We start from the raw sequence: 1,153,433 nt of genomic DNA, 5'->3' as shown, positions 1-1,153,433 counted from the left end.
CATACCTCAGATTAGGAAATAGCAGAAATGTGCAGCTGATTGTCTTTCTGTGTTCCAGGAAAACGCCTCTTTGCCTTTCTCCACAATCATTAGAGTGGCTTTTAGCGTATTGCTTACAGGACTTTGCATCTGTTCCTTAGGAGGGGAATTCACAGTAGTGTTCAGAATGTATTTTTGGAACTCCTAAGGTGCACCTACACTAGCAAGTACATTCAAAATCCAGATCGCAAGAGCGAGTTCTTTCAAAAGAATCTGCAGAGTATCTACATACACACTGCGCTCTTTCGAAATCAACTTTGAAAGAACTCCCCTGTTCTTTTGAAGTTGGTCCTCCCATGCCAGGATGGGAAGAGCGCCCTCCTTTGAAATATTATTTTGAAAGAGTGCAAGTGTAGATGCTCTGCGGCCCACTCTTTCAAAAGAGCGGGTCCTGCATGGCTGCAATCAGCTGGCAAAGATGGAGCTCTATGGCTCCAGCATCCGGCCATGTTTCAGGACACAGGGTCCCAGAAGCCCACGCTGGTGTACAGCCTGCTCCCTGGCACGATGCTCCAGCCAGCCCTGAGCCCTCCTCGGCACCATGGCCAGCAACCCCAACCCCCGCCTACCCCAGGGCCCACCCAAAGAAACCGGGAAGCCCTCCCAGGAGGGGAGCCAGCCACCCAAGCTCCAGGCCCCCTCCTGGACTGACACCGAGGTGCAGGACCTCCTTGCCCTCTGGGCAGACAAAGACTTCCTGCACCCGATGGGGGTCCACGGGCCTCACCAGCCAGGGTCACCCCACGTAGACCCCGGACCAGGTGAGGTCTAAGGTGAAGGAGCTGCACCAGGGATACTGCAGGGCCCAGGACACAGCTGGGCAGTCAGGGGCAGCACCCCCTAGCTGCCCCTACTATAAAGACCTGAACCTCCTCCTTGGGCCCAAGGAGGCAGGACTCCCAGCTGTGCTGCTGGACATGATGGTCCTGGCATTGGAGCAGGACCCCGAGATGGGGACAAAGGGGGAGGACCGTCCTGGACCCGCGCCCAGCACCAGGCACCCACGGAGGCTGGAAACCACCAGTGATGACGAGGGCTCAAGCGAGGGGACCCTCATCAATGACATCCCATCCAGGCCATCCAGCCAGGCTCCCATCCATCCGTACCTCACCCAACTTCCTGGAGAGACCCACAGGTAGGTAGCCCGCATGCCCGGGACTGAGGAGGGGGCATCCGCTCATGCCCAGGGTTGCTGCAGCCCCACCACATTTCTTCCACCCTGGGGTCTGTGCACTGCAGACAGCGGCGTTCCCTGCGCCTGGACAGGGAACCAACACATAGTGCTCAGCACCACATGGGTGGGACAGCACCACAGACAGGTGGCTGTCGAGGGACCAGGGGAGGGCAGCGTGGGGCAGCCCATGGACTTGGCACCCACGGAGGGAACCCCGGGAAATGGGCATCACAGGGCACCCAGTGGGGGAGGGGCACAAGGGTCAGTGCTTGGGACTCTTGACCGCCTGCCCCTCCCCCACTCTCCCCTTTTGTCTCCACAGCTCCTGTAGGCAGCAGCTGGACCAGCCCCACCACAGAGGGTGAGGGGGAGCTACCCAGACCCCACACTGTCCCTGGGCAGGCTCTCCACCGAGCCTTCCGCCAGTGCCACCTGGGTGGGGAGGAAGGCGCAAGGGAGGCTGCCCACACCGCAGCACTGTGGGACCTATCCAGTGTGCCGCGGGAGTGGCTGGAGATGGAGTGGTGGGCCTGGGACTGGGGGGTGGCCAACCTCGACACCCTGACCCAGGCCGTGGCCGGCTGCCCAGATGCAACCGCCGCCCCATCACCACCCACTCCCACAGCTGCCCCTCCCACCCCCCCAACCCACCGTCCCCCATCTGCCCATCACCCACGAGCCCCCCACCTTCCCCCCTCCTACCTCCCCTGTTCCCCACTCAGCCTCCCCCCTTCCATCCTCCCCCCGACTCCCCAGTCTGCCCTCTGACCCCACCACCCTCAGTGAACCCCCCCAAATGCTTGACCTCTCTGACCTGATCCCTACCCACCTGCCCCCGGCCGACCTTATCCAGCTGGCCCACTTGCTGCTGGCGAGGGCCAGCCAGGGAGAGGCCGCAGCTCCCACTCCCCCCACTCCAACCCCACACAGCCCACAGAGGCCTCTCCCCGGGTGCGCCCCTACCTACCCACGCTCAAAACACTGGCATCAACTAGACACGGTCATCGCTAGACGTGATAACCTCAGAAACATCCTTCTGACACGCAGCTATCATAGTGCTGACTGCGACACAGATCACTCGCTAGTTTGCTCCAAACTCAAGGTGATTCCCAAGAAGCTCTGCCGCTCTAAACCAACTGGAAGGCCCCTCATCGATGCCAGGAAGACGGCAAACTCAGAGAGAGCTGAAAAGTTCAGAGCGACCCTGGAGGAGAATCTGCGCAGCAACGCTGGGGGTGCCGATGTGACATCCAGATGGCAGCATCTGAGGGATACAATCTACAACACGGCCTTGTCGGTGTTTGGAAGACGAGCTAGAAACACAAATGACTGGTTCGAAGATAACTCTGATGAGATGACTCCAGCCATCGAAAAGAAGCGCGCTGCACTCCTGGAGTACAAACGCTCACCGAGCCAGAGTACCCTGCAAGTACTCAGAGCAGCCAGAAAAACAGTACAGCAGACAGCCAGGTGCTGTGCCAACAACTACTGGCTTGAGCTATGCAGCAGCATCCAGACCAGTGCTGACTCTGGTAATCTCGGGGGACTGTACGAGGGCATCAAGAAGGCATTAGGACCCTCCCAGAACAAGATGGCACCTCTGAAATCCAAATCTGGTGAAGTCATCACTGACAAAGCCAAACAGATGGAGCACTGGGTCGAGTACTACTGCGAGCTGTATTCATGTGAAAACATTGTGGTCGACTCAGCCCTTGATGCTGTTGAACTCTTACCAGTAATGGACGAACTGGACCAGGAACCAACTGTGGATGAACTGAAGGAAGCCATCGAAACATTGCAGTTGGAAAGACCCCGGGCCAGGATGGCATACCACCAGAGGTAACCAAGTGTGCCATGGACACTCTCCTGGAACCCCTACATGAGCTACTGTGCCTGTGCTGGAGAGAGGGAGAGGGTCCACAGGACATGCACGACACTAACATCACAATCTTGTATAAGAACAAAGGAGACAGAAGCAACTGCAACAATTACCGTGGAATCTCCCTCCTAAGCATCACTGGTAAACTGTTCGCTCGCGTCATCCTCGACAGACTCCAGAAGATTGCTGAGAGGGTGTATCCTGAATCATAATGCGGATTCCGTGCAGAGAGCTCTACCGTCGACATGGTCTTCTCTCTGAGGCAGCTGCAGGAGAAATGCAGGGAGCAGAGGAAGTCACTCTATATAGCCTTCATCAACCTAACCAAGGCCTTCGACTTGGTCAGCAGGGATGGACTGTTCAAACTGCTCCACAAGATAGAATGTCCACCATGGTTACTCAAGATGATCCAGTCTTTCCACGAAGACATGAGAGGAACCGTCCAATATGAAGGCACATTATCGGATGCTTTCAGCATCAGGAGCAGCGTCAAACAAGGATTCGTCCTTGCTCTGGCACTGTTCGGGATCTTCTTCGCGCTCCTCCTTAAACACGCCTTTGGATCTTCAACAGAGGGCATCTTTTTGCACACAAGACCTGATGGGAAACTGTTTAATCTTGCAAGGCCGAAAGCTAAATCTAAGGTGCGGGAAGTCTTCATCAGAGATATGCTGTTCGCAGATGATGCTGCTGTCATGTCACACACAGAAGACCAGCTTCAGAAGCTGCCGGATTGGTTCTCCAAAGCACGCAAAGACTTTGGCATCTCTATCAGCCTAAAGAAGACAAATGTACTTTGTCAGGACGTTGCTGTTTCTCCATCAATCAGCATTGACAACAATACGTTAGAGGTTGTCCATGAGTTCGTTTACCTTGGGTCCACCATCACTGACACCCTGTTCTTGGAGACTGAGCTAAATAGAAGGATCGGTAAAGCAGCCACAACTCTGTCCAGACTCAGCGAGAGAGTGTGGAATAACAACAAGCTGTACACTCACAGCAAAATGCAAGTCTACAGAGCCTGCATCCTCAGCACCCTCCTTTACGGCAGTGAGACTTGGACCCTGTACGCCTGCCAGGAAAAGAGACTGAACGTCTTCCACTTGCACTGCATCAGGTGCATCCTTGGAATATCGTGGAAGGACAGAGTGTCCAACACTACCGTCCTTGAGCAAGCTGGAATCCCAACTATGCACACCCTCCTCAGGCAGCAGTGGCTCCGCTGGCTTGGCCACGTCCACAGGATGAATGATGGAAGGATCCCGAAAGACACCTGTATGGTGAGCTAGCCTCTGGCAAAAGACCTCCCAGATGCCCCCAGCTGCACTTCAAAGATGTTTGCAAGAGAGACCTCAGGGAAGCAGACATCAAGCCAGACAGCTGGGAGGAGCTGGCAGATGATCGCAGAAGATGGAGGCAGGAACTATACAAGGGCCTTCAGAAGGGTGAGTTGAGGATCAGACAGCTAGCAGAGGAGAAGCGAGCCCACAGAAAGCACAGCAAGGACCTGCCAGACACCCATTACATATGCAACAGATGCAGCAAGGTCTGTCACTCTCGTGTGGGTCTTCACAGTCACAGCCGACGCTGCAAATGAGGATGCCAAACTGAACTACGAAGGGCGCGATCCATAGTCTACGTAGACTGAAGGATGCTACTACTACTACACTTACAAAAAGGTCTATCCTGAAAAGTGCAGCACGCACAGGAAGTTTATACTAATAACTCTTTGCTGTAGCAATTGTGCTCATCACGTTCAGCTTTGGTAGGTTTGAGACCTCACGCTGAAGTTGTTTGACATCTAGAAAATGATACTCTGCTCATCTAAGCAGAAAGGGCATTCTCCCTGAAAACAAAGGGTTGTGTTCTTTTCTGAAAGGGTGCTCCAGGGACTGTCCTTGCTCAGTGAAAGCAAGCAACGTGGAAGAGAAATTATCATCAGATAATTCTCCTGCAGACCTTCCTGGGAAATATCTCAGGACTGAGAGGGTGAGAAATGTAATCTCCATCAGTTACAACTGACTATACAAGGAATTAAGCTTGCAGTAATAACAGTAACAAATATGTTTTCAGCAGCGAGAAGTTCACTGTATGGAAGCACTAAAATTTATTTCAAGAATTGCTTTGGACCATGAAGGAGTCTGTTAATGTTTCCTTATGGAGTTGGGTTTGTTTGGATTTCCTGCCAGGGCACCACAGAGCTTTCTGCTTTCTACTCTCAGGAACAATGTGATCACGTGGCTAGAGAACTGGACTGCAGCTCTGAAAACTTAGGCTCTGTTCCAAGTTCCATTGTTGACCTGCTGTGTAGTTCAGTGCAAGTCATTTCTCTCTGGTGTTTCCCCTTCCATCGTCTGTCTTAGAGAGGGACAGAGGGACTGTCTCACATGAGGTATATGTATGGTGCCTTGTGTCATTGGCCCCAATTCTGTTATGTGTGTTATGGTAGCATTTAGGAGCTCCAGTCATGGACCAGGACCCAGTGCTGAACAAACCCAGAACAAAAAGACAGTTCTTGCCCTGCAAGGAGCTTCCTGCTGCAGGGGCCTTTAGGTGCTCCTGTAATACAGATAATAATGTGTAGCCATAGAGATGACCCATTAGATTGTATTGTTCTTATGAAGGCCTTTGGGCAAGGTGGGAGGGGGCCCAGCTTTGTGCTCCCAGAAAGGGTGGGGCCTTGGACGGAAGGATCAGGGCTGGGACAGCCAGCCAGCCATGCCACCCGGAGGATGGTACCCTTGGCTCCAGCCCTCAGAGCCAGGCAGAGCACATGGCACAAGGCTGCAGCAGTAATTTAAAGGGCCCAGGGCTCTGTCCACTGCCACTGTCACAGTAGTAGTGAGGGAAGCTGGGAGCTTTGTGCCCCTTTGAATCACTGGGCCCCAGGGCAACTTTCCCTTTTTTCCCTGCTGCCATCAGTGGGCCTGACTGGGGTCTTCGACTGTGAACTCTCTAAGCAGGGATTTTAATGTTGTTTGCACACTGTCCAGTGTAATAAGGCCTGATCCTGACTGTGTGTGGTGTCAGAGATGCATGGGGGGTGGGGGGGTTGTGGGGGGACAGTAAAGAAGGAGGATAAAGACAGGAGGAGGAACCTCAAGGATTCAAAGCAGAGGGTGTAGATTAGGTGGAAGGGAATGTCCTCAGGGCTACAGGAGGATGAGAAGGGGACAGCTGGGCTCACTGCCTCAGCATTCATAGGGTGGGCAGAAGAGGGAAATCTGGGATAGAATAGGAGTAAGGGGGATCCTCCCTATGCGCTTGAAGAGGTGGATAAGGTGAGGAAGCCCAAGGATGCAAAGAGGCCCAGGACATGGATAACCTCAGGGATCAGAGAATGGACAAGGAGCAGCAGGACTTGGCAAGTTTCTGGAACAGCACCGCTGGGGCTCTGTGTTGCTGAGGTGCTGGGTTTTGGAGCAGAGGCTTCATAGAGGGATGGAAGTTTCCTTTGTGCTGCTTTCAGCAGTGTCTGTGAGCATGGCTTAAGGATGCTCCATGGCAGATCCTCACTAATAACTGGGACAGCTGTTCATAAATTAGGATAATGAGGGAGTAGATTGTCTTATGCCATCCTTGCTGCCTCTGAGCAGCAAGTACTGAGGCAGAAAACATGACATGGCTCCTATCAGCACTTTGCAATTATCCACTGTCTAGGCACAGAGTCAGAAATCCTTGTTCATTCCTGCTTCCCATTTCCATCAGGGGGCTACCTCTCTGAGTTAGCAAGACTCATGGTGAGTTAGAACTGCAGGATCTGGCCCATAGCGAGGAGCAAGGTCCCTGCCCCCAGCTACAGTAAGTGAATAAACACAGCTCTGGACAGATCAAATAATGCATGAGCCTAGAGAGGGCAGATGAAAATGTTTTCTATGAGGATGGCATTTCCCATGAGCCTGTGCAGCGATGTTTGTTTTCTTCATCACTGCTATGTGGGCTACATACAGACTCCTTGCTCCTGAACTGTCAGGGTGTTTTTTATCTGCCAGTCACACTGTCTCAGGTCTACCTGCTCTGCACCTCCCTGCCTTGCTTTTGCTCCTGACTGTTAACCCTTTGAGTACACAAGATATGGCACAAGCTGCCTTTTTTTCTCCAAATCATGTTGACACTTTAAGGAATAAAAGGATCCTGGTGTAAACTACACACAGCTCAGAGCAAAAAGCAGAATGAAGTGCATCTCTTCCCTGCCACCCTCAGAACCATCCCAAGGTCCTTTGTGTGCAGGGAAGGACCCCACCACTGCAAACCCCTTCAGTGGGTACAATATGCCTCCCACTGTGCATTGCCCCTGCTGCAGAGGCCAGTGAAAGGAGGAGTGGTACAGCAGCACTCCACAACTCCTGGGGCGGCGGGTAGATGGCATCCCAGGGGCATAAACAGGAAGCTGTTCCTTTTACCCAGCATGCACCCTCCTTAAAATCATAGAGTAGAATCCTAGGATTGGAAGAGACCTCAGGAGGTCATCAAGTCCAGCTGCCAAGTCCTCCTTCTCTTCCCTTGTTGTGAAACTGCTCTTTTACTGCTAGAAACTTCGAACAGGGACTCTCTCTTAGTGCCTGTCTAAACAAGTACTTGGTTCACAGCTGGCTGGGGTGTAAATCTACTCTGCACTATCCTGGCACTCACTAACTGTCCGTGTGTGCACAGCTGCTCCACATTACGTGTTCCCTCGTTCAATTTCATACACATCCATTTTGGCCAGCGTAGAGTAAAGTGCACAAGGGAACTTTTAGTGCATGTCAACAAATCCACATGGGGAGTAGATTTACACCCCAGGTAACTGCCCTTACCTAGTATATGCACATGCAGCACCTAGCACAAATGGACCGTAATCCTGACTAGGGCCTCCAAATATGTCACAATAGAAATAATAATAATCTATCCCTCATTGCTTAAAGCCTTTTAGCCTGCGTGGTGGAGGTGGAGGATGTTTGATTTGTGCTTTAGCTACAGCAATGAATTAGGCTTTTACTTACTCAGACGTATTTAAATTACTCCCCCGTCAATTGCTCTAAACCCACTTATTTTCCATCACACAGAAACGCAGAGCAGACGTATGTGCAGAATAATTAGCCAGGGGGTTCAAGTGCCTTCCTCTTCCTACCTTTCAGCTAAGGTCAGCTAGGCTACAGCTACATAGCAAAGTTATCTCACAGTAACAGCTGTTGTTTCTAAATAACTTTGCAAGCACCTACACTATGCAAGTGTGATTTTGAAATAAATTCTGAATAGTGGACATGTTATTTTGAATTTTGTAAACCTCTTAAGCAAAGTAAGCTGTCATGGTATAAGAAAAAAGGTACTCTCATGTACCAATAACTGGTTAAAAATATGAAACGGAAGTAGTAGTAAGCCTCTTCCACTCCAGCATCTTGGAGCACAGGCCATTGATGACCATTCACCAGTGTTTCCTGTCTTGAGCAACTGTTTCCAGTTCTGATCAGGTATACTCCATCTTTTTACTATCTGCCTTCAGGTCTCTATGCCAGGTGCTTCTTGGACACCACAGAAACACAGGATAGAAATAAATGGTCAGTCACACAATATGAATGATGTTATAAATGGTCAGATTTCAGAATGGAGTGTTATGAACAGCAGGCTTTACTGAAACTAGTCCTACTCAGCATATTCACAAATGATTGGATGACACTAAACTACTCAAGATAATTAAGTTCAAAGCAGATTATGAAGAGCTACAAAAGGATCTCACAAAACTAGATGATTGGGCAACAAAAGAGCAGATGAAATTCAATGTTGATAAGTGCAAATAATGCACAGTGGAAAACATAACCCCAATAATACATATAAATTGAGAGGGGTAGAAATTAGCTCTTGTCATTCAAGAAAGAGACTTTGGTGTCATTGTGGATTGTTCTCTGAAAATAGCTACACAATGTGCAGTGGCAGTCAGAAAAGCAAACAGACTGTTGGGAATTATTAAGAAAGGGATAGATAACAAGGGGCAGGAAATATATTGTCTCCATATTGTCTCCATATAAATCCATGGTACATCCACAACCCAAATACTGCATGTGGATGTGGTCACCCCACCTAAAAAAAAGGATATAATGGAACTGGAAAAGGTTCAGAAAAGAGCAACAAAAATGGTTAAGGGTATGGAACAACTTTCATCTGAGGAGAGATTAATGACTAAGATTTTTTAGCTTGGAAAAAATTGACCAAGAGAGGATGTGACAGAGGTCTATAAAACCATGACTGATGAAGAGAAACTAAATAAGGAAGTGTTATTTACTCCTTTTCATAAAACAAAAACTCGGTGTCACTGAAAGAAATTAATAGGCAGCAGGTTTAAACAAAGAAAAGGAAGCGTTTCTTCACATGACAGTCAATGTGTGGAATTCCTTGTCAGAGGATGTTGTGAAGGCCAAGATTTTAGCAGGTTCAAAAAGAGCTTGATAAATTCATGGTGGACAGGTCCATCAATGGCTGTTAGTCATGAGGCCAGGAAGGGTGTCCAAAATCTCAGTCTGCTGGAAGCTGGGAATTACAGACAGGGGTTGGATCACTTGATGAATATCTGTTAAGTTCATTTCCCCTGCATTGGCCACTGTTGGAAGACAGGATATTGGGTTAGAAGGACCTACATTCTGACCCAGTATGCCCAGAATGTTCTTATGTTGAGGCCAAGGTTCATTACTTGTCCTGCCCCTCACCAAATAGGGGCAAAGGAACAGAACAAAAATAAGTGCACAATAAAGCATCCTTTCAGATATCAAAAATAGTCCGTATCCCCAGCCCCAGACAGTACTCTTTTGCTACTCTGAGCAGATGTCTCTTCTCCTTCCTGTCTTGTCAACTTGCTGCAGATGTAAAATCAGTCCCTAATAGCCTCTGATAACTGATACCTCCTTCCCAGGTGCATACAATCCATCCTGACCATCCAGCTCTGTGAATGAAAACAAAGGCCCACCCAGTCTCTTAAAGCCCCTTCTTCTGGCCTGCAGTAGGGCTCTACACTGGCATCCTTTACTCATTGTCAGACTCTCCCCTTCACCCCTTCCTATTTACCCAGCCAGGGCACCTGTTCAGTGAACACAGAGGGACAGAAACAGAGTTCCCTGTAAGGGAGTGCTGGGGCAGCTGCCCAGGAGAGATACAGGTGCTACCCAGCTGATTAGTAGAGTACCCACAGCAGCCCACAGAATCTGTTTCTACTGATGGTGCACATTCCCATATGCCTTGGTGTGCATAACAAAATTTATTCTGCCAAGGGTGTTAAAAATTAGAGGGAACCCTGAAAAATGGCTTCTGAAGAGGCATCCAGTTGCCATAAAGTTTGCCCTGAACTGTAATTTTGCAGTGCTGTTTTGTTAAGCTTTTTGAGTAACATAGTTTAGAGGGAACACTGCTTCCCACACAGACAAAAAAACCTAAGTGCTTGGGCAGTCACCCTGGAGAGATTCAAATGCTGCCCAGCTAATTAGCAGAGCGTCCACAGCCAACCACAGTCAGCAGCATGTGTTTCTATTGGTGGAGCACATCTGCACAGACCTCATTGCCCACAACAATATTTGTTACGCTGATGGATGAAAAAAGCTAGCATAACACTGGTGGGCAGGGTGCTTAGACGTGACTATTTAGCATTTTTCCCTACAACCCATTTTTATTTGAGGAAAAGAGGAAAAATGAGTATTTTGGCTCCGATATGTGATGTAATTCTTTAAATTACTAACATCCACGAGATAGGGCTGCTGTTGGGATGATAGTGCAGCTTTAGCATGCATTTGTGTTTCCCTTTATTCTCCAACAACACAAGAGTTTTTGCTTATGCCACATGCAGATTGTTTTCTGAAGAAAAAGGACTTGGAGATGAATGAAGAAAACAATGGGCAGGCAACAAAGAGAAGCACTGGCTCCCTTTGGTTTAGGATCACTAAATGGCTTTTGTGTTGTTTTGGGGGGGCAGGTTTAGTAAATGTTCCGAGATCAGTAGCACCACTTGCGTTTTGGGTGCATGGGGACAGCTCCTGCTGGGCTGAGTCCTCTGGGATGGGATGGGGATGAGGGGTTTGATGTATGGGAGAGGGCTCAGGGCTGGGACAGAGGGTTGGGCTGCAGTGCGGGGTGAGGGCTCAGGCTGGGTGTGGGTTCTGGGAAGAGCTGGGGATGAGGAGTTTGGTGTGCAGGAGGGGGCTCAGGGATGAGGCAGAAGGTTGGAGTTCAGGGGATGTCGGGTCTGGGATGAGGCTGAGTTTAAGGGGTTTCGGGTGCAGGAGAATGTTCCATGGGTGTAGTGGGAAGAGAAGATTCCCTGCCCTCCAGCCCTCTCTAAGTGCAGCAGCTTGGGGCCAAGTATGAGTGTCCTCTCCATAGCTGGGGCAGCTCTGTCCTGGGCTGGTCTAAGGCAGGCAAAGGAGGGACATCTGTCCCCTTTCTCAGCTTACCCAGCCCTGCTGTGTCTGGGCTGGGGCTGAGTCAGGGCTGGGGTGAGTCAAAGCTGGGCCACCTCTCCCCTCCCCCAGTCATGGCAAGTCCAGGCTGGGGCTGGGTGAGGGCTCTGGGAGAGGTTTAGCAGCAGGTCTAGGGCTCTGAAAGAGACTTCTCTCCCTGCCACAACCCTGAGTGAGCGCACAGGGCTTAATAGGCAGCTGCACAACTGTGTGGCTGTGCATCACAGAAGGAGCTTAGACACAGTGGTCTTCCAGGAGGTACATCTGCTCCTTTCGATATTTGAATAGTATTACAACAGGCTATGTAATAAAGGACCAGTGAAGTCAGTGCAGGTTGAACCTCTCTAATCTTGAACTCTCTTATCTGACAACATCTGTAATCTGGCATGATTTTAGTTAGCTGGACAACCACTTATTATGGGTGTTGCCAATTTTCCCATGGTCCCATAAAGATTTTTTACAGCCACCAGCCCTGGCTCTCAGTGTTCTGTGCTGTTATTGAGCTGTAATTTACCCCTAAATGTCTTCTCAGAGCCCAGCAAGCAGAGGACACATTGGTCATGTGCTAGACCAGAGGTCTGCAATGTGCAGCTCTGGAACGACATACATGCATCTGATGAAGTGGGTCTTCACCCACAAAAGCTTATGCGCCAATAAATCTGTTAGTCTATAAGATGCCACAGGACTTCTCAGTGTTTTTGCCAAGCCACATGCCACTCTTTAAGGACTTCTTTGTGGCTACGTCTACACGTGCAGCCAACATCGAAATAGCTTATTTCGATGTTGCGACATCGAAATAGTCAATTTCGATGAATAACGTCTACACGTCCTCCAGGGCCGGCAACGTCGATGTTCAACTTCGACGTTGCTCAGCCCAACATCGAAATAGGCGCAGCGAGGGAACGTCTACACGCCAAAGTAGCACACATCGAAATAAGGGTGCCAGGCACAGCTGCAGACAAGGTCACAGGGCGGACTCAACAGCAAGCCGCTCCCTTAAAGGGCCCCGTCCAGACACAGTTGCACTAAACAACACAAGATACACAGAGCCGACAACTGGTTGCAGACCCCGTGCCTGCAGCATGGATCCCCAGCTGCCGCAGCAGCAGCCAGAAGCCCTGGGCTAAGGGCTGCTGCCCACGGTGACCATAGAGCCCCGCAGGGGCTGGAGAGAGAGCATCTCTCAACCCCCCAGCTGATGGCCACCATGGAGGACCCAGCAATTTCGACGTTGCGGGACGCGGATCGTCTACACGGTCCCTACTTCGACATTGAACGTCGAAGTAGGGCGCTATTCCTATCTCCTCATGAGGTTAGTGACTTCGACGTCTCGCCGCCTAACGTCGAAGTTGGTGCCGCTACTTCGAAGTAGCGTGCACGTGTAGACGCAGCTTGTGGCTCCCAACGCTATGATTGCAAAGTTAAAAAAAAAAACTCCTGATTATTTCTGATATTTTGGTGAACATCTAAAAGCCCAGCAGTGAACAACTCATATCTAAAGAGCAAACAATCTGTGACCTTGAAATGCTGGATGACTCCCCCTTTAACATGGGCAGTTTATTGTGGGACATGTATGTGGGCACTGTTCTTAAAGTAGGGGTTATAAAAATACAGTTTGACGTTATTTATTGAGGACCATCTCATATTGCCATGCATTGTGGCTCTTGAGTTAGTGAGGGTTTTTTTTAACAAATTTGAAAAAAAAAGGCCTCTTCTTGCTTTTTTGGTTGCTGACTCCTGTGCTAGAAAATATTGACCTCCCATGGTCTGCCAAATTCTCTTGTCTTCCACTGGTCAGGTCCTGAAGGTGCTGGAGAAGAGAAGTTGACTAAGAGGGACAGATATTCCATTGTTAACTATCTATTTTCAGATCTTCTTACACTGTTAATAAAATTTATGCATCTCCAGCTTAATAAATATATTACAGGTTGAACTTCAGGACCTGACTGATGCTGGATGAGAGAATTTGCTGAACCACAAAAGGTCAATATGGTCTAGCAGCATTGTCAACACTTCCACTGCTTCTGGGCTCTTAGAAGACATTTAGGGAATAATTAGAGCTAAATAACAGCACAATGCACTGAGGGCCAGGACTGGTGGCTATAAACAAACTTTATGGGGCCACAGGAAGGATGACCACATCCCTGAAAAGTGGTCATCCAGCTATTCATGCTGAAAAGTGGACAAGAGAATTCTGGATTAGAGTGGTTCAACCTATATAAATATAAACACAGTAAATATAATAGACTAATGGGGGGAAGGTTGTCTGCTATTCCCAAAAGTCCATTATATGCATGGCTTTATTACCCACCTACCCCTGCCAGGCTCCCCCAGCCCCAGGCCCAGCCCCAGCCTTCCACTCTCCCTCAAAATAAACCCTGCCACTCACTGGGGCCACTGCTATAAGAGGAGCTGCAGGTGGAACCTCGCCACACGGCTGGAGCTGCCTTACTGCATGCAGCTGGATGTACCCCTTTGCGCAGCAGGAGCCACCTCACCACACACTGCCAGAGGGGCCACCGCACCACCTGGAGGATCCACCTCTGGAGCTGCCACGTAAACATGGCAGCTCCAGTGGAGGAGGTGAGTGCTGCACCAGTGGTAAGTCCCTTAATTTATTTTTGCGGGGGGAGGAGGGTTACGGACCCCAGCAAACTTCGGAAACAACAGGGGGGACGTCTGTTTTTCCTGAAGGCCACTAAATTGGGGTCTAAAATCACGGGTTTACTGTAAGCTGTTAATAAAGGTATGCAGCTCCAATTAATTACTATTCATGTGTAAATCGCACTTAGAATCCCTTCATTTTAACAGCCATGGCTGGGATTGTCAAAAATAAGGACCTCTGCAACACACCTCTTAATGTTTCTTATGCATATTTCTAAGCGCTAACGTGTACAAAGGCCCTGCCATGATGTGCTAGAGCACCAAATCAGAGTGCATGGAGAGATGCTGAGGGACTCACTGCTTCAGTATTCATGCAAGTATATGAACAAGCCATTCACACATGCCATATACCAGCTCCCCTCTGCTAGTTGTTTCAGTCAGCTCTGTTTTACTGTATTGGATATGTAATGAACAAAGAAGCCTCCCTTGAAACTGTAGCTTCTTGTTCCTGACTCCAGTATAAGGAGTTCAAAAAACGGAATGATTCTGGAAAACTTAAACAAAATGGGATGAACTTCTTTCCAATTTGTACCACTTGATGCCTCAGTTTTATGGGCCAGCATTTGCTCCTCAGTAAATAAGTCATATTACCAAACCCTGAATACTTTTTGTGGGCACGTGTGCCTAAAATGAAGGATTTTTCTTGGAATGGGAGACAATTGAGAGGCACAGATTTTGACCTACCTTATGCTGCTCTTTTTCTGGTGAGAACTATTTAAGGCTACGTCTATACTACAAATGGGTTCAGCAGAGTGAAGATCAGGGCACCGATGGTTGATTTAGTGGTCTAGTAAAGACCCACCCAAATGACCACACATCATTCTCTAGTTGACCTGTGTACTCTATCCCTGATTAGAAGAGTGACGTAAGTTAACAGGAGCGTCTTCCATTGAACCCACATGATGTAGACACCTCAGTAATTTGTCCTAAGGTATCAAAGCAAACCAGCAGTTCTGTAGGACTTTAAAGATTAACAAAATCATTTATTAGGTGATGAGCTTTCGTTGGGCAGGCCCATTTCTTCAGATCTGAAGAAGTGAGTCTTCCCCATGAAAGCTCATCACCTAATGCATAATTTTGTTAGTCTTTAAAGTGCTACAGGACTGCTGATTTGCTTTGTTAGAATACAGACTAACATGGCTACCTCTCTGTTACTGTCCTAAAGTATGGCAAATTCAGCTATATTATTCACTTTGCTGGAGTTGCCTACCTTTGGTCTACTTACTGGTGTAGTATAGAACTACCTTGAATATTGCAAAGTAAACCAGATGCTAAATGGGAAATCCTGCCATAGCATCAGGTGTATCATAGAATCATAGAATCAAGGGGCTGGCAGTGACCTCAGAAGGTCATCTAGTCCAGCCCCCTCCTTCAGACAGGATCAACTCCAACCAAGTCATCCCAGCCAGGACCTTGTCAATCTGGGACTTAAAAACCTCTAGGGATGGAGGATCCACCACCTCTCTAGGCAATGCATTCCAGTGCTTCACCACCCTCCTGGTGAAGTAGTTTTTCCTAATCTCCAACCTACACTTCTCCCTCTGTAACTTCAGACCATTGTTCCTTGTTCTGCTGTCTGACACCACTGAGAACAGTTTCTCTCCATCCTCTTTATAGCTCCCCTTCAGGAAGTTGAAGGCTGCTATCAAATTGCCCCTCAGTCTTCTCTTCTATAAATTAAATAGGCCCAAATCCCTCAGCCTCTCCTCATAGGTTATGTGTTTCAGCTCCTTAGTCATTTCTGTTGCCCTCCGCTGAACCTGCTCCAGCACATCCACATCCTTTTTATACTGGGAGGCCTAAAACTGGACACAAAATTCCAGATATGGCCTCACCAGTGCCAAATGGAGGCACTACTACTTCCCTAGATCTGCTTGTAATGCTCCTCCTAGTGTACCCTAATATGTCCTTAGCCTCCTTGGCTACAAGGGCACACTGTTTACTCATATCTAGCCTTTCATCCACCATAACCCCTAGGTCCTTTTCTGCTGTACTGCTGCTTGGCCAGTCAGTCCCCTTTAGTCTTGGGGTAGGGTGGGGACTACACTTCTCCTGGTTGAACTGCAACAGATTTCTTTTGGCCCAATCCTGCAGTTTATCCAGGTCACTCTAGATCCTATCTCTAGCCTCTAACGAATCTACCCCTCCCCGTAATTACTCACCAGTGTCCATGGCTAATTACTCAAAACACAAGGCATTTGGTGTTTAATGCATTTTATGTACTATTTCTTCCACACTTGTTGATGACAAAGTCAGAAATTGTAGGACTGAAAACTACTACATTTAGATTTCTTTTCTGTAAATGTGCCACTAAAGAAGCAAAGTGCTTTTAACGTCATTCCACTGCCAGAGGCATGTCTTAAAACCTCTCTTCCTGAGCCCGTTTTCCCAATGCATGAGCCCAGCTAGTCATTTTTAACACATTTTGATTTTTTTTCTAAGATGAAAGGGACCTGCACTGTGAATATTATTGGTGCTATAAATCCTCTTCATTCATATTAGTTCATGTAACCATAGAGATTAGAGACTGAAAATACTTACTGGATCACTTAGTTTATCCTCTTGCCATTACTGTACTGTTGTCTAGTGGGTATGCAGTGGTTTGTCTGGTTTAAAATTAGTGGAATGATACAGTTTCAAACAGTTCTCTTAAAATACCCACATGCTCTCATGTTAACCTGAATAATAGGAAAAATGTTCTAAACTACTTTGCTTAATTATTGTTATTATTTCTAGCTGTACCATTTGTACCACTGTAGGCCGTTATCAGCACTTATACTGCTTCAGAATCACACCCAGACAGACAAGTAACTGCTATGTTTTTGCTTTCTGTGTGTTTCACCTTTAAATCTTTAAAATCTCTCTTTAGGGCAGTGGTTCCCAAACTTTTCTAGGTCACACCCCTTACTCTTCTCCACCTCTTCTCTCTCCCACAAGAGCCAGGGCTAGGAACGGGGCCATGGCTCTGGGCAGGATGGGTACAGACAAGGATAAAAGGGCCAGCTGGAGTACAGCCAGAGGTAGGAGTTTGGGCCCAAGGCTGAGAGTGGAATCCTGACTGGGTCTGCAATGTTGTGGGGCTCAGAGCAGAGTCCCTCCTGAACCTCATCAGGTGGCAGGTGTGGGCCCAGGAGCCGAGGGGGGAGCCCTGGCTGGAGTCTGGGGCCATAGCTGGGGCCAGGGCCAGGAGTAGAGCTGGGGGCAGACAGCGCCTCAGATGGTCCCTTTCCTTTCCCTGTGCCTGGATTGTACTGGGCCTTGCCATGCACCCCCTGAATTTTCCTCCACACCGTTCTAGTGGGATGCACCCCACAGATTGGGGACCTCTATCCTAGGGGCAGAGTTCAGCAGTCGTTTTCTCTCGTAGCCTGCAATCCAGGGAGGAACAATGAGGGTAAACTCACAAAAGGACTTAGGTGACTAAATGCCGCCTGAGGCTCTAAAAGATCAGAATCAGACCCAGCTCATGTGCCACTGAACCCCTTAGGCGCCTAACCTCAATCACTGCCTAAATGTTTGCAGTACAAGTTCACTGTGTGCCTATGTGGCTGCTTGTGGGAATGAACATTACAACCCAGGGTGACACATGAGCCACATGAAGCCAGGTGCTCCCTCACCTAGCTGACCTGTAGGGCCCAGTCTGGTAAGTGTAATCACAGTTGCCTACTGGATCAGACTCCTATAGGAACACGTACAAAACATAGCAGGAGAGAGGCTTGAACCGGGCGGACAGTATCCTACACCACAGCAGTGTACCCTTACCACTAAGCCAAACGTCACAACATAGGCATCCTCCACTTCTTGCAAAAGTGGAATAGGTGCCGAAGACCCAGCTGAGAATCATGGACAGAGTGAGGTGCCTTCTTGCAGACTGATCTTAGGGCCCAAACTCCCTTCAGGGCCAGGACTAGGACACACTCCTCTCTTCAGCAACTCCCACTGGCTGGTTTAGGTGGTAAGTGACCTAAGAAGCTGGCTTAGTGCATCCCACTCTGAGTACCTGTCTTCCTAACTGATTGTACGGAGCTTGGGCACCTGTCTCAGTCTGTGAAATCCAGTGGTCTTTATAAGTGCCCAAAAGTTATGTATTGTGATGTTAAACATCTCCGCTCCTAATTTTCTTTGTGAATGTAGTCCAAGGTGCTCGCCCTGGAAAAATTCCCTTTTGTCTTTGTTCTCTTAGGATAAGACAGTCTAACTGAAAGCATCTGGGTTTGTTCTTGATACGTGATGGCTACTAGTCAGGGTATGTCTACACTGTGAAAAACCCCAACACAGGTAGTCTCAGCTTGGGGCAGATGACTTGGGTACATGGTAGGTGACTAACAACAGGAATGTAGACATTCAGGCTCAGGCTGAAGGTCAGACGCTGAGACCTGGGCAAGGGTGAAAAGATCTCAGAGCCTGAGCTTCAAGAGTGTGCCTACATCTACCGGGCTACTTTTACCTCCCCAGCACAAGCCTGAATGAGTTGGCCTGGACTCTGAAACTTGCTGGCATTTTTCTGTCTTGCAGTGTAGACGTGCCCTTAATGTTCATGTCCCACTCTGCTCCCCCTACAGACATTCCTTCCGCTCTCATTTGGCCGTATATTTAGATCTGTTGACTCTTTCCTCAGTTCTGTTCCTCCAAGTGTGTAGTGTATTCAGTTGTCTCTTTTGGTTCCTTTTAATTTTACTGGCATCTTTGTGCAGTCTCATCAGAGCCATATGGAAAAGGACTCTTGTTTCTCTGAAACATGATGTGGAGCCTTTGTGTGTTCAGCCCCACATCACAGTGTATTTTGTTTGTGCCATTTTGAATTACAAGCCCATAGCTGTCTGACAGCCAGACTGCTCATTTCTTCCAAATCAGTGGAGCAGTAAAGGGGTAAGTCTGAGCACAATCTGCTGCCAAATACCCCACATTAAATATGTTTTTGGAACTGGCAGAGACATTTGTTAAAAATCAGAACTGAATTTTTGACTCGGGTATGGCATTGACTTTAATGTCTTGTAAGACTGGAATACAAACAATTCACTTAGTCATCTGGTATGCAATCCTCAGGAAAATGTCTTATTTTTACTGGAAAATATTGTGCCATTCATATTTAGGTCAGCACAATCTTTACTATTTGTATATTTTCCAGCTTCTGTAAAACAGCAAATGTCCTAGGAAAGGTGCTGACTTTCCCAGTTCCCGTATAACAATTAAGGACAGTTTAGCAGGCAAAACTGTTCTCTGGTTCAGTTTCTCATTCTGCAGACTGTTGGACTACCAGAGAATTACAGACCCACCTCAATGGACTGGCACAGGGTTGGCTTGATATGGTGTGTTCCTGGCTGACCAATGGTGGGACAGTAATTGCACCCAGCTTACAGTAGATAAGGCCATTGGTTCAAAATTTCAACCAATGGATCATATCTTGTGATTGCAACAGCGGTGGGAGTGGAGGAGGGGATTTGGGAGATTTTGTCCTCAGCCACATAAATGAACAGAATTTGTTGGGGAAAGGTCAACATGGTTCCTGTAAAGGGTAATCATGCCTCAACAATCTACTAGATTTCTTTGAGGGAGTCAACAAATACATGGACAAGAGGGATCCAGTGGATACAGTGTACGATTTGCAGAAAGCCTTTGACAAGGTCCCTTACCAAAGGGTCTTATGTAAAGTTAGTTGTCATGGGATAAGAGGGAAGGTCCTCTCATAGACTGATAACTCGCTAAAAGACAGGAAACAAAAAGTAGGAATAAATGGTAAGTTTTCAGAATGGAGAGTGCTAAGCAGTGGTGTCCTCCAAGGGTCTGTACTGGGGCCAATCCTATTCAATCTATTCATAAATGATCCTGAGAAAGGACCATGAACCATCCCTTTGTACTGTATTTGCATAGCACATGGAGGCTTTTGGACCATGACTGCGGCTCCTAGGTGGTGGTTATTGTTAATTATTTGCATTACTTACCTGATTCCACTACTGATAATTTTTCTTGATATTCAGCTTACTTTCTCCCTAGTTTCATTTCATCCCATTACTCCCCTTCACTTCCTGCACTGCAGTATGTTTTGCAGTACCTATTCGGTGAATATATGTAAATCTCAACAATCTGTGAGTCTCTTCGAAGCATTCACATTGTGTGTACCATTTGCAGGGGCAAGTATACTCAGAAGTGGGCAATATAACCCAGGTTCCTCAAATGAGAGAGCCCCCAAATGGAGGCATTTCCACCTATGGCCCCGGTATTGAGGAGCAGCTACCGACTAGAAAGAGTGGGGTGGCATTTAAAAAGAAACGGGATAGTAATAATTCATCTGTTTCTTGTGAGTAACTTTTGCTGCATAAAGGGTGGTTGGTTCCTTTGTTTATAGAAGACGTGGGAAGACTTGTTCAGAACTGGAGAGATTTAATCAAAATTCTGCTCTACTGAGGTTTGAGGGGCGGTTGGTAGCTTTCATATCACAGAAGATTATGAAATGCACAGTGACAGAGACTGAGAGGAAAAGATCAAGGCAGAAGAAAGATAATTTTCTAATTTAAACTGTTGCTTCCAGTAATCATTTGAAATGAAAAGCTGTCAGACTGCCCTGTCTGGGCTTGGGGTCATAGGAAGACTGCCTAAGAAATGGATGTATGGGATGTAAATTGTTCTAGTGAGTTTTTAAAGACTTTCTGGGTCTGAGTCTTCACTCACATTGTTTTTACACCCATGTTACCACCTAACTCCATTACTTTCCATGGAGTTTCGCCTGATTTACATTAGTGCAAGGAAGATGAGGCTCAGGACCCCAGGGTATGTCTACACTGCAAGGAAGGCCAGGGTTAGCAGAACTCAAGCCAGCAGATCTTGGGTTTGTTAACCGAGGGCAGGGGTACTCAAACGTCATTGCACCACAACTCCCCTCTGACAACAACAATTATTACACAACCCCAGGAGGGGATATCTAAGCCTGAGCCCCACTGCCCCGTGTGGTGGGGACAAAGCTTCAGTCCCAAGCAGAGGCCTGTACCCTGGGCCTGCTGCCCAGGGCTGAATTTGTCTGGCTTCAGCTTTGGCCCCAGACAGTGGAGCTCAGGCTTTGGCCCCAGGCCCCAGCAAGTCAAAGCCAGTTCCCATGAGCCCATTCAAATGGGGTCATGACCCACTTTGGGGTCCCAACCCACAGTTTGAGAATTGCTGCCCTCATGCTTGAATGCTACTGATTTTGAACAGTACAAAGTGTTGACTATTATGTCCGATTGTGGGGCTCTAGTGTCTATACTATATTAGGTGGCCCTCAGTCTGACCACCAATATCCCAGAGTTCCGAGACCCCTCACAATATGTGGCCACTCTAGCCCATTGGTGCTGGTGCAGTGTGAGAAAACTTGACTTTTCACAAAATTTAACTGTCCAGAGAAGAAAGACAGGAATAGCTGGATACATTTGGCCAACTCCCAGAGCACAAATCCAGTGGAGCTGTATCTACATTTCAAAACACGACGGCTAGAACCCTAGTTGGGTCCTAGGCTCAAACTCTCCATTCCTGTGGGGTCCTGGGACGAAATGTGGAAAAAGTAACCAGAATGTTACTTGAGTAAAAGTGTAGCTGCCTTCACTTCTGGATACTTACATACAATCTAGATGTGACAGGTGTGTGTGTTTTTATGCAAGTAGATATCCAGAGGGACACTTGTAACTTTTACTTAAGTACGCCCCCACCCACACTCCAAAGCACTAACTTTTTGGTACTTTTTCCATATTTGCTGGGACTTTAGGTCCAAACCTTGAGTTAATATGACTTGTGTATAAAAGGAAGGGGGTTTAAGCTGGAGCTATGAAATTGTAGTGTAGACATTTGGTCTCAGACTTGAGCCTGGACTCAAGATTGCCACAGCAGGGAGGGTCTTAGAGCTGGGCTGAAGCTGAAGACCAAGTTTAATGTCTACTCTAGATTGCAATTTTATAGCCCAGCAGCCTGAGCCCTGTCAGCCTGAATCAGCTGACATGGGTGAGCAGCTGGCTGTTCTATGGTAGAGTCGATGCAAACTTAAGCATCTGGAAAAAACAATATTAGATTTAACTGTCCCAATTCTACCCTGTGTTCCAGTGCAGAACTCTCCTTGGCATGAATCAGAGCTATGAGAGAAAAAGAGGCTAGAATATGGGCTTTTAAGTTCAGTGTGCATTAGTAAGAAGGGCCCTACCAAATTCAGTCCAATATGACCAATTTCATGGACATAGGATTTGAAAACTGGTAAATTTCACATTTCCTGCTGTTTAAAACTGAAATTTCAGGGTGCTGTAACCCATGGGATCATGACCTAAAAGGAGAAGGTGGCAAGGAGGGAGAGAGGTGTCATACACCTCTTGGGGGGGTCATGAGTTTGCCCCCCTCACTCCTGTGCTGCTTTCAAAGCTGGACTCTGAAGGCTGCAACCAGTTTCCTGCAAGCACAGGAGGTTCCAAGACGTAGAGGTGGGTCTGATCTCTCCTGTGCTGCTGGGAGCTCCCTGGGGTAGTGGCTTCTCGCTGCTAGTCCTAACCAGCTTGGGAGGGACAATACGTGCTCTCCCTGTGCACAGCTGTAGCAAGTGCTGCACCCTTTGCCCCACACTCACTTCTTGCCCCTGTCCTTTCCATGCTCTGTCATAGCTGGGAAGCCCCCTTTGATGGGGTGCTCCCAGCAGCACAGGGAAGATATGAGCCAGCTCCACAAATGTTCTCCCACTGCTTGAACCTCAGACTGCTGCCTAGTCCCAGACAGGGTCCTGCAGCAGGGAAAGGCTCCCCGAGGTGGGTCTCAGCTAGTGCTCTTCTTCCACCACCAGAGCATTTTGCAGGGATGGGACAAGTCCTGTCCTTCCCCTGCTCAGTTGGAACCAGGAAACCCCCTTTGATGGGGTTCTCCTAGAAACAAAGAGAGAGGAAATTTCACAGGGAAGAGCTTATTTCATGGTCAGTGATGTGTTTTTCACAGCCATGAAATCAGCAGGGCCCTATTAATAAGGTACTGAGGCACAAGCTCCCTAATTTTCAATGAACTGTGTGTGAAATCTAGCTGCATAGGTTCCATCCTATTCATACGAGGAAGGCTTTTTGTTATCCATTGTAATTACCACTCCAAAATTTCAGGGCTAGCTGTGTGTTGATTTGTCCTAGGAAAGTGAATGGATAGATCTCAATAAAGTCTGCGTTAAATCAGTGTGGTTAAACATGCGGCTGTGCCAGACAAGAAGTCAATGAACCAGGCCAATCTATGCCAGATGGTTTGACCCAGTTTGATGGATCTACTCCAGTATTGTTGTGTTAGGGTTCAAACCACAAGGTTCTGAACATTCTGGCACTGAAGTATTTAAGCATCTGCTTCACTATTAGCATGTGAGTTGTCTTGTTGAGGTCTGTTACATGTGCATTATTATTTGTATTACCATACTGCCTAGATGCTCCAGTCTTCCTTTCTGTTAGGCACTGTACAAACACAGTACAAAAAGATTGGCCTCACCCTGATGAGCTCACACACAGGACCACAGCTCTGGGTAGCTTTTGAACAGGGGTATGGAGGGTTCCTGCCATCTTGTTTACATATACTAATCAGGCTCTTTGGGAACAAAAGGAAATCATTATTACTTGTGGCCGAGACAGGTTGGGCTGCAATGCAGTCTGAGCTTCAAGAGGAAAAAAAGTTAGATAAAATACAAGAACTACAATAACAAAGTATCTTAAGGACAGTTTCCCTGCTGTAGTGCTCAAAACATCACCATTCATTGGGTTTGTATAAATAAGAATGAAGCAAGAGGTCACTGAGTGGAAAATCACAAGCAAGTTCTGCAGACAAAGGGTAGGTCTGCACAGCAACGTAATTTCAAAATAACAGTCGCTATTTCAAAATAACTTTGCGAGTGTCTACACAATGCAACCGCTATTTCAAAATAATTTGGAAAGAGTGGTTTGCTTATTTCAATATTTGGTAAACCTCATTCCACAGGAATAGCGCCTATTCCAAATTAGCTATTTCAGACCAGGGGCTGTGTAGACAGGGAATAGGGGCTATTTCAAAATAAAGTATTCCGGAATAGCTTATTTTGAAAAACACTGCTGTGTAGATGTAGTATTTTGGATTAGAACCTGCTTCCAGAGGCTCTAATCTGAAATAGGCTTTATTGTGTGTGGACAGACTATTACAGAATAAATTTTCCTTATTTTTTTGGCTTCCCTGTAGTGTAGGCATGTTGTTCTGGAATAGTTTATTTTATAATAATAAGTCTGGAATAAACTATTCTGGAATAACTCTGTAGTGTAGACATACCCAAAAAGATGTAGAATAAAATATCTAAAGAACATAAAGCAGCCCCGATCTGCCCTTATTCTGTGTGCGTATAGTACCACATTTATTCTATAGTTCTTCATCATTGTCCTGCCAAGCAATAGATTGATTAGACAAAGATTGTACTGGAGTCGGGTGGGTGACTCTCAGAGGTGGCTGAGATGGTGTGTGAATTTCCCCCTTTACTGTGTGTGTGTGGGCACAGGGAGGGTTCAAGCCAGTTCTGTGTTGGATGGATGGAGAGAAACATCTAGCTATTGAATTCATCCCTGGCTGCTGCTGGGTCCATCTGGCAGCCAGAGGCAGAGGGGGGTGGGCTTTGAGGAAAATCCTGGTATGAAAAAGGCTGAGAACTGCTTTCTCCAGCTCATTGTCTCTGTCACATTAAATAAAATGGGTCTCTTTAAAGGGTACGGGTATTGACAGGCTTCCACATAGCTTGAATTCCAGTTTTGGTTCCCTTATTTATGTAGGACTGTGCTCTTCCTAGATCTGTGCAACATAAAGAGATGTCTAGTGGCTGAATAATATACTGCAAATGTTAATTTCTCATCAGCTTCCTTTCACTGTCTGCTCCTCAAACTAGAAAGCAAATTTTAAGTTGGCATTTGATCTTTCAGGTACCATGAGTCTTAGAGAAGGAAGCTTAATCTTACTTTGGACAATAGTGGTTCTAAATCTGTGCTTGTAACTGTTTGGAATAGCTCTCTAGGTGAATTCTGGATGATATCACAAACTGTATCAATAGGCCTCCATGTATATGGAATCAGACATTTGTGAATAGGGACTGTGGCACAACAGGCACAGACCCCATGTAGAAAGCTGTTACAGGAACATCAAGACTCATTAGGGACATAAATTTGATCTAGCTGAATTATGATTCACATAAGTGGAATGTTAGAATCAATGGTTATAAACTATACAGGAGTGACTGATGGATAGCATCAGTGTGGCTACGTCTACACCTGAAGCCAACATCGAAATAGCTTATTTCGATGTAGCAACATCGAAATAGGCTATTTCGATGAATGACGTCTACACGTCCTCCAGGGCTGGCAACATCGATGTTCAACTTCGACGTTGCACGGCACCACATCGAAATAGGCGCTGCGAGGGTACGTCTACACGCCAAAGTAGCACACATCGAAATAAGGGTGCCAGGCACAGCTGCAGACAGGGTCACAGGGCGGACTCAACAGCAAGCCGCTCCCTTAAAGGGCCCCTCCCAGACACACTTGCACTAAACAACACAAGATACACAGAGCCGACAACTGGTTGCAGACCCTGTGCATGCAGCATGGATCCCCAGCTGCCGCAGAAGCAGCCAGAAACCCTGGGCTAAGGGCTGCTGCCCACGGTGACCATAGAGCCCCGCAGGGGCTGGAGAGAGAGCATCTCTCAACCTCTCAGCTGATAGCCACCATGGAGGACCCGGCAATTTCGACATTGCGGGACGCGGATCGTCTACACGGTCCCTACTTCGACGTTGAACGTCGAAGTAGGGCGCTATTCCGATCCCCTCATGAGGTTAGCGACTTCGACGTCTCGCCGCCTAACGTCGAAGTTAACTTCGAAATAGTGCCCGACGCGTGTAGCCGCGACGGGCTCTATTTCGAAGTTAGTGCCGCTACTTCGAAGTAACGTGCACGTGTAGACACAGCTTGTATGTCAAAAAATTTATTTCCTATTTCCAAGTCACTGATCCTGAATGCTTATGACTTAATGTCCTAACAGATAAAGGCAGCACAATAGCTGATGCCTGATAAGACCATCACATTGTACTAGGAAACAGGATGATCATATCCATATGTAACTACCTATAATGTGTAAAGGAAAAGACTTCACGTCTTGGGGGACTTCTGTCTGAGTGATGTGCTGGAAGTCTCATGTTGTTAGTACTCAGACCTCCTTGGACCATCTACTGTAGATGATTTCCTATCTCAAAACTTGCTATAGCCAGCACAGGGGAATTCTTGGTTATAGTTTGTCTTAACAAAGAGAGAGGGACGGCTCACAGAACTAAAAATGAATGGCAGCTTGGATAAAAGTGATCATGACCTGATCACATTCATAATCAATTTAGAATGAAGTACAAATCAGTAATATATTTACTTGAAGGTCTAATATGACCAGTTCTGCATATCTGAAAACAATTGAGTCAAATCAACTTTGAGGAAGAATGTAATCAGAATACGTGAGCTGTAATTGCGAATCATTGAAGAACACCTTACTGGATGCCCAAAAAGCCAGAATCCCACAGCTGAGGGAAAAGACTGTACTAGCTTATAAAAAGAGCTGTTTGAAGTTTGAAGAGGAACCACAATATAGAGCAGAAATATTAGTTGACTAATTTGGCCTTTTCTGCATTATTACCAATAATTGGAAACGGTTCAGAGAAAAGCTACAAGAATGACTAAAGTATTAAAAACCTGTTTTATAGACATAGTCTCAGAGAGCTCAGTGTATAAAGCGTGACTTGATTACAGTCTGTAAAAACGTACTTGGGGAACAAAAATGTATTAATGATTCTTCAGTGTCACAGAGAATGGTATCACGCGATCTAATGGCTCAAAGCCATTCTAAATGGAAATCAAGTATAAATTCACATAAATTCAGACTGGAAATAACAAGTACATATTTAAAAGCAAGAGTAATTAACCAGTGGATCAATTTACTGAGGGTTGTGGAGTGGATTCTCCTTCACTGACAATTTTTTTAAATCAAGACCAGAGTTTTCTTCCAAAAGATCTGCTCAGGTACTTATTTTGAGGAAGTTCTATGGGCTATATTAGACAAGAGATCAGAATGGATGGTCACAAGGGTTCTTTGTGGGCTGTAACATGTGAATCTACTAACACTGGAATAGGTCTGCCTTAGCCACACAATGAGATGACTACTGTTTCTGTTTGGTTGTTTGTTTCCCCAGTCTGGAATTTAGGTGGGTGGTACCTAATCAGCAAATCACTTGTAGGGGAAGGACTTCATCATCTGAGATGGGTTTTGAAGCTGACCAAGTGAGTCAGGTGAGGGGAAACTGGAAAGTGATAAAAGGACCAGGTAAGCTCTGAATAATGCTGTCTTTTACAAAACAGATCAAGACAGGAATAGGGAAGGAGGAAAGAAGGTAAGTGGAGATATAGGACTTGGGAGCTTGTAAGGATTGACCAAAAGCTGATGGCTCTGAGTGCTGAGGACACTGGAGGGAGGTTTCTTGCATCCACTTATGTGTTATTTTTGCAAGGATTTTTAAGTCCCTTCTGCCTAGTAAAGTGGCATGTGTGGTTGGAAATTCCTTTGCAGAATCAGTGGCTATGTCTAAACTGCATAGACATAGAGGCTATTGTCTTAACTCCAGGCTTCTGTCAGGAGACCCAGTCTGCCGCACCGCGAGTGCTCTGACAACATCCCAATCCACAAAGAGGAAGGGATGTGTCAGCAGAGGGGGTTTTCATGACATTTGGCCCCTTTCTGGATGGGCCAAATGTCAGGAAAGCCCCTCCTGACAGAACCGTCAGCAGGAGATACGCAAATGTGTTGTACGATTTGCACATCTTTTGCCAACAGTTCTCGGCAAGCTAGACATAGCCAGTGTGTCTGGACTATAGTGCTGCAGAGTCCTTGCAGCAGCAAACAGGAAAGAGAGAGTTCACAGTTTCCATGAATCCCTAAGACAGAGGTGTGGAACCTCCTGTCAGGAGCCATTGACCCACAGAAAAAAAATCAGTTGCATGCTACTCACCCACCGGGAGGCATGAAGCCTTGGGAGGCTCCAGCACTGCAGGGGGCAGGCACAGAGGCAGTGGTGCTGGATCTATTTTTCCGGTAGGGGTGCTGAAAGCCAGTGGTCCCCCAGTGTTTCACCTGACAACTCCCCTTTACCCTGTCTGAGCCCATCTCCACAGAGCTGGTGCCAAGACGGGACCATGGCTTTGGTAAGATGGGGAGGGACAGAGGCAGAAGAGGGAAAAGGGACTGAAGCTGGGTCCAAAGCTGTGTACAGGGCCAGCAGCTGGGACCCCACATGTGGATCCAAGGGCAGAGCCCTAGGTGGGGATCCAACAGCACCACGACTCCTATCAAAACCTGGGTTCTGCAGCACCCCTGCTCCCATAATTTCCCTGCCTCTGCTCAGAGGTTCTGGACTTCTCCCCAGGGTGGGGTGAACCAGCATTAATGGCTCCAGCTGCACAGGGTGAGGGTGGGGGGCAGCACTGTGGGTGGTGTGAAATTTAGCAACAAGCCAGACTTGACCCACAGGTTCCTAAGTGTATGCAACAGCCACTGGACACCTGGGGAGAACTGACAGTAGTTTCAAGTCCTAGTCAATTACAAGAAGCACTGGGCTTAAACTGCAGCAAGAGAGGTTTAGGTTGGACATAAGGAAAAACTTACTAACTGTCAGGGTGGTTAAACACTGGAATAAATTTCCTGGGGAGGTTGTGGAATCTCCATCACTGGAGATATTCAAGAGCAAGTTAGATAGACGACTATCAGAGATAGTCTGGATGTTGCTTGGTCCTACTGTGGGTGCAGGGGACTGGACTTGATGACCTCTCGAGGTCCCTTCCAGTTCTAGTGATCTAGGATTCTATGACTGTGAGGTCCCCATGACATAGAGCAGGGGTCAGGAACCCCCAGCATACATGCCACTCTTGGCACACAAGCCAATTTAGAAAGGCATGCGTCGAGGGCTCTGGCCCCACCCCTCCGTGTCCATGCAGCATAGTAGCGGGTGGGAACATGCGGCCAGAGAGACAGCTTCAGCCGCAGAGCCCTCACTACAAAGCAGGGCGAGAGCATGGGCCAGGGCCCCAGCCACAGAGCTACCACCAGACTGTGGGGCTGGAGCCCCTGCCACAGGGAGCCTGCCTGGTTTAGTGTGTCTTTCCATTCCTGTATAGGAGGTAGTATAAAAATCACTTTCATATTCTTCAAAACCTTTCAAATACTTAGCACATTTTGAAACCTGCAGACAAGATTTCTCCCATTTTTAGGCTTTTCCTAAGGAAAAATGTCTGTTTGATTTGATTTGATGGGTGACTTTTTGTATATGCCCGTTTTAACAGTCCAGATAAAGATAAAACTCTTACTCCGCCACTGGGCGTCTGCTGGGGCTTGGAGCTGGGCCAGAACCCCAGCCATGAGGCCCCCACTGGAGTATGGAGATGGGGCTCGGGCAGCAGTGGAAGCCAGCTCTCCCCATGCACAGCCTGCAGGCAGCAGGCACGAGGACCCAGGGTCACCCTGGCTGACCCCTTCCACCTGCTGCACTTCATTTATTTATTGAAGCTCTGCATCTTCATTTATTTATTATCAAAGCTGCTGTAAGTAGAGCTTTTCGTGACTTTAAAAGTATCACTGGCACTCGGACTGTACATGGAGGTCAGAAGGTCAAATTTCGGCACTTCGCCTCGGAAAGGTTGCTGACCCGTGGCCTAGAGGGCATCAGACATGTAATCTGTACTTAGTGTCCAGTAGGCTTGGAACTCCACCCAGCCCAGCAAGCCAAGTGTACACAGAACTCAGGGTTTGGGTCCAGTATAGCAACATGGTGAATATCCAGCAGGGGAAGCTCCTCAGGGCTACGTCTACACGTGAAGCCAACATCGAAATAGCTTATTTCGATGTAGCAACATCGAAATAGGCTATTTCGATGAATGACGTCTACACGTCCTCCAGGGCTGGCAACGTCGATGTTCAACTTCGACGTTGCGCAGCACCACATCGAAATAGGGGCTGCGAGGGAACGTCTACACCCCAAAGTAGCACACATCGAAATAAGGGTGCCAGGCACAGCTGCAGACAGGGTCACAGGGCGGACTCAACAGCAAGCCGCTCCCTTAAAGGGCCCCTCCCAGACACAGTTGCACTAAACAACACAAGATACACAGAGCCGACAACTGGTTGCAGACCCTGTGCCTGCAGCATGGATCCCCAGCTGCCGCAGCAGCAGCCAGAAACCCTGGGCTAAGGGCTGCTGCACACAGTGACCATAGAGCCCCACAGGGGCTGGAGAGAGAGCATCTCTCAACCCCCCAGCTGATGGCCGCCATGGAGGACCCGGCAATTTCGACGTTGCGGGACGCGGATCGTCTACACGGTCCCTACTTCGACGTTGAACGTCGAAGTAGGGCGCTATTCCGATCCCCTCATGAGGTTAGCGACTTCGACGTCTCGCCGCCTAACGTCGAAGTTAACTTCGAAATAGCGTCCGACGCGTGTAGCCGCGACGGGCGCTATTTCGAAGTTAGTGCCGCTACTTCGAAGTAGCGTGCACGTGTAGACACAGCTCAGAAGTGCAGCAGCCATATTTAAATTAAGCCTGTGTGTTTTATTTAAAAATGTTATGTATTGATATCCTCTTACAGTGTGACTGCAGTGCCATGCCTGGCATGCAGGGAACTTGAATGCAGAAATGTAAGATTGGCCAATTAAGATATAGAGTGTTTTTGTAAAGAGTAACCAACAGTGTGCCGCCTGGAGACAAAACATAAACCATCTTATTCAGAACTCTGTTTACAGCCATCAGGCCTGGCTTTCCATGTTCTCTGCTGTTATTTAGCTTTAATTTACCCCCAAATGTCTTCTAACAGCCAGTAAGTAGCACAAGTGTTGGTAATGTGCTAGAAAATATTAACCTCCCATCATCCAGAAAATTCTCTCATTTGGCACTGGTCAGGTGCCAAGAGTGCCAGACTCAAGAGGTTCAACTTGTCATATATTACAAGACACTGGCTCTTCTTATGGCCTTACTGGGGGAGTTTAGCTTGTTCTTCTGAGTCTGGAACAGTGATGTGGTCCTCAATAGAGTCAAATGGGAGTTGCACATATTAGCCTTATGTCCTAACAATGTGTAGGAGTTAGGACAAGAAGCAGTGGGTGTAAGTTTCAGCAAGGAAGGTTTGGATTGGACATTAGGAAAAATTTCCTGTCAGGGTGGTTAATTACTGGAATAAACTGCCTGGGGTGGTTGTAGAATCTCCATTATTGCAGATATTTAGGAAGAAGTTAGATAAATATCTAACAGGGATGGTATAGATAGTGCTTGTTCCTGGCGTGAGAGCAGGGAACTGGACTTGATAACCTCTTAAGATCCCTTCCAGTTCTAGTGTTCTATGTTTCTATGCACAATGTCTATGGGAAGCCATCGCACACCACTGTGTGACAGAGACAGATACAGCCTGCCCTTCCCAGCGCAAGAGATATCAAAATTAATCAAGTAATAATAATTTGAATGGTTAGAGACCTGCTGAGAACTGTCTGCAGAGTGAGACAGAAACAGAATAGCCTTGTATTACAACAATGGTTAGGAGTTAATCATCAGGCAAATTAAGCCACTTCACTCAGTAAGACGTGAGTCAGATGACTGAAAAACACACCTTGAGTTAAAGTACTGCAAGGAAGGAAAGACACTGAATTCTAGGAGTGAACTCACTAAAAGGTGGTAGGAACAGTTGGAGTCATCACTAACAAGCCTGAAGAGAGAGCTTTGGGTGATTATAGGTGGTCACACTTAGCACCAGCTCTAATAGGGAGAATGACTGTGTGCTTAGAACCACTGTGGAGAGTCCTTTTTCCTCTCGTGGGAAGACACGATCATTGTCAATAGTAGGGAATGTGACCTGGTGTTCAGAGTTAGGAAAAGAAGATTACTCGCCTCAAGCTGGAATTCTTCCATATTGTCTCTGTATCTAAGAAAAAAGGCCCTCTATGACCGTGCCCATACTCTGTCATGGAACTGAGTCTTGAATGGGAAGCTCTCTGATAGACTGTATCCATGGCTGTCCTATCCTAAAAGGCTATTGAAAGAGGAAAGTGAGCAAGAGGTCCAGTTACAAGAGATGGCTCCCCCATCAGAAATTATTTGTGCTGATCCACACTTCTTGTGGATACAGGAGGAGCCATACCTGAGGGGAGAGCTGCGCTTTGTCATTGCATAGGACTGAAGGAATCCCCTTCCAAAATTAGCATTGGACTAGTCTCCTGAACTGAGAACATTACTAAGTAAAGACATGCATTGTATTCTCTATGGCAGTGTTTCCTGAACTATGTTCCACAGAACACTGGTGTTCCTTGAAAAACTTACAGGTGTGCAGTGAGCGTTTGGAAAAGTATACGGATGGTAAATATTTTGTTACTGAAACCAGATACAATGTTACTTCTTCATTGCTATGATACCTAATTAAATTAATTCTCTCATGCTTCGTTTTTGCCAAAGTGCTACGATTTTCTGACACCAGGAATGACGATGAAAGACACAGCAGAGACTGATCCACAATGGCAGTTTTAAAATCCATTGGCTAAAAGGTATAAGCCCAAACTTATAAAGAATGGAGCATCATCTACAAAGGACTGCGTGCCTTCAACTCCCATTGGCTTCCATGGAAGTGGAAGGCCCTCAGACCAGCTGTCAGGATTGGGTGCTCGTGAGGAGACTCTGCCCATAGCAATGAGACATGACTCTGCCTTTTGAATGCACGTGACATCCAGACTACCTCTTGGTCTCAGAGTTGTAGGCATTGAGGGATAACAATAAAATTCTTGGCTGCAAGAATTTTTCATATTGCAGCAAATGACAACTTGGTTTGACATATTCTTCTAGAACTTATTTGTGTTACAGTCGCTCCCCAAAGTCCATACTGAGGCTGGGGCCCTGTTGTGCTAAGTACCGTATCGATGCAAAGTGAGAGACAATGGTCACCCAGTAGGTCAGTCCAGGTCTGTTGACTGCCCCTGGGCCCAGTGATACAAGAAGTCCCAGGGCTCCCAGCCACCGCTACTGCAGCAGCAGTGGTAGATGGAGCCCCAGGCAATCTAAATCACTGCTGGAGAGCCATGCCGCATGCTCCAGGCAGCATTGAGGGCTGGGGGGGAAGGGCAGGCAGGTGGGCAGGGAGATTGCAGCACTGAGGGTTGCCTAGCCCCAGCCTCACCTATTCTTCCCACCCTGCCTTGCCCAGGGGCCTGTGAAGCTGTCAGCCCCTCTGGGTCAGTCACAGAGCCATCAATAGAAACCAGGTGTCTTCTTCCAGTAGTGTCCCTACAGTGCCCCACTCTAGGTGCGCAGGCATCCCCTGTGCCTTTTCTTTGAGGTTTGAGATGTGAGCAGTGTTCATTTAGGGGCCAGAAAAAAACACAAAATGACTCCTCTCCTCATGTGACAGATCCATCAGGCCCCTGCCCCACCACCACCACCATACGGTGGTCTCTGAGCAATTTGCTGCCTGCATGATATCAGAACTGCAAAACTGCAGGGCACCTGAGACAAAGATGCAGGACTGCTCTCAAAAGCCCTCAGAGGAATATGTCTCTGACTCAGCAGGTAGAGAATCTACCTCTAGCCAAGATAGCCAGTGTCTTCAACCACTTCAGTACCATCTGCTCTCCATTCAGGTACTCATCAGGCTGCTGGTTCCTCAGGTACCTGGAGCCTGGCCTGACTGAAAAACAGCAAGCCTCAGGCCCAGAGAGGTCACTGGTACTGTTAGCAGTCACAGGTAGCAAGGAGAGCTCTTCTTCTATTTCCTCTGTACCAAAGAAGCCCACTTGGGTTGTAGCCATACCTCTCTCTGCGAGCCTGCTTATGATACTGTCAGCACCCTCAGCCACCATTCCCTATGTACAGACCAGAGGCTCCACAATGAAAACAATCAGGATGCAGGAGTTCTGTTTTCTTCAGGACCTGGCTGCATCTGAGACTCCCACGTCTTCAATGCTCACCTGCAACATGCTGTTGGTACCAAGAACATCTGGATTACCTGAAATGTGCCTGGTACGATGGTGTCACCTTTGAGCTCTCCAGATGGTGAGTGACTAACACAGATATGTGGGCTAAACAGACACCACTCTGAGAAATCTCCAAAGGCACAAGGCATGCTAGTGTGCCTCGAGTGGAACACCCAGAAGGGTGCACATCTTGAAGAACTACAATTACTGTGCAGAGTGAGTAACCATTTCTTTCCAAGTCCCAGTCCATTGTCTTCTCCACTAGATTACAACGCTGCCCCTGATTTAGCATGCCAAAACACTTTGCCATGGCTAGGCAGCTGGCGTGTTGTGATGATGGCTTATTATGCCATCAATTTCATCTCCCCTCTGTCTGTTGTAGCCACATAGGCTACAGTTACACTACAGTGATCACTTGATAGAAGTCACTGTAAAAAGAGATTTCCCAATAAAACTTTTGTCAACAGAGTGAGGCCTCACACAAGCCAATTGGGAGAGCATTCTGCCCTGTCAACAGAGTGGCCGGACTGCCTGGCTGCTCTCTCAACAAAACAGGCACCTGGACGCACAGCAGACAGGGCTGCCCATTGTTCTGGATGCCCTGTCTGTCAACAGAAGCCCCCCGCCCCAACCCCCAAGCATCCATGCAGCTTTTTTGTTGACAATCTGTCGACAGCAGTGTTAAGCCTCCTGGCTGATGAAAAGCGCTGCCAATGAAAGTGCTGAGTTTTATTGACAAACTGTTGACAAAATGCACTTTGTGCGTGGAAGTTCCACCAGGTTTGACAGAAACCAGATTTTCATTGGCAAATCTCATTAGTGTAATGCATTTGTAACTGCCCTCAGGTAGGCTCAAACCTGGGACCTTTGTAGCTTAGTCCTGGTACTGCTGTACCTTGAGCTAAAGGCCAGCTGGCTCTCTACCTGGCTAGGAGAAGGCATGTATTCTTTCTCTGTGATGTGGTCTAGGTACCACTGCATGGGACAGTTAACCACACTTAGGCATGTGGGTTAAACCTTGTTCTCATATATATAAGAAGTTGGAGATACACATCTCCTACAGCTGGAAGGGATGTCATCTAGTCCAGTCCCTGCCCTCTTGGTAGGACCAAGCACCATCCCTGACATCTACTTGCCCCAATCCCTAAACAGTCTCCTTAAGGATTGAGCTCACAAATGTGGGTTTAGCAGGCTAGTGCTCAAATCACTGAACTAGCCCTCCCCCAGTTCTCAACTCTTACTATCAAGGATTATTTTCTTGTTATATTTATGTAAAATATCTAGCACAATGGAGCCTGGATCCATGACTGGAACCCTGAAGCACACAATACTACAAATAATAGTAAGGGTTTCACTCTTTTAAGTAATTGTATTTCCAGTGCAGGAGGGAAGGAAGTCAGCCATTCATCATTTCTTTTATGTTCTATGCAGATTTATTTTAAAAAGCCCTGTCTGTAACATCTCATTTATTACTGTGTCATTCCTACCTCTGTTCTATCTAGAATATTTCATCTTCAGTTGCTCTCAGTTTATTTTGCTGTTTTGGCTTTGGTTTTGCACACTATTTTTCCATATCAGTTCTGTGTGTTCATTGTTTTGCCTCCATGTTGTCTTTGCTTTGTTCTTTAATTCTGGGAACTACATTGTTTGTGCTTTTTCCCTCTCCCTCCTTTCTTCCCTCCATAAGCTTACCATAAAGCCTTGCCTGTAACATTTGCATTTTTTCTCCAGGTCCAGTAATTGCTTATCTGTGTGATTCAGTCTTTATTTCACATTATCCCAACTCTCTAATTTGTATTTTTTACAATAAATGATGTGGTTCCCCTCACCACCATGTTGCAGGACATTCCAACAGTGCACACTTTACTGTTTACCTTCCCTTCATTTTTGTATTCAGTATTTTTCTATTTTTTCCTGTTTCCAGTATTTTATAACCTGCAGGCTACATCTTTTCTTATTATAATTAATTCTTTCCATATGCTTTTATTTCATTTTTTCTGTAATTTTATATTGTACTGTACTTTTGAATTTAAGCTTCTATTCCCTTCTCAGTAGTATATTTCTGACTTGTCTGTATATTCTCTTATCCACCCACCTTCAGTCTATCTGCATTTCTTCTCTGTTTATGTTAATGTGTCTCACAGCTCCTACTCCTTTCTGAAGTTGTGGGATTGTTTGTTTTCCCTTTTGCTTCCCATCCAATTTGTCTAGAGAGATTATGACAGCTCTTGAGGTAGATTCCTTTGATTACTTATTCACAGCCATACAAGCCACGCTCCACCACCGCACTCTGGAGCTCACCCTGCACCCACCAAAGTTGATGAAAAACCTACCTTTTGCTAACAAAAGGAGAAATACTGGGTTCTTAGTTCTGTGCCCATTTACTTCTTTCAGTCTGACTATCACAGAGCTGTGATGTTTGGTAACCACACAGTGTCCCTCCTCACTTAGCAAAGCCTGGGTACACACAGATTTTCTTTGCCTGCAAGCAAAGTACAGGTTGAACCTCCTTAATCCAGCACTCTCTACTCCAGCAACATCCGTAGTCTGGCATGATTTTACTTAGCTGGTTATCCACTTATAATTAGTATGGTCAAGTTTCCCATGGTCCCATAAAGTTTGTTTACGGACACCAGTTCTGACTCTCAGTGTTCTGTATTGTTATTTAGCTGTAACTTACCCCTAAATGTCTTCTAAGGGCCCAGTAAGTAGTGGAAGTGTTGGTAATGTGACAATATTGACCTCCTATGATCTGGCAAATTCTCTTTTTTGGCACTGGTCAGGTCCCAAGGGTACTGGACTAGAGAGGTTCAACCTGTAGTAAAAAGAGAGTGGGGTAGATTTTCACCTGGTGAAGTCAATGAAGCTGTGCTGATTTCCATTAGCTGTGGATCTGACCCAGGAGTTCTGAGAAGTGATTTTTCTCATCCCCACGCACCTGCTTTAGGGAACTGGTATGGCTCAGCTAAGGATTCTGTACTAAGTAGAAGTGGTGGATGTCTCTGGGCTACAGACTGTGTGGATTCCCACTGTGTGACCAATGGTTCCCACATGTCCCAGTTTGTAGTTCATCGATGTCTTCTGCACAGAAGTAATGTGCGCTTGGAGCTTCCATACCTTTTGCTACCTCCCACAGTAGAAGAAACACCTGATTTTCATTGCACTAAGCTTTTATGGGCCTGTTTAAGCATTTTCAGTATTGGGATCTAAATCATTATTTTGCTGTCAAAAGTCTCCCTTTTCTTTTCCTTCCCCAGTCTATAATTCTTTTGTGAGTGGTTACTGCATGGTTAATCATCAATTTATTATGCATCTGTCAAAAATCCAAGCCTGTGCTTTTCTTTATATATTTAATCGGTATCCTTGCCTTGTACAGTAATGTGTAATATATATTTTTTGGATTAACTATTGCTATTGATTTCTAAAATGTAGTCATTGCAAGACCTTGGAGACTTCTATGTGGTGAGTGAACAGGGAAGCAAAGTTAACTAAGCTCCTGCTACTTAGTTAAGTCCAGCCCAGATCAGTAGTGGCCAAAGGACATTACCATCTGATGCCTGTTCTGTGTTTTTTGTAAAGGGTTTGCTGGCCTTAAACCGGTTTGAAATTATGCTTTAGAAAGAGGCGACAGCAAAAGGAAACATGCAGGCTACGGTTACATTACAGCGATATGTCGATAGAAGTCACTGTCGGAAGAGATTTCCCAACAAAAATTCTGTTGACACAGTGCAGCCACACACAAAAGCCAATAAAAAGAGCACTCCACCCAGCTGCTCTCTTGACAAAACAGGCACAGTAGACAGGGCTGCCCGTTGTTCTGGATGCCCTGTCTCTCGACAGAAGGCCCCCCCAGAGCATCCACACAGCATGTTTGTCAACAGAATCTGTTGACAGCAGTGTTATGCCTCATGGCTGAGAGGCAGAATGCTGCCAGCAAAAGTGCTGAGTTTTGCAAACAAACTGTTGACAAAACATATTTTGTGTGTTGATGTTCCACCAGTTTTGTTGACAAAACCCTGGTAACCTCGCTAGTGTACCTGTAGCCGTAGGTGGGAGAATACGAATGAAGAAACAGATGCGCCAAGCAATTCTCACCTTCCCTTTAGAAAATAAGTAAGACTGGCACTGAAACTGCAATGATGGAATTTACCACAACTATTTCTTTATGCATATGGTATTCAGAGACCTCAGCCTGGCAAGTGACATTCAGCTAGATCGCACAACTCCAGTTTCCACCTTTAGATTATTTAGGCCTCTAGTGTGGGCCTAATCTAGCTGCAGTGTTAAGAATGAGTTGCATTAGGTTCCTCAGTTCCAGAAGATCTATAAATCTGGACTGTTTGTAAGTCTCTTCAGCAATTTTCTGCTTCGTTCCAGTTCAGAAAAGTGCAGTACATAGTTGAAGGCATTGGAAAGCAAGCATCAGCACACCAAAACTAAGCCCGCTTCTTTGGTGTTTGTCCAGCACCCAGCACAATAAGTTCTTGGTCCATGGCTGGAGCTCATATGCACCACCACAATGCAAATAATGAATAATGATCTTAACATATAGATCTTAGTTCTGCCGTCATTACACATGGACTACGTCTACACTAGCACACTACCTCGAAGTAGCCTAAGAACATCGAAATAGGCTACTTCGACATGTATCGTCTACACGTCTTCCAGGGCTGGTGCTGTCGATGTTCAATGTCGAAGTAGTGACGGAGAATGTCGAAAGGAGCTGCCCCAGAAGGAAATGTGGAGTGCCCACACACACAAGCACTCCCCGTTGAAGTAAGTGACCAGCAAAGCCCCAAGCCGCTCCCTTAAAGGGCCCCTCCCAGACACACTCGGCCTGCACTGCACAAGATCCACAGAGCCGACAAGCTGTTGCAGACCCTGTGCACACAGCATGGACCCCCAGCAGCAGCAGCAGCAGCAGCAGCAGCCAGAAGCCCTGGACTAAGGGCTGCTGCACGCAGCAACCATAGAGCCCCGCAGGGGCTGGACAGAGCATCTCTCAACCCCTCAGCTGATGGCTGCCATGGAGGACCCCGCTATTTTGATGTAGCAGGACGCGGATTGTCTACACATGCCCTACTTCGATGTTGAACGTCGAAGTAGGGCACTATTCTCATCTTCGGATAGGAATAGTGATTTTGACATCTCACTGCCTAACGTCAATTTCAACATCGAAATAGCTTACAGCACATGTAGACGTGACATGTACTATTTCGACGTTGTGCCAGCTACTTCGAAGTAGCCGGCTAGCATAGATGCACCCATGCTGAGGAGCACCTTGCCCTTAAAATCAATGGAACTACTCATGGGGTGATTCACTGCTCAGTATGAGAAAAGGAAGCAGAATCACACAAAGGATCTTTTCCAGATGAGAAGGCATGGATAGAAGGATCAATGGTCTCCGTTCATTCATTTGCATGGGGTGGCCAAAACTTACTGATCCCAGGTTAGATTTGCACAAGTAATTTCAACATACTGTGACGTGGGAAGGTACTACAGCAAACCAAGTAAGAGCAGCTCTGATGCAGAGGAGTTTTTCCCTTCTCTCTCCTGTGATATGAATCAGTGAAGGCACTGGGCTGTTATTAAAACAGATTAAATGGCTTAATAGTAAGGCTTCTGATGGATGAGAACTTCCAAAGCCAGGAGCCTCATTTATGATGGCACTAAAACTTTAAAAGGACAAAGTGACTGTCTGCATTACTCTTATAATGCAACATAATGTATATTTCTTTTTGGAAATTATTTGTTTCTTTTCAGCTAGTAAAAGCTCATCAGCCTATGAATTATATCTGTACCTCCAGTACCTCTAATAATAGCATATTGTATTTGAATCTGTCTGTCTGGGAATTTAGTACAGAAACTCTTGGTGAGATAATAGAAAATCCAAGCAAGTCCAGAAATGCAGGTGGCTGCCTTGCGGGACAGAGGCAGATCGAGTAGCAGTGTGTATGACATTAAGCTAACTAAAACAAAACATTGATTGACTGGGTATTATAGACACTTTTAATTTGCATATAGTTAGAGTGAAAGCTACCTGGTCATTGCAAGCTTGCCTTTGATAAATGCCTGCTCACTCCTGACTTAATCAAAGCTAGAACAATCAAGCTGAAATTTCACCTCTATGACAGATTTGAACTCTTCTGCAAAGCTTAAGACAGAGAATAAAAGGCACCAGAGACAGAGAGGTTCAACACTGGAGCTCATTGGAAAATTTTCTTAATGTCCTCCTGGCTTGTAATATTTTGCCGCTGCAAAACCCAGCTTGTTTTACAAACTCCACATGTATCTTAGTCTGTTGGTTATGAAGTGGACGAGTGCCCTTAGCTGGGTATGGAGAGTAGGCTGGGGAAGTTGTGTGGCTATTAAACATACTGGCGGTATTTCTGGTAGCATATAGTGTTAATGTCAGACTTAAGTTTGCAGCCACTGACTGGCAGCCTGTGAGAGCACAATTCTGTCCTACAACTTATGAGCACCAGCAACTCCATGTCATCTTCCTGCAGCCTCGGACACAAACATTGCTGGGGGGTTCACGCTCTGCCATTAGTCGCATGGCCTAGAGAGGAATGAGAGCAGAAATAGAGCTGTCTTAAGTTTTTTTCTTGTCTCTCTCTTGCAACCTGGTCTTTACAGTAATTTCCACGAAGAAAGTAGCACCCCTGGAAGGCAGATGAATATCACTGGCTCAGTTTTACATGGATTAAGGGCTATATTTTTTCACAAAACTTTTTGGTGCTTCCTTTTCTGGATGTCTTGGCCTCACAAACTTTTGTGGTGTTAAATTAAGAATTGAAAACATGGAGGTACTCAATACTGGACGCCACTTTGGAAAACACAATCCTAGAAGCATAGGGTTTGAAGAGACCTCAGGAGGTCATCAAGTCCAACCTGTTCTCAAAGCTGGACCAGTCCCAACTAAATCATCCCAGTCAGGGCTTTGTCAAGTCAGGACTTAAAAACCTGTAGGGATGGAGATTCCACCACCTCTTTAGGCAACTCTATTCCAGTGCCTCACCACTCTTCCAGTGAAACAGTTTTTCCTAATATCCAAGTCAAAAACTCCTCATCATCTCTTTAGCACTCCTGTTTGGTTTTACTCTGTGGCTACCTCTATTACTTCACACCTACTAGTTAGAAGACATTCTCTGAATTACCTGGGTAGCTGGTTTGCTATCAACACTGCTTGTTACATATACTGGCATCTCACTGTTACCTTGTGAACAGAACACAGAGGAAGGCACCTGTTAGCTTTCATGACTAGTTTGCAAGGGACAACTTTATGTTATGAATTGGAAAGTACCAGGTACACCAGGGTCCCAGTCCCTTACTGGGGCCTTAAGCCTCTGCCACAAAGCAAATAAGGAGGGATAGCTGAAATACTAGGGATAATGGCTTGCTTAACAACAGAGCAGGGCTGAAAAGGAATCATTCAGCAGGAAAAGACAATCCATTCTGTGAGGCCTTTCCATGGAGAAGTAATGTGTATTACAAGAAAGCAAAAGGAGCTGACCTTAGCCAAAAAGAAATGGGAGTCCAACAGAAGTCTTTGATTCTCAGCTCAGATCCCCATCTATACATAGCCAAACTCCCCGATCTTTCTCCCAAGCAGTGTGTCTTTGTTTAAACCATTCTCCAAGAATTGGGAGTTCACATCTGTATTGTAGTTGTGCAGCCCTGATGTTTTCCCATGGAGGATGCTATGGCTATGCAACTGAGTAATGGGTGAATATGAGAGATGGTCCCTCTGTGCATGTATGTGCCCTCTATGAAACAGTGTACACAGCAAATTAACTTCATTTGAGCAGACCTCCCTTCCCCTGCACAGTAGGCTGATGTGTAGGATGAATATTTAGGCAGTGGAGAATATAATATTTCTATCTTAAACAGAAATATGGCACTTGACGTGTTCCTGCTCTTGATAATAGTGCCACCTGCAGCTTTCAGTGTGCACTTGAACTAAAGACATAGACCCTGATTCTAATGCTGCTCACGCCATATTGCTTCAGAGTCGGTCTGTTGACTTTGGTGGAAGTACTCTTGACTTTCACCAGTGTGAAGCCAGACTTGGGCCCTGTGACCTAGGTGTGGAAGGGCAAGATCTAAAATACACATAAAATCTGCATTGCACTGTGACCCCCTTCTGACAACGAATTACCACATGACCCCAGGAGGTGGACCAACTCCCAAGCCTGCCCAAGCCCCACTGCAGTGGGTGGGCATGCCAGTGCCAAAGCTCAACGGCTTCATCCCCAGGCAGGGGGCCTGTAACCTGAAGCTGAAGCCTGAGCCACAGTTGCTGGGGCAAGGCTTCAGACCTCCTCAGTAGGCCTCAGGCTTTGGATTTGGCCCCTGGTCTTCCAGCCAGTCTAAAACCAGCTCTGGCAACCCATTAAAATGGGGTCATGCCCCACAGTTTGAGAACTGCTGAAACAGACATTCATAGGTGCTTCTTTATTCCTCACTTCACTTTTTTTTTTCAGTTCTCCCTCATGTCTTCATTAGGTCATCACTTCCCTGTGCATCTCCCCTATCTCTCACCCATCTACTGTTAATCCAAATAGACAGACAGTGTCTTAATGATACAACTCTGCACAGTATAGACACCAACTACCTTTAACTGCAGCCATTCCCACTATGACTGCTTCTGCAGGAGCATTTAAGGAAGTGCTACTAGTTAGAAGACATTCTCTGAATTACCTGGGCAGCTGGTTTGCTATCAACACTGCTTGTTACATATACTGGCATCTCACTGTTACCTTGTGAACAGAACACAGAGGAAGGCACCTGTTAGCTTTCATGACTAGTTTGCAAGGGACAACTTTATGTTATGAATTGGTAAGTACCAGGTACACCAGGGTCCCAGTCCCTTACTGGGGGCTTAAGCCTCTGCCACAAAGCAAATAAGGAGCGATAGCTGAAATACTAGGGATAATGGCTTGCTTAACAACAGAGCAGGGCTGAAAAGGACATTGCAGTGTGAACTAGTAGGAAGGAATTCCAACCTCAGTGAATGTGGAACGATAGAGGTTTGGGGGTGGTCTTTGCATTGAAAAAAGAGTGATCTGCTTCACAGTACCTTTCTTTCTAACTGGATACACCCTTTAGAAATGAAAGTATGTCAGCTCAAATGATGCCTCATCCAAACCTCGGTCCATAACAAATGTTCTCAGCCTAAGAAATTTTAATTCATCACCTCTTGACTTAGCTAAATGTAAAAGATTTGAAGAACATTTTTTCAGAAAGGAATTGTTTTGATTATATGCTTTATGTATATTACTTGAACAGTTTTTATCTACAAGCTGTGTTGACAGCATATTACTTCCAACAGCAGTGGTGAAAGACTGACGGATAGTCCATGCATTGCATGAATAAAAGAGGCAAGTTAAACAGCCACGTCTAGATGAATGATTATTTAATCTGTTTACCAATGGCAATATATTATCAGAAATTTTTGATAAATTCATTTTATTCACAGCTGTTTGTCCATAAGAATGAGGATATTTAGTTTGATTCAAATTTCATGGTTGGAGGGAGGCTTTAATACCAATCATGCCAATAATCCAGGACTAGAAGTAGTCTAAAGTACTGGAGAGATGTGCAGAAAATGTTATCTACCAAATGAAAGTGGGGAGGGAAGGACAAAGGTCTTTCTTCTCTCTTTGCAGTTGCAAAAGGAGCAGAAGCTTAATAAGCTTTAAGTTAATACCCTTCTCTCTCTCTCCATATGGGTCTCTTCAGCTACAATCGACCTCTGAATGGGACAGGAATTGTATGTCTCTATTCTTCTGTACAGTGCTGTGCACGCATATGAAGCTGTATAATAACATACCAGCAGCAACTGCTAATGTCCCTCTAGACTTCTGTAAGGGTTTAGCTTACCTGTAATGTTACGAAAACGGTGTGGTCTAGGCTTTGTAGCTTGATGTCCCTCGCTCCACAGCCAACATAACAGGTAAAGCATGCAGCTGATATGAAACCATCTGTAGGGGGCTTTGCAGAGTCACAGCAGAATTGCTTGGGGCAGATGGAGAGCGTACAGTCATGCCAGAGCTGTCCCTCGTGTATGGCGAACTGGGGCAAACACCCTGGGCCCTGTGCTTTGGGGAGTCCTCTCCTTTGATGTAATTCAGACTGTCCCCATATTTAGCCTTTTGTCAGTTGTTCTGACTGATGTACAGTCAGGGTGTCATTTGTCCCAATGTTCAGTTGGGGAAGTCAGGCAGGAGATGGAGAGATGGGGCAGACTAGTGGGGCAAGGAGGGGAGTAGGAGAGTGTCAGACAAGTTGGTGAGGAGGAAAGCAGAAGATGAGTCATGCAGAGGAGAGTAGCAGGTGGACAGGGTTTTGTGGAGGTAGGTGGATGTGTGGCCAGTAGGGAGAAGGGGTAGCCAGGCAGGAGGTGTAGGGAGGCAAGTGGCAGTAGGGCAGACAGGCACATTGCACAGACAGCAAAGAGAGTAGCGGGGAGGCTGTTTTGTTCTGGGCCCCACACCACCTGAGGGACCAGTCCTGATTTGTTCCATCTCTAGGGACCGTGTAACTTGCTGCCTCTGGTGCACTGGCGCTCTTCGGTGGGCCAAGGTAGGGGTAGAGATGAGGTATGTCCCCAGTTTCTCCCTGTCCCTTCCTGGTTGCTCTTGGGAGGAACAAAGGACCAGAAAGTCTCTGAGCAGATGAACTGCTGATGTTCTCTGCTGTTACACTGCCTACGTGTGCCAGAACCAATCACAGCTCCCATGTGGGGACTCCCAGCTCAGTAAGCAAGGGGAATTTTGTGTATTGTTCTTCCAGTTGGTGGCTTGCTCAAGACGGGGTTGAAGATGCAGCCACCATTTCTGCCTGCATGCTCAGCAATCTCTTTACATCAAGATTTTCATAATGAACTGGTCATTGTGTTTTAGTTCCTCTCTGTCTCAGACAGACAATTGTCCAACTAAGGAGCCATCCAAGATTACATCCAGTAGCTGGTAGAATGCCTTTCTGTGGGGCAGTTCGTAATAACCGTTTCTTTCAATCTGGTTCTGCAGGCCTCCTCTAGCTGCTCTGTTGGCTTAAGGAGAAAGTTACTTAGTCTACAAAATTCCTTTTTCAGCATAGCAAATATTTTAGCCTGAAAGCAAAATAAAACTACACATATGGCTTTAGTAAGTAATGAGAACATGACTTGTTCTGGGCATTTCTCTCCCTCCTGCTCTGTAGTCTACTTACAATTTTCTCTCCTTCCAGGTAAAGCAAAGTGCACTGCTCTCAGGAGTCGGCACACTTGTCCAGCCAATAGAGGGCCAGATGGGCTGGCGGGAATAGCAGCAAGGACAGAAGTGATGTCCTGGAATCCCCCATTCCATCTGCTTATAGAAGTTAGACACCAGCACATTATTCAAGTCCCTTCAGACTGTAACATCGGGGTGAGATGGCATTCAGATCAAAGCCCCATTTTCTATTCTTAATGCACTTAACCAAACATGTTTCACCTCACTAGGTACAGAGCAAACTTGCTAAATAAACACTGAGGAAATATATAACTTAATAGGACAGATAGAATCTTGTTTAAACATCTTATTTAAATCTTGTTAACATCTGTTGAAGCACAAGACTTCTCTGTGTTTAGGCAGCTAACATTCAGCTTTATTGAATTCAATAAGGCAATAGATGAGCCAAACTGAACGCTAGTACAGCCAAGTCCAGCAAGGCTGCTTGATGCAGCTAACTTTAGTGTTTTATACTCTTACACAAACCAAGCCCAGTGTCAGAGGCAATTTTAATCACTTCTCAAAGAGAAACTGTTATCAGCAAAGAGAAACAGGTACTAGGGAGCTGGAGCCTTGACTCCAAACAGTTCATTAACGAATTCCATAGAGCTCATCCTGCCTGCCATTCCCAAATAGGTCAAGGGAAGTACAGGCTCTTGTGTGCATGCAGAAGCAAGGGATGTGAAATGGCTTCTTATACAAGATGGTTTCCACACATCCTACAACACTCATGATAAGTTAGAGTACGTGTGCATCGCAACTCCTATAAAAAAAGGAAAATATTTTTACCACTTATGCAGAAAAGAGCAGCTCTCGGAGTTAATTTTAAGGTGATAGGTACCTATCTGTAATTTAGTTGTTTGGTGGCTGAAAATTACAAATGTATAAGCTACGAAGCATTAAAAAAAGAAGAAATCCTGGCTAGATCTAAGGTATAGAATAGACTAGTGGTCTTGATCCTGCATTTCACCCTCCCCTCTAGTCAGCCATTTGACTTCACTAGAACTTCTCATGGGTGCAGGGCTCTACCCCATGAATCCAGTTCTAGGCTTTAATGTGTGCCTGTAAAGTCAGAGTCCTGCTAGAGTAGCAGGATTCTGAGTCGTGATATTCATATACACATTTCAGACACTTAAAAAGCTATTTAGCTGTAAAGATCCATCATGGAGTCTGGGAAACATCTGAACCTATGTTGACTGGTGAGAATTTGAGACTAAATTAACAATCTAGAAACGGCTGCTCACAAGAATTGATTAATAGTAGAGTTCGCTGATCTTGACTCAATGCCTATTGGCTCTGCAGTAATTCCTGTACAGAAAGTAACTCAATCACAATTTTACAACCACATGTGGTTCTTACACCATTAAAATCAGAACATTCCTGTCTCTCCAGGATTTCTGCTGCTGCCAAAACAAATTTATTTTGCACTAATCCTGAAATCTCTGACTTAAAATCAGCCTTGTTACGACAATCTGACTTGATAAAAAAAACAATGGGTCGGCCAACGACTAGCATGTGAACAGTCACAGAGAGGTAACCGTTGTTAGTCTTCATCTTCACAAAACAAAAAAAACATTCCCATAGCACCTTAAAGAATAACGATATTATTTATTAAGTGATGAGTTTTCGTGGGAGAGACCCACTTCCTCAGATGTTTACTCTCACTTTATCCTTCCCAAAATGCAAAAGCTGAAACAAGCTGAAGGCTTCGGTCAGCATTCGTGAAAAAGATCAAACAGAAGCTTGTATCGCAAATGCAACTGGTGGCACAAAGCAAGTAATTTAACTAGACTGGAAGACAAGCCAACCACAAGGCAGGGGCTTTAGAACAATATAATATCCTCCTGTTGGCCTTCGAGGGTCTGTGCAGGTCTCTTCTGGATAGTCTCCTTGCTTCATCTTTCCACTTCGCACCTTCTGTTTGTTCAAGGTAGAGAGAATAGACTCCAACTTAATTTGTGCCATCCTCTCCTTTGAATCTCATTTGGCACGGCAGCACATTAAATTGTAATTCAGATACAGGATGAACCAAGCTAATCCTGGCACTCTGTCATCCGGCAACATCTGTAATCTGGCATGATTTTGGTTAGCCGGACAGCCACTTATCATGGGTGTGGCCAAGTTTCCCATGGTCCCATAAAGTTTGTTTTGCAGCCAACAGTCCTGGCTCTCAGTGTTCTGTGCAATTATTTAGCTCTAATTTACCCCTAAATGTCTTTTAAGAGACCAGTAAGCAATGGAAGTGTTGGTAATACCATGAGACAGTATTGACCTCCTATGGTCTGCCAAATTCTATCCTTTGGCACCACTCCAATCCCACGGGTGCCAGACAAGACAGGTGCCAGACAACCTGTAGGTTCTGAGAAACAGTTATGGAAATCTAGGAGAAGATCTTCATTAGATTGTAAGCTCTTTGGGGCAGACCCTTTTCTGTTCTGTTTTTGTACAGAGTTTGGGTTATGTGGGGTTTGGGGTGAAGGAGGCCAATAGAGGGTTTGGGGTATGTGAGGTTTGGGAACAGGAAGGAGGGCAGAAGGTTAAGATTACGTGGGGTAGGCAAAAGGCGGAAGGGCAGAGGACTCGGGGGAGGGAGGGTCTGGAGTGCCAGAGGCACAGTCTGGCCGTGAGACTTACCTGAATGGCTCCCAGCCAGCAGCCCTGAGACAGGCTCTCTGTCTGCTGCAGCTCCAGCCTGCTTAGAACAGCTCCCTGCTCTCTGCTCCAGAGGCCGAGGGGAAGGAGAGGCTTTGTGTGCGGCCTCTGCCCACACATCCCCACACTCAAAATATTTCAGTTCCCACTGGCCAGTTTAAGGTTTCCGGCCAATGGGAGCTAAGATAACTTGCACGGAGGCAGGACTAGCACACAAAGCCTCCCCCTCCCTCCCAGTGGCTGTAACAGAGAGCGACACGTAGCAGGAAGCCTCTTTAAGCAGCAGCTGAATGCTCTGTACCCGATGCAGCCCACGGGCCATATCTGGTAGCCTGGCAGGCCAGATCCAGCCCACAGGCTGTATCTTGCCCACCCCGATGTAAAAGCTTTGGCAAAATACCACGAAGCCACCAAAAGCAGGAGGAGAATGACTATGGCTGCTTTGCACCTGTGACATGAGCCTTCATTCTCACTGGAGGTGTACCACCAGAGCGTTTTAGTGCAGGTACGGGCCCGTACAGAGTACTGGCACCTCAGCACTGTGTACCACAAATCAGAAATACGGCTACATCACACCCTAGCCTTTGAACTTCACACGATTAAACATGGTTAATATAATCAAAGGTATCATCTTTACACATTGGAAGGATTCAGTTGTCATCATGTGAAGGTTTATTTCATACAAGCTACAAAACAGAATGGATACAGAAGGCAGCATAGTATCTGGGAATTCTTTATTGTGCATATTGTGATGTCCTGCAATTTCTGGGTGCCCAACATGAGGACCCATAAAGGGGCTTGATTTTGAGAGTGCAGCTTTCTGAGCATCAGATACCTTTGTGGTGCCACAAAGGTGTTGGGTACACAAAATCATTAGTCATCTTTTTAAAATCTGGGCACAAATGGTAGTTAGGCTCCCACGTCTTGCTCCAACTTAAATGGGAAATGTATACCTCTAACAAAGCCCCTGGAAGTGTCCTCCCATATCAAAAAACTGCGTAATGAAAATGACCTATCGGTTCCCAATAGTCTGTTTGTGCTTTGGTGATGTTATTTCACTGCTCAGCTAAAGGCAGTTAGATGAGCGCCTCCCTGCCCAAAAAAAGGAAAAATAAAAAAATAAAGCAGAGTCCATTTAATAGAAAAAATGAATTGCATTAGAATAAACATATTTCCTTCCCCTTGAAGGGTGATTAAACTTCTTTTATTGGTGGAAAAAGGAACTTAATAAAGTTATAGGTGTTTTAAAACTCATAAAAGAAATTTTTACATTCCCCTTCACGGGTGAGCTGTCATCAGTCATGTGTTCGCAAGCTTATTACCTTTTGCCATCCAGAGACTGGCAGCAGAGTTAGAAGCTTTGTGTGCAGTTTCTTTCTTTTCCACGCTTCGCACCATGGATTCATGAGTACTTTTGCTTCCTTTCAGGGAATTCTTGACATTTACAGTCATGTGTTTAAGGAGGATAAATAATTCAGGCGCTTTCTCTTTTTCTTTATACAACCAGCTCTATATTTGCCATGTATCTGGCCCTCTAAGCTTTGGTTGGCTTTCTTCTATCAACTGATGAAAAGTGTACGGGCACATACATGTTATAGTGTAAGCTCTCCAGGCCAGGAACTCTCTCTTCTTGTTTTATGGTTGTTTGTACCACCCCTAGCACAATAGAGGACTGGTTCATAACTGGTGATCCCCTAGCAATCTCACAATACAAATAATATATATGGTCATGTTTTGATGAGCTGTGTCAGATTCCTATGTTTCCTAATGCTAAGAAAGGGAAGTAAATACAATAGCTGTGACAGTAGAGTGTAAATAAATGCCTTTTTGTCTCAATGATGACTACTGCATCTCTATCACTCAGCAGCTACGTCTACACTAGCCGAAAACTTCGAAATGGCCATGCAAATGGCCATTTCGAAGTTTACTAATAAAGCGCTGAAATACATATTCAGCACCTCATCAGCATGCAGGCGGCCACGGCACTTCGAAAGTGACGCAGCTTGCTGCCACACGTTTCGTCCAGTTGAGGCTCCTTTTCGAAAGGACCCCGCCTCCTTCGAAGTCCCCTTATTCCCATCTGCTCATAGGAATAAGGGGACTTCGAAGTAGCCGGGGTCCTTTTGAAAAGGAGCCCCATCTGGACGAGCCACGTCAATTTTGAAGTGCCGCGGCTGCCCGCATGCTAATGAGGCGCTGAATATGCATTTCAGCGCTTCGTTAGTACACTTCGAAATGGCCATTTGCATGGCCATTTCGAAGTTTTTGGCTAGTGTAGACATAGCCATGCATCTCCTGAACAAGATTGTCAAGGTCTCAGCTCCTAGTGAACCGTCTTGGTAAGTAACCAGGTCTTCAAACCCTCTCATAACACTGAGCAAACATTCAACTTTTTTAATATCTGTCCATCCCTCATATGTGTGAAGCCTGGAAGCTTTTGCAAACTATTTATCAACACAGCAGCCCTGTGAGAGAAGCACATGGCCTGGAAAACAAACACCCTTGCAAGAGTCCAAAGGATTGTCCCAACACTTTCTGGAGTAATTTGTTTTAAGTATATTGCAGCCAACTGAAAACTTTAGCTTCTAGAGAAGAGTTGGGTCAGTTGTGCCCAGGTTTTTCTAGTCAAAGACTCTGAATCCTTCATTACATTAACTTTCTCTGCTTCTATACTTTAGTAAACACTCTGTACACAGCACGTCCCCACATGCTCAAACACATACTCCAGAGATAATTTACCTTTAAAGTGCTCAAATACCACACTGAGGAAGATTGGATATGCACATTATATTCATTATATTTTGCTACATAAAGCAAGTTTATTTCAATAAACCTAATAGAGAAGTAAAGCTGTTTTTTAAAAAAATCTTGCTACTGAAAATAACTTCAGAAGTAGTATAAATAACTCAAAGACATGTTCTTTTACAGGCTTAGCTCTGCCACAAGAATAAAACATTGTACAAATATTGCCTACATTGACATATATCCTCAGCAAACTTCAATAAACTTGAATGGCGGTAACAAATCCCAGAAGCTGGCCCTAAATAGATAAGATCATGAGTATAGATCCACCATAGGATGTTAGCCAAGATGGCCTGGGAGAGTGTCCCTAGCATCAGTTTGCTGGAAGCTGGGAAAGGTTGAAGGGGATGCTTCACTTGATTACCTGTGCTGTTCATTCCCTTTGGGGCACCTGGCGTTGGCTGCCGCTTGAAGACATGATATTGGGGTAGGGGACCTTTAGTCTGACCCAGCATGGCCATTCTTATGTTCATGTATGGTAAGATCAAAATGATAATGTGGTGATTCCTTTCACCTTCTAGACACAAGTCAACAGCCCTGAATGCTAGAATGGAGCCTAGTGCACCTGGGGGAAGCAAATTTCTGAGAAGAATTTATTTTAGTTCATACAGGCTACGTATTTCACAAATGTCTCCATCAGTCACAAGTTCAATGAGCTCTGAGCATTCTGTGTAGTAGTAGTAGCATCCTTCAGTCTATGTAGACTATGGATTGCACCCTGCGTAGTTCTGTTTGGCATCCTCATTTGCAGCATTGGCTGTGACTGTGAAGACCCACACGAGAGTGACAGTCCTTGCTGCATCTGTTGCATATGTAATGGGTGTCTGGCAGGTCCTTGCTGTGCTTTCTGTGGGCTCGCTTCTTTGCTAGCTGTCTGATCCTCAACTCACCCTTCTGAAGGCCCTTGTATAGTTCCTGCCTCCATCTGCTGCGATTGTCTGCCAGCTCCTCCCAGCTGTCTGGCTTGATGTCTACTTCCCTGAGGTCTCTCTTGCAAACATCTTTGTAGTGCAGCTGGGGGCGTCCGGGTGGTCTTTTGCCAGAGGCTAGCTCGCCATACAGCATGTCTTTTGGGATCCTTCCATCATTCATCCTGTGGACGTGGCCAAGCCAGCGGAGCCGCCGCTGCCTGAGGAGGGTGTGCATAGTTGGGATTCCAGCTTGCTCAAGGATGGTAGTGTTGGACACTCTGTCCTTTCATGATATTCCAAGGATGCACCTGAGGCAGCACAAGTGGAAGACGTTCAGCCTCTTTTCCTGGTGGGTGTACAGGGTCCAAGTCTTACTGCCGTAAAGGCGGGTGCTGAGGATGCAGGCTCTGTAGACTTTCATTTTGGTGTGAGTGTACAGCTTGTTGTTATTCCACACTCTCTCGCTGAGTCTGGACAGAGTTCTGGCTGCTTTACCGATCCTCCTATTTAGCTCAGTCTCCAAGGACAGGGTGTCAGTGATGGTGGACCCGAGGTAAACGAACTCGTGGACGACCTCCAGCATATAGTTGTCAATGCTGATTGATGGAGAAACAGCAACGTCCTGAGCAAGTACATTTGTCTTCTTTAGGCTGATGGAGAGGCCAAAGTCCTTGCATGCTTTGGAGAACCAATCCAGCAGCTTCTGAAGCTGGTCTTCTGTGTGTGACGTGACAGCAGCGTCATCTGCGAACAGCATGTCTCTGATGAGGACTTCCCGCACCTTAGATTTAGCTTTCGGCCTTGCAAGATTAAACAGTTTCCCATCAGATCTTGTGTGAAAAAAGATGCTGTCTGTTGAAGATCCAAAGGCGTGTTTAAGGAGGAGTGCAAAGAAGATCCCGAACAATGTAGGAGCAAGGACGCATCCTTGTTTGACGCCACTCCTGATGCTGAAAGCATCTGATAATGTGCCATCATATTGGACGGCTCCTCTCATGTCTTCGTGGAAAGACTGGATCATCTTGAGTAACCATGGCAGACATCCTATCTTGTGGCGCAGTTTGAACAGTCCATCCCTGCTGACCAAGTCGAAGGCCTTGGTTAGGTTGATGAAGGCAATATAGAGTGGCTTCCTCTGCTCCCTGCATTTCTCCTGCAGTTGCCTCAGAGAGAAGACCATACCGATGGTAGATCTCTCTGCATTGAATCCGCACTGTGATTCAGGATACACCCTCTCAGCAATCTTCTGGAGTCTGTCGAGGATGACGCGAGTGAACAGTTTACCAGTGATGCTTTGGAGGGAGACTCCACGGTAATTGTTGCAGTCGCTTCTATCTCCTTTGTTCATATGCAAGGTTATGATGTTAGCGTCGCGCATGTCCTGTGGAACCTCTCCCTCTCTGCAGCACAGGCACAGTAGCTCATGTAAGGGTTCCAGGAGAGTGTCTGTGGCACACTTGATTACCTCTGGTGGTATACCATCCTGGCCCGGGGCCTTTCATACTGCAATGTTGTCAATGGCTTTCTTCAGTTCATCCACAGTTGGTTCCTGGTCCAGTTCGTCCATTACTGGTAGGAGTTAGACTGCATCGAGGGCTGAGTCGACCGCAGTGTTCTCGCGTGAGTACAGCTCGGAGTAGTGCTCGACCCAGCGCTCCATCTGTTTGGCTTTGTCAGTGATGACTTCACCTGATTTGGATTTCAGAGGTGCCATCTTGTTCTGGGTGGGTCCTAATGCCTTCTTGATTCTCTCGTACATTCCCCTGAGGTTACCAAAGTCAGCACTGGTCTGGATGCTGCTGCATAGCTCGAGCCAATAGTTGTTGGCGCAGCACCTGGCCGTCTGCTGTACTGTCTTTCTGGCTGCTCTGAGCGCTTGCAGGGTATTCTGGCTTGGCAAACGTTTGTACTCCAGGAGCGCAGCGCACTTCTTTGCGATGGCTGGAATCATCTCATCGCAGTTAGCTTCGAACCAGTCATTTGTGTTTCTAGCTCTTCTTCCAAACACTGACAAGGCCATGTTGTAAATTGTATCCCTCAGATGCTGCCATCTGGATGTCACATCGGCACCCCCAGGGTTCCTGCGCAGATTCTCCTCGAGGGTCGCTCTGAACTTTTCAGCTGTCTCTGAGTTAGCCATCTTCCTGGCATCGATGCAGGGCCTTCCAGTTGGTTTAGAGTGGTGCAGCTTCTTGGGAATCACCTTGACTTTGTATCACAGTCAGCACTATAATAGCTGAGTGTCAGGAGGACATTTTTGAGGTTATCATGTCTAGCGATGATCTCGTCTAGTTGATGCCAGTGTTTTGAGTGTGGGTGTCTCCATGACACTCTGTGCTGTGGCTTGGGTTGGAAAAATGTGTTTGTGATGCACAGATTGTGGTACGTGCAAAGTTTGAGAAGATGCTGACCATTTTCATTCATTTTTCCCACACCAAAGTGGCCTAAGCAGGAAGGCCACGAGTCACGATCGGCTCCAACTCTCGCATTGAAGTCACCCAGAATGCACAGTTGTTCGCAAGCAGGTATTTGTGCTATGGCAGCACTAAGCATGTCATAAAATTTGTCTTTTACTTCCGGTATGGCGTACAGGGTTGGGGCATAAGCGCTGATCAGGTGGACAGGACCCGTGCGAGTTTGAAGTATGACCTGAAGGAGTCTTTCTGATCCACCCATGACTAATTCCACCATTTGTAGAAGGGTGTTTCTGATGACAAAGCCAACACCATGCTCCCTGGGTTCTTCTCGGGCTTTACCCTGCCAGAAAAAGGTGTAGTCCTTTTCCTTTAGAGATCCCAAATCTGCGAGACGTGTCTCTTGCAGAGCAGCAATGTTAACTTGGAGCCTCTTCAGTTCCTCATTGATGACAGCGGTCTTTCGGGTGTCGCTAATGTCCTGAAGATCCTCAGTCAGAACTGTCAGCATGGTCCGCACATTCCAGCAAGCAAGCTTAAAACTTTGATGGTTTCCTTTTCTTGTTGATTTTCTTATTGGTTTGCCTGGTGCTCAGCTTTCAGGTCACTTGTCAGGTTTGGGAACCTTAAGCCTCACGCACCCAGTGAGGCAGGTGAACAGTGGTGGGACAGTACCCTGTTGGCTGGGGGCTGCCCAGCTTGAGGTGGGCAGTGACTGTCCAGTGAGATGCGATGATCTCTTCCACCATAGAAGGCAACCCCTGGCGCTCTGAGTTCTCATTCTCTACGCCAATCGAGCAAGAGCTTATAACCGGTATCTGTTACCTCCCATGTTAGTTCAACGCTGTTAGTGATGCTGGAGTACCTCTCCAGGCGTGAGCTTGGGCAATTATTGGGACCCTGGGCTGCCCAGACGGCAGTGTTCCCCTCTCAGCTTTACTGATATAGTCCAAAGGAGAGGATAACCTCTACGTCTGGTACCAGCTCAGCTGCAGGAGTTGCTGGGTCAATGCCAGAAGTTGGCACAGAACCACCTTAGGATTCCTCTCCGGATTTTCTGTCAGGGTTTACTCCCTTAGCCTTGCTCCTTCCCAGGATAACCCACAAGTCAGTGGGGCATGGAGAACGTGGGTACGGTCCCACTAGCTCTTGCACCTGCCTGGCACCACATGTCCCCAAAGCTCCCCGTGATGACCACCTCGCCTCCCCAGGACCCTCCTCCCCACCCCTCTGCCTCTCATCGGCTACCATCACCCCCCAGATCCTCCCTCCCTGTCCCCTTTTCCCCCATCCACTCCCATTACTCCCAACTGCACCACACTGCCCCCTATCAGTTCTCGTTGCCCCCAGGTCCCCCTTCCCCTGGCCTCTCCACCCCTGGCCACACGCTGCTGCAGCCCCACGTCCTCCAGGAAGGTGCCGATCTCACAGCCCAGCTGCATCCTGGGTCCCACCCAAAGCTACCAACTCTTCATCTGGAGCATTGTGTGTGGAGCCCCAGAAATAACAAGTACTTGAATCTGCCACTTTACTGCTCTCTAATGTAACACATCCCTAGAGTGAAATATGGTTAATTGATCAGTGTGAAATACTGATCATTTTAGTGCTGCTGTAAATAAAAAAAAAATCCCATTTTGTGCTTGAGTTGCAGTGAGGGAATTATTAACTCTTACAATATGGGCAGGATCTGGGGGACCCATCTGATCAACTCTAGCTTCGAGCCCTGTATGTAAATCACAGATTCAACAGGTTGTAATTTATTAGTCCACATACCACACTGGCAAGAAAAAGTCAAGGGAAAAAAAAACTGGAGGAAAACCTTTAACTGTACCCCCTTTCTTGGTGTGGTGGTGTTAGACCCACTGATGATGGATTGGAGGCAAAGGCGGCAGTTGCCCCAGGGTCTGGTAATTCAAGCGGGGGGCAGGGCTGGCAGAAGCCACTGCCACAGGAGTGCCACACAGTGTGCTCCGGCGGCTCTGAGGGTGAGCACAGCGCTCTCCTAGCAGCACCAAGGACTGGCTGCCCCAGCCCACCCCTTCCGCCTGAGGCACTGTCCCCTACAGAAGCACAGAGACGCCCTCCTCACCTCGCCCAGAGCCCGGCAAGTCTGTTGGTCTGGGTGGTGTCTTGTTTCAGTGGAGTGCAAATACACTCAGAGCTTCAGGTATGGTGGTAGCTTAATGCTGTAGCATCTTCAGAGGATCTGTCTATTATAATATTATAACACAGGCTAACTGACTTACCAGTGGGAGAGCTCTTTAGTGTTGCTGCAGCCTAGAGGAGATGATAGTGTTCACAAGAGATTGCCCTATTGAAAGACAGTTCTGCTGATTAGCTCTGTGTTCTGAAGACACTGCACTTCTGGGAAACACCACTCTTTTTCCAGCACCTGTGTAGTGTTAGTCACAGCAGCTGCAAATCACTTGACTTCTAAGTAGAGGCAGTCTGAGAAGAAACCTGGCACAGTCTAGCGACTTGACCATCACTATGAAGCAAAGAACTCCAGGCTTTTAATCTTGGCTCTTGGCTATAACTTACTTTGAGGCCTGAGGCAAGTCCTGTAAGGCAGCATTCCCAGGAGCATAAATTTAAGTCTGTGACCTGAATATGCAGAGCTGCTATTAAAGAACCAGCATTCAGCATTATGGCCCCAGTTATTTTAACTGTTTTGTCTCAAGGTACCCGTCTAGACAGATGTATGTGAAGTGTCTCCTATTCAGCTGCAGCATTCTGTTCCGGAGCCTCTTGCAAAAATTCCTATTTAAATAATAAATTAAAAACTCATCTATGCAAGGATTTTGGTGCCCTGCATTGCAAAACAGGCTCTTGATGGTTACACATAGCGCATCCATTCAGAATCTGTAGCGGGTTTGCAGAACCCACATTAATCATGTGTCCTGCATTTGTGGCTCTTCCAAGCCAAGCTTGGCCTCAATCTGTCACTCTCACCCATTGAAAAGGTTTGCCGTGATTCACAGCTCCCATGGTGCTGACCTGAGCAAAGAGTTTGTGGCTTTGGACACAGTGCTATGATCACTCTGGCCCTTTTCTCATTTAGGAGAGGTATTACTGCTGCATTGCACAACTAGCTGCATCCAGAAACCAGCAGCTGCATCACTCACTCCCACAGCAAAACCCTTGGGAAGACACCCAGGAGAAAGAAAAACACTCCAAGTTTCTCCATACATGGTTCTGATAGGGAGCTAGAAGGCTGTACTTGGCATGCTCTTGCCATGAGACATGATTCTTGCTCTCAGCGGTGCAGAGGCTCTACGATCACTTGAATGGCTATGCACAGTGACTCTGCAAGGCTCCTGCCTACGAACACAGCTCCAGTGAACACTCTCCAAGGGGCGAGTGGAGGGCATTGTCCATGCTCATGAGCGCATGCCTTGTATTCTATTCCTTCCGTGACAAGAGGAGCAGGTGAGCCAGCTGCTGGAGCCTGGCAGTTTGATTTCCCACCCTGCCCATTAGGGAATATTAATATTGTGAGTTTTGGCAGCGGAAGTGCCCAGCTTGCAAACCTCCTGCTACAACAAATCCAAACACAAATTAAAATTGAACCAACACTGACACAGCAGTGATTTTATCCCTTCGGTGTGGGTGTGGAAGATGGAAGCTGGCCGGCTGCCACTCCTTTCCCAGCCTTGCTGGCTTCTTGTTATATTTCAGCCAAGCAAAGCAACATAAGAATTTGTTCCATACCAGCTCAGACCGTACTGGTCCACCTAGATCAGTATTTCATCACCTACATCCATTTCAAAGGAGAATGCTCATGCCTGCCTACTGCTCTGATCCTTCCCATGGCTGAGTACCTCAGAGCTCCCTGTGGGAGGCAGGGAAATGTTATGGTCCCCAGTTTACTCACTGGGAACAGAGAAGCAATGTGCCAGATTTTTGAAGTTATTAGGCACCTGTCTACATTTGGCCCAAAGCGAGTTGGCCAAGGTCACAAGGAAAATTCGTGACCTGCCAGGGAATCGGGTCTCACCTTAACTGCCAGATTATACTTTGTGGTAACATGCGTAGCAGCTTCTGTGCAGAGAATGTGTATGTCTAGTTCCAAGCCCAGGGGGGCTCCCTTTTGCCTTTGTTGCCACATGGCTCATGACACCTCCCCCTGGCTGTCCTGGGGATTAGCTGTGCCAGGTGCTGTGCTCTCTGCTGCTTATCTCTGCCCATCTTCTGCCTGCAGCCACTCTCAGAGGAGCAGCCTCTGGACTGTGCATTGGCCTCACAACCAGGTCACTAAGGTCCTCCCTCATGGAAATTGTAGCCCTTCCAGACTAGCTATCCAGCTGATCTCTCCAAAACCCTGTGCCACAGCCCAGCAGATGGTCAGGGAACCCAGACCTGCTTCCTACACTGTCCTAGCCCTTGGTGCTGTTTCCCTGGGTTTCTTCCCACATAACTGGCCCCCCTTCCTCTTTTTGAGCTTACCAGCCCACTCTCCTTCCTCCTAGCTTTGAGCACTGTATGTAAATCATAGATTCAATGGGTTGTAATTTATTAGTCCTTCCCTGCAGTCCTCCCTGTGTTACCTGCAGCTCCTGGGCTTTCTGCAAGTCCCTCTTGGTTCTGCCCTACCAAGCCTGCTTTTAATTAGTGGCCTCCCTATAACCTACTTCTCCACCATGTGCGGCTTGGTTAATTAATTAGGCCTGCCTGGTGGGGAGGGCCAATGAGGGAAATACACATCACGCCTTCTGGCAGGAAAGTTCACATTGCTTATAAGGTTGTGGCCGCACTAGCCCCTCCTTTCAGAAGGGCTGTGGTAATGTAGCACTTTGGAAGATGCTAATGAGGTGCTGTTATGACTATGCAGCACCTCATTACCATTATGGTGGCCGCGCACACTTTGAAAACTGCCGGTTTCGAAACACACGCTGCCCATGTCACCAGGGGCCTTTCAAAACAGCCCCCAATTTTGAAAGCCCCTTATTCCCATCTGGTTTTGGGAAGAAGGGGCTTTCAAAATTAGGGGGCCATTTCTAAAGGCCACCAGCTACACGGACAGTGTGCATTATGAAACCAACAGTTTCAAAGCATGTGCGGCCACCATTATGCTAATGAGGTGCTGCATATTCATGGAACTGCCTAATTAGCATATTCCGAAGTGCCACATTTCCATAGCCCCTCTGAAAGTAGGGGCTAGTGTGGCCACAGCCTAAATGTATCATCAATGCAATGCCTAATCCTTTTTGAATCCTATGAAATTCAAATTGTTGCAGTGAGTTCCACAGGCTAATATTATTCATAATACGAGCCAAACAATAACAACAAAAGGGATCCTTGCTTTGAATTGTAAATCATTTTTAATTATGGAAACTGTGTTGAAACATTTATTATGGAAATTGTTTCCCACGTCCCTTCAGATTAAACAAAAAATAGTCACACATATTTGCTCCTGGTAAATACAGTTTTGAATTGGCCACTTTGAAAACAAAAGAAAACAAAACAAAAAGCTAAGGAAACAGAAGATTTGGGAAAACAATAACAATGGTTATGTGTTTGTTTTTCTTAGAGTAACAGATATATATAGCCCCTTTTGTCTCAAGAGATGGTGGTTAGCAGCGGTGGTGAGGATCTATGGTCAGTGTTTGAGTCTGTAGCTTCTCTCATGGCTTGTTCATCCAATAATGTATTCGCACGGTCAATTGCAATAACCGCATGTCAGTCTATTTCCGAATTCTTGCATCTGAAAGTTTTCCTTCTAAGACAAAGTTCTTTTGGCTTGCACATATAAGCTACGTCTACACGTGTATGCTACATCGAAATAGCTTATTTCGATGTAGTGAAATCGAAATAAGCTATTTCGATGAATAGCGTCTACACGTCCTCCAGGGCTGGTGCCATCGATGTTCAACGTTGACATTGGGCAGCACCACATCGAAGTAGGCGCTGCAGGGGAGCGTCTACATGCCAAAGCAGCCCACATCGAAATAAGGGTGCCAGGAACAGCTGCAGACAGGGTCACAGGGCGGACTAGCACTTCCCGGGCAACAGCTAACTGCTCCCTTAAAGGGCCCCTCCCAGACACACTTGCACTAAACAGCACAAAATCCACAGAGCTGACAACTGGTTGCAGACCCTGTGCATGCAGCATGGATCCCCAGCTGCAGCAGCAGCAGCCAGAAGTCCTGGGCTAAGGGCTGCTGCACACGGTGACCATAGAGCCCCACAGGGGCTGGAGAGAGCATCTCTCAACCCCTCAGCTGATGGCCGCCATGGCGGACCCCGCTATTTCAATGTTGTGGGACGCGGATCGTCTACATATGCCCTACTTCGACATTCAACGTCGAAGTAGGGCGCTATTCCCATCTCCTGTTGGGGATAGCGACTTCGACGTCTCGCCGCCTTATGTCGATTTCAACTTCAAAATAGCGCTCGCCACATGTAGACGTGGCGGGCGCTATTTTGAAGTTGGCGCGGCTACTTCGAAGTAGCCAGCACATGTAGATGCGGCTATGCTGTCAAAGGATGATGTGCCCTGTCATAGCAATCGTCACCAGCTATTTCAATCTGATGATGTAGATTCCCAGGATTTTGGATTGATGATGAATTTTTTTCCCAGTGTTTTTGCATGTGACGATGTGCCGACCTATTCCGGGTCCCGTGGGTGCACTTGGGGTTTGATACAGCGGGGGGAGTCGGGTGGCCCGGGACCGACCACCCCACCTTTATAGCAGACTTATATAATGTAGCAGCAATATGTGATTCAGTGTATCTACTTTAAAACCTGGGTTTCCACAGTATTATGAGTACCAGGAACAATAACACTCTGATTGTGAACACCATAATGCCCTGTGGCTGTTCTAAGTCCTAATAATTCTCTATACAGCCCCAGCTAGTCCAGCTAGTGGTATTTACCAATAGTGATTGATTCATTTATTCATAACTACAATTACTTAACACTTGTCTTATACATATATATATTTATTTATTTGGCATAGGCTAAACACTAGGTTACATATAGCTGTATATAATTACATGGGACTTACCAATAACGTCCAATGCTCCCACATCTCACCAACAACTACGTTACAGCGGCCCTTCAAGTTAGAGATACATTTTGGTTGGGACCTTTCGTGGTGGTGACGTCCGGGTGATCAGGCCGCGGTCTGCTGTGTGAACTGGAAGTTGCTGGCCTCGGCCTAGTGTCCAGGAGCCCACACCCTTGTCCCTGCTAAATCACCTTTTACACTGTTTCTTACCTGGGGGTTCAATACCTGGCCAGTTAAAGCGTTTGTTACCTAATTTGGGCTTTCTATCCTCCCAGCCTGTCAGAACATGTTACAAGATTTCCTCTGTCCTTGGTCGTTTTCCGAACCTCCCCCCCAGGACCCTCTGAAGTTGCACAACTAAGATGTTCTCTCTGGGGGGCTTCCAGCTACTAGCCCCAGCTGTTCTCTTTGGGGGCTTACTATCTGCTTGTCAGGATGTTCTCTTTGGGGACTCTCCCACTACTTGTCAACTTTCTGATTTCTTTCTCCTGGCCTGGCTTCAGGCCTTCCCGCCATTGTATGATAGCGTTCCAAGATGGAGTGTATGATCATTTTGCCTTGCGAGTGAGGCTCAGCCACCAGGTACTCGTGCTCCCACAGCATGAATCCTTGAATCTTAGCTTTGTTCTTCCTCCTGTTCTCAACCCTGTGTTAAAGGGTTTTTGCTCAAAGTAAATGTAAAGAAATTGTGCAATCTTCTTATTTCATTGTTTAGAAGATGAGGCCAAAAGCTGAAGTCGCAACAGTTCAAGAAGGAGGAGTCCATTCTCCTTTCAGAACTCTAAGGATTTCATTAAAGTGTATGGATTAAGCACCCTTTGCGGGAGGTTCCTGCACCCTGCTGATCCAACAGCCATGGAACACTAGCTGAGCAGTGGAAATTGTTTTACTTCATTACTTCCCTCTTCTATAGAAGGAGTCAGTGAACAGCAATATTAATCAGGAGTGTGATCCAAGCCATTCAGTCCACCCAGCTTCGGCATGTATGGATTCAGGATGGTGGCGCAACTACAACACTGCAACTGTGTCACTGTAGTACTGTTGGGTTGACACTTCCTGAGCTGATGGGAGGAGTTTTCTGCCACTGTAGGGAACCCACCTGTCCGAGTGGTGGCAGCTAGGCCAATGGAAGAAGTCTACAGCAAGGAGCAGAACAGGGGTCTGCAAAATAGCAAGAAGAGCCATTTTTTACAAATTCAGTTGCAAAGTCAACACTTCAAGAGCTGCAATGCATGTGAACACAAGACAGTCCCTAATAAATTACATTAAACCGTACTTTTTGTAACCCCTTTTTTAAGAACAGTGCACACACAATGATTTGTACCAGTTAGAAAGTTTAAGTTACTTTCAGCCCTGAAGTGAAGAACAAATGAAGACAAGGAAAACACTGAGCCTGGGGATAGGCTCCGAAGCAATAAGGATCAATGTTTGCATAGCCTGAACTGCCAGTGCCTGTTGTACTGGTGCTTGTGCTCAGCCAGCAGGAGGCAGTACTGCTTAATCAGCTCCACACACTGCTGCTGCTCCTCTGCGGCCACTGACTCCCCCATATGTCTTCTTCCTCCTTCTCAGTGGAGCTGTGTGGCAACAGCAGGGGCAGCCTCAACCACTGCTCCCCCAAGCTCTTCTGTGGGCTTAGCTCTTCCCCCACCTGCAGAGCAGGCAGCTGCCTGCCCTGCCTCCACTGAAATAATGGAAATAAATTTAATTGGTTTAATGGCCAGATCCCTCCAGCTACCCTGCCAGCCATTAAATCAATTAAATTTAGTTCTACTGTTTCAGCAGCAGCAGGGCAGGGACCCACAGAGGAGTCAGCAGTGGCAGCATCCAGGGCCACAAATGACTCTTTAAAGAGCAACATGAGACTGCAGAGCCACTGGTTGTTGACCCATGGGCTGGAGCAAACCAATTACATTGCACAGGGCATGACTTATTTTTGCAGCACTGAGTGGTGTAGCTAGGGGCTGACCTAAGTTTTAAGTTTAGACCAGGCCTCAGTGAATCTTCTTGTGTACATTGTGAATGCTTCAGTGGGTGGGTCTGTATCTTGTCCAATACCAAGCAGTTTATGGGCAGTTAAATAACTCTATGGTGGCATCCAGTGGGGAATCAAATCTCATGATTTTACTTTAACTGATATTTTTCAAAAATTCTATGAAAAAGTAAGTTATTCCTCAATAACCTGGTCTTCTGGACAAAGACTGTCTTTTCTTTGTGTTGTACAGAATCGAGCACTGCGGTGCCTTGGTTCTTAACTGGGGCTTTAGTTGCTACCATAACACACAATAACATGACTATCAGTAGGGTGATTTCTACAGGACATCTCTCTCTGTCTATAACACAGAAGAGTGAATTCAGCATGGACAGACCTTTTAATGTTTTCGTATACCTTGTGCCCTCAGCACTCACATCTGATTCATTGAGATAGATTCTTGACTGTTCCCACAGCCATTTGTTCACACGGCATGCTGCCCACTCAGAAACTCATCATACCCTTGCCCTTGGATATATGGTAGCAGCCAATGATGATCTCAGAAAAAGTCAGCTTGTTTATTATCACAAAAGACCAATGCAGCAGGGATCCCCTTCCCTCTGCCTTATGAATGGATGTTTTAGGAGCTCCTCCTCTTCTAGCTTTTTCTCAGTCCTTGCTGGTGATGTGAGAAGGCACAGGAACTGAGTTTTCCATTTTGCTTGAGGACACTGAAGTCCCTAACTGTTCTTTTCTGAGGGGCATTATCTCAATATTAGCCCCAACGTCTAGGAAAAGCTTGTGCCTGCCTCCTTGAAATCAACAACAAAGTGTCCACAGATCACCATGGCCACAAGATGGGCCATAGTGAGCAGAGTACCAGGGTGATGTACTTGCAATGGCTGGTGGTGCGTAGGAGGCCAACTGCTGCATTTTGTGCCAACTTGTATGTTTGTTTCTTCGTGGCAGGTGCCACTGTTCAAGTGTCTTGGAGGTGCAAATTGTATCTGTGAGAAGGAGGCTGCCCTTCTACAGACCTGCCCCAAAGTGAGTAAGAAACTACTGTCACAGGGTCAGGCCAGAGAGGTAGCTTAGAAAGGAAGAGAGGCAACACTAAACAAGCAGAGATGGCCTGGCTAATGAACAGACAGGTACTTCAGGGCAGTGAGGAGCAGCTGACCTGGGGAAGCAGCTGAGAAGGGGCTGCTACAAGTCAATTAGGGCCAGCTGAGCTCACTTGGGGCTACCACAGAATGGTTTAAAAAGCTTCCACTGCTGGGAGAAGGGGAGGAGAGTGGAAGAGGAAGCTGGAGTGACAATGAGGGAAAGGAGGAGAGCGGGGAAAGAGAGGAAGAGGCTGAGACGGGTGGGAGAGAGGGGATGGAGAAGAATGCCAGAGTTGCCAGAGATGTTGGGGGGAGGTGAAGAGTTCCCACAGGGAGTGTTTGGACTCCCCTCCCCCAAGGTGACCACTGGGGTCAGCCAGAGGCTGGGGAGGACTGTTTACCCAACCCAGGTAGACCAGGGGACCCCTACCCCAGCCCTCTTCAGCCGAGGGACATATGTCCAAACCACGGCTAGGGCGTGTGGGACCCAGACCTCAGCAACCAGACTACCTGTGAGAACAGAACAAGGTGCTGGGGCACAAGAGTGCAGCAGACTTTGCCACATTACACAAGACACCCTGAAGCTTTTCTTTCATGTATTCACACAGATCATTCTTTACCATCTTGTATGTGAACAGGAGTAGTGAGCACCAGTCCTTCATTTTTAAGGAAGGTTAGAACAGAGATACCAGTGTAGACATCCTCGAAGGAAGGCAAGGTGACAGGTCCAATTCAACACAACATTAATTAGTGATTCTGGTAGTCAATGTTCAGCTTATCTCATGTGCAGAGATATCCAATTGTGGCTCAGCTCCTTGGGTAGCTTGTTGTAACTTTTTGTAAGGATTTATTTCGGAGAATCTTTATTGCAAGTTTTACTGCAACTAACAAAAGCTGGTCAAATACTCTGATAAATCTTTACCTGCTATGCTGATGCCAAGCTCACCAGTAGCAGATAGTGATTTACACTCTATTATGGACTCCTCACTTCTGTAGATAGTTCTTGGCCAGTAGCTTGAGCAGAAGGTGTTCATTCCAAGTATCCTGATGGGAATATTCAAAAGTGCTCAGCATTGCCCTAATACTGCTCCCGTTCAAGTCAGTGGCAGTCTTCGCAGTGACTTCTGTGAGAGTAGAACTACGCCAGTCTGACCTCTGCCATCTTGGGTGACACACCAAAGACTGAACATGTACCTCTGGAGCCAAAGGCGTAAAAGTCTCTCCAGCTTGAGCTAAAGAGTTTGTCAATGCTGTATACCTACACCTTTTACCACAAATGTTATGTGTTCTCACCTCAGATCAGTGAATTGTGTCCAACTGGTATTTATGATGACCATTGTTTTATACTGGCCACTGTGGGTTCTTAATAACCAGAAGCACTTTTATTGATAGTCACTACCAAATTGAACCAGAGCAGGACCCTGGTTGTTTATTTAATTATGGGTATGTGCCTGAGCATTAGGGTTATTGGAATTCCCAGTATAGTGCTGTGAAGTACTGCAAATAGTCATGTACTGAAGTCCTGCACAACTGACATGTGAGTAATCCCACTGACAGTAACAGAACCACTTGTATGTAGTATTTTACCCAAAGGGCATACACGTTTGATGGGATATTTAAGCTCTGCCTTTACTGAAGGTGATGTTAGCTGTTTTTGTTTCTCTGTCTCATATTAATATTCATTTCCAATGGAAAGTATGTTTCAAGATCACAAAATATCACTGTAAGCCTTGATTCTGCTGCATGCTGAGGCAAAGCCTTCATTGCAATGAATCTGTAAGGAGTGTCGGATCAGCCTCTTGGTATAACTTGCTTGTCTTTGGGATCTAGCTGAGCCCTGCTTAGCTGTAGGATATCTCAGCTCCACTTCGCCATTACTATTCCTGAATCTTTCCAAGAACTGTATTAAGACTGAAGCCAACAAACATAAACTAATACAAATAATAGATTCAAAGCTTATCGGAGTTTCTCCTCACTCTGGCTGAAATGTACATCACCGTCTCCAAGAAAGTTAAAATAGCTTTTACAGCAGTCACAGGCAGGCCTGCCAACAGGGTGGGGCAATTGCCCCAAGGCCCAGCAATTAAAAGAGGCCTGGCTGCTGCCTCAACAACTACTGTGGCAGCTGTCATGGTTGGAGCCCTGGATCCTTTAAATAGTCATGAGAATTCAGCACGGGGCACCCTGTGGCTGTGAGGGTTGGGGGTGGGGGAGGTCCAGCACCACACTCGAGGCAGTACTGAGGGCTGCATGCCCCCAGCTCTGCCCCTTTTGCACCAGACCCCACCCTTTCGGGGACAGCGAACCGCCTCTTTCCGCACCTTACCCTGGGGTCTGCAGAAGCTGTCGGCCTCCCCAGTCACATGTATATTTCCTAGGTGCAGTTTTTACCTCCCAGCACTACCTTGCTTCTTGTACTTGAGGAGGGGCTCTACCCCGGGAGGGCAGGGAGTTTTTATGAACTAGGAATAGCTTCAAAACGTACCATGATTTCCCCCCTGAAAACTGAGGCGAGGATAATTTGCACAGTCCCTGCTCATACCCTTTCACTCACCAAGTTTGCCTGCTTTTGGGGTGCAAACATAAACTCTTGCCTTGCCCCATCACCTCGATTAAGATCTGTGCTGGACCATGGGCTGAACTGGTAAGCTTCACTTAAATGCAGAGCCTGGTAGAGTCACATAATAATTTTTAAAGGTTGTGCAACCACTCTAATCATACAGTCCATGGTTTCTCAGTATCTTTCACAGTCTGACACCCTACTTCAATGGAAAAAGTTTGGGAGCCCCATCCCCAACCTTCCAATCTAGCTATAGAGTAAGGGGGAATGGTTCAAACTCTAGACTGAAAACACCCACTGTCTAGCCCAGGGTGGGCAACCTGTGGCTCCAGAGTCACATGTGGCTCTTCAAGGAGCCACTTGCTGTATCAGAGGCTGCCACCGCTTAGACAAAAAGAAGAAATTCATTTGGTTTAACAGCCGGATTGCTCCCCCATTAAACTGAATTTAGTTTTTTTGTTTAAGTGGCAGCAGCCTCCGGAGCCACTGAGCAATCGGCTGGGGCTGGCAGCCCTGCAGAAGTCAGAAGGCAGGCCACGGGGCCCCAGAGGACAAAGCCAGCAGGGCAGGGAGCCACTCACCATGCACCTGGGAGAAGCCTGGGGGAGGGTGGCTGAGCCTGCCGGAACTGCACAAAGGAGGAGGAGGCGGGGAAGCAGTGGCGGGGTGAGGTGGCAGCCATGAAGGAGCAGTGGCAGCACATGTAGCTTGTGCTCTGAGGCATCTTAAATCTGGAGATGGGGATGGTGGTTTAGGGCTGAAAGGGTTAAATGGGGGTGCAGTTTGTAGCTGAAGGTGTTAAACCTGGAGATGGAGGGGGTTGGTTGGGGATGAAAGGGGCAACTTCTTCCAGTGCTTAACCATCCTGACACTTGGGAATTTTTCCCTAATGTCCAACCTAAACCTCCTTTTCAACAATTTAAGCTCCTTGTCCTATCATCAGAGGTTAAGGAGAACATTTTTTCTCCATCCTCCATGTAACATCCTATTAGGTACCTGAAATCTGTTATGTCTCCTCTTTTCCAAATTAAACAAATCCAATTCTTTCACTTTTCTAAACCTCTAACCACATTTGCTTCTCTTCTTTGGATCTTCTCCAATTTGTCCACCTCTTTCCTGAAATGTAGCACCCAGAAGTGGACACAATACTGCAGCTGAGGCCTAAACAACAAAGAGTAGAGCAGAAGAATTACTTCTGTTCCAGGCTTATAATATTTCTGAAAACACATCCCAGAACGTTTTTCTTTTTTAGCAACAGTGCCACACTGTTGATTTATATTTACCTTGTGGTTCACTCTAACCCCTTAATCCCTTTCTGCTGTACTCCATCCTAGACAGCCATATCCCATTGGGTATCTATGAAACTGATTGCTTTACAGAGAAGTACATTGTCATGGTTTTTTCCATGCTATCAGTTTTGGTTCTGTTATTTCCAATGTTCCCTCTGCAGCACTTAGCCTTGGGCAATGAGAGTCAATCTCATCTACAGAGACATTAAAGCGGGGAATAAGATGTTAAGGTCTTCAGATGAAGTGGGCCAACTTTTGGCCATTTAGCAATACGCCCGTCTCTGCTAAAACAAAAAGCTGGAAAAATCATTCCTTGGCCCAAATCCAGTGCTTAAGTTGAGCTGGGGCTTGCCAGGACTAACCCTTGACACCTCTAGGCTTGGCAGTTCATAGGCCAGGAATTTCTGGTTTGCTGCATCAGTTAGGAAAGTGGAAGAAAAAATTCTTGAGCTCCAACTCCTAATCACTTGAGTCCCAGCACCTCTTTCATTACAATTTAAGCACTGGCCAAACCCCTTGGCTCTTTGGAACCACAAAGGATTGTGGAATATGATTGGCCACAGAATAGTCTGTTGGCCATTTTGTGGGTTGTGGTCCACAGTTTTAAAATACTGAATATGTTGGCTCCTACTATAGCCATCTCTTGTATCTTTCTGCATATTTAAGTATTTGTAGCAGTGCCTCATTTCCAGAACTCCCAGTCATCACCATAAGGTTTTGGGTGTACAGGGAATGGAGGACAGGGCCTTCTGTTTAGCTTAAACTAGCCAAAACTAAGGGGCACACACAGCCTTCCTTCTACAGGCAGGAGAACCAATGGCTGCAGAACCTCTGTGCCTCCTCTGCACAAGGAAGACAGTATTTAGAGTGGCTGTATGGGAGGGTTGAGTACAGAGGTTTGTATTGTAGGCTTAGTGCTTCAGAGTTGGCCAGGTGTGGGGCACAGATGAGATGGGAAGGTGACTCCAGTTGCTGTGTGGGTCTTTCAAATCTTCCCCTGAACAGTATGGAGTAGCCTCCATGATGTAGGACTATGGCCGAGGGGGAAGATTCTGCCCCTTGTATGCAACCCAGGCCTGCTTGGTGGTGCACTTTAAACTTAGTTAAGAGTATTTCAATGAACTGCTTCTGGAGTCAAGAGGTAATTCAACAGTGTCTGGGGGCTCCTGTTTCAATGCATCTCAAATTTCACTTCAACCTCCACCAACCATATTAAAGTTATGAAAAGATGTCAAAATCTTTAAAAAGAACAAATTTCACATGGATGGTAGGCTTCACATTTCCTTTAAAATCGTAAATATGGCAATAAAACATTGTGTTTCACTGATACATTGCTATATGGTGACTAGGGAAACGAACGTGAAGCATTTTTGACAAACATGGCTCTTTTGTTGTTCTGGTTTTTATTGGAGAGCTTTTGGTGTTTTCTCCAGAGCCAGCCCAGTGGATCCCAAAGCAGCACGCTGACAGCAGAGCCCAGCGGGTGGGCGGTGGAGGCTGAAACCAATTGGAGCACAAGGCCCTGACATCACAGAGCCCAAAGCAACCACCTCACTCACCTGGTCTGGTTTTATCACAGAAAAATTAGGATCCCTGGTGTTCAGGCAATTACGAGTGTAAAGGATGTGCCCAAGGAGCCCAAACTGAGGGGCCAAAATTTAGTTTAACTAAAATCTCCAGATAGTCTGTCCACGCTGCTCATACCCAAGCTTCTCTCAGGTCCTGCTATTAATCCAGACTGTGCATAAACCATCCTCACAGAAATAATTCAGCATGTACCCGCCAGCTCCAAGGCCACAGGGGATCAGCCAACTTTCCCTATAATGGCTGAATCCAGCTATTCTGGGCTGGGCACGGCAACTGAGAGCAGGGAGTCTGTCTCTCCTGTGCTGTCAGTGATCCCCCTTCTGCCGCCGTGGTACCATGGAGAAGGAAGCCTTATGATTCCAATGCTAGGGGCAAGATCCAGATGGGGGAAAGGGAGAGGAATGAGGGGTCTGAAACTGGGACACGGTGAGGGAAACAGTGTGTGGGAGGATAGAAGGGTGAGCTGGGACCACTGAGTTTGCACAAGCAGCAGTGGGTAGCTGGAGACTAGGACTGGTGGGACAAGGAGTCCTGCACAGAGCAGTAGGAGACTGTGATTATATGAGGAGCCCAGGAAGACAGAGGAGAGAGGATGAGCATTACGGAGGGGGAATTGGGACTGTGAGTAAGGAGCCAGAAGGAGGACCAAGAGAGCTGGGAGGGAACACATCAAAAGAGGTAAAACCTGGGGGGTAAATGATCAGAAGAGTCTGTGCCACTGGATCACACTCGCCTCTGGTGCCTGGAATGGAAGCCTCACCCTTCCTCCTCCTCTGTCAGCAAGTACCTGGAAACTACTGAGCCACAGAGCAATTGTCTTCCTAGCACTGCTGTCAATTACATCCTCAGCTCGGGGGCAGATGTCTGTGCCCTGGATGGAAAGGTTCCAGCCTAGCTGGAGAATCATATCAGTGTCAGTGATCCACATGACTGACATCCTATTCATTTAGTTTGATTTTTATAAATGAAGGCAATTACACACGCACACACATAGTGTTAAAACCATTAGGGTTGTAATGTGAAGTACTCAAAAGCTAGTTGAAGCAGACACCTGGCATGTTAGCCTGAATGGACAAGGATTGTAAAAGTCACAAGCAGCTGGAAAAGGTCTTATAAAGATCAGGATCAGGCAGCTTTAATAAGAGCCAGCACTGTCAGCCCCGCCTATAGAGTTTGTAATACAACATCACGGAGATTATTTTCAGTCAGTTAAAATGGCCAGGGTGATCCCTGCTGTACAGAATCAAAAGTCACCTAAAAGGCAACACATTCAACCACACCTCAGCTAGCTTGCCTCCAGCCTCGAACAAAAATAGCTTCATTGCTTAATTAAAGTCATACTAGTCAAACCAGCCAAGGCATCTGCATGTGGGTGAGTGACTCTCTCTCTCAGACGTTACCAAGCCAATTCAGGAAATAGGTTTTCCTTGCAGACAAGAGCAGTGTAATATGGTCCTCACCCAGCAAACTCTTGTTTACATGAGTAACTTCTGCTGAACTGCCAGGATTGGACTAATAAAAAAGAAAAAAATAGTGACCCACAGGAATTTCTCTAGTCTGGGCCATAATATATGCTTCATCTTTGTTCAGACTTCCCAGGGATGTTCTGTCACTTGGCACAAGCGTAGAAATAGATCTCATTGTGCCTTTTTCAAATGAAAATCGTAGGTATTTATATTTATCCAAATCATTCATCAAATTTTAAAGCCCAGTGAATGTGTAGAAGGGGTCCATTTAGGAAATCACATGTGACTTCATGAAAATGGGGCTATGCCTCACGAGCTTGTTAAAAATCTCTGTTTTACTGCCAGTGTAAAGACTACTGTAATGAAACTGAACACTACACAGTGCTAGGGATATTCATAGTGCTTTTAACATAATTCCTCAGTTTCTGATTAAAATAATATCTAAGGGGCAGAGTCATGGAGCGTGAGATATTAGTGAGATATTTTAAATTGGACTAATGCTAGAAGCGGTTGGTTTTTTTTTTTTTTTCCCATAAGATTGTCAGAAAAACACTGCAGAAGGCAGCACTGGGACATGAGCTTTGTTACTGTTTATATTAACAATGTGCATAATGACAGTGAAATCAAGGTTTTTCAGGTTTGTAAAATATGCTAAAGACCAACAAATGATAATGAGCTTTGAAATTGGCCTCCAAAGTAATATCTAAATGGCAAATGTGATTAAATATAGATAAACAGAGAACAGTCAGTCATGGAACAAAGAACCAAAAGAGGAATTGCAAAATGGAAATGTATGACTGCATACTGCCAAGAGAAAAGCTTTGGGAGTGCTGGTAAGAGAGGGTGAAAAATCAAATCCAGGATCTCCTGAGCTGAGCTCTGTGGTTTCTCTAAAAAAGGCAAATGGGATTGTGGGTTGTGTTGCTGGAGAAATATCATTATACAGTAAATCAAAGGAAGTGGCAATACAGTGTAGCTATGTAAGGTACTGGTTACAGCTCACCTAAAGTGTCTGTCAGTATATCTTTGGAAGAATATAACTCCTTTTAACGGGGCACAGCAGGGAAGAAGTGACAAAAGTTACACCTCTCAAAGCTTTGAGTGATGAGGAAAGAGAATGAAAATTAAGCTTATTCCACATGGCCTGTGATTAAAAACCACCAGGCATCAGAGATGTTAAATTTCTCAAATGAGATTGATGAAACTGCTCCAAACTAATGCTTCCCACCTCAGCTCCATCAGAATGGCAACCTAGAGGGAAATGCATCCACTCAGAGCACTAGTGCCCAAAGGGAGTCCTGCATCACACTGGGGAGTAGAGCAAGGGAAAATGGACAGATGGCGTTCAAGAGTCAACAACATTTGTAACATGCTCCCCGGAGGAAGTGGTCTTTGGTGTGTTATTGTTATTAATTACTTGTATTGCAGTAGTATCTTTGAGGCCCGCAACATGTTAGGGCCAAGGAAAGAACTGTTCCTGCACCAAGGGTTTGCAAAGTGGTGGAACAAAGTACAAGCCGATGAAGCTAGACTTACCCATGGTCGGTGGTGGAGACAGGAATAAAAATCAGACCTCTGAGTCCTCATGTGCTGTGTCAAAATCTAGAGCAGGGGTTGGCAACCCTGGCACAGGTGTGAAAAGAGGCTTGTGAGCCAATTTTCATCAGCACGCAAGGTAGGAGCTCAGCCCCTTCCTTTCTCCCCCGAAAAGCCTGGAGCTTATTCAAAGCCAGGCTGCCTGTGGGTTAACAAACATGAAGTTTATTAATGCAGCTGTTGTAAGGAGGACTATTAGTTACTTTAAAAAGTATCACCGGCACTGGGACTGCACATAGAGGTCAAAAGGTCCCATTTTGGCACTGCCTCGGAAAGGTTGCTGTCCCCTGGTTTAGTGTTCTAAACACGTGCCCACGCTTCCTTTCCAGGGCAGAGAATTTGCTGGAATTTGATCCTGGCTTTTAGTACCACCTCTTCCACAGCTTCCTGAGTTGCAATGGTCAAGTCTTTCAATGTCTGTCTTCACTTCTCCATCTGCCACATGGTGGGCCTGTATGTCCTTACCTCCCAATGGTACTGCAAAGCCTAACTCAGGGGTTTAGAATCTTCAGAGGGCAGGTGCAGTATAAATGCAGAGTATTATGCATGGATTTTGGGCCCTCATTAGATCCTTCCCATGTCACTGTTGTGCAAGGGTCTTGTACGCAAAGTGGATAAGGAGCAGAATTCAAAGGACAAGGAAATAGGAGTGGATAGAGCTATAATTCCAGGTATAGCACTGCATAATGAATGGTGACTTTCTTCTTTCTGAAACCTCTCTCTGCTTTATGTTCAAACCAAACCAATTCATTTATTACCCTGTTTCTAAGAGAAATGCCTATTCTGCCCTCCAGATCCTAATTGCTTTTCAGATTGTGTATTTCATTAGTACTGTATAACTTCATTTTCTAGCCTATGTAGTAATTGAAAGTTCAGTCATTGTTATCCTCACCATTCTGCCAACATTTATTAAAATGAAGCAATTAACTATTGTCTTAAATGGAGTTTAGAGGTAAGGCTCATTGGGTTTAGATTCATTACAATTAACTAGGATGATAAATGTAAAAGTATTTTATTGCAGCTTTGTAGAGAAAGTTGTTCAAACTGATCTAGTGTAAATATTCATTCTGCACAGTGTGCTTAAAATAATGTTTCTTGTGAACCTGTTTAATAATAAAACTATCTCTAAAATGGACACTGTAAAATACAGTAAAACTCCCAACTGCTCATGTACATTTTAGCATTGAACCCCCATGCATCTGGCCTACAGCAAACCCTGTCAGAAAATGAGGATGAGCTCTTCTGCTTTTCAAAAGTAATCAGGCTTTCACCCCCAGAGTCCATTTCATTCTTCACCCCAGATCCTTTTGCATTGCATTTTCCATCACACTAGCTGGGAAGACCATAGTTCAGAATGGTCAGTGCAATAGCACAGAAAGGTTATTATTATTCTATTCCTTTTGCAAGTGCTTTCTATGTTACTGTAAATGCTGTTCTGTCAGGGTTAATTGGCGCCAGTGTACAATGTTGGGTCAGGAGGACAATGAATTTTCAAGTTCCATAGCCTTACAAGGCATTGTGGGGAAGAGTCTTTACCCCTCCCCTGCAGCACCTCATGGTTAGGATTCTGTTAGTTTTCTTTGAGAGGGTGGTAAACAGCAGCTTGTCAAACTTATGGCTAGGATTCTGCAACCTGAATGCTTGATGTTAGGCACCTAAATCATGCAGCATGGCCTGAATTTGATGCTGAAAGCCCATCATTTTCATTTAGGTCCATGGGAGCTGTGGGTACTCTCCACCTCCGAAATGAAAGTCATCTATTAAGGTCCATATCATGGGTGCAGGCCATGTTGCTGCTTTAGAACATGCCCAGTTTCAAAGACATGAGTAGACCCATTGACATGCATTTGGGCTATAGATGCATGGAAAATTTTGGTCATAGGAGTTAAGTTTTAAAATGTCGGCCTCGGCTCTTGCAGTAGGTTCCATCCATGATAACAGAGTGGTAGCTAACATTATATCAATGCTCTAGGCCTCATTAAATCAGCACTAAAGATCTGGAGTTGGCTTCACTCTGAAAGTTTCTTGTCTCTCACATAACTTCCAGGACTTTACTTAATTATGTTCCCTCCTTTGAAGTATTCCATTCCCCATTAAAACAGGGGAGGGGAGGAACTATAGGGAGAGGAGAGAAGTGGGGATATTACTAATAGATAAGAAACCAGAGACTAGAGCAAAACAAAACAACTATCAAACTAAATAAAAGCTCCTCTAATGATCAGACCATATAATGCAGTCTCTCTGTCTCTGCCCTTTTACAGGCCTCATAAGTGCTTTGGAGGTCTGTGAGCGATCCAGACAGTATGCATTCTTGGATTCATCTTGGAAGGAGCACATTGCTGCAGCTCAGACGTTATTGGACAGGTAGGCTACCACAGCAAACTTTTTAATACTCCTGTAAGGCAGAGCACAAGACAATTGGAGTGAGGGAAGTCCCCATCCAACACACAGACTGCAAACATACTAATATGGCTGCTGGTGAAGGTTGTGGGTGACTTCTTGGAAGCTGCCTGTCTTCCCCCACCCTGCCCACCTTGAGGACCCCCTGAACAGTGTCAAAAAAATCTGCAAGTGCATTGCTCCCGCTGGCCCGTCCAAAGCTCTTTGCACCAAAATCCTCAATAGGAGCTTTGCCATTGACTTCAGTGAGGTCAGGATAAAGCCCCAAAATGAAGTAAAGCCCATCCAGTTAGAGCATGACCTTGTTCAGTATTGAAATATCATTGACAAGCCAGAAATGTTGCCTCTTCTCTCACAAATCCTGAACCTAGTGTCTGGTATGTAAAAGACTTGTGTGTCTGCCGGGAATATTTGTGATGCCCAGCACGTCTCCAGTCTTGAGGAGAGATGGTATGTGACAGTGGTGATTTTGTCATGCAAGATTCTGGGGAACTATGTTTGAAGCAGGAGAGTTGATTCTCAGCCTTAATGTCTGACAGGAGTCCGCTCTTGATCCAAAGCTGCTCACTCAGAACTGGGCAGTGGTCGACAAAAAAATTACCGTGCATCCAGCTTGGACAGCTTGGCTCCAGGAGTAGTGTAAATAAAACAGGCTATTCCGAGACTGCATTACTCATTTATTTCCAATGGGGCTAGACTTGCAAGGCCCTGGACACCTGTTGCCACTCAATAGAGGGGAAACAATACTAATATGCAGCATAATTTTTAAATGCAATTGTGTGCTCCTTAAAAGCCTGTGATACTGTTTGAGTGTAGACAGCATTTTAGGGTCCTTAGGAAGATTAAGTGACCCAAGTACCAATTCCATTTTAAGTTAGTGAATAACAATCAATCTGTCTTAGATATTAATGTGATGCCCTAGTTGAGCCCTTCACCAACTTTAACACATTCATTTTCACAACACTCCCATGAGCTAGGGCAGTGCTGTTTACCCATTTTGCAGAGGGGAACTGAGGCACAGAGAGGCAGCATGACTTGCCCAAGGTCCCAGAGGATATGTATGACAGATCAGGAAGTGAACCCAGATCTCTAGCTAGAATTCTAAGCATTACCCAATCCTCTCTCTAAAGCCGTGTCTACACGTGCACGCTACTTCGAAGTAGCGGCACTAACTTCGAAATAGCGCCTGTCACGGCTACACGCGTCGGGCGCTATTTTGAAGTTAACTTCAACGTTAGGCGGCGAGACGTCGAAGTCGCTAACCCCATGAGGGGATAGGAATAGCGCCCTACTTCGACGTTCAACGTCGAAGTAGGGACCGTGTAGTCATTGTGCATCCTGCAACTTCAAAATAGCGGGGTCCGCCATGGCGGCCATCAGCTGAGGGGTTGAGAGACACTCTCTCTCCAGCCCCTGCGGGCCTCTATGGTCACCGTGGGCAGCAGCCCTTAGCCCAGGGCTTCTGGCTGCTGCTGCGGCAGCTGGGGATCCATGCTGCAGGCATAGGGTCTGCAACCAGTTGTCGGCTTTGTGTATCTTGTGTTGTTTAGTGCAACTGTGTCTGGGAGGGGCCCTTTAAGGGAGCGGCCTGCTGTTGAGTCCGCCCTGTGACCCTGTCTGCAGCTGTGCCTGGCACCCTTATTTCGATGTGTGCTACTTTGGCGTGTAGACGTTCCCTCGCAGCGCCTATTTCGATGTGGTGCTGCGCAACGTTGAAGTTGAACATCGACGTTGCCAGCCCTGGAGGACGTGTAGATGTTATTCATCGAAATAGCCTATTTCGATGTAGGCTTCACGTGTAGACGTAGCCTAACAGTGTCACATCACAACAACAGCATCATAAGGCTCAGAATTCTGTCAATAGCCTCCAGGAGCAGTGGAACATGTCTATGTACAGTCTGAGCCAGAGGTCTGCAAACTGTGGCTCCGAAGAGATATGCCACTTTTTAAGGACTTCTTTGTGGTTCCCAATGCTATAATAGCAACGTATATTATACCAAAAAAAAACCTTTGATAAATAGTGAATGTCTAAAAGCCCAAAAATGAACAACTCATATCTAAATAACAAACTATATGTGATCTCAAAATGTTGGATAACGTCCCCTAGTGTCCTCCAGAAAGAGAGAAGCTTCAGGAGCCAAAGTCAGGAAAACAGTGGAACAAACACACACGTGAAGTGTGAGGAAATAGAATACATGAAAAGTTTGTGAACGTTCTGCAGTAAACATGTATCACATTACAAATCATTGCGTATGTGCTGTTCTTAAAACAAGGGTTACGAAAAATATGGTTTGACATTATTTATTAAGGACTGTCCCATATCCCCATGCACTGCAGCTCTTGAATTACTGAGTTTTTCACTGAAATGGAAAAAAAAATGGCTCTTCTTGCTATTTTGATTGCTCAACCCTGGTCAATGCCAGTAGAGAGATGGACAGTACGGCTTAGCAAAGCCTTCTCTAGTGACACTGAGCACTGTGGATACTGGACCGACTGCTGTATTGCATATTCATTGGGACTCGCTTAAATTCACTCATCAGCTGAATGACTTTCTTACTGAATAATAATTAATAAAAACTAAATTGCTTCAAAATTATAGGCTGAGCTTTATGTCTCAGAGCAGCAACAACAGAAAAGAGGATATTTTTCACCTGTTTAATGGACGGGAACTTGAGTTAAAGATTTCATTCTCTTCCAGCCAATTATGGCTAATGCCAGTCTTTTATTCTACTCACATTTTAATAGAATGTTTTCATATTTTAGAAACAAAGGGGCTAGTGTGCAGAATAGGCCAATGACAATAGTGTGAAGAAGGCAAAGATGAGATTTGGGGCAGAGGGGGAAGAAAAAGACAGGGTAAAATCTTGGCCCAGTTGTAATCAATAGGAATTGTGCTATTGGCTTCAGTGGGGTCAAGATTCCACCATTTGTGCATGTTCACATACACTTGCATACTGCCAGGAGGACAATTTTCAAAGGCAAAACTGGGACATAGGTCCCCAACTCCCAATGAAAGGCAACAAGAATTAGAATCATAGAACCACAGAACACTAGAACCGGAAGGGACCTCAAGAGATCATTGAGTCCAGTTCCCTGCCCTCTTGGCAGGACCAAGCACAACCTAGACCATCCCCAATAGGTGTCTGTCTAACCTGCTCTTAAATATTTCCAGTGATGGAAATTCCACAACCACCATAGGTAACTTATTTCAATGTTTAGCCATCCTGACAGTTAGGAAGTTTTCCCTAATGTCTAATCTAAACCTCCTTTGCTGCAATTTAAGCCCATTGCCTTGTGGGTTACTTGTGCCATCACTGCCTTGTGGGTTATCCTGGAAAGGAGCAAGGGTAAGGGAGTAAACCCTGACAGAAAATCTGGGGGGGAGTCCTAAGGCGGTTCTGTGCCAAATTATGGCATTGACCTGGCAACTCCTGCAGCTGAGCTGGTACCAGACGTAGAGGTTATCCTCTCCTTTGGACTATATCAGTAAAGCCAAGAGGGGGACACTCGCGTCTGGGCAGCCCAGGGTCCAAAAAAAAAATTGCCCAGGCTCGCACCTGGAGAGGTACTCCAGCATCGCTTAGCAGCGTTGAACCAACATGGGAGGTAACAGATATCGGTTATAAGCTCTTGCTCGATTGGCGTAGAGAATGAGAACTCAGAGCGCCAGGGGTTGCCTTCTATGGTGGGAGAGATCATCGCATCTCACTGGACAGTCACCGCCCACCTCAAGCTGCGCAGCCCCCAGCCAGTAGGGTACAGTCCCACCACAGTTCACCTGCCTCACTGGGTGCATGAGGCTTAAGGTTCCCAAACCTGATAAGTGACTGAAATTTGAGCACCAGGCAAACCAATAAGAAAATCAACAAGAAAAGGAAACCACCAAAGTTTTAAGCTTACTTGCTGGAATGTGCTGACCGTGCTGACCGGTTTGACTGAAGATCTTCAGGACATCAGCAACACCTGAAAGACTGCTGTCATCAATGAGGAACTGAAGAGGCTCCTAGTTGACACAGCTGCTCTGAAAGAGATGCGACTTGCAGATTCAGGATCTCTAAAGGAAAAGGACTACACCTTTTTCTGGCAGGGTAAAGCCCAAGAAGAACCCAGGAAGCATGGTGTTGGCTTTGCCATCAGAAACACCCTTCTACAAATGGTGGAATTAGTCATGGGTGGATCAGAAAGACTCCTTCAGGTCACACTTCAGACTTGTGCCAGTCCTGTCCACCTGATCAGCGCTTATGCTCCAACCCTGTACACCGCACCAGAAGTAAAAGACAAGTTCTATGACATGCTTAATGCTGCCATAGCGCAAATACCTGCTCGCGAACAACTGTACATTTTGGGTGACTTCAATGCAAGAGTTAGAGCCAATTGTGACTCATGGTCTTCCTGCTTAGGCCACTTCGGTGTGGAAAAAATGAATGAAAATGGACAGCGTCTTCTTGAACTTTGCACATGCCAAAATCTGTGCATCACAAACACATTTTTCCAACCCAAGCCACAGCACAGAGTGTCATGGAGACACCCACGCTCAAAAAACTGGCATCAACTAGACATGGTCATCACTAGATGTGACAACCTCAAAAACGTCCTTCTGACATGCAGCTATCATAGTGCCGACTGCGATACAGATCACTCACTAGTTTGCTCCAAACTCAAGGTGAGACCCAAGAAGCTGTACCACTCTAAACCAACTGGAAGGCCCCATATTGATGCCAGAAAGACGGCAAACTCAGAGAGAGCTGAATAGTTCAGAGAGACCCTCGAGGAGAATCTGCGCAGGAGCCCTGGGGGTGCCAATGTGACATCCAGACGGCAGCATCTGAGGGATACAATTTACAACACGGCCTAGTCGGTGTCTGGAAGAAGAGCTAGAAACACAAATGACTGGTTCAAAGGTAACTCTGATGAGATGATTCCAGCCATCGAAGGGAAGCGCGCTGCATTCCTGGAGCACAAATGCTCACCGAGCCAGAGTACCCTGCAAGCACGCAGAGCAGCCAGAAAAACAGTATAGCAGACAGCCAGGCGCTTGCCAACAGCTACCGGCACGAGCTATGCAGCAGCATCCAGACCAGTGCTGACTCTGGTGAAATCATCTCTGACAAAGCCAAACAGATGTAGTGCTGGGTTGAGGACTACTCCGAGCTGTACTCACGTGAGAACATTGTTATTGATACAGCCCTCGATGCCGTCAAGCTCCTACCAGTAACGGACAAACTGGATCAGGAACCAACTGTGGATGAACTGAAGAAAGCCATTGACAGCATTGCAGTAGGAAAGGCCCCAGGCCAGGATGGTATACCACCAGAGGTAATCAAGTGTACCACGGACACCCTCCTGGAACCCCAACATGAGCTACTGTGTCTGTGCTGGAGAGAGGGAGAGATTCCACAGGATATGCACAATGCTAACATCGTAACCTTGTACAAGAACAAAGGAGACAGAAGCGACTGCAACAATTACTGTGGAATCTCCCTCCTAAGCATCACTGGTAAACTGTTCGCTTGTGTCATCCTCGGCAGACTCCAGAAGATTGCTGAGAGGGTGTATCCCGAATCACAGTGCGGATTCCGCGCAGAGGGATCTACCGTTGACATGGTCTTCTCTCTGAGGCAGCTGCAGGAGAAATGCAGGGAGCAGAGGAAGCCACGCTATATTGCCTTCATCGACTTGATCAAGGCCTTCGACTTGCTCAGCAAGGATGGACTGTTCAAACTGCTCCACAAGATAGGGTGTCCACCACGGTTACTCAAGATGATCCAGTCTTTCCACGAAGACATGAGAGGAACCATCCAATATGAAGGCACATTATCGGATGTTTTCAGCATCAGGAGCAGCATCGAACAAGATTGGGTCTTTGCTCCAACATCGTTCAGGATCTTCTTTGCACTCCTCCTGAAGCACGCCTTTGGATCTTCAACAGAGGGCATCTTTTTGCACACAAGATCTGATGGGAAACTGTTTAATCTTGCAAGGCTGAAAGCTAAGTCTAAGGTCCGGGAAGTCCTCATCAGAGATATGCTGTTTGCAGATGACACTGCTGCAGTGTCACACACAGAAGACCAGCTTCAGAAACTGCTGGATCAGTTCTCCAAAGCATGCAAGGACTTCGGGCTTTCCATCAGCCTAAAGAAGACAAATGTACTTGGTCAGGATGTTGCTGAACCTCCATCAATCAGCACTGACAACTATACATTAGAGGTCATCCACGAGTTCATTTAGCTCAGGTCCACCATCACTGACACCCTGTCCTTGGAGACTGAGCTAAATAGGAGGATCGGTAAAGCAGCCACAACTCTGTCCAGAACTCAGCGAGAGTGTGGAATAACATCAAGTTGTACACCCACACCAAAATGCAAGTCTACAGAGCCTGCATCCTCAGCACCCTCCTTTATGGCAGCTAGTCTTGGACCCTGTACGCCCTCCAGGAAAAGAGGCTGAACGTCTTCCACTTGCGCCGCCTTAGGCGCATCCCTGAAATATAGTGGAAGGACAGAGTGCCCAACACCACCATCCTTGAGCAAGCTGGAATCCCAACCATGCACACCATCCTCAGGCAGCGGCGTCTCTGCTGGCTTGGCCACATCCACAGGATGAATGGTGGAAGGATCCCAAAAGACATCCTGTATGGCAAGCTAGCCTCTGGCAAAAGACCTCCTGGATGCCCCCAATTGCACTACAAAGATGTTTGCAAGAGGGACCTCAGGGAGGTAGACATCGAGCCGGACAGCTGGGAGAAGCTGGCAAACGATCGCAGCAGATGGAGGCAGGAACTACACAAGGGCCTTCAGAAGAGTGAGATGAGGCTCAGACAGCTAGCAGAGGAGAAGCGAGCCCACAGAAAGCACAGTAAGGACCTGCCAGACACCCACGACACATGCAACAGATGCAGCAAGGACTGTCACTCTCATGTGGGCCTTCACAGTCACAGTCGATACTGCAAATGATGATCCCAAATGAAACTATGAAGGGCGTGATCCATAGTCTTCATAGACTGAAGGATGCCTACTATTACTGCTACTACTAAGCCCGTTGCTTCTTGTCTTGTCCTCAGAGGCCAAGGAGAACAATTTTTCTCCCTCCTCTTTGTAACCCACTTTGGGGTACTTGAAAACCGTTTTCATGTCTCCTCTTAGTCTTCTCTTTTCTAAACTAAACAAGCCCAGATCTTTCAATGTTCCTTCATAGCTCATGTTCTGTAGAACTTTAATCATTCATGTTGTTCTTCTCTGGACCTTCTCTAATTTCTCCACATCTTTCTTGAAATGTGGTGGCCAGAACTGAACACAATACTCCAACTGAGGCCTAATAAGCGCTGAGTAGAGTGGAAGAATGACTTCTTGTGTCTTTCTCGCAACATTCCTGTTAATACATCCCAGAATCATGTTTGCTTTTTTCGCAACAGCATCACACTGTTGACTCATAATTAAGTGCTGAGTTTCCATTTATTCCTTCAGATTTTTTCCCAGATTACAGAGCCTGCTAAAAATGGAACACAAATTGACTTTGCAACTGTTTTGTAGAGCACTGAACACAGTCCAATCTTAACCAGAGCCTCTGGACTTTAATGAGTCCATACTGTGTATGGTATACGCAAGAATGAACAATACTTGAAGGAAAACTACAGCCTGCAGGTTGGAGGGGGCAGGGCGGGGGACAAAGGAAGCAGTTACACCCAGGTCTGGCATTTCAAAGGGGCACATGGCTCCAGCCGCTGACACTGTTGCTTTGGCAGCAGTGGGGGCCAGCACTCCAGGCCCCTTTGAAGAGCCATGGCAGCACTGCTCCACAGCTGCATGTGGCTATGAGGGAGGGGGGCGGGGGCAGCACCACAGTCTGGGTGGTGCTAAGGGCTGACTGTCCTAGACCCACCTCTTCTGCTTGTGGCTCCACTCCTTCCAAATGTGGAACTGGGCCCCCTGCGCACCTGGCCCTGGGTGCCTGTCAGTCCAACTGATTATGTTACTTGTAGTGCCGGGCAAAAAGTTTCCAACAGAACAACTTTCTATTGAAAAATGCTAACTCAACTGAATTGAAATGTTTTGCACGGCCTTATCAAGTTCATACAATATTTCAATGGGAAATTATCTAAACATTTCCACAAGGTTGAAATGTTTTATTTCAGTGTGTGTATTGTCACAAAGAAAATAAGTTGTTTGGAACTTATCAAAACAAAACATCAATCAGTTTTTCTTCTGATTTGGGATTAAATCAAATTTTGGACGTTTCATGTGCCAATCATCACGTATTTCTTATATGAAAGCAGCTTGCTCTCCAGGGGTGTCTGCGGTCGAACAGGGATCATCAGCACGACAGCATCCTTTCAGGTTTGACTGTTGTAAGTCGTAAGTCTCCGCTGAGCAGCCCTTGGTCTTCCCTGGACTGAGGTGTATTGAACAATGTGGAGGTTTCCATAACATGTTGTTGGTTTGTGTTTTTTTGTTTTGTTTTTGTTTACAGAGAAGCGTTGTTGGCCCACCACCCAACCCTCCAACCTGGAGGACCACATCACAAGACAAGCAGTCGAATGGAATACAAAGGGAAAGAGGAAAGAGGACATCCCAAGCAAACATGGAGATGAAGTTTCCTCAACAAAGTAAAAGCAACTGGCTTAATGTGGGATCAAATTAAGACTATAGCCAAGGATCACAAGAGATGGAGAAAGACTGTGGAAGCCCTAGGCTCCAGTAGGAGTCCAAAGGGTTAATCATCATCACATTCTGGACTCTTGCAATGTCCTGTTGGCTGGATGGAAATTCCAGGTTTTGGATGAGATCTAGTTACTAGTGTGCTGAAAGGGCAAGATGAGTTAGCAAACCAGTAGTTAGAAGAGTTACGGAGATTCACGCCTGCTCAGAAAACAGGCGTCCAGAAAACTTGCAAACCTTCTTCAATGCAACTAATATTCTGCTCAGTTTTTTACATTTTTAATCACATCCCCCTGCACTTCTGCAATGAAAAGAATTTATCCCTTCTTCACGATCATTCTCAGCACCATTTGCCTCTGTTACTCAGTACCAAAATCACTGGTGCTAGGAGATTTGTATTTTTAGCAATTAAATAAATGAAGCCAAGCCACTGGCTTCAGCAATAATCTCCCATCCAGCATGCCTCATTGCTCTTGTTTGGAAGAATTTAAATAAAATCCAAGAATCAAACTTGTCTGTCAGTCTGTGAATGCCCTGTAATTCCAGTAAATTATTCCATTTCTTCAGCCTTCACAAAAGCATATCATAGCCTGTCTGTTCTTGACATGTAGCCTTGTCTTAAAGGACTGCTCCAAGCAGGTGTGGACAGCTTCAATTGTCTTTTATAACCCTTGCATTTTGTACTTGTAAAACAGACTGGAGGATTCACTGATTCACTAGATTAAATATTTCATATCCATCTCAGAACAGAGTGACCGAAAATCATTATTAGTTGTTATCTGTGAAATATCTGAAGTGAATTGAGACTTTGTGGTCCCATCTAAATCCCTAATGGACTATAATCCCTAAACATAGAGGTTGAGATGCATTGGAATGACGTAATATCATCTGTAATTAGGTAGCTTGGAATAGCAAAGCGACTTCAGCCTGTAACGTAAATCCTGCATTCATCAGGCAATGTTTTTTACACAGAGGAAACAGAGAGCAACAAGGAAACCACACGATTTAAAAAAAGAAATGGAACCAAATTCTTCTGTGGCTCCATTTCCTCTCCCCTTTCTCCACTCCCCTGTTTGGTTCTTAGCAGACATATTCTTGGAATTGAATGATAATGTATGACATTGGCTTTTATTTCAACAAACAGTGTCTCCTTCTCATTTTAGGAGGTTTGAACATCTTAGTTCTGAGTGTAAAGACCAGAAGAGCAGAACCACATTAATTTAGATCCCCACTTCCCATACATTTAGATCATTGCTAACGTCAGCATCCTGGGAATGAGCATGTTCCCACTGGTAGCAACTAAAATGGTTGGACATTTTTCTGTTACTTCCCATTTCTTCAAGCAGGGGTCATTGTGTTCTTTATGAACTGACTAAACACGGTTTTCTGCTTTTAATCTTTCATTCTTTTTTTTTAACTGCTAGCATTGTCCTTGTGTTCTTGACTTTCATGGGCACATTGACTGAGTAAAGGGGATTTTGCATGCGTTAGGATTGCAGGCTCCAGCCCAGAGGTCTGTTCCACATTGCCTGCTGACATTTCAGTCCCTCTTCTGTATTTTCAATGTTCAGTATCCAATCCAAGATTATCTGTGCCCATCTGTTATCTATCCTGCTGCTGAGGTGACCTGTGCATCACCCTACATTTCCTTTCAGATCTAGGTCAGTGTTGTATCTATTTATTATTTGGTGTTTGTTCCTTCTGTCCAAAAACTGACAGCACACAATTTCCTCTAATGTGTTTTAAACAAGAGTAACCCAGAGAATGGTATCATAATGGAGGTATGCATATGTATATGTATTTAAGTCCTATTATGTGTTTACATCACCACCCCTGGATTTGTACTACCCATGTGCCAAAGGGGCAATGGAATCATAAGAGCCAAATGATTGCAGGATGCAATGACCTCAGGAAAACCAGATGGCTACTCTCTTAGTGTTGGCCTGTAAAATCATAATACTACACCCTGGGGTACAAATGCATTATGACACAGTACTTACTTAAATCATCACACGCTATTTTTCCACATAATTCCTGCCTTATTCGGTACACAGAAGGGCTCTGCTTTGGAGATGGAGCAGGGCTGTATGGTGAAGGAGGCTTATCTGTAGACTTGTCTCCTCTTCATTCAGCATGTGTGGCTTCTCCCTCCATGTTTTCTGGGTACAAACATAGGCTCCCTGTGCCGGTGCACAGCCAGATTGGCAATGGCAAAGAAAATACTCCTCAGCCCCTTTGCAGCTGGAATCTTCTGGGAATTTAGCCATCAGATCCTGCCAAACGCCTACTGAGTATGTGCAAACTGACTTTGCAAAAGCATGAACTTGGCTAAATTTGGGCAGATTTTCATGGGGACAATGTAAGGCACTTCCTTGACACAAAGGCCACTCATTTCCTAAATTAATTGTCCCTACTCCAAAGCATGTGTGCTTAAGAACATCTCAAAAAAGAGATTGCCAGAATTTTTTGAATATGGGCAATAAAAATGGTTTATTCCTCCCAGCCTTGTTCTCAGATGTGGCTGAACCAAAAAAATTACACTGGATCAGACATCTGTCATGGAAAGCTTCTACCTTAACACTTTAAAGTTTGGCAAATTTACAAGCAACTAAAAAAGTGGGTCAAATAACAGAAAGTGTCAGGCATCCTTAATAATAGGCAGGTAGTACCAGCCCCACAGATGTTAATGGTTGCTCTTACTAATCCATTTGAAGAGGACATCATACTTTCTTCCAGACAACAACCTTCACTCAATAGTGATACAGAATGAAGTCCATTGTTACATCCTGATAATCCTCAGGTGGTGTGGTACCGTCTGGCCCCTGAGCCCATGTTCATGCTTCCCTGTCTATACTGCTCAGGATACAAGACCCAGAATTCTAACTGATACTTGTAAAAGTCAGAAGGACATCCTGGCCCCTTTCCTTTCCCACCTCTCCCCAATTTGTGTACTTGTGCCTGAGCAAATGAATCCCTGCCCTGCATGCAAAAGTGTCTCTGCATTTTTGGAAGGAAAATTGAATTTCTGCATCATCAAATTAAAGGCAACTCCCTCCACCCCAAAGAATAATTTACAAACCTTTGCTCATCACAGCCAGAGTATTACTGCAGCTATCAGGGAGAGAAATCCATGTGGAAACATGACTCTGCTGGGAAATGTCAAATGACACAAGTGGGTCCCTCTCAAGCATGTCCAGTACTTAATATAAAACATACATCTGACTGGCAATGAGTTCAGGGCAGCAGCTCTGTTTTCAGACGCCAAATTGTATGTTTCTTGCTGGTTCTGAAACAGTGTTTATTAAGCAGTGGATGAAAAAGCTACATGACATTGCAGTTGTCAATGTGATCATGGCCGGGAAATGTTTCTTCATTCCTATGCTGATTAGCTTCAGAAAGGACCCCCGTGTTGACAAGCCGTGCGAGAGCGATATGCAGCACTTTCGAAGTGTCACGGCCAGCATCATGCTAATGAGGCACTGAATATTCATTTCAGTGTCTCGTTAGTATTCTCCAATTAGTCCGTTAGCAGGGAATTTCGAAGTTTTTCACAAAGTGGAGACATGGCCAAGGTGTGTATCACATATTGTTTGTCTCAGACTATAAATGGTGGCATCCCTCAAACCTTTGTTTCTGAACACGTCTTTTGCCGCTGCAATGCCCGAGCCTAAGAGCACACATTGGGCAGTGATTTGATTAGGGACAGCAGGAGAGTAACAATGAAATAAATAAAGCCACACATTTATTCTGTCAGTCTGACTTGCTCCCACTTCAGACGGCACTGCTCGAAAGTTCCACCACCTGAGATAAATCTTGTCACTCGAATGCATAAGAGTGGGTGAGGAATCCCAAGAAGGGACCTCAAGAGTTCATCTCCCTGCCAGGACTAAGTCTCATCTACACACTCTCAACAGCGCAGGACTTACATGAACTTTTATTGTGGTACTGTAATGTTTTAGATACCTGTTGTTTGAGAGAACTCACTCAGAGCAAACCTTTGGGGCTGTTCTTTTTAGCAGGCAGGCAGTTCTATCCCGGGCAGATCAAAGTTTACCTTGAACAGTTAAAGTATAAGGACACCTATTTGATTAAACACTGACTGTGCATTTCTGAAATGCAACACTGCAATCTCTATCCCCTTTCCTCAAAGAAGGTACAATAGACCCTTGACGTACAGGGGTAAGTCAAACTTCCCATGCAAATAAGGGGAGTCAGGAAAATGATGAGGGCACTAGCCATGGTCAGTTTCCTGGCTCCAGGGAGCGGAGTGGAATCAGGGACCAGGCAACAGCACCATTGCTGGTCAGATTCCTGGCTCTCACAGTGAGTCAAGGAGCTAGAAACAAAGCATCAACCTGGCTCCAGGCTCCCCTCTGCCAGCAGGAGCCAGAAAAACTGACCAACACATCCCTGGTCAATTTCCTGGCTCGAGCCAGCAGGGAGCCAGGTGTGGCTTCTTCCTGGCTTCTCCCAGCTGGGGGAAGCTGGGGAGAAGCCACAGCAGCATGGCTGTCTTTCTTCCCAGCTTTCCCCAGCTGGAAGAAGCCATGCCAGGCAGTCAGCTGTGGCATGGCTTCTCCCAGCTGGGGGAAACCAGGGAGAAGCTGAGGCAGTGCAGCTGTCTGTCCACCCAGCTTCCCCCAGATGCGGGGAGCCAGGTGGACAGACAGCCACGGAGCAGCTTCGAGTTGCATTTAACTCATGTTAAGGCAAGTTGAGCACAACTCAAAGTCACCCATTTCAGGGGCTTACTGTGTTAGATTAGTGCTGGGCAGTCCCTGACATGCACAGAGACAAGAATAAAGTTGAAAGCCCTTTGAAAATTTCTCAGATGAAAAAAATTCATCAAGAGTTTGGATTAATATTAACTGAAACCCTTTCTGACATGTTTTCTCTTACGATGCGTATACGGTCAGAAATGGGGTGAAATACAATAAGGCCACATTGTAGAACCTTTACCACTTGCTTGACAGTATTTTGCTTCACAAACAATTCTGTTGACTCCAGTTGGATGGCATCATGCAGTAAGATATAGAAGCAGTCCAAGAAAGGATATTGCAATCTAGCCCCTCAAAAAAAATCTGTATTTTAAAAAAAGAATTTCCCTAATCCTTAACTATGAAAGACTCTTTTGTCTATTGGGAAGCTAACAATAGCAGAAGAGCTGAATAGCATCTCTTGTCCACATTTGTATTTTTGAACTCATCTAGAACATCAAAGGCTTATTGACTGTAAGAAGTTCTCTGATTTTTTAAAGCAGTTATTAACCCCCCAAAATGTTTGCTTACTCTCTCCTCTTTGTGATTATGGAAAACAAGCTATATTCTAGCATTAGCCTAACTTTGATACTGGAAAAAATATTGGAAACATTATCATACAATTTGTAAACATGGAGGATAACGAAATTATAAGGAATAACAAGCATGGATTTGTCAAGCACAAATGAAGCTAAAAAAACTAAATTGCCTTCTTCCAGGGGTTTATTGTCCTAGTAGGTAGGGGGATAGGTGTAGCTGTGATAGAGCTTGGCTTTAGACAGGCTTAACATGGTCCCTCATGATATTCACAAAGCAAACCCATGAAATGAGGTCTACATCAGTGTTTCTCAAACTTCAGCAACCAGAGGAACCTCACTGTGATGTAAAGACTTACAGGGTCCTCCTGTTCCTTCTGAGGCCCCTTCCTCCTGGCTCTATCACCTTCCTTCTGTCTTTCACTCTCCCCCACACTCACTCACTTTCACCAGGCTGAAGCAGGCTGTGGGAGGGAGGAGAGAGCTCTGACTGGGGGTTTGGGCTCTGGGGTGAGGCTAGGGATGAGTGACTTGGGAGGGTACTCTGGGCTAGGAAAGGGGGTTGTAGTGCAGAATAGATGCGAGAGTTCTGGCTGGGGGTGTGAGCTACAGGGTGGGGCTGGGGATGAGGGGTTTGGGGAGCAGGCGGGGAGGGGGGTTCCAGACTGTGGCAGGCAGATGGGGGGATAGAGGGTACAGATTCCAGGAAGGAGTTTGGGTCTGAGAAAGGACTCTTGGCTGAGGGTTGGCATGTCTGTGAGGGAGTGAGGGTTCAGGCTGGAAGTACAGTCTGTGGAGTGAGGCCAAGGATGAGGGGGTTGGGCTGGCAGAAGGGGTCTGGGTTTCCAGCAGCATTTACTGTGGCTTCCAGAGGTAGCCACCAGATTCCTACAGCTCTAGGGGCAGAGAAAGCCTGTACCACCCCTGCAGCTCCCTGGAAGCCACTTTTGGGAGCTGCACAGAACCAGGGTCTGCCTGCCTTAGCTGCAAACCACAGGAGGCAATGGGAGGGAGCAGGAGCAATTGATCAGCAGGGCCCTTGGAACCCCTGGACTTCCTTCATGGACTACTGCAGGCTGAGAAATGTTGGTCTAGGTGAAATTTCTGGAAGGTGGAGCACAACTGGATGAAAGACCATACTCAAGAAGTAGTTATCGATGCTTTCTTGTCAAACTGGGAGCGTGTATGTAGTGGAGTCACCCGGGGTCTTGGGAGAGTGTATGTAGTGGAGTCCTGGGTCTGCAATATTTTCATTAATGGTTTGGATTATTGAGCAGAGAGTATCCTAGGAGGGGTTACAAGCAGTTTACACTAGAACTCAAAATGGCCTTCACTCTTTGGAGGATTGGTCTAAAAAGAAACCAGATGAAATTCTGTAAGAGCTAAGTGAAAAATACCTTAGTTAAGTAGAAAAAAAAATCAAATGCACAACTACAAACTGGAATAACTGGCTGGGTGGTAGTACTGTTGATGAGGCTCTGGGGATTACAGTGGATCACAAACTTACTATGAGACAATAATAAAGCAATGACAAGAAGGCTAAGATTCTGGGGTATTGTAATGGCATAGCACCTACTTCTCATAAGCACCCCTCTCAGTCAGGTGTGTTTGGGATCCTTACATAGGCCTGGTATCAGACTGCACCCCCAAGACTTCGTTCTTTCCTCAAGGCAGTGGTTTTGCCCTCTTGGTTTAAGCTGGTCCCAGCAAGGGCACTAAGTAGATCGGTTCCCCTTCTCGGAACTAATTGTTGTCTGGTTGGGTCACAGTTCCTCAGAGACTCATGGGGGTAGGGGAGACCCAGGCCCACTTAATTTTCTGGGTGCCAGTCCAGCAGCCCAAAGAAAAGCAGCCATATACTTCTATGTCTCTTTAATTATACTGCTTTCACTTCCCTGGGCCACTTCCCCACAGCCCCAGCCTTCATTAAAGCTTCATCCTTACCTCAGGACTGATCTAAATTAAGACCCAGCAGCTATCCCAGAGCTTTTCCTCACTGTTCCATTTGCTGCCAGCCTTGAGCTATCCATGGTGCTGCAGTTCCCTTAAGCCAGCCAGGAGCACAGTCTGTACTCTTTCTTATTTTAAGCAAGGAATTGACTGTCTGGCTCTGCAGCTCCTTTTCTATGGCTCTTGGGTCCCTGATTGTCTGCCCCTGCAGCTTCTGGCTGCGTCTACACTACCCCTCCTTTCAGAAGAGGTTGTAAAAGCAGATGATTTGCAAATGCAAATGAGGTGCTGATATGAACATTCAGTGCTCTATTTGCATAATGGCGGCAACTCGCCATGTTGAACGTGCTGCTTTTTAAATGTAAAATAGCCATGTAGATGGGACTCCTTCAAAAGGAAACCCCATTTTTGAAAGCACCTTTTTTCCCATGGGGGGAAGGGTGCTTTCAAAAATGGGGCTTCCTTTCAAAGGAGCTGCATCTACACAGCTATTTTACATTTAGAAGGCAGCACTTTCAACAGAGTGAGCAGCCATCATTATGCAAATCAGGCTCTGAATATTCATATCAGCACCTCATTTGCATTTTCAATCCACTACTTTTACACACCCCTTCTGAAAGGGAGGGGTAGTGTAGATGCAGCCTGTCTGGCTATGTTGTCTGCATTCACTCTAGGCTGCTTGGAGGATTCTTCAACTCCTCCTTTTCTGGATTGGTTGTGGCAGGATACTGAAGCTCACATCAAGGGGCCTCTGGGCCTAGTCCACCCTGCCACAGGTGTGTTAAAAGGAACAGTGGAGCTGAAAGCTGTTGTGAGCCCTTGGGAAAGGTAGGAGGAAGACCAGTTCTACACCCTGAAAAGGGCAGTGTCAAGAGCAGAAGGGGTGGGGCTAAAGCAGCTGCCTCTTTGTCCCTCTGTGGACGTGCTGGCACAGGAATATTTATGTAAAACACAAGAAGTAAGTTTCCCCCTTTTCTCTGCTCTTCTGAGGTCTCGGCTGGAGTACTGTGCCCAATTCAGAGTGCACCGATTGGCAAGATTCCAAAAGAGAACAATGAAGCTGAAAAAAGTTTCAGAAGAAAACTAGACCACGAGGCACTATTACAAAAATTGGGCATGTTCAGTCTTGGGAACAGAAGACTGAGGGGGGATCTAATACAGTCAAAACATGTTAAGTGCTGTTACAAAGATGCTGGTGATCCATTGCTCTTCATGTTGACTGACATTAGGACAAGAAGAGGCCCATTGGTTTCTCTGTAGCAAAGCAGGTTTAGATTAAATATTAGGAAGAAACTTTCTAACTGAAAGGGGAATTAAGCTCTGGAATAAGCTTACAAGAGAGGTTGTGGAAACCCCTCACTTCAGATTTTTAAAAACCAGTTGGATAAATACCTGTCAGGGATTGTCTAAGTTTTCTTGCATAACAACAAGCTGCCCTGTGGAACTTTAGATGAAGCCCATCTTAATTCCCACCTGTGCATCACTGACAATGTACAACCTATCCTGGAAAATGATCCGTCATTCTCACAGACCTTGGGGGCCAGGCCAGGCCAGGCCAGTCCATCCCTACAGACAAGCCCCCACTCCAACCTGAGAAAAATACTAACCAGCAGCCACACATCACACCACAGAAGCGTTAACCCAGAAGCCTGTCTCTGCAACAAACCTCATTGCCAGCTCTGTCCACATATCTATACAAGTGATACCATCAGGACCTAACCACATCAGCCACATTATCAAAGGCTCATATACCTGCACATCTACTAACATGATATATTCCAGCAGTGACTCTCTGCCATGTATATTGGCCAAACTGGATGGTCTCTGCAACAAAGGATACATGGACCCAAATCAGACATCAGGAATAACACACATAAACCTTCAGGGGAATGTCTTTATCTCCCTGGACATTCAATTATGGATTTAAAAGTAGACATTCTTCTACAAAAGAATTTTATTACCCAATTATAGAGGGAGACATCTGAACTGGAATTCATTCACAAATTTTACACCATCACCTTAGGCTTGAATAAAAACCTTAACTGGTTAACGCATTACATGGGCAATTTCCACATCTTTGATATTCATATTTCTGCATCACATGCTATGAATGAGAAGCCTAATATGTTTCATTAACTGATCCAACTAACGATAGTTAATTTATTTTGTAATGTTGCTGCAATATATACTCTGGATTCTGTAATTTACACTACATGTCATCTGAGGAAGAGGGTTTTACCAATGAAAGTCAACGACCTCATACATTTGTTAGTCTCTAAGGTGTCACAGGACTGCACGTGGCTTTTAAAGTTCAGACTAACACAGTTAACCCTGTAAGTTTTCTTGGTGCTTTCCAGCCCTACTTTTCTGTATTTGTATGATTTTATGATCAGGAAGTAATTCTGGGGAAATAATGGCTTCCATTCAGCAAAGCATATAAGCACATCCTTATGTCTCATTCGCTGCAAGGTATTCTACTGAAGTATTCTACTGAACTAGGACCTCATACACTGCTTATTACGCCAAATTAGATGCTATTAAATACAGATGGCTAGTTACCTATTTAGACAGTACACTCAAACATAGATATAAAGGCCTATAAGATGACTTTTAGTATTATTTGTCCATGCATACTCTTGAAAATGAAGCTCTATCAGCTATGAGTCATGAGAGAAATTGTTGAGATATATCTGTCTACAATCTTTCTCCTGGATCAAGGGGAAACAGGAGAATCATGGCTCTCTATGTCACAGTTGCTTCCCTGTTATGATGCACCAACTCATCGCTCTTTCCTCTAAGCTGTATCCCAGGGACATAGTCTAACCCAGAGATATTAATCATGATTCTGTGTTTGGAAAGTATTTGATATCATGACTGTTTTTCACATGGAAGTTGTGAATTTATAAAGATAAGTTTTCCATCTGTCTTTGCCCATGGAACTAAAGTATACAAGCTTAATGTCAAGAGATGAAAACTGTTGAAATTAATAGCAGCTGCGCTTTCTCCTTCTGATATAATCCTCTCTCTCTCTCTCTCTCTCTCTTTCTCTTTTTCAGTGTTATTTTACCATCCTTACTCTTGAACACTGAAACTCTATCAGCTCTCAGGCATCAATATAATCAGAGAGAAATTATTGAGGTACGTCTGTCTGCAATCTTCCACACATTGCTTGTTTTCTTCTGCTCCTTTGCCAACTAGTGGAATGTTTTGCTTTTCTCTTATTTTCGTTCAGCCTTCTGGTAATGAATGTGCTTCACGGGTGTTTGACCACTACTTGGAATTCTTTGGATGCTGCACAGAAAACAGCGAACTCTTTCTAAATCCAGGTTAACAGAATACACTATAGCAGGAACTATGCCCATGGGGCATGGGGCTGCAGAATTCAGGCCTAAATTAGTGGAGCTAATGGAATAAGGGGCTATTCAGTGTGAGTAAAGGTGAGAAATTTGGGCCTTATCTACAATTTTTAAAATATCCTACCACCTTAAAGACAAGGAAAGTGAACAGTGCTGCACGAGGGCCAAACTGACAGAATGGAGAGTAACAAGAAGTCCTGTGGCACCTTATAGACTAACAGATATTATGGAGCATGTTTTCGTGGGCAAAGACCCTCTTCATCAGATGCATAAGTTGGGGGGGGTCCAGAGGGGTATTTAAAGAGTGGTGTCCCAGTAAAAGGGAGGGCCAGAGCTGACAAGGTCTATTCAGCAAGATGGAGATGGCCCATTATCAGTAGTATGTATCAAAAGAGGAAAAATCAAGTCAGATCAGACAGACCCATTGTCAGAATCTAATGGGGAGAGTAGTATTCCAAGAATTCTTATGACTTGTACGCCAGTCATTTAAAGCTGTATTGGTCCCAGGACATCAGAGATGGTGTGGGTGAACATAAGAACATAAGAACATAAGAATGGCCATACTGGGTCAGACCAAAGGTCCATCCAGCCCAGCATCCCATCTGCCGACGGTGGCCAATGCCAGGTGCCCCAGAGAAGGAGAACAGAAGACAATGATCAAGTGATTTATCACCTGCCATCCATCTCCTGCCCTTGTTCTGAAGGCTAGGGCACCATACTTTATCCCTGGCTAATAGCCATTTATGGACCTAACCTGCAAAAATTTATCAAGCTCTTTTTTAAACCCTAATAGAATCTTGGCCTTCACAGCCTCCTCGGGCAAGGAGTTCCACAGGTTGACTGTGCGCTGTGTGAAGAAAAATTTCCTTTTATTAGTTTTGAACCTACTACCCATCAATTTCATTTGGTGTCCCCTAGTTCTTGTATTATGGGAAAAGGTAAATAATTTTTCTATATTCACTTTCTCCACACCATTCATGATTTTATATACCTCTATCATATCGCCCCTCAATCGCCTCTTTTCCAAACTGAAAAGTCCCAGTCTCTCTAGCCTCTCCCGATATGTGACCCGTTCCAAGCCCCTAATCATCTTAGTCGCCCTTTTCTGAACCTTGTCTAATGCCAATATATCTTTTTTGAGGTGAGGAGACCACATCTGCACTCAGTACTCAAGATGTGGGCGTACCATAGTTTTATATAGGGGAAGTATGATATCTTTTGTCTTATTATCTATCCCTTTTTTAATAATTCCTAACATCCTATTTGCCTTACTAACTGCCGCTGCACACTGCGTGGATGTCTTCAGAGAACTATCCACTATAAGTCCAAGATCCCTTTCCTGATCTGTCGTAGCTAAATTTGACCTCATCATGTAGTACGTGTAATTTGGGTTATTTTTTCCAACATGCATTACCTTACACTTACCCACATTAAATTTCATTTGCCATTTTGCTGCCCAATCACTCAGTTTGCTGAGTAATATGTTTTATTGGTCTGACTTCTGTTGGCGAGAGACAAGCTATGATCTGGATAATATGAGTAGAAGAAGACTAAAGCATGACATGAGCATAGCCATCCCTCATACAAAAGCACAGACTAAACCATCTTGACTGTAACAGAATTTCTAGAGTGAAATAGAAAACCTGGCTAACAATGCAATTGTAACATGGAAAAATGAACTCTAAAGCAGATTTACCATGAAAAAAATTACATACAAATCCAGTAATGAGAAACAAAGGTTGGTTTAGCTGTACATTCATATACAAATTAGATGGACAATTGTGTGCTGTTTTTGCATGCCTACATCGTTCTACAAAATAAGGGAACTATTCACTTATATAATTGATCCCCAATAAAACCACATTTTTAATAAAATGATTTTGAAATCAATACATATATGGCAGTTTACACCTGCCCTATGTAATATTACTGTTCTGCAAAAGTAACTAATGGTATTTATTTATACTTCTGTTCATTTTATTTGGCCATGAATTTTGATGTAAAATGGCATTGACAAAAATCCAGGGAATATACTCAAGAATAAAATAAGTTTAATGTACACAGCAAGCACATATGGAATCATGCATGCACATAAATATACACAGTTCCCCCACCATATCTTAATTTAATTCAGAAGATTTCAAATGCAAGGTACACATACTACCCATTTCTTTTTGCTTTAATTTTGCAGAGGAAAGCAAATTTCTAAACCACTGTCAGATTTATTCCTAGCCTTCCCTAATGGTTATCTAATTAATCAACTGTTAAGCATGAACATGAAGAAATGGCGATAGGGTTATTGCCCAATGCAGTCTACCACTCACAACAGGGATTTGTGTGCCTTCCATTCATAAGTCCCTTTAACTACTGTGTGACTATAGCACTGTATTTAGAATTTATAATATTGGGCAAGTATTTTGCAGTAAAAGAAGTGTGGAAATCAAGCTAAATCTTAATGCTAAAGAAATGTTTTGATTGATATATTTTAAAATATATTGGGTTTAGTATTACTTTGAGGCTGTCTAAGTAACGTGTTCATCTCTGGGAAAGCAAATGAAGTAGTCAAAAAGGACAATAGTGTGTGAAACCTAGAACTGTAATGCTTTCATTAGTAACACTGACACTTAATAGGCCCAGGCTGTCAGTCATCCACTTGCATAACTCCAAGAGATTTCAGTGGGAGTTGGGTTGCATAAGGATAGTGGATTTGAATTGTAGTGGACTAAGGCACAGCTCTAGAAGAGCAAAGTGCAATGGAGAAACCAATTACTATATTTCAAATAAGTCTTCATATATAGCTCTCAGATAATTGTATGGATAGCTGTTCCATGAGAGATGTATCCCTGAAGCACGCAAAGTCCACTGTACCTACACAATGAATGCCACTTAATAAGACACCATTGACAGAGTTACCCCATTGTGAGATCTGAGGTATTGCAAGTATACCCTGTGAGGGGGTGTACTAACCCCATGCTGCACAACAAGGGGGTGTAAAGTGGTCTGGGCTCAGTCAGCTCCACCCACCATACCTGAAGGAAATGCAGCAACTGTAGTAGATGTTGAAAGGCAAGGAAACAGCCTTGCTTGGAAGCAGACCAGGGAAGCTAAAAGATATATACTTTCTAGCTCCAGTAGAGAAGGGCTGAGGGAAAGGAGGACATTCCCCCCATGACAACTGCCCAAGGTCTCTGTGTGTGTGAAGGGAGGGCCTACTACAGAGACAGCCAGAGAGGGAAGCATTCCCCTCTCTCTCTCATGCAAACTCCAGACTTTGATAATTCCCTTTGTTTGGATGGGCCACATGAGCAGGGAAAAGCCCTAGGCCTGAGCAGTTCCAGGAGAGTGGGTCATACCACAGGAGACAGTGGCTGACTGAGAGCGGAAGCGACGTACCACACTACACACAGCCTCCAGAAGGTACCTTGGGGTAAGTGGTCACCCTTCATGCCTCCTTAACCCAAATGGCAATGGTGGGACTGTAGCAGGGGGAGGCAGGACATGGCCCAGAGTGGGCATCCTTACGCAGCTCCCCTGGCTGTCAGAGCACTGATAGATCTCAAAGGGCCTGGGTCAGAGCCCAATGGAGTGGTGTGGGCTGGTTCCCTTACCAAGTCCTGGGACTAAGGCCTGACCACAATGGACACTACCTTTCCAACAGACCCCTGCCTGCACAAGGACTGTTGCATATCACCGTATTCGGAGTAGGAAACGAAGCTGCAGTTCCTCAAGACAATGTGAAAATAAGCCAGTGCACTCCAGTGTGGTGCACTAGTTAGAGAGTGGCCAGCTAGGTTTGGGCTCTGGATGCTGCCAGCCACCATACATGGGCAAGGTTCCTGTGCCAGTAATGGGCATGGGCAGGTCAACCCTCACTTCCTTCCCCACTCCCAACCCCTCTCTACCCTCCTTCCCCACCCACAGGAGTGTAAACCCCTGTGGACTCTAGTCTCAGCACTGGATGTCTGGGAGGTGGGGGAGGGGAGCAGAGTTAGCACACCCAGCCCCTGATCAGTGTAGCTATAGCACACCCAGGCTCCAGCCCCACTGCTCTAACAGCTGGGCAAAGTGAACACTGTGTCCTGGCCAGCCCCAGGGGTCCAGTGGCCTGGAAACCCATGAGGATTAGCTGGTTGGGCAGCACACTGGCCTCACTCCCACCCTTGAGCTTCCTCCAATCCCCTGCCCTGAATCCCTCCACACCGCCCAACCCCTGCCCTGACTCCTGCACCTGCTATATCCTGTGCTGAGCACCCTGCCCCCCACCTCCACCCTGACTCCTGAATCCCTCACACCCTCTACCCCCTGCCCTGAGCCCCCTGCATGCTATCCCACACTTAAACTTCTTACAGGTCCTGTCCTCTGGCAATCTCCCCACCCTCCTTTCCTGAGCCCCACCCCAGGGGGTTGCCATAGCACAGTACAAGCTGAGCCTCTCTATTCCAGAACTCTCTCAACCAGCAACATCCATAATCCAGCATAATTTTAGCTAGCTAGATGACCTCTTATCATGGGTGTGGCTAAATTTCCCATGGTTCCATGAAGTTTGTTTACAGCCACCAGTCCTCACTCTCAGTGTTCTGTCTTGTTGTTTAGCTCTAATTCCCCCTAAATGTCTTCCAGTAAGAGCCCAGTAAGCAAGGAAGTGTTGGTAATGTGCTAGACAATAGTGTCTTCTTGTGGCCCAGCACATTCTCTTGCTCAGCACTGGTCAGGTCTCAAGTGTGTCAAACTAGAGAGGTTCAACCTGTACTTGTAAGAAATTTGTTGTGTTCAAGATCAAGACTCACCTTTACTTGGCTAAATGTAAGTAACGTAGAATCTCATTGATGTCAATGGGACTATTCACATATTTTGTTAGCCACGTGGTCAAGAATCATGTTACATTCGGGTGGAATTGCTAACTCTCTGTTATACACAGAAATTGCATATCACGTCAGTAGGTGTTACACATCAACGGTTACCACAATCAGCAGGTGGACATTTTTGCTTTACTGAGCATCTAGTGATGAGATCAGGAAGAAGACTTCAGGAACCAACCTGGTTTGTATAGACACATCCACGCTGCCTAGGTGCACAGCATGATGGAGATGCTTTGCCCAAATAATTGCTTTTGGCTGGGGTTGGATTGCAAGTCATTTTGTCACTGGATGTAGGGATAATAAAGCGTCGTGTTCAGAGTGGTATTGAGAGATGAAGACACCCCAGAGATTGCTGTAGAGAAGGCAGTGGCAGAGTGAGAAGCTGATAGAGTAGGAGAACAAGCAACAGCAGACTAAGTGACCAGCAGAGCAGCTGAGCAACAGCAGAGCAGCAGGGTGATGGCCAAATGAGTGGACAGCAGAGCAGCCAGACACCAGTGGAGTGCCCAGGTGACAGTTTAATGGCCGCACAATGGCCAGCTGAGAGCCAGCTGAGGCATTATTCAGTGTCTTCTCCCCCCACACACACTCTCTCGCAGGTGGGAAGTAAACTCAGGTGAATGCACCTCTGTACGCTGGGTCTTCACTGACCAACAACTACAACTGTGTGTGGGGTGTGGATCGGGGATAGGAGAGTGGCACATTGAAGGAACTTCTGGTCATAGAACTTTCTCGCCACAAGGCAAGAACCTGAGGCACTGCCCAATACACTCTGGGATGGTTGTTCTGCTCATGCTCACATGCTTCGGAATTTTGCTCGCAGTGTTTTCCCAGATTAATACTAGATTAATTTTCCTTTTTATGAAAAGTTTCTTTTCTACACATGGACTCAGTGCTTGTGAGAGGTGAAGTATTGCTTCCTAGAGGTGCCCAGGGATGGTGTGTAATTTTCCCAGATTACCGGATGGTGAACCAAGCCAATTCTAAGTTGTATCGTTAAAAAGGACTTGGCCCTTGCTGCTGCCAACTCCGCCTAGCAGAAGGATCGAGTTACACATTGTTAAGCAGTTGAACTACTGCGGATGAGTTCATCTTATGTTTTGATCAGTAATACTTGGGTATTTTGGCAATATAAATTGGTTTAATCTCTCTCTTTGTCCCTGTATGTAAAGTGGCTACAAAAGCAAAAACAAATTGAAGCTGACTGCGTCTTTTTTAGTCATCTGCTCCTTTGGAGTGTGGAGAGGTTTCTACACTTGAGGAAGATGAAATATGTTGACTTACTGCAGGCGTCAGCAACCAAAATAGCAAAAAGAGCCACTCTTTTCGCCATTTGGTAAAAACTGAATAATTCAAGAGATGCAATGTATGTAAATATGAGACAGTCCTTCATAAATAACATCAAACCATGCTCTTTGTACCCCATATTTTAAGAACAGCACACACAATGTTTTGTAATGCCGCACATGTTTACTTCAGGACGTTCACAAACTTCATATTGTCTATTTCCTCACACTGTCTTCCTGACTTTCACTCCTTAACCTCCTCCCTCTCTGATGGGCACTAGGGGGAGTTATCCAACATTTCAAGATTACATATTGTTTGCTATTTAAATATGAGTTGTTCATTCTGAGGCCTTTAAACGTTCACTGTTTATCAAAATAATCAAATCAAAAATTTTTTTTTCTGGTTTTGGGGGTTTTTTTTTGCTTTTTTGTTTTTTTGGTTTTTCATAGTTATAGCATCAGGGGCCTCAAAGAAGTCTTTAAAGAGATGCATGTGGCTCTGGAGCCACAAATTGCAAACCCCTGACTTACTGCTATTGAGCTACTTTCCATATTGTTCTCGTCTTGTAGAGAGCTGTTCTCTCTGGGGCAGGTTCCCACCTTTGCCTCCTTGAGAAGATTTTGGGGGGAAGTCATTAGGCACATAGGGCAACTTTCCCTTCACTCCCACCAATACACACTCTGTGTGTGTGTGTGTGTGTGTGTGTGTGCACATGTGCACACACACACACACACACACAGGCCAGGACTGTCCACATGATCATGCTGACCCTCCTTCAGTTTTTTGAACAGGGAGTGTTATGAAGGAGTGCAGCCCTCAGGTTACCATGTAAGAACTTTCCAAAAAGAGGACACCCCTGATAGGAAGTGTACCTGTGTCAGTATCTACCAACTTACATTGTACTACTGTATTATCATATACTATATATAGTAACGTTCTTGAGTATATTGTATATATTTACATATGCTATAGTACATTACTATAATACTTCTACCTCTTTTTTGAAAGTTCAAATATGGTAACCCTAGTGCAGCCACACTTTAAACTAGGGCCTCCTCTCAGGTATGGGGCCAAGGAGAGATAGGCACCTTACCGCTGCAGATGATTGGGCAGGCTTTGCTGAGTCACTGTTGCTTTCCTTTTCCTATATCTCCTCTAGCCTGCTTGAGCTCAGGGCTGGTTACTAGCTTTCTCAGCTTGTTGCTTCTCTGAAAGATTCCTAAAATTGCCTGCAGCCTGGCCTCTAAAGAGGCTTTCATGGTTCTCCTGCTGCAGGCCCTGACTCACCAAAGCCCTTGCACACACACATAACTGTGAGAAGTACCAGTGGACTTAAGCAGTTGCTTAAAGTTAAGTGTATTGTTGCCCTTGTCAACCAGAGTGGCTACAGAAGGTTTTGGGACCGGAGAGGTAAACACTGGTGATAGGCATGTCTTTGATGAAGTTGGTTTGTCCACAAAGTCCTCTGTCTCTAAATACAGAAGGAATCAAAGAGCAGGAAATGAGAGGATGGGACAGAATTGCTGGGCCCTCGGGCAAGGTCAGGGGGCTTGGCTCTGCCCTCCCAGAAGGGGTGGGGCCTTGGGTGGAAGGGGTGGGGCTAGGAAAACTAGCCCTTAGCACTGCGCTCTGCCCTGCCCCACTGCCAGACCTCAGGGCCACCCAGAGTGTGCTGGGCTGGGCTCCAGTGGCAGTTAAAAACCCATGGTGGTGCCAATGCCAGGCCCAAGGGCAACTGCCATCTTTGACCCTCCCCCACCTCATCAGTGGGTCTGGCAGGAAGCAATATTTTTGTCTCTTAGCACACAGAACATTCTTTTCAACTTGCACCCTAACCCAAAAATCCTTCCAGAATCATCCCTGTGCTTTCACCTGTTCCACTATGCTGCTCCCCCAGTCACCACACTGCCTGCTCAAACTCCTCCTCCTCGTTGGGCAAGTCTCTGGAGCAGATTAATAGGCTTTATTTTACAAGTGGCTTTTTAATTGTCTCTTAGGACTATCTTAAATGGGAGACACGTTCACACATTTTAACTCAATCCATATCAAGTTTCACTCAGCTCATAAAAGGGTGCTGAAGTGTTTGGCTGCATTAAGGCTATGTGGCTGAAGGAGTTGGTTCTCTCTAATGCTGCCTTACTTCCAATTAGACTTGAAAGGTTTTAGTGCAGTAATCCCTGGGAAAGACATCGAAGAGGTTTCTCCAGCACTCTCACTTTGAAAGGCTGTTTCCACTTACCACTTTGCTCATAAGTGGCTCCAGGGCCTCCTAGATCCTGGCTCTCCTGCTGAGATGCAAATCTAGTGAGATAGAGAATTCTGCCCAGCAGGGACAATAAGGGCAGGAGCCTTGTATTTATCATAATAAAGAACTGGTGAGACTGTAACTACAAATTAAAAAATCGAGCACAGATTCTGAGTGGGTGTAATTACAGAAACCCAATTATGCATGTTGGCTGACATTCCAGAACAGCAGGCTTTGCATGCAGAGGGTCAAAACACAATGCTCAACAAATAAATTAATGGGAAGCCAGGGAAGGGTTTAACTGATGGAGCTGAGACAATGGGAACAGTGAAGATCATTTCAGCCACTTTGATTACTGACTATCATTCTATCACACATTCAGTAATGTTCCTCATCACTCGGTTGCCTGAGCAGAAAATGAATATTAAGAATTTCCCCTGACAATTTCCTTGTGAGATAAGGAATTGAAGTGCACATAGGTTACGTGACCTCGTTCAGGTCACACATGAAGTCTGACAAAGTCAGGGGCTGTAGCTGTATCTCCAACCCTCAGTCATCGTCACAACCCCCCCGCCACCTTCCCCCTCTCAGTTTGCCATTTGTCTAATCACACAAACCCAGACCCTTTGCCCCCACTGCTTGCCACACCCCTTCTCTGCGTCCCTGCCTCCCCATTCATGCTGTCCGCCTCCATCCATCACTCATTGCCCTCTCCCTCACTCACTTTCACCAGCTAGGGAAGGGGGTTCAGGTATGAGAGGAGGTATGGACCGTGGCTGAGGCTGAGAGGTTGGAAGCGTGGGAGGGTGCTCTGGGCTAAGCCTGGGGCAGACGCTTAAGATTCAGGAGGGGTGCAGGCTATGGGAGGGAGTCTGGATGTGGCAGTAGGAGGCAGTGGGGTTGGGGAAGCCAGGCCTCAGCAGGAAGGGGTGAGGAGTATGGACTCTGAGAAGGGGTTTGGGTGGAGATTGGGGCACAGAGCTGGGGTAGTGGTGCAGGAGAGGGTGAAGGCTCTGGGAGCCAGCATGGGTGCAAGATGGGCACAAGGACGGGGCAGCGGACTGGGGTGCATAAGAAATTCAGGTCTGGGAGGGGGGGTGTGATGCGGTTTTGGGAGGAGGCCCAGGGCTGGGGAAGCTTGGGGTTAGAGTGTGCTCTCTAACTGGGTGATGCCTACGTGGGTTGGCTCCGAGGTCCCAGTTGCCAGCACAGTAGGCTTAAGGTCAGCATGCGCCTGCACCTCCTAGGCAGGTGGCAGCAAGGGGTCTGCACTCAGCCCCTGACTGGAGGCACCACCCCCACACATCTCATTGGCCACACTTCCTGGTGAATGAGAGCTGTGAAGCTGGCCCTAAGGGTGGGTTCAGCAGCTTGGAGACTCCCTATCCCCCCAGGGCCATCCCTTGGTATGCACCAAGTACACAGGTCCATCGGGCACCAATTCGCTCCAGAGTAAGTAATGCCCTATGCTGCACCTGTGTACGCCCAGTGCAGCCAAAGGCCAGTGCTGCCTCAAGCAGCCCCAGTCCCCTGGCCTCTGCTCTGCCTCTGGGGTGCTGCCACACAGTCCCCCAGCACCTCAGCCCTCATCCCATGCTCTGATGGCCCCCCAGTTCCATGGCCCTAATGCCCTGACCCCTGTTCCACCTCCTGGCCCACAGGTCTGGCAGGCTGCACTGCTCCCCCTTCCAGCTGTTCCCCACCAGCCTCCCTGTCCTGCTCCTGCCCCCACCCCCACAGCCCTGAGCATAGATCTCCTGCCCTGAATGTTGCTCTTCAGCTCCCCAGTGGGGAGGGAGGGTGCAGGTGCTCAGGCTGCATAGGGTACCAAAGTTGTAAGGACGAACCTGCTGTTCCCTGATGGGGGGCTGCAAGGAGGGACATGTTGGCCACTTGCAGGAGTGGCACAGGGCCTGGAGCAGCAGAGAAGTTGCCTTAGCCCTGCTGCACGGAGAGACTTTTTCCAGCCTATCTCTCAGTTTAGCTGTCTGGAATCAGTGCTGTGATACTGACTGCAAAACTGGGAGGTCTGGTAACCCTACTGCCAGCCGATACGGGAGAGCCACCAATGAGGCATTAGAATAGTCCAACTGGAAAAGAACTATTCTGCCATCTTGTTTGCAGTATTGCTGTATCTATATTGGTCCCAGGATGTTAAAGGAACAAGGTGGGTGAGGGACCAAACTCCTTGGACCAGATTCTATTGACAAAAGAGAAAAGTTTTCAAACTATCCACAACTCTGCAATATTTCCATCTTCAGTATAAAGGTTTATTTCTTCCTAACCCATTAAGATAAATTGCACAATTTGTTTGAAAGTACTGTTTTGTGGCTTCTGGCTAGCACCTATGCTTATTTTATTGCCATACTGCCAAACTAACCCTCAGTAAAGAGAGTTCTGAATAGCTTTTTCCTTTTATTTACTTTAGTCAAGAAAGCACTTGTGTGAGTCTCATTAGAAACCAGTCACTGCAGTATATTTCATGGATGTTTCCTGGTGTTACTGTTACGTGGCCTTTTTTTTTTTTCAAGCTTAACTAACTCTATTATGCCAAATAGTCTCAGAGAAGTAGCTGTGTTACTCTGTATCATCACAAAACACAAAAGCAGTCCTGTAGGCCTTCAAAGACTAACAATATAATTTATTAGATGATGAGCTTTTGTGGGACAGGCCCACTTCTTCAGGTCTGGAAAATCCAGATGAATGACCATCATTACCAAATAAAGCTCATTAACAAATAAATTATATTGTTAGTCTTTGAAGTGCTACAGAACTGTTTTTTTGTTCTGTATTATGGCAGAATGTTCAGGGGGTAAATGAAAGGATCTCAGGTACTGAACTGTGTACAATGCTCAAAGTAAGCTAATGCAGTTATTTCTTCTGATAGGGTTGAAGTCACAGTTACTAGCCACAAATCCTACTGTCATTTTACATCTATGCAGCCCCACAGGAAGAATTTAAGCCAGGATATTTCAAAGCCACGTTTGAATAACCACGTTTTTTAATTTTCCAGAACTCAACCAAACAGTTAGGTCAGATTTTCATAATCCCAGGTATAATGTCCATTCATGTTTTTCCACTGGCATGCCTACTTTTATGTTTGCAAATTTCACAATTGCATGGGCAAATTAGGATTTGCTCATACTAATGGATGTTTAGATGACTGACTTGTACATACATGGCTGTATTTGTACTTGCAGAAACCAGATGATGCAAATACACAACAAACAGTAATTCATATGGACCTCAGGCTTCTTTTTATGATGTTCCAACCTGAGGCTTATTAGCAAATATAGATAAGAAGCAAATTCAGCAAAGATCTCTTCGTGGTTGCTTTTATAATAATTGCCTGATGCCTGTCATTGAGTTCAATGGGAATTGCTGTCTCTGTGCCCCTCTCAAGATCTGGTCCATTAGCATCATTCTATCTAATATAATGTTTCTGTCTCCCAGGAAATGGGCTAAAGCATGGGTAGAATAGGTTTTACTTTACTTTCCTAATTAGAATGTATATAACATAACCTTAAATAATAAGCCTGTCTATGGCTGCTGTAGGAACTGGATACCTATTTCTTTCCAGGTTGCTCACTGGCAGGATAACTTTATTTGGTAATATCTCATAACAAGATGGACTTGTCCATGTTTCCTTGTAGAGTCAGTCTAATAGGGAGTGTACAAATAACATTGTCATGGCTTACGAGGCGATAAAACATACTGGCTACGTCTACACTAGCACACTATGTCGAAGTAGCCTATTTTGAAGTAAGGACATTGAAATAGGCTACTTCGATGTGTAACATCTACGGGCTGGTGCCACTGATGTTCCACGTCGAAGTAGTGACGGAGAACATCGAAAGGAGCTGCCCCAGAAGGAAATGTGCAGCTTCCACACACACAAGCGCTCCCCATCAAAATAAGGGGTCAGCAAAGCCCCAAGCCGCTCCCTTAAAGGGCCCCTCCCAGACATACTTGCTCTGCACAGCATGAGATCCACAGAGCCAACAACCAGTTGCAGACCCTGTGCACACAGCATAGACCCTCAGCTGCAGCAGCAGCAGCCAGAAGCCCTGGGCTAAGGGCTGCTGCACGCAGTGACCATAGAGCACCGCAGGGGCTGGACAGAGCGTCTCTCAACCCCTCAGCTGATGGTTGCCATGGAGGACCCTGCTATTTCGAAGTAGCAGGACGCAGATCATCTACACACGCCCTACTTCGACATTGAACGTTGAATTAGGACGCTATTCCCATCTTCGGATGGGAATAGCGATTTCGATATCTCACCGCCTAACATCGATTTCAACGTCGAAATAGCACACGGCGTGTGTAGACGTGACGCATGCTATTTCGATGTTGTGCCGGCTACTTCGAAGTAGCTGGCTAGTGTAGACACACCCACTATGTGCTATTTGGTAACGTAAGGACCAAGTTGATGTATACAGTATAACATAAGGCAGCAGAAGCATAATATGTTTCCTTCTTTGCTCTTAATGGTTTTAGTAGGTAGCCTAATAAGCTCTCTCTTACAATTATAATTTATTATAACTAATAGACATGAACACTATCACACCCAATCACAGATAAAGTGAAACATGAAGGAAACAAAAAAATACTCACTCCATGATCTGAACTCTTATGAGGCTGCAAATACATTTTATGAATAAATACCTCAAGGCTCAGGCTACGTAGCCTGATCTCAGAATAACCTATGCAATTTGTGCAATGCAATTGCATAAGTTATTTCAAAATAAGTGCCTCATTTGGTCTTCCCACTATCCCCCTCACAAGGAGGGATACCAGGAACAAAACACTGCACTCAAAATAGCCTTGTTATTTTGAGTGTGGTGTTTGGCGATGGGGTTTCTATTTCAGGATTTTGAAATAGAAACCTCAGTGCAGCCTTTGCCCAACTTACTCTGGTGGTTCACCAACAGAGTATTACAAGTCAGTATTTGGGAAATCAGAATCATTTCCAGTAGGGTTCTGTATATTATTATTATTATTACTATTATTAGGATTGGCAGAAGTTTATTTTTATTTTTATAATGTTGATGGTTAAGAATATTAATTACGAGCTTTCTTCAGTTTTAACCATGTATATATTCTTTTTGTGCAAAATTAGTTTTTATCTTTATCTATTTACATTTTCAGAGTTGTGAGAAATTATGGAGGAAGATGAAGGTTATTTAATGCCAATAGACACTGAGATTTAAAAATTTAAATCTTTACAATAATTAAAACACAAATTGTCAATGTCAGATGTCACAATATACAAAAGAAAATATCCTTAAAATAAAATCTAGTAAGTTTTCAAGCAGCATTTTTCTTAGATTGCCTATGCTAAATTTTGACTATTTTCAATGGAAAGATTTTTTTCATCAGTTTGTATGTATGCAGTGAAATCGATATTTACTGACAAAAATCTAAGTCTTCCAAGCTTCATTATTATTCACCATTTAATGATACCATATGTACAAATATTCCTATTCAGGAAAGCATTTAAATGTATGCTTACCTTCCATTGATTTCAGTGGGACTTATGAACATGTTTAGCACTTTGCAGAATCAGGGTATGTCTATGCTTTCCAGAAGATAGATTCAATCATAGTCAATATTTTGGGGGTTAATTTAGCACAGCTACTGGGGATGTGCTAAATCAAACCCCCAGGACTGTACCATTGACACGGGTATTCCTCAGCGTGGTGAGGCATAAGGGAGGTTGACAGGAGAGTTTCACTGTGGGGATGGTCAGAAAAATCAGTCTATGATATGTCAACTCCAGTTATGCAATTGCTATAGCTAGAGTTGCGTATCTTAAATTGACTTTTTGACATAGTGTAGACTTCAGAATCTGAACGTGAGCCCCTTGGAATCCACAGTATTTAAGTGTAATCCCCAGAGGCACTGAGACCACGTGCGAGAGTGAGTGAAGTCTCTGCTCTACAGCCTTAGCTGAGAGACAGCTGGCCTTTAGCTCATGTGGTACAGCACAGCACTGTAGCTCTTATGCTTGCTAGTTCAATCCCTGGTGCGAGCAACTGGGGTCTGTTGGTGTTACATAAGTGTAAGGGGACTGTTAGCCTTACTAAAACTCAGAAGGGAGGTTTTGGTTGGCTAGGTCTCAGTATTAAAAGGTGAAGGGTCTCTGAGACTGACAGTACCTAGGGACAATAGGAAGAGGCCAATGCCCCAGGTTGGACAGGCCAATCAGAGAATTAGGAGAGCAGCTCCCATCCTCAGTGTGAGCTGGGATTTTCTGTGTCTCTCTGAGAAAAGGGGAAAGACCTAAGAAGAGCAGCAAGGGGTCAAAGCTGTGCTGGGAGTCAGACCTGCAGTGACAGAACCAGAGGCACACACAGCCCAAGGAGTACCAATCCTCTGCTAAGAAGCGGACCTGCAGTGACCAGAGAGCCAAAGGGGTCAGAGAAGCAATGCAAGAAGCTGGAGGCTGGCAAAGCAACAAAATCTACAGCTTGGTATGGTGAGCAGCTGGGACCCGCAAATGGAGGGGAAAGGTTCTGGGCAGAGAGACACCACCAGCCAAGAGGCCTCGCAGGCAACACTTGAAGAGGTATTGTAACTCCAACTGGGAGAAGAGTTCTGCCACCTATAGCCTGAAGCCGTGTATCTCTGCCTGAGCAAGTTTGTTCAACCTGCAGCCCTGCACCACCCCCCTCCAGCACAGCCGGGGCCTGAGAGAGAGCCCTGGGACTTATGAGGAGCGGACTGTGAACTGTCCTTAGACTCAGCAGAGTGCTGTTTGTGATATCCCCATGCCACAGAGCAGGGTATGTGGTCTCTTTCGACCTCTCTCATTTTTCCTTATTCTTTTCTTTTCTTTTTAATCAGTTCTTGTTTAATAAATTGGATTTTCTTTGAACTGTATGTAGTGATCAGTGGCTCAGGAAAGCATCCAGTGTGAAGAGAGCACCCTGGAGTGGGGGCACCACAGCCCCTGCCCTAAGTGACTACAAGGTCAGGGAATCAGCCCCAGAAAACCTGGGCCAAGCCTTGTTGGGATTTCAAGGACTCTGCTGCTCAGGAGAGGGGAAGGGGGGCCCTCAGGGTCAGGGAGGCCATTGGGTAAATGAAGTGGGAGTGAGGACTCAGATCTTTTCGCTGGTGCATTTCACCAGGGTAGTGTAGAAGCCAGGAAAGGTCCCTACAATAGCAGGACCATTCCCCTGCTTACATAAGTACCACTCTGCATGAATAAGCATACCAGAATCAGATCAGAAGGATACTCCAGTGGATAGGACCCTAGTTTGGGGCTTAGGAGAGATTATTTTAATTCCGCTTGCTCCCACATACCTCCAGCATGATCTTGGGCAAGTCACTTAGAGCCAAATTTCTCAATGTCCAGTGCCTGGGATCTCCCTGACACAGTTTAGAATCATAGAATCACAGAGCTGGAAGGCACCTCAAAAGGTCATCGAGTCCAACCCCCTGCCCCAAGCAGGATCAACCCCAACTAGGTGATCCCAGCCATGACTATGTCAAGCTGGTACTTAAAAACTTCCAGGGATGGAGATCCACCACCTCCCTAGACAATGCATTCCAGTGCTTCACCATCCTCTTGGTGAAGTAGTTTTTCCTAATATCCAACCTACTCCTCTCCTTCTGTAACTTCAGATCATTATCCTTTGTTCTGACGTCTGTCACCACTGAGAACTCTTTCTCTCCATCCCTGTTAGAGTGCCCCTTCAAGAAGTTGAATGCTGCTATTAAATCACCCCTCAGTCTTCTGTTTTGCAAACTAAATAAGCCCAATCCCTCAGCCTCTCCTCATAGGTCATGTGCTCCAGCCCCTTAATGATTTTCATTTCCTTCTTCTGAACCTGCTCCAGCGCATCCACATCCTTTTTATGCCTGGGGGGGGGGCAAAACTGGATGCAATAGTCCAGATGTGACCTCACCAGTGCCAAATAGAGGGGAACAACAACCTCTCTAGATCTGCTCGAAATGCTCTTCCAAATACATCTCAATATGCCATTGGCCTTCTTGTCTACAAGGACACACTGTTTACTGTTACCCAGCCTTTCATCCACTATGATCCCTAGGTCCTTTTCATCAATACTGCTGCTTAGCCAGTCAGTTCCCAGCCTATAACAATGCTGGGGATTCTTCTGTCCCAGGTCCAGGACTCTGCACTTCTCCTTGTTGAACCGCATCAGATTTCTTTTGGCCTAATACTCCAATTTATCCAGGTCACTCTGGATCCTACCCCTACCTTCCAATGAATCTACTGCTACCCCTAGCTTGGTGTCATCTGCAAACTTGTTGAGGGTGTAATCCAGTCCCTCATACAGATCATTAATAAAGATGTTGAACAACACCGGCCCCAGAACCGAGCCTTGAGGCACTCGACTTTAAATCGACTGCTATCCAGATATTGAGCCATTGACCACTACCTGTTGGGCCTGACCTTCAAGCCAGCTTTCTATTCATCTTATAGTCCATGTATCCAATCCATACTTCCTTAACTTATGGGCAAGAATATTGTTGGCGACTGTATCAAAAGCTTTACTGAAGTGAAGCTATATCACATCCTATGACATCCCCATGTCCACAGAGCCAGTTACCTCATCATAAAAGGTAATTGGTCAGGCAGGACTTGCCCTCGGAGAATCCATGTTGACTACTTTCAATCGCTTTCCCCTCTTCCAAGTGCTCCAAAATGGATTCCTTGAGGATCCCTTCCATTATTTTTTCAGGTACTGAGGTAAGGCTGACAGGTTTATAGTTCCCTGGATTGTCCTTCTTTCCCTTTTTAAAGATGGGCACTACATTTCCCTTTTTCCAATCATCTGGAATCTCTCCCGATCTCCAAGAGTCTTCAAAGATAATGGCCAAAGTCTCAGCGATGATGTCTTCCAATTCCCTGAGTACCCTTGGATCCATCAAATCCAGACCCATGGATTTGTGTGCATCTAGTTTTTCTAAGCAGCTCTTAACTTGTTCCTTCCCCACCGAGGGACGGGCAGCAAGTCAATGAGAAACACTGACTTAGGCCATTGCAAATTGAGCCTCGTCTTGCATTTTAAGATTCTGTGGCTCCATTCTTCACATGGGGTTAATAGCTCCATCCAACTTCACAGGGTTCTTGTGAGGGTAAATAAATTGAAGACCATGAGGTGCTTAGCTGCTACAATGAGGGGACCATAAAAGTTACTTTAGACAGGTCAGATCGGAAACTGAGGAATTTCATTTGCCAGAGAAGATCCACCTGGAGGGAAAAACTTGATGAAAACAAAAAAATACAAATGGAAGGGGGGAAAAAGACCATCTCCACCCACAAAAATAAATTGATTTTTATCTTAACATTTCACTGGCCTTGTAAAAAGAATAAACAAACACAACAAACCTCCATGAATGTGGCTTTTCTGCTTTACCCCACAGTCTAGCTAAACTCTAAAACAGAATGTCAAATGAGCATTTATATAAAATATTTATATCTATTGTTTTTGGAAAATACTACAAGTCTAGAAAGAAAAATCTGTGTAATTTGAGTGTTCTGCAGATAGGCAAACAAGTGAAACACATTTCTTGCCATTTCACAAGCCTTGTTTTCTTGGTTTTATCCAGATACGATCTCAAAAGTCATGATTTATGACTACACGGTTTAACCTCAAATCAGATTGTCAGGGATGATTACTTTTCCCTTTCTGTTCCGTAATAGGCATTTAAAGTGCATAGATCTTTCAATTCAGTTGCAAGCTTCAGCCCCATTCAGTCAAGTTTATTGAGTTCACAGTGATTCCATATATTGTATTTTAGCTTTCAGAGATAACAGATAAAAATTGCTTTGGAAAAATATGTGAATAAATAATTTTTGGTACCCAATTAAAAATAAAACTATAGAAAAATGACTCCTGTTTTAAGCTGTGACATCACTGCTTTGTCTTCATTCTTGCTTCTCCTCTCTGAACTGTGATTTTTCTAAGGAAGCTTTGTAAAATAACTGAATAAGCCCAGCCTGCTTGGATGAACCAGAGAGACATTGCAAATCAGCAGGTTTAACATCACTGCTATTATCCACACCTTCCAATTCTGAAAATCTGTTGTAATGTGTATGGTTCTCCACTTTATAATTTTGAATGAAACGCAGTGTCAGAATAAAGGGTTTGACTGATGCCTAGAGGACAAAGTCAGTTGGAGTTGTCCTTTCTTGTGCATCATACTGAAGAGGTTCAATTACTGTAATAATGCAACTTACTAGAGTGGAACTAAGACCAGAGTTCTGGAAGAAGTTCCACATGGGCAGACTCCACTGAAATCAGTAGGATGCCACATAGATGCAAGATTTTGCTGCTGGTATGGGACTTGCTGCAGGATAAGAACTCATGTAAGTGCAGTGGTTTCATCCACCAGTTTTGTAACTCTGTTAAGAGCCAACCAGAAAGAGACACAAATACTAGTAAATCTGCAGCTGATTACTCAGAAGCTCTGTTCTGTGATGCCTTTGGAACCATTTGTGTGTTTATGTGAGTTGAGTTCCTTGTATGTGAATTCAAACCCTTTCTATGATCTGTACTTGCCAAGATGCCTTAAGGACACATTGCAAGGCCTATCCTTCTCCTGGGCCCAATGGTGACTGGTAGAGGGGCTGTGCCTGCAAGTGGATTCTGACTGATTTTCTTAGAGACTTACCACATTCTTTCCAAATGTCTGCATCTTTATAGAGTGCTCCCTATGGATAATTGCTGGAGTTCATTTATTTTAAAGTATGTATTTTAAAAGTTTGTTGAGGGAGCCCACAGCTTAGGAGGCACACAGTTTTCTTAACTGAAACATATATTTTAAATTATTATTCCATTAAGAAACTTTGGTGAATCTAGACTCTCAGACTACACTTACTTGCTAGAATTGATATTAACATTGTATAATAATAACAGGAGTGCAAGCTCTTCAGAGATGTGCCCTCTTCTCCTTTTGTGGTAGATGCTGTACAAATCCAATGAGTCTCAATCCTGACAAGGAGGTCTGGCACTACTACAATATAAATTATGAACAGTGGATCCTGTGATGTTGTACAAAAAGAATAACCAGAGGTACACTACTGCTACAATCACTAATGTAGCATTACTGTGGAACAGTTGCACTAGATCTGATACAAAGAATGTCATGTAAGGTATGGATGGTAAACTAATGTGCTACGTATGCAAATATACCACCTTTATGTCTGACATTATGAATATTTGCTATGTATATGTACCTCAGATATGCATTGTTTTCTTGGGTGACACCCTGCACCCAAACAAATTTATATTCAGACTAGCCATCACCGGTTGATGGGACATCTATGTGATAATGAACCTTTGACGGGAATCAGTTCGTTGGTGAGTTCTTTCCAAGACCACCTCTGACAGCATGGAGTCAATGGCTGCTCCTATGAGGCAGCAAAACAGGTAAGGACACATGATAAGAGCATGTGAGCTAAGACTCCATCTTTTGCTATGAACTTTCCATGCACACAAGCTGAACTCTAAATTTCAAGCTGTGACATTATGACATTGTCTTCATTCCGGCTTCTCCTCTCGGAACTGTGATTTTTCTAAGGAAGCTTTGGTATGTAAAGTTTCTTCAGTCCTTCCTGCACAGATTAATTCAAAATATAACATGCTGAACAAAGCACTTAAAGGGTTTTTTTATAGAATGAGAAGTATATGTGTTTTAATTGTTGAGTGCCAATATGTACTTCTAGGGTCTTGTAATTGATTGATTTTCATTTTGAATAATTAATCGCTAGAGGATCAATGTTTTCTCCTTTTTCAGATAGATTGTAATTAGCAAACACCATATTTCTTATCACAATGTACAACTTCAACTGCATAAAAACTTTTACACTTTTGGAATAAAAGAATTGGTCTGTGTTCCTTTAATGTTAGTTAGAATAAGATGGCATGTCTCTGTACTGAAAGCCCTCTTATTCCGTTAGTATGATGAATTCCTTAGAATTCATTATAACATCACAGTTCAAATTAGTCTTTGTTGATCTTCCCTGTGGTGGGGAAACAAATCTAGACGAGCTTTTGTTTCAAAGTGGCAGCTATGGGCCTGATCCATTGAATCAATGAAAGTCTTTTCATTTAGCTTTGGCTAAGGCTCATTATGATCTGTACCTTTTAGTCAGTAGAGGATGTTTGAAAGAATTCCTTTTTAATAAACAGTTTTGGAAAGATGAAAGAAGCCACATTTGTCTGTCTTGTTTTTTTTTCTTCATAACTGTTCTATGATCAGCACTCCATTTTATACTTCATTCAGCTGATAAATAATACAATGGCTGTTACTCCATTTGCTGGCCTTGGTGCAATGAAAATTTGTTTCTCAGAAAGTCCTGGTGCTTCCTTCTCACTCTCTGTGCAAATTCTAGAAATGCTGAACTTCTTTCACACACTGTGGGTTTTCTCATCCTCTTGCAATTCACTTGTAAGACCACTAAAATATCTCTGTAATGACTCACTCAAATTAGTTAGGTATTGAGAGATAATATGCCCTGCTTTTTAAAAGGATTCAGTTGAGTCATTATAAATTTTAGTACTGAACTGGGTGTTACTATGTGCATTTTAAGCATTCACACTATAATACCACATTTACATACCAATTCTTTTATGCATCCCTGATCATCAGTAACTTTTAACATTAGCAGCAGCTCTGTAAAGACAATACCACAAAAGATATTGTCAGGGGTGCCTGAAGAAGTGATTTTATTTTGTTTTAGTCTAATGAGTGCTTATGTTTAATGGCTAAAACAGGCTTACATGGTAACACACAATGCTATGGGCCTAATCCTGGAGCCAAAAGCTTTGCTGATTGAGGGGGTTCCACTCAGGGGCATGTCAATGGGGTGAAAGCAGATGGACTCCACCACCACAAAGTGCATCAGAACCATTCGATGGATGCAGCTGCCTCTTTGGGGCTGCTGAAAGCTAATGGCTACAGCCAGCATATGTTTAATCCCTATCCACCTCCCGCTGGTCTTTCTCAAAGGACACATGTACCAGCCCCCAGGTACAGTGGTCCGAGGAGGAGCAAGTCAAAGTATATCAGTTAGCCTGGACTTTATATAAGAAGATTATGCATCTAGTTTCCTCCCAGTTTCTCCCTCTGTTAGATTTTCAGCAACCACCTTCACTTATCCTCTAAAGATGGTCTCATCTTGCAACCCAACACACGGATGTTGGGGATGGCTTTGAACTTTTAGTTACAGTAGGTGATGTAAATGTCTTGTCTTTCACCATTTTTCAAGCCTTAGTGGTAAACCACAAAGTTTTTTTTAAGTTACAAAGTAGGGGAATAACTCAATAAAATCTCTTTCTATAATTATAAGGTAAATGAGGTGTAGCCCAACAAAATGTGTACAGAAAGTGCAAGGTAAAATCCTTAAGACATACAATGTCTTCCATGTAGTATTTGTGAGCAATTATTGCATATATTATGTGGTACAGGTTGCAACTGTCTAGTCGAGCACCCTCAGCACCTTACCAGTGTTGACCAAGAGAATTTGCCAGGGGAGATCAATACTGTCTAGCAGCATTACCTACATTTTCACTGCCTACTGGGCTCTTGGAAGACATTCAGGGGTAAATTACAGCTAAATAACAGCACAGAACTCTGAAAGCCAGGACTGGTGGCTGGAAACAAACCTTATGGGACCATGGGAAACTTGGCCACCACCATGATAAGTGATCATCTGGCTAACTAAAATCATGGCAGATTACAGATACTGCTTCATGAGAGAGATTCAACCTGTATTTATAAGACATATGGGTGAACGCCACAGGAATTCATGTACCTTCTCTAGAAGTCCAACATTTTGGCTGTGTCTAGACTAGCCCCCAACTTCAAAGGGGGCATGGTAATTACGGGTTTGGGAGATTACTAATGAAGTGCTGCGGTGCATATGCAGCACTTATTAAGCTAAATCTCCCCTGTGGCAACTTTGAAGTGTGAAACTACGAAGTGCTGGCTTGCATGTAGCTATGGGTCAGCTGTGGGTACTTTGAAGTGTCCGCACTACTTCAAAGTCCCTTTACTTCTCAAAATTCATGAAAACAGTGTGCCCTTGTAGCCAAGAAGGCTAATGTCATATTGGGGTGGAATAGGAGAAGCATTTCTAGCTGATGTAGAGAATTTATTATTCCCCTGTATTCGCCACTGGTGAGGCCACACTGGATTATTGCATCCAGTTCTGGGCCTCCCCAGTATAGAAAGGGTAAAGTTTGTAGTAAAGTGTTCAACCATGGGGTTAAATGGGTTGTGCAGAATATTATAGGATGGAGCATGCTTGGCCTCTTCCCTTACTTCTTGTTCAGAGAGTGGGAGACATTCCCACCCCATTATTTGTTATGGAGCTGAATAAAGCGGCAGGTTCACTGTGAGCAGAGTGTGTTTCTTGTGCCTTCATCATTCCAGAGTGCTGTGGAACAACCGATCTAGACAGAAGCTCATATAAGACAGGTTTTGGGGGACTCTTGTGTGAGACACATGGTGTGTTGCAGTGTTTCTTGCCCATTTTTGATTGCAGGGACTTACTTGCTGTGTTGCCAAACTGTCAATGAAAAACACTGGTCTAGTAGACAGGGTTGGTGATTGGAATTTGCAAGGCTAGGATTCTGTGCCCCATTCTGCCACTGACCCTCTATGGGACTATGAGCATGTCCTTTCACTTCTGTGTTTCTGAGCATGCTTTGTCTTGTCTATTTAACTTGTGTGGTGCTAGAGGGTAGAAACTGTGTTTTACAACATGTCTATAAACTACCTGGCACAGTGAGATCCCTCGGTCCTACTATTAGACAAACAACAAATCTTAATAGTATCAGTGGTCTAATGGATGCACACAAGTCTGATAATTCTAGTGGTGATCTGAATGAAAGCTACATTTGTGTACAGCATCCTATGACCAGATTGCAAATTGTCACATCAGTTACATTGCTTCAGAGTTGTTTTTTCCTCACAAAAGCTCACGTTAATTTTCATACAAAATCATTAAACTGGGCACAGTGCAGTCCCAATGCATGAAATGAGGCAGAAATAGCTGCCCAACAGGTCTTGAAATGGTGTTATTTTACCTCTTGGGTAGAATTTTAGGGCCACCTGAGCCGTCTTCAAGCACAGGATTTTTTGTTCATTTTTGCACTTACCCAAAAGTGGTTTTATCTTTTATATTCCATTGCACTGAAATTGAGAAAGTAGATAGTCTGGTGCCAGGTTAAAGGCATTTCACCTCACTGCATCACTTGCTGCTTCTCAAAAGCTGACATTACTGCTAAGATATAATGTCTACTGCTTGATGCATACCCATTGCTTTATGCAAACTTCACATGGTGGGGCTTGTAGCCCTGAAAAGGGCTTTCAGAAATGTTTTCCACTTGCTTCTCTCTTTGCTACTGTATAGTTGGCAGAAATTACTCTGTGTATCTTGACAAAGAGAAAAAGGTGTTAGCTTAAGATGCTGGCAAACACATTTGAAGCCTAGGCTTAACAAGGTTTTTCAGAGGTTTGGAGCTAATTTCATTGCAACAGTGGAAAAACACTCCTTTTTGCAGAGCCCCAGGTGAGCTGGAATTGTTTTCTTGTAATGGAATCTTTGTTGGCCCTTTTCTGTTTTTGCTGCAATCAGTGCAATAATAAAAGCTGAAGGCCAAAACACTTCTGTAACTTCCTCCACTTAAAGCCATGCAGGTCTATTGAGAAAGAGTCTGCTCTGTTCTACTACTGTAAACTTGGAATAACACCATTAATGTCACAGGATTTACACTAGCATAACTTAAGGCAGAACTTCTCCCATTAATGTCCTGTATGTACTGCATGTCATCATGCTTACCTAATTTTGCTGTTTGAACTTGGATGAAATTCTGGACCCATTCAATTCAAAATCAGCAGGGCCATGATTTTACCTCTTTTACTCTTCTTAAAACCAAATGTACAATATGGGCTAGATCCTCTAAGATGCTGAGCATTCTGCCCTGCTCCAGCAAATCATGTTAGCATGATATTGACGGTTAAGTACTGCAGTGGGACTACTTGCATGCTTAAAGTTAAGCAAGCACTTAAATGCTGTGCTAGAGCAGGGCTAATAAAGATTTGGGCCCATGGAGTTTTGTAAAGAAATATGAGCTTGAGTCTGTGACTTACTGGACACAACTGAAACACAAGCTAGCATGTATATATTAAACATTTTTGTTAGTAAATTGAGGCAGATTAGAAATATAAATGGAGAGGTGCCACAGATAACCAATTGCTAGGTGAAAAAAGCCTAAAACCGAAGGATGAAAGTCTTCAGGTGGCACTTCTTCAGCAGTGACTATAACAATAATAATATAATATAAAACTGCTACAGTATAGTTTGTCTGATTATCTGAAAGTGCTTTATAAACACTTAGGAATAGCCCAACTGACTTAAATGGAACTGTTCACATTAATAACTTTAAATATGTGTATAAATATTCACCGAAATCTGGAAGTGATGAATTTCTTCAAGCCGCTTCTGTGTGTAAAAGACAACAGGTTTTTTTTTTCCTTTTTCTCAGTACCATATCTCCATTAGGTATTGCTAGTCTATCAATGTCTATTCCTGGTCTTACTGAAGTCCCTAGAAAAACTTCCATTGTTTTAAATGGGAGCAGGACACCAGAAGAAGATTAGATTAAAAGACTCAAAAATAAACATAATGATGATGTGTCTAGTATATTACACTGATATTTTTAAAAGTCTTTGATTTCATATTGAACAAACACAATACAATTTTTGCAAGTATATGGCTCCCCCAAATCAATTACCATGTATGTGTTCCTGTGATTAGATATATTTGTATACAAATAAATATAAGAACATAACTATTATATAATTTAGGCAAAACTACTTTTAAGTGATGTTCTGAATGAGCTATGAAATAAAGAGGGGCTTAATGAAAAACATGTATTTATTTATTTTAAAAACTGGCAAGGAATAGAGAAACTTTTTAGTATTGTGCGTGAGTGAGAGCAGAAGTAGAGGGATATGGCTGTATGAGTGAGGGCTCATGAAGCCAGACTGAGGAAATCAGAGATCTGTGTCAGGTGGAGGCGGGGATGAGGTGTAGATTAGGACATGTGATCCAGAACTACTTGCTCATGGTCTCGCAAACTACTTGGTCACACAGTGCTGACTCTCCAGCTACTAAGTTGCATTAAGAGACAGCTAACAATACATTCATACCGGGATTTTAAAAAGCAACTTCATTTTTTTGGGAGGACAACTTGATGCTTTTTAAAGATATGTGATTTGCCACAAGTCCCTTATCAATACTTAGTGGTTCAATACTCCCTGAGAGCCAGGCCCATTTAAATTGTCTGAGATTGGCCACCCAGTAAATGAGGCACCCAAAATTACTGGTTAGTTTGAAAATCTTCCTTAGGTAGGCAATTGTTATAGTTGCCTCAGGGATATCACAATACACAACCCACAGAACTTGTATGAGAACTAAAGTTGGTCACAAATTATCAGTTTAAATGTTTTCTAACAGAACTTTGGGTGCTTGACACAACTACCTTGTTCGTGAGAAGTTTCTGCTTTCTGCGGAACATTCAACTTTTCTCTTCAATCAAGAAACCAAAATATGGTGATGGGACAACTGATGTTTTGATTTGGAAATGTTGCAATGGTGCTTCATAGCTGCTGTGGTTCAGTTGCCTCATCTCCCCATTCTCCTCGGTGAGTCAGGCTCCCTGGTCAGGCTACTGTGATGCATCATAGCCAAAGATTGCCAGGATGTTCTCCAAGAAGAGAAATTTGCAGTGCATCTTGGGAAATATAGCCAGATCGTGGAGCCTGACCATTAGAGATGAAAAACAGCATCTGAATTACAGCTCCTGTGAAGCACTATGGCAGCATTTCCAAGCTGAAAGTTTTTGGTTTTAACGTGCAATTTTTGTTTTCAAATCTCTGGTTTAAAAATAAAAAATTCCATGGAAATCATGAATGACAATTTTTCCCCCCCAAACTTCTTCTGGGGGTGGGGGGGAATGTTAACCAGCTCTCTACAGAGGCTCTAGCTAAGACAGTCTTTCACAGAGCAAGTTTTTCACCCTTTTGTGAATTTTCTACCTGACTTGAAAATTAGGAATAATCAGAATTTAAAATTTGCCTAAGTTATGAGGAGCACAAATCCTCTGGATATTTTTCGTGTGTCTGTATGGCACTTGTATTGCTAAATCACATAGCCACCTTAGAAAGTCTCACCCAACTTTTTGCAGTGCCAGACAACTGTACAACCCTGTGAATGGTTGGATTGATAGAATCACAGCATAAATCCTCCTCTCCTCCCCTTACAATACATGTGGTATTAGATTAGGGTTGCCAACCCTCCTGCTTTTGCTAGAAGTCTTCTGGAAACACACTCTATCTCCCAGAGGCTGCCTCAGCCAAACTGAGAGATTCGGGGTGCTAATTGTCCAGTGTGGCAGCACAGCAAAAGCAGGCTTCTTTATCTGCTTTCACTATGCACTGCTCCCAGAAGTGGCCAGCACTGTCCCTGTAGCCCCTGGGGGCAGTCAGGGGGTCTCCAGTTGGCTGGGAACTGCAGCCAATAGGAGCTATGAGGGCAATGTTTGCAAGAAGCTGTGAATGGAGACCCCCGACTTCTCTGCCTAGGAAAAGCTGGTTCCAGAGGGATGTATGTTCAGGAGCTTCACCACCTGATATATGTGACAACTTCCTGTCCCTCTCTTGCAAACCAATTCCATGTCCCAGACTTGATCCAGCATCCAAACTCCCAGCCCCAGCCTGGTGAAAGGGGAAGGACAGAGGGCAGGACAAGTATTTTTAGGTTTGCAGAAGAAGACAACTGGCAACCCTATGCTAGCTCCTCGGCCGGGATAAACCACTTCATTGACTTCTCTGCAGCTATGTACTGACTTGTACCAGCTAAGGATCTGAATTATGTTCTTAACCTGCACATTCTTGTAAGTGTGGGATCTAAGCAAAACTACTCTCATGGACCTGTTAGAGTAAAAGGCCATCAATGTACTCTTAAGCCAGTCTCAGAAATTTTCAAAGGAAATGTACAGGGCATGATTTTTCTGATGCTTATAATCTGTAGTTAATATGCAACATTTTTGTAACATGCCATACCCCTTATGTAGACATTCAGACATGAGCACAGGTTGAACCTGTCTAATACAGAATTCTCTTGTCCAGCAAACTCCATAATCCAGCATGATTTTAGTTAGCCATACGTGTGGCCAAGTTTCTTGGGTCCCATAAAGTTTGTTTGCAGACACCAGTCCTGGCCCTCAGTGTTTCGTGCTATTGTTTAGCTGTAATTTACCCCAAATGACTTCTAAAAGCCGAGTAAGCAATGGAAGTGTTGGTAATGTGCTAGAAAATATTGACTTCCCGTCATCCAGCAAATTCTCTTGTTTAGCATTGGTGTTATCCAGAAGGTGCTGGACAAGAGAGGTTCAACCTGTAATATGAAAATGAAGTCTAGGAAAGGCCATTAAATATAAACAAAATTGATGTGAGAAATCTGGATTTGTACTGAATGAATAAGAACCCTTGATAATCTTATGGTTTACAAGATGTACGTGGATGTAATGGGGTGTACTCACCCCATGCTAGACAGGGCAGGGTTAATCCTACATTGGGGACTGAGGAAACCACATCCCTTCAATGTTGCTTGGCATGCACCAAATGCACTAGTATAAAAGGGAGCAGCTCAGCTCAGTTGCTGAGGGTCCCAGGGAGGAAGAGGTATGTAGCAGGCTACATGTAGAGCCCAGACTGCAGCAGCAGGAGCTATTCTAGGAAGCTGCCCAGGGGAATTAGAGAGTGGTCTGGAAGTGAACCGGAAATTGGAATCAGTGGGTTTTGGCTGGAAGCCCTGGCTGACTCAGTGACATGTATTCCTGCCACTACCTGGACTGGGGTCTGATGGAAGGCCCCCAAACACTTGGGCTACCACCAGTGTTTTCTGTAAGCTGGGTGCTTTTGTAGCTGCTCAGGAGAGATTCAAAGGACACCCAGCTGATGAGCAGGGCACCCATAGCCAGGAATTTTGTTTCTGCTAGTGGTGCACATGTGTACTTGTGTTGGTGCATGGATGGAAAAGATTAGAGGGAATATTGGCTCTCACCCCCATTTTTGTGTGCTGTGACCAGTTGGCTATTAGGCCCTATGGGCCCTGGTAAGAGGGGTGAATCTGTGAATTATAGGTGCTTGGCCTTATTGCCCAGCTGATTGGGCACCTCTATTGACTCTAACCATTGAACAGTACAGCACAGCTATTAGGTATGAGTACCTTGATTTTTGCCATTAAGCCTTATTGCCCTGCTAATAAGGGTGAATACATTGACGTTTGCTAAGGAGCCATAGATGTAAGTTACATATGTCATATCACTAAAGTCTAAGAAAGATAGGGTGTACTTCCCCTTCACTGGCCGGGGTCTCCCCGGCCCTTCATAGTGAACTATTACTAAAAGCATGCTAAGTGCTTCTCCAACAAAGAGAGAAGATCCCTGCACCAATGGTCCCACAGTTTAAGACCCAGGTCTGCAGGTTGCTGTGTGCAAGTGGAGCCATGTACCTGCATGGAGGCCCAGTGAACTTAATGGGCCTCCAAATGGATTACAGGATCTGCTGGTGAGCAGACAAGGTCAGGTTGAAAAGGTCAAGCAGACAAGGGAGAGAATGAGGAGTGGTACCGGCAGGCAACCTAGGGGTCAATGTTTTTCTTTTCTGTGTGGTAGTTTTGAGTGTTCTGTTCTTACTTGAATCTCCTGAGGTTTATAGGCCTTGTAGAAGTAGGTTTGAGGGGGATGACAGAGTGGCTTGGCTAGAATAGGATTTGTCAGTGCAGAGGCCACGTGGAGGAAGGTTATACAGATTAAACATGGAACAATATACGAGTGCTTTTTATGCTTCATGGATTGTTAATGCTTTCAGAAAGATCAGTTGAGATGCTCTTCCCTGTATAAGTGCCTGTTCTAGCCCCAAGTTTAGGAGAGTTAGAATATTAATTACTAATGTCCCTATTAATAAAGCCGGCAAGCCAAAGCAAAAGGGCCCTTTCAGTGCTAACAACACAGGCTGTTTCTACACTGCATTTTCCCACTACTGCATTAGCACTGATTCAGCTCCACAGCTGGTAGCAACAACAAGAGCTCTAGTTTAGACCACAGTTAGAAATACACTTCTGTGTTACCTAAGTTTGCTTGGAGCATGCCTGAGGAACACTCAGACCGCCAGCATTTTAACCAGTTTACACTAGTGGTCCCCACTGTTGCACTTACAAGGGTGCAAATGTTGAACCAAAATGCTAGCACAGATGATATAAGGGGGCATATACTCATATGGGACACCCAGATTAATCTTTTTTTTTTTTCATATCTGTCCTGGCTGACACTGTGCATGATAATGATAATGTGACCCTCATTTGTGAACTAACTTTCCGTGAGCAGGTTTGATTGTTACAATTTGTCTCTTGCCAGGCTCTCTGCATTAGCTGTGTCCACTTCAGTGGATGCAAAAAGCTCAGCCTGGCTCCTGGCTATGACTAAATCATCTAATTATAGCATTCCCATGCTGTGCTTTTTGCATTTGTTCCAAATCCATCAACACATTGATTTTTGGAATAGCATTCTTAGCACTCTTGTTCCCAATGCTCCTTTCAAGTGTCCAGATTCTACTCTTGCAGACATTTCTTTTTAACCTAAGCCTTGTCTTTGTTTTACTTGCCATCGGGTATTTGCCCACAATTCTCCTCCTAAATGGAGCAATCCCACACAGTGTAAATAGTTTTCATTGATGTGGATTGATACCTTCTGATTCTCCAGGGCTCTATTTTTTGCATAGCCACTTATACTTGTGCAAAATGGGTGTGCACCATTGCCATGACAATGTGATTAACCCACTGTGCACTAGTGATTGACTACGTGTGATGCAGGACAAGGGAGTCTGAACATCGCTGAGTTTTGCTCTTGGTTTGCACTGTAGACAAATGGAAAGCTTCAAGTCAACATTATATCAAATATGCACAGTTATGCTGACAACCTACAAAATCATGAACTGAATATAAAGGTGAAGCAAACCCAATACTATCTGAGCTACCTTGGAAATCACAAACAATAGCAAATCTTTCAAGGGTCCTGGGCTAAGTCTGGCGTATATATCAAAACCAGGTGGTTGTCCCCGCATAGCCAATTATTGGAGTTATATATCAAGCCTGGGTTTGTCTTAAAGCCCTGACTCCTGTCTTTGAGGCTGTCAGATTTTTAAAATATGATTCTAGTCCCTCAAAAGTCCAGAGGAAAGTTGAGATGTGTAATCTGTAGGCTCAAACTGGAAGGCAAACAAAAACCTACTGTACTTTTAAACAAACATTATAATTTCAAATTCAATGTATTGAGCTTTCCTTTACATTGTAGATTCTTTTTATTTTCGGGGGTCTAATGCCTTTTGAGTACTTGTAGTTCGGAAAATGATTTTGCATGATTTTGAATTGGTTGTGAAAATCTTGAATAAGTCTAACTCTGCTCCCCAAATAAAATTAGTAGATGGTCTCTAAAAGTAGGACTAAGACCTCTCCTTTTTAATACTTTCTCATCTGAGCCTGGTACATATATATGTGTGTGTGTATACAAGTCTTTCTAAAGTGGAAAAAAATGGCCTAGAGTATTTCAGCAGTTCTTCTTAAATGATGGCATATGGTTGTTCTTTTGCATTTCACTGAACAGCCTACATTAATCTAAACACTTATTTTTTACACAATTTAAAATTAATATTTGAATGTATGACTTCTGGAATGTGTCTGTTTGCATAGCTTGCAAAGTAAGTCATGCAATATAATTTAGTCTGATAGGCAATATACTGTAAGTTCATGTGTATTATTGTATTAAGACCCCCAACTGAGATAAGAGCTGAATTATGCCAATAGCACTGTGGATACGTAGCAAAAGCCAATCTCTGACAGTCAATGGCTGGGAACACAGGCACTGACTTTCAGAAGTGCTGGGGAGAGCTCAGGCGACTCCTCCATCTCTGCCTCATGCCCTGTTTCTTCCTGCCCCTTCCCCAGATGCTCTGCGTCCTTGCTTCTCCCCCCTCACAGCCTCCCTGACACTGCCAAAGAGCTGGTCATGCAGAGCAGGAGCATAAGGCCCGTTGTTGGGTGGGTGGTACTAGAGAGGTAGGTTAGGGGAGCTGAGAAAAGGGGCGCTGGTGGGTGCTCAAAACCCATCAATTTTTCCCTGTGGGTGCTGCAGCCCCAGGGTCCCCATGGAGTCAGTGCCCATGGCTGGGAGAAAAGAAGGCCGCCATCTCATCCTCATTTTTTCAGACGAGGAACTGAAGCACAAAAAGACTATCACTTCCCTCAGGTTGTATAGGAAATCTGTGGTAAAGATGGCTACAGAAGAATGACCACTCTGAGTCACACCAATGGTCCATCCGGTCCAGTTTCCTGTCCTCTGTCAGTGGCTGATACCAAGTGCTTTGGAGGGAATGAACAACGAGGGCAGTTAACAGAGGATGGATCACTTGACATTCACACCTGGCTTCTGGTAGTCAGGATGCAGGGACACCCACAGCATGAGGTTGTGTTCCTGATCAATTTGAGTAATAGCCGTTGATGGACAAATCCTCTATTTGGTCTTGTTTTGGTCTTCACAACATCCCTGGCAATAAGCTCCTGTCTTGTGTGAAGAAACTCCTTTTCTTTTGTTGGTTTTGAACCTCCTGCTTATTCATTTCATTGGGTAACTGTGATTCCTTGTGTTATGTGAAGGAATAAATAACTCTTCCTTATTCACTTAAGTTGTAAGTTTATAGTTCTCTGTCTCTTTTCCAAGCTGAACAATCTTTGACTGTTTATTCTCTCCTCCTATGGAAGCTGTTCAATACCCCTAATCATTTTTGGTGTCCTCTGTACCTTTTCCATTTTGAGAGGGGGTGACTAGAGCCACACACAAAACTCACAGTATGGGTATACCATGAATTACCACTGGTGCAGAATCCAAACCTCCCAAGTTCCATCCAGGGTTTTAAGCACAGGTACCACCTTCCTCCCCAATAGTTCAATTGTTTCATAGTCTTTTGAAACAATTAGACAAAACCAAATTCTTTAAAAGCAAAATCCTCTTGTGAACACTGCACCTTAAGGTAATTGGGAGCTGCCATTTTTTATGGCAATGTGGGCCAATGCTTCCCCCCCGCCACATCCCCAGGTAAGCAGATGAATCCAGGATGAGAGACCTTCTTGGTGGGGAGGGCATGTAGCATGGGGTAGTCCTTCTCTGGGTGAGGGATAGAGTGCAGGAATACTTCTCTTCCCTGCTCAGAGGATTCTAGCCACCAAACTTGAGTAGCACTTTGTCTCTCTCCCCCTCCTCCAGCCCCTCCATATGCCGGCTAGAGAAGCTTGTTTGCTGCAGCCTTGTAGTGGTTCTCCATGCAGTGAGTCTCTTAAGCCTGGTCTAGACAAAGAAGTTAGGTTGCTTAATGACATTGCCTTGGTTGGTTGGGGCAGGGGAGTGGAGGCAGGGACAAGCAGCACACCTGAGCAATGTAGTTAAGCAGCCTAACCCCTTGCATAGGCAGTATTATACCAACCTAGCTCCCACATCTTAAGAAGGCAGATGAAGGGCTTGTCTATGTTTAAAAATATACCAGCAGTTTAAAGACACAGTCTCATACTCTTGTATCCTGCCAGTAGTCTTCAGGGGATCTGTGTAGCAACACCTTTTAAAGAAACAAGAGGAAAGACATGCTGGGTATGCAGTTTGTGTAACAATAGTGTATACAACAGACTGTGGAGGAATATTTCTTTTGACACTTTTTTTAGTGGCATTCACTTTTGTGCAAACCTAAAGGAAAGAGAGCAAAGTAACTGAACTTTTTCCTATCCCAAATAGTGGGAAACGGTGTGAGACATTCAAAATTTTATGTTCCTCTTCCATCCCACTGTTTCATAACTGAAACTGCAGATTTTTCCACTAAGGGGGTACACTGCATGTCACAAAACAGCAAACTCTGCTAAAATAATAATATGCAGCACTACCAATAAATTGTTAGTTGCATATTTCATTCCATTTGATTTATTAGGTAGAATCTTGCTCAGTAAGGTGTGAGAACTGAGCCAGAAAACTATCCAGCCAGATCTGTAAACTTCAAATCTTAATCAGTATGAAAAGGAAGAGCCATCAGAGATGTGGACAAAAAAAAGTGTGCGTGTACGAGGGGAGAGGTGTATAGAAGAGCTTGCCCATGTGATGCCTGATCAGGGGCTATAATGTTCACAGGGAACAGAAGCCTATAGGTGCTGCTTCTCAGGAGCTGAACGATATCCCTGGGAATGAAAGAGTGTTTTACTAAAGCTTGGGAAAAACTGTTGAAAATGACAAGAACAGAGTATGAGTAATAAAATGTTAAAGCACATTGAGGAACAAGGGTTGGCCCCATGAGACAGCTTCTTGCATGGGGTGTATGATACTAATGAGGCTTAGTAGGGTGGCCTGGGCTTTAAGAGGAAGGAAGAGAAGCTATTACTTTCTGGGCCAAGTGTCAGGAACCAAACTCTTCCTTGGCTCAGAAGTTAGAGGAATGGCTCTGACTGTGCCTTTATCTTCTAGCTCTTTTATGAGTTAGGTGTTTCTCGTATCCTAGTCTTTAGGGTTGGAAGCAAGATATGGCCAACTCCCAAAGTACACCACGTGATGGAGAGAAAAGCTCTTCTGGGTCCTGCACTCTTCTTTGGAATGGCTGGTAGAGAGAAGGAATATTTCTCCTGTCCTCTGAAAAGGATCCACTTTATCACCCCTCTAGAGAGTGTCGGTGGGACAGGAAGGGGAAAGCACGATAGGAACGCAGACTGCAAGGGGACCTGTGTAGGCAAAACTGCACAGGCCAAAGGATGTCATCCACTGTGGCATCATTTGCGTCAAAATGAATCTTCACGTGAACCCTTTGTCACAGGACAAACTGATGGCTGATTGGATAATTGGGCAGAGCAATTTTGGTGATTGCAGTGTTGAAGTTGGGAACGTAAACACGCAGAAGTCAGGAAGTCAAACTGAGGAGACAGACAAAGCAGCATTAATTCAGCCAGGTGGGCTACACACACAATGGAATCAGGCCTTCCTCACGATTTATCTTATGGGTCAAACTGATGCTGGGACTGCCTTTGTGAAGCCAGTGAAGCTACAGCAGAGATGACTTTGACCTTTTATTTGTATACTTTTACCATACTAAGTCTCGGAATTCCAGCAGTACTAATCCCACACATGCAAAAGTCATGAGAGAGCATCCCCAAAGTTTTAAAAGGGGTGAGCTTGAAAAGAGGAAACCCGGGGTTCTTTTTCTTTGTCCTTGGGGTTTTCAGCCTTCAGGGTGCATTCGGGTCACGTTTCCAAGCTTTTCTCTGCAAGCATGAGGGCTACATAAGCATTTCCATTTAAAACAAGGAAAGCTGATGTTTTTGTTCAACTAACAAAGCCCCATCTTAGGGAGTCAACATGAAATACCAATTGCGATGTGACTTGCAAGCGCATGGTAAGTCTTGGCAATGCTGAGGGTATGTCTAAACAGCAGGCGGAGTAGGCTTCCTCCTGCAGCCCCAGCCCCGGAGCTTGGCGTTGTTTAGTTTCAAATCTGGTTAATCCAAATAGAAAATAAGTGTAGCTGCTCTCACTGCACTGCAAACAGCTCGGCCCCGGGGCTTCCAACCCAAGAGCTGCCACTGTTTAACCCCAACTCTGGTGGCGACAGAGGAAGAAAATGTAACTCGCCCTTGCACCGCAAGCACCCTGCCCTCAGTGCAAAGGCAGGAGAAGTTGCGTGCTCACATGGGGCAGGGCTCAAGACCTGCAGCCGTCGCTGGCCCAAAGCCCGGGACCGCTTGGCTGCGGGTGCAGGGGAAGGAGCGGGGCGAGAGAGGTCTGGTGTAGCAGCCAGGCGGGAGGGGCTCCTCTCCCTGCGTCTTCGCCCGCGTGGCGCGCAGAGGAGGGGGCGGAGGGCAGGCGCCGGGCAGAGCCGCTCGTGCTGCCTGCAGACGGTCCCGGGGAGGGCTGAGCCGGACAGGAGCCAGCGCGCGGCGCGATTCTGCAGCCGGCGGGGGGCGCTGTCTCCGCCGGAGGCTGGCTCTGCCCTGGCCTGGCCGCGCAGGGGGCGGGTGTCCCGGCTGCCTGCACGCGAGTGACCCGGGGGCGGGGGCGCCTCCGAGCGGCAGCACGTGGGGAGCAGGCGAGGCGGCAGCCCTGAGCCGCTCCCCGCCGTCCTCTGGCCTGGGCAGCAGTAGCCGCCGGGCGGGCAGAGAGGCCTCTGGTCCGGGAGCCCGTGGAGCGGCCCCAGCCCGGGCGGGGCTCGCCGCGCCCTTTCCACCCCGCGCCCCCCCTTGCAGGAGCTCAGCCCGGCCGGCCGCCGCGGGGGAGAGGCGCTCTCCGGCGCGCGGAGGGAGGACCCTGCCCGCCGGCAACTTGCTCCAAAGATGAACCAGACGGCGGGAGTGTCCAACAGCGTCCGCTGCCCCAGCGGCAAGGGGCCGAAGGTAGGGGCGGGGGCAGGGCTGCTGCGGCCCCTCTCGGAAAAGTTGTCGGGGTGGGGGGTCAGTGGCTGGAGGCTGAGTGCAGGGGATCCGCAGCCACGCGGGGACGGGGCTGGAGGCTGGCAGCGTGGGCTGCCTGGGTCGCCGCGGAGATGCTTTGGTGCCAGCACCGCCGCGAAGTCCTGTGCGCAGCTTGTGCTCTGGGCTGGGAGATGCCGGAATTGCTCCCCTCACCCTCCGCTCGGCGCGTCGTTCTGCCGAGAAACAGCCGCGTCAGGCTCTCCAGTCCGGGCAGCCTGGGCGGAGGGGTAAAGCTGCGCTTTAGCGCGGCGCGCGGGTGCAAATCGGAAGGCTGCTCAGCGGGGCTCGCCTGCGTTCTCCTTGTGTCGGTAGCGAACGCCACTGTCGCTAGCGCGTGTGCATTGCGCAAGCCGGGGAGCCACACGCCGCGCAGGGGAGCCTGCTCCGGCGAGGAACTGGTGCAGCCCGGGCAAGGTGAGGTCCAGCAGCAGGAGAAAATAAATACAGGAGCACATGTGGGTATGATGTTTCGGAACAAGGGGGAGCCCCGGGACTGGCTCCTGAATTAATGTACTCTCCGTTCTTACACATTGTTCATGGGTATTCACTGCAGAGTCCTTAAACGCAAACTCCTGTTTGTCATTTAGTCGTTTTTCAGCTAATCATTTCCTGCAATACACACAGAGAGGTCAAACTTTCCTAGAGAGACATTGCTAGTCATGTGCTGTGTGCCAGATTAAATGTTTAACACGTTTTCAAAGTTTCTTTAACAAAGCCCAGCATTGCTAACCATTGGTTATATACTGTGCTATTTAATCGCAGGTGTGTGCTCTGTTCAGAATCACCTTTCTGATGTTTCTACTGCAAGTGTTCCATCTTTTGCTTTTTTAAAAAAAAAAATCCAGACTGTCTCTTGAGTTTTGTGTTGGGTGCTATGTGATAGCAAAATTGACACATTTTAAAGAAATGCAGAATCACGTTATTTCCCCCCAAAAAACATTATACACAATTATTTTTCCTTTTAATTTTCAACAGTGAAATCATGGTCTCTCTTCTGTGTTTTGTTTACTGTAGTTTGATTCTGGCATGTTCTACCATTTGCTTTTTAACCAGTGCATTCTGACCCTACAAACACTTGTTCATGTTATTCTATCTTGTGCCTTAGTGTGTGAAATAGGATAATGTTACCTCCCTCTTTATAGGTGTGAGGAAAATCTCCATTAATGATTTAATGTGTGTGTGTATTACTAGATACTCTACTGATGGAAGACCTAGAAGTATTTAGGAGGATTAATTGGCTCCTCCAGTTTGTGACTAGTCATGTGCTTACAGTTAAGCATCTGCATAAATGTATATATGCAAAGTTGGTGCCTAAATCTGCAGAAATGGGACTTGTAAATGTTTTCAATATGGGGCCTCCTTTGAAACCCCATTTTTGCTTGGATGAAGGCTATTACTTATTAAATTATTACATATTAAATAAATTAATAATAATAATTCAATAAATCATAATGAATGCAGCTCGACTATTATTTACAGGAAAAGGAAGAGAAAGGGTTCTATTTTTGTTCTGTATTTATTCAGCACATAATTTAGTGGAGTTCTGGTCCATGCCTGGGACTCCAAGATTTGATGGTAATAAAAATTAATTATTAATAATACAACAGTTTGACCCCCAGTGTACCTCCCAGGTGACTGATATACTGTAATTTGGAAATATTCTGCAGGTGTCTTTGAATTAAAACACTCTAAGCTGTAGCCATTATTTCCTTTGAAAATGTATTCCTTTTTTTCAAGACAGATGACTAATGATTTAAGCTTTTAAATTAAAACATACAAAGCTCCATGCATGATTAATTCCATTACAGGGAAGATTTCCAGAGTTCAGCTGTAGTATCAGACAGGACAGAACTGAAAACAAATGGCTGTTCTGCCTTTTGACTCTTTCATATTAGTTAACTTGCCTGGGATGCTAGGTACTAAAGAGCATAGAAGTTTTCAATAAGTTTACTGCTCCCCCGCCTCCTTCCACTCCCTCTGAAAGGTCAATTTGGTGCCCTAAAAGAGATGTGATTGCCAGCTTGTTGGTGCAAGGTCAGTCTGATTCCTGGCTTAGCTGGGTTTTTCTCTCCCAGTAAAGTAAATCACTCAGACAGTAACTTTCCTTTGCAAGATTTACAGCCTTGCACAGCTGTGACGAGCTGTGGGGCTAAGATTTTGAAGATGGAGATGCTATTAAATGAATTATAAAAGTGGATATATTGAAATTTCGACCTCTAACAATATACAAACATCCACCAAAATCATTTGCAGTCTTATTGGTAAAACAATTTGACTTCTTTAGCTGGTTTAATGAACACCTGAGTCCATATTACGCATGGTTATCACTGAAAGACTATAACTGGATGATACTGTTTTTGAGAAAATATTCTGCATACATATAAGGGGCCCACAATCTTTATACCAAGTGAGTACCATTGACTCCTCAGTTTGTATGAGCAAGAGGAGAAGGATTTGTTCCACAACTGTACTAATTGAGAAACAACCTGTATTTAAGGCGTTCTAAATTTGCAGACATTGTGGCTACATCTAACCTAGTGAGTTTTGTCGACAATACCCGTGGAGCATGTACACACACAATGCGTTTTGCTGACATTCTGTCGACGAACTTGTCACTTCCGCTGACAGTGTTCTGCCTCTCTGCGATGGGGAATAATGCCTTTTTGTTAACAATTTCTGCTGGGGAAAAAAAAAGCTGTGTAGATGCTTTGGAGGGCCCTCTGTTGACAGGTAGGTCTTCCGGTGCACCGGGCAGCCCTGTTTGCTGAGCTTCTGGTTGGCTGTTCTGTCAAGAGTGTAGCCAGCCAGTCTGGCCTCTCTCTGTCGATGGATCATTTTTGATCCACTTTTGTGCGTGGACGTGATCTGTTGACAGAAGTTTTCCCAGAAGATCTCTTCCGACAGTAACTTCTGTCAATAGAAATAATTTTGTTTGTCTTTAAAGTGCTACAAGACTGCTGTTTTTGTTTTTGTTTTGTTTTGTTAGATTGCTGTAGTGTAGACGTAGCCTGTGGGGGTGGGATCCACCATTGTTTACAGTGAAGTCATTGAAGAAATTTCCTATTGATTTCCATAGAATCAGAATCAGATCCAAGTTATTAAAGTTTATATTGAAGGCAGGATGGTCTGGTAGTTGGGGGTTTAGCTTCAAACTTGGGAGAGCCGGATTCAATTCCCTGTACTACCAGACTTTCTGTAAGCCTGAGCAGGTCATGTAACCTATGTGGGTACACCTACACAAAAAGGGTCAGCCTGTGGCACTGAACCTCAGAGCTTTGGTCTATGGACTTGTGCTATAGTGCTAGAAGTAGCCGTGTAGACGTTGTGGCTGGTGCTCTCAGGTGCACCCTTTCCCATCCTAAATTTCAGAGTTTCAGCTGCAATGTCTGCACAGTTATTTTTAGTGCTATAGTACAAGTCTGCATCTGTCATTCCATGCTCTGAGACCTCTGCCAATCACGATGTGGCTGTCCCCTCAGTACCTTAGTTCCTGTTCTGTAAAATGGGATAATGTCACTGCACTGCTTCATCAGCTGTTTCAAGGTTAAACACAATAAAGATCAAAGCGCTCAGATACCATGGTGAGGAAAGCCATGTAATCGGAGCTAAGCAGGAAATGGTTTTCTTATCCTGTGGCTATTTGATAGAATTTGAATTTTCCCCCTATCTCTGAATAGGATGGAAAGTCAAAATCTTGAAAATATTCATAAGCTGATAACCCAAATGTTTTTCATTTTTACTGAATCAGATGTTTCATTTCTATTCCAACCTTATTTAACCTTTTAGTTGTTCAGTCTAACTAGTTTAAAATTTGAAACAAAATAAATTTGAGCTAGAATTTGTCACTTACAGCATGTATGTTTTAGTTTCAATGAATTGTCATTTTTCAAAGAAAGGATGATTTATTGAAAAAATCCCAACCAGATCTACCTTAGGTATCTAGAAAATAGAAAGGGATTTTGAAAACTACCAACAGGAAAGATTGTATCTGCCATAGAAACATTTTCCTCCCTAACTTCTTTCAGAAATTGGAGGTGCTACTTGTATCTGTCATGTTTCCAATGGGCCTTTGTCAGGTGCTTGTGCATAGTCAGCTTCACTGCTTTGCTGAGGGTCAGTGTCACCTCCTGTTTCATGCAATCCCATTATCATGTCCTTCTGACTCTTGTGTTGCCTTAAGGGTTGCATCAGTGCTCTCTCTTCCATAGGTCTTGCAAGAAAGTATTTGGGTCCAAGAGGTTAATGCCTTTTCTCATGCTCTCTGCATGATGCCAAGGTAGAAGACTGTAAAGGGGAGCTTCCACCTTCACTCAGTGTCCCTGCCTCCTCCAGAGCTTCGGAGGCAACAGGAACTGAAAGGAGTGAGGGGCAAACAAACTTTGTTCCCCAGTTCCCTGCATAGGATTGGATAGCGGGGCCATGATCACCTTAACACCTTGCACCTGCACTCGGGGCTGGGGTGCAATGGAAGCTTAAGAGGGAGCAGCTGGAGACATGTTCCTTCTTTCCCTGGCACTCCCTTGCAGTTCCCAAAGAAGTTCAAAACTGGGAGTGGCGCTTACCTGAATGCAGCCGGTGAAAAGTCTGGTAGGCAGCAGGCAGGGACCCACATGTAGCAGTGGTGTGGAGAATGGGTCTGAGGAGTGGAGTGCTTTTGACTTGTCTTTTCTCACTTGGGGGGTGTGTGTGTGTGTGTGTGTGTGAGTGTGTGAGAGAGAGACAGACAGACAGACAGAGAGTGATAAATTTTGGACATACTGAAGATGTTCTCTCAGAAACTTCAACTTTTTAAAGAGATTAATCCGTTCACAAAGCTCGGCTCCAAAATGTCCCTTTGAGGTACAGATCCTAAGCCTTTGGACGTCAAAGGGACGCTTTCCAATGTTTTCCTAGCACACTGCATCAGATCTTAAAATAGTCCTAAATCAAAAGTTTGAAAAGATAATTGTGAAATCACTCACAAATACAGCAAACGTGAGTGATGGTGTTTGGTCAAATCTAATATTACATTAAAGTTGAGCAGACTCAAACTCAAGTGGTGGAAATCATCACTAAGGCTACGTCTACAGTAGAGGAAAACTTTGAAATGCCCATGCTCATGGCCAAATTGGAGAATATTAATGAGGCACTGAAATGAATATTTAGCGTCTTATTAGCATGCTGCCAACTGTGGCACTTTGAAAGTGCCACATTTTGCTTGTGTGCAGCTTATCTACACAGGAGTCCTTTTCGAAAGAACGCTGTAAATGTCAAAATCCCCTAGGGATAAAGGGATTCTCTTTTTAAATTGTTTCCTGCCCCTATATGAAGGCCTTGCTCTCTTAGGATTAATCTGAATAGGACATTTAGGTCTGGGTGCACTTTTGGTAGCTAGCTGTTGCTGTGAAAAGAATGAATTTCATATATGAGAATGACAGATTGCTAATTTCTGTGCAGTGGGGTCTGCAGAGGTGCACGGGTGCTTAATCACTGTGTTTTTTAAATACCTAAGTCCCAAGTTTTGACTCCACTATGGTCCTCAAAACTCCCCTCAAACCCTGTAGACATTTAATCTCATTTGGCACCTAAGTTTTTTCCAAACTCTGGGCAGGCATACTACGGCTCTCTTACAGGCATCTGTGCACCTGTCTCTCACATAAACCTCAGAGCAATTCATGAGCCAGGGTAAGATAGGTGTCCAGATGCCTAAGTGGTGACCAAACTCATATGTGGCTTCTAAGCGCAGCTGCCACATTGGGTCCATTCAGAAATCCAGCTGAAGTAGTGGTGGTGGGAGGAGAAACTATTTTAACTTGTATTGCATTGGCTAGAGCACGTGCTTGGAATGTGCGATACCCAGGTTCAGTTCTCTCCTCTTTGGCAGAGAATAGAGAGATGATTTGAACACAGGATTTCTCATCTTTCAGGAGACTGCTCTCACCACTGAGCTAGGGGGTATTTTAATGTCAGAAGGTTGGGAACAGGGGGACTGGACCTGGACTCTTCCGCCTCTCAGATTGGATGCCATAACCACTAGACTATAGAGTTAATATCTCTCTTTCTCTCCCTCCTACCCTGATCGCAGTTCCCTGTGGATAAATATGTTAGCTGGGGCGTTTTAAATATGTGTCTCCTGTCCTAGTTCAGCCAGTTCCTTAGCAATCACACTTCTCTCTGAACACTGTGACCTATCAATGCTGCATTACCATAACACACTGAAATGAGGGACCAGTTGTGCTCGATGCATATACACATGTAGTAAGCAGTCCCTGCCCTAAGGAGCTTACAATGTAAGCAAGACAGTTAGTGGGAGAAATTAGAATTGTTATCCTTGTTTTCCAAAAGGGTGAACTGAGGTACAGAGGTTAAGTGACTTGCCCAACGTCAACATGAGGTCTGTGACAGAATTAGGAATTGTTTGTTAAAAGTAACAACTAAGGCTAGTATAATGATACACTAGAAACATTTTCTTCACCTGTGTGTTTCATTTGACAGCACTTATGTTGAATGAATTTCACTCTTTCCTTTCTATAATCAGTCAGTTCTTCCTTTTGCTTATGTAGGTCTTTCTCATGGCAGCGGAGGAGAGAAAAAATGTGTCAAAATAGGAAAAATGTCCATAAAACTTAAATTGATGAGGATCTCTGGAGGGTCTAGTCTTTGACATTGCTTTTATCATTTTCTTTCTCTCTTTTTCAACTCACAAGATTTCAAGTTGATGCTGTCTCTTTAATGAGTAAAATTAGTAGGAAATATATTTTGCAGCTGTTGATGTAAATTTAAAGAAGTTCCTTTTGTAAGCCTCTTGTCCAGACTTTAATTAATGCTTCAATGAGAATTCTCATACTAATGACTTTTGGCCAGAGCTTCTGTCTCATTTTATTTTAGGTTATGTCTACACAAGAGGCTTTTCCCGCCAAAAATGAGGCTTTTGTGGAGAAAAACCAAGGAAAGTCTACAAGCAAAATGTGCTTTGTTGACAGCATTTTATTTTAGTTTATTTTCAATTACATGGATATATGTTCCAGTGGGAACTTATTTGGTCAGTTCAACTATGAGCCTTCCTTTAAGTTCCCATTACCATCAATGGGAATTTGACATGCAGAACAATGGCAGATTCAGCTCCATAAATTGCAAAGAAAGTCTTCCTTTTTAAAACAAATGACCCCCTCATATATTTTCGCCTCAAGAGAGGAAGGTGACACCATAAAATTTATTGACAACATAAATGTCTGTTAGACACAAATAACTTTTGAAAGTAAAACGCAATAAATAGCCTATCAATTTATCTTCTTTTACAGCTCTGTCTTGCCGAGTTTTGAACACTCCTGCAAGGAAAGGCAACATGACCTAATGGAGACAGTAGGGGACTGGGAGTCATACTTAGGCCATGGTCCTCTAGTTGGCATTTCCTTACAGGCATTTCCAGCTGCAGCAGTGCTGGGACTATTTGTATAGTGAGGGTGAACCGAACTGTAAATCCTGTATAGGATGGAAACCACTTCAGTTCAGAGGGTGCAGTGATACCCCTCTGTTCTGCTGGCTTGTGTGAATTCCATTTTTGGGTTCCCAACTCTCCCCAGGCATTGTATAGGAAGACTGGGTCCCTAATTCGCCATTTTGAATTCCACCAGGTGGCAGGGAGTTTAAACATTGTGCACAGCAACACTCAGCTTCAATGGTGCGAGCTAGTGCACTACAAATAGCAATGTGGATGCAGTGGCATGACCATCAGAATGGGATAGCCACCCAGGTAGATACCTACAGTCTGGGGCGGGATGGTGTTTGGGCATGTAGCCTGTCCCGCTGCCAGCATCACTGCAACTACGCTGCTATTTTTAGTGCACTAGCTTGTTAAAGCTAGCATGTGGATGCCTACCTGAGCAGGGAATGTCACTTCCAGCTCAAGTTACACACCCTAAGTCCATTTCATGTGTTTGTATGTGGTCTAATAGCGTAATGGGGCTCTGATCTCATTTGGGACCTCAGGACACTATTATATTACACATCATATAAGGCACTGATTGCTCAGTCCCCTCAACTCTAGCCTGATATAAGTAGGATCTGATGGTACTTATGCCTGAGCTCTTCGGCTTTTCCCCTTTCCCTATGTAATCTTCCAGGAATACTTTAGTGAGTCAATCACAGTGAATGGGAAACAAATTTAGAATGAGTTTCTGTCCTTCCTGATAATAGATCTGGGAGAGGTTGGAAGGGCAGAATGGTGCAATTGTGCCTTGATTTTTTTTTTCCCCCAGACTACTTTAGAACATCTGGGTTTTTCACCAGGTCTGTATTTAATAAAATAAATTTGGGTGGTACAACTTAAAGGGAGTGGGGCTCCTTGCACACAGTCTTTTCTTCACCAATGTGAGAGCTATCCAGGGCTTAGGGACTAGCCAGGATCTGCCATTTGGGTTGTAATGGGGCTGAAGATGTTTCTCCTCAAATCTCCAGGAGTTGGTATATTAGTGCCTTCTTCAAGCACATGCCAGATCGTGGATTGGAGTGTCACTGCACTACCCTCCAACCCCAAGGGATGAGCGAGCCCTCGGTTTATGCATCCTTGCCGTTGTATGTCAGGATTGAAGACTGCAATGCTATTCTGGTCTGCACGTGTCTGTGGGTGTTGATCTCTGCTGCTGTATTTCAACATTAATGAGAACTAAACACATAACATTTGATTGGGTGTTCATGCTAGTAAAATTAGCAACTCAGGTAGAGCATCCTTGCTAAAATATGCAGTGGCTTTTCAACTAGCGTAGAGCAGAGAGATCTGCAAATGTCTGAGAGTCTGATGTGATTTAACAGTTTCACATTAATATTTATCTTATTAGTTAAAACAGGTGAAGGGAAATTCATGACAAATCTTACCATGTATCCACAAATTAAGCAACTGTCAGCAGATTAAAAACTCCTTAAAAAAGCCCTGTCATTAAATAACTATGAGCTGTATTAAAGTAGTGATGTTAATTTGTAATATTGAGGTTAGTGCAGTATTTGAGTCAAAATAAACCAGCCTACCAACTTCAATATTCAAACACTTAATTCAAATAAAATGAAGATTTATTTTAGCGTTTAAATTATTTTTATCCTCAAACTGAAAATTATGTGACATGAATGTAGTATGGCTCATCTAGGGCCATTGTCATTGACTTCATTGGGAATCAGACTGGTCCCCTAGCCTATGGGGGAAGGGTCTTGTTTCTGGTTTAGTTTCTTGTTCACTGGAATCTGGTTGAGCCATTTTGATAATTGATTATATATAAAGAGAGGACAGAATTATCTACTGAAACTTCAATACTGGGCTCTTATTCTCAGAGAATATGCTGACTGGATAGAAATGGACTTGTAATCTCTAAATTGTGAAGAAAATGTATAGTCCTTCTTTCCCGCCTTAAGACAGCAGGTAAAGTTGGCCCACCAGTGCTGTTTTCTTTTTCTGTGGCCATAGTCTGAGTATTAGCTCAGTTTCACTGGAGAACATACAGTTGGGTATGTCTGTGGGTCTGCATACTTGTAGGGCCATCATCTTAGTAGTGCTAGAGAGGAAGGATGGTCTCTGATGAAAGCATTGGGCTGAAATATGAGTGTAAGGTCGATTTTTGGCTTTAGCAAAGACTTCCACAGGGACTGGAGAAGTCACTTAGAGAAGAGACTCTCAACCTTTCGAGACTGCTGTCCCTTTTTGTCTTGCATAGCCCAAGTTTCACCTCACTTAGAAATTACTTTCTTACAAAATTGGACATAAAAATACAAGTCACAGCACACAACTACTGAAATAGTTTACTTTCTCATTTTTACCATATAATTATGCATCAGATCAAATGGCATATACATGTTGTGCTTACATTTCAATGTGTATTATGAACAGGTCATTATAGTAGAACCCTGTGTAAGCACACTCAAGTTGTGTGAATCTCGGGTTAATGCGTGTCTGTGTGGTGGGGAACTGGTGCCTGGCTCTAGGCTGCCTGCCACTCAGGGGAGCCAGGAAACTGATCAGTGCATCAGAGTGAGCTGGGTGCCAGCTCCCGGCCACTCACAGGAGTGGGGAAATTGGCCAACACAGCATCGCTGATTAGTTTCCTGTCTCCTGTGAACACCACAGAGCTGTGAGCCTGGCTGCTGGGTTGGTCAGTTTCCTGTCTCCCCCAAGTAACACAAAATTTGACTTATGTGGGGTTGTGCAGGAATGCAACCTCCTTCATGTAAACCTGGGGTCTACTTGATATGAAACTTTAGTTTGTACTGACTTGACTGGTGCTTTTTATGCAGCCTGTTGTAAAACCAGTCAAATCTTTACATGAATTGATACATGAATTGACGTACCCCTGGAACACATCTGTGTACCCCCGGAGGTATGTGTACCCCTGGGTGAGAGACTGTAAATCAGAGGTTAATCCCCCCCCATTGAATCAGTGGAAGTCTTGCCTTTCCAGTGGGAAGTGTTGCCACTCTTGAATTGGGGCCATTATCTGTGTTCTATTTTTCCACATGTGAAAATAGGAGCGATAGAATTTTTTTTGTTTGTTTTCATTCTAATTTATTAAGGCAAGGACTGTCTCTTACAGTGTCTAGCTTAATGGAACCACTAATCCCCACATTGGTTGGGACGTGCTACTGTAATAGAAAACGAAACAAATCTGAGCACTTCTTACAACCAGATGTTATTAATTAAGGGCATATAGTCTGTCTCTCTTTTTAAGGGAAAAAACACCTGGAAGGGACAGAAGTGCATACAAATGGGCACCAAGTATGCATAGGATGTTTCCATGTGTCATGCCATAACATGTGCCTAATGAAATAAGTTGTAGCAAACCCAAGCTGTGTCCCCTGTGAAAACCCCAGAGAGCTGAAATGTACAGATGATGGGACTGTGGAAGATCTGAAGCACTGTGATCCTTAAAGTGTGCCTGTGAATTGCAAAGGAGGCAGGGGATCAGTGTTTTTGAGCCCCTTCCTTTATGAGGTCAGCAGACTTTCACACATTGGCCAAGGGCCTTTTTGTGCTTGGCATTCCAGTGACATTGCTGAGAGTGATTTACTGCTACCCAAGGCAGGAGTAACTTGAAATGTGTTTTTTCTTTTGGTGAGTCAGGCTGTGCTTGCAGGTTGCTAAAGTGTGCACGTTTTGGCTTTTCTCTGACTTCTCCCTAGACATCACAGACACGTGCTCATGTTTGCAAATTTGGGCAGCATATTTTCATGATCAGGAAATCACTTAATGTGGCGTAATCCCAAATCTCAGATTTTAAGAATCGCATGTGCTTTTGTGACGGAGCTTCTGCCCTGCTTATCTGAACCTATGGGGGCATAGGACTTTACACACAACTCCTCTCCACAGTATAAAACACATTCAGCAACTCCTGCTCCGCTCTGATATTATGATTTGAATTGAAGTAGCACTGAGGAGCCCCAGAAGTAAGTCAGGGTGCCACTGTGCAGCTGTACAAACACAGAAAAAGATGGTCCCTGTCCCAGAAAGCTTGGCACTAGCTTTGATTTGTTTGCTAATACCTTAGACATCTGTATTCAGCAGCATCAAGGTAAATACTACCAACCTGCATATGTCTGTGCACCACCTCTGCATACTACTGAAGCCTTTCCTTCCCTCACCTGTTGTTCGTCATGCCTTCTTCTCTCTTTCTTTGCTACCTCTGCTGTATTTTTCATGGCAGGGTGGATGCTGCATATGCTATTTCTAACAAAGTATTTTAACAATGAATTTAGCTCTTGTGAATTAGCAATTAGTTTTGCTTCTCCACAGAACAACTATCTGTCCCCAGCAGTCCTGGTGGTACCCCCCAGTCCTGACCCTGAGGGGCCATTGTCGTTCTGCTAGAACGTGTAGTTCAGATTGCATTTCACTTTCATCTTTGTGACCTGTATTGAGAGGTTTTTATTTGTCTGTTAAGCATGTCAGTTATTCACTGCTCACAAAAGTCTTTTCTCTGACAACATTAGAGAGAGGAATGTTCCTTTTTTCTTCATCAGAAAGAAAAAAAAAAAAACAATTGTGTCTGCTCCACGGCAGCCTGGCAATGTATCTATCCCTTGAGCTGGAAAGACCACTAATAAGTACCTGTCCACTTGGCACTGGACCAACACAAGCAAAATTCTTCTCCCTTGGGATATGGAGAAAAACAAAAAAGCAGTCAAGTAGCACTTTAAAGACTAACAAAATAATTTATTAGGTGATGAGCTTTGGTGGGACAGACCTACTTCTTCAGACCATAACCATGGGATATGGAGAGGCGTCAGAATTCCTGATCACTCCTCACTTGGGCCCTTTGAGATGCCTCCAGTTGGACATTTAGGGAAAAAAAAGGCATTTAAAATCACGAGGGTGTTAATGCTCTCTAGTCCAGCAACGTCCATGGTCTGGCATGATTTTATTTTAGTTAGGCAGATGTCCACTTATGGAGGGTGTGGTCAAGTTTCTTGTGGTCCCATGAAGTTTCTTTACAGACCCCAGTCTTGGCTCTCAATGTGCTGTGCTGTTATTTAGCTCTAATTTACCCCTAGAAGTCTTTTAAGAGCCCAGTAAGCAGTGGAAGTGTCAGTGAGGCTCCTAGACAATATTAACCTCCTGTGGTTCAGCAAATTCTCTTGTTTGGCACCATTCAGGTCCTGAGAGTGCCAGACTAGACAGGTTCAGCCTGTTGTCACTCTTAAAAATGTTGGGCCTGTTCTATCCAGGGAATTATGTGTAAGACTGTATTTCTGATAATATGTAGAGGGGATTTTTTTTCTGCAGATAAATAGAAGACTGTTACAGTATATTACTGTGAGTTTAATGCAGTGTAATAAATGTTATGTGGGATCACTTTGTTATGATAAAATACCTTATTTGAAATTATGCCTTTGACACAAGAGGAGTGTAATAACCTTTATTTATTAGACTTCTTCAGTCAAGTGTTTTTCGCGTTTTGGTTTCAGTGTATAATAGAGTTGATTGGACCCTGAAAAATCCTGATTGGTGATTGACACTGATGCATACAGATTTAAGAGATTTCTCCTTTTTAGTGCATAGGGGATTAACATATCCAACCTAAATCTGATGTTCACTGGTAGGAGAGAATAGCTACTAAAACTTTTCCAGAATATAAAGCATAATGTTTATTGAAGAACCTGGCAATGAAATCTATACTCCTTGGCATCATATTTTAGTGATTGTTCAAAAAAAGAGACATCCGGCACCTTCAATTGTAGTTCGCAGTGACATTACCACAAGTCACTTAATCTGTTTCAATACTTATCTGGTTTAAATTTTTGTAGGCATTTGTTTGGACGGTCTCCATATCGGAATCCAAAATCAATGCTTTAGCCATGAGCTGTCACTGGCAGATTGATAACTCATGCACTTTAACTTTTCTCTGACTTCTCCTTACACATCACAGACATACCCTCATGTTTGCAGCTTTGTGCAGGATATCTCAGTAAAGCAGGAAGTCAATTCAATATGGCAGTGTACCAAATCTGAGGTTTAAAGAATCACATGAGGTCTTTTGACAGAGTTGTTATAGGTTTTATCTCTTGCAAAGTAACTTAGTGTATTTTTTGAGCTTGTAAATATTCACAGTGCTTCCTGTATGCAGCTGAGAAGTAGCTACTCGCAAAAGCAAAACAAACAGATGCACCCAGATACTGAGATTTAAAAGAAGGAAGACGTGAGTATAATCAAAGCAGAGTACTGTGTGCAGACTGAAATATGTGATCCCTAACCCTGTAACCACTCCAGTTGTAGGAAGATCAATATGTATCTAATTTTCAATACTACAACAGAGTTCAAGCACCCATCAATGCATGCCAAAAAAGAGAACCCTAGCGTAATGCAACTGGTATATCTGTGAAAGTAATTGGTAGTTCATTCATGGTTTTGTGTGTGTGTGTGTGTGTGTGCGCACGCGGGTGCATGCGTGTGTAACAACGTGAGGTGAGTTGGTCATTAATTAGCTGTTACTGTATTTTAGACACACAACTGGGACAGTGTTTTCCACAGTGTGATTCTCTAGAGGACTACATGCTGGGGAGTCGGGGGGAATTTAAAACAATAAGTAGTGGGCATCCAGCCACCATTAGTGTACATACAGGAAAAAACATCAAACTATATAAAAACTGTAATCAGTGCATTGATGATTGTGACGTGCTTAAAACACGTGCTTCCTTGTGACGTGCTTAAAACATTTCAGTGGGCAGTAGTTCAGATGATAGTGATGAAACTTTACATGGCAGTATTGTTAACTATTTAATTTTTTATCAGTGCTTGTAAGAAAGGAAAAGAAGGATCATATTACGAAGTGCTTCTCCAACATTTTACAAATTGTGGGGAATGCCCCTTGAAAGAAGTAGCACAAAATACTTGCTGGTGGGGCAGCAATATATAAACTGAGGTAGTGAGGTCCTTGCCACATGACAGGGTTGCTGGAGGTAGTGAGGAATGACTATTTTCATTTTCCTGCAGTTTTCAGATGTTTGGGTAATGGTATACTAAGCAGTTACCAACTTAGATGGTTGCATGTACCTACAATCGTGATGAACACTAGAAGTGCTATGTTGTTGTTCTGATCTCATACCAAGCCTGAAAGGACACTGAGATGAACCAGGAGATATCTTTTCTGAAAGGATTGACTACCTAGTCAATCCTTCTGAAGCTCACAAGTGACTTGGGATTGCAAAGATTTTGATACCGGTGCAGAGATGATTTATGAATCTCTGTATTTCATTGAAGAAAGATTTTGATGAAGCTAGACAAGGTTAAGCCATGCTTTTCCTAAGGTTGCCAACATGACATGAACCTTAGTAGTCTTTACTGCAAGCTCCTTTTGAGAGTGCAGTGGTCAAAATATGAGCATTAGCAGGTCAGCCACCCGCCATACCATGGCTTATTTTCATAAACTATGTTCAGAATAAAGTGTATTTTATAAATGAGATTCCTCATAGAAATATACATTGATTGCTGTTGATGTTACACATTTTGGCTTAATATGCACTAGCAAGTTCTTTTGGAAAAAAGGGGGTTCTGTTGAAAGATCCCATGGAGCATCTACACACAAAAAGCATTCTTTGAAAATGAATTGAAAGAATGCATTGCTCCTTTCTAAAGCGCTCTTCCCCTGCTGTTTCAGGAAGAACACCTTCTTTCCAAACTTCTTTCAACAGAAGATGTGTGTAGATGCTCCGCAGGACCCTTCTTGCAAAAGAGCAATCCTCATGGTGCCTGACGTTTTGATCCCTGGCAGGTTCTTTCAAAAGAGCAGGGTCTGAGTGGACTTTCTCTTTTGAAAAAGCAGATCACCCTTTCGATCTGCTTTTTTCAAGTGGATGCATTCTTTTGGAAGAGATCTTCTGGAAGGGCTTCTTTCGAAAGATCTCTGTAGTGTAGACGTAGCCTTGCAGATCTTACAAGGCTGTGACAGCTGTTTGTTGGGTTACCTTTATTATGCCTCATCCAGCTGTCATAGAAGCAAATGGCTGATGTCCACTCACAATGGGAATATGCGCAGGGCTACTTTTTCCAAATGTTCACTTTTTTTCATGCAAAGAACAGACTCAAGGCAGAACTAAAAAAAGGTTTTAAGTACCTGACTCCAGTCTTGGAACTTCGTGAGCGTGTGTGTGGGGGGGTGGGTGCAGAGACCACTCTGAGTCTGTTGTCAGGGAGACTCGGTTATGGCACAGCACTCTAGCCATGGTTAAAAATCTTCAGGATTTGGGCCTTAGCATCTCTCCATTCATCCTAAATGCTGGTATTCAAGCTGAACTTTAACTCTGTGCACCGCTTTTATTTTACAAGAAAATATTTGCAGGAGGCAGTAGTCACGGTCACCTTTCTCTGGAATAGAGGAAGCAGAATAACACAAAAACAGGTCCCATAAAAGTAAGAAAAATAAAATCTGTTGTAGCCAGTGATGGAAATTGGTAGAAATATAAGAGAGATGTAGTCTGACCCTGGAAGCAAAACCTTAGATGGTGCCACTGAATGCGTAGTCAGTAGATCGATAAGAAGCAATATTTACCAGGCATTGTAAAACCATCCAGACATTTTCTATGCAATACATTGTATTTTAGAGATAAGTCATCCCACTTATTGGTTATTCTTATAATACAGATGACACACACAAAATCAGATGTGGCATATTAGAATGAAGTATATGCACCAGTTAAGATCAGATCTGAATCTGATCCACCAATTAAACTCCAGTGCTCCATGAGCTAAAGAGAACAAGGCTTCTAACATTATTCATATGCAAAACAAAAAAGCAGTCCTGTAGCACTTTAAAGACTAACAAAATAATTTATTAGGTGATGAGCTTTCATGGGACAGACTCACTACTTCAGATCTGGAAATTCTGAACATATGCATTCATATGCAGTTAGTAGAACAGGGCCAGATTCACACTTAATTTTTGCTAGTTTCAATGAGGATAAGTCTTAGCACAAGTCACGAGCAGCAGAAAGTCCACCAGTGTCAGGGGAGTTTCAATCTCCATTTTGCAGTGTCAGAGAGGCAGCTATCCTTCTAACACCCATGTGGTGGTATCCTTGTCTTAACATAGGACCAAAAGATAGCATTTAGTTCCTGGCCTGAGGCAGAAATAGGAGCTCTGAATTAGACTGGGGATCGAGAATGGCACAGCTGGTCCCTGTGTGGCACAATGTACATAGTCTCACCTAAGTTGGTGGTGCAAGCAAGTGTGCAGAAGGGCAGCTTCCCTGCTCACCCTCCTCACCTCCTTTTGAGGCATTGAGCTTGTTTGGGGATGCATGGGAGAGATGTATGGTGGAAAGAGCTACAATGAAGACCAGTCCTGATCATGCTCCCTATCCATCTGTAGGTCTCTATAAGTAACCAATGCCAATCAAAGTGCTGCCCAAAAAAGTTGGAGTGGAGGGCACTGGCTGAAAAGAATGGCCTTGGCTGGGGATTGCACTAATTCAATACTTAATTCAGTAGGTTCTGCCAGTGGAACTTCTGTAGAGCTCCAGCTGTAGATTTAAGAACGCTTACCACTCCAGTGCTGTTCAGCCTGCCTGGCCTTCCCAAATGAGTACCCTGCGGGTTGTAAAGGGGCTTGCTGGCATAAGGAGTTGTAAATTACACCTCCCTGTCTGAGCTACAGTGAATCCAGCTCCTAATGAAGTTCATGGTGTCATGTGAATGCAAAACCACTCTATGGCACGTGTTTCCAACAGACATTTAATTTATGTTTTCTCTTGGTTATTTTTTTTCATTGGCCCATATAAACCTATCTACATCTGCCTGAACCACAGGGGGGCCAGCAGCAAGATATTGGGAGATGCGCTGGCATATTTAACACATGCTCCTGCTGCAAAAAGAATCTTTTTACATTTCTGGCTGTTAATTATAAGCAACTACTTTAATAGCAGCAAAAATAAATGAACTGTTCTCTTACCTTTCAACATATTGCACTGAACTTGTCGCTGGGTACGAATGCAAATCTTCATGTGGTTTGATCACAAACTGGAATAAATAGGCTAAGAATAGACTCTTGTAAATGAGTCTATGGAACATGAAAACATTCTTTTAATATTTCAGAATTCAGTTTCTGTTGGAGTTAATGAGCATGGTGCTATAAATATCTAATTCCCACAAATCTGAGTGAATGAGAAAATGAAATATTGAGGGACGTCAGTATTCTGAGAACGGCATATTTAGTTACTATTTATTCATGTGGTTGCTGCTGACTGCAGAATATTAGCACCTAGATGGCCTACCCAAGATCAAGGTCTCAAAGTGCAATAAACTATTTTGCTAGTCTTGAAAGTGCTACTTGACTGCTTTTTGTTTTGATAGTGTATAGACTAGCACAGCTTCCTCTCTGTTACTATTAAAGTGCAATAGGTGCTTTTTAATGTAACACTTTTGCCAGAGAGAGTTAATGCAACAAGGGTCAGGTTCAGTGTTTAGGGGTTCCTTTCAGTCCATCAGCATGGTCTCCTGTCCTCACACAGTCACCTGAGACAATTACACACTGCCCCCTGGGTGTCCCTAAAAGGCAATACTTCCCCTTTTACAAGCACAGAGTCAGAGGGTAGCAAAAGCCTTTTGATAAAAGGAGGAGAGTAACGCAGCATTAATTTTGGAAATCACCGCAGCTTGGGTTCATAAACATAAAACATGAGCAAAAAGAACCACCCCAATGAAGTTGGACAGTGCCCTTTTCCTTCAAGTTCATAAATCCAGAAGCTCAGAACTCTCTTTAACATGACTGTCCCTTCTCTGCACCCCACTCACAGTTGGTGTCCTTGATCAGTGAAGCCCTAGAGTTCAGAAGTTCATCTGCAGAGTTTACCTGTCAGCCTGGGTGGAAGGGGGTGTGTGAGGAAATACCTTGTATAATCTACTTCTCAGGCCCTCACCAGCTGCCCTGATGGCTATGCCTCTCCTTGTCAACCACCCTGCTGGTCACACCTCTCCACCAGCCAACCTGTTGGTTGTGCCTTTTCAACAAGTGGAAACTAGGACGAATAACAAAGGATGAATATAAGCAAACAACAGGGGTATGCAGGAGCAAGAATAGAAAAGCAAGTACACAAAATGAGCTCAAACCCATGTATCTGGTTTTCCTGCCCATGGCCTTCTTTTGATTCTCCAGTGTCCATCCAGGCAGATATCTGAAATATGGAAAACTTCCCTGATAATCTCCAACACTTCCATGGAAGTTGTGGGAAAGTCTGCCAAGAGCTACTGGCTATGTTGGACCTTGAGGTTGTGGAGGAATCCTCTAGTCCAGCGTTTCGCACACTGGGGAGGATCAGTCTCAGAGCATTTCCCACCCTGACTCTTTGTGAAGGTCTCCCACAATGAAAGCAAGCCCCCTGACACTCAGACACTTGCACGCACTTGTGCACACACCACCATCATCAGCATCCTTAGTGGAGCGAGGGGCAGAAGAAGAGGGAAATGTGAAAGAATGAACCAGTGGCCCAAGTGACTCAACAGGACGAGGCTTTAACCTAGATTCTATGCGTAGAATTCAGCTGATACCAAGAGGATCAGACAGGACAGGTGCCAGCCCCCTTTGGAGGCTCTTACCTTTTAAACAGGTTACACAGAATCGGTGATAGGGAAGGAGAAAACACCGACGAGGCTTCTCCTCAGGCTCACATAGATTCAGTCTCAGGCCCTAAGGAGAGACCTTGAGAAGGAGCCTTGCTGCTGCAAACACACAGGTCTCTCCCACGGAAGCTCACCTAATAAACTATTTTGCTAGTCTTTAAAGTGCTACTTGACTGCTTTTTGTTTTGATAGGTCTCTTGAAGTCTCTGATGTTGCTCCTGCCTTGCACCTCCGTCATGCCCAGCTGTTGTCAGAGTCGCTTTATGAGGTCATCAGCTTCTCACTCCCGTCCTCCAACAGGCTGAGGTTGTGCAACAGGGCTTTGTGATGTCACTACCACACTTACCCCTCCCCTCCTGGCTATCCTCTTGGGATATTTGAGTGGGTTCCTCTGGGTCATTCAACCTCATGACTACTGAGTCTGGGGAGCAACTGGCTGCACAGTAAACGCCACAGGTTGCTTCCTATACTACACACTCAGGTCGTGTCTACACTAGCCCAAAACTTCGAAATGGCCATGCAAATGGCCATTTCAAAGTTTACTAATGAAGCGCTGAAATACATATTCAGCGCCTCATTAGAATGCAGGCAGCCACGGCACTTCGAAATTGACGCGGCTCATTCAGATGGGGCTCCTTTTGGAAAGGACCCTGGCAACTTCGAAATCCCCTTATTCCTAACAGCAGATAGGAATAAGGGGATTTCAAAATTGCCGGGGTCCTTTCGAAAAGGAGCCCTATCTGGACGAGCCACGTGGCAGCGAGCTGCGTCAATTTCGAAGTGTTGTGGCTGCCGGCTTCATTAGTAAACTTTGAAATGGCCAGTTACACGGCCATTTCAAAGTTTTGGGCTAGTGTAGATGTAGCCTCAGTTTGTGATTAATTAGTGGATGATAAGGCCAGACAGGACTGTTTAAAGTATCAAATCTGACCCCTGCATTCCCTAGCCCTCCTGTATGTCAGTAGCTAAGTTTTCATCCAGACACATCAGAAAGTTGTCTAGTCTTTGTTAGAAGATATCTAGCAATGGAGAACCGTAGTTTTTTCCAAGGTGAATCATCCTCCCTGTGCAATATTTGTGCCTTATTTCCAATATGAGTGTATCTGGTTCCAGCCACCGTCCAGCCACTGGGTCTTATTCTGCCTTTCTCTGCACCATTAACCAGCCCTTTCAAACCTGACTTATTCTCTCCAGGAAGGCTCTGAGACACTTGAGTGTCATCAGTGCTCAGCCTTTTTTGTAGAAGCCAAATATGTCGGGCTCCTTCCAACTGCTCACAAGAAGGTGTTTTTCTCTAGCCCTCGAATGGGGCTCTTCACTGCCCCATCTCCAATTTTTCACCATATTTTTAAAATGTGGCCCCTACAACAGTCTGCAGTGTTCAGGCTAAGTCACATGGATGCTGTGTCACCACTCAGCCCTGCTCATGCTTCTGATCCTGTGTCTAAGGGCGGCTTTAACCCTGTTCACCACATCATCAACCTGGGAGCTCCTGGTGAGAGCAGTCATGTGAGATTGACTGGACCTGTCCAAGGATGTATAAAGGGAAGGGTCCCCCTTCCCCCACTGATGACTAAGCTCTTGAAGAACAGACTGGCCAATATACGGCTCACCAAAGGGAGGGATTTTAATGCCAGTGAGAGCCAAGGATGGCGTTGGCAGCTATGGGAGCTTCCCCTGTCCCAGCTCTGCTAGCATGTCCCAGTGCAGCTCTGCAAACCTCTGGGTATTCCAGTGCCACCCTCAGGCACATCCTGCAGCCCCTGGCTATCCCAGCTGTGGAGCGCCCCTCAGTCCTTTTGTAAGCTGTTGTTAGTAGGACTATTGGTGACTTTAAAAAGTATCAGTGGCACTCGCACCACACATAGAGGTCAAAAGGTCAAATTTCAGCACTCCACCTCTGAAGGGTTGCTGATACCTAGTCTAGTCTGATCTCCTGCACTTGCTCGAGTAGTATATCCATAACCTCTGGCTGAGCTACTGAAGTCCTCAAATCATTATTTAAACACTTTTAAGTTACAGAGACTCCCCTCATTTACACTAGTTTAAAGCAGCGAGTGCCCTAGGGTCTCTCTCAATCTGACCTGGAAGAAAATTCCTTCCTGACCCCAAATATGGTGATCTTTGAGACCCTGAGCATGTTACCAAGATCCATCAGCCAGACACCTTGTGAAGAATTCACTGTACTAACATAGAGACTTCACACTTTTAGTTCTGTGGGTCCCTGCCTCACTCCTCTGTGTGTGGAGCAAGATGGCAGCTTGAAATCCCTGAATGCTTCCAACCAGAGTAGGAAAGTCTGTTGCTTTGGAATGATGGAGTTAGGAGCTGAACTGGCAGGTTGTGATGGACAGACACACACAACTAGCGTTGATGTCAAGGAGTGGTGCTGTCCACGGGCAACGTGCAGGGTCAGGACCTAAACTGGTCTTTGCAGTGTTCACTCTGGCAAGTTCAGAAATTGAGATCTAGGGGAATCTGCAGAAGGCTGTATGCCACTGCATGACCTTTGTCCTCTGTATACCCTGCTCCTTGTTTCAGAACTCCATTCCCGTTACTGCCCTCCAGTCTTCCAGGAATAATGCTCATATTATGTTGAGTGAGCCAGTTACACTTAATACTAGTGGATGTTTTAACTTACCCTTGGAATCCAGTAAGGAGTGATGTCCTGAGTGTGGTCATCCCACGCACTGTCAGTGCTCTGTCCCTGCACTGTCCTATCTCCAGAGCCTACTTCCCATAAAACACATGAAGAAGAACAGGGCAAAGGGTTACAGAAATGGAGGGTGGCAAGGAACTATGAACCTAATCCATCCATCCATCCCCCTGTACTGAAGCTGGACCAAGTAACTACAGATCATCCCTGGCAGGTGTTTGTCTCACATGTTCTTAAAAACTGCCTGTGAGAGGGATTCCCCAGCCTCCCTTGGCAGCCTATCCCAGAATTTAACTATCATTATAGTTGGAAAGATTTTCTTAATGGCTAACCTAAATCTTCCTTGCTACAGATTAAGTCCCTTGCTTTTTGTCCTACCTTCAGTGGATATAGAGAATAGTGGAATGCTATCATCTTAGTAACAGCAATTAACATATCTGTGCTATTACCAGGTTTCCTGAGTTATCTTTTCTCAAGATTAAACATGACCACTTTTTAGTCAGAGAGGTAGCTGTGTTAGTCTGTATCTTCACAAAACAAAAAAGCAGTTATGTAGCACTTTAAAGACTAACAATATAATTTATTAGGTGATGAACTTTTGTGTGACAGGCCCACTTCTTCAGATCCATATCTGGGTCTGCACTTTATACTTGTCTTTATGGACTTGTTGATTTCAGGCTAAGGTTGAGGTGGTTTTAAATTCTAATCCTATCTTATAAAGTCCTTGCAACCCCTCCCAGTTTGGTGTGATCCAGAAATGTTGTAAGCTTTATAAGCAGCGGTCCTGGTCCTCCCCTATGACCAGTGGTGCCCCCCAAAGCTTCCACAACACCCCAGATTTAGTCAGGAGTATATAATACAAATCATGGACAGGTCAAAGGGCCATGAGTTTTTGTTTATTGTCTGTGACCCATGCATGACTTTTACTAATAATACCCATGAACAAATATGCTTATTCATGCAGTATGCTTATGGGCATAGTGAGCCAGGTGCAAAATGAGAAACGATCAGTGAGTATGTGTGTGTGTGTTTGTGTGTAGGGGAGGGGGCTTGTTCTCTGTCTGAGAAGAGACAAAACAGTAGTCTGGTATATCATGGAATGCAAAGAGATGCACTGAATCCTTCATCTAGGAGGCAAACTAACATTCTTTTGCATGCTTAGCTTAATCTAATTCTTGACTCCACCCCCCCCACCGTACCCCTCTGGTCTCTGATTTGCTCACCTTGATAATTCTTTTTTTCTGATTTGTCAACCTTGATTACTATTTTTAGTTCTCTGTGCCTTAAATATTGAGTCTGTTCTGGTATTGCTATGTTCTGCAGAAGCGGGTCTGTCCCACGAAAGCTCACCTAATAAATTATTTTGTTAGTCTTAAAAGTGCTACTTGACTGCTTTTTTGTTTTGGCAAACTAACAGAATGCACGTTTCATAAGAATGGCCATAGTGGGTCAGACCAAAGTCCATCTAGTCCAGAATCCCGTTTTCTGACAGTGGCCAATGCCATGTACTCTAGAGAAAATGAAGAGAACATGTCATCATCAAATGATCCACCTCCTATTGCCCATTCCTAGATAATGACAGAGGCTCAGGATGTCATCTGTTCCCCATCCTGGCTAATAGCCGTTGATGGACTTATCCTACATAAACATATCTAATGCATTTTGAACCCAGTTACGGTATTGGTTTTCATAAAAGAAGGGTCACAAAAGAGGCTCTGTAACCCTTCGTGAAAGAGCAGTAGTTATTAATGTGAGAATGTATTGTTTAATTAAATCTAAGCTGTAGAATGCATGCTTTTATTTTATTTCATATGCAACTATTAGTTTCTAGTACCTCTTCTGCTACTCCGTGAAGCTCTGTGCTTCATTAAACTTGTGCTTGATTTCTCTATACATAAATGTAAGTGCTGTGAGTTAAGCAGATCAGTGATCCGAGATGAAATGGCTAAGCTGCAGTGTACTAGGACTTCAACAGACTATTACCAGACAGAGGGACGTGAGACGACTGCCGAGGGACATGACCGAGGATGATGAGGGACTGCGCCAGGGACTGAGTGCAACTGGACTTATGGACGAGAGACAACCCCCAAGGGACATGACAGGAGGCAATGAGGGACCATGTCAGGGGGAGCATTGGCTTCCATGTCCTGATGGACTGAGTTAAACTGGACTGAGCTTTTTTGTGTGTTTGTTTGTTTGATTGCTTGAATCTCCAGTAGAGACTTATGGTGATAGATTAAGACTCTGCTGTATGTTACAGAGGATGCCTATTGGCTTAAGTGTAATTCACAAAACATATGTATCGGGGGAAGGTGGGCTACGATGTATACTCGTTAACCAGGTTAAGTGCTTGTTACTGCTGTAACCCACCTCTGTGCCACAGATGACTATATGTACATTCTTTCTTATCCTGTGCCATTTGGCTTTGTTTGGTTGTAAATAAAATATATTCACTCAATAAAACTTCTTTGGAAGCAGCGAGTCTGTAAATACTGTGACTATCCATTGGAGAAGGGCTGGATGCTCCAGGGAGATGCTCAAAGGGGTTGGGTGTCTATGAAAAACGGGGGGGCCTAAAAAGGAGTGCTTGTGTTGCTGGTGGCCCATGGGGTAGGGCAGCTGATCCCCAGCAGGTGCAGACAAGGGTTCTTCATGCTCAGGGCTCATGGTAGCAAGCTGTCTCTAGGAAAATCTTCCTGCCCGTTGAGCTCTCATTGTGTGTTAGCCAGGACATGGCACTGCCTGGCAGCGTGGTCCGTACCGAGCAGCGGGCACGTCCTTTTATAGGCTGAGGTGCTAGCCGCGTGATGTGGTTGTGTGGGGGAAAGACCCCGACTTGGTGGGACCTGTGGGGGAAGGAGGGGAGCCCTTCACAAATGTCAAGTGCAGAAAAGAATTTTTTCAGCCTCTCATACAAGCACTGCCCGCCAGCCGGCTAGCTGCCACGTGGTGCAGCAGGGCAGGGGCTGGTGCCAGCACAGAAAAAACAAAAAACCAAACACTCAGCTTGCAGAGGTAGAGCCAGAGCCAGAGCTGAACTAATAGCAAGGAAAGAAGTTTCTCAGCCTCTCACACAAACATGACCCCACAGCCATGGGCTTCCTGGTGTCAAACTCAAATTCACAGGCTTCCTGTTACCTAATTCCTGCACACCTGGAGAACAGCGGCCATAGCAGAGCACTGAGGGGCCTTGTGGGTTACATACGGGACACCTCTGAAGGCTAATAAATTTAATTTTAAGACGTGACACTTCCACACTGGCCTTTATTGGAACTTTTAAATTCAAGCTTGATGCTACACCCAGCAGGTTCGGACGATGTTATATTGATATTAGTGCTCCGTAAATCAGGCTACTGTTATTTTCAGTGAAGACAATCATGTGGTAATATCGAGCTAACTGTCTTAAACTCGAATTCATCTCATAGTGTAGATGTAGCCAGAGACTGAAGATTAGTGCTGAGAGAAACTGATCACCACCAACTCGCTGGTGGAATAACCCGATGTTACGTCACTAAGGGCGTACTGAAATTGAAACATTTCCATTGTACAGGTTTGCTTCGTCAGTCATCGTGACCATGTTTGAATGATGCTTTGGCTGATCTTTTGTATTTCCCTCTCACGTTCGTACAACACAGTGAAACCCCTCCACTGCCCCAAGAGTAACCTCTCTGCCCATAAGGAGATTAGAGATTACCCTTTCCCCAACCTGCTTTCAGTGGGCCATATGAGACATCACAAGCCAACATTTTTTCCTGCATAGAGGAAGCATGGAGAGAGGAAAGGGGTGCTGGGTGGGACTGAGTGGCCCCGAGTAGGGGAAGGGGTGAAGTGGAGAAAGATGAGGTCAGGATCTCACAGCTTCTGTGGTTATTGTCCAAAGGCCTGAAAGGAGATTTCCTTTCAGTTCCACTGAAGGAGAAACGTTGCATTCCCCTCCTGCTCTTATACCCCCTCTTCTCCAGTTTACACTGCACCCTCCCCCTACCCCATGCCAATTTCCCTGCATTTCCTTTTCAGGCATTCTGGAGTTTATCTTGCACCCTCCCCCCCACCCCTCCACCCTTCAGACTCTTCTTGAGGCTTGACCTGCCCCTCCCCATATGTGCTAACCCTTAGGCCCCATGAGGCTTGCACTGCACTTCACCTATCCACGCCCCATATAACTTTACCTTGCTCTCTGCTCCCCAGGGCTCCCTACCTGCTGCTGCCCCAGGCAGGCGCCCCTCTCCGCCTCGGCCAATGCGGGTTTCATCGTCCTGCTCCTTAGAGTGGTCACACACCCTTCTCTGGCGGGGAGTGAGGCAAACACCAGCCCTGCTCTTCAGCCTGTCCACGTCCAGCACATGCATATTAAACCTCCCTTGGCTCCCTGGGGTTTTAATATGCATGTGCTGTACCTGGACAGGCTGAGGAGCCAGGATTGGTGTTTGTCCCACCCCGTGCTGCTGGTGGATGCCAGAGAAGGGTGTGTGAGTAGGCGGGCTGCACTTAGATGTTTTATTAACATCTAGCTGAGGGCCACAAAAAAAAAATTAAAAATCAATCAATCAGGGAATCAGTCGTGCCACGTGCAGCCCCTGGCTGCGAGTTTGATATGGCTGAAAGCTTACACTTTATTGACAAGATTCTCTGATGTCTAATAAAGTACCTCTCACCAGAGTTTTCCAGCCAGGCAGGCTGTGATGACTTTTCTGATGGGAGTCATGCTGTCTACTTGTCATGCAGTTGAAGAATGCCAGTTGGTTCTTAGCCCTTGTACATATGTTAGGTCACTCTTTGTTCATTTTCATAAACAGAAGTGCCTCTGCTGATAATTTTCGTGGCCTGTGGCCTCCCTCTCCTGTGGACTCTGCAATCTTTTGATTGGCATCTGGCTCCATATGCAAATAGGCTTCCACTGTGAGACAGACAATATAGAAAAAGAGAGAGAAACATCTGCTACCTCGTGCTTGAAGACTTGCGAGTTATTTTTGTTTACCTACCTTAATTCCAAGCTTCCCTGTATGATATCTAACATCTAAATGTTGTCCATGCAAACTTTTGAAAAGGTTTATGATGGCCAGTGGCTCCTGGCTCATGATAGAGACTTCATTTTTTTTTGGTGAGCTTAAATATGCATGTATGTATGTGCCTTAGTGGACCTCTGGAACACGTTATGTCTCCCCTCTGCACTCTGCCAGTTGTCATCAAGAGGTTCTTGGATCACAGTCACCACCCACTGTTTTTAGTTCACGATGGAGCTGTGGAAATCCTTCCCTGTGGAGCTAAACACCAGTGTACGTAAACCAGTCAGTGAAAACCAGTGCTTTTTTTCCTAGAAGAAAGGTACCAGAACTTAAGCCCCAAACTGCCCTCCTGCCCCCCAGGCTTAATCCCCCTCCACATGGTCCCAAACTCCCCACAGGCTTAACCCCACCAAGTGGTTCCAAACCACCCCCAAGCTTAATCCCCTTCCCCCCACCCACCAAAGCCCCAAACTACCTCCAGGCTTAACTCCCCCGCACAGTCCCAAACCGCTCCCAGGCTTAACACATGCACCCTGCAGCTCCAAATCACCCCCCTCCCCAAACCAGGAGTCACTTACCTTGCACAGAAACTCCACATGCTGCTGCTCCTTCGCTGGCCGCATCTTCTGTTCACCGTGGCTGTGCAGCTCCTCCCACCCCTCCAGCTTCCCCTGCTGCGCTGAAAGAATAGGACTCAATTTAATTGGTTTAACAGCTGGATTCCTCCTGCCATCCGTTAAACCAGTTAAATCGAGCTCTGTCCTTTCAGCATAGCAGGCAGGCAGGGAGCTGGAAGAGTGAGCACTGGCAGTTGCTCCCTGAAGAGCTGCATTCGGCTTGGAACCAGCCGGCTTCCAAAATGGTGGTGTAGGAAAAAAGACGGACAAACACAGTTCAGCTGCGTTCTGCCAGAAAAAAAGCCCTGCTTAAAACAATGGACCCCCAAAGATTGTTTACGCCTCCTACAAAGAGGGGTTATGTTCAGTTCAAGCCCATAACTGCTACATAATCTTAATACCAGAAAGTCTTCAGGGAGATTGCAGAAACTTGCGAGATCTGTCACACTTGCATATTAATTGCTCTGAGTTTTAAGGAATTAAAGTATCATTACAGTGCAACCTTCCAGCAAGAGTATCTGGTGTTTATCTAATTTCTCTGTTTGGTCTGTAAACATAATAATCCTGAGAGGCAGAACAGCTCAATTGCTCATATGTTGCATGCAACTGGGGAACAACTTTGCTCAAAAAACCTGTAGCTGAATGGTCTCTTGTGTTGAAATATAGTTCTTTAAAAAAGCACATAATTAAAACAGTGTCATTCCACAGCTCTCAGTATCAAACCATTTGGCAAGGGATCCCAGTCAAAAATCCCTGAAAGATAATTTTGGAGAGGAATGTAGCCTCCTAAATTAGTTTGCTGCTTGGAAATATCTGGGGACAAGAACAACTTATTCCTGCTCCACTGAAACTGCTAAAAAGAGTGGAACTTTATACTTCTGGCTTGCATTTTAATTCTGCGATTGGAACAAGTAAATTTGCCATTGACTGTACATAATTATTATGAGGATGTGAGTGATGGTTTTATCTGAAAAATTTTGATACTTGTGAAAGTGTTAATTGTGAGGTATGCACCCACAGGAAGGGAGTAACCCTTACTGATGTCATGGGTCTGGGGTCAAGCAGTAAAGATCAGACTTTTACCAGTACACCTGTATTCTTGTTACAACTGAGTTTTCCCACCTGGAAGGAACCTGTGTGATCTGATGGGCAAACGGGGGTTGCCAGCTGTCTGTTTGTACAAACCCAAACACCTTTGGCATGCCCCTGCCCTGGCCCTTCTCTGAGGCCCTGCCCCACTCGCTCACTCCTCCCTCCATCACTTGTCTCCCATCCTCGCTTTCTTTCACTGGGCTGGGGTAGAGTGTTTGGTTGCAGGTAGGATGCAGGCCCTGGGCTTGGGAGTGGGGCTGAGGGGTTCAGGGTGGTTGAGGGTTCCAGGCTGAGCCTGGGGCAGGGCATTCAGATGCGGGAGGGGATTTGGGATGCAGGCTCTGGCCGGGCAATGCTTACCTTGAATGGTTCCCAGAAGTGACCACCGTATTCTATTCCTAGGTCCAGGGGCAGACAGATGGCTCTGCATGCTGCCCTTGCCTTCAGGTACTCCTCACCAGCTCCCACCGGCTGTGGTTCTTGGCCAGTGGAAGCTGTGGAGTGGGCACACAGAGCAGGAACATCATGCAGAGACCTCCTGGTCATCCCTGTGCTTATAGCCTGAGGGATGTGCTAGTCGCTTCCACAAGTCCTGCAGAGCTGTGGCAGCTAGAGAGCCTGCTTTAGCCCTGCATTAACCATCAATTGGACTTTTAGCAGCCTCTTAAAGTCTTCCAGATTGGTTTCAGTAGCCACCAGGAGTTTGGCTTCCGGTCCAGGAGACTCCCACCCAAGCTGGGAAGGTTGACAACCCTATGGACAAAAGCACTGTACTAGGCAGCAGGACACCTGGATCCTACTCCTTACTCTGACATTGGCCTGCAGGGTAACTTTGTGCAAATCACTTCACTCCTCTCCCATCCATCTTGTTTCTGTTGCATGCCAACTCCTCAGGATTCTTAATTCCTGAATGTGTTGGTGTTGATGAGCTGTAATTCCCCAATGCCTCCTGCAGTGGCATTATATCAGGAGCATTGAAAGGGGAAAGTATTTTTCTGTAAACAGTTTGAGAAACTCTGAAGCTGGGCTCAGTGTCCTCAGTGCTTTCCAGTCACACTGTTGACGTGCACAAGAATTAAAAAGGAAAAATAACATAAGTGAAAGCCACTAATGAGGGTGAGCTGCAGTTCCCTGGCCTACACTCCACCATTGCCTTAAATATGTGGGGAATAACAGGAAGGAAATTACCCAACTGTAAACAGCTTATTAGAGTAAGTCAGCACCTGGAGAGAGCATCTGCCCTCCAATAACATCATTAAATACACAGAAGGCAACAAAATCTTGCAGATATATGCATCTTATAAGGGTGAATCGTGATGGCACTGCTGTGCTAATGAGAACTCTCTTTAGAGGGCTACTCCAGCAATCCTAACAAATCACATATAATAATGAGCAATCTGGGCCTATTGTTGTAGCACGCTATTATAAGGATGAGTAGCACGAATATACTTAGGAGCCCGATTGATGTCTCTGGACCTGCCCCAGTGAGTAAATAATAGTGAGGGATGGGGGATACAGAATAGGGCCCATCTAGGTTTTTCTTCTACTGCATTGCATTTTTGACACTTTCCAAAAAACTCTAAGCGCCTAGATATGATGTTTATAGGCACTTTCAACACTGGTAGCTTAGGCACAGCAGCTGGTGTAAAGCAGCATAGTTCCACTGAGTTCTATGGTGCTGCATTGTTCTACAGTAGCTGAGCATCTGGCCTTAAGCAGGATTACTTTTTGCATTTGCTGCTGGGGGGAAATGACTCCTCCTTGTAAATGAAGAGCCAAAAATGAATTCTGTACCATTTTGAGTTGGGAGACGATTTTTCACAGTGTCTAGGTGGGGGTTGGTGTCCTAAACAAGGGAGCCTTATCTTGCACCTGTACAGTATTTCTGCTGTTCCTGGATAAGGTGTTCACTTGGACATTCCCAGTCCTGTTCATTAGCCTTCTCCTGCACACCCTCCTCAGCCAGCGTCGGCTCCGCTGGCTTGGCCACGTCCACAGGATGAATGATGGAAGGATTCCAAAAGGCATCCTGTATGGTGAGCTAGCCTCTGGCAAAAGACCTCCCGGACGCCCCCAGTTGCACAACAAAGATGTCTGCAAGAGAGACCTCGGAGAGGTAGACATCGAGCTGGACACCTGGGAAGAACTGGCAGACGACCGCAGGAGATGGAGGCAGGGGTTACACAAGGGCCTTCAGAAGGGTGAGATGAGGATCAGACAGCTAGCAGAGGAGAAGCGAGCACACAGAAAGCACACTAAGGACTTGCCAGACACCCACCACATCTGCAAGAGATGCAGCAAGGACTGTCACTCTCGTGTGGGTCTTCATAGTCACAGTAGACGCTGTAAATGAAGTCCTTGATTGAAACTATAAAGGGCGCGATCCGTAGTCTATGCAGACTGAAGGATGCCTACTACCTACTTTGTGAAGTATTTCTTGGAATCTTTTTCAGTGCTTCCATGTTTATAGATCCCCTTCAAGGTTATGATTCTCTGAGAATCCAAAGTCTGTAGTTTAACATGTAACAGCTCATGCTGTTATCTGTTGAGTCCCCAAGCTGGAGCTGTGCTGTCTCAGCCAAAAGAGCGGCAATTTGCAATAAGTAGGCTGTCTACCCTAGCCCCGCCCCCCGCCTTCGAAAGGGGGGTGCTAACGGGATGCTTTGGGATATGCTATTGAGGCATGGCAGTGAATATGCCACACCTCATTAGCATAATGGTGGCCGCAGCACTTTGAAAGTGCCAATTTCGATCGCAAGTGGCTCGTCTGCCCGGGGTCCTTTTTGAAAGGACACTGCACACTTTGAAATCCCCTTATTCCTATAAACAAATATATTCATTGCAGCACCTCATTAGCATATCCTGAAGTGTCCATTAGCATCCCCCTTTTGAAAGGCGCGGGGCTAGTGTAGACATAGAGGTAATGTGGGTAATGACATCAGCACTTGCCATCCATGCACTTACCATTCTTTCTAACAGAAGATAACTAATTTGGTGCCTATTTCACACACCCAAAGAATAAAAGGTAGGAGTCGGCGAAATTCTTTGGCCAAAATGGAATTACAGTATTTAGCAAAAAATGCTATTTTGGCAACACCAAATTGGCTGTGAACTTGAAAAACATTCTTTTTGGGAAAAAATCATATTCCAAACCAACCAACATACTTCCTTTTCACATTTTGAACAGTTCAGATTTTCCTTTCATTGTGGCTTTTTAAATCAGAAACATTTTTTAAAAATAATGTTTGAGATCAGAATGAAACTTTTTGTTTTGGGTTGAACAAAATGTTTCAGTTGACTTGAAATGATTTTTTGTACTTTTTGATTTGCCAAGCGCTTAGAAAATTGCTAATTTTTTTTCTTTTGGTCCAAGCAACAATTAATTACATTTCAATGTCTCAAAATTACCATTGAACCATAAAGTTTTTCTCCCAGTTCCACTAAGAACCATGATCTGCCATCCTTACTCATGTTGAGGAGCATCTTACTTCCCACATCCAATGGGTGGCAAAGATGTTAAGTGATCTTGTGAAGGTCTGTCTGTGTTAGGTGCTTATATAGCCCCCTTGGTGTAGTTTATGACCACTGCTCCATCTGTAATGTCTTTTATCCTAACAACTCTGTGACGTAGGAAAAAGTTGTTGTTTCCATGTTCCAGAGGAGCAGCTGAGACACAGAGCAGGTGTGTTGACTAGCTCGAGGTCACACTGTGAGTCTGTAGTAGACTTAGGACTTGAATCAAGGACTCCAAAATTCGAGGGTAGGAACCTAAACCACGGGGTCTTTTATTTCTCTGCAACCCTCGATGTAGGGTGAGATGTAGCCCATGAATTTGTACCCTACAGATTGTGACTTGGTCTGGAGCTTTGCAGGTGTTTTCCCTATCTCTGTGGCTAGAAGGGAGAAATGCATCCTTTCCTGCTGTAAAGTTGGGATCATGGTATGGGAAAGTTTTAGACCCACTGATGTGACTCATGGGTTTCTCAAAAAGAGGCAAGAACTGAAAAGGTAAAAAACCTAAAAAGTTGGGTCTGCAATCTTTGACAGAGTTTCTTGAACAATGATATGCACTTCTTAAGCTCATGTCTGGCTTCCTTTCTCTTTTAATAGTTGTACTCATCTTGAACTGTTTTTGTAGTTGATAATTTAAATACCACAGCATTTGTATTCACCTTGTTTTCCTCTGCACTGCATTCTTTCAAAAAGCATTGGAACCTTTCTTAGCTACAATAACCAAGAGCAGGTAGAGTACACTAGTAGAGGTCTTATCAGTTTCTTACAGTATACAGTAATTATAGCAGTGCTTTTGATGTATGTTATATTCCCCTAGCAACCAAACATTCTGTTTGCCTTCTTCCTTTCAGCTACATATGGGGCTAACAGCTTTAGGGATTATTTTTCCACGATAAAACCCCTTAATCTTCCAGACAATTCCAAATCTCTTTCCTGGTCAGCATGCTAGTCTGTCAGTATTTTTTTTATTGTAGTTGCTTTTCAGGGCATGTTATTTTTTTTTCTTTACTGATAATCTTAGACTTTATTGATCCAAATGTCTGGCTGTAGTGTTTTTTTCTTTCTTTTGTTTATTTCAAGCTTGTAGTCACAAATTTGCCAGTCTTATCCAAATCTTATATGCAAATGTTGAAAATCCGGCAACCCCAACGCTCATGCTCCACTGGCAACTTTCCCCATTCCTTCTGTAGCTGTTTAGTTTCTGCTGTGAATGCCTTAGGTATGGGGTGCCAAATAGTTTCTCCCCTGCATTGCACACAGGAAGAACATAAACACAAGAAAGAGAGAACATCACTGCTGTTGTGATGTTAATTTATTATGTTTTTCTCAATGTATGTACAACAAAATGTTAATTTGAGAGCAGGCAGCTTTTATTGCGCCAGAGCCATCTGTACCAGACTGAACTCAAATTTAAATGAGGTTTTTATAAAACACAGCTATCACTCATATCCCTGGATGTGTACATCATAAAAACAGACACCAGGCTTCTAACTATATAGTTTTGACAGCACAGGGCTATATAATTTGGCAATGTTCAGATGATATAGTGAGCAAACGGGCTATACTACACTCTGTGAAAACAGCCTGAGCCTGTTCTGGCTTTTAGTGCTTTCAGTCAGAACAAAATTGATCCGGTTATGCACTATGTTTTTGTGTATGTATTATATTTATTAATTGTGTAGTGCCAGGCTCATGTTCCATGCTCCGCATTGATCAGTGAAGCCAGTTGCTGCTGGAGAAAAAAAACAATGTTTTTAACAACTTTGTGTGGACTCATGAACCAGGGAAGCTGGTCTCCCTTCTGCTCCGTCCTATCTCCAGTGCTTGTGTTCCATGCAGATGATGGTCCAACCCTGCTGACATGCATGTGCTCAACCTTTAGGCTTGGTCCATTGGCTTCAATGAGTCTGCTTGCGTGTATGAGGTTGGGTTGAGCTGGTGTCCCCCAGGCATGGACAAGTTTAGAGTTCTCTCTCATGTATCATCTCACTTGGCTCATTCAAACATTATATATGGAGATACACCTATCTCATAGAGCTGGAAGGGACCTTGAGAGGTCATCGAGTCCAGTCCCCTGCCCTCTCAACAGGACCAAGAACCCTCTCTGCCAGATTTTTTTTTATCTATTTGCCCCAGACCCCTAAAGGGCCTCCTCAAGGATTGAACTCAGAATCATGGGTTTACAAGACCAGTGCTCAAACCACTGAGGCCACATCTACCCAGGAAGTATCTGTCAACAGAAGTGACTGTTGGAAGAGATCGAAAGAGCAAGCCACTCTGTCAACAGAGAGCAGCCAGAGTGCCGGCCCTGTCTCAACAGAACGTCTGATCAGAAGCTTTGCAAACAGGGCTGCCCAGTGTACCAGAAGCCCTGTATGTCGACAGAGGGCCCCGTGGAGTGTCTACATGGCTGTATTATCTATAGAAGAGGCATTATACCTGAACAGGGAGAGGTATAATGCTGCCGTCAGATGTTACAGGTTTTGTTGACAAACTGTCAACAAAGCACATTTTGTGTGTAGACACTTGGCGGGTTTTTCTGACAAAAGCCCAGTTTTGCTAGAGAAACCCTCTCATGCATACATAGCCTGAGAGTTAGCACGATCAGACCATAATGCCCTTTCTTTCATGAGTAGTCTGTCAACCTCCTGAGGTCATTAGAGCTATTTATGAAAAAGCACCAGGGAGTGAGTTACTGTTGCAGTTCGTAGAATGGTGATTTTCATCATCAGTTGTGGCTGCACTTCATATCCCACCCTGTTCTTGTTTAAATCAATGAAAGTTGGACCCTTCAAGGCAAATTGAGAACAAGTATAACAATGATGTCCATGAGACTTGAACATCTATACAGTTTACTCACTCCTGGGGCATAACTACACTGCAATCAGAGAGGTGACTGCAACATTTGTAGACCCACCCAGGCTGGTTTTGATCCAGCTAGCTCAGATAACAGCTATTAAGCTGCAGCAGACCGGCAGTGACCATTTCATTATGTGCTGAGGGTGCTGTGTGGGCAGAGCTAGCCAGTACCACCATCTGTGCTGCCATGGCTTCACTGCTGTTGTTACTCAAGATAATTTCAGTCTAACTAGAGGAGAGTGAGGTTCAGTATATCTGCAGGTGCTGCAATCCCCCCTCCCCATTGCAAGATAGACATACCTTAGATCTGAACCTTTTACATGAACGCACAGCTCATGTTTAAAATAGTCCTAGATGAATAGAATTAGATGCCATTTATTTGGTGATACATCAAAATCGTCCCAGTTTCTGAGAGCAGTCTCAGAATTAATGTTGGCACATACCTTCTATATGCAAATAAAAAGTGCCTTCCATTGTTCTTACTTGAATAAAGGAAGAAGGCAGAATGTATGTAGTGTATGCCTGGAATGCCATAACGTGATATAAAATAGGAATATGTGATGCTGGAATGAAAGACATTGAAATGTTGCTAGTTGTTCTTGTATTGGTGCTTATGGGTATTCTGGGATGGGCTCACTCAGTTAAAAATTCTGTCTATTTTGCATGACTCTTGGCTTTTAGAAATAAAATATCAGGGGTATGGTTAGCATCAGGATTCAGGATTGTAGTCTCACAAGTCCCTGCACGTTGACCTGAGATGATGTGCCTCCTAGGGCAAATGGTTCGGATGGATTCACATGCTAGATGTAAGAAAACTCACACGTGACAGAAAAAATGCTAAGAAATCCCGCTTGCCCAGACACTAGAATGTGGCTGGGTATTTCTGATGCAGATTTTTAATCTATGATGTGCAGGTTACACCTGAACTGTGACATAGGTGTTAGAAACAGAGAAAAGACACCAACAACATAGCATATTTTTTCCACTGTTTCCAGAGACATTAGTCTCTTTTCCACACAGTGCAGCTGTCTTTAATTACAAATGCAGACAAACTGTCAGGGAAACAGTTTGACAATATTTCTAGTTAATTTCTGTTGGTGTAGAATCTTTGTTACACTACTAAAAGACCTGTATGTAAGCAGTGTCTTTTAGTTTTCATTTTCAAAGGGAATTTCTTCCTGTGACCTTGGCCTGTGGGGTAATGCCCTGAGACAGTTTCTTTAGTCAACTTGTCTTAGACAAATGATTACAGGGGGTACTTTCATGTAGGAACCTTTTCCTACAAAGGGAAAATGAAATGGTATTTACGTATATGTGAAAAAGGCATTTTGGACAGATCACTGACTTAATCCTGTACTTCATATCCATTTCAAATGTATTAGAGGAGAGCATATCGGTTGAAGGATTGATATGTGATGGGTTTCATCTGGGCTGTGATAGTGCTAAGAGCTCTCTCATGCAAGGCAACTTTTTAAAAAATGATTCAAATGCTTCCATACTGGCTTTGCTTTGATGTCTGGTTATAATACAACATTTGGGTCAGTGGCTAAGAGTGGGAAACAACCAGCTGCCTGTAATTTCAAAGTAAAAAGATGAATTTAAGGGCCTTATGATACAAGCCACAGGACTGGAATGAAAGGCGAAGGAATTCCTGTGAGCAGCCTTTCGAAGAGTTCTATTGGAAAATACTTCTGCAGGCAGAGAAGAAGGCAGGTGATGAAACTGCAGACCTGAAGCATGCCAACACTTACACAGTGATAGTTGGTTTCTTCCCACCAACCTCAGTGCTGATACAGGTAAAAAGTAAGGCCTACTTCTGCCTGAAGGAGAATGAAGTCCTGTAAGAATATCCACCACTCTTGCTAGGGAGCGTTGCGCACCTCACAACCCACTCTTGCTTCCATACCCACGTCTCATCTGAAGATACAGAATGTCGTGGACTTGAGCCAGAGGGGCTTCCCTGGAGCCGGGAGTGGGTGGAAGGGGGAACATGTTAAAAGCTGATATGTCATCTTTCACACCTGGCAGTCCCACTCAGTTGGTTTCACTCCCCTGCCCTCCCACTAGTGGAAGGGAACATAGAGGACTAAAATATTAACTGTATGAATGCATCTGCCTATGCAATTTGTATCCTTCAAAACACCAACATGAGGTCCTTTGGCCTTTTGACTTGCATCTCTGCATGGTACAATTGAAGAACATAATTATCAGTGGGATTTTCAAAAACACTTGATCTAATTCTGCTCCCAGTGAAGTCAGTTTGAGTGGTATTACGAATGCTTTTCAACTATAGAATCATAGAATCATAGAACACTAGGACTGGAAGGGACCTTGAGAGGCCATCGAGTCCAGCCCCCTGCCCCAATGGCAGGACCAAGTACTGTCTAAACCATCCCTGATAGACATCTATCTAACCTGTTCTTAAATATCTCCAGCGATGGAGATTCCACAAGCTCCCTTGGCAATTTATTCCACTGTTTCACCACCCTGACAGTTAGGAACTTTTTCCTAATGTCCAACCTAAACCTCCCTTGCTATCTTTGTCTGCAGCTCTGCCTTTTACTATCAGCGATGTTGGTATATTTAGAGACCTATGGAATAATAGTCCTCAGCAGTATGATAGTCACACAATGCTTTCTATTATATTTTAGCCTTTAAAAATCTTGATGTCCCTTTTTTAAAGTTTCCCTTAAACAAGTAGAAAAGAGTGAAAGAGTAGAAAGAGTGAAAACTAAAATTCTAGATTTACATTGTTTTCTTCCTCTTACTGGTGCAGTTCTAAAGGAACAATTTGTTTAAAAAAACACATTCTCATATTGTGAGTTCTTATAAAAGGCCTTAAGAGCTTCTGCGGAGCCATTATTGTCTCTTGTGTACAACAAATCTGTAAAACACTGACCCAGGGCTAAGCTTAATGGACTGAACTCTGTTGGCATGATATGGGAATCAGCTTGTTTTCCAAAGAAAGTAAGAACCTTTCCCCAGCACGTACACAGGAAGCCCCACAATATAGGAGTATGTTATACTTCTTCTCTTTGCTTTGATACTGTTTGTTGTTAGAGCCAACTGTTTAAAAAAATCAAAAACCTCAGCACTGTGCAATACCGCTACTGTGAGGTGAGATTAAGAAAAAATGTACTGAGATGAATAGAGGTATATGAGAGTCTTACTGATGTATATATAGATATTTCTGGAGAGAGAGAAATAAACACGAAAGATCTCAGCAAACTGAGTGATTGGGCAGCAAAATGGCAAATGAAATTTAATGTGGGTAAGTGTAAGGTAATGCACATTGGGAAAAATAACCCCAATTATACATACAATATGATGGGGGCAAATTTAGCTACAATAGATCAGGAAAGGGATCTTGGAATTATAGTGGATAGTTCTCTGAAAACATCCATGCAGTGTGCAGCGTCAGTCAGTAAAGCAAATAGGACGTTAGGAATCATTAAAAAAGGGATAGAAAATAAGACGAAGAATATCTCACTTCCCCTATATAAAACTATGGTACACCCATATCTTGAGTACTGTGTGCAGATGTGGTCTCCTCACCTCAAAAGATATATTGGCATTAGAAAAGGTTCAGAAAAGGGCGACTAAAATGATTAAGGGTTTGGAAGGGGTCCCATATGAGGAGAGGCTAGAGAGACTGGGACTTTTCAGTTGAGAAAAAAGGAGACTGAGGGGTGATATGAGAGAGGTATATAAAATCATGAATGGTGTGGAGAAAGTGAATACAGAAAAGTTATTTACTTGTTCCCATAATACAAGAACTAGAGGACACCAAATGAAATTAATGGGTAGCAGGTTCAAAACTAATAAAAGAAAGTTTTTCTTCACACTGCACACCGTCAACCTGTGGAACTCCTTACCAGAGGACACTGTGAAGGCCAGGACTCTAACAGAGTTTAAAAAATAGCTCGATAAATATTTGGAGGTTAGGTCCATGGATGGCTATTAACAAGGCGTAAGGTATGGTGACTAGCCTTTTGTCGAAGGTGGGAGATGGATGGCAGGAGACAAATCGCTTGATCATTGTCTTCGGTTCACCTCCTCTGGGGCACCTGGCATTGGCTACTGTCGGCAGACAGGATACTGGGCTAGATGGACCTTTGGTCTGACCCAGTATGGCCGTTCTTATGTTCTTATGCTATGTTCTTAAGAAAACACTGGATGCTACAAAAACTGTATGAAGCTTAAAAACAAAGGAACATAATGTGAATCAAAAAGCTTTTAAATCAAAGCATTTGCAACAAGGCCCAGGGGGCAGTTCTTTCTGCACTAAGTCAGTGATGCTTTCAATGTTGTATTCGACTGATACATGTAAAGGCAAGGAATGCACTGATATGTATTAGACAGGAAGTAAAGGAAGATGTAGCAAGAACCAGGAGAAATATATTCTTTATTTGCCGAATTTTTTCTTTATCACGAAGGATGCAGGATTTCTTAGAGATATTAGTGTTTTTTTTCTTTTTCAAGTGGGGTACATTAAGCTTGTGAAACATACTTCCACGAGATAGCATCAGAATGATGCTCAGCATGGACACACCACTTCAATCCTGTAAACCCCTACAAAAAAGTCAGAAACACTCCTCCCAAGCATAGCTTTGACCCTATAAATTGAGAAATGCCCAAGAGGCCATGAAGCCACTTGGAGTTTTCATATTATTCACAACTTTACTTGGAAAGCATTTAGAACCTATAGGGATGGTCAGCAGTATAATATCCTGAGAGCTTCTCTACACAAACAAACTATGTGAAGCTGGCATGCAACTCTATTCCACGTTAGCCTGCTCCAGTCTATCTGTGTGCTCTTCGCTTATGCACATTAAGCTGGTTAATGTGCTTTGTTCTAGTTCTGTTTCAAACAGGACTAGATCAAAGTGCTCTAACAAACTTTTTACACATGCCAACAGGGTGCACAAGGCAGTTAGATCATGACAGGCCATTGTGGAGCAGATTCAGACCTCAACTTGCCCTGGTCTAATTATAAAAGAGGATTTTCACACAACCATTAAGATCAGAATTTTCAGATATCTACTACACCCTGAAAAAAACTGTTAAAAGAGTCCTTTCCTCTGTTACCTTAAGCCATTAACACCTGTGTAAACTTTCTTTGAAATGTAATCATCCAAATGTCATGAGCTACAACTTTCACTCTAGTAGTCATTCACTGAAGCAGGAGTCAGCAACCCCTGGCACAGGTGCCGAGAGGGACATATGAGCTGATTCTTCTTCGAGTGTCCCCGTGGGTGCTCCACATTAGGTGTCGGGCTCGCCCGGCGCCGCAGATCGGATCTTCCAAGCAGTTTCTGCCGGACCGCGCATGCGCCGGTGCGCGCCGCTCCCCCGCGCGCTCCCGGCCATGTGCGCGATCCGGTCCCCGCCAGTTCCTCTTAACCGCCGTCGGCTGCAGACGGAATCCAACTAGGCTAAGGCCAAGTAGTGTATTCAACGACTTTATCTGTTTTTTCTTAAAGTTTTTTTCAGGCACTTAGGCTACTATAAGCTAGCCGGTTGTTATTTTGTAAAAAAAAAAAAAAACAACAACGAACAAGCTAGGAGAGGGACAGCTCAGCCAGTCCCAGTAACAAGCGCCGGAGGCCAGGAGCTAGGGCTATCAGCCCTCCTGCTAAGGCAGGCCATCGGACGGGGAAAACGGCACAAAGAAGGTGCTAAGTACCCACTTAAAAACTCAAAGACTCACCAACAATGTCCTCTTCAGGCTTTAAAAAAAAAAAAAAAAAAAAATGCTGCTTCTTGATAAGGCCCTCCAGCCAGAAGCGCCGGAGCGGCCGCAGCAGGAGGGACCCTCCGGGGCCCTTAAAAGGAAAGCTGCCTCCCTCACTCCATCAGCGCAGAAACGGAGGAAAGTATCTCCAGCCCGATCCCTGCCGGCAGCAACAGCGAGCGGGACGGGAGGAGCAAGCAGCCCCCAGCCGCAGCAACAGCTGATCGGCGGCGGCACGGAGAGCCACGTGGAAACGGCTCAGCCTCCGATACTCAGCCAGCCGCCCCGCACCGCAGGCAGGGCGGTGGCTAAGCAAACGCCGGTACCGGCGGCACCGCAGGCAGCGGCACCGACCCCCGGGGAACCGGCGGTGCAGAGCGCGCAGGCACGCAGCCTGCTGGCACCGGAGGACACCGCACATGCGGCATCGCCCTCGAGCGTGCCGAGCTCGGTGCGGATGGGGCCGGAATCCCCTGTATGCTCCCCAGCCCGATCCCTGCCGGCAGCAACAGCGAGCGGGACGGGAGGAGCGAGCAGCCCCCAGCCGCAGCAACAGCTGATCGGCGGCGGCACGGAGAGCCACGTGGAAGCAGCTCAGCCTCCGATAATCAGCCAGCTGCCCCGCACCGCAGGCAGGGCGGCGGCTAAACAAGCGCTGGTACCAGCGGCACCGACCCCCGGGGAACCGGCGGTGCAGAGCGCGCAGGCACGTAGCCTGCCGGCACTGGAGGACACCGCACGTGCGGCACCGCCCTTGAGCGTGCCGAGCTCGGTGCGGACGCCGGAATGCCCTGTATGCCCCCCAGCCCGATCCCTGCCGGCAGCAACAACGAGCGGGATGGGAGGAGCGAGCAGCCCCCAGCCGCAGCAACAGCTGATCGGCGGCGGCACGGAGAGCCACGTGCAAGCGGCTCACCCTTCGATAATCAGCCAGCCGCCCCGCACCGCAGGCAGGGCGGCGGCTAAACAAGCGCCGGTACCACCGACCCCCGGAAAACCGGCGGTGCAGAGCGCGCAGGCACGCAGCCTGCCGGCACCGAAGGACACCGCACGTGCGGCACCGACTTCGAGTGTGCCGAGCTCGGTGCGGACGGGGCCGGGATCCCCTGTATGTCAGGGGCGGAGTTACCTCCTCAAGGGAGGGGGAAGACTGCACACAAGAGGAGGCATTGCAGCCCCTCTCCGCACAGGGCTGTGTAGTTGCTTTCTCACAGCCCTCCGCTATGTTGCAGACTCCAACTAGAAGGCAGGGGTCCCCCCACCCCTTGGCCTACCCGGAGCCCCCTTCTCCATTTCTGCAACCAGCCTCACTCTGGCTGGGACCACCTCCACCCTTCCTGGGATTTGAACCGCTGGACTATTAGGCAAAGTCGCTCTCTCCGGGGTCTCAACGGTCTCCCTCCCCCAGACGCAAAGGGTATGCACCAAGGGAGTGGTCTAGGTCACCTTCCCAAGACCAGTGCTTATACTGCCGTGGTCGCCCCTACCACGCAGGGCATAGACACCATCGGCAATCTACTAGGGAAAGATCCCTACGAACGATCTCATACCCCCGAGGGCAATTGCGACCGGGGACAGAGACTTAAGCATCTCAGGGGGGACTGGTTATGGAACCCCTAGATTTTTCCTCGCACACCTCTAGTGAGAGGGTGTACCATCATCAGCAGGAACCGGAAGGGTCCAGAGAGACGTACCCCAGCGGTTCCTCGCTCTCCTCCCCGGATGAGGCTACGGCCCCGGGGGGCGTCCATTCTCCGGACGATCTCAAACAGTTCCAAGAGCTGTTTTACGAGGGTGGCCTTCACGCAAGGCTTCCAGACAGCAAAGGTGCAAGAGCAACACCATAAGCTCCTCAAAAATCTGAGACCTCCAGCCTCCTCCAAAATAGCAATACCGCTGATGACGCAATCTTGGAGTCTGCCACTATGATATGGCAGACTCCTGCGACTATTCCGCCTGTCCACAAAAGAGCGAAAAAAAAAAAAAAAATACTTCGTGCCCACGAAGGGCATGGAGTTCCTGTTCAGCCACCCACAACCAAATTCTTTGGTGGTGGAGTCGTCGCAACGTGGGGGAATAAACAAACATGCCAAAAAGCTAGAGCTGTTGGGCAGAAAGGTCTACTCCTCCTCCACACTACTGTTGCCAATGGCAAATTACGCAGCGCATCTAGCGAACCATAATTTCGACAACCACATTAGGTTGACCTCCCTCATGGACTCGCTTCCAGAGGGCACGAAACCAGTGCTCAAGGCCATCATCCGACCATTTTATAACCAGTGGCAAAGGATCACCACAGACACATGGGTGCTGGAGATCATAGCCATGGGGTACGCCATCCCCTCCCAGTTGCTCCCACCACCATGACCTCCACCCGGGGCCCCACCTCCAGGAGACCTCCCATGTAGCGAGGCTCAAGCAGGAGGTAGACCATCTCATGCTCGTAGGGGCAGTGGAAAGAGTGCCGGAGCAACTGCAAGGGAGAGGGTTCTACTCGAGGTACTTCCTCACGGGGAGGTCCATCTTAGATTTTCGAGGCCTCACCGGTACCTGCGCAAGCAACGTTTTCGGATGATCACAAACGCCTCCATCCTTACGGCACTAGACGATGGAGATTGGTTCGCAGCCCTCGACTTACAAGGTCCTACCGTTTGGGCTCTCCTCAGCCCCCAGAGTCTTCACCAAGACCTTGGCAGTGGTGTCAGCCTACCTGCACAGACAGGGGGTATTTATATTCCAGTATCTGAATGACTGCCTACTCAAAGGGGCCTCAAAGGAGGAGGTACTACGCATAATATGTGTCACAGCAGGCACGTTCTCTTCGCTCGGCCTGCTTATCAATCTGACAAAATCAAAGACAGACCCCACACAGGACATAGAGTTCGTAGGGGCACGCATAAATTCTATTACAGCGAGGGCGTATCTACCAGAGACTTGCTTTCGGGCCATCGGCTCCCCGCGCAAGGCTTCACCTTCAGCCCTATGGTGCCGGTTCTGACGTGCTTACAGCCGCTGGGCCACATGGCAGCAGCGACGTTTCGTAGAACAGAACGCCAAGTTACACATGCGCAGCATGCAGCATTGGCTGGCGAGCGTATACAAACCGGCAGCACACACTGTTCACAGGATGGCGTCGCCCACAACGGAGGTGCGCAAATCCCTGCAATGGTGGGTAAACCCCGAGAACCTGCTAACAAGGGTACCCTTCCACCAACCACACGTATTGGTTTTTCTTACTACAGATGCCCCCCTAATAGGGTGGGGAGCACACATGGGCGAAGAGGTGACGCAAGGGCTGTGGTCCTCTATGGAGCAGTCACTGCACACAAATATACTGGAGCTCAAAGCAGTGTTCAACGCCTGCAGACACTTTCGAGACCAACTGAAAGGCAAGGTAGTCGGGATCAGTACAGACGATACCTCCACCATGTTTTATATAAATCGGCAAGGAGGAGCTCGGTCCCGTGCCTTATGTGTAGAAGCAGTCCGGTTGTGGAACTGCTGCATCGCCAACAATGTAACCTTGAAAGCCTCGTACTTACCAGGCGCTCGCAATGTGAAGGCAGACCAGCTGAGCAGGCGTTTCGCACTCACGCACGAGTGGCAGATCCGTCCCGATCTGCTGCAACCGATTTTTCCACGCATGGGGTTTTTCCCCAGATAGACCCTGTTTGCTACTCAGCACAACAAGAAGTGCCCACGATTCTGCTCCAGGGCAGGACTGGGACGGGGGTCCCTGAGGGACGCCTTCGCGATCTCATGGAGGGGCCCCCTGCTTTACGCTTTCCCTCCCACAGTGCTCATCCACAAAGTGTTGCAGAAAGCCAGGAGGGAAGGAACCTGAATGATCCCGATAGTCCCAACGTGGGATCGACAGCAATGGTTCCCCCTATTCCTGCGCATGTCGGACCGGCCACCGATGTCCCCTCCGGTGGCGCGGGATCTGCTCACGCAAGCCCAGGGGTCCATAGTGCATCCGCACCCCCAAAGCCTGCGACTACAAACGTGGTTAATCCATGGCTCAGCTCCCTAGAGAGCACATGTACGGAGGAAGTGCAGCAAGTCCTAGAAAGTAGCAGGAGGACTTCCACCAGGAAGACCTTCAAGCAGAAATGGACTCGCTTTACGGCATGGTGTTCTACCAAACAGCTAGCCCCCTTTCGGTGCCTATGGCTGTGATATTAGAGTATTTACTGGACCTCAAGAGAGGAGGACTCTCGCTATCCTCGTTTCAGGTCCACCTGGCCGCCATTTTGGTGTTCAGACACGAAGAGGAAGGGCACACGGTGTTCGCCCATCCCATGGTTACCAGGTTCTTCAAAGGGCTGGTAAGCCTATACCCCCCTCAGAAACCGCTTCCACCTCTGTGGAACTCGGACCTGGTGCTTAATGCGAAAAGGGGACCACCGTTTGAGCTTTTGGCCACGGTTTCCCTCCGCCTCCTTATGATGAAGACGACCTTTCTTCTCGCAATCACGTCAGCTCACAGGGTGAGCGAGCTTGAGGCAGTTATGGCAACGCCGCCCTGCGCTGTTTTTCCAAGGAGGCGGTAACCATACGGCTGCATCCAGCCTTTGTTCCTAAAGTTTCTTTCTGAGTTTCATACTAACGAACCTATTGTTTACCCTTGTTTATCCAAAGCCTCATAACTCTAACAAAGAGGCGCGCCTACACCTCCTGGACGTGAGCAGGCGCTAGCTTTCTATATGGACAGGACCAAGTCCTTCCGGAGAACGGATAGGCTCCTAGTCTCTATCGCTCCCAAATCAAAAGGAGAATGTCTCTCTTCGCAGAGAATCTCTAAGCACATCGTATCTTGCATAAAAATGTGCTACAAACTCAAAAAGACTCCTTTACTGGCCACGCCCAGGGCTCATTCCACTAGGGCGGTGGCAGCATCAACAGCCTTTTTTCAAGGGCGTTGCGCTAAAAGACATTTGCAGAGTGGCGACCTGGTCATCCTGTGACACCTTCGCCAAACATTACGCCCTTCACAGGGTATTCCAAGAGGATACCCGTCTCTCGGCAGCCGTGCTCTCGGGGACAAGCTGCACATAATCCGATTACCCACCTCCTATCTTGGGTTACTGCTGGGTAGTCACCTAATGTGGAGCACCCACGGGGACACTCGAAGAAGAAAGAAAGGTTACTCACCGTAGTAACGGTGGTTCTTCGAGATGTGTCCCCGTGGGTGCTCCACTACCCGCCCATCCTCCCCGCTCCGGATCTCTGTTTAGTGTTTTGCAGGAGCATCCGAGGCGGTTGGTCAAGGAACTGGCGGGGACCGGATCGCGCACATGGCTGGGAGCGCGCGGGGGAGCAGCGCGCACCGGCGCATGCGTGGTCTGGCAGAAACTGCTTGGAAGATCCGATCTGCGGCGCCGGGCGAGCCCGACACCTAATGTGGAGCACCCACGTGGACACATCTCGAAGAACCACCGTTACTACGGTGAGTAACCTTTCTTTTTCATCAGCACATGAGGTGGAAGCTCAGCTCCGCCCCTCCTCCCCCATGCAGCCAGGAGCTTGCTCAAGGCTATGCCACCTATGGATTAGCAAAAGACCAGCTAATGCTACCAACCACCACCTAAACGGTAAAGCTCTGCAACTTCATTTATTTATTAATGAAGCTGTTGTAAGTTGGACTGTTGGTGACTTTTAGAAGTATCAGCAGCACTGGAACTGTATTTAGAGGTCAAAAGGACAAATTTTGGCACTCTGCCTTGGAAAGGTTGCTGACCCCTGCACTAAAGTCTGAACTGTGCTGAGACAGTGTTGCTGACTCCTGCTGCAGCCCTGATGAGAGTAAGTCATGAGACCCCTAAACAAACTCCCCATTCCATTACACAGATGCCAACACCCAAACAGCCCCTTTCCTCCCACCACCTAATGTAATCTGCTCTCCTGCCACCCCTTGGGAGAGAGTCCTGTCTTAGGCACCACCATCCACAAACTTGCTTCCCAGTCCCTGCCTGGCTCAGCAAACCTACAGTCTGTTCCTGTCTTGCCCACTCCTCCAGCTCAGCTGGAGGCTGGGAGAGAGTGCAGGGGCGGGACGGGGAAGTACAAGCAGCTAGTGGCTGAAAGGCGCAATCTCTTTCCGCTCCACTTGGCCGCCTGGCTGTCAGGCTGCAGCAGCCCAGCGGAGAGACATGATTCCCCAAGCTCCCTTCCCCCCGGCCCTCATCACTTGCTCCCTCCCTCCTCCTTATGTTCCCTCCCTACTGATTGCAAGTAACATACTCTGTAGTCCTGAGCAGGGAGCTTCTGAAGTTGAGTGAGAAGGGGCCCTTCCAAAGCCAGGCAGCTCTCTGGAGTAGCTCTGAGCCCCTGGGCCAGGCTGATTAAGCATGTAGGAGGCTGTCCATCTGCGCAGCTTTCAGGGAACCTGGATCCAGACTTACATTTGGACAGTGTGACAATGTTCTGAACAGCCCTCACGGAATTAAGATACAGCTTACTGAAGCAGGGCTAGCACCTCTGGGGTGCATTGAATTAAAAATGCAAGTGTAGCATTCAGAGGTGGGGGAAGATGCTAATGTACTTTTCCCTTTGTCAGCCCTTTAATTCCAATCCCCTGGAATCAGGTATACCTGTACTAGCTCAGTCTGGATTGCCCAAGGCCCAATGGACAAAAAATGAACTGTTGGATAAATAGTCTTGTTTTAAACTGGCTCAGGGCCTTCTTCCTGACCAAGGAAATGGGCAAGACGCCAGTCCTTGGAGCACCCCGGTGCTTAGGGTAGAATTGGAAGGACTGGAGCCACTGAGGTGTGATAAGACTGCTTGTTCAGAGTTGGAGCTGTAATGAACCTTCAACCGTGAGGATCTCCTTGGGCTGGGATGAAGAACTGCTCCTGACAGAACTTGTGTCAGAGTTGGGAATTGTAACCATGTGGCACCTACGTCCTGCAAGTGCTCCTTCTGATCGGGAGGGTCTGCAGTGTTTAAACCCACAGGGTATCAGGCCATGTCCTCTGGGCTTTCTCCCTGGAGGCACTGGTTTCATCCTATTGGTCTGTTTTGGGCCAAGCTCTTCAGCTGGGCCTCTTAACAGCGCAGTTCATCTTTCAGGGATTTACCACTGTCTGCCAGAGGGCCAGCCAGAGCCTGGACAGAGCAACTGGCCCGAGGGACACAGCAAGACCCGGGCTGTTATCGCTGTGGGCAGAAGGGACATAGATCAGCCCAGTGCCCCAAGTTCCCAGACAGGTTGAGCAGGCCGGGGGGTCATGGAGTCAGCTGGGTGGAATTCCAGAAGCCAGAGGTGCTGGTGGCCAGGCCAGGTGGTGCTGACAGTGTGTCCTCGGCTTGGGCTGAGCTGGCCCCACAGACCAGCTCATCAGGGGGCCCAAATGCACACAGATCAGTTTACAGAGTGGGGGTGGCACTGCCTCTGCAGAGCAAGTGTCTCACAACCCTCTAGCTGGATGGGAGAAAGGTCACAGGGTTCTGGGACACAGGCGCTGACGTGATGCTGGCCCGGCCCGGGGTAGTGGCACTGGGCCGGATGATGCCCAATTCCCACCTGACTGTAACAGGAATTGACGGGACCCCTTTCAAGGTGCCCATGGCAAGGGTGCACCTAAAATGGGGGGATAAGGAAGGCCTCAAGGAGGTGGGCGTGCACAGCCATTTGCCTGCGGATGTACTAACGGGGGATGATCTAGAGCATTGGCCAGGTGAACGCCCTCGTGCCCTGGTCTTGACCTGCAGCCAAAGAAAACAAGGGGTGCTCTCCCCAGGTTTGGGGGTAAATACCCAGCCAAAGCTATGGAAGCCTCAGGGGCCGACCCTGGGAGAAAGGGGGCCCCCAAAGACCAAGTCTCACAGGCCAGTGGTTCTGGAGCCAGGCAGAGAAGGGGAAGTGGCTTCCACCCCTGCCCTGGCCAAAGAGTTCCAGGCAGAGCAGCAGAGAGACCCCTCCTTGCAGAAGATGAGGGAACTGGCCAATATTGGCCCAGCTCCACCGCTGGGGGAGGGCTGCAGGGAGAGATTCCTGTGGGAGAAGGGATTCCTGTACGGGGAATGGATTCCCAGACACAAAGCGGAGCCGTGGGAGGTCCAGAGGCAACTGGTGGTCCCCCAAAAGTACCGGCGCAGGCTGCTTTACCTAGCTCATGATGTCCCACTTGCAGGACACCAGGGGATCCACCGCACCAGGAGAAGGTTGCTACAGAACTTTTTCTGGCCAGGGATCTTTGCAGCTGTCCGTCAATATTGCCTGTCCTGCGATCCCTGCCAGAGGGTGGGAAAGACCCGGGACAAGGGGAAAGCCGCCCTGAAGCCACTGCCCATCATAGAGGAGCCTTTCTGGAAAGTGGCTATGGACATAGTGGGACCCTTCAGTAAGGCAACGCATTCTGGGAAGAAATATACCTTGGTGGTGGTAGATTTTGCCACGCGATACCCAGAAGCAGTGGCCCTGACCTCTATCAAAGCTGACACTGTGGCGGATGCACTGCTGTCCATTTTCAGCAGACTGGGGTTCCCCAAAGAGGTCCTCATGGATCAGGGGTCCAACTTCATGTTGGCCTTGCTGCAAAGCTTGTGGGACAAGTGCGGGGTCTGGCATACTTGGGCCACAGCCTACCACCCGCAGACCAATGGGCTGGTGGAAAGGTTCAATGGGACTTTGAAGCAGATGCTGAGAACCTTCATGAATCGGCACCCTCAAGAGTGGGACAAGTAATTACCCCACCTGCTGTTTGCATCCAGGGAGGTGCCCCAGGAATCCACGGGGTTCTCCCCATTTGAGCTGCTGTATGGAAGGAAGGTATGGGGATGGGGATCGCTGGACTTACTCAGAGAAGAGTGGCAGGGGATGGCCTCTCCTGAAGGGGAGTCAGTGGTACAGTATGTATTGACCTTCCGGGAAAATCTCACTGAGCTCATGGGCCTGGCCAGGGAGAACCTCTCCAGGGCCCAAAGGAAGCAAAAGGTGTGGTATGACTGGAACGCCCGGGCCCGAGCCGATGTCACCGGGGACCAAGTGATGGTGCTCGTACCCGTGCGGCGGAACAAGCTGCAAGCTGCCTGGGATGGCCCCTTCAAGGTCGTCAGACAGATAAATGAGGTGAACTGTGCGGTGGAACCGGGTCTATCATGTGAACATGATGAAACCTTACTGGGACAGGGAGAACTTGGTGCTGACAGTGTGCAGGCACTGGGAGGGGCAGGGGGAGTGATCCCTTGGTGGATATGCTCAAAGGGACGGGAGCTGGCTCCTTGCTGGTGTCTATTCCCCTCTCGGGCCAGCTGACCCCTGCCCAGCAGATGGAGATCAAAGGAGGTGCTGCATTCACACCAACAGCTGTTCTCTGGCAGACCCGTATGCACTGACCTGGCTGTCCACCGAATAGAGACAGGCACCCACGCTCCTATCAAGTGTGTGCCGTTCAAAGCCACTGGGAAGACGGCTTAGGACATAGAACAGCAGGTCGAAGACATGCTGGCTCTGGGGGTGATCCAACCCTCCTCCAGTCCCTGGGCCTCTCCCGTGGTGTTAGTCCCTAAAAAAGATGGGTCTGTCCGTTTTTGTGTGGACTATCGCAAGCTTAACGCCATCCCTGTATCGGATGCCTACCCCATGCCCAGGCCTGATGACCTCTTAGACAATCTGGGGGGAGCCCGTTACCTCACCACCATAGACCTCACCAAGGGGTACTGGCAAATGCCATTGGATGAAGATGCCCGGCTCAAGTCAGCTTTCATCACTCCTGTGGGGCTCTACGAGTTCCTGGTTCTGCCCTCCAGCCTCAAGGGGGCACCTGCTACCTTCTAGCGCCTGGTGGACCAGCTACTGAAAGGGATGGAGAACTTTGCCTTGGCTTACATGGATGACATTTGCATCTTCAGCCAGACATGGGAGGACCATGTGTCCCAGGTCAAGCAAGTGCTGGACTGACTTCAGAAGGCTGGGTTGACTATCAAGGCAGAGAAGTGCAAGGTGGAGATGGCTGAAGTGACCTACCTGGGCCACAAGGGCTACGTCTACACGTGAAGCCTACATCGAAATAGCTTATTTCGATGTAGCAACATCGAAATAGGCTATTTCGATGAGTAACGTCTACACGTCCTCCAGGGCTGGCAACGTCGATGTTCAACTTCGACGTTGCGCAGCACCACATCGAAATAGGCGCTGCAAGGGAACGTCTACACGCCAAAGTAGCACACATCGAAATAGAGATGCCAGGCACAGCTGCAGACAGGGTCACAGGGTGGACTAGCGCTTCCGGGGCAACAGCTAGCCGCTCCCTTAAAGGGCCCCTCCCAGACACACTCAGCCTGCACAGCACACGGTCTGAGGAGCCATAGGCACACAGACCCCGGGCGACGCAGGCATGAACCCCCAGCAGCAGCAGCAGCAGCAGCCAGAGGTCCACCCAGCCCTCCCGGCAGGAGCAGGGCTTGCCCTGATCCATTCCATGCGGGAGGCAGCTGAGCACCTCCTTGCTACACCGGAGGAGGAGCTGCCCCCATGGCAGCAGGGCTCAACCCCCAACCCTGCAGCACCCCACCCCCACCCCCGCCTCACACGCCGGCGGCTGTGGAGCTACCCCACCAGCACCGACTGGTGGGAGCGGCTGGTGCTTGAGGAGTGGGACGACGACCGCTGGCTCAGGAACTTCAGGATGAGCCGGCAGACATTTATGGAGCTGTGCCAGTGGTTCACCCCCGCACTCACGCACCAGGACACCGCCATGCGGCGTGCCCTCCCAGTGGAGAAACAGGTCGGCATCGCTGTCTGGAAGCTGGCCACTCCAGACAGCTACCGATCCATGGGACAGCAGTTTGGTGTCGGCAAGGCCACCGTCGGGGCTGTCCTCATGGAGGTAAGAGAACCCACGGGGGGAGGGCAGGGCAGGGGAGGGGAGGGCAGGTGAACGACAAGGGGGAGAAACACCCCATCGTGTACCTGAGCAAGAAGCTGCTGCCCCGGGAGCAGAACTATGTGGCCATAGAGAAGGAATGTCTGGCCATGGTGTGGGCTCTGGGGAAGCTGCAGCCGTACCTGTTTGGTCGGCGTTTCACCGTGTACATTGATCACTCACCCCTGACCTGGCTGCATCACATGAAAGGGGCCAACGCCAAGCTCCTGCGGTGGAGTCTGCTCCTGCAGGACTTCGACATGAAGGTTGTCCATGTCAAGGGGAACAACAACAGCATAGCCAATGCCCTGTCACGCAGGGAGTGCCCCGAACTTCCCCAGGTCACTGGCTGAGTGACCCCGCTCAGTTCGGTCTGGAAGGTGGGAGAGATGTGATGGAGTGGGGGGAGTGCATGTGTGAGACTCAGGCTGGATGTGTGTGCGACAGGCAGAGCAGCTCCCAGGAGCTAAGGATGACCCCTGGGTCTGTATCCTAGGCTGGCAGGTAACATCTCTGCCCTGAACAAAGAGGAGGGAGGAGCCAGTAGCTTACAGTGGAGACTCAGGCCCAGACACTATTCCAGGTCCCAGCTCAGGGACCCTACCAATATCAGCCACATGTCACCATGTCCTTTTAACTATGCTACTTTCAATTTTCTGGGCCTCTTCCCCACAGCTCTGGTCTTCACCCTTGCTAAGGACTCATCTATATTTGGGCCCAGCATCCAGCCAGGAGCTTTGCCTCACACCGTGCCATCACTGAGCTGTCCATGGTGCTGCAGTCCCTTTCGGCCACCCAGGAGCACAAGCTACATTCTTCAAGCGGCAGAAAAAATATTAACTTGTTGCTGCCTCTTTGGTTCCTTTTATGTGACCTGACTGGCTGCTCCCTGCTGCTTCCCCAGCTGTCCCTCTATGCTGCTTGAAGGACTACTCTTATTCTCCTTTCCTGAGACTGGTGTGGTAAGACCCTGAAACTTATAGCAACAGCCCTACTGTATCCCATCACAGAGATGAACTTAAGTAATCTTATTAGGATACATGCAGCATCTTTTTATTTTAATATGTTTTCTCTGCAATGCATTCTACTCCTTAAGGATAAAATTGGCTTGCATGGGAATTGTGGTCTTGTACTGTGATGGGGCTTGCAGACTCCACACTAAGCCAATGCAAGCTATGGAGCAGTATGGGGGAGATGCTGTGTCCCTCACCAGGTGCAGGGGCATACCCCAGCAGGAAAGAGTTTTTAAAAGGGCATTGGCAGTTCAGGGAGAGCAGCCAGTAGGGAGGTGCCAGTGTCAGAGAACCCCTGAAGTGCTGTGTCCTGGTTCAAGGGAGTGCTGGGATGGTAAACTCCCACTTACATCTCTTACCTAAAGTTTACCGTTGCCATATTCGCTTATGATGCCTTTCTTCTCTTGAGACTGTTGAATGTAACAATATGAAGGTTTTTGTTACTTATTGTCTTTTTCACTTATTTAGTAGCTGCTCCTCTTCTATGTTCTAAACCTAGTAATTCCAAGCAGCAATCATTTAATATGCCAAGAAACTGCTTCTTTATCTATCCCGATATGATATTTGATAAGTTTGTAACTGGGTAATTGAAGTCTCCCGTTATTACCTTTTTACTGGACTTTGATCTCTCTGAAAGAAGTGAGCTTTTCCTGGTCTGGATCTTGAAAGCACAGCTCTGTCAATATATTTTTATTCTCATGACTGGGGATTTTAAAACATGGTTCCCTTGACTCAGAATTCTGGTGACATTAGCTGATGTGGTATTTTCTAGGTACAGTGCTACTCCCTTGTCTTTCATCCAGTGTTTCTTTTCTATATATTTTATAGACAGGTATTACACTATTCTGCTGTTTTTTCATCATTCCCCTGTGTTCTAATGCTTATACCAAGGGACTCTTCCACTGCAAGCATTCTAGTTCGTCTGTTTCTGCTTTCAGAGTTCTTGCATTGGCGTACAAATATATTGGACCAGACACTGATCTGACCTAATTGGCATAACTCCAGTGACGCCAATTGAGCTACACCAGCTTACACATGCTCAAGATCTGGCCTTCATAGCTTACATTTTTCACATGTGCTTATTTTTATTTAACTCTTTTGTCTGGCATCCTGTTATTTTATCAGCATCTATCATACACATAATTAGGTGAAATTATAACTCATACAAACATTACTTTATATTTTCTGGCATTGAAATGCATGTGCTTTTATGAAGCCAATTACTCTAGGTTAGTCTGAGCTATCTAAAATGTCTTGAAGTATATGCTAATCTTGGCTAATTTAACTCTGTGTTATCTTCAGGCTTTTCTACCTCACAGAGTGTGCCTAAAAGGTTGGTAAATATATTGGATAACACAGGACCAAGTGTAAACCTCAGAAGACACCACTTTTACCCATTTTGCCATGTTGAAAAATGACCATTCATTGCTACTCTGTGTTCTGTTTTAGCAAGTTTCCCCTTTGAGACCATACACTAGTACAATACTGTTTAGGGCCCTATCCAAAATCTATTGAAGTTATTGACTTTGGATCAGGCCCTACTGTCATGCTCCCCCATATCTTTATGAAAATTGGCTTATGAATATGAATAACTTATGCAAAGTAAATTATATGATGTGTGTGGCAGGATCAGTGTCAGTTCTGAGCCCCAGACCTCTGCTCAGTCCACAGTCCTGTGGTATGGGCTCCACTTGCCCTTGCTGGGGTTCTGGCATTAGTCTCTTGGCCCAGAGTATCTCTGATACTGTTGGCAATCTCCTGACATTCCAACTCTCTATCTGCTCTAGTCTCCTCACTGCTCTCCAACCTCCTCTTCTGTCCTCCCCACCACTTCCCTACTGGGGGAAAGATTTTTAAAAGGCCTGTGGCAGCCTCCAGTGGGATCAGTTGGCCCTTAATTAATTTATAGTAGCCTCTCCCCACTGCTCCCTCTCTGCCTGTGATGATACCTGATTAGCCAGGGCCATATCTGCGTTTTAGAGCTGCCTCTGGCGTGACCCTGTCACACATGATTTTAAAAGTTGTGGTCTGCCGAATCTGTATATTCAATTTGTGTGCATGTATCTTTCTTGTATGTGAAGTTGGAAATATTAAGTGGGAACCTCTTTTATTAGTACACGTACTCTACTGAAAGCCATTAGTGATACTGTAGGAACTCAATGGCTTGGCGATCAAGTTAATGACTACAAATGGGTTTTGGTTTTTTATTCCTGTAAGCCCTATCTGTGGTTGGTCCTACAAAGGATTGTAACCTTGTCACCTGGTGCTGGAACCCATTTTGGATCTGGTACTTTTCTGCTCATGGTGAGAAAAATTTGAGTTGAGCATAAAGAATTCCCATCTTGGGCAAAAAGGATATACAGGAGGAAATCGAACAATAGGGGGAGAGACCAGATGCCAGGAGACTTGCTTATTACCCAAGATGTCTACTGGAAACATCTAAGAATGGGCGGGGAAGGGTTAGGCCCAAGCTAGTAGGCTGCTTAGCTTGTAAAAGAGATCATTGGAACACCTGTTTAGGTAAGAATTTGCTTGTAACAATTTTCTGAGTTTATTAGGATTAGCTGGAGTGTTTTGCTTATTTTGGTTTAGTAACGAACTTTGATCTGTCTGCTTTTACTTACAGTCCCTTAATTCCAGGGTAAAGAATTGTTACCTGGGAGGGATCACCCACTGTGCATCTCTCCCATTGATAAAAGACGATGAACTTTCTCTGTGTAAAACTTTTATACAGAAAAAATAAATTGTCTTAGTTCCTCTTTGGAGATGTGTTTGTGGAATGCTGTCAGCAGTCTCAGAGCTGAGCTGGTTCAATATCTGTGTTGCTTTGTTTGGGGGCAGTTACCCCAACTCTGCCATGTCTGCAGGAGGCCCAGACCTTCTGGCCCAGTGACAGAATGGTGTGGTGTCCCAGAGTGCAGGTTGCGGGGCTGAGTGACATGACCAGCACACTGGGTATCCATCCCAGGGGGACTCCTGTTTCAACCTGTCACACCAACATTAGCTTAATATCCTCTTTTGGGGGGGATTTTGTCAAAGGTTTTTTGTAAGTCCTAAATTACATCACTCTTCTTCTCTACCCACTATCTAGTTGACATTTCAAAAGAAATATTGTAGAATAGAGAGCAGCAGTCTAAGCTAAGCACTAGAACATGTCAGAGCAGAGTTCAGTGGTGCACATGATGCCATAGCTGGGAACTGTGTGTGTGTCAGTAGATTAGGATAAGGAGGACGCTGCTTCACTGGCTATTTGGACAGCATGTTTAGCAGGAAGCAGTATGACAATGTGATGATAGAGCCCTTAATACTGATGAGGAATTGCCCTGGGAAAGATGGCACACAGCAGCAGGGAAAGAACAGTATGCCTCCTTTCTGTACCCTCTCCTCCTCATGCTAAATAATCTCAGTCTACTTCAGATCTGCCCACAAATTCCCTTCCTCTGCAAGCTTTGCACCGCTGATCTTGTCTCTGCCACAAGCTGCTCCCACTACGGTACCTGACTACCAACAAAAAGAAACATAAAAGTGAAGAATTACATGAAACAAAACAAATGTTGTGATTTGCTGTCCTGGAAAACACCTGCACTCTTCCATAACCCTGATGCCTTTCTAATTGCTTGCTGTTGTCTTTTTAGTCCCATTTTCTACCTTCTGTGCACCATAGTCTCTTTTATTTATTCACTCTGCAGAATTTTGGAAATAAATCCTTAATGCAGGGATCTTGTTATCTTTTAGGTTTGAAAATTGTCATGCATACATGTACTATGTAATGAGCACACTTAAAAAGTTCATTCTCGATTTAGAAATACTACCAGTTATGGCTCTTACTCTCTATGGTTAAAATGGGAGATTATTCACTGGAAGATATCTCAAGAGCAGGGAAAAGTCTTTAAGTTCTTCCACCCTGTAAATAATGAGCAATAAAATTGGCGGACATATTTGTATTTAGATAGGAACCCTGCTTGTACGCTATCAGGTGATGTTATGTATTGCTTTTGATAGCACCCACAAAGTGATAGTTGCCATCTAAACATAGAGGCAAACCCATTTCCTGATCTGGAAGACTTACAAGCTGAAAAAGAACAATTCAGCGTACTGTCCTTTGCTGTGTTTGTCTAACAGGGTATTATTTTTCTCTCTCTCACAGCAGATGATGTCCACCCCCAAGTGGTATTTCCAGGACAGGCTGGTTTCTGATTATGTTGGCTGGCCTTGATCCTCTCTTTGGAGTGCTGTCTCATCCCCATGTGGAGATGAAGGTCTGCTTTGTTGCTTGTCAGAATGATCTAGTTCTGCTTCACCTTAAAATCTTTTTTTCCTCATTTTATTAAGATATTGGCTGCTCTGCAGGAAGGTAAATTATTGTTTTGTTGTGGTGTGTTTATTTTATGGTAAAAGCAGATAATGTGCCTAGTGCAGTACAAGACACAGAGGGTTCTTGTTCCCAGAGTTCAGTCTGAGGCTATGTCTACACTATGAGATAATTGATTTTAAGACATTTAGCCTGATTTTAGCAAGTGCCTCTCTTCACTGTAAATTCCATTAGCTCAATTTATGCTTCAGTAAAATCAACATAATATTGATATCATAATATCATAGCAACCTGATGGGTGTAGCGTTCAGTTTGAATTTAAAATTCTGAATGAAGGGTGGTGAGGAAGCACCATGTTTTTAAATCAAATTCATTAGCCTCCACAGATGTCCCGTATGTGCCCCACAGTTCTCTGCTCTGGCCTCTTCCACCTCCGCTGCTCTCAGGTGCAGAGGAATTAGGCAACAGGAAAACCATTTCATTTTGGCACCTGGAAAACGGGGGCTGTAGGGTTATGAGAGGCTGAAAATCTTAGTTCTGTCTTTGCTATTAACACAGCAGTGGGGTCTGTGATTCTGTGTCTGCCTCTGTGAGCTGCTTTTTTTTTTTTTCCTGCACTGCCAGGTGCCAGACTCTGCCTCCCGCACCACATGGCAGCTCGGCTGTGGGTGCGGGTCATGCTTGTGTGATAGGACAAGAAACTTCTTTTCAGCTGTTGACATGTTGTCCCACCCCCCTCACATCCCCTGCCTTGCCTCCCCGAGAGGCACCATGCAGTCTGGAGCTCTCCCACACCCAGCCCCATCACATGGCTTCACCCCGAACCAATAAAAGGGCGTGCTGTGCAAGGTGCCAGGTAGCTAGCGTGGTGAGGGTCCTGTAGCCAGCCAGGGGAAGTCTCCCTCAGTGGCTTGGATATTGGGGGACTGTCTGCTCTTTGGGGGCCTTGCAGCTGCCTGGGGGAAATCTCCCTGTGTGGTTGTAATTTTCAGGGGCTGGCTGTAGCTGGAGGTCTTTTTGCTGTCAGGGGGATGTCTCCCTTGGCAGACATGATTTTCGGGCAAGAGAAGATAATACTTTGTTACTACAGTGGCTGTCCTCTCAGAGGAAGTTCTTATAGGGGCTTATCCAAAGGCCAGGGGGCTGGCTATAGTAGGGGGTCTTTTAGCTGCCTGGGGGAACTCTCCCTGGGCAGTCACAGTTTTCGGGGCTGGCTGTAGTCGGCGGTCTTCTAGCCACTTGGGGGAAGTGGCCCTGGGTGGTCATGATTTTCGGGGATGGCTACAGTCAGGAGTCTTTTAGCTGCCCAGGGAAGTCTCCCTCATCGGTCATAATTTTCAGGAGCTGGCTGCAGTTGGTGGTCTTTTATCTGCCTGAAGAAGTCTCCCGGGGCAGCAGTGATTTTCCAGGCTGGCTGTTTTCAGGGGTCTTTTAGCTGCCTGGGGGAAGTCTCCTTGGGCGCTCACTATCTTCGGGGCTGGCTACAGTCAGTGTTTTTTTCAGCCGCCCCAAGCCATAAGTAATTTTCGGATCCATTGTATTTTCAGTGTAGTGTCCGTGTCTACTTAAACAAATTCTTGTTCAAAGGGTCTTCTTTGCCAGGAGGTCTAAATCCAAATGCAGGTGGTGGGTCCTGCCCTGAAGTCGGCCGGTGTCCTGGGCACAGATGTAGCCCTGCTGGCTCTCTTTCACCTTTGCTTGGACTTCCCCCATACTGCAGCGGGGGGTGGGGGGGGTGGCCTTGTTCCTCCTGAGAGCTGGCCATCTGGTGCAGGCTTGGGCATTACGGCGCTTCCCCTTGGGGACTTGCAGTAGATCCTCCCCACCCCACAGGTCCATGAGGGTTGACACCTTTCACTCAGTCCAGGAGGGACCTGCCTCTTGGTGTTCCAGGTTGTCCCCTGGAACCCCTCCAGATGGTTACTTGAGGGCCCAGAGGGTCTCAGGTTCCCTCCTGGTGTGCGATGTAGAACACTGTCTGAAAAGGAGTGGGTGCAAGAGTGTTTGCACAGCAGCTTGTAGCTCTGCTATTTGGGCACACAGAAATTTATCACTACGGTGGCTGGCCTTTGAGACAAAATTATTGATCTGAGGATCTTCTTTGCCAGGAGGTCTAAATCCAGGTCCAAGCCTCCAACTATCCAGTGTTTTTGCATCCCATTTTGAAAATCTGTCAGTTGGGAAACCCAAAATCTCTTTTCTAACCTTTCCTAAGCATTTTACTACCCCTCCCTTTCCCTCCCCTAAATTATAAAAGGCACATCCCTTATACATGCAAGCCAGATTCCACCTGGAAAAAGATATGTTTGGTTGACACGGCGGGGGAATGAGGGAAATTAAATGTAGGAAATAAAATGTGGGAAGATGTCATCAGATACCCACAGCCACTAGCAGGGCATTTTTCCCCCCATGCTGCTGCAGAGAAAATACCCAGAGTGCTACAGGGCTCAAGGAACTGTGGGATAGGTTCCAACAATACACTGCTGCAACAGTGGATTTTGATGACTTGTGTGTGGCAGCAATAAGTTGATTTTGTGGGGGGTATGTGGGAAGGTGAAGATGTTCAAAGTCAAATTGATGAAACCCAGCATTAATAAATCAATTTTAATACATTTGATTTTAGCTCGTAGTGTAGACGTAGCCTGAGGGAGTAGAGGGCAACCTGCAGCCGTGTGGCCCACTGGGAATCCACCTGTGGCCCAAGAACTGCCTGGCTGATCTCCTCCCACATGTGCCTCTTGTACACTTGGGGTATTAGAGCCCTGCACTTTCTGTGCCTCCCACTTCACTCCCATCAGAGGGGAGGGACAGCTGAGTGGTTTGAGCTCAGTGGCTTGAGGGTTGTGAGCTCAGTCCTTGAGGGGGAGCATTCAGGGATATGAGGCAAATACATTTTTAAAAAAAATCTGCCAAGGATGGGGATGGGTCCTGCTGTGAGGCCAGGGGACTGGACTCAATGACCTCTGAAGGTCCCTTCCTATTCTGTGAGTTAGGTATATCTCCATGTAGTTATTTGTCACTTCTGGAGGAGGTGTAAAATGCCTGGTATGTGCTCCATTCCAGCTTCTTCTCCCCCTCTCTCCATCCCTCCCCAGGCAGGAATGCCACAAACAGCTGATTTGTGGCATTCACGCTCTGGGAGGGAGGGGGAAGGAGCAGAGAGGGAGTGTGAGACAGGCAATTTGTATGCTCCAAAAGTGCTGCATGGGATGGGGAGGAGCAGGTAAGTACAGGGCTCCAATGCCCCCGTGTGCGAGAGGCTTGTGGGGGAGGGGAGTAGGTGGTGGGGTCATGGGGCAGCAGGTGGAACCCCAGTAGCCTGTGGGCTACTGTGGCCTACTGAGAGGAGGGAGGGCCACCCATACTGCCCACCCGCTATTCGTGATTGCCCATCTCTGGTCTAAGGCTCTGGTCCAGCTGAGGTTCATGAATATGCTTAACCTTCGGGGACAAACAGTCTGGTCACGTGCCTAAAGTGAAGGAAGTGTGTAAGTCTGAGCACTACTGCTGATAGATTCAGGATAAGACAAGATGCACTGGGAGGTGCAGAGGAAGGCATCAGCTTAGATGTATTGATTTATATAGTTTCTCTCTCTCTCTCTCTCTCAAGTTGGAGAAGGAATATGACTGACAGGTTAATGGGTATGGACTTTGCAGAAGCAAATCTTCAGGAGGGATTTGAATGAGTAAAGAATGATGGCCCAACGCTTTGGGATTGGGAAGTCATTTTATGCCTAGAAATATGCATGGAAGAATGTGTAGAATTTCATTGACATTTATCTAGGGAATCTATATTGTTCCTTCACCTCTGTTCATGATTTAAGAATCCTGTCACTATATAGCCCTTTGGCAAACCTATGTATTCAGACCCAGCTGTTGTATTAAAATGTTTCCCTACTGTTTTGAACAATGGTTTAGGCTGTTCCAAGTTTCCACTTGATGCTGATTAAAACTTATGTGATAGATCGGTTTTGTCAAAACTGAAATGTGTAGTGGGAATGTGTCAATTTCAGTGATGTTTTAGATGGACAAGGAAAATGGTCTGGATGGTGCTTGGTGCTCCCAGCAGTGCAGGGGCCTGGACTTGATAACCTCTCAGGTTCCTTCCAGTTCTGTGAATCTCTGGAAATGAATGTTTTGACTATCTAATTTTGTTAATGTGGAAGTGTTTTTTGTATTGACTTCATTGTGTTGACTTTTTTTATGTTAAAATTTGTGCATAACATGTTGACAAATTGTATTTGGACATTATAAAAACAAACAAGAAAAAAATCTGTTTGGAACCTTTGAAACATTTTGCTCCAGTGGCTCCAAATTGAAATGTTCTCATTTTGTTTGTTTATGTTCATTTTAAGTTTTGCAAAACATTGAAGAATTTTGGCTTTTCATTCCAATCTGGATTGCAAATATCTGTATCTACATCTATATAGATATAGATATACTCACAATATCAGAATTTCCTGTAGAATGGAAATTCTGGTGTCCAAGTACTCTACTCCCAATGAGCCTCCTTTCTGTATGTATGCAGGATGCAGGTTTCCCAGATTTTCTCTCGATTAAGAAAGCAAGTCAGTTAGTTTCCACTCATGCAACATTTGACATCAGTAGAGTCTCATATGTATCAATAAGAGCTGAAACTGTCCCAGTGTATATTGATGTTCCTTGTGCAGAAGGTGATATATAAGACAAAGAGGGACCAAGATGGGCTGCAGCTTTCTGTGCGTTTAAAGAATAAGATCAGCTCTGGGAAGGCACAATACAAGATAGGTGACTGTACAGAGGATGAGTCTGTGAGGGCCACCTGAACTCACACCTGGCTGTGTTAGAAACAAATGTCTGTAGCATGTGAGCTTTGAGGTTGATAACACAGTGTAGAAGAATGTGTAATACTGTATAACTTCTAAGTTCATACTAAAAAGGTGGATCCAGCTATCTTTGCCACAAGTGCAGTGTGAGCATTTTATTAGGCATGCTATTTGTGGAAAATTTTAAAAGCAAGTATTTCACTAATAGTTATGCATCAAGTGTTTCCTTGGTTTTCAAGCCATGCTCAGACATCTTTCAGAATGATGCGTAAATATTGATTTAGTGCTCTGCTTAAACATGCATCTCTAGCACAGACGTATGCGTACAAGTGTCAAACAGAAGAATTAAACTCAAAGCTGAAGTTCAGTATAATAATTGTCATATTTATCTGGTGCTGGCTTTTTGCTGAAAACACTTTGAAGTATGAAACAGCTCTGAAAAGTGTTTGTAAAAATGGTGTGGTGTGGTTCTGTGTTCATTTTCTCTGTTTTTTGTGCCTCCTGATCTTCCTTGGTCCTATTTACAAAGTATATTATAGGGTTTTTTTTTGTTTCTTTTAGTTAACCTGTCACATTCAAGCTGAGATCTGTAAACCAAATTGGTTACACATATTCTTCAATCACCTATCCCTCGATTTACAGATGTAATTCATTCAGTGCAAACTGTTTGTAAGGTGAAAATTCGTAAATTGAAAATGGAGCTGTAGGCGGAGCACTAGCTGGCTGTACTGTGGATGCTCAAACGAAGGTGGGTTCTTCGTTGTAGTGAAAATAGTGTTTGTAAATTGGAAAAATAGGTATAAATATACATGGCTTGTTGTAGTGAAAATTCATAAATTGGATGCTCATAAATTGAGGGGTAGGTATAATGGTTCTACAGCTAACTTTTGCTCTTGCTTAATACAGTGAAATTCCAGCACGCCCAATGGGGTGAGGGTGTAACTAAGCTTAAGTAGGGGTATGCAGCTAAGATGGAGTATTGATTTATCCCTGTGATTAGAGCATAGTTGTTATTTCCTGATAAGAAAGGAATCATAACCCCTTTCTCTGTGCCAGAGTTATAAAACTTCAGCAGGACTAAGACTAGATTAAAAAGTAGTAACAAATGAAAGGTCATAAAGATGTTTGAGTGGATACAAGGAGCTGTTCTGTTGACTAAGGTGGTGTCATTTTTGTATCATCCCTTTTCAAAGTAGAGCCATGCTTCAGGGCAGATTCTCGGTAAAGAATGTGCCCCTGTATCCCAGATCTAATTGAGCACTGGGCCATGGTTCAGCTCTGCCCCAGGTGTGCTCTGTATTCTGCTAGCTATTAGTGTTCCAGAGGGTTGTTTTGGCATATGGCAATTGCCAAAATGAGGGGACGTCCCATCCACATTCTCCTCTGATGCCAGGGCCCTGAAGGTTCAGGGACTGCTATGGCATTTCTACACCGCTGGATTCCTCCATCTGCCAGATCCTGGGGTTTGACTCTTCTTGGGCTCAACAGTCCAGCACAAGACAGACTTGACTTAAACCCTGGTATCATTTTGATAATTATCATATTCTTCTTCCAGTGCAAAAGATTTGTAGGGCGCAGTTTGAAGCAGATTCCATCCATGTCAATTTTGAACTGCCAGTTTGACCCCATTGGGGTGTTACTTGGATGGTGTCGTATATTGTGTTATACAGGTTGCACCTCCCTCATCCTTGGGACCTGACTGGACCCAGATGAGGCAGTTTGCCAGATGAAGTGGGGTTCCTGCCTAGGGCCACCCAGTCCACTGCTCCTCCCTGCTGATGATTCCACTTTTGTGCTCTGCCTCCCATCTCCAGCCCTGTGGGCCCCTTACCTCCTGCCCAGACTTCAGGCTGACACCAGCTGGCCATTCTTGGGCTGTTGGCTATGGAGGTGGGCTTCAGCCCCAGCCCAGCTGCTGAACATGGCATCGGAGGTGCTGCATCCAGCTCCAGGTCTGGCCCCAAGAGTGCCAGACACAGCCCCAGCCCCATGGGTGCTGGATATGGCTGGGCTCAGGCTTTGGCTCGAACTGGGATGCTAGTGCAGCCCTGGCTCCATGGCCACTGCTGGTGCAGCTTTGGCCCCAGCCCTATGGAAGCAAGCTTCACCCTGCCAAGGCACTGACTCTGGCCCTGGACCGGCCATCAGTGCTGGCTGCAACCCTGCCTGGAGTGCTGGTGCAGCCCTGGCTTAGTAGGCACCAGGTTAAGCCCCTTGGAGGCCAGGTCTGGCCAGAGACTCAAGCTCTGATGGGTTCTCCAGCCCCACAGGTGCTGGCTCTGGACATAGGGGGTTGGTCTGACCTTGGCTGAGCTGCCGGTATGACTGCAGCCCCATGGGCTCTGGGCATGGCCATGGCCCCGTGGGTTCCAGCTTGAGCCCCAGCCCCACTGGTGCCTCTGGTGTAGCCCCAGCCCGGACACTGTGGAGGCCAGCTCCAGCCGTGGCTGGGGCTCCAGCCCCAGGCCTGGCCACTGGAGCTGGCTGTGACCCCTGCTGGACTGCCAGCATGGTGGTGTGGACCCAAAACCATACAGATAGGCTCTGGCTGGAGGCACAAGGTCTGCTAAGCTCCCCTACCCAGGAGAGCCAGGCTTCCTGTCATTGAACTTCGGTTGGCCATCCCTCTAAAAGCTTCCCAACCCGGGTCTTTGCTCCAGTAACATCCATGGTCATGCTGGAATACGGATGTTGCCAGACGAGAGAATGCTGGTTTTGGGAGATAGAACTTGTATGACTTTTTTTTGGATATCCACACTGCACACACACTGAAACTTAACACACTCTAGTTAACCACAGGCAAATATTCAGATAAAAATGGGAGAGGAGAAACCAAGTCACCTTGTCTGTGGAAGCACGGAAGTCTTGGCCATCAGTGGTCTTTGAATGGCCATCTTTTGTTGTTAATACGCATATCCTGTGTTGAGTGGAAGGAGTGTTGAATTCTCCTGGTATGTTTGTGGGAGAGATTTTGTGAACAGGATAGTGTTCACAGGCAGGTCTGCAGAGGGAGTCTAGCTTCTAGCTGCTTTTCTTGAAGCTCAACCAGATGACTCACCATGTCTGTTTTTTTGTAATCTGCAACATCTCGTTCCTCATGGCGTGTTTACGCTTCTGAGATACTCTCCTGCTCCTTATGTCTGGGCCCAGTTTTTCAGATAGTGAAATCTTCCTGGTTCTTAGCTCTGTCTCTGCTATCCCAGAGGTGTTCATTATCTCACTGAACATACCATCACATGTCCTCTTTTTCCACCTTCTAATCTGCAAAAGCCTTTCTCCTGCTGTGGTGGATGCGCTGAAGGACGAACTTTATGCTGTAAGGCATGCAAAGCACAAGACAACCATTGCCAGCAAGTATCCTGCCTCTAGTGCAGAGCTGCCATTGCACTCTCCTTATTCCACTCAAATGCAAGCAAGAACAATCTCAGAATCCGTAGGTAGTCAAGGACCTGGTTTGCTATTCCCGTCATGGTGAGGATGGCCCCACAGCAGCTTGTGGCAATCCCTTGGTACAGATGGTGCCTGTGCTTCAGCAACATGGGCATTGCTTTGAGACCAGAGACCAGTATTAAGAATCCAAATTGCTGTGTTTTGTTCAAGGTGCCTCCAGCAATAAGAGTCCCAGGAAGTCCACCCACCCACCTCCTCCCCTTAATGCTGCTGGCAGTAGTCAACCTGGACTTGCAGAACCTGAAGTCTACCAACCAATCCCCTGGCACATTAGGGAAAGCATTGCTGAGGGATCTGGAAGTCACCAGAGGTGGTTGATCACATGCACAATCGTCTGTAATGAAAACTTTTCTCGTTTTCTCTAGTCAACCCTACGTGATGGTAACAAAGATGGCAAAGGAACAGATGCTGAAAATGTTTGGGTACAAATCTGGTTCTTATGGTGCTGTGGTGGGGGTGGGACCCCCATACAGCAGAGTTAATGCTTCAGTGGCACAGGAAAGAATTCTACGATGGCAGAAGACATAAGGCAGCCCTCCCCAGAAACCATCCGCAAAGGATTGCAGAGCACCTCCATGAAAGTTTCCTAGAAATCCCTCTGAAAGGTTCCCAGGTCATCACTGTGCACGTAAACAGTTTTGTCCAGGGGCACCATCTGTGTAGCTGGAGCAGTCACTGGGAAGCAGATACCCACTGATCCCTGTTCAGATTATACGTAAACTGTAAAAGCATGTAACCATTACAGTCAGATTGTAATTGTGTACTTACCGGAGATGTCTTGCCTGGCAGCATGCCCTGCCACCATGCTCTTCTGTGACCGACTGGGCTCTGGGGTTAAAAAGAGCTCACAGATCTTGGGAAGAATGGATCCACTGCTTGCCTGAGTCCCATTCTCCTCCTGCTTTTACTTGTCCAGAATGTCCTCCTTGTTGTTGCCTGAGGTGGTCTGGTACTCAGAATCCTGGGAGCAGTCCACACTGTGATTGGTTTAGTGAAGTCACCGCTGAGAGCCCCTCTGTGTGGCTGAGGCTCAGAGCTCAGCCAGGGCCTGGAGTTGCTCCAGACTGCTCTGGGTGCTGGTTGGTGGGTCTAGGCATGTGAGATATTCTTGGGGACTACTTTAACATTTCAACTGGCTCTGCAGCCTCAGACCACAGCCCCCAACCCCATGAAAAAATATTTTTGGGAGCTTGCTGCCCATTGCAGACACCTGCTGTTTTGGTATTTCTGTTATAAAATCTTTTTCCCAGCATTTCTTTTCTTTCTTCATGCTTTGACCGCCCCCCTCCCCGAAAATGCAGGCTGGAGGGCCAGTTGAGATCCCTGTTTCCATTATACGTTCAGAGTATGAGATTTCACTGCCATCCCCTGTGTTGGCAATGTCTGGGTGGTGAAGAGGGAGGACAAAGATCTTTTTTCCTAGACTTTTCTATTCTCTTTCTTTGAACTTTGCACCCCTTCACTCCGAGAAGATTGGGTGGAGGGCCAGCTATTTTCAGGGATTGGATGCAATCTCGGGATGGAGGACAGTCAGTGGATGGCCAGTTGAGAACACAGCCTGTGCATGGAAGCCTTATGGCAAACAGGGAAGCAAAATACCTTCCCCTTAACAACCCTCTTTTCTCAAAAACTTCATTATCATCTCTTTCTTCAAGCTTTCCAGGGCCCCTGTGTTATTTTCAGGCATTGGATGCAATGACGGGAGGGGGCACAGTCAGTGAATGGCCAGTTGAGAATTCAGTTACAGAAGAGGTTTCTATTAACTCTTTGGCCATCTCTGTGAATGCCCTACTTTTCCTTCCTTCCAATAGGAAAAATGGATATTTGCTTAACATGGGAAAGGAATGAGGAAAATGCAACGTGGGAAGATAATGTCTAAGACCAGCTAGCATACCCAGAATACTACAGGGATGAGGGAACTGTGGGATTGTTTCCCACAATGCACTGCTGCAACAGTTGATGTTTGCCAGTTGAGGATGGCAGCAATTTGTCGACTTTGTGAGAAGCACATGGGGAGCTGAGGATGGTCAAAATTGAATTTATAAATTCTAGCATGACAAGATCGGTATTAATAAATTCATTTTGTCTTGTAATATAGACTCAGCCTTAGTGTCTTCCTGCAGCTCTGGAATTCAGTTGACTTTTGTTTTGATCAGTCTCCACCTGCTGGTTGCAGGAGTTATTCCATTAGTTCTGTGCTCCCACAGAGAAATACTCAGGGAATCTAATTTTCAGCCAGAAAAGGATTAATTTTCTGCCTATTAAATCCATCCAGCCAAGAATCTTTTCAGCTTAATCCATTCCATCTAAAAGTCTTATTCATTTTGCATAGTTGGTAATAAAGGGGTAATTTAAAATTTGTGCCGGAGGCAACAAGTACTTTCAAAAAATATTCTCAAGGAGTCTCAAATACAGTAATTGGATGTATCATAGTGCCATGCTTAGAATAAACATTGCCTCTTTAGACAGGAGCAAAGTATTAAGGAAAACAACGTTTGTTGAATTGTTAAATATTCTGTCATTTACTTAATAACAGAGTGGGAAAGTGAGTTCCCTGATTCTTGGTTATCCAAGAAACCTCCAGAAAATATATATACAGTTCTAATGAATTAGGGGACAGTAAATGGGCTAATCCAGTAGTTGATTGGTCTTTAATGTAATGTTTCTTGTCAGTTTGTTGATTTTTATAAAATGTTAATTGACTTGACTAAAAGGCCATTGAGTGACATATGTGGTTTATGCTGATGCATGTCTTAAGCACTGTTGCTACATGTTGCTGTATTTCTTTATAGGTTATCAAATGTAAGATAAACACCTGAAAACAGCAGCTTTCTCTTACTGTGTTATGAACATTCTGAGAATATATAGACTAAGTTTGCCCTCTACTGGATTGCTAAATTACATCACTGATATTATGACCAGTTAGAGAAGAGAGACAGTAATTTAGAATACACTGGCATTTCTTCCTGAGGATTTGCTTGCCTTTAATATCATCTGTGCAGCGAACAGGACAAAGTGGTTCTTGTATTTAAAAAAGCGCAGTGTTCACTTCATAAAATGATTCTATGCAAAAAGGCAGAGGAGTAGCTTAGAGGTTTAAGCATTAGCTTTCTAAACCCAGAGGTGTGAGCTCAATCCTTCATAAGGCCATTTGGGGCATGGGGCAAATAGATTAAAAAACATTGTGAAAGGTGGTGCTTGGTCCTGCTCTGAGTCCAGGGGCCTGGACTCCATGACCCCTGGCAGCTCCATGAGTTATATATGTAGCTGCGTGCAGCGTCCCCTTGTATAGATTCAAAGCCAGTCTGTAGACCAGCACACAGCATGTGTGCACTGTTAGCTAAATGTAGAGGTTTATTTTGGGAGCGGGCAGGAACGGTTATAGAACGGTGACAAGGAATTGTGTTTCTACCTACTAATATTCTGTAGACCTTTTGTAACTTCCTTATTTTTTAGGACATGGGTGGCTGTGGCGGGGCTCCCCAGGTGACTGCGGCCACAGTCGTAGCTGTTACTGCTGCTGCTCCCTGGGCGGTGGTGGCAGCGGCGGCTGCTGCTGCTGCTGCTCGAGCACCTGCTGCTCCTTGGGTGGCTGCTGCTTCCAAGTTCTAGCCGGAGCTCATTCTCCTCTGGTAGCCAGCAGTTGGTGCATGCCCAACAGGGCCAGCCGGGAGGGGCCTTTTCCATCCAGTAAACCTGGCCCCCATCTCCCTGGTTCGTATGAGGTTGCCAGGAGACTATACATGGGCAAGATCAGACTCGTAGGGCCAAACAGACCCATCTAAGCATCTCCTAAGCGTTTAATTTTTCAGCATGCTATAGCTTTCATTCTGGTGTGGAGATGTTGCAGAATTTGTTATTTTAACATACTGCAGGGGTTTGAACGAGGGAAATTATTGTAAAAGAACTCTGATTAAATGTGAGTGAACAGTCTACATCCAACCACATGATTCCTATGAAAGAGATACTTTCATGGTTATGAGACTTAAATATTGGTTTAATCTGACTTTGGATCCTACTTAAGCTTTTCATTGTAATAAAAGACTGGAGACAGCAGGAGTTGTGAGGAAAAATACAACCACTCACTCCACCGTCCAAGAAAACAGGACCTGTAGCTTTATGTGGGGAGAGAGGAGAGGACTCCAGAGAAGGAAGAAGTTTGAGGAATTTTGCTGTACTTTGGATTTTCAGTGTATATCTGTGATCTTGTTTAAATCTCAACAGCATAACCAACCAAAGCAGGAACTTTCTGGGCAGCGATGGGCCACCTCAGCTAGTGAGTGGGCTGCATGACTGGCCCCCCCTCATCTCAGATGGTTGTAACCAATATGGTCTCATGGGATAGGGAATTTGTGCTTCCTTTGCTTGTTTACCTAAAATTTGCAGGGTGTGAAGCCTGAACCATAGCAGCACTTTGATTGGATGCAGAAGAAATGCATGGCTTTTACAGTCAGTCTTGTGTGCAGTCAGCACGCACCTCACTGTGCATGCCCTGGCTTTACCTATGTTTCATTTTAGTAATACCAGTAGAAAAATGCCTATGCATATGGAAAACAGTGGAATCTGGCAACCCTGTGCATGGGCAACAGTGAACAAAACAGTTTGCAGGCTGGACATAGAACTCTGATGGGCTGCAAATTGCCCACCACTCTTTTAAGGTTTTGTATTTCCCCTAATGATAAAGGTGGGAACAAATGGTGTCAATTAAAGGCAACAGTGACATAAAAGCTACGTCTACACGTGAAGCCTACATCGAAGTAGCTTATTTCGATGTAGCGACATCGAAATAGGCTATTTCGATGAATAACGTCTACACGTCCTCCAGGGCTGGCAACGTCGACATTCAACATCGATGTTGCGCAGCACCACATCGAAGTAGGCGCTGCGAGGGAACGTCTACATGCCAAAGTAGCACACATCGAAATAAGGGTGCCAGGCACAGCTGCAGACAGGATCACAGGGCAGACTCAACAGCAAGCCGCTCCCTTAAAGGGCCCCTCCCAGACACAGTTGCACTAAACAACACAAGATCCACAGAGCTGACAACTAGTTGCAGACCCTGTGCCTGCAGCATGGATCCCCAGCTGCAGCAGCAGCAGCCAGAAGCCCTGGGCTAAGGGCTGCTGCACACAGTGACCATAGAGCCCTGCAGGGGCTGGAGAGAGAGCATCTCTCAACCCCTTAGCTGATGGCCGCCATGGCGGACCCCGCTATTTCGATGTTGCGGGACGCGGATCGTCTACACAGTCCCTACTTTGACGTTGAACGTCGAAGTAGGGCGCTATTCCTATCCCCTCATGGGGTTAGCGGCTTCGACGTCGTGCTGCCTAACGTCGATGTTAACATCAAAATAGCACCCAACACGTGTAGCCGTGACGGGCTCTATTTCGAAGTTAGTGCTGCTACTTCGAAGTAGCGTGCACGTGTAGACACGGCTATTATGTGTCATTATGCACCCCACTCTGAAAATTATTTTCTAAATTTAAAATTCGTAATACAAGTTTTAAAACAACTATACAAAGGAACAAGTTTTGCCCTCAGTTACCCATATCCCCTCAGATTTGTAGGGTTCTGCAGATGTAACCAAAGGAGAATTTTGCTCTCTAATGAATAGGTGTGTAGGGCTAGAACCTCAGGTCCTCTGTTGATTTCAGTGAAGTTATGCTGACTTACACCAGTTGAAAATTTGTGTCATTTTCCATGACAGTTTTGATTTATAGAGGAAATTTTTCATGCTTAGGATTGTAAAAGGGACTGGTAATGTATGTTTACTCGCCTCATCTTGCCATTTCAAATGAGTTTATCACTGTGAATTCAGAAAGTGCTGTTTTACTATGGGTGTGTGAATTATTTCAGAAGGTTTTATTTTCTCTCAAATAATACTTGCTAGAAAAAAATAAATTCCCTTGATAGTCTGTACAACAGCCTGGACAAATCAGAAAGCAGTGAGTTCTCAGGGCAAGTATGCTGAAGTCTTTGGGTTTTGTGCATGTGTATGGCCCCCTAGCACAATGGCATCCTGGTCCAGAACTGGGGCTCTTGGACAATACAAATAGTGATGCAAATGTTGATTAGCGAGTCAGGTTCATATAGTGTTATTCACTGGTTCATTGTGGAAATCCATCTTCAGAGCATCTACAAAAGAAAGACATAGAACTATAATTTCCCTGGGCTGATAGCCGCACTAAGAACGGCTGTGTTGACAGCCATGGTATCTTTACCTTGTGTCATGTACCTCCATTCTAGTGAGAACTGTGCATCCACATTCTTAAAGTTCGGACAAGTCTAGTCAAGAAAAACACCTGTTGCCCTCAGACAAAAAAATGCCAGAGGGACATGGGGAACTGGAAGCCAGAGCCAGTGGTTATTGACAGGGTATATGGTGTTGATTTCCTACAGATCATGTGGCTGTATCTTACCAAATCATTTCCATGCCATTGCAGGGGCCTTGAGCATTCATATTAAACATTGGAATCAGTTACTTATGGAGAGTGTGGAAGCTGTCACTGGAGATTGTTAAGAACATGTTAGACAAACATCTGTGAAGGATGGTCTAAATGATACTTAGTCCTGCCTTAGTGCAGGGGCAGAACCAGATCACCTTGCAAGGTTACTGCCATACCTACATGGCCAGGTCTCCACTATCGCAAAAAATTGATTTAAGATACACAACTCCAGCTGCATGAATTGAGTAGCTGGAGTCAACATAATGGAAATCAATTTTTCCTGCCTTCCCTACAGTGGTAGGTTGACGAGAGAAGTTCTCCCATTGACTTCCCTTACTCCTCACGACAGTGAGGACTACCAGGGTTGACAGAGGGACCTGATGATTTGAGTTAGCATGCCTTCACAGGGCATGGTAAATGGAAACCCTGAAGATCGACCACCATCATGTTGATCTGCTAACGGGAGGTGTATCTATTGATTCCTGAGATTGGTGGCACAGCCACTGACTTTTATTCTTCCTGGTGGGAGATCCATGCCTTCACCCCCGGCCCTGCTCTCACTCTGTCCCTCCCCCTGAAACTTCACCCTCTGCCTTTTCTTGCCACAACTCTGCCCCTCTCCTGAGGCCCTGCTCTCTGTCTCTCCCTCTGCCTCTTTGTGCTCTTGCTCCACATCAGCCCCAAGGCCCAACATTGCTGCTCGTTCCTATGCGCCCTCCCTTGAGTGTCTCCTGCCAGCAATACAACAGCTGATAGGAGCTGGGTGGGGTTCCTATGCAACCTATGTGTCTGGTGGATGCTTGGGTTTTCTTGTGGGTGTTTGAGCCCTGGAACATCAGAGTTGGCACCTGTAATTGGTGGCACCTCAGCACCAGCTGTTCTTTCCCAATGGAACAAAATATGTAGTTTTCTCAGGGCTGCTGTGCTTTGGTGTAATTTTGGTTGTTGGGCTTTACATGGAGGTGGCTGGCTGGGGCTGAGTGGCTTCTGGTATGCAAGAGGACAGTCTAGGGCAGGAGCGAGCAAATTTTTTACATCAGTCCCCACTTTTTATCCCTGCAAACAGCAGGGCTCCTCCAACTTGTCTAAAATAATCCAGACTGAAGGAAATTTCCATTATGTTCGTATAAAATAAAAAACCCTTTCGGCACACATAAGAAAATACGTATGTAGAAGGTAAAAACTTTATTAATTGGTATATAAATATGAGTACACATACATAAAAACAATGAAGTATTTCAACATTTTTAGTGAGATGTATGAGATGGATGAGCCTGGGACTCAACAGCCAGTCATGCTGTGCCCGTCTTAAGAAATTTCATGGCCTCCTGAGAGGGCCCACCCACCCACTTTGCTCACCCCTGGACTAGAGGATGTAGTGGTCCCTTCTGGCCTTAAACTTTGAGATTGTCAAGAATCTGGTGAAGCCTCTTCTGTAAAGAGGGAAGAGCAAAACCTGCTACTTTGACATGATGTTCTGTGGTGGGTCTTCACAGAGCATGCCTTTCCTAGAGCACTTTGTGGTACAATATATTATTAAGGGGATTTATGAGTCCAACGGTGCAGAGTTCAGAGGGAGCCATAAGGATCTTTGGCAATAACCGTACAACAGCTTTGATGAATGAAAAAAAAAAGGCAATAGATAAAGGTCTGGTACTTCAGACTGCTTTGAGGCTAGGGACCATCATTAAGAAGTAGGAGATCTTCTCTTTCCATCAGCATGAAGTTCTTGTTTCCTGCCATTGGAGTGTCTGAGAAAACCAGCTTCAACGACATGACATTTTCATGTGTGCAAAGCCTGATTTAGGCCTGGGACTGAATATTGCCACTTGTTAGCCTTAGTTAGGGACAAATTTGGAGGTGGGGTAAGGCCTCGAGAATTCTGCATGTTTAGCGAAGAAAATAACATTTCTTTGGGAATGTGATTTTTCCTGGAGAAACTCTTTGTAATTGATGAGCGCTTTGGAAGTTGGAGAAGGTCCCGAAGGAGATGAATTAGAGAGCAGGTGAGAAGGTCAAAAGCTCATGATAAACTGTGGCGCCATATAGGACATTTTATTTATCACAGGGATATCCAAATTAGAAGATAATATGTCTTCTTGATACATAGCAAGAGTCCTATTTCTTCAGATAAGGCTTGGATTATTAGTCAATGAAAGGTGTGCACTGTTGGTAACAATACCATCTGGACTTCCCCCACTGTGCAAACACATGTGCTTCATCAGTTTATAACACTCAGGCTACGTCTACACGTGAAGCCTACATCGAAGTAGCCTATTTCGATGTGGCGACATCGAAATAGGCTATTTCGATGAATAACGTCTACACGTCCTCCAGGGCTGGCAACGTCGATGTTCAACATCGACGTTGCGCAGCACCACATCGAAATAGGCGCAGCGAGGGAATGTCTACACGCCACAGTAGCACACATCGAAATAAGGGTGCCAGGTACAGCTGCAGACAGGATCACAGGGCGGACTCAACAGCCAGCCGCTCCCTTAAAGGGCCCCTCCCAGACACACTTGCACTAAACAGCACAAGATCCACAGAGCCGACAACGAGTTGCAGACCCTGTGCATGCAGCATGGATCCCCAGCTGCAGCAGCAGCAGCCAGAAGCCCTGGGCTAAGGGCTGCTGCACACGGTGACCATAGAGCCCCGCACAGGCTGGAGAGGCAGCGTCTCTCAACCCCCCAGCTGATGGCTGCCATGGAGGACCCCACAATTTCGACGTTGCGGGACACGGATCGTCTACACGGTCCCTACTTCGACGTTGAACGTCGAAGTAGGGCGCTATTCCGATCCCCTCATGAGGTTAGCGACTTCGACGTCTCGCTGCCTAACGTCGAAGTTAACTTCGAAATAGCACCCGACACGTGTAGCCACGACGGGCGCTATTTCGAAGTTAGTGCCGCTACTTCGAAGTAGCGTGCACGTGTAGACACAGCTTCAGGGTAGCAGTGCCTGATAAATATTCCATTTCGGTGTATCTGTGAACATCTGCTTTTGTTCCTGTAATACACGGTTCTTATTCAAATGATGTGCTATGGGTGCCCCATTGTAGCTGCACCTGAGATCAGAGGTCTTTACCAGTAGTGCCCATCAGATGATACATATGCATTTCCCTTCTCTTATGCTGATGGCTAGTCAAGATTAGTACTGATGGCTTCTCTCCTACACTACAGTGACCACCAAAGAATTTTGTGTGGAATGCAAAATTAAACATTGGGCATCCTTTGCCAGAATGTAATATTTCTGTTGGTGCATTTGCAATTCAGTGGGATGGAAATCAGGTCTGCCACAGAACCTGTGCAGGTTCAAGAAGGACCTCAGTGACTGGTAATGCAATCTTTGAGGAAGACAATATATGGAGGATATCCATGTTTATGCTTCTGTTCTTTTGCAAACTCCACGATAGATAATAACCTGTCTCCTTCAGAACATGTTCTACAAGATCATTAACTACCTGATTGTCTTTCTGAATATGCCCCCATTGATGACATTTCTAAGACTTTCACATGGGTATCAACAGACATTTTCACTTGGCACTACACTATTATGCACGTTGCTGCAACGTTTACTTTCCTTAGACATGGTATCTGTCCTTGATGGCACATGTCACTCCAAAGCTCAAGGCATCCAGCAAAGGGCAGTGCAGCACCCATGTGGAGATCACTGGAAGAAAAGAGAGGGTTGCTCACTCTTTGCAGTAACTGGGGTCATTAAAATGTGTATCCTTATGGACACTCCACTACTTGCCCTCCTTTGCTCTTCTTAGAGCTGAAAACATAAGCTCTGCAGCAGAAAAGGAACAGGGGGTGGTGAGAGCACACAGCACTATGTATATACCTGTGCACAGCACTTGAGTGGGGATATGTGCACGTGTAGTCCAGCTTGGCACTGTTGATGAGGATGTTCAATCCCAGGCTCAGCAGACACTGCAACACCTACCATGGAGCACCCACAGGGGCACACGTCTCAAAGAACTTCAGTTACTGCACAGGGTGAGCAGCTCACTCTTCTCTGTCCCTGATTTCTCCCAGAGTGTCTGTGGAAGCTCAGCAATTACTAGTGATTTGTTAGGATGGGCATACTCAATTTTCCCTGGAAGTAGAGTTTAACCAAGGGAGCAAGCTGGTTCAGAGCCCTAAAATCAGCAGGCATGACTTTGACGGCAAGCTGTTCTTAGAGCTAGATCTGTCGAATATTTTTTTTATTTAAAAAAAACAAACCAATAAAAACTTTCTGAGAGTTTCTGCATGTCAGAGTAGAACTGCAGCAAGGGTCAAGTTAAGGTCTTTCCACACTTGATTACCAAAAATACTAGCTTTCAGCTCCCTCTTCTGGGAGGCCAAGGGTCTCTTGGCAGCAGAACAGATGCAGTTGTTCTTCATGAGCCCAACTGAATGTGGAGTACCATCTGATGGGAATCCCTGCTCAATACAAATTCTCACTGTGGCAGTGCAAGAGCTTTATATGGGAGCTGGGCACAAAGAGAACAGAAGATGTCTTGGGACTGCTGGTGCATTGATTCTCTCATCCTCCGTCACCCAAAGAGGAGGGGCTTGTAAGCCCCAGCAGACAACCTTCTAGCTGCTGGACTGGAATAATCTCTGTGATCTGAAAAATACCATCCCCTAGCTCACCAGTCACTTGCCAAGGACCTGCTCTTTCTACTCTTTGACCAAACTCAGATATCTGAATTTTACCCTACACATGTACAGCTCTGTTAACATGGCTACCGATATATTCTTCTGTAACCTTGGCTCCCTTTTGCAAATTTGTCCTTTGATTTTATGCACTTTTTCCCTCAACACTGGGAATTCAGGTGCACAATGTGTGCAGCTGCCATTGGGAGGTTAATAGCATGGCTCCAATAGGAGGATTTTGATTAAAGTAATTTTTGATATAAAATATATTGATTGGGTGCATGCCCTATATATGAATAACCTGCTCCACAGGTGTGTACAGCCTGAATGGTAACACAGTCAACGTGGTTTCACTGTATGTGGAGGAGGAGGCAGGTATGGAGAGCTTACACAGGGATCTGTGACTACCTGGATCTCCAGGAATTACCTGTCAGATCATTTTGTAGCTACTGTGATGGGCTACAAGAGGTATAAAACTCGAGTACCATGTACTAAAGAGTTCCATTGACACTCCTCCTCTTTGGAGGAGAGGAGATTATCAGGAAAGCTATAGAAACGTTTATTGGGACTACGTTAATATGCTTCCACCTGTAAAGCCAACTTGCTCTACCACCACAACTTGCTCCAACCACTAGCTCATCCTTCCTATGTGCTATACTGATCTCCTATTAGAATATATTTTCAAAACCTGTGATCATTACCTAACAGCTTTCCTATGCATAAAAACTTCACAGTATCTTGATTTCTTTTTTAAGAATAAAAGCAAATTCTGTGTGTGTTTCATCAGCAAGGTGTTCTTATCCCCCTCCTCATAGAACAATGATGAAGAGCTGTGGTATAACAGACCTTTAGCTTCTCCATGTTCCAGGACTGAACTTTGCCTCTGCCCATGGAGCACAGGCCATTGTAACTTTAAGTCCTCTCTCTCCATGTGGGAAAGGGAACAAAAATTGTTGTGGGGGTTTGATTGTTTTAAATGGATGTTTGAAGCTGCTCAATGATTTTGAAATGCAAATATAGCAGGGGAGCTGAAATAATGGGTTGAGTGCAGGCCAAGCTGTCAAAGGATCATAATGTAATTTCTCACCAGACTGCCATTAATCACATAGCTTTGCAATTTATCATATTGCTGTATATTATATCATCACACTCTAGCTAATCTTGTGAGAAAATGATTAAATTAATGGGATAGCATTGGGGGTCAGGGTTGTTCGTATGCTCTTTTGGCTATTCCTTTATGTATAATGATTATAGAACCCTGTGCTGTAGGGGTTGTGTTTTGCCATGCTTGCCCAAACCAAAAAGCACAGGAGGATCCTGATGGGAGTATTCTGAGGACGACTGTAATACCTTACTATAATTACTAATAGAATCACTTTAAAGCCTTTAAATTTAAGATTCGAGATGTAAGAAATTTAAGATTTAAGAGGATCTCTTTATGAAAACCCTCCATATTATGGCCTATTGAGGCATTTCCATAAGGGGATCCTCTCAAATTTCTTTCCTAATGAGACTTTTAGCATTTTGTCATTGAGCTCCCCTGCCCTTCTCTGCTTCCTGTGGAACAGTACCATTATGTGGTGTATAAATTGTCCCTGCATCCCTGACATGCACAGAATTCATGACTTAGAACCCCTCCTCTGTTTCATGATGTGGATAAAAGTCCACTGGGGCAAGGCTGAGACACTTAAATTCATTTCACTTGCACATAAGTTTGGCTTTGAATTTGATTCTTGAGATCCCTGGGTGCAGAGGCAAGCTGTAGCTCTCTGGTTTTGCTTTTGGAAAACAGAAACTGTAGTATTGAAATGAGTTCACAGGCATTATACAGAGAGGAAAATGAATTTGTCTTGCATTCCATCATATTTGCTCTCATCTAATTTATTCACCACACATATACATAAATCCACAAAGAAGCTGAAGTCAGCTGAAAAACCGAATGGAGACAGCATTAGTTGTATATTCAAGATACAGAACCATTCTAATAAAGATGTGAGGGGAGGGAGTGGTGAGGGGAGGAAGAGTGCAGAAGTGGGTAGTGGTAACTTCTGCCTTAACAATATGCTCTTGACACTATCCTGTGCAGGGAGAAGAGGGAATTGTTAAAATATCTGAGCAATAATTTTGCAATACAGCTGGGTAAGGAACATACTCACCCCTCCTACAAAAAATGCCCCAGAAAACCATTTTAGGTTAAACTTTGTATGTTTGCAGATATTTAAGAGGAAATGTATAACTGTAAATGTCAACCAGATTTGGTTCAGTATTGTATGACCATTTCAGAAAATATTTCATTTTTTTCTCTTAAAATGTTTAAACAATTTAAATTCATGGTGGAAGAGGTGTTAGGCAGGAGGAATAAAGTGTTTGCATTTGTATGAGATTGAATGGAGATGGGAAAAACAAAATCTTGTGGATTACTCAACTTTTTGGTTTACCTATAGGTGGAACAAGTACATTTTCCAGTTCCATATTTTTCTTTTTCCATAAAAATATCCCCCTTAGCTAAATAATTTCATATGCTTTATAAACCAGATATAATTTGATTCACACAAGAAAATATCTTAAATCAAACTAGCAAACTGTATAGGGGGCTTATGATGGGCTGTACCCAATGTTTGCTGCTCCCTGCTAGAGGCCCTGCACCTTGGCGCACTTGCTATATGAGGGTGCTCATCTGGAAGGGAAGAGCAGCAAGTTCAGATCTCCAGAGATTGCTTGGAGAGGCCTCCCATAAGCAGCTAATGGCAAAACCATAGTGTCCTGTAGCGAGTGGCGAATGTATTAGACACTGACGACCTAGAGGCTTCTGTCAGAAATCAATACCCCACTGTGTTGCAGACCCTGGTCAGCAACACACACTGCAAAGACAACCCCTTCCCTGCTCCAAAGAGCTTATGGTCCTATGGTCCTAGGCATAGGATCCATGCGTCAACCCCAAAATGTTAAACTTCGAAGTGCCGGCTCACGTGTAGCCGCAGCTACCGCAGGTACTTTGAAGTGCCTGGACAACTTCGAAGTACCTGTGGGTTAGCCATGGCTACACGTGAGCCAGTGCTTTGGAGATTAACACTTTGGAGTTGCCGTGGGGGACTGGGTGGGATTTGCTTAATGAAGTGCTGCATATGCAGTGCAGCACGTTATTAATAAACTCCCAACACCCTGCTTACCATCCTCCCTTCCAAGTAGGAAGGTAGTGTAGACAAGCCCTTTGTACACTTATTTTTTTAGGAGCAAATAGCCTTCATGGTGTAAATATGCGCCTCTTAGTTTAGTTTCTGAGGAATTAGAGCCTGATTTTTCAGTACCTGAATTTCCAGCTGAGGTCAGCTGGAGCTCAGTGTTTAGCACTCAGGAAATCAGGCCCTTAGTGTAGGATTGATTAAAAAATATGTGTTTAAATATTTTTAATTAAATATTTAGGGGTAACTGAAAACTTCATTGTGAGTGTGGACTTTCTACAGATTTTTTTAATGGGAAAAATCAACTGTTTCTGGTGAAAACTGAAATAGTTTCAGTTTAGAAATGTAACCAGGTTGCTTCATGGTTGTTGTAGCTCATTTGCTTCATGTTTGCATTCTCTTCTATAGGCCTAGCTTTTCTGTTGAAATACATCTCCCATAAAACACCTAAACCACTGACTCTTATGATAAGCCACCTCCCTTCTCTCATAGGAATGACTGGTGCATCGGAGAGACGTAATCCAACCAAGGAGACAGGCTTATGGAAGAGAATGCATACACAATGTACCCAAATTACGATTTGCTGGAGGCAAAGTGGCTGCATTTAAAAATCCAAATAATTATACAGAAGAATTTTAAATGAAAATTGATGTTTTATTTTTGTTGAAAATTTCTGAAGGAAAAAATAGTTCTTGACCAGCTTCACCCTTTATATCCAGTACTACTTACTGAATTCTAAATTCTGTCAATTTTGCATGCTTTTATTTAATAAGTATGGGTTTGTTTTTCCAAATGAGGTAACAGAAAATGAAGGTGGTTTGCTGTGGCTGAATTAATTTAGATGTACTGTGTAATTAGAATCATGAGCGCAGCAGGCTGTGTTGTGGCTGTTCATTGCTAATTTACTAATGCAGTTAAGTTACATTTACATGTTTCTAGCTACCTTAGCACACGCAAACTTATACAAGCAACAAATATCCAGAATATCCTATGAGTCTTACTTTCCTCAGCAAAACAGTTTTGAAGAAATTAGATTGGAAATCCAAAATAAATAATACAGACAAAGCCCACAGAACTAACAAAGTGAATCCAGACCCCACACTGTTCAGTCCCTCTGCTTTCATTACAACCCCATAAGAACATAAGAATGGCCATACTGGGTCAGACCAAAGGTCCATCCAGCCCAGTATCCCGTCTGCCGACAGTGGCCAATGCCAGGTGCCCCAGAGAAGGAGAACAGAAGACAATGATCAAGTGTTTTATCTCCTGCCATCCATCTCCTGCCCTTAGGGCACCATACTTTACCCCTGGCTAATAGCCATTTATGGACCTAACCTGCAAAAATTTATCGAGCTCTTTTTTTAAACCCTAATAGAGTCCTGGCCTTCACAGCCTCCTCCGGCAAGGAGTTCCACAGGTTGACTGTGCACTGTGTGAAGAAAAATTTCCTTTTATTAGTTTTGAACCTACTACCCATCAATTTCATTTGGTGTCCCCTAGTTCTTGTATTATGGGAAAAGGTAAATAATTTTTCTATATTCACTTTCTTCACACCATTCATGATTTTATATACCTCTATCATGTCGCCCCTCAATCGCCTCTTTTCCAGACTGAAAAGTCCCAGTCTCTCTAGCCTCTCCCCATATGGGACCCGTTCCAAACCCCTAATCATCTTAGTCGCCCTTTTCTGAACCTTTTCTAATGCCAATATATCTTTTTTGAGGTGAGGAGACCACATCTGCATGCAGTACTCAAGATGTGGGCGTACCATAGTTTTATAGAGGGGAAGTATGATATCTTTTGTCTTATTATCTATCCCTTTTTTAATAATTCCTGACATCCTATTTGCTTTACTAACTGCCGCTGCACACTGCGTGGATGTCTTCAGAGAACTATCCACTATAACTCCAAGATCCCTTTCCTGATCTGTCGTAGCTAAATTTGACCCCATCATATTGTACGTGTAATATGGGTTATTTTTTCCAATGTGCATTACCTTACACTTACCCACATTAAATTTCATTTGCCATTTTGCTGCCCAATCACTCAGTTTGCTGAGATCTTTTTGTAGTTCTTCACAATCCCTTTTGCTTTTGACTGTCCTGAACAACTTGGTGTCATCTGCAAACTTTGCCACCTCACTGCTTACCTCATTTTCTAGATCATTGATGAACAAGTTGAACAGGATCGGTCCCAGGACTGACCCCTGGAGAACACCACTAGTTACCCCTTCCACTGTGAAAATTTACCATTTATTCCAACCCTTTTTTTTCTCTCTTTTAACTAATTCCCGATCCATGAAAGGATCTTTCCTCCTATCCCATGACTGCCTAATTTACATAAAAGCCTTTGGTGTGGGACTATGTCAAACGCTTTCTGGAAATCTAGGTATATTATGTCCACTGGGTGCCCCTTGTCCGCATGTTTATTAACCCCTTCAAAGAATTCTAATAGATTAGTTAGACACGACTTCCCTCTGCAGAAACCATGCTGACTTTTGCCCAACAATTCATGCTCTTCTACGTGCCTTGCAATTTTATTCTTTACTATTGTTTCTACTAATTTGCCTGGTACTGATGTTAGACTTATCGGTCTATAATTGCCAGGGTCTCCTCTACAGCCTTTTTTAAATATTGGCATTATATTGGCCGTCTTCCACTCATTGGGTACCGAAGCGGATTTAAAGGATAGGTTACAAACCACTGTTAATAACTCCGCAATTTCACATTTGAGTTCTTTCAGAGCCGTTGGGTGAATACCGTCTGGTCCTGGAGACTTGTTACTATTCAGCTTATCAATTAACTCCAAACCTCCTCTAATGTCACTTCAGTCTGGGAGGGTTCCTCAGATTTGTCACCTAAAAAGGCTGGCTCAGATTTAGGAACCTCTGTAACATCCTCAGCCGTGAAGACTGAAGCAAAGAAATCATTTAATCGCTCTGCAATGGCACTGTCTTCCTTGATTGCTCCTTTTATATCTTTATCGTCCAAGGGCCCCACTGCTTTTTTAGCAGGCTTCCTGCTTCTAATATATTTAAAAAACATTTTACTATCATTTTTTGAATTTTTGGCTAGCTGTTCCTCAAAATGTTTTTTGGCTTTTCTTACTACATTATGACACTTAATTTGGGAGTGTTTGTGTTCCTTTCTATTTTCCTCACTAGGATTTGACTTCCACTTTTTAAAAGCTGCCCTTTTCTCTCCTACTGCCTTTTTAACATGGCTGTTTAGCCATGGTGGTTCTTTGTTAGGTCTCTTACTGTGTTTTTTCATTTGGGGTATACATTTAAGTTGGGCCTCTAGTATGGTGTCTTTAAACAGTTTCCATGCAGCTTCCAGGGATTTTAGCTTAGTTACTCTACCTTTTAGTTTCTGTTTACCTCATTTTAGTGTAATTCCCCTTTTTGAAATTAAATGCTGGAGTGTTTGACCACTGCGGTGTTCTTCCCAACACAGGAATATTAAAAGTTATTATATTGTGGTCACTATTTCCAAGCGGTCCAGTAACAGTTACCTCTTGGACCAGATCCTGCGTTCCAGTCAGGACTAGATCGAGAATTGACTCTCCCCTTGTGGGTTCCTGTACTAGCTGCTCCAAGAAGCAGTCATTTAAGGCATCAAGAAATTTAATCTCTGAATCCCGTCCTGAGGTGACATGTACCCAATCAATATGGGGATAATTGAAATCTCCTATTATCACTGTTTTTTATTGTGATAGCCTCTCTAATCTCCCTTAACATTTCAGCATTACTATCACTGTCCTGGTTGGGTGGTCAGTAATATATTCCTAATGCCATATTCATATTAGAGGAATGAATTGTTATCCATAATGATTCTATGGAACATTTTGATTCCTTTAGGATTTTTGCTTCATTTGATTCTATATTATCCTTCACATATCGTACCACTCCGCCACCCGCACGACCTGTTCTGTCTTTCCGATATAATTTATATCCCGGTATGATAGCGTCCCACTGATTGTCCTCATTCCACCATGTTTCTGTGATGCTTATTATGTCAACTTCCTCCTTTGATATGAGGTACTCCAGTTCACCCATCTTATTAGACAGACTCCTAGCATTTGTGTAAAAGCACTTTAAAAAACTACCACTATTTATATGTCCGCCTTTCACAGACGCGTTAGATTTTTTTATATGTGATTGTTTCACATCTGATCTTGCCCATATATTATTTCCCACGTTCCCTATCTGACTAACTTCTAGGGAATCGCTATCTATGGAGCCTCGTGTAAAAGAAGTCTCCGTCCAATCCAGGTGCTCCCCCACACCAATCGGCTTTCCCCCACCTCTTAGTTTAAAAACTGCTCTACGACCTTTTTAATGTTTAATGCCAGCAGTCTGGATCCACCTTGATTTAGGTGGAGCCCATCATTCCTGTATAGGCTCCCCCTACCGCAAAAGTGTCCCCAGTTCCTAATAAATCTAAACCCCTCTTCCCTACACTATCGTCTCATCCACGCATTGAGACTCTGAAGTTCTGCCTGTCTATCTGGCCCTGCGCGTGGAACTGGAAGCATTTCAGAGAATGCCACCATAGATGTTCTGGATTTCAGTCTCTTTCCTAGTAACCTAAATTTGGCCTCCAGAACATCTCTTCTGCCCTTCCCTATGTCATTGGTACCGACATGTACCACGACCACCGGCTCCTCCCCAGCGCTGCCCGTAAGTCTGTCTAGATGCCTCGAGAGATCCGCAACCTTCGCACCAGGCAGGCAAGTCACCATACGGTTCTCCTGGTCATCACAAACCCAACTATCCACACTTCTAATGATCGAATCCCCCACTACTAAAACCTGCTTCTTCCTAAAAGCTGGCGCTCCCTCCCCTGGAGAAGTATCCTTTGCGCGAGAGGATACAATAGCACCCTCTGGAAGGAGGGTCCCAACTATGGGATGGTTTCCCCCTGCTCCCATTGACTGCTCTCCTTCCCTGAGCCTTTCATCCTCTGTAACAGCATCAGGACTGTCAGATTGGAGGTGGGACAGCCCTACTATGTCCTGGAAAGTCTCATCAACAAACACCTCTGCCTTCCTTAGCTCCTCCAGTTCAGCCACCCTGGCCTCCAAAGCACGCACTCGGTCTCTGAGGGCCAGGAGCTCCTTGCATCGAGCGCACACATACACCACCCGCCCACAGGGTAGGTAGTCATACATATTGCACTCGACACAATAAACAGGATAGCCCCCACTCTGCTGCTGGGCTTCTGCCTCCATTTCCTACTCCAATTATATATGAGGGTTTAATTAAATGTTTCAGATAGAGGTTGTTATAAAGGATTTAAGTTTCAGGGCAATAGAAGTCACTGGCTCCCTCCAAGCTCCCCCTCAAAACTCCCTCCTGTTAGTACTCACCCTGTTCGCAAGCACCCGGTCGCAAAGCTCCCTGGTCGCTTACTAGTGGGGTTTAAGTGCTCGGCCTCCCTGATAGCTCCTCCCTCTTCCTACAGCTCAGCCAATCAGCACACGGTGTTTCGATTCAAACCTAATCAAGACTCACAGCTTCCAACTGCCTGCCTGAGCACACGGCCTTTCAAACAAACACTCAGCTCAGCACTCCAAACAAACAAACACACACAAGCCCAGAACCCCCAAATACAAGCAGCCACTTACCCCAAGGTGCTTTAGTTTGCTCCTTCCTTCTCCTTCTCCAGGAGAGCCTCTCAAAACTCCCTCCTGTTAGCACTCACCCTGTTTGCAAGCACCCCGTCCCTGTTCCTCATTTATCCATTATTTGTGTGGTTTGTATGCTATTCAGGCCAATGACTTCGGCTCAGGGGAGCTTTGGACAAGGGTAGCACAGCAGCATTTTTGTCTGTTGGATTTTAAGAATGACCAGGGGTCTGTTTGCTCCTCAGCATAAATTACAGCAGCTCAAAGGCTGCTCAGTGCCAGTGGTTCTCAACTAGGGGTACACACAAACTCCTGGGAGTGAGCAGAGGTCTTCAGGAGGAACTCAGCTCATTTAGATCAGTGTTTCTCAAGTGGAGGTGAGCAAGGGTGTCACAGGATGAGGTTTGATGAGTTGCAAGTGCAGAGCCAATGTGAGAGCAATTTTCTGAGACCCCACTGTCCCATGATGCTAAGTCATAAGTTTCAGCCCCATTTGCCAGGGCTTAAGTTTCAGCTTTGCCTCTCAGGGCTCCGGCCTCAGACAAGGCTCACAAGTGAAAAACAGGCTTGAGTATCTCACTGAAATGTAAGCACAATGTTCTATTCCAGCTGATATGTTTTACAATTTATGTGGTAAAAAGGAGAAAGCCAGCATTTTTTCACTAGTAGTGTTCTGAGACACTTTTGTTCTTTTTAGAGTATGACTTTTGTAAGCAAGTGGTTTGTGATGTGAAACGTGGGGTATGCCAGCCCAGTCAGACTCCGGAAAGGGGTAAAAGAGTCTGGAAAGGTTGAGAAATACTGCTCTATGCTCTGCTTGCCTGCCCACAGCCCCATGAAGCTGTATTGGCAATTGAGAACAGACAGAGCTTAACTATGCCTCCTTGCCCTGGTCTGATTCCTGACTTGCTCCCTTACGTTAAAGAAGGGGGGGGAGGGGGGGTTGGGCTTTGCAGATCCACACTGTCCATACTCTGTGCAAGGGAATTCCCAGAAAGGTGATTAAACTTGCTCTCCTTCTGGTATGTATGTCCCAGAAGGTTAATGCAAAGCAGGAAGAGCAGCAGAATACTTGTTTATAAAACTCCAAAACAAGTGGCGGCATGAGTAATAAATTAATGCGTTAGAGGGAGAAATCTTGTTTGTCAAGATTAAGGTATGTGAAAAGCCAAGTGAGATCAGGGTTTCTCTGTCCAAATGGCCAATTTAAAAAGAGTCACAGCTAGCTCCAGTTTACCTCACACATGGGAGTCCTGTCAGGTATCACCCCAGTCAATGGAACTTCCTGCATGAGTAAGGCTAACAGGGTTTGATTAATAGTTTGGAATCCATATGTCTGTCATACCCATATCTCTTTTTGAGATTATAGTATTTCCTTCCCTTATACTGGTTCTGTGAGGATAAATACTTCAGAGACTATGATTTACTGGGTCACTCCTATGATCTGTGTTATATAAGTACCTAAATCTATAGAAAGGGGATCACTGTAGCCCACATGTTGTCAGGTGGAACCACCTAGCTGGTTGGAAACTTTCTATAACTTTCTCTGCTGTAATCTTGTAATTTGCTTCAGTTACTCTTTTTTTCTTTAACTTAACTCTTTAGTCATATTTAAATGATTGTGCCTAGATATCACATCCACTGCATTTAGAAAGTAAAGGGAGAAAATGTAATTAGGTATAAATCCAAAATACACAGAACTTAATGAAAACTCAATCCTGTGTGGGATTAACCCTCATTCTCCGAGCCAAAAACTGGCAAGCATAGTGCCTAATCCTTCATTTAATTACTTTTGTTAGAACCTCCATTGATTTCCTTGGGAGCAGCGTTGGGTCCACAATTACCACGCTGCATGGAACTGGAATCTTCCTGAGGAGAACAAATCTTAATTCATACCTCCCAAAAATATGTGGGTGTTCAGATCTAGGGATTTAAGACTGAGTCCATCTCTGACACTAGAAAAATAAATATACTCATTTGTATTATAGAACAGAGGTTAGGGCCGTGTAGGGACTGTAAAAAAACATATAAAAAGATAGTAAAAGTTAGGCCCTGATTCACAGTTTATGGTCTACTCGAAATGAAGAATCAAGAGACAGAGCGGATGTAAAGAGATTTGCCTGAGGTCTCAAAGCAGGTTAATGTTGGAGCAGGAAATAGAACCTAGGTCTCTTGAGTTCCATAACAGGAAACCATCCACTGGACCATGCTAGTGCTGATTGTCTCACATTCAAGTTGATGGAAGTTTCGCCATTGAATTCTGTGGGATAGGAGAAAGCAGTGCTGTATTAAGCAGATGTAGGGAGATTGCGCCTCTGGCTTCCAACGGCTGGCATTTCATTGATATCAGTAGAATATCTATTTAAAATTGAAGAAAAAAAATTCTGTAGATAAGGTGGAAACAAAAGACAGCCCAGCAGCAAGAGGATTTAGCGCTATACACAAAGGTGTAAAAATGCACTCACTAGCTTGACATTAATCTGGACATATACACAGCTGCAGTACAATTCAGTTTAGCCTTATTTTGTTGAAAGTTTTTTGTCAGGTGCAGTGTGTTTCTGGTTGAGTCAGGTAATTAGCAGTGATGATTTACCTACCCATATCACAAAAAAAACACAATTTTTTTTTGTCATAACACAAACCTTACCTGATTTGAAATTAGGATGTTCTAAATGTTAGGCAGACACTGGCTCTTCTGGGACAGAGAGTCTGGCTGAAAACTAATGGGAATTGGCAAGTGTTAAATTACTTCCTTGGAAAAAAAAACTGTGCAATTTCACAAATGAACTAGTTTTGTTTTTGTGTTTCTCTTAGTTTTATGTCTAAGACTGCAATGTGCAAATGGTAATTTTTTTTCAGTGCATCACGTGCTGCAAACCTTGTGACTAGCACGTCTACTATATATTTTAGAAATGAGTGTCTGTCTGTCTCTCCATTTTTTTAAGAACTCCTCCTAAATGATAAGGTCTAGGACCACAAAATTTGCTATGCAGCTTCCTCTTACCATAACTTAAAGCAAGGTCAGGGTTTGGTTGTGCAAGGACAATGAATTGTTCCTGGAATGTGATTGTTTCTTATTAGGACAGAAAGGGGGAGCTGTGATAGCAGGGATAGATATGCTGTGCAGTGAGTACAGGAGGGCACCAGGCAGGGGGAGCAGTTATTGCAGAGTGATCACAGTGAGGCAGCCACACCAATAAGAGTTTGCAGTGTTCCCCCTTCCCCAAAGCCTCAGCCAAAACTACTCTACCCTGGCCCTCACACGCAGCACTGGACCTGGGGGGGAGGGATCCCCAGTGGCCAGGCTGATCAGTGGTTCCGCTGCTACAGCTCTACCCTGGGGAGCAGCATCAGCCAGGGCTGGGCAGTGCAGCCTTACTTCTGTGCTCCCCTCCTCGACCCCACTGCACAACAGCAGAAGCCACTGGCAAGGCAGTGCAGCCTTGGCCCCACCAGGGGAAGCCACGACCCAGGCAGTGCTGCTTCTGCCGTTGCACGCACGCACGCACGCACACACGCAGCAGCCACTGACAGGCAGTACAGCCTGGGCCCCTTGGAAGCACCTGCTGGCCAGGGCCAGCCAATTCAGTCCCTTCCACTGTGGCCTCCGGGGAAGCTCTGCTGGCAGGACAATGCAGCCCCAGTGCTCTGCTGAGCACCACACCATTCCCTGGCTTGAGCCCTTCCTTCCTACAGCCTTCAGCTCCCTCCCTGTCCACTTCCCCACCTACCAACCCTCTGCTCTGAGCACCACCCCCATTCCAAGCTTGCCCTGACCCTGGCAATGCCAGGTAAGTCTTCTAGTACCAAATAAGTCTTCATGTATGGGGTCAAATCCTCTACATGTGTAAACTTGGTACCAATTTACACAGTGGAGTGGTGCCACTTCGAAGAAGCAGGGAATTTCTTCCACAGAGTTATTGTATGTTTAAAATGAAGTCTTAGAGCTAGATTCTTTACCATATAATTGAATAACAAAATGCTTCAGCAGAGCCAGAGTATTTGGCTCTTGATGTTTGGCATCATCATGGGAGTATGTTAGATTCTCCATCAATTTTTGTCAGGCTAATAATGGTAAAAGTGATTCGTTTCCAACTTGGAAGGAAATGCTACCGTGTTTGAACATTTGAGTGAAAGGGACTTCAGTGTGTTTTGCCTTTCCAACATAGCTGTCATTAGATGATTTCAACTACTAGACCAATACTGAAACTGAAATGTTTTACAATAGAACCTTCACTATAACACATTTTCAGATGTTTAAAATAAAAAATCTTACTATGTTATTTCAATTACTAATAACTCCTGACAATTTTAACATTTAATAATTTGAATATGGTATATGTTTTCATGTTATTCATTGTGTGCTGAATAACTGATTTTGAAGGTCTGTATTTTTACAAGGAGAAGACCTCTGATGATACAGGGTTCTTTAATATAGCAGGAAAAGACATAACAAGATCCATTGGCTGGAAGTTGAAATTATCAAAGTTAAAACTGAAATAAAATGCACATTTTTAAAAGTAAGAGCACTTCACTATTTGAACAGATTGCCAAAGGAGATGGCTGTTCTCCATTATTTTGCAGTTTTCTGAGTCAAGACTGGATGTCTTTTTCAAGAATATACAGATCAACCACAGGTTGCTGTACTAGGTACAGGAATCACAGAGTGAAACGCTATGGTCTGTTTTATGCAGGAAGCAAGACTAGATGATCATAGTGGCCTCTTCAGCATTTAAAATCTGTTAATCTATCAGCAAAAATTGGAAGTGAGCTTCCATATGTCATGGAAACTTAAGCTGTGTCTACACGTGCACGCTACTTCGAAGTAGCGGCACTAACTTCGAAATAGCTCCCGTCACGGCTACATGCGTCGGGCGCTATTTCGAAGTTAACTTCGACGTTAGGCGGTGAGACGTCGAAGTCGCTAACCTCATGAGGGGATCGGAATAGCACCCTACTTCGACGTTCAACGTCGAAGTAGGGACTGTGTAGACGATCCGCGTCCCGCAACGTCGAAATTGTGGGGTCCTCCATGGCAGCCATCAGCTGGGGGGTTGAGAGACGCTGTCTCTCCAGCCCCTGGAGGGCTCTGTGGTCACCGTGGGCAGCAGCCCTTAGCCCAGGGCTTCTGGCTGCTGCTGCTGCAGTGGGGGATTCATGCTGCATGCACAGGGTCTGCAACTCGTCGGCTCTGTGTATCTTGTGCTGTTTAGTGCAAGTGTGTCTGGGAGGGGCCCTTTAAGGGAGCGGCTGGCTGTTGAGTCTGCCCTGTGACCCTGTCTGCAGCTGTGCCTGGCACCCTTATTTCGATGTGTGCTACTGTGGCGTGTAGACGTTCCCTCGCAGCGCCTATTTCGATGTGGTGCTGCGCAACGTCAATGTTGAACATCGACGTTGCCAGCCCTGGAGGACGTGTAGACATTTCGATGTCACCACATCGAAATAGGCTACTTCGATGTAGGCTTCACGTGTAGACGTAGCCTTAGTGATTTAGGCTTTGCAACAAAGCCAGAGGAGGAGGTTAACTAAAGGCTGGTATACACTAGAATTAAGTCATTGTAATTATGTTGCTCTAGGATGTGAAAAATCCACTCTCACCGAAAGTGGCGTAGTTAAACTGACCTAATCCCAAGTGTGGACAGCACTAAGTCAATGGAAGAATTCTTCCATCAACGAAGATACTGCCTCTTGTGAAGATGGGCTGCTTGCATTAATGGGTGAGCCCTTCCTGTCAGAGCAGGTAGTGTTTATACTGAATGTTATGCTGACACTGCTCCAGCAATGCATCTGTGCCTTTCATTGTAACCTTCAGAGGTAAGCAGACCCTAAGATCAAGTGTTTTCAACAGCAATGTGCTCAAAGGTGATTATTTTCAGATTAGTTTTAGATTTCCTGATCTCTTTTAATCCCCTACCTTTTGCAATGGATCCTGATTGCCAAGAATCTGAGAACTGTCTTAAGGTTCTCAGATTTTTATGAGGTGGATCGTATTTTCGTACAGAAATTATTTCATGGACACCTCCCACTCATTATCTCATCACACATTTGTGGCAACTTCAGCAATGTCATTCATGAAGGAGTAACATTTGGAAACTATTTTTTTCTTGTTGTGGCATTTACTGGAAACATGGAGGAGAAATCAACACTATGTGTGCAGAACCCAGAAGTTTGTACTTGTAACACTTGATATTGTTTTGCTTGAGTCTGAAGAGGGTAGAAAATCAGTGTAGGGGGAGGGAATGGAGCTGTAACCCAGCCTTCCTCACCCATCCAAGTGGTGGGTTGGTCCCAGACTTTCCAATTCATCCTGCCTCCCTGCCATATTACTCAAGATATATTACGGTTGTATAAATCTAACCCCCACGTATAATCTGGCATTGAGCTGGTGGAAAGGAGACTGATACCTCTGCGAGGCTAACCTGTGGGAGCCGGAGCTGTACCCTGGCAGATAATGCCACAGATGGGTAGGGAGCTCTAGGTGATGCAGTTGGAGACAGTCCTTTGGACTCAGTGCTTAAGCAGCATAGGACCAAGGTGCATTTGCTGTGAGAGCAACATCCTCTGCCATTTTGAATCCCGACATCAGTTTTCCTGTCTTGCCGGAGGCTGAGGAGTTACTACCTGATTGCTACCAGGACTGGAATTGCTGCTAACTATGAGGATCTTTGGGCAGCTTTTGCAGAGGAGACTGGGGAGTCTGGAGGGGAGCTTTGGGACTGCCGTTCTTCTCTGGCTCTGAAGAATCCAGGTGGTCCACATGCATTGCACTTATGATGCCACACTGGAGAGACTGAGAAACCATCTGTGTAAGAAGATTGTACTGAGGACGGGGGCACTTGAGTAACAGCAACAAAGTGAGGACATCTGTGTGGGGAACATCAAGGGAATTTGTGGGGAATGGTTGTTTAATAAAAAAAAATATCAGTTTTGTGTGTGTGAGAGAGAGAGAGAGAGAGAGAGAGAGAGAGAGAAAGAATCCTTAAGAAGTCCCCTGCCCTCCCAACCTACGGAGGTTTAATTCTGTTGTACTTTTGTTTTAAAGCCATGGGAAAGACTGAGCTCTGGAATGTGCTTTAGCAGAGAACTAGGCTGAAGCATGGTTAAAAATTGGAGTGTGTTAGATTTGTACATAATGTGACTTCAGCAACCGACAATCCATTTCAAGGACAAATCACCAGCAAGTGTTTCATAAGTCACAGTGTGGGAACCTCAATCCTAACCTGTTTTTGTGGGAGCTCTTATTTGCTAACTTAAATCAGATCTCAGCTACAGTCATTTCTGTTCCAGTCTCAGAAGCTGAGCATAGAAAACCTTTCAGTTTGCCTTGTACCTTCTCCTGCAATCCAAGACTGGTGTGAGAGCAACGGTTTATGTTTCAAACAGGTGCTAAGTAAAGGTTGGTGAAGAGTCTCAATTTCAGATCATATCTAGCAATTCCTCTGTTGCCAAAAAGCCAGACATCAAAGCATGAGTATATTCATCCAATGAATGTACAGAGTCAAAAAGCAAAATGGAAAGTTTTCCAAGATCCCCACAGATTTTCAAGGAGAACTTTAAAGAATGAGAAATACATTTACCTGTTACAACTTTAAGAAAGTACTTTGCCAGACAGACCATCAGTGCAAACATCATTAACCCTTTACAACTGCTGTAGCTTTTCTATTCTTCCATAGTAAAATTTCCTAGCATTTTAAGTATCTAAATAATGCATCCCATTGAATGAAATAGCTTCTTTGTTTAATGTGAAGCGTGTTTTAATAAAACTGGAATTAGAGAAATGAAGGGAGAAGCTAAAAAAAGAAACAGATGGAGAATGAGCCGAAAGAATCATAGAATGCTAACAGTATTGCAGCTAATATGCCTGTCGCTTAGCGTGAAAGACTACAGTAAGAATCAATATTGAGAAGATCATTCTAAGACATGACACCTGTGGTTAAAAATACAAAATTTTTGACATAGTAGTATCTGGAGTAACTCAGGGCTTTTTATGAAGAATGACCCACCGTGCAATAGCTGCTGGCAAATGTTGATTTAATAGTGACCACTGTACAAACAGTTCTACTATCCTAGTGGTAGCAGGGAGTCCCAGATGTACGTGAAATACTTTTATTTAACAATTACATCAATATCATGGATTAAACAAGATTCACAGTATGATTCAGAAAACATTTAAACATAATCCCTCTGCATGTTTTCTTCTACTCTGCTCCTTACCGCTGAACTTCCTACTATAAGTTCTTGTTGTCATCTAATTTCCTGTTATATACATATGGGCTATGGTTACACTAGCGAGTTTTGTCAACAGAACTGGTGGAACGTTCACACTCAAAATGTGTTTTGTCAACAGTTTCTGGACAAAACTCAGCACTTTAACCAGCAGTGTTCTGCCTCTCAGCAATAATACTTAATGCTGCTGTTGTCAAAAAGGCTGTGTGGATGCTCTTGGGGGGTCTTCTGTCAATGGACAGGGCATCCAGAACAGCAGGCAGCTCTGTGTACTGTGCTTCTGGATGCAAGTTTTGTCAAGAGAGCAGAAGGGCAGGCCGGATGCTCTGTCAGCAGGATGGAGCACTCTTCTGATTGGCTTTTGTGTGTGGTCACACTCAGTCGACAGAAGTTTTGTCAGGAAATCTCTTTTGAAAGTGACTTCTTTCGACAGATAGCTGTAGTGTAACCGTAGCCCTGGTGCCCACAAGATGGGATTATACCACATCAGCCAACACTGTGAAGAGTGCATCAGTTCTTGGTCAGAAGCACAGTAATGTAGGAATTGCCTGTGAATCATCACCAAACATGATAACCCCCCCATAGCTGTGTCTACACGTGCACGCTACTTCGAAGTAGTGGCACTAACTTCGAAATAGCACCCGTCGCGGCTACACGCGTCGGGCGCTATTTCGAAGTTAACTTCGACGTTAGGCGGCGAGACGTCGAAGTCGCTAACCTCATGAGGGGATCGGAATAGCGCCCTACTTCGACGTTCAACGTCGAAGTAGGGACCGTGTAGACGATCCGCGTCCCGCAATGTCGAAATTGTGGGGTCCTCCATGGCAGCCATCAGCTGGGGGGTTGAGAGACGCTCTCTCTCCAGCCCGTGCGGGGCTCTATGGTCACCGTGTGCAGCAGCCCTTAGCCCAGGGCTTCTGGCTGCTGCTGCTGCAGCGGGGGATTCATGCTGCATGCACAGGGTCTGCAACTCGTTGTCGGCTCTGTGGATCTTGTGCTGTTTAGTGCAAGTGTGCCTGGGAGGGGCCCTTTAAGGGAGCAGCTGGCTGTTGAGTCCACCCTGTGATCCTGTCTGCAGCTGTGCCTGGCACCCTTATTTTGATGTGTGCTACTGTGGCGTGTAGACGTTCCCTCGCTGCGCCTATTTCGATGTGGTGCTGCGCAACGTCGATGTTGAACATCGACGTTGCCAGCCCTGGAGGACGTGTAGACGTTATTCATCGAAATAGGCTACTTGGATGTAGGCTTCACGTGCAGACGTAGCCCATAAGTCCCAACTGAAGAGAGCTGCAGAATTCTGAGGTCTTTTAGGCCACCTGAGTTTTTAGTCTCAGTGATAGATGAATTGGAGCCCAGTCATTGGAAACTGTCCCTTTTTTGCGAGGACCAATGAGATCTCTTCTTCCCTCCCTTTATATCAAATCTCAAATCATTGAAATGAAAATGAGGTGCTGCTCTTTCATTTAGGTCCTGTTGTCAGTACTTAAGCACAGACACACGTTTTGCTATATAAAGATAGACTTAAGTATGTGCTTAAGGGCTTTGCTGAATTAGGTTCATAGTCATTGATAGTTCATAGTATCCAATTAATCAATCCAGTAGTATTTCTGGGAGTGGGCTCTTCCTTTCCTTTGATAAAACACTTCTAAATATATGAGTGTATGTTTACTTTCCATAAATTTCATGGTGGCTGTGGTTTGATGCTCGGTCTACTTCCAATCTTCTTGGTTATTCAGGAATCAATATTCCTCTGCATTATGCCAATTTTTCCTCTTTGTTGTTCTCTTGTTAAGTACAGAAGTAGGTTCCAATGGGGTCTTTTATTATACATTTTAGATATAGGTCTGTGCTGCAAGATTTTAACCCAAATCCTGAACTCTCAAAGATTAAGGGTGATTGAATGTAGGGTTGTTTTTTGTTTTATGACCTGTTACAAAAATAGGGGCCAGCTGCAAAATTCAGGGCTGTTTTAGGTGTTTGACTCTAAAACTTTCTAAACTCTATGGGTGGTCCAATCCATGGCTTTGGCGTGGGTGCAGTTCTCTATATTTTACAGATATAATGACTTTAGTTGTTTGACTAGACAGGGTGCTGGAGTCTTATTTCTAATACACTAAAGCTTCAGAACTATGAACACTTCAGGAATGTAGAATATTTGTGACTGAAATGTTTGTAACACTAAACAAAATGTTATGGTTATTCTTTTGAAAGATTTCAATTGAATGTTAACTTAATACAGCTTTGAAACTTCACTATGAAGAACAAAATGCTACTTTCCCTTTATACTTCAGTGGTCTACATTTAACACAGTACTGTCCTGTAGTTGCTTTTTCTTTTTGTCTCTGCTGCTGCCTGCTTGCATACATCTGGTTCCAAATGAGGTGTGTGGTTGACTGGTCAGTTCATAACCCAGATGTTCATAATTCTGAGGTTCTACTGTTCTGTTACAGGCGCTCCCCAAGTTGCAGATATCTGACTTACAAACATCTGCCCATGCAAACAAAAGCTCACCTGCAGCCTCAGGGGAGCAGGCAAGAGGCAGAGATGGTGCTGAACAGTGCAAGTGCAGGCCAGAGGCCTGTGGAAGAGCAGGGACAGTCATGCTGGAGAAAAGCAGCACTTTGAAGTCGCTGCTTCTCTCCAGCTGTGCAACCATCCTCTGCTCCTCTGGGGTTCTCCAGCCTGCGCTTGCATTGCTCACCACCTCCTGGTGAGCAGGGACTGGGTGTAGCCAATGGCAGAGAGAAAGTGGCTGGGGAATGAGGTTTAGTACAGAGCCAGTGGGAGGTGGAGGGACGGCTTGGGGGATGCACAGAATCTTCACCTACCTCCTCATCTAATTCAACTTGCCTTTCCTTAAGCATCAGTATTCAAGGTTAAATAAAATATTATTTCTACTCTGTTTCATTGCAAATGTACACTATTTCAGCCAAATCATGGGTTAAATAGGCTCTTGTGGGCTAGTCTGGGAACCTAACTACTATTCGTAACATTGTTTCTACGGGAAATGCTTTCTGAGTTCCAAATAACAGATTTAAAAGCAAACTTTTGGAATGCAGCCTGTTTCTAAGTGGGGGACTTTCTGTATTTAATTTCATACATCTAATGCTTTGTGATCTGTTATCAAAACTCTTCTGGCTGGATTTCTTTTATATAGTGTTCTTGTTATCTACTAGCCAGTTCCCAAAGGATCTTACCATCTTATGCAATAGGGATTTTGCAACTCGCAAAATAATAGGCTAATTGTAGGTCACTGTTAAGTATTTTTATAGCTTTGTTAGTCCTATCAGTATTTGTGTTATACATCAGTCTGCAGGAAATGGAAGTTCTATTTGTTTCTCCACCTAAGATAAGGAATTTTGTTTTCCTCGAAAAACTGTATGTGGATATTGTGTTATAATACCCGAAGGTTACCAATCTCACACCCATTGCAATGAATGGTAAAACTCTCTTTGACTTCAACAGAAGCAGGCGGGGTTGTAGATGAGTAATCTGAGAACCAGTCTAGCCAAGCTATGCTACGAAGTGACCCACATTAGTGAGAAAAAGGATGCTAGTTGCAGTAGCATTTATACATGGTTGTAGTTACTAGTAATACATTGTGGCTTGGGTCCAGTACTAATGTCCTGTTGAAACTCTGTTGTTTTCTTGCACAGTGGGTTGATTTAAATCACCAACTTCAGTCAACTTTTCCATTTGTACTTCAGTTATTGTCTAAAAAAAGGTGCAATCTCATTGGTTGACATTACCATTCAAACATGTAAAGGATCTATTTAGTTGTAAATCAACATTAGTGTTAGTCTATCTTTTGGCTGCCTGAGAGGGTCATGGATGAGAAAACACAGTAACACATAATAAATTAATTCACTAAAGTTATTGGTTCTACAAAATTTTAATTGTATTTACTTCACAATAATATTGCGTATTAATGGTTTGGGGGTGTTATTTACTACAGCCCTTCAAGCAGTATTTCAGAGTCTTTAAATGTTGTCTGCTAACATGTTCCCATTATTAAATTCCTCTAATAACTGGTGTGTTACTATGAATATGAACATGGGACAATTGGCAGATTAGATATAAACTTTATTAAACAACTAGAATTAAGTTTATTATCACAAGAAAGACTTTAAAGGTGAATCTAAAACAGGACAAAGAGGTAGTGTACAGCTGATCCTGATATGGTTATTGTACACAAAGACATATAAGAAAAACCAGGAATATGAAAATCTCCCATGCAGAGATAGATATCTAATTTAAAGATTAATCTCACCCTCAGACCAAGCAAAATCACTTTACAATAGCAGAATTAATTATGACTTTCAAAACCTCTAAACCATGCAAACAGCATTTCATAACATAGAATCACTAATCACAGAAGCTGCTTCAGTCTCCAGGCACACAAATAAAAATGGATGCAACTGAAACATTGGTGAAAACGCGAGGTCCCACGATGATTTAAATCAATTTTGCTGGTATAAATAGCTTCTTTTGTTGTCTCTATTCTATTCTATTCTAACAGCAAAGTGTATAATAAATGGAAATGACTTGGTAGAAAAATGACAAAATTTAAGGCCCCTGTGTCTCCTGAGGCCCAGGCCAAATGACCCTCCTGGCCCGTCCTCCCTTTCCTTCCAATAGGGCTTGGTGGCACATACATGATTTGGGAGAAAATAAAGTTATTTTTAAGGATGGGACTGAAATGCTAATGCTCTTGGAATTGGGTTATAAATACTATAGCTGGTAAGTTGGCTCACTGTCTTGCATCCTTGATATATTTAAAAAACAAACAAATGAATGAAAGTCTCTTCTATGCAAACATAATTTTTCTGTTTGAAATCTAGCCAGTGACTCCCTCTGAAATTTGACCAATAAAGCATAACTCGAATACCATTTTCACTTATGTAAAGAAGGAGTAGCACCACTGAAGAATATAGGTAACAGCAATGAAAGTGATATTTCAATGTGCCCTAGTGCAAGGAACCCTAAGAGCCATATGTGTTCTGGAAGCTTACCTCTGACAATATCTCATGGTTTATATAGCATCGGAGTTAGCTGCGTAGTTGTGAAATGCCAAAAGCTACTGTGATGAAGATATTTTTATGCACGCAGATTAGCTTTCTTTGTGGAAGTTTTTGGCTCCCACCATTTGATTCTGCCAATGGTTACTGTAGCAGATAATCTGCCCTTGTAAATCTACATTTTTGTTGGACAATCCTTTGTTATGTAATAACAAAAGAGATTTAACAAAATTAGAAGAAATGAAAATCAGCAGGCCATTTGCATGAAGCTCTCAGTACACCTTGTCTTTCCTATGTTATGAAAGTCAGTTCCTGCTCCAATAGAGCCAAGTATCACTTGGAGCTATATACATTTGCCTTATAGTGATATTTCAATAGATCAGTCCATGACAGAAATCCTCAGACAGTATCAGAAAAGGCAGTAGCCTGCCTCTTGTCAACGTCTTGGAACATGATGGGTACAAGTGAAGGCATCAGAAGGTATTCAGCAGTAAAGAAAACATTTCACATTCTTTTGGAAGATGATACAGGTGGCTATTTCTCATGTCAACAGTTTTATCCATCTCTTCAAATTCACTAAGTAGCCTCTTGGCTCTGCATAAGGCAGTCTGATGGCCAATTAAAAAAAATTGCACATGCCTTTCTATAGGGAAAGCAGCTGGTGTTTTGCATCCTGTGGGTCATAATAAACCTTTGGTGAGAATCTGTTGACTCATTTCTGAAAACTCCCTAGTTTGGAAGAGATTTGGGAGGAAGTCATGGAGCAGACCTTGCCACAAAGACAGGGGTTTTAGTTTTGCCCCGTAATTTTTCCTTGTCCTAAATATTTCCATTCCAATTTTTGTACTGCGCTGGAAAACTGTACTGTAATGGTACTGGAGCATGTGTAGGGTCTGTTCCTGCATCACTGGGAGTCAGAAGATGAGGGGAGTAGAATCTGTGCCCAAAGTGGAAAAGCCACCATGCAGTAATGCTACTGATATGGAACTGGGGTGTCTGTGTAGAAGGCAGGGAAGCGGAGAGAAACCTGAGTGGTATCAGAAGGGAAAACCAACCATTTTGCCAGCAATCTCAACTTCAGTTTAAGCTCTTTTAATCATAGCAATTGCTACAGCAGTGCCAAAGATATATAAATCAGACATTAAATAAGAGGAGGCAGACAAAACCAATAAGCAGCATTATGAGAGATTGGGGGTAGGGGAAAGAGAGCTGCCAGAGTTAAATGCACAATAAGTGATTCTGCTGGTGTATAAAATCATTCAGGAGGCAAATGGGAACTACCTACCCTGAAATATGAAACAAATACTGTGTCTTCATACATAATTAAAACCTCTGAGAGTATATCACCCAGATTCAATAGACAGCCTGATAAAAGTAAAAAGAAATGGACTAAAGAAAGCAGAAGTAAAGATTTTGGGTACCACAGTGAAGAACTTCATGTCAAGGAGAACAACATACATCAGCTATAAGCACCTACCACATAAAGGCAAATGCACATATAATCAACACATCAGGGGTGAGATATTTGTAAATATTCCTAGCTGAGTAGAGCACACAGCCAGGGTTAGCTCAAGCACCATGTGCAGTTCTCATCTGCCAAAAGCTGACCCATGTGCCATCACACCCTTTTTTTTTGGAATGTTATCTTGTGAAGTGGGGAGACATCTGACAGTGTTACAGAATGATTTGATTATTTTGTATGTGTCTGTTCCTGTACTCCAAAATGTGTGAAACCCAAATCTTACAAGTAAGTCTTCTGAGCATTTTTTCCAACCAGTAAAGTAGTCCATTTGGGTGGATTGTTAACTGGGTTGGTAGTTGAAAGAGACAAGGTAATGTTACAATGTACAGTTACAATGTAATTTATAACCCACACTAGTAGATTATAGATCTGACTTTCCTTCTGCTGGTTGATCCATATAAAAAGTTAATGAGTTCACTACACCTCCCAGTTAGGGGCCTAAATTCTAGAGCTTGTGCTTTGAACGGTAAAAATCCTGAATACAAACTCTTTTGCAAAGTGAGCTAGAGACAGAGGTTAAAAGAAGGAGCGTTGCCTCCTATGCCTCCTTTGACTAGCAATGTTCTCCTCGGCTCCTCTTTCCCCTTTTAAGCTACTTTAACCACTGGTTACAATTTTTTCTTTTCCCCCTAGGAGCTTTCCTGTCCCAGTGGATTTCATGCATTGTTATTCTTGCAGCCAGTATTTATCTGCCAGCACCAGAAGAAGCAGTAGGGCCCTGAAAAGTGAAATAGATGGAATGCTGGTCAGTTCCATTTTGCTCCTAGAGGGAGACTGCTTCCCTGAGTAGGTTGAATCAGTTTCATTTTGCTACTCTTCCTGACAGCATCACTGAGCAAATTGTACAGGTAGGAGGGAGGGAGCGAGAGCAGGAGCTGTTCTTCAAAAGGGAATTTTTAAAACGTTAGGCGGCTCAGGAAACTGCACGTCGTGATCCAAGTGCAACCCTGCGGGTCACTGGTGGTGGACGGTCAAGGGAGAGCTGGGGCAAGTGTCAGAAGCATGACCCTGTACCTTTAAAAAGTGTTACTATTAGGGGACGCCAGTTGGTCACGTTTGAGCCGCTCAGCCAGTGAGCACCAAGCTTGAGTCTGGCGCCCTCCTCTGCTTTAGGGCAGGCTAGGTGCAGCAGGAGTCACCCACCTCCCGCTCTGCCCCGCGGGGAGGGCCCCCGGGCACGCTGAAGGGGAAAGGGTGGGCAGGGAAGGGAGATCAGTGAGAGAGGCGGGGGAGTTTGGTAGGTGGGCCGAGGAGGGAGAGCCCGAGAATGCAGGTGTTTGGCCTTAGGAGATGGAGCAGTTGCCCCTCTGCTTGCCTCTGCCCCGTCTGCGCGCTTCTTGCTCGCAAAGGGTGAAGCCTCACTGCCCCTGATTCCTGACAACTTTTGCAAACCTTTTAGCTGAGCCGCCGGCATTTCTCTCATGCGGCGTTAGCAGCCTCCGGTTGTGTTGCATTTTGTGCTGCTGCGTGTCACCGACGTTGCTCGGTTGCAGTAGCGTTGAAAGGGACGGGAGGGTTTGTTTCGCTTTATTGCCAACAGAGACACAGAAACGTCACCTTCCCCCATTCTTTTGCCCTGCCACGCGGCCCTGTGGCGGACAGCTGCAGCGGGCGGGGGGTGTCTCTTGGCAGCGTTAGCGCGGCTGGGCTGTGCATGGGCCAGTCTGAGTCAGCCCCACGGCCAAGCGGGGCTGTGGGGAGCCGGGGGCGGGGGGTGCCCTGTTTGCTGTACAGCGGCAGCACCAGGGTGTGACTGCCGGCCAGGGGGCGGGGCTGAAGCGGAAACAGGCTGAGCCTAGGGGCGGCCGGGTGTGTGCGTGCTGCGCACCGCCCCAGGGCGCTGGCTCCGGGGGGGGGGGCGCCAGGCGGGAGGGACCGGGCAGGATGCGGCGGCCGGCTGGGTCGGGAGGCAGAGCAGCGGCCAGGCTTCAGCAACGTAACCATGGCAACCCCCGGTGTCCCCCCCAGTGCCTTGTGAGCTGCATCCCCGCCCTGGGGGCGGCCGCCGGGCGGGGAAGAGTTAATGTCGGGGAGGGGCGGGTCCGGCTCGCGGGCCAGACGCGCGGTTCCTGTTTGTGCCGAAGCCCCCCGGGAGAGGGGCGGGCGGGGGGACGATGCTCCGCCCCCACTTCCCCCCGCCGGGTCTGAACGTGCTGGCCCTGGCTACCAGTGGCGATTGCTGCCGTCCCCGGTGTGAGCAGCGGCTCCTTCCCCGGGCTGCTGGCCGGAGCCGCCCGCTGCGCGCGCGCGGGGATGGACCGGGCGCGGGGCGCGGGGTGCCCGCGAGCGCTGGCCGGACAGGAGCTGCAGCTGGAGCTGGGTGTGGATTGAGCCCCACCCCCTTCTCCCGCCAGCTGCCTTTCTGGCTGTGCCCGCGCAAAGGGGGAGCAATCACCGCTCATCTCCCAGGGAGGGGGAAAGACCCCAACGCCCCCAGCCGCGGCCGCCGGGGCAGGCTCGCTCCCCGCTGAAGTGCTGGAGCGGCGGGATTAAGCGCGGCTCTCCCGGAGTTACTCGCTCGCGCCCGCGCCCAGAGCAAACATGAAGGAAAAGGCGATGATAAAAACCGCTAAAATGCAAGGAAACGTGATGGTAAGTGGCCGCCGCCAGCGACTGGAAGTAACGGGGGGCGGGTGGCCCCTCGGGCTTGCTACCCCTCTCAGCCCCACGTCAGTGGGAGCACGTCGGGCGCCCCTGGCCGGCACTCCGCCCCCCGTGCTTGGAGATCCCCCCCACCTTCGGGCTCGCCTGATGGGCACCCCTGGCTGTGGCGTGCCCCTTCCTGGCATGGGGTTGCCTAGGCAGAGACCCCGCTGTTGCGGGGCGGGGGCTTTGTCGTGGCCTGGTTCCGCTGTGCGGGACTGACTCGACCCCTTGGGTTTGCGAGGAGCCTCCCTTTGCACTTTGCCGGCCGCTGCGGCGGCTTTCCCGGAGTCCCGCGGAGGGTGGGAAGCTGGCGGGAGACCCCCCAGCGCCCGGGGGTTACGGCGTGTCCGGGGGAGCCGCCGGGCAGAGCTTCCCGGGCAACTTTAATAACTTGAGGTCCCCGCGGGGGTTCCCCCGCTTCCCGGTCTGCCTCCGGCGTGGCTCTTGCCCGTGGCTGTCTCGGCGTGCGCCGGCTTCCCCGCGCACCCACCCCTGCAACTACCTCTGCCGCCCGCTGCTGCCCAAGGGGCTCGGGGAAATCCCCCGGCGGCTGCCCGTCTCCCGGAGGAAGTGCCGGTTGCCATCTTGTGTTGCTGCTGCTGCTGCTGCGAGGTGTTTGTGTTTGGTCTGCTGTGGGGAGCCGCTTGGGTTTCTCCCTGGCCGGGGCTGTGCTGACAGTGGCCGAGCCGCAGGGATGCTCTGGGTAGGGGCGGTGATTGCAGCTGTGGAGTGGCGCCCCCTGTGCTGAGCGAGCAGGGCTGGGAAACGTGATGTCTTCATAGAGGACTTGGCATAACCGCCCCCCCCCCCCACTTGTTGTGCATAACCCCGGGGCCCTCAGGTAATGTCCCGCAGGCAGCACGCGTTTCCCCCCACCCCGCTGAGAGCCTTCGGAAGCGGCCGAGGTGTTGTAACGCCCGCGGTAGAAGAACTGGTTTTCTGCACTACCCGGCCAATCGCGTTGCTTTTCCCAGCATTAGTTGTAACGGAGGTGCAGTGCGGGGTGAGCTGTCAGTTCAACCGGGAGAACTGAACAGGAACTTCTGCACGTATTTCCCCATTGTACTGTTACGTTAAATGAGATCGAAGCTCATTCTTGCTGCTGCTGCTTCCTGTATAAATACGTGGCGCTGGGGTTCTCAAGCATGCGGCGGGAATCCAATGTTGTAACCCATGTTGCAAGGATCGTAATACAGTAGTACTTGACTAGAGTGATATCTACCGCTAACCTATATACACAGTGTCACAGAATCAATACAAACCTATAACGGGTTCTTTGATGGTTACTACGGTCCGGACATAATTGGACATACAATCAACTACTGAATCCTCCGGTGTTGTTTCTTTGTATGACAAAATGGATCCATCTAAGTAAGCACTTCTGTGCTAGACATGCCAGGGCTGGAGTGCCTGATTTCAAAACCAAGATAATACCATAGGAGCTGTCCAGCCAATCAGCACCTAATGCAATAGCTATCATTGGAGATTTGGTCACTGACTGATAAGTTGGCAAGATCTTTCTAAGTCAAAGCCACATCACCTTACCGGCTCCCAACTGGCTCCCAACTTCAGTGCAAGGTTTTATCTTGCTTTTGAAAAATAATACTTTCAAACTGGATTTTAGAGCATGTTCTGAGCTTCTAGATGAGCGTAACTGTTAAACTGACGTGGGTGACTTAGATTCCTTAACTTTGTGGGGTTTATCCTAGTTGTAGAAGAACTTGCTTGTATGATAATTTGGCCACCGGAAGCTATAATTTGGCTTACAGCAACTGCGAAGGTAGCTGATATTTAAAATTAAGGGTGGGTTTTTTTTTTAAATTTGATGGAGTCTCAGGATATTTGAGTTACAAAATCCTCAACAACTCTTACCTTTCTTCAGAGTAACAATTACTGCATCCACTCCTAAAGACTAGCACTAAACTCCCCATTGTCTTGAATGGAAGTTCTAGCAACTTAAAACTGTGGCATTTCATATCCTGGTGTGCTTTTTAAAAAGTGTTATTTCATTGTTTTTTCATTTAATCCATTTATCATTTTTATGACTAGAAGAAATGAAGTCTTGGGTTATTCATATGAAAGCCTAATATTTGTGTCCTTTGCTAGACAATATATATGACAATATACTTTTGTTTTAAAAAATCCTGCATGTCCTCTGTGTGTGTTGTCTGAAGTGACTCTGCTTATACTTCAGTATGTACTCTCTTAATTACCTAGCAGAAGTTGAAAGTGCCCTGAAAATTCGAAGCTCGCTGTGGGTTGCATACTCTTTGTTGACAGTTTCACTTTTGCTTGGGATCCTGACAAACAATCAAGTCCATATTGATTTTCTTCTCCTCTTTAAAAATCTCTTTTAAAATGAAACATTTTCTTCTTAAGTTGTGGCAGTGTGTAAGAATCTTGGCCCTTTGACCCCTTACCTCTCAATGTGCCCTAGAAGTATGTAGCAGCACATAGAGTCACGATACCTGCAGATGTCTTTTTTACTTTAATTAGACCAGCCGAAAGAGAAGTCATGCTTGTGAGAATAAGATAAAATTTTGTGTCTCTGTGGCAGTCTTTTAGTTTACCTTTAAAATATTACCTAGACAAGTGTCTATTTTTATTTTCCTAAACTCTTCCCTATCCATCATTTGAGCTGAAGGTTTGACCTATATGGAAACACAGTTCACAGTTTTAATAATGGAGCATCCTTCCTTTTCATGGGAATGCTATGGCAATTGTTTAGTTGTTTCCCTTTGTAAACTAGGTCATATTCCATCAGTTTGTCAGGATGTTTTTCAAGTGATTGTGTGGTAACAGGACTTGGATCATGTATACTGGGCAAAGTCTTTGCTTCTGTCCTTACCTTTTATACAATTATTACATATCTAATTTTAATTAAACTTTATTTCCCTTGAAAAAAGCAGTGCAGTAGCACTTTAAATACTAGCAAAATAATTTGTTAGGTGGTGAGCTTTCGTAGGATAGACCCACTTCTTCAGAGTATAAGAAGTGAGTCTATCCCATGAAATCTTACCACCTAATAAATTATTTTGTTAGTCTCTAAAGTGCTACTGGACTGCTATTGTGTTTTGATAGTATATAGACTAACACGGCTATCTCTCTGTTACTGTTTATTTCCCTTGGTTCTGGTTCAGTCTGAGCCAATTTTAGCAAATGAAAATTCAGTGTGTTTTTAAAAATATGTGCATCTGACAAAGTGAGTCTTTGCTCATGGAAAGCTTATGCTGGAATAAATCTGCTAGTCTATAAATGTGCCACAGGTCTTCTCATTCTTTTTACAGATACAGACTTAACATGGCTACCTGCTCATACTAAAAAATCTACGGCTCCATGGCTCTGTAGCAACTGTCACCTCACATATTCCAATTTTCTTTTATATTTGCAACAAAAACAATACATAGTTGTTTATTTTAGAAAGTATCAGAGGAGTAGCCATGTTTGTCTGGATCTGCAAAAGCAACAAGGGGTCCTGTGGCACCTCATAGGCTAACAGAAATGTATGAACATAAGCTTTCATGGGCAAAGACCCACTTCGTCAGATGCAGATCTGTTTTTTTATTTTAGAAAGTGGTACCCAAGGCAGTGAGATCTACTAGGCCAAAGTCTGCTCTCTTTTACACCTCTGAAAACCTGGTCGGCCAAATTCATGGCAGGCACGGTTGTACCGACGTCAGAGAAGTTCAACCCACATTTGCCAGCTGTGAACTTGGCACTTACAGTTCAATATGAGAATGGTTGCAGAGACGTTGTGCATGAGTAATTGAGGGCAGAACTGTATGAAGTGGACAGTTTTATGACTGTTTATTATTCAAAGAAGTAGTGAGGGAAACATGCACAGCCGCAGAGCTAATTGTGTCTGCTAGCAACAAAGTGGTGCTGTTGTCCAGTTCTTTTTCTGAATTTTTCAGCATCTCACTATGGTATTTTCTGTATTTAGAAAGTTTCTAGACATATCTTGTGCTGATGCATCCCTTTTATATTTTTCAAGTATGAAAATTGTGTGCACATTTGTATGTGCAGGCCTTGTGTATGTACTCCATAATAATGTGCTATTGAATGTCAGTGGTGGCTAGGAGGGGAACATATGGAGCCTTTCATATTGAGACTGAATTAAAATCCAGGCCACATTAGCTGTCGCCAAAAACTGTTGCTATTTGGAGGTGAATGTCAAATAAGATTAGTGGCAAGTGTTCATAACACAAGAACACAGTTGGTGTCTTTTTCTGATGCCTCAGAGGATAAGGATTGGACAGATAAAAAGGCTGAGGTACTGTCTCATAATCTTTAGAGGACCATCCGTGTCAGACTGAAAACATGTTGGTACAGCAATATTGAGAAGCTTGTCTTCCCACTGCCCTTTTTGCTGTTCAGTCTCTGGCCTTGTCAATCTGCGTGTCATGAGTAGGAAGTTAATATTTAAAAAAAATTAAGAAAAGAGAAAAGTGGTCTGTTGTAATTTCCCTTATTTACCATATTTCATTCATAGGTTTATTGCTTGAAATTTAAATTGCATCAGGCACAAATTTACCATGTTGTTTCTCAGCCAGGGTATAGTTTTCTTTGCACTGATTTGGTATAATCAGCTCATGTGGCAATTGGTAGATTTGGAAATCCATATGCTGAAGTATATTATGAAAGTCTCCCACTCTTGGCTCTCCCTGTACAGTGGCTTCCTCTTCTCTGCACCCCCAATGTCTCCTTTCTTTAGGCACACAATACTTTGATCACACTTCCAGTTCATAGTTCATGTACGATTGGGATGACTGCTTTCTTGGCTGACACACCAGTGATTGAAGCCAGGATCTCCAGAGCCAAAAGCATGAGTCTCTACATCTTGAATGAAAGAGCCAGGCTCTGTCTCAGGGACTGTAACAGATTCACATCTGTTGCTCAGACATAGAGGGGTGTATAACACACCCTGACCACTGGCTTACACTATGCTCTTGTGTGTACTGTTACAGGGTCAGGCCAGAGGGCTAGTTTAAAAGGGGGGAGAGGCAGCTCTAAAAAGCAGAAACAGCCTTGGCTAATCAGGTGTCATCACAGGTAAAGGGGGAGCAGCAGGGAAGAGGCTGCTATAAATCAGAGCTGGTGATCCCACTTGAGGCTGCCCTGGCTCTTTTAAAAAGCCTTCCGCTATTAGGGAGGGGTGAGAGTAAAAGAGGAGGTTGGAGAGAAGTGAGTAGTGAAGGAGAATACCAACAACATCTGAGACAGCAGGGGAGGTGAGGAGCTCCTGCAGGGAGTGTTTGGGCTCCCTGATCGTGGTAACCTCAGGGCTTAGCTGGAGGCTGGGAAGGACTGGTTATTCAGCCTGGTTGGACCAGAGGGTTCCTGCCTGCTGCCCTTTAGGCCAAGAGACTGAAGTCTGAACCCTGGCAAGCAGGCCCCATGCCAGGGGACTGTGGACCAAACAGAGGCCTGGGGCTCAGAAGTGGAATTGACTGTACCACAGTACCCAGATTTAGGGAGTGTGTGTGTGTGTGTGTATATCTATCTATATATAAATAATAGAGCTGGAAGGACCCCCGTGAGGTCATCAAGACCAGTCTCTGGCCCTCACAGCAGAGCCTGTCACCATCTCTGACAGATTTTTTTAATGTAACCTGCCTGGTGATCTTGAAAAGCCCCCTCAAGGATTGACCTCACAACCCTGGGTTTACAAGGCCAATGCTGTAACCACTGAGCAATCCCACCCCCCCCCCCCTTGTGCAATGCCCTAGGAAGTGCCAAAATATTGAAATTGCTGTCACTGCGGCCTAGTAGAAAATTTCCTAGACCTGTTGGGTCTATTCTGTTGCCATGTTATGGGTATGTGGAAATTGGTTTCTTGAAACATTTAAGATGGGATGGGAGAGAGATTCTCGTGGAGAACCCACTCATGGAAGTTATCATTCATCCATAGGAGTGCATGTTCTGCTCCTGCTGCGGGAACCTCAAGAGGTCAAGCCCAATCACACAGAAGTCTTGTGCCCTTATGGCAGCTCTGGTTCCAATTACAGCTTCTTTCCCCCCAGTGCCTGGCAATGTGAAAGGTGTAGGGGTAACACTGGTGAGAAACCCAGCACTCAACCTACCAACTGGGAAGGCTGAGCCAGAGCATAACAAGGTAGCCCTGGTGTAGTAATAGTTTGAGGGATTCCTTCCTGACTCTGAAATTTGTTCCCTCAAGCTCTTCCTCTCAGCCTGAATTTCTACCCCTTTATTATAGCCCTGACCTAGTTTCTCCACAGCTACAATCCAGCTTCTGTTCTCTAGCTCCAGTGCAGTCATCCCTTCTCCTTGCTGCCAAGTACTTCTCTACATCCCCCAGTTCTCTCCACAGCTTCTCTTGTTCCCCTCCACTTCTGATCCCATCTTCTCTCCCACTTTCCCACACTCCCTGCTCTCCCTCACTCCCCCTCTAGCCTCCTATATGCCAGTCTTCTGCTCCACTGCCCCTCAGTCCCAAACCAACCACTCCTCAGGCCTTTTTATCTCCATCTGCCCCCCCCACCACCATCCACCTACCCTAGCTCTGTTTCTGGCCCTCACCCACCCTTTTCAGATGTTCCCGTCCCCTCTAGCTTAACTCCATCCTGCCCATATTTCCCTTATTCCCCCAACTCTGCTGCAACCCCCTTCCTCCACCTTCACCAGCTGTGCTGAAGCCCCAACTCCCCCTCAGTCCTGCTCCAAGCACCTTCCAAAAACTTTCCTAGTGTTCCCATTTCACCATCCCATCCCAAATTGCCAGTTTTCCTTTGTGCTTGCTTTGTGGGCAGGGTGAGGATGGAGAAGAAGAAGAGATCTGCATCCCTCCATATTTCCTGCTGCTGCATTTCCTGCATTCTTTCACCATGTTTCTTTGCCACCTGTGCATACCAGGGCCTGGGGTTGCCTTGGCTGGAGGGAGCACCCTCATTCCATCCATGTTTTACTCCAGGGGCCCACCAGGTCCCACTCTATCCTGGAGGCCCATTTGGTTAGGCCTTGATAATTTGATGGGCCCTGGCCTGATTATACCATGTGCATTATTATTATTATTATTATTATACTCCACTGGGCAGAGGAATAGGGATCTCTGTCATGGTATGTCCCATCAGAACCCAGTGCCATATTAACCTTAGTTGAGCAAGTCAGATCTCTTCTGCCTCCTTCTGATCGTGAGAAGCATTCTCTCTGCGCCCACTCATCCTCTGATTGTTCTTTCTGGTTGGCCCCTCCCCAAGCCTCTTTGGGTCTTCCTTTCCTGTGAATAGCTACAGTGCCTGCCTCTGCTCTTCAAAGCTTTCCTAAGCAGCAACAGACTTGTGCATTGTAATGGTTTGTTCTGGCTTTAAACCTATTACTGTACTAAGTCTGTTAATGTAAGTGGTTTGATAGCCTCAAAAACACAATGCATATGTAAACATGTTACATTTTCTTGGATTCTGGTGTGCATGTATTATCTGTATATTAGGCTAATATGCAGTGGTTCATGTGAGATTACCAAGAAAAGCCCATTTATTAAATTGTTTGTATGATAAATCTTGTATAATCCACTAATGCACAGTGCTGTCATTTAGATAGTGAAGGTTTCCTACTATGATGTGCCAAATACAGAAGACTTATGCGGTGTTTTCTTTAAAAGGAAGGTGATAGCTGGAAGTGAAATTTTAATCTACATCAAGGTTGCAGAACGGGGGCACTGATGCTGACCTTGTTTCTCCAACAGCCATCTCATTTGATTTTGTGGAATCTGCACGTCTGCTACCCATTTCGGGTGTGTCTGGTCTAGTTTGAGGAAAGCTTGTAGGGGCACTTACTGCATGAAGCACCTGGATGTCTTGCTTGCCTTGCAGGTGTAGTAAAATGAAGGCCTAAGCCCATGCAGCACAGGCCTGGTTTGAGGCCTAAGGCCTAGCAACAATGGACAAAACATGGCTCAAAGCTAAGCTGTGAGCAAGAGGAAGGCCCCTGATAACAGAACTTGGCACAGACAGAGCAGAGAGTACAAAATGCTAATTGGTAGTTGGCCTAGATGCAGACCAGTAATTTGTACAGTTCATAAGTTGAAATCACCAGCTCATTAAAAAAGACCTTAGTACGTACTCTGTGCAGATACAGATACAGGTTCAGGAAAGGGAGGAGGGATCAGGGATGGTGATAGATCCTGCTGTGAGTGCAGGAGCACTGGATTTGGTGACCTCACAAGGTCCCTTCCAGCTCTATGAGGTAGGCGTATCTCCAAAGGGTCTGAAAGGACAGCATGGTGGATAAGAGATGGTCTAATCAAACCATGAGGTACAGGGTGATGGGTGGCAACCTCCTATGCCAGCAGTGAGGTGTGATTTGTTTGCACCTGTATATAAAATGGTGTCTTAGGGGGACAGTCTTTGCATGACCTAGGGGGCACTGGAAATTCCCCACTGACTTAGTCATTCATTGTGGCAGGTACATATGTGCAGTGGTTCAGTAGAGTCTACCGACAACTGTTGTTGTACTTTGCTTTACAATAAACCTGGCACCTGTGATCCTTATCTGGGTGGTGTTTGAGGGCCCTATTGGGGTCTGCTGCAGTCATTACCCGCGTCTACACGAGCCGGCTACTTCGAAGTAGCCGTGCCAACTTCGAAATAGCACCCGCCACGTGTAGACGTGGCGAGTGCTATTTTGAAGTTGAAATCGATGTAAGGCGGCGAGACGTCGAAGTCGCTATCCTCAACAGGAGATGGGAATAGCACCCTACTTCGACGTTGAACGTCGAAGTAGGGCATGTGTAGACGATCCGTGTCCCGCAACATCGAAATAGCGGGGTCTGCCATGGTGGCCATCAGCTGAGTGGTTGAGAGATGCTCTCTCCAGCCCCTGTGGGGCTCTATGGTCACTGTGTGCAGCAGCCCTTAGCCCAGGGCTTCTGGCTGCTGCTGCTGCAGTTGGAGATCCATGCTGCATGCACAGGGTCTGCAACCAGTTGTCGGCTCTGTGGATCTTGTGCTGTTTAGTGCAAGTGTGTCTGGGAGGGGCCCTTTAAGGGAGCGGCTTGTTGTTGCCCCAGAAGTGCTAGTCTGCCCTGTGACCCTGTCTGCAGCTGTTCCTGGCACCCTTATTTCGATGTGGGCCGCTTTGGTGTGTAGACGCTCCCCTGCAGCACCTACTTCGATGTAGTGCTGCCCAACGTCAACGTTGAATGTTGACGGCACCAGCCCTGGAGGATGAGTAGAAGCTATTCATCGAAATATCTTATTTCGATTTCACTACATCGAAATAAGCTATTTCGATGTAGCATCCCCGTGTCGACGTAGCTATTGGGTCCACATCATAGAACACACATGCAAGCAGCCTTCTTGTTATCATTGTCAACAGGGCCAAAGACCTGTGAGGACACCATGGCAGTAAATTCACCCACGTACACAAGGGTTTAGTGAGTCCTTGCTAAAGCGCTGCTTTTTACATAGCTATATTGTTGTGTCCATGGTTGTATCATGGGTTCTAGGAATTCCTGAAGCAACTATTCCATTGTGCTTAATTCAGTTTCTGTGGACTGTAGAGGACCTAGCAGTGACTTCCAAAAGCTAAGCAATGCATTATGGGAACTGCCTCTCTGCTTACAGAGTTAGGGTGAAAAATCAGGATGAAGTTGGGGGTTAGTAGGTGCATATATATGACAAAGCCCTGTCGATTGGTGGAGTCCATATAAAATGTGACAGCTGACCACCCTATATAGGGTCCTCACTGCCAGAAGTGAGCGAGTCACAGGCCGTGTGCCCCACTCCTGCCCTCTCTCCCTGCCCCTCCCCTTGCAACCTCTTCCTGCAGAAGCACTGCTCTGCTTCTGGTGGGCGTAGGGGCAGGCTGATGATGAATGCAGGAGGTGTGGTGCTGGGGAGGTGCATGTGACTCCCCTGTGAAGCCTGTATGTGTCGCCTCTGCTCGCTGCTGTAGTATATGAGGATGGGATGGCGTTAAAGAACTGAATGAGCTGGCAGTTACAGAATTTTAGCTTTTTGGCCAGTGGGAGAAACCACTGCAGATGGCATGAATTCAGCTGGATCTGAATTACAACCAATGCCTGTAATGCACTTGAGATTTCTGTTGTGTGTGTCTGTAAGGTATTGTACAGGAACTTCAAACCCAAAGCTTCCCACTGAAGTATAGAAGGTATGTAGGGTATTTTTTTTCCACCTAATGTAGACAAGGTCTCACAGATGATGTGACCCATTGTTTTCATGTCCCGCCCCGCCAGGTAAAAATATACTTCCAAAGCTGTGAGAGAACAGGTGAATGTGAATAGTTCCCTAGCATTTGATCAAATCTCTGTGCATCTGTGCTGTAAAAAGTAAGCAGTGTGTGTATTTTCAGTGAGTGCAGCTGGTCCCAAAATGGAAAACATAAGGGTTACCTTCAGATGCAATAAAATCATCTCTATTTCCAGGGTGCTGCCTGCCCTGATGCAGCAGACTGCATATGTGATAAGCAAAGTGGGCAGCTTGAAGTGTGAGAAATCCCTGTTAGGTTGAATTAGAATCATATGCGTGGCACAACCTTCCATCAGATCAGGCATGCATCCAGATAGTATGTAAGTTTATTGTGGTTGAATTCTGGTAATCCATTAGAGGATCGAGTTATAAAATCTTTCGGGCTTTATTCAGGCAAAATTTCAACCACACTTAATGGTATTATTTCTCCAGTTGATCTCGATGAGAATTTTGTCAGAGTAACTGACTACAGTATTGAATCTAGAGACAACTTGTAACATAAAAGAAAAGCTTTTTCATGATGGTTTAAAGATCTGAAATGGCGAAATATACTGGATTTTACCAAAAGAGAGAAGGCCAAGAAAAGAACGTAAAAGAAAACTGGAGAAAGACATGTAACACTCAGGCATTTACAACTTCTGGCCCCAGTCCTACAAATGACAGTACACTCATGCATATGTTGGAGTGAATGGGGCCTTGTTCTACAAGTTTTCTACATGCAGAACCTATGCAGTCCCTGTCTGATTGCTCAGTGTTCTCCAGACTCCAGAACCATTCTTCAGCTGTGACTTTATTGATGATGCAGGTGTTTGATAGAGATATGGTGATCAAATATGTTCTGTTAGTTACCCGTTTGCACTGACGTTATTAAAAGCACAAGTGGAAAGTAGAATGGTGGTTTGGCACTTTTTTCCTTTGTTATAAACGCCTTTTGTTCTGTAACACATACATCAAACATAACTCCCAGAAATGAGTTCATATAGCTGCTTTTACTTGTGTCTAATTATGAAATGTGAAACAGCATACTTGCACTAATGTCTTCTCATCAGACTTTAAGAGGGCTGAAAGTACCTTTCATGAAGATCTAGTTTGTAAAGCAAATTATTGTAAAAGAGGAATGTTACTCTTCATGAACTCTGGTTAATTGATCCAGTTAAAAACAGATCTGTGGTCCATAGGAAATGCTGGTGAACAGAGCAGTTGTTAAAAAATTACAGCCTGTTTTCATTTTAATAGGGCCTAATCATGCCTAATCCTCCCATTCATTGGCAATTTTGCCAATTTAGAAGAAAGTTCAGGGTCAGTCCCAAATTGTTCTTGTACTGTATTGGTCCAGTATACTGTGTTTCTGCTTAATATTTTAGTTTTTTAAATCTTTTTTAACACAGATGTTTTCTAGGTAAGCTGGACACCCTTCTTGGATTCAAACATGTAAATGAACTAATAAAGAGCTACGTTAAAAGTATTATGCTTTCTGTTGATCTTGTATTCATTTCTTTAAGCTGTAGAAATAAGTTCTTATAGGTGTGTTTTGACTTTGTAAATGGACTGAGTTTTGTACAGCACATTAGCACAATAGGGACTTGGTTGAGGGAGGGGTGTCTTTGAATGCTACTTAAGGCAAACATATACATGATATTTATAATCAATAATGGTTAAAACAGAAATGATATACACCCATAATATATTCTCACTTTTAGTCTCCAGTCAGCAAAATAGTTGATCATGTGTTTAATTTTAAAGGGAAGCATGTGCTATGGTGCTGCACAGAATCAGGACCTATAAGAAGACTAACCCAGGCACAATAGTGTTACATCTGTAGCTATCTGTCTTATAATTCTGTATTGGTGTCCAGCACAGTGCTGGATAAGCACTTTCACAGTTAATTAAGTTGGCATAACAAGTTCCCTAGCAGATTTCCTGAGACCTTCAGCTCATCTATATTTTATGTTCATAGAAACTCTGTCATGGGGTAATATAAGTTTTGCTTTTTTACTTAGCAATTGAAAACTGGTGCACTGTTGTACAGCCAACACATTCCAAGGCGTATTGTGAATATGTGACAAATATCAATTCATTTCCACATTGCCAAATTCATGTTGGAAATATGGAATTGAATTGATATATTTGGCACATATCAAATTTATAATTTCTACCCTGGGGCAGGGCTATCAGTAATAGTTCAGTTTTCATGAATTACTTGTTCATTAGCCTCTGACCTTATCTATCCCTTGTTTGGAGTATTATTCAAGATTCAAGCTAGCTCTGAGTCTGAATGCTTGCTGCTTCTCAAAGTTTAGTGTCCTCGCAAGTTTCTTTGCAATGTTAGTCAAAGTCCATTGTGACAATGGCTATGAAAAAATAAAATAAAAAGGAATTCTGAGGCTGTATTGGAAAATCTGGGTTGATCATTTTAAGATAAGTGAGGTTAGGCAAAGATATATCAAGTTAAAGGAGATCTAGCCATGACGAAAAGAAAATGAGACTGATATCAGTGCAAAGCGATGGTTAGCACCTTATCCAACAAAGGAAGACAAGTAACAGTAAAGCAAGTCTACTGTCAGCTAGCTGCAGCGTGAACAAAATAGAAGCAATGATGTTACAATGTCAGACATAGCCAACAAATCTCAAATCTAGAGTGATTAAGATATAAAGAAAGGCACAGCGATGGCAGCTGAAGTTTGTGCAATATGCATTTAACATCTGTATTTTGGATGGGAGTCTCTTGGCTTTCATCACGAGGGTCCCTCTTTTGCCTTCTTACTTATCTCTATTGAGTTTGAGACGTAACAGCTTTTAACTAAGATAGAAACTCAAAGTTAAGACCATCTTGGAAATCAAGGTTGTTCGTCACTTGGAAACATTTGTAACTGAACAAAACATGGCTGTTCTTTCAAATATTTACAACTGAACAGCTGTGAAACATTACAGTGTAGAAGAGAAATGCTGCTTTTTAGCCACCTTCATTTAAATGAAACAAGCACAGAAAAGGTTTTCTTACTTTATCAAATCTTTTTTAATTTTACTATTTACCATTTTTATTAGCTTCTGTTTAACGCAACATAGTTCTAAAACAACAAGGAGAATGGTGGCACCTTAAAGACTAAGGCTGCCTCTACACTACATTCCTTTTCAAAAGGGGAATTCAAATGAGTGAGATTGGAAATGCAAATGAGGTGCAAATTTACATATCACATGCCTAATTTGCATATTCTTATATGATCTTGCTTCCAAAAGAGACTGCTTTTGAAACAAAAACAGACGTTTAGATGGGGTTCCTTCAAAAACAAAGCCTGTGTTTGAAGGAACCCTATCTACACAGCTGTTTCTGTTTTGAAAGCAGTCTCTTTTGGAAGTGAGATTGTGTGAGAATATGCAAATGAGGCACTAGGTATGTAAATCAGCACCTTATTTGCATTTGCAGTCTCACACATTTGCATTCCCCTGTGAAAAGGGGAAAGCAGTGTAGATGCTGCCTAAGAATCTTATTATGGCATGAGCCAGGGGACAGCAACCTTTCTGAGGCGGAGTGCCAAAATTTGACCTTTTGACCTCTATGCATTTGGGGATGCGAATGGAGGAAGTGTTGTTCTGAGTGAATGATAGAAGTGTTGGCATCCTGAAGGATCATATGGATATCCATAATTGTGCTGCTGAATTGAAATGATAAATCATCCCCAAATTTGAAATGGTTGTGGGCGAGAACAAATTCACAAAATTCAGCAACCAGCTTTGCTGTGACATCATTGGGCATACAGCTTCTGATGGCTTGTAGTCCATTTGTGGGTGGAATGTTAGTCTAAAAAGCTTCTACTTCCATAGTGGCTAGGATGAATGTCTGAGTGTGATCAGAGTTGTATGGTGTCAGGAAAATGAAACAGCTTGCATATCCATACTAGTATGGGAAATAGTCTGGGAGCGTGAGGAATAGCAAACTGATGGCAGTGGTGGTTCTAAGGTGATATCGTTTACTGCACACTTATTGTTTCCAAGCAGAAAAAATGTTGTGTTAGTGTGAGGAAAGGCAATGCTGTTGGTGGTGGTGTTGTGCAGAAAAAAGAACTTTATGACGTGAAGAAAGGCAGTAGCAATTCCCAACTATTAAGAAGACTATTAAGAAGAATATTAATGCAACCATATTGATGCAAAGCTATACTTTGAGACAATGTCATTGGAAGGAAGATGCACGTTTCTCCAATACAGAGATGCTTAAGAAATTGTTTATGTAAATACCTGCATTCTGGGAGGAAAGGCACTGTAAACAGGAGGAAGGACAAATCTATGGTAATACAATGCTAAAGGTCCGGTCAAAATACATATGTTTGCTGAAGAGTACATCTTTTTTATGAACGTGTCACTTGGCTCCCATAGTCCACAGCAGTGTTTCCCAAAGTGTGGTCTCTGGCCCGGTAACAATCCTTGGGGGGGGGCGGGGGAAACAAACAAAAAACGGTCCTTAGAAAATGTACAAATTAATTAATTTGGTACATTTTGTATTTTCCCACGTAATTAAGGTAATAACAGTAAGTTAGGCACTTAGGTATTTTATATCAAGATTTATACTATTTTGTACTATTATTATTGTGAATAAATAATAAAACAATGAAAATGTATTCATTTTTCATTCATTTTTTTATAAATGTTTATATTTTTGGGCTGCAAAAAAGGTACTGAAAAAAAACAGGTTCCACCTATATATGTTTGGGAAACCCTGGTCCACAGGATTCTCCTTGTATAGCATAAAGAGAAGAAATGTAAAATGGAAACTGAATCAAAATGCCAACAAAGGTATTACACAGAAAGAAAGTAATTGAGCTGTGTGTGTCATGGTGTCCTTGGCTTTATAAAGATAATGATGTAATATTGTATGGGTGCTGAGAGGAAACATTGTCTTGAAGCCAAGGCATTGAACTGATTATGCAAGTCTGGGTTCAGCTCTTAGTTCTACTACAGACAGGGGGTGACTATCTGAGGTTATACCTGCACTGCTGATGTCCTGTACAGTACAGGCTTTACAAGTGTAGCTACATGCTTCAGTAAAAGGTTCTGGAAGCTGGGAAAAGGCTCTGGCAGCAAGAAGCTGCCAAAACCTTTTCCTAGTGTTTGAGCCTTTCACTCCAGTACAGAAAGTCTCCAGCAGCTGAAGGCACAGGGACCGCCCACTGTTAGGATAGCAGTGTAGCTGTTGGAAGCACTCTTTGGGCACACAGAGGCTCTTATATACTTTGGGGATTTAGATATGTAGGGCCCTCTGCTGTAGTCACCTACCTTATGCCTCACCAACTGCACTGCCGTGTATACCCATGCTAAGAGGCATGTTGTTTCTGTACACTACACACTTATAAATGTTGATGTACCTTTAAACTCAGTGCTTCAGTTCCCATCTGTAAAATTGAAGTAATGTTTTCTTTGTCTCTCTTTGTTCTGTCTGTTTAAACTGTAAGCTCTTTGGAATGAGAACTTGAGTGTGTGTGTGTGTGAATACTACTGTTATTAGAAATTAATAAGCATTTGGTTGATGTATGGAATAGTGTGCATATAAGAAGAATGGAGAATTAATTATTAAAACACTGCTCCATGTGAGTCAAAATGGACCTGCGCAACATCTACAGTAAACCCTCAATTTAAGGGACCCCTATTTAACAGACTTCGGAAATAGGGGATGGTGTCCACCAGTCTCCACCCACCCCAAATAAATGCCGGTGACTCACCAAAGCTGTTGGAGCTGCTGCCGGTGGAGCCACGGCTGGAGCTGCCACAAACTTCTCCAAGCAGGGTGTGTGCGTGGACTGGGCAGCTAGCCAGCATCCTGCCAGCCCTATCCCTGGGCAGAGGCACGCCCGCTTCAGGGAAACTTAGCTTCTACCAGAGTGCCCAGCCTTACGTGGGTGATGAGGGGCTTGTGCGAGGCAAGTCCAGAGGCTCTGCTCTGTAAACAGGGCAAAGAGCCTGCTGCCGAACTCTCTCTCCTGAGCCCACTGCATTCCTCCCAGGTCTTGGGAAGAGCGCTCCCTACTATGTCTTGCAAGGTGCCTCCAGTCTTGCAGATTCAGATTTCATGGACTTTTGGCATTAACTGACACTCCTTCCCCTCATTAGTCTGTTAAATCGAGTGTTTACTGGTCCACTTTATTTTCATTTACAAAGAAATATGAGGAAGATGTTCTAGATGTTCCATTTTTGCATGTGATAGGTTTGTGTCTGCTTAGTGTTTTCTGTTTTCTTTATTCAAGAACGTGAACAAAGTTTTTCTTATGTGGCAGACAGCAATTTACTCTTATTCCTGGACCAGACATTATTCTGCATGTTCAAGTAAGCTAATAAATATTTTAAATGGCTCTGACAATCTTTGGCTGATTATTAGAATGAGTCAAAAATTTCCAAAGGAATTCTCTTCTGTTGAAAAATGCTGTTTTATCAAAACCCAAACTTCCCACAAGAATATGTCAACCTTGATGAAATTTTATTTAAAAAAAAATGGGATGTGGGGAATATTAAGACTGAAATACTCAGTTTTGTGTGCAAGTGTTGTTGAAGTCGTGTGTGTCCTATAATATTAGAGTGACAAGCTGGGTGAAGGAATACCTTTATTAGATAAACTTCTATTGATGAGAGTGACAAGCTTTTGAGTTACACAGAACTCTTCTTTGGGTCTATGTAAGCTTGAAAGCTTGTCTCTCTCAGCAACATGTAGTATGAACAATTAAAAAAAAACACCTCACCCATCATATCTCTCTAATATTCAGTTCTGACATTTTTGAAATGGAAGGTTTTGACTTTTTTTCTCCAAAATGACTTTTGTCTCTCTTATTACAGAAAATAAAACAAAATTAAACATTCTGATTGGCCTAAGCCAAAGTTTGTTTCATTTGAAAGCTTTCTCTTCTTTGTGTATGTTTGGACGAATTTGGAACACAATCAAATTTTGAAATTGCAAAGAAAATGGAAATTCCAGTTACTGCACAATGCTACTGATTATACATATTAACACACAAATTCTTTCTTAAACCATGTCCCCATAACTTATGTATAGTCTGAAAAAATGTAACACTGAACTGCCTGAAGAATATATGCTGAGATATAATGCTGTCAATTGTTATTTGTAGTTAACAGATTTATTATGGCAGTACCTAAGGACCAACCAAAAGTGGGACCTCATTGTGCTAGACAGAGTAAGTTTACACCCCAAGGCAAGACAGAAACAGGGTGGTGGGAGGGATATCACACAAGCTAATATATTGATATGATGGCAGCAAATGTTCTGTTATACCATGTTTTCATCTTTGCTCTTGTAATCCATATTATGAGAGGACACAGTTCTGTATAACCCCTATAATATCCAGCAGAATATTTAACAAAAGGTCCTGTGGCACCTTATAGGCTACGTCTACACGTGAAGCCTACATCGAAGTAGCTTATAGGCTATTTCAATGAATAACGTCTACACGTCCTCCAGGGCTGGCAACGTCGATGTTCAACTTCGACGTTGCGCAGCACCACATCGAAATAGGCGCTGTGAGGGAACGTCTACACACCAAAGTAGCACACATCAAAATAAGGGTGCCAGGCACAGCTGCAGACAGGGTCACAGGGCGGACTCAACAGCAAGCCGCTCCCTTAAAGGGCCCCTCCCAGACACAGTTGCACTAAACAACACAAGATCCACAGAGCCGACAACTGGTTGCAGACCCTGTGCATGCAGCATGGATCCCCAGCTGCCGCAGCAGCAGCCAGAAGCCCTGGGCTAAGGGCTGCTGCCCACGGTGACCATAGAGCCCCACAGGGGCTGGAGAGAGAGCGTCTCTCAACCCCTCAGCTGATGGCTGCCAGGGCGGACCCCGCTATTTCGAAGTTGCGGGACGCGCAATGACTACACGGTCCCTACTTCGACGTTGAACGTTGAAGTAGGGCGCTATCCCCATCTCCTGATGAGGATAGCGACTTCGACGTCTCGTCGCCTAACGTCGAAGTTAACTTCGAAATAGCGCCCGACGCATGTAGCCGTGACGGGCGCTATTTCGAAGTTAGTGCCACTACGTCGAAGTAGCGTGCACATGTAGACACGGCTATAGACAGATTTTTTGGAGCAAAAGCTTTTGTGGGCAAAGACCCACTTCATCAGATGCATGTCTTTGTCCATGAAAGCTTATGCTCCAAAAAATGTTAGTCTATATAGTGCCACAGGACTTCTCATTGTTTTTGTGGATACAGATTAACACAGCTACCCCCCGATACTTGTCGCAATATTTAATGCATGTTGGTGTCTATTGAATATTTGCATTAATAAAGTGAGCAGGATTTGGTCCAGAGTGGTTTGAATTACAGTAATGATACTTTCCCATAGCTGGGGGTTTCATTTTGTTTTCCTTCTTTTATTAGAAAAGAAAATAAATATGCCATTTGAGATTGTAATGGATTTAGTAGCTGCTTCTTTGTCACAGTCCATTTGGAGCTGGTCTGATTCCAGAGGCATTGTTATGGCCTGGACAGTAAAAATGCAATGGCTGTTTTGCACTGTTATAATCTCTATAAAACTGTTCTGTCAAAGTCATTACCCAGGATGCACAGAAGTGAACTGAGGTAATCCTCAGTGCCTTGTTCAGACAACATGGTGTGGTTTCCAGTGTTCTATTCCCAAATCTGCTTGTGCTCAAATCTCATTCATGTGTTACTCAACCCCCTGCTTACAGTAGATGGCAAATTCCCTGCTTGCACTCGGATGCTACCACAGCATAGCTTGTGCCTTTAGATTTACCCCTGCAGAAGGGGCAGAGTCTAGCTGCATCTTCCGAGGAGAAGCACAATGAAGGGAATGTAACTATTTTGCCCTTGCCCTGGGGAGCATCCCCCACCCCCCTCTTCTTTTCAGGCTGTCACATACTTCCCCTGTTGCCAGCCAGTTTTGGCTGTGGTGAATTTGCATGGAGGGCGGGGCTAGGGATCACCCTCTTCCCCATCCATTTGCTTACAGCTGGGAAAACTGTGTGCTCAGTGGGGATGGAAGATCTTACCCCGTACAATTCTTTCTTTATCTTCATAGGTTTGGGGCACAGCCTATAGGCTGCATTGTGGGTATCTGACGTACAGTGATGAGCACTTGTGCATAGAACAGTTTGAACTCCTTATGAGGGATTTGGATGTTGCACTGAGGTGTGTCCCCATTGAATCTCTTTCTCATTATTGTTATATCACTGACACAACATTTGGATTTCATGGTGGTGTATTTTTGCAAAACATCATGTAAACCTTTAGTCCAGCGAGCTCAATTTTGCACACTAACTGTAGACTGCATGAGACAAAACCAGGAACTGATCATGTGTGCAATATCTGCCATGCTGAGTGACATAACATGGCCTTTTAAAAAGCAAAGCACTGATTTGTTGGAAAGCTGCAGTGCAGCTGAGAGCCCCGTCAACAGGAAATGATACCTTTCAGCCTTCTGTGTTGTATGGGTAGAAGACCACAGCTACTGGCTGCAAGGCAAGCTGACCTGACCTAGTCAGAAAGCTGAAGGGCTTATAGCATAAAGCCATCTTCCTGAGAAGGTTTTCCAACCCTGCATGACAAGGACTTCTGGAGCACGTCTGTAAATGACCATGATTATCACTTTCGTGAATGACTCTGCATTTTCTGAACTACTGGCAGTGAGGTGAAAGACGGTGAACAAGATTTTTAATTATAGCAAATGGAATCTGTGCTGTCTAATCAGATTGCCGGATAGGTGGCTATTATCACTGCTAAAGGCTAGAACATTAAACTTAAGGCTGTCATCAGACAAACTGTTCATAAAAGTGCTGGCTAGTTTGTTGTTTTTAAATTACCTTCTCCCACAGAAGTTCATAGTTGATCACTTTTCTAATCCTGCCTGAAAGCATCATATCAAAAGGGCAAGAGGATAGCAGTTTAAGGCACAAATATACATCAGTAAATTTAACTTAATGTGAGTAAGTGTAGGGTCAGTCATTTCAGGAGCAAACAAATGGATCAGAACTTGGTGGTGCTGTGTGTTTCCAAAAAGGCGAACATTAGTAGTACACGAGTCTTGGTGTGAAATTTTGTGACAGACCAGAGTCAGTTGGCGATGCTTTTGAACCAACTTCTTTCTCTCTTCTTCCTGATGTGTGTATCTTTTTCCCACTGTTTCTTTTTTCGATCTGACTTGGGGACTGGTTGTCTTTTCACCACTGCACCTTTAACTCACTGACTATGCTTGGGCCAGCAGTTCTCACATTGTGGATTGGAACCTCAGTGAATTGGGGGTCCATTTTAATGGGGTCAACAGGACCAGTGTTAGATTCGCTGGAATCCAAAATTGAACCTAAAGCTTCAGTTCTTTAGCCTGGGACAGTGGAACTGGGGCTCAGGCTCTGTCTGTGCCACCTCCCCTGCCACTCCCCAGGGTCATGTACAGGTTGAACCGCACTAGTTCAGCACCCTCAAGAGCTGGTAGGTGCTGAACCAGAGAATTTCCTGAACCACAGGAGGTCAATATTGCCCAGCAGCATTACCAACTCTTCCACTGCTTACTGGGCCCTCAGAAGACATTAAGCAGCAAATTAGAACTAAATACTTTACAGAACACTGACTACACAAATTTTATGGGCCTATGGGAAACTTGGCCACACCCATGATAAGTGGTTGTCCAGCTAACTAAAACCATGCGGGATTACGGGTATTGCCAGACAAGTGCTGGACGAGAGAGGTTCAAACTGTTGTAATTTTTGTTGTCAGAAAGTTTGAGAATTGCTGGTTTAGACAAAACTGGCAGGATCATCTATGAACACATTTTTACAAGTGTGGTGCATTAGTACAAACCTAGACTAAAATACAAGTGCTGGTACAACTTACCCTAGCATTTAGAGTAAGCCACGCTGCTGCAAATCACCTTTTAGTTTGGTTTTACACGCATACACTAGGGATTTGCAATGGTGCACTCACGTTGGCGCAGAAATCCTCATTATAGACGAGCCCCAATTAACCTGTCATATGTTTACCTATTTGGAAAATGGGCAGCTTAGCAATTACCCATCTCACAGGAGGGTTGTGAGGCTTAATTAATTGCGGCTTATAAAGTGCATGGAGATCCTTGGATGAAAGACATTGTGTAAATGCTAATATGTCTTTGCCTTACTTCACTGTTGCCTTTTTTCTTTATTAGAATCAACTTGTCAGCTGCAGAGAAACTATCACTCTGCTCTCACACAAAAACAACTATGCCCTTAGTTCTTTTTGTTGAGACAAATTTATATTAATCAGAAGTGGTTCACACAGAGCCTTGGAAACTAGACTAAAAGCACACAGTTGCAAGTCAATTTTAACTCACAGCATGCACCACAGATGAAGTGTATTCATACAGAAATAAAGTTTTGCTAGCTGCTGATAAAATTGGTTTAGCAGAAGTTAGTTGCTGGGGAAGAAATTAGTACATGTATCTTTAAATATGAATCTCTCAGGAAAGGGAGGGCTACCTTTCTGGTCAGTACTGGTTATCTGATACAATAGAATTGTCTAGGTACTTATACAGACCCATCACAATAATGTCTGAGCATCCTTGTTAAAGGTTCAGAGATGCCATTTCCTACAGTATGGCTGAGATTTTTCAAAAGCTCATGATGGGATTTGGATATCCTATGCCATTATACTTTAATTATTCCCTAGATGATTCAGATGATGTCAGCTTGAGTATTGTGCCGTCAGAATGGCCATTATTTTCTCTAAAACATTTTCTGTATAACCCTTTTGCCTTTCAGTTAGAATGTGTTTGTTGTTGCTTGTCATTTTTTTGAGGTGTGACACTAAGGAAAAGGCAGGGAGGTTTGTCACGTTAAGGCGAATTAAAGATGCCAGAGAGCACTGAAAACTGAAGTCCCTCTGCCCAGCTGGGATAGCATTAGTAGGCAAATTGTCCGTCAACATACTGCCCAGTCTAAGAGCATCAGCTCTGTTCCAGAGGATATTGTTTACAGGGCTCATGTTGAACCTCTCTCTTCTGGCACCATCAGGACCTGACAGGTGCTGAATGAGTGAACTTGCTGGTCTGTGGGATAATGTGCCTAGCACATTATCAACACTTCCACTGCTTACTGGGTTCTTAAAAGATGTTTAGGTGTAAACTAGAGCTAAATAATAGCATGGAACAGTGAGAGCCAGGACTGGTGGCTGTAAACAAACTTTATGGGACCATGGGAAACTTGGCCATGATAAGTGGCTGTGTGGCTAACTAAAATTATGCTGGATTATGGATCTTGCTGATGAGAGAGTTCTGGATTAGAGAGCTTCAGCCTGTACTTTATTTTGTCATACCCTTTCACTGCTTGGCTATTCTGCTGAAATTGTCAGTAAACTGTTCCAAATGAGAAGTGGAAAACTGTCTACTAGGACTAGGAACTGTGCACTGAGTTCCTGTTCATATATGCCCTCAGTGATGGCTTTGAGATTCGGTCTTCATGACCATAATTAAAGCACTGAGCTCAAGGGATAAAGCAAACCACCTAAGTCTGGATAGTCCCCATTAAGTTTCTGATTCTGTTCTTGTTGCAGTTAATGGGTATTTGTGCACTGACTTCACACATTGATAGAATTTCAATAGAAGCAGAATCAAAACCTATGGTCTGGATTCAGCAAATGTAGCTTATGCATGTTATTAGTTTTAAACAAGGCCAAAGTGTCTTGGCTTTTCCATGACACTTACGTAGCTTTTGGAGAAATGCCAATGATGATCTTTGCTCATAACTCCAAAAGTTCCTTCTTTCTCTAAAAGTTTATGTCCACCTGAACAGTTTGGTATTTTTGCTTATTTGGCTCCTAGGTTCCTTAGAGCCTGCCTTGCAGTTGTATTGCTGGAAGCATGAGAATTTGGCTGTAACTCTTTTTTTAATTAAACTTGTTTATTAATTACTTAGTAAGAAAACTTTTAAGATAATATTATGGAAATAATGACTCAAAGGAATCACTGGGGAATCCTGTGTGGAATTGTGCAGTATCTCAGAGTTGGCTTCAAATTCAGCTGTCTCTGTGGCAGGTGAAACCTTTAATAGGTGAAACCTTTAATCAAATATGGTAAATTTAGGTTTTAAATATATATATATATATATATATAGTGTGTGTGTGTGTGTGTGTATAGATATATAGACTGGATGGATCACTCCATCATGATATGGCAGTTCTTCTGTTCGTTAGGTGCTATTGAACTCACTGGGATGATTTGTGTGAGTTCTCTGGGTTAGTGTCTGCAGGATCATCCCATTCATATGTTTCACAATTATTTTTAAGTAACTGATGAAACTTTTACTTTATATCCTTCAAGTTTTTTCACTGGGGTAAAGATGATTTCTCTTTAATTACTTGTTTCTGTCCATTAGTACAGGACTAAACTAACTGTCCCATCACTTATAGTGAAGGTACTCAGTCGTGTCAGTAACAACACTTCCATGGAGCAGTTGATGTTATGATACCCTATATACACAATTAGGTCACAAGTGCATTTTTCTCAATTATAAGTTGGGTTTTAATAGGTTAGCCTTGAACATTTATTATAGCTTTAAGCAAAGCGTTTCAATTGCCTTTAAAACATTTTTGTACAGAGATCTGAAGAACAGTGTTTAAACAATTGATGTGAGGAGTCTAGTATTTCAGCTATTTTTTGTTGATGGGCCCAACATTCAGTGGAAAACCCCAAAAATATCTGTCTTTGGTTATTAAAGTGTTAAATATCGGAGGGGTAGCTGTGTTAGTCTGGATCTGTAACAGCAACGAAGGGTCCTGTGGCACCTCATAGACTAACAGAAAAGTTTTGAGCATGAGCTTTCGTGAGTCTGTGCTCACGAAAGCTCATGCTCAAAACTTTTCTGTTAGTCTATAAGGTGCCACAGGACCCTTCGTTGCTGTTAAAGTGTTAAAGACATTCCTGGATAAAGCTGCATCAGTTTTCTTACCAGGGTTTGAATAGTGTGGATTTTCTAATTGTGCTGAACAGAATTTCGGTACAGGCCTGATTGATAAGATTAAAGACCATTTTTATCAAGCATTCAACTGGACAAGCAGCAGTACAAATAAATATTTTGCAGTCTGATTTACATTGCTGTGGATCAGTTACATACTAAAAAACAGATGTGGTACTCACAAGTTTCTAGTGATAGAAATGTCTGGAGCTCTGTTTGCCAGCTATGTGATAGCAGCTCTTGGCACTGGCTGGTGGGAACAGCTCCATCTTGGGTGGGAGCAGAAGAGTCTTATGGACATTTTTGCAAAGGGGGAAATCCTGTTGTCTTGGTTGTGAATTTTCCCGAGAAGCAGAACTGGTGTAGTTCCAGTGCAGGCATGAGGGTGTGTATATGAGAGAGAGAGATGGAATGGGGTTTAGAGTGAATACACCTCTCAGTGCAGTGTGAAAATTGGTTTTATAGGAGTGGGTGTCTCTGCACCATGTATGTGGTGGAGGTGCCAGATCTGCTTCTTGATGGATCGCAGTCAGATGCTGTGGTGAGCACCTGGCTGGCTGGCTTCTCCCCTTAAGGGTCTACTTCAGCATGGTGGCAGCCCCCCCCAAACAGCTTTCCTGCTACTTCATGATGTTGGGGGGAATAATCTTTTGCCATCATCTACCCACACTGACATACCCAGAGGGTAGATATCCATAGTGTTGAAGGAAGCAGCACTGGTATTCGAGCAATGATTGACATGTTTGGATAGTGACAGAGAAATAGCCGTGTTAGTCTGTATTCTGTCAAAACAAAAAGCAGTCAAGTAGCACTTTAAACACTAACAAAATAATTTAGTAGGAGATGAGCTTTTGTGGAGCAGTGGGCCTGTCCCACGAAAGCTCATCACCTAACAAATTGTTTTGTTAGTCTTTTTTTGTTTTGACTTATTAGGCATTAAACCTGATTCATTCCAACTTAGTGCAATGAGGCTGATTTCAGTCTAAAAGTATCCCCAATAAATGGGTTGATCAGAATGCAGTATGTTTCTGGGTGCTTTGCCATTGCCTATAATGCGATCAGAATTAGGCTAATGCAGTGTGCTTTGGGGACACATGCATGCAGGTGTACTTCTCCAAACAGCTTTCCCCCAAAGGTCCACGTATCTTGCTGTGCTCAGTTGGATTATTCTGTATGCCCATGTTCATTTCTCACATACTGGGCCTAGTTCACCATAGGGTAACTAATATATGTGCCCATTCGAATCCATTGTATGATATTGCTGCCTCCAGTGGAGTTGCACCAGGGATAAATTGGACCAGTGACCCTTAGACCCTGTCAGAAAAGCTGACATTCTGTTTATCTTTTCCACTGTCTTGTAACAGCAGTTATCCTCTCCCCACACCCTTGTCTTCCTCAACCAGCCAGCACCTACCACAGCCTAATTAAATTCTGCCATTGACAAGAGACTATGCAAGCCTGATTTAGCTAAGCAAATACTCTTAATTAAAAACTCATGGGACTTGAACACAAAAGCACATTTCCCTTTCAGATTGCTGGAGAAGACATTAACAGCCTCCCTACCTGTGATTGCAGAATTAACCCCATTCCACTTAGTACTCTCCGCCACAGTTCCACTAGCGAAGGCAGCACGTGAAAAGGGCAGAGCTGTCCATCCTCCCCTAAAGAAGGGAAGACAGAGTCCCTTTCTCTCCTTGAGTTGTTTAGGCAGTGCTCTCAGACAGCTCCCCCTTATCCATGGTTGTCTCAAGTTGTCTTAACCATTGAATAAAGGGAAGCAGATGCAGGTCTGGGAGAGCTTCAGGAAAGCATGAGAATGAGAGAGGAAATTTGGCCCCCTGTGCGGGGTTCTGGCTGGCTTGTAGTGGAATAGCTCATCATGGGCTTGCTGGAATTTGGGTCAGTGTTTCTGGGCTACACATGTAACTTGAGTCTCTTTGCAGTGACTGTTTAGGGTAGGATTGCCAGTATCTGTGTGGTCAAAAATGGACCCTCGCGGCTCTGGTCAGTACCATCAAGCAACCCATTAAAAGTCTGGAAGTGCAACAGGGTTAAGGCAGGATCCCTGTCTGTTATGGCTCTACACTGCTCCCAGAAGCAGGGGCATGTTCCCCTTCCGGTTCCTTCATGCTGTGCCTACCAGGGAGCTCCACATATTGCCCCTGCTTCCAAGTGCTCTCTGTTCAGCTCCCATTGCTTGGGAACAGCAGCCAGTTCTAACGGTGGGGGCAGTGCACTAGGGTGAGGCAATGTGCAGAACCTCCTGGCTGCACTTCCACATAGGAGCTGGAGGTCACATGCTGCTGCTGCTGCTGCTGCTTGGAGCCTCTTGAGATAAGTGCCACCTCAAGCTTGCAACTCTGAGCTCCCCTGCAACACGCACCAAACCCCCTGCCCCAGCTCCACGGAATGCTTAACCAACCATTACATACAAGTAGTAAGCAAGTCCCTTGAAACAGCAACAGGGAGACTGGGGAATTCTGCATGTTAGCAAAAAAAATCATGAAGTCTCTTTCTTGATGAGACTGCTCATCTCTTCCTCCCACTTAAAATTAATTACAATAAAAGAAAATGTATTTCACAGGGGACTGAACTATAAAAGACTGGGCAGAAACACCCCAAGTTCTCTCCCTAGCTATCTCTTTCCTATCTAAGGGTATGTCTTCACTACAAGCTGGATAGATGAGTAGCAATCCAGGAGGGTGTGTGTGTCAATTTATTGCTCTTCTGTTGACTTTGGTACTCCACCAAAATTAGAAGAGTAAGCGGGGTAGAGGTGAGAGCAACAGCTGTTGACAGTGAAGACACTGCAGTAAGCAGGCCTGAAGTACTTCAACTTCAGGTATATTATTCATGTAGCTGAAGCTTCATAACTTACATTGATGGCCCACGTTAGTGTAGACAAGGCCTGAGAAGACTAAACAAACAGCCTTTAGACTTGGGGAGCAGACCCTGACCTGAAGTTTGGTCAGCTCTGTAGATACAAGGATGTGGTAAGAACTTCACTTTGAATCTTGCCTAGTTTAAGTTTAGAAAACATTTTTTTTTTAATTTCTCTTGTAACCATTTTTAGCTTGTGCTCACTTAGAACCCATATTTTTGTAGTTAGATACACGTTTTGTTCTTTAATTACAACTAATTCAGTGTTGTGAATTATTTGGGTAACTTCATTTAAGATAACAGATTGTTGTATGTTGATCCCCATAGAAGGGCAATGGACCTAATGTATCTGGGCTGTCCAGGAAAGAAGTGGAAGGAGCAAATGATACATTTCTGGGGGGAATATGGGGCTGAGAATACATTGGAGACACCCCACAGTAATAACCAAGGCTCCTGGAAGCCAGCAGGTGATTAGTGTGTGTTAACAGGCTGCTGGCATCGGAGTTGCTAAGCCAGGGCTGTGACTACACACAGACACCCAGGGAGGGCCTTGTTAGTCGTTTGTGAGGAGCCCAGGTTGGGAGCTGCAGATGCAGGGCACTGTGAGGCATCCCAGCTTACAGGGCCAGTAGTGACAATCTATCATTGGTTTGGATTGCAGTGCCATGGCAGCTTCTGGGTGTGGCTTTACAGTTCACATTTAATCTTTTAGCTTCCCATCTAATAACCAAGTGTCGCTTGCAGTGAATGGAGGAAATGAGATAGTGACAAGTATTTCTAAAACCTCTCTCTTGAAGATTCGTATGTCTGCATACAATACAAGAAAATAGGAGATACAATATGGGCATTTAAGAAGGTTTTCAGTTTGTGCAGTGGTTTGTTTATAGTACCTTAGTTTCCCTTCAAGTAATTGTGAGCACTTACCCAATGACCCTTGAAATCAAAGTCATTGTGTGGGTGGGGGGAGTGAGGAGTATGAAAGTAGGATGTGTAAATCTATTTCATATCTGTAGGTTAGTGATGGATTCGTTTTATTCCTCCAGACTAGAAAAGTTATCTGAACTTATTAAAGCCCAAGTGTGGGGCAGAAATATGGAATGAGAGAGGCACACAAAACCTATTGATTCAGGAGACTCAGTTGTTAACAACACTTTTCTATACACCACACTTATGATTTTTATTTCTGAAATGTTCAACAGGTGATGTCAGAGGAATGCCAAATGTGTGGGTAGCACATATAACTCTGGGAATGAGGACTGTCCTATGTGTAAAACTTGAGCTGGTATCACTAGGACAGTCAGGGATGTGATTTTTTTCCTCCACCTATTGACACAGCTATTATTGTCAAAAACCCTAGTGTAGATGCAGTCATACCAGTCCCCTCCAGCCCCCTAAAAATGACATACCTTTTCCTGGTATGTCTCACTTCTTTGGGTGAGTGATATAAGCTATGCCAGTGAATGCACTCTCGAGCCAGTATAAGCTGCACCTGTGCTCGGGGATGGTGGATTGGTAGGTGAGGAGTTGCTAATGATATTGTAGTTCGGGGTATCAAAAATTCACAACTCTGAGAAGTGGAGTTAAGCTGACCTACGTCTTGATTCTTCTGTCCAGCTAGCTACTGCCTATCAAGAGGATTGGTTAATCACAGCAATAGAGAAATCCCTTCCATTGCTTTAGTGTCCATGCAGTAGTGATGCCAATGCTAATATAGTGCCGATAGGGCCAATGTAACCTAAGGAAAGATGTCGGTTTTGTTTTGCTGGAAGGTGCTCGATCCCTGGGGCATCACCAGGCCCCACTCTGTTCCATATGCTCACCCAAGCACCCAGCCCTTGCTCCACCCTCTCCTCTCCCTCAGCACCTCCTGCACAGCTGATCCTCAGGGGGTGGGACTCACTGAGGTGGGAGGAAACGATCGATTGGCATGTCAGTGATTGAGGGGAATGGGAAGGAGCTGATCCATGAGGTCCGCCAGTGGGTGCTGAGCACCCACTGTGGTTTTTGTGTGGATACTCCTGTCCCAGAGCACCCGCAGAGTTGATGCCTATGAACCTAAGAGCTTATCTGCACATGACCAGCATAGCTGTAGTGACATAATTGTTCTAGTGAAGCTATGCCAGTAGAGTTTCCAATGTAGATGGGCACTAAGAGTAACTTGCAACATAATAAGTGAGATGAGATTGTGTGAAAACTAATCAGAACACCATTGTCAGTAGTGTTAAGAATACAGCTACCTCTTAGCACCTCTGAAGTCTCACTTTTGCACCACTCCAGGTGTGCATGAGTAATCACTGTGTGAATTAGCCAAAGCAGAGCATCATTTGAAACCGTTTGTTGAAAATTAGTTCTCAGATAGGTGTTCCAGTTAAGCAAAGACTTCCTTTAAATTACAGGCTGATAAACAGGATTCTACTGTATATTTTTATACTCAGAAAGAGGTACTCCCTCAAGGTGGTGTATTTATTTCCAGTGGCCTCAGAGGGTGTTTTACCATTAAAAAGAAAACACATATGCCTCTGCAAGTCTTTGTTCATATCCTGCTGTTTCTATATTTACTGACTCTAATGTGTGCTAGAGTTGGCTTGACCCTTCTGTAGGGGTATTCTGTTCTCATGCCTGACGCAAACAGCCTTTATATTACGCTGTGCTAAATCTTATATTCCAGATCTGTCAGTTCACTAGAAAGTGATTTTGAGAGATGCCGAAGGACGGTTTTCATAATATTGGTCTGTGTATTACAGTGCATAGCCTGCAATAATAAAGAGTAGTAGACAAATAGGCTTGTTCACTGAAATCAAATACAAGCTGAGATACATTCCAATAACACATGTCCTTTTTTAATTCAGTACATGCTACCAGTTAACCGTGCCTGACCCACAAAACAGGTAGAGACATGAAGTTGTTCTGAGCATAAGACTAGGAGTCTGGTGATGGTAGAGTTGAATCGGAACTCTGATAGGACTCCTTCTTTAGTTTTTTAGTGCGAATCACTTAGGAATAAAGCAGGATATTGCCCTTAACTGCTATGCCTCAGTTTCCCTCTGAGTGCTAAAATGAAGATCAGAGTTACTTGACAGGTCTGTATTTACTGTGCAAGAATTCACATCAATGAAGAGATTAAAATACATCTAGATATTGGACCATATATGACTGTGGTTTAAGAAAACTCCAGTTCTTGGGGGGGAAATGTTTTTTACTGTTTTGTCAGTACAGAGCGTAGCACAATGGAAGCTTGATCATGCATGGGTCACCCAGGATACAAATAATTAAAATGAATCAATTGAGCCCACTGATGTGGAGATTAATTTGGTGGCACAAATTGTAATGTCATTTTATGTCCATGAAAACCAGCACAACTGGTGGTTTTGGGACTTCCTGTTTAAAAGGTAGATGCCTTAATAATGAGGTTACCAAACACTTCACATTTTCAAAGCATGGGCAAATGTTAAGTAACATGAGCTTTCTCTTTTTCCTTATTGCAATCCAGGGAGAAGTTTATACAGTTTTCATAATACTGCTTCTAAAATGATGCTTTCCTATTTAAAGTAAGTAGTTAGACATCTAACCACACAGAATATGGACTGATTAGATACCTAGCAGAAACTGCTTTTGCTTGCTATGGGTAGCATGTGCTGTAGAATAGATGTTCTATTTTTACAGGTATTTTCCTGGTGTTCTGTGTTTTGTTTACTTTTGAATCTCATCATTTCCTTATCAGCAAGGATTTTTGCAGAAATGTAAATGGTCATGTAATTACAGTATTAAAATATATACATCAGGGATACATCACTTTACTGTTATAAATGGGAACTCTTGACAAGACCTACTGAGAAGAAGACAGGCATTTAGTTAAGAAGATCTTATATAATCATTTCAGAATTACTGATTAAACAGTGCATTTATTCTAACAATATTCAAGCATGTGATCCCCACCGGCTATAGCTTTAAACTACTACAAGATGATCAATCTTTGAATAACTGATGTAACTTCAGAGGCGTATAACTGAACACATTAAGGAGTTTAGTCCCTTACATTTTACTCTGAAAAGACTGTTTTATGCAAGATCTGTCCTAATCACCTCTGAATGTAAGCCTCAAGCTAATTTGAGAGTATCTCTTGTGTACCGTACATTGGGCAACAAATACATGCATTGTTCTCATCCTGCAATAGTCAGCAAAGCAAGTTGCTTTGTAGTGCAGGGCTCTTATTTTTCATCAGAAGCTATATTGATTTATCCAGCTTAACATTCCAAATATTCAAATTACACACAACTTTTCTTGAATTATAAATATTTGTTAATTTTCTCTGAAAGCCAGAGTACTTGTGATGTTAAGCTTTATGTGCTGGTACTACTTATTCTTCTGAATCTTGAAGTGTTAGGCAATACTGTACTTTGGAGAATGATGCTGAGTGTAATGAGGAATATGATGTCTCCAGTGCTGAGTTGGGTATCAGAGTATGCAGTCTTCTCCTTAGTTAGATGCTACTTCAGTGGTTGTTCTAGTCATAAATCAGGATCCTCAGTACAGTGCCACAATACAAAGCCATGGTCTGAGGCATCCTTTGTTTCTTGCTAGCTGTCATTATGTCCAAGCCAAGTGATAACCTCTTCAAAGAAAGTTTCTGTGGGATTCCAAACTCTTCATATAACTAGTGGTCATATCAGTGCAGAATTGTATCATTTTGAAACATGAAATAGTCCAATATCCCAGTAAGCAATTTCAAAAGAGAAAAGCAAATTAGGCTTGAGAAACCTGAGCAGAGATGCAGAGCTATGTTGTTGGCTCATCCAGGCAGCCAGACCAAAAGGATCTCTGTAGCTCCTACACAGTAGGATTAAAATTTTTGAGGGCCTGATTCACATTAGTGCAAGATTAAACTCAGGCTGTGAGTGTGAGACGACAGAAAAAGCCAAAAGGAGCAGTAGAGGGGAGAACAGAAAGAAGCCTTGCAGCCAAAAGCCTTGGGTATAGCCAGCTCAGGAGGATGCTAAGGTCTGTGTTTTCTTTTGAGTAGTTTGTAAGTATAGTCCTGTGGTGGGTTTTAGGACATTCCTGGGTCAGAATAAAAATCAATGCCAGCTGCAGAGCAAGATGGAAAAGAACCTAGTTCTTTCCAACAGTAGGCCAGGCGACCTCTTACAGGAATTAAAACTGAAATAAAAGGCTGTTTATGCATCTGCATAAGGACATATGCAGGGCACCTCTTTGAGGCACAATGAAGTCTTTGATATCCGCCATCGATGGACTGTAAGGTTGCCAGATAATCCAATATTCTGTATAATGGAGAGTTCAGTTCTCAGGCTGGGTAGGAGTGCAGAGGGAGCCTGCCAGCTGCACTCGCACACAGTGGTGAGCAGGATGCCCCCCTTCCAAGGATGGAATGTTGCTCTTGTGCTCAGTTGTAGGGTGACTGTGGGCTGGGGCATGGGCATGGGCCTGGGCAGGAGGAGGCAGGTTTACAGCTGCCATCTCCTATCTCCAGGGCTCTGCAAAGCCCTCCACGGCAGATCCCCACAGTGGTGAGGGGCACCGCAGGGAGGAGCTGTGTCTGGCTCTGGGGGTGGGGTGGCACCATGGAAGCAGTTGTGTCTGGCTTGGGGTGGGAAGAGGAGAGGGCACTGTGTGGGGAGCTGCGTCCAGCTCCAGAGTGCTCCCCCAGGCCACAGCCATCAGCTTTCCCTTTAAGAGCAGGCGGCTTGCTGCAGAGCCCCTGCCAGAAGCAGTTGCTCTGCCGGGGGAATGAGGACAGAGAGAGCCAAGGAGCCTGCTGTGTGTGAGTGCAGCCAGCAGGCTCCTCTGCTCTCTCTGCACTCCTGCCTGGTGTCCCCTGATCAGGGCCACTTAGCTCTGAGTTATGTCAGTTATTTGAGAGTGCCGGTTACTCAGATGTAATGAGAAGTCCTGGGGCACCTTACAGACCAACAGCATTTTTGGAGCATAAGCTTTCATGGTCAAAAACCCACTTCATCAGATGCTTGTGTTCCAAAAATTCTGTTAAATCTGCAAGGTGCCACAGGACTTCTCATTGTTTTTGCAGGTACAGACTAACACAGCTACCCCTGTGATATTGGTTACTCAAATACCAGTTAAACAAGAGTTTACATAGATGAAATTCTAGATAAAGAATAATGTATCAGATCTAAGGCTGCCAAGCAATGAAAAAAATGTAGATTGTGTGCAAGTTAAAAAATAAATCGCACTGTGAAACAATAACAGAATTCCCTTTATATAAGTATTTTAGTTGTTCTCTAGCTTTTCAAATATTGATTTCAGTTACAACACAGAATACAAAATGTGCAGTGCTCACTTGATATTTATATTTATATTTATTATAATTTTTGAACCATAAAAGTACTGTTTTTCTATTTGCCTACTACAAACATGTTTCATTAAATTTGCAGGAGACCACGAGGCCCCCTGGGTGTTTACAGTGTCACGTCACCTTGACAGTGAGAGAAGGCATTCACAAAGCACCATTGTAGCCATTGTTGCAAGATATTTACACACCAGAGGCTCTAAGTATCCATATGGCCCTTCATGCTTTAACCACCATTCTAGAGGATGTGTCCATGCTGAGGACAGGTTCTCTTTGACAGTGATCCAAAGCAGTGCTGACCGACACATGTTCATTTTCATATCTGGGTCAGATGCCATCTGCAGAAGACTGATTTTCTTTGGTGGGTTGGGGTCTGTATTTTCTGCATCCTGGTGTTGCTTTTTTAAGATGCCTGGAAGTATGCTCCACATCTCATCCCTCTGAGTTTGGAAGGTTCTTCAAATTCTCAGCCCTTGGGGTGAGTGTTGTAGCTATTGTTAGAATTCTCGCATTGATAACTTCTTTGTGTTTTGTCACATCTTCAGTGAAAGTGATCTTAAAATGAGCAATTTGTGGTAGGTCATCGTCCTAGACTGCTGTTACACGAAATATATGATAATGTGAGTGAAACAGAGCAGGAGACATGCAGCTCTCTCCCCAAGGATTTGAGTCACACACTCAATGAATGCATTTTTTTTAATTAATGTCATCATCGCAGAAGCATGTCATCTGCAATGGTGGCTGATGCAGGAAGGGGCATACTAATGTTTAGCATATCTGGCATGTAAATACCTTGTAATACCACCTACAGAAGTGCCATGTGAATGCCTCTCCTCACTTTCCATTACTCTGTAAATTAGAAGGGGACAGCGTTATCTCCCATAAATGCAAACAAACTTGTTTGTCTTAATGACTGGCTAAGCAAGGATTAGACTGAGTGGATTTATAGGCTGTAAAGTTGTACATTGTTCAGTGCAGTTATGTAACAAAAGAAATTATACTATAGGACTTGTATGAGGTGAATTTGAAAACATTTATTTTATCGCTTTACACTGAAATATTTTTATAAAAATAATATAAAGTGAGTATGCATATACTGGCAGTTTTGATCACCTTTTGGAACTGTAACTCATTTGTGTGTGTGTGTATTTACCTTCTTTACCCTTGTCAATAACTCTCTATTTCCTTTTCTTAGTTAATAAATCTTAGCTGGCATATTATAGGATTGGCTCCAGTGTTGTCTTTGGTGTGAGAGCTAAAGTTCAGTTGACCTGGGATCAGTACTGATCTTTGGGGATTGGGAATTACTCTCATATTGTTGTGGTGTAAGGAATTATCTGTCACAAAAGACAGATTGCCTGGATGTCAAGGTCAATAGGAGTACCCACTGAGATTGTGTGCGCATTCATGTTTAGGTTTATAGTGCCTGAGGAGTTAAAATTTGATGAGTGAAATTGAAGTATAGAGCTCATGAGAGGTTTGGGTTTTGTGCCCTGTTTCTGAAAGTCTTCCCTGAGCTTGGTCCATCCATGCTTTAATCACTCCAGACAGCTTGACGCCCATCACCCTGGTGTTTGGGTGCCTAATCTAGCATACTTCCTTAGTGCCATAAATTTGAACTATTTTATTCCTGACAAGTTTACTTGCCCGTGAAAGAGCTTATTCTGAGTCGTTGAAAATAACTTTGGGCAGAAATGCCCTCATAACCATAAAAATGTCCTGTTAATGGTGGTTTTGATACTTATCAGATTTGGTGACTCTCCAATAATTTGCAGTTCAGGTTAGCTTTGGGTGAGCAGTCTTGCTTCTTATCATCATCATCACCAAACAGCCATGGACTCAGCACCCATTGATGTGTGGTGTCTCTCTCGTTATTTCCTTCTATCTTTCCCTGTCCAGTGCAGAGTGGCTTAGTTTCTATAGATTAGCTCCACACCAATCTACTGTACAATCTACCCATTCTCTGTAGGGTCTGCCTCCCCTATTCAAACTGTCCATTGTGCCAAATACCAGGGTCTTGATTTTCATTTATCGTTCATTCTGCAAATACGCCTAAAGAGCTGTAACTTCTGTTTCGGCTGTATCTTCCTATATAATTCCTCATTGGTGGCCTTCTGCATCCATCCTTTTCTCAGGATCTTGCTATAACAACTCCTCTTGAATGCCAGTATTCTTCTCTTTTGAATTTTTCATTATCACCCATGTTTTACATCTGTACAACATGCTTGAATACACACGTTTTCAAGACGTTCAGTTTCGTTCCTAAGCTAATGGCTTTGCTTTTCCAGATCTTATCCATTGCCTTCAAACTGACTCTTGCTTTCACCATTCTAGTTGCAATTTCCTTCTTACAGTCTAAATCACACATTATATTGCTCCCCAGATACATAAACTTCTCTACATTCTCTAATTCAGTGCCATCTACACTGATCTTCCTTCCTATTTCCTTATCTACAAATACCAGTTTTTGTTTTATCAATGTTCATAATCAGTGCGTACTGCTTCCCTTCCTCATTTAGCACCTGCACCATTTTCTCTCGCTTCTGCTCATCTTCTTCAATGATAACTAAATCATCTACTAACCTCAGGTTGTTAATTCTTACTCTGTGCACAGATATCCCTTCTACTTCTTCCTTGATCTTGTCCATCACGCTCTCCGGGTGTGTGATGAAGATACTCAGTGACATTGGATCTCCTTGTCTCGTACCTCTACTCATTCTAAACCAACTTCTCAACTACCTGCACTTTCTCACTGCTGCCTCCACATTGTAATTGATATCCTTCAACAACCATATCAGTCTGCTATATACTGTGGATGACTCCAACACTGCCAAGGTCATTTTCTGATCTATGCTGTCAAATACCTTCTTGAAATCAAAGAACCAAGTGTATATGTTCTTGTTCTTTAGTCGAGCTTTCTCTGCTATCAACCTTAGTGCCAAAATCTGTAGTATGGTACTTCTATCTTCCCTGAATCCTGCTTGCTCATCTGCTAGATGTTCTTGCATCTGCAATCTTAGTCTCTCCGTCAGTATCATCATCAGTCCCTTGCCTAGATGACTCATTAGGGCAATTGTTCTGTAGTTCTTGCACTCCAGTGCACTTTCTTTCTTGTGTATTGTCACTAGCACGGACCTTTTCCATTCCTTAGGTGCCTTCCCTTCTCGCCATGCTATATTACCTAGTCAGTGTCTTTCTTGAATCATACTTTCTCTGCTGTATTTGATCATCTCTCCCATGATCTTATCATTTCCAGGGCTCTTGTTCTTTTTTAGTCATTTCACTGCTCTTTCTACTTCCCCCTTCTAAATATTGGTCTCGTGTTGATGTTAGGGGAGATATCTCTTTCAGTTCTTTGATCAGTCTCTCTGAGACGCTTGGGTCCAACTGTGCATTGTAGAAATCAGTGCAATATCTTATCCATTGCTGCACAATCTTCTCCTTGTTCATGAGCATCTCTTCATTCTCATATTTGATTGTCATCTGCTTCAGCTGTCACTTCATATTAATATTCCTAATCTTTTTATATACCTCCCTGGTCTTACATTCGCCATACTACCTCTCTAAGTCTATGTCACACTGCTTCTCTAACCATTTTGCCTTATCCTTTCTGGCGGCTTTCTTTATGTCACTGCATTTCACCCTATTTTGCTGTTCCACCCTCTCAGGAACATCCCTTCTGATCTTCAGTGCTCCCTTCTCTTGGACCAACTTCAGTGTCTCCTGCGTAATCCACTTCTTATTGATCTTCTCTTCTTCCAGAATAGTCTGCTCAATTGCCTCTTCTATCACTGTGGTTATCCCTTCGACTCTCTTATATAGGTCTTTGGCCACATTCCTAATCTACTCTTTGAGCTCTGCTCTGCACGTACTTCCTGTTTCTTCCTCGCCTAGACGTTCTCCATCTCTTCTCTTCTTACATTATGTCTGACCCTGTCTCTTGAGTTTTATCTTAATGTTTGCAATCACTAGACTGTGGTCCGAATCTATATCCGCTCCTTGGAAAGTTGGGCACTGCCGCACTGATGTTACTCGTCTTCTTATCAAAGTTCATATCTATCATGTTTTTGGATTTCCTGTCATTTGATTTCCATGTCCACATCCTACAGTCCTTTTTTTGGAATCTTGTGTTGCAGATCACCATATCATGCTCCATAGCAAACTCTAGTAGTTTCTCACCTTGTTTATTTCTTTCTCCATGTCCAAACCTTCCCATGACTCTTTCCCAACCTTCATTATCTGTTCCAACCTTTGATTTCCAGTCTCTCTTCCAATCATCAAGACATCTCTTTTCGGTATCTTCTCCAGCGTCTTTGTCAAGTCTTTATAGAGTAGCTGAATCTTTTTCTCCATACTGTCCAACATGGGTGCATATACCTGAATGACCAAGATGTTGAATGGTTTTGCTTCGAATCTCACTACCATCATTCTTGCACTCACTGGTTTGTATCCTAATAGTGCTCCTCTAGCTCTTTTGCCAAGAAGCAATCCAACTCCTGCTTCATTTCATTCCCTGACCAAATGATTTTTCAACCGCACATCTCTCCTGATGCCCTCCAATGCATCTCTGCTGTTCCAAGTATATCTCATTAGTATCTCTCCGTCTCCTTCCAAAGAAGCTCTAATTTGCCAGTCACCCACAGTGTTTGGACATTTCATGTTCCAATGTATAGCATTGTTAGTTGTAATTTTCTTTCAGTAGCCAACTTATCAACCCAACCCCAATTGCTCGATTGGTGTTGCAGATTTTGTTTATCCAGATGATATCCGAGCCAGCATCTTTTCTCATTTAGTCGTACTGACATCAGATTTCATTTGTATTGTTGTTTCAGAGTCAGCACATCGTCACTCATCTGACCAACCCTCCTCCTTTATCCGGGCTTAGGACTAGCATGGAACCCCCAGAGGCTTCATGGCAGAGTTTGATTCTTACCAGGGCAGGTTAAATCAACTTCCTAAGAGATTCTGAAACTGAGTTATCTTGTGCCCCTTATGGTGCTACCGGAATTTTGTAGGTTACACATTTTTCAAAAGGCACAGGAACTTTTTTATTCTGTACAGTCATGTTGTGTGTGATTGGGATACTTCCTCAGGGCATCTGAAACCATAAGCAACCTTGTTACCCCTTTGCCTTAGTAAAAGAGAGACTTGTGGAGCTAAACTGAGTGACAGCTCTCTGCCACCCCAGCCTGTTAGCCATCTAAACAATCTTCTCGGAAGGTCTGCTAGCCCTTACTTTGCTTACAGGTAACAATGTGCCTCCTGGAATAGCAATTCTGAGCCCTATCCAGCTTCTATCACTGGATGCTCACAGAAATGACCAAAATTACGATCTCCAAAAAGACAGCGTACACAACAGCTCGTGTGATTTAACTGAGAGTTCCTACTTTGCTTAATATTAATTCACCGAGATCTACTTAGGATAAAACAAAGAAGTTTATTAACTAAAGCTGTGTCTACGCTATAGAGTTCTGTTGACAGAAGTTACTGTCAGATATTTCCCAACAAAACCTCGTCTACAGTTCACATCCACTCTGAATACAGGCTCCCCCTGTCAATGCCCCCTGTTGACAGAAAGTGGCCAGACTGCCCAGCCCTCTGTCGCCAGAACAGCCAATGAGAAGCTCTGCAAACAGAGCAGCCCGATGAACTAGATGCCCTCTCTGTCAAGAGAGGGCCCCCTGGAACGTCTACATTATTATTTTGTTTTCAAAATCTGTTGACAGAGGCGCTATCCCTCGTATGGTTAAGACAGAACTCTGCCAGGAAAACTGCTGTGAACAGATTCTCAGCAGAATGCATCTGTAGTGAGGATGCTCCCTAGTTTTTTCAACAGAAGGCCTCTTCTGTTGGCAGACCTCTGTCGTGTAGACCCAGCTTAAGGTAGAACTGTAAGTGATAAGGTAGAGATCTAAGTGGTACTGAATATGTGTATTGGAAACAAAGTTTGTTACAAATGAAACAAAAACATCACATGTCTAAGCGTGACTTATGGCAAGCCACAGTCTTTTGGCTAAAGCACTTAGCAGGGGTGGCCAACTCACAGCTCTAGAGCCGCATGTGGCTCTTTGATCAATGAAATGCGGCTCCTGCTGGAGCTGCCTGCCCGGTCTGCTTCGTGCTGCTCTGCACACATGCCCCAGCGTTTGGCGGTGGTTCTGATGAGTCCAAGGCATATTTGGCATTGGGTTAGAGTGTGGGGGAGGGGTTGGGGGTGCCTATCTCTGGAGGCGGGGGAAGGCATTGAGTCATGTATTGTATAATTATTTTTATCTATCGATCTATCTTATCACTATTTTGGCTCATAGAGCATGGGTGGCCATCCAGTTAGAGACTAAGCCCTATTGCAGAGTTTTCTGATTTTCAGTCAGATCAGATTCCAGATCTTTTGTGGGATGCAATCCCCTCTCCCGGGAGTGTTTCTCAGTGAAACAGGTAACAAAGTTACTGTTCTTTCTCCTTATGCTTTCTCCAAACTCATGGTTGTGGCCTAGAGGTTAGACCAGGGGTCTGTTAGCCCCGGCATGCAGGCCAACAGTGGTACACAAGCCAATTTTTCATCAGCATGTGAAGCTGGAGAGGTCAGCCCTGCCCTTCCTCCCCCATACAGCTGGGAGCTTGCTCAAAACCATGCTGCCTGTGGAGTGAGAAAAGACCAGCTAATGCTACCAAGCTCTGGGTCTTTATTTATTAATGAAGCTGTTGTAAGTAGGACTATTAGTGACTTAAAAAATTATCACTGGCACTTGGACCATATATAGAGGTCAAAAGGTCAATTGGCACTGCCTTGGAAGTGTTGATGACCCCTGGACTAGACAATCCCCCATTACATTTCAGTTTCCACTGGCACCTCTTGCTGGTCTCACAATTGCCCTCTCCCCAGCCCAACCCTAGCTGAGGTTGGCTTTTTTTGTTGACATGTGCAAATGCAGCTTCCTGTGAGATTGTTTTCCAAAGCTAAATTTACCTTAGAGACAGGCAGATAACTGCCTCTCCTCTTGTCTGGAAGAAATCCTGTTTCTCCCTGTGTCTGGCTTCAGACTTCAAAGCATGAGTTCAGTAAGGCTCTGTCTACACTATCAAGTTTTGTTCCCAGAAGATAGTTTTTAGCAGCAAAATATGAGTGCGTACACACTGTGATGTGACTTCTCATGGGAAAAATGCCTGGGGTTGGTGACAAAGTACCTCCACTCCTATAAGAGACTTTTGTCTTTCCCTATATATGTAGATTAGATATTAGGAAAAACTACTTCACCAGGCGGGCGGTGAAGCATTGGAATGCGTTGCCTAGAGAGGTGGTGGATTCTCCATCCCTTGAGGTTTTTAAGTCCCGGCTGGACAAGGTCCTGGCTGGGATGACTTGGTAGGGGTTGATCCTGCTTGAAGCAGGGGGCTGGACTAGATGACCTCCTGAGGTCCCTTCCAGCCCTGTGATTCTATATTTTTGTTGTGGCACAAAAAGCCAGTGTAGACACTATGCCTGCTTTAATCGCTTTATATGATCTCTGGGAAATGTCCCACAATAGAGCACTGCATGGATATAAAATTCATTTCTACATCTGCAAAAGTGGTATGTGGATATCCACAGTCACATACGTGGATATAAAATAGGTATCTGGATTTGCAGGGCTCTGTCCCACGATACCCATCCTGACCGCTGTGGTCAGCAGTTTGAACTCTACTGGCCTGCCAGGTGAACAACAATCCATCTACCTGTACCCCTGGCAAACCCCAGGAATTGCAAATTTCATTTCCTTCTGGCTCATTGTGAAGAGGGCTCATTGCATCTTTCCAGGTGACTGTGGCTGGCTTTTGGACCAAATGGTCTCCTGCTTGGGCCACTTCAGAGCTGTTGGACCAGATCAATATATGGGGAGAAAAGGCTGTGTAGTCCCAGCTGCGTTTGATCCGAAGGAATTGGGATACCTATTAGCACATTTCTCGAGGCTTGCGCAAATGGGGCTATGAGCAGGATATGCTGCAGTGCCAAGCTGTGGCAGGTGTACCATCAGATTTGCCATTTCCATAAGGCAAGCTGTCCTTGATGACCCCATCTCTGCTGCGAAGAGGCCCATGGATACATTAGAAGGCACAGAGGCAGTAGAAAGTGAACCCAGTCCTGAGAGGGAAATTATTTGGTGAGGAAGTGGAGTTTGAGGATGTGGGTCTCCCAGTGGGGTTGCCTGGTGGGGCAGTTTGCCTGCTGGAGCAGTTAGCCAGGAGCTGTTCTCCACTCCTGAGGTGTGCAGCCAGTCTCAGCAATTACTCTTCAGGAAGCAGGAGGTGACGTGCTAAGGGGCTTTGGCTTCTGTAATGCAGAGGTGGGCTTACAGTATAGAATTGTGGCGGGTGGGGAGGGTGGCTGTGTTTCTGTGAGCTCAATGTTTCTGTCTGGTACTAATCAGTACAGCAGCACAGGGTGTTGATCCACAGAGATCTCCAGGAAAGTTTCCTGGAGGTGCTCATTAATTCTCTACTGCAGTTCCATGGGAGAGCAGCTTGACTTCTTCCTGATTATAGGACACTCTCCTGTGCTATCGTACAATCTCCTTCTATTGTGCAGGGTCCAAAGCAGCACATAAGGAAGCTGCCTAGAGAGCAGGGTGGAAGCCGCAAGCATGCAGTAAATGTACCCTTCTTTCCCTGCATGCCCTCAGCAGTGAGATGTCCGCTAGAATAATCCCAGGCTGTGGAAAAGTTCAGGATAATTATAGAATTTGTTCTCTAGATTGCTGCACTGCAAGCCTTGCAAAGATTAAATGTTGTTTTGTCCACATGAAGCCCACTTCTCTCTGCCAGCACTCACCACACTTTCCGTGTTTGCAGAGATGTATGCCTGGCAGGAGTCAGAAAGTGATTGCTACATTGCAAAAGGTGCATGTAACTGAAATGGCTCAATACTGTTTGAATTTAACAATTTTGCTTTTATGCATTGTCCCCTGGGCTTCACCAGATGAAGATCTCAGGGACAACCCTAGTACCTCAGCTGACTGTATCCAAGATGCAGTGGTAAAGACATGTTCACAAGGTACAGCAGTGCTCCACTGCAGAGATAAGGGAATGCAAGGAGTACTGGGAAGCTGAGAGGCGGGACAGAAAGGAGAATCATCCATGTGTTAAGGACACAACTGAGCAGTTGATTAAGGTAGTGGAGGAGCAAACTGATGCACTTAAGTCTTCAATAATGCTGCTGACTGAGTAGATCTGGGCTTGGCCTCCATTGCTGCATATTCACTGTTCTTTAAAATGCCCTACCCATTCCACCTGCCCATTTCTTTTTTCTTTTTGGGACACCTCTGATCCCTTTCACTCAATCCCTTCAAAAAGCTTTCACAATGATAACTGGACCTACCCACAGGTGTGAAGGTCTGTGCTTCCCCAGTTCCTCATTTCCCAGTGAGCCTCTCTGGGTAGGTGAGTTTCAGCATACTGTTTCTTGGTCAATAAAAGCAAAGTTATATAACAAGTCAATCAGCTTTATTTTGTTTTCCACAGATTTGGATTGCAGGCACTACCAGACATTTTAATCACTTTCTTACTGGGATGTGTGTCTCTAAGTGTCCTCATGCCTGCCTAAGAAACTGCATGGAATGCACCATTGAAGAACTGCTGACGCCATATACATGATTGCTGCTCCTTGTCAAAGTGCTTCTTCAAAGCCTTCCTATGTTGAATTGCCACCCTTTGGGCTCCTCTGAGATCCCTAATATATGGCTGCTCAGACTCAGCATCCAAGCACTTTGCCTCAATGCTTCACTCCAGGGTCTCCTAGGATCACTATGACCATTTCTGTATCCCCCACTGTAATCTTCTGGTTTGGAAAGAGAGTCCCTATTTGCAACTTTCTGTACAGGCTGATGTCCCTGAAGACGTGTGTCATGTGCCAGTCCAGATCACCCTGAGCTGAGGGTGATGAAATGCACATGGTCAGGGGTCGGCAACCTGTGGCTCTGGAGCTGCAAGCGGGTCTTTAAGGATTCTCTTGTGGCTCTGAGAGCTGCTGCTGCATAAACAAAAAAAATCTAAATTAAGTTGCCCACCGTTAGACCAACTGAATTTAGTTTTTTTTTTTTCCCCAAAGTGGTGGCAGCTGGAGCTGCTCAGCAGGCAGCTGTAGCAGGGAGCCTGGAAGAGAAAGTGGGCTGGGGAAGGAGCTGTCCCACATGGGTGAAAGTATAAGCTGGTAGGAGAGCTGGGCAAGAGTGGCCGTGCCTACCCCTGCTGCAGCCATGCAGCCTGCCGAGGAGTAGGAGACGGCGGGGAGCAGTGGCGGAAGGTGGCTGCAGCTGTGGTCAATGCAGAACTGTGCCTGCTGAGGTGAGTTAAGCCTGTTGGCGGGGGGGAGGCTGGGGCTCAGAGGGGTTAAGCCTGGGGGTGGGTTTGCAGGATGGGTGGGGAGTAAAGCCTGGGAATAGGGGTAACAACATTCTAACCAGTACACATTATTGTATGTGCGCTCTTCTTAAAATAGGGGTGATAAAAGGCACAGTTTGATGTTATTTATTAAAGACTGTCTCATATTCACATGCATTGTGGCTCCTGAAGGACTGATTTTGTAACTAAATTTGGAAAAATGTCTCTTCTCGCTATTTCAGTTGCGGACCTGTGCACATGGTGATACCCAAGTGCTTGGAACACCATGGAGAAGTACCCTTTCCTACTGATGTACTCTATTGTGAGATGGTCCAGTGATAAAATGAGAATATGTGTGCCATCTATATCTTGACCACAGTTAGGGAAACCCATTTCTGCAAAGCTGCTCACTATTTCATGCACATTTCCCAGAGTCACAGTCCTTCATAGGATGATGTAGTTTACTTGCACGCTTGCATTAATGTAGCCTCAGTGGTTCACTTGCCTATTCCAAATTGATTTGCAATTAACCAGTAGCAGTCTGGAGTTACCACCTTCTGGATTGTAATTAACACACACCTTTTCCATTCAGCTTTCACTTGACATGTAACAAGTGTCTTTTTGTCTAGACATTGAGGTTAGGTCTATACTAGAGAGTTTTATTGACAAAACTCATGGAGTGTCCTCACTAAAAATGCATTATGTCAACATACTGACCACAGAATTCAGCACTTTTTACAACAGGCTTCTGCCTCTCACTCATGAGGCAGAACCCCTTTCTTGACAGAATCAGTCATCAGAAAAGTTGTGTGGGTGCGCTGGGGGGCCCTTGGTCGACAGACAGGGCTTCTGGGTCACTGGGCAGCCCTGTCTGTGTGCTTTCAGTTGGCCATTCTGTTAAGAGAGTGGCTGAGCGATCCGCTTTCATGTGTGGCCACAAGCTACTGACAGAAGTTTTGTCGAAAGATATCTTCCGATGGTAACTTCTGATGATGGAATGCTGTGATGTAGATGTAGCTCATGACAGTGATGTTAGGCGTGTGGTGTACGCCAGACCTGATGAATTGCTGACACAGAGTAGTAAACCATCAGTGGGCCACTGTGTCACCATCATCTACTGAGCTCCAGTGTGAATTCCCTGGACAAACTCTCAGTGACTCCAATAGTGCAAGTTGAGCCCCTGTATATGGTAGCTATATTGTATTAGGGTCTAATCCTGCCATCTTTACTCAATCAAAAAATCTCATTCCTTTGAATGGCTGTGTGCCTGAAAAAAAAGTTTTGCGACCTAGTGTTAGAACCCTTCGTCTGGTTCTATTGATGCCAATGGCAAAATTGCTCTTGATAACAGTGGGGTCAGGAGTTCACCTGCCGACCATTACAGTACCTTTATTCTGGGAGTAAGGTCACAGATTTCAGAGGGACTATATAAGGAATAATACTGCGAGGGAAAAATAAGGACTTCAGGACTGAGTCCATTGTTATAATTTTTCCGGGGGATGAGACAGACAGATAAGATGTGCTATAGTAGCAGAGCATTTCCTTAATTAGAAAAATTTGATGTTGGGTTGGTCTGACTTGGTTATCCTGGTTCTGTTTGTCTAGTTATGCCCAGGTAAGGGTGATCAGTCACGTTATCCTTTCTGAATGCAGAATAGGACCCAGGAGAAAATGAAGAAAAATAATCCCAGTTCCATTCCCTTTAACAGCACTAATTTTTAGAAAGTATGAAGGGTTTTTTCTATTACACTAGCTGCACTAAAATGTGCTGTTAATGTCAGTTCACCTTTTGGGGTGATTTCCTTCCAGAGACATTACATTCCTGTGGGTTTGTGCCTTGGTGAGTGTAGACAGAAAAGGTGTTTTGTACATATGTTATATAGTGCTTTGGGGAGGTATAAAAATGCATTTAAAGACAAGATCAGCTTTAGGCATTGTTTACACTTCTAAGAGTAAAGCCCAGTCCTGGCAGAGCTTTCAAGTGATCAGGGCAAGAGCACTGGGAGAGCTCTTCCCCAACACCCTAGCGGTGTTGTCTACACAGCAGAGTTATTTTGGAATAATGGCTGCTATTCCAAAATAACTTTGTGAGCATCTACAGAGCACAACCACTATTTTGAAATAATTTCAAAATACTGGACATCTTATTTCAAATTCTGTAAATCTCATTCCACAAGTAATATCGCCTATTCCAAAATATATATTTCAGAATAGGGCTTGTGTAAACAGGAAATAGGGGCTATTTTGAAATAGGCTATTGTGCTTGCAGAGGCTCTAATCTGAAATAATCTCCATTGTGTGTGGATGCTCTATTTCACAATAGCTGAGCGTTATTTCAATATGCGTTTTATGTGTAGATGTGCTATTTTGAAATAAGCTATTCCACAAAACCTCTTCCAGAATAACTTATTCTGAAATAGTGCTGCTGTGTGAACATAACCTAGGGAAATCTCTTACAGGAGGGGATTAGCTAATGTCACCATGAGTCTGTTCACACTGGTGCTTTATAGTGATGTGACTTCCTGTGTTGGTGAGGATGGGTTCATGCCCCTGAAAGTTACAGTACAGTACCTTGCAGGCATAGACATGCCCTTTGGAGCCACAGTGTTGAATGCATTCGCCACTCCTCACATGTGGCAAATATGACACTATGTTGTGGCAAATATGGAGGTGGGCAACCCGCAGCTCTAAAGTTGCACGTGCCTCTTGCAGCCTTTAAATATGGCTCCTTTTGAGAGACACACATGGGGAGTGCTGTCCACCTGCTCTGCACACACACCCCACTGCTTGGTGGGAGAAGCGTGTGGTGGCAGTGGGACTGGGGGTGCCTGTCTCTAGGGGAGGACATTCAGTTAGAGTTGGGGGGTGAGGGTGCCTGCTCTGTGGGGGCATTTATTTAGGTGGGGGCGTTGGGAGGGCCTGGCTCTGGGGGAGTCTGGCTCTGGGGAAGGGCATTTATTTACATAATTATTCATTTAATAATATAATATGGTGAATATGAAAAGATGACAACCACAAGTGATCTTTGAATTCCTATTGGACATCGCTGCTTTAGAGAGTGAGGATGATGTACCAGCTTCACCAAACGCAGACAGAAATCATAAAGGACAGCAAGATTGTATTGCTTTAGAGTATCACTACTGAGAAGTGATTATTTTACATTATTAAATGTACAAATGAGAAAGGGGCCTGATCCCCTAGAGCTCATTGAACCAAAAGCCACTGAAGGATCTGTCCCATGAATGTGGTTACATTTGCATGGCCCAGGGTGATTTTTGTGGGTTTGTAACAGCTAAACCATGGTCACACTGTACAATCTGAGAAGCAAATTGTAAAAACAAATGGAAAATGCCATCAGGTGCACTGTGGGCTTTGAAGCTCATCTGTGTTTCCTTGATACCTCTGAGATGCTCATTTTTGCAGCCTAGCTTTCAGATACTTAGAAATGATTAAGGTATTGCAGATCCCAATAAATAACTTTGTTCAAGGAAGGGGACCCAATTCAAATAAACTTCTTAATCTCAGATCTTCTAGATCCATCCAGGCTCAAGCAAATATCTTAAGCCCTCCCTTTATGTCCCTGCATGTTTATTTTAATGCAGGTTCAGAACAGTTGAATTGGATGGTGATTATTTCCTAGAGAGCAGATGCTATTGCACTTTTGTCAGCAATTTCTTTATCTCCTTCACAGCATTGTGTTTTGGGAGAAAAGCTAAAGACTTTCCGTTGTTTCTCTTCCCCCCATCTAGCATTGATTTGTTGCCTGATTTAAATACAGAGCTCAATATTCAGGTATATAAGTGCAACATAAATAAGATGGCATCCTCTGCGGAGCCATAGGGGCTCTCCCTTCCTGGGAGCGGATATAACTTACTATAAACCGCATAAATATTGCTGACGCTTTCGCACACCCAAGCAGTTAAGCTCCCTGGGCTGGGGGAAGACAAGGGGGCGTGGGAAAAGGCAATAGGCAAACGCATCCTAGGAGCTTTTGCAGCCCTAAGTTGGGGTGAAGGCTTAGGCAAGTTTGCCCTGGCGTGAGACTAAATCATTGGAGCCTCGCTGCCCCCTGCGCCACAGGAGGTCCCCGGGTGAAGCGAGGACGGGGATTTCATTCTGAGGCTCCATCCACCTCCGAGCAGGGTGGCTGACAAGACTTGCTGCCCTGGGCATGATTTCCTGATGAGCGGCGGGGGGCTGCAGCGCTAACTGGGAAGGGGCAATCTCTTGTTTTGCCACCATGTCCGTGATGATTTCGGCTCAGCAGAAGGTGACCACCTCCTTCTCGACGGCCGCCGCGGCAGTCAGCAAGCTGGTAGGTGTCCTTCCGTCTAAAGCGCTCTGTGCAGCCACAGGCCTCCTGGGGCATAACCTCTCCAGGCACCTGCACCGAGAGCCGGACAGAGGCGGGGAGTCGGGCAGCTGCTTCTCTCCGGTCCAGGCTGCGCTGCTGGGGGAGCCTCTCGGCGTGCCTGGCGTGGGAGAAACTTTCTTGTAAGCTCCGTCTCCGGGCTTTGTTTCGCGGATCAGCAGCAGCAGCAGCTCCGTTGTGCGGTGGTGCCTGGGAAGGGAACTTTGCTGGGGGCGAGCCTTATCCGAACTTGGTTTGTCTCATAAACGCAGGAGGCAGGAGGAGCGCAGATCGGGTGATAAGATGGACGGATACATGCATGCCCAGGAGGCGGCTTCTCTGTGCCAGGAAGCGCCACATTACTGTGGAGACTGATTTATTTTTCTTGCGTCCCCCCTCCCCGGGCATAGAGAAGAGTCCGCTTGCAGCTGGGGTGGGTGGAGAGAGGATGCGGCTGTGTGATGGTGCGAGGTGAATTACTCCCGTTCGTTCAAAATAGCAGCAACAGCATTCCTGGGTGTGCTTTTCTGAAGCGGTGAGGATCAGGATCAAAATGGGGGGTGGGCCGCAAAGAGAGAGAGAGCGGGGGCCCCCCACAAGACAGCCGAGGGGACTGATGCTCAGGGTTGTGTCTGCCTCGCCTCCCACCGCCGTTTCCTCCAGCCTGGCTGCAACGCGGAGATGCAGCTGCTTCCTTGCCCCTGTGCAACGTGCGCGGGCTGTCGCGCCCTCCTGCACCACAGATCAGCAACTGATCTTATTTTGACGAGACACCAGTTTCCCAGCGGGGCGGGGAACCCCCATCACCGGCTGGGGGTGTGCCTGGGGGGTCATCCCAGCGCGCTCCAGCCAGCGCCGCACTGCCATCATCCGGCCCAGAGGCTCCTTTGCAGCCGGGGGTGGGTGCCCACGCGAGCCAGTTAACACGGGTGGCGCTGTGTCTCTCGGCCTCTTATAGGGTTCCCCCTTCTCCCCAGTCTATCAAACCGGAGCCCAGCACAGGGCGCCCCCTGGAGGAGTCGCGCTTCGCGCAGGCTGCAGGGTCGTAACAAGCCCCGTTCTTTGCCCCGGCTGCTGGTTGAGGGCGGGAGCCCCTGGCCAGCTTTGAGAGGCCCCTCCAGGCTGCAGTGTAGTTGGCAGCCGGTCATTTGGACTTGCTCTTCGATTGGCGCTGGGAGGATTTAACAGTGACAGCGTATTGCCGTGACTGCAGTGCAGCCGGGATTTTCCCCCTCTGCCCCAGCGATTCCTGCCGCCAGCAAATGTTGGTGCAAAGTGCTGCAATTGATGATTGTAAAGGAGAGACCACGACAGCGTGTCCCTTGTTCAGCACACCTGCTTCTTGCCTAATGCCTTCAGGTGGCAGCTCTGGAGGCTTAAGCAACAGGGTGCTTCTTAGGTTACAGTTGTCACCTGTGGCTCTGATCACCTAAAGTACCTACAGAAAAGCTTTTTAAGAAACCTAACAATAATTTTCAGGTGGGAGACAGCGTAAGGGGAAGGCACGCTCCCTTACAGGGCATGAATAGCACATCCACAGTTTAGCACTTTTCATCTTCCAAGTACTTGACTAACAGCAGCTAATAAGTGGGTTGGTAACATGTTTGGTGTGTTTTATTTTGACTCCTACCAAGAGAAATGTATTTTCTATGCTTTTTAAACTGGCCTTATTTTCTGTTATGATGTGAAAACAGATCAAAATTAATCTTAGGGCTTGTTCTTATTGAGTTATTTATGGTGACATTATAACCAAGCAGAATTGGTGTCCCATCTCTCATATAAACTGCATGGATTGCAGAGTTAAATAACAGCCAGAGCATTAAATTGTAAGAAATGGCAGCGGCAGAGACAAATTAAAAGCTGCAGGCAAGAGAAGAATAATGGTTTCTGCTGAGATCTGAAAATAGATGGTTTGGGTAACTATTAATATTATTTATGTTTCATTAGTTCCTAGGTGCTTTAGGCTGTGCCTATGGCCCACTTGGACTAGACAAACTTAGCAAGACACAGCTCCAGTCTCAGAGAGTTTTACAATCTTGATTAGAGACCAGATGCAACAGGTGGATGAAACAGACAAATGAATATGGAAAGGAAAGGGGGAGAGAGTGGTGTAACAATATTATGGCCAGTCCTACTGGTTAGATGTGTTCACAGTATCACTCCTCAGCTGTCCTGCATTGGCAACAGTTTTGGCAGCTGCATGGCATAAATGGATTAAGGAAAACAATATGATGGTGAGGTTGGTCTGGATTTTTTTAAAAGGGCATGTACCTTAAGATTTGTTTTGAGGGAGTGGCCCCATAGCTTCTAATTTTTCAATGCATTACTATTTTTACATCTCAAAATAAAACATTGAATTCTAAATATCTGTTTATTCTTTTTTCCCCACTGATAAGATGCATCAAACTGGAAGTCTAGTATACAACAGTGTGCAACTGGTGTAGGTGAGATGCTGAAATACATAGAATATTAAATGATTTTGGAGAATTGAATCATTTTGTTTGTCCTTACCATCCAAAGCCTTCCATTCTCATCTGTGTCAGTCTCCACTAGCAGTTCCTGTCTCTCTCCATAGAGAAGCTTTTATTTTTAGAATTCCAGTGCCTAGCACTGATTCTCCATCTTCCATTATTTTTGTCATCTCCTTCCCCCCCACAATCATTTTTCCTGCAGGTAGCACGCAATGAATGGTTCCTATCTGAGTAGTGAGGAAGAATTCCAAACCTGGAGCTTGGCCCATGCTAATCATTAATGCCTTGATTGAGGGGTGACTGGGAAACGCCTGCTATTTGGTATTTCCTTCTCTCAGGAATTGGAGCTAATTCTCCCACAGATATCTTAAGTCAGGTGGGAAAACGATAAATGCTCAGGAAAATAGGTTTTTATATAAACAATGCAAAATTTTCCAGAGGAGACTAGTTTGTTTCCCCCCTCCTCCCTCCCGCCGGGTCCAGAAGGGATATGTAAGTGGCTTCTCCACTGGAGGTGAGTAAGCAAGAGAAGAGGTCTGAACTCAGTCCTTTCGCCATTGCTGCCCAGATTTCCAGAGGAATTCTTCCAGGGTCAGCTTCCTTGGATTAGTCATCTTTGGAGATGACCTCTGGAGGAGACTTCTTGTCCCAGTTTGTCAGGGCACAGATCAATCAGTGTCTAAGAGCTGGACCAAGAATAACTGATTAAATCTTCTCTTTTAAACTGAGGGTTGGGGTTTCCAAAGGATCCCAAACGTGGCTCCTTGTGAGGCTATTGCTGAAAATGCAGTCCCTTATATTACAATAGATTTTGCTAAGTCTGGCAGACTTCCCTGTTTCCTTCTGTCATCTTCCTGTGATGTGACAGGCCTGCTTTTGACTCTAACCATCTGACTTGCTGGGAGAGGAAGGGTCAACCTGCATCTGAGATGAGTCATGTGGGGAGTGCAGCAGACCTGGTGTGCTGCATGAAAACTTGTTTCACTGTGGCTGATTTTAGCAGTGAACTGGTTAGAGGTAATTCATGCCCTACTGTTTTAATCGGCTGAGATCAGTCAGAGGTGATGCAATAGAGAAAGACCGTAAAGTTGCGCTGTGCAAAAAGCAATTGCATTTGGAGTTATGGGTCACCTCACATAAAACTCCAAAGTGTATAAAACTGCCCTAGAAACTAGCCTTCCAAAGTCTGGGGAACAGCCCCAAATTCTGTTTCTTAGCAGGAAAAAAATGCTTATGGGGTTTCAGCAAGAGGTCTGATTAAACCTAGGAAAATGCTTCATGAAAGGTTGTAATCAAGGGTTATTAAATCTTGGAAATGTAGCTATTTATCATCAGTAAATGGGCATTTTATCCTTGATTGTCCATTTACTAGAGAACTTTGTGAGAATTTATCAGTTCTTATCCTAGTCCAGCTTCACTGGGGAGAGGGTGAGGGGGCCACTTGTTAGGAGGTATTGCTCCTAAAGAGTGTATGGAATTTCGGAGGCCCTTGCGTTTTTCCAGCATTTCCCTTTTTCCCTTATCTGCAGTACGTCAACACTAACATAAGAAACCTGTTAAATAAGTGCCTAATGGCCAACCAGCTAAATAGAAAGAAAAAAGGAAGGGAAAGGAAGTGAGGACAGGACAGGGAAGACCAGACTAAGAGAGATGTTAGACTGATGTGAAGACACGGAGTAAGGAGAATCGGAGGGAGAGGACTGGAGCAAACAGCCAATGAGCACAGGGCAAAGCAAGTCTAGACAAAACAGGTTGGTTTCAAAATAAGAGAATCATATTTTCCATATTGTGTCTCAGCTCTATCATCTGGCTGCACAGACTGAAGATACTCCTTCCTGGCCAAGATTCCCTACACCTGTTGAGTCTGAGGGCTCACCAAACTGAAGATTTTGTGCTAATGAGCCATCTCTAATTTGCATATCGATGCACGTACATTATTGCAATGTTTCTTAAATTATGTTCTCTGGAACACTAGTGTTCTGTGAATAACTCACAGGTGTGCTGCAAACATTTGGAAAAATACACTGATGGTATGTGTTGTACTTCTTCATTGCTATGATACCTGATTAATTCATTTTGGTTTTGCTATATATGTTCTTGGGTTTTTTGTTTGTTTTTTGTTTTTTTGGTCTTCAACAATTTTTTAAGAAAATTTTTATAGGGGTTCTGCATGAAAAATATTTCACAAAACATATTTTAAGAGAAACACTGATGCATCTCTCTCTAAAAGATAATGACCTGTCATTGGGCTCTGAACACTTTAGAAAAATCTGCAAGTAAGAGATGGTGAAGGGCAGGGATCCATTATTTCCTGAAGATATTTTCTTGTATTTGTTAACAACACCAATAAGGGTTTTAGCACAATTGTGAATTAGATTTAATTACACCCTTCTCCCAGTCAGGTTTCTCAGAAGAATCCTTGTTGGTTAAAGATATGGATTTCAGATTTTTCATGAGTTTCACAAATATCAGTCTGTCACTGATGAACATGAGAGTAATGCATAGAGGTATTATTAGAATTTTGCATTAACTTTCAAGTTACTGGTGTAACAATGATCTGACACTTTTTAACACAGACATCAACTACCAAATTATCCTAATGTTTCCTTAGTTTGGAATTTGGTAGGAGTAGTAGATTCTAAGGCCAAAAAAGCCCAGTGTAATCATCTAATCTGATTGTTTGTAAAATGTGGGCCATAAAAGGCTAAAATGACTTCATGTGTTAAATCACCTGTAACTTCTTGAATACAAGATGTGAAGAAGGTGAGCGATATTTGTTTCTTTTTTGTTATGATCTTGTGAACCTGTTGTTTGCTGTTTATGGTGTTGTTTGCTAAAGGATAACTAATGTTTAAGTATTTTGATTGCTGGAAGATCCAAAGTCAGATGGCCTAGTCACTGGTGATAGTAAAAGAGTTCAAAACTTTCCCTCTCTCTCAGTTGTGTACAACCATCCCTAGTTTGAACCCTTCAGGTGGAAAGCCTTAACCTCCAAACCAAAGAACTTGGAAACTGAGAAAAAATCAGCAGCATGAAGAGAGAAGGGAGAGGCAGGGCTGACAAAATGCTGTACTTTAGGTAATAGTTTGTTTAGCCAGGACGTTAGCTCCATGGCAAGTTACCATGTGAATCTACAGCACACCAGCTTGATTTGCAAAACGCTAAGATTTGTATTTGTAAAAGTGATATTTGCATATCAGAGTTGAGCCTTTGGTACTGATGCAACAATTCTGGGAATCTTTAGTTTTTCTGTGAAGGAACAGAGTGTTTTTAGAATATTTCCCCCTTAGTTTACTTTTACTACTGAGTTGTTAGTTATCTATGGTGTAAGCATGCATCCAAGTTCACTTGTTTAGCGCCCACTTTGTACAATTCTTTGCATATTTGCACTATTCATGCTTTTCATGCTATTCATGCACTATTCATAAAGATGAGGGGTAGGGGTCAGGGATCTGGGTCCAAAAAAGAATTCAAAATTATTGATACTGTCACATTTCTGTCGTGTATGACTTCATGTGTGCATCCCATCAGATACAAGAGAGGCAAAATGCAGATTAAATCTTCATTTTGGAGTTGCTGAAGCTTACTGGTCTTTCTTCTGTGGACAGTTTTGTGGATACTTTTATTACAGTAAGATTAATATACTCGGTTGCTTTTTTTTTTCTTTTGGCAGTCTGCTGTATTCAGCAGTTTGCTGAAGAGATTTTCAATTTACCTGTATTTAAAAGCTGCTGGAGTGAGTTACAAATCATTCTAGCTCCAGCTGCAGGGCTCTAAGGCGGTTCATCTGTCTTTTTGTTACAGAGTAAGCAAGTGTGTCTCCAATAAGCACATTCATGCCACACTTATCAAAAGGGATCACGGAGGCAATTTATAGACACATGCTCTGAAACCTACAGAACATTAGTGGCTTGCCAGCAAAAAAGAGAGAGAAAAAGAAAACAAATAAAAATGCTCAAAGACTGAAAGCAGGCAGTCCATGTGCTTGCTATACATTTAGAGTTGTTCCTGCTTTCACTTTGCTTGGTGTAAATCAGTAATAATATCACTGGATCGGTGAAAACACATCCATGTGAACCCAGCATGAGAGTGGAAGCAGGCTTGTAGTGTAATAAAGGGAGGCCATCTTAAAATGTGATCACTAGAAGGGCCAGGTGTGTTCTGAATGGGTGGTCTGAGGGTTATTGTGCCTCTCTTTGTCACTGGTTCCACATCAGAGGTACTCAGTTTATGTGGGAAAAAAAAGATATTTTTCAAATGCCAGCATTGGAAGCTCCCACTGGGATTGGAAAACCAGGCTTGCATGTTGCTCTTCTTGAGCATCATTGCCAATAATAATAAATAATGATGATATACAGCTCTTAATTAGCACTTTTCATCTGTAGCTCTCAATGTGCTTTACAAAGAATGTCAGTGTTATTAACTCCATTTTGCAGATTAGAAACTGAAGCATAAGATTAAGTGACTTGCTAAAGTTACTTCACAGGTTAGTTTTGGGGCCAGGAACAGAACCCAATTCTCCTGAAACCCTTCCAGAGTTCTGGCTTTTAAGTTCTGTAGATTGATTTATGCCTCCCCAAGTTAATGTCCATGAAAATTCTGCTCCGCTCAGTGGTGATTACACCAGGTGTAACTGACTGGACTATAGATGTGGGAACTAGAGGTGTTTGTGTGGGGGCTGAGGGGAACTGCAGCATTTCCATGTTTACACAAAGCTCTGCTTCAGACCCTGAGCTCAGGGTTTTGGTTTCTGGCTCCAACCTCAGCCCTCTTGCCTTTTGTTTTGGGTTCCGCCACCCAGAGAAGTGTCCCTGCTCCTGGTCCCCACTGTGGCAGGGTGGGGTGGTGTAGACAGAAGCCAGGGGTCTGGCTTTCAGCACCGCCACTAGTAAAAGTGTTCCAGCACCACTGATTAGGACTTAGCTTGCAGTTCTGTTAATGATGCACCAGAAAGAAAAGCCTTAAACTCATATCCCCCCAGCTATACTGATTCTGCAGGGTTTAATAGGCACAAAAACATCTCTGTCATTAACACAAGCAGAGCTGACTCTTTGAACACACAGGGAGCAGATGTCCTGTGGAAGACGGTGACATGTCTACACCATTTTCTGAAGTAAAGCCTCAAGTTAATGTCTCAGTCCTGGAAGCTGATGAGTGACTCTAGTAATCTGACAACCACACGATATTCTGAGTGACTCTACTGGGGATTGAGGGTGCTCAGCACCTTGCTGGGTCAGATCCACTTCTGTTTTGTAAATTATGAACTACTCTACAGCATTTTCCAAAACAGCTTATTAATATCCAGGAGTTGTATCTGACAGGGATAAAACCATGACAGTATTACCTAGCTCTTCTCAGAGAGAATTTTTCTATCGCTTCTCATACTGAAGGCGTAGTAGAAAAAAACATATTTTTTTCTGCAATACTTTTATCCTGTGAAAAAATCAAGGTGAACGCAAACCCATCAACACTCTGCTGAAAAAATTGGCATGATAAGAATATGAATGCAGTGGGCAGGGAAATTCTTTCCTCTCTCTGTGAAATACACTGGAAGTACAAACCCAATGATGCATGGTGGCTGTGGGTGCTTTGTGTGTGTTGGTCCTGGGTTAACAAGCACTTCTTTTTACATGGATAACAAAGCACTGTTTGCGTATCTCCCCTTTGTGGGGAGATTTTGAAAGGCAAAAATGGCAAATCAGAGAGAATGGTGTTGGTGTTTTTGACTCATATTTGTACTTCTGGAAAATCTCCTCTTTGGTAAAATTTTCAAAAAAAAAAACACCTAAGTGACTTAGAATTTAGCCTGATTTAGCAAAAGTGATGCAGGCATTGAAAGTCAATGGCACGTAGCTTCTTAACTCCCAGTTTCAAAAGTGACTTCAGGAGATAGACCCTAAATCATGTAGGTATTTTTGAAAATTTTCCCCTTGAACTAGTGGTTGAGATGATGAAATGATCTGCATGAGAATCCCGTTTTCTATAAAATATACTGTAGAAATACCAGTCTTAATACCTCCATAGTAACAAAATCATATTTGATTCACTGTGATTTTTTTAAATGCCTGGGATTGGTTTAACACTCTGAGCAGTGAAGAGGGATAGTGCTGGTTAAAAGCAGGTGGCACAAGAGTCAATGTAAACACCCTATTGAATGGTTGCTGTAGTATCTCTCTCCTCTGCAGACCTGGTATTTCTGTGCCCATGTCGACATTACCCAGAAGATTGACCTGCACCAGGTCAATCTTCTGGTGTTCAATTGTGCACATCTGGTAGGTTGACGTCACGTGTTCCTATCAGGTGGCTCTCAAGAGGGGTAAGGGAGGTTGACAGGAGAATCTCGTCCATTGACCTTCCTTAGTGAGGATGGCCAGGTAGGTCGACTTCAGATAAGCTGATTCTAGCTACATAATTGCCGTAGCTGGAATTGTATATCTTAAATCAACTTATTTTCCTAGTGTAGAGTTGGCCTGTGACTGTTCAAGTGGGTAAGAGGTTGGGCACTGCAGAGAAAGGCTTCAGAGGGGTTCAAGGGCTGGGTTGTATCTCTTGGTAAACAGCATGGAAAGGGAAGAACTGGCATAGCTCAGAGGGGATTGCTTGGGTGGTTAATAGGCTGACACTTAAGCACAAGCAAAGCTGCTTCTTGCTTGAAGGCAGGGGAGTAACAATGTAACTCAGAGACTTAGTCACCCCAAGAACCATCAGGCCAAGTCTTAGGCTAATGCACTAATCAGTTGTTGACCATTTGGCAGCGTGGGTGCTCTAGAACAGTGTTTCCATGCATTGTTCCCTGTACCTTATAAGTGGGGTGCACGGTGCAGAAGGTGAATCCACGTGCCTTGATGCTGTGTAGGCATCACAGCAGTTTGCACTGGCCTGTCTGGAGAGAAGGCAGAATGCATTGGAGTGTGGCTGTCTCCCTGCATCTCCTTCCCACTGACTTGGCCTGCAGAAAAGTGTTGACAATTTGTCAAGGGGAGCATTTGGCCTCTAGGATCAGAATAGGTGGTGTAAATACCAGTCCCCTTTCTTCTGCTGAATATTTTAGTGTATGATCTGAGCTATCAAGGAGTTGGATGAAGAGGAAGGACATTGTGTTGCTGCCTGGAAACTTTGAGGCTGGTGCTCTACATTGATTTAGTCATAGTTGACAAAGAAGACTAAAAAATTAGACCTGCTATGCTGGTTATGTCTTTTCTCATAAAACCGTTATTGAGCGGCATGGGCCAATAGTAACTGATGGGAATCTGTTAAACCCAGGGGTGCTTCAGGTCAAATAAATTCCTCTTGAGCAGCTTGTAAAATCCTGCATAGCATCCATTTGCCTGTTTCCGTGGTGCAGTTTAATTGGATTGATAGAATATTTTGCTACTACTGCTTTGTTCTATTGTTCCAAACACTGGATTGTACGAAAGTGCTGTTTTTTCAGATAAGGTGATTCTAGCCTGGGTCTTGTCCTTTGGACACATGCATAGCCCCGTGAAACTGACACACAGGTGTAGCCCTGTTAAGTCCAGAGGGAAATTTACTTGTCAGATGGTGCATGTGTCTGAGGAAGAAAAGTGATGGGGGGGGGATCATGTGAATCTCTTGGGAATACATAAGACAAATCTCTTGGCTCTGTTTGAGAGAGACCAGGGTTGGGGAAGGACCTGGGAAACATCTGTTCCTCAGTCGCTAGACACAAGGCCTGGCCTGGTGAAATTCTTGAAGCATGAGATGCTGAACCAGTCAGCAGGAGGTCTTGTTGTGAAACATAACTGACAGCTGAAGTTTCAGATCAGCGAATATCACAGGACAAGTCCTCTGCCTCCCTGCCCCCACCAACTGCTTTGCACCTCTCCTAATAAACCTGGGACTTGTGAATTACTCTGGCCTAGATGAGGTACTTCGGGAATTCCAGGGCGGTATAAACCAGACATTGTATTTATATTATGATAGCAGAGAGGATGTGACTGGATAAAGGGGCTGTAATGAAAGTTTGACTGTGCTTTAGTGATTCCAAGCTTCTGGGTGGGTATTGTAGTTGGGAACAAATCAGAGTAGCCCTAAGGATGCTCCAACTTGTATCCAGGGCATGCAGCTACTTTAGTACCCTTTCCCTTCAGACCCTTCATTAGGGAGAAATCAACTGGACGCAAGGACCGAGTCCATTGTCAATAGAGCACTAAAGTGTGACGAGTCAGCAGACATCTTGAAATGAAGAAAAGAAAAGAAAGTAAGAAGAAAATATGTTGAGCCTGAGCCTGGAATACTTACTTGGGGGAAACACCCTTGATTTAAATAGAAAAAGTGTCAAGGATTAGGCCCAGTGTTTCAATTCAGCTGTGTACCTCCTGGGAAGCCGGGGAAATGCATGCACATTATAGGATGTCCGTCAGAAGTGCTGGCACTTTGGTTGTAGACTTCATCTACTCAAATACTGAATATGAAAACAAAAGTGAAACAATTAGTGAAGGAAGTCTGTACCATCTCAAGGAATGGGATTATCCCCTTTTTCAGTGGCCTTAATTTTCAAACAAATGTCCCTGTTTTTCCACATGGTGGTCTGGTAACTGTACCAGACAAGTACCAGAGAGAGAGAGCCGTGTTAGACTATATCTTCAAGAACAACAAGAAGTCCTGTGGCACCTTATAGACTAACAGATATTTTGGAGCATAAGCTTTCGTGGGCAAAGACCCGCTTCATCAGATGCATGAGTCGGGGGAGGGGGAGCTCCAGGGAGGTATTTAAGGTGTAGGGTCCCAGTAAAAGGGAGGGCCAGAGATGACAAGGTCTATTCAGCAAGGTGGAAATGGACCATTATCAGCAGTATGTATCAAAAGAGGAAAAAACAAGTCAGATCAGACAGTGGGATGTGGGCCTATTGTCAGAGTCTAATGTGGAGATGTTAACACCCAGGGCAGAGAAGCTGCTTTTGTAAGGGACCAGGCACTCCCAGTCTCTGTTTAATCCTTGGTTGATGGAGTCAAATTTGCAAATAAATTGCAGCTCAGGGATTTCTCTCTCCATTTGATTTTTTGCAATGTCTTTGTTTTAGGACTGCTACTTTTAAATCTGTTACTGAGTGTCCAGGGAGATTAAAGTGCTCTCCCACAGGTTTCTGTACATTACTGTTCACTCTCACAGACCTTGGGAGGCAGGCCTGTCCTTGCCTACAGACAGCCTACCGATCTTAAACAAATTCTCACCAGCAACTATAGATTACAACACAGTAACTCTAAACCTGGAACCAATCCCTGCAACAAACCTCGCTGCCAACTTTGCTCACATATCTACACCAGTGGTACCATCACACGACCTAACATCAACCATACCATCAGGGGCTACTTTACCTGCAAATCTACTAATATAATATATGCCATCATGCACCAGCAGTGCCCCACTACAATTTACATTGGGCAAACTGAACAGTCTCTACATAAAAGAATAAATTGACATAAATCAGACATCAGGAACATGATTCCGGGATGCATTAACAGGAGTGTTGAAAGCAAAACATGGGAAGTCATTTTTCTGATCTACTCAGTGCTCATTAGGCCTCAATTGGAGTACTGTGTCCAGTTCTGGGTACCACATTTAAAAAAAAAAGTGGAGAAATTGGAGAAGATCCAAAGAAGAGCAATAAGAAAGATTAAAGGTCTAGAGAACATGAACTATGAGGGAAGACTGAAAGAACTGGGCTTGTTCAGTTCAGAAAAGAGAAGACTTAGAGGGGACTTGATAGCGGTTTTCAACTACCTCAAAGATGGTTACAAGGAGCAGGGAGAAAAATTGTTCTCCTGGCCTCTGAGGATAGGACAAGGAGCTTAAACTGCAGCAAGGGAGGTTTTGGTTGGACATAGGAAAAACTTCCTAACTGTCGGGGTGGTTAAACACTGGAATAAATTGCCTAGGAAGGTTGTGGAGTTTCCATCACTGGAGATATTTAAGATCAGTTTAGATGGACACCTATCAGGGATGGTGCTTGGTCCGGCTGTGAGGGTGGTGGACTTGACTCAATGACCTCTCGAGGTCCCTTCCATTCTAGTGTTCTGTGATTTACTTAGAGCTCTGGGGGCAGCGGGGGAAAAGGGCTGGGGGTGCCTGGATCTGGGTGGTGGGTAAGGCATTTATTTAGCTACCAATATTCTTATATTGTTTAATAAAGTTTTATATAATATAATGTGGTGAATATTGAAGGATGACAACAAGTGTGGTGAACTTTGAATTCCTTTTGGACACCACTGGTTCTGAGGTTATTGTACATCCAAATGAGAGCCCCAAGTCCTCAGAGCACTGAGCTCACTGGATGGGATGGCAGGTGTAGCCATCTATGATGAAGTGTATGTTAAGTGCCTATTCGGGGTTCCATATATCTGTGTAGCAATGCATATTTTACCCTTGACTCCAGTGGGAGTAGCTCAAGTGCATGTAGATGCTGAACAGGCCTCTTAAACTTAATTGCTGTATTTTCACATGGGCCATATCTACACTGCTGATCTGCTGATAGGAATAGGGGGATTTCGAAGTTGCCAGGGTCCTGTCGAAAAGGAGCCCAGTTGGATGAGCTGCAGCAATTTCGAAGTGCCACCCGCATTCTAATGGGGTGCTGAATATGTATTTCAGCGCTTTATTAGTAAACTTCAAAACGACCATTTGCATGGCCATTTTGAAGATTTGGGCTAGTGTAGATGTAGCCATGATGTTTAAAATCACTCTCATTGGAGTGTTTTTTTCTCCATTGACCTGAGATCAAAGTTTTATAGAACTGATGAAAACTGAACCCCTGAAAGCCAAGCTCTTGTGCATTTCTAAAGCCAGTCCACATCCCCAAGACAAAGTGTATTGACAGAAGGGTAGGTCGGTGTCCTGTGCTCTTGTGATGATGATGAAATTGGTAGATTTTAGCAATGGTTAAGTTTTAATCGGGGGAGGGATTTGAGCATTGGCCTCCTAAACCCAGGGTTGAGAGTTCAATCCTTGAGGGGGCCATATAGGGATCTGGGACACAAATAGATAAACAAAAAAATCTGTCAGGGATGGTGATAGGTCCTGCTGTAAGAGCAGGGGACTAGACTAGATGACATCCCAAGGTCCCTTCCAGTTCTATGAGATGTGTATCTCCATTTATTATTATTATTATTATTATTATTATTATTATTTTATTTACAATGGGGGAGCTGCTGCACTTTGAGTGCAGGTTGAATTTTGGGTCTGTAAATCCTGACCATATTTCTATAAAAGATGTTTCACTCCTGATATTTCTTCTCTTCTATCTTCATAACAAAATGTCCCCCACCCCCTCAAAATCTTATTTCGTACTACCCTACTGAGAGTGCCTCTGCTGCTTTAAGACAATTTAGAAAAAGTGACCAGAATTGTTAGGCTAATTTATGAAGGGCATGAATTGTGTAAAATCTTTATACTACCAGATTTTCATCACAGAAGTGAAACAAAATGGTAACCTTACATATCCACTGGTGACTGGGAGTCCTTTATGTCTCCATATTTATTGTACATGGGCTGTGGGTAAATATGTAATATATATGAGCATACACACAGTCATGCATGTATGGACACACTCATTCATACAGTACATTTTTAAGTGATCCTGAAAGTAAAGCATCATCACCTATTGATGTCGTAACTATTACCACCATTTTTTCTTCACACTGCACACAGTCAACCTGTGGGATTCCTTGCTAGAGGATGTTGTGAAGACCAGGACTTTATCAGGGTTCAAAAAAGAACTAGATACATTAATGGAGGTTAGGTCAATCAATACTTATTAACCAGAATGGGTAGGAATGGTGTCCCTAGCCTCTGTTTGTCAGAGGCTGAAAATGGGTGACAGGAGAGGGATCGCATAATAATTAGCTATGGCCAGCCAGTTAGGGACTAAGAGCCACATGGATAAAGTGCAAAGATCCATCTGTCTGTCTGTCCGTCCACCCTGACCTGTTCTGTTCACTCCCTCTAGGGCATTTGACATTGGCCACTGTCAGAAGACAGGATGTTGGGCTAGATGGACCTTTGATCTGATCGAGTATGCCCATTCTTTTGTTATAAACCAAATACTTCTCCTTCATATACCAAATTCTGTACAGGCAATTCTAGTACGGTCACTCCTGCATTGCTCTGTCAGCACTTTGTCTTACCATCTCTCAGGTGGAGACAAGTCCTGAGAAGACCTGTCAGCTGTGACTAATTTCAGCTTTTGGCAACATCAGTTGGTACCAATGAAATCATAGAGGGAAAATAGTGAAACTGATACAAAATGAACGTTCCAAAAATACATGCTTTTTCTGCTGTCTAGTATGCACAGGAGGTGGGGGATAGAGGAATTATTTTTTGTTGCCTTTGTTTAGTATACTTTGGGTTTTCCCCCCCAAAATGACTGATAAACTCTTAATTAAACTTAAGATGAGAACATGAATTATACACAGAGATTAGCAAAGTGCAGCCCATCATGTTTATACATTATAAATGTATTAAAAATTTGAACAGAAGAGTAGTAGACACGTCAAAGGATGACAGAAAATATTATTTTTTGTAAAGTCTAGAATCCTGAAGTTTGCAAACCAAACTAGGTTCATATCATTCATCACCTTGTGACCAGGCTCAAATGCTGTAAGAGATGATTTAACAGCAAAAATCTTATCATCCTTTCTGTGGGACTGACAGTGTGTTTTTTGAGACATGCTTTAGAAGTGAAACAAAGCCATTTGTCTATTCTTAGAACACCCTGATGAACCTTGCTGATGTCCCCTTACCTCTTTCAGTGGAAAGGATCATAAACATGGTGGGGCATAAATCTTCTTTATGCTTTCCTAAGGTTATGGCTTCATACTGCCAGAGAAGAGGTGAACTACTTTTTCTTTTTTCTTGCCTTTTTTTTTAAAGGACAATAAAAGAGAAGTAGAGGACAAAAGAGCAATAAAAACTCTCTGTATTCCTGGAGAACTGTAGCTGAATATGCTGGCCATTTCCATTCCATCATTCAGACGCCTTTTCTTGCACATTCACCCGAGCTTAAGTAGTAGTGATTGTGGCTCCATAGAGGTTAACATTGAAGATGTTGAACTATTTGAGCTTGTTTAGCTGACAGTGTAATCTAAAGGACAGAGGATGGTATTGGGAATTTGGGAGACCTGGGGTCTGATTCTGCTAATGAGCTTGATTTTGACAAGTTAGTTCAGCTTTCTGTGCCTGTTTCCCTTCCTAGCTTTAACTGTCTTGTCTCTTCTGTAAGTAATTTCCTCAAAGACACTACTACTGTATTCTGCAATATAATGTTTTACAGTAAGGAAAATATTGAGAGATGAAGCATTAAAGTCAGTGAAAGGGAAAACAAGATCATTGTTTGTATTGCAGTAACGTCTGAAAGCCCTAACTGAGCGCAGGGCATCACTGGTGCCAGACACTTTACAGTCTTGATATTTCTCATGTTGAAAAACATTATTTTGCAGAAACAGGGGAAGACCTTTTAGGAAACGGCATATTTGCTATTCACGCCACATTTCTGATGACATTAAAAACCCTTTGGCTGCAGTGGGGAATTTACTTGGATAGGAAATACAAGATTGGACCCATATACCCTTCTGAGTACACGTGACTTTCTGAAACTTTTTTGCCCATTTTGACTGATGAAATAAGGTCCATTCTGGCCATTGAATGGTTGGGACCGTGTGGGAATGGTTGTGATTTTTGGCCTGCAGAACCCGAAGGCCCCCTCCATTGTCTTCATTTTCACACAGATTTCAAGGGATATTTCAGAGGCTCCATACCTTTGAACTGTCTTTTAGACTCCCTGCCACACTTCGGTTTTGTAATAATACGGCTCTGGAGGGGTGTGCTGCTGTTGATTCTCCAGTTAGTGCTTTCTCCTAGAGCACCACGGTGGATAACTTTTGTACAGAATCTCTCTGACATTGGTGGGGAAATATTGTACGGAGAGCTTCCAGCACTGGCCACTCCTTTCCTGGTGAATATCATCAGCCCTGCAAAGGGTTGTTTTTGGGGTCTCTGGAGAGTTAGGACTCCCCTCTGTGACCTACTAGGTTTTCCTTCTCAGGATTGCCTTCTTTTCTTGCTTGTTTTCTCCGTCTTTTACGTGTTTTAAGCCAGTTGGTGGTTTTTGGAGTAGTAAAGCCATATACTGCAGTCTGAAAGGAGCAATGCAAAATACGATGGGCTGATAAAATTTAACATTGGTGTATATTAGTCTAAGATGGATGTGTGATGGAGTGAGGTCACAAAAGACCCCTTGGGATTGTTCTCCAGTGTGCTGATTGTGACACTGATGCCTGTCTTCTTGCTCCTGGGGGATCCCCACCACCCTGACCTGTTGGGCCAGATCCTATGGTCTTCCACAGAGAAAGTACAAGGTTGAAGTTACCACCGCCTTAAAGAGCAGTGCAGCCACTGAATCATTTATTTATAGAAGCACGCATTTAAGGGTGGAGCACCCATGAAACCAACCCCCTAAAAGGGGTAAAAAGCCCAAATAAATCTTTCTCTGTGCAAAAGTTTTGCACAAGGGGAGCTTATGAGGTAAGACCTCTTTATTAATGAAAGAGAGAGATGCATAGTGGCTGTCCCCACAGATAATTATTTTCACTGAGTGTGATGATAAACAAGAGATTTTTATTAAGTACAAAAAAGTAGTTGCGAGTGAAAACAGGTAGATCAGAGTAAGTTACTAAATTAAAATGAATGACAACACAAAGCTAGTTAACTTCGTTAAGAAATTTGTCACATGCAAATTCTTTCCCTAAACAGCTGTTCTTATTTCAGGCATAAGCTATAAGTCAAAGATGTTCTTTCACTCTGACTTCATTCTCCAAACCTGCAAAGTTCTTTGTCTCACTGTAGAATGTGCCAGGCAGTTTCAAAAGCCAGCTGAAGACAAAGAGCTTCCAAATGCTTAAATATGCTCTCTCCCAGGGCAAGAATCTTTTATTGAGCAACCCGCTTCCCGTGAAAAAAACCACGGGATTCAAAACGTATGACATTGCCTGGTAATACAGTCATGTATCCTTCTAGCACCAACCACCTTCTAGTCTTACAGGTGAAAAAGGTGGTTTAGAAGTCAATGAATTGATTACCAAACCATTAAGCTTCTGGGGCATCATTAATGGCTCTCATTAGCACATTTAAAATTATAAACAGATTTACACTTCATATTTCTAACTTCATATGCACAAATTATACATGCACAAAACCAGGTTATACAGCTTCATCAGAGTGTAACATTAAAATTGATAGGTTACATAAGGTATTTTGTTTAAAGTGTCTGAATTCTGCATATTCATATTCATAAGTAAATTTTCATAAGGCATCAGAGGGGCTGTTACAGGATGTATGGGGAAATGGAAAGTATATCAAATTACAAAAACATAACTAAAGCCAAATCTTTCACCCTCTGTAATCCAGTTGAATTGTTTGAAGTTTAAATCAGTACCCATTTGATCTATGTTCTTTAAGATTAGTCAATGATGAACAATCTGTTTCCATAGATCATGACAATACAGATTAGAAATAAAATGTTTGTATTTTATTAAAAAAGTAAAGGTTAATCTTTATTTAGGGATAAAAAATCATCTTATGAACAATATTAGGAACAACTAGGTGAGTGGTGTCAAAGACTGGTTTCATTCAATCCTTTTTGTGCTGCATCAGTTCTCTGCATTATTTCAATAAAGAGATTCCAGAAGTATTTCAGTTGAGAATATCGGGGTATGAATGATAATGAGTCTGTGGCATTCACATGTGGATAGGCCATATAGAATAAGAAATATGGAGCTTTTCCCTTGCCTTACGTACATGGAAAACCACTGCTTTTCATTTACATGTTTGAAAAAAATTGCCCGTTACAAATGTTCCGTTAACTCAGATTCAGATAATTTCCCAACCAGCAATGCTGATTTTTAAAAATTAAGTTGCATTCCTGGCTTATTCTATTTATGTATTTTCAGTGGGAATCAGGTTTCTGAAATAATTTAGATGTATTATTTTGTTACAATATGTTGTACATCGTACTGCAGTAAAACACACTAGCTAAAAACACTGGCTAAAAGTACTTTTTCCAAGGAAACATTCAGGTATTAAATATCTGCTTTCAGTAGACAAAGTAATTGTTTCCATCTATTCTAACACAGATACCTTAAATGGAACACAGAATGATGTAATTCAAAGTGAATGAAGAGTAAAATCTTGCTGCATTATATGTAACAAAAGCACACTGTAAATATCAAAAGCCATCCTGTTCATTTAGACTTTGTGGTGTGGCGATCCTTTACTTCTCATACAAATACATCAAAAGCCCAGTTCTTTGCTTTATAATTAATTCTGGGTTCAATACAGTACCTAGGAATTTCTATGGCCTTATTCACTTTTATCTGGCTGTGGAAAGTTGTCAGTGCTGGCGTAGCCTTCTCAATCTCCTTCACCCATTGCACAGAATGGTCTCATCAAATGTCTGTAAGGTCAGTGGAGAGACTCCTGTTAATAACAGTGTTTCTTGAATCAGGCCCACAGTCTTCAGTGGCTAGACTCAGATCCATAGACTGTAAAGCCCAAAGGGACTTTTGTGATCATCCAGTCTGACCTTCTGGAGAACATAGGCCTCAGGACATCCCTGATGGAGCAAATTTCTCTGAAAAATATCTAATCTTGATTTTAAAGTTGCTAGTGATGGAAAATCTTACCTCACAGAAAGCGGTAGGGCTCTTTGTATAGTGCTGTTTTATTTTCTTTGTTTATTACAGTGTGTGTTTGAAGCTTTTGACCATGTAGCATTTTTAAATTGCTTTTACTCAAAATGATAAGGTACAAGCTGATAAATTTAAAGCAAAACATTAAAAACAGGCAACAGTAAAAATGTAATAAAACGTCTTCTGACTTGGGATCTAGTGTACCCAGAACCCGATTCTAGGGGTAAGTGAGCAGGGGACAGGGAACATTGTGGGTGCCACCTTCCAGGAGGCATCATACAGTTGGATTGCTCGGTATGTTTTTATTTTTTGTTTTCTTGGCTGCTTGGGGAGATTCACACTGAAAACATTTTCCACACTGGCTGACAAAACAACTAGGGTCACTCCTGTGCATGATCACTGTCTGTGTTGAGGTTCCAAATCCTGCCATGCAATATGTATTTTTAAAATATGATAAATTGTAAAAAATGGGTCAATATTTCCAACAGTGACATTTGGCTGTAGGACCCACAGCTTCTGCAAATGTGGCCCCTTTTAAGAATCTGCTGTTGGGCACCCAAAAATTGAGGGCCTCCAAAATATTAGTCACTTTCAAAAATCTTGGCCACTGTACATGTGGATATTACACACCCAATGTGGCATTAGGAACATTACCATAACTGTTGTACAGGCAAGGATACAATTACTTCAGACCCTGCTTCATCTGCATCCATGTAGGGCAGTTGCTTCTTTCTGGCAATGCATCAGAATTTTTATCCACAGAGTATTTCCATGCAAAGCGTTTGTTTAAGCAGGTGTTTGTGTACTTGTTTGTGTGTTTGGTTTTTTTACTCTTACGCTGTGGCAGTGCAGGAGATAAACAAAAAGTTCTTTCCCTGCACTGTAGTATTCCGAAAATCTCCAACAGCAGATTTGTTTTATGTGGTAGATCGTCTGGTAAATCTGGACAGTCTCATCTGTCTGTGTCAGAGCTGTTATGAGGAAATGGCTTGTTGTTTTGCAGATTGATCAGATTAAGCCTGGGCTGTCTGTTTTTGTTGTAGCAAAGCAAGCTGGTGAGGGTACAGAGTCTTGTCTTCTCTGATGAATTTCAGCTGGTAATGCTGTCTGAGATACTGGACGTGTGGGGACAACTTCGTCCCACAGCCCTTACTTTGAATCCATATCCTTCCTGGATGGTGAAGTCTGGTGGGTAAGTTCCTTCACTGTGGAGGTTGTCAATGCGTTTCTTGGAAGGAGCAGGCTACCTATGACTATGTCTACACTACGAGATAAAATCAAATTCATTATTATCGATTTTGTAACTCTGAAATTTATGGAATTTGTAAATTTGATTTTTGATTATCTTACCTCCCCACATGCTCCTCATAAAGTCAACTTATTGCTGCCACACTCAATTGGCAAACATTTGACTGTTGCAGTAGTGTATTGTGGGACCCTATCCCACATTTTCCCTCATCCCTGTATGCTTGCTTGTCCTTGACATCATCTTCCTACATTGCATGTTCCTCATTCTCCTCTTGTGCAAAGCAAATATCCATTTTTCCCATCACAAGGAAGGAAGAACAGGGCATTCACAGAGATGGCCCTAAAGTTTACAGAAATCTCTTCCTTCTTAACTGAATTCTCAACTGGCCATCCACTGAGTGACTCCCTCTTGTGACTGCATCCAGTCCCTGAAAATAACACAGGGACAGACTGTATTCTCAAAGTCAGAAGAAAGAGGATAGCAAAGTCCAGAAAAAAAGATCCTTCTCTTGCTTCTTCCCTACACAGATATTGTCAACATGGGATGACAGTGAAATTTTATACGCTGAACTTGGAGTGGAAAGAGGAATCTCAGCTGGCCCTCTGCCCTATGTTTTTGGGGAGTCAAAGCATGAACACAGACAGGAAATGTTAGGAAAAAGATTTTATAACAGAAATATCAAACCAGTAGGTTTCTGCAATGGACAGCAAGCCCTGGAAAACATTTTTGGCTGGGCGGAGGCGGGTTGTGGTCTGTGGCCGCAGAGCCGGTTGAAATGTTTCAGTAGTTGAAGTAGTCCCTCCTGACTGTCTTACCTGCTGGCAGTGAGCCCCCAGATATCTTAGCCACTGCGGGAGACTTTCCCCCAGCAGCAAAAATGACTCAGAAATATTTTTGGTGGGGGAAGGGCAGCTGAAGTAGTCCTACCCCCAAATATCTTAGCTGCCAGGGGAGACCCGCCCTCCGGAGGCTGCAGGCCCTAGAAATTTTTTCCTGCCTTTGGAGCCCTAACTGTGCACAAGCTAGGACATGGTGCTGCCTGGCAGGCACATCCTTTCATTGGATCAGTAGCTACCCATGTGATGTGGCTGAGTGCAGGAGAGACCCTGAGTGTGTGGCACCTGTGGGGGAGGGAGAGGGGTTTGCACACAAATGTAAACTGCCGAGAAGTTTCTTGGTCTCTTGTGCAAGCATGACCTCCACAACAGCCTTGTTGCCATGTGGTGCAGCGGGGCAGCGGCTGGCGCCAAGCAGTGCAGAAAAAAATTACAGGTATAGAGACAGAACCACGAACTCCGTGCTGGGGCTGTTTGTAATGGGTGGATGCACTCACAGCACTAAGAGCGAAGAAAGAAAGATGTTTCTCATCACTCTCTCATACCAACATGACCCCACAGCCACAGGCCTCCTGGTCCTGAGGTGAAATCTGCGGTCTTCCTGTTACCTAATTCCTGCACACCTGGAGAGCAGCAGCCAGAGCGGAGCACTGAGGGCCTTGCGTTGTTGACTTGGGCGAAAGGTAGCAAGATATGTAGGTATATAAATTTGGGAAGGCTTGTTAATTTGACTTAAAGTTGAAGATTATAGGTTTGTACTTCTTTTGAGTTAACGGTGAGATTTGAGGCAAAGCCTTAGGCCAAAGCTGCAGGTGAGTTTTTGGGATTTTTAGTTATAATATAGATAATGATTTTAATAATATTTGTTTTATTTAATAGTATAATAATACATATGCAGCACTTAGCCAAGACACTACAATAAAAACATATTGGGGTTAGTACTTAGATTACAACTAAAGATTTTACTTAACAGTATTACTAAGCAATACTTATTGTTTTACTGATTAGTTTTATGGTTTTATTTTATGTTTAGCAAACAGGATTCAATACTTACTGACTTTATTTGAACTTTAGAAGCAGAGACTAGCTTGCTTCCACCTGTTAAAAGGGAGTTATTGCAGTGGTTTAGAAAAGGAAGAAGTTAGCTAAGAGTTTTAAGAAATAACAAGAGTAGAATGTAACAAGAAGAGAGAGAGAGTTGGGGTGATATGCACCCCGTTGGTGCGGATTTGTTTGGCGCAGCTTTACACGCGTTGCCTTGGGCGTTTGTTACGCGCCCTTTTGTTTATTTAAAGGATTGTTTTAGACTTTTTTTTTGTGCTGACTAAATTAGGGTTTGACATAATTGAATTTTGAATACCTACGGAGACTTCCGTATGTATGATGACCTTTTTTATTTATTCTGTTTTCTTTGAAACAGAGTTTAAAAGGGAAATTTTTATTTTAGTTTTTTTACCTGAATATATTGGATGACCTTTTATTTTTTTTTTTTTGTAAGTGAGAGAAGGTTTGGGCGTATTTTGCTGTTTGAGAGGTGTTTTTGATGGCCCAGACTGAAATGACACACTATTACTGACCTGACCTTAAACCTACTTATAAAAAATAATTTGCCCAAGCTTTCCCCCATCATGCCTTACTTACTGGGCAGGCCCCTTGCATTTTTACTAACAGAAAGAAGGTAAGCATAGATTTTTCTCGGCCTTAATTAGTCAAACTATTATGGCTTCCTTATATCTACCCTAATTCTGATACTAGAAGCTAAGCACAGTCAACAGTGGGTTATAAATGGTACACCTCTGGAAGCTAATAAATTTGATTTTAAGGTGTGGCACTTTCACACTAGCCTTTAACCGAACTTTTGAATTTGAGCTTGACACTATACACATCAGGTACCGACAATATTGTAATATCGATATTAGTGCTCCCTAAATTGAGCTAATGGTATTTACATTGAAAACAGTCACATAGTAATATTGAGCTAACTGCCTTAAATGTGAATTTATCTCATAGTGTAGATGCAGCCTATGGCTTTACAAGAAGTATTAGCATGGCCTTTGCTCAAAAAGTCATCACCACATACTGACAAGCTTGCTAATTATCAGCCAGTATCACATCATCCCTTTCTAGCTAGGGTCTTGGAGAAAGTTGTGTTTCGACAACTCTAATTACTTTGAACTCTTTGACCCATGTCTATCTGGATATAGAGCTTGATTAAGAGGCTGCATTAGTTGATAATGGTTGACCTGGTGTCCATGCTGATTCTATAAGACTTATCAATATTTGATATCATTGGAGGTGTTGCTGACTCATCTGCAGCCCCTATTTGGACTTAAAAGGGAAGCTCTGTTCTTTTCCCTTAGGCATCTGAGTGGGCAGTTGTAGGCAGTTCTCTTCCTAAAGGCCTTTCACATGTGAGGTGTGGCAGGTTACCCTTTCTGTTCAACATTAATATGGGGCCCTTAGAGGCATTAATAAGGAGCCATGGAATTTAATGTTTTCAGTATACATTCATCACTTAACGATAGGTGTTCATGCCTCAGCTAATGTCCGACAGAAATTAGGGCATGGACGGGGATGAGTTGGTGAAGCTCATCAGGTGATGATGATGGGTCAGGGGAAGCAAGCAGAGGTAGAGGTGATATGAAGGAATGTGGCCACTATTAGTTGTTAGTGTTCACAATTTAGGATTATGTTAGACCTGTAACTGCTGTTTCAGGATCATATTATGGCAATAATACAATTAGACTTTTGCTGTCTGCACCTGTACAGGCTGTTGTGACCTTTCCTTTGTGATGTAGATTTTACCACTGTTCACCCTGGTTGTCACCCCAAGACCAGACTGTTGCAATGTATGTCACATGGGACCCATGTCTCCGTAGGGCTAATGGAGTGGTCTGATGGTTTGCTTCCCACAATGGTGAAGGGATGGAAAGGTGTCTCTGTAGGTGACTGGCTGGATGTGTGCCTGTTAAATTGACTACTTCCGTGTTTCTGGGATTTTATTGTTGTTAGGGTACTGAGAGCCTTGCAGAGGTGTCTCTTTAAAATACCATTTCAATTTAAATAAATCACTGTTGCATTTCAGGTATCTCCACTTGCTGTTGGCAGTGATCCCTACCATCTCCAGAACTTCTCCCTTTTGTAATGTCCTGCAGTCATTATAGAAGAGGGAATGAGAGTGCAGTGGGTAATCTCTTGTTGCAATGTGACACAAAGAGACAACAAATGGTGGAGTAGGCGGGACATAGGAAACCAACCCTTGTGTCTCTTCCTTCCTCCAGCCTATTCTGTCATGCAGTCAGTCCTATATCTGAGTGCTTGGTACTCTTTTAAGGAGAGGCATTCCAGATTAAGCCAAGGGTAGATGGGAGTGTGCTACGGCAGAGGAGACATGGACCTTTGGTGTTTCTATGGCGACCCTAAGTCTCAGGCAGACCTACAGTGTAAAGGGGCAGCGCTTCCCTTGTGTCTCTGCACTGACAGGGATGAATTGTGGCTGCAGAATATAAAACAGAATAACAAATGGAGCTCCCACTGCTATGCCATGTGTTCTGTGAAGCAGTGGAGGTGATACATGAGCAGGTTATGTTGCCCTAGTTACATGATGCCTCAGTGCTAGCCCTTTGGGGAATGAGGCCTAGGAGAGGACACTCTCTATAAAGCTAGAAACAAGCTCCAAAAGAAAAATGGAATAAATGCCTCAGAAATGAGCAGCAGTAATACCTGCTTTTAATGGGTATGTGATGTCCTTTTCCCACCCCCCACCCTCAGGTGAAGTGTGGTATTAGCTGCCAGAACTTTTCCTCCCTCCATGCCAGACATTGGCTGTTTGAGCCTCTGTTGCACTTAGTTTAGCTACAGCAACGAAGGGTCCTGTGGCACCTTATAGACTAACAGAAAAGTTTTGAGCATGAGCTTTCGTGAGCACAGACTCACTTCATCAAAGCTCATGCTCAAAACTTTTCTGTTAGTCTGTAAGGTGTCACAGGACCCTTCGTTGCTGTTACAGGTCCAGACTAACACGGCTACCCCTCCGATACTTAGTTTAGCTACTCTTTCCCTTAGCATTGCTTGATTGCTAAGGTTCTTATTCAAAGATTAATTCAAAAGAATTATAATACACCCAGTAGCTATAATCATAGTAACTGGAACAATCAAAGGATACTAACGGCCAGCATTTTTCTCTGCTGCTCTATTGTTAATATAGAACCAACTGTACTTAACTAATGACAAACTCCATTGAGCTTTGTAGAGTTGCTGGGTTTTTTTTTTTTTACTAATATAATTGAGAGCAGAATTGGTCTCTACTAAAGTAACCTAACTAAACCAAAGGAATGACACATTCTATAGACCAGGGGTCAGCAACCTTTCTGAGGCAGCGTGCCCAAATTTGACCTTTTGACCTCTACGTACAGTCTGAGTGCCGGTGATAGTTTTTAAAGTCACTACTAGTCTTACTTATAACAGCTTCATAAATAAAAAATAAAGATGCAGACCTTTACAGTTTAGGTGGTGGTTGGTAGCATTAGTTGGTCTTTTGTTAGTCTACAGGCAGCATGGCTTTTAGCAAGCTCCTGGCTGCACAGGAGAGGAGGTGCAGAGCTGAACTCCCACCTCATGTGCTGATGCTCTTGGCACATGTGCCAACAGTTGCTGATCTCTCCGATAGATATTAAAAATGATAGTCACAATGTTAAGAGGAAGTTCTCTTTAACTGAGACCAACTAATTTTGGATGGAATTAATAAAAGTAGGATAAATCATTATTCACATGATTGCTTCCATTGATGTTACTGAAACTATTTGTGTGAACACCCAATCACTAATATAGAGAAGGAGTTTACAATCTGGCCCTTCATTTTAAATTTTGGTGTGGGAAGTTCCATAATGTCTATACTACTTACAAGTAATTGTGATGAGTTAAAACATAAAAACATTTTAAAAAGTTATTTTTTATGATGCTGGAGTTAAAATGGAAGACTGTCTGGGAGTCCTTATTTTTTGTATATTGGCCAAAAGGAGACTTACAGGGAAGATTTTTCAAAGGCAGAAAATGTGATGAAGCATTTGAAAGCTAGTGGGACACAACTTGAGGTGTGCGACAGTTTGACAGCTCCTCAAAACAAACAATGGAACAATTTTGTCATTTCCCTTTGATAATGTCAAAATAATTTTCTGTCGTTATTAATTTTATTGTAGGTATATGCTGTATATTAGAATTAACATTTGAATATAATAGGAACTTTAAAACAATATTCATTTAAATTATGAATGCAAAACATGCTTCAAGGCTCCTGAATAATTTTTTTTTCCAGAATTTTGTTTAGTGGAAAATTTTGACTTTTTATTCAATTTGGAGTGGAAAAAAATAGAAGTCTCAGCTTCCAGTGGAACAAAAATGCTGGTACCTGGCTAGCTTTATGTCATATTCTTAGGCCTTTTTTTTTTTTTTTTTTTTTTAGGATTCTAACTGATTTAATAGGGATGTATAGAAATTTATCAGTTAAGGGCAAAAATCAAGTCTAAGTCCTGCACAGAAGTATTTCTGCACCCCTGTAGATCTAACACTCACAGACACTGGTCATCTCAAGGTAGAATTCTATTGCATGAGCTAAAAGCCATCTGGCTATTAGCTAAGGCTATAGATCAGACTCATTCTCTCTGTAAGTAGTCTCAGTGCCCTACCTGGGGCAGTACACCACACTCAGAAGGTGTTTGTGGGTTATGTAGACCTTTCCGTAGGGTGGGAGCATGGGACTGCTTTTTGAATATCATAGTATTTAAAACTTTCTAACTTGAGAGCCAATCCTGTTCTCATTGAAAGTGATGACTGTATTTGCATTTACTGTAATGGTGCTGATTGGGACCATTGGTGTAGAGCAATGTTTCTCAACCAGTGGTACAAGTACCCTTGAGGGTACACTGAGGTGTTCCAAGGGGTGCATCCACTTATCTAGATATTTGCCTAGTTTTGTAACAGGATACATAAAAAAATCGTAAAGTCAGTACAATGTCAAAGTTCATTCAGACAGTACTTCATAGGCCTTATGCTGAAACACAAGTTCAATAGTTCTATTCCAAATCATGCATTTGATAAATATATAGTAGAAAGTCAGCAAGTTTTCAATAGTAGTCTTCTGTAATATTTTTACATCTTTCTGTAAATAAGTAGTTTTTATGTGAGATGTAACTTTATGGTATGCAAAACAAATCTGACTCCTGGAAAGGGTCAGTAATCTGGAAAAGTTGAATGGCGCTTGTTTCAAAACCTCAACTTACCTTAGGACCATGTTTCTCAACTGGTGGTATGTTTGCCTTTAGGGGGTGTGTGTGTGTGTGTGTGTGTGTGTGTGTGTGTGTGTGTGTGTGTGTGTGTGTGTGTGTGTGTGTGTGTGTGTGTGTGTAAAAGGGGTATTTTATTTAAAAAAAAGGTTGAGGAACACTGATGTACAGTGCATCATGTATTCTTGCAGAATATTACAAAATCCAGAAAAAATTGCACTGAGCACTATAATTCTGGAGTGTGTGACTTCCCAGACCCAAGCTTTTAATATTTCTTTTGTTCTAGCTCCTACAGCTTTTTAATTAATTTTGTTATATGTGTTTCAGTAAAATGTTTATAATCTTTCTTTCATGCAGATTGTTTCAGTGGTAACATTGTCCCTGTTCTCCTGGGAGGTCAGGTCATTGAAAGAGTATAGAGAACTGATTTACCATTGTGTTATTCTAACTGCACACAAACATTACACAGCATAAAACTAGAGAAATAAACTAGGTGATGAATCAAATCCTATATGTCCTGAAAACAAAAGCGCTCAGTCCTTTTCAGTTAGTGAAAATTTATTCCATTTCATATTGAAGCTATTAGAATTTTTTTCCCAGTGGAAATTTCCCTTTGCCATAAGTTAATAATATTATTCCATAACCTAATGATATTAAATACTACTTTCTCAGCCACATATGTTCATACATAGACCTCTGCCTTGCATTGCTTAGCATGGAAAATCTCAGCCAAACGATCATCATACTTCAGAGCATGTGAAAGTAGAATGCTTTATGGTAACTGTTTGCATCCTCAGTTATAATGGGTGCTTATAGGCATCAGCTGTGATTCCAGTACTTACACAGAAAAAAAATAGAAATTATGGTATAATTAAACTGAATGAACTGTAAGGTAAGCACTCAATGAGTGATATGCATTTATTTAAAACTAATGTGCCCCAACATAATTCTAATATCAGAGACCCCAGAATGGCAGACATAGTAATATATGAAAATTCTGAAAGGATAAACCCATTTTTTTTTTTTAAATAAGGTACTGCAATACAACAAGTCCCAGTGGAAATAAATAATATATGCAAATTAGAGTGAGTTGTTCTACTATAAGAGGATGTGACTCTTTTCTTTACACTAACCGTTACATAATCAACTATAATGTTGTATGTCATCTGTTCTTAATTATGTCAATTTATTCAGCTCTCCATTCCAAAACTATTACCTAGATACCATGTTTTAAATCTGAACTAATTGCAACCATCTGCTAAGAGACCAAATGGTCAGATTATTTTTCATTCATAGGCATAGAACAAACACCTGTAATAAAACTTCACATTTTCCAGCTGTTTTCCCAACACTAACCTGCACAGATCACTCTGGGATCGATAGGGATTTTAAATATATAGAATTATAGTATCACAGTCTAAGGTGAAAGTCTGGTCCCACTGTATTCAAGGGAGATTGACAGGGCCAGGATTTCACTTGCGGTGGCTAAAACCAGATTAGAACTCGAGTTCCAGGCCATGTCTTTCTCATGCCTGGCATTCCTTCTGTATGGGCTAGAGCCTAGTTCCATATAAATCAGTGTTTTAATCTTGCCTTTAATATGGCCAAGATCTGGTTCTATTCCTGTTTACAAAATCATCAGAGCAGAATCTCCTTACAGTGATTGCCATTTAAGTGTTAACTGTTTTCTATTTTCACACTGGAAATGTTCCCTGTGGCATTTGCGGTTTTAGCATAGAGAAGTTGGTGAATATTCTGATAGCATGGAGGACTTTGCAAAGGCATTTATCAAGCCATGTAATGATGACTGCAGGAGCACCATTAATGCTTTACCAGGTTTGACTAAAAGTGCGTATGTGAGTAAACAGAATCTACTAGTAACTGTGCTGTGCTAAATACCATGCTGGTGTCATGAGGTGGGCTTTGAGGAGGTTGTTCTAATTTCAGTTACCCAGCTGCGTTAGTGAAAGCTCCATGTAGGTGTTGAGCCAGTTGTTTAGTATTTTGGTTTTCATGTAAGGTCAGAGGAGCGAGCAGAGAGAGCTTAATATTGTTGCCTTTTGACTTTGTATGGAGGAGGGCAGAGGTGTGCAGGTCTTTGGTTTTGATTTTTGTTCTGTGGTGTTTCATGTTGGTATCCAGAGAAGGATAGTCTGGGTGGGAAGTTTACAAGGTGGATAAATGTGTTGAGAAGCAGCTGAACTAGGAGAGGTTTGTAGGGGAGACAAGCTGTGGACTTGAAAGGGATTGCCTGGATCAAGCCAAAACTCCTTCATATTCACTAATGAATTCGTGAATGGCCTGGCAAGAATAGAGGTTGATCAAATCTCATCTCAGAACCATAATTGTGATGAAGGCTATCACTAGCTATGGTTCTACCAGAGTCGTCATGAATCTCTGACTTGGTGTCAATATGGTTACTGAAGACACCATAGACTGTTGCTTCTGGCATCTTTCATAAATGCATGACATTGGTTTAGATGAGCTAGGATGTCTTTTCTGAGCAGTGGAGGATTCGCTGAGCTTTAGCCAGAAGATTCAGGAGCATTCCCACTGGGAATTTCTCAGTCTTGCTTTTGGGTATTTCAGGCATTAGATCACTCCCCTACTGGGTGTGTATTATCCTGTGTATTTCAGGACAGGGGTTGTTGTTCCTCTCCATACCAGAGCCAAATTGAGTCTACTTCTGTTCACAAAAGAATATAGTGAATTTCTGTCCATCTCCTCCCTGGCACTGAGTTAAGGGCATCACTGTTGTCTGACTGCCAAATTGCTCCTGACTATTAGCAGGCACAAGACTAAAGGTATTATGTAGCTAATCACCCCATTTGTACGCTGAAGATTTCTGACTCACATTCTCAGACATGCCCATTCTTGGCTCCTGCTCTTTCCTTTTGTCCTCCTTCGGTGCAGAGAATAGGAAATGGGGTTTGCAAGGGGCTTGTGAATTGAGACTTTCTACTACTGTATGCAGAGGCCTGCATAGGCCAGGGATAGCTCAGTGGTTTGAGCACTGGCCTGCTAAATCCAGGGTTGCAAGTTCAATCCTTGAGGAGGCTATTTAGGGATTGGGACAAATAGATGCTGGGGAGGGTGCTTGATACTGCTAAAAAGGCAGGGAACTGGACTAGATGATCTCCCAGAGTCCCTTTCTGTTCAAGACAAATTGCTTGATGGCTGTCTTTGGTCCACCTTCCTCTGGGGCACCTGACACTAGGCTCAATGGACCTTTAGTATGACCCAGTATGGCCAGCCTTATGTAGGACTGGTGTTAGCACAAGGGCTGTCAGCCTTCAGCTCACTGCCCATCTGCTGGTGGTGGTCTGTGAAATATTTTAAGATATATGGCCCCTGCATCTCCTAGCAACTGCAGTTCACCATTCACAGCCAAAGCCTGCAGCTTCAATTTACACTTCTGCTGGAACACCAGACTCTTATTCTCTGTGCTAGTGTCTGGTCAGAAGTTGCAGGACCAAGGTCTGAATTGTCACCATCATTATTGTCAACCTGAGCACATCTATGCAGTCTTCCACATTTTCACATATTAATAGTCACAGCCAGAGAGAATTACAGCTGGGAGGGAAATGGGTTTTCCATCTCATGTTGAAATGAAAAGTTTAAATCTTGAAAATATCCACAAACTGACAATCTGAAAAAACAGTATGGGTTGGCTCAGTTGAAGCATTTTGTTTTAATTTTGATCTTCTTTTGTTTTCAATATTTTTTGCTACAGTTATCTTCTATTTTAAATCAAAAAGATGTTTTAAACTGAAAAATGTAGTGTTTCATTTTAAATATGCCTATGAGGGGCACTTTGATTTTTCAAAACATTTTCCAATTTTTTTAAACAAGACATACTGCTGGACAAATTGAGGTTTGACCAGTTGTAATGTTCTCATGAAATTCATCAAAAAATTCTCTATCAGTGATAGTGAGTGTTTCTATATAATAAAAGCTGATAAGAGAGGAGCCATTAGCAGGAATGTCAAGCATCCCAAAAATTTAGAAACCTCAATTAAATTAGCATCATGTCATCTCTGTTATAACAGATAACTTTTTCCCCTTTTACATCATTCACTCTATTGTTTTCATGCACATGATTTCACACGCCTGCATATACAAAACCACCTTTACAGGGAAAGCAAGATAATAACAAAGTATAGTGTATATTGAACATCTCTAATTGGGAACTCTTTCATCTGGCAACATCTGTAATCCAGCATGATTTTACTTATGCAGGTGACTATGTCCTGGATGTGGTCAAGTTTCCTGCAGTCCCATAAAGTTTGTTTATAGTCATTAGTCTTGGCTCACAGTGTTCTGTAATGTTATTTAGCTGTAATTTACCCCTAAATGTTTTCTAAAAGCCTAGTGTGCAGTGGAAGTGTTGGTAATGCTGCTAGACATTATTGGTTTCCCAGACTGTGTCTACATTGCATTCCACTTTCAGAAGCAGAAGGAAATGAGTGAGATAGAAAAGACACATGAAGCATGGATTTACATATCTAGTACCTCATTTGCCTATTCTCACATGATTGTAGTTCCAGAAGAGGCTTTTCTGGAAGTAAAAACAGATGTGTAGACAATGGTCCTTCAAAAACCAATCCTGTTTTTAAGAACCCTTCTTCCTATTTTGTTTCTGGAAGAAGGGTCCTTTTGAAAACAGGGTTTGTTTTTGAAGGAACCTCATCTACATGATTGTTTTTGCTTCCAGAAAAGCCTATTTCAGAAGCACGATCCTGTGAGAATATGCAAATGAGGCACACGATATGTAAATCTGTGCTTCATTTGCATTTTTGGTCTTACTCACCATTTGCATTCTGCTTCTGAAAGTGGAATGCAGCGTAGACATAGCCCCATAGTCCAGGCAAGTTCTTTCATCCAGCCAGATCAGGTCCTGAGGGTGCCAAATTAGAGAAGTTCAACCTGTATGAAGATCAAGGGAAGGGGGATGGGATTTGACTGAAACCATCAGCATAAGCTGTTGTGTCCCTTTTGAATCATTATCTGTTGTGTTTATGACTTGTTTTTAGTTTTATTGATTATTCAATATGTCTCTTCTGCAGTGACTGACCCTATCTTTTCCTATGGCAGAAACTATTCAAATGTTCTATAATGCTATTCTAGTTTATAGCAAAATCAATGCATTGGAAATATTACGTTTCATGGCATTCAAAGGAATGTTTTCATTTAACCTCAAATTTGTATTTGTGGTGAATTTTTGAAGCATTGAATTGTGTGCATTGATGTTGCCTTTGTCTTATATTTAATCCCATTTTAAAAGAGAGAGAATCCCATTTGGTCATTCTGTTTACTCAGAAATGGGTTTGAATTAAAATTCTTACTTAAAATGAAAATCTCTCTTCTCTTCCCCTAGCCTTTGCTGTAAAAACTAGTTCATAATGTTAAAGTGCGTGAATTCAAATAATTAGATGAATTACTTCAGTGTGGCTCTGTGTACAACTACCAGTGTCACAGCACATCTTTGAGTTAATAAACTACTTAAGAACTACTGTAGCACCCTCAAGTGGTGATGCTGATCCTTATGTATGATTTTTTTCCTCATCTTTATATCCAGGACTTAAGGGTATATCTACACAGCAGTGTTATTCTGAAAAAAGATGTTCTGGAATATCTTATTTTGGTATAACGCTGCTAAATACCAAATGCATTTCAAAATCATGCTTACCTATTTTGAAGTACAGGGTCTACAAACATAGGCTATGTCTACACTAGCCCCTTTCTTTCAGAAGGGGCATGGTAATGAGTGAGTTGGGAAGATGCTAATGAGGCGCTTCCATGAATATGCAGCAGCTCATTAGCATAATAGCAGCTGCACGTGATTCAAAATGCAGCTTTCAAATTGTGCACCGCCCGTGTAGACGGGGGCCTTTTGAAAGGACCTGCTGGACTTCGAAAGCCCCTTCCTCCTAAAACCAAATGGGAAGAAGGGACTTTCAAAGTCTGGGGGGTCCTTTCGAAAGGCCCCCGTCTACATGGGCAGCATGAGATTCGAAAGCAACACTTTCAAATTGTGTGCGGCTGCCATTATGCTAGTGAGGTGCTGCATATTCATGGCAGCACCTCATTAGCATCTTCCCAACTCACTCATTACCATGCCCCTTCCGAAAGAAAGGGGCTAGTGTAGACATAGCCATAGGCTAGTGCTATTCTCACCCTTAGTGCTGGCAGCATGATGCAAATGAGCAGTCTCAAAAATGTAAAATGACTGCTGATTTGCATATTCACGCAGCTCATTTGCATATTCATGGCAGAAAACAAACTGTGAAGACATGGTTCTGCAAGCAAAAGCACCCTCTGTCTCCAGCCCCATATATCTGATTCTTTCTGGGCATAACGGGCTGGCAACAGAAGGGGTTTTTGCTTGCAGAACCATGTCTTCACAGCTTGTTTTCAGCTGTGAATATGCAAATGAGCCACTTGACTATGTAAATAAGTGGTCATTTTGCATTTTCAAGACTGCTCATTTGAATCAAGCTGCCAGCACTAGGGGTGAGTGTAGCACTACCCATACAGCCTATTTCAAAATAGAGCCATTGGTTGCACTCTGGCTTATTTTGAAATGGACTGTATTCCCTGTCTATACAGCCCCTATTTCAAAATAGGTATTTCAAAATAGGTGTAATTCCTTGTGCAATGAGGATTACGTGTTTCAAAATAAGCCCATAGCAGCTGCGTTTTGTAGAAACTTCCAAAATTATTTTGAAATAATGGCCGTTATTTCGAAATAGTTTTGCTGTGTAGACATCTCTTAAATATTTACATTTTATGCATAGGGTCAACATGGTTAGATACTAAGTCTGATCCTGTACTCTTTCCTGTGTCTACATGAGTCCTTTCCTTTCAAGAGGGGCATATTAATGAGCGGGTTTAAAAGATGGTAATGAGGCGGTGCAATGAATATGCAGTGCCTCATTAGCATAATGGCATCCGTGGCAATTCGAAAGTGCGGCTTTTCGAATTGTGCTCCGCCCGTGGAGATGGGACCTTCTGAAAGGAGCCACCCCCAGTTTTCGAAAGCCCTTCTTCCTAACATCAGATAGGAAGAAGGGCTTTTGAAAACTCGGGGGTGGGGATCCTTTCGGAAGGTCCCATCTCCACAGGTGGTGCGCGATTCGAAAAACTGCACTTTCAAATCGCCACAGCCACTGCTATGCTAATGAGATGCAGCATATTCATTGCAGTGCCTCATTAGCATCTTTTGAACCCGCTCATTAACATGCCTCTTTCGAAAGGAAGGGGCTCGTGTAGACCCAGCCTTTGGGTAAAACAGCCATCGATTATACTCAGTCAGACTGTAATCTGAATTGGAGACTTGGGAAAGTTTTACTTGCCATGTACCATGTTTCTATGTGGCCCATAAAACATTTCCTGTGCCACTAGAAACTCGTGCTGTTGCTTTTTTGTGCTGGCAGATACAAATGTTTAGAATGGTCCAGACAAAAGAGAGAAACAAAAGCTGGGAACTTCTAATGCAAAGGACAAAGAAGGTAGGTATGGCAGAAACTGGAGTAAGAGTAGCCATGTTCACTTACCACAAGTGTTGAGAGACTTACTTCAGATTTTCAAACCATGTTCAGATCCTTGGTTGAGAATAGCTATATAGGCCTGCTTGTTATCAAAGAAATATTTTACAGAGTCCATTTTCTTGAGATAGAGATCATTTTTAGACCAGCCTGGTGTCTTAGATGTAGGGATGTGTATGGTCTTGTGGTTTGGGTGCTTCTTTGACCCTATGATTACTTTTGTAGGTAGTCCATCATGTCTGACGACGATGTCTTGAGTTTGCACAGGCTCATCGGTTGTGGACCCACATATGGCTGAGGAGTCCAAGCTTTGAACGGCATGGGCATTCACAGTGGGGGCAAGGGAATTGTCCTGGCTCTGTTGGTGTGGCTGCTGCTGTTGCTTTCTTCCTCTCACAAGCATCAACAAGGCGTATGCATCACTGCTCTTCAAAGTTGTCATAAGTGTGTTGTACGAGAGCATGCCAGCCTGTTTGATGTTTTGCATGCTGCTCTAGCTAATCTGGTTTTAAACCAGCATGAGTAATGTTGGCCTTCATGCAGTCTTTATATCTCTTGCCAGGCCTACCTTGATTCCTTTTCCCCTGGGAGAGCTCACTGTAGAGAGTTGCTTAGGGATTCTTAACTCCTTCATTCGTATAACATGCCCTGTCCAGCGAAGCTGGGCTTTCAGAATCGTGGCTTCGGTGCTCGTGGTTCCTGCTCTGTCCAGGACTTCGAGGTTCGTAACTCTGTCCTGCCATTGAATGTGCAGTATTGACCTCAGGCTATGCATGTGGAAGCACTCCAACAGTTTTATATGGTTTCTGTACAAGGTCCAGGTTTCACAGGCATACAGGAGACTGGTCAGGACTACAGCCTTGTACACTTTTAGTTTAGTGGACTGTTAGATATTGTGCTGATTCAACACTTGCGCTCTCAGACGTCCTAGTGCCTGGCTGGCCTGGCAGATTCTGGCATTGATTTCTTTGCCAAGGGTGCCAACGTTGGCTATCACGCTGCCAAGGTACTTGAACTACTCTGCTGTTTTTAACTCTGTACCTTCAATAAAGATTGAAACAGGGAGAACAGCAGATCCTGGAGCAGGATGAAACAGTACCTTGGTCTTTCCTATGCTGATGGTCAAAGCAAAGAGTCAAGTAGCATCAGCAAACTTGTTGACGATGAGCTGGAGATCAGATTCCTTGTGTGCCATAAGTGCACAGTCATCAGCAAAAAGGGCTTCAAGGATGATCCTCTCAAGCATCTTGGTTTTAGCATTCAGACGACGAAGGTCAAAAAGTGACCCATCAAGTCTGTATTTTATGTAGACTCCATGGTCCAGGTCCCTAATTGTGTGGCGGAGGGCACATGTGAAAAGAGGTTGAATAACAGTGGGGTCAGCATGCACCCTTGCTTCACACCATTGGATATCTCAAATGGATCTGAGGACTCACCATTTGAAAGAGCAAAGCCAGTCATGTCATCGTGGAACAGGCATATGAGGTTAATGAATCTTCTCTGGCCACCAAGTTTTGACAGGATAATCCACAGGGCTTCTCTGTTGACGGTGTCAAACGCCTTGGTCAGGTCTATAAAGACAGTGTATCAATCCAAGTTCTGCTCTGTGCACTTTTCCTGGACCTGACGAACAGCAAAGATCATGTCAATGGTGCTGTGGCCTGGGCGAAAACCACACTGTGCCTCTGGTAGGTTCTCCTCTGAGATGCTGGTGATCAGACGATTGAGGATGACTCAAGCCAAGATCTTCCCAGCAGTACAGAGAAGGGAGATGCCCCAGTAACTTCCACAGTCAGCTTTGTTGCCCTTGTGCTTGAAGAACGAGATGATTGTAGCATTCTTAAAGTCTTTGGGCATGTCGTCTTCCCAGATGCTGATCAAGATGTTGTGAAAGGCTTCAAGTGACATTGGTCCTGCCTCTTTGAAAATGTCAGTAGGGATGCTGTCCACTCCAGGGGCTTTGCCAGAGTTGGTCTGGCTGATTGCCTTTCTGACCTCATCCATTGTAGGGGGCAGGTCGAGACTGTCTTTTGTAGGTTTCTGAGGGATCTGGCTTAGGGCCACAGGGTCAACAATGGAGGGTCTGTTGAGAAAGTTGCTGAAGTGTTCTCTCTACCTATTGCTGATGCTATTCTTCTCCCTCAGAAGGGTCATGCCATCTGCAGGCAGGAGGTGTAGTGCTTGGCTTTGAAAGTCCGTGTATAGCTTTAATAGCCCTGAAGAAGATATTGGAGTTCTTGGTGTCAGCATAGTATTGGACTTCATCAGCTTTACTCTCCCACCACATATCTTGCATTTTGCAAAGTGCCATTTGCACCTGGCTCTGAAGGCGTTTGAAATGATCACATTTGGAGACTGAGGACTGATCATTTGCCGTAGCAGAAATGCGTTCTGTTTTTCCTCTAAGATCTTCATGATGGTTTCGTCATCTTCATCAAACCAGTCTTGATGAACTCTCTTCTTCAGTCCTAGTGTTGACTTGGCTGACTCCGTCACCAGGGTTTTGAACTGGTCCCACTTTTGTGTTGGGTCTCAGGTCAGAGGTCCATGGGACGTCAGCACTTCGTCAAGGCAGGCTGCAAATTTCTCATGATGACCAGTATGTTGCAACTTCCCGAGGTTGAAGGAGGGTCTGACAACCTTGAGCTTCTTGCGGTGCAGTGGTGTTATATGCAGCATAAGGACTGATCTGACAAGTCTATGATCTGTCCAGCGCTCAGATCCCCTCATGGCCCTGGTGATCTTAACATCTCAAATGTCCTGCCTGTGACTGATGACAAAGTCACTCAGGTGCCACTGTTTCAATCTCGGGTGCATCCAGGTGGTCTTGTATTTATCGGCTTGCCTGAAGAGTGTTGGTAATCGTCCGGTCGTTTTCTGCACACAAGCTTAGCAAAAGGCAGCCATTAACATTCATGTTACCAACACCATGATGCTCCAGCACCCCTTTCCAGGTCCTACAGTCCTTGCTGACCCTGGCATTGAAGTCACCCAACAGACGAAGCTTGTCATTAGGAGGAGTTGCTTTCACAAGATGGTCAAGGTCCTCATCGAAACTTCCTTTTGCTTTGTCACTGCTAGTCAGTGTGGGGGCCTAAGCGCTGATAACTGTAAAGTGGTGAGAGGTGTTGATGCGGAAACGGAGCTTGATCAGATGGTCACTGATTCAAGTTGGTAGGTCAGGAAGCTGGTGCAGAAGTGATAGCTTGATGGCAAGTCCCACTCCGTGGATTCTGTCTTCATTTTCTGGCCTGCCTTGCCAGAAGAAGGTGTAACCTCCTTTTGGTTTGCAGATGGATCCTTCCTCTGCCAGTCTGGTCTCGTTCAGGGCGGCTATGTCAATGTTATAACATGCCAATTCCCTTGCTATGAGGGCCATTCTTCTCTCAGGCCTCATAGCATTCTCCCTGCCCAAGAGGGTGCGAATGTTCCATGCTGCAAATATCTTTCTTTTCACTGTTTTTGACCGCTGTGAGGGAAAAACTGCCAGCTGTGGCATGCTGGCCATTTTGGTTGGGACAAGCAATTTTTGGGACACCTTTTCTAGTCCCCTCCCTCATTTTGAAGATGAGCAGTGCTGTTCCTAAAAAGGCCTGCTCAGTCACCTGGGGTGCTACCGAACTCCTCTGTTGTCCCGGGGTCAGAGTCGAGTGACCAAAGTCCACAGGCCGCCTATGTGCAGGTTTGGAGCTACGACTCCCAGTGGTCACCTCCACCTGTTGCTTCGCCCCTTCGCCATTGCTGCAGGACTTTGAGGTACATAAGAACGGCCATACCGGGTCAGACCAAAGGTCCGTCTAGCCCAGTATCCTGTCTGCCAACAGTAGCCAATGCCTGGTGCCCCAGAGGAGGTGAACCGAAGACAATGATCAAGAGACTTGTCTCCCGCAATCCATCTCCTGCCTTCGACAAAAGGCTAGGTACCATACCTTACCCCTTGCTAATAGCCATCTATGGTCCTAACCTCCAAATATTTATCGAGCTCTTTTTTAAACTCTGTTAGAGTCCTGGCCTTCACAGCATCCTCTGGTAAGGAGTTCCACAGGTTGACTGTGCGCTGTGTGAAGAAAAACTTTCTTTTATTAGTTTTGAACCTGCTACCCATCAATTTCATTTGGTGTCCTCTAGTTCTTATATTATGGGAACAAGTAAATAACTTTTCTGTATTCACTTTCTCCACACCATTCATGATTTTATATACCTCTATCATATCGCCCCGTCTCCTCTTTTCTAGAGTGAAAAGTCCCAGTCTCTCTAGCCTTTCCTCATATGGGACCCGTTCCAAACCCTTAATCATTTTAGTTGCCCTTTTCTGATGCCAATATATCTTTTTTGAGGTGAGGAGACCACATCTGCACGCAGTACTCAAGATGTGGGCATACCATAGTTTTATATAGGGGAAGTAAGATATTCTTTGTCTTATTTTCTATCCCTTTTTTAATTATTCCTGACATCCTATTTGCTTTACTGACTGCCGCTGCACACTGTGTGGATGTATTCAGAGAACTATCCACTATAATTCCAAGATCCCTTTCCTGATCAGTTGTAGCTAAATTTGCCCCCATCATATTATATGTATAATTGGGGTTATTTTTCCCAATGTGCATTACCTTACACTTACCCACATTAAATTTCATTTGACATTTTGCTGCCCATTCACTCAGTTTGCTGAGATCTTTTTGAAGTTCTTCACAGTCTGCTTTGGTTTTGACTATCCTGAACAGTTTGGTGTAATCTGCAAACTTTGCCACCTCACTTCTTACCCCTTTCTCTAGATCATTGACGAATAAGTTGAACAAGATTGGTCCCAGGACTGACCCTTGGGGAACCCCACTAGTTACCCCATTCCATTGTGAAAATTTACCATTTATTCCTACCCTTTGTTTCCTGTCTTTTAACCAGTTCCCAACCCATGAAAGGATCTTTCCTCCTATCCCATGACCACCTAATTTACATAAGAGCCTTTGGTGAGGGACTGTGTCAAAGGCTCTCTGGAAATCTAAGTATACTATGTCTACTGGATCCTCCCTGTCCACATGCTTGTTAACCCCTTCAAAGAACTCTAATAGGTGGACAGAAGTGATGAGAATGCGCAAAGAACCTGTGCAGCAGAACGTTTAAAGTGGAAAAGCTGTTGCAGAGGGGCAGTTCCACTCTCTGGACCTCAGAAGCCTGGTTCCAGTGGTACAAAAAGTGGTCACGGCTGGGACTTCCTAGGCTGCAGTGGGTGGCCATGCCATCTTTGGTGCCTTGTCATGCCCTTCACTCTCCACAGAGCATTGCAGAACAGCCTTCCTAGTCGTTGGATCTTGTTGTTGATCTCATCTGTCCAATCTGCCAGGGCCACCTTTGCATGCTGGGACAGGCAATTCTCTAGCTCACCCCAGGTTTCAGACCTGCTGGCTACACTCACATGGTTTAGTCCACCCATTGAAGCAGTTTATCAGGGTGTGGCCACTGCATGCTACAGCTTCTTGGAGCCACAGGTGAGAGCTGGGTGCCAGGTGGGGACCAAAGGTGCACAAACTGTCCCTGAAGAGACATGACAAATCCCCACACCAGAGGTGCTACCCGTCCCTGGACACCCCCTATGGTTACTAGATTTATGTAATTTCATTTTCTGTATATTTAAAATGTTCAATTAAACACTCATGTCAAATACTCTGTGCAAAGCACAGATCACAAGACAGAACACTTATATGCATCTTTCAAGACATATTATAGAAGAAAATGGCAGAGAAAGTTAAAGCAAAATTGATGTTATAAACCTGTGTTCTAGAGTCTATTCAAACACATTTGAAGGTTTTATCATTCAGGAAGTGTTATGTTCTTTGAAACTTTTGGTGTGTTTCTAGTAGACAGAAAATACAGCTCTCCCAGGAATTTCCTTAATTAACTTGAAGAGTCCATGTAATTAAATAAGGAGCTAAAACATAATCATGTGAGCTACCATGTTCTCCAAATATGATGTGTATGAAGATAATTATATCCTTTAAAAATTCAGCAACGGCACAGGCAAGTCTCTAATAACCTAAAATTATAAGAATAAATTATTATAATTGTATTAACATTTTTGCATCAATGGTGTGGAGTTTTGTGGTTGGAGATATTTTTAATGTTAATTAACATCTGTTCCATTGCCATATGTACAGCAATTCAATTATGTTTTAACTGTGTATCCTAGTCAGTCAAGATGAAGCCAGGATACAATTGAGAACCTAATTTGATTCATAAGGTTTTGGGAATTTGTGTAAGAATATTGCTTACTTAGACTGCAAAATTTACATGGGCATAGCTAATAAGCAAAAGCCAGACCCTCTTGTCTTAGGCATATAGAACCAGACTCCAAAGAATATTTAAGTGCTTAAAATGCAGATAGTAAGATTTTCATAATTGTCTTCATGCCTAACTTTGATTTCAAAAGCCTAAGTGCATTTCAAAATCCTTCTACTCACCTGTCTGAATATTTAGAAATCTGCCCCATAATCCCTTCCATTGCCCCCGTCTATGGGAGTAGAGTACGTTTTTAACAGGAAGCTTATATCCTGGTGCAGTAAGTGCAGAAAGATTCAAATGAATTGTCTGAAATGAAATCTCTTATGTCATTAGCAGGTTCAGTAAGTCTGACGAGCAGCTCTGCCTGTGCTCATAAACATCTGTTAAACCAGACAGGACAGGCCTAGATAATCTTCCATCAGTATTTCACTCCTCTCCCCATGTTTTGTGTCCCACAAGAAATTAATGCATTTGGCTGGACACCCATTTATTAGCCAGTTTATTTACAGATACTAAATAGCAATTGACTGAAAACATTAACAGAGCTTTCACCTAGCTTTAGAAGACCTAAATTGTTTCAGGCCTCGTGTGCCCAGGAGTTGAATAAAAGGGGCAATTTATACTTAGAAAGCTATTTATAATTGGATTAATTAATTTGTTTTAACTTTTTATGGAGATGAATGGGCAGGAATAAAAGACATACACCAGTACTAATCTTCCTTCTCCTTAATCTTAAATAATAATGTTAGTCTGATTTTCAGTTGGACATCCATGGATTCAATTTACTGCCTTTCACTCCAATAGGAAAGCTGTCTATCAACCAAAGACTTGGTGACAAGAAGTCCCAAGAAGCATAGTGCTGTTTAAAAAAAAATTTACTATAGGGAAGAAGTCTTCAGACAAAGCTATTTTGTATCTTGTCTGTTCCTTTGCATAGCTTTGGTCTTTCTTTGAAATGTTGATAGGCGAAATCTCTTGCATTTCTCTAGAATTTTATTTTGTTTGCAAATTCCTTTTGGCAGGTGGCAAATTCAGAATTTCTCTGAAATCCTTTGTTTTGTGCTGCCAATGTAATACAGAATATAGATTAAATATAAAGGGCTGGCATTGGAGCATTCCTGAATGAGGCCCAGGCACATTTCAGGTGCTAGGATGGAGAGGGGCCGTCAAAACCCACATCACACGTACAGCTACATCACAACTCATGTTTGTAGTCAGCAATTTAGAATGTAAGACTGGAGAGAATAATGGCAATGGTGTTCCTGCAGCAGAGTTGGAAATGGTCAAGGTTATACAGAAAGTAGGGGCTTCTCAAAAAATGTTTGTATGTATGTATGTAGCTTGACAGACAGTTATCACACGTAACAGTCATAGAGGATAAGGTGGAATTTTCCTATCCATTCTGTATAAGGCTTCAGAGATGAAGCTCACATTCCTGTAACTGCCACCACTGCCTTTAGAGCTTCTCTATGAAGAACCACCAAACCATTTTCCTTTGATAATCTCCTCCAGTGATCCCATTAATCAGGCAGCCTGGTTGACACCTCTACGCATTCCCAGATTTACCACTAAATATTGGCAAAACTTTGCTGCACAATGAACTACTGAAGAATATACATGTTCCAGCATCTGTGAGGTCATTTTCTATGCTCAGAATATCTGTATTGGTCCATAGCTGTTATAATAGAACAATGGGAATGTCGGACTGGAAGGGACCTCCATAAATCAGCTGAAGCCATCCCGTGCTCTTGAGGCAGGAATGTTTAGTGTCTTTGTTTGTCTTAAAGACATAGTTTTGTGGTTTCATTATAACTTCCTGCAGGTAAAATTTTCAAAGGGGGAAGTGAATGAGAGGAACAAGCTCAGACTCAAATTATTGTTATTTATAAAATGTATTTGTATTGCAGGAGTACTAGGAATGGCCCTAATGTGTTAGGTCCTATACAAACACAAGCACCCAGTCTCCTTGATCTCCCTTTGATAGTCAGGTTTCCCAGCTGCGTCCAGTGGATGTAAATGTGACTACATCCATACCCTGTACTCTCCTTTCTTTTCTGTGTCACTGGCTTCTATTTCATTACCTCTGTGCATTTACAGAACTGTAGAAACTAGAGCAGAAATGACCTGTCTGGTCATCCAATCCATCACCTTGCCTGGTGGTAGAATTGTTCCTTACAGTATGTTTCCTAATGTCTCACTGGGGACATTTAAAATAGACTGAAGAATGGATTTCCATTCCTTCCATATGGAGACTACCATGTTCTTTAGGGTCTTATTTTGGGAACCATTTGCTGATGTATAGCCTGTATCTTCCACCTTTTTCTTTTTACCCAATTACTCCTCATTTAGGAACTCAGATAAATACTTTGGACATAACTCTCAGGTATGTCTAGCATACTTATCACTATAAAGTGCTACATCCTGGTTAGCATCCTAAAGCAATTAATTTTCTTCCTTGGTATTTATAACATTGCCATTGCACATACTGTAAGGTCCCAACATTTGAGAGTTTAACATTCATGAATTCAGTTATTCGTGAGTGGCTGCCACTTCCCTGGGACTCCAGGTCGGGAGTGCCAGCAGCCTCCACTTCCCCGGAGCTCCATTGACAGAGAGAGCCAGCAGCTGCTGCTTCTCTAGGGCTCCAGGTGGGGAGAGGTGGCAGCTGCCACTTCCCCGGGGCTCTGGTGAATGATATTCATCATTCGTGAAATTCAACATTCATGAGGGTTCTCAACACCGAACCCTTGTGAATGTTGCAACCCTGCTTTATAGCCATCTATTCACCTTTGTGACTGAAACTCATGTCTCTTTGGACCCAGCAAGTTTCATCACTTCAGACAATCATGTCTATACAAACATAGCAGCATGACTGTGTGATGCCCAGCCTCAAACAGCTCCACTAGGTACACATCATTTCAGGAACTTGTTTAAAATTTCCCTCGATTTCAGGAGAGAGTATGAGGTTGCCAATCAGGGCTGGGGTAGGCCCTATAAGAGAGGCTGCAGAGCACAGGGAAGTCAGTCTCCACACATCTTGGGGGAGGGAAGGACTTGCTGCCCGTACAAATGGGGTATGTTGGGCAGGGCAATGCTGGGAAAGGGCAGGAGGAGCTGGGAAGCTCTCTTCTGGCAAACTTGAAGGCTGTGGCCTTGTTATAAAGACCTAAGGACATAGTAGGCCTGAGATGGGCAGCTGAGGTAGGATGAGGCAGTAGGTCCACCCCCACCCCATTGCTAATGATGAGTGTGGAAAAATGTGATTGCAGTTTCCCCTGAGGGAAAGGGGTAGAGGCTAATAGTGGGCTTAGTGGTAACTGGAGTCCCCAAGAGGGGAGGACCCCAGAATGTGGATGCTGAAGTAGGAAGTACCCAGGGAAAGTGGGGGTGCCATGGTCTGGAAGAGACATAGGTCCTGACAGAATGCTGTGGTAGAAACTTTGGAGAAACAAATAATGACAGGTAAGACACCAGCCAGTGGAGGGAACTCTGAAGCTGGCACAGCTAATTCTTGAACTAGCCAACAGGAGGCATCGTGGCAGTGAGTGCAAATCTCGTACAGCTAAAATATTCATACAATGTCATTTTTATACGGTAACGTAAAGTGCATGCATACATTGTATTAGACGTGTTTTATGTCATTTGCCAATGCATACAATCATGTTAATGATGTTGAAATTTTCATGGCATGTAAATGGTTGAAATGTAAACAATTGATGGATTTTTTTTTTAAATGAACTGGGAGCTGAGGTAGTGACAACAGTAAAAATTGTAGAAAAAAAATTGGAAGTGACTCGGAAAAAAAAAACATCATTGGCTTTGCAAGGAACGTATTGCTTGTGGATTCACATCTACAAATAACAATTCAGCTTAGGCTTTGTGTTCCCTTTGAGGAGAAACTCTCTCAAATAACAGTATGAAATGGTGCATTTGCAATGACATTTGAGGACAAAACACCTTGTGCATGCAGGTAAGCCCATAGAATTTTTTTAAAGAAAGCTTTGAGTTCCACACTTCAGAGCTTAAATATGGAAAAAAGCTTTCAACTATTTCTACAAAAGTACTTGAAGCTTTCTGTGTACATTATTTGGACCACTTGACAACTGAGTTCAAGTGATATTTCCCCAGCAATGAACACAACTCAGCTCACCTCGACTAGGTAAGAAATTCATTCATTTTGTCAGATGCTAGCAGGAGTAAGCTCTGTGCCAGTCACCAAGCAAATCTTCTGAGCTGTCCTTAGACCGTGGTCCACAAATGAAGTTTAATGACTTCACACTAACCCAGTTCTGGTGTTTAGTATGAAAAAACTCCTTTGGAACCAGGCTTTGGATGCTCTGTTACCTTTGGGGTTAATATTTCTTTGTGAAATCTCATTTTCTGCAATGGCTGCTATTCAGACAAAAAAAAACAAACTGAAGAACTTAATGTTGTTGTTACTTCACTGTCTCCCAGAATAACAAGACTCACCAGTGAAAAACGAGCTTGAAGATTACACTGAAATGTAATTGTGATCTTTGTGTTCCAATCCATTTGTTTAATAATTATATGGTAAAAAGAAAAATAAGCAAATTTTCAATAATAACATGCATTTTCATGACTGATTTTGTAAGGTTGCAGGTTTTAAGTGAAGTGAAACTTGGGGATGTGCAAGACAAATCAGACTCCTGAAAGGGGTACAGTAATTTTGAAAGATCAAGAACCACTGGTATCTTTAGAGCATGAAGAAGTGAAGTTAACTCACGAAAGCTCATGCTCTAAACTTTTCTGTTAGTCTATAAGGTGCCACAGGACCCTTCGTTGCTGCTACAGATCCAGACTAACACGGCTACCCCTCTGACACTGGTATCTTGTGCCATTCAATCAACAAACTTTTAAGATCTTGTCTGGCCTCGGATCAGTGTATTTTTTCTCCATTGTTCACCTGTTGGGTCAACTCTTCATGAGTGCTGTTCAGAGTTAGTCTATGAAAATGGCCCTCAGCCACTGTAATATACCTGAAGTTTTTCAGCGGGTGGGGGCAAAAGTTGAAAGAGGCCATTCTATGAGCAGATGGGAATAAGGGGACTTTGAAGGAGGTGGGGTCCTTTAGAAAAGGAGCCCCCTCTGGATGAGCCACGCGGCGGCGAGCCGCGTCAATTTCAAAGTGCCGCGGCCGCCCGCATGCTAATGAGGCGCTGAATATGTATTTCAGCACTTCATTAGTAAACTTCGAAATGGCCATTTGAATGGCCATTTCGAAGTTTTTGGCTAGTGTAGACATGGCCAAAATGTATTTTGAAATAGCACTTCTGGGCACAGCACTGTTTCAAAATAGTGTGGTTGGACACCATTGTGACTTATTTTGAAATAGTGCTATTCTGTGTCTTAACAGTGCCTATTTTGAAATAGGCATTGTTCCTCATTCAACGAGGTTTACCGATTTTGTAATAACACACCTGCTATTTTGAACTTATTTCAAAATACCATGTGCATAGTGTAGATGCAAGCAAAGCTATTTCGAAATAACGGCTTTTATTTCAGCATAACTCTATAGCGTAGATGTAGCCCCATAGTCCTTGTCACCATCTGCTTTTCTGTCTGTTAACTTTGTTCTCTGCTTCCCTTCTTCAATTTTTTTTTCTGTCCTACATCTTCTGGAGTTCATTTTCACCCCTGCCTGGAATCCTGGAGCTTCTTGTTCCAACGCATCCTTAATTCCTTATGTCTGGATACCATTTCTTTTGCTCCTTCCTGGACAGTTTCACCTCTCCCTCAACTCCCACTCCTGCAGCACTTGAGCATTCCAGCCACAGAGCCTGGGAAACTATTTTTTCCCGACTGTACCCTCTCCACTCAGGATCAGAAAAACCATTTATTTTCAGCCATAAAGGCTGAACTATTACTTGTCCGATTAACCTTAGCACTTGGAATAAATCCTTCCTTTGCCTTTCCAATTTGTCTTCTAGAATCAGCACTGTCCGCTTGTTTGTTCAAAATAATTATTTAGTTGAGATATTGGTTTGAAATGCAGTTTGTCCAAAAAAGCTGTACAAAGTGTAGCTGAATAGTATTGTATGGCTCTCTCAAATGGCACATTTCCTCCCAGTTGTCAGCGAAATCAGTTCAAGTTTTGTGCATTCATTCAGGGTCCTGTATTTTCCTAAACATCAGCTGTGGGGTTTAAGTGTTATTGATGCTGTCACACAAGAGCCACCTGTTTGTTCTTCTTAGCTCAGCTATTAGATTTAAAAAAAAAAAAATGGAGCAAGCACGTCCCTGGAGATTGTTAATCTGGTGCAGAATACTCGTTTGACACAGAAAAAAGAGATTTTTGCTCTTCTGTTTTTTACAGGGCACGCAGTCACAAATAAATAGATGACAGATGCCTGAGCCATTAGAGTTTCATAAATTGAAAGTTCTGAGCAAAACAGTGTCTTATAGGAGCAGAAGAATTCTGTTTAGTGTTTGACAAGCTAGTACTTAATATCTCTGGCATTATTTTTTTAAGGTCGAGGTAAATGAGATCATGTGTGAAGAACAGCTACAAATTTTGTGGTGTCACCCTCTATTTCCCAAGCGAACCATTGATTAGATTTTGCAGAGCAGCTAGCCTCATTCCATGGAATTAGTATTATAGGCTAGGCTAAAGCTAATGTCCAACTAGCTGGTGGAAAAGGCAAGACTTTGATGACCATTAGGGCTCCAAGAGAAAAAAATTGATAAATATTTTATCTTCTTCCAAGGAAGAGAGTTTATTCACACAAGCCAATCACAATAAGCATAAAAATTATTAGACAAAGTATTCTATGTCTCGGCAGTCTGTACTAGTCATAGCTTAAATCTTCAATACTGTGTTTGCATCCAGATTAAGGAATTCTCTCAAATGAGTTGTTAAAAAAGGGATATTTTCTGTTCAGAAGTATCAAAGTGGTTCCAATTTGAAAGTCACTATAGTTGATGTCTCTCCTTAAAAATAGCGTCTTACTACTTGTGACTATGAACATATGAAAATAAGACAGTAGGAAGCGTTGTTTGTCTAGCCATTTTCATACAACATATGCTATAGCATCTGGCTGTCATGTTCAAAAGTAAATAGAGGCATACATTTTCTAACAAAAGGATATAAAGGTGGAACATGAACTCTGTTAGCAATCCTTAAACTTCTTCATCATGTGAAATGGTAATACTAAAAGAAGAGGAGAAACAATAGTAAGCCTTTTTTTCTGAAAATGCCATTTTGAGAAGTCTTGTACAAAAATGATGTGTTCTATTTACCCCTAAAAGGCAGTCAGTCAGGCTCACCCTAATTTATGGTAGCTTTCTGTTGATAGGACTCAAATATGGGTTTTAAATAATTTGAAGAGCAAGCAGAACATAAAAAGGAATATTGTCTCACCTTTACATAAGAACAGTCATACTAGGTCAGACCAACAATCTCTTCAGCATGGTGTCCTGTCTTCAGACAGTGGTCAGCACCATCCATCAAAGGGATTGAATATAATCAGGGAATTATCAAATGATCCATCTTGTCTTGTCCATGCCCAGCTTCTGGCGCTCAGAGTTTTAGGGACACCCATAATATAGATTTCAACCTTAACCCTCTGGACAAATCACCACTGATGGATCTTTCTTCCGTGAACTTATCTAATTCTTTTTTGAACCCAGTTACACTGTCAGCCTTCAGTGTATCCACTGGCAATGCGTTCCACAGGTTGACTGTATATTGTGTGAAGAAGTACTTCCTTGTGTTTGCTTTAAACATTCTGTTTCTTAATTCCATTGAGTGATTCCTGGTTCTTGTGCTACGTAAAGCAGTAAAGAGCACTACTACTTCAAACCATTTGTGATTTTATACACCATCATGTCTCCCTTTAGTCTTCTCTTTCTAAAATGAACAGTCCCAATCTTTTTGATCTCTCCTTATATGGAAGCTGTCCTACATCCCTAATCCTTTTTTTTTTTTTTGTTCTTTTATATACCTGAGATGAGGGTCATCAAAACTGCAAGCAGTATTTAAGACGTGGGCATACCAGGGCTTTACACAGTCGTGATATTTTCTGTCTTAAAAATCTGTTATTTTCCTAATAGCTCCTAATATTGTATTGTTGTTCTTGACTGCTATTGCATTTTGAGTGGACATTTTCAAAGGATTATCTGTAGTGATGCTGCATTCTCTTTCTTGAGCAATAACAGTTAGTTTAGATCTTTTTCATTTGGATGTACATGTGGGATTAAATTTACTGATGTGCGTTGCTTTTCATTTTTCAACATTGAATTTCACTTGGCATTTTGTTGTCCAGTCATTCAGTTTTGTGAGAGCCCTTCGTAACTCTTTACAGCTAATTTTGGTCTTCACTATATTGAATATTTTTGTATTTTCTGGAAACCTTGCTAACTTGCTCTTTGCATTACCAGATAATTTATCATCATGTTGAACAGTTCAAATCACAGTCCAGGCCCTTTGGGGAACCCTACTATCTGCCTTTCTCCATTATGAAAATGGACCACTTATTCCTATCCTTTATTTCTTATTTTTTTTAACCAATTACTGATCCAGAAGAAGACATTCCTCTTGTTCCCGGACTGCTTACTTTGGTTAAGAGTCTTTGATGTGGGACTTTGTCAAAGTCTTTCTGAGAGTCTAAATTATGTCAAGTGGATCACCTTGTTCATATGTTTGACTCCATCCCTAATGGATTGGTGAGGCATGATTTCCCTTTCACAAAAGGCATGATGACTTCTCCCCAAAAAATTGTATTTGGCTATGTTTCTGATTATTCTGTTTACTACAGTTTCAACCAATTTGCCTAGTGCCAAAGTTAGGAATATTGGACTGTAGTTGCTAAGATTACCCCTGCAGCCTTTTACCCTCCATTAATGTGTTTTAAAGGATGATTTAAGGGATAAGTCACACTTCACAGTTAGTAGTTCCTTCAATTTCATATGAGTTTTCAGAACCAGATGGTTCCAGGTCACTTACTACTGTTCAGTTTATCAGTTTGTTCCAAATTCTCCTCCATTGATGCCTCAGTCCTGAGATTTGTCACCTGGAAAGAATGGCTCAGTGTGGGAATCTCCCTGACATCCTTTGCAGGGGAGACTGATGCAAAGAATTAATATAGTTTCTCAACAAAGGCCTTGTCCATCTTGAATGTTTCTTTAGCAGATTGATCATGCAGTGGCCCCACTGACTGGTTGGTTGGCTTTTTGCTTCTGATCTACTTGATTTATTTCTTTATTTATGTATTTGCTGTTTAGTTTTTGTAGCTTTTCCTAATTTCTCATCAGATTTTTGGCCTATTTTTTATCTTTTTATATTTGCCAGAGTTTATGCTTCTTATTTTCCTCACTAGGATTTGACTTCCAGTTTGCAAAGGATGTGTTTGCCTCTGACTGACTCTTTAACTTGGTTGATTAGCCCTGGTGGCACTTTTTTTTATCATCTTCCTTTTTTTCCCCCCCCCTATTTTGCGTATACGTTCAGTGTCTTTTTTAGTAGTTTCCTTTCAGCTTGCACACATTTAACTTTGGTGACAGTCCTTTCAATTTCCATTTAACAACCTTTCTCATTTTTGTGTTATTCCTCTTTTTGAAGTTAAATGCTACTTTGGTGGGTATTTCCCTCTTATAAGTATGTCCAATTTAGTTACATTCTGATGATTATTATTGAGAGATTTAGCTGTATTCACTTCCTAGATTGTTTACTCCATTTAGAATTAAATCAAGACTTGCCGATCTCATTGTATGTTTTAAAATATCATTAAAACACAGTAGAATGTCTACTTCATATAGAAAGAGAGAGAGTGAATGAGAAAGAAATGTTACTAGTTAGGAACTTGTATTCTGTGTATAATATTGTATCCTAGACTAGATTATCAGGAAATTCGGGAGGAATCATATGCGTTTTTAATGGTCTTATTCTTGTCTTCAGTTTTGTTCCCAGGATGTGGGGCAAGGACAGGATTTTTTAAGAAGGAGACTAATTAAGTGCCTTAGGATTCAGTATTCGTACTTTTGGAAGCTTTTATGTTTGATGTCTAAGTTTATTTCGCAATATATATGACTTCCTTTATATCATCCCAAGATGACTTGCTTTCTTTCTGTAATGAAACCACATTTGTACAAGTTATATATTGCCAGTTGGGTATTACCTTGCAAACTCTAGAACTTTTAACTTGCATGGGGAAGAGCTATCCAGCTCTCTGTGCCACCAGGATACATATGTATAATGATCACATACACAGACCAGCATCACTCAGTGCATGCATGAGCAGTGAATGAAGAACAAAAATGAAAGAAGACAAAGGGCGCACTATGTTTCAGGCATTGAACTGTGGTTACTGGGTTCTGTGCTGGCTTTGCAATATGGATATATCATAATTAGGCTTGATAGAAGTCAATGTTTAGCTTTTAATAATTTTGATAAATAATATTGATGATTATTTTTAAGCATTTTACACTGTCCCATATAAATGTTCCTAGTGGGAAAACTTCTGGGGAGTGAGTCAGACAACAAGAGAGATCAGACAATCATGTAATGACCATTGATTGGTATTGAGAGTCAAAAAGTTAAAGATTTATAATCATTAAAGACAGATGGTCGACATCACATATCAAAATGTACCAAATAAATATTCATAAATTAAACTCTGTTTGCAAGCTTCATTTTTTCTTAGTTTGTCTATTGTAAATTTCAGTTAGTGTTGATGGAAGCATTTTTGTTGGTTTATATGCATACAGTGAAATCAATTCACTGATAAAAAGTCTAATCCTTCCAAGCCTAATCATAATGTATATGCACAAGAGGGCTTAAGTTCAGTTGCATGTGCAGTTGTAGATTCTCGTACTGAGACTTCCTGCGCACAGGCAGACTTCCTAGCCCTCGTAGAAAACCATTGAAGATGGTTGGCGACAGAAATTCACCTGCACACAAGCAATTGCAGGATCAGGGCATTAATTATTTTGAGTATTTTGACTTAATGATGGTAATGCCATTTTAATGTAGTGTTGTGTGCATCCGTGCACCCACCCGCACCCACCCTAGCTACGATATGCATGGGTAGACTCCAAACTTGAAATCTCTGTTATCAAGAATTGAAAAAATAGTTGACTATTAAACTTATATTGGCTGCTCGGGGATCTTAATCTTTTGCTTTTTAATTGTGGATTAGACCAGATACATTTTTTCTTTTTTTTGTGTTATCAGTTATTTTTCTCACCTTGTGCAAGTATCCATGTTTTCTGTGCTATTTTTGCCTTTTTATTGATGCCTTTGATGCTCCCTTTTTACCCATCTTGTGCTTCTTTTTAAAAACACCCTACAACTATTATTTTCCTTTTATTTTGGTTCTTGTTACCCTTTTGCATTGATGGTTGTTGCTAATAATTCCAATTAGTCAGGAAATCCCACAAGAGTTCACTGATTTGTTCATGCAATTTTCCAGTGATCATAATGAGATTTAAATGAGGAAACTGACAAGGGCTGGGGACTAATGTTCAGTTCACTGGGGACAGAGCCATGAATCAATCAACTAGACCGCTGACCTATGGAACGTTGTATTGGTTGCATTTAGGCAGCTGTGGCAGAATGCATACCAAGACCTTTACTTCTAAGAGTCATGAGTTCACCTTCTAGTTTTAATTAAATGTCAGGATCTAAGTTCTGAAGATCAAAATGAGTATTCTTTCTTTCAAGTGCAGTCAGGAAGGAAGCACTGCATGTGTGTGTGCTTTCCCCCCCTCCCCAGGAGATCAGGGTTCCTTTTCATCTAAATGTTATGGCTTTCCAGCCCTGACTTTCAAGACATAAAAAACAGTGGCATGAAAATAGTTTGGGTATAAAGTGACATGATGGGTGTTTTAACAGAAGAAAATCAGGTTAATTGAAAAACTGCTTATTTTTTTTCAAAATGTGTTGTAAGTTATTTAAAAATATATAGGGAACTGTGGACTTATTTTTGTAATCAAACAAAAGGAAGATCCAAGGGTTTAAAAATGAATACATTTCTCTATAGGATCCATTCCTTAAACTAGAATGGAAGGAAAAGATTTTCTAAGTACCTTGAATGATCTGTATGTAGGCATGGGGAGGTATGCCTTATGTTGGGTGTTATCCGTCTAAAGGTGGGTAATTACCACAGCTATTAGTTAACTTGGATATTAAAGAGAAGAGAAGACTTTTGTGGAAGGAAGGGAAGGGGATGGCAACTCTGGGTACTCTCTCCTTGGCCTCCGACTTTAAAACCTAAGCATCTGTTGCTATGGAAACCCAGGCGCCTGATGCTCAGAGAAGATGAATTGTACCCATCTCTGCCGAAGTAATCACATTGCCAACATGTTGGGCGTCTTTTGCAGAATCCCGCGGGCCCACTTTAATCAGGTGCACATTTTCTCCTCCATTAGCTGTAAAAATGCATTAATTAGTGGCCCCATTTAGCCTTGAAATGAACACCGCGCCAAGCCCAGCTCCTATGGCTTTTTCCCTCTAACTGCAGAAGGGTGAGGGCTACCGCCCCAGGGCGAAATCCCCCCCCAACCGGCTTCGTCCCCTACCCCAGTGGTTTTTGCCCGGCTGTTCCCGTTTGTTTATCGCTAGCTCCTCGGGCGAGGAGCTCAGTTCGGCGGATTTCCACAGAGGGGCGCTGAAGCACGTTTTACTGCAGCAAAATGAATTAATAGGAAAAGAGTGAGGGGCACAAACTGAGAAGCGAAACCACACGGTGAAGAGGGCGGGGTGGGGGCTGGGCAGTCCCTCTCCCTTCCCCCCCTCCCAGCCAGCTTCGGAGGGATCACTGCTCACCGCCGGAGATCAGAGCGCCCCGGAACCGGGACCGGCTCGGAGCCCGCTAGCGGCACCGCTGCGACTCCAGCCGAGGCACCTCGCCGGGCTCCCGCTCCCAGCCGCCGGGTCCCGCCCCCCGGGCCGAGCTCAGGCGGCTTCGGCTCCTTTGCAAGTTCTCTCCCCCGGGGAGCCGGCCGGAGCGCGGCTCGCCCTCGCTGCCCACCGGAGCAACGTGCTTTGAATGAGGCTCCGCTTCGCCGCCCGCTCCGCGGCGCTCGGGCCAGGCGACCTCGGAGGCGGCTGGCCAGCCTGGGAGGCGCGGACGGGGGATCAGCCCGCCGCCCCTGCACCCCACTGAACCCCCATCCTCTCCGGCGCCATTAGCTGGGGTTCGGCCTCTCCCTGCGGCTTGCGACCCCGTGGGCTGGTGCAACACTCCTGGGGCTGGGTTTTCAGCCCTCCTCGCTCCAGAGCCGCGGGAGAAGGGAGGGAGCGGAGTACAGATGCTGCCCGCCTCGCGCCCCCAGCTGCACGGATGCGCCACGGAGGAGAGCTGTCGTGTGTGGGGCGCGCTGTAACCCCCACCCCTCAGAGCGCCTCTCTCGCCCCCCTGCGCCGGCACCATGGCTTCGCTGTACCAGCGGTTCAGCGGGAAGATCAACACCTCCCGCTCCTTCCCCACGCTGCCCGAGGCGAGTCGCCTTCTGGGGGCTCCGTGCACCGAGGAGGACAGCGCCGCGGGCAAGAGCGCCCGGCCCTTGCAACAGGAGAGCCGCGGCCGCTTCCACTACCAGCCCCGGGGGGACGGCGAGGAGGAGGAGGTGAGTCTCCGGCCCGCGGCTCTGGGTCGGGCGGCGGGATTCGTTAGCTGGGCCGTCCACCACCTCCTTTCCCTGCGTCCCGCTCAGTGCCCCCCGGCTCCGCGTGCCGCCCCCCGGGCTCTCTCCCGGGGAAGTCCCGACCGGGTTCGAAAGCGCGGGCCGCGCTGCTGGCTCCGCGCTCGGAAAGCGGCCGGGGGAGCAGCGCCGAGCCTCCTCCGAGCCGGGCTGCAAGTTTCGCCCGGCGCACAAAGCTGCACCTGGCCCCTCCTGCCCTTTCCGCCCAGCCGGGAGAACTTAGCGCCCGCCGCGGCCATTTTTCTTTCGGGTTTGCTCGAAACTCCCACTTGCCGGGGAGGGGACGCGGCCCTGGGGACGCGGTGGAGCGCAACTTCCCTCCGCTCCCGGCCCTTGCCCATCGCAGAGCCAAACACTTGCATATTGCCTTAGAAACAAATGACCCCTGCAGGCCCGCGGCGGGACTGGCGGAGGGCAGGAGTCAGTGGCCGGGGATAGATTGCTCCCAGTTGTTCGGAGGGGAGGGGGGGCGCAGCCAGTCCCCAGCACTGGCGAGGCTGGGTGCGGGCGCGGGTAAGGCGCGGTGGTTCGGCCGGTCTACCTGCGCAAACACTTGCTTCCGCTGGAAACGGTGCTAGAGGGTAGACCTCCCTGGTACTTTGCCCTTATTCTGACCCCTGAGCGTGTCAGCTGGTGTCTGGCGCCCCGAATTCCCTGTTCCCAGCGGGACTGTGGCGGAAAGAGTTTGGGGTTTGCCCTGTCCCCCCGCCAGCACCACCCTGAAAACTTTTCGTGCGGGTGAAGCCGATTTATTTTGCTAGCGGAGAAAAGAAGTTAGTCTCCAGTCCCCGGCAGAGCTTCCCGCCTGTTCCTCCCGAGGGCCGGCAGGTCGCTGCGGGAGAGGGTTGGACTTTTTCCCAGGGCCTGCTGGAATCGCCTAACAGCTACACAAGACGGGCCTTCTCCGGGGCCGAGGGGGCGCCACAGTTAGGGCAGTTTGCACCAGGTAAAGACACCTGACACTTTCCTCTCAATAGGTTGATATGAAACCTTTGCATTCTGAAACGCTGTCTCCTGAGAGCTGTCTTGTGACCCTCAGCGGAAATGTGCCAAAGCTCAGCTTATTGCCCGCCAGGTGTCGCTGCGAGAAAGCGAAGTTGCTGCTCTCTGATATTGGTCTCTGGAACATTTTTCTCCCCTGGATTTTTTTTTTTTAATTTAGCCTGCAGCGTATCTTTTTTGGTTTTCAATACGACAGATGTCTGAGCCTGTTTGTCTGATAATCAAAAGCGTTGAGCCCAGAAACAAAGGCTATTTAACATGTGCAAATGATTTTTGCTGACACTGCTCTAAACGACCGAAAACCCTCTTTACCAAAGTTAGACTCATTAGGAGAGGGATATGTAGAACACAGATCTGTATTGCAACTGCCTTTTCCCTTTAAGTTGGGACAATAAAGATTAGGTATGTATGCACACAATTCAGGTTAATTCCAAAACCACGTTGCTGGACAAAAAGGGATTTTATTTTTATTTTATTGCTCGAGTTTAGTATACCAGGGAGTTAAAGCATGAGAATTGCAATGCAAATGTAATTGATTCATAAGCTTCACACAGCATTTCTCTAGAGAATCATTTAGGTAGTTAAAGTTAATATGTAGTCACATAAGGAGTAATGGAATTTCCTTTAGAGTGGGTTTTGTAGATATATACAAGGAATATTTTTGACTCAGGTTAGGCTAGGAATTCGAAGTCACATGGTTGAGGTAATGACCTTGATTTGTTTGGCTCTGTATAATAGCATTATTTTTGGAAGCTAGTTGTGATAAGGGAAGGAAATATTTTAAGGTAGTAAAATATGATTTGGAAAATACCTGTTTGTTTGTTTGTTTTTTTCCCCCCAAGAACCAGCGACACAAATTTAAGCTGTTTCCCTCTGCATTTTCGCATTAGGACTGGGGAGCTGTGACTTTGGGAGCTGTCCCTGGTGCTGGAGTCATTCAACACTTGCAGGAAATAAGTTCTCTCTCCCTTTGCACTAGGCAATTCAAAGGGAAGCTGTGGCTTTATTGCTCTGATGTGCCTTGTTGTCACTCTGAGAAGTGTGTTCAGGTAGACACCAGGCAATTTTTTAACCTTGGCCGTTGTTCAATTGTAGTAAACAGAATGAGATTTTTTTTCTTTTGCAATCGAGACGGCTGCTGAATGTCTCGAAGACAGCAGCACTAAGGCTTTTGCAGGACAAATTAATGTAGCTTTTGGCATAAAATCCCTGAGGGGAGAACGAAATGTGAGGCAGACACAAGGACAAATCTGGGTGAATGAAGTACAGAGGTTGTGTGATTTGGTGATTTATGTGGAGAATCCTCTTACACTGAACAGAGAGAATACTGACTTCTGGCAGGTCTGTTGAATTGTAGTGGCATATGCTAGTGCTTTTTGCAGTTAGGGGTAGTTTATCAGTGATTGCTAAACCCCTTTTGAGAGAATTAAATCTCTGATAGAAATTTCACACTGGGGTTGAAACTGAATATTCAAGATATTTTTCCAGTAGAGGATTTTTCCCCAGCTTTTGAATTAATCAATTAAACATTTTTAAGTCAGAGGTAAGAAATACAAAAGAACTCCTTTCCTCCTGTACATGGGTCGGTCTGTCTGTCTCTTTCTCTCTGTAATACTTCAGTGAAAAATAAAACTAAGATTTATTTTTAAAAACACTAGATTGTGTTTTTAAATCATCTCAATCCATCTGATTATTAATCATATTGAAAAACAATCATTATACCGTAAATATATATATTTTTTTGCATTTGACATCATGTCTTGATTATGATACTCGAGTATTTTTTATATATGAATACATTTCCCAGTGCTATACAAGTTGGAGAAGAAGACAGGTTCCTGGTCTCTCCAATCCATCCTGTTGTTTATATCTAATATTTTCCCCTTCTCCTGGTACTTCTTTCAATACTAGAAGAGACTTACACATGATTAAAATAAGAATAAAACCTGCATTAAAGCAATGCAAAGAGTGTGATCTGTATCAGCACAATTAAAATGAGGAAATTGCAGAGTTAAGCTTGAAACTCCCCACCCCACCAAGAAGTAGCTGATGAGAGTTCATTGAATTTGAACTTGTATAAATGAGATAACACAGCTGTCTGGATGCAGTTGGTATTTTGCTATCGAAACTTCACAGTATTCAATTCTGGTAGCTGGTTCTGCACACCAAGAAGAAATCAACATGTTGAGTGATTTGGGGGTATACAGAGAACATGTGTAAAATATTGATATGCTTATGCCATTTATTCTTGCTTTTGTTATACTTCTATGTCATTTTAAACTATGCCTGTGATTCAATTTTCTTTTGTACAAGTCAATTTTCCAATGGTTTCAATAGAAGTGCTGAATTGGGGCCAGTTATCAAAGCTGCAAAATAAGAGGTCATGTGAACCTAATCCAGAGGACATAATAGTTTTGATATAAATGTGCATTTTTAAGCTAGTGTATTGGCATATGGGACAGGACCTGTGAAGAATGTAAGGAAAGTCCAGTGCATTATAATAGTAGAGTATTAATTCACGTTCTGGAAATATAATCACAATTGTTTCCTCTATGAGATTCAAACTTTTCATATTATTATGTAAACAAGAGATCTTTCTAGATGCTGGATTTCTCCCCCCCCACCCATCTCATTTAAAATAGAGCTGTTTCATTTTTCTTAAGCTTACTTTTCTTTGGAGTCATAGTGATTAATGAGTTTAATTTTTGCAGACAACTGCCAGAAGGTGCTGAGTAAGATATACATGATGATTGTGTATAATCCTGTTCCTTTTAATTACTGTGATGATAACAATGCATTAATCAAGTCCATAAGAACTGAACACTTCCCTACAGAATATTGATCTATTTCATAAGGCACTGACTATAAAATAACCAGAATAATCCATTTAAATTTAAATTCCTGGTGATAATTTATGTGCTAAAACATTCTACTGGAGTGTTATATAGATTTTTCTGTATAAAGAACCAATGCTACATTCCTTTTTCATTTCTTCTTCAGGTAAAAGTCCTATTACAGTTGCAGAAAAAAAAATCCACTGAGTCAAAGTTTGGGACCAACATGAAGTAGCTCTTATTTTTACTTTGAAATCTGGAATACTTTTCATTCAGTTGTATATTTGCCAAATTGTATAAATTGAAGGTCACTTTTAAAAGAAGAAACATAGCTATGTTTTTATAATTTTCAATATTGATAGTTTATTCTAAGACTATTTTATAGAAGTGATTATTTCAGATGTAATTAGTAAATAACTGAGATTGCTACTTTGAGAAGTAAATCAAAGGGTACATCTCTTACTATTGTTCATCTTATTTGAACCATATTATTAAAATTAGAACCCCTCAAAATGTTTAGCATTTAATATGGAAGCTTTGTTAACACATGCAATAAAATGAATAATTTCCAATCCATTATTTTACTACTGGGAAAGCTATTGCTTCCCAGAAGAGTGTCAAGGTCAGTGCAGAGCAACTTAAATATCAGAAATGTTTCAGTCCTTTCCCACAGAGAGAATTTTTTTTTATGTACTTTGGAGTGGTCATGAATCAGTATATAGTGAAGTATTCCATGTAGCTGTCAAAAATCTCTGTATAGGTCATATGAACAGTTTTCTTTGTGCACTATCTGATGCAAAGTCCTTACCTGCAACTTATTCTTAATAAGCTTTAGGATCCTTGGATGCGGTTATCCTGCTGCCTGTATGGGACTGAGGCCACTCACTTAAAGGGAAGCAGGATTAGGTCCCTATTGATTTGTTCAGCCCATCTCTTGAAATTAATAAAAATACAGTTTAGCATCATGAAGTTCAATAATTACACATTCATAAAGTTAATCTCTCCGGCTTGTCTGAATGCAAGTTAATTATATATTTCATTATGTAACTTAACACTGGATAATTTAAAATTGCTGCAATAGGGAGTTTTCATGCATTGCTTTAACAATTGTTATGTTTGGATTTCAAAGGATTCATTATTTTTGTTGCTGGTTTAAAATTAACCTTCCCATTCTGCAAGCCTTTCTAACAGTGATCAGACCTTTGATGTATTATGGATGTTATGAAGAATCTGCTAGAAAATATTTTGAACACACAAGAATAACTATGTGAAGAGTTTGACTCATCTGTCTAGTGGCAGTGATATGCCCAGTAACTTGGACCTCACAGAGTTAGAATACTCAGCTCACATCCTTTCCCTGGAGCTTGCAGGGGCTGGGAGGAATGCAAAGAGAAGGAACAGAGTCCTAGGAGGGAGCATTTTGTATTGCTTTTCAACAAATCTGCTAGCAGACTGAAAGAAGGACCCTAGTGGGCTCCAAATGAAGCTGTTTACAGCTCTCCATTGTCATGGATCCCATGAAAGGCAAGAAATTGGAGGCAAGTGTAAATTCAAGGTTTGGAAAACTTGCCTGGGGCACAAAAGAGAGACAATGTGCAGGAGTAGAATTGTTTGTATAAATGTACTTTGTAGGCTTGAGTCTTTAGTTTACATTCTAGAAAAGATCCCCTTCAAGCTCAATGATATCAAGTTGCTTTTACAAGGAGTTTTTGCCTGCCTAAGGCCTGCAGGGTGTGACTGGCAGAGTGCAGTTTAACATATTAAATTTCACACTGTGACCAAGGGGTGGCAGCAGCTCTTATTTAGTATTTTGCCATATCGCATAACCTATCAATTTTTTTATAAAAAGGCATGAAGCACTGGTTGGTATACCCACTCTTATGTTTAAGGGTTACTTACCCGTTTCTTCAGAAGACAAAAAAACAAACAAACAAAACCCAGACCTGTACTACTTTAAAGACTAACAATATAATTTATTAGGTGATGAGCTTTCATGAGACAGACCCACTTCTTCAGATCTGGAAAATTCAGAATTTTCCAGATCTGAAGAAGTGGGTCTGTCCCATGAAAGCTTATCACCTAATAAATTATATTGTTGGTCTTTAAAGTAGTACAGGTCTGCTTTTGTGTTTTAAGAAGATACAGACTCACACGACTACATCTGTGTGACTATTTACCTGTTTCTGTTTAAGGGCTACTTTCCATATGTGAAGAAGACCTCTGTGTAGGCTCAAAAACTTCTTTCACAAGAAGAAGATGGTTCAATAAAATATATTAGCCCACCAACCTGGCCTATGTTGCTTATGATTTTCTGAAGGTTTTATAGTGGCAGTCTGTCTTTGTCAGGGACTAATGGTATTTTCAATGTTTCTTCAACAATGGTGAAGTCATTTAAAAGCACAGGAGGAGTAGGGGAGAAATTCGTTCTCTCTGCTAACAAAAACTGCTAGGTTTTTTTTTTTTAAGTAACAAACACTCCAAAGGAAAGTGTGCAAAATTTTTATTTGATAAGATTATAGGGTAAAGTTTTAAGAGCCTAAATCCTGTTTGCAATAGTGACTTAGGCGCTAAGACTTAGGATCCCAAGTCATGTAGGCAATTTTGGAAATGTTACCCATAGTTCTTAGGTTACAGATGTGCCAGTTATAAATTATTCACTCCAGCTCCCCCAATAAGAGGCTGAGGGATTGGGGTTTATTTAGTCTACAGAAGAGACGAGGGGGGATTTGATATCAGTTTTAAGTTACCTGAAGGGAGTTTACAAAGAGGATGGAGAGAGGCTGTTTTTAGTGGTGACAGATGACTGAATGAGGAGCAGTGGAAGAGATCTAGGTTGGACAGTTTTTCTTACTATTTCAAAAGGTGGGTGGTGAAGCACTGTACTAGGTTACCTAGAAGGGTGGCAGAATCACCACCCATGACTGGGATGATTTAGTTGGGATTGGGACTGGTCCTGCCTGGAGCAGGGGGTTGGACTTTTCCAATCCTATCATTGGATAGCGAAAAGTGGACTTAATTTGACTGTTATATGGGTTAAAATGCATTTTGCATATGTGTATTAGATTATGCTAAGAAATCTGACATTCTCCTATTGGTCTATTTGCAGTGTGCATGTATTTATTAATAAAAGAGTAGTGATGTCCACAGAACAGTCAGTTTCTTAGGATGCCACTGGACGTGTACAAGTATGCACCATGAAATAGAATGGAGTGTTAACAGGTACAGAAACATACAATATGATCTGGGAAGGTATTCTGGGTTACTCTTGGTCTGTGCTTTTTGTGCAAAAGGTCTATCACTGTATACTCGCCCACTTTGCTCATTAAGTGGCTGGGATGTTCTGTCCTCTCCTCCCACCTGTTTTTGTGTTTTGCTAGCTTGGAAGCATTTTGAGGAAGAACTTTTAAAACATATTTATTTGTAGCTCCTGCACACTGCAGTTGAGATTGGGGCACTGTTGTGCTGGGCCCCAAAGACCTTACAATCTAAACAGAAAGGCTGACAGAATAAGAGAATGTAAAATGAGGATAATGACATTTGCTAATAGTGAAACTGAGGCACAAAAAGATTAAGTGATTTGCCCCCCACATGGTGACATAAGAAGTTCGTGGCAGTGCTAGGCACTGAACCCAGATCTCCTGAAATCCCAAATCAGCGCAGTTTGCTGTCTGACTTTCCTGCCTCTCTCTTTCATAGCTCTTTTAGTTTTTGAGATTTAGATTTTTTTCAGCATTTTACAGAATGCACAAATACATCCAGCCACCTGCCTATTACCACTAGTTATTTGTTGGAGGTTTCTGTGAGTGTTTCAGCAGGATGGCTAAAAATTCTCTCAAGTAACTTGTACTGTTAGTAGCCATAGAGCATTTACTTTTTTGTTTTTGCTCAGGCTAAGCAGACAGTATGTTCAAGATGTCATGAAGTGGAGGTTCGTCATGAAGATCTGCTATATTTTAGTAGATCTCTATTGAGCATGCTCAGAAGTGTATTTCATTGCTTTTAACATCTGTATTTTAAAATTTTCCTCCAAACAAACCAAAGACACTAATTAGTAATAAACTGGCTTTTATAGCATTTCTCAAAGCCCTTTTAAAAGTGAAATAATCCTAATCTTCCTTATACAGCTGGAGATTCAAAGACAAGAGAGAGGGTGAGTGACTTAGGAAGTCAGTAGCTGATCCTGAAAAGACCCGTTTCTCGTGCAAATTCCCCACACCTCATTAGCGTAAGATCACGTGATTTGGAGTCTGAAAGATGTTCTTCTGGACTCCAAAATGCCATTTAGAAGCATGGCCCCCAGGGCATCTTCTGGAAGGAAGTCCTTCTTCCGGAGGCCCCTTCTTCCCAAAAATTTTTTTGAAGAAAGTGGCATATGTAGAAATGGCCTTATTGTGATGCCCCATCTAGTCAATGTAGTGAATCATTTGTTTTGGCTGAACTGAAGTGCTGAGCACCCAGGATCCTATCCTGCACTGGATTTAAACATATGAATAGCCTCACTGACCCAATGAAACTATGCATGGGCTTAAAATTGACTACATGCTTATCTGCTTTGCTGAATCAAGTCCACCATGGTCAGGTCCTTTCAGATGACAATATCGATGTTACAGTTCAAATATTAGGTGGTTTCCAGTGGCTGCTTTTTAAAGAAAAAAGTTGGTTAATATGTTTTTATAAGGAGAAAATGTTTAGGGTTTTTCTTGCTTGTCAATAGGAACTAAAAAGCAACGAGAGATGGTTGAAAAATGCTTTGAAGCCTTAATTCTTGTTACACTGCAGACATACATTTGAGGGAGCTTAATACATCCATCCATTTGTTATTACTTATTTATTATTAACATGAGTTAAAACCCCAGGACAGTCCTTTGAGTTTTGCCATTTTAATTTGATTGCTATTTAATGTTCCTGTAGCAACAGATTCCATAATAAAATTACTTGCTTTCCTCCTATCTCCATTAGCTACCAAATAGAAAGAGGACACTTAAAAGACCAGACATCTATTAAAGTGCAGATGGGAATGCCTTAGAAAGCCACAATGATGTTTTTATAGAACCATAAATGGCCTATGGTGAACCATGTCTCTCTGGTTCTTATTTTACTGTTAGCTCTAGTGAGTACAAAAGCATTATTGAGACAGTTCCTCATCTCTCTCTCTCTCTCTTTTTATATTAGATAACACAGTATCTATTGCTTGGGCATTTGTAATCTGAGGTACAAAAGGGGCACCTGAAGAGAATTCTAAAGGGTACTATAATGTTTCACAATTATAACTCTAATCATACAGGCCCTGCTGAAACAGCTGTTTCATTCTGCTGGAAACCACAGGGTAAACAATACTTGTCAAAACACATACAGTGATTCATTGCAAGCACTGCAATTAATGAAGACTGACATAGGCAATGGTTTAAGGCCACAATAACCTGATCCATTTCAGTTACCTTGTGAAACCCTATTCTGCCAGGTCTGGTATATAACCTATGAGGTGAATGTACTCAAAATACAGATTATCACTTATGCTGTGTCTACATGGACATGTTCTCAAAATAACTGCTGTTATTTTGAAATAACTTTAGCAGCATGTAGATGCACACACTATTTCAAAATAAAATCAAAATAGCAGGTGCATTATTTCAATTCTGGTACACCTCATTCTGTGAGGAATAATGCGTATTTTGAAATTGCTGATGAAGCATTTGTCCACAAAAGCTTATGCACCAAATAAATCTGTTAGTCTATAAGATGGCACAGAACTTCTCATTGTTTTTGCAGATACAGACTAACATGGCTACCTCTCTATTGTTTCAAAATAGGCTCTAATAAGACACAGAATAGGGCTATTTCGAAGTAAGCTGTAATGGGCTGTAATGGCACTATTTTGAAATAGCATTATGGACCTGGAAATGCTATTTCAAAATATCTGGGTGCTATCTAGAAATGCATTTTGTGTGTGGTTTTGTTATTTTGGAGTTGCCATTTTGGAATATCTTATTTGTAGAGTAGTGCTGCTGGGTAGACGTAGCCCAATAGAGAGGCATGCTAAGGAAGGCAGTAGGGGCTATTGGAAGGAGGAGAGTTAAGGTACCTGAGCTCTTTTCCTGATTGTTCCACTGACCTGCTGGGTTACCTTGGGAAGATGACACCTCTCTTTTTCTGCCTCTATTTAGAATGTAAACTTGTTGGAGATTCCTATCTGTTTGTATTAAGAAGACAAGGTGAGTGAGGTAATATGTTTAATTGGACCAGGTTCCATTGAGGTGAGAGACAAGCTTTTGACTCGCACAGAGCTCTTCTTGAGGTCTGGACAAGGTACTCTGAGCCCCACAGCAGGTAGTACAGTTGGGCCCAGATCTCAGGTGAGGCCTCTAGGTGGTGCTGCACAATTAAAGTAGTGCTGCCTTTTGACCCAGAAGTAACTGCACTTCAGTGGAACAATGAAGTAGCTTTTGTGTCTATATAATTCTAACATGTTTTGGTATCTGAGAAGGGTCCATAGCAATGGAGGGTGTTTCTCCACTGATACTGTGGTCCTGTCACCCCAAGCAACACTTGTCAAAGCATCACTAACGCCCGAAATAGCTGACTGTCCTGCTTGCCATAGGGTAAAGGTCTTACAGCCATTGCAGCGTGTCACATGCAGTGCCTTGAGTGGATAATCACTATGATGCACATTTTCTTCTATCTGAGAAACTCTAATAAGCATTTGTAGGTTGGAAAATGTCAGATGGAGCCAAAGTGCCAGCAATTAGGTAAGGATAATGTAACAGATAATAAGAATATACATGATGCTGGATGATCCAACTATTTGTACTTTGGCTGCTAATTTGCCTTGTGTTTTATATAAAGCAAATGGCTCATTGGTGGTGACAAACATGCCTCAGGTTGACGGACATGGAAATGTGAGGTTAATGTGGTTTCCTGAAGTGGTTAATTCTGGTGAGTGTAAACTTACATGTCAGGCTGTTGACAGATGGAAATGTTTCCTGGCTTAAAAGCACTGTGCTTATAACATGAGAAGAGGTCAAAGAAAAAGAAAGGGGAGCAAATATGGAAAGGGAGCTGGCAGGCTGGGGTCCTTTCTTAGAAGGTGTTTCAGGGGATTCTGGGTTTCAGGTTCTGGTGTCTCTTGTTTTCAGTGGTGTTTGGGAGGTTAGGGCTATTTTAGTGCCTTTGTAAAATCTAGACAACATTTTTCTTTAAACAGTTTCATTGTTTGTCCATACTCTATATTCACAACAGCAAAAAAAAAAAAAAAGAGCAGTCATTTATTATGCCACTGCTGTGTCCAAGATAAGCACTTCAGCTGAAATTGGCAAGCAACAGGTGTTTTATTGCCTTGTAGACGCACCCAGCAGAGGAAATCCCAGCCACACACAACTCTGCTGTTTGGGCTTTAGGTGGGGATTACCTGAAGGAGAGGAAGGGAAGGTGGAATCCCCTCTCCCAAGCCATGGCCAGTTTGCAGTACAATGCAGCCACACCCCACCTGTTCCAGCTTCAGTGCCAGGTACATGACATCATGGGGATGCTGGATCCCGTTGTCCAATCCACCCTCCAGCCCTCAGGACCAGCCTTGGGCACTCTGACAGTGCGCAGAAGACGGCCACATAATTACATCTATCCATGTACTGAGGACCACTGCTATGACAGGCTCCCTCCATAGAATTTAGGGACTCTTGCTTGGCTGCTGTGCCCACGGCCCACGCTTACACAATGCCATTCAAGACCTATGGTAAAAGGTGCAGAAAACCTTCCTCTGGGCCCCCTCATAGCTCGGTGACTTTCACCCAGGGGAGCAGGAATGACAGAGCTCCAGCTCAGTGATAGTGACATAGCATGTGAATTTCCAAGCCACCTCCTCTGTTTAAATCATATGTAAGTGAAGGAAAGTCCCAGAGGAGCCCAAAGAGAGGGAAGGCAGTAGGTAGAGGAGAACCATAACCAGGCAACCAAGGAAGAGAAGAAAATGAACTGGGGGAAGAGAAGCTTGGGATACAGGGCTAGGCTCCAGCACTTCTAGCCAAATACCCTGCAGATGAGGTGAACGGGTGAGTTGGGCTCTAAGCAGGTAGCCAAGGACAAAATTCCTCTGGGAGTCTAGCAGGCAGCCTAAGATACAGCCTTACCTGTGCCCCTCTGCCTTGCTTAACCCTGTCTAGTGACTGTTGGGGTTGGGCAGCGCCTGCACCCCTGCAGGGTTGGTTACATCTGCACCGACAGGGAGCTGTGCTTTTGTTTCTCAGCACACTTTACCATATGCACTTGTGCCTGGGCTCTTCCCAGGTGTCCCACAGAGTTCAGGGGAGTGACATGCATGTTGGTTTACACAGCTACCTGCTTGAATTTCCAGGAGCATATTACTCTGCACCTCAGGTAGTTTGGGGTGCAAGGAGGGAGCTGACAGCCCTGGGTCAGATCAGATTTCAAGCATAAATGCTCACAGGAAGTGATGCCAACATTCCCTTCTTGTGATGCAGTATATGGATTTAAATCCACATTTCCTGTGCATTTATAGAAGCATAGAAATGTAGGGCTGGAAGGAACTTCCAAAAGTCATCTGTGGTGAGGCAGGACCAAGGGTGCTTGTGTCACCCCTGCCAAGTGTTCGTATAACCAGCTTTTAAAAACCGGCAGCGACAAGGAATCCTCATTCCCTGTTGGTGACCTATTCTGGTGCAGGCTGAACCTCTCTTGTCCAGCATCCTCGGGACCTGACCAGTGCTGAATGAGAGAAGTTACTGAACCACAGGAGGTCCACTGCTTCCTGGGCTCTTAGAAGACATTTAAGGGTAAATTGCAGCTAAATAACAGCACAGAACACTGAGAGCCAGGACTGGTGGCTGCAAACACACATTATGGGACCATGAGAAACTTGGCTACACCTGGTAAGTGGTCCTCCAGCTAAGCAAAATTATTATGGATGTTGCTGGACAAGGGAGTTCCTGATTAGAGAGGCTCAACTTGTACTTCACAATCCTTTTTCCTGATATCCAATCTGAATCTCCGTTGCTGTAAACTAAGTTGATTACTACTTTTCCTTAAGCAGTGCTTGGTTGCTCTGGATGTTCCCAGAAAGCAGTGCAAGCATACCCAAAATGATTAACTTTACAATTTTGCAACCAGTGCTTGCAGACATGTTAATGGTGGATTTTTTTTCAGTTCAATCAATAGAGGTCTGTACCCACAAAATAAATTGTAAAATCTCTCCACTGAATACAGTGCCACATTATACTTCTACATCCTCCCAGAATGAGGGAGATCTGTTTCCACTAAGAGGAAGCTCTGAAGATGCGTGCTTTCAGAAAGGTAGTGGAATACTGGTGGATTAGGAAAATATACCAGAAGGCTGTTAACTATGCAATTTAGCATAAAATTTAAGAAGCTGCAGTGTGAATCAGCGAGCTGAGTTTCCCCTAAAATTCCCACAGAAGGCTGTTCTTTTGTTAAAGACAGATTGTGCCACTCCAACCTGAACAAGCATAATTTAATTTGAAAGTGATGTTCTGCATTCCTTTCACCTGATCACAGTTGGTGACGAGCCATGAAATTTCTCCTTGGTCTACTGGAGTTCAATACATGAGAATTTTCTAACTTGGTAAAATGATTAAAAGCACTCCAGATGTATATTATCAGTGAGGCTTCTGAGAAAGAACTCATTCCGCTGTCTTTAGGAGCCTGTGTAAGAGGCTTTGTGAACATTGATTGAATGGGAGATTGCCAAAGTAATTATTAATAGTAGGGAAATTTAATAAAATACACGGCTTTGTGTTAAAATTAAATTAAAGAACAAATAATGGCATAAGTGTAAAAGATAACTTTTACAGCTTGCTGCAGTGTATTTACATTTTACAAGGCTCAGTCCTTTTGGCAATGGTGAAAGGTAAACGGCATACATCATTGGTTAGCAAAGCTTTCCCTTCAAATCACATTTGAAATCAAGGCAGACTGAGCAGATCAGTTTTGGTTTATTTTGCTTTTTTAAAATATTCAGTTAAATCTCAAAGAAACCCACCTCCAGCCGCAAAGCCATCGGCTAAATGAAACTGATCATAGTGTTTTTACCTCTGTGATTCTTGAGTGAGGCAGCACATCAGGAAAATAACACTATTCATGGATCTTGCAGGTTCGGGGGGAAAAGGGTGAAATGGTGAAAAGTTTGGTTGGCTGTAGTGTCTAGAGGGGCATCTCCCTGCTTCCTCTTTCACACACATTGGGCAAGGTTTTGAAAAGTGACTAATGACTCTGGCTGCCTCAATTTTTAGTTTAGATGCATTAAAGCCTGACTTCAATGTGTATGTACAAGTGCTCAGTACTTTGACAACCTGTCTTCATTTATGTGTCTTGAATGGGATACAGCTGTAAATCTTGGATGCTTTTAGTGGAATGGATTGCTAAAGGGTGATCCAAAGCCAACTGAAGTGAATGGGAGTGGGAGTCTTTGAATTGGTGACTGTGGGCTTTGGACCAGGCCTTCAATATGTATCTAGTACACTAAGCACTTAAAAAGTCATTTGATCTGTCTATCTCCAATAGATTTAGAGAATTGTATTCCTCTTGCAAAATCTCAAGAGCCTGTTCTAATCTCCAATATACCTATAACCTCCAAGGATGCTCAATGGAATTATGAGAGGCAAGAAAGCGTTTTGTATTTAGAGTGGGGATCCTCTTTATAAAAGAAGATTAATATCATGTTTTGTCTCGGAGGGTTGCAGTTTTAGTCTGTATCTGCATAAACGAAGAGGAGTCCTGTGGCACGTGACAAGTATTACTTTTGCTGTTCTTTTAGATATATCCCTACCTCTGTAATTTGCGCTCCATCTCATCTAATGAAGTGGGTTTTACCCATGAAGGCTCATGCCCTAAGAAATCTGTTAGTCTCTCGTGTGCCACACCTCTCCCCATAATGATCTGTGGCACAGATTCTTCCCTGGTCTGGAAATCTGGGGAGCAAAGAACATCTTTCAGGGGCCATCTGGGAATTAACACCTGAACGTTGTCCTGCCCAGGACCTTTCTTGCTACGTCTCCACAGTCAGCTTTCCCACAGTCTTTTCATCCAAACATGCATAAGGTGGCAGTTCCATCAGTATTTAAAAGCAGGTGGTGCTGCCTCTGGGAAAAACCCTGACTCCAACCAGGAAATGTGGAAGAGGCTTTGTAGTGGGGGAATTTGATCTTTAACAGGACACACATCTTTTTAAAGAAGCCCCAATTATTATTAGATAGGCATTAAAATTTTTAAAGTTTTAATGGGGTCACGATGGCTGCTGGCAATTAATTAGTATTAATAATTAATACTATGTTAATACAGCAACCACTCCTGGCATTCTCTAGTCCGTGTAGGGAAGGGAAGGAGCCTGCCTTCTGTACAGCATCTCTCTGGCCAGGTCAGGAGACAGGATGGGGCTGCTGGGGGGTCATAAGGGCTAATAGTGGGGACAAGACTGAGACAGGGTTTGAATGGGAGTTGAGGCACAGGGCTACGGAGGAGGGAAGTGCAGGGCCATGGGGGCAGAGAGGTAGGGCATGCAGAGTTATGGGGGAAGGTGGATGGGGATGCAGAGAAACATGGGGAAAGGGGCAGATGTGCCTTACTCAATGGGCAACTCAAGGGGCCAGCTGGGGTCTGCATGGGGGGGAAGCTCCTAACAATTCCTCTCCACCCCACAAAAAACCCTGTTCCATGCTTCTTCCACCCAGACCCGATCACCCTTCAAGTTCACAGCCAGGCCCCCTCCACTTCTCTCTGTTACCGCTGACTCCCCCAAGCCTTTGCACTTGCTTGTGAGGGCTGCAGGAAGTATGGTTCTGTTTTGTAGTTAAATGAATCATTACTCAGAGTTCTGTGTTAATATGACTAATAGGGGATCTATTTGCTAAAAAAAAGAGAACGAATTTCTGACTCTCTTGTTGTCTGTGGTGTTAGACATAGCTGCTGGCAGGTTTTTTTTAAACAAATTGCCAAAATAATTGAAGCTGGTGTGATTGCATTGTGTTATTTTGACAAACTATGAAGAATTTTGAAATATTGTGCACAGAATTTGTAATATGTTGGTGCAGAATACCCCCAGGAGTAGCGTGTTCACACAGCAGTGTAACCTTGAGCTGGAACCTACGCTCAAGCCAGGCCCCACTCATGTCCACACAGCATTTGTGCTAAGACTCAGGATCCCAGACCTCTGCAGGGCAGGCAGGTCCAAGCCCATGTTAAGCTGAGACCTAATGTTTGAGCTCTATTGTTTTCTGTGTTTATGGATGTATTCCAGGGTTTCCGGCAGCAAGGCAGTAAAGCTGATGGGCAGGAAACAGCTCTCAGCCACAGAAATGTCAGAGCTTCTCCCTCCTCAGGCCAGGCTGAGCCAGGTGTTTGCTGCTTCCACTCCCTGCACAGCAGCTGTTTGGTCCCACTTTTGTCTCTGGCCTTTGTTCCAAGGCTCCCCCTGGCCACATTAGACCTGCAAGTCCAGGGGCATTTGGGCATCATCCACTGTGAGGGTGGTGAGTGGGAGCCAGCCTCAAAACTTCCCTGCAGCCTCTCACTGCAGTAAAAATCCTCAAAAGCCTGATTAGGGATGAAGTACAACTTCTCTAATTGTTTTACTGTGGGAGGCAGCAAAGCTGTCGTATCACAAGAAAATGAGCTTAAGGGGGAGGAAGACCTATATCTTTACTCCTCTGTATATGTGCACCATGAACTAGCAGGTGTTGCTCTCTTACTATAACTTTGTCAGTGGAGGACTATGTCTGAGTTTGCAGACAAGTTGCTAGAACTTGCATTCATAGAGAAAGAGGTAAATCTGCACTTGTTTACTACTGAACTCGTTTACATATTTTGGGAGTATGAACTATGGCCACAAAGAGACAGCACTGTAGCAGCCAGCAGCAACAGCAACACAATCATCTACAGCGTTTTTTTTCAGACAGTCCTCCCTTCATGTAAGACTGTGTGGTTTCTCCCAGAAGAGCCAAAGACCCCAGCGGAGAAGGCCCACCAGTTCTGGGTGGCTCATCCAGCAAGTGCCCGTTTTGACTCGTATGTCCAGGAGAGCAATCCAGTAGTAACTTCTTTTGCTCTGCCCTCTTGTTTTGAGAACAGGCTGGTTGATTTTTATTATTAGGGACTTGATTACCATGGACAACTGGATCCTAAGCTTTCTCAGATCAGGTTTTGCCATATGGTAACTCCTCATTCCTTCTCCCCACCCCCAACCCATCCAGTTTCAGGTGCCCTCTCATGAGACACCACTTCTTGAGCAGGTTCAGTCTCTTCTGGCTTTGCAGGATGTAGGGGAGGTTCGCCAACAGTGTCAGGGACAGGCATGTTACTCCTGGTATTTTGCTGATTCCAAGTCCATGGGAGAATAAGACCTCTGGGATCTCCACAAATACATCAGATACACGAGACTCTTTATGGTCATCCTAGCAAATATCCTCTATACCTTCCATCATGACTGTTTGTGGTACAGGAACTTGAGGGCACTTATTCCTATGTAGCAAATTGAGACACAGGAGGCTTCTTCATTTTCATTGGGCAGACTATCACTGTTGTATTTCATGCTGCCTTTTGGCCTATCTTCTACTCCCCAGGTCCTTACAGTGTATTTCAGAAAAACAAGAATTCATATCTCCCAGTGTCTTACTCCGTAGTAAAAAGTCATCCTCCAGAGTGACCTGTTAAGCCAAATGGAAGCAGTTCATGATGTGGTTGTAAATCTGGGGCATTCCGCTGAAGCTGGTTGGTATCTAGGACATCGTGGAGAAGTATTTACACCTTCTCTCTTCTGGTCTTGCACGTGGTTGCTAGGAGTCCATGTGGTGGGAGTGTCAGCATTTCACCTGCCTATCAACTCTTTATATCCCATGAGTGTGTTCTTGAGTGTGTTCTCATCACCTAATGCGTAAAGAGCTGATTCCTTTGTGGGACCTTAATACTGTCTCAGCAGCTCTTATGGGAGCTCCTTTGAGGCTTCTGGTAACTTTCTCCTTCTCCCTTTTGCATCAGAAAACTACTCTTGTGACAATAACATCGGCAAGGAGGGTGGATGAGTTACAGGCTTGGATGGCAGAGCCCCCCTACCTGCAGTTCTCTAAAGACAAAATAACTCTATGGCCACATCCTAAATTTTTATCCAGTGTTTTCCCAGTTTTACTTCATCCAAGCTGTATACTTCCCAGTGTTCTTCCCTAAGCAACATTCAGCCCCACAGAAACAACATCTGCCCACATTGGATGCCAGGCGATATGTGCTTTTCTGGTTAGGACCAAATGTTTCCACCCCACAGTTCGTTTGTTTCATGTGTGGACTGAATGAATGTCCAGGGCTCTCTTTGCAGGTGATCTCGAGGTGAATAACTTTCTGTATCTGGATATCATTGAAGTGTCCCAGGCTATGCCACCTCAAAGAGTGTGGATTAAGTGTTCTTATGATATCCTATAATCTTATTGGCTTTCTATTCTTGATGGTTTTCATAATCCCTGGACTAAAAGATATTGTGATGGAAAGGATTCATCCAACAAAGAAATGAAAAGTTCTTTAAGCACTAACAGTCATACCAGGCCTATTCAATACACAACAGAGACTCTGCAATCCAATTTATGCATTTTAAAAGTGATAATACCCATGTAAAAACTCATTATTTTTCTTGTTGTTTGGAATTATAGATGCTACCAAACATATAGCTTCCAGGTGGCTGTCAGTTTGCTTCCCCTGTCTATTATATCTGGTGCCCATGCTTACATCCCAGAAGAAGGCTCTAATTATCTAGTTGTACTTGGTATCTTGTTCTCTTGTCCAGTGAATGATGAATTAGTTATATAAAATGAAACAGTAGAGGGTGGGGGAAGGAGTGCCGTCAGCACTGGAGAATATGGAAGCACATTACATATGTGGGAAAATGGGAACACTCATGTTTTGAGCCGCTCAGGGGAAAGTTTAAAAGACACGGGAAAGTTTAAAAGACATGCATATAACTTTAACAAATTGTGACTCAACATCTGAGGTGCACTGGCTAATTAGCTCCAGTCGTAAAGCACTTGCTTACTATGTGAGAGGCAGTGGCATCAATGGCCACATTCTCCAGCAAAAGTGGTATCCTTATTTGAACTCCGCCATGAAGACTCTGGAGGTTCCATGCCAGTTCCAAGCCTGGATATAGGAGATGTGTTGGTCAGATGAATAACAATGTGCTGACCGTGAAACAACAATAAGAATGAAATCTGATACCAGAATGAATAAATGATAGAAGTGGCCAGTTCGGACATCACGTGGATCAACAAGGTCCGCAACACCAACTGAGCAATGGGGGTTAGGTCAATAAGTTGGCTACCATAAGAAAATTACAATTAACATGTCCTATCGATTGGAATGTGGAATGTCTGAACACTGTGGGAAACTGGACAGGTAGGGCTGCTTCAGAAGGAGATGGAGAGATACCGATGCAATATACTTGTGCTGGCAGAGATGCATTGGATGGCATCGGGAGAGATATGCATTTGCAAAGTCATTTGGTCAGGGAACAAAATGAAGCATGAGGCAGGAGTGAGATTCCTTCTTTGCAAAAAAGCTAGAGAAGCATTGTTAGGATGCAAACCGGTAAGTGCAAGAATGATGGTAGTGAAATTCGAAGCAAAACCGTTCATCTCGGTCATTCAGTTGTATGCACCCACATCAGACAGTATGGAGGAAGAAATTGAGCTATTCCATAAAGACTTGACAAGCTGGAGGAGACACCAAAGACAGAGGTGTTGATCATCAGAGGAGATTGGAACAAATAACGAAGGTTGGGAGAGAGTAATGGGAAGATTTGGAGATTGAGAAAGAAACAAATGAGGTGAGAAACTACTAGAGTTCGGTAAGGAGTACGAGATGGTGATCTGCAATATGAGATTCCAACAAAAGGACTGTAGGAAGTGGACATGGTGATCAAATGACGGGAAGTCTAAGAACATGATAGATATGATTTTGATTAGAAGATGGGTAACATCAGTACAGCAGTGCTGAACTTTCCAAGGAGCAGATAATAGGCTCAGACCCAGTCTGGTGATTGCAAACATCAAGATAAAACTCAAGAGAAAGTGTAAGACAGTTTAAGAAAAGAAGAGATGTGGTGAGGCTGGGCAAGTTAAAATAGGGAATGCGTACAGAGCAGTGCTCAAAGAGAAGGTTAGGAATGCAGCCACAGAGAAGGACCTAAATAAGTGAGTTGAAGGGATAGCCATGGCGATAGATGAGGCAATTGAGTTGCCTGTTCTGGAAGAAGAGAACGTCAGTAAGAAGTGGATTGTGCAGGAGACACTGAAGTTGGCTCAAGAGAAGAGAGCATTGAAGATCTTAAGGGATGTTTCTCAGAGGGCGGAACAGCAGTATAGGGTGAAATGCAATGAGGTAAGGAAGGCTGTCAGAAACAATAAGGCAAAATGGGTAGAGGAGCAGTGTGAAGATATAGAGGTACTACAGTGAATGTAAGACCAGGGAGGTGTATAAGATGATTAGGAATATTAATAGGAAGTGGCAGCCAAAGCAGATGGCGATCAAAGACGAGACTGAAGAGGTGCTCATGAACAAGGAGAAGATATTGCACCAATCTATACAAAGCAAAGTTGGACCTGAGAGTCTCAGAGAGACTGATCAAAGAACTGAAAGAGATATCTCCACTGAGCATTGAGAGTAAGACTGATATTTCAAAGGATGAAGTAGGAAGAGCAGTGAAACAACTAAGGAACAACAGCAGCCCTGGAAATAAGATCACGGGATAAATGATTAAATATGGTGGAGAAAGTATGATTCAGTAAATATACCAACTATGTAATATAGTATGGAAAGAAGGGAAGCCACCTGAGGAATGGACAAGATCCATGATAGTGACAATACACAAGAAAGGAAGTGCATTGGAACTACAGAATGATTGCCCTACTGAGTCATCTAGGAAAGGTGTTGATGATGATACTGACAGAGAGACTAAGATCGCAGATAGAAGAACATCTAGCAGACAAGCAAGCGGGGTTCAGGGAAGATAGAAGTACCATATGTCAAATATTGGCACTAAGGTTGATAGTAGAGAGAGCTCGATGAAGGAACAGGAACATCTACACTTGCTTCCTCAATTTCAGAAGGCATTTGACAGTATTAATCCGAAAGTGACTTGGGCAGTGGTGGAATCGTATGGAGTGGATAGTAGACTGATACGGTTGTTTGAATGATATCAATAACAATGCGGAGGCAGCAGTGAGAACATGCGGAGAGTTCGGAATTTGGTTTAAAACCAGTAGAGATACGAAACAAGCAGATCCGATGTCAGAGTATCTTCATCACACATTTACAGAGAGTGATGGAAAAGATCAAGGAAGAGGTGGAAGGGATATCTGTGCATAGGATAAGAATTAACAACTTGAGGTTTGCAGATGATATAGTTATCACTGAGGAAGATGAGGATGAGATAGCCAAAAACATTCAGGTGCTAACCAAGGAATGATAGCTGTATGGACTGGTTTACAAACATCGATTAAAAACCATCCTGCTGCATAGTAAGAAATGCAAACATGGTGGGCAACCAACTTGGCTTAACAGGGAAATCCTTAGTCAGGTTAAACTCAAAAAGGATGCATACAAGAAATGGAAACATGGACAGTTGATTAAAGAGAAGTATAAACATATGGCTGGAGAATGCTGGGGAGTAATCAAGAAAGTGAAAGCACAATTGGAACTGCAGCTGGCAAGGGATGTGAAGAGTAACAAGAAGGGTTTCTACAGGCATGTTAACAATAAATGAGTTATCAGAGAAGATGTGGGGCTGTTACTGGATGAGAGAGGTAACCTAGTGATAGATGATGTAGGAAAAGCTGAAGTATTCAATGCTTTTTTTGCCTCAGTCTTCATGGACAAAGTCAACTTCCACACGGTGGTCCTAAACAATGCAGTATGGGAAGGTGGAGGGCAGCAATCTGTGGGGAAGGAACAAAGTTCTGAGCTATCCAGAAAAACTAGATGTATACAAATCCATGGGTCTTGATTTAATGCACCCAAGGGTACTGAGGGAGTTGGCAGAAGTCATTGCTGAACCTTTGGCCATCATCTTTGAAGACTCTTGGAGATCGGGGGAGATACTGGATGACTGGAAAAAGGTAAACGTAGTGCCCATCTTTAAAAAAGAAAAGGACAATCCAGGGAACTATAGACTGGTCAGCCTTACCTCAGTCCCTGGGAAAATAATGGAGGGGATCCTCAAGGAATCCATTTCAGAGCACTTGGAAGAGGGGGAAAGTGATCAAAAGTAGCCAGCATGGATTCACTGGGGCAAGTCCTGCCTGACTGATCTGATTAGCTTCTATGACAAGGTAACAGGCTCTGTGGACATGGGGAAATCAGTGAATGTGATATACCTTGACTTCAGCAAAGCTCTTGATATGGTCTCCCACAACATTCTTGTCCATAAGTTAAGGAAATATGGATTGGATCCTTGGACTATAAGATGGATAGAAAGCTGGCTTGATGGTCAGGCCCAACAGGTAGTGGTCAATGGCTCAATATCTGGATAGCAGTCAGTTTCAAGTGGAGTGCCACAAGGCTCAGTTCTAGGGCCAGTGTTGTTCAACATCTTCATTAATGACCTGGATGAGGAACTGGATTGCACCCTCAGCAGATTTGTAGATGACACAAAACTAGGGAAAGAGGAGATACATTGGAGGGTAGAGAGAGAATCCAGAGGGACCTGGATAAATTGGAGGACTGGGCCAAAAGAAGTCAGATGTGGTTCAACAAGGAGAAGTGTAGAGTCCTTCCCCTGGGGCGGAAGAATCCCAAGCATTGTTTTAGGCTGGGGACCGACTGGCTCAGCAGCAGTATGACCAAAAGGAACCTGGGGTTATGGTGGATGAAAGGCTGGATATGGGTAAACAGTGTGCCCTTGTAACCAAGAAGGCTAACGGTATACTAGGGTGCATTAGGAGGAGCATTTCAAGCAGATCTAGAAGAGGAATAGTTCCCCTCTACTTGGCACTGGTGAAGCCACGTCTGGAATATTGTGTCCAGTTTTGGGCCCCCCAGTATAAAAAGGATGTGGATGTGCTGGAACAGGATCAGTGGAGGACAACAAAAATGGTTAAGAGGCTGGAGCACAAGACCTATGAGGTAGGCTGAGGGATTTGTGCTTGTTTAGTTTACAGAAGAGAAGACTTAGATATGATGTAATAGCAACCTTCAATTTCCTGAAGGGGAGCTCTAAAGAGGAGGGTGAGAAACTGTTCTCAGTGGTGTCAGATGACAGAAGAAGGAGTAATGGTCTGAAGTTGAAGAGGGAGAGGTGTAGGTTAGATATTTAGGGAAAACTACTTCACCAGGAGGGTGGTGAAGCATTGGAATGCATTGCCTAGAGAGGTGGTGAATTCTCTATCCCTTGAGGTTTTTAAGTCCCATCTTGACAAGGTCCTGGGTGGCATGACTTAGTGGGGTCTGATCCTGTTTGAAACAGGGGGCTGGACTAGATGACCTCCTGAGGTCCCTTCCAGCCCTATGATTCTATGAAAAACAATGGCATTTGAAGATAAGGAAATAGGATGGAAGATCTGTGTAGACGGGATTGAAGTAGACTGTGGAGAAGTTCACATAGCTGGGGAGGAACATAAGGTATGATCTAGACTGTAAGAAGGAAATAGCAACTAGAATAGTGAAAGCAAGATCAAGTTTGAAGACAACGGAGAAGATCTGGAAAAGCATAGCAATTAGCTTAGGAATGAAGCTGAGCATCTTGAAAATGTGTGTATTCAGCATCGTGTTGTATGACTGAGAAATGAGTGATAATGAAAGATTAGAAGAGAAGAATATTGGCAGTTGAGAGGAGTTGTTATAGAAAGATCCTGAGAATAGGATGGATGCAGAATATCACCAATGAGGAATTATATATGAAGATACAGCCGAAAGGGCACCTACCTCAGAAGGTTATACAGCGCAAGTTAGAGCTGTTCAGGCCTATTTGCAGAATGAATGACGAATGAAAAATCAAGACCCTGGTATTTGTCATAATGAACAGTTTGAATAAGAGAGGCAGACTCCACAGAGAATGGGTAGATGATATCATAGATGGGTGCGGAGCTAGTCTACAGAAATTAAGCCACGCCACACTGAACAGGGAAAGATGGAAGAACATAGCAAGAGGCATCAGACCCCAACAGGCACTGAGACCGTGGTTGATGATGATGTGAGGGGGAAAGAACTTTTCTAGTGTTCAAAGCACGCAAACAGCTAGTAGGAAGAAGATTTTCTTGCACTAATACAAGGGGTGGAAGGATGAAAACCAGAATGTATGTAGCTTAATATAAGGAGAGCTTCTTAACAGGAAGATGTATAAGGCCAAACAATCTCTTAAGGAAAATGGCAGAAATCCCACTGTGTTGCCAACCTTGAGATAAAATAACCCATGTGTTAAATTACAAAACATCGAGAGACTGGCACCACAATCGTGAGATTTTAAAAAATGATCAAATCATGCTTTTTTTTCATTTTATTTTTTGATTTGTTAATTCGTAACTATTCTTCTGATAACGTGTGTGAGAGAATTTCAGATGCATTACTGCATACTAAAATGCACACCTTAGCCTAGGTCTACGCTATGTCAAAAAGTCAATTTTAAGATAAGCATCTTTAGCCACAGCAATTGTGTAGGTGGAGTTGACGTTGTATATTTTTTTCTGGGCATCCTCACAGCAGGAGGTTGATGGCAGATACTCTCTTGTAAGGGAGGTCAACTCCTTCAGATAGTGAGGAGTACCAGGGCTGACTTTAGAGTCTTGATGGCATGATTTAGTGCATCCCCATGAGGGATACTAAATTGAACCCTGGAAGATCAACTATGATCAAAATGATCTTCTGGTAAGTATAGCTGTACCCTCAGATTGAGACTCCATTTAGCCTTAAGATCTTTTTTTCTTGTTTTCCCAAAACAACATACACTTACAACAGTCTTTGTCTTCCCTTGCATCAAATGACCTTCCTTTACTCCTTCAAATACCTTCTGAAAACAGATTATTTCTGCAAACACTTCCATTGGTTGTCTTAAACTCATACTGACACCTAGGTCTGTGCTTCTGACTATTTAAGTCTGTACAGGATCTTAATAAGCTTTTTGGGATGTAGCCATCTGGTTATGTTCGTATTTTATGGATTTTGTGGATTTTTTATTGTCAGAAGGGAGTCGTGATAACCTAGTTTGACTCCCCGTATAACTCTGGTCATAAGGCTGCCCTGAATTAATTTTTGCTTCAAGTTAAATAGCTGTGGTTGAAATAGAGCATATTTTTTAGAAAATATCCAGTGTTGATTTAAAAGTTTTCAGTGATGAAGATTCTATAGCACACCTTAATGGGTTCTCTAATGATTAATTACTTTCACTCTTTAAAACTTATTGCTAGTCTAAATTTGTCTAGCTTCCACTTCCAGTCATTTGATCTTGTTGTACTTTTGTCTGCTAAATTGAATTATGACATTTCTCACCCCCATATAAGTGCTTATACATTTCGGTATGACATTAGGCCCATGGCTGATGCTTGATAAATATACAATTCATGCTATTATCTCTTTCTTGTCCTCATATTTCTACATACTTCATTCTACTGTCTTGCTAGTATGATGAGAAACTTGTCCTGATTCTGCATAATTCATTATGGAGTCATACTATCTTAAATTATTTCCTCCCTCTCTCCATAACCTATTGCTACTGTTGTGAAATCCAAATGAGGATTATTTCACACCACTTAGGACTCAGCAAGGAAAGTGAACAATCATCTCCATCTGCCTTCGGGAATGATCAGAATGGAAAACCTTTGAAAATTAGACTGGGCAAAACCCCGGGAAATAGTGTAGGAATCATCCTGCTGCAGTAGGCAGAGAAACAAATGAGATGTCCCACTTGCTCTTTGCCGTTTCTACTAGTCATTCTAAGACCTGAAACTCCATGAAGCAAGAGCGTAGTTTAAGAGGGTGTTGCCTTTTGCAACAATATTAACAGAATTTTGCAATCTATTTTCTGAAAAATACAAGGGTTTAAGTCAAGTATAATATATTCCCCCTGCTTGTACGACACATGAGTATTACCTGCTTTCATGTGACTTAACACTTCTTTCAGATCACCATGCCAAATGTCCATTTGGGGATATTGTAGGGATTTTCCCAAAAGACTTAGGTTCTGCAAATCAATGAATTAAATGCATCGGACCACGTATTTGGATCTTCCTCTATGTTGGATGCTATTTTTCATTTTACTTGACTATTCACAATGCCATTACATGAGCATCTACAGCTCAATCAAAATTGCTTAAGCCAAATGATGCAATGTATATGGGTCAGGGCAGCTGTATTGCCAGACTATGGAGTTGTTCATTAATTTGCTGTGAAAGTAAACAAATGAATTGAGAGAAGAGAGTAAATATTTCAGAAGTATCAGCTTATCTTTTCACACTGTCTTGCACCATAAACTGCTAGGTTCAGACCAGAAAATACATTTTTATTTTACTTCTGGGGGAAATCTGTGCTGCATAGAATCCATGTGATCCACAGAACTTCTGTTTCCTGCAGAATGTACATTCTGCCCAAGAAGTGCTTCAGTTCCACCTTTTACCCACTAGAGATGATCATGGAAGTAGAATACCCAGCAGCATGAACACAGCTGCCTGAGTCCAGTGCCACAGCAGCCTCTGGTGAGTGAAAGTCAGAACTGCGTCAGGTCTGGGGCAGAACATATTTTCCAGGGGGTGTTAAGGAAGGGGAATTTCTCTGCATGTGCAGTGGCTGAGAATTCCCCCAGGACTAGAAGTTCATCACAGTGGAGCCAGGTTAGGAGATAGAATGGGGCACAGAACGGCTAGTGATGGAGACAGATTGGGCCACAGGCTCAGGAGCTAGTGGAGTGATAGTTGAGCCAAGGGCTAATGGGCTAAGTGGGAGTGGGATTCAAGGCCATATGAGGAGGGCAGTCAGCTGGGGGGATAAGGCTTCAGAAACCCATAGGGATGGTGCGTGTGTGGAAGGACAGGGTAGATATACCTGACTGAACGGGAAAGACTTGGTGTCAGATAGGGTCTGCATGGGGGAGGAGGGGCGACTCCTCAGCTTTTTAACAATCCAACCTTTCCCCTGCAAGAATCTGTTCCATACTTTTCTTACTCACATCACCCTCCCGGGTCCCCTCTCCCTAAGGTCCTGCATTATCCCTGATTGCCCCAAGCCTTTGTTCTGCTTCGGACTGGTGCTGGAAATACTGTCCTGTAGTTTAATTTAAATGAATTATGCAAAGTTCTGTATTAATATGCCTCATAGAGAATCTACTTGTCAAAAAAAATTACCAGATTCTTCTTTTGTGTTCTGTACTGTTAGAGACACACCCACTGACCGGTATTTTGAAATAAATTACCAAAAGAATTGAAATGGACATGATTATATTGAGTTATATTGACAAATAAAATATGCACATTTTGTGAAATTTTGAAGTATTGTGTGTAGACTTTTTACATTTTTGATAAGAGGCTTTTAATTTTTTGGCACAGAATTCCCCCAGGAGTGTTTACGTATATAAAATGTCATTTATAATAAAGATGGATTAATCCCCATATAATGACGGTCTTACTGAATTCTATGGGCTAAATCCAGTGTTTGGTTTTCAGCTGCTTACGCCAATAGTGGATTTTGCCCTATGTTATATTGACACTGTAAACATACATATTGGTGTGGCACTTTCCCTTTGTGCATTTCAGAGCACTTCAGAATCTACTGAGTCTCAAAATAGTCAAGTTAGTTTATTGGCTGATGCAGGAAACATTAAAGATATAACTTCAAAGCCCATTTTGAATTGTAGACGGTGTGCGAAGCACAGGATGTAAGGAAAAGGAGGGGTGCAATTTTTTTGCAAAGTTATTGCACTGTTTAGTGTTGCAGTCAATGTGAGATTAAATTTGCTCCCTCAGTGGTTCCCTTGTCACCAGGATAGGCCGAAGTTGAAAGAGAAACCATTGGTGTCTCCAGGACAGCTTGACATGAGCAGAATTTTGGTAGGCAGCTCCTGGGGAGAAACACTGTATAATCTTGCCAGTTTCAAGCCCCTAAAGAGGTAGCATTTGTAGAAGATGCTTGAGATGTTTGAAGGAATGGAAATCAAGTAAGGCTAAAAGACAGGAAATGGACGGAAAAAGGGACAGAGAGGGGAAATGCAGTAAAGACTCAATGCGCAATTTCGAGTTGCGCTTAACTCACATTAATGTGAGTTAAGCACAACTCAAAATCCTGCTGCTCAACCCCCCTGGCCCTGTGTGCCCCAGTTGAACCCCCCATGGCCCCACTCACCACTCCTGCATGGGGCTCTGGCTCAGCCCACCTACCTTGGTTCTCCACCTCTCCCTCCCCCCAGCATGGACCTGGTTCAACTCCACCCCCATAACTTCTCTGCAGCCCTAACCCCCCTGCCTCCCTCCCATGCCCCAGCCCACTACCAGGTTTAACCCTCCCCAACTGCCCCCTCGCCAACCCCAGGGCTTACCTTTCAAAAGGAGCTCCAGGTGCTTCTGCTGCTTCCTCAGGTGCAGAACGTTTGTTCCGCTGGGGGAAAAAGCTACCCCTTCAACTTACTCCCAATTCAAGTTATGCGCCTAACTTGAAAGACTACCATGTGCAGAAATGGGCATGTGGCATCCCCTTCTATCCTAAGAAGGGCTGGCATGTGTGTGAATCATAATGGATTTGTCAAGCTATATGGTGATTTGCAGCTATGTAGAGAAGCTGAGGTTAGAGTAAAATGGAAAAGCTGTCAGTCACATGGCTTGAAATTGATTCCTCTGCCTGGGCTTTAAGCCACAACAATGCAGTTAAAGCAGCATGAATAGGACAAATAGTATAACGCCCTGAAGGAACAAAAAAAAGACTGTAGTGGTTTCCAGTCTTCCAGAGGTGTCTCCAGGAGGGCTTACTAGAGAAGGCAAATCCCACAAGTGTTTGTACAGCTCCCAGGTGTATGTTGAAAGGTTAAAGAACACACGGATATGTGCAAAGAAGGCCAACGGGGGAAAAAGGGAATTAATGGAAATGGAGACAAAACATAAGAAATAGAACTTCATAATTTTTTTTTCCCCATTATGTTTAGTAGCACAAAAAGTGAGGCTCAGCAGGCCATTGAGGTTCTGCCTGCATGAGAGAAATTTGCGTCATATCCCTAATGCTGTCTTGATAAGTAATTTAGTAAAATAAATTGCACCGGTGTGAGCCTTGTGTTTAAATTCTTGCATTTTCCCTATTCCCTAGGTAAGACTTAAGGGTAGGTCTGTACAGCATTGTTATTTCAAAATAATTATCCTAGCATCTACGCAACACAGCCACCATTTCAAAATAGCAGTTGCCTTATTTCAAAATTGGTAAACCACATTCTAGAGTTATATTTTGAAATAGGTGGTAGTAAGACAGGGAAGAGAGCCTATCTTGAAATAAGCCACAGTACATACAACGGTTTTATTTTGAAATAGGCTCTATTGTGTGTAGATGCTGTCGTTCAAAATAGGTCAGTGCTATTCTGAAATGCATTTTTGCATGTAGCAGCGTTATTTTGGAATAAGTTATTCCAGAATAGCTCCAGTAAGAGTTGTATTCCTTCCCTTCCCTGCTCTTCTTCTGTAGGGATGCAGAGGAGAGGGAGAAGCAGACAAGACAGATCAAGCCAGTTTCACAAAGGGGAAAGGATGGAGTAGGACAGACCTGAAATTCTGGGCTTATTCCACTCGTCTCTCGAGAGAATGGCATTTCTTATCCTTCATTCCCTTCCTCAGCACCAAAACATCTGGGTCCTGAGAGGAGAGTTCTGCCTACCTCCTACAGCAGTTATAATTGGCTGCTGTATCCTAGGAGGTGGGAAAGCAAGGCAGCCAGCCAATCAGCATGGTCTTTCCCTTTGATGGCTCTGAAAGTTGGCAAAGGCAGCTGCTGCGGGGTCAGCTTGCGGCAGAGGCCAAAACCCCGTTATTTATAGCAGCTGATGATGCTGATTTACCAGGGGTACTGATTCAGCCAAGCACTAACACATAGGTATAAATGTGATTATGTGCCTCATGCTACCTCTGCTCAGGAAAGCACTTAGTCATTGGGTATGTCCCTTTGATGTAAGTATGTGATTAAGCACTGGGCTGAATCTGGGTAAGTGTGTGCAAATTGATGTTCTGTGAATAGTAGGAGGGAGAAAGGAAAATGTGTTTTATAGGACACTCTGATCTTGAAATTCACACAGTCTGGAAATGGTGTGTGCTTTAATTAGCAGTAACACCTGTGATAGAGAGAAATTAGTGGGGAAGAAAAGGTTTCTCTTTTCTCAGCTTGTTCACTTTGCTTTCCAGTCTTCACTGCTTTGTGGCTGGCCAGTGGCTTTTCTTGCCTCTCACGCTAGCCTAATGGCCTTGCTCCCCTTCTCCACTTGTGAAGGGACCGCCCACTCATGTTCTGCCCCAAAGTCTGCTGCTCTCCCTGAGTTTGGGGCTGGGAACAAGGGTTCTCCTTTTCTCTGGGCCCATTCTAACTGAGCTTGGGAACAAAGCTGCTGGGGTGGCACGGCAACACACTTTTTCACTGCCCAGTCTCCTGAATGGGTGTGTGGGGATACAAGGAGTTCCCCCCACTGTGCAGAGATTGACACCTAGAGAGCCCTGTTATTCCCTACTTGTCCCCAAGCACTAAGCTTTGGGGCAGGGGGTTAAGTGCCCTTTTCACTCCTGGGTTGCAACACAGGGTTGGGGAGCTAGGGGTGCCATAGTCGTAGTCCCAAGACCTCTCTGCAGGGCTGGGGAGGAGTGGGAGCCTTGTGGGATGGGCTGAGGAGCCAGGTCGGAGGCATAATGGGAGTGCGATAATATGAACAGGCACATCCTACCAGTGCTGCAGCTGAAGAGACCAGCAGCCAGGCACATATCGAGCAGTGGGAGGATGCAGCCTGAATAGGCAGATGACTCGGGCTGATGGGTAGAGCATGGAATGGGAGCTCTGAAAGCTTGGGTTCTATTCCTGCCTCAGCCAGGAGCTTCTCTGTTTTCTTCACCTGTAAAATAGGGATAATGACATTGACCTTCTTTGCAAGCACATTGAGATCTGCTGATGGAAAGAAGGAAGTGTTATTGTAACAGCACAGTTGGTGGTGTTGCTCTCTGACCTGTCCATGCTCCCTGTTGTGAGAAAGATCAGCAGGGGGTAGGAAATCCTGTGTTCAATATTTTATAAAGGAAAATATATAAACAATAAAAGGTCAGGCTGCACTCTTCCCTGCTAGAGCAGCCAGGACCTTGAGCTGTGCAAAACTTAGCACAGTTAGAATTCTGGTGGTCAGCAGGGTGTTCTCTAGGGGCTGAGGAAGAGGTCAGAGCGAGCATGTGAGAAAGTTGAATCTCTACTGAAGTTAAAACTCGGCCTGTTACAACATGGGAGCTAGAGCTGCCCCGGCTTCACTGAATTCCCCAGTGTGAATGTGTCAACTTATGAGAGCTCCTATGGCAAGAGAGAGCTGAGCCACAGACTGGCTCTTAAAGGGACATAGTTATTTCAGCCACTGTCCTTTAAATGCATGGTTCACTTGGAAGCCAAAATCTTGTCTGTTTTAAGCAATTTTGGTGCCTGTTGCTTTCCATTTCATCTCTAACTCACACTATTATATCTCAGCCTTTATGTCAGCATGCCTAGGCCTGTAGTCATCTAGCTACATAAGAGCTGAAATAAATTTTCAGTTACATACTTTATACCTGTTGTCCAGTCAAAGATGTGCTTTCTGCAACTTCTTTCACATCACATTTCTCAGACTTTCCAACCCAGCATCCCACATGTATCAATCAGAAGTGCTTTGATTATGTGCATGCATGGTATTAATTGGTGTAGATAGAATAGGGTCTTGTGAGTCTATACTTCAAACCGATCTACGTGCCTCCCGGTCAATGAACTAATGCTGGCAGACATTAAACATCCTTGGTAGAGCAGCTGTTCTCAGACATCAAATTAACATGCTTGTTATGCGGGCAATTAATTAATGACTTTCATGGGTCTGTAGGAGCCTACGATAAAAGGTGTTTTCTATGTGCAAGTGATTGCTGAAAATAAAATCTCATCATTGAACAAGAGAGAACCCCTTAGGAGGCTTTGGAAGAGAGGGTAGAGGTGCTGCAAGAAGAACAAAGGCTAGACTTTTGGAGATTGTTACAGGCCCAGAGAACTTTCCTGTCAGCTTCCATTGAGTTGCCAAATACCACCTCAAGAAGCCATCATGGGTGGCAAACTTGCTGCATCAATCCCAAGTGCCTAGTCCTCAGCAGAACCTAGCAGCAAGTGCAGCAAAGCACGTCACTCCGACTTCACTGGAAAGGTCAGGAATGTTTGGGACGCTGCTTCAGTCAACATGGGCTGGCTCCCTCTATGCCAGCCAGGAACACCTGCTTGCATTCCCAGAGCTCTGTACACTTGCTCCTTCAGAAGTACCTCTTGCTTGCGCCTTGACCCAAGACTTGTGCTTTTGACTCTTGTCCTTCCTGGGTGATGAAACAGCCACAAGAACCTGCCACTTATGGTGGAAATAACTGATGCCTTGTTCAGGGACGGGCTGTTTATCACCTTCAAATTCCTTCGTTCCTCAGCAAGCTAAAAGAGATGCTAGTGAAAGGCCAACCGCAAGTTCATGTAATTGAATGTAATGTCTTAGACCTGGCACAATCTGGAGTCAAGCCAGGGCATGGGATAGAAGCAGCTTTATTACAACTAATGAACGATCTCCTGTCAGTTGATTGAGGGCAAATATCCATTCTCATCCTCCTGGACATCTGTGTAATATTTGACACAGTTGACCCACAGAAAGCTTCTGACTTGCCTGAGAGGGGTGGCAGGGTGTGCTAGAATGGTTTAAGTCCTACCTGAAGGAAAAAAGTGCTGCACCCCGCCAACTACCTTCACCTGTGGAGTCCCCAAAGGGTCAGTTCTCTCTGGGCCCTATGTATGCAGTGTCCACGTGCCAGCACTGGATAAATGGCTCAGATGATGTGGACTCAAATGCCAGCAGTGGACAGATGAAACAAAGCTTATCCTTCATGCTACTGCTGCCAGGACAGCCCCGTGTTGGATGAGATTACCTCACAAATGAAACAGAGCTGGCGGAGTTTAAACCTAAGCAAAATAGAAGTTGTGGTTAAAGGGAAGCATTTTGAAATGTTTAATGTGGTGCAGTATCTTTTGTGTACCCAAATGGGTCAGCTCATCCCATAGTTTAGGTGTGTGTGCCTGGATTTCTTACTAATCAGGGGTCTGCAGCATTCGGCACGTGCCCCATTGGGGTAATCCACTAGTGGTCCATGAGACACTTTGTTTACATTGGCCATTGATGGGCCTGGCCCTCTGCAGCTCCCTGTGGCCATAGTTCACTATTCTTGGTCAATGAAAACTGCAGGAAGTGGCAGCCAGCATGTCCCGGCACCCCACATCACTTCCTGTTGCTCCTATTGGCCAAGAATGGTGAATTGTGGCAACTTGAGAGCAGCAGAGGATGGGCCTGTGGATAGTTAACATAAACAAAATGTCTCACAGCCCACCAGTAGATTACTGTGATTGGGCCACATGCTGAAGGTTGCTGACCCTTGTGCAAAGATCTCAAGTACTTGCATCCACCAGTAACACTTTCTATTATGTGTGTTTGGGTAGGAGACTGCCTCTTTTCCTGGGGGATTACCACCTAGTCTCAATTATTAATGCTTTTGCTTCCTTTCATCTGGACCACAACAATGCAGCATAGCTGGGCATGAAGCCAACAGGCTTTAGGAAACTCCAGATGTTACAGAATGCTGCAGAACATCTCTTCAGCCACATGCTCTAATGTAAACACCAAACCTTTCCACTGCTCCCTGTGCTGGCTGTTCACCAACTACTGAATAAAGTCCAAAGTCTTAGTCATTTTCTTCAGTGCACTCTCAGGCCCGGGCACTGCATATCTAAGGCCTTATCTACATGCTCTCTGTGCTCCCCTCACCCCCCATTGATCTAAACAGTGCAAGTTCAGTTACACAAATAGTATAGAGGAAGTCAACATACCTAATGCCATGTCTTCTGTACAGTACGGTTAGCAGGGGCTGCTCTCCTGTCATCTCTGGCTACTCTTCTCATCCTGGTGGAGTACTGGAGTCAAGGGAAGAGTGCACAGAGATTGGTTTATGGTTTATTGCATCTAAGCAGAGATGATCAGTTCACTGCTGGTGGATTGATCACTGCCAGTGGATCGATTACTGCAACTCTTGCATGAAGGCCATAGTCAATAGGTTCACTCTTTTGGCATGATGTAACTTACACCACCAAGAATAAATTTCCACTTCTGTGGGGGAGAGAGAGCTTTCTCACGGGCTGGCCTGAGACAGTGGTATGAACGCCCAGGTTATAAGGACTATAGCAAACCTTTCCGTGTTCCACCGCAAAGACGAGGCGTGCTTCTTCAACCTGTCTTCTCTACCATAAACACCGAGCAGCACGTGCATTTAAAACCCCTCCCCTACCAATCTAAGCACTGTACTGCACATTCATTTCTTTCCCCTCAGGAGATGTTAGTAACGTCACTTACAGCACCAGGGGAAATCACACAGATATTTTGAGGATGAGGACAGTAGAAGAGCCAAAACAGCATAAATAGTCCTCTTAAATTTTCAAAGCAATGCCAAAGGTGTGGGCCATCCATCTCTCGCTGGTGTTAGCAAAGAGACAGTAAACTGGGAGCCTTTCTGGAAAGAGTAACCTTGAAGTTTATGTGCCTGATTCTGTGGCCACTGAGGTCAATGACAAAGCTGTAGTTAACTTCAGTGGAATATAACTGGGTCTATAAATTCATTTTGACCCTTGCTGAATAAAGTCTAATTTATCTACCTTATATGATAGGCTAGTTGTATACTTCTGTCTAAAATTGCAATTCAAGAATATTACTTACTTTTTATAAACATTCCAGAGTCTTGGGGGCTTGAATAAAAATTTAGAACTTTTTTTTCTATTTTTATGACTCGTGATTAGATGACTATGGAGGGTCTACATTAAACATGTAAGTCATAGAAAAAAGTCATTTTGCATTAGCTTGGTATCTACCTGGGAATAGAATTTAGGCAAGAGTGGATTTACATATGGAGCTTGAATGTGAAGTTTTGGAAAATGCCTTTTCCACATGATTATGCGAACAGCTATAATTCACAAATACCTTCATAGCAGTAGAAAAGCTAGTAGCATTCTCCCTCAACAAGAATAATGTGGCAAAAACCAAACCATCATATAATCTTTTAATTTAAATAGTATGTCATTTCCTATTCCTACGATCTTAAAAAAAACTGTGTAGTCTTGGAAAAACTTAGCGTCCTGGTTGGCCAGATCTGATAAGTTTAAGGACATGACCCTACCAAATATTTACATACATGCTTATTTTGCTTTGGGAGCAGTTTCATTGCATTCAGGAGGCCCATTCATAGTGTATGGAGAAAAATGTATGCATAAGATTTTGTGGGATTGAGGCCTAGTAAAAATGCTTACTCACCAATGCCTTTTAAATGCCTGCTTCTGTTCCAGTTAAAGTACTGAGACTTGTGCTTTTTCTGTGGATGGGAGATCAAAGTCATAAGAGAATTTAGTGGCACCCTGTGACCTTGTGGTGAGTCAGGGAAAGGGGGTCAATTTAGTGAGAAAAGGGATGAATCAGGAACATAATTTATGCATATAATGCTTAGTTCTATGCATGTCTCTTGTGACAGAAATGTGCAAATCTGTCTGGAATGGTTCACATTTCTGTTTTTAATGATCACCAATTAAAGCTCTTAAGCTGGAGTATGCAGAACCTGAAGTGCAGCACATCCTGAACAGCTTTTTATTTCCTTGTAGGCTAATTGCAAATAAAGCAGTGAGCAGAGGCTGCGCTGTTGTTATTTCGTCACTAGAGGGCAGAATTTGCTGACTAGAAGTTGTTGCTAATATGAAAAATAGGCTTAGAAAGGAACCAAGCAAGGAATGAAGGAGGAACTTGGCTTATTTAAAAGAATTCTTTTAAATTTCCCAGGATTCAGATTTGGCCATAGTTCTTATAGTTGTTTGGAGAGTGTAATTCTTTAAGGGTTTATTCCATAACATTTTTAGAGCTCCATTTTTAAGCACGTTCTGAATCAGGGACTATCTTCTAATTTTCATAAATACTTGTAAAAACAAATGATTGATGTGACCCCTGCACTCTTGAGACACCTTTCATTGACCATATAGTATTGCAATACAGTAATGCAATCAAATGAAGAATGAAAATTTATTTCTGCGCAGAGGGTGAACTTCACCCACTGTGAACAGAAATAAATTCCAGGCTTCTTTGTCCAACCATGGTTATTAACAGCAGGTGTGGGGGGGCGGGGGCAGGGGGAAATGAACAATTTGACTGCATCCCCTTACTATAAGGGGCTATGCTAATGCCACAGTCAGAGGTCTGACTGCAGTAGGTGTAGAAGTACTGGTGCTAGCTTTGATCTTGGATCTTGAATAATAATAATAATAATAGTGAAGCCATAGCAACGGGAGCAGCAGCATAAGGTAGCAACTCCAGTAGATGTACAGGGCCCTGGGTAGGCTAGTACACCCATGTTACACCTCAGCTGCCCTTGTTTCATCCTTATTATTTGTACTAGCTAGATTGAAGTAATATCAAAGTTAGCTCTGATTGCAGCAGAGACATATCCTGGGTGATCAGGCCATAACATGTGAGATGCACCCCAAGCTATTTTTGGTTGCATGTGACAAATTGTCAGAGCTATTTCCAAAGCTGGTTTGCTTCTAGAATTTGTTTATCAGTTAGCAGGTTTTAAACAAGCATTGTGCACTGGTAGAGAAGTTTATTGGTCCATCTGGGCTTCAACAATAGTTCTCTTCCTATGGGCATAGGATGGCACAGTTTTGGAACTGGGATTTAAGGCTTTGGGGGGAGGTTTTTTTTTTTTTTTTTTTTTTTAAGAGAACTGATTTTTGTTAAAACTGCTGGGAGGAAATCTTATGTATAAGGAGAAGGAGTCAACGTTGGGTCTTTCAATTTTGACAATGTCCATTTAACCTACTGGTTAGGTCTAATTCAGGATTGACTCCATTTAGATATTCCATAAGGTTATACTCACAAGGTACTTAACGGTACATTGTAAAGAAGTAAGCACTGTATACAGTCTTTCAAATACAAGTGAGAGGGTAAAGTTTTATATTGGGCCTATGTCTGCTCTCATTAAGTTCAAAGGGAGTTTTGTCTTATTTTATGTTTATTATTTAATGAGCGTTGTCACTAACTTCAGTAAGAGCAATTTGATTTTTTTTTTTTAGTAATGGATGCTATTAAAAAATGCCTATAACAGTAAGGAGAGAGTTGGATCAAGACGATTAGGCACTGCAAACTGCTGAGGAGTGTCCTTCCATACTTTTTGAGAGAGTGCTTTTCTCCACTTAGGACACTCCTGAACAGCTTAGAATAATAAAAATTCAGTGACAGGTGTTCAGAGAAAAAATATTTTGAATGGAGGGGAGTGTTTCTGAAGAGGCATTTGTTCGGGTACCAACGGACATTCTCTTGTTGGCACCTACACTTGCATACTTATTATCCTGGGATTCTTCTGATTCTTAGGACGGTTTATCTCATGTAAAGTAATTGGCTCTGCTAGTCCTTGGCTGTAGGAGCAACAGATGTTTCAGTAACTTTATGAAAAGAGAGCAGCAGCTCTAGGCAGACTGCCAAACAGGACAGCAATGCAGCACAGAGTATGTGCTGAAGGAGACAGTTGGGGAGTTGCAGCCACATGTTGTGAATGTCACAGGATGCTGCTACAATATTTTGAAAGGCCCCTGTCATACCTATCGACTTATCTTACCCAGCCCCATTTGCGTAGTATCTGAATATCTTAAGATATATTTCCTCCTGTGAACGCCCCTGGGATGTAGGATAGTGCTGTTATCCTCATTTTACGGATGGGGAACTGAGGGACAGAGAGGCTGAGTGACTTGCCCAAGGTCAACCAGGAAACCTGTGGTGCAGCAGAGAATTGAACCCCAGTCTCCTACCATCTTTACTGTTACCCTATCCATCCTCTCACAAATACAATTAGTAACATTAATTATCTCTCAGGCATTTCTAATAAGGGTGCCATTTTGGAAGGGCGGCAAGGAGGGTGGGGCAGCAGCCATACGTACCAGGATGCTGCTTGCTTTTCTTCCTGTTCCCTGACTGTCAGGGCACAAGGTGAAAGTACATTGCTTGTGTGCATATCTCCCACTCCTGGCTAGTGAGGGAAGGGGGCAGAGGAGTCCTTCACGCAATGTGTACTTCCTCTCATTTCCTGATAGTCAGGGGACTGGGAAGAAGAGCACTCAGCATCCCAGTATGCACGGCTGCTGCCCTCCTGCACTGGAGCGTGTGGTTTCTAAGGCACTGTATAAACTTAAGCGCTGAATTATTTGCAAAATCATCTCTTAACCGATCTGTTCACAGCTACATATACACAAAGTAATATCAGAATGGTAAAATGGGTTCAGATGGAAAATCATTTCAGAACCAAATTGTGCCTTAACCTTAATTTCCAAACTAAGCTGTAGATTTGTTGGCAGTGTTAGGATTACAGTGCAGAGCTCTATATTGAATATTTAAGGAACTGTCAGGAAGGAAAGCCTGTGTACAGTATAAATTAGGACTCTCGAGAGACAGAAGAGAGATGTGGGATTTTCTTTTAAAAAAATGGATAGTCTACTATTGAAAAATAATGAGTAGTTGCTATAGCAACACCACTTTCTCATGGTGCACACATAAAAGAGAACCGTATCAAAGAAGGAATGAAACTCAAGCTTTGCACATTTGAATTTAAAACTATTCTCTCATCCCAAAGTATCCATTTCCAAACCAAAAATATTTTTCACATTAAATAAGTGTTATAAATTGCATCTCAGATATGAAAAGGGGTGGAAAGTTAGAAATATTGCAGACAAGAACATCCAAGGAAGTAAAGGCTCTACCTTTCATAATCCACAGGCGGAATGAAGGGAGAACACATCAAACTGTCAGCTTTTCCTGCCTGTTTATATTTCTGAGTCCAATCCAGAATATATAGGAAGACACACAACATTTACTTCATCGGGCATCTTGACATACATGTTGCTTATGAGTTGAGCTGTGCAAAGCACTTGTGATGAAGCACCAAAACAAGCCAACTTCTTTTGGTTACAGATTCTCAAAACTCTGCTTAAAATTTGCTGCATAAATCACAAAGTGTTGTGATTTCTTCATACAAACAGGCTGATTTGTAATTACACAGGCTATAGCCACACAGCAAAGTTATTTTGAGATAACAGCTCTTATTTTGAAATAACTTTTTTAGCATTTACACTATGCACACACTATTTCAAAATAGTGGGCATGTTATTTCAAATTTTGTAAACCTCACTGCAAGAGAAATAATGTGTATTTCAAAATGGTCAAGTTAGTCCAGTATCCTGTCTTGGACAGTGGCCAGAACCAGCTGCTTAAGAGAAGGGTGTAAGGATCCACAACAAGATGGTTTGGGAAAAATCTGTTCCTCTACAAATAAGTACAAGGCTCAATACCCTTGCAAACATTTATATAATAAAGGAGAGGTACAAGAATGGCATTAAAGTAAAGCACATGCTTAAGTGCTTTGCTGTATTGTATCCATGCCTTTACAGGAAAGATTCCTTTCCCAAACTAGACTGATAAAAGCGATTGTTTTCCATACTGGATTTTTTTCCCATTTGTTTTTACACTGAAAATTGTGAATTCACCTTCCTAATTGTGTGCAAAGAATTTTTAATCCACGGCTAGTCCTTTCAAATGTTGAAGTGCTAAGCACCACCAATAAGGGTCTGATTTAAGGTCAATAAAAGCAAATTGATAGGTAAGTCCCAAACTTTCCTTCACTTCTTATTAAAACCGTTCTACGTGTACTATTTAGAGCCACAGCCGCCTTCTTGATAAAATACTGCTTAATGCCAAATGCTAATTATTAGTGGGAATACACTTTTCTATAGCCTCAGGTTACTGCAGAAATGACAGCTCTTGCTGTTGACAAATAAAGTAATATATGATTTCTCCTGTGGCAATTCAGTGCAAAGTACATGCAATTAAAAGTGGTCATTAGTAATAAAATGACCTTAAAAATCCACACTGGGTTCTTTTTTATGTCTGATTATAAAGTAATATATTTACTGAAACGTAAGAACATAATGTAAGAATAGCCATATTGAGTCAGACCACAGGTCCATCTAGCCCAGTAACCAGTCTTTCAATAGTGGCCAATGCCATATTGTTCAGAAGGAATGAATAGAACTGAGCAACCATTGAGAGGTCCATCTCCTGCCATCCAATCCCAGCATCTGGCAGGCAATCGTACGTATAAGTGGTTATTTTTGATCTGGCAAGTATACAATAGTGTCTTGAAATTTGCAATTTAACTATTTTTCTTTACATATATATCAGAGCACATGACTTTCTAAGATCTTTCAGTTTCTTGCACAAACCTGGGCAGCAATGGTGATGAAAGACAACTCTTTAGAGGAAACAGGTCCAGTAGAGCAGGTAGGCAGGCTGGGGTGGGCTCAGGTCACCCTGGGCACTAGGGAACTGCAAATTGCTAAGTAGGGTGAGGTTCAGACCAGTAAAAGGTGCTTCCTCTCCTGACAAATTGCAGTGTTTGAAGACTGGATCTTTTAGGGATCAAAAGGGATTTAGCTCAAAGTAGACCACAATGGGATGTAAGGACACCATTCAGAGTCTGGCAGGGAAAAGATGAAAAACATTTCCACCCAGGCAAACACACTTGTACTTTGCAACCAGGGCAGGTTATGCCGGTAACAAGCAGCTTGCTCTTTGATGGAAGGATATAAACCAGCTCAAGTTAAGTTGGGAGAGGGAAAGGGCTGGAATCTGGAATGGACCTGGGAAGAGTAGGGTGTGGGGTTTCAACCCTTCCTTGGGCTGTCTGAGGGTTGAGACAATCTCATCACAGCAGCCTGGCTGTCTCTTTCTGTGACACTTCATCTCTTACTTGAGTAGCACATGTGAGGAAATTTTTGTTTTCACCATAGATATGCTAGGGTGGAATTTGGCCCCTATCTTTTGGTGTGTACCGTAAAAGGGCAGGATATTTTATCCATTTGTCTTTTAAACATATTCCCAGTAGGTGCCAAGTCTTGTGTCTCCACATGCTGTATCTATATGTATGTTGAATGATGCTTGTGACTGAATGACTGTCCATCTCTCTGGGTTGTGTTAGACATGTCGCATCCTGTAATGCAGAACAGTTTGATCAAAGCGATCCAATCCAATCCAACAGGTAACGCAGTAACCCTGTGATTTTTTTTCAGAAAAGAGTTGATTTGAAGGAATCCAATCCCCACCTTTAGCTTTCCTATTTGAGCCAGTAAACAGATGCCCTATGTCATGAACTTGTGTTATTAAAAAAGAAAAAGATATTGGAGTCCTTTTGGATAGCTCTGTAAAAAAAAATCTGCTCTGTGTGCAGAGGTAGTCAGAAAAGGTAATGGAATCTTCATAACCATTAGGAAAGAGAGAAATAATAAGACAGAAGAAAGCCTTATTCTACCATATAAATCCATGCTACACCTGTGTCTTGAACACTGCAAGCAGTTCTGCTCATCCCATTTCAAAAGAAAGTTATTGAATTGGAAAAGGTGCATGGAAGGGCAACGGAAATGATTAGAGGTATGGCACAGTTTCCCCAGGAAGAGTGATTAAAAAAACTGGGACTGTTCAGCTTAGAAAATAGATGACTAAAGAGGTCTATAAAATCATGAACGGTGTAATAAAAGTGAAAAGAGAGCTGCAATTTACTCCTTCAGTTAACACAACAACCAAGAGTTACCCAATGAAATTACTGGGCAGTAGGTTTAAAAAAAACAAAAGAAACTACCTTTTCTTTTCTGTACCTCTGAAAATAACTTTTTTGGATCCACTATAATCATTGTAATGTAAAATTATTTCTCCCTCCCTGACTACTGTTGCTGGAAGCATAAGCAAATAGAGCTACATCATGCAACTCACAGTCAGCCCGTGAATCTTGTTAACTAGAGATGTTCTGAAGGCCAAAATTATAACTGGATGCAATAAAGAATTAGGTGAGGCTCATGGAGGATGATAGGTCCGTCATTAGTTATTGACCATGACGGTCAGGGTGTCCTTAAACCTTTGACTGCTAGAAGCTGAGGTTGGATGAGAGAGGATTAGATTGTTCCAAATTTGACATGTTCTGTTCATTCCCTCTGAAGCATCTGGCACAGGCCAATGTTGGAAGACAGATACCGGGCTAGAGACCCCAGTGTTCTGACCAAGATGGCCATTATTATGTTCCTAAGAAGAATCAGAATATCAGTCAAATTGTTTCTTACATGTCTGTCCTTATGCCACGTTATGCAGTAATGTTAGAAAGGTAGTTAGCAATATTGTATGTACCAGGTGCCCTGAAAGGTAACTTCAATTGGTATTGACATTTCCAGAGCTTGTATTTGGAAAATAATGGGGAAACATTAATAATTCATACTGGTCTTTGGAATAATGGAGACATTTTAAAAATACTTTATAATCGTATGCTGTGTCAGTAATGCAGGCCTAGTCTTGTTGGTACTTGAATAGCTGCTGAAATCATTGGCTCCATTACCTCCAAGGAGCTCTTTCTGCTTCTTCTGAGATCCCTCATTCATAATGTCATGCAGACTACAACAGCAACAGTCAATTCAATCAGAAACCTTGAGTGTATCTGGGATAGAAATTTATATTAGGAATGGGAAATGCTGAATCAAAGGTTCCTAGATGTTGGGAAAGGAAAGTTCATAGTATCTTAACTACCTTGAAAACTATTGTGCGTTAAGCAATGCAATTTTTGCCTATGTATAGCTGATGGTGGTGGAGGAGTGAGTAGCTACCCTCCTGTGTTAAATAACAGATCAAGAGACCAGTAATAGGTCACAATATCCATAAGAAGATTCAAGTTATTTTAGATAGGAGTCCATAATAATTCACACTAAATCCAATCCTCCTCTGTTGTGTGGCTGATTTTTCAGATGCTTCCATTCAAATGTTACTTTCCAACAGGACAAGATCTTAGTTCAATGATAGCAAATATCTGAAGTTTAGGATTTTGAAGCAGTGTTGTATAATTCCATGCTTACTCTGGAAGGTTGTAGTCTGCCTGTGACAAGAACACTGTCTAGGCTCTGATTAACAGGGCAATTCACTTAGGCTGAGCTTATTTGCTCCTTTTTATTGTGCAATTTCTCATCATTTTCCTGATGCTTGCTATCATTTAAGTTGGAGCAGAATATATTATTAGGTTTATGGTGGGGTCAGTGGTGTACCAAGGAGGTTTGAGTCAGGTGAAAACTATGAAATGGCTGCCTGGGAGGGTAAGTTGGAAAGAATGGCTTTACACAAGGCAGTCTTCATGCCCCTATTCACAGCCCACTTGGCTTAACCCCAAGCAAGGAAATTTTCTGTTTCTTCTCATTGTGAGAAAAAAGACCTAGATGACTGACCATGGACTTCTGCTGAGTCATTCCACCAGCCTGACTTATCTTACAAAGCCACATTTTAATTAGAAGAGAAAGAAATATGCACTTTAAATTCTGTAATTAAGATGAAGCCTACCATGTATGTGCAACAGGCGGTGAAGCCAGTACTGTACTGTGGTGCATGCGTCAGAGGTGCATTGCAGAAGGATGGAAGAGCTGTGCAAAACATTAGTATCAAAACCAAATGTCAGTTCTGCCTGCATGATCTCATCAAGTCTCTTATGTTTCTCATCTGTAGAATGTTGCTGCTATTGCATTAATTTGGGTCAGTGCCAATGATATAGTTGCATACATTCTGCAGATCAGCAACTGTAATAGGGTTGGCACTCATCTCTCATGAGTGCCCCCTTCTGGTTGGTCATGTCTGCGTTCTTTAGTTTTTGTGACCCCTTTCAGGGGTTCTCAGGCAGCATTTCCATGACAAAACACGTTAATTGAACCACACACTGCATGTTAACCTGAACAGACCCCTCTTTAGGTATACAGTATTCCTCTGGTGGCATCTCTCTCTAGCGGTCTTTGAGCTTTGTTTCTTTAAGTAATCCAGCTCTGGTAAGAGTCTGTATTTCCAAGGCTTCCTCCCTGGAGACACTATCTTCCTGCGGTCCTTCCCAGGTCAGTCCCCACTCAATCCTAGTAGCCAGCCAGGAGCATCTCACTCCACCAGTCCCTGCCCACATTGAGTTGTCCCTGGCTCTGCTGCTCTTCCAGGCCTGCAGTCATTTCTTCCAGATCCAAGAATCAACTGACTACTGCTCTGTTCTGCAGGTACTTTTATATGGATCTCCTGGGCCCGGGTTGGCTACTTCCTCAGAAGTCACTCTAGCCTGCTTGGAGGACCACTCTACTGCTCCTTTCCTGGAATAGGTGTGGCAGAGCCCTGAAGTCTCCAGCGGGGGGCCTTTGGGTCTAGTCTACGCCATCACAGCAGCATGCTAATCATGCCTGGGCTAGTAAATATTCACTTAAAAAGAGGAATGGTTCTGTGTATAAGCCAACAGACTTGATTAGCAAACCCTATCATCACAAACTAATGGGGAATACTAAAGTCTGCTCAACAAACAGAAATTCCCTATATGTAGGTCTATTTGTGGAGATCCTAATTTTCCTGATGCTTGCTATCACTTAAGTGAGAGCAGACTATGTTACTTGGTTATGGTGGGGTCAGTGATGTACCAAGGAGGTTTCAGGTCAGGTGAAGGCTTCAAGTGGAGGTGTAGTGGTTGCCTTTCAGGGAAAAACAGCTTTCCTTTCAAGCTAGCTGAAAAGTCAAGTAAATACTGTAAAATATGTCTTTTGGGTTCAGACAAACTGGGCTCAATCCCTATGTTTATCGACTGCTTGACCTCTTCATGAACAGCTACAATAACATGTTGGAAAAAAGGATTTTTCCAGTGACACAGAATCTGAGCAAGTTCTTATCTCAAAGCAAATAAATCAGGAAATTGTTGGTCTGGTTTTCAGGCTCTAGGTTCTTTTTAAGCAGTGAGGTTGGTTGCAGTTTTATTACAAAACAGGAAGAGCTGTCAATTTTCTTACTCAATGGAGTGGAATGTAATAAGATGAACATCTTTATATGGGGCAATATGGCATTTTAGGGAACAGCCATGGTGGGTCCTGTCACGAATGTTTATGATTATCTGGTGTCGCTCGTATACGTAATGTCTTGTTAGGGCAACAAGTCAAAGTTGAGGGGATTATTAAAATATATCATGACCCATAAAAGAGATTTAAGCCTTTAGGATGGATCTAAGACACTGACATTCTGTTTGAAAAATGGTGGCTTTGGCTATAAATAAAGTCATGTAGCAGCAAGAAGCTAATTAAGATAGCTCTTCTGGCTACTTCTAGTTTCTGCAGAAAAATAGTGAACTAGGAAAACTGTTAGTGTATTGTTGTTAGATCAAGCTGAAAGTTTGTTTTCAATGAATAAATCTTGAGAATTTAATTTTTATTTGTTTTTGAATTGATTACAAACCGATACTAATTTCTTTGATTGTACTGACTTGTTTTCAGTGTTCGTGTGTGTGTGTGTTTATCTTTGACCTTTTGCTGAGCTTGACTGGTCACTTATATCAGGTGCCATTGTTTCTGTTCACTAATTGGATGACTGTTTAAAAAGGATATTCAGACAACTCCTCAGTCTAAAATCTATTAAACTGTAGGGATTCACAGACATGCTTGTTATAAACTGGTGGCCATCTGAAAACTCATGTAACAGGCACAGGCAACAGGAAGAGGGTGAACTCTTACCTGCACTGAGGTAATGGAAAAACTGTTGATTTCAGTGGGGCCATGACTGAACATGCAGTGTTGTGCAAAAATGTATGCTAGTCACTTGAGCAGCTCTTGCTGTTCTTCCTTGGTTATCCCATCTGACATGGCTCATTGGCTACCTCAATTTTCTTTCACCAACATCTGTCCCTACAGAGCTGAGCTTGTTCCTATTGAAGACTATGGGAGCATTGCCATTAGAACTGTATGAACAATGGATTGGCGTTTTTTGTTTGTTTTATTTTTTTATTTTTTTTTTCAGTTCATTAGCACTTTCAAAAAGTTGGAGAAAAATTTCAGGTTAGACCAAACTTAGGGGTTTTTTTTTTTTTTGGATATTCAGTGACTCAGGAAGTCAAAAAAAGGTTTTGTTTCAGGTTGAACTTAATGTTCAGTTTTTGATAAAGTTGAAATCCTTTATTTTAATATTGACATTTTGATTTTTTTTTTAAAGCGCAGAATAAAAGTTGTGACTAGGGATTCAAGCGTTAGCAGGATTGGGTCCTATATTTGCCATGCATGCTCCTTTACCATGTAATTGCCACTTCCCAGATTCCATCAGATGACACAGTATTTAGTTTCCTCCTTGCAGCATGTTAGGCTAAGCCCACAAAACAGCTATTATTGCACAGCCGTTGGGCCAGGAAGATAATAGTTTAGTTAAAAGTTCAATAGTAAATCATAAAATAAACTGGCATTTTGAGGTTTCTCTTATGATTCTTGGTATTTTAGAGTTAGGCCTTGGGAGATGTTAGCAACTGAAAATTTTAGTCATTTTTATGAACATAATTTGTCAGTGGTTTGAAAATTGGACATCCTGGATTTATGGGGCCAGCAAACTAATGATCTCTTTCTTCGGTGCTTTGTCAAAGTCTGGTACATTGCCCATAAGCAAGTCCTTGCATTAGTTATTTCTTTGGGATGTGCTCTGGGGATTAATAAAGCAGTTTTGATCTTAAAATTAATACACTGACTCCTTAAAAATTCTTTGGATTCCAATATGCTGTAATAGGGTTCATAAATCCCACACTCAGCATAGGCAGAAGGGAGGTGGCAGTGTACTTGATTTACAGGAAACAAGTCTGTCTACACCCCAATGCAGGTGCTAAAACTCCCCATCGTGGAGGCAGGCCCCCATAGTTGGCATCAATAAGGAAAACAAGTGCAGCTCTAAAGGAAGGAGAACAGCAAGTAATGGGGAGGTATGGAACTGCAGGGAACGAACTCTATTTAGGAACTGCAGGGACATGCCAGCTGCTTCTGGGGAGCCTCCCCAAGTGAGCACTGTTCTGCATCCCAGTCCCTTGCTCCAGGCCTGAACTCCTTCCCACATCCAAACTGCTGCTGCTGGAGCATGGGGGTATTGGACCAAGACTGATTCAGTTGTGGTCAATGCAGCTCATCCAGGCTGCTTTGGCCATCCTGCAGCCAGCTTCACCAGCTGCTCCGGGGGTCGCTGAAAGGCATGGAATCCAAGACATCTGTGACCTCTGTGACAGACAAGCAGCCTTAATGACCATGAGTGCATAGGTCTAGCACATGCACTCCCAGGCGTGGGAAACCGTGGGAAGGATAAGACAGTCTATGATCCTAGCCCAACATTTTTGGCCAGAGGTTCTTAAAGAAGTCGAGCATTTCTGTTTAGCGTGCTTCAAGGGTCAATTAATGGGTCCTGGGTCTCCACTACTATTGTCTTTGAATTGGGATTGAATTTGTAGGCCCCATTGAGACGAGCACTTCTGCACAACAGCATATATATGTTATTGTGTAATGTGCTACCTGATACCTGGAAGCCAGGGCACTGGGGTCAGTAAATGACAAGAGTATCTTTAATTAGCTATTGACAGTCTTTGTATGGGTGGGGAATTCCCAAAGCGCTCCTGGTGCAGTGGAGAACAGGAGCTCCAAGTGATGGCTGCTTTTACAAAGGTATTTTCAGCCATGTGGAAGTTATCCCAGGTCCACTATTACATTAATATGGAATCCAGTAAAGTAATATGGGAAGGGCTCCTGCCAATCCAAAGTAAATTGAGGAGGCCCCTTGAAAGAGAACTCAAGGCCATGTTAGAACTCGGGATAAAAGAGGACCAGAGGAGGCCTGTTGTGCTGGTTCGAAGCTGGATGGCTCAATGTGTGTCCTGCATAGACTTCAGAAATATGAATCATGTTCCAAAATTTGATTCCTATCTTTACGGTCTGGGCGGATGAACAATCAGAAGTATTGGGAGAAGCCCAGTACACCATCACTGTGAATTTGATGAAGGTGTACTGGCAGATTCCCTTAACAGCAGAAGGGTTCTTTCGAAAATGGGGTTTACTTTTGGTGCATTTTTGAATGAGCTGGGTCTACACTGCGTTTCTGCTTTTGAAAGAATATGCAAATGAGGTGCCAGATATGTAAATGTGCACCTCATTTGCATTTTCAATTTCCCTCATTTGCATGCCTCTTTCAAAAGAGGAATACTAGTGTAGAACAGCCTACGGGTGTAAAGGAAAGGAGAGTTTTCCTGGCTTACAGGTAACCAAGCTGACCACACCCCAGCATAGTTGCTAGAACTGCCAGACATGGAGGCAGGCATCCACAGATGTGACCAGTATGGAAAACAAACCTAGCTGTAAAGTAAGAAGAACAGAGAGAGATGGGGAGACAGAGAACCCTGGGACAAAGGAGGTGCAGTGGCCAGGCTCTCTCTAAGCAACTGAAGAGAGAAACTCTAGGCTTCCCAGTCTGTCTGTAAGGGCTGATTGATTCATTTTAAGTTAAGAATGAGGAGTTCTCTGGCACCCCACTTTGTCAGATGCAAAATGCAATGTGGAACAGACTATTTAGCACAAGCTGTTAGTACATATCAGCCACATCTACACTAGCCCCTTCCTTTCAAAAGGGGCATGGAGAAGAGTGAGGTTGGGGGATGCTAATGAGGCTCTTATATGAATATGCAGCACCTCATTAGCATAATGACAGCCTGACTGCCATGGCGATTCGAAAGTGCCACTTTCAAACTGTGCATCATCTGTGTAGATGGGGGGGGCCTTTCAAAAGGACCCACCAATCTTTGAAAGCCCCTTCTTCCTATTTGATATTAGGAATAAGGTGCTTTCGAAGACTGGGGGTCCTTTCAAAGGCCCCCGTCTACAGAGGAGGTGCACGATTTGAAAGCAGCACTTTCGAATTGCTGTGGCTGCCATTATGCTAATGAGGTGCTGCATATGGAAGCGTCTCATTAGCATCTTCTGACCTCGCTCATTACCATGCCCCTTTCGAAAGGAGGGGGCTAGCGTAGATGTAGCCATCATTGAAGGTACAGTGGCCTGGGCACAGGTCTGCAGTCATATAACAAAGAGAGGAGGCGAGAGTGTTACTGATTATTGTGAAAAGCTATAAATCCAATATCTCTGTTCAGTCCATATGTTTTAGTGTCTAGAAGAGTAACAAATTTAGGCTCCCAGGCTTTTCTTTGCAGGTTTTCTTTGGGCATGAGGACTGAGAGATCAGAAACAGAGTTATCATTTTGTGACAAGAATTCACTCAGGTTCTTGATGTTTATCATTTTCCCTTGAGAGTTCATTCAGGGGCATAGTGTTTGGTTTCACCCGTGTATTTGTTACTGGGTTATTTAGTGCAGTGAGGTGAAATGGCCTCCTGTAGACCCAGAGGGGGAAGTATCCCTCATTGAGCCCTGGTACTCGCCCCACCCACCAGAAGTCAGTAGGTGGGACAAGAAGTATGAAAGGAGGGCTTGGGCACTCAGCTGGGCTGCAACCACCAGAGGAGTTCCACTTGCAAGACTGGTGCAGGCCTCGGTGGAGCTGTGGACTGGCCAAGGCCACTGCAGAAATTGCCAGGACTACTACAGACTTTCTACTCTGATGATCTGGAGGACCTCTACAGCCCCATGTACACCCTGGAGGGCAGTTAGGAAGTGGCCCTGGGCAGCTGACCCTAATCTGGCTGCAGCACTGTCTGAGATTGTTGGTGTGTTGTGGTCAGGATCCCCTCTAGCCCTTGGCAGACCACTGTACCACTGTTAAGGTATTTGGGCCAGGACACGGTGGTGTGGGTGGGCCTGCATCCCTCAGTCCAAGAAGCCTGCATTTGTTGGTCAAGAACAGAAGCTTGGATGCCCAACACCCTTTGCTGCTAAACCTGAACACAGGCCCAGGCTACAGACTCTCATTTTCCTGCACTGACTGTCACCTTCGCGCCCCCCCAGCCCAACTGTATTTGCTGCTTGGCCTGAAGACAGGCTTCATCTGGAGACTCTCGTCACTCTGCTAATTCCCCAAACTAGGTGATGCACAGAGACATGGAGAGCCAGAGGGGTCTCCCACAGACGGAGAGGGGGAGGAGCCGTGCCCCCTATGTGAGATACAACACACGGGCTATGTCTAATGGCAAATGGCCATTTCGAAGTTTACTAATGAAGCGCTGAAATACATATTCAGTGCCTCATTAGCATGCAGGTGGCCGCGGCAATTGGAAATTGGCGCAGCTTGTCCAGATGGGGCTTCTTTTCAAAAGGACCCTGGCTACTCTGAAGTCCCCTTATTCCCATCTGCTCATAGGAATAAGGGGACTTCGAAGTAGGCAGGGTCCTTTCAAAAAGGAGCCCCATCTGGATGAGCCATGCAGCGGCGAGCCCCGTCAATTTCAAAGTGCCGCTGCTGCCCGCATGCCAATGAGGCGCTGAATATGTATTTCAGCACTTCATTAGTAAACTTCGAAATGGCCATTTGCATGGCCATTTCGAAGTTTTTGTCTAGTGTAGACACGGCCACGTTGTGATAGGCATATGAAGGATCCATGGGTCTTGAAAGGTGTGTTAGGGAGAGAGTTGATTATGGTAGCAGTGGAAATATATCTGCCAGCTCTAAAACAGGGATGGGCAATATTTTTGATCGGTGGGGCATGCCAAGAATTTGATAAGTGGCGAAGGGCTGTACTCTTCAATGATATTAATGGAGAAGTTGTGGGATCTGGGATGGAGGTTGGGTGCAGAAGGGAGCTTGGGGTAAGGAACTGGGGTAGGATCTGGAAGGGAGTTTGTGTGATGGAGGGGGTTGTGACCTAGGATAGGGACTGGGGTGCAGAGTGTAGGAGAGAGCATGGATGAAGGAGGAGAGGCAGAGGGTTGAGCTGCCAGAGGCAGACTCTGGCCAGCTGTCACTTACCTGAGTAATTCCTGGCCAGCAACGTAGCAGGTTCCTCATCTAGGCTCCCTGCCTTTCATGTATGTGCAGGCTGCTTGGAGAGGCTGGCTGTATGGACCACATATGCTGCTCTGAATGCTGTGAGCCTGAGAGGGAGGTACTTTCATATGCTGCCTGTTCTGAAAACCAGCAGTTCCCTTTGGCTCATTTCCAGTCAACAGCAGCTGTGAGATTGTGCTGGGGGTGGGGACAGAGCATGAGCCTCTCTACCTCTTCCTCCTCCAGGCTTGCAATGTTCACAGACACACCTGGTCTCATAGCCAGCTTGTCTGAGCAGCTTGCAGGCATGAGGCAAGCAGGGAGCCTAGCTGAGGCTTCTGCTAGGCTGTGGGCTGGGTCGAACCTGCAGATCATATTTTACCTTTGCTGGTCGAAGATAATCAGCTCTGGATATGAGATCTATCACATATCTTGCTGTCTTTGGAGCTTTGCTAGTATAAACAAAGAGCAGAGAGAGAGAGAGAGAGAGAGAGAGAGAGAGAGAGAGAGAGAGAGAGAGAGAGAGAGAGAGTGTGTGTGTGTGTGTGTGTGTGTGTGTGTGTGTGTGTGTCAGGCACCTTAAGAGACTAATGGAGTGTAAGCTTTTGTGGGCATGGACCCACTTCATCAGATGTGACTGACTAAGTGGGTGTGTGCCCACGAAAGCTTATGATCCAATAAATTGGTTAGTTTCTAAGGTGTCCCAGCACTTCTCCTTGTTTCTGCAGATAGACTGGCCCGGCTATCCCTCTGATACATAGCACTTATAATGACTTCTGGGAGGTGTTCAAATATGGTAGCCATGAGGGAGGTATGAGCACCCATGTGGAATAGAATCAGAAGTGGGACAAAACTAAATACACAAAATGAAAGATCTAGGGGAGGGATTAGGGCTCAAATGAGGAGTCAAATCATAGGGTGAGCAAATCGCAGAACTTCTGATACTTTTTAGACTGTGGGCCCACTGCTGCTCTTCTTAGTCATGGTCAGTAGTCCTTTATGCTGTGAGCTCTTCCTGCCTCACTGAAATTAAGCCTTGAGGTAGAGCAGGGTTTGATGGAGGGGGCAGTTAGTAAAAATTACAATTAAAAATATTTTTCAAATAATCCATTCTAAAATGTATGTTTCAACGTAGTCTCAAAATTATGCTATCTGCACATAATATACCACCTCCATTAAAGTGCTGTAAGGTTGGTTTAAAAAACATACTACATGGCACCTAAATTTTGGTTGATTTTAATTTGATCAAGTGATCTGCAAGGTAAATACGTTTTCTTGTGATTTGTTTATGCACCTTGTAATTTGGCTGCAAATATATTTATACCCTTCTGTATTTGCATTTCTTTTGTGGCTATGAGTTTTTTAGCTTTTAAATAACATCACAATGGCTATGTCTACACTAGCCCAAAACTTTGAAATGGCCATGCAAATGGCCATTTCGAAGTTTACTGATGAAGTGCTGAAATACATATTCAGCACCTCATTAGAACGCCGGCAGCCCCAGCACTTCGAAATTGACATGGCTCACTGCCACGTGGCTCGTCCAGACGGGGCTCCTTTTTGAAAGGACCCCAGCAACTTCAAAATCCCCTTATTATATTATCCCCTTATTATTATAGGAATAAGGGGATTTCGAAGTTGCCGGGGTCCTTTTGAAAAGGACCGGCATTCTAATGAGGTGCTGAATATGTATTTCAGCACTTCATTAGTAAACTTTTAAATGGCCATTTGCATTGCCATTTTGAAGTTTTGGGCTAGTCTAGACACAGCTAATGTGCTCCTGTTATTCAGGGTAAGATTCCTGGCATCTGTGATAGCATCATCCACTTTCCCTTAGTTCCGTAGAATATGTAAGGATAGAGAAAGACTGCATGTGTGAAAAGATAGAGTTCTTTTTCCTGATTCTTAGAGTCTTAGAGCTTAGCATTTGATAAGGGTGACACAGGCATAAATGTGTAACAGCCTGCTCATGGAGATTAACTAATTTTAAGCTTTTTTCCCCATTTATGTCACTATTTTTTGTAATCATTAGGATTTTCAAGGCTGGAAACAGATTCCTGCATAGAGGAAACCTTCAAGAAGGTGCGTGTATGTTGTAACACAAGGTAGATGACAAAACAAAAAAGCTGAAGAAGTGGGTCTGTTCCATGAAAGCTCATCACCTAATAAATTATTTTGTTAGTCTTTAAAGTGCTACAGGACTGCTGGTTTGTTTTGATACAATACAGACTAACACGGCTATCTCTCTGTTACTAAGCTAGACGATGAGTCTGAATTTTCCATACCATTTCAAACTGTTCCTGTAGTGACCTCTTCCTTTCCAGGCCTCTGCAATGTCCTTGGAATTTATGTTCTTTAAAATGTCTCAAGCCAAAGCTGCTTTCTCTGGGCAAGAGAAGGGTGGAAGAGTCCTAAAACACTTACATTTAGCATCTCCTTTCAAATTTCCCTTCCTCCAGCAGGTCCTGTGAACTGATCTTGCACTAGCACCTCTCTTTCCACAGAAAGGCCTGAGGTTCTCTCTCAGCTTTTACATGCTTCGTGGTGTATTGACTGACAAATTTGAATTCCATAGTGATTGTATGCAAACCGAGAGGCAGCTGGAAGTACTGGTAGCTACCTGGAGCAGTGACTGAGGTAGATTAAGAAATTTACGAAAGAGGGATAGGAGTGATGTATGGGGAGAAGGGGCAGTAGTACAGAACACTTGGGATGGCATTGCATAGGAGCCTGAATCAGAGGATCATGGGGAATACAGGGAGAGAGGTAAGAAGAAATATTCTGTTTTATTCATACAGCAAATAATGTAATGCATTGGTTCCCAAACTGGGGAGTTTGAAGAAATTCTGGGGGGAGGGATGCAAGATGATCCAGTCTCCCACCCCATGTCAGTCCTCTCCACCCCAAGAAAGAGCCCACGCTAACGTTAGCTCCTGCAAAAATGGAGGTAGCACCGGCTTCCTGTGGTGTGGGGTGGAGGGAAGTCTACTCACTGCCAGACGTATTGCAAGAACAAGCACTCAAAATAGAATATGACTCAGGTGCCAAAGATAATTTGGAAAACTCAGGCTTGGAGGAATTTTGGATGAAATATTTCCCAATGTACTTGGAAGCTGGAGAAGAAGCACAATGTATTATTCTTCCATTTTTGTGGAAAAAAAACTTTTCAAGTTTAGTCACCTTAACAAAGAAATAGACTGGATGTCAAATGATTTGCATAGCACACTTTCATCTTTCAAACCTAGGATTTCCCAACTTGTGAAGAAAATGCAGTGTCATCCTTCACATTAAATTAATTTTGTTTCTGCTGTTTCTGATGTTAATTACATTTTTATTAAGTTTTTGGGCCAGGAAGAACTACTTGTGCTTATTTTTAATTGTAAATAATTTTTATACCAAGTTTTTGTGTTTTTTAAATTATGAATTGATTTTTTTGTTAAAAGGGAGGTTGAATGATGGTAAAGAGGAGGTCAGGGGATGTGAGAGATGTGATGCCGAAAAATTTGGGAACCAGTGCTGTTATGGTATGTATACCAGCAGTATTATTTAGCCACTAGAGGTCTCTGGAACCTCTGCAGAGCAGAAGATAATATCGGGTTCATAGTAAATAATATGGACAAAGCTGGAACTCAAGCTGAATAAAAGCCTGTTTGCTTCTGTAGTTCGTAGTGTTTGTCTATATAAAATACCTTCTGTTCGAGAAGGACACTGGTTTTATAGACTGTGACAGATACCATGGGAAGTTGTTAAAACATCACTAAACATGTTTATTCATATTAGCAAAACTGCCATGGAAATTTACCAGCCCGTGCACAAAATCTAATCTCTTCTAGCCTTAGCAGTCTGGAAAAACTAATGATATTTTATTCATCCATCAAAAATAATTAAATGCTGAGTGGACAAGTAGAATTTGCAAGACTTGATTAAATGCCTGTGTCTGGGGGATTCTATATAATATTGTAGTAAAACACTTTGATATGTGTGATCAGTGATGTATAAATGAACTACTTCAGTTCTGCTTAAAGAACAAGGGCAAATTCTGCTTAAAGATACAAGGGCAAAACTTAGATTCGTCAGTGTCTCATGTAGCTGCCACTGGGTTTTTCTGCTGAAACCCGGCTGCTGCAGCAAGGAATTTGCAGCTGACTGCTGCAGTGATAAATGAGCGCTAATAAGTGAACGTTAAGGTAGCACTGTACTGCAAGACTAATATTCCCTGAGTAACAGTAACTCAGAGAGAAATGATGGGTGGAGTTTCCAAGGCACAGCCCAACACTGAGAGCAGTGTACAGCCAACATGCCCCGTGCTGCTTGACAAGGGGGTGGTTCTGCACAGAGCTAGGATGCCTCTCTCAGCTCTCTGGCATGCCTGAAGTTTTCAGTCTTCTGTACCCAATCTCTCCAGCTTGGTTTGTAGGCTAGTTGGGGCAGGTAATGTATAGCCCTGTTTCTTTTCCGCAGGCATTGTGTCCCCCCAGGGAAGTACCACAGAGCATGCTCCTCTAAGTGCAGTGGCTTTGTGACTGTAGCTGACTCTTAAATAGATTCTGTCAAACAAGAAACACTGCTTCCAGTCCTCTGCTTATGTACAGCCAGGTACAGTCTGGCCCTGTTTTGTAAAGGCTAGACTTTGAAGATGGAAAACTAATATTTGCGATGAATGTGTCACATACAGCATGGAGTAATGAGATTAGCCACTTGCCACAGCCTTAATTTTACACACTGGCCGTGTCTACACTAGTCCCAAATGTCAAAATGGCCACGCAAATGGCCATTTTGAAGTTTACTAATGAAGCTCTGAAATGCATATTCAGTGCCTCATTAGCATGCGGGCGGCTGTGGCACTTCGAAATTGACGCGGCTTGTTCAGACGGGACTCCTTTTCGAAAGGACCCCGCCTACTTCGAAGTCCCCTTATTCCCATCTGCTCATGGGAATAAGGGGACTTCGAAGTAGCTGGGGTCCTTTCGAAAAGGAGCCCTGTCAGGACGAGCCGTGCGGCAGCGAGCCGCATCAATTTCGAAGTGCCACGACTGCCCGCACGCTAATGAGGCACTGAATATGCATTTCAGCGCTTCATTAGTAAACTTCAAAATGGCCATTTGAGTGGTCATTTCAAAGTTTGGGGCTAGTGTAGACGTAGCCGCCGAGTCATAATGAAAGTTCTGGCTTGAATACAGTCCAAGTTCAACCACCGACAGTGGCTTTCAATCAGCCACATTTGCCCTTCCCTGCATACTGTAAATCAATTCCACTGGTTTTGTTCTAGTACCCTCACTAGCAGTTCAATCAATGCCAGGTTCTGCTGTTGCAAAGCCAAATCTTCATCAGGTAGGTGCTTGCATGTCTAATATGTGACAAATAGGAGCTTAGTGTAGAATTTATGCCACAAAGTCTTGTGTGTAGGGTAAATTAAATCACTCCAATTATTTCCTGATATAAGTCACAGAGCACCTGTACTCTGAATGGCTGTCCCTTAAATGTCACAGGGACATTGATTCTTCTGGAAACATTACAGAATGCATCATATTACTGAGTAGAGTCACAGAAACTGGAAATCAAAGAGCTATTAGCACATGAAGTCCACCTCTTTGCCAACAATGCTGGTTCCCAATTTGCCATCACTCATAGTGTCCAATAACTACAGTTAAGCTCTCCTCTTAGCTGGTGCAGTATCTAGCTTGAAAGCTACCGAACAAATATGAAGCTGTGTTACGAGAAAAAGTGCTGATCACACCCATGCATTTAAGATTTTTTTTTAAAAGCACCTCTTCCCAGGGAACTGAAGGTGATGTGAATAATTGTAGCACTATAAAATAAGACGATTAATAATGATTTAATGAAACACTTCAGAACAAAGACAACCATCAGACAAAGTGCGTGGGGAGAGAAGCTTGAGCTCAAGTTAGGGAGACAATATAAATCATCAACTATTTTGTCTTGAGATCTAAACAACCCAAATAACCTCACCCACGTAAAAGCTCTAGACTACCTCACAATTAATTGAGCTTATAATAAAATGGCTTTCCAGCAGCATTAACTACTCAGTTAGGTAACAGACTAGCTTAGCCGGCCAGCAGTGTTAGCTAATGATTGACATGCATAACCCCAGCTGGTGAAAACACCAAAACAATTGAAAAGCCCCTCTTCCCTACCCCCTCCTCCAAAACCTGCCAATACTGAGCTTCAGTCCAGTGCCCCAGAGGCCAGTGGTTCCAGCTACTTTGGACCAGGCCGGGGAGGCAGAGTGAAAGGGTCTCAAAGACAACACTGCTGGCTGTCACTCCCTCAGGTGTGGAGCCAGAGTTGTCTACTTCAACCCCCTCAGCTTGTTGCAGCTGTGGTGCTGTGTTCTGGGAAGAAAACTGAGCCCTCAGACAGGCATCTGTGGAGGGAGAGGAAGGCTATTCCAATGGTTAAGGCATTCACCTTTGCTGAGGGGTATCTGGATTCAGTTCCTGCCCTGCTATAAACGTCCTAGGAGGCCCTGGCAGGTTAATGAGGCCCTCTGTCTCACTTCTCTCTCTGTAAAGCGGGGATAACAGCACTTCTGTCCATCACAGGATAAAGACATTAAAGATTGCACAGAGCTCTGCTATTACATGGATGAGTACCTTCCATAGACACCTGGGTCCCTGGTCATTGAGGGATTTCTAGGTCATGGCTAACACTTAAACTCTACCCAGAGACCTGAGCAGATCCCAGTGCACTACAGTCTAACAAGACACAAGCTACCCCATGCTGTAGCAGCTTTAGCATCCCAATGACTTTAAGGTGTGGCTTGCTGAAGAGCATGTTGCAATAGGCTAATTTGGAAGTGACGGAGGCTGAGATAACAATAGCAAAGGCCACATCTGAAAGCCTAAAGCAGATCTTTGTGGCAGAACCTATGCTCTTGTTGGTTCTGCACTGCTGGAAGGGTCTGCCTGCATGGATCAGCTTGCAGGAATGGGGCCTGTATTTCCCAGCTGCAGGAAATTAGGGTTTGGATCAGCTAGCCACTGTGTAACTCTAATGATCACTTTACAGGTAAAAACAGCCAGACCTGCAACCTGTGATTGTGGGGAAAGGGCATTTGCACAGGGGCCCAGCATTTCAAATGGGCCCAGAGCTCAGGCCACACCACTGCTGAAGTAACAGGGGCAGCAGCTGGAGCTCTGGGCCGCTTTGAACTGCCACAATAGCTGTGTGGGATGGGGGAAGGGCAGGATACAGCACTGTGCTCTGTGTGGCACTAAGGGCTGACTCCTCTTGTCCCTGCCACTTCCAGAGATGGGGATCCAGGCTCCCCTCCCACCTTGCCCTGGATCCATGGTGTCTCTTGGCCCCACTGAAAACAGCCCAAAAGCACATCTGTGAATCGGTTAACAATTGAAGGTAAGCATTTCATGAAAATGCACTTTAAAATGAGACACACAGAAATGGGTTTGAGGTGTTTAAACTTGTCCCTTTTTAAATGTGGACTACTCCTCATGAATATGGGAGAAAGGGGAGGAGGACACAGTCTCTGAAATAACGAAGAGATGAGATAAAGATTGCTAGCAGTCCCCCTAATAAACAGAAGGTGGGTTTATGAGAGAGAGCCCCCAGAATAGTTAGTAGCCACCTGGCAAGGATGTTCATATGCCACCCATGTTTAATTTCCTTCTTTAAATCAGGGTCTTGAATCAGAAAGGTGATGGCCTTGGCCACTGGGTTGTTCAGTCAGGCTGGGTTAGCTGTGTCATCTTCATTGAGATTCATGAAAGGTCTTGGTTTAATTCTGCACCAGAACTATGCTGAAACCTCAAAGTTTCTCATGAAGTGGAATTTTGTTTTCCAGTCAGTGCCATTGACAACACACACAGAGATGTGTTAGAAATATGGGTAAGGGCATCCTTGAGGTGTTTGGGGAGGAGAGAGAGAGAGAAGCAGAAACCTGTGAACAATTAAAAAATGCACGATAAAGTCTGCCTGAATGACAGGATGGCTAAAACGAAGTGGAGGCACACATATATGGATAAAACAAAGCCTTCTTTAAGAGTGTTATTTATGGTGCCCACAATATGCTGAGTGTTTTCTTTTATCTCTTATTTTATTTACAATGTACGCTCTGTGGAGCAGGGACAGACTTTTTGTCTGTTTGCACAGTGCCTCGCACAATAGGGTCCTGTACATAACTAGGGCCCACAGACACTATGGCAACACAAATTATAATAATTTTTAAAAAGCCCTGTCTCAAGAAATTCAGCCTAAAAAGTGACACATGGTATTGCAAGAAGTTCTATGACATATCTATGGTTGGGTTAATTTCCAATTAGGATTAGTAAATTATTCCCAAATGATTCCTCCACCTTCTCATTGTTAGCCAGCAACTGTGATGGCTTTGGTATTAAAGAATGTGGTATTTTGCGTGGAAGTGTCTTGAGTGCAGACTCAAGAATCATCGGTATCGAAGAATTTGAACAGCCAGAATTTAACCCATCCCCCCCACTCTTGCACAGGTTGCTAGGCACAGTGTTACAGTTCCAAAGCATCGTTCTAGCAACTTGAACATAATGTTCATTGTTCTCCTCAGCTCCAGATTTAGTGCCAGTGGTGTGTCTTCCGCAAGTCTATCCAGACAGAAAAGATGTGAACAAAATACTAAGTGATCAGATTTGCAAAACAAACACAAGTTGAGTTTGTGATTTAAATTCCCAGATATAGTGATGGGAAGTACTTGTGAAATAAAATGACAGGAGATCCTGAAATAATAAGTGACTTCTGTTTGTCAACAGTCCTACATGATTATAAAACCTGATATGTCGTCAAGCACTTCCCAGTAAGGAGGCAGTGTTGTATAGTGAATAGAGTTCTGGACTGGGAGTCCAAAGACCTGAGCTGTATTGCTGGCATCATTTGAGCAAGTTTTTTCACTTCTGTCCTCTGTCTTTGGGTTTTCTGCCTTGTCTGTTCAGGTTCCTATCACACAACTGATAACACATGGAAATCAGCCGGGCTCCATGTAGGCTTAACAGTCTGTTTACATGGTATCAGTTTCAGTACTGGAGCCTTAGACTATACATTTTTCAGGCAACCACTGCTCTTTCTTACCATGTGTTTATACAGTGCCTGATCTTAGCTGGGGAGTCAAGTCACTACTATAACACAATATATAAACCCTAATCTCGGCTGTGGCCCAGAAATTGTATGTGTAGTGATGATGGTTCTGTCTGACAGTATGTCTGGAGTATGGTGTGTTGCCCTATTGGGAATTACACAATCACTTACTTCCTGGTACATCCAGAAGACAATCATTTGCCAATTGGTCCTTTCTGTAAATTGGTACAAAGAGAGAGAGAGAGAGAGTTCCTTCATTACGTGTTAAAGGATTCAGTAATCTAAGCAAGCCAGAGAAAATGTTGACCAACCTGAAAGTTGTAAAACAACCATTTACACACAAGGGGGTGTGCATGTGTATGTGTAATAGTGCTTTTACTGTGCTGCTGAGTACTGGCACCTTGAGAGCCCCAGCCATGGGGTGTGCAAGCCAGATGAGTACCAACTCTCTTTTACAAAAAAGGTACTGTGTAGATGTATACCATAGTGCTTCTACAAGTGGCCTTCTGTCCCAGGGAGAATGGGGAGCCCCCGCACCGGGCAACTACCTTGCTGCTACTCCCACCAGAACAGAGGAATTACCTGAGATAGAGTGAAGTGCCGCTGTCCACCCTGCATTTGGATGAGATGCTGGGCTTTCCCTTCTACCTAGCTGGCTGGCCACAGGTAAAATCGCATGAGACTATTCATATGCACCCCCTCAGCATGTTGCACTGGGCAGCAACCTTGGTTGTTCAGGTCTAGAGTTGGTAATGCCTGCATAGAAACTGTTTTTGAATGAAAGGTGTTGATGCAGCTAAGAAAAGGCTATTAAAAGGACTGTTCTTTGGCAGGGTCATTGTGCTTGGTGGCGCTCTTTTTTTTTTTGTCACTACGTGATTGGATGATTGCACATGCAGCTGTGCTTTAGGAAACTGGAATACTGGCTTGCACAACTGTTCATAGGGTGATTAAAGTAGTGAGTAACTAAGCTCTTTTGAAAGTGGTAAGTAAAGAGTACAGTGTTTTTCTTTTAAAAATAGTTGGCTGCGTCTACACTAGAGAGTTTTGTTGACAGAAGGGGCCTTCTGTCGACCTAAATCAGGGAGCATCTACACACTTAAAGCATTCTGTCCACAGCTTCTTGACAGAACTCTGCATTTGCCTCGACAGTATTATACTTCAAAAATTTGAGGCATATCCATCTGTTGACAGAGTACTGTCGACAGAAGTGCAGTGTAGAGGAATTCCGGTTGCTGGGCATCCCTCTTTGAAGAGCTCCCATTCCACTTTCTGGCACCAGAGGGCAGTGCAGTCTCTCAGTTCTCTGTCAACAGAACAAGTTGTGTGTAGATGCAATTGGTTGACAGAGGTAACTTCTGTCGACAGATGCTTCTAGTGTAGACATAGCCCTTTAGTAAAAGAACGAGTTTCACAAAAATAAATTACTTGAGTAAAGTACAAATCTGGAAAAAATTACCTGAGCACTCTAATGAAGTATTTCCATTTAGTTACTTTCCACCTGTGTGTGTCTGTGTGTGTATGTATACATTGTATATACCATATTTCGAAAAGATATGACACTGAGCCTAGTTGGGTCAGCCTTTGAAAAGGCACTTAATTGCATAAACAAAGATATTAAGGAAAATAAAGATATTGAAAAATACATATGTTGTCCCTGAGGACAACAGCACTGTAGCATCAAGGGGATCCACAGAAAGGAGGAATGACTGTGTTGTGGTGTAGCACGGTGCCAAAGAACATTTTCTTTCTTACATTTCCTTTATTGCAGTTGTTGTTGAACATTTATGTTGTGGTAGTACCTAAAGGCTACACCAGTTTGGCCCACACTATGCAAATACTGTATAAACTTGTCATACCTGACTGTCCCTGCCCCAAAGAGTGCAGTCTGCTCAGACAAGGCAGATCAAAGGTATGAGGAAAGGCAACAGTGTCATCCTTGTTTTTAAGTTGGGAAAATTGAGGCACACGCTTCACACGTTGCTCAGTCCGGGAACCCTAGGATGGATCAAAATGAATTGGGATCTGAACTGATTTATTTGGGTTCTGGAGTGGATTTGATATATTTGCAGGAATGAAGACGATCCAATGGATATCAAATATTCATTGATTTGGACGGTGGGGCACCAGAGATATTTTTCATTGAGACTGCTAAGCTGAGCCCTAGTTCCCATTCTTCCAGCCTCTCTCTCATCACATACACCAGCAACTCAGTCAATGGAAACCCATTACATTCTATTTCCTTTAAAACATAAATTCCACTATCTCTGTTGAGCATATGAACCAAATACTTTATATAAATGAATTAACATTTTTACAGATTAGAGAGTCTAAGGAATCAGAAGTAATGCTTTTACTTTTGGAGGGCAGCTCACATAATATAAAAGTCAACCACCAGCAATGTGGGCTCTGTCTGGGCCCTTTTGGGAACTGTACCCTAATTGATTTGCTGGGGGAGGGGAATAATAGGATCTAGGGCATAATTTAGGGAGTTGTGGGGTTTTTTTTTTGTTTTGTTTTTCCCCCCTAAAGTGTGCTGAGCTACCTCACCTGCAAATGACTTTAATAGGAGCCAAAGATATTGAACAATTTGAAGCCCCTTTATTTGAACACACAACTTACGTCACACACAACTTACAACAGTGAGTGGGGGCAAGCCTGTCAGATGGCATTGAAAGACTTACAAAGATAGCAATTTCAGACAGTGTTAGAGAACATTTTCTATCAAAACAATCAAATGGCATGAAACCCCTGATGACTCTGTTATTGAGAGACAGAGTCTGGAGTTATGAGTAACACAATTAGAGGGAATCCCAGGGGAGAGGAAGTGGTACGCAGGAAAAGAACCCTAATTGGCTGCATTTCCTTTAATAACCTCCCCCCCAGTTATTGTGTGTACCACATCAAAAATTACATGTTTAAAAATGACCCATTCCCCTTTCTGTTTGGATCTATTGATTACCTAGGGCTGTGTTCAATTTGGAAAAAAAATCTAGTTAAATAGCTTATTCTTTTAATGCCATTGGGCCCTGCTTCTCCATCCCCTTGTGCAGTTACTAGCATCTGGGGAAGTGAAGATAAAGCAATCTTGGAACAGATATGTAAATGACTGCCTGGTGTAAGACTATGGTAAATGAAGCCATTGTTTCTCGTAGTGCTTAAGTTCCACTGAATGTACCAATTGATGTGGTGCATGATTTTAAAAAAATGTCCCTGCATGCAGTTTTTAAGCTGACTTTTCATTCTGCATTAGAGCAAGACAGAAAAATAGATCTATAAATTTGATTTTAATAAGAATAAAGAATTTTATGGCTTTTTATTTGTAGTGATGCAACATCTTTTGTTCCTTAATTTGCAAATTACTGAGCATTGTCAACTTGAAAACGAGTGAGTGGACAACAAGGGTGCCAAGCAATATGCAGGTCTGGTCCCTATATTAATAGTGTGACCTCTTTTTCCAATAGAAAAATGCCATTGCTAACATCCATTGTGCCCCTCCACCAAGTGGTAGAAAGATTCCAGGTCCTTGTAAAGTTGCTTTCCAGTGGAGGAGAAATCCGTGATGTGGAATCTTTGTACTCAAAGCATAATTTGGTTTATTTACACTAGATAAATCAGTACTGCAACAGCATGCAGGGCAGTTCTCTCCTTCATAAAATCACAGCCCTTGCATTAATGCCTGGTTCCTAGAAAGATGCTCTGCTTCTAAAATTTCTTCCAGCATCACAGAAAATCACTATCTCTGGTACAGCATCTCTCAGAGAACTACTATATGCTGTTACCAACACACAACATTTCTTCAAACACTAAGAACCTGCTTTCTGGGTAAGAAGATGATGTGTGAAGACTATGTTCACATAGTCACACCTGGTTACTTCCACCATAGCCATAGGATCAAGCAGTTCACTCTATTCTGCAGTTAATGCCTCCTCCCCAAAGCTAAGTTCCTTGGTTATTTTTGCCGTACTTTAGCTATGTCTACGCCTGAAGCATCTGTCTACAGAAGTTACTGTCAGAAGATGTTCCAGCAAAACTTCTGGAGACAGTTCACATCTACACATAAAAGCAGATTAATTTTTTGATCTGCTCTGTCAACAAAAGTGCCCCCTGAGCATCGACACAGCTTTTGTGTGGACAAAAACAAAATGGATTTTGTGTGTAGGCACTCCACAAGTTTTACCTACAAAACACTCTAGTGTAGACATAGCCTAGGAGGACATTTGGAGACTTTCCATTGGCTGCTCAGGCAGAAGATTTTGGGCCAAAGTACACTGCTGTCTTCAGGCTAATTTCAGTGGGCACTGGATTCATTTACACTAGGGCTGGAGGTGGTTCTTTGTCTCTTCTCTGCTGGTTGTTAGTCCAAAAGTCATGTTCATCTTTGAAATAATTTGTAGGATTTTCTTTTATCAGTTTGCAAAGTTATGCTGAGCAATGCCTTTATTCTGCTTTGGAAGGGCCAGATTTTCTCCAGAATTTGCATAGCATTTCTGAGCCTTTGGCAATGAGCCGTGTGTCTTTGTTGCAGTGAACTCTGGGGCCACTTTTAATAAAATGCAAATATTGATTTAAAAGAGATATAAAGGGCCAAATTGCATCCTCCTCTGTGGCGTTCCTTGGGAGAGGGAAAGCTCTCCCCATTACTGGGGAGGAGCTAGAGTCATTGAAAGAGGCAGGTGAGTGGCCTCCCAAACCAGTGGATCTCTAGGCCTCTTAGGGTGGGGGAACGCCAGTCTACACCCACTTTGTCATTATTCGGTCATGACAGGTGCCCATCTCCCCTCCTTGTGAGTGAGCTCAGACATACAGCATGAGTTAATGTTGCTTCTAGAGGCAATGAGGGAATGCCTCTGTTCTCATGCTCTAAAACCTGAAGGAGCCAAATCTCAGAGGGGGTTCTGAGAATCTGGGAGAAGAAAGAAGATGCCCCTCCCTCTCCAAATCCAAGTCCCCTCTGCTTGAAGAAGTGGAGTGAAGGATCTGACCCATGTCTGATCATGCCTCCCATGTACACAGTGCATTGAATATTCCAGGAGTATAGAGAAAAAAGCTCACCGTGTCTATCCTTAAAACTGGCCTTAGGAAACTGCTTAATTTAAGTGGTGGGTCGCAAATTCTGATCTGACTTGAGTGCAATTGCCTTGTTACCAAAATATGTGGAATTGCATGGGGTGCAAGCATAGAACTTTATCTTAGAAACATAAATGGATGCTAATTGCCTCTGTATGTAATTTGTGTTTACAGATGTACTGAAGCACTCAGTTGGAGGGGTGAATTTTATAAAGTTGAGTCCCTTTTTCAGAATAGCTTTGCATGGCAGTGTAATGCCCAGTTTGTAATAACATGAAAGCAAACACTACATTAAGAGGTCACAATAACTTCTTTATACTGTGAATGGCAGCATTCACCATTTCATGCCAGATTATATCACCCGAACATGCATGCAGAATACCAACATCCTCTTAATTAAGCAGCTCCACACTAGCCATAAATTCACTCGGTACATGGTGGTGTTTTTCAGCAATGCACCCTGCGGACTGCAGTCATTCTGCAGGTGTGCTGCAGTAAGCCATGAAATGCAGCTGCCACGAAAATGTCTGGGAGATCAGGGTTCCACTTATACCTGCTGCATTGTGTTAGTTTGATCATAAGGACAAATGAGTTGACAAAAATACATGACAAAATTGAAAGGCAGTCTTTGTAACAGCTGTGCAAATTCAGCAAGAAAATGTGGGACAAGACTTCGGTCGATAGGCTAGCTATCTGATTGCTCATTTCTCTTTTATAGCTTCACTAATGTTGGGAGACGTGACATTTGTGCATGTGTACTGATTATAACTGTAAATGGAATTGTTGTAATAAGAGTGGTATGTGAAAGCCACAAGTGATTGCTTGCTTCGTGCTTTCTTTGTGGCTTTGGCACCTTATGTTTCTGACTTGGCATTTGTGCAAATGGGCACACACAGTGAGTCTTTGCAAACAGAAACAAATGTCATGGGCTTAATTTTCAATTAATTGAATCATTGCTGCTGTAAACACATGTGCCCTGCTAGTCCAAGGTCAAGCATGCAAGGTACAACAGAAACAGGCTGCCAGTGTCCTGCTTTGGGGGGAATCAGGAACAAGGATGGCTGGCTGATGCTTCTTAGAGGTGTCTAAGAGAGTTTGTAAGTTTATTTGTAAGGATGGCAAAATGCAAAGACAGACAGAGAAAGGTAGGACCTGATGAGCCACTTGGAATGGTTGAATCGTAATGAGGTTTTTGAACAGCTAGAAGAGGAGGGTGACTCCAGGGCATGGAGTGAAGGATTACTGAGGACAGCAAGTCAAAAGAGACATAGAGGAAAAAAAAATCTGATGTGTCTGAGGTGACAGAGAAATTGCTGTAGAGTGTACAGAGGTGAGGGACATAGGATGGGTGGCCAACCCGCAGCTCTCAAGCTGCATGAGGATCTTTTGAGCAATGAAATACAGCTTCTGCTCAGAGCTGCACACTGGGAGTGCTTACTGCAACTCTGTGCATGTGCCCCAGTGCTTGGAGGGAGAAGTCCATGGCAGTGGCTCCAGTGAGTCCCAGGGACTGGGTTTGAGTGGGGGAGCGGCTGGTGGTGCATGGCTCTGCGTGGGGCGGGCACTGTGCCACATTATCTGTCTGTCTATCTGTCTGTCTATCTATCTATGAAAATAAGTAAGTCATATTATATATAAATGTATATATCTAGGTAGGTATCTATATAATAGATATATCGTGTGTGGCTCTTGGCATTCTATGCACTGTTATTTTAGCTCTTAGTCTCTAACTGGTTGGCAACCCTGACATGAGACATGATTGTGTCCCAGCGCATCAAGATACTAGGATGTGATAAGGGATTCTGAATGGTAAATTAGAGAAGAATCCCCGATGATGAGCAGTAGAGAGAGATTGGAAGCGACAGAATGTGAAGAGAACAGAATTGGCCAATAGACATCATGGTGTGATTTGAATAGGAGCTTTCTGCCCCAATCAGTGATGCATTTTATTAATGCCCCAGAACCTCGCAAAGCCTCACATCTTTAGTGTGCAAAACAGTCATTCTGACAGCTGTTGGCAGTGTGGTCTAGTGCCAAGGGTTAGAAGCTAGGGGATCTGTCTGCAGCTCTGCTTCTGAACTCTGGTGTGATTTTGGGCAGGGCCATTTTTCTCTGATTCTGGTTACCCTCCACCCTTTGTTTGCCTTATCTGCCTCGCATGAGATGGTAACTTACTCATGGGGATAAGGAGACCTTTTAATCTTCTGTACTGACTACACATGTTGCAGTTTGCTTTCCTCACGACACTGCTGCATCCCAGAACATGTGAGAGGGGAATGTAAGAACCTCAATTCCAACCAATTCCCCATATCCCTGGCCAGTGTCCCAGAGGCAGTGAAGGAGGAGAGACAATTGATACCTGTTGAAGGGTCATCATAAGTTACTTCATCTCTCCTCCTTCCAAGTTTTAGGGGAACCAGGGAGCAGATTGTGTCACAGCTTGGGCTGGTCTTTAAAAGAAGCATTAAAGAAGGTTTAGCTCTGCTTATGGTCTCCAGCTGTCTCCCAGCAGATGGGGTTGAGGCTGGTGATTAGATGATGTCTTTCATGGATCTCAGATAAAAAGCCAAAAAGCAGCTCAGTAAGGCTAGGTCTACACTGAAATTAGGCACCGGGACTGCCCCATGCCAGTTAACTCAGGCTTACAGGGATTGACCTAAGAGGCTATTTAATTCTGGTGTTGAATTTTGGGCTTCAGTTTGATGGCTGATCATATTTGATGAAGATGGGAAAAAAACACTGTGTTTCATCACTCGGACTGTCCAGCGATAGACTGTGCATAGCCCCTTTGGTTGCTGGCAGTCACTAATTATTATGTATCTGCCAAACTCTGCAGGAGTTTATCATCCTGAGCCCAAATGTCAACATCACAATTAAACAGTCCCTTAAGCCTGATGGCACAAACTGAGTTACTGGTTTGGGATAGCTGTGGGTTTGTGATTGTGGTCCAGACAGATCTCTAGGAATTTACAGGGGGCCCTGAGTCATGAGAAAACAGGATATTGTTTGATAGTATCCTGTTTGATATTGGATTGCTTTGGTTTTGAGGCATAAACCCATCCCTGAAAAAAGGGACTGTATTTCTGCTCATTTTGCAGGTTTATTCGATATACTGGTTGGTGAATGGACCACCACCTCACACCACAAGGTCTTTGGGACCCATATGCAGTCTCACTATGACTCGGTAGCCGGGTATGGAGCAGATAATCAACTCCCCACTGTTAAGCAACAGATTTATGAAAGACTGTGTAGATGGCTCTTGGTACTACCGTACATACTACTCTAGTTTATATTTAAATCGGCTAAGCAGGGTTGTATTGCAGTGCACTGGATACCTGTGTTCTGTTTGTTGGTTTACTTGCCAAATCACCAATGAGTCTTCCAGCCTTCTATGATAACAAGAGAAATTCAATATGAGTAGAATGGAGGATGAAGGAGGACAGCAAGTTAGGTGAGGTCATTGCCCTCCTGAAGTCAATGGCCGAGTTCCCAGTGACTCTTGGGAGGCGAGGATTTGATCCATAAAGTAGAGAAAAATGCAGCTATTTTAAAGCTGAGAAGTGATGATAAACCACCACATAGGTTTAAGGGACTACAAGTGGTCATCAAGGGAAACTGCCATTACAAAACATTCATGAGCTCTTTCTGCCAGATGCATTGTTTACACAGAATGGCTTTGAATACTTGACTTAAAAACTATTTTATCTGATCAGTCATACAACAGTAGGGAAGCTGGTACTGTTCTTAATCCTCAATTGATTATAGCCACAGGAATTAATATTTCTGAACTTTGAGAGAAAAGGATTTTTGGATTTTTAAGAAAGAAACTAATTTACATCTATGAAAATGTCTTCTTTACACATGCCTGTTTCCATTAAAAATGCATAATGAAACATGAATTGAGTTGTCTACTCTGTGAATTCTAATTGCAGTTGAAATAAATTCCATCTTCCATGATTTCATGCTGTTCTGGAAAGTTAAATACGAGCTTGAAAATGTGAAAACAAGTTGGATCTTTTCTTTCTCTCTCTAGCAAACTTTAACAAATAAAACATAATATCCCTGAAGGACAAATAATTCATAGCACTGAAAGCAGAAAGCCTCTATGGATTAGGGTCATGCACTCAATCATTTCTATCCAACTTAAACCTAGGTATGAGAAACACTCTTTGTTTTTTATATATTAAATACCTGGTCTGGTCTCCATACATTTGTCACAATTTGTTATTGGGATATAAATCACTAAAGAGAAATCTACATAAAACCTCATTATAGAAAGGACTTCTGCTGGTACCATTGATTTGTTGATTTACAGCTTGCTCATCATTGATCTGATCAAGTCATCCTTTCAGCTTGCTAAATATACCCCGCATGCATCAAGTTAAATTTTTAATGTTTTCAAAGAAAATAAGTTGAGAGTCAGACACAGATTTATTTTCCAATACCCAAACTTAGCTGTCTCCTAACCAGTGAGTGCACTGCAGTACTCCTCCATAATCAGGACCACATTTGAGGGAATTAGAGACATATTGGAGGAAGGAGATTAAGAAATCCTTCCTGAAATACACTGGGGAAGGAAATACCTTCCTGACCTCCTGCGGGTGTTTGGCTGAAACCCTGAAGCAGGAATGTTTGGAACATAGCATAAACCAGAAGTGAGTCCCAGAGTGGTTGAGCCCTGCCTCCCATCATTACAAGCACTTCTATATTTGCCCATCTCTTTGTCAAAACTGATTACATATTTTGCCTCCAGACTCCTTTGGTACGTTGTTCCAGAGCTTTACCCCTGTGATGGTTAGAAACCTTCCAGCCTGACTTTGTTCTTGGCCAGTTTGTTCTCATGCCAGCATTATTTGTTAGCCTAAATAGCTCTTCACCTTGCCTGGTACTTACCTTTCCACCCATTGTTTAAATAGAGAGCAGTCGTTATCCCCTCCAACCCTTTTTTAGTGAGCCTAAACAAATCAAACTCTTCGTCTCTTCTGGTTTGGTACATCAATTATGTAACTCATTATGGAATGGGTTGGTCTGAATGTTGTGTTTATTCCAGTACGATAAAGGGAGGTGGGTGTGTATCTCTAATTTATGGACATCCCCTCTCATAAAATAGACCCTCTAGCTGTCTTATCATCTGCCTAGTCCTTCTCTGAGCCTGTTCCACTTTAAATTTGTTTCCTGGTTACCCATGTTCAAGAAAGTATGCACAGTGTGCTAGAGGAGATCATACCAGTGCCTAGTACAATGGTGTTAATACTTCCCTATCTCGGCTGGAAATACCTCACCTGATACATACTAGGAAACACTTCAGCATTTTCTGTCAGCATATTTTAAACAAAACTATTAGGGCTGCTATAGTTTTTGAGTTGAATTGTGTTACCATTATGTACTTACCAATGTCTTGACTCATAACATTACAAAAAAACTCAAAATAATAAAGGTTGAATAATGGCCTCCTGGTTTAGGCACAGGACTAGGACTCAGGTGATCTGGGTTGAATTATCAGCTCTGCCAGAGCCTGTGGCTATGTCTACACTAGCCCCAAACTTCGAAATGGCCATGCAAATGGCCATTTCGAAGTTTACTAATGAAGCGCTGAAATACATATTCAGCGCCTCATTAGCATGCGGGCGGCCTTCGAAGGGGGGGACTCCGAAGCATGGGGACTTCGAAGTAGGCAGGGTCCTTTCGAAAAGGACCCCTGTTGGGACGAGCTGCGCGGCAGCGAGCCGCGTCAATTTCGAAGTGCCGCGGCCGCCCGCATGGTAATGAGGCGCTGAATATGTATTTCAGCGCTTCATTAGTAAACTTCGAAATGGCCATTTGTATGGCCATTTCGAAGTTTTTGGCTAGTGTAGACATAGCCATACTGTAGTAGGTACATAATGTAATTATGAATGTATTTTGGCGGATAGCTTCACTACTTGAAAATACTTCTTGTAGAAGAACTCCACCTCTGGTGAAATCGACATAGCAACACAGTGAGTTTCATTTGTTGGCAGCTGGCATTCTGAAAAGCTTCTAACACACACATGCACTCCTGACTCTTTCACTCTCTCTTACTTTAGACTTGTGACAAGTCTCAGAGGTGTAGATGTGTTAGCCTGCATCTGCAAAAACAACTAGAAATCCTGTGGCACCTTAAAGACTAACAGATTTATTTGGGCGTAAGCATTTCTGGGTAAATCCCACTTTTCAGGTGCAACCAACAAAGTGGTTTATTCTCACAAAAGTTTATGCCCAAACCAATCTGTTAGGCTACAGTTACACTGGCAAGTTTTGCTGGCAGACCCCTAGTTTTGTCAACAAAACTTGTGGAGCGTGCACACACAAAATGGGATCTTGACAAAACACGGTACTTTTTTTGGCAGCTTTCTGCCAAAAAAAGGCATAACGCTGCTCTCGACAGATTCTGTCAACAAAAACCATGTGTGGATGTTCTGGGAGGCCTTCTCATGACAGACGGGGCAGCCCTGTCTGCTGTGCTTCCCAGTGCCTGTTTGTTGAGAGAGCAGTTGGGCACTCCGGTTGCTCTGTTGACAGAATGGAACACACTTCCAATTTGCTTTTGTGCGTGGCTGCACTTGGTCAACAAAAGTTTTGTCCGGAAATCTATTCCAACAGTGACTTCTGTCAACAGAGAGCTGTAATAACTGTAGCTTTAGCCTTTAAGGTGCCAGAGGACTCCTCATTACGTACTTACAGTGGGAAGGACCTGAAAAAAAAGGTGGATGATGTCTTGTCTCCATACGCCCATCACCAAATCAGTTCACATCCGTGTCCTCTTTTGAAATGATCAGATAAGATGAGGGATGTGCATGTTTAAATCAGGGGCTGAAGCTGCTGACTTAAGATGAAGTAGTCACATTAGAATCCGTCTTCAGAATTCCAGATCTGAAGAAATGAGTCCGTCCCATGGAAGCCCATCACCTAATAAATTATGTTGTTAGTGTTTAAAGTGCTACCTGTTTTGTTTTGTTAAGATGAAGTAGTGGAAATGTTAAAGCTAAAATGTCCAGGGAATTTGAAGCCAAAGGAAGCAAAACTGCAACCCTGCAGGCTGAGTCTCTGACTTACCAGATTTCATTTGACAGCCCAATTAGAATATTTAAAGAACAAGAATAAACAATATACCCTGTGGCCAAAATGGAGTACTTTTTGCTCTCATCCTGCCCAGAAAGATAATCTGAAGTACAGTTTGTTTTCTTTCCAGAGTTCTAGAGGAACTGGGGCTATGCTTGGCCAGTTTTGCAGAAAAAGGCCAGATCTCCCCAGCATACCTGTGCTCTTAACAGATGTTCCTACAGCACTGGGCTTTTCAGCATATGTAACTCCTTTACCATGACCTGCCCCTCTTCTCATGCTGCATGACATCTACAACAGTGCAATGTGTCAAGAGACAACTGTGTAGAGGAACAACTCAAGCATATTAAGAAGTGGAATTTCTCTTGCAGCGTACTTGTTTGCTTAAAGTTGAATTTTTTGAGATTCCTGTCAGGCTTATGTTTCGCTGAAAATATTGAACCAGCTCTTAAATTAAAGCTCCATTAGCTAGCACACAGTTTTTCCAAATGAATATTGCTATTATTATTGTGTTTGTTACAAAAATTGCCACTACATATCAGTCACACATGAATATAGCCTTAAATATATCCTCCACTTTAAATACCCAATTGAACATGGTTATAGTGTATCATTATAATAAGTTGGTGCATTTTCCCCAGTTTCATTAATGCCAGCTTTCGAGGGTTTAAATGGAAAAAAAAATTCCAGATATTTATATTATTACATGTATTATGTTATATGTTAAAGCATTCAGCCATATCCAGTAGAGTATCGGGTTTACCATTGATGACACAGGGAGAATTGCTGCCCCCATCACTAGAATATCTGAGTGCCTTCCAGAAATGCAGGAAGTAACATGACTAGTATCTGCTATATATGATTCTTTTCTGTTTTCTCTCTTCCTTTTGGCAGGGATAGGGTGACCATATTTCCCTAAGGTGAATATGGGATGTATGGTAAAATTGCTCACATTCAGGCAAGTTACATGGAAATCAGAGCTATGCAGCAGTCCTCTCCCCACCCAACCTTCTACATACCATAAAAATTTAAGGGGCTTAGTGAGGAAAGGGGGAGCTGTAGGGGGTTCTGTTATAGGTGCAGTATGACTTCTGTTTTGGGGGTGGGGGCCACCAGGGCTCAAGCTGGCTCATATGGTAGGTCTGGGGAGGCAGTGCCACCTCTACCCCTCATTTACCTCAGCAGGCCACCCAGCCAGTCTTGGCTGTCATGTGTAGAGGAAGGGCAACCAAAATCAGAACTCAAAGGTGTGTGTGTTGGGGCGGGGGAGCGGGGTCAGCTTGAAAAAGTTTTGAAAACAACTCAGGGTGTAGGAGATGGCAGCTAGGGGTAGCTTGGAGGCCAAGGGATAGCCTGGGGGCAAGGAGGGGGCTCTGTGTGGCCTGGAAGTATCTCAGGGAACAGGGATGGGATAGCTCACCCAGAGGGGTGTGGACAGAGCTGTGTGTGGGCAGGCAGATGCAGAGAACAGGTAGCTTAGGGTGTGGAAAGAGGCATCACTAGGGGCTGTGTGCAGACAGGTGAGCAGCTGAGGGTTCGAGGAAGGGGTAGCTCAGGGCTGTGTGTGAGCAGGGTGGTAGATCGGGGCAAGGAAGGGATGCATAGGGGCTGTGTATAGCCGGCGGTAGCTCAGGGGAAGGAGGAGGGGCAAGGGTGATCACAGAGTTTCAGCCCTGGGTGAGTGTGCGGGAGACTGGGACTTCAGCTGGGTGGGGCACCGGAGATGGTGGTTTCAGCCCTGGGCGGGAGGATGGGCAGCAGGGATAGGGGATTCAGCCCTGGAGCTCCTGCCTTCAGCCTCGTGAGGGTTGCCAGGCCTTGGGCATGCAACCCTGCAACTTCAGCTTCAGCACGGGTGTTGGGATGCCAGAAATTCTGGCTTCCGCCCTGGCAGCAGGTGTGCTCTGGATTGAGGCTTCAGCTCCATGCAGGGTGCTGGGGTTTAGGTTCAAAAGACTTGCAGAACCCCATTGAGAACCCTGTTTTAGGAGACACACCTTCTCCTAGGGCTGCTCTGCCTCTTCCCACCTCTCCACCCATCCTGAGGCCAACACATGCATTCTCCTCTGCCTGCACCCATTCACCAGCCAGTCGCAAACAAGAGGTGGCTAGGGCTGCACGGACTGCTGGTTGGCCAGTATGGGAGCACAAGAGAGCCAACCATTTGCCCAGGAAGAGGGCTGCAATATGGGATTGTCCCATTAACTCTGGTCACTCTAGGCAGGGGGAAAATTGGATGTTGGGTTTGAAAATTTCATTTTCTTTAACATGGATGTGCTCTGTGAAGAGAGAGTCAAAGAAACATGTCTGGCATTTGAAAAGGCTGCCATGGAATTTGTGGTGCATGTCAGATCCAGCCAGGAGCTGGTTTTGCAGTCTTGGAACAGTCCCCTGAGAATGCTCAATCTCCTGTATAAGGAAGCTTCACCCTGGCATAATATTTGTTGATGGTGCTGTTGATTGGGGTCTGTGACAGGGCAATACCCTGCTCCTGTCTTCTGCTTTTCCTTTGCAGACTGGGAAGCCTTCAGTTCTTAGATATCACAGTGCTGTTTATTTATATGTTGCTCTTTTTACCACCTGACTGATCTGTAAGTCATTATTTAAAACCGTTACGCTCTTTTTTTTCAGTTCTCTGCCAGAAAGAGGCTAGAAAGACATCTCCCTGCCCAGAGATCCTTTCTGGTTCTGCTTCTGGTTCTGCTATCCTGTCTCTTTCTCTCCATGCTTTCTGACACCTCCTGTGTTAATGGTCCAATTTGCTTGTTACTCCTCCCCCAGTCCATTGTAATCCATTAATTACATCCTGTCTGGTCCACCCTGGGGTGCAATTAATTGGTGTTTCAGTGACCAGTGTGCCAGCTCTGCTGTTGGTTCCCAGTGCTTAGTCACACGGTCATTGATCTGGAAGTTTATATTATATTTTTAAATATCTCTAGCCCAGCTGATTAAGTGCACTAGAGATCAGGGCACCAACCTTGGCTTAGATGCGATATTCTATAGGGAAGCAGAGTAAGTGAGTGGAACCAGGTCTAATGGGATGTCTCATGTTGGCCCTTGCTGCCGTGGTGCTGTTGAGCTAAAACTTACTGTGTTATTTCTGTCTATGCTTTTAAAGCTGTTAGGAAGATCCCTAGAAATAATGCAATTGACAAGATAATGTGTGTTTTTATGGATCACCTTGCCCCCTGCTGTGAGCACTGGAGACCTGTGCAGCAAGCTGACATAGAAAGGTTCTGTAAGGATCAGAATGGGAGGAGGGGTAGGCAAGTAGCAGTTCACTTGTAGAATGATTTTCCTATGTCCCCAGTTTTTGCACCTCTCCCTCTTTTCCTACCCTCATTGTCGGGGGGCTGGGTGGGTTACAGAACATACTGTAATTCTAGGTCCCTAATGTGTCCAGGAGGCACAACAAGAGAGTTGTCTCAGGCTGTTTGAGTTGTTACAGTGGGAACTTCTGCATCCACTCCTGTTGAGGGGGTCTCTTGCCCTTAGTTATCAGAGGTGGTAGGCCAGTCCCTGCTCTTTGAATCATGATGGAGAACCTGATGTCCTAAATGACGGGGATTCTCCATGATCCTCTTTGAGAAGCGAGTTCTGTAACCTTAACGGTTTCCTCTTAACTCTTCGAGCATTACTGGAGTTACCATCCAGAGAGAAGCATTTCCATTTTTTTCTGAAGTTCACTGAAATCAGATCTTGTCCTCTGTATATTTTACTTATGAGCCTGATTGTTTTATGTTGCAGCAGTGGGGCAGCATGGAATCTGTGGCTCCCTATGGGTAATTAGGCTATTTAGGCAATGGCAGCACTTCTGGTGTTGCTGCCTACTAACAATAATAAAATTATGTTTCTTATCATTGTGCCCATGTCAAGGTGGTTCTGTTTAGAGTGTTCAAAAATACTCTAAATCCCATTCTTCTCGGCTTATGCACATACAGACCTTTTCAAATCAGAGTGAATGTGTGAATTGTATGTAGGAGTCATTAAAGCTTTAGAATAATTCTAGTAAGGCAGCAAGTCACCAATTATCTGTCTCCCCGTGCACAATGCAAAGCATGACTAGCTTCTGAATTTCTTTCTCCATAAATGCCACCATTTCATGTTAAAATGCTTGGTTCTTTGGGCTTACAGTTGATCACAGTTTTGTGTGAATACAGAGTAATGCCTTTGATTTTCATCTAGTTAATTCCTGGGTTACACTGAGATTGTCTATTATTTGCATGGCAGTAGCATATATGAGCATCCAATTGCTAGCTGTTACTGGGCATTCAGTACTAAATCAACCTTGGAATGTATAGGTGCTCTATGAAAACAGAACAAAAAGACAGCCCAGGCCCCTCGTTAACTTCTACCCTACCTTCAAGTTGGAAATAAATATTTCAAGCCAGAGCCACATGTTTTCTTCTCCTAAAGACTTGTTTTCCAGGATGTTGCTTTCAGCTGAGATTTGCATTTCTTTTTTTGTATTATGATCCCATACAGCTTTTAAAATTCTTTTAGACTTTAAATGGCACAGTCCAACTCAATCCAATCAGTCCTCGTTATCGATACCCCCTAAAAGCTCTATCAATCTGGCAGTTGTCTGTAGAATTACTCATTGTCTGCAAGCACACTGGCATCTTGTATGAAGTAGAAACATTTAATATATAATTCACTAGAGGAAATGACTCTTTATTGCACAGTAGTTATGAGAATTATGGCCCAATGTTAATAAAGTGCAGACACAGTATTAAAAGAGTTGCTAGCTATTATTGGGCAAAAAACTCCCAAAACAAGGACCTATCCTTGTCTGCAAAGTGAGTAAGAGCTTGTTCCAGAAGAAAATCTGTCATTTGGCTTATTGTAGACAGTTTGCTGGGAGAAGACTGACAGATCTCTCCCCCCATCCACCTCTTCTACCTTTTCTTTCTAGGGCTATTAATTTTGTGCTGGGCATTTTGAAAAAAAAAACTTTTTTTTCAAAATTTCCCCCCAGATTCCTCTCCTTTTTTGACACCCCACCAAATGGTTTTTACTATTTGTTTGTCCCTCTTTCTGTCCTATTTCCTCTCTTTCACAGTGGGTGATGGGAGGGGAAGAAGGGGAAAAATGTGGAGAAAAGCAGGTGGGGAATGAAAAAATTATAAACTCACCTATATTATTCAGGTTTGCTGTGTCACTGAAAAATTTGGTAAAAAATGAAAATTTTACACAAGTAGTGTCTGTGATTGGGGGTGGAGTGAAGCTCATTTTCCATTCAAAAGTGTTTTCAATAGAAAAATATTAACCAGCTCTATGGTTTGCCCTCCTTTTGTATTTTTTCTCATATCTCCTCTTTTCCTTCTACCGGTTGACCTGTTCTTTTATTTTCAGTTTCATTTGTCTCTTTTCTTCTATAGACTCCGTCCCCTAATCCCCTTTCTTAATTTATTTTATACGTGACAAATTGTACTTTGAAAGCTTTTCTCTCTCACCAACCAAAGTTGGTCAAATAAAAGGTATTACAGGTTGAACCTCTCTAATCTGGAACTCTTTTTTCGGGCAACATGCATAATCCAGCTTGATTTTAGTAAACAGGATGACCACTTTTCATGGAGCTGTCCAAGTTTCCCATGGTCCCATAAAGTTTGTTTACAGCCACCAGTCCTGGCTCTGTGTTCCGTGCTGTTGTTTAGCTCTAATTTACCCCTAAATGTCTAGGAGCCCAGGAAGCAGTGGAAGTATTGGTGGTGTGCTAGACAATATTGACCTTCTGTGGTCTCGCAAATTCTCTCCTTCGGCACCAGTTAGGTCCCGAGGTTGCCAGAAAAGACAGGTTCAACCTATACCCCACATACCTTTTTCCTTCCAAATTGTAGTAGGCATTTTCCAGAGGAGTTGGGACATCTGGTGTATTTTATCAGCACTCAATGCAGTGCTCTGTTTTTAGGCTCTAGGTGACAATATCATACAAATAAATAATAAGGACCCCTAACTAGAAGTCTTTCTTGTCCATTTCTCTTTGTTGTCTGCCCCATCTCTTTCCTTCCATTGCTACTGCCCATCTCTCTCTCTCTTTCTGTGAGTGTCCAATTCTTGTCTTGGTCTTTATACCTGCTATCATTCTCCTCTTGTTCTTTCACTCCCTTGTTTCATCCAGCCCAGCCAGGTTCTTCTTACTCTCACCACTGATTCCACCTTTTGATTTTCCCCCACCCCTTTTCCAGATCAGATTTCTGCAAGGGATGTGTTGCACCTATTTTCAGGACTTAATTTCTCAGCGCTTGTGTACAGTGCGTGACCCAGCGTTATCATAAGAATGCAGTGCTAATCCAAATTACATCAGATTAGAGATTATTCACTTAATTAAAATGTACTGCAGAGTTCAGGAAAGTCACTGGTTCAGCTCCTCGCCCCAGCTGTCAGTTATTTTGTGAGTGCATCAGTCAGATACACTTTATAACAAACAGGTGCACGTAGTTCTTTGAGCTCGTGGCCTTCTGAGTGTACCACGGTAGAATTTGTATGTGCCATGCCCTTTTCACCAAAGACTTGTAAAAAGCAGTGGCCAGGTTCTCTTACCTACACAGAACAGTGTTGCATGCTCCAACATTAGGGCATATAAGGAGGTGAGGACCTGCCATCACTAAGGCCAGGTCCACGCTAGACCAAAAATCCATTTAAGACAAGCAATTCCAGCTAGGACAATTGCATAGCTGGCATCAGCATACAATAGATTGATTTTTCTGGCCATCCTCACAGAAGGAGGTCGGAGGAACTCTGCCATTGACTTCCCTTACTACTTATGAGAATGAGGAGGACCAGGGCTGACTGTAGAGACCTGATGGTTCGATTTAGAGCATTCCTGCTAGGAGTGCTAAATCAAACCCTGAAGGAGTCAATCTTCCGGTCAGTGTAGACACACTTTCAGTGCCTTCTCAGCTGCCTGTGAATCCAGACAGAGAATTTTTGGTGTCCACCGTTCTCTGCCTCCTGCCTTTTTCACTTATCATGAACTGTTATTTTTTAATTTTCTTACTTTTTTATTTCATTATCTTTTATTTTTTCCCTCATTTCAGGACATTTATGCTGTGACATGGACAGACCCTTCCCTACCACTGAGCTTCTTATTTACTGCTTTGGCACTTCCCTGGGTTATGCTGAAAACTTCAGCATTCCAGTTCTGCCATACCTGCTACAGGCCTTTCCCCATAGTGAAGGGCACACTGGCTATCTCTAGGGTGTATCTGAGACACCCACCTCCCATTGAAATGTAAGGTCTGCGCAGGGTTTGAAAGCAGGCCTCAAAAGGACAGAGAGGCTGGGTTGAAGCTCAGCTTGATGCAGGATCCACTTTCTTCCTCCCTCATATATTGGCCTCAACATCTCAGGCTGCACTGTAGATTGCTGGCTCTGCTCCTCCCCACACCCAGCCCACCACCCATGCTGTTCCAGAGATGACGATGTTGAAGAAACATCTTTTTCCTACCAGGAATCCAAGAAAAAGGTGAATCACCCCACAGTCTGGCTCCTGGGACACCTCATGTCCCACAAAGAGCACCGCTGAGGTGCCAGCTGAAATCTGTATTGAGGAATCTGCACTGCCGTAGATACCTCAATGTAGAAGCCCTCTGGTAGGCAACACAGGGAATCACCTGCCTCAGTGCTATCTGGCAGCACTCAGCAGCAAGGATCCTTAGCTACTGCAGTAGTTCCATGGGAGGCATCTTGGTTCCAATCTCCTAGACTCCCTAAGAGTGGCACAGAGGTACAAGACTCAAGCTTTTTGGTGCCACTATGAACTTCTAACTCCAGTCCCTTAAAAATTCTACAGCAACATTAGACTTCTTGTCACTGTGCCATACAACATAGCCTGCAAGGGGGAGGAGTGGCAGCCAGGACACTTAATCTAGTTAGGAAAAAAATGCTATCATTACTAAAACTTCCTGCTTGTCATGACTTATCTTTTGGTCATTCATGATCATTCCAATTTGTTTACCTCCTTGGCTTATGCTCTTCTCATGTGAACTGAACTGTCTATGTATAGAAGCACAGACTACTGATATTTAACATATTCTAGAGAAGTTTATTGAAAACCCAGATCACTGAAACAGAAGTCTTTATGAAATACAACTTATGATATTTAATATAATGCATATTGCCATAAAGTGTACTTCTCCAACAGAAACTCTTCTCAATGATGCCAGACAGGCATTTAATTAAATTGACTAGAAATCACAGATTTCTGTAAAATTCTGGTTAGAGTTCTTCTATCTACTTGTTTTGCCTAAGTGTAAAACTATCTGAGGAGTCCAGAACTAACAAATTAACATTGTGAATCTCCTAATCTTTGGATGATTTCACACTTAACACATTTCAAATTGGCAGTCACCAAAATTTTCTTTTTCTTTGTTCCCCAGACCAGAGCTGTGTTCTGATACGCTCACTTATGTTGAGTGCTGCTGTCCTCTGGGCACACTCCCAGGGAAATTTGCAATGCTGCTTATGGAATAAGGTCCTATTTGGTTTGAGTGAGGGTGTCAGAATCTGCCCCTAATTATCAGGGATAACATGATGAGAGTGGTAGGTTTTGCAGCAATGCCAAGAGGGAGCAATGTTCTCTGTGCTATCAGAAGAGTCAGAGGCAGAATGTGTTTTAGCAAGATGTCATGGCGTGTGGGGGTCACTAGGCCCTGTACCCACAAGTGCTATCAGATGTGACTCTCATTCAGCCAGGAGCACAGAAGGTTTAGTAGGCGACAGGGACACAGTATAAAACAGAATTGTGAGCACAGAAACCAGAAGCAGTCAGTACAATCCATTTTGGAGAGAATGACTCAGGGGTCCCCAAGCCAGGATCCTAGCCCTCCTTCCACCCTCTCCAGTCTGATGAGACTGCCCCACTCAACAGCTCAGTTCAAACCAGCCAGACCCCTCCCCCCTCCTTTGTTCTGTTTCCCAGGGAAGAAAGGTGTCACCTAGGTGCGTAGGTTACAAAGAGGAGAGAGGGCCTTTGTCTATGTGTGAGAAGTCATCACACCGAAACTCCCACCACCGCTATGCCCTATGCTGAAGCACCCGCCTTGGGTTACTACAGGCCTTTGAGCACCTCCTGATAACTGAGTTGCAGTATCTTTTATATGTCCAATGTGATAGTATAATGCAAAATGCATTAGTGCTGCCAACCGGCTAGCTGGGACCTGATTGTGCCTGCTTTACAACTTGAGTCCTCTGTTCTGTTGGTCTGAATTGATGAAAGGAGGGAGCACACAGAAGACTTTGTTACATACAGTTACCTGCATTTTCAAAAAATTATCTCTGATTTTGAGGCCCAAATTGAAACACACAGGGTTTGGTGTTTCAGCTGCCCAGCCCCTGATAATGAGACTTAAGGTACTGGACGGAGAGAAACAGAGGCGCACACATCCAGAAACCTGCTTTATTTAAGAAATTAAATGCCATTGTATTTGGGGGAGCTTTATAACAAGACTGCATGCACTATTGTAAGGGATTTGCTGCAGTGCCCAGTGATTTATTCCAGTCACATATTTTAGAAACTGTCATGGTGATATTTCTTGGGTCACTTTCCAGACAAAGGAAAACAACAAAGGGCAGAAATATCTCTTCAGCCAGATAAGATTATTTTATCTACAAACATTTCAAGAATAGCCCTGGCTGACATTGATATTGCCTAAAGAAACCAATCAGAACAAGAAGCTAAAGCTTGCAATCACCCCTCATATACAGGTTGATATTTTTCTTGGATGCCCCTATTTGTCATTCAGTAGAAAAGACATTCAACAGTCTTGTGATCTGTGGACTTCCTTAGCTCCTTGGGGATCTACTGCTTCACATGACTCCTTCAGCTGCAGAGCTGCATTTCTAGAACCTCCAATCTTTAAGAAAGCCCAGCTCTTTTTCCAACTGCAGAAATGTTCAAAAATAGACTTTTTTCTTTGTTTAAATATGCAAAGGAAGACTATAATTAATGCAGGAATTTTATATAAAATAGCATCTACTGTTCCTTTCCTTTCTATTTTTAACATAGCACAGGGTTTCTTTTTTTTTTTTTCTTTTTTCTTTTCCAGTTCATGAATTCCTTACTGAAGCTGGCAGAGCGGAAGATGAAAATTTTGGTCAGAGACAATTGGGGCTTTGGACATCAGAAAGATATGAGAGGCATTTTGGGATCATAGGATTAGTGCATTTGTTACATTTTTCTGCTGAAGTGATCAGCAGTGAAATAGTTAATTAAGTTGACGTTTCCAATGTTGTCTTTATGTTTCAGACTTAACAATCCGTTGAGATGAATGGAGGATCTCTCTTAATATGTTTGTACAGCAGCTAGAGCAATGGGTTCCAGCCTCAGGGTTTTTAAGTAATAGTAATTATTATTCTTTAGCAAATGATTTAGGGTTGCCAGGTACCTGATTTTCAATCAGAACATCCAGTTGTAAATGGAATCGAACAGTGGCCCTGACCAGATGCTTAAAATCCAGTTGTCTGCAGTAACCAGCGTGTGCCACAAGGGGGTAGGGTAAAGAGCATCAGCTGTGGCTGTAGCCACATGGAGCAGCCCCCCTCTGCTCAGTTGCTGGCACCTGATGGGACAGAGAGCAGTGGATGGCTGCTGGACTGGGCTCCAAGACATAGATGCTGCTGCCTGGTGGGGGATCCTGTCCACCCCTTTCTGCACTGCTGTGGCCCAATTGCCCTGCCCCTAGTGCAGCCCCTCAGTATGGGGATCAATCTCTCTCTGCCTGGTGTCTTGCTCCAGGGACCAACCCCACCCCTGCCATGTCCCAGATGCCCTGGCCCCTTGCTTTGGGGACCAGTCCCTGCTATTCCCCTATACCTGTCCCTAGCCCCTCAGCATTGGACCAGCCCCTCTCTGTCATAACTGCTTGCTTTGGGGAACAACCCCCTCTGCCCCATTGCCCTGGCCCTGCCTCCAGCCCCAGACCCCTTCCTGCCTCAGCCTATTGCTCTGGGGGACTGGCTCCTACTGTGCCTGAATTGCCCTGTCCCTAACTCATCACTTTGGAGACCAGTCTCTCCTCACCCTAGTCCCTTGCTCCGGGGACAGACTTCTGCTCTGTCTGGGTCCTGGCTCCTTGCAATGAAAACACACTCCTTTTTGCAGTGATCACCCCCTTGCCCCTATATCCTGGCTGGATAGGCTCTGCAGGCATCAGGTGAGTCCCAGAGGACAGCAGAGTGAGCGACAGGATGGGGGCTGGGGGGGTGCGTGTAAGCAGGCCGTGGCCTCAGGGGAAGCAGTGGGGCAGGGGGTGGGGCAGGGCTATTCTGTTGTAAGCAGATGGAAACTTGGCAGGCCTAAAATTATTCCTTTCCATTTTTAGTAGGCCTTTTCCTGCTAATATCAATAGGTTTCAAAAGCATGTATTGAAATACAGGGAACAGGGAGGTGTGGCTCTCCTCTGGGACAAATGTAGGAAACAGCAACCATTTGACCTTCTGTATTCTGTCATGTTCTTGAGATCTTCTTAGACATGGTTGACTCAGGTGAAAACAAAACAGCACACCCTGAACTAAATTCAGTAGCAGTAGATCGCAGTGTGATGCTCAGTCTCCTGCCTCAAATTACTTAGGGATCAATCCTGTGAGGTGATGAACATGGACTTCAATGAGAGATGAGGGTCTCAGGAGACACTGGGCACCTTTACTGATTGACCCTTGAGGGAAGCTGTGGAAGTAGAAATCACATGGCCAAACTGAATGAAGTATCGTTAGGAGAATCAATGAAGTCTTATTGATGAGTAATCATTGCTAGAGCAGTTTTGTTCATCTTCTCTCCTGCATCTTTGTTGTGCTTTTTAGGATTTTTTTCAGCTCCACAAGTGTTCCCTCAGCCTTGGAGTTTTGAGCTCAGCCAGGAGCCAAGGTGTTTTCTGTTGTCTTGATGTGGACAGGTGGAAGTTAGGCAGTGTAACATTGCCATGCCCCTTTCTCTGATATCTGCTGAAGGTGGAGTCTGGCGAAAGGTAGTGTATAAGTAAACAGATGATTTCAAATAATTTTTTGCCTCTTTGAGTCGGGCAGGTGGATTTGTACACCCTCTGAAGCTTTAAATACAGGTTTGGACTATAAGCTGTTGTTTGTCACAGTGGAGTACAATGCTTTTGTAAACTGCCATTTGAACAACTAAAATTCTCATAGATTCTAAAACTGCACTTTCAGAGTACAGCAACTGTTTATGTGTATGGTGGTTTAAATACTGAACTCCTGACTCTGGCACAGTAACCATTGTTCTCAGTGGTGGTTTTACTTAGTGAGAGAGTTGAGGCATAACTCCAATATAGGCTTGTGGGCTGGAGAGCAATCCACTTTGTTTACCAAGACAGTATTACTATCCCAGGCCTGCAATCAATGGGACTGTTCATCTGAACAACATTACCCATATGTGTGTTTGCAGGAGCAAAATGTATCAGTTTTATAAAGCCTCAGAGGGTTACCCAGGTTAGTCTGTATCTTTAGAAACAGCAAGCAGTCCTGTGGCACCTTAGATACTAACGAATTTATGAAGTATGCTAGAACTCAGATTTGATTCATTTTACCACCAACCTATTTGAAGAGTATAATTATCTCTTAGTAAAATAGATAAATTTTTGCTTCTTTACGCCAATAGTACAAAATGGGAGCTAACGTTAAATTCAGGTTATTCTTAGCACTTGGAATCGGAACCCTTTGCTTAAAGTGCTGCCTCTTGGCAGAGAGAGAGATGACATCTGAGTGCAAAAGAAAACAGATAGGATTTTGGCTAAGGCTTTTGAATTCACAAGAACTCTGTGCAGAGTCTTCCTTTTGGAAGCACAGCATGGTGTCCAAGGTGTTGGGGGAAAGAAAATAATGTAGCTAAAGCCTCTGCAATAGTTAAACTTCTAAATAAACTGCTGAAAATTGGAGTGAATAAAAGCAGAGTTCCATTCTTGTACCTTGTAAATACAAAAGAAGAGTGACCTGAAGCTGCATTGTTTACTAATGTTTTCTCAATGAAAAATCAAATTTGTTTGTAGAATATACTTTTTTTGTGTGGGGGGGGGAAAATCAAGCCAGTTAATTCAATCAGTTAACTCAATTTTCTGTCAATTTTCTTTGGAAAATTTTCAGTTAGTCCTAGTAACTACTATTGTATCTCTTAACTGCAGACCTTCCTGGCCAAGAAAAAGTCTACACTACCCTTAAATGTGCACAGCCAATATAGCTAAGAAAGGTGAATATGTGGCAGAATGCACACAATTGCCTGCATTCTATTTTGTTATTATTTACTGACTGCAGAATCATTGACCGTTATGGAAAGGTTTTCATTGATTTCAGTGATCTTGAGAGCAGTCCTGGACTGACGGTATGAAACTCTGCAATGCTACTTTAAAAGATCCACTTTTTTTACTACAACATAATTTCGCAAATTATTTTGCACAACACAGAAGATCCTACTTTTAGACATCAGTATATGCTGTACAGGTAACTTTGGAAGAATGCATGAAATGAAAATGAGACAGAACAAATGGGAGAATATTTACAATACAGAATGACAAGAATTTTGTATTGTCATGGTAACTAACAATCCTTCTAAAAAAAGAATGCAGTGTAAATCTGCTATTGCTATAAAAGATAATAAAGTAATGAGAGCCATGGGGTCAGTCAAATTTCATATCTTCTATGCTATGCAAGAACTCAAATGAGGAATCACTGCAAAGTACTGTGTCAAATTAGCTGAAGAAAAACTGCGGATGCTGTGTAAGTACAGATGAGAGACTTTAGAATTTCAAGTTTTGAAGTTTAAGCTCTTGAGCTCTCCAGGCTGTTGCAGCAGTATTTTGTTTAAATCTGATCCAGCAGGTAAATGCTGAATGTTTGGGAGGCATCTGGCTTAGTTATTTACTCTCAACTCTCCTGAGCTGATGGATTCTTGGAAAGCACTAGTGGTAAAATAGGAAAACATTAATATTGAAAAGAGTTCAGGGGGTTCAGCTGGGTTAAGTGTTTGAAAGTATGGATACTTTTCTGAAGCTTACAATAATTATAACAGGAATATATTTCATTTCTGTAATTAGTATTTATTCAGAATACTGCAGATGGAAATTGCTATGTGGGCATTGAGAATTCTGTGTTTTAGCATCTTATCGTGCTTTTCATCCAAGCATCTCAATGTGCTGTTCATCTGTCTTCCAACCCTGCCCCGCCCCACCCCGGACCCTTGTGAGATAGGGAAGGATTATTAATTATTGCTCCTTTCACAAATGAGGAAGTATGGTTAAGTGCATTGTCTAGGCTCACAAGGCAAGTTTGTGGCAGCGGTAGGAATTTAATCCAAGTTTCTTAACTCCCAGAATAGTAGACTGTACTGTTGCCTATCCAGATTATCCATATATTCGTCTCCTTCCACTGTCTTTGTAACATCCTGTTTCTCTTTATGTCCCTGAAAACTCCGACGACTTTCCTACATAATCTGCCCCAGCTCCTTCTATCCCTGCAGCTCACGGACAATATATGACCATCTTTGGGAGCCTTGCCTGGTGAACGCAAGTTATGCAGGTGTGAAGAAAATGGGGCAAAGTATGTATCAACTCAAAAGGAGTAAATAGAATCAGAAACCCCGCTCAACAGTCATTGAAAACCAAACTTCTAACTGTAATATGTGGGGAAGCAAATATTATAATACTACATACTGCTGCATTTGTAGAATATATGCAAATCTAAAACCTATTTGAGCAAAAAAGGCTGCTTACAAATCTCTAGCATTAAAATATACAAATTTTAAAAAGTAAATGAATTATGGGTGGATGTTGGCTCAATTGAATTAGGAGCTGACCTGTTAGAAAATGAGGCACCAGCAATGAAATAAACAGTGTAGTATAATTACAGTCACAACCTCCAGTAATTAACAAAAATACTGCATGAGATCTTAGTGAATTTATTGTACATTCTGTAACAATATTTTTCCAGAAGCATCAATCATTTGTAGACTTTGAACTAGAGATGGAAAAGATCATTTAGATCCCCTAGTTCAGGGGTCTGCAACCTGCAGCTCTTTAAGGACTTTTTTGTGGCTACTGAGGCTGTGCTATCATTGTAAAGTAAAACAAACGAAAAAGCAAACAAACCCTCCTGATTATTTTCAGTAAATGGTGACCATCCTGCTGGAAACACGTATCCCATTACAAATCATTGTGTGTGCTGATAATAAGGGTTACAAAAAGTGTAGTTTGATATTATTAAGGACCATCTCATATCCATGTGCATTGCAGCTCTTGAATTACTGAGGTTTTTTACTGAATTAAAAAAAAAAGGGGGGGGGCTCTTCTTGCCATTTTGGTTCCTGACCCCAGCCCTAGTTCATAGTTACCGTTCGAACTCAGTATTCTTCCTCCTCAAAATACATGCGCATGATCACTCAGTTCCCCTTAACATTGTTTTCCAAAGCTATATAGCTGAGTAGGGTTAAATTCTGCTCTCCTTATTTATGTCAAGAGAAAGAGTGGATGAGGTTATATCTTCTATTAGCTCAACTTCTGCTGGGGAGAGAGACAAGTATTTGAGTGTCCAGAGAGCTCTTCCTCAGGTCTCACTCTCAGTTTCTCAAGCCTGAGGAACATACTGATTCAGTAAAAGATGTTACCTCATGCACCATGTCTTCTGATATCCTGGAAATGACCCAGGTGCAATGCCACTTGTTCTTGACAACAGTTCTGCTTTAGTTATTCTAATTGCTCTTCTGATTTTGGTGTACATTTGGATGGTTTATAGTTTTGCACCAAAACCATGCAAAATTAATGCAATTACTTCTGCACCGTAAGATGAATCTTGATTGTTTTGCCTGGGGTTCACTGTAGAATTACACGTTCATTGGAATCCCAAATTCAGAGAAATTTGTGTGTTATAGCAACACTGGAAGCAATATGGAGATTTAAAGAAACTACTTTCAGCAAACCTCCTACCACACCTATTGGGCCCACATGGAATCTAGAGAAGGCTGTTAGCAACTTCAGTAACAAGCAAGAAAAGAGAAACAGCTAGTGCAGTTAATACCTAACTAAGATCACGCTTGTAGTTAATAGTGACTCACAGAAACATGAAGATAATACTTTCACACATCTGTTGACATCTTATTTTCTTGTCTCAGATCAGAGGTTTAAACAATTTTCTAGAAATCTCTCATTAATGATATGGCTGTCAGTCATTTTCAAATCACTCCTAAGAGGTAGTCAGAAGAAAAGAGATTGACGGCTATTCCAATAAATCACCTGAAATAAAATAATTATATGCTTGTATTGTATGTACTCTATACGTATTCATGCACATTAGATGGCATATATATAATGCACACATGAGACATAAGGTATGTCTACACAGCAGCCCTATTTTGAAATAAGCTGTTCCAAAATAGCTATTTCAAAATAGGTCTGCTATGCACACAATGTGTTTTTGAAATAGCAGTTAACTATTTTGAAATAAATAGTCTGCACACACAGGCTGTGTCTACACTGGTCCCTCCCTTTCAAAAGGGGCATACATATGCAGCAGATTGAAAATGTGAATGAAGTGCTAATTTGCATATTTGACACCTCATTTGCATAATGGCAGCCACTTGCTGTTCCAAAAGAACTGCTTTTGAAATACAAAACTGCTGTGTGCATGGGGTCCCTTCAAAAGGAAGCCCTGCTTTCAAAAGAGCCCTTCATCCTAATTTTTTTCAGGAAGAAAGGTGTTTTTGGAAGTGGGGCTTTCTTTCGAAGGAACGTCTCCATAGCTGTTTTTGCATTTTTAAAGCAGCTCTTCTGAAACAGCGAGTGGCTGCCATTATGCAAATGAGGCAATTAATATGCAAATTAGTTCCAAGTTTGTATTTTTGATCTGCTGCATTTGCATGCCCCTTTCGAAAGGGAGGAGCCAGTGTAGATGTAGCTGTATTGTCTATTTTGAAATAGGTACTATTTCTCATAGAATGAGGGTTACCAATTTCAAAACAAGTCAATTGCTATTTCAAATTTATTTCGAAAAAGTGGTTGCATCATGTAGATGCAGAGGTAGTTGACTTGAAATAACAGCTGTTATTTCAATTTAGCTATGCTGTGTAGACATACAATATACAAGAAACCAAGTGATTTAACATGAAAACAGCCAAACATATAAAAGAAACAAACACATAACTAGCTAATGAAAGAACTGATAAGTTTAGGGATGAATGAAATATACTCAGAGGGTTAGCACTCAAATTTTAGTGAATGATAATTCTAGGGACTTTGAATAAAGAGATTTTGAACATATAGGAAATATAGTTAAGAAAAGGGAGAAAAAGTCAACAGTTGGTAAAAGGATAATAAGAAATACAAGAAAACTGCCATATGAAAGATGAAACAAGCAGTGGAAAGCAAATGAACTGAAGTTTCATGACAATACTTGATTATTAACTGCTTTGAAATATTCTCTCACAAGATTTCCAGATGTCTAAGACTTAAAGGGATTGCAAGTGACAGAGGGCCTTGCTTAGTATGAAAAAGTGATGTACTTAAGGCACCAGACTAGGTGTCAGGAGACTATGTTCCATTTCCCAACTCTGCTATTATAATCTGTGTGTGAGCTGGGGCCTCAGTGCCCTAACTTTTCAATTCCTATTTTGGGATGACTAGTCCCCCAAAGGGGGCAGAGAGGAAGGTGTCTCTGGACCTTGGGTGTAGAAGCCAAATCGCAGTAGAGCCAGAAGCCAAATAAAATGTAATGGACTGCTTGGAATTAAATATTTTATCTGTATGAATAAAACATTGAACAGCTGTATGGGTAAGCATCCCTGGTCTTTCTGACAGATCAAGTAATGTTTCAGTTAATCTCTGGCTGGTCGTCTAGAGCCAAGGGCTATCCTCTGTCCTAAGGAACTCAGAAGGTAACATCTTGAATTTTAATAGCACGATTTTCTATGAAAAATAAATCCCACTGAGGTCTTAAAATCATTTTCAAATGCAGTCCTCCTTGAATTAGCTACCTCTGCCAAACTTTCAAAAACTCATTCAGAAGATTTAATTGAACCTCTCTCTCTCGTGAGGAGGTGCTACATATACACAAGAACTTGCATAATGATAAAACACCAGGTCTAGATAGGCCCTTCTCGTGGCTAGAAAAAATTGACCTATTGTTCTCTGTACAACTAGATGCATTAGGCAGCCACATTTTCCCATCAAATTTACATAAAACTGGGACAGTAGTATGTAGCTCTGTGGTTTTGAAGAAATCTAAAGGCCTGATATTCCTGCACAGCGAGATCAAAGTGTCCCTTAATTCTCTCAGCTGGTGTCTTTTACAGTCAGACCCCATATTTTCCCCTCTGATACTAATCATGATACACAACCCTAGTGTGAAAAATATAAACGTGGTTCTTTCTTGGAGCTGCTGAACAAAAACGTACCCTGTCCCATCCTCGTTGCTGGCACTCTGGTTCTCAGACTAAGAGCTCATGCTGCCACATGACGGCTTACGGGACCTCCCTAAATCCTGGCCTGGATTCAGCAATGGACTGCGAACTAGGGATGTTAATGCTCAACCAAGTAACTGGTAAGCCTCATCCTAAATGAGTGAGGCTTATTGATTATGGTTAATTGCTAGGAGCTGGAGCAGTCCTCCACCTGGCACAGGCAGGGGGTTGCTCCAGCCTGGCCTGGCCACGGCAGGTGGAGGGCACTCCAGCATGGCAAGAGCAGCCCCCTTTCTGCAGCAGCCTGAGAGGTGGGGGCCACAGGGGAGACCACTCCAACCCAGTCAGGCTGCAGTGGCCCCCGGCCACAGACAGCGGCTGCTCTGGGCCAGGCTGCTGCAGATGTGAGCTCCATGGGCTGTGCTAGAGCATCCCCTTACTCACAGTGGTGCTGTGGGCAGGGACGGTCCAGCCAGGCCAGATGTGCCAGGAGTCAGGGTGCTCCAGCCCATCTAGAGCTGTCCTCTCTGTGGCAGGGGAGTCATTCCAGCCCATCCAGACTGGAGTGGCCTCCCCAGCCCTTTCCCATTCATGTTTAATGGTTAACCAGTTAAACCTAGCATTTTACTGGTTAACTCATTAAAAGTGATTTTACATCCCTACTGTGAGCTAGACCAAGGACTCCCTATCTGTGGTACGTGTACTTCTGGGGATATATGAGGCATCTCAAGGGAGGGGTATGTGAGAGAAATTGTGCAATGGTGGATTTTACTGATTACTTAGTTTATCGTACTTTCCTAATAGGCTACTCAGAGAGGGCTTTAAAATACTGGGAACTTTGGTACAACTTGAAGTCATTTACCTTGTTTTATAGAACAACAAGAACACGGATACATAGAAATGCTGTCGTACAGAGCCATCACCTCCAACCATTGTACAGCACAGGCTCAGCTGCCTAGTGATTGTTCAGTCTAACTGAGCTCAGAACGTAGTTGTTTGGGGTAGGGAGGAGTTGTCTGTATGCCTTGCACTATGTCTGTACATAACAGTGAAGATGGAGAGATTGCTAAAGACAGGCGGCGTTAAGAAGACACGAGAAGTGATTAGCGAGGAGAAGGCTAAGGGTACATAGCCAGCTGGTAGATCTGGAAGGGGGCATCCAGTAAGACAAGTCTGTGAACCTCTGAATACCACTATAGGTCAGGGATGGCCAACTTATGGCTCCTTGAGCCTTTGAATGTGGCTCATCAGAGTTGGTGGGGAAAGCGTGTGGCAGCTGTGGCGGCTCCAGTAAGTTGCTGGCATTTAGTTAGAGTGGGGTGGGGAGCTCGTGCTGGGGGTGCCTTGCTTTGGCGGGATGAGAGAGGAGGAGGGCATTGAGCCATGTATTGTATATTTTTATGTATCCATATATGATCTATAATTATTTTTATATATTTATATATAGACACATAAAATAGAAATATAAATAAATATATAATACATGGCTTTTTGGACTCCATCCACTGCTATTTTGGCTCTTCCTTTCTAACTGTTTGGCCACCCCTGCTGTAGGTCCTAACTGTAAAAATGTATATCTCTGTTCAGAAATTGATGATTACAGTTCAGGTCTTCATCTATTTGATAACATGGTGGACTTTCTAAAGTTGTCAATAAGACATCCTACTATTTTGTGCCATAATATTAGAGAAGAGGTGCACAGAGAATTTCAAAGAGAGAAGCTAGCTAGTAATTAGTCCTTTTAATCATTCTGTTCTTATATTAAATAGATTGCATTCATTTTGAGAAGCTTGTAAAAATCAACAGAAATGGATAAAATTGGCTTATGAAATAGTTCTGATTTTAACTTGAAAATAATCCATAGCTTTTCTGGGGTGTCAGTTTAGACTTTCATCCCTTTTCTGCTCCCACCATTCATTTCATGAAGAATGGAGTTAATGATTTTCTTAAAGGCTTATTCCAGAATTTCTTTAAAACAAGACTTGTGATTATTTTTTTTCTGGCTAATGAACTGATCCTTGAACTTGGATGACCCGCACAAGCGCTTCAGCTTGCAAGATAGTTTTCATCACTCAGAAATTTCTATCTGAGCTTTTCAACTATGCGAGCAAGGACATTTTTATGAATGTGCACAGCACCACGGATAAATGATGAATTGTCCCCTATGAGCTTTATTATAGTCTTGAACTCACTGAATGTGACTGGTAACTATAGTTGAAGAGGAATGAGGTTTTGATGAAGACAACAGGGGAAAAGAGAAGAAAAGAAGTGTGGCTGATATATAATATGCCACAAAGTTATCTCCTACTCTAAACACTGAAGAAGAATGGGATATCAGATACCTATGTGCTGCATGGTATTAGAAGATGGCTTTGTAACAGTGACTGTTGAGTGTTTTAGTTGACTGGTCACTCACATCTTTTTCACATTCCAATCTCTGACTAACATCTACCTCTGCAATTAATTTTAGCTCAGACAATTCAGTTCAAAAGGAAATTCAACGGGTGAATTATAGATAAGGTGAAGATTTTAACATGGGTATTTTCACTAAAGTCACTGATAGGTCTTGGGAAATAAAAATTCACTGTCCATTACCTGTTCATGACTTTTACTATATCCCCAACTAAAACTTAGCAGCTTCTAAAGCACTGCAGCTTTGAGCAGGGAGGGGAAGTGGAAGGGGCCAGTGGAAGGGGCCAGCCCCTTCAGCGTTCCCAACTATTCACTGCCCGCAAGGTCCTGAAAACCACTGCTGTTCTAATGTAGTCTGCTTAAAACTCTATAAATTCTAGGACTAGACAGGGACATAAACATTGCTATTTCTTCTACATATGTTACTCTCTGCCTTATAAGACTTGCATATCTGTTGAATTATGTGGCTCCCTTTACTGTAATACTTGAACACCTTACAATTATGAAGGAATTTTCCCTCACAGTAAGCCTGTGAAGTTGATCTGACTTACTATCCTCATTGGACAGATGGCAAATGGAGGCCAAAGCGGGTAAGTGACTTATCCAAGGTCATAAAGACATTTGTGGCAAAGGCAGGAATTGAGTCATGTTTCCTGAATTTCACAAGACCGTCAATGCTCTATTTGCTGTCAGCCTTGTTCCAAACATCCCTTGCTTCCAATCTTTCCTTTACATATCTCTTAGTTTTCACAGGCCAAAAGCATACATTTGAGAAGCTGTCTATATACCTTTAATGTTAGTCTCTGACTACACTTTCCTCTTCTCCCATGATTCAACTTACTTTCAGAATGGGAACAGCAGTTGATGATCTGCATGAGGGGATGGATTGCTCCCTCAGCAAGTGTGGGGGTGGCACTAAGCTGGGAGGAGAGAGAGATAATGGGGGATAGTAGGGTTAGAATCCAGAGTGACCTAGACAAATTGGGGGATTGGGCCAAAAGAAATCTGTTGAGGTTCAAAAAGGACAAATGAGGAAGCCTGCACTTAAGATGCAGGAATCCCAAGCTCTGCTCCAGGCTGGGAATCAACTGGCTAAGAGGCAGTTTGGTGGAAAGGGACCAGGGATTATAGTGAATGAGAAGATGGATACAAGCCCGTAATGTGCCCTTGTAGCCAAGAAGGCTGACTGCATACGGGTCTGCATTAATAGCAGCACTGCCAGCAGATCTAAGGAAGTGATTGTTCCATTGTATTCAGTACTAGTAAAGCCACATCTGGATTATTGCATCTAGTTTTGGACTCCTTACTACGGAAGGGATGTGTACAAATTGGAGTGAGTGCAGCAGAGGGCAATGAAATTAATTAGGGGGTTGGACAACTGACTTTTGAGGAGAGGTTGAGAAAACTGGGCTTATTTAATTTGAAAAGAGAAGAATGAGCGGAGATTTGATCCCAGCCTTCAACTACTTGAAGGGGGAATCCAAAGGTGAAGGAGTCAGGGTCTTCTCAATGGTGGCAGATGACAGAACAAGAAGCAATGGTCTCAAATTGCAGTGTGGGAGGTCTGGATTGAACATTAAGAAAAAAAACCTATTTCATTAGGAGGGTGGTGAAGCATTGGCATGCGTTGCTTAGGGAAGTGGTGAAATCTCCATCCTTAGAGGTTTTTAAAGCCAGGCTTGACAAAGCCCTGGTTGAGATGCTTTATTTGGGGTTGGTTCTGCTTTTTGCTTTTTAGCAGGGGGTTGGACTAGACCTCTGGAAGTCTCTTCCAACCCTAATCTTTTATGATTCTGTGACTAGAGGTGGAAGAATGGAATACGTAATTCCAGCTCTCGATGGAGATGAGCGTATTGTAAAAAGTGGGATATGTCTCGAAAGTGCTGTTTCCTTTACCTCAGTCCATTTGTGTAGATAATCAACAAGAATTTTGTCAAAATATTCCATTCAGTGCAGAGTACTGTCACTTGACATTCAGGTCAGATTAAACTGGAAAGATCTACGAGGCGCAGTTCACAGCAGAGAAATGTTAAGTCTTTTGACTGCTATTCCCTTGCTCAGTGCTGTCTTTTTGCAGGCACCCTCACAAGACTGGGTGTAATGCGATCACCTTCTACTGTGAGGCAGAAGGAAAATTCTGGAAAATGTAAATTGGTTCCATTGAAGAGACCTGATGGCAAGAAAACAACATGAAGCCCAATTTGAGCAAGCTGCAGCAGTGCTATCTATCTCTGCTCCAGCTGTCCTAGCATTGCTGTCATTCACATGGATGTACAGGGTGGGTTGAAAGAGCCTTTCCCCTATCCCTATACTCTGAGCTCTTTGCACAAGGTGTCAGGGAGACTTTCAGAAACAGCTTTTGATGCTGTGCTGTCTGCCTGCTCCCTGTGCACAGCAGAGATCACATAGAGGTGTTGTGCTTCTGTAGATACCGTCTTTCTCCCATCTCTGTGTAGAGTATGCAGCTTTGTACTGTGCCTTTGTAAGCCATGAGCCTTAATGGCATTGTCAAGCCCCTTGCAAAGTAAGTATGTAACAAACTGTATTTAAGAAGTAATACAAGAGTAACCAGTTCTATAACCCAGCTCAAGTTAAGGGGGACCAAACGAGACCAAAAATGAGCTTAGCAGTTGCCCGGTATGGTTCTGAATACGCTCTTGGCATATAATTTCAAAGGGCTGAAAAGCATGTCATATGCCAAACTGAGATGATCATAATGATTTAGTGTAATATTTTCCTGTAAAAGTTACAGGGATCCTCATTTAGCTTTCAATAATATTAGTTGGCAGAAAAAGAAATCTATTTTTATGCTGTTCTCAGGCCTTCTTCAACTCATGACAACTAATGGGACAAAATTAGGTACCTTTGTTTTGGGGGTTTTGGTCTTTTTTCAGTTCATACAATTTCATGACTTGTAGCAGGGTTGTACTACCAAAAACGGAGGCAGTTTGCCAAAGGCTAATGATCCAATTTTATGATTTAGTTTCCTTAGCCAGATCCTGAGCTCTAAAGGAACTAATAATTTATTACATACTAATCTCTAAAATGCTTACAAAGCCTCCCATCTAACCGCTTCAGTACTTTAATCATGGTATCCTTTTGTTCATATTTCTGTTCCACTTTGTTTAGAATCAATACATTAATGTAAGTACTGAACAACTACTGGATTATATGACCCAGATAATTTTGCACAGCATGCTATCAGGAAGATTTATAAACAGATGTACATGATGGAGATGGAGAGGCATATTGGAAACTGCAGGTTTCATTAGAGCAGAATGCTGGGGCTATGAAATTATCTTCCTCTTGCATCAAATGCCATTAACCTTGCTGTTCAATGATTTTTTTAAGTAGGGAGGGAGCCTGATATGTGGGTGCTGCTGGTATATTTCCTCTGCTCCAAGCAGACTGGGAAGCTATGACTTAAATTTTCAGTACTTCAGTTTTTAGGTCCCACCTTGAGACAGTGGAAAGAAGCCCTGTACTCAGGCAGGGTCCCAGCTGTTATTGAAAACATAGGCCTACACCCATTTCTGTAATATGTTCTGTTCTCTCCTCAGCTCCTCCTCCAAGCATCAACAGTCATGACTGGGGCTTACCAGAGAACCCCTCGACACCTTATGGGATGCTGGATGGAATAATAAAACATTGCATTAACAAAATATTTCTTTTAGATAACATTATCCCACCTGAGGAACCTAAGAAAAGTGAGGGAAATTTAGCCTTGCAATGCTCTTCTACTTGCTTGCTTGGAACGAGCTGTTGATTGATGGATCAAATGAAGCAGAAATCATAAAGGAATCAAAACGTTCCATAGAATCATTATGGATAACAATTCATTCCTCTAATATGAATATGGCATTAGGAATATATTACCGACCACCTAACCAGGACAGTGATAGTGATGCTGAAATGTTAAGGGAGATTAGAGAGGCTATCAAAGTAAAAAAACACAGTAATAATAGGAGATTTGAATTATCCCCATATTGATTGGGTACATGTCACCTCAGGACGGGATTGAGAGATTAAATTTCTTAATGCCTTAAATGACTGCTTCTTGGAGCAGCTAGTACAGGAACCCACAAGGGGAGAGTCAATTCTCGATCTAGTCCTGACTGGAACACAGGATCTGGTCCAAGATGTAACTGTTACTGGACCGCTTGGAAATAGTGACCACAATATAATAACTCTTAATATTCCTGTGTTGGGAAGAACACCGCAGCGGTCAAACACTCCGGCATTTAATTTCAAAAAGGGGAATTACATTAAAATGAGGAAGCTAGTTAAACAGAAACTAAAAGGTAGAGTAACTAAACTTAAATCCCTGGCAGCTGCATGGAAACTGTTTAAAGACACCATACTAGAGGCCCAACTTAAATGTATACCCCAAATAAAAAAACACAGTAAGAGACCTAACAAAGAACCACCATGGCTTAACAGCCATGTTAAAAAGGCAGTGAGAGAGAAAAGGGCAGCTTTTAAAAAGTGGAAGTCAAATCCTAGCGAGGAAAATGGAAAGGAACACAAACACTCCCAAATTAAGTGTCATAATGTAGTGAGAAAAGCCAAAAAAGATTTTGAGGAACAGCTAGCCAAAAATTCAAAAAATGATAGTAAAATGTGTTTTAAATACATTGGAAGCAGGAAGCCTGCTAAAAAAGCAGTGGGGCCCTTGGACGATAAAGATATAAAAGGAGCAATCAAGGAAGACAGTGCCATTGCGGAGTGATTAAATGATTTCTTTGCTTCAGTCTTCACGGCTGAGGATGTTACAGAGGTTCCTAAATCTGAGCCAGCCTTTTTAGGTGACAAATCTGAGGAACTCACTCAGATTGAAGTGACATTAGAGGAGGTTTTGGAGTTAATTGATAAGCTGAATAGTAACAAGTCTCCAGGACCAGACGGTATTCACCCAAGGGTTCTGAAAGAACTCAAATGTGAAATTGCGGAGTTATTAACAGTGGTTTGTAACCTATCCTTTAAATCTGCTTCGGTACCCAATGACTGGAAGATGGCCAATATAACGCCAATATTGAAAAAAGGCTCTAGAGGAGACCCCGGCAATTATAGACCGATAAGTCTAACATCAGTACCAGGCAAATTAGTAGAAACAATAGTAAAGAATAAAATTGCAAGGCACGTAGAAGAGCATGAATTGTTGGGCAAAAGTCAGCATGGTTTCTGCAGAGGGAAGTCGTGTCTAACTAATCTATTAGAATTCTTTGAAGGGGTTAATAAACATGCGGACAAGGGGCACCCAGTGGACATAATATACCTAGATTTCCAGAAAGCCTTTGACACGGTCCCACACCAAAGGCTTTTATGTAAATTAGGCGGTCATGGGATAGGAGGAAAGATCCTTTCATGGATCGGGAATTGGTTAAAAGACAGAAAACAAAGGGTTGGAATAAATGGTAAATTTTTCACAATGGAGGGGGGTAACTAGTGGTGTTCCCCAGGGGTCAGTCCTGGGACCGATCCTGTTCAACTTGTTCATCAATGATCTAGAAAATGAGGTGAGCAGTGACGTGGCAAAGTTTGCAGATGACACCAAGTTGTTCAGGACAGTCAAAAGCAAAAGGGATTGTGAAGAACTACAAAAAGATCTCAGCAAACTGAGTGATTGGGCAGCAAAATGGCAAATGAAATTTAATGTGGGTAAGTGTAAGGTGATGCACATTGGAAAAAATAACCCAAATTACACGCACAACATGATGGGGTCAAATTTAGCTATGACAGATCAGGAAAGGGATCTTGGAGTTATAGTGGATAGTTCTCTGAAGACATCCACGCAGTGTGCAGCGGCAGTTAGTAAAGGAAATAGGATGTTAGGAATTATTAAAAAAGGGATAGATAATAAGACAAAAGATATCATACTTCCCCTATATAAAGCTATGGTACGCCCACATCTTGAGTACTGCGTGCAGATGTGGTCTCCTCACCTCAAAAAAGATATATTGGCATTAGAAAAGGTTCAGAAAAGGGCGACCAAGATGATTAGGGGTTTGGAACGGGTCCCATATGGGGAGAGGCTAGAGAGACTGGGACTTTTCAGTCTGGAAAAGAGGCGATTGAGGGGCGATATGATAGAGGTATATGAAATCATGAATGGTGTGGAGAAAGTGAATATAGAAAAATGATTTACCTTTTCCCATAATACAAGAACTAGGGGACACCAAATGAAATTGATGGGTAGTAGGTTCAAAACTAATAAAAGGAAATTTTTCTTCACACAGCGCACAGTCAACCTGTGGAACTCCTTGCCGGAGGAGGCTGTGAAGGCCAGGACTCTATTAGGGTTTAAAAAAGAGCTTGATAAATTTTTGCAGGTTAGGTCCATAAATGGCTATTAGCCAGGGGTGAAGTATGGTGCCCTAGCCTTCGGTACAAGGGCAGGAGATGGATGGCAGGAGATAAATCACTTGATCATTGTCTTCTGTTCTCCTTCTCTGGGGCAGCTGGCATTGGCCACTGTCGGCAGGTGGGATACTGGGCTGGATGGACCTTTGGTCTGACCCAATATGGCCATTCTTGTGTTCTAAGGTGCCGTTGGCGAGCAACTAAAGCAATTCTGGATTGGCTAAGTTGATTACAGATGTCCCATAAAAAGGCAGCCAACTGCAGGAGTTGTCCGTTCTTTTCAGATCTGATGCTTTTCCTGTAACACCTAGATATGCTGACTCTCAAAGCAATTAAGAGACTGTATAGTGGTCTGCTGCCAAGACAGTCTGTCCTGGACTAGAGTTTCAAGATCACTGGGAGATATCTGGATGACTTCATGTTAGCCTTTAAGATAGAGCACTTCCTATAAGCAAGCTGGCCATAGAAGACCATCTTTGGTATCCATGTGTCAACCATCCTCATCACATGACCAATCCATTGAAGCTGTTCATAAGCATTGCTTCCATGCCCATGGCACTACACAGCTTAAGAACCTTTGTGTTAGGAATTTTGTCCCACCTATTCACATGGGCAAACTTCCTCAGACAGCGCATATGAAACTGATTGAAAAAAAATCTTTTCCTTTTATCCTTTTTACTAATGAATGCTGTTTTACAGATAAGGAAACAGGGCGACAGAGATGTTGAGTGATTGGGTCAATGATAAATGAAGGTGATAGGAGCTGTGGGTGCTCAGCTGTGAAAATCAGCCTCCTTTTATTTGGGAAACTAAAATTCTTTTTAGGAGCCTAACTTTAGATTTGCAAGTTTGAAATGTTTCACCCTAGTTGTTCTCTGAAATACAGTGATGCAAAATCCACTGTTTGCAACACAGAAAAAAAATCTTTTCGTTTTAGCAAAATTCCCTAGGTTGGGATTTGTGGTCCCTGCCTCTGTAAATTGTTGTAAATATTAGTATAGGACTCACCAGATTGGAATATCATAAGCTAATGTTCTACTGCTTCCAATATTGTTTCCATCAGTGACTCACATCAGGTGGTTCAGGGGAAGAAGTTCTTCAAAGGGAGAAGAGGGAGCTCCATAATTAAGTATCCTTTCACTACTAAATTAAACATAGGTCCACAGGTATGAATTCTAGTAATAGAGAGAGCCCACCAGCATTCCAGCTGCTCGAGTACATTGCACAAAGAAACATTTACTGGGAGCTGGGGGGTGGGTCATCCTCTTCTGTGTACTGGTAACCTCCCCCTTTCAGGTGAGCACATCCATGTAGGTACATCACATGCTCACTCCTGTTCTCCAAGTGCAAGCAGTCCATGATGGTAGCAGTGCATGAGACTCTGCCAGTGTTGAGAACTTGTGGTGGAGACCTGGAGTGCAGAGATTTCAGCTCTGGATGTGGCCTGAACTACTGGGCCCTCCTGCCTCAGGTGTGTAAAGTACCTCTACATGACAAGCAGAAAGCTGCAGCAGCGAGTCTCAGAGCTCAGTCTGCAAACTTGTGCTTGCACTGTGGCATTAAAAATTGTATTAACTCTGAAACCCAGGAATGTGGGTGTGAAAGGACAGTGCAACTATCTTTGTACCATTGTGCAAGCCTGAACCTGTGAACCTGGACTCTGAAGCTATGTCTTCACTTCACATCTTGTGCAGCAACATGTAAGGTACGTGTAGCTACGTGCCACAGCATAAAACATGCTTAGTCAACGCTGTGGTGCACAGCTATATGTCAGTGAAAGGCTGTGACATGGTAGAGGCAAAAGGGAAAAACTCCAGCAGCAGGATGCTACCCTGTTAAAAATAGCAAGGGAGCTGGAGTGGGAGACGTTGCGTGGATGAGCAAAGCACTATGTTGGGTTCATACCCACAAGGGGCAGATTTACTTTGACTCTACTTACTTGTTCAGTGCCTCACTGACCACACTGCTATTTGCATCTGTGCTAGTAGGGATAGGTAGTGTACATACTCCACACACCACCAGAAGGAGTGTGCAGTGTAGCTGTACCTTCAGTACAAAGCTAACGTGTTTAGAAGGATCAGAGAGGAGCTCAAAAGACTAGCCTCCAAACCTGTTATTTCATTATATACCTCTTCTGTACCTCCCACTCCAGTCTGGGCAGTGACATCCATCTAGCTAAGTATAGATTATGATAATAGTACAGGTTGAACCTCTCTCATCTGGCACTCTTGGGACGTGACCAGTGCAGAACTAGAGAATTTGCTAGACAACAGGAGGTCAGTATTTTCTAGCATATTACTAACACTTCCACTGCTTACTGGGCTTTTAGAAGACGTTTAGGGATAAATTCCAACCGAATAACGGCACAGAACACTGAGAGCCAGGACCGGTGGCTGTAAGCAAACTTTATGGGCCCACAGGAAACTTGGCCACACCCATGATAACTGGTTGTCCAGCTACCTAAATCATGATGGATTACAGATGATGTCGGACGAGAGAATTCCAGATTAGAGAGGTTCAACCTGTAGAAGTAGCTTTTTACCTCTTGTCATTTCAGAATGACCCAGCTCAGTAATAATCAACAGTTGCGAATGTTAGATGGCTGTGATATGTGTTGGTTGTGTCATTAATGGGAGGATGACCAACATTGCATGAAACCCTGCTTCAATTAGCAGCCTCCTTGGTGGTTTCAGCCAAAAACACAATGCCCCAATAACCATTGATACTGACTAAGTTTATGCATTCCTGTGCAGTTTGTTACTCAGGCTCAGATGCAGGAATAGGGAGCTCTTGTTCTACTGCTCCCTGGGGAAGGATGACTGCATGCTCCACATCTGGCATTTTTTCAAAATCACCGCATTTACGTAAACACAAAGAAAACCACTCTAGAGTTGGGTTTTTTTGGAAATCACTATTTGGTTAACTAAGACATGAGGCTATTTTCCTTATTTTTTAAAAAAGTAGTTTGCTGTGTATGCTGTTAAAATCAGTCTTGCTGATCCTTATTTAATACAATTGTGCCTGCTATGGTAGAGGGCTAATTTACGTCTAAGTGGCCTCAGAATTGCTTAGAGCTTAAGGAATTGTGAATTGCAATGTAAATAATCCCATGGCTGGAAGCCTATTAACCAACTCATAAAAACGGAAAACTGCCAAGCCTCACGTCATGTGCAGAATGTTCTCTCACTGGTTATACACTGTAAAACAAGTGCTATAAAACCTGCTGTAAAAATGCTTTGCAAATAACCAAAAAAGAGTTCAGGAAAAGACTTGAGAATTCTGAGCTAGAACAACTGAAACTGTTTTGCTACAAATAAAATATCATCAGATTTGTAACTCAGAATTACTGTAGGCATGGGAAGTCAGTCTATGAACTGTAAGGCCAAATTCAAACCTGGTGTAAATAGGAGTGACTCCACTGATATCAGAGGAGTGGGAGGTTTTTGCATGAGGGATGAATTTGGTTTATTGCATATTATGTCCTCAGGCCTTGTATCATGTTTTGTGGTTCCACTGGCCTCAGTTGAGCTACTCCCAATTTATACCAGCTGGTCTTAATAGTGACTAATAATTTGAGGACCCTCAGTTTTTGGAGGCCTAACTTTGCATACGTGAAGGGAGCCTTAGGAAGAGAGGGTAAGTGCTCAGCACTTTCTTATTGTTTTATCAACACCTCTAAATACTACCGTGTATTAAGGAAGTGTTCATATCCATGTTTCACAGCTGGGACATTGAGATTCAGAAAGACAGAGGCTTGGTGTACACTAAGGAGTTAAGTCGATTGTAGATACGCAGTTCTAGCTACAGCAGTTGCAAAGCTAGAATTGATTTTTTCTGCATTTGAGCTATCTGGCCATTCACAGAGAGGGAGAAACTCTCCCATCAACCTCTCTTATTTCTTGCAGTATCAAAGAGTACAGGGGTTGACTGCTGACCCCAGATAGTTTGATTTTGTGCATCTGTACTAGGAACGCAAAATCAAACCATGGAAGATAGACCTTGATCATGTTAATCTTCCTGGTAGTGTAGACACAGCCTTATAAACTTATCCAGTGTGCGTCTACACTTGTATTCCTCTTATGAAAGAGGTATGCAAATGAGGTAAATTGGAAATGCAAATGAGGTGTAAATTTGCATATGTGGAGCCTCATTTGCATATTCTAATTTCAGAAGAGCTTCTTTTGAAAGAAGAAAGCCAACTTAGATGCTGCTCTTTTGAGAGTAAACCCATCTTTGAAAGAATCCTTCTTCCCTTTATTTAATGGGAGGAAGCGTTCGAAGATGGGTTTAGTTTCGAAAGAGCAGCATCTCTACTGGCTTTCTTCTTTCAAAATTGAAGTATGGAAAATGAGGTGCCAAATATGCAAATTTATACTTCATTTGCATGTTCAATTTGCCTCATTTGCATACCTCTTTCAAAAGAGGAATGCAAGTGTAGATGCACCCCCAGTGTCACTCCAAAAGCCAGTGGCGGCAGGGGGGAATTGAATTCAGATCTGTGCTTAGCACATTACCATTGGATTTCCCTCCTATGTTTCAGATATCAGCCTCTTTTAAGGGGTCTCAAGCTGGGCATGCAGAACTTGAGGTAAATCCCAAATCTCTGTTGACTGTTGAAAATTTAGGTATATGTCCCCTTTACCGGTTTTCATCCAAACACAAAGTTTTTCCGTGGCCCGTATGTTGTGAAATACTTTTACCAGTGAAAATTACTGGGAAATGTTGCTGTTTGTTGACATGTGCTTACTGTCCTGGGGATTAAGGTACAGCTTGTCACAGCTCAGGGCTGCTGCATCTATATTTCTCCTCCGTATTCAGCAGAGGCTCCCACGTTTGCCTTCCAGCACCCCAGCCATTGCCTTGTTGGTTGGAGACGTCTCACTGTCTGTTGAGCAGGGTGTGTGTAGCCTAAACAGTTCGCTTCCCTCACTGTGTGATCTCCACCAAGATAGTCTGTCTAAACAGACCTGCTTGCTTTCTCTCCAGAGACTGGCATCAGTGTCCTCGCTTTAGATATGTATCACCACAACTTTCTCTGCAAGCCAATTTCTTCTTAAAGTAGAAAGTATTATGGAGAAACCATATGTGAAACAATAAAAGAATCTGAACATCGGCTAACTTCTAATGTTGCCAGTATTCATCTCAAACCCAATATGGACTTCTGTCAGTAAAAGCCTTTCAAACTCCCATCCTTGCTGTTCTCCTTTTGGATCAGAGTACTGTTTGCTGGAGCAGGAAGGAGGTTTAAACTGAAGCTGTTTATCCAAAAGTCTCTTTGTTGGTCTATGGAGAACCTTGTTAGAGCTAGGGTATGTATAACTCCTCAACAAAGATGGCTTCAAAGGCCATGGATGAGGAAGTTCATTAGCTTCCATCCCTTCCCTGTGAGAGAAGATGCATACAGTGCCACAACACATACACAATTGCATTTTTAATACAAGGTACCCCCCAGGTATTAAGTCAAATTCAATAATGTTTCTTTTTATTCTGTAAGGTTTATGTAGGGCATGACAAGTTAGTGTCAATCTGTCATATAGCCCATTTGTTGTTGTTAGCTTTAAAATTTATGCTGGAGTAGAGCATAGTCCAGTGGTATTACAGAGAGAAATTTATGGTATCATTACTGCCAGTTTTTCTTCACTGTGTTAGAAGAGTGTCTTCTTGATGGCACATCCCTGTGTCCCAAAGAAAAGGAAATACGGTACTGGCAGTGATGAAGCAATCGGTCAACATAAGCAAAACTGCTGTCCTGTGGCTGATTCTTCCCACATTAAATTAGACACAGGGAATAATCTTAGATCTCCTGTAAACAATGGACAAAATTCTGGTTTCGGGTAGCCACTGGAAGCCTCACTGTTCTTACCAGGGTTGCAGGAGAATAAAAAAGGACAGGGATGTAGAACATGGGTGCACTGAGATGACTGACCTGTAGTATTTAAGTGAAATACTGTCCTAAACTATAAAAGGCTGAGTGTCTTGACCTACTGGAAATGGAATGGCAAAAACAGCAAGCAGCTTTTAAAATATTCAGCTACGTTTAGACAATGCCCTAACCTCGAAATAAGCTACACAATTTGTGCAGCTTATTTTGAGTAGATTTCAAAATAGGCTATTACAGCATGTGGCAGCACTGGCTAAATAGTGTCACATGTCAAAATAAAGCCCTTTCTTAAGGTGTCCCTGGCCTCCTGTGATGTGATGTACAGGGATGCCAGAATAGTGCTCCTGTTATTGCACAATCTGTTTTGAGACAAACAGATGTAGGCAGGACTTTCAGGAAACCACAGTGTCCTGAAATAATATCTGCCATGTAGACACAGGCTTTTTGTCCTGAACTGGCTGCCGTGGTCCTTTCATTGACCAAGTAATTTGACACTTGCAGCTCTGTGTCTGGAATCATAGAATACTAGGACTGGAAGGTACCTTGAGAGGCCATTGAGTCCAGTCCCCTTCCCTAATGGCGGGACCAAGTACTGTCTAAACCATCCCCGATAGACATCTGTTTAACCTGTTCTTGAATATCTCCAGGGATGAAGATTCCACAACCTCCCTTTGCAATTTATTCCACTGTTTGACCACCCTTTCACTTAGGAACTTTTTCCTAATGTCCAACCTAACCCTCCGTTGCTGCGGTTTAAGCCCACTGCCTCTTGTTCTATCCTCAGAGGCCAAAAAGAACAAGTTTTCTCCCTCCTCCTTATGACATCCTTTTAGATACCTGAAAACCGCTATCATGTCTCCCCTCAATCTTCTCTTTTCCAAACTGAACAAGCCAAATTCTTTCATACTTTCTTCATAGGTCACATTCTCTAGACTTTTAATCATTCTTGTCACTCTTTTCTGGACCCTCTCTAATTTCTCCACATCTTTCTTGAACTGCGTTGCCCAGAACTGGACACAATACTCCAGCTGAGGCTTAACCAGCGCAGAGTAGAGCGGGAGAATGACTTCTCGTGTCTTGTTCACAACACACCTGTTAATGCATCCCAGAATCATGTTTGCTTTGTTTGCAACAGCATCACACTGTTGACACATATTTAGCTTGTGGTCCACTATAACCCCTAGATCTCTTTCTGCTGTAGTCGTTCCTAGACAGCCTCTCCCTGTTCTGTATGTGTGAAATTGATTGTTCCTTCCCAAGTGGAGCACTTTGCATTTGTCCTTATTAAACTTCATCCTGTTTACCTCAGACTAGATCTCCAGTTTATCCAGATCATTTGGAATTATGACCCTATCCTCCAAAGCAGTTGCAACCCCTCCCAGCTTGGTATCATCTGCAAACATAATAAGCGTACTTTCTATGCCAATATCTAAATCTTTGATGAAGATATTGAACAGAACCTGTCCTAAAACAGACCCCTGCAGAACCCCACTAGTTATACTTTTCCAGAAGGATGGAGAACCATTAAGAGCTACTCTGAGTGCAGTTATCCAGCCAGTTATGCACCCACCTTATAGTAGCCTCATCTAAATTTTATAGTAGCCTCATCTAGTTTTTTTATAAGAATATCATGCAAGACCTTATCAAATGCTTTACTAAAGTCTCAGTATACCACATCTATCGCTTCACCCCTATCCGCAAGGCTCGTTATCCTATCAAAGAAAGCTATCAGAATGGTTTGACATGATTTGTTCTTTACAAATCCATGCTGGCTAATACCTATCACCTTACCACCTTCCAAGTGCTTGCAGATGATTTCTTTAATTACCTGCTCCATTATCGTTTCTGGCACAGAAGTTAAGCTGACTGGCCTGTAGTTTCCTGGGTTATTTTTATTTCCCTTTTTATATATGGGCACTATATTTGCCCTTTTCCAGTCTTCTGGAATCTCTTCTCTCTCCCATGATTTTCCAAAAATGATAGATAAAGGCTCAGATACCTGCACTATCAGCTCCTTGAGTATTCTTGAATATACTTTGGCTGAACAATTATTCCTGTTGTCAGATTCTCAGTAGAGTGCGTTATGCCAAACACCAGAATCAGTTTTTACAGTATCATTTAGAGCTGTAGTGTCAATGATAATATAACTGGTCATGTGTCAGCCATACAGTGTCACAACTCTACTCCCCTCTCACCCTGACCTGTCCAATACACATCCACCAGCACAGTTGCACAAGTGTGCTAGGCAGAATAGACCATGACAAGTTTCTCTTCAGTAAGGGGGTGGTAGATTGTGATTCCCACAGTTACAGTCTCCCTTCTGAACTTCTCCTAAGGCCCCTTACTATGTGCTAGATTGAAGACTAGCAACCAGCCCCACATTATTTTATGAAGAAAATCTGCTTTATGAACCGATAAGGTCTCTTACCAGCTGCATGTGTTTTCACTAGAGGGATTGTATCAGGTCACATGTGTTTGGATGCCAAGGCAGAGCTCATCATAGAAATGTCAAAGGTGGATTGTGCAATACATTGACACAACTAGAGCCTCTTCAGTGGTACAAGAGTCAACATACTTTGAAAATCCCAGCCATACTCTATATCTCTCTCTGTATACTGTATCTCTCTTCACTGCATGCAGTACTAGAGAGGTAGCTGTGTGTCTGCATCTTCACAAAACAAAAAAGCAGTCTTGTAGCCCTTTAAAGACTAGCAAAATGATTTATTAGATGATGAACTTTAGTGGGACAGATCCCCTTCAGATCTGAAGAAGTGGGTCTGTCTCACAAAAGCTCATCACCTAATAAATCATTTTAAAGTGCTACAAGACTGCTTTTTTGTTTTGTATACAGAACAATTGTGTATATACCAGAGAGAAAGTGAGACACAGTGCATAAAGGATTGAAAAAATACTCAGAATATCTAGATTCTAGTCCCAGCTCTTCTAGCCTGTAGGGTGACCTTGGACAGGTAACATAGCTGCTCTGTACCTTGCTTTCCCCATCTGTAAAATGGGGGTAATCACAGAATCACAGGGCTGGAAGGGACCTCAGGAGCTCATCTAGTCCAGCCCCCTGCTTCAAGCAGGATCAACCTCCACTAAGTCATCCAGCCAGGACGTTATCCAGCCGGGACTTAAAAACCTCCAGGGATGGAGAATCCACCACCTCTCCAGGCAACGCATTCCAATCCTTCACCACCTGCCTGGTGAAGTAGTTTTTCCTAATATCTAACTACACCTTTCCCTCTTCAACTTCTGACCATTACTCCTTGTTCTGTCATCTGACACCACTGAGAACAGTTTCTCATCCTCCTTTTTAGCGCTCCCCTTCAGGAAGTTGAAGGCTGCTATTAAATCACCTCTAAGTCTTCTCTTCTGTAAACTAAACAAGCCCAAATCCCTCAGCCTAGCCTCATAGGTCTTGTGCTCCAGACCCTTAATCATTTTTGTTGCCCTTTGCTGAACCTGCTCCAGCAAATTCACATCCTTTTTATACTGGGGGATCCAAAATTTGACACACTATTCCAGATGTGGCCTCACCAGCGCCGAATAAAGAGGAATAACTACTTCTCTAGATCTGCTCGAAATGCTCCTCCTAATGCACCCTAGTATGCCGTTAGCCTTCTTGGCTACAAGGGCACACTGTTTACTCATATCCAGCCTTTCATCCACCATAACCCCTAGGTCCCTTTCCATCGTACTGCTGTTGAGCTATCGGTCCCCAGCCTATAACAATGTTTGGGATTCTTCCACCCCAGGTGCAGGACTCTACACTTCTCCTTATTGAACCTCATCAGATTTCTTTTGGCCCAGTCCTCCAATTTATCCAGGTCACTCTGGATTCTCTCTCTACCCTCCAACATATCTACCTCTCCCCCTAGTTTTGTGTCATCCGCAAACTTGCTGAGGGTGCAGTCCAGGTCATTAATAAAGATGTTGAATAACACCGGCCCCAAAACCAAGCCTTGTGGCACTCCGCTTGAAACAGACTGCCATCCAGATATTGAGCCATTGACTACTACCCATTGGGCCCAAACATCAAGCCAGCTTTCTATCCATCTTATAGTCCAAGGATCCAATCCATATTTCCTTAACTTATGGACAAGAATGTTGTGGGAGACCGTATCAAAAGCCTTGCTGAAGTCCAGGTATATCACATCCACTGACTTGCCCATGTCCACAGAGCTTGTTACCTCATCATAGAAGCTAATCAGATTGGTCAGGCAGGACTTGCCCCTGGCGAATCCATGTTGGCTACTTTTGATCAGTTTCCCCTCTTCCAAGTGCTCCAAAATGGATTCCTTGAGGATTCCCTCCATTATTTTCCCAGGGACTGAGGTAAGGCTGACGGGTCTATAGTTCCCTGGATTGTCCTTCTTTCCTTTTTTAAAGATGGGCACTACGTTTGCCTTCTTCCAGTCATCTGGTGTCTCCCCCGATCTCCAAGAGTCTTCAAGGATAATGGCCAAAGGTTCAGCAATGACCTCTGCCAATTCCCTCAGTACCCTGGGGTGCATTAAATGCAGACCCATGGACTTGTGCACGTCTAGTTTTTCTAGATAGCTCAGAACTTGTTCCTTCCCCACAGATGGCTGCCCTCCACCTTTCCATACTGCATCGTCTAGGACCCTCATGGGGAAGTTGACTTTGTCGGTGAAGACTGAGGCAAAAAAAGCATTGAGTACTTGTTAGCTGGTGGCCGGGTAATGTGCGGTGAGGTACCAACTATGCCCTTGTTACCATCCAAGTCTTTAACTGCTAGAGCGCAGGGCTCCTTTGCAGCGCGCAGCCTGGGCCAGGCTGACGGATGCGCCAGGGTCCTAAACACCCGAGTCTTTTACTGCTAGAGCAGGGAGCTCCTTCGCAGTGGGCAGCCAAGATTGACTGACGGGTGCCCCAATGGTAGCACTAAGAGCCTTTCCACACCCGAGACTTCAGCTGCTAAGACGCACTGTCCCGTCGCAGCAGGCAGCCAGGATTGGCTGACTGGCCTCCCCAGGAGTCTGCCCCGTGGAGGCGGCACGACTCTACGCTAGGCTCTTAGCACTCTCACCTATGGCCAGGCTGTGGTAACCAAACGGTTAAAGTTCTTTGATTGTGCTGGCTGTGTTTCAGTGACAAAGAGTAACAGCAGTCAGGCTTAGATCTTAACTAGTTACAAGTTTATTAAGCTACAGTTATAACCATGCGGTTACAAAAGGCTACTTCTTATATGCTAGCAGAGTACAGGTGTTAACAGGTTACGTTACAATCCAATCCAACGACATCTTAATACAACGACATCTATCTATAGAGCTCTAATTTTTTAACTGTGTACACCAGAATGAGACCATAATGTGGGTACATCTTAACCTCCTTGCATCTCTCGATACCAGCATAGCCAAGCCAGGATTGGTCACTCAATTCCACGGAAAGACAAATACGAGGTTGGGCGTCCCCAGTTGCGGACCTCGGGAGGCAATCACCTCACCCGACCAGCAGGTAGTTGGTGAAGATGCACTCAGAGTCAGTGTGCTGGTGGGCCCATCTTTATACCCCTTGGGTCACGTATTCTCTTTCTTATCTATGGTGTCAGATCGTACTGGTCCGTCTTTTGTGACGCCAGATTTTACAAGGGCAATTCTTACTTAATTTGCACTTGTAAGACAGGAGATAAAGAATTTGGGAGTACAGGACATTCTTTTACAAGGGCGGAGATTTCTCTTCCGGGATAACTGTGTGGGTGCATCACTCCATTAATGCCAGCCAAGGGCAGTTCTCTGAGGCCCTTCGTTAACAGTTAGCCTGCTTGCCCTCTATCTGTGTTTTCAGTTCCTCAGGGTCACAATGAGCCAGCACATCTGGGCCCCTTTAGGAAGGCATCAAAGACTGTGCTGTTTAACTGCTGTTCAGTGCCCTGTGTGCTCTGAGGCACCTTAGAGAGGAGGCAAAACCTGGTCTGTAGTGGGGAGATTTTGTCTGGTTACAGTATTTCAGCTTTTCCTGTATCATCTGTCACTCGGTTACCTCCCTCATCCAGTAATGACACAGATTTCCTTCATAAAGCACTTTGTGATCTGCTGTTGACAATTATTATGTATGTAAGAAGAAGAAGACTGGATAAAAATGTGCTGGGATGGATAATGAGGGAGGCCTACCAAATTCACAGTCCATTTTGGTCAATTTCATGGTCATGCAATTTTTAAAATGGTAAATTTAACAATTTCAGCTATTTAAATCTGAACTTTCATAGCGTTGTAATTTTAGGGGTCATGACTGTTAGCCGGTGGCCAGGTAATGTGCGGTGAGGTACTCTCCTGGGTCCTAAGCAACCCAAGCTCCTCAGTGGGGGGGGCAACGAGCAAGCTGGCTTGTAAGGGGGAGACTTTGTCTGGCTACATTGACGCAGCAGGAATTAATTCTGAGGGTGTCACACAGTTATGTAGTGGGGATTACAATGCTGCTACTCTGACGCCTGCACTGCCGGTGATGGTAGCACTGCCTTCAAAGCAGAACAGCTGGAGAGCAGCAATTGCTGGTTGGGAGCTCAAGTCTGAAGGCAGCACCCTGCTGACACCAGCACAGAAATAAGGCTGGTGTGGCATAGTATGGCCATCCTTACTTCTGCCTGCAAAGCTGGGCCCTCAGTCAGCAGCTGCCACTGTTCTGCCGCCCAGTTTTGAATGCACTAGTGCAGAAGTAACAGTGGCACAGTATGGTATTGCCACCCTCAATTCTGCACTGCTGCTGATGGGGCACGGTCTTCAGAGCTGATCACCCAGCCAATAGTTTCCAGTTTCTAACTACTCAGCATTAAAGGCTTCACAGAAATTAGGGTGGCAATACAGCAACCCCCCTAAAATAAGTTTGTCACCCCCACCACTTGCTTTTGGGTCCGGACTCCAAATTAAGAAATGCTAGTCTCTCACCTCACATCTGTATAGCATAGGTTCAAAGCACACAACAGACCATATTTCATGGTTCATGACAAGTTTTTCATGCCAGTGAATTTGGTAGGGTTCTAATAAGACAGATATTGTATGAAAAGAAAAATTTTAAAAGTAGAAATTGCTTAAGAGGAAACAGGTGGCAGTAAGTGCCTGTAATGAAAAGGGAGTTCATTGGCAACACTACCTGCCTGACTGAATGATAAATACATTTTAAAACTGCTTTTTGCCAGCCAGGCTGACAGAACTGAAGGGGAAGACGGGGCCATGAGAATTCTGGGGGAAAGGGTTTTGTTATGCAAAGAGGTATTTGTTTCACATTTTAGCAAAGGTCACTTTCTCTTTGTAGGATTCACTGTCTGGAATTGTATTCTTCAGAGGCCTTTCTCCTTCTGGCCCATCATACCTTTCTTACAAAATGTAGTTCATCTGGTAAATGATCAATATGTTAATAAAAGGAAGGCAGCTATTGCTTTGAATATGAAAACCACTAGACTGTTGGTACCTTGTTTTTACTGAATGGACCCTGAGCTTCAGGTCAAGGTATACAGAAAGAAATGCAGGGGGAAGGCAGGACCTAATGTTGGTACGGCTTGATAATACCAGCTGGTCTGGGTACTGCACTCTTTCAGGTCCCTTGTCTTTCAATTAAAGTAGTTACTGACTGTCATTACCTTTGGTATTTGTGGACTTCAACCTTTTGAACACAGTGAAAAGGTAAAGGAGTTTGGCAAATGAACTCTTCTAGATCACTTGCATATTAGGCCTTTATCCTGAAATCTGTACGTAGGGGAAAAGACTAAAATGTTGTAAGCCCACAAAGCTGTCCAAGCATTTTTCATTATTCCAAATTGGATTTAATTCAGACGTAACTATAATTTCTCTTGGCTCAAATCATAATACCCAAACCACAAAGAAAAAAGCCGCAAGACCAAATACTGTTCGACTTGACCTTGACCCAGGCATACAATGCTATTTAGAAGCATTACTCAATGACAGCCAAAAATTGCACTGAACAATTTTTAGCCTGTACACTCATTATAGTAAGTCAGGGTCAGGAGTTCATGCTATGCTTCTGAAGGCAAACAACTGTATGGTGGATTTTTTTTCTGCTTAAAGAGGCTGGCTCAAATATAATTAATAGATTTCATTTTGGACAGCCACTCAGAACTATATCTGTTGCATATAATACTTTCCACATCTGTAGCCTGCACTATGGACACAAATAGGAGAAAGGGTGGACAGCAGTAGGGTAAGAACAGAATGGGTTATGTTCTGGCCTCTGCTTTAATAGGTTAATTGCAGATGCTTAAAACACACTACTTGTGTAGGGGAATTCCCCCATAGCACATAGCCCATGAACTGCTCTCATACCACTGTTCTCCCTGTTCCAAGAATAGAGGGAACATAGAAGCATGGGGGCCTGAAATCTCCTACGTCTGGCTGATGCTTGGATGGACTAGAAAACTTGGTCCATTTTCCTCTTCCCAGCAAAACTGGCCTTGTTCCTATATATTGATGGCCTTCATCCAGTATCTGTTCATTTCCCCCTTCTCATGTCCACATATTTCTTCTCCTTCCCCTTCTAGGCCTTGGAGTTAGTACAGACATTCCATCACAGAAACCTGTGAGCTATGAGAAACCTGAAACATTAGTAAGCCTCATACCATGGACAATGTTCCCTCTAATATTTTTCCATCCATGTATGGAATAAATTTTCTTATGGGCACCAAAGCATGTGGGGATGTGCACGACCAGTTTAAACATGCTGCTGACTGTGGCTGCTGTGGGTAGCTCTGCTAATCAATGGGGCAGCACCTGAATCTCCCCTGGACGTCCACCCAAGTGCTCATTTTATAGGGAACGCTAACTATAGACCTCATGTTCGCAGGCAGTTATAGTTTGTGGGAATATCTAGATTCAAACAAAAGTGCAAATTCGATCCTGTTGTAAGAGCAGCTTTCACAGATCAGTGACTGTCAGTTGAGACCTAACATACCAAACTTCCTTGAAAACTACACTCATTCTACAACATACATAATCTGACACTGAGGGTGTTCTGGGGCTGGAGCCTCCAAGGGAGAAAAAAACAGTGGGTGCTCAGCAACCAGCCACCAATCACTGTTCATTAGTGCCTGATCATGTGAGAAGCATAGAGAGAGGGCATCTATGGAGGTAGGAAAAAGGGGGGTGAGGGTGGGAACTGGGGGTAAGAGGTGGGGTGCCCACCCAGAGAAAGGAAAGTTGGCCCCTATGATAAATCCTGAATGAACTAATTACAAATTTTGATGAAAATGCCAAGGGAAGAAACAATGGGCACCATGTGATAAAATGGCAAGGTGAAGTTTCCTGAATCCCAACCGTTTTGAAGAAATTGATTTGTTAGGTTGCACAAGATCTAGCTTGATCCTGTTGACTCAGTTCTCCCTAGACAGTCATGTATTTAGTGGCAGATAGCAGGTATCAGGTCAATTTTCATGGCTTTGTTACAGGCAGTACAGTTGTTTGAAGATTTTTATTGCTTAAGTTACATTTTTTTTGATGGGGAAAGTGTTATGCAACTGCTCCACTTTTCAGTATTAATTTATTTTGTCTCCATGTCATTACTGCTCTACATACAGCTTAGCTGCTTCTACCACACTAAGTATAAATACCATATAACTTCAAGGGTACTTAGCTAGATATTCTCATATCTTCTAAATCCCTAAGGGCCTATGAATATGAAGCTGTTTATCTGTCTGTTCAATATTAATTAGATTAATAACAAATGGTCAGCAAGATTGAAAAGAGTTTGGATTCTATCCCGAATCAGTGTGATTACAGAATTTCTGGGACTTATTAAATGGAGGCAAAGTATCTGTAAAGCATTAAATTAGAAGCAAAATGTTTCTCTACCAGACATGAGAGGTTTTTATTCTTTATTATACAAAGATCCAATTGCTCCCATTGAACTTAGTGGTAAAGCTCTCATTGGGTTCACTGGAAGTAGGGTCAAGCCTTTACCGTCAAACATTAAAACAAACTTATCAAGAACTAAATAAATCCACAAAAACCAGTCTATCTCTTCTAGAACTACTATAATTTTTTCTCTTATATATGAACCAAACTTCATAATCATTTTAGAAATAAAGTCATAGATATAGTATACAATTTCTTTATGGTTACAAGCTCTGGCCCAAATCCTGAATTTAGCCACTTTTTTTTATTTTCCATAAGAATTTTGCCTTCGAAAATGCACAACTGTTAACTGCAAGATTTCAGCACTGTAAATTCGGATCCGAAGCACAGATTATAGATTTTTGCCTCTTGAGTGAAAGGAGAATTGGTAGCAGTCGTAGGCTATCAATCCTCTACTGGACCAGAGACTAGAGGGAGACATGATACACATTTTACTATTGCATTTCACTAGTACTACATGATAACTAAATAAAAACATCAAGATTTGGTCCTACATACACTGGAATCACAGTACCCAGCAACACTATGCACTATTCCTGTTTCCAGTTAACACTACAGGCAAAGTTTGGGCAGGTTGCATAAAAATAATGAAGAATGAACTAGATTTTGGACCGGGCACTGGAGATGTCCTCTCAGATCATGGTGAATGACCATTGCAAAAGAAGACCTGTTTTTGTGTCTTCCCTGTAAGACTGACTTCCAGAATTGTATTTTCCATTCCACCCTTCTTTCAATTACTTTTGCCTCAGAGAGAAAGGTTCAGTCTATTCAGTCACCAAAGGTACTCCCTGGCGCATTCTGTGTTTTTGCTTTTGAGTTCCACTTATCAGGCTGTATCTACACAACAGCCTAACCTTGAAATAGGCTATTTTGGGCACGTGGTGCTGTCTAAATGGTGCCTCATCCCAAAATAAAGCACTATTTTGAGGCATCCTTGTACTCCTCCTATGTTCCCATTATCTCGAAAACTGTTTCGAGACAAAAGACACATTTCTTAGACATGGGCAGCTATTTTGTAATACCACCACATCTCAAGATATTGCGGGCCTCCTAGACATAGCCTCAGAGTCCTGATCAGGGATGATGTTGCTCATCTAGATTTCATGATGAGGTGGTATGGCTGTGGGTTTTTTTTGTTTTGTTTTGCGATAGCCACTAAAATAATCAGCTGTTCTAAAGATCTGCCTTGTTCATAAGTTATAGGAATGTGCTGTAAACAAATAAATGCCTTTTTCTCATTCCAGAAAGGAATGGTGAAATAATGAAGTTTTTATTAAAATGGAGTGCCTAATGCTCTTAATCCTTCGTTTTCCATTTGGTGAATTTATCCCAAGGAACATAATTATACAAAATTATCAGAGCTATTGCATTAGGAAACTTCTAGCATAATTTCACAGCAGACTATTGCAGACAATTTTTAATGTCTGTTCATTTCCATATATTTTGAAGCAGCTTTTGGTTTTATGAATGTAGGATTAAAGCAATCCCTAAGAAAGCAGCAACCAAACATGACAATGTCTCAAACTGCCACCATTTTCAGTTTGAGTCTTCTTAAGATTGGATATCTGATGGTAGTATTTTTCCCTGACTTAAATCAAGCATTGGATGAATCAAATTTTCTCCCTCTATGATCTCCATGGAGCAGTTTTTCCCCCTTATGTCATGTTCAGCTATTGGTTACTTTATGCTGAGCTGTGAACAATGTGGTTATTGAATGCAGCATTAAAAGCCAAGGAGTGCCTCTGTTTTCAAGAACAACTAGCACGCTACTCTTTGAGACCTGGCTGAAGTTGAACATACTTGCAGCTACATGGGATACATATCTGACCTGCAGACATCAGGAATGAACAAATCAAAATTGTCTAGAGTGAAGAGATTTAAAAAACTGTGGAGGGTGAGTGAAAAATATTCTTTTGTGTGCTGAAAAATGTAACGGTAAAAGTAAATTAGAAGCAGTTTATCTGTTTCAGGGTAAATGGCCAACTGCATGTGCATTATCTGATCAAACTTAACAATGCTGGATTTAATTATATATGCTTTGTTGCAAATTAATTATATTGTAATGCACTTTCTGCTAGGCACATTTAGCATCAATTTTATTTGGCTAGCATGTGAAAACTTTTAGATAATTTGAAACAGAGGCAGTGTTTTTATGTAGAAGACACTTGCAAACACCAGCCTGACTCCTTCACATTCTTTAAAAAATAGACTTGTGTATACAATAGCATTGTTCACTCTCTTCCCCCTAAAAATATATTGCAAAGTTGAAAGTAATTCTAGTACGAAAAGTAAAACATGCTGCAAAGCAATCTTCTTAGTTTTACCTTTGTAGAAATTGGAACAAAATAGATCTGTCAGATTGAGGTTGGAGGGGGGAGGTTGAAATATTTTTTCCTGCCATTGAAAATGAAGTAATTTTGAAATTATCCAGGAATAAATTATCTTCATTTATCAGACTGATATGATACCCATTTCAAACTGACATTTGCTTTCCCCTGCAACGGTCAAGTTAACTGAAGTCTAATATCATAGCATCTTTATCCTAATAGCTCTTGCATAGTTTGTGGGAATGTGATAATAAGTTTCATTTATGTGCATTTAATTTGATGCAACAAGTGAAATGATTACATCTGTCATGTCTCCTGGACTCTTTTCTTCAATTTTGATGGAACAGATTTGGGGTATTTTTTTTTTCAATTGTGAATACACATGACATAAATGGGTATTGCTTCAGAAAAGTTTAGAGCTAAATTATTTGAATATATTCAGAGTATGGGAACTGGTATTATTCAATCTAAATACATGAAATGGGTTTGAAACAGTTTTTAAATAACATATATATTTTCAATGGCCCGAAATCATGTTTACTTGCTTCACAATAATATTGATTTGGTTATTTAACATTAGCTGTGGTATGAGGGTCTATCAGTGCCAGGAAATTGATTATTTTCGTGATTATACAGCCATTTGGGATCAAGAACAGAGTAATATGGAATTTTTCCCATTTAATGGCCTATCTTGTGATGACAGTGATGTGTTTGTTAGGGTATTTGTTTATAGGAAAATATGCATTACTGCTTGAGTGGAAATTGCATTTTAATCACCAGACTGTGTTTCAGTTCTGCAAAACAGAAACTGTTTCCTCAAAAATTAAGCACATCCATTACGCATAAGTAGACATTATATTGCATTAAGTGACGTGAGATAATTACTACTGTCAAAGCAGAGCACTTAAATGGGCTTAGGGAGCAGTTTAACTTTAAGAAGGAAAGATGTCCTAGAATAGAAATATTTTATTTACATATAACTTCTTATAATGTTCTGCTGCTAAGCACTTCATCTGTTAGCATAGGAAAAGCCAGTAACTGTTAATAAGAGCCAGTGCTATTTTTGTTTAAAGAAAAAAAATAAAGGAGACGGTACTCAGCCGGCTCCCTGCCCGCTTTCCCCAGTCAACCCTGCTGCTGGAACTGCTGAGGTGCCAATACTCAGTATCAGCAAGTACTGTCAAAAAAAAAAACAAAACGAGGGCTGCAGCCCTGGTGATAGCTATTGCCTTGTAAAAACTTAAGCGCCTCTATTTAATGCACAGACTTCCTGTGTACCTGAAATTCTTGTTCCACTTCCCTCAGGCATTTACCTGGTACCTGGTATTTTAAAGATACATAGTTCAAAGTTAATGTCTGGAAAGAAAAATTCTGGAAAGAAGAAAATTCAATGTTAATTTATGGAAAGGTGTTTTTTTGAGATTTTTTCCGTTCTAACAACAGGTAGAAATACACCCAAGCCTTGCAGTGAGTTGTTATGGCTGGATTTAAACTGTAACACATGGACATCTTACCAAGAAGCATGTACAGTTAAAACAGGTTGTAATATATTTAAGCAGGAAATTATCTCTGTATAATATGGCACTTACTCCTTTCACCCTCTTCACTCTGACCCTTGACTTGCTCAGTACTGAAGGCTGTATCAAAATCATGTTTCACACAATATAGATTGTTAATGACCCTAGCAGCAGCTTTCCAGAGTTCCTCCCACCCTGTGGAATACAGAAGGAAACTGAATCCAATACCAGATAAACTAAACCCTTAATTGTTTTGTGGTGATGAATTCACAGGATGATTTCAAAAAAGGTTCAGAGAGCCTTGTCCTGCATTTGTAAATAGTATAGCTATGTTGAAATTGGTGCAGTTGTGCTGTCTGACACCGGCTGAGAATCTGGCCCATATTGTTAATGATCAGCTCCATTTTTAACACTTATTATTAATGACAACTGAATACAGGAACTGCTTTTAAAATAAGAAAACTTTCAGAGATAATTCTGAGGTAATTAATGAAAATTGTGTTTGAATGTTTTTAGTCATAATCGCATCACACGTGAAAACTGTGTTACTGCATAACTTCTGATTTAAATCATCAAAAGTCAGAAACACTTTCTCTTTTCATCCAATGCCCACTGGAGTCAAAGGAAAGTCTCTCCACTGGTGCCAAGCCCCGGGTGGTCTCCAAAAGGTGGATGAACTTATACGATGCCCAGAATTTCAAAAGCACTTAGTGGTTCCCACTGAAAATAATAGGAAGGACTGGAGGGTGAAGACTTTAAATTCTGGCCATCTTTGTGGTGCAAAGACAGAGCTCAGCTAGACTTACTAAGAACAAAGGGCCAAATTTACTACTGGTGGAAATCTGGAGAAACATTTAATCAAGGCTACATGTGTCTCAAGGTTGGTGGGGGGGCGTGGAGGGTGGAAATCCTACTACATTATATTCTGATGATTTTAGCTTTAAAAATAATCTGTTTGTAGTAATTAAAAAGATTGAAGATTATAATTAATTTACAGATGGAGATGGGGTGTCTTGAGGATTCATTAGTTATGTTTGTTCACATGGGAGAAGTGCTCAGTTCTGTGCTTTGATACATAGTGCTAATTATTATTAGTTATAAAAAAAGAAAAAATTGTCATGGAGTCACGTGAAAATTTATATGAAAGGCAATGACGGCTTCTTTAAAGCCACTGCAGGCTCGTCTGTAAGCCTTTAATTATAAAATGTTTAAAGCATGCATTATTTACTCAGTTGAAAACCCCACTGTGAATGTACACATAAGCATTTAAGCAATATCTTTAAATGGGTTTTTGACCCAGTATAACCTAGCTGCTATAAAAAAAATAAGTTACTTTGTGCCAAGTCTTTGAAGGAGATGTGTAAGGAGTAAACATGCATTATAAACCCACCCACCCCCTCCAAAAAAAAAAAAAAAAAACAACCAAAACCCTATAATTTACGTAGAAAAATTTGAATGGTGCTAGAGCTACAATTCACAAAAGCTTATACCCTAAAAAATTTGTTAGTCTGTAGGGTTTCATTGGATTGATGCCTTGTTGTTTTTAATGGAGCTCAGTGGATGTTGAATAGAGGCTAATGTCTCTAATGAGGAAACCATCATAACTTTCCATTCACTGTTGCAACAGACCTAATCCTGTTGTGTGATTTAGTTAAAACGTTGTAACTATAGTAAAAGAAACAAGGTGGGTGAGGCAATATCTTTCATTGGATCAAATTTTGTTGATGAGAGAGAGAAGCTTTCAGGCTATACAGGGCTCTTCTTTAGGTGACTACGGTGGGAGTTTGAGTGATGTTGCCCTCTACTGTCTTTCTCGTAGATTAAAGGAGCAGCTCGCAATTACTTGCTGAAGATCTCCCTTAGTTCACGCAGTAAAACCCTGGGGTGTTCTTGCTGATGGAGCAGGATTCTAACACACATTCTCCTGAGAAGAGAGACTCAGGAAAGTTAAGGTGACTCAGTTAAAATGTTGAAGTGAATTGAAATGCTGTGTGGGTGCTGCTGCTCACTATGTTACTTCCCTGTAACTTTATCCTTAGTTATACCTAATTAAAGCCACTTAACTACTGAGTGAGAGCATCCATCAGGTTGAGGAAAGGGTTCACAGCTTAATTTATGCACCGTGGCTACATCCCATTTAGCAGGTTCACCTTAGCTTTCTTGAATGTCCCCTTGTAGCCAAAGTCTCATGAGAGTGGCTTTGTAGAATATTTGTTTCCATTTGTTTTAGCCCATAAATCAGTTAGCAATATGTAGCAGCTGCAACTCTGCCAAGCATCCAGTTTCTTCCATGCAGTGTTCAAGGTGACTCTGTCTGCCTGGTCTGCAATAGCATGACTTCTGCAGGCGTCAGAAATCCCCAACCAAAGGAGACGAGTGCATAGCATAAGCTAAAGGTGCAAGACTTACACATGGGCATAAGATGGTTTTGAAGGGAGCATACTGCATAGGACATCTGCTCCTTGGTTCCTCTTCCTCCTGTCCCAGTGGTGGCCATTAAGGAGGGGCTCCTTGATCTAAGTTTCACCAGTTAAATACTTCTCCTTCATTAAGAAAGTGCCTTTCTTTTCTCTCATTTATGAAGCAGCACCATGGAGAAAGCAACAATGGGTGTGGGAGAGAGGGGAGATAAAAGGAGGCTTCTCATTCTTCAGTGAAGCACCACAGAAAGCAGGCAGGGAGGGGCTGGCAGCCACCAGGAGATCGCCTCCCTCCATCGGCGGCATGCAGCTGTGCTAATATTGCACATCTTGGCTTGGGCAGAATCAGAGCAGCCTCCCTGGAAGAAAAGCACAGGCACAGAGTCTCACCAAGCCTCCAGAGTGCACCAGGGAATGAGACTGCTGAGCCTGAGAAGGGGGCGTGAGGAGACAGCTGGTAATGGCTGGTGTTCAGGGTGACTGCAAAGGGAAGAGGGGAGGGGGTAGGGCTGCCAGTTGTCAGGTTTTCAACCAGAAAGTCAGGTTGAGACGGGAACCTTGAAGTGTCCAGTCAGCTTTACTGACAAGACGATAAAGGTCTGATTGTTGTGGGTTGCAGGGAAGTAACAGCCTGTTGCCTGGCCTGGTGCCGCAGCTCCTGTGGCATATGCCCTAGCTTGAGCCACAGGTAGTCTCTCTGAGGAACACTGTGCAGGTCTGTGGCAGGGGACAGAGGGAGACCTCCTAGGGTGAGCAAGGCCAGGGGATCCCAGAGGACATGGACTGTGTCTCAGACAGAAAGGAATACAAGCATCCCTGCCAGCTCATGCTGCCCTGGCTGTGACCTCAGGCAGGTGGGAGGGCCCAAGCAGTCAGGAAAGAGGGCTATTGGGCAAGAGGGCCTGGTCCTAGCTCACCAGCAGGCTACCTGGCCACTCCTGTGCAGCTGCAGCACTCTTTTGGCCTGCTCTCCCATGCAGCCCTCTGGAGCAGGGGTTGGCAAGTCCATTGGGGCTGCTCAGAAGAGCAGATGGCGATGGAGGGCCAGAAGGGGAGAGGAGTGAGCAGCTGGCAGGGCTTTGGAGGAAGAAGTGGGGCAGGGGCGTGACTTGGAGGAAGAGGCAGGACAGGGGCAGGGCTCTTGGGGAAGAGGCCGAGGGGCAGAGGCTGGGTGTGTTCAGTTTTCAGACATTAGAGTGTTGGCCATCCTGGAAGGGGAGAGGAGGTTGTTTGTGAACTGGCTGGCGAGACGGACCAAACAGGGCACAGTGGCAGTAACAGAGCAGGGACACGACTGAGGGTGGTGTCTGAATTCTTGTGACTGTGGAGGAGAAAGGGAAAAATTGTCCTCACCCTCCCCAGCTGGTTGGTGTTGGTTAATTGCTTAGTTGGGATGTTAGCAGTGTTTGGGCCGCGGGGGACAGTCTCCAATTCCTTCCTCTGCCCTGGCCAACTCCTGTTTTGGGCACCAGTCCCCACTGCTTGAAATCCCACATGTGGTGCATTGACAGGAAAGGGCAGGATATGAGAACACCCCCACCCCCCACCTGTCGCCTATACTGGGACCTAGCAAGCCACAGCAGGGGGTATCTCTGTGTGTCCGGGGCCTCTACATTGTTTGGGGGAGCATAGTCCCAGGGTAAGACTATGAAATGAGGCTCTGTGTACACACTATTAGTACTGCTTTCTGAAAGTAAGCAGGAGTTCATATTTTTATGTGCCAGGGCATGGGAGTCTGGCGTCTCCTTCTTCCCTTTAAATAGCCCATGTTGCGAAAACGATGAGTGAACCAATAAAACGATTAAATATGAAGCAGTCTTATACAAATGGGATAAAGACTGTTGATTACTTTCCTTTCATAAGGGTGCAAATTTCAAATGATCTATCTGAGGGAGACCAGTTGGCACCAGTGTTCTGAATGAAATGCATTTTGCTGCAGCGAATGACTGAAAATAAAATGTGCGTTGCTATAAAACAACGTTTTTAATTGCTTTGGCTGGTAATTAGTTCTAGGTAGGATGTTAGATTCATCTAAGAACGTGAGCGTAACGTTTCAGAAAGATTACTTTTGTTCAGCTGGGCTTACTTCCTATATGTGATGAAAATACTGGAACAAATGTTAACTAGACCAGCTGAGTAATAGTTTCATATGTGGTTGGACAGTTCACTCTCCAGAGCTTAGGAATATAACTATTACAGTGGTATCCAATAGTAATTCAAGGATCACCTCACTTGTGATTGTTGTCCTTCTGTGGAGCGTGTGCATGGAGTGGGTGGAGGGCATGCCACGTGTGCAGTTCTGAGGTGCCTCATTTAAGGGTTTCAAGAGCCACATGCAGCTCCAGATCCCAGAATTGCCACACCATGGTGTCCCACTGACCACATGTGGCGTCTGGCAAATGTATTGGGCACCGTAGAACTATTACATTTCATACTTACAACACCTGGTTTCTGGGCCTTATCCCACCGGTTCTCAATCTTTTTCTTTCTGCCCCTCTCCTCCCCTGCCACTTACTATAAAAACTCCACAGCCTGTCTGTACCTCAACAACTGTTTTTCTGCATATGAGACCAGGACCACATTTAAGGGGTAGCAAGCAGGGCAAGTGCCCAGAGCACGGAGCCATAGGGGACCATGCAAAGAGAAGTTACTTGGGCTTCAGCCTCAGCTCCAGCTGGAGGGGCTTGGAGTCTTATGCTTCAGCCCTAGCCACTGGGGTTTAGCTTTCTGTCCCAGGGCCCAGCAAGTGTAATGATGGTCCTGTTTGGTGGACCCCCTGAAACTCACTGCAAGCCCCCAGTGGGCTCCAGACACCTATTTGGGGACCACTGCCTTATCTCACATGTGTAAGTAGTGAGACTCTTCTTGTGCATAAATGCTCACTGTTGTGAATAAAAAGTTCACAGTCTGATCCTCAAAACTCAGTAAAAACATTCAGTGCAAAATAAACATAGCAACTTTATGCAAAGATTAGTGAGTCTTGTAAAAATAAAGAACTCTGATCAGAGTGGAGTGACTTAAATCACTCTATTTTTAAAAAAATCATGCATCTTTCAGCATTAGTGAGCAATAAAAAGTTATTCACACTTTCAGTACAATGCGAATTTATTGTGAACTGTTTTGCACACAAGAACCAAAAGCTGGGTCCACAGGATGGCATTTTAAAAACATCCAAATAACTTTGGCGCGCATGGGGGAGAAGGTAATGTAGGCTACTGCTTTATTTATTATTTATAGAAATTGATTGAATAAAAAAATAGTACCCTACTTGCCTTGTCTCTCTTGGGAACCTACAGGCCTGTTGACAATGGTGTTGGGGGGCAGTTGCCTGGGGCCCAGTGATTCAAAAGGGACCAAGGCTCCTGTCGGCTGCTACCTCAGGAATGAAGGCATTTGGAGCCCCGGGTCTTGTAAATTGCTACCGGAGCACAACACAGTGTGCCTTAGGTGCCTGGAGAATGGGGTGGGGGGATGGCAGCCTAGTGTGCTCTAGGTGGCACTGAGGGCTCACTGCTTCCAGCTCTTCCCCTTCTGCTTGAGGCCCCTCCCCTTTTGGGAATGTGGGGCATTCCCCCCTGCCACCTTACCTAGGACCTGTTGTGTGGCACATCTGTCTCCCTCCTGTGAGCACACATTCTATAGACTTTGGACAGCAAAGCAACCCCTGATGAATGAGTATAGTCCAGTCAAAGCATTTCAGCTTTCTTGACTTGTGGAAGTTCAGTATACCAGAAGGTTGGGCTGTTTGAAAATACAGCAGGGACTACTTGATTATCAAATATATATTTTGGTTTTTCTTCCCCAGCAGACGGATGTTAATGAGGTCCTGGACTTGTCTCCCTTTAGCACAGGGTGAGAATTTCAAAGGTGACATTTTGTATTAGAAATACATTCCTAAAGGATTTAGCAGCACAAGGGCAATGGGACTAGTGGTCCTAAATCTCTTAGGTGCTTTTGAAAACTGCCTTCACTAGTTACTGGACTCAATACAGGGGTATGTGGGCACAGCTGTATCCCTAGTGTTATATAGTCAGAGTATATGGTAAGTAGGCATATGATGTTCTACATCGGGGTCGGCAACCAAAATAGCAAGAAGAGCCATTTTTTTCCAATTTGGTAAAAAACTGAATAATTCCAGAGCCACAATGCATGTGAATATGAGATAGGCATTAATAAATAACATCAAACCATACTTTCTGTGAGCCCTATTTTAAGACCAATGCGCACACAGTGATTTATAATGCGATACATGTTCACTTCAGGATGTGCACAAACTTTTTACATGTTCTGTTTCCTCACATGTTACTTGTGTTTATACCACTGTCTTCCTGACTTTCACGCCTGAACCTTCTCTATCTCTGGAGGATGCTAGGGGGAATTATCCAACATTTCAAAGTCACATATCATTTGCTATTTAGATAAGAGTTGTTCATTTTGGGGCTTTTAATGTTCGCCATTTATCAAAAATAATCAGGAGAGGGTTTGTTTTTGTTTTGTTTTGTCCTTAAAGAAGACCTTAAAGAGCTGCAAGTGGCTCCGAAGCGCTAGGTTGCAGACCCTTGTTCTCGGTGCAATTAGTTCCCATCACTGTAGCATTGGAGCACCTTTTGTCATCTAATAGCGATACACCATATTTCAGTTTATGTAAAGTTTCCTAATAATTGAGGAAGACTTCAGAACTCAGTTCCCCAAGAGATAAGAGGCCATTTCTCCATCAGTTGTGTATATCTTTGCACACCATAGCTACGTCTACACGTGAATGCTACATCGAAATAGCTTATTTTGATGTAGCGACATCGAAATAAGCTATTTCGATGAATAACGTCTACACGTCCTCCAGGGCTGGTGCCGTTGACGTTCAATGTCGACGTTGGGCAGCACTACATCGAAGTAGGTGCTGCAGGGGAGCGTCTACACACCAAAGCGGCCCACATCGAAATAAGGGTGCCAGGAACAGCTGCAGACAGGGTCACAGGGCGGACTCAACAGCAAGCAGCTCCCTTAAAGGGCCCCTCCCAGACACACTTGCACTAAACAGCACAAGATCCACAGAGCCGACAACTGGTTGCAGACCCTGTGCATGCAGCATGGATCCCCAGCTGCAGCAGCAGCAGCCAGAAGCCCTGGGCTAAGGGCTGCTGCACACGGTGACCATAGAGCCCCGCAGGGGCTGGAGAGGGCATCTCTCAACCCCTCAGCTGATGGCCGCCATGGCGGACCCTGCTATTTCAATGTTGCGGAACATGGATTGGCTACACGTGCCCTACTTCGACGTTCAACGTCGAAGTAGGGCGCTATTCCCGTCTCCTCACGAGGATAGCAACTTCGACGTCTCGCCGCCTTATGTCGATTTCAACTTTGAAATAGTGCTCGCCACATGTAGACGTGGCGGGCTCTATTTTGAAGTTGGCGCGGCTACTTCGAAGTAGCCGGCACGTGTAGACGCGGCTCATGTTGCATAAAGGTGCTGCTAAGAAATGGCACACAAGACTCCTGCTCTCAATTTCGGTCATGTTTCCTCTCAGCTGTGCAAGTATCACTTGCTTGCACAGTAAATGCGGCGTTAAAGCTGAACACTACTAGGAATAAATTTATTTTTACAACAAAATTAGATGTAATTCACATAAATTTTTAAAGCACTTGAATATCTCCCCAGTCATTGAACTCGTAATTCACAAATTCTTTCCAGTTTAATTCTTCATTGACAGCTTTTTCCAGTTACATATGGTGTAGGTTTTGCTGGTTTTTATTTTTATAACTAGCTCCTTTTTCTCAGATGTTGCCAAACCTAATGTGAAATAGTCACTGAAGTTAGGGATGGAAGGCAATATCTACATGGCAGATGCTATTTTGGGACATGGTGGTGTCCCAAAATAGCTGCCCACGTCTAAGAAATGCTCCCGTTGTCTTGAAACTGTTTTTGAGATAATGGGCATGCTCTTCTGGCATCCCTGTACACCTTATCACAGGAGGAGAACAGGGATGCCTTGAAATAGCGTTTCATTTCAACATATGGTGCCATTTAGACAGCAACACATGCCTAAACAGCCTATTTCAAAATTGACTTGAAATAAGCTACATAATTGTGTAGCACAAATTGTGTAGCTTATTTCAAAGTTAGGCTGTTGTGTAGCCAAAGGTCAAGAGACCATGACTTATGAAGAAGGGCTGAAAGAATTGGGCTTGTTTAGTTTGGAAAAAAGATGATTAAGGGGGGATGTGATAGCAGTTTTCAGGTATCTAAAAGGATGTCATAAGGAGGAGGGAGAAAACTTGTTCTCCTTGGCCTCTGAAGATAGAACAAGAAGCAATGGGCTTAAATTGCAGCAAGGGAGGTTTGGGTTGGACATTAGGAAAAAGTTCCTAACTGTCAGGGTGGTCAAACGCTGGCAACACTGGAATAAATTGACTAGGGAGGTTGTGGAATCTCCATCTCTGGAGATATTTAAGAACAGGTTAGATAAATGTCTATCAGGGATGGTCTAGACAGTACTTGGTCCTGTCAGGAGGGCAGGGAGCTGGACATGATGACCTCTCATGGTCCCTTCCAGTTCTAGAATTCTATGATTCTGTGACATGGCTGAAGAGACCTGTTAGATAATCCAGTCCAGCTCAGTAGTGATGCAAGGCTGCTTTCTACTGTGCATTCTTTAGTATTTTGTGCCATCTGGTTTAAATGTTGCCACCTATTGCTGCAATCTTGCAAAGAGTTACACGCATGTTGATCCCAGTGGACTGTAATTCCATTTATTTCAGTGGAGCAACTCAGTGTGTAGAGTAAGCAGATGCATACATCTTTATAGGATAAAGTCCTTCGTAGCTTACTCCCACTGCCCTGGGAAGCCTCTGTAGCCTCGTACTCTACTTCTCACCATCACAACTTTCCTTATCAGTTACATTCTTCTATAACTTGCCAATACAGAAACATTAGTCACAGAGAAACAAGCAATCATGTGGCACTTTAAAGACTAAGAAAATAATTTAATTTAAATTTTAATTAATTTAATTTATCACAGGTAGCTGTGAGAACAAGAAGAAGTCTTGTGGCACCTTATAGACTAACATATATTGTGGAGCAAAAGCTTTAGTCTGAAGAAGTGGGTCTGCCCCATGAAAGGTATAAATTATTTTATTAGTCCTTAAAGTGATAGAAACATTAATTTTATATTATAATAAATGCCTGCTCTCCAATCTGGATTCTGTCTGATGTACCATATCCAAGTAGCTGACCTTGGTCCATGTGTTTCCATGGGAGGAGACATTTGTGACAGTTGCTAAAACTTTGGAGCTCTGTCTACTCTCCCTGCTCTATTTGGGATTTATATAATGGTGGAGCTGCCTTTTCTCACACCGTGCTCAATTTATGAAGATGTGCAAGAAACTTTTGCAGAGCCTGAGATTCAAATTGTTCTGCCCAAACTGTGGAGTGCAGAGCTGCACTGATTCTGCTGCATTCAAGATCCTTGTCAGGTTCAGGATTGTCCCACCGGTGTCTATGCCCTTCAAATATTTGTAGACTGTTCTCATTCCCTTCATCCCAACCCCCTTGGACTTCTCTTACCCAAGCTCCTGTTTGGATATTTAGCTCTTCTAACTTTTCATTGTAGGTTAATGCTGCCAGCCTTGGATTACTTTTGTTCATCATTAGTGATCTCCTACCAATTTGTCAGTCTTGAAATTTGGCGCCCCGATCTGAATGCAGAAATCCAGGGGTGAAATCCTGGCCCCATTAAAGTCAATGGCAAAATTCTCAGTAATTTCTGTATGCCAAGGATTTTACATTTTGTGTGTTAATGCCAGCACCACACAGAAGACAGTTGCCTTCCTGCTTTAAGACATAATTCCTCTAAGTGGTTAATTCAGATTTCCATTGGTCTTTCTTTAGGTGCCATATCATATTACAGATTCTCGTTTACCTTATTCTCTACTATTAACTCCTAGGCCACCTTCGCTGCTTGTGTTTCCCAGGTCTCTTGTGTAGAGCAACAAATGTGATCAGGGAGTTGGAGTGATCTGTGTGTAACAGAAGATTAAAAGAGCTTAATATACAGATAGTATCTTGGCTAAGTGATGATTAAGGGAAAGAGAGACTATCGCAGTCTAAAACTATCTGAAGGATGGAAACGCCAAGGAAGGTAGGGATGTATTTAGTGTGGTATGTGGAAGTATAATGTAGAATATTAGATGAAATTTTAAAAGGGAAATTCCTGAGACCTGCCTAGAAGAACTACTCAGCTATGGACTAGTTTCCCAAGGGAGGCAGAAAATCCCTATTCTTTTATTTAAGACTTCTAAAATTGGACTGAAGGAAGCACTAAACAAAAGATTGATTTTTGAGAGAACAGGGTTATGGACTGGATGATCTAATAATTCTTGTCCACTACTAGCTTCAGGAATCAGATGGGGGTTCTCTGAATTTGCCAATATCCCCTAATGACAAAAAATAAAAGAAGTATATGAATTTGCTATACTATGCACTGAGAATGTTGTTGAATTTGGGGGAATAAATTGTAGCTGCAGAAATTCAGGCCTTCGTAATCAATTGTTACAACTCCTCATGTCTGCATCAAAGCCATTAGATATTCTTTCTCTTGATGTTCAGGGGAAAAAATATTGCTCCCTGTTGATAACTGTTTTAGTTCTGAGATGCTGTAATTCTAGTATGAGTAGTATCAGTCTAGTGTAACCCCTATAAATATCATGGAAATGTTCTTTCAGCTTACCTGCAGGAAAGATAATATTTAGCCTTTGCACAGAGTTTTAAATCTCTAGAGTGCGGTATAAACATTAACTAATCCTTACAGCAGCTCTCTAAGGTAGGTATCAGTATCCTCAGCCACCAGCTGCCAGGGTTCCTGGCTGCCAGCCCCACTGCAGCTAGGAGCCTCTGTTGCCTGTCCCACGGGCTCCACTGTCCTAGCAGCTGTGGCTTTGCTGCCACCCAGAGTCTTGGTGGCTCTGCTGCAGGCCTCAGGGCCCCGACAGTCAGCTCCATGCTTGGGGCTCCACAGCTGCCCTCTGCTGTGGCCCCAGCTGGGGCAGTGAGGGGTGGAGATGGAATGAGGTGCTGGGGGGTGAAGCTCACACTGCCTCCCTAAAAAACTGTTCCAGTGCCACTGCCTGTGTTCAGTCCTCTGGACAGGGATCCTCATCCCTCTAGTGATGCCAGTTTCTTCAAAGTTTTCTCAGCAGCTACCCCATAAGGTAACAGTTCTCAAGGGAGAGAACCTAGGGACATGACTGCACTGAGGCTGGGCTGTTCTGAAGGAACTTCATGCGCTGTAGTGACAGAGTGGTAGCTGCGTTAGTCTGTATCTTCACAAAACAAAACAGCACTTTAAAGGCTAACAAAATCATTTATTAGGCAAGGAGATTTCATGGGACAGACCCACTTGTTCAGAACTGGAAATTCTGAAAATTTGCCAGATCTGAAGAAGTGGGTCTGTCCCATGAAAGCTCATCACCTAATGCATTGTTTTGTTTGTTTTTAAAGTGCTACAGGACTGCTTTTTTTGTTTCATATGCTATATACGTTTCTGGAAAGGTTTTCTCTTAGTGTGAATATGAGGCAGATAGGCTTCTCTCAAAACATGAACTCTCTGTAAGTTGAAAACCTCTCTCAGCACTGACGGATCTTTGAAGTGGAAACCTTCACAGTGTGAGGGAATGTTTGAAGTGTGAACTCCACTCTGCTCAGGACACCTACCCAGCACTGATCAGTGAGACCGTGTAAAGCATGTTAATACCAGCAACACCATTTTTCCGTACACCTGTGCATTTATAAATGTCTTCTTATGGCTGCTGGTCTGCCAGGGTACACAGCAGTAATATGGGGCCACTGTAGACCTTCCATTTACAAGCCAGTCCTGTGACAGTATACAGTGCCTTCCTCCATACATGCACAACTCCTCAGCATGCGGTGGGGCACATTTTCCTTTGTATGACTGATATTTAAAGGATAAAACCATAAAGAGGCCACATGACACAATCAAGTTGTTGTAAACCACTGTAGCTCTGCTAATTGAATGGAGTTACACTTGAATATACAACCTCAGAGTCTGGACCCTTGTCTCCCTACCGATGGCATTAAGAGGGAGCTTATCTGTGATGATACAAAGGGTTTTCCGGACTGAAAATTCTACCTCGTGGCAAGCATGGGGAGGAGCATGGTTCTGTGTGAAAGTCTTCCAGAAAAGCACAGGGTAATGGCCACTAAGGATCAAGGACAGGAGCCCCACCATTCACCCACCTGCACTGATACAGTGTGCTCTTGCATGAACATGAGGTCAATAACATACCTTATGACTGTCATAATTCCCATTAGACTAACAGATATTTTGGAGCGTAAGCTTTCGTGGGCAAAGACCCATCTGATGCATCTGATGAAGCGGGTCTTTGCCCACAAAAGCTTATGTTCCAAAATATCTGTTAGTCTATAAGGTACCACAGGACTTCTTGTTGTTTTTGAAGATACAGACTAGCACAGCTATCTCTCTGATAATTCCCATTGGGTGCTCAAGCCCAGCAGTATCATGCTATAGAGGTGTGGTGTGGGTGGTCTTGCTATCTTCTGAGTCAGCTGTTCTTGAGTGAGAGGCACCATCTAGGGTCTGAAGTGCTATATGGATAACAAAAAAACATTCCTGTCTTGGGTAAGACCATGTGGATTGCAAGGTAATTCATAGGGGTTCTATAATATTTTAGCAGAGACTGAAATGATACTTGGTTACAGACACTATAAAGTACTGAGAGAGCACAAATATTTTTTCCCAACAGGGGAAAAACCCCATCAATCTATTTTTCTTAAAGAATTCTCCTTTGCACCAGTAACCAGAAAATAATTGAAGAAATGGAGATGGTGATGACAACTCTTCAGGTAGTTAAGTGTTCTGATTGGGTGAATGTTCTAATTGAAGAACATTAATTAATATTTATATTACTATTTTTATTATACTTATTTTGAATACTCTTCTTCAATTAGATCCTTTCTGTAATCCATATTTAGACTTCTTTTTCTGCCAGAGCTACAATTCTATCTGCTTCTGCTATCACTAAACTGGACCAAGAAAATGAGTTGCAGGTGTTTTGATCCTTCTCACAGCGTTCTTTGCTTTTGTAGAGTAATGTCACAACCATCAGGTGTTTTCCTGATCCTGAATAAGATATCTCAGGGTGCTAGACAGGGGAGCTGTAAGCTGGCCTACTGCAAAGAAGATAACAGGCTCCAGTAAAACAATGGGTAATGTACAAAGGGTTCTGAATGCTTTTAAGGGTGCTATGAAGAGGAGGGCATTATTAGTCATGTCAGACATTGGTGCTTCTTCTGTAGCATATATGAACACACCTAGTTCCAGGAATGAGTAGATGTCTCACAAAAGACCATTGTATCCCCTCTGTTGGTGACTATTGGTCAGACCTTTTATACCAGAGAGAAAGTGCAGTGTTGACCTATGAATATTGTTTTGCATTTTACACATACACTGCTAGGAAATGTCCTCCTAATAGTTTAATATGTGATGAAATTCTTTTTAAGTTTTTAGGAGTACGCAGTTTCCAGTTGGATGAATGATGGCATTTGAGCTACTCCTGTTCTGTGAAAGCAAGATTAGAATCAGGCCCTAGCAACTTCTGTTAGAATTTTGGGCACACAAGAAATGCAGTAGGCACCCCCTGGCTTTTACCATGAGTGCCAGTAAGAATGGTGCACAAATATGAGTTATCCTCAAGCCATTTGTAATGGTTACCTTGTATTCCATAATGGAAAGTGGGATGGAGGAGGGATAGGTCAGTGGTTAGAGTATTGGCCTTGTAACCCAGGGTTCATAGAAGGGACCTTGAGAGGTCATCGAGTCCAGCCCCCTGCCCTCATGGCAGGACCAAGTACTGTCTAGATCATCCCCGATAGACATTTATCTAACCTGTTCTTAAATATCTCCAGAGATGGAGATTCTACAACCTCCCTAGCCAATTTATTCCAGAGTTTGACCACCCTGACAGATAGGAACTTTTTCGTAATGTCCAACCTACACCTCCCTAGCTGCAGTTTAAGCCCATTGCTGCTTATTCTATCCTCAGAGGCCAAGAAGAACAAGTTTTCTCCCTCCTCCTTATGACACCCTTTTAGATTCTTGAAAATTGCCATTATGTCCCCCCTTAATCTTCTTTTCTCCAAACTAAACAAGCCCAATTCTTTCAGCTTTTCTTCATAAGTCATCTTCTCTAGACCTTTGTTCATTCGTGTTGCTCTTTTCTGGACCCTTTCCAATTTCTCCACATCTTTCTTGAAATGTGGTGCCCTGAACTGGACACGATACTCCAAGTGAGGCCTAACCAGCGCAGAGTAGAGCGGAAGAATGACTTCTCGTGTCTTGTTCACAACACACCTGTTAATGCATCCCAGAATCATGTTTGCTTCTTTTGCAACAGCATCACACCGTTGACTCATATTTAACTTGTGGTCCATTATAACCCCTAGATCCCTTCCTGCCATACTCCTTCCTAGACAGTCGCTTCCCATTCTGTATGTGTGAAACTGATTGTTGCTTCCTATTTACTTCTGACCATTTCTCCAATTTGTCCAGATCATTTTGAATTTTGATCCTATCCTCCAAAGCAGTTGCAACCCCTCCTAGCTTGGTATCATCTGCAAACTTAATAAGCTTACTTCTATGCCCATATCTACATTGTTAATGAAGATATTGTACAGAACCAATACAGACCCCTGCAGAACTTGTTATACCTTTCCAGCAGGATTGAGAACCCTTAATAACTACTCTCTGAGTATGGTTATCCAGCCAGTTTTGCACCCACCTTATAGTAGCCCCATCTAAGTTGTACTTGCTTAGTTTATTGATAAGAATATCATGCGAGACTGTATCAAATGCCTTTCTAAGGTCTAGGTATACCACGTCCACCACTTCTCCCTTATCCACAAGGCTCGTTATCCTATCAAAGAAAGCTGTCGGATTGGTTTGACATGATTTGTTCTTTGCAAATCCATGCTGGCTCTTCCCAATCAGTTTACCACCTTCCAAGTGTTGGCAGGTGATTTCCTTAATTACTTGTCCCATTATCTTTCCTGGCACAGAAGTTAAACTGACCAATCTGTAATTTCCTGTGTTGTTCTTATTCCCCTTTTCATAGGTGGGCACTATATTTGCCTTTTTCCAGTCTTCTGGAATCTCTCCTGTCCCCCACGATTTTCCAAAGATGATAGCTAATGGCTCAGATACCTCCTCCATCATCTCCTTGAGTATTCTAGGGTGCATTTCATCAGGCCCTGGTGACTTGCAGACATCTGACTTTCCTAAGTGATTTATACCTTGTTCTTTTTTTTAATCTTGTAAACGTACCCCTTTCCCACTAGCATTCACTATCTTAGGCATTCCTTCTTCAGACTTCTCAGTGAAGACTGAAACAAAAAAGTCATTAAGCATCTCAGCCATTTCCAAGTTTCCCGTTACTCTTTCTTCCTCATCATTGAGCAATGCTCCTATTCTATCCTTGGTCTTCCTCTTGCTTTTAATGTATTTATAAAAAGTCTTCTTGTTTCCCTTTATGCCTGTAGCTAATTTGAGCTCATTTTGTGCCTTTGCCTTTCTAATCTTGCCCCTGCATTCCTGTGTTGTTTGCCTATACTTTGTCCTAGTTTCCATTTTTTATTTTGAGATCGCGCAAGATCTCCTGGTTAAGGCAAGGGTGTCTTTTGCCACATTTTCTGTCTTTTCTACACACAGGAATAGCTTGCTTTTGGGCCCTTAATAATGTCCCTTTGAAAAACTGCCAACTCTCCTCCATTGTTTTTCCCCTCAGTCTTGCTTTCCAGGGGACCCTACCTACCATCTCTCTGAGTTTACCAAAATCCATCTTCCTGAAATCCATTGTGCCTAATTTGTTGTTCTCTCATCTACCCTTCCTTAAAATTGTGAACTCTATGATTTCATGATCACTTTCACCCAAGCTGCCTTACACTTTCAGATTCTCAATCAGTTCCTCCCTACTTATTAAAATCAAATCTAGTACGGCTTCCCCCCGGTAGATTTTTCAACCTTCTGAAATAAAAAGTTGTCTCCAACGCAGTCCAAGAACTTATTGGATAGTCTGTGTGTCACTGTGTTAGTTTCCCAACATATATCTGGATAGTTTAAAAAAAAAAAAAAGCCTGCCAGGAATGGTGATACCTCGTGGTTTGAGTGCAGAGGACTGGATTCAGTGACCTCTCAAGGTCCCTTCCAGTTCTATGAGATCGGTATATCTCCAAAGTGTAACGAAAGGAGCAGAAGTATTGGTTCAAAGAAAGTTATGCTCCAGGCAATTTTCTATTTGGGCTGCATACTATGTTTATACTTCCCAATTATCCATAAACATTCAGAGGCAAAACTCCTAGCCTGACCCCAGGATCTCAAGATACAATTTATTATAAATACATATTCTGCTCATATAACTTATTTTTTTTACATTTTGTATAACCACAGCTTCCCTGTGATATTCCAAGCCCTGGATTTTTCAGTGACCCCTGCCCGATTCAGGATAAATACTCTACTCACTTCTGCACACCAAAATAAGTTCTAAGCAATTGCTCTGTGCTTAGGTAATTTGTAAAATTGATCTGCTGACTATGAGTCTGACTCACTGACAAAGGAAAAAGAAAGACAAATTAAATGTCCTATGCAATGGTTAACTGCACAATGTTATTCGTAACTGGGTATTAGATGTCTACCTAACAGATTCTTGAAGCATCTGAAGCTAGCACACCCTAGTCTGCAGTTCTGTTATTTCTCATCACGCACAGGGAACAGATACAGTGTTTATTAAGTGATGGGAATTTCTGTGTGGTGGCAGAAACTGTATCCCCCTAAGTGTAGGTTGTAGTAGCCAGCCCTTCTTCCTCAATCCTGAGGAATGCCTCTGGCTCTCTGGAGTATCTGTGGTCCAGAGTAAACGGCAGAGGTAGTAAGAAACAAGGCTCTGGCTGCTCTATAAAAAAAAAAACAAAAAAAAACCAGCTGTGGCATTAACATTGGTGAAAACCACAGCTGCTGGGGAAACCTCTTTGTGACTGTTGCTGAGAGGTCACTGATCCCTAGTGTCATAGAATCATAGAACACTAGGACTGGAAGGGACCTCGAGAGGCCATTGAGTCCAGCCCGTGCCCCAATGGCAGGACCAAGTACTATCTAAACCATCCCTGACAGACATCTATCTAACCTGTTCTTAAATATCTCCAGTGATGGAGATTCCACAACCTCCCTTGGCAATTTATTCCACTGTTTGACCGCCCTGACAGTTAGGAACTTTTTCCTAATATCCAACCTAAACCTCCCTTGCTTCCGCTTAAGTCCATTGCCTCTTGTTCTATCCTCAGAGGCCAAGAAGAACAAGTTTTCTCCTTCCTCCTTATGACTCCCTTTTAGATACCTGAAAACTGCTATCATGTCTCCCCTCAATCTTTTCTTTTCCAAACTAAACAAGCCCAATTCTTTCAACCTTTTTTCATAGGTCACATTCTCTAGACCTTTAATCATTCTTGTTGCTCTTCTCTGGACCCTCTCTAGTTTATCCACATCTTTTTTGAACTGTGCTGCCCAGAACTGGACACAATACTCCACCTGAGGCCTAACCAGCGCAGAGTAGGGCGGAAGAATGACTTCTTGTGTCTTGTTCACAACACACCTGTTAATGCATCCCAGAATCATGTTTGCTTTTTTTTTGCAACAGCATCACATAGTTGACTCATATTTAGCTTGTCGTCCACTATAATCCCTAGGTCCCTTTCTGCTGTAGTTGTTCCTAGACAGTCTCTCCCCATTCTGTATGTGTGAAACTGATTGTTCCTTCCCAAGTGGAGCACTTTGCATTTGTCCTTATTAAACTTCATCCTGTTTACCTCAGACCATTTCTCCAATTTATCCAGATCATTTTGAATTATAACCCTATCCTCCAAAGCTGTTGCAACCCCTCCCAACTTGGTATCATCTGCAAACTTAATAAGTGTACTTTCTATGCCAATATCTAAATCATTGATGAAGACATTGAACAGAACCGGTCCTAACACAGATCCCTGCGGAGCCCCACTTTTTATACATTTCCAGCAGGATTGAGAACCATTAAGAACTACTCTCTGGGTACGGTTATCCAGCCAGTTATGCACCCACCTTATAGTAGCCTCATCTAAATTGTTTTTGCCTAGTTTTTTGATAAGAATATCATGAGAGACCATATCAAATGCTTTACTAAAGTCTAGGTATACCACATCTACTGCTTCTCCCCTATCCACAAGGCTCATTAGCCTATCAAAGAAAGCTATCAGATTAGTCTGACAAGATTTATTCTTTACAAACCCATGCTGGCTGTTTCCTATTACCTTACCACCTTCCAAGTGCTTGCAGATTATTTCTTTAATTACCTGCTCCATTAACTTTCCTGGCACTGAAGTTAAGCTGACTGGCCTGTAGTTTCCTGGGTTATTCTTATTCCCCTTTTTATAGATAGGCACTATATTTGCCCTTTTCCAGTCTTCTGGAATCTCTCCTGTCTCCCATGATTTTCCAGAGATGATAGATAAAGGCTCAGATACTTTCTCTATCAGCTCCTTGAGTATTCTAGGGTGCATTTCATCAGGCCCTGGTGACTTGCAGACATCTAATTTTCCTAAGTGATTTTAACTTGTTCTTTTTTTACTTCAACTTCTAACACTACCACTTTCCCATTAGCATTCACTCTGTTGAGCATTCCTTCATCAGACTTCTCAGAGAAGACTGAAACAAAGAAGTCATTAAGCATCCTTGCCATTTTCAAGTTCCCTATTACTGTTTCTCCCTCCTTACTGAGCAGTGGCCCTACCCTATCCCTGGTCTTCCTCTTGTTTCTAATATATTTATAAAAAGCGTTCTTGTTTCCCTTTATTCCTGTAGGTAGTTTAAGCTCATTTTGTGCCTTAGCCTTTCTAATCTTTCTCCTGCATTCTTGTGTTGTTTGCCTATATTCACCCGTTGTAATTTTTTCTTGTGTCCATTTTTTATACAATTCCTTTTTTATTTTGAGATCGTGCAAGATCTCCTGGTTAAGCCAAGGCGGGCTTGTTCCATATTTTCTATCTTTCCTACGCAGCGGGATAGCTTGCTTTTGGGCCCTTAATAATGTCCCTTTGAAAAACTGCCAACTCTCCTCAGCTGTTTTTCCCCTCAGTTTTGCTTCCCATGGGATCTTACCTACCAGCTCTCTGAGTTTACCAAAATCTGCCCTCCTGAAATCCATTATCACTATTTTGCTGTTTTCTGTTCTACCCTTCCTTAAGATTGTGAACTCTATGATTTCATGATCACTTTCACCCAAGCTGCCTTCCACCTTCAAGTTCTCTACCAATTCCTCCCTATTTGTTAGAATCAAATCTAAAACAGCTTCCCCCCGGTAGATTTTTCAACCTTTTGGAATAAAAAATTGTCTCCGATACAATCCAAGAACTTACTGGATAGTCTGTGCCCCGCTATATTAGTTTCCCAACATATATCTGGATAGTTGAAGTCCCCCATCACCATGAAATCTGGTGCCCTGTTTGACTTTGTTGTTTAAAAAAAGCCTCATCCACCTCTTCCACCTGGCTAGGCGGCCTGTAGTAGACGCCTATCAGGACATCACCCTTGTTTTTTACCCCGTTAGTCTAACCCAGAGACTCTCAACACGTCCATCTCCTACATCCATCTCCACCTCAGTCCAAGTGTGTACATTTTTAATATATAAGGCAACACCTCCCCCCTTTCTTCCCCATCTATCCTTCCTAAGCAAGCTGTACCCTTCAATACCAACATTCCAATCATGTGTATTATCCCACCAAGTTTCTGTGATGCCAACGATGTCATAGTTATATTTATTTATTAGCACTTCCAGTTCTTCCTGGCTATTACCCATACTTCTTGCATTTTTATACAGGCATCTAAGATATTGATTTGATCTTGCCTCCCTGTTTTGCCCTGACCCTCTTTTTACTCTGACATTGTTTCCCATGTTGCCTCCCATTTCTGACCCTTCACCCAGGTTTCCATGTTCTCCACTTACCTGTGGGCTTTGCTCCCCTGCCCCTGTGGAACCTAGTTTAAAGCCTTCCTCACTAGGTTAGCCAGTCTGTGTCCAAATACGGTCTTTCCCCTCCTCGAAAGGTGAACACCATCTCTGCCCAGCAGTCCTTCCTGGAATAGCATCCCATGGTCAAGAAAGCCAAAGCCTTCCTGGCGACACCATCTTCGAAGCCAGGTGTTCACCTCTAGGATGCACCTGTCTGTACCTGGGCCCCTACCACTGACAGGCAGGATTGAGGAGAATACCACCTGCACCCCAAACTCCTTCACCCGTGCCCCCAGAGCCCTGTAGTCACTCTTGACCTGCTCAGCATCATACCTCACAGTATCATTAGTGCCCACATGGATGAGAAGCATGGGATAGTAGTCAGAGGCCCTGATGATCCTCAACAACACCTCCATAACATCTCGGATACGGGCCCCCAGCAGGCAGCATACCTCCCAAGATGAAATGTCAGGGCAACAGATGGGCGCCTCCGTCCCCTTCAGAAGAGGGTCCCCGACCACCACTACTCTAAGTTTCCTCCTCACAGTGGTGGCAGCAGACTTCCCAGCCTTGGAGGTACGAGGCTTCTCCTCTGCTGTACGGAGTGATTCTTTGTTTCCTGTATCAAGTACAGCATAATGGGTTCCCAGCACCACAGTGGGAGGGTTCTGAGCAGGGGTGGAACACTGCCTGCTGCCAGAAGTAACAAGCTGCCAGTGTCCACCCTGGTCTATCTCCTCCTCCACCAGTGGTTTATCAGCTGTCCTGTGTACTGGGACAGTTATCTCAGCTGTCTCCACACGAATACTATCCAGGAACAGCTCATGCTGGTGAGGGATGGCAGAGTGATGGTGTTTAGGGTTAGCGAATTAAACCTACCCAGAGTAGTGGTTTTTTGTAATGAACAATAATGATCCTTTCCAAAGAGAAGAGTTCAGTAGTATGTTTTACTGCAAGGTGGGACATTCCTGAGGAGTAAAAAATCACTTAAAAGATTGAACATTTACAGTATTTTGTTAATGTTTATGTGCATCTCCTATGTGATAGGGTAGTGCAGGAGAAGGCCTTTTTAATTAAAAGGCAGGATGCAATATTAGATGGCATGGGGGTGACTCTATTTGCTCACCCCCATGCCATCAGCAATGACTCCCTTCCATAACAGAAAACGAACTTGACCTTTGTCATTAGTTATCTTTTCTCTGTTGGAGCCAGTCCTCTTTCTCCCATGTCAGTAATTTTTTTCGGAAACCACAATATTGTCCCCTCTCCCCACCCCCAGCCCTATGTTTTCCTCCAGGGAGGATGACAATTGTCAGGCACCTGGGCCAGAGGGTGGTTGTGGGGGCTCCACACTCCTGGAAAGGATGGGGCCTTGGCAGAAGTAGGGGTGGGCTCTCCTCCTCCCGCCAGCCCTTCAGTGCTTCCCCGGGTCTTGGAGCATGTTGCTTGGGGTTTCAGCAGTGATTTAAATGGCCTTTTAAATTGCCAGGACCTGAGGAAATTGCCCCTGTTGTCCCCATGCCCCCACATCAGTGGTCCCGGTCTCCCCTGAGTACAAACCTAGAACACAAATATGGCCCCTTGCCCAAAGTGGCAAGGGCTTTGCACAGTTACAGGTCTTCCACTCAGGGACAGGCTCAAAGAACTCAAGAGCTGCTTGAAACTGGTGTCCTCAAAATCCTTAGCCATTCATTGGGTCCAAAAAGGGACAGGAAAGGACAAACTCCTCTAGTGACCAGTAGTGCTGGCCCCCTGCATAGAGCATGTATGGAGCACTCCCACTAAGGGTTGGGTAAAGGTTGCACTTTACAAGTCCCTGTCTCTAAACACAATGCCTCCTGGTATTCCTGGTGGAATGACACACCCACCCACCCACCCACGAGTCCCTAGCATTTGTCTTGTCATTATATGTGTGCAAAGCATATTACTATCACTAGTGCAAATACCACTGATATCATGACACTTTACACCCACCTTACCCAGATGTAAATGAATGACAAGGTTGTGATGCATGAGGCCCATAAGCTTCAGTTAAAGCAGTTGTTCTTTAAATAGACCCTGCTGATCTCTGCAATACACGAAAAGACATAAAAAACCATAGAAGAGAAATGATCTTTATACGGAGGATTAATTGAAACATGATAGAATATAATAGACTTGTTAAACTTAACTGAGAAAGTTTATGATGGTTGGGAGCCCTTCCAAGGTTGTTCATCCATCCAGCCTCTTAATTCAAGAGAGGTTAATAACAATTCTCTGATTACTTTACACCACATACTCCCTTGGAAATTCAGAATATTGGCATTCTAAGACAATAAATGAAGCTATTTTAAAAAACCAAATCACCATTTTTCTATATTATTTTCAAACAGTAAAATCTTCCTTGTTGCAATTAACCCTACAAAGCTGAGCCCCTGAACCATTACACCTAAAGGACCATCAGGTACATTTATCAGAGGTATTCAAATAAAACAAAACGTGAGAGGAAAGATAGCTCAATAGAAGAGTAGCGAGTGCTTTTGACATGTCACTGAGAAACCATTAACAACTTAAAAACACCAGTGCCCGGGATAACTCTTTATGCGATCCATGGAGTGTTAATGCAGTAAGTATGTTCTTCAGCCTCTTAATAGACTAGAAGGTGCTGCTCATGTCTGAGAGCTTATGATGGCCATTCCTAGCATGCTCCTTGGTTGTTGATACAAAACGGTTTAGTGTTTCTGTTTTGTAGTGAGGCAAAGAAGCCTTTCTCAGAGGCTGAGAGAGAGAGGAACTACTCCCTTCTGCTAGGTGAGTGGAACTAGGACAGCCTTGCCCCCATATTGAAAGCTGGGGGAGAAGGCTTTGAACTCAGCTGGAGGGAATTCAGGGAGAAGTTAGAAATACCTGCCTTACTGCTGAACCCTGGAATGGGGACTGAGTTCTGCAATGCTGACCCTATGAGAAATCAATGCCAGGAAGGAGCTGCTGGGACTGCCATCTGCTGAACACCCACAGGATACAGAGGACCCATGGGTGATAGAGCCCTGTGACCAGAGTGCAGTCGGATGCAGCCCAAGGAAACCAGACATTTTTGCAAATCAAGTCAGCATGTTGTGGTGGGATCCCCCATGATCCAAAGGCCACAAATTGGGTCCTGAACTGGCACCCATTGGAACAGAGTGGTATTGGATCTCTCTACTCCCTGCTGATGACCCATCTCTGGGGGTTTAGCCCAGCCACCCATGACTGAAAAGCCTGTTTTTCTTTGCTGCCTGTCCCCGGTTGGAAGCTTGGCTAAAGACTGCTAAATACTCTGTCCCACCCAGAGGACTAGACCCTGATTCTGGTTTCCAACTGCCCATGCAAGAGATCATGGGTGACAGGTGGCTGGTTACCACCTTTGTTCATAGGGGCCGGAGCTCACCATTAGCTGATACTATATCTTGCTGATCCCCTGCTAGTGGGCTCTCATCACTATATGGGTTAGTGATGCAGAATGGCCTCTCTCCAAGGTGGAGCAAGAGACACCTCTCAAAACCACTACACTGTTCTGTGTTTTCCTGCTTACTTTACCTCCTATAATCATTTACACAGAACAGCCTATGGGGGAGAGAGAGAGAGATCCTCAAGAGAGGCACACTGCTATTCGCAGAACAGGGGTACATGTCTTCAAAGTAATTTTCAGCTATGTCGTAGAGGAAGGAATCCAGAGTCAAAGCAGGGAATAGGAAACTCTCCGAACTGATATCTGAACTGCTGCAAGGTTGAAGGGAATACTGGTGTTTGGTATGAATTCGTGTGAATGGGCAGCAGGGCCCTCTCCTGACATCATTTGCAAGAGTTCCACTTTTACTAAAAAATCCAGAAACATTGGCAGCTCAGTGAAAGTTTATTAGATTTAGTTTAAGTGCCCAATAATGTTTGATATTGAATTTCAATTCGTATTCGTGTGAGATAAGGGAGGATAATCAGTGCTCATGTAGTTGTGTACTAATGGCTGCAGGATTGCAACAGAGAATTATCAGTAGTGTTGCGTAATTGGGCAGGTGCATGTTCTAATTTAGGGTGTGGGGTCCTTCTTCTGATACACAAACTACTGACCATTGCCACAGGCTCTACCCACGAGATACTGTGAAGGAGACAGTCTCCACAAGGTCTGGCAGACAGAGCATTGAACTGGGGTTCAGGAGATGCAGGTTAAACTGGCAGCTAAGCTGCACATGCCTTGTATGACCCTGGGAATGTTACTGTCTGTCTTGTGCCTCAGTTCCCAATCAGTAAAATGGGAATAATTCTTCCCTACCTCAGAGAGGTATTACAAAGTTAAAATCTGATGCTGATTACAAGATGATCACATGCTCCATGATGAGAGCCAGACAGGCCTATCATTCTGATGGGGGGCAGGGGAGGGCAAAGTGGTCAATTTCTCTCTTGAAATGCCATGTAGTGCTGTGTGCTGCTCCACCGGCAGCTCAGAGGGAGCATGTAGGGTGGGGGCAAGGCTGACTGTCCCAAGCCCTGCCCTGTCTCTCCTTGGCCCCATCTTTTCCAGGGGCAGAGAGCCAGTCCCCACTTCCCAGCTTACCCCTGGGCCTATGGGGCCTTTTGTTGCCACTGCAGCTATATAAGTAGCCAGCTTCACTACGATGTGCATGTACAGGGAGTTATAGATCTTTGTGTCACTGTTAGCTATCACTTTATTCCATTAGAAACTACTTGCAGTATGAAAGAAAACAAACTGAATTTGTATTTGCAGGCAGTTTGGACCCAGGTCTAAATTTTTTGTCCACTAGTGCCTTCATAACTTCAGATTCACGCATTTGAGCACCTTAATATGATGCTCTGTTTCTGCATCTGGATGATGAGCAAACCATCACTTACATATAAAGACTCCAACTGTAGTTGTCTTACTTGCAAGTTTTATGGGCTAACCATGTAATCTGGTTGTTTTATTGAGGTTCTGAGGTTTGGAGTTTGGGCTTTCAGTATTGCTTTTGTTTTAATTCTGAATAGTCAACAGCGCCAGTTTTGCATACTATAGTTGTACAGTGATGGTTATTTCAGATTAATTTGTGGACAATTTCAAAATGTGAATTATCTGTGAACAGGAGGACAAGAAAAATGATGAATCATGCTGTGCCACCTCTTAATGCAGAACTGTGGAATGTGTAATTAAACATTTTGCTGCTAGTAATACACAGATGTGTTAGTGCACAAAAAAGCCTATCAAATGCATTAGCAAACAAAAGCTATATAAAAATTCCTGTAATCAAAAGACAATTTATGAATAATTCAAGTTTCCATGCATTAGAAGTCATCTGAACAAAAACACACACAGGGCACTTAACTTGTCCTGAAGAAAACTAATAAATTATCTGAATAATTGTACATAATATCAAGATAATATTTCAGTTACTTTGAAGGACAAATGGATGCCTCTGAAGGCAATTTGCAAGCTTGCTCAATTTATGCTGACAGCAATTGCTGTACAGCTGTCTGATTTAGATGGGACGAAAAAGCCAGGTTGCACTGTTTCAAATTACAAGTACGGGAGAGAAGCTGCTACGCTGCTTTTTGGTGGCATCTCTTTTGTACTCACTGACAGGAAAGGTTTTCACTGGAAAATGTACCCAGAAAAAATTGCATTTTAGCTCACAGTAATTAGTTTTATACTGATAAACTAAATTTACATTAATAGATTAGCAAATTGGCCTGGCGTTGCTTCAGCATTTCAGTGAAATAAGAGGGGTTTTTTTTGGGGGGGGAAATAAAAGGAAAAAGGATATGGTTTATGAAAATGATTGGGGGCTAATTGTGTGGGAGCAGCAGGGGTGGTTGTTGGGGTAGAGGGCACTTACTTCTCCCAGCAGGGCAGAGAGTTCTCCCTCCATGTGGCCACTGTTCTCCTCCTGTGGCTGCCCCAAGTGATTAGTCTGCCATGTTGATGTTCCCTACGCTCAGTGCCCCCAGTGGTGAGTCTGAAGTATCTCATCCCTCTTGTTGGTGCCCCTCCCATTCCATGTTCTGGGAAATCCCAGGATTTCAGACATTTCCCACTTTCCAGGAACAACCAAACCCTGACCTTAGTTTAAGTTAGGGTAAAAGGAAACTGCATACCAGAGTCTGTGTTTGTAGTTCTTATGGTTTAAGAGGAGCTCTTAAACAAATGTAGCACAGACATGCAGATCCACTCTAAAATATATAGTAGATTAAAATGTAGAATTTTTGCACAATCTTATTACTTCAGCTTTACTCTATTTGAATTCTTTGAGTCAACAAACATGTAGATAAAGATGACTCAATGGACATAGTATGCTTAAATTTTCAGAAAGCCTTTGATAAGGTCAGTCACCAATGGCTTTAAAGCAGAGTGAGACCCTCTGGTGGATCAGTAATTGATTAAAAGGTAGGGAACAAATGGTAGGAACAACGGGTCTCTTTTCAAAGCGGAGAGAGGTAAACACCGGGGTCATCCACAGAACTATGTTGGGACCACTGTTCTACATATTCATAAATGAGCTGGAAAAAGAGAGAAACCAGTGGTTCCCAAACTTTTTGGCATCATGCCCTGCTTTTGATTTTTGAGAAACCCTTATCCCCCCGCTACTTCTTTACTATCATCCAACCCCCCCTTTTAACAAAAAAAATCAATTCATAATTTAAATTAAACACAAAACCTTGATATAAAAGGTTATTTAAAATTAAAAATAAGCACAAATAGTTTTTCTTGGCCCATTGCAGGTGCCTGGTGCAGCCACAGCTGGCCAGCTACCTGAGCCCCATACCAGCTGCCAGAGCGGACTGCAACAGAGGCTTGTCCGCCTACCAGTGCTGCCAGAGCTACCCGCCCAAACCCCGCACCACCAGGGCCACCCACCCACCCCCATCAGCCACCCGAGCCAGCTGCCTGCCTAAGCCCTGTGTTGCTGGGACCAGCTGCCCACCCACCAACCCCCTGCCCCAGCTGTGGGCCAGCTGCCTGAGATGCCCACCCAGGCCCCACATTGCTGGGGCCAACCATCTGCCTGCCATCCTGAATCACCCGAGCTCCATGCTGTGGGGGCCAGCCACCTGCCTATGAGCCCAAGCTTCCCGAGTCCCACGCTGCCAGGGCCAGCTGCCTGAGCCCGATCCACTTGAACCCTGGAATGCCGGGGCCAGCTGCCCAAGCACTGTGATTCCCACAAGCCAGTTGGCCACTTGAGTCCCAGCAGCCCCGTAGGCCACCTGCCATAGCCCCTCCCATCCCACAAACCCAGGCACCACTAGCCCCCTGCTCTTACCCTGTCCCCATCTCCTGAGCCAGGCACCCCCAGCCTCCCATCTAATCCCATCCTCCTCCTCCCTCACCCCAACCCACACTCACTCATCTTTGAAGGAGGCAGCTAGCTCCATGTGGGTCTTCACCATCTGCCTCCTTTTTATAGCGGCTGCGCCAGGTCACCCACATAAAATGGCGGGGGCTGAGAGCCGGAAGCAAAGGCTGGCTCTTTTTTCTGGTGGAGCGATGATGGTGGGGGCTGGGTTGCTTCATGCCTCCCCTGGAATTTCTTCATGCCCCGCCCCCAGTTTGGGAAACCATGAGGTAAACAAGGAAGTGGTAACATTTGGAGACGTTAAAAATTACTCAAGAGAGTTAAGTCCAAAGCAGACTGTGAAGAGATACAAAGGGATCTCAGAAAACTCAATAAAATGGCAGATGAAGTTCAATATTGATAAATGCAAAGTAACGCACATTGGAAAACATAATCCCAGTTACAGGAATGATACAAAATTATGGGTCAGAGGAGCTTTACCACTCAGGAGAGAGGAGGAGAGATACTTGGTCTAAGGTGAACAGCAGTCTAGACATCAGATGGAGGGACTACAATGATTTTCACACTAAATAATTGGACAGCATTTGGTATAATCAACGCTACTCAACAGATTTTTTTTTCCCATTACAAATTTGCTATGCTTCAGTGAAAAAGGCAGAATATAAACTGAATCTGCCCCATCTGTCTCCACAACCTCACAGAAAGGACAGCCAACAGTTTTATGGTTTAGTGAAACTACCCTATTACTTTCAAAAGCAAACACTCAAAAAGGAAAAAAAACAACAAAAAAACACCCCACAAAGCTCTCAGACATCCTGACAACAAAGCAAATATAATGCAAAGACACAGAACTTCAGGATATAAATTTTGAGCAGTCCGGTTTGCATTATATTATTACGGTCAATCTGCATATTCAGACATAAAAAAAATCTCTTTTCAACTTTCTTCTTTGCCGTATTTCTCCATCTACAGCCCAAAAATTATTTACTGTGGAGACAATGGACAGTTTTTAATCTGCTCCATCAAAGCAAAATCTTCTGAAATTGTATTGGAGTATTTTTCCCTCAACACTTACGTGGGTCTCTTGTGGTTTCCTTACTTTATGATGGAATTTAAAAAATGAATGCAGGACACAAGTAACATGCCAAAACAGGCAGGAATCCTACACTTATCAACATAATAACAAAACAGTGGCAATGGAAGCTTGATCACTTAGGCCAACTAATGTCGCAGTCACTGCCTCACCAGGTGGACTTCATATTTCCCAAGAAATAGCAGTGGGACTGCCATTCCTGCTTGGGATATAAACTGTTAGACTGGATGTGAGAGGTTCCACATTCCAGTCATGAGGCAGTGGGCCATCTAGCGTAGCTCACCTGCATGTAGGTCTTGTTCTAGTATCAACAGGAACTATGTGCAAACATTGGACTTTTTTCACGAGGATGAGTTTCCCCAGTGTAGGCATGAGAACGAAACACATTAAACAAGATTTAGCACCTATCTTAGGCTGCTTCTACACATGCCACTTCCTGTCAGAGGTGGCATGGTAATGAGGCAATTCAAAGCAAGCTAATGAGGTGCTAATGTGAATATTTAGTGCCTCATTAGCATAATGGCAGCCGCACGAATTTCAGAGTGCAGACTTTGAATTGTAGATTGACAGTGTAGATGGAGGCAGCTTCAACATAAGCGCCCCATTTTGACATTCTCTTATTCCCACAGAACTAGATTGGAGTAAGGGAATGTGGAAGTGGGGCGCTTATTTCAAAGCTGCCCCCTTCTTCACTGTCTATCTGCAATTTGAAGTCTGCACTTTGAAGATCACGAATTGCCCTATTACCATGCCACCTCTGACGGGAGGTGGCAGGTGCAGAAGCAGCCTTAGAAAAGGAAAAGCCATGTATGTTGGTTGGTTGTGGTTAGCCTGCCTAGAGGCCTTGGGAATCTTTGTTTGTTTTGCTAAGTTGCCCCCGTTCAAATTAAGAGCTAAATTATATTTAAATAGTTTAATTTAGAAAATGTATATTAAATTTTCTAACATGATGTATGGGGTCCTGGTCTGTGACTGGGGCTTCTATGGTACAACAAGGAAAGAACCTCCTTCTCACTCTATGGTCCCCAGCTCCTTCATGTCCAAGGACCAGCCTACTTTAGTCTTGAACATTTATAGTGTGTTTGAAGGATGATCTTCTTGGGGGAGGAGTGTTGGCTTTTCCAAACTAATTACATGATTAACCTCTCACTGCTAAACAATTTTCCTCGGGAGGGTATGGAAGAATTCTGGTATGACAATGTGTGGCCACAAGCATTAAGCATTAGTGCATACAAGCATTAAGTGCATACAAGCATTAAGCATTAGTGCATACAAGCATTAAGGGCTTGTATGCACTAGCTCCCTACTTCGAAGGGAGGATGGTAAGTGGGGTGTTGGGAGTTTATTAATGAAGTGCTGTGGTGCATATGCAGCACTTCATTAAGCAAATCCCCCTCCCCCGCCCCTGCAACTCTGAAGTGTTAAAGTTCGAAGTGCCGGCTCACATGTAGCCACGGCTCACCCGTCGGTACTTCAAAGTGCTCGGGGTACTTCAAAGCCCCTTTGCTCCTCAAAATATGTGGCAGGAAATCCCTCTTGAGGACAACAGTGCTTCCCCTTGGAACGACTTAGGTGTGTATGCCTCGAAAAGTGCCCTGGGCTTAGTTTACGTGACAAAGTTGCATCGGTTCCACTCAAATCAGTTGTTTGTGTAATAAGTTAGTTTAAAAAATGCAAACCTCTGTGTGGACAGCCTTATTTTGAACCCATTCCTAATGTAGTTAAACTATGCTCAAATAAAATTAGAGTACGTATTCAAACTTCTACATGGTTACACTAAAAATTGATTTAAAATCACAACTTTAGCTAAAGGAGTGGAGACTGACTCATAGACACCAATGGCAGAATAGTAACAGAGAGTAAGCCATGCTAGTCTATACACTATCAAAACAAAAAGCAGTCAAGTAGCACTTTAAAGACTAGCAAAATAGTTTATTAGGTGAGCTTTCGTGGGACAGAAAGCTCACCTAATAAACTATTTTGCTAGTCTTTAAAGTGCTACTTGACTGCTTTTTGTTTCAATGGTAGAATAGCTCTGGTGTGAGAAGTATAGCTTGGGAGACCCTGGGCCAGGAAGCAGTGCAGGATCAGGGATGGAATTCCCTGAAGATTCTTTTGTTCAGCAATGTTAGGTAGCTATTCCCATAATAACTGCATATGGCCAGTGATCTTTCCTACTAGGTGGCAGAATCTATTGATCTTTTTTTGCCGCATGGTCATCTGTCCTAAGTTTTGTGTGTGTAGATACTTTCCCTACCTTTTCAGAAAGAAAGAATAAGCCTTACTGAATGGAAAAAATATGGGCCCAAATATAGAGAATCTTTATATTAAGTTAATATAACCTTGAATTCTGAGAGCAATACTAATGGCATAAAATTCTGTTTCTTTCCAAATGGAAACTGCAGTCTTTTCCTAATATAGCGGTATGGATTGGTTATTAACTACCTTGTGCCAATTTGGATAATGAGAGCTAGAATCCCTTAACTTCATAAATCATTACATTGGTGTGGTCATGCTGAGGAGAAGAGAGAAAATTAATACGAGAATCATAAGATTTGATCTCTTCAAAATATTATTTGATTAGCTTTTATTTTAAAAGCTAATTAGAAAAGTAACTCATATTTCACTGATTTAATTTTTTGTAGTCTGTATAAGAATGTGAAAATTATTTATAAAATACATGTGTGGAATACTAATTTTTAAACATTTGTTTCTGCAAGTCCTATCTCAGGCAAGACACTTACCATCCCCCACCCCTCACCTCACTCCTTCAGTTCGTGTATTTGATTTGTCAGGTTGTTTTGCAATTTTTGGACCTCTGTACTGACAGGGAGTTTGCCTGGGAAAGCATCCAAGAGGAACTCAGGTGAGTGTGGCATTTGTGGGGCTGTGTTGTGAGCTGGTGGATTGAATTTCTGTCTGTCTGTCTGAGCATTTGTTTTGTTTTGCAGTGAGGGCAGTTTGAATATCTGCCTGTGTGCCTGAGCATTTGTTTTACAGAGAGGGGTAGTTGGAAGGCGAGTTTGGCAAGTTTGCAAGATGTGAATTGGGAATGCTTTGTTCCAGGTGGGCCTCCAAGGGATGATTAGATTGGAGGCAAGGCTTTGAGCTGGGCCTAACCAGCCACAGCGAACACTGTGAGCAGACAACAGGAGCAGCTAACAGGGATTTTGCCTGGGAGTTCACCTTGATGGGTAGCCCCATAACTGTTTTTCCTTTCTTATAGGTTTGTTTCTCTTGTGCCCTTCAAGGTGGCACTAGAAACATCTAAGGGAACTCTCTGAAAATGGACAAAATGGATGGTGACATGGCTACTGAGAAGTCTGCTGTTGTGATTGGCATGGTATGTGCCATGTTTGTCTTCATCCCGGACGATAGAAAGGATTTTCTTTGTACCAAGTGCAAGCTGGTATTAGAGGACTTGAGGCTCGAATATCAACCCTCAGGTCCATCAGAGAGGGTGAAGACTTTCTTGATAGAAGGCACTATATAATACTGCAGGAACAGCAGGCTGTTCAAAACAAGAAAGAGAACTGGAAGCTTTTTATCTCCAGGAGGAGAAAACCAATTCAGGTCTCTCCAATTCCAGTGGAGTTAAGTAATTGCTTTCAGCCTCTCTGCACAGGTGACACCTCCCAGAAAATGGAGCAGAAGGAGACCCCATGGATTGTAAGGCATGGCATGTGCAGTCCTAGGGATGGGGGTGATACGATCACCACACCTAAGAGAAGAAGATGGGTGGTGGTGGTCAGGGACTCCCTCCTAAGAGGGACAGAGTCATCCATCTGCTGTCCAAGCCTAGAATCCCAGCAAGTTTGCTGCTTGCCGTGAGCTAGAATCAGAGATGTTACAGAGGCTCTTGGTGATCAGGAGGAGTCCCAGATGACTGGAAAAAGGCAAATGTAGTGCCCATCATTCAAAAAGGAAAGAAGGACAATCCAGGGAACTATAGGCCAGTCAGCCTTACCTCAATCCCTGGGAAAATAATAGAGAGATTCATCAAGGAATCCATTCTGAAGTACTTGGAAGAGGGGAAAGTGATTAAGAGTAGTCAACATGGATTCACCAAGGGCAAATCATGCCTGACCAATCTAATTAGCTTCTATGATGAGGTAACAGGCTCTGTAGACGTGGGGAAGTCAATGGATGTGATATACCTTGACTTCATCAAAGCTTTTGATGCAGTCTCCCACAACATTCTTGCCCATAAATTAAAGAAGTATGGATTGGATTTATGGACTATAAGATGGATGGAAAGCTGGCTTGATGATGGGGCCCAATAGGTAGTGGTCAGTGGCTCAATATACGGATGGTGATTGGTTTCAAGTGGAGTTCCCCAAGGATTGGTTCTAGGGCCAGTGCTGTTCAACATCTTTATTAATGACCTGGGTGAGGGACTGAATCGCACCCTCAGCAAGTTTGCAGATGACACCAAGCTAGGGGGAGAGGTAGACACACTGGTGGATAGAGAGAGGATCCAGAGTGACCTGGATAAATTGGAGGATTGGGCCAAAAGAAATCTGATGTGGTTCAACAAGGAGAAGTATAGAGTCCTGCACTTGGGACGAAAGAATCCCAAGCGTTGTTATTGGCTGGGGGCCGAGTGGTTAAGCAGCAGTACAGCAGAAAGGGACCTAGAAGTTGTGGTGGATGAAAGACTGTATATGAGTAAACAGTGTGCCCCTTGCAGCCAAGAAGGCTAACGGCATATTAGGATGTATTAGGAGGGGCATTTCAAGCAGATATAGAAATGTGTTTTTTTCCCTCTTTTCAGCTCTGGTGAGGCCACATCTGGAATATTGTGTCCAATTTTGGGACCCCCAGTATAAAAAGGATGTGGATGTGCTGGAGCAGGTTCAGCGGAGGACAACAAAAATGATTAAGGGGCTGGAGCATATGACCCATGAGGAGAGGCTGAGGGATTTGGACTTATTTAGTTTACAGAAGAGAAGTGGAGGGGTGATTTAATAGCAGTCTTCAACTTCCTGAAGGGGAGCTCTAATGAGGATGGAGAGAAACTGTTCTCAGTGGTGTCAGACAGAACAGGGAGCAATGGTCTGAAGTTACAGAAGGAGAGGTGTAGGTTGGATATTAGGAAAAACTACTTCACTAGGAGGGTGGTGAAGCACTGAAATGCATTGCCTAGAGAGGTGGTGGATTTTCCTTCTCTGGAGGTTTTTAAGTCCTGGCTTGACGTAATCATGGTTGGGATGACATAGCTGGGGTTGATCTTGCTTGAAGCAGGGGGCTGGACCAGATGACCTCCTGAGGTCTCTTTCAGCCCTACAATTCTATGATTCTATATCTGGGTCTGGACTGGAAATTCTATAGATCTGAAGAAGAAGGTCTGTCCAATGAAAACCCATCACCTAATATATCATTTTGTTAGTCTTTAAAGTGCTACATGACTGCTGTTTTGTTAGAATACAGACTACTTGAACTTTGTTCTGTATTTAGTCTTTTTAAACTGTAGTGTTTTGTGGCTATATGATTTTTAAAAGACATAGGGAATTTAAACACACATTTGCCCCTGAAATTAATGGAATGATGTATCAGAATCTACCAGGTGACTTTGAGAATCTCCACCAATATCTTCAAAGAGTGGTGGAAACATTAGTTAATCATTGCAACTACTCTTGGAGAGAGGTATGTGCCCATTAAATATGGTATTTGTACAAGCGTGTACATCTAACACAGGTACTGTTGATAAGTTATGTGTAACAAAGGGCAGGTCTATACCAACATTTAAATCAATGCAATTTATGCCACTTAGGGTGTGAAAAAGCTACCTCCCCAAGCCCGCCTCCAGTTTCCCCACTGCCCACCGGCCATGCCCTCTCAGCCTGTTGCCTTAGGCCCTGCCCACTGACTAGGCTCCATGAGTCTATCTCTGCACTTCTCTGAGTGACACAACATATGGTGACCTAAGCAGTATGTACAATGGTGTTATGATGGTGAAAGAGTATTTCCTATCTACATCAGTACAGCTGCACTTATGTAGCATGTCTAGTGTAGATAAGCCCAAAGGGAAGAAAGACAAAATATGTATCAGAGTCAATGGATGAACTCGTATTGACTTAATTTGGCAATAGAAGTCATCATGAGTTTGAGCCGTGATATAGCTATTGTTTCAATTTATCTGACATTGCTCCTACTGTTAACTAATGTTTGTCAGAAAATGCATTTTCTTGGTGGAGAGTTGTGTGTGAAAAATCTAGTACAGAAATATTTCAAATGCAAAATAAAAGTTATTTTGAAACTTACCTCAAGGCCTTTGTAGAAGTAGCTCAGGAGCCTCATGCTTCCCTTCTCTAACGACCTGAATTTCTGATCAGAGTAAATCTCCTAGTGAAGAGTGTCCTTTCTTGGAAGTACTGTAGGTGTGCTTTACGGTATGTATAGTCCATGGAGGAAAAGGGGGACATGAGAGAATCAAGCTTCTCTCCAGCAAGGCAAACCAAAATATTTCAGTTTTGAGATATTATTTCATGCCCAAAACTTCAAAACACAAACCAAAATTGCAAGCAGTAAGCTCACATTTCTTCTGAAAAAATTCAGTTGAAATCCTGAGTTTTACATTAAAAAATGACAGACATTTTTGACCAGCCCTATTCTTAACCTAATACGCTCTTCTGCCAGTACAGTATTTTACTTTTAATTCTCCTCTCTCTTCCCAAAGAAATAAAAATTATAGAGACTCCAAATCCATCCTTTTGTAGCCAGGAAGTCTACAAACATGTTCTTTTCTGTTCTCTGAAAGTTGATGCTCATTAGTCTTTGTGCACAGGTGGTGTCTGGTACAGACCTCAGGTGCCCTCACTGTTCTAATGTGCCCTTTATCTTCCCCAGTAAGGGGAACCTGCATTGCTAGATAGCACTGGCAGGAAGTTCAGTGCCAAAGAGTTGCACTTTCAACTCTGTCAAACTGAGATGAATACTTGGATCTTTCTGGAGCTTGATTCTCTGGAGGCAAATAATTGAAAGGTAATTGCCTAGGGAGGTGCTCTCCTCTTTCCCCAGGACCCTGTTCATGTCAGACCTAGTGGTAGTTTCTGAAGAGTATGCTCAGCCAGTGTATGATTTTGTGAGTGCTTGGATTGATTTTAGTCACCAGAGTGCAGGGTGTGGTAAGAGGGGCTCTGAGTCAGTTCCTTTTGTGTGTTGCTCTCAAAAACCATCTCTCTGAGGCCTTTTCTGTCTTCTAAACTTAAGCGGTACTGGCAAACCATCCTCGCGTAGATACAGTTTTGACAAACAAAACAGACCTTTCCACACACTTTTTCCCTTTATGGCGGGTATGATTGTCTGCACTACAGGTACACACTAACCTGCGTAACTATGCCAACAAAACTTTTCAGTTTAGCTGTGGTGTTAAATGGCAGCTCTAGGGACTTTTTGTTTTGTTTCAGGGAGTCTCTTGTGGAGGACTGGGAGGTTCTGGTGCTTGCCTGAAAAGAGTAGCACATTTGCCATTTTTAAATTGTAAAAAAACTAAAATCCCACTATTGGTAACACTCTTTTATCACAACTGTCAGGATTTCAGAGGGTTCTGGAGTCCATCTCACAATGATATCAGAAGCTCTTACAAAATTCAGCACTGCTGGAAGCTGGCAGAGTCTCTAGTTCTCTGCTCACAGTGTTCTTAAGGGCTGGGAGAAGGGAGCAGAGTCCCGCAGCTGGTGCAACTCTGCTTCCTCCTCCCACATCCTCTCCTGTGGGAAACATGGACAGGCTGGCACCTCTGCTCCTCCCTCCACCCAGCGTCCCCAGGCGTGGCAAGGGGGTGTGTGAAGAACCCTGGAAATGGCTCTCACCAGCCTGGGACAGAGGAAATGAGGACAGAGACCCTAGGCTTGTGTGGATGTTTGCGGTGGGGGAGGGGGGATGTTAAAGAGCCATAAGAAGAGCAGGGTTACGCTGTGGAGCAACAGCCGATTGTGTGGGGAGGGAATGTTGCCATATCTGAGGAAGGAGAGCAGATGTGGGAAGGAAGAATAAACTGAAAATGAATTATTTTTTAGCTATTTGGACATGGTATTGTGATTTTTAAACCCTTACATTTAATTGTAATTCCTGGATAATATCTACACACAGTTATCAAAATTATAGTAAGAAGAATAATTTAAAATTCATTTCAAATACTTTGTGACTGAAGAGATCATTCAGAAATACTAGACATTACAAGTGTAGTTACTGCACTGAAATACAGAAAGTTCTAAAAAGTGGCTGATGATGTAAAGATATTCTTGCATGTGAAACAATTTGCATCACCTGTAAATCTTATTGGAAAACCTGATACACAGGGTTCCATATATGTTTGTTGTTTATTTTCTGGCTCCATTTCATAGACCCTGTGCAGTATATTTATAAATATCATTGAATGAAATAAGTTTTTCATCATATTTTAACTTTATCACCCTAAGGAGATGCCTGCTGAATCCTTACGTTGGAAGGTTGCCTGGAATTTAACATTAGTACACCTCCCTTTTTCCCACCAACCTGGATGCCTTCCACCAGCCCTTCTCTTCAGTTTTGACAGGATACCTTTGCGGGGACATCCATCCTAATAATGAGATACCATTAATAGAAGCATTTGAATTACAGTGAGATCAGTCTCTTTCTACCTAAAACAAGACAAAGTAAAACAAAGACTATCAAAACAAAAAGGAGTCAAGTAGCACTTTACAGACTAGCAAAATGGTTTATTAGGTGAGCTTTCGTGGGACAGACCCAATTCTTCAGACCGTGGTCTGGCTATGGTCTGAAGAAGTGGGACTGTCCCACGAAAGCTCACCTAATAAACCATTTTGCTAGTCTTTAAAGTGCTACTTGACTGCTTTTTGTTTTGATAGTGTATAGACTAGCACGGCTCCCTCTTTGTTACTAAAACAAAGACTAAACCACTTTTCATCTTCTCCATTCTAACTGTGGGAAGAAGTTTGTGTGTGGGTGGGGGCTCAGGGCTTAGGCAGAGGGTTGAAATGCATGGGGTGCAGGCTCTGGGGTGGGGCCAGGAAAAGGAGTTTGGGTGTAGAAAGGGATCTGAGCCGTATGTTCTGGGTGCAGGAAGGGGGCTGAGGTTTGGCATAGGGGGTTAGGGCATGGGAGGGCGTGTGGGATCCAGGTAGCACTTACCTATGTCTGCTTCCAAGAAATGGCCAGCAGGTCTCTGCCCCCTGCATGGCCACAGGCACCACCCCCACAACTCCCATTGGTTGAGGATCTCCCCCAATAGGAACTATCCAACCAGTGCTTAGGGCAGGGGCAGTGCATGGAGCTTCCCTGGTACCTCCATTTGCTTAGGATCTATACCGGCTCCTACCCAGGAGCCATGCAGAGTCAAGGCAGGTATAGAGCCTGCCTTAGGCCCATTGAGCTGCTGACTGGACTTTTAATGGCTTGGTTGGCAGTGCTGGCCAGGACCACCAGGTTCCCTTTGTGACCAGCTGTCAAAAACCACGTACCTGGCCACCCTGCTTTCTTTGCATTAATCCCTCAACTGCATCCAAGTCTCCATCAAGAGTCTGTCTCAGTTAGAGTGACTGAACAGAACTCCCAGTGGGAAGCAGGAGTGCTGGAGATTCAGCCTACAGAAGCCATGAAGATGCATGGCTTACCCTGACAGAAGAATGGGTGTGTGGCACTCTGAAGGGGTTCATCGCAGGAGTGCTTTGAATCTGGGGCCATTGCACCAGTATCGTGGATACGTGACAACATGCAAACAATTTGTTTCAAAGAAAATTTGTGCAAAATCTTTCTCATTCAGATCATGTTTTTCGTAGACTCTAATCTGACTCTCTGTGTTACACAGACCATGGAACCTCCCCTAGATAATTCCTACACCATCTGTTGGAGAGAACATCCATTCTTGATTAAAATGTTTAGTGATGGAGAATTCACCAGTACCCTTGGTAAATTGTTATAATGTTTTTCACCAGAAGTTTTATGAAAAGTTGAACCTTTAAAAGGAATGCCTACTTTTGAGAAGGAATGAGGGCAGTATTTTTATTTGTAAAATGGCGATAACAATTCCCAGAGTTCTTTCGTACACAAAATGCAAAATGATGCCTTCAGTCAGAAGAACCTTTATTTTTAAATTCAGAACAACAAAACAGCTGTTACTGTGTACTCACTCTCTTAGCTTGTAAACTTTTACCAAAGCAAAGCCTTGAATTGTTGATTATTTAAAGTTGCTAAAAAAATCTCAGCACTTCCATTTTTCACATTTGCTTTGCTGATCAGAACATGCATGATTTGCCAAACACAGCATAAATAGTAAAACAGTGCAGTAAAGTGGAATTGATTTAATTGCATTGAGTTAAATGAATGAGACGGTGGTGCCATTGACTTACAGATTTATCAAATGTAGTGTTCGTTGTCTGTGTAGTTAGTTGGCAAGAAAAGCCATATATAAAATCAATAACAGTGAATGGGTGGTTAATGTATTAGCCACAGGGTACATGTACTAACCTGTCACCTCTGAGGACCCTTGTTTAAATGTGACATGGAGTCACAACTGAAATAAATGTAACATTTGGCCTCTTCTCTAATATGTATGTACATGTTCACATTGCAAAATCAGCATTTTGATTCTAGATCTCTGACTTCATCCAGCCCAGGTTCACCTGGACAGAATAAAGAAATCTGTCCCAGTCTGAATGTCTGTCCTGTAGCCTGTGAGAAATGTGTTGAATATATCAGTCCAATGTCCATACATGTATACAAAACTATCACTGTGTATATGGAATTCATTTAGCCTCTTCAGGAGAACTCTCATTCTGAAACACGCAAGACTCAATAGCCTCTGGGAGATAAGCGGTGGTGTTGTAGCTGTGTCAGTCCCAGTTGGTTAGATGCACGAGTTGGAGGAAATAATATCTTTTACTGAGACGGTGTCTGGTGGTGAGAAAGTGATGCTTTCAGCTCTGTGGAGCTCATCTATCTTGTCTCTGTGGGGGAGACTTTCAAAGGCACAATGTGATAGTTAGATATCTAAGTCCCAATGTAAATTGGCCCACTAATTGCCATTTTTGAATCTGAAAATGTCCACTGTGAAGACTGAGCCTCATTCTCATCCTTATACGGTGCCATTCTATCTTTTGATTGAGTTGCATTTGGTAGGGAGGGTAGCACGTACATGGACAAGGCAATGTTACTGCCAGGGTTGTGTGTATGCTTAAGGTAAATGAAGGAATTCACACTCCAGGGCTCTCATTTTATCGTCTTTCACCAGCTCTAAAACCCCAACCGCAATACTTAATTGCATGTTTAACTTCACGCAGGTGAGCAGTCTCATTGCAGTGGCACTATTCACAAGGAAAGTTTTCTTTTTGCTAGAATAGCATCTGTGCAAACAGTAAAGGTTACAAATCTGCCACAGTTTGATGCTATGCTGCAGATTTTTCTGTGTCTATGAAGCAGATGCTCTGGGCTGAAATCCTAATGATACTACAACTTAAGAATGAGATGATCAGACAGAGTTGCCTGAGGAAGTTGTCATACACTAATATCCCTGACTCTTGCCAGTAAAAATAGTCTCTCATGAGAACTAAACTTCACCTAACTCATTTAGAAATGTCAAGGAGAAAACAGAAAATCAATACTAATGAACAATATCACATAAGGCAGAGTTAACTGGGAATTGTTTTGCCTTATTTCACTGATAATGGTACATTTCAAGAATGACAATGAATTTTAAAACAAAACAAAACAAAACATAACAAAATGACCAGCTCAATATCTTCACACACCATAAGATTAGGTTCTACTGAAACTCCCCATCAACACTAAAGGCTGAAATGTTATACTCAATTTTAAAATAAATTGTAGGAAATTTTGTTCATGTGAAAGTTACTGCCTGGGCATTTCTGGGGAATGAGAAGAGCTCTTTTGCCTCATCACAGTCACAGCATGGACAGTGGGAATAGCAACTTCCCCTTAAGTCGAAATTCGGTCATGGAAGGAGCATCTTCCTGCAACCATCCAACAAATAAGCATTCTCAGAAAACCTGGTATTTTGATACTGTGTATTGTTTGTTTGCTGTTCTATTTCTTTTCCTCCAGGTTGGGAACTGAAAAAACACTAGAAGAACTCAAACTCTGCATCATCATTGCAACATTATCCTTTAAATAATTTACTTAACTTCTCCTAAATCACAGCTTTAAAAGCACTGTCAGTGATCTTCTCCTAGTCAGGGGAGACTGGCTCAACCAGAACTTTTGACCTAGCCTCCCTTTCTCCCACATGATCAAAGCAGCTCTAATTTTGCAGAAGTAAAATCCAATCAATGATTTTTCAAACTCAAAACATGTCTCCTTAGATACAATGCTTAGGAAAATTCATTAAGGTCTGGATTGTGCAAAGAACTGAAGCTTATACTGATGTTATAATAATGTGCAGAGTATCAGTTCTGTCTCATTGTCCAAGATACAATTTTCCAATGGCAATTTTTTTAAAACAATCTGCACAATTAATTTTGATTCAGTTTTCCCTTCCTGCTTGCACAAATTTCCCATTGGGAAAGGAGGATATCTAATGCATAATCACTCTAATGAGCCTATTGTTATGGTTTCCAGCTATAGTTCCACCAGGCACTTATGTGAATAGTTTTTTTTCCTGTATCCTCACTAAGGACCATCTTAGAAGGAGCAATTGCTTGGCAAGTTGTAATGTTAAATATGTTTATACATAAAAGTAGAAAAAAGAATACCTGGCTGGATGAAACCTACAATATAATGAGGAATATTACAAAATTATTTATTCTAAAAAGTAGCAGCAAGGCATTCCAGCATATGTCAAAAGCCTACTCAAAGGATGAAAGGTTGTATCCAGATGAAATTTTCATAGCAGAGGACATGCAGAGAAAAGATAAGAAACAACATCCTGCATATCATATTTTTAACCAAGCTTTGAATGAAAAGAGCCTCAGTTATTGGAAATGGAGATGAGCACTGTAATGCACAGCTCTGCAAAACGAGTTCATCACCAGTAATAGAATTTGAATTACTCTTTACTAGATTTCCTGCATATGTCAAAAATAAATAATTGCCAATTGCCCTGCTCAGGAGAGCTGATGAGGTACAATCATTTCACCTGAGCACAGAAGTGCAAAGCCAGAGACTACTTGGAAAGGAGCCATGCAGGGAGATTAAAACTTCAAGAAATAGATGATGAGACACCAAAGTAACCTGAAGAGAAGGAAACGTCAATACTACATGCTGAACCTCCCTAATCCAGAACGCGCTCATCCAGCAACATCCATAATCTGGCATGATTTTAGTTAACCAGATGGCCACTTATCGTGGTTGTGGCCAAGTTTCCCACAGTCCCATGAAGTTTACAGCCTCTGGTCCTAACTCTCACTGTTCTATGCTATTTAGCCCTAGTTACCCTCAATGTCTTCTAAGAACCCAGTAAACTGTGGAAGTATTTGTAATGTGCAAGATGCTGGTTAATGTTTTTCCCATCATCTAATTCTTTATAACAGGGTCTTGAATGACTATGACATTCATATCTCTTCCCATCCCCACCCCTCTCACATTATTAAGACTCATATAATTACTAGCATCAACATAAGATCCTTTGAAAAAGATGGACGCTTCTTAGCTGTCTGCTCTCCCATTAATAATATACTGCAGATGTGTTTTTAATACTAACCTGTACATTGATTAGCAGCTCAGTTACCCCATTTCTTCTAAACTCATGGAGCGATACCAATCAACCAACCTAGGGGATTTATTGCATTTTAGTTTAGTACATCTACCTTTGCTGGAGCTTGTGCTACATTATTTCTACAAAGTGTAATTTTGGGATGGATGTGTCCTCTTCACCCTCTGAAGTAAATAAAGATGAAAAAAATAGTGCCTCTGCTCTTTGGCAATCATTTAGCTTCTTGTTCCCACCATAATGCTTCAGTGGGCCCCACTAACTTTCTTGTGGGCCTGTTTCTTCTGAAGGAGTCAAAAATGTGGTGAAGCACTGGAATGCACTACCAAGACAGGTGGTGGAATCTCCACCTCTGGATGTTTTTAAGTCCCAGCTTGATGTAGTCATGCCTGGGATGATCTAGTTGGGGTTGATCCTACTTTGGGCTGGGGGGCTGGACTAGATGACCTCCTGAGGTCGCTTCCAGCTCTGTGATTCTATGAGTCTATGAATGTTATTTTGCTTTATATATTTGTTTTTTTTTTAACTTCATGTTTCAACTTAACCCTCTCAACAGCAGGTCTGATGTCAAATGAATAAAATCTGTATTATTTTATTCCTAATGACACTTTGTCTGGATATGTTCTTGACCCTTATCTGTTAGGTGCCTTGTTGTTTGATCACACAAGAGTTTTCTTCCCTTCTTTTTAAAAATTCCTTCAGACCTTCTGAAATTCCCTGACCTGCTCTCTACTAGCCTGTGTGCTGGCTTAATAGATTTTGGAGTGGTCTCTGGAAAGAAAGGGGATTTTAAACTAATAAGAAAGTCACAGTACATTATTTGTAAGCAGCCTGAAAGGAAAATGTAAGACAGTAAAAAAGAGAAATCTGCATGGTGGTAGATAAAGGACATGTTGTGAGAGCCCCAGAGAGTAGATGAGGCTATAGATTAGTATTGGGCAACAAGCAGCTTCTAGGCTAGAATGGTTTGCCAGGGTTACCCCTTTACAGGTGGTCACAAGGTGTTTCATTCACCTGTGCATCTACAGGTATGGCCACTCATGGCTTCTGTTAGCTATGGTTCACCATTGCTGGCCAATAAGAACTGTAGGAAGCGCTGAGGGCCAGTCCACCACTTCCTGCAGCTCCCGTTGGCCGGGAGCGGGGAACCTCAGCCAATGGGAGCTGTGAGTGACTGTAGCTGCAGACATGCAGGTACATAACATGTCTGGTGGCCCACCAGAGGCTAACCCTAGTGAACTGTATCTGGCCTGCAGGCCGCTTACTACCCACCACTGTTAAAAGTGAAAGTAATAAATGCTATGAATGTGAAGAACTGATCCTGAAGTTTGTGGTTACAATTACTTAGTATTGGAAACACTGTGACACAAAGGTACCCCTTTGACTCATAGTTCTCACCTGCTTGCTGACCTGTCCTGACATTACCACATGTCATTACCACACACACTGCATGGGGTCTGCTGTGATGGCCAATGAACACAGGGCTTCAGCTGCTCTTCACCCACTTGGCTCTGGGCTTGCTTCCTCCTGTTCATGGTCTGGGAATGGTTGCATGCATGATGATATAAGAGTATTCTTGTTCCTTACAAAGGCATGAAGTCCATCACAATCTAGCCATAGGACTCTCCCACTTAATCCACTTAATTAAATTGTGGTCAGTTACTTACAGGCTCAATCACCCTTAATTACTAAATTGAGGTCTTTATCTTACCTAATTAGAGCTGTGTAATCCTTTTCCCTGCCTCTGACCTAACCTCCTGTTGTACAGTCAACAGTGCTTGGACTTTTCTCAGACTACCTGTTAAGGCTTACCCTCATGTTAAGGCCAGTTTACAACATTTATTTTATAAAACTTTTATGGATCTTGCATTTGTGGTTGCTGGGACAGAATTTGACATAGCTACGCCAGGGTGACTCCAGATTTATGCTGGTGTAACTGAGATCTGAGTCTTGTCTCTTATTTCTAATAGAATCATGGTTGCTTTTATTAACCTCTTTATTCATGCACTTTGGACTGATCCTTTACTGGGCTGCTTTTCTTTTTTTCCCTGCCTGCCACCCTCAGAGCACGAATAACTGCTGTCCTATCCACTACTATTAGATTCATAGATTATCTTGTACCTCTGCTTTCTCAGCATTAGTAGTGTGACCTAATTCTTCCAAACATCTGTTGACTTTCCCTCCAACTCCTACTTCAAACTCTCTCTCAGACATTATTCATTTTCATTGTCAGCAGTCTGCTTCTCTTTCAAGCAAGGATCATTTCTTCGTTTACAGACTCATCCTTGAAAGGTTTCCAAATTGATTGTTAAAGTGAAACCCCTTCTTTCTACCCTCTCTGCTTAAGCTACCTCTCTGTGCCAATCTTCTGGGGTTTGATTTCACACGTCTAGTATAGACATGTGAAATCAGTCTCTCAGGGGTAGCAGTCAACCCCTGTACTTGGGTGAGAAGTGAGAAATAAGGGAAGTTGATGGGGGGAAAATCTCCTATTGACCTTCCCCTGTGCAGATAACAAAATTAGCTGAGTGCAGATATGTCAATTTTTAGCTACGCAACTGGTGTAGCTAGAATTGAATATCTGCAGTTGACTTTTTGAGTCTGTTGTAGATGTAGCCTTAGTCATGTATGCAGTTAAACCAGACATAGTGAGATGAAATGATTTAAATATTTGTAAAGCACAACAGTTGGCCTTTTGACTGGTCCTTGTTGCTACTGAATAAAAGTGGTACTGTATCCAGTTCTGACAGAGGTTAGCATCTTGATTGAACTATCAGCTCAAGGGCACATGCAATAGTGTTAGTTGTTTCAGATTTTACAGTAAGCTGCATTTGCCTCTGAGGACTGGCAGTGCAGTATGTCTTTTTATGGAAAAGGTCATTTCTTATAGCTAAATCCACTGACTTTTATTTTATTCTTCTCATCCAATTTATGAATTTGGATCATATTTCTGGAAAGATGTACTAAGCGGATCCAAAATAGTCTGAGACCAACTTTTTTATTGCTTTGCATGGGCCCAACATGCTTAAAATATATATAAAATCAATAGCTGCCACTATATTAAAAAGTCCCTTACATTAGCTTCTTCTTCAGCCCCTCAGCCACCTATCTCTTGAGAGTAACCTCCCCCACAAACTCAGCAACCCACATATCAAAATGTCTGGGTCATTTAAAGGAGGATCAGCAGTTACTCAAACATTCAGTGTTCTCACTCTCAAGAGGTTCTGGGCGTCAAGCTTGGAAACCAGCTTTTCCATCTTTGTCCTACTGTGAGAACCACCTGTGTAACCAAAAGAAATTTATGAAGGTTATTCGAGAGGGCTAATGCAGCCTACAATTAAAATCTTCCCTTCACTCTGCCCCATCTTCATTTCAGTATGAAAGGAGCACCTACATGAACATCACTCCAGAGGAATCTGGCAAGCATTCAAAAGCATTTCTAATTCCAAAGAACCCAAAACCAGAAATACTAAAAACAGGCTGCTCTGAAAAACAGTGAAGCACAATTCACCCCACTTTGCTTTAAGATGGCTTTTTCCACAATGACTCTGATTTTTTTTCCTACAGAGCCTGTAAGAAGGATCAGGGTACACCCTCCCCCAACTCTTAGAGTGATAGTTTGCAGTTATAACACAGTCCTCAATCCACCACATAATACTAGGTGTATAGGTGCAACTCTGTTGGTATTCAAGTACTTTATAGTGGTATGGGTATTTCTGCACAGATGGGGAATGAACTCTACTGGTGGAAGGCATCCTTGTCAAACTGCATCCACACACAAGATCAGTCCAATGTAACCCTTTTTCTTTAAAAAAAATCATTACTTACTAAAATAGTTGCACTTCCACAAAAACTGCAGGTAGACCACACTACATGCTAAGACACTATCCATTTGAGAAACAGTGAGAAAGTGGGAGTGAGTGAGAGAAACACTTTGATTTGATTTTTAAGGAGGCAGGGAGACAAAAAGTATGGATTATGTTTTTGTTTCATTTAATTTTCTTTGTTTCAAAATGGCATTGTGAAATGAAACAAAAAATCTCAATTTTAGGAAATTCTTGAAAAGATTTTTGAATTTTTTCCAATGAAGCCTTTTTATAAATTCCATTTTCCTATCAACTCTAATTTTAAGACTAGAGAATATCTCAGAAGCTATTATTTATATATAAGTCAGTATTATCTACAGGCCTCTGTCTAAGATTTCTTAATTGTTTATATTACTTTAGCATTTAGAGTTAAGCATTTAAATAGACAAAATAGAAAAAGACAGGCAATAGGAAGCATTATCCCTATTTTGCAGCTGCATCACAGAGGCACAGGAAGGTTAAGGGTGTGCTCTGAGAGCAGCTGTCCAATATGAAGTTCAGAGGGGGAAGAGTCCCCTACCCCAGCTTGCCCTTCTTAGAGTGCATGCTGGACAGGAGGAGGAGCCGTGTGAGCAACCAGCTACATTGTAGTTCCTCCCTTCTTGCACTGCAGTAACAGAGATTATAGGGGGCCCATGCCCCAACTTTCCTCCTTTATGCACATCCCCAAACACATGACAAATTATTGTAGTGAGCCATAAACCCAGTGTCTCTATTTAGCTCATGGTCTTTAATATCTAACAGATGTTTCTATTTAAGATTCAAGGCTTACCTTTCAAAGGTTTTGTGCAGGTTTCCTTTGAGGATGAGTATTTGAAGACCAGATATGTGAAAAGTGTTTTCCCACAAGTGACAGGGTGTTTTTGTCTAGCATTTCTCTGTGTGAACTCATTTGGGAGCCCTGTGATTGTCTGGTTTCACCCATGTAGTTGGTGGGGCATTTGATGCGCTGGCTGACATGCACCACGTGTTGTGATTTTTGCATAGTGAATCTTTGAGGGTGTATTGTGGGGGTATTGATCACTGCAGCATTGCAGACATGTTGGTAAGCTTAGGTTTGTATCCTGAAGTTTCTCTTTGGAGAAAATTCTGGGGTATCTAAGTGCCAGGCTGTGCATAATAGATCACGTCAGAGAGTTGTCTGTGGGCCTTGTTGATATAATCATCATGATTAAGGACTATGATGGCACCCCATTTGTGTGATGGTTAGATCACTATGTGGTATTTGGATTTCAGAGACTCTATAGCTATTCTCTCAGTGCTAGGGAGATGTTAGTGGCTGTAGTGTTCAAAGAATTCAGTTATTTTTTTCCTGAAGCAATTGAAGCAATAATCCACCATGTAGTTACTGCTGATTTTTTTTTCTTATGGCTATTGTTGGGGATGTGGGAGTCATTGTCTTTATTGTGAAAGAATTCCGCAAGGCAAAGTCAGTAACAGAATTAATCTAGTTCTATTGTGTATCATGTTCTGTGGTCATGTGGTCTTGATATGTTGATAGTGCTGTTGGGTCGCGTAGTGTCCAAGTGTGTGGGTCCTGGTGTGTTTTTTGTGGAGGAGTTGTAGTTGGTTCTGCCAGTTAGTAATTTCAGTGCTCAAAGTGGTTAGAGGTGACAGTACCCAGATAGTTTGTTGTCTACTGAAAACAGAAAACAACTCAACCATTTTCAGCTTCCTTTTTAAGTGCCATTTGCAGAAGGCTCACAAATGACAGAAACAGATACGTACAAGGAAGATTAAAAACCTTCCCAATCTCATTTGCTGTTTCACAGATGTTTATAAAATAAGAAATGAGTGAAAGACTTAGTGAAATTAATGCAAAATAGGGTGAAGGAGGAGACAGCTCTGAACATAACAAAAACTCTTTTTGAACAATCTGAGAATTTACATCAAACAACCAAAAGTTCCTTTTCCCAAAATGAGAGCAATAAAAGCCAACTCTGCTATTTTGCTACTTTTGAGAGAGAAATGCATTAATGTTTTCTGTGAACATGCAATGCCTTTTTTTTCCTGAGGAAGTGACATGCTGCTCATGTATTTTTAATAGCACCATCTGTCACAGAAGCAAATGCCAAACTGTAATATTGATCTCATCACTTTAGGAAACAGGATGATATTTAGGATTATTAATTTTTTTTCTTTGCTCTATTCAGATCTTTAGTTTTTATATAGAAACTCAGCTCCAAAATCCTTACCTTTATTGCCTAATCAGACATACATGTGTAGCCAAGAACTAGCTCAAGCTTCCAAGGGAGGCCATGAAATCCCCACCAATGAAGGTTTTTACGAATAGGTTGGAAACGCCTATCAGGAATGGTCTGGGTTTACTTGGTCGTGCTTTAGTTCAAGGGATTGGACTTGATAACATCTGAAGGTCCCTTCCAGCCTACTTGGTTTATGATTCTGTCTACATTTTGAGAATCTACAAGGGAAATATTATTGGATCCTGAAGAACACAGCTGATACGGTAACTCTTCCATATCTGGCATCCATGGGACTAGGAGGTTGCCGGATAATCAGCTAGTCTGGATAGTAGAGAGTAGCTGACACTGGGTAGGAGAACAGAGGAGCCTACTGGCTGCAGTCACGTGCAGCTCAGAGAGATGCAGGGCAGTGCTGAGCTGGCTGCCCCTGTTCCCCTCCCTAGGGGTGGGGCATTGCTTGTGCTCTGTACATAAGCCCTGATGACACTTCTTGTCTGCTCAGCGGTCACCAGGTGGGAGCGCACAGAGAGCAGAGGAGCCTGGCAGCTGCACTCACACACAGCATGGAGAGAGGCAGGGCAGCTCTCAGCACCGATTTCCTCTGCTGCCCTGTGTGCTGCATGTGAGTGCAGCTGACATGCTCCTCTGCTCTTTCCGCATTCCTGCTCAGTGTCCCCTGGCCAGAGCTACTCGGCTGTGAATTAAGCCAGTTATTTGAGTGTGCCAGTTACTCAACTATGGATTAAACAAGAGTTCACTCTAATATTAGATGTTAGACATTAGCACTGTGACTAACTTAATCTGTGGTATTTTATATAGCATCAGTCATGGTTGCAGGCTAGGCAAAGGTGGTAGCTAGTAGTTGTCATAAGGTCACCACTGGCTAGTCGCTTTCTCCATTTAAAACAGCAATCATTATGCTCACGATATTTTTAATAAGGAACTCTAATTTACAGATTGTAAAGGAGGCAAATTCTGCATTTGCTATCTCTCTTCTCCTTCTTTCCTAAGTATTGAGTAACAAGCCCCCAGGTACGTTCAAGGCCTTTATCATCGTGGTATCAAAGTCCCAGTCATCAACTGGATTTTGTTTTAAACTTTCATTTGAAAAAGAAAAGATGTCATACATGGCCAGCTTTTGTTCCAGCTACACACTCTAGAGAGAACAGGGTATTAAACTAGGTTGAGGTTATCAGAGAATTGGAAAGATTAAAGCATATTGTTCTGCTTGATTCAAAAAGTGACTCTTCTCTAACTGAAACACTCTATTGTGTCTGCCAGTGTGGAAACTTCTGCTTTTTGTCTCATTATGGGATCTGTTGAATTAGAGGCTGTTCTAAATCTATTGGGCTAAATGTTATTTGTCTGAGGGCCAAGGAGCTCCAAAGGAGTAAATGCAAATTGAATTTGGTACAGTATTTTGCCAGAGAGGCAGGTTTTGTGCACTTTTATCTGTAGTCCTTTCTTTGACATTTGGCAGTGGAAAAATTGAGATTTTAATGAGGCTCCAATAGATTTTTCCCTTTCCACAGTTTCTTCCTTTTTTATTTTTTTTAATTGCAATTGTACGGTTTTGGCTGAACATAGCAGGATTTTGAGATTTGTGTAAAGTATTAGAATGGAAATCTTTTAATAGCATCTTGTCCATTAGGACATTTCTAGCTTCTGAATATATACTCAGAGCAATTTCAAGACATTGCACCATAAGTACTGTATTTTATAGATTGCCGATTGTCACTAAATATCTCTCTTGAAAAAGCACTAATACAAAACATCAAATCACAGTCCTAAAATAATCCATTATGATTCCATTCTTGATAGGGTGAGCAATGTTCAGGTGAAATCAATTTGCACAAATTATATACAGGGTCTGGTTTAGTGCTCTTTTCTTTAATTTAAAGAGATTTACTCTTACAAGGTGCACAATTTTATTACTTCAAAAGAAGTGAAGTCTTGCCAGTGGGTTCCTAGATATAGGTGTAAAATGCAATGTATTCATTGGAGAAATAATGTTCTTCTTTGTGGACTTACAAGCAATATTTAGTGGAAATCAACTAGCCCCTGAAGAAAATTATACATGCAGTGCAGGGTAAGGAAACTAACAGTGATACCAGAGATGTCTTAAATTTCAAATTTTTTTCTGCACTGCAGAAAACCCAAACTGTGGAGGCTGAGAGATACTGCATGGAGAGGAAATGTAGCTACATGATAGCAATGCTCCTCTGAGTTTCTGTCTCCAGCCCTTACACCGTCAGCAAGTGGGCACTCAGTTCCATATTGCTAGGTCAGCTGCAGGAAAAGAAAATAGTAATTTGCCCTTCACAGAGCATGTTACCCTTATGTAAAACTGTAATGTAGAGTGCATTTGAAGCTGCTGCTACTGTGGGTCGCTGTGACTCTGCCTCTGCATCTTTTATGCATTGTGGCTTGCTGGTTGCAGACTGGACAGCTGCCAAGTGTTGCAAGAGTCCTGGGTAGAAAGCAAGCAAACTGAGGCTACATCTATACTAGGAGATAAATTCAAATGTATTAAAATCTATTTTGTAATACTGTGTTTTATAAATTCAAATTGGAGTATCCTCACTTCCCACCAGGGTCCCCACAAAGTCAACTTATTGCTGCTACGCTTAATTGCCAAACAGTGACTGATGCAGCAGTGCATTGTGGGAACCAATCCCACAGTTCCCCCATCTCCATAGCCTTCTGAGAATTTTTGCTGGTGCAGCATGGGAAAAAATGCCCCACAAGTGGTTGTGGGTATGTGATGTCATCTTCCCACACTGCATTGCCCTCATTTGCTTCCTGTGGAAAGTAAACATTCATTTTTCCAGAAGGAAGGAAGGAAAAGTAGAGCATCAACAAAGATCGCCAAATTAACTGAAATCTCTTGCTTCTATAACTGAATTGCTTTTTATAACTGTAGCTGTAGCTGAATTATCAAAGATTTTACAAAAAACAGAAGGTGTCTGAGTCTTCTCAACGGGCCCTCCAGCCACTGTCCTGCCTCCCTTGATTACATCTGATCCCTGAAGATATTCAAAGCTTGAAGAAGAGTAGGATGATAAAGGTTTTCAGAAAAGACATTTTGTGAGGCAGGGTTTTTGGCTTCCCAGTCCATTAAACCGCTTCTATACCCTTGGATCACCCAGCAGTCAGTGTCTTCTCAACTGCCATTCCTTCCACTCTTCTCTGTGTTAAGGGGGCCAAAGCTTGAAGAAAGAGGATAGAAAAGGTTAGGAAACCTTTTGGGCTTTCCAGTACCCTACACAGAGTTGTCCAACATGGTGGATGGGGCTTGCCAAATTTCAGCAAGCAGTGGTGCTCAGGTGCAGTGGGCAGCCTTCGTTTACTGTTAGGGTGCCAGACTCCCTTATCCTATGCAGGGGCTTGGGTGGATCGGAGGTTGGAAGGCTAGTTGTCATGGTCCATGAAAATCTTTCGGATGGGGGGCATTGGGTCCATGGGTTGGGGGCTAGTCATGTGATGTAGTTGGGTACGGGAAAGACACTGACTCCATGGTGTCTGTGGAGAAAGGGGGGGGGGTGGGAGGGACTGCACAAATGTAAACCACAGAAAATAAGTTTATTGGCCTTTCATACAAGCACAGCCGCCCCCATCCCCCAACAGCTTAGCTACCACATGGTGTGGTGGGGTAGGGCCTGACGCCAATGCAGGAAAAGAACTCAAGTGTTCAGCTACAGAGGTAGAGACAGAACCATGAACTCCATGTTGGGGATATTTGTAATGGGGAGATATGCTCACAGCACTGATAGAAAAGAAAAAAAAAAGGTTTCTCAGCCTCTCATGCAAGCATGACCCCACAGCCACGGGCTTCCTGATGCTGAATTCAAATTTGTGGCCTTCCTGTTACCTAATTCCTGCACAACTGGCAAGCAGCCAGAGTGGAGCACTGAGGGGCATTGTGGGATATATATGGGACACCTCTGGAGGCTAATGAATTCAACTTTAAGATGAGGTGCTTCCACATTGGCCTTCAGTTGGACTTTCAAATTCGACCTTGATGCTACATCCAGCTGGTTTCAGCGTTGTTATGATGCCAATATTAGTGCTCTCTAAAGCGAGCTAATGGCATTTACACTGACCACAGTGATGTTGCAATATCAGACTGACTGCCTTCAATTTGAATTTATCTCGTAGTGGAGACATAGCATGAGATGTGTGGGAGCTGGCCTAGTTACTCCCACAGATGTCAGCCTTCCAAAGGAACAGACAGCACAAGCCCTTGGTGGTTAAGCCCAGTTGTTGCGGCACCACTAGGGTCTCCAGCAGGGGAGATGAAGTCTAAAAAAACTATATTGAATGTTTTCCAAAATTGTATGGAGTAGTATCAGTATCAGGGTGTGACTTGAATCAGGAGCTGCTCTTTGAAGGCCACAGGGGCAAGGTGGAATTTAGGGACTGGAGCTCTGAGGCTGTAGAGTGGGATCGAGGGGTTGTGAGGGAAAGGGTTAGAGGCTGGAGTTGGTGTGTCAGTGTGGGGCAGGGAACGATTGGTCTTGCCAGCTCTGATCCCAGTCCAAGAAGCTTTGTGGGTGGGGTTGGTGCTTTTCTGCACTGCCCCCTACTCCCCAAAGCTTGTGGCCAATCTGGCCCTTGCTCCATTCAGACATCTGGGACTGGAGCAGGCTGGCCCCATCCCACACTGCCTCAGCTGGTGTTGAGAAACAGTGGTGGAGTTTAGGCTCTGGGGTGTGGATTGCTCAATAAAATGGTTCTGGCAGTGGCAACACCAGTCCCCAGTCCACCACAGTCCTTCTTCAGAGTCAGCACTCCCAGCACCAGCTCCCCTTCCCATGCATCACCCACAGAACCAGCCAGGCCTCCCTCCCTACCTCTGGGCAGCACCAGGGTAGCCCCAGACAGGCAATGTACAGCAGCAGTAATAGCAGGAGCCCCTCCTCTTGCTCTGTTTTTGTGGGCAGAGGGAGGAGAGCCACTGGTTCAGCTCTGCACCGCCTCTGACACTGCAGAAGTATTACCAGCTGGGGGGCAGAATTCCCCCTTGCTTTCCCCTCCCCACTGACTAGTGGAGTCCCTGTGGCAGCCACTCCAGGAGGGGACATGGTGGGAAAATGGAAGTGGGTGCCAAAAGCAGAGTTCTCTCCTTCCTTCCCCACATAGGCATGAAAGACAATACCTTTTGCTGTTTAGTGCAGACTATTGTATGCAAATATAAGGGTTCTCTGCATGGAGGAGGAGTCTGCACCAGTGGGCTGTGAATCCTAGTGCTCACCCACAGGTCATGTGCTACATATTCCTCAATACATGTTAATATAGCACTTAATGCAGAGGAGCACCTGGCGAAGGAGAAGAATGAGACAGGTACAAGCAGCAATTAGGGTGAGGGAGAGTAAGGCCAGAGTCTGCATGGCTGGGGAGAGGAACAGGGATGGCAAGATTTTCTGCGAGTCTCTGTGACCAAATTAAAATGTTGCCAGTGCTGGATTTGATCAGAAGTACATCTCCAGCTCAAGGGGATGCGCTCTGATCTGGGCTGGGCTATGCTAGCTGCATGCTCCTGAGCGTGGGTCTCAAATGAAGAGAGAGGAATTTCTTCCCCCTTGTTGTTAACAAATATGGGGTCTGTAGGAATGTGACTGTACGGTACCTGTCTGATTAGAGCAAAATCCCAAAGGAGGCTAATTCTGACAGGTGTCTTAACATAGGTGAAGCTTTGCACAATCTGTATGCTACACACGTAGATGGGCTGTGCATGGGAGAAATGAGCCCTTAACATTGTCTCAGTGATAAGCGGAGCTGTGCAGAGAAGCTGAGGAGGAAGGGGCAACTGTGTCATAAGAAGGAGGCAGAGAAGAGCAGAAACATTACTAAGAGGAAGGGCAAAGAAAAACGCGCACTTTGGGTGGAAATTAATTAAACAGTAGATTTGATGGGGAGTTTACAGGCATTAATATGAAAGGAAATTATCTCCAAAATATATTACTTTGAGAGTCTTTCTGTCTCCAAATATATTACTCAAATGCAAAAATCTAATCAAGCAACAAAAAGCAGCTGACTGGGAACATCTGGACAATCTCAATGTGACTTTCTAGCTACTCCTTAGCCAATAGGATGAAAATGGCTCATTGAACAAGGTTGGTGACTAATATTAAAAGTCACAGTAAAGAAGAGATGGGTGTTAATTGTAAGAATGAAGCACAGCTTTATTTGCAAGGGGAATTTTGTTATCCTTGACACAACAGCAGCTTTTCTGGGACAGAATTCTCTTTAATTGCCCAGGCTGCCCCTCTCATTTTGGGTGCCACTGTAATAGAGCAATAGTCTTACGGAAAATGAGAGAAGAATCAGAAGGACAAAGATCTTCTGGACTGTGCAGTAGAACTCCAAGATATGTGCACACAACTCGGGAGCCAGGAAACTGACCAGTGTGCCAGAAAAATAGTACAACAGGAGCTGGAGAAAGTCAATAATGTGGGGAAGGGACTAGACAGTTCATCTTGGACTAACACAAACTAATACCTTGGGAGTGGGAGGAATAAATTGAAATATGGTGTGTCAAGGTCGTCCCCAGTCCTGTCAAAGATTTGGGGTTGCGGGCTGGGTCCCACTTACACTTGCCAGGGTTTGGACAGCCATCCCTCAGCTAGAAGAGCTTTGGGGTATGTTCTGCCTGGGCTGAGTAAACAGTCCCCCAGCCACCAGCTGACCTCTGAGATTACCTGGGGAAAAGAGTCCAAACACTTCTGGTGAAAACTCCTCAGTTCCCCTGCTCTTTCTAGCAATGCTGGTGTTTTCCTTCTCTGCTTTCTGACTTGCTCCTTATGTATTATAATCTCTTCACCTCTCTCCAAATTCTTCTTCTGCACTCCCAGCAGGGGAGGCTTTTATAAATAACCCCATGGCAGCCGGAAGTGAGACCAGCTGGCCCTAACTAGTTTATAGCATCCCCTTCTCTGATGCTTCCAGAGGTCAGCTACTCTTCACTGCCCTGAAGTAACCTTTCCTAATTAGTCAGGCTCTCTGCCCTTCTAATCTAATCCTGTGGCCTGACCCTCTCACAATAGATATTCAGTGGGGGGGCAGGGGGGTGGGGTTGGAAGGAATTTAAGGGGACAATAGGCAGCAAATTGGACATAAGTCTGCAACATGATATGGCAGCAAAATAAAAAAGGCCAAAACAACTTTGGGCTTCTTCATGATTGGCAGGATGTGTAACTAGCCAAATGGGTGACAGCCGTACTCTGCGTTGCCATTTGACCACAGCTGCAGTGTAGTGCGCAGCTCTGAGCTTGGTACAAAAAACAAGAGATTTACACAGTGAGATAATCTCAAAGAATAATAACAAAATTACTTTGGGGGCTGGATGAACTGATTTAGGAGGCAAGATTAAAATCATCAAGTTAGAGCTTGCGCAACTGTTGACTTAAGTGGGGGAAACACAAATTTTGGAAGGGTGCTAACTGCAGGGAAGGAAAGGCACCGCTTAGGGTAGCAGTAGGGGATAAGTAGAAGTTATCAAATGAAATTAAGATGGGACAAATTTGAGATAAGTATCAGAGAATTTGTTCTCATAATCTCCCCGTGGAAGTAGTGCATGCCTCATCCAAGTGATTAAGATCAGCCATGACAAAACACTAGGAATGGCACAATGGGGAAAAATGCTACATTGTCAGAATGGAATATGTGATTTATATGTTTCCCTCTTGATCATACTAATTCTGTATCACTGCACGTTTCCAGAGTAGTGTAACAGGCTTTAGTGTAAAGGAATCTGGTCCTCTGACTCTCTCTTCTAGGAGCAGGCGTCTGCCCAACATTTTAGCTCTTCAGTTTCCTATGCTGTCTGGATCCACATATGAAAATATTTAACGGGCATTTCAGTAACTCAAAGATTTGGCTCGAGTTCTCACCTAAAGTAAGTGATTTGCACTCCTTTGTATCCTAGTTCATCTGATTTGCCTTCACTCACTTGGGCATCCCCAGATAATGGAAGAATGTTTTGGGGGGTGTTCTGTACCTATATCTAGGACTTGAAAAACTGATTCCTACAATGAATGGGGCTGGTGTGTGTGCATGTGTGTGTGTTGCTATTGCTAACCTTTTGTAATGTTTTTAGGCCTCTTACGCAGGTAAGATATTCACTGCATTTTTTTTTTGCACTGTACTTCCTCACTCTTACTATGCCATCCTCAGAGGGTAATAAAGAATTGCCTTTTTACTATACCAACAGGGAGGATAATTTAAAAACTCATGCAAAATAAAAAAAGATATATCTAAAAAACTTAAACTGGGCCAGCAAGCTAAGTAATAAAAAAAGTAATGCATAAATAGCAACAACGTCCTTAAACTGCATACAAGCAACTTGGCAGTCAAGGGGTCAGTGAGGGCGTTAAGAGACAGGAGTGGGAAGTGACAGATGCGGCTGACGTTGCGGAAACCCTCTGTGAATTCTTTGCCATCATTAACAGAAAAATCTGAAGGTCCCATCAGAGAGACTAGAATACATTTTCCTAGGGGCAGTGTGAAATGTTAAAAGGTTTTATGATTATGCCAGAGCAGATAGTTAGGCAATTAGAACTGTTAAAAGTTGACAAGGCACCAGGTCCAGATGAATTACATCCCAGAAGTGAGAAAGAAGCAGCAAGTAAAGCTTTGGCAGAGATTTTTGATAGCCCTCCAAGGACAGGTTGATTCAACTGGGTTGAAAGGAAAGAGGGGCTCATGTAGGTCCTATATTTGAACAGTGATCAAGAGGAGATCCAGGAGATTGCACCCTGCCTGTAGTCTGTGGGTAGGAATATAATGATATTGGTAAGGGAAAAGCATATTCTGCTTATACAAGGGTGTGTTTCTTCACAGGGAAAGGAACTGCTAGCTGTTGAATGTGCTCAAATTTCTGAACTACATCATTGCACCAGTCGACAAAACTCAAATAATGCCTTTCATCTACCTGAATGTTCTGAGAAATTCACATGTGAAATATCGATCTGTTTAATAAGCATGTGTTATCTACTAAAATGATTCAAAATTAGTAGCAAATAGTGTTAGTAACTGGGGCAGGGGTAGCCTCCCAGGTGCTGCATATGAAACTCTTCTTGGACGTGATTTTGAGTTGTAGTCAAGTTGGGGCACATATGACCCCAGCAGCTCCCTCTGCCTTGGCACTGCATCAAGGTGCTGGAAAGTTGAAGAGTGAGCTTATCTCATACTTACCTCACAGCAGTGGCTCCTGTCCCAGAGACATGGGTCTGGCTCCCCACTCTGGGCACTGTGACCTGGTGCAGGGGGTTGCAGCACCCTTCAATTATGACTCCCTTGAATTTGTGATTTCTGTGGGTGCAACTGAACCTATGAACCCACATTGAAACTGCCCCTACTCCTAACATAGTTAAGGGTAAAGAGACAGCAGGAGCATAAACACCAGTTTTAGACTTGTTTTAAGGAGCAGCCAGCATTTCTTATGCAAAACTGCAGTGATTTAACACAGAATTCTATAGGATGGAGAAAAGGGCCAAACCAGACCCTTCTCCATAGCTGTTGAGGTGCTGGTCAGCTGCACAAGTGAGCAAGACTTGTGATGGGCTATGCATGGCTGGCGTAGCAGCTTAGTTGAGCTACCCTGAATGGGATTTGAGCAGCTCCTCATTGTCGGTAGGTCAGCTGCATGAGACAGACTGACAAAATGATCCTGGATATATTAATGATATTTCAAATACTGCTTCATTTGATTCATTAAAGAAACAAAGAGGTGAGAAGACAGAATGCTTGAAACTATATTCAGAAATAATCTATTCCAAGCAGGTATTCTCTATACTTGTGCAATAGGAAATGCACTAGAAACAGCAGTATTTTATTGCAAAAAAGCTAAAGGAGACAATCTCTCTCAACTGCACTCTCTGTATGGTATTTTGTTTTCCTTTGATTTTACTGAGTAGAGAAAATGAGAATTCAAATTGGTAGGTCTAATAGCATGTTGAGCTCCTGATGTGACAGTGTTCTGGTCAGAGGACAAAAATAATAATAGGAAATACTGTCAATTGTGTGCATGATATGGAATTTGAAACAGAGAGTTCTGGGGGTGAGCCTGGGTGTAACACACACACATGATGTTTGCAACATGTTTGGAATTATTTATTTAAAGACAAACCCGATATAAGTTTGATGCAAATCAGCCACAATTAATCTGGCACTAGCAGCAGCAGTTGTGAGACTACATTTGTAATATTTTCTGTGTTTCTAATCACCATTTACTAACAGAATTACTGGAGAAATGTCGCAGAAGCCAGTGACAACGATTCAAGATTCAGAGGGTAGCAGTTAGAGGAGGACAAGTTAGGTGTCCCTGGTGTGAAAAGAAGAGTCTGAGTTACTGTTTGTGTTATAACAAAAGATAGGAATTGAGAAAAAGTTAAAGCACTTACTCTGCCACCATGACCTGTGGGGGCTACTTGCGGAGCAAGGTTCTCCTCCATCCTTTTTTTGTTACATTGTGGTATGAAAGGAGAATGGCAGTACTAACAAAGTCATATTGTAACAATTGTCTTAAAGTAGGAGATTGTTTATGATGGTTAAGGTAGAGAGAACTGTTTATGAAACTTCAGAAGAGATGAAAAATGGTTAAATTATAGGTCATCCATTTGCATTTGGCAAAGACTCTCCTTCTTCCCTTCTCACCCATGTCTTCGGTGTACCTTCAGTGTACCTATACCTAAGTAGCTGAGTCTGGACCTTCAACATGGAGTACTGGGCATATTTTTACAAATGCCATTTCCTTAATTAGCTTAGTGTCACATTGTGTGGGTCACCCACATCCTTGCTCAGATCTGTGTGGTTCTGTTGTTTGTATCAAATGGCACAGCATAGGCATTACTGAAGGTCTGTGGCCCCTATGATATCCAGGAGGTCTCTGACAAGGTAATCATAGTGGTCTCTGTGTAACTACAATATATTAGAACAGAAAAATAGAGCACAGAACTGGGCTATTTCACTCCTGGAGCTGGAGTTGATGAGGCATTGCAAAGATGTGTGCTGAGTCTATGACTAGAGTTCTGCTGGCTCCACTGAGCCTCCCTTGCCAAATTTGGCAGCTCCTAAAACAGAGATCCCATTTTCCATTGCATTCACTACGGAGAAGGAAAGATTAGGAAACAAACACGACCAGCTCCAAAGATGAAGTGCTGAGATAGAAGACTACCAGGTCCTTCCTCCCTGTACAGAAAGAGAAGAGTAAGCACAAGAAAGGCCCATCATAAAGGGAAGATGTCCACACAGGGAGGGATAGTATCTGGTAATGAAGAACCTCTGACTGCCCATTCCTTAGATTACTATTAGTGCTGGTTAATAATGTTCACATTTAAATGGAGCTATGGCCCTGATCCTGCAAATGCTTCTACGTAGGCAGATGCCAGTGGGGCCTTGCAGAGGACTGAGGGACCTATAGCAATAGAAGTTCATTTAGATTGGAGTGGGGTACATTGATCTCATCTGCCTTGCTGATGGGGGAAGATTTCTTGCATGGAGACTTTGAAAACTTCTATATATATCTTTTAAATGAAAGCTTCAACTCTATGGAAAATAGTAGAAGGTCATGGTCAACTCTTAAGGCAGCGAAATCTGCCCCTTAATATGGGGAAGTACTCATCTGCTCTGGCTCACCTTTGCTATGGGTCTGCTGCCATTGTGTGCTTTTATTGATAACCTCAAATGGAAGTTGCAGGTGCTTTGCATCTTTGAGGAACAGGCTCTGGGATAGCCTTATATTCCCGATCGATCTGCATAGCTGCTCTGTAGCTAAGTTGTTTCTGATTCACCCATCCCAGTATGTAAATAGTTATAAAGATATACTTTTGCAGCAGAGTAAAATAATCTTGAGTTTTGTTACTGACAGTGGAAATCAGTTGATAATTAACAGTAGTAACCTGCTGCGTTAAAAATGTATTTATGGAACTCATTGCCATAATAGACCATTGAGGCTGTGAGTTTAGGAGGAGTCGGAGAAGGAAGGGACAAAATGCAAATAAGAAGGCAGAACACATAAGGAAGGAGAGGGAGAATATTATGTTGTGTAAATCTGTGTTCAGCAGCATCTGAAACACTATACAACACTGGCCAACCCATCTCAAGAAGATACTGCAGGATTGGTGATGGGGTGGGTATACATGAGTGACAAGAACAATAAGGGCTTTCGGAAACTCCCACATGAAGCATGACTGAAAAAAAAGTGGGATTGTTTACCTTAGAGAGGAAACTGACGGGTCATAATTAAATAGTATACAGTAGGGACTGGTTTAGAGAAGGCTGACCAGGAGCTAGTCCTTTCATAACCCAAGAATGAGGAGACACTCCTTTACAAGGTGTAAAATCCATTAAAAGAAAATATATGTTGGCACAATACATCATTTGAATGTGTAACTTATTGCCATTGGAAGATATTGAAACCTAGAATTAAGCAAGCTCCAGGAAGAGAACACCACTTATGTGGGTAGTAAGACTATGAAGTGTTGCTGTGGTTAATGGGAACACATTTTGGAAGCAATGATAAAGCTCATTCTTCAGGGGTGTTCCCATTCTCTACCAGACACCACAATGAGATCTCCTTAGAAGTTTGTTTGGTGTGCGTGTACATGTGTGTGTTTGAGGGGAAGACTCTTACATCTGTTTCTGAAACCTTTGGTGCTAGACAGGATCCAGCCTGGGAATCCAGTTAAATAGCTTACAAGAAAATTCATGGTTATAACTACAGAATTAGAAAAAACAGAGTTTTGGAAGCTGTATAAATTCTCAATATTGGGGATATTTATGTCCTGATGCATTTTCCCATTTTCTTCTTAGCATATGCTCCATGTGCCTCTGGTGGCACAGGACTAAGCTTCATAACTGAATTTGGTCCTCTGTTTGGGTCATTAACTTATTGGGCTTGGACTGGGTACTGACAGTATGTGTGAAATAAATGCTGATCCATGCCTGTCCCTGCATTTCCCCTAACTTCCTTTTACTGAAAGCTCACCTAATAAACTATTTTGCTAGTCTTTAAAGTGCTACTTGACTGCTTTTTGTTTTGATAGTGTATAGACTAGCACGGCTTCCTCTCTCTTACTATTCCTTTTACCGGTTATCTTACATCATCTTCTGAAACTAGTGCTATCAGAGACACCACACTAGAGTAGAGGGACCATTGATTTAATCCAATATGGTAATTCTTTAACTTCTTGTGTTTTGATAGAACTATATCATTTGTTCAGATGTCTTCACCCAGCAGGTATACTTTCATGGGCTCCAACTTAGCAAATGCATTACAACTCTTGGAAGACTTACATCCTTGTACTGTTCAGAACCACTGTGTCATAGATCCTATTGGCAAAACAGGATAAAAAAAATAAAAAGCTTTTACACTGTTAAATATTCTTCTTGTTGAAAATGAGCCTGACTTCATTGATCAGAGGACCTTCTACAAACTGTAATGAGAAATGTTCAGTTTTATTACCGGAGATTAAATTATGTTCTGTTCTTTTGTGTGTGTGCCACAGCAGTGAAACAAAACTGTACACATGTTGCTTTGAATGCACACTGCAATGGAAATCAAAACAAAAAAGCAGTCAAGTAGCACTTTAAAGACTAACAAAATAATGTATTAGGTGAGCTTTCGTGGGACAGACCCACTTCTTCAGACCATAGCCAGACCAGAACAAACTCAATATTTAAGGCACAGAGAACCAAAAACAGTAATCAAAGTTGACAAATCAGAAAAAAATTATCAAGGTGAGCAAATCAGAGAGCGGGGGGAAGGGGAAGGCCAAAGAGCCCCTATAATGTCCCAGAACATTTGCATCCTGGTTCAAACCACGTGTTAATATATCAAATTTGAATATGAAAGAGAGTTCAGCAGTTTCTCTTTCTAAAGCAGGCTGAAAATTCTTCTTCAATAAGATGCAAACTCTTAAGTTGTTAACAGAATGGCCCACTCCATTAAAATGTAGACTAACTGGTTTGTGGATCAGGAATGTTTTGATGTCTGTTTTGTGCCCATTAACTCTTTGTCTGAGAGAGTTTGAAGTCTGTCCAATATACAAAGCATCTGGGCATTGTTGGCACATGATGGCATATATGATGTTAGTTGAGGAACATGAGAATGTACCCGTGATTCTGTGAATAACCTGGTCAGATCCATTGATGGTATCGCCAGAATAGATATGTGGACAAAGTTGGCAGCAGGCTTTGTTGCAAGGAAAAGTCCCAGGACTGGTATTCCTGTGGTATAAACTGTGGCTGTTGAATGGAATAGCAATGGAAATGTGTGAGTGTGTTAGTATTTCAAATGACTCTATTACCTGAAGTGGTAATATGCCTGTTGAGGGGTGGCTGCCCCAGTCGACCAACAGAAGGGTTAAAAGCAGACTGGAAAGAACCTGTGCAAACCCAGCCAATCACAGTGCAGCTAGAGACACCCAATCAGGGCCAGGCTGGCCATATAAAAAGGTTGCAGGCCAGAAAGGATCCCTGACTAGTGAGGGAGAAAGAGCTGGGTTCCTGTAGGCAGGGACATCCTTAAGTATATACAGAGTATGCAGCTGTGTAGGCACCACTAAATTTGGGGCACTACTTTGCCCCAAATTAAGTAGTGCACTTTGCTGCATTTGCCCCAAATTCAGTAGCGTCCTAGGCTGTGCTTGTTTTATGCGCATCACAGCCGAAGGCCAGTGCTGCATTAAGCGGCTCCAATTCTCACTCCTCTGCTCCTTTTTCTGCTCATCTCTCAGCCCCTGGACTTCTGCACTGCCTCCTAGCCTAATCCACCAGACCCTGAGTTGCCCCTCCGCCCCCGCACACACACACTTGTCCTCAGATCACAGAAATGAAGCATGGTCAGTACTTGGATGTCAGACTGAAGGATTCCCAGCACAAGGGTTCAGCAGTAAGGTCCAGGGTATCTCACATCATTAAGTGCTACAACAGTAGCTTTCAAAGCAGTATACTTCAGGATCTCCTTGCCTTGTAGTTTTGAGGCATAGAATCCCAGAGCTGGAAGGGACCTCAGGAGGTCGTCCAGTTCAGCCCCTGCCGAAAAGCAGGATCAACTCTACCTAAATCATCCCAGCCAGGACTTTGACAAGCTGGATTTAAAAATCTCTAGGGATGAAGATTCCACCATTTGTCTCAGTAATGGATTCCAGTGCTTCACCACCCTCCTGGTGAAAACAAAACAGCAGAAATGTAGCTTTTAAAGACTAACAAAATTAATCATTTGTTGATGAGGTTTAGTGGGACAGACTCACTTTATCAGATCAGTCTGTCACGTAAAAGCTGGTCACCGAATAAATCGTTTCATTAGTCTTTAAAGTGCTATATTTCTGCTGTTTCGTTTTGTTAGAATACAGACTGACACAGCTACATCTCTGTTATTCTCTTGGTGAAACAGTTTTTCCTGTCTACTAGTTTTTCCTACTACTACACCTGGTGAAACAGTTTTTCCTACTTCCTACTAGTTTTTCCTACTATTACACCTCCCCCTCTGTAACTTGAGACCATTGCTTCTTGTTCCGCCATCTGTCACCACTGAGATCAGCTTTTTTCAGCCTCTTTAGTGCCCCCCTTCAGGAAGATGAAGGCTGCTATCAAATCACCCCTCAGTCTTCTCTTCTGCAAACAAAATAAGCCCAAATCCTTCAGCCTCTTCTCTTAGGTCATGTGCTCCAGACCCCTAATAATTTTAGTTGCCCTCTGCTGGCTCCTCTCCCATGTAGCCACATGTTTTCTGTACTGGGGTCCGAACAGGATGCAATATTCCAGATGTGGCCTCACCAGTGCCAAATGGAGGGACGTAATAACTTCTCTAGCTCTACTGGAAATGCTCCTCCTCTTACACCCTAATATGCCATTAGCCTTCTTTACAAGGGCACACTATTGACTCATGTCCAGCCTCATCATAGAAGCTAATCAGATTGTTCAGGCATGACTTGCCGTGGGTGAATACATGTTGAGTACTACTGATCACTTTTTCTTGCTCCAAGTGCTACAAAATGGATTCCTTGAGGAGCCCCTCCATGATTTTTCTGGGACTGAGGTAAAGTTAACTGGTCTAGAGTTCTGTGGATTGTTCTTCTATTCTTTTTTTAAAGATGGGCACTACATTCACCTTTTTCCAGTCATCCAGGACCACTCCCAATATCCTCAAGTTTTCAAAGATAATGGCCAAAGTCTCTGCAATGGCATTTGCCAATTCCCTCAGTACTGTTGGATGCATTAAATCTGGACCCATGGATTTGTGTTTGTCTTTTCTAAAGAGCTCTCACCCTGTTCTTCCCCCACGGAGGGCTTTCGAGCTTCACTCGAAAGCCACTAAGGCTAGAAACTATGTTTTTAAATGACATCTGAGATAGCTGCATAATCTCATGGCTCTGGGAGCTGGGGCATTAAAGAAATACCTAAAAATTGTGACAGTCGTAAGGCTTGGCTGCACTGGCACCTGCAAGGAAGCCTCACCATGGAACTTTAGAGACTGGAGCTGCAATACAGTAGGAAGTAGTTTTCTTTGGTGGTGGTCTCTGCTGATGGAAGGACACTGCTGTTTGGAAGATACACTGTTTCCGTGAGTGCCCTGAAAGGCAGTGTTCAGGATGGTGGTCCATAGTCCCTGCTTCACTCACTAGCGTATGGGGAAGGTAGAGCCATGGACCTGCCTTCCCCACTTTCTCTTCCCTTCCCTGATCCCTTTGGGAGCGTTCTGTGCTCTCAATGGAGGGAATAGTCTATCTGCTCCCTTGACCCCCGTATTGCGATTCAGCTTTGTGCAAGAATAAGGGAGAGTCCTTACTCTCACCACACTCTAAACCCAGGCCTATGGGTTTGATAGAATCTGATCCATCGATTAGGAGGTTTGAAGGACATGGAACATGTCTTTGTCATCTGATAAGTATTATGCCCATTTCTGTTATGTTAAAAATAAATAATAGCGTGAGATGTTGGACAAGCCATTTAATTTTTCTGCTCCATTTCTCTCCAAATGTTCATAGTATTGCTTAGCCATCTGAACAACGGGGCTATGCCATTACTCTCTTTATAAAGCACCTGGAGTTTCATCAATAAAATTTCTTATAGATGTGTGAGGTATTATTAAAATGTCCATGACAGTTATAAAGATAATGGGTGGGGGGATATTAGTACACAGCCTGATTAAATTCCAGTGTGAATAATTAATTCCTACTTGTCTATATTTTCCTCCGCAATTTCAGTCAGCTATACCAGTGTTTCTGAGCCTATGAGTTGTGAACCTTTGGGGGCAGGGAATTAACAGAAGGCAGTCAGTGGGATAGTAAGGAGTTCAACACATCACTGCAGCCCAAAGCAAAGAAAAATTTGTCCCCAGCTCCCATTTTCTTGCCAGCCTTATCTTTCGAGACCATATATTTTGTCAAGCTCATGGAACGAACATACAAATTACACAGTCTTATCAGTGGCACATGGTTTTACTCTTGCCTTTAGTGTAAATGTATGAAGGTTGTGAATATTTTTCACTTTGAGTAAGGGTCACAGACCTGGACAGATTAGCTGTGTCTACACGTGCACGCTACTTCGAAGTAGCGGCACTAACTTCGAAATAGCGCCCGTGGCGGCTACACGCGTCGGGCGCTATTTCGAAGTTAACTTCAACGTTAGGCGGCGAGACGTCGAAGTCGCTAACCTCATGAGGGGATCGGAATAGCGCCCTACTTCGACGTTCAACGTCGAAATTGCCGGGTCCTCCATGGCGGCCATCAGCTGGGGGGTTGAGAGATGCTCTCTCTCCAGCCCCTGCGGGGCTCTATGGTCACCGTGGGCAGCAACCCTTAGCCCAGGGCTTCTGGCTGCTTCTGCGGTAGCTGGGGATCCATGCTGCAGGCACAGGGTCTGCAACCAGTTGTCAGCTCTGTGTATCTTGTGTTGTTTAGTGCAACTGTGTCTGGGAGGGGCCCTTTAAGGGAGCGGCTTGCTGTTGAGTCCGCCCTGTGACCCTGTCTGCAGCTGTGCCTGGCACCCTTATTTCGATGTGTGCTACTGTGGCGTGTAGACGTACCCTCGCAGAGCCTATTTCGATGTGGTGCCGTGCAACGTCGAAGTTGAACATCGACGTTGCCAGCCCTGGAGGAAGTGTAGACGTTATTCATCGAAATAGCCTATTTCGATGTTGCTACATCGAAATAAGCTATTTCGATGTTGGCTTCACGTGTAGACGTAGCCATTGAGAAACTCTGAGCTGTGGTCATCTTCACTTGCCCGCCAAAGTTGTCAAAGGTTGTCATCTGCTACTAAACATCTGCTTAGCGTCATGGCAACATTGGCTCCAGTTGGTGAAGCAATTACTGTAGGCAAGGCATGTAAATTGTGATAGGGGTTCTTCTGAGATGAAAGATTACTTACAAATAGCTGTTAATAATAAAAATAATTGTAAAAGAAGGTTTCTGGAAAGGATCCTGATCTGTAAGGGGAAAAAATGGCATTTTTAAAGAGCTGTGTTAAAGGTCTGATCGGAATTGGTGGTGCCCTTTTCACACCTCTTTACCTTTTCAAGATGACAACAGCACCTCTGATCAAGTCTTATCAGCTGGGTGGAATTGCATTATGTTAAACAATTGCTACCTGAAAATGTACATTATGGCACAGTGCAGTAGCTGACAATTTCCCCCTTCAAAATGTGGCTTTCAGGAAGGAGTGATTTTATGTGGAGGGCCATCTGAATACTGAGTAACTGGGGGAGGGGAGGGGAAAATTCACTTTAGCCATTAGGGAATCTAACTGCTGCAGAAAATGAGAGAAAATCTGAACTCCCCTGATATTGCTAGTCACATGGCCAGATATGACGGTGTCAGTATGCTTTTAGAGAAAAAAAACCACCGAAGTAGAAAATGACAGGAATTATCTTGTGAACTTCAAGTTTCTCTGAAGCTTGTAGGGTGGACGCAGAAAGTTATGGGTTAATATGGCATCTCCTCAGTTTTTGGTGTTCTTCTACCCCACACAATGATTTGAAGAGGAACACTTGAGTGCCAGGTGCCAAAGAGCACAGCTGGAAGAAGTTTTCAATCATTGTTATTAAATTAAAAGGTTATATTAGAGCTGTAATCCAGTTTTATACAGCATGATAACACTGTTGGTAATGGCCCTTGACTCAGCTAAGGTTATGCTGGATCAATGTTTGTCATTTAACATTTCCTGAATCAAGGTAATATTCAGTAATCCTCAATTGACTAAAACACAGAAAGGTTCATTTGGAATAAATGCAGATGTAAAATACTGAATTTTTCAAAGGAAGATTGTTTTCACTTTTTGGTTGAATCAGAGTGCATCAGCATATTGTAATTGATACTGGCTGGAATAGTATTCCTAGAGTACATTAAGTGAGATAGAATGGCAAAACGATTCTGGGTTTGGGGCAGAGCAATTTAAATAACGCACAATTAGCCATAATGGAGTTTTAAAATGAAAATGTAGTGACAGGGCTCAATTTGTATGGATCACATGTTTTTCATGAATGACTCTCTAGGCAAGTTCTACTAAAAATAAAGCTTCACTTGGAAATGTCCCCTGATGTTAACTTGCGATGTAGCTATTATTATTTGTGTGCTATCAGCATACTCGGCCCTCTACAAGCAAGCCTGAAGACTAGGGCCTTGTTCCCAAAAATATTACGATCTTGGAGATTACAAATGGCCAATGCTCATTTAAGTAAACCAGAGCAGCATCCTTAAGTTCAATTGACTTTGTCTTAAGCCCTTAATAGACAGCTTATAAAGGAGGGAACGTGGGATGCAACAGAAGCCAAACCTCTCAGACAGTGATGTGATTTTAGGGTTTTTAGTTGTTTTTTGCTAGCAGACATTAATTGTTTTAAAGAAGGGTCTGAAAGGAAGAGAGGTATAAGGCATAGCAGACTGGCTCAGGAAGCATGTTTCAGCTGTTGGGTGTCTCAGAAGCAAGTGTGGGAGAGAGAACCTTCTGTCCTGGGTGATTTAGTCAAACATAGTGCCTACCACAAGACAGACCCAAACAGTCATAGTATTCTTTCTTGGATTGCAGAGCTCTCTGGGGCATGGCCTGTCTTTTTGTTCTGTTTGTGTAGCACCTAGCAAAGTGGAATCCCCAGTCAATAAGTGGGGTTTCTAGGTGCAGACACCTAGGATAGTTATTGTGAAATAACTAATTTTGCTGTGTAGATCTGCTCTAACAACTCTACCTTCAAAGCCTCAGAGAAGAGGTGGGTCTTGCATTATGACCTAAAAGTCTGAGGACTTGGGCTCTGGTGCATCAGAAGAAGTCTAAAAATATTTTAGGGCTCTGTTCTCCCATTTTAATCTGTGATTAGCTCCTGGTAGCTATAATGACTAACACTCACATCAAACAGAGACCAGAAGATTTACAAGAAGCTATTCAGCATCTTATTATAAATATCATCAATAAAAAATATATCTGTAGTGAATGATATGATTTACTATGGAGAATTTATTTAGTAAAGAAGTACAGAAGAATTCATTTTTTATTGTTAACCATTTTATTGTTAATACATTGGCATGTATTGGTCCATAAGAAAATAACTTTTACATGAAATGCAATTTTACATAATCATGCTTACTATGAATGCACTATTTACCTTATATTACTAAACAGAAAGTTAAACCAGTTCTCTTCCTAGATGAGTACATAACACGCAACTCATGTTAACATACCTTAACCACAAATCACAGCCATCTGAAACACTGAGCTGTGTAATTCCACATCTGATACCATCCTATATGAAATCACATTGAAAGAAAATGTATCCCAATAGGATTGCAAGAGACCAGTCAGAGGCTTGTGTTAAACAGCTCCCTCCAAACGGCAAACATACACAACTTCTGTCTGTGACGTATAAGGGTTGGGGGGGAGGACCTTGTTTAAAATAGAGCCATATCTAGAAAACTTGTCTGTTGATTTAGCTTTTAAGCAGTAATTAAAGACCTTATTCTGCTCCACTGAAGTCAGTGGGAGTTTTCCAGTTGACTTCAGTGATCTTGCCTTTGTATAAATAGAACATGTTTCCAAGTTTAGGAAGGGTCATAACACAAGACAAATACCCAGGGTGTAATTTGGACATTCTGCATGATTCCCTGGTACTTGACACTAAACCTGTTTTCAACACTTTCCTTTCTTTGCTAATAAAACCCTGACTTACTTTCCCTGTCTAAACAATATCGTCTGTGTGTCTTTAAAAATATGACCAGAAGACCATTTCTGTATAACATCTGGAATAAGTCAATAAAGGTATTGGTGGCATGTTAATTCTTGTTCCTGAAGTATCTCAGTGGCATCTGTTTTGCAGCACAATGCAGTGTGCACATTGCAATGTGAAACTTGTTTTGCTAGCATCAGTGTGTAAAGAAAGGCAAATCCTTACAAGTTTTCCTAACACACTGCTATTAAAACTGCAGGTATTTCCACTAACACACGACAAGAGCTGAGCATAAATCTTGGACCTTCCAAAATGGTATGTGTACAAAGCAGACTAATTTGAGCCCATGGTGATTCAAATACGGTTCTGGTATTGACTCTTGTACTTAACAGCAGGTCTACAGTTGTATATTCCTCCTCCCTTCCATCTGTCCTTCCATAGTTCCACAAGCTCTGCTAGTGAGTGGCATCAGTGTAGCCCTAGAAGCCAAACTTTTGTGCATGTTTGCCTCATGTGGACATACTGTTATATAACAACACTTTGTGCATTTGTCCCTGTGATTTTGCTGGAGGCCTTTTAGCATGTTCTAGCTCACTGATACTCAGACTGAGGCTTTTTGCAGAACATGATATGAAAAGGATGCTATTACTACGTTATTAGCCAATTGTAGAATACTTAGTCAGTGATTTTGCTGGAAGAAAAAAAAATGCTGATATTATGTGAGCTGGTGGTGCAATTGATCCCATGTCTGACTATGACTCTGAAGTTCACAGGTTTGACTCTTGCCTACCATGGAAATGGGTACAGTATTTGAGGGAGAAGGGTAGCTCAGTGGTTTGAGCATTGGCCTGTTAAACCCAGGGTTATGAACTCAGTCCTTGAGGAGACCGTTCAGCAGCTGGGGCAAATAGATGTCAGGGATGGTGGTTGGCCCTGCAGGGAAGGGACTAGACTAGACGACTTCCTGAGGTCCCTTCCAGTTCTAGGAGATGTGTATCTCCAATTACTTAAAACCATGAATTCACACTTTGGGGATATTTTAGGTAATATTCATTGCTAATTCAACTCCGAACCACTGAAATTTGAGTATCGCTTTTCTAGTTGCTTTTAGGAAAGCTGGAATTTTGTATTTTCTTGGCTTCCTCTTGTATGCTCCTTTGTCAGGACTTTGCCCGTTCTTGCCTGTGTGTCTGTTACATATGAGACAGGTTGGGATAAGGTAGAACTTCCCGTCATTTCCCAAAGCAACTGAAACTTTTGCCCTCCTGCTTTTTTGATCAACTAAAGGAAAATAAAAAGTGTTCTGCATTAGGTGCATTTCAGAGAGGTGCTCCTTTTATTTCATCATAAATGGCTTGGAAGCAGTGATTGTACCATTCTTTCTTCTTTGCTGCTGTTACGTTATAGCAGAACATACAGCACAACAGTGCGGTCAGAGAGCTTTTACTGAGCACAAACTTGTTTGTATTATAGCATGGATCTGTACTAGTTGTCAATTCAGAGTTTTATGAAAGAAGGTCCTATTAAATATGCCATAACAGACACTCTCATGCTCAGCATTTCAGAAATGCTGCACTGAGTTTTATCCATATGAGCACAAACATCCTGGATCATACTGTGAGATCTATAAACAGGCAAACACCCATAGGCCAGGGCCTGCACCAGATAGAGCCATGTCATTTTAAGCAACGCTATGTGATGATTTCCTGATGTTGCACTGCTGAGCACATTCAATGCCCACTGATGCCAATGGAAGTTTTAAATGTTGAGTACTTTACTGGAGGTGGAAGTCACTTGATGGGGGGGATTTATAGCTGCCTACACCCCACTTACTTCCGCAAAATTAGCTTTAAGTTGTGCATAGGGCTCCTGCTGGCCCTCTGCCCAGGGGTCGAATATTTCACCCCTGGTTTAGCCCAGCATGAGCTCATCTAAATTAAGAGTGAGTAAGATAAAACCAGGCCCACCAACAGCAATTCCAGGCCTCAGAGCAGAACAATCAGGGAAACGCGCTGTGCACATAATCTTTGACTGTGTGGGTGAGATCCAACTGACCTTTGGGTGCTCCAGCACCTGCACTGGCTGTACTGCTGTGCATGCTCTTCCAGTACATGCAGGGCTTCCACATGCCTGTCTGGCTGCCTTTGCCACTGCCAGGACCACCCTGCACATGCCTAGTAGCCCTGAGGCCTTCCTGGGTGATCAACGAGAGCCCAGTGCTCCTGGCTGCTGCTGCTTTTAAATCAGCCGGTCCAGTGGACAATTGACCATGCTTACCCTCCTACCCTCCACTGGTGGGCCAGAAGAGATCTAATAAGTACTGTGGGATTTGCCTCATTTTACACTACTTCGTGCAGCTATGTGTATTGGTCAGTGTATTCAGAAATTACCTGGCATGTGGCAAAGCAGCCACTTTCTACGTGGCACCAGCTGGTTCCAGGGCACTGGATTTGGTTTCCTGTCGGGATCCCAGCAGTGACTAGGCCCTTTTAAAAAATTTGGGAAAGCAACTTATTAACTTCTTTGTAAGAAGTGAGTGAAATCGTGAGGCTTTGCCAGTGCCAATCCAACATCTTTCATGTTTTCTCCCCACTCTTCAAACACAGACATAGCAGCTTCCTGCTAAGGATTCTGGGGAGAATTGTCCAACCAGTCTTTCTTCTTCTATAATTTGCATTTCCACTAGAGGCCATTAAAAACACGGTGAGCATAATACGATCATCAGATGCTTTTAAGAGCTATTCTAAAAAAATATAGGTCAGACGTTTGAGTGCAATAGCCGTGTGTATTGCTTGCTCAGTTATATACTGTTTTTAGTGCTTTCTCCTTCTGTGCTCCTTTGTTTCATTCTTGCGCAGAGCAACTGAAGTGAAATTGCCTAAAATTTTATTCTGTCCCACCCTCTTTGCATGCCAGCAGGCATTGCTTTTAAACAGATGATATTTCTATAGTTGCTCCTCCCAGTCCCACTGTTTTGGGAGGGAGAGGACAAGCACAGCAGGGGGAAGCAATGTAAGCTTTTGGGTGCCTGTGAACAGAGAGCATGTGTGTCTACTTCAGTGCTTTGCTTGTTTGTACTCTTGAAAATGCTGCATTTCGAGAAATAAACTGCCTTGGGATCAGAGGAATGGTGTAGACATCATTACATATGGTTTACACAGAACACCTTTCAGTCCTATGGGATCTCCACATGACTACAGCCATTACAGTCCACAATGACAGCTCGGGGCAGGAAGTGCAGGAGAATGTCACTTGCAGTTAAATGCCAGTGGGCATTTAGACTGACAGTATTCAAATAGCCAAGTAGTTCCTTTAACGAGGCTACTGGCAATGATGCTTCTGGACTCTGGATTTCAGGGAAGTCTTTGGCAAGGAGGTATAATCTCTGCAGCTCTCCATCTTATCCAGTGCCCTCAGCTCCCACTGCCTTCCATAGATGTTGAAGGCGTTTGGCATGTTTGGGTCAGGATCATATCTGACCTAGCTCACATCTTCTCCTTGTGTGACTTCACAGGATGAGCTGTGTGAACTGTGGGTAAATATGTCCCTTTTAGGGTGGGGTTGTCTCTTAGACCTGCAGTTTGTCTTTAATTACCTATTTGCATTGCACAGGTTCCCCCACTGAAACCATTCCAATCTTATTGCGAAGTCAAGTAGGCCAATGTACAAATAAATAAAAGCAGCACTCACAGCAATGGAGAGCACACTTCATAAATCAAATGCTTAAATAGCCACTCACTCCATCTGTGTCTTTTACGTGTAAGGATCTCTGAGGCAATGCATGTGCTTACATAAGATCTTTCATAACATTTACATTAAAACCACTCATCATCTTACATGCAGATAATGTACTCAGCCTATAAATCTGTACTGTTGTAGATAAAATGAAGATGAAGCTCTCCCCTTATCCAGGCATTAGAAAGGACCACAGAGTCATGACTAATATGTTTACACAGTGGTTTTTTTTCATTCCAGTACTTGCTGATACTGAGTACTGGTACCTCTGCAGCCCCAGCCCTGGGACTGGGGGAGTGGTGGAGAGTACGTGCTCCTTTTTTTTTTTCTTTTTTTCTTTTTCTTTTTTCTTTTTTTTTTTATACAAAAAGTGCACTGTGTTTACAGCTGCTTCAGAGCAGTGGATCGTCTGTTTTGAGTGAGTGGGTTTTTTTATCTCTCTCTTCCTTTCGTTAGTGGAGAGTTTGCTTTCTGTGCAGTCTGTACTTGGAATACTGAAGTGGTCACTTTATGATCTCACATTTGAATAACAAATTAAAAATTGTTGGTAAATAAATCTCCCAACCAGAAAAAAAACCTCAGTCAAGCAACAAGTAATCTGCTCAGAACCTATCTGGAAATAAACAGGGAAGCTTTCTTTCCTCAGTGAAGACTAATTTATCAGACTGGTGAGAGCTGATGGGCAAGCAAGGCCAAGAGAACCCTATTTCACATCTGGAACTGAGGCTAGGACCTCAGAACTTTCTGCCGTACAGATAAATGGCTAGAACTAGGCATTTGTTACTTTACACCTGGCTGTCAGTGTTCTGTGCTGATTACTTAGCTATAATTTATCCCTAAATTTCTTTTAAGTGCTCAGTAAGAAATTTTCTCGTTTGGCATTGGTTCGGTTCTGAGGGTGGTGGAAGAGAGAGGCTGAACCTGTAGTAAAATTCATATTGTAAGTAGCTGTCATAAAATGCCAAGTGATTGTGATGATCGGAGGCATGTAACTTTTGGGCTGTACTGAGGTAGTGAAAAGTATTCAGTCATTCAAGGAACAATACCACTTTATAATTATGAGAAGTCTTTTTTGTAAATCATAATCCGTAAAATGGTGAATCCTTCATATTTGCATATCTGCTTAATCTTTACAAGGAGACAGAGTCTCACACCAGCCATGCTGCAGACATTATCCAAACGGTGAGGGTGAGAGATGCCTATCATGATATATGAATTCACAGTCCCTTTTAGATAGGATAATTTATTACACAACAGTGATACAAGCCATAGACAAACAAGCAGGCTTTCTCATAGCTTGAGTCCCAGCATTGTTTCCTTTACTTACCAGGGACTACCGCCTGTTCTGAATTCTGTCCAGTAACCAGAAGCAATGGGTGGACAGCAAGTAATCTTTGCTTTGTTATTCAGCAAGCAAACCTGTGATAGCGGTGTTATGTCACCTACCCTCTCAATTCTGGGAGCACAGCTTAGGGCAACTTCAAAATTTTGTTAACAATAGGAGCCCAGTCATGCCGCTCTACAGGCCCAGGATTGCTTTTTGCCTCACCCACCAGGCAGTGAGTAGGGTCAGTTCTCTTAGTGTCATTCATTCAACAGATAGGAATGTGCTTTCAAATTAATAAAAGTTTGTGTGGCTTCTATAGCAACAGATACTTATCTAAGTACCCAATTAACTGACATCCAATGAATAAACTAGCTGAAGCTATTGACAGAAAATAGTACATTAAGAAGCCTTCTTCCTAAGGCAGTTCATGAGCAAGCTCATGGATAATGGAAGCTGTTGTATTTTATCTGTAATTCCGTCCTTAAATGGTTAATATCTCTAACATGCTTTAGCTCCTGTCTTTGGAGAGCCATCTACCCGGGCGAGCTTTGCGCCTGTACAGAGCCCTACTGAAACTGGTGGGAGTCCATGTGTAGTACCCAGAGGTACTGGGACCTCATCTGGGGTGAGTGAAGTCTCTACTCTACAGCCTCCACTGAGAACCAGCTGGCCTTTAGCTTGTGTGGTAGAGTGCAGGGCTTTGGACCCTATGCTTGCAGGTTCTATTCTTGGTGCCAGCAACCTGGGTCTGTCAGCGTTACATATGATACATAGGCTTCTGCAAGGGTATTGTTTCATGATCAGGGCCTTACAGAGACAGCAGAAGATGAATACCAAGCACAAGGCTATGGAAAGTTAAGTCTTGTTGGTTCATATCACTGGAGGATGGTGGTTTTTTTTTTTTCCTTTTCAAACAAATCTTTTGTGATACAGCAGGTTTTTTTAAAAATGATCAGTTGTTCTTAGGAGACAGGTGTTCCTTTGTGCACACAGTTCTGTGTTTGTTAGCTCTTACACCATTAGTAAGATATATAGGCAGCAAGTAGCATGGAAGTTGGGGAGGATAGTAATGAGTATAAGGATGTCTGCTGCCCATCTTGGGAGTAGGGATGTGTGGCCACTAAGCTCATTGTTAAGTGTTTCACGTTCTCCATTGTGACTATGGCCACTACTGGGGTATCACTTTCAGCGAGGTCAGCACATTCTAGGGGAGAGCTCAGGATCAAACTGCACTTTTTGACCAAAAAACCACAAATGTGGCACGAGTTATTTTCATCAGCACGTGAGGCAGGAAATCAGCCTCTCCCCTCCTCCCCCATACAGCCTGGAGCTTGCTCAAAGGCATGCTGCCTGTGGATTAACAAAAAGTCCACTAATGCTACCAGTCCCAACCTAAAAAGTAAAGCTCTGCGACTTTATTTATTTGTTAATGAAGCTGCTGTAAGTAGGACTAATAATGACGTTAGAAAGTATCCCTGACATTCGGACCATACCTAGAGGTCAGAAAGTCAAATGTTAGCACTCTGTCTTGGAAAGGCTGCTGACCCCTGCCATAGAGCAAATAATAATCTAAAAGGATAAACAGCCAAACTCCTCTAGCTCCCCAGAGAGAAATCATTTTACGGATGGTCTTTATTTAAAGAGGTATGAAGCTCTAATTATATAATCACATCCCGGAGTTCTGGTATTTGATTCCCTACATTCTGGTAGTCCTTTGTTTTTCATCAATAAGGAACCCTGCTGTATAAATCTGGACACAAAGCAGCAGAAATGTAGCACTTTAAAGACTAACAAAGTGATGTATTTGGTGATGAGCTTTCGTGGGACAGACCTTCTTCTTCAGATCTGCATATCTGGACACAGTGATGCGTTGTCTAGCGTCCACCCACTAGCAAGCAAAAGAAAGCTGCAGAGTGCTGTGTCATGGCCAAATGTGCCCTTTATGCTACTGTGTGTGTGCAGACTTCTCCAAACATGCTTTATGCGCATGCATGGGGAAACTGTCTGTTACATGGCCAGAAGCTGAGGCACGTTCTGATGGGGAGGGCATATTTGGGTATAGCAGTGGTCTTGCTAATTCAGCTGACCTGTTTTTCTGCTCCTGGCAATGCAGCCAAGTGTACCTGTTACTTAGTGCTGTTAAGCTTTCCCTTCTGCTGGAGAGCTGTGAGCAGGGAGGAGAGAGGTGGTTGCAGCCCTGCTTTGGCAGTCCTGGAGGATGAGCGGAACTTCCCTCCAGGAGGCCGCTGTGGCTGAGCTGAGGGGCACAGAACACATTGGGGCTGAACAGATAACAGCTACTGAGCTGAGCCAATGGACACTCACAGCAGCTCACTGCTGCTGCCTGAAGAGCTGCCAACCTTGTGTCCTGCTCCCGTCTCCTCGCTGGAAAGCAGCAGCACTGCATATTGAATGCTTCCCCCCACCCCCCCCGCTGCCTCCTGTGGGTCTGTTTTCATCCAAGTTTAATCAATCTCCTTCCACATTCATAGCATTAACACATGCACCAAATAGAAACTCCACTGGCTAGCTCATTTGACAGACTCCTCTTTCCGTCTCTCTCTGAACTCGACCACTCACAGGCTATGGCCACACTAGAGTGATTTCAAAATGGCTTATCCCTATCTGTTATTTCAAAATAAGCCATTTTGAAATAAGTGGCATGGAAGCGACTACACACGAAATGCAGATTGCTGTTGCGATCTGCAACATCGAAATGACTCCCAGTCATGTCGAAATGGAGCGGCTACACTGCCACACCTTCATTTCAAAATAACAGGGCAGAAAATGGTGAGGGGAGGGTCAAATGGCTGACAAGCCCTTCCTGGAGCACGGGCGAGCCAACCCCTTAAAGGGCTCCTCCCAAACACATCCCCCGTGCACATGCTGAGGACCCTGGCTGCTTGCAGCACACGACCTCTAGCACAGCACTTGGCAGAGCCTTGGTTAGCCGCCACACCACTGCCTGCCATGGACCCGCAGCACTTCACTGACAGGGACATCTTGGACACTGTGGCCAGGCTGATGGCCATCCTGCCAGCATGCCATATAAGGCTACGTGCTGCCTGACACATGGCTAATTTCCTGCAGGCTCACCCCATGCTGCATCCGGAGCACCCCCTGTTCCAGCCCCGCCGTTGCCTCTGGCGGTACCCCACCAGTGGGGAATGGTGGGACGACATCGTCCTAGGAGTGTGGGACAACGACCAGTGGGTCCGCAACTTCTGGATGACTTGGGCCACCATCATGGAGCAAGCAGGAGCTCTTTGTGGCACACTGGGCAGCTGAGGCTGTGCCGCACTATGAGCAGCCAGGTGTGGTCCCGTGATGCCAGGTGAACTGGAACGGGGGGCGTGTGCGGGAGGCCCTCCGGGAGACCTTTGCCCGGGGGCCCCCATGACCTGGCCCCGCTCACTCTATGCAACCCCCTCCCCGGTTCTCACACCTGCCTCACCAGCACTGCCCTTGCCATCCCCACCTGAGGCAGGACACGTACACCATGAAATAAATTGAAGTGCTATGTTTGGAACAGAAAGAACGCGTGACTATTTATGGGGCGGGGGAACTATTTACATGGAGGACGGGGGTGAACTATATACATGGGGGATGGGGGTGAAATATATACATGGGGAGGTGGGGGGCCTCAATCCTCTGTCGGAGTGGCTGGTTGGGAGCCACGATGGCCCCTGGAGCCGCGACTGCCCCAAGTCCAGGGACCATGGCGGGGCTGGGATGGGGCAGGTGGAACAGGAAGGTAGGGCTGGACTGGGGTATCTAGGGGCTCGGACTCATGGGGAAGAGGTGGGGGAGCCACAGACGGGCAGGGCTCGCCTGGACCCAGCCAGTGCGCCAGCTCCCACCACTCGGCCAGGGTCATGTTGGCTGGGAGCAGAGCTGCAAGGGCTGGGAGGGGCAGAAGGGGCACAGGGGGGTGCTGGGGAACAGGAAGGAGCTGAGGAAGATGGGGGTGGTGGGGAAGAGGGAGAGGCTGGGGTCAGGGTTGCAGGGAAGAGTGGGAGGCTGGGGCAGAGGGAGGTGGCGGGGAGGAGGAGGGTACCGGGGAGGAAGAGGGGGCTGAGGCAGAGGGGAGTACTGTGGGAAAGGCCATCCATGGAGTGGTCGGCTGGGCTAGGCGGTGGGCGACAGCCTGGGTCAGGGTGTTGAGATACCCGGTCATCTGGTCCCAGGCTGCCCGCTCCATGAAGAGCCATTCCCAAAGCAAGTGGTTCTGCTCCTGCCATGCAGCCGTGTGGGCTGCTGCCAGATCATCTGCCCAGCTGTAGCAGTGGTTCCCTGCACCATGGCACCTGGTCTGCGGAGGTGTTGCCCCTTCACCCTCCTCTGCTGCTGTGGGGCTCCTGGGCATGTCCGGGGGCTGGGGTGGCTGGCAGATGCTGAGGCTGTGAAGACATAAGGTGAGAGGGTGGTGCTCCGTCAGTCATGAGCCCGGGTACCGTGGGCCAGCAGCCTTGTCCCCACTGTCATCCCACCCTGCTTGTGGCGAGGGGCTCTGGGGTGGCCTGTCTTCTGTCAACACGGGGCCATTAGAGTTGCTGCCCCAGCCCTCCCAGGCTTGTGACCCTCATGGCAGCCCATGGCCCCTGGGGGGCCCCACCCAGCAGTGATGACAGCCATCCCCAGGTCCCTGGCCCGTGGCAGTGTGCCCAGGCCTGTACTGGCTGCGTCAGGGACTGCCCCCTCCCCCACACAACTAGTGCACCCCACGCCCAGTCCTACCTGAGGGTTCCTCGGGTGGTTCGGTGGAGGCCCGGGTGGAGGTAGCCTGGCTAGGGCCCTCGGAGGGCTCGGCCACGCACAGTGGTCCCTTGCTCCCGCTGTCGCTGTCCCTTGTGCCAGCAGGTACTTCAGGGTCTGCAGTGGGGGGCGGGGGGTATCAAGGGTCCTGGCTGAGGCTCCTCTCCCTGCCCCTCCGGCTCTGCCGTGTCCAGGGTCTCTTCCAATGGTGCAGCCTCCCTGGGTCCCAGCAGCTGGTGGAGCTCCCTGAAGTAGGGGCAGGTGGCTGGCACCACCCCTGACTGTCTGGCTGAGTCCCTTTCTCGGGCATAGCCCTGCCACAGCTCCTTCACTTTGGAGCGGATCTGGTCAGGGGTCCGGAGGGGGTGGCCCCTTGCGGGGAGGTTGCTGGTGAGGCGGGCAAAGGTGTCCGCGTTTCTTTTCTGGCCCTCCATCCTGGGCAGGATGTCCTCCTTCCCCCAGACAGCCAGCAGGTCCCAGACTTCAGCTTCCAGCCAGAGGACCCCCCCATCCTCTTTGGGGGCTGCCCAGAGCCCTGGGAGCCCTGCCACCTGGACCCCTTAGCTCAATGAGGATACTGTGGGTCTTGGCTCCTGCCCATCGGTCCGGCCACAGTGGGGTGTCGCTTTCTGGGGGTGCTAGGGAGTGTCGTCTGGCCACCTCGTGCTCCTGTGGCTGCCAACACACTCTCAGCTTCCTGCACAGGGTTTCTGTGTCCCTGCAGCTCTAAGGCACCCGCAGCTGACATCCATAGAGCTCTGGCTGCTGGTGGGAGGGGCTGGCTCTGTGGAGGACTTTTCATTTCAAAATGGCAGCCAGGGAGCGGTTACACACATTTAATTTTGAAATTAACATCGAAATGAGGCGTTATTCCCAAAACTGGAGTGGAATAACGATTTCAAAATGAACGCCTTTTAATTTTGAAATGAGCTACAAATGTGGCCACAGCCACACTTTGTTTCTTGCTGGTTCTGTCTTCAGGTTTCGGAGGTAGCCATGTTACTCTGCTTCAGCAAAAACAGAGTCCAGCAGCACCTGACCAGCGAACAATTTTATTATGGCTTAAACTTTAGTGAATTGCAACTCACCTCGTCAGATGCATGAAGTCAAAGTAAAACAAACAGATGATAGTGGTACAGAGATGGGAGTATATCACAGCTAATTCCTTCCAGGTGGATGTGGCTAAGAAAGTGAAAGCATGAAAAATTACTTATTTTATTGAGAGAGCCATTCCAGTTCCTATTCAGAACCATTCTGACGGGATCAAATTTTCATGCAAATTCCAGTTCAGCAGTTTCACATAGCAGGTTGTTTTAGAACTTTTTTTGTTTGAGGATGACCAAGGAGTTTAACATGTTCTCCCACTGGTTTTTGTACCCCTCCATTCTTCATGTCTGGTTACTTTCCATTTATACTGTTAGTGTAGATAGAGTCCACTTTGTCTAATGTGCATCACAGAGGGGCAATGCTGGCACATGATTGCCCATATCACATTCATAGATGTGCAGGTAAACAAGCCCTTGATGGTGTGGCTGATGTGGTTAGATCATGTGATGGTGTCACCAGGGTACATCTGTGGAAACCATTGGCAAAGGGGTTTGTTGCAGGGATTGGGTCCTGGATTAATGTTTCTGTGGTGGGGTGTGTGGTTGGTGTTGAGTATGTATTTCTGGTCGGGGGCGTGGGCTGTCTGTAAGTATAGACTGGCCTGCCTCCCAAGGTCTGTGAGAGAAAGGGATTGTCATCTAGAATAGGTTCTAGATCCTTGATGATGTGCCAGAGAGGTTTTAGCTGAGAGCTCTAGGTAATGGCCAGTGGTGCTCTGCTTTCTTTGTTGGGTCTGGCCTGTAGTAGGTCACTTCTGGTACCCGCCTGGCTTTGTCAATCTGTTTCTTTACTTACCCAGATGAGTACTGTAGTTTTAGGCATGCTTGATCAATATCCTGTAGGTGTTTGTCTGTGAGGGATTGGAGCAAATGTGCTTGAATCTGAGGTCTTGACTGTAGACAGTGGCTCATGTGATGTATTCTGAATGAAAACTTGAGGCATGTAAGAAAGCATAGCAGTCAGCAGGTTTTCAGTATAGGGTGGTGGTCATATGACCATCGATTATTTGCACTATAATGTCCAGGAAATGGATCTCTTACATGGACTTGTCAGGCTGAGGTTTATCATTGGGTGGAAATTGTTGCAATCCCTGTGGAGTTTTTCATGGGCCTCCTTCCTGTGTGCCCAGATGATTAATATCTCATCAGCGCAGTGCAAGTAGAGGAGAGGCACTTAGAGGTGAGAGTGGAAGAAGTGCAGTTCCAATTAGAAACATAGCATTATAAAATCATAAGGTTGGGAGATGCCTCACAAGGGCATAGAATCCAACCCCCTGCTGAAAGCAGGACCAGTCCCAACTACATCATCACAATCAGGGCTTTGTCAAGCCAGAACTTAAAGATCTCTAGGGATGGAGATTCTATCACCTTCCTGTGTAACCCATTCCAGAGCTTCACCACTTTGTTAATGAAATAGCTTTTCGTACTATCCAACCTTGACCTCCCCCACTGCAACTTAAAACCATTTTTCCTTGTTTACATAACATGAAGTTAGAGCTCTAGATAACAAAGCTAAATGTGAATATGGACACTAAATAGGACAATGAGCACCAATGAACACTTTGTTATCTGAGGTCAAGCTGAGTGGAAGAAATTAACGTTGCAAATAAGGGTCGACATCTGCAAAGCTAGTGAAAACTGTGCTTAAATTTAAAATATTAACAGTGGAAGGATATAGAAATTGAAAACTGCATGTAAAGTGATAGAGGCAAAATACAAGGAGAGACAAACATTACAAACTATATATGTTTGCAGTAAATATAGAGGCAGCTACATCACAACACACTTCCGCATAAAAGGTTGTGGTGTCGTGGGCAATAAAAGTAACTGGTTTCGCAATAGCTTTTTTTTTCTTGGCACAAACTGCAAAGAAAACTACAAGCAAAATATCTTTTAAGTACTCCAAAAAAGGGAAAATCAGAAGTAAATATGATTCAAACACTACCCATATCTGAAGGAATCGCCAAGGTCAAGTATGAAACACAAAATCACTGAAAGTTCACAAGATCGGAAGCATAATTCTAATTGGGTAGATGGCAAAAAAGTAAAAAAATCTCAAGTCCAAACCCCTTCCCCCAAACCAAAACCTCTTCTGTTGGGACCATAAAACTGAAATTGGTGATGGGAATGTGATGAAAAGATTATGTGTCACTTTATCACATAGCACAAGATCAGAAATGCTAAGCATGATCTATAGTGCACATATGGCTACTGAGAAGTGTGAGAATAGAATCCCAGTTGTCCTATTCTGGCAAGGTGTGAATGCTGCCACTGAAGATAATTATCAGTGTGAAATGTGCAGTGGATTTAGGGAACAGATTGTGAAGAGTCCTTAAATCACATGAGATTCCTGATCACCCTTGGTCCACGTTCGGCCCAGTTCTGTTAGAAAGTAAAGGTGAACCTTTTGTTAGGGTTTTCAGTTTGATTTTAGGATTCACCACTACCCATGCTCAGGTGAACTAAGGCAGGCAATGATATCCTGTTTCCTCTCCTGTGTTTCACACCTATTTCACATCTGAGTTATTCTTAAGTTCAGTTTGCTAGTGATAATGCAGGAATGCTTAGATGGTCTTTGGTAAATTAGCAGAAAGACACTTGGGACAAAAATCAGCCTAATTTTGCCCCTTCTGTGCATTTAGGATCAAGTTCACCATGGGTCTAAGAGGGCCCACCTTTATCAACTTAGTTGAGTTGTGCCCATGGTGAATTAGATCCCAAGCAATTAATTCCTGAAATAAAAATTGGACATTGGGCACTGGCTTACCTTAGGAATATTCTGATATTCTACTTTCTTGGTCAGCAATCTGCAGATTCCTGAGGAGGAGCAGGTAACGTTTCCAACATGCTAGAATAATGTGTAATCAAATTCTGAGCACTAGTGTAGACTCCAATCCAGGGCAATGGCTCAGCTGGCAGAAGAATGGTGACAGAAGTATCTTTATGACACCTTCATGCTTCTCCAATATTGGAGATGATTGGAAACTGGATCTCTGCCCCCACATAATTTAGAGCATCCTCAGAGCTGCTCTGAATTATGCCCAACTGCCTGTCCCCCCAAACTGGCCATTCAAAAATTGTCTTGCTGGATATAGAAAGCAATGGTATTCCCCCTTCTCCTCAGAAATGGTCCCTGCTGAGGGCTAGTTCCCTGGAGCTCAGGGGTCCACTTTATGCCCCAGGAATCCTCAGAAAGCTGGCCCAGAGTGAGTGCTACGTCTAATCTGACCTACAGAGATAGCTGAATATTAGTGTGAGACGACAACAATAACCAACAATACTGGAAGTATCCCTCTCACGACTATGGGTACAGAGAGCAGGTGCCTGGGTGTGGGAGAGAGCAGAGACGTATGCTCTACCCTTTCAAAGTGCTGCTCTCTGGCTGGTGAAGCAAAGAGCAGAATGCACAGCAGCTGCTGATGCACTTGTAATTATGTTGGAATATGTTCCTAAAAGATGTTCTATATTCTTTCCCTCCTTTATTAGAGGTGGGGGTTCAATATCTGTGCAGGGCATTGTAAGCATTGGACTATATTTCTCTTATAGACAGGGGGTGCAAACAGGTGGGGGATGGGCACTTCCATGGGGGCAAATATGGGGGGAAGCTGTTTTTCTGGGGGTAGGTCATCTTCACCAAAATCTGCCTTCCGTGAACAGAGGTAAACAAGGGGCGGGGGGGGAATATATGTAGGGTGCCCTGTTATCCCCTGAACGTTTACACCCCGAGAGCCTTTATCCCAACCACTGGGAATTCAAGTGGCTGCTGAGCTGCGTTCTGAGAGGGAGACACATTCTGCTACAACACCGGCTGGTGCATGCGCAGCTTCAAGGCTGACTGTGTGTGGAGGTGGGGGAGCGAGGACCACATAGCTGTCTTCCAGCTCTGAGCTGCCGGTTGCTGGTTGCCAAGCAGTTATTGTTTCTGTGACGATTGCAGAGGCTGTTGCTAATTGAAGAAACCCCCACAGCATCCTTCTTTTCCCGATTTTATTTTAGAGACATAGGGGGGGAGAGAGTGTGAGATTTTTTGTTACATTTTTATTTTATTTTTGTAGGGTTTGGTGGGGAGATTTTTCTCTCTCTCAGCTAGTGATTAAGTGATGGACTAGTTACACATCCTTATTCCTTAGCTTTTGTGCATGTCGCTGAAAACACACAATCTGTAAAACCCTCTGCAGTGGGCATAAATAGGTGAGCATGACTACAGCCAAGGAGCAAAATGCATCAGGAAAACAAGCCCAACAACAAGAACAGGTAATGCTGTTTATTTTCCTGAACTGAAACTAGATATTTGCATTATATAGCTATCAATTTCCTGTATGATTTTTGTTTTGTTGTTGTCTTTGGTGGCTGTTACTAAAATTGCCACCTGAGTCACCAGTCAGTTGAGGGAGAAAAGTGCTATGAAGCAGGTGTGTGGTTTATTTGTTCATGTTTGTTTTTTATATGTTTAACAGATTGCACCCAGTAATCAATAATGTGTAGGGGACAAGCATTTTGCTCTGTAACTTCATCAGTGTGCTGTCTGTGTGTATATGGGTGGGGGGTTAATACAGTGGACTGAGACAGAGTCCCCTTGCAATAATCCCACCTTTGCATGTGGAACTTCCAAGGCTTTTTACAACTACTTTGTACTTGGGCACAAAATTGCAAAAAGTAGGTTTAAGTTGTTGCAATGTCATGTGTGTGTCTACATATTCAGTATGTATTTACCAAATGTAGCTATAGTATAGATTAGGCACAAATCCCATTGACTTAACTAGCAATAGCAGTTGCATACACAACATTGGAATTTGATTCGCTCTATCTATATGTTTCTCTTTGCAGGTGTGTGTGTTTTTATGTATGAGCAAACAGTAAAAATCTTAACTTCCTTTCTGTGCTGTTTTCTATCGTGTGCTTTTGAATATGCATCTGCTCATCTTTATTCTGTGCTGGTAGGCAAGGGAGAAACTTTCTTAGACAGAAAAGCAGGAGCCACATCATTAGCCCTAAGTGATATTTAAGCTAAGAAGTGGTGACATAAGGGCAAGTTAGGCTGAGATACAGCTGAGGATGGCAAAGATTTCAGAGATTCTCTATGTGGCAGCATAGCAGCAGTTCCATTCTCTCCCCAATCCTGCTTCCCTGCACACACTGTCAGATTCTACTGGGATATAAAGATGAATCTACCTGCTCCAGTCCTTCAATTCCTGTATTTTCATTCTCTCCTTTAAAGATGGGAAGTTCACATCTTTAATCATTGGTTAGGAGAGCATAAGAGGATAATTTAAATAGCTCTCTGGGAACACAAATTAATTCTTAAAATAGTTCCTTCTTGGCTCGGTATATTGAGAGCACCATGCATTTTCCCTGGTGTTATATTCTAAACAGGTGGGGGAGGGTGAGATTGAAATCTCTTTTGTGTCCTGCCACCAAAGGTAGCATAATCTGGTATTTATTATGTTCTGTGTAACATTTTACTCATCAGTTTTTACTTTATCATCTTGTTTTGTTTAAATGTAAAGTAAACAACTTTGCTCCTGACAGCAGAGACTGACTTCAACTAAAACCATCTTCTAAAGCTCACACTCTCTTTTCTTTTCTCATTGCTTGTTTTTGGGACCTACCCATTGTTAGTGCTCGCTGCAGATAAAAAGGAACAAAGCTGTATTTGCGGGAGGATGGAAAATGAAAACGGTTTCTTGTCATCAAAGACTGCTATGGGGATTATTCTCCCCACACTTAGTAAAAGTGTTTATAATAGTCAGACTCTGGAGTTTAGAAAGTGTAAGTTGGTTGCCTTTTATAAGGGAGACCTGATTTTTTTTAAAAAAAAAAAAAAAAGCATTGTTACCTTCCTAATGCTGTTTTGTTATTGACGTGTCCCTTTGTGACCTTTCCCCATTTTTAGTGCACAGCATGTGTGTCTGCCCTTTCGCATGATGCAGAGGTGCTTGATTGTTTTCAATCAGTTATGGAACTAAGTAGCAAGTCAATCCATATGGTACACTTAATAGTTCTAAAGGCGTGCATTACCCCAGCATAGACCTGGTGTGAGCATGAAATAGAAATATCAGGCATGTACGTAGATCTCAAATTAACCTCGGAATCAGTGCATATGTTTGTCAGCTGCTATAAAAATTTCTGCTTTTTCCCCACTGTAAAAAATGACAGCTTGGGTGAGATCCTAAGTTACTGTAAAAAGAAACAGCTCCATTAACTTCCATTCAGTTGCACTCATTTACACCAGATGAGGACCTGGGCCCTATCTGACTTATGGAAGTAGTTCATAATTGTAAAGAAGTACACACTTCTCCAAATGTTTTCCACTCAATATTGGTTTGTGGCTGTTAAAAATTGCTTTTCTTCTCTTACTTGAAACTGATCAAGCTGCAGATTTTGCCTGGGATAAAATTAGAGGTGAAAGTGTTACTCTGACTCTGTAAAGGGTTGAATGTTCTATGGAAGCAGCTGCTCCTGTCATGTAAGATTTTGATTGTTTCTTTGCTGATTTCTTCATTGTGACAGCTTCCTGATCCAAAAGCATTCAAGCTGCACTGTTGGCAGAAGTATATTCTCTATTCCTCTAATACTAAGCTAAACAGAAAATGGAGAAATGACATTGCAGGAAGGGGCAAAAAAAATTTGAATGTAAAAATACAAGCAAAGATTTTATATTTGTATCAAAATCATTAGAGTGAACTGTTTGCCCGCAAGGAATATGAGATTGTATTGAGATGAAGGTATGATTGCTCTTGAAACATGAAATAAATAATTGCTCAGGATTGAAAATATAAAATTGAAGCTATAGTGGCACCTAGGTCACTTACAGAGAAAGAATGAGACTCCTCTAGAGACTTTACTGAGAACTGAATTTTAGCTCAAACTGTAGACGCTCAGAAAATAAGCTCCAGAAGTCTCAATTTGAGTCTGCCAGGCAGTGGTCACGCAGAATTTCAGCAGCCTGAAGAATGACCATCCCCCCTTCGTTAATTAAAAATGTTTATTTCAACTTTTTTTGGTTGGTCACCAAATTAATCTTTATTTTGCTTAGATTCTCCAGGACAATGGACAATAGACTTTCATCTTTGCTTATTGTATATTTTACCAACTTAAAACATCAAACTTCCTCAGTAGAGTACAGATGCTATCCAGTGTTTTGTGTTGCTGTCTAAAACCCACTGTTTGGGATGACTTTATCAAGGTGGAGTTAGATGGAAGTGTTTTTTGTTGTTGTTGTTGTTGTTGTTTAAATTTATGGTGAGAAACCTTTGCCACAATAATGATTCTCCCCAAATATCCCCTCCTCACAATGGTTAGAGGGTGTTTGAGATTAATGACTCACATTGGCATAGAGCCTCATCCAAAGCCCATGGAAGTTAGTGGGAAGATCTCCATTGCCTCTTTTTCAGGCTCAGAAAGAATACCAAAACTTTGTCTGTGTTGATGGGAGTTGCTGGTGGGACATGGGAAGAAGGTCTGAAAGCTTCTTTTTCTTGTTAAAGATTTAAGCATGTGAATATGAAGAAATAAGAAGATCCTTGGGTAGTGGAAATGTGCATAACTCCAATGAAGTGAGTGGAACTACATTGATGTGCATCTGCTGAGGATGTGGCCCAGTGTCTTTAATGGGAGCTTGGAAAAAAAAAAAAGGGGGTTGCATGCAGCAGACTCAATCCGAGGGATAGCCATGTTAGTCTGTATTTTCAAAAAAAACCCAAACCAAGCCAAAAAACAAAAACAAAAACAAAAGTCCGTTGGGACCTTATAGAATAACAGATATACCAGAGCTTAAGCTTTTAGGGGCAAAGACCCACTTCATTAGATGCACTAAATTCGAGGGACACCATCACAGGACTTAGTCACATCAGCCACACCATCATGGACTCATCTGTCTGCACATCTACTAATCTAATATATGCCATCATATGCCATCAATGCCCTTCTGCCTTATATATTTGGCCAAATTAGACAGATTCTACATAAAAGAATAAATGGACACAAATCAGCTATCAGGAAGGGTAGCATACAAAGAACACTTCAATTTCCTGGACAGTCAGTAGCAGATTTAAAAGAAGCTATTCTGCAACTAAAAAACCTTCAAAAACAGGCTCCAAAGAGAAACTGCAGAGCTACATTTCATTTGCAAATTCCTTCAATCCTAAATTGATGGTGTCAAAGACAGGGAGTGGTGGGACAACTACAAAAGCAGTTTCTCCTCCCTTGGTGTTCACACCTTCTCATCATCTGCTGGAAGTGGGCCACATCCTTCCTGACTGAATTGCCCTCATTAACTCTTGCCTTCCTCTTCTTTGGTACTTCCTTCTTTTCATGTGCCTGCATATTTATACCTGCCTCTGGAATTTCCTCTCCAATGAATCTGACAAAGTGGGTCTTTGCCAATGAAAGTTCATGCTCCAATATATCCGTTAGTCTACAAGGTGCCACAGGACTTCTTGTTATTTTGCAGCAGACTGTGCATTTTATATATGGCTTAGTCTTATTTTCTGCCATTGTTATGTGACATTTTGTGATGTCATAGGCACGGGAATGTGCTTAGCTCTGCACTTGTGCAGAAAACAAGGATCAGTTTTCATCAAAATTTGGTACATGGCATAATGCTAGGAGATCTTTAGACATTTTCAAAGTCCTGCATGACAGGAGTAGAGAGAGAGAATGAGGGAACAGGGCTTCTCTTCTGAAAAACACTTCTGTAATTTAAAAGATTGCTGGATAAGCTTCATACTTCAACATGCAACATTGATTAAGAATCTGATCCTGCTTCCACTGTGGTTAACGAGAGTTTTGCCATTGACTTTAGTAGATGGATATTGCTCTGACACACAGACGTTGCCTAGACAAGCTTGAGTTAATGATGGTTCTTTATACCTAATATGTTGTCACATGTGCTAACCAATGTTAGAAAAAAAGACAAGAAACAGGAAGGCTGCTTTTAATTGAAATATGTTCCCAGAAGGAAATGAAATGAAGTCAAATCAATAGAATAGCTCTAACAGTCATTAAGTTAATAATTTTTTAAAATTTATTTTCAAATAAGTAATTCTAATTTCAAATGATTGGAGTTTGAAATTGTGGGGGATAGTTAATTTAGGAAACCTAATCTAAGAACAGTGAGGAGTGGAAGGTTGGAAAGATTAATATTTAATGCTCCCACCCTGCCATGGCACATTGGACTTCACAGTCAGAGCCTGTGGTGTGGTATCTAAGAGGTACATTACTAATGCCTTCTAGAGTGTGCTAAAAGTTGCCTATAGTTCTGCAAGCTTGCTGGGAGATCACCAAGGGGCACCAGGCATAATGTGAGTGACTCTAGCATTTCTTGGCAGGTGTCATGGCCCCACCTCCTATATGCGAGGATGACTGTTTGGAGAGAGATCTAGGTAGGCCTGTTTTGCAGCTGTCGCAAGGGTTGTCTATCTCCATACTCTCTTGAGGCCCTTTTGAAAGTTACATACATGTCTAGCCAATGCCAGTTGTTCTGAGCTGCCACCTCCTTTCCAGTGCTGTTCAGGCCGGTCAGAATGGTTACCAAGCTCTTCATATGTCTTTCGCAGTGTTGGGAGATTGAGTTGGCACACTTCAATATGCCCAAATTGGAAAATATGAAAATTCATTGATCTGTGTGATGTTACTTTAAATTCCTCCCAGCTCTGCAAACCTCATCAGTATTCCCACACGTCCTCATTGATGTGTGCTGCATTTGCTGGGCTATACAATATGTCCTACAACCCTACACTGCAGGGGAGGTGGTAAACCTCAGTCCCTGTTGCCCAAAAGCCTCCTCATGCCATTCAGGCAGTATACAATATCCCCAAAGGGCATTAGGGAGCTTTACATTGCTGGAGTGCTGTGAAAAGGCCAACAATGGAGATTGGAAGAATAGCCTGTCCTTTCTATCGGGCCCCTGACTTTCGTACTGGTGTATCGTATGGGACTACAAAAGTTCCAGGAAGCGGGGGTCAAGGCCAAAATGTTTCTTACAGCAAGAAAGTCCTGATTCACTTGCCAGATTCTTCCTGCTTGTGCTGTTAGAATCATGACTGTAGGGTCTTGGGGTGGGAGTAGAGGGGCCCACAAAATCCACCTGGAACAGAACTGAGGAACACAGTGACAAAAACTGCCTCTCTGCTACTCCGCCCTCACAGAGGGATAGAACTGTTGTGGAGTGGGTTAGATGGATTTCCTAGGGCACCCAGGAAACGACCTAGCTCAGCATACCATCTTAGCAGCTTGGGATAGCTGTGCTCCTATGGAGGCTTGGCTGGAGGTGGAAGCTGTCCTTTCCCAAAGGTGAATCCCCACATGTGCATACCAGTCTTTCTAGCCAACTACATGAACTGCCTTGGGTCTGCTTCCTGTAGTTCTGCAGAAAGCAGAGAGAAGTGTCCTTCTCTGGAGGCTGACATTCAAGAGCAGGAAAAGAGCAAGACTGCAGCTGGCACTGAGAGTGAAAACAAAGCTGGAATTTTTTTTCAAGTGAAAAATGCGGGACATTAAAAATTAAAGTCACATTTAATTTTTTAAAAGAGAGAGCTGCTGATGTGAGAACAATTTTCTCATTTTATAACTTTTCTATAAACCATGTATCATACTGTAGATCCAGAAGTGATTTTCTCCAGGAAGTCACAGTGAACATTTATGTTTCATTCCATTAATGGTATCTGATCTATTTCACAAGAAATTAAACTCCTGTAATGGGGCTCCTGACATTGTACTTGAGCACATGAAATTGTATCAAACTATGGCAGCTTTTTCAAGCTGCTAAATCACTGTTTGGAGAACAAGCCCAAAAGGTGGTGGAGGACAGATATGGGAAGGAATAGTGACCCATAACCATTTGCAGTTATAAGTACAGGTTGAATGTCCCTAATCCAGCACTTTGGGGACACAACTGCATTGGACGAGAGAATTTGCTGGACCATGGGAGGTCATATTATCTAGCACGTTACCAAGCCGTTACCAAGTTTCTGCTTACTGGGCTCTTAGAAGACATTTAGGGGTACGTTACAGCTAAATAACAGCACAGAACCGTGACAGACAGGACTGGTGGCTGTAAACAAACTTTATGGGACCACGAGAAACTTGGCCATATCCATGATAAGTGGTCATCTGGCTAACTAAAATCATGCTGGATTATGGAGTTTGCCAGATGAGAGTTCTGGATTAGAGACATTCAACCTGTATTTAACATGTACACTATATTGCAGTAGACCCCAGAGGCCTCAACCAGCTCTGAACCCCACTGTTACACATCGTACCAATATGTGGTAACTAATGGTCTCTGGCCCAAAGCATTGAAAATACTTTGGTCTTGACTCACCCCTGTGTCATCTTCCATAGGGTCACCCACCTCCTACCCACCCCACAGTTGTCATATCTCTACTGCCACTCTGAGGGTTCTTCCCTTCTTTGGGGATTCCACTGAAGTGTTAAGTTGTCATAGTGACCAAGGTTCCCTCTCATTTTTGCATACATGTGCAGAGTAAAATTTCTTATGTGCACCAAGGCATGTGCAGATGCACACCACCAGTAGAAACCCATGCTGACAACTGTAAGTAGTTGTGAACACTGTGCTCATCGTCCGGGCAGCACTTGAATCTCTCCTGGGCAGCTGCCCAAGCACTCAGATTACAAGGACAACTGGTCCAGATTCCATGGGATGCCTAAGCAGAGATTGCCTGTAGGATGTGCACATCTCTCAGGTGCTCTGAGCACTCTCCCTGATTATCCAGTTCCATGCTCATTTGGGATAGTTCTTCACTGCTAAAGAACAGTTTGTTAGTAGCATGTGTTGCAGCTTCCCCCCAGCTGTCTTTTTTGTAATAGGATGCTGTGAGTTTGTCAGAAATCAGGGGCACTCAATTCTGCAGCTAGCCAGTGAACTAGGGTTTGCACAACATGGCTTTAAACTCCACAACAAAACCTATTTATCAAAGAAAGGGAATTAACTGTCTCCTTTTGTTCTCCTGTAGAGCATTTAAGAGCCTGGACCCAACTGTGATACACTGGAGAAATGTCATGCACTGCTGCAGTCAAGCAGTGAATTAAGGTTTTTAATGTGGTTCCTTCTGTGATCTCTGCAATATGTTAAGTAGCCATGAATCATGGTCACTTTAGACTAAATTCAAAGCAAGGTAGCAAATGTAAAATAATTTAAATGACAAAAAATACTTTGTATTCATATTCTTTGTATCTTATATAATAGCAAAAAACCCACTGTGCTAAATATTACTCTTTGGTGTTTTATTTGAACCACATCGTGTGAGGAGTTGTTTTGAAAATGCAGTAGGCTAAATTAAAAAAAGGGGCAGTTTTAAAGTGGAATTTGAGTGAGGAACAGCAGTGTAGGAAATCTGAGAGAACAGGCTCCCAGTGTGAATTGTGGCAGGGAGGAGACAAATGGGAGGAGTGGAATGGGTGATTGAAGCCAGTCCACAAGGTGCTTTGGAGCTTGAGATGGTTAGAAAGCCTGTTCAACTGCCGGAGGATGTGGGTAACTTGGCACCACTCCCTCACTCAAGAAGAATGCTTGGCTGAGGCATTATGGACTGCCTGAGATTACAGCCTGGGTACTTGGAGAAACTGCAAAGGGGGCATTGAAATAACTAGTATGCAAAGTGAAGGCATGAATGAGGATTTGGGCCAAAAATGGGCCAGGTCAGGACAAATATCGGCAGGATTCCAGTGGTGGCAATAAACGGACTTGCCGACAGGAGCAGTGTGCAAGCGTTGGTTTATGTAGTATGCTGAAGTGTCCAGAATTAGAAGCAAACAAAGTTGGAGTTAAGGTGCAAGAAGAGGTGCATACATTCCTTTATTTAGAGCCAAAGGACATCGCACTTGCAAGGGAAACAGCAGCAGCAGTGTAAAGTGTAGCTGAAAGTTGGCAGAGGCCAGACACATAGGCAGCTGGGAGGAGTCAGGGATGATGGCAAACTTGCCTGGGAACAGTAACCTTTAAGGCTGAAGTGAGAACGTGCAGCAGGAGCAGACGTGGTGGAGACGAGAGGGCTGAAGAGAGGGGCTAGACCCTCAGGAGTTGAGACCTGATGCAGTGGACATAGCTCCATTGCAGTCAATGGAGCAGTGCAGATTTACATGGGCTGAGGTTTAAGCCCATGGGCTTGTGGCATTCCCTAGGCAAAAGCAAAGGCTCAAGCAAGGGAGGGATTCTTAAAAGGAAAGATGGAGACAGAGAGAAGAGAGTTCTGTGCTGAGGGCACCTTCTCCTTGCTGGAAACACTCCAGGCAGGAGGATGAAGGAAAATGGTTCAGAGATTGAGCCAAATGAAGGGAGAGATCATCCAATGTCTAGAGAGGTGCCAAAGGGAAATGGGGACAGGTGTCTGAATGGAGTGAAAGTAGATCTGGTGAGGCAGAAAAAGAGGACCAACTGCTCCAGAAGTTTTCTGAGGAGAAGGAGGATGATGCTTAGTAGATAAGCAAGGAACAATTAAGGTCACCCCTCATCTGTCCCACAGGGCATGATGATACCAGGAGCCACAAGACAGGGAAAGATCAGATGAAGCTGTTAATTCTTAGAGACCCTGTTTTTTTCACAAATATGAAATAACAGAAAAGAAAATGGAAAAGACGGGAACTGAAATAATACCCACAAATACCACTTGTTACTGTATCTGCAGTTTTCAGCCCCACCACTTCTTGGAAGTGGTGTCCTGCAGCAGGGAGCACCACACTCTTTGTAGCTGGATGTCTGCATCTCAGGTCCCTGCCTTTCTGTTGATGAGGTAAACAGCTGGGCTTGAAATGATGCTTTTGCATTGCAGCCCTGTGCTCCAGGTCACAAGGCTAAGGGCTCTGGTTTGGCCCAAACATGGCAGTGCCCCAGAAATGATGGTGCTTAGGTGAGTCCTGGCAGCGTGGTCCATTTGGGAGCTGTGCCATGAGGGGTGTGGGGAACCTGTGCAGCTGTGGGGCAGGGGTGCCAGATCTGGATACTCCTCCCCCATGCTGTGATGGCAGCTCCCTCTCAGCTGACGGGGAGGGGAGAGCAGGACTTGATGTAGGGATTTATATATGGTCATTTGAAGTGTTTGATAAATGCACACCTAATAAAAAGAAATATAACAGCTCTGATTGTCCAGAAACCAGCCAATGGGAGCAACAGAATAGCACTGTCCTCGATCTGCCCCATCTGCGATGAATAGAATAGTAAGAAAACAACAACCTGAGACCTAAGTGCTTAATGTTTTCTTAATGTACGCCTAAGGTTCCCCACCCCATGCCTTCAGGTTGGCAAGTCAGGCAATAAAAATTGTGCATTTTGCTATTTATAAAATTAGCTCAGATGAAAATAAAGATACATTTTATTAAACAGAGACTCACAGTTGCATTCACATAGAGTAGTTTATATTACTTCTTAACTGCTGCTGGGTTTGAAACCGGAACTATAATAAGCCTTCAACTGAACCAATTAGTCTGTAGTTCTTGCATCCATTACATTCACTTATGCCTGCTGCTGAATAGCTATGCTAAGATACTTAAAGCTTAGTTGCATTATATTACTTGTCAAAAGTGAATTTGCAACTTAGAACTTGATTTATTCTTAACTTAGTTGAGCAAGATATAACTACAAACATGAGAATTGACTGGTAGAGAATCTAGGTAGTTTCTCATTATGCAGATTGCATTTTGCATCTTTAATTTAGCATAATCATACACTATGACCAACCTCTCAACCGTTCTTGTGTAGAGCCTACAGGGACCAAATATTTAATCTACATATGGTTGTAAGAATTAATTAGCATACATTAAGGCTTGGATATTTTGACAACCTTAAAGTTTACCTTTCCATTTTTATGGCCTAGAGCAAGTAATATCCAATACGTAGCATTTTCTAGCTACTAAGGGAGAGACACAGACAGTTATTCAAGGGAAAAAAATTAAATTTAACCACTATCATAATGCAAGAGAGAGAAGAATACAAAGACATTGTTCGCTCTGCAAAATAAGTTACCGCAAAGCAGAACTAATTCTACAGCTTGAAAGAGATAATAAGAAGGAAGGTTCTTTGTTGTTTCTTAATAAAGACTAGAGTGATGCTTAAGATTTACAAACAAGGTGGGTTTTTTTTTGGTGTTCTGTAAGTTTCAGTTTCTTTAGATGTCCTTGTGTTGGTCATCGTCATAGGAAATTTGTTATATTTTTTCCACTTACAAAGTTCATATAATCATAGAGTCCTAGGACTGGAAGAGATCTCCAAAGGTTATCGAGTCCATCTGTCTGTCCACAGCAGGATCAACCCTATCTACATCGTCCCAGGCAGGACTCTGTCAAGACGGGACTTAAAAACTTCTAGGGACGGAGATTCTATCACCTCTCTAGGTAACGCACTCCAGTGCTTCACCACCCTCCTAGTGAAATAGTTTTTCCTAATATTCAACCTAGACCTCCGCTTCTGCACCTTGATTTTGCTCCTTGTTTTGCCATCAGTCACTGCTGAGAACAGCCTTTCCCCATCCTTTTCAGAACCCCCCTTCAGGAAGTTGAAGGCTTCTATCAAATCTCCCCTCACTCTTCTCTTCTGCCAAGTACAAAAGCCCAAATCCCTAGCCTCTCTTTGTAGGCATGTGCTCCAACCCCCTAATCATTTTTGTTGCACTCCACTGGACCCTACCCAATGCATCCACATCCTTTCTGTATTGGTGGCCCCAGAACTGGACTCTTTACTCCACATGTGGCCTCACCAGTGCGGAATAAAGGGGGATAATCACTTCTCTAGATCTGCTGGAAATGCTGCATTTCCAGTTCTGCCATTCAAAATATATTCCCCTTCAGGCAAAGCTAATAGTATTCAAAGCCTCTCTGCTTTTCTTTCCTTTTTTTAATATTGCAGTGTAGTTAACACAATAGCTCAAAACACAAGTATTTCTTAGAATGTCGCTCCACTGAATAGAACAGCTTTTACAGATTAATCTTGGTGAAACTTAATCAGCATAGGATTCAGTTGTATTAAATCACACTCCTTTTCTGTGGTCTTTGCCTCTGAAAGTGTAATACATGGTTTTACATAGATTATACTGATACTTGGCTTTAGTGTTGCAGACTCATTATAATTAGAAGTTTTATTACCCTGCACTCAGAGTTAAAATACCCAGATAAAACACAGAACTATTGTGACTATGCAGGAGAGCAAAATGCAAGGAGAAATTGATCGAAATAGCCCTGTAAAGTACTTAGCACATAAGGCTTGTCCATTAGTAAAATGTGTATTGATTAGTGAACCTTTTGACTTCCCTTGTTGGGAAGGTTGAAGATTTTTCACTTCTTTATTGTTTAAATACTCAGCTATCCCAGACATGAACTGGCTGCCATTAGTATTCAACTATTGGCTGTTGATAAAGATCCTTCTAAATGGCACCCTGTGGTGTTTTTCTACAGATACCCTTTTCTGCTCTTACTCACACCCCTTCATCCTCATCTACCCAAGACCAGCTGTTGAAGGAGAGAGCTGTTTATTGCTGGCGTCCTCTTCTCCCACAACCCCTGTATATGACAATTCTTGCTCCTGACACACATTATCCCTTTTTCAGTCAGCTCCCCACCTCGGCAATCTGTACTAAGCAGGGAGTGATTCCCCAGTGTGGCCACATGTTTCAGGACCAGAAGACAGTATGTGCAACTGCAGTAATTATTTGCCCTTATAGCCATTCCCTGGGCCCTGTGCAAGGAGAGTGGGAATTTGAGCTGGAATTAGCTTGTTCATTTGGAAGTACTTCTGCACTCCGAAGCTGTGTCTACACTACAGAATTCTGTTGACAGAAATCACTGTTGACTGATATTTCCCAACAGAGCCTCTACCAACAGAACATGTCCACACCTAACAGAGGCTCCCCCTGTTTTTGTGCTCTGTCAACAGAGATCAACCAGACTGCCCAGCCCTCTGTCAACAGAACAGCCAACCAGAAGCTCTGCAGACACGGCTGCCTGGTGAACTGGAAACCCTCCCTGGTGACGGAGGACCCCTCAGAGTGTCCACACTATTTTCTGTCGACAGAATCTGTCTATGAGGCTATGTCTACACTAGAAGCATCTGTTGACAGGAGTTACTGTCAACAGGGAAATCTTGACAGTACTCTGTTGACAGATTGCATCTATACACTACTTGTTCTGTTGAGAGAGAACTGGCAGACTGCAGTCTTCTGGTGTCAGAAAGCGGAATGGGAGCTCTGCAAAGAGGACTTGCCTGGCAATCAGAATCCCTCTCTGTCGACAGAAATGGCTACACTGCACTTCTGTCGATAGTACTCCGTCAACAGCTTGTTATGCCTCACATTTTTGAGGGATCGTGCTGTCGAGGCAAATGCAGAGTTTGTTAAGACTCTGTCGGCAGAATGCTTTAAGTGTGTTTATGCTCCCTGAGTTATATCGACAGAAGGCCCCTAGTATAGACACAGCCCAGAGGTGCTATGCCTCAGACAGCCATGACAGAACTCTGCTGGGAAAAGGGTTGCGTTCTGTTGACACATTCTCAACAGTGCATTTGTAGTGTGCTTTCGTGGGCAAAAACCTGCTGTGTCTTTGCCCACGAAAGCTTATGCTCCAAAATATCTGTTAGTTTATAAAGTGCCACAGGATTTCTTGTTGTTTTTAAAGATACAGACTAACACAGCTACCTCTCTGATATTTGGAGTGGGGACGCTCGATAGTTTTGTTGACAGAAAGCCTCTTCTGTCGACAAAACTTTGTAGTGTGGACACAGCTTGAGAGAGAGAACATGACTGTGATCTGTTATTATGTGGAGAGTTCTCTTTAATAATGTAGACAAGAACAATACATATGACAGAGACGTATTATGCAACTGTCAGATGAATGTAACTAAATGAACACGCCGGTGCTCCTGCATGTCTGTGGCGTGAGTGAACAGGAGTCTATATACTTCATCCACAGAATGTATGCAGATTGGTTGTTCTGTTTATTCTGTTCAGCTGCTTATGCATTGCTCATCACAAGTGACCTCAGTTGCCAGAAACATCACACTAATATCCAGCAAAATCATTTTTTGCCATTCACTGTGACCCCGCTTTCTAGAGGAAATTCTTGGTGTCAGTGAAGGAAAAACCATTCTTGTGGAGAAAGGAAATAATTTGTTTCAAGCTGGGTATCAAATACCGTTTGTGTTGTTACATGTGGTCAGTTGTTCGTTGGCTGCAGCGCAAGACTTCTATTTATTTTTAACTGCTGAAATGGTTGATAAAACAGGAGATGACAGGTGCTCTGCAGAGAGTGAATTTATGTGGTACTACCATGTTTATACTTCATTACTTTTCACTGACTTGACAGCTGCCATAGAGTTTCTTTCCATCCTACAACCCTTCAATAACCACAGTACATGGCCCCAAGCCAGGACACTATTGAATGGGAGTTTTTAATATTCTTCAGCAACATGGACAATATACCTGGCTCAAAAAGAGATCAACCTCAATTTGATTTTCTTGAGGAATAATTGCCTTGGCAGAGTGAAAAAGTGCGGCCTGAAGTCAGAGCAATTACTTGCTGCATTTGTGCATCCGTGTGCACTAATTGCATGTACAGATAGTGGCATGTAATTGCCCGCACCTTTTTGTATGCAGATAAAGACCAGGAGAGAGAGTGGGAACTGTCAGCCCCTGTTATGCCAGTCCCAAATATTCCAAAAATCACAAGTGAGACCATAAAAAGAACTGGCTTAAAAATCATGAAACTGTTGGCTGGTTTCTTTTTATTTACCTTCAGGTGTTAGAACCATTTGGCTGCACTTGAGTCACATTTTTTTAGGCTTTTCTCTATGGTCAAAAAGACGAGATGGTTTATGCATTGATTTTTAAGTAAGGCTATGTCTACATGGCAGCACTATTCTGAAGTAAGGTATTTCAAAATACCTATTTTGAAATATTGTATTTCAAAATAACACATCCACACGAAATGCATTTTGAAATACCATTTCTGGATCCATAGCGCTATTTCAAAATGGTGCCATTGGAGCCCGTTATGGCTTTTTTTGAAATAGTGCTATTCCAGGTTGAAATAGCACTGTTTTGTGTCTTAATATCGAAATAGGCACTATTCCTTGTGAAATGAAGTTTACCAGAATCAGAATAACACATGCACTCTTTCCATTTTATTTCAAAAGAGTGTAGTGTGTCATTTGGACACTGCCAAAATTATTTCAAATTAACTGCTGTTATTTTGAGATAACTTTGCTGTGTAGACACAGTCTGGAAGTGGAGATTCTTGCCCGCAGGAGCAGGGACTTAAGGGAAGGCAGCAAAAAATTGTGAGACGTGTGAGAGTGAGCAACACTACAATCCTTATCTCTCACTTTACTCCCTTCCCTGCAAGTAGCTCTGTGGAGACCACCTGGCTCCCTGATAGTCAAATGTCATGTGAACTGCCTATTCCCCAGTGTCAGTCTAGTCTGACAATTCAGCAGATGCAAGCAGCAGAGGCAAAGATGGGAAAGGACCAAAATAGCACTGCTGCCTCCCAGTGCCTTCTTTCATGAAAAAGTCCCTTCTCCCAGCCCCCTCCTTTCTCAGCTGGTGCTCAGGACGTGTCTGGGGCTGTGAATACCCAAGAGTGGAGTTTAATATGGGGATTGCTCTCAGATTTTAAATAAACTACATGTGGGGCAAATGCTGCCTATCTTTATTCGTGTGCAACTCTGTTGAAGTCTGTGGCCACATTTGTTTAGCAATGGAGTTGGAGATCCGGACACCATGGCTGACATTTTACATTTTTAAACACATATAAAAACCTGCAGTTCCCTATTTAGGCAGCTGGGATTTGGGAAGAGCTAGCCAATTAACTCAGAAAGCCAGGAAAAAATGAAATAGCTGTGGGAAGCACTGAAGTTAACAAATGAGAGAAAGTTGCCTGCAGAATCTTGATTCAACACAATACATTAGTGCAGACAAATTGTACTCCTTCCCACTTTTCAGTGGTATTACAGAACTAGAAATGATGCATATTTTGGTTAGAAGATGATCTGCTATCTCTTACTGACAGGCAAGTAAAATTGTAAAGAGGAAAAGCACTAATTAATCATTATTTTATGTAACCTTTACTAGTGTGTTACAGTCCTGACATTTGAATTCCACTTTGCAAAGTTAACTTACATACCATATGATCTTTATGCAATGTCATCTGTGGAAAAATATTCACGACTACTCAGAGTGGGATTTTCAAAGGTGTCTAACAAAATTACATGCTCAAGTCCCACTGAAAATCACAGTCTCAAATGATATTTACTGATAGAATACACAGTAAACTCATTTAACATAGAGTATGCCACAGTCCCATGGGAGAAATTGTTGAACCATCTGATAAATTGTTGGGCTCCCAGCAGCTGTTGTTGAAGTTGTTGGAGGCTTCTGAATGCTCAGCACTTTTGAAAATCAAGCCGTTTATTTCAGAGCTTCAGCAGGGACTTGGTATAGCCTAGCTATTCTTGCCAGTGAAGAGGGATGGCTTTTCAATCATATTCTGGCAAATTGGTCTTTATTTCCTAAATAAATTACTATTAAAAGAAACTAGCAAATAAGTAACTATTAAAAGAAACAAGCAACTTTGGGATAAATTAATACTTCATACAACTTCTTGGTTATATAATACTTCATACAACCCAGTGTATAGTCAAATGCTACCATCTAAATTTGGGAAAGGGTGAATGACCTTATGGCCAATAATAAGAAAGATGATCTGGGTAACTAAATCCAAGAGTTTCAGGGCAGAAGACAATATTTCTGAGGTTTACTTTTTTCTTCAAACCAACTCGTCATTGTGGAGCTGCATTGTTGTTTTAGTATCAGTATAGTTATTTAACATTTATAGCGAGAGAGGCCTTATGAGAGAGATGTTTCAAAATAGCTATTAAATATGAGTACTTGGCTATATTGCTGTAAAAAGGTGTGTTATTAAACCAGCTCTCTCAGAAAGATATTTGTAGGTTATAATACTTATCATTTACAGCATGGAGTATTTTGTCTTCAAATCAGTTATTTAAAAGAATATTCCATATGACATCCTAGGGAAGTAGGGAGGTCATCAGATCTCCACTCAATCACTGAGGGAACTGACATTCTGATGGGGAGTAAATTGCCCCAAATCATGGCTGTGGCAGAGCTGGGAGGAAAACATAGGAACTTCTTTCTGCCACTTCCATGTTCAGACTATGTAACCATGCTGTTTTTAGTCCTCAGGTAGCTCCTTATGGCCATGTCTACTTTGCCAAGAACTGTCAGCAAAAAATATGCAAATGGTGCAACTCATTTTATCTTTTGCTGACAGTTCTGTGGGGAGAGGTTTTTCCAACATTTGGCACATCCACATGAGCCAAATGTCAGGAAAAAACCCTTTGTTGAAACATCCCTTCCTCCTTGTGGAACAAGGTGTACAGGGATATTGACAGAACACTCCCAACTAGCAGATCTCTTCTGACAGAAGTTTTGTTGACAGAAGTCTGCAGTCTAGACATGGTTTGTGGAGGAAGGATATATAGTAACAGTTTCAAAAGTTCATGAATGACTTTGGAATCAAAGAGCCTAAAGCATTTTTGTGAAGTGGCGTGACCTCCTAAGTCACTTAGACACTTTTGAAAAAATTTATCTGTGATACTAATTTATTGATTCAGAGTTCTGTGATTTTAATGAGATAGCATCCCAAGCTCAGGGCCCTTCTTGGGGCACTGCTAGGTATCTTGACATTCTTTTCGAACACGCTTTGTAAGATTGACTCTAGCAGTTATCCCGAGATCACAGCACCTCTACAGCAACACAAATATTAAAGCCTTCCATGTGAATCCCCACCAAACTTCACCTGCAGCTACCACGTTTACCAGTGTGAAAAGATGGACCATGTTCTATGCCTTGAAGGTTAACAAAGTCAGATTGTTACATACCAAGGAGACTGAAATTGGTATGAAGCATTAATTAGTGTAGTGTAGTGTGCAGAAGCCCCACATACAATCAGGCTCATATTCTGGTAGGCATAGAATAAGAGACAGTCGCTGCCCCAAAGATCTTGCACTGACATTATTACATGTTCAGTGTGTCCACAGTGTTGCATTTGTGAAGTTCCTAAAGTAAGAGAACATACCCGTGAGGTAAGGTAATAGATTCACAGTTTGTAAGCGGCCATGTGATTATCTGGGTTGAGTTCAGCATAGCACTGGGCTCATGGCTTCCTTGAATTAATTCCTCATTCCCATTTCACAGCTTGCGGACTGAGGCACAAAGACGCTAAGCAAATCATCCCTCAAGACCACACACGTCTATGTCAGGGCAGAGAGTTGAATCCCTGTCTCAAGTTTGGTCATTTCCCTAATCACTGGGCATTCCTTCCTCATTCTGAATCCAGTTTCTCACTTCCTTGCTTGATAGTAGCTGGAGCACTCGACTCTATGTCTCCGTTTGGCTCCCTTGGGGAGTGAGTTAAATTGTGTCACTCTGCAGTAGTAACTGCTAGACAATCAAGTGTGCCATTAGTGAGCACTGAAGAGAGCTCTTTTAACTCTCCTAGCGGCCAGATGGTTTGGTTGATTCAAGTCATTAGTCTGGGAAGAAGGAATCTTTTAAGGCTTTCAGAAACACCTTGGTAGACTTTCTCCTGGGTTGCATAGCTTGCTGACATGCAAGCCCCAACCTGGGTGGATGTTTTAGGCAAACTAAGTGTGTGGAGACTGCTAGGGAGGGGTAGCACAAACAGTGATGCCAACAACTACTGCAAACCCTGAGGCAAGGAGGGAGGGGGGCCCAGGTATGTGCCCCCAAAAGAGACGGGACCAAGAGCAGAGGGGCCGGGCCAGGACTAGTCAGCTCTTCGTGCTTTTTGGACCACAGCACCGGGTCCCCTCCTCCCACTCCCTTAAAACTGCACACCACTGGGCAGCACTGCTGCAGAACTTTGAAGAGTTCAGGCCCCATTGAAACTCCAGGATCAGGGGCAACTGCCTCCTTCTCCTCCTACCTCTATGCTGCTGGGCCTGACAATAGATAGAACATTGAAAAGAAAATTAAAAAACCCAGCTTGATGTCACCTAAGTCCCATCATTTCACCTGAAAGCCATAGTCTTACTCTCCAGGTTCTTGTGTTGACTTTGGCAAAACTGCAAATAAACCTGGAGACAGTGTTTGTGATGAAATAGTTTGTAGGCTTTTTTCCTCCTCTTCCTATAAGCGAAAGCAGTTGTCATGGTGGCTAGACACAACCTGATTACCCTGAGAGCAGCCGCTCCATTTTAAAGAAGAGAAGTGCTCTGGCAGTGGGAGGACTGTGATAAATGTTATTTTCAGGAAATACCTTCCAATTAAGGAAGATAGCTCTTTGCCTCTAAGTAGTGATTGCAAATTACTCCCTTCTTCTGGCTTAATAGTTTAACTTTAAACATACTTACAAGACCTGCTCTCCTGGTTGTTTGAAGGATTCATATGCTTCTGTAAATGGTTTTAGGGCTGAACAGTTTTTTCCCTACTTCTCAATAATAACATGCTATGCACCCCCAGAATATTAATTGGTACTGGGAAGAAGTGTTAGAATTGTAGTTATACATTTTGGTATCTTAAATATTGTAATTTAAGAGTAAAGGGTAACAATTACAGTCCTGGAAGGTCAGGTTGGACCTGCTCTGGGGCTAAATCAGAGTTGTTAAGCAAAGGACGTTTTTGCCTATAGGGCCATTGCCTCATTTCTTCCAGGAGCTGGAAGGTGCAGATTGAATGAGGAAGGGGAATGCAGGAGAAGAAGGGAGGTTCTCACAGTTGTGGTTTCATCATCATCATCAACAAACATGGGCTCAGTGCCCGTTGGCGTCAGATGCCTCCCTCACTATTTCCTTTCATCTTTCCCTCTCCAGTGTGGAGTGGCATACTTTCTGTGGACTAACTCTGCACCAATCTACTATATCAACTACCCATTCTCCGGGGGGGCTCTGCCTCTCCTATCCAAACGTCCATTATGCCAAATACCAGGGTCTGGATTTTTCATTCATGGTACATTCTGCAGATATACCCAAATAGCTGTAACTTCCATTGTATAACCTTCTGCAGTAGGTTCTCTTTCAACTGTGTCCTCCTATATAACTCCTTGTTGGTGACCTTCTGCATCCATCCTATTCTCAGGATCAAGTTCGCTCTAATACAAATATCCTTCTTTTCAAATCTTTCTCATTCACCCATGTGTCTCATGTGTAAACATGCTGCTTAATGCACTTAGTGCATGTTTTCAGGACACTCATCTTATTCCTAAGCAAGTCACTTTGCTTTTCCAGATCTTATGCATTGCCTTCAAACTCATTCTTCTTTTGCTGTTCTAGTTGCTATTTCCTTCTTACAGTCTAGATCATATGTTCATAGATCATAGATCATATTACATTGCTTCCCAGATACGTGAACTTCTCTATGTTCTCTAGTTCAAACCTGTCTCCACTGATCTTTCTTCCTATTTCCATTTCTCTAAACAACATTGCTTTAGTTTTATCAGTGTTCATAATCAGTCTGTACAACTTCCCTTCCTTATTTAGCAGCTGCACCATTCTTGCAAACTTCTCTTCATCTTCTTCAATGATAACTATATCATTCACAACCCTCAAATTGTTGATTCTCATCCCATGCGCAGATATCCCTTCTACCTCTTCCTTGACCTTGTCCATTGCTCTCTCTAGGTACATGATGAAGACACTCAGCAATATCGAATCTCCTTGTCTTGTACCTCTACTCGTTCTAAACCAACTTCCCACTCTCCGCATGTTCTCACTGCTGCCTCAGAATTGTCGTTGATATCCTTCAATAGCTCTATCAGTCTGCTATCCACTCCGTATGACTCCAACACGGCCCAAGTCATTTTCTGATCTATACTGTCAAGTGCCTTCTGAAAATGGATGAAGCAATTATAGATGTAGTTGAGGTTTATTGAATGTTAATGCACTTGGATATTACCATGCAGTTCCTGTGTGATGCTGGGCAAATCCCTTAACCCAAATGTTTCACAGATGACTGCTAACCGCATCTTCCTCATTTTCTTGGTTCTCAAGGGAGACTTTGGTGTCTGAAGTGCTAGGCGCTCAGGATTGCAACTGAAGCACATGGGAGCTGTTTTCTGAGCAAAGTGTGTAGAATATGAAGTACTCTCAAATCAGAGACCCAAAAATCAGTGGGTATTTTTCACCTTAATCTCTCTTTGTGCTTCATTTCCCCATATGTACAATGGAGATTGTACCAACCCCTCAATTCATAAGAGTGTGGTGGATATAAATCCATTATGGTTTGTGAAACACTCAGGTAGAATAGTGATGCACAACATAAAAAGAGAATTATGAAATTAATAATGCAAAAAGTTGAAGGACAGAAATCTCCTAGACCTGGGCAGTCAGGCATAGTGGTGGGAGCCGTGGTAGTCAGGTATCACTGCTGCAGTGAGTATGGCGCACAGAGGAATTGCGGCAATAGAACATTTCCAACTGCCAGGGTTAGAGGGTAGGTGGTGACACATCCCCCCCAGCCCCGCTCCAGACTGCACTCCATGCAACAGACAAATCTAATTTATCCAGGCAAGTGACATATAAATTGTTCTGTGGATGAAGGTGACAAGCCCCATATGTCACTCTCATTCAGCAATGTTGGAAGATTTCTTCTCCATGCCACATGTGGCAGTCACTTAGACCCTGAGCATGTGAGCAAGACACAGACAGCCAATCACTTGAGAAAGTGAATGTGTGTGGCCATCTCATCCAGTGTCCCATCTCCAGCTGTGGCCACCCATGATGCTTCAAAGGAAGGAGGACAAGCCCTGCTCCCAGAATACATGCAAGGCGGTGCTTTCCTGGCCCCTTCAGGTGGAGAGCTGAAGCCCAAAAATGTGGGCTTTTAGAAACATAAGACATATTCTGGAAGGGATCTCCAGAGATGCTGATGTCTACTTAAGCAACCCCAACATACAATCATATTCACAAGTTTGTCTGCCTCTCTTAAAAGTACTTCAATTGTTTGCTCTTACAGTTCCTTTAGGGAGGCTATTCCAGAACATACTCCTCTGATGGCTAGAAGCCTTTCAGTTTGCAGCCTTAATTTGTTGATGGACATTTGTATCATTTGTTCTTGTGCCAACATTGTCCTTTTGCTTAAATAGCTCTCCACCCTCCCTGGTGCTACTCCCCACCCAGTGGAGAGAATAGTAACATTCCTTCTCAGACCTTGATTTGGTAGGATACACAAGCCAGACTTTTCCAGTCTTCTGTTATAAGACAGGTCCTTATTTCCCCTGATCAACCTAGTGTGTCCTCTTTGCATCTGTTTCCATTTGAATTAATCTTACTTGGACATGGGTGACCAGAAGTGTACGCAGCATTCCAAATGTGGTCTCGCCACTCCCTTGTATAATGGCATTGTGTAACAAGTCCAGAGACGCCCAGCCCCTTGGCCTAGGACGGGCGGCAGCAAAGAGAGGGGTTAGAGCACTAGCCCGTACTCAGTTCGGGTGGTCAGCGGCTCACCGCTACAACACCATACAGGCCCCAGCCCTCAACCTAGGGCGGGGCCGCAGTTCACAAGAGTAGTATAGTTCTGGGCCCAGCCCTCAGTCCAGGGCAGGGCAGCAGTTCACAGGTAATAGTACAGTTCTAGGCCCGGCCCTCAGTTCAGGGTAGGGCAGCAGTCCCCAAGTACTAGCACAGTTCTGGGCCCAGCCCTCAGTTTGGGGCGGGCAGCAACACAAGGTGTAACCACAGGCCCAGCCCTCAGTTTGGGGCGGGGCAGCAACCCAAGGGTTTAAACACAAGCCCAGCCCTCCGTTTGGGGCGGGGCAGCAACACAAGGTGTAACCACAAGCCCAGCCCTCAGTTTGGGGCGGGGCAACAACCCAAGGGTTTAAGTGCAGGCCCAGCACAGGCTGGCCCTGTCAAGGAGGGGGGGTAGGGGGTCGCAGGCCCTCCCACTCCACTGCGACCCGGCCCGGGGGCCCTGCGGGTCGCTCACACGCAACCCCGGCAGTGGGGATCCAGACCGCAACACACTGCCATCGGTTCGTGAGCGTCGTTCCTTGGGCCACTTCCTACCTCACCCTCTGCTGGCAGAAGGTCCCAGTCCATCTGGTCAAGGGGTCCCCCTAGGTCGGTCTCCTCCGGGTCATCCACCTTCGGGGGCTCCGGCCAGTCGTCCATAACAATGTCGTTAGGGTAGTCGGGCGGCGGTAATACAGGAGACGCGAGGCGATCCTGGGTCTGAGTGCTGCAAGGATCCGCCGGGACTCTGGGGCAGCCCGCTCCTGGGGCCTCTTCCAAGGCGGGGGGTCTCCGCCGGCGGGAAGGTCCTAGTAGGTCTGGGAAGTCCGGGTAGTCCCCTTGGGGCATATGGACCCGGGATTGCTTGGAGCCTCTGGGGGCCTGCTCCTCCAGCCTGGCCGGGCGGCCACAGGCCCTCTCCCTTTGGTGCCGGGGAGCTCGTGCAGGCACGTCCTCCCGGCCCGGAGGCCCCGGCCTGAATGGGTCCTGAGTCCCGCCTTTGGCTCTTCTAGCCCTTGGCCCCGCCCTCTGAGGGGCGGGCCTCTGATCTCCTGGCTCCGGCCCCGCCCACCAGGGCCTCTGCATAGTCTCCCCTGCCTCCGGGTCTGCAGGAGGCCATACTGACTCACTACACATTGATACTGTCTCTTTAAAGAATGCCTCACCAGGGACATTGCAGGGTCATATTTGCCATTTTCATAGCTGCATCACATTGGTGGCTTATTGTCATCCTGTGATTGATCCACATATCCAAATCTCTCTCCAGTGCTATTGCTTACAGATGATGAGCTCAGAGTTTGTAGTAGTTCCTACTATTAGATCCTAAACACACAGTCTTGTACTTTCATCTGATTTTTGTCACTCCGGGGAAGTTGGTGGCACACCTCCTTGATGACATCCAGATCTTCCTGTAGAATATTGTGATCTTCTTCTGTTATAACAGTGCCTCGCTCTCAGCTTTGGATCATCACTAACTCTGCCTTCACAGCAGGGCTTGAAGAGTGTGCAGTAAATGAGGACGAGGGCCACACACTGAACAAAGAATTCTGATAAAAGAACATATTAAATTGCTTGGCATTAAGTGAGCACCAGCCATCCTGTGCACTGAATGAGGCAAGGGACATGTGGAAAACATAGTATGTGATTGTGTACTTAAAAGATTATTATAATGCATACTCACAAGGGGTCTGAATTAAGCTTGCTTGAGCAACCATTCCTAACTTTTGAGTGCTTGACTTTGCAACTTTAACATTCTTTTAATGTGATTTTTGTGGCTAATATTCAATAAGGGTGAAAATTTTCAAAAGCACTCAGTATTAGCCACAATTTTATGCTATTAAAGTCAGTAGGTGTTTTACCATTGACTTAAGTGGAAGCACAGTTAGACCAGTGTTGAGTGCTTTTATGATCCTGCATGATGACTGTAATATTGCTGACCCATAAGTGCTCTGAGAAATACACTGAGAGAAAAATACCATACCTTACTTCAGTGTGTGAACTGTGCAAAGGACTTGTTACTCCTAAGGGCTGCTTGCTTTCCCTGTTAAAAAAAACAGTCTCATATGTGATATGCTAAATGTAGTTGTTGGCAGGGTTTACTGTTTGTTAGTGCATAACATGAGCGTACACAATTTCTCATGTTAACCTTGAATGGAGATTTCCAGTGACCTCCAGGAAGTAACAGCGAGTATTTTATTTGTTATGCATTGGTTTAAAGGAGCTAGGGTATCATTTTATTATATTATATTAGCGCTGACAGACCCAAGCTAGACGGGAGCCTCATTGTACTAAATATTTGATCTACGCTATCCTGAGATGATTGCAATCTAAAGAGACCTGAAAGGAAAGGAAGGAGGTATTTCTTAGTCCTGTTTCATTCTTGGGCAACTCAGGAACAGAAAGATTTAGGCTATGTCTACATGACCGCCTAACTCAAAATAAGCTACACAATTTACTCTATGCAAATTGTATAGCTTATTTCAAGTCAATTTCAAAATAGGCTATTTTGGCACATGGCACTATTTAAATGGCACCACATATCTAAATAAAGCACTATTTTGAGGCATCTCTTACTCCTTCTGTGGTGAGGTGTACAGGGATATCGAAACAGTGTGGCCATTATTTCAAAAAATATTTCTAAATGACGGGCTCATTGCATAGATGCGGGACAGGTATTTTGGGATACTGCAAATACTTGAAAATATTAGGATAGTGGCAAATGGTTGCCTTCATTTACCAACAAGACTTAGTGCTATTTTTTTCCCATTCCACCTGCCACATCCCTCTTTCTACTCTTAAACAAGTGCAAATCGAAGACAGTGCTGATGCTAAAACAAATGACTGACCACAAAAGAAGGAAAAAGTCACAAGGACATATAATTTCATGCTCTGTTTTTTTGTGATGAAGTCAGGCAAATGTTTTCAACACTAAGGCTATGAAGAGATCTGTTGGCAAAAGCTACGCAAATTGCACAAAGCGTTTGTGTATCTCCTGCTGACAGTTCTCTCGGGAAAGGCTTTCCCAATATTTGGCCTGTCCACATGGGGCCAAATGTTGGGAAAACCCCCTCTGATGACGCATCCCTTCTTCATCGTGGAACGAGAATGACCAGGATGTCAGAGAATGCGCCTGGAGCAGCAGACTTCTGTCGGGAGAGCTCAGGACTCCCGACAGAAGCCTGCAAATTAGACATAGCCTAAGAAGCAAACTATTAAATTGTTATGATTTATTGTGCAATGTAAGAAAAACTTAACTTTTCTCAAACATATGTTACAACTGCAAGTAGCGCTAGACTTTACAGTGAGGTGTTGCAATGTATATAATCTACCACCTCGCTGTAAATGTCTACGGTAGCCAATAGAGGCAGTCCAATTGGATAGCCTAAAATATCCTTTGAAAAAACAACCTGTTAGCTCTTTCTTCCACTGGAAGCAGCATTGCTCTGATATACCCCCGTCGGTCTGCTGCTTCCTATCTACGTTGCAGAGTTGAGATATCCAAAGCTAATGATAATGCCTAGCCTTTCTCTCTTGCAAGCCCTCTACAAATGTCATTATCTTAACTGCTCTTTATAAAGCTCCATGGACAAACTGCCAGATGGACAAACTGAGCTGCAGAGAGGTTAAGTGACCTGCCCAAGCAAAGGTGGGAAGAGTCGATTCAGGGAGGGATTAGAATTCAAGGCAAATGAGTAAATCCCATTGACATCAGTTGATCTCATTTACTTGAAATAGAATTCTATTTATCCTACAGGAGATATATTTAGCTTCTTGTAACACTAGACTACTGCTTTCCTGCTTTGTAGCTCTCATTAGCCAGTGAACAGATGTTCTATTTCTATTGTGGCTTTACTTACTTGTATAGTGGTTGCACCTCGAAGTCCCAGTTATGGGATAGGATCCTCTTGTGCTAGGCACTGTACAAACATGTGACAAAATACTTATAATCTGGATACGAGACATCAGGTGGGGATAGACTGACAGGTAGTGGAGAACAGGGAACTGATAAGACGGGATCAGCAGCCTTTCTGAGGTGGAGTGCCGAAAATTTGACCTTTTGACTTCTAGGCACAGTCCGCATGCCAGTGATATTTTTTAAAGTCACTAATAGTCCTACTTACAGCAGCTGCATTAATAAGTAAGTGAGGATGCAGAGTTTCACCCTTTAGGTGGTGGTTGGTAGTATTAGCTGGTGTTTTGTTAATCCACGTACAATGTGACTTTGAGCAAGCTCCCAGCTGCATGGGGTGGGGGGGGGGTGGGCTGAGCTCCCATCTCATGTGCCGATGAAAATTGGCTCATGTGCCATTCTTGACACCCATGCCAGGGGTTGCTGACCCCTGTAATAAGACAGTGGAACCTGCTTTCCTCCCAGGAGAGAGAACAAGGTAAAAGATGCGTGGTACGTGTGTTGCAGAGATCTACTAAAGAGGATGATCCATAGCTAACAGCCTTGAAGAAAGATCACAAAACTACAGACAGAGCTGTCTGTAAGGGACCATGGGGCCTAGGGCAAACCTCAACCCCAACACTTCTTCCTCCTCGTGCTACTAGGACGAGCCAGGAAACACACCAGTGCTGCTGTGAAACTACTCGTCAGAGACAGTGAGAGTCAGGCTGCTGCTTCTGTCAGAGGCGGCCACCATTTCTGTGAGTGGTGTCAGTCGAGAGTCAGGCTCTCGGCTGCCTCTCCTGTGATTGCGTGGGAGCTGGCACCTGGCTCCCTGCTGCCTGCCAGTCACAGGAGCTGGGAAACTGACCAGCACTGCTGCATTAGTCAGTTTCCCTACTCCCCTGAGTGGTGGGCAGCCCGGAGCCAGGCACCAGCTCCCTGCCACTCAGAGCTGCATTATTCCAAGATTCATGTAACCTGAGTGTGCGTTTCTCGGAGTTCTACTGTACGTACGTTAAATTTCAGCTGAGTGAAATCGTTGTCCTTTATCAACAAGACATCAAGGGCTGTTTCTGCAAGATTTCCGTTGTCAGGAGGTGTTGCAATTATATATCCAAATTCTGCATTTTGGTGTATACCTGTGTGTAACCGCCCACAGGGCAGACTTGAATCTGGGACCTCTGTAGCTTAGTGGAGGAGCCCCTAGTTTGGTCTAAAAGCCAGTTTGCTCTCAGCTAAGGCTATAGAGGAGACTCTTTCTTTCTCTATGTAAGTAGTGTAGGTGCCACTACATGGGGTAGTGAAACACACCGAGGTGTGTGGGAGTTACATGTGGTTCTTGTAGTCATCCTTGCGGATGCAGTGCATACACTGATTAAATGAGTGAAAATGCTGCTTTTTATTCAACTCACAACAGATTTGTTTTAAATAAAGGGAGATTTCCACTGCAAACTGAATTATTGTCATGCATTATGAGAATCTGTTCCATAATTAAGTAAATGATTGCAGATATGGATAAACTGTGTGGCTATAACTTTATCAATTTCCTCTGAAACATTAGTTATTTACTTAGGGATAGATTGAGACCTTGCTCACTGTGACGAAGGGGTCAGTATATAGCGGCACCCTCCTTGAGGATCCCTGCTGGGGAACTGTAACTTCTCCTGACACCAGAAGGTAAAGAATTTATTGTAGCCCTTAAAAGGATTGTTAACCTCTTCTTTTGTGCTGCCCAGCCTCTGCCAGCTTGTGAGTTCTAGGGTCTGTGGTGGCCCAACATTCCACCCAGCGATATCCTGTGCCTACCAACAGAATAGGGAGCGGGAGGGAAAAGGGCAGCTGGTTCAGCATTGTTACTGAGCATGCTCAGTCCTTGTGAGCATGCTCAATACAAGTAAAGTGGCATATGGGGGGGGTGCATGACCCTTTATGCCCTCTGCACGTCACCTCTGCCCACTATCCACCTCTTTTCACCTCTCCATCACTCAGTTGTGTGAGGGAGTTTATAGGATTTGGCCTGTTATCTACAGTAATTGGTAGAAACTCTCCAATAACTGGTATAAAACCGTCTTTGGATAACTTCAGCAAAACCCTCTAATCAAGACATTATAGGTACAAAACAAGTGTTAATCTTGAGAACTTGGATTATGATGCATTTAATGAGAGAGGGAGAGAATTCAGTGTAATCAGTAATTGTATGTCAGCTACATCAAACGCCTGGATTGTTTAAAACGCACCTACCACAACAACTGATATCTAGAGCCATTAAATCCTGCTACTTGACTTGCTTCTATCCATTTTAGTTAACTTTTATTTCTTCCCTAACTCTCAGGTTTTTTTCTATTTACTTTTAATTCTCACTAAAACAGTATGTTATCTGTCTTTCATGAGATCTTACACATCCATGTAACTTCAGCAAAATTCCATCTCTTAGCAGGAAGCTTTATGTGGCATTTTTTTTTTCAATTTTTAGCCAAGATCTAATTTTTTTTCTTTTACTAGAACGCAAATTGTTCTAAGATATAAGGGTGTAGGTGAGTTCTTGCAGCATTTTCCTCAGGGGCACATGCCCAGTCAAGACTCAAAAGATTCTTGTTTAGTGTCCAGCTCGAATTTTCAGGAAAAGAGTGGTAGTTATTTATATCCCTGGAAAAAGTAGATTTATCTGTTTTTTATTGTTTTGATTTGGTTTGGTTTTTGTGCAAACTACGTTCCCCGACACCTCACATACATGATATCGGAACTGGAGGCTTGATGCAATGAATTAAAGATTTCTTTTTCTGTTCAGTTTTCTTAATAAAGCCAAGAAATTTTGGGGAGTTTTTTTTTTTAAAAACTAGTTGCCCATATCCTTCTAGATTCAGTGATTCCATCAACTCACTTTTAATCTGTTGCTGCACAATACAAGCTTTGTCACAGTAAGGATCAGCTTGGTTCAAATAAAAAGTACTGTATGAAACACAAAGGTTTCTATAGTATGCCAGTCTTACTAAGATTTCTATATATCTCTTGCAAATAGGCCGTGGCTACACTAGCACCCCCCTTCTGAAAGAGAGATGCTAATGAGCCACTTTGGCAGATGCTAATAAGGCACTTCCATGCATATGCAGCTCCTCATTAGCATAATGGCAGCTGTGCGCATTTTGGAAGTGCTGCTTTCAAAACACACGCCGCCAGTGTAGACAGGGGCCTTTTGAAAGAACCCCCGCCAGATTTCAAAAGCCCCTTCTTCCCATTTGGTTTTGGGAAGAAGGGGCTTTTGAAATCCGGGGGGGGGTCCTTTCGAAAGGCCCCCATCTACGCCGGCGGTGTGTGTTTCGAAAGCTGCACTTTTGAAACGTGCACGGCCACCATTATGCTAATGAGGTGCTGCATATGCATGGCAATGCCTAATTAGCATCTGTCGAAGTAGCTCATTAGCATCCCCCTTTCGAAAGGGGGGTGTTAGTATAGCCAGAGCCATAGAGTTATATTTCTCACTTAGTAGCAGGTTGGATTTGATTTTATGACACTTCAAAGTGATATGGAGCAAACACATTCACTATTCCAGCCCCTTTTGGCCAAATGACTTCCACTTAAACATTCCCAAGCTACTGAGCCAAGCCTAATTGTTTTCTGAAATTACACTGCCAATTATAAGTAATGTTATCATTAATCATTCACATCATTATTACCTTAAAGGATTCATCTGGTGAACTTACAATATATTTAAATTGCACAAAGAGCAGTTTGACGTTTTTTCTAAATAAAGAGCTTGTTGCAAACCTCCAAAAATTATGTAATTGCAAGAGACTGGCCCTCAAGATATGTAATGGAATCATCTTTAGGGGGAAATCTTGATCCCAGTGAATTCAAAGGGAATATTAGCATTGATGTGAGTGGCTTCCCAGTGTGGCCTTAAATGACAGTCTTGAAGTTAAGTGTGACTGACCCTGAACATAAGTCATCCTTACCGTTTATTTATTCATTAGCTTTGTGAAATGAGTTGCTCTCTTCCTTTCAGTTCCTACTTGAATTATAGTTACATTTTCTTTCATTTTCCTACAGAAATTGACCGTTGTTAGTTAAACTAATAGTTAGCAGTAGCCATGGAGTGATCAAATATCCACTGAATCAGCTGAAATCTTTCCATTGATCTTGATGGTCATTGGATCAAGAGTTGTATGATCCAATGTATGAGTGTCTTCTTCCCAGCTACTTGCTCTTCTAGGGGTTGATCCTACAGACTGCAGAGCACTCCCTGGATTGGTTGAGTATTCTCAGCTCTGTTTACAATGGATGTTGAGGGCAGGGTTCCCTCTAATTTTTTCCATCCATGGGCAGAATACATTTTGTTCTGTACACCCAGGCATGTGTTGATGTGCACCACCAATAGAATCACATGCTGCCAGTTGTGGGCAGCTGTGAGCGCACTGCTAATCAGCTGGGCAGCATGTAAATCTCTCCTGGGTGGCTGCCCAAGCATTCAGCTTACAGGGAACAAGTTGCTTGGCATTATGTGGGAAAGCAGCCCCTGACATTTTCTCCTACTGATGTCAGAGAGAGCAAACTCTGGCTCAGACTGGAGCAGCCTGTTTGTATTTATGAGGCTCAGGATCTGAGCACTCAGTAGCATGCACTCCATGCTGTCTGACGGCAGTTTGAAAATGATCTAGCTTTCAAGAAACAGAAGAATTATGGAATGACAGGAAATGAATCATGGGAGTGATTTAGTTTGACCCCCGATCCCAGAATTCCACTAGGTTCTGGTAGGCATTAGCCTTTGCCACATGAGAAGAATTCCAGCATGCAGAGAGCTTGGTATCAGAATACTGCACTGTGAGATATCTTCTGGGAGGTCATTTGGAAGAAGTCCAGGGCTATAGACACAATGATTCACAAGGGCAGTTACATAAGCCAGGCATGCAGATGCACTCTTTCATTATAATTATTCTATATTATTTATAGGGAGAAAAAATATTTCAAACAAACTTCTCTGTGCAAACAAGGCCTTGGACACTCTGCAACATCCAGCTTAAAGAAATGAAATTTGCTCAAAGGTCTCAAAAGACCCTGCTGCCCTCTAGTTGGAGTGGAAACGTAAACAGTTTGAGAATTTGGGAAAACCCGAAATCAAGAATGGTCAGAATTAGTTTTCCTCAGAGTAATTTGCCTCACTTCTTACTCATTGCCCAGTCCATGTTACAGCAGACACACGTCTAATTCTCCGGACTTAAATTCATCAACAGTTCTTGGTTCAGTGACTGTTCTGAATAAGTGATCCCTTTGAGTTCTGTACGATTATTTTTATTCATGTACTCTTAATTAGAAGTCTGCTCTCTTTTCAATGTCCACGTGACAGAGTTACATCCTGGTACACCATCTGTTTGCTACCACAATGAGAATTTTTCTTCCTTTATCCAGGTTGCCAGTCTGCCAGGATTCTTCTGGAGTCTCCAGAAATTAAAGATCAACCTTTAATTAAAGATGATATCATGACATAAAATCTCCGGGAATATGTCCAATCAATATTGGCAGCCCTATTCTTTATACATGAGTGTGAAGATGTAAATGTCAGGCAGATTACTCCACAAATTGCTACTGTTGTGATGTCTATAGCAAATAAATCAGCAATAAATTGCTGCCTCAGAAAGTTTACAGCAGAGATGGGTAATCTAGACTAGTGAATGGGCTGCATGAGTGACCCTCTTTCATCTCAGTGGGCTGCAAGACTTTCATAACCAAGATGGCCTCCCAGGAGAAGATAGTTCTGCTAACTGTGCTTGCATAACTAGAATTTGCAGGGTTTGCCAATTGACCCATAGTAGCACTGTGATTGGATGCAGAGGGAGTGCACAGCTCTCACAGACAATGTTGTGTGCAATCAGCACGCACCTTCCTTCCCGTGACCTTGCTTTCCATGCATGTTACTTTAGTAATTCAGGTTGGAAAAAAGCTATATGGGTGGAAACTAAGGAAATCTGCTAATCCTGGAAGGGGCAATGGTAAACAAAATGTGTTGTGGGACACACATGGAACCCCAATGACCCGCATGTGGCCTGTGGGCCACAGGTTGCCCACCACTGGTTTACAATACTGGGCCTTGATCCCATAGTCACCCACTGCAAGGCCTGGGCCAAGGTGAGAGGGGGCAGGGCTTAGGGCAGGCAGCCTTTAGCATTGCTCAGACTGTGGCTCTGGGCCCCTCCCCTTCCTCAGAGCTGCACGGGGGTGGCACTGCTGTGGAATTTCAAAGGGGTCTGGAGCCCCAGCCACTACCTCTGCCATGGTAGTGCAGAAGTGGCTGGAGCTCCAGGCCCCTTTGAAACACTGGGCCACTGTGCAACTGCCCCCTTTACCTCACCCTGTAGGCAGGCCTGTCTGCAGTTGACTCTGTGTGGCCAGATTTTTGTGCCCCCATTTGACTTTCTTGAAGCTCCACACAGTGGATTATACAGAGACCACAGCAAGATCAGAGCATAAGACATTATCTTATCAACATGCATGTTGCAGTACAGCTAAAGACCACAACCAGGCTGGGTCTGTAGTGCAGGCTCCAATACAAACATATGGTAACTGCTAGTTCCTGCCCCAAAGATTTATAATTCAAAAGACAAGATTGGACAGTGGATGATAAAAAAAAAAACAGGCAGAGGTTAGATGAAGGAAGATTGTGAACATCTTATTAACATATATTTGTTAGAGCACAAGGATAATAAATACTAATGATAGATGCACAGGACTTCAAACCCAGTGGAGCAGCTGAAATTAAAGTGCTATATGTCTTCAGTAACTTCGGGAAGAAACTGATATTTTTATGAGCAGAAATTAGCTCCAGTGGGACGAACTTGGTACACCTGTATCATTTGCATTGTTACAAAGCTCTGTGCTGTGTTGGTGCATCTGAGTTCCATCACTTGCAGCTCAGATTGAGGATTTGCAGACAATGCGTGCCACCATTTAGCTTAAGTTTTCAGTCTGTTAATATATACTTGGTTCAAATGCTGAACCAATTTACTTATTTATTGAAAATAAAACCAAAGAAGCTTTGTGCAGCCTTCCTCACCCACCAGTGTTGGCTTCTTTCCCATTTCCAGTTACATAAACATATTAATTATATATTGTCTAATGAATAAATTATAACATGGTTCACAGTTGCTGCTTTTTCAAGCCTTTACCGTATTGGTCGTACATCATATTTATGACCAAATGCTGTGTGCTTTACTCACGTGAGTAGCTCCTTAACTTCCGTGAGGTGACTTTCATGGTTCAAAGGTATTTAAATATGGTTGGCAGGATCAGATCTGTATTTTAGTGGCATTCAAATAAACCATTTTACTGCAACATCCACCCAGTATCTGTGGACTGAAAATGTTAACTTACCCATAACAGACAGGAGAACAGATCCTGTTCTGTTTTAATTTGCATATTTTTTATAGCAAATACAGACTACTGGAGCTTTAAAGTACCATCTGTCCTCCAAGAAGGAAGTATCTGTATTTTCTTAGAGGATTATCCACTGTAAAATCAGTAGTCCCTTAAAGGACAAGCAAAAGAAAGAATTGTGCCCTTTCAAGGTTCCGTATAATGTCTAATGTACACATGAAAGGTTGGTTGATGTATTTTCTTTGTACATACATACATTTAGAGATGCATTTGCTGTTTGTTTTTTTAGCTTAGAAATAACAGGATTTATTGTTGGAGGACGTGTCAGGAGTGCTTATTATGGGCTCTTACACTAACTGAAAGGATGCAGACTCTTTGCTCTCTAACAAAGAATTCCTGTCCTGAAAATGTTCGTCATTGAAGGGCATTTTTTATACATATGATGAACTCATAAAATAAAATAATTAATTTCACTTGTTCTTTGCTCGTCAAAGTCAACATGCACCAGAGGAACTTGTATTTCTAATTTAAAAGAAAACAGGCAAGCAAAAGGAAAACAAACAACAACCCATCTTTCCAGGCCGGTAAGACCCCATAACTGCATGTGTCTCTTTTATACATATACACAAGGCTTTATACTTAGATCTAAATGAGGCATTCCCAATTCATAATATTAAATAGACCTTCTTTGTGCTTTGAGTATTTTCCATCTTCTGAGGTGTGTTAATTTTTTAACCTTGCCTTTAGTACTTTGCTGTTTCTGCTGTATGTAGGGCAGTAGTTGAACTGACAGTGGAGAAAGTTTTGTGATTAGTTGCAAGTGCAAGTGTTTGTTGTCATTTCCTGGTGTTCAAAATTTATTTGGAAACTATATTTTCCCCAAGCACATTTCAGACTGGTTCATTCTTTTCTCTGCAGTGATGCTCTCAGTTGTATTTCATTCTCCCCTTCTGCAAATGGTTATGACTAAACATTTATCTTATAAGTTATTTTTACCTTTGTTTTTGGGTATTGTGTTGTCTCTTAATAGAGTAATTCGGAAACATGAAGAACTTAACCCAGTCCATCAGATGCAAAGGGATACCTGATGACGTTAAATGACCATGTGTTTTGGACATTTGCAAGCAACCTGTGGCCCATATCAGGGTAATCTGATTGAGGGCCACAAGACATTTCGATGAGGTTAACCATCCTGCTGCCCTGCCTCCCACAACTTCCAGCAACTGCAGTTCACAATTTCTGGACAATGGCTAGTGCAGGAAGCAGTGGCCAGTACATCCCTCTAGACCCTTCACCTACAGTGCTGCCTCCATCGCTCCCATTGGCTGGGAACAGAGAACTGTGGCCACTGTGAGCTGTGTTCGTTAATCTGACCTTAAAAAGCTCCAATGATGGAGCTTCCACAACCTCCCAATGCCATTTATTCCAGTCCTTAATCAATCTTACAGGAGTTTTTTTCCTAATGTTTGACCTAGACCTCCTTTGATGAAAGTTAATTACTTCTTGTCCTATCCTCAGAGGTTAATGAGAATAATTCTTCTCCCTCCTCTTTGCAACAACCTTTTATGCACTTGAAGCCACATCCCATCTTACTCTTCTTTTCCCCATTCTTTTCAATGTTCCCTCATAGGTAATGTTTTCTAGACTTTTAATATTTTTTATTGCTTTTCTCTGGTTTTTCTCCAGTTTGTTCACATGTTCCTTAACAGCTGTGTCTACACGTGCACGCTACTTCGAAGTAGCGGCACTAACTTCGAAATAGCGCCCGTTGCGGCTACACGCATCGGGCGCTATTTCAAAGTTAACTTCGACGTTAGGCGGCGAGACGTCGAAGTCGCTAACCCCATGAGGAGATAGGAATAGCGCCCTACTTCGACCTTCAACGTCGAAGTAGGGACAGTGTAGACGATCTGCGTCCCGCAACGTCGAAATTGCCGGGTCCTCCATGGCGGCCATCAGCTGGGGGGTTGAGAGACGCTCTCTCCAGCCCCTCAGCTCACTGGTGGCCGCGTGGAGCGGCCCCTTAAAGGTCCCCTGCCCCTCCCTGACTCTGAAGGAAGCTGAGGCAACGTGCAGGCTGCAGCCTGCACACGCGGCTAGCCTGCACAGCCCTCAGCCACCCAGCCAGCGGCGATGGTGAGCCAGCAGCCCGCCCAGCGCCCCCAGGGGACCCCCCCAAGGGGAGCCAGGGCAGCCAGCCCAGCCAGAGGGCCAGCCAGTCTGGAAAGCGGCAGCGGGGCCCCTCCTGGACGGAGGCCGAGCTGCGGGACCTGCTGGGGCTCTGGAGCGAGGAGGAGGTGCTCCAGGTAATGGGGAGCAAGAGGCAGAACGCGGATGCGTTCGCTCGGCTGGCCGATGGCCTGGCTGGCCGGGGTCACCCTGCCCGCACTCCTGATCATGTGAGGAGTAAGGTGAAGGAGCTGCGGCAGGGTTATGCCCGGGCCCAGGATGCGGCCGGCCGATCTGGGGCCGCCCCCGTCACTTGCCCCTTTTACAGGGAGCTCAGGGACATCCTGGGCTCCCGGCACACCTCCTCCCCTCCGGCCACCCTTGACACCTCGGCTGACGAGCCCCAGCAGGCCCTGCAGCCGGAGTCTGCCCCGGAGGCAAGCCCCGCACCCCGGGGGCCCCCCCCGGAGGCCATCCCCGGGACATCGCGGCAGGAGGAGGAGGAGGAGGAGGAGGAGGGGGGCTCCTCCTCCGCAAAATCCAGCCTGCAGATCCTCCTCCTGCCATCCCGGAGCAGCAGCAGGGCCTCCGACCCCCGGGGATCTCCGGACCGTGGGAGCGGACCCACAGGTAGGTACCCCTCTCTGGTGGACACCCCTGGGCTTGAGGGGCGGGGGTAACAGAGATGTGTCCAGGGCCCCCCACACGCTCACATGGCCATGGCCCCAAGGACACCAGGGCCATGGCCCTCACAGCACTGCAGCCATCAGCCCCTGCCCCCCCCACCCTGCATGACAGTGCCATGCCCCATCCCCGGGCCAGGGGGGAGCGGAACCTCGAGGGGCCCCTGGGCGGAGTGGGTGGGACACCCCGCAGCAGCAGTATGTGATGGAGTGGGGGGGAGTGCCACAGGGAGACTCAGGCTACATATGAGCCACAAGAGCCGAAGAGCTCCCAGGGCCAAAGGAGGATCCTGGCGCTACAGCTGGCAGGTGACACCTCTGCCCTGAACCAACAGGACGGAGGAGCCGAGCTGGCTTGGAATTGGGGGGCGAGGGCGGGGGCCACAGGTAGAGGCTAGGGGAAGGGAGAGTTGCTAGGCAGCCAGCCAGAGGAGGCAAAAAGCTGCATCCCAGAGGGGCCCCCCTTGGGGTCTTCTCCCCACGACGGGTTGGAAGGACTGTCTCTTCCGACAGCTGGTGCTGTCACTCCTGGCAGAAACTGGCCATCTGTGGCCTAAGAAAGCTCTCCTGCTCTCAGACCCTGCGGGGTGAAGTGAGAGTCGCTCCCACCAGGGGACGGGGTGCAGGGCAGGGGGACCCCTGAACCCCATCCATCACAGCAGCATCTCCCGGGGACGGGGATGGGGAACCTGCAGCACAGAGCGGGGGGGACAGAGGCCACGGCTCGGGGCCCACACTAACGCCTGTCTCCATTCTTCTTTCCCCCCTCCTCTCCTGTGTCCTGCACCTGCACCTGCACCATCAGAAGGACCGGAAGAGAGCGCCAGCGAGGCCTCAGTTGTCCCGGAGAGCCCTCCGGGACCATCGCTCCAGGGCAGCCCCTTGGCCGAGGAACGACCGGCCCCGTGGAGGGCTAGACGGCGGACCCCGCACCTACTACTGGCGACGGCGACGGACCCCCAGCTGCTGGCCATCCTCCGCCGGCAGCTGGAGGTCTCGGAGCAGCACCTCCAGCTGCAGGAGTGGGCGCTGGCCTGGCGCCAGGAGGCATGGGGGGCCTATATGCAGACATTTAACCAGCTCGTGGACTACCTGGCCCCCCATGCCGCACCGGCCGAGCCATCGCCCGCCCTGCCCGCTCCTGCAGCCCCACCACCAGCTGCTCCGGCTGTCGCCGGGCCGTCTGCCGTCGCCCCACCACCCACCCGCGAGGGCCAGAGCGCCGAGGGACCCCTGGAGCCACCTGAGACTCGCCGGCACCGATACCTTCCGGTCCAGCCCGCTCCCACCCAACCGCGGACCAGACTGCAGGCGCGGCGGGGCTCCCGGCCGGGCACGCCCAGTGCCGGGCTATAGGGGCGAGGGGCCCGGGACGTGGCCCCCCCCTTGCTGTATATAGTTGGACCCTGTTTTTTTGGTGCCCCCGTTTGCCCCGTCCCCCCTATGTAAATAGTTCTCCCCTTTCTCCTCCCTGGTTTTCTTTTTATTATGTATGCCACACAGTTGTTTCTTTGGTTTGTTTTATTTGTGTACATATTGCTTTCGTTGAACGTTTGTACTTAGTTTTCTGTTTGTGCTTCACATATTTATTTACACCCCAAAAAAAAGGTTCGGCCAGGAAAAAAAAAAATTACGTTCACCCACAAGTTCGTGCTGTCATTTGTCCAGGACAAGTGGGAGGCGGGGGCGGTGCGGTGCTCCATGGTGTGGGCGTTGGGGCAGGAGTGTGGGGGAGGAAGGGGCGGGCAGTAGGGGGCCTGGGCAGAGTTCACCCCGCGGCCTGTTGGTCGAAGTAGGCCCGCAGGGCCTCCCGGACCAGGGTCCCCTCTGGGTCCACCTGCCGACTGGGGGCAGCAGGTAGCTGCATGTGTGCCCTGCCAGCCTCCGCGGCCCAGCCCTGCAGAAAGGTCTCCCCCTTGCTCTCCACAAGGTTGTGCAGGGCGCAGCAGGCACCCACAATCTGGGGGATGTTGTTGGGGCCCGCATCCAGGCGGGTCAGGAGACATCTCCAGCGTCCCTTGAGGCGGCCAAATGAGTGCTCCACCACCTGGCGCGCACGGTTCAGGCGCTCGTTGAAGTGCTCCTGGCTAGCGGAGAGATGGCCCGTGTAGGGGTGCATGAGCCACAGCCGGAGGGGGTATGCCGCATCTGCGATGACGCAGAAGGGCATGGTGGTGTCCCCCAGAGGGATCTCCCGCTGGGGGATGTAGGTCCCCGCCTCCAGCCGGCGGCACAGGCCCGAGTTCCGAAAAACCCGGGCGTCGTGGGTGCTGCCAGGCCAGCCCACGTAAATGTCCTGGAAACGTCCCTGGCTGTCCACCAAGGCCTGCAGGACGACAGAATGGTAGCCCTTCCGATTGAGGTATCATCCTCCACTGTGATGCGGGGCGCGGATGGGGATGTGAGTCCCATCCAGAGCCCCGAAGCAGTTGGGGAAGCCCAGGGTGGCAAAGGCGGCGACAGTGGCATGTGGGTCCCCCAGCCTCACGAGCCTGTGCAGGAGCATGGCGTTGATGGCACGCACGACCTGCAGAGAAAGCACATGGGACAGCCCCAATGAGGGGTGAGCAGGGTGTGCGTGGCCCTGCCCTGCCCTGCCCTGCCCTGCCCTGGCCCCCCTGCTCTGCCCTGCCCTGCCCTGCTCTGGCCCCCCTGTTCTGCCCTGGCCCCCCTGCCCTGCCCTGGCCTCCCCCTGTGGGTTCTCTTACCTCCATGAAGACAGCCCTGACGGTGGCCTTTCCGACACCAAACTGCTGCCCCACGGATCGGTAGCTGTCCGGAGTGGCCAGCTTCCAGACAGCGATGCCGACCCGTTTCTCCACGGGGAGGGCACGCCGCATGGCAGTGTCCCGGTGCCTGAGTGCGGGGGTGAGCCACTGGCACAGCTCCAGGAATGTCTGGCGGGTCATCCTGAAGTTCCTGAGCCAGTGGTCGTCGTCCCACTCCCCAAGCACCAGCCGCTCCCACCAGTCGGTGCTGGTGGGGTAGCTCCACAGCTGCTGGCGTGTGAAGCGGGGGGTGGAGCGGGGTGCTGCAGGGGTAGGGGTTGAGCCCTGCTGCCCTGGGGGCATCTCCTCCCCTGGGGCAAGGAGGTACTCAGCTGCCTCCCACATGGCATGGGCCAGGGCAAGCCCTGCTCCTGCCGGGAGGGCTGGGTGGACCTCTAGCTGCTGCTGCTGCTGCTGCTGCTGCTGGGGGTGCATGACTGCGGCGCCCAGGGTCTGTGTGCCTATGGCTCCTCAGACCGCGTGCTGTGCAGGCTGAGTGTATGTGGGAGGGGCCCTTTAAGGGAGCGGCTAGCTGTTGCCCCGGAAGCGCTAGTCCGCCCGTTGACCCTGTCTGCAGCTGTGCCTGGCATCCCTATTTCGATGTGTGCTACTTTGACGTGTAGACGTTCCCTCGCTGCGCCTATTTCGATGTTGGGCTGAGCAACGTCGAAGTTGAACATCGACGTTGCCGGCCCTGGAGGACATGTAGACGCTATTCATCGAAATAGGCTATTTCGATGTCGCAACATCGAAATAAGCTACTTCGATGTAGGCTTCACGTGTAGACGTAGCCAACATGTGACACCTAGAACTGGACACAGCAGTCTAGCTGAGGCCTAATCATCACGGAGTAGAGCAGAAGAGTTATTTGTGTTTTCCTCACAACACTTGGGCTAATACATCCTAGAATGATGGCTTTTTTGCAGCAATATTGTGCTGTTGACTCATATTTAGCTTGTGATCCATTATGACCCCCAGATCTCAGGTGTGTTATCTACAGCTAGGCACTCAGATACCATAGCATATGTTCTAAGGAGAAAATCCTAGATGTAAACCTTAACATACTCAATATTGCCTCCAACAAACAAAGCCATTCTCCCAGAGAAGTAAATCACATTATGGAAGGGTCCACCCAAAACTCACAGAAAATCTGCTTCAGTACAGATTTAATCCTCTCTGATCAAGCCCTGGAAATGATAAGATCACGGGAGAGATGGTCAAATATGGCAGACAAAGTATGATTTAGGAAATACACCATGTACTATAGCATGGAAAGAAGGGAACGCACCTAAGGAATGGACAAGGTCCATGTTAGTGACAATACCCAAGAAAGCAAGTGCGTTGGAATGCAAGAATTACAGAATGATTCCCCTAATGAGTCACCGAGGCAAGGTGCTGATGATGATACTGATGGAGAGACTAAGATCACAGATAGAAGAACATCTAGTGGATGAGCAAGCTGGATTCAGGAAAGGTAGAAGTACCATACAGCAGATACTGATTGATAGCAGAGAAAGCACAATGAAAGAACAAGAACATCTACACTGGCTCCATCAATTTTCAGAAGGCATTTGACAGTATAGATCAGAAAGTGACTTGGGTGGTATTGGAGTTGTAAGGAGTGGCTAGCAAACTGATATGGTTGTTGAAGGATATCAACAGCAATGCAGAGGCAGTGGTGAGAACGTGTCGAGAGTTGGGAAGTTGATTTAGAATGAGTAGAGGTACAAGAGAAGGAGACCTGATATCGCGAAGTATCTTCTTCACACACCTACAGAGAGTGATGGACAAGATCAAGGAAGAGGTAGAAGGGTTATAGGTGCATGCAATGAGAATTAACAACTTGAGTTTCGTGGATGATATCGTTATCTTCGAGGAAGATGAAGAGAAGCTAGTGAGAACAGTGCAGGCGCTAAACAAGGATGGGACAGACTGATTATGAACATTGATAAAATGAAGACAAAGGTATTTGGAGATAAGGAAATAGGAAGGAAGATCATTGTAGATGGGATCAAACTAGAGAACGTAGAGAAGTTCACATATCTGGGGAGCAACATGATGTATGATCTAGACTGTAAGAAGGAAATAGCGACTAGAATAGCGAAAGCAAGAGTGTGTTTGAAGGCAATGCATAAGAACTGGAAAAGCAAAGCGATTAGCTTAGGAATGAGACTGTGTGTCTTGAAAATGTGTATAGTCAGCAGCATGTGGTATGCATGTGAGACATTGGTAATAATGAAAGATTTGAAGAGAAGTATATTGGCGTTCGACAGGAGTTGTTATAAAAGAACCTGAGAATAGGACAGATGCAGAAGATCACCAATGAGGAATTATATAGGAAGATACAGCCAAAAGAGAATTTACTGAAGAAAGTTATACAATGGAACCTATAGGTATTTGGGCATATCTGCAGAATGAACCACATATGAAAAGTCAAGACCCTGGTATTCGGTATAATGGGTAGCTTGAATAGGAGGGGCAGATCCCACAGAGAATGAGTAGATGATACAGTAGATTTTTGTAGAGCTAGTCTACAGAAAGTTAGCCACTTCACACTGGACAGGGAAAGATGGAAGGAAATAGTGAGGGAGGCATTGGACACCAATGGGTGCTGAGGCCATGGTTGTTGAGGATGATGATGATCATATGTCCCTAGCTGTCACCTACCACCCAACACTGGAACCCATATGGGATATCATCAGGCAACTACATCCCATTCATTGAACATCCCATCCTGGAAGAAATGTTCCCTGCACCCCCCACTTCCAGCTTTCTACCCCCATGAATGATCCCCCACAGCCTCAGCAAGCTGATTGTCAGAAGCAAGTTCCTCAGAGAGCACTCAGTGTCATCAGACCCTGCCAGAAGACAGATGCAAAACCTACAGGTATGTCTCCACTGCTACAATGGTCAACATCCTCCACAAACACCTTTCAAGGTCCTTGGAGCCTATATGTCGCTGTCTTCACAGGGTGACTACTCTGTCTCTGACCTATCAGTCCTCATCCCCACAGGAAGCTTGCAAAACATTTTCAAAAGATGAGCCTGGGAACTTAAATTCATAGTTCTGCTAGACTCTAGAAATCAGGGACTGAACAGAGACACTGGTTTTATAGTTTATTATAACACTGTACCCAACTAACCCTTCCCACTTTTTTGTCCTTTGACTTTAGAGATTTTAGCAAGCCACTCCATCTTGAAAGGTCCCTTAGAATATGTGCTAAGAACCTAGACTAAAAAATCTGCTCCAGCTTACATTGAGCTGTGACGTTCCAAGTGCTACTTTTCCCGCATCTGAAGAAGAGCTCTAGCCAATTTTTGTGCACAGCTCAGAGTTTTGCACATGCGCATGGCCAGTCATACCTACTGGACACATGCACACATCGAAAAATATGTTTGTTGGATATACATTCACATAAACTCATATTAAAATCTGTGGGAATTTTCAATAGATCCTACATGAGTTCTAGAAGTGCAAATTCCATTATTTGTGCACAATGTGCTTAATATGCAGTTCAATACATTGATTTACAATAAGTCAGAACAAAGTGATTCAATGGCACAGTTAGGGGCAGTGAAAACAAAAGTATCAGCTTTGCTGGGAGAAGCGAAGACTGGAGTAGCAGGGTATAGATTAAATCAGAGGGGTAACGCAGACCATTTGCATGGAGGGTTTTGAATCCAAGAGAGCAGTCTGGATCTGGTGAATGATAGGGAGTCAATGACTAATATATGGGATGGAATGTACTCCTACTTTGTTTTGAGAGATCTTAACATTCTGGCCCCACTGATTTTAGAGATTAAGGATTTAGGAGCAATAGGTTGTGGGGGTATAAAATGTTCCTAAAATAAGTGAAATGTGTTTCCCCTGGTATGAACAGTTTTGTCTGTGAAGTGATGTGGTATATTGCATTGCAAGGAATTGGTGTCTATAAAATTCATACAGGATCCCACTCTTAGCATTTTAAAATAATGTATGAATTGTAACACTACTTGTAAGTCATCCATCATATAACTAAAATAAACTCACTTTTGTATCCTATTGATAAATGATTTTTAGCTTGTTAGAGCAAAAATGCTTTATTGACGTCCAGCACAGGCTGAATCTCCTTAGTCTGGCGCCCTAGGGACATGATCAGTGCTGAATGAGAGAATTTGCAAGACCATGGGAGGTCAATATTATCTAGCAGAATTACTAACACTTCCTCTGTTTATTGGGATCTCAGAAAACATTTAGGGGTAAATTACAGGTAAATAACAGCACAGAACACTGAGAACTAGGACTGGTGGCTATAAACAAATTTTGTGGGACCACAAGAAATGGCCACACCCATGATAAGTGGATGTCCAGATAAATATAATCATGCTGAATTATGAATGTTGCCAGATGAATAGGGTGACCATCTGTCTCATATTTGGTAGGATGGTCACATATTTGGGATGCCAAAAAAGTGTCCCGACTAACTTTTTAAAAGTGACCAATTGTCCTGTATTTAGGCTCTTGGGGGGGGGGGCCTGGAATGCCCACATCTCCCACTTCCCCAGGGCTGGGGGAGGGCAGCTCCGCTGGGCTTGTTGCAGCTGGGAGGAGCCGCCTCTCCCCCCATATCTCGTGTCCTGTATTTGGGACAGGGAGATATGGTTGCCCCACAGATGAAAGTGTGTTGTACTACAGGTTCAACCTGTAGAGACATCCACAAATGACTTATACGCTCTCACTTAATTGATCATTTGGTTATATAATATATGAGCTTGCCATTTGAAAAGAATGCTGCTGTTCATTTTCAGAGGATAGTGGCTCAGAATGCCATGTGCTATAAATTCATGCATTATGAATACACAGTCATTGCCCTGTACAGATATGCACTTATTGCTCCAAAAGCTTATGGTCTCTGATCCCAAATCTCTGGAACTTACTTTCCTTCTTTACTTTGCTACCTTGAGTATCTTATTCCATGAGCATGTCTTCTGAAATCATACCTTTTTGTAGGACTGTGGTTCTATTAGTCAGTGGCCTCAGGGAAGGGGGCAGAATCTGGTCAGTAATGTTATTGCAAAATAATATTAGAGCACCTATGCAATAATTATTTTGAAATTGGTAAATCTCCTTGGCTACATCTACACTAGCACAAATCTTCAAAATAGCCATGCAAATAGCCATTTTGAAGATTACTAATGAGGCACTGGAACGCATACTCATTAGCATGCCACTGGCTGCGGCTCTTCAAAATTGCAGCTTTTCGCTGCCATGCGGCTCGTCCAGACGGGTCATTTTCGAAAGGATCCCGCCAACTTTGAAATCCCCTTATTCCTACCTGCCGAAATATGCATTTCATTGCCTCATTAGTAATCTTCAAAATGGCCATTTATATGGCTATTTCAAAGATTTGTGCTAGTGCAGATACAGCCAAGTGGCTATGTCTACACTAGCCCCTTCTTTTCGAAAGGAGCATGGTAATGTCTGAGGTGAGAAGATGCTAATGAGACACTTCCATGAACATTCAGTGCCTCATTAGCATAATGGCGGCTGCAGCAATTCAAAAGTGTCACTTTTGAATAGTGCACCGCCTATGTAGATGGGGTCCTTTCGAAAGGACCCCCAGTCTTCAAAAGCCCCTTACTCCTAAAACCAAATGAGAATAAGGAGCTTTCATGGCAGTGCCTCATTACCATATCCTGAAGTGTCTCATAGCGTCTCTCTTTCGAAAGGCGGGGGCTAGTGTAGACAGCCTGTATGAGGAATAGCTCCTATTTTGAAATAGGGGCTGTGAAGACAGGGAATAGATCCTATGTCAAAGTAAGCCATAGTACACCAAATGGCTCTATTTCAAAATAGGCTCTATTGTTTATGCTGTTTTTTGAAATAGGTGACTGCTCTTTGGAAATGCATTTTTTGTGTAGCTGCGTTGTTTCAGAATAAGCTATTCTGAAATAGTTTAATCAGGAATAATGCTGCTGTGTGGACTTAGCCTTCATGTGCTAAAGGAGTAGTTTACTACGTACCTTTTCAGGCTGCCCCATCTTTGTGCATGGGGAGGTGTGCACCACCATTGTGCACCTATTTGCTCATGTTGGGAGGAAATGGGCCCAAATGATACCTTTGCTCTGCACTGAGAGCCGGGATTTGAGCTGGTCTTACCTGGCTGTTCAGGAGGGTGGGGCCTTACTGTACTCTGTCCACTCTGTAGCAACAAAGGGCCAAGGCAAAATCTAGCCGAGTAGAAGTATTGTTACTGCAGAGTCTCTGTTGGATTGCAAGGCAGGTTTAATGCTACCTGTTCTAACTCCAAATTTTGTGTTATATTATACCCTTTATTTATATACTGAAGATGACAGTTGGTTAGCCAAGGAGTTTGCAGTACATGTTTAGGGTAAAATGCTGCTTGGGCAGACTGACTACGCTACTCCTAAGAGATCTAACAGGTACGCCCATAGTACTGGAGGTAATCAGAATATAGTGGTCAGTATGAAGTAGCAGTGCCTGTTCTGAGGTTTCTTTATGGGAACTTGAATGCCTGTGATGTATTCCCTGTTCTGTCACCTTTAACCTTGGGCAAATCACTTCTCCATGCTGTGCCTTGGTTTCCTCATCTAAAGGCTGAGCACGGTGACACATACTTGACAGGGATGCTGTGTGGCTTAATTATGTATTGTAAGATTCTTTGGAATTTCTAGATGAAAGGCTCTTCATCTGCACAATGTACTATTACCACGTCATGCCAACTTATTTGGGGAGGTTAAGGGTAGAATAACAACATGTTTCCTTCCAGACCTGTTACCTGATTTCAGAACAAGACTGCATTGCAGGCCTGGGCATCTCACAGGCCATCTGTCCCTGCAGCGTGAATGATTTGATAATCATTCGGTCTGCTCTGTTGGCCTGTGACTCTTGTGGATTGGCATTTGGGTCTGAGGCAGGAAGCAAGGAGACGTTCACGAAAGGCTTTCTATTGGGGGAAATTGGAGCCTGATTGGTGCAGTAGAGCCCTTGTGTTGTGATTTTCTTCCTGTCTTCTTACCTCCTAATTGCATCTAGCAAAGGTGATTACCAGTTTCCCTGCCATGGTTTCAAATAGTGAAAGCTACCAATTACTCACACCTTCTTCGGTTTCATTTACTTGGAAGAAATGGACAATTTGAAGGTTCTCTGTGGTTTAAAGTGTTTAGTAGTAGTGCCTTGCATGGTGACAAGTATCAGAGAGGTAGCCTTGTTAGTCTGTAGCTTCAAGAACAACAAGAAGTCTTGTGGCACCTTATAAACTAACAGATATTTTCGAGCGTAAGCTTTCGTGGGCAAAGGCCTGCTTCATCTGATGAAGCGGGTCTTTGCCCACGAAAGCTTATGCTCCAAAATATCTGTTAGTCTGTAAGAGGCCACAAGACTTCTTGTTATTCTAGTAGCAGTGGTGTATTTCTAGCACTCTTCTACCTTTTGGCTTGAATGTGCTTTTGAAATAGTAGGAGGAGGAGGATGCAGGATCCTGCCAAAACAATAACTACAAAAGATATTGCTGGTCCAGCTTTTCTTCTTTTCCACTGATTTGGTGATGTTTTAAAAGAGGCCAGATTATTGTCACACTTGAGCCGTGTCAGTTCACGCAGGAACATAAACCGGAGTAGAAAGCAGCTATTGATGTATATTTTCCTTTTGTTATGTGCCCAGTGATCCCTTTAAACTTCCTAAGAGCTATGCATAAGCCCTCCTCTGGCTGATTTGTGATACTGACATTATGCAGATACAGCCCTTTCTCTGGAATGTCTTCTTGTGTGATTCTTTGGTCCACAGGTTGCCCTTTCACAGGAGTTTTTTCTGCTTGTGTGTGGGCTGCCCCTTTAAATCCAGCATAGACTAGCCATAGCAGCCCTGATTGCTGTTTGCTACTTCTCTTCCTTTCAGCTCGTAAATATTCTTAAATTTTATTAAGTTTTTTCCTCCAGTTTCCCCTCAGCATTCCAGAGTAGATGGCACACATCTATTCTTTTCACATGTAATGGTCCCAAGAAAAAGGATGTTTGCAGTTAAGGCACAACACCACAGGATCTCAGCAACCATGAATCTCATTCTCAGGTCTGCCACAGACTTCCAGTGTGACCTGGTCATTCACCTCATGTGATGTTACTGGATTTTTACAATAATTCTAAAACCATTTCTGTATTCACTATATTAAGTTTGCACCAAAGCTCATGCCAGATGGGCCAAGCGAGGTGTCTAATGAAAGCTGGTGATTCACTGAATCTATTTATGCTACTTGTCTGTGCCATGTTTGTATTGTAATGTTATAGCTATTGGCTCTATACCTGTGTTAGAAATGTTTTCATGATGAGATTCACAAAGGAAGGTCTGATCACCTCCCTGGTCAGGTGACATGGGCTGAACAAAGTAACAGAGACCCAGCTGTCAAATCTACATTGACTGAGACATGCTGTCTAACCCAGCAGCCAATGGCAGAAGGCCACAACAGGCAACCTGATCAGGTGATCCTCCATTGCCTTCATGAGCAAGAAAAGGTTTTCCCCCCCCACATGGCAAGTCTATAAAGATGTCCCTGGCAGTGACCATTTTGTTCTTCAGTCCTCATGAATTAAGCCTGTGTGGCCCTTCTTGCAAGAGGAAGTATTTTTCAGAGACTCTCAAGAAAGCAATATGTGCCATCAGCTGTATCACGTATCAATAGCTTTAACTGCTGTATGCAATGTACCACTTCAATAGTTTTCCTTTCTCAGTTGCCTATGCTTTACTTCTTTATTAATTAACCTTTAGATTTTAGATTCTAAAGGATTGGCACAATGTGCTGTTTTGGGTAAGATCTAAGTATATATTGATCTGGAAATGCGACTAGACCCTTTGGGACTTGGAAGAATCTGTTTGGATTTGGTGAAATAGGTTTTCATAATCTCTCACCTGAGTAAGGACAATTATTGCTTTGGCAATTAGGAGTAGCTGGAGAATCTGTGGGCTTGCTTGTGTAACTTCTGGCTATCCAGACGGGTAGCACAGGTACTTTGGTGGCTGGTTTGGTTTGCCTAATTGATAAGGAATTTCTAGCCTAGGCTGTAAGCGGCCTAGTTTTAAGCAATTTGCCTAGGATTGGTTCTTTCAGCTGTGCCCAGAAATCCCGCCCTGCCGAAATATTGTACCTTATGATCTGATTTTTGGAATCACTGAGCACCTCGAGCACCATATGGCTTCAATAAAGGCTCAGGTTGGTGAGCATTTGCAAAAACCAGGCATGTTAACGTTTGTGTGACTCTATTTTCCTATCCATAACTTGGAGCTATTATTACCAACTTCTGTCACAAAGGCTATGTCTACACTTGCCAAAAACTTCGAAATGGCCATTCAAATGGCCATTTTGAAGTTTACTAATGAAGCGCTGAAATACATATTCAGTGCCTCATTAGCATGCGGGCGGCCGCAGCACTTCGAAATTGACACGGCTCGCTGCCGTGCGGCTCGTCCAGACAGGGCTCCTTTTTAAAAGGACCCCGCCTACCTCGAAGTCCCCTTATTCCCTCTGCTCATAAGAATAAAGGGACTTCGAAGTAGCCAGGGTCCCTTCGAAAAGGAGCCCCGTCTGGATGAGCTGCGCAGCGGCGCGCCGCGTCAATTTCGAAGTGCCGTGGCCACCCGCATGCTAATGAGGCGCTGAATATGTATTTCAGCTCTTCATTCACAAACTTCGAAATGGCCATTTGAATGGCCATTTCGAAATTTTTGGCAAGTGTAGACATGGCCTTTAAGTGTGGCAAGCCTTCATCCAGTAACATTTTTAAGTGCAATCCAGTATTTGAAGAAGTAAGGGATAAAATCAGACACAATAGCTGTGTCCATACCAGCCTCCTCCTTCAAAGGGGGCACGGTAATCAGCCTGATCGGAGAATACTATACATACTTTCTATGACCAAAACATGACATTAACAAAAAATGAATTGTAATTCATCATAGCTGACTGCTAATTGCTTGTAAAATCTGATTAAAGGGAAAACTAAATTTACTTGCAGTAATTAGCGTTTTGGTACTAAGTCTGTGCCCAGGTAAATATGCCTAGCTCCCCTTGTTAATTTATTACCAGTGATGTTCATGAGCATTTTGGTTTTATCTTGTTCAAAGGTTACAAAAACCGAAGGGCAAAATTAGAATAATTAATGTTTGTTTATTAATATGGCAGTAGACCTAATATTGCACAGATATTTGTAGATGCCAACATTATGATCCTGTCAGGGGATTGTAGCTTTTCAAACATATTAGCATAGAAATAGATTTTTTTCCTGTTGCTTCTAATAATTTTCCTTGCATTAGTTTGTCATTCAGCTGTCAGTAGCAAGGCAACAAAGCTTCAGTGTGAGTTGACCCTAAGAAAGATTCTGACTAATGGATCCTGAAATATGCATATAATTAAATTCAGTAAGCAAACGGACTATAATAGCTAATGGGGTTTCGTAAGGCATTATAAAATCACTCCATATTACTACCACTTGACAGTCTGGGGTGAATTTTCAAGGAAGTATGTAGGGGTATACTGTATATCACATACTTCTGTGGTTAAGAAAAGCATCGTGCATAAGTCCTCATTCCCTCCAGATGCATACAATTTCATGGAGTTACTATAGAAAACGTTCTCCAGTGACGGCAGCAAGAGCAGAAGAAGTCTCTTGCCACTTGTGGAAGAATGAGTGTGCTATGGTCCTTTCACAGGCTACACGTGCAGCAAGAGTAAGCATAGATTCTCTTATTTATATCAGAAGTGAAAAGGTTACAGAGCTTCTCGGATCTGATTCTGTTTCTCCAAACCTCACCAGGATAAGAATAAATAAATGCTCTCTTTAGTAGCTCTGTGTCGTGAGGCTATCCTTACAGCAAACTGAATTAAAAAATGTAAATGCTGTTACTGTTTTCAGGATACTCTGAAAGAAATTTAATGTTAAGTTTGGCATCTTTACACTGCCTTAGTATGCCTAACGAATACAGCACAAATGGTCTATTAACATAAGGTCTGAGAAGAAAAACTATTACACCTTCTGCATATGCTGGTTTGGAAATCTGTGCTGCAGAGAGAGGTATGATGGAGCAGAGTTTGTTCTCATGAAGGGAGAATAATAACATATTTAATAATAATAATGGTAAGCAAGATTCTAAGTCTAGTCATCCACGTGCTTCCAGCATTTGCATAGGTGTCATGTGAGTTAGAGTGTCTTGATTGGGACACATTTTATGCTATATGGAACACTTCATTTATATGTGATGGATACAACTCATATTTTACTAATCTGGTGCCTCTCTGATGACTCTTCAGGGGCTTGTGTGAAGTGAGTTGATGGACTAATTCAAGACTCGGAGGAAAACTGCACGTCACAAAAACAGACATTGCCATAGGCAACTTGGTTGACTGTTTTAGCGGAGGCCAGGGGTACCACGATCATGAAGACTCAAATGCTCTTGTGGTTTTTGAAGTGATCGTTCCCATATTCAGGGCTGAGCAGAATGGCAGGCTGACGTGGGTCAGTGTTTTCTTCTGTTATCTATTCTATGCATGTTCTATCGATAAATGGAAGACTTCAGGGCACTTTTCAAGAATATTCATCTAACTAAAAAGTAATAGTGCTATATTTCAAGCTAGCAGCTTGCCTGTTCTTTTCCATAGCAGTCAGTGTTGTACTTGCAACAGTTGGATCCCATTATGTTGCCTAAGAAATGGCTATGTAACTGTGATCTTATTTTTGTTACCTTGGTTTTCTATGCGGTCCTGTTTTGTCACATTCAGTCCACTCAGATTGTTCAAATTAGATGATGAATTCCTTAAAGCAGGGACTATCTCTGTCAGGTATGGTGCCTGACAACACGGAGCCCCAGTCTTGACTGGGGACTATTGGAACATCAGTGGGAATGGAATGGTAGCCAGTAACAAACACAAAGAACAATGAAAATGCCTTGCATTTAATTCTCATGAGTATCATTGTATATAACAGTATCTCTTCTTATTTTGAGATAGACAAGTTGCTCCCATTAATTTTAGCAGGCATACCAAGAGGTGAATTAACATCCTGACATTTCACAAGATTTGTGTGTGGAGATTCTCAGTCAAATATCTGTTTGCTACTGTAGTCAGTGGGAGGTCCCATACTTAAAAAGCTACTCACTTTGCAGGGTTTGATGTGTCATTTTGCAATGGTAAGGTCCATTGGTTGTGTCTTGAGGGCTAGCAGGCAGAAGCAAAACATATCTGCACGGAGCTCACCAACATATTTCTTATCACTTAACTTTCTAGATTTCTCCACTCTTCATTTGCACCTTGCTCAAAAGTGGTTGTACCATCATGTTCAGCTCCCTCTCTTCCTCAGAAAATAATCGGGACAAATTCTGGGAAAGTGTCTGAGAGGGAGCTGTAAAAAGCTCCCGTCTGATGCACTCAGTGCCACATTGGCCCTGTCACTGGGGTGACAGGCTATGTGGTGGGCCGTTTCTGCAGCTAGAGGAGATTGTCACTGATTACCCTGGCAAAGCCACTGCAACCCTGCTGCTGGTTCAAAATGAATTAGAAACCTAGCACTAAGAACAGAAGGCAAGAAGTGCCTCAGCTGTGGTATACCTCTTTCAGCCCATTGGTGCAGGTTCTGGTAGTCACTGTTGCCCTCCCCAAGACTACAAACCACCAAGTAAAATTGTTATTAAAGAACTTTTTTAAGGAGTACGTTCTACTTCAAGAGATATCTCAAAAGAGCTAATGCCAGACACCAACAAACCTCTGGAATACAGGGGAAGTTTGCCCTTAATTCCTCCATTGTCCAGCTGGATTAGTAGCTTCCTGCGGTCTGGTATGCCTGGGCTTGCCTGATTATACCTAAACCCTTGCTGCAGCTAGAACTTGGGCTGGCTCCCAACTTCCCTCCATGCAGACTACGTCTCCTAAGACGTTATAGTGATTGGATGTGCTGAAAAGGCGTAGGAAAGACAGAAAATAGCAGGTTTGCTCCATTTGCAAGAGTCTATCACTGCTTTTCCAGGCAAGGCCATGCTTTATGCTTCTAAAAGGATAATGTTATTGTTATTTTAACTAGCAGTTAGAGCTGTCACATGTTTCATTGTAATTCTCCTGTGTAATATCACTGAGTGTTATGCAGTATGAGCATTTAGGTCATATCTATAGTGATCAGCTCCAAATTGCAGTCATTGGTGGAATAGTCATACCAGTGCAAGCCCCTCATGAAGAAAAGGAGAGTCACAGCTGAAGAAGACGGAGCTTATCCTGGCTTCAAGTAGGTGAAAGCACCCTGATGCCATGTGCGCTCTGCACTGGTATACAATTGCTGACATCAGGGCTAACAACCAATTACCAATCAGATACCCAAGAAATACAGTAGATAAGGTCCACAGCTGTATACTGCTTTGCAGCAAACCCTCAGACAGCCTCACTAGGCCCTGGGCAAGGTGGTGAGGGTGCTGCTCCTTGTCCCTGAAAGGGGCAGGGCCTCAGTCAGAAGAGGCTGAGGCCATCCGGATCTCAGTGTTTGCCGGACTGCAGCATGTCCCCTCAGTGCTGTCCTAAGCGTGCTGTACGGTGCCCCAGCAAGCGATCTAAAGGGCTCTGGGCTTCGGCCACTGCCACTGTCGCTGCCACAGTAGCAGCAGCAGTGGCCACGAGTGCCAGGCTCTTTTGCATTGCCAGGCTCCAGGGCAATAGCTCCCTTTGTCCCCCACCTTGCTCCTCCCCTTCCCCCATTGACAGGCCTGCCCTCAGATGAAAAGTACTTGGCACTCACGCCTGAAATGTATAACCCTCGTGCCCCAAGCTGACGTATCTGTGGACATGTTTGTGCTACAGTGACACAGCTATGGCCCTGCAGCTGTAACACAGACGCTTCCTACATGCATAGAAGGTTGTTTTTTTCCATTGATGTAAGTAATCGACATCTCCAGGAGGTGTTATCCAGGTTGATGAAAGATTCCTTCCATCAGCCTAGCTTCATCTACAGTGGGGGTTTGCTTGACCTACCTAGGTTGTGCAGAGCAAGACATTTTTCACAGGCCTGAGAAATCTAGCTTGATTAGCCTACTTTTTAGATGTAGACCAGGGATGAAATGCAGCAATAGTATGATTTACAAGTAAAACTTTTCATTTCTGTGGCAGAAAAGATTTTGACAAATGGATAAACCAGCATCTTGTGAACATCTTTGACAGCCATAAAGCTGACTGAATAGCTTTAGACATAAAATTTATTTTGTCTCAGAGTCAGGCCAGTAGATTGATGGTTTAGGTGAGGGGCCGGCAACCTTCCTGAGGCGGAGTGCCAAAATTTGACCTTTTGACCTCTCTGTACAGTCCGAGTGCCAGCAATAGTTTTTAAAGGCACTAATAGCCCTACTTATAACAGCGTCATTAACAAATGAAGGTGCAGAGTTTTGCCGTTTAGTGTGAACCTTGGCCTTGCTTTGTAGCATTGGGTGGCTTGGGCAGTTCTCCTTCAGCTACTCCAGTACAGCACAGGCAGAGGGAACAACAGCAGCGCCTGGCCTGGGTGAGTGGCAGGTGTGGCAGGGCAGGATGGACATCTGGCCTTGTCTCCAGTAGGTGACTGCAGCTCAAGGCCTCACCCAGTTGCACAGCTGGAAGACTCCAGGGCCTTCTCTGTAGACTGCCACTCTTGCAGTCCCTCTATCCCAGCCCTGCTGAGCAGCTAGGCTTGCCAAAGCAGCGTTGGTGTTGTCTATAGCCAGGGGAACCGGCTCCTACAGCACACAGCCACCGTCCTGAGGTGCCCCTGAGGCAGGGAAGCTGCAGAGCCTGCTGGAAAGCAGCAAGCACTCTGCTCCATGTGCACTGGATGGAGCAGTGCCAGGAGCTCCTCCTGCAGTCAGCCCCACACCCTGAAAAACTGAGCTGAAGCACACACAGCCTGTTTGCTGCTCCAGACAGGTGTTTCAGTCCCAGCTCTGCAGCTGGCCCACCCATGCTGGCCACAGCCTTTGCTTGAGAGTCACGTTTGTCAGCTGCAGGAGAGCAGGAAGCCCTGAGAGAGAAAGTGTCTCATTTAAGATGGGGGCCAGTGCTGTGCAGTGCCCCATCTGCGACCTGACCTGGCTTAAAACAGAAAGCAGTCAAGTAGCACTTTAAAGACTAGCAAAATAGTTTATTAGGTGAGCTTTCGTGGGACAGACCCACTTCTTCAGACCATAGCCAGACCAGAACAGAGACAATATTTAAGACACAGAGAACCAGAAACAGTAAGCAAGGAGGACAAATCAGAAAAAGATAATCAAGGTGAGCAAATCAGAGAGTGGAGGGGTGGGGGGGGAAGATCAAGAATTAGATTGAGTTAAGTATGCAGACGAGCCCCTATAGTGACTCAGAAAGTTCCCATCACGATTTAAACCATGTGTTAATGTTGCGAATTTGAATATAAATGTCAGTTCGTCCACTTCCCTTTCTACAAAGGAGCGATAATTTCTTTTCAGTAACACATATACCTTGAGGTCGTTGACAGAATGGCCCATTCCATTAAAATGCTGACTAACTGGTTTGTGGATCTGGAGTGTTTTGATGTCTGTTTTGTGCCCGTTGACCCTTTCTCTAAGGGAGTTAGAAGTCTGTCCAATATACAAAGCATCTGGGCATTGCTGGCACATGATGGCATATATGATGTTAGTAGAGGAGCATGAGAAAGTGCCCGTGATTCTGTGAGTAACCTGGTTAGGTCCAGTGATGGTATTTCCAGAGAAGATATGTGGACAAAGCTGGCAGCGGGTTTTGTTGCAGGGAAAGGTTCCAGGACTGGTGTTCCTGGGGTATAGGCTGTGGCTGTTAGTAAGGCTCCTCATGAGGTTGGGAGGTTGTCTGTAGGAGAGAACAGGCATGTCACCCAGAGCCTTCTGGAGTGTAGCATCCTGATTAAGAATAGGTTGTAGGTCTTTAATAATTTGTTGCAGTGGTTTGAGTTGGGGGCTGTAAGTGATGACCAGTGGTGTTCTGTTCTTGGCTTTTTTGGGCTGATCTTGGAGTAGCTGGTTTCTGGGTATGCGTCTGGCCCTGTCGATTTGTTTTTTTACTTCTCCTGGTGGGTAATTCAGTAGTAGTAGTAGGCATCCTTCAGTCTGCATAGACTATGGATCGCGCCCTTTAAAGTTTCAATTGAGGACTTCATTTACAGCGTCTATTGTGACTATGAAGACCCACACAAGAGTGACAGTCCTTGCTGCATCTCTTGCAGATGTAGTGGGTGTCCGGCAAGTCCTTATTGTGCTTTCTGTGCGCTCACTTCTCCTCTGCTAGCTGTATGATCTTCATCTCGCCCTTCTGAAGGCCCTTGTGTAACCCCTGCCTCCATCTGCTGCAGTCATCTGCTAGTTCTTCCCAGTTGTCCAGCTCGATGTCTACCTCTCTGAGGTCTCTCTTGCAGACATCTTTGTTGTGCAACTGGGGGCGTCTGGGAGGTCTTTTGCCAGAGGCTAGCTCACCATACAGGATGTCTTTTGGAATTCTTCCATCATTCATCCTGTGGACGTGGCCAAGCCAGCGGAGTTGACGCTGCCTGAGGAGGGTGTGCATGGTTGGGATTCCAGCTTGCTCGAGGACGGCGGTGTTGGTCACTCTGTCCTTCCATGATATTCCAAGGATGCACCTGAGGCAGCGCAAGTGGAAGACATTCAGCCTCTTTTCCTGGCGGGCATACAGGGTCCAAGTCTCGCTGCCATAAAGGAGGGTGCTGAGGATCAGGCTCTGTAGACTTGCATTTTGGTGTGAGTGTACAGCTTGTTGTTATTCCACACTCTCTTGCTGAGTCTGGACAGAGTTGTGGCTGCTTTTCCAATCCTCCTATTTAGCTCAGTGTCCAATGACAGGGTGTCAGTGATGGTGGACCCGAGGTAAACGAACTCGTGGACGACCTCTAACATATGGTTGTCAATGCTGATTGATGGGGATTCAGCAACATCCTGACAGAGTACGTTTGTCTTCTTTAGGCTGATGGTAAGCCCAAAGTCCTTGCACGCTTTGGAGAACTGATCCAGTAGTTTTTGAAGCTGGTCTTCTGTGTGAGACACTACAGCAACATCGTCTGTGAACAGCATGTCTCTGATGAGGACTTCTCGCACCTCAGACTTAGCTTTCAGCCTTGCAAGGTTAAACAGTTTCCCATCAGATCTTGTGTGCAGCAAGATGCCCTCTGTTGAAGATCCAAAGGCATGCTTCAGGAGGAGTGCGAAGAAGATCCCAAACAATGTCAGAGCAAGCACGCATCCTTGTTTGACGCCACTCCTGATTCTGAAAGCATCTGATAATGCACCGTCATATTGGATGGTTCCTCTCATGTCTTCGTGGAACGACTGGATCATCATAAGTAACCGTGGAGGACAGCCTATCTTGTGGAGCAGTTTGAACAGACCATCCTTGCTGGCCAAGTCAAAGGCCTTGGTCAGGTCGATGAAGGCAATATAGAGTGGCTTTCTCTGCTCCCTGCACTTCTCCTGCAGCTGCTCCCTGCACTTCTCCTGCACTTTTCAGTGCTGTGTGGTGCTGATCAGGCCATCCTTGATTAGTACTGTAGTACTGAAAACCTACTGATCACTATACTTATCTACACCCTTCTAGTTTCCATCCTGCACACGTGACTAGATCCATTGTTTACAGTCAAGCTCTTAGGTACAATCACATTTGCTCTGATCCAACTGACAGAGACCAAAAACTACAAGAACTTTACCAAATATTCATAAACCTGAATTACCCACCAGGAGAAGTAAAAAAACAAATCGACAGGGCCAGACGCATACCCAGAGACCAGCTACTCCAAGATCAGCCCAAAAAAGCCAAGAACAGAACACCACTGGTCATCACTTACAGCCCCCAACTCAGACCACTGCAGCAAATTATTAAAGACCTACAACCTATCCTTAATCAGGATGCTACACTCCAGAAGGCTCTGGGTGACATGCCTGTTCTCTCCTACAGACAACCTCCCAACCTCATGAGGAGCCTTACTAACAGCCACAGTCTATACCCCAGGAATACCAGTCCTGGAACCTTTCCCTGCAACAAAGCCTGCTGCCAGCTTTGTCCACATATCTTCTCTGGAAATACCATCACTGGACCTAACCAGGTTACTCACAGAATCACGGGCACTTTCTCATGCTCCTCTACTAACATCATATATGCCATCATGTGCCAACAATGCCCAGATGCTTTGTATATTGGACAGACTTCTAACTCCCTTAGACAAAGGGTCAACAGGCACAAAACAGCCATCAAAACACTCCAGATCCACAAACCAGTTAGTCAACATTTTAATGGAATGGGCCATTCTGTCAATGACCTCAAGGTATGTGTGTTACTTAAAAGAAATTATCGCTCCTTTGTAGAAAGGGAAGTGGACGAACTGACATTTATGTTCAAATTCGCAACATTAACACATGGTTTAAATCGTGATGGGAACTTTCTGAGTCACTATAGGGGCTCATCTGCATACTTAACTCAGTCTAATTCTTGATCTTCCCCCTCACCCCTCCGCTCTCTGATTTGCACACCTTGATTATCTTTTTTCTGATTTGTCCTCCTTGCTTACTGTTTCTGGTTCTCTGTGTCTTAAATATTGAGTCTGTTCTGGTCTGGCTATGGTCTGAAGAAGTGGGTCTGTCCCACGAAAGCTCACCTAATAAACTATTTTGTTAGTCTTTAAAGTGCTACTTGACTGCTTTTTGTTTTGATAGTGTATAAACTAGCACAGCTTACTCTCTGTTACTATTCTGACCTGGCTTGTGCTGGGATGAGGTGTTTAACCCCGCTGCTCCGAAGGAGAGGCAGAGTAAGCTTGGAGGCAGCAATGAGAAGGCAGGGGAAGGGAGAGGAGCAAGGCACAGGCTGGAAATGCAGCTGTGCACAGCTCCAGCCCAGGAGGGAAATATACTAAGGTCAGGTGCTTAAGTGAGCAGTCACTTGGGGCTGCTCAAGTGAGGCTGACTAGCCAGGGGCTGATCCCTCTCCATCTGATGCAGATAAGGAGTTTTCTGAAGTTTCCTTTCGGAGCAGGAGGGTTTTGTTTGCTTGTTTTTTCAGCTTTTATTTCTCTCAATTCCCAGCCGTAGCAGAATAACAAAACAAAACAAAAACAAAATTGCCACAAAAGACCCCTGCTCTCAAATAAAAGGAAATCTAAGCAAGCAGGTACACATATATTTGAAGAGCGTTGCAAACAGACTGTAAGCGAACTCTACCCATTTCTGAGGCAGGAATCCAGTAGGATTAAGGCACTTGGCTTCAGGTAGGCCACTCTCTTCCTGGCTGAGAAAAGAGAAATAACAGGAGTGAGTAATTGGAGAAGAGCCTGTGTAAATTCCAGTATAGCTACTGGAGTGTTCCTTCTTGCTCTTGTTCTATCTATGCCTTACTGTGCCTACATTTTCAACCCAAACACCTTGGGAGTTTGTAGTGTGCTTGAAACATCAGATAACAGTGAGTAGCTGGGCTAGAACATGCAGCTAGATGAGTTTACTGAAAGTCAGGTGTACTATTGTAAATCTTTATAAATTCTAGCAGATGAGTGAAAATGAGCATGCTCATTAATCTCCTGTGTCAGCAGTTTCTCCCCCTCCTTCCTCTCTCAGAAGGAGACAGTACTGAAAGAACCAATGCAGTCTTTCCCTGCTGGGGTTTTCTGGACACCCATTCAGCATCAGTGATTATTTTAAGTCTCTAAAGGTGGTGTGATCAATGACAAGTAGGGGTGAAAGGTAGGATTCTTGATTCAAATCATGTACCGTCACATCGAGCTACTGCATATAAACTGTGTATGTCTTTTCTGGCTTTTCCTTTATTTTAAAGGGATGCTGTCAAGGTAAAAAAGCAAAAACAAAACACATATTTACGCAAAAACAAAACAATCATCACCAAACATGCAGAAGAGAGAAAGAAATTGTGTACATCTTTCACAAGTTAGTTCAGATTTGAAAGAATCGGGCCAGATTCTCAGCTAATGTAAAATGGCATAGATGCCCTGTCTTCAGTGGAGCTATGGTGACGTATACCAGCTGAGATTCTGGCCCATAATATACAAAGTTTTTCACCCTTTGTAATCCAAGATCTCCTTAATGCCAGCTGTAATAAGCCAACAATATATAACTGCTAATTTCCCCCTTTTTGTCCTATGATGGCAGGGTAGTTAATGGACTCCCTTCACCTTGAAGGTCCCTTACAGTGTGTGCTAACTACTTACGCTTATCTCTTCAATCTTTAATCTAGCTGTGCCATTCTTGGTACCTTTCTCAGACCTGAAGAAGAGCTATGGGTAGCTCAAAAGTTTTTCTGTCTTCCCAACAGAAGATGGTCCAGTAAAAGATATAACTTCATTCACCTTGTGTCTCTACTGTCCTGAGACCAATATGGTGACAACAACATTGCATGTCCAAATACTATTTAAGGAGTTCAATAGTAACAGCATATTGAGTCTGTTCTGGTATGGCTATGATCTGAAGAAGTGGGTCTGTCCCACAAAAGCTCATCACCTAATAAATTATTTTGTCAGACTTTGAAGTTCTACTGAACCACTTTTTTGTTTTTATTTAAGGAGTTGTGTATGTATACTGAAAATACATTTCTAAAGTGTGTAGACACTGGTCAACAGCAGGTTTTCTGTCAGACAAGTGATGTTGACCCATCTATTTGTTTTCATGCAAACTGAGTATTGTTTACAGTGGGTTTCAGATCAGCCATCTGAACTGAATGCAAATAAAAATAATCAGATTTTCATTGAACTGGAAAGGAGAAATGGTGGGGGGAAAAATCTTTATGGGGAGGTGCACTTCAAAGGTTGGCTTACTCAAGCACCTTTATGGAGGAAGTAATAGGACAGTCATGTCATCACGGAACAGGCATATGAGGTTAACGAATCTTCTCGGGCAGCCAAGTTTTGACGGGATAATCCACAGGGCTTCTCTGTTGGTGTCAAACACCTTGGTCAGGTCTATAAAGACAGCATACAGATCCAAGTTCTGCTCTATGCACTTTTCCTGGACCTGACAGTAGAGGAGAGACAGTAGAGGAGTTCAAGTACCTTGGCAGTGTGATAGCCAATGATGGCTCCCTTGACAAAGAAATCAATGCCAGAATCTGCTAGGCCAGCCAGGCACTAGGATGTCTGAGAGTGCGAGTGTTGAATCAGCGCAATATCCGACAGTCCACTAAACTGAAAGTATACAAGACAGTCTCCTGTATCCTGTGAAGCCTGGACCTTGTACAGAAAACATATAAAACTGCTGGAGCGCTTCCACACACGCAGCCTGAGGTCAATACTGCACATTCGATGGCAGGACAGAGTTATGAACCTGGAAGTCCTGGACAGAGAACCACGAGAATCGAAGCCATGATTCTGAAAGCTCAGCTTCGCTGGACAGGGCACGTCATACGAATGGAGGAGTCAAGAATCCCTAAGCAACTCCTCTATGGTAAACTCTCCCAGGGCAAAAGGAATCAAGGTAGGCCTTGCAAGAGATATTAAGACTGCATGAAGGCCAATATTACTCATGCTCGTTTAAAACCAGATCAGCTTGAGCAGCATGCAAAAGACTGAACAGGCTGGCGTGCTCTCGTACGGCACGTGTATGACAACTTCGAAGAGCAGCAACGCATATGCCTCATTGATGCTTGCGAGAGGAAGAAAGCAACAGCAGCAGCCGCACCAGCAGAGCCAGGACAATTCCTTTGCCCCCACTGTGAACTCCCATGTCGTTCAAAGCTTGGTCTCCTCAGCCACATGTGAGTTCACAACCAATGGGTCTGTGCAAGCTCAAGATGTCATCTTCAGACATGACGGACTACCTACTACTATAGGACAGTACGCAGCAGAGGACTTTAGGTGAGACAAAACATCTTTAGCCAGGAGGTTTAACCTATTGGCTAACCTTCGTCCCTAAAAAGTGTGTTATGATTTTGCTTTATGTGTAACCATTTCTTTCCATTTATTCTTACTATAACTTGAATCTCTATTCTTTGATAATAAACTTATTGTGGTTTTAACTATAAATGTACCTAAGCGCTATTATTAAGCTTGTCCAGCTGCATCTTACAACCTGGTTTGTACTGTTTCTTTGGGAACAGTGGGCCTGGTAGTTCTGTGCGCGTTCAGTGGCTAAGGGGCTGGACCATGCAGGCAAGGCTCCAAGAGCTCGTCTCACTGTAAGAGACAGTGAGAGATCAGGGTAGTCGGGACAGGCATTCACAGCAAGTCAGTGCTGTGTCGTCAGAGACTGTGATCTCAGGGAGCTGATCTACAGCAAGCATTCAGAAGAGGACTGCATGCCCTGAAGGCAGCTGGTGACAACATGCCTCGTTACCAGAGCATCACATTGCTTTGGCTCAGATTCTCAAGGGTAGTCTAGTTCCCTCGATCACCTCTGATGGTCAGTTGTGCGACTCCCTTAGGTGCCCCTGCAAATCCCAGCCTTCACTTCTGCTTTTCTCCCAGTTGGGACAATGATAATGTAATGCAGCATCCAGTCTTCCCCTAGCATGCCCACACTCAACTGGCCATTATGTGGAGAAGTGGCAGGACCATAGCTCTGAATCTCTCACTTCACACTTCCTTTGTGGTATCACCAGGTCCGCTAGATCCAGACACTCTTGGCCTCCTGCACATCAGGGGTAAAATTCTGGCCTCCTTCAAGGCAATGGTAATGCTCCCATTGGGTTCAGTAGGGTTAGTAGTTCTCCCCCCACAGCATAAAGAGTGATTCTATGCCTGCTCTTTATTCAAAGGTAGGAGATGCTCTTTGTTCCTTCATTTCCAGCATCTTGTCACAGTCCCTCCCCTGAATATGCTCAGGTTTCTTATGCAAGAATAAAGCTGAAACAGTGTTTGACTGAAGTGATTCTAATGATTTACATTCATGTGATATGATGAATGTAAATCAAATGAACCTTTTGCTTCTTTCTTCCTTCCTATCTAAAACCTAATGCTTGAATCAATAAAATGAAGCCTCAAGGAGATCTGTTTGAAATAAACATCTCAAAAAAAGATACTAATTCCCGTTGATCTTGAACCAATACATTCATAGGGGTTGTTTCATTAATGCATTATCTCCCAAAGGTAACTTGGTTTGTCGGAATCGAAATAAGATTACATGAATCAGCTATTGTAGTTCATCTGCTAAATTACAGCACTTTGCTCTCTGTCTGTAAAATGGTCTTCAGACTAATGAAGTAGGGTCAATCTCATGCATTTTTGCAAGAACCAAATTGCCATTAATTATATCATAGCTTTGGTAAGGTCAATAAATGTTGCCTTTGTACACTGAGCAGTACAATGGCAGAAAATAAAACTAATTTTCACACTTCTGGGTACAGATTTAGGACTGCACACAGATCACAGGTATAGTCCCATATAACAGGCTTCCCAAACAACTTACATTGTTCACTCAAACACTGAGATCCTGAAACTTTGAGTCCATTAGAAGCAGTGACCAACTGAAGTAGTCATTAAAGGATCTGATCCTAGAGCCATTCCACATGTACAGTTCCCATTGTGACTTTAGTTAGAGTTTTGTGTAGTAGAGTAATTTTGATAGGGAAAAAAAAAACTCCACAGCCAACCTGTTTTGGTGTATGACTCCTGCTAGCTATGTGCCAGACTGGGGAGGAGGAAGATGATCTTCAATGATTTAGAAACCGAACATCTTGAGCAAGGCACTCTGGTGTTTATACATTACTGGGGCAATAGTGAGGTCGATTTGCCAGCAGGTTTGTTGGGAATTGCATCCAGAAAAAGAAGAGATGATGGAGCTGGACGTATATACCTCCTGGCAACCACATTCATGGAGCCCATTTGAAGTCAATGAACACAATATTTGAAAACTGCTACCTGCTACCCTGCTTAACTATCTTGAATTAAAACCAGGCAAGGTAAAGAGAATGTTGGATTTGAGATCTTCATTATAGAAAGGGCTCTCCTGACCCATTCTACTGAGGGATATGGTTTTTACGCTTTAATAAGAACACACCATCTTTGTCAGCACAACCACAGTCTAGGCATGCTGTTAAATTCATGTGGGCAGCTGTGCTTGCGAAAACCTGGTATCCAGTGAAGCAAGTAAACAAAGAGAGGTTTTTTCATCATTATTTTAATTAAAAGCAAAGCTACATGTGGTTGTCATTATGCTCCTTTTGTGGGTCCCCTGCAGGGGTAAATGCTTAATAGCTGTGTTTTTGAGGAGAGGAAAGGATATGTGAAATGGGGTTTTGACTCAGTGCCATGTGAATCATAATTTCGCAAGGAAGGATTTTGTCTCAAAAGGAAGGATGTCTGTCTGCAGCACCATTCCACAAAGCCAGCACCACATTCAGTGATTGTCATTGGAGACAAATTGTATTTCTCAGGCATCCTTTATTTTTTTCTTTGCCTTTTTGAGCTGCCTAGTCTGCATGGGAGAGTGACTGCTAGCTGCACAGTGTCCAGCATGGAGCGTGCAGCATACACAAGCCTGTGTAATGCATTTATTGTCTACCCTCATTCCTCTTGGGTGTAGGGTAGCAGAAGACCAACCTGCGGAGGGCTCCTGGACAGTCCATTTGCTGGATGAACTATTAGAGTGCAAAGCTGGGAATAGAACCTTATGGTGAAATAATTGAACACCCTTTCCTGGCACTGTACTCAGCACAGCCCTAGATTGCAGTAGCTATGACTTTGTTACAGTTGCAAGCTGACATTGTTCCTTCTGGCTTTATATGTTTAGGGTCCACCATGCAGAGCTGTAATTGCAGCATGTTTACACTGCCAGGCACAGTACTCTGGCTTGTGGGGCGGGGCGGGGAAGGTGGCTTCAAAGGCTAAAAGGAGGAAAAATCCAGAAGCACCAGCAGTTCTTCTCGGGCCTGAGCAAAAGCCTCTGGGCCCGACATAAGCCCAGTACCAAAAAAAAAAAAAAATTACATATATTTTAAGTAAATTACAAAATAACACAATTGATCATTCTTTGCATTTTCATAGCACTTCCCATAAAAGGATCTGAAAGTGCTGTGTATTTGTTAAAAAATGGGGAAACAGATCCCCCCAGTATGACAGGACAGGGTTACATGTAAGAAAAGTGATAATGATGTGTTCTATTTAGTTACTGTCTTGTGCTTGAGCCTTTAAGGGTGCACTTGGGTCATATGGTCGAACATCACCACAGCCATGAGGGATATAAACCTGCAAAGAGAAAGCTGTGATTAGCCCATGATTCCAGGACCAGGGGGTTTAAGGAATTGACGAGAGGCCCACGTGCAGCACTGCTTCCAAGTGGAAGTTGAGTTGGAAGAAAGTTCTAGACAGAAACTTGTTGCAATGCACATCCCTAGTATGTGGGCCCAGCCCCATGCTGGCCAGGGGAGGAGCTCTGTTGGGGGGCTAGGCTGGGCCCTGCACTAGCTGGGGGTAGGCCTGGGGCTGTCACAGTGCAGTGGAGGACTGTTGTGGGGGGGCTGCACTAGGCATCATGCAGGGAGAGTTCTGTTGGGGGGAGGGGTTTGGGCTGGGGCTGGCACAGTACAGGGGGCCATATCAGGCCCCACATTGGTGGGGGAGGGGCTGGGGCTGGCACGGTGCAGTGGTGGAGATCACTTGCGTGCTGGGATGGGCCCTGCACTGGGTGGGGGAGGGGCTGGCATGATGCAGAGGGGCTCCATGGAGGACTGGGCTGGGCCCTTGTGCTGGCTGTGGGGAGAGGCTGGGGCTGGCATGATGCGGGTGTTTGGGGGGTGTCCATTGTGGGGCTGGCCAGGGGAGGGACTGGCATGCTGGGTGAGGGCTCTGTCGTGGGGCTGGGCCAGGCCCCACACTGGCTGTGGGAGGTGCTGGGGCTGACATGGTGCTGGGGGAGGGGCAGGGGGAACATGGTGGAACTTGCCTGGGCAGACAGACAGGTTGACACAGCAAAAATAATGTATAAGATGATCTTGATCGTATTTTCAGAAAGGATGTGTGCACTACAGCTCCCGTCAAATTCAGGAGTAGCTATTGGAGCTCTGAAATGGAGACCCTAAATCACGGACCCTTTTCAAATCACACAGGGATGTTGAAAAGGTATCACCATTTTACAGAATCCTGACCTGTCATTACTGGGTCTTGCTACCTCATCAGCTGTCTCCATATCAGGGCAGGGGCTGATCCAAAGGCATAAGGCTAATGTGTACTCTTAGCGGTGTGGACCAGTGGAGCTGTTCTGTGAGCAGGAATTCAAAGCATCTCCAAAGAGGCTGGTTCCTTGTTTTCAGACAGGCTGTGAAGTGACTACTGAGGAATGGTGGAGCTGCTGAGGGAGAGGGGGTCTTGGAATGGTTCTCCAACGAGGATTATCATTACAAAAATAACGAACTGTGCTTTGGAACAGGAGCTGTCATCTCCATTTTCCTGCCTTGATCTCCAAGCAGGAATAAGACCTTTCTCCCCAATAGGTGCCACTTTCCCCTTGAACAGGGCACTCTCAGCCAGGGTGATTCTCTTTACTCACACGGCTGTTCTGGCTGACTGATGGCTGGGAGAATCCACTGATTCATCACACGCCTTGTAACATGCCAGGTGAAGTGGGAGTCAGGGGTCAGTGGCAAGAGCTGCAGGGGTGGGGGGTTTGCACACTTACTATATGTTTACTGCCTTGTTGCTTGCAAAACATGAACTGTCATAAAGTGGATAAAAATGTATTAAATCATTATCAGAGGAGGGGGATGAGGAGGGATGGCCCAGTGGTTAGAGCACTGGCCTGGGACCCAGGTTCAATTTCCTGCTCTGACACAGAATTTCAGTATGACCGCAGTCAAGGAAGTGAGGATGAAATCCTTGCCCCTTGGGAGCTGATGGGAACGTGTCCATTTCACCCTGAGTGCCTCTGTGCCTCAGCCCCTTTCCTGTGGTAATTCACAACCTCCCAGGGATGTTGTGAGGGTAAATACAGTAAAGAGCATGAGGCATCCAGGCACTCTGGCAATGGGGCGGGGAGCAAGTAAGAGCATCTTACCTAGTATGAGGAAATGTTGTTTATGAAATCTTTATACCGGACTCACACTGAAGCCAAAGTGAGTTCTGCCTTCCTATCAAGTGAAAGATCAGCCAAAAGTCAAAGGAGTGAAGCTTTGAGAGGTGGTTACTTTTCATGGATTTGACTTGCTTCCACTGAGTATTCCTGAAAGGGAAGCTCTCCCGCCAGCAAATCAATCTTATTTTAACCAGGCAAAGCAGGAAAAAAAGTTCCTGCGTTTTACATACCATCCCCCAGGACCTAGCTGGAACAAGCAATTCTGCTCCCTTATTTTAAGAAAAAGAGGAATTAAGGCATTGATTACATCATTGATTGTAGATTAACTGCATTAAATTAAGTGATGTCATTCAATATAAGGTGCTTTTCCAAACAGACCAAACTGTGCATTATTTGAAACAAGCATCTAGCTAAGGAAAGTTAAGCAGAAGTTTTAAATGGCTAAAAGAGTCACAGATTCATAGAATCGTATGGCGGGAAGGGACCTTAGGAGGTCATCTAGTTCAGCCCCCTTCTGGAAGCCGGATCAGCTCTAACTAAATCATCCCATCCAGGACTGTGTCAAGCCAGAACTTAAAAACCTCTAGGGATGGAGATTCCACCACCTGTCTAGGCAATGCATTCCAGTGCTTCACCAATCTCTTGGTGAAATAGTTTTAACTAATATCCAACCTACACTTCTTCCATTGTAACTTCAGATCATTGCTCCTTGTTCTACCATCTGTCATTACTGAGAACAGCCTCTCTCCATCCTCTTTAGAGCCCCCTTTCAGAAAGTTGAGGGCTGCTATCAAATCGCTCCTCACTCTTCTTTTTCTGTGAACTAAATAAGCCCAAATGCCTCAGCCTCTCCTCATAGGTTATGTGCTCTAGCCCCCTAATAATTTTCACTGCACTCCGCTGGATCCACTTCAATGCACCCACATCCTGTCTATAGTGGGGAGCCTAGAACTGGGTGCAGTACTCCAGATGTGGCCTCACCAGTGCCAAATAGAGGGGAATAATAACTTCTCTAGATCTGCTGGCAATGCTTCTCTTAATGCACCCCAGTATGCTATTAGCCTTCTTGGCTATAAGGGCACACTGTTGACTCATATCCAGCCTCTCATTCATCATAATCCCCAGGTTGTTTTCTGCTGCAGTGCTACTTAGTTGGTCAGCACCAGCCTGTAACAGTGCTTGGGATTCTTCCATCCCAAGTGCAGGATTCTGCAATTCTCCTGGTTCAACCTCATCAGATTTCTTTTGGCCCAATCCTCCAATTTATCTAGGTCACTCTGGACCCTATCCTTACCCTCCAATGCATCTACCTGTCCTCCTGGCTTAATATCACCTGCAAATTTGCTGAGGGTGCAATCCATCCCCTCATCCAGGTCACTAATAAAGGTGAGCAGTTACCAACCCCAGAACCGATGCTTAGGGAACTCCAATTGAAACTGACCGACAACCAGATATTGAGCCACTGATCACTACCAACTGGACCCGACCATCTACCCAGCTTTCTATCCATTTTACAGTCCACATATCAAATCCATCTTTCCTTAACTTGTAGGCAAGAATGCTGTGGAAGTCTGTGTCAAAAGCTTTGCTAACGTCAAGGTATTATCACAGCCACTGATTTCCCCATGTTCACAGAGCCAGTTACCTCATCACAGAAGCTAATCAAGTCGGATATGCATAACCTACCCTTGGGTGAATCCATGCTGGCTACTCTTGATCATTGTCCCCTCTTCCAAGTGCTTCACATGAATTCCTTGACGATCCCCTCTGTGATTTTTCCAGGGACTGAGGTAAGGCTGACCGGTCTATAGTTCCCTGGATTGTCCTTCTTTCCTCTTTTAAAGATGGGCACTCCATTTGCCTTTTTCCAGTCATCTGGGACCTCTCCTGATCTCCATGAGTTTTCAAAGATAATGGCCAAATGCTCTGCAATGACATCTGCCAGTTCCCTCAGTACCCTTGGATGCATTAAATCTGAACCAATGGATTTGTGTGCATCTAGCTTTTCTAAATAGCTCTTAAACTGTTCTTTCCCCACTGAGGGCTGCCCACCTCCTTCCCATTCTTCATTGCCTAATGCAGTAGTCTGGGAGCTGACTTTGTCTGTGAAGACTGAGGCAAAAAAAAGCATTGAGTACTTCAGCCTTTGCCACATTATGTGTCACCTGGTTGCCTCCATCATCCAGTAACAGCCCTCTCCTGATAACCCTCTTATTGTCAACATTCCTATAAAAACCCTTCTTGTTGCCCTTCACATTTCTTGCTATCTGCAGTTCCAATTGTGCTTTCACTTTCCTGATTTCCCCATCCGTCCCCCCGGCATTCTCCAGCCATATATTTGTATTCCTCCTTAGTCCTCTGTCCAAATTTCCACTTCTTATACACATCCTTTTGGAGTTTAAGCTCACTGGGGATTTTCTCCCACCCCAAAATATCTAAGAAGTGGGTCTGTCCCATGGAAGCTCATCACCTAATGAAACGTTTTGTTAGTCTTTAAAGTGCTACATGATTGCTGTTTTGTTTTGTTAGAATACAGATGAACATGGCTACCTCTATGTTACTATTCATGGACTTCCCTTTTAAGCCAAGCTGGTTGCCTACCGTATTGCTTTTCTTTCTGCACACTGGAATGTTTTTTTCCTGTGCCTTTAATAAGACTTCTATAAAATACTGCCAGTTCTCCTGAATTCCTTTCCCCTACATATTAGCTTCCCAGGGGATCCTGCCCATCAGTTCTCTCAGGGAGTCGAAGTCTGCTCTTCAGAAATCAAGGGTCTGTATTTAACTGTTCACCTTTCCCAACAAAATAAATAGGCAGGGTCAAATTCCAGTCTCCGTTAGTCCATTACTAAAGTCAATGGAGATACCGTAGAAGTACACCTGTGAAGTAAAGGTGAGGGCTTAGTCTTCAGGGTTCTACCAAAAGACAAACCACTTAATCTCCTCCCCAGCAGAAAGAAAACAAAGAAAAAGAAAATGAACTATAGGACATAACAAAAGAAAGCAAAATTTTTAAAATAGGGGTGGACAATATTTTTGGTGGGGGGCCACTAGAAGTTTTCAGCAAGTGGTCAAAGGCCACACTTTTCTATGGAGGGGGCGTGGGGTCTGGGATCTACCTTAATCCTTCTATGAAGATCAGAAACTGGCTAATGGGAGACCAGAAATTGTGCTGAACTGCCCTTCCCCTAGCACAATCTCCCACTTCTGTTGGCCAGCCAGTGAGAGCTGAAACATTTTGCTGGGGACAGGGAAGGCAGGAAACCAGCCAATAGGAGCTGAGAGATTTTGCTGGGGGTGGGGCTGCACTTGAAATTTTTCCCCCATGCCAGCATAGGAGCCAGGTGCAGGCCATATTAAAGGGCTTGGTGGGCAGCAGTCGGCCCACGAGATGTAACTGCTACTAAGAGTGAAGGTCAACAGTGTTTTAAACCCTCGTGATTGTATCATGAGTCTGGTAATATTTGCTATTTGCTTACATCTTCAGCGCTTGGTTCTGAATGTCTATATGGAAACCTCAGCTTCCACTGATTTTTTTTTTTGAACGGAGTGCATTCTATAGGCTCCCAATCCTGAAGGTAAATACCAAAATTCATTACTTCTCTTCACAACTCCTTTTCCTACTTACATGGGGTGGGAGGTACACATGATCCTTCATAATCCTTATGGTCTATGGCACAGGTCTGTAGGTCTTGCTCTCCCAGTCCTTTTTCATCACATTTCTATCATATGCTCAGTCTTCTACATCTTTTCTTGCTGTCCTCTTTTTCCCATGTTTTCTTTGTTGTTCATTCTTCTCCCATTCTTATCACATTTCCAGTCTACCACACACATGCACTCTGCAGCCTAGCATTGACAGTCCCACATTTATCTTCCCTCTATCTTCTTCCATGTACACTGTCTTCCTGCCGCTTGCTAGCCATTCTCCTCAATATAATATTTTCTGGCACAAGTTAAAACTCACAAATTCAGCATTCTCTTGTCTGGCAACCACTGTCGTCTGACAGGACAACAGATCTTGTAGGACTAGAGAGTCATGGGGCTGAGAGGAGGAGGGCCCAGCCAGACCACTGGCAGGGCAGCCACAGCCGGTCTGGTAGCAAGAGGGAGAGGCTGCAGCAGTGACCCCAGGCTGGTAAGCTGGCAGCTCATCCAGTTTCTTCCTTATGTTCTCCTTCTCTTTCATAGTTACCTTGTTGTAGAGCACATCCTGACACACATATAAGCCGACTGACAACCATCAACCAATCTCCTCTTTCTTCTCCCGTCATGGTGCCCAGGCAATGTCTGGACTCAGGATAATAGCTACGCTATTCTGCTCTTTTTTTCCTCTCCACCAACATTTTTTAATACCATCGTTCATTGTTTTAGCTTTGCCACCACTTCCTGTATTTTCCTGCAGACATGGTATAAGTAAGGGCTCTCAGTCACCTCTCCTAAACTGCCCATAAGGGACCTATATTCCAAGTTGCAGTTCTCAGGTTCTTGCCCATTTTCCTGTCACCCAAAGGATGGCACATCAGTTACTCTGAATTCAGTAGCATATTTTAAATGACTTGTGTGTGAATATTCCATGATGCACAAAGAACCTTGGAGATAAATAATCTGTCAGCCCTGGCCCACTTTGCTGACCCTGCAGAGGTGAACATTTCGAATTTATCTTCTCGAAGATCAGCTGCTATCCAAAGCTTCCCATCCCAATCCATCCAAATTGGAGAGCCATTTGCTACTCTCAGGGCAAAAGCTGCTTGTTGCAGGGCATAGTCCTCTTCTGCCTTCTTGCTCCACTGAAACTCAGACTCCATTGGCTGATTATTCACATTATGTTGTTTATGTTCCGTCCACCAATACCTTTAGAGTTTTGTGCAGCAGTACGATTTATAATGCCCTTTATATGCTCTGCTCTGTTCCCAGGGCCCAAGAAAGGAAGAGGTCCTCATTCCTAGAGATGTTACAGCTTCTGGGCTCATTTAGCCCATGTCCTCCCTGTGCCCTTCTTTTCAGTCTTAAACTGATGGGCAGCTTGGCTCTTTAACTCACGCAGCCTGCTACCTTGATGAGCTAATTACATTTCTTTTCCCCAATCAGATATTCTGGGGAGTCAATTAGCATTGCAGTGAACAGAGAGCAGACTCACCTGTTAACTCCCTGCACACTGTCATTCCACTCTCCCCAAAAATGCTCCACTGCCCAGAGAAAGTTGCCAGCTTACACTGGTGAATTCTCGAGCCCAAGGGGTAAACTTCCTACTCCCAGGGTGCTTCCATCCTCTAACACATTAGGGTTTTCCCTTTGTGGGCATGGCACCACAGTGGCATTACTCAAACTCCTCCAGCAATTTTAGAGTGGGGAAGGGAATTAATTCAGTAATTATATTCAAAAACTTAAAAAAAACAAACAACCCTGGTGGTTTTTAAGTTAGTTTCATGAATTTTGATCACTTTAGGTTGGTGTACTAAATAAGCAAGTCAGGGGAGGTCCTGTGGTTTTCCTGCATTATTGTGGTGGCACTTGGACCTTACTGAGGTCCCGCTGTAGGGTGGGGGCTCTGTGTATGAAACTGAGGCTGGAGAAGTAAAAATACTTCAGAATGCACCCTAATCCTCTTTGGTGTGGAACAGTTTCTTAGTGAAAGTCTATCAAAACAAAAAAGCAGTCAAGTAGCAATTTAAAGACTAACAAAATAATTTATTAGGTGAGCTTTCGTGGGACAGACCCACTTCTTAAGACCATAGCCATACCAGAACAGACTCAATATTTAAGGCACAGAGAACCAAAAACAGTAATCAAGGTGGACAAATCAGAAAAAAAAAAGATCAAGGGGAGCAAATCAGAGAGTAGAGGAGCAGAAGGCACGGGGATAGTCAAGAATTAGATTAAGCCAAGAATGCAAACAAGCCCCTATAATGACCCAGAAAGTTCCAATCTTGGTTCAAACCACATGTTAATGTGTCAAATTTGAATATAAAAGAGAGTTCAGTAGCCTCCCTTTGAAGAGTGTTGTGAAAATTCCTCTTCAGTAACATGCAGACTCTTAAGTCATTAACAGAATGGCCCACTCCATTAAAATGCTGGCTAAGAGGTTGCAAGTTACTATCATCACACTAGCAGCAACCTTTCCTATAGCACTCCGACCCTTTCTGTGGAAAGAGTTTTGATGCAGCCACTGGTGAAAGAGAGAAGTTGCATGACTACTATATGGTAGCACAACCATGATGCAATAGTGGGACTAGTGGGCACTGTGAATTCCTTACCCCCAAAGCTATCTAGAGATCCTTCCGCACACTCTGCTGGGTGACCTCACTGCCATCATCCTGGAAGTGAATCTGGGGGAATATCAAACATATACTCACTGGATTTTCAAGCTCTTACACAGGAAAAATAGCATAGGGATAACATGAATAGTCTTGCAGCTTGCAAAACATTTTGGGCTCCTTTTGATGAAATAAGTTGATTTGGTAGTTACACTAGAAGTGGCCATCCATGGCATATTTTCTTCCTGGACTGAAATGCTGCCTGATGCTTATGTGACTAGTGCTTCAACTGTGTTTTGTTTCTTCCAGCATATGTTTCCCACATGTGCAATACAACCCGAAAAAGAAAAATGTTAAGTAATTAATAAAACTGCATGCTTTACCTCCCTTTGCAGGGAAAGAATGATGGCTACCATGTCTGTTTCAGATATTAATGCAGTGACAATTACTCCCACTGTATTATTCACATCTTGTTTTGTCAGTGCTAGACCTGCAGTACTGGTGCACAGTTCTGAATAGTTGTCTGAACTAGAACATCATTTTCCTTCAATGCTAATTTAACAGGAATTTTTCTTGTTTCATTACGCAAAACTGAGAGCAATAGATTCTTATATCAGCTTTCCCAGTGCCACTTTATAGTGTTAAAATTTTAAATAGAGAAGAGGGTTTCCTGATTAAGTTTGGGTCCAAATCCTGGTTCTGCAACACGTGTCCTGTGTGGTAGCTGCAGATTGCAACAGGGAGGGCCCCTCCACTGTGATCTCCCTTGCCCACAAAAGCTTATGCTCCAAAATATCTGTTAGTCTAGAAGATGCCACAGGACTTCTTGTTGTTTCTGAAGATACAGACTAAGTCGGCTACCCCTCTGATACTTGACACAATCAAAATTAGTTCATATAGGCCAGCATTTCCCAAACTGTGTTCTGTGGAACAATGGTGTTCGCGTGATGTGAATAGGTGTTCTGTAAAAAATTTCAATGCTAACGATATTTTTCCTTCTAAATTATTAAAGAAAAAATTATGGGCATATTGAAAATACTAAGGTATTTGAATAGTATTTAGATTGTAGGTATATTAATATTTTAACACTTTCTTTATAGTATAGTTATTATGCAGGTCACGCAGACCCAGATATGGAAAAAATACTTACCATTAAAAACTGTCAAATGTTATTTTTATATTCCAGTAGTTTTCTGTAAAAAAATAACACATTTATGAAACACAGAATTTAAAAATATTTTTTCCATACCTAATTGTTTTGTGTTTCTTTTTCCAAAAAATATTTTTAAGCTTTAAGAAGGACAGTCCTTTCTTGAAAAATATGGTCCTTTCTAGTTTTGTACACAAGAACTACACTAGCCATTCTTCTTTCAGCTGTTATATTGATGTTTTGATTTGGGTTTGTACTTAATTTTTAATGTTTATACTTAATTATAGGGTTGCAAACCATCCTCCTATCAGAAGGGCATTAGGTATTAATTCAGATTTTCTCCTGTAATTTTAATTCTTTTTAAAATAAAAGACATCTAAAAAAATCCAACTCTTAAACAATCTTTTGAGCATTATGTCTGGCAATTTTTCGGTATGAAATCCCGTCTCCCCCTGCCCCTTGGCTGTTTCCCCCCAGACCAGCATGTATGTGTTCTGTCAATGTATTCCAAGCCCAAAAGTGGCCACATTAGTTTGGGAAACACTGCCATAGGCTACTGGGTAGTCATTGGCTGGTAACAGCATTCAGAGCCAGATTGTAAGTGTATGCACGCAACACACTGTGATGCATTGTGCTCAGTACATGTGTGTATATGCACACACACACTTCTGCATGCAGGTTTGAAAATCTAGTGGCCAGTCAATATTGTTCCAGGATGTATTCATCTGCAGAGACCCCATTAACATCAGAGGGGCTCCTTAAGCATGCATGGCTTCACGCATAATGAAGTGCGGAGGAGCTTACAGGTTGGAGGCCATAGCTGATATTCAAATCGGTGATGAACAATTGAAATTCTCCATATCCCATTACCAGTATAGTGTCATATCTACTCCCTCTATTTGACAAAATAATAAAATAATAATAGTAAGCACACACTGTATATTGTATTCTACAGTTGAAATAGCCTTAATTTACACTGACAAGAACTGAGATAGGTTTTGCATCTAATTAGGAAAACTTGATTCAAAGAGAGTGTGCAATTTTCATTTATATGACAGTTAAAGTGTGCCAAACATTTCAAACTGTAATTTGTGATCAGCTACCATTTATCAGAAATCTTATTTAGTGTTAAATGTGTTTTAAGGACAATTTCTGTGACACTGTAATTGTATTTTAAGAACAATTAGATTAATGCCATCTGCATAGCTCTTTGTGCTATTCTCAATGCATATGCTGCATCCTATGCTCACTAGTGCTGTTTAAGCGTGGCAATTCAAATGCAGCTAGATATTTAGTTAGGAGGAAAAATTACTTGTCTCTCTTCAAATGAAATGCTGAAGCCAAAGAATTTGACTTATTTATTACAGAAATATTTCATTTGTCATTTGTCTAGTCAGCTTTTGATCATCTGAGCAGGGAGAGTAGCTCACCTTTATTTTGTGTGATGGAGGATATTGGTAGGGAAAAAAAAGTGTTTAACCTTGTAGCCATCCTCCCATGAAAGTAAATAGTGTTACTTAGAAAGTACTTAGGTAAGGATGCAAGAAGTCTTGCAGGTCAACAAAACATGATGTGTGCAGAGCAGTGTCCAGATGGACAGTTTGTGTCCGCATGCCTAGAGCACAGTAGGTTTACACTGCATCTTACGTCGTATCACTGTTGCCTAGACAAGTCCTGTGTGTGTTTACTTACATGTGTGCATAGACATCATCAGTCCATACTGATAAATAGTCTGGATTGCATTCATTACTGTGGAATAACTTTCAGTGATCTCCAAGGAGAGTTATTCAGAGAGACGGCTGCAGAATATATCCCTTATAGTAGTCATTTGGAAAGGTATGAAAGGTTCATTACAGTCATCACTGAGGCAGCAACAAGGAAATCTTTTCACTTGTACTGACTTCCTAAAGTGAAATGGCTTGTTAAGATCTAATCCTAGGAGGTGTAAGTAGTAATTTTCACTAAATTCAGCCAAGCAGTAGGATCCGTGTGCATGTACAACCTGATTGCCTGGCATTTTTTTAGTGTTCTGATTATCTAGGAGAAGGAACATTTATACTCACACTAACTCTTTAGCCTAATATTAGACTGTGTCTCAGGAATATGCAACTCTTTGTTATAGCCTGGCCCCAAAAGAATAGTTGGTGGAGTGGGCAAGGGTTCCAGTCAGCCATGGTGCTCATTTTGGAGTAGTCTATATACAGATCAGCCAACCATATCTAAAGATTTAGGCTCAGGATTTTCAAAGCCAGGTACGTGAGTCAGGGATCCATAGAACCCTGCACAAATAAAACATTTATATCCACAGCTGATCTGTGATCCACAAAAATGGTCTAAGGACATGGATGTGAAGTGGCTACCCATGGACATTCAAGGCTCTAGGGATCTGGATGTACAGCATTTTGCATGAGCACAGTCCTGACAGCCATGCAGGGGGCACATCTTTTGAACTTTTGCATGCACATATTTTTAGGTGTACTCTGTAAATATTCAGATCTAGCCAATGGCTGAACATCAGAGCTTTGATGGTGACTTTCTCCCTCCCTAAATTCCTGGCACACAGGGCCTATCAGCATCATGTATAACCAGAACTTACCAGAGGGTGGTGTCCAAAAGGCAAATGTACAAGCACTGTGGTGTCACCCATACTAGCACAAAGGCTGGGTTAAGTTTTTACTACTCATGGGGAAGCTAACATTTCCCTAACGTGCTGTTTTTCTGATTCTAACACCTAGCAAATCAAGTGATTGGAAGACGATTTTAAAAATGTAGCTTGTACAAAAGCAAATTACCATGGTACTAGTAAAGTAGGCAGGAGACTGTATACTATAACATGTAAGTTTGCATAATTTAGCTATTCTCCAGCTGAACATTTGTTTAAACATGTGAGTAGTTCTTGACGAGAAAACTCATTTTTCTTGAAGGCAATTTTATTTCCCCTAATAATACTGAGGAAAATTTACTCCCCAAGCAAAGCTATTTATACATATTACAGGTAGGGCCCTTCTAAATTCACAGCCATGAAAAAATATGCCATGGATTCTGACATCTGGTCTTTTGTGTGCTTTTACCTTATACAATGCTGATTTCCAGGGAAGATCAATGTTTCTCAAATTGGGTGTCCTCCCACAAAAGGCAGTTTCAGGAAGTTGCAAGCTTATATTAGGGAGGTTGCAGTGTTGCCGCTATTACCTCTATGTTGCCTTCAGAGTTGAGCAGCTGGAGAGAGGCAGCTGTTGGCCAGGCACCCAGCTCTGAAGGCAGCACGACCAGCAGTAGTTCAGAAGTAAAGATGGCAATACAACACCATGCCACCCTTCCTTCTGCACTGCTGCTTTCAAAGCTGAACAGCCTGATAGTGGCAGCTGTTGAATGAGGGCCCAGCTCTACAGACAGTATTTTTGCCTCGGTAGCTGGGATCCCCACTAGCAGCCATGGCTCCCCAGCTCTGAAGGAATTGCTATCTCCACTAGCTGCACAGAAGAATGGGTAGCAAGTACCACAATTCGCCTACAATAACCTTGCAACCCAGCCCTACCTAACTCCTTTGTGTTACCATTACAATGCCATGACAGTTCAGATTTATATAGTTGAAATAATGAAATTTATTATTTTTAAAATCCTAGGACCATGAATTTGACCAAAATTGATGGTGAATTTGGTAGGTCCCTAATTATAGGTGGCCAAGGTATCAATGCCTTCAATTAAAAGTACCCAAACACTTTTTATTATAAGACATGTTTTCAGTAGCTTATAATTTTGCTACAATTCAGTCATTTGGGCTGAAATTTTCCATGGTGGGTGTCTACCTCAGCTGATTTCGGACATTTCAGTTGAAACCATGCAGCCATTTGTCAGAGTAGGATTAGGGGGAAAATCTGTTGTTTTTTCCATTTGAAAAAAATGCTTACAACCACTATTTTAAAAGCTCTGTCATCTCTGTAGTTTGGAACAGTGATTTGAAATTCATCAATGGAAAGGGCAGTCTGTCCTCAGTGTCAGGGATGTGCCTCTTGCCATTCCTTTGAGAAATCATCGGTGAAGTTAAAACTCTCTGAAAAATCTCCAGCTGAATCTGTGCATCAGAGACTTTTTTTTCTTGTTTGGCCCCTGAATTCTGTGTAGAGTCCATCTGCACTGATCATGGTCCATCACCTCACAACTTCTACAGGTCACTGCACAGTGCATGTGCCATCTCACAAAGTCACTGAGCGTGCTCCACCCCACAGCTGCTGGGGCTGAGCAGTACTTCCCTGGCAGTTGTTGCCACTGTGGCACAAGGCACAGAAAATGGGAGCAGGGACAGTGCGTCTCCAGTGTCTCAAGTGTTTTCCAGTATCTCAGTATGCCCCCTGCTGGCATCCAGAAAGCACGGGGAACGAACCTGGTTGGAATACCGCGGTGAAGAGCTGAGGAAGGGGCAAGGTTGGGAGACTGGGATATGGCCTAAAGGGGAAACTGGGAGGAGAAACTGAGGAAGAGTGGTGGTGGGGACCTGGGATGCCAAGCTGTGTGGGGGGAATGGAATAAGGAGCCAAAGGAGGGCCGAGGGAGGGTGAGGTGGACCGTGAAAAGCTCCTGACACGTATGGATGGGTGATTGGGATGAAGAGCTGAGCTTGGCAGGGGGAAGGATTGTCCAGTGTTTAGCTTTCTAGCCTGGGACACTGAAACCCAGGGTTTAATTCTCTGTTCTGCCTCAGGCTTTCTCAGTGGCCTTGGGCCAGTCACTTTGAGCCGGGGGGATAACTCCCAGCTTAAGGGCGCATATTCGCACTAGCTCTGATTGAGCTACTGCACTACAAATAGAGAGTGATCACAGTGGAGTGAGTGGCAGGAACAGTTACCTGCCCTGAGTACAGCTAGGCACACCTTCAGCACAACTAGCCTCTTCTGCCACTTACACTACATAGCTGCCCTCTGTTTTTAGCACACTCACATCGGAGATATGGTAGGAATTTCCTCCAGTTGGGAATTACAGCTGCAGCTTGATGGGTAGAGAGGTTCTGCATTAGTAAAACAGGGGTCATACCTATGTCACAGGGCATTGTGAGAAATATATTAAACATCATGAGCACTGAGCTACTAGTGTGCTTGGGTAGATAGATAACAGATAAATAGATAACAAAGACAGGCTGGAGGGGCTACAGACAGAAGGTGTTGAACTCGGGACAGGCAGGAACGGAAGGGTACAAGTCTTGGAACAAAAGCTGAGGTTCCTGAGACTCCACATTCCTCTGCAATTAGTAAATACCTATGAAACCCACCTGTAAAATGTCTCTCCACTCCCTCTAGCTTACAAGATGACAGTTTTTAAAGATGGCTGAAAAGGGACTTGATAGCAGCTCTCATATTGCCTAAAAGGATGTTGCAAGAGGCGAGAGAGAAATTATTCTCCTTTGCTTCTGAAAATAAGACAAGGAGCAATGAGCTTAAATTACAGCAGGGAAGGTTTAGATTGTACATTAGGAAAAAATGCCTAACTGTCAGGGTGGTTAAATTGCCTAGTGTGATTGTAGAAGCTCCATCATTTGGAGGTATTTAAGAACAGGTTAGATAAATATCTAAGAGGCATGATATAGATGGTGCTTGGTCTTGCCATGAGGGCAGGGAACTGGACTTGATGGTCCCTTCCAGTTCTAGTATTCTATAATTCCTACTGCTATCACTTCCTTTTCTTCAAGGGCAAAGGCTTGCACCGTATGTCTGTTGTTGCAAACCTACCAATGAACTGTACGGAAACAATGAACTTCCAGACAACGATATTCCTCTTTTTTCCATTTTTTTTCTTTTTAATCTTGGAAGTTATAAACAAATGCTCCTTTACAAGAATGTTAGTACTGAAAAGGTGAAAACTCAAGAGTTAAGAAGTGCCAGAATTAAAACTGCCCATCTAACATTAATTCAACTAACATGTAAGTATGCCTGATGATAGTCTTTCATTTCAGGATCATGTGTTTCTTGTTCCAGAGCACTCTGCTCTCATTCAGTGCACAGTTCAAAAATAGCGATTTGGGACATAACTGGGTTTCGTAGTGAATGACACTGTTGTCTTCAGTCTTTGCAGAAGATGGAAGATGTAGAGTGAATGAGGCTTCAGATTCAGAAAGAGAAGGGAGGATCTCATGCTAAGGATGAGTGGAAGACCGTGCTGAAGAAGTGCATTCTATCTTTTCTGGCTGCCTCTGCTGCAGAGTTCTTTTGTGATGTTTGGCTATTGTTTTAAACCAAATTTTCACTAACAGCTCTCTGGTCACCAGCAGAGTTCCCCATTTTCCAAGTGCTCAGGTTGGTCTAGTTTGTGACCAGCACTTCTGTAAATAACCACAGCTGACCTCAATGGGAGGTGTGTGCTATGCACAGCAATTTCTACAAATTGCTATAGTTTGTGAAAAATCAGGTGCTGGCATCTTAAACTGGACATCCCAAATTTGGCATTAATGTTTCTGTGCCTGCACTCACTACTTTGAAAATGGACACAATGCCAAATTGTCTCACAATGGTGTTGTGAAGTGAAACTTCTTAACATTGTGAATCATTCAGAGGTTAGCCTGAGGAGCAGTCAAAAAATCCATGAAAAAATTAGTAATTCTGTTTTCAGAAGAGGATTTGAATGGCGTGCAGTAAACATGGCAGGGGGACATAAAGGAAATAAAATTAACTATTAAATAGGAGCTCATTCAGTGAACTTCATCCACCCTGTGGACTGAGCAAGATCTGGGGCCCTATGGTGGAAAAAGGGTATGTAATTAAAAATATAATCTCGCATCTTAATGCATATGCCCATGTGTTTAATGGGCAAGCTTAATTCTGGCACTTTCAAATGTTATAGTCTTTGGCTTTACAACCATAAGATTTTTTAAGTACCAGGTTTTTTATGTAATATAGATATCTTCAAATGTGCAAGCATTTTAGAGAACATATGCATTAGCACTCATCTGTTGCAAACATGCTGGAATTTCAGATTGTTCATATGGTGCTTTGGAGTATCTGTTGTAATGGATAATTTGCTGGAGATTTGTGATTTGGGGTGAAGGATGGACTAGTTGTGTATTTGAGCAGATTGTTGTCATTACTTTTGCCAGTATGTGAGTCTGTTTAATTATGATGGAACTGCTGAGATGGATCATTTTGCAGGATCATATATTTTACATATACCTTCATAGAAAAAGGAATTAAGTATTCAAAGAGGCATGGAAAATAAAATGTCAGAGTTCCAATAAATTCATTTTAATCACATCCATATTTAAAATGCAATTTCTAATGTTTAGAAAGTCACAGTCTTGAATATATTTTCATGTAGATGCTTGGCTCAGGCATTAGAGATCTTATTTCTCCTAATTTTACAACAGCCAGGAATTACGGTTCAGCACAAAGAAAATTGCCTTGAACTCCAAATCCCTGAGGCAGTACAGAGAAGAGCGTGTGTCGCACAACTATAACAATAAAGGTGGCTGCACACCTTAGAATACAAATACAGTTTGGTGTTTTAAACCAAATTGTGTATGTAAGCTTTAAGGCAATATGATTTCATCTTGGATCCCATTCTTTTTAATAAGTATATGCTCTCTTTGAATCATATATTCCCAGCAAAATTTGACATTTTATTATAGTTTTGCTCAGTGCCTTTTTTGTATTTAAGAAAAACAAAAAAAGGAGAGAAGAGAAGCCAGTACTTAGCCAGCTCCCAGCGTCCCCACCCCCCAGCCAGTCCCATGGTTAGGGCAGCTGAGGTGCCTGTACTCAGTACCAGAAAGTACCAGCACAAAAAAACCACTGGTTTTGCTGATGACACTGAAACCTACTCTTCTCTCACCTTGAAAAAAGCATCTTGTGAGACAGGGAATGTGGTATCTTTGGCTGTACATTTGTGGTTATGGAATAATGTTAAATAATTAAATACAGCACTGACTAAATTGCTGTGTCTGCTCCTTATCTGCATGTCTGTAGAGGAGATGAAAATTGCAGAAACAGCTGCAATGGGGTAATGTGCAAGGAAAAGTGAAGGACATAGGGTATTCCTTTCACGTAACCCAACTATTTCAGGCATCTTTTTTACAGATTCATCAACATCCTCTTGGCCAAAAACTCTTGTGGAAATGCTCCAGGTGGAACTTGTTCCATACTCAAAAGTTAGTACCTCAGATGGCTGCTGTTTAGAGTGGTTATGACAATTGCCACAAGCTTTGCAATGCATATTGGAAGAGTCTCAATGTTTCAGCCATGGTCCTAGCAGTTAGTTTGCGGTAACTAATCTGACAGTAGTTCCAATGGCTTGGGAAAGTATGCATGGATGGGATCATGGATAAGGTTCAATGCCATCCTTTTATCTTGAAGATATGGCCAGTCTGACTTTTTCACAGAGAGCTCTTCTCTGCAGCTCTTCCTGGGTTTACTGTGACATGGATCTGGTGGTATGAATTCAGCTGAACTACAGCTCATACAGAGCCATAGACTTCACTGTGCTATGCAGGAAGGGTTTGATTCTGTATTAGGGCAGTCTATAGGGAGTTTTGTCATTGATTTCAGAGTTGGGCTTCGGGGTCCTGAGCAAAATCTTGGGAGCAGTATAAATACCAACACAACCTTATGATTCCTTGGTGTATCTATTGTCTTATTCCTTTATAATGGCCTTATAAAGACCGTCTCCTCTCCCAGGAAATTGCTTGTCATTTAGCTGCCAGGCTAATTATGATTAAAGCTACCAGAAGTGTCACGATGTTTCTTTTCACAATAAAGTAGCTAGAATTAAGTTATTTTTCCTACCAAAAATTATCTGACTACCCCAATTAATGCACTCATTGCCTTGTAGCTCATTCTGTTACCTCTGTTTTCTGGAGTAACTGCAAAATCATTAGAAACCTTGAGCTTATCCAGGTCTGAGAAAATAAAATTTTGCCCAGGACTCCACTATCCCAGCCTATGGTCCTATCCTGTAGTGCATGCCCAGGTTTCATGTACCAGGGCATGCTTATTGTTAAAAGTTTGCTAGTATCTTTCAAGGAATTTCTGGAGCTTATTCTGATCTTTTAGTTATGCTAACTCCATATTTTGCAGCACATTTTTGTATAGTTATTAGCGAGGGGGATGCTGTTTCACCCATCATTTGATTTGATGTCCTTTTGTGGTTATCTGGCTGCTTCTCATGGCATTTGGCCATGCAGATTGGCACCCATGAAACTCTAACTGCAGTAGTTCTCAAGTGCAGGATTTCCATTTGGTGCAGTGATGGGACAGTTCTTCATTTGTTTAAAATGAGGACCATAGATCTGGTGGGAGTAGAGCAGCCCTAGAGCTGATTCTTTGAGCTGTTCTGTCATCACAGAAGAGGATAACTAAGACAGAATGAACAATGCCAGCTTCTAGCACCCAAGAAACCATGAGGGAATGCACGTTTTGTTGAACACAATTACTGGAGGCCTGGTGGGGAACCTTCTTGCAACCTCTACCCAATTCTATCTGAACAACACCTCAAGACTGGTCCTTACCCTTAATATTTACTCATCTGGTGGTATGTTAATTTTATTTTAATATTAAATTCTTTGAGCTGCCTTTGGCTAATAGTGCTAAATGATTTTATTTCAATGCATGCTGGTTAATGTAGGCTTCTGAACAATGTACTTGCATGATTTTGCTGTTGATACAAACCTGTTGGTAGGTGGTAAATCAGTTACTACTGTGGTATGGATATTAGGAAAAACTGTTCCACTAGGAGGGTGGTGAAGCACTGGAATGTGTTACCTAGAGAGGTGGTGGAATCTCCATTCTGGGTTTTTAAGTCCTGGCTTGAAAAAGTCCTGGCTGGGATAATTTAGTTAGGGTTCGTCCTGCTTTGGGTTGGGCAGGGATCTGGACTCTATGACTTCCTGAGGGCTCTTCCAGCCCTAGGCTTCTATGAGCCTATATTTATTTTTCTTTGCTGGATAGACTTGTCTAAGCTGCAGCTGTTATGCACTGTAGCCTTATCATACCCCACCTGTCTTAATTAAATTAAAATGACAAAAATTAGTTAGGCCCTTCAGTCTTTGAAGTTTTGTCTACTACTGCCTTTCACTTAAGCATTTCATACCATATAAATATTTTAAAATGAGCCATGAATCAATATTAATGCATTAATGGCTACTAATCCATTAACACTGCAAGATGTAATAAAATTGACAAATGGGGTTTTATTAAACAGGGTGAGTCGATCATTAAGGATAAAGGGACCACACCGTGTGTGAGAGCAGTAACCCAGGGTCCTTTAAGCATCTAGCCCTATGTAGCTTGTAAATTTGGGTACCATGGGTAATAGCATCAGGGCTGTACATCTAACTCCATGGAAATCACTCCTGTGATTGAATTCTGATTAGGTGATTTACTGCATCTCTTCTCACAAGGATGATGAAAATTTATCTTATTCCCCCTCATTCTCAAAACCATAATCTGAATAGTGCTGAGGCAGAGGGATGTGTCTGCAAAAAACTGAAGAGGACAAAGTGATTGACTACAATACAAAATGCACAGATTATAGCATCTATTAAAAGTCTCGTCTTTATTTTTGGTAGGGATAAGAACAGTAACAGACAACACAGCATTATTAATCTCAGTGTTTTTTTTTCCCACACGAAAGGTGATGGAACACAAGCTCCAAACCACCCCCCGAGGCTTATTCCCGCCCCCCGCCTGCAGCCACAAACTGCACCCTTATATCCCCACCCCTGGTCAACCCACCTCTAGGGCCCCAACTTAACAACCCCATCCTGCTCAACCCCCCCACTGCCTCGCAGCCGCATGGCCCTGACTCAAGGCCCCGCTCCCCCTGGTCCCCTGGCTCAACCCCCTGTGCAACCACATGGCCCCAGCTCAAATCCTCAGCTCCCTGCATGGCTCCAGCTCAACTCTACCCCTGTCCCACCTGCAGCTCTAACCCACCCCAGACTTAACCCCCCGCCCCCCTCCCATGGCCCCAATCCACTGCCAGGCTTACCCCTCCCCAAATGCCCCCTTTCAAAAGGAGCTCCATGTGCTCCTGCTGCTTTGCTGGCTGCGTGGCTCCCCCCACTTACAGCTCTGGGAGCAGCTCCCTGACCTGCGCACTGAAAGAACAGGAGTCGATTTAGTTGGTTTAATGGTCTCGCTGGCTGTTAAACCAATTAAATCAAGTCCTGCTCTTTCCTCGGCAGGCAGGGAGGTGGCAGTGGCACCTTTTCAAAATGGAGCTGGGAAAAAAGGGGGCAGAATGCAGTTCCACTGTTTTCTACCAGAAAAAAAGCCCCGAGTAGTCCTGTCTCAAGAAAGACAATTCAAAAGATAAAGGGAGAAAACGCAGAATACTAATTTTGTTTACACTTTGAACTTCTGTAGTTCTCTTGAATATAATTTATTTACTTTTATTCATTTTTGGTCCCCCAAATGGTTATCATTCTAGCTATGGGAAAATACAATGAATATTGTAAGCATTGCTTCAGTAATAACTGCATTTTCACTTTGGTTGCATTTTCTTTTGCTTTTCATGAATAGTGTTTATGAATGAGTGAATTTTTGTTTGCAAGGATGATGGCCATAGGGGCAATTGTCACAGATAGTACTCAAATACATGCTGTGAATTTTGTAGGTGTACTCACACCAGAAGGCCATGTCTACACTAGTAAATTCTTTCAGAAAATCAGGCCCTTTATTGAAAGAACATGCAGTGCGTCCACACACAAAGTGCTTTCTTTTGATCCGAAATCAAAAGAATGTGGCTCTTATTCCAAATGCCATATTCTGCTCCTGGATCAGGAAGAGCACCTTTTCCAAAAGAGCAGGCCTCACGGAGCTGGATTTTTCTATTCCTGGCCGGTTCTTTCAAAAGAGTGGGGGGCTGTGTGGACACACTATCAAAAAAGCAGATTGATCTTTTGATCCACTTTTTTGTGTGAGGACACGCTCTTTTGAAAGAAGATCTTCCAGCAGAGATCTTCGGGAAGATCATATTTGAATGATTGCTGTAGTGGAGACCCAGCCAAAGTGTTTGGCACTCATCTTGAAAGTTCTGAGCTTTTGGAGTTACCCGGTCAGAGAGCAGCATGACTGGAGTCTAGGGGTGTGTCTACACAGCAAAGTTGTTTCAGAATAATGGCCACTACGCTGAAATAACAACACAACCGCTATTTTGAAATAATTTTGAATTTGGTAAGCCTCGTTCTAAGAGGAATAATGCCCATTCTGAAATAGATTTTTCAGTAGCGGGACTGTGTAGACAGGGATTTGGGACTATTTCAAAATAGGCTATAGTGCGACCAGAGACTCTAATCTGAAATAGTTCTAGTGTGTGTGGATGCTCTATTTTGAGATAGCTGAGTGCTATTTCAATGTTCATTTTGGCCACATCTATACTATCCCTCACTTTCGAAAGGGATGTGTAAATAACACAGATCGGAAATGTTAATGAGGCGCTGATATGAATATTCAGTGCCTCATTCATGTAATGGCAGCCACTCGGAGCATTGAAAGTGCTGCTTTCTAATTGTAAGCTAGTCATGTAGACAGGATTCCCTTGAAAGTAAACCCCAATTTCAAAAACACCCTTCTTCCCAATTCTTCCAGAATAGCTTATTCTGAAATAACACTGCTATGTAGACATAGCCTAGGTGACTGGCCACTAATCTAGAATATGAGTTCCCGACTTTCCTTTCCCAACCTTCCCCAGCTTTCCCCTTTCTCTGTTACTATTGACAATGTGCCACCCCTGTTCTGCCAGTGATTTTCATTTTATTTCTAGTTTTGCAATACTTGATACCTCTTTTAAAATTCCCAGTTCCTGGAATCCTGTAACTGTGTGAGGATATCAGTTTTCAGTTTTAAAATGTAGGTTTCTAGCTTCACCGGTGCAGAGAAAAGTTTGAGAACATAACCAACTGCACCATTTGGGAGCAAAATCCAGAAGACAAAAAAGAAGAATTCACCATTTATGATTTGTGAGGTTTGGTGACACTTTTGGAGGCCTGATACATGATTATGGAAAGTTTGAGGCAGCAATGTTACAACCCTTCTTGCCATTCGCGTCAGTGCCCTGGGGATTCTTTCTCACTCTTCCCCCTCCCCTCCTTCACACTCTGATGCCATATCCAAATCCAGGTGCTCTTCTTCAGCTCCAGCCTCTGTCCTTTTTCATTCCATAGTGACAGCCAGATCTCATGTTCAGGTTCTTACTGTAACCTGCCTCGACAATACAAAATGCTGTCTTAGCCCACACATTTAGAACATACAGTATGAGTCAGTGATGTGTAGGTTCACTAATTCATTAACTCCACATAACTTTCTGGGTTAAGACCCTGAAATCCTCATGACTTCAGCTGCCTTACCTAAGGGCCGAATTCTGCATCTAGTGTACATGCACAGTCCCCTTTGAATTCCTGGGGTCATTCTACAGTGGATAATTACCACATGGTAGCCTCAGGCTTCATCTGTAGTGAGCAGTTCAAGCTTTGGCCATTGGCGAGGAAAGAGAACAGCTTGTTCCTGGCCAATATTCTGTTCATCTCCTTGTTGCTGACAACTACTGTTCCCAGCACAAAATTTTTCCATCCTCTGTCTTCTTCCTGAAATGCCATGTTCCCCTGAGATATCAGTTTTCTTTTCTCTAAGCTATGGGTGCATCTTTAAAAATATATGAGCCAGAAGGAGAATGCCAGTATTTCAAATGGTCAGGTTTCCTGAAAGCCTTCTCTTTTGGATGGTTATAAAATTTAGGACACCAAGGATGCATCTACACTTGCAGTCCTCTTTTGAAAGAGGTAAGCAAATGAGGTAAATCAAAAATGCAAATGCAGTATAAATTTGTATATTTGACACCTCATTTGCATATTCTGATTTTGAAAGCACTTATTTCGAAAGAAGAAAGCCAATGTAGATGCTGCTCTTTTGAAAGTAAACCCATCTTCAAAAGAATCCTTCTTCCCTTTACTTAATGGGAAGAAGAATTCTTTTGAAGATGGGGTTTACTTTCGAAAGAGCAGCGTCTACACTGGCTTTCTTCCTTCGAAAGCAGCTCTTTCAAAATAAGAATATGCAAATGAGGTGTCAAATATGCAAAATTATACCTCATTGGCATTTTTGATTTACCTCATCTGCATACCTCTTTCGAAAGAGGAATGCAGGTGTAGGCGCACCCCCAGAAAGTTCTCTATCCTGTTCTTACAGACATCAGTAGCATTGATTTGAATAGGATCAGTCTAAAAGACCAAATTCCAGTGAGTTACTCTTGTTAAATGTCATAAGATGTACGCTGATTTTTGTTATAGTCATGGTACTGAACTGTAAAATGTTGACATTATATTTCTGACATTTCCAGAACTGAAGTTAGCATTTTTGCATTGGTTATTTTTATAAGCAATTACTAATATGTGAGTTAAAAGAACAATTTATATTTATGCTAGATTTATGTCTTATTTCATAGTGATTTATTTTTGTACAGAATGTGGTTTTACTAGATGTGACATTCTGGTAGCAGATTGCAGCCTCTGGAGTCCTTGAACTATTTCCAAGCAGTAAACCTGCTGGGGTTTAAGCCAGTTTGGAAATCTGTCTCTTGAGTTGATGGATTATAGCTCATGTACTGAGCACTCAGCCTCCACAAGGTTCATGGCATCTTCACCTTTAAGTATCTAATTTATGTAGAAATGCCGATAAATTATTTAGAACGACATTCTTGTTGATATCAGCAGTTCTGGGGCAAGTGAAAAAAATGGTATGACTTTGAAAGTCATTGAAAATGTTGGCAGATCTTCAGCAATTCTTTAGAGGTTCATACTATTAAATATTTGGGAATTCAGAAGCATATTCCTCCCTCACCCAAAGATCTTCTTGGCATTTACTTAGAGCTCTGTTATCACATTGTTTTTGGGGTTATGTCAGCACTAAAACAGTAAAAAGAAATTAGGGCAAACATTAAAAATGCAATTTAATCATGGTAAAATATATTTTAAAAAATCTTCATTTTTGCCCTGGTGTATTAAAAATTCATACTTTAGTTTACACGGTGGTGACCCAGGGAGTGAGTGTACTATGCAGCTGAAAATTCATCTGACTGCCAGAATGTTAAATGAGCTGTGGCCAAAGTATTCAAACAGGTAAATAAATGGACTGATTTTTCCTAAGAATGTCACACCCCCATTCTTTATTGAAATGAACAAGAGTTTGATAATGGGACTCGGTGGACAGAAATTTGGGGATTACAATACTTATCTACTTATTCTAACAGTTTTGCATAAAAAGCCTAAACTATTATCATCATTTAATCATCATCCCCATAATACCTTTGGAAGTTGGCGTTACATTGTATATCCATGCAGAAATTATGTATCAATCCATGCTGTAAAATACATTTTAAAGGAATATGACACACTGCATTGATTTTCTTGTATCCTGAAATTCACTGAAACAATCATTCAAGTCTATTTTTAACTAAGATCCATTTATATAAAACATTTATGATTACTTTTTGTCAAGCCTAATTGAATTTTCTAAACACGATTAAATCTTTAAACTTTGAAGTGTAATAGGGTAACACTTATGATGAGCTAGCAATGTAATTTGCTCTAATTCTTGACAACAGCATTGCCAACTGTTGTCGAATGGTATCATGGTGTATATATCACCACTCTGTGGTCATCTGGCTATTGGCTCAATGTTTGGGGAATGCTCTAATAACAGGAAAGTGTCTATATGTTTTCACTCAAGGCAGCAACTGCAAGCCACAAGGTTATGATTTGGGCGTGTATGTGCACCACAGAACAGCTGTCAAATAATAGGTTTCAGACCCTATTAATGCAGGCAGAATTTGAACCAGCTACATACAATTTTATTCCTGTGTACCCTGTTATACCTCCCCTGGGTCATCATGTCCACCTCTTGCTATTTTTCAAGTCCGTGTTTTATTCATTTATGTGTTTGTCAGGGTATTGCCTGACTAGAAGGATATATCTGTCAGCTGCAAGCAATACACTGACACGAATCAGTAAACACATACAGTAAACATAGACATTTCTTCTCATTTGAGTATGTGATCTGCCCTAGGATATTGTATTGAGACATCAGTCATCAGGAGAAGACAGATGTTTTTCTAGCACTGTCTAATTCCCATAAATTGGACTGATCAACACAAACTCTCTGATGTTAAACTTCAGGACTGGAGGAGAGGCAGGGAAAGTCCCTGAAAGCATTAATTGTAGAGGAGGGTGGTAAAAATGGTTTAGTTTTTCACAGCTTTTTACTGTTCTTAGTCTTGGAGATATGTTAGTGATGCAGGTGAGTTTCAAGTTGTCAGCTTCAAACTCCTCAGTTGCTGGACTGAAGGCAACAGAGTTTCTTCAGTGAGAATCTGTAATGAAGTTTTCTTACGTTCTGAGTTTGTACCAGCTATCGCATGATGGGTTCATGGTGCATAACTGAGGCTACTGGATGCTACAGCATAACAAATAAATACTAATTATAACAATGGCGGTCTAGCTTTTCAAGGTAACTCAGCTTTTTCTTAGCCACTGAAGCAAAAGACCAGATATTCAGAAGTGACAAGCACATCAGATGCTGACTTCATTTGAGAATCTGACCAGGACGCATCAGAACGGGAGATGCTCAGTTTTGAGTGTGGTACTTCTGAAAGTCAGACCGTTTGTTAGGTGCCTGAATGGGAACAGAGTTCTTCTGAAAATTGAGCTCCCAGTATGAATGCTGAGAACTTGAATATCTCTTTCTTAGGGGCTCTTCAGCGCTCCAGCCAGCACTACCACCACCTGTTTTATTGGTCTGTTACATCTGAGATTCTGATTGCTACCTCAGTCTGGACCTCTGATGTAAGGTGAGGTAGAGCCTAGCTGAAGTTCTTGATGTCACTTTGGTGTGGTGCATCTATAACACCTCAGCATTTTTGCTGCTTGTGGCAAATCCATCCTGCTCTCCTTCTACCTTACTTGATAACAAGTGGGTTTTAGAGGCTTCTGATAGTAAGGGGACTGGGAGAGGAGCAGGAATCTATAGATGGCTGATTAAGCTGATGGAGCAGAGTGGCTGGGAGTGGTAAAAAGGTTTGGCGTTCATATATGATTTCTGGTTTTGCATAATTGTGTTGATTTTAGCAGTGAGATTTTGTTCAGTATTTTTCTTGGGAGCTGGAATTTGTCTCTGTGCATTCTTTTAATATTATTTAGTCTATAGCAGGATTTTCCCTTTAAATACCTTGTGCATCACATCCTGTAGAAATATCCTTCTAATTCTGTAATGAATAAAGACCTACCTGAAGATCCCAGTAACTGCTTTACTGGTGGCCATTTTGATCAATAAATACCCACCTGTTGCTCAACAGATGCTGAAATTTTTGTGGTTGGCAAGAATGCTCAGCTCTTTAAGCCAAAAGGAAACTTGCAGTCATAGCCTGTCGTACATTAATATGTGGTCCGAGCACGTCTTGGTTGTTAGACTGAAAGGGTGTTGAAAATATTTACATGTCTCAGAGCTCTCCTAGTCCAGATGGTGAGAACTACACGGGATATTATCATCCCCTAATGAGTACATAATAAAGTAATGAAGTAGGTATGTAACTTATCTTTTGGTTTTTGAAGCTGTAGTGCTGGAGGAAAAAGTAATGAAAAGACCATCAGTATCAAGATGGAAGTACGAGATGTATATTTCTGTTTTAAGTTTCAATCACTAGCAAATCCATTAGGGAAGAGGAAATATAATATCATCAATTGATATAAAATGATATTTTCCAAAATGTTAATGCCTGCGCTATGAAGTGGCACCTGTTATTGCATAGAAAGTTATTAGGTTGCATGTACATGATGTAATTCCTGAGGAAGAAATTAGATGTATAACACATAATAAATCATATACCACAAGGCTATGCAGTTAATATCAAGATTAATTGTTTGCTGGTTTGTGAGTTATTATAATGTAGATTACAATGTTGAGGTTTAATTTTTGTGTAAAAACTAATGACTTCTGTTATAGTTGTTTAACTATTTATAAACACCCTGGAGATGAAGGCTAAAGCAAGATGTGAAAACATATTGCTATTGCTTTGGTTTGCCTGGCAGAGTGGAGTGGTTAAATCTACAATATCAATCATCATAAAGCTTAGTTAGTGTTTTTGGGGTTATGACTCTACCTTGTTAACATCTTGTTTATTGTGTTTTGAATTTTACATATTTAGAGAAAGATGCTAGCAAATTGTGGTTACCCTTTTTAATCTCCTGGATGGCTTTCTATTTAAATTGTACCATGGTGGTGCTGTTTTTGTGTGATACATTAAGCTGATTAAAAGCAGGAAAATACAATATAGATTCTGCCCCTTGATAAAGTTTTATGAGTTGTTAATACATAATGGCCATGTCTACACTAGCCCCAAACTTCAAAATGGCCATGTAAATGGCCATTTCGAAGTTTACTAATGAAGCGCTGAAATACATACTCAGCGCCTCATTAGCACGCGGGTGGCTGCAGCACTTCGAAATTGACGTGGCTCACCGCCGTGCAGCTCGACCCGACAGGGCTCCTTTTCGAAAGGACCCCGCCTACTTCAAAGTCCCCTTATTCCTATGAGCAGATGGGAATAAGGGGACTTCGAAGTAGGCGGGGTCCTTTCGAAAAGGAGCCCCATCGGGACGAGCCACGTGGCGGCGAGCCGCGTCAATTTCAAAGTGCCTCAGCCGCCTGCATGCTAATGAGGCACTGAATATGTATTTCAGCGCTTCATTAGTAAACTTCGAAATGGCCATTTACGTGGCCATTTCGTAGTTTTTGGCTAGTGTAGACACAGCCAATTTGTGTCAATTGTAACTTATGTTCCTCAATAACTACTATGTTAAAACTATACATATTCTTTTAAGGTGTAGTTAAAGGACTCAGGCCCTGATTCTGGAAAGTATCCCTATTTGGATAAGTATTTTTATACTCCACTCTGGCTACGTCTACACGTGCAGCCAACATCGAAATAGTCTATTTCGATGAATAACGTCTACACGTCCTCCAGGGCCGGCAACGTCGATGTTCAACTTCGACGTTGCTCAGCCCAACATCGAAATAGGCGCAGCGAGGGAACGTCTACACGTCAAAGTAGCACACATCGAAATAGGGATGCCAGGCACAGCTGCAGACAAGGTCACAGGGCGGACTCAACAGCCAGCCGCTCCCTTAAAGGGCCCCTCCCAGACACAGTTGCACTAAACAACACAAGATACACAGAGCTGACAACTGGTTGCAGACCCTGTGCCTGCAGCATAGATCCCCAGCTGCCGCAGAAGCAGCCAGAAGCCCTGGGCTAAGGGCTGCTGCCCACGGTGACCATAGAGCCCCGCAGGGGCTGGAGAGAGAGCATCTCTCAACCCCCCAGCTGATGGCCGCCATGGAGGACCCAGCAATTTCGACGTTGCGGGACGCGGATCGTCTACACGGACCCTACTTCGACGTTGAACGTCGAAGTAGGGCGCTATTCCTATCTCCTCATGAGGTTAGCGACTTCGACGTCTCGCCGCCTAACGTCGAAGTTAACTTCGAAATAGCACCCGACGCGTGTAGACGCGACGGGCGCTATTTCGAAGTTGGTGCCGCTACTTCGAAGTAGCGTGCACGTGTAGACGCAGCTTCTAAGTCCCATTGAAGCCTGTGGTTATGTTTACACTGCAGCGCTACTTCAGGATACCTCAGTATCTATGAAATGCACTCATTATTTCAAAATATTTTTTGAAATAAGGGGCAGGCTATTTTGACATCCCTCTTGCTACACCCTGTTGCAGGAGGTTTAGGGGGTGCCTTGAAATAGTGCAGCATTTTGACTTTTGGCCTATGAAATCCCAAAATAGTCTATTTTGAAATTAACTCAAAAAAGGATATACAATTTGTATAGCGCAAATTGCATATCTTATTTTGAGTTTAGGGCACAGTGCAAACATAACCCATGTGATCTGAGCACAGTGCCTGTCTCTGTACATGTGGATTTAAGGATTTCCTGAATCATGGATGTCCCTGGACTGCAGGGCAATGTAGGAAAAAAGGAGGCTATTTCTCTAAGCACAATAGCATGTCATCATTCACTTTTTTTTTTTTGAATGCAGAGAGTATCCTGTTAAAGAGATAGGGGAAGACCAACCATAGTACAGTATCATTTCTTACTGATGAATTCCTACAGTGATAGTACAGTTTTCTAATGTATGCTGAACGGAATAAAATGGAGTATTTAATTTAGTTGGAAATATGCTATAATATGCAGTTAAAATTATATTTAGACACTGAAATCAGCAATGCCATAAAGAACAATGCAGTTCCAGTTAAACAAAAAAATCAAGCAAGCAAAATCAAAATACATAAAACTGCTGCAATCCAGGACATGCTCTAGCTGCATCAGGAATTATTATGGGTTTCATTTGTCTGACCAACCTGCCCTGCCTTCAGAATAAACAACAACATAAAAAAACACACACAAAGGCTGGACCTTACGGTACAAATGGCCCACCCACATCAGCCGTGTACATCAGAGAAACTCTGAGCTAATTGAATGACTGAACACACTTTGCAGGAAATATGTCCCAAGAAGCTGCTCTGCAACATGTCCCCAATATTCTGAGATGCTGGACATGGGCTGCAAGGTGCTGAGCACTTTTGACTCCCACTGATGCCTATGTCCTTTCCACTGCGCCAGTTCATGTCAAAGGTATTTTCAGGATCTCAGACACCCCCTTGAAAGAAACTATTAAGCATTCCTCTAGCAGAGCTTCTGCACATGGAAGAAAGATTCTTCACTGCAACCAGTAGTTTAATAATTCACAATAAAGGTATTAACATGAAACTAAACCCATGCAGCATAATAGGAGCTAATAAAATACACAGAGATTGGATCTACCTGTGTAAGATAATGGAAGATGAATAGTATGCCCAGTGGTATTCTTCAAGCAGAGTTGAATGTTCCTCCCCTGACAAGGTAATGAGAAAAGCTCTGATTGTCTACAGTCATGGCAGTTGATTAACAGTAACCGCCTGCTTTCATTACTTGAAGTGATGCCCTTCCTTCCCTCACACTGCTGTACTGCTGCAGGAGCATATGGATGTAAGATTAGCTGTAATGCTGGAACTGAGGCATAGGTGCTGGAACTAGAAGTCCTGGGGAAGCTATTGCATCCCCTGGCTTGAAGTGGTCTCCATCATTCACTGGACTGCTCAGTACTACTAGTAAAGAAATTGTTCCAGTACTCCTGAACTTGAGTATTATGTTATCTGCCCCCATTTGCATTTACAGTATATAACATTGTGGATTTTGGTGGGGTTGGGGCAGCACATGCCAGAAGGACCCTGGTGTTGCTGATGCCACACAATTGTGTTGGGCACTTATAGAGAATGTAGCTTCCATTACTCGCATATAACCACAACAAATTGCACTTGCATTATTATAGTAACAGAGGGAAGGCTGTGCTAGTCTATGTACTATCCAAACAAAAAAAACAGTCCAATAGCACTTTAAAGACTAACAAAATAATTTATTAGGTGATGAGCTTTTGTGGGACAGATCCACTTCTTCAGTCTGAAGAAGTAGGTCTGTCCCACAAAAGCTCATCACCTAATAAATTATTTTGTTATTTTTTAAAGTGCTACTGGACTGCTTTTTTGTTTTTACATTATTATGTGTTATCAGCATTAGATTCCGCTGAAAAATATGATAGGCATATGCACTGCTGGCTCCAAATAGCTCGTTATATGCAAAGAAATAAAATGCACTGAAGAGGAATGAGGAAAGAGAAATATCATGCAAACAAGCATGTGTAGTTTTTCAAGGTCTAAGAGTACCCATTTTGTCAGATGTGTTGCTGAATAAGTAGGTCTGGGGTGTTACTTGAACGAGGTAGTGGTGGAGAACATACAAATTTGAAAAATAGCATAAGGGGTAGTAGGAAGAAAGGCACAGAGACAATACTGAAGTTGGTATCTTTGGCTTAGCAGAGAGTGTTGAGTGGTGGAAGAAATGAAGGAAGAGGAGAACAAAAATGCTAGCAGGTTCCTCTCTTATGCTGAGTCTTAAAATCAAAGATAAGGTATTTGAAATTGATGTAAAGCACCATGAAGAGACAAATGGAGTGATTTGAGTGAAGGCTGGCATGCAATAATGATCCAGAGAGTTTTGTCAGAAGCATTTTGAATGGACTGGAGAAAGGTAAGGTTACTGTTAAGAAGACCCGAAAAGAAATTAAAATAGTCAAGGCCAGACGTGATCGGGGTCACCAAGTGATTTGGCCATTGGAAAGGAGAGGAAGTATAGAATATTTGAGATCTAACTTTCTGTCTTTAGAAGTCTGGGTTATGTCTTGGAGGTGGGGATTGCGTGGTGAAAAGAGGAAAAAAAGTAAAAGATCAAAAGATTATCTTCCCAACACCAATCTCCTCCTGGGTTTGGGCCTAAGTCACAAGAATTGAGCTTCTGTCAACAGTAATGGAGAAAGGATGAAGCAAGGGGAAGCAGGAAGATATGATTTTTGATTTGACAATATTGAGTTTGAACTCCCATTAAAACCAGAATGAAGCATAGTGATCATTGAGAGGTCTAAGACCAAAGAGACGACAGTGGGTCTGGAGTGCAGAGTATGCTCATAACTCACTGGCACAGAGATGATAGTTGATGGGTGGTATCAAGTGGATACAATCTGCTGTGACAGAGTGTAAAGAAGATGAAAGGGCCTCTGAGAGAGTATGTGGAGGATCTCCCCAGACAGAAGAGTGAAGTCGAGGAGAATATGTGGAGAAAAACAATGAGGAAAAATGTATGAGTTAAAAAAACAGAAGATATTATCAAAGGCAAGGGAGGACAGGGTATCTAGGAGGGGCATGTGACGAACAAATTCAGAGGTGGCAGAAAGGTCTGGGGAGTTGATGATGGCATAAAAGTTCTGGCACTTGACTGTTGTGCTTCAAGACATCATTTTGCAATAGCCAAAGACTGACTTCATTTTGAAAGATAACTCAGGCTCAATGTGCTGTTACATACCAACATGCCTTGTAGAGGTGGATGTGGTGAATGGACCAAATGAGACCCACGGGGCTGTTAGCTCTGTGTAAGGAGTAAATTAGTCATTTGTATCCTTGAAATAAAAGGACCATGACACAGTTGATTATCTTGACTCATCTGTGCAACCTGTTACCTTTGCTGTAGCATGCAGCGTTAAGGATGGTATACCAAACATACCCTGATGGTCATATTCTTTTTTCCCCACTTCACTGTCAAGCATGAAACATGCCACAGAATGTTACCGTCCTTAATATTACGTTTGAGAACCTAAACCCTTGGCCTAAACTGTTGGTGCAGTGATGAAGACTTGGTAGTGAAGCTAACAAAAGGGTTAGAGATGATTCATGATACTTGGGAGCACACTGTATGGAGCAGTGTAATCTTGAACAGTCTTTCACGTTGTGTGTTTTTACTTCGTTCTTGTAGCTAGGCCAGCCAACAAAGATGGGTAAAAGGGGTGATCGCATTGTGGCCCCCTGGATTTAAAGGGGCCTGGGACAGCCACTTTTACCACAGCTTCCGTAGCCCTTCCCAGGTCTCAACCCATTTAAATATTGCTGTTGTAGTGGTGTGGTAATGCTACGGGATGCCCCAGAGCTGGGATCCGCAAAGCTCTAGGGTGCAAGAGGAGCCTGGAGGTTGTAAATGTATGAGTGAGTGGGGAGGGGAGAGCTGGCCTGGGAAGGGAAGCAGGAGCCAGGCTGGGCAGAGAAAGAGGGACTGAGTTCTGCAGTAGAGCTGGGTGTTGACACTGGGGAGCAAGAGCCAAGGGAGGGCAGAGAAACCAGGCTGGGAAGGGAAAAGAGCAGAGGGGTCGAGGCAGAGGTAGGCAGGGATGACTGGGAGGAAAGAGCCAAGCAGGGGAGGAGGGCTCAGGGCCACTGGGAGAGGCATAGCTGGGCAGCAGGTTGCTGTGGGGCAAAGAGAGGAAGGAGCTGAGCTGGGCACAGGACTATTGTGGGGCATAGCTGTGCAAGGTGTGTCTGGGGGCCAGGGAGGGAAGGGGCCAATCTAGACATAGGAACACTGGGGGAGGTGGGGGCAGACCTGGTTAGGAAGTGTCAGAGAGGGAAGGAGCCAAGCTGGGCACAAGACTGCTGGGGGCAGAGCTGGCAGGGTTGACAGGGAGGGTAGAGAGTAGCAGGAGGGTGGGAGAAGCATTTCCAGGCAGGTGAGGGGTGGGGTTGCAACAGACCAGGAGGTCCTCTGATTGAGGGGTGGTTTGTGGCTCTGCCTGCGGGAGGAGGACAGGGACCCATTGATTGTGCTGTCCTAAGGCCCAGAATTCCTGTCAGCGAGCCTGCTTGTAGTGCCAACATTTCTGTGCTTATAGGATAATGTAAGATCATCCAATAGATTCACCCTAGTGATCCAGTTGGGAAAAATCTTTATGCAGGTTTATTCACATCTTCAGTAAAAGTTTTGCACACATAGGCTGGGTCTATACTTGCCCCCAACTTCGAAGGGAGCATGTTAATCAGGGCGAAGGGCAATTACTAATGAAGTGCTGTGGTGAATATGCAGCAGTTCATTAGGCTAATTCTCCCGCACAGCAACTTCCAAGTGTCAAACTTTGAAGCACCAGCATGCGTGTAGCTGTGGACACTTTGAAGTGCCTTTACTCCTCAGAATTTTGTAAAGGTTACACACATGCTGGCACTTTGAAGTTTGACACTATGAATTTGCCACGGGGGCAGAATTACCCTAATGAAGTGCTGTGTATTCACCACAACACTTCATTAATAATTTCCCATCTCCCTGATTACCCTGGCCTCTTCGAAGTTGGGGACAAGTGTAGACAAGCCCATGGAGACTGGAAAAGCAGCTGTTTAATTATTAGGAATCAAATTCTGCCTTCCCTGGACCTACAGACATAAGTAAAGTTTGGCTGAATTTGGTATGTGTGGTGACAACTGACAAATGTGATTTGTATCCAAAATGACTTTATATCACACTAGATAAAATGCTGGACTTTTTAGGCTGGTAGAGGAAAGAATACCACTGACATTTACTACTCAACAATTGTTTTCACTTATAATAGCCTTAAAGAATAAAGAATGTAAAGAAATGAAATGGATGTTGCTTAGTTTTGAGTGCTTTGAAGAGCATTACAATGATAAGGTAGCTTCAAATGAAATTCCTTTGTTGCTTTTCTTAGGATAAGTTTCCTTTTCCCCAGACTAATTTAATAATAGAGAAAATTCTCTTTCATTGATTTTTAGAAGTGCACTTACACTTGCAGAGTGAATCTTTTCATTCTCTCTTGATATGCGTCAAAGGAAAAAGTGATTCTTCAGCTTTGGACTGTATGGGCACATACACACACCTATGAAATGTATTTGTCTGCTGGAGTTCCCTCTCTGCCCCAAAGTGAAGCTGCACACAGTGGGAGAAATCCTACCCCTGTTGGAGCCTATCCTTGGGACTTGTGTCCTCCCTTCACACTGCTCTGGTGAGATAGGGAAGTGCTGAGGCATGAAGAGACATCCCTGATATCAGACAGGAAGTCTGTGGTGAAAGAGGGAATTGAACTCACATCTTTCAAGTCTTAGATTATCATCTTAACAACTGGGCCATCTTTTCTTCTTTGGACAGTGCTTGCTTTGACTTCAGTAGGGATGAGATGTCACCTGGGTTCACTGGTAACTCAACTAATAGCCTCCAAATATAAATCCAACGCTGAGCCTTCTTCCTAAGGTGGGCTCTTCCTCAGAATTACTTTTCAGACAGCTCCCTATGCAAGCACCCAGGCACCTCTGCTCCAGGGGGCACTCCCACCTCCGTTCCAAAGTTAAAAAGCCCCAGTTGTCACAGTGAGTTAACAAGAACCAGTTAGTCTCTTTGAGCAGGGATCTGAGGCACCTGTTAAGAGCAGGCCAGCAGAAGATCATGGTGGGGTCTGCCACCCCTCTAATGTAATGTATGGGGATGACGACATGTGGTGGAAGGGTTTTAGCTGCATAGAATGGGCTTCAGATGACCTTATTCCTCCTGACTACAGAGGCATTGTGAGTGTGTGGGGTGCAGAATGGGAATGTACATTGTCTGCCTTGAACCCCTTGGGGCAATCTACACTGGAGTTAGCAGAGCATAGGAAGGGCTACAGACTATGAAATCCCTGGCATCGTCATCAATAACCATGAGCTCAGCACCCGTTGGTGTCCGAGGCCTCTCTCTCTATTTCCTTCCATCTTTCCCTGTCCAGTGTGGAGTTGCATCTATCTACTATATCATCTACCCATTCTCTGTAGGGTCAAGGTTCCAATGGAGCTGCAGAGGTGGCAGGAACCTTTTGCACTGGTGTGACCTTTGTATAGATGTCCCTTTTCCAGTTGTGATCCCTCTGAAACCATACACCCTGGGTGGGAAAGACCCCTTTCACTATCTGTTCTGGGGGCTGGTGTGGGCAGCAAAAAATGGAGCAAAGTCTAAAGGCACTGCTGTTCCTTCTTCCGTGAGATTTCCCATGGGCGCGGTGAACTGAATCATAGGACCAAGCACATCTTCACTGTCTCCATTGTGCTGTTTTGTTCTCTATTCAAATCCTACAGCATGTTTAAATTAATGTAAAATCCTCATGTTCAGCCTCTATTCCTAGTGTGAAGTGTCCATAGTCCTGCAGTCATCGAGCTGTTATTTTGCTTTTAAATCTCCAAGTTTGGGTGCAACAAGGCAGCCACCAAATTTAAAGAAAATATTCTGATAATGGAAGAAACTTCTGGTTTGAGGCCAGGAGAAAGAATCCAGGTTAACCAACAGCCTGTTCCATGAACCAAAGAATTTCACTCTGGTCTGTTTTTTCTCACCACTAAGAGGCTTAAATGAGTTACCCGGCTGCAGGCAGAGGAATTCAGATTACCATTACAATGCACTGGGCAATACATTACAATGCAATACAATATGGGCTCTGCTGTTGTGCTGGAACTGAATGGCACAGCAGTCTCAAGGGAGTGGATTATTTTATTTCCTAGGAGGAAAATGATGATTTTGTGATTTTTAATTCATTTACCCTTCACCCATTTCCAGGGTTTTATTTTATTTAATTATGGGTATTTCTTTTAGATTAATAGTGACCACAAATAGTGTTTCTTCGATGTAAGCAGACATGTTCCTATATTACAGTGCCTAGGATAAGATAACTTGATATATGAAAGTGAATTAACATATTGCTTTCCTAAGGCAAAATGACTTGCTATCTGCTGCTGTCCAATAAGTTACATTTTAAAAATGAAAATGAATGAGTTCTTTACAAAGCTGTTTGTAGGAGGCCTAATAAAAATAGAAATCAATTAAAATAAACTGAGCATGGGACCTGTAAAGCTTTGAAGACCTTGGAGCCACTGTGTCTGATAGCAGCATTCTGTATTGAGCCAGAGGGAGCTGGCATTTCATGACAAAGGCCTTAAAATCCTCCAAAGAGTTATAATTTTTCAGACCGCATTTTTACTAAGTTAGAGCTGGACAGTGGCCTCTGGGGATCCAGACTTGCTTAAACTTTGAGGTCATTAATGTGGAACTTGCACATACTGAAGAAAACAAACAAGCAGTCTTTTAGCACTTTAACGACTAACAAAATGGTGGAGCTGGTGTAAGAATCCTTTTGTTGGTCTTTAAAGAGCTACAAGGCTGCTTTTTGTTTTGTGAAGATACAGACTGACATGGCTACCACTCTGTGACTGTAATGAAGAAAATGTACCAACAGGTCTCTAGGAAAAGAGCTAAGAGGGTGCATGCGGCTAATAGTGATTCTCAATAAAGCCTTTCATTCCAGACTATGTTCTTCCACCTCAGAATAAAAGAAGCTCCCATGGAAATCAGTGGGGGTTACTTATTATTCACAGAAAGAAAATCCAGTTTCATTTTGTTCATTCTGAGATCCAATTCTTCAAGTTTTTGCTTGAGGAGCACATACTGGGGGTTTGGGGGCATTCCTGCAGGGCTCTCCTCCAGGGTTGCCAGACTTCCCCTTTCTCTCCCCATCACCCACCTGGCAGGGGTCCTAGTTGCTGGGAGCCAGCTGAGGTGCTGACCCCCAGGCGGCTCCCAGCCATGGGGCTGCCAGCGTTCCCTGCCCCGGCTAGGTTCCCACAACTGGGGTTGCTGGCAGGGCTTTGTGCCCCAGCAGGCTCCCGTGGCCAGGGTTCTCAGAGCTGGCATTGCTGGCAGGGCTTCATGCCCCAGCAGGCTCCTAGCTGCAGGGTGGCCAGGGTTCCTGTGACTGGGACTGCTGGCAGGGCTCCAAGCCCCCGCTGGATCCCAGCCGTGGGACTGCCAGTGTCCCTCACCCCCCAGCAATGGTTTCTGTGGCTGGGGCTGCTGGCAGGGTTCCACACCCCAGCCAGGTCCCAGCCATGGGGCTGCCAGCTCGGTTGCTCTCTGATCCAACAACATCCATTGCCCTGCTGGACAAGGTATGTTGCCGGACAAGAGGGTGCCAGATGAGGGAGGTTGAACAGAATGAATAATGCTATTAAAAACTGTTTTAAAGAAAATGGGAATTAAATTCAGCATTTGCCTTTTACTTCTGGTATGATGCCGCCTCCTTCGTTCTGTCACACCAGATCTAACCTGAAGTGGTGTCTTCCCTATGCCAGCACCTTTAGAATAGATACAAGCAAGGCAACCGGAGCATATTCCTTCCATAATTGATCATTAAAACCTCAAGTAGATGTGACAGATCTGCACTAAAGATTAAAGTTAAGTATGACTTCAGAGAACATTTTGGACAGCAGATGCTTTTCTGTCTTATAAACAGTTGGAAAGTGAAGATTATAGTATAGATAAAATGATCTGACATGTAATCTATCCCTCTTGTGTTTTTCAAAGCGGTAAATGGTTCAGATGAAAATTATGCTAAAGCTGCTATAGCTCGTTTACTGTTTGTTGATAACCTTCCATAAATTTCTGCAGTTCCCCTATACTCTATAGTCACTCCTGTGTTCTTCATGCACACAGCTGCTAAGTTTGACATTAGTGGATGTTCTGGGTACACAAAGACTACAGCATGCATCATTATCATTGATAACCGTGGGCTCAGCTCCCGTTGGTGTCCGATGCCTCTTACTATTCCTTTCCATCTTTCCCCATCCAGTGCAGAGTGGATTAGTTTCTGTAGACTACTTCCACACCAATCTACTGGATCATCTGCACTACAGCATCCCATTTTCACTAAATGTAGATTCTGTATGAAATGTAACTAAAGGAATCCAGCCTCGGCTAAAATATTGCTGATGAATTCCATGGGTTGGTGACTCGAAGGATGGACAAAAGGGCAGAAAAGCCCTTCCCTCACAAGATTATGTGAACTTTCAGCAGCTGACCCAGGCAGGGAGAGGAAGGAGGAGGGTCGAAGGGAAGAGGAAAGGTGAAGCCAGAGTCCCTTCCAGGAGGTTTTTGCTCACTTCAGTGCAGCACCCCAGCTGACGTGGAGAACACTTGGGTGTAGCAGCAATAGGCTGCAACCCGCCCAGACTGAGCTTCTGGGGATATTGGCTGAGCAAGCTGGAGCCCCCACATTCCTCTGACTCACTCAGCTACTGTCTGCAAGCCAAGGCTAGGTGGGAGGCAGCCCACTGTCCCCTCAGCCAGGGGTTCTCCCAGGCAGGTACATTTTGAGAGGAGCCAGTGCAGAGAGGACAGAGCTACCCACAGAGAATGTGGGGTAGGAAGGGGATGGGGAGACCACTGGGGCCTTGGGCTGGGGGGGGCATGGTGGGGAGGAGTCACTTGTGGAGGTCATATGGGAAAGGCACATGAGTCCCCATTAGCTGATGTCCCCTTAGATGGGGAGGTGCCAGTTGTCTTCATGCATGGAAAATCAAAAGGATTTTTTTTACCTTTAGAGTTATGTTGGCTTCCATAAGTGAAACATTTCATTGAATTGAATTGGACATTTACGTAAAAAACTTTTGAGCAATGAAAATGGTCATTGCATGAATAGTAAAACTATTATTTTTAAAGCTGGGTAAGATCTGCTGTATTGTTTAACATGCTAGTTTAATCCCAATGCAGTAGAATCTTAATAGAATCGTATGTTGCAGAGAAGAATAGGAGGTTCTCACTGATTCTTGATTAAAGTTTGGGAAGGTTTTATGTGCAGTCAATAAGCTAATTTGATGATATCATTGCTACTCGCCCTTCTATCCTGTCCTGTTTTGAATATTACACTTTGTCCAGAAAGTAACTGCATTTGTATCTAAAACACTGTGTTTACTGGTTTTTAAGTTGCAAATTCTGCATTGATCACTTTCTAAAAACAATGACTATGTTGGACTAGATACTTATCCACTCTCTGAATCCTGCATTGAAGGGGCATTTCCTCCTATCCTCACTTCTTTCCAGGCCACCCAAAACCACCTTTTCTTCATCATTTTTGTCCATGTTCCCCTACCTGTTACTGTGAATATCATCTCTGGCAGCTCATGAAGCTATACAAGCTTATGCTTCTTGTTCATACCTTTAAGGTTCTAGATTATGAAGCCCTAGTGTACACTTCTTACCTAGTTTTCTTTAATGTTTCCACTACTCTGGCAATGAACCAAGGGTCTACAACTCCTTTATCTGCCACTCTCTCAAGGGTCTCTGCTTTCTTCTATGGTTAGAACCATCTTCCATACGTTTACTCATCAAGTTGCTTCCCGATTCTCATTCCTACCCTCCCGAAAGACCAAGTCTGCGATATCACCAACAAGAAGTGCAAGTGAAGATGGTGTATTAAAAAGAAAAAGCAGTTGAGTAATTTCAGCCAGTACAGGTTGAACATTTCTAGTCCATCACTCTCTCATCCAGCAACATCCGTAATCAGACATGAGCCAGACGACCACTAATCATGGTTGTGGCAAGTTTCTTGTGGTCCCATAAAATTTGTGTAGTGCCACCAGCCCTGGTTTTCAGTGTTCTGTGCTGTTATTTAGCTGTAATTTACCTCTTAGAGCCCAGTAAGCAGTGGAAGTGTTGATAATGCTGCTAAAAAACACTGACCTCCCATGGCCCAGCAAATACTCTCATTCAGGACTGGTCAGGCCCCAAGGGTGCCAAATGAGAGAGGTTCAACCTGTACTTCTAGGATCTATGTGCCATTGCAATTACACTCAGGATTATTCATTTCTCACTTATTTAAAAACAGAGCAACACATGGGGATTCACATAGATGGAGCATACTCAGTGACATCTGTTGAAGCAGCTGGTATCACCCTGCACGCCCCCTCCCCAAAACTAACAGCCAGTACAGATTGTCTCCATTTGAAGATATGGTCTTAAGTCAGGCAAGGTTTTATAAAGATTTCTGGTACTGACGACCCATAGAGGTTAACATTCTTTCTTCCATGCATGCACTGATTGAAGTATGATGAGTGCTAATGAGAAGTACATATGTTTATTAAGTGGAGAGTGAGCCCTTGGCTATTTTCATCCATCTGGGCATTATTATAGTAATAATTATTTTGTCACTTATTTGGATTCAAGTAAGCTGCTAAGGAAATTTTTACTTTATCACAGGCAATAAAAGTTTTGCATCTTGAGTTTGATGGACACTCAAGAAGTGCTGAAAATGAGCCCAATACAACTCTCTGCAGTGCCGTTATTCCAATATTCTGTTCCTTTCATGTCTACTTCTCAGGTTGTTGAGAAGCAAATTATTAAGAAACTAAATTAAGGGGAGGAAAACCACGACCCTTAGACAATGGTTCTCAACCTATTTAAAAGTGTGGGCTGCATCCACATACCAGCATATTACATGGGCCAATAGTACGAGGGCTGCCAGCTCTCCCAGTTTCACTGGGAATCTCTCAGAATCAGGTTTGATCTCCTGGAGGAGCCTGAAGCTATCTGCCACCCTTGTGACCTGACTGGTCCCAAACAAGGGAACTTGCCAGAAGGAAGGCGGTCCTCTGCCTCTGGTCCCCTCCCCCCAGCCTGCTACCCCATCCTCCCACCAGCTTTGTTTCCTCCCTGCTGGCCTGCCAGCTTGTCAGGTGCTGAAAATTATGTAGGTTATGACACAATAGAAGAGTTGAATGAAAAAAACCTGGGTGGGGGGAATAGAGGTATAAATGACGTGTGTGACATTGCATTCCATATTTTGTATGAGCTGTGTTTATGATATGAAATTGAAATGTGCTTTAAGCAAGATAATTCCTATCAGGTGTCATTAGGAAGGTTGTGATTTACTGAATGTGATTATGCTATTTGTATGCATGTATCATCTTTGTACCTGAAGTGAGACATAATTACCTGTCTGTATGCATTTCCTGCCTTGGGTCACTCCTGCTGCTGACACTTCAAGGACTACAATGGAAAAACCAGACAGGGCTGATGCCCTATCAACAAGGACAATAGGCTGTGAATAGGCTCATCTTCCCTGTGGAAGCTCCACATGGCTGCTGACTCATGGATGATGTACTGCAGAGTCAGGTGATCTGCCTACCTGATCTTCACCTGAACAGAGGATTCCTATCTTATAGAAATTCTGTATAAGGCAGGGTAGGCAACAATGGTGGTCTTCAACTGGCTTCTCCTCTGCCTCCCCACTGCAAAGAGGTGCTTGAAAATATCTGGAAACGAAGGGACTGTAACTGAAAGAAGGGAAAGAATTGCTAGACTGAGTCTAGAAGGACATCTCTGGCCTGTGAAGGACTCTACATGAAACAATATCTAGGGTGAGGGAATTATTATGTGTTTGTTTAGTGAATCTGGCTTAGCTCAGCAGTGCTGAGAGCCACCTTTGGTGGGAGGAGGCCTGGCTCTGTGCACCATGGAAGGAACAGGGCCAAGAGTGGGAGAGGTGGGTTCAAGGGCAGTTAGATCTCAGTGCTGCCTGGATCACTGTGCTACCCTCCCCCGCACCCCGCCAGCTGTGTGCAGCGAGAGCAGCACTGCTGCAGCACTTCAAAGGGGTCCAAGGACATCAGTCTCCTTCCCCTCCCCCCCCACCCATCGGCAGACCTGGCTTAGTTTGAGTACTTTGTGCTATTTTCCTAGTAATCTGCTTTGTGCTCTTTGCTGCCTCTTTGGCCGCTGAAATGAACGTTGTTATAGTTCCTAAAATTACTCCTTGTTTGTAATATAACCCAGTGTATGTAATATCTACCTGGGGGGGCATGAAGCATGCATACCTTCCTCCGCATTGAGGGAGGAGGTGTATTTCATATAGTTTGGGTTTGTACCCCAAGGGGGGTGTGAACCTGGGTGCTGGAACAAGTCCCTTAAGCTGAGTCTCCCCAGAGCTGAGCTCACTTCCTGCAACTCAGTGTGGCCCTGCCCGTGTTCTTTGCTGGTGAAGCCTTATTGCTTGGCTCAGTAAGACCAGATAAAGGGCATCCAGACTGGCAGAACTGGTGTCCTCAACGGTATCTCAGCTCATGAAGTGGCATCCCAGGGCATCTAGCCCATCACACGGTGTACAAATAATAACTGTTTAACCATTAAAATTCTACTGGCTACACGATGAAGCGTTTAATTGGGGAACTAGGCGTGTGCCCATTTTATGTGGGGCTGTGCTGCTGGTCTCCTGGCTGCAACTCCTCCTGACTGTCAGGACTCCAGGCATGGGGAAGACATCTGGGACTCTAGAGCCGTGTCTACACGTGCACGCTACTTCGAAGTAGCGGCACTAACTTCGAAATAGCGCCCGTCACGGCTACACGCGTCGGGCGCTATTTCGAAGTTAACTTCAACGTTAGGCGGCGAGACGTCGAAGTCGCTATCCTCATCAGGAGATGGGGATAGCGCCCTACTTCGACGTTGAACGTCGAAGTAGGGACCGTGTAGTCATTGCGCGTCCCGCAACTTTGAAATAGCGGGGTCCGCCATGGCGGCCATCAGCTGAGGGGTTGAGAGACGCTCTCTCTCGAGCCCCTGCGGGCCTCTATGGTCACCGTGGGCAGCAGCCCTTAGCCCAGGGCTTCTGGCTGCTGCTGTGGCAGCTGGGGATCCATGCTGCAGGCACAGGGCCTTCAACCAGTTGTGGGCTCTGTGTATCTTGTGTTGTTTAGTGCAACTGTGTCTGGGAGGGGCCCTTTAAGGGAGCGGCTTGCTGTTGAGTCCGCCCTGTGACCCTGTCTGCAGCTGTGCCTGGCACCCTTATTTTGATGTGTGCTACTTTGGCATGTAGACGTTCCCTCGCAGCGCCTATTTCGATGTGGTGCTGCGCAACGTCGAAGTTGAACATCGACGTTTCCAGCCCTGGAGGACGTGTAGACGTTACTCATCGAAATAGCCTATTTTGATGAAGGCTGCACGTGTAGACGTAGCCTAGATGCACCAGGATGCTGGCTGCAGGCATCAGCAGAGCCCAGGCACAGTGGCAGCCAGGATTCCATGGGTTCAGGACAACCAGACCCTGGGGGGAGCTTAATCCTTAACAGAAACCAATCAGCACCAAGCTTATTGGTTAACTGGTTAACCAGTTACAGTGTTACATCCCTAGCAGGAGTTGAGGTGATGATGTAGAAGTGAATCAAGCCTGTTACAAATGGGGGGCTAATTGCCCCTGTGACCTCACCTGGTCTTTTAAAACTCTCTCTCTTCTCCTCAGTCCTTGGACTGTTGCTTCTCTTTCAAGGTAGCATCATGCAATTCTCCAGTGTCGACCTAGGCATTGGGCTGCATTCCCCAGGTGCCAATCATAATTACCTCAACAGGCCTGACTTATGTTTAGTAGCTGTAGTTCTGTTGTCTCTGGGAGCAATGACTAGTGGTTAACACAGTCGCCACACAGCCTTCTTAAACCAACACATTTTTTATTTGGAACAAAAGCACTTCAGAGAAAAAGATCTTAAAACAATAAAAACGACCTATTCTTGTATCTAGCTTACCCCATATCTGTTCTTCTTCCCGCACACCAATAGGCTGAAGTGTTTTGGTGACTCTTTCTTCCTTTAAAATGTGTAAATCATGTATTCTTTCTCTGCTTGGAGGCATGGCTCCTTTAGAAATTGCTGATTTGTTTTGACATCCTCCCCTCTCAGGGAATGCATTATTTTATAACTATTTATAGCCTTTTGATCTGCTAGTTCCAAGTCTTGGCAGAACCCCTATGTAATTTCAGGTTGAAGCCTGAAAGTAGGCCATAGTCCAATAATTTCCCTTGAAGTGTTTGGTGGGTGATGGTGTAACTAGCTCTACCGTGTTGGTTTTCTGCATGTTTTTTTCAATGGACTCCTGTTACTCTAGATCACTACGTTCATACAGGAACTTCATCTCACTGGCCAGGTGGTTCTCAATCAAGGGTTTGCACTAGGTAAAGTCCTAGCCCAATGGTCCTTAAGAACTAGTATTAAAGGATGACAGCAATCAGAAAATTGTGCTCCAAAATGCCATACAGGTGTGCTGTATGCATTCTCTCAATGACTTTCGGGCAGGTTGGTAGTGGCCTGGGAGGTCAAATTAGATCCTTTCTGACCTTAGCCTGTATGATGCCTCAGTTGAATTTGCTTATGTTTCTTCACAGTATAGTTAAATAACTAGGTTGCTTTGTCTCAGTATTTGCTGCATGCCCTGTGCTTCTTTGTACCCACTCAGGGTCTGACTTTTAAAGCTAGCTAGGCACCTAAAGATACACATGGGCTCTGAGTGGAATTTGAAAAGTGTCTTGGTGCCTCACTCGCATGGCATCAGTTCCTATTATTCCCAGCTCTTTAAATGGTATTAAAACTCCTAAATATGTCTATCGACAACCCATGGGACCTGTTGGAGTTAGGCATCAAAATGCTTTTGAAAATCCCACAAGCTGTCTGTTTGCATTTTTAGGCACCTAGAATCATTTAAAATGGCTGAAAGTTCTGGAGACTGATGCAAATACTGAATCACTGTTATTTCTCAACATACAGGGCAATGTGTACATTTTAAGTGCTGAAGTGCCACCACAAGTGAGATAATCACCATTTTCTTATTTTTACTACCAGCATGTGCTGAAAGTCTTTTATTGATAGTTGAACCTGGAAAGGGTACCACAACCTTTCTCATTATTATGTTCTTTAAGCAATATGATTATGTAAATTTTGTAAGCATGCATTGTTGTAGTACCTCTTTTCTTTCTTTGTATGTTGTCAGAGCTTTCAACCCATGCCATATATAGATTTGGATTTTAGAAATATTTCTATTTAATGGCAACATTGGGCCTGATTCTGAGTTGCTATAAGTTGATGTTGGTCTGTTGCGTACTAAAATCTTCAGAGGAATTGTCATTTGTTAAAGCTAACTGTAAACCTGCATGTGTAAGAGGAAGATGGAATTTGGTTTCTACCTTTGGCTCTGTGATAGCAACTTGAAAGATTGGAGGCTTAATCTTAAGAAATAAAACATGCAAGTGTTATTCTTATTAATGCCTGAAAATCAGAATGATAGGCTTTTTCTGTACCATTCTCAAATATTCCCTTAACATGAGACATCAGAGCATTTTACTGTATATTTTACTAGCAGATTTACCTAATATTACTCATGTCCTTAATTCAATTAAGGTTGTTTTTTTAATAAAAGGAAAATGTACATGTGTTGTTTAAATCATTGTATTTTTGAAAAATAGTGGTTTTTTATTAGGTTAATTTTTATTTTTGATTTCTTTATAAAGGAATTATTAAAATTATCTGTTTGGTATTTCCAGTAAATTTTAAATGAGAATTCCATCAAGTGCATTTTGTTTCTTCATCCCTATAAACTCTTATCATGCACTATATTTTAACAAAAGGGGGCTATAGTCATGTTGGTTTCCAATAACGTTTCCTTATAGCTGTCAAACCTTAAGCATTGAATTAGCTCTGCCCAAACAGAGCACTACTCCAAATTTCTCCATTTAGTCTCTTTTCTGTAAGGTTCATTCAGAAGCAGTCCTATTCCAAGTTGGTCATATTCTTCTGATTCATTCATCTTGGTTCAGTCTCCTTCACCATTTGCTCAGTTATGTCAATTTTGAGGACTGGACTTGCTGTGCTGATTGTCTCTTTTTCTGTTTGGTTTTATGGGAAGCAATCCAATTCCAGGCGCATCCCACTTTCCTGGCACAACCAAACTTTTATGTTGCTTCAGGTTATGATAAGAGGAAGGTATATACTGAATTTGGCAGTTCTTGCTCTTACTGTGTAGGAGGAGTTCTTTACCAAAGAGGTAAATTCTGTAAATAAAACATATAGTAGATTTAAAATGAAAACAAGAGATGTACTGGTAGAGAAAAACAAGTTTTACTGATATGAACAAAGGGGTTCTTAAGAGGAACTATGTGGCTAAAATAATATGTTGTAGTTAAGCAGAACACAAGATTCTGTCCCACAGTTTCAAGCACTTGACAAGGTGATTTAAATATTAAAGAAGTCCTCACTCCTTGCAAGGAAATAAATCTTTTAGCCGGTCATCTGAAAATAAGCATAACCCTGGTGTCGTCAGAGTTGCCACCAGCGTGGTGCTCTGCTCTCTCCAATGTATCACTCGGCTGCGTGCGTGTGTTCCCTCTGTGTGCTGCCCCAGCTCTGCAGATAGCTGACACAGCAGACCCGAAGAGAACCCCCAATGACCACAGAGTCTAGTAAGGTGCGAAGGCACGTCGGCCAGGTTTATTGCCGTATTGGATACAATAGTAGTTCCCTGTAGATTTCTTAGTCTAAGTCAGGGCATACTACAAATATGCACCTGTGGTCAATGGACTCGGCTCAGTCAGTGGCAGGACTTTCCACTGCCCCCTCGGCCGGACCCAGACCACATCCCAGGATTACATTCTTATACACAGGTACAAACAACTTACACATCACTCCTGACATATTGAGGTACACCCCTTCTACGTAGTTAGGTGCCGCCTCCCCCTTTGTACATGTTGGTTTGAACAAAACAACTCTATCCATCATATTATCCTTTTGCCCATCATTGGGATGTATTGGCCATTCTGTCTTACCTGGGGGGTGTTCCAGGGTAGGGAGTTCTGGTACCATGTACCTGCCATACTACCCTTTTGCCTCAGTCATTGGGATGGATTGGCCTATTCTTTATCTGTGTAGTGTTCTGGGGTAGGGAGTTCTGGTACCATGTACCTACTTCAATATGCTAGGTAGATATGTTTATGCACCAGCAACCCTCTTCTTGCCAAATTCTGTGAGCAATGCATTCCTTTAGCTCACAGCTGCACTTCGCTTTCTGTTAGCAAAGTCTTGACCATTACTTTGGTTCAGGCCTAAGGCCTCATACTGGGCTTGTACTTACTACACCTGGTTGTCTTTCATCATTGCAGGTAACAGGAGGTCATGTCCTGTCACAACGTTTTCCATTCTGTAATTCTCTGAATTTTGCCAGAGGACACTTGTAATGAAGCTGGTGTATTCTCCATCCTTCCTTTAAAAGCAGGTCCAAGGTTTTGTGTCTCTCCCAGCACCAGAAAATGAGGTGACAGTTGGCACTGTCATCTCTTGCATCTGAAGCACAGGGGCATAATGAACCTTTCCCCTACGGAAGAGGCTTGTTCTTCAGCAGCTGTAATACAACAAACGCAGAAAGGCACCATGAGTCTGCAGAAGGCAAGGTATTAGAAAGGGAATGGGAGAGCGATGGAAAAGGCATTCCTTTAGTTCAAAACAAAACAAAACAAAACAAAACAAAACAAAAAACACCTCCTTCTGAAACCAGAGCAAAGACACACATTGATACCTCATTAGTCTTATCATTAGGGTTGCCATTTATTTGTAGTATGGCAGTGCCATGGAGCCCCCATCACACACTAGGAACCCATTGCTCTAAACAGTCTACAGACACAAAAAGTACTCCTGGGACCAAAGAGCTTCTAATCAAATATAAGAAAAGTAACAAAGGTGGGTACAGACAGGCAGGAGAGCACAAGGCTACTGTCAGAAGATAACGGTCATCATGATAAGCAGCCGCCTCAGCACTCCAGCTGTCTATGTTTTGGTTTTGAGAGTACTGACATTATCCCCCATAACAAATATATTCTTATTGCTACTGTAGTTAGAGGTGCCATGCTGTACTTCATTTACAGTAATGCTTAGCAGCTGATAGCAACTTAGTAATTTTTAGTGAGCAGGCTCCATTGGAGTTTCACCAGGGACATTGGTGTTCCTCCAAGTAGGCCTGAGTTCCTAAGAAATACATTTACTTATGGTCCAATTTTAAAATCCATCAATGAGATGACTTACTAAGTAAGCTACTGCTCAGCAGGGGTAAGAGTTCCATGAAGAGCCCTTTATTTGTTGTGTTTATTATTGTGTTCTTCATTATCACACTTAAAGTAATTAACTTATGTGTACTGATCCATAAAAGGCCAAATAAATATGCAGAGGCCAAAAAAGAAGCACCCCAGATCAAATGGAAGCTCAAACCCAAATGCTTTTTTGTGCCAGTACTTGCTGGTACTGAGCACTGGCACCTTGGCAGCCCCAGCTGTGGGATTGGCTTGAGCGGGGAGCTGGCTGAGTACAGTCCCGTCTTTTTTTTTTTTTTAAACAAAAAAGCACTACCTAGTCCTCCTCCTTTTCCCCTCCCTCAGACATAGGTGCATATCTTCAGCATTGCTACATGACAGCAGGAATGGTATTTTTTTCAGCAAAAGAGGCACTTCCCAGCAGCACTTAGTCTCCAGATTGGAATAAAGTGTTTTACAAATAGCTACACCACCTCTAATTCTACATCACATCTCCTTGTCCTGTTTACATGCACGCCTGAGAAGGAAGGCCTTTGTCTGTCGCATTGAGTATTTATAGGTAGATACACTACTTAGTAAAAACATGTAAATAAGAGGCATTTAATTTTGTGCCCATAATTACTTGGCATGCCTGTGTGCTTCTCTTTAAAGTATTTTACACCAGTGATTCTCAACCTGGGACCCACAGAACCCTGGAGGTCTGTGAGAGTATTTCAGGGGCTCTGAGAAAAAAGATAAATTAAAATGATCATAGAAAGTAAGTTTTAAATAAATTGCAAAGTTATGATCTATTATTATTTTTAATTAAATAACGTCCAGTAATGTTATTGCTGTCCAGAAGTCTGTGTTGTGGTTTCCTTTTTCATTTAATGAAGTACACATAGTGGGTGCAACTGGCTTTGATGAACAGTTTAAGGAGGGTGAAAGGGGGACTGTAAATGGTTTGTGGGGCGATTAGGGGTCCCCACTAGTGAAAAGCTCAGGAACCACTACTGAAAACCATATAACATACATTTTTCTGAGCACTGTCAGTGCATAGTATATGCTGTAAATTTAAAAAAAAAAATGTCATTTTAACTGTTTCCTTCTCCACCAGCAGTTTAATTACTTTTAATTATAGGCATGAAGCAAATTCTGTTTTTTCTAGTTGTTTGTACTTGCATTTGGATATGTTTGATTTCGTTTTTAGTAGTAGGTTTTCACAATGACGTGTGTGTGGTGGGCTCTATAAAGAAATACACCATACCCGTCTGCTGCTGTTATGTAGAGATGACAAGTGTCGGGGGTAGCTGAGTTAGTCTGTATCTTCAAAAACAACAAGTCCTGTGGCATCTTATAGACTAACAGATATTTTGGAGCATAAGCTTTTGTGGGCAAAGACCTGCTTCATCAGTCTATAAGTTGCCACAGGACTTCTTGTATTATATACAGGGTGCCTAAAAGTGAGCTAGAAAAATAATCATTATGCAATGAATAAAGCAAACGTGGATGCTACCCACAAACATTTCACAATCTGTGGCCCCAATTCTGCAGACGCATGAGATGCTTACTCAGACAGTCATCCAAGAGACTCCAGTGGTGCTATTCAAATGACATTTGTAGGTTCTGTTTCCAGTTTTAGATGTGACTCAGTAAGTATGATTCAAAAGTAATAGGAAAGCTGCAGTGGGGAATGATATAAGTGCATATTTTCTCTCCCTTGGATTATTATGAGGGCAATACTCAGCATGACCTTAATTGTGGCTTCTGGGTGTTAACTTAATACAAATAATGCGTAATAATAAACTCTCAACACTGATGGACATAAATGATAAGGCTGCATTTGCTATGTAATTCTCACTTGTCTGTATTATGCTGGTTTTCCCAGGGAACTGTATATGACAGATTTACATCCGAGTTTCAATGGATTTATTGTGCTTACACTTTGAATAACAGAAGCCATTAGTTGCAAACACTGTGGGTGAACTCCTGGCTGCATGGAAGCCAATGGAAATTTTGCCATTGAGGTCAGTGGGATCAGGATTTCACCCTATGCCTTTATACGCTTGTTAAAGAACATACTGCACTGCTAAATATGTTCTTCATCTTGGAGTCATACAAATTCAAAAGCGACTAGATCTATTACATAGATCATCTTTTCCACCATCCTGTTACGTAATTATTCCCTGAACTATATTCTTGATTGCTTTGTGCTTAAGCACCAGGGCTTTCTCTGGCTTTTTTGGCAGGTTATGCCACAGTCAAATGAAATTCACTGTTAGGAATTAAATAAAACCAAGACTTAACCTAAATTGCCCTGTGTTCACTTGAATCCTGTTATTTCCAGTTGTGCTCTCCAGGGCCACCCTAAGCCATTCCTCTACATCTTTGGGAGCTTTGTAAAATATGTACACAGCTTTTAAATACTCTAAGCCACACCCTCAATGCTGCAAATAGGCAGAGTTTTACTGTGAAGTCAATGGAGTGGTACCAATTATTACCACCAGTTGAGAATCTGGCTCAATAAAAGGCTTATCATGCTCATCACTGGGTGTGTGCCATAGATGTAATTGCATTTCAGTGGAATTACTTCTGAAATACAACAGTGTAACTCAGAGAAGAGCTTTGCCCTGAATGTGTTTATATGTGTACAGTGTTACCCGCTGAGGTCAGTGGAGCTACACCAATTCAAACCCAATTTGTGCTGGACTGGGTCCCCACCCCTTGCACTGAAACCTCTCCTGTCTGCAGATAAAGACTGGAAGGGACTTTACTGAAAACTGTTCCCTTTTGGGAGACGTGGAGTGACGTTAGTGCTGACAGTAGGGACCGGCTGGGTCAACAAGCTTGGAAGCTGAAGGATTCACAGCGACAGGCCACAGAAAACAGGGATGGCTTGATGGCTAGGCTTTAAGCAGATCACTGCTCTGCCATGCGTGGCTCTGGGCAAGTCTGGAGTGCAGTTGCAGGTTGTGGGGGCAATTCACACTTATGTACCAGAGCTGGCTTGGGTCTGCTTCTGGGAGACTGTGGAAGTACAGGCTGTGTACCTTGCTGTGGCTTCACTGCTCTGGGACCTGAGCTCGTGAAATTAAAGCTAGCTTAAGCGTGTCTGTTCAGGTTGCCATCACCTTGTGGAAGCAGTCTGGATGTGCTCTGTCTCTCTGTACCTCACCCCCTCATCTGTGCAGTGGGAATAACAGCAGCCCTTATGGCACAGGGGTACAACGGATGCAGGTGGGTTTTGAAGTCCTCACACCAACCATCAATCTGCACCAGTGCAAGCTGATCTCCACTGGGAGTTTATTGACCTATGTACTGGTGCCATATCACAGACAGTGGGGAGGGGGAGCTGACGCTGTAGCTGGAAAGCGAGTACAATACCACGTTGTTGGGTTTTCTGTGGATCCTAAAAACATGACCACACCTTTTCAGGAAGAAAAAAAAACCTGTCTAAAAGACCCCAGATGAACAACCCAGCTTGAGTAGTTACAAATGAGAGTAAGGTGGGACTGAGGATTGCCCTTGTGATGCATAGTATTAATGGGTATGTAATATACATGGGCATAAGTAGTGCTGACAGGTAATGTCAATATTTGTCCTTGGTGTAAGCAGCCATATAACTATTGCAAAATGAAAGGGCAACAGAAGCTGTGCTTGATGAGCTTTTGTTTTAAGAGCATTAGCTTTATATTCTATTATTCTAATATGGCCACCTGGCTGGCAGGTTTTTGGCAGGTTTGAAATAAACATGCCAGAAATCATTTTGCTGACAGCCTCCCATCCTGGAGCATTTCCAGCATTCATCCTGTGCATTCCAGTGCAGTGATTCTTTTATACTCAGAGGAAATAACCCATCAAAGACCCATATTCTAGAGTCTTAAAATACTGGAGGTGGCAGGGATTTATGGCTTCAAAAGTTATGCTGGCAGGTGGGCGCCATTATGGTGCAATCATAAAGAGAGAGGAAAGTGGTAATACGTGTAAGGTTTAATATGCAGCTTGAGTGAAGTGTGCTTATTTTAAACCTACAGTAACATATGTTTTACATTTCTAATCCAGAAACAATTACACTTTTATGTAAGCAGCCTAGGTAGAGGGAATTAACGCCAATGAGAAAGGGAGTGGGAAAACAGGTTTAAGGGCTTTGCATTGCTTGCAATGGTCATCTCATTTGTGTTAATTCTTTACCATTAGGCAAGTGAGTTCTTCAAATGACTGACACTGTTTTAGTGTTACCTTTATGCTGATTTTGTATTATTGATGCTCAGCTAGAGTAGAAATTTTGTGCACTTGGTTTGTTTCCACTGGAGTAATAACTGCTCAGACTCAACTGCCATCATTGTTAGAAACAAAGCAGCATCTTTAGGATGAACAGTCTGAGATGACTTATGAATGAAGTCTGGCTGGTTTATTTTTATCTGCATGCTGATATCCTTAAGTACATGGCATATTACATTTCTCCTCCCCATGGTGCAATCAAATGGCTCTGGGGCCCCAAAACTGAAAAGCACTTAAGCACCTATTTCACTCCTTCCTGATCAGGACTTAAATTAGGCATGCATTTAGGAGCTATTTTACATGGAGATGTTTTCCTGAATTAGGGTCACAGTGAAGTGGAACTGGTGCTATTCCTCTCTGCAGGATGTTGGGGCTGCTGGAGAGACAGAAGGAAGGGAGGAAGTACAGGGGGCGGCTGCATTTTCACTATGGAAGCAGGGAAAGTAAAAGTGGGCAGGACACCTGCCAGTGAAAATGACAGCTCATCTCCCCATTCCAGTGGAGGCTTCAGTAAGATACATAGGGCAGCTCCCTAGCATTGAGGGAAGGAATCTATACATTGCAGAAGTAGCCCATGTGTAAGGGAGAGATTCAGCCCCATCTGAGGCTCAGCTAGTCCAAAAACCATTCTTACTTAATGGGGAATTTCACCTCCACCATTAAAGTCAATGAAAATTGTTGCCATTGACTTCAGTGGAGTCAGGATTTTGTCCTACTTAGCTCATCTCAGGAAGAAAAATATGGGTGTCTCCCAAAGTCCATTAAGGTCAGTTGAAGTGCCTGCATTAACTTCACGGGGGCTGAGGTCAGGTCCTGTAATGCTGCAGGGTTTAGCTCACAAGGTTGGAATCTGTAAGAGTCGTACAGTTTCCAGCTTCCGCTTTTTAATATACTCCAGTACATCACTTTATTTTCAGATTTAATCAGTTCCACAGAGGGCCTTAACATGCACATTTTTGTGGCTTCAATGTTATAGACAATTAGAATGAAATCCAAAGTTAACTATAAATTGGTACTTTGAATGTAAAAGCTATTAACCCCATTGGGCTGAAAAGTAATAAATGAATAAGTGGTAATAATAAAATTGGGTTAGGAAGCATAGATCAGATTCAGAAGTCTCTGTGCTATGTACATATCTTAGTGTCTCAAGGTTTTCTCCCTTCTAATATCATTCTACAAAAAACACAGATGATTAGAAACCTGTGCCATGAGCCTGAAATGTATGCACCATTGATTTTGTGATTTGTTGTTACCCTTTCTACCCGGGGTAAATGGCCCATGAAACATAAAAGAAATTTATATCATGTCTTGTCAGCATCAAAAAATACTAGGAGGAAAGTCTATTCAAAGTATACAGTGAAATAACTCAAGAAAATATTTCTCAGCTCAGGTTCTGCTCCCATTTCTCCTGTCCATCCCTCAGACTTCATTTAGTTACTTTGTGTACTTAGATTTCCAGAAAGGCTTGATAAGTTCCCTCACCAAAGGCTCTTAAGTAAAACAAGTTGTCATGGCCCTCTCATGGATTAAAAACTGGTTAAAAGACAGGAGACAAAAGGTAGGAATACATGGAAAGTTTTCAAAATGGAAAGAGGTACTAGTGGTGTCCCTCAAAGATCTGTGCTGGAACCTGTGCTATTCAACCTATTTATAAATGATCTGAGGAAAGGGGTCAACAGTGAGGTGGCAACATTTGCTGATAATACTAAACTATTCAAAATAGTTAAGAAAAAAGTAGACTGTGAAGAGTTTCAAAAAGACCTCACAAAACTAAGTGATTGGGCAACAAAATGGCAAATGAATTTTAGTGTTAATAAATGTAAAGTAGTGCACATTGGAAAAAATAAACCCAGCTATACATGTGAAATGATAGGGACTAATTTAGTTATAACCACCCAAGAGGGAGATCTTGATGTCATTGTGGTTAGTTCTCTGAAAACATCCATTCAATGTGCAGCAGCAGTCAAAAAGGCAAACAGAGTGCTAGAAATCATTAAAAAAGAAATAAAGAATAAGATGAAGAATATCTTTTTGACTCTATATAAATCCATGGTGCCCCCACATCTTGAATACTGCATACAGATGTGGTCACCTCATCTCAAAAAAGATATATTGACATTGGAAAATGTTCAGAAAAGTGCAACAAAAATGATCGGGGTTTGGAATGGAGGCCATATGAAGGAAGATTTAAAAGACTGGGACTGTTCATTAGAAAAAGTGGGTCTTACCCACGAAAGTTCATTACCCAATAAATAACATCCTTAGTCTTTAAGGTGCTACAGGGCTACTTGCTTAGTCTGTGTGGTAGTCATCTCTGTGAGCTGACAGCACTGTAAATCTTGAAATGTTGGAAGACACTTTCCGAGAGGATGGAGTTCCCACCCCACTGGTTAGCAGAAGCGCTGCTGTGTAGACTGGCTGTACTTTCAGAGTCCCCCTGGTTAGGGAAGAAGGAGAAAATCGGAGCTGGCCTCTCCATCCCTGAATCCTGCAGGGCTACAGCCCTGACAGGAAATCCCTTCCCTTTGCTGTTTCTCCTCCCATTGAAAATGGAAAAGACATCCTAGAAAAGACTGCAGGATTGGGCAGAGGATTTGTGCTGCAGAGTTTGAGTTCCTTTTGAAGCCTTGAATTTATTAACAGGAACTCATCTGAACTGTGCAAGTTCTGCTTTTCCCACCTGAGACAAAGGGTCTTTGAAAACCTTTACATTTATGCCAAGACAAAGCTTCTTGTATACTGTGCAGTGATTGTTCCAACGCTACTGTACGCATGTGTAACCTGGACAACATGCAAGCATCATTTGAAGGCACTTTAACAATATCATCAACACTGCCCCAGGAGAATTCTAAATATCTCTTGGCAGGATAGGTGCACGAACACCAGTGTCTGGAAGAGTCGAACATGACCAGCTTTGAAGCCATTATCATTCACCAACAACTTTGTTGGATTGATCACATGGTTCAAATGTCTGATCAGCGCCTCCCAAAAGAAATTCTGTTTTCCAAGTTGGAGGAAGGACAGAGAGTTGGGGGCCAGCAGAAGTGATATAAGGACATGCTTCAGGCACATGTGAAAAAGTGCAGCATCGATGTTGAAACTTAGGAGAACTTTGCCCAGGATCGTCCCCAGTGGACAGCAGTAATCCCTGAGAGGGTGGCACAGTTTGAGAGGCCTTGCTGCAGTGCAGACAAGGAAAGGCAGAGAAGTATAAAAGCATCAGATCTGCCCTGCGCCCTTCCAACAGCTACCAACACCTGCCCCTTCTGCAATAAGACCTGCAGTTCCAGAATCGGGCTGATCAGCCATCAATGGACTCACACATTGGAGTATGACATGAAGATGCCCTAGTCATTATTGAGTGAACACCAAGAGAGCTGTTTCTCCTCCCATTGAAAATGAAGAAGACATTGTAGAAGAGACTGCAGGGCTGGGGGAGAGGGTTTATGCTGCAGAGTTCAAGTCCTTTTATGAAGCCTTGAATTTATTTACAGGAACTGTCCTTGTCAGTGGTGATGTGGGTCTATGATAAAGGTGTTGGAATTAGAGCTGTGCCTTGGAGTGATTCCTATGTAAATTCTTGCTTTCTAAAAATTGTAGGGGAAGATTCTTCACCCCAAAAACAAGGGGTGAGATTTGGGTGAGGGGCAACTTGGAGAAAGAAAAGCCCCCACTGCTGGAGAAAATGGCAAGTTGCTGTGGAGTAAGAGCTTGTTGTCATGACCAGTATTGCCTTTTGGAAAGTGACAAAATGATTAAAAACCAAGATATAAAAGGCACATGGCCTCAGCCCTTATGGCCTTAAATTAGTGCTGTCCATGTTACAGCATGTTCATTGCAAGAGACACTGAGAATTCAAATGCAGACAAGGGCAAGAGCAGAAATAACCCTGGCTTTGGTGACTAACACTATTTAACTTTTTTGTATTTTCTGTTGTTTATACTCCTCATATTGTTTCAGGAACCATTGTCTAAGAGGTATATTAGAGTTTTAAAACTAATTTGAGTGTGTGAATCTTTGATTTTCCTCCTATAATTTCACATCCTCTGGGGTTTGTTAGTTTGTTTTCAGGAATCAATGGCTTTGTTTAAAAATGACAACATTTTTTTCTGACTTTGTCTCTTCTATGTAGGGAGCAGTTCCTAATGACTTAGCTGTTCTGCACAATTCTGCATCTATTTTTATCAGATTTTTTTCTTTCCCCTTCTCTGCTCACCTTTTGAGGCCCTGGTGTTTTTTCACTCTGTTTGGTTTCTGCTCTATAATTCACCATGTTCCCTTATGTTTTCTCTCTCTCCTCTGCCCCTGCTGTCATCTTGTCCTATGTGGAGGGCAAACCCAGGATAACTGGAAACTACCTCAGACTTCCAAGTCATAAAATTCAAGTGGATTCAATTTTAGGCTAAATGAGTTCTGCCTTCCCTAGGAGAAACCGTCTGGTTTGACTGTCTTTTCTCTCTGTAAATACTGTATAGTTTGTGCCAATTTGTTCTTGTAACATTGTAGGGGCTAAGATATTTGAAACTTCAGGACTGAAAATTCTCTGGAATGAACTTTTGACGATTATCTATAACTGTTGTCTGTAGCGTTTTTTTGGCACACCGATTTACTTTACTTCAGTTGCTTCTGTCATGCTGAAGGCTTTAAGACAAAAACAATAGATTGTGACTGCATTAGTATGTTAATAAGATTACAGAGTTCTAGCCAAATGCTTCCACAAAGTGTAAGATCTCAAATAAAGTTCAATAAGTGTAGGATAAAATACATCTTTGAAAAGCATTTTAGTCTTGGTAGCAGCATCAAGACCTTTACACCGGTGGAATCATCATGTAATATATTCCATGTGCTGCATCCAACAGTTTTTTTTTTTTTTTAATATTAAAGAACTCAGAAAAGACACTGTGAGCTATTTTTGAATTTGCAGCTGGAAACAAGAATTCAGAGATCAAACTTTCCAATATAGCATCATGCAAAACTTAGTATGGTGTTGTTGCATCCCGATAGTTCACCACGTTATTAGCTATTTAGAGCTTGTCTATACAGTGAGTGCCCATTCAAGCTGGGATTTGAATTGTACTGCACATCAGCTTGCCACACAATGGTTCACCATATACAAAAGGCCTCAGTCTGTGTAAGCAAATCTCCATGAGAATGCAGAAAGATTGGATTTTGTGGGCAAACCTAAGCCCTAGGTGTCCAATAGGAATTCAAAGCTCACCACACTTGTGGTTGTTGTCTTTCCATATTCACCACATTATATGATACAACATTGTATTAAACGTTCAAAAAATAAATACCTTCTGGCCTTTAAATACACATGAAACTGTGAGATGATGTAATAATCACAGACACAAGTACGGCAACACGACTCATTGCAGCAAAGAAGGCCTAACTACGGAAAGGCTTTGAACGCCGCATAGCCTGTAACAACTACCCGCCCCCCCCGCCGCCTCCACAGCTGGGAGTGGCACAGCTCCAGCTGTTCCCTGTGAGTAGTGTGCAGACAACAGTGCTGCCCCCAAGAGTTAGAGGGCGTGATACTAAACCCCCATCCTTGCCATGCCCTGCAGTGCTCCCTTAGAGGGTGGGTGGCATCAGTGCCCGCAGGGGTTCCTCACTGGCAGGTAGGCTGCCCACTGCATTGTGCCTGTGCTAATGCTCTTGAGCACATGACAAATGTGAAGAATTATGATTTCTTATGAGATAGGTATACATGCATTCACCACAGTGCAGTGTGCTATTTGCCACAGGTGGCGAGTAGTGAACAGATTGGACGCCAGGGTCCTAAAAGAACAAGTGCTGATACATTAACACTGCCTTTTAGCCAACTTCTCCAAGGACCTACTTCAACTGCCACTGAAGTTTTCCAGTGATTTCGATGGCAGTTGAGTCAGGCTCCAGGGGGATGTGCGAAGTAGGGGGCAGGGCCCCTCGGGAGTGTAAAATTTCGTAAGGGGGGCACAGCTGCTGCATCTCAGGCTCATCCATCTCATTAAAATATTGAAATATATTGCTGTTTTTAATGCATATGTATTCAAATTTGTATACAAATTTTAACAAAGTTTTTACATTCTATACAGTTATTTTCTTAAATGTGCTGAAAGGGTTCTTTTGTTTTGTTTTCTGGGTTTTTTTTTTTGTCATGTGCACATAACCAAAATTTCCATGGGTTTGGGATATATTAAACAGGTTGGGGGCAGGGACCCTGCTAAATGCGGGGATGAAAAGTGGGGCCCAACATAAACAGTTTGCTCACCCCTGCTCTAGGGGATGTAAATATCAAACATTTGCCTTCAAAAGTTTCCACTTCACACCTGTGACTATGCTTTGATTTCGGATAACGGAAGGCTGTGCAGCTTGCTCATTTGTTGAAATGTTTTCTTGGAGAAATCTAGCAAACAAAATTCTACAGCAACATTTTATTACTGTACCAATAGATCTAACTCCTAGTACCACAAATGTTGACCACATACTTCAATGGGGGAAAAAAAAAAACAACATAGTCAGAGTTTCCTTTTTCTGGGTAGTGAATTTTATAGAATGCTAGAATCCTAGGTCTGGAAGGGACCTCAGGAGGTCATGGAGTCCAGCCCCTGTAACTTAACATTATGGACTGTGTGGGTACTATAGGCCTCACTCTAGATTGTCAGCAAAGTACCTTGGTGTCTGCTTCTTGTGATACATTTCGTAAAGCTAGAAGAAATCAGGATTTAAGAAATAAGGTGCCCTACTTTCTAGAAGTCTAAAGTTCTCTACCAGCAAACCCCTCTTCTGTAGGATACCCCAGTTTTCATGAGGCAAAGTTGTGTTCTGTACACTAAAGTGCAGTTTGGTCTGCAGAACGTTGAGGTATCAGACCTTTAGCCCATCATCCACAGTGTGGTTATCGTGAAGTTCAATCACTGAGACTGAGATTGCCACAGCCCTGATACGGTCACATAGGGAAATAAAAAGGAATAACCCTGTGTGGCTCTCCTGCTGAGATTGTAAACATTGCCTTAGTGAGTAGATCAGGGGCATCTTGCCTACTGTTAATACCCCCAAAAGTGAGTAGGGGGTATTTGCCCTGCAGCCTCTCCCACCTTCCACCCCCCACCCCCCACTACAACCAGAGAAGCGTGTGAGAACACTGGGTTGAGTAATTTCCTCAGCGCAGGGAGGGAGCAAGGAGGGGTTTTCAGCTAGTTTTGTAAGCCCAGCTGTGTCACGTGAGCTAAGATTACGCTTATTTAAAAAAAATCATATTTTTAATATTTCTTTGCCCATTCCCACCTCCAGTATGTGTGGAAGCTACCAATGTCGTTGACCTAATTGATTTGTGTGCTTGTGCAATGCTGTTGGGATTTGTTGCCATTTTTTGTGTCCTTGTTCTGGTGCTTTTTACTAAATATTCACATTCTTTGTTATTTCTAGGAGCTGGTCGGCAGTAATCCTCCACAAAGAAACTGGAAAGGAATTGCAATTGCTTTACTTGTTATTCTGGTCATCTGCTCCCTGATTGTCACCTCTGTTATACTTCTGACACCAGGTATGTATGACCTTTAACTTGCTTTCATTCTGTTTTTCTTTTGTAATTTTGCATGTCCAAGGGCAAAGACATGATAAAGTGAATGCAAAGTAGAGATCAAATAGTTTCCTATTCTTTAGCTTTCTTTGTCATTGGGTGCAGAACTCTGCCCAGTATATTGTTTAATACCAGGAATCTCTGGAGTCCTGGTCCAAAGCCTTTTATAGTTCATGAAAGTATCCATTTAACTTCAGTGGGGTTTGAATCAGACCCTATCTCTTTATTTTTCTAAGACTATAAAAGACAACTGTGCACTACACAGCTTTTTAGTGGAATAAATATTTTATACTTCCCAATGGGTGATCTGTAAACTTCATCTTTCAGCTATATTCTATATGCATAGCCTTTGTAAATTACTTCTCTTACGATAACTGCCAAGTACCAGGCAGAGGCCATAGGCTTGAATTTTAATATGGTATCATTATGTTTATTGATTATTACATTTTTACATGGCTCGTAAATTTCCTTGGCTATTTGCTGAATAGAGGTAAGATGCTTTCCCTGCCCTGAAGAGCTGGCAATCTAAACAAGACAAACAAATGTAAGAGAAGGCTTAGCACAAAAATTCAGTGGCAGTAAGGTTTTAGTAGTTGCTAAAGTTGAAATGTTGAAGGTTTCCCCGAAGAGATGGGTCTGACAGAGGAAAAGAGAGGGTTCTCCAGGAACAAGAGTAGATAAGTGGTTCCAGAAGTAAGGAGCAGCATAATAAGAAGCCCAGAGCCAAAATGGGGAAATCAGACAAAAAGGAAGCAACGGTAATGAAAAGAACATAGGGCATGCAAATGCAAGCTGTGGTAGCAAGAGTGCACCAAAGTTTGTGTAAGTATTCATGCCAAATGTACTTCTTTGTAAATCTGACTTATCTTCTGTGGCAAGATGGCTGGAGTCTATGATACTGGGGATTCTGTGTGAGCCTCAGATAGATCAAGAAATCCAAGCCTCTGTTACACTAAATATGAAAATAAATGAGACAATCCCTATATTATCCTTTTTATTAATTAACTTGATATGATATTATCACTCTCTATAAAAACAAAGGTGACAAGGGTAACTGCAACAATTACAGAGGCATCTTGTTAATGAGCATCACAGGCAAAGCATTTGCCCATGTCATTCTCAAACACCTGCAAAAACTCGCAGATCAAGGCTATCCAGAAACACAATGTGCCTTCATGGCTGGCAGGTCAACAATGGACATGATTTTCTCTCTTTGACAACTACAGCAAAATGCAGAGAACAAGGAAGACTGCTATTCATAGCATATGTGGACTTAATAAAGGCATTTGACACAGTTAGTAGATGAGGACTATACAGAGTTTTAACCAAGATTGGCTGCCCACTGACCCCACTTAAGCTTATAACATTCTTTCATGAAAACATGGAAGCAACAGTGCGATATGATGGATCTACATTGGAACAGTTTGCGATGAACAGAGGAGTCAAACAAGGGTGTGTTCTTGCTCCCAGCCTCTTTGGCATATTCTTCCCAGTCCTACTAAATTGCACATTTGAAGACTCGTGTAGTGATGTATTTCTCTACACAAGATTAGATGGCTCTCTCTACAACCTGGCAAGACTCAAGGCCAAAACTAAGGTCAAGAAAGTTCTCATTAGGGAACTCTTCTTTGCGGATGATGCAGCTCTTATCACTTATAATGAAGATGTGATACAATCACTGATGGATTCTCTGTCCAGAGCCTGCAAGTTGTTTTCCCTTGACATAAGCAGGAAGAAAACTGTTGCATTCACTCAAGGTATACATACCTCAGTGATCCAAAGTCATTCTGGATAACAGCCCATTAGATGTGATTCAATAATTCTGTTACCTTGGATCTACTGTCACCACAAACCTATCCATGTATGAAGAAATGAACATCAGAATCATGAAGACAGCTACTATTTTTGGCAGACTTATGAAATCAGAATGGAACAATCCTAAACTGACAGTGAAAACAAAGGTACTAATCTACCGGGCATGTGTACTGAGTATCCTGCTATATGGTTCTGAGGCATGGACCACCTACTTGAACAAGGAGAAAAAATTGAACAGCTTCCATCTTCACTGCCTCCACAGAGCTATGAATATCAACTGGCAGGATAAAGTTTCAAATGCAGATGCCCTGTCAAGATCTGGCACACCCAGCCTCATAGCAATCCTCAAAATAGAAGACTATGCTGGCTTGGTAATGTGAGAAGAATGGGTGACAAATGTCTTCCCAAAGAAATCAGCTTCGGTGAATGGTCATGTGGGTTGAGAACAGGAGGAAGACCAAAGCTAAGATTCAAGGATACATGCAAAAACACCGTGAAAAAATTCAACATTGATCCAAAATCCTGAGAATTAACATCATCAGATTGAAATACCTGGCTACGATTGCTATGACAGGGCACATCATCCTTCAATAGTATATATGCAAGCCACACAAAAAAACTTGGTCTTAGAAGGAAAAACTCTCAGACTCAAGAATTTGGAAATATATTGATGTGGTTATTGCAGTTGACTGTGAAAATCCAATATTGGATATGTAGTACGCAGAGGCACTGAGACCTCATCTGGGGTGAGTGAAGTCTCTGCTCTACAGCCTCATCTGGGAGCCAGCTGGCCTTTAGCTCATGTGGTAGAGTGCAGGGCTTTAGGACCCTATACATGCAGGTTCTATCCCTAGGGCCAGCAACCCGGGTCTGTCAGCGTCGCATACAGATAAGCCAGGAGAGAAGCTGTAGGCTCAAACACTGCCCATGGATCCTCACCACCACTGCTACCCACCATCTCTTGAAACAAAAAGGGGCCATAGTGATACAATATTCAGTTTATTTTAACTTCTGCCCTCTAAATGTTCAGTGGGCTGAGTATCTGGGTCCTGGTATTGAAAACTAACCTTTGCATTGTAGGATTTATCAGACAGAAACGAGAGGTTAAGCTAGCTGGGGGCAGTTTTAGCTTTTGACACCTGAAAAGGTATAGCTGGTATATTGGGATTGTGGGATAAGCTGGATATTTGTGCTAAATGATACACAGTGAAGTAGTCAAGGTTACTAGTTAAACTGTCATTGTTAGCTTTCAAAGTTAACACCCCATTTAAAGTCTGTCTGTTCAGGGCCCAGGGAGCTTTTTTTTTAAGGTGTTCAACTTGCACCAACTCCAAAATAGGTAGAAATGTTCCTGCACTCTTTCTTCAGGGCTCTTAGTTGGTAATAGGGCTGTCAAGTGATTTAAAAGTAAATTGTGATTAATCTCACAATTAAAAAGAAATAATCACACAATTAATCATGCTGATAAACAATAATATTTTTTTAAAATAGCCTTTATGGTTATAGACAAAAAAAGTTCTCCATGGGAATTGTAAGGGACCAGAACTCAGAAAACAAGGAGAACCCAAGTTTTATTTTTCTAGAAATCTCCTGATTTGCAAATAAAATCTCCAAGTTTTTGAATGCTTGGGGTTAGCAATATGGCAGAACGTATAGCATGCAGTTTTGCTCAATGTGCACAGGATTTCCTATAAGTGCTAATCTTACGATGAGATCTGCTAGTATAGACCCATGCAGAGTCCTAGTATGGAAAAAAGGCATCCACAAGAGCCACTCTCATGGCAGGACCAGGATTTTATTTGGTATTGTGCTTCCAGCAGAGGCCAGTTTCAGACACAGGAAAATGAACCAGCCAGCATGAACCTGGCCCATGTATGGGGACAGGAGTAAGGACAATTCCTACCTGAGACATGGAAGCTGTCAGCCTGTGACCTGAAGAATAACATTCCATTAACCCTCGTTACAAAGGATATTGGAATGCTCCATGGCTTTTGAAAAATTTAATCACAACCTTTAAGTTTATTGAGAGCTCTCTCTGGCTCCCTAGACAATATATTGCACCTTCACTGAAGTATTCACATGGCTATCATTCTGCAAGCCAGCAGTTTTCCGAGAGTTAATTCCAGCACCTCCACCTTTTCCCCCCGACCCTCCCCCAGCCCCTAGTAATTATTTCCAAACAACACACAAACTTTTCGTTATATGTGGTAAATGCTATAGCAAACCTACTGCAAGTCAGGGACTGCAAAGTTAGCATTTAAATAGTGTAAGGGAATGCAAAGCAATCTCTACTGAAGTACAAAACAAAGTGAAATCTCTACTTTGGATTACAACAGTGTCAGGTGCTGGGAGTGTAAAAAGTAGTGTTGCCAATTAACAAGCATTAATGAGCATTATTTTTTTTTTTTTTGCCGCATTAAGTCTGCCCTGCATTACTTGCAGGCATTAACAGAAGTTAATTGACATCCCTAGCTGATAAACAACTTGTCACTGAAATAATCTGCTGGGACTCAAAATACATATAGGGAACATATACTGAGTAAGTTCTAATTTTTACAGAAAGGTGTGTGTAAGCACATATGCACGTTTACCTTCTCTCTCTTGGGAGGTGTATCACATAACTATAATTACAAACAGAGCAAACATATAGTAGCAAAAATTCCTGAAAATATTAGTGTCCCAGACCTACTCCTACAAACATCACATGCTGCTGAAAACGTTTTCCTTTCTTTGTCTAGTTACTCCTCCCTCAAACCTCCCTTTTCTCATTCACCTGGAACTAGTTCTCACTTTAGTCCATTGCTGTGAGCCGCTGCTCTGATACCCTACCCCCGACTGCTGTGCTTCCACAGGCCTTGCAGTGCATCAATCTTCAGGAATCCATCATGAGCATGATGCTGATGCCTAAGTAGGTAGATTCTGATGGACTTTTTTGGAACGTACTCCAGAATGCAGGATTAGAATCCAGCTTTGAGCAAAACAGCAGTGACTAATTGTATCCATGCCTAGCACCAAATTGATCCAGGCCTTCAAACAAAGTTTTTAACTCTGGGTTCAATTTCCGGGTAGGCTGAAATTCATGCTAGTTCAGATGTTTAAGAAACAGATCAGTAACCCTGTTTTAAGTTAGTCCATTAATTATGAGCAGAATTCATTACATGAAGTAGAAAATCTGGTTAGTGACAGCAGTGGTTTAATTTTAACTGTGTTTTAACAGCTTTTTAAATTGTTCTTATTTTACAAAATCCCACAAAAATTGTGAGATATCAATGATTTAATTTTCCTTTAAATGTTCGGGGGAAGCATTTACAAAACCTGTTTTTGCTTGTCTTAGGTGGGTCTACCCTTGCCCCCAACTTTGAAGGGGGCATGGTAATCAGGGTGGTGGGAGATCACTAATGAGGTGCTGCGGTGAATATGCAGCACTTCTTTAGGCTAATTCTCCCCAGTGGCAACTTTGAAGTTTGACACTTCGAAGATGCCACAGGAAGAATTAGCCTAAAGAAGTGCTGCGTATTCAATGCAACATTTCATTAGTAATCTCCCATCACCCTTATTACCATGCCCCCTTCAAAGTTGGGGGCAAGTGTAGACAAGCCCTTAGCAAATGTTTGCTAGTGGTTATCTGCTTGTGCAAAATTGCCCACAAAACCTATAGTATGTTTTTGGTTTCAGATATAGGCTTGTGCAAATACAGCTTTGCATAAGTGCTTTGAGATGGTCTACGTACATCCAGGCTGGAGACTAACTAAGGACCCCGTTCTTGTGTTTTGAGGAGCTGGAATAAGATACCTTGAGCCAACACCATATACTCCCAAAGTAACACAAAGCACTACAAACACAGGTTCCCCAACCAAACATGGGACCAGAAGTCTTCCTTCTTGCAGCTCCCTATATTGCTCCAGGACTAGCCAAAGGAAACCACCTACTTCCCAAAGCTCCTCTTCCAAAGAACTCCTCAAACACTTTATAGGAAACACATGATACTGCTTTGAAATGAAGGCCTGCCTCCTGCGTTGCATTCAAATTAATGTCTCCCTCTCTCTTCTTCTTTCTCTCTCTCTCTTACCACCACCACCACAAAGATTCCCTGCCCCACCCTGCAACCAAAAAAAACCATTTCTTGAGTCCGGTTGTGTAGGATGGATATTTACCAAACAATATTTTGCCTCCATCTCACTCAAGGTGATAGAAACTCATATGAAAAGCAGAACAATGTAGGAAAGATTTGTCATCAGTTGGCCCAATCCAGCAGTGCTTTTTCAATAGTTCTTTTTTCTGAAGAAGAGCTTCCTCTGTTTGGAAAGCAAAACTAACTAATGGCTTTAGGAATGTTTCCTCTCGAGATACACTGTAGCTGGAGACATGCTTTCATGTGCAAGACACATACAAGCTGTGCTCAAGCTAGACTGCTAAAAATAGCAGTCTAGCTGGAGGTAGTAAGGGTGGCAGCTCAGTCTAGCCACCAGAGACACACCTGTCTTGATCCTTTATGTACTCAGGTCAGAGATCCGTCTTGGGCTTTGCTGCTATTTTTAGCATGCTAGCTCAAACAGAACTAGTTCATGTCTGTCTGTCTACACTGGAAAGCAAGGTCTAGCTGCTTTGTAAAGGTAACCTTTGTCTTCAGTGTTTTCTGCAGATGCACTTTGAGATGATTCCCTTCAAGTCTGACCTTTAACTGTATAAGTAAGTACTTTCCATTCCATATTACATTTTGGTAACTATCACAGTCACCCTCTTGTACAGAGATCATGTGAAAGGCAGTCACTGGCTACGTCTACACGTGAAGCCAACATCGAAATAGCTTATTTCGATGTAGCAAAATCGAAATAGGCTATTTCGATGAATAACGTCTGCACATCCTCCAGGGCTGGCAACGTCGATGTTCAACTTCGACGTTGCGCGGCACCACATCGAAATAGGCGCTGCGAGGGTACGTCTACACACCAAAGTAGCACACATTGAAATAAGGGTGCCAGGCACAGCTGCAGACAGGGTCACAGGGCGGACTCAACAGCAAGCCGCTCCCTTAAAGGGCCCCTCCCAGACACAGTTGCACTAAACAACACAAGATACACAGAGCCGACAACTGGTTGCAGACCCTGTGCATGCAGCATGGATCCCCAGCTGCTGCAGCAGCAGCCAGAAACCCTGGGCTAAGGGCTGCTGCCCACGGTGACCATAGAGCCCCGCAGGGGCTGGAGAGAGAGCATCTCTCAACCCCCCAGCTGATGGCCGCCATGGAGGACCCGGCAATTTTGACGTTGCGGGACGCGGATCGTCTACACGGTCCCTACTTCGACGTTGAACGTCGAAGTAGGGCGCTATTCCGATCCCCTCATGAGGTTAGCGACTTCGATGTCTCGCCGCCTAACGTCGAAGTTAAGTTCGAAATAGCGCCCGACGCGTGTAGCCGCGACGGGCGCTATGTCGAAGTTAGTGCCGCTACTTCGAAGTAGCGTGCACGTGTAGACACAGCTACTATGAACAAGTAGTTCACTGAGCACCACCAGTTGCTGCACTGTTGGTGAGCCACGAGCATGGCCAAGCATCAGGCTGACTGGTGTATTACAGTGGAAAAACACCCTTCTTATGTGTTTTCCATTTTATTTTCCGAGTTTCTGTTGTTGACTTTCCTGTTGTTATAATTGCCTACAGGGGCATAAGAACAGCTGTACTAAAAAACTCAGTCATGCAAAGGTGCCTTAAGGTCACCTTATCCTGAAGCCATATAAAGTTTCTGTATATCAAAGACCCCAGATATCCTGTTTTTCTAGCTTCACAAATCTGAGCTTTACAACTGTAGCTCTAGTAATGTGTAACAAGGGGTCCTGCTGCTTTACGGAGCGGGGAGTCTGAGCCCAGCCTGCCTTGTTCAATAATTAGACCCAGCTGAGAAGGGGGTCATGTGTTTCCTATAAAGGGTTTGAGGAGTTCTTTGGAAGAGGAGCTTTGGGAAGTAGGTGGTTTCATTTGGCTAGTCCTGGAGCAATATAGGGAGCTGCAAGAAGGAAGACTTCTGGTCCCATGTTTGGTTGGGGAAGCTTTGTTTGTAGTGCTTTGTGTTACTTTGGGAGTATATGGTGTTGGCTCAAGGTATCTTATTCCAGCTCCTCAAAACACAAGAACAGGGTCCTTAGTTAGTCTCCAGCCTGGATGTACATAGACCATCATTGACATTAATATTCTCCCCAACACGCTCTGGGCTACCTTGTACCCCTTAGCCCAGCTGTGTTGGTGTTGTAAAGTTGAAGCAGAGGCCATGCCTCACCTAGGCTGCTCTGTGTGTAACGGGAACAATAGCACTGCCTAATCTTCTGCTCATTTGGAGCATTAGGATTGCCCAGGGTGTAGACAGAGAGAGTAGCACCATTGCTTGTCTGCTTGCAGTATGGATGGTTACCCTCTGCCCCATCCTATCCCCAGGTTCCTATGTTGAAGCAAGAGAGTGTCTGTCCTTAGGATTATTCTGGATAACCAGGGACCCAACATAGAATCAGAATACTAGAACTGGAAGGGACTTGGAGAGGTTATCAGGTCCAGTCCCCTGCCCTCACGCCAAGACTAAGCACCATTCAAAGTCCATCTCTAATAGGTGTTTATCTAACCTGCTCTTAAATATCTCCAGTGATGGAGATTCTACAACCTTCCTAGGCAATTTATCCAAATACTTTTTCTTATCATGGATTTTCCCATAAATGGTTTCCCTATCGGCCATTGTCTTTGCTTGCTTTTTAAGCTTTGGAAGCTCTACCATTCCTCCCTTATTTACTCTGGTTACCCTGTTTGCTGCCATCAGGTACTACATATTAATACCATGCTGTTTATTACTAAATGAAGAGATTTGTTTCATTTAGTTCCTTGGAAATATGTTATTAGTTTTATAAAAAATGTGAAGAGCCTGGAAAAATACTATTTCATAGCGGTTTGACAAGGGATTGGTGTTAGGTTATTTCATTTCCTGAAGTGAGCGAGGCCAAGTCAAGTAAAACAGGTAAACACTCGATCCTAGTTTGAAAACAGGAAAACTGAAGAACATGTTGTAACCTGTAGAGGTGGTACAGGATAGTTGAGCACCTGCTACTGAAAGAAATCATATTCCACAATTAACGTTAAGAAGTTCTGGGTTTCTCAGTAGGTGCAGATCAGTGAAGTAACAAGTAGGTCTGTCAGTTAACGCACATGAACACCTGCGATTAATGCAGGACAGTATTAACATGTTATAAAAAATAATGCATGTTAAACACAGGCATTAATTGGCAGCCCTACAGGTCGTACCTGCCTGATCTGGCACTAGACCAGGGGAGGTTAATGTGCCTGTACTTGGCCACCTACCGGTGGGGGTGCTGTAACCCTGGACCCCGCAGGGGGCTGTTGGGTGAAAATGGTGCTCTGGCCCTGGTCCTCAGTGGGGGGGGCCGCCCCAGGAAACCAGTGTTGTGACCCAGGGACCTGCGGGCGCTACAGAGGGATGCTGCCTCCAGCACAGCCTGGCTGCGCCCCCATGAAGCTGCAAGTTAGTTGTCCTCCTGCCATGTCTCTTTGCAGTGTGTGTGTGTTTTTCTATATATTGTGTGTGTCTGTGTTGCTATGTACTGAGTGTATGTGTATCTGCATTGTTACGCACCTTGTGCATGTGTTGTGTGTGTTTGTGCTGCTATACACAGTGTGTGTTTGAGTTGTAGATAGTATTCTTATTCTTGTTTAACAGCACGATTAATCAAGATTAATTTTAATCATACAATTAATCACAATTAATTTTTTAATTTTTTTAACCGGACCTGTAAGAATTACGCATCAAAACTGTCTTTGTTTTTATAACGTGAAGTCAGTTCATACCTGAAGATCATAAAGCTTTGACTCTGCATTGTGTGAAATTAGTGCCAAACAATGAAAGACTTGCTTGCATTTAAGTACGAATTCCCCCGTACTCCTATTTTTGTATCTCATTGAACCTTTGAATGAGATCCAGACATAAAGGATCTTTTTAAGTCCTTCTGCCATACATCAGTTGCAACTGTTTTCTGGCCTTCTGCATTGAGAGTTCTACCCTTTTGGTGTTGAATCTTAATTCTCCTTTTACGTAAAGATCTAATGTGGGGACTCTGTCGTGTTGCACGAGAGTTTGTGACAACAGCATCCAAATTCTATAGGAAATGGTTTTGGGGGGGGGAAAAAGAAGGCAATAGAAGAAACGTCATCAGGAGACACAGGGCTTGTCTACACTAGCTCCCTACTTGGAAGGGGGTATGGTTAGTAAGGTGTCGGGAGTGCTCAACCTCCGGCACTTCGAAGTTTAACACTTCAACGTTGCCACGGGGAAGAATTAGCTTAAGGAAGTGCTGCATATGTAGCACAGCACTTCATTAATAATCTCCCGGCACCTTACCTACCATGCTCCCTTTGAAATAGGGACCTAGTGTAGACAAGCCCACAGTGTGGGTAAATTATGCAGGGCCTGTTCCCTCAGCTGTCTACTAATACATCTTCCAGGATCTCAAAATCATGTGCATGGAACCTAGAGAGCAGTTCTGTTTTCACTGTTCTTTCAAATGAAGTTTTGTCCTTTTTATTATAAATGTACCTGAGTAGGGGAAAGATTTATAAAGGAGCATAATGATGCAGAGAATTGCCTAGAGGGACTTGCAAAAGCACTTAAGCAGTTTAGGTGCCTAACTCTACCTGAAATTATTTGTAAATCCCACCAAAAAACAATCTGTATTTTGAGGTGCTAGATTACCTTTGTCAATCTAGATTTATGTTTTGTTTTTCTTTTCCCACTATGTGAATGTTTAATTTATGGCATAATTTAACCTGGGGTGTTAAAATAACCTCTTAAATAATTTCTACTGCGATGACTAACACAATTAGACAACTCAAGTCCTGAAGAAACACACGCTTTGGATCATATTTCAGTGATTTTGTAATCATTGGGACCAGACGTTGGCTCCTAATTACACAGTATATATGAATCCCAAAATAATGGGCCTGATTTGACTTTACATTAAGGTCCCATTACGCCACTCAGGCTGCCTGCAGGAGGTATTACCATGACTGAGAATTCAAGCCACAGTGTTATCGTATCTACTCTAAAATGTAGAAAAACTCGATGTGGGGAGTTGTATGCCATTCACAACTGTTGCATTTGCAGATACATTTCAAATCTTTCCTTCTGACTGTTTTGCAGTTGAAGATAACAGCCTGTCTCAAAAGAAAAAGATAACAGTGGAAGATCTATTCAGTGTGAATTTCAAAATTCATGACCCAGAGGCTAAATGGATAAGTGGTGAGTCTTACATGCACATTTGACAGTCCCTGTACTCTCACTTATTCTCTTTCCTCTCCCTGTCTTTGTCATTCCTTACTTTTTTCAATCTTTCTCCTGACTTGTGTCATTAGTACGAAAGTCTTATCCCAGTTTTCCTCAGGATAAAGGTATAAATGATATTTCTGTATTATACACAGTATCACATATGTGTCTGTAATACCTAGGCTATGGCTAGACCACAGCCCTTCTCCAGGATACTGGAGGTATCTCGGAAAATGCCTGTCATGTCCAAGAGCACTTCTGGAAAAGTGGGCACATTCTGTCCCCATCCCTGTAAACTTCATTCCACAAGGAGGAAGGGATATCCTGAAAGCAGAGGTTGTTCTGACATATGGCACCATGTAGACATGTCAAACTTTGGAAAAGCCCCTCCCAGCAGAAAAGTGGAAAAAGAGACAAATTGTGGCGTGCAGTTTGTGTATCCTTTTCCAACATTTCTCTGTAGTCTAACCATAGCACTAGAGACCTCAGTCAGGGTTGTTAGTAGGTGCCCACCAGACATGAAGTGAAAAAGAAAGCCCCTACACCAAACAATTTACAAGCTGGCAAGGTACAGCAGTTCGTCAAAACAAATACCCAGTCAGTTTTATTTTACCATAAACAAATCACTAGAAGATTTACCCAGTGTTGCTTGGGTCCTGCAGGTAAGGGCACTGGGGATGAGGATGATGCAGGAGTCAAAGTAGGTGGTTGGAGATATGGGGGGCTCAAGGCAGGCATGTGTGGGGTACAAGAATTAGGGTAAGGGCTGGGGGTTCAGGGCATGGGGAATGCAGGAGTCAAAGTAGGGATTGGGGGCTCACTGGAGAGAGTGGGGTGCAAGAGTCAGGGCAGGGCATTGGGAATTGTGAAGAGCCTCAGAGTGCGGGATGGAGGCAACCAGCAGCATTGTTGTGCCTGGTCACTGGCATTTCTCCCCAGGGCCAGCCCAGGCTGGTGGATAGCTGCCGGTGGCTCTGCAGCTCTTTGGTGCTGTCGGGGTGCAGTTGCTTACTGCCCCCATTAATCATTCTGGAGTTTATCTGTCCCTGCTGCTAGACCCGCTCCCTTTCCATTTAATAAGAAACAATCGTATTCCAAGCACATCCCATTGTCCTGGCACAACCAAACCCTGACCTTGTTGTAAGTTATAATAAGAGGAAATGACATAACAAATTTGGTGGTCCTAGCTCTTACTGTTAAGGAGGCATTCTTGAACAAACAGACTTACAGATGGACACACAGGCAGCAAGACACAAACTGTCTCAAATACAAAGTAGATTGAGTATTTCTTCACCAAAATATTTTTTTCAGGCACAGAGGTGAAGTGTTGCTAGGCAACTAGCAACACAGTGGTCCAGTAACAGCTGGTCTGCTGCTTGTATATGCACCATGTGTTCTTTTTATCCTCTTTTGCAATCTATATTTTCTAGTATCGGGGGAAGAGACAGAATAGTGCCAGAATTAATGCCCACCATATCTGCAGCAATGGAAATTGTTCTGCAGATGCAAATTCCAGCCCCAACTGGCATCTACCACAATCTAAATCAGCTCTTGCTAGAATGGAACAACATGCTGTACAGCTCATTTAGGTACCAACCCAGCTCTCATTAAAGTGAATGGGACTCTCTGTTGATTTTAATGGCAGCTGAACCAGATCATCACTGCTGCAGTCTGTCTTTTTCTCTCTAAGGTTTCTACCCTGTGGGAGTAATTTTAATCCCTGGAGAAGAGTGAGAAGAGAGTGCCCATATATATGTTGTATTGGCACATCCCAAAGGCACCCTAGGCACGGCCATGTCTGGCCAGCCTCACCCCTATTTTCTGCTGCAATAGTCACTAGCACGGGCAGTTTATGTCACCACATTCATCGGGATGCTCACCAGGGGTTTTATGGTTGGTGAATGGCCTTTGTCAGTTTCTGCACATCTACTGGAATGTGGCTCCCAGTATAGCAATCGATGGGGAGAGTAAAAGTAGAAATAACTGGCATTTAGGTGTTCAGAAACTATACTTTGGCATTATTATTTACCCTTTTCATGCCTGAAGGCCCCAATCGAGGGGCAAAATGCTGCCCTGGACACTATTTAGACATTTGTTATGAAACATTTCTTGCTTCAGTGAATTGCTTTTTTTTTATGCTTCATAATACCTTCATTTTGCTCCCAAACTCTGCCAGTGGAATATTGTAATAATGCTATATCTATATACTTGAACAAATGTCAGGAGAATTTTCCAGCTCCACTCAGAGGTTTTCAGAAAATTACTTCTCCATGGTTAAAATGTGTTTTTCTTCACAGTAATATTCTTTTTTCTGTGCAAATGTTGTATAAGTTTTCCCAAACTGTGTTTGCATCTTAATACTGTGTATATGTTAGCCTCTAATTTTTGGCAGGCATTATAACCCCAGCATGGAATTGTTTGTAAAGGTCTGAATCAGTCTTTTTAATGCTGGTACTTACCGATGAGAACCAGCACCTCAACAGCCCCAGCTGTGGGATAGGTGGGATGGGGGGCAGGGAGTCGGCTCTTCTCTTTTTTTGAAGGTTGTTGGTTTTTTTTTTTTTTTAAAGCACGGGTCTGGATCTGGTGCCTGATGAAATCAATAAAAAAACTCTCATTTTCTGGTAGGCTCTGGATCAGACCCAAATAATCCAAGGTTATATAAAATTTAAAATATCACATTAAACTGTCATTGAGCAAGCCATTATAGCCATTTCTAATTAAATGATTTTCCTTTGGTGGTGGTTATAACAACAATGTGCCTGATTCTGATGTCAGTTACAGCAGTGTAAATCTGAAGGAATGCCATGAAACCAGTGGTACTCCTTTAGGTTCAAACCAGTGTAATTGAGAGTAGAGTCTTGTCGTAAAACTTGCCCTTCAGCCAAGAGCCCCAAAGCACTTTACAAACATTAAAACAGTACACGTTGGATAGGTAAAACCTATATTCTTTGTGCATCTGGGTAACTGGTAAATAAGGCTTATGGTGACCATCAGCTCAGCAGAAGAGCTTGAAACAGAGCTCAGCAGTCTAAAGTTCTAGCCCATGCTTTTCTCAGTACACCACGCACCCTCTGTCCTGTTGTGCCGCTGTTTTTGTTTCTTAAAATGCAAATTATTTTTCTTCCCTTAGCACTCATTGAAGAAGCCTGTTTCAAACTAACAGCTTAGTAGAAAATGGTGCAGAAAGATGTGTGTAAAAGTGGGAATTGATGGACGGAAGGAACCCTGGGTGTTTTAGAATTCCAACAAAATAATTGAATCTTGGAACCTTGTCATCACAACATAACCCACTGTAATGTATAGAGATCTGAAATCTAGATTCTCTCTCTCTTTCTCTGTGTTCTGTGATAAAATCCAAGAGTTTAAAAGCTGAACCAATGACAGGCACATTGCATGGTTAGGCATAGTCAAACAGTCTCAATGATTTGCTTTCAGTGTAATTCAGCCAATGAAATCTCTCAATTTCTGATCCATTGGTGTTAATGGAATTTGGTTGTGGCATTGATATCAATGGACTTTAGAGGGAATGAACAGAAGAGGTAAGCATCAGGTGATCCATCCCCAGTTGCCCAGTCCCAGCTTCTGACAAACAAAGGCTTCCAACACCATCCCTGTCCATCCTGGCTAATAGCCATTGATGGCCCCATCCTTTATGAATTTATCTTGTTCTTATTTGATTTAGTTATTATTTTCTTGTCCTTCACAAGATTCTCTGGTGCAAGTCGTCCATGCATTATGTGAAGAAATACTTCATTTTCTTTGTTTTTAAATCTGCTGCCTCTGAGTTTGATTTGGTGACCCCTAGAGTTATGAGTAAATAACACTTCCTAGTTTATTTTCTCTACATCAGTCATGATTTTATAGGTTTCTGTCTTATCCTCCCTTAGTGTTCTCTTTTCCAAGCTGAGTAGTCCCTGTCTTATTAATCTCTCTTGAGCTGTTCTCTACCCATCATAATTTCGTTGCCCTTTTCTTAATCTTTTCCAATTCAAACATATCTTTTTTGAGATAGGGTGGCCACGTCTGCATGCAGTATTCGTCGGCATACCAAGAATTAATTATCTTTCTTAATTACTATTGAATCCATAGAATTACATTGGTGTTGGTGAGAACCACACATTCACTGCATTCAAACCCCTGTTCAGGAAGATGTGTAAGCATGGGCCATTTACTTTTTTACTCCTCAACAAAGATTCCTTCTTGTGTTGGGGCTTCATGAGTGCAAACCCGAAGGATTTTAGTTCCTTACTTCCTAGTAGCACTGGAATTTTCACGTCTGTGTGCCCTGTCTTTAATAATTTCCCATGGTTTCCAGACTTCAGTCTGAAGGCAAAAATGATCTAAATCAGCCCCACAAGATGTGTTCTGAGGGACAGGATCACAGCTCCAGTCCTCAGTGGGAGAAGACACACCTGTAAGGGAGAAAATGGCCAGTTGTAGGCAGTGTTCCCTGTAAGCTGAGCGCTTAGGTGGCCACCCAGCTGATTAGCAGGACACCCACAGCAATTCACAGTGGACAGCATGTGTTTATCGGTGGTGCACACCTACACGTCTTGGTGCACATAACATTATTTTACCCACAGGTGATAAAAATAAGAGGGAACCCTTGTGGCAGAGTACGTAGCCATGTAAATATAGAGAAGGAATATTTTGAGCTATATTCTGAGCTGGTGTAAATTGCTACAGTGTTGTTAACTGTTGGGAACTGTGCTGATATATACCTATTAAAGTACCTTCTGCTTCCTGAATGCTGCACTTGCAGATCTCATGAGCATTCCTCCCTTTTTCCGTGGATGCAGTGCTGTGAGTCATGTCAAGGTGGCTATTAACAAATGAATCCCATCCTGTACACCAGGTCAACATGACAAATATTTGTTTTGGTTTTGTTAGCTTTCCCGTAGTGGCAAGTACATGTCACCCACACCAAAAGTACATTTTTTCTTTGTGAATTGGAAAGCTGCCTCTTCACTGGGTTGCTAAAATTGAATGGATGTGGTGTGCCACCAGTACCTGCTGCTTGCAGGATGTTTTTCGAGCCCCAGTTGAATTAGTGTTTACTGTGACATCTGGCAACACATTGTTATTTATTTTTTCTATCATGGCAATGTCTAGAGATGCCAGCTGGGATCAGGCCCTGTTGTGTTAGGCACCGTACCAACACATAGTGAGAGATGGTGCTTGGCCCAAAGACCTAAACAGAAAAGAGAGTCAATGGATGAAAGTCAAAGAGTGCTATTACGAGCGTGGCCAGACAATGCCTTTACCATATGCCATTCCTGTAGCATTCAGTTTATGGGGGACCAGCAGGAGGGTTTTGTCTGCAGCCTTGCCTGCAGGCACTGACCCCACAACTGCAGCTCCCATTTAGCTGGAAACAGGAGCAGGGCAGGGTAACCAGTCATGACCAAAACTGCCACACTCCCTCCTACACCCCACCTTGCCTTGAGCCCCCTCCACACTTCCAATCCCCTGCTTTGAATCCTGCAGCTCCTCATCCCCAACCCCTTACCCTGAGCTCTCCACACCTCTCAGTCCTTGCCTTCAGCCCATCTATACCCCCAGTCCTCTATCCTGAGCCCCCACCAACACCATCTTAGTTCCACAATGTGATAGGGGAGTATCCATAAAAAATGTAATTTACTTTCACTCTTGCTGGTGTCCCAAATTCAGCACACGTAAATGTGGTCATGCTTACTAGTATCACTATTTCACAGATGATGCCAGAGGCACAGACAAAAAATAATGTAACTGAGCCCTCTTCTCTCAAGCCCCCTCTCATTGACATACTATTCCTCATCCTACACCAGATCAGGGAGATGAGATAGATGAGGCTTTCTTCAGGCAGCTAAGTGAAGGTTCCAAATCACAGGCCCTCATTCTCATGGGAGATTTTAATCATCCGGACATTTGTTGGGAGACCAATACATCAGCACACAGACAATCCAGGAAGTTTTTGGAGGGTGGTGGGGATAACTTCATGGTACAAGTGCTGAAAGAACCAATGAGGGCCCGTGCACAACTTGACCTGCTGCTCACAAACAGGGAAGAACTAGTAGGAGAAATAGAAGTGGGTGGAAACTTGGGCTGCAGTGACCATGAGATCATAGATTTCAAGATCCAGGTAAAAGGAAGAAAAGTGAGCAGTAACATACAGACCCTTGATTTCAGAAGAGCAGACTTTGACTCCCTGAGAGAACTGATGAGCAGGATCCCTTGGGAAACAAAGATGAAAGGGAAAAGCATTCAAGAGAACTGGCGCTATTTTAAAGAAGTTTTAGTGAAGGCGCAGGAACAGACCATCCAGCTGCATAGTAAGAAATATAAACATGGTAAGCAACCAGCTTGGCTTAACAGGAAAATCCTAAATCAGCTTAAACTCAAAAAGGATGCATACAAGAAGTGAAAACATGGACATTTGACTAAGGAAAAGTATAAACATACAGCTAGAGAATGCTGGGGAGTAATCAGGAAAGTGAAAGCACAGTTAGAACTGCAGCTGGCAAGGGATGTGAAGAGTGACAAGAAGGGTTTCTACAGGCATGTTAACAATAAACGGGTTATCAGAGAAGGTGGAGGGCAGTTACTGGATGAGGGAGGTAACCTAATGACAGATGATATAGGAAAAGCTGAAGTACTCAATGCTTGTATTGCCTTAGTCTTCACAGACAAAGTCAACTTCCACATGAGGGTCCTAGACAATGCAGTATGGGAAACGGAGGGCAGCCATCTGTGGGGAAGGAACAAGTTCTGAGCTATCTAAAAAAACTAGATGCACACAGATCCATGGGTCTGGATTTAATGCACCCAAGAGTACTGAGGGAATTGGCAGAAGTCATTGCTGAACCTTTGGCCATCATCTTTGAAGACTCTTGGAGATCGGGAGAGATCCCAGGTGACTGGAAAAAGGCAAACGTAGTGTCCATTTTTAAAAAAGGAAAGGAGGACAATCCAGGGAACTATAGACTGGTCAGCCTTACCTCAATCCCTGGGAAAATAATGGAGGGAATCCTCAAGGAATCCATTTTGGAGCACTTGGAAGAGGGGAAAGTGATCAAAAGTAGCCAACATGGATTCACCAGGGCAAGTCCTGCCTGACCAGTCTGATTAGCTTCTATGATGAGGTAAGAGGCTCTGTGGACATGGGGAAGTCAGTGGATGTGATATACCTTGACTTCAGCGAAGCGTTTGATACAGTGTCCCACAACATTCTTGCCCATAAGTTAAGGAAGTATGGATTGGATCCTTGGACTTTAAAATGGATAGAAAGCTGGCTTGGCGGTCAGGCCCAATGGGTAGTGGTCAATGGTCAATATCTGGATGGCAGTCGGTTTCAAGCAGAGTGCCACAAGGCTTGGTTCTGGGGCCGGTGTTATTCAACATCTTTATTAATGACCTGGATGAGGGACTGGATTGCACCCTCAGCAAGTTTGCAGATGACACGAAAGTAGGAGGAGAGATAGATACGTTGGAGGGTACAGAGAGAATCCAGAGTGACCTGGATAAATTGGAGGACTGGGCCAAAAGAAATCTGATGCAGTTCAACAAGGAGAAGTATAGAGTCCTGCCTCTGGAACGGAAGAATCCCAAGCATTGTTATAGGCTGGGGACCAACTGTCTCAGCAGCAGTATGATGGAAAGGGACCTAGGGTTATGGTGGATGAAAGGCTGGATATGAGTAAACAGTGTGCCCTGATAGCCAAGAAGGCTAACAGCATACTAGGGTGTATTAGGAGGAACATTTTGAGCAGATCTAGAGAAGTAGTTATTCCCCTCTATTTGGCACTGGTGAGGCCACATCTGGAATATTATGTCCAGTTTTGGGCCCCCCAGTATAAAAAGCATGTGGATTTGCTGGAGCAGGTTCAGCGGAGTTCAGCAAAAATGATTAAGGGGCTGGAACACAAGACCTATGAGGATAGGCTGAGGGATCTGGATTTGTTTAGCTTACAGAAGAGAAGACTTAGGGGTGATTTAATAGCAGCCTTCAGCTTACTGAAGGGGAGCTCTAAAAAGGAGGGTGAGAAACTGTTCTCAGTGGTGTCAGATGACAGAACAAGAAGTAATGGTCTGAAGTTGAAGAGGGAGAGGTGTAGGTTAGATATTAGGAAAAACTACTTCACCAGGAGGGTGGTGAAGCATGGGAATGCGTTGCCTAGAGAGTTGGTGGATTCTCCATCCCTCCGGGTTTTTAAGTCCCCGCTTCACAAGGTCCTGGCTGGGATGACTTACAGGGAGTTGATCCTGCTTGAAGCAGGGTGCTGGACTAGATGACCTTCTGAGGTCCCTTCCAGACCTGTGATTCTGATTCTGTGATTAGTAGGCATAAGGGAAGGACCTGAGTCCCTGTTTCAAATGTGTTATAGGTATTGAAGAGCCTACATCTCATTGTAAGTCAAAGGTTCTTGTTTAAGGCACAGGCCCTTTCAAAAATGTTACCTAATAACTGAGATCTAAATAAAGTAAAGATTTTTTATGTTGATCACATTGGTTTTATAGTGCATTTTATTAATATAATTATAAAATAAATCGCTAGGCTCTTTTTAAAGTTTAATATTGAATTTAATGACCTAGAACTAATGTTTTATTTATCAGGCTGAAAAATGTTGTCTTGCACTAGCAACGGTAATTTATTTCAGTTTACTTTTAGTAAGAATGCTCAGAACAGCCGCACCTTGAGAGCCCTGATGTCCCCAAGCCTCCTCCATATAATGTAAATTCATCATGCTGTAATGATAGAACCCCTGATGTATTTCAAATGATGCCAATGTGTGTGGATTAAATGAATTATTTATGGTTCACTCAGAGTCTGCATTAGAACTTTAAGTGCTAACATTTTTCAGTTTTTAAAAAGTATGAATTGAGATACAACAGTAACAGTGCCAGGCACTGAATTCATAGGGTACAGCATAGCTAGCTGGGGTTGCAAATTTCCTCAGACTACTCCTGTAGTGAGCACAGAAGACCAGGGGAGTGACTGAGTATGGGATCCACCCAACTCTCATCAACATCAGTATAGTTCTTCCATTGACTTTGCTGAGTGTTGGACCAGTACCCAGAGGATGTAGAACTATTCTCCCACTCCTGTAGGAAGCAGTCCATCTTCCTGGCCCATCCATCCTGACCTCTTCACCCACCAATGGATCCAAGTGGTCCTACATCAGATGGGCTGGCTTCTGCTCTTTCCTCTTAAATATGTCTCACTTATCCCCCTTTGAAAATAAGGGCATCTTAGTGTTCCCTGTTGTGGGAGCTGGTAGATGAAACATTGACAACAGCTGTAAGAAGTCTTCACAAAGGAGTTGTCATTACCAGTTAATCAAGGTATTTAAGCACGTGCCTCCTTTCAGTATGTGGCTAGTCCCATAGAAGCAGGTGGGAGTGGTCATATACTTAAGGCTAGTTACTATGCATATGTTTAAGTGGGCTACTAAATTGAGGCCTCAGGTTGCAAAAGTAGAATTAATAGGAGCCTGTAACTGGGGCATGACTCATCACTGTTGCTCCTTCTACTGGCCTCTTGGGAATTAGCTCTCCAGCCTCTGGAGCACCTTCTTATGGCTGGTATCTCACCTGCTGTATACCTGCTTATCTGTTCTCCCCTTAACTATGTCAGCACCTACATCCCTCCCAGACCCTGATGCCCTCCCTCAGGCTACTGCCCTAGTGCAGTACCCCCCTCCCTGTGTGGGGTCCTCCCCACAAACCCACCTTGCCTCAGTGACCCCCGGACAGTCATCATCTAGCCCCTACCTTGTCATGAGCAAGGGGTGGTGGACCTGTTGCTTTCTTTTGCCCTGGCTGCCTCCCTACAGCCCTAGTATTCTGAGGCCTTGTTTCAGGCCCTGCAGCCTGGGAGGTTGCCTGGCCAGAGCTCCCCCACCTCTACCTGCCTTTCTTTCAGCCCTGCTCTGTTAGCAAGGCCTGTAGCTTGCCTAAACTAAGCCCTTCCTGCTCCCCCACTGGAGCAAGAATCTTCTCTCTTTCCCCTAGCAAGTAACTCTCTTTTTATACAGCCCCAGCTGGGCCCTAATTAGCTTCAGCTGTAATTGACAGCCAGTTGTCCCAGCTGCTCATTCTTTCAGCTCATCCCTCTCCCAGGGTTGGCTTTTAATCCCTTCTCCTCCTGGACCACCCTGCTACAGAGCCTGTGTTCTGTCCAGAAGACCATTTATGTGCAGTGCAGAGTGTTACAAATGGAATCAAAGAACAAGCACAGACACACGGACATGAGCCTTAGTAACAGAAAGGTAGCTGTGTTAGTCTGTATTGTAACAAAACAAAGTAGTCATGGAGCACTTTAAAGACTAACAAAATAATTTATTAGTTGATGAGCTTTCATGGGACAGACCCACTTCTCCCTTATTCAAGGCCTCCACCCTGGAATGTCTCCTCTACAACTGTCTCCAGACTGTGGATCCCTTAGAGCACCAAAAATGAGCCATATTGTTTCTCTCCTGGCCTTGGCTTTTTGGCATTGGCCTATGCACTGCCAGGGACCTGAATTCAACCCCTGAACTAGAGAGAGAGAGAGAGAGAGAGAGAAGCCTGCAATTAATTGTTTTTGAATGCTCCTTCTCCCATGAAGGTAGGATGTGAAGGAAAACATTTCTAGCATGCAGCTGTTTCATTTTGTTGCTGCTAAAGAGAAGGAAACAGGAAATCAATCTGTCTTTCCTGAAAATTAATTTAGTATGCAGAAGCATGGTGGTGTGAAGCTGTAATCTGTTCTTTTGTTTTAAATCTATCCTAGTTCATTGCAGGAGAAAGCTGTGCTCCTCTGCAGTGCTAGAAGAGTGGTGTTGCTATTCCACGGAAAGGCTTTGGGCATCCTTTGAGCAGACACAATTCTGCTTAGTACTTGCATATTATTGACGGCACTTTTTGTAGATAAGTTCTACCTCCTGGATCATCTCCGCCTAGGCTGTGATGCCTATAATGCTGCATTATATGGGAATGTTATTGTTTATGGCTATAGTGTGCAGTGCACTTCACCAAAAAAGTTGGGTCCCAGATCCTGAAGGCTTAGTCTAAATTAGAGCACAGCAAGGGGTGACCATGAGCAAAGAGTGAGAGGGGAAGGTACAGGGAAATTGTGGGAGGCAAAAGTAAGAGAAAAGGACATTTTCTTATTGTGTGTGGAGGCCGAGGCTTTCACATTTGGATGCCTAAAGTAGGCACCTAACCCTGTACTAAGATACCTCATTGTGGGGCCTGGTTTTCTGAAGTATGCTGAACCCCCATAACCAGAGCTGTCCTGAGGCAGGGACAGGGCCTGGGGCAACCCCAAACCAATGCCACAGTGGAAGGGCTTGGGCCTTGGGAAAGCCTCCATGCCCCACCTCTCCCCTTTCCTCTTATCCCCTTCCCCAGCAATGGGGCTGGAGGATTACATGCGATGGCAAGAGCAGCAGCACAGGGTCACCACCGCACAGATGGCGGGAGAGTCAGCCTTGTCTTCTCCACAGCCTTCCTGGCCTGCTGCACCTGCTTCACACCAGGCCTGGAGGGTAGTGGAGAGGAACAGGATGCTGCTCTCGCCACATGCATAGTGAATGTGGGGGCAAAGCCACTGCCACATGCAGTCAGCAGACCCAGGTAATTCTCCCCGTTACCATCCATAGAATGGCTGAAGCAGCTGCTGCAGGGCTCACAAAAGTACAGAGCCTGGGGCAGCCGCCTCACCTTGTCCTATGGACAGGACGGCTCTACTCATAACCCCTACTGACTTCACAGTCCACCGTAGAGTCTCTGCACCTCTGAAAGCAAGCTCACTCATTGGGGTGCCCAGGCACGGAGTTACCTGCTTAACCAAGAGCTGCCATTTGAAGATGTTGGCCTTAGTCTTCCACATTTCATTATATCATTGCTTTGCATCAGGCTGAGTGAACTGAGTCCAACCCAAGGGCAGGAGATGAGGAAGGAAGGTCAGCGCTGGAAGGCTGGATGAAAGGGGTGACTGATGAGGAGGGACTTGGAGGAGAGCAGTGTTGCATGGTGTGAGAAGCTGCAGAGTCATTTGTGGGAGAGGAGCAGGGATGTTATGAGGATGCCCCACACTGACAAAGCTGAGGGTGTGTATGGGGAAGTGGGGGAAATGTACACAGGACCAGAAGTTTACAAGGCCTTGTCAGTGAGAAAGTGAGGGAGATGCTGAAGGAGATTGAAGTAGTGCAGGAGGTTAATTAATGTAAGGGCTGGTAGAACAGTAGGGCAGAAAAGATAGTTTAGATTTCTGCAGGTTAGGTAGGTTTAAGAGGTGCAATAGGGAGACCAAAGCCAGAATAAGAGAGGTTGTTCTAAAGCAATACCTAGAGAGCAACTTTTGCCTCGCCTTCCATTCTGGACACTGTTAATACACACTTTCCCTTACATCCCACTAATGGTCTGGTCTTGCACCCACTGAAGTTAGTGTCACAATTCTTACTGATTTTAACAGGAGTGGGATCTGAGTGCAAGCATTTCTTTGACACAAGGAGAGAAGGTGGGTGAATTTATATCTTTCACTGGGCCAACTTCAACAGGAAAAAGAGGCAAGATTCTTAGCTCTTTTACCAACAGAAATAATTGCACCCACCTTGTGTCCTTTTTACCCTGGGACCAATACAGCTGCTACAACACTGCAAGCAACACAGTTAGACAGATAATTGACTCTTTCTTGGGGCAGTGCTACAGATGAGACCAGGAAGCATTATTTTGGTACTTGGTACAGCTGTCAGGTATGCAAAAGTAATTACCCCATTTCCACTCACTCAGCAAAATTAGTGATTTCCTCTTGCTCATGCATACCTCCTGCTGGTAGGGCCTCTGAAGGAGCAATGGGTATGAGAAGGGCAGCTTGGAAGGGTAGCAGATGTGGGCTCCTGCAGGAGGGCTGCTTTTGCATAATAAGTTTGTTCATGTTTGAAGTATAGATCCATGTTAAATGCTGGCTCTCTCTTTTAGTTCCTCCTCTTCATCTGTCATCTTCTATTTTGTCGTTCAAACTACATTTCCAACCTTTTTCTTACATGGTGTGTGGCAGCACAGAATGGTTCCAGACAATGTCAAGGTTATGGACTGCTAGTGTTAGGGGCTAACATGTAGCTGTTGAGTATTGTGCTTTGACTCAGTTCTGTGACAGGCAGAATTATTGCTATTACAATACGAAGGATTCCCCCTCCTCCAATTCTGTGTATTTGATTTGTCAGTTTTTATTGCCTTTTTTTTTTTTTTTGGTCCTCTTTACTTATAAATGCCAGTCTGTACTGGAAATGAGATTGATCTGACAAAGTGGGTCTGTCCCATGAAATCTCATCACCAAATAAATCATTTTGTTAGTATTTAAAGTGCTACATTTCTGCTGTTTTGTTTTGTTGGAGTACAGACTAATATGGCTACCTCTCTGCTACGGTGTTTGTAGCTGGTATTCACATTAGTTGTACACCTAACTTTTTTAGAAAATAATCAGGTAAGTGACCAGATATTTTGGATGCACTGTACTGAACTAACATACAGCCATTTGAGACACCTTATCCCAATATATCAGAGTCTATATATAATGGCAGCTGATGCTATATATCACTGCTTTTGAGCAGGTCAGTATCAGGGTGCAGAACTGCTTCTGAAGACGACACAATAATGAAGTCTTAGAACTTAGAAGTTATTGTGATTCTGTAAGCCAGCATGGCATCTCACCAGACAACATATCAAACCCATTCCCTAAAGTATCAAGATTTCAGTACCTTTCTTCAGCATTGTATTTCATTTCTTCACAATCAAACTGCTCAACAGCTGAGCTAAGAACACTCCTTTAAGCTCTCCTTGGCTACGTCTACACGTGCACGCTACATCGAAATAGCTTATTTCGATGTAGCGACATCAAAATAGGCTATTTCGATGAATAACGTCTACACATCCTCCAGGGCTGGCAACGTCGACGTTCAACGTCGACGTTGCGCAGCACCACATTGAAATAGGCGCTGTGAGGGAATGTCTACACGCCAGAGTAGCACACATCAAAATAAGGGTGCCAGGCACAGCTGCAGACAGAGTCACAGGGCTGACTAGTGCTTCCGGGGCAACAGCTAGCCACTCCCTTAAAGGGCCCCTCCCAGACACACGCAGCCTGCACAGCATGCGGTCTGCAGAGCCATAGGCACGCACACCTCGAGCGATGCAGTCATGGACCCCCAGCAGCAGCAGCAGCAGCAGCAGCCAGAGGTCCACCCAGCCGCCCCTGAAGGAGCAGTGCTCGCCCTGCTCGGTGCCATGCAGGAGGCAGCTGAGCACCTCCTTGCCACAGAGGAGGAGCTGCCCGCAGGGGAGGAGGATGCAACCCCCAACCCTGCAGCACCCCCGCCCCCCGCCATACATGCTGTCTGCTGTGGAGCTACCCCACGAGCACCAACTGGTCGGAGCGGCTGGTGCTCGGAGAGTGGGATGATGACCGCTGACTCCAGAACTTTCGGATGAGCCGGCAGACATTTCTGGAGCTATGCCAGTGGCTCACCCCCGCACTGAGGCACCAGGACACCGCCATGCGGCATGCCCTCAGCGTCGAGAAACGGGTCGGCATCGCTGTCTGGAAGCTGGCCACTCCAGACAGCTACCGATCCGTGGGCCAGCAGTTTGGCATCGGCAAGGCCACCGTCAGGGCTGTCCTCATGGAGGTAAGAGGACCCATGGGGGGACGGGGGGGAGGCAGCCCTGGCAGGGGAGGGGAGGGGGGCCCTGGCAGGGGAGGGCCACACACACCCTGCACACCCCTCATTGGTGCTGTCCCATGTGTTTCCCCTGCAGGTCGTCCGCGCCATCAACGCCCTGCTCCTCCACAGGCTCGTGAGGCTTGGGGACCCTGATGCCGCCATCACGGGCTTTGCCACCCTGGGCTTCCCCAATTGCTTCAGGGCTCTGGATGGGACTCACATCCCCATCCGTGCCCTGGAACACAGTGGAGGACGCTACTTAAACAGGAAGGGCTACCACTCAGTGGTCCTCCAGGCCTTGGTGGACAGCCGGGGCCATTTCCTGGACATTTATGTGGGCTGGCCTGGCAGCACCCACGACGCCCGGGTATTCTGGAACTCGGGCCTGTGCCGCCGGCTGGAGGCGGGGACCTACATCCCCCAGCGGGAGATCCCTGTGGGGGACACCACCATGCCCCTCTGTGTCATCGCAGATGTGGCATACCCCCTCTGGCCCTGGCTCATGCACCTGTACACGGGCCATCTGTCTGCCAGCCAGGAGCGCTTCAACCAGCGCCTGAAACGCGCGCCAGGTGGTGCAGTGCACATTTGGGCGCTTCAAAGGGCGCTGCAGGTGTCTCCTCACCTGCCTTGATGCGGGCCCCACCAACATCCCCCAGATTGTGGGCGCATGCAGCGCCGTCCACAACCTGGTGGAGAGCAAGGGGGAGGCCTTCTTTCAGGGCTGGGCTGTGGAGGCTGGCAGGGCCGATGTGCAGCCACCCGCTGCCCCCAGTCACCAGGTGGACCCCGAAGGGACCCGGGTCCGGGAGGCCCTGCGGGCCCAGTTCGATGAGGCCGTGGGGTGAGCGCTGGAAGGCCCCCCACTGCACCCCCCATGCTCCACAACACTCCCTGCCCCTACGCCCACACCACAGAGCACCCAAGAGCACCCCCCCCCACTTTTCTTGTAAATAAAAGCAGACAGTTGTTCGTCAACTCAAATATCTGTAGAACACTTATTATTATTATTATCAACAAGACTAACTATTTACAGGCAAAATCTAACTTATATATATGTATTATAAATAGGGATAAGATGAAAGGGGAAGACAAGGAAGGGGAGAACTATTTACATGGGGGGGGTAAGGATCAGCATAGTAACAGGGGTCAAATATACAAACTATTTACAACAAACTAACTTAAAACTGGGGGGAATATATACAAAGGGGGGGCATGTCCTGGGCCCCACACCCCCTAAAGTCCAGCGCTGGGGGTGGGCGGCCGGGATCCCCACCTCGGCCTCAGCCCTGGCTGGGGCCGGCTGGGGGCTGGGTGGACCGGGAGATATGGCTGGCGGGTGTCAGCTGGCCCCAGGTCCCCCTCGGCGGAAGGGCCCTCAGTGATGGGTGGTGGTGTGACGGCGGACGGCGCAGCGGCTGGAGCAGTTGGTGGAGCAGCAGGTGGAGCAGGCAGGGCGGGCGCAGAGGCGGACGGCGCAACATGTGGGGCCAGGTAGTCCGTGGTACGGTTGAAGGTCCGCATGTAGGCCCCCCATGCCTCCTGGCGCCAGGCCAGCGCCCGCTCCTGCAGCTGGAGGCAGCGTTCCTCCACCCACAGCTGCTGCTCGGTGACCTCCAGCTGCCAACGGTGGAGGGCCAGCAGCTGGGGGTCCTTCGCCGTCGGCTGGTGGTGCTGGGTCCGCCGTCTTCCCCGCCATGGGGCTGGTCGGTCCTCCGCCGAGGGGCTGGCCTGGAGTTATGGCCCCGGAGGGCTGTCCGGGACTACTGACGCCTCACCGGCGCTCTCCGGTCCTTCCGATGGTGCAGCTGCGGAACACAGGATTGGGGGAAGAAGAGTGGAGACAGCCGTTAGTGTGGGCCCCGAGCCGTGGCCCTTGTCCCCCTACCCCTGTGCTGCAGGTTGCCCATCCCCATCCCCGGGAGATGCTGCTGTGATGGGGTTCAGGGGTCCCCCTGCACTGCACCCCGTCCGCTGGCAGGAGTGACTCTCACTCACTCAGCAGGTACAACAGGAGGTTTATTAGGCAACAGATGCCCAGTTTCTCACAGAAGCGACAGTACAGCAGTCAGAGACGGTCCTTCCAACCCGTCCTGGGGAGAAGACCCCGAGGGGTGCCCCTCTGGGGTGTAGCTTTCCCGCTTCTCAGGCTGGCTGCCTTCTAGCTCTCCCTTCCCCTAGCCTCTAACTGCCACCCCCGATTCAAACCCAGCTCAGCTCCTCCCTCCTCTTTGTTCAGGGCAGAGGTTTTACCTGCCAGTTGTAACCCCAGGATCATCCTTACCCACTGGGAGCTATTCAGCTTGTTTCTCATATGTAGCCTGAGTCTCGCATTTGCATTCCCCCCACTCCATCCCATGCTGCTGCTGCTGCTGCTGCTGGGTGTCCCACCCCCTACCCCCGGGGGACCCTCGAGGTTCCGCTCCCCCCAGCCCCAGGGATGGGGCGTGGCACTGTCGTGCTTGGGGGGGGCAGGGGCTGATGCACTCTTCTGAGGGACATGCCACTGCTGTCCTTGGGGACGTGGTCATCTGGGCATGTGGAGGGCCCTGGTCATATCTGTTACCCCCCACCCTTCAACCCTGGGGGTGTGCACCGGCGGGGTACATACCTGACGGTCCACTCCCACGGTCGGGGGACACCTGGGGGGCGGACGCCCGGCTGGAGCTCCTGGATGGCAGAACGATCCTCAGGCCGGCGTCGCTGGAGGAGGACTCCCCATCCTCCTCCTCCTCCTCCTCCGGTGCCCCGGGGGTGGGTTCCTGGGGGTGGGGCTTGCCTCCGGGGTGGACTCCGCCTCCGGGGCCTGCTGGGGCTCCTCGGCCAAGGTATCAAGAGTGGCCGGAGGGGAGGAGTTGTGCCGGAGGCCCAGGATGTCCCTGAGCTCCCTGTAAAAGGGGCAAGTGATGGGGGCGGCCCCAGATTGGCCGGCCATATCCCGGGCCGAGGCGTAACCCTGCCGCAGCTCCTTCACTTTACTCCGGACATGATCCGGAGTGCGGGCAGGGTGACCCCGGGCGGCCAGGCCCTCGGCCAGGTGAGCGAATGCATCCGCATTCCGCTTCTTGCTCCCCATTACCTGGAGCACCTCCTCCTCGCTCCAGAACCCCAGCAGATCCCAAAGCTCGGCATCTGTCCAGGAGGGGCCCCGCTGCCGCTTCCCCGCCTGGCTGCTGGGCTGGGAGCCCTGGCTCCCCTTGGGGGGGGTCCCCTGGGGGCGTTTAGGGGGCTGGCGTGCGGCCATCGCAGCTGGGGGGGGTGTCTGTGGTGGCTGAGGGACGTGCAGGCTGGCCGCGTGTCTGGAGATAGCGTCTCTCAACCCCTCAGCTGATATCCGCCATGGAGGACCCCGCAATTTCGATGTTGTGGGACACGCAACGACTGCACGGTCCCTACTTCGACGTTGAACGTCGAAGTAGGGCACTACTCCCATCCCCTTATGGGGTTAGCAACTTCGACGTCTCGCCCCCTGACGTCGAGGTTGACTTCGAAATAGCGCCCAACACGTGTAGCCGTGACGGGCGCTATTTCGAAGTTGGCCCCGCTACTTCGAAGTAGCGTGCACGTGTATACGTGGCTTTTCTGGGAGTGAAAGGGCACAGGCCTGGTCTCCTTTCCTAGCTGGGTCTTGAGATTCTCTCCCTGAACTATAGCTACAGTCCCAAGAACCTTTTATTAAAAGTGCCACACCCAAGAATTGGACTAACTGGCCCCAGACTTTCCACTATTCTTAAAAGGGACAAGTCATCCTGTAACTGAGTTTAATTATCCAGATGTTTTTGGGAAACAAGACCTTCAAATGACATGCCACCAAGGGAATTAATACAGTGTAATAAGGGCTGTTTTGTTTCCGGATTGGTGCACGAGAAACAAAACCAAACCAAACAAAAATAGCAGGATGGTTACTATAGCAATTTGGATACCAAAAATGTCTCTTGTGGCAGCCTTTATGCCCTGTGGGCATCTGCTAGTAGCTTTTCACTGGTCCTTGGGCAGGCACACAATCCTCAAAAGAAGGTGATGGTTGTAGCCTGTGTGCCTGGAGGGGTCATTACACACTCCTTTCCCACTAGCCCATGTTCATCTCCAACAACGCATATCATCCTGGGCAAGGAGAGAAGGAGGCAGGGCCATGCTACTATGTCCTGTCTAATAGAGGAGGCTAGGCACATCCAGAGGAGCAATGGATGGTGCAACCTTGGTAGAGCCCTATTAGGGCTCTTCCCCACCTCTTGGCACTGTATGGCCAGTCTCATGCTGCCACTGCAGCTGCCGAAGTAGGGTTTGTTATCGGACAGAGGGTGCAGAACAGTATTAGTTCAGCCTCGCCATGGTGGGGAGTCAAGTGTGCACACAATGGACCAGTGAGAAAGATCAAGAGAGAGATGGTCAGCACAAATCTCTGGCATCCTAAAGCGGATTCAGGACAGGTCTACACTACATCTTTCCTGAAATGTGGAACACGGAACCGGCCACAGTCCAGTATGTGATCCTCCACTTTCCCTGTGCTGTAACATATTCATTTAATAAGAATTCAGCAGTGGGGAATACCATTCTCCTGGTAATTTGTAATTGAAAATGTACTGGATGAAGACTTATTCATCTAGCGAAGAAAGTCTCTTGTGACTTTTGGATCTCTTGATTGTAATAGGATTCAATAGCTTAATGATATAAATCAGAAAGTAACTTTTTTCTCCCCATGAGACACTATTGTGGAGTTATATCATTCATTGCAGGAAACTGGGAATTTAGAAGCAAAAGAACACTACAGGCTAATTAAATGTAATCCTGCCTCCTGCCCACAAATCCTTCATATTTATGAAAAATAAATTAAGAGTAGAAAAAAAGCACTAAGATGTCATGATAATTAGAAGCAAATGAGTTCCCTTAATGTAGTTGATATGACCCAGAAGACGAGCTAAAAGATTTTCAGGTGGCATTGCATCAGAATTCAAGACTGTATGTCTCAAGATCTACTGCTTACATTGCATCATATAAAAAGTTGGCATAATACCACAGAGCATCAGGGGGGTAGCCATGGTAGTCTGTATCCACAGAAACAACAAGAAGTCCTGCGGCACCTTATAGACTAGCAGAATTTTTGGATCATAAGCTTTCATGGGCAGAGACACGCTTTGTCAGATGCGCGTTACATCCAAAAAATCTATTAGTCTATAAGGTGTTGCAGGATTTTTCATTGTTTTTGATAACACTGCATCATTCTGCCCTTCCCAGTTAGGGTGTCAGTTAGTTTCTAGGTAAAGATCAAGGTGTTGGTCTTAGTATTGGTTGTCAGAAACTACTTGAGAACTGGTTACTTCAGTGTAAGGGTAGATCCCAGCTAGATGGTAAAATAATTTTGTGTTGGTCCCAAAATGGAAAATGGAATCACTGAAGTAGACAGATATGGTGATTTAGTGTAGTATGTTTCCTACAAACTGACTTCTGCTCCACTTCATGCAGTATCCATACATTTCAAACAGCCCAATAATTTTGGCTGTCCATTTATATGAAATATTTTCATTAATGGTTTAGTGTTTGTTACACATTCAGATTATTTGAAACAAAGTATGTAGAGTTAGAGTAAAAATTAACATGTTCTTTATTGGATCCAAAGGATAAAGTAAAACTTGGTGCTGGAACAATTTGTATAGTATGGATGCTGAGAGCTTTTGAACCAACCTGTAAACCCTAGGGCCGTGTCTACACTTGGCCAAAATTTGGTAAGAGCCATGCTAATGGCCAAATTAGAGAATACTAAGGAGGCACTGAAATGAACAGTGTTTCAACCTCTCGTTATTGGGAACTTCTTCCTAGCTCATATGTTACTTAAAATGCCAGTTCCTGGAGCCAAGTGTCAGTTTGAGAATCTTGTCTTTTATTTAAAAATGTAAGTTTGTAGCCTCATGATTGCAGAGTAAATCTTGGAAATGGGACCAGAAAATACTGGAGTGGTGGAAAAATTAATACACAAACATAAAGAACCTAATATTTTATTTTCAGATCTCATGATTTTTTAGCCAGTCTCATGATTTTTGGGGGAGCTTGGCTCGTGATTTCCAGAGAAGGCAGAGCACATAAATACTTAATACAGTGAAGAAAGGGAGCATCACGGGCTGAAGCAAAACGTGGCAGTGTTCCAGACTCGCCATGGGGCTAAAGTCACATTGAATACCTTTGTAGACTCTCAGTTACCCTGGGTTGCTGTGTAGGAAGCTGTTACCCATTTTCTCCCCATTCCCTGAGCATTAAAACATTCTTTCTCATCTCTCCCAGTCCCTCAGCCCTTTTTTCTGTGTTTTCACCATTTTACATTGTATTGACATAGTTGAAGTGAACTGATGATCTACATCCAATTCCTCGCAGATGAGTGCCCATATAGAAAATCCAGTGCCACAGCTGGCACTAATAGGCCAACCCATTGGCTGTGTCAGCAGAGAATGGAGGTTGTGGAGACTGAACTGTCATCTCATCGATAGCAAAGCTGTGGCTGAGGAACATTAGCAGGGCAATATGTTAAAAACCTTCGCTGATGATGGATGAAGCTTATTGCACCCTTTGATTTATTTATAATAATAAATGTAAGATTTCATGGAAGATTTATATATAAACCAATACCTTTCTTATTCATTTGGAAGGCTCTTTCCCTTCTTGACATTCATTCCAGAGGGTAGGATTCATTCTGTTATCAATAACTGTTCTTTACATTCAAAAACCAGTTTCTGTAAATGCAGTTGTGTATGTGTGTGGGGAATTTTCAGTACTTCTTCCAAGTTTTGTTCCCAGGTAGACTTGCATGCAAATAGGGCCTTTGTGCACTATCTCACAGTTCTTATTCTGGAAAAACTTCAATTTACACCAGTATTGAACTAGATGGAGAATCCAGGATATTGCTGTGACAATGCTAACCAATCAAACTTTTTTCTTTCTTTCTATCTACAAAGAGATGTGAATGTCACATGTAAAAAAAATTGTGAGAAGTCTAATTTATGTAGGAGTCAGCCACCAAACTATTAATTAGGCTTCTTTTCCTTCCATAGCGCCCCCCCCCTTTTTTTTTCCTGAAGGAAGCAGTCTCATGGAAATATCCATTCAGCGCAGACGGAGACATAAAAAGGGAGTGATGTGGTGTAGGAATGCTGTGGCCCCACATTCGGTTTTTATCCTTTTAGGGCAGGCAACTGAAAGCATCTGATCAATGGGCCCTGTCCATCTTAAAAGCAAGCAGGATGACACTCAGTAAGAGTGCAAGAGAGTAATACTGAGATTGTAATGCTATTATCTAAATTGGTGGGATACCCTCACCTTGCTGACAAACCTCACTGGCTTTGGGTAGCAGAAAGAGAAGAGAAAATGCAGGTTACGCCTCCCTAGTCTGGCACCTTTGGGAGAGGTTAATGCCCACCCCAGTCCCTGGCTGCCCCCACTGTCTGGCTGCTGCTCCCTGGCCCGGCAGATGTGGCTTGGCTGCAGTCAACTCCCTGGTGCCACGTGGCTGCCACGCTTTCCTGCTTACCAGCCCAGGCCCACATAGCTGCTGGGGGATTCTGACTCCCAGGCCTAGCCCTGCACAGCTGCTGGGGCACATTGACTCTCTGGCCCCAGCCCTGAGCAGCTTCTGGGGGACTCCAGCACTCCAGCCCTGGTGCCTCTGTGGGGCTGTTGAGGGATGCTGCCTCCAGATTTGGCCCAGATGCCCCCTGCAGAGCTGTCAGGAGGCTGGCTGGGCTTGCCCTCCTGCCCCAGCACTCTGTTCCTGGCGCATCCCTCCTCCTGCCAGATGAGGGATGTTGCCAGACCAGAGCATGCTGGTTTTAAGAGGTGCAACCGGTACAATGAGAAATCCCTGGAAAGGCAGCTATATTGCTGTGTATACACGTGCCCCAAACTTCGAAATGGCCATGCAAATGGCCATTTCGAAGTTTACTAATGAAGCGCTGAAATGCATATTCAGCGCTTCATTAGCATGCGGGCGGCAGCCGCACTTCGAAATTGACGCTCCTTGCCGCCGCGCGGCGCGTCCAGACGGGGCTCCTTTTCGAAAGGATGCTGCCTACTTCGAAGTCCCCTTATTCCCATGAGCTCATGGGAATAAGGGGACTTCGAAGTAGGCGGCGTCCTTTCGAAAAGGAGCCCCTTCTGGACGCGCCGCGCGGCGGCAAGGAGCATCAATTTCAAAGCGCGGCTGCCGCCCGCATGCTAATGAAGCGCTGAATATGCATTTCAGCACTTCATTAGTAAACTTCGAAATGGCCATTTGCATGGCCATTTCGAAGTTTGGGGCACGTGTAGACACAGCCTTGGAGAGATTTAAAAGATTACACCAGTTTAGCTTGGAGCAGAGATGAGTAAGAGGTCAATAATAGGGACAATGAAAATAAGAAAAGGTAAAGGGAAGGTCAGGACTTACCACAGTAGTTATAATGCTGCTCATTTAAAACAATTCAAATAGGATGCTTTCTTACACAGTACGGATAAACTTTGGAACTCATTGCCACGTGATCTTTCTGAGACTATGATTTTCACAGAACTCAGAAGAAGAAATTGAATGTTTTAACATATTATCTACCACATTTAAATGACCTTTGATCAGACTTATAAAAAATATCAGTCCTTATGTCTGAGTACATAAAGCATCAAGTTTGCCTGTGATTTGCAAGGAATGTCCCCAGTGAGTATGTTATTGCTCTATAATCTGTATATTATCAGGGTTTATACCTCTGAAGCAGGTGCCTGCCGCTGCAGGATAAGAAATTTGAATGAATTTTACTTCAATTTGGTAAGTATTTCCTCTGGCACAGGAGGGAGTTTGTGGAACAGAGAAATCTGAGGGGTCAAAGGAGAAGATAATATTTTATTTGATGCTTTTTTTCCCTCCAGAGTTGCTGTTCAGTTTAAATTCATTATTGTGTGTGTAACCGCAAACTACTTCTCCCAGTGTGCATTCCCTTGCACTTGTTTGTGCTGATTTTCTGTCACCATCCTGGTGTCTACTTGCATTTTTTTTGCCCCAGGTCATAGTCAATTCTTTATCCTCATTTCTCAAAATGGTCCTATTGACTCTGTAGAAGGGTGACCTCTTGTGGCCAGTATGACACCAATTCATTTCCACGGGAGGTTTAACTGAAATAGATTGTTGAATAAAGTGCCTGCCTTGCATTTCAAAGATATTAGGTGCAAATCTTTTGGCAGCTGAGGTTTTTATTTGTTTACGCACAGTCTCAGACACTGTGGTTGATCAGTTTGTTAGACGTACCTTGGAAGTAAAGAGATCATCCCATACTGCATTCGGGGGGAATGAAAACGTGAATGCAGAGCTATAGGCACAGTCTAATTTCATTGTTAATATTCAACCATTTCCCTCTATCTGTGCTGCAACTGCAGCACCCTGCAGCCTGAACATGAACAGAAAACGCAAAACTTCTTTTAAGTGGCTTTGTGCTCTATCAGGACTGCTAACATCTGTAGTACAGTTGGGAGCATAGGCAAAGAGATGAAGAAAAGCACAGGGGGAGTAAGAAAGCCAGCCGTGGGGGCCACATTTGGATGAAAATTTATTCATAGACTCTTTTCTTATTGATGTCAAATGGATTATTACATTTATGAGTAACGCATAAGGTCGCATGCTGTCTTGGGGCAGCCAAGCTAAATGAGGCAGATAAGTCACCATGCAACACCTCGGAATGATGCTCCCACCAACATCAGACTCTTGGAGTCTCTGGATAAGACCCACATGGGACTGGGGAAGTGGGAAAGGGAGCAAACACCATGGGTGGCCTCTCCTGGGGGATCACCTGCACAGGGTAATGCTGACCCCTGGACTGAGTGCCTTTGAGTTTCTGGGTGGAGATCAAAGTGCTGGTTTTAACTTAAATTGCACTAAATGAGTTAGCTGAGATTAACTGAGGGACAGCTTCTGCAACCAAGTCATAGCACCTGTCTAGGACTTGAACTGACCATACCCTAGTCATAAAGGGAGGGGGCCTGTGCCAGGGTATTTCCAGGCAGGTTCCTTGGCTCTAGAACTTCCTGTCTGCACTTGGGCCAATGAGTGTTCACTACAAGTTAAAACTCCCAAATCTGGCATTCTGGCAGGACCATGGATCTTGCAGGAGCAGAGATTCCCGGGGCTGGGAGGAGGAAGGGGCCAGCCAGACCAATGGCATGAGCCCAGGGCAGGGCAACCACAGCTAGCGGTGTGGCGGGAAGAGGTAGGAGGGCATCAGCAGCCAGAGAGCCTAGGCCAAGAGCAACAGTAGGGAGGGGAGCCCAGGAGCAGGGGCTGAGGCCAGGGTTAGGGGCAGGGGCAGAACTGAGCACTCCTGGTCTAACAAAATCCCTCGTCCGGAACCACTCAGGTCCTGAGGGTGCTGGATGTGGGAGGTCGAAGCTGTACAAAGCTCACCTTTCTGTGAGGGGTTTTGTGAGGTTTGCGGGTGCTTAGAATGGGGAGTTCTTTGCTGTTATTGTTTTGGGGGGAGGGATTTTACACTGACCTGGATCATTTGGGTTGGGCAGTTTCTGTGTGTGCTTGCAAGAGGGAGTTTTGTTTGTGTATTTTTGGTCAATTTTTAAATATGTTGTACAAGCTGCCATATAGTGAACGTCTTCAGGAGAGCCAGGGTAGAGGCACTTCAGTGAAACCAAAATCAGTTCCCCGTTTCTCCCCTGGATCTTTGGAGAGCACAGCTTTACCCACGGTGGACACAGCTGAGCTACAGACCAGGGGTGTTCTGACCTACGGATTTGGATCGGGCCCTTAGAGCTGGCCACAGAATCTGGCTCTTCAGCTGCATCTTGCCTCATTGAATTCAGGGTTTTAAGATATGGGGTTTGTCCCATTTCTGCTCATTATCTGAACAAACTGATCTTTTTCTAAAGACATACATAGAAATTTGCACCGGATTTATATTTGGAAATTTTCTAGGAGGCCTCAGCCTGTCTTTTAACCCTGGAGACATAAATTTAAAAGGCTTTAAAAGGCTGTTAGATGCATGTCGATGGTGGCGAGGAGGAATCTTTCTGTCATCAATTTGCCTGGGATATAATTGTGTTATACTTGCCTACTGCCTCTGAAAAAGCACCAGATTGGTGCAGTGGGCACATGCTGCATTGAAGTGACGAATGATTAACACTGTGTGTTGTATAACAGAACACACTTTGTCGTCTTGTGCTTACTTAATGTACTGATGCAATGTGATATTCAGCAGTTAGCTAAATTATAGTAAACCACCTCTTTAGAAAAGTTTTCATCTTTGCTCTTCATGCAAAAAGTGCTAAAGGCAGTAAAATGATAATGACCCATAATGCCCGCAAGATAGAAATGTGTTTTGTCCTGGAATTAAGGGCTATACAGTGCTCATGGTATTATAGGCAAGCTGTTCTCTGTTCCGAGCTGCTCCCTTACAGCAATGTGGGGGAGCATAGCAAACAGTAGCTTATTTCTGAACTGTGGGGTAGCAGCCCTGAAATAAATATGCTTGTTGTTCGAGAGTGGGGCTGAGTTGAGGCTGGAGAGTATTACTTTAGAGCTGCACGAGGGAGCACTCCCCTGTTTGCCATGGAGGCCAACTCCACTGGACATCATTCTGTAGCAATACTCATGCCTGAGGGGATGGGGATGTGAAATTGTGGGTCAAGGGCGTGCCTAGGCTGGGAACTAGAATTTCCATTGGTCTGTATGTTCTCTTATTTCCTGAACCCCACACTGCAGAGCTGCTTTGGTGCCACCTCAGAGACTAGCTAAGTGGGAAGATTTCTCTGATTTTCCTCATTATGTTTTTCCCCCTCCCATAGTTAAAGCACTTGTTGGCGTGTGCATTGGGTTGTGGGTTGACTGGTAATATAGGGCCTTAATTAAGTCTAATTATTTGTGACTGCACTTCTTAGAAGATTGATATTAAGGTTACCATATTTGACCTTCCAAAAAGGAGGACAACCCTGAGAGGGAGTGTATCTGTATCAGTATTTATTGATTCGCATTGTGTGTACTATACATGGCTACCCCTCTGATACTATGCACCCTATAACACATTAATACAATGTGAGTTGGTAGCTATTGATACAGATATGCTCCCTCTCAGAGAGGTCCTCTTTTTTTATATGGCAACCTGATTGAAAGAAAAACTGCAGCGTGACTGGGAAAAATGAGATCTTCATTTTATAAGGCTTCATTGCAACCCTTGGCTGGTCCAGGTTTGCCCATGATTGGGGATGAGCTGCAGATTTTGTCTATGTGATTTACCAGGCCAGCATTTCAGCAGTGCAATGCTTAGAGAGTTTGCACCATGTTATTTCTTATCGTGCATCCTCTGAATCCTTGCTGCTATACTGAGGAATACGCAGTGCCTGCCTCTCAGAGAAACTCTGATGAGTCAGCTGTACATTGTTTGCACTGAGTTACTATGCAACTTATCCCATTAATTGCAGTAGGAGAGGCACTACCCAAAGTGAGTCATTAAGCTACATCCAGACGTACAGTCTAATAAAAAAAACAGCTTCTCATGTCATGAATGCAGAATAAAATCAATATTACTTCCTATGCTTGGCTATACCAGTGCTTCTCCAACATCCTCTTCTTGGTCTTTTTCTTTCCATCCACTGTGTTTCTGTGAATCTTCTTTGTTGTATTTGTCCCCCACCAGACTTTCCCCAGGTCCTTTTTCCGTTGCTTTAAATTTCCTCTTTTTCATACTGTGCCTCATTATAACTTGGTGGTTTTCTCATGATCTAATTTCCCCACTCAGTTAGTGGGAGCTGTGGTCTCTCTGCACATTGTAGTTTGGGGCTCTTTTCTGCGGCTCTATCGAATGCACAGGTCACAGACACATCAGCCTGTTCACTTCAGCTTGCTGCACTTGCTGTTTCCCATCCCTCAAAAACATTTTTTTTTTTTTACTGGAACTCCCAAGCCCATCACTTCATCAGATGCATGAGCTGAAGCGGGTCTTTGCCCACGAAAGCTTATGCTCCAAAATATCTGTTAGTCTATAAGGTGCCACAGGACTTCTTGTTGTTCTCAAGGATAAAGACTAACATGGCTACCTCTCTGATACCTATAAAAAGAAAATGTAGTCAGAGAGTGTTGTCTTTTTGATGGCTTGTAACTGCTGGGGTGTGCTTGGCTGTGTCTGATGAGCATTTAGAAGCACAAATGTCCTTTTAACTTTTGCCTTGTAAAACAAACTTTACATTGTTTTGGCATAATGATATCTATCATCAGCTTCTCTGCATCTCTCTTTGGGTGCATCTACACTAGCCGGCTACTTCAAAGTAGCTGGCACAAAGTCGAAATAGTATGCATCATGTCTACACGTGCCATGAGCTATTTCGATGTTGAAATCTACATTAGGCGGTGAGACGTCAAAATCGCTTTTCCTATCCAGAGATGGGAATAGCGCCCTACTTTGACATTCAACATTGAAGTAGGGCGTGTGTAGATGATCTGCCTCCCGCTATGTCGAAATAGTGGGCCCCTGCATGGCGGCTATCAGCTGAGGGGTTGAGAGACACTCTGTCCAGCCTCTGCAGGGCTCTGTGGTCGCTGCGTGCATCAGCCCTTAGCCCAGGGCTTCTGGCTGCTGCTGCTGCTGCTGCAGCTGGGGGTCCATGCTGCATGCACGGGGTCTGCAACAGATTATCAGCTCTGTGGATCTCATGCTGTGCAGGGAGTGTGTGTCTGGGAGGGGCCCTTTAAGGGAGTGGCTTGGGGCTTTGCTGGCCCCTTATTTCAACGGGGAGCGCTTGTGTGTGTAGACGCTCCGCATTTCCTTCTGGGGTGGCTCCTTTCGACGTTCTCTGTTGCTACTTCGACGTTGAACATTGATGGCACCAGCCCTGGAGGATGTGTAGATGATAAGCGTCAAAGTAGCCTATTTCAATGTGGGACCAGGCCAGAGCTGGAACCATGGCAGCTCCAGGAAGTGTGGGGCTGGGACTAGAGTCCACAGGAAGCACAGGGATACCTGGTGGCAGGAGCCAGTGTCTGGCCACCCCCCACAACAGCTGGGTGTGCATTCCAGTGGGTGAGGGAAGGCATGCCAGGCAGGGTGCTCATTGGGGCTATATCAAGCAGTGGACTTGGTTGGGGGTGTGGCTGGGGTCCTCCCTAGTCTGGCAGATTCTCTTGTTTGGGACCCATCAGCCCCAAGCACGCCATATCGGGGGGGCTGGTATGCAACCTCTGTAACTAGATAGCTCAGTGGCTTGAGCATTGGCCTGCTAAACTCAGGGTTGTGAGCTCAATCCTTGAGGAGGCCATTTGGGTAGTAGGGCAAATAGATGCCAGGGATGGTGCTTGGTCTTGCTGAGAGGGCAGGGAAGTGGAGTAGATGACCTCCCAAGGTCCCTTCCAGTTCTAGGAGGTGTGGATCTCCAATTCTAATTTTAATAATTTTTTAACTCTACTTGTACTCGTATAACTTAAGCTGGTCAGAGGAACAAGTTTAAGTTGTACTAGTATAAACTCTTGTATTCCAACATAACTTCCTCCACACAAGTTGGTCTTGGCAGTGTAACTCTACTGCTGTAACTATACCAGCAAAGTATCGGAGGGGTAGCCGTGTTAGTCTGGATCTGTAACAGCAACGAAGGGTCCTGTGGCACCTTATAGACTAACAGAAAAGTTTTGAGCATGAGCTTTCGTGAGCACAGACTCACTTCATATTTTCCAAGACCAGCATCTGATGAAGTAAGTCTGTGCTCACGAAAGCTCATGCTCAAAACTTTTCTGTTCGTCTATAAGGTGCCACAGGACCCTTCGTTGCTATACCAGCAAAGTCTTCCCGTTGTAGGCTAGGGCCAGCCCTTTTCACTTGTTCAAGGAGTTCCATGGATTCAGAAGGAAAACATGCATTTGTGAGATTAGCAGGATCTGTCCTGCATGTTTGTTCAGTCTAGGAGAGGTAATAATGGTGTGTTAGAGGTTCACTTGTTCATCTTATGCACAGGTAAGCAGGTCTATATAGAAGTCTGAGATTTAGGACAAAGTGTGGGAAGTTTTAATAATTTACAGCATGAGTAACTTGAAAGGAAAAAATCTCTGCATGCAGACAAAAAGCCTTCAGGAAAGGAGGCAGATTACCTTGATGTTTCCCTTTGAAGGAATGAAGACAACTGACTAGTAGCCTGTTGTATTCCAATAAAGGCAAGTTCTGCATTTTAGACATAGAATCTTCAAAATTTTCACCTCCACCCTATTTTCAAAAGAGAAAGAGAGGCATTTTGGAGCCAAAAAGTCCTTGATTTTCAATGTGATTGAATTCATTTGAGACTGTCGGTTTCAGTAGCAGTTAGGTATCTAAACAGGTTAGGCCTCTAAATCCACTTGAAATAAATTGAACGTAATGAGATAGATGTTTTTGGAAATCCTAGTAGGTGCTTATCTGTATCTGTAGGCCTCTAAAGACCTTTGGTAATCTGTTTTAAGGCCCTTTTGAAAATTTTGCTCTAAGTCTTTTCACAGGATTCAATCCTGTTCCATTGAAATCAATGGGAGTTTGACTATAGACTTTTCTGGAGCAGGATTTGGCCCCATTTGTGTCCAGCAGGTAGAAACTTAATTCAAGGTTATGCACAGTCCTTCTGCATGGGGCAGCAGAACATCTCAAGTCCCATGTGTGCCCTTTCCCTTGTTTTTAAGTGTACACGGTATCTAAAAGAAGTGGGGCCTGGACAGATCATAGCTGTGCTTGAGGAGGGAGGGACTTTAGAAAGATACTCAACTTGCTGCTAAGACATTTTCCTCTGCAGCCTATCTCCTGCGTAATGCAGGATTGAGTTCCAGGACATTGCCTGGTCTGCATGTCATTTTCATTGTTTGTACCATACTCCAATACTGTTAGAGCTTCATACCCGTACCATGGAAGGTCAGTCCGTAAGGTTATTTCTTGTAGTTCTGTCATCATCCATAATGCACAAATATGAAAAAAAAAATTAGAATTTTTTCAAACTGTCAATATCCTGCAAGTTTTAAGCAGAGGAGAAGTAATCTAAGGGTATGTCTATGCAGCAGCATTATTTCAAAATAAGAAATTCCAGAAGAGATTTTCCAGAACAGTTTATTTTGAAATAACACTGCTACACACAAAGGCTACGTCTACACTAGCCAAAAACCTCGAAATGGCCATTTGCATGGCCATTTCAAAGTTTTTAGCTAGTGTAGACATGGCCAAAATGCATTTTGAAAGAGCCCTCAGCTATTTTGAAATGCAGCATCTAAATCCAATAGAGTATATTTCGAAACAGAGCCATTGGACACACTTTGGTTTGTTGTGAAATAGGCTGTATTCCCTGCCTATACAGCCCCTATTTCAAAATAGGCGTTATTCCTCGTAGAATGAGGTTTACCTATTTCAAAATAAGCCAACTGCTATTTTGAAATTATTTTGAAATAGTGGTTGCTTTGTATAGATACTAGCAAAGTTATTTTGAAATAACAGCTGTTAGAAATAGAGCTTTGATAATAATTTTGACTTTGCTGTGTAGACATACCCAAAGTGACCTAAACCTCCAACTGCCAGAAGCAGAGACTGGCTGAAAAGGGTGGATCGCTTGAAATTGCCCTGTTCTGTTCATTACATCTGAAGCATCTGGCTCAGGTCACTGTTAGAAGATAGGACACTGACTTAGATGGACCATTGACCTGACCCAATATGGCTGTTCTGATGTTCTAACTCTGATATTCAAAAAATCAATTATGTAATGGAATAAACAACATTATGCCTAAAAATTACAATTTTCAGCAACATTTACACTGACTAGCAGCTGCACTGAGACAATGAGATTCAGTGATGACCTTTATCAACTGTAGTGACAGCTATTAAGCAGAATGCAAATTCTCATCAGCTCACTGGACTGGAATTTGTTAGAGGCAAAGATTGCTGTGTTGCTTTTGTCTTTGACTGAGATATGTCCCATTAAAATGACTACTCTTTTACCAGAGCAAAACACACATTTCAGAACAGAAGCCTGGGAATAATATTCATTGATTCATTTGATGACCAAGATAACATGACTAGAAGCCTAGATAAGCCTTATTGTGTTTTTCCTGGAATACAAAAACAATGCAGATCAATTTCTTCTTCTTTTAAGCAAACTAATTCTCTGTTCATGAAATTGGCCCCTTTATCCAAGGCGTGTATTAAATATGATAGCAAGATAAAAAGCTTTGACAAATGAATGCTGGTTTTGTCTTGTTAAAATGTGTTTTGATAGTGCTAGAAATACATACAAGAGATAAACACAAGAATTTAAGCTTGTTAAACTGTAAGAAAAGAGATTTTTGTCATTTACTTTGAACTATGGAATTGCTTTGACATACTAACCTTAGGGATATTTTAATGACCAAGCGGTCAGGACTTCAGTTTTAGGTTTTATTTGACAGACACCATCTCCAGCAGCATGCTCTACTGGAATGCAATTACATTACTGACACCAGAAAAGAGGTCCACTTTCCACACCCCTTTGTGCAGTACCTTGATTTTCCTCTGGTCTTCTCTCATCAAAATGTTGATCAAGCCCAACAATTATCTAAAGGACCCTCACAAACCTCACCACCTTCCTGTCATTTCTTTGACCTGGCTTTTTGTAAGATAAACACATAGCACCCTCCGCTTACCCTGTGCATGCATATGTGTGTATAATTTAAAAATCTGAACAAAAACCCTCCCCTGCCCACATTTCTCCCCCTGGAAAGAGGATGAGAAAACACAAACATCACAGATGTCAGTCATGCTGCTCAATGCACTTCCGGAAGGATTTCAGGGACAGCAGTCATGAGTATGCTTTCGGAACCTATACAGAATAGATTAGTGGTCTTGTGCCACACTCATTCTAAATACACTAGAAGACAGCAGCTCTTTTTGGAACAAATCCATAGTTAGTTCTGTGTAAATAAGCAACTTCACTGGCTAAAATCTGCCCAATTTCCTAAACTTTTTTTTTCTTTTTCCTGCAGATAAAGAATTTATTTATAGAAACCAGAATGGGACTGTGATCTTGCGGAATGTTGAAACAAACAATTCAACAATATTAATAGAAAACAAAAAAATTGTAAGTATTTTCTTTAATAAGCAGGGTAATTTCACACTTTGCTGGCATTCAGGTCAATAATGTAGAAAATGACATTTAATTTCTAACTTCGTGTCTTGCCAAGCAAAATGCTGTGGGCTAAGCAGCTACAGATAGTGTGAAATGGAATCTATGCTCGCTTTATTAAGCCAGAAGCTCAATTTCCTTCTGTGTATAGAAAACTTGCTGCCACAGGTATTTGAAGCAAACCTTGTATGTCACATGTCACTGAAAGAGAAATACCTCAGGCTTTTACACAGCTACTGCACAGAATGTTGCAGTTATAATTTGCTTTATATTGGTAGGACTTATTCTCCCCCTCCACACCCCACATACACCAAACACTTGGGAGATGCTGATTTTGTTTGCATCAAATTTGAAGTATAATGAAAGTATAAAAAGAAATTATGTGTAAAACATCTGGAGCAATGTAATTGGGTCACTGCGTGTCGGCTTACAAGTAAAAACCTAATGGGTTATTGCAATGATGTGTTAGTAAGGGGTTCCAGAAGTTGAGAGAATTAAATGAAGTGTAAGACACAATTAGATCTATGCAGAAGATAATTAAAAAGTTTTGTAACCTTAAATCCTATACCAAATGAGCACAGTGTGATGATGAACCTAACAGGTTAAAGACCAAACTCTTACCAACATTTTCTGTAAAAATGAATAGATCAAGTTAGTAAAAGTCAGTTGCCTGACATAAAAAGTACGCTTGCATTTACAGTAGTAATGAAAGATAAACCCCATTGGCTTTCTAAAATTAATGCCCATGCATTTGGAGAAGAGTTTCTAGATGAGACACTGATAGCTCAAATTAAAATCGTACACCACTCTGCTATAGACAAGCGATCTCTCATTTTGGACAGCCTGCTCTGGTTATGTCATATCTGGAGTGCATTCCTGTTCAGATAATTTCCACATAATTATATCGATCAAGGGCTACGTCTACACTAGCGCCAAACTTTGAAATGGCCACGCAGATGGCCATTTCAAAGTTTACTAATGAAGCGCTGAAATGCATATTCAGCGCTTCATTAGCATGTGGGCGGCCGCGGCGCTTTGAAATTGACGTGGCTCGCAGCCGCGTGGCTCGTCCCGATGGGGCTCCTTTTCGAAAGGACCCCGCCTACTTTGAAGTCCCCTTATTCCCATCTGCTCATGGGAAAGGAGCCCCGTTGGGACGAGCCGCGTGGCCACAAGCCGCATCACTTTCGAAGCACCGCAGCCGCCCTCATGCTAATGAAGCACTGAATATGCATTTCAGCGCTTTATTAGTAAACTTTGAAATGGGCATTTGTGTGGCCATTTCGAAGTTTGGGGCTAGTGTAGACAAAGCCAAAGGGCACATCAGAGTGCAACCTCAAACCCCCAAACTCCACTGGAGGAAGCAGAGCTGAATGTCAATTGCATCTTGCCTCTTTTTCTGATGCAGTGAAAGCCCATCTGTAGATATAACCTTGATGGAATTAACTCCTTCAGTCATTCATCCCCTTCTGGCCAGGGATGGATGAGGAGACAGAGCAGCAAAACACTAGATGAAAGTGGCTGGGAAGGCAGAAAGCAAGGTGGCTTGGAGGGTATTGCTGAGGGTCTGATTCTCTGTGCAAATGCTGCTGTTCTCTGCTTATGCACCCAAGCACACAGAATAAACATAGCGTTTATTGTCTAACTCCCCCCACCATATAGGAGGGTTTTGGATCTCTCTAACACATATGCACCATCTTCCCAATGCTTAGCCATTTTGCTCTAAGTTGCATTGACTGGAAACATCTTTTGCCAGGAACTAACTGTATTTCCATATGCAGGGGAATCTGTGCCTGGCTAAGAGAACTGCTTCTCTGTCTACTCTGCAGGGCCAAAATGGTGCAAAGCACCATCAAAGAATCCACTGCCCTCTGTCATTAAACTTTTGTCATTCTAAGTTTTGTGCAATCAAATTTTCTTCTCCTCCTCATGCTTAGAAATATTTGTGGTTGCAAAAGCTAAGGGAGATTTAACATAATTGCCTAACAACTGGAAAAAGAGCTCTGGGAATTGTGTATTGAATTTGCCACCAAAAAGACCCAAAACAAAACAAAAAAACAAGAATGCCCTCTCCTTCCTCCTGCCCCCATGAAATACTTATGTATAGAAACCTGTTTGGCTTCAAGAAAATAAACTATATCCAGACTAACGTCATGGTGCAATAGTTTGATTTTACTTATACATAGTTCTAGCACCATGTTAATGTTTTAAGTATTTTTAAGTATTCCTTAAAGATCTGCCTAAAAGCAATGCTGAGGTTACCGTCTTCAAACTTTTTATCATCATTGTGCTATATCTAACCTTAAAGGCTGGATATTTTCAGTTTATCTTCATACCTTGCTTCACATGCAAGGCTGTACTGTTTCCCATAATGTATGCCCCTTGCAAATACTTTGTCCACAGGCATAGCTAATACCTCAATGGTTCACTCCCTAGCACTATTGCAAAGACAGCCACTCACATTCAGTTGAACGTCAGACGTTCATGTCAGGGAGGGAACTCAAAAGGGGAGAAAAAGTTGGCCACGTTTGCCTGCAGGCACATACCACCGGTGTCCTGATGTGTATTTCCTGTGGTGTAATAAAGGTCTTATCCCGGTTTTCAAGTTTCAGCTCACAAGAAAGCCCATAATTATCCCAGCTCTTTCTTTGCTTAATACAGTTCAGCCCACAAAATGGCAAGTGTTTCATTATTGTCCCCTGGGAACACACCCCCCACCCACTTTTCATTTCCCACATGCCTCAAAAGCCACATGCTGAGGCTTATCTCTTTCCTGACAAGGACTGTGAAATGGAAGTTTCTCCAGAACTATCTGTTGTGCCTTTAGGGTCATTGCAGAGCATTGTCTCATAGAATATGCTGGGCGAAGAGCACCATCACTAAGCAGACTGCAGTTTGGTTTCATCCATTCTCTGCATGACAACGCGACGTGCTGGATCTAGATCAGCAGGCTGTCTCTGCAGAGTACTTTTGGCCAACTGTATATAATAATTGCTCCTATAGCTGCTGTATGCCGTTTTCCCACAGAGAGCATCAGCTGTGCTCTGTATAGAAGAACTGACTTGATTCCTTTAATAGCTGACTTTTCTTAGCTAAATTCCTACACGTTTATTTGCTATGGCTTCAAATAGCATTTGTGTTTCTCCTTTTCGTTCAATTGGTTCTTAATTTTTGGCCATACCACAGAAGAAAGGGAGTCTACAGACTAGACTTCCTTCCAATTCCCCAACCCCCAACTACTTTGTTTTCCCCAAAACATACATCAATGTGCAGATCGCCATAAGTAGGGCCCTGCCAAATTCATGGTTCTGTCATCAATTTCATGGCCTGGAGCAGGTCTTAAAATTGGTCAGGTTTATGATTTCAGACTTCTACTGTCCTGGTTGTGTAACCCTTGGGGGTCCTGATCCAAAAGGGGATGGTGCGGGGCTGAAAGCTGTTGTAGGGTTGCCTCACTTCTGTGCTACCTGCAGAGCCCAGTTCTGAAGACAGCAGCTGTGGAGTTTTCTGCAGCTGGAGAAGGCTCCCAGAGACGGATATAGAGTCAGTCTTCCCAGTGCTGCTGGAAGGTCCCCAAACAGGACCTCCCAATAGCTAGTCAGACGCAGCATGAGTGGTGGATTAACACATGAGCCCAGGGTCCCTGAACAACTTAAAAATTAGTGTCTTATCACTGGCGGGAGATAAGAGTTGGAAGCTGCGAGTCCAGTAGGAGCCCCTGAGGCTAAGCCCTGACCCTGGACACCCCAAGCCCTGGCTGTGGCCATAGGGAGGGGAGAAAGGGGTGGAAGCCTGGAGCTCAGTCAGGAGCTGTGGGGGGTGAAAGTCCCAAGGCCTAGCAGCCCTCTTGAACCCAGGCAGGGAGCTGGATAGGGTGGAAGCCCTGAGTTCCAGCTGGACCCCAGGTGCCCATCAGCCCCACAGGAGCTACTGGGCAGGGTCAGGAGCTCAGAGTCTGGGCAGGAAGCACAGGAGGGGAGGGATGGGGGTGGCAGCAATGGTAAATCCATAGCTCAGGGCTGGCCTCCAGAGCCCAAGCAGGAGCCATGAGAAGAGAGAGAGGGAGAGGGCAGAAGGACAATGGCAACAGCAGTCCCAGAGCTCAGGTGTTCTGTGTTCTGAACCACAGTGCACTGGCAAGAACTGCAGTGAGGGCAGAGGAGAAGAGCGGAATGACAGTGACAGCAAAGCCAGAGCTCAGGTGACCTGAACTGGAGCAGGGGCCATGAAGGGGAACTCAGTGTCTTGCATTACCCCCTCCCCCCAGCCAGGAAAATCAGGGAGAAGTGGAATGGGAGCAGTGCAGCAACTCCATAGCTGGAGTCCTGAGCCCAGGAGAGGGAAGCCCTGACCTGGGCAGATGTTACCTTTTTCAGATTTTACAATAACACTATGACTTGGAAAAACTCTTGACAGCAAAGGGTGAAGCTGACAGATCCGGGTCGTCAGCAGATGGGATTGAACCTGGGGCCTTAGGCTGTGTCTATACAGCAGCATTATTCCTGAATAAGCTATTCCTGAAGTGGTATTCTGAAATACTGCAGCTGCACAAAAAATGCATTTCAAAACAGTGCTCAGCTGTTTCAAAATAGAGCCTCCGCACACAACAGAGTCTATTTTGAAATAGAGCCATTGGACACACTGGCCATGTCTACACTAGCCAAAAACTTCGAAATGGCCATGCAAATGGCCATTTTGAAGTTTACTAATAAAGCCCTGAAATACATATTCAGCACCTCATTAGCATGCGGGCAGCTGCAGCACTTCGAAATTGACGCGGCTCGCTGCCTCGTGGCTTGTCCAGACGGGGCTCCTTTTCGAAAGGACCCTGCCTACTTCAAAGTCCCCTTATTCCTATGAGCAGATGGGAATAAGGGGACTTCGAAGTAGGTGGGGTCCTTTCGAAAAGGAGCCCCGTCTGGTCGAGCTGCACGGCGGCGAGCTGCGTCAATTTCGAAGTGCTGCAGCCGCCCGCATGCTAATGAGGCACTGAATATGTATTTCAGTGCTTCATTAGTAAACTTTGAAATGGCCATTTGCATGGCCATTTCGAAGATTTTGGCTAGTGTAGACGTAGCCACTATGGCCTTTTTTGCCATAGGCTCTATTCCCTGTCTGCACGGCCCCAAAATAGGTGCTGTTCCTTGTACAGCGAGGTTTATCAATTATGAAATAAGGCATCCGCTGTTTTGAAATTATTTCAAAATGGCGGTTGCACTGTGTACACTCTTGCATAGTTATTTCAAAATAATAGCAGCTATTTAAAAATAACTTCGCTGTGTAGGCATACCCTTAAGGGCTAAAGCCATGAGCCTCTGCCCTATGAACCGAAGAGCCAGCTGCCCCTTGGCTAAGGCAGTAGAGCAGACCACTTACTCTTTCTCAGTGTCTCTGGATTACAGAGGTATCCAGGATCTCACACAATCCTCTGAATATGTCCTCCTCTGTTTGACGCTAGAAGCCCTTCCCCTATACTACAATGAGGTCCTGTCTCTAAACTGCAGAGCTGTATCCACTTTCTCTTTACTATTCTTTGTGGAGGAGCCTTTTCCTGTATGCTGTTTTGTCATATAGCCAGTGAAGGGACATCTACTTTTTGGTTGTTTTTGTTGCTGTTTTTTTCCTTGTCCTACTACCTTAAACAGCATGGTTTGGGTTTCGTGTGTGCCGGTACTTCTAGTCTGCCTAGTTTCTCATGGATTTTATTATCTATCTTACTTACATAGACTTATTCCTTCTATCCCATCCACCCCCTTCTCTCATCAGAGTAACTTTCAATGTCTTGGCACATATTTCTTCCTTCACATTATATCAGCAAACAAAATCTGTCTTCATGCTGACAGTGCTAGCTGGTACACTCCTACAGACATCCCTCCGTTCTAAGCTGCTTTAACTGCTTACTGATCTCTGCCTTTGGAGAGCTCATCTGATTCTTAATGCATTTGTGCAACTCAAACCCACTCACTGACCTTGTGAAGGGCTTTTTTTCATGATACCATCCACTTGCACACTGCCCAAAATCCCATTTCACTATGATTGCTGATAATCTCTCAAAGAATTCCATCTGGTTTGTTAGGTGGAAGAAAAGGATTTAAAAGTAAGAGGATGAAAGGCATATTAAAGTGTCCTCTCTTTGGCCTTAAAGATGCATATTTAAAGCCATGTAGGAAAGGAGATGAAACATCTGCACTACTCAGACTACAAACAGAGGAGGGAAATGGCATCATCAGATAACTATCGGAACCTGCTCTATATTGATGGCAATGCTAGAGCTAACTTCACGCACAGCCCTCCGGAAGGACTGGCACATAAATTACATCAGCCTGGAACCAGCTGTGGGAGATATGGTGACTCAGAGATCCCAGTGAGGAACAAACCCTGATTCTCCCTTGCTTTCTCTGGGGGCAAGTGGCCATCAGGGTTCCCTCTAATATTTTCCATCCATGGGTGGCAAAGAATTTGTTATGTGCACCAAGGTATGTGCATATGTGCACCATAAATACAAACATACACTGCCCACTGTGGGCACCTGTTATCAACTGGGCAGCGCCTGAATCTCTCCCAGGTGGCCACCCAAGCACTCAGCTTACAGTGAATGGTAGTGGCAGTAGTGCGTTATGAGTGGGGGTCAGTACCAGTAGTGATTTACCATTCTTCCAACCCTATTGGGTGGCTCCAGGATCTCAGACAGTGGCTGGGCAGAACTGGGTGGAACAAATGCTTCTCTGGCTCACTGCTTCTTGTTCACTTCCTGCCCTTCAAACGCAGAAAGGAAGTAAACAAATAAGTCGGCCTTTTACCGCAATGGTGCCAAGCCAAAGACAGCCTGCATAGGTGTTCAATGGGACAGGCGGGGAGTGGGGGGCAGTGGGTTCTTACTCCTTGGGGCAGACCCATAACTAAGTCACAATGTAGCTTTTAGATAGCACCAACAGTGTGCTGGGCGTGTCCCAGATATACAGGATAGGTCCCAGCCTCAGGAGCTTACAAACTAAGGCCAGGTCTACACTAGACCTGAAAGTTAATCCTACAAATGTAATTCCAGCTACAACAATTGCGTAGCTGGAATCGACATGTCTATGATCAACTTATCATACCATGCTCACAGAGGGAGGTCAGTGAGAGAAACTCTCCTGATGACCTCCCTGACTCCTTGCAATAATGAGGAGTACCAGAGTCGACTGTTGAGCCCTTATAGTTCAATGCTGCGCATTCCCATGAAATCAAACCCCTGGAAGATCAATCCTGACTGAGTCATTCTCCTGGTAAGTATAGACGTATCTTAAATAGAAGACAACAGCACAGGCTTAACCACCATGCTGATGAGAGGAACAGAGTCCCCTACAGTTCTTTCTGTCTTATGTTGTCTTCCCCCATCCTCATATGCCCCCTTCACATCTAGTCCTCACCTTATCAGGGTTTTTTTTGCTTAGAACTAATGTATGTGGCATTGTGGATGGAAGGAAATGAGCAGGGAAGAAAAACAAGTGAATGAGAAATGATGCTGCGTTTCCATGCTGTATGGGGACAAGGACAGATCTGTATGATCTGTTCACCTTTTCTTTATCAAGACAAATGTCTTCTAAAAAGAACTAAGTCAGACAGTACTTCTGTCTCTCCCTCCATGATGATCGTGAGCATAGTTTGACATATTAGGCTTCAGAGCTACAGAATCTCACGTGTATTTTAACATCTGATTGTTTTTTAGGTCTCTTTAAAGGCCATTCGCTATGAAGTGTCACCTGATCGGGAGTATGCACTTTATGCATTTGACGTTGAACCGGTGAGTACATTGATGTAATCAACAACAAACAAACATGTTTCGCCTTTGATTCTGATAAAATATTAACTTCATTCGTCATTGTAAAAGAAAGTAAAGCCTCACACTGCTATAAAATATATTCTCCAAGCGTGTGTCACTGCCGTCTAATGGGGGAAAGGTATAAATAACACCCTGTAGTAATACAGTCAATGCCAAAGTTTTATCATTTGGGAGGGAGATTGTAAGGATGTGTCTTTGCTATGTGGATTTCTGTTCCCCTTTAGTGTAATTCTTCTCCATGACTGCTTTCTCAGTCACACTATAAATTTCTTCCTCTGAGCAAAAAAGCAACTGTCAGTGTCTCCCAGAACTGAAATAATACATTAATTATAGTGTCATTTTTCCCAGTGCTGCAGTTAAGATTGAGCTATCACTTTCATTATAAAGCTCTTCTTTCAAGATTTGTATGTAAATCATCCATAAAAATTTGCCCAAGATTACTACTAAGTTTTAGATAATGGCTATTTTTTGTTAATTTCAAGTTAAAAAGATAAAAACTGTAGTTGATTCAGTTTTTAAAAAATGGCCATTAAATAAAAAGTGAGACTATCTGGCTCTGGTTCTCATTTCACTTACTACAATATCATCACTGGCGTTATATTGAATCCTCACTGGAGTAAGGAACAGGAAAGTCATGCTCAGTGTTCGATAATGGCAGGGCTTTTTTTCTGGGGGAATGCAGTAGAGCACACCTTTTTTTCTCAGGGTGGCCATTTTGAAAAGACGGCTGGGCAGCTTGGAGCCACACGTGGCTCTTTAAGCAGCCACTTGCAGCTCCCTCCACTCCTCCTTCTGCTACCTGCCTGCCAATGAAAGAGCAGGACTCAATTTAAATTGGTTTAACGGCCAGCACTGGCCATTAAACCACTTAAACTGAGCATGCTCTTTCAGCGCAGCAGGTCAGGGAGCTGCTCTTGCCACAGTGTATGAGCCGGAGGTCTGGGGGGAGCCGCGCAGCCATGTGGAATGGGACATAGTGGCTGGCAAAGGCTCAAGAGCATGTGGAGCTCCTTTGAAAAGGTAAGTGAATCCTGGGTTGGAGAGGTTAAAGGCTGGCAGTGGGCGGGGGCCAAAGAGGGGGTGGGGGATTAAGGCTGTGACGGGTTGGGGCCACGGGGGGGATGAGGGGGTTAAGGCTGCAGTGAATTGAGGCCACAGGAGGGGGTGGGAGGGCTAAGGCTGTGGTGGGTTGGGACCCCAGTGGGAGTAGAGTGGTTAAGGCTGCAGCAGGTTGGGGCCATGGGGAGGAGGTGGAGGGGTTAAGGCTGTGGTGGGTTGGGGCTGCAGGGGGGATAATGGGGGTTAAGGGCTGCGGCAGATTGGGACCAGAGTGGGGTTAAGGCTGTGCTGGATTGGGGCCATGGGAGCGGGTGGGGGTTTAAGGCTGCGGCAGGTTGGGGCTGTGAGGGAGGTGGGGTTGGGGCTGTGGCAGGTTGGGGTCACGGGGGAGGGGGTGTTAAGGCTGTGGCAAGTTGGGGCCTCGGAGGCATGAGACGGGTTAAGGCTACAGAAGATTGGGTTGTGGGGGAGGGGTTAAGCGTTGTGGCAGGTGGGGGGCAGGGGCAGAGTTCCAGCACCTTTTTTTCCTAGAAAAGAAGCACTGGATAAAGGTCAGGTAAAATTCTGGTGGAATGTTTGAGGGTGACTTTAAAGGTTGCTTGATGTGGGAGCCTGCCTGGTAGAAAGTGGTTCTTAATGCAGATGCCACCATATGCTACTTTAAAACCTTTCTTAGTGTACATCTCCCCAGCGGGTTAGTGGAGTTCAGAGTGAGCAGTTCCAGACTTTGGAAGGGAATTGAACTTTCTTAAATTAAAAAAAATACTGGCACAGTGAAAAGTGCCGAACGTTACATTTAGCCAAGCGAGCCAGATCTGCCGCTGAGAATTCTCTCCGGACCGTGACTCTGATAATTAGGATAATTGTGGAGAAAAACGGTGGATTAGGTACTGCCAGTAAAAATGCAGGGCCTACACTTTTGGACAACACAAAAAGGCTCAGGAGGAGTAAAGTCCCAAGATTCATTTTGTCCAAATTCTTGTATGTGAGAGTAGACTTGAATCCCTGCATAAGAAGCAGCAAAGTCAACAGATCCGCTCGAAACCTACACAGATCTCAGAAGAGGCCAGGATCCTTTCACACAGTAGCGCTGCGACTCTACACCAGTTCCAGGGGCCTTTGCAACTCAGACTAGGTTCTCTGTTTTCAGCAGGATTTCTGAAGGGAGAGGCAAGGTGCATTCCTGCCACTGGCCCCCACCCCTGTCCACGCTTGCAACCTCAGATACATGAAGGGCTGCCAATAGGCTCTAAGTCAGGATTTTCACAGTACTGTGGAGCTGGAGAACTGGGAGTCTGTCCCCATGCAGAAGTAAGGTGCACCATCCTTTCATGGTTTGCACTCCCTCCTGATGTCTCATGCTACCAGAAAAAGGAAAGTGGTTGATTTCAGGATGGAAAATCATGCTTTGCAAAGATGTCAGAATGTCAGATGTCACACTTGTGATTTCACAGCCATTCATATGTAATCTGTATCTTTTCTTTTACTGCACATGAGGAATGACAGTTCCAGTTAACAAACCTGCGCACATAAGTTAGTATGTTCCTTTCTGAGTTTCAACGTTCTAGTGGGTTTTTAGACATCACAAGCAGTTCTTTGGGCATTGTGATAGACCCTGGCCCACAGCCAGCTCCAGCAGCCTCGTGGAGGGGAAGTATATTGGCAGCTGGGTGTGTGCCTTTATGTTTCGCAGAGACTGAGGCATGTAAATGGCCATTTCGAAGATTACTAATGAGGCACTGAACTGAATATTTAGAACCTCATTAGCATTAGGACGCTTCCGGCCATGGTGCTTCGAAAGCGCTGCTTTCGAATGCTCGTGGATTGGCGCAGCTAGATGGGGGTCCTGTTCAAAAGGACCCTTCATTTTTCAAAATCTCCTTATTACCCTCCGCTGAGAGGAATAAAGGGATTTCAAAAGGTGCAGGATCCTTTTGAGAAGGACCCCCCGTGTAGCCACGCTGAGCCGTGAGCATTCAAAAGCGGCGCTGTGTCCTAATGCTAATGAGGCACTGAATATTCAGTTCAGCGTCTCATTAGTAATCTTCGAAATGGCCATTTGCATGGCCATTTCCAAGTTTTGGCCAAGTATGGCCACAGCCCGAGGCTGTGTCTACATGAGCCAGTGGGTTCGAAAGATGCTAATGAGATAGGAAGAAGGGGCTTTCGAAAACTGGGGGGGTCCTTTCGGAAGCTCCCCATCTCCACGGGCGGTGCGCAGTTCGAAAGCCGCACTTTCGAATCACTGCAGCCGCCGTTATGCTAATGAGGCGCTGCATATTCCGAAAGGAAGGGGCTCATGTAGACATAGGGCTAGATCTTCACCACAACAGTTAGGTCTCAGGGATTTTATGATTAGTGCAACAGATATTATGTATTTTGCAGCCAAAGCAGTTAGTTTTATATTGCTGAAAACTATAAAGAAAGAATCCTTGTAATTAGAGCTGGTCCAACTGTTAGGAATGGTTAATTTGGTGAATTCAGCTTTTTGTTCTGTTTTCAAGTTGTCATAGAGCCCATGATAGTTTACAGAGTTTTTGCTTTGTTTTATTTAGCATTGCAAGATAAAAAGTTAGTGAACAAATGCCAGCCTCTACAGGCAGCTAACAAACTGTTGCACTGAATGGCTTTACTAATTGCATGTTTACATCATTATGTGGAGCCCTGACTGACCAAAGCACTTAAGCTTCTTCTGAACTTGAAGCACAAATAAACTTCAGCATGTGCTTTGCTCTTTCTGGGCATAGATTAATTTTATAAACTACTGTGTCCACCCAGAAAAAAAACTGTGCAATTTTTCTTGATTGGATAAATCTCAGCTTTGGGTCTAAAAAATGTGAAAAATGGTGACAACAAACCTTTACTCACATGACTATTTTCCAGGTTTAGATTTGTGCTTTTGACTCCAATCACACAATTAATCTACTTGAAATAAACCTATGCAATTAATAAAATATCAATATATTTGTTGCCTTGAAAGCACTAATGTTTATGGAAGGATGGATTTTCCTGTTGTGTTGGTGGATGAGTGTTCAACTGGTGCTGACTTCAGTTTTGAGTGACTTTATTCCTCTGGCTTCTCACAAAAGAAGGAAGACAAATCCAGGGTTTGAAAATGTGGTTGCATATTTTGCAAATAAGGTCTCTGTTGGAGGAGTGGGTTTTAGGCATTGGACTTCTGAAATGCTCTGTTCTCTAGAGGAGACTTTGCACAATGCTTCTCAGAAGCAATCATGGCCGCATGGCGCTGATGTCTTCATTGGGATCTGTCCAGTACAAGTTCTTAGGTTTTACTGTCTGTCTTTCATGCTTTAAAATTAGTCTTCAAGGTGTTTTTATATTTGAGGATGGGTTGACCCTTGGTGCAGGTTCCTGTGCTCACTTGGCTGTAGAGCACCTATTTCAGTATATCGGATATCTCCATGTAGACCCTATGTCTGACCCAGTGAAGCTGAGCCCCAGTGAGCATGCTCTCAGAGCCAGGGATTTGGCACCTCTGAAGGACTTCAGTTTTGGGTATCCTTTGTTTCCACTTTGCGTTGCAGATGGCTCTTAGGCAATGAGGATGGAATCTCTCCAGCTATTTGATGTGACATTGGTGGAATATTCATGTCTTGCAGTCATAGAGGAGTGAGGTGAGCACAACAGCAAGGTAGATTTTTATATTGGTTCTGAGGCTGACTCCACGCACCCTCCAGGGCCTTTGGGTGAAGCTGCCCTTTGACATGCATTGAGTGATCTCATCATCCAACATGATGGTGTTGTACAGTCTTGAAAACGCCAATAAGTTTTTGGACCAAGTGCGTACATCCACATCTGTACTCTTCGAGTGGAACACCACTGAGGCCTGCAGACATGCTTGATTCTTGATGGCTTTAATATCCTTGTGTAAAGACGGGGCCATGGACAGCAGACTGCAGGAGTGAGTCGGAGGCTTCTTCCAACAATGCTTTTGCCACTTCAGAAGACTATCAAGTTGCTCTTTGCAGTTAAAGAGAGTGAGAAGCCAACTGCCATCTTCTCCAAGGACAGAGTCCATACCACTGGGTTTTGGGCTGTACGCAGCACAGAGACCTTCACAGAATGCCTTCATGTCATGCTTGTCAAATGCTTCCTGCAGCTCTGCAGCCTTCTCCTCCCATCAGTGGTTCTCCATTAGCCTTAATTGGTTTTGTATTGTATGTTTGGCCTGAAGGTAGCTGTCCTCCTTCATTGCAGATTTCTTGTCCAAGATTAGGTGTTGTATGTGGTGTGTATCTCAGGATCTTTTTCATTGAACTGGTCTTGGTGTTTTTGCCTTTCAAAGCCAAGAACCTTTGGTACTGTGTTATATGTGACATCTTTGAACTTTTGCCAGATTGTCTTAATGGCTGAGAAGTTCTCTGGAACCACAGCAAACAGTCTTTAGTGTCTGTTACAACTTCTCTTGTTTGCTTAGATCATTCACCTAGATCTTTTTTGGTGGATAGTAACAGAGAGGAAGCTGTGCTAGTCTATACACTATCAAAACAAAAAGCAGTCAAGTAGCACTTTAAAGACTAGCAAAATAGTTTATTAGGTGAGTTTCGTGGGACAGACCCACTTCTTCAGACCATAGCCAGACCAGAACAGTCTGGTCTGGCTATGGTCTGAAGAAGTGGGTCTGTCCCACGAAACTCACCTAATAAACTATTTTGCTAGTCTTTAAAGTGTTACTTGACTGCTTTTTTTTTTTTTTTTGGTGGAATGAGACATTACTAAGGAGCTTTGGTGAGAAGTATAATGGCAATATGCTTCTCACAGGATGACAGTCTGACCAGCATTTTGGTTCCTCTAAGAACATATGATGTGCACATCTTTCATGTTGTTAGACCCTACAGAAAGGTTGGTGCTTAGTCTTTCCCATTTTATCTTGTAAACACACCAGTATGGCTCCAGCTAATACATGCCACAAACAGGGCAGTAAACATGAATGCAAGATTTGTGTGTGTAGAGTTGTCCTTCTCCTAGATGTACTGCCAACCTCAGAGAAGAGCCTCATCTGCCCATAACCGTACTGATTGGCCAGGGACCATGTATCAGCAATGCCAGAACCAGGGATGGAATAGAGGGGGATGTCATGTCCCCTCCCCACTCTCTTTTAAAAGGGGGAGGACCATGCCCCCTTTTTTTAACAAAGGAAATGTGACCACCAAATTTCTCCCAGGGTTACTGGCCAGCTGCAGCTGTTCAGCACTGTGCAGGCAGGAAGGGAAAGTAGCTGCTTCCAGCTGCAGGGAGGAGAAACAGAAAAAGGATGTCTTGGCCCATGTCTTTGCAGAGCTCATTCCTTCCTCTCTCCCTTCCCCTTGCACCGGGAAGCAGTTCTCATCCCTTCCTGCTTGCACAGTGCCGAAAGTCAGCTAACACCTCTAGGTGAGCTCTGTTTAACCTCTGCTCCAGTCGCTTTACCCCTTCCTGCTGTGACCTGACAACTCCTATATCTCCTCAGCCTGCCCATCCTTCCTCTGCTGGCTAGGCAGCCCACAGGCCTGCCCTCAGCAGAGGGATGCTGCTGGGCTGTAGTTTGCTCACAGGGAGAACCAGACCAGTTCAGTCAGTGCCCACAGCCTGCCTAGTGGTCTCTAACCTGTATGGAATATCACACTGCAAGGAAAGGCTGGCAAGTGCCACTGCCTCTTCTCTCACTTCGAGCATGGTGGTGGATGGGAGCAGCAAATCCTGGTGCTGCCACATCTATGGCAAGGCAGTGACAGTCAGAGGCGCCAGCAGGAGGAAGGTGTATGGAGGGAAGAGAAGAGGCTGCAGCTGGTAGAAGGAAGAAAACTAGCCCAACCCACTCCTAAATGCTGTGGGGGGCTTTCCTTTTTCCCATCTCCCTTCCCTGCTTGCCCATCTGCACAGTGTAACCCATGCACCCCCATCTGCTTCTGAGAGAGAAGGGTTTGCTCTCCTCTCCTCCCCATGCACTGGCCAGCCCCTGCACTTCAAGGATGGACTCTGCCCCCATCCCACTGAGAGGGGCTCCCCTCCCCTTCCTGCAGTGGTGTCTAACACCTTGCCTCTTTCACCAAGGTTATTTCCAAGAGCTGGGGGAGAGCTCTGTGCCAGCAAACCCCAACTGCTCCGCTTCCCACTCCCGCTAATGGCGCCATATTTAGGAAGGCAGGGTGGCACTAGGTCCTGGCCTTCCTGCCTCCATACGCACTTCTCCAAAGATTCTGGTGCCCTTCTTGTGTATATAATGGTGGTTGATCTTATATTGCCATCACAAGGCATATCCTACATTCCCTCTCTCAGCACTAATGTGTTCTTCTGCATTGTCTGCTGATAACCGAGGCAGGGAGATTTAAGAATTCTTCACACTTATCCAAGGAGAGACTCCAAAATTAGTATCACTTTTCCCATATAGCCTCATCACGTCTGTCCACTGCTTTAACAAATGTGTGTACGTATTACTAAAACTTCTGAACGTGCCTTTGAGTTAGGAGCTGTTATGAGAAATACGCTCCTGAAAATTGCCACTATCACTGGTAACACTGTGAATATTGTAGCTATGGCATTGAATGCAAATTGAAATAGATTTAACCAATTCAGTTGCATCCTGAGACCTGGTCTGTAGACATAATTATTCTCTTTCATTTAATATGGATGTGGAAACTGAGGTTTTGGTACTTGCTCTTGGAGACTAGATGCCTTGTGTACTTTGCAGGGGAATATTGATTACCAAATACTAATTGCTCAAGCTCAGGCAAGAAAGAGCATTTGGTTAGTTTTGCCTCTAAACCATCTTTTTCATCATTAAATGCGAAAAATATGTACTTGTTACCTACCATAATTACTCACACATGAGCTGGATGAATGACTGCAGCTTTAACTCATGGCTTTGAAAATTCAGCCTTGAGAAGGTCAAACTTTTCATCAAAGGAATTGTTTTGTGAGGATTACACCCAGGAACATGTGTGCACACACTTAAGGCAACAATAATTCTCTTCTCCTGTCTTAGTGAAGGACAGTAATCACTCAGTGATTCTTTTCTCCTCATTCTTTGGTTTGTTGCCATCAGGCTCTCAGCAATTTCATGGAAACCCTTGGGCCTGGGCACCCATCCACTTTTTCCATCGATAACACTGAATCAAGTTTTCTAATCAGTGTTGGCTCTCTTCCAGGGATATAGCAACTTCAGTCACTTTTTCTGAATCAATACCTATACTTATGTTGTAAGTAATGTTTCTCATCGATTGCCCACAAAGGACTTTGTAAAGGACAATCATTAGTATCTCTGTTTCACAGATGACGAAACTGAGGGAAAGAGAAGATGGAACCAACATTTTCAGAAGTGGCCATTAATTTAATATGTTTTGGGGTGTTCAGTTTGGAACACAAGTCCTGATTATCACAGTTGCTGAGAAATGGCAGGAAGCATTCAGCTCTTCTGAAAATTGGGGCACTTTCATTTAGGTGCCTAGTTTAGGCAAGCAGGTAAGCAGTGAGGTGGCAAAGTTTGCAGATGACACCAAGTTGTTCAGGACAGTCAAAAGCAAAAGGGATTGTGAAGAACTACAAGGAGATCTCAGCAAACTGAGTGATTGGGCAGCAAAATGGCAAATGAAATTTAATGTGGGTAAGTGTAAGGTAATGCATGTTGGAAAAAATAACCCAAATTACACGTACTACATGATGGGGTCAAATTTAGCTACGACAGATCAGGAAAGGGATCTTGGAGTTATAGTGGATAGTTCTCTGAAGACATCCACGCAGTGTGCAGCGGCAGTTAGTAAGGCAAATAGGATGTTAGGAATTATTAAAAAAGGGATCGATAATAAGACAAAAGATATCATACTTCCCCTATATAAAACTATGGTACGCCCACATCTCGAGTACTGCGTGCAGATGTGGTCTCCTCACCTCAAAAAAGATATATTGGCATTAGAAAAGGTTCAGAAAAGGGCGACTAAGATGATTAGGGGCTTGGAAAGGGTCCCATATGGGGAGAGGCTAGAGAGACTGGGACTTTTCAGTTTGGAAAAGAGGCGATTGAGGGGCGATATGATAGAGGTATATAAAATCATGAATGGTGTGGAGAAAGTGAATATAGAAAAATTATTTACCTTTTCCCATAATACAAGAACTAGGGGACACCAAATGAAATTGATGGGTAGTAGGTTCAAAACTAATAAAAGGAAATTTTTCTTCACACAGCGCACAGTCAACCTGTGGAACTCCTTGCCCGAGGAGGCTGTGAAGGCCAGGACTCTATTAGGGTTTAAAAAAGAGCTTGATAAATTTTTGCAGGTCAGGTCCATAAATGGCTATTAGCCAGGGATAAAGTATGGTGCCCTAGCCTTCATAACAAGGGCAGGAGATGGATGGCAGGAGATAAATCACTTGTCTTCTGTTCTCCTTCTCTGGGGCACCTGGCATTGGCCACCGTCGGCAGATGGGATGCTGGGCTTGATGGACCTTTGGTCTGACCCAGTATGGCCATTCTTATGTTCTTATGTTCTTATAAGTTTGAAAACATTGGCCTTCATTTTTTGGACCCACTAGTAATTTAGCCACCTTATGCCTCTTTTGATGCATAATTCTTCATTTCCCAAGAGCAATAAAACCACATATTTTTTTTAAATCCTGTTCTTTTGTATCCTATTTATAGTAATAAGAATGAACAGAAATGCTCAAGCTCCATTTACATAACAAAAGCTGAGTCATGTATGCACTGATCTATTGTATTAACAAGAGAGCATTGGAAACACAAATAAGGTTAATTTTGTGTGTGGTAGTTTATTTTAGATTCAGTAGCTGAGGAAGTAGCTATTATTTGAGGAAAATTAGGGGCCAGTCAATTGTTAAGACACTAATTTAAAAGTGTGCTGTGTAATATTTTTAAAATTCTGAATCTGATCTATTTTAAAATTTGTTGCACAATTTCCCCCTACCCTGCACACTTTTTCTAATCTCAAAAGCCATAATGAATAATTTCCTTGAGCCCTGTTTTGCAATGCAGGGTGCATAACACAAACAAAATAGGCACAGATGATTTTAAAAAACATTCAACAGTTAGTTTGAAAAGCAAACCTGTGTTTCCTATCATTTACCTGAGCTGCCAAAATGGAAGTGTGCAACTTGTGCTGGAAACTGGTGCTTCCCAGTCACATTGAATCAAGTAAAGTTTACTGCCACTGGCGCATAAGGAGCAATCAGAGGAAGACACAGATGTTACAACTACTACAAATTAATCACTGTCCGTACATAAATACCAATGTTTCTGTCAGACATAACAGCATATGGAGTTTTACTTTACTGCATTAGTAGCTTACAGTAATTGGTTCAGGCCAGTTAAAGCTTGATTTATGTTATGGCACAGGGGAGAAAACACAAATACTTAAGTCTTGAGGGAGTGATGTTGCCTTTCAGGCTGAATTTTTACAGCTGTCCTCAAATGTTGTGCAAATAACAGCTTTCCAAATGTCATATTTTGAAAGTTCTACAGAAAGAATATTCAGACGAGTGCTCGCTGCCTTTTCTTTGCCTTCCTTTAAGTGTATACATTTTTATAATGTTAAAATATTTAACTTGAGCCATCCTGAGATGTATGGGTTTCATCTGAGCAACCCCATTAACAAATTACCGTAAACCTTGTTGTTCCTTCCTGTCATCTGCCTCCTGTCAGTCGCTCTCACTCTTGACATGATACATTTCCTCTGGAAAATATTATTTGACTATCAGTATGAGCTCATGGTAGCAGAAGTGGAGGAAGGTTGGACACCTGTAAGTTCTTCTGAAGTAGTGGGTGCGTAGCAATTGGAGAAACACACATTCAAGGCTGGTTTTGAAATACCTTAATTAATGACAAACAGGAAAAGATGTGCACAAGTACAATCTGTAACTTACTTTGCCTGAGCATCATCAGGAGGAGCTCATTCCAATTCCAGATAAAGAAAATGTGTCCCTTTAGCTGCGTCTACACGTGCACGCTACTTCGAAGTAGCGGCACCAACTTCGAAATAGCGCCTGTCGCGTCTACACGCGTCGGGCGCTATTTCGAAGTTAACTTCGACGTTAGGCGGCGAGACGTCGAAGTCGCTAACCTCATGAGGAGATAGGAATAGCGCCCTACTTCGACGTTCAACGTCGAAGTAGGGACCGTGTAGACGATCCGCGTCCCGCAACGTCGAAATTGCTGGGTCCTCCATGGCGGCCATCAGCTGGGGGGTTGAGAGATGCTCTCTCTCCAGCCCCTGCGGGGCTCTATGGTCACCGTGGGCAGCAGCCCTTAGCCCAGGGCTTCTGGCTGCTTCTGCGGCAGCTGGGGATCTATGCTGCAGGCACAGGGTCTGCAACCAGTTGTCAGCTCTGTGTATCTTGTGTTGTTTAGTGCAACTGTGTCTGGGAGGGGCCCTTTAAGGGAGCGGCTGGCTGTTGAGTCCGCCCTGTGACCCTGTCTGCAGCTGTGCCTGGCACCCTTATTTCGATGTGTGCTACTTTGACGTGTAGACGTTCCCTCGCTGCGCCTATTTCGATGTTGGGCTGAGCAACGTCGAAGTTGAACATCGACGTTGCCGGCCCTGGAGGACGTGTAGACGTTATTCATCGAAATAGACTATTTCGATGTTGGCTGCACGTGTAGACGTAGCCTTTATGTGCTTTGCAAATTTTTTCTTTGCCCTTATAAATAACTCTCTTACGTTGACACAGGTCAGATTGATTATGGAGCACAGCTTGCTTTGAATAAGCAGGTTAAGCAGTGAAATCTCATTGTACTTCAATGCTAGTCAAGTCTCTTTCAGGTTCTTCTGACAAAAAAAATCCAGATTAAATTTAGAGCCAATCAGTCTCAAGCGTACCCTCCGGGCTATTGCAAAATGTGGTGAAAACGGTGAATCCCAAATGTGAGCTGTTTCTTTTTTATAATATAAGTACAAGATATATGTCTAAAGCAGCTTAGAAGAGGAATTCCAGGTGACATTCAATAGCAGCCTTCAATTGGATCTCATGTCCATTTCCACTGGTTACTAAATTAATGCTTTTCAAAACACTGAGGGCAAGATTCTGGCTGTTGCAATAGAGGTGAAAATAGAAAGCATTGGACTGGATAGAAGCTCAAAATGTTATCTAATCCAGTCTGAGCAATAACAGCCTCATTCCTAACAAGTGTGTGTTTGAATCTGTTTGGAAAAAGAAACCCTCTAATGATGGAGGTCCCATGACTTCCCTAGACAAGTTGTTGCAGTACTTAACTGTCCTGACATATGGGGCTTTGTTTCCAAGCATCCAACCTAAACCTCCCTAGCTGCATTTTAAACCCATTTGTTCTTGTCCTGTCATCAGAGGTTAAAGAAAAGAGTTTACCTCCCTCCTCCTTGTAGCAACTTTTTAATGTACTTCACAACTGTCCTCATGTCCCCTCTCAGTCTTCTCCAGAGTAAATGAACCCAGTTCTTTCAATCTTCCCTTGTAGTTCATGTTTCCAAGACCTTTAATAATTTTTGTTGCTCTTCTCTGGGCTTTTTCCAAATTGTCAACATCTTTCCTGGAGTGTGATGACCTGAACTGGACACAGCACTCCAGTAGAGGCCTTACAAGTACAGAGTAGAAGCGGAAGAATTACTACTTGTGTCTTGCTTACAATACCCTTGCTGATACATCCCAGAGAAACATATCTTTTTTTTTTTTTTGTGGCTGTTACTCTACAGATGGAGGTAGGAGACATTTGCTGTGAGGAGGACATACTGCTCTTTTAACTGAGCTCACAGGCTTCTCAGGGCATGGACCATCTTTGGGTTCAATGTTTTATATGGTATCCTGCACAATAAGGCCCTGATGTCTGAGAGGCCCTTACGCACTGCTGCATTGCAAATCATAAATAATCTCTGAGGGAGCTGTATGATCTGCATCTAAGTGGGCTTTCAGACTGAAGGCATGTGGACCTAGTCCTGCATAGACTGCTGCCCTCTGGCCTTGGCAGCTGGAATAGTGTACCTCCACTCAGACCCCTGTCACAGCACTGGATGCGAAACCATGCTGGAATCCAGTTTGTTTAGCTGTGTTGCTCCATATGGTTCATTCTATTTTCAGTAGCAGGTGAAATTTATAATAGGAGGATGTAATGGGGCTCAGCTCACTCTCCTGGCTCCTGCTGCTACTAGGTTTAGATAAAGTCACTCACACACCCTTGGGGTGCAGGAACCACTGGTGCTTTTATTTGCAAATTCGTGTTCCCACCCTGTTCTCCCCATACCACATGAATAGTGGTGGCAGGGGGCTGATTCTTCAGTCGATCTGCTCAGCAGCCTGTCACAGAGGAACAGTGATATGAATACTCCCTACATGAGCTTCGCATAACAATGGCCATACTGGGTCAAACCAATGCTCCTTCTAGCCTATTATTTTCTCTTATGACAATAGCCAGTGACAGATATGTTACAGGGAATGAGCAGAGCCGGGCAGTTATCAAATGATCACTTTGGCCTTGTCCAGTCTCAGTTTCTGGCAGGCAGAGGGTTTTTGGGATACCCCGAGTATTGGGTTATGTCAATAACCATCTTGGCTAGTAGCGACTGATGGACCTAACTTCCACAAACTTATCTAATTTTTAATTTGCAGTTATACTTTTGGCCTTCACAATATCCTCTGGCGGTGAGTTCCAGAAGTTGATTCTGTGAAGTGTGAAGTTCGTTTCAAAACTGCTGTCTATTAATTTAATTGGAGGGCTGATGGTTCTTGTGTTATGTGATGGAGTAAATAACACTTCTTTATTCACTTTTTCCACATCAATCCTGATTTCATAGGTTTCTCTCATATCTGCCCATTGTTGTGTCTTTTCTAAGCTGATCGGTCCCTGTATTTTAAATCTTTACTTGTACGGTAGCTATTCTGTATCCCTAATTATTACTGCCTTTCTCAGTACCTTTTCCAATTCTAATATCTTTAGTGAAATGAAGCAACTAGAACTCCATGTGGTATTCAAGGTCTGGGCATACCTTGGATTTATACAGTAGTAGCATGATCTGCATTGGCTTATTATTTATCCCTTTCTTAATGCTTCGTAATAGCCAGTTAACTTTTTTGACTGCATGTTGATGAGATGTTTTCAGAGAACTATTCACAATGACTCCAAGATCTTTCTTGAATAGTAACAGCAAATTTAGAACCTGTCATGTTGTGTGCATAATTAGAATTATTTTTCCAGTGCGCATTACTTTGCATTTGCCAACATTGAATTTCGTCTGCCACTTTGTTGCCCACTTACACAGTTTTCTGAGGTCCCTTTGTGACTCTTGACAACCAGTTTTGGGCTTACGTATTTTGAGTAATTTAGTTTCATCTGGAAACTTTTGCACCTCCCTTCATACCTCCATTTCTGGTCATTTATGTGTAGGTTGAACAGCACAGATCCCAGCACAGATTTGTGGCATACTTCACTCTTGACATTTTCTCCATTTTGAAAACTGACCTTTCTTCTTCGAGTGATCCCCGTGGGTGCTCCACTGTAGGTGTTGGGCTCACCCTGGTGCCACAGATCGGAGATTTCCAAGCTGTATCTTGTCAGATTGCGCATGCATAGAAGTGCGCTGGTCCTTTGCGTGCTTTGGGTCACATGTGCGATCCAGTTAGCTCCAGTTCCACTCAGCTGCCAGTGGCTGCAGATGGACTTCACTCCAGCTCCAATGTCTGGAAAGATAAAACCCTTCATTTGTCTTTACTGGTTGCTAGTGTTTAAGAACTGTTCCTTGAAATCCTTTACCGTATATAGTTTTAGTTAAAAAAAAAAAAGAGGAAAAACAAGAGCAGAGAGGAAAGCTCTGCCACCAGAGCTTTCTTATCTTTAGCATAGCCAGATTGTTAGCACTTACCTACAGACTGTTTGTTGTTCTTAGTACCCGTTAAGTACCCTCATTAAGGTTAAGTTATGTTGTTATTCAATAAATAAATAAATAAATAAAATATACAAAAGAAGAAGGAAAGATGTCTCTGGCAGGCTTCAAGAAGTGGGAGTCATGCCTTGAGGCTGTGCCAGTCTCTCATGGCCACAGCAAATTCTTTCACTGTCTGGGCAAGGCCCATGTGCCTCAGAAATGTCCTCATTGCTCTAAACTCACTGCTAGAGTGAGGAAGGACAAAGAAATGAGGCTCAAGATGATTTTATTTGATAAGGCTCTTCAGCCTGAAACAACCGAGTTGACCCCTCCGGAGGGCCCGTCAGTGCCTTGAAAACTGAAAGCGACTTCTCTGACCCCCTCAGGTCATAAGAGAAAGAAAGCGTCTCCTACTTGATCCTTGCCTGTACTACGCACAAGCATGACAAATGAGACACAGAGCCAGGACACATCCATGTCTAAAGGAGGTGCAAAGCCCAGGGAACAAAAGACAGTGACTGGGTCTCAGACTTGCAAAGACGCAGCACTGAAGATCCTGCAGGCATCTAAGTGACGGGTGCTGGAGATTACGGCACCGAGACAAATAACCCCGGCACCGAGAGCATCGGAACCGGAGGCTCTGGAACAGGGACTTGCGGTGCCAAAGACCTCTGATCGTGTGGAACATCAGGCCCAGGCACTGAGCGCAGAACCGGCTGCACTTATGCCCACACCAGTTTCTTCGGCACCAGGCATGGCACCATCCATATTGGCACTGGCCCACCTAATTCACGAACCGAGAAAAGCATGTTCTAAGACACAGCACCGAAGTCCCTCCCCAGACCTCTTCATTATACCATCTCCTTTGTCTCCATGCTCTCCTCCAGAATCATATATACTGGAACGGCTTTTGGCACCACCATCGCCTTTCCTTAGGCCGCTGTCTCCACTTCCGCAGCTCCCTTCTCCCTGGCTCAGGCACCCTTCACCTGACATTCGACAATCACATCAGCTACAAGTATACCCCTACAGGGTGTCCCCACCCCCGTCTATATCATCTAGGCAGTCTCACTCCTTCCACCATTATAGATACAGGCAATGCTCACATTCCAGATCCTCACCACCAGGCTCATGTCCCTGCCACTACATACACCCATACCGTCGGGAGGACTACCACCGGCACCAACATTACTCAAGGTCCAGGGATAGATCCCCACATCCATGCCCCTCATATAGACAGTCCTCATCTCCTCCTCTGAGGAGGCACCATCTCTCCCCTCCAAGAGAGGGTCCAGAACTGGTTGTTGATCGCCCCTTGGAACACCTGAGGGAGCAAATGCAGGAAGTGTCTGAGGAAAAGACAGAGGCATATCAGACAGATGCCTCTTGGTCCTCTATGGATGAGGCAGTCATCCTGGGAGATATATCCCCTCCGGACGACCTTAGACAGTTTCAGGAACTGTTCAGAAGGGTTGCCCAGTCTCAGGATATGTGGGTGGCAGAAGTACAAGAGAAGCAGCATAAACTCCTCAAAAATCTGAGACCTACTACATCATCAAAGATAGCCATCCCACTGGATGAAGCCATCGCAGAAGCTGCTACAAACATCTGGCAAACTCTAGTGTCTATTCTGCCAACCAGTGAGAGGGCGGACAAAAAAATTTTGTGCTGTCAGAGGGAATGTAGTTTTTATTTAATCACCCCCAACCAATTCCCTTGTTGTAGAGTCCTCTCAACAGAAGTCAAAGGCACCACAATACAAATCTATGGTGTAAGACAAGGATGCAAAGAAACTAGATTTATTAGGGCGGAAGGTATATTCATCCTCCACCCTACTGCTACTTACGGCTAACTATGCTCCACACCTCTCCAACCACAATTTTGATAATTATACAAAACTCATGTCACTCATGGACTATCTCCCAGACGATAAGAAGCCAATCCTAAAGGCTATAGTCCAGGAAGGGTACATGGCCTCATGTACAGGAGTCCAAATTGCACTGGATGTGGCGGACACAGCAGCACATTCCATGGCCACTGCAGTGGAGATGCGATAAGTATCCTGGCTGCAGACATCCGGTGTCCCTAAGGAATTACAAACAAAAGTTGAGGACCTTCCTTTTGATAGATCAAAACTGTTCTCTGAAACCACAGACGCAGTCCTCCACTCCAGAAAGGACTTGGGAACCACGTTAAAAACACTGGGCATGTACACTCCTCCTTACAGGAGGAAGAGGTATTACCTGTATCAGTGATGCTACGCCTACCAACCTCAACCCCCACAATATCAACATTTCTACGATCCCGGACACCAACAGCATCAAAGACCGTCTAGGCAACGTACCCAGCAAGGCCATAACCATGCACCACAGGCAGCCAGGCAGCAAGTTTGACTACTATGTCGAGGACTGTGATACCTCACCCATCACTCAGTGCCAATAGTCACCTCATCCCCTGTTTCACCACTGCCTCAGACTAGTCTACCGCCAGTGGGAAAGTATCACCACAGACAAATGGGTACTGGAAATTATTGCTGCAGGATACACCATCCCATTCCACACTACCACCAACAAAACCCCCTACTCAGTCCCTCCTCAGGGACCCCTCTCACGAGACCTAGTTAAAACAAGAGGTCAATCACCTCATCCCCATAGGAGCAGTGGAGAGACACCTGGACAAGTTCCAGGGGAAAGGTTTCTATTCATGTTACTTCTTCATGGAAAAGAAAACAGGAGGCTGGAGACCAATACTAGACTTACAGGCTCTCAGTCATTACCTCCACAAGCAGTGTTTCAAGATGGTCACTATTACTTCCATAGTTATAGCACTGGATGATGGGGACTGGTTCGCAGCCCTCAACTTACAAGATGCGTACTTCCACATAACCATTCATCCTGCACACAGGCACTTTCTCCCTTTCACTGTGGGCACAGAACATTTCCAGTACAAAGTTTTGCCCTTCAGCCTGTCTTCAGAACCCAGAGTCTTTACAAAGACACTCTCAGTAGTGTCGGCTTACCTGTATCGTCAAGATGTCTTCATCTTCTCATACCTGGGCAACTGCCTCTTAAAAGCCACCTCGCAAGTAGATGTGTTAGGCGTGATAGACATTACTACAAAGATGTTCCACTCCTTGGGCCTCATTATCGACTTCCAAAAATCGATGACAGAACCTACATAGGATATAGAGTTTATAGGAGCATGCCTCGATTCCATCATGGCAAGAGTGTATCTACCTACTGTACATTTTCGTGCTATCCAGTCTCTGATACAGGTGCTGATATACATCCTCACTGTACAAGTGTTAACTAGCCTGCAGCTTCTGGGATACATGGCTGCCACCACATCTGTGGTGCAGAATGCCAGGCTGCACTTTCGTTGCCTCCAGCACTGGCTGGTGACTGTGTATGTACTAACGAAACATACCACTCACAAAAAGGTATCACCCACAGCAGAGGTGCACAAGTCACTGAGATGGTGGGTGGACCCCATGAATCTGCTGTCAGGGGTCCCCTTTCACCAACTGTGAACCACAGTTTTTCTCACAACAAATGCTATCCACATAGGCTGGGGAGCACACATGGGAAACAGATCAGTGCAAGGGTGATGGTCCCACAGAGAGATGGCAATGCACATAAATATGCTGGAACTAAGAACAGTGTTCAATGCATGCAAGCACTTCCTACAATACCTACGACACAAAGTAGTCAGTGTCAATACCAACAACATTTCCGCAATGTATTATATCAGTTGACAGGGCAGAGCCAAATCTCGTGCACTATGTGTGGAGGCTGTTCACCTGTGGAACTGGTGTATTGCAAGTGACATGATCCTGAGGGCCTCATACTTACCAGGCATCAGCAATGTGAAGGCCAACTGGCTGATCAAGCACTTTGCTCTCAATCATGAATGGGGGATCCATCCCCATCTGCTTTGCTGGATCTTCAACACATGGGGGTTTCCTCAAATAAACCTGTTTGTGACCTGCAACAACAAGAAATGCCCTCAATTTTGTTCCAGAGCGGGCATTGGTCCGGGCTTATTAGGGGACACCTTCTATCATGCAAGAGCCCCTTGCTTTACGCATTCCCGCCTCCACTACTCATCCACAAGGTCCTGGAAAAGGCAAGGATGGAGAGGGCACGCTTGATACTTATAGCCCCAGCATGGGACCATCAACTCTGGTTTACCCTGCTACAATGTATGTCATGCTGCCAACCACTCTCCCTCCCGACTGTTCTGGACCTCCTCACACAGAACCAGGGAGCCCTGAGGCACCCTCAACCTCAAACATTACACCTCAAGGTATGGCTAATCCTTGGCTCAGTGCCTTGGAGACTTTATGCTCAGAAAGGGTTAAAGAAGTCCTAGAATGCAGCCTATGGGCCTCCACCCGGAAGACTTACGTGTACAAGTGGAAACGCTTTACTTCCTGGTGCTTATCCAAGCAATTGAGCCCCCTGGAGGTCCCGGTTCCCATGATTTTGGATTATCTACTGGATCTAAAGCAAGTGGGACTCTCCTTACCATCACTAAAGGTCCACCTGGCAGCTATATCGGCCTTCCAGCACACAGTAGAAGGGTCAACTGTCTTCTCCCATCCCATTTCAGCATGGTTCTTGAAGGGCCTCATGAATTTATACCCTCCTCAGAAGCCAATATCACCCTCATGGAGCTTATATCTGGTTCTGGACACGCTGTCTAGGCCACCCTTTGAACCCCCTAGTTACCGTTTCGCTTCGCTTCCTTACCTTAAAAACAACATTTCTTCTCACAATCACATCTGCTCGTAGAGTAAGCGAGCTGGCTGCGGTAATGGCGATCCCACCCAATACATCTTTCTCCAAAGATGCAATAGTACTATGTTTACATCCTGCATTCCTCCCAAAGATCTCCTCAGAGTTCCATATCATGAGCCGATAATTCTACCCTCCTTCTATCCTAAGCCACGTACCTCGAATAGGGAAGTACGGCTTCATGCACTTGATGTTAGAAGGGCACTGGCCTTCTATATAGACAGAACCAAACCCTTCTGAAAGACTGAAAGACTGCTGGTGTCACTTGCACACAGATCAAAAGGAGGACTATCCTCGGAAAGAATTTCAAATAATATCACATCCTGTATAAAACCCCTTTACCAACTCTGCCCAAGGCTCACTCCACCAGAGCAAGGGCAGCCTTGACAGCCTTCTTCAGAGGAGTCTCATTGAAGGACATTTGCAGAACAACAATGTGGTCATCCTATGACACATTCGCCAAGCACTACGCGATTCATCGGCTACCGGAGGAGGATGCTTGCCTACCGACAGCAGTCCTCTCAGGGGCAAGCTACACATAATTTGGTACCCTCCTCCATGTTTTTGGGTCACTGCTGGGTAGTCACCAGCACCCCCGGGGCCCACTCAAAGAAGAGAAGTTACTCACTTGTTCAGTAACAATGGTTCTTCGAGATGTGTCCTTGTGGGTGCTCCACTACCCACTTGTTCCTCACCGCTTTGGAGTTCTGCTTGATGTTTTTCAGAGGCACCCAAGGTGGTCATTTTGAGGAACTATCACGGACCGGATCGTGCACATGACCAAAAGTGCGTGAAGGACCAGCATGCTTCTATGCATGCACAATCCGACAAGATACACCTTGGAAAACTCCAATCTGCAGCACCCAGGCGAGCCCGACACCTACTGTGGAGCACCCATGGGGACACATCTCAAAGAACCATCATTGCTACACAAGTGAGTAACTTCTCTTTCATTCCTACACTTTGTTTCCTATTTTTTAACCAGTTACCAATCCATGAGAGTCCCTTCCACCTTATCTCATGGCTGTTCACTTTACTTAAGAGCCTTTCAAAGGATTTCTGAAAGTCAAGATATACTATCTATGTCACATGCTTGTTGACACCCACAAAAAATTCTAGTAGATTCATGAAGCATGTTTTCTTTTTACAAAAGCAGTGTGGATTTCTACCACATATCTTATTCATTTAAGTGTCTGACCATTTTGTTCTGTACTATATTTTCAACTAATTTGCCTGTCTCTGAAGATAGGCTTTACAGTCTGTAATTGCCAGTAACAGTGTTTTAGGTGAAGATGTACCATAGTTCAGCTTCCAACTGCCGTCTCCATTTTAGGAAAAACACTACTTATGTCATTGACTGGATGCATGAAATTAAGAACTTTATAAACCTATAATGACTGCAACAGTTACATAGGATCTTGTAGTTTTTTGAAGCATTGAATTCTTTCACCTGATAAGGTAAGGACAGGATTCTGTCTGAGCCCTGTTCCAAAAGTCAGAGAAAATGGAGGCAGAGACAAAGACACATAGATGAGGGCAAAATTTAGCAGTAAGTTTTTCAGTGGAAGCAGGGCTGATTCTGTTCACATTGCAGAGGCCACCTAATTCTCTTACCCATCTATTCACAGTCACACATAAACATCAGTAAGCTCAACATTAAATTCACTTTTCATTTTACAGGCAGTTCTCCAGTTACAATAGTGTTGCCAAATGTCCTTCGGTTTTCCCCAATCCTTCTCTATCACATCTTTACTCCACTGTGGGTTACCCCATCCTTCCTGAGCTAGTTTCTTTTCTATGTCAAGGAAATCTGAGTTGTTTATCATGACCAGTTTCATTTTGTCACTGCGGTACAGCCTGTGTCACAACCCTGCTCGCTGCACCAATTCTGTTAGCTGCTGTCCTGGTAATGTGCGGTGAGGTACCAGCTATGCCCTTGTTACCATCCAAGTTTAAAACTACAAGAGCAGAGAGCTCGTCGCTGCAAGCGGCCAAGACAGGCTGATGGATTCCCCTGGGTCCTAAGCAACCCAGTTTTTTACTGTTAGAGCAGGGACCTACTAGTTCTCTGACCCACGGCCAGGCTTCTGTAACCAAACGGTTACAGTTCTTTTGTTGTGCCGGCTGTGTTGCAGTAACAAAAGGGTTAACAAAATAGTTAGGCTTGGATCTTAACTAGTTACAAGTTTATTAAGCTACAGTTATAAGCGTACGGTTACAAAAGGCTATTGTTTACTTCTTATATACTAGCAAAGTACAGGTGTTAACAAGTTACGTTACAATCCAATACAAAGATATCTGTTACCATCTAACACAATGATATCTTGACACTAGTTACAGAGCTCTAATTCTTTAGCTGTGCAGAAAAAACGTCGGAGACCTAGCATGGGTGTATCTTACCCTCTCTGCGTCTCTCGATACCAGCGTAGCCAAGCTGGATCGGTCACTCAATTCCACGGAAAGACGAATACGAGGTTGGGCGTCCCCAGCTGTGGACCTCGGGAGGCAATCACCTGACCTGACCAGCAGGTAGTTGGTGGAATGCACTCAAAGTTAGCGTTCTGCTGGACCCACCTTTTATACCCCTCTTGGGTTACGTATTCTCTTTCTTATCTATGGTGCCAGATCATACTGGTCTGTCTTTGTGACGCCAGTTTGTTACAAGGGCATTTCTTACTTAGTTTGCACCTGTAAGACAAGAGATAAGCAATTTAGGAGTACAGGACATTCTTTTGTGTGGGCGGGGCACTCCCCCTTCTGGGGTGATTGTGTGTGTGTGCATCATATCGATCAATGCCAGCTGGGGTGATTTCTTGAGGGTCCCCCCCCCATCTCATGTTGACAGTCTGGCCTGTTAGCCTTCCATCTGTACTTTCTGCTTCTCAGGGTCACGATAAGCTAGCATATCTGGGCCTCAATGAGGGCATCAAAGACTGTGCTGTCAGCAGCCGTTTCCGTGCCCTGTGTGCTCCTCGGTGGGGGGGGCAGCAAGCAAGCTGGCTTGTAAGGGGGAGACTTTGTCTGGCTACACAGTGCTAGGAAATGGAAAAGCAATATCAAAAAGTCAGGAATATTTAGCCTGTCATGCAAGAGTACAGAGAAATGCTTTGTATCAATATAACAATCTCTTTCTCTGTAAATATTTTGGTTAGGAAATTAGATTTACAGCAAAAGGAGAATTAAAAAGGATAATGATAAAAATCTAACACAAAGATAGACCTTGCTTTGTTTGGGCAATATAATTCCATTTTTCGTTCTGATTTACTTCAACTCAAATACCTTTTTAAAAATGAACTGAACACACATACAGCGATTACTGTCCTTACAAAAATTAACAAACACTTTAAAGGTGATTGAAATTTAAAAAATAAAATAGAAATGAAGTAACTGTTCATGTTCTCCCAAATGGTTCATGGCCATGGGTGGCAAGTATTGGAGGCAAGAGGTGACAACGCCTTCCCTGGGTCTTAGTGCTTAATCTCTGCCCCCCTCTTCTAATCCATAGTCTAACCTTGGCAGGCTGATGAGTCTTCGTTCACAGTGGATCTATTAACTTGGAAGTGAAAAGGCTTCCAGCTGGCCAGACCTATTAGCATAACATTGAACCTGTGAAAGAGACATTAAGTGGAAATGAAGTCATGAACAGTCATGTACCAACCTGGAGCTATAAAATGTCAGTCTCTGAATTTACTGACAAAAACAGTTGTGTATTACCATAACATGTTTATGGGACCTTAGTTTAAAATTTGCTTTAAATATGTCATTAGTTTGTTGCTGAAAATTATAAAGTCCCACCTCTAAAAAAAAATTCTTGCATAGATGTTTACATGAACAGTTCGTGTATTTAGCATTGACCTTAAACGCTTGGCTCTTCAGACAGACGGTTTTTTATAATAAATTCTTCAAAAGACCACCCTTATCTAAATCTTAATATTAACTACTATAGTAATAAAAACTTGCTTCCAAAGTCTTCCTGTCCTTTCTGTCCGTGATCATTTTGCTTTCAACTCCCTATTGAAGAGCGCCCTTAGGCAATATACATACAAGATGCTAGACAAATGAGTTTTCCTTTCTTTCCATCTGACTTTTTGATGAAGTAGTTTTAAGAGAACCGTCCACCAAAATCAGTACCTTAGTAAGATATAAGCCGTGTCTACACGTGCACGCTACTTCGAAGTAGCGGCACTAACTTCGAAATAGCGCCCGTCACGGCTACACGCGCCGGGCGCTATTTCAAAGTTAACTTCGACGTTAGGCGGCGAGACGTCGAAGTCGCTAACCCCATGAGGAGATAGGAATAGTGCCCTACTTCGATGTTCAAAGTCGAAGTAGGGACCGTGTAGTCGTTGCACGTCCCGCAACTTCGAAATAGCGGGGTCCGCCATTGCGACCATCAGCTGAGGGGTTGAGAGATGCTCTCTCTCGAGCCCCTGCGGGCCTCTATGGTCACTGTGGGCAGCAGCCCTTAGCCCAGGGCTTCTGGCTGCTGCTGCGGCAGCTGGGGATCCATGCTGCAGGCACAGGGTCTGCAACCAGTTGTCAGCTCTGTGTATCTTGTGTTGTTTAGTGCAACTGTGTCTGGGAGGGACCCTTTAAGGGAGCGGCTTGCTGTTGAGTCCGCCCTGTGACTCTGTCTGCAGCTGTGCCTGGCACCCTTATTTCGATGTGTGCTACTTTGGCATGTAGACGTTCCCTCGCAGCGCCTATTTCGATGTGGTGCCGCGCAACGTCGAAGTTGAACATCGACGTTGCCAGCCCTGGAGGACGTGTAGATGTTACTCACTATTTCGATGTTGCTACATTGAAATAAGCTACTTCGATGTAGGCTTCACGTGTAGACGTAGCCATAAAGTCCTTTGTTATGTCTAAAGTCTTTGGAATCATATTTTAACACAAACATATGTTTAAATTTCATGAACACATCTGTTGTCTCACAAAATAAATTAGAGATCCATTTTTCTAAAACCAACAAACTTTGTTATGAAAGCAGAAAAGTGCTCTGACTAATTTAAAATAATATCTTTGTTTCTATAAAAACAAACAAAAAAAAACCCAATCCAGTAGCACTTTAAAGACTTACAAAATAATGTATTAGGTGATGAGCTTCGGTGGGACAGAACCAATTCCTCAGATCAGAGCCATACCAAAACAGACTCAGAGGCACAGAGAACCAAAAATAGTAATCAAGGTTTAAAGTGCTACTGGAATGCTTTTTTGTTTTGATAGTATATAGACTAGAATGGCTATCTCTCTGTTACTATCTTTGTTTCTGTGCATTAAATATACAGCAGTCTGGTATGATTAGTCCATGAAGGCTTAAAAATACATTTAAAATATAAAATCAGCTTAGTAATAGTGATTAAGAAAAAGTAAAACAGAGAGGCTGCATCATGTATTCCATGACATTTAATGTTGTATTCAGCAGGACAGCTGACTTGCTCTTGCTACTGACCGTCTTACTCTGACAAAGGGTGTGTGTGTGTGTGTGTGTGTGTGTGTGTGTGTGTACATATATATATAAACAGTTATAAGCCCAAATGTAGTGCTTTTAATTAAGTACGTTCTTCATGTCTAGTCTTCACAATCTGGCAGGCAGTGGAAAAATTGCTCCATTTTCTTCAGGAAAAAACCGGTAGGAGTGTGGGGGTTTTATTGTGTTTTGTTTTTTTTTTCCGAATGTCATTGGTTACCTTGGATGTTGAGAGTTGGGTGGAAGGGGGGAGCAGTGAGGGCAGAAGGAAGGGAAGAGGGAGACAGTGCAAAGGGGGAGGAGCCTGAGCAGAGTAGGGGCAGAGCTTGGGCAGAGAAGGGGTGGAGTATGGGCTGGCCCTGGGCTGGCAGCAGCAGCTTCACCCACTGCCCATGTTGATGGCAAAGGGATATTTAATGGAGAATTGATTGAAAATATACGTTTCTTATGTTTGTCAGAGAAAAGATCAAAGTGAAACCCTTATGGAGGAATCTTCTAGCCTGTAATAGGGATGAAATAAATGCAGTTTTATAGAAATGACTCTAAAAGCCTCGAGAACTTAAGAGAAAATTACATTTCTTCTGTTTTGGTGGGGAGAGCTAATGCTTCATAATTGCAGATGAGTTTTTATTTTAACTACAGTTTTGTCTGCCCCCATTCCTCTAAAATACATACTTGTTATCTGGGCCTGAAAATAGGCACATAGAAGCGATTGTGTATGTTTAAAATTCTATCGACAGAAAGTCGTTGAGGTTGGAACTCAACACAGGAAAGGCAAGACCAATCAGAAGACATTAGAAAGGCAAAGACTGAGAATTGTGAAGTGAAACTCATTCTTTTTGCTGGGCACTGCACAGATACAGAGGATATTTCTATGTTGCCACTGGAAGTGAGCCATCCAATCCTGGCAGACAGACTCATGCTAGCCCCACTCGAGCTAGCGTGTTAAAAATAGCAGTGTGAATGTTGCTGCTCCAGTGATGATACAAGCTAATGAGTCTTTGGCCCCCTGATTCAAGCTCTGGCAGCTACCCATACCACCACCTTCTCTACAACAACCACCATGCTATTTTTAGTGTGCTAGCTGGAGGCATGCTACCAGCTGCAATGTAGAGATACTTATAGGATCAAAGAGACCCTGCCTATGATAGTTTAAACCCAATTTTTTCTGATCCCCGACATCTTCCCCCCTTCCCACTACATCACTGAAATCAGAAAAATATATTTAATCCCTGGCTCTAGAACCTTAAGGCTGTGTCTACACATGCCCCAAACTTCGAAATGGCCATGCAAATGGCCATTTCGAAGTTTACTAATGAAGCGCTGAAATGCATATTCAGCGCTTCATTAGCATGCGGGCGGCAGCGGCGCTTCGAAATTGATGCGCCTTGCCGCCGCGCGGCGTGTCCAGACGGGGCTCCTTTTCGAAAGGGCCCTGCCTACTTCGAAGTCCCCTTATTCCCATGAGCTCACGGGAATAAGGGGACTTCGAAGTAGGTGGTGTCCTTTCGAAAAGGAGCCCCGTCTGGACGCGCCGTGCAGCGGCAAGGCGCGTCAATTTCGAAGCGCCGCTGCCGCCCGCATGCTAATGAAGCGCTGAATATGCATTTCAGCGCTTCATTAGTAAACTTCGAAATGGCCATTTGCATGGCCATTTCGAAGTTTGGGGCACGTGTAGACGTAGCCTAATTTTCACTATGTAAATAATAGTTAAATGCAAATGCTCTAACTCCAGTCTTAATGACACTCATGTACTCTTTTCTTTGAGTAATTTGACTAATTCCAGGGAACGTGTTAATCTGTGTTTATCTTGAACAAGTTTCTTTAGTCTTAGTAAGCTGCCTGCTAGCCTCTGTACTGATCAGAGATTATGTTAAAGCCAGTAATTAATGCTCCTCCTTGGATAGCTAATGTCCCTATTTTGGACATAGGATGTCTTTCTATTTTCTTCGCTCATGCTCACAGTGCAAAGAGTCTTATCTCAAGAAAATGAAAATGTTTCTTCATATAAAATGTACTACATCACGTGGAGCCTGAATCCTCAGACCTAATGGGTATGTCTGCATTGGCCCCAATTCTGCTCATAGGAATAAGGGGACTTCAAAGTAGGCGGGGTCCTTTCGAAAAGGAGCCCCGTTGGGACGAGCCAAAAGTAATGCCCTTAAAAATCATGTAACTGTTAATGTGGACCGACAAGATACTAAAATGCCTTCATCATAATTAGGGCCCTAATGAATTCACAGCTATGGAAAAGTGATACAGACCATGAAATCTGGCTTCTCAAAGTGAAATCTTGGAGTTTGTGTGGTTGCACCCTATATTATACAGAATTCCAGGGGTTGGGGAGACCACTGTTTCTCAAATTAGGCAGTTCTGACCCAAAAGGGAGCTGCAGGTGTGTTACAAGGACATTTTTGAGCAGGGAGTGCCCTAACATTTGCATTGCCTTCAGAGGTGGGTCACAGGAGGCTGGTGGCTGCTGACCTACAGTTCAGCTCTGAAGGCAGTGCCATACCATGCTCCCAACCATCAGCCACCTCTCTCTAGCAGCCACTGCCACAAGCAGAACAGAAGTAAAGGTAGCAGTAATACAACCTCCTCTAGAATAATTTTGTGACTCCCACACGACTTCTTTTAGGTCAGGACCCCCAAAAGTACACCACCATATTTCCAGTTTAAATAGCAGAAATAATTAAATGTACACTTTTTAAAATCCTATGACTGTCCGACTGACCAAAATGGACCATGAATTTGATTGGGCCCTAATCATAGCTGGATCTTCATTGCATGACACCACTGCAAGACAGGACATCAGTTGGGTGCCGTAATTGTACATTTCTTACCTGTTACATGTTTGTATTCATTTTACATTTTTTTTAAAGCTGGGCTTTGAGAGAGTTACAATATCTCTGTAATTATTTTTACGCTTAACTTTCTGACAGATAATCTACGTTAAAATGCAGTTAGGATTGAGAGTTTGTCTCTATAAATACAGTTAATCTGGTAGAGTTTTATAATGCCTTATCCTTTGAAAGTTCCTGTTCCAGACTTTATAACAGGCAGAGATGCTCACCTGGAAAATCCATGTCTGAGTGTACACTGAACCTGCTGCGTGTCAAGCAAAGCTTTGGGAGTTTAGTTAGTGCTTAAATATGTGTAAAAAAAAAGGCTCTGAACAAAAAATACTCATTGCTTATGCACTTCACTATCTGTTCTCAGTACACTGACTGCTGATGCTCCTCAGTAACCTGAAACATAACAAGTACAAAGCATAAATGTAGGCAGGAAATGCTCAGAATATTTTAAAGTTGCCCTTATGTATTTATCAGTAAAAATTTACACAGCACTCCTTCTCCAAGACACTCAGTCACTGCTAGCCTGGCTATTTCTTGTGGTACAACTTCAGTGTTCTGGAGGACAGGTGGCTCAGGAGCAAAAGAAGGTTTTTGTTTTGCTTGGCAGGTCTGCTCTGTATTAGAGTCAAGCAGCAGTTGGCAGATTGGATTAACATTCTCCTGGGTGCTAGATCTGGCACACAAGCTGTATGGTTAATGCCCATAGGTCATACTGACTCTGTACTGTATTTGTAAAGAAGAGCAGCCACTTTACCTGAGCTGCCTCACAAAGGGCTCTGCCCTGAAGCTAGTGGAAAGCTCTCATTCACATAGCAACCCCAGGATTGGACCAAAAAAGTAGGATTTGAAAACAAATCTTTTTTAAAAGGAAAAGTGTGATAATGAAATAACTGAGCAGGGCACTAGTTGTGCTGTAGTCATTCAGTATGTACAGCATTAGCATAGTTATCTTATAGTACAAGGGTCTTTCACATTAGTCTGGATAAAACTTCTTGTTCAATTTTCTCAGAAGAATAGCTGTGTTAGTCTGTAGGTTCCAATTAACAAGCAGTCCTGTGGCACCTTAGGCTAGGTCTACACAGCCGTGTTATTTTGAAATAGTCCATTCTGGAATAGCTATTCTGAAATAACTTATTCAAAATAGTACAGCTAAACACAAGAATACATTTTGAAATAGCGTGTCTGGACACATTGTGCCACTGGACACCATTGTGGCCTATTTGAAAATAGGTATTGTTAAGACATGGAATAGCACCTTTTCAAAATAGCTATTTTGAAACAGGAGTTATTCTTCCTGCAATGATGTTTACAAAATTCAAAATAATGCACCTGCTAGTTCAAATTTATTTTGAAATAGTGTGTGCGTACTGTAGATGCTTGCAAAGTTATTTCAGAATAATAGCTGTTATTTCAAAATAACTATACTGTGTAGACATAGCCTTAGAGACTAACACATGTATTAGGCCACTTTATATAGGGTATTCTTTTAACTTAGTTTAGAGGCATTTGATTTTGGAGCTGAGGAAGCTAGGCTCTAGTCCCAGCATGCTCAGTGTGTGATTGTTTGGGGGATTTACATAATGTTTTTGTCAGTTGCCTGCGGCATGGGGATTTATTACAGCGAGTTTAAGTTCTAGTCCCCAAAGCCTAGAATATCTCTTATCGAAGTGGCCCTGTGGCACAAATGTGTTTTCATTTCATGATAACATATCACCCTGGAAGTGTTTGTGCTCCAAGGGAACATACCAAGAGTGTAGGTAGCTGAGAAGAGCTGGCCATTTCTGGAAGCAGCTGTTTGAATAGTTCCAAGAACCCCTGGGCTTTGTGTGACAAGAAGATGCTGCCTATTTCTACTGTCCATATTCTGGGGATGTGCTCACAAGGAGAGGGTTGTTTTAGGCTGATGTTGCAAATTTTCAATGCCTTGCCATGTAAACCCAGAATCTTTGGTCTTAGATTCTAAGACTAAGTGGGCAGATTCTTTCTGCAGTTCCATTTCTCTTTCCTCTTCCTCCCTGACTCCATTCCCAGCACAAACCATTCCTCTCTGATCTACATTGTCCAAAAAGCTATGTTCTGGTTTTCCCAGTCCTTGGTAGACTCCCAAGCCAACCTCTGTTCACTAAACCTGGAATCTCTCCAGTGATGTCAATAGGGATGCTTCATGTTTACACTGGTGACTGAAATCTCAGTGTTTAATCGGGCGTCGTTCCACTGCCTCACCCATACCTGAGGCTCCGTCCTTCATTTTCTGCTGCTGTTAGGCATCAGCTACACAGGCTTAAGCAGACCAGCTTGAGTGGACTTGGCTGGGCTTCCTTCTTTCAACCCCCAGCACAAACACTGGTTAAGTGTCTTTTGCTGCCCTCCCTTTCCAGGTGTGTGGGAGGGGATGTAGGTGCCTTGCAGGGGCAGCTGTCCCCTCAGCAATGAGTAGCTAGTATGCAAGGATAAAGAGGGGGAGTTCATGTGTGTCACATCCCTGTGGGGATGTGTAACCTTTGGCAGTTGAATTCAAACCTGAAACCTCTGGAGCTTAGTGCATGAGCTGTTACAGTTTGAGCTAAGAGCCAGCTGGCTCTCAGTGGCTTCACGGGAGTCTCCTTCTTCTTCTCTGTGTAAGTGTTCTGGGGCCGCTACATGGGACAGTGAACCACACCCAGCAGGATGGGTGCACAGGATAGGCCACAATTGGCCCTATGCCTGTAAGTAGATAAAAATGTCCATCAGTTCTAGAGACACAGCCTCCAACTGCAGCTAAGTACCAAGCCCACTTGCACTCTTCCTGCTCTGTGAGAGCTTTTACTCACCTCCATGTCCTGGTACAGGATGTTCACAGCAGGCTTTCATTGTAAGAGTGGATAAATTGCATGCATTTATCCTTTGTTTATCTGTGTGATTATTGTGCAGTGGGACATAGGGAAATCTACCTGTCATATAATGGACTTAACAGTTGTGTCTGTTTATCACGTGAGCAGAGATCCAAGAGGTGCCTAACCTTGATTACAGTCTTCCTAATTGAGGATAGCTGAAAAGAATGCACCATGTTGCTTGAGGAAAGTAATGACAGGCAGACACAGAACGTCCATAGCCCAGTAGTTAGGGATATATTATTTGGGGAGAAAGCAAATAGGATGCTGTGATGGCTCTCACTTGGAGTAGGTGGGTAGGGAAGTGCTTCCTAGTAGACAGGGCTTTGTCCTGATACGCAAGGGGGTTGCTGGTAAAGGAGTCAGAGCCTGCCTCATGGCCAGGCTCTGCCCCAGACCCCTTTGAGCGCTATCAGTGCTTTGAAAGCTGAGGAGGCTTATGGTGCTGCACCCAGGCCATGTTCTGCTGCTGCCTGCTGTTGTACCAAGGTCCCCATCTGGGGTAAGGCCAGGTGAGGATTATCTGTTTGCCCCAAGGCAGCTTCTGGAAGCTGTGTAGAGCAAGGTTATTCTGCTTTCCCCTGGGTTGACAACTGCCTTCTTCTGTGGTATGGCCCAGTCTCCTGAGCCAGTACAGTCCAAGGGCTTTCCCATGCTGGGGTGGTCCAAATGGGAAGGGACTAGTCAAATCCAGCATTTATATGAGAGGAGAATGCTTCCTTTTCAGGTTGTCCCTGCCTTTGTGCAGTATTTAGGGAGAGATTCTGCCTTCCCTCAGTTCATCTCTCTTGGAGTTGTCAGTGGCAGGTCTGTCCAGTTTCCTCATCTGTCCCCAAATGAGCTGTTCCCCTGCCTTTTAATTCCTTCTCTAGTTGGCATATGTGCTACAGGTAAGTCCAGAGTTTTCCCTTAGCCCCTTGTTGTTCAGTGTGGAGTTTGTACACCCTCATCACAAGTGCAGAGAAAGCAAAATCCTTTTGTACAGAGCGAAAGGTGACACATCAGAGAGGCACCATAATAAATATGAAAAGTTAGAGAGGTGGAAAGAGAGCCTCCAATTACATAAAATTATGCATTGGCTTTCTCCTTGAAAATAACAGAGATTCTCTGAGTTTAGGACACAGGTATAATTGCATGAAGTCCACATTTTTGGAATGCAGCAACTGTAAGAAAGCATAGAGATTTACACAGTTGAACTGGATTTTGCAGGAGATGAAGGCTTATAGAACTCGTTACAGATAAAACAGTGATGGTGTTTTCGCTAATAATAAGTGGGGAGAGCATTACTTCATAATCTGTCATCATTTAGAGGAGAAGTTGAGAGTCATCTACAAAGCAGTAGGAAATCCCTCAACAGGAGGTTGCCAGTAAGCCATTCATATACAAAAGCATGAAGAACAAATGTAATTGTATTTTATGGATTCCAAAAGGTTAAAAGTTTAGCAGACCATTGCCATGGTTACGGTATCCAGTTTACAAAACTAGATCTATCCAACCTCTGACTATACAATAGCCGGTACAAAAATAGGACTTTCTTCACAACATTTGGTTAGTAAACAGCAAAATGCTCCAAATTATGCACTGACTAATCTCAGCCTATACGGTCCCATTAAAATCACTGGGATCACAGCGTGGTTTACAGTATAATTAATCACACAGTGAAAATTTAGCCTTTTGTGTTATCCTGGTACAAAGACACAGAAAAATTACCCAAAAGGGTGCACTGGTTTGTTCCACTTCTTTGAAGAATTTAATGAACAGGAACTGTAATGATGGTTTCTATTCAGAAAGATTTAAATCACCAGGCCGTAACAACCCAGTATTGCTTCTTGGTGATTGATTGACTCAGGAATGGATGTGACAACAGAAGAGTGAACTGGTTGTTACTGTGGGTCATCTGTTTTAATATGCATAATGCAAGCTGTATGAAGACAGTCTTAATAACAAGTAACATAGAAAAATGCAGCCTATCACAAATACCTGGATCTTATTTCCACACTGAACACAGTTTTCCTGTTGATCCCCTTAATAGATTACAGAGAGGGTCCCTTGCGCCCCCGCTCCCCGACCCTTGTACAGTTTTTCTCCGTCCTGGGGTTCTTAGTATTTCAGCTTCAGAACCTTTCCAGAGGCTTAAAGAGTGAAATGTCTGAAGGTATCTTTTATCCTGAGTCTCTTGCATCACAACGTGGGTTACTATTGCCAGTCTTTTAGAGCCCTCTTTGCAGTGGTATGTATAAATATTTAATTCTTGTAAAGTGTCACAGTCTCTTGTGTTTGGTCTGACACTGATATATTCATTTCTGCATTGTACAATTGCAATGAAGATAGGAAAAATGAACTATATAAACCTTCTGTTGACAAACTATTTTTAAGGAAATTAATGGAGGACTTTGTCGGCAGATCTAGGAGCTCTAGTTTCATACATCATCAGAGTTTATTTGTACAGCTTCTCCTGCAGAGTATTATAAGAATACAAATTGAACCTCTCTAAGCTGGAACTCTCTCATCCCACAACATACGTAATCCGGCATGATTTAGTTAGCCAGATGACCACTTGACCTGGGTGTGGCCAAGTTTTCTGCGGTCCGATAAAGTTTGTTTAGAGCCACAAGTCCTGGCTCTTAGTGTTCTGTGCTGTTATTTAGCTGTAATTTCCCGCTAAATGTTTTCTAAGAGCCCAGTACACAGTGAAAGTGTTGGTAATGTGCTAGATAATGTTGACCTCCCATAGTCCAGCAAATTCTCTCTTCCCGCACCAGTCAGGTCCTGAAGGTGCCGGACAACAGAGGTTCAACCACTGGTTTGGGTCTGGTGAAGATTCAGCAACAATTTATTCATTGGGGTTACTCTTCATTACAGTTGACAGAAATGTGGTGTTTTTCCCACAGAAAAACACTGCAGGGGTTAACCATTCAAAATATTTAAGACCAGATTTCCTGTGGACATTCATGATCGCGTGTTTCTGGTGAGTATTTAGAGTGTTCACACTAAGTATCTATCTTGAGCCTTTTCAGAATTTGACTGACTTTTTACAGTGTGATGAGCTTCCTGGTATTGCCGCCCTACTTCCAGTTTTGCTTGTTTTAAAAACCCAACTGTTCATCTGTCAAAGCCAAATCATGTCCCTTCAAGGAACTAGACTAACAACAAGAGAGGAACAGAAGATTCAGCTCTTATGCCCAGGTCCTGTTATGAATTCTGCACTGCTGCATAGGTCTGCTCACATGGCGTCAACTTCAAATAAAGCACAAAAAGGAAGAGTGTGGAGGGGGGGCGGTTTATTCCTGGATGTGTAAAACAAAAAAACAGAAGAAATAAATGAACAGCAATAGGACAAATTGTGAGACTGCCCAGGATGTAGGAACACCATGGGTTTATCTCAACTCCTTTTCATCCATTTGGGGATTAGGATTCTGATGGACTATTTGTGAAGCTCTGCAATGGGCAGAATCCTAAACTTGAGAACATTTTCTCTTACATTTTTTTCCCTCTGGTGATTGACATCCTTGGAAGAAAACCTTTGCTGAGTTCATCCCTGTCTTTTTTGTGCCAAGTCAGCCCAGCAATTCCCTTTTGGCTGTTCTTCTGTGTGCTTCCTTCCACTCCCATTTTTCCCACCCAGTCCAGTTTAGCCTCTCAAACTCTTGAGTTTCTCTGCACTTAAAAATCTCTTTGCCTAAGATGCTGCTAATTGCTGGGGTGTTGATCTCTTTGCCAGTATTCTGTAGTAACCACAGGAAAAAGCTCTAACTTCTGCCTTTCCCAATAATTGTTCTGGCTGTTTCCCTCCCCATTCCATGTGTTGCCTCCTCTCCATCTCCTTTTTGTGATCTTGACAGTGCTCAGGAAGAACACTTTTTCCTTTGAAAGCTTCTTTCAAAAGAAAGCATGTGTAGATGCTCCGTGGAGCCATTCTTTTGAAAGAGCAGTCCTCATGGTGCCAGAATTTTTTATCCCTGGCCCATTCTTTCAAAAGAGCATGGGCTGTGTGGACACTCTCTCTATGGAAAGAGTGGATTAATCTTTCAATCTGCTTTTTTGTGCATATATGCACTCTTTCAAAAGGAGGTTTTTGTGGAAGATATCTTCCAGAAGAACTTCTTTCAAAGGATCTCTGGAGTGTAGACGTAGCCTTAGTCTTTTGAAGGCATTTTCAAGAACAGTGCTCAATGTTCATGGAGCATTATAGAGTTAAATACATGTGTGAAGGGAATTATTTTGAGGACATGAAAAATCTTACAGGAAATCTCAGAAGTGCTTTCTAGCTTAGCTGTGCCAGGGTTTTACTGCATGGCCCCATCCAGCCTTTCTCCTTTACATCCAGGATTTGGTGTTCTCAGTCTTCCCCTTTGGGGAATCATAACAGCTTTATAACATTGTCAATAACACAGGTCCCTAGGTTTTATTTCAGTGTTATCTTCAGATTCACAGTGCAACTTTTCAAGTTTAAACTTTGTGACTTCTGTGGAGACCTCAGCAAATTTAATGGAATTAAAAGCTGGAGGGAAACACAACACTTATTACTGTGACATCTTCTCAAACGCATCCTGTTGAGCGTAAATACATGCAAACCTGTAGAAAAATTATTTGAACTCCTTAGCCTTCTCAGGTGTGTAGTCACAAGGTAGTTGTCTGAGCTACACGTGATTTTGTATATTTATCCAGTAAATCAGAGATGAAGAAATCTAATTCATATTAATGGGCTGTGATTCTGTCGGGCTCCCTGAAGGAGTTTGTGTCTGTAAAGAAGTGAATGAAAGGAGACAAAAGATGCTGATTGTCATCTGTAACTGATTAGATGTAGGTCCAGGGTCACACTCCAGGTTTTGGGAGACAGCTCTCACTGATGGCTGCTTCCCTCTTTTATTCACTGTCTTTCATGCACTAGCACAAGGCTGCAATCAATACAAAGAAGTTTCTGTGTTGGGACTTGGACTGAGCCGTCCGATGGATCTCATCTTCTGTGACACCATTGGTGAGTGACTAAACCAATCCTTGATCAGCAGAGCTGATGACAGATGTCACATAAAATGCAGGCATTGTACATTGTTTTTGGATCCTAGGCTATTCCTGTAGTGCCTGCATATGCTGACTTTCAAAGAAGCTAAGAGCCTGTACAGTGGTTTGCCACCAGGACAATCTGTCCTGAACTAGAATTTCCAGACCATTGGAAGATATGCCACATGACTTCATATTGGCCTTTAAGATGTCTTTATAGTGCATATACTGACCACTGATAGAGCGCTTTCCATGAGCAAGCTGGCGATAGAAGACCACCTTTGGTACCTGTGTATCATCCATCCTCATAACATGACTAATCCAGGGAAACTGTCTGTTCACAAACATTGCTTCCATGCCCTTGACACCACACATCTTAAGAACCTCCTTGTTAGGAGTTCTGGCCCACCAATTCATGTGGGCGATATGGAACTAGTTGAGTTACAAAATATGGCAGCAATATATTGTCCATGACTCTGAGCCATACAGCAGGATATTCAGGACAACTCCCTGATAAACTGCTGCCTTGGTAAGGAGTTTAATACCATGGCCATTCCACAGGTGTTTGGTCAATTTTCCTGAGGCAGCGTTGGCTTTGGCTAATCGAACAGATATGTCATGATCCAAGTTTATGCCAGAGGACAGTAAACTTCTGAGGTAGCACAACCTGTCAACAGCCTTAAGGACTGTACCAGCAGCAGTGATCACTGGAGCGTTTGGCTCTTATACCTCAGCCTGTTTGGAAACTTCTGTCTTCTTGAGGCTCACTGTGAGTCCAAAGAGGTGAACAAAGTAACAAAGTGATCAGAAAGCTCCTGTGAATCCTTCACTGAATGAACCAACATTGCACAGTCATCAGCAAACAGAAGGCAACAGACAGTTGTCGTAACCACTTTACTTGGAGCCTGTAGTTTCCAGAGATTGGAAATACTGCCATAGGTATGCCCATATTATGGGCAGTCCTTAACAGCAACTAACAGCATCATTGGAAAGCAGATGTTGAACAGGAGAGGAAACAGGACACATCCTTGTGTTGTACCATTTGATATTTCAAAAGGTGCTGATGTCTCTCCATTGTTTAGGACACAACCAAGCATGCCATCCATGAAAAGACTGAAGAATGCTGATAGATTTTTCAGGACAGGCAGTTCACCCAAGTATTTTCCATAATCCATGGAAATGCCTTGGTCAAGTCGATGAAGATCACATAGAGGTCCTGATGTTGCTGTGGCTCTCTACATTTCTCTTGTATCTGTCTGGCTCCATTGGGAACTCAGTAATCAGTGCATATAAGGGTTCCTTTCTCTGGATGTTCCACGGAAGAGGAGGATCTGTTAAAGCCATCTGTATCTGGCTGGCTCAAGCTGTAGCAACTCTTTGTATGAGATCTGGCAGTCTCCAGTTCAATCCCTGGTGGCTTAAGCAAGATGTTGGCCCTCATGCTTTCATTTTTCAAAGTTTCACAAAGTTTTTCTATTAATGTTTATCTATTTTGTCTTGTATACGATGAAACCTACGCTTTAGCTCTGACCTACCTGACTATGTCCCACTAATCAGTGTCTACAAAGTGAACAAAACAAGGAGCAGGGTAAAGACGGGAAGGGAAGCAGCTAGGTACTGCCTCCAGTTTTTAAAGTAATTTCTGCAGTTGCTTTTCCTCATTTTTGTAGCATTGTCTTGTACTTCGTGGTTCTAGCTGTGTCATTACAGTCAAGCAGATTTAAGTTAGTGTCTGATGATAGCAATAGGTCTGTGTGATACATACATAGCATCACTGAATTCTCTCCAGGTGTTACCTATTATGTTGCACAAAATTAGGGCTTCTATCACCCTTCAAGTTATCTGTATGGCTGTGGGAAGAGTCAGAAAATTTTGTGCAACATAATAGGTAACACCTGGAGAGAATTCAGTGATACTATGTATGTGTACAGGGCTGCTATTCAGAAGTTCCCTCTTTCTCAACATATAATGAAGTTCAAGTGCTTTAAGAGCTAAGCTGTGGGGCGGGTAAACGAGAAATTGAAATGAGTGGTATTCCACATGCCACTGGGTGGCTGTATGGGTGAATGTTGACTTTTTAGTGCACTTTATGTTAAAGCAATAAACCAGAATTTGAATGCATGGATACGTAAAGTCACATGAAACAGCAATGAAGGGTCCTGTGGCACCTTATAGACTAACAGAAAAGTTTTGATCATGAGCTTTCGTGAGCACAGACTCACTTCATCAGGCACATGACTGAATCTATATTTATATACTCACATTAGGAGCCTGACTTTCACATGTGCTGAGCACCCATTACTCCCACTGAGCAATCAGAAATCCCTTGGACAAATCAGTCCTCACTTACAATCAGTCCATCACTCTTTTAACCATTAAAATTAATAATATTTTTTCCTTCTCAAAGGGCTTACTCCTCTAATGGAAGGAGTGCCCTCACCTCCCAGAACAGTCAGTGGGAATGAAAGATGGTATGCAGCATCTCTCAGGGTCGAACAGTCTTTGAGTCATTGCCGAGCCCAGGGTCAATTTGCTTTCCTCTGGTTAAGAAAGGGTATTGCAGCATTCACGGACATTATTGTGTGTTATTTACTGATTCAAAGATGGAGGAACAAAACGGAGTATGTACTTATACTGTGTTCCTGTTGAGCCTCACCAAGCAGCCTGTCTACAACTGACCAAGGTGTCCTCATTAATGGTTGTTCTATGTTTAGCCATTGTTGAGAGCAGGTGCCCCTACCTTAATCAAGACTTGGTAGCCATGGCAACAACACAGAGCATCTGGATGGACGCAGTTTGCCAAACATTTTAACAAGGTGTGAGATGAATATAACACATCACCCTTAGGTGAATTAACTTATCTTTCCTTTCCAGTATAGATTAAAAAGTATTCACAGAGGCTCCATGACCATAAATGCTAGACCTTGCGTTGGTTAGAGCCCCATTAACACAGATTACACTGCTAATCTTGTTTTCTTTTAAATTATATTTTGCAGGTATATAAGCATTCTTATACGGCATATTATGTCCTCAGCAAAATACCTTTTGGGTAAGTCATAATTCCATCTTCATTTTAAAACACAGCCGTTTAAAATTCTATCACACAATACGAGATACAACTAATGGTTTACCTATAACAATCCTGTGTCACAGTCTAGCATTTAGTTGCAGCTCCCACTCAATTGTGTGTTGTACATCTGAACACAGAACCTGAAAGAAACAAGAGGAGTCCACTTGCTGAGAGGTCCCAGTTTTCATGGGTGTTGACAGGAAAGTAGTATATACAACTAAAGACAGGGAAGTGAATGTCACTGTGTGTTTCCTGAAGGTTACACTGGCTACTAGTCACATGCAAATTTTCACTCACCAGAAAAAATGGGGAGACACTACAACAGAGCTGTACTTTGTGGTTGTTACTAGTTTAAGTGCTTTATTGAATCAGCATCTTGTGACCAGTTAAGCATGTATATACATTTTTGTAGGATAGGTGTCTAGCTGAACAAAATGGAAGGAGGATAAGAGATCTTTGAATCATGGGGTTGGAAGAAACCTTGGGAAGTCATTGAATCTGAGAGCAGGGACAACCCCAATTAAATGACCCCAGCCAGTGTTTTGTTGAGCTAGGACTTAAAAACCTCTAGCGACGGAGGTTCCACCACCTGACTAGGTAACCCATTCCAGTATTTCACCACCCTCCTAGTGAAATACGTGTTTCTAATGTCCATCTTAGACTTCTCACAGTGCATCTTAAGACCTTTGCTCCTTGTTCTATCAGTCACCACTGAGAATAGCCCCTTTAAAAACTCCCTGCCCTACTTTCAGGTGGTTGAAGGCTACTGTCAAATCCACCTCACTCTGCCTTTCCATAGACTGACTAAGCCCAAATCCCTCATCAGAGTTCCCTAATGATTTTGTTTCCCTCTGCTGGACTCTTTCCAGTGCATCCACATCCTTTCTGTAACAGAAGGTTCAGAAGAAGATGCAGTACTCTAGATTTGGTCTCACGTGTGCTTAATAAAGGGAAATAAAATTATTAGGGGTTTGGAACAGGTCCCAAATGGGGAGGAATTTAAAGAGACTAGGACTCTTCAGCTTAGAGAAGAGGAGAGTAAGGGGGGATATGATAGGGGTATATAAAATCATGAGTGGCATGGAGAAAGTGAACAAGGAAAATTTATTTACTTGCTCTCATAATATCAAAACTAGAGGACACCAAATGAAATTAACAGGCAGCAGGTTTAAAATAAATAGAAGGAAATTCTTTTTCACACAGCACGTAGCCAACCTGTGGAACTATTTGCCAGAGGAGGCTGCGAAGGCTAGGACTGCAACAGGGTTTATAAAAGAGCTAGATAAATTTGTGGAGGTTAGGTCTATTAATGGCCAGGATGGGTAAGGAATTGTGTCCCTAGCCTCTGTTGGTCAGAAGCTGGAAATGGATGGCGGGAGAGAGATCGATACCTTTTTGGTCCATTCCCTCTGGGGCACCTGGTATTGGCCACTGTTGGCAGACAGGATACTGGGCTGGATGGACCTTTGGTCTGATCCATGGCCATTCTTAATCACATCCCTAGTTCAGTTGGCAATGCTCCTACTATGCCATTAGCCTTATTGGCTACAAGGGCACATTGTTAACTCGTATCCAGATTCTCATCCACGGTAATGCTCACGTCCATTTCTGCCAAACTGTTGCTTAGGCAGTTGGTCTCCAGAGTGTAGCAGTGCTTCAGATTCCTCTGTCACAAGTGCAAAATACTGCACTTGTCCTTGTTGAACTTCATCAGATTTATTTTGGCCCAATGCTTCAATTTGTCTCATTCACTCTGCACTCTATCCCTTATATGTCTTTTGGGAAAGTGGTAGCTTGCAATATTCTAGATTACCTTTCTCCAAGTGAAGCACCGCTAAAGTCAGTAACTCTTCGATAAATATGTTATCACTGACCATTAGGAAGGAGGTATCACAATATGGCCTAAAAATTGGTTTTACATTTTTTCAATACATTTATTTCTACTATATTTGTGTATATAACAGGAAAACAGAAATACAAAGTATTTATAATTATCTCTGGGAAAGCAATTATTAATATCACACTTTATATAAAAATTCAAGTATGGAAAAATGCAGTCACTTCAGCAAATCATTTTGAAGTTAGATATTGCTATGCTCGGCATCACAATGCCTACATGACAAAGTGGGTCTTTGTCCATTCAAGCTTCTGCTCCAAAATATCTGTTAGTCTATAAGGTGCTACAGGACTTCTTGTTTGTGAAGATACAGACTAACTTGGCTACCTCTCTGATATATGATTTAAGAGCTTAAACATAATTTTCAAGGAAATTTAAATACTTAGTTGTCTAAATTCCTTTGACTGTCAATACAGTTTAGACACTGTATTAATGAATCCCTTTGGAAAATGAGATTTAGTCTCCGAAATCAGTTAGCTGTTGTGATACTGAGTTCAGCAACATCTAAATACCTTTAAAAATCTGGGCCTCAGCTTTCCTATTAAAGGCCTTTCTGATTTGGAATTTGGCAGTGAAGACCCTTACTTAAGAGCATGATTTAGACCTCAGGCACATTTCTTTGAAACGTTGGTAATGTGCAGGTATTGTGTCAAGAAGATATTTTGGTGTATTCCCCAACTTAGTTAAAAAAGAATTCACAATGAGAATTTCTTTCAGCGGTGTCAAGTTAATAGCAAGGAAACATTCTTATCCTTTATATACAGAAATTTTGTGTTCTGCACATACTATTGAATATATATATATATATATATAGAGAGAGAGAGAGAGAGAGAGAGAGAATGTGCTGAATACAAAATTTCTATAAATAAAGGATAATAATGTTTCCTAGTTGTTAATTTGACACCACTGAAAGAAATTCTCATTGTGAACTCTTCTTTAACTAAGTGGGGGAGTATACCAAAATATCTTCTTGACACAATATGCGCAGTACCACGTTTCAAAGAAATGTGCCTGAGGTCTAAATCATGCTCTTACATAAGGGTCTTCATTGGCAAAATAAAATGTTATATAATGTTCAAAATGTTAGAAACTCTCCTAAACCAACAATTTAGGAATCCAGTCTGTTCTCCTACTACTGCAGAATCATTCAGCATCCATCGCACCAAATTTATGTTGCATATTGAGTTTTTATTTTGTTCTGAAAAGGAACCAAGCTGATGGGTGAATACTTTCAATTTTATTTATTCATTCAGTGCAAAGTGAAGATTCTGAAAGGAATACAGTGCCAGCAGACACTGAGTTACAGCAGAAGCCAGTTGGTTTTTCGCACAGTATGATGTGTTGGTGGGATAGGAAGATATTTTAATGGAGAGATTAGGTATGATTGCTCTGTTTGTCATGATGAAATGTTGATTACATAGTACAATTGGGTTGTGTAAGTATGTGTAGATCTTGCAAGGTTATATTTTGTATCTGTATTGTAGAGGAACTAGCAAGTTGTTGGGTATTTTTTCCACCAGCTCTTGTAAACACTGTGAGTGCCTTGACAGCAATTAAACTTCCAATAACCACCCAGCAGCTATAGTACCAATCGGCAAACCAATTAGTGTTACTAAACTTAAGTAAACAAGTTGAGGTAACCATTTACCTCACCTGGGAGTCAGTAAAAATGACAAATCTCCTGAAAGCTTCTCAGCCCCAAATCCTGCCCAAGAACAGCCTCATGTCCTTCCCTCAAAGCCTAGTCATGTACAGTGGACCCTCACATCTTCTGCAGAAAGGGATGGCCTGTATACCCTGTTAGCGTGCTGCTAAGTGGGGGCTTGGGGTCTGATTTCAAGGGCCACAGCTTGAGCATATGTAGCTGCATGAGCTGTGACTCCAGCCTGTCTCAGTCATTCTGTTTCTAAATGTGATTTCTATTGAACTTACATCCCAGGGGCTGGGCCAATGTAAGTTTCCCTGAACTGTCTCAGCTACCTTCCTTGCCCTCAGCTTTGACCTTTTATATTGAGAGGAGTAGATAGGCTCGGCCACATGGTAGAGGTAACTAAATTTGTCTATCATCCTGTTTGCTCGTTTAGCCCTTGCTGCCTCTGCTGTGTCTTACTAATAAGGGAACCAATTAGTGTCACCACTTTTAAAGAGCCTGACATTAATTCAATTCTCTCCACAAATTGCCTTTTTAAGGGGCGAAATCATTGATTTTCTTTTGGTGGTTTCCTGACTACTTTGGTTATGTTTGTAACAGAGTTGGACTCAACCCACAAAGGCTTGGCTTTAGATTTTAACTCTTCCCTAAGTTCTGTGGGGAACTTGACTTGGGTCCACCTCTAGTTTGTACAATTCAAGCGAAGACCCAGACAAATACTGTGCAAAATTTCCCAATCTATAGCCCTTGATCCTATCTATGACTTTGAGGAAGTTAAGCAAACAGTATGTGTGAATGAGAGAAGCAAGTTTGGGTCTCTGATGCAGAGTGATAAATGATAGAAGAAATAAGCCCTGTAGTATCTTATTTAAAACAATACGCTGAAGTGGAAGGAAAAATAATTCCTGAAGAGTTTTAAACCCTCTCTTTTCCCTCCCATTATCTCAGCTTTCTGTCTTCTTGTAGATTCAAGATAAAAATCTCTCATAGATTTTGCCAAATTTCCCTTCAAATTTCTGTGGCCCACTGATGTTAAGAAGGTTTATTAGTTTTTCTATGAAGGGACTGATTTATGGTCTACAATTTCTCTCAGTTTCAAGAAGGAAGGTGATTTTGTTTTTAAGGGTGCCCAACAAAGCTAGAAACTGGGCATCCACTATCTGTCCCTGTTTTCCTTCTACAGTGAGAGCAGTGAAGCTCATACTTACATTGGGTGCCACCTAGTGGATTTGTTACTCTTGTAAAGTTTAGCAGGTGTTTTACCATGCACAGCTTTGTAACCCGTATTTGTTTTCCTCTTATTGGTTCAGTCAGGACACCTGATGGCAATGACTTATTCTTTGCAGTTTTAAAATATTTTTGCAAAGCTCCTAGTGCAACATTATCACCTCATTTGCCATGCTGTCACTAGCAACCTGTTTGTTTATTTTTTGTGGGCAGTAGCGCTTATAAGCGCCATTCCTGGACCAGTTGCCCATTGTGAATGGTGCTGTAGAAACACAGAATATAAGGGCAATCATATCTGTTAATTTCTGGTTGTTCTTTTGTTTCCTAAAGCAAGCGTGAATTCTGCTTTGTAGAGTTGTTCATTGCAACTGATCCTTGCTAGCCCCATAGACTATGTCAACATGGCAAAGTTATTTCATGATACCATGCTATCCAGGTATTTTGAGTTTATTTCAAGTTTAGAGTGCTGTGTACATGTAGCCCTACTGTCCAGCCCATAGACACGTTTTCCACTGAGTTCGGAGAAATGTATGATTTGGGTAGGGCCTGCAGGATAAGCACCATATTTTTCAGACAGATTGAAAAAATGTCTACCCACTTGACTCTTCCCTTTGAGAATCATGTGTCAATTTTTTTACTGAATACATGATATGACTCCTTGGCTGTGTCTACACTAGCCAAAAACTTCAAAATGGCCGTGCAAATGGCCATTTTGAAGTTTACTAACGAAGCACTGAAGTACATATTCAGCGCCTCATTAGCATGCAGGCAACCGCAGCACTTCAAAATTGATGTGGCTCGCCGCCATGCAGCTCATCCAGACGGGGCTCCTTTTCAAAAGGACCCCAGCTACTTTGAAGTCCCCTTATTCCTATGAGCAGATAGGAATAAAGGGACTTCGAAGTAGCCGGGGTCCTTTCGAAAAGGAGCCCCGTCGGGGCGAGGCGCGGGACGGCGAGCTGCGTCAATTTCGAAGTGCTGCAGCCGCCCGCATGCTAATGAGGCGCTGAAATATGTATTTCAGCGCTTCATTATTAAGCTTCAAAATGGTCATTTGCATGGCAATTTCAAAGTTTTTGGCTAGTGTAGACATAGCCCTTATGTCTTGTTAGGTTCTACTACATGTTATCCATATTCTTGCTGTGTGGTGCCTGTTACTGGATTTATATTATTTAATAAATCAATACAATGTTTAGTGGACTGTAGGGTTTTGTTTTGTTTTTTGTCTTTTTTTTTGTCCTTTCCACTGGGGCTCTCTAAAGGGACTTTGTGGTTAATAATAGTAATGAGCTCTTATCTAATGCTTTTCATCCATAGTTCTCAAAGCAATTTGCAAGGGTCGGTATGATTAACTCCAGATGGGGAAACTGAGAAGGAGCTGACTTGCATAAGGTCCCCAGCAAGTCAGTTCCAGAACTAAGTCTAGAACCCAGGCATCCTGTGTGCCTTTTATTCCATGAATGCTTACTACAGGTTGAACATCTCTAATCCGCACTCTCGTCCGACAACATCCATAATCCAGCATGATATTAGGTGTTCAGATGGCCACTTATCATGGTGTGGCCAAATTTCCCTGGTCCCATAAAGTTTGTTTCCAGTCACCAGTCCTTGCTCTCAGGGTTCTGTGCTGTTATTTATCTGTAATTTACCCCATATGTCTTTTTTAAGAGCCCAGTAAGCAGTGGAAGTGTTGGTAATGCTGCTAGACAATATTGACTTCCCAGGGTCCAGCAAATTCTCTAATCCAGCACCAGTCAAGTCCTGAGGGTGCTGGATGAGAGAAGTTCAACCTGTACAATGACTCTAAAGGGACTGAATACTGGTGGCTGTTGAAAACAGCATGCAAATGTACAAGGACCACAGATTTATTCTGGTGGGGCAACACCTGTGGAAGAGATATCATCTGACTCTTCCTTTATCAGGTATCCATATATACTGCCTTCACCATGGCCTAAAAAGGGACAATTTTTCCTTTTTTGTTTTTGTTTGAAAACTCCTAGCTGCATCTACACTACAGAATTTTGTTGACAAAACTGGGGTTTTGTCAACAAAACTCATGGAATGTCCACACTACAAATGTGTTCTGTTGAGAAACAGTTGACAGAATGTAGCAGTTTCCTTGGGAGAGTTAAGTCACTCACTTGTGAGGCATAAGGCCTCTGTCAACAGATCCTGTCAACAAAAAATAGTGTAGACACTCCGCAGGGCCCTCTGTCAACAGAGAGGGCTTCCAGTTCGTCAGGCAGTCCTGTTTGCAGAGCTTCTGGTTGGCTGTTCTGTCAACAGAGGGCTGGGCAGTCTGGCCACTCTCTGTCAAAAGGGGGAGCCTATATTAGATGTGGATGTGTTCTGCCGACAGAGGTTCTGTCGGGAAATATGTCCCAACAGCATATTCTGTCGACAAAACTTCATTGCGTAGACCCAGCCCCAGAGAAAAACTTAGCATAAAAATTGCAATCTAATGGACTTCCTGCTGTGTGTTTGTTTCTGAGATGACTGCTGCCCTTTAATGGTATTGGTAGGAAAAAAATTTTACTGACTGTCAAACTGGACCCCTCCCACAATTTGTGAGAATAACTCCCTGCTCCTCACCAGAAAAAACAAACAAACCCAACGTCAGATCAACTTGTAATGTGCTTGTCAGGCTCAGGTAGGAAGTGATTTAGTAGTGATTACGTTTTATGTGTAGAGGAGGGAATTTGCACAGGACCTTCTGAGTACGATCTACACTTCTTTGCCAGATTGATGCTGTGTAACAAGAGGCCGCTGGCAGATGTATCCAAGGAGCGGTCTTAGAGCACAGTTATTATCTTCCCAGCCACACTGCAGAACTTCAGTCAATATTCCACATTCATCCCCCACACAGAACTCTGTGTGTGGACTAACTGCATAATCTGCAGCAGAGTTCTCCACCCTGGGTAAGAAATAGAATAATTTTTGTCCTTTGTGCATCAGGAATCAGTTTTCAATGAACTGCATGTAGATTTCACTGATCAGCCCCATTAATATTCAGATGCATTCCGTCTCTTACACCGGCTATTGATGGTAAACAGAATAACATAAAATAAAAAAAGCCAAATCAGACTCTGTGTATAGACAGATGGTTGTCACAAACACGCAGAAGTCTCATTATGAAGTAGTAGAGGCTGAAATCTTTCCTGTTGGAGGACAGCAAGATTTTATCATAACACATACTATATGTGACAGAAGGAAGAAATTGTTTAATATTTAGTCTCAAGGCTAAAAGAAATAAAAGTACTAGGAGTAAAGAGAATTGAGTTCAATTCCTGGCTCTGCCATAAGACTTTTGATTTCATCTCTTCCTTTCTGAATCCTGCACAATGGCCCATCTCTGTTATTTGAACACTGTCGTAAGTCAAATAGCTTCCCCATGCCTCGGATTCCCCAGCTCTTAAAACAGGAATGATCATTCTGTTTATCTACATACAGAGGTGTTGTGAGATTTTATTCATTAATGTTGATAAAGTGCTTTGAGATGTTGGGATGGCAAATGCTGCAGAAGTGCTTAGTATGGGATGAACCTTTCTAACCTGGAACTCTCTGCTCCAGAAACATAGTAATCTAGCATGATTTTAGTTAGCCAGACAACCACTTATCCTGGGTATGGCCATGTTTCCCACAATCCCATAAAGTTTGTTTACAGTCACCAGTCCTGGCTCTCAGTGCTCTGTGCTGTTCTTTAGCTCTAATTTATCCCTAAGGCTATGGCTGTGCTGCAGCCTTCTGTCCGGAGCATGGAGGTCTCCCGACAGACGTCTGTCACTCCTGGAGCATTCTTTGGTCATCCTCATTCCATGAGAAAGAAGGGATGTGTTGGCAGAGAGGGTTCTCCCAACAGTCAGCCCCATCTGGATGGACCAAATGTTGAGAAAGCCTCTCTCTCTTTCAGCAGGAGATACGCAAATTGTGCGACATATTTTTGTATCTTTTGCCAACAGTTCCAGGCAATCTAGCCTAAGTGCCTTCTATGAGCCCAGTAAGCAGTGGAGATGTTGGCAATTTTGCTAGACAATGCTGACCTCCTTCAGTCTGGCAAATTCTCTCGCTTGGCACCAGTCAGGTCCCAAGGCTGTCACACTAGAGAGTTTCAACCTGTATTATTACTGTATCTATTTTCAGGATTTAACTAGATGAAATGAATGATTTCTGTCTCTGTCACTTACCTACTCATTGAAGCTATATAGCTCCTCGTACAACTCTGTGTAAAACATTATTGACATGATGTATATTAAACAAATATGGAACAAACATCTCTCATAGAAAATTCTATGCTCCCCTATCGTTGCTATTTTCCTTTCTTCCTCCACTTGCCTATTTGTTGCTGCCATAATTTCTGTTGCATGTAGTGTTATAGCCTGGCCTGAAAAAGAGCTCTATGTAACCTTGAAAAACACACACACACACACCAACAAGTTGGTCAAATAAAAGATATCTTTTTTGTTTTTGTTTCAATCTAATGTGCACGGTGAGCACAAGGACCTTTGTCAACCAAGTTCCTGGCATGCTGGTGTCTCTCTGTAAGGCTACATCTACACGAGCCCCAAACTTCGAAATGGCCACGCAAATGGCCATTTCGAAGTTTACTAATGAAGCGCTGAAATGCATATTCAGCGCTTCATTAGCATGCGGGCGGCAGCGGCACTTCAAAATTGACGCGCCTCGCCTCCGCGCGTCTCATCCAGACAGGGCTCCTTTTCGAAAGGACCCCACCTACTTCGAAGTCCCTTTATATGGGAATAAGGAGCCCTGTCTAGACGAGACGCGCGGAGGCGAGGCGCGTCAATTTCGAAGTGCCGCAGCTGCCCGCATGCTAATGAAGCGCTGAATATGCATTTCAGCGCTTCATTAGCAAACTTCGAAATGGCCATTTGCGTGGCCATTTTGAAGTTTGTGGCTCGTGTAGACACGGCCTATATGACAGCATCCTTGTGTTGTGATAGGGATGTTTTTTATTTTGTTCTTGAGAACAGAAGAATTACCAATGATCTTACCCTTTCAGAGGGTGAGCTCCATGTGATAAGGGTCTGAGCCAAAGCCCAGGAAATCAGTGCAAACCGTTCAGTTAATTTCAGTGGGATTTGCACCAGGCCCTGGTGGAGATGTTGTCAGGGCAATGAACTTGTTCGTATTTTAAATTGAGTTGAACCTTTAACTCTTCAAGCCATTGCACATTATTACAAGGGCACTTATGCTTGTTTAAAAAAGCCCATTTTGTTTACTTTGGTAAGAAAGTGCCATCTCTTTTATCCAACAGAGCCCACATTTAGGGCACAGTTAGGTAGGAAATCCTCTTCGGCAGATCAGCACCCCATCATTTCCTCAGGGGCATTCCCCTCCATCCCAAAGGTAGATTGTTTCCTACCATTTTGAGATTTAAATGTAAAAAGATTTTTTTCCATCTGTATGAAAAGCAAATCCCATCTCACCTGTCTTTTGCCAGGAGCCTTTACAACGTGGGCAGGCAGCTTACAAACAGGTATAATAATAACAACAACAGGAACTGAGTGGGGAATGTGGTATTTAGTCCTGCAGCAATAACTACTGCGGATAAAATACTCTTTAGTAACTGATAGTTAAGAGCAGATCTTAATGGTCAATGGGTAGCAACACAGCACATCATTTTGTCACAAAGGTTTAATAGGTTATTGCCTGTCACCAAACAAAGGTGATTTGTTTTTAAGATGCTAGATGTAAATTTCTCTTGTGCTATAGATCTGACCCAGTGTCCATTAATATGAGTGGAAGGGCTCCCATTCCATTCCAGAATGAAATATGCAAACTTCCAGAATTTCGGACCCAACAAAGCTGCAGACTTGTCCCAGCTTTGCTAAGGTTCCTGTGCCTTTTTGGTGAATCTCCTCCATCTTCCCTCAGGGCTATCAAACTCCCAACCAAACTCCAAGGTTCTGGCCAGCCTGACAGGTACAGGGGCCAATTGCACAGGGGCTCAGTGTTTCAAAGGGGCCTGGAGCTCCTGACCACTGCTGCTACAACTGCAGCAGCATCCTGAGCCCTGTGCTCCATTGAAATATGATGGAAATGCTGCTCATCATGGCTCTGAGGCCTCGGGGGGAGGGCCCAGTGTCGGGCTTCTGGTGGTACTAAGGGCTGATTGCCCTCAGCCCTGCCTCTTCTGCCTAAGGCTCCACCCACTTCTGGGGTGCAGAGCAGGGGGCTCATACACACCTTGCCCCCAAGACCTGTAGTGGCTGTTGGTCCCATTGGGTCAGACCCAAATCTCAGCAGGTTTGGCTGTGTTTCATTCCTTGTTTTTACCCAGCATTTTCCACAGGAGACAAGGACCAATATTAGAAAAAGAACAATGAGGCAAAGAAAAGAGAGAGGCCCTTAGATTACAAAGTTGTCATTCACCACAAAGCAGCTGCCCAAGCATGTGGAAGCTCTCTCAGTTCTGCTTTTTCATCTCACACAACTTAGAAGAGGAGAGAATGCATGGTGTGTGTGTTGGGGCGGGGGGAAGGGAGGGGAGGCCTGGAATGGTTTTATTTCTTTGTCTGGGATTTTCTCCATATTTTTTGGAGGTTGGAGGAGCTGCTTGGTTATTTCTTTGCTGATGTTCAAGATGCTGTGGGATTTCCATGTTACACAGAGGTAAACCAGATGCATTTCCCCAAGTGGGCCATTTGAGTGCTGGCCCCTACCACACAGAAAAGAGACCATAAAAGCATGAGCTTTGGTTACTCTTTGAAGCAATGCACACTGTAGGTTCATAAAGTTAGTAGTTCAGCCCATTTAAAATCCATGTGGATTATTGTTTAATTGTGGAAGATACTGATTTATGGAGAGGCATTGCAAAGCATAAACAAAAGCTCTTTAAAAAAATTGCAACCTCAGGGCCCAGTCCTGCAAGGTGCTGAGCACCTCCCTGCTCCTGTGGTTTCAGTGGGGAGTAAGGATGCCATGCACTCCACAAGCTGTGCCACGATGCATGCATTTATTTTAGTGTAGCTCATGGGCTCTGGTTCCTTCCTTTCACCCCCCAGCCACATGGTTGCATTTCCAGCATGCTCCTGGGGATTCTTCTGGATGCTGCTGGAAGCAGATTTCCTGTGGGGGAAAAAATACGATCCCTAGCTGATGAGACACTTAGAAACTGAAAGTGGGGAATGATACATGTCTACACCAGTTTTTCCTTCTCCCATTGCACCATTTAGCACAAAACTTGGCCTCACAGAACACCCACCATGGAGGAATGGAAGCTGGAAGGGAACAATGGTAGAACACTAGAATTGGAAGGGAGCTGAAGCAGTCATCAAGGCCAGTCCCCTAGCCTCATGGCAGGACCATGCATCATCTATATCACCTCTGTTAGATATTTATGGGACATACAGGGGAGTGACCTTCTCCCCCATCATATATATGAGGCCTCCAGGAGAAGAGGTGGTGGCTGTAGGGGGAAACAGGCGTCACATCTTGTAGGGCTATCGGGGGATCACAAGCAATGGTATCTGACAGAAGCAGTGCATGTTGTATCACAGTGAGGTGGAGGGTTGGGGAACCATATCCCTGTGTACGCCAATCCCTGAGGCTGGGGGTGGGCCATGCTGCCCAGGGGGCAGTGGGCTGGGAGCTCAGCCTGTACTGCCAGGCCAGGCCATGGTGGGGAAGTTGGTGTTACACAAGAGGCCCGAGTTGCTGGACAGGAAGAGGTGCAGTGAGCGGATGCTGGAGAACCCTGACTTTGACCTGCCGCCTAGCCACAGGCTACAGTCTGCCAGCCCTGAGCAGGCTGTGCCTCACAGGCTGCCTGAGAGGGACACCATGAGTCAGGTGCAAGCCCTGCATGATTGTATCTGTGTCTGCTACTCTGCCTGTAAAAACAAAACAAAAAAACCTGAAGATGCCCACAGATTTGCAGGGCTCTAAATATAAGGCGACAGATTAAATCAAACAGGCCCAAGAGAATCAATTTCTTCCCAGCATTGAAGGTCTGATCCTGTTTCCAGTGAATTTGAAGTGTGAGGAGGGAACACTCACAAGCTTGGGTGAAAGCAAGATTTGGTCCTTTGTGACAGATTTCGACAATATCTCTTCTGAGATCTTGATGCACAGAATGGCTCTTGGCAGGCATAGCCTTCTTGTGCTGTAATCCCATTGCCGTTTACAAGTCAGTCCAAGGCAGTTGGCTGAGAGTCACTAGGGCAGCAGGTCTCAAGCAGCCTTTCTTCATGGTAGGCAGACATAACCATTTCCAAGAACCATGTAGTGAAGGGAAGAAGTCTGGGGTCGGGGGAGGGAAAAGAACCAAATCATTCTCAGAGCTGCTGCACTAAGGAGTACTTAAGTACTGCAGGAAGGTGTTGGGGTTTCAGTATGTGGTGCTTGTTGGTCTCAGATAGCGACTCAGCTGATTTTAAGGAGATGCAATGCTGAGGTGTGAACATGAGATTTGTTGTTCCTAGGCTCTTCCAGAGATCACTTCTGAAGGTCATGGGACAGGACCCCATTGTTTTGGGTTCTGTACAAACGCAGAACTGAAAGACACTCCATGCCTTAAGGAGCTTTCAATCTAAGACAAGTGGGGGCAGATGGATACAGATATATGGGGGTGTGCAAGTAAACTGTGAGACATTATTGATCAGTGTGACAGGCTGTGATGTCAGTACGCCAGCAGCCTAGCCATCATCACGATATGTGTGTGCATTGTGGCAAAGGAGCTTTCTGAGGAGAGATTGGAAGCTGGAGAATAAAATAACTTCCTGGATCCCCTTGCAAGCATGTGTGGCAGCATGGGGAATGCATGAAAGTGCTTGTCTGAAAAACTAACAAGTGGGCAATGGAGGCTGACAACATGGGTCAATCAGAGGAGGCACATGGGTGCTGTAAATCTACACAGTATCCCACATAGTCCTACTTGCTAACTTTTATAGTCTTCACCTCAGGGGAATCCCTTAAGGGTCTGAGTTTGGTATTGCTACATTGTTGATCCCCAAACTGCCTTATTTGAAATCCTCCTCATTCCACTTAAAGATCCGTCTTCTGCCTCATGGAGCTTCAAGACTAGATGTCTGCAAAAACTTAATGGAGTTAAACCCCAGTCAGAGAAAATTGTTTTTCAGTGGCTCATTTTGTCCCATGGAGGCTTTCACCTCTTCACTGTGCCTTCGTGTGGGCTGGAAGTGATTCCAGCAGTGGAAGCAAAAGTTTTAAGAAATAAATCTCTGTGTCCTCTAAACTTTTGAGGTGTCACACGAGGTGCAGAATAACATCATTATTTTAAAGACATTTTTAAAGCATTTGCTGATGCATACGGTACGTCTATGACCACCAGCGAGCAGATCGTCCCATAAGCAATCGTCTTAGATTTGATTTAGCATGCCTGTTGCTGTCCTCCTCCTGCTGTGTGGTGGCAAAAATCAATTTTAGGTATCAAAATCAATTTTTGACTGCAGCTACTCAATTCTCATAGCTGGATTTGCCAATCTAAAATTGATGTTTTGTTTTCCTCCTTGTGTAAACCAGGCCTTTGAGAAACCTAGACGTTCCAGGCAATGCCTGCACGTCCCCCAGACTGGATTACTGTAACTCCTGGAAATTTTGTGGTCTGCTGAATTTGTAAATCACTTCCAGTGTTTGCAGAATTTTGCAACAGATATCAGCCTGTGCCATGAATATTATATCATTCTCAATGGCCGTGCACTGGCTCCTGCCTATGACAGTTGACTGATTTTAATGTTTTGCCAGGCAGATTTTAGACAGATAGGTTGGTTAGCATCTTACATTCGTGGCTGAATTTGACTGAGCTGCTGATTGTGGGAGGCAAACCTGTATTGTTACCTGGTGCTTTTGTATTGTATGCTCCACATTGTTGAATTCCTTGTCAGGTGGGAAAAATTTAAGAGGTCGCTGGTCATTTTTTAAAACCAAACCGCAGATCTGCTATATATCTGTGATTGAACCTTTAATGAGTTTGATTTGCTTTCACTGCCTGAATCTTCCTTTGATCATTGAAGAGTACTGTCAGGTGCTTCCTTTAAGTGGGGTGTAAAATAAAATGCTTGGTGACTTCCCAAGACCTTTTAAATCGGTTTGGATGTACACCCACGCTCATAAAAAAGAAATTCTGGTGCTGCATTTTCAGATGGTCTAAATTCATGATGAATTGTTCCAGCAGGTCTTTGATTCCCTTCAGTATTTTGTGTTCTTTCTCTCTCTCTCTCTCTCAATCTGTGTATCTCCTGGGAAGTGTTTTCTCTTTCTGACATCTGTCTCTTCACCTCCTTTGTGTACATTGAAGTAAACAAGTCATTTAAGAGTTTAACAGTGTCTTTTCCTTCTGTCAGCAATAACCTTCCCATCTTTTGGAAGATTTGCCTTCTCTCTGAGTTACTGCTTTTGGTTCTCTGTGTGTACTTGGATTCATTTTTGTTTACCTGAATCTTTTCTACAATGTTGTGTGTGTGTGTGTGTGTGTGTGTGTGCGCGCGCATGCGTGTGTGCATGCACACATGCTCCATTTTGCTTTTCTTATCATATATTTTACATGTTTAACTTTATAGTTTTCACAGTCCTTCTGCTTTAACACATCCACCAACCTGTTTCGAACGCTTCGGCTGTCTTGCTAGAAAGATCTAGGAAACATGACCTATGAAGAACGATTGAAGACAGTAGTTTGTTTGGACAGCAGAAGGGAAGACACAGAGAGAGGAATATAGCAGTTTTCAAATACATAAAAGGCTGTTACAAGGAGGAGGGAGAAAAATTGTTCTCCATGATCTTGGAGAACAGGACAAGAAGAACTGAAATTGCAGCAAGGGCAGTTTAGGTTGAACATTAGGAACAATTTGCTGACAGGGTGGTTAAGCACTAGAAAAAATCTACCTAGAGAGGTTGTACATATCCATTAGAGCAAATCAGACAAATACTCATCAGGGATGGTCTATCTCAGAGGTCTGCAACCTGACCCTTTAAGGAATTCTTTGTGTCTCCTGATACTATAATTGCAAAGTTAAAACAAAAAAAAAAAAAAACACCACCCTTCTGATTATTTTTGATAAATGGTGAACCTCTAAAACCCCAAAAATGAACAACTCATATCTAAATAGCAAGTGAAGTGACCTCAAAATGTTGGATAAATCTCCCTTGAATATGTGCAGTGCATTGTGGGGTATGCTACTGTATCTGTGTTTTCTTTTTTTTTATCTGTGTTTACTTTTTTTCCAAAAGTTTTGATTTTGGAAAGGAAAATGGAGACTTGTGACATTCCTGTTGTGAAGTACAACATGCATTTTAAGAAAGAAAACAAATTAATCGTGAAATAAAGTTGGCATAACTAAGGTGGGGTTAGAATGGCTTCAAAAAAGAGCATTTCACACTGAATGAACCCAATCCTTCGCCTTTATATTGAGTTCATCTGGGATCCCTTTTTGTCTCATTTGCAATGAGAAATTCACCAACAAAAAGTTCAACCTTGAGGCTACGTCTACACTGGCACAAATCTTCAAAATGACCAGTCAAAGGGTTAGGGTTAGGGTTAGGGTTAGGGCATGCTGCCAGCCATAGCTCTTCAAAATTGCCATGTTTCACTGCCGCGCGCCACCATCTTGCCTCCCGTTACCCCTTAGAAGTAACTAGCTCCCTCTAAGCTCCTCCTCTAAAATCCCCTCTCAAAACTCCCTCCTGTTAGCAACCACCCTGTTTGCAAGCGCCCCGGTCATTTTGGGGGGGAGGTTGGGGGGGAGCTTAGAGGGAGCTAGTTACCTCTACAGGGGTAAGGGTTGGCAAGATGGCAGTGGCGGCAGCGTTCCCAACTGCTGGCTGGAGCTGAGGGACCCGCTGCCCCCAGGGTGCAGCACGGGCAGCGGGATGCAGGTGGGCTTTGGGGAGTGTGGGGGGCAGGGGGTGAGACCGAGGGGCATCGGTGGTGGGCATGTGGTTTGGGGGCATGTGGTACGGCTGTGCAGATGGCGGTGCCCAAGGAGGCTGGTGGTAGTGCACCCAGCTCAGATTACCTGGGCTTTCAGGCCCAGTCCTGCGATCCCTGCACACGCATCCCACAGCAGCTTCGTGGGGCTGCGTGGGCAGCTGCAGCCAGAAGAAGAGTTGGAAGCTTTGGCAGGGGCCCAGGGCATGGCTGGGCTGTGAGATCGGCACCTTCCTGGAGGACATGGGGCTGCAGCAGCGTACAGCCGGATGCGGAGAGGCCAGGGGAGAGGGTACCTGGGGGCGAAGAGAGCTGATGGGGGGCAGTGTGGTGAGGTGGGGGGACATGGGAATGGATGGGGAGCAAGGGGGCGGGGAGGGAGGATCTGGGGGTGATGGTAGCTGATGGGAGGCAGAAGGGTGGGGAGGAGGGTCCTGGGGAGGTGAGGAGGTTGTCAGGCCACGGGGAGCTTTGGGGACACATGGTGCCAGGGAGGTGCAAGAGGTAGTGGGATCGTTACCCACATTCTCCTTGCCCCACTGCCTTGTGGGTTATCCTGGGAAGGAGCAAGGCTAAGGGAGTAAACCCTGACAGAAAATCCAAAGGGGAGTCCTAAGGCGGTTCTGTGCCAACTTCTGGCATTGACCCGGCAACTCCTGCAGCTGAGCTGGTACCAGACGTAGAGGTTATCCTCTCCTTTGGACAATATCAGTAAAGCCGAGAGGGGGACACTGGCGTCTGGGCAGCCCAGGGTCCCAAAAAAATTGCCCAGGCTCGCGTCTGCAGAGATACTCCAGCATCTCTTCACAGCGTTGAACCAACACGGGAGGTAACAGATATCGGTTATAAGCTCTTGCTCGATTGGCGTAGAGAACAAGCGACAGGGGTTGCCTTCGACGGTGGGAGAGATCATCGCATCTCACTGGACAGTCACTGTCCGCCTCAAGCTGGGCAGCCCCCAGCCAGAAAGGTACTGTCCCGCCACAGTTCACCTGCCTCACTGGGTGCATGAGGCTTAAGGTTCCCAAACCTGACAAGTGACTGAAATTTAAGCACCAGGCAAACCAATAAGAAAATCAACAAGAAAAGGAAACCATCAAAGTTTTAAGCTTGCTTGCTGGAATGTGCGGACCATGCTGACCGGTTTGACTGAAGATCTTCAGGACATCAGCGACACCTGAAAGACCGCCGTCATCAATGAGGAACTGAGGAGGCTCCAAGCTGACATTGCTGCTCTGCAAGAGATGTGACTCGCAGATTCAGGATCTCTAAAGGAAAAGGACTACACCTTTTTCTGGCAGGGTAAAGCCCAAGATGAACCCAGAGAGCATGGTGTTGGCTTTGCCATCAGAAACACCCATCTACAAATAGTGGAATTAGTCATGGGCGAATCAGAAAGACTCCTTCAGGTCATACTTCAAACTCACGCCAGTCCTGTCCACCTGATCAGCACTTACGCTCCAACCCTGTACACCACACCAGAAGTAAAAGGCAAGTTCTATGACATGCTTAGTGCTGCCATAGCGCAAATACCTGCTCGCGAACAACTGTACATTCTGGGTGACTTCAGTGCGAGAGTTGGAGCCAATCATGACTCATGGCCTTCCTGCTTAGGCCACTTCAGTGTGGGAAAAATGAATGAAAACGGACAGCGTCTTCTCAAACTTTGCACGTGCCACAATCTGTGCATCACAAACACATTTTTCCAAACCAAGCCACAGCACAGAGTGTCGTGGAGACACCCACGCTCGAAACACGGGCATCAACTATATGTGGTCATCACTAGAAGTGATAACCTCAAAAACGTCCTTCTAACATGCAGCTATCATAGTGCTGACTGCAATACAGATCACTCACTAGTTTGCTCCAAACTTAAGGTGAGACCCAAGAAGCTGTACCACTCTAAACCAACTGGAAGGCCCCGCATTGATGCCAGAAAGACAGCAAACTCAGAGAGAGCCGAAAAATTCAGAGTGACCCTCGAGGAGAATCTGCGCAGCAGCCCTGGCAGTGCCAATGTGACATCCAGATGGCAGCATCTGAGGGATACAATTTACAACACAGCCTAGTCGGTGTTTGGAAGAAGAGCTAGAAACACAAATTACTGGTTGGAAGCTAACTCCGATGAGATGATTCCAGCCAACGAAAAGAAGTGTGCTGCACTCCTGGAGTACAAACACTCACCGAGCCAGAGTACCCTGAAAGCGCTCAGAGCACCCAGAAAAACAGTACAGCAGACAGCCAGGCGCTGTGCCAACAACTACTGGCTTGAGCTATGCAGCAGCATCCAGACCAGTGCTGACTCTAGTAATCTCAAGGGAATGTACGAGGGCATCAAGAAGGCATTAGGACCCACCCAGAACAAGATGGCACCTCTGAAATCCAAATCTGGTGAAGTCATCGCTGACAAAGCCAAACAGATGGAGCGCTGAGTCAAGCACTACTCTGAGCTGTACTCACGCGAGAACATTGTGGTCAATTTCGCCCTCGATGCTGTCGAGCTCCTACCAGTAATGGACGAACTGGATCAGGAACCAACTGTGGACGAACTGAAGAAAGCCTTCAACAGCATTGCAGTTGGAAAGGCCCCAGGCCAGGATGGTATACCACCAGAGGTAATCAAGTGTACCACGGACACCCTCCTGAAACCCCAGCATGAGCTACTGTGCCTGTGCTGGAGAGAGGGAAAGGTTCCACAGGATATGCATGATGCTAACATTGTAACCTTGTATAAGAACAAAGGAGACAGAAGCGACTGCAACAATTACCATGAAATCTCCCTCCTAAGCATCACTGGTAAACTGTTTGCTCGCATCATCCTCAGCAGACTGCAGAAGATTGCTGAGAGGGTGTATCCCGAATCACAGTGAGGATTCCGCGCAGAGAGGTCAACCGTTGACATGGTCTTCTCTCTGAGGCAGCTGCAGGAGAAATGCAGGGAGCAGAGGAAGCCACTCTATATTGCCTTCATCGACCTGACCAAGGCCTTCGACTTGGTCAGCAGGGATGGACTGTTCAAACTGCTCCACAAGATAGGCTGTCCACCACGGTTACTCAAGATGATCCAGTCTTTCCACGAAGACATGAGAGGAACCATCCAATATGACGGCACATTATCAGATGTTTTCAGCATCAGGAGTGGTGTCAAACAAGGGTGCGTCCTTGCTCTGGCATTGTTCGGGATCTTTGCACTCCTCCTGAAGCACGCCTTTGAAACTTCAACAGAGGGCATCTTTTTGCAAACAAGATCTGATGGGAAACTGTTTAATCTTGCAAGGTTGAAAGCTAAATCTAAGGTGCAGGAAGTCCTCATCGGAGATATGCTGTTCACAGATGACGCTGCTGCAGTGTCACACAGAGAAGACCAGCTTCAGAAACTGCTGGATCAGTTCTCCAAAGCATGCAAGGACTTCGGGCTTTCCATCAGCCTACAGAAGGCAAATGTACTTGATCAGGACGTTGATGAACCTCCATCAATCAGCATTGACAACTATACGTTAGAGTTTACCTCAGGTCCACCATCACTGACACTCTGTCATTGGAGTCTGAGCTAAATAGGAGGATCGGAAAAGCAGCCACAACTCTGTCCAGACTCAGCAAGAGAGTGTGGAATAACATCAAGTTGTACACCCACACCAAAATGCAAGTCTACAGAGCCTGCATCCTCAGCACCCTCCTTCACGGCAGTGAGTCTTGGACCCTGTACACTCACCAGGAAAAGAGGCTGAACGTCTTCCACTTGCGCTGCCTCAGGTGCATCATTGGAATATCGTGGAAGGACAGATTGTCCAACACTGCCGTCCTTGAGCAAGCTGGAATCCCAGCCATGCACACCCTCCTCAGGCAGCAGCGGCTCCGCTGGCCTGCCCACATCAACAGGATGAATGATGGAAGGATCCCAAAAGACATCCTGTATGATGAGCTAGCCTGTGGCAAAAGACCTCCCGGATGCCCCCAGTTGCCCTACAAAGATGTTTGCAAGAGGGACCTCAGGGAGGTGTGGACATCGAGCCAGACAGCTGGGAGGAGCTGGCAGACGATCGCAGCAGATGGAGGCAGGGACTACACAACGGCCTTCAGAAGGGTGAGATGAGGCTCAGACAGCTAGCAGAGGAGAAGCGAGCCCACAGAGAGCACAGTAAGGACCTGCCAGACACCCATTACACATGCAACAGATGCAGCAAGGACTGTCACTCTCGTGTGGGCCTTCACAGTCACAGTCGACGCTGCAAATGATGATTCCAAATGGAACTATGAAGGGCGTGATCCATAGTCTACGTAGACTGAAGGATGCCTACTACACTGCCGCGCGGCTTGTCCAGACAGGGCTCCTTTTTCTATGGCCATTTTGGAGATTTGTGCTAGTATAGACACAGCCTGAGAGAATATGGAAAAAGTTTGTGAGTGTCCTCCAGTAGATAGACATGTATTTCATTGCAAATCATTGTGTGTGCGCTATTCTTTAAATACGGGTTAAAAAAGGTATGGTTTGATGTTATTTATTGAGGACTGTCTCATATTCAGATGCGGTGTGGCTCTTGAATTACTGAGTTTTTTTTACTGATTTTGAAAAAAATGGCTCTTCTTGCTATTTTGGTTGCTGGCCCGGGTCTAGGTAATATATCATCCTGCACTGAGTGCAGGAGACTGGCCTGGACAGTCACTCTTGAAGTCACTTCCAGTCCTACAATTCTATGATGTTATGATTCTTTGTTCTACCTCAAGCACAAGGCCACCAGCTGCTGTGGCAAGGGGCTGGACTATGGCCTTGGTTATACCAGTGCTTTTTTTCCAGGAAAAAGGGTGCTGGAATTCTAACCCCAGCCCTGCCCAGCCTTAACCCACCCCCTGGTGGCCCCAACCTGCTGCCATGCTTAACCACCTCCTCTCCCCCAGCCTCAACCCACCACAGTCTTAACCCCCTGACCCCAACAGACGTGATTTAACCTCTCTGCCCCCACAAGGCCCAACCTGCCACAGCCTTAACCCTCCACCCCTGCCATGGCCAGGCTTTAAACCCCTGCCGCCCCCACGCATGGCCCATACCACCGCAGCCTTAACCACCCCACCCCCTGGCCCCAATCAGCTGCAGCCTTTAACCCCCACAACCCAGGATTCACTTACCTTTCAAATGGAGCACCACATACAGTGCAGCAGGGGCAGCTCCGTGACACCAGCCATTGCACCAGTTAAATTGAGTCCTGCTCTTTCACCAGAAGGCAGGGAACTGGAGGGAGCCAGCACCCCCTCTTTAAACAGCTACTTGTAGCTCCTGCCACTGCCCCGCCAGCTTTTAAAAATGGCAGCCCCAGGGAAAAAGGTGGCAGAGCACAGTTCTGCTGCATTCATCTGGGGAAAAAAAGCCCTGGGTTATACCCACAGCCTACTGTGTCCCTGGCACAGGCACTCTAGGGCAAGGCTCATTCTACCTTCATTTATGCACCCATGCATGAACTGGCAGAACATAGGTCTGCATCTCTTTGTTGCCAGTATCTCTAGGCACCAGTACTGCCAACCTTACATGGAAAGAACACCCAGGCTGCGTCTACACGTGCACGCTACTTCGAAGTAGCGGCAGTAACTTCGAAATAGCGCCCGTCACGTCTACACGTGTTGGGCGCTATTTCGAAGTTGAAATCGACGTTAGGCGGCGAGACGTCGAAGTCGCTAACCCCATGAGCGGATGGGAATAGCGCCCTACTTCGACGTTCAACATCGAAGTAGGGACGTGTAGACGATCCGCGTCCCGCAACATCGAAATAGCGGGGTCCTCCATGGCGGCCATCAGCTGGGGGGTTGAGAGATACTCTCTCTCCAGCCCTTGCGGGGCTCTGTGGTCACCGTGGGCAGCAGCCCTTAGCCCAGGGCTTCTGGCTGCTGCAGCTGCAGCTGGGGGTCCGTGCTGCATATACAGGGTCTGCAACTAGTTGTTGGCTCTGTGTATCTTGCACTGTTTAATGAAAGTGTGTCTGGGAGGGGCCCTTTAAGGGAGCGACTTGCTGTTGAGTCCGCCCCGTGACCCTGTCTGCAGCTGTGCCTGGCTCCCTTATTTCGATGTGTGCTACTTTGCCGTGTAGACGTTCCCTCGCTGTGCCTATTTCGATGTTGGGCTGAGCAACGTCGAAGTTGAACATCGACGTTGCCAGCCCTGGAGGACGTGTAGACGTTATTCATCGAAATAGCCTATTTCGATGTCGCAACATCGAAATAAGCTATTTCGAAGTTGGGTGCACGTGTAGACGTAGCCCCAGTGAAGAAGGGAAGCTTTTTGCTAAATAAAGAGAGTGTGATCAGAGCCTTATATATAGAATCAACCAGAAAACATAAAGCATGTGAACTTCCTGTGTTTTCCAGTCTAAAAGAGAAAAGGGCACACATTTTTAGAAGTAATTGGATTTAACTGGTGGTATCTAATTATTGCCTTTCACTTTGTTGTACGTTGAAAGGGGCAAGAAGAAAACAATAGGTTAAGGGAGAAATAAAAGTCATACAACTGAAAGAAGAGAGGGCAGCATGCTCTAGTGGTAGAACGCTGGACTGAGACCCAGAATATCTGGTTTTTATTCCCACCTCTCTCATTGGCATACTAGCCTCAGGCAGGTCACTTTGCTGCTTCGTGCTTCTGTTTCCTCATTTGTAAAATGGCATAATGATGTAGCCCGCCTTTGAAAAGCACTTTGAGATCTACTATGGATAATGCTAAATGAAAACTTTATAAATATTTGTGTCCTTGAATTGTTATACAAATAAAAAGGATTGTAATAGTGTCTGCAGAATACCAAAAATAATTAGTTTCATTAAGAATATAAGCACCACTGAAGCAATGGGAAATGTGACAAGACGATATTATTCAGCACTGACATTTACAGAAGTGCACCATTTTTGTTGCATGTGGTGCGTCTGCTGGTGTTCTTCTCTAAAACAAATGTAATAGGTGAAGAAAAAGACAAGCATCTCAATTTTATTTTTAAGAGATTGAAATTCAGTATTATTAATACCAGCTTTTCTCGTGAAAGCCAAGCTGCATATCAGTTTATGAGGTTGAAATAGAGATGTAAACGTTCCCTATCATCATGTTCAGAAGGAAATTATTAGGCAGAAAAGCCATGGGGTAAAGAAGATGAAATTATATTATTTCCTGGGAGTGTGATTCAGAACTGTAATTATTGTTTGCCCTTTGTGGTTATCACCAGTGTTGATAAATACAATTATTTTGTTTGCCTTCCCTTGACTAATACTTAAGGTTTGGGCTAGTCAATGGTAGAAATAATGAATTTCAGTCTTGTATTAGTGACAAGGTATTTGTCAGCTGACCTTACCCACACTTGTTACTACAGGTACTGCTGATTATGTGACAAGCAGTCATTGAAATCCAGCAATAAGTGCTGGCAGGTTCTAGCCATAGAAACTAACACTGGAAGGGGATGTCATGGAACTTCAAAGCAGGGGGTTTACAAGTGTGAAGGATGAACCTCTAGAGGCTGAAATATCTATTTGTCTTTTTGCAGGGACCCCCAGAGTCTGTACCCACCCGAAGTTAGTAATGCGAAGCTTCAGTATGCCGGATGGGGTCCAAAGGGGCAACAACTGGTAAGAAAGCACAAGCATGCAAATGAGTTTATACAAACAGATACTGTTGTAATTTTGAAAAGTGATTGTACAGCTATATTGTGCCTCATTTGTCTTAACACCATCCTTAGCAAGCCGATTCCTTACAAACATGGCAAATGTGTGTCTGGAGCATTTTCAGTCTATTGTCCCCATATTATTAAAATCCTAACTCATCTCTGAATCTTGTGACCCCAGCTTTTCAAAAGTGGGCATGCTAGGGCATTCCTGTCCATCAGCAAACCTCCAACTTGTACATGCATGGGGATACGTGCCATTTTGTGATTGCACATACCGTTGATCATGTGCATTATATCAAATCAACGTCTGTACGGCTCAGCACAGTGAAGCCACAATCCCCTCCAAGCTGTAATGTGTTTGCAGTGTAATACTTATTATAGAAAGTGTTTTGTAGGCAATGTCACTGGAGCTTTGTTTATTGTTTGTCCTACACTGGAATACACATAAACCAATAGGGGAACACTTCAACCTTCCTAGACAGGCAATAAAGAATTTGAAAGTAGCCGTTCTTCTACAAAAGGATTTTACTGCAAGGTGACGTCTGAACTGAAATTCATTTGCAATTTTGACAAATTTAGCCTTGGGCTTAACAGAGATCCCAGTTATCTTATGCATTACAAGGGCAATTTCCCCACCTTTGATATTTGCAGGAACGCCACCCATCTCCCTTAACTTAATTTACTTCTTCCACTGGTCCTATTAATGACAGATGATTTCCAGCGAACCACCTTTTTTCCTCCTTTCTTTCCCCTGCTCCCTGGTCTATAAAACCCTGGATTTTTATTATCTGTTCCAATCTGAAGTGGGCCTTACCCATGAAAACTCATTACCTACTGAGTAAATTTGTTAGTCTGTAGGTGCTACAGGACGGCTTGTCATTTATCTCATATAAATAGTGTCCATTCGTGCTGACTGCCCTGCCCTACCCTGCTCCAGAACTTCCTCAAATCTCTCCTGTTGTTCAGTTCTGCATGCTGCTAGAAGATAAAGGGGTTGATTTAACAACTGTACCTGTAGAGGGTTTGTTTTTAATTTAAACAAGTATTATTTATTACTTATCTACAGTTGGAAAATCAATAGATTTAGTGCCAACTGCTGATTAGCAGAAATGTGGAAAGCTAGCACTCTGTCAATAGTGACTTGAGATCCTGGATTTGATTCTCTTCATATCAGGCAGAGGGCAAATTTCTCTACCAGGCTCCACCAATATGCTTTGGTGAAACAGCCCTGCTTCCGTTTCCATGGTGTGTCTTCAGATTTGAAACACGGGAGTTAATTAGGTAGAATGAAAAGAGGACATCGTACTCCAAGGTAGCAGGAAAATGGCATTTGAATGCTAACAAGAATTGACAGACCTTTGTGGCGATATGTATGCGCAGTAGCTTCCACAGAGCAGCTCTGGCTTTTCACTGGAATTTGGCCCATAATAGCTTGTGAAATTAACAGATATAGACAAGGATCCATATGTGCAGCGGTAAAAAGGGGAGCGCTCATGGCGTGCTTTATTTCAAAAATTGTCATGGTCTTTTCATAGCTAATTTAGGTTTCTACTCCATGAAAGTTGTGCAATCTCAGCTATGTCAGCTCATGGCTCCTACCAGCTTGGGGTGGTCCTTGCTCACAGCAGGAGTCCCCTCCCCTTGTTTCCTCTTGTAAATCCAGTGTCTCAGCTGCTGAGTGTTCCCTTCGCTCATTGGTGCATTTATGTGGTGTCAACCACAAATTCGGTGAACCAGGCAGTTAAGCCACAATGGTTTTATTTTGTGTTAACATTTGCTTGTAGGCTGATAGGTTTTCTTTGCAGTAGAAAGGGAGGAGGAAGCCATGAATGTTTCCAACAGGATTGTCTAAAGAACTCATCACCTCCCATATTTAAATTGTACTTTCCTGAAGAAAATGGCCGTGGCCAGTTCAAAGGATTTGTTATCTGCTAGAGGCATCTCTGCTCCTGCATATTGAAACAGACTTTTATATGAAAAATTAATATTGAAAATTGGCCAAGGGATCAACACTTGTTCTCTTCCCAGCTCAAGAAATATTCTCACAGGCTAGCTGTCAAAATGGTCAGTCTGTGGCTTTACTGTAGGATGGCTTCCAGAAGACTAAAGGAGCCTTATCTACACTACTGTGGCTCATGACAAGGAAATGATAGCAGCTGCCACTCGTGGCATCTACCTCTTCTCCAATGCTGCGACTTGGAGGAGGGACAGGAATAGCATTTCTCTTTCACTTTACCAGAAAAGTCTGCTTTGATGCGGTGGCAGATCTAGTAGTGACTCCCCAAAGAACTTCACTATACTGTTGCAGGGGTTTTCTCACATGTGAAGAGTGATTTTTTGTCACCCTTCTCTCACTCCATCTCTAATGTGTGTCACTGGGTGCCTTCAGTATGTTGGCTTTGTGGTCTTTGTGGTGTGGATTCTATGGGCATGTGTGAGGTTTGGGTTTGAGAGAGAGCTTTGGACTCCTGACTTGTGGAAATATGGGGTGTTCACAATTACGTAAATCCATTGACTTCAGTGAAGCAACTCCTGATTTCCACTAGAGTGTGTGAAAGGAGAACCAGGCTCATGATAGGAAGAGTCTGCTGTCCATCTTCTTGAGAGCATCTTGAAATCTTATAAGAACAAGCTTTTTTGGTGACCTAAGTGAAATTATTTGGTGACCCTCCTTCTATTGACTTCCTGTGCTGTATATACCTTTTGTGCTGATAAATACCAGATGATTGTTTGCAGAGGTTAATAAGTGGCACCTTTCATAAGCTATAAACAATAAGGTACCGGTGGGCCCCTTAAACACTGGAAGAGAAAAGCTTGTAAAGAGCTCAGCCATCTGACAGCAAAAGCAAACACGGCTTAAGTAGTTCCATTGCTTTTATTTATTCTTGGAAAAAGATAACACAGAATGAATATTCCTTGCTGGTAAAATTGTTCGAGGATGATTTCTGATGCAGCAAGAACTGTTTACAGGATGTTAATTTTGGCAGTGCTGCATCCAGTGGCAGAATAGTCCTGGGGCCAAAAGGGCCCATGCTGGAGCCCTGGCCTATTGCGGGGGCCCTAGGAAAAATAGGTGTCCTCCATTCCCTGCTCCACCTGTGCTGCACCTGCCCAGTGTTGCTGCTGGGGGGTGGGTGAAGCCTGAAGCAGGAGCCTGTAGGATAACTAGGTGTCTGGTTTATAACTGAACACCCAGTCAAAAAGGGACCGTCCCCAGCCCAATGCAGATAAATGAGTAAGGAAAGGTGGGGAAAAGCAAGTGACGGGGGGGGGAATGGAATGATTGGGGTGGGACCTCAAAGAAAGAGCAGGGTAAGGTTGTTCCATTTTGTTCAGTTGGAAAGTTGCCAACTCTAGGAAAACTGTAGGGAAGACCTGTGTGCCAGCCTTGCTCCCAAGCAGGAGGGATGAGTGGGTGGAGAGACTGCAGATGGAAGGGATGGGATGGGGTCCCTACCTGCTCTAGGCCAGGACCCTACAAACCTATAAACCTCCTCTGGGTGTGTCTATTTCATTGGGCATCCAGTCAGCAGGTACAGTGCTATATATGTAAAAACATTTTAATTAACAAAGAACTGCCTTTAGAAAAAAAAAAACTGAAGGACAGAAAAAAAGAGGTTCTGCTTTTCCTGTTACTTAGCTCTCTTATTTTTATTTTTGTAAACAATGAGTTGTTCAAAGCATGATGAAAGGCTTCACTCTTCTAGTCTGAAAGGCAGTCAACCTGCACAGTGCTTGGGCCACTTCCTATTTCATTTCCATGCCTTCCTTTGTTCAGCAGATTTTCTGCTGGGCTTAGTCAGTGTGATTACCTGCCATTCACTCCTTGAATTATACCATAATATTACCTATTGCTTTAGATTCATTTGAAGGTTATCAAAACCACCCTTCTGCACTGATACACGAGTCCAGGAACTAGTAAACCTAGACTGTTACTGAGAGGTGTTTGTCCAAACTATTCTTAACTCCCAACAATGGGAATTCCACAAAGTGTATCTTAAAGAAAGGAACTTAGCCACCCAAAAAACCCAAGCTTACTCTCCATTTAGTTCACTATCTGCCTCTAGCAACAGTCTATGGTGACTCCTTCATGGAGTAGTCACAGACAGACAGCCATATTAATCTGTATCTTCACAAAACCGAAAAAAAAAAAGTCCTGTAGCACTTTAAAAACTAACAAAATAATTTATTCTTTTATCAGAATTGTCCAGATCTGAGGAAGTGGGTCTGTCCCATGGAAGCTCATCACCTAATAAATTATTTTGTTAATCTTTAAAGTGTTACAGGATTGCTTTTTCCTTCATGGGGAGATGAACATGCCCCATATCTCACCTCCCCGCTTGTTTAAGACACATGAGCTGTGTCTACACTACCTCTCTACTTTGAAGGAAACAAGGTAAGTAGTGTGTCAGGAAATTATTAATGAAGTGCTGCTGTAGTAGTCCATTGGTTATAGTCCAATGGCCACATTCAGGGTGATCCAGGTGGGACTGGAGATCTCAGGCTTATGATTTAAACTTACTGGCGTGAAGCACCAAACTGATCTAAGATTAAAAGGATCAGGTCTCAAAAGACTTTTATGCAGTTCCGAGTCTTCTCTTGAGAAGTCAGAGTCCTTAGGTGAGTAATAGACAATCTTGAAGATCCTGAAGGAGACCTGTTTCTTGAGCATCACTGGTAATTATCCACATGGATTAACATAAGTTAATTGCATGTTTTCCCCCATTCACAGGTCATTTATTGTATACTTCCAAGATGGAGGAATACAGTGATATCCCTGTATTTGAAGTTCATTGATATGTTGAGGTCCTTTTGATCTATGAATTAACAGAATGCAACATAATCAGGGAGTCTTTGGTTTTATTGTATGGCCGGGTATCCCTGGGTCTGGCCAGGGTCTTACCAATGAAAACTCATGGCCTAATAAATGTGTTAGTCTGTAAGCTGCTACATGACTGCTTTTTATTTCATAATGCTACAGACTAAAATGGGGTGGCGTAGACCAACCTGTGGCACATGAGCCGATTTTCATCGGCATATGAGGCAGGAGCTCAGCCCCACCCCTCATCCCACACGCAGCCGGGAGCTTACTCAAAGCTACCTGTGGATTAACAAAAGACCAGCTAATGTTACCATCCACCATCTAAACGGTAAAGCTCTGCATCTTTATTATTTATTAATGAAGCTGTTGTAAGTAGGACTACTAGTGACTTTAAAAAGTATCACCGGCAATGGAACCATATATACAGGTCAAAAAGTGAAATTTCGGCACTCCACCTTAAAAAGGTTGCTGACCCCAGCTGTAGACAATATAAAGACTCCTCTGTAGCCCCTCTGAGACAATGTAAACATGCAAAACCACAAACATCTACCAATATCCCTATATCCCTAAAGGTTGAATTTGAGTCATTTTAGCCTGCAAGCTGCTTGACCGTTCCTGGCCATGTGTCACAGCTGCTGTTTTCGGATTTCTTCAGTGAGAATTCCTAATGTCTTTCCAAACAGATATTCATGATATAGTCACATGCCAGCTGCTGGAGGAGGAATTCTTTGGAGCCTTGTGGCCAGGATTTTGAATCCAAATGTTCTCTCTTCCTCTGATGATAGCACTCATTCTAAATTGAAGAGAGATGATTTGTGCTGGTGGTGCCAGCCCCATCTGTTCTTTGCCATTTCCACTGACTTTTTAAATTGCATGAAGGAGGTGGAAGGGGATTATGTTGGCCCATGGCAGCCAAACACTTTTTTTTTTCCTCTGGACTTTATTGCAAATCCACAGGATGGTCAAAACTCATCCCTCCTTCATTTCCACAGAGGTCAATGGAACTTTTCAAATATGAGGTCTTTGGGGACAAGGCACTTTTGTTTGTATGCTGTGTACAGCTTGAGCATGAAGTGAGTGCGAACAAAATAGATTGTGATGATGAAAGTTGTATTTGAGACAAGGTACAGCATTTACAAGAAGATCTCAAGTTCCCTGAAATTTTTTTGTTGAGGGAGAAAAAGAAACATGCACCAACCCATGTCAGGTTACGGTTTTGTAGTAGCCCTCAAGCAAAGAACATTAATGCATGTGAACAGCTCCTTGTAATTTATGTCACTGTATACAAAGTGCAGCGTGGATAAGACTAAAGCAGGAGTTTATAGATATATATATATATATATATATATATATATATATATATATATATATGTATATGAGTTGAATCACAGAAGCTACTGAACAGGACTGGGATATGTCTATTTAATTTCTCCATATGGCTGATATTGAATTAGTTCAACCCTGTACCGCATGTGTCCCAGCTAGCTGGGTTTTTCAGTTGTGGAATGCAGGTTAAGTGATGGCACCTGGAACGAAAGTAGACTGACTCCTCTAATTAATTTTTTTTTGCTTGCCTGAATTCATTACTGTCAGTCCAGCTTAGTTCCAGGCAGAAGTGCTGAGCACATATCAAGTGAGGAAGACCTCTTTCACAGGAATAAGTGAATCATCTGTTGTCACTTCTAATCCGCCAGGGTCTTTGATCTGCATTGAGAATGTAATTTCTGTAGGTATGTTTATTTCCAGCATTGCACCACAGATTCTGGATCATTAGTTTTTCATGGTGCTGTTCTCTTACATTTTCCATTGTGATGACATCTGAATGAATACTAAGCTGCCGTCTGCCATATGTAATTTGTCTGGTTTGGTTTGCTTGTTAGGAACAAGGTGAGAAAGGTAGTCTTTCCATAACACACAATCTGTCCCATTTGAATGAAACATTACAGGGAAAATCCAGTGTCAGGCAGCCAGCTGATACAGACAGAGACCAGGGCAAATGAACAGGGGCAGAGGAAAAGATTCTCTGCATATGTTGTAGACTGTTCCTCACCCAAGACAGGAGGATAGGTGTAACCATGGATCATCTTCTAGTCTCTTCCCCTGCCATGTCCTGAACTGAAAGTAATTCATGCTCCCCAGATCCAAGGAAGGGATGAGAGCTATCCTTGATCTCTGCAATCTCAACAAGTGTATCAAATACATGAGGTTCTACATGGTTCCCTAACATCTATTCTCACTGCATTGAAGGATCCCAGCTTGTTTGCCGCCCCAGAACTTGGGACACATCCTTCCCCTTGGCAATTTTCCCAAGTCACAGGATGCTTCTGACATGTATAGTGGCAAATCAGCATTATTGGTACAACAGGCTTCCTTATGGCCTGTTCTCTACTCCACAGCATTTATCGGGTGTCTGTCTGTGCAGCAGTATATGTCAGCTGTGATGTGTACGGTAGAGCCCTGCAAATTGATGGATATCTGCTTCATATCTGCATCCATGGATGTCAGTGTGTATATCTGTAGCTCATTTTTGCAGATACAGGATGCAGAGCTGGATACAAATTTTGTATCTGGAATCTACATATTTACAGATATCCACTTTGTAGCCACAGTTGTCTGCACCCACAGATGTCAATGCAGATAGCCACGGCACTTTTTTGTGGATATGCAAACCGTAGTGTGAGGCGTATACATGCCTAAGTGGAATACTTGTCTGCACATACATCTCAAAGAACAGTAGTTACAGGTAGGTAATGATTTTGCCTACCAGGTTAGAAATGTCACACAAATTCTTTGTTTGGGACTGGGCAGAAATATTTCAAGCACCTGGGCCATGTCTACACTTACAAAAAACTTTGAAATGGCCATGCTAATGGCCAAATTGAAGAATACTAATGAGGCACTGAAATGAATATTCAGTGCCCCATTAGCATGCCACCTGCCGTGGCACTTGGAAAGGGCCATGGTTCGCTCGTGAAAGGACCCTGCCAACATCAAAATCCTATCAGCTGACCAGCGACATGCTAATGAGGTGCTAAATATTCATTTCAGCACCTTATTAGCATTCTTCAATTTGGTCATTAGCCTGGCCATTTTGAAGTTTTTTGTAAGAGTAGACGTAGCCCTTATGTAGAAGTAGTTGGTTGAAGGTGTCCATCAAAGTGTTCATGAAATTCAGTGTTGCCCCTTGAGAGCTGCTGTTTTGCACCATGAATTATCCCCTTTACCAAAAGATGTAAAATGGAATCTTGAAGAGCATTGACTTAGTGTGTTATCATGACAGCTGTTGTTGTCAGGATTGTCCAAACTGAACAAAAGAGTGAACCATAATGGATTGTTGAATAGTCTCTCAAGGGAAGTAGCGGAAGCATCACCTTCATTATATGCAATCAAAACCAAACCAGACAAGACCATACATGATATATACACCATAGGGAACAATCTAGGGCTCACAGTTGAATAAAATAATCAAGCTGATCTAACAGGCATAAGTGATTTCCATTTCTAATTACTTTTTTTTCAAGGAATATCGGTATATTTTTTCTGCTGATTTTTTACCAACAAGTGAATTGTCCATGATTATTTAGCATTTGCTGGAGGAGCCCAGAATTCCATCTCTCAGTTCTGCATGCTAGCCACTAGAAAATGCTCTCTTCTGAGTCAGACATTCACTGTTTCATTGAAAATATCTTATTACATTATATCATCCCAGAAGAAGAAATCTAATTTGCAATGGTGCCCTACATAGCCAACACTGGTATTAGGTTAAAGAACAACAAGATAATCCATCATGCAGAATTTAAAAGAACAATCTGAGGTCCATAATAAAGGGCACACTTACATATATACGCTTCAGATAATGTAACAAGGCAGTTATAAATTAAAATAACCTTATTAGAAACTGGGACAAGGAATTTTAGTCAGTTATGGTTCTATGAAAAGATATAGCATAAAATCCTCTTTTTAGTTCAGCAAGAAAGAAAACAGAAAAGCATATCTTAAAGAAATTTCCAAAAGTGCTATTTCTGTTTATTTGGCTGGACACCTCAAATTATAGGCCTGATTAGAATTCATGCTGTTTATGGAACAGCTTGCTCTCAGAATATAAATGTGAAATGCACTGCAGCCGGTAAGGATGAAATATCTTAAAATTAAAAGAAACGTGCAGAGGGATGTGGAGAACATTAAAATAATACATTCAAACTAACTTGAGAGTGCCAGGGCCAGGCATCTCTCCTTCTGCCCCTATTTCTTTCTGGTCATCTGAGGAGAAGATCCCTTCATCATTCCCAGAGGTTAAGAGCATCTCACCAATGTTACTCCATGTACCTTCTCCCCTGCCCTTATAGATGAGAGTGATATGTTGACAGAAGTTACTGTTGCAGGAGATCTTCCTGCAAAATTTCTGTTGACAGATCATGACCACACACGAAAGCGGATCGTTCTGTTGATCAGCTCTGTCACCAAAGAGCAGCCAGACTGCCCAGCTGGTCTCTCAACAGAATGACCAACCAGAAGCACAGCAGACAGAGCTGCCTGTTGACCTGGAAGCCCTCTCTATTGACAGAGCAGCCCTTGGAGCATCCACATGCCATTTTATTGACAAATTCTGTTGAGAAAGGCGTTCTGCCCCATGGGGGAGAGGCAAAAGTGCCGAGTTCTGTCAACAGTCTGTTCTCAGAACGCATTTTAGTGTGGCTCCTCCATGGATTTTGTCAACAAAACACCTGTTTTTCATCAAAACCCGCTACTGTAGACATAGACACAGAGAGGGAGCTGAGGCACTGAGATATTTAAATAATTTATCTGAGATTACACAAAACTCAGTGTCAGGGCTGGGAATTTATCCCAGATTTCACATGACACACTTGCTCTCCTTCCTGATTGCATGTACGTCACCAGAAGCCCTTGTGTCGCTCTGACCTGATTTCACATCTCTCCTACCTCCTCTGGGGCAAGGTAGAGGGGGAGCAATTAGTCAGTGCTCCTGAAATCCCTGAAAATGGTGACAGCCCTGAGGCTCTCCAATCCCCAAGATTTTATAGATTCCCAGACCAGAAGGTGTCACTGTAAGCATCTGGTCTGACCTCCCGTATAGAGGAGAATTATCCTCAAAATAATTTCTAGAGCAGCCCTTTCAGAGAAACATTCAAGCTTGATTTAAAAGTTATCAGGAACAGGGAAATCCATCTTGGTCCATGATAAATTGTAGCAATGATTAATTAGTGTCGCCATCAAACATTTACCCTTATTTCCAGTCTGAACGTATCCAGCTTTCTCATTGTATATCCCTAGGTCAAGAGAACTGAAAAATCCCTTTTTATGAATCTGTGGCAGAGTCAAAGAAGGACTGAGAGGGAAAACAGGAAGTTTTACAGGAAGATCTGTTCTGCCTGTGATTTGGCTTTGCATCCAAACTGTATCTGGGTTTGGAGTAACATTCCAAACCCTCATGGCAGAGAGCAATGCAAACACAATCTTTCTAAGTGGAACATGGCTCCAGAGGGATTAAAGAAAGCTGTGCAACTATACACTGGTCTTGCAGAAACTACCGCATTCCACCACAGTCTCTTCTTGCTAAGAAACAATATACCCACTACTTTCAGTTAATATAAATGGGGGTTTCAAACCTAAACCTCTGTATGAAGAATTGTGATTTTGACATCAGTGACACTCTCAATATAAAAAAATCTGAAGTGGGTCTTACCTGCGAAAGCTCATTACCTTGCCAATAAAATTTAGTCTTTAAGATGCTACAAGACTTCTTGTTTTTGTGAAGCTGCAGACTAACATGGCTGTCCCTCTAAGGCTATCAATATCAAATGGCAATTTTACATGGGGCCACTAGCGACGATGCTAATGGAAAGCTGTACTATGTAGTTTATCTGGAAACATACCTCCCAGTGAAAATCCCCTGCTTTCCATACCTCCATCTTAATCTGGTATATTTCTCTTTCCTTCCACACAAAACATTGACCATTTTGGCAAAAGATCCTGATAATTTCTGGACCTGTGATGTCTTTACGCCATTTTCAATACTTCTGCTGTCCAATTTAAACAAACATCTTAAAAAACTAATTGGAAATGCCACCTGTCAGCATAAGTCATGCTCATTAGTATTGAAGTTTGTCAGTGAAAACCAGTGTTACTGTTTTGTTGTTAACAGTAATAACAAGATCTGGCATAATGGTGTCAAATGCATAAAGAACAACACCAGCAGCAGAATACATTAAAAGAAGCCATCTGAACATCAAAGTTCTGTAGTGCCAAAAGAAAAGCTACATCAGTGAAGCGCTCATTAAAGAATGCACACTCAATCTGCTGATGGCATTAGAACTGACTGCTAGTTGATCATGTAGGTTTATATTTCTGTCTGTGATGGGAGACTAGTAAAGGCAAAATAACAAGACATTTTCTGTACAGTGTCGGTGGTGTTTCTTTTATGCCCTAAAGTAACCACACATGATACTCTGATGTGCCTTAAAGTGTGTTACGGGTCATGAGGGGCAAGCTGGTTCTAACTCTAAATCTGTCTCTGAAACAAAATAGCAAGGATCTTTCTCTCTGCGTTGTTTTTTTTCTCTTTTTGGTTTTGTGGGTCTCTGTGTGTATGTCTACGCTACAATGAGATAACAGAGAGTAAGCCGTGCTAGTCTATACACTATCAAAACAAAAAGCAGTCAAGTAGCACTTTAAAGACTAGCAAAACAGTTTATTAGGTGAGCTTTCGTGGGACAGACCTATGGTCTGAGGAAGTGGGTCTGTCCCATGAAAGCTCACCTAATAAACTATTTTGCTAGTCTTTAAAGTGCTACTTGACTGCTTTTTGTTTTTACAATGAGATAACTACGCCTGGCCTGTGCCAGCTGATTCATGATTATAGCCTGAGGCTAAGGGGCTGTTTAATTGCCATGTAGATGTTGGGGCTCTAAGTGACACCTCATGGCATCCTGGAGCCCAGGCTCAAGCTCCTGCCTGAACACCACCTTTAAACAGCCCATCAGCCAGGTGCCCATGAACCCATATCAGTTGGTATGAGACAGCTGTCGGCTTCTAAGTGTGGTTTCATTCAGGAGTGGAAGAGCCAAAGTACCCAAGACAGGGTATCATCAGAGTATTGGACTTGAAATGAGAAGTACTAGAAATCTTGAAACAGACTCTTCTTCATGTGCCCCCCTAGGACCCAGTTTTGATCCAGCCTAACTCAGGCTACGTCTACATTACAGCAATTTGTTGAGAGAAGTTGTCATTGGAACATATCTTCTGACAAAACCTCCGTTGACAATTGCTGCCAGACAGCTAAGTGGATCGCTCTTTTGATCTGCTCTATAGACAGAGAGCTCTCAGAATGGCCCCCCCAGAACCCTCTCAGACAGGGCCACATGGCCGGCAAGCCGTTCCAGGGGCTCCGATGAGATGGGCTGTTAGAGCCCTCTCCCAAACACCCGTTCCCTGCTCACGCCAAGGTGTGCCTACCTCCATGAGGGACAGCACAGTTGCTAGAGCAGGGCTTTGATGCATGCTGAGAGACACAGTGCCAGAGTAGCGCCTGGGTTTGCACTGGCCCCAACCAGGGGTGCTTCAGCACGCGCTGCACCTCCTCACGCCCATCCTCCTCTTCCTCTGGGAGGCTGAGCCAGATAGCAGCTTTGAGGAACTCTCCATTGCTGCCACACAGTCCCATCCACACCCGCCCTCTCAGGTGCACAGACAGAGCTGGAGGCATTGCACCAGTTCCAACTGGTGGGACTGGCTGGTCATGGAGCAGTGGGACAAACTGCAGTGCCTCCAGGACTTCTGAATGTGGAAAGCCACCTTCCTGGAGCTCTGTGCCTGGCTCACCTCCCATGCTTTGGACACAAGACCTCCAGCTGCAGCCAACTATCCCTGTGGAGAAGCAGGTTGCAGTTGCCCTCTGGAAGCTTGCCACCTCTGACAGCTGCTGCTCCATGTGAAACCAGTAAGGTGTGGTAAAGTCCGTTGTCAGGGCCCTCCTTATGGAGGGGGCTGCCTACTGGGTCTGGGTGGCAAACACTACCTTGCATGTGGTGCCAAGTGCTGGGACCACAGCGCAAGTTGCACCCAAGCTGGCCGGGCGACTCTCAGAGCTCACCCCATCTGCCCCTGCCTCCCATGCTTTGGGTTGTGTGATACGCGGGGTACTTACCAGAGGGATCCTCGCCAAGCTCTGGTGACACCCTGGAGGTGTCGTCGCTGGTGGGTACCTACTCCAGGATGATCACAGGGGTGCTCCCACTTGCCTCAGACCCTGTATCCACCTTCAGCATGGGTTGGGTCCCAGAGTGCTGCTCCTCCTCCTCCTCTGGGGCTGTGGGAGCAGGGCTTCCTGTGCTGTGTCAATAGGAATGGTTGGAGAGGGTGTGTCATCAGCCCCTAGCAGCTGGTGCAGACCTGTAGAAGGGGTAGGTGGTGAGTCCTCCCCCTGATCTTTGGCTGGCATCATGCTCTTGGGTGTAGTCCTGACAAAGTTCTTTCACCTTCATTCGCACCTGCTCCATGGTGTGGGCAGGGTGGCCCTGTTCTACAAGTGCAGTGGTCATCCAGGCTTACACAGGGGCATTGCACCGCTTAGCCTTGGGGTCGAGGAGGGTCTCTTCCTTGCCCCACAGACGCAGGAGGTCCTGGGCCTTGGGCTCAGTCCAGGATGGAGCTCACCTCTTGGTGCCCCGAGGAAGATCGTGGGACCCCTCAGATTGCTCTCTTGAGGGTACTGGAGGACATCTCTGGGTGCCTGGATCACTGCCATCAGGTACCACTGGCTGGAAAGGAGTGTCTGTGAGGGCGAGGGGGACTGCAGTCTGTAAGTCTGCTGCTTCCACACTCTCAGCTTCCTGCCATGGGCTGTCCTGAGCTTCCTGTGGCTTTAAGAATGGCTGGAGACAGGCACCATAGAGCACTGATTGCTGGGGACATGATGTTCCACGGCACACCTGTGTAGCACCCTAGAGGCCTTTACTATCAACAGAAGGCCCTCTAGATTGTTCAGATTGGCTTTCTGTCAATAGAGCTCTATTAACTGAAGTGTTCTTCCTTGTGGGGAGTGGGATAATACAATTGACAAAAGTGTCATGTTCTGCTGGTTTACTGTTGACAGAACTACTTGGAAATCTGGACATTCCATAGGTTTTGTTGATAAAACACTAGTTTTGTTAACAAACCCTCTAGTGTAGACATAACCTCAGTGACAAAACATTCTTGGAGTTCAGTACAAGCCAATTTGGTGTCCAACTTTGCAGAAATAAGAGTCTGATAGGTTAAGTGAAAATAAGGACCTGGCATGACCTAGAGCAGGTCACTTACTGTATGTTAAGGGGCTAATACTTCCCTACCTTCCAGGAGAAGATATATCTAGTAATGTTTGAGTGGCTTTCAGGTGCCACATTGAGGGGGAGTGTAGAAATCAGTACATAATGGTTGCACCATTAAGCTAAAAAGTCCAAAGTCCTAATGTTTTTGCTTTTGTATGGTGGCTAAAATATGTTACTAGAAGGTGATGAAGTGTTTCATGTGACATATTAGGTAAGGTATTTCCAGTAGACATAGCAAAGCATTAATACCCCTCCACCATAATACCCCTCCACCTCTTCTGGTCACCCAGGTTTAAGAAAGATTAAATCAAACTGGAACGGTGGCCCAGAGGGCTACTAAGATGATCAAGAGTATGAAGAGCTTATTTTATGAGCAGAGACTAAAAGAGCGTGGCTTAATTAGTCTGGCAAAATGAAGGTTGAGAAGGGATCTGATTGCAATCATAGGAACAGCCACACTGGACCAGAACAACAATCCACTTATGTGTATCCTGTCTTCCAACAGTGGCTAATGCCAGAATTTTTCTCTATTTCTACATCTGGGGAGGAGGGAAACACTGGGGAGAGAGAAGTGCTAGTCAAGCTAAAGGACAGCGCTGGCACAAAGACAGGTGAGCCATGAATAAATTTAGGCTGAACATTGTAAGAAGATTTCTAACTATCAGAGAAGCGAGGTTCTTGAACAGCCTCCCCAAAGGAGGAGCTGGGCCAAGTAACCTAACTAGTTTTTATCTGACAGGGTTGCCTGCAATAGCTAGGACTATCCTGGATGATCCAGGAGTTCCCTCCCAGTCCTTTGTTCCTATCATTTTTGATGAATCCTTGTTTAATATCACATTGTGGGACTGCTCAGGTGTAACTAACAGAACAAATAGTGAAAAATAGACTGCCATCAACTGTGTAGAACAAAGACATGTCAACATTTATTTTCCTTTAATCTTTTAGTTACCATGGTCTTACAAATGATGGTGTTCGTGACAGTAATAGGTAAAATCATTTCAGGCAGGGGGATAATTTTGAAGTTGATGTGGCCCTTTAAGGGATTCGCCCAAGGTCAGACTGGTACTTGAGGGGAGAGCAGGGTTTGAAATTTGGATCTCCTGACTTCCAATCTTAATTGTTTAATCATTGAGACATAATAACTAGAGAAAGTCTGGTATTGTGATTGAGGCATTAGACTGGGAATCAGGAGATGCATGTGTAACTGCAGGCTCTGCATAGAATTCATGGGTGACCTTGGGCAAATCTCTTAAACTCTCTGTGCCTCAATTCCCTATTGTTAAAATGGAAAAAAATATTTTGTCCTTCCTTCTTTCCTTCCTTTTGTGTGTCTGTTTCAGGAAGAGCGTCCCTTTTTGAAAGCTTCTTTTGATCTGCTTTTCTGTGTGTGCACGCATGCTTTCAAAGAAGCTCTTTTGAAAGAGACCTTCTGGAAGGAATTTTTTTCAAAAGATTTCTGTAGTGTAGACATAGCCTATGAAAAGTTCCCTGTAACAATGTCACTAATGTAATGCGATAAATGGCTAGAACACCAGGCTTGTGCTTGGTAGTGATAAATTTGGGTGATTTTGTTCATTAAGGCTACGTCTACACGTGAAGCCAACATCGAAAGTAGCAACATCGAAATAGGCTATTTCGATGAATAACGTCTACACGTCCTCCAGGGCTGGCAACGTCGACGTTCAACTTCGACGTTGCGCAGCACCACATTGAAATAGGCGCTGCGAGGGTACGTCTACACGCCAAAGTAGCACACATCGAAATAAGGGTGCCAGGCACAGCTGCAGACAGGGTCACAGGGCGGACTCAACAGCAAGCCGCTCCCTTAAAGGGCCCCTCCCAGACACAGTTGCACTAAACAACACAAGATCCACAGAGCCGACAACTGGTTGCAGACCCTGTGCCTGCAGCATGGATCCCCAGCTGCCGCAGCAGCAGCCAGAAGCCCTGGGCTAAGGGCTGCTGCCCACGGTGACCATAGAGCCCCGCAGGGGCTGGAGAGAGAGCATCTCTCAACCCCCCAGCTGATGGCCGCCATGGAGGACCCAGCAATTTCGATGTTGCGGGACGCAGATCGTCTACACGGTCCCTACTTCGACGTTGAACATCGAAGTAGGGCGCTATTCCGATCCCCTCATGAGGTTAGCGACTTCGACGTCTCGCCGCCTAACGTCGAAGTTAACTTCGAAATAGCGCCCGACGCATGTAGCCGCGACGGGCGCTATTTCGAAGTTAGTGCCGCTACTTCGAAGTAGCATGCACAGCTTAAGTTGGCAGGGTGTACATGTTGGAAATTAGCAACAAAAGGTCCTGTGGCACCTTATAGTCTAACAGAAAAGTTTTGAGCATGAGCTTTCGTGAGCACAGACTCACTTCATCAGATGCTGGTCTTGGAAATCTGCCACACAGTAGCAGACTTAAAAGTGCTACTGTGTGGCAGATTTCCAAGACCAGCATCTGATGAAGTGAGTCTGTGCTCACGAAAGCTCATGCTCAAAACTTTTCTGTTAGTCTATAAGGTGCAACAGGACCCTTTGTTGCTGTTACAGATCCAGACTAACACGGCTACCCCTCCGATGTTGGAAATCGTAGCAGAAACAGAACATCAACTTAGAACCCTGACTTCAAACTGGAAAATAAAAAGAAGCAATAAAAAATACACAGGAATAAATTGATTTGTCTGTTAACTTGTGAGGAAATTGGAAATGCACTCACTTGGGGGATGGGGGGATTGAGAAGGAGAGGGGATTGAAGAGCTGTAGAAAGAAGCAGGGTATGAAATAGCACTATTCAGTGCTAGCTTGTAGTTAGGTTAGTCTTAAAAATGCTCTTATTGATAGGGTCATAGAGTGTCACACATTCAAAACATTCTGTTTGTGCCATTACTAAGGCTTAATATTGCTAATACTATGGTTGGTCCAGTTCACGTCAGCAAGAGAAAGTTCTCTTAGAAGCCTGACAGTGACTGTAGAAATATTTTTGAAAATGAGCTTCCCGTAGCCATGTTCATGAAGAAGCCCTGGCATATTTTAAATGACTCACGGTATTTTACTGCAGTTAGTTCAAACAGGAAAACGTGTTCAGAGGGTGAGATCTGAGAGAATATGCTTTTTATAACACTTTTCCTCACAGGGATTTTTGCTAGTTTTTGGAACACCCTTTTCCTGGGGCAGAAAGAAAGAGATGGCTTAATTTTATTTCTGCTTATGTAATCTCACCAAATTGCTTTCAAACTTTTTCACCTGTGGACCCCTAAAAAGTATTGAATGGAGAAGCTTGCCCTTTTGGAAATCTTAGAGGTAGTCTGTAGACCCTCAGAGGGTCTGCAGGCAACAGGTTGAAAACTACAGATTTAGTCCAATATTTTATCCTTCAGAGTGCCCAGCAACAGATGCCTCAGAGGAAAGTGCAAGAAATCCTGAAGATACAAATCTGGAATAAATTGCTCATAGAAATCATTTCTTCTAATCCATATCAGGTAGTGGTTACTAATGCCTAGATCTGGGGTGAGCAAACTGGGGGGAGCCCTCCAGGGGGCATGAAATTTCATAAGAGGGGCATAGTACAGTCAGCTGCTGGGTGCAAGGCTCATCCATCTAATTAAGATATTGAAATATGTTACTTTTCTTAGGTATGTGTATTCACATTTATATACCGATTAATAAGGTTTTTACATTCTACCTACTTATTTTCTTACACTTGCTAAAAAGGTTCTTTTTCCTATGAACACAACCAAAATTTCCATCGGTTTGGATTACATTAGACAGCTTGGCAGGCGCCCAGCTAATTGCAGGGACAGAAAGTGGGACCCACTGTAAAAAACTTGCTCATCCTGGCCTACATGCATGAAGGGTTATATACCTTCCAGAACTCTTGGGATAAATCCTGTTCCCATTGAAGTCAATGGAGCCATGATTCTGCCCTTGACATATAAAACCACAAATCCTTAGTATATCTGTGAACGTTAGCTATAGGAATAGATGGCCAGTCCTTTGAAATCTGATATAAGAGGATGACCTGTATTATATCCTGCATCAGTGAGTTCCACGGTTCCATACATTTGAGAGCACAGGGTAGAATTATTTTATCAATTTTTAATTCTCTTCCTGTTTCATTGAAAGGCCCCTTGTTCCTAAAAGGTGGTGAATAGGAGTGCCCCATTTACCATCTCTGTAACATTTGTTAGTTTGTGGATCTTTATTATCTCCCACCACGTTGCTCTTCCCCACTGAACTGCCCAAATCTTTTCAGACTACCATGGTACAGCAGGTTTTTAATGGCCTCTGTTCATGCTTCCTGTCTCTGAACCCATTCTGTTTGTGCTGTTTTCTTTTCGGGAATAAGTTGACCAGAATGAACTGCAGTATTCCAGTGCAAGCAGCATTGTCAAGTTAATAACATTATAATATTTTCTGCTGTATTTTCAATGTCACAAATTATATACATTAACCTTTTGCCTGCTTTGGGGACAATTGTGGCAATTTCTATAATATGTACACAGTAAAAAGATGGATAATAAAGCATTTAATGTGCATGCATAAATCTCACTGCAGTTGCTTGTACACTGAAAAGGAAAGGGAACCAGTAAATTTAGTGCTTGATTCTCCTATTAAAGGGAGCCAGATCAAAGCATCTAGTTGCCATGCATTATGGTAAAGTTGAAATGCATTACTTGATAAGTAAGCATAAAAAGTGTAGAATTAAGTCCATAAAACGTTTTGCAAATCATTCTTATATACTGATTAAGTTAGAGGACTCTGACTATTTTGGGCACACTTCTCTTTTAATATAAAAAATTGAAAATACAGTAATGTAATAATATTTCATAAAATCACCCAATATCTTTGTAGCCTAGGATACGGACTAACATAACGTTTATATTAATTATGTGTGACATATTCAAAATGCAAGGCACAGTAATTAAGAGGATAATTTGAAATTCTCTATGAGGTGCTGCAGTGTACCTCTGGATTGTACGGAAGTTACTTTAAAGTAAAAATTCTGTATTAAATTTCCATAGCACATACGTGATGCATTTTGCACACTGCTTTGCGTAGCAAATACAGGCATCACTGTGCAAAAGTGCAAAACGACTGTTGCTCAGCTTTGTTTCCTTTTCACATAGACTTGTTCAAAAGTAAATAACTTCCCAAGTATGGCAAGCTCTTCTGTTTCAATAACTGAGAAAGTCTGAGCAAAGAACGTGTTGCACCACTTGCATAAACCCTTCTCATTTGGAAGTTTGATTGGGTGAGCTTCACAAAAAAAGGAATATATCTCAGACAGAGAGGACTAAATAAAGTACTACCTTACAGTGATAAGGTGCCTAGAATATACTGAGTTCATTACTATTCATCATACTGTAGAAAGGATGATGATGTCTGGGAAAGTAGCATAGTAAGTCTGCCACGCCCTCATCCATTCCTTTGACGTGACTGGAAAAGCTCACATTGACGTCAGTGAAAATTGGGGAGGACTTAATAATCAAACTCAAAGGCACCAGTTTCCAAGCATGGGCATCCGAAGTTAAACTAATTGTTCGACCTGAATGTACAAGAGCTGTGAGTGTGGAGGGTCCCCGTTCTTTCCTATCAGTGGAGAGAAAAGAAAAAAGCAGTCATGTAGCACTTTAAAAACTAACAAAATAATTTATTAGGGGTTGAGCTTTCGTGGGACAGACCCACTTCTTCAGATCTGAAGAAGTGGATCTGTTCCATGAAAGCTCAACCCCTAATAAATTATTTTGTTAGTTTTTAAAGTACTACCTGACTGCTTTTATGTTTTAATAAAATATAGACTAACACAGCTATCCCTCTGTCACTATTCAACATGGAGAGAAAAGGTGTATTCTGCCCTTTCCCTTCATATAGATTTGGAAATAAGCCAGTGCTATCGACTAATGGAGCACTGCCTTACATCTTTGGTGTTTACAATAGCTACGTCTACAAGTGAACGCTACATTGAAGTAGCTTATTTCGATGTAGCGACATCAAAATAGGCTATTTCGATGAATAACGTCTACACGCCCTCCAGGGCTGGCAACATCAACGTTCAACGTCGAAATAGGCGCTGCGAGGGAACGTCTAACACGCCAAAGTAGCACACATCAAAATAAGGGTGCCAGGAACAGCTGCAGACAGGGTCACAGGGCAGACTAGCGCTTCCAGGGCAACAGCTAGCTGCTCCCTTAAAGGGCCCCTCCCAGACACAAGCAGCCTGCACAGCACGCAGTCTGCAGAGCCATAGGCACGCACACCTCGAGCGACACAGTCATGGACCCCCAGCAGCAGCCAGAGGTCTACACAGCCGCCCCTGCAGGAGCAGTGCTCGCCCTGCTCAATGCCATGCAGGAGGCAGCTGAGCACCTCTTTGCCACAGAGGAGGAGCTGCCCTCAGGGGAGGAGGACTCAACCCCCAACCCTGCAGCACCCCGCCGCCCCCCCCACCGCACACGCCACAGGCTGTGGAACTACCCCACCAGCACCGACTGGTGGGAGCGGCTGGTCCTCGGAGAGTGGGACGATGACCGCTGGCTCCAGAACTTTCGGATGAGCCGGCAGACATTTCTGGAACTATGCCAGTGGCTCACCCCCGCACTGAGGCACCAGGACACCTTCATGCGGCGTACCCTCAGCGTGGAGAAACGGGTTGGCATCGCTGTCTGGAAGCTGGCCACTCCAGACAGCTACCGATCCGTGGGCCAGCAGTTTGGCATCGGCAAGGCCACCGGCGGGGCTGTCCTCATGGAGGTAAGAGGACCCACGGGGGGAGGGGGAGGCAGCCCTGTCAGGGGAGGGGAGGGGAGGGGAGGCAGCCCTGGCAGGAGACGGGAGGGGGGCCCTGTCAGAGGAGGGGAGGGGAAGGGCAGGGAGGGGAGGGGAGGGGGTCCCTGGCAGGGGAGGGCCACACACACCCTGCACACCCCTCATTGGTGCTCTCCCATGTGCTTCCCCTGCAGGTCGTCCATGCCATCAACGCCCTGCTCCTCCACAGGCTAGTGTGGCTTCGGGACCCGGATGCCGCCATCGCGGGCTTTGCCACCCTGGACTTCCCCAATTGCTTCGGGGCTCTGGATGGGACTCACATCCCCATCCACGCCCCGGAACACAGTGGAGGACGCTACATAAACAGGAAGGGCTACCACTCAGGGGTCCTCCAGGCCTTGGTGGACAGCCGGGGCCGTTTCCTGGACATTTATGTGGGCTGGCCTGGCAGCACCCACGATGCCCGGGTATTCCAGAACTCGGGCCTGTGCCGCCAGCTGGAGGCGGGGACCTACATCCCCCAGCGGGAGATTCCTGTGGGGGACACCACCATGCCCCTCTGCGTCATCGCAGATGCGGCATACCCCCTCCAGCCCTGGCTCATGCACCCGTACACGGGCCATCTGTCTGCCAGCCAGGAGCACTTCAACCAGAGGCTGAACCACGCGTGCCAGGTGGTGGAGCGCACCTTTGGCTGCCTCAAAGGGCGCTGGAGGTGTCTCCTCACCCGCCTTGATGTGGGCCCCACCAACATCCCCCAGATTGTGGGCGCGTGCAGCGCCGTCCACAACCTAGTAGAGAGCAAGGGGGAGGCCTTCTTTCAGGGCTGGGTTGTGGAGGCCAGCAGGGCTGACGTGCAGCCACCTGCTGCCCCCAGTGGCCAGGTGGACCCCAAAGGGACCCGGGTCTGGGAGGCCCTGCGGGCCCAGTTCGATGAGGCTGTGGGGTGAACGCTGGCAGGCCCCCCACTACCCCCCCATCCTCCACAACACTCCCTGCTCCTACGCCCATACCACAGAGCGCCCAAGAGCACACCCCCCACTTTTCTTGTAAAAATAAAAGCAGACAGTTGTTTGTCAACTCAAACATCTTTAGTAGAACTCTTATTATTATTATTATTATTATTATTATGAACAAGACAAACTGACTATGTACAGGGGAAATCTAACTGATAAATATATATACATTATAAAAAAAGGGATAAGATGAAAAGGGAAGACAAGGAAGGGGAGAACTATTTACATGGGGGGTAAGGATCAGCATAGTAACGGGTCAAATATACAAACTATTTACAACAAAATAACAATAAACTGGGGGGGATATATACAAAGTGGGGGGGGCCACATCCTGGGCCCCACGCCCCTACAGTCCAGTGCTGGGGGTGGGCGGCCGGGATCCCCGCCTCGGCCGCAGCCCTGGCCAGGGCTGGCTGGGGGCCGGGCGGACCGGGAGATACGGCCGGTGAGTGTCAGCTGGCCCCAGGTCCCCCTCAGCGGAATGGCCCTCGGTGGCGGGTGGCAGTGTGACGGTGGATGGCGCAGCGGGTGGAGCAGCGGGTGGAGCAGCAGGTGGAGCAGGCAGGGCAGGCGCTGCGGTGGCCGGCGCAGCCTGGGGGGCCAGGGAGTCCGCGATGCGGTTGAGGGTCCGCATGTAGGCCCCTCATGCCTCCTGGCGCCAGGCCAGCGCCCGCTCCTGCAGCTGAAGGCAGCGTTCCTCCACCCGTAGCTGCTGCTCAGCGACCTCCAGCTGCCGACGGTGGAGGGCCAGCAGCTGGGGGTCCGTCGCCGTCGGCTGCTGGTGCTGGGTCCACCATCTTCCCCGCCGTGGGGCTGGTCGGTCCTCCGCCGAGGGGCTGGCCTGGAGTGATGGCCCCGGAGGGCTTTGCGGGACCACTGACGCCTCGCCGGCGCTCTCCGGTTCTTCCGATGGTGCAGCTGCAGAACACAGGATGCGGGGAAGAAGAGTGGAGACAGCCGTTAGTGTGGGCCCCGAGCTGTGGCCCTTGTTCCCCCACCCCTCTGCTGCAGGTTGCCCATCCCCATCCCTGGGAGATGCTGCTGTGATGGGGTTCAGGGGTCCCCCTGCACTGCACCCCGTCCGCTGGCAGGAGTGACTCTCACTCACTCAGCAGGTACGACAGGAGGTTTATTAGGCAACAGATGCCCAGTTTCTCACAGAAGCGACAGTACAGCAGTCAGAGACGGTCCTTCCAACCCGTCCTGGGGAGAAGACCCCGAGGGGTGCCCTTCTGGGGTGTAGCTTTCCCCCTCCTCAGGCTGGCTGCCTTCTAGCTCTCCCTTCCCCTAGCCTCTAACTGCCACCCCCGATTCAAACCCAGCTCCGCTCCTCCCTCCTCTTTGTTCAGGGCAGAGGTGTTACCTGCCAGTTGTAGCCCCAGGATCATCCTTACCCACTGGGAGCTATTCAGCTTGTTTCTCATATGTAGCCTGAGTCTCGCATTTGCACTCCCCCCACTCCATCACATGCTGCTGCTGCTGCTGCTGGGTGTCCGACCCCCTACCCCCGGGGGACCCTAGAGGTTCCGCTCCCCCCAGCCCTGGGGATGGGGCATGGCACTGTCATGCTTGGGGGGGCAGGGGCTGATGCACTCTTCTGAGGGACATGCCACTGCTGTCCTTGGGGCCATGGTCATCTGGGCATGTGGAGGGCCCTGGTCATATCTATTACCCCCACCCCTCAACCCCGGGGGTGTGCACCGGGGGGGTACATACCTGATAGTCCACTCCCATGGTCAGGGGACACCCGGGGGCCAGACGCCCGGCTGGAGCTCCTGGATGGGAGGATGATGTGGAGGCCGGCGTCACTCGAGGAGGAGTCCCTTTCCTCCTCCTCCTCCGGTGCCCCGGGCGTGGGCTCCTGGGGGGGCCCCCGGGGTGTGGGGCTTGCCTCCGGGGCAGACTCCGCCTCCAGGGCCTGCTGGGGCTCCTCGGCCGAGGTATCAAGAGTGGCCGGAGGGGAGGAGGAGGTGTGCCGGGGGCCCAGGATGTCCCTGAGCTCCCTGTAAAAGGGGCAAGTGATGGAGGCGGCCTCAGATCGGCCGGCCACATCCCGGGCCCAGGTGTAACCCTGCTGCAGCTCCTTCACTTTACTCCGGACATGATCCGGAGTGCGGGCAGGGTGACCCTGGGCGGCCAGGCCCTCGGCCAGCCGAGCGAACGCATCCGCGTTCTGCCTCTTGCTCCCCATTACCTGAAGCACCTCCTCCTCGCTCCAGAGCCCCAGCAGGTCCCAAAGCTCGGCCTCTGTCCAGGAGGGGCCCCGCTGCCGCTTCCCCACCTGGCTGCTGGGCTGGGAGCCCTGGCTCCCCTTGGGGGGGGTCCCCTGGGGGCGCTTGGGGGGCTGCCGTGCAGCCATCGCGGCTGGGGTGGGTGTCTGTGCTGGCTGAGGGACATGCAGGCTGGCCGCGTGTCTGGGCTGCCGCCTGCACGTTCTCTCAGCTTCCTGCACAGAAAGGGAGCAGGCGGGGAGCTTTAAGGGGCCGCTCCACGTGGCCACCATTGAGCTCAGGGGCTGGAGAGAGCGTCTCTCAACCCCTCAGCTGATGGCCACCATGGAGGACCCCTCAATTTCGATGTTGCAGGACGCGCAACGACTACATGTTCTCTACTTCGACGTTGAACGTTGAAGTAGGGCGCTATTCCCATCCCCTCATGGGGTTAGCGACTTCGACATCTCGCCGCCTAACGTCGATGTTAACTTCAAAATAGCACCCAACACGTGTAGCCGTGACGGGCGCTATTTTGAAGTTGGCGCCGCTACTTCGAAGTAGCGTGCACGTGTAGATGCGGCTAATGTCACGAAAACTCCACACAGGTATAAATGTGGCTACTTAGCTTAGGCACTTATGTGGCCCCTATTACTTTAGTGTCTGACCACCACAGAGTTTTTAAAGCATTTATCCTCACAACTCCCCTGGGAGGTAGGGAAGGACTCTAAATTTGACAGACAGGAAATGGAGGCAGAAAGGGAGAGATTTCCCCAAGATTGCACAGGAGCAGGGAATTTAATCCATGTGTGTGAAATCCTAGGCTAGTGGCATAACTATAGGACACGCCTGTTTCTCTCTCAATTGAGACTGGGAGTTTCTAGAAACTGACCTATCCCAGAGAGAGTGGGGTCTTTTGTGGAGACAAGTATAGTTAAAGAACCACTCCTACACACAATGGAATTGCAGAGCAAGTTGGATGAAGGAAGGGAATTTGTACAAAATCCACAACATACTCTCCCTGGGTGTGTCTGTGCAGCAATTTATTTTGGAATAATGGCCACTATTATAATTTCAAAATAACAGATGGCTTATTTCGAATTTGGTAAACCTCATTCTATGATGAATAGCACCTCTTCCAAAATAGATGTTTTAGAACAAGGGCTGTGTAGACAGAGAGTAGGGGCTATTTTGAAATAAACTCTTTCAGAATATTTGATTCTTAAATAAAGCTCCTGTGTTGACGTAGTATTTCAGATCAGAGCCCTTGGAAGCAGTGATTCCAGGGGTTTCATCTGAAATAGGCTCTGCTGTGTGTGGACACACTATTTTGGAATAAATTTTGCTTATTTTGGGGCTTCCCTGTAGTGTGTATGCATTATTCCAGAGTGTTTTATTTTGGAATATTAACTCCAGAATAAGGTATTCCAGAATAATGCTGTAGTGTAGACATAACCCCTGAGACCTGCAGCCTCTGCTGTTGCGTTCCAGAACCCAGAGGGTGATATGAATATTGTGCAACAGTGTTTTTCATTATTAATATTCTGTGGAATGCAGTAGTAGGCATGATGTGCTAGTTATTTGCTAAACAGATGAATACACAGTCCACCTGCCAACACACATGCACAATGGCAACACTTTGCTCTTTTTGGTGAAAATTAGCTGTAGTCCTTTGGGCTCGTTGCTAGTTTTCAGTCTGCCTGAGCAAAGTATGGATACCTCTGGACTGTATCCTGAAAGTCAAGAGTAGCTCCACTGAAGTCACAAATGGATTTATACCAATGGCCATGTGTTTATAATCAGGTACCCTGTGTTCTGTGTGGCTTACAGTTTGATTTGTGTTCTGTTTTCATGACTACAGCATAGCTTTTTAAATGTTCATTGTATTTCATCCAAGGGGAAGAGCTGATTTTAGAAGTGTAAAAGAAATCCCAGTATTCTTCGTACAGTATATTCTTCTGCTTAGTCCTTTTTATGTGTATCTAAACTTCAGCATATGCAAATTTGTTAGTTAATAGAACAATCTATTCTCAGCACCTCTCATTTGGTTTTCTGCTTACTAAAAATAAAGGCAGGGAAAAAAAGGAGAATTTAGTATCTGTTGCAGCATATTTTAATTTTTAGTATATATTAATTGGATGCAGCTCTTTTTGGCTCCAGAGCTCTTGTAGTCTGGAAAAGAAAAAAAAAATTACAGTTTTAGTTCTACTTTTTACCTGAGGCAAACGCACCATGACAGCTGCTGAAATTAAATTAGGATCTATACTTGCTTCTGGCCACTTTCCAACTCATCTCTGGTTGAAGCACATACTGTAATATAGGACATGAAACATGAATTGAAAGTAAATGTTTTTTCCAGTTCTACCTTTTCAAAAGCATAATGTAGGAAATTGTATTCTAGTATCATGAAAAAGATACTTAACATTTGTTCCAATATCATTAAATGTATAAAAATCCCATCCTTACACCTCCATTAAATGTCATTAGTAATTTGTCTTCCAGACTAAATGGCTTTGCTGATGCTTCTGTTCTGGGCATCCCTGCAGCCTAATAGAATGAGTTTAAAAATATTTTTCAAATCAAGAGTATTATTTTCATAAGCATGATACTTTTTCTACGGAGAAAACAAAACAAACAAGCAAATCTGTTTATTGCATATGACACTGATACAGGAACCAGAGAATTTAGGAAGAGACAAAGACAAACATTGAGGCCAGGGACCAAAATTTTCAAAAACTGGCACCTACAGTTTTGATTTTACATCCATATTTAAACACTGAGGCTATGTCTACACTAGAATAATCTGTCAACAGAAGTCATTGTCAACAGAGAAAACTCGACAGAACCTCTGTGGACAGGTAGAGCAAGTTGTGTCTAGCAGCAATCTACAGAGAACTGCCAGGCTGCACTGCCATCTGATGACAGAAAGCAGAATGGCAGCTCTGCAGACTGCTTCGCAACCGGGAGCCCTCTCTGTCGACAGAAGTGTCTACACTGCACTTCTCTTGGTAGTACTATGTTGACAGAGAGTAATGCCTCGCATTTTTGAGGGATAACACTGTTGAGGCAAATGCAGAGTTCTGTCAAAGCTGTTGACAGAAGGCTTTATGAGTGTAGATGCTCCCTCTGGTCTGTTGACAGAAGACCCTTTCTGTTGGCAAACCTCTCTAGTGTAGACACAGCCCTAAATAAGTGGCCTAATTTTCAGAAGGGCCCAGGACCCTGAGGTCCTGTATACTTAAATAGAATCTGCAGGTGTTTTAAACAGTGAAATCCAGACTACGCAGGAGCCTCAGTAGACTGTTTTTGATGAGGCTGGCCTGAATTGCTGATGGTTAATGAACCTTAGAGGCATGACACTGCAAGTCTTTACTCATGCAGATAGTCCCAGTGACTGAGTAGTGCTTCCTGTGTGAGTAAAGGTGGCAGCTTGAACCTGGGACCTCTGGAGGTTAGTGCATGAACCTCTACTGCTTGAGATTAAAAGCCAGCTGCCTCTCAGATACATAGGACAGTGAACCTCACTCAGAAGATGTGTGGGGTTTTATATGTGGTCTTGGACAAATTTCATTCTGATGTGGGGCACATGTTAATAGAGAGATTTTTCTTAAGGCGCCCCTTCCAAGCCACTAATAAATATACACTCCACTTCCATTCTTTTGCATGAATTCATATTATTCTTACAGCATCTAGAGCCAGTTCTTGGACTGAAATCACTCTTTAAAAGTTATTTATTGTGTCACCAGCTATTTTTAGGAAAACATTATTACTTGCAAACAAGGACAACCAGTCATCTATGACCAGCCAGTCTTCTATGACCACATGGCAAACATTCTGCAGACTACCCAGTGTTTAAGCACTGTGGTTCAGGAGCTGTAGGGAAGATATGATATTCTTTACTTCTCACCCTTAATTTGCAGATCATTGCTTTTAACTGCTGTATTTCAATATTGGAACTGATGACAATATTTTAGTAGTGAGTGAAGTAACAGAAAAGAGGAAGACCTCAGACAACATGGAGAAGAGCTACTGAGATTGAAGGATAACAGCTGGGGTACTCCTGGGGTCAGCTAGAAGTTGTGTCCCAAGACAGAGTGAAGTGGAGGATGTATGCTCCACTCTGCGTACAAGGGTATAAGTCAAGTCAAGAAGTAATACTTGTTCATTAGGCTAGATCATCATCAGGTTCTGTTAAAGTAGATAGAGACATGCCAACTTAAATCAGTTGAGGAGCTTACCGTATAGTTGATTAAAGGCTTTGACATCCTTTTTGTTGAAAGTTGCTGTAGAAATGCGAGCTATTGTCATAGGCCACTGATTATTGTGAAAGCAATGCACTGTTTTATACTGGACTCCCTGCTTAACAGTGTTTTCTTTTCCTTCCCCCCTTCAAACTAGATATTTATCTTTGAGAATAACATCTATTACTGCGCTCATGTGGGGAAACAAGCTATCCGAGTGGTCTCCACTGGAAAGGAAGGTGTCATTTTCAATGGCCTCAGCGACTGGCTATACGAAGGTAGGACACAATTTTGAAGGCTTCCAGTAGTTATGAGTTTAAACTCAAGATTTGCAGAGCTAGGTCAAAGTAGAAGCGAAAGGCTCGATTTCTCAGGCTTATGGCCCTTTAGTTGGCATTCAGCAGTTCCAACCCTTATCTGAAGTGCTAAACTGGGAATAATGGGAAAGAAAGTTAGAAATGTCTTTCCCTGGGCTCCTGCTCCACTCTTTCAATGGTGATAAATCACAGGGTGGCAATGAATAGAACTGCTTCATGAGGTAATGGCACCTACAATAATCAGATGTGCTTATATACTAATCCCAGTAAGTGGCAGATGTGAGGCGGGGATGGGCGGGGAAGGGGGTTAAGGATGAGATATTAATTAAAAAACAAAAAACAAAAACCTCCTGTGATTTGGACTTCTTGAACCAGGTGCTCTTGCCCTTTTATATCAAACTAGGTAGCACAAAGCTGGAAGCTGTGCAGATCTCACTAGCTGAGAATTTTCCTTTCCATGGACAAATCCTCAGTTGGCTAAGAGCCAGTGCAGTAGACTCCTACTACACATAATGGCCCTGTTAGAGCAGCAGAGCCACAGCTAATACACTGCTGCACTCCTGCTGTTTTTAGTTGGCAGATGGTCCCTTGTGTTCCACTGCTATCTGGCAAATCGTAGGCCAGTCCCTAGACTATTATGTGCTGTGCCAACACTAAGGCTGGTATAGAACTGGCTTCAAGAACCAGGAAACCAAAACTCGCCCTTTTCCAGTCATCACTCCCAAAGAATCAGAGCCCTAAATGATACACATACATTCATACAATTTTTGATAGAAAATTGTATTTTTGGTGTTTAAATGTATGTTGAAGCTGAAATACTTATGCACCGCAGAATACTTAACTGTTAACTTTTCCCCTGTGATAACACAAAGTGGGTGAGGTTCTATCTTTGACCCAAATTCTGTTGGTGAGAGAGACTAAAGTTTGAACTTAGGGAGAGACAGAGCTCTATGTAATAGCCAAAGACAAACACAGCTGCAGCACTGCATGCAACATTTTCCCTGTAGAGCATTTTTCACTTAGTTAGTCTGGCTTACGGGGTGTCACAAAATGCTAATTTATTCTAATTTTTGCTAAAGAGATGAGGCTTCTGTTAGGTGTCTCGGTAGGTCAAGTGTACATATCAGTATCTCTGTTTTGTTGATAAACAGCATGTAGTACCTAAGGTCCTCCGAATGTGCTGCATATAGGACATATTGCTGACAGAAGGAATTTATCATGTCAGTGAACTCTGAGTGAGCAAGCTAACACAGTGATGCTGATGCTACACCAACGTACATTTTTATTCAATTACTGGACTGCTCAGGTTATTTTTCAGATCCATTGACTTTCAGTTTCGTTCTTTATGACAAAATATCTTACTGAAGCTGTGTTAATTTATGAATATAATAAATGACTGTGATCAAGTACAACATAAATATACAGGGCCTTATTCTGCAGTCCTTGTCCTAAGTAACACACTGAAAGTGCTGCTCTCTGTGAGTAAGGGTTGCAGAATCTGTTCCACATTAAGCATGTTTTTCTCGATAATTTCATTGTTTTGTGATGATTATACTTAAGCCTTTTGTCTTGTCACAGATTACATAGCTGAAACAATTTACACTTGGTTAATAAAATGACCGGTTCACATAAGAAGGATAGAGAAGGAACCAAACCAAACCCCCAGATACAAATACCCCCTGAGTTTTCACGTGGAGTTCAGAATCTGAGTTTGCCAGCTGGACCTGTCCCTCTTTCCTGTCCATAAGCCCCATAATCCTCAGGGAATTGTGAGCAGGAGAACCGGGAAGCTGAGAGCACTTCAAAATTTAGGCATTCTGGATGGTCTGTGGTCTCCATAAGTGAGTTCCTATCCACATCCCAGCATATTCCTGGCTTCCTAACTTGATTCCCAGTTTTCCCATGAGTATGATGTGCTCTCCACTGGGTTCACCAGATTTAAATAGTCTGTAGGAGGTGATACTGGGACTGGAAGTAGGACTCAAGATGTCGATTGCTGGGCGAGCACAGAACTGATGATTGGGCAAAAGTGAATGGATGACAAGCAAGTAGGAAGGCTTCAGGATCTGGTGTGGCCAGGGAAGCCATGTGGCACTCAGGAAACAGACAGGATTTACCCTAGCTGCCTGCATTGTGCGCTGCTGATGGCAGTCACCTTCCCACTATTAATATGTTCTCTGCACTGTTGCCATTCTGTGATAAGGAGCCAAAGCAAAACTGACTGAACTCTGGACAAAGAGCTAAATTTTGAATCTCAGGATCATCTGTCTGAGTGTGCTGCCTTTTTCACAGGTTTCTGTAGCAATGCCTCCCTCACCACCCCTGTGTAGACAGGCCAGCTAATCAGTGCCATATTTACAGTTGTTTGGGCTGCTAACATCTCAGTATGTTCTTGGCATGGACTCTGGACATAGGCAAAGATCTCGCTTCATCTATGCAAATATGTGCACCATATAGACAGAGAATGAGCCACAATGAGGGCTGAAGTGTTTGCATAAAGAAACAGAGCGCTCTCCTTTTCTCTTTTTGTGTTCTTCTGGTTGATGATGTTCATAACCTCTGATATGATATGATGTCAATGATGTTCATAACTTCTGAGCTCTCAGTTGGGTTAAGGTTACAATTTATGACCCTAGTTAGTACATTTTTGAAATGACGTGTGCAAAAAAAAACCGCAGCAAAAATCTCAAATTTCATATTTAAAGAGCAGGACTAGAAAACCCTTTTACACGTAGTTGGTAACTATGTGCTGGCAAAATCCCAAGTGCATCTCAAATCTCAGAGCTGTTTTGCATATTAGACTATGCAAATTACAGCCCCAGAGGTACCATCTATTTGTGTGCCACTGCTACTGGTTAGTACAAATGACAGGCCCCAAAGGGACCATTTTTGTACATAACATGATTGCTTTTGTCACTATAGAATGGGTACCCTCTAATATTAATTAGATGGTCTTGGTAAATCCAGAAGCAGAAACAGCTTTCAAGTGTATTCCAGGTTTTGTTTTTTTGTTTTTGTTTTTTTTTCCGCTGTAAAAATGCAAAAAGTCATTGTGATTCACTTTAAGCATTTGCTGTTGTAAGTCTGCCAAAGGGAAAAACTTTCTTCAAGGTACTTATGCTGAACTGTTGACTCCTGATAATGTAGTGGAAAACATTTCAAATCAATCAGAGCTGATGTATCAGGGTTAATCAACGTAGCGCATTTAACTGGAAGGCTGTAGGCTGATACACAGATTAGTATAACATGAAAGGCTAGATTAAGCATGTTTTTATGAAGCTAAAATAAACCCTTCCAGTGCTTTCATAAAGTGTGATGCAACTTTTTTTGCCATGCTGGTTACATGTCTAATGTAAAAATGAAGTGATAGCACAGAAGATAGGTGATAGATCCATGGAATCATGTTTTTAGATACAGAATGTCATAGCTATCCCTCTGAGACTGTAATGAATAATTTGTAGTGTGTAAGTACTGTAATTCAGGCCCAGTTTACAAACCATCAGAGAAGTTGCGCTTCACCAAAAGCAGCTTTCCCATGATGTGTCATTCTCATAAAATCACTGCCGAATGGTCTTTAGCCGGACTATAACCACAGTGTTCTCCAGACATTGGAGTCGCTTTATGCTGCCGGATGAGTTGTCTCCTTCTGCTTGGAGAGAGTGAGGGGGCTTAAAAGAGACAAGGTATAGTATCAACTTCTACCTGAGGAAGCAACAAGCTTAAGCTTTCAAGCTTCATAGCGCTCTTCCTCAGGCTCCTTTAGAACATGAATGTCATTTATTTCTTGTCTATGTTCTGCAAGACTGGAGGCAGAGACTTTATTTAGGCTCTTAACTAGGTCTGCTTTGTTTACATACCATGCAAGTGAGCACTTCTTTTTTTTATATGTACATTTCCTTGGATATAAATCATAGCCTGTGACAAAGTGGCAGAAGCTGCTTTGAGGGTTGATGCAGAGGGCAATATGACAGTTTGTACCTGGCCTTCATGGCTCAATACAGGAAGCCCTGAAGTCCTATTCCACTTGGACCCGGGAAAGGACAAGGGAAAATGGTCCCATAAGGCTGCCTAAGAAGGCATACAGAGTCCAGCAAGATCATAAAAGGCACTGTGAAACTTTACCAGTCTAGCTCTTGGTGGGGACCACAAGGGCAAGGAAAGGTGCTCCTCTCCAGCCAATAGATCTTGAGGGGCAAGCTGTTTCTGGCTGCATTTGCTTACGCTGGGTTTGCAGAGAAAGAGAAAGAGGACCAGAGTATCTTAACTCTGAATATAAATGGGCCCAGATAGGAGGAGGCCCAGGGAAAAGGCAGCAATGAACTGAAATCAAGTGGTACGTAGCTGCTATGTATATGACCACTGGGCTGTGGCCCAGAGTATTGGCACATCCAGTTTCCTGGGCCAGTGTCAGGTAGAATGGCTTAAACCTTCAGTAGGGAGACAAGCCTTCTTTTGGAGCCAGAACAAAGGCCAAATTTAAAGGACTCAGAGACAGAGCTGAAGACCCTAATAAGGTAAATAGGCTGTTATTCTTTGGTGTCTTTAATAGCCCAGAAGGGGTATGTTTGGACTTTGTGACTCAGACAGAAGCCCAAATTATGAAAGACTCCCTAAGGTTAGCTGACAGCACGCAAAGTATACCAGGGAGGAGAAGAGGGCCATAATACCATACGCAGCAGTAAGGAAGTGCTCAAGAAGTGAGAGCTGCTCTTTGCAGGCAGGCTTTGTGATTGGTAGGGACCAGGCTTTCCAGAGGGAAAATCAGATACTGAATTTCTTCCCCACCTGGGATGGCTGTCAAAGGGGATAATCAAGCTGCACATTGACATATGAGTCTGTCATCCAGAAATTGACATCCTCACGTAGACCGATTAGTGTTGGCTTGACTTTGAAGTTAGCCCTGATTACCACCCTGGTATTGCTGTTGTCCTAGTTGTGAGACAGGGAGCACAATATCTGTGGTACTGACATCTTAAGGGTCAATCTCTTACAGACTTTTGTGCAGTAGCATATATCTGTATCCACAATTTACAATTGAACCTCACAAAGCAAAGTGTTGCTATATTTTATTTTTGACTAACAGGGCAGATAGAGTGGAAAAAAGCAATGAAAAGAGATTATTTTACTCAGCAGTAACCTTTACATCACTTCATAATACACAGTTTGTCTGCATTGAATCTTAACATTGCTAGAAACTATAATGTGACTTTGCAGTGACATCTGGTGGGAGAGCCAGGATGTTATCCTTATTAAGACTCAGTATAGTATAACAGTATGGTACAAAATATTGTAAAATAGTGCCCAATTTTTTCTCTTTGGTACTTCTATGCAATTTCCACCAAACTTGCAGCTGCTGGATATATGCAACTTACAGCAAAATCTTGCCCCTATAATTATGCACCTTTTCTTAACTTTAAAAAGCCAATGCAGGGTGTAATTATGAAAAGTCTCCCTCCATCGCATAGGCTGTGGCCACACTAGCCGTTCATTTCAAAAGCAATTTTGAAATGAGGGGCGATTTCAAAATGAGCAGGAGAGCAACTATACACAAATCATCATCATCACCATCACCATCAATAACCATGGGCTCAGCACCCACTGGTGTCTGATGCCTCTCTCACCATTTCCTTCCATCCTTCCCTGTCCAGTGCGGAGTGGCTTAGTTTCTGTAACTAGCTCCGTACCAATCTACTATATCATCTATCCATTCTCTGTGGGGTCTGCCTCTCCTATTCGAACCGTCTGCTATGCTGAATACCAGGGTCTTGATTTTTTGTTCATCATTCCTTCTGCAAATATGCCCAAATAGTTGTAGCTTCCGTTTTATAACCTTCTTCAGCAGGTTCTCTTTTGGCTATATCTTTCTTTTTAGTTCCTCTTTGGTGACCTTCCGCATCCATCCTGTTTTGAAACCAACTTTGAAATTAAAAGGCATTCATTAAAAGCCAGTTCACTGTTCCCACAATGATTAGCCCAGAACTGCACTCTCCATGGTGCTCATGGTTTCCTGCCCTACTGGGATGCAGCTCCTTCTCCTGAGGCTCCCTTGAGGGAAGAGAACTCCTCCATCACTCAGCTCCTTTTAGAGCTTGCTCAGCTCTGACTGGCTGCTCTTTAACCTGCCATCCTATTGGGTGTCTTCCAATCCACCCTCCATTTAGCTGTCTGTTGTGCAGCCTCCCTTAGGCTGCTTTTAACATACGCAGGGAGCCAGTGTGGGGCAGGCTGCCCACCAAAGAGATGTAAAACGTTCATAGATTTTTTCCTAGCATAAGGAGGCAACCATGACACTTACACCTTTGAGTTTGTGCTTGAAGATATCCCCATTTATCATGCCACAGAGTTTGTGTCACACCTGGAAATCACCAGATTGCAAGAGATTTGATAGCTAGTGAACAAGGATGTGTTTTGATGGTGTCTTAATAATGTCTGTTTAGTTCAAGGAGGAGTTGCAAAGAATTCAGCCCATACTGTTTTTATTGCTGTTTATTGGATGGCTGCAGGCCTATGTTTTCCATTTTTATGGCAGCAAAAACATAACATGGCTGGAATGATGGTATCAGAATGCTTAAATGCAAAGTTTCCCCATGTTATATGGTGTCAAATACATACCATCCTTAGGCGTATGTCATTGCAGCAGTAACTTAGTACTTGGGGAAGATTATTGACATTTATTAGGACCCTATTTGTCGGCTGAATTACTCACAGAGTGATGTGCTAGTGAATATGAAAGAGAATTTCTGTGGCCCTTGCTGTAACAACAAAGCGGGAATGGGCAAATTAGTTCTTACCTGAAAGACAAATTTGAGATGGGTGCAGCCTATGGTGAATAATTCTGTTTTGGCGAAGATTGATCATATCTGGGACAATCTTTCCAAAGCGTCGTGAACTCTGAACTCTGGAGGGGGAAGGCTGCTTAGTTTTCACAAATCAGATTTCACCCAGTCAGCAATCCAAGGTTCTTGATTCATCAGAGGTTCCTTGTTCAACTTGATGCATGGCATGAACTTCAGTTGTCTAGATGCGTTATGCATTATAGATTGTATCAGAGAGATAAATGGGCTCTTTGTCCTTCTCAGCTGGTTAAAGGCAATGAAGGCTGTCTGGGCCATTTACCAGTCCAGACTGAATGTTTGCCTGCAAAACTGAAAGCTCCTGGAGAATTTAAAATGTGCTATTGCCTGGTCCTTTCTCAAAAAACAGTACTGGGCAGCAACAGCTTTACCAACTTCAGCCCACTCTCTCCCCTTCCTTTTCTGGGCAAGGTCATTTGGAAAATAGTTTCTGGCTAACTCAACCTACAGCGGTCACCCTCTAATACTTTGAATTCCCATCATTTGGGCTTCAAGACTGACTTTTGGATTGAAAACAACATTATTTGCCATTCGCTGTTCTCCTCAGGGCATGGACAGAGGCCAGACATTCATGCTGATATCACTAGATCTGTCTGTGGAGGTCAATGCTGTCAATAAGGAGGCTTTCAACTAATGAAACTCTGTGAAGAGTATTGCCTTGAGATCTCACTTCTCCCTTTCAGTGAGTTCTCAGAGACTGAGGCTTCACTTTAAAAGAGGCCTAAGCTGTAGAAACACCAAAGTCAGAATTGATCTTTTCTATTTTCCATTTCCCATTCATCCTAGGGCTGGGCCAAGATAGGGACTGGTTGAAACCCATCTGGCTTATCGGACATGGCAGAAGCCTTGCTGGATTTGTATGACAAAGTTTGTTCCATGAATTGAGGATGTTGTCTCACCTGGCATGCCACTGGAATTAAAGTCGACAAGACTTTCATGTTAAAGAATGCCTTTTCTCAGTGCTCTAAGACTTACTCGGATTGCTTTGGAATTTGGTGTTCCTCGTGGGAATGCTGGGCCTGAGCAAGAGATCCAAATGAAGGGTAATTTAACAATGGTGATAACTGAGACACAGCCCCTCAGATACACAGCTTTTCAAAGGGTATATCCTGTCAATGTTCTTTTGCCTAGACCTAGAGATCCAGCCTTACTTGAGGGTTATTCTCCACTAGCCTTTTGAGGGAGTAAATTAAAAAGCATCATTAAGAGTGAGTTATGTTCTTCAGTAGACTCTTGAGTGCGGGTCAACAAATAGGTCATACTGAGGCTACATGTACAGTAGGCAAAGTTAGTCAAGCACAGATACACAATTCTAGCTACGGCAATTGTGTAGCTAAAATCGCTGTATCTGTGCTCGGCTAACTTGGCTGCCCATACTGGGGAAGGTCAACGCGTGAGTTTCTCCCATTGACCTCCCTTACTTCTTGCATCTCACAAGGAGTACAGGGGTTGACTGCAAGCCCTGAGAGGTCGGTTTTTTGCGTCCATACTAGATGAGTGAAATCAAACCTGGAAGGTCGACACTAAGTGGTCGATCTTCTGCGGTAGTGTAGATGTAACCTTAGAGTGAAGCTAAGAGGATTTGTAAGTGGAAAGCTTGTACTGTAGGTGGTTAGCTAGACGAATAAGCACTAAGTCTTTGATTCTGAACTCACCCATCCAGTGGCAAGGTGAGTCTCATTGTGGCCAGAAATCTGGGTAAGATTGGATGGCTAAAATCTATCAGGCTTTTTTGCAGGGGAGGGGCAAGGTGGATGTAATCAAAGTATTTTTGTACAAAAACAATTCAACATGCAAATAATTATTTACAGGGGAGATATTTTAGGGAGTGGGTGTGAATGAGTGTGGGCTGCATCAGGAGAAGGAGGAATTATGGGGGGATAAAGGCTGTTGGGTGATGTGGGAGGTCAGAGGCGTTGGTAGTTCAGGGAGGGGCATTGGGAAAGAAACCTGGGGGTGAGTGGCAGCAAGAGTAGGGGCACCTCTCAGCCCCACATTCTCCCCTTCTGAGTGAGCCACTATCTGAGGTCCTCTACCTGTCTAAGAGACATTGAGCCCCACTCCCTGTTGACCCTCACGTGAGCTGGAATATGGGGGTGCCTTGCCTCTCTTGAGGCTTCAGAGTCCTGCTCCCGGCCCCTCTCTGAGTGTGACAGTATCTGAGGGGTCACTTGCCCACCTAAGGGGATCAGACCCTCTCCACACTCCCCTCCCATGAGTCACATTCACATGCGCCCACATGTGAGCTAGGATGTGAGGCACCTGGCCCCAAGGGAGGGAATCTGATTTGTGTATGTTGTGTCAGTAGCCAGGTCCTAGGGCCTGCTTGTCATGGCCATTGCTCACAGTGAGGCGGAATGTGAGAGCAGCCCGTGGATTTCGAGGTGGGTGCAGACAGCGTTCGTTTAGGTGTCACTTAGTGTTCAAGTGTGGAGAGTTGTAAAAGGGCAGCAAGTGGTTGTTAAATTCCAGAAGTGGTATCTGCTCGGGCTGTAGGCTCAATATCAGAGTGTAGGGCAGGGGCAGGAAGCACCTCTCCATTACAGTGAAAAGGCAGAGAGGGAGTGTGTGTGTTACGCGTGTACTCAGTTATCACTCAAAGAGGCAACATTGAGGTTGTGTGGCCATTTACCTTGCCCTTCTGTAGTTCATGCTTTTCAGAAGTTTGAGTTTTGCTAACTTCGGTGTTCCAGAAGGGCAAGAGCTGTCACCAGCCATTCTCACAGCGATGTTAATGAAGATTTTTCCATTTAATTTTCTGAGTGGTTTGTAGTCTTGGGGTTTTATTAGTTTCTACTATGTTCTTGGACATTGCAGGAACATCATTAGCACAAATGATTTCCTTCGTCTGACACCCCATTTGCAGTTAACCCAAGTAGAGAGCCATCTGGTAATCTAAATGCCATATATTGGGGAATATCGTTAATCTCTGAAGGGTGAAAAATATGCCTATATATAGGTATTTGAATTTAATAACATCTTGTACAATCGGAGAAGAATATTTCTGAAAAATGTAACGTTCAATGTTGCACAATTAGACTACTTTGGATATCAGTTTGATTTTAATCTCTTTCCACTGGCACTTGTATTAGATCAAGGTTTACTGGATAGTACTCAACATTTCTGAGGATGTTCTTATTTTGATTAAGGAAATAATATACTAGCACATTTAAATATTGCCAGCTAGATATGCTGTCTGTCATATTGGTCTAAGTCTGGAGTAACTCCATTGAAGTCAGTAGATTTCCTCTAGATTTGCATCAGCATAACTACAAGCAAAATTTTGTGTAAGTATAATATTTATACTCTCAATTCACTATACCTTAGTTGCACAGGCTATGTTTTAAATGTAGACATTATTCTTGGTAAAAATATATGAATGTTACATGCCACCTTGTGGTAAACTCACATAATTTAAGGAGTTTCATTTTTCTCCTGTAATGTCAACAATTTAATCTGTAGATGCTTGTAATAAAGTAGAAAAATAACAATTGTATTCAGACCAGACTAGAAATTTGTTTGTGTTTTTAAAAATGCACAAGTTGCACTATAAACATACAACATTTACATTAAAAATTGCTTTCCACTTGTGATTTTTTCCTACATACTTATTTTTTTAACCAACTTTGAGTCAACCCCATCTTCAGGAGCTGGTGGGCAAAATGCACTATTTGGTCATGTAATTTAGTCAGGTTATTTTAGAATGGTTTATGGCATTCTGTCTGCAACTGCACACATGACAATTCAGAGGGTTAAGTAAATGCATCCAAATTAAAACACATGAAGATTGCATGTGAAAATGAGGAAAAGTTTTCTGAAGAGTGTATATGCCACCAGAGAACTGGCCTGCTTATTTGTGCTGTAAAATCTGTATATTCAAAAAACATCCAGATGTTACAAATGAAATTGATTAAAAAAAAATCTATCACCCCAAGTTGTGGAATTTGTTCATAGGTACATCACTGCCCTTGCTACCTAAAAACAGCAGTGTAATCTGAAAGAGGTACATTGTCAAGTCCCCAGTAACAAGCTAAAAACATTCACTGATCACAGAGTTTGTCTGGGTGGAAAGCCAGAGGTGACAGTGACCAACGAAATGCAAAAGGCAAAGTTGTTATTGAATGTTACCTTGGGATCAAGAGTGACCCTGCAAAGCTGAAATTGATGCTTTCCTCCTGCTAAACTGGCAAGAGGTTAATCTTTTGCATATGGAAATTGATCTTCAAAAATTGCTAAGCATATTCCCAGGGCCATCTCTAGGGAAGCAGGGGGGCCAGGGCACCCCCTCAGTGCCCCATGTTTGGGGCCTGGTCAAACCCCCACTGCAAGCCGTCCCTCTGCACCACCATTGCCCTTCCCACACTTCATCACTTTCCAAGACCTACCCACCCTCTGCCACTTCTTTGCCCAAAGTTCCCTCCTCTTGAGCTATGTAAGCTGGGAAAAATACTGCAGTAAAGCAGAGGGTGGCGGGCTGAGAGCTGGGCAGAACAGAGCAGTCTGTCAGGTCACTCCAGCTCCTGCTGATGCAATGAGTGCAGGGACATGTTACCCTGCTGCTGACCTGTGCCAAGTCCCCCCAGTAATTCCTTGGGCCATCCTGGGCCCTATGAGTCCTATCCACAGGAAGGTTGAGTCAGCTGCTGCAGGACCCAACCCCCAAAAGCATGAGGCCTGGGGTGGCCACCCTGAACCATCCTATGAATGGGACAGCTCTGCATATGCCGTATGTTTCACATTTTATTGGGTACTGTAGCTGGCTTGCAGGTTACCTGGAAAACAAGGGACAGTTTTACTTCTAAACTTTCCAACTATATTCTGTTTACTGTGTTCTGAAAGACACACCAGCAGAGGAATTGAGATGACTGAGAAGTTTAGATGTTATACAGAGTGCATAAGAATCAGGGAAATCTCTATCAAAAACAACATGGAGTTGTTTCCACAATGATTATAAAGTGACATTAACTGGGTGATGGAGGTGACACTGTGAACTATACCCACAACCAGAAGAACAGTTCAGGGTGCTTGAATCCTTGAAGCAAGACCCTTCTTGCTAACACACCACCAATAAATAACAGATAAATCACCCAGAGATTATATCACCATCAATGCTCAATTATATTGCCATAAGTGACTACCATATGGCACAGCTTCCACAGCAGCTGTTTCCCCATCATTGGCGGATATTAGTCTACAAAGGACACTCGTGCAAAGTTATGTCAATGTTTAACAGTGATTAGAAAAATGGAGAGAATTAACACATTTTGAAGGGTGTCTTAAAACATGTAGATTAGTATCTAATGTAAGTGGCCAGGTGTGCTCTGACTGCAATGTTCCACCCTGGGGACATCAAGTGACTGTAAACCCATCCTGACTGGCAGGTTAAAGTGGGTTTATGGTTGTTTTGTGTCACAGGATTGGTAAGTGGAATGCACTGCAAGAAGTTCACAGTCATATTTTTAACTGACAACCCCGCCATCCATCACATTGCATTTACTCTGAACGCTGAGGTAAGCCATCCAGCATGATCATCTGTGGAAGTCCATGTAAAAGGCTCTGCCCCAAAGGATGTGTAAATGTCACTGCTTGGACATTTTAAATTATTTCTGAAATATATTTCTACTGAATCCACAATGGTAAACCTCTGAACAGACTCTAGTTGCTTAGGTTACCTTGAAGTGGACTGACTCCTGAAAGGAGTTTTCACATGCCCGCTTTTCAGGTCCACGGATGTAAAACCACACATTAGTGCTTAGAGTCAAGTGACATTAATAAGTGTTACGCCAATGCTGAAGTGTTTGCCTGAGTCCACAGGCAGTCTCCAGCAGGAGGCCACTAGAGCCAAGGAAGAAGCCTCTTAGCCCCATACCCTCCACCAGAGCAGACCTGGTTCCCTGCATTGCAGGTATTGCTCTGACTCTGCTGGGAAGTGGAAGGAGGGCTGTGCTGCCACTCTTGCTACATGTTCTCTCTCTTACGGTGTTGGCTCTGGGACCCAAGAGAGAGCATGACTAAGGCCTTAGTTTCCTTAATCCAGCCCTGCATTGTGCAGTCTTAGTGCATTATGACCAGTTACACTTCCTGCTGCTGCAGTCAGCAGGGGCGCAGTTGTCTCTCATGGTGACCCACTCTCTCTCCCAGTGCATCCATTTCAGAAAAATTATGCACAAACTAAGCAGGAGGTTTTAACTTTTTAAAAAATATAACTGGAAATGTAGCATATGTTAATGAGATCACACACCATTTTAGGACTAAATGGCTACGTCTACACATGCCCCAAACTTCGAAATGGCCATGCAAATGGCCATTTCGAAGTTTACTAATGAAGCGCTGAAATGCATATTCAGCGCTTCATTAGTAAACTATGTTGCAGACTAAACTAAACTATGTTGCAGACAGGGCTACTCATTTGCATGGCCATTTCGAAGTTTGGGGCACGTGTAGACGTAGCCATTTAGTCCTAAAATGGTGTGTGATCTCATTAACATATGCTACATTTCCAGTTATATTTTTTAAAAAGTTAAAACCTCCTGCTTAGTTTGTGTATAATTTGCATGGCCATTTCGAAGTTTGGGGCACGTGTAGACACAGCCAATGAGAGCAGCATTGAGTCTCCAGTGTGAGAAATCTAAATGGCGGGCCATTTGAATGGTACTGATAGCACTTCAACACAAAGCACTGTTCTCTTTGTAACTTTGGGTAATTCTGTGGTATAATGTTATGTTTAAGGCCCCAAACAATGCGTGGTTCAGCATTATTTTGGTCTGTTACTAAAGTGCTATGTTGCAGACAGGGCTACTCTATGCCTGTGTAAATGCAGTTAGCCATAATGATTGCAACTGTACCACCCACCAAAAGACTTCCTCTCGCGCTCTGCTCATAGGCCTAAATAAGGGAGATATGCAACAGGTGCAGTTCAGGTTCTAACATGCATGGTGTTACAGCACTACTCTGTTAGCAGTGGGATATTCTTGCCTGGGAGTAAATGTGTCAGAGAAGAAAATGGACAACAGTTCATATGTTATAATCCTGTTTATATTTCCAGCCCAGGGCAAAATTGTGCAGGATGATCAAATGCTGCAGCAGCTTTGTTTGACGTGTATACACTCAGCAGGATATTAAAACCTCACTGCAGCATAACAGCTTCATCACATCCCAGAACATGTTTCTGTTCACAATGTGCCCTGTGCAAAAGGCAATGCTGTTTTTTTTCTTTCTTAGTCTAACTAACTTCCTTGTTCAATGTTAGAAGAAAGTGTCTCCTGCGATTATTGTTTTACTGTAACTGTGTTACAGAGAGGCTGAGAGATCTGGGCTTATTTAGTTTGCAAAAGAGAAGACTGAGGCGTGATTTGATAGCAGCCTTCAACTTTCTGTGAGGGGGCTCTAAAGAGGATGGAGAGAATGTACTCAGTGGTGACAGATGGCAGAACAAGGAACAATGATCTGAAGTTACATAGGGAGAGGTGTAGGTTGGATATTAGGAAAAACTCTTTCACTGGAAGGGCGGTGAGGCACTGGAATGCGTTACGTAGACAGGTGGTGGAATCTCCATCCCTAGAGGTTTTTAAGTCCCGGATTGACATAGTCACAGCTGGGATGATTTAATTGGACTTGATCCTGCTTGAATCTGGGGGCTGGATGAGATGGCATCCTGAGTCCCTTCCAGCCCTACAATTCTATGATGGGACCCAGAACTCAGGGCCAGATGAAATGGCTCAGAGAAGCAGAGTCCTGGACACAGAGCAGGGGACAGAGGTCATGAGGACCTCAGTCCCAGGCAGGGAAGGGGAAAGGGGCAGTGCTTGGGCTCATTAGGATGAGAACCTCAGTGATTGCCTGAAAACAGTCAGAGGCTTGGTTTTCATATCCAAGGGGTTACACCTGTGTTTCTACCAGGGGCTATGAAGTAAGATAGCACAGTCTAAACAGTTTGAGGCAGGGCAGAATGTGGCATGGACGCTGTGGAAGCTAAGGACACCGGTTCATCCACACCCCACCCTGGAGACCCTCTAGTGGCGAAGCTTCAGCGTGAATTAAAGCTTTCCACTCCTTCGGTGGAAACCCTGAGGGAGCCCAGATGGGGGAGCTGGACCTGCCCCCCCTCTCCAACAGCTCGGGAGGTCAGCTGGCCCAGAGAAGTGCAGCTGACTTCAGCAGGGTGAAAAGAAAATTTCCATCCAGAGCTGACTCCTGTAGCAAATGAACACTCTCCTTCCACCTGCTTTACTTGATCTGCCCTGAGATTCTAGAAAGGGTCTTGCAGACATTAAGCCTTGCATTGGATTCCCATAACTTGTATAGCCAGTTCAGCCTTACATTTGTGATATGTGAGCAGGAGATTAGAAGAAAGTGAGTTTTGCCTGAGAATTATTAGTGTTATAATTTCAATCAGAGAAGTGTCAGCAGTTTTCCCCAAAATTGCTGAAATTGAGGATTAAGAGGTTCATTTGATTGAGTATTTGTAGAATCAATTTTTAGAAAGCAGTGTATCAGTTCCACCTTGACACTGAAATTTCAATTTTAAATACACACAGCAATTATTGTGCTTAAAGACAGTGCAGGTTTATTCCTTACATTTGTTTGCGTGTTTTTGGGCAGGCTACTTTTAAACCTCCCAAGCAACAGGTTTTCTACTACATTTCTTTCTGTCCCTAGCTCTTTATTATCATCTCTTTGTACCTTTGCCTTTATGTTTTGTTCTTCAGATTTGCTCTTTTCATGAGTCACTTTAAACTGATTTTGAAATAATTGAAATTAGTTTTTAAAATTTAATATTAAAGAGAATACAGAAAAAGATCGAAGGAGAAGGGGTTAGACTGTCTACATTGTAAAGGGGTGGAGTTAATAATACAGGGATGCAAAATAATGTATTGAGCAAAGAAAAATAATTTTGAAGTGGCCATCTCAATTTTGGGTTTAGTTGCAGATCTGGGGAATTTGTAATATTGCATTAACTGAAACAGCTACTTTGTAACAGTGTGTAGTGTTCTTTAAAATAGAGTATGGTTTATTTGGGAAAAAATCCATTGTATTTTTGCTCTATTTCTAGAGGAAATGGAAAGCAGATGCCTGAGAGATTGTAATGGCCATCTGCTAGGATAATAATGATTCTGAACAAAAGGCAATGAAACAGGAAATCAAAAAGTTAATTTATCCACCATCCATTAATAGAAAGGTGGAAGTTATACTGCCACCTTATGGTAAGAACATTGCAAGAAATGAAACAGAATTTTCTGTTCTGTGCTTTATTTAGCAGCACTTATTTGACATAAAAATTCCATATGATCATAATTCTGAGTTCTTATGTTGGAAAAAATCTAATATGCAGATAACATCACCCTGATTACAAATAGGAGGCAGTACAAAGAAAAATCTGTTTGCTTATTGATTAATATAAGCCTTTACCCTTGTTTTGGTTCAAATCTCTACCTCTTGTGTGAAATACTCAAAAAGGAAGTTGAATATGCGGAAGAATAAATAAGTTGTTCTCTGTTTTAAAATTAGGTTATTTACAAATCTTCATGAATACAAAAATACATCATCGTGTCTTGTAATTGTTTCCGAGCTTCTCTGTGAATTTTGATTTTTCTCAAATACCATGTATAGTTCTGGGACACTTTCAAGCTCTATCACACACAAAAACATGTGGCCTCTAATGCATCAAAGAAAAAAACACCCTGAAAATGTCTTTGCTTAAGAAATAGTTATGATTGTACGTACTATGTTCTAAATTTTTCTTCTCAATTTTTGTTACTAAGAATATTAGTATTAAGAAGAGAATTTGGGTTTCTTATGTGTTTGTGTGAGCCTGTGCTTTTTCTCAATAATAATCCTTTTTGTTATTACAACGAGCTGCTGTAGGATGTATTGTGACATCAGACAGTTATGATTTCAGAACCTGATGAGCTCTTAACAATCCTCTTTTCATTCCAATTCCGTATCAGATTATTGCTTTCTTCTGCGCGAGCATGCACAGACAGGAAGGACAAAATTAATTTCTCCACTTGCATCTTCCTGAAAAAGGGACTGGCTCCAGTTTTCTATACAGCTGCCACTTGTACTAGCCACCTCAGCATTGGTAGGAAGAAAATGGAGCCATGTCAAGGGTTTCCATGCTTCTGTACTAATTAGAATTAGGGTAGCTGTCTCATGACAGAGAAAGAAATAAATCATTCCTACTGTGACGTATCTGGAAATCATTACATGTATTGCAGTTAGTTTGATTTTTCGCGCCCCTGTTGCAGGCTCTAGCCACATCACATTATTCAGAACAAATCAATCACTACAGAATTTTTAAAATGTGTTTCTTTATTGGACTGTCCCATGCTGATTTTAGAGCCAGTCACGTCAAATCTCCAAACCCCCTGCCCTGACGCTTGTATCCCCCACCTCCTTCCCTGAGCCCTCAGAAGGACCTGAGCAATGCTGGGTACCTCCATTAATTCTGCATATGATGGAATCCACTTCAGCCTAGGAGTGCAACAGCACCTCCAGCACCGCTGCTTTGAGCACATATGTCCACTGATAACAATTCCTGCATGGCTTTCATGGACTGGCTCCTGGGATATTAACATGGGTACCAGTTCTGCATTGTTTGGCTCAGCTCATATTCTCTGATGAGAATCGTGTAGAGTTGTTGCAATTCACTTGTTCAGCACAGAGCCTCCGTTGGTCAAATGCTTTGAGAACAATGCCAGCTGTGCCTCGTTGTAGACCTCCTCATCTGGTAGATAGTACAGTTTGCAGATGCACTTTTCTGCTGAAATGGCTGTTTCATTCTCAGTCATTTTACCCATGTTTCTTAGAAGTCTGCCTCTCCATTTTTCTTGCTGTGTCCAGCAATGTGGGAAAGAGTCTTATAGCCTGTCGGTGCACAGAAGAATATTGTTTGTATGTCTGCTTGAGGAATTATGGCAGAAGCGTCTCTCAAATAGAATGCATGTTTTTTTTCTTCAATATTCCAGCCTTCATCCACAATTTGCTTCAAGGTGTTTTGTCATAGTGTGCCACTAACAGACGAACAACATCAGTGTCTTGTGCTGATACAATGACACAGTCAGCATCTGTGTCATGCAGTACAATGCAATCCAAATATCTGCTTCGTGTCCAGAGTCGGGTTTGATGATTTAATCATACTGTCTTTGAAACCTCTGGATATGACAATTGTTTTGTTTTTTGGCGCAATGGATACAACTTCTTCAGAGAAGAAGAAAGTCTGAGGCTTATTTTTGGAATGAGCCAAGAAATCTGGCCATATGATAGGAAATGGAACAGATTTGTCCTTAGTGATTTTCTGAATTGACCTAGAAGCTTTGGAGTGCTTTCTTCACCTCATCCCTTTAACAGAATTCTGCCTTTACCTGTCAAAAGTTACGTCAGAATGAAGAAATGACTCAACAAAAATGTTTTCAAGGTGGCCAAAGGTGTACGTGGAAGAAGCTTTCCCAGTGCCATCGCATATGCTTGGCCATCTGTCACCACAGAGGATGTACTATTAAATATTCTTAGGTGAGCTAGACTTCACTGCCCCTCTCCAGTGCCTAAAAACAAAACAAAACAACAAAAAAACCACCACTCCCACAGCTATACAGTACTGGAGACCCAGAGTTCAGTCTGTTGGGAATTTCAGCAGGGATTGCCTACTGTCAGCCTCCCTACATTCAAGTTCCAAAAAAAGTGAAAGAAATTAATTTAATTAAATAACTTTATTAAACCTTATGAAGAAAAAAATAATCTAATTCTTACAGCAGAAAGCAGCTCTTTAATAACCCAGAGATAATGTCCATAGTTACAGCAAACATAAGCAAAAAGAAAACTAAAAGTGAAATTTGAATAGTTTAGTCCACACAAATGAAGTAGAAACAGACTGAGAAGTCCCAAAAGTTTAGATTTAGTTAACCAAAGTCTCAGTTGGTGCCTCTGAGCATCAAATCTGCACCATATGCAGAGTCTGAACCATCTCTCCACTTGTTTGTAGGATGTAGGTTCCCAAACTGTGAGGCGTGCCCTCCTTGGGGGGCTGTGACCCAGCCCCCCCCCATCAATTCCCTCCCACCTCAAGAAAGAGCCCACACTGGTGTTAGCTCCTGCAAAAATGGAGGTAGCTCCGGCTTCCTGCGATGCTGGGGGGAGGTCCCATAGCTGCACACCAGAGCTGATGTCTCAGGAAGTGCAATCACTGCTTCTCCATCCCAAACAGCTGGTGCTTTTCCTGCAAAGCCATGTATTTCGCCTGCTGGCAACTTCCTTCTGCCTGCTGCCTTCCTGTGCAGGGGAGAGGGGAGTAGGAGCCAGGGTCTGTGCCAGCACCAACTGCTCAGGCAGTGTGCACCCTGCTCCTCGTTCCCCTGGCAGCTGTGCACTGTCTGAGCAGTTGGAGCTGTCACAGATCCAGGCCTCCCACTCCCCTCTGCCCCCTGTGCAAGAAGGTAGAAGGCGGCAGGAAGTCACCGGTGGGCAACAGACACAGCTTTCCAGGAAAAGTGCCGGCTGTTTGGAGAGAGGAAGCAGCACATGTACTTCCTGAGACCCCGGACCTGGCACACAACTGCGGGATCCCCAGGTAGCGGCCAGGCTGTCCCACTTCCCTTGCCCAGACCCCCATGAGTACCCTGTCCTCTGCCCAGTCCCCAGCAAGTACCCTGCCTAGGGCTGCATCAGCACCCTGGCCCATGCCCAGGGTCCCACCAACACACTGCCCCCTACTTCCCAGCCAGACACGTACACCCAGCTTGCTGCTGTACCCTATTTTCCACCCAGATTCTGCACCCCATCCCTACCGCACTCACTGGCAGCCCTGTCCCATGCACTGGATCTCTAGTTTTTGGCCCGACCTCAGAGTGCAGAGGGGCTGAGAAATTCCACTAACCCTGGAACCCCAGAAGAATTAATCTGTCCTGAGGCCTTGAACCTCAGTCCTACCTATCCTCCCACCATGGGGCTGGGGTGCCAGGGGAGGGAGGTGTCTCAGCTGGGGCCACATCAGTGGGGCCTAGGAGGGCTTAGAGGTTTTTTTGCATCTCATTTGTATGGTCCTTTACTTATGTTTCTGTGGGTCAGTGGCCCCTGACCCAAAACATGTTCCCCGCCCCTCCCATAAATAAAGGCAATGCTGAAAGGTTGGCGTTGGACATGTTTTATTTAAAAATAAAGCCTGGCCAGTAAGCACCCGATTGGCCACAGCCCCCATCTGGCCACAGTATCATAACACCCCTGCATCCCCACACACACCTCATTCCTGAGCCTATCATACATTGGAACCCCCTGTCCTGAGCCTCTCATGTCCTCAGTCTTCTTCCACAATGTTACTGTACAATCCATACACTGCAAATCTGTGTCCTGAGCCCATCATACTCCCAACCCTGCTGCCCTGAGCCCCTCAAGCACTCCAACTTGAGCTCCTGTGCCCTCACATCCACCAGCCTGTGGTTTGCTCAGCACTCCACGTGACTCCACCATTCTCCAGCCTGGAGGCCCCTCCTTGAGCCAGCAGCTCCTTCTCTACCTCTTCCTGCACCCAAATTCCCCCCCAGAGTTTGGACCTTTCACCCCATCCCACTCCCAAATCCCCCATTCCCACCCAAGACCCCATACCTCCTGTTTCAACCCAGTGAACATGAGTAAAGGCTGGGTACAGCAAATGATGGGAGGAGGGGAACCGAGAAGGTGGGGCCTCAAGATGGGTGGGTTCTTAGGGCTTTCCCCAACATTTAAAAGGTGATCTTGCATGTAAAAAAAAGATTGGAGACCACTGTCGTAAAGTAGTTTTAAATTTCAAACCACAAAATGCATTTTTTTCCTTTTCGACACGCAGGGGTACGAATTGAATTTTTTGTTAAAGGTGGGGTTGGGGGAACCACTGTTGTAGGGAGTCCTCAACTGAAGTCAAGGCAGCCTCTTTCTCTGCTGTGGATCACTGCGGGGCAGCCAGCTCACTGATTAAACTGGTCTGTTAACTCACAAGCGAACAGGCTTAAAGAAACCCTGTTACAAGAAAATACCAAAAAACAGAGAAAAACAAAGTAGGAAGGACTCTTTCCCCATTACTACATTTACAGAGAAGCTGAAGAGTCATGTGAAAGTAACTAAAACATTTCTTAGAAAGTGACTAAAACAGTATGGCTAAAATCAAAACAGCATTTAAAGCAGACAACACAGAAGAAGGTATTTTCCATCCCAGGTTCTCCCTGCTCCAGGTAGTATTGCCCATGATCCCTGGTAGAGGGTTAACAGAATCACTGCCTGCTGCAGAGTGAGGAACAACAGTCTAATTTCTGCTCCTGGCTCATCTTCTCCCAGCTCACACAGGCCTTAGAGAAGCTGCCCTGTCTTTTTACTTATGGGCTACGTCTACACGTGAAGCCTACATCGAAGTAGCTTATTTCGATGTAGCGACATCGAAATAGGCTATTTCGATGAATAATGTCTACACGTCCTCCAGGGCTGGCAACGTCGACGTTCAACATCGACGTTGCGCAGCACCACATCGAAATAGGTGCTGCGAGGGAACGTCTACACGCCAAAGTAGCACACATCGAAATAAGGGTGCCAGGCACAGCTGCAGACAGGGTCACAGGGCGGACTCAACAGCAAGCCGCTCCCTTAAAGGGCCCCTCCCAGACAAAGTTGCATTAAACAACACAAGATCCACAGAGCCAACAACTGGTTGCAGACCCTGTGCATGCAGCATGGATCCCCAGCTGCCGCAGCAGCAGCCAGAAGCCCTGGGCTAAGGGCTGCTGCACATGGTGACCATAGAGCCCCGCAGGGGCTGGAGAGAGAGTGTCTCTCAACCCCTCAGCTGATGGCCACCATGGCGGACCCCGCTATTTCGATGTTGCGGGATGCGGATCATCTACACGTGCCCTACTTCGATGTTCAACTTCGAAGTAGGGCGCTATTCCCATCCCCTCATGGGGTTAGCGGCTTCGACGTCTCGCCGCCTAACGTCGATGTTAACATCGAAATAGCACCCAACACGTGTAGCCGTGACGGGTGCTATTTCGAAGTTAGTGCCGCTACTTCGAAGTAGCGTGCACGTGTAGACACGGCTATGGAGTCTGACCCCAAACCACTGGCCCCAACGCCAGAAACTTCTGGGTGGAGTGCTAAATCTGCTCAGCAACAGTGACATTCAGCTCACTCTTACCTCCCCTACAGGGGTCTCTTAGGCCGTGCCTATACTAGCCCCAAACTTCGAAATGGCCACGCAAATGGCCATTTTGAAGTTTACTAATGAAGTGCTGAAATGCATATTCAGCGCTTTATTAGCATGCGGGCGGCCACAGCACTTTGAAATTGACGCAGCTCGCTGCCGCGCGGCTCGTCCCGACAGGGCTCCTTTTCGAAAGGACCCCACCTACTTCGAAGTCCACTTATTCCCATCAGCTCATGGGAATAAGGGGACTTCGAAGTAGGCGAGGTCCTTTCGAAAAGGAGCCCCGTCGGGACGAGCCGCGCGGCGGCGAGGCGCTTCAATTTCAAAGTGCTGCAGACACCCGCATGCTAATGAAGCGCTGAATATGCATTTCAGCGCTTCATTAGTAAACTTCAAAATGGCCATTTGCATGGCCATTTCGAAGTTTGGGGCTAGTGTAGACGTAGCCTTAGAGAGAAAGAGGTCCCTATTGGGTGCATGGGTTACACTATATCAGGAGAAGAATGGATGTGTCTGGTTAAAACGTCTATCAGAACAAATGTATTTCCAACTCTAAGACACTTCTACCTCAACAAGAACAGTGGAACTGGCCTTAGCTCATGACACAAAATTTTAAGCTGACCCATGGCCCTTCCTGCATTATAGGCTAATGATGAACTGTTGTGAGATGATCAGCCTTTAGTATGACTACTATATTTCTCTTTTTTTTCCTTTTCCAACTGCATAACGAGAAAAAATGTGTGAGTCCTTGTCCTTTGTAGTGGGGCCTGCTCCTGGCCAAATACTTTCCTCGTCAGCAGCTCTTCCTGAATAGTTTCAGTAGCTAATGCAATGTGTTAGAGGCAAGTTCATGAGTACATATTTCAAACATTTGAATTATCATTACCATTTTATTTTTATAAACATGATCATGCTGCTCTCATGCTGGCACGCGTTCTTTGCAAGCCATTTGGTCAGCATATTCAAGAATGAATAATTATTGGGCTTGGGGTGTAATTTGGGCACCTAGAGAGTTGTGAGCAAGACTCAAGAAGTCATTATTAAACTCTGCACAGATTAGGCCTCATTTGGAGTATTGTGTCAAGTTCTGGGCACCACAATTCAAGAAAGATGTGGAGAAATTGGAGAAGGTCCAGAGAAGAGAAGCAAGAATGATTAAAGGTCTAGAGAGCATGAGCGATGAAGGAGGGCTGAAAGAATTGGGCTTGTTTAGTTCAGAAAAGGGAAACATGAGAAGGGACATGATAGTGGTTTACAAGTATCTAAAAGAAGGTTACAAGGAGGAGGGAGAAAAATTGTTTTTCTTGGCCTCTGAGGATAGAACAAGAAGCAATGGGCTTAAACTGCAGCAAGGGAGGTTTAGGTTGGACATTAGGAAAAACTTCCTAACTGTCAGGGTGGTTAAACGCTGGGCTAAACTGCTGAGGGAAGGTGTGGAATCTCCATCACTGAGCTATTTAAGAGCAGTCAGGGATGGTCTAAATAAGGGTTTCCCAAACATTATATAGTTGGAACCCGTTTTTTCCAGTACCTTTTTTTGAGGCCCAAAAATATAAATGCATAAAAGAAAAATAAAAAATGAATACGTTTTCACTGTTTATTATATATTCGCAATAATAATAGTACATAATACTATAAATCTTGATATAAAATACTTAAGTGCCTAACTTATGGTTTTTACCTTAATTATAATTTAACCAGTAGAATTTTAAGGCTATATCTACACTTGCCCTGTGCTTCGAAGGGGGCATGGTAATCAGGCTGATGGGATATTCCTAATGAAGTGCTGCGATGAATATGCAGCAATTCATTAGGCTAATTCTCCCCCCGTGGCAACTTCAAAGTGTCAAACTTTGAACTGCCAGCAGGCTGTGCAGCCTCGGGCGCTTGACACTTCAAAGTTGCTGCGGGGGAGAATTAGCCTAATGAAGTGCTGCATATTCATCACAGTGCTTCATTTGGGATCTCCCATCAGCCTGATTACCATGCCCCCTTTGAAGTACAGGACAAGTGTAGACATAGCCTAACAATTGTAAAGTTTGTCTAAGGACAGGTATTTTTTTCCAAGGATCGGTACTGGGCCGCAGACCACACTTTGGGAAATGCTGATTTAGATAATGCTTGGTCCTGCCATGGTCCCTTCTAGTTCTAGTGTTCTATGGTTCTGTGATTATAGGAGAGTCTTGATGGGCTGAGGCCATTTTTGTAATACCTCTGTTCTCCACGCCTTTCCCCCACTCTTGGGAGTGGACCCAATCTACCTGTGGTTGGAGCCTTTCACAACCCAGTTGCTTCTGTAGAACCTACCAGTACCTCCAGTACCTTCAGAGTAAGCTGGTTCATTTTTAAGTATATAGATTCCTATCAAGCATAATTTGTGTGGGTATATTGGTAAAAAATGGAAGAATGTTTGCAAACGCATGCAGATGAAGCTCCCAGATTCCATCCTGTGGAGCTGTGCTGAAGAGTAGAAGGAGACACACAATGTCCTCAGAACTGGAAATTGGGATGGTTATCCCTGTTGCGCAGTACAGATAATGCCATCTGGTGAAAGAAAGTTGCCAGAAGAGACACTGGGTTAATTTAATCTTCTTCAGCATCAGATTTTGCACAATCCAGGCATTTTTCTTTGAGTTTCTTGTCACGTAGCTGTAGATACACAGAGGCAAGGGGTGCAACTAGCTATTCTGGAGGCAGCAGCATGACTTTGGGCTCCCTGCTCCTCTCACTGCTCACCTCTTGGGCATTACTGCTTAGATAACGTTAATTATTTAACCCATTCTTCTCAGTGTATTAAAGAGCAATTAAATACATTTGTGTAGTTTTAGCTGCATCTGGTATTTCATGGGGTGAAAATAACATAGATTTTTTACAGGTATTTTTCTATCATACCTCCCTGGGGTTCACTCAAGGCAGGAGGGCTTGGTGGATTGAGGAATCAAAGCAGGTGAATGATGAGGGGTGGCGGGAGTGGTGGCAGGGGCTGGGGCAGCAGGGTCAAGGCAGAAGTATGAGATGTGGGGTTCAGGAATAAGGGCAGGGGGCTAGGGCAAAGCGGGGAGTGCTCACGGCAAGAGGATGATGGGTACAGGAATCACCACTTTCATATTCATGCATTTTCTTCTCCTGTTGGTTAAATAATATTCCCAAAATATCCTTCCCATATACATTGGATCTGGCCTCATCTAGCATCAACTGATGCAGTTTCACAAAGATGATTTTTGGCTAGCACAACTCCTAACCAAAGTGGTTGGTCATACAGAGGCGTGATATGGATTCTTTTTATATAAGTTCTTTGGGAAACCTTTACTTTGTGAAAAAAAAATTATTTGTAAGTTGATGAGAACTGCAGGTTGTCAGAACTCTGAAAATGAAACCACTTTTAATGAGGAGCCTAAATATGAATGTAAAGTGCATAACTTCATCTTATCAGTTTAAAACTTTTGGCCCTTGTATCTTTGTAATAAATAATTGAACTCAGGAAGTCTGGCATACATCAGCAAAGGTTCTCTTCTCTCAGTGCTTTAGTAAGAATCTGAGACAATACACAAAAGAAAGAATAATTGACTCTCAAAGGAGAAAAAGGAGTTTCCAGTGGGTTATTCTGGCTCTGTTAGTGCAGAGCACACAATGCCAGAGGAGAGGTGGGAGTAATACAATTGAAATGTAGACACAATAACAATTTTCTTTCAGTGTAAGCTGCCATTCAAAAGTGCTGTGCTACATGATCTATTCATTATGGAGTCCCAATGTTATCTTTAATAAGTGGATCAGGTAATAAAACAATTCTGAATGGCAGTTCAGACTGAAAGAAAATTGCAAGAAGAGCAGAGAATTGGTGTGATGGAAACAAACATACTTTTTTTGTTTTTTTTTGTAGAAGAATATTATTGATTTTATATCACTGCCAGGCAAAATGGGAACATAATAGCCGTGTACTTGGAAAGGGAAAACATATTTCAATATTTTGCCTTTAATGGGACACTGCAAGATCAAACGTCACCAAATTTGAAACTGAAAAAAAAATAGGATTTTTATTCATTTTTGTACAAATTAGGAAATTATATAGGACTTTTCTACAAAAGTTAGTTGTTTCAGTTTTTATGCCCTTTATCACTGTGGTTAGTTCATTGAGTCATTCCCCAGTGCTTTCTGTTTCAAGTGGAAGGTGGATTTCTTTGATTATGCCTTTGCTAATATAAACACAAAGCAACATGTGTATCTTTAAGAAGAAAACCAAAAAATTTACCTAAACAAGCCACTCCACAATTCAAACCTCTCTTCCTAGAAAGAGAGTAAGAGACCAAACAACACATGACAGATATTAGTAACATAGTTTAATGACCTATTGTAACAGCTAGTGTGGTAGAAGAAACTATGTAGAGCAGAACAGAATAACCTTCACTGTCATTAATCCTAATGAAGAATAGTGTATTTCAAACCAGACATATATTTGTTTCTATATTAGAGGGGTGTTCCTCCGATGATATGTTACCCTTGTTCCTCCTTGTAGATCATTAGTGCAGATTGGCTGAAAACGTAATAACAAAGTAAAAGTCATTGGTGGACGGTGGTTAGGTCCTATCTCTTCCACACCTTGGGTGAGTTTTTTGACCTACATGCTACAAAGTCATTCTCATGCTTGAACTTTCTCCTCCTTGGGTCAAATGACTCTAAAAGAGAAAGCTGACACAAGCAGGAAAATTGCATCAGAGATGTAGCCATGTCAGTCTGTAGCTTCACCAAAGACAGGCAGTCTTGTAGCACCTTAAAGACTAAGGCTGGGTCTACGCTTGCCCCCAGCTTTGAAGGAAGCATGTTAATGAGGGCAATGGAAGATTACTAATGAAGTGCTGCGGTGAATACACAACACTTCATTAGGTTAATTCTCCCTTGCAGCAACTTTGAAGTGTCAAACTTCAAAGTGCCAACGCGCATATAGCCACAGGCACTTTGAAGTGCCCGCGGCTACACACATGCCAGCACTTCGAAGTTTGACACTTCGGAGTTGGCACTGGGGAGAATTAACCTAATAAAGTGCTGTGTATTCACCGCAGCGCTTCATTAATAATCTTCCATTGCCCTTATTAACATGCCCCCTTTGAAGTTAGGGGCAAGTGTAGACAAGCCCTAGCAGTTTTATTTATTAGGTAATGAGCTGTGTTGGGTAAGATCCACTTCTTCAGATTTGGAGCAGAAATAAGAATCTAGGGTTTATATAGCTGGGGAGGGGGAAAGGGAAGGAAGTTGAAGGAGGAGGAATCACCTGTCATTAATAAGACCTGTGGAAGAAGTAAATTAAGTTAAGTGGGAGAGTGGCTTTGCGGACAGGCAGTTAAAGCACTCACCCAAGAGGTGGGGAGCCAGTCCCTCTGCTCCAATGACTTTTTCATTGTTTATCATAATAATTCAGCATTTAGAGTACACCCCCACCAACTTCCTCCCCAAGAGAAGGAAGACTTCTGTTCAAATCCCTTCTCTCCCTTAGCCAGAGGAGGAAGTTGAGCTTGGTTCACCAAATCCCAGGTGAATACTCTTACCATTGAGCTAAACCTCATGAGGTGGGTACTCAGATATGGCCTAGACTCATGTTTTTGTTTTTAGGTTGTTAGTGAAGCAGCATGCTAGAAATCTTTGCATGGGTGTGAAGGAGGTGTTTTGTCCCGTATAAATACTCCACAAGACTTCACTGACTGAGAATAGCACTGTGGCATTACATCACTGTATGTTTGAATGAAAATGAAGGGCTGAGACCTCAAATGATGTAAATCAGCAAACAGTGGTGTTATGCCTCTTTTTGGTAGCTAAGAATCTGTCCCTCACATTGTGCTGAGCCAAGTTTCTGAATACATAGTACAAAGGTATACAAATTACAAGCTATTGGTCAGCAAAGAGACAGGTTGGACAATGCAACATTATTAGTTTTTTGTAGCTAATGAACATGCATAGAGAAATTAAACTGTCAGTGAGTATTTCATTTCTCTAGCTGCTTCAGATTGAAATAATAAAAATCTGTCTAATACAGTGGATCAAAAGTAACCTCATCTCTATTATTTGTAACACATTTTATACTATTCCAGCTGAAATCTTCTAAGTCTGGTACATGATCAAGATGAAACCTCACACCTGTCATACTGATATGAAATAACCAGAATTTATAACTACAGGATAACGCAGATGGTCTCTAGGGGTGAGAGTGAGCAAGAGATAAGTATTCCTTTGACGACATCCAAATGATAAATTATTGCAGCCATTTGAGATGCACATGTACACATACTAATCTGTATCTCCCTGAAGCTTATGAGACTGTCCTGAGCCTTCAGGGGTAGGCTAAAGTGAACATTTAGTCCAACTGCAGCATGCTTACTGCTCCAGGGGGAAAGTGTTGTCCTGAGAATATCATAGAGATCCAAGAAAATTTAAATGTTAACTTTGCTTAAAGTGCACACAATATTTTGTGTTCTTCTGTTCGCAGCAAAGAACTTAGAACAAAATGCTCCAGAAATAACACAAATTAAAGGAAAATCAATTTTAGCTGTTAGCATAGGAACTGGATGCATGACTCAGCCTATCTGAGTCCATACAATAAATGACAATGATTCAGCTCCACAGGAGCCAGGCCTTGCAACTGTAATAATTTGTACTTTTATGAGGCATTTCATCTTGACATCTCAAGGCACTTTGAAGCATTAATGAAACCTCTGAGATTTTCAAACTAGCACCTCCATACTTTATCTTGTGCTGCCCTTCTTGGGTGGAAGGTGCTCCTCTAAACATTCACAAAACTAACTCAGTTCTCCTCCTCCAACTTGCCTTTGCCATGACACCTACAAAACACTTGACAATGATTAGACGGTTGCTGATTAACATGTTAGCAAGTCAATTGTTGCTGCTGCTATTTATTTGTTTTGCAGAAGTGCCTAACAGCTCCCTAGTCATGGGCCAGGCCCCCCATTCTGTACGTGGTGTACAAACACATCCCGGGTCTCCACCTGATGGACAAGCACATCTCAGGTCTTTGCTCTGGAAAGCTTCCGGTCTGATGTAGATGGATGGGAGAGCACGCTAGACCATTTGGCATGATAGACAGTGATCTCAGCACAACAGCTAATCATTGTCAAGTGTTTTGTAGGCATCGTGGAAAAGAAGAGGTGAAAGGAAGAGAACGGAGTTAGTTTTGTGACTGTTTAGAGGAGCACCTTCCACCCAAGAAGGGCAGCACAAGATAAAGTATGGAGGTGCTAGTTTGAAAATTTAGCAAATGGCTAATAGAAATAGGTATTGCAGTTGGATCAGAGGTAGGAATTGACATCTCTGAAGTGAATGAAAGATGATAAGGCCGCATGGAGATAGGCTGGAAAAGCTCTGGAAAGTGAAGACCAGTGGTCTATTAGGAAGACAGTGTAATGTGTTATGTAATTAGAACCACCAAGCTATCCTTCCTCCCATCTGCAGCTATAGGGTTTTTAGCAAAAACACAGCAAACCACTCGAGAAAAAATGCAATAGACAAAACAAAAAGCAGTCAAGTAGCACTTTACAGACTAGCAAAATAGTTTATTAGGTGAGCTTTCCTGGGACAGACCCACTTCTTCTGAAGAAGCGGGTCTGTCCCAGGAAAGCTCACCTAATAGTCTTTAAAGTGCTACTTGACTGCTTTTTGTTTTGATAGTGTATAGACTAGCACGGCTTCCTCTCTGTTACTATGCAATAGACAAGTTTTTTGTTTTGTTTTTTTTAAATGTAGTTTTCCAAACGCCTTCTTGGTCAGCAAAAGCAGTTAGCACCCAAAATAGTCTTCAGATGGGTGGAAATGGGGGTGTGTAGATGCGTAGATTAAATTTATTCTCTGGTAAATTATAAGTTTTCTTATAATTTTGAATATTTGCCTGCTACATTTTGGGAAGAATTTTGACAGGATCTTATGTGTGTCCTTTATAAATCTGTGCATTTCGCTTATATGTTAATGTGTGTATGCTGCGGGTGGGGGGAGTTTTCATGCTTGTTCACAGTATATTCAGCTTGTTCCATTCTGAATTAAAATGCATATTTGTATTCTTTGAACAGTACAGGCAGCGATTACTAGTAATTTAATACTGTGGTGTATAGAGAAGTTCAAAGTAATACTTGAAATTTGTGGCTAATTAATCAGAGTTGGGAACTTTTTTTTACTTAAAATTATTAATTACCTCCCTGTGATACCATTTTTGATTACATTCTTGTCCCAATTTCAGACATAATTATGCTAGCAGTTTGTCTTTACTGCCAGTGCTCTAGTGTGTGTGTGTGTGTGTATGAGAGCAGGAATAGGAATATCTGATCCTAAAGAGAAGGATTATGAGTGTAATTTTGTCAATTTATTTTAAACGAAAGTGATACAGAAAACAACAGCTAGTATATGAGCTTGAACAGCAAGATGCAACAAGAATTAGGAGAACACCAAATAATGCAAATAATAAACTCTGGAGTTAATCTCATTTGTTATTTGTTTCACTATCCAATTAAGTCTCTAATTGCAAGTCTCTAATTGTTATAGTTTTGTACTGGAATTGTCAGTGATTAGAGAAAAGTCATTAGCACAAACTTTACACACACCAAGGAAATTAAAAATTGTGATGAAGTCAGTAATAAAAGCTGCCACACACAAAGGCAAACAGTGGGTTCTGCCTGCATGAAAAATACAGCTGGACTTCTTTAAAATGCCAGCCAATTAACTTAAGTGAATTAGGCACCTAGATCTCCTTGATTCAGATGCCCTCCTACTGTTCAGTCTTTGCTCATTATCATTTCAATGCCCAACCCATTACAAAAATTAGTGGGTAGAGCCATGCTTGTCTGCAGTGGATCACTGTCGTATATGATCTGTCTTCAGATTCTTTGGACCCCTCATTGGGAGTTTCCCTGTTGCTCATTACTGAATTTCCATATTAACGATCTTTAAATGGCTGGCACAGGTCAAGCTGCAGTGGCCAATACAGAGACAACCAAGGGCCCAATAAGGCTGCCTAAGATTTTCCACCAGCCACCAAGCACCAGCCCAGGTTTTACCCCGCTACCTGGATCGATGTCAACGGTGTCTGATCCACAGGGGTTTACAGGGTGTGTGACAGAGCCCGTTTGTTCCCCAGAAAAGATGACAGACAAGGGGTCAACTGTCCACAACTAAGTTTCTTTTTATTCTAACAAGAGCTAGGTTTTTACAATGTAGTGTTTTCTCTTTCCTATTTATTTACTATGTTACCACACTTTATTTTACTATGTATCTATTTAATATCTCTAGAAGCTACAACTATATCCTTCCCTGTTCCCTGAGTCTCAGCACAGGATTTGGAACTAGTTGACTAATAGCCCCTTTGTTGTATTTGTGTAGTTACAACGTTTAAACTATACCCTTCTTTAGACTTACTGTTGGCTCCACTGGGACGCACAACTTGGTGCTCTTCCGTGCGTGTGCTATAAGGGAAAAGAAATAAACCAGAACTGATAACAACAACTCTGCTATATATTTCCTTATGTATCTATTTGAATATGTGTATATCTTTATGTTTCTCTTTATGTTATATATTAATACGTTTCTATATATTTAATTATGCCAGGTTGTTTAATCTGGTAACGGGCTTCCAGAATGTCTATGTATACATATAATATGCCAGGTTTTTTAGTCTGGTAACGGGCTTCCAGATTTATGGGATATTTTTACCCGAAAAGACCCCAGCACAATAAATTAAGACTGCGCTGGCTTCCCCTCGCCTCAGCGTCCCAAACGCTTAATTATGGGTAGTTTTGGGCTTAAAGGGACTATAATACGACGCCTCCCGAGAGCTGCCTATGTCGAACCCCCTAATAAGGGAGCCCCTTTACTGCCCTGCCTCGGGAGGAACTATACAATATTATATTCCTCTTACTCGGGGCACCCGCCCCCTTCAGAGCACTTTTCGCCTTTTAGGAAAATGGCCGGTGATGCTCTACCCTAGGTCCCCCAGCGACCCAAGGGAACAGCTGGAATTTAAAATTGCCTAGGTGAGGTTACCCCTGCTGGCCAGGCAGATGGGGCCTCTAAAAGTGGCTAAGGCCGCTACCCTAGGACTTCTTATATGTATACGCTTAATGAATGTTAATAGGATACCTGCCTCCTATGGCCGCCTCAGGACTTATTGGCAACGCCTGAGGTCTTATGTAACCCTACAGGGATTTATTTAATATGGGTACCCCCTTAATGGGGTGTCCCTTTAAATTACTCTTTTAATTTAAGATTATGTGTAAAATTCTAATTGGGGTTCTCCCTTTACCGGGTTATCCCCTTATGCTTCAACCCCCGCTTGGGTGAGCTCTACCCAGCGGAGGGAGCAATCAGTTCTGGGTCCCTATGAATTAAAATTCTTATCTAGTCTTCTATTATGTATGCAAAAGGTAAAGCGGCTAGGTCAGCAGACCGCCTCCTGTGCTTTACAAATGAGAACCCTGGGAACAGGGTTCCACAATTTAAGACGATTTAAACCCTTGTAATATCAATAAGGGATCAGTATTATTAATGCTAACAATATATAAACCCTAACTCTAGTGATTTAAGCTAATATCCCTAATGTTTGTGGAGAGCAGTTATTAAATACCTATCCTCCTCCTGATCTGTCAGTCCGGGCGCCGGGCCCGAGGGTCTCCACAGGAACCTAGGAAGTGAAGCCCTCACGGCGCGCTTTTTACTGGCAGCCGCGGCAGGCAGATAGGATAGATAGGGAAAAGAAGAGGAGGCCAGGGGAAAAGGCCAGCTTGGTTAACAAAAACCCCTGGCTAAAAGCAGCAGCAGCTCCGCCGCCGGCCAGCAGAGGCCGCCGCTTGTGCGGCTCCCCAGGCAGGGCACCTGCCGGCGCGGTCTGCCTGGCGAGCCTGCCTCAGGTAAAATCTGAGGCCTTTAGTGAGTTCAGCTCAGTTCTTGTTCACTGGAGCTCTTCAAAAAGGCTTCTCAGCCGGAGCTCTTCGAAAAGGCTTCTGCGTCCCACGGTGGCTGGGGTGCGTAGATTGACACGTGGGTCTGCTTCAGCTCTTCTCGTCGAATCTTCGGCCAAGGCTGAGTCCAGCTCTAAACTCAGTCCTTTTTGCTCTTCTGGGTCCGTTGTCCTCTTCTCCGCTGCTCCCCGACGGACTGGCAAAGCCGGGCTGCGCTCCAGAATTTATAGAGCTGGGGCGGACCTGGTTGAACACTCGCAGGTGTCAGGTCCGCACCTGCGTTGCCCCGGCAACCAGGATGCACGTTCCGTTTACATATTCATGAGCATCATAAATGGTCCAATCCGTGCATCTGAATTCAAACCGATGCTCATGAATAGGCAATTAGCTTATGAATATGCATAGGCAACGGGCAACCCTAACGGTCACTCCCTATACCTTGCATTTACCTGGGTTATATGGTTACCTAAACAGTATTTTATGAAGTAAATTATTTTACAGTTTAAATTTATTCTTACCTAGATTAGTGGGGAAGACTGTTAAGTCCTTATAAATCCTATTTTTAATTTAAAACTGCTTGACATCTCGAGGCTATCTGGTAAAGGGTAGTGGAAGGCACACACAAACCTCACAGCCCATGGCCAGGGACATGTTCTCTATAGAGGAATTTACAACATGCCCCCGTGGCCATGGCCATGGGATGTATGCCAACTCACATCCTACGCAGGTACGACTCATGAGGCCCAGGTACGATGACACCCAATAGTCAACTCACTCATCCCGCGCTCCTATTACGGGGAACCAGGTACAGTGGCACTTAACACACAGTGTCACTCATCCTGCCTCCCTAAAAAGCCCGGATACAGTGGAAGACCACGGATGACACCCATCCTCGGTCCCTACAGTCCAGCCTGCGCCCAGACAAGATGTATGGTGTTAGAGAGGACAGGCACAGCTGCGCTACATAACCGTATATGCTCACGCGGACAACTACGAATAGAATGCCCCCGTGGCACGGACAGAGGTAGCCCAGCTCACCCTGCACTCAATCACCTGCCAAGAGAATCAAGACTTCAGCAGTCTAAACAACTGATGCCAATTAGTCAACAATTTTCCCCATTAATCCTATGTTATAGTTATTTATTTAATTAATACCATCTCTCTAGAGGTCGATGGACTACGACCTCTTTGACGACGACTTTTTCCTTAGGTTTACAGTACAAGATACAGGCAAGCACTACCTTAACAATGACATAAATAACCAATGCCAATACCACGAATAGGAAAAACAAGGCTACACCTTTCATTATCTGGGTACCTAGGTATCCCAACTTTCCCGTCACCCATGACCAGAGGTCCCACACAGGTGGTGCTGGAGGGACATACGCCACTTGCATTATGTGTTCTGCGCGGTTAAAAATTTTGTCTTTGTTGTCTGGAATATAGACACAACATTGTTTGCCAAAAATAGCGCAGACACCACCTTTATCTGCCAGTATCATGTCCAGAGCTATTCTATTCTGGACAACAGCTTGCCTGAGCTCGTGCTGCTCAGTAGCTAGATCTTTCAGGGACTGGCCAGTTTCGTTTGCCACAACCTCTAGTACTGACTGGAGTCGGATGACAGCTCCACCGACTCTAGCCACTCCAACAGGTGGGATAAGCGCCCAACCTATTGTTTCTTGCATTGTCAGAGGTCTACGATTCCTGAGGTCTTGCAATGCCTGCTCGAGATCTCTCTTGGGTCTCTGACCTCCATGACTAGATGGGAACTCATTGGTCTCCAGGTGTGGAAAACCTGCAACTGGGCTCCTTTGGCGAACTAGCCCAGCACCTGCACCATTTCTAGGTGCCAGTCTTATGGGAGGGAGCTTACGTCTGGTCGTTAGACGCTGTCCTAACACCAGCTCCCCCTCATCATAATCGCTGACACCAGGTACCTGTGGTCTTAAATAATCGGAACGACTCACGTGATGTTCGACACCGAAATCGATGCCCAAATGACCCAGGGCATATGGCACGGCATTACCTACTCCTCCCCTCGGCAGTGTTTTACGTAAATGTAAGGAAGGTAATAGATAAGCCAGATAACAGGAGCCATCCCAGAAAGCAGGGAGCACCTTATACGCCTTGTCGCCACACACCCAATAGTGACCAACAAGAGCATAAAGGGCTTTATTACAACCGCCGCTTCCCTGCTGGGGATTAGATTTTAAAGATTGCGCAGCTCCCTCATAATACCCTGAAAAGGGCCACGGAGCACCTCCTGAAGGTGTGCAATTGTATAACTGTGAGCCATTCACGTGTACACAGTTTTCGCCTGATTTATCGCTCTCAGACCAATAAGATTTTACATTTGGGAACCACATGTTCCCCCAAGGCTGTGGGAAAGACATGCCATGCTCCATAATGTATGTGTTGCATTCACTCCTACCTACAGCAATGCCTTTATGTGCTCTTTTTATCCACACATGTCTTTGTCTATTAACATCATAACTCAGGCTATACTGTGTAACGGGTTGTTTCCAATCGTACAAGTCAGACCCATTACAAACAAAACACCAACGTCCCTTTCGCTTCTCTACTAGCAGATAGTCAGATCTACTGATGGTCATAGCCCCCCATGTGGCGTTCTTTTGTCCTAAACATTTGGTCATGTTTCTTGTTGTTAGTGGGATTGGGAGCATCGGGATACCGACCCTGCTGGTTGCAGGAAACGCGCTGCAAATCCAGCAATCCGTTTCATTTAAGGCCGTAGCCACCAAATTTGCCATCCTAATAAATGTATTTCGTTCCCAATCTTGTAAAACACCAATATTGCCTACAACTAACATAGCTAGGATTAGAAGCAGCATGATCTGCAAAACAAGAGAAAAGGTTTGGTTATTACACAAGCTTCAAGCCCTTTGTGTTAACCAATTGTGATGGACTAACATGTTGTTTGGACTCAGATGGTACGTATTCGGGTACTCGCCAACCTCCTGAATAACACTAGGAAAAGGTTCACTTTTTCCTTCCCCTGGCAGAGTAACCCAGACTCTTTGACCCTGATGGTACATCGGCTTCCAAGGTGTTCTAGCCTTGGGCTCTATCTCCGGCCATCTAGAAACTGCCCTATTGATGTTTATCAAAGCCTCGTCCAAGTAGGCATGCCACCCTTTAAAATCAATGTTGGGGTTGAGGATCTTGAGTTGCGTTTTCAAGACCCCTATTTTCCTCTCTACCACCCCATTGCTTTGTGGGTGATAGGGGAGATGGAAGTGCCAGCGAGTGTTCCAAATGCGCATTTGCTGGTCAACCTCCTTTGAATTAAAAGGTGGTCCATTATCTGATTGGATTTCAACTGGCACAGACCAGTTTGCCACACACTTGGACAGCAAACGGATAACATCCCTGGCAGTAGTCTTTTTGGTGGGAGCCGCCCAGACTTGGCGGGACCCAAGATCCACCACTACCAGAGCCTTCGAAAACAGCTTAGCTCCTGGTAGGGGTCCCATAATGTCAACTTGCCAGGTTGTACCCGGGGCAAAATAGGCCGGATCTAGAGTATGCACCTCAGACCTAGGCCGGTTCATACGCTTGTGCGTATTGCATAGCAAACAGCCCTGGCTGACCTGCTGCCAGGTCTTGAAGGACACATATGGACTGCCCTTATCTTTTTTCCACATTTTGTTACAAACTTTAGGACCCCAGTGACCCCATTTATGATGGAACCACCTGGCCAGGTTTAGGGAATCACCTGAGTTTCCTAACAGTCTGTTTTGCTTAACCTCCAAAGTCTGCCTGCAGTACTGTTGGAGGTGCTGATCTAAAAACGTGTGGAATTCATTAGAATCTTTTCTGTGCGAAGGGCAATGTACGAGAAACCATGGTCTAGGTTTTAATTCTAGCTTTTGATAAATTATGTCCCAATGTTCAGGGTAAGCCGTTGGCTTGGCTTCCCTGGAGAGAACCCTGATCACATACTCCGAGTCGATACCAATGACCGGAGCCTCCAGCTTGTGTTTGTCGTTTGCATGCTGGACTGCATACAATACCCCTTTGACTTCAGCTTCCTGTGCAGATGTATTAGATTTTTCCGTTACTATTTTTAAGTAACGGCATCTAGCACAGAAAATTCCTGCTTTAGGAAAATGTTTTGTGGATCCATCACAGAACAACCAAGGTTCCTGGTCTTCAGTTCGGATCACCAGGGCCTTGGGTCTGCTTTCTGCAGGGTTTGGGGTATTGATTAGCAACCAGGAAGACCACAGAGTTTGCGCTTCGTAAAGCAGCTGACTCCATGTGGCCTGTTCTCCTCCAAACTCCAGTGGGTACTCTGTTCTTAACCACTGGAGAGATCTTACCATTGGGCCTTTTACAGTACCATGGTATCCATTCCATATCTTTGCCTCTCTCAAGGCGAGCAGCATTTTGCCATATATCCCATAGTTAATTTGGGTAGGCTGTAGTTTTTTAATAACACGGCCAACAGGTTGATCTTTTTGTGTGACTTCGATTACCAATTGATCATTAGCGAGATCAACTGATATCACTATTGGGTCTGCTGAGTCTATGCGGGCCAGCAGTTGAGGATCTTTTAGAGCCTCGAGTAGCATAGAGTAGGCTACTCTCTGACCCGGCGTCCATCTGATCTTATCTCCCCTTTTCAACTTGTTTTGTAATAGGCTTAGACCTGCCGCCAATTTAGTGGGTATTAAATATCGATGATAATTTAAATAACCCAGCACCTCCTGAACCTGCTTTTTAGTCTCAGGTGGGTGAGCCAACCACTTCTCTAAGACTTCTACCTCGGGCTTAGTACACCAATTAATTTCAGTAATGGAAATCCCTAAGAAAGTAAACTCCTTCATGGGCGTCATCTGGGACTTCTGCTCATTCACCCTCCAATTATCTTTCTTAAGCTGTACAACAACTTGTTGCAACAGCTTCTGGACTGTGGATTGATCCTTCCCCACTACGGCGACATCGTCCACGTAGTAGAGGAGTTCACAGCCCAGAGGGATTTTGATTTTTTCTAGTGTTTTGGCTAACTGTTGAGTGGCCACAGCAGGAGAATTCTTATATCCCTGGGGGAGAACCTTCCACTGGTACATTTGGCCAGCAAAGTGGAAGTTAAGTACCCCATAAGGATCATGCATGGGGACTTGATAAAACATATCTTTCAAATCTAGTGTACAACCCCACAGGAAATCTTTATTGCTCAGTACCTCTTCGATAGCTGGCCTATCCCATTTAACAATATAAGGCACTGCAGCAATATGGTCATTTGCTTTCCGATAGTCTATGACCATCCTAAACTTGGCCTGCTGTGGCTCAGTCCCAGGCTTAGGGATTCCCCAAGCACTACTGATATATTTAGATTGGTGTATTCTTATTAACTTACCCTCGGTCTGGAGATCTTGTAATAACTTTGTAATAGCTGCAACTCCCTCCTTGGTCTTAGTAGGGATTGCGCTATACTTCCAGACCTGGGGGTTTGTTATTTCTGGCTCATGAATGTTAGCCCGAGTAGAGACAGGCTCTACTGGAAGTACTGCTAAAACTGGCTGCAATTTCAAGTCTCTAATGGTGTCTATGCCTATTAGATTTCTAGCTCCCAATATGGCTTTGTAGGTCTTGTATCTCCCTTCGGGGGTTTTAAAGGATGTTTTTACTACAGGAGCCTCCTTCAATTCATTAACTCCCTGTACCCACAGCTTTATGTGAGTGTTTTGATGTGGGACATCGGGAGAAATGACATTTATCTGTGCTCCTGTATCTATTAGGAACTGATGGCTCTTATTGTTTTTGTCTATTAGAGAAACGTACGGTCTAGTGTCAGTCACCGGTTGTAATTCATTTTGTTGAATTTGTACAGAGGGGGCATATCTCAACCTCTTAGGCCGTTGTACCATTTCTACTTGCCCCCGGGAATAACGGCACCCGAGGGCACTCACTGGTTTTTTGGATAAAAACGTGGCGTCCAGGTGTAAAACCACCACTCTGGACGCCAGCCATTATCCAGGGCCAACCTTTCCAGTTGATTATCATTTTTACCACTTAGCTGATGCTCATTAAAGCCCTTTGTTTGCAAAAAACCCCGTAGCGCCTCACGGTATTTGGCCACTACGGACAACGGCTCTCCCTCTTGCTTTTTCCCTTTCTCCTGCTGAGGGAATCTTCCTCTCTCCTGCTGAGGGAGTCTCGGGCGCATTTTTGGTGACTGTCTCCCAAGATTAGCTTTGGGAGGACCATTTCTCTGCTCTATAGTATATACCTGGTTAGTCTTATTAAAAGAAACTTTTCTATTTGATCTTTTATCTGTTCTATCTACGTTATACCCATCATACTCGTCTCCTTTCCTAAAGGTAGCTGGAAGCTCTCCCTCTAAGTCATAAAGGGCCCCTAGAGTCCGCCCTTCTAAAGCTCTTAAACACAGTTTTACCGTTGGGGACTTATAGGGCAAAGCAGATGCCCCTGCCTCAATGGCCTGGTTAGCTATCGGTAACTTTGTAAAATCTCGTACATGGACATACCATTGTTGGTCGTCTGCCTCCTCTGCAGACAGCTTTACCATCCCTCCTTCCACGGGGACCCAGGAGATAGTGGAGACCCCGGCTATGGCTCTTATTAAATCTCTTGTGGATGTAATAGAGCCTGGAGGAAGTGAATAGGCCTGCCAGGTTTTGGTAATTAAGGCTATAGCCAGAGCAGGAAGTAAAATAGGAAATCGAACGTTATCCAGCTGGTCGATGGACCCTTCTCCACCTCTCCAGCTGGATGTTCTGGCTATATAGTGGGCCTCTTTCTGGTCTACCCACTCCTGACCATGTTCTAAGATAAGACGGCCAATCCAGACCATTAATGGCTCCTGGTTTTTTCTACGTGTATCTTCCAGGAGGCTCTTTAGTTCTGCTACTGTGCGATCCTTCTCCACCATTGTCTGCGTAGTTTTACCTTTCGCATCTACAATGGTTTTGGTAATCATTACTGGGAGAGCCTCTGCCTGATCCTGATCCATGTTGTCCTGTCTGTTTTCTCCATAAAATGGAAATTGGATAACCTCCATCACAGATTTGCATAATGTTTTATCTAAAGTGGCTTCAATCCTAGTTAGATTATTAAGTGTCTCTACCCAAAGCTGAAGGAGAGTCCCTACTACAGCTTTCTGGCTGTAGGTCACTCCTCCAAACAGCTTCTTCTTTCCGAGCTGTTCTAATTTGGCTTTGGCCTGATCTAAGACTTCCAGGCCCCTTACCCCTGGTTTCAATAGTTGAGATTTAATAAACAGAGTGGTATCAATTCCACTTTTTTGTAGAATTTGTTTTATGTCTCTTAGGGTCTCCTCAGGGGTCCCTCTCTCAGGTTTTTTCTTGTATTCCACTTTTTGTGGCTGTTTATCAATGGGGTAAAACGTAAGGTTCTTATGGGTATTGATGAGACACGCTAAACCCTGAATAGTAAGGGCCTCAGTGAGGCTCCTAATGTTCTCTACACCTTCAAAATCTAAATGGTACTCTATTTTACTATCTCCCGGCTCTTGGGAGTGAAACAAAATGTGGGCCAGTTCCCTGCCCTGAATCTGTCCATCTCCCCAGGGACACAAACAAACGGCTCCTGACGTCACACATCCTGTCCGTGACGCCATAACGATCTTTAAATGGCTGGCACAGGTCAAGCTGCAGTGGCCAATACAGAGACAACCAAGGGCCCAATAAGGCTGCCTAAGATTTTCCACCAGCCACCAAGCACCAGCCCAGGTTTTACCCCGCTACCTGGATCGATGTCAACGGTGTCTGATCCACAGGGGTTTACAGGGTGTGTGACAGAGCCCGTTTGTTCCCCAGAAAAGATGACAGACAAGGGGTCAACTGTCCACAACTAAGTTTCTTTTTATTCTAACAAGAGCTAGGTTTTTACAATGTAGTGTTTTCTCTTTCCTATTTATTTACTATGTTACCACACTTTATTTTACTATGTATCTATTTAATATCTCTAGAAGCTACAACTATATCCTTCCCTGTTCCCTGAGTCTCAGCACAGGATTTGGAACTAGTTGACTAATAGCCCCTTTGTTGTATTTGTGTAGTTACAACGTTTAAACTATACCCTTCTTTAGACTTACTGTTGGCTCCACTGGGACGCACAACTTGGTGCTCTTCCGTGCGTGTGCTATAAGGGAAAAGAAATAAACCAGAACTGATAACAACAACTCTGCTATATATTTCCTTATGTATCTATTTGAATATGTGTATATCTTTATGTTTCTCTTTATGTTATATATTAATACGTTTCTATATATTTAATTATGCCAGGTTGTTTAATCTGGTAACGGGCTTCCAGAATGTCTATGTATACATATAATATGCCAGGTTTTTTAGTCTGGTAACGGGCTTCCAGATTTATGGGATATTTTTACCCGAAAAGACCCCAGCACAATAAATTAAGACTGCGCTGGCTTCCCCTCGCCTCAGCGTCCCAAACGCTTAATTATGGGTAGTTTTGGGCTTAAAGGGACTATAATACGACGCCTCCCGAGAGCTGCCTATGTCGAACCCCCTAATAAGGGAGCCCCTTTACTGCCCTGCCTCGGGAGGAACTATACAATATTATATTCCTCTTACTCGGGGCACCCGCCCCCTTCAGAGCACTTTTCGCCTTTTAGGAAAATGGCCGGTGATGCTCTACCCTAGGTCCCCCAGCGACCCAAGGGAACAGCTGGAATTTAAAATTGCCTAGGTGAGGTTACCCCTGCTGGCCAGGCAGATGGGGCCTCTAAAAGTGGCTAAGGCCGCTACCCTAGGACTTCTTATATGTATACACTTAATGAATGTTAATAGGATACCTGCCTCCTACGGCCGCCTCAGGACTTATTGGCAACGCCTGAGGTCTTATGTAACCCTACAGGGATTTATTTAATATGGGTACCCCCTTAATGGGGTGTCCCTTTAAATTACTCTTTTAATTTAAGATTATGTGTAAAATTCTAATTGGGGTTCTCCCTTTACCGGGTTATCCCCTTATGCTTCAACCCCCGCTTGGGTGAGCTCTACCCAGCGGAGGGAGCAATCAGTTCTGGGTCCCTATGAATTAAAATTCTTATCTAGTCTTCTATTATGTATGCAAAAGGTAAAGCGGCTAGGTCAGCAGACCGCCTCCTGTGCTTTACAAATGAGAACCCTGGGAACAGGGTTCCACAATTTAAGACGATTTAAACCCTTGTAATATCAATAAGGGATCAGTATTATTAATGCTAACAATATATAAACCCTAACTCTAGTGATTTAAGCTAATATCCCTAATGTTTGTGGAGAGCAGTTATTAAATACCTATCCTCCTCCTGATCTGTCAGTCCGGGCGCCGGGCCCGAGGGTCTCCACAGGAACCTAGGAAGTGAAGCCCTCACGGCGCGCTTTTTACTGGCAGCCGCGGCAGGCAGATAGGATAGATAGGGAAAAGAAGAGGAGGCCAGGGGAAAAGGCCAGCTTGGTTAACAAAAACCCCTGGCTAAAAGCAGCAGCAGCTCCGCCGCCGGCCAGCAGAGGCCGCCGCTTGTGCGGCTCCCCAGGCAGGGCACCTGCCGGCGCGGTCTGCCTGGCGAGCCTGCCTCAGGTAAAATCTGAGGCCTTTAGTGAGTTCAGCTCAGTTCTTGTTCACTGGAGCTCTTCAAAAAGGCTTCTCAGCCGGAGCTCTTCGAAAAGGCTTCTGCGTCCCACGGTGGCTGGGGTGCGTAGATTGACACGTGGGTCTGCTTCAGCTCTTCTCGTCGAATCTTCGGCTGAGTCCAGCTCTAAACTCAGTCCTTTTTGCTCTTCTGGGTCCGTTGTCCTCTTCTCCGCTGCTCCCCGACGGACTGGCAAAGCCGGGCTGCGCTCCAGAATTTATAGAGCTGGGGCGGACCTGGTTGAACACTCGCAGGTGTCAGGTCCGCACCTGCGTTGCCCCGGCAACTAGGATGCACGTTCCGTTTACATATTCATGAGCATCATAAATGGTCCAATCCGTGCATCTGAATTCAAACCGATGCTCATGAATAGGCAATTAGCTTATGAATATGCATAGGCAACGGGCAACCCTAACGGTCACTCCCTATACCTTGCATTTACCTGGGTTATATGGTTACCTAAACAGTATTTTATGAAGTAAATTATTTTACAGTTTAAATTTATTCTTACCTAGATTAGTGGGGAAGACTGTTAAGTCCTTATAAATCCTATTTTTAATTTAAAACTGCTTGACATCTCGAGGCTATCTGGTAAAGGGTAGTGGAAGGCACACACAAACCTCACAGCCCATGGCCAGGGACATGTTCTCTATAGAGGAATTTACAACACATATAAGCAGCAAAGCCACAGTTGCAGAAGGGAGTTCACTGAGTAGACAATTTAAACAGAGTAAATAAAATATATGTTTTTTAAATTAAAAACTAAGCACATGTTTTTTGGGTAAGAATGGTTTTCAGCATCTGTTTAAAAACTTCCTATTGTCTTTCCCCCAGAAGCGAGTGCATACTCATCATCTCTCGTATGTGATAACATACATCGGATATGGCCACAGTGGTATATGATACTGGTTATTTTCTCCTCACCCCTACCCTCCTCCTCTAGCAATAACTTACTCTGCTCTGTAGTGATGGTGGGTTTCAGTTTGATCGTGTATCAGGTTTTGGAGACTGGGCATGGTGCATTTAAAAAAAAAAAATCCCAGAGATTAGAGAGGGACAGATCATTGCGGCAACCGTAAGAGGAAACCTACAATCCCCACATTTCTGCACAGCCTCCTCATGCATACATTGCAGTCATGGGCTTATAGAAGGGGCTCCTCCTACATCGCCCTATACAGGTGCTCGGAGGGCATTGGAAATAGGCAAGATTTCAGTTTCAGCCCCTGATGCCAGCTGGTCCAGCTGACTGGTGTGCGGGGTGGTAACATATTACTGATAAACCTCAGTAGTAGGTTACTTTCTCCTGGTAACAAGGAGGGAATGGTGCCTCTCTGACACATGTCCCTTTCCATGGCTATTCCTGGCTGCACTGCCGCTCCATTCACAGAGTTAGAAGTAAATCGACCATCTAGCAGGATTTATATTTGCCAGAGCAACAGGAACAGAAAGCATTTCAGCATGTGGATATCCTCACACAAATCCTTTCTCATTGGTATACGTTTACCTGATTCAACAGTAGGGAACTCCCAGGCCTTGCACAGAAGAGGAATGGGGACCCCAGTCAGTTAGATTACGTCTACATAGCAAAGTTATTTCGGAATAACACCGTTGTCTCAAAATAATTTTGCAAGCATCTATAGTATGCCAGCACTATTTCAAAATAAACTTAAAATAATGGGAGCATTATTTTGAATTTTGTAAACCTAATTGCAGGAGGAATAATGCCTTTTTCAAAATAAGCTATTTCATAATGAGTCAAAATAGGTGAAAACAGGTGCTAGTAAAAGATGGAATCGTGCTATTTTGAAATAAGCCATAATGGCATCCAATGGCACCATTTTGCAATAGGCACTATGGCTACGTCTACACTAATATTTCTCTTTTGAAAGTGGCATGCACATCAAGGAAATCAAATATGCAAAAGAGGCAGAGATGTCCATATCTGGCACCTCATTTGCATATTCTTGTTTTGAAAGAGCTTCTTTCAAAAGAAGAAAAGCAATGTAGATGTAGCTCTTTCAAAAGTAAACCCCATGTTCAAAAGAACACTTCTTCCTAAAAAAAAATAGGAAAGACAGCATAACCTCTGACTGAGGGTTTCATGTGTTGTCTCATAGGGCTTTGTTTTGCCTTGGTGGGTATTTCAGGACAGCATCAAGGGTATTAATATGGCACAATTTCCTGTTTTACAACTTTGGATCTAGTTGTGCAACCAGGTGACCTATTTGAAGTGAACAGGGTTACCTGGGTGAATAAGTGGTACATAGATTGTGTAACAATTTTTTCATCCAAGTGATTTTTGACTACAAAGAATGTGAGTGTTAATAAAAGTCTTTTGACTACAAAATCAAGTTTGGTAATAACAACGTTCCACTGTTTGGCCTTCTTGACTTTAGTATTCCTTACGAAACTGCAAGGGAAATTGCAATATTTGAGGAACACAAGTGTCTTCAAGCAATCTTTTAATGAATATTGGATAGTTGAGCTGGGCGGGAGCGGGAGGTTGTGGTTGCTGAGTTTATCAGACTGTCACTTGCCATTAGCACTGATTCCTTGAGTCAAGTTCTGCAGCCCATTGTTTTTCATTCATAAAGCCTGCAGAAATCACAAGCAGTCCTGGAGCACCTTAGAGACTAACAAATTTACTTATTAGGTAATGAGCTTTAGTGCATAAGACCACTTCCTCAGATTTGGGGTAGACAATTAAAAGCCAGGGTTTATTTTGAGAGGTCGAGGGGGAGAGGAAGTAGGAAAAAAAAAAAGAAGGGGGAAGCTTACCTGTCACTGGTAGATCCAATAGAAGAAGCAAATTAAGTTGAGTGTAGAGATGTGTGCCATTCCTGTGAATAGCAAAGGTGGTAAAATTACCCTCGTAATGTGTAAAATAGCTGAGATCCTTGTTAAGGCCTGATTTAAGTGTCAAATTTGCAAGTGAATTCCAATTCAGATCTCTCCCTCTGTAATCTTATGATAAAACCCTTTTGTAGAAGAATGGCTACTTTTAAATCCTTTATTGAATGTTCTGGGAGATTAAAGTGTTCCCCTCTAGGTTTGTGTGTATTCCAATTACTGGTGTTGGATTTATGTCCATTCATCCTTTGGCACAGAAACAGTCCAGGTTGTCCAAAGTACATGGCAGAGGGGCACTGCTGGCACATGATGGTATATATCGCATTAGTAGATGTGCAGGTGTATGAGCCTCTGATGGTGTGGCTGGTGGGGTTTGGTCCAGTGATGGTGTCACTGGTATGGATATGTAGACAGAGATGGAATGGTTTTTGTTGCAGGGTTAGGTCCCTGGGTTAGTGTTTCTGTGGTATGGTGTGTGGGTTTTGGTGCATATCTTCTTGAGGTTTGGTGGCTGTCTGTAGGAGAGGACAGATATGTCACCCAAAGCCTATGAGAGTCAGAGATTATGTCCCAGTAAAGTCTGTAGATTGCAGCGATGCACTGGAGGGGTTTAAGCTGAGAGCTGTAGGTGATGACAAGTGGCGTTCTGTTCTTTTCCTTTTTGGACCTATCATGAAGTAGGTGACTTTTGGGTACTCACCTGGCTCTGTCAATCTGTTTCTTCACTTCCATCGGTGGGTAATTAAGTTTTATAAATGCTTGATAAAGATCTTCTCGGCTTTTGTCTCTGTCAGTGGGATTGGAGCAGATCCAGTTGTATTTTAGGGCCTGGCTGTAGACAGTGGATCACATGATGTGTCTCGGATAGAAGCTGGAGCCCTGTAGGTAAGAATAGTGGTTGATGGGTTTCAGGTATAGAGTGGTATTAATGTGACCGTCATTGATTTGTACTGTCATCTCCAAGAAAAGGATCTCTTGTGTGGAACATTCCAGGCTGAGATTGGTGGTGGAGTGGAAATGATTGAAATCCCTGTGAAAGCCTACAGGTCAGCCAGGCAGGGTCTATAACCCTTTTATTTAAAGGGAAACTTACTCATATTGAAACAAAAAAGCAGTCATGTAGCTTCGGGTCTGTCCCACGAAAGCTCATCATCTAGTGAATTATTTTGTTAGTCTTTAAAGTGCTGCATGACTGCTTTTTTGTTCTGATAGAATGCAGATGGCTATCTCTCTATCTCTGTCATTATTCATATTGAATTTCAATTGACTAAGTCTCTGTTTATCATAAAAGCCCCAGTTTGTTTCGTTATTTTGCACAAATGAGAACAGAGCATTTCCAACCACAATGAATGGAAGGAGAAACTCTACTCTGTAAGGGGGTCTACTGCCTTCCAGTCAGATGTGCAAACACCATTTTTGTCTTGGTTAAGTCTTAACAATTGAACACGTATGATGGCTTGGACAAACTATGGCTTATGAGCTGATGGGGACTTTTTTACCATTCAAATCTGGCCTGAAGAGCCCCCCATTCTCTGCCTACCAGATTGAGGGGTGGGGTGGGAGGCAATCTCAGGGTTCTTGCCCTGTGGGGGAGTGCTTGGGATAGTGGCTTCTGCCTTTTGCTGGGGGGGGGTGAGTTTCAGGGCTTTGGCCCCATTCCTGGGCAGACACAACCCAGTAGGGCAGGTTGTGCATATCATGAGGCTCTTCAACATCTGAAGATTATTGTATGTGGCTTAGAGAGTTAGTATGTACCTCTGAGTTTTGATATGAACTTGCAATGAACACCTACTACTGTAGCAGCAAAGAATGCTTTTGTGAAGTATTGCAAATGCTCGGAGGATTCCCACCAGCAAAAGGCTATTATAGATTCAATATAATTCAATATCTGTATCTCACACGCTTTCATGAGAGCTGTCAAAAGGCCATGGGTTTATGTTTATGTCAAGTGATGGGAAATTCCATTCTGACTGTGCATTAGCAACACACAAGCAGACTGCTGCTTTGGTCTGTGTTTTCCAGCTGTGTGGGCTGTTTTGGAATGGGTGGTAGGAATGAGAATGATTCATTATGAGAGCTGTAAGTTACACCCTTCCTTTTGCCTAAATCATTCATTGTTTTGATTGTGTCCAGGTATCTTGGCAGATGAGAAGCTCATTTGGTACTAAAATTCCTTCTGTGCACTTCCAGCCATGATTTAGGAGAGACTTTAAGGTGACAGTGATTGATTTAAACCAGGAAAGAGGACAGCTTGCTTGGCTTTGAGTGCCATCCTGAGAAACACTGTGGACGTTAATCCATCACATGCCTGAATGTATTTAACAGCAAACAGCTGTGGTTAAAAGAGTGTGAACTGAGCAATTTCCTCCACTGCAAGGCAGGGACAGAACACCAGTAAAAAGGGCAGGAAGGTTCTGAAAACAGAAGTGAAAAGAAAGAGCCATGTAGAATTGTACTTGCCTGTAGGGCCATATCATCCTATGTGGTAGCATGGGGCCCAGCACATCAGAGTTTCAATACTGATAGGCACCTCTGAGTGGACTGGAAAGTAAATGAGAACAATACTGACAGGTAGTCAGCAGATGCAGGATTACTGTGCTCCCCACAGAGAAACACATGGTTTCCAAGTGAAGAATACTTCCCACTCCATGATCTCTTTGGGGCTCCTGGCAATGCAGTTCTTGTGTGAGCTAATGCTGAAAGGAACTGAGGGGCAGTGTGGAGGCACAGACGCACCTCACACCCCCAGATCTGCCCAATGGGGGCCTGACTTTTCACTCTATGGAATTTCATAGCTCCTCAGCCCCCTGAGCCTCTGCAGTCTGTCTCCACTGTGAGAAGAATCTGTCCGTCCCACCGCAGGCATACACACTGTGGCACAATGTGTTTCTGGTCCTTTTTGTGTTTGTGTCCATGAACTGAGTAGCTTTTAATGTGCCATGGTTACCACCTTAGTGCAATTACTCTTAAATAAAATGACCACAGCTTAATTCTGACCTCCCATATGTATACCAGTGGGAGTTGTAGGACTTATCTGATGCAGCAGTAGGTCCTTAATGGTTACCCTCAGAATTTTAAGCCCTCCAAATGTCCTGAAATCAAGGATGCTTGCCAACTGCTTAACAATAAACTTTCTGTGTGCTAATGCTCTCACAGGCACATCCCAGTGACCTGCTGTATTTTATGGAGCTGCCTCACGGTCCATTTCTGAGAGCTGCGGCTTCGTCCATTGTATAAAGTGCAACCAATTTGGAGGGTAGTAACAGAGAGGTAGCTGTGTTAGTCTGTACTCCAACAAAACAAAGCAGCAGAAATGTAGCATTTTAAAGACTAACAAAATGATATATTCGGTGATGACATTTTGTGGCACAGACCCACTTCTTCAGATCAGTTTCATTTCCAGTACAGTTACAAGATCAAAGGCACATTTTCATGCACTTCCAGCAACATCATATGTGCTATTATGTGCCAACAATGTGCTGACACTATGTACATTGGGCAAAACCTTTGCCAAAGAATAAATGGACACAGAGCAGACATCAAGAAACTCAATACACATAAGCCAGTCAGTGAACACTTCAGTGAAGTGGGCCATTCTGTTAAAGACCTGAGAATTTGTGTCCTGGAACATAGAGAATTTAACAACAGACTAGAACGAGAGATTTGTGAGTTAGAGTACATACTCAAATTTGACACAAGACATGGTATGAACAGAGACATCAACTACCTCACACATTACAAGGACTGCTTCTCTTCCTTTGATGCTCATAATTATCTCAGACAGGACAATTAACATCCCACCCCCATCACCCCCTTCCTTCAATCCTATTTGATTTGTCAGTTTTTTTACATTTTTTTTTTGGTCCTCTATACTTATAAATGTCAGTCTGTATTGGAAATGAAATTGGTCTGAAGAAGTGGGTCTGTCCCACGAAAGCTCATCACTGAATAAATCATTTTGTTAGTCTTTGAAGTGCTACATTTCTGCTGGTTCAATTTGGAAGGTGTATAGCTTAGGGGATTGGTAATAGGATGCACAGAGCTTTCTAGAGAAGCAGTTCCAAGATGGTCCAAGTCAGAGGGTATGGATGGAAAGTCTTTATTATCTGAAGGCAGCTTGGTGGCTCCTTTTGAAATGAATTGACTATCTCAGTCCAGTACCCACTAGACAGGCTGGTAAATAGCATCACCCCAATTGAGCTTTGATTGGCATTTTTATTGGCAGTCTCAAGAGAGAGGCAAAGAACTACATGGACTCAGCACTTACACTCTATTGATCAGGATTCAGGCTGATCGAGGGGCAATGTAAGGTCATGCAGCTGCCCATTCTGTACTCGTTCTGTGGGCTATCAGTCTGGCACCATCTGCTCCCATTGCACATTTAAAAGAAATGCAGTAAAAACCTGTAATTATCAATAACAATAAAGAAAAAGCAGAGAGGTCAGTCAATATTTCTGTTCTGTGTTCTGTTACCATCCCACGATGACATTTTCCCTTCCACTAGTATCTCTGCCTGTTCAGAGGCTATTAAACAAACACAAGCTATTAAAGTTAGGCATTTTTAAATCAGCATAGCTGGTTAATTTGCATCCAAGAGTTTTTAAATGTCTGGCCAAAGAGTTTACTGGACCACTAATGTTGAATTTTGATAAGTCTTTGCACACTGGTGAGGTTCCAGAAGACTGGAAGAAAATTAATGTACCAACGCTTTAAACAGGTAGAAGGGATGGCCTGTGTAATTATAAGCCTGTCAGCCTGATGTGGATCCAGGGCAAGATAATGGAGTAGCTGATATGGCCAATCTGCTCTCTTGTGTTAGGAGAAGGAGTAAATAACACTTCCTTATTTAGGGTATGTCTATGCTTACCGGGTCAAAGGGTCGATCTTCTGGAGTTTGATTTTGCGTGTCTGGTGAAGATGCACAAAATCTGTCTCTCTGGGGTCCACAGCTGACCCCCTGTGCTCCTGGTCTCATGAGGCGTAAGGGAGGTCGATGGAAGAAATGCTCCTATCAGCCTCCCTCAGTAAGGACAGACCTTACAGTCAACAGCAGATACGTCGATTCTAGCTACACAATTGCCATAAGTAGAATTGCGTATGTGCAGTCAACTGTAAGGTTTACTGTAGCCCAAGCCTCACTTTTTCCACACGTCATGATTTTTTAGACTTTTCTCTATCCTGCCTTCAGCCTCTCTCTTCAAAGCTGAAAAGTCCCAGTCTTATTAATCCCTCCTTATATGGCAGCTGTTCCACACCCCTAATCATTTTCATCCCCCCTTTCAGTACATTTTTCAATAGCTCTCTTTTTGGGACAGGGTCAGGCCCACCAACAGAGGGGGAAAGTGAGACAACCTTTACCAAAGAAACTGATCGTGAATGCAGTAGAGCCAGACTGGGGAGCTCATTTGGACCACCTATAAATTCCAGGAGTGTAGTCTCTGGACAACGAGAGACAACGAAAGGAAGGCTTGGTGTTCAGGGCCATCGGGTCTGTATGGCATTCATACATGTCCTCCAAACCTCAGTAATACAGGTCTTCACAGACAACACAAGAGCCATGCAATAAATACATAAGCAAATAAAGGATGACTGCTCCTTGCCCCTTTGCTTGGAAGTCATCAAAATTGGAATCTGGTGCAAACAGATCAGGGTATTGCTGATATACCTTTGTCTCCCAAGGGTCAGGAACAGCCTAGCTGACCCCCTGAGGAGGTAATCCATAATTAACCACAAATAGTCCTTGCAGAGCTCTGTTCCAGGAGCAACAATCTGTCTTTGGGAATGTTCTTTAATGGATGTGTTTGTCGACAAAGAAAACACCCATACTCAGAACTTTTGCATCAGAGGCCTGATCCCCAAACCAGTGGCACAAATGTTCCCCCTCCTGCAGTGAAAGAGAAGTTCTGTCTCTTTCCACCAATTCCCTGATTCCCAGGATGATTTCCAAAGTCAAGCAAAACAAGGCTGTGATCTTTCTCATAGCTCCATAGCAGCTGATGCCATTTGGGCTGACTGACTTCCCATACATGGCCATTCAGTGTCTGTTCCAGCTCCAGACTACCTAGATCCCACATCACACTGGACAGATGCTCCATCAGGATACATAGTGACTGTAAGAGACTGATGGCCAGGAAAAGATCTACCAAGAAAATGTGTTCTAAATGGAAGAGGTTCTCCATATAAGCAGCCCAGCCCAGTTAGTACTTTAGACAAACCCCAACATCAAAGACCCTGGATTATATAATACTCTAGAAGCAGGCCAGCCTTTTGTGAAGCTTGATTAAGGTGCGTCTTGTGACAATTTTGAATAGCCCCCTGCCTGTTCAGTCATATCCGATTTTTTTCTCACCTAACATTATCAAAAGTTTCTCCCACTGGATCCACCCTGCCTGAGATTTCAATATATTTCTTCTGAGGCTCATGAACCCTCCATTTGAACCTGTCTTGTAAACCAGTCAGCTTGTCTGCCTTGTTCCCAAAGCTGCCCTGCCTGCCTCATGGCAAAAGAAAATACACACATCAGATGTAGCCAGGAGTTATTTATTTTACAGGCTGAGTTATTCTATCCCTGTCCATTGGGTAGGATGTTCCAAATATTAAGATATCTCATCACTAAGGGTGTGGCACCTCTCTCACCAAACACCAGAGCAAAAGCAGCATCCACTGCCTAATTGAGGGACTGGCCAATATTGAAAAGTTGCAGGGCACCGATATGGAGACACCTACTAACTGGTCGAGCGCTCGGCCCTGAACTTAGACATGGGGGTCAGACGCCACATTCAGGGCAGCAAGAATGGAGTCGCTATTTCAGCGATACGCTGACACTCTTCATTCCCACCATCCTTATAGGATACTCCCAGCCATTCCCCTACAGCAGGTTCCACACTGCCTCACTCGCGAAGAAAAATTTCTTGCCCTATAGCAACTGTGGCTCTTTCAGATACTGTAGTCAATGTGGATCCCATGACCTGCCCTCCATCCCTGCTTCTCAGAGACCTCAGATGACATGGGCCTCAGACTGTGAGAGGTGAGGGAGGGTTGCAGGAACCCTGCCCTTTTTACTGACACATGGGCACTTTAGGATTCACAGCGGCTGTACAGCCCCAGTGGACACTTCCAGATGAAGATATAGATCCCATGTTGCTGTACAGAGGGACCCATGCTTACAGCAACATCATGAAGAAGCACAGTTGCTGAGGGGTTAGAATCTGTTCCTTATGTTCAGCAAGTGATTCTGAATACAAAGAATAAAGAGGTCCAAATCAAAGTTTAATCCCCTACTCTCTGATACTTACTTTGTATTCAGAAATACATTTTCTGATCTGCTAAAGCTAATTGTTCTTTCTAATAATGGCGAGCTCCTGGCTTTGTTTCAAGGCAAAGGTTCATGCAATTAAATCTCAGCAGCAGAGGCCTACAAAATGGGCACTAAAACCTCACTTGGCATGTGACCTTCAGCTGAACTACTTCATTAAGCCTACAAGCTTGGAGAAAATGTTTGCTGAATAAAGTCATTCCTAATTATGTGAAAATGTCAAAGATTTGTCCGTCATCCTTTTTACCCCTTTCCTTCTAATGCTTATTATGTCTCTCATGAGCTGCTAACATAAAAAGCCAAAGCCCTATTTTTGTAGGATACTGCAATGAAAATATTCCCGCAATATTTTGCCAAGTAGATCAGTGCTGCTGTGTGTAATATTTCACATTTCTTACTCATCCCCCCAAGGTTTTAGCAGGAAGGTCATGAGTAGTCATCAAGTTATGATTATTATACTTAGAAGTAATAATTATTTACATTGGTTGCTATCAAAACTTTCTGATGCTGCCTTTTATAACAGGACAGCAACCACAGTCTGAGCGTTTACAGTGTCCTCTCTACTTATCATCATCATCATCATCAATAACCGTTGGCTCAGCGCCCTCTGCTTATCCTTAAACATAAAGGAATACTGCCAATACTAGCCTAATGAATCTACCTACCTCAGGCAATCTAATAGGTTGTAGGAAGGACTGCTGTAGATAGCATTGTATAGCATTATTAATTATGTTGTGCAAAAATTGTACATGATGTACATGTTAAGAAACAAAACAAGAAATAATGTCCCTGTCCCTTAGAGGTTTCAATCTGACAAATGGTTTAAAAGAAGATGGACAGAATGGGCCCAAACCTGTTCACTGACTCAGGCAAACTCCCACTGAACTCAAGGTAGTAAGATCTGCCTCTTGATGAAAATAACCTGAGGATGTTTGGGTAAAATGAATAACATCTAACCCAAAGCTGCACAATTAGCAGCTGCTCCTGAAAAAGTTCTCTTGATTCATTTGCTAAATTATGTAATGGGATTTTGTTGTTACTTCTTGTTTTATTTGAACATAAAGGGACTAGAACAAAACTAAGGTTACCATATTTGACCTTACAAAAAAGAAGACTCCCTGACAGGGAATGTCTCTGTATCGGTGATCTCAGGGCATGTTCCCAAGTTCCCATACCTGGCCATCACACCAAATGCATCAGGAAAAAGGATTTAAATTTCACAGGGTTTGCAAGGGGGCAAGGCAGGTAGCTGATCACCTGGATGCAGCAGAATGCAAACTGCAGAGCAGAATGGCTGATTGGGAATTGTGGGCCTCTTTCGGGAAACCAGAGGTGTCCACGCTGCACGTTTGTTGGCAACACGGGAAGGGGAAAAGACAAAAGTCCTTTGTGGAGCTGGAAGTTTGTTGTCAACAAAAATTGCTGTTTTTTCGTAACAGAAGTTGTGTTGCAAAGTGAATACTCACATGCTTTAGTTGACAAAAGGCACTTTTCATTGACAAAACTTGCTGGTTACGGAAATTAAGATAAAAAAAGGGAATTGGTAACTACAAGCTAATCTGGTTACACTGTTGAACTTCTAACAAGATATAAACAGGGCCACTCATGGGAGGGGCAAAGGGAGCAGTTGCCCCAGGGCCTGGTGGTTCAGAGGGTCCCAGGACTCCAGTCACCACCACTGTTACTCTGGCTGAAGCCCTGGGTCCTTTAAATCACCACTGCAGTACCACTACGGAACCACGGGCAGCACACTCCAGACACCACGTGGGGGAAGAAAGTGCGGTCTGGGCCATGCTGAGGACCAGCTGCTCTAGCTCTGCCCCTTCCTGTCAAGGCCCTGACCCTTCTTGGGGGATATGGAGCCTTCTCCCCCCACCATCATTTTGCCTAGGGGCCGGGTGAGTCTGTCTTCTTGCCTGCATATAGGCAAACACAGATAAATACACTTAGCATCTACCCTTGATTTCTGCTACCAGAAGCGAATGAGCAGATGATTGCTAGTCTAATGCATCTCTTGGAAATTCAGATGTAAGTAAATTATTTGATTACAGTTGTAATACCTCCTGTTAAGTTGTTATGGGCCAAATACAAGCTCGCTGGTTTATCAGTGTCATGCTGTGGAGAGCCCAAAAACCAAAAAAAGCCAAAAATTGTGTGTCTTTGTGTAGTTACTGAGAACAGTGCAGATCTGGCATATGGGAACTCTGTATGCACATCCTAAAGCACAGCAGAGAAGACCTATAGGAGGAGGTCATATTCTGATCAGAGCAGAGGACCAGATGGTGTGTTGTGGTGAGGGGCAGTGCACAGATCTAGTGCACCAAAACCCCATGTGACGGAAGCTGTGAATGTTTTCTGACATAATTTTTGTGGGTCATGTCTGAACAACTAGTAGGTATTACTGCCTTGTATCTCTCTTAGCTGTCACTCGATAATGAGTAGGACTTCTTCATGTCTCCCTCCTAGTTATGAGTTTCTTGATGGCTGATCAGGCCGATTCTGGAGCTGCAGATCTTATCAAAGAAAGGGAAGGTGTTGGTAGCTGTTGGAGAGGCACGGGGCAGTTTTTGGTGCTCTTTTTTTCTGCTCCCCCATCCTTATCTACTTTACAGCAGGACCTCTTGAATTGCACCACTTCCTCACTGATTACCACTCTCCACTGGTGATCGTCTTGGGCAAGGTTCTCCCAAGTGTTGACACCGATGCTGCATTTTTTCATGTGTGCCTTCAGCTTGTCCTTATATTGCTTCCATTGGCCCCCAATACTCCAATGTCTTTGCTCCAACTCACAAAACAGATATTTTGATAGATGCTGATCAGATATCCGACTCGTGACTAGTCCAATTTAGCTGTTGATGAACAATAATGGCTTCAGTTCTGTTCATATTTGACTCTTCCAATATTCATGCACCTGTCTTCCCTAGAAATAGTTAGGACTCTCCTGAGGCAGCGTTGATGATATAGTTCAAGTGCCTTCAAATGACACTTAATGAGGTTTCACATGAATACAGTAGAGTTGGAACAACCACTGCACGGTATACAAGGAGCTTTGTCTTGGGATAGATGTCATGGTTCTCAAAGACCCTTTGTCTGAGGCAGGCAAAAGCAGAGCTTGCATGGCTTCGATGATGCGGGATTTCTGTGTCAATGTCAGTTTAGCGGAAAGATGACTTCCAAGGTATGGGAAGTGTTCCACATGTTCCAGCAGCTCTCCATTGGCTTCAATATATGGTACGTGAGATTCTCTTGAGGGATTTCAATGCCAGGTTGGAAGAGACAGAGAAGTCTGGCAGACTACCATTGGTAAAGAAGGAGTTGGCAACAGCAGCTCCAGTGGAGTGCTCTTCCTTATGAAATGTGTGGAACCCGAGCTTGTTATCACAAACACCTTCTTCCACTAGCCAAACAAATTTAAGACTTTAGGGCAACATCCTTGATTGAAGAACTGGCTTCTCATAGACTATGTCATTGTCCGCACTCGGGATGAGCGTAATGTCTTTCTCATACATGCAATGACTAGTGCTGGTGACTGCTGGACCAACACCGCTTTATTCGATTCACAGTGGTGATTAGGATTGTCACCATATGGAGAAGTCAGAGGAAACAAATCCAGAGAAAGATCAAGTAACAGACTTGAAGGACTGTATCTGACAAAGTGACTTCCAGATAACATTCCAGAGGAACCTGCCAACAATACACCCTGAAGAGGTAGAAGAATACTGCTGTCAATTTATAAATGCCATCATTGGAGTTTCTGAGGAAACCATTGGCTACCAGTCCAGGAAGCATCAGAACTGGTTTGATGAGAATGATGTGGAAATTGAATGTCTGATTGATTGATTGATTGATTGATTGCATTATATACATGCCTCCTGAAAATCTAGAGTCCCAGCATTCAGTGCTGTGAAGCATTAATCCATGACTCCAGCAGTTTATATGCTATTGATTTGGAAAAATTGTGTCAAAATGATATGGTAATGAAATGCAAGATGGTAATCAAAATAACATGCTTTTAAAGGCTTATGATGCACAAGTGTTGCCTGTCCTCTGGCAAACCAACAAACTTTTCCAAACCTTGGAGTAGTAAGTAGAAAGATAAAAATATCAGTCCTTAACCTATGCTCAGATGTGTATTTAAGTGCTATAACCAACAGTCCTTCCTTAAATAAAAGAAATTCTCAGTGTGTGAAGCATTTGCAGTGGATGATAATAGCTATGAAATATGGGGTATCCTAGATCTTCAACTGACACACGTGGAGGCTGGAATCTTTAGTGATGGCTTGGTCTGTTCGAGCAGTAGCTCAACCACACCCTACAAGTACTACTCATTCACTCTCCCTGATGAATGAGCACTGAGATCCTTTTGTGTTTCCCCTCCATTGTAATCATCAGCTTCTCAGGGGGCAGTTCGTGGCCCAATAATTACCCTCTAACTTCCTGCTAAATCCCTTGCCCCAGTTTGTTTACCTTTACTCATGACCATTGTTGCCATATAAGGGGTTGTTACTGATCACCTGGCTGCCTCGGTCACTGACGCCTGCAAGCTTCTAGTTGTGGTGTTTTCCATGTGTGCCTCAGCTGGCACCTACCAGGAACACTTGATGGAACTCTCCACATGAAATAGCATTCTTTTTGTAGCCAGCAATAAATTATTGTCCCAAACTCTCAATGTATTTATACAGGACATTGTGTAATATTGAAATATATAACATAATATAAAATGGCCCCTTTTCATCTTGAGAGACAGTGGTTAGCAGCGATGGTGAGGATCTATGGTCAGTGTTTGAGTCTGCAGCTTCTCTCTTGGCTTATCTGTCCAATACTGCACAGTTGGTTGCAATAACTGCATGTCAGTCTGTTTCCAAATTCTTGACGGTAAGAGGTTTTCTTTCTAAGATGAAGTTCTTTTGCACGGCTTGCACATGTACTATCGAAGGATGATATGCCCTGCCATAGCAAGCATCACCAGGTATTTCGATCTGTTGATGTAGTTTCCCAGTATTTTGGATCAACGTTGAATTTTTTCATGGAGTTTTTGCATGTATCCTTGAATCTTAGCTTTGGTCTTCCTCTTGTTCTCAACCCACATGACAGTTTACGGAAGAGGATTTCTTTGGGAAGATGTTCATCACCCATTCTTCTCACATGACAAAGCCATCATAGTCTTCAACTGTTGAGGATCACTGTGAAGCTGGATATGCAAGATCTTGACAGAACATCTGCATTTGAAACTTTATCTTGACAGTTGATATTCATAATTCTGCGGAGGCAGTGAATATAGATACTGTTCAATTTTTCGTTTTGTTTCCAGTAGGTGGTCAATGCCTCAGAACCATATCTCAGGATACTCAATACACATGCCTGGTAGCTTAGTATCTTTGTTTTCACTGTCACCTTAGGATTCTTCCATGCTCATTTCATAAGTCTGCCAAATTAGTATCTGCCTTGCCAATTCTGATGTTCAGTTCTTCATCTGTGGATAGGTTTGTGGTTACAGGAGAACCAAGGTAACAGAATCATTGAACCACATCTAATGGGCTGCTATCCAGAATGACATTGGGTCACTGAGCTATACCGTGAGTGAATACAACAGATTTCTTCATGCTTATGTCAAGGGAAAACAACTTGCAGGCTCTGGATAGGGAATCCATCATTGACTGTAGCATGTCTTCATTGTGAGTGACAATAGCTATGTCATCTGTGAAGAGGAGTTTCCTGATGAGGACTTTCTTTACCTTAGTTTTGGCCTTCAGTCTTGCCAGGTTATAGAGAGAGCCATCTAATCTTGTGTGGAGAAATACATCACTGCATGAGTCTTGAAATGTGCAATTTAGTAGGACTGAGAAGAATATTCCAAAGAGAGTAGAGGCGAGAACACACCCTTGTTTGACTCCGCTGTTCATTGCAAACAGTTCTGATGTAGATCCATCATATTGCACTGTTGCTTTCATGTTTTTGTGAAAGGATGTTATGAGCTTGAGTAGGGTCAGTGGGCAGCCAGTCTTAGTTAATACGCTGTATAGTCCTGATCTACTAACTGTGTCAAAAGCCTTTAAGTCCACAAATGCTATGACTAATGGCTTTCCGTTTTCTCTGCATTTGTCCTGTAGTTATCAAAGTGAGAAAATCATGTCCATTGTTGACCTGCCAGCCCTGAAGCCACATTGTGTTTCTGGATAGACTCGATCTGCGAGTTTTTGCAGGTGTTTGAGAATGACACAGGCAAATGCGTTGCCTGTGATGCTCACTAACGAGATTCCTCTGTAGTTATTGCAGTCACCCTTGTCGCCTGTGTTTTTATAATGAGTAGTGATGTTTGTATCCTTCGTGTCATGTGGGATGTCATCTGCTCTCCACTTTTTAGGAGTAAATCATAGAGGAAGGGCAGAGCCCTGTTTGCTTTCAGGACTTCAGCTGGAATTCTGTTATTTCTTGGTGTTTTTCCATTGGCGAGAACATCGAGAGCTTGAGAAAGTTCCTTCTCCTTAAGTTCTGCGTCTAGCTCAGACATTTCTGGAAAAGTTCAGATGAGGTTGTCGAGTTCAGGTCGTATTGTACGCTCGTGGGAATAAAGACTTGAGTAGTGTTCCGCCCATCTGACATCTGCAGTTTTTTGTCTGTGATCACCTGTCCATTTAAATGCTTCAGTGGCATGACTTTAGTAATGTTTGGTCCAAGTGCTTTCTTCAACCCATCATACATGGTCTTCAGGTCGCCGAAATCAGATATCTTTTGAATATTATAACAGAGGTCAGCCCAATACTTGTTCACACACCGCTTGGATTCTCTCTCTGAAGAACAGATCTTGCATGTTGAAGTTGATCTCTTGTGCCTTGAGATGGGTTCTGTAAGTTATTCAGATGTGCCTTGTTTTTTCTTCAAGAAGAGGTCTAAGAATGTCAGCATTTTCATTGATCCAGTCTTTGGTCGAGAATTTACATGTTCTAAAGGCAGATTTGGCTCATTCGTGTATTGCATCTCTCAGCATGGACCATGTTTCATCAATGGCGTGTTGGTCAGGGTTGTGTTCCATTTTGTGAGTGAGCTCATCTGTGAAGACAGAGCATTTCAGTGCATCTCTGGTATTGAAGGTATTGTTTTCTGGCTTATTGCATTCCTTTGTCATACAGAGTTTCTTTGGGACAATTTTCGCTCTGTTGATGATCAAGGTGTGATCAGTGTCACAGTCTGCACTGTGCTATGTGCAGGTAATGTTTACAGTGTTGAGATGTTGCCTGCATACTAGTACAAAGTCAAGTTGATGCCAGTGACTGGATCTGGAGTGGTGCCATGAAACCTTGTGACACTCTTTCAAGTTTAAAGAAAGTATTAGTAATGCAGAGCTGATTCTGAGAGCTAAATTTGAGAACCCTTTGACCATTTTTGTTCATTTTCCCAATACCGTGATAACCAAGGCAGACGGGCCAGGACTGATGGTCATGTCCAACTCTATCATTGAAGTCACCAAGGATGTACAGTTGCTTGCCAGTTGGAAAGGAGTCGATAACTTTCTGAAGATTATAATAAAAGCAATCCTTGTCTTCGGCATGCGACGCCAACATGGGTATATAAGCACTGATGATATTGACATATCCTGACTTGGTGCAGAGCTTCAGGGATACCATACATTCAGATTTAGCTGTGGGTGTATTGATAGATCTCAGCAGATTGTTCCAGATAGCAAATCCAGCTATGAAGAGGCGGTATTCCTCTGAACTCAAGCCCTTCCAGAAGAAAGTGTGGCTGGTTTCTTCCATTGGCACAGCATCTGCCAGCCTAGTTTCCTGGAGAGCAGTGATGTTGATGTTCCATTTGTGTAGCTGTTGATCTATGACTGCTGTTTTGCATATGGACATTATGTATAGAATGCAATTAACACATATGTCCACATAACTGTGTACAGTATACCTTGCACTGTGACTGCAGTGCTTGTACAGTCATATGTGCCTGATAACATAAGCAACCTGATGTTTCTTGAGCAGTATTTATGTCTACTAAATTATATGTTGAGAATAATCATCAGTTGTGTTAAATAGTGATATTGTGTAATTAATAAGTGTTTTTTTCCTGATTTTTCTGTTACATTATCCCATGCCTGGTGACTAGCCTAAGAGCTTCTGCTACATCCAGTTTGGTTTCATTGTTTAACTAGCACTATATTCCTAATAGGTGTGTTTTCTTTTTTAAATTAGAAGAGATCTTGAAGACCCACATAGCACATTGGTGGTCTCCTGATGGCACCAGGTTAGCATATGCAACAATAAATGACTCTAGAGTACCTACTATGGAAATTCCAGTCTACACTGGCAGCCTTTACCCTACTGTTAAAACATATCATTATCCAAAGGTAAGGGAAAATATAAACACCCAGTTAATGGTTTTTTTTAATTTCACTGTTTTGTTTCTAGCTGACTCTAGTATGATCATGTATAACAGGACATATTCATAAACATTGCAATAAACACAGAGAAGATCATTCATCTCCCATTGAACTGTTAAAATGTGGTCCTTACTTTTACTGCCTCTAAAAATACATTTTTTTCTGTAACTGGTATTAGCCATTCACAAATTTAAAATGAAAAAGTAAAATCAAACATCTTTCTTTCTCTTGTACCTTGACAAAATCAGTTGCATTTTGATGCTAGTTGGGGCATCATTACATCTGAGAAGTTTCAAGCCAAATTATAGTTGTGGGTTTTATGCTTTTGAATCAAAAGGGCAATCAGGAAAATTTAGTTCTTAGACATTCCTGTAAAATTCAAGGTGGAATAATAGTCAGGATAGATAAGATGTGCCTACACAGCAAAGTTATTTCAGAATAACGGCTGCTATGCCAAAATAATTTTGTGAGCGTCTACACAACAAAATCACTATTTCAAAACAATTTGAAAATAGCAGATGGCTTATTTCAAATTCTGTAAACCTCATTCTATGAGGAATAGTGCACACTCCAAAAGAGATATTTTGAAATAGGGGCCGTATAGACAGGGAATAGGGGCTATTTCAAAATAAAATATTCTGGAATAGCATATTCTGAAATAACACTGTTGTGTAGACATAGTATTTCAGCTTCCAGGGGCTCTAATCTTAAATAGGCTCCATTGTGTATGGACACACTATTTCAGATTAAGTTTTGCTTATTTTGTGGCTTCCCTGTATTGTGGGTACATTATTCGGGAATATCTTCTTTTGGAATAACAACTCCGGAATAAGCTATTCCAGAATAACTCTTTAGCATAGACATACCCACAGTCTTCTGAGACACACTGCATCTTAGTTTTAAGAAGAGAAGGTGGATGGAAAAGGGCCAATCGTATTGCTTTGCAGAGCCCTGACGAAGACTGTTGTTGAAGGTGAGCAGCACCTGTATACATTTCCAGCCAGTGGAGATATTATTACTTTCTGCTTCAGTATAGTATGCTATACTGTACTGCAGAGCTGCTTCCTGCAAACAGCTCAGTTTGTGTGGTGAGTGAGCCCCTGAGCTCTCACATGCTAAGCCAGGTTGAAGCAGCCATTTCTGAAGATGGGACATGAGAGAATATTGAGATGTTGCAGGAAACGATTGTAGGTGCCGATGATTCAAGAGAAGATATTCTTTCATGTAAATCAGTGTTTAACCATTGTCCAATATGGCATGAAGGGACACCAGGCCATTTTCAAATAAGGTATCAAATTCAGTGCCTGGCCCTAGTTGCTAAAGATACTATGACGTTTTTCATAAAAGTAGCAGATTATTATCAGTGTTTTAGCCATATTTAAATTTGGGCAGTTACACCCTACCATCCTACGTTCCTCATGCTTCACTGCATGCTTGTTGTTTTCTGTGCACTGTTAGGATATGTTTAGACTGCGGGTGCTGTTTTAAGATCTATTCAGTAAAAGGTTATGGCTATGAATGTAAGGTGTTATTTATTATAAGATATATGGTAACATAGTCTCATTTTTAATTTCTAGGCTGGAATGGAAAATCCAAGCATTTCTTTGCATGTCATTGGTTTGAATGGACCTACCCATGATCTGGAAATGACTCCCCCTGATGATCAAAGAATGAGGTATGTTGTCTGTGTGGTTCCTTCATTACACCATTGGCTTAAATCAAAGATTGGTTTTATAAATATTGATTGTGTAGCCTTTTCCTTTTCAACTATTAAATAATTTCATTCTGTGCAAATTAAAAGTAGAAACTACTAGAACCACTGGGAAATTATTTTTTCTTATGTGTAATTTTGTGTAAAGGTTATTTTTGTTTATTCTCCTTAAAACCATTTTGCTCAAGATTAGCATTCTTCCCAGTGCAACTGGAAAAGCTAGGGGAAAAACAGCAAATTATTTTCCATGGGAAATTGAGAAATTTTCTTTTTTCCTCATGAAGTTTCCACTACCATCAAAATATTTATTTTTACAACAACCACCCTCCAAGACAGATGAAAGTAAAAGTTTCAGTTTCCAAATGCTGTTTTTGTTTTAAACAAAAAAAGCATTTTTGGTTAAAAAAATGCTTTCAAAACTTGAGGATTGAATATTTACCAAAACTTAGAAATTTTTACTCAGAAGAGAAAGATACAAAATGAATTGACATAGAAAATGTTGATGTTTGTTTTATATTTTAACATCAGAAGATGTGGCTGAAAATTATTTTGTTGTTACCAAGGAAGCTTATCACAAAAAATAAATACAATGTAAAATGTTAAACCAGCTGTAGGAAGTGGCTGATCATCCTAGGTACAGGGCAATGGGCTCAACTCTTATCTACCTCATAAGTGAAGGAGGAGCAATAATTTTTAATGGGGGGGCACTCCAAGGATTCGGTAAGTGGTGAAGGGCCGCGCTGTTCCATGATATTAATGGAAGCGGCGTGGGATCTGAGAGGGAGGTTAGGTGCAGAAGTGAGCTTGGGTAGGGGAATTAGGTGCAGGAGGGAGCGTAGGGCCTGTGGGGGAAGTTTGGGGGACGGAAGTGGTCATGACTGGGGGAGGGGATTGGCATGCAGTGTGGGGTGGAGGATCCAGGAGCAGGTATGGATTCAGGAGAGGATTTTGACTTGGAGGAGGAATGTAGGAGGGGGTGCAGGATCTGAGAGGTGGGGTCTGGGGGTTTGGATTCTGACCTGGAGCAGGAGATTGGGCTGCAGGATCTGGGAGGAGTTATGGGTACAGGAGCAAGGATGCAGTGGGTTTGGGTTGTGGCCTGAGTTGGGGGTGCAGGAGTGGAGCAGAGGGTTGGGGAAAGGGAGTGGCTATGGTGCCAGGTGCAGGCTCTGTCCAGGAGGCACTTACATAGGCAGCACCAGGCAGCAGCCCAGTGGGACCCTCTTTACAGGTGCCCTGCATTTCACACCTTGCACACTACTCAAGGTGTCCAGCTACAAGGGCCATATGCTCTGTACACCATGAACCCCCGGTAGGGGTGGGTGTCACACTGCCTGTGCTCAGGGCACACATGCACACACATCCAGTGGCTCATGGCACACACAGCACATGGGACCACAGCCGGCTGCTTTGAGCAGTGTGCGGGGGCATGGAAGGCAGGGAGCTTGCCCAAGGCTCATGCTGGGCGGACAGCCAGATCTGGCCCAGGAGCCACATTTTGCCTGTCTCTGCTATGAGTGTTCCTCAGTGGTGCATTCAGAGAGCAAAAGGGGAGACACTTCAGTGTGGAGACTGTCATTGTGTCTGGCCCTTGCACAGATCATCAACAAATCAACTACTAAGGAAGGAACTCTGTCACTAGGATCTGAGCTAGGAACTGACTGCAGTCTTTGAGATCACAAAATGGAAGGTTGTGTGTCACTTTACCAGGCAGTAATTCACTGAGTTTTGTTATGGCTGAGATCCCTACCGTTATGTGCATGCACGGTTTGGATTTTAGATTCCCAGCAGCAAACTGTATATGTCCTTGTAGGAACGTAAATTACTCATGACGAAACAGTATGATTGTTTGTGCTCTGAGAAGCAACATGATGCTCTTCAAAGGGATCCAAATATCTCCTGGCAGCCTTCTGAGCCGTTCAGGAGAATTTTCTGTGCGAACAAATGAAATTCACTATTATTGTTGTTTATTACTGCTCTCTTGCTCTTGTTACAATAAAGAATCAGGGTTCCACTGTGCTGGATGCTGCATGGACAACAATGAAAAGATGAAAAGATGACCCTTCTCCTTTTCGGCTCACAGTGTAGGACTGTGATAGGATGGACTAAATGGATAGACAGGCACATGTCAGGTGTGGGACTCAGCAGTGCTTGTGGATAAATGAGGAATCCTGAAAACTAAGTAGGACTTTCAGTTTGCCACTTGCCCGCTCATTAAGTAATAGGAAGTATAATCCAGTGGTTCGCATGGGATTTTGAAGACCTGGGGCGATTCCATGCTCAACTACGAACTTCCTCTGAGACTTTGAGCAAATTACTTAGTTTCCTCATAGCTCAGTCCGTCCACTGTAAAAAAAATTCCTTACCTCCCAGGGGGTTGCTGTAGATGCTACAGTAATGGAAACCACATAAGTACTTACATTGTCAGCTGACAGTGTTCTGTAGCCTTGTGGCAGAGAAAAGTGGTAAGGAGGGAATTTGAGGTTCCACTCTCATCTTCTTTCTTTTACAAGGAAGAAAATAATGGATTTGAACTGTGTCATTTCTAGAATAAGAGTTTAAGTTGGTATATCCCACGCAGCTTGTGGGACATTAAAATTTAACATAATTACTTCAGATTCTCGTGAGATTTATGGAAAAATGCACCAATCAACAATTTGTCTGAAATGAACATTTATTTTTATTTTTGCTGCTTTTAAATGTTTATTGCCAAACCTGCTGCTTGGTTTTTTTTTGTTTGTTTGTTTTTTTAAGCGTCATTTAATTATGTGTGACCATTTTCTTCCACCTAAAGAATGTGCTACTGCTGATATTGAGTAAAATCACAACTTATTTCAGCTACTGAATTTTCAGGACACTTTTACCTTGCCCAAAGTTGCCCTGTCTTCCTGCATTGTGCATGCAGCTGAACTCATTGGGTTTTTTCCCCAGCCAAATTCATGCTCTAAATATTGCTGAAAGCTACAAAGTTAATTTCCAGCTTGCTGTTTTGCTAGACAGACAGATTTCTATAGCTTTTGCACTTTCTCTTCAGTACGTATGGGAATCCTTACCAAAGTAATACAGTGTACTCTCTTGTGACATAGCACTTTAATCCCAATGAGAGCAACAACTCCTTATACATATTTTATAGCAAACAAATGAACTAAGAAATCTTTTATAGACTGCCCACTATGAAAAGTTACTGTATTATAAAGTAAGGGTGCTTTGACCTACACTGTCCACCAGTACATTATTGTATCTCTGGATTTGTCATGTCAGCAAGAGTCTCACTCTTTAATTCCTTTGAGACTGACAATGAAGAATTGTGATTGCTTCCATTAACTGGCTCAGAATTTGCATCTCCCCTTATATGTATTTTTTTACACATCCCCTCCGCTCCACTCCCTAATAGCTACCATCATGTGAATGTTTAGTGATAAGAATATAATGACAGAGGTTGTGGGCCAGTTTCTGATATCAACTGGTGTAGCTCCATTGACTTCTTTATACAAACCTTTGCTGTGCTAAACACCTGCCATCTGATTTTCCACTCCCTAACACTTGTTTGTTTTCACCATGGCTCCACTACTAAGTCACTACTGCTTCATACAGGTTGTAGTGGTCTGTTTGAATTGGGGACTGATTTGCTTTCTAAGTTCCTCAGCTGGATCAGAGCTCTTGGGCCAGAGTCACTAGAATCTGTAAGCCACCTTTTTTATTCCTCCCCAGACCCAAACTGGTAACTGAGCTGATATGCAAAGTTAGAGGTTAGTAATCCTATGTGAAAATGGAAATAGTCCATGCATTTTGTTGGGTCTCTTACGCGTGGCTCTGTAGCCATGTGCACTTTCCACCTATTGTTGGGAGGTTTTGAATAGCATATCTTATGCTGTGTTTGTAGATTTGATCCCTCTGTGTAAACTGTTTTCACGGCTGGCATGCAGAGTGGGCAGTTGGAGCTACATGCCATTTTCAGGTGTTTGTATGAATGCATGTAAGAAAGATTAATACAGAGATGTTCTAATAATAATATATTTTTCCTTTCCTGTCCATTCATTCTAAGATCCGCAAACCCCAGTGATTTGCTGAGCTGCAAAACACCCTGGCATTAGTATTTCTTGCACATGCTTAAGTGATGTAAACCTGCAGCAATGATAACTGAATGCATTTACATGTATTTAGGGACTACTACATAACCATGGTGAAATGGGCAACCAGCACCAAAGTGGCAGTAAATTGGCTGAACAGGGCACAGAATGTTTCTATCCTGACGCTTTGTGATGCTACCACTGGAGTCTGCACAAAGGTAGGAAAGACACCTAAAGCAAAATTTGGAGATTACAAAATACAATAATAGTAAAACAGACTTTTCAAAAATGCCGTGTTTGAAACCTCCAAGTCTTTCAGTTATGTTATCTGAAAGTGGGTCACCTGACACCCACTACTTTATGTATAGATAGAATACAAAGACATATATGAGCTACATTCTTTAGGGAGCAATATATCCATCAGGATTCTTTTTTTGTCTGTATGATAACATACCTTCCCATATGCATACTTCCTTGTTCATCAGAGAGCAACAATAGAGGACAAAAAGAATAGCCCAAGATTACATTCTGAAACAGAATGCTCGAATAGTTTTTCTCTGCTTGTTCACCCCTCTTCAAATTCAGTCAAACTGCTTTCTGCACCAGTGAACAAAATGTAACCCATGCAAACAACGCTGTTTAATTATGTCATTCCATTTTAGAAACATGAAGATGAAAGTGAAGCCTGGCTGCACAGACAGGTAAGAGTGATCTTCTCTTCATGATTATACTTTCAAATTATTCCAGTTTCCTCCCCCCCAAGAGAAAAGGCTTATATTTGGAACTCCAAGTGGTACTTTGAAATTGTGCTTGTTCCTATTATAAAAGGGATTTTCTTAACCAAATACACAAGCTCTTCCAGCTGAAGTAAGGAGCATCTTCATCTAATGTATCTGAGATGCCTTTTTACATAGCAGACCCCAACAGCTAAAAATGTAATTCCCAACATATGGACTATGTCTACACTAGAAAGGCTTTTTTTTTTTTTCCAAAAAAGCTGGGCCTCTTTCAAAAAAAAATCCTGTAGAGTGTCTACACACAAAATACGTTTTTTCTATATTAAATTGAACTTTTTTTTGTGGCCTTGTTCCTCTCCCAGATGAGGAAGAGCACCTTTTTTTCTTTTGGAGAAAACCATGTGTATGTGCCCCGGAGGCTCTTTTTGAAAAGGGCAGTCCTCATGACACTGGATTTTTCGATCCTGGGCCTGTGGTTTTGAAAGTGTGTGGCTTGTATGGACTCCCTCTTTCAAGAAAAAAGTGGTTTGATTTTTTCAATCCACTTTTTTATGTGTGGACATGCTCTTTCAAAAGAAGGGGGTTTTTTTGGCAGAGATCTTCCTCAAGAACTTCTTTTGAAGGGTTGCTGTAGTGTAGACATACCCTGGTTGAACTTGGATTGAAACAACCTAAAAAATTAGTGTTGGTTGGAATTTGCAGAGAGGTCAGCAGATGGTCTGTCCTCTACTGAAGTCCCTGATGAAGCTCTGGTTTGAGCCTTACATTGGACTTAAGAGCTGTGTTATCCTTTTGTTGGCCCTCCGCACAGGGTGAATTCAACTATCGCAATTAAATGATCAAAGGTCAAATTGTCTTGAAAAAATCAAAGTGACTTAGGTGTTTATGTCCCATTGTGGAAAGTGACTTAGAGGTTTATGAGCCAAAGAGTAAAATCTTCAAAAGCCCCTAAGTTGTGTTTTAAAACCAAAGTGACTTAGTGCCTAAGAATGGCCCTCCGGTTCCAAAGTCTACACTACAACAGCACTTTTGGCAATGTATAGGAGATATGTAGCTGTGTCCGCACTGCTGAAGTCTTTCCCCACTGCTGAGTCTTTCTTCCGGTAGGGTAGGGCTCCAGCTATGGTAAGAAGATGCAGCCTTCCCCTTCAGCAGCGGTCTTTTCGTACAGCACAGAAAGGCTCCAGTAGTGGGGAGCTGCAAGACAGTACATGGCTGAAAGTAGCCATGTAGACTGGAGTGCCCCACTTGCGCAAGTAGAGACCTGTGTGGAATGTATACATACTGTGATGGGACACACCCCACTTGGGACTATTTCCTGATGTGCTGAGACCCCACTGAGCTTAATTTCCCTGACAGTCTGGGCACCCTGTAACCCTGTTTTGTTGAGCCTAGCTCTCCAGCCTGCTGCTGCCAAGATAAAGGGAAAAGGTCACAACCCTAAGGCTGCAATCACACACTGTAAGCAGCACAGCATGAGACCTTTTTCCAGCATTCAACTCCACAGCCTTCCTGGGAACTGAACCCTTGACAAATCTGTGTTAGATTGTATAGAGATCTGCACAGTATAAGCGCATAATATTCACACTCTTTTTCAATGTAAAAAGAGAAACAGACAGACTCCTTGGTGCCTCGGGTTACAATTATTTACACTGGGTTTATTAATAAACAAAAGTGATTTTGTTAAATATAAAAGATAGGAATTAAGTTGTAATAAGAGATGGCACACAGAACAAAGTAGATTACTAAGACAAATAAAAAAGAACATGCAAGCTAAACTCAATGCACTAAAAAAACCTAGTTTTTTATATATATATACTTTATATGATTTTATATATATATATCATCCTAAACATTCTAATCATCTGCTTCAGAGACCAGATATCCTTCCACCCTGCACCCAGTTCCTTCCCCAGTTCTGTCTGAGGTGTTTCCAGAAGTTATCATGGTTGGCATATCCAGGGAGAACTGACTACTGAACTTGCACAACTGCCCTCGCTTAAATAAGATTGCATAAGGCGGGAGTATTTTCTGTTTGTGTGCCCTCCTCCCAGCTTCTCATGGCAAAGTAGATTTAAGATGGCTTCCAGTATCAGGTGATATGGTCTCATGTCTCTGCAAGGCCCCACTCTCCAGATGTGGGCCCATATGTCTGCAGAAAAGTTAAACTCCATTGCCTCTTAATGGGCCATCACAGCCCTGAAGTGTAATCAATGGGAGTGATGCAAAGCAGTGAATATGCAATTACAGATACACACTTCAATATTTCTAACTTGATCTAAAAAAATGATTCATGCATACAAATGGGATAATCATAGTCAGTAAATCACAACCTTTCTAATGATATGTTACCTGAGATATGTGGCATAATTCATCTCTTAGTCATGACATATTCATATCATAAGCATGTTTTTTGAAGCATATAGAATGCCCTTTCACACATACACAAAACCTTCAGGCATGTCTACACTTTGTTCATCTAAGATATACCTCACTATCTATGCTGTTACTGAAACCAGTGCTGGGCGGGGACGGGGTCCGGCCAAGCACACACGCTAAATGCTGCTTAAAGAAGCATGCAGGGTAGATATAGCCTTAGGCAGATTTGAAAATCTAAGATATGATCTGTCTACTGAAGAGTTTACAAAGTATATTAGATAGGATGTAGCAGAAGGAAAAGTTGACGACGTACTGGGAGAGGAAGGCAAGATGAGGGTAATACCAGTAAGATTACAGTGGAACAAATAGATTTTAACTCTTACTGGTATGGTCCCAACCCCCTGACCGCGGTCGCCCTCAAAAAATGTTCCATGACTACAGTCCTGCATTGCTACAAATTTATACATGCAGATGCAGACATCCATGGATAGACATTGGTATCTGCTGAACTGCAGGCGTCTCCCAGGAACCACTGCAGTGAAAGGAACAAAGCATGGGCCCACTGCTACCAGGAGCCAGCACCCTGTGCCAGCAGCTCTAGCTCAGCTGTATCACCACAGACCTCCAATGGGACTATCCAGACCCAAGACAGGAGACAAAGCTGCAGGGAAGAGCGAGGCAGAGGGGAGAGGGGGGGTGCGGTACAGCCACACCAGAGAAGCTGCCAGCATGGGGTGCTCCTTTGTCTGCTGCCATTCCTGAGAGAGCCTGCGGTTGAGCAGATAATAATTTCTGTCTGCAGACAGCTGCATAAATATAACTAGCTTTATTTATAAATTCGTATGTGCTCAAGCTTCAATTTATTATTCATTTTTGAAAACCAATCTTTCTAGTATGGCATATCAGCAATAAATGTGTTAATAGCATGGTATACCTGACCATATAAGCGTACTTGCACCACTGTGGGTATACTAAGCAAGGGTGAGTGTATGAGGACTTCTGCCAGGATGTCTTGGTTTGTAAATTTCACAGTTTCTGAAAGTGTCCATTCTCGGCATGAAAGTAATCCATGGGGCCATCATGCTGGGAGTTAGGGAGCTTTTATACCAAACAATGAATATCTCCCTGAAATTCACATGGCAAAACTATTCATTATGGGACCTGGGCTCAGCTGGGTCAGACAGATAAATGGCAGGAGCATCCTGGGGATATAAAGGGAGCTGGGAGGGCATCACAGGAGCTATTGGAGAAAGACAGAGTTGTTCATATTCTCTGTCTCTGTCTAAGAAATTCCTTGACCCTCTGCATGTGAAATAAATAGGAGCAAATTCATTCAGAACAGAACTGTATGTGCCAATAAATAAATACACATTGAACCTTTCTTAAATGAGCTTTCAAAGCTGCCTGCTTTTCTCCACAGATCCCCATGGAGAATTATTATAATTAGCATAACAAAAAAGCAGTCACGTAGCACTTTAAAGACTAACAAAATAATTTATTAGGTGAGCTTTCGTGGGACAGGCCCACTTCTTCAGACCAGAGCCATACCAGAACAGACTCAGTATTTAAGGTGTAGAGAACCAAAAACAGTAATCAAGGTGGATAAATCAGAAAAAAATTATCAGTGTGAGCAAATCAGAGAGTAGAGGGGCGGCGGGGGGAGCCAAGAATTAGATTAAGCCAAGTATGCAAACGAGCCCCTATAGTGACCCAGAAAATTCCAATCTCGGTTCAAACCACATGTTAATGTGTTGAATTTGAATATAAAAGACAGTTCGGCAGCCTCTCTTTGAAGAGTGCTGTGAAAATTCCTCTTCAGTAACACGCAGACTCTTAAGTCATTAACAGAATGGCCCACTCCATTAAAATGCTGGCGAACAGGTTCGTGGATCAGGAGTGTGTTTATGTCTGTTTCGTGCCCATTAACTCTTTGTCTAAAAGAGTTTGAAGTCTGTCCAATATACAAATCATCTGGGCATTGTTGGCACATGATGGCATATATGATGTTAGTTAAGGAACATGAGAATGTGCCCATGATTCTGTGAATAACTTGGTTAGATCCATTGATGGTATCGCCAGAATAGATATGTGGACAAAGCTGGCAGTGGGCTTTGTTGCAAGGAAAAGTCCCAGGACTGGTGTTTCTGCAGTATAGACAGTGGCTGTTGGTGAGAATCTTCATCAGGTTGGGAAGTTGTCTGTAGGAGAGAATAGGCCTGTCACCTAGGGCCTTCTGGAGTGTGGCATCCTGATTAAGGATAGGTTGTGGGTCTTTAATAATTGGTTGCAGTGGATTGAGTTGGGGGCTGTAGGTGATGACCAGTGGTGTTGTAGAGTATATAGACTAGCACGGCTTTCTCTCTGTTACTGTAATTAGCATGTTAGCACTTAGAGTATCATGCTAGGTGAGGTACACAGAAATAGTTGGAAACAGTCCTTGCACCAAAGGGTTTGCAGCCTAAAGAGAGAGAGGGAAAGGCAGAAATGAAGCGCCCTCCCTGAGGTGACATATCAGATCTGTGCAAACCAAGGAATGGAACCTCACTCTCCCAAGCCCTAGTTGCATGCTCTGCCTACAGGGTCACCCAGCCTCTGAATGAATGAATTCTTCCTCCTTCCAACTAGCCTTGCTCCCAGGAAATGCTTGCATCCACCAAGTTAATTTTACTTCTTATTTCAATCTGTTCAATGCCAATTTTAGCAATTTAATACTAGACTGTCAGCTTAAAATGCTTCTCTTTCCAATTAATTTTTTCTATTTATTTTAATAAGATGAAAATATCACACACATCGACTTTAACTCAGGTCAGGTTTGTTGTCAAGATTCTTAGCACTGCTCCATACGGTGTGAAGACTGCATCCCAAAAATCTCTGTCCCAGTGGACTATTTTTTTTTGGTCTATGCTGAGTCTCTGCAACACAACAACAGACTCATAAAAAATCTGACTACAGTAGACCCCCAAGTTATGTGAGGGCTGTGTTCCTGGGCAACCTTGCATACCTCAAATTTCGCACAAGTCAGAGAAGCTGAGAACCAGGTGGCAGCCTGGATTTTGACTCCTCTGGGCTTACAGAGGCCAGGAAACTGACTGGGGCTGGTGTGCTGGTCATTTTCCTGGCTCCCAGAGTGGCGGAAAACTGGGAACCAGACATTAGCCTGGCTCCTAGCCCCCCTGTGCTTGCGGGAGCCAGGAAATTGACCAGTCTGAGGTAAGTAGGATGAAATTTAATAAAGACAAATGCAAAGTGCTCCACTTAGGAAGGAACAATCAGTTTCACAGATATAGAATGGGAAGTAACTGTTGAGGAAAGAGCACTGAGGGAAGTGAGCTACGGGTCATAGTGGACCAAAAGTTAATTATGAGTCAACAGAGTGACATTGCACAAAAAGCAAACAGGATGCATTAACAAGAGTGCCATGAGCAAGACGCAAGAAGTCATTCTTCCACTTTACTCTTCCCTGATTAGGCCTCTATTGGAGTATTGTGTCCAATTCTGGGCACCACATTTCAAGAGAGATGTAGAGAAATTGAAGAAGGTCCCAAGAAGAGTAAGAAGAATGATTAAAGGTCTAGAAAACATGAGCTATGAAGGAAGACTGAAAGTTTGTTTAGTTTAGAAATGAGAAGACTGAGAGGGGCCATGATAGTGGTTTTCAAGTAGCTGAAAGGGGGTTACAAGGAGGAGGGAGGAAAAATTGTTCCCTTTGCCTCTGAGGATATGACAGGAAACAATGGGCTTAAACTGCAGTGGGTGGGTGGGGGTTATGTTGGACATAAGGAAAAACTTCCTAACTATCAGGGTGGTTAAACATTGGAATAAATTGCCTAGGGAGGTTGTAGAATTTCCATCACTGGAAATATTTAAGAGCAGGTTGGGTAGACACCTGTTAAGGACGGCCTAGAGACTCTAGACAGTGCTGGTCCTGCCATGAGGGCAGGGGACTGGATTTGATGACCTCTCAAGGTCCCTTCAAGTTCTAGTGTTCTATGATTCTATGAAATTTGTACAAGCCATACAAATTCTGCACCTTTGTTGAATGGTGCAGCTTTGTTGGCTACAATGGAGGTATGCTAGTAAAACAAAGAATACATACTGTGGCAACATTACAAATGTAAAATGGATTCGTCTTTTGTTAATGCAAAAATTAATCTATAACATTAAAACAATTCCCAGTATGATCAAGTTATTATTTATTGATCTTGGGTGGTTCTACCTCATGTTTTGATTTGTATTAAGAATGAGGGCAGAGTATCTGCCATGGCAGGTGTGCCCATTGGCTGGCTCGTGGGACACACAAGGGGAAAACTGTCCATTGAACAGTTCTCAGAGACGGGGAAACTTACAGGATTTACCAGCCTACTAAAAGTGTAATGATGGATGGACAGGGACGGCAGAGCCTTGTTTGTACTCCAAACAATGTCTGGTGGCATGAGAAGGAAGGCTTCAGATTCTTCCTAAATTCCTTCAATATGCACTTTTGAGAGAATAAAGTTGTTTTACGTTAGCAACCAGCCTTTTGATGAGGAAGTCTGGAACAAAGGATGTACAACTAGCCAAATGCCACGATATAGTGAGTTTTGCAACTCTCAGGTACTATACATCTGTGTCCCTTTCAGTTTACTCTAAAAATCACCTCTTCCAGTAAAAAGGTCCTGGCCACCCATGGACTCAGATAGCAGAAAAGACAACAAAGCAATCTTCAGAAAAGAGCTACTTACTGTCTGCAGCGTTTTTTTTAATTTATTTTCCATACATAGCATCTTGTCTCTCTCTGACTGAAAGCCATAAAAATGGGATGAAAATCAATCACCAGGGAGCCTTGAAGCATAGACAGCTTTAAAAGACCTTCTTTCTTTTTATTCTTTCTCCTCTCCCCCTACCCTATCTTTGTAAATACTTTTGAGGATCATCTGTTAGAAGGTAGGGAAGGAGGTAGGAAGGAGGTAGGGCTTAAATTCTGAAAGACAGGTTGGTGATGTTTCCTTAAGAAAATACAATAATACACATTGAAATGCAGTTTTTCCAGCTAAGTAAATAAGATTTGCTAGGCACACACTGCTAAGTGTGTACTTATTAAAATGCTGCATTCTGGTTGTCTCCTAACAAATTTTGCTGTAGGCATGACGGGGTTTTTTTTTTGTTTGTTTGTTTGTTTGTTGGTGGGTTGGGTTTTTTTTTTTTTTGTACTTTGCAAACAGGTGTTCCTTTGAAATGAAGAATGTTTCCTTATTGTCTGTCTCCCTTTAATTCCACAACAGGCTAGCTGAAAGAAAACTGCTTCGTTGGGGATACAGAGACAAGGGTTTTCAAAATTTCAGGACTCTTTTTCTCTGTTTTGAGGAGGGCTGTTTCTTTGTTTTAGGTTGTTGTTAGAAAGCCCACCCATTTTTGAAGTGTTGAAGTGTTTTAAAAATCACCCAAGAAGCCCTGACTAGTGGTAATTAAACCTGTTTGACTGATACTTACAGAATGAAGAGCCAATCTTTTCCAAAGATGGACGAAAGTTTTTCTTCATCCGAGCCATTCCTCAGGGAGGCCGAGGAAAATTCTACCATATTGCCATGTCATCATCACAGGTGAAACAATCACTGTTGTTATTCTTTGTCAGTGCTGACTAGACCAAGCCATGAGCATCATATTTGTGTTTAGACCCCAGGTGTCAATGTAGAGTTTGAATCACTCTAATGGTAAAGATGAATACCTTCACAAGGCTAGATGCTAGTAGCATTTTACATATAGGAGCAATAAGTGTTTCAAATGACACAGTTAGCTTAGATTTCTAATAAAAGAACTTCACATTTCAAGCAAAACTCAAAGAATGGCACCATTTTATTTAACAAGTTCCTCCTCCATTATTCCTGATGTGGCACTGCACAATCATCCAAAGTTATTATCCAGAATGTGTGAGCACAGGAAGCTCAGAGGAAAGGACTCTATCTGTATTCCTTGTGTTGGGCCCAATTAATCCATTGTCATCAATGGAATTTTGCCAGAGATGAGTCTGATTCAGTATATTTAAGTGTTTCTGCAAATTCACAGCAGTACTTTATGGGAGAATCACAAATTAGAATCACAAGTCATGGAGGAGTCATGAGAGCTTCATGTTTTGAGAAATAAAAACAAAGTTTTTTCTGTCTTGTTTAAGTGTTGTCTTTTCGGAAAAAAGAAAACATGCTTTTTTTTTTCTTGGCAGCCCAATAGCAGCAGTGATAACTTGCAGTCCATTACATCTGGTGATTGGGATGTGACAAAGATTTTGGCATATGATGAAAAGAGGCATAAAATGTAAGTAACTAAGCTGGCAAAAGTCGCAAACTAAACAAGCTTTCATCTTTTACTTCTGGTTCTAGAGTTATTTACTCTAGAGCAGCCATCTTCAAAACACAAGAAGTGTGTGCATGAACAGCTAGACATGCAGACAGCAGCGGAGGATTAGCTACATCTGTTAGTGTCTTAAATTCTAGTTTACAGTCTATATTAAGTCTTGCAGTGGTCATACCACTGACTTCATGTTTACATTTATACTAGAAGCATCTGTCTGCAGAAGTTACTGTTGGAAGAGGAGATGTACCAACAAAATTTCTGTCAACAGATCACATCTACACATAAAAGCAGATCGATCTGTTGACCTGCTCCATTGACAAAAGGGCCACCCAGAGTGTCTACGCAGCTTTTTTGTCGACAGTCTCTGTAGACAAAATGCATTTTATGTGTAGATGCTCCAAGAGTTTTGTCGACAAAATCCTCTTGTGTAGACGTAGCCTGTGTGTTTAGTAACAATCTTATTTTGATATTTAAAACATAGAAAGAAACCCGATTTACAAATAAGTGCATGTGCAGTGTGTCACTATATTTCTCTTTCAGCAGTTTCTAAATTAAAATTTGCAGAGAGTTCTGTGTTCATTTCCTGACTTTGCTCTTTTTAGACCTCCTATTGTTGGAAAGAATTCTGTTTGACTGCACAAACATTATTGTAATGAACAAACATTTTTACTCTATAAACTCCAATAATGTTTTTGCAGTTTACTTCATTTTCACCTTGCCTTTGTTAGTGAAACGAGATGTTCCAGTTCTTGGTATCTTTGCCATTGTCCTAAATCTCAGCACAATAGCATGGAAGAGGTATTCTGAAAAGGATTCCAATTCACATTGTGTGGAATTTCTGTTTTGAGCAAAGTTTAATGAGATGCCAGAGCGTGAATTCTAGATTTCGTAAATTTAAAATGATCTGTTGTCTCTGCCACTATCCCACATTCACACTAAATAGGTGAGTCAAAAGTCAAAAATGATAATTAAGGGCCCAAACCTGGAAGTTGCTAAAAATGCCTGCAGTTCCAGTACAGCACTATCTCCAGATCTGAAGAAGTGGGTCTGCCTCACTAAAGCTCATCACCTAATAAATTATTTTTTTAGTCTTTAAAGTGCTACAGGACTGCTTTTTGTTTGGTTAAGATACAGACTAACATGGCTACCTCTCTTTTACTGTTGACTTCTGTGTTAGCTGAGGGCTAAGCTTGCATGATTACTCACATTGTACTTTTAGCTACATGCGACGTTTGTTGTTTGAATGCACCGTATGGCTGTTTCTACCCATGCCACTTTCGGAGAAAGCGGCATGCTAATAAACAGCCCAAAATATGCTAATGAGGCATGGATGCAAAATCCCTGTGCCTCATTAGCATAAGGTCACATGATTTGGAGTCCAGAAGATGCTCTTCTAAACTCCAGAACAACATGTAGAAGCGCAGCGCCCGGGGGTGGGGGGAGTTCCAGAAGGAAGGTCTCCTTCCAGGGGCCCCTTCTTCCCAAAAGTTTTTATATAGACTAGCACAGCTCCCTCTCTGTTTTCTTACTCAGTATCACTTAAAAACACATTTATTTTGCATTGTATGTTTTCCCCACGAATTACACATGACATTATTATAACACTTTGACTTAATACCATACTTCCTTAAAATCAATTGCAATACTATTAGTTAACAGAGCTTCATTAATGAGTCCTTGATATTGCTTATTTAGGGGATGCCGAACTTTGGTGCTGTTTTCTCTTAACGTACTTGTTCGTGTTCCCACATCCTCTCTGTGTCAGCTTGTTTCTCAGGGTATGTCTACATTAAGTGCAAGATCAACCCAGTCAGGGTCAATCTGGGGTTTGATTTCATGTGCCTGGTAGGGACACACAAAATTGAACTACCTGGGGTTGGCAGTTAACTCCTGTACTCCTCAATCTCACAAGGAGTAAGGGAGGAACTCTGTGAGGAAGGCCAGCTAAGTCGATTGCAGAAAAGCAGATTCTAGATAAGCAATTGCTGTAGCTAGAACTGCATATATACAATCAACTTTAATGCCTCGTCTAGACCTGGCCTCAGTGACATATTAATTTCCTGGGGTGATCCTATTAAATTCCTTTTGATGTAGTTGCCCTCCCACTTGATAGTCTTATACATTCTAAATTGTTTATGCTTGTTTAGAAAGTAACTTAAAACTATATTTCACTACATTTTAGTAGGCACAATGCTTTAGGTAGCTTCAGAACGTCAACATTTTGTTACACTGACACATACATAAAATGAAAGTTTTTGAACAATATTTCTTTAACAGGTCTTAACCCCAAACCCTTTGGACCTGTTTTTAGTCTAAGATATTTTAATCTCTTTTTTAACTTACAAAACTTTCCCATATAGTTTTTGTTTTTACTTTCTTAGTAAAATGCATTGTATGCCACAGATAATAGAACTTTTGGATAAGATTTCAATGGTTGGAGGTCTTGTCTTGTTTTTGAATGGCCACTGCACCATTCAAAGTAGCTCTATTATTCATAATGAATAACTTGTTAAAAGAAAAAAGGAACATGGATGGCACTTTCAAATAGGTTGTTGGGCTTTGCTCTTTATATTTATTGCCCCAGTCCCCAACTGTTTAATTCCCTCAAAACTGCTGTGTTTATTTGTGCAAAAAGTTCTTTTTAACTTCACATTCTCTTTCCTTAAATCACTTATGTATTTTCCAAAGTGACACATATTCAGCTGAATTCTTTCTGCAGCTTCAAATTTATTTTTTAAGTTTTTTGCACCTGTTTCTTAATTTAATATACTTTACTTGCAAAACTCTGCTCACTAAATACAGTCCTTGAAGGATGGCTGCTTTTTGCCTTGAATGGATGCAAATAGAGAGCAAATACTGTTTTCTCCCTGACCATTCAGGAACCGTTTTCATGTATTTTATTTCCTTCTTTACAACTTTCATTTGCTCTTTATACTTTTTAAACTCATCCTTTAAGGTGGCACATTTCATTTGCAATGTTCTAGCCACAGGAAGTAATTCATGTGAAACTTCTGCCTTGGTTCAGGTTTTCTTTTCCTTATGGAGAAAAAAAAACGAAATCCTTTTTTTTTCATGGCTGTCAATGGGTTCTATTTTTTAACATTTCAGTAGCATTCAACAGACCTCTGCTCTGTTCTGCCAATCATTCTTTTACATAGGTCCTGAAAGCCCCATTCTAATATCCACTTACAGTTTGTTTTAAAAATGCCACAGTAGACTGCACAGCATATACTTTATATATTTCTTTGTGCTCTTTTCTCTCTCAAAATTTCCCATGCTGGTTAACTCTTTTACTTCTCTACACAGAGTTTTATTTCCAGCATTAGTTCCTTCAATAGCATGTATTTTGCTTCTCTTTTCTGCATTTTATATAGCCCTGTTCAGTGGAGATCCATTTCCACTCATTCTCCCCCAATATCTCTCCGGGAATCTAGAATATTCACCCTTAGATTTTACCTAGTCCTCCAGTGCCCTGGAAACCTCCTCCAATTTAAACTCTTTTCATGCCATTGCTAAGCTGCTGGGTTGTGATCCCTGACAGTAAAGCTACTCATATAATAAAGTGTATGTTGGTTTCTCCAGATAAAGGGATCCAATCTGAGTCACAATACCACTATGCTGGGGTCACCTCTGGGACCTCTTCCACTCATTCCCCTCAGAACTCAGTTTGACTCTGGTCTTAATGCTGAAGTTCTTTTATTTAGCATACAGAGGAGCCCCACTGAGTTCATTAGTCTTAAATGTACAGGGTGGGTTCCTGGTATTCCACACACCAATGTTAGATAAAAATCTCCATCCTTCATGTACCTGTCTACATTACATTGCACCACACGTTTTGAGATTGGCTTGTTGACTTTGTGGGAACCAGTCCCTGGGCAGCATGCCCTGTCTTCTTGCTGTCCATGTACAATCCACTCTGTCTAACCTTTATGCTCCTCATTAGGGTGACCATATCTTCGTATCCCGAATACAGGATGCAAGGAGGAGTGGCGGCTCCCCAGCTGCAGCTGCTGCCCTGTGGGACCTCCCCAGCTGCCCCACACATCACACGAGTGGGCTCCCTGTGCCTTGGGGAGCCAGAAAGGAAGTGGCAGCCATGCCGATACTCCTCCTGACTCCCACTAGGTGCAAGGAGCTGGGAACCAGGAGGCGGCTGCACTGGTCCAGCTTCAAACTTCCCAGGGTAGCCAGGCAACAGCTGCACTGGTCCAGCTCCAGGATTCCCTGAGCCACAGACAGCCAGGCAGCAAGCATGCTGGTCTGGCTGCTGGCTCCCCCTACGGGAGCTAGGCAGGAGTCACACAGGTCCAGCTGTTGCAAATATGGGGCAATTTTCTGCTTTTTAAAAATAAATCAGGATGAATCCTGGCACCTGAAATACAGGGCTGTCCCTCTAGAAATAGGCTGGATGGTCACCCTGTTTCCGACTTATTGTTTCCATTGTTATTTTGTCCACTGTAAACAATTCCTTAAAATTTCCTCCCTTATCTTAGCTAGTACAAAACTCTGTTTCCACCCAGCTGATCCATTTACCTGCCTAATCCTGTATCCCAAGAATAAAGTATCACCCTCGTCCAATTACTCAGGTAAGCCAGGCCTGTGAACCTAAATTTGGTTTTGTGCTTGGAGCACTTTTCCCTTGAAGCACAACTAGCATATATACTTCACCGTTGAAATATTTTTTGTTTTTATTTTAAATTACTATGCAGTTTCCCAAACATTTCCTTGATCCTGTGCTGAAGAGAGGACCCTTTTGATTGCTTTTCCAATATTCTTGCAGTTTGTTTCACAAGATCAGGGAAAATGTTCACAGGAAGGGCATGAGGATGGAGATACTGTTTAAAAACATGTGTAAATCCCCTTCCAAAATTCTAATTCTCACTACTTTACTTTGTATTCTTAGTTACTTCCTCAGCACAGAAGATTTACCAAGACGGCGTCACTTATACAGGTATGTTCTAGTCCTTCTATAGAAATAATTTTCCAATTATTCTTATATGAATGAGATTATTACAGAAACTGGATTGTGCCCATCATTAATGACAGCTATTCTCCAAATGAGTGTAAGGAATAAATATGAGTATGTCAGCAAAGTGTGAAAGAGCAAGGGCAAATTTGAAATGCTTGAAATTTGAGCAGTTACCAATTTCATTGCTACTTAGAACTTGGTCCCACTCTAGAGCAAACAGCACATTACAGTGGAAACATTTTCAAACAAAATTGTTATGCACTTGAGAAACTTGTGTCATTGCATACATCTGTATTTTTCATAGTCGGGTTACTGTTTGAATGCAAATCTAACCAAACCATCGAAGTTCTCGGTCTTGAAAATAGGCAGAACAAAACTATTAAACGTTCATGAATGTGTTCTTCTGTAATTTCATGTGGCTCCAATATGGTCCGATGTTCTTATAATAACTTATATACACTGTGTCCATAATGCAGCTAATACATACATTGCTGTGTAAAAAAGAAAAAGGAGCAAATAAAAAGATTTTCATCCTAGAAAATGCTTATTTAAGCCAAGAGGCTTTAGAATCCAGCCTTATGTTTTCTCATACAAGATTTCTGTGATCCCAAATGGAACTACAAAGGGCGCAATCCATAGTCTACGTAGACTGAAGGATGCTACTACTACTGCCTACTATAAGATTTCTAAGCACTTTATTAATTCTCAGAACACCTTGGGCAAGAGAGAAATATTATTAGCCTCATTTTACAGATGAGGAAACAGAGGCACATACTGACAGTTGGGGTTTGTCTACACTACCACCCTACTTTGAAGGAAGGATAGTAAGTGGGGTGTCACGAGGTATTAATGAAGTGCTGCACTGCATATGGAGCACTTCATTAAGCTAATTCTCCCCCCCCACGGCAACTTCGAAGTGTTAAACTTTGAAGTGCCAGCTTGCGTGTAGCTGCAGCTAACGAACCAGTACTTCAAAACAAGTAAAGGGACCTCGAAGTTGCCCAGGCACTTCGAAAGTTTAACGCTTTGAAGTCACCGCAGGGGAGAATTAGCTTAATGAATTGCTGCATATGCAGCGCAGCATTTTGTTAATAATCTTCTGACACCCCACTTACCATCCTCCCTTCGAAGTAGGGAGGTAGTGTAGACACAGCCTTAGGTTTGTTTTTTTCCTCTCTTCTAAAATCGTTCCTTCATCCCATCTTGTGGTATTTTTTTTTTCTTCCTAGAAAGCATTAGCTCTGAAGGGAATGGCAGTGTTCCCTTCATTTGTCAGTATATTTACATCCCACAGTGTGATGTAGTGGGTGTTTTCTCAGGTGGGGAAGGGACTACAACAAACTGACCTATCAGTAATTTAATTTTTTTCCCATCCTCCTTAGCCTCTCTATTTACCCACTGCTCTCAGCAGAGCTTTGCAAGAGGTTAGGCTGCTTTCAACATTTCTTTAGTTAAATAACTTGTGCTGAATCTGTTTACAGAAACTAAGCCGCTCTGCACTGGATAGGGAAAGACGGAAGGAAACAGTGAGAGAGGCAACAGACACCAAGGGGCACTGAACCATGGTTGTTGATGATGATGATGATGATGATGATGATGAATCTGTATGGACCAGTTATTTGTTCTGGAGTGAATATGACTCAGTGTGAAAGCTCAGTTCAGGAAGAGTTCTTCACAGGAAGCAGTGGCAGGATTCATATAACTTCCACCTTGTCATGCCCAACCAGCTTTTAAAGGTGCCTCATGTAGCACCAAGGATGGAGCCTTGACTCACATAAATTGTCACAGGCCCATGGAAGTCAATAGAGTTATGACACTTTATACTGGCTGTTTGTAAATTCTTAGTTAGTAAGTCACCCTTGGACAGATCTGCAAAGAAAGTGTGAGCTAGAGAGAACACAAGAATAGGAGCCGGGACAGCTGGGTGATGACCCTCGCTCTGCCACTGATAGTTCTTGTAGTCTGGAGATGTTCACACAGCTGCTCAGCTTCAGTTTTGCTACCTGTGAAATGGAATATAATCTTGACATGTCTCACCAAGGTGTTCTGAGTATTTTGAAGTTGCAAAATGCTATAGACATAGTAAGTGTTATTTTTCATTTGTGAATAAATGGTAATTTCAGGTTTTCACGGCATGGTGCTATTTAGCACACGCACAGACCAGACTGTTTACTTCAAAAACAAAGCAGGCAAAACATGATCTTTTCTTTCTACTTGGATATTGTGGTTAACCCACTTTGAAGATGCAAAGGGACAGGTCGTTCTATGAGGCAACCACCAGTGAATCAGAAAAGCTGCCTCTTAAAAAAAGGTTGCTAGGTCTCCTTTGTTTTCAGTAATCATCATCTAGCATAGAAATAATCCCTACTTTCATGTCTGTTCCCTGAAGTGTTCTGCTTATATTGAAAGTTCAGTTGCGTGCATCATTTTTTGGAAAACTGTAGCATCTAACCTGACTTGCATCAAAGCCAACAATACCTGTTAATATCTTTTCAATCCTGACAAGAAAAAAAAATCCAAACACAACAGTTTGACAATTCATAATGTCTAGTCTGTTAAGAATGCTGAACAAGTTAATGTTGTTTCTCTGTTGAGATGAAGTTCAGAAGATGTTCATGCACAATAGCCCTTGCTCATTTGACATCAATGTACATGTATTAACTTTTTCAGTGCAAGCACTAATGGAAACTTCAACAGGCAGTGTCTGTCCTGTGACTTGATTGAAAACTGTACTTATTTCAGTGCATCATTCAGTCGCAACATGGAGTACTTCTTGCTGACCTGTGAAGGTAGGTTTCTTTTATTATTAAGGGTAGATTTTAGAGAAGTCAGTAACAAAGCTCAGTATGTTCCTCCAAACTGCAGTGAGCAGCACAAAGATCTGTTGCCTTCAAATAATTCATTTTGATGGATGATTTAAAAAACACATTTTAAAAAAAAATCTTGATGCTAACTGATGAAAATAGTTCTCTCTGATTCAGTCTTTAGTGATTTCTTTGATCCATTGTCATGTGTTATTTTGTGAGTTTAGTGACTGTGGCCATGGCTACACTAGCCCCCCCATTGTCAAAAGGGGATGCAAATGAGCCACTTTGGCAGATGCGAATGAGGGGCTTCTCTGAATATGCAATGCCTCATTAGCATAATGATGGCCGCACATGTTTTGAAAGTGCCGCTTTTCAAATACATGTCATTGGTATAGAAAGGGGCATTTCAAAAGGACCCCCCAGATTTTGAAAGCCTCATCTGCCCAAAACCAAATGGGAAGAAGGGGCTTTCAAAATCCAACGGGTCCTTTCGAAAGGCCCCTGTCTACATCGGTGGCATGCATTTGGAAAGCGGCACTTTCAAAACATGTGCGGCCGCCATTATGCTAATGAGGTGCTGCGTATTCATAGCAGCACCTCATTAGCATCTGTTGAAGTGGCTCATTAGCGTCTTCCTTTCAAAAGGAGTGGGTCAATATATCCATGCCCTGTGCGTAAAATTTCCAGCATTGCCAAAAGCCATTTTATAAAGTGGCTTGGGCACTTAAGAGCCTAAATTCCATTGATTTTCAGTGGCTTTAGGCTCTTGATTTCAATGGTAGTTAAGCACCCTGCTTAAGTAGTGTTGAAAAGCCCACTAGAAGCCTCCCTGCATTGTTATATTCTTAATTACTTTTGAAAATGTGGCCCTAAGTACTCAAGTCACTTTTAAAAATAGGACTTAAGCTCTTCCATAGCTTCTGTGCTTTTGAAATATTACTTGGCAAGTCTGTGTTTTGATACAGATTTTTGAATATTACCATCAAACAGAGGCATGTATAGCACTATAGCTGTGTAGTGTGGATTTTTGTCGTCAGCCAAAGACAGTATATAAAAGCGAATGTTGGGGGAGATAACTACAAGAAGAGGGTTGGTACCGAATAAGGTTATGGAATTGCCAGGCAGTGCAGTATACATCGTGGTACAGTGGTCACACTTAACACATTTATTTTATTTTGAAAGATTCTTTCAGTTTCAGATTCCATGTACTTAAAATGGGACTATATCTGGAAGCAGTAATCTCAACACAGTTTGCTGTCCTTTTGTAGATAATTATATTTTAAAAGGTAAGTGTAGTCTGAGAGGTTACGGGAAACAATGAGTACGAGGGATTGGAAGGAATGGGGAAGTTGATTGATCTGGCAAATCAGAGCATTGAGGGGTGAGGAGAAGACTGGGGTAAGTATGTCAGTCACGTGTGACTTTAATAATGCTCTCTGTGTTCAATACCATTGAATTACCTTTTTAAAGACATATTAGGAATTAATGCGAAACTCTATAACTTTCTAATGAAGTGGGCACCTAGTTCTACCGAATTACATATAAACATAGGGGCAATTGCAGGGCCTTTATTTGTCTTGGTGAGCAATTACTCACACCAGTAATCCCACTGATGAGAACAGGGCTTCTTGAGTGAGTAAGAGCTCACCAGAATGAAGAAGGACTTCACAATCTGGCTCATCATTTTTACTGTGGTTGCAGAGTGCAGAGTTCTTAAGTCTGAGGTGTTTGTAATCCTGTAGTAAACATACATGGGCTCAGGGCCTGGTCTACAAAACCTCTGACACCAGTGACCATTGTACATGGAAATAAGTTGTGTGTGTGTGTATACACCTGCACATACGCACACATGCACAGATGTGGTGTATTGTCCAAGTGGAGCCTTTTCTTTCCGGTGTCGGCAAGCGCTCAGTCAAGATGTGAATTGCTCCTTGCCTGACTGTGAAACACATCTTCTGAGCCAAGAATTGTCGTGTACTAGTCAACTCCAAAGACAAAGAAGAAGTACTGAGGATGCAATGTGAGGAAATAACTGGGATCAATGTGATGAAACTGAAAAAAGGAAGAATTAGAATGAAGGGCAAAACTTCTTGTGAGATACATAAGGCTGTCAAGCATTCTACCTGGGGAAGTGGTGCAGGCTGTACATCCCTGCCCGGCACCCTCAGGACGTGAGCTGTCCCAAATGGGGGAATTTGGCTGACAAAGAGAGGCTCCTGATGGCTGGGCTTCCCTCCTGATGGCTGCCTCTCTCCCTGCCCCATGCTGCAGGGAGCAGGAGGATTCCACTCCTGGCCAGGCTTCCCACCACAAGGCTGCTTAGAGAGAGTGCGCTGCTCCCTGCCTGCCAGTCCAGCTCCCCAGTGTGGGGCTGCTGTTAAGGCTTGCTCCTCCCAGCCCATCAGCTGGGCTCTTCAGCTGCAGAGCTTCTGGTGGGGCTCCCTACCACCAGCCCACTGACAGAGCTCCACTCCCAGACTGTGAGTCAGACTGGCTCAGCATTGCTGGGGCTCTCTGGTCTCTGGTCCAGGGGTGACTGGTTTCAGCAACATCCATGGTCTGGCAAGACCACAGATGTTGGCAGACCAAAGAGTCCTGCACCACAGAGTTTCATCCTGTACATGCTGCATCATTTAGGACATTTGTCGTAGTAGAGTAGACAAAACACGAGGATGCACTGTAGGGAGCATCTTTGCATTGTCAGTGTGGTGGACTAAGTGACTTCAAAGATCATTTTCATTTGTAATTTCTGTGAATCTATAACAATGGAAGAAATTGTTTACAGTGGAGCATAAATGACCAGAAATCGTACGGGAGTACAGTAAATATTACGTACTGATAGGGTTTGTCTTTTAACAAGGAAAGCTGTGTACTTTTATTAAAACAAATGTGTCAGTTTTGAGACAGGCCGTTGCTAGTTGCTGATAACGTTGCACATTTTCCCTTTTTTAGAGGATAAAGGTTTTAATACAATTAGAAGCACATGTGAGTAACAAGGTTACAGTTCTTATCAACCCCAAATTGTCTGTAAGTTCCTATTGCATTATAGCCCTTCTACAGTAGGGCTGCTGTAATTCTTGTAGAGAGTGATACATTTGATTAGAATATACACCCCTATAGTAATAATGGACCCAAGTGGAGAAGATAATGATTTTCAACTAAACAGCTCTGACCCAGCTGTACAGTTGATGTAAATTATCATAAGACAGGGGCAGGCAAAGTGTGGCTCACAGGCCAGATGCAATGCACCAGGGTTAACCCCTTGCTGGCCACCACACGCTTTATTTGCCACTTATCTGCAGGCACAGCCTCTTGCAGTCTCAGTTGGCTGTGGTTCACCATTCCTGGCAAATGACAGCTCTCATTGGCCAAGACATGTCTACACACATGCAGGTAGGCAAAGTGTCTGGAGGTCTGCCAGAGGCTAACCCCGGAGACCCACGTCCAGCTCACAGGCCACTGATTGCCCACCCCTGTCATAGCACTATTGACTTCAGTGGAGTTAAGCTGATTGACAGCTGCTTAGGATATGTCTCTTTGCATTCTAACTGTACACTACTACTTTTCAAAATGTAATCTCAGTTCAAACACAAAACTAAAGCCTATCTTGCCTATGGAATTGCTGCTGACATCTCCATAATGAGATGCATTTGGGAAACATACGCATAGAAAAGAAGATACTGTAGTGGTCCTGATCTGGCTTTTCCATACATCTGTTTTAGATCAGTGTCACTCCATTTATATCAATGGAGTTGCTCCTGATTCACACTACTGGAAATGAAAGGCAAATCAGGCCCTTTGCATTCAACTGGCATTCTCAGAAAATGTCATTTTCCAGCAGGTAGGGCAAACTATTTAGAATCAACAATGAGGCTTTGAGCTGTGTAACCCAGGCTGAATTGGATGTCCTTTTGTAAACATTGGGATAACTACTACAGTATATGGATGCACTTCATCATTTAAACTTTTTCTTTTGTAACATATCCATCTTCATTATCCTTCATATGAAGTGGCACAAAGATCATGTTGGTCTTTATTTGCCTTTCACTCACAGTCGGAAAATCAGGTGTGAGTCACACAGAAATCAGTGGAACAACATGGGTGTAAATCTGGTGTAAGTTAGAGAAGAATCAGAACACTTCTGCTTTGTGAGTTGCAATAAAGAATTATTTATTCATGGTTCTTCATCATGCTTAGCGTGAATCTGCCCCCACTTCCATATCCAAAATATGTTATATTTGTTGCTGATGCAGAGCTCAGACACAGAGTTTTGGAAGGAAATTGCTGATAAGGAAGTTGAGTTATCAACCCTTGACACAAACTCAGCCAAACAGGGGCTTGTGGGAATCTGAAGTCTCCAGTGTCAGAGAGGTTCTGTTGTCTAGTAGTTACGTTAGAGACTGGCAGCCAGGAGTTCTGGATTTTATTCCAGCTCTGTAGCTAACTTGCTTTGACCATGTGTACCTCACTGTATCGGTTTGTGGCTCAGCTCACCATCTGTAAAATGGGTCTGATATCTCATATAGACATTTTGAATATTACTTAATTAATTTATAAAGCACATTGTGATCCTTATATGAAAGGCGGTAGACATGAAGTGCAATCTCTCTTCAGCCATTTACCACACTAATCAAGCATGTTTGGGAAGTTTTTGTGTAGCTAATTTGATCTCAAAGATCAAAAGTTGAAATATTATAGCCAGGCCCAAGCTGTGGTAGCTAAGCATCGGTTTGAGTTCATTGGAGCTACAGATATGCCTAAACTTACTCAATACTGTATGGGGCTGAGACAGAGGCAGCCGCAGCAGACAATCGTGCCTAGCGGTCCCGCCTGAGCGAAGGTCCACGCACTAACAACAGTAGTTGCTGAGTGGGAGTTAGGGGAATCCTGGAGCCAGGATCAATAAGCAAGAGCCAGTCAGGCCAGGGGAGGGGAGCAGAGATCAGAAGACGAGATGAGGGTTGGTGTCACATCAAGTCAGAAGTCTGTGTGATTGCCTAGACAACATCCTGGGCCAGTGCCAGATTAAAATAATGCACTCAGTCAGTTGAAGTGGTACAGGGTACTAGCACTCTGGCTCCGGCAGCAACTGCTCTCCACAGTGCAGCACTGTGAGGAATCAGCCATTGTTGGCCCTCAGGATGTGGGTTCTGTCCCATGGGGCCTACTAAAGACACACCATTGTCACATGAAACCATAAAATAAATGCAAGCCTTCCACTTTCTAGAGCCACCCTCAATTAGCTGATTAATGTTAGAAACCTTAGCACAGATTACCCATGTCACCCCTGCTGAAGTGGCAAAAAACATGTTCAGGAGTAACAGTAAAACCTGGGGTTGTGATTGATGCAGGTTATGGCTATAATAAATGAACATGGTTGAGAAAGTAATTGGGAGCCTTGGAAGAAGCCCCAAAGCTATGACGTACGTTAGACAGAGTGTGAAATGCACAAGAGTGTCAGCTCAGGATGTGTTGAAATTGTTGTTTAAACCCTATACATAATACTTGCCATCTTTATGTTTATTAGAATAAAATGTATGTGCTTTAAGCTCAACATTTACCGAGTCTTCCTACGGCTATAAACTCTTAAATTCTTTCATCTGTTTCTTGAGAACTTCATTTATCTCCTTACCTCCCTGTTGTAGGAAGAGTCTAATAAGTCATATTTTTAAAGCACACACAAATAACATCCAGAAAGTGGAGCACACAAGTACGATAGATAGATGTTGTCTCCATTTTTCAAGTTTATGTCTAAGCATTTTAAAATTTCGTCACTATTCTGCATTTATTTTATTTTCTAGGCCATTGTTAGATCTGTCAAAAGCTTTTACCACAAACTTGTGCTGAACATTCCAATTCTTAGGAGCCTATCCACACTCCAGTTTTAATCATATTGTAACACAGCAATGTCCAGATCACGTTTTAGCAGGTTTGAGCTTACCTGTGTGGACAAGTACAAAACTATGCGGTGGAATCATTTTGGCTGTGTCTATATTAAGCTGCGTCTACACGTGCACGCTACTTCGAAGTAGCGGCACCAACTTCGAAATAGCGCCCGTCGCGTCTACACGCGTCGGGCGCTATTTCGAAGTTAACTTCGACGTTAGGCGGCGAGACGTCGAAGTCGCTAACCTCATGAGGAGATAGGAATAGCGCCCTACTTCGACGTTCAACGTCGAAGTAGGGACCGTGTAGACGATCCGCGTCCCGCAACGTCGAAATTGCTGGGTCCTCCATGGCGGCCATCAGCTGGGGGGTTGAGAGATGCTCTCTCTCCAGCCCCTGCGGGGCTCTATGGTCACCGTGGGCAGCAGCCCTTAGCCCAGGGCTTCTGGCTGCTTCTGCAGCAGCTGGGGATCTATGCTGCAGGCACAGGGTCTGCAACCAGTTGTCAGCTCTGTGGATCTTGTGTTGTTTAGTGCAACTGTGTCTGGGAGGGGCCCTTTAAGGGAGCGGCTGGCTGTTGAGTCCGCCCTGTGACCCTGTCTGCAGCTGTGCCTGGCATCCCTATTTCGATGTGTGCTACTTTGACGTGTAGACGTTCCCTTGCTGCGCCTATTTCGATGTTGGGCTGAGCAACGTCGAAGTTGAACATCGACGTTGCCGGCCCTGGAGGATGTGTAGACGTTATTCATCGAAATAAGCTATTTCGATGTTGTCTGCACGTGTAGACGTAGCCTTAGACAGTTTTGTCAACAGAAGGGGTCTTCTGTTGACATAAGTCAGGGAGCATCCACACACATACAACATTCTGTCGACAGAGTCTCAACAGAGCTGCATTTACCTCAACAGTGTTATCCCTCAAATATTTGAGGAATAACACTATTGACAGAAGTGCAGTGTAGACACTTCTGTGGACAGAGAGGCTTTCAGTTCCCTGGGCCACCCTTTTTGCAGAGCTACTGGTCAGCTGTTTTGTCAAAAGAGGGCAGGGTAGTCTGGCTGCTCTCTGTCAACACAGTGGATTGCTCTGTCGATCTCCTTTGATGTGTAGATGCACTCTGTCAAGAGAGTTTCTGTCAACTGTCAACAGAGGTTGCTGTTGACAGATGCTTCTAGTGTAGACGTAGCCTTTATTACATCCCCATCCTTTACAATATGTAACACTGGGTTACATTATGGTTAGTCCTGTTTACACATGTCATGTAAGACAAAGCTGCATTATAACAAGATTGTAGCACTGTCAGGAAATGACATGATTTCTTGACATGACACATTTTGCGTATAGCTGAACCTAAGGGACATTATTAGTCATGTTGTGAAGTCAATTATATCTCATGAAAGCAGCTTCTGCAAGATATGTCAGCTTTGAGCTTACACTTTAATACCTGTGTGCACAGATACCAGAACCTTGATAGTTACAATCATGTTTAAATCGTGTCGCTAGGTAGGTTCTCATGTTTCTATGAACAGAGTGGAGAGAGAATTTTTACTGAGAACTGTGCTAGGCAGCAGCGCCAACAGCCGCTGCTGGCCCTGCAGCAAGATGGGTAGGAGGCCGGGTTCCATGCCCTGGAAGGGGTGGGGCTAAGGGCAGAAAGGGCAGGACCTAGGGTATTTTTCCCTCAGTACAACCCAGACCATGGTGCTGGTTTTTAATGTTCAAGCAACTACTCAGAAAAAAAAATAGTTTCAATGAGTTGCCACCCAGCAAACTCTGACTTCTTAAGAGTGTAACATAAACTTACTCCAGTTCTTTATCCTATGGGAGTCCCATTTGAAGTGCTGAGTTCTTTATTACCCTTTAGACACTGGAAGAATTTATCAAGGATTGTGGTAGATCTCCATCACTGACAATTTTTAATTAAGATTGATTTTTTTCATAGAAGCTGTGCTTAAGAATTGTGTGGGAGAAAGTTTAGGCCCATATTACACAGGAGATCAGACCAGGTAATCACAGTGATCCCTTCTGGCCTCGGAATCTATAAATCTTTAAAGATTCTCTACATTTTAAGGTTATCAGATACTCTTTGGCATAGGATCATTCGTTTCAGTTTCCCCATCTTTAGCACCAGGAAATTTGGGCTACCTGGGTCACAAGGATGTTTTGAGGATTAGCTAGTATTTGTAATTCACTTTGAACATAAAAAGTGATGTGCAATTTGTAAATATTATGATATATAATTCCACTGTATTTTTCTGCATTATCGATTTACCAAAATACAAGTGGCTAGATGGAAGCTTTCTTTGTTACATTTTTATTTTGGTTTTGCAACATTTAACTCTCAAAGCTTCTCAACATCAGGCTGAAGCAGAAAAGTAGTGCATCACCCATTTTACAAACTGGGAAACTGAGATGCAGAATGAGTAAGTGATGACGTGTGCATAGCCTTCCAGAGTTGACTGGCCTGACTCCATTACCTTTCTTTGATTACTAGACAGCACCACAAAGATAGTCACTGATGTTCTTCTGAGTCTGATCAGTTACCTGTCAGTGGAAGGTGCCTAATTACCAGCTTCAGATTCTTGTAATAATCTGTCCTTAGAGGACATGTCTTCCTAACCCTCGAAGTGGAAGGCTGGCTCATGCCCTGAAGCATGAGAATAATGAAGCTCTTTGTGCTACTTTCATAGTGCCTTCATTTAATCAGACCTTTTAACCTATGCTTTTGGGGCCAGAGCCAGTGTGTATGGAAGTCAATGGAAACACCTGAGATCAGGCCCTTTTATGTGATCCTCAGATACCAAAGTGACAGAGGAATGTCTAAGGGTATGTCTACACTGCAATTAAAAACCTGCAGCTGACTTCATCTCATGGGGCTCAGGCTAAGGATCTGTTCAACTGCAGTGCAGGCATGAGGCTGCAGAATGGTCCAAAGAACCCTGTAAGGTGGGGTAGTCCTAGAGCTCATGCTGCAGCCCAAGCCTGACCATCTACAATGCAGTTAAACAGCCCTATGAGTCAGCTGGCAAGAGGCAAGTATGGAGGCCCATCTGCAGTGTAGTCATTTAATTTTAGGCTATGTCTACACTATGAGATAATATCAATTTTAAGTCAGTTAGCCTGATTTTCCAAGTGCCTGTCCTCAGTGTAAATTCCATTAGCTTGATTTATGGAGCACTAAAATCGACATAATATCAACAGCATAATATCATAGTAACCTGATGGGTGTAGCTTTGAATATAAAATTCCCAATGAAGGGTAGTGAGGAAGCACCATGTCTTTAAATCGAATTCATTAGCCTCCAGATATGTCCTGTATGTTCCCCACAATGCCTCACAGTTCTCTGCTCTGGCTTCTTCCATCTCTACTGCTCTCAGGGGCAGAGGAATTACGCAACAGGAAAACTCTTACAGTTCGGCACCTGGAAGCCCAGGGCTGCAGGATCATGAGAGGGTGAAAAATCTTTCATTTTGTTTGCTAGTAGCACGGCTGTGGGGTCTGTGGTTCTGTGTCTACCTCCACTAACAGCCTTTTTATTCTATGTTGCCTGGGGCCAGATGCTGCCCCACTGTACCATGTGTCAGCCAGGCTGTGGGTGTGGGATCGTGCTTGGATGAGAAACTTCTTTTCAGCCCCTTACATTTTGTCCTGACCCCTGCATTTCCTCCCTTCTCTCCCACTAGAGGTGGCACGCAGTCTGTAACTTTCCCGCCCCCGGCCGCATCACGTGGCTTGACCCTGAGCCAATAAAAGGACGGGCTGCGTGAGGTGCCAGGCAGTTTGCGTGTGGTGAGGGTCCTGTAGCTGTCCAGAGGAAGTCTCCCTGATCAGTCATGATTTTTGGGCAACAGAAGAAACTACTTTGTCACTATGGTGTCTGTCCTCTGGGAGGAAATTTTTGGATGGGCTTTAGCCAAAGAACAAGTAGCTGGCTGTAGTCTGGGGTCTTTAAGCTGCCCAGGGGAAGTCTCCCTCAGTGGACGTGATTTTTGGGGTTGGCTGTAGCTGGAGGTCTTGTAGCTGCCCCGAGCCATAATTGTTTCAATGATTCAGTTTTAGTGTGGCACCTGTGGCTACTTAAACATCTTCTTCTAAGGGTCTTCTTTTCCAGGAGGCCTAAATTCAGATTCCAGTCCAAACCTAGATCAAAGCAGGCATGCTGTTAATAGGAGCTGGTGGTGGGTCTCCCTGGGGGTCATGATTTTCAGTGCTGGCTGTAGTCTGGGGTCTTTTAGCCATCCTGAGCCATAATTGTTTCCATGATTCATTGCAGTTTTCAGTGTAGCATCCATGACTACTTAAAAATATTCTTCTTCTGAGGGTCTTCTTTGCCAGAAGGTCTAATTCCAGATCCAATCCTGCAAAGATCCAGTGCTTTTGCATCCGATTTTCAAAAACCTGTTGTTTGGGATAGGTTTACTCCCCCTCACCTCTCAAAATTAAAAAAAGCATCTCTCTTATAAAGGCAAGCCAGACCTCCATCTGGAAAAAAGGACATCTGTTCAACACAGCAGGGGAAAGAGGGAGATGAAATGTGGGAAGATGTCATCATATACCCACATCTAGTTGGGGGCATTTTTTCCCATGCTGCACCAGTGAAAATACCCAGAATGCTATGGGGCTTAGAGAACTGTGGCGTAGGTTCCCATTATACACTGCTGCAGCACTCGATTTAAGCTACTTGTCTGTGGCAGGAATAAGTCAATTTTATGGGGCGCACGTGGGAAGGTGAGGATGCTGAAAATTGAATAGATAAACCCACTGTTAATAAATCAATTTTTATAAAAGCGAGGTTAGCTCATAGTGTAGATGCAGCCTTAGATTGATTTAAGGTTTCTCAATGTCAGATCTTAATCTAGTCCTTTGTACTGAACATCTAACGATGGTTGCTGATATGTGATATACAAGTATTGGAGAGAAAACTTGTATATCACTGTTCCAGCTATAATGTTCGCCTACCTTAAAATCTGATTGCTTTTAGTTCTTTTCCTAAGTCTCAACCTCATGAACATCAATGAGAGTTATGGAGAAAATGCACTACTTGGGGGATGGGATATATTGAGTTTGACATATTTCACAGGGCAGCCAAGACTTTGAGCAAATTAGAGAAAAATAGGTGGACTGAACCCCTTTGTCCTCTTCATGACGTATGATAGAAAATAGTATTAGTTTTAGAGCCCCTGGCAATTTAGATCTGTCTAGTGGACGTAATCACAAAATCTGAATAAAGTGTCTGGACAGTTTCTAAGTATGGTTGGCAGATTTTTGGTGGTTCAAATTTAGGTTTATTTTCAACCATTTTTCTATTTTTATCAATATAAATTTTCCCAGTCATGAGAAATGATGGAGGGCCCGACAATAATTATTTAATGGAGAGATCTTGAAATTCAGAAAGCTAAAGCTTTAAAGCCATGCTGTCCAACTCACTAGCCACTGCCCACATGTAGCTGTTTGACCAGGTGAATGTGGCTGTTGACTTGAATAAGAAATGTATTTTCAGAATAATGTAGCTGTTTCATGATAGCAGTAGAACTGGTTGGACACCACAACTTCAAAGCCATTAATACAACAAATTTCAGCATCACATGTTAAAATATACCAAGTAAATATCCTTAGATCAAACTCTTAAGTTCTCAAGCAGCATTTTTCTCACGTTGCGTATCTGGAAATTTTTTGTTGGTTTATGTTTAGACAAAGAGGTCAATGTTTACTAACCTTTACTGATACAACACTAATTGTGCCAAAAGCAGCTCTGAGCTTCAAGTGTCCAAAAGCATTTAATTAACATTTATAAAAGGGAAATGATGGTCTAATGGTAAGGGCTCTAGACCTAGTAGACCATGGGTTAGATCCCTGACTGCGGCATAAATGTCCCATGTGACTTTAAACAAGTCTCTTAATGCCTCAGTTCACCTTCTGTAAAATGAGAATAATACTTCTCTACCACACAGAGATTATGTGGAAATAAAATCCATTAATGATGATGAGGTGCTCCGATACGATGGTCATCTGGGCCAGGAAAATACCCAGGTACATTGAATGAGTAGTTATATTGGAGTCACTGAGTACTGACTCCCTTAATTGCACAGAAACATACCAAATACACACCCAGTTATTAACATGCAGCCCGAGATTCCGGTAACAAAAGCAGCATGCAGGCAGATTAAGCCATGCAGCAGTGAGGAGTTAATTAAATTCAGTGGTTATGCACATCTGCTTTTAGCTCACAGCATGGCATATTGTTTTGCCTCAGTAGCAACTCAATAGCCAGGCTGTAGTTACGTAGCAAATTTTAATAATGGTCTCCAGGCTGCTGAATGGTCTTAATTTCTCGTGATTTCAATGGAAGTGGAAGGCATTCAAGTTCTTTTAAAACATTCTAAGCACAGTGCAGTCCAGAAGGTCCTGCCTGAACCTGCAGGTTTGTACCATCACAGTTGTGTTTCACACATGCTCAGAACATGACATTAAAACATGCGTGTGCTTTGCTTTGAGATCCTTACAGGCTAATTGTAGGGAAGGATGAGGTGACAAAGGAAGAAAGAGCAGTACTTAGATTTTCTTTTGGCACATGTAGTCCTTGATGGCTCTGTCTGTGTACATCTATGAAAGATAGAGTATTCACTCGTATCTAATAGGTGACAGAGCAGGTATTAGTTTTTAGTGATTATTTCAATAGAGAAAGGGCAGTTGTTTGGCAAACAAGCATTGGGCAATTGCTCCATTTACACTACCAAGACTGACTGTTTTGTTATTGTTGGACCTGGAAGGTGAAATTACTTCTAAACCTCTATATGTGGTGGCCACTTCAGTTAGAGGCGAGGCACATTGGCTGGTCAGTGTGGAGTGGCTTGTTTTGCTATGGCTTGTGACAAGGTTTCAATCCAGGACTTTTCACAAGAATTAAATTCACAGAAAAAAAATATCTAAGTTGAATCCCTTCTTAAACATACTCAGTTATGTAGAAATTCCCCTGGCAGGAAGTGTCTGTGAAAAATGTGGTTTAGTGTCTTCTAGCAGTATCTTAAAATTACACCTAGTGATGAGAACAAAGCATTTTAGAGTAAGAGTCTGTGAAAAATTTCCTACTGAGATTCAGGTTAAAACTTTTTAAATGTCACTATACCAGCCAGGACATTCAAAGGTTGGGACTCAGGCTAGTGCACTTATCTCCTCTATCCCTATTAAAACTGAAGAGCATTGGCCAGTCTGCATCTTATTTCCTGACTCCTAGCTTTTGTCAAGATTACTGCATTGTTAATGGCGCATAGGGTAAAATTAACCTCCAATTAGTTTGTCTTTACAAATAAATAAATAAAACCATTGCTGATGAAAACTGTGTAATAAAGGGTGTTGGAAACTGAACTCCTTTATCTAGCTATAGGTGATGAGTTTGACTGGGAAACAACAATGGTGGATCTTTTCCAATCAGCCTCAGTAATACTGATAGTAGCACAACAGTTGCTTAGTCTCCAGGTCTATTCAGTCCATCCAGTCCTTCTTCTGAGGTTGCCAGCAATGAATGCCAACTGTAAGAGGAGGTGATGTGCAATGTGTCATCATTTCTATGGAAACCCCTAAGCAACTGAACAGGGGCCCAGGACAGCAGGCTTCTAGTCTGGCATCTGCTGCTAGCCTGCTCAGTGATCATGACCAAGTCACTCTGCCTCAGTCCCCTTTTCTACAAAATGGGAATGATATTGATCTCCTTTGTAAATCACACTGAAAACTAATCATGAAAATGCTGTAAAAGAGCTATGTATTGTAATTACAGTCACCCAACAGCTACTATATAAATTCATCTTGTGCCCACACCTTGATTACTGTGAGCAGCTCTGGTCACCCCATCTCAGAAAAGGTCTATTAGAATTGGAAAAGATAAAGAGAAGGACAACAAAAATGATGAAGGCAATGGAAAAATTTAAAGCGGATGAGAGATTAATAAGACTGACTTTTCAGTTTGGAAAAGAAATAACGGTGGGGAAGAAGATATGGTAGTGGTCATGCAATCATGAATGGTGGAGCGAAGTGAATAAGGAAGTGTTATTTAATCCTTCACTTAGCATAAGATCCATGGATCATCCAATTAAATTAATAGGCAGCAGGTTTTAAACAAAAGGAAGAGTTTCCTTACACAATGCACAATCAATTCTTGGGATTTATTGCCAGTGGATGTTTGAAGACCAAAATTATAGCAGGGTTGAAAAAAAAATTGAATTAGTTCATGGAGGATAGATCCATCTAATGGCTATTAGTCACAATGGCCAGGGATACAACCCCATGTCCTGGGTGTCCTTAGCATGTGACTGTCAAAATCTGGGAGTGGCCAGTAGGGGATGGATCACTTGAGGATTTCTGGTTTGTTACATTCTCTTTGAAGTAGGTGGCATTGGTCACTGTTGGATGACAGGATACTGGGCTAGATGAACCATTGCTGTGACACAGTGTGGCCATTCTTATGGTCATGTGTTCTTATTAAATGATCCTGGCTTTCTGTCACGGTGACCCAGAGCAAGAATTGAAGCCTTTCTGCAGAGAGCTGGGAGAGAGCAGGAATGACTATTTGTCCACAGTTGCAGAATGCACTTAGCAGACCAGAGAACCCAATCCATAAAAATTTGAGACAATGAAAATAAATTGTCAATGAATCTTACATTGAGAGGATGACCTGAAGAATCTCGGGTATGACAAAATTACAGGGATACTTGTTTCCCATCCTACTAAAGAAGGGCAGCTGTAGGATTCTTGCCTGGAAGGGAGTGTTGGTTGTTGCTGTGTATTAGGTCACTGAGCAACTGTTATCTCTTGTGGCCAGAATGGTTTCCTACACAAGGGTAATTATGAAGGGGTGTGTGTGTGTGTGTGTGTGTGTGTGTGTGTGTGTGTGTGTGTGTGTGTGTGTGTGTGTACACCCAGTAGCAGGAGGCTGTAATTAGTGCTTCAAGGCAAATGGTGACCTTTTGGAACTTTTCCTCAGGCTTGTAAAGCTTAAATTAGTTTCTGGTGTTTGAAAGCTTGCAGACTTAATCTCTGGGTCCTATTTATATTATAATTACTATATGATTCCCATTTGCATTCACTTGTTCCTGGTTCCAAAGGATCTGTATCAGTTAAGGAACTGTTAAGGATGGCTTCATGTTTCCAAGCTCCTTTCTGTGGCTCTGGGTCAGAACTCCTTTGGTGAAGGAAATAAGCAGCGTGCCCCCTCTTCCTCTTTCATTGTAGCATTGCTTCAAAATACAAGGCTGATATGAAAGTTTCTTTCCAACAAGCAGAAGCCCTGCTAGGAGCTTTTCCTCCAGGAAAAAAAATATAGAAGAATATTAGCTTGTTTGGTTTTTAAAAGAGAACTTCTGTTCTGTCAGTCGTTTACAACATAGTTATTAAAGTAGTCTGAGATTAATTAAAATTGTCACTTTTGTGTCTGCTCAAATTGCATTTCCGCTTCCTTTGAGCAGGCCTTCATTCGTCTGTTAGAAAATATTTCATTGTAGTGTTATGCATCATTAATTTTGTGTGAATTACCCCTAATTGCTCTCTGACAGGGATAAAAAGCAAATAGGAAATGATGCATAGGAATGTTTAATAATAAAAAAAGAGTGAACACAAAGAGCTACCTTTGCTTTCCAGTGTAATAAACCCAGAACATGTGTGGGATGAACAATGAATATCCCATCACTTCCAGATTCAGAAAATCGTTGAATTCTGAAAATGATGCAGTTGCATATTTTACGGATTTTGATCCTGTTTTTCTCTTTAGTTTTGTTCTATACACAGGAGCCACCCCAAAACACCCAAATATCAGTTGTTTATAGCTGGGAATCTTCATTGCTTGGTTGTGCTGTACTGTTTTCATATGTATGAACTCCACTTTAGGGACATAAATGACCGTGACAACAGAATCCCCATGATGTTTCAAATAGTGCCTCTTCACAAATCAAGAGGGGGCACCCTGAACTCTAAGAATTATTGTCAGCTATATTAGCGACCTTGGATGAACTCATTATTCTTGAATGTACAGCGCAGATGTTATTGTCCCACAAGATTTAAAATTGGCTCTAAGGAAAACTGTTTCATTCACCTGGACCATCTATTAGGTTTATTGCCAGCTTTGTTTTCTGGGTGTGAGAGACACATTTAACATCTTATTGATATGATCAAGGACATAGTAAAACCTGAGAACCTGTCTGAAGAAAAATAGATGAAAAATAAACCTGAAAATTGAGGTTTATAAATTTTCAAGTACAGATGATATACAGCTTTAGTGATTGGAGAGCTAGTTAGAAAACTTATTTCTAGTATGAGAAGCTTTCTTATGGCAAGTCAGTTCTCTAAATGAGCTACACTACTTAAATGCAAGAATCTAGCAAGCTAAATAGAGAAAAGAGCACACGCAGACATGCATTTAGGGATATATCTCTCTCTTTTGCCCCGTATTTGTTTCATTAATGCTAATGAGTTACATAATAGCATTGACAAGAGGCCATCTCCTGAATGATGATATCCTAAGCAAATACCCTTTTTTCCTGCAGGAAGTTGATTGTAGGGTATATACTGAGGCACACCTCACAGATATGTGGGCACATACCTACGGGAAATGTTCCACTGCAGATAGTGTTTCTCTTTGTTATAGGATTTAATATCCTAATACTAACTCCAGCACATTTTAGAAATATACTCAAATGGTGGCCTGTGTGTCACACGGATTCCTGGGAAAAGTTTAGATTAAAATTCCATTGCACAAGCCTCACTTGATTTAAAAAAAAAGTAGATCATGTTTCAACTTGGGGAAAGCCTGGATCACAGTCTGAAGCCCTGCTCCCAGCAATAGGCTGGAGCCACAATACTGGGTCCAACTTGGACATTTTTATTTTGGGAGTCAGGGAAGGGGGTAAAGGTGTTTTTAATATTGTGACTGATGCAGCTCATTCCTCCTGCTCTAATATTTGCACATGTGAGACCTCAATAATAGTGGAGGTGTAGCTTTGTGCACTGCTCCATGCCACGTGGGTCCTTGACGCTGCATGGCCGTCCTCCCCCTCCCCCCAGTTTAGCGGGCTGTTTTCCACCTGACCCAATCACAGGAAGCATGTAGAAGTGCCTATTAATTTTCTCAAGGATCACAGATTATTCATATTCCTTACAGCCACCCCCACACGTGGCAACCATGGCCACAGTTCCCTTGATTGGTGGGAGATCTCAGAGCAGTGCCAGTGTTCCCTGTTAGCTGAGGGTTACCTCCTTGCAGCCACCCAGGAGAGATTCAGGTGCCTCCCAGCTGATTAGTAGCATGCCCACAGCTGCACACAGCTAGCAACATATGTTTACACTGGTGGTGCACATCCATACATACCTCTGTGCACATTACAATATTTATTCCATACATTGGCTGAAAAAAAATAGAGGGGACATTGATCAGTATGTGGCTCGAAAGGAGAAAGATCCATCAAGGGTGTTCCCGCTGGTATTAATACCGTCACAAGTATCTGCCTAGCCGTTATGCAGCAAAATGGGTTCTTCATAAAATCCCGTAGGTGATCTGTGAAACTGCCTTATTTAGAAAAAAAATTGTGTTTTTTTTCAATCTGCCTTGAGCTCACAAATACTGATCTGTGCCCGTAATCTCTCCATAAGCTCAACAGGGTTATTCAGAAAAGTAACATTGCTCTGGTTCCTGAGTGCTCACAGATCCAGGGCCAATACTTGTTTAATTTCCCTCAGTCAGTTGCCTTCCAGACTCTTCTTCATTGGGACAAGTCAGTGTGTGTGTATTTCAGGCACATACCACACCACATGTGTACAGAAATCCAGAAGCAGGCAGCACCGTCAGTATCATGTAAATGGCTCAGCAATGTATGTTACAGGGCAAAAAAACAGTGTCAAAATTATTTCCCCAGGCTAGACACAAGGACTTAAGGAAGTGAAGATTAAAAAATGAAATGTCTTGGGAAGGGGTGAATAATAGCAGCATCAACCTCTGTTTGCTGTTTGTGATAACAAGGCTGCAAAACAAAATATCTCAACATTTGTCTGTGGCACTGAAAAGCAATACCATTCATGGGACAAATATTTTAATTATAAGCAGTGGCTCAGCAGACTCCCCATGCCTTTATTTATTAGTATGATAATATCACGCCAATGTATGAACTTTATGCATTATGTATACATAATTCATGAATTAGCAAATAAAGAGATCTGGAATCTATACGCAGAGCTGGCTGATGCCAATTATCTTACTTTTGCAGAGCCAGACCCTCTCGGTTCACATTGTTTGCAGCTGCTCTTTTAAATCATTCATCAGTGCTTAAGAGATATGCTGGTGGCACTGGCAAAGACAATTTGAATTTTCATTGTTTACACACTGTGAGTTTAGCTTCTGGTCTGAAATTATCTGCCACACTGAAGCCTCTGAGGGAATAGAGATGAAAAGAACAGGACAAACAAACAAACAACAGTGTGAGCGTGTGTGCCTCTGTGTATGTATGTGTGTGTGTGTGCAATTTTTCTTTTGCAATGTTGTATCTTTTCTGTGCCTCCTCTTTAAATTATAATTATCAAATTTTTGCCATGTTGGTCACAGCATGGAAGAATCAGGAACAATGTCAAAACTCTCACAAGTTTTCTGAATGAATATGTGGCAAATGCTTCATTCGTGAGTTGTCAAGTGATAGAATGTGGTTTTTCACTTTTTAATTCAGCTCTCTGTTCTTTGTTACCTAAACATCTAGATTGTCTCTTGCTGTCAGTTTTTAACAGAATTTTCCATTGAAAATAATTATAAAAGCTGAATAACAAATGATAACCACCAGCATTTTGGCAAATTAGTCAGTCATTATGTCCATACTTATTTTCAGAGGATTGCCATATTTTCTTCCTGCTAAATTTAATCCTAATGTAACCCATCTGTGAGTCAGAGATGGCAGCAACAAGAGCTGGATTCAGTATCTAGGGGTTCCTTTTCAACCAAAAACTGTCTTGGACCCTGACCCATTGACCTTGGACAATTACACACCACCCCTAGGTGCCTCTGAGAGGCAGTACTTCCCTTCTGGCAAGCACAGAGTCTGAGTGCAAAAGAGAAACCTTTAATAAAAGGAGGAAACAACCCAGTATTAAATTGAAAAAAATGCTGCAAGCAGGGTTCATACGCATAAGCCATGAACAAAAGACCCACCCCCAGGTAAGTGAGGCAGAGTCCTTTTTGTTCTGGTTCATAAGTCCGGCAACCAAATGTCCCTTTAACATGCCCATCCTTTCTCTGCACCGCACTCACAATTGCAGCCCTTAGTCAGCACAGACCCAGAATGTAGAGGTGCATCTGCTGAGTCCACCTCCCACCCTGGGTGGTAGGGTGAGAAGGTAAGCAGGCACCTTACAGGCTCTGCTGCCTGGACACTCACTTGCCTGCTTCTCTTCACTGTCTCCCTTGGCAGGAGATCACCATTCCCCTCCTATGCACTGACCATGCAGGCAGGTGATCTCTGTGCCTCTCTGGGGCTCCACTCCAGTCTTCTCCACAGGCCACCAAGCCAGCTGATTGCCACTCCTCTGCTGGCCACGCTGTCAACCAACCATGAGTCCACCAGGATATCCTCAGGTCCCACCATTTAACACAGCTTTCAGTGGCCTCCACTCTCAGTGATTTCAGCTGTTAGTGGGGAAGCCTAACTGTTGATGCACATCAAGCAGTTGCTTGCAACAGAGATACTGTCCCAAAGCAGAGCTAATGCTCAGACAGAATGTCAGCGATTTCAGCTCTGCAGTGTGTAACAAGACTCTCAATTGAGTCTTAATCGGCTCTGTCATTCCTTAGTGAAGAGAGGAAGAGTCCAATTGGTGGTGGTCTCAGGCAGGGCCCCCATCCGGAGGCACAAATGCCTGTCCCCACCTTCTTTTCACTCCCTGGGCTTTGGAACTCAAGAGCCATTTACTTGCGAGGGAGTTCCTCACCTGGGCTGGGCCAAGTACAGTTCTGCTGCCCGTGATTGACAGAACGATGACAACCCTTTATTACTCCTGCCGCATTAACCAGAAGAATGACAATCCAGCCTTAGCAAAACAGTGATGTTTTGGGCAAGCAATGCCCTCATGGTGAGCACCTAGGCAGGGTGGGTGTGCCCATTCAACTTATATCAGCTCCTGAAGGTTTCACAGCTTATCACTAGATGTCCGGGGAGGGCTCACTCAGACTCTGCTTACAGTGAGGTCTATGATGGGTCAGGTCAATGTTTCATCCAGCCCACTATCTTGTCTGAACAGTGGCCTAGATGCTTCAGAAGGCATGAATAGAACCAGTCAATTTAAACAGATCCATCCCCTGTTATCCAGTCCCAGCCTCTGGCACTTAAGGGTTTAGGGATATCCAGAGCAGAGGGTTGTGTCCAGTGTTCTCTGTAAGCTGAACTCTTGGGCAGCCATCCAGGAGTGATTCAAATGTTATCCAGCTGATTAGCAGAGCATCCAGAGTGCCCACAGCCATCAGCAAGTGTTTGTATTAGTGGTGCGCAGCCACACATGCCTTGGTGCATATAACAATGTCTATTCTGCATATGGAAGCAAAAAAATTAGAGGGAACATTGTCACATCCCTAACCATCCTTGCTAATGGCCATTGATGGACATATCCACCATGAACATATCCAATTCTTATTTAAAGCCCAGTTATATTTTTGGCCTTTACAACGTTGCCTGACAAAGAGTTCCACTGGTTGATTCTGCATTCTGTAATGAACAAATTCTTCTTGTTCGGTTTAAAACTCCTCTCTAGCTAATTTGCCCTTGTCGTTATGATGACATGGGTTAAAGTTACTTCCAACATGGATAATGGCTGACAGGTGTTTGCCTAAAAGGCTATGTGAGGAAGCCAATGTATTAGTTATATGACTTCAAATCTTGTTCCAGTGGCTATGGATTGAGCATCACTCACTCCAATATCAAACAGAAATACCTGGTGTACTGCATTCCACATGTCATTCCCCAGTGAAAATCTTTGGGCCTGGTATGTCTCTTACCTCCAAACCAGGAATGGGGCTGCAAGTGACTCTGGAGATGGTGGGGTTACGTTGATGTACACTGGAGCCAGTGAGAGAAATGAGCCATTTATACCACAAACCCAAGTTCCCTTGGCTTTCTGTTAACACTGGAGGGAGAGCACGCATTGCAGATTGATAATTGCTGTATCATTCCATGCTTCTTTCCCACACCCCCCCCACCCCCGGCAATCACCAGGCACACCCCACCCACTGCACTTCCATGCTGCTGGTGGTGGTGTAGGCTAGGCAGAGTGTGGGAAGCTCTATTCTGGACCAAAATAAGAGGTTTTGGAATAGTTTGATCTGATTGTGATCTCATTTACACTGCTTTTAGCCTGGTGCATTCAACTGATTTGCATGAATTTGCTACTTTTGATTTTTGGGCTCAATTCTGTGAAGTGCTGAGTGCCTTCAGCTCCCTTTGAAGAGTACGAGTGGGTACTAAAGGGTTCAGTACCACTCAGAATTAGATTCTCATGGGTCCAAGGCTCCCATCAGGGAAAGCATAACTTAAGCATATGCCTCAGTTCATCTGTATTCAGCAAAATATTTAACCAAGTGCTTAATTTTAAGCATACTCTTAAATCTTATTGGGGTTTAGGAATTTACATAAGTGCTTTGCTGATTCAGAGCATAATTGAAAGCAGAACCAGGCCCTGATCTAGAGTAAGGAGGAGGAGAAATGCTCCTGCTTATTGGTATTATTTAAAAAAATAATAAATAAGTGGAGTATGTCAGGATTTAGGAATCCCAATCAAACTTCCATTTGACAGGTCTCCAGAGAGACTCAGAGTTCTGTGCAAACTGTGCCCTCGCTCTGGTTCTGTCATCTCTGAACATTTCATCCAACAAATTAGATTTTGCGATGAGATCTGTAAATGACAATGATGGCATTTGCCAGATGGTGTGTGTATTGTAACTGTCACATCATTACAGGTTTAAAATTAACGTATGAGAAGGCAGCTCGTGAACATACACTGTGTAATTTCCAGAATTCAACTCCACAGTGGCAGAGTTGGGCCATTAGCACATTGTGTGTGGTAAAAAGCAGTTAAGTTGAAAAAATGTCTGTCTTTTTAAATAGGCTACCCTCTAAACTAGTCTGTTCAACTTGGGTTAAATGGTAACACTGAACGACTTTATTTGCTACATGCCTAAAATATAGATTTTTTTCTCTCAAGGGCTTAACATCCTGTCCAGTACTTACCTGTGTAATTATCAGGAATACTTAACTACAGGAATAAACTCTCAAATCAACTGGATGACTCTATTCAGTCAACTGTGTCTACTATTACCATTTTTTTCCCACTTGCATGGAGAAAAATATGAGAATTCTAATTCTTTAGGGTTGTGGAGTTATAGATATAGATATAGATATAGATAATCTCCAAATACCTGTATTTGATATTACCATGAAATGAGAACCTGAGTGGGACCTTTGCTTACCTTTAAAACATTTCTTTGGAAGAAGGGCAACCAAGAGTGAGAGAATACCCAAACTAAAGAATACATAGTATGTGTAATGTCGCTGAACTCAAGAGAAATCAGAGCATATGCCATGTTGCTCACTTGCATTCCCTTCCTTGTATTTCTTTATTAGTAAGAGACTGATCAAGCTTCCGCTGAAGCCAATTGAAAAGACTCCCATTGTCCTCAATGGAAATTTGTTCAGGCCCTACTTGAATAATAATTTAACTTTGTTTCACCCCAAAACCCTTGGTGCAGTGATGGGGGAGGGAGATGTATAAATCAATATGTTTCTTATTTCATTATGTTGTAATAACTGAAATGCTGTACCAGCCTCTTCAGAAATATTTAGTCCTGTGTTGGAAATGGACTGTCTATTCAGCTTGCCACCTACAAAACAAAAGTACTAGCCTCGCTCTGTGCCCTGTGATGATGCAGTTCCAATCTGAACCCATTTAGCAAACAGAGAATGAAAGAATCACATTGTTAATGGAGAAGATTCTCTGTTAACAGGGACTGAAAAATCAGACCAGCCACATCTGTCAAACTACACAGTGAATAAACCTACTCTGCCCCCATTCATATCAGCACTACGCAAATGGCAAAGCCGTCTGAAGTGAAGAATGATATAAACTTGGCAACAGTATGCTTTCTCTATATCAGATCCTGATCTCATTTACGCTGGTGTAATTCTGGAGTAACAACATTGCCTTTAACACAGTTCTTGTTTGACTTACACCAGTGTAATTGGCATCAGAATCTGGTCCATTCAATTAGATTGATTCCTTCTGTTCTTTGTGAAGAAAACATACAATATTTTTGTGGTACTTTCTCCATTTCTGAGGAGAAACACATATAGAGCTGTACAGTAAACCCTTGAGATATGTACAATCAAGTTGCGCATGTGTCAGTTTAACACAACTGCTGCCCCGACAGGAGTGGTTTCCCGCTCCTGTCAGGGGCAGCAGTCTGACTTTTGCCATTATTCCGGAATATCTTATTTTGAAATAGCCCCTGTTTCCTGTCTATACAGCCCCCATTTCAAAATATCTATTTTGGAATAGGCACTATTCCTCTTAGAATGAGGTTTACAGAACTCAAAATAAGCCATCCGCTGTTGCAAAATTATTTCAAAATACCAGTTGCGTTGTTCAGATGCTTACAAAGTTATTTCAGAATAGCACCCATTATTCCAAAATAACTTTGCTGTGTAGATACACCCTAACACACCTTCTGCATGGAATCCTTCAGCAACGAAGGGCAGTTACAGACAAGCTGTTATCATGTTGCACAATAGCTATGCACTACATTTCTAGGGTGAACTTGTGACGTTTCATCATTTTGGAACGTGCCCGGTGTTCGATTAAAAAGAATCCATACAGTATCTACGTAATTGCAACTATTAACCAGTGGACATCAAATGTAAATGCTTTGTGCAATGTTTGTGTGTCATTAGATAAATTAAAAAGCAAATGATTTAACTGTGTTTGAGCTAATTAAAATATTTACAAATGAAAGAAAGATGCATTTATGGTCCCATGGGAAAAGGGCCTTGAAGTCTCACGTCTTGGAGTTTTCAGTGCTGTCATTTATTCATACCTGGGTGATTTGCTTTTTAGATTACTCTTCCATGACACGTTATTCTCAGGAGTCTCCAAACTTTGAAGATTCAAAACCAGGTTTACATGTACACATATATGTCTCTGAGTTTATTGTAACCAAGTGCCTTTCTTTTCCCTTCTTTTCAAGGTCCACGAGTTCCGATTGTGACAGTTCATAACACGACAGACAAACAAAGTAAGTACTGGGCTTTATTCTGTACCTCCTCAATGAAAAGCAGTCAAGCAATGTAGTAAAACAGCCATTCTCCATTAGACTTTCAACCAGAAGCACCCAGACTTTACCTGTACGTGGGCCACAAGGGCATCTTAGTGGAGCTGAAAGGGCCAAAACTAATATATATATTGTCCTGAGCAGATTGCTAAGCAGGTGGTGTGCCTTTCGTAAAGCTCATTGTGCTAGAATGCTGTTACTCTGTCTTCCCCTGCTCTGGTGTGTGTTCCACCTACCGGCTGTATGGTTTTGTAGCCTTGACTGAAATTTCTTAGTGGTGAGGGCTGTCTTTAAGCAAGGGTTTGTACAGCACTTAGACTCGGGGAGCCCTACTTGCTGAAAGGTGTTGTATGCAATACTGTAATATAAATAATAAGCAATAATAAGAGACTGCTGAGGAAGTGTAGTCAGCAGACAGCACAGATTGCATCGAACAGTGATTATCATTACTGTGTAATGTGGCCCATGGCTTGAGCAGACGTAGCTCCCAGCCAGAAGGCCTTCTGGAAATGTTGTCTCCGTGGGTCACACCACCGTAGTAAAACTAAGCATAGCTGCATCTGACCTTCACTGGCAGTTCTTGTTTCACATGTAAACTAATGGGCTGAGCATGAAAGAATTAACCAGATTTTTCTGCGCCATATCCAATGACTATAGGATTTGTTATTCTGCTGGCTGGCAACTTTCAAGTAACAAGCAGTCCTGTAGCACCCTAAGGACTAACACATTTATTAGGTAAGGAGCTTTTGTGGGCAAGACCCACTTCCTCAGATTTAGAGTAGACAGTTCGAATCCAGGGTTTAATAAATAAACAAATGGGTTCATCTTTAAGGTGCTACAGCACTGCTTGTTATTAGTGTAGCTTCAGACTAACATGGCTGCCCCTCTGAGTCTATTCACTTTCAGGTAGTAATAAATAGCTTTAAGAATTACTAAGGGGAATGATTTCACAGGTGTGGAGGGCAGTTTGAGGACCTTCTACATGCTAGGCTGTCACTCGAACCATTGCAGGTTAATTCCTGAAAGTTACTTTCAGAGAACTATTTCTAGAAATGTTACTTATAGGTTTGCTGATGTGAAGCGAATTAGAAATAGCAGCTGTCATTACTATTGTGGAGAGTTCCACTATCCAAACATATTTCTTTGTTGCTCTTTCATTAATCTGATACTATGTCATTATGGAAAAGACATAGTTAAAAACCAGTTGATGAAGTGATAAAAGCCATTACAATAGGAACGTACCAAGTGTGGTAGTTGGGGAGGGCAGTTATGTACTGATAAGAGCACTGATCTTGGACTAGGATAGTGTTTCCCAATTTCATTTGGCCACAGAGCCCTTTTAAACTCAAAATAATTTTGTGGAATCCCATTCCCAGGCTCTACCCTCATCAGTCCCCAAACCCAACCCCCATCTCCAGGCTTTACCCACCTCAGCCACCAAATACATCCTCTATCACCAAGTTTTACCCTCCCATCCCGCAAACCCCAGCCATCCCCACGCTCAGCCCCTCTCAGCCTCAAACCTGCCCCACCATCCCCACAATTAAACTGCCTCAGCTCCAACCCTCTGGACTAACCCATATGTGACATTGGCCGGGGAGCCACATGAGCACAGCCCACACTGGGCAGCCACATGAGCACAGTGGAAAGAAGGCCGTTCCACTGGTGGGGGTGAGCTGAGCCATGGAGGGGTGTGGCTGCTTGGGGAGCGCGGTGCATCAGGGGGCTCTCTGTCTCCCAGTTGTCTTAATGGCCAGATCCCTCCTGCTGCCCATTAAACCAATTAAATTTAGTTCTACTGTTTCTGTGGCAGCAGGGCAGGAGAGCCACAGAGGAGTCAGCTATTGTAATGGAATTGTCTCATGGAACCTTTATTTTCACTTTGTAGAAGCCCATTTGGGAAGCACCAGACTAGGGAGTTCTGGATTCTATCCTCAACTCTGCCATTAGCGTTATTATTAATTTGTGGTAGTGTCTGGGTGCTCAGGTAATGTGGCAGGACTCCACAGTACAAAGTAAAAAGTCCCTGCCCCCAGGAGCTTACAGTCTAAGTAAGACAAGAGAAAGCAGGTAGACACAGCGAGGCTGGGGAGTCCAAAGAGCAACGAGGCAATATTGTTTAAGGTTATTTCTACACTCACCATGGTGTGTAGCATACGTACCCTGCACACACCACTGTAAATAGCAAGGTAGAGAGCACTGATTAGACACACCCGAACCATGGCATGTATATCCTACACAGCCTTTTGTGTGCCCAGGAAGTCCTCCATCCACACTTGCTGCTTTTTAGCAGAGTAGTGTCTTGGTGCTGGAGCATTTCGACCTGACATCTTTGTTGCTCAAGTCCTTCACTGCTTCATGTACCAGCTGCTGGAGTGTAGACGCAACCAGCATTTCACTGTGATGTGTAGCTATACATGCCCTACATCTCACCACTGGCATAGACAAGACTTAAAACAACCCAAGAAATCCAGGGTGGGGTTAAAAACCACAAGGGTGAACCATATGATGGCAGCAAATAGCATGTTAGTTCTATGAATTTTCGGGGCAGGGGACACACTTACTTAGGAGGTGATCTGCTAAATGGAAAGAAAAGGGAGGGTAAGGAGGTAAGGGTGACAGGGTGGGAGGGATAGGTGTGGAGTAAGGTAAAATGTGTGGACTTAGGCTTGCTTAGTCACTCTATGCCTCAGTTTCCCTATGTATGAGATAGTACTAATTGAATGCCTCAGAGGGGTATGGTAGTGAGAATGAGCTAGATTCTGCCATCATTTGTACTAATGTGAATCTGGAGTATCTTTATTCACAGGGGTCAACACCTAATACTTCCAGGCCTGGCTTTTGTGACTGCCACTGTAGGGGAAATGAGAGGTGTTTCAGGGCTCCATGCCACTGTCAGAGGCTGAGATTGACTGTCCTTGGGACATGGATAGGTGGCTGTTTCCTGTCCTGCCTGCTTGTTCCTATATTAACATTAATGGCCAAGCCCTCCGTTTGCTCCATCCCCAGCAGAGAATGGGGCTTATTTCATCCAAAGCCAGAGAGGGTTAACTGTCCCCTTTCCTCCTCCCCGACAAGACAAAAAAGTGTTTTTACAGAGAACAGATACTGGACAGTTACTTAACCTGACCCTGGCAGAACCAAGACCAGCAGACAGCTGTCATTTGTCTTAAAACATGCCCAACTCTTCACAGCCATGGAAAGAAAGGCAAGGTCCCTTCTCTGCAACCCAAAGCCAGAGTCATATTTCAACTGTAAGCAGGCTGAGGTGGGGACCCTGTTTTCCCCACCTCTGTACAGTGTGTAGCCCTGACATGTAGCTGGGGGGCAGGGAGGGTGTCTCTAGGGAATGCAGTAAAGTTTATAATAAATAATAGGAAGACTTGATAGACTCCAGCTGCTTGGCATGGCCCCAGCAATGCAAGCAGTCATCAATCTGGCATAACTGACGTTGTGGCTATGCAGTGGTATCAGAGCAGGACCTAGCAGCCAGAGCATTCCAGTGAACCTGCCCCACTGCAGGGCTGAGTACCCTCATTTCCCATTGCAGGCTGTGGAGCTGAGGGCCCCTTACAGGACTCTGTCTGTGGCAGGAGACTGGGTTGGGCACAGAGGGTGTGGGCATAGTGGATGCTGAAATCCAATAGGCAGATATCACAAAAGAAATTACTTGGAAGGATGGAAGGGACAGAAGATGTGCAGCAGGACAGAAGTGGGTGATCGTTGCAAACACAGGGAATATCCCAGAAGAAACTGCAAAGCCAAGATTTTCTTACCAAATAACAAGCCTAGACTTGAGCAGTCTTAGGGTATGTCTTCTGCTTTGAGCTGGGGCTGTCTCTCTCCCAGCTGGAGGAGGCGAACCTGTGCTTGTGCTACTCAAGCTAATGAAGCCAGGGTGATGCAGTGGAAGGGGCTCACCCACTGAGTATTCACCTAGCATCTTGGACAGATGTGGCTAACCCCTGCCACCATAGAATCACGAGGTTGGAAGAGACCTCAGGAGGTCATTGAGTTGAGTCCCAAAGCAGGACCAACTCCAACTAAATCATCCCAGCCAGGACTTTGTCAAGCCAGGACGTAAAAACCTATAGAGACAGAGATTCCACCACCTCTCTAGGTAAATTCACACTGTTGTGATTACTCTTTGTTTTTAGCAAACTAGCTTGATCGGTGCTAGTGTGGGTATGTCTCTTTGAGTGTGGAATTACACCTCAGTTCAAAGTGCAGACAAAATCCTAACAGTCTTTTTGGACCTGGACTTGGTCCAGCACTCTTTGCTTAGATAAATTGTCCACTGAAAACAGGATCAGGCCTGACACAGTAGTATGATGGCTAAAGAAGAGCACAAGGCCCTGCCTGTTGCGAAAGCATTGTGTGTGTGTGATTTCATGCATCCTGCTCTCTTAGTGCACTTTGATGACTATGCAGTTCATTCACTTCTCCCACCCCTTCAGAAGAGTCTTGTACTTCAACAGAGCAGGCCGGGTACAGTCACAGATGTGTCTCTGAATTATTTAAAATTAATTCCTGTAAGAATGCAGTTGTGGCTGGGTAAATTATGGTTAGAGAAGCCATATAGTTTAAATTAATATGGGGGTTGTGAGAAAAGAAAAACAAATAAAAAGCAAGGTTTGCCTATCGTATGGTCAAAAGACATATGAGAGGGTAAATCAGAGTAGAACATGTCTGCTTTGATGTATACTACAGCTTTCGTTGTTGAGCCCTGTGTAGAATAGTGTGCTTCCCCAGGATATTGCAGGGAGGATATTTTATACACTGTAACAGGCTCTGATGCCTTCCGAGTGCCATCTGACTCCATTTCCCCTCTTGGTTCCTCAGATAACTCAGGCTTCTCTCTGTTCAATAGTACTTCTCCTTTGGTCCTGGTTTTATTGGTCAAAATTGGTTAAAAACTAAAAATAACACAAACATTCTTCTCTTTCCTCCCTCCTGCAACCTTAAACTGAGCCCAGTCCCTCCTGTATCAGGGACCGTCTCAAAACTCCCCTGTTGTCTCATGGTCATCTCTGCTAAGAAACTGAGGCCAGGCCTTCATGCCTGGAAACTTACTTTGTATCTCAGGACTTCCATGCTTTACCAAGCCACTCTCAGCCCTTCTGAGTGGGAGCAGCTCCCCTGGTTTCAGGATCTTGCTGTGGAGATTGGCTTTTAAAAGTCCAGTGATGCAGTGGACCTAACTCAGGCTAACTTCCTGCCCTGGCCCCATGTCATCCCCAGAAGTGGTCAGCATGTCCCTTCCAGTGGCCCCCAGGTAGAGCAGAGAGGCAGTGGGTCTCTGCACACTGCCCCCGCCCCAAGCAACTTCACAGTCCCCATTGGCCAGGGGGTAGGGAGGTGAAGGCAGCAGGACCTCAGAGAAGGGGTAGGGCTTCAGAGGGCAAGGGTGTCTAGGTTTTTGTGATGAGATAGTTGGCAACAATACCTGCACAAGCCTGCCTATTTTCTGCTACTGTTTCCTTGTTGTCTGGCTCTTTGCAGGGTAATCTGTCAGACCCTCTTGAGAAGCTGTTAATGACTCACAGGTGGGCTGGACCACTTCTCTCTTAGTCCACTTGTGATGTACATTTAACCATAATTTATTCCTCTTCCCTATCGCCAATTAATTTTTCAAAGTTAAAAGTTTTCTTTAAGATTAAATTATTAACATGGACAGCCATGGAAATCAACAGCTTGTGTAGGAGCAGTTTTATATTTCTTTAATCTTAACATACTGTCTAAGTACCTCCCAGCATCTCAGCCTCTCTGTGCTTTCTACTGCTATCGTGACACAAACATTAGCATATTTTGTCCCTAATGGGGGCTTTGGTCTCTCTTCCCCTTTGCACCAGTTTAAGTCAGGAGTAACCCCACAACACTCAGAAGAGTTATAGTGGTGCGTATGTGAAGCATCTGAATCACATTTAGTCAGGCCCATCTCCAGTGAATAGAAAAGCACACACAGCACAAAAACACGCCTTTACCAGCTGTAAATGAAGTCCTCAATTGAAACTATAAAGGGCGCGATCCATAGTCTATGCAGACTGAAGGATGCCTACCTGAATATTTGGTAGAGATCTTGTTGTTTTTGGTCTCTGTCGGTTGGATCAGAGCAAATGTGATTGTACCTCAGGGCTTGACTGTAAACAGTGGATCTAGTTATGTGTGCAGGATGGAAGCTAGAAGGGTGTAAGTATAGCAATCAGTGGGTTTCCGGTACAGCGTGGTACCGATCAGGCCATCCTTGATTTGTACTGTAGTGTCCTGGAAATATATCTCTTGTGTGTAGTAATCGAGGCATAAGTTGATGGTGGGGTGCAGACTATTAAAGTCTCTGTGAAATTCTTCTAGAGTCTCTGTACCATGGGTCCAAATCATAAAGATGTCATCAATGTATCTTAAGTAGAGGAGGAGTAATAGGGGATGAGAGCTGATGAATCGTTGTTCCAGAGCAGCCATAAATATATTAGCATATTGTGGGGCCATGCGGGTGCCCATAGCAGTTCCACTAATCTGGAGGTATAAATTGTCCCCAAATTGGAAATAATTGTGGGTGAGAACAAAGTTACGGAGGTCAGACACCAGACTGGCTGTGGTGACATCAGGGATTGTATTCCTGATTGCTTGTAATCTGTTTTTGTGTGGAATATTAGTGTACAGAGCCTCTACATCCATTCTGGCAAGGATGGTATTGTCAAGAACTTTTCCGATGTTTTCTAATTTCCTCAGGAAGTCGGTATCTCGCAGATAGCTGGGAGCGTTGGTGGCATAGGGTTTGAGGAGGGAGTCGGCATAACTGGATAGTCAGGAGGTAACGGTGACAATACCCAAAATGATAGGGCGTCTGGGGTTTCCAGGTTTAGTAATTTGTGTTTCTGCAAGCTACCCAGTCCTAGGAAGCTACAGCATTAGAATCATGGATCATAGAATTCTAGGGCTGGAAGGGATCTCAGGAGGTCATCGAGTCCAGCCCCCTGCCTAAGGCAGGATCAACCCCAACTAAGTCGTCCCTGCCAGGGCTTTGTCAAGATGTGACTTAAAAACGCTAGGAATGGAGATTCCACCACCTCTCTCGCATTCCAATGCTTACCCACCCTCCTGGTGTAATAGTTTTTCCTAATATCCAAACTATACCTTCCCCTCTGTAACTTGAGACCATTAGGCTGTCTAAAACATTTCCATAAGCCAGGGATTGCTTCATAACTGCAGTTACAAGGAGGCTACATGACTTTGTCATTTTAACTACCTGAGAAAATGGCCTGCTTTGTATCTGCTTATTTTATGTTTCTCTCAATGGCAATGAGACTGAAATTATGACTAAGCCAGTCAAGATTTGGCCACAATTTTGGACTTTTGCATGCAGGTGATTTCATTTTGAACATCTAAAAAAGGCTGGATTTATTTTTCTTTTCATTTTCTTTTCCTTACACTTTGATTTTCCAAAGATAGAGATGTACCTGATTGCATATAATAGCATACCACTTATAATGCCCTCATTATATTGAGGACAGTACCTTAAATGGCTATTATATGTATAGCATAAGACCTATGATGGAACGTATAAAACATGTGACAGCAATGGCATAAAATGTGCTGAAAATATTAATGTAAGAGCTATAGGTACAGTAAAACCCCTATTTACATGATTTCAACTTACTCATTACTTGGATAAACACGAGTTGAAATTGTGACTGGTGGGGAGCCAGAAACCCAGCTCCCCTCTGCTCCTGGATCCCCTCCACTTGCGGGAGTTGGGAAACTGACCAGTGCAGCAGCCTACTGACAGTTTCCTGGCTCCCTCAAGGAGGTGAACCCGGAGCCAGTCTGCCTCCTGGTTTGCAGCTCTCTACTAGTCCTCAGAACCAGGAAACTGACCCGTGTAGCAGAACTGGCCAGTTTCCCAGCTCCCCCAAACTGCGCGAAATTCGACTTACGCATGGTTGCCCAAAAACAAAATCTATGCATAAGTCTGAGGTTTACTGTTTATAGTATTTAATGCAGAGGTAACTAGAAGTATGCACAAAAAACACATCATCTTTGCTAAAATGCAGGATTTCTACATTTGATTATCCTTTCCCTTGGTTCTTCATTTTCCAGCAATTATGACAGCTGCTTGTTACTAAATTTGCTCATTTAAATATGAGACCTTTACTCAATAAAGGGAGTTTGTCTCCGTATTCTGCAGTAATCTGATAACAATGAGGCACGCTGAATATTATAGAGTGCTTACATTTAATTAAGCATTGACCATTTGTACTTCACAGACTAATGTTCCCTGTAGTCCTAAAGCCGAAAAGAAAGTCCTTAAGGAGATGTGTCAATCTTTTCTTATTTCCTTCTCTCTTCTTGCCTTTCTCTGGATGCAATTATATGAACAAATAAATTGGCTTTAGTGAGCTCCCCTGTGTGGCAGACCTCTTTCTGCTGATAAAGCTAGTGGTGTGGGCCCTAATTAAATGAGAATTCTAATATTTAACTAAACTTAATAGTCTGTTGCTTTGGAGCTTTAGTGGGGGTTATGAATTCAATAGAGATGAGACAGGCTTTTTCAGAAACATGTTGAATAGTCATTAAACCATTATAGCCACTTGCAGAAAGATCTGTGAAATGTATTAGCTGGTAAAGGCGTGTTTTTGTGCTGTGTGTGCTTTTCTATTCACTGGAGATGGGCCTGACTAAATGTGATTCAGAACATGATTATGAACAACCTACAACATTATATTTCCTGGAGGGCCTGAGGGAGTTGTATCCTTAAGCATAAGTGTCATTAAAGTGCAGTTATAGTCAGTAAAATGTGTAATTGGTCTTGGGAAGTTCCATGTTATATTTTACTCTGTCTTCCAGATCAAATAGACCATATTTATTAGCGCTTCATAGGAAAATAAATTTCTGGGTTAGACACTCAGCTTAAAGAAGATGAAATTTTCTTGGGTCCAGATTTCAAGAGAGTTGGGTGAAGGATAGGCCCTGGCTGGAGAAGGTCCTTGTAGGTGAAGCTGAGACATCAGAACACATAGGTGAGATTCATGAACCATGCCTGCTTCAGCCAGAGGGTCAAAAGGCCATGATTAAAGCCATGATCCAGAAAAGTTACCCTGTGCCACAGTATTAGGGTGTGGGTATGAGAAGCAAAATCTGGAAACTCAGGAGTTACAGCTAGATGTGAAGAGATTGACGGAAGGAGGCTAGGGGCAGGTGAATCCTTGGCTGAAGGCCTGCTGGTGCCTCCTATGACAGTCATTTGGAAGAGTCAGAGAGCTGGGGTTTGAAGGACACCTGTAGGAGAGGGAAGCATTCTGATGATTCAGGCTGGCCACTGTGGTTGTATACCTCCATGTAATCCGGAATTGGCAGGGTTAAGAACTGGAGACACAGTCTCTAACAGCTTTGAGAGCCAGGGAGCTGCTATGGTACTCTTTCCAATGGCCTAACGCTGATGAGCTGTTAGGAGATAAGGGCTCTGAAGTAAGGTGCAGCCTGACCAGCCTTCACTTGCTGATGGGAATGAATTAAGCCTTTGCTGTCGAGGAGAAGGGAAAGAACACATCTTGCCAGAAAGGGTAAGAATGGAACCTAGCCTGAAGTAATGCTTTGCACTCTCAGACACAGTTGCTCCATGTTGCAGTGTGTCTCCTGGCCTCCTCTCCATTGATCATGTATTGCTGCTAGGAACCCTCAGACCTCTTCTGCTGAATGTATGCAGGGCTGCTCCAGGTCCATCATTAAGCTGTTTTGGTGAGATGAAGCTCAGCTGCTGGCCCCCTGCCTGGAAGGGAAGGGTCAGCTGGAGATGAACCATCCCATGAGGGCTAAAGAGTTTGTCTCCAAACCAGGAGGGAGGCTGCTTGCTCAGCTTTTAGGTACAACCTAGGCAGAAGGGAAGGGGTGCCGCCTGGAGAACAAACAACCAGGAGAAGCAAATAGCTTGGCAAGAGTCAGTGGAACAGCTGAGTGGAAGATGGCACTCTAGGGTACTGCATAGTACGCCTATATGACAGGGCCAGTTCTGGTACCAGACACCCATACATCCAGTCAGAGCAGGAATCACATGGGCTGAGCCCTCAGTTTTGGAATCCAGAAGCTGGGATGCTCAGGTTTGGGGGAACACTTGAAAATGTAGTGCATGGGCTTTAACCACTAGATCCCTCTGTGTGCTGGGTACAGAGCATAGTGCTGACCAAAGTGAGCTATTTAAAATGGGAGTCAGCTCTGCTGCAGTTTGCAGAGCTGCGTGGTAAACGATGAATGATGTCCTGTTTAGAGTTTTCATTGACTCTTAATTGATTTCACATTCCTGGAGAACTCTCAGACAGAGGCTACGTCTACACGTGCACGCTCCATCGAAATAGCTCATTTCGATGTAGCGACATCGAAATAAGCTATTTCAATGAATAACATCTACACGTCCTCCAGGGCTGGCAACGTCGACATTGAACTTTGACGCTGGGCAGCACCACATCGAAATAGGCGCTGCGAGGGAATGTCTACACACCAAAGTAGCACACATGGAAATAAGGGTGCCAGGAACAACTGCAGACAGGGTCACAGGGCGGACTCAACAGCAAGCCGCTCCCTTAAAGGGCCCCTCCCAGACACAGTTGCACTAAACAACACAAGATCCACAGAGCCGACAACTGGTTGCAGACCCTGTGCATGCAGCATGGATCCCCAGCTGCAGCAGCAGCAGCCAGAAGCCCTGGGCTAAGGACTGCTGCCCACAGTGACCATAGAGCCCTGTAGGGGCTGGAGAGAGAGCATCTCTCAACCCCTCAGCTGATGGCCGCCATGGCGGACCCTGCTATTTCGATGTTGCGGGACGCGGATCGGCTACACGTGCCCTACTTCGACGTTCAACTTCGAAGTAGGGTGCTATTCCCATCCCCTCATAGGGTTAGCGACTTAGACGTCTCGCCGCCTAACATCGATTTCAACTTCGAAATAGCGCCCAACATGTGTAGCCGTGACGGGCGCTATTTCGAAGTTGGCGTCGCTACTTCGAAGTAGCGTGCATGTGTAGACGCGGCCAGAATATTTTCCCTTAAATGTGCACCAGAACCCCCCTCTCTTGTCCCATTCTACTTAAACTGTGGAGTGAGCTCGTAATTTGCATTGATGCAACCCTAATCTGCTACTGTCTGATGCAAAAACAGTTACAGGAGCTAGACTTAGAAGGCTAGATGTCAGCTGGTGTAAATCCATTTAGTCTTATTGATTTCAGTGGATGCCATTTTATACCAGTCTTCATCTGAGACAATTTCTTTTTCTATAGAATAATCAAACCCATTATAATTCTTTGGATCTGGAGCATATTTCAGAAATAGTACAAAGTAATAACTACATATTACTTGTTCATCTCTCATCAGAGCCTTCCAAGGGGACTGTGTGTCTAGAAAATATTTCATTTACAAACATTAGGGGCATTGGTAAAATGTTAACTTGTCTATAAATAACTCCAAAGGGTTTGTGTGTTTTTTATCCTTATTCTTTCAGAAATTTTTGAGCTGGAGGTAAATGAAAACGTGCAGCTGACTGTAAATGATAGGCAAATGCCTAAAGTGGAGTATATGGAAATCAAGATAGATGATTACAGTAAGTAGCTTTATTTCTCCTTTTATTATTATTGTTGTGAAATACCAGTCATCTTGACAGGCAAGAGGAAAAATTAGTGTGGCAGTCAGCAGTGTCATTCAGTTTGGGAAGCAGTTGGTTAGGATGTGTTGCATAGAAAGAAGTTATTCTGGAGAAAGGAGTTGATGAGGAAGGCATCAGTCAGAGAAAAGGATAATAATTAGATTTTGTAGTAAAAACAGAATCATACTAAGAGATGACCTGATGTGGATCAGTTGTCCACCACAGGGCACATTTGCTCTAATGTAACTGGTTTATTAGTTAAAACAGATTTGCAGCGGAATATTGTATATGTTTGCTAGCTACATCCATGACAGTCTCTCAGTACAGAGCAGCAAATAGCAGTGAATCAAGCAGTAATCACCAATCAGGAGACATGCATGTAAGAGGTTTTCAGTCTCAGTGATACAGGTTTTTTTCCCAAAACCCATGCAATTTGATAGAGGTTGGGAAAAGCAGCTGTGCAAGAAAAGGAAAGGCAAAAGCAAAGTAAGATCTTATTTGCAGCAGAGACGAATGAAATTTGGAGCAGTTTGAAAATGTAGGTAGTCCTTTTTCCCCCACCTCCACCCCTCAATTAAATATTCTCTCCCTCATGTGTGTGCAAAACAGACCAGACTAAAAGAAGGAGCTGGGAACAAAGATAGAAATACACTCATCCCTCATTTAACCGTACTTTACTAATGAGTACTCACTAAAACGAGGGACATTCATACCTACCTTTGTTCAAAAAACGAGCAAATTTACCCCGCTTATATAAGCCAGCTGCAGGGTCCCTGGCTGGGGGCTGGGAGATCCGCAGCTCCGGCCCAGCCCGCTCCCACCACTCCCCTGGCCTGCAGTTCCCTGCACACTCCCTAGCCTGGCCTGCTCCCGACACCCACCCCAGCCCATCCCCGAACTCCCCAGCTCGCCGCACCCTCCCCCCCAGGTACCGTGACAGGAGCCCAGAGGAACGAGCTACAACCTCTTCCACTGGAGCCGCCACCAGGTTTTAACCCTCCCTCCTGCTCATGGCCCCAAACTGCCCCCAGCCTTTAACGCTCTGCAACCACCTCCCAACCCAAGGTTCACTCACCTTTCAAAAGCAGCGCCACATGCTGCCACTTCTTCACTGAGTTAGGAGCCCTAGCAGCCAGTCAGAGACTTTAATGTGTATTTAATGGTAATTTAGTGTCCCTCTTACGAGTTTTCGCTTACAAGCAGAATGTTGGGAACCAATTGTGCTCATACAGCAAGGGATGAGTGTAGATGTACTTAATAATGACAAAGCAGGACCAAATAGTTCAGACTTTTCCCACCAGCCTCCTTAGCTGCACCCACAACATTTTAAAGAGCATCTGTTTTGTTTCATGCAAGCTCCACATATGACATCCCAAAACATGTGATGGCTCACACAGATAGTAATCTCTGCATGGCATTTGTGTGGCTATACTTGAGAGTTAGGGAAACAGGACTGAAAACATGTTACTTGATAATTTCTCTCTGATGGGGCTGGTCATAGTAAAGGTTTTCTTCAAGTGCACTGTAATAGAAAACATACTTTCAAATACAACATAGATTGATGCTTACAGAATAAGGCATGAGAGATACTGTGTTACTGTGTAATCTGGACCAGTGTATGGTGTTATAAAACATGAGGCCCAAAGCCAAGTTGCTGTGGCTATCTGAATACTGCAATTATTACATAAAATGCTCTGTCTCAAACATTCTTATCATGAAAAGAAAATGATGCCAAGAAATAAGGAAGACAGTTGTGCATTTCCTGAACAGTATGAGCAAGAACAGAAGTTCAGTGATGGACTATCATTTAGATCCAACCCTATCCGCACCACATGAGCCATTTCATAATTATATTTTAAATGTACAAAAATAACTCAAGAACTGTTACTAACAGTATTAACTGCAGTTGTTGGTGCAACTATCATCTGCTGATCTTAACTAGCCTGTTTTTCATGTGTAATAAATACAAAACTGGCTGTATTTTTTTCATTGCCTTCACCATGTACCCAAGGGCTGCCCTTAAGGTGTCACAGTAACAGGAGGAGTTTGTGCCGTGTTTTATGTATATTTGAAGTCAAAGGCTGTGCCTCTGATTGTCCCAGGGCCATTGATCCCATTTATAGTCCATTAGCATTTAGACTGAATAAGTAATTAGGCCAAGTGTCAGGAAATAATTGCAAAACAAACTACTTAAACCTAGTGGTTAATCCGTATATTAATTGTATTGAAAATCCCACTAATACTGATTTAATTGGTATCCCTTTAGTAACCTGGATCATAGTTAATATTTTAAAAACAGACGCTTTATCATTAACACAGAAATCATTTGTGTGGGAGTTTTTGTATACCGCTTGGTGTCAAGAAGTGCATCTCAGAGGAGTTAAATGAAGTTTTTGGGGGAGTGCCATAACACAAGGGGGGCTTAACAGGGCTTTCACACACACAGATTTTATACCAGTGGAACTCTGCCAACTTGGAGTAGGTTCTGCTCTGTATTATACCAGAGGAAGTGAGATCACAATTGACCCCCTGGAATTTAGGTTTAAGAGGCAAGTCCATCCCCTAACTGTCTTGAAGCCCTTAAAACACAAAAATTCCAGCTGTCAGGTATTCAACCATGTTTTAATTGGCAATTGTATCTCATGTCCTTTCTGTCATAACCTATCACCACCTTCGCTTTCTTTGCCTCCCAAAAATATTGATTCCTGGCAATGTCACTCATCTAGCTGCCTAAAGGGAAAAATAGTAGCTACTGCCAGATGTTAATTGTATGATGTGTAAGTGATGCATGTCTCAATACCTCACTCTAGTTTAAATTTCTTGTCACCCCCCGTTATTACAGTCTGGATCTTATCCTTGATTACATCTGTGTATTTAGGGTTTTATGTATCAGACCGTCTTATGGAATGCTGTTTTACTTCTATTGATAAGCAGACACAACATTGTAAAAATATATTGTAGTTATCTCAATGTTCCAATATTAAACTCTTGTTATTTGTTATTTTTGCCTAGAATTGCCCATGCAAATCTTAAAGCCAGCAACCTTTGCAGACACCATACACTATCCTTTGCTACTCGTTGTGTAAGTTTTCTCATGTTTATTTGTAATCTGCAATTCTTATTTTTATTTGCAAGCACCTAAAAGCAACTAAGACCAGAGCTGCAGAGTGCTAGGCACTGCAGAAACATAAGATAAAAGATGGTCCATGCTCTGAAGAATTTGCAATCTAAAATCCCGATTCTGTAATGAATTATGCACTTGCTGACCTATTCATATTTTAGCTAAGTCTACACTAGTCGAGTTTTGTCAACAAATCCTGCAGAGCATCTACACACAAAATGTGTCAACAAAACTTGGCACTTCCTCCAACAGCATTCTGCCTCTCTGCGATGAGGAATAGCATATTTATTGGTGGTTTCAATCGACCAAACAGCCATGTAGATGTTTTGGGGGACCCTCCATTGACAGACAGGGCTTCCGGTTCACCGGGTAGGCCATTCGGTCGGGAGAGCAGCTGGGCAGTCTGGCTGCTCACTGTTGACAGAGCAGATCGCTCTTTCGATCTGCTTTTGTGTGTAGACGTAATCTGTCAACAGAAGTTTTGCCAGAAGATCTCTTCCAACAGTAACTTCTGTTGACAGATTGCTGTAATGTAGATGAAGCCTCCAAGTATTTCCATTGACCTTAAGTGCTTTTGCAGAGACCTCTTATGTCTAGCCATGTGCAATGTTGCGTATCAACTATAGACAATACTCCCTTCATCCTATACCAACTTGTTTAAACTGAAGCTATGTCTACAAAGCAAGTAAGATTTCACAGCAGTGAGTGTTAGAGCCCAGGTCTGTAGACTTGGGTTCATGCTAGAGATCTAAAAATGTCTGAGTGGACATTTGGGATCGGGGAGTCTGGAGCTATTTTTAGTGCCATAATATGAACCCAAGTCTATAGAACCAAGACTCTTGAGACTGTTGCCATGAAATCTTGCTTGCTCTGTAGACCTGCCCTAAAGACTTTCATAGTTAAAGCCAGAGGCGATCTGTCAACAGAAGTAACTGTCAGAAGAGATTTCCCAATAAGACTTCTGCCACACTCAAAAGCCAATCAGAAGAGTGCTCCATTCTGTCAAGAGCAGCCACACTGCCTGACCACTTTCTCAACAAAACAGGCACCCAGAAGCACAGCAGACTGGGCTATCCATTCTTCTGGATGCCCTGTCTGTGGAGAGAAGGTCCCCCAGAGCATCCACACAGCTTTCTTGTCAACAGAACCTGTTGACAAAAGGCACTCTTTCTTATCTGGGAGAGGCAGAAGATTGTCGGCAAAAGTGCTGGCTTTTGTTGACATACTGTCAACAAAATGCATTTTGTGTGTGGACATTCCACCAGTTTTGTAAATAAAACTACAGGTTTGTCAGCAAAACTTGCTAGTGTAGTCATAGCCAGAATGCTAGCTGATCCAAAGCTATTTCAAGAGGATAAAGGAAATGTCTTTAAAAGGTTGGGGGTGGGCTGCTTATGGAAGAACTGGTTGAATGAAGACTTCAATTTATTTTCAAAAATTCACCTTTTGCTACCTTTTGGGTGATGCTCAGGGGATAGGTAAAGACTTTCCAATCTTCTGCTGAAATGGGGACCTTTTTTTAAGTTCTTCAAATAGATTTTCCACTGAATAATTTGTGTCATCTCTCCACTACAAATAACAGTGATGGCTCCACTCCCCTCTTCCAAATTGCTTATTATCTCTCTCAGACCTGGCTACAAATACTGAAAATTGCCATGGGCAAAAATGGGCAAGGCCCTAATGAAAATTCACTTTAAACATTAACAGAGAGTTGTGAAATCAGCTTTTCTCTATACTGCAACTATTAGGAGAGATCATTTTTATTTTACTGGATTCTATTGTACATTCCCTCCCTCCCACAGCTACTCAATGTTATAATTTTAGGGAATCTTTTAACAGTACTGTGTGTGCCCACTACCTCTTTATGGGATATATTGTCTTCCTGTTAATTGTGGCAGCCACTGCTGGAGAATAGTGTATATGTTTACTTTCCAATGGGCTACTATAGCCTCTGAAAAAGCTTAAACCTCTAGTTAGTCTGCCCTGTGGTCCTAGAAATAGTAGTTAATAACCAGCCACCTCTGTCCAAAAGGTGTCCCCCTTATAGCAGCACTTTACTGTTAATGCCATCTATCCCAGCAACTGAACTCTTCTTTCAGGGAGTATATTGAGTCATTTAGGCCCAAATCCTTAAAAATTTTTGAGGCTTCTACCTCCCATTGATTTCAAGTAGGACTTCACTTTGCTGAGAGAAAGGAGTCTGATCTAGGAAGGAAGAAGGCAAAGATGCATTGCTGATGAATTCCAAGTCACCATCCTTCAGCTTCTTTCAATGAAGGACAAAAACACTGCAATAAAAATGCTTGCCACGTCACAAAATTACTTTTGGGGGAAAAAAAAAAAACCTTCATTATACAAGTGCTTGAGGAAGATTGGTACTCATCAGGCTAATGACACTTGATTAGACCACCTCTGAAAGTGGTACTCCTGGGTTTGTGTGAAGCAAATGCAAATAACTAAAGTAATGTGCATGTTAAAAAACTGAGATACATTTACTTGTGTCTCTGGGAGCCTATAAAAGGAACTGAGGTAGGAAAGGGTGGTAACCCTCGTCATTTAGAACTAACTCAACACAATCTCCTGTCCCTTACTCACCCTATTTCTGTGGGCTCATTGTAATTTCTGTTTTGTACAGTTTGAGAAATTCAGCTCAGCACTATTTGCAGTATTTGTGTGGTCTTGTGATCATTTAGGACTAAGGGTATGTCTATACTACAGAGTTATTCCAGAATAGTTTATTTCAAAATAGCCCCAAATCCCTACCTACACAGCCCCTATTCTGAAATATCAATTTCAGACTAGGCACTATTTCTCATGGAAAAAGGTTTACCAAATTCCAAATAAGCTATCCACTCTTTTGAAATTATTTCAAAATAGTGGTTGTGTGGTGTTGATGCTCACAAAGGCCGTGTCTACACTAGCCCCAAACTTCGAAATGGCCACACAGATATAATTGACGCACCTTGCCGCCACGTGGCTCGTCCCGATGGGGCTCCTTTTCGAAAGGACCCTTCCTACTTCGAAGTCCCCTTATTCCCATGAGCTGATGGGAATAAGGGGACTACAAAGTAGCCGGGGTCCTTTCAAAAAGGAGCCCTGTCAGGACGAGCCACGTGGCGGTGAGGCGCGTCAATTTCGAAGTGCCGCGGTCGCCCACATGCTAATGAAGCGCTGAATATGCATTTCAGCGCTTCATTAGTAAACTTCGAAATGGCCATTTGCGTGGCCATTTCGAAGCTTGGGGCTAGTGTAGACGTAGCCAAAGTTATTTCAAAATAATGGCTGTTATTCCAAAATTACTTCACCGTGTAGACACATTGTCCATGTCTACACTACAGTAATCTTTTGGAAGATCTTCTTTCGAAAGAGCACTGACACACACCAAAAAGCAAATCAAAAGAGCAATCTGCTCTTTCAAAAGAGAGGGTCCACACAACCCCCACTATTTTGAAAGAACAGGCCAGGAATCAAAAATTCCAGCACCATGAGGACCACTCTTTTGAATAAAGGGCCCCTGGAGCATCTAAGCACATTTTTTTTCTGAAAGAATCTTTCAGAAAAACGTGCTCTTCCTCATTTGGGAGAGGAAGAGGGCCTCCGGAAGAAGCACCACTTGCTCTTTAGGAAGAAGGCCTTATTTCCCTAAAGGACTTGCTAGCATAGACATGGGCACTCTAAGCGCCCTCAAAAAGCATGCAATCCAAGGCCTTGATCTTGGAACCACAGCTGCATTGGTGGAATCCGATCGGAGGGGATGGGGTGGGAAGAGGACAGCCCTACTTACACATCCAGAATTTCTCTGAGAGGGATCACTTTTCAGATGATCACTCCACCCACTCATTGCAACCAGAGCTAAACTATTATTAAAGTCAGTTTTTTTAGGTCGGTTTTCTTTTGTAATTTGCCTTTTCCTTGTATCAGTTTTAAACAATAGAGACATCAGGGCTACATCTACACTGGCACAAAACTTCAAAATGGCCATGCAAATGGCCAAATCGAAGATTACTAATGAGGCACTGAAATGCATATTCAGTGCCTCATTAGCATGCTGCCGGCTCTTCGAAATTGCCGTGTTTTGCTCCCATGCGGCTCGTCAGCTGATAGGAATAAGGGGGTGTCAAAGTTGGTGAGGGTCTTTTTGAAAAGGACCCCCATTTGGACAAGCCATGTGGGAGCAAAACACACCAATTTTGAAGAGCTGCAGCTGGCGGCATGCTAATGAGGTGCTGAATATGCATTTCAGCACCTCATTAGTAATTTTTGATTTGGCCATTTGCAAGGCCATTTTGAAGTTTTGTGCCAGTGTAGGCATGGCCCAGGTGACACTCCTGCAGGAAAGGAAGGTTATGACGGGTGACAGGAGTCTAATGACTCAAAGGCTTACTTCCCCCAACTTTCTGCAGTGCTTCTAGGCTAAGCCCTTCCAGTTATCATCTGCCAGTAAACCCCTCAAGAATTCAGTCTTCTGGAAGAGGTATTCTGGAATAGCTTGTTCTGAAATAGTGCAGTTACCCACAAAATGCATTTCAAAATAGTGCTCAGCTATTTTGAAATTGCACATCTACACACAATAGAGACTATTTCAAAATGGAGCCATTGGATGCACTATGGCTTATTTTGAAATACGCTCTATTCCCTGTCTACACAGCCCCTATTTCAAAATGCCTGTTTTGAAATAGGTGCTATTTCTCATACAATGGCTATGTCTACACTAGCACCCTCTTTCGAAAGGGGAATGCTAATGAGACACTTAGGGATATGCTAATGAGGTAGTGCAATGAATATGCAGTGCGTCATTAGCATAATGGCAGCTGTAGCACTTTGAAAGTGCCACTTTCAATTGCACACGGCTCATCTACACGGGGTCCTTTTTGAAAGGACCCTGCACACTTCGAAATCCCCTTAATCCTATTTGGTTATAGGAATAAGGGGATTTTGAAGTTTTCAGGTCCTTTGGAAAAGGACCCCGTCTAGATGAGCCTTGCGCGATTGAAAGCGGCACTTTCAAAGTGCCACTTCTGCCATTATGCTAATGAGGCACTGCATATTCATTGCAGTGCCTCATTAGCATATCTTGAAGTGTCTCATTAGCATCCTCCTTTCAAAAGGGGGGTGCTAGTGTAGACATAGCCAATGAGGTTTACCAATTTCGAAATAAGGCATCCACTATTTAGAAATATTTCAAAATAGCAGTTGCATTGTGTAGACACTTGCATAGTTATTTCAAAATAGCAGCTGCTATTTCAAAACAACTTTGCTGTGTAGACATACCTGTCTATGTGTAACCTCAGAGGCAATGAAATCACTGATGGGGAGAGTGAAGTCTCTGCTCTACAGCCTTAGCTGAGAAGCCTCTGGGTCTTAGCTCATGCTGCAGTGGTATATGGCTTTAATCCCTAAGGTCACAGATTCATTTCCTACTACTGACGACCTGCTTCCTTTGGCCTTATTTGTACTAAAATAGATTAGATAACTTTCTCGTGATAAAAAATTGGTGTCACCTTATAATGCATGTAGCACCGGTGCAAACTCATTGTCAAAAGGAGACACTACATAGACATTTTTAAAAAAGATTATGTGCCGTAAATGTCCTGGTCTTCAGCACCCTTGGCATTGTTCCATTAACCATGAATAAAATAGCTTGTATCTCTTCTTGTTTTAGTGACGGAACACCTGGCAGCCAGAGTGTAACAGAAAAGTTTCAAGTGACCTGGGAAAGCGTGCTAGTCAGCTCGCACAATGCAATTGTGATGAAGTTTGATGGCCGTGGCAGTGGATTCCAAGGCACTAAGTTGTTACATGAAGTTAAAAGAAGATTGGTCCTTCTGGAAGAGAAGGATCAGTTGGAAGCTGTCCGGTGAATGACACTAACCTGATTGAATTTAAAATTGCAATGTGTTCTCAAAGGCCCTGCAACTGTATCTGGACTTTAGAAAAAAATACTTTAAGGCCCTGATCCTGCAAAGCAAACTGTGTCATTGGGACCCCACTAAAGTCAATGGGCATTTGTGAAGTAGGGGGTGGGAAAAGTCTGCCAACGCAATTCTCTTCTAGGATCAGGGTCTCCGTGAGAAGGAGTCTTGTTCATCTGGTCACCTTGCTCACCTGCTGCAACAACAGCTGGCCTTTTGTTATTTTTAAAGTCAGTTGATAATTTTATCTCTTTAGGTACCACTCAGCGATGAATCTTCTTCTATTTGAATGCTGTTGTGTTGAGATAAATTGAAAATACAAACACACTCCTGTATATTTCAATATGGGGAGTAAAATGTCAGCTAAATAACAATTCTGTGTATCCAAAAACCGTTTTTTCTGACATTAACAATAACAGAGAGTGAAAGAAAGGGCTTACCTTTGTAAAGTTCAAGGGTCTGTTTCAAAATATTTGGGGAAGAGAGAGAAGGAAGAATATTCGAAAAATGTTTGGGTTCAGTTGACGGCCCATTCAGTTATTAAGGGAAGGAACCATTTGAATTACACAGAGGTGCAGCAAAACCATCAATGTAATACATGCAATGTGACTACAGCAATAACATAACCTATAGGAATGGTGGTACAATGTCATTATGATGCTAATTTGGTTGAAAACAACACGTAATTGGTCTCTAAGGAAGCAGGCACACATATGGATGATTGTAGCTAGTGTTTATTATAGTAAATACATGATCAGTATTTATTAAGGCTAATAATCTGCCATCAATATGGTGGATTAAGATGTTTAAAGACCAACAGAAAGAAGTTTTAAATTAATTTTTGAAGGACTATAGTAAGTATAACTAGGAACGTTTCTGAAAAACAAACGTTTTGCTTCCATTATTAGTCTTACAAATAACTTTAAATGATTTATTTGCTTGCTGCAATTTGTTGCCCAGGTAGAGTCTTTCACTAATTTAAATATTTAAACATTGTTGAATGATGCTATTTGTTCCCTGCTTATGTTCAAGTCCTCTCCCCACTACTGCTATCACTGTAGGACCACTGCAGACACAGAAGAATTAACTGGATTCTCTGCTTCCCTGTTCATCAGCATCGTTCTGATTTCAGCTATTGTGCCACCAGAAATAAATAGCAGAAGGGCAGAGCACCGCTTGATTCTCAATGCCTGGATAATTTTACAGTGCGAGCAGCTGGGAAAAAAAAATCTGTCTTCTGACTTGTAAAGGGAAGACTTTTTTACATTGAAGTCATTCCTAGACAATAAAAATGGGACTCTGTATACTTTGTAGAGTTACCGTTCTAAGTAAATACTGCCTTTAGAATGACATCGGAACCATGTACAAGTAACAGTTTTGTCATTGGTTCTACCAGTAATATATTGTGCTTCCACCGATTCAATCAAAATTAACATAGGTTACATTATACCTGGTACATTTCTTGGCTCACAGGAGGCGGGTGCTGTATGAGGTAACTGGAATGTTCCATATCAGGCTAGGGGTTAAAAGAGCAAGAACAAATCAAATAGAAAGTGACACAAAAGCAGTAGCCATCAAAGTGAATTTGGATTGTCCTACACAGTGCTTTTTCTGTGCCAGTATGGGATCCCCTGGGACTGGGAGCCAGCAGGGGAGTGGAGCCTCACTGGTAGCGCCAACCCCAGGGAGCTGGCCAGGCTCAGAGGAACCCCAGCAGCCCTGGGGCTGGGATCCCCAATGGCATCCCCACAGCAAGAACCCTGCCGGGGTGTGGGGGAGGGTCAGCTGAGTACCAGCTCTTCTTTTGTTACAAAAAAAAATTAAAAAATCACTAATTCTCTTGTGGCTTGGGGAATCTGACCATCCTAAACTCACGCTGATAAAATCTTCAAGCTACACGATGCTATCATATTCCATGTACGTAACCATGTCTTCTTTCAACTGAACTATTTCTCATCTGTTTCATATTTTTAGGACAATGTTGAAAGAACACTACATTGATAAAATGCGAGTTGCTGTATTTGGGAAGGTAAAATTTTCCTATGATCCCTGCCTTCTGTTAGAGTTTACTGATGTGTTTACTTATATATTTGCATTTGATCTTGATTTATTGAGCATATCTCTGGTTTTATGAGAGATGCTGCTTGTTTCTTGGAGATTCTCCCTGTGTCTACACGAGCCCCTTCCTTTCAGAAGGGGCATGTTAATGCGCAGGTTTGAAAGATACTAATGAAGTGCTCCCATGAATATGCAGCACCTCGTTAGCATAATGACGGCTGTGGCAATTTGAAAGTGCGGCTTTTTGAATCGCGCACTGCCTGTGGAGACGGGGACCTTCCAGAAGGACCCCCCCCCAGTTTTTGAAAGCCCCCTCTTCCTATCTGGTGATGCAAGAATCTGGTTTTAAAATATTGCTATTTTATTAACTCTGTGGGGCTGTGGCACTGGGTTAGAATCCTGTTCTCAGTTCATTAGTCTGTATATTGAAAACACCTCTGCCCTCATGCACATGGGCATATATAATGCTAGTGATTAAGTGGGTTGTACCCATGAAAGCTCATTAGCTAATAAATAAAATTGTTAGTCTTAAAGGTGCTACAGGACTGCTTGTTTTGGTAATGCTAGCAGGTTTGCCAGAACACAACACCCTGTGTCCCAGTGCATCTCACTTAGCTGCCAGCCCATTAATTATGAAGCAGAGTTGAATAGTTTTTATCTAAATGAACACTCTGCTCCTCTGTAACTTAGCCTGGTGTTTTGTGTCATCTAAAGAGTGGTGGGCAGAATCCGTGTACATTTAACACCCAGGCTAAGGCATTATCTTGTATTAATTCAGCTCAACTTACAGCTAATCCCCACTGAGCCACAGCCAGGTCTCAAGATATGTCTGAACTTCAGTCAAGGATGTGTCTGCAGCACTTGGAGACAGCGATAGACAAGCTTGCTTTGAGCTGCTGGCTAAAACAGCAGTGCATCTCCAGCAGCATGGACCCGGTGGGGTGTGATAGCCCATGCTTCAGCCCATGTTAGCAAGCTAGCTAGATCAAAGCAAGCTCGGGTATGCCTGCACATGCTGCAAGCACACCTCTGATTGCTGTGTGGACATACCCTTAAATCAGGGGTGGGGAACCCCCAGCCCACGGGCTGAATCCAGATGGCAGGTTGTCTAAATCTGGACCCAGGGGATTGGGGCTCCCCTCTATGGCATCTAACATGCGGCAGGGTGGAGGGTTTAGAGTCATATCAGGCAAGCCAGGGCTGCATCCAGACCATGGGCTCTGCCAGGATTCAGGGGACAGGAAGTGGCTCTGGGCACCACTACTGCTTGCTGCTGTTCCTCCAGTGTGGGGACTAGAGGGAGGAGGAGCAGCACCAGCCTTGGCAGCCTGCCTGGAGGCTTCATACCACCACTCTAATTGGCCAGAATTCTGGCCAATCAAAGCAGTGGAGGGGGGGCTTGGTAGCTGAGGGAGTGGGAGCAGAGCCATGTGTGTCTGCAAGTGAGCAGGTAAGCTGATTTATCTGCATATCAGTGGCCCCTGACCGAAAAAAGATTCCCCTCCCCCCACTGCATTCTGGGCAGACAGACATTTCTTTGTTGCATGTCTGTATGATGAGGTTGGCATCTCTAGGTACAACACAAATCAATGTTAACAGAGACTGAACAGTCTTTGTCCTAAGCCACCCCAGGGCCTGCCTCTGCTACCCATTAACACAGCATTGCATCGCTTCAGGATGGCCACTGTTCTTGCTGAAGCTGTGTGAGGTGACTGCTTTGGTGCTCACCATTTTTACATTCTCACCAACACGTGTGGCTGTCTCTCTGAATTCTAGGATTACGGGGGCTATCTGAGTGCTTTCATTCTTCCAGCTGGTGAAGAGAATCAAGTGTTCACATGCGGAGCTGCTCTTTCTCCATTGACAGATCTGAAATTATATGGTAAGCACCACAAAATAACAGCTCCCTACTGCAACCGACAGTCCCACCCTCTCTTTACTAGGTCTCCCTTCTCTTTGTTTTTTTTAAATCTTGCCTCTGATTTTCCTGGTGTCCACAATAAGGCCTCAGCTGGGAGGCTCCTTCAGGTAGGGACCCAGTGTCCTCCTGGATGTTATACCACACACTGAGCATACATGAAATAAAGAATAACCATGGTAGTAACTGCAAAATTCCATTGCAACACCCCAGTCATTCTAGAAACTTACCCATAGTAGCATAGCTGGAATCATAGAAGTGGGAAGGATCTCAAGAGGTAATCTAGTTCAGTCCCCTGCACTTGCAGCAGGATTGATGAGAACATTACTGACACGTGTTTGTCTAACCTGCTCTTAAAAATCACAACTGGTAGAGATTCCACAACCTGCCTAGGTGATTATTCCAGTGCTTAACCACTGTGGCCGTGTCTACACTAGCCCCAAACTTCGAAATGGCCACGCAAATGGCCATTTCGAAGTTTACTAATGAAGCGCTGAAATGCATATTCAGCACTTCATTAGCATGCGGGCGGCTGCGGCACTTCGAAATTGCCGCGCCTCGCCGCCGCGCGGCTCATCCCGACAGGGCCCCTTTTCGAAAGGACCCCGCCTACTTCAAAGTCCCCTTATTGCCATCTGCTCACAGGAATAAGGGGACTTCGAAGTAGGTGGGGTCCTTTCGAAAAGCAGCCCCGTAGGGACAAGCCGTGCGGCGGTGAGGCGCATCAATTTCGAAGTGCTGCAGCCGCCCGCATGCTAATGAAGCGCTGAATATGCATTTCAGCGCTTTATTAGTAAACTTCAAAATGGCCATTTGCGTGGCCATTTCGAAGTTTGGGGCTAGTGTAGACGTAGCCCCTGACAGGAAGATTTTCCAAATGTTCAACCCAAACTGCCCTTGCTGTAATTTAAATCCATTGATCCTTGTCCTATCTTCAGAGGTTAACAAGAAACATTTTTGTCCTCCTTATAATAACCTCTTAGGTAATTTAAAACTGTTATCATGTCCCCCTTCAGTCTTCTCTCTTTCAGACTAACCAAACCCAATAATATAAATTTTTCCTCATAGTTCGTGTTTTCTAGGACTTTAATCACTTTTGTTGCTCTTCTCTGGACTTTTTCAATTTGTCCACACCTTTCCTGAAATGTGGTGCTCAGAACTGGGCACAGTTCTCCATGTAAGGCCTAATCAGCACAGAACAAACGAAAGAATTACTGCTCCTGTCTTGCTGTTTCGATTGGTCTTTTTTTTTTTTTTTGGCAACATGTGACATTCTTGCCTAGTATTTAACTTGTGATCCCGTGTGACCCCCAGATCCCTTTCTGCTGTACTTCTTCCTAGGTAGCCATTTCTTATTCTGTAATTATGAAACTGATTATTTGCATTTGTCCTTGCTGAACTGCATTCTCTTTACTTCAGACCATCCTTCCAGTTTGTCCAGATCAGTCTGAACTTTAATTCTGTTCTCCACAGCATTTGCTGCCCCTCTCAGCTTGGTATCGTCCACAGACTTTCATGTGTATCCTCTACAGTACTATCTATATCATTGCTGAAAATATGGAACAGAAGTAGACCCAGAACTGATCCCGACTGGACCTGACTTGATATGCCTCCCTCCAGCTTGACTGTGAACCACTGATAACTGCTCCCTGGGAATGGTTTTCCAGTCTGTTATGCACCCACCTTGTAGTAGCTCCATCTGGGTCATATTTCCCTAGTTCATTTAAGAGAAGGTCATGTGAGACTTACTAGTCTCAGTAGTTTAACTGAAGTTGAGATATACCACATCTACTCACCTATCCACAGGGTTTGTTATCCTGACAGAGAAGATGTTAGGTTGGTGTGACCTGATTTGTTCTTGACAAGTCCATGATCACCATTCTTTGTCACCAGACAAATGTGTATAAACAAATACAGCAACTGCCCTTTTATCCATCACTTATCAACCACCAAGCTCAATAAACTGGCATTCTTGATCTGCGTAGAAAGTCTGGTTTACAGTGTGGTTGCTGTTGGGCCAGCAAAAGCCTGGGATGTGGGAGGGGATGAGAGCACGCTCTGCGAGGGAGTTTGGGTCCGGGAAGGGGCACTGGGTGTCGGATGGAGGGGTGCTCACTGCCAGCAGCCTCCATAATTGGCTTCCCATTCCTGCTGCTACTAGTGGAAGCACAGCCAGTTGGCTCTGCAGGCATACTGCCTCCATCCCCTCTCCCAGAGTGCTGACTCCTTACCTCCTGGGCCCATTGTCCAGGAACTACAGCCAGTGAGAGCTGCAGGGGGCAGCACCGGCAGGTGGAGGCAGTCTGCCAGCTTGCCGTAGAGCTACCTAGCCATTCCTCTACCAGAGCAACAGAGAGGTGGAGCTGTAGCCAGAGGCCTCCAGAGGTGAATGCCTGCCCCTCAGCTGGGCTCCCTGAGCCCTTCCCATGCCAAGCCCCCTACCAGATCCTGTGTTCTGCAGCCATTGCCACGCTCCCACATTCCAACCCCCCACCCCCCCGTCTCAGTTAACTGGCTTTTCTAATTTACTACCCAGATAAAAGAGCTTTTACTGTGCATGCCAATATGTGATAAACAAAACCCAGACACTTTTCAAAAAGGTTTGGTCAGCATTAGACAGCACCAGGGCCTGGGCTCCAAGCTCCTTCACCCTGTTTTATGTTATGCTAGGTTTTTAAGCTAGGGCTAGGTTTTTAAGCAGCTTCTGTCGGTTTGTGCAATTAGACCCCTTTGCCTAGGTTGCAATCTCCTGTTCTGATGGGGAGTTTGGCCATGTTTTAAATGAAGGGTTTTGAATAAGGTCTAAATCGAGATTCACCAGCCCAGTTCAATGCATGCACAAACCCTCTGGATGTTCAGTGCCTCACTGGGGACTCTCAGAGGCCCTTGCTCATGTGGAAGGCCTTGTAGGCTCTGGGCTTCATTCATTAATGTCACACCTGCTGGGTCTGCAAATTCTCCCTGTTGCTTGTATCAGTCCCCTTGGAAATTCAAAACTGAACTCGTCTTCCAGAGGCCTAATATTCCCACCATCATTTGCAAAGGGCTGTTCCAATTCAGCCAAAGAGAAACTGATCTAAGGTCACCTGCTAGCCTCTCGCATCAAAGTACCTCCAAGGGGCCACTACCCCAGTCTAACCCAGTGACCTCAATTTTCCTCCTAGCTGCTAGAAGGCACAGCAGCCCTCCCTCCATTCACTCCGTGGCTGGCCACTCAATGGGACTCTTGCTTTGCACTGGTGTAAATCAGGAGTAGCTCCATTAAAAGCAACTTGCTACACCTGCTTTCATGCCCCTGCAACTTCACTGAAGCCAATGACAATTTTCCCATTGACTTTAGCTGCCGATGGGTCAGCCATTCGGTGAAAGCAGAACAGAAATGGTATACCTTTGTAGCTCTCAATATCTTTCAATTGCATTCAGAAATCAATAGCATGGCCCTCCTGTGACTAATTTAATTTCTCTCTATATACCTTGATGAGGAAAGGCCATGTGGCATAGTGAATCGTATACCAGTGTTATGTTACAAAGGTTTGGCGTTACAAATGTGTTTTTACTCATCTTAGAACTCCATTTTCTCCATCATTGTTTTTACAGCCTGAGGCATTAATTCTGGCCAAGTTTCTAAAACCAGACAAAAACAAGAGGCTCTAAAACATTTCTCATTTAAGGAAAGCTGAATCAGAAAATGTGCCTTTTGTTTTTGGAATGGACTGCACTGGCATGAAGATGGACCAATACATTTTCTTTGTTTCTTTTCAAGCTTCTGCCTTTTCTGAACGGTATTTGGGACTGCATGGCATTGATAACAGAGCATATGAGGTAATTGCATGGAATTAAGAACAGAGCTTCAAGATTGTAATCTACTCTTTAACCCTATCTTATTATGTATAATGTGGAAGGGTGGGTGTGTGGGGGCACATACAAAAAAAAAAACCCGCATCTGAGAGCAGAAAAAAGGTCTTTGTTTGAAAGTTATTTTGTCTTTAAATCTGCAGACTGAGTAGCTGTTTTTGTTTCCTTGAAATTCACAGTAAGGTAATTAATAGTCTTGTCATTCATTAATCCACAAGCCGCCCCGCTAATGTAGGTAGGTATTATTAGCGCCATTTAGAGGTGGACAATCTGCGGCAGGAAAGTTAAGTGACTTGCCCATGGCCATAAGAGAAAGCAGTGTCAAAGCATTGATTAGCACTCTCTTTTAGTGCTCAGCCCATTAGATCATGCACTTTTATTTACAGTCTGTTCAAAGTCCTTTTAACATTTCACTCAAGGTCAAGCTGCGAATGGTGGTAAGCACAGAATTGATATTTCAGAACTGTGATGCTTGAGTTGGTGGTTACCAGAACTCTGGGCTGTTGTCCACTAGGGTTTGAAACTGCAGCTAGCTCCTTGTTATAATGTTAGTGCTCAGAGTGTGAGGGATGCTCGGTGGGTGGCAACGATTCTGTTATGCTGAAGAAACTAGAAAAGAGTAGCTATAGGGAGGGAAAGGGTCACTAAGATTTGTCTGTAAAGTCCTGAAAATTAGTGCTAACCCTGAATCCAGCCAGGTGAGATGGAGTTTGCAAGACAACTATCACTGGCATTTGAAATAATTGTCCACTTCACAACATCGAAAAAACAGCCAGAGCCCCTTAGGAGAAAGGTGAAATTTCACCTGCCTTCTTAGGCCAAGGTAGATTTTTTTTTCTTGAAAATTGAAGGCAAATCAAACCGAGTGAAAGGGTTACCAAACCGATCAATTTGGATGTAGTTCAAAACAGGTTGGCTATTTGTTTTAGAAGGCTGGTTTTAGTAAGTGCAGGTACTTTTGATTAGTTTGGGAACGGAACTGTTTAGCTCTTAAATGTGATTTCATCCATCTGTGGAACACTGTATTATGGCCAACTGACAGCACCCAGACACTGATGCTTCCTAAGTACCACAACCATGCACACTCTGGGAGACAAGGAGCTCAAAACAGCTGTTTCCTGAGCCATGGAACTAGGATGTAGAATTTAGAAAGATTGCATGGCTCAATGTCTGATGCCGACTTTATAAGCCATCTTATTCTACTTGAGGCAGTGTTATAACAGAAGGAGCAGCATGCAGAGAACTAGATGAGAACCAGGAGATAAAGGTCTGTGTGGAAGGATGTTCCCTGCTGAGTTATCTTTGTCCTGTGTATACTTACCTGCTAGTTTTCTGTTGTTCCTTCCTCCTTCTTCCATTGCTGCTTGATAACTCCCTTTACGGATTAAAATGCAAATTATGGCAAACACAGAGTCATCTGTTTAGGACCGAACTGTTTAGTGACTTCTGCCTGGGTAAGGTTATGAGGAACATGGGCTAACAACATCTTACAAGAGAATCTTGTATCTTAATTGTAGCTTATGTTGCTAAATATATTTCACCATGACAGTGCTGATCATCAAGTTATGAGTTTTCAGATGATATCTTACAAAGGTATTTTGTGCAAAGATTATTACAATAGTATGTAGGGTGTGACATAACACCCAGCATATATTGTTGAGGCAGGATTGATCATGAAGGTCAGGAAAAAGATTAGAAAAATGGACAACACCATTCCTCCTCCATTCTGCTGCTGTCATGATTCAAACTGCCAAGAGTGAGAGTTGAAGTGGTATCAGTCTGCTATTCTAGTGGTCAAATATCAAAGAGAGTTAAGTGCTCCTTCGCTTTGTAAATAGAAATCACTAATTTCTGGCACAATGCTTAATCTTACCTGAAACTTTTATTTTCACAGATCACCAAATTAGCACATAGAATCTCATTACTGAAAGATCAAAAGTTTTTGATCATTCATGCCACAGCTGATGGTAAGTTAATTCACTGTTTTAGTGTGATACATTTTGTATTTTATGATGTGCTTTGATTTTTTTTCTTAATTAAATTTGCCACCTTTATGCATTCATTGATTTTTTGATTTTGCAGAAAAAATCCATTTCCAGCACTCTGCAGACCTTATTACACACCTAATTAGGGCAAAAGCTAATTACAGCTTGCAGGTACAGTATGTGTTTGTTTCCTTTTGTCGTACTTAACCATTCTTTTTTCACTTTGAACAGAAAACAGATGTTGTAAAGTAAACTTGAGAAATCCCTCATGATGTATAAAATACAATATACAAATACAAATGGAATAGCAGTTCTAAGTTATGTGTACATTACATAGTTACTCTCTTTCTGGGTCGCTCTACACAGCAAAACTATTTTGAAATAACAACTGTTATTTTGAAATATCTATCCTAGCATATACACAATGCAAATGCTATTTTGAAATAGCTTCAAAATAGCAGTTGGCCTATTTCGAAATATGCCTGTTTTGAAATAGGTACTGTTAAGATAGGCCGTGGCTACACTAGCCCCTGCCTTTCAAAAGGGGGATGCTAATGAGCCACTTCAGCAGATGCTCATCAGGCGCTGCCATGAGCATGCAGTGCCTCATTAGCAAAATGGCAGCCACGCTCGTTTCAAAAGTGCCACTTTCAGAACTCATGCTGCTTGTGTAGCTAGGGGCCTTTCAAAAGGACCCCTCAGAGTTCAAAATCCCCTTCTTCCCATTTGGTTTTGGCAACTTTGAGACCTGACTGGTACCAAATGCGAGAATTTGTTGGATGACAAGAGGTTGATATTGTCTAGTGAATTACCAACACTTCCACTGCTGACTGGCCTCTTAGAAGACATTTAGGGGCAAATTACAGCTAAATAATAGCATAGAACACTGAGAGCCAGGAGTGGTGGCTGGAAACAAGCTTTATGGACCATGGGAAACTTGGCCACACCCATAAGTGGTCATCTGGCTAACGACAGGCATGCTGGATTATGGAGTTTGTAGGACGAGAGAGTTCCGGAATAGAGAGGGTCAACCTCTAGTGCTTATATTGACATTTATTAGCCAGACCTGGGCCTGAGTTGCAGAGGTCAACTCTTCAACGGCCCCAGATGTTCAGATATGTGATTGTAGTTCAGGCCTGTCTCTAATCTAACATGCAGCTACTCACAGTCTCCTTGGTTTCTTTGCAGATATACCCTGACGAAAGCCATTACTTTAACAGTGAAGCAATTGAGCAACACTTGTACAAGTCCCTTGTCAATTTCTTTGTGGAATGTTTCAAAATTCAGGACAAACTCCCAGTAGTCACACTGAAAGAGGACGAGGAGGAGGATTAACCTTTTTGGTTCGTGCTAAGCACAAAGCTGTTCTTTATAACAATATGCAACTGAATCGTTTTCCTGGAGAAAGAAATGTTATGTTGTTAGCATGTATTTAAACAAAACAGAAAGCAGCTTGCCTGCTTTACTGACAGCAACTCCTTCCTGAATGGAAGAACATTAAGCATGATGAACTCAGCAGAAACTGCTGTCTGACGTGAATCCATCACAAACATCACCACTTTCTTTGCCACAAAATGACTTTTGGAGTAAAGGGCTTTCAAGAAATTGGACTTGAAGGACCACCCCAAGAATCCACCAGAGGACTAGAAGGTTAAATGGCCCTTTTGAATTCAAAAAATGAAGTAGTAGCCATGAAATGCATCATCTCTAAAAGGATTACCATAGCATCTCGTTGTGTCAGATAAAACTTAATAAATGAGAAGATTATAGCACAATTATTTTAAAGGTACTGATTCATACATATTTGCTTGGTCTCCCCCATGTTTACAAGATTCATCATTGCTATGGGGCATACAGATTCTAATTACACAAAATGTCACTGTAGTTACTCTCATTTAATTAATCTCATGTAATTAATTACTATTGTATGTTGCTTTTACCTGTTTGTCTTTACATTTGGTCTCATGGTCACCGTATCAGCTTCACAACTGATTCTGAATGTGGAAAAAAATATGCATTGACATAACTAACCAAGTGTTTTCCAATTGGTAGTTCATGATATGGGGTGGGGGGGCGGTCAGAGAAGTCCATCAGGGAAAGGGGTAGTGCAGAGTCTTAAATTTTGCTATAAAGTAAAACAAAGAAAATCTTTGTTCTTTCCTTCCCTGCATGTCCTAACCCTTCAGTTATTGTCTGATAACCTTTCCCTCCGAGTGCGCATATTCTGGGGATGTTCAAAGGCTTACATTATATAGAAGACCATATTCAATGGTGTCTGCTGCTCTTCGAATCTGTAAATTTAGGCGTAGCTTGATACAGTTTTAATATTTTAAAGTAAGTGTAAGAGGGTTGCAAACGTCTGTTACTTTGAATAAGCAGTCACCAATGAAAAGTTTGAGAACCAATGATCTACATTATGGTAGCGGGAGTTTGTACTGGATACTTGGCAGATCATCTTGTGAAGCATTAAAAAAGAAAATCAATTTGGACAGATTTATGTCACATGCTGTTTGCAGCTTTCTTTTGATTTTGGATTCCAAGTCAATGATTATCACATTTCACTTTTAGTTATGTCTTCTTTGTTGTAGGAAGTTTGTAAAATCAGAGCATCTGTGCTCAAATTGTACTGGTCTTTCCAGGGGTGGACAACAATGTTGAAAAACCCCATCTGAAAATCTTTCAAATCTCAGAAATCATTCATTCAGCCCCAGTTACCATATCATAAATATTTTGGCTGGTGTTGTTCCTTGTAAGATATTCTGACCAAATGTACAATCGGTATTAATAGTGTATATTTCATTTTGTTATATATAAAGGAATGTAAGTCAGTTATTTGTCTGGTCTCCAATCCAATATTAGTCTTGTGTTGAACATGCATGCTATAGCCTTCCTTTGCTGATCAGGACTTTCTAGAAGAACTAGCTTGGAACTCTATCAATTAATGTGATTTCTTTTCTTGTTTTGACAATATAAACGTCAGCGCAGGTTTCTACATTTTTACACAGTATTGTGGGTAAACTCACATCCTGACAGCAATGATGATGTATCCATTGTGTTCTTTAATGTATCAATTTTTTTTTTAATTTTAATCTCTAATCTTTGACTGTTGGTTGTAATTAGACCATCATGGACACTAATCTGGTAAATCACAGAAACAATCTAGTTTGGTTTGGGGAGTTTTGTTTAATTTACAGTGCATTGGCATTTTGCAAACTGGAACTACAGTATAAATCTGCTTTACCCAGCAATATGCCAATGGACAATGCAACTGCTGGGTGTCCAGGTTTTGCTACACTAAATGAGCTCAAAAGTCTGAAATGATCTGGATCGGAAAACTGTCAAATCTGTTCTGTCTTCGATCTTTTCTCAGAGGACATATAGGATGTGGCATGGTAGTGTTTGTTCATCCATGGAATAAAACATTATTTTACCACTCTGCTTGCTTTTTTTTGTTTTGTTGGACCGGGTAGTTTTTTTGTTGTTGTTGTTGTTGTTGCTTTTTTCTTTTTTTAGTTAGATGCTTTAGTAATAGTTACCATACATGTGATTTCTAACTGAATTGGAACCCAGCTGAACAGGCGTAATATCTTGTGTGTTTGCAGAAAACCAGTAACTGAATGCATCACTCTAACAAGTAAGTGCAATTTCTGAGGAAGATATGAAGAGCGGTATAATGTGTTCAGTGCAAAATAACTTCCTATTGTGAGGGCCTCTGTTACTCAGCCACCAACAGTGCCTTTCGTGGTACATTCTCTTTCTCTCACAGAGGTCATCAGCACCCTTTCTAGCATCCACGCCCACTAACCTGTGTGCCACCTCGGTGCTTGCTTGTAGTTGAATGGCAAAGCTCTTGTCAAGGTCATTTGCCAGCATTCTAAACTGGGGAAGCTTGGTCAATGGACTCTTAACATCAAACAAAGCAAGTTGCAAAGAAGACCACAAAAGAGATTTAATTCTTTCACCTCTTGCACTAGAAACAAAGCAGTTTTCAGGTTAAGTGAAAGATATGAGTGTAATGTGCTATTCCAGCACTGATTTCCTGTGTGATTATGGGCAAGTTGCCTGTGTGTCTGTTAAAAGTTAAAAACAAAAAATATATAAACGGGAGGTAAACACATCTCCTGGAATTGGAAGGAACCTTGAGAGGTCATCTAGTCTAGTCCCCTGCCTTCTTGGGAGGGGCAAGCACCATCCCTAGCATCTATTTGCCCCAATTCCTAAATGGCCTTTTCCCAGGATTGCAGTTACAACCCTGGGTTTAGCAAACCAATATTCAAACTGAACTGTTGTTCCCCCTGCAAGGCCAGTAAAATGGGACTAATACCCGTTGCTACTTGGTATTGAATGCCTTGATTACTAAGGAAGGGCTATATTTTCTTCAAATATTGTCTATACCCTCTCTCACATTGCGAAAGGAAGATTTATTGGCATACACTCTGGAATAAATTAGAGAATTTTCTCCAATCACAAGCTTTAGTTACCTTCCCACCCTCTTACGTACACACAAATGTCACATGCTGCCCTCCACCTCAGGCTGCTACTTCAAGGGAGTTTGGGATCTGCACCCCCAGAACTCATCATTCCAACAGATGATTTTTTTCCCTATTATCCCATTAAAAGTTGAGGGTCAGGGAATTGCTCCTGGACTAATTAGCCAGTATACATTATGGGATGGAAGACACATTTTAAAATGGTGGCTTGCTGATTGTTCAGGCCTCAACTCAGAACAATGGGATACTAGCTGAGTCACAGTGCTGGGCCCTAAACGCTGAAGGAGCATAACAAGCAGATTTTTGCACTAAACCAAGGTAATGTAATTTAAAATCACTGAAACCAGCAACTCGGGCCTCGTGAAGACTTGTCGTTGCTATGGGCCGAAGGAGTCCAGCTGTATAAATTATTGCTGGACTTGCACTACTCTTTAACTAACCTTATGTATTTAGTTGCTATGGTACTGGCTTACTGAGGTGAGAAATGACCCTCAGTTAGATGGCCTCTTTGGCTGGCTGGAACACAATAACTCTTGAAGTGCCTCTGGTTAATTTTAAACATCCAGCAATGGCTGGATTAAGTAGAAGCTGATTAGCTTAGGGAAAAAAAGGGACAGGAACGCCTGCCGGCTGGTTAGCAAACACAGCTGTTCCCGTCTGTAACTGTCTATAGGGCAGAGACCCAGCTGCTGGCAGCCGGGATACAACTCACTCCCACCCCACAATGTGTCTGCGCTAGTCATCCTCCTACAGCTGAACATGGTGACGCCCTGAATGCCTTACCGCCCAGACGGAAAGACAAGCAATAAGAGCTGGGGGGTGGGGAATGGTCGCACATGCAGAGCCCCAGCTCTGAGGGGAGAGAGTGGTGCACTGTTATGGAGGAAGACGGGGAGGCATACAGCTCCTCCCTGAAGGATGAGAATGGGGGAAAGGGCCATGGCTACTCAACTGTCCTGTGGCAGAGGAGAGCAGGGCAGCCACACACAAGAGGAAACAAGGCTGAATTAACCTTTTGTGGGCCTGGTATGAAACACATGTAGCTCCCTATGCTGCCAGTGTGCCCCTCCCCAGTCGCGGGGGGGGGAAGCAGGGGGCGCTGACACACCACACAGTTCTCCCCACAACAGTACCCATCACCTTATGTAACCCCCATATACACACCCCAACCAAGAGGTCTCCCCCACCCCCCACACTGACACAAAGCCACTACAGTACCGCCACCATGCCCCCCCTCACCCTGGTGCCCCACTCTTGGGTAATAACCCCTGCTCTGCACACACCAGGGCTCCTCCCACCTGAGGGCCAATTGGCCCAGAGCAGCTCTTGGGCCCAAAAAAGCCCATCACAAACCACCTGCCATGACCAGGCTGTGGGGCGTCCAGGCAAGCAGGGCAGAGCACCTGGCTGTTGTGGGGGGAAGGGGGAGGGAAGCGATGAAAGCATTGGCCTGGGGCCTCTCTGCCGCCAGGTATGTGAGGAACCACTGTGCTACACACACACACACACACACACAGAGCTGGACAGGCGGGCAAAGAGTCAGGTGGCACAGCTTGCAGCCAATACCACCTCATTGAGGCCAAAGCTGGCTGCAAAAAAAAAGTAGTCACAAAATTGGACGACTGGGCCACACAATGGCAAATGATACTGTATACTGGCATTAAAAATGTAAGTCCAGCTCCATATAAAAAAATGATGGTGGGAGCAAGAGGGGGGCACGGTGCTAAAGAAGCTGAATTTTTCAAAAATATCTTCACTGAACATCTGCAAAGTTTATTGCAGATATTCATCTTCCCTATTCTGGGCCTCCAGGATTACTGAGATCAGCACTTTGGGGTTCTGAACCCGGTCTTGTGCCTTTTTAAAACGGAAACAACACGCCAGTAGGTGTAGCTGCAACACAAGGGCTTCTACTGTAACAGCTGATGGGAGACAGCCACTACATTCAACTAAGTTTTAAGTTACTTCATTTACAGCATTGCTTCTGAGGTATGGGGCGGGGGGCTCAGTGTGCAGCCTGCCCCCAGGAGAGAGGAAAACCCCCAGCCCTTTCTGACTGCAGCTGCCTGGGTCCAAGTGAAAAGTGCCCATCCATGGCTGTGAGAGAGGCATCAGACACCAATGGGTGCTGAGCCCACTGTTATTGATGATGATGGTGGTGCTGCAGGTGCAGCCAGGGGAATGGTGCATGTCCCCCCAAATGGGGGAGAGACAGACACAGAGAAACTCGGTGACCTATGCAGTATCAGGCTGTCCATTTTGCCACCTCTGCTCCCTGCTGACACCCTGGGGTTATAGCTGTTCCTGGCTTCAACTCTTGCTCCCTGCTGTGGTCATTATACACTATAACTGTTCCTCTGGCCAGGAACCTCCTGTTCTAAGTTGAGAAACGCTCAAAGTCCAGGCAGCTCCCGTTGGCTTGGCACAGCCAAACCCTTACCTGTCTTTAAGCGATGCTGAATGGAAGCCTCATGCCAAATTTGGGGTAGATCTTGAACGGAACGATGGAGAGACAGACACACAAACTGCCATGTATCAAAATGGCTATGAAGTGCTTTCTTCCCTCCCCATCATAACACCTTTACAACTTGACCCTCCGCTGCATTGACCTACCACCACTCCCATTGGGTGCTGTGCTACCCTGCGTAGCTGTGTGTGGTAAGCAACACCAGGCCTCATGTAGCTGAGATCCAGCAGCCTGCAGTGTACCACTGCCCCCTTTAGTGAGCAGCCATGGCCCCTACCACAGGTGAGTAGCGAAAAGGACCAGAACACACGTTTTCCGTGTTCTGGGAGGGGAGAAGGAAAATTGGCTAGAGGCCATCAGGCAGCCCCTCCAGTGTCCACCCCAAGTTGCTCAGCTCATGTCAATGGGGTCCTGCTGGCTTTTTGGCTCCTGGAAGTTAGAGGAGCTTGGCAGTTCCCTGTTAAATTCCCACTTACATAAACCCTCAGGTTTGTCCCCATAAGCCTCCCCACCCCCCTGCCACCTGCTTGGCCATTCCCAAGTAGCGAATGCTTTCTCCAGGCCTTGGTCACACTTTTTCAGGACAAGTCATGGGCCACTGCCAACACTCTCTTGCCAGAAACAGCAGCTTCCCATGACAACAATGAGCAGCTCAAGTATCACCAGCTATGCTGGCCCTTGCTAGCCCACAGCCCTCCTGCCCTGAAGCTGCCTTGCTGCTGAATGCACAATGAGCCCCCCCCCCACTCCCGACACCCTGCCTGCACCAATGAGGCACTACATTTTTAGTAATTCTGATCCACCACAACAAGCGAGTGGCAGCCCGCAGTGCCAGCAACCAGGCATTGCTGCACCCACACAGCCATGCTGACTTAGTGAGAGCCTGATCATGCACCGAACTGCTATTGCAGCTACAGCCTAGCATGTCTTGGGACATTAGCCAAGCCCATAGCCACTTGGAATGGCCTGGATAACATGGTACTGTGCAAGGGATTAAAAGGCTGTGAACATAGATACACAGCTACAACTGAACCAGTGGGACTGCAGCTCAGTTAGACACGACTTTTGAGGTAGCACCTTCATTGATGCACAAGACTTTATCCTGAATACCGACAATAGCCCAGCGCGGCAGCAAACTAGGATCACTTAACAGGACGCAGTAAATGACTTGATGAGACATTTAAGCCTGGGTTATACACAGTGTTGGTTAGCGGGTGTGGGTTTTTTTAAAAAAATGTAAACCATTAGATGGCTAAAAGCCTTTGTGTGGATGCAATTATACCAGCACAGTGCTGTCTTAGAGCAACATTGCTTATTTGTGTCACCCTACAAGCCTGCGTGATCCTGGCATAAACACTGCCATCCCAGTAGACCTGTGGCATTCCAGGGTTGGACGATGTATTGCTTTAACTACATAAGCATATGCATAAGTGTGCGTTTAGCTAAGCTCTCACACAGCCAGCACGTCAGTCCCTTTGGCATAGAATCATAGAATGCTAAGACTGGAAGGGGCATTGAGAGGTCATTGAGTCGAGCTCCCTCCCCTCATGGCAGGACCAAGTACATGCCAGCTGGTTGTGGTAAGATGCCGTTTAGTAAACTAATGGTTTCTGCTAATGTGGTTGGTGTGGCTTCTGCCAATGGCTGGGGTTGGGCAGCAAATGTTTAAGACTGTTATAAAAAGACCATTCAATAAAATTCTGGCCTGGCCCCATCGATCAGCATGGCCAGGTAGCAGAAACTATTTCAGATAAAATATTGCTTTCTGGACACAGTAGCACACTGGAGTGAGGGCCAGACATGGCTGTGATGGGAGAGTGTGTGCAGTATGGCCCGACAAAACACAAGCACAAACCATGCACTGAGCTAAACCATGTGTCACCTTTTAACTTTAATGTGGAATCTAAATTAAAAAGAGAAAAGGTGCATCTTCTTGGTGCGGAGCACGGGCGACACATTGCTTTCGGTGTACTGAGATGTATTCCTTTATGCTCCCTGGCATGAACACAAAAGACATACATTTCTCATGTTCGCAGCAGTTGTTGTCAAGGTCCTGAAATGTAATTTGTGTTGAGCAGCCACAGGTAATTTGAACTGACGTGCAATTTATCTTGAGGTTTGGCAACTGGGTTATATGAACTTTAAAACAGCTACTGCCTCCTGTAGGACAGCATTCTAAAACTATTAACTGATCACCTGCAAAAATAACCCAAAACAAAATTCAAATTTCATGACTCCTCTGCTTGAGATTCAATGAACTCCAAGAGAAACTAGCACAGCAGACCCAATAGTCCAGCAAAGCATACTCTGTTACCACAGCTCATAGAAAAGCCTCTCTGGCTGTGCCTACACTAGCTCCCAACTTCGAAGGGAGCATGGTAAGTAGGATGTTGGGAGATTATTAATGAAGTGCTGCGGCCAAACTGCCAGTACTTTGAAGTGCCTGGGCAACTTCGAAGTCCCTTTAGTCCTCAAAGTACTGGCGGGTGAGCTGTGGCTACACACAAGCCAGCACTTTGAAGTTTATTACCCCCAACACCCTAATTACTATCCTCCCTTCAAAGTAGCGAGCTAGTGTAGACACAGTCTCTGACATACAGGGTCTCAGTCTGCTACTTAATACTACCCCATTGGCTCATCCATTTGCCAATCAAAAGCCACCTCAATAAGGAAGAATCAGCCCCCAAAACTTTTAAGCCAATCCCATCCTTTTGCCACTTTAAAAAAGGGTTTCCCATGAGAAGGCACCAACTTTCAAAAAAGTTGTCTTTCGAGGCAATGGGGGATGGCAGGGAGACATTGCCACTTTTATCATTTACAGGTTTGCTTATCAGCCTGCCAAATTATTGAGCTCCGTGACATCCCCCATTGTCATGTTTCAGCAACTGTTTTGAAAGAGAGACATGGGAGAATCTATCTAAGAGGGTTTAAACAGTAAGTAAATATTAATTACAAGAAAATATTAATGTAAACAAAATCTCCAGCTTTGTTACAACATCCTTGTGATGATGATAACCAAAGGATTTAAATGTTTGTTCTTATGGATTGATTTGTTACACTTTTCCCCTGACAGGACAGCTTCTGAGTGGTGGGATGACACCTGCTGCTTCAAAATGTTTTTTTCTCATTTCCAGGATCAATCAGGCATGTGACATGCATACTGGGGCGGGGGGGGGGGGGTGGCGGGGGGCGCTATTCTGCATTGATATGAGTTTGCAAAGGAAAATATTTTGGTCAATGAAATAGCATCTGCCCAGTGAATAAAATGTTGAATAAAGAGTTTTAACGTAGGGCAGCCTGGTTGGTTAATGAACTAGAAGAAGGGAAAATGTTGGGCAGCTCAGAGAACATGTACTGTACGTATGTATGTACACTATATCATGCTTTGAAAACCACATCAGAGTTTGTGCAATTTCCAGCTTAATCCTGGGATTCAGCTATAAAGGCAATTGTCTGCTATGAGAACATCTATTCCCCTGTGCCAGCACAACAGCCTGTAATCCTGAAATATAGACGCAGCATGTCATTTTAAGGTCTACAGAGTGAAGAAGAAATTAAAATACTCTGTCAGATCTCAGGGACTGGAGTTTAAACCTTCAAGCAAGGTCTATTAAGTCCAGTAATAGGCACCAGGCGTACTCTGTGCCACAATGGAAGTAAAATGAAATGAATGGTATATCATAGGCCTGAAAACTCTGGAAGTAATAGGTATCACACTGGGCTCACTGCATTGGCTAATGCATAATTTATCTGGTTTCATAAATATCAAAACACACCTCAGCTGTTAGTGCTTCAGCTCAGAACTGGCAAATAGACTTTCAATTATTCAGTAGCTCATCTTACAGAACCAATTGACTCCTCCAAGGTTGCATTGTTAGAAAGTATCAATTACATGAGCATTGCACGGACATGACCCCCACACCAGTTCTAGCAGCACCTCATGTAAGGTGCAATGGTGAAAGCGCAAAAGTTGCTTATTCTTGTAAAAAAACATTCTACTGAGTCATCATCAACAACAACACAGGCTCAGCGCCTGTTGGTGTCTGATGCCTCCCTCACTATTTCCTTCCATCATTTCCTGTCCAGTGCGGAGTGGGTTTGTTTCTGTAGACTAGCTCCTCACCAATCATCTACCCATTCTCTGCGGGGTCTGCCTCTCTGATTTGAACCGTCCATTATGCCAAATACCACAGTCTTGATTTTTCGTTCGTCATTCATTCTGCAAATATGCCCAAATAGTTGTAGCATCCATTGTATAACCTTCTGCAGTAGGTTGTCTTTCAGATGTATCTTCCTATATAATTTCTTTTTGGTGAGCTTCTGCATCCATCCTATTTTCAGGATCTTTTTATAACTATGCTCGAACACCAGTATTCCTCTCTTCAAATCTTTCATTATCACCCATGTCTCACATCAGTACAACATGATGCTGAATACACATGTTTTCAAGATGCTCAGCCTCATTCTTTAGCTAATTGCTTTGCTTTTCCAGATCTTAATCCTGCTGAGTGGGCTTGCAAAAAATCTGCAAAAATCTTGGTTGCAATGCACCAGCACAAACCAAAGGAACCTCATCCAGGGAACTTTCTAAGGAAGTTTTTAAGGGATCTCTGCAGTAAGGTCTAGCTTTAAAGTACCTGAGACAGCATTGCTATTCATGGTTGGTCATGTCTTTCCAGTGTTTTTATTGAAATTATAATTGTGGTTATCCAGTATGTTGTCATTCTTGGCAGTGTTTCCACCACTTTTGGGAAGATTTGGATGCTTGGGGTTATAGAAGTGCCTAAAACAAGGCCTGCCAATAATGATTGATTGGTTATCCGAGGTCAGGGTTTTGCTCACCATATCACACGGTTATGAACACACAAACACCAGCTCCTCCACTTCCATTTGAACATTTCTGATCATTCACTGTGTATGTATAACTGTTCTGCATCTACATTGCCATGGCCCTTCACCTCATTGAGGGCAAGCTTCTTGTTGGCATGTAGATTGTCTATAGAATGAACAGAAAGGTTTTCAATCTCAACTGGCTGAAGGTGAAAGCAAGACCGCCATGACCTCAGTCATGGAGTTCCTGTAAGCAGATGACAACAAAGTCATCATACTCCTCTCCCTGTGGACAGTTCCATTTAAAAGTGGCTACTAGTTTTGAATACCCAGTTTGAGACAAGTTGGGCCTGACTTCCTGAGGCATTGCCCACCCACAGCTCCTTCTGACTTCATTTAGAGTTGTGGATGCTCTTTCTCCCATAGGCCTTCAGACTATCTTGTGTGTCTTTGCTGAAGCATGTGAGAATCTCAGCCTCACAATGAAGATCAAAAAGACCAAGGTGCTTCACCAATCTTCACTGACGGGACAATCTCATGCAACTTCTATTGAAGTCAGTGGAGAAATGCTGGAAAATATGGAGCACCTCCCATACTGGAAGTCATCTTTCCACTAACGTTGACATTAATGCAGAAATCTAGCATTGGCTGAGCCATGCAAGCTCTGCTTTTGCCTGCCTGAGACAAAAGGTCTTCTACAACTGGGACATCTATCCCAAGACACAGCTCCTTGTGTACCGTGCATTGGCTGTTCCAGTGCTACTGTATGCATCTTAAACCTGGACATCATGCAAGCATCATTTGAAGGCAGTTGAACAACATCATTGCACTGCCTCAGGAGAATCCTAAATATCTCTTTCGAGGATAGGCACACAAACGCTAGCATCCTGGAAGAGTTGAACATGACCAGCATTGAAGCCATTATCATTCATCAACAACTTTGTTGGATTGATCATATAGTTTGGATGTCTGATCTGTGCATCCCAAAACAGATCCTGTTTTCCAAGTTGGAGGAAGGACAGAGGGGTGTTGGGGGCCAGTGTAAGTGATAAAAAGACATGCTGAAGGCACCCATGAAAAAAATGCAGCATCAGTGCTGACACTTGGAAGAACCTTGCCTAAGACCATCCCTAGTGAAGAACGCAGTAATCCGCGAGGGTGGTGCAATTTGAGAGGTCCTGCTGCAGTGCAGATGAGGCGAGGAAAGGCGAGAAGAAGAAAAGAGCATTGAAAACTGCCCCAGCAGCTACCAACACCTGCTCCTTCTGTGATAAGATCTGTGGCTCCAGAATCAGGCTGATCAGCCATCAACAGACTCACAAATAGGAGGGTGACATGAAGATGTCCTACTCGTTATCGAGTGACTGCCAAAAATATCCCCTTTTTTCATTACCACCCACTATTCTTCTAATTATGGTGGTTTATCAGGGAACATGAATTTACATGTTCACTTCATACTCTAGCCCACAGCGACTCAGTACACAAAAGTTATCTTAGAACATATGCAAAAATCAGGTACAATGAATCCATTGGCAGCAAAAATGACTAGACCTGATGGAATTTTTTTCAAAGAAAGTTTTGTTGAAAAATTGTCTTTTTGCAATTTTTATCATGTTCAACAGGAGATTTTTAAAATCAGAATGATCACAAATTAGTTATCAAAAACTAAGGATTAAAAGTTGTTCGATAATAATGTTAATATGTAGTTACTTTTGAATACAAAGCAATTGAAAAACAAGTTTCCAAATATTTCAGGTGACTATTCTTCCATTTGTTGACTAGCCCTCAGAGGCCGTGTCTACATGGGCCCCAAACTTCGAAATGGCCACGCAAATGGCCATTTCGAAGTTTACTAATGAAGCGCTGAAATGCATATGGGAATAAGGGGACTTCGAAGTAGGTGGGGTCCTTTCGAAAAGGAGCCCCGCCTGGACGCGCCGCACGGCTGCAATCCGTGTCAATTTCGAAGCGCCGCTGCCGCCCGCATGCTAATGAAGCGCTGAATATGCATTTCAGCGCTTCATTAGTAAACTTCGAAATGGCCATTTGCGTGGCCATTTCAAATTTTGGGGCACGTGTAGACACGGTCAGAATGATATTAATTTCCCATCCAAGAAAATGAATAGAACCTAAAATTGTCCCAGCTTGTGAGAGAGAACCTGGGTAAATACAGAGGCCTTGTAACCTTCCAGGAAAGACAACAAACTCAGGGACTGCTGGGTCAATTGTCACAAAATGTCATGTCCTGCCTCCAGTCCCCTGGTGTTTAATATCTCCAGGCTGTCAAAGCAGGTATTCCAGAGAGGCAGTCTCTAAAATGTTCAGGACACACCATACATGGCTTTTCCAGACAGGGAGCTGTTCACAGAAGTCACTGTTGGAAGAGATTTCCTTACAAAACTTCTGTCGACAAAGCGTGACCACACCCAAAAGCCAATCTGGAGCGTGTTCCACTACGTCAACAGGGTGGCCTGGCAGCCCAGTTGATTTCTCGACAAAGCAAGCACCCAGAAGCACAGCAGACAGGGCTGCCCATTGTTCTGAATGTTCTGTCTGTCAAGAGACGGGCCCCCCCAGAATGGCCACGCAGCTTTTTTGTCAACAGAATCTGTTGACAGCAACGTTATGCCTCATGGAGGAGAAGCAGAATGCTATCAGCAAAAGTGCTGAGTTTTGCTGACAAAACTGGGTGGGGGAGGTGGGTTAATCAGCAAAACTCTCTAGTGTAACCACAGCCACTGAGTTGCACCAAGAAGTGAACTGGAAGTCAAAGCAGGGAAGGAACTGGATCCAAAGCAATACAGCAAGTTGTACTGAAGAGCTGGTGTTTTAAAATAAAATCACAATGTGCATTTTTCACCCCAGCTCTTCTGTGGATTGGGGTAGGATCATACCCCTCTTCCTGTGGATTGTTTCATTTAAAAGTGGCTACTAGTTTGGAATACCCAGTTTGAGACAAGTTGGGCCTGACATCCTTAGGCGTTGCCCACCTACAGCTCCTTCTGACTTCATTTAGAGTTATGGAGGCTCAATACCTCTGCAAATCACTCACAAAGCACTTTAAATGACTGCCAGTTTAAGTGTTGAGGGTTTTGTCTGCATTGGACTCAAAGGTGTAAGTCCCAGCACGTACCCATGTGAGTTCTGATCAAACTAGCAGACTAAAAATAGAACAGAAGAATGGCCATAACTAGTCAGACCAAAGGTCCCTCTAGCCCAGTGTCTTATCTGCCAACAGTGGCTGGTGCCAGGCACTTTGGAGAGAATGAACAGAACAGGACAATTATCAAATCACCCATCCCATCATCCACTCCCATTTTCTGGCAGTTAGCAGTTTAAGAACACCCAGAGCGCGGAGTTGCGTCACTGACCATCTTGGCTAATAGCCACTAATCGACCTAGACTTATCTCTCTTTCAAACTGATGCTTTTGGCTTTCACAACATTCCTGGACAACAAGTTTCACCGGGGTCTGTTTACGGCATGACTGTCTTATATTTGTTTTATACCTGTGGCCTAGTAATTTCATTGGATGATTGATGGGTCTTGTGTTATTTGGAGGTGCTTCCTAAGAGGTGTAATATGACTGTATGAGTGGCAGGAATAAACTTGCTGTAAATATGACTTGGTCAGAGATCCTAGACAGCTAACCTGTTCCACCACTCATGCCGCTTCTAACTATGAATTACACATTCCAACTTCAGTGTAGACACACTCTGAGAACAGAGAACTCCCAGTGAAGCAAGTACTATTGTATGTTCTGTGGGATCTACGCACTCAGGGCATACATAGATGCATTTCCTTCAGTATTCCTTTTTCTCCTTTACTATCTAATTCTGTGGTCTTGAAAAATATTTAGGAGTAAAGTAAAAGCAGTGCTGTCCAGTGCTTCGTTATCCAGAAAGCTCACAGGCATTTCTGCTTTCTCCTTATACAAATCTTCAGTCTAGTAACTGGTACTAGTATGCTGCCCAGGAGGTTATGCCATTGCCCAGTTTGCACTCTACTTTTATGCAAAAGGGGCAGAAGATGAGTAAACAAGCTGAAATCAGGGATTTATTCAAAAAAGCAGCTTCCAAGACGTGTCATGGGATCATTACAGATTCAGCCGAATCTCCTATGCCTGCTACATCTACAATGACAATCAATCTTATTAATGATAATCCAGCAGCATTGCAAGATGCTGAAATTCTTTCTAAATCATCAAAGAACAATTACATTATGTTCAGTACAGTTTTAGTGTTAAGTATATTTCATGTGGTCTGGGTGTATGCCATGCATTGTCCATGGCAATATGTAGTGCCATGAAATAACCAACAGTTCAGGAAACTTTACCTTTATATACCTAAAAGCTTCAAGAAACCAACCATTCTGCAGTTCAGAAGTACTACTGGATTTGCACGTACCTGTGTAATATTTTATATTCTATTTGTTTTATTATTTTCTAATTCTTTGAAAGCTGGTATTCCACTGGCAAAGTATAACTCTCAATTAACCAAAATATGCAGTTAACTGGCGCATCCCCTCCCACACCCAAATTCCAATATGCCAGATACCAGAACTTTTACTGTAAATAGGAAACAGACATTTGTTACCGAATTTGCTATATACAAATAGAGATGTCTGTGTATCTGTCAACAGACAATGGATAAGGTGCCAGTAGATAGCCCTCGAGAATACAGGGTATTTGCTCCTGTATTTTGTGGGACCAATGCAAACTCTTGTGGTGCACTGCAAGTGGCTCTGTGTGTGTGTGTGTGCTTGCCTACGCCTTAGTGCAACAGAGCACACTACCCCGCATACAATGGCAATATGAGGCAATAGTGTCTTTTTATAATGACCTCCAAAATAAACTGGTTCTCCACATCCAAAACCCAATGAATCAAGTGCCAAGTCTCACGGCAATAACTGCATGGCTGTCCAGGAGCTGAGAGCAGATCACACACAATAGCCGTGTCTACACGTGCACGCTACTTCGAAGTAACGGCACTAACTTCGAAATAGCGCCCGTCACGGCTACACGCGTTGGGCGCTATTTCGAAGTTAACATCGACGTTAGGCGGCAAGACGTCGAAGCCGCTAACCCCATGAGGGGATGGGAATAGCGCCCTACTTCGACGTTCAACGTCGAAGTAGGGACATGTAGTCGTTGCGCGTCCCGCAACTTCGAAATAGCGGGGTCCGCCATGGCAGCCATCAGCTGAGGGGTTGAGAGACGCTCTCTCTCCAGCCCCTGCAGGGCTCTATGGTCACCGTGTGCAGCAGCCCTTAGCCCAGGGCTTCTGGCTGCTGCTGCTGCAGCTGGGGATCCATGCTGCATGCACAGGGTCTGCAACCAGTTGTCGGCTCTGTGGATCTTGTGTTGTTTAGTGCAACTATGTCTGGGAGGGGCCCTTTTAGGGAGCGGCTTGCTGTTGAGTCCGCCCTGTGACCCTGTCTGTAGCTGTGCCTGGCACCCTTATTTCGATGTGTGCTACTTTGGCGTGTAGACGTTCCCTCGCAGCGCCTATTTCGATGTGGTGCTGCGCAACGTCGATGTTGAACATCGACATTGCCAGCCCTGGAGGACGTGTAGACATTATTCATCGAAATAGCCTATTTCGATGTCACCACATCGAAATAGGCTACTTCGATGTAGGCTTCACGTGTAGACGTAGCCAATAAGAACTAGACCAGCTTGTTAGCTTTTTCAGGATCTAGAGCTAAACATTGTGGCTTAAGCCCATTTGATCCCCAGAATCCGGAGTGTGGTCCTCCTCCAGCCCCTAACGCTCTGGTTTCAGCAGTCCGTATCAGTGCTGCTAATACAGTGTCCCTACAGTAATCTGCTGTTCTGCCTAGCCTACGCTCCGAGATCTCTTTCTCACTCTCCCAAGGCCTGGTCCTCCCTGGGTCAGTAGGTGATTTATCATGCCTTCAGTGGGAACAGGAGAAGGTTCCTGGTTCTATGCTGGCTGTGAGCAGCTTCCTCTATCTCCTAGCTCATTTCATAATATTTGGAAGTGACTGTTTTCTCATATCATGACCTTTGCAAGAAAAATAATATCCTGTACTTTGATTACGAGCTTTGCTCAAAGACAGCTGGGCATTTTCCTTCAGCAACTGAAGGGGCAAGTCAGCAGCGTGATGTCCACTAACCACGGCTCTTGCAAGACAGTGGCATGAAATTTTCATGCAGATGTTCCCAGCGGGACATCTCAAACCCCATTTCCAGATTTCTATTCTTGCCCTTAGTGAATAAATCATCTGCCCAGTTAGTGGTATCTTCAACAACAAGGCAACAGGTGGTCACTTCACATGCTGAGCTGATCAGGAAATCTGACATTATCAGGCAGAAATGTCAGTCTTAAATTTATAACCAAGAGAAAAATAGAAAAGAAAAAAAAACTACTAGTATGATTTACCATGATGGGATTTGAGCATGAGTGAAACATAAGTGCTGCTCATGTGTGAATTTCACCAGATTTTTTGTCTCCTTTGATAGGTTAACAAGTGATTTCTGAATTGATTCCAGACTTTTAAATGTGTTTGTTCACTGTACAGGTTCACCAAATACCATGAATGGCTGAATTCTTATGTAGCCTGTGTTAGGAACTGTCTTGTTATGAATGTACGGCACAATGGGGCACTGATCCCTGACTGGGGTCACTGGTGCTACCACAGCATAACCAGGTCTGCTGACACTGGAGGGGGGAGGTGTGACAAAATGGGCAGTTGCCCATGGACACCTTTGACATGCTGTGGCAGTGCTGCTTTGACTGCGCACAGCTGTGAGGATGGGGCGTGTGGGCAGCACCACGATCGCGGTGGTGCTGACGGCTGAATGCCCTAGGCCCCGCCCCTCCTGCCCTTGGTCTGGCTGCTTGCTGGATGCACAGCTGCTGCAGCATTTCAAAGGCGTGTGCAGGCAACCCCCTCCCACCTTGTCTGGGGCCTGTGGCAGCCACCAACCATAGCCATTAACAATATTGGTTGCTCAAACTATTCCCTTGAGTCATAGCTGCCAGTCAGTATTCATATTCTGCAGTTAGAATCATATCATTATAGGGTTGGAAGGAACCTCAGGAGGTCATCTAGCCTTCCATCCCGCTCAGAACAGGACCAGTCCCACCTAAATCATCCCAGTCAGGGCTTTGTCAGACCTGGACTTAAAAACCACTAAGGGTGGAGATTCCACCACCGCTCACCTAAGTCACGTGATATTTAATCTGATCCCTGATTGGATGATAAAACATTCTGAAACAGAAATAAATGGTGAATGAAGTTAATTCGGCCTGAATTTCTGGTAGAAAAACCACTTGCCCTGAAATGCTGGGCACTTTCCGGACTCATTCATGAACATTTTCACAAAGAACTGGAGATTACACAAATAAGGGCTGAATTGCAGATGGCTTAAGCGGCACGTAAATAGCGAATGAGTCTTGTGTAAAAAAGAATTTCACCACCATGAGCGCTCAGAGCTTGAATGGCTTTACTCTGTAGTACAGATGCTGTCCTGATGTTGTATTAAAAAAAATAAATAAAAAAATAAAAAAGAACCCAAAACTCATTACTTCAAAATCAGCTGCCAGGGAACATTTTTCCCCCTTCCCTCATCGTACCCTTGTCTATACGGTGCTGCCACGTCACAGGAGAGTTCTCTGCTAGCATAAAGCAGGTGTGATCACAGCCCCCCAAACCATGTTTGTGAACACAAGCTAAGAGCTATTCTGCTCTTGTCTTTACAATAGTCTCTGCATTGTTCTGCTCTAACATAGACTTCCTCCAGCCCCTCCTTCATTCCAACAGGTGCTGGTCTGTGTTCAGAGACATATTTGGAGAGGGGCTCTTGAATTTCAGAGAAGTGGAAAATATATTGCACAGCAGCTTCCGAGTGGTGCTTTCAGTCCATTTAAATTCTCTCTGTGACACTTCAGGACTCAACACTTCAAACAGGCCTGCTGTAACAGTCCCTCTAGTGCATGGAGCAGGCATCCTTCACTAATCTGCATATAGTCATGACAAGCATTAATAGAAAATGGCATAATGCTGAGCAAAGGACTGAAAGGTTGAGATAATGGGAGGTTATTAATTCACAGGGCTGCATTCTGCTAAGGTCAAGGAGTTTCTTTTCCAGGAGGATTACAGCTCCCAGCCCCTCATGCTGAGAACGTCTTTGCAGGGAGTGTGAATTTTGCATGAGGTGCACTGATCACCTGCTGAGTTTTCAGCTTGGGCATGCTTTTTTGGTGCCAAGTTTACAGGCGGTTTAGACGATTGCAGGTATAGGGCTAGGTTCCTAATTTCTTAGCCAGAGGCAAGTGGCAAAAGATATACTACAGGAAGAGAGCCAGCTAGAATTCTTCCTAGGCTCTCCTGGGTGGGGGAGCATGCATGCCGTAGTGGCAGGTAGCCCCCACCTGCCTGAGGTGCAGTAAAAGCCCAGTGAACAGCCAGTGTCTAGTACAGAGGAATAGAACCCAGGGCTCGCCCTCAGCTTTGCTCATTCCCTTTAGGGCGACTAGCGCTAGCAGCTCTGTTAGCAGGGCCTGGGCCATGTGCTTCAGACCAGGATTGTGCCAGACCTCTGCGAAGTGGCATGGGGGGGCGGAAGGCGCCATGTTGCTCCTGGTGCCATTATGTACAGCCAGGAACAGTTTGGTCCTTAAGTTAAAATGAGCCTGAATTGGGCTCCTGTATCCAAACTGCCCTGATCTGGAGGGACTTAGGGGAACTAGAGGTATATACTTGTGACGCCAACATACAAATAAGTGAGCCGAACTAAGGTTGCATAGACAGTCTCAGGGGTCATTTCCGAACTTACAATGCACTTTTGCAGTCTATTAACTTTTAAAAAATAATAATTGTATACATCTATATATATATAGATGTATATACATACATATACCTATACACACACACACACACACACACACTTACTAAATAAATAAATCTACCCATTCTTCCAACTTAGCAAGCAGTAGCTAATGTCCAGGGTTTTGCAGGCCAGCTGCCCAGTGGAGGAAGGAAAAACAAACAAATGTTAGGAGTCACAAACAGCAGGCCAGTAAAATCCCTACTGACAGGTGTCTCAGCCCAATATCATTGCCTAGGTCCTGGGGAGAAATGGCATTAAGAACTGACTCCACTCAGAGACCAAGCTTAGTGCAAACTCTGCAGCCGCTCACCCAGATCCCTCTCCCCAAAACCTGTCACAGCAAAATGAAGCACTGCATGTCTCCCCAAGACTGAACATTTGCTTGTATGCTCAGAGAATGAAATTGGAAGACCGTGTTTAATACCATTATCTAGTGGCACCTGCCATAATAGTTCCATAGCACAAAGTTCAACTACAATATTCACAATATCAGGTGCTATCAGATTAACAGAACAATGCAGCATCTCGCAGCACTAAGCAAGCCACTTAAATGAGGTTTCTCTGTTTTCTTTTCACTGAGCCAGAATAGCAAGTCCAATGCATGTGCAGGGGGCTGCACTCAGAGGTCACTATTTATAATTATGATGGGGAGTGCACTCTATTGGTATACTTACTACCTAAACATGACAAGGACTAGCAATCTACATGTTTCTATGCAGTATACAAACATAAGGTAATTGCTGTGCTCCTGAAAGCCACAAGCTTTTCATCCTGTAGGGTTCCATAACTACCAGCTCTTCTGTATATGCATCAGACCACCTTAAGTTCAGCCAGATACAAGGAGAGGTAGCACACAGGCATGCAGGCAGGCAGGCATCTGCTATGGCCCCTAACAGAGTGCCTGTGTGCACTCACTCAGTATGCTTAGATAAAGAGTAGCTTCTTTAAGAGCACTGAAGAACCTTCCATTGTCAAAGGAGCCCATTTGCTTAAATTCTAGTGTGATTTGAGTTATTTTCAGGGGGTTTCCCTGTCTATTTGATGTGCAGATGAATGGAACTCAGCAATTTCAGTCATATAAGGACTATTGCTTGTTTTAGTAATGCCTTTTTCCCAAATGCATAAGGTTTTTCTTTTTTTAAGCAAAAATACTTGGATCAATGGGGAAATAAAATATCTGGCTTCAGACAATCTCTTATTTCAAAACAAAAACCCCAAAAGGCCACATCCTGCATTCACTTAACTCCAGGGTAGTGAAGGATCACTAATTCTGAGGTCTATAAATGATAGACTATAGATTGATGTAGAATTTGGTCCTAGACCTATGTTTTGACATGCCACAACTTTGTATAGTCCAGCTTGTAAAACATTTGAGCATTTCCAAGTGCAAAAGCCATGTTCTCCAAATTCCATCCATTTGGAGCACAAGCAGGGGCCTCAAGTTTGCAAGAATTTTTATGGTGCCCAGAGCCCAAGCCCTTCCCTATCCAAGCTCCCCCAGACACACCTATTTAAGGCTTTGGGAGAGAGGGATTCCTTCTTCTCATGTACTTCACAAATGCTGTTATAACTTGATAAGTTTTTTGACTATCTGATCTTCAAATTCTTTTTTGGCCTTCCTAAGTATATTTTTACACTTCATTTGACAGCTATTATGCTCTTTTCTATTTTTCTCACTAGGATTTAACTTCCACTTTTCAAAACAATACCTTTTTCTTTTGTATTGCTTCTTTTACATGGTTGTTAAGCCATAGGGGCCCTCTTTTGGTTTTCTTACTATTTTTATTGTTGTTGTTGTTCAATTTAGGGCATACATTTAAGCTGAGCCTCTACTATGGTGTCGTTGAAAAGCTTTCCTGCAACTTGCAGGGATTTCACTTTTGGTGCTGTACCTTTTAATTTCTGTTTAATTAACCTTCTCATTTTGTGTAGTTCAAATTTCTGAAATTAAATTCCATAATGCTGGGGTGCTGTGATGTCTTTCCCTCAACAGCCATATTAAATTTAATTGATTCACTATTTCCAAGGAGTCCAACTAGATGGAGCCCCTGAACCAGATCCTGTGTTCCATTAGGACTAAATCAAGTATTGCCTGTCCTATTTTGGGTTCTAGGGCCAGTTGCTCTAAGAAGCAGAGTTTTAAGACGTTAAGAAACTTGGTCTCTGCATCTTGCCGTGAAATCATATGTACCCAGTCAATATGGGGATATTTGAAATTCCCCCATTATTCTTGATTACTTTTTATTTTTATAGTCTCTGTTTAAGCTCCCTTAGCATTTCACAGTCACCATAACCACCCTGGTCAGGTGGTCATATATGATTTGGGGGATCTCTGTTTTCAAGAATCTAATCAATAAGGTGACCGTCCATTCTGTTTTTGATGGGACAGTCCCATATTTGGGACACCAAAAAGGCATCCCTACTTAGTTTAGGAAAGGGACTAATTGTCCTGTGTTTTCTGCCAGCAGCTGCTGGCCGGAGAGCAGGGAGCCTGCAGGTTAGCCTACTTTCCCCTTCCCAGGGCTCAGGAAAGCAGGGGGTTGCATGGGCAGCTGCCTCATCCCTGCTACTTCCCTGGGGCTCAGGGAAGGTGGGGGAGAAGCACCGCAGCTGCCCCATCACTGCTGCTTCCTCAGGGCTACTGGAAGCACTGGGGGATGCCACGGCCCAGGGCTTGGGGAGGGCAAAGAGCTGCTGCCTCCTTCACAGGTCCCTGGGGTTGGGAGGAGCTGCCCCTCACCCATAGTTGCCTGCCCTGTATTTGCGACAGGGAAAAATGGTCACCCTAGTAATCGGAGATGTCTAGAAGAGGCATGATTTGCCTCATGTTCTGAAACCAGGCTGCTTGAAATTGTCAAGCTGGACACCCAAAGTCTTTGATCATCATAGTTGAATATTTAGGCTATGTTTTTTAATGGCTTGATTTTACTAACAGCACAGCACTGGTGGAACACTAAATACAGAGAAAACAAATTGCATGTTAACTGGGCTTTTGGTCTAATATATGATCTTTCTCTTTAATTTTGGTAATGCAATGGACTGTAGCATAAACTTAAGCCATAAGTCTGTTGTCTCTGCACATCTCTGTTTTTGTAACTACGTCTAAGGTCAGCAGCAAAACTAATCCTTCCACTGGGGATAAAAGTTTACTTTTTAAACTTGGGAGCTTTGATTTTCTAGTTTCTTACTGTTTGGCTGTCTCAAAAACTGAAGAATTATGCTGCCACTGAAATTGGGTAAACTGGAGCCAATAATCATGAAGTCATTTCATGGTCTCATTTCTTCCAGCCTGCCAATTTACCTAAGATTGCCATGGGAGGCAGAAGAAATCATTTGCAATAAGAGTTCAGAATTGCATTTAATAAACCTTGATTGGCTGCATTGTGCTCCTAACTGATCAACACAGCCTAGCCTCATCTTTGCACTGCTGAAAGGAGTTAATCATGTCTCCAGCATGTGAACCTGAAGCCCTTAAAGTTCCCTTTCGGCTGACCTGCTGGGATCAAAAGCATGAACACTCAGGCCAGTCAAAAGTCTGTGGCTCATTTGTTTTGGGCAGAAGGGGCTTTCAAAGACTGTGGGAGGTTGTTTTGAAAGACCCCCAGCTACACTGGCGGTGCAGAATTCGAAAGTGGCACTTTTATGACAGTGTCTCATTAGCATCTTTCGAACTCCCTCATTAATATGACCCTTCTGAAAGGAGTGGGCTCGTGTAGACACAGCCAAGGAGTTCATGGAAAGCAGTTTCTCCTGCTTTGCTGAGAAGATGTTGAGTGCGAGAGAAAGCTCCAAAGTATTTGGCCAGAGAATCTTGCCCCAAGCTCAGGATCCAATTGATATTTGGTATTGGGAAGGAATTTTTCCTCATGGTCAGACTGACAGACTCTGGGGGAGGAGGGGTTGCCTTCTTCTGCAGGGTGGGGCATGGATCACTGAATGGTTTGAGTTTAGAGTAAGAGCTGTATTCTCTGTGACTTGAAACCTTTAAATCAAGTTCTGGAGGCTTCCATAAATCAACCAGAGGCACACTGGGCCTTTTACAGGAGGGGCTGGGCAAGGTACTGTGGCCTGCAATGTGCAGGATGTCTGACTAGATGATCATGATAGTTCCTTCAGGCCTACAAGTCAATGAGATGAGGAAATGAGCAAAAATGGGATGGTGAGGTGAAATGTCCGGACAGAAAACCCCTACATTAATAGTTACAGGCCTGCCGTGCTCAGAGGCATTAATGACTACCTTCAGTCAGAGACCTGGTCATGGCCAATTGTGTGCCCCTCGCTTTTTCCAATTTTACCCCAATGCCAGGGTTCTGCATGCCCCCTATTCCCATCGCCCGCCCCCATAGCTTGGTCCTCCAGGGGCTCTGGGCAGAAGAGGCAAAAGCTCCCTTATAGGGGGCAGGGGACCACCAGGACCTGAAGCAGGGCCCTGCCTCCTGCACCACTCTTCCCCTGTGGCTTCGCTCCTCTGAGACCACACTCCAGCACTGCTTCTTCCCCACAAGGCCTGTCTCACTGCTCACTCCCACCTCCATCCTCTCCCTGCCACCACTAGCCCCTACAGCCAGTAAAATAGGGAGGCATAGCCCTCTCACTGTTAACAGCGATGAAACCATGGTCCATTAACCTTCCTTGAACAGACTCACCTGGCTCTGGGCACCTCTTTTCAATCCACCTGCAAAGTATCTTTCTTCCCTCTGGGTGGGAAGGGAAGCACAGACAGCTGGCACCCTTTCCGTGTGTCTTCCTTTCCCCTAGCTTTGGGGAGGCAGCTCACTAGGATGGAGAAAGGAATGAAAGGTTCTACTCTGCTCTCTACCTCTGCCTTCCCCTTCTGGCTGATGGGTGGCTCTCAGCAAGTAGATCAAGGAGCAACTGTTTTAGTGCGAACAGTTTTCTAATTTTCTAATTTTTCAGTTTTCACCAAAATCGAGCAGATTCAGTTCTTTGATGCCTGTTGCAGTTGCCAAAATGTTGCAACAGATCAGATGTGGGATTTCTAAGTTTTCATGGTACATCAAGTGAAACAAATTCCTCGATTCCAAGCACAGCAGGAACCCCGGTGACAGCTAATCTGAACTTCTCTTTGAAGAGAAAGAAATGCTGAGTGTAAGGATCCGGCCAAAACTTAGGATTCTCATCTCATGAGAAATGTTGAGATTTCACAGTTCAGTTTTGATCCAAATTGAACCAAAATCAGGTTTTTTTTCCAAAATGTCTTGCAAGCAGACAATCTGGAAACAAATTTTGTTCAGGACACTGACACACACACACACACGGTGTTTCCTAATGAAATATAAGTCCCAGGACTGGCAGCTGTTAAATGAAGATGACATTCTTGTCAGTTTTATTGCTTCTAATAGACTTTACGGCAGCTTCAAAGCTCCAAGCAGGCTTCATGGCAGGGCTGCTGTGGATCCTGGAAACCCAGGCTCCCCAAAAGCCTGGCAGGAGAGAGCAGGGAGCCAGGCGGTTTTCTGTCTGAACCCTGCCTGTAATTCAAGGAAAGTTTGTCAAACCCAACTCACTTGGGCAAGACATTTCGGGTTCAACAAACCAGAATCTTCTGACAAACTTGTGAGGCCCTGGATCTCAGGTGAGGCCTCTGTATAATACTGTAATACAAACACTAACAGAACGTGTTACCATGTGACTTCTTGTTCTGTATTATCAACTCCAAGTTTGCCTCTGCATTGAACAGCTGTTTTGTTTTTCCCATCTGCAGCAATTCTCTTCCCCACATTCACTACTTGGCATTTGTCCAAGCTCAGTTGCATTTTCTACCTGTTTCTAACCTTCCCCTAGTTCCCCCACTCCCTTATCCTTAATGGGATTTTCAAATCTTCTCAATTTGTTATAGTAACATTCTTATCCCATCTTCCAGAACATTCATACGTGTAATGTAATGGAGACTAGATTCTGATAATGTCTCCATAATGAAGAAATGTAATATAGGAGGTTTCTATGGCAAATTGCTTAAAACACAGCTACTGCAGACCTAGCTGTGGGTCCTCCTCTATTAGGCACAGCAAACCAGTCACAATGAGGCCCTCTGCTGCCACTCTGGCCAGGAAGAAGTCACAGAAGCAATTTCCTCAGACACTCCAGCTTCCCTTGTGCCACAACCAGTAACCCCCCTTACGCAGATGAGAGGTTATATAAACCAGTCTCCCTAGATCCACACTGGTTCTTTCAGTCCCAAAGGATTAACCACATTCTCGGGTCAATATATACTTAGATCTTACCCAAAAGGGCACGATATGCCAATCCTTTAGAATCTAAAATCTATGGGTTTATTAATAAAAAGAAAGAATAGGGTGAGAGTAAAATTGTTAAAGCCATCAAATTACATACATCAATCACAAAGTGCTTGATTCAGGCTTCCGCAGATGGAATAGGCTGCTATCTTCTAAGTCTCTTTGTTAGGCTGGGTCAGCACAGCCTTCTTGGCTCAGTTTATAGCAGAGATCCTCCTGAAGTGATGAGCTGGGTTGAAGACTGAAGACTGAGGCATGAAGACTGAAGAGAAGGTGGAGGAGCTTGTGGAGGGAAATTCACTGTTCCTCCCTGTGTGAAAGCATGTTCAAAATGGAGAATCACATGAGCAGCCTCCCGTCCATGTTCTTTTGTGGGCATTGTGCCACTGACAGTCTCCCAGACTATACATCCATCGTTAAATTCCTGAGATGTGGATTGGAGCCCAGTGCTGCTTTACCTGTTGCCCCACCTCCTATTATGGTCTCTCAGAAACCTCAATTTCAACTCCAAGCCCAGAGCCAATATTCATAACTTTACATATAAAAATTATACAAGCATATAAGTAGCATAAACTGAGTCGGGGACCCACCAGCTTTCAACAGACACTTCACTTGGCCCACTTGGCAGAAGATTTGATGCAAACCTAGGACAGTGGTTACTTTAATGTTTTCATGTCATTTTAAAATCCAGTCACATCACACACCCCTCTCCCAGAACATTCATATGCAGAATGTAACAGCGATTTGGTTCTGATCAGGTCTCCATGGTGAAATACTGTGAAAAAAAGATTGGTTTTCATGCTAGTCCTCGTGCTACCTTCTTATTTATTTTTTCCCACAGTTCAATACACTGCAGTTTAGTTCATGAGGTATATACGTGCATGTCTTTCAGCCACTTTTCAATCCTCCTGACAGGGTTCGATTAGAATTCACTTCAGGTGTGTGATTTTTTGGTGATAGATCAGCCACTTTACTAGCAGCAGCCCAAGACGCTGCGTCACAACCACGGTTCTTTCAATCACTAAGGCATGAATACTGCAAGCACTTTGCCACATAACTCAAACAGAGAAAGTTATTTTGTAATTCTATTTTAAAAATGGGCCACATCCTGATTTTACTAAATGGAATTTTGCCATTGACACCAATGGAGCCAGATTTTACCCAATGCTTAAGTAGAAGTGTTTGGTCCTGCCTGCTCTAGAAATAGACTAACTATGCATCTGGATGCCTCCCTCCTCTGAGCTATTGGCATGTACCTGTCTTGCATGTGTATGAGACCAGCTCGTCCCATTCTTTCAACACTGACATTATCCAATTCCATTACTATGTGATGGACATCTGCACACAACCAAAGGAAAAAACCGGGCCCGTATATAAGCCAGCATAATACACTTATGAAATGAGAATATTATTAAGGCAGAAAGGAATTAATCCATGCTGCTGATGCTGTGCCTATCTGAGGTGGTGCCTTGCCGAGAGTGGTAATTAAGAGAAGCACTTGCAGCAAAAGAGAGCTCTTTTGCTGCTAAGAAAATAAAAAAATGCTGCTCATTTTAATTGGACACTGAAAGATTGAACTAATCAGATGCAACAACATTTCAGCATTGTCTTCCTACTATAAACCTGCAGCTCATTCAGTCTTATTTGCTGAATAGCCTCAACTCTTAATTTGCAGTCAGATCCAAAGCACATGCATGGTTCCCTCTGACTTCAGTAGGTTTTGGATTAAGCCTTCAACGGAGAACACATGCATTTCTGTCCCAAATCAGAAGGTAGTAGGTCTCAACTGGGGGACACATGCCCCAGGGCTACAAAGAGATCTTCCAGAAGGGCTCACAGCTCATACAGATGTTTGCCTAGTTTTACAACAGGCTACATAAAAACCATTCGTGAAGTCAGCACAAACTAAAAATTCATACAGGCATGTTTACACTACTCTACATACTAAAATGTAAAAAGTCTTTGGCTATGTCTAAACAACAGTGTTATTTCAAAAGAAGCTATTCCGGAAGAGATTTTCCCAGAACAGCTTATTTCAAAATAGCACATCTGCACCTATATCTACGTCTACACTAGCATTCCTTTGTCAAAAGAGGCATGCAAATGAAGGAAATCGAAAATGAAAAGGAGGAACAGATTTACATATCTGATGTCTCATTTGCATATTCTTCTTTAAAAAGAAGAAAAGCAGTGTAGATGCGGCTCTTTCAAAAGTAAACCCCATCTTCAAAAGAGCCCTTTTTCCAAAAAAGAAATAGGAAGAAGGGTTCGTTTGAAGATGGGGATTACTTTTGAAAGACCCGCATCTACACAGCTTTTCTTCTTTTGAAAGAAAAATATGCAAATGGAACACCAAATATGTAAATCTGTGCTTCATTTGCATTTTTGATTTCCTTCATTTGCATGCCTCTTTTGAAGGAGGAATACTAGTGTAGATGTAGCCTATGTGTATCAGAATAGTTTTCAGGTATTTTGAAATATAGCTTCCTGACACAATAGAGACTATTTCAGATTAGAGCCATCTTGTACCCGTGATTCAGTGCTACAGAAAAATTGAAAGAAACTTTTGAGTTATTTTCTGGGCTTTCCAAGCCCAAAACAATAGCTGTATGTTTTCAACACGACCATTTTTATGTCAGCTGACAGCTGATCACTCACAAGTATGCAGGTATAGTAGGCTACAGTTGCAGGACAGTTTGCCTTCATAATGCAGTTCTTTCAGCACATAATGACTGACAAACTGAGTTGTGTTTGCTAGAGCAGTAATTGTGCAGTAATACAATTCATGTTAAGCCAGTTGTTCCTTACTGCATGATCAAGGCTTCTTGCAGATTCTTCACAAAGAGTAACATGCACATTGGAAATGTCTTTTTGCTCACTTTATTTGATGTGAGAACATCAACAGTGAAATGGCCAGGCTGTGCTGGTCGTGGTATTAATAAATCTCAGAAAAATCCCTCTCAGACACTGCACCAAAAATATTGGTCGCTAATACTTCAATCTTAGTTCTTCTATGAGATAATTTGTTAGCCACCTTTGAATTGCAAAGCAGCTCACTAGCAAGCTTATTGCTATAGTTCATGCTGTTGTGACTGAGGATGTTTTTAACTGCAGTAAATGGTTGAAATCTCATGCATTGCAGGAACTGACAAGTAGGTATATTCACTTCACTCTCCTGGCCAAATTCCAAAACAGGGGATTACAGTCACCTCCCCGCCCCCACCCCAAAATCTTCCCTCAACCCAAGTTCCTACTGGATAACAAGACTCCTTGTCACAAGACTCCCCTCACAGCAGACTGAGCTGCTACTATGTCCTACCCCACATCTGGCTGTATCTCAGAGGCCATCCAAGTGCTTCTGGGACAAACCCCCCTAACCTTGTTCTCAGGAAAAATTGCCATTGAAGCCTGTGAGAGTTTTGGCTGAGTTTGGGAGGAACCTTGGGATCCCCTGGCACTGAGCATCTAGGGGGTGGGCACAGAACATTCCAGGGGCTTAGGAAAGGAAAAGAAGCGGTTGAGAAACTGAGGTGTGGGGAGTAGCTATAAAGAGGTTTCTGTGTTGGGTCTGCAGGACACAAGCGGGTCCTATGTTTCTCGCTAACTCTCTAGCTCCCAGCCTGTGTAATGTCACCAGCTTGGAGCTCCCTAAACCCTGCCTGGTTAGTTATAGAAGGGAGAGCGGGCTGCTGCCTTCCCTGCCGTGCACACGTTAGAGCCATAAGCTACCAGGTATGCATCTGGCTCTTGCGATTAGCTGTAATTAGAAGGTGTTCATGAGAAGTGTTCCAGAAGGGACTGGGAGGAGGGAGGCATTCTGAGATGGTCTTGTATCAGAGGGGGAGCTGAGTTAGTCTGTATCTTCAAAAGCAACAAGAAGTCCTGGGGCAACTTATACACTAACATATTTTGGAGCATAAGATTTCGTGGGCAAAGACCTGCTTGATGAAGTGGGTCTTTGCCCATGAAAGCTTATGCTCCAAAATATCTGTTAGTCTATAAGGTACCACGGGACTTCTTGTTGTTTTTGAGACTGTCTTTGGTCTCCAGGCTGAAGCAACGCTGGTGCTGTTCTAGAACTGGTGCCAGCATTCGTGGACGGAGGGCAGATGCCTTTGATGACAGAGGCTGTCACCTTGGAGTTGTGTACACACACACACACACACACACACACACACACACACACACACACACACACACACACACACACACACACACACACACAGAGCTCCACTCCCCATTCTCATTGAAGTAGTGGATAGAAGGTGCCTAGTACTGATTTAGTCCTGAGCAGACCTTTCTTTTTTTTTTGTTTAAATAAAGGATATCCCTTATAATATGCAACTATTGACAACCCTGTCACCAGACTCCTGATCCAAAACACTCTTTCCCCCACCCCTCACTCTGGCTTTTGTCCCCATTTCACTTGAACCAGATACCTTCTTCCCTCACATGCCCTGGCTGCCAGCAGGGTCTCATTGCCAGTGCCTGGCCACACTCTGGCATGCAGCAGTTGGGAGCTGCTGTTCCAGGAAAAGTCCAGTTTAGTTCCTGTTCCCTTGGGAAGGAAGGGAGTGTCTCAGTCACACTGTGGGGTTGGTGCTTGCACAGTTTGATCAGGCCTGGGAGCAATGAGCGGTTCACACAGGTTTGAAACAGTGGAATTTTTGGAGATTTTTTTTGCCCGTGCAGCTTTAGCGAGTCTCCACTAAGTATGCACCAACTGATTCGTCCCTGCTCGACAATCAGAGCTGGGTGAAATAAAAAAGAAATTGGGTCAAATAGCAAATTCGCTGAAATATGCAGTTTCAGGGCAACTGAAACGACTCTTGAATTGGAATCAAATTAGGTCATGAGGTTTAGCTATCACTTCAGCTAAAAAGCTGGGGGAGGGGGATATTTTGAAAAACTCTGAATAGTTCATTAGAGAAAAGGTGTGTGAGGGGATATCTTTTATTGGACCAACTTCTGCTGCGGAGAGAGACAAAGTGCTAAGGTACACAAGCTCTTCTTTAGGTTTGAGACAGTTACTTTGAGTGTCACAGTTACATGCAAGATGGAACAGATTTTTTTAAAGCATACATATTTAGCATTTATCCTAAGGGACCATTCAAGGTCCACTCTGCCTTGAAAGGTCCCTTACAGTTTTATCTGAAACCACTGAATTTTGGCAAAATTATTAGTAACAGAACATGGGAAGTGCCAAGCACCACTACCAGCTCTTTTTATAGTCGCTCCAATGACATCAGCAAAGTTACCTGGAATAACTGGGAGCTTGGTCTGATATTTTGAGCTTGCAAAGTATTAAGGGAATTCAGGGACAGGAGCATGACCAGAGCCTAAGCACTCTGCAATCCCAGCCTAGGGATAATCCCGCTAGAGCATGTGGTTTATTTGAGAAACAGCTGAAATTTCAACTCACATCTTATTTTGGCAAAATGTTATTGAGAAGATGCTGCAATTTCACAAAAATCAAAACCCTCTGATATTGTTAACACCCACTGACTAAACACAATAGCTCAGAGAGATTAAGTGACCTATCTAAGGTCATGCAGCCTACCAGTGGCAGAACCATGTTTGGTACCAATCAACTGATGGACCCCTGCTTTGCATGGCTATTTAAGGCCTGATCCAAAACCCGTTGAAGTCCATGAGATTTTTTCATTAACCTCAGTAGACTTTGAGTCAGCTCCATGTATCTGTACAATGTAGGTTTAAATGTTACCACTTGAGCAAGAGATGAGACTTCCAGTTGGGTAACATTTCCCATTTACTTTCCCCAAGTGTGTTAAAGAGTACCACAAGAGCAGTGGGGAATTGGCTGATTCAAACAATTGCTTTGATGATGATTCACCTAGTACTGAATGCTGCATCTAGTTTCCTCAACTGTATGGGCTACCGTAAGCACACCAAATCTATCCTCTGCTCCCTGTCCGCAGAAGTACACAGTCAAATTCCAGGCTTTTAATGAGCATAGGCCCAGGGTAACTAAAACAAATCACTTCAATCTGTGGGATGAAGACTGTGGTTGATGACTCATTTCCAAAGATACTATGGAGCTTTCTACTCTAATAGCAAAGTCTAGCTGTCTGAGAGATGGAGCTTTCTCAAGGGCTGGCCTGAAACTATGGGATGAACTCCCACAGGAAGTAAGAGCATCACAGACATCTCTACCTTCTGTTCCAAGGGACAGCTGTACTTCTTCATCCTTCCTTTTCTAACAGACACAGAGCACCGTGTGCACCTTTGAAACAACAGACATATATGGAATAAAATCTACCCAAACAAAGCACTCTGCCATACTTACATGCTAGTACCCCTGCAGAGAGGATAAGAGCCCTGTGACAGCTGTTAGTTGTGATGAAAAATGCACAACTATTAGGCCTTCAGATACTAAATAAACTGGAAAAGGACTTTGAAGACCAGTCTGGTAAGTCAGAACATAGTTGAGATTGTTCACGTTGAGAATCTTCACTTGGACATAAAGCATAAATAAAAGAAATAAATGAATCCAAGACTGTTGGCCAACACATGTGATCTGAGAGGCTTTTACTTTTTAAATCCAAGGCTGAGCCATCATCAAAGCAATTATTTGAATTACAACCACCCGGTGAATAGAAATAGATCTAACTAGCTGTTCCAGCAGAGAAAAATGCTCCTGTGCAGGCGCTAGAGAAAAGCAAGCAGTGCTTGTAAATAAACTGCCTCAATAATTAAGTGCCAGCAGAGATATCACAATAGAAAAAAACTTGGGTGAATTTTTTTCAGTAAAATTTTAAAAAGTAGCAGTGCACGAATAGCTAGAAAAGCTGCACTTAACAAGTAATGACACACCAGCAACAAAAAGCCACAGCTCCTCTTTAAAATGGAATGATAGTGGTGGCAGAAGGCATTGGCCTCTCTGACCTGGAAGAACAACGCCTTAGAAAGAGGCCCCAGCCTCATAACACCAGTGTCCAGCCCTCAGTGAAAGGGAGGGGGCCAAAAATGAGTGAGGATCAACTGAGAGGGAGCATGAATGAAGAAAATGGCAGAGTAGCCAGGAGGGGATGGTAATGCCCTGCTTTAATCTCCAGCCGAACTGCTGAGGTTTGGCTGGTCTGATGCGCAGATGATCAAGTCAGACCAGAAAATTGTGACTATTTCCATTCTTTCCTGCTGCTGTGGGTGGATGCCAGGAAAGCTGGCAAGAGAAACTCTCTATCAGATGGCTGCTCACTGCATCTGGGCACATCCAGCTCCAGGCTTGTCAAACCAACGGTGATTTCCCCCCTTGCTACACAAGTCTGACCCTGCACTGGTACTTCTGTCTTCCATACTGGCTGGGAGAGCAGTCGGGGCCAGGGAGCCAGAGCCAGATCTGGCAGCACAACTGGGAGTGGGCCCAGCAGCGTGCCCAGTAGAGCAGCTGGAACCAGTAGCTGGCATCCAGAGCCAGGAGCATGGCTGGGGTCGGCGGCATGGCTAGTGTTAGGACTGGCAGTGTTGCTTGGAGTGCATCCAGGAGGGGAGCCCAGTGGCCAGGAGGCTGGAAGCAGAAGGGCCAGCATTCACCTCCCCTGGTCTGGCAAACTCTCTCCTTCAGGACTTGCCAGGTCCTGAAGGTGCTGGGTCAGAGAATCCAACCTGTAGTGAAAAATGTGATCACTTGGAACTTCATGGAAGTATTGGAGATAGAATGCAGAGGGCCCTGCCCCAGAAGCACAGGTCCCTGACACTTGAGCTAAAGGAAAAGCCTCCTTTAGTTATTAGGGATACAGGGCTTCTGGGACTTTCAACTGAGCAGTTCTGATTCTCTCTGATGGAGGATAGTGCATGCACACACTACACACTTACACACATACACTTCTATTAGTAAACCTAACCACTAAAAAAAGCTGAAAGGACACTGCACCTGAAACACATGCCCCAGATTGGCTAGGATTCTTCAGAAATCAGTTTAAAGTCAATAAAAATAAATAGGACAAAATGGAACTGAAAGGGAAGAAGAGATCAGAAACCAGCATGGTGAAAACACATCCAAGTGAAGGTCACACATTCTGTATCAAATAAAAGATGGAGATGACCATGCACCTCAGGCTAGTGAAATTTATCCCCCAGACTCACTACTAGCTAATGAAATTACCTGCTTAGCATACATTAACCAAGCTGCACCTCAAATTCCAATACAATTGCATTAGCACAAGGACCTAAATGTTCTATCAGTAGTGAAAAATGCAGCGATCCTCCTAATTTGCACCACTCAGCTAGAGGGAGACAGGTCTATATCATACCTATGGTATACAGGTGAACCCAAGCTACAAAGAGGAGAGATTAGAATCTGAATTTAACTGAGGTTCAGGAGTAGCTGTACATAAGGTTTGGTCCATCTCTTAAATATACCCACAGCTTTCGAGTGCAGAGATTATAGACCATAGGCCACAGTGCACTGTGCATCCTCCTGCTGCTAAACTCAGATGAACAAGTTCCTAACTATGTAATCATACTGTGAAAAGCAATTCTCTACAAATGACATTGTGAAGTTCCACATTTATAGTTTTCCAGAGACCCCAGGTCAGATTTGCTCAGGTTTTAAAAGTAAAAGAAATTGCCTTTACAGTGTGCTGGCCCTGCATAGTTTACCTGGTATATAGAAATCAAGTTCTTTCTGGCTCATGGATCACCACCAGCAGTCATAGTTTGCAGATGGAACTTCATTAACTAACAATTTTGTTGATTACATCATGAACCAGAATAGAATACAGCTCATAATCCTGCATAGGTAATATAGCTCTGGGAGTCAAATGAATTACAAAACAAAAACAAAAACAAAAACAAAAACCCAGCACTGTCATCATTTTATTTTTACTTGTAAACTGTGACTGAATCCAAACATGAAACTGACATGGTGAGCAAGGAAGTGAGATTTTTACACCCTCACTATTCTGAGTTCAATCAGAGAGCTGCATGTACCCAGGAGGTACTTCCTGGACAGTCAAGCATGTCTAGTATTAATGATGAAGAGGAAGATATGAAACTTTCCCGCTTATGGAAGCTCTAGCATTTTGAGCACATGAGATCAGGTGGATGAGGATAAGGATCGCTAATCATGTTGGGAATCACAAGTGTTAGCTACAGAAATGGCCTAATGGATAAACCAAATTTTCTTCCTGTCATTGCAGCATTGACCCAGGTTTAAATTATCATTTTGTCAAGGTTAACTGCAAAGGTCACAAGTGAAGCAGCTTCCACTGTTTCCTTTTGCAGATTATTCCACAGTCACTCCTATGCTTCAGTTTGCCCATTTGTAACAGATACCATTAGACAAGTGAAACCAGGCCCTACATTCAACTCTACAGAATTTCTCTCCATTGCACCGTAACATTGTAACTCTTGAACGATCTAGCCAATCAGTTTGCAATTTCCAGAGAGTATTCTCAGCCTCAATGGGAAGAACCCTTTTGATTTTGATGGAAACTGGGAAAGTCTGATTTCTACTGGCCTAAACCAGATTAGTCACCTGTGCTTTGCTGTTGACACCTACCTGACTGGACTGAACCAAGAAGGGTTTCAAATATTGCAAGAAAGAGTAGCAGTGAAAGTAGAACAGTTATGTCTAATAATAAACGTACAAAGACTACGACTACACTAGGGGGGTTTGTTGACAAAAGAGGTGTTTTTTCTCACCAAAACTTGCAGAACGTCCACATGAAAAATGTGTTCCGTCAATATACTCTTTTGCCGAGAGCCTTCTGCCTCGCCCCCATGAGGCAGAATGCCTTTCTCAACAGAACCTGTTGACACAAACACCGTATGAATGCCCTGAGAGGCCCTCTGCAAACAGACAGGGCTTCCAGTCACCAGGCAGCCCTGTCTGCTGTGCTTCCATTTGGCTGTTCTGTCTGTTGAAATCCAGTTACAGTTTGGCACCTATCACTTCCAGGACTGTCAACTATCCCAAAGACCCTTGTCGTGCTCCCATCCCATCCCTCCTCCAAGGCTCCACCACCCCTACTCTATCCCCCTGCCTCTGTCACACATTATCCCCTACCCTCACTCACGTTCACCAAGCTGGAGTAGAGAGCTGGGAGGTGGACTCTGGGAGGCAGTGTGGGTATGGGTGGGGGTGTGAGATGCCTATCCTAAAAGGGACGCTGGATGCAGGATCTAGGCTAGGGATTAAGGTGCAGGAGGAATGCAGGGTGCAGACTCAGGGAGGGAGTTTGGATGCAGGAGGGTTGCAAGGTCAGGCTCTGGGAAGGGGTGTGGGTGCTGAAGGGGCAGGTTTTGAAATAAGTTTGGGTGTGGGAGGGGGAGCGGTCAGGCTCTGTGGGGGAATTTGGGTGCAGGAGCTAGGCTGGGGCAGGAGATTGGGGTACAAGATGAAGCAGGACGTCAGCACTTATCACCAGGCAGTGAAGCTTCCAAAGATACAGCCTTCTGGCAGTGGGTTCTCCTATGTGGGAGAGCCAAGCTGAGTTGTGCCTCTGGGCTCTGTTACCTTCAGATACTACCCCGCCCCCAACAGCTCCCATTGGCTGTGGTTCCTGGCCAATGGGAGCTGTAGAGTTGACACTCCAAGTGGCGGCAACACACGAAGATCTCCCTGCCTCCGGGGGGCCGCAGGGATGGTGCTGACTGCTTCTGAGAGTGATGCAGAGTGAACGCTGGCAAGGGAGTCTGCTTTCATGCCTCTGCCATGCCAGACTTTTAGCACCCAAAATCGCCCAGTTAGGCTGAGGTAGCTCTGGGAGATGAGGCGTGATTCCAGGAGATTCCTGGTGAAAGTGGGCAGGCTGGCAGCCCTAAATTCACTTGGAATCTGAAAATCCCACACTGCAGCCCTAAAAAGCACCTAAAATGTTCAACCAATAACAAAATTCATATTTTTTCATGATTTAAAAGCCCTCAAACGCTGACATGTTTCCCATGAAAGCATTTGGGTTTCTGATCACGTGGGCCAACAGGAAGTTTCACATAGCCATCAGATTTGTAATAAACATTTATCAGACTATTTAAAAAAAAATCCTGCCACTCCTCTGTACAGCCAAGCAACCCATCTTCCAGCAAGCCTGACTGAACAGGTTAGCGTCACACACAAATCCATTGCCCCAGAACATGGGATTAGATCTCAAACTGAGCATTGAGGGCTGATAAGCACTTGGAAGCGAAGTCTTCAGGAAAAATGAAGGTGATCTAGAAGTACTGACCCCACCCCCAAGTCACATATGTACATGCCTTCAGCAAGCATCATGCTGCTAGAGGCGCCATCTTGTCCATGAGGCACAAAGGTTAGGCCCTTACCAGCAGGGAACATGCTGTTTAGAAAACCAGGAATTTAATCCCAAATTCAAACATGGGCAAGTACTGTTCCTCACCGACCTGCAGAGTGGTACTTCGCCTCCTGCAGATGCAGAATCGCCAACCCAGAAGGGACTACTTTTCACTAGTGGAGTAAATAACCCCCTCTGCACTCAATTTGTGAAGCTCTTTGGCCTCAAAGATTGCACCATCAAAATCTGTGGGTCAATCTATGGAGTTCAGTCTTTGACGAACAAAAGAAACCATCCCTGTTGCCCACATATCCATTGTTGTGTCAATCTCAATCCTTCAAGGGCAGTTAAAGTTTTCAAGAGAACTTTTTTCAAGTACACAACTCCTTAGCAAACATTTCCATCTCCTGGACATGGCCCCATGTTAATAGGGCAGAGCATTGTTCAGCCTGTCTCTATGACTGATTCCCTGCTTGGATCCTATTATCACAACTCGCAGGGGAAACCAGGTATGTTTGAAAAGAGCCAAGTCCTCCAGCTTGTCAGTTCTGAGATATGTTGCCTCAGGCTGCTCAAGTTCTTATTATTCCTTATTCACAATGTGGCTTATGGCTCGCTGCAGCTCTCACCCCCTTCCCTGCACAAATGTCTTTATGGTTCAGCTGCTGCCACATACAAAGGGGTGGTTTGTCTGCTTCTTTGGACACTGGAGGCCTTTACATGCACAACTTTACATTACTCACACCACTTGATTTGAGTTGAGGTACTGCGAAGCACAGGCTGAGGGCAGGAAAGCTTGTGGCCTCATGAGACCCAATCGTAAAAGCCTATGTAAATCGCATTCAAACTCCTGAAGTAACGCAGGTCTGCACCCTGATGTGCTGCTTTTAATTTCCTGAATTTACTTAATTTCCTAGATTTATTTTTAGAGCTTCATCAATTCTATGAGCACGCATTTTCTCTCTCGCTCCCTCCTGCACCTCCGTTTACTATGGTCTCTAGCACAGCATGTGCAGCTGCCAAACCAGCATGTCAGTAGCTATTCTGGGTGCCTGCACACCAGCTGAACATCCAAAGGGAAAAGTAGGTTCCCCAGCAGAAACTTTTGGTTCCGAGTGTTTGGTTTAGGCCCATGTACTTTGAAGCATAAAGCACCCCATGTGCCATATTATGCAGGAACAAGTGAACAGAAATTTGTTTATAGCAGCAGCACCTGAAATACACCCAGTGATCTAGTATTGGCACGTGGACTAGATCAGACCCCCACATACATGAGCTGCTTCTAAGCCATGTGCAGAAGAGTCCTACACTCAGCAGTGACGGGATAATCTGCTTACATAGAAAGGATCTTCCTAAACCACTAGTAGTAGGACCTTGATTTGTGGCCTGGTGCGTATCTTGCCCTCTTCACATCTGGCTGGCAGAATCCCTTTTCTTTTTCTTTTTTATTCCCTGGAATGATTTCCAAGGCTTTGGGGGCTTGGCCGGGGGGGACAGTCGAGGTCTTGTTGATCATTTCAGTGAAAGAAAAAGGGAAGGGATTCTGCCAGCCAGTTCTGAGGAGGGAAGGGGGTCTGGAGTCACTGAAGCTTCCAGGAGAGGTGGGCGTTTGTTTATATTCAACACTCCTCACTCATACTGGGGATCAACCCTGTGTTCAAAAGCACCAGGGCTTGAGGTCAAACTGCTGAGCTGGTTGCAAAGGGTAGGTGGACAGATCTTGATTCAGGTATTTCTGGGATAAATGGCAAACGAGGGGACAGATCTGTCAGCTGGGCTGCTCAAAAGCAGTGGCTACAAGGTCACTCTTGACAGAGCTGGGGCCACTGCTAACAAGGCCCAAGCGTGATCTGAATGCCACTGTGGATAGTCTACATGGGAAGTGCTGGATCACTTAGGTCAGAACCCAGCTCCAGAAAAACTTACAAAAAGGGAACAGTACTTCATTGGCTGGGGCGACAGGAGCCCTAGTGGGTCATCTGGTTTATGGCCGGTTTCTAGTCTCCTGTGAGCAGGCTCCATGTGGGATTTTGACACTGAAGGGGAACCACCCAGCCTTGGTCTGCCCCACCAGGTAAACCTGGTCCCTGACCAAAGAATTTGACAGCATTTCTTTTTTAAATCAATGGTTTTGGTTCAGTTTTTTGCAAATATAAATTCCCCACTCTCTGCCCCAGCCCTAGGGAGTATAAAATGCAAGTTAGCAATTTATTTATTATCCTTGTCCCGCACTGACTAACTGGACAGTAATTTGCTCCTTAATCCACACTCTTCTGCCTGTCTGCAGGGGGTTTTGTAAGATCAACAAGCCCATTCACCTCATCATTTTCCTTCTCCCCATCTTCCACTACCCCGAGGTCATCTCCAGTGACATTGCAATGCTGGAGCACCTTGCTGACCCAGACACCATGTAACATTATATTGTATTATAGAATAATTTAAAACATGATAAAAAGCCTCCTTACAGATAGGGAGGCTTCAGTTTCAGCTATGTCTCCAGAAAGCTGTATTTCACTACAACAAACTTAGAGCTTATCAGACACATCTTCTTTGTAAAAGTTACCTTAGTAAGGAAGTGATCAGTCAAACAGGAATAGTTTCAACCTAAGACAACAAGAAGTCCTGTGGCCCCTTATAGACTAACAGCTATTTTGGAGAATAAGCTTTTGTGAGCAAAGCAGGTCTTTGCCCACGAAAGCTTATTCTCCAAAATATCTGTTAGTCTATAAGGGGCCACAGGACTTCTTGTTGATTTTGAAGATACAGACTAACTTGGCTACCCCTCTGATACTTTTCAGCCTGAGACTGTTTACACAATACTCAGACAGACTCACAGGAGCACGCTGGTAATGCGCCCTCTAGTGGAAATGTGCCATAAATTGTCAGAAGACATTTGTTTATAAAAAGAGAGAAAGCTGTGCTAGTCTATATACTATCAAAACAAAAAAGCAATAAAGAAGCACCTTAAAGACTCGTAAAAATATAAATTATAAATTATTTTGTTAAAGTGCTACTTCACTGCTTTTTTGTTTTGTTTATAAACATTTGAAATCCCTAAGTCTAAAAAATGCCCCACACAGAAGGCTGAAGATACGGTCTAGACATGCCTCAGCCTTTGCACTAAGGTTTCCCTGCCATCAGAGCCCTTAGATGGCTGTGTCCTGCGCTGGTAATGTCCAAAGCCTCATCCCACTCCCCTCTTCCAATGGACATAACAGACATGCTACTCAGACCTAGCAAAACCCAAATCAGTCACGATGCTTATCTGCTCTGCCACTCACCAGCGTCTACTCTCTAATGTTTACTGTAGTGGCATTCAGAAGTTCCAGTCAAGTTCGAGGTCCCATCAAACTACCAGCCAGATGAACAGAAGCAGGTGAAGTCCCTCTCCCAATTAGCTTACAATGGAAGATGGTAAATATCATAGAATACTAGGACTGGAAGGGACCTCGAGAGGCCATCGAGTCCAGCCCCCTGCCCCAATGGCAGGACCAAGTACTGTCTAAACCAACCCTGCTAGACATCTATCTAACCTGTTCTTAAATATCTCCAGAGATGGAGATTCCACAACTTCCTTGGCAATTTATTCCAATGTTTGACCACCCTGACAGTTAGGAACTTCTTCCTAATGTCCAACCTAAACCTCCCTTGCTGCAGTTTAAGTCCATTGCCTCTTGTTCTATCCTCAGAGGCCAAAAAGAACAAGTTCTCCCTCTCCTCCTTATGACACCCTTTTAGATACCTGAAAACCACTATCATGTCGCCCCTCTATCTTCTCTTTTCCAAACTAAACAAGCCCAATTCTTTCAGCCTTTCTTCATAGGTCACATTCTCTAGACCTTTAATCATTCTTGTCACTCTTTTCTGGACCCTCTCTAATGTCTCCACATCTTTCTTGAACTGCGGTGCCCAGAACTGGACACAATATTCCAGCAAATCTTACAATATACCCCAGTAATACTGTCAAAATAGGGATCACTTTGTGAAATACAGAGCTAGTCTTAATAACAAAACAGAGCAGGTCCATTTTACTCAATTGACCCTTGGCCTCTTTTTAGTGGTCAGATTTCTAGGAGGGCAGCTGAAATTATGTGCGCTGAGGGGGTAGAATTTGGAGGAGAAAAGTGGAGACCCTGATGGATTGGTCTGAGGATGGGAGTGCATGCAGGGAAGGATGCACAGCCTTGTTTACAGAAGTAGTAGACTACTGAGGCATTGTGCTGGGTATCACTGCTGGAGAGAAGGGGCCAAAGGAGGGATGGAATAAGAACCATGAGTCTATAAGCAGGGAGGGGCTGAACTGGGACAGGCCCTGAAGACAAAGGTGTTTAATTTGGTGTTGAATGAAGGGAAGAACCTGTAGAGAGATTTGAAGTTGTGATGCAAGACCACCCTCATAGCTGTGTTTGGAATGGACTGTAGGGGACAGTGTGGGTGGCAGGAGACCAGAAAGGAGACTGCTGCGGGAGTTAAAAGAGGGGATGAGGAAGGCCTGGCTAAGTGTGGAGTGTGTTTTAGTGGTGTGGACTGCGAGAACTACCTGCTTCTTAGCCTCCTGAGCATTATCCAGCTGCTTTTGTAGCTGAGGAAGCAGGCAAACAGGAAGGGACAATGAAACCAAGGCCCCCGAAGGAGTCCGTGTCAATGCAAGCATTAGGATGTGTGGCTCCCAGGCCCATGCTTAACTAGATCAGACACCATAACGCATAGCTGGGATGTAATTCAGAGGGCTGCTTTCCACCCGCTATAACAGTCTGTGTGTGTTCAGATGCTGCCAACCCAGCAGGGCGTAAAACAAACAGGAAATACATTGCATCCTGCGGCTATTGCCACTCTTGGCATGATGCACTTACAGGTAGCTAGCCAAGGGCTTTAGGATTTTGGGCAAAGAAACTAAGAACAAACACCAGAGGGCAGCAAAGGACATATTGTGGGAAAGTTCTGCTTGAATCTGTTCCCATTTTGTCTTGTGGTTACAAGCATCACCCCCCACCCCCCGCCCTTAAATAGTATCCTTTGTGTAAGCTTTTCATGCTGGTTAGGAACTCAAACCCCAGTGGAGAAAGCTAATGGGATTTGTGCTCCTAAATCACTTGGGTCCTTTGGAAAAATCCCACCCAAGTCATCAGTGTTAGACCCTCTAGCACTTTAACAGCAGAAAGATTAACATGTTGTACCAATAATTATAAATGGCAAAGCATGTGAAAGGAATATTCATTCATTCTTTCATTCATGAAAAAGTGTGTTGTGAACAAGACACAAGAAGTCATTCTTCCGCTCTACTTTGCGCTGGTTAGGCCTCTGTTGGAGTATTGTATCCAGTTCTGTGCACCACATTTCAAGAAAGATGTGGTGAAATTGGAAAGGGTGCAGAAAAGAACAACAAGAATGATCAAAGGTCTAGAGAACATGACCTATGAAGAAAGGCTGAAAGAATTGGGCTTGTTTAGTTTGGAAAAAAGAAGATGGGGGGGATATGATAGCAGTGTTCAGGTATCTAAGAGGGTGTCATGGTGGGGGAGAAAACTTGTTCTCCTTGGCCTCTGAGGATAGAACAAGAAGCAATGGGCTTAAACTGCAGCAAGGGAGGTTTAGGTTGGACATTAGAAAAAAGTTCCTAACTGTCAGGGTGGTCAAACACTGGAATACATTGCCTGGGGAGGCTGTGGAATCTCCATCTCTGGAGATATTTAAGAACAGGTTAGATAAATGTCTATCAGGGATGGTTTAGACAGTACTTGGTCCTGCCATGAGGGCAGGAGGCTGGACTCGATGACCTCTCAAGGTCCCTTCCAGTCCTAGTGTTCTATGATTCTAATTATACTGTCATAGACTCATTACACATGGGCCTGCATTGAAACTTATGTGAACTTGTTAGAGTGATTGAGGAACCAAACCTGGAGCTGAGCCTGTCTAAGCAGGGCATACTAACTGACAACTGAGGAACAGTTCCTATCCCAACGTTGCTGAGACCTGGCTCTAATAATTACCCTGCTTACTTAAAGACAGTCAGCAAGCCCGTGCTGATTATCATTCAGAATGGGCAGAAGAGTGATGCAGCTTCACCCTGAGATGGGATTTAGGGGTTCAGTGGTGTACTGACTGTCCTATAGGAGAGAGTGAATCCAGAATGACAACAACAAATTTCTTACTATCCTCTTGCAACCCTCATCGGGAGGGGGCTCAGGCATAGGGATGGGTGGTGCATGAGTCAGGGCGGGGGTGAGGACATGGGAGACTGCAGGAGTTAACGGCTGGGTAGTGGGGGAAGAACTCAGGGCTGGGAGTGAAGCCACCATGCTCTCCAGCTGTCAGATCCCACAGGTTGGCCAGACTGCAGCGACCACACTGCCCAGCCATTCAAACACTGGGGCTATAGCCTGGATGTGCTACGGCTGCACAGGGGTGAGGGTGCTGGCTAAGGCCCACTGGGGCTGGGGCCTTGCCTCCCCCACTTCACCCCTGGCCATCCGGTGCTGGGACCAGGGCCACAGAAGGTGTGGTTTGTGCTCCTGTGTGGGAGGAGTCTAGAAGGGTAGGTGGCCAGCAGCATCTAGATCCCCACCTCAGCTGCCTCTAGTTTATCAGGACGCCGCACTGGTGCACACCAGCTTACTTTCACCTTTGAAATCAATTCCCTCAGGGTACCTCCAGTGAGCACGCTCTGAAAGGCGAGAGAGACCTGGGTCTCAAGAGTTCCGTCCAGGACGAGTCACTTTGTGTGAGCATTTTGAGGTGCTCAGCCTGAGGGCTTGTCTTACTAGGGAAATAAGTCAATTTCAGATATACAAGTCTAGCTACGGCATTTGTGTTGCTAGAATCGGTGTGACAGAATTGACTTACTTTCCTAGCGAAGTCCAAGCCTCTATAGTCTCCCATCGATGTCCCTTACTCCACATAGTAGTGTGGAGTACAGGGGTTGATGGATGGGCCCAGAGAGGTTGATTTTGCCACTTCTCCACCAAACACACAAAATCAAACTTCAGAAGATCAACTACCAGAGCAGAGATCTTCCAGTATGTCTAGACAAACCCTTAGCCTCTTTAAAAGGGCCAGAGATACAGAAGGTGCTGAGCACCTTTCCCTCTGCTAATTAGACCCCCTCATAAGGGGACTCCACCTGGGCAGCCCAACACTGAAGAAAATCAGTAGCCACTTTTGAAACTCTTCCTGTTGATTTTTTCCACTGGCTAAGGAAGCTTTTCCTAGTTGCTTCTGAGGTGGCTGAAAGGCCTGTCTATAGTAATTTAGGTGCAAATATAGTCCTACACATCTCTTCTTTGTACAGCTCTAGCTTCTTTTTTCTGCTCTCTCTCTCCCTCTCTCTCCCCCTCTCCCCTTCCCTGTATCATCCTTACATTGCTGATGGGGACTAATTTACTCAGGATTAAAAACACTGGGCAGAAGTTTTAGGCTGTTCACTGCTGGAAAAATCGCAATCTCCTGCCAGCTATAGAGGTTGTTTCTTTGCAAAACATGAAAAACAAGAGCACATGTTAACTCAGCCTACAGAAGACAAGAAAGGATCTTTGTTAAATGTCGCCAATGTCTTGAGTGCTACAGCTGTAAATTTGTATGGGCAAAATTAAATTAATTCCAGGACTAATTTTAAGTGTTCTAATTATGCCAGCAATGCACGTATAAACTGAAGAGTACAAAATGTACAACAAGACATAATTAAGTGCACTATTTATTTCAATTAAGGTATATTATTAGACATCATATTCAGCACCCCTAGGGATGAAGCATCATTTGGTCTCCAAAGGAACGTATGCAAACATCCTCTTGTGAGTGAGAGAGTTTGCTCCACGTGGTGTATTCCAGGCTGTATGCACAGAAACAGGACAGCTGCTGCCTCCTCACCTGTGTGCAGGAAATATTGATTGGTGACCATGAAAAATATGAAGTTTGCAGAAAATAGTACAGTAGAGGAGGGGCTGGCTAGGAGACACACAAACCTGTCATGGCTCTAGATTCTTAACTCATCTGGCTTCATGGAGACTGAAAGTTACTAGCTGGCAGCTGTCCAGCAGCTGTCTCAGGCAAGGCCTGGTGGGCTGAGATCCACATCACGGTTTACACTAACTACCTTCAAGATTGCCACTCTCACTTGGAGACAAGTACTGTGCAAGCATTTAGACAGCTCTACCCTTTCGCCACTCGAGGTGGCACCTCCAGGCCAGAGTTGGGATGTGTTCATACAGCAGCATGGGGAAGGTTGTGCTCCTGACAGGCAGAGGGTTCGACCCTGCATAGGGCTGAGCACACTAGCCATGATCCAGAGCATGACTTGTCCCCCTAAAGGCAAGTACGTGTTTACAAGTTTGCTTGATTAGGGTCAGAGTGTTCAACATCTTGCAGGACTGAGCCCAGAGAGAGAAGTGCAGAGCGGGCTACCTGATTCCCCAGGAGCAAGGCTGAAGCCCATATCCCAGCAGGTGCCTCCTACACAGCTGAACCCATGAGCTGTGGCAGGCATGCCCTTTCCCTTTAACTACTGGAGATTGCTGTATGTTACTCAGAAGCTGTGTCTACACGTGCACGCTACTTCGAAGTAGCGGCACTAACTTCGAAGTTAGGCGGCGAGACGTCGAAGTCGCTAACCTCATGAGGGGATGGGAATAGCGCCCTACTTCGACGTTCAACGTCGAAGTAGGGACTGTGTAGACGATCCACGTCCCGCAACGTCGAAATTGCCGGGTCCTCCATGGCGGCCATCAGCTGGGGGGTTGAGAGATACTCTCTCTCCAGCCCCTGCGGGGCTCTATGGTCACCGTGGGCAGCAGCCCTTAGCCCAGGGCTTCTGGCTGCTGCTGCGGCAGCTGGGGATCCATGCTGCAGGCACAGGGTCTGCAACCAGTTGTCGGCTCTGTGGATCTTGTGTTGTTTAGTGCAACTGTGTCTGGGAGGGGCCCTTTAAGGGAGCGGCTTGCTGTTGAGTCCGCCCTGTGACCTTGTCTGCAGCTGTGCCTGGCACCCTTATTTGGATGTGTGCTACCTTGGCGTGTAGACGTACCCTCGCAGCACCTATTTCGATGTGGTGCCGCGCAACGTCGAAGTTGAACGTCGACGTTGCCAGCCCTGGAGGACGTGTAGACGTTATTCATCGAAATAGCCTATTTCGATGTTGGCTTCACGTGTAGACGTAGCCAGAGAGTCACTACACTTGGCCACCCTGGTCTAGAGAGTTTTCAACTCCAGCCCTATCAACATCTCTGCACTTGATTGCCTCCTGTTGCCCATGCTTTTTGGGGCCATTGGGCATGAATGAAAGAACTCAATGGATCTAAAACAGCTGCAAGTTACAATAAATAATCTGACCCAAGCGCTCTTCAGAGGCAAAAAAAAAAAAACCCACTGGCGCATTAAAGGCCTGTTGGTTCAGAGGAAAATGTGATACTTTAGCACACAAATAAAAAATAAAGTAAGCTGGGCAAGGAAAGGATTAGTCATTTAAATGGCTGATTTCAAACATCCCACGGCTGTAGGCTCCCTGTTAGAACCTAAACCCACTTGGGGGAGCACTGACTCCAGGCTCTGAAATTACTTGCTGTCTGCTCAAGCAAACGGGAGCAGACCTCTCCAGACAGACTGCATCCCGCTACAGGGTTGAACTGCTCTTTTTCCAGTGTGGAGCCTGATCCCAGAACCCTTTTCCATGCATCTATCTATATTTAATGCATGCTCATTCCTACCGGTGTCACAGGAGGACTCAAGCCCTGGGCATCTTGCAAAATGTTTTGGAGCAGTTATTTATTTTAACCCACCCTTTGGAACTGACAAGACTCAATCACCCTGGAGCTAAAATTCATAGAAATGTATATAAAAGAAACATTCCGACAGAACTCATCAGTGCAATGTTCCTTTGCTGCATGGAACGGAAGCAAACTTGTGGCTACTAGTGAGCTGTGTCTAAGGATGAAGGCCAGTGAAATTTAAATTCAAGTCAATTCAGAGTTAGCACACAGCTCAGACAAACCCATGTTGCAAGGAGGCAGCAATACATGTGGTGTTCGCTCTTCTATTGGAAGGGGCGCCCCCTCCCTCAGCAACACACTCATTGCCCCTCAGTACTGGAGAAATGGACACTTTAAGAATGCCTAAACGGCAACTTCTCAGCTGGCAAGGTGGACCATGGAAAGGACAGGTTATACCTGTCTTCAGGGCTGCATCTGCAGATTTCCCCTCTGTCTCAGTGAAGAAAACAATGCCCAGGATTTCAACTCAAGACAAGCCAGGGAGCTGTGCCCTTAACAAAGCTGAAACCTTTTGACCTTCTACAGGAGCCAGGGTATGCAGTTAGGCCCTGGTCTGGCACCATTAAAGTCAATCGGTGTTTTGCCAATGGCTTATGAGTATAGAATCCTGCCCTTAATTGGGATCGAGGGGCATGAGAGCGAAAGAAATAATTATCCTCTCTCCACTTTCTTGTCTATAGAAAGGTGCTGGGATTTCTTGACAATGTGGAGGCCAGCAGGTCAACTTGAACCAGCACTTTTTTTTTAAAGAGTCTCTAGGTGAGACACTGGTAGATAAACAGGAGTTGTAGCTGTTTGAAGGATTCAACCTACTTAAGATCACATTTAAGAGAACCAGAATGGTATCTTGCTTGCTGATGAGCTACTGCCTTTGCCTGAGAGACGGAGTATGTCGCTTTTCTGTTTTCAAAGGAGGAAGAAAGAAGTCCACCAAAGGCACTTTGGCAAACCTGGTCTTGCAGAGCAAGTGCCAGGTAACAGGTGACCTGACAGTGTGTAGTTTGTGCTTTCAAAGCAGCATGACAATTTAAAATCTTTCCCAAGCAAGAGGATGGTTTTTGAGACTAAGGCACCTGACTGGGACTCAGGAGACCCAGTTCAAATGTGTGTAACCCTGGCATGTCATCTTAATCAGCTCCTGACCTGCACAATGGGGATAACCCTTCCTTTCTCTCACTCTTTGTCTTGTCTAGTTAAATTGTTTGCTCTTTGGGTCTGTCTACACTACAGCAGAGCGCATAGCTCCCTGACTTGCGCTAGATTGGCTCAATTTGATGCACTAATAAGAGCAGTGTAAATGCTGTCTCACTAACAATGGCTGCGGCTAGTCACCAAACCTTGGACCCACTTGCTGCCCAAGGTCTGAGATTGAGTGGATAGCTCAGCCGCTGCTGGTGCTGTGAGATCGAGTACGTCTACACGGCAAAGTTATTTTGAAATAACAGGTGTTATTTCGAAATCACTTTGCTAACAGCTACACGACGGAACTGCTATTTTGAAATCATTTCAAAATAGTAGTTGGCTAATTTTGAAATAGGAGCTATTCCTCATGGCATGGCAGAGACCACACTAGCCCCCTCCTTTCCGAAGGGACATGGTAATGAGGTATTTTGGCAGATGCTAATAAGGCGCTGCCATGAATATTCAATGCCTCATTAGCATAACAGTGGCCACGCATGATTCAAAAGCGCTACTTTCGAAACACACGCTGCCTGTGTAGCTGGGGGCCTTTCAAAAGGACCCACTGATTTGGAAAGCCCCTTCTTCCCATTTGGTTTTGGGAAGAAGGGACTTTCAAATTCAGGGGTCCTATTGAAAGGCCCTGAGCTACACTGGCGGTGTGCATTTGGAAAGCAGCACTTTTGACTCATGTGGGGTGACCATTATGCTAATGAGGTGCTGCATATTCATGGAAGTGCCTCATTAGCATCCCTTATTACCACACCCCTTCCAAAAGGAGGGGACTAGGGTGGCCACGGCCTAATGAGATTTACCTACTTTGAAATAGCTATTTCAAAAATAGCTGTGGAGACCGGGAATAGAGCCTATTTTGAAATAGAGCATCTACACACAATACAGCCTATTTCAAAATAGCTGAGGGTTGTTTCAAAAGCACTAATTACAAAAAGCCCACCGTACCCTCATTAATGGAGCAGCATTTGTACCACCGTTTGAAAGTTTAAACAAGGCTGTTGGAACTGTAGTTTGAGAGGCAGCAGTTATTGCCTAGAGGACGTTTACATTAAGGAAAGAGCTTAATTAACCCTCACAGTGCATTCCAGCCCATTCAGTCTTTACTAAAACCAACACATAGTTCCATGTACCGAACAGCATTGCAGATACAGTAAACCTTCTAGAAGCACGATTTTGATTTGCGCTTAACTTGCATTAATGTGAATTAAGTGCAAATTGAAACTGCCTCTCCTCCCCCAGCTGGAAGAAATGGTGCTACAAACAGCTGTATGCTCCCCCAGCTGGGAGAAGCTGGGGGCTGCGTGACTTCCCCCCCCACCTCCCCAGCTGCCCACTCCCCAGCCAGGGGAATTCTGGGGATTCTCCCCCCCCCCCCCCCCCGCCCGTCATACTTAGGTAAAATTTAATTTACGCGCAGGTTGCCCAGGATGCAATTGAGGGATTACTGAAACGCAGATAATACAAACAACAAATAACTAAATCACAACACATTTTCTGCATTTAGGGGACAGGTCAGTCTGAGCTGTGAAATTTGGGACACATCTAGATGTGAAACTCTCCAAAGGTGTTTGGTTTTTTTGTTTTTTTTTTTGATGGAATTTGGAGGCAGGAAAGGAATTTAAGAACATAGCGGCCACACTGGCTCAGACCAAAGGTCCCTGTAGCTCTGCGTCTTGTCTTCTGACAGAGGCCAGTGCCCGACACCCCAGAGAGAGTGAACAAAACAGGCAACCACCAAAGTGGTCCGTCTCCTGACCTCCATTTCCAACCTCTGACAAACAGAGACTAGGAACACCGTTCCTACACATCCTGGCTAATATCCACTGATGGACCTAACCTCCATGAATTTATCTAGTTCTTCTCTGAACCCTGTTTAAGTCCTGCTCTTCACAACTTCCTCTGACAAGGGGTTCCACAGGCCAACTGTGCACTGCAGGAAGAAAAATTTCCTTTTGTTAGTTTTAAACCTGCTACCCACTAATTTCAGTTGGTGAGTCCAGTTTGATGGATCCATGTAGTTTAATACAAAGACATTTTTCTTTCTCTATCTCCATATTTACTCATTACCTCAGCACCCAGACTACACAACTATCACGGCAGTATGACTGCCTATGCAAGCTCTCCAAGAAACATGAAGGTTCTCAGTTTCTCTTCACCTCCTGAGCAGAGTTATGTTTTATAACAAAATAATTATTGTGGGAAAGCAAATGAATATGGTCCCATATTAATGTCCTACTTATTAAACAGATGGCACTGACGTTTCATAGAAAACTCCTCAGACACTCACAGCCACAATTTTCTTCTCAAATTCTAAATCAAAGCAAACGAGCAGTCTAGTGCTGAGCAGTAAACACAAATTAATTAGGCTTTTCATGTGCAGGCGGGGATGGAAGTTTTTAAACAACTCAGTTATGATTTGGGAATCATGCTTTTTCTGCATTATAAAGAGCTCACAACACCAAGACAACGGCCAACACACACACACACAGGACCACAGTTTCAAAGGGACTGCAAGCAAGCGTCAAGATATACTGTGGCACGGCTGGTAGAACTGAAATGTTGAAACTTCCTGCTGCCAACTCTTACAATTTTATTCCAAGTCTCCTTATATTTGGTGTTTATATTAAATCCTCAGCTCCTGGAGTCATATGAATGCATCAAAATCTTAGCTTTTGTGTTTTTTCAAAAGTTAGGGTTCAACCTCAGGATTCAAGAAAAGAAAAAAAAACATTTGAAGATGTGCTACCTGAAGTCTCAAAAAAAAAAATCCAGCAAGCCCAAACTGCTGTTTTAAATCTTCATTTTTAAGCACATCTTGGGGGAACAGCTACAATGGGGGGCAGGGCAGTGACAGGAAGGGGTGGGGCTCCTGATTTTCAATGCTTGGGGTTGGCAATATTGTAAGAAACATGACTGGGAGCACAGATCAGGAAGTCATCTGTAGTCTAGCACATGTGCTATCAGTTGATTGTAGGCATAATTATTTCTATAATATGGCAAGCTGTGAAAATCTGACCTAGAACATCAAAAGTTCAGTAATAGTTATTTGATCTGGGTGACATTTGTGTCATTTCGCCACAAAGCATAGAGCAAGTCATCTGGAAACAGGGTGTCTTCTGCACCACGCTTACAAGAATATTATGGAGGATCAAAGCCACTCTGCACCTATTCTACTCATCACTAAATTGTGCAATTAATGGGTTTGCTGAGTTACTCTGAGAGTCAAATCTGGTCTCTGAAGTTGACTGTACATTCACCACATCCTAAGGCCAACATTGTCAAGGGAGGTCCAGTTCTGCAAACCCCCATTTTTGCCCACAAGAGCCTGCGCCTATAACCCTTTGCAGGTACACATTAGTAGTTAGAGTTGTTTTCAAAGGTAAAAGTGGCAATCTGGCACCACACACCTATTGGTTTTCAATGGACATTAAATACCCAATTTCTATTTGTACTTTTGAAAATGCCTCCTTTGAAGCTAAATAGCTCCCCATTTGCCAGGCTCAACAGTATGAGGTCTAACTGCTATTTAAGCCTGCAATTAAGTGAAGTATTTAAGCCTGAAATTAACTGAGCTTGAAGAGCGGATGAAAAGAAGCTTCTTTTCTCTTCCTAAATAAACTAAGATGATTATTTGACATGGTCAGTGCACGCCAGGTGTTTTAAAGACAAATAGAAGCCATGATGCTCCCCAATGACCTTGCGGATTAAACAGATGTGACAAGTGACTGCAAAGCCAAAGGGAGTGGTATGGTATAAGGATGAAATGATTGGGAGCTTCTTGGGATGAGCTCTTACTGCAAAGCTGCCAAACAAGCTTGCTCACCTAACAGAGCTCACAAACAGGAGGATGATATGAAGACATCCTACTTGTTATTAGGTGACTGCCAAGAAGTTATAAGTAGTAAACCTGAGCAAACCAACTGGCTTATAAAGGTGTAGAGAAATCTGGTTTCTCGCCAGCTCTTGTTTTTCTTCATGACTGGTATAGGAGCCAAACACACCTCCACCCTCCACCACTTCCACAGTGGTACTAGTTAATTGCTATGATCCATTGTTGTCACAGTAAAAGTCAGATTGGCCCAACCCCACTGGCAAAAAAACTTTTGTAAGAAACGGACAACACCACAAAGATGATTCCAGGTTAGCCAAGAGGGTGCCAAAGCCCCTTGTAATATGCCTGATGCTGCCATGCAGAGTCCAATCACATGAAAGATGCAGATAGGTTTTCTATGAATTGTCAGCCGAGATGTTACAGAGCCATGAATCACTTTTGCTCTTCAATCAATTTGTGTGTATATGGGCACGGGTATCCTCTATTTTGAACATTCTAATACGGTAACCCTATCCAAATACATGATATTCATTAATATTTTTCTGTAATATTTTATAGTAGCACACCTTCAAGTTAAATGATCTTCCTAATTTATGGAATGGAAAAATGGAGGCAGAGATTAATGGGAGCCTCTCCATTGGTTTCAATGTGGGGGTTAGATAAAGCCCTGGCTGAATACAGATTGGAATGTGCACATGATGTAACTGCTTTGCTTAAATTCACTTCTTATAAGTCAGAGGTGGGGTGCTGCACATACAACACCTCAGGGAAATTCTCGGCCCCTGAGGCAAGGGAGACCATGTCACCTACTGGCTGTATCTAACAAAGGAGGACAGAAAGCAAGGAAGGTGACAAAGATATCGGACATAATTGTCAGCTGCCTTTGCTTCTCTGATAAGCTGCCAACCAGAAAAGGAGGCATGGCTGCATATTGTTATGCTGCTATTTCTCCTAACCTATCTAATATTATGATAGCGTTAGTGCTTAGTTTGACAGGAGAAGGAAAGTCATTGAGGAACCAGACCTTTTTATCAAGCTGGGTAATTAAACGCCTTTTGTCTTTAATGCACTGTGTGTTAAGTCTTTAGGACCAAGCTGCCAAGACAGATGCCCTTCAGTTTTCAGGTCAGCGTGGATTGCTGAAGAATACTCCACTCCACGCACTGTGCTGTCATAAATAGAGTATTCACCTTCATTCATTCTCGTTCTCAAGCTAACCAACAGATCACTCTGGCTGGAAGTATTGTTTGCAATTTGTGTGACTTACTTGACTTAAACCCTTGTATTCTGGGTGGATGTAGGTCATATATAAATCTCCTCCACTTTATTCTATCTTGGGACAAAACTTCTAGCTGACTCCAGGAATACCCCAGTAGTGGTTCTTCAATCTCAGTAGATCTTCTCCACATTGTCTGAGCTCTTCCTCTTTTGCATTTTTCTTGTGGGCTCCTTTTGAGTGATTGACAGACTAGGCTGGATGGTTTTCTGAGAGCATGACCTAGCCATATCCACTTTCTTCTCTTGATTTGAACGTCTAGCCATTTGATGTGAAGGATGTTCCTCAGGCGTCTGTCTATGAATACCTGTAGCTTGTGATTTGAAGACTTTTTACTATGCCAGGTCTTGCAAGAGTACACTTGTGTAATTTATGTATGGGGAGAGGGGCACTTCTACAGAGTTAGGTGAATGAAGGCTTGGAACTAAAAGGCTTGTATCAATATTTGATGGGTGACCAAAACATGGTCATGGTGATGCATGAAGTTGTGCTAATGATTCAGCAACTCAGGACACAGCTATTAAGTCAGTGACTGAGCTTCTGCTTCTCATATTTGCAATCAGATTTCTGCTCATTTGCCATCACTAAACTCTTACCATGTAGCATTTATAACCAAGAAACATGTTAGAAATTGCATCCTGGCAAACTCTCACTGTGGAGATTTAATGCCTGACAACACTCCTCTGGGAACTTTCCTCCACACCTTGATAAACTGGAGAACTGGTCTGAGATCAATCAGATAAAGTTCAGTAAAGAGAAATGCAAAAGACTGGGGTTGCTTGTGATGGGGTGGGGTGAGGGCGGGAGCAGAGCTCAACAACAAAGGGGCTCACTGCCAGTTTATGTCTTGTATTCCTAAAGCTCATGCTTCAGGGTTTCAGCCAGTCACCAGCATGGCTTAAGGAAGTGATTATCCCTCATCACAATATACCCTGGGAGAACTTTTTAAAATCTTCCTCTAAAGTATTGGGGCATTGCAGCTGGAGATAATATATGGGGCATGATATATTGGGTGCTCTCATGTGGCACCCAATATTTTATCTCCCAGCTGTTTTGGCTGACTGTTTCTTGCTCACATGCTCAGGTTCTAACTGATCACCTTATGTAGGGTCAGGAAGAAACTTTCCCTCAGGTCAGATTGGCAGTGACGTTGGGGGTTCTGCCTTTTTTGTCAGCCTCTGGGCGCGTTTAGGGGTGGCCCATTTAATCAATGCCACGCCATTGCAGCACACTGCTGCCACTGATGGACCTGGTTCCTCCTATTGTCTGCCAGTGGCACAGAAGAGTCTAGTCTCCTAGCAGCTGCAACACTTTTGTCTTAAGTCAACCACTGGTTTAGTGTCCAGGTGCTAGGTGGCATTGATAAGTGTGCTACACAAGAGCTCAGACTCAAAGTTCTAGTGGTCCTTTCTGGCCTCAAACTCTGACTTAGAAAAGAAAAATCAAATGTACAACTGTAAAATGGGAAATAACTGGCTAGGCTCTGGGTGTTTAAGGGATCACAAATAGAGCATGAGTTGCCAACATGATGATGATATGATGAAGGGAAATATTCTGGGATGTACTAATAAGAGTGTTGTAAGACATGGTAGGGAATTGTTCCACTCTTGTCAGCACTGATGAGGTCTCAGCTGGAGTTCTGTGCCCCATCTGGAGCAGATCGATTAGCGAGAATCCAGGGGAGAGGAAGAAAAATGATCAAATGCTTAGCAAACATAACCTGCTAGCAAAGGCTGAAAGCCTGGGCGTATTTAGTGTAGAGAAAAAAGGTGGATGAAGAGTCTTCAAATATGCAAAAGGTTGTTATAAAGAAGAGAGTCATCCAAATGTTCTCATGATCGCTGAAGGTGGGACAAAAAGTAATTGACAGAGGGTATATCTGTACTTGGGGAAGATCAACCCACTGGTAGTTAATCTTCTGGGGTTCAATTTAGGGTGCCTAGTGGGGATGCGCCAAATCAAACTGTCATGGTGCTGCCATTGACCTCAGTATTCCTGGCCATTGTGAGGATTAAAGGTAGTCAATAGGAGAGTTTCCCCTGTCAATCTCCCACTGTGTGGATGGTGGCAAAAATCAATTTTAGATGAGTTGACTCCAGCTAAACTAGTCTTGTAGCTGTATTTGTGTATCTAAAATCAATTTTTCCTCTAGTCCTAATGTAGACTTGGCCTTAGTTTGCAGCATGACAGAGTTAGGTTAGCGATTAGGTCGAATTTTCTAACTACAAGAATAGCTAAGTGTTGAAACAGATTACCTAGAGAAGTTCTGGAATGATCCATGTCACATGAGGGTTTTAAGAACAGATTACACACACACCTGTCAGGGACAGCTAAGGTGTACTTGGTCCTGCCTCAGTGCAAAGTGGCTAGACTATATCTCTTCTAAGGGTTTCTTTCAGTCCTACATTTCTCTGATTCCACGATGGCCGATTTCTCAGGTTTGAAACAATTCTAAATATTGCAGAAATACTAATCGAATTAAAAATGCATTCTGAACACGTCCAGCAGCCCTGCTACTCCGTGCTGTGATCCTGTCCGATCAAAGCAAGGAGGGGCAGGTTTGGTTAATAAGGACCGGGAGACCTCTTTAGCATATACCACAATGGTGATGTAGGAGGTGGTTCCTGTCACTCCAGTGAGACAAGGCTCAAGTATGCTGGAGGCACGCTGGGCTGCTACAGTTGCATTTTTTAAAATAAAACATATCAGCTAAGCACATGTGATTCTCATTCTTATTAAAAGTAGTGAAGTCCTGGCAAAATGCCAGCTCCCACAATTTTGCTCAATCTAATAGTCTCAGCCCTACTGAATTCAAGTGGGGTATATCCACTGACTTCATTGGATTTGCGGTCAGATCCTGAGTGTTTCATTGGCATATGACGTTCAAGAACCTCTTTCCTTGAACCATTTATGGTTTTGTTGTGCTGTCATACAGCTATTGCATTTCACTCCAGCAGTAATTACATTTCAGTGTATGATTATGTGGCCCACATGTAAAGCTGGTCAGGAACTGGATTTTTCATTTTTTAAGAAATTCTGGCTTTGGTTCAGGGCAGGGAATTGGGTTGAATCAGAACAAAAAGTCATCTTTTCAAAAGTTCTCATAAAAACAATTTCAAATGATTCAAAATATTTTCACTCTCCTTTCTAGTTTATCATTTTGACCATGTATCTAATTTAATGTAATTTTAAAGTTAAAATGAAGCATTTTGATTTTTTCCTTGCTAAAAAGTCAGCTGAATCAAAATCAACATACTCCTGCAAAACATTTAAATTTTGACAGAACTGCTTTTTGTGAGGGAAATTGATCAAAAATTCAAATTCATATCTTTGCAAAACAGTTTTGGGATGCAAGATATAACGTCACCATTTAAGAAGCACCATTTACACAAAATTTGAAAAATGGAAGAAAATATTTGCCCTCCTGCTTCTTGCTGAAACAGACAAAACTCACCCTACAAGAGGAAGAAATGGAATGCTGCTGAAATACAAGATTTTTAGAGGGAAAAATTATCAGCTTTGCTAATTAAAATTTTCAAAGCATAGACTGTTTAGAATATTGGATACATATGCTTGAAAATGAGTGCAATTCCCCTCTTGCAAATAATACAAGATTATCTGCAGTGTGGATTGGAGAAGAGGGTTTTGCTCAAAGGATTCATGGTGCATTAAGTCAGAGGTTTCAACAGACTGAGTATGAAAATGCTGATTCTGACTAAGGGAAGGTAGAGACGGCTCTTTGAAGCCGCAGTGCTCATGGTTCTGGGCCCAGATTATTTTCCATAAACAGTGAGCATCTAAAAGCCCAACAGTGAACAACTCATATCTAACCAGCAAACGGAATATGATCTTGTGCAGCGCATTGTGGGATATGATACTGCACCCGTGTTTTGATTGTGTTGCTAATACAGTCTTGATTTTGAAAAGGAAAAGGAAGCTTGTGGTACTCCTGCTGTGAAGGACCACACACATTTTAAGAAAGAAAACTGAAATTAAACATGAAATAAAATTGGCCAAATTAAAGTGGGGTTGGAATGGCTTTAATTGAAGATGAAAACACAGAATTTCAAACTGGATTAACTCAATCCTTTGCATTTACATGGTGTTCAGCTGGGCTCCCTTTATGTCTCACTTGTGATGAGAAATTCACTACCAACAAAAAAAATGCAACCTCGAGAGGCATGTTCTCAAAAAACACACTATTTTTGCAAAACAGTATGCAGCTGGAGATGCCAGAAAAAAAGCCGTGGAGGAATTGCTGTGCAAAGCAGAGCAAAGAAAGAACACGTTTGCTAAAGGGGTGAAATCACCAAGTAGCGTAACTGAGGCTGACTTTGTGGCAACTCAAGAGGCTATGAAATGAGGAAAACCGTTGACAGATTTTTTTTACTGAATTTGAAAAATATGGCTCTTCTTGCTATTTTGATTGCCAACCGTGGGGTTAGAGCATCTCATTGAGAAATGGGAAGACCCCTGTTTGCATCCGGCTCTCCCATCTGCCATCTAAATGTGCTAACCCTGGAGCTAACTGGTGTGAGATGGGCATAAGCACAACTTCCTCTGGCCAGATTTTGAGTAGGCAAGATGGATTTTCATCTGCCTAGCTACCACTGCTTTGTGGATGGCACTGGGACTTAGGCGCCCAGCCACCTAAAATGAAGCTAAATGTAGACATCTAGAATGAGACCTAAATCTCTTTGTGGACCTGGTCCTAGATGCCTTGCCCACAACCCCACAAGAAGTCTGTTTCAAAATAGGTGCTATTCTTCACACAATGTTTACCTTTTCAAAATAAGATGTTCACTATTTCAAAATTATTTCAAAATAGCAGTTGCATTGTGCAGATGCTTGTGACCGGGGCGCTTGCAAACATGGCGGTTGCTAACAGGAGGGAGTTTTGAGAGGGTCTCTCCTGGGGAAGGAGGGGGCAAACTACAGCACCTTCAGGTAAGTGGCTCTCTGGAGTGTGTGGGTGTTTGGGTTTGGGGGTTCTGGGCCTGTGTTTGTCTGTTTGTCTGGGGTTTGGAGTGCTGAGCTGTCTGTTTGTTTGAAAGGCCGCGTGCTCAGGCTGGCAATTGGAAGCTGTTAGCCTTAAGTTAGAAATCTAAACTCTGGGTGCTGATCGGCTGAGCTGTAGTCAGACGGAGGGGCTCTCAGGGAGGCCAGAGCTTTTTAAACCCTGCTGGCAAGCGACCGGGGCGCTTGCAAACAGGGTGGTTGCTAACAGGAGGAAGTTTTGAGAGGGGAGTTTAGAGGGAGCTAGTTACCTCTAAAGGGGTAAGGGGCAGCAAGATGGCAATGGCAGCAGCATTCCCAACTGCTCGCTGGAGCTGAGGGACCCGCCGCCCCCAGGGTGCAGCGCAGGCAGCGGGACGCAGGTGGGCTTGGGGGAGTGTGGGGAGCGAGATCGAGGGGTGTTGGTGGTGGGCATGTGGTTTGGGGGTGTGTGGTACGTCTGTGTGGATGGCAGCGCCCACAGAGGCTGGTGGTAGCACACCCGGCTCAGATTGCCTGGGCTTTCAGGCCCAGTCCTGCAATCCCTACATGCGTGGCCCGCAGCAGCTCCACGGGCAGCCACAGCCAGAAGAAGAGTTGGAAGCTTTGGCGGGGACCCAGGGTGCGACTGGGTTGCGAGATTGGCACCTTCCTGGAGGGCGTGGGGCTGCAGCAGCATGCGGCCGAGTGCAGAGAGGCTGGGGGAGGGGGGACCTGGGGGTGATGACAGCTGATGGGAGGCAGTGTGGTGAGGTGGGGGGACATGGGAGTGGATGGGGGCAAGGGGATGCAGAGGGGGGATCTGGGGGTGATGGTAGCTGATGGGAGGCAGAGGGGTGCGGAGGAGGGTCCTGGGGAGGTGAGGAGGTCGTCAGGCCACAGGGAGCTATGGGGATACGTGGTGCCAGGGAGGTGCAAGAGGTAATGGGATCATTACCCACATTCTCCATGCCCCACTGCCTTGTGGGTTATCCTGGGAAGCAACAAGGCTAAGGGAGTAAACCCTGACAGAAAATCCGGAGAGGAATCCTAAGGTGGTTCTGTGCCAACCTCTGGCATTGACCCAGCAACTCCTGCAGCTGAGCTGGTACCAGACGTAGAGATTATCCTTTCCTTTGGACTATATCAGTAAAGCCGAGAGGGGGACACTGGTGTCTGGGCAGCCCAGGGTCCCAAAAAAAAAAAATTGCCCAGGCTCGCACCTGCAGAGGTACTCCAGCATCACTTAACAGCGTTGAACCAACATGGGAGGTAACAGATACCGGTTATAAGCTCTTGCTCGATTGGCGTAGAGAACGAGCACCAGGGGTTGCTTTTGACGGTGGGAGAAATCATCGCATCTCACTGGACAGTCACTGCCCACCTCAAGCTGGGCAGCCCCCAGCCGGAAAGGTACTGTCCTGCCACAGTTCACCTGCCTCACTGAGTGAGTGAGGCTTAAGGTTCCCAAACCTGACAAGTGACTGAAATTTAAGCACCAGGCAAACCAATGAGAAAATCAACAAGAAAAGGAACCTATCAAAGTTTTAAGCTTGCTTGCTGGAATGTGCGGACCATGCTGACCGGTTTTGACTGAAGATCTTCAGGACATCAGCGATACCCGAAAGACCGCCGTCATCAATGAGGAACTGAAGAGGCTCCAAGTTGACATTGCTGCTCTGCAAGAGACGCGACTCACAGATTCGGGATCTCTAAAGGAAAAGGACTACACCTTTTTCTGGCAGGGTAAAGCCCAAGAACCACCCAGGGAGCATGGTGTTGGCTTTGCCATCAGAAAGACCCTTCTACAAATGGTGGAATTAGTCATGGGCGGATCAGAAAGACTCCTTCAGGTCATACTTCAAACTTGCGCCATTCCTGTCCACCTGATCAGCGCTTACACTCCAACCCTGTATGGCACACCAGAAGTAAAAGAAAAGTTCTATGATGTGCTTAGTGCTGCCATAGTGCAAATACCTGCTTGCGAACAACTGTACATTCTGGGTGACTTCAATGCGAGACTTGGAGCCGATCATGACTCATGGCCTTCCTGCTTAGGCCACTTTGGTGTGAGAAAAATGAATGAAAATGGACAGCGTCTTCTTGAACTTTGCACGTACCACAATCTGTGCATAACAAACACATTTTTCCAAACCAAGCCACAGCACAGTGTGTCATGGAGACACCCACGCTCGAAACACTGGCATTAACTAGACGTGGTCATCACTAGACATGATAACCTCAAAAACGTCCTTCTGACACGCAGCCATCGTAGTGCGGACTGCGAAACAGATCACTCGCTAGTTTGCTCCAAACTCAAGCTGAGACCCAGGAAGCTGTACCACTCTAAACCAACTGGAAGGCCCCGCATTGATGCCAGAAAGACGGCAAACTCAGAGAGCCAAAAAGTTCAGAGAGATCCTTGAGGAGAATCTGTGCAGGAGCCCTATGGGTGCCAATGTGACATCCAGATGGCAGCATCTGAGGGATACAATTTACAACACGGCCTTGTCGGTGTTTGGAAGAAGAGCTAGAAACACAAATGACTGGTTCAATGCTAACTCTGATGAGATGATTCCAGCCATCGAAAAGAAGTGTGCTGCATTCCTGGAGTACAAACGCTCATCAAGCCAGAGTACCCTGCAAGCACTCAGAGCAGCCAGAAAAACAGCACAACAGACAGCCAGGCACTGTGCCAACAACTACTGGCTCGAGCTATGCAGCAGCATTCAGACCAGTGCTGACTCTGGTAATCGCAGGGGAATGTACGAGGACATCAAGAAGGCATTAGGACCCACCCAGAACAAGATGGCACCTCTGAAATCCAAACCTGGTGAAGTCATTGCTGACAGAGCCAAACAGATGGAGCGCTGGGTCAAGCACTACGCTGAGCTGTACTCACGTGAGAACATCATGGTTGATACAGCCCTCGATGCCATCGCGCTCCTACCAATAATGGATGAACTGGATCAGGAACCAACTGTGGACGAACTGAAGAAAGCCATTGACAGCACTGCAGTAGGAAAGGGCCCAGGCCACTATGGTATACCACCAGAGGTAATCAAGTGTACCACGGACACCCTCCTGAAACCCCAACATGAGCTACTGTGCCTGTGCTGGAGAGAGGGAGAGGTTCCACAGGATATGCGTGACACTAACACTGTAACCTTGTATAAGAACAAAGGAGACAGAAGTGACTGCAACAATTACTGTGGAATCTCCCTCCTAAGCATCACTGGTAAACTGTTCGCTCGCATCATCCTCGGCAGACTCCAGAAGATTGCTGAGAGGGTGTATCCCGGATCACAGTGCGGATTCCGTGCAGAGAGATCTACCATTGACAAGGTCTTCTCTCTGAGGCAGCTGCAGGAGAAGTGCAGGGAGCAGAGGAAGCCACTCTGTATTGCCTTCATTGACCTGACCAAGGCCTTTGACTTGGGCAGCAGGGATGGGTGTTCAAACTGCTCCACAAGACAGGCTGTCCACCACAGTTACTCAAGATGATCCAGTCTTTCCACGAAGACATGAGAGGAACCATCCAATATGATGGCACATTATCGGATGTTTTCAGCATCAGGAGCGGCATCAAACAAGGATGCGTCCTTGCTCCGACACTGTTGAAGATCCAAAGGCGTGCTTCAGGAGGAGTGCGAAGAAGATCCCGAACAGAGGGCATCTTTTTGCACACAAGATCTGATAGGAAACTATTTATTCTTGCAAGGCTGAAAGCTAAATCTAAGGTGCGGGAAGTCCTCATCAGAGATATGCTGTTCACAGATGACGCTGCTGGGGTGTCACACACAGAAGACCAGCTTCAGAAACTGCTGGATTGGTTCTCCAAAGCATGCAAGGACTTCGGGCTTTCCATCAGCCTACAAAAGACAAACATACTTGGTTAGGACGTTGCTGAACCTCTCTCAATCAGCAGTGACAACTATACGTTAGAGGTTGTCCATGAGTTCGTTTACCTCAGATCCACCATCACTGACATCCTGTCATTGGAGACTGAGCTAAATAGGTGGATCAGAAAAGCAGCCACAAATCTGTCCAGACTCAGAGAGAGAGTGTGGAATAAAGAGAAGTTACTCACCATAGTAACGGTGGTTCTTTGAGATGTGTCCCCGTGGGTGCTCCACAATAGGTGTCGGGCTTGCCTGGCGCTGCAGATCGGAACTCTTCCAGCAGTTTCTCCTGGATCGCGCTTGCGCTGGCATGCGCTGCTCCCTTGCGCGCCCCTGGCCAAGTGCGTGATCCAGTCCCTGCCAGTTCCTTGAACAACTGCCTCGGATGCTCCTGAAAAACACTAAACAGAGATCCGAAGCGGGGAGGATGGGCGGGTGGTGAAGCACCCACAGGGACACATCTCGAAGAACCACCATTACTACAGTGAGTAACTTCTCTTTCTTCTACGAGTGTCCCTGTGGGTGCTCCATAATAGGTGACTACCCAGCAGTAACCCAAGTAAGGAGGTGGGTAATCGGTTTATGTGCAGCTTGCCCCCGAAAGGACTGCTGTCAGCAGACGGGTGTCCTCTCGGTATACCCGATGTAGTGCATAATGCTTGGCGAAGGTGTCGTAGGATGACCAAGTCGCCGCTCTACAGATGTCTTTTAACGCGATGCCCTTGAAAAAGGCTGTTGACGCCACCACCGCCCTGGTGGAGTGAGCCCTGGGCGGGGCCAGCAAAGGAGTCTTTCGAAGTTCATAGCACATTTTTATGCAGGACACAACGTGCTTTGAGATTCTCTGTGAAGAGAGACCTTCTCCTTTTGACCTGGGAGCAAGAGATACTAGAAGCCTGTCCGTTTTCCGGAAGGACTTAGTTCTGTCTACGTAGAAGGCCAACGCCCTCCTCACGTCCAGGAGATGTAGGCGTGCCTCCTTGCTGGAGCTGTGAGGCTTCGGGTAAAACGAGGGTAAAACTATTGGTTCATTAAGGTGGAACTCTGAAGAAACTTTGGGAACAAAAGCTGGGTGCAACCATAAGGTTACCGCCTCCTTTGAGAATACTGTGCAGGGCAGCGTTGCCATAACTGCTGCGAGCTCACTCACACTGCGAGCTGACGTAATTGCAAGGAGGAATCATAGAAGAAGAGTAGGACTGGAAGGGACCTCGAGAGGCCATCGAGTCCAGCCCCCTGCTCTCATGGCAGGACCAAGCACTTTCTAGACCATCCCTGAAAGCCATCTATCTAACCTCTTCTTAAATAGCTCCAGTGAGGGAGATTCTACCACTTCCCTTGGCAATTCGTTCCAGTGTTTGATCACGCTGACAGTTAGGAACTTTTTCCTAATGTCCAACCTGAACCTCCCCTGCTGCAATTTCAGTCCATTGCCTCTTGTTCTATCCTCAGAGGCAAGGAAGAACAAGTTCCCTCCCTCTGCCTTATGACACCCTTTTAAATACCTGAAAACTGCTATCATGTCCCCCCTCAATCTTCTCTTTTCCAAACTAAACAAACCCAATTCTTTCAGCCTTTCTTCATAGGTCATGTTCTGTAGACCTTTGATCATTCTCGTTGCTCTCCTCTGGACCCTCTCCAATTTCTCCACATCCTTCCTGAACTGCGGTGCCCAGAACTGGACACAATACTCCAGCTGAGGCCTAACCAGCGCAGAGTAGAGCGGGAGAATGACTTCTCGTGTCTTGTTCACAACACACCTGTTAATGCATCCTAGAATCATGTTTGCCTTTTTTGCAACAGCATCACACTGTTGACTCATATTTAGCTTGTGGTCCACTATAACCCCCAGATCCCTTTCTGCTGTACTCATTCCTAGGCAGTCCTTTCCCATTCTGTATGTGTGACACTGATTGTTTCTTCCTAAGTGGAGCACTTTGCATTTGTCCTTATTAAACTTCATCCTGTTTACCTCAGCCCATTTCTCCAGTTTATTCAGATCCTTTTGAATTATGACCCTATCCTCCAAAGAAGTTGCAACCCCTCCCAGATTGGTATCATCTGCAATCTTACTAAGTGTACTTTCTATGTCAATATCTAAATCGTTAATGAAGATATTGAACAGAATCAGTCCCAAAACAGACCCCTGCGGAACCCCACTAGTTATACTTTTCCAGCCGGATTGAAAACCATTAATAACTACTCTCTGGGTACGGTTATCCAGCCAGTTGTTCACCCACCTTATAGTAGCCCCATCTAAGTTGTATTTGCATAGTTTATTGATAAGTATATTATGTGAGACCATGTCAAATGCTTTACTGAAGTCTAGGTATACCACATCCACCGCTTCTCCCTTATCCACAAGACTCGTTATTCTATCAAAGAAAGCTATTAGATTGGTTTGACATGATCTGTTTTTAATAAAACCATGCTGGCTGTTCCCTAGCACTTTACCACCTTCCAAATGCTTGCAGATGATTTCTTTAATTACCTGCTCCATTATCTTTCCTGGCACAGAAGTTAAGCTGACTGGCCTGTAGTTTTCCGGGTTATTCTTGTTCCCCTTTTTATAAATGGGTACTATATTTGCCCTTTTCCAGTCTTCTGGAATCTCTCCCGTCTCCCACAATTTACCAAAAATGATTGCTAAAGGCTCAGATACCTCTTCTATCAGCTCCTTGAGGATTCTAGGATGCATTTCATCAGGCCCTGGTGATTTGCAGACACCTAATTTTTCTAAGTAAATTTTTATTTGTTCTTTTCTTATTTCAACTTCTAAGCCTACACCTTTCCCACTAGCATTCTCTATGTCAGGTATTCCTTCAGATTTCTCAGTGAAGATCAAAACAAAGAAATCATTAAACATCTCTGCCATTTCCAAAGTCCCTGTTACTGTTCCTCCCTCCTCACTGACCAATGGCCCTACCCTCTCCTTAGTCTTCCTCATTACCAATGTATTTGTAAAAAGCCTTCTTGTTTCCCTTTATGCTTGTAGCTAGTTTGAGCTCATTTTGTGCCTTAGCCTTTCTAATCTTGCTCCTGCATGCTCGTGTTGTTTGCCTATATTCGTCCTTTGTAATTTGTCCTAGTTTCCATTTCTTATACGATTCCTTTTTTATTTTGAGATCATGCGAGATCTCTTGGTTAAGCTAAGGCAGTCTTGTGCCATGTTTTCTATCTTTCCTACGCAGTGGGATAGCTTGCTTTTGGGCCCTTAATAATGTCCCTTTTAAAAACTGCCAACTCTCCTCAGCCGTTTTTCTCCTCAGTTTAGTTTCCCATGGGACCTTACCTACCAGCTGTCTGAGTTTACCAAAATCTGCCTTCCTGAAATCCATTATCTCTATTGTACTGTTTTCCCTTCTACCCTTCCTTAGAATTGTGAACTCTATGATTTCATGATCACTTTCACCCAAGCATCCTTCCACTTTCAAATTCTCAATAATTTCCTCCCTATTTGTTAAAATTAAATCTAGAACAGCTTCCCCTCTGGTAGCTTTTTCAACCTTTTGGAATAAAAAGTTGTCTGCAATGCAATCCAAGAATTTATTAGACAGTCTGTCCCCTGCTGTATTAGTTTCCCAACATATACCTGGATAGTTGAAGTCCCCCATTCACCACCAAATTCTGGGCCCTGGATGATTTTGTTAGCTGTTTAAAGAAAGCCTCATCCACCTCTTCCACCTGGCTAGGGGGCCTGTAGTTGTCTCCTAGTAGGACCTCATCCTTGTTTTTTACTCCTCTGAGTCTAACCCAGAGACTTTCAACCCGTCCATCTCCTACGTCCATCCCCACCTCTGTCCAAGTGTGTACATTTTTAATGTACAAGGCAACACCTCCTCCCTTCTTTCCCTGCCTGTCCTTCCTAAGCAGGCTGTACCCTTCAATATCAACATTCCAATCATGAGTATTATCCCACCAAGTTTCTGTGATGCCAACGATATCATAGTTGTATTCATTTATTAGTACTTCCAATTCTTCTTGCTTATTTCCCATACTTCTTGCATTTGTATATAGGCATCTCAGACATTGATTTGGTCTTGCCTCCCAGTTTTGCCCTGGCCCTCTTTTTACTCTCCCAGTGTAGCCCACACTCCTTCCCATTTCAAATTCATCTCTCATGTATTCATGTTGTCCACTTACCTGCAGGCTTTGCTCCCCTGCCCCAGTCGAACCTAGTTTAAAGCCCTCCTCACTAGGTTAGCCAGCCTGTGTCTGAATATGGTCTTCCCCCTCCTCGAAAGGTGAACGCCATCTCTGCCTAGCAGTCCTTCCCGGAAAAGGATCCCGTGGTCAAAGAAACCAAAGCCTTCCTGGCGACACCATCTACGCAACCAAGCATTCACCTCTAGGATACACCTGTCTCTGCCTGGGCCCCTACTTCTGACATGCAGGATTGAAGAGAATACTACCTGCGCCCCAAACTCCCTGACCCGTGCCCCCAGAGCCCTGAAGTCACTCTTGACCTGCTCAGCGTCACACCTCACAGTATCATTAGTGCCCACATGGATGAGATGTATGGGATAGTAGTCAGAGGGCCGGATAATCCTCGACAATGCCTGTGTAACGTCTCGGATACGGGCCCCCGGCAGGCAGCACACCTCCCGAGATGAAATGTCAGGGCGACAGATGGGCGCCTCCGTCCCCCTCAGAAGAGAGTCTCCAACCACCACTACTCTACATTTCCTTCTTGCAGGGGTGGCAGTAGACTTCCCAGCCTTGGGTGTACGAGGCTTCTCCTCGTCTGTACGGGGTAATTCTTGGTCTCCTGTATCGAGTACAGCATAACGGTTTTCCAGTACCACGGTGGGAGGGTTCTGAGCAGGGGTGGAACACTGCCTGCTGCGAGAAGTAACCAGCTGCCAGTGCCCACCCTGGTCCACTTCCTCCAGTGGTTTATCAGCCATCCTGTGCACTGGGACAGTTACCTCCGCAGTCTCCACCTGAGTACTATCCAGGAACTGCTCATGGACTTGGATACTCCTCAACCTGGCCACCTCCTCCTGTAGCTCCCCCACCTGCTGCCTGAGAGCTTCCACCAGCAGGCACCTTGCACACTGAATATTCCCCTCAGCCTGGGTATCAGTAAGTGGAAGGTTTTTATCATCATAAGGAGACGCAGGGGAACTGTGGCTAATGGTTCAAAGGGTGGACCCGTTAGCGTGCTGAGCACCAAGTCCAAGTTCCATGATGGTGGAAGCCGTTTCCGAGCGGGGTACAGGTTTACCAACCCCTTCAGGACCTGGTAACGATAGGATGGGCAAATACCGTGGGCCCCTCCTCTGTATGCCGGAAAGCAGATATAACTGCGAGGTGGACTTTTATCGAGGATAGGGAAAGCCCGCCCCTCTTGAGGTCCAATATGTATTCTAGTATTACAGGTATAGGAACGTCAAGTGGAGCTAACTGCTTGGCTGAACACCAGGCTGTAAATCGAGTCCTGGTGGAGGTCCTTCGGCTACTTTCCAGGACTTGTTGTACTCCCTCCGTACATGTGCTTTCTAAGGAGCTGAGCCATGGATTAGCCATGCTTGTAGGCACAGACCCTGAGGGTGCAGGTGCACTACGGACCCCTGGGCCTGTGTGAGTAGGTCTGGCGCCACCGGAAGAGGGAGCGGTGGGCGATCCAACATGCGCAGAAGCAAGGGAAACCATTGCTGCCAGTCCCACGTTGGGACTACTAGAATCATGCGGGCTCTCTCCCTTCTGGCTTTCTGCAAGACCTTGTGGATAAGCGCGGTGGGGGGAAACGCGTAAAGTAGGGGGCCCTTCCATGAAATCATGAATGCGTCCCATAGGGAGCCCAGCCCCAATCCTGCCCTGGAGCAGTACTGGGGACACTTCTTGTGCTGGGTGGCAAACAGGTCGATCTGGGGAAACCCCCATGTATGAAAGATCGGTCGTAGCAGATTGGAGCAGATCTGCCATTCGTGCGTGAGTGCGAAGCGCCTACTCAGCTGATCCGCTTTCACATTGCGAGCGCCTGGCAAGTATGAGGCTTTCAACGTTATGTTGTTGGCAATGCACCAGTTCCACAGTCGGACTGCTTCCACACATAGGGCACGGGATCGGGCTCCTCCTTGTCGATTTATATAAAACATAGTGGAGGTATTGTCTGTATTGATCCTGACTACTTTGCTGTATATGTGGTCTCGAAAATGTCTGCAGGCGTTGAACACTGCTCTGAGCTCCAGTATGTTTATGTGCAGTGACTGTTCTGCAGGGGACCATAGCCCTTGCGTCACCTTGTCGCCAATATGTGCTCCCCATCCTATGTGGGAGGCGTCAGTAATAAGAAATATAGAGATTTGCGGTTGGTGAAAGGGTACCCCTGCTAGCAGGTTTTTGGGGTTTACCCACCACTGCAGGGATTTGCGCACCTCTGTCGTGGGCGACACCACCCTGCAGACAGTGTGGGATGTCGGCTTGTAGACGCTCGCCAGCTAAAGTTGCAGGCTGCGCATGTACAATCTGGCATTCTGTACCACAAACGTTGCTGCCGCCATGTGGCCCAGCAGCTGCAAGCACGTTAAGACCGGCACCGTGGGGCTGTACGTAATGACTTGCACCAGTGAACTGATGGCGCGAAAGCGGGCGTCGGGAAGGTACACCCTTGCTGTAACAGAGTTTATACGTGCCCCTATGAACTCTATGTCTTGTGTGGGGTCGGTCTTTGACTTCGCAAAATCGATGACTAGGCCCAGCGAAGAAAACATGTCCGCTGTGACGCGTATCATGCATAGAACCTCTGCCTTCGAGGCCCCTTTCAGTAGGCAGTCATCCAGGTATGGGAATATAAATACCCCCCGTCTGTGCAGGTAGGCTGACACCACTGCCAGGGTTTTGGTAAAGACTCTGGGGGCCGAGGAGAGGCCGAACGGAAGAACCCTGTACTGGAAGTGTTCCTTGCCGACCATGAAGCGGAGGAAGCGTCTGTGTGCCAGATGGATCGTTATACGAAAGTAAGCATCTTGTAAGTCGAGGGCTGCAAACCAATCTCCATCGTCCAGTGCTGTGAGTATGGAGGCGACTGTAATCATCTGAAAACGTTGTTTGCGTAAGTAGCAGTTGAGGCCCCGAAGATCTAAGATGGGCCTCCAGCCTCCTGTTTTCTTCTCTGTGAGGAAATAGTGTGGATAAAAGTCTTTCCCCTGGAATTGTTCCGGCACTCTTTCCACCGCCCCTATGAACATAAAGTGGTCCACCTCCTGCTTGAGCCTTGCCTCGTGGGTAGCGTCCCTGAGGTGGGGCCTGGAGGGAGGTTTCGGCGGTGGGAGCGACTGAAAGGGGATCGCGTAACCCGTGGCTATGATCTCCAACACCCATTTGTCTGCGGTGATCTTTTGCCATTGGGAGTGAAACGGTCTGAGGCGATGATGGAACAAGAGATGGGAGTGGCATTGCGCGATGGTGGTGATAGTGCAGCCCTCAACACGCCCGTCAAACTTGTTGCCTTTGGGCCTGCCCCGAGGATGTACGGCTTTGTTGAGAACGTCGCCTGGGAGTCCTGTACTGTTGCTGCTGTTGATGTTGCCCTTGGTCGTAGCCCCATTGATACTGCGCACGCTGTGGTTGGTATGGGTAGCGTCTTTGCTGAGGGTAATATTTTTTCTTCCTATATGGAGGGGTATAAATACCCAGGGTTCTAAGTGTAGCTCTCGAGTCGTTACTGGAGTGGAGGACGGAGTCGGTTGAGTCTGCGAACAACTTTTGCGTGTCAAAGGGAAGATCCACAATCTTCGCCTGTAGGTCCCTCGGGATACCCAACGTCTGGAGCCAGGATTCTCTACGCATGACCACTGCTGTAGCCGTTGAGCGTGCCACCGTATCCACCACGTCCAGGGCGATCTTGACTCCCGTCCTCGAAGCTGCATAGCTCTCTTGCACAATTGCCTTTAACACCGGCTTCTTATCTTCTGGAAGCGAGTCCATGAGAGAAGTAAGCCTGGAGTAATTATCAAAATTATGGTTCGCTAGGTGTGCCGCATAATTTGCCATTCTCAATAGCAGGGTGGAAGAGGAATATACCTTCCTGCCAAACAGCTCTAGCTTCTTGGCATCTTTGTCTGATCCCCCCGATTTGTACTGAGAAGTCTTTGATCTCTGCTGGGACGATTTGACCACCAGTGAGTTTGGTTGTGGGTGACTGAAGAGGAACTCCATGCCCTTTGCCGGGATGAAGTACTTCTTATCCGCTCTCTTGTTCATAGGCGGAGCGGAGGCCGGGGTCTGCCATATGGTAGTGGCTGACTCCATAAGGGCTTTGTCCAGCAGGATAGCAATTTTGGATGAAGCCGGGGGTCTCAAATTTTTCAGGAGTTTGTGATGTTTCTCCTGCACTTCTGCCGTTTGGATGCCTTGCGTGAAAGCCACCCTTTTAAACAGCTCCTGAAACTGTTTGAGGTCATCCAGGGGAGCAACATCCCCGGGGGCCGTGGCCTCATCTGGGGAGGATGAGGAGCAACCACTAGGGCAAACCTCCCTCGAACTCTCAGGTTCCTGCGGCCGATGATACACCCGCTCGCTGGAGGGTTGCGAAGGGAAGTCTTGGGGTTCTAAAATTAACTCCCCTTGAGACAGAGAAGTTACTCACCTGTAGTAACGATGGTTCTTCGAGATGTGTCCCCATGGGTGCTCCACAGTAGGTGTCGGGCTTGCCCCGGCACCGCAGCTCGGAAAATCTTCAGCAGTCTCTGTCGGGTCACGCATGCGCCGATGCGCGTCGGCTCTTCGCGCGCTTACGGTCACGTGCGCGATCCGGTCCCCGCCAGTTCCTGATCAACCGCTCCGGATGCCCCTGAAAAACACAAGCAGAGCTCCGAAGTGGGGAGGAACGGGTGGGTAGTGGAGCACCCACGGGGACACATCTCGAAGAACCATCGTTACTACAGGTGAGTAACTTCTCTTTCTTCTTCGAGTGGTCCCCATGGGTGCTCCACAGTAGGTGACTACCCAGCAGTAACCCCCCCCCGAAAAAGGAGGTGGGTACCCAATTTATGCGCAGCTTGCCCCTGAAAGGACTGCTGTCGACAGGCGTGTATCCTCATCAAGCATCCTGTGCATGGCGTAGTGCTTGGCGAAGGTGTCATAGGAAGACCATGTCGCCGCTCTGCAGATATCTCTCAGCGCGATGCCTTTGAAGAAGGCTGTTGACACTGCCATTGCCCTAGTAGAATGGGCTCTTGGCGGAACTGGCAGAGGAGTCTTGCAAATCTCGTAACACAGTCTTATGCAAGACACAATGTGATTTGAAATCCTCTGTGAAGATAGTGCTTCTCCTTTTGATCTGGATGCAATGGACACCAGGAGTCTGTCCGTTTTCCGGAAATGTTTAGTTCTATCGATGTAGAATGCCAGTGCCCTTCTTACGTCAAGTAAGTGCAACTGTGCCTCTTCATTTGAGTTGTGAGGCTTAGGATAGAACAAGGGCAGCACTATTGGTTCGTTGATGTGAAAGTCTGAAGAGATCTTCGGAACGAAGGCTGGGTGTAATCGTAAGACCACCGCTTCTTTTGAGAAAATCGTGCAGGGTGGTGTGGACATTATGGCCGCGAGCTTGCTCACTCTGCGAGCTGACGTGATTGCCAGGAGGAAAGTCATCTTAATAGTAAGTAGTCGAAGGGGGACCGTAGCCAATGGTTCAAAGGGCAGTCCCGAGAGGGTGTGCAGAACTAGGTCTAAACTCCATGACAGCGGTATTGGTTTCCGAGGGGGGTACAGGTTCACCAACCCCTTTAGGAAACGCGAGACAACAGGATGGGCAAATGTGGTTGATCCATCCTTTTCATGCCGAAACGCTGATATAGCCGCCAGATGCGCCTTTATAGAGGATAGCGAAAGTCCATTTTGTTTGAGTTGTAGCAAATAATCCAGAATCGTAGGTATGGTGGCGTCCTGGGGTATTAGTTGCCTGGAGAACACCATTCGGAAAAACGCAACCATTTGTGCTGATAAGTGTTTCTGGTGGAAGTTCTCCGACTCCATTCAAGGACTTGTTGTACTCCCTCTGAGCATGTAGTCTCTAGGGCGCTTAGCCATGGATTAGCCACGCTTGTAGCCGAAGTCCCTTCGGGTGCGGGTGCAGTATTGACCCCTGAGCCTGAGAGAGAATATCCGGTACTGTTGGTAGGAGAAATGGCTGATGTTGAGCCATGTGCAAGAGCAACGGGAACCACTGTTGTCTGTCTCATGTTGGGACTATGAGTATCATGCGTGCTCTCTCCCTTTTGGCCTTCTCCAAGACCTTGTGTATAAGTGTCGTGGGAGGGAACACATAAAGTAGAGGGCCCTTCCATGGGATCATGAAGGCGCCCCCCCAAAGACCCCTGTCCCATGCCCGCTCTGGAGCAGTACTGGGGACATCTCTTGTTTTCTCGGGTGGCGAACAAGTCGATTTTGGGAAAACCCCATCTGCGGAACACTTGGTGGAGTAGATCTGGACGGATCTGCCACTCGTGAGTGGGTGCAAAGTGTCTGCTGAGTTGGTCCGCCTTGACGTTGTGGATCCCCGGTAGGTATGAAGCCTTTAGGGTTATATTGTTGGTGATGCACCAGTTCCAGAGCCGGACTGTCTCCACACAAAGCGTACGAGACCTGGCTCCCCCCTGTCGGTTTATATAAAACATGGTGGTGGTGTTGTCGGTATTCACGCTGACTACTTTTCCGCGCAGATAATTGAGAAAATGCCTGCACGCATTGAACACTGCCCTGAGCTCTAATATGTTTATGTGCAGTGTCCTCTCCGCGGGGGACCATAAACCTTGAGTGGTTTTGTCGTCCATGTGAGCCCCCCATCCCATGTGGGAGGCATCTGTTGTAATGAACGCCGTGATTTGCGGTTGGCGGAAGGGCACCCCTGTCAGGAGATTCCTGGGGTTTCCTCACCATGTTAGCGAGCTTCGTGCCTCTGTTGTAAGTGACACTCTCTTGTGGACGTTGTGGATTGAGGGTTTGTATACTGTTGCCAACCAATGCTGCAATCCTCGCATATGCAGCCTGGCGTTTTGCAGCACAAACGTGGTGGTTGCCATATGCCCCAACAGTTGTAAGCACGTGAGAACTGGAACAGTGGGGCTGTATGTTAGTAGTTGTACGAGAGATTCGATGGCACGGAAACGTGCCTCGGGTAAATACACCCTTGACGTGACTGAGTCTATCCGAGCCCCTATAAACTCTATATTTTGTGTGGGGTCGGTCTTTGATTTTGAGAAATTGATGATGAGGCCCAGTGAGGTAAATGTGTTTGTGGTGATGTGTATCATCCGTAGTACCTCCTCCCGGGAGGTCCCCTTTAACAGGCAATCGTCCAGGTACGGGAAAATGAAAACTCCCTGTCTGTGTAGGTATGCCGACACCACCGCTAAGGTCTTGGTGAAGACTCTGGGTGCTGAAGATAGTCCGAATGGGAGGATTCTGTACTGGAAATGATCTGTACCCACAAGGAACTGGAGGAAGCGCCTGTGGGCTGGATGAATCGCAATATGAAAATACTCATCCTGCAAGTCGAGGGCCGCAAACCAATCGCCCTGGTCTAGTGCCGTGATTATTGAAGCCATCGTAGTCATTTTGAAGCGTTGTTTGCGTAGGTACTGGTTCAGTGCACGTAGATCCAAAATGGGTCTCCACCCCCGTCTTCTTCTCTGTCAGGAAATACCTGGAGTAGAAGCCTTTGCCTTGAAACTGTTCCGGTACCCTCTCCACTGCCCCTATGTATAGGAGGTGGTCCACCTCCCGCCTTAATTCCAGTAGGTGAGAGGGGTCTCTGAGGACAGGTGCGGTGGGAGGATTTGGTGGAGGTAAAGACTGGAAGGGGATCGTGTATCCTGTGTTTACAATCTCCAGTACCCACTTGTCCGACGTGATGCTTTCCCATTGTGGGTAGAATGGCTTGAGTCGGTGATGGAACATGTACTGAGATTGGCACTGAGGTACGGTCTTGGCTTCGCTGCCCTCGACATACCCGTCAAACCTGCTGTCTTGCACTTTGCCCTGTGGAGGCGTTGCCCTGCTGAGGCTGGTGCCTAGGGCCTTTATAATGTGTTTGTTGATGACGCCCTTGATCACACCCCCGTTGAAATTGGGCACGTTGTTGTTGGTAACCATAACGGCGTTGTTGAGGATAAAATTTCTTCCTTCTGAACGGTGGGGTATATATCCCCAAGGTCCGAAGCGTCGCTCTGGAATCTTTGCTCGAGTGTAGAACTGAGTCAGTCAATTCAGCAAACAATTTTATTTTGTCGAAGGGGAGGTCTGCAATTTTGACCTGCAACTCCTTTGGAATACCGGATGTATGAAGCCATGACTCTCTCCGCATTACCACTGCAGTGGCCACGGCACGGGCTGCTGTATCCGCCACATCGAGTGCAATCTGCACGCCCGCTCGAGAAGCCGCATAACCCTCTTGCACGATTGCCTTAAGAATTGGCCTTTTTTCCTCTGGAAGGAAGTCCATGAGGGCAGTAAGCTTGGAATAATTGTCAAAATTGTGATTCGACAAATGAGCGGCATAGTTGGCCATACGTAGCAATAGGGTAGAGGAGGAGTAGGCTTTTCTACCCAGAAGATCCAACTTTTTTATGTCCTTGTCCAATCCCCCAGATTTGTACTGGGCCGATTTGGACCTGTGTTGGGACGATTCAACCACCAGCGATTTTGGCTGTGGATGACTAAATAGAAATTCCATCCCTTTCGCAGGGACGAAGTACTTTTTGTCTGCCCTTTTGTTGGTAGGCAGAGTGGATGCTGGGGTCTGCCATATATTAGTGGCTGCCTCCATGATTGCATCGTCCAAGGGAATAGCAATTTTAGAAGAAGATGCAGGCCTGAGGTTTTTAAGGAGTCTGTGGTGTTTCTCCTGCACCTCTGCCACTTGAATATCTTGGGATTGAGCTACCCGTTTGAACAGCTCCTGGAACTGTTTCAGGTCATCTGGGGGAGAAATGTCTCCAGGGACCACGGCCTCGTCTGGCGAGGATGAGGAGGTGTCACTGTGGTATCTCTCCTCCAATTCCTCTGGATCCCGGCTGTATTGCTGTGATTGTCTTTGTGGAATTTCGAGGTGCGGTTCAGTGTCCTTAGACCCAGCCTCTGATTGAGGCAGCTGTGGTGTTCCCCCAAGTGGAAGCAGAACACCTTGGCGTTGAGGAGTGGTCGACGGGGATCCATAGTGAGACGCTGAACTCCTATGATGACGCCCCGCATAATGATGGCGGTCGTAGCAACAGGGACAGGAGCCCGGCAATGGAGACCTGGACCATGACCCAAGGATGTAAGGGTGGTGCCTGGAATGACAAGACCTCCGAGATGATACCAACGTGCGAGGAGAGCCTCTATGAGAAGACTCGTAGGGATCTCTGCTAGATGCTGGAGAAAAGCGTGCAGATCCCTGTGATGGGCTCCGAAGAAAAGGAGAAGGACGTCTGTGGCAGGCTGAAGGTGTTGCTGCCCGTTGAATCTCTGGTGGTGATCGCGGTGATAGAGGCAGTGCAATTCTCTCAGGAGAGGGGCTGTGGTGCCTGGTCTTCGTTTTAGCCTTTACCCTCTCGGGTGGCCCTCTTGGTGAACTTGGTACCAGAGCAGGTGTCATGCTGATTTCCACTGCTCCCGGTGCCACTGTTGTCGGTGCCGCTACTGTCGGTGCCGTCGTCGCCGGTGGCGTCATCGCCGGTGCCGCCATCCTTGGTGCCGCCAATCCCGGTGTCGTCGTCCTCGGTGCCGCCGATCCGGGTGCCGTTGTCCTCAGTGCCGATGTCTTCGGTGCCGCCGTCTCCGGTGCCTCTGGGGAAGTCCTGATCGGTGCCGCAGTAGCTGGTGCCGAACTGATTAGTGCCTGCACGGCTCTCAGTGCCGACGCCCCAGTCGCTGCAGGGCCTTGAGTTGTTGCATGCGCCGCGGCTTTACCAGTAGAGGAAGCCAGCGTGTGTGGGCCCTTTGTTACACTCGTCCCCCTCCCAACAGTCAGGGGCAGGGATCGAGTAGGTGAGGCTCTTCTTTTCTTCTGCGCAGAGGAGGGCAAAGAGGCAGCCTTCCTCTTGTGCGCTCCTGAAGAGCCCTCCGCATGTACTGTCTCCGATGCGGCAGGCTGAAGTGCTTTGTCAACTAACAGCATCTTCAGCCACATTTCTCTGTCTTTGCTAGCTCTATTAGTCAACTTAGAACAATGGGAGCACTTCTGAGGAACGTGTGTCTCCCCGAGGCACCGTATGCATTTGCTATGGCCATCTGAGGCAGCCATGGCCTCCCGGCAAGATTCACACTTCTTAAAGCCGGGGGATGGCATTGTTAAAACTTAACTCCGAGTCCTTTATGTGCTAATAGTGCACTTAACAGTCTATTAGTTGATGCTAAACAACCGTTGGCCTTTGAAGGCTGACAACAAACGCGGTGGGCCCGTCCGGAGGCGGCCGCTGCTGTTCTAAGATAGTCTTTAGGTTTTAAACAACTTTAACAGAGAGACTAACTATAATAACTATAGAACTGCTCACTATAACTGTTAAAACTATTAACACTAGAAAAAATAAGGATTTATCTGTCTCGGGCGTTGGAGCCGGAGAGGATTCCGTCTGCAGCCGTTGGCGGTTGAGAAGGAACTGGCGGGGACCGGATCGCGCACGTGACCATAAGAGCGCGAAGAGCCGATGCGCATCGGCGCATGCGCGACCTGACGGAGACTGCTGAAGATTTTCCGAGCTGCGGCGCTGGGGCGAGCCCGACACCTACTGTGGAGCACCCACGGGGACCACTCGAAGAAGAACGCTGTGTTTCCATCCCCGGCCAGGAGTGTCCCCGGGGCTATTGGACAGCAGAAGGGGACCTGCCCCTGGGCGTAGGCCCAGGGTGTCTGTGTCCAGCATGATAAGGATGACCATGGCAGCATGGGCATGGGTCCGGGGATATTGACCTGGACCACTCCTGGGGTGTGTACCCCCTCTGTCTGGGAGAGCGAGATCTCCGCAATGACACAGATAGCGGTGAAACTGGTTTGTGATAGTACTCCAAGGGATCCAGTCCCAGGAAGGGCGAAGGTGGCCCAAGCCATGGTGACATTGGCTGGAGAAACGGAGAAGGGGGTTCTGGATAGGCTGGTGGAGACCCTGACCTTCTGGGTGGCGTGTGCAGCATAACGGGAGGGCTTGTTGATAGCAGCAGTGCAGCCCTATACGGAGAAGGTCGCGGTGCTGGGTTTTTCCTTTACTTTTCCCCTCCCCTGCGGGGCTGGTGCCGCCCCCTCCTGCGCCAGGGATCTTGGCCCCGCTGTCAGTGCCGCGGTCAGCCCGCTCAGCTGCGGTGCCGTGCGGATAACGTCCTCCGGTGCCTGCAGGCTCCTTGCCTGTTGGCCCTGCACCGTTGGTGCCACGGGAGTCGGTGCCGCCTGTGGCGGTGCCGCTGGTTCCGGTGCTTGCCTGGCCGCTGCTCTAGGTGCCACGCGTGCCGGCTGTTTTGTAATCGGAGGCTCAGCCTCTGCCACGTGCGCTGCCACTTGTCTGAGTATGCGGCTGGGGGCTGTGTGCTCCGCCCGTCCCGCTCGCTGAACCCGCCGGCAGGGATCGGGCTGGGGAGAGCTTCCTCCGTTTCTACACCGAGGGGGTGAGAGAAGCCGCCTTCCTCTTGTGGAGCCCAGAGGGCCGTTCTGGTTGAGGCTACTCCGGCAAGTCCGGCTGGAGAGCCTTATCAAACAGGAGCATTTTAAGCTGCATTTCTTTGTCTTTCCTGGCCCTGGCTGTGAGCTTAGCACAGTGGGAACACTTCTGGGTAATGTGTGATTCCCCCAGGCACCGGATGCATTCACTATGCCCATCGGAGGCCGGCATAGCTTCGCGGCAAGACTCACACTTCTTAAAGCCTGAAGAGGACATCGTGGTGAGTCTTTTTACTGTTAATAGGGTACTTGACACTTAATTCGTGCCTGTTTACCCGAGTCGCGGACACCGGCCTGCAAGGGGAGGCCTACTGGCCTTCAAGTCCACTCGTCTTCTCCGCTCCTCTCTCTCTTTTTATTTTATATTTATTTATTTATTTATTTTATATTCTCTTGCTTTCTCTCTCTTTTTTTTTTTTTTAAACCAGAAAAAAAACAACAACTTACACGTAGGAACACTATCTAATCTGACTCTGGCCGTAGCCTGAGCGGATTCTGTCTGCAGCCGATGGCGGTTGAGAAGGAACTGGCGGGGACCGGATCACGCACGTGGCCGGGGGCACGCAAGGGAGCGGCGCGTGCCGGCGCATGCGTGATCCAGGAGAAACTGCTGGAAGAGTTCTGATCTGCGGCGCCGGGCGAGCCCGACACCTATTGTGGAGCACCCATGGGGACACTCGTAGAAGAACATCAAGTTGTACACCCACACCAAAATGCAAGTCTACAGAGCCTGCATCCTCAGCACCCTCCTTTACGCCAGTGAGTCTTGAATCCTGTACGCCTGCCAGGAAAAGAGGCTGAACGTCTTCCACTTGCGCTGTCTCAGGCGCATCCTTGGAATATCATGGAAGGACAGAGTGTCCAACACTGCCGTCCTTGAGCAAGCTGGAATCCCAACCATGCACACCGTCCTCAGGCAGCAGCAGCTCTGCTGGCTTGGACACATCCACAGGATGAATGATAGAAGGATCCCAAAACACATGCTGTATGGCAAGCTAGCCTCTGGCAAAAGACCTCCCGGACGCCCCCAATTGCGCTACAAAGATATTTGCAAGAGGGACCTCAGGGAGGTAGATATTGAGCCAGACAGCTGGGAGGAGCTGGCAGACGATCGCAGCAGATAGAGGCAGGAACTACACAAGGGCCTTCAAAAGGGTGAGATGAGGATCAGACAGCTAGCAGAGGAGAAGTGAGCCCACAGGAAGCACAGTAACGACCTGCCAGACACCCATTACACATGCAGCAAGGACTGTCACTCTCATGTGGGCCTTCACAGTGACAGTCGACGCTGCAGATGATGATCCCAAAGGGAACTATGAAGGGCGTGATCCATAGTCTACGTAGACTGAAGGATGCCTACTACTACTAGATGTATATGTAGTTGCTGTGTAGATACACCCTAAGTGTGCATCTACAACAAAGACACCCACTCATAGCATTAAACAAGATACAGGCTGACCATCCTTCTAATCTGGTTGCCTCCTGTAAGCCTTTCTCCCACCTGTTGTCCAGTTTTGTCATGTCAGACAGTCTTGTCCCACAAGGACAGCTTGTCCCACATTGCAGCTGATGTTATATAAATGAATGTGAAAAATGACCACATTGCTCATTTGAAGAAACACAGGTGTAAAAAACCCACCCCTTATTCAATGAGACATCAAGGAAGAAACTGCAGTCTGCAAAAGCTTAACAGGTAGTGGCTGACATGGCTACTATGGGTCCTGTATAAAAGGAAGGGGAATGTGAATCAAAATGGAACTGTGAACAATCTCCCTTTCTAGCTGGCAGGTGCAGGGAAAGCATCTGGGAACGACTGGGGCCATTTTTAGTTCATTCATTTTTGTGCCTGTTAGGTAGATAATAAACAAGCCCCACACAAAGGGGCTTTATTTCTGTTCCCTGGCTGGAGAAGTTGCCCCCAAGTTTACAATGTCCTTTTTTAAATTGCAAGGCAACAACTGGCAAAGGCACAGTAAGAGGGTTTGTCCCACTCATACCTTGGCTCTACCTGGCTTTATGCTTTTATGATTTTGAAATGTGATGAAAAAAGGATTTTGGCTACAGCAGGACTTGACTGGCTCCTGGTTCTCAGAAAAAGAGGGGGGATACAAATGAGTCCCAGGCAAAAAGATAAGTTTAATAGCAATATACATGTAGGCGCTTTCTCCTAGGTTAAGGGAGGGCTTTCAAATGAAGCAGAAGTACAAGCCTCTCCGAGTACTTGTAGGCCAAGAAAAACAAGCTGGCTAAAAAAAAAAAGGGTCACTGTAGAGAATTCTCATTTTTATGCTGTGCTATCACAATTCAGATCCCAAGGCGTTTATGAAGTTTTCCATATCTCCAGGCAGACGCAGCAACCTCCTTAACCCCTGCAGGTGTTACCCTTTGGATGAGGACTCATCCTTAAGTGAAGCCATGTTTTGGAGGCAGAGTTTACGTGAGACAGATTTCCCTTTTTATGGGCAGAGAATAAGCCTGATAGTTACCTGTTGCCAAAAGTTTAAGGAGAAGACACTGAAGTGTAATGGGTAAAATGGATGGCATGGAATAGAGCAGATGACACCAGTTCTGTACCTGCTAGAAGTCAGAGATTGGCCCAAGATTACCTGTGAGAACCCGCTGCTGTAATTTTAATAAATTAACCTAGGTTATGATATTTCTGCTCCAATTCAAAATTGCAACCACAAGACATGTACGAACAAATTAGATAGGAGATGATTGTAGGGAACAAGCGCTGCCTACTGCCCTCTAGTAGATGGAATCCCAGCTGGTCAGCTGTGCGAAACAAGCCCTCTATTTCTTCGGGCCAGCAGGTTCTCCTTTAACTCACTGTGCAGCTGGAGAATCAGAGTTCTATCCGCCTGAAACTGATATTCAACAAGCAGCTCACTTCTGCAACACAGCAAGAAACTTGGAAGTTCTTTGAATCCATAGATTTATTACAATATTTATTAGCCCTGCTCTGCCTGGCTTTACTTTATCTCAGCTCCCCACATTCTGCCCACACCCATAAAAATCTGTACACCCTTACTGAAGTATACATCTCTGAATTCAGCCTCCAAACACTTGCAGGTCATTACTTTATTCCTTTTCATTCCCATTCAATGAGAAATTCTCTTGGATCCAAATATATTTGTCTAGGAGCCAAAAGTAACAAAAAAATCAGAATCAATTCATAGCTCCACAGAGCCTAAAAGTAAGCAGATGAATATCCTAGAAGTGATTCAAACTTCATCAGTACTTCAATATTAAGAACATCATTATGGCAAAAAAGTTTCATATATGTGAATTTCTTTAGCTAGAGAGTTTGATTAAAATGGGATCTGGACAAGTGGTGTTGCCTTTTATTTTTCAATCAGTTTATTCCTCTCTCAACAAAACCATATGATACCAGGAAGCATCTATGTTGGGGGTTCCATAGGGCCAAGAATGTAACTGATTCTACAGCCATGCTATTATACTCATAGACTTCAAACGCTGTACAGGGTAGCAAGGCTTTAGGTCGGGTGGGTGTCTAGCACCGTGGGTGGGGTTGGGATCAGTGTTCCCTGTAAACTGAGTGCTTGGGCACCCACCCAGCAGAGAGCCAAATGCCGCCCAGCTGATTATCAGAGTGCCCACAGCCTCTAGCATGTGTTTCCACTGGTGGTGCACATTTGCACATGCCTCAGTGCACATAACAAAATCTGACAGCTCCACATGCCGAACAGTCCATTTCAAAACTGACTTGAAATAAGTTACTTATTTCAAGTTCAGGCTGTTGTATAGACATAGCCTAGGAGGCTCTTAACTCTGCATATGCTACAGAGTTGAGGAGATCTACGGAAAGGCTTGGTCCACTCCAGGTAAAAGGAAAGTGCCCTATGAACGTTGAGGGCATGAAGATGTCTCTCCTCAGTAGTTGTACAGAGCTTAAGGCAGAAATTGTGAGGAAGATGTCCTGATCAACACAGAAAATCAAATCCACTTTTGGGAAGAAGGAAGCGCGTGGCTGAAGCTGATGTGGGAATCCTTCAGCACATCTCTTGTGAAAACAGGACCTTGACATCAAATGGGAGGTCCTGGATGGAGTTCTGTGCCTCTGGGGACAGCCCTGATAGAAAGAACCATAAAACTCTTCTCAAGGTGATCACAGAGGCTATGGATCTGGCAGCAGAGTCTGCTGCCTTAGAGGCTGCCTGCAAAGCTGCCCTGGCCATTGAGGAACCTTGAACTCTTTTTTTGGCGTTCTCAGGAAGCTCTGGCTCAAACTTAGACATTGCCTGCCACATATTCAAATTGAAGAGGGCAGTGAACACCTGTTGATTTGCCACCCTTAGTTGGAAACTGGTCAATGAATAAAATTTTCGACCAGACAAGTCCTAAAGTTTTGAGTCTTTATTTTTAGGGTTAGGGCAGGCTGACCATGGAATTCCCTGTGATTTACTGATTCCACTTCTAGGGAGTTCAGTGCTGGGTGGGCATACAGGTACTCTTGCCCCTTTGCAGTCACACACTACTTCCTCTCTGCCTCTTTAAAAACTCCTGGTGGGCCTTAGTGCCATCCTATGAGACCACTGGAGCTGTCAGCCAGAGGCTCCAGTGACTACCCTGCATTATGTAGGCCTCAGTTCATATCACAGTCTTCCTAGTGTCATCCCAAAATGTGGTTACTCCACCCTTTGTTTATGGTGCATTGTATGCAGATTGGACTGTCTATCAAACTTGACTGTCCAGCAGACAAAGAAAGTCAATCTGTGGGATTTGGCAGATTCCCAGAGCATGAATCCAGTAGGGCTGTTCTACACTGCAATAAGACATGATCCTTGGGACCCAGCTTGACTCAGGCTCAGAGCTTCCACCCCTTGGGGACAGTGCTCCCTGTAATCTGAGCACTTGGGAAGCTACCCAGGAGAGACTCAGGTGCCACCCAGCTGATTAGCAGAGCACTCACAACTAACCCTAGTCAGCAACATGTGTTTCTATTGGTGGTGCACATCCACACATCTTGGTGCACATAATAAAAGGTAGACTGCACATGGATGTTAAAATTAGAGGGAACACTGCTAGGGGTTCTGAGGCTTTGGTTCCAAGCTCGTACTAGCATGATGCATGCGTAGAAGGAAAGAAAGCTATGTTTGAGCTAGACTTCAAAAGTTGGACTTACACTGCATAGACATACCTCCAGTAACTATCCATAAAAATGCACCGTTCTTTGAAAATACTCTCACTAGAAATCTAATATTGGAATCCTGCATCAAATCCTCTCTTGATTTCTAATCATATACACAACATCTGTGCAAGCCAGTTGGCTCTAACAGCTCCTGTGGTGCTTCTTGGCAGATTTCTTTTTACTCTAATTGAAAGGTTAATCAAATTTTTTCATATTGTATGTTGCCTTAAATAAACACTCTTCACTGATGATGGAACAGATGCATTACAGCTTTCATTTCACAGGGACTTAATTTGTTCCATCATTACATTTGCTTTTCTTCAAGCTACTTGTGCAATACCTGACAGTATTTTGGATAGTTTTCATGGAATGAAATTATACCCTTTTAAAAGGCTAAGCATTTACCTCTTTTCATTGTTACATTTTTGTGTCAGATAAATAATACATCAACAGTACAGCTGCTGAAGATAGAAAAAATTAATCTTAACGGTGAGAACAGTTATAAAAGGAGACATGAGCAAACCCACATCAAGAAGTTGGATTTCAATCCCTAGACAAAACTTCTGTCATGTTCAATGCTACTTTTGCTTGAGTAAAGATGGCAGGTTCTATGCTGCAGTAAGTAGCTCTAAAAATTTTAATAGTAAGACCCCTGACCTGCAAAAAGTAAAATTTGCTTAATTTTATGCACAGTGAGTGGTCCCACTGATTTTCTGTGAGTACTTACACACATGAGCAGAGGTAGCTAAAAGGAGAGTTTTACAGGGAGTAGTTCCAGCTGGAAATGCTGTGATTGGAGGCAGTAAGACTTCGTGAAAGGTCTGTCTGTAGGCTGTTTGTTGTTCTCTGTACACAAACTGTGTAGTTGGGCTGTAGGCACTGGTAAGTCCTTGGAACTTTGACGGGTGCCTTGCTAAGGCTGCAAGGTGCCAGCCCTTGGGCCTTTGATCCATCTAACTGTTTCAGGTCTGAGCAGCTAATCGCTCCCTGGTGATGAAGGACAGAGCTGAGATGAGCTAAGCAGGGAAGACTTGGCATAAAAAGTCACTTGCTAGACAAACTCAAAAGGCACAAGCAGAAACAGTTCAGAGAAAACTTTCAGAGAGTCTGTAAAGGGTGTCTGAGAAGATTTTCTTTCAGGTTCAGTAACATGAAATATCGAGATGGTCAGTGATAGAATGGAGTGGTGATCTACAATAGATGTGTCAGTCTCTTTACTGTTTGAAGCCAGAAATTTTCTGTGCCTGCAGCAGAAACTGATGGCTGTGCTGGAGGAAAAGATTCCTAAATTGGAGGACAAAATGAGATGCCATTAAAACTGGATGCCGATGATGCAAAGGTAGATTTCTACTCTCTGCTGGAAACCATTTTATCAGAGACTCTCTATAGAATTAAGATCATCCTTCTGGGGGATTTCAATGCACTTACTGGACAGAACAAACTTGTGAAACCAACAATTGGGAAAGAAGGATTTGGCAAAAGTAACTCAAATGGAATTCTGCTCAACCAAGTGTGCTGATCATGAACTTGTCACAAACACTTTTTCTGATAAAAGGACAAGTTCAAAACGACTTGGAGACATCCATGATCAAAACACCAGCATCTTCTTGACTATGCCATACTTTGTGCTTGAGATCGCAATGATGTACTTCTTATAAGAGCAGTGACAAGTGCCAATGATTGCTACACTGCTGATTGCCTCATTCGATCCACAATAAAAATTAAGATCACCCCCAAATGGGGGCTGAAAATGGTCAGTTTCAAGCTGAAGGTTCAAGAACTAAAGCATGTCCACTTCCAAGCAGTCTTAGAAGAAAAGCTTCCATCAGTGCTTCCAGAAGAATTAGAGGAACACTGGGAGCCACCTGAAAACAGTAATCATCAATACTTGTGAAGAAACCATGGGGTACCAAACCAGAAAACATCAAGACTGGTTTGACAGGAATGATGCTGAAATTGAGCAACTCAATGAGAAGGCAATGCCATTTCAAGCTTGGCAAAACAACATAAACTGTAATTGAAAAACAAGGCAAGGGTGGAAGTCCACCATAAAACCAGATAAATTCATGAACAAATGGTGTGAATTCCAACATCTTGTGGATATCCACAACACATGTGGTTTCTTCAGTGCTATTAAGGCTGTCTATGGGCCAGCTTGTTATGGCATGAATTTTCTTTCCTTTAAGGATGGAACCACACTTCTGAAGGACAATGAAGTTATCAATTTGTTGCAAAGAACATTCTAAAGATCTTCTTAACCAAAACTCCATGGCTGCGGATGAAGTCCTTGAGTGAATCCCCTAATGGCCTCCTAGGGATGAACTTGGAGAGCCGCACAATTTGCATGAGGTACATGTCATTAAGCAGATGAAGAACAACAAGGCAGGAGGCCCAGATGTGATCCCTGATGAAACCTTTAACGATGGTGGACCACAGCTAATTCAGCAACTTTACCTGTTGTTGCTTAAAGTCTGGCAAAAGGAGGGAGTTCCCCAGCGAAATGAGGGACACCCTGGCTACGTCTACACGTGCAGCCAACATCGAAATAGTCTATTTTGATGAATAACGTCTACACGTCCTCCAGGGCCAGCAACGTCGATGTTCAACTTCGACGTTGCTCAGCCCAACATCGAAATAGGCGCAGCGAGGGAACGTCTACACGTCAAAGTAGCACACATCGAAATAGGGATGCCAGGCACAGCTGCAGACAGGGTCACAGGGCGGACTCAACAGCAAGCCGCTCCCTTAAAGGGCCCCTCCCAGACACAGCTGCACTAAACATCACAAGATACACAGAGCTGACAACTGGTTGCAGACCCTGTGCCTGCAGCATAGATCCCCAGCTGCCGCAGAAGCAGCCAGAAGCCCTGGGCTAAGGGCTGCTGCCCACGGTGACCATAGAGCCCCGCAGGGGCTGGAGAGAGAGTATCTCTCAACCCCCCAGCTGATGGCTGCCATGGAGGACCCGGCAATTTCGACGTTGCGGGACGCGGATCGTCTACACGGTCCCTACTTCGACGTTGAACATCGAAGTAGAGCGCTATTCCTATCTCCTCATGAGGTTAGCGACTTCGACGTCTCGCCGCCTAACGTCGAAGTTGGTGCCGCTACTTCGAAGTAGCGTGCACGTGTAGACGCAGCTCCTGATTGTCAAGAAAGGAAATAAAGCAGACTGTGGAAACGATCATTGTTTCTCTCCTTGCAACTACAGGAAAAGTTATGGCACGGATCCCTGTAATTTATCTTCTGCCCTTGTCAGAAGGAATTGTACCAGAGTCACAGAGTAGTTTCTGACCATGTCGCAGAAATACGGATATGATCATCACAGCATGGCAGCTGCAAGAAAAGTGTCAGAAGCAAAACCAACCTAATGAAAGCCAGTCTCTAATCCAATGAAAGCCTCTGAGTCAGTGAATTGCCTTGCCTTTTAGATTGTACTTTCGAAGACTGGATGTCCTCATAAATAGGTCAATGTCCTAAAGTTGCTTCATGACAATATGAAAGTGACTGTCTGAATAGTAATGGCTCCCAAAGTGAATCTTGCAATGTAAAAACTGGAATTAAACAGGACTGCATCATGTCTGCAGTTTTTATTGCTGTCATTCTTTACTTAATTGCTGGTAAGCTCCCAGCTGGCATCAAAATAAGTCACAGAATGGATGGAAAGCTGTTTCAGGCTTAGCAGGCCGAAAGCTAATATTTCCACTTCATCTATCGTGGAACTTCAGCATGCTAATGCAAATGCAGTTCTCACACGTTCTGAGAAATATCTTCAAGCTAAGCTGAATGTGTCTGCTGATAACACATATCTTGGTCTCATGTACAGTGCTTTGATTGTGCCTGTATTTGCCAGTACTGAGTACCTGCACCTCAGCATTCCCACCCATGAGATGGAAGGGAGCGGGGAACCGGCTGAGTACCCGTCTCCTCTTTTTCACAAAATAGGATGGCTCACGCTCAACATCAGGGAGACCAAAGCACACTCCAAATGAGGTACCTACCAAATGTGTTATTAAAATAAATGGAGAAGTACTGGAGAATGTCGAACATTTCATCTATCCTGGAACTCACCTCTCATCCATGCCATATATTGATGTAGAAATCCAACACCATGTGAGTTATGCCAGTTTAGTCTTTGCTCGTTTACAGCACAGGATTTTTGAAGATCACGATGTTCAAACAGACATCAAGCTTCTTGTTTATCAAACTGCTATTCTCCCAATATTGATCTATAGGTCTGAAACATAGACAACTACAGGCATCAACTGAAAGTCTCTGAGAGGCATCACCAACTCAGCTTCTGCAACATCTTGAAATGGGAAGACAGAAGCATCAACAATAGTGTTCTGGAAGAAGCAAAGATCACCAGTATCAAGGCAATAATCATCCATCAGTGACTTTGCTGGTCTGGACACGTTGTCCAGATGCAAGATCATCACCTCCCAAAACAAGTACCATTCTCTCATATGAAAGAAGCGTAACATAAGGTAGGACAACAATGAAAACAGTATAAGGATTTGCTGAAGGATAATTTAAAGTTCAGTATTGACATTGACACCTGGGAGACACTTGCCCTGGATTGCTCAAAATGGAGAGAAGTCCTTCATGATGGTCCCCTGTATTTTGACTTGCCCACCAATGAGCTGTTGAGGACAAAAGGTGCAGGAGGAAGGAGAGACACTTCTAGTCATGGTTAACACCTGTTCTCACTGTAATAGAGCTTGTGGTTCAGGGACAGGCCTTATCAGCCACCTCAGTATCTACAACTCCCATGGAAGATGATCGTACTCAGCAATGAGTGATCACCACTTCTCCCATTCCACAAGGCTTTTTACACTATGAAAAAAACCTGTTAAGTTGGCTTGATGTATTTTGTTCTTGACAAATCCACACTGACTGTTACTTATCACCTTATTATGCTGTAGATTGTTGCAAACTACTTGATTAATTACTCCATAATCCTTCTGGGTACTGAAGCTTAATTTGTCTGGTCTGTGATTCCCTGAGTTGTCCTTATTCCCCTTTTTATAAATTGAAACAGTAGTTGTCCTCTTCTGGTCCTCTGGAACCTTCTCACATCTTCCTTGAGTGTTGAAAGAGAATCATTAATGGCTGAAGTATCTCCTCAGTCAGCTTCTTGAGCATTCTGTGATGCCCTGCTGACTTGAAGACATTAACTTGGCTAAGTGAACTTTAACTCGAGCTTTTCCTAATTTAGCTTCAGATCAAACCTGATTCTCACACTGTTCACTATGTTAGACATCCATTTGCTAACAATCTTTTTAGTGAAAACAAACAATTACTTCTGCCACTTCTACATTTTCTATAATTGTCCACCATCATTAAGCAATGGGCCTACTCTATCCTTGTTATTTCTCTTGCTTCTAACATATTTGCAGGATATCTTCTTGTTAACCTTTGTCCATAAAGTTTAATTTCATTATATGCCTTTGCCTTTCTAATTTTGTCCATATATGTTTGCCGTTTGTTTATATTTATTCTTTGTAATTTGTCCTAGTTTCTATTTTATGTAAAATTTTTTTGAGTTTCAGATCATTGACAATGTCCTAGTTAAGCCAGTGTGGTCTCTTGCCATACTTCCTATCTTTCCTACACAGTGGTGTGGTAAGATGAAGGCCTAAGCCCATATAGCACAGGCCTGGTTTGAGGCCTATGGCTTAGCAACCATGGACAAAACATGGCTAAAAGCAAAGCTAAGCTGTGAGCAAGAGGCAGGCCTCTGCTGACAGAACTTGGCACAGATAGGGCTGAGAGTACAAAACACTAATTGGTAGTCAGCCCAGGTGCAGAACAGTAATTGGTATGAGTCATAAGTTGAAATCAAAAGGTACCACCAGCTCATTAAAAAAGACCTTAGTACCTAACTCTGCACAGATACGGACCCAGGTTCAGGAAAGGGTCTAAAATGACAGCATGATGGATAAGAGATGATGTAACCAAACCACTAGGTACAGGGGGATTGGTGGTAACCTGACAACATCGGAGGGTAGCAACCTGGTTTGTCAGCAGTGAGGTGTGCTTTATTTATACCTGTTATAATGTGGTGTCTTGGGGGGAGGGAGGAACCGTCTGCATCTGACTTAGAGGGGCAGAGGAATTCCCACTGACCATGTCAATCCATTGCAGCAGGTACATATGCACAGTGTATCAGTACAGTATACCATACGTGACAACTGTTATTTGTACCTTGCTTGGCTATAAATCCTGGCAGGGGGCCTTCGATCTTTACCTAGTCTGTGGGGGACCTCTACTGTGGTCATTGGTCCTGTATCATTGAGAACACACACACACACACACACACACACACACACACACACACACACACACACACACACACACACACACACACACACACACACACACACACACACACACACACACACACACACACACACACGGAGAGAGAGAGAGAGAGAGAGAAGCTTAAGGCCCATGAGGACAAAAAGGCAGTAAGTCCACAATTGGGACGGTTTGCTCTTGTCTCTGAAAAAAGTCCAGTACACAGCCAAGTTCCTTACTGCTTCAATGAAACAATAACTCATCAGAAAATATCCATCCAACTGATTCCTGCTGCATTTTAATGCCTCTTTTCTGTGACTCCCAGAAGGCTTAACATTAAAAACACAAAATACTGTTAAGGTTGTTAATTTAAATATCAACAGTGAGATTTATTTCACTGATGATTAAACCCTGCAAGAAAGAGAAGAGAAAATCCTATTATGAAAAGCTACACAGCTTGCTGAGTGGCATCCTATTTTGGTGTCATAAAGGCTGCCTCTACACATACCACTTCTTCCAGAAGTGGCATGGTAATGAGCTGTCTGGAAGATGCTAATGAGCCATGGATGTAAATTTCCAGTGCCCCATTAGCATATGGGCACATGGTTCAGAGTCCAGAAGACGCTCTTCCAGACTCCAAAATACACATGCAGACACGTGGCTCGTGGGGATCTTCCAGTAAATTGACTATATCATTTGAAGATTTCATGTATTACAATAAGGCCAAGGAGGAACAAAAATTCTTACTTCAGCAAGACACTTAAACATATGCCTTACTTTAAACATTCCCAGAAGGAAAGCAATAGAAAGATGTCAAGTATCACAGAGAGATTTTATATATTCTCTAAGGCTATGTCTAGACTACAGGGATTTGTCAGCAGAAGGTTATGTCGGAAGATATGTTGTGACAAAACTTCTGTTGACAGATTGGCTATGTCTACACTAGCCCCAAACTTTGAAATGGCCATTTCAAAGTTTACTAATGAAGCGCTGAAATACATATTTAGCACCTCATTAGCATGCGGGCGGCCGTGGCACTTCAAAATTGACGTGGCTCGCTGCCATGTGGCTCGTTCAGACGGGGCTCCTTTTCAAAAGGACCCCGCTTACTTCGAAGTCCCCTTATTCCTGTGAGCTGATGGGAATAAGGGGACTTCGAAGTAGGCGGGGTCCTTTCGAAAAGGAGCCCTATTGGGATGAGCTGCGCGGCGGCGAGCCACATCAATTTCGAAGTGCTGCGGCCGCCCGCATGCTAATGAGGCGCTGAATATGTATTTCAGCGCTTCATTAGTAAACTTCGAAATGGCCATTTACATGGCCATTTCGAAGTTTGGGGCTACTGTAGACACGGCCATTGTGTCTGAACCACGGGGTGGATCAAAAGAACAATCCACTCTGTTGACAGAGAGCAGCTAAACTGCCTGGCAGCTCTCTCAGCAAAATAGTCACCTGGAACCACAGCAGACAGGGTTGTGCGGTCTCCCTGAGGCATTTTCTTTCGACAGAAGACCCCCTGGAATGTCCAGACCAGTGTTTAGTCAATTGATCTCTGTCTACAGCAATTTTCTTCCTCATGGTGAGCGAGGTACAGCTGTCAACAGAAGTGCTGCATTCTGTTGACTTACTGATGACAGAATGAGCTTTGCAATCTGGATGCTCTGACGATTTTGTCGACAAAACAGCTGCTTTGTCAACAAAAACCCTGAAGTCTAGAAATAGCCTAAAATACAAAGTACATAGTTTTAAAAGATTTATATAAATTAACCAGTATGACATAAACTGAATTTTATGGACATACTGAAGATCAGCTTTGATACTACTACTTTGTGAAATCTACTAATGTGTCTAAGTAAGAAAATAATGCCTGCTAAAACACATGGTTAGACACTTTTCAAAATATTTCTGAGCAATTCACAGAGAACAATTTAAAGGCAAGAGTTACACTGGGTCAGACTCAGTGTGCATGGCGCTTTATAATCAAACAGAATGGCTCTCCCCTGAAGAGCTTGACATTGCTGATTAATCAAAATATAGGTCCCTCTTAGTATGGGATTTTAAGCTACTATTAAACAGAAGTAGGAATAGAGATAAAGTAGACACAATAAAATGTCTATTGCACGAATAGTTCACTTTTGATAAAATACAACTTAAAAAAATCAAGAAATTTAAAAAAATATTTATTTCATAAAGTTAATTGTACAAAAGAAAGTCATCACAAGAGAATTACGAGGGTCTGCACTGTAGTTCCTCCTCCTAGTGTATAAGTGTACTCAAAAACATATTTATGTACTTTCAAGAAATTTCCTTAAATTTAGTGGGCTTTTGTATAGTAACATATCCTGAAAAATAAACTTAAAATTTTACACCACTTGGAAAAATGATTAACTTTCTTTTCGCAGAATGCCGTAACTTCACAACATTTAGAAAAAAAAACCACTCAATTTTAGAATAAAACATTTATAGAGTATTTATTTAAAACTTGGGCAAAATACCAATATAAAAGAAAACTGAGTGTAAGAAATAAAAATAAAGTACAAAACATTTGCAATCTTCAACATCCATAATTTAAGAGACAGCAAGCCCTTTCTATTTTTACATCCAAATTTTCCTTTAGGTTAGAGTACCATAGTTAAATTTTTTAAAAACTAGCAAACTAATTATTTGATATCTAAAATGAGCTCTTTTAAAACAGTAGTATAATACAAAACATAGTAAATTATGTTTCCTCAATAAAGTTACACACCCTAAAAAAGATGCAGTTCATTTTTGCTTTCCTGCTTTGAAATGCTCATCACCTCAAGGAACAAAGCTGGAAAACAGGACTCACAGGAAGTATCAGTTACTTTGCACAGTATCTGGAACAGCTAGATGTAATGCTCCCAGGACTCCGAAGCAATAAGGCATTTGACTATCCATCAAGTAAATTTATATGTAAGTTTGTTAAGGGGGAACAAGTTTGAGAAAACAGTACAGATTAAATATACATAAAACATTAACTCAAAGAAGTCCATAACTCTTGCTTTTCTCAAGCGAATACTCATACTATCTACAGGGTTTACCACAAAATGGACTAAAGAGCTGTTTGCCACTTCTAGAAATCAGAGGCAGATAAGTATTCGTATTTTTCTTACAATGTTGCCATTTGTTATCTCAACACACTTTTTTGTGTTCAGAATACACACTTTTCTGAATATACGTCAAGCAAGTCACAAATATATAGGGTTACTTCCATAATCAATTACTTCCTATTTAGATAGTGCTTTATTTAATTTTGTTTCAATAACCAAGATAAAATCTGACATCTTAAAATTAATCCTGCAAATCACTCTCCAGCTCACCTATCCCATGGGGTTCTCTATTTCAGGGGAATCCAAAGTAATTTATCAAGTGCTAAGAGAACAGCAAGTATGTTTTCCACAAATCCACCCAAGTCTTAACGTAAAAACAAAACAGTCAGTCTCTAGACAGCTCCACCAGTGCAAAAAAGGAAGAAGGATGAACATGACAGAGGAGACTATACATGTTGCTTACTTTGACTGAAAAAAAGAAAACAAAACCAAATTCATTCCACTTTAAAGTGAACCTACATCTCCAGAAACCACAGTGCAGGGTAGTAAGTTACATTGTCTCCTACTATGTAAACATATTTAATAAAAGCACAGAATCTTTCCCAACATCACTAAAGCATTTCTTAGCTTTCATATAAAAAGGATATGATTCATAATCCAGTGTTTGAGTAAGTACTCCAGTCAGAACAAACTCTGCATTATGGACATCTAGAAATATTAAAAATACATATAAGATTAACATAGTTCAAAAAGAGCATTCCTCCCTCTACATCACAAGGAGTCTGGGGATTAGTTGTGATAATCAACTAACAGACCTAGAACTGAACACTGAAGAACTGGAAGAAGGGAGCTCTCAGTGGATTATTTTACTGGGAACATACTTTATCGACCTATGTGACGCAGCTTATGTGAACTGACTTGGCTTGCCTGACCACTTGCACGGAATGGACACCCTGATCCTGCACAACATTCTGTAAATCACTGAAGCCCCTGAGGAGTACACTTCAGTCTATGAAGCACTACAACAGTGCAGGGGAAGACAGGTCTGTCCACACAGAGTTCCGTGCAGGATCTAAGCTTTGGTTAGGAAGAAGTTGTGTTTCTTTGTCTGAAGTGTGATTGCTATTGGTTATTACAGTGGGTCCATATTTGTGACTCCTGTATACAGATGAAGTATAGTTTACACAGTATTTATTATCTGCTCTCTTGCACATGGGTGGAACTGTGACTAGTAAGCTAAAGGACAAATATTAATACTACTAACAATTCTCTGTAGCTACGGCAATAAGGCTTATTTTGTTTGCAGAACAGAAGAGTGAGGAACAATTTAAGAGCAGCCTTCAACTTCCTGACAGGGGGCTCTAAAAAGGATGGATAGAGGCTATTCTCAGTAGTGACAGATGGCAGAACAAGAAGGAATGGTCTCAAGTTATAGAGTAGGAGGTATGGATTGGATATTAGGAAACACTATTTCACTAGGAGGGTGGTGAAGCACTGGAATGCATTACCTAGAACGGTGATGGAATGTTCATCCTTGAAGGTTTTTAAGTCCCAGCTTGACAAAATCCTAGCTGGGATGATTTAGGTAGGGTTGATCCTGTTTTAGGCAGGGGGAATGGACTTGGTGACCTTCTGAGGTCCCTTCCAGCCCTAGGATTCTATGGCGAGTACTTGCAAATATAAGTCACAATGGTTACAATGACCATCACTGACACTAAGATGGAACTGAGGAGGTGCTGGGTTGATACAGTCATACTTTAAATGTCATGAAGACGCCACTCCTGGGGCTTCACCCTTCACCCAACATGTTCTGCTAGGGGCAAATCTTTCTGGCAATTCTGCGTGTGGTGTGCATGCACCTTAATGGAATTGACAGGAGCAAGCACTCAAAGAACAATAATAAATTACTATAAGAGCTATGAGGTAAAAATTAACACAGATGACTGCTAATGTTCTGTCTGAGGCTGATGTGACCGAGAAGGAACTGAACATGGTTCACTTGCAGAGTGTTATATAGCCTCAGTGAAGAGCATGAGACTAGGTAACATGCATACACATGCCAAATGGACAGTTATGTGAAATATTCAATTAAAGGCACAACAGAGCAAATACACCTAGAAATAAGCATTGATAGGGACACAACTTAAAGAAAAAATGGTGATTATTCTGCCATGGAGACAGAGAACTTCAAAAATCACGTTTCAAGGTGAAAATGCTCTATCTACTCTTTAAATTATAATGATTTTTGGTGATACACAGAGATCAGAAAATAAACCTAAAACAGGAAGATATGCAGCAGTTTGTGCATTTGTTGCTAGTCAACTATACTTCCGAGTGCCAGTCAACAGAATGTGCCAGTTGTCCAAACTCCAGATAACATGGCTTTTACTGTACAATGAAAAATTAAAACAGTAAACAAATTATGAATTAAAATTCCATTAGCAGTTTACACGTACCTATGCCTCTGGCAAAGTATTCTCGACATAAGTGAAGATCATTTTCACAGGAGATCAAGATTATCGCTGACAAACTCTAAATTAAAAAAAAATAAGTTCAAATAAGAGAACAAAATACTTTACAGATTATTACTTGGCTTTCTAAAAATTATGTACTCACTTTGTTTTGTTTGTGTTCCATAAGCTTTCGAAAAGAGGGTTGTTTGGATAATACTTTTCCTCCTGCGCATTCCACAATTGCCTTCATAGTGGAAAGACTAGGACAAATTCCAGGAGTAATGTAAAAATATTTTCCCTAGAAACAAACAATTCTTTTTCAAAAAATACATACATATATATACAAAAAATGTAATAAAAGGAGAAAGTGAAGAGTAAACCTTTTCACTATGCAGTGAGTAATACGTATAGGGCTGACAACCACTATAATGCAAAACTTATTTTATAGATTATGAAGCTGATATTCAGTTGGCGTGAACTGTCATAATTCCATTAAAAGCTATGACAATTTACATTAGCTGAAGTTCTGCTCCTATTTACTTCAAATCTGCCAGTGACACTTACAGTAATGACCATAAAATCTTCAAATGGTGAATATTTCCTTAATATTAAAGAATAACTAGGTAAGAATGAAAAAGAAACATCTCTATTTTAAAAGTGGTTGTCCAATGGCTTGCAAATGGTCTTTTACAAAGAAAAGGGGAGTCTTATTGTCAAATTAATAACCACTAAATAATTTGTCATCTACCAACAAAACTACAACTAGCTTTCTGCCTGCTTGAGACCCTTAATAAAGATGATCATATAATGTGTATTTTGTGTGTTCTTCTTGCAAGAGAGAAGATGTATTCTTGCCATCTGAACTGGTAAAGAAAAGTGGTATTTTAACTTCTTTGATCCTCCAAACAACTTCACTTATGTTATAATGTAAATCAAGTTTTTTACATTATTTTTTGCTTCTGAATTTCTGACTGAAGTATGCTGGGTGCAAAAGGTTTTATGTTTGATCCCTAATGTATTTTTTTCACATGCCTAATAAAAGAAATTTGTCTAAGTAAATTGGTCTCTGCTAAAACAACACTTCCATGCCAAATCTAAAACTGTTTCTTATGGTGCACAAACCTGGGTGAAAAGACTCAGCAGTCATTTTTAGATAAGATATACCTCATTGTTCTCAGGCCAAAGGTGAATAGTTTTTGTTTGTTTGTTTGTTTAGTGTGACAGTGTAGCACAGTAAAATAACACAAACAGTTTTTCTTAATGTGTGAGAAAAAAACCCAACAGTAATATAGATACAGTGTATTCCAATAACAATATTATCTGACCTATGGTTTTAATAATTTCCAGGTTATTTCACTGTAAATTTTGTATGCAATATTTAGAAATCTACATATACAAGTATTATTAGAAGAATCATATCAATCTGCTCCTAAAATGAGTCTGAAAATGAAGTGATTGTACAGAGGAAAGTAGCTTTAAGTCAGACTGCTTTGAAAGACTATGACATTGCATTAAAACTTGGCTCTTAGTGGAACTCTAATTCAAAGATAACAACAAAAATGTTAATATTATACCAAAAACATGTATGCAAGATCGTTTCCCCTGTAAAAGTGTGGTAGAAATTACAAAAACACACTCTAAAGAGTTTAGATTTGGTTTTAGTTACCTAATGTTTCAGCCTTTTGTGTTACTCTGCATTCTTGCTTTTGTGCATGTCTACCAGGAAAGCGGTCTCATTATTTAAATATGTTTGGGAAAAGCATTGATAATTATCAGAAAAATGCACTTAGGACTGATCAAATGAGTGACCAAACACGTTTTGTTTTCTATTATGGCAATGAATTAGATAAAAATCTTTGTCTTTATGCATGTTAGTGAAAAGCGTATACCTTAAAAAGTGGAGCTACTTGTGCTCTCTTTAGAGACTCCTCTAAACTGAAGCAGAAAAGCACTTCAGCTTCTGCATCTCGGAGCATGAAGTTCTGCTCATCTGGAAAAGAAAATGTACATATGACAAATGTAACAAAGGAAGTAAAGATGTCAACATAACCGCTTACCAACATTCAAACCTTATTTCAAACAGGTATAAAAAACAAATGGTACAAAAATTATTAACAATCTGACACGAACATAATCCCACTTTTTTTTCACTTTAAAAATCTTGCCTTTTATTGAAATCAAACCACTAAAAATTTTGTCCATGTAAAAGTCGTGACTCCTGTATGAAATGTATTTACTATAATTACTGAGGATAAACCAAAATTACTACGACCGACATTTATTTTTGTTGTGTTTATACATTTGGCAGTATTTTGTATTATATATGGCCCCCGGTACTGTTTTACTGGGGAGCTCCAAGCCACATGAATGCATTTATCACCATTTATATAAACAAAGGCACGAAGCAGTTAACTGAATTGTGCCAAAGACACAAAGGACCCCTAACAGCCCAAAGAACTGAGTTCTGGGCCACAGCCTGAGCCACATGGCCATTATTCTGTTTCCCTTGCAAAGTCACTCAGCTCATCTCCTTTTGCTTGTGTGGGATTTTCTCCCCTCAGTCTCATTCTCACTCACACCGTCCCCAACCTCACACCAAAATATAAGAGGGAAAACTTTTTTAAAAGGAAAAGAAAAATCACAAAGATAGGTAGGGCTATTTGAGACAGATGTACCTGAACGGACATAACTCCTCTACTACAACTGATTAGATCTCAAGCTGATGGTCCTCCTTCAGGTTTATAATCAGTGTGAGAACACCAACATCTCCTCACATTTTTTAGTTAGACTTTCTAATAGCTTTTTTACTGTTTATTATTTTGTCTGATAAGGCTGGACCAAGCAAAATTAAACTTCTACTTAACATTTACAAACAGGAATTGTCTTACCTACAGTTTTAAGTCTTTGCAGTGGTTTGGTAGCAATACCAAGTGTTTAACTCACAAAATAAATAAGAACATAAGAATGGCCATACAGGGTCAGACCAAACGACCATCTAGTCAAATATCCTGTCTTCCAACAGTGAACAATACCAGATGCCCCAGAGGAGTGAACAGAACAGGTAATCATCACGATCCCCCCTCTGTCATCCATTAAATAAAATCATACAAAATAAACTCATAAATACACATCAAATCAACTCAAACACCATCAACAAGAAATCAAATATTAAACCTAAGAAAGGATTTTTCTCCAATTTTTCTCCAGTTTTCTCAGCTATTCTTGAAAACAGCTCCAAAAACATAGTACCTTACAGCTATCAGTAACAGAATACACCGACCTGCACTCACGTTATTGTGAGCTTTTATACATGAAGGTACATGTAGGTACCAAAGACATAGGGTAGGAGAGGAGAGAGGCTCTGGAGACCAAATTGAGGTTGCTAGGTAAGAGACTGAGATCCAGGACTTCCATTGCATTCTCTGAAATGTTTCCAGGTCCATATTCAGGACCAGACAGGTAAAACTGTAAGGCCCCACTGTGATGGATGAAACAATGATGTCACAGGAGTGTGGTAGATTTATTAGGCACTGGGGAAACTTTTGGAAAAGGGGGAGCCTACAGAGGAAGGATGGGCTCCACCTAAACCAAAACGGAAGCCGATTGCAGGCACTTAAAATTAAGAAGGTTGTACAGTACTTTTTAAATTAAGGGCTGGGTGAGGGAGAAGCTGAGAGGTGCAAAGGGGTACGTGGTTTGGGCAGATGCATCCCTTTGCTGAAGGTCTGTTTATGGAGATTCTCTATGTCCTAGTAAGGCAAAATACCCATAACATCTAATGAGAACCAGTCAGATAAAAAACAGTCTCATTCAATTACATAGTGCAATGGCAGACAGCCAAATATTGACAAGTTTTTAAAGTGTTTATGTACAAATGCTAGAAGTCTAAATAATAAGATGGGTGAACTAAAGTGCCTTATATTATGAGGCTATTGATATTACAGGCATCACAGAAACTTGGTGGAATGAGGCTAAAAATGGGACACAGTAATATCAGGGTACAAAATATACTGAAAGGACAAAACAGTTTTTGATGGTGAGGTAATGACACTGTATGAAAAAAGCATAGTATCAAATGAAGTAAATTTTAAATGAACCAAACTGCCATAGCATCTCTATGGATAGTATCTTCATGCTTAAATAAGAAGACTATAGCAGTAGAGATATGCCACCTGACCAAGATGGTGATAGTGACTGCTGAATGCTCAGGGAGATTAGAGAGGCTATAATAATAAAAAAAACCTCAACAACAACAGAGGCTTTCACTTATACCCATACTGACTGGACACATGACACCTCAGGGTGGGATGCACAGTTTCTTATCACCTTTGATGGTATTAATCAGAATGGGTAGGTATGATGCCTCTAGCTAATGTCTGCCAGAAGCTAGGAATGGATGACTGGGGTGATTACCTGCCCTCTTCATTCCCTCTGATGAACCTCACATTGGTTGCTGTTGATAGATGGACCTTTGGACTGATCCAATGTGGCCATTCTTATGGTTTACTTAAAAAACATATTATATATAAATAAATCTAATAGATTTCAATATAGTTCCAGTCAGTCCCACACTGGTACAGCAATGACTTTTAAATGCACTTTTGTCCACAAGTGCATTGGACTCAAGATTCCATCTTTACATCAGAAAAATTCCTGTTAAGCATACCTTCCAATTTAAATAAATAAAAGGGATGGATCAACACTAATTATTTTTTCTTTGTCTATATTACAGTCATGCTTACCAACATCATGCATAAAATGTGCACTTTTGTTTTTGACCTTTCTTCAAAAAATCCTTTTCCCCTGCCCAAAATAACCTTGTGAAATAAACCTGGATACCAAAAAAAACAGCACAAGTACAAGTTGGTGAAGCACTAGTTAAAATTATAGCTGGCTAGACCAAGAACAGAAATAAGGAAAGGGACTCAGGCTTATGAAGGCTTCAAATAATATTAGTATATACCATGCTATTTGGCAATTCAGAAAGCTTTTCAAAATGAAATAATGTTATTAAAAGTTAACAAAAAGGGAACTACTTTTCTTTCCTTTGGGTGAAGTAATTGGTAGTAAATCATGCGGAGAGTTGGATGCAGACAACTTTAATTGAAAGAGCAAAAGTTAATAGAAAACCAAAGTGAATTTTGCTGCTGTGATAACGCTACACTGATAATAGAACCTCATTCAGCCATGAAATATTTTAAAATATTTAAACATTTTGGGCTTGTCTACACTAACGCCCTACTTTGAAGGGAGGATGGTAAGTAGGGTGTCAGGAGATTATTAATGAAGTGCTGTGCTGCATATGCAGCACTTCATTAAGTTAATTCTCCCTGACAGCAACTCCGACATGTTAAACTTCGAAGTGTTGGCTTGTGTGTAGCCATGGCTAACCCGCCGGTACTTCAAAGTGTCTGGGCAACTTTGAAGTCCCTTTACTCCTCAAAATTTTGAGGTGTAAAGGGACTTTGAAGTTGCCCAGGCACTTCAAAGTACCGGGGGTGTTAGCCGTGGCTACATGCGAGCCAGCACTTTGAAATTTAACACTTCAAAGTTGCCACAGGGGAAAATTAACTTAATGAAGTGCTGCATATGCAGCGCAGCACTTCATTAATAATCTCCTGACACCCTACTTACCATCCTCCCTTCAAAGTAGGGAAGTAGCATAGACAAGCCCTTTGTCAGTTCTAAAATACAGAAATAACTGCTAAAGCTCAGCTGACAACTCTTGGGAGCAGTGTTGAGTAACCTAAGGTAGTGACTGGGCTGTAGGAGTGAGTGGCCCTACTTCATGTCAGTGGGCTGCAAAACTGTTGCAACCAAGAGAGTCTGCTGGGATAGGGTAGTTTTGCATACCTAGAGTTTGCAGGGTGTGTCGACTGAATTATAGCAATGCTTTGGATGCAGAGGGAATCCACGGCTCTCACATTCAATGCTCTATGCAATCAGCACGCACCTCAATTCATGTGCCTTACTTTATGGGCAGTCACTTTAGTAAAAGCAGTAGAAAAATATGCAGATGTAAACTAGAGGAATCTGACAACTCTGCACGATGGTAATGGCAAACGCATCTCATGGGCCTTACAAGAATCCCAATAGGCCTCACGTTGCCTACCACTGAGGTAGAGAATTATGTTTGAAATTTCACATATAATTTTTTCAGACAATAACTGAATGCCTAAGATCACATTACAAAACAGCTGTCCAAACAAAGTCAACCACCAAAAAAAGTTTTGTTCACATAAAATTCAGTCTTGCATCCTTCTTTCAAAAAAATTATCAATGTATAGTGAATAAATGATTCTAATGTTCACTTACCAACAAACTTCTGGCATTTGAAACATTCTTCTAACCATTCAGGAGTTACTATGTGCTTGACTACTGAAATTGCCGTCAGGAACTTTACAGTACGGGTCACTTTACTGGCAATTAGGTGTGTGCACTTCTGTGCAGATTCTGCCACTTCACCCCCAAGTATGTAGAGTTTCTGCAAATTAGAATCACAGAAATATATAGCTTGAAGGGATCATCAGTCAACCAGTCCAGTCTTCTGCACTGAGGCAGGACCACAGAAACCTAGCGCATCCCTTACAAGTGTTTATCTAACCTGCACTTAAAAACCTTCCATGAGGGAGATTTCACAACCACCTTCAGAAAACAATTTCAGGGCTTTTACTTGAAAAGCTTTTCCTATTATATAACCTACATCTCCTTTGCTGCAGATTAAGCCCATTATTTCTTGTCCTAGCTTCAGCGTAGATGGAGAACAACTGACCCCTTCACAAGAACTCTTAAAATATCTGAAGGCTATTAGGACCACTCCCTCCTTTTCTCCAACCAAAACTTCTTTTCTTAAGGTTAAACATGGCAATTGCCTTTTATCATTTTGCTGCTTGCCTCAATTCCAAAAAACAAACTATGAAATGAATACTTATTTAAAACTGAACATAATCTCATCTACAGCATCAATATAAAAATAGCAATATTATATAATACAAGGAAGATCCCTATTAAATAAGAAACATAGGAGAATGGTGGCCATTAACAAGACATCCATTATAAACTCATTCCTCTATCTATCTTGCAGAAGGAAAATTTTGAAAACCCTGACTTTGGAATATCAAAATATTCCAATTTACTAATGTCCAAACATTTAGTTAATGCTAAAACATAAAATCTATATAAAACACAGTTGAAACAAAACATGTCAATATTAACAAAATGAAATTGGCAAGTCAACACAGATTTCAATTTGGATTTCAATGAAAATGTGATCACTGTTGATATGTTTTGATATGTTTATTTCAACAAAACTATAAACTTTGACAGAAAATTGTTGGGTGTAAAATGTTTTGACCAATTCTGGTATCTATTAAATTAAATATATAAGAACACCACTATTTAACAAGGAACCAGAATTAATACTGACAAATGTAATTCAAACATGAACATAGCTATCTTCAATTCTTCCTGTTTGAACTGGAAATACTTCTCCCCACCCTGAATTCATTTTTTAAAGATTACATTACTTGTTTTTATTGATGTAATACATTAAAAGCATACAGCAGGAGACATAATGCAAACACCAACAAGACATAGGCTGCATTAGCTGCTATGTAGTTTTATAGTGATGGTCTGTTGATTGCCAGTGGTGGTTGTACTAAGGTAGGAAGACTTAGTGACACCCCAGCAAATCCTCCTCCTATAATGCTTAATTGGGTGATGTTCAGGCAGAAGTATTTGGGGCCTAAGGGAAGATGTGAAAGTTTCATTTCAGACCACTGAAGCACCACAATATTCACATCCTACAGGGCACATACATGCATCTTGTAAATGTCAAATTGGTACACACGCTTTAAAAAACACAAATCTGTTTTATTTAGGAAGTTTTAACAGGTCTACAAATCTATGCCAGGTTAAATATCAGAGACAAAACAGTTACACTAGTGGGCTTTAGTTTAGATAAACATTGCATAATACAAATGGAGGCTTCTTATCTATAACTAGAGGTTCTTCGAGGAATGTGGTCCTTATCTATATTCTATACATGTGGAACCATGAGCCTGACTCTGGAGGGTTTTACTAAGCAGTGTCCATTGTTCCACATATGTGCAGTTGTTTCTCCTCATACTCTAAACTTATGATGTATGTGGGGGACAGGGCAGTGTGGTGCCTCCCCAGTTCCTTCTGCTACCCCAAATACAATTATGATTTGCAGCAGAGAAGATGGAGGCTGGGTAGTATCATATAGATGGAAACTACACATCTCAACAGGCTTTTAGTTATAGCTAAGTAACCTCCTTTTCTTCTTTGAGAGATGATCCCTGATCAATACTGGACCCCATGCATCCAATTCTCCTTTGTGCCATTTTCTCCCACTGAGGACATTTACTTTAGCCCAAGTCTTCAGGATCCAGTGTCAAGGACTCTCCCAACTTTGAAGGAACCGGGGGGCAATATCTTTGTTTTTCTTTGAGGCAACCTTGGAAGAATGTTGTCTCTCTACTTGTGACAATGCCCTTACTCTCCAGAGACGCTTCACCTTAGGCTTAGAAATCTTAGTCACAAGCCCTGAGCTTATGGTCACAGGGCTCTGCTTATTGGCTGATCTTGACATCAAGTGGTCTGCCCTTAGCTCAGATCAGACTGAAATGTCATGACTATTTCCATCAGACATTTTAAGTCTTGACTCTCAGGAGTTCTGGGGGGAAAGAACAGCAAATGCTGCACTGAACTAAGATGTGAACCTTGTCTAACCAATAAAAGCAGCACTGGTGTCTGTCATTCACTGAAAAGGAGCAGAGGCAGGAAAATCCAATTCTACAGCCCTGGGATCCTGGGCATACTCCTAGTCTTCCATGGAAGATTTCTTCAGGATGGGGTAAAACAACTAACTGCACTAATACTTTACCGTAAAAGAGTAACATAATAAAGAAGTCAAGTATCGGAGGGGTAGCCATGTTAATCTATAAGGTGCCACAAGACCCTCGTTGCTGTTACCGATCCAGACTAACAGAAAAGTTCTGAGCATGAGCTTTCGTGAGCACAGACTCACTTCAGCATCTGATGAAGTGAGTCTGTGCTCACGAAAGCTCATGCTCAAAACTTTTCTGTTAGTCTATAAGGTGCCACAGGACCCTTCGTTGCTATAATAAAGTAGTAAAACTAATGACAGTATATAATTGAATTATAATTATAAAGTAATTGAAACAGGTGAAGAAGCTGTGAATGCCAAAAAGAGTCTCTCTCAGGCCATGTCTACACTAGCCAAAAACTTCGAAATGGCCATGCAAATGGCCATTTCAAAAGTTTACTAATGAAGCGCTGAAATACATATTCAGCGCCTCATTAGAATGCGGGCGGCCGCGGCACTTCGAAATTGACGCGGCTCGCTGCTGCGCGGCTCTTCCAGACGGGGCTCCTTTTCAAAAGGACCCCGGCTACTTCGAAGTCCCCTTATTCCTACAAGCAGATGGACTTATTCCTACAAGCTGCGCGGTGGCAAGCCGTGTCAATTTTGAAGTGCCGCGGCCGCCCGCTTGCTAATGAGGCACTGAATATGTATTTCAGCGCTTCATTAGTAAACCTCAAAATGGCCATTTGCATGGCTATTTCGAACTTTTTGGCTAGTGCCGATGTAGGTGTAGTGGTACGAAGGAACTGGAGTGGTGCCGGCCCACACTGCCTTTTATATCCTTAGGTAACAGCACAGGAAGAACAATTATGCATGCACACACCAAGGGACACTGCGACTTACTAAAAAGTCTCTAGACTCAGGCATGTGTGTATCCATAGCCGTGTCTACATGTGCACGCTACTTCGAAGTAGCGGCACTAACTTCGAAATAGCGCCCGTCACGGCTACACGCGCCGGGCGCTATTTCGAAGTTAACTTCGACGTTAGGCGGCGAGACGTCGAAGTCGCTAACCCCATGAGGGGATAGGAATAGCGCCCTACTTCGACATTCAACGTCAAAGTAGGGACCGTGTAGCCGTTGCGCGTCCCGCAACTTCGAAATAGCGGGGTCCGCCATGGCGGCCATCAGCTGAGGGGTTGAGAGATGCTCTCTCTCCAGCCCCTGCGGGGCTCTATGGTCACCGTGGGCAGCAGCCCTTAGCCCAGGGCTTCTGGCTGCTGCTGCGGCAGCTGGGGATCCATGCTGCAGGCACAGGGTCTGCAACCAGTTGTAGGCTCTGTGTATCTTGTGTTGTTTAGTGCAACTGTGTCTGGGAGGGGCCCTTTAAGGGAGCGGCTTGCTGTTGAGTCCGCCCTGTGACCCTGTCTGCAGCTGTGCCTGGCACCCTTATTTCGATGTGTGCTACTTTGGCGTGTAGACGTTCCCTCGCAGGGCCTATTTCGATGTGGTGCCACGCAACGTCGAAGTTGAACATCGACGTTGCCAGCCCTGGAGGACATGTAGACGTTACTCATCGAAATAGCCTATTTCGATGTTGGCTTCACATGTAGACGTAGCCCATGTGTGGAAAACACTGCACTAAGCTAAAAGTTATGAGGGATGTCTCCCTTTGAGAGGGGCACGGCTTAGGACACCTCTGCTTAGCATCTTTCTTTGACCGGCTTAAGCAGGGGGCCACTTAACATGCTCACTTTTTTGACTCCTGTCCTCAGGATCTTACCTCTCCCTATGCATTGCATATGGTGCTCAAGCACTTAATTCAGGCTTTGCGAATCTTACAGATTTTTCCAGGCATCGTCCGGCACGGTGAGGCTGAACATCACCACATTTAAGTTTTTTTTTAACCTAGCTCCAAATTTGTAGCAAGTTCTAAGGGGGACTGGACTTTTATATGGGTAACAAAAATATCCAGAGTTTCAACAATTAAGTTTTGGAAGAAATGGAAAGACTCATGCTTTAAGACTTGAAACAATCTCTGTTAAGAAGCAGGATTAAATATTAATGGGAGATAGACTAATTTACAGTAGGAAGAGGAAGGGTAATCTTGCACATTCCTCTGAAGCATCTGGTGCTGCACAAAGACAAGACACCATACTAGACAGACCTTGGGTTTGATTCAATGTAGTAATTATTTATATGCTGCTTGACCAAACTTGCTCATTTGGTTTGCTACTGAGATACTGAAGGTGCTCCCCATCCCTTTGAAAACGAACATTAAGAAAGAAAAAAATTAGACACACACAAAATACCAGACTAAGATTAACTTGGATACAACTAGTAGATAAAACTCAATTTACCAAACATTCCCTACAAGTTTCTCTCTTTAGATCTATTAGGCCTGTTCTGACAAAGTCTGGCAGATGCAAGTTAACTTTGATGTGTCAGGGAAAATAATCTAATATTGCTAAGCATTCCAAAACATTCTGCATAAGTAACAAAAATGAGTCACCTTGATATACTGCTGGACTTGTGCAGGCTCAAATCCTGTGAAGAGCACCAATGGGGTCAATTCTGGTGAGAGTTTTTTAGTAGGTGGTGGTATGTCTTCAATTCTACAAAATAGAAAAAAAATACAAGACATCATGAAGACCGGAACCAACCTTTTCATTTTAAAACCACTGAAACACAATCCTGAAAACTTCTACTCATAGGATTAAATGCACAAGTAAAGTTTTGCAGGAGTGATGTCTTTTTGACAAAAGGTTGCCAACCTGAGAACACAATTGCTCTGTCTAGACTGCAGGCTTCTGTCAACAGAAGTTTTGTCAACAGAGTGCACGCCCAGACTGCAGATCTGTCGGAAGAGAGGAGCATTCTGTTGACATCCCTGTACACCTCATTCCATGAGGAAGAAGGAGTGCCTCGACAGAGGGGGTTTTTCCAACATTTGGCCTCTCCCAACAGAACTGTCAGCAAAAAAGATGCAAATGTGCTGTGCAATTTGCGTGCCTTTCAGCACTCTAGATATAGCCAATGTGTTTACACTGGCACAAGGCAAAAACTGAGCATGGTCCTCACCAGTCGAGGTCAAGCTATCTCCAAAAAGACTTCTTAAGCTGCAGTACTTTTCCAGAAACATACCAGATATCCTGGCTGCTTTACTTATACTTGTAAAGTTAAACATTTCATCATTATACAGGATTACAGACTTGATACGATGAATGACAGAATGATTCCCTAGAGAAAAGTCACCAATGTCAAACCAACTATCCAGCATCATTTTAATCCTAAGAGTTAAGCATTTATATTAACAGGGAACGTAGTATTTGTGCCATGAATGCTAAACCTTTAGAAGTCTCTGCTCAATTGCTGTGTCCAGTTTAAATTAAAAAAAAAAAAAAAGTCTCAGAAGATTATGCAGTCTCTAATTCCTGAAAGGCTCCTAAATTCATTTTTTAATTTACTTTACAAAAGGTCTTTGCAGATATTATGTTTTTACGTGAATAGTTTTTTGCATTTCACGCTTTTTTCCATTCTCTCTTCCTCTACAACCTCTCCTATGTTCTCTTTATTCCTCTGTCTTTTTAAATCTTTTCAGCTTTACTTTCTATTTTTTAATTCCATGTTTTCCTCCTAAAGTCTCGTCACCTTTCACTGTCTCTACTTTCTTTCCATTACCTCTCTAAATTCTCTCCCCTCGTTTCTCCACATCCTCTCTCTATTCTCTCTTGCCCTCTCTTTTTAGTTCACTCCCTGGGTGTGCTCCCTTTTTTCCCCCACTCTCATGAACAGTGAGCAACATGCAAATATTTTTGCCAAACACAATCGTCTGAATAAGTAAAGGATGGTTCCAGGCTGACAGCTAATGGGTAGTTTTGTGGACACTCTCTTAACAGTTTTTTAATAACAAAGCAACAGAGGCCTGTACAAAAGGAAGTTAATGAGCTGTTGTCACTGGTAGCCAGTTACTCTTACCTTGCCCGTTTTGAAGTAGGCTGAAGACTAGATTCATTTTGCTTTGGTTTCAGGGGCAATCTCACACCCTGCAATTAAACCACCATACACTTGTTTCTGAGGTAAGCACAAACTTTCTGATCAGCCATTCTAATTTTTTCTATTCACAACAAAACACTTAACTACTATGCTTCCAAATTTAAAGTACGTGAAGACAAATCTATATGTAGATGAAAAATATTTGCTAACAGAGTCTACATTTCAACTGGCAACTTAGAATAAAGGTTGCATGCCCTGTTGCTGCCTACTTCCTGAGCCCCTCCATAAATACTTTGGAAAGTACCGAATCGTTCAGGACATATTTCAATTTGAAAACTGGAAAATGGGATGAAGCTTAGTGTTTTGTCCTTTGGTATTGGTTTTGTCCACTGCTCAGAGCCTGAAAAAATGAAATGATTTAAAATATTTGACAGCTGAAAATAGCTCAAATGAATTATAAGTAAATTGGCTCATGCTTATTGAGAAGTATGATAGCAAGGCTGAAATAGACAATTCAGAACTGAAAAGGTAAGGCAAAACATTTTGACTGGGTCTACATGGCGCTCCACCCAGCGCCGCTACCAGCAGAGCTATGGCAAAATGAGCTCCTTGGGGTTGCAAATTGCATTTGCATACTCCCAAACCTCACTACCACTGCTCCATGAGAGTTCAGCATGGGCAGAAGTGGGTGGCGGCACTGCAGAGGCTGTGTGGACAAATGTTTTAGGCATAAGGGACTGGCGACAGAGTGGGGGTTTAGCCAGCAGAGGCAAGTCCACACAGCCTCTGCAGTGCCACCACTCCCTTCTGCCGACACCAAACTCTTGCAGGGCCTATGCTAATAAGCTTCAGGAGTATGCAAATGGCACACTATTTGCAATCCTGAGGAAATGATTTTGCATAGCTCTGCCAGCAGTGGCGCTGGCTAGCGTGCTGTGTAGACAGAGTTTTTGTGAGATTGTCTCTAAATGCCATCTGTTATACAATTGAACTATATATTCATTGGTTCAAACCAGAGAGTTTACATAAAATCAAGTCAAACACTGAGAAACTGTTACAAGAATGATTTGGATATGGGCTAGAGAAATCCTAGCTTAAAAAGAAACATTCAAGGTGATAAAATAGGTTAATGTTGTTATAGACTGTGCAAAAATAAGGCAAGTCAAAGTAGAATTTGTCACTTCAACCTTAATTTTTATATTTACATTTGTCATAAAAAATCCCTAAAAATAAATTAATTTTATGTATTCTAGGCTACAGTTACACTACAGCAAAATCTGTCTACATAAACTACCATCAGAAAAGATGCTCCGACAAAACTTCTCTTGACAGATCGCATCACCACATAAAAGTGGATCGATATTTTGATCCAGTCTGTTGACGAAAGGGACCTCGGACAGCCTACACAGTTTTTTTGTCAACAATAAACAAGATTACTAATGCCTTTCACTTGATACCAAATCCATGGTTTGGCAATATGATATTGTGAACTCAAAACAGAACTTGAAACCAAATGAATATAATAAAGTTGCCTTAATTTTGTGCAGTACAAATATTATGCATTAAGGCTAGTTTTTGAAAATGAAAATGACTAACGATTTTTGTTATCCAACCTGAAAAGTCTTAAAAGGGGCCTTCAGAAAGTGCTGAATACTGACCCTCTGGAAAAAAAATAACTCTGTATGAGGTTCCACGTGGGCACCCAAAGTTTCTTTGTTTTTTCAAACTGATGTTTTTTTCTTTTTCTACTGACTCCGAAACATGACAATAAATTAACACAGAGAACACTATCAAATATAACAAGCAGGCTTTTTTAAAATGTTAATGCCTATCCTGATTTTCACCTATTCACTCATACATGAGTAGAGCAAAGTAGTAGCAATAACTATTTGAAAACACAACTGAAAGAATATGTCAACATACCATCAGAAGCTCCGGTGACACCTTTAATGGTACCCTCCAAGCATCTACAAGAAGTGAAGTACAAGAACATACAGGACTGTGCAAGTAATTTGTTGCAAAAAAAGAGAACAGAGTCAATATTCCCACTAACTTTTCCATGCATGTGCGGAATAAACATATGTGGATATGTACCACCAGTAGAAATGCACTGTGCCAGCTGTGGGCACTCTGCTAATCAGCTGGCATCACCTGAATCTCTCGTGTAGCTACCCAAGCACACACAACTTAGAGAACACTGGATAGAGTACAGTTATAATTTTATCCTGTAGGCTAATTTTTTGCCGTATAAAGCAGGGGTTAGCAACCTTTCCGAGGCTGAGTGCCGTTTGACCTCTATGTATGGTCTGAGTGATGGTGACACCTTTTAAAGTCACTAGGAGTCCTACTTAAAAGAACTTCATTAATAAATAAACTAAGATGCAGAGCTTTACCGTTTAGGGTGCTGTAGATAGCATTACCTGGCCTTTTGTTAATCCACAGGTGGCACAGCTTTGAACAAGCTTCTGGCTGCATGGGAGTGAGGGGTGGGACTGAGCTCCTGCTTCACATGCAGATGAAAATGGGCTCGTGTGCCACTCTTGATACCTCTGCTATGGACTGCTGACCCCTGGTACGCAGAATATTGTAAATGAAAATTCCTACTTACCCAAGAGGTTTAGCACTAGATGCTGAGTAGGAGAAAGCGGGTCCTGCAGATTGAACACTGTATATCGGCTATGCTGAATCTGCCGCAATGCTTCAAAATTTCCAAGCAGTATGTCACAAAGCCACTGTGCATTTACACAGGGTATTCTCCATTCTTTGGCTTTCTCATATTTTAAGCCAGAGGGCCTTTCGTGCAGGGGTGAAAAGAAAACATGCATATTCATAAAAAGGTACTTCCTTAAGTAAGTTCATCTTCTCAGCCTACCCTCTGGATTTTTTATTGGTAATTGCAGCTAAATAAGTAATTTTCCTAGAGCTACTTTTGCTACACATGTTAACGACTGCTGAGCTAGAACTTCTGCCCAGAATACAAGACCTAAAATGGCTCTAGTTGAAACCCTGTAAACCAATCAGTATTAAGTAACATTGTACTTATAAGTGGCCTAGTAACTGTATACTCACTTAAAAAGAAATAACTTTACACTTAATAGCTCAAATAATTAGCTTTCTAAACTCAGAGGTAAAAATGTGTATTTATTGACGCATAACAGGATTTAGTAATATAATTCATGAAACTGGGCATCCCTACTGCAGCTGTCTAAATCACTCCAGGAAAGCAGTAATTAAAACATACATGCCTTTATCGTGGAATAGCTATAAAGGAGAACAACAAGAAGTCCTGTGGCAACTTATAGACTAACAGATATTTTGGAGCATAAGCTTTCGTTGGCAAAGACCCGCTTCGTTAGATGCATCCGGTGGGGAGGTTCACAGGTGTATTTAAAGAGGGGAGTCCCAGTAAAAGGGAGGGCCAGAGCTGACAGTCTATTCAGTCAGGGTGGAAATGGCCCATTATCATGTGCCAGCAATGCCCCACTGCAATTTACATTGGTGAAACCGAATAGTCTCTATGTAAAAGAATAAATTAACATAAATCAGACATCAGGAACAGTGACATACATAATCCTGTAGGTAACCTGTAGGAGAATACTACAATCTCCCTGGACACTCAGTAACAGATTTAAAAGTAGCAGTCCTACAAGAAAAAAATTTCAAAATAAAATGGAGAGAGAAATCTCTGAGCTGCAATTCATTTGCAAATTTGACTCCATCAACCAAGGATTAAACAGAGACTGGGAGTGGTTAGCCCCTTACAAAAGCCATTTCTCTGCCATAGAAGTTCACACCTCCAAATTAGAATCTGACAATGGGCCACATGCCCCTGACTGATCTGACTTGCTGTTTCTCCTCTCTTGATGTATACTGCTGATAATCAGCCATTTCCACCCTGACTGAATGGACCTTGTCAGCTCTGGCCCTCCCTTTTATTGGGACCCCCCCCTTCTTTAAATACTCCTCTGAACCCCTCTGCTCCCCATGCATCTGATGAAGCGGGTCTTTGTCCATGAAAGCTTATGCTCCAAAATATCTGTTAGTCTATAAGGTGTCACAGGACTTCTTGTTGTTCTCGAAGATACAGACAAACATGGCTACCTCTCTCATAGCTATAAATGAGTAACATAGAGCAAGGAAATCACTCATGTAATTAAGGACAGTTTTGCAGTTGGACTGGCAATATATTATTGAAGAATGGGTTAAGGTTAGATAAACCACTTACTCTTTACAGATGAGAACTGTGTTGCTGCGACACAGATAGCCTGTGTATTTGGCCCCTGCAAGGTAAGCCATTAGTTTGAGGTCATCTCTGTCACTATCAACAAATCCTGTCACTGAGATTATCTATTGTAGAAAAGAACATGTGTTACAAAGAGTAATAATAACAACAATAATAGAAACTGGTAGTATTTACACAGATGAATACACAGGTTGCAAAAACAAACAAAAACAAAAAAACAGATTATTCTTCTCTAGCCTGGTGAACTTGTGTGGTTCAATGAAACAGAGGTGACTTATTGTAACTGACATCAAAAGGGTAGCTGTATTAGAATATATCTGAAGACTATGCCTAACACTTATGTCTAAATAAATCTGTTAGTCTTTAAGATGCCACAGGACTCCTCATTGTTTTTACTATAACTTCAAGCTCTTTGAGACGTATGGTCCCTATTTGTATTTCACATGTGGGTACACATGCACCTCATGCACCTGAGTCTAGAAGCGGAAAGGTCTAACTACCACTTGGATGAATAGGAGAAAAGCCTTTCTTTACATGTTTCTGAAGCCAATTCCATCTTTTGAAAAAAGAGTCCTTAGCTTGCTTTCATGAGGTATTTTCTAGATACGCACTGGCTACTTAAATAGCAGCAACGAAGGGTCCTGTGGCACCTTATAGACTAACAGAAAAGTTTAGAGCATGAGCTTTCGTGAGTTAACTCACTTCTTCAGATGCTTAAATGTAGCCATAATCCAACAAATATTCAATACATGATGCAATTAAGCTTTTAAAGAGAACACTAGTTGTTTTAAATTTGGGCTTTCTTACATGCTGAGAGCATGGTTTTCCGCCTGGTGGGAATGCCACTGGAAAATGAAGGGCTCGATGGGGTGGTATCATTTTCTTCTTCTTCAAAATGGAGTTCAGCCAGTGTGCTGTGATGCACCTCTTCCTTTCTCTCACAGCCTACCAACACATGTATATACAATTAGCAGCTGTTACTCTAGCTCTAACATATTAAAACTAACATTCTAGGACATCCCCTTAATCCGTTCAGAAAACATGTTTTGCTTTTCTGAGTTCCTAGAGGATATATTCTTTACCCCAGCCCTTGAAGTGCCCTCTATCACACTAAACTTCCTTCAGACACAATGAACACTAGACCTCTGTGTTCCAGAAGATACATTTTTTTATGTCTCTTGTAATTATTATGGAAAAACAGCTCAAAAGAAACAGTTAATTATTGTAACTATGGCTCTTCGAGATGTGGTGAAGATGTGTATCAGACCAGTGAACCAGAGACTGAGAATTTTTCCTAGCAGTTCAAGACAGAGGGCAACTCATGGGCATAACCCCTCCCCGGCTCCATGATGTAGCATCAACACAATTCTCCAAAAATCAACAGTATAGACTCTGATGCAGAGATGATGGAGGATGTGTCGTGGAATACACATCTGAATCACAACTTGAAGATCCATGGTTACATTAAGTAACTGTTTCTTCTTTGGGTAGAGTCAGACATGTATTCCACTTAAGTGACTCAGAAGCAGTACCAACAGTAGGAGGGAGCCTGGAGTCTACTTAAACAAGGCCTGCAGGATTGCTCTAACCAAGTTTGCATCTGCTCTGGATGCCACAGTAATGGCATAATGGTCAGTAAACGTATGCATAGAAGACCAGGTGGCAATCCTGCAAACATCTAATATTGAAACATCACTTAAAAACTTTACTGACATAACCTGGGCCCTTATAGTGAGCTCACACCCTTTAAAAGGGTGTAGCTCAGATTATTTCAAATACAGTCTTCATGCTGGAAGATATCCACCGGATGATTGTCAGTGAACATACTGCTTGTTCCTTCATCCATTCTGCATATGATCTGAACTAACAAGGCAAAGCATGAAAGCATTTAGTCATCTCTAGGTGACAGGAAACAGTGCCAGACATCCAGAAAATGAAGATGCTGCTCCTCCAAGACTGAATGCCTCTTACGACAGAATACCAAGTAGATACACAAGTTCACATGAAACTGAGACACCACTTTAGATACAGCTAAAAGGTCACTTTGTCTTTAGCAAGCCACATATCAAGAAGCTCTGCAATAAAAGTCTGCATCTCTCGCAGTCTCCTTGTGGATGGTTATAAACACCAAATATACAGATTTTTGATATGCAAGAACAAAAGATCATGCCTAAGGGTCATCTAAAGGTCCCATCAGAGCAGGCAAGACCACATTTAGGGAGAAATCAGCTCTCTCATTGGCAGGGGGAGACAAAAAACACCAAACTCTCCTGGATGCCAATGATGGGAAACTTAGGCTACTGAGTGGTCCACATGAATGGCCCTCCTTCATCTCAGAGACTGTCATAAACAAGACGGTCTCCTAGAAGAGGGTAGTTCTGCTAATGGTGCTTGCATACCCAGAATTTTCAGGGTGTGATGATTGACCTATAGCCGTGCTTAGGATGCAAAGGGAGTGGATAGCTATCACAGTCAACATTGTGTGTAATCAGAAGGCATTTCACTTTACGCATTGATGCTTTACATGTATGTCACTCTAGTAATGGTGGGGAAAAACGATAAAGACTGAAACTAGTTTCATCTGTCAACCCTGCATGTGGGAAACAGTAAACAAAATGTCTTGTGGGCCACACAAAGAACCCTGATGGGCTGCAGGTTGCCCACCACCACTCTATGTAATATCAGTGAGAGGTCTGAAGGACCTGCGCCATCCTGGAAGCCAACAGTGTCACAGTGATGATCTGTACTCTTCTTAGATAAAGAGGAATAATCTCTATAAAATATGGAATGGTCCCAGTTAGTATTATGAGATTTTTCATTAGTTATCTTGAGGAGGGCAAACATCTTCTCCATCTCTTGGGAGAGATTCCTGTCTCACAGCAGGAAGCAGCATCAGTCACCAAGCCCAAAGGTGACCTCCAGTCCAACATGGGCCTTGCTGCTGAAACAGGCCTCTTGGCTTGCTCAAGGAGGTATGGCTTGAAGGGAAAGGTGTCTAGTCATCTGCAAATTTTAGTGAACAATTTACAAACTGAACACCGTTCCTTGGTGTGACCCTTGAACCAACAGAACAAGCACCTCTTAGGAGGATCACTTATGGGGACTGCCTTTCTCCTACAAACCATGAGCACTGTTTGAACCCTAGTGAAGGCACCACCCAGGGCAACTAACTACACTGACTTTCCAACACTAGGTAGGGTACTATCTATCTACTATACACAGAAAAAGCTCTCAGTAACTGAGAAGTGATTGTGAAGTGAAAAACAGGTGTGATTACAATTCCCAGGAGATGAACTGAGAGGTTAATGCTGCCCTCTCTATAGGTAATACAAAGCACTGTTCTCCAACTCTGGAAAGCTGGTTACATGCACACCTAACTGGAATATGTGGCTGCACCTACTCAAAGAACTCTGTAGTTAATGTGTTGCATTCTTCATTTAAAGAGTCAACCTATGAAAACCAGTGTATCCTCCCCACACTTCCCGCACTTACTATATCAGTAAGGAATGAATTTCCTGAGAATGTATAAGTAAATCTATTAGTTCACTTATCAGTTTAAAAAATAATTAAAAACCAGGTCCCTTAAAAATTTACCATTTGTATCAGTCCTTTCCTTGTCCCATGTGATTTTAATAACGGAACACAGATTCTTCAAACTTTCCACATAAGCAAAATTAATTGAAATCTTATTCATGGGCTCTGTTCCTAGACAAAAAACTATGGTAAAATGCAGTTACAGCTCAGAGTAACGTAAGGATAACAAACGTTACAAGTTACAATTATCCCAAAACTGGGAATTATAAATGCAGGAAATTCAGAGTGGAAGTTAAAGGAAATCCAAAATCTGTTAAGGTAAGAAATGCACAACTGAAGTTCACAATCATGTCCTGTAGTGGCACCACACAACCACATGTAACCATTTTACTGTTTGTGGTCCTAGATTAAACTAATTTTAAAAGCAAGTTACCCTTCATTCCCCCGCCTCCCACTCAGAATGCCAGTACTAGATGTTTAAAATCATTTCTTTAAATTTCATTAGCCATCCTCTGCATTAATTAAGAATAGAACCATGTCTTATAAACCCTATTAAAAACTAGACTGAGCGAAACAGTGCTAGTCTACACTCCCCTTTTCTCTTGTAGCTACTGATGCAAGTATTACAATTGCGTGCATTTATTTTTGCTTAGAAACAGAATGTAAAATATATATGTTTCAATGCAATTTAGGTGTAGCCTGTAACTTTTAGCAAATGCTCACTGAAGCCTACAGAGATTTTACTGGTATAAAACTAGTTGCAATGTATAGAATTTAAAAATATACAGTTAAAGTACTATTATCTGGCAACCCCAGTTCCCCAGGGTTGACAGATATTGACCAGCTGGCCCCAGCTCAGTAACTAGTCACAGCATGGTTGGTTAATTGGGTTCCAGATAACCAAGCCTTTACTGTATGTATATTTCCAGATAAATTAGTCTGGATTTTATGTATTGGTATAGTCTACCTGGTAGATTTTTAAAGTAATGGAATTCCAATAATACATAGAAATTATATATTGTATGGTTCCACTTTATCATTTATTTTCAGTTGCATGTGCAAATCACTTATCTGCTGAAATACTAAACATTATAATTTATAAAAGAACAACTTCCTCTTAAAAGGAAAATGGTGAATTAATGGGATCAGATCACAAGTTGTGAGAAAGACAAGCCCACTGAAGGTTAAAAAAGAAATAATGAAAAATGTAAATATTTAATGTTAAGCTACTCTAAAAATCAACTATGCAGTCTTAAATTGCAAGGTCCCATAATTGTCCCCATTCTTTGTATTGCTACTCCAAATTGTGTATCGAATAACTGTGACAGTTTCACACGTTAACATCTTTTCCCATTAGAGTCATAAAATTATTAATAAGGTAACAAACCCTGCTGTCCTTGGTGAGACAAACTCCTATAAACAATGGAAGTTCTGTCTCTGGAAAGATGTAGAACCTGATCCACAGTCTTTTAATTATTATATACAACAAAACCTGCAAACACTGACATACTTCAATGATACGTCAATATGAACATGTGTCAGCTTATGTTATTTTGCTTACCTGAGCATACATGTTACTGACTTGGCTTTCACAGAGAAGATGTGTACATCTGCTGGTAAGCGTAGGGTCCACAGTGCCACCATGAGCTTGAATGATCTGGTAAACCATTAAAACCAAATTTAACGTTTGTAACCCCAAAAGTCCACAGTTTCAAACAGAGTCCTTCATTTAAAGACTTAATGTCAGTGGAGTGTTTTTGCATCTTTAGTGCAGGCCTCATTAAAAATCAATACCACACTGGAAAGAAGCAATTAAGTTTTGCAAACAAAGCCAACATCTTTTATATACACAACATTTTAGAGAGATGGAAGATAAGTGTTTCCACTAATAGTGCTCAGTATTGTACAATATCCTACTCTTCAGAAGACAAGACCTAATTATTTATCTAGTGCCCATAAAAGGGGTACAGACAGGAGTAGTTTGTGGATAGAGGACACTGGCCACGCAGCATTAAGACATAATTACGTTTAACATTTAAGAAATTAACAGAGAAAAGTAATTTGGGAGAGTTGGGCTGGAGAGTATATGAAAGGGAAGAAGCCGCAGAGCTGTGAATGAGGAAGAGGGTAATGGCTATGACAGGTAAGAGAAGTAGGTATGAGAAATAGAAAAATAAGTGAATTAAGCAAGTTGAGGTGCATGGTCAAAGAGCAATAAACTGATTTTTGTGGATTTAGATCAATGACAAACATTCATTCAAAATTATTTAAAATGATTTATTTGGGAACAAAACAAAGCAGCACAAACGTAGCACTTCAAAGACTAACAAAATGATTTATTCAGCGATGAGCTTCTGTGGGACAGACCCACTTCTTCAGATCAATTTCACTTCCAATACAGACTGACATATATAAGAACAGAGGACCAAAAACTAGAAAAAAGCCATAAAAACTGACAAATCGAATATGATAGAAGGAAGGGGGATTTGTCAGTTTTTGTTGCATTTTTTTTTTCTTTTTGGTCCCCTGTGCTTATATATGCCAGTCTGTATTGGAAATGAAATTGATCTGAAGAAGTTGGTCTGTCCCACAAAAGCTCATCACCAAATAAATCATTTTGGCTGTGTCTACACTACCTCCCTTTCGAAGGGAGGATGGGAAGTTGGGTGTTGGGAGATTATTAATGAAGTGCTGCACTGCATATGCAACACTTCATTAAGCTAATTCTTTCCCGTGGCAACTTCAAAGTATTAAACTTTGAAGTGCCGGCTCGTTTGTAGCCGCGGCTAACCCACCAGAACTTTGAAGTGCCTGGGGGTGTACTTCAAAGTCCCAAATTTTTGAGGAGTAAAGGGATTTTGAAGTTGCTCAGGCACTTCAAAGTACTAGTGGCTTAGCTGTGGCTACGCGCGAGCCAGCACTTTGAAGTTTAATACTTCGAAATTGCCACAGGGGAGAATTAGCTTAATGAAGTGCTGCATATGCAGTGCAGCACTTGATTAATAATCTCCTGACACCCTAATTACCATTCTCCCGTTGAAGTAGAGAGGTAGTGTAGACACAACCTTTGTTAGTCTTTAAAGTGCTACATTTCTGCTGTTTTGGTTTGTTGGAGTACAGGTAATACGGCTACCTCTCTCTTACAATTTGAGAACAACTTCTCTTTGTATGAATTTTAAAGTAATAGATTCGAAAGAAGGGGAAGAAGCAGACTATAGTTTGGACTTTTTTGCTGAACTGTGAAAGATGTAGTCTTATCTTTAGGGATATTTGAAAAGCAACCATGTAATAACTATTAATATTCTTAAGAAAATTGAACAGAGAGGTTGGGGTTTCTTTTTGGGTTTTTTTGCGCTATAAAATTAGCTTAAAAATCACGCAGTTCAGCCTGGATAGTGAGCACAAAGGCTACAGAGAACATTCACCGTTAACTGCATTTTATTATGCAAAATTCTACACGGATGACTCTTATACCTTGACTACAATCTGTACAGCAAAAGTTCTGCGAAGAACATCGGCCTCCTCTTAATTAGAACAGGATAGGGTTAGGTTTTGCCATTATTTTATTCAGCAGAAAAAATGAAAATATACTCCTTTCCTATCTCACTGACCTCCATCATATGTGTGAATCACAGCCTACTTAAGCCCATTTAACTGCTGAAGTTAGGTGTGCAAAGGTTTATTCTTTTAAACAGTGATGTAAAATGTGAAAGAATTGCAACACAACACTGAGATTACAAAGTTTAAAAAATGCATATAGTCAGTGAATCTAAATCATACTGCCAACAGCAGCATTAACTTAGCCATATTGTGCATGTAGCATTTGCTCTCTCTCTTTTAACTCTGCAGTTTAATATTGCTATTTATGTCATAACATATAAAACCAAACATGGCAAATGTGTAACACAAAGCTTGGAGTGTTTTTAAAACCATAATACTTGCAACTTTTGCTTTCTAATGATTTTATTTATCCATCATATTAGACTAATTTGGTTGTTCTGAATAAAGTGGAATCTTACCCGTTTCCAGGTTGCTAACAGCTGTTTGTCAGACATCTGTTCTGGGTAATCAGCAATTGCAAAAACACAGCCTAGCAGGAAGTACTCTTCTGGAACTAAAACAGAAAAATGTAAACTAAAGCAGTTTGGAGGCTACCATTTCAGGCTACGCTTGTTATATTAAAATTTCCCACTCTCAGCTATGGAATAAATGCAATTTGATTTTTTTTTTAATTGTAACGATCAGAGGATTTAGAATGGGACAATCCTGGGCACTCAAGTCCTACTTTTCCAAAATACAGATCAGGGAGTGTGTTTTCTCCCATGCAAAATGAAAATTAGGTGAACCAAGGATTACATGTTGCTCATTTAAAACAAGCTACCACCAGACAGACGGAAAAAACTTTTCAGCTGATACCGTACCATCATGGGCAGGAACTGAAATGGAAACCTAGAAGTGAAAGATAATAGAATATCTATTTTTCTTATGACTCATCTAGTTTTCCAGGCCTTTTCAACATTATTTCCAAACCTCTCTCTTTTTGAAAATTCCCCTCCCTGCCCCTCTCTCTCTCTCTCTCAAAAAAAAAAGGTGTTTTGCTTTTATGTGTACAGTACACATGGACTAACACTGTAGTCATAGCTCAATATATACATTTAGATGGTAGTGGCAAATAACACAAACCAGAAAATAAAGATCTCCACCTTCCATAATTGGTCACTGATTATGATATGTTTATATTGTATTATACTTTTGATCAAGATCGTATTTTTACCCAACAAACATTTCATATGATTGGCCACCACTTTCAGGAGCATAAATCATTACTAACTCTCTACTGCTGGATCATGTCCAAACAGCTGATGATGTTGCAGCTGTGGCTGCTGTTGCTGCTGGTGATGTTGCAGTTGCTGGGCTGACACCTGATGTTGTAGTGGCTGAGATGTTTGAGTCAAATGTTGCTGCACCTGATTTTGCATTTGCTGCTGTTGATGTTGTTGGTGTAATCGCTGCAAATGCTGCTGCTGCAACTGCTGTTGCTGAATTTGTTGCTGCTGATGCTGTAGTTGTTGCTGTTGCATAGTCTGTTGCTGCATCTGCTGTAACTGTTGCTGCTGCAACTGTTGTTGTTGTAACTGATGCAACTGCTGTTGCAAGGCATGCTGCTGTTGGAACTGGAGCTGTTGCTGGGGACGGTGGAGTTGTTGAGGATGTAGCTGTTGCTGTTGAAACTGTAGCTGCTGTGCAAACTGGTGTTGCTGATGAACTTGCTGTTGCTGCTGTGAAAACTGATGGGACTGTTGCTGTGGGAAAGGTTGTTGGGGAATCTGTGGTTGTGGTGGTGGTGGTTGCTGCTGCTGCTGCTGTTGCTGCTGCTGCAACTGCATAAGTTGTTGAGGTTGAAGGTGTAAAAGAGGGTGATGCTGTTGCTGCTGTGTTTGATGTGGCTGTTGCAATAAATGTGTCTCTGGAGTTAATTTCACTTGGCTAAACAACACGGTATTTGTATGTCCCTGTTGGCTATGACTAACTTGTTGTTCTAAACTTTTTGTAGGGGCAGAAAGGGACTGCAAGATCTAGAAGGAAAAAAAAAAAAAGATGAATGTTCTCACCTTTAAGATATAAAAATATAAATTAAAAATGTGAAAAACACTCAGCTTTTTACAAAATTAACAAAACATGCCTATGTTTTACAAACCCGTTAAAGTAAACAAAGCCCCTCACTTAAGCCGTGTCTACACGTGCATGCTACTTCGAAGTAGCGGCACTAACTTCGAAATAGCGCCCGTCACGGCTACACATGTTGGGCGCTATTTCGATGTTAACATCGACGTTAAGCGGCGAGACATCGAAGCCGCTATCCTCATCAGGAGATGGGAATAGCGCCCTACTTCGACGTTCAACGTTGAAGTAGGGACCGTGTAGTCGTTGTGCGGCCCGCAACATCGAAATTGCGGGGTCCTCCATGGCGGCCATCAGCTGAGGAGTTGAGAGACGCTCTCTAAAGCCCCTCAGCTCAATGGTGGCCTCATAGAGCGGCCCCTTAAAGATTGCCGCCCCCTCCCTTTCTGTGCAGGAAGCCGAGAGAGCATGCAGGCAGCAGCAATAACACGTGGCCAGCCTGCACGCTCTTCAGCAGCCCCAAGAACCCCCCAGCGCACCGATGGCCGCCCGGCAGCCCCCCCAGGGGACCCCCGCCAAGGGGAGCCAGGGCAGCCAGGCCAGCAAGCGGCAGCGGGGCCCCTCCTGGACGGAGGCCGAGCTTCAGGACCTGCTGGGGCTCTGGAGCGAGGAGGAGGTGCTCCAGGTAATGGGGAGCAAGAGGCGGAACGCAGATGCGTTCGCTTGGCTGGCCGAGGGCCTGGCCACCCGGGGTCACCCTGCCCACACTCCGGACCATGTCCAGAGTAAAGTCAAAGAGCTGCGGCAGGGTTACGCCTCGGCCCGGGATGTGGCCGGCCGATCTGCGGCCGCCCCCGTCACTTGCCCCTTTTACAGGGAGCTCAGGGACATCCTGGGCCCCCAGCACACCTCCTCCCCTCCGGCCACTCTTGACACCTCAGCTGAGGAGCCCCAGCAGGCCCCGGAGCTGGAGTCCGCCCCGGAGGCCCCCCCTGGAGCCCACCCCCAGGGCATCACAGCAGGAGTAGGAGTAGGAGGAGGAGGAGGAGGGGGGGGGGGGACTCCTCCTCCGCTGAGACGGGGCTGCACATCCTCCTCCCATCCCGGAGCAGCAGCCAGGCGTCCGCCCCCCGGGTGTCCCCGGACCGTGGGAGTGGACCTACAGGTATGTACCCCCCTGGTGTACACCCCCGGGGTTGAGGGGCGGGGGTAATAGATATGTGGCCAGGGCCCTCCACATGCCCAGATGGCCATGGCCCCAAGGACAGCAGGGCCATGTCCCTCAAAGGAGTGCATCAGCCCCTGCCCCCCCCCCAGCACGACAGTGCCATGCCCCATCCCCGGGGCAGGGGGGAGCAGAACCTCTAGGGTCCCCCGGGAGGAGGGGGTGGGACACCCCACAGCAGCAGCAGCAGCAGCAGCACGTGATGGAGTGGGGGGAGTGCAAATGCGAGACTCAGGCTAGATATGAGCAACAAGCTGAATAGCTCCCAGGGGCAAAGGATGATCCTGGGGCTACAACTGGCAGGTGACACCTCTGCCCTGAACAAAGAGGAGGGAGGAGCCGAGCTGGCTTTGAATTGGGGGGGTTGGGGGGGGCCGCAGGTAGAGGCTAGGGGAAGGGAGAGCTGGAAGGCAGCCAGCCTGAGGAGGGGGAAAGCTACACCCCAGAGGGGCACCCCTTGGGGTATTCTCCCCAGGACGGGTTGGAAGGACTGTCTCTGACTGCTGTACTGTCACTCCTGGGAGAAACTGGGTATCTGTGGCCTAAGAAACCTCTCCTGTCAGACCCTGCTGAGTGAAGTGAGAGTCACTCCCGCCAGGGGACGGGGTGCAGTGCAGGGGGACCCAGGAACCCCATCACAGCAGCATCTCCCGGGGACGGGGATCGGGAACCTGCAGCACAGGGGTGGGGGGACAAGGGCCACGGCTCGGGGCCCACACTAACGCCTGTCTCCACTCTTCTTCCCCCCCTCCTGTGTTCCGCAGCTGCACCATCGGAAGGAGCGGAGAGCGCCGGCGAGGCTTCAGTGGTCCCGGAAACCCCTCTGGGGCCATCGCTTCAGGCAAGCCCCTCGGCGGAGGACCGACCGGCCCCACGGTGGGCAAGACGGCGGACCCAGCAACACCACAGGCTGGCAACGGACCCCCAGCTGCTGGCCATCCATTGTCGGCAGCCGGAGGTCGCGGGGCTCCCGGCCACCCACCCCCAGTGTCGGACTATAGGGGCGTGGGGCCTAGGACGTGGCCCCCCACTTGTATATAGTTTTGGGACTTATTTATTTGTGCCCCCCGTTTGCCCCATCCCCCCGCACTGTAAATAGTTCTCCCCTTCCTTGTAATCCCTGGTTTTCTGTTTTTTGTACATATAATATATGCAAACTTTTTTATTATTCAATTATATAATAGTTTAGTTAGAAGGTCTTGTATATAGTTTGTTGTTGTTAGTTAAAAAAACAGTTCAAAGAAAACCAGTTTCATTTTACCAACAACTGCGTGCTTTTATTTGTCCAGGAGAAGTGGGGGGTGGTGTGCTGTTGGGTGCTCCGTGGTGTGGGCGTAGGGGCAGGGAGTGTTGTGGAGGAAGGGGTGGGACAGTGGGGGGCCTGGCAGAGTTCACCCCGCAGCCTCATCGAAGTGGGCCCACAGGGCCTCCCGGACCTGGGTCCCTTCGGGGTCCACCTGGCGACTGGGGGCAGCGGGTGGCTGCACGTGGGCCCTGTCGGCCTCCACAGCCCAGCCCTGAAAAAAAGGCCTCCCCCTTGCTCTCCACCAGATTGTGGGTGCCTGCTGCGCCCTACACAATCTGGGGGATGTTGGTGGGGCCCGCATCCAGGCGGGTGAGGAGACATCTCCAGCGCCCTCTGAGGCAGCCAAATGAGCGCTCCACCACCTGGCACGCGTGGTTCAGGCGCCGGTTGAAGCGCTCCTGGCTAGCAGAGAGATGGCCCGTGTACGGGTGCATGAGCCAGGGCCGGAGGGGGTATGCCGCATCTGTGATGACGCAGAGGGGCATGGTGGTGTCCCCCACAGGGATCTCCCGCTGGGGGATGTAGGTCCCCGCCTCCAGCCGGCGGCACAGGCCCGAGTTCCGGAAAACCCGGGCGTCGTGGGTGCTGCCAGGCCAGCCCACATAAACATCCTGGAAATGGCCCCGGCTGTCCACCAAGGCCTGGAGGACCACTGAGTGGTAGCCCTTGCGGTTTATGTAGCATCCTCCACTGTGTTGCGGGGTGCGGATGGGGATGCGAGTCCCATCCAGAGCCCCGAAGCAATTGGGGAAGCCCAGGGTGGCAAAGCCCACGATGTCGGCATCCGGGTCCCCCAGCCTCACGAGCCTGTGGAGGAGCAGGGTGTTGACCGCACGCACGACCTGCAGGGAAAGCACATGGGAGAGCACCAATGAGGGGTGAGCAGGGTGTGCGTGGCCCTGCCCTGCCCGGGCCCCACTGCCCTCCCCTCCCCTCCCCCGTGGGTCCTCTTACCTCCATGAGGACAGCCCCGACGGTGGCCTTGCCAACGCCAAACTGCTGTCCCAACGATCGGTAGCTGTCTGGAGTGGCCAGCTTCCAGGCAGCAATGCTGACCCATTTCTCCACTGGGAGGGCACGCCGCATGGCGGTGTCCTGGTGCCTGAGTGCGGGGGTGAGCCACTGGCACAGCTCCATAAATGTCTGCCGGCTCATCCTGAAGTTCCTGAGCCAGCGGTCGTCGTCCCACTCCTCAAGCACCAGCCGCTCCCACCAGTCGGTGCTGGTGGGGTAGCTCCACAGCCGCTGGCGTGTGAGGCGGGGGGGGGGGTTGGGGTGCTGCACGGTTGGGGGTTGAGTCCTGCTCCCCTGCAGGCCGCTCCTCCTCCGGTGTGGCAAGGAGGTGCTCAGCTGCCTCCCGCATGGCATGGATCAGGGCGAGCCCTGCTCCTGCAGGGAGGGCTGGGTGGACCTCTGGCTGCTGCTCCTGGGGGTCCATGACTGCGTCGCCCAAGGTCTGCGTGCCTATGGCTCTTCAGACCGCGTGCTGTGCAGGCTGAGTGTGTCTGGGAGGGGCCCTTTAAGGGAGCAGCTAGCTGTTGCCCCGGAAGCGCTAGTCCGCCCTGTGACTCTGTCTGCAGCTGTGCCTGGCATCCCTATTTCGATGTGTGCTACTTTGGCGTGTAGACGTTCCCTCGCAGCACCTATTTCGATGTGGTGCTGCGCAACGTCGATGTTGAACATTGACGTTGCCAGCCGTGGAGGACGTGTAGATGTTATTCATCGAAATAGCCTATTTCGATGTCTCCACATCAAAATAGGCTACTTCGAAGTAGGCTTCACGTGTAGACGTAGCTTTAGATGTGTTATTACATCATTACTACAACAGTATCCAGAAATGTAAAGAGCCTATTTAAGGGAATAATTACACTTTAAACAGCTTAAACAGTAAAAACATCAAAGTGTAAATAACTCCAAAAATTTGGGAAGAAAGTCCCAGCTATATAGACTTTTTTCAGAAGAGGAATTCAGCACATGCTACTTTTTCCATTCCAAAAAATGTACATGGCAGATGGTAGAATTTTTTGTGGACATCCCAAAATGGATCATTCTGTAAAAGCATGAACACTAGCAGTTGCACTGCAATCACAATGTTCTGATATCATGAGAAACTATTTTGATATGTCCTTTTTAAAAGAGTTTAAAAGTTACTAAGAGTATGAGGGAATCTGTTTTTAATGTAGTTTGTCTAAGCAAATAGCAACAGTCATATATACTTTTAGGGCTTAATTTTCATCTTTACTTTGCAGTTCGCAATCAAGAAAGATTGCTTCATTCTTAAAAGAAACTCAGATACCATATATATTACGTATATTGTATGTCTACACTAGAATCATCTGTTGACAAAAGTTACTGTTCACAGAGGAATCCTGACAGAACCTCTGTCGACAGGTTGCTACACATACAACTTTCTCTGTCAACAAAGAACTGACAGGGTGCACTGCCCTCTGGTGACAGAAAGCAGAATGGCAGCTTGGCAACTGGAAGCCCTCTCTGTAGACAGAAGTGTCTGCACTGGACTTACAGGGTGTGTCTATGCTTGCATTCCTCTTTCGAAAGAGGTATGCAAATGAGGTAAATAAAAATGCAAATATGGTATAAATTTGCATATTTGGTAGATCGTGTGCATTTTTGTTCACCTCATTTGCATACCTCTTTTGAAAGAGGAATGCAAGTGTAGACACCACGCATGTTGATAGTACTCTGTCAACAGACAGAAACCCCCATCTGTCGACAGAACTCTCCAGTGTAGACACAGCCATATTACATATTTTTGTTTTTAAAACAGTACAGGAATGGAAAAAAGGGAAAAATGCAAACTGTCATTAATATCAAAATGTACACTAAAAGAGTATATACTTTAATATTAATAATCAGTTTCAAAAAGCTACAGGAATATACAGCAGTCTCCATGAACTACTAATCTATATATATCATAAAAGTCTTTCAAAAATTGAAATCTTTGTGAGAAGAATCTAAAAGTGATTCTGAAAATAAATTGTACTTAAAGAGAACAAGAGGCAATGGACTTAAATTGCAGCAGGGGAGGTTCAGGTTGGACATTAGGATAAAGTTCCTAACTGTCAGGGTGATCAAACACTGGAACGAATTGCCAAGGGAGGTGGTAGAATCTCCATCACTGGAGATATTTAAGAAGAGGTTAGATAGATGGCTTTCAGGGATGGTCTAGAAAGTGCTTGATCCTGCCATGAGGGCAGGGAGCTGGACTCGATGGCCTCTCGAGGTCCCTTCCAGTCCTACTCTTCTATGATTCTATGGCAAATTAAGATGATAAACTATCCATTTTCCCAGCTTTCTTATTTAGTTCTTTAGCACCTGAAAATATCTGATACTATGTCCAATATAAAAAACAACAAAAATTACAGTGGTTACTCAACCCCTTCCCATTTGTTCTTTGTCCACTGTCACGTCATGTCTTTTCAACTGTAAGCTCTATAGGGCTGTGACATCTGTACAGAACATGTAGCAAAGGATACATTTCCAGATATGAGGTAAAACTCTCACAAGTGCCAAAGTGACCTAGGTGTGCATGTCCCATTTTCAAAATGGACTTAGGCACAGGGGAGCTTTCAATGTGATTTAGCTTCCTGGATGACTAAACCATTTCTGAAAAGGGGATGAGGCTCTGAGGTCACTTGGGGTATGTCTGCATGGCATTGTGAGCCAAGGGTTCAAACCCAGGCTCAAGCCTAAGCTTCCATTTGTCTACATACAAATCGTGCTAAACCAGGAGTCAGACTCAAGGTCCCAGGACTCCACTAGGTTGAAGTGTTCAAATGAGAGTCAAGGGTCAAGCCCTACCACTCCATAAAGCAGACGCAGCTCCATGGGACTTACACTATGGATGTTTGCCAAAATTATCCCACAATTCCATGTGATGACTTTCTTTGTGTTCTGGATAGTTAAGTTTGGTAGGCAATCAAATTTTCCCACTCTGCACCATAAGCAAAAGACTAAAGCAGCCACATTTTGCCAAGGCACTAATTAGTCTGGGACATAGGTGATTGGATTCAGGCCTGTATAATGCAGGGTAGCCTCTGGAGCCTTAGTTTTAGAACCAGCGTTACAAATGTGTAAATGCTCAAAGCCTAAGTTAACAAACGCAGGGTCTGCTTATGGACATATGAAATTTTTACCCATGGGTCAAATGTTGCACAGTCAAGTCAGTGCATTAGTACTATTATCTCAATAAAATGCATTGTCAATAAGTTAAATAAATTCACCAGCAACTTGCTCTTCCCTACACTCATCCTTTCAACACACACTCTCTGAACTCTACCAAAACAAAAAAAGCAGTTGTAGCACTATGAAGACCAACAAAATAATTTATTAGGTGATGAGCTTTCATGGGATAGACCCACTTCTTCAGATCATAGCCTTACCAGAACAGACTGGAGAAGAGGGTCTGTCCCATGAAAGCTCATCACCTAATAAATTATTTTGTTAGTCTTTAAAGTGCTATATGACTACCTTTTTTTTTTTTTTTTTGGTATAATACAGACTAACATGGCTATCTCGTCACTCTCTGAACTACTGTGTCTATTTAAATCTATGACTACTCATTTCATATTTTATTCTAGAAGAAATAAGATTATCCATAACTACTTTACGCCAAAGCAATATGGATTGCAGAGGAGATAGAACTTGTGCAACTATATGTTAATTGTACTATACAGAAATCTAACATTATTCAGTAGTACCAAACACAATAAAAGTTGAGCTGCAGCTGTCTAGAAGAACCATGAACTTGAAATTTTCTGAATATAGAACACATCAGTTTATTGCACTGAATAAAAGTACTGAAGGAAAAGTTTGGTTTAATAACATGGGCAATCTTGCTTGAAGACTGTTAATCACTTTGTGCTCCTGACAATAAAATTGCATAATATGAATCTCAGTATCAAATGCTGAAGTTAAATACTGCTTTTTGTAGTATCACTCTAATCTATTAGTCCACACATTTTTACTTTTACAATAGCTAGGTCACACTCTCAGAAAACTGTAATCCATCATAGTTCATCAAGCTCTCAGATGGAATCCACAAAAGAGGAAGACCTCGGACAACATGGAGATCTACTGAGACTGAAGGACAACAACTGGGGTACCCTGGAGTCAGCTAGAAGTTTTGTCCCAAAACAGGGTGAAGTGGAGGAGACTTGTAGAGGACCTATAGAGCAGTCCCCCAAGTTATGTGAGGGTTGAATTCCTGCGTACCCTCACATAACTTGAATTTCATGTAAGTTAGAGAGGGGAGCCGGGAACCATGGAGCAGCCTGTCTCCTCTGGGGTTGCCTCAGTCAGGTGCGGCTTCTCCCTGGCTCCCCCAGCTGGGGAGCCTGGTAGGCAGACAGACACTGTCACAGGGCTTCTCCCCAGTGGGGGAAGGAGGGGAGAAGCCCTGCTAGAGCTGCTGTCTGCCTGCCGGCTGGGAAAGCCCAGTGGGCACACAACCGCTGCCACAGGACTTCTACCCTGCTTCACCCAGCTGCGGGAGGAGCCAGGGGCTTGGGCACTTTCAATTTGCACTTAACTCACGTTAATGTGAGTTAAGGGCAAACTGAAATTGTGCCTACTGGGGGATTACTGTACTCCATTCAGAGCACAGGGAGTAAGCAGTACTAGTATATATAACTTGGAAAAACTTTTACCCTTCTATTTCATATTCTGAAGATTTCAAAAAGGAAATAAAATTCTTAAAAATATTAATCCAATATTTTGTAAACTGAAAATTCAACACTTACATGTGCTACATTTGATGGTCTATTAGTTTGCTGAATATCAGCACTATTAGTAATATTTCTTAATGTCCGTACTGCTGGATTCCATGTAGCCATCACTTCTGGTCGATCGGAGCCTTGGTTACCTTGAACAGAAGCCATTATATTACTTCTGATTTCTGGAGGCAAAATATTGCCAGGTACTGGTGGAACATTGGCACATAAATTAATTAACCCAGAGTCCTTGCCTTGAGGCAACCTGCGCTTTGCTGCAGCTGTCTGTGGGACTTCAGCTGTTGTCCAGTTCAAATTTGTTTCTTGTTTTTCAGGAGACGAATCTGAAGAATCATCAAACATCAATTCCCCTTTTGTTTTATCAGCACTAACAGATTTTGGTGAAAAAGCCTGATCACCCAAAGGTGATCCTTCTCGAGATGATGCAGGGCTTGATAATTTTTCATCGGTACTAGCTTCATTTTGAGAATCTTGTTCTTCATTTTCTGCCTCTTCCTCCTCCTCCTCCTCTTCCTCTTCCTCATATATAATTAGCCGGGGATGATAGGATATCTCTTCTTTTTTAGCTTTATCAGATATAGAATCTAGTACCCAATCAGGTGTCACAATTTTAATGCTCTCTCGTTTACAAGCACATTCATATTTTTCCTGTGAATGTGACATAAGAAATATGTAAATTTGACATAAGAAATGTGTAAATAAAATACATTACAAACCCCCTCCCACACACAACTAGACAAATTTATTTTTTCTAGTGAAATGAATAAAGATTAGCACGGAATGACTTCACAGATAATTCACTGACACCATCACTATCAACCTCTATCTTGGTGTCATAGCATACACTACTACGATGGAATCCCTAAAACAGCAATAACTGGATGTTTACAAATTACATTTTAACAAAACCCAAACTAAGAACAACGAAAGAAGCAATCAGCCATATTAACTCAAGTAAGACAAACGCTTTCAGTCAACTGATACTTACTCTTTCAGTTGCAACCTACTGTTAACTTCTGTAATTTTTATTCACCTATGGATATACTTTAATAAATGCCATGCTATTAGTTTGTAATGCCACAAGCTTTAAAACTGTTATCAATACCTGTAACAGTGACATTTTAAAATAAAATACAATTCTTACTAAGAAGTGGTACTGAGTGGTGACTATCCAAGAACTGCTCTTAACAATGTGGCCTTGGTCATACTAAAATATTAGGTTAACCAAGCTATGTCACTGAGGGTTGTGAAAAATCCACACTCTGAATGGCATAGTAAAGTCAAGCTATCCTCCAATGTAGACAGAGGTAGGTCAATGGAAGAATACTTCCCACAGCCTAGCAACTGCCTCTTGTGGAAATGGACTACCACTGACATAGTGAGTGTCTAAACTGAAGTGCTAAACTAGGGCAGCTCCAAGGGCACCGCTGCAGTGTAGACAAGCCCTAAATCTCAGCAGTCACTGGCCAAATATTTAGTTATCAGAGTTTGATATTCACCTGAAATAATAGCAAGTTAAAACGTTTTATGGCCCCACACAATAAAAGCGTGTAACAAAATACAATATAATTCCTTCAAACAAGGAACTTGCATTAAGAACTAAATCAAAACCAGATTTTAAAAGCTAGCCCCATTTTTTGTTCTCAAGCCCCAATGATAATCTGAACAATTTTTTAAACATTTGCACTCCTGACCAATCATAACTTGACCAAACATATTTCAAACTTAAAATATTTCACCTCTGGATTGAGAGACAACATAAGAATTTTCAACTGCCAAAGGTAAATACTTTATAGTTATCAGTAACTGCAGGTTCACAGAAGCATAACTGGAGCACTGCAATAATATAAAAAAGCTCCTTAATTAGGTACCACTGTCAACTCTAAAAACATATTTCTCCTCTCTTATACAGAATAATTTCTTTTTTTGTTCATAAATTGATTTTTTTTTGTATGTAGTGATGAGCCCTTCTAAATGGAAAGGAGGACAACAGCTAAAAGCTAAGCTGTGACAGGCACATTATGTATTCCATAATGTTTTATAAAGCAGTGCAGTATAACATATGGTAACCCAGTTTAATAAGATTAATATATAACACATCAAGAAAGACCAAATTTAACTGAAATAAATGTCACTCGAACCTAGTTCTCCATGAGTTAAGGAAAACAGACACTGATCCTACTGTATCAGTGGACAAGCATTAACATCAGCATCACCGTAAGAAAACACTGAAGTAAACCAAAATCTGGTATGTCTGAGTTGAAAATGCCAATTACTCAATACTCAGTTTAATACTAATGGAAGAATCCAATACTTGAATCATAAATGTGTTCATTCAAATAAAACTGAATTTAAGCATTATATTATATTTAGGTAAATGAAATCACCAATATATAACAATGGCTGTTAGGCTTTATAAAGCAGTCCAGCACTAACTTAATTGCTTTATGTCTGTACATATACAAAAATAATGAGTACTTTCACATTACAGATACACTGGTGTACACCATTACTAGAGTTCTTCAGCTGTTCTTCCTTCACTAATTCAGGAACCGGAGTTGTTATCCAGAAACAGCTGTGGTATGGAGAAGGAAGTGGCCCTCCATGCTGACATTCCCCAACCCGCCCCTGCCCCCCATGCCCATAAATCTGGGGGAATGGCAGTGTGCTGAGCTGCTTCCCATGAGGTATAGTACAAAATAAATTTAAAAGTCACATTAGAAATTGGTAAGGTGACACATTATCTGCTAGTGGTTGTGCAGCATAAAAACAAACTAGCAAGTTTTTTTAAGAACATACTGAATCTATAAATTAACCAAATCTGAACTAAGGGTCACAATGTGTAATAAAAACCTTTGGACAAATCCATAATGAGGCTCTAAACAGCACCACACTTCCTCCCACAGATTTAAGCAACAGACATGCTATTGTCTACAGCCAATAAAACAGTTCAAATCAGCAGGACTGTCACATTGTGCAGGAAGCTGCTGTATTCAGGTGTAATGCTGTTATTAGTCAGCATGCTTTATTCTCTGGGATGTGTGAACTGTTAAGATTAAATTCACTAGTCTTCCTACAACAAAGATGGGCCACAATGTCAGCACTTTGACCTGAGCCAGGGGAGGCATAAGCAACAGCAGGCAAATTTAAGATATTAAGGCATCTCTTTTTCCTTTCTGATCATTCTCACATAACACTCAAAAATAAAAAAACAAACAAAACCAAAAAACCCTCATGGGACACAGAGTACCAGGATCTAACTGCAAATAACTCTCCTGGGAGAAATTTAAGTCATTTAGATACTCGTGCAACTTAATTGGTACCTCCACAAAATTACAACTACAAAATAGAAGCCTCTTCTTCAAAAACTCTCCCTGAATACTTATTCTATGGTTCTGATTTGTGGAGTTAACAGTGCAGACTAAAAGGACATAAGATCCTGAGTATCTGAAGGATCCCTGAAAAGAATACACAGATGAAAATAGAGAACATTCACACACAAATTCCTCAAAATGCAATCTACTTGACAGTGGAATGGCATTCCAAGGGAAGTGGTGGAAATAACCTACTGCTTAAAGCACTTAAATTACATTTTACAATACACTAAATAAATGTGCTACTGTGTTATCCTCAGCCTCTCAGATCTCCCCTTCCAAAAGCAGAAGCCAGAACAATTGTTTCTGGGGCATACGTAATTTTCAAATCAGTAGGCATCCTTCAGTCTGCATAGACTATGGATCGCGCCCTTTATAGTTTCAATTGAGGACTTCATTTACAGCGTCTACTGTGACTATGAAGACCCACACGAGAGTGACAGTCCTTGCTGCATCTCTTGCAGATGTGGTGGGTGTCTAGCAAGTCCTTATTGTGCTTTCTGTGCACTCGCTTCTCTGCTAGCTGTCTGATCTTCATCTCGCCCTTCTGAAGGCTCTTGTGTAACCCCTGCCTCCATCTGCTGCTGTCTGCTAGTTCTTCCCAGTTGTCCAGCTCGATGTCTACCTCTCTGAGGTCTCTCTTGCAGACATCTTTGTAGCGCAACTGGTGGTGTCCGGGAGGTCTTTTGGCAGAGGCTAGCTCACCATACAGGATGTCTTTTGGAATTCTTCCATCATTCAGTCTGTGGACGTGGCCAAGCCAGCGGAGCCGATGCTGCCTGAGGAGGGTGTGCATGGCTGGGATTCCAGCTTGCTCGAGGATGGCGGTGTTGGTCACTCTGTCCTTCCATGATATTCCAAGGATGCGCCTGAGACAGCGCAAGTGGAAGACGTTCAGCGTCTTTTCCTGGCGGGCATACAGGGTCCCAGTCTCGCTGCCATAAAGGAGGGTGCTGAGGATGCAGGCTCTGTAGACTTGCATTTTGGTGTGAGTGTACAGCTTGTTATTCCACACTCTTTTGCTGAGTCTGGACAGAGTTGTGGCCGCTTTTCCGATCCTCCTATTTAGCTCAGTGTCCAATGACAGGGTGTCAGTGATGGTGGACCTAAGGTAAACGAACTCGTGGACGACCTCTAACGTATAGTTGTCAATGCTGATTGATGGGGATTCAGCAACATCCTGACTGAGTACGTTTGTCTTCTTTAGGCTGATGGTAAGCCCAAAGTCCTTGCACGCTTTGGAGAACTGATCCAGCAATTTTTGAAGCTGGTAATTCTGTGTGAGACACGACAGCAGCATCATCTGAGAACAGCATGTCTCTGATGAGGACTTCCCACACCTTAGACTTAGCTTTCAGCCTTGCAAGGTTAAACAGTTTCCCATCAGATCTTGTGTGCAGCAAGATGCCCTCTGTTGAAGATCCAAAAGCATGCTTCAGGAGGAGTGCAAAGAAGATCCTGAACAATGTCGGAGCAAGCACGCACCCTTGTTTGACACCGCTCCTGATTCTGAAAGCATCCGATAATGCGCCATCATACTGGATGGTTCCTCTGTCTTCGTGGAACGACTGGATCATCTTGAGTAACCATGGAGGACAGCCTATCTTGTGGAGCAGTTTGAACAGACCATCCCTGCTGACCAACTCAAAGGCCTTGGTCAGGTCGATGAAGGCTATGTAGAGTGGCTTCCTCTGCTCCCTGCACTTCTCCTGCAGCTGCCTTAGAGAGGAGACCATGTCAACGGTACACCTCTCTGCCCGGAATCCGCACTGCGATTCGGGGTACACCCTCTCAGCAATCTTCTGGAGTCTGCCAAAGATGACGCAAGTGAACAGTTTACCAGTGACGCTTAGGAGGGACATTCCACAGTAGTTCTTGCAGTTGCTTCTGTCTCCTTTGTTCTTATACAACATTACAATGTTAGCGTCACGCATATCCTGTGGAACCTCACCCTCATTCCAGCACAGGCACAGTAGCTCATGTAGGGGTTCCAGGAGTGTGTCCGCAGCACACTTGATTACCTCTGGTGGTATACCATCCTGGCCCAGGGCCTTTCCTGCTGCAATGCTGTCGATGGCTCTCTTCAGTTCATCCACAGTCAGTTCTTGATCCAGTTCGTCCATTACTGGTAGGAGCTCGACGGCATCGAGGGCTGCATCAACCACAATGTTCTCGCGTGAGTACAGTTTGGAGTAGTGCTCAACCCAGTGCTCCATCTGTTTGGCTTTGTCAGCGATGACTTCACCAGATTTGGATTTTAGGAGATGCCATTTTATTCTGGGTGGGTCCTAATGCCTTCTTCACACCCTCGTACACTCCTCTGAGATTACCAAAGTCAGCAGAGGTCTGGATGCTGCTGCATAGCTGGAGCCAGTGGTTGTTGGCACAGCGCCTGGCTGCCTGCTGTACTGTTCTTCTGGCTGCTCTAAGTGCTTGCTGGGTACTCTGGCTCGGTGAGCATTTGTACTCCAGGAGTGCAGCATGCTTCTTTTCAATGACTGGAATCATCTCATCGGAGTTAGCTTTGAACCAGTCGTTCGTGTTTCTAGCTCTTCTTCCAAACGCCGACAAGGCCGTGTTGTAAACTGTATCCCTCAGATGTTGCCATTTGGATGTCTCATCGGCGCCCCCAGGGCCACTGAGCAGATTTTCCTGGAGGGTCTCTCTGAACTTTTCAGCTTTCTCCGAGTTTGCCGTCTTTCTGGCGTCAATGTGGGGCCTTCCAGCAGGTTTAGAGCGGTACAGCTCTTTGGGTCTCAGCTTGAGCTTGGAGCAAACTAGTGAGTGATCTGTATCACAGTCAACACTATGATAGCTGCGTGTCAGAAGGATGTTTTTGAGGTTATTACACCTAGTGATGACCACGTCTAGTTGATGCCAGTACTTCGAGCGTGGGTGTCTCCATGACACTCTGCACTGTGGCTTCGTTTGGAAGAATGTGTTTGTGATGCACAGATTGTGGTACGTGCACAGTTCAAGGAGACGCTGTCCATTGTCATTCATTTTTCCCACATCGAAGTGTCCTAAGAAGGAAGGCCAAGAGGCCCAATCAGCTCCAACTCTTGCACTGAAGTCACCCAAGATGTACAATTGTTCACGAGCAGGTATTTGCACTACAGCAGCACTAAGCACGTCATAGAACTTGTCTTTTACTTCTGGTGTGGCGTACAGGGTTGGAGCATAAGCGCTGATCAGGTGGATGGGACCGGCGCAAGTTTGAAGCATGATCCGCAGAAGTCTTTCTGATCTGCCCATGACTAATTCCACAATTTGCAGAAGGGTGTTTCTGACAGCAAAGCCAACACCATGCTCTCTGGGTTCTTCTTGGGTTTTACCCTGCCGAAAAAGGTGTAGTCCTTTTCCTTTAGAGATCCCGAATCTGCGAGTCGCGTCTCTTGCAGAGCAGCGATATCAACTCGGAGCCTCTTCAGTTCCTCGTTGATGACAGCGGTCTTTCGGGTGTCACTGATGGCCTGAAGATCTTCAGTCAAGCTGGTCAGCATGGTCCGCACATTCCAGTAAGCAAGCTTAAATTGTTGATGTTTCTCATTTCTTGTTGATTTTCTTATTGGTTTGTCTGGTGCCCAAATTTCAGTCACTTGTCAGGTTCAGGAACCTTAAGCCTCACGCACCCAGCGAGGCAGGTGAACTGTGGCAGGACAGTACCCTATCGGCTGGGGTACTGTAATTTTCAAATGTAATTTTCAAATGTACCATATTTTACTAATGGTTAGTACATAAGAATGGCCACACTGGTCAAGCCAAAGGTCCATCTAGCCCAATATTTTGCCTTCAAACAACAGTCAAAGCCAGGTGGAATGAACAGACCAGGCAATCGTCACTCCAAACTTCTGGCAAACCATTCCTGCCCATCTCAGCTAATAGCCATAGTTCCATACCTCAGCACAGGCTAGAGATAAGTGCATTGAGCTGGAAGCCTGGACCACAAATTCAAAATTGATCTATTCTCCTCAATGGTGTTCATATTTTTCTGTACAATTTAGGCTTGCGCTCCTTTCTTAGTATTGGCTCTCCTCAACAACACTGATTTGACAAATAAGGTAACTGTGGAATTGTAGAAGGCAGAGTTCAGAACAGGAATTAGGTCTCTAACAGAGCAGAACCAAGTCTCAGTCATAAAGCCTCACAAATCCTATTTGACAAATCTGAATAACACTTAAGAATTAGAGGTTTGTGCTGGGGATCTGAAGGTCCACTATTCAAATCCAACTTACCATCCGTGAAGAGTCCTTATGATTGCATACTGAGAGAAAATTATTGATGCTAGTGTGACCATGCAGAATTTTAACTTATACGTAACTATATTTAGTCGATGCATACTAAGAATCAGTCTCACTCCTCTGTTCTTTGAAGGACTAAACAGAATTGTTTTCCCTTGATGCTGAGGTAGAGCTCTACAGTTCTGAGGTGAAGAAGAAATTCCATTTCTTGATACAGAATTTCCTTGTGAGATTGGGCCTTGAAAATGAACTGGTGGGAGGTTTGTAGTTAGGGATCACCAGAAACTCAGATAGACATAGTGGGTAATTTCCAGGAGTCACTTGTCTGCTGTTAAACCCACCTACTTATCAGAAACTGGGCAAGACAACATCCAAACAATGATGGCAAGATGACAGGGAATCAGTAAAGGAACACGAAACTTAACAGTCTTGTTAAAATTAATTATTTTCCTGTGGGAGTGGTGTGGGATAGCATGTTGCGAAGGAGAGCAGCTTTGTGTCCTTTCAAGAACTTTCTCTGTGGAATGGTGATGTCTCTGAATAAAGATGGAACTGAGATGACAGCAGGGCAAGGAGCAGGCAGAGTAAACATCTTCCAGGGAGACAATGGAGTTTGACCACCCCTGAGTGAGTCATTTGGCAGAGCCATGGGAGTCAGTACTTCCCAGGCCACAGGAGAAGACAGATCCCTCTGCAGATGCGATGGATTTGAACTGAGGTTGAAGTGGTGGATGTCTGTTCTTTGTTTTGCATGTGAGAACTGGTACCTTTGTCCAGACTGTCTGAGTAGATGACACACTGGGGCTAGATACACCTGAAAAGGCTGGAGCATCAGTCTGGCATGCTGTTTTACAAAGGTGCAACCGGTCATGTAACCAAGTAACTTTAGACAATAACTTGCTGTGGTGATAGTGAACTGCCTGAGAACTTATCTGGAAATGTGACTCTGGGAGTTATGTGCTTGTCTGTGAGGAGTCCAGCACCACCCCTATAAACACCATGCAATGAACAGGGGATAGAGTTGATTTCTGTATATGTGATAGAAGGCTCAGGTCTTCAAAAGTAACTCTATACAAGCTCACATGCACCTCCACTTGCACTATGGAGCAGCCCTTTATCAGACAATCGTTGAGGTATGGAAACACCTGCACTTGGTGCCTGCGCAAGAATTAAGCCATGCACTTGTTAAACACTCAAGGAGCCGATGACATGTCAAAAAGAAGAACTATGGCTACGTCTACATGTGAAGCCTACATCTAGCAACATCGAAATAGGCTATTTCGATGAATAACGTCTACACGTCCTCCAGGGCTGGCAACATCGATGTTCAACTTCGACGTTGCGCGGCACCACATTGAAATAGGCGCTGCGAGGGAACGTCTACATGCCAAAGTAGCACACATCGAAATAAGGGTGCCAGGAACAGCTGCAGACAGGGTCACAGGGCGGACTCAACAGCAAGCCGCTCCCTTAAAGGGCCCCTCCCAGACACAGTTGCACTAAACAACACAAAATACACAGAGCCGACAACTGGTTGCAGACCCTGTGCCTGCAGCATGGATCCCCAGCTGCCGCAGCAGCAGCCAGAAGCCCTGGGCTAAGGGCTGCTGCCCACGGTGACCATAGAGCCCCGCAGGGGCTAGAGAGAGAGCGTCTCTCAACCCCTCAGCTGATGGTCGCCATGGCGGACCCCGCTATTTCGAAGTTGCGGGACGCGCAACGACTACATGGTCCCTACTTCGACATTGAACGTTGAAGTAGGGCGCTATTCCTATCCCCTCATGGAGTTAGCGACTTCGACATCTCGCCGCCTAACGTCAAAGTTAACTTCGAAATAGCGCCCGGCGCGTGTAGCCGTGACGGGCGCTATTTCGAAGTTAGTGCCATTACTTCGAAGTAGCGTGCACATGTAGACACGGCTTATGTATGATAATGATTGTGCTGCATCATAAACCTGAGGTACCTTCTGTGGCACCACGTTATTGAAATATGACAATAAGCATCATCCAAGTCGAGTGTGGCATACAAGTCCCCTGGATCCAAGGAAAGGAGAATGGAAACAAAGAGACCATACAGAAATTCAGCCTTTTATGAACTTGCTGAGGTCTCAAAAATGCAGAATGGCCCTGAGGTTGTCTATAACTTCCAGTATTAACATCAAGAATAGAACCCCTTGCACTTCAGCTCCTCAGGGACCTGTTTCACTGCCCCCACCATTAGAAGTGTATGCTAGTGTGCATGTCTTGCATGAAAAGTTGCTTGTAGGAAGAGTCCCTGAAGAGGGCTGATGAAAGTGGGTGAAAGGGTAGGAGAGTCAAGAACTGGAGGGAATATCCAGTTTCTACCACAAAGAATACATATTAATTCGATGTGATTTGGGCCCAAACAATGTAAAAATGGGATAGCTGGCACAAGAGGATAAGGAAAGATGGATCCAGACTTGGCCTGGTGTGTCACCACTAGGTGTTTCTTTGAAAGTTCTGCTTTTGGCCTGAGGGCTACACCCTCTGCTCAAAGCTCTCACCCGATGTGGGGGAGGCCTCCTTTTACTCTTCCTGTTACACATCCTAGAAGACTCCTCACTGCCCTACGGGTTATATAGTGGAGGTTGCAGCTTGAAGTGCCTCTGCTACATTGCTAGAGAATGCAGGCCAAGGAGCTTGAAGGTGGCCCCGGAGTCCTGGATGTTATGAAGCCTCAAGTCAGTTTTCTCTAAATAGAGGACTGAAGCCTCAAACAAGAGGTCCTACATGGTCTGTTGGACATCATATGGGAGCCCTGATGCCAGGGAGTCCCTCTGAATGGCCACCCCAGAATTAATGGTGGGGGCAGCCAAATCAGCCATGTCCAGGGCTGTCAGGAACAATATGCCAGCCACCAGTTTACCATGCTCTACCAATGAGTCCTGGAGTCCTCTGGCAGAAGCTCCATTAATTTCACCATAGCCCTGCATGAATTTATTTACTCATGACAGCCCGGTGGTTTGAAATTCAGCACTGAGTCCCATTGTGGCACAAATTTTTCTGTCAAAGAGGTCCAGCTTTATCTCACAGTTTTTTAGGGGGTGGGCCCTGGTGTCCCTAGTGCCTCCACTCATTTGCTGCCATTATGCCTAGGGGAGCTAGTGTGTGTGGGAGGAGTATAAAACATTCAAATCCCTTGGAAAGAACAAATGTTTTAAGTACCGTTCTCTTCACCATTGCTGGCAAGGGGCTGGGGGAGCAGGGGGTCTATCAGAGTGTCCTCAGGGTCTCCTGGACAGTTTTTATACATGGCAGGGCAACACAAGAGACTAGACAGGACTCAAATATCCCCCACTGGAACCAATGTTTGGGATGAAAAGGTTACTGAGACCCCCAGGTTTTGGGCCACTCTGTCCTCTAGTGTGGGGGCCATCAAAGTTTTTGCCACTGCCTCATCAGACGAGGATCAGGACAAGGCCCTGCGAGAGAACAGGTCCTGCTCACTGCCCTTGCACTGAAGGGATTAAGCAGTGCTGGGTTTTCAGGCATTATGGCCAGTGCAGTGGTTGGTGTAATTCAGCTGGTCCTGAACCCAGGTGCCAGAGGCACGTAGGATTCTGAGGTCACTAATAACCACCTACAAGAATAGGACCCTGGACTTTGGCCCTGGCTCTGACGGAACACCCTGTGAATCCACAAAGGCCACTGGGCTGGAACCTGCCACTGTGCAGGCCCTGGTGCTGGATAGAACTGCTGTCTGTCTCTATTAGACCAGGACCTTTGACTGTGCTTGATTCACCTCCAGGATTCTGCATCCAACTCAGCAGACTCACTGTAAGCTGCACATTTAGAAGTTGTGCCCACTATTACACAGGAACAGTACCTGAAACTGGAGGACTAGTGCGACTTCCCTGCCCTACCCTGGCAGAGGGTACTGGTGACTGAATAATAGAATCATAGAATACTAAGACTGGAAGGGACCTCGAGAAGCCATCAGGTACAGAACCCTGCCCCAGTGGCAGGACCAAGTATCTGATAGACAACCATCCCTGAAACACATCTATCTACCCTGCTCTTAAATATCTCCAGCGGTGGAGATTCCACAAGCTCCCTTGGCAATTTATTCCACTGTTTGACCACCCTGACAGTTGGGAACTTTTTCCTTATGTCTAACCTAAACCTCCCTTGCTGCAGTTTAAGTCCATTGCCTCTTGTTCTATCCTCAGAGGCCAAAAAGAACAAGTTTTCTCCCTCCTCCTTACGACACCCTTTTAGATACCTGAAAATCCCTCAATCTTCTCTTTTCCAAACTAAACAAGTCAAATTTTTTCAGCCTTTCTTCATAGGTCTCATTCTCTAGACCTTTAATCATTCTTGTTGCTCTTTTCTGGACCCTCTCAGTTCTCCACATTTTTCTTGAACTGCAGTGCCCAGAACTGGACACAATACTCCAGCTGAGACCTAACCAGCGCAGAGTAGAATGGAAGAATGACTTCTCGTGTCTTGTTCACAACTCACCTGTTAATGCATCCCAGAATCATGTTTGCTTTTTTTGCATCACACTGTTGACTCATATTTAGCTTGTGGTCCACTATAACCCCTAGATCCCTCTCTTCTACAGCCATTCCTAGACAGTCTCTCCCCATTCTGTATGTGTGAAACTGACTGTTCCTTCCCAAGTGGAGCACTTTGCATTTGTCCTTATTAAACTTCATCCTGTTTACCTCAGACCATTTCTCCAATTTATCCAGATCATTTTGAATTTTGACCCTATCCTCCAAAGCAGTTGCAACCCCTCCCAGCTTGGTATCATCTGCAAATTTAATAAGCGCACTTTCTATGCCAATATCTAAATCATTGATGAAGACATTGAACAGACCCGGTCCTAACACAGACCCCTGCGGAACCCCACTTGTTAATACTTTTCCAGCATGATTGAGAACCATTAAGAACTACTCTCTGAGTACGGTTATCCAGCCAGTCATGCACCCGCCTTATAGTAGCCTCATCTAAATTGTATTTGCCTAGTTTTTTTATAAGAATATCATGTGAGACAGTATCAAATGCTTTACTAATGTCTAGGTATACCACATTTACTGCTTCTCCCCTATCCACAAGGCTCGTTATCCTATCAAAGAAAGATATCAGATTAGTTTGACATGATTTGTTCTTTACAAATCCATGCCGGCTGTTCCCTATCACCTTACCACCTTCCAAGTACTTGCAGATGATTTCTTTAAATTACCTGCTCCATTATCTTTCCTGGCACAGAAGTTAAGCTGACTGGACTGTAGTTTCCTGGGTTATTCTTACTGCCCTTTTTATAGATGGGCACTATATTTGCCCTTTTCCAGTTTTCTGGAATCTCTCCCGTCTCCCATGATTTTCCAGAGATGATAGATAAAGGCTCAGATATCTCCTCTATCAGCTCCTTGAGTATTCTAGGATGAATTTCATCAGGCCCTGGTGACTTGCAGACATCTAATTTTTCTATGTGATTTTTAACCTGTTCTTTTTTAATTTCAAATTCTAACCCTATCCCTTTCCCATTAGCATTCACTATGTTAGGCATTCCTTCATCAGACTTCTCAGTGAAGACCAAAACAAAAACGTCATTAAGCATCTCTGCCATTTCCAAGTTCTCTGTTACTGTTTCTGCCTTCTCACTGAGCAATGGCCCTACCCTGTCCCTGGTCTTCCTCTTGTTTCTAATGTATTTATAAAAAGCTTTCTTGTTTCCCTTTATGCCTGTAGCTAGTTTGAGCCCATTTTGCGCCTTAGCCTTTCTAATCTTGCTCCTGCATTCTTGTGTTGTTTGCCTGTATTCACCCTTTGTAATTTGTCCTTGTTTCCATTTTTTATACAATTCCTTTTTTATTTTGAGATTATGCAAGATCTCCTGGTTAAGCTAAGGCAGTTTTTTGCCATTTTTGCCATATTTTCTATCTATCCTATGCAGCGGAATAGCTTGCTTTTGGGCCCTTAATAATGTCCCTTTGAAAAACTGCCAACTATCCTCAGCTGTTTTTCCCCTCAGTTTTGCTTCCAACGGGACCTTACCTACCAGCTCTCTGAATTTACCAAAATCTTCCCTACTGAAGTCTATTATCTCTATTTTGCTGTCTTCCCTTCTTCCCTTCCTTAGAATTGTGAACTCTATGATTTCATGATCACTTTCACCCAAGCCGCCTTCCACTTTTAAATTCTCTACCAATTCCTTCCTATTTGTTAAAATCAAATCTAGAACAGCTTCTCCCCGGTAGCTTTTTCAACCTTTTGGAATAAAAAACTGTCTCCAATGCAACCCAAGAACTTACTGGATAGTCTGTGCCCCGCTATTAGTTTCCCAACATATATCCAGACAGTTGAAGTCACCCATCACCACCATATCTGGGGCCCTGCATGACTTTGTTAGTTGTTTAAAAAAAGACTCATCCCACCTCTTCTACCTGGGTAGGCGGCCTGTAGTAGACTCCTAGCAGGACATCACCCTTGCTTTTTACCCCTCTTAGTCTAACCCAGAGACTCTCAACACTTCCATCTCCCACGTCCATCTCCACCTCAGTCCAAGTGTGCACATTTTTAATATATAAGGCAACATCTCCCCCCTTTCTTCCCTGTCTGTCCTTCCTAAGCAGGCTGTACCCTTCAATACCAACATTTCAATCATGTGTATTATCCCACCAAGTTTCCGTGATGCCAACGATGTCATAGATTTATTAGCACTTCCAGCTTTTCCTGCTTATTACCATACTTCTTGCATTTGTATACAGGCATCTAACATATTGATTTGATCTTGCCTCCCCGTTTTGCCCTGACCCTCTGTTTACTCTGACATTGTTTCCCATGCTGCTTCCCATTTCTGACATATCTCCCAGGTTTCCATGTTCTCCACTTACCTGCGGACTTTGCTCCCCTGTCCCCAGCAAACCTAGTTTAAAGTCCTCCTCACTAGGTTAGCCAGTCTGTGTCCAAATACGGCCTTTCCCCTCCTCGAAAGGTGAATGGTCGACGAAGACAAAGCCTTCCTGGCAACACCATCTTTGAAGCCAGGCATTCACCTCTAGGATGCATCTGTCTCTGCATGGGCCCCTACCACTGACAGGCAGGATTGAGGAGAATACTACCTGCACCCCAAACTCCCTCACCTGTACCCCCAGAGCCCTGAAGTCACTCTTGACCTGCTTAGCATCACACCTCGCAGTATCATTAGTGCCCACATGGATGAGAAGCATGGGACAGTAGTCAGAGGACCGGATAATCCTCGACAACGCCTCCGTAACATCTCGGATACATGCCCCCGGCAGGCAGCATACGTCCCTAGATGAAATGTCAGGGCGACAGATGGGCGCCTCCGTCCCCCTCAGAAGAGAGTCCCCGACCACCACTACTCTACATTTCCTCCTCACAGTGGTGGCAGCAGACTTCCCAGCCTTGGGGGTATGAAGCTTCTCCTCTGCTGTTCGGGGCGATTCTTTGTCTCCTGTATCAAGAACAGCGTAACGGTTTCCTAGTACCACGGTGGGAGGGTTCTGAGCAGGTTCTGATGCTAAAGCGATGTCAATCGGCATGATATTGTTGCCAGCTTGCCTCTGGTTGGCACCAAAAATCTCAAAGCTGCTGCTCAGATGAAGTTTAGCGTCCCAACATGTGTAGGAAGGGAAGGTCGGACTGTGAAGGAATTGAGCTCTCTGGCTATCTGAAACGTCTATGGTATAGAAAGCAACTCCAAACTGCCCACAGTCATCACAGAGAAGGGAATGTCAGCGTTAACCTGTACAGCATCGATTCCCTTTAACAATTTTTGAATCTTCTGCAATCTTCAGATGCCTTTAAGAATCTTTCATTTGAGGACTTCTCAATGTCCTCCTTTGTTGTTTTATCAACTTGCAGAGAATGAAGTACTCAAGTTTGATACTATCATTTTGCTTCACATACCTCCACTTCTCTAGCAAGTTCTCTGTTTCTGCCAAGATTCTTTCCCTTCACTCATTTTGGTCTCTCTTTCTCAACTAATTTCACACATTGCCTCATCCTATAAATCAAGGGGGTTGTTTTGGGGTTTGTTTTTTTTTTTAAATAATCCTCATCACAATTATCTATCTCCAGCCTTCCCTTGAAATGTTTACTCTCAAGATTGCCTCATTGAATATATTTGGCCACTGTCTCCGATTTGATAAGAACAAGACAGCCAATTTCTAGTACAGAAAAATAACTCCTTAAATACTATCCTTACATACATTCCACAATGATTATCAATGATCATGCTGCCCAGTGAATTACTGCCTCTTGACAGACACCTCACATGCCACCCTTTGCTACACATATATCTGACCCAAACGATCTCCGTGAAGCCTTATTCACCCCCGTTCCTTCTGGCACCAAAATATCAGTCATTTAAAGACTTCTGAATCATTCAACATATGTTCTGAATACCATTATCACGTATGTACTGGAAGCAATTAAACTGTACTGGTTTATGTAATATTTTAGTCTTATTTACGTTGTTGGGTGGGAAGAAGAGGGGGAAATGCTAGGATTCCTGCACACGATCAATAGGAACCCCTTTTCTTTCCGCCACAAGAAGCCCAAAGATTTCACTTTGGTGAGAGGATGGGAGTAAATTAAATCAATGTAATGCATACAGACACTAAGTCTTCTACAAGCATTTCTAAAAAAGTTTATTCCTCAATCAAAAATTTCTGAAATTAATAAATGTCTACATGACAAGTATACTTTTTAGACCCCAGTTCAGTAAGCCTCTGTATTATTTTCTGGAGAGAGTTTAACATCACAGATTTTTTAGACTATTCACATCCATAGTGCCAAGCATGCGCTTAAGTACTTGAAAGCGCAGTGCCTAAGTTACCAAAGTACAAAACAAAAACCAAAGAAATCTTGCTGCATCCACTACAAAAGTAACTAGAAATGTTCAAAGTGGAATACTCTGTAGTTTGTTCTTTTTGATTTGTTTAAAATCATTTAATTATGATTTGAGAACAAAGACAAAAGGATTTTTCCCCAGAAAAATAAGATCTTACACTGGAAATGCCATAACCAGAGCATTTCTAAGGATACATCTATACAACAGAGAAGATTGTCCCTGCCACCATCTATCTTTTGGAGTTCACTATAGCGCAGCTCGTGAGGATGTGTGAAATCAAATTTATAGGGTGCTCCCATCAACCACAGTATTCCTGCCCCTTAGGAGAAGGAAAGTCAATGGGAGCACAGGCTGTCTGCTTCCCTTAGTGGAGACAGTGTCGAAGCCTGAATTAAGGCTCATGGACTTTAGCTATGTAATTAATGTAGCTGAAGTTGCAAACCTAAATCCGATTTTTCCCTTAGACTTTGTTCCAATATTGTCTCCATAGGCCGTTTTTGGCAAATCCCTTAGCCTCTATTATTCAGTTTCACTACCTGTATAAAGATAATATCAATTAGTTAATCTGAAGGTTAGTTAGGGTTTGCAAAGTACTCTGAATATTAAAAATGCTGTGTAAATGCTCAGTATTGTTAATTAAACTATGGTGCAGTACTTAATGGGACAAAACAGCCCTTAATCTTCCTTCAAAAGGAAAATCCTTCTGGGATTTTATTATTTATGGTTTCCTCTGAGATTCTTCTCCCTATACTCCCCTAAAATATCAACAAAATGTACGGTATTTCAGTGATAGTCAAGTAATAAGATCATAGTCAATATGTGGTTTTACAGTATTACTACTAAAGCCATTTAATTTTTCTTCACAAATGCTGTAAAGTAATTATAAATTACATATGCACTATTTATGGTGTACATGAGCAACTAGGGAGGCAACTGTAAAGCCACTTATTTATCAAATAATTAGCTGACGTCTAAAATTTTTATGCAGTTGTAATCAGAACAGAAATACATAACTTGAGACTGGGATACCTTCTGGATTAATCAAGCTCAAAGCTGAAAGGGAAATACATATGAAAAAATTAGCTGCAATGCACTAACATGATGAGTTCAGCTGTTCAAATCCAGCAAGCAATTTGAGGTGCTAAACAACTTGAGGAAGAGTGAAAACTGTTTGATTATTCAGAAGCAAATGAGAACTGCACCAGGAAAGACCATGCATGTAATAAACTCTTACCCCCTTTGGCTCAGGAACAATCAAATGAGTACACTTATTATTGAGACTCAGCTGGCAATCCCCTCCATAAAATGTCATCAAAGCCCACAGCACACTTCGGTCTTCAGATGAAATCTAATAAGAAGTTGAAAATAAACCTTTTAGATTTACGCAATAACACTTCTTTTGCTTCAAAATTATTATAGCTTGTAAAATACTGTTTAACAATTTGATTAGTATTCTACTTCCCTCTATTTTTAAATAAAGGATTAGTATCACAGTTTACAAAACAAAACAGAAAAAAAAAAGAAGGACAACTCCTTAACCCATACAATGTAAACTTACTTTAGGAAATGTTCTTCACATTTGCTAACCTGAAATTTAAGTATTATATTCTGCAGAAAACTACTAACAACTACAGAACTAAAATGCAAATACAAGTGAAAGCTCTCTTATCTGGGACTCTCTTGCCCAGCAACACTCCTGGGCTGAAAGGATTAGGGATGTGGCTGGACCATCAAGCCTCTGAATCAGAGAGCCCTGGGTTTTGGCTGCTGAGAGACAAGCTGGGAGCTGAGGGCCCAGGGTGCAACAGGGACTAGGGCAACATCAGAGCCCTGCAAGGATCAGGATCTTGGGGGTGTGGAGGCTAGTGCCCAGCAGGGGTACAGAACGGGAACTGGGGCGACACTGCAACCCAGTCAGGGGCATGGAGCCCAGAGGCCAGGGCTGGGATTGTTGCCCAGCTGGGGGCATGAGCCCAGTGACTGAGGCCAGCATTGGAGCCCAGCCAGAGGCATGGAGCCTATGGTAAGTGTGGGGCCAGCATCAGAGCCCAGCCGGGGACATGGATGCCAGTGGCTGGGGCTGGCAGCAGATCCTTGCTGGCATCGGTGAGGAGAGCCAGTCTGGCAGCCAGGTCCCACAGCAAAGTTTAGCCAGGAGCACGGATCCCAGAGGAAAGGCCAGCAGTGTCCACAGACGGATCAGGCGAGTCTGGTGTCCATTGGCAGAGGGGCAGAAACTGATCTCCCCGATCAGGCCAGCTCCCTCATGCCAGGACCAGTCTTGTCCCAAGGGTGCCAAGACCAAGAGGTCCAACTGATATCAAGTCTTGTACAATCATTCAAGAAAACCTGTGTATTTAGCTTCAACCATTACTTTGCAGAACTAGCTACGCAAAAACACCACTCTTAGTACTGTTTTATGGACTTTATGTGCATCAACACTCTCCAAACTATGGAATACCATTAAATAATGACAAACATTTTTTGATTATTTAAGGAAATAGACACCAAATTCCTAAGCATTGTATGCAATTATAATGACCAAAACACCACCAGCAGCCTTAAAAAAAATCCCAACTTCAATATTTTTCAGATTTTAAAGGATGAAGGTAGGTTAATTTAAACTATTAATGTCTATTAGGGATGAAGGCACTAACAAAAAGTAAAACAGAATTAAAACCAGAAGACCACGTTAACAACGTATGAAGAAAGTTACATTCTATTCTGTCTGATGTGCCAGGTAAACCTGTACAGTCATTCATTTGCAACAGAAAATTTACATTTTTCTGACAGCAACAGCACAATTTAAAGAGTGAAGGCACCTGTTCGCACACAGATTTCAATAGGAATGCTCACAGAGTTCACTTCAGCAATTTTTCAGGCCTGGAGCCTCGCCTTTCTGAAATTTTAGGTGTGGAACATCCAATAGAGTATTAGTGCACAGAAAAATAGGTATGATCACGGTAGCCAGTTATTCTGCAATGTTTTCCTGCTTAGTGCCTGGATAACAAGCTAAACAAAAGCAACCCCAAAATAAGAAGTGTAAAAAATGTAAAAATAAAAGGCACATAATTCCTGCCTGCTGCACTCTACATTCTATAGTGATGAATGCCATATAAATTATTTCCCTTTTATTCTAAGTGTTGAATGATCTGTGGATCCCCACATGTGATGTCCAATTATATATTTAGTCATATGCTGCTCAGATAGTATTTCACCTATTGTACAAAGAAGAAAAGCAATAATACATGTACAAAGATTAGGAACACATGAATCAAAATACAAAAGTACAGAAATGTAAATATTTTAAGTTACATTTCTTTAGAATGATTATATTCTCACCTGAGAGAGACAAGCAGTGACTCCAAAAAAAATCTGACAGGATTCTGGAGAGAAACCATTTACTCTAGGAAATGTATGTCAAGGACAAAACAAAAACAAAATGCAAATTCCGTGATAGGTTTTGGAAGAGAATTAATGACACCATGCATAACACTTCTCACATATTTGATCATTTAAAGAGCCCCAATAAACAAACAGAAGCTAGTCCTACAAAGTGAAAATTCAAAAGCTTCAAGTCAAACTGATCCAGATTACTTCTAATTATTACGGGAGCCTAAATGGGATTGTAAACCTGCTCCTTCTGGCTGTGTCTATACTACCATCCTCCTTCGAAGGAAGGATGGTAATTAGGGTGTTGGGAGTTTACTAACGAGGTGCTGCGCTGCATACGCAGAATTCTGAGGAGGAAAGGGACTTCGAAGTAGCCCCGGCACTTCGAAGTACCACAGGGTGAGCCGCGGCTAGATGCGAGCCGGTACTTTGAGGTTTTAAACTTCGAAGTTGTTGCCAGGGTGAATTTGCTTAATGAAGTGCTGCATATGCAGTGCAGCACTTCATTAATAAACTCCCAACACCTTAATTACCATCCTTCCTTCGAAGGCGGGTGGTAGTGTACACAAGCCGTCTGAGCAGCTTTTTCAGCACATTCTATCCCAACAGAAGAAAAACAAACAAAACAAAACAGCAAACACATAAAACCACTAACTTATTTTTCACACATGCATCTTGTTTTTATAACCATGCGCCTCCACATAGGAGAATCAGATAACTCTGCCTGACTTTTTTATATTTTATTTCTGTTTTTGTTATGATTTAGCTCATGAACTCAAAAACACTAACATATTTGTGTGTCAAGTTAAGCATACTTGCAGAATAAGTACCTTACTTTTGACTTAATTTTTTAAGCATCAACAAAGCAAAACTTACAAGGTCTTTCACCAGAGGCACAACATTCCTCATCTGAAAACATTTTAATGGTAAGTACTTTATTCAGAGATGGCAACAGCATGCCCATTATTATACATACCAACTGGCTAAACTTCTAACAAGTCAGATTTGAAGATGGGCTCTTCCAGACAATGCTTAAAATGTTGAGCAGAAGCTGAGCATAAAAATCATTTACTCATTTTATGTTAGTACTCTCATATGAAACCATAGATACACTTTTCCCCTTTAATAGACACATAACACAGCACAGTAGCCCCTTGAGTTATGAGACAGTTGTATTCCCATGCACCCTCGCATAACTCGACTTTCACATAAGTTGGATGGGGCGGGGGGCTTTTTCCTTGGCAAATCTCACATTCTGCAACCAGGGAACCACTAAGAACATCTGGAGCTCCTTTTCAAAGATAAGTCCTGGGGTTGGCGGGAGCAGTTGGGGAGGTTAAGCCTCACGGGGGGATTGGGGGGTTAAGCCTGGGGTGGGTTAGGACTGCAGGGGGGCTGGGGAGTGGAGCTGAGCTGGAGTTAGGCCACAGGGAGGTAAGCGGGAGACGCAAGGAGTGGAGGCAAGGGGTGAGACGGAGCTGGGCCGAGCGGGGATGGGGGCTGTATGCTGGGCCTTGCAGAGTTTGAACTGGGGCCACGCAGACCAGGGGGAGGGGGAGGGTTGAGCCAGGGCCAGGGGAAGCTGGAGTTTGAGTTGCACTTAACTTCCGTTAATGCAAGTTAAGCGCAACTCAAAATTTCACATTTTGAGGGTTTACTATACAGAATTTGCCTGGCCTTGGTTTTTGTTTGAAAACTTTGATTAAAGCATACTGGAAACTGCTCAGCAGAGAAAGGAGAATACTTCAAATTAAGTCAGCACTACAGAATACACAGGACATAAACATTAATAACACTGCAAATTTTGATAATACGCATGTTTAAGAAAAAAAACATATTGAGACATTATTTTATACAGATGATACAGATAGAAATATACAGACATCCTGTAACTACACCATAAAATGCAAAAACCTTTATGACTGCACCTTCAGTGCAATTATGACAGAGTGCCAAGAATATGTACACCACTTTATAAATAATAACTAAACCAAAAGGTCTGAAAAAAGACTACACATAAGCGGAAAGCTGTCAATTACAGCCATAGCACATTAAAATTTACAATATAACCACTTTTACTGATATTCCATATAGTGTTCAAACTATATTGAACAACAGTAAATATGAGATTAAATGAAAGGTTCTTCTATGTTTCACTTTAACACTGCTTAGAAAGATAAGGGAGAGGCTCATTCCTCTCCTACCTGGTGACGGATTGTCCTCTGCCATAGTAGCTGCTCACAGCATATTGAGCAGCGATACCTCATGAGTCTGAGTTTTAATGGAGATCTCACTTGTACACAGAGCACGGATGAAACCAATCCTCTTCATTCTGCCTCCAAGAAAAATTACAAGAAAAAGAACCAGGGAATGATAGTGAGAATGGAAAACAAGAAAGAATGGGAAGCATAAAGCTCCCATTTATTTTCTAGCAGCAAAGAAGAGTGCAGACTGTCTCCTACCATCTGTCAGAGCAACAAGAACGAGAAACTCCTCCCACTACCTCTTGGGTTTCCAGTAAGAGAAAGTATACTTGTTCCTCCTTTTAAGATTGTACAGTAGGAAAAATTACATGTGCTTACCTGCACATTTCTTTCTTTTTTTTTTTGCGTAATAAAAACAGATCCATTACAAAATGCATGGCTGCCTCCTTGCTAGCTGGGGACACAACCAGATTTATCAGATGCTGGCACTAGGGGAACACCGTGCTCCTTTAAGTTCCCTACTGCTGAGATAAAAATCTACAACCAGGATAATTACTTTCAGTTCTGGTCACTCCATCTCAAAAAGCATTAGGGGGGAAAGCTGCCCAACCTTCCCAGGCCTGGACTAACAGGTGGGCAGGCAGTAAAGCCACAGCCCAGGGAGGGCAGATGGCATGGCCCCAGCCTGAACCCAAGTCAAAGCTATGACACAGGGATGGGAACTACCAGGACAGGACCCAGGAGAAAAGTATATTTTAAAAGAGCTCTAAAGGAGACCCTAGCAATTATAGACCGGTAAGTCTAACATCAATACCAGGCAAATTAGTAGAAACAATAGTAAAGAATAAAATTGTCAGACACGTAGAGGAACACAATTTGTTGAGCAAAAGTCAACATGGTTTCTGGAAAGGAAAGTCGTGTCTTACTAACCTATTAAGAGTTCTTTGAAGGAGTTAACAAACATGCGGACAGGGGGGATCTAGTAGACATAGTATACTTAGATTTCCAGAAAGCCTTTGACATGGTCCCTCACCAAAGGCTCTTATGTAAATTAGGTGGTCATGGGATAGGAAGAAAGATCCTTTCATGGATTGGGAACTAGTTAAAAGACAGGAAACAAAGGGTAGGAATAAATGGTAAATTTTCACAAAGGAAGGGGGTAACCAGTGGCATTCCCCAAGGGTCAGTCCTCGAACCAATCTTGTTCAGCTTATTCGTCAACGGTCTAGAGAAAGGGGTAAGCAGTGAGGTGGCAAAGTTTGCAGATGACACCAAACTGTTCAGGATAGTCAAAACCAAAGCAGACTGTGAAAAACTTCAAAAAGATCTCAGCAAACTGAGTGACTGGGCAGCAAAGTAGCAAATGAAATTTAATGTAGGTAAGTGGGGCAAATTTAGCTACAACAGATCAGGAAACGGATCTTGGAATTATAGTGGATAGTTCTCTGAAAACATCCACGCAGTACGCAGCAGCAGTCAGAAAAGCAAACAGAATGTTAGGAATAATTAAAAAAGGGATAGAAAATAAGACAAAGAATATCTTACTTCCCCTATATAAAAACTATGGTATGCCCACATCTTGAGTACTGCATGCAGATGTGGTCTCCTCACCTTAAAAAAGATATATTGGCATTAGAAAAGGTTCAGAAAAGGGCAACTAAAATGATTAAGGGTTTGGAACGGGTCCCGTATGAGGAGAGGCTAGAGAGACTGGGACTTTTCAGTCTAGAAAAGAGGAGACTGAGGGGCGATATGATAGAGGTATATAAAATCATGAATGGTGTGGAGAAAGTGAATACAGAAAAGTTATTTACTTGTTCCCATAACATAAGAACTAGAGGACACCAATTGAGAATAATGGGTAGCAGGTTCAAAACTAATAAAAGAACGTTTTTCTTCACACAGCACAGTCAACCTGTGGAACTCCTTACCAGAGGACGCTGTGAAGGCCAGGACTCTAACAGAGTTTAAAAAAAAGAGCTCGATAAATATTTGGAGGTTAGGTCCATAGATGGCTATTAGCAAGAGGTAAGGTATGGTGCCTACCCTTTTGTCGAAGGCAGGAGATGGATGGCAGGAGACAAATCGCTTGATCGTTGTCTTCGGTTCACCTCCTCTGGGGCACCTGGCATTGGCTACTGTCAGCAGACAGGATACTGGGCTAGATGGACCTTTGGACTGACCCAGTATGGCCGTTCTTATGAGACCATGCCCAGTTGCAAATGGAGGCACAGCCTATGATACCCGCCACCCATGACTGACCATAATCTTTACAGATAAATTATGCCATCATTTTTTACATTTTCATAACTTTAGAGATTCACATATTGTAGCTAAAATTTTCCTATACTGCCTCTGCTGAAATATGATTTGGTTTTGAAAGTGTAAACTCTGCAAATGTTAAAAAAAAAATCCTTACTTTTCCCCATTTTGAAAGAATGTACCACTTTTTCTGTTCCACGTAAATAACTCACAGCTGGCTCAGTTTTGAAACTTGCCATGTTAATAGCCTTAACAAGTGTGCCCATTACCATATTTTGCCAATTTTTACAAAATTGTTTTTTTTTAAAAAGTCACTTAAACTTATTAAATCAAGCATCTGATAATCTGAGATTTGCACTACTTGAGCGTACATACCTTGGGGTTCTACTGTATTTCAGAAATGGTTTAATATGACTGAGTGGTGGGGAGCTGGGAAACTGACCAGTACAGCAGTACTGGTCAGTTTTCCAACTCCTGTGAGTGGCAGACAGCAGGGAGCCAGACACCAGCTCCTGCCACTCATAGGAGTGAGGAAACTGGTCAGTTTCCCTGCTCATGTCAATGGTGGCAGAAGAGAGCTGAGCACAGACACTGAAAGGAGTGGATACCACCCCTGACAGAAGCGGGGAAACCACTCCTGTCAGGAACAGTAGCCTGACTCTCACCTTTCCTAACAGGAGCTGTTTCCCCACTCCTGTCAGTGATGGTTAGAGTCAAGCTGACACCCCTGACATGAGTGGTTTTACAATTCCTGTCAGAGTTGCAGGCTGTCTCTCGGCTGCCACCACTGAAAAGAGGCTGCCGCCCCTGACATGAGTGGGGAAATGACTCCTGTCAGGAGCGGCAGCCTGACTCTCACCATCCCTGACAGGAACCGTTTCACAGCTCTTGTAAGGGGCCTCAGCCTGACTTGGCTGCAGTCACTGACAGGAGCTGGTAAACTGACCAATGCAGCAGCACTGGACAGTTTCCTGTCTCCTGTGGGCAGCAGGGAACTGGGAAGCCACACTTCAGCTCCCTGCCACCAAAAGGAGACAGGAAACTGTCCAGTGCTGCTGCATTGGTCAGTTTCCTGGTTCCCCAAGTAACACGAAATTTGACTTATGCCAGGTTGCACAGGAACCCAACTCCTGCATAAGTCTACTGTACCTACTTAAGGCTTATCACTCTTTGTTACATTAACACTGCATGTTCTACAAGGTTTAGAGTAACTTAAATTTCTTACTGGTACTGCCAATGTTGCAATTACCACCCCCGCCCCTTGAGGAAAGGGATCAAGGCAGGAGGTTGAGGGATGTCAGAGAGCTCAGAAGAGAGAGCTTGGGTGTATGGAGGAGCTCAGGGGACAGAGGATTGGGTTGTGGCTGTTGCAGGAGTCAGTGCAGGGGGTTGTTCTGGGTAGGGGTGTGGCGAGTTGCGCGGGGTGCAGAAATCAGGCCACTAAGGGGCATGGAGGGAACTCAGGGCTGGGTGTGAGGCCACTGTACTGCCCAGCTGCCAGATCCCGGGGTGGCAGGGACCATGCTGACCAACGGTCCGAGCCACAGGATTGGAGCCTGGGTGCACTGTTGCTGCGCAGACCATATGCTATCAGCATCCAGAGTCCTGCACCCACCCAGCCACTCTCTTACTGGTACATCACACCAGCATGCACCGACTTACTTTCACCTCTGACGTTCTGCCTAATCTCTGGGGCTGCTGCTCAGAAAAATTGCTACAGAGATACTGTACCATACCTCAGAAACAAAACTTACTGCAAAAGAACTAATACAAACAGAGGGCATTAAAAATAAAGGATAAACACTTTAGAGTCCTTTGAAATGGCTTTGAAGTCCATTGGTCAATATACTGCAAATTCAAAGGTTTCCTTTAATAAAAAAAAAAAAAATCTGACCCCTTCATACAATCATCAAAATATAAAGCAGCACGCTGCTACTGACAGCAGATCTATAGTACTGGGCAAAGTCAACCTAATTTACTCAACTCCAGCTACACAAACACCACTTCTGGAGTTGACATACATTAGGTTGAGTTATTCTTACACCTCTTGGTCCGGTGGAGTACTGGACTCAATGATAGAGTGATCGGCAAGCCATTTAGCACATCTTCACTAGATCAACTGCTGGGGGAACAATCACTGCAGTACCAATACACACACAAGTACAGACATGCCCTGAATCAACCCAAGCTTGCAGAAAACTGTCTCAAGACAGTAGCAGAAACCAAAGATCAGGAACTTGCCACTTTATTCACTTCACTTAACATTTAACTTCAAAGCATGACTGGAACCACCGAATGCTGAAGTTGTCTTTGCAAGTCATCTGTGTGACTCTCACCCCCCCACACTTACTCATTTTTAATAAATGGAAATATCATGCAACATAAGACTAATACATGTCAGATAAGACTGCAAAAATATAATAGTCAAGAAAGTGCATAGTTATGATAATACAGCAACATTAACTCAGCCAGCCTGGTTTTGATGCAGATTTTATAGCATAAAACACTAATAAAGCTACATTCTGGAGCAGAAAGAAAAGGGGCAGATAATACTATACACAAAATGCATACTAGTCCACCATTTATTATTTGCATTGTGATAACATTACTTTTAGACCTCTAGGCCCTGATCCTGCAAACATGTATGCATGTGGTTTACCTTCACTACCACAGGCAGTAACAGTGGCACTACCTGCTATAGTAAGGTTAACCATGTGTGTAAATACTTGCAGTGTCAGGACCTCATCTTCTGTACTATCTGATTTTTTGGCTTTCACAGAGCACACATATTGCTTCAACAGATTTTAGCATTTAAAATGCACAATATATAATTTAACTTCCACATATTTTTCATACATATGGTACAATCTGAGCAGCTCAATAGAAAGGATACGGCAGAAGAGCTCCACACTGAACAGACAAAATCACCCAGGAAGGCTGCAAGACAAAATTATGAAGTCTATTTTTAGTGAACTATCTGAAGCAATGCAGATATTATATTGATTTCTGTCTGTATTCATTTTAAAACCAGTTTTCAGTTCTACAACAGCTTTTATCTTAAGATCAAGCACTTTCTAAACAATTTATTTAATCCTCACTACAACCAACGTGATATTACCAGCTTTAAACAAAGATTTTTTTTAAACGAAGAGTGATCCATAGTCTACGTAGACTGAAGGATGCCTACTACTACTAAACAAAGATTAATTGAAGCACAAAAAATTTGTTGTCACAGAGCAAGTCGTGAACAAAGACAAACAGAATCCAGATTTCCTAACTTCTATTCCCCTGCTCTAATCAGCACATATGTGGACTTCCTTAAAAAAACCATGTAGACTTCAAGATGTGTGTATTTATTAATCCTTCTCCTCCATCCAAAAAGACATTTTGTTTTTTCCTAAAGTTTTCTCAGCTTTACCTTTTCCATTTTCTCTATTTCTTTTCCCTATATTAGCTACACACTATATCTGCTTTTAGTTCCCTTGATTTCCCACTTTCTTCATAATTAGGCTTACCTTCTTGTTTTACAAGCTAACACTATGATGTTATCAGATCAAACAGTTTCGTTGAAAGTCCAGCACTTGTACTTGACAAAATGTTAAAGAGGTGGTACTACTAGGTGAAATTTACACTACATCCATTAGAAAGCAGAAAGCATTGTTAATGCTTCTTAGCTCTTCCCTTGCACCTAAGGGCATGTCTTCACTATGGAGAAGATCGACACTGATGTGGTCGATCTTCTAGAATTCAATTTAGCACATCTGGTAGGAACTCATCGGGCACCCCTACTCCTCATGAGGAGTAAGGGATGTCAATGGGAGCATTTGTTCACATTAACCTCCAGCAGTATAGACAGCACAGAAGCTCAAATTAAGGTATGTTGACTCCAGCTCTGTTATTAACATAGCCAGAGCTGCATATCTTTAATTCAGCCTTCCCCGTTAGCATACACTTAGCCTAACGCTGTCAGCAATCCTCTTACTTGTGCAGACAGAAATAAGCCACAGAGCATTCCAGGCAAACAATTAAAAAGAGTGTGTGTCTACAAGTACCTCCCCTGCAGAGAACTATATTTACTGTATACAAAAGCAAACACACTAAGGCGATGTCTAAACAGCAGGGCTATTCCTGAATAAGCTCTTCAGAGGAGGTATTCCAGAACAGCTTATTTCAAATTAGCACTCACTTATTTCCAAATAGAACATTTACATGCGATAGAGCCTATTTCAAAACAGAGCCATTGGATGCACTATGGTTTATTTCAAAATAGGCTCTATTCCCTCGCTACATGGCCCTTACTTCAAAATAGGCACTATTCTTCATATGAGATTTACCTATTTCCAAATAAAGGAAAATGATTTTGAAATAGCAATTGTGTCATGATTGTCGTTGCTGTTTCGAAATAACTTTGCTGTGCACACATATTGATATCTGAAGACACAGAAGTTTAGAGAGGCAAGTCTAATGGACAGGGCAGTGGCAGATCAGCCACTGGGTCAATGGGGCCCATGCATGGGTCCACGGACAACTGGGGGCAGAAAAATGGGCACTTCCATGCCTCAAACAGCTGCACCTGCCCAGCGCTCTTCCCAAGGAGTGGGGTCAGGACACAGAGGCTTGACCCTCTCAGCCCACTCAGCACTCGAGCCAAAGAGTGGGAGAAGCTCCCCAGTCCCGACCTACCTCCTTGGCAGGAGCGCAGATGAGGCTCCTGCTTGCTCTGGTCCAGCGTCCTAAAATCTCCTAATCCACATCTGGGCACCAGAATGGATGGGAATCTGGAAACCAGGGTCTGTTTACCAGCTCTGCCTGTGAATGACAGGCAAGGGACTTTCTCAAGGTCACACAATTTTGTGCCAGTTTCCGCATCTATGAACTGGAATGTGACACGAAACATAACCCCCTGTATTTACACCCACAATGCTAGCGTAATAATCATTGTATGGCATATGCATTTTAATGTACCATTTGAAAACTAACTCACCGGTCAATTATTTCATGGTGAAATGTGTGTAGCAACACTACATGTAAAATGATGAACCTAAACTGAAATTATGACTGAAATATCTTTACCAGAAAAGTCTGGGGAGGAAATACACTTGTTCCTGAAAGACAAAGGACAAATTAACACTTCTAGCCAGGTGTCATATCAAAGCTGACTGGCAATCACTGGTCAAGTGGCCTTCTTTGGCAAAGGAGGGAAGCAAGAACAGATCAATCTGCTTTTTTAACAAACATGGAATTTCTCACAATGAGACTCCTTATCTCCATCCACAAATTGGAAAGGAATTTTATTTAGGGATAACTCTCAGGAACAGCATTTCGAAAGACGACTAGGCTACAAAACTGAGTGTCAAAAACACCCCAGGCTTTATAACTTTCTTTCTCTCCCTCTCTGTTGCTCTCCTTCACTTAAGACATCAAGGGAACCAAACTCTGGACTTTGGAAGGGTTCCAGCCTGACAATGGTCAACCCTGTTGCTGGGAACATACAGTAAAGATTTCACGTTGGACTAAGTTTTATTTGTTAAGTTTTAGTTAATATAAAGTGTTTTATCTATTTCTTTTTTAAGCACTTCTGACTATAACGCCTTATACCTGTACTCACTTAAAACCTCTTTGCAGTTAAGTGATGAGGCTAATGAGGTGCTGTGATGCATATGCAGCACCTCATTAGCCTAATGGCCACCACGAGAACTTTGAAGTTAGCAACTTCGAAACGCTGACAGGCAGTGTATCTGAGGGTGCTTCGAAGTACCTGCCAAACTTTGAAGTTCCCTTACTCCCAAAACGTGCTGATTATAAGAGGGCTAGTGTAGACAAGCACTCTGGTGGTTTTTTCAAAAAGTAACAACTGAATATTGACTTAAGACCGCTTTGGAATTTTTCTATGCAAAAGAAAAATGCTGTTTTCCTTTCTTCTTATATTTTGTGTTAAAACAAAGTAATGCATTTGCCCCCTTTTTTCCCGCTCCCCCCTTTTTTTTTTGTTTGTTTGTTTCTGCTGTTGCCACATTCCAAATAAGGTATGTGGTTGGGCAGTTCATAACTCTGGTGTTCATACTGCTGAAGTTCTAATGTACAACATATTATAAGCCACCACAATTTCAGTATCGTTAACTATTAAGAAAATATAAAAATCGTGAGTCATGATCCTTCATGGGATTTTAATAAGAATACATTTTAAAATATTTATAATGATTCTCTGACTATTAAACAATTAGGTTCATATTTTCAAGTTTATTTCCACAAACATGAAATCAAGAAACATACTTTTTTTAAATAAAAACTGGGATTCTGGAATATTCATAAAACTCCAACACTCGAAGAAAAACGACCAAAATATTCATGGTAACATCACAAAAGTTGGCAACGCTGAGATTTATAGGGCATTTACTCAGTCTTTTCAAGAAAACAGATCTCATAACATGCAGGTGAAGAAGAAACACTTATGCAGACTACTTTTTGTAATCAAAACCGGTCTATTTTGCTGCTAGCATTTACAGACTTCCACAAGCAAAACAATTAAGTGACTAGGACCACATCACCCTAGATAACTGAAAGAAGAAAAGTGAAGATGATTAAAAAACTGGGGCCATCGCAACAAACAGGCAATTAGTAACCAAAAAAAAGAAAAAACAGCATTAAGAGCACAGTCATGGGAAAGGCGTATACTAAGCTTTAGAATCTCTTATAACTGGCATTCAGAAGATAAACTGAGCACCAAGTTAACAAGCAGGGTAGATCCCCTACTTCCACTCTCTCCACATATCAGATGAACATGAATGGTATTTTTAAAGAATACAATTAATTACAGTGGAAAACATTTACATTAACATTTCTACCATGTTATACAATAGTTATTCACCTTTACTACAGGGAGATCGAAGACCTCACGAGATTCTCCAACCTCTGGATTGTCGCCATCCTCTGAAATAATGTGTGAAGCCAGTGCATTATAAGAAACCTCCTTTGCTTTCCCAGCTTTCAGAAGCTGAATAACCTAAAAACCAAAAAGCAAGACAAACCAAAAGATCATCTTAAATTTTTGGTCCAAGAAAACCGTATACATAGCAATACTAATAATCCTTGGGGGCTGGAGAAGTAATATTTCTCTTAGTTCGCTTTTTGTTTTATTATAGAAAACACAATTGCGTTGTAGGCAATGCTGGTAGCACTGCCTAATATTAACTTTGTCCAACACTTGCTCATTAAAAGACCTGGTCTTCAGCTTCTTATAACTGCACTAAACTTTAACAATCTGGTTGAAATTTTACATGCTGAGCTTCTGCCTCATGGTAAAAAGTATTCTGGACAATTTCACAAGAGTATAAGAATGACTATGCAGGGTCACGCCAACCCCGCTAAGTCCATCTAGCCCCGTGTCCTGCCTTCTGACAGTAACCAACGCCAGATGTTTCTAAAGGAATGAACAGAACGGGCCTTGGCCTCTAGTTCCAGCATCTGACAGTCAGCGGTTTAGTCACACTAGAGCATAGGGTTGCATCCCTGACCAACCTTGACTAATAGCCACTGATGGTTATGTGAATTTGTCTAATTCTTTTTCAAACACAGTTGTATTTTTAGCTTTCAGAATGTTCCCTCCTCTAGTATATTCCCCTTTATTAATCACTTTTCCAAGATGAACAGTACCAGTCTCCTCATATGAAAGCTACTCCATATTCAGTCATTTTTGTTGCTCTTCTCTGTACCTCTCCCATTTCTAATGCACCTTTTTTGAGATGGGGTGACCAGAAGCAGCACTGAAGCTGTGAACATTCCATTATACAAGTAGTACTGTAGTATTTTCAGTCTTATTAGCGATCCCTGTCCTAACAGTGCCTTTCTGACTACCTTAGCAAGCTCAGTCCATATTTTTAGACAACTGCCCACAGTGATTGCAAAACCTCTTTCAGGCTGTTAATAGTTAATTTAGACCTCATTATTTTGTCTATATAATTGGAATGTTTTCCAATATGCATTACTTCATGTTTATCAATACTGAAATGCATATGATATTTTGTTGCCTACTCATCCTGTTTAGTGAGTTCCCTTAATAACTCTTCACAGTGTGCTTTGGACTTACCTATCCAGAGTAATTCTGCATCTTCTGAAAACTTCGCCACCTCACTTTTTAATATCTTTTTCCTGATTATTTATGCATACGTCCCAAAACACTTTAGCCATTTAGAGGAACCAGACTAGGACCTAATACATTGCTTCATCCATGTCAAAAAATTTGGCAAGGTCTTTGAAACACTCTAGTGTCTCTATGCTTTGAAGCAAGTACTTGAAATATGTGATGGGTAACCATTGTATTAGGGCCTGTCTACACTACCACCTTCCTTCAAAGGAAGGACGGTAATTAGGGTGTTGGGAGTTTACTAATAAAGTGCTGCGCTGCATACAAAGCACTTCATGAAGCAAATTGCCCCCCGGGGCAACTTCGAAGTTTTAAACTTCAAAGTACCGGCTTGCGTTTAGCCACGGCTCACCCGCTGGTACTTCAAAGTGCCGGGGCAACTTTGAAGTCCCTTTACTCCTCAAAAATTTTAAAAGTTTAAAACTTCCAAGTTGCCACAGGGGAGAATTTGCTTAATGAAGTGCTGCGTATGCACCACAGCACTTTACTAGTAAACTCCCAACACTCTGATTACCATCCTTCCTTTAAAGGAAGATGGTAATGTAGACAAGCCCTAAGTGATGTGGTTTTGTGTTTTTGTAAAAATCTGCTTAAATATGACTGTTATAAGCCTTTGTGGGGGAAAGTCAGTTTGCACATGCTAAGCAGAGACTTGTTAAGAACTTGACAACACAAAACTTTGATAATTATTTCCTCACTAAGCACGCTCGAGCACATCACAGCTCTTACGTGTGACTGGAATGCACACATGCCATCCTCACAGAACAAATGAACATGCTCCAGACCAGATTCACATGGGCAAAGCCAAACTTTCTCTAAACTTGCTGCTTCCTGTCACTCTGGGCTAGAGGAAGGCCAGCACCAGAACTCAGAAAGCAGGAAATCTGTCTCTCTTGGGCTGTGCGTAACATCTACCTGCTGGCATCCAAGCAGCACAGAGGAAATTTTCTGATTCAAATACAGGGGAGACAAAAGCTGCACTAGGAGAGAGGGAATGGAAAGGCTGGAGCAAGTGGCCTATGGAAACTAGAACATGGAGGGGAAGGCTGAAACTGGTTGGGCAAGGAGATGGGGGTGGGAAGCTGGAAAGAGAAATGATTGGGACAAAGCATCTCACTGCTGATGGGAGCAGGGGGTTCACTGAGATTGGCTGTTGTGGCACCATGCTAGCTAGTTGTCTTTGGCCACAGTGTCAGCAGATGCCCGTTTCTATCCACAGGTAGCTGCATCTGCAGGTCTCTGCCAATCTAAGAAGCCAGTGCCCCCAGGGCATGCAGCTGTCATCCATCTGGGGTCATATAGTCTCACAGGTGATAAGGCTGGTGAGGGTACAGCTGCACTGCCAGGAGGAGTTGCTGGTATGAGATGCTGACTTTTGGGAGAGACAGGACCATGCTCATCTCCTTTGGCTGCAGCATCTCTTGGGAGTAGAGCACTGTGACTCAGTGGATACCTATTTCTATCTGTGGATCTCCACATCCATGGGCATACATTTATATCCGAGCAGGGCTCTAGATATTGGGCAAGAAGCTGAGAGCATTTAGATTATGATGCATATGTATGAGGATGGGGCAGGGGAGACTGATCTGGTAAGGATGTAAAATTGAGGGAAGAAGTAGGACTGGCTGGGCAATGAGATCGGGACAAGGAACGAGGTGAAGGAATGGGAAGATGCAGGAGAGACATCAGATGAGGAGCTGGGAGACAGTAATGAGAACTGGGTGTGGGACGTGCGAGAGACTGATGAGAAGCCTGAAAAGGGGAGACTGGAACTGAAAGAACAAAGAAAATGGGAATGGGATGAGTAAGTAATAGTGGGGAAGAGCCAAAACTGAAATAGGGACAGAGTCAAAGAACTCCTGCTTAGGAGGAATGACCAGAAGAGTCTGTGTCTAGTAGCATACATTCACCTCAAGGAATAGAGGAGGAATAAAAGGGGAATAGATTACTGAGGCTACCCATTCCTCTGTTGTCAACAAACATCTATGAAACACAGTGGCAAAAGTGTTAGTTCACATGGGACTACTACGGCTATTAGTTACTTGATTATGGAGGTTTATGTCAACAATATCAGAGATCAGTTCACTAGATTTAAAGGTGCCAATTCTGCTGATGACCACCATGGGTGTGAATGTTGGAATTTCTATTTTTCAGTTTGTTTTAAAAAAAAAAAATGTAGAAAGTTACATGTAAATACCATTATTAACGTTGCAAAAAATCAAGCACTCAACAGTTAGGAAGAGCCTTGGTGCCCCAACGATCAGTTCTAGGGCCGGTATTGTTCAACATCTTTATTAATGACCTGAAAAAGGGGATGGATTGCACCCTCAGCAAATCTGTGGATGACACTAAGCTAGGGGGACAGGTAGATAAATTGGAGGGTCGCGATAAGGTCCAGAGTGACCTAAACAAATTGGAGGGTTAGGCCAAAAGAAATCTTATGAGGTTCAACAAAGACAACTGTAGAATCCCGCACTTTGGACTGAAGAATCCCAAGCATTGTTACAGGCTGGGTGCCAACTGGCTAAGTAGCAGTGCAGCAGAAAAGGATCTGGGGATTATGGTGAATGAGAGGCTTGATATGAGTCAGTGTGCCCTTGTAGCCGAGAAGGCTAATGGCATATTAAGGTGCATTAAGAAAAGCATTTCCAGTTGCTCTACAGAAGTTATTATTCCCCGCTATTCGGCACTGGTGATGCCACATCCGGAGTGGTACATCCAGTTCTGGGCCTCCCAGTATAGAAAGGATGTGGACACATTGGAGCAGGTTCAGTGCAGGGCAATGACAATTAATCAGGGGCTGGAACGCTTGACCTATGAGGAGAGGCTGAGGGACTTGGGCTTTAGTTTGCAGAAAAGTGAGGGGCAATTTAACAGCAGCCTTCAACTTCCTGTAGGAGGATCTAAAGAAGATGGAGAGAAGCTTTTCTCACTAGTGATGGATGGCAAAACAAGGAGCTATAGTCTGAAGTTACAGAGAGACACGTGTAGGTTGGATATTAGGAAAAAATATTTCACCAGGAGAGTGGTGAGGCACTTGAATGTTTTACCTAGAGAGGTTGTGGAATCTCTATTCCTAGAGGTTTTTAAGTCCCGGCTTGACAAAGTCCTGGCTGGGATGACTTAGTTAGGGTTAATCCTGCTTCAGGTAAATTGCAGCTAAATAACAGCACAGAACACTGACAGCCAGGACTGAAGTCTGTAAACAAACTTTATGGGACCAAGGGAAACTTGGCCAAACCCATAAGTGGTCATATGGTTAACTTAAATCATGCTGGATTACAGATGCTGCTAGATGAGAGTTTTCCAAATTGGAGATGATCAGTCTGTACAGTTATTATAAATCCAGAAACACAACATGTTCTACATACCCACAAGCTAACTTTCCTCATAAAAGCAAATATAACCAGGAAGCTCAGGAGCCGGGGAGAGAGCTGTCACTGGAGTCAGCACCCATAGCCTGATGCTGGGAGGAGGGATTTCTCATGGCACATGACTTGTAGCTAGGCATATACAGAGAGAGAACTTTATCAATAGGCTCAGTGCCCACAGCCTGGAACTTGTCATAGCCGTGGTGAAGGGGGTTATGTCGGTAGATTCAGTACTTGAAGTTTAGCACAGAAAAGTGGGATCAGTCAGTGGCCATGATTTGAACCTGGCAGGAGGGATGTATCAGCGGGGCGAGTGCTTGCAAGCTGAGGCTGAGAAAACAGGAGGCAAGAAACTATCAATGGGGTCAGTGCCTGTGAACTGGAACTGGGCATCAAGGAGAACTGTATCAGGACGAGCAAAGGGGACGCTAGGGGTGGGGGGACCATATCTACAGACTAGCCAGGGGAAGGGGGGGGCTATGCAGCAATCTGTACCTCAGAGGCTGACCCAGAGCAGGGAAAGGAGCTGTAGGAGGGACGTTCCTACAACCTGTCTGTGAGTGGGAGAGTCGGTAGAGAAGCCTGGCCCAGAAACTGTAAAGAGGGAGGGGACATGCCCGCCGCGAAGAGGAAGCGAGGGGACTGTCGGGGGGTGGCGTGTCGGGGCGGGGGACTGCGAGGGGGAGCGTGCCCACGGGCTGGCGCCGCCGGAAGAGGCCGAGGATCAGCTCTGCCCGGGGTACTAGCGCTGACCGGCGCAGCTGTGGGCTCCCGGCCCGGCTGCCTAGGCCGCCGGAACTCCCTCTCCCCCGCCCTGTCCCGACCGCTGCACGCAGGCTGCTGCGGGGCCTGCGCACCGGGGCGGCCGGTTCCACGGTGCCCGGGGGGAGAGAGGCTGCAGCCCATTCACCGCACCGCGAGGGCGCGAGACCCCCCTCCCCCGACACTCCCTCCCTCTTTTGTGTGACGCGAGCTTCCACGGCTGTCACCGGCGCGAGCCCCGAGCCGCGCGGGGAAGCAGTGGAAGAACCCACAGTGCCCAGTCAGCGGGGGGGTGTTGATCCGGTACCTTGGGGTCGATGTCTCCCACAACGAAGAACTTGACATCTTTGAACATATCCTCGGGCACTTTCAGCTCCTTCCCGCCCGCCGACATGGTCCCGTCCATGCGGAGCCGCGGCCCGCGCTCCCTGGGGCCAGCCCGGCGCTCCCTTCCCCTCCCCCCGCCGAGCAGACGAACCGCGGGAGCAAGGCGCGCGCTGCGGACGGCACCATCCCCCGCTGGAACCTGGGGGAGAGACTGAGGCCAACGGCCCGATCAGCGACCCCAGCTGCCAGGGCCGAGCGTCTCGCTGCCTGCGCCTCCGTACGCGGGCCCTCGCCGAACCAGGCCCGAGGGCGTGCGTTCAACCACGCCGCGAAGCCTGCTACCCCCCTGCCGCCGCGCTCAATGGACTCTTCCCCACTAAAGGGGCGGGCAGCGGGGATGCCTGGTACCGCCCATGAACAAACAGCCGGGGGGAGTCGCTGCTTGCCGTGCAGGCTCCGCCCCTCCCCACCTGCCTGCGTCTCTAGCTAATTCCTCCCCTTTCTCTAGCTACCCAGTACCCCCATGCTGCCCTCCCCTCTTCCCTGCTTCATGCCTTTTCCCCGCCACCCTCCCTCATGCCTGCCTCAGAGCCACTGCCCCAGCTGTCTCCCCTCCCACTGCACACGTGCGCACCCACCAGAGACACATGCCACCCAGCTGATCAGCCCAGTGCTCACAGCCTCTATGCCAGGCAGCATGTTTCCAATGATGGTGCACATCTGCGTGTGCCTCTGCACATAAAATTTATTTTACACATGGGTGGAACATTAGTAAGTACCTTCAGAAAGAAGTCCACATCTCAGACAAACACAGGCAAGTCTGGGGTGGGCTGTTCCAGTGCACCCAGGCATTGCATGCAGTGCAGGAGAGGGAGGTGTTTGGGCTGTGCCCCACAGCCACGCTTCCTGCTGTGTAGCCAGCTGCTGGGATCCCCTGTCCTCTGCACTGAGAGGAGTCATCAGGTGCAGCCAGGTTGACCCACTAAATATTTGTCCACAAGGGGAAATTAACCAGAATGGTTCCTGCAGGCAGGAACTATTCTGGAAAAGGTCCCCATGTGAACACTCGGCTCTGGGATAAATGACACTTTATTCCAGAGTAATTAGTTTACTGATGCTATAAGAGTGCTTGGGTAGCTGCCTTTTATCCACCAGAGAGAACACTCCCATCCACATCATAAAACCAGCTCAGTGAGCAACTGCAACTATGTTGGCTGGAGAGCATCTCCCCCTGACATACCACTGTGCACACAAGCACTTATGACGGCAAAATTTATGTCACTCGGGCATATTTTTTCACACTCCTGGAAGGCAAGTGTTATGCTGACTAAGTGCTAGACATAGTCTAACTCAGGCCTTCTACCGGTTCCAGTTGTACAAGGGAGTAAATCCGCATTTTGCCCTTTTCCCTGCTGTATAGATGTCAAGTGACAAACATGAGATTGGAGCTGCTCTATTCAGTTTTAAAATACCACTGCACACAAAGACTTAGGTCCTATGTTAACTTTGGCTTCTTAATTACTCGAACACCATCCTCTCTCCATGGGAACCTAACCAATATTCAGTGACTAATCATTGCCTGCTGTGATAGTCCAGCTACTACAGTCAGTATCCCAATGAGTATTAATATTTGTACAGTTTTACATATGTCAAACAGTACAGTAAACAAACACCTCAGGGGACAGAGTATTTTCCTGGGTTCTTTTCCTGTGTCTTCCATTGATCTGAGAGTACTCTCTGTTCCTCAAACCCTGATTTAGTTAAGCATTTCAGCACTTGCTTAACTCCTTTTGATGTCTATTAGACTTTAAAACTGTACGTGCTATGCTGAACTGGGACCTCAGTTTCCTCACTTGTAAATGTGGATAATAATTTCTTCCTCAGGGGGGCACTATGACAGATAAGTATTTAAGGACAGATTCTGCTACCCTAACATTCAATATTACAGTACAACACGTGGAGTAGTTCCATTTAAAAAAGCAACTTGTGAATTAAAGTGCTGCTCACTGAGACTTAGCAGTGGCAGAATGTGGCTGTTAATAACTATCAGGTGCTTTGAGAATCTTGGATGAAAAGTTGGATATTATGATAATATTATTAATCAATAACTACATTTTATGAGGTTATTGAATTCGTGGACAAAATGTGCAGACTATATAGGAGATATGAATGTTAATATAAAATAAAACAGCAGATTTACTGCAGACAGTGATTGATTAAACACATACTAGGTGCAACAGACAAGACATTAAAATCCACAAGTCATAATATAGAGCATACAACATAATGGTAACACACAAGAAAGTAAGAGATTTCAAAAGACACTAACAGGGAGAATTTTTTAAATCATCATTAAATGTTGAAACCCCATTCTGCCCTCAATCACAACTTACTCTGAGAGTAGTCCTCTTAAATAAGAATAATATTCTTTCAGAATGAGCTATTACTCAGTTTAAGTGAGGCAGAATTGGGTCCTAAATAATTATTGCTTATATGCTTATTTGATAGTATGCTCCCCACAAGTTGTTTAATTGCTCTTTGTATACAGATCACCCCCAAATATTAATATTAAAATTATTTTTAACTTCCTGATGCATCTTTCATTTAAAAACTCATCTTCTTTTCTATGCAGTATTTTAACTACTTCAAAATTAGAAGTCATGTGGCTTATTGCTATTATGATGCACGTCCTTTTAAATATCATTTAAAACATATCTGATTAATGAACATATTTTAGTTGTTGCTGTATGTAGACTTTGGCTTCTCTCCTCTTTACTCTACCAGAATTGCTCCGACCAAAGTTAACAATCTTCTCATGGCTAAGTTAAAAAATTTATTTGATCTTGTATCATCAACACAAGTTATAAGGCTCTCTTATTAAGCTTTCTCTACACTGCTGGCTTATGAATAGGGCCCTACTTAATTTGCAGCTATGAAAAATGCATGATGGACCATGAAATCTGGTTTCCCCACCCCTTGAAATCTAGTCTTTTGTACCCTTTTGCCTTATACAGATGTCATGGAGGAGACCAGCATTTCTCAAATTGGGGGTCCTGACCCACATGGGAGTTGCATGGAGATCACAAGTTTTCACTGGGAATCACAGCGTTGCCACACTTACTTCTTCACAGCCGTCCAAGCTGGGCTGCTGTAAAACAGTGGCTGTTAGCCATTTCCCCCATTTGTGAAGGCAGTGTTCCACCAGCCGCAGTGCAGAAATAAGCCTAGCAATACCTTCCCATGCCATCTTTTTTCCTGGGCTACTGTTGGCAGCATCTCTGCCTTCAGAGCTGGAGTTCAGGCCAGCAACTGCCATTCTCCAGCTGCCCAGCTCTCAAGGCATCACTACTGCCAGCAGTGGTGCAGAAGGGTAGCAGTACTGCAACTTCCCCAGCTCCACTGATGCGGTGGAGGGACAGCATAGGGGTCAGTTGCCCCCCACCCCCCTCCCAGCCCAGCATTTCAAAGGGGCCTGGAACTCCAGACACTGCTGCTGCAGCAGCCGCAGCTCCCACCCCTTTGAAATGCCAGGCACGGGAGGGTGGAGGGGGACCCTGGAAGATGTCAGCACCACTGACCCACCCTCCCCCCACAACTCCTTTTTGGGTTAGGACCACTACAATTACACCACCATGACATTCAGAGTTAAACAGCTAAAATCATGGCATTTGTGATTTTTAAAATCATATGACATTGAATTGACTAAAATGGACTGTGAATGTGGTAGGGCCTTATTTTATGAGTTTCTGAGCTCTACTGCATGTTGCCCTACCTTTCTGCTAGAATTAGAGTGTTGGAGGTGTTGCAGCATGCCCTGACTTGAAGTGGTGTCCACTGTGTACAGGATTTACATATTGGTTCAATAGCTCTCAGCACCCGCACTATAAAAATTGTTCCAGTGCCCCTGCAGCAGCATCTTCAGTGGGTCCTCATTCTTCCCTCTTCTCCTATTGTTTATATGATGCATTTTTCCATCTTCAGTGCCATATAATTTTTTCTCTGTATATTCTTCTTCTGGAACCAGATGTATACAATCAAGCACAGGGGGAAATAACAAAATAAAACACTGTAGAGTCCTGTGTTAAACAAACTACTAAAAAAAACCCCAAAAGCAGCATTTTTCTCCTACATAGCAAAGTTTCAAAGCTGTATTAAGTCTGTGTTCAGTTGTAAGCATTTGAAAGAACTATCATAACATTTGTTCAGTTACATACATTTCAGAGTTACAACCAACTTCCATTCCTGCAGTATTCGCACCTCTGAGGTTCTACTATATTTATTCAGCAAGACAAATCAGGAGCGTGAGAGATTCACCTATTTAAAATTTCATACACCAGGCAGTCTGTTTAAAATATGAGATGTTAACAATGCAACATCATAACACTGCACGTTTAAATCATTGAGACCTGTCACTTAATGCCCACTAATAAGGTGTTGGTCTTAACCAAATTGTTTTTCCTGGCCAGTTAGGATCTCAGGATGAAGATGAATTCCATCTGGGCATGGATGTTCAATGCAATGTGAACAAAAAAGGTGGGAAGAGTCCTTAAAATTGCCCCACAGGCAGAAGTCCATTTAATAATTTTTAGTCTCAGAAAAGGATGCATTTAAAAATAATGTGTTAGAGCTGCACAGTTTTTCCCAGTATGTAATTTACAGTTCTCTGCTGCAGCCTTTTGACTGCAAAAGTATCTCCCTGATGAACTGGTGCATTAGAAAAAACTCAAACTACTAGCTATTTGGAATGAGAAAACCTTTTCCTCCATCAGGTTGTAAAAACTAAACATAAATAAAGCTTTTGTCTATAAAATATTAAGTTCTAAAATCAGAAGACTAGAAAAGTCAGTTGCTTGATCCTGAGACTCATGATAAAACAACCATTGACTTCAAAGTGGAGCGGCAGCAGCCTCAAAAACATACCAGTCAAATGACAGATTTAACTCCCTGTTTTTTTGCAACATCAGTGGTTGCTTCCATTTTTTCCCATGTTTAGTACATTCTGTCTTAAAGCTATCAAATTTAAAACAGAAGTGTCAGTCGGGGGGGGGGGGGGGGGGAAGAAGGGAAATGGAAATGGTTTCCAATTTTCTTCCATTTGTTTAACTTGGCGTTTCCCAGTCAGCATAGGCACCTTTCTTTCCCCACAGTATATGAGTATCTGCCTCCCTTTGAAGGCAATGAGAGTTACTTGTACCCTGAAGGGCAGAAGCTCACTATGAGATTAGGAACGTTAGTGCTGGTCTTAATGCAGGAGGTAGTTCTCTTTCAGTTCAGGGTTCCTCGGGGCATTGTAAGAGAGAGATTTTAATAGCATGTGAGATTTTTTTAAAAATTTCATTTATTAGTCTGACTGGCCTGAGAGACTTATGCGGAGCTAATTTACAGAGTTGTGTAAATCCATTTCTGAGATGACAGTCACAGTAGTCTCCATCAGGGGCTCTTAAAAATTGAATATATATATCTGTAAAGTTCAGGGAATGATTTAAGCCAGATTCATTAATTTTACATCCATTTTGACATTTATAAATGTTTTAAATAAACAGAAATGTCAATGGGATTTTTAGAAATTTTTGGCCTGATTATTTTTTACACCAGTTTAAGTTGAGTAATGCAACTGAAGTCAATTAGGAAACATCTAACAGCTCTTGCAGCTGTAAAATTGCTGTGAGGAAGAATTAGGCTGTCTGACTTCACAACATAGCTGAGACACAGTCTCTTTCCCGCCTTCTTCCCAACCCACCCACCTGCAATTATTTTTTATTAGAGAAAGGCAATGTTATTCTCACACACATCCCATCCAGACAGTTATCAGGGACTTTATTTTACTTTAGACTTATTTTGTAGCTGATTTTTATGCCAGAGCTGGTGAAGACAGTCAATTGACAAATCTAGCTAAATATTATATCTTGATATTCACATTTCTTTTTTCTACCATGCAACTTCAAATATAGGGCTTAATTCTGTAAATTCTTACTCATAATGTGCCAGATTGCTACCCTGACTGAGGCAGAATAGTATCTTACTCCATGAGTACCCCCACTGATTTCAGTCTGACTGCTTATGACTTAGGGTACTCAATATCACTAGCGCACAGCTCTGAGGAGGAGCTGCATTTAATGGCTCAAAGAGCTCCATGTGGCTCAAGAACCACAGGTTGGCCACCCCGTTCTAGGAGTTCTCCCAGTGCTTGTGGTGGAGATCTGAGATGTAATACATCTAAATTAGCTTGTCATAAATAATATTTAATAACATCATTTAGAAATCACTCCCCCAGCAAAAACTGATAGTGCTACCTTTTGCCAGGAGCACTCCTACTCATACAATTATGGATTTCTGTATACTGTTTGAGGTTCTCAGTGATAATACTGCAGCGGGAGATAACTAATTTTCATACTATTTCTCTTTAAATATGTGAAGACCTCTATAGATGAACAAATTAATATTCATAAAACCATACCAAGTGGAGGATTGCTTTTATGTTTGGTGTTCCATTTGTGCATGTGATCCTGAAGATACTAAAATCTCTGATTTTTGTTAAATTCTGTGTATGCAATGTGGAGGAACTCAGTTAAAGATGGTGGAGTTGCAGAATACATTACAGTGGAGGAGAGGTAGGTGTGATTTGGGACCAGCATAACTAATTCACAATTTTGCCTCTCATGCGTCATGTGAACATGCTGAACTCATACTGATAAAACCTTTATATCACATTCAGTCTCTTGCATCAGTTATCACCCACTTAGGCTATCCTCTTTACCCTGCTAACTGTAGAAAAATGGGCAACACCCACCCTACTCACAGTGATGGTGCTACACCTAAAGTCAAAGAATTCTGACAAGAGGTTTGTGATGCCCAGATTCTTATCTTGTTTATACAGGTGTATATATGCAGTAACTCCATCATCTTCAATGCAGTTTCTCTGGATTTCATATACAGGTATTCTAAGGCCACAAGGAACCATGGTAATCACGTAGTCAGGCCTCCTACTCGTGTAACTGAGAGTAGAATTGTTCCTATAAAATAGCCAAAATGTCAGGTTCACTACTACTCTTCCTCCACCTCCTTTGAAATATTGATGGTACAGTGCTGCTTCCTGGGTTCCTTGACAGACTTTACATCTTAGCCTTTTGTTTTTCTTGCTTCCCATACAGTATGTCAGGAAATTAAAATATGATACACCAGCACTGATGCCTATGCAGACATGGATGAACACACACACACACACACACACACACACCTGTTTGTCTTCCTTCAGAAAACTATGTGCTTAGCAGCCCTCTACTGGACAGTAACAGAGAAGGAACCATGCTAGTCTATGTACTATCAAAACAAAAAAGCAGTCAAGTAGCACTTTAAAGACTAGCAAAATAATTTATTAGGTGAGCTTTCGTGGGACAGACCCACTTCTTCAGACCAGACCCAGACCGGAACAGACTCAATATTTAAAGCACAGAGAACCAAAACCATTTAATAAAGGTGGACAAATCAGAAAAAAAAATGATGAAGGTGAGCAAATCAGAGAGCAGAGGGGCAGAAGGGTGGGGGGGGGCAGAGTCAAGAATTAGATTAAGCCAAGTATGCAAACGAGCCCCTACAGTGATTCAGAAAATTCGCATCCCAGGTCAAACCATGTGTTAATGTGTCAAATTTGAATATAAAAGAGAGTTCGGCAGCCTCTCTTTCAAGAGTGTTGTGAAAATTCCACTTCAGTAACACACAAGCTCTTAAGTCACTAAGGCCGTGTCTACATGTGCCCCAAACTTCGAAATGGCCACGTAAATGGCCATTTCGAAGTTTACTAATGAAGCGCTGAAATGCATATTCAGCACTTCATTAGCATGTGGGCGGCAGCAGTGCTTCGAAATTGACGCGGCTTGCCACCGCGTGTCTTGTCCAGATGGGGCTCCTTTTCGAAAGGACCCCGCCTACTTCGAAGTCCCCTTATTCAGCGTTTCATTAGTAAACTTCGAAATGGCCATTTGTGTGGCCATTTCGAAGTTTGGGGCACGTGTAGACGTAGCCTAACAGAATAGCCCACTCCATTAAAATATCGGCTAACAGGTTTGCGGATCAGGAGTGTTTTTATGTCTGTTTTGTGCCCATTAACTCTTTGTCTAAGGGAGTTTGAAGTCTCTCCAAGAATGTCAGAGCTGCTCACATTGGTCACCCCTTAGTGGCTGAAACCTACAGAGGATATCTGAACTTACACCACTGTGCTACACAAGAACATTTCATGTTACCGCGACTTATTTATAGTGGGGCAGAACAGAATTTCTATTGTTGTGAGAGATTCTCCTTTCCCTCATAAAGATTTTAAACCAAGAATATCTTAGTTATTGGCAGCATTATTATGAAATATTTACAGTAGTATATGGCATTATATCTGGTTAAAATAGACTGGCAAAATCAATGAATGTTACTTGACTTAGGAGTTGTATTTTACCTTAATTAATTAGCCTGAGGTCTAAAACTAACTGCCTTTTTATTATGTTGTAAGCAGAACACATTATGCACGAACATATGGGGCACTTAGCTGCTAATTATCTGCTATCTCTCAATGCAAAAATTAGAATTATTGATTTGGTATCTCAAGTAAGTCATGTTTAATGATCTTGAGTTCTTAGTATTAACCAAGAGAGAGAGTCCCAGACAGCAGTTCTCACGTCCAAGATTTCAGTTATTTTACACATTCATTCAATGTGTGCAGAACAGATGTAAGGAATAAACAAAGGCCTGAGTTTCAGTTCCTCCATCTCTGCAGTCAGGAAAGAGACAGACGGGTGTAGGGGAAGTTGGATTTGAATCACATTTTTGCTTCCTAGTGTCTTCAGGGTGGAATTTAAGGTACTGAATTTAACTGATAAAACTTTCAGTGGTTTGGGACCAGATTAACTGAGAGATCAGCCTTCTGATACATTGCCACAGTTGAAATCATCAGAGGCACTTGGGCAGGAGCTCACCGTAGAAGCAAAAAGGAACTATTGCAGCAATGGGTAACCACAAATCCTCAGTTGGACATGTTAATGGCCTTCTTCATCTCAGTGGGCTGCAGCAGCCCATGGCACACTGCAGTTCAAACTGCGACCCTGTGGGCTCCCCCCACACTGGCTACGTCTACATGTGCATGCTACATCGAAATAGCTTATTTCGATGTAGCGACATCAAAATAGTCTATTTTGATAAATAACGTCTACACGTCCTCCAGGGCTGGCAACGTCGACGTTCAACTTCAACGTTGGGCAGCACCACATCGAAATAGGCGCCGCGAGGGAACATCTACACACCAAAGTAGCACACATCGAAATAAGGGTGCCAGGAACAGCTGCAGACAGGGTCACAGGGCGGACTCAACAGCAAGCCGCTCCCTTAAAGGGCCCCTCCCAGACACAGTTGCACTAAACAACAGAAGATCCACAGAGCCGACAACTGGTTGCAGACCCTGTGGCTGCAGCATGGATCCCCAGCTGCCGCAGCAGCAGCCAGAAGCCCTGGGCTAAGGGCTGCTGCACACGATGACCACAGAGCCCCACAGGGGCTGGAGAGAGAGCATCTCTCAACCCCTCAGCTGATGGCCGCCATGGCGGACCCCGCTATTTCAATGTTGCGGGACGCAGATCGTCTACATGTGCCCTACTTCGACATTCAACTTCAAAGTAGGGCACTATTCCCATCCCCTCGTGGGGTTAGCGACTTTGACGTCTCGCCACCTAACATCGATTTCAACTTCGAAATAGTGCCCAACATGTGTAGCCGTGACGGGCGCTATTTCGAAGTTGGCGCCGCTGCTTCGAAGTAGCGTGTACGTGTAGACGCGGACACTGTGTCTGTCACACACCAGGGCACTGCAGCCCTGCTCTTACCCGCTCTTACTACCCGCTCCTCTTCCTCCTCCCTCCCAGCATTTTCAGAGTGCCGCGAATCACCTGATTTACACTCCATGCTTGCTCTTTCCCCTTCCTCCCAGCACTTGAACAGCTGTGAACAGCCGATCCACAACATCCCAGCTCTGGAATGGAGAGGGAGGAGCGGAGACAGAGCGCAGATCAGGTGACTTGCATGCTCTGAAAGTGCTGGGAGGGAGGGAAGGTATAGGAAGGATGGGACTCCAGTGCCCCAGTGTGTGAGAGGTCTGTGGGAGAGGGGGACAGACAAGAAGTCAGTAGGCCACTGGGGGCTCCCCAGTGGGCTGCATGTGGCCTGTGCGATGCAGGTTGCCCACCACTGAGCTATTGGCAGTGCGTCATCTGTGAGGGCACCTCAGTTTTGGAATTCTCTTCCTTGCTGGTCTGCCAAAGCCTGGATGGATTTATTCGCTTAGCTTAGGAGTATGTTGTGGAGGTTATTTCCCCCCTCCCTCTTTGTTAAGTCTGTTGATGAGGGCATGAGCTGAGGTGGACATATTTATGGGCAGTCTTTAGTTTGTGTATGTAATATTTTTAAAGTAGGGGCACAGCTATAGATTTATTTGAAAAATGAAAAAAAAAAAGTAATAATTATTCTAGGGCTGTTTGAAACCTTCCCCAGTCCTCTGAATAACTTAGAGCAGCCTCAGGGCCACAGTACTTGTCTAGTTTACTATTGGATTCTCAAGAATTGTGAATGGAAGAAATTGTAACATTTGGCAGAATGTGCCCCTGCTATAATAATCTTCCTTTTGGGCATCAAATGTATTTGCAATTTGCCTCATGCTCCATGTAGGTGATTACAGTGTGAAGGTTAGGATACCTCTGCTTTAACATGTCCTTTGACTCCCTTACCATTTCCGCTCATCTTGCTATAGCCTTATCTTCAATTACACTCCTTTTCATAGGCCCCAAGCTGATATGTGCTACCAGACCAGCCTGACCCTCTTATATCCAAAATGTCAGTGAATTAAATCAAATTTGTAGACTTTTCAACCTCAACCAGTTATCTCATAATGCACATAACAGATAATGAAATTTGCAATTTATTAGACACTCTGGTGCTTATCGATGTTTAACGATTAGACTAAACCACTTTGCTGCTCGCAGTTGTAATTACATATATTTTTTCTCTTCAGCTGCAGGGCTGTCAATAGATTTAACTCATTCTAAATTTGTGATAAAGTATATTTCTCAGTCCTTCTTGTCCATATACTTAGAGAATTGCATTTCTACTCTTTTCTCCAAAAGGGAAGGGAAATTTCCATGTTCACATTTTTCTTACTGTATAAGATTTTGTCTCCTTGATAGTATACTAATTTTTACAACCTTTGTCCCTTATTCAGTAAAGCACTAGCACGTGGTTTTACCTTTAAACATTTACTAAACTCCTGTTGACTTATATGGGCCTCAAGCATGTGCTTAACTTTCAGTATGTGCTTAGGTACTGTCTTGAATAAAGATGCTTTCTTGAATCAAGGCCTTAGAAAAACAAATCCATTTGATTCATTTATCTTTGAAACATGTATAGAACTCTTGAGACAGAAGCATGATTTACACTGTGCAGGGCAAACAAGCTCACAAAATTAAATTATAATAACCTCAACTTGTTCAATATTTGTGTAAATCAGTCAGATTAATCACAGAATTCAAAAATATCCACGTTCTGTGGAAAAGGCCCAGGCTTCTCATGCCTCTCAAATACTGTGGAAAAGTGTGCCTTCCACTGTAGATATCAGCACATCTGATTGGTTGTAGGATATAAGCAATGAGGTATTTCCACAACAAGCCTACAATTCTACTAGAGGAAACAAAAATGAATTCTCAAAAATAGACAATGTTGAGATCTTCAAAACAGTCTAGAGAATTTAGATATCTAAATGAGCTGATGAAAAGTGACATACAAACTATAGGTACTAAATATTATTATATAAATATAAGAGTCCTTATAGTAATTTTTTAAAATAGTCTACTATTGATTTTAATAAAAGACATGTCCAAATCCCCTAGTCTGTTTGAAAATCTCAGCATCATTATCATACGGCTAGAACACCAACCCTGCATTTCCATAAAAGCAGAGTGGACAGGGGGCTGCAGACATGGGAGTTTTGAGAGGGAGAGAAAGAGATCCCACCGCTGAAGAGGCTGTCCAGCGAGCATACTAATGTTTGGTGACAGTGCGTTTGCTTGACTGTTTAAATTTGGAATTCTGATTGCAGCTGATTTCAGTGTCAGTTACTGTGGCAGTTGGGATTGTGTGTCTGGGAGGGATATATGCTTTGTTCCCTTGATTGCCCTTGATCAGCCTCAGGATCAGCCTTCCTCTGTGTAGTTAATGAGGGAATGCTTTAAAAGACTTTAAAATGCTTTCTGCAGGCTTTAAAAAGCCAGAGGTAGAGTGACCAGACGAGTGAAGTGACAGGGGGCTGCAGACAGGGTAGTTTTAAGAGAGAGGGTGACAAAGGGGATTCCACTAGGGTTAGAAAGACCCACAACATCTGTGGAAGCACTGTCCCTGTCTCCTCCATCTGCTCCCGTAGTCAGATATACCTCCTGACTAGGGATGCCTCTACCCAGACCCTGGTGTGGTTTTGTCAGGACTGTGACTTGCAATTCCCACTTACTGAAGTCCAGGCTGCGGGGGACCCTCCCATGTGGAAGGTGTCTTCTAGTAGAATATCTCAGGAAGCAGGTGGGAGAACTATAGGAGGAGGTGGCTAGGCTCAGGAGTATCCAAATCCACAACAGAAACAGAGTAAGCCATGCTAGTCTATACACTATCAAAGCGAAAAGCAGTCAAGTAGCACTTTAAAGACTAGCAAAATAGTTTATTAGGTGAGCTTTCGTGGGACAGACCCACTTCTTCAGACCATAGCCAGACCAGAACAGACTCAATATTTAAGACACAGAGAACCAAAAACAGTAAGCAAGGACGACAAATCAGAAAAAGATAATCAAGGTGAGCAAATCAGAGAGTGGAGGGGTGGGGGGGGAAGATCAAGAATTAGATTGAGTCAAGTATGCAGACGAGCCCCTATAGTGACTCAGAAAGTTCCCATCACGATTTAAACCATGTGTTAATGTTCTGAATTTGAATATAAATGTCAGTTAGTCCACTTGTCTTTCTACAAAGGAGCAATAATTTCTCTTCGTTAACACACATACCTTGAGGTCATTGACAGAATGCCCCATTCCATTAAAATGTTGCCTAACTGGTTTGTGGATCTGGAGTGTTTTGATGTCTGTTTTGTGCCCGTTGACCCTTTGTCTAAGGGAGTTAGAAGTCTGTCCAATATACAAAGCATCTGGGCATTGTTGGCACATGATGGCATATATGATGTTAGTAGAGGAGCATGAGAAAGTGCCCGTGATTCTGTGAGTAACCTGGTTAGGTCCAGTGATGGTATTTCCAGAGAAGATATGTGGACAAAGCTGGCAGCGGGCTTTGTTGCAGGGAAAGGTTCCAGGACTGGTGTTCCTGGGGTATAGGCTGTGGCTGTTAGTAAGGATCCTCATGAGGTTGGGAGGTTGTCTGTAGGAGAGAACAGGCATGTCACCCAGGGCCTTCTGGAGTGTAGCATTCTGATTAAGAATAGGTTGTAGGTCTTTAATAATTCGTTGCAGTGGTCTGAGTTGGGGGCTGTAGGTGATGACCAGTGGTGTTCTGTTCTTGGCTTTTTTGGGCCGCACGCATACCCAGAGACCAGCTACTCCAAGATCGGCCCAAAAAAGCCAAGAACAGAACACCACTGGTCATCACCTACAGCCCCCAACTCAGACCACTGCAACGAATTATTAAAGACCTACAACCTATTCTTAATCAGGATGCTACACTCCAGAAGGCCCTGGGTGACATGCCTGTTCTCTCCTACAGACAACCTCCCAACCTCATGAGGATCCTTACTAACAGCCACAGCCTATACCCCAGGAACACCAGTCCTGGAACCTTTCCCTGCAACAAAGCCCGCTGCCAGCTTTGTCCACATATCTTCTCTGGAAATACCATCACTGGACCTAACCAGGTTACTCACAGAATCACGGGCACTTTCTCATGCTCCTCTACTAACATCATATATGCCATCATGTGCCAACAATGCCCAGATGCTTTGTATATTGGACAGACTTCTAACTCCCTTAGACAAAGGGTCAACGGGCACAAAACAGACATCAAAACACTCCAGATCCACAAACCAGTTAGGCAACATTTTAATGGAATGGGGCATTCTGTCAATGACCTCAAGGTATGTGTGTTAACGAAGAGAAATTATTGCTCCTTTGTAGAAAGACAAGTGGACTAACTGACATTTATATTCAAATTCAGAACATTAACACATGGTTTAAATCGTGATGGGAACTTTCTGAGTCACTATAGGGGCTCGTCTGCATACTTGACTCAATCTAATTCTTGATCTCCCCCCCCCACCCCTCCACTCTCTGATTTGCTCACCTTGATTATCTTTTTCTGATTTGTCGACCTTGCTTACTGTTTTTGGTTCTCTGTGTCTTAAATATTGAGTCTGTTCTGGTCTGGCTATGGTCTGAAGAAGTGGGTCTGTCCCACGAAAGCTCACCTAATAAACTATTTTGCTAGTCTTTAAAGTGCTACTTGACTGCTTCTCCAAATCCACAAGCAGTTCCTGGACAGTATTCAGGTGGGGACAGCGGAGGTTCAGATCACTGTCCCACCGCAAAAGACTGCTGACACACCGTCAGTGGAGGAGGAGACGTCTCAGTGGGGACACTGGCAACTGTTCTCCTCTGGCAGCAGGCAGTGCTCCACTCCTTCTCCCAACCCTCCCACCATGTTTATGCTATTCTGGATACAGGAGATAAGGAATCACCCCCTACAGCAGAATCAGACAAGCCTTGCACCCCCAAGGCTGGGAGATCTGCGGCCAGCAGTACAAGAAGGAAATGTAGGGTAGTGGAGGTCAGAAACTCTCTTCTGAGGGGGATGGAGGCACGCATCCGTCACCCTGACATGTCCTCCCAGGAGGCATGCTGCATGGCAGAAGCCTGTATCCAAGATGTTATGGAGCTGTTGTTGAGGATTATCCAGCCTGCTGACTACTATCCCATGCTACTCATCCACGTGGGCATGACTGATGTTGCAAGATGTAACCTTGAGCAGATCACGTGTGACTACAGGGCTCTGGGAGTACGGGTGAAAGAGCTGGGAGCACAGGTGCTGCTCTCCTCAATCCTTTCTGTAAGAGGTAAGGGCCTAGGCAGAGACAGGTGCATCCTAGAGGAGAATGATTGGCTGCGTGGATGGTGTTACCAGGAGTGCTTTGGCTTCCTTGATCATGGGATGCTATACCAAGAAGAACTCCTAAGCAGGAATGGGGTTCACCTTTCGAGGAATGGGAAGACCGTATTTGGATGCAGACTGGCTAACCTAGTAAGGAGGTCTTTAAACTAGGCTGGATGGAGACAGGTGACCAAAACCCACAGGTAAGTAAAAAATCTGGAGACCTGGGAGGTGGGTTGCAAATGGGAGGGATCATGGGCTATAAGAGAAGAGAAGAAAGATGGACTAGGCAGAACTGGGAGGCAAAAGCAAATCCATATCTTAGATGCCTACGCAAATGCAAGAAGTATGGGTAATAAGCAGGAAGAAGTCCTAATAAATAAATACAACTATGACATAACTGGTATCACAGAGACTTGGTGGGATAATGCACATGATTGGAATACTGGTATAGAAGGGTACAACTTACTCAGGAAGGACAGGCAGGGTAAACAGGGAGGAGGTATTGCATTATATATTAAAAATGTGCACACCTGGAGTGAGGTGGAGATGGATACAAGAGACAGAAGTGTTGAGAGTTTCTGGGTTAGGTTAAAAAGGGTAAAAAAGAAGGGTGAAGATCCACTACAGACCACCTACCCAAGTAGAAGAGGTGGATGAGGTTTTTCTAAGCAACTAACAAAATCATCCAAAGCACAGGATTTTGTGGTGATGGGAGACTTTAACTATCCCAACATATGTTGGGAAACTAACACAGCAAGGCACAGATTACCCAGAAAGTTCTTGGACTGCACTGACAACATTTTTTTTTATTTCAGAAGATGGAAAAAGCTACTGGGGTAGGGGAAGAGCAGTTCTAGATTTGATTTTAACTAATAGGGAGGAACTGTTTGAGAATTTGAAAGTGGAAGGCAGCTTGGGAGAAAGTGACCATGAAATCATAGAGTTCATAATTCTAAGAAATGGTGAAAGGGACAACAACAAAATAGAGACCATGGATTTAAGGAAGGCAGATTTTGGTAAACTCAGAGAGCTGATAGGTAAGGTCCCATGAGAAGCAAGACCAAGAGGAAAAACAACCAAAGAGATTTGGCAGTTTTTCAAAGGGACATTATTAAGGGCCCAAAACCAAGCTATAGTGCTGCCTAGGAAAGATAGAAAGTATGGTAAAAGACTGCCTTGTCTTAGCTGTATCTTGCATGATCTCAAAATCAAAAAGGAGTCATACAAAAAGTGGAAATTAGGAGAAATTACAAAGGATTAATATAAACAAACCATACATGTATGCAGGAGCAAGATTAGAAAAGCAAAGGCACAAAACGAGCTCAAACTAGCTAGAGACGTAAAGGGTAACAAGAAGACATTCTATAAGTATATTAGAAGCAAGAGGAAGACCAAGGACAGGGTAGGTCCACTACTCAGTGAGGAGGGAGAAACAATATCTGGAAACTTGGAAATGGTAGAGGTGCTTAATGACTTCTTTGTTTTGGTCTTCACCAAGAAGCCTCATGCAGAAATGCCTAACATGGTGAATGCCAGTGGGAAGGGGTAGGTTTAGAGGACAAAATTAAAAAAGAACTTATTAAAAATTACTGAGAAAAATTAAATGTCTACAAGTTACCAGGGCGTGGGGAAATGCATCCTATGCCATGAAAGATAATGGAGCAAGTACAGCAGTTCTTTAATTTACACAAGGGTTGTGTTCCCATGCACCCTAGTGTAACTCGAATTTCATGTAAGCTGGGAGGCAGCTTTTTCGCTGGTGTAATGCACATTCTGCAAGGCTGGGAAGCAGCAGGAGCACCTGGAGCTCCTTTTGAAAGGTAAGTCCTGATGTTGGTGGGTAGAGTTGTGGAGGGTTAAGTCTGGTGGTGGGTTGGGGCCATGGGAGTAGGGCAGAGGGGTTAAGCCTGGGGTGGGTTAGGGCTGTAGGGCAGGCGGTGGTGGGAGGTTGAGCTGGGGCCACGCAGCCCTTTCGGGACTGAGCCAGAACCAGAGCCAGGCATGGGGAGGATGTGAGCCAGAGTTGGGGCCACGCAGAGGGTGGTGACCAGGAGCTGCGCAGGGTGGGGGTAAACTGGGGCCAGGGGGGTTTGAACTGGGGCCATGCAGGGTGTGGGGTGAGCCAGAGCTGCACATGGGGGCTGAACTGGGGTAGGGGGTTGAGCCGGAGTTGGGCTGCGGGGGCGGGGGGAGTTGAGCCAGAGCCACATGTTGGGGGTTTGAACCGGGGCTGGGGGGAGAGGGATTAAGTGCAACTCAAAATCATGGATTTTGAGGGTTTATTGTAATTAAGAATTCATCTGCAAATATCTGGAAGAAAATAAGGTGATAGGTAACAGCCAGCTTGGATTTGTGAAGAACTAATCATGCCAGACCAATCTGATCGCTTTCTTTGACAGGTTAACGAGTCTTGTGGATAAGGGAGAACTGGTGGATGTGGAATACCTAGACTTTAGTAAGGCATTTGATATGAGCTCACATGATCTTCTTATCAATAAACTAGGCAAATACAATTTAGATGGGTCTGCTATAAGGTGGATACATAACTGGCTAGATAACTGTTCTGAGAGAGTGGTTATTAATGGGTTGCAGTCATGTTGGAAGGGCATAACAAGTGAGGTTCTGCAAGGATCTGTTCTGGGGCCAGTTCTATTCAATATCTTCATCAACGATTTAGATATTGGCATAGAGAGTATGCTTATTAAGTATGCAGATGATACTAAGCTAGGAGGGGTTGCTGCTGCTTTGGAGGGTAGGGTCAGAATTCAAAAGTATCTGGACAAACTGGAGAAATGGTTTGAGGTAAACAGGATGAAGTTTAGTAAGGACAAATGCAAAGTACTCCTCTTAGGAAGCGACAAGCAGCTTCATTCATACAAAATGGGAAGCAGCTATCTAGGAAGGAGTACTGCAGAAAAGGATTTAGGGGTCATAGTGGACCACAAGCTAAATATGAGTCAACAGTGTGATGCTGTTGCAAAAAAAAGCAAACATGATTCTGGGATAAATTAACAGGAGCGTTGAGAGCAAGAAACAGGAAGTCATTTTTCGCTCTACTCTGAACTGGTTAGGCCTCAGCTGGAGTATTGTGTCCAGTTCTGGGCACCATATTTCAAAAAAGATGTGGAGAAATTGGAGAAGGTCCAGAGAAGAGCAACAAGAATGATTAAAGTCTAGAGAACATGAGTTATGAGGGAACACTGAAAGAACTGGGTGTGTTCAGTTTAGAAAAGGGAAGACTTGGTGGGGACATGATAGCAGTTTTCAAGTACCTAAAAGAGGTTTACAAGGAGGAGGGAGAAGAATTGCTCTTCTTGGCCTCTGAGGATAGGACAAGGAGCAATGGGCTTAAACTGCAGGAAGGGAGGTTTAAGTTGGATATTAGAATCATGTTTGCTTTTTTGGCAACAGCATCACACTGTTGACTATGTTTAGCTTGTGGTCCTCTATGGCCCCTAAATCCTTTTCTGCAGTACTGCTTCCTAGATGGTTTCTTCCCATTTGATATGACTGAAGCTGATTGTTCCTTCTTAAGTGTCAGGGTGGTTAAACTCTGGAATAAATTGCCTAGCAAGGTTCTGGAATCTCCATCACTGGAGATACTTAAGAACAGGTTAGACAGACATTTATCAGGGATGATCTAGACAGTGCTTGGTCCTGCTGTGAGGGCAGGGGACTGGAGTTGAAGACCTCTTGACGTCCCTTCCATGTCTAGTGTTCTATGAAAATAAAACAAGACACATTGCTGCTTAAGATTAGTTCACGTACATAACCAAATCCTTAATAACTAAACCTGACATGCATAAACCACTCCAATTTTGTATATACCTGTAACTGTTTGAGAGACACAGCTTAACCATCTCTTCTTAGTTCTCTACAGACTTTTATGCTCTTTTGTAATACAGCTTGAATCTCTCTAATCTGGAACTCTCTCGTCCAGCAACATCCATAATCCAGCATGATTTTAGTAGCCAGATGACTACTTATCATGGGTGTGGCCAAGTTTCCTTGGTCCCATAAAGTTTGTTTAAAGCCACCAGTCCTAGCTCTCAGTGTTCTGTGCTGTTATTTAGCTGTATTTTACCCCAAATGTCTTCTAAGAGCCCAGTAAGTACTGAATGTGTTGGTAATGTGCTAGACAATATTGACTTCCAGTGGTTCAGCAAATTCGCCCATCCAGAACCCTTGGGACCTGATCAGTGCGAGAAGAGAGAGGTTCAACATATACTACAGCCATTAATCCATTATTATAATGCAGCGTTTGTGGGGCAAGCCATCAGAGGTTGCTAAGAACTACCTGACAGCATAGGCAAATGTATTTATTGTTCACCAATTTCAGCATTCATTTTAAAAATAAGGCTCCAGCTGTTAAAATTCCAAAGAAAACTTTCAAAACAGTGAAGCAAGTGTAATCGGTACAGAAATACCTGTAACTGCTTGCATCTGCAAAGCTCCTGAAACAACACTGCCTCATTCATTCCAGCAGATGCTGCGATAGCCATAAAGTCAACAGTGTTAGCTATTTCACTGCTCATCAAAACACGCAAGAAAGAAGAAGAAGGATCATATTTTGTGGTTTTACACCAGCATGTCCCAAAGGGGACGTAGGAATGATGTGGATGATGTATAACAGAAGATGTGTGGTTGTTCAAAAATATGTGACAGTGATCCAGGGGTGTGTGAAAGGTTTCATTTTTCTGACTCATGCATCTGACAAAGCGGGTCTTTGCCCACGAAAGCTTATGCTCCAAAATATCTGTTAGTCTATAAGGTTCCACAGGACTTATTTTTCTGAAGAGAAGCTCACCTTTCAAAATATATCTGAGGAGGATGATTGTCTTTTTTTTTCGAAGCAATATTACGCTATTGACGCCAATTTAACACGTGATCCATTATGACACCCAAATCTCTCTGTGCAGTACTCCTTCCCAGGCAGTCATTTCCCATTTTGTATGTGTGCATCTGATTGTTGCTTCCTGAATGGAATACTTTGCATTTGTCCTTTTTGCAGTTTGCCCTATTTATTTCAGACCATTTCTCCAGTTTGTCCAGATCATTTTGAATTCTAATCCCCAAAAGCACTTGCATCCCCATCCAGCTTATCATCTGCAAACTTAGAAGTGTACTTTCTATGCCTTTATCAAAGTCATTGATGAAGATATGGATCAGAACCCAACCCAAAACTGATCCCTAGAGACTCCTCTTGATATGCTCATCCATCTTGAGTGGAAACCCCGATAACTACTCTCTGGCTATGTCTACATGAGCCCAAAACTTCGAAATGGCCATGCAAATGGCCATTTTGAAGTTTACTAATGAAGTGCTGAAATACACATTCAGAGCCTCATTAGAATGCTAGCAGCCGCAGCACTTCGAAATGGATGCGGCTCGCCGCCACGTGACTCGTCCAGACGGGGCTCCTTTTCAAAAGAAGCCAGCAACTTCGAAATCCCCTTATTCCTATCTGCTGTTTCTGCACTTCATTGGCCATTTTGGAGTTTTGGGCTAGTGTAGACGCGGCCTCTGTGAACCAGCCAGTTATGCACCCGCTCACCTTATAGTAGGTCCATGTTGGTTTTATTTCTCTAGTGTGTTTCTCAGATAATAACATGAGATTGTATCACAAATCTTACTATAGCCAAGATACACCATATCTGCCACTTCCCCCAAGTCACAAGGCTTGTTACATCCTGTCAAGGAAAGCTATTAGGTTGATTTGATACAATTTATTCTTGATAAATCCATACTAACTGTTAATTATCACCTTAACTTCTAGGAATTTGAAAACTGATTGTTTAATTATTTACATCATTATATTGAGGGGATTCTGAAGATAAGGTGAGGGGTCTCTAATTTCACAGGTATTCTTTATCTCCCTGTTTATTAATTGGTAAATATAGAGTTGTTTTTCTCCTTTGATTTCCATGGGATCTTATCTACCAACTCCACAAACTTGCTAAAAGTCTGCCTTCTTGAAATCCATTATCTGTGTTGTGCTGTTTTCCCTCCTACCTGTCCTTGAAATCAGGAACTCTCCCATTTCATAGTCTCAGAGGGGTAGTTGTATTCATTTATAGGTTCACAAAAAACAAGCAGTCCTGAAGCAGTCCTGAAGCATTTAGCTTTTTTAGATAGCTCCTAACTGTTCTTTCCCCACCAAAGGCTGTCCACCTTCATCCCACAGTGCATCACTTATCGCATTAGTCTGGGAGCTGTCCTTGTCTCTGAAGACAGAGGCAAAGAAAGCATTAAGTACTTCAGCTTTCCCTACATCCTCTGTCACTGGGTTACCTTCCACATCCAGTAGGGGCCCCACATAGCTACCAGAAAAATGTGAATGTGGATCCAGAGGATCTCAGATCCAGCTCCCAGACCTCAGCTTACTGTCCTGAAAGCAATCCACAGTGTGGGAAGGCAGCACACTGATAAGACAATTATGCCAACAGTCACACTGCTCTCATCTTTGGCAGGTAGACAAAGCAGTAGTGGAGTAGCTGTTCAGGAAATAGTATTGCCAAATAATGAGAAAGCAGTCAACTGCATGTCGACAAAGCAGTGTCAAGGGACTAGAGATGGAGGAAAATATTCCTTAGTAGACATCTAAATTTTACTTCTGATATCAATAGTTCTTTTGTTACCATGCAGGTTGACACTGTGTTATAACAACAAAACCAACCTGAGATCACTGTGAGACCCCAAAGGCCAACACAGAAAGCTATCTAGAATATCTGTCTTCATCCTTCATAAAAGGGTAAAAACAGATCTTAAGGTGACACCTGGACTGGTTGGAGAAGGGTTTTAAAGCATACATAATTTCTTTTTTCGTGTTCTGCAGAGCATTGCCACAGTCTGAAAGGATTTATATACACACAGTTTCCCAGCCTATCTGATGAAGCAGAATGACATACCAAGACCATTACAGTCCAGTGACAGCATAACAATGACAATTTCAATAACAATGACAATAACAGTGACAATTTCAACAATTTACTAGTACCAATTCCAGTTTGCCACAATGCCTAAAGCCTGTGAGAAACATATCTCTTCTACAACTTGCCATCAGGAAAATGGGTCAGAATAACAACTGTATTTTACAGATCCACCCCATTTCCTGTCACCAGTACCATCTGTCGTCTTGGCAGAGTCCCGATAGTTAGTACTGGCAGCTTTGATTATCAAAGCTCGTGTATTCAGCTAAAGATTCCTCATCTTCTTGCTTACAGCGTCTTCTTAATATTTCTCCATGTCTGTTATTCTAAAAGAGTGGAGCATAGTGGAATAATGTATTTATATTGATGGACTTCCAGCATGCTGCCAATTACTCCCAAAAGCATAATTAAGCTTAATAAAGCTATTTTTAATAAAATATATTTTAATAGGAATGGCGACAACAACTTTTGTGTGTGATGTGTGCATTTGCCTATGCAGCAGTGGTCTGCCTCTAGCTAGCTTGGCTTATCATATAGGAAATTTACAGAAGGGTCAGGGAGATCTCAGAAAATATCCACTCAATGGGCAGCAGCAGTCAAAAAAGTAAACATAGGCTACGTCTACACTAGCCCAAAACTTCGAAATGGCCATGCAAATGGCCATTTCGAAGTTTACTAATGAAGTGCTGAAATACATATTCGGTGCCTCATTATATGCTGGCAGCCACGGCACTTCAAAATTGCCCTAGCTTGTCCAGACGGGGCTCCTTTTCGAAAGGGCCCTGGCAACTTTGAAATCCCCTTATTTCTCTCTGCTGTTAGGAATAAGGGGATTTCAAAGTTGCTGGGGTCCTTTCGAAAAGGAGCCCCGTCTGGACAAGCTGCGTGGCGGCGAGCCGTGGCAATTTTGAAGTGCCACAGCTGTCGACATGTTAATGAGGCACTGAATATGTATTTCAGTGCTTCATCAGTAAACTTCAAAATGGCCATTTGCATGGCCATTTCAAAGTTTTGGGCTAGTGTAGACAAGGCCATAATGTTAGGAATCATTCAAAAGGCAATAGAGCATAAGACAGACTATCCTATTGCCTCCATATAAACCCATGGTATGCCCACATCTTGAATACTGTGTAACAATGTGACACATGGAGGAACATAAAGGGTCACATACATCCCCCAGCATCCATCCCCCCACACTCACTGTCAGTGCCACACCACTGGCAATTTAAAAAAAAGTACATAATTAAGGGCACACTGCAAACTAGCCCACTGCATAAGAAAGATAGGTAGTACAGGAAAGGCCTCACTAACTTAACTAGTAGATCCTCAATGATCTGAAACTCATAAAAAGAGTCCTACAAAAAGTGAAAATGAGGTCAAATTACAAGGGTGAATATAAACAAATAACATAAGCATATAGGCACAAAATTAGGAAGGCCAACACACAAGATTAAATTATCTAGAGCCACAAGGGGTAACAAGAAAACACTCTACACATACATTTTAAGCAAAAGGAAGATGAAGGCTGGGGTAGACCCTTATTCAAAGAGGGGAAAAAACAATAACAGAAAATGTGGAAATGGCAAAAATCCTAAATGACTTTTTTGTTTTATTTTTTACCACAAAGTTTAGCAGTAATTGGAGGACTAACTTTAACTGTGTCTACACTAGCCCCTTCCTTTCAGAAGATGCATGGTAATGAGCAATGTCGGAAGATGCTAATGAGGCGCTGCCATGAATATGCAGTGCTTCATTAGCATAATAGCGGTGATTCTAAACTGCTTTCGAATCACATGCCGCTTGTGGACCCCCCAGTTTTCAAAAGGCCCTTCTTCCTAGGACAGAATTGCCGCAGCCGTCATTATGCTAATGAGGCACTGCATATTCATGGCAGTAGTTCGTTAACTTCCTCCGACCTCACTCATTACCATGCCCCTTCCAAAAGGAAGGGACTAGTATAGACACAACTTTTGTGAATAACAATGAAAATGAGGTATAATCAGAGGCTAAAATAGAGAAAGAACTAGTAATTTTACTTGGATATGTTAGTTGTCTTCAAGTCACCAGAGCTAGGTGAAATACAGCTGGTATTTCGAAATAACTTTGCTGCCATCTAGATTACACATGCACAATTTCAAAATAAAATTGAACTAGCCAGTGCATTATTTTGAAATTGGCAACCTTCAATGCAGAAGTAATAACTCTTATTTTGAAATAAACTAATAAATAGGTCAAAATAGCACTATTTCAAAATAAGCCACAACGGGCTCCAATAGCACTATTTCAAAATAGCGCTATGTGTCTGAAATGCTATTTTGAAATAGCTGGGTGCTATTCTGAAATATATTTTGGCTGCAGCTACCCTGCATTCCGCTTTTGGAAGTGGGAATGCAAATGAGCAAGATCGGAAATGCAGATGAGGCATGGATTTACATATTTCACACCTTATTTGCATATTCTCACTTCCAGAACCTTTTCTGGAAGCAAAAGCAGCTGTGTAGACGGGGTTCCTTTAAAAACAAACACCATTTTTGAAAGAACCCTTCTTTCTGAAACAAAATAGGATGTAAATCCACATCTCATCTGCATTTCTGATCTTACTCATTTGCATTTCACTTCCGAAAGTGAGTGTAGCCACAGCCTTTGTGTATAGTTGTGTTATTTCAAAATAAGATACTTCAAAATAGCTATTTTGAAACATGTTTATTTTGAAATAGGGCTGCAGTGTAGTCATAGCCTAAGGGGAGATATGATAGTCTATAAAATCATGACAGATATGGAGAAAATGAATAAGGGAAAGTTGTTTATTTGTTCCCATAACACAAGAACTAAGTGTCACCAAATGAAATTAGGTAGCAGGTTTAAAACCACCAAAAGCAAGTATTCAACACACAATCAAGCTGTGGAACTCCTTGCCAGAAGAGGTTGTGAAGACGAGGTTCAAAAAAGCACTAGATAAATTCATGGAGGATAGGTCCATCAAGGGCTATTAGCCAGGATTGGTAGCAATGGGGTCCCTGGCCTCTGTTTGTCAGAAGGTGGAAATGAGTGACAGGGGAGGAAATCACTTGATGATTACCTGTTCTGTTCATTCTTTCAAGAGCATATGGTGTGGCTATTCTTATGTTCATATGACATATGACATGATAACTGCCTCTTATGGCTCATCACAAGCTGGATGAGTATCACTGTAGGTGCATGAGAGTATGTCTGTGTGTATGGGTACATGTGTGTGTGATGAGCACTTGCTACCTATCAATGCTGTCAATGAGATTAGCGGGCACTTAACATCTCTTACATGTTAATTCCAGGAGGAAGGCAAACCCCCCACTTCTGATAACAACCGCCCCCCCGGCCATTTACCAGTACTTTAGAAGACTAAGCAAAGAAACCACATGCTTTCAGGTCTCTTCCACGCAAACCCATCTAAGCATGTTTAAGAGCTCTGGACTTCAGAAGGATAAACGAGCAACTCAGGAAGAACAGAACAGAGAGACAAAGGTTAAGCAGGGAACTATACTGAACCCCGTCCCACACGTGGGATGGAGGGTTGGTTGAAGAAGCAAGACCTACCTAAGCTAAAGGTAAGACAGATACATATGTAGACCATTGTGCTAAAAAAACTTTGCTGTTGTGCTGCTTTGCTCCCACACTGAGATTGAACTATGTTGTGGCAAAGCTTTTTGTGTTACTGCTTTCACATGCTGCATGGTTGCATGACTCTTTGGTCTGCTGAAGGAATTATGGTTAGTATACAGAATCACAGAATCATAGGGCTGGAAGGGACCTCAGGAGGTCATCTAGTCCAGCCCCCTGCTTCAAGCAGGATCAACCCCTACTAAGTCATCCCAGCCAGGACCTTGTCCAGCCGGGATTTAAAAACCTTAAGGGATGGAGAATCCACCACCTCTCTAGGCAACGCATTCCAATGCTTCACCACCTGCCTGGTGAAGTAGTTTTTCCTAATATCTAACCTACACCTTTCTCTCTTCAACTTCTGACCATTACTCCTTGTTCTGCCATCTGACACCACTGAAAACAGTTTCTCACCCTCCTTTTCAGAGCTCCCCTTCAGGAAGTTGAAGGCTGCTATTAAATCACCTCTAAGTCTTCTCTTCTGTAAACTAAACAAGCCCAAATCCCTCAGCCTATCCTCATAGGTCTTGTGCTCCAGACCCTTAATCATTTTTGTTGCCCTTCGCTGAACCTGCTCCAGCAAATCCACATCCTTTTTATAACGGGGGGCCCAAAACTGGACACAATATTCCAGATGTGGCCTCACCAGTGCCAAATAAAGAGGAATAACTACTTCTCTAGATCTGCTTGAAATGCTCCTCCTAATGCACCCCAGTATGCTGTTAGCTTTCTTGGCAGAGTACTGTGCCCTAAGACCCAGTCTGAGAGCAGCAGAACCATGGGATTCTACCCTGGGAGATACATTTGGCCAGCCTAGAGCAGCGGGTTAAAGGTGCAGATAGCTGTGAACTGGGATAACATATTTTAACACTACATGCATATCTCTGGGTAATTTATTGTCATCTAGGAGCACGCACTGTGGCTGAACACATGTTGTAACAAAAAGTAATGCACTGTAGGCCTGGAAGTGTGGGGGGATGTTTGGGGGTGTCAGGTTTGGATAGTAAAAGATTTCAGCTGAGGATGGTGTGGGTGTTAATGGAGATTTCCTGAATTACGGGTAATTGCATTAACAAGGGACACAGCAGTGCAATCTTGACTCTAACCTAGTGAAGATTTTGGTGGGGATGTGTGTACAGTGAGTTCATTTTAGTGTTCATTGAATTTACTGCATCCACCAATTCTGGAGTTCTTTATTCATCCACAGAATAGTACAGCACAAGCAGCTCCTGAGGACACATTACACAGCCAGTTTGCCTCAATGCTGAGTTACATGGACGGGCACTTCTGTACTAGGATTTGGAAAGGTAGTTCAGTCTCCATGTCTCTTCAGTCTCAAACTTCCAATGACACTGGCATGAAGGATGTCAGTTCCAACTGTGGAGGTTGTTTTTGTGAGGTGCCCACTGCCCCATTTACTAGGACCATGATTATTGACAGATCTTGCCCACCTTAATTATGTGAGCAGCCCTACTGAAAATCAGTGGGATTTCTCATGTGAGTAAAATGGCGGGTGGGGGTGCGTGTGGAATTTTGTCTTTTAAAGGAACGGCTTTCTACCAGGATGGATTCAACAGATGACTTCTAGATGAAAGAACTATTTTCAATTAACTCTTTCTCCACCCACTCAGTCCCCAGGAATCTATTATGACCTTTAATGAGAGATCCACTCAATTAACAGTGAAAGCACATACTGAAAATACTTCATCTAGATTTTTGCTCCATCTTTCGTGGATTCTGTTTCCAATTTTCTCATGGTTATTCTTGTTTACCTCTTCCTAAAGAAAAAGCACCTATGTTTTGTTCTTAGGAGCACATACCACATATAGCTTAGTTTTAGCTTTGTGTTTTGTGCAGTTCCTTGGGAAATGTCCACTAATTAATATAGGCCTGATCTTCACAGGTGTTAAAGGATTCTTTCAAGTTCTTGAGGTCAATGATATTGAGGAGGCTCAGCATCTTACAGGATCAGAAGCTTTCTGTGATTGAGTTCAGCCCCAAAGGGATGCTTTAAAAAATTGTGCAAAAAGAGACCTTTCCCACACGAGCTCTGCGGTTATTCCTATACACAAATGAAAAAGTAATGGTATGTATGCCTTTAAAAGTGTGGTATAATGCTAGTCTCCCTTTGAAGCCCCTTTAAACCATGACCTGACAACCCTGCATCCTCCAGCTGGTTCTTGGATTGTTTCATTCACCTGACTGCACTGAGCAGCAAAGTGTGAAGTGTAACACATTCCAACCTTCCTATGCTTCCTATAGGAGTGCTATACAAATAGGCTATGTTTTCAGACTTCTGATATCACATCTGTCTAGCCCATGGATCTGCAGCCTGCAGCTCTGGAGTCACAGGCAGCTCTTTAAGGACATTTTTGTGGCTCCCGATGCTATAACTGCACAGTAATTAAAAAAAAAACCCTCCTGATTATTTTAAATAAATGGTGAATGTCTAAAAGCCCAACAATGAACAGCTCATATCTAAATAGCAAACTATGGCTACGTCTACACGTGAAGCCTACTTCGAAGTAGCCTATTTCGATGTGGAGACATCGAAATAGGCTATTTCGATGAATAACGTCTACACGTCCTCCAGGGCTGGCAACGTCGATGTTCAACATCGACGTTGCGCAGCACCACATCGAAATAGGCACTGCGAGGGAACGTCTACACGCCACAGTAGCACACATCGAAATAAGGGTGCCAGGCACAGCTGCAGACAGGGTCACAGGGCGGACTCAACAGAAAGTTGCTCCCTTAAAGGGCCCCTCCCAGACACAGTTGCACTAAACAGCACAAGATACACAGAGCCGACAACGAGTTGCAGACCCTGTGCATGCAGCATGAATCCCCCGCTGCAGCAGCAGCAGCCAGAAGCCCTGGGCTAAGGGCTGCTGCACACGGTGACCATAGAGCCCCGCACGGGCTGGAGAGACAGCGTCTCTCAACCCCCCAGCTGATGGCCGCCATGGAGGACCCCACAATTTCGATGTTGCGAGACGCGCAACGACTACACAGTCCCTACTTCGACATTGAACGTCGACGTAGGGTGCTATTCCCATCCTCTCATGGGGTTAGCGGCTTCGACGTTTCGCCGCCTAACGTCGATGTTAACATCGAAATAGCGCCCAACACGTGTAGCCGTGACGGGCACTATTTCGAAGTTAGTGCCGCTACTTTGAAGTAGCGTGCACGTGTAGACACGGCTTATATGTGATCTTGAAACACTGGATAACTCCACCTTTAATATGTGCAGTGCCTTGTGGATATGATACTGTAGCTGCATTTTGATTGTGTTGCTAATAAAGTCTTGATTTTGAAAAGGAAAAGGAAGCTTGTGGCATTTCTCCTGTGAAGAGCAACACACATTTTAAGATAGAAAACTGAAATTAAACGTGAAGTAAAATTGCATAATTAAAGTAGGTTCAGGAGTGAAAGCCAGGAAGACAGTGGTACAAACACACGTCAAGTGTGAGGGAACAGAATATGTAAAAAGTTTGTGAATGTCCTGCAGTAAACATGTATTATATTTCAAATCCTTGTGTGCGCTGTTCTTAGAACAGGGATTACAAAAAGTATGGTTTGGTGTTCTTTTTCTAAGCACCATCTCGCATTCACATGCATTGCAGCTCTGGAATTACTAAGGGTTCTTACTATTTTGGTTGCTGACTCCTGGTCTAGCCCTTGCTGAGTAGCAGCTTCCTTGAGCTTGAACATAAAAAGTTATGAGGTTAAAAATGTGCAGTACCAAATGCCCATTTGAGTTTTAATTATGCTACAGGCAGTGGTATATTTGTTTACTTACTTCTTTCTCCAACCATTTGTCTTGGCCAGTTAGTTGTAACCTGATTAAGGCACTTATTACTTCTCTGAATCAGGCCTATATTAATTAGTTAAAAACTCAGGACATGTCTGATGGTTTGGAGTAAGTAAAAAAAGTAACATTGAAGTGGTTGCAAGTGAAAAGAAATCAAGTTAAAATAAACAAGACACCACCAGGTAGGCCCAATCTCCTAAAAAACTTGTTAAATGCCAATTCTTACCCTGAACAGCTGTTTTCATCTCTGGTAAACAGCTTCAAGTCAGAGTTATCTTTACTCTAGCCTGGGTCTACAGCTTTTTTTCCAAAGTTCTTTGTTGTCACGTTTCTTCCTGTGTATCCTCTTAGAGCAGCGTTTCCCAATTTTATCTGGCCAAGGAACACTTTTAAACTTGTTAAGAATTTTGCAGAACCCCATTCCCAGGCTCTATCCCCCTTAGCCCTCAAACCCACCACCCCTCTCCAGGCTTTACCCTCTGTCCCACAAACCCAACCCCCATCTCCAGGCTTAATCCCATCAGCCTCAAATCTACCCCCATCCCAGGATTAACCTGCCTCAGCCCCAAATGGACCCTCAGGACTAACCCACCTGTGGCACTGGTTGGGAAGCCTATGCTGGGTGGCCAGGTGTGCCCATCGGATGGAAGGCTGGTGTGGAGGTGTTCCTCTAGCAGGGGTGAGCTGAGCCATGCTCATGGGAGGGGTTTAGCTGCTTGGGTAGCAGGGTGAGTGAGGGGTTCTCTGCAGCTCCCTGCCCTGCCACCACTGAAATAATGGAACTAAATTCAATTGGTTTAAAGGGTGGATCCCTCCCACTGCCCTGCCAGCCATTAATCCAATTAAATTTAGTTCTACTATTACAGTGGTGGCAGGGCAGGGAGCCAGAAGAGGAATCAGCTATTGTAATGGAATTTTCTCGGAACCCTTATTTTCACTTCACAGAACCCCGGGGTTCCACGGAACACCATCTGGGACACACCGTTTTAGAGTGAGTGAGGCAGCTTCAAAGACCAGCTGAAGACAAAAACTGACTGCTTTCCATTCCTTAAATAGATATCCCCCCCAGGGCAGGAAGGCTTTGTTTAGGAGCCCTCTATCTCCATGGAAAAGTACCACATGCAAGATGGATTCCAGTACCAGGTGGCATGGTCACATATTTTTCTGGGACCAACCACTGTTTGGGATTACTGGACAAACAAGATTATTCACAGGTCATTGGCTTGCATACTGAGCCACAGTGTTCCCCAAGATCCCTAATGTCCCTCATTAGCACATGAACAATTAAAATCAGATTCATACTTCATATATCTAACTTGACATACAAGAATGATACTTGCACAAAAATAGGACATACAGATTCAGCGGATTATAACTGCAAAATGTAAGAGGGGTAGCTGAGTTAATCTGTATCTTCAAAAACAACAAGAAATCCTGTGTTACCTTATAGATGAACAGATACTTTGGAGCATAAGCTTTCGTGGGCAAAGACCCACTTTGTCAGATACATCTGATGAAGTGGGTCTTTGCTCACAAAAACTTATGCTCCAAAATATGTTAACTTTAAAATATGTTACTTGATGCATTTTGTATAAACTGTCTTTGAGTTATGCTTATTCATAAGCCAATTTTCATAAAGCATGGATACAAAAGGTGAACTTCTGAACAAAACAGTCTTTTACTCCCTTACCCATACATAATCATGTGGATTACCTGTTGCAGGGTTACCATATTTGACCTCTCAAAAAAGAGGACACCCCTGAGAGGCAGTGTATATGTATCAGTATCTACTAACTCACATTGCTGCATACATGGTTGTAATATATATACTATAACCCATTAACATGACATGAATTGGTAGATGATAATACTCTCTTTCAGGTGTGTCCTCTTTTTTATATGATAACCCTAACAAGTTGGCTTGTTCTACATGCTTATTGTGAGGCACACTACGTGTGGATATATTATCATTGTCAAACACACGCTCACTTTGGAGTTTTTAAAACATCTGGCTGTAATTCTCTGCCATTTAAATATTACATTTCATAAGGGAAAATTAAGTCCATGAAGAGCAGCACAAATGAAGCAGGAAATCTGAGCAGACTTAACCAGAGCTAATCTCTAGATAACCATCTGTAAACTGAAATGACTAAACATGATTTTGAAAAGCTCCAGCTCCTTTCACTAATGCACCTGAGGGATGAGACCTCTTTAATCTGTTTCTGCTTTGCTGAAGCCTTCTGGAAATACTTTCCTTTTTTTTCCATTTGAGTCTCAGAGGAGCAGCCAGTAGTGCAGGGATGGGGAAACTGACCTGTAGGCAAATCAGTCGGGAACCACAGAAATGAGAAGTGTCGGGGTGGGGGGAGCCACCCTCACTGGTGTGGTTCCTGTCTATAGCCTATGGGGTCTGGGCAGGGGGAATCTGAGTGACAGGGGTGTGTGGGAGAGGGATGGGAGTGTGGGTCTAGGTGAGAGGAGGGGTGCAGGAGGGGTGCAGGAGGGTTTGGGGTGCAGGGTCAGGGTGCGGGTGAGTGGTCTGTGAGGAAGGAAGGCAGGAGCAGGTGGAGAGTCGGGGCAGATGGGTGCAGGAAGGGAGTATGGGGTCTGAATGGGAGGGGGATTTGGGGGTGCCAGGCTGGAGAGGCAGGAGCAAGGTGGGGACTTGGGATGGGAGGGAGAGTGCAGGAACGCCACAGCGGAGCCCCTCGCCTCAGGGTCCAGATCCAGACAAGCTGCAGTCCGGGTACGGACTGTGGGTTCCCCACCCCTGCAGGGACGGCTACCAGCGGGCCGGGGAGGGGGGGTGCCTGTGCATACATGAAAAGCCAACGAGGAGCCCAGCGGCACCTCCAGGACTAACACACCTGTGGGAATGAGCTCTGCGGGCGGGCTCAGGCTGCCGAAGCGGGCTCGACCCAGGGCCGCTTACGCCCACATCCATCTGTTAGTCTAAGTGCCCCAGGGCGCAGGTCACCCCCTGGTTACACTCTGCCCAGGTACACCGGAGCTTGACTGAAGCGCCCGCGACACCTGACCCTTCCCGTCCCGCGGGGCAGGGCGATAGGTCGGGAGGCGCCGCAGCCACGACTGGAGAGACGCGCCGAGCAGAGACTGCAACTGGGGGCTCCGCTGACCCGCCGCTGAGCGCTCCCCCGCCGCGCTCGGCTCCACGGGGACTGGGACCCGCGCCCGGCCGGGGACCCCCACGCAGCAGCAGCACCTGCCGAAGCCCGGCGAGCTCCTCCTCCGCCAGGCGGCCGGGGAGGCGGGCAGCTTCCCGCCGAGCGAGGGGCGCGGTGCCCGGCACGCCTGGCGGGGAAGGGGGGCTGCCGTCAGCTGATGGGCCACGTGTTGACGTCGGAGTCAGGCTGGCAGAAAGCCGCCGCCGCCGCCCGCTCGCACTGCGCTCGCTGCTCTGCCGCGCGCTCGGGCGGCCCGGGCAGCTCCGGCCGGCGGGGAGGCGCGGGTCGGGCCACGCCTTGAGCCGGGCTCCTCTCCCGTCCGCTGCAGGCGCCGAGCCCGCGGCCGCGCGCGCTCCCTCCTTCCCGCCGGGTGGCGCCCGCGCCATGCCCGCGCCTCCCCCCAAACTTTGCCTCGGGCCGGGCACGGCGGCGCCGCCGGCTCCCGGCCCGCCCCCCGCGCCTTGAGGCCCACGCGGCACCGCTGCCCGCCGCGGCCTCCCCAGCATGGACGGGCCACTGAACCTCTCCGCGACCCCCTGGGTAGCGGCCAATCGGAGCGGCGGCAGCCCCCCGGCGTCCCTGCCCGGCCGCGCCCCGCTGTCGGTGTTCGGGGTGCTGCTGCTCACCCTGCTGGCGCTGCTGGCGGCTGCCACCTTCCTGTGGAACATGCTGGTGCTGGCCACCATCCTGCGGGTGCGCGCCTTTCACCGCGTGCCCCACAACCTGGTGGCCTCCATGGCCGTCTCCGATGTCATGGTGGCAGCCTTGGTCATGCCCCTCAGCCTGGTGCACGAGCTGGCCGGGCGGCGCTGGCGGCTGGGCCGGCTGCTGTGCCAGGTGTGGATTGCCTTCGACGTGCTGTGCTGCACTGCCAGCATCTGGAACGTGACCGCCATCGCCCTGGACCGCTACTGGTCCCTCAGCCGCCATCTGGAGTACACCCTGCGTGCCCGCCGCTGCATCTCCAACGCCATGATCGCCCTCACCTGGGCCCTCTCTGCTGTCATCTCCCTGGCACCGCTGCTCTTTGGCTGGGGGGAGACCTACTCTGAGGGCAACCAGGAGTGCCAGGTCAGCCAGGAGCCATCCTACACAGTCTTCTCCACCTTTGGCGCCTTCTACCTGCCACTGTGCGTCGTACTCTTTGTCTACTGGAAGATCTACAAGGCTGCCAAGTTCCGCATCGGATCCCGAAAGAGCAACTCTATCACCCCTATTGCACCTGAAAGCCTGGAGGTAGGTTGAGCCTGCAGCTTTTTAGCTGAGCTGGGTAGGAGGTGGGAGGATTTCCCCGGCCCTGGGGCCCCGCTGGGGAAACTTGCCCAAAGTCTGTGGTGCAGGGAAATCTTAAAAGAGGGCTTGCCGGCCAAGTGTGCAGCCAAAGGATGCTGGTGGAACCTTGTACGGGAACTTTGAGCCAGACTGTGAACCTCTGATTCAGACTGGTGAGCAATGAGGCACGGAAGTCCCTTGAAATCCTGTGGGTCAGTGCTCACTAGTATGACTAAGAGTTTCACAAGTGTGTCTGGCCTCTTATGAGAGGGGGGGGGTGAAGGCATCTACCCAGAATATGGGTAGCTGTTAGGGAAAATATGTTTCTGTGCAGGCACCTACACAGCTTTGCAAATTGTTTCTCACTGGGGGCTGGATGCTTTGAGCTTGTGGCTAGCTGGTTTATTAGTGAAGTACATGACTGTTTTGAATGATGATGTCTGTTCTATGCTTTTTTATTGCATTTTTCTTCTTCCCTTAGCATATGCCCCTCAGAGAGAGTAGCAGACTAAAAAAGAGGCAGGCAGGACTGTGTGTGTGAAAGACACCCACTGCTCTGATTGTGCGAAATGCATGCAGTATCCATGGTCTGGTTGTGACAGTGGAAGTTGTGCATGCGCAGTTACCACTATCACTTCTGTTTTCCTAAGCTCGGTTATTGATAGCTCTCTGTGTCCCAAAGCCTGGGGCATATCCCTCACATTTCTTAAATATGATAAAGTTTCACTGCTGATCCAAACTACTTCAGTGTGCCCTTTCACATTCATATAACTGCAGTGGTACTGTAGCTAGTTTGCTGGCACACGCACTATGCCTGGTGTGAAGATGGGCAGCAGGCAGGGTGCATATGTTGACACTTGTGCTCACATCTGGCAGGGGAAGGAGGCCTCCCAGCAGTCCCAGATGGTCTTCACGGTCCGCCACGCCACTGTTACCTTCCGGACTGATGGAGACACATGGAGAGAGCAGAAGGAGAAGAAAGCTGCTCTTATGGTGGGCATCCTTATTGGGGTCTTTGTACTGTGCTGGATCCCCTTCTTCATCACTGAACTCATCAACCCTCTCTGCTCCTGTGATATCCCACCCATCTGGAAAAGTATTTTTCTATGGCTCGGCTATTCTAATTCCTTTTTTAATCCACTGATCTATACAGCTTTCAACAAAAACTACAACAATGCCTTCAGGAACCTGTTCTCCAGACAGCACTGAGCAGCAAATAGAAAAGAGGAAGAATTACCTCCTCTTACTCTGCAGTCTCATTACCTTCCCTACTTAGCATATCTTGTACAGACTGGGGAATGCTGAATAAAACTCTCAACTGCAGAGACCACCATAATGATTCACTGAGCTCATAAAAGACAGAGTCTGAAATTCAGCTGCTCTTTCCCCACTTTCCAAGCCAGTCTCCATTGTCTTTTGTTTTGTAAACGTTACTTTAGGGTTTGATGTATCCCCTGCAGTATCCTTTTCCAGCACATGGTTGACATGTCTCTCTCTTCAGTGATGTCACTTGGGTCAATTTGGTTGCAAGAGAAGTCCATGGGTCTCAAAGGGGTTTTGAAGCCCAATGCCTGCTTTGCTGCTTCGTGGATCTCAGAACACTTAATTTGCATATTCTCATATGCAAAGCCAGGCCTCATTAGCCAGAGGTTTTCCATGACTGTGTGAAACCAACTATTTCATTGAAAAGACATTTTCAGAGGGTAAAAAATGGAATTTGTGTTGCAGATTCATTTTAACTCTAAAAATTAATCTTCTTTCCCAAATAGAAGCACTCAGTAAAGATATGAGAAAAGGTTTCTCCACTATGGATCCATCAACAGTGAGATGTTTGCTATTGAATTCTAGGTAGCAAGTTTTTCTGTATTTACTGGTTGTGGAAGGTTAATATGTTGTATGTAATAGTGTGAGAGAAAAGGGTGCATACCTGGAAACAGCTGTTTCATATGCCTGATTTAGTTATGAAATGCACAGGTATTCCTTGACTGCAAATGTTTACACTTAATATGTATTAGACAAAGGAACTTGCTGTAACTGATGGATGTATTCTATTCACCTTTGGGGCAGGTTTCCTGTAATCATTTGAGGATACTTGAAATGCATTTCAAAATGCACATTTGTTCAAAGCTGTTCTATTTTCCAGAGCACAATCCAATTCACACTAACTAAAGTCAAAGGAAAGATTCCAGCTGATTTCAGCGAGAATTAGGTTTGCCACTAAAGTGACCAATGAGGTTTGATGCTGGGAGCATAAAGTTTCTAGCAGCATATCATGGGGGCGGCTGCATGGAGGCCAGTAAGCTGAGCTTCCGGCATAAGCCATCAATAGCCTGCCTAGATTAGGATCAAATATATCCTTTCTACCATAACGGCTCCCAATGGGGCATAGTATGTGGGGCAACACCCCAACCACCTTTTTCTGAAGCCCTGTCTCTGCTCAACCTCCTTAACAATTACCTTGAGCAAGAAGGCCCAGGGGATTATGAGGCCACAATGGTAACAGGAGTTGCTCCCCCAACCTTCACCATGCAGGCACTGGGAGCTGGAGCAGTCTGTCAGACTTCTCCATCTCCCGTTGCCTGTGTGGTAGTGGCGGGAGGGAAGGGGTCAAACCCTGCTCCTGCTGCCACTGTCATGCCAGGGCCTGTAATGCCCTGGATCCCTCCTGTCCATAGGATGGTTGAGGCAGCTGCCATGGGTTCCCCAGAAGCACAGAGCCTGGGGTGGCCACCCTGATTTGTCATGAACAGGACAGCTCTAGTTGCTGCTTACTGTTTTGCTTTCTTCCTGTGCCTCCACTTCAATAGCATGATTTAGCAGCTGCCGTCTCACATGCACCTAGAATTAGAGATAAATGCTTTCTACTTTAGGACTGCTAGAATGACAAGTTTGACAACAGATAACAGAATTAGTTCCAACTATCACTTCTTGAGGAGCAGCCACTAAAACCAGCTTGGAATTTAAATAGTGGAAGAGGAGACAAGATAGGAATCAGAATTACATGATTTCAGGGTCTGATATCTTGAAGGAAAGATAAAGAGGAACAATTGTTATAAATCATCGGAAAGCTTTCCAGTGTTCTATAGGATTAGTTTCTATCCACCATGGCTTATGAGACAGACTTTTAAGCTGTCATTGGTCTTTAAAATCAAGCAAATATCCTGGTCTATCTGTTACAAGGCCCTTAACCTTTCAGCATCCTGGCCAGTGTGACCCAGTGCTCTGCCTGGTGCAGGTGAAGGCTATGGAAGTAGACTCTGGATATCAGAATTCAATTTAATATTTAGAAACAAAGGTGAAATCCTGGCCCTGTTTAAGGCCATGGCAAAACTCTCTCATTCACAACAAGGAGCTTGGATGTTTACCCAAGATGTCTTACCCAGGGAATTGTAAAAGTGTTCATTATGTAACAGAAAAAATGAGAGCGACAGACATAATCCTTCATAAATCCTCTTGAGCAGGTTCTCTGAATGAGATTGTATGCAAACCAGAACAAACTGTAGACTTTAAATAAAGAGCCTTTTAGTACTTTTGTTGTAGGGTTTTTAAACTATTTTCAGTGGAAGTTCAGAACATGGGAGATAGTCTAATAAATCCATAAACCACATTTTTATTGATAATCCGCTTATATGCTGTGTATGGGTGTAATTATTTCTTGAGAGAAGATGCTACATTTTATTTTTTGTGGAAGCAGTGAAGCCTAGAATGAGTGTGAGGAAACTAATACAATGATTGTTGTCCAGGCAGAGCTCCTGTTATACTCACCGATGCTAGAAAATAGAAGGAAAAACATCTAACTGCTCTGTAAAATTCACAAAAGATGTTTCTAGGAATTCTGATTTATTACAACAATCTATAACCCACTTCCTACCTTTCTCCACAGCTACCTTTTCCTCTCCTCCCTGCTTGCCTTCAACCTTCCCCCTCCCCCTTACCGACAGAAACTTGTCTGGTATATTACCTCACTCATCTTTTTGTGTTACTTTGCCCTTTTCCCTGTCATTTCTATGCAGGCAAGAAGGCATGAGGAGATTATGAAATGGGATTAGAAAATTCTGATTTGTCCATAATCATGCCATTATCTGTTCCACACAGGGGTCACATGCACCTTTGTTTAAAAAACTGCACCATATTAAAATCCACCATACTTTCCTGCAAGTAATGGCTATCATGACTAGTCCCAGTTATCTGTGCTATGGATCAAATCCTGGAGGTCTTGACTCAGGACTGCAGGATTTGATCTGAAGTATCATCCTAACTGGGTAACATGGGTGGAATAAAGATTTGTATCCCAAAGATCATTCCAGAGATTTGCACCTAAAGTGAGACAGAGGAGTGATGTAAACACAAAGTGGAAGAGCCAGGAGCTCCTGAATTCTCATCCCAGCACTTAGGCCTTGCACAATTTCTTTATTTTGGGATAGGGCACAGAGAAACAAATCAAGGACCTCATGTGCTAGATGCTGTACAGAAACACACAGCTCCAGCCCCAACCAAGCTTACTTTTCTGCCTCAATTACACATTTAATAAAATGAAAATACTAATATGCACTTATGTAGCGTATTGGGGTGTTGTGAGTATTAATTAGTTCACATTTCTAAAGCCCTTAGAATGTGGAACACTGTCTAAATGCTAAGTGGTGTATAAAACACTCCAATTTAATTTCTCTGAAGGCCATTACTATCCATTATTGCTTTTCCTGTGCTACCTAATGGCAGTACAGTCCCCATAGAAAAGATGTAACTAACCTTTTCCAAATGTACAATTAATGCATTTTCCTCTCAAACCTGTGACAGTTCCATGAACAGCCTGGAACACCTGTATTAAGACTCAATGACTAGATCAAATCAGCCATGTGCTAAATGTTGCCTGGGGGTGAGTCTTGCAGCACACTGAATGCATATTGTCAAGACTCGGGGAACTGCAGCTTTTAAGGCAATCTTTTTTTATTCAGCTATTTTATTTTAATATGCCTGTATTCTGAGGAAGGAGAGACGGTCACAGCTGATGGCCTTTCAATACATACAGTAAACAACAGGTTGGTTGGTTTATTTATTTTTTTTCTAAGTACGCTGTCAGGTTTCCATTTCAGTGTGGTCACGTAACATTGGCACTTCCAGCAAGTGTGCTCATCTAACACAGCTAGAGATGTGCCAGATATGTCTTCATGTTCCATTAATTTGATTGGACATCTCATTAAAATTGCTGCTGAGATGCCTGGAAGCAGTAGTTAAAAGGAGTAGTGCTTCTGAGTAGGCAAAGTGTTGTCTGGTTAAAGACGTTCTATCTAACATCGATCATTCATGATTATTTGCTTTTGGCTGTAGTAGTCAGTACGACTCAGCAATGAGGTATGACAGGCCATGTGGTACGTTGTCTTCAGTGAGGATACTACCTATGTCAATGGGAAAGGTTTTCTCCCATTGGTGGTGTAAATCCACATTCCCCAGAGACAGGAGCTAGATCAATATGAGAATTTTCTTGCTGGCCTGGGGCTGTCCACAATGGGGCGTTAGGTTGGTTTAACTGCATTGTTCAGGCATGTGGATTTTTCATACCCCTTAGCGACATATTTGTCAGCCTAATTTCCTGG

General features: G+C 44.0%; 3 protein-coding genes across 7 annotated transcripts; 2 read left to right on the top strand and 1 right to left on the bottom strand.

Annotated features, from left to right (window-relative positions):
* Window positions 1-335,569: 335,569 nt before the first annotated feature.
* On the top strand, window positions 335,570-948,343 carry DPP6 (dipeptidyl peptidase like 6). 2 transcript variants are annotated; one of them, XM_074986299.1, is made up of 32 exons: window positions 335,570-335,706; window positions 426,717-426,741; window positions 523,546-523,558; window positions 575,847-575,874; window positions 603,437-603,451; window positions 611,255-611,271; window positions 647,637-647,650; window positions 664,006-664,120; window positions 675,162-675,260; window positions 707,928-708,022; window positions 715,776-715,850; window positions 754,775-754,827; window positions 779,037-779,118; window positions 807,693-807,813; window positions 868,813-868,967; window positions 870,578-870,675; window positions 874,876-874,999; window positions 875,444-875,482; window positions 883,369-883,476; window positions 884,094-884,185; window positions 889,128-889,175; window positions 891,864-891,982; window positions 916,132-916,179; window positions 927,706-927,804; window positions 930,859-930,928; window positions 936,630-936,824; window positions 938,854-938,908; window positions 940,714-940,819; window positions 944,619-944,677; window positions 946,605-946,677; window positions 946,793-946,866; window positions 947,884-948,343. In XM_074986299.1, the coding sequence occupies exons 1-32, from the start codon at window positions 335,570-335,572 to the stop codon at window positions 948,028-948,030; spliced, it is 2,598 nt and encodes an 865-aa protein (XP_074842400.1). In that variant the 3' UTR covers window positions 948,031-948,343. The 2 variants fall into 2 exon arrangements, with proteins under 2 accessions (XP_074842400.1, XP_074842399.1); XM_074986298.1 differs by lacking the exons at window positions 426,717-426,741; window positions 523,546-523,558; window positions 575,847-575,874; ... (1 more) ...; window positions 611,255-611,271; window positions 647,637-647,650 and having other exon boundaries at window positions 335,570-335,767.
* A 90,760-nt stretch (window positions 948,344-1,039,103) lies between these two features.
* Window positions 1,039,104-1,114,159, bottom strand: PAXIP1 (PAX interacting protein 1). 4 transcript variants are annotated; one of them, XR_012644079.1, is made up of 21 exons: window positions 1,113,828-1,114,159; window positions 1,108,113-1,108,247; window positions 1,104,138-1,104,181; window positions 1,096,728-1,096,791; window positions 1,094,620-1,094,733; window positions 1,076,933-1,077,571; window positions 1,067,849-1,068,593; window positions 1,067,037-1,067,131; window positions 1,064,579-1,064,674; window positions 1,060,291-1,060,428; window positions 1,059,466-1,059,587; window positions 1,057,849-1,058,033; window positions 1,057,164-1,057,207; window positions 1,055,223-1,055,290; window positions 1,053,757-1,053,859; window positions 1,048,709-1,048,877; window positions 1,044,283-1,044,383; window positions 1,042,557-1,042,653; window positions 1,042,397-1,042,472; window positions 1,040,589-1,040,648; window positions 1,039,104-1,039,804 (listed from the first exon to the last, which is right to left on the bottom strand). XR_012644079.1 is itself a non-coding variant. In XM_074985086.1 (21 exons), exons 1-21 carry the CDS (start codon window positions 1,113,924-1,113,926, stop codon window positions 1,039,788-1,039,790), a joined length of 3,249 nt encoding a protein of 1,082 aa, XP_074841187.1. In that variant the 5' UTR covers window positions 1,113,927-1,114,159; the 3' UTR covers window positions 1,039,104-1,039,787. The 4 variants fall into 4 exon arrangements, 3 of the variants coding, with proteins under 3 accessions (XP_074841187.1, XP_074841185.1, XP_074841186.1); XM_074985086.1 differs by having other exon boundaries at window positions 1,042,557-1,042,691; XM_074985084.1 differs by lacking the exon at window positions 1,113,828-1,114,159 and adding an exon at window positions 1,112,759-1,112,880 and having other exon boundaries at window positions 1,042,557-1,042,691.
* Window positions 1,114,160-1,146,799: 32,640 nt separating this feature from the next.
* HTR5A (5-hydroxytryptamine receptor 5A) lies at window positions 1,146,800-1,152,763 on the top strand. Its single transcript, XM_074986297.1, has 2 exons — window positions 1,146,800-1,147,803; window positions 1,148,716-1,152,763. Exons 1-2 carry the CDS (start codon window positions 1,147,072-1,147,074, stop codon window positions 1,149,046-1,149,048), a joined length of 1,065 nt encoding a protein of 354 aa, XP_074842398.1. The 5' UTR covers window positions 1,146,800-1,147,071; the 3' UTR covers window positions 1,149,049-1,152,763.
* The last annotated feature ends 670 nt before the right edge of the window (window positions 1,152,764-1,153,433 follow it).

Source organism: Carettochelys insculpta, chromosome 2, assembly GCF_033958435.1.
Source record: "Carettochelys insculpta isolate YL-2023 chromosome 2, ASM3395843v1, whole genome shotgun sequence".
Lineage (NCBI taxonomy): Eukaryota > Metazoa > Chordata > Testudines > Carettochelyidae > Carettochelys > Carettochelys insculpta.
This window is presented reverse-complemented; position numbering and strand designations above follow the sequence as displayed.

Excerpts from the sequence above, each read along its gene's own strand:
- HTR5A (XM_074986297.1), top strand. The coding sequence starts at position 1,147,072 with ATGGACGGGCCACTGAACCTCTCCGCGACCCCCTGGGTAGCGGCCAAT. Across the intron at positions 1,147,804-1,148,715 it reads TTGCACCTGAAAGCCTGGAG|GGGAAGGAGGCCTCCCAGCA; the intron begins GTAGGTTGAGCC and ends CACATCTGGCAG.
- DPP6 (XM_074986299.1), top strand. The coding sequence starts at position 335,570 with ATGGCTTCGCTGTACCAGCGGTTCAGCGGGAAGATCAACACCTCCCGC. Across the intron at positions 708,023-715,775 it reads TAATAGAAAACAAAAAAATT|GTCTCTTTAAAGGCCATTCG; the intron begins GTAAGTATTTTC and ends ATTGTTTTTTAG. Across the intron at positions 779,119-807,692 it reads GTCCAAAGGGGCAACAACTG|ATATTTATCTTTGAGAATAA; the intron begins GTAAGAAAGCAC and ends CCTTCAAACTAG.
- PAXIP1 (XM_074985086.1), bottom strand. The coding sequence starts at position 1,113,926 with ATGGACGGGACCATGTCGGCGGGCGGGAAGGAGCTGAAAGTGCCCGAG. Across the intron at positions 1,108,248-1,113,827 it reads TGGGAGACATCGACCCCAAG|GTTATTCAGCTTCTGAAAGC; the intron begins GTACCGGATCAA and ends TTTGGTTTTTAG. Across the intron at positions 1,040,649-1,042,396 it reads ATACTTTGCCAGAGGCATAG|ATGTCCATAATGCAGAGTTT; the intron begins GTACGTGTAAAC and ends TAATATTTCTAG.